The sequence below is a fragment of the Lepus europaeus genome, chromosome 18, assembly GCF_033115175.1.
Source record: "Lepus europaeus isolate LE1 chromosome 18, mLepTim1.pri, whole genome shotgun sequence".
Classification (NCBI taxonomy): Eukaryota; Metazoa; Chordata; class Mammalia; order Lagomorpha; family Leporidae; genus Lepus; species Lepus europaeus.
This window is the reverse complement of record NC_084844.1, coordinates 414,141-1,487,721: the sequence shown is the minus strand read 5'-3', so window position 1 is coordinate 1,487,721 and position 1,073,581 is coordinate 414,141. Positions and strand designations below refer to the sequence as shown.

Here is a 1,073,581-nt window from a genome sequence, read left to right as displayed (position 1 = left end):
CGCCGCCGCCAGCCCGGCCCGCGGCCTCGAACCCGGGGCGCGCCGGGGCCGGGCGGGCGCTCGACTTCGCGTTCCGCGGCGCACGACCCTGCGCGGCCGCCGTCGTCCGAGCTCCGCCCCCGACGGCGGCCGCGAGGCGGTGGCGATCAGGCTCAGCCGGGCCGGGGCGCGCCGGGCGGGGGCGCGGGGCCGGGCGGCCGCCATGGGCAACCTGTTCGGCCGCAAGAAGCAGAGCCGGGTGACGGAGCAGGACAAGGCCGTCCTGGTGCGGGCCGGGGGCGCGGGCGGGAGGTGGCGGGGGGCCGGGCCGGGGCGGCCGTGCGGTCCCCGGTCCTGGTGCGGGCCGGGCCGGGGGCGCGGGCGGAGGGGGCGGGGGGCCGGGCCGGGGCGGCCGTGCGGTCCCCGGTCCTGGTGCGGGCCGGGCCGGGGGCGCGGGCGGGAGGTGGCGGGGGGCCGGGCCGGGGCGGCCGTGCGGTCCCCGGTCCTGGTGCGGGCCGGGCCGGGGGCGCGGGCGGAGGGGGCGGGGGGCCGGGCCGGGGGCGCGGGCGGGAGGTGGCGGGGGGCGCGGGCGGGAGGTGGCGGGGGGCCGGGCCGGGGCGGCCGTGCGGTCCCCGGTCCTGGTGCGGGCCGGGCCGGGGGCGCGGGCGGGAGGTGGCGGGGGGCCGGGCCGGGGGCGCGGGCGGAGGGGGCGGGGGGCCGGGCCGGGGCGGCCGTGCGGTCCCCGGTCCTGGTGCGGGCCGGGCCGGGGGCGCGGGCGGGAGGTGGCGGGGGGCCGGGCCGGGGCGGCCGTGCGGTCCCCGGTCCTGGTGCGGGCCGGGCCGGGGGCGCGGGCGGGAGGTGGCGGGGGGCCGGGCCCGGGGCATGGGCGGAGGGGCGGAGGTCGCCGCAGGCCCGGAGGCGCCCGCCCCAAGGGCCAGTGTGGCCGCCCCTGCGCCCTCGGCTCCCTTAGCCCGGGGGATGCGCGGAGGGGGCGGCTTCCGTCTGCGGGTCCGCCCCCCCCCCCGGCCCCACGTCTCCCACGTGGGCGCAGGGCCCCGGGGGTGGGTTCGGGCCGCAGCCAAGCCCCCGCCTTGGGCTTCTCTCGGGCCCGAGGCAGCACCCGGTGTCCAGCCCGAGGGCCTCTGAAGGCTGCGGTGCCGCGCAGGGCGCACAGGGCCCTGCCCGAGCCCTCGCGTGGGCCCGGCTGGACAGGGCCTGGGCTGCCCCCCAGCGTCCGGGCGGCGACCCTGGGAAGGGCCGAGCCGCCGTGGGTCCTCGTGGGCAGCACACAGGGCCAGCGGCCGCGGGGACCCGGCGGCTCCTGCGGGGGCAGCGCCCTGCGGCGCCCCCTGCTGGGTGGCCGGAAGGGCCCCGGTGGCCGGGCTGACCTGGGCGTTCCCCGCAGCAACTGAAGCAGCAGCGGGACAAGCTGAAGCAGTACCAGAGGAGGGTGGCCCAGCAGCTGGAGCGGGAGCGGGCGCTGGCGAGGCAGCTGCTGCGGGACGGCCGGAAGGAGTGAGGGCGGGGCGGGGCGGGAGGGGTGAGGGCGGGGCCGGGAAGGAGTAGGGGGCGGGGCCGGGGGCGGGGCCTGGCTGGGAAGGAGTGAGGGCGGGGCGGGGCGGGAGGGGTGGGGGCGGGGCCTGGCTGGGAAGGTGTGGAGTGGGCGGGGCCGGGGGCGGGACCTGGGCGGGGCGGCAGGAAGGAGTGATGGGGGCACGGGGACAGGGCCGGGGTGGGCAGCGGTCACTGCCGGAGCCTCCCTCCGCAGGCGGGCCAAGCTGCTGCTGAAGAAGAAGCGGTACCGCGAGCAGCTGCTGGACAAGACCGAGACCCAGATCAGCAGCCTGGAGACCATGGTAGGCGGCTGCACGCGGGCACGCGCCCCCCGAGCGTCCCCGCGGCCGGCCCGGGGGGCTCGGGAAGCCGTCCGGAGGCCCGGGTCTGCCCCAGCACGGGGGCTGCGGCCAGGGCTCCATGAGGTCCCTGGCGGCGGGCCTGAGCTGCCCGGGGCCGCTGGCCAGAACGCCCCCAGGCCTGTGCCCGCTGGGCAGTGGGGCAGGGGTGGCCCTGGCGCCCTGAGCCCGCCCCGACGTGCTCCTGACCCGTCCAGGTCCAGAGCATCGAATTCGCCCAAATCGAGATGAAGGTGCTGGAAGGGCTGCAGGTCGGGAACCAGTGTCTGAACAAGATGCACCAGGTGGGCGGGGCCGCCGGGGCGGGGCGGGGCTACGAGGCAGGGCTGGCGGGGCGGGGCCAGTGGGCGGGGCTGCCCGGAGCCCGCCCATGAGGCAGGGCCGCTGGGGTGGGGCGGGGCGGGCTGAGCCCACGGGGTGGGGCCGCCGGGGCGGGGTGGGGCGGGGCCGCTGGGCGGGGCTGCCCGGGGAGGGGCTGCCCCGGCCTGGGAGCCGAGCCCCACGAGGCAGGGCTGCTCCCCTGAGCCCGGCAGGCCGCCGCCCGGAGCTTGCTCTTGCCTGGGCCTGGACCGAGAGGAAGCGAGGCGCCTCTGCCAGCTGCCCGGCCCCTCCCGGCCCCAGCTGGCACGGGAGGCCGTGGCGTGAGGCCCACTGGAAGGCCGAGGCTGCTGTGGCCGGGGCAGGTCCAGCCGCACCGAACGCGCACCCTCGGGAGCCCTGGGGGCCCGGCCTGGCTTCAGCGAAGCAGGCCTGAGGCCGAGGCCTGAGCCGCGAACTGGGCGGCCGTCGTAGTGGCCAGCGTCCCCTCGCCGACCGGCACTGGCCCTGTTCCTGGCCGTCTCCAGGTGATGTCCATCGAAGAGGTGGAGAGGATCCTGGATGAGACGCAGGACGCCGTGGAGTACCAGCGGGTGAGTGGCCGCCGAGCCCAGGATGGCCTCCGCTGCCCGCGGTGCCCCATCTCACGTGGGGGACACGCTGACCCACGAGGGCCCCTCCTCGGCCCCGCCCACCACGCCTCACCGCCACTCCCCCCCACAGCAAATCGACGAGCTGCTGGCGGGCAGCTTCACGCAGGAGGACGAGGACGCCGTCCGGGCAGAGCTGGACGCCATCACTCAGGTAGCGGCCCCTTCCCGACACCACCCGCGTCTGCGCCGAGCAGAGCCCCACAGCCTGTCCCTCGGCGCCGAGGCTCACGGGGCTCCGTGCACCTGTGCTGGGGGCTGCACCCCTGCCCCGGCCAGGCTCTGGGGGCTGTCTGGACCCCGCTGCCCTGTGGTCTGCCAGCTCCTTGTGGCCCCAGAGCTGCCTGGGGCGCGGAAGGAGGGGCGGCCCTGGCTGCCGCTCGGAGCCCTCGGCGTCTGTGTGCCCCCCCTCGGGAGGACAGGCCGCGAGGTGACCCTGGTGCCACCGCTGCCATCCGACCTGTGGACCCCAGAGTAGCCCGCGGCCCAGGCCTGGTCCGCTCCTCGCGAGCCCGGGTCTTGGGAAGTCCTAGGGGTCAGGGGTCGTCACAGCCCCTCAGCGTCCCAGGACCTGTTGGAGAAGCCACCGTGGCTGTGGCTGTGGCCGTGGCCTCCCAGGCGCCTGAAGCGGCTCTCCCGTCCTCGCCCTCCCCTGCAGGAGCAGCTCGAGCTGCCGGAGGTCCCCGCGGAGCCCCTCCCGGAGAAGACGCCAGGTACCGCCCTGTGCTCCTCGGGCGGGGTCACCAGATCCCAGAGGGAGCTGAAAGCGCCCCGGCCACCCGGTCCCCTACCCCACCCCCGCGGAGGCCGGCCCCACCTTCCCTGCCTGCTGGGAGGCGCTGTGTAAAACAGCCATGCACCCTGTCCCCCGGCCTGGCTGTCCCCTGGGTGGCTGTCCCCTGGGTGGCCGTCCCTAGGGTGGCTGTCCCTGCCTGGCTGTTCCCTGCCTGGCTGTTCCCTGCCTGGCTGTCCCCGGGGTGGCTGTCCCCTGGCCTGGCTGTCCCCGGGGTGGCTGTCCCCGGGGTGGCTGTCCCCTGGCCTGGCTGTCCCCGGGGTGGCTGTCCCCTGGCCTGGCTGTCCCCGGGGTGGCTGTCCCCGGGGTGGCTGTCCCCTGGCCTGGCTGTCCCCGGGGTGGCTGTCCCCGGGGTGGCTGTCCCCTGGCCTGGCTGTCCCCAGGGCCATGCTGACCGCTGTGCAGTCACACGTGATTCTGCTGGGGGAAGGGCTGGGCCTCTGGGCCTCGTGGACCCCGGTGCACCTGCTGTGCTCCCGGGGTGGGCAGTGTGGACCCGGCCTCTGTCAGGAAGCCCTGCCCCAGGCCCCCACGCGTCACGAGCCTCTCTGTTTGCTCCACAGAAAAAGCCCCCGCCAAGGCCAGGCCCCGGCAGACAGAGCTGGTGGCGGCCTCCTAACCCCCGGGACTCTCCGGGGCCCAGCCCACAGTCTGGGCGCGCGGCAGCCTCGGACGGCTCCCAGGAGGCCGGCAGCGGGCCGGGCTGCCTCCCGCGGCCAGGGCACCCGGGCCTCGCGTCGGGACGACTGCCGGACGCCCTGTGACTCCGAGTCGGGCCACACGCGCACTGCCGTCCTGCTAGTTTCTGGATTAAACAGAAACGTCGAACCCTGGGCCGAGCCCAGCCTCCGCGGTGCAGGCCGCCCCGGTGCTGTCCACGCTGCCACCCGCCCGTGCAGCTCCTCTGCTTCCTGTACGCTCGCCGCCCCCTCCCCGGCCTGGCCCTGGCACCTGCCCACCGCGCCTCGGGCTCCGTGTGGGTGAGGAGCGGAAACCCCGGGACACAGGCGTCTGAACCTCGCACCTGCCGACAGGACCTCCAGAGGCAGAGGGGACCCTGCGCCCGCAGTGGGGCCCACCCAGCGCCCTCGGGGGCAGCCCGCCCGTCCAGCTCCTGAGCCACAGGACCCGGCTCGGGCACCTTGTGCCCGGGGCGGTTCTGTTGCTGGATCCGCACCTGGGAGCAGCGCGGGCAGAGGCCACCAGGGACAGAGGGGGGTCCTCTTCCCCGGGCCCAGCCCCGTGGCCCCGTATTAAACTGGCCTCTGTGGACGTGGCTCCGTGGCGTCGCTCCAGCGGGGGGTTGGCGTGTGGCTCCTGCCCTCAGAGTGACCCTGACCCTGGAGGCACTGTGGACACAGGAAGGCAGCGAGGGGCCCAGCCCTGGGCCCCAGGACACTTTCTGGGCGGCTGCCCTCCCTCAGAGGCCTGGGCTGCCTGTCACGCGCACGGGTGTGCAGGGCCGGTGGCTGGTGGCCAGTGCCGAGGGCCCTGCCCCCACCGTGAGGGGGGCTGCTGGGCGGGAGGCAGGTGCCCAGGGGCGAGTGGGCAGCTCCCTCCGGGGTCAGGATGCTGAGACCTGGGCCTATTCTGACTGCCCTTGGCCCTGCTGTGCTGCGGCCACCAGGAGGGCCTCTGCCCCCCTCACAGGGACTTGGTGGGACCTCAGGCTCCTGGGCCGGCTGCTTGCTTGGCCCTGGCCGCCCCAGGGGCGGTCTCAGTGCAAAGCCTGCTTGGGCTGTGAGCTGTCTCTCCAGAGCGGGGGTCTCTGGCTGGGCAGGGTGGGGGCAGCGCCACACAGGCCCTGGCTAGTGTGGTCCAGGCCACATCGGCCTCCCCGAGCCTGTGGTGGCCCCGCCCACCGCCCCTCGGTGGTGTGGGCGTGACCCTGGGGCCTCACGCTGTCCAGGAAGTGGGCTCCAAGAGTTCACCACCCTGTTCTGTCTCCTGACCCCAGGCCCAGCTCGCCCTGGCCTGCGGCTGCCTGTCCTGTTGTGGGGCAGGACCATCCCGTGCTGGGCTTGGGGCCCCAGACCATGGGGGCGCAGCTCGGCAAAGCCCCATAGCAGAGCTTGGGTTCTGCCGGAAGGGAGTGTGGGTCCGGGAGACACCAGGGAGGGACAGGCCTGGAGCCGCTGCGCGCTGGGCAGAGTGGGGAAGGGCTCGGGGCTGGGGGACAGTGGCTTCCGCAGAGGATCTCCCGGGGAGGTGCCCTGGCCTCTGGGCAAGGGACACGGGAGGGGGAGGAGGGTGGGAGGGGGAGGGTGCCCAGTGCCCGGTGCTCACTGGCTCAGCCTCCGCGCCCAGCTCACACACTGGGAGCCTCGACTCCGCGGAGCTCCGTCCGTGCGCTCTGAGGGAAGACGGCGCCGTGCTGTGGGGTCTGCCTGTCGCTCCATCACCCAGCCGCGGGCAGGGCAGCCAAGCCCACCCATGACGTGGGCGCCAACGGCCGCCTCAGCCGTAGTCAGAGCAGCCCAGGCCCAGCCTGTGTTCTGGGGGGGCATCGCCCAACCACCAGCTCGCTCCCCAAGCAGCCAGGGCAGGGTCCCAGGAGTCCACCCAGGGCTCCCACGTGGGCAGCAGAGACCCAGCCAGCAGAGCCATCCCCTCTGCCTCGCGGGGTCCACGCCAGCAGGAAGCCAGGGTCGGCGTGGCCGGAGTCTGGACCTGTGCCTGGCTCGGGTGCAGCTTTGCTGTATCTCTGACTTCCACCTGGGGCCGAGGCTGGGCCGTAACCCACGCTGTCCGCCTGTTGTGTGCGCACCTGTGTGTCGACTGCACAGCTGGCAGCTGGCTGGGGGCCGACGGGCAGAGGAGTGGGCTTGGGAATGGGCCACGGGACCGGGGCACCGGCTCCCCGAATCCTCCCCGGGGAGCCCCACCCGCCGCCACTGGAGCAGCCGAGCCGGTGCTGGTGTTGTCACGACGACCTGGGCTTCTCAGTGGCCGGGAAGACCCCCCAGCTCCTCCCCTGGCCCGGCGGGTGGGGGGGTCAGTGCGGAACGAGACCCTCAGCCAGGCCTCTGCAGGGGTCAAGGGGCCCGTCGGCGGGGATGGTGTGACCAGCGTGTTCTCCCCAGCCTGTGTCATCTCCAGGGACCCGCTGGGGGCAGGGAGGAGGGGCCGCCACATCAGGCCTGCTCTGCACCCCTGTAGCCCCCAGCTTTCTCCAGTGATGCCGGGGCCAACCCCTGGAGGCTGCAACCTCAGCCGGCCACCGCGGCTGGCAGTGCTGGCCCCCGGCAGGGCGTGGGGGCCGGGTGCGCCCGGGGAGAAGAGTGGGCGGGTCTCTGCTCAGCTGGGGGGGGGGGTGTGTGTGTGCTGGGGCTCCCTGCGGACTCCGGGCGTCGGCCGGCCGCCCGGCCCTCTCTGTGGCCGTCCCTGCACTTTCCGGGTGCCCGTCGGGCACAGCCGTGGTTCACTGTGAGAAGGCCGCTGGGTCTTCCCGCTGGTGCCGGCCGTCAGCCCGAGGCGCGAAGGTGCAGGCCTGTGGTTTCCTGTTCAGCCACGCGGGTTTGGTTCTCCCGTTCGGCCGCGGTCCCCGCCCTTGCTTCCCGCATGCAGGCCGTGGCCGCGTCCACGTCGACTCTCAGCTCCGCCCCCCGATCCACCACGTTAGCAAACTGGGAAGTGTGAGTCCAGCTCTGTTCTCTTCAATCTTTAATGAATTTATTCTCGTTCTATTTGAGGGAGAGCTCCCCGCCTGCTGGTTCACGCCACAGCTGCCCACAAGAGCCAGGGCCAAAGCCAGGCTCACAGCCGGCCGGGGCCCCCGCGTGGGTGGGCGTGGCAGGGACCGCGTACTTGAGCCATCCCCACTGCCCCCCAGGGAGCGGTCAGGGCCACGGAGCCGGCGTGGGCATCCCCAGTGGCGGCTCAGCTGCTCTGCCGCGTGCCCACCCTCTTTTTCAAACTTGTCTTGGATCCCCGAGTTTGTGTGAATCTTGGGGTGGCTTCTCCCCTGCGGAGAAGCCAGGGGAGACCGAGGGGCTGCTCTGGGGCCGCGGCAGTGCTGTGGGAGGGGCACCACCCGCCGCGTTTCCAGGGAGGTCTGCAGCCTTCAGGGTGGACGTCGGTTCTTCCAGTCCACCCCTGCGACACCCACATCCCAGGTGGGTGCTGGTTCCAGTCCTGGCTGCTCCACTTCCGATCCAGATCCCTGCTACTGCACCTGGGAAAGCCACAGACGACAGCCCAAGTGCTTGGGCCCCTGCACCCGCGTGGGAGACCTGGAGGAAGCTCCCGGCTCCTGGCCCAGCCCCGGCTGTTGCAGCCATTTGGGTAATGAACCAGCAAGAGGAAGACCTCTGTCTCTGTGATTCTGCTTTCAAATGAATAAATAATATTTTTTATAAAAAAAAACACCTCTCCCATCCACCAGCCGTGGTGCACGCTCATGAGGCCGTGTGGCTCAGTGGTTAGAGCACCGTGGGGCCACTGGCCCTGGAGGGCGTTCGGGAAGTGAACCAGCAGATGGCAGGTCTTGTCTCTCTACCCTTCCAATTAAATAAAAACAACTTCCTTTTGAAAAGGGTTTTTGTTGAAACACACACATGGGAAGGAAGTGGGGGGGGGTGGGGGGGCGCCCGCTCTGCCTGGGGCTGGGCGTGTGCGGGGCCCAGCAGACCTGGAGCCCGGCCACCCGACAGCAAGGGCGGTCCTACGTGCGCATGGCAGCCCCCTCACGGAGCAGCGCCTGCCCCCAGTGGGAGTCACTCAGCCATGAACGGAACCGGCAGGACTCCCGGCCAACACGGGCGGAGCTCGGCTCAGAGCCCACAGGTCCGGAAAGTGAGGCAGACCACAGACCGGGAGTGGGGGCAGGGCGGGCGCTGGGGATGACCGCTGGTGGCCGTGTGCACGCGTGGGCAAGGGTGCTGGCTGCACGCACACCACTGCACCGCGCCAAGACACTAGGGAACGGCCATGAATTTTACCTCCGTGGACCCCAATGGACGCCAGCCACACCCTGCGGCAGCTCCAGGCGCAGGGCAGCCGCGGCTCGCGTGGGGGCGTCGCTCCAGGTGGTGACTGCCGGCATGCAGCCCTAGAAGCACCCAGTACCCCTGAGCTGCACCTGCCGCCTGGGAGTCCCCTGTCCGGGTCCTCGCGCCCGCGGCACCGCCCCCGGGTGTCCACCAGGTGGCAGTGAGCATTACCGGATGTCAGGGGCACCGCCCACCCCAGCAGAGCCGAACCTAGCCCAGCCCAGCCCAGGCCTCGGGGGGGGGGGGGGGGGGGCAGAGCCGGCCGCACCCTCTCAGTCCCGGCCGCAGAGTCCCCGCCCTCACGTCCCCGGGCCGAATCCAGGGCACTGGGATTTCCCCACGGGAACTCTGGGAGCCAAAGAATGAAGAGAAAGTTCTGACCGGACCCAGCACCTTGGCTCCGGGGCCCGAGGCTGCAGGGAGGGTGTCGGTGGCTCCCGCCGCGCAGAGGAAGACCTGGAAACCCGGGCGAGAAGCACCGGCACCGTCCAGGCACAGAGCGGCGGACCCCCTGGGGGGCCCATCCTGGCCGCCCGCCACAGGTGGCCAGTGTCCAGGGGCCGGGGCAGGTGTCACCAGGTCCCTTCAGAGCAACCGTCTCCCCGTGTGGGTGGACCGGCCTTTCTCCTGGACGGCTGGGGACAGCCAGACGTCCCATGAGCCTCTGCAGAGCTTCCTGGGAGTCGCCCTTGGAAAATGAGACTCCCTCGCAGTCACCCCCCACCCCAAGGTTTATTTATGTAATTGAAAGCCAAGAGTTACAGAGAGGAGACTCTCCACGCACGATCTATCAGGGCTGGCCAGGCCGAAGCCGGGAGCCAGGGGCTCCGTCCACGTGGGCGGCTCTCGGGCGTCTTCCACAGCTTTCCCAGGCGCACGAGCGGGGAGCAGGATCAGAAGTGGAGCAGCCGGGACTCAAAGTGGCACCCACGTGGGATGCTCAGCCCGCCGTGCCGCACGCTCGGCACACGGCTCTCTGACCTGCCGCACCAGCGAAGCCGCAGCGCGGGGAACGCCAAGGCCTGGCGGGTGCTGGCAGCGCTCAGCTCTCGCTCCAAACAGCACCGCCCCCTCCCTCGGCTGGAGACAGGGACTTGGCCCCTCGGCCGCCCCGGCCAACTCTCGGGAAGCTGCTCTCTGCCGCCCAGCCTGGCAGCCCCTGCCAGAGGCCGGCGGACCCCACCCCAGCCCCTCTGCTTCCTCAGGCCCCTCCCGCCTGCTCCTCAGCACCTGGGCACGTGGGCAGCCCATTGCCACGTGCCGGGGCCAGTGGTGAAACCACGTCTGCTCCCGGTCCCGAGCCCCCGGCCGCCGTTTTTTTTAACACTTTATTTACTTGAAAGACTGAGTTACAGAAAGACCGAGAAACACACAGAAGAGAGAGATCGATTTTCCATCCGCAGGATCACTCCCCAAATGGCCATGACAGCCAGAGCTGAGCTGATCCAAAGCCAGGAGCCAGGAGCTTCTTCAGGGTCTCCTGTGTGGGTGCAGGGGCCCAAGGACTGAGCCGCTTCCCAGGTGCAACAGCAGAGAGCTGGATAGGAAGTGGAGCAGCTGGGACTCGAACCAGCGCTCCTGTGGGATGCTGGCACTGCAGGCTGGGGCTCTTCCCACTGCGCCACGGCACTGATTTCCTAGCGAGCAGGAGGCAGCACGCGTGGCTCTCGGCCGGCTGCTGCCACGCACCCCAGGGCTCCCGGCGGTTCCCACGGGCTGGTCCCCGACCTGTCTCCGGGGGGATGTGCCTCGGCCACAAGAGTCCCCGAGGCCTCAGCACCCTCGAGGGGAGCCCGCAGTGGGCCCCAGGCGGGGTGGGGGGCGCGGCTCCGCCCACCCCCGCTCAGCTGGGACCAGGGCGGTGCCCCGCGCCCACCCCCGCCGCGGGCCCCGGGGTTCTGGCTGCGCTCTCGGATCCTCTGTGAGAAGCCGTCAGATTTTAGGGCTGCAGACAGCATTTCAAAATCTGGCTTTAAATAAACATGGGATTAAAAAGGAGTGAGAGTGAGAGCGAGCAAGAAGCCTCCAGCAGCTGAAATTAGAAGCAGGCAGCCCCCCCGGAGGGGAGGCGTCTCGACAAGAACAGTGTACACAGCCGGGCCTGGCCGTGTGTGGACGGGCGGCGCGGGGCGTGGGGCTCACCTCCCGGCTGCAAGCGGACGGGCAGCGCGGGGCTCACCTCCCTGGCCACGTGCGGACGGGCGGTGCGGGGCGTGGGGCTCACCTCCCGGCTGCGTGTGGATGGGCGGCGCGGGGCGTGGGGCTCACCTCCCGGCCGTGTGCGGACGGGCGGCGCGGGGCGTGGGGCTCGCCTCCCTGGCCATGTGTGGACGACGGGCAGTCCAGGGGCGCAGGCCCGGCGCCCACCCAGAGGCTGCCCAGGACCCTCGGGGTCTCGGCTGAGCACGTACTGGCCTCAGTGTGAAGTGAGGGTCGTTCCCGCCCAGGAGAGCCACAGCACCCCCAGGTCCACCAGGAGCAGGTGCACACAGCCTGCCCACCCCACCCCTAGCAGCAGCTCCTGGGGTCCTCGCCCCGACGGGGGACCTGTGCAAGCCTCCTGCTGACCCCACCCCAGCCTCCCAGTGGCCCAGGGCGGTTTCGTCCCACGCCCCCATCCCAAACTCAGCCTCGGGCCCTACACGTGGGCCGCCCACCTCACACCATGGTTCAGGGACCCGGCCCTCCCGGCAGTGGCGGGGCGTGCTGGCAGGAAGGGGGGTTCCCCCGCGGCATGTCACCTGCCGCAGGTATTTCAGTCTGCAGTGGCGGTGAGCACGTGGGTGACCGAGTCGGCAGCCGCAGGGTGACGCCGGCTCCACACTCACACGGGGGAGAAACAGCCGAGTAAGACGCTCGCCCCGCGCTGCCTCCCACGAGCGCCTGTGTTACATAAGGGGCCGGTTGCCGGGGAACATCTCCTCACCCACCCCAGCGACAGGGCAGGCTGGGGGGAGGCCCGCCTCCCCGTCCCCGCACCCAGGGCGCTCAGGGCGCCGCGGCCACCAACGGGGTGAACGCTGTGGTCGCCAGGAAGCCAGGCCCTGAGCCCTGTCAGCCCACAGGAGCCACGGAGGGACAGGGGCATCCCCACCCACGGGGCCGTGGCCGTGGCTCTGCTGGGGGCGGCGGAGTGGGCTGCAGGCTGGGGCCACGTGGCCAGTGCCTGACGCAGGGTGCTCCCTGCCCTATAGCACCGGGCCTCAGGGCCAGCTGTTGATCCACTGACCCCACAGTGGACAGAGGGTTCCACAGTGGGGGCCACAAGGCCCGGGATCCTGCAGGCTGCGCTGGGGGCTTGTGCCAGGTGCCACCCCACCCCAGACCCTCCCCAGACCCCCCCCCAGATCGTCCCCAGACCTCCCCCCATCCCAGACCCCCCCCAGACCTCCCCCCACCCCATCTTGCTGTCAGCTGCGCTACTGGTGGCGACTCACGAGCCAACCCCGACGAGGCCCGGGGTTGTTCGGAGCTCCTCGGACCCCCGGATGTCCCGTCTGCGCAGGACCCCGCAGGACAGCCAGGGCCCTCTGGGCCGCCACGGTGTCTCACCCCGTCCTTGTTTTGGGTGACCCTGGCAGGCGCGAGCGGTGCCGGGCGGGGGTCTGGGCGGTTCCTCCACTGAGGTCTGACGCTTTTCTCAAGGTGATGGGGGGGGGGGCGGTGCCTGGGCACAGCCGGTGAAGCCGCCACCTGGGATGCCGACATCCCGTGTGGCACCTGTTTGAGTCCCCGCTGCTCCACTTCCAGCTCCTTGCTAACGCCCTGGGATGGCAGTAGACGATGGCTCAGGTGCTTGGGCCCCTGCACCCGCGTGGGAGACCCGGAAGAGGCTCCTGGCTTCAGCCTGGCCCAGCCCTGGCCGTTGTGGCCATCAGGGGAGTGAACCAGCGGATGGAAACGCTCTCTCTCTCTTTCAAATAAAGAAATCTTAAAAAAGGAAGAAAAGGCAAGATGGCAGTCACGTTGGGGCAGGAGCAGCGCGCCCTCCCCGACAGGCACAACCACGTTGGCGTCTCCCTGGCAATGCCGCAGCCGCTGGCTGAGGCCGGCTTTGCACAGCTTCCCCCTCCTGAGGGCCCCGTGCCCAGCAGGAAGTCACCCCCACCCGTGCCCCAGCCGCAGGCCCCCACGTCCACGTCTGGAGCCCATCCAGGGCCGGGGTGCAGCGGGATAGACCCGAGTCTCCCTCCCGGCTCTGCCCACAGGCCCCGCAGCCAGGCCCCTGGCCAGCCCGGTGGCTCTGGAACTTCCCGGTTGCCCGTCTGAGGCTTCTACCCAGGAGCAGGACAGGGAAGAGGGGTTCTGATTGGGCGGCGGCGAAGCCGTAGGGGAGGCGCAAATGCCCCACATCCCAGCGCCCCCCACTCACACCAAACGCGGCCTGAGGTGGCCGAGGGGCGGGGGGAGGCGCCTTCTGGCAGCACGGGCTCGCCGCCCCGCGCCCGCCTCGCCAGCACAGCGGCTTGCCTGGGAAGCGAAGGCTGCCATCCTGTAATTAAGTCTGAGACCCCCCTGCCGACGACGTGAGCTGAAGCCACTTACATAACACAACTAAAAATAAGCCACTTCAAGACACGCACGTCGGTGCACCCGCACCAGCCCCTCTCCCTGGCCGCCCGCCCCAGCGCGGGGGGCTCTGTGGGGTCGTCTGGCCTCAGCCCCCGCCGCCAGGCCGGCTGCAGGCACCCGGGGCGGTGCCACCTCGCGGGGATGCCCACGTCTCCATGGCTACGTCTCCCGGCCACGCGCTCTGCCCATGAGGACTGACGGCCAGGAGGAGCGGGGAAGCCGGAGGGTGTGGACTCCCGCCTGCTCCCCTCCGCACTCTGAGCTTGGAGAGCCAAGGGGGCTGCCCCGGTCGGGGGCGAGGGCGGTGGGAGTGGGGAGCCGCCATCCTGCCCTGGCCGGGGGCAGCAAGGGTCGAGCGTGGCTGCAGCACGGTGCCTGCCCTTTGCTGGCCCTGGAGCAGAGTGGACGGGGGTCACGGCCAGGGCCCGGCCTTCCCAGCCACGCTGGTGCTGACGTCGGGGGGGGGGGGGCACAGCCATCCTGACTCCCCCAGCTGTGCCGCCCACCCTCGGGCCAGGTTCGGGGACGAGACCTCCAGGAGCCAAAGCGACAGGTGCGTCCCGGCACAGACCTCCAGGTGCGGCAGATTTCCTGGCCCCCTCGCCAAGACCTGCCCGGGGTCCCTGCCGCCCACAGGTGGCCCCCTTTGCACGGCCTAGGGGGCCAGCTGCTGGCCACTCAGAGTGCCCTTGGCTAGGGAAAGGGGCGGGGGCTCAGGTGGGACCCCTGGGAGCCTCCGGAAGACACAGCAGGGCCGGGACCGTGGGAGTTTCCCAGAGGGGCGCCCAGCCCCCCCCACTTCGGAGCTGGAAGTCCAGAATTTCTCCCCAACTCCTGTTCCCGAGCCCATCAGCCTCCACCTCCCCCGGTCTCAGACTCTCGGCTTTCCTGGGGGGGACAGGGAGCTGCCCCCCCCACCCAGCGAGCCCCAAGTTGGCCCCTGGCCCAGGTCAGTCTGGGACTGGAAGAGGCTGCTGTCCCCCAGCCAGCGGGCGCCCCGGTTACCGGGCCAGCTCGTGCCGGTCTCCATCACTTGCAAGCGGAGATTCCATTACAGAAACGAACAGGCTCCACCCCAACACGGGGACGACCAGAGGCCGGGAGCCGGAGCCCCGTCTGCCCCAGCAGCAGAGGGCGCCCTGAAGCCCGAGTGTCAGGACCGGGAGGCGGGGCCAGGGCGACCCTCAGCCCCGGGTTCCCGAGTCCGGCTAACTTCGGTGACTCTCTCCGGGGCAGTTGTGCCGGGAGCCCTGGGAGCCGCTCGGCCAGTTCCCTGCCGGGACCCTGAAAAGGCAGGGCTCTGCCCCCTCCTTCCCCTCCCCAGCCCCCCTTCTGACCACCCCCTGCCACCCCGGCCCTCGACCCCGGCCACTCCTCTCCCTTCCCTGGGCCCCGTGGTCCCCCCCCCCCCGACCCTCCCGCCCTGATCCCCCCCCCGGGGGTCTCCCTCCTCCAGGGTCCCAGCGTCCCAGCGCCTACCCCTTCCCCGACCCCAGGGTGCCCCTTCGCCCAAGGGGCTCAGGGCCTCCCCTCCCCCAGAGCCCTCCCTCCTCCAAGGCCTCCCGCTCCTCCCCCAGTCGCTCCCCCTCCCCACCTGACGGACTCACCCGCCGCCGCCACACCAGCCGCGCGGTCCGGCGTCCGAGCGACTCCCGGCTCCCGAAGCCCGCCGCTCCACGCGCCACCGCTCAGAGCCGCCTCCACGCGCTCTCCCCCCACCTTCTGCTCCTCTTCCTGCGCCGCCCCGCCCCCGCCCCCGCCCCCAGCCCGGCTGTCACACCGGCCCCTCCGGCGGCTCCCAGGGCCCCGGCCCGCGCCGCGCCTCCGCCTCCTCCCCCGGGAGCGACACGGCCGCCGGCCAATCGTTGCCGGGACTCAGCCCCAAGTCTCCGCCTCTTATCCCGCCCCCCTCCTCCGTCTCCGGAACCCGCCAATGGGAAGGGCGGCGCTGGCGCGGGGCCTGGTGGTTGCCTAGCAGCGGCGGGGCTGGGCGGGGGCGGGCGGCCGGGGGCGGTGATCCGGGCGCAGCGGGGGCGGGGCCCGGGGGCGGGACCTGGGGCGGGGGGGCGGGGCATGAGGAGCTATAAAAGCGGCCGCCGCCGGGCGCCGCGCTCCGTGGTCCGGGTCTGCGCGCTCCCCCGTCCCGTTGCCGCCGTTGCCGCCGCCGCCGCCGCCGCCGCCGCCCGCGCCCCCGCTCCGGTCTGTGGTGCAGCGGGGACCCAGCACCATGTCGCTGTCGCGCTCGGAGGAGATGCACCGGCTGACGGAAAACGTGTACAAGGTGAGCCCCCGAGCCGGATCCTGGGCGCCCGGGGGTCTTCCCGGCGCGGCCGCCGGAGCCGCAGGGCGGCGGGCGCGGCGAGCCGGCGCGGGCGGTCACAGGTAGTCGCGCTGCCCGGACCCCCTCGGCCGCCGCGGCGCGCGCCGCCCGAGTTCCGGCCCGGGCGGGCGTCCCCGACGGCGCCGCCCGAGCGCCCGGGAGCCCGGAGCCGAGCGGGGGTCCCGGCCACGCGCGCCCCGGGGCACTTTCTCCCGCCGGGCGGCCGCGGACGGCGCCGGCGTCTTATGTAAGCGCGGGGGAGCGCACCTGTGTGGGAGGCCGGCGCCTGCCTGCGCCGCCCGCCCCCGGGCGCGGGGCCTCCCCGTCCGAGCGGGGCCGCCCTCCGGAGCGCGGGCTGTGCCGAGGTGCGGGGCCCGGCGGGGGCGGCCGTGGCGCCCGCTCGCGCGCGGCGGCGGGGGGCGGCCGCGCTCCCTCCCGAAGCCATGTTGGAGCCGCGGAAGGGGCGCAGCCCTCGGGGCTGGCGCTCGCGTCACGCAGCCGCCGTGGCACGCGTTGCCGTGTGCGGGCGAGCGCTGTCGAGGGAGGGCGGGTTCCGAGCCGTTAGTCACGAGCGGAGGTGCCCGGCGCGGGCTCTCCCGTGGCCCCCGGCTCTGCTCTGTGGAACCAGGAGCCGCGAACTTCCGTGGGCAGGGCCGAGGGGAGCATGCGTGGCTGTGCTGCGGGCCTCCCACGGGCGCGCTCGGGGGAGCTGCGGGCTGCGGAGGAGCCGCCGAGTGCGCGGGGTCTCCCTGGGGCCCCAGCCCGCACGCAGGCTCCGGCCACCTTCTTGGAGCAGCGGGCCAGTCGCGGGTCACCTGTCGTGCGGACGGGTGGCCCCCAGGAGATCCGGTTTTGCAGGGCGGACCCGGGCGGCCCTGGGTGTGTGTGTGGGCCGGCGGTTGGCACCGTGGCGGCCGCTGGACGGGGCTGGTTCTGCCAGTGGGTGGCTCTGCCTGTGGCTCCGGGGACGAGCTGCCTTCTGGTGCCGTGTCCGCCGCCTCTTGTCACCGGGCAGTGCCGGTACCGGTCGGGCGGCTTCGGCTGGTGGACCAGGCAGACATCCGGCCCAAGGAGACCTGCAAACCCCCCCCCAGTGCCGCCTGGGCCGGCCCGGCCAGTCCAGGCACGGCTGCGGGCCGCGCACTCCAGGGTCGCGGCCGGCTCTGGGGCCCTCGCGGGGGCTGCTGCCCGCCCAGGTGGTCTCCGGAGGGGCTGGGCTGGGGCCTGCTCAGCCCGGCTGCGGGCTCTGGCTGCCGTGGCTCCTGCGGCGCCCGGACTGCAGCTCCGGGTGGTGTTTGCTTGTCCTTGGCCTGCTGATTAAAAATGCGAGAATGAAATGTGCGGCTCACAATTCCTCCCTGGAGGGAGCCGGAGCGCAGACTTTGACCCCGTTCCTGGTGGCTCAGCTCTCTCGGGAGCCGAGCCCTCGGGGAATTTCGCGGGCGGTGAAGGGGAGAGGAGCAGAGCGGCTCCCAGCGTGCCCTGAGCGCGGCGCCGAGGCTGGGGGAGACGGGGAGGAGGGGAGGCCCCCTCCTCGGTGCGGGGGCAGGGCCGGGCGCCGGGGCGGGCACTCATGGGAGGCGCCCCTGTGCGGTGGAGAACCAGGCCCTAGCCTAGGCCCCCCAGAACCCCCCCCCCCCCGTGTCTGCAGCCCACAGCCCGGCCCTTGCTCGTGGAAGTGCCTGCAGCCACGGCCGGGGGCATCTTCTCCTGGTCTTGCCCTTCGGGCAAAGCTCTGGCTCCCATGGGACGTGGTGACCCTCGAGCCTGTGCCAGGGCCCCAACTCTGTCACAAGCATGCAGGGGCCGGAGCCCGTGGTGCACACAGCCGGCCGTCACCAGAGCCCGTGCTGGTGTCACAGGGATCCTGGAGCTGGCTGGGCTCTGGTGAGACCGCGGGCCCTGGGTGCCAGGGAGCCGGCTGCCGGGCCCTGCCCTCCTGCCGCCGCTCCCTCACGTGGGTGTTTTGGGGAGCTCTCCGCTGACCTGGGACGAGACAGAGGTCAGCAGGGGCTCCCCAGCTTCCTCCTGCGGCAGCGCAGGCCCCTCTGGGGGCGAAGTGGGGTCCCTGGTACCAACCTGGAACGGCTGTGGAGCAGCTGCTGCCCTGTGCCTGGCTGTGTGTGCAGTGTGCACGTGTGCTCACGTGCGGGTGTGGCCACACTGCGTGTGCATGGATGGTACTTAGTTTTGGGGGGGGGGGTATCCTGTGGAGCCGGGGCAGCTGTCGCCGGCCCAGCGGCCTGCACTGTCCCCCATCCTATGCGTTGTCCCCGCCCTGCCCCAGGGCCATGAGGTTAGCTGTTAGTCGTGGTGACCCCGAGCTGAGCGGCTGAGGCCCTGTCCAGTGGATCCGGGCACGGCTTTGTGAGCTTGCGTGCGGGCAGCGTCTGCGGGCGGAGGTGACCGGCAGGCCTGTAGGCACCCACAAAGCAGGTGTGGCCGTCTGGGGAGTTCCAGGCTGCGCTGTGCCCTGTCCCGTCCCCGTGGGTCTTGTGTTGAGCGTGTCTCCTGGGGAGCAGGGTCAGCTCGGCTCCCGGGGCTGTACTGAGGCCACTGGGGGGGGGGGGGGGTCTGGGCAGATGCCCTGGGAGCCGAGTTCTCACCGGTCGCAGCCCAAGGTGTCGGAACGTCCAGGCCTGCCCGCTCGCCCCGGCAGCACTGGGCGGGCGGTAGGGAGGGCTGGCGTGCAGCCTGGCGGTGGCGGGGGTGGGGACAGCTCGTTCCGGTGAGGCTGGCTAGGGAAGCTGAGGCATGGCCCACCCTTCTCCCCAGGCCGTGAGCAGTAGGCGATGGACGGTACTAGCCATCACCTCTCGTCCCCACTCTGTTGTCTGCCTGCCGGCTGATCTGGACTGGCACCGCCTGTGGCTGTCTTCCCTGGGGGGGGACACCCCGGCAGGGAGCGGTGTGGGGGCGCCTGGGCTGGGCCGGCTCCTGCCCTCTTTCCTTGGCCTGCGGGTGCACCGGGCCAGGGCTCGGCCCTGCACCGCGTGGAGCCTGCGCTCAGGCTGCTGGGCTGTCGGCCTCCCTCACCGCCCACCCCGGGCTCCGCTGGCAGCTACAGCAGGCGAGGCCCGAGCCGGCACCTTCCTCCGCCACACTCCCACCTCCCCCGGTTCACGCCGTGTGTGCAGCTGGGAGGTGGCCGCAGTGGCATGGCTGTCTCTGCGCTGTGCCCGCAGGGCCCCGGGGAGGCCGAGCCGGGTGACCGGGCTTCTCCTCGCCACACGTGCCCCCGAGACCCGGGTTTGCTAACTGCAGCCCTACAGGGCTGGTGCCCGCAGGCACTTGCCCGTGCCACGCGCTGCCGCGTCCTGGGGCCCGCAGCACAGGCGTGCTGGCCTGCTCCTGGGCTCCAGAGCCCTCTGGCTGGGACGGCCTCCCTGCCCTGGCCGGCCCATTCTGCTGGCCTCCCCGGGTGCCCCCGTGAGCCCCCGGTCCCCAGCCTGCAGCCGTGCTGCGCTCTGGGGGCTCCTGGCGGGGCCCACGCCGAGGGCACAGGAGCGGCTGCGGCTCGGAGTCCTGCCACCAAGGGGGGGTCATTTTGGACGCCAGAGCGGGGCCAGGGGCTGTGGCTGTCGGAGCGTTTGTGCCTGACCCCCCTCCCCCCCCACACACCTGGAGGTGACCCCGACTGCCGTGGCTCCTCCCCCAACTCACGCTGCGGGAGCCTCAGCTGCCTGCTCCAGTTCTGGTCGCCAGCCACGCCTGTGTGGTCCGTGGGCTTCCTGCCAGCGCTGCCGGGAGAAGCCTGGCCCGGCTGAGTCCGGTTCCTGGGGCCGGGGGCAGATGGGCAGCGTGGCCCGAGCTCCCCGGGAGCTCTCCTCTGGCCCCGGCGCCTGGCCAGGGCCTGGTGCCGTCGGTTCCGACGTCTGCAGCTGAGGGCCCGGGACCCTGAGGACCCCAGCCCTGCCCCACACCGTGGGGTCCTGCGTGGGGGGATGACCCTGAGGTACCCTCGGTGCAAGCGGCCACAGCGTGGGCCTTGGAGGAGAAAGGCCACCAGCCGGACAAAATGTTGCTTCTTGCTTGAATTTTTGTTTTTTGTTTGCTGAAATAGGTGTTTTTGGCTTTGAAAGTTGTGTTAGACACACACGTGGTGACCGCTAGCACTTCTCTGAGCCGTCAGCACACCTGGAAGCCGAGCTGTGGCTGAGGGCAGGGGTCCCCGCGCCTCCGGGGTCGTGGGGGGGGGCAGTGCCCCCGTGCCTGGCCAGGGCGTCCTTCCAGGCCGCAGCCATGCTGGGTGCCGGCCCCGCGTTGATCGGACTACGGGCCGCCGCCTGTTCTCACTCAGACGGCCCTTACGGGGTTTCCAGCCCGAATGTCCAGACTCACCCTGGCCGGTTGTGCTGGGGCGGTCACCAGGCAGGCCCGTGCTGGGCGACGACAAGTCCACCCCCGCTCCATCGAGAGACGTGGGTGTCTGCCGCGAGGCGCGGGAGGGTGTCGTGGCAGAACAGCCTCGCTGCCCCTACGTGGGGTGGGCAGGCAGGGCTGCTGCCTGAGTGACAGGGACCGGGGGCTCCGCCGGGAGCCACCTCCGGCCGGGGCAGCCGTCTCTGGCAGAGGCGCCCTGGTGTCGTTCCCTGCCACGGAGGGCGCCACCCCGCCCCGTGCAGTGCTGGATGGAGCTTGGGTGCTGCCCCTCCTGCCCTTGGGACGGCAGCCCCATGCCAGCAGTGGTCAGGCAGGTGGCCGGGCAGCCCGGTGCCTGAGCCAGGACGGAGTCGCCGGCCTCACCCTGGCTCCGTGCTGCGGAGCCGGAGCGTCGGCCGCAGGAGCCGCAGGCTGCGCCCTCACCCCTGCAGGCGTCGGTCCCTCTGTGGCTGAGCCAGGATCCCCGCTGGCCGGCGTGCGGTGCCCGTCCTGCGCTTTGGGAGTCTGAGGTTTTCAGCTTCCGTGCCACCGTCTTCTCATTAACGATGCAGCGAGACAATGGAACGCTTCCCGGCACGGAGCCGCACTGACCAGCGGCGGCCTGAGGGTGGGAGGTCCTCGGGAGGGCAGGGGCCGGCGCTGCCCAGCCCCGGCCCCGGCCCCGGCCCCGGCTGCGCGTCCTACCTGCCTGATGCGGGGGAGGGGCCCTCCCTGCCTGCTGCTCCCGCTTCCTCTTCCTGCAGCAGAGCTGGGGGGGGGGTCAGCAGAGGAGCTGGCCCCCGGGCAGGCGGTCAGCAGACCCTGCCTCCATGGCCAGTGCTCTCAGAGCGGGCGAGCCGGCCTCCATGCCAGAAGTGGGGTTCCCTGGGGTCCCCCCCCACTCAGGTGGCCATAATTCAGTGCCACAGCCTGGCAGCTCAGCAGGAGGGCCGGTGGCCCGCTCCCCCACCCCCGCCCTCAGGCTCCCTCTGTGGCCCCGGGGCCTCTTCACCCGCTCCACCTCGGCCACCTCCGGAGACCCCGTCTGCAGACATGGCCACACTCTGAGGGGCCGGGGGTTCCCGTGCTTGGGGAGGGTGGTGGGCGGTTCAGCCGGGGGCAGCGGGACCCACATGCGGCAGAGGCGCCGCCCTGGTTACTGAGGTCCGACCTCAGGGTAGCGACCCGTTTCCCGGCCTCTGACCTCCATCGGGTCCCTGTCCCTGGTGTCGTCGCAGGAGCGGCGGCGGGAGCAGGCCTCAGCTCCGTGCTGACCACACGCGGCCCGGATGCCCCAGAAGGCCGAGTGGCAGCGAGAAGCCCCGTGGCGCAGGCCAGCGTTGCTGGACACGGGTGCGTGGCCTGTCAGCGGGGCAGGACGAGCCTCTCAGGAGGTGGCCAGGCCTGGGGCCCCGCGTGTGGCCCTGGAGAGAACTCTCCATGGACGGACAGCGCAGGCCTGGCTTCCAGCACCTGCCTGCGGTCTCGGGCCGCCCTTGGGCTCGGCCTTACCCAGCTGCTGCCGCGCGAGGCCCCAGGTGTGACGGTGGCCCTCGGAGACCTCACTGCAGAGGGGTCAGACTTGGCCTGAGTGCGGCCTCCCGGAGAAGCCTGCGGGGAGGGTGCGGAGCGGGAGGGCCTGGGGGCCTCGGGGCCCCTGCCAGCCAGGTCTGAGCACAGGTGGCTGCCGCGCCGCCCCCGCCGAGGGTGAGCAGGCTGAGCGCGGGCGTGGCGAGAACGGGGCTTTCCTCGCGGCCACTTATGTTTTTAAGGTTTATTTATTTATTTGAAAGGTGGAGAATTAGAGAGAGGCGGAGGCAGGACCGCTGGGTCACTCCCCAGATGGCCACAGCAGCTGGGCTCAGCCTATCTGAAGCCAGGAGCCGGGAAGTGTCTCCGGGCCTCCCACACAGGTGCAGGGCCCAAGCACTTGGCCGTCTGCTGCTGCTTTCCCAGGCCACAGCAGAGAGCAGAGTGGAGCAGCCGGGACTCACACCGGCGCCCACATGGGATGCCGGTGCCGCAGGTGGCGGCTTCAACTGCTAGGGCACAGCGCCGGCCCCTTGCGGCCACTGTCAGCCGCAGCTACACTGTGGCCTCGGGGTCACCTGGCTGGGGGCAGGGCGGGCGGGGTGATGGAGGAACCCCAGTCACACTGCCCCCATTGCTCCTGACCGCACGCCTGGGTACTGTGCCGAACGCTGCACGGTGGCACTTCCCCAGGGCGGCCACAGGAGCCACAAGCCAGAGCCACCGCCACAGGGCGGGCTGCTCCTCGGCCTCTCACAGCTGCCCTGGCCAGCTCTAGGCCCCCCACCAGCCCCCAGGAGGGCTGGGCCGTGCCCTCTGCCCCACCCACCCCACACACCCTGCTCGGGGTGGGCCCGCACCTTCCCTGAGACAGGTGCCCTGTGTCCTGACGCCCAGCCCCTGTTTGTGGCCGACTACTGCTGGACTGGGGGCTGAGCACCCATGGGGTCCCGTGGCCTGGGGGGCCGTGCCCTGTGGTCCCGTGGCCTGTGGGGGCCGTGGCCTGTGGTCCCGTGGCCTGGGGGGGCCGTGGCCTGTGGGCCCATAGCAGGCAGCCTGGCCCTGCACACAGTGACTCGGCCACAGCTTCCTTCCCTGGGCTGCTGGGGACTTGGGCTGTGGTTCCCCGGCAGGCGGAGGGGCAGGAGTGGGTACCGAGCTCTGCTTGGTCTGTCCTGGCCTCCCCCACCCCCCAGGCCTTTTTCTCCATTTGCCGTTAGCGTGTGGGGAGTCTTACCTCCCTCCTGCTGTGACCAAGTAGGATGCAGCGTGGGGCCGCCTCCTCCAGGAAGCCCCCAGGCACTCGCTGCACTTGTGGGCTTGGTTCTCTTCGCTCAAGAAGGATCCGCAGGACGGATGTCCCAGTCTTCAGAGGGGTCAGAACCGTTCCCCTCACCGCCCTACTCCACACCCCGGGAGCAGGCTGCAGGTGCAGGAGGCCGGCTGCCCTCCTGCAAGCCCCCTCCTCGCCGCTTGGGGACGGGGTGTGTGGCCTCAGGACACTGCCCCCGCCCGCCTGCAGCTCGGGCCTGCAGTCCCATCCCACCTCCCGACCCTGGGAAGCCACACGTTCTGGATGGGGTCTGGCTGGGCGGGCACAGACAGGAGTCATGGGGTCCGTGTCTGTGTGCGGCCCTTACACCTGGGCTGTGGCCCTCGGGGGACTTGCGGCTGCTCCAGAGCTGGCACGGGTTGCTGCCGCCGTCAGGACAGGTGGGAGGTGAGCGGGTGGCACCCTGGCCCCTGCGGAGCTGGAGCGAGTGTTCTCTGGGGAATCGAGGGAGAGCGGTGAGGGGTCTTCCTTAGACGGCAGGTTGCCCTGGGCAGGGCCTGCAGGGGCGGCAGGAGCGAGGTGCCAAACTCGCCCTCCTCCCTGCCGCTGCGGGAACGTGGCCTCCCGAGCGTCCCGGGCGGGGAGCGGGCCAGTGTGGCTGTGTGGTCAGCCCGGGGCTGGGGCCAGGACTCAGCCCTGCCAGGCGCGGCCCCGCTGACCCCGAGACTCACTCAGCCTGGAAAATGGGACCGAGACCCCGGGGACAGGCTGTGAGGGTCCAGGGCGACATGGGGGTCCCCAGGGCTGCCCGGGCTGTGCTGGTGCCGCTGTGGCACCCGTGACAGCGCGTGGTAGCGTGCACTCACCGTGATCCGCCTGCCGCAGTCGTGTAGGACAGGCCGGAGCGGGAGGGCGCCCAGCCCCAGCCAGGGCTCCGATCTGCAGACCTCGGCGGCTCTGCCGTTGCTCCCCGAGCCGGGGACGGGGGAGTCGGGGGCCTGGCCACGGACGTGCAGTTGCAGCCAACGCCAAGTCAGTTTTCTCGAGGGCCGGCCTCTGCATCTGTGCTTCTGTGCCCTCACCCACCCACCCAAGAGCACCTGCCTGGGCGGGCCCTTGGGTGTCAGTGGCTCCTCCCAGCAGAGCCGGCTGTGGGGCTGATGGGGCTGATGGCGCTGCCGGAGGGGCCGGGACCACGGTGTGGGGCTGATGGCGCTGCCGGAGGGGCCGGGACCACGGTGTGGGGCTGATGGCGCTGCCGGAGGGGCCGGGACCACGGTGTGGGGCTGATGGCACTGCTGGAGGGGCCGGGGACCGAGGTGTGAAGCCCCCTGGGGAGGGTGGGCCTGGGGCGAGCTCAGCCATCGTGGGCTGAAGGTAGGGGCTCGCTGGCTGGTTTGGGCGTCCTTGGTTTCCTTCTGGGCATGGCCTGGTCAGAAAGACCCCCGAAAGGGATGACTGTGGGAGGCCCCGGCCAGCAGGGACCCAGGGGAGGGGGGGACGTCGCGGGCGCCGAGCCAGGGCTCCACAGAGACGGGTGCTGCCAGCCAGGGTGCTGGCCTGGGGAGGCGGAGCTGGAGGGAGGGATTCTGCCCGCAGGCTGGAGAGGCCTCCCCAGGGCGTCAGCTCGGCGGCACTTGCGCCTCTGCCATGACCTCTGGGCCAGCACACTGGCCGCTGTGTGTCCTGGCTGGCACCCAGTGCCACGTGCGCCTGCATTCCTGTGTGAACTCAGCGGTGTCACGTGGAGGGCGTGGCTCGCTGCCACCAGCTCCCGGAGGGGGGGCTCCTGTTCTGTTCTCTCCTGCACCCGGGTGTCACTGGAGCTCAGGGGCGGGTCCAGGTGCAGCCTCCTCTCCCGTCAGGGGCCTGTGGTGGGCACGGCCCCCTGTGGGGCACACACACAAACGTGCACACAGGCCTGGCCGGGGGACACGCCCGCTCTGCTGTGGCAGGAGCTCCGGCCGCTGTGCCACAGAGCTCTTGCGGCCAGCATCTGCCCCTGTGCCCCAGTTCCCAGGTGCCCCTTGTCCAGAGGCCTGGCCTGGCCTCCCCGGCGCGTGTCCCCGTCACGTCCCAGCGCCTCTGTGCCGAGCACCAGGATCCCGGCCTGGCCGGAGCGTTTCCTTCCCAGGAGGCCACACAGCCAGCTTGCGGGTTTCTCAGTGTCTGCCTGGCCCTTGGCCCAAATCCGGCCTCCCGGAGCAGCCAGAGGGGTCTGGTGGAGCGGCCACACTTGCGGCTCTGCCTTTTCCTCCCTGCCTTCCTGTGCTGCTGGGGGGGGGGGGCGGCCCTGTCACCGCCCCTCCCCTCGGAAGTTCTCAGCACCCCAGCCTGCCCCGGGCACATCTTGCCTGCTCGGGGCCCCGCGGTCGGGCAGGTGGGGGCCCGTGGCGGCCTCGGTATCAGTGGCAGGGCCGGGCGGCTTCCACCCCCCCCCCCCCCCAGGAAGGATCGGGCCCCCGGCACAGAAGCCGCCGGAAGGCGTCGGCTGTGGCCGGGACGGGTGCTGGGGCCCAGACGGGGCCCCTTTCCAAGCCCCCCGGGGTCCTTGCTGGCTGGGGCTGGCTGTTGACAGTGTGTGCTCTGCCCGTGGCTGTCTCGTCTGGCTGCGGCCTGTGTGCGCCTGTTTACGCCTTGTAATTAAAACATTTATTTGGCCTTCGCGGTGGAATCAGTGTTGAGTCTGAGGACTGCTGATGCTGGCACGAGCCTGCCGGCCGTCGGGCAGACAGATGGGAGCCTGCGGGATTATTCATAGCACGGGGCCGTGGGGCGCCCCAGCCGGAGCCCACGGCTGGTGACTGAGTGATTGACGTGCTGCGGGAGAGTTTGTGTGTGGCCGGCGGGGCCCTGCTGGGCGGCCAGCCCCTCACCACCAGCTCCCCTGTGCCCTGGGCTTGACTTATCCCCATAGCGCAGGCATGAACACTGAGGCCCGGGGCGGCGTTTGACGGGCAGCCTGCCTGGTCCTGGTCCCCCGAGATCCTGGACTTGCTGCCCTGTGGCCCCCGACAGCCCCAGGGAGGCCTGTGTCCATGACGCCTTTTTACGTGTGTATTATAAACGTAGACGTCATGTATTTAGTTTTCTGAACGGCAGAGTTACAGAGCAGGGGGAGAGACAGATCCGACATCTGCTGATCTATTTACTCTTCAAATGCCCGCTACAGCTGGGGCTGGGCGAGGCTGAAGCCAGGAGCTGGAGCTCCATCCGGGTCTCCCTTGTGGGTGCGTTATCCGCTGCCTTCCCAGGCGCGTTAGCGGGGAGCCGGACGGGAAGCGGAGCAGCCGGGACTCCAGCCGGCCCTGCTGTGGGCAGTGGCTCAACCCGCTGTGCACGGCGCCGGCCCCCACAACGCGTTTCTTTCTCCTCTCTCCTTCCAGACCATCATGGAGCAGTTCAACCCCAACCTGCGGAACTTCATCGCCACGGGGAAGAACTACGAGAAAGCCCTGGCAGGTACGGCGGCCCCCGGGCCGAGCAGGGTCCCCGGCCCCACAGGTGGACGCGGTCTGGCCGGGTTCCAGCAGGAGGAGGCCTTTGGCTCCGGAAATAAGCCCCGACCTGGTGTGGGTGCCGGTGAGCCGTCACGGTGTTGGCACAGGCCGGTCCTGTCCCAGCCGCAGCGGTGAGGCCAGCGCTGGCGGCAGCCGGGGCAGGGGCCTGGCCTTCAGTGTCACCTGCCGGCTGTGGGGTTGGCGCTCGCGGGAGGCCCCTGGGGCCGCAGCGGCGCTGAGTTGGTCTCTCAGAGGGTGCAAGCGGCTGCTGTGGCAGTGCCAGGCCCACCCCCGCTGGGCGCATCCGGCTCTCTCCCACGCCACAGGACCAACTGGCTCCTGCCCGGCCGGGTCCTGCTGCTGGGCCTGGCCCCCGACCGCGTCCTGCCCGACCACGGCCCCCGCACTGGGCGGGCTTTGTCCCCAGCTTCCAGGGCCTGGCCGCTCAGCTCCTGTGAATCCTCCGCCACGCGGGGAGCTGACAGAGCGGGCCTGGCCTGGGCAGGAGGGATTGTGCGGCCACTGTGGGTCTGCCCTGTCCGGGGGGCAAGCGTCTCCTGCTCACGCCTGCAGGCTCCCTGGGGCTGCCCACAGGCGGCTGGCTCTCAAAGTCGCAGCCCCGGGGCCTGGGGCACCTGGGACACAGAGGCTCACCTGCTGTGGACACGGCTCTGCCCCTCGGGGTTGTGCGGAGCAGCCAATCGGCCTGTGGGGTCTTCCTCCAGCCAGTGGCCCCTCCGGCCAGCGGCAGCGCGCCCGCCGGGCCTGGCCTCTGGGTGCCCTGTGCGTGTGTGAGGAGGCCTGATGAGGAGGGTCACCGGAGGAGGCTTCTGCAGGGGAGCTGGGAGGCGAGGCCTGGCCTGGAGGTGGGCAGGTGGGGGTGGAGGGCCCGAGCAGGCGCCCCCGGCCACGGCCCTGGACGGGCAAGCAGCCATCACGCTGCCCAGTTGGGAGCAGGTGTCATGGGCAGCCCCGAGGCCGGGATGGAAAGTTCCACAGAGGCTCCACCCATAGAGCCGGCATGCTGGTGCCGACCGGCGACGGCTCCTTTTCTGGAAGCCGCTGCCTGTGGGGTGCTGAGTGGCCTGAAGCCTGGGGCTTTTTCTGACGGCTGGGGCGGCTTCCGGCCCAGCGGCGCTGCAGCCGGGGGAGTGGACATGACGCTGCCTTCCTGGGCCCTGGGTGCTGGGCCCGCGGTCCCCTCCTCGTGGATTTGTGCTCTCGGCTCTTGGATGCCCAGGCACCGGCTCCCCCGGGAGCCCTGGCGAGGCTGCTGGGCCTTCGCTCCTTCTTCCTGTTTCCCGGGCTCGTCCTGCAGTTGGTGTCAGGAGCCCTGCAGGCGGCAGCGGCTACGCATCAGGCCCCCAAGGACCCGGCCCCGTGCCGCAGAGCGAGTCACGTGTGATCGGAACCATAGAATTAAAACACGCCGAAGCCCCAGTGACGCCCCGGCGGGCCCTGCGGAGAGCAGGTGGGAGGTGTCCTCTCACACGGGCGGTGCCTGCCCTGTGGCCTGTGGGGGCCGGGGCTCCTTCCCGGGCAGGAGCTGAGAGGGCTGCAGTGCACCCAGGGGAGGCAGCGGGGGCCCCCGAGTCCTTCTGGGGTCCCGGCAGGCACTGGTCTCACCCGCACCCTGCTGGGGCCTCTGCCCCGCTGCCGTCAGCCCCCTCCAAGCTCCAGCAACCCCCACCGAGGCCTGGAACCCTGAGAAGCGGCACTCCCCTCAGGGTTGGCTGGGAGACCCCCGGGGGGCAGCTTCCTCCCGCCACCTGGGGGTGCTCTTGCCCACGGCCGCCCGTCTCCCGGGGGGCGCTTACAGCCGTGCTTCCCCGCCCGCTGCTGCAGCCTGAGCACCTCTGGACCTGCCTGGGCCCGGGAGGACACAGAGACACGGTCCCTCGCTTCCGGCCGTCGGGGCTGGGACAGCTTCGAGGGTCTCGGCCCCTGTGACAGAAGTGACCGCCCCTTCTCTCCCTCACAGGGGTGACGTTTGCTGCCAAAGGCTACTTCGACGCCCTTGTGAAGATGGGGGAGCTGGCCAGCGAGAGCCAGGGCTCCAAGGAACTCGGTAAGACCCCGGGTCCGGCACAGAGTGCCATCCCGGCAGCTGTCTGTCCCCTGTGTGGTCCTCTGGCGGGGGTAACGGTTGATTTAAATGACCGAAGTCTTCTGTGGGTGCTCCTGACGGCCTGGGCTGCTGCTGGAGCTCGCAGGACCCTGCCCTGGTGCGCACACACGGGCAGTGGGCAGAGCCCGGAGGTGTCCAGGTATCCAGGGCAGGACGTGGGCGGCTGGCACCAGGACTCCTCTGCAGGCTCTGAGTCCAGGGTGGCGTGGGGTCGCTCCTGGTGAGGCGCCGGGGCGGCGTGGGGTCGCTCCTGGTGAGGCGCCGGGGTGGCGTGGGGTCGCTCCTGGTGAGGCGCCGGGGTGGCGAGGTGCACAGGGCTGTGCTCCATCTGCCTGGGGCTCTGTGGCCGCGCAGGACAGGATTCCCAGTGCGGCAGGCGTTGCCGGGGATGGGGCGGTGGGGGGCCTGTGTGTCAGGCCCAGGACGCCTGACGGAGAAGGGGTAAGTCCCGCGGCCGCGCCCCGCCTCTCCTGCTCGGGTTCTCCCCAGGGGCTGGGGTTCTCCCCTTGTGCTGTCCGCTTGGGGCCAGAGTCTCTGAGCGCCGGCTCCCAGGAGCAGCCGCGGCGTCCCGTGTGTAACACACACTGGCTTGTGGTGGGAGAGGGCAGAGGTCAGGCCCGGTGGTTCTGGGGCTCTGTGGTCACCTCCGCCTCTCCCTCTGAGGACGCTGGGGGCCGTGGCCGCAGTGTCAGGATTCCCGTGTGTCCGAGCGGCCAGGCCCCTGACCAGGGAGGAGGGGAGGGGCGCTCTGCGCGTCGACGCCGTCGCTCGGCAGCCCGGAATCGAGGCTGCAGAGCTCCGGGTCCCGCCCGCGGTCACCTTGGTGGGCCGGACCTCCTGCGGCCCTGGGCTGCTGACTTCTGGGTGTCTGGAAGGAGGCCCGTTCTCGGCAGCCCTGCTGGCTCCCGGGGGCCACCCCCTGGTTCGGCAAGAACTGAGCAGGAGCCCCGGGCAGCCCCTGAGAACAGAGGCCCCCGGCTCAGCCTGGGTGGTGAGCGGGATGGGACGTGGTGGGGGGCTTGCAGGAGCCCCCCGGCTCAGCCTGGGTGGTGAGCGGGACGGGACGTGGTGGGGGGCTTGCAGGAGCCCCCCCCGCTCAGCCTGGGTGGTGAGCGGGACGGGACGTGGTGGGGGGCTGAGCAGAGCCCCCCCGCTCAGCCTGGGTGGTGAGCGGGACGGGACGTGGGGGGGGTGCTGAGCAGAGCCCCCCGGCTCAGCCTGGGTGGTGAGCGGGATGGGACGTGGTGGGGGGCTGAGCAGAGCCCCCCCGGCTCAGCCTGGGTGGTGAGCGGGACGGGACGTGGTGGGGGGCTGAGCAGAGCCCCCCGGCTCAGCCTGGATGGTGAGCGGGACGGGACGTGGTGGGGGGCTGAGCAGAGCCCCCCGGCTCAGCCTGGGTGGTGAGCGGGACGGGACGTGGTGGGGGCTGAGCAGAGCCCCCCGGCTCAGCCTGGGTGGTGAGCGGGACGGGACGTGGTGGGGGCTGAGCAGAGCTCCCCGGCTCAGCCTGGGTGGTGAGCGGGACGGGACGTGGTGGGGGGCTTGCAGGAGCCCCCCGGCTCAGCCTGGGTGGTGAGCAGGACGGGACGTGGTGGGGGCTTGCAGGAGCCCCCCGGCTCAGCCTGGGTGGTGAGCGGGACGGGACGTGGTGGGGGGCTGAGCAGAGCCCCCTGGCTCAGCCTGGGTGGTGAGCGGGACGGGACGTGGTGGACGGCGAGGGCTGTGACTCCGGTGACAGTGGCTGCGGATGGCTCGGCGCCACACTGGGCCTCCCTGGGAGCTGCAGAGTTTGGAGAAGGGCCAGCTTCCCGACCCCATCGCGGTGTCACTGGGTGCTCTGTGTGTGCGTGTGTGTGCGTGTGTGTGTGAGCATGAGAGAGAGAGGAGAGAGCATTTTTTTTTCTTTTTTTTTTAAAGATTTACTTATTTATTTGAAAATCAGAGTTACACAGAGTGAGGAGAGGCAGAGAGAGAGAGAGAGAGAATCTTCCATCTGCTGGTTCACTCCCCAATTGGCCGCAACGGCCAGAGCTGCGCCAATCCGAAGCCAGGAGCGAGGAGCTTCCTCCAGGTCTCTCACGTGGGTACAGGGGCCCAAGCACTTGGGCCATCCTCCACTACTTTCCCAGGCCACAGCAGAGAGTTGGATTGGAAGAGGAGCAGCCGGGACTCGAACTGGTGCTCATATGGGATGCCGGCACTGCAGGCCAGGGCGTTAACCCACTGCGCCACAGCGCCGGCCCCGAGGGGGCATTTTCTTCCCTGTGGAACCAGGAAATGCAGGCCTCGGGGACCCGCAGTGCGGGGGGAGTCCTGGGGGTATGGGAGGGGTCGGGGAGTGGTCCCACAGAGGGCAGCCAGGTGCCGGTGGGGGGTGACTTGGTGGCAGGCCACACAGGTCACCCTGAGAGGGCAGGGCGCCACGATTCCACAGTCTTCACACGTGTGCAGCCGTGAACCCTGCACCCGCGCCGGCCCTGGCAGCCCCGGCGTCTGCTCTCCGGCCGTGCATCCCACCGTGGCGGTGTGGCCTTCGGGAATGGGGGGACGGCTGCTCTTGCCCAGCGGCCGGGGTGCGTCCTGCCATGGCACATGTCGGGGCTCCGCTCCCCTCGTGGCTGACGGGCTCGTGCCGTCGGGACCACGTTCATCCCTGTCAGCTCACACGCGTGTACAAGCGTGTTTGCGTACATGTTGAAGGCGTGCGTACTCCTGGAAGTGGACCGGCTGGGTGGAGAGGTCAGGTGAGTCTTTTTAATGTGCAGATTGTGTGTTGTTTGAGAGGCAGAAAGGGAAACCGAGGCAGGCAGAGCTGCCGCCAGCTGGTCCCCCCCTGCAAAGGCCTGCAAAGCTGGGGCTGGCCTGGGCCGGGCGCGGGACCCTGCAGCCCCTGGGGCGGGCATTGGCAGGAAGCTGGCGTTTGGAGCGGGTGCCCCACGCCCCGGCTCGGACACGCAGCTTCCCCGTGCGTCTCGACAGGCAGCGCCCGCCCTCGCTGCTTCCGCTGAGGGTTTCCGTTTGGATGCGTCTTCCCGGGGGAGGTCTGGGCTGAGCCTCGTACTTCCGGCTGCCACGCCGGGCGTAACCATCCGCCTCGTGTTCGCTCCGCGGGTCCTCACGGCTGAGGCGCACGGTGGGTGATGGTGGCTGACTGCAGCTCTGCTGGGGTAGGTTGGGGTGCAAGGGGAAGCCCCTGCCCCCAGCAGGGCCGCGAGCTTGTCCGAGGCCCCGGGCCCCCTCCCCGGCCCCAGGCAGCCCTGCCCGCGCCCTTCAGCGTGTGCTGGCTGCGGCTTTGTATGAACAGGATCCTGCGGTGTAGCCACCCTCTCCGCCCGCTGCCATCGGTCCGTGTGGTCGTCCACGTAGCCGTCGGTCTGTGTGATTGTCCATGTAGCCGGCGTGGGGCAGCAGCCCGGGGTCTCAAGCCGAGCGGCGTCCTCGGGGCGGGGGCGCCAGGGTTGCTCTGGGTGGCCTGTGGCAGAGCGTTCAGGTGGCTGGCGTCTGGCGCGCCCGTGCCGGCTGCCGGCCCCCTGCAAGCTGCAGGTGCACGTCCTCTGCCAGTGTGCACCCCCAGGTTTCCCTCCTAACCTACGTGGCCTTTCGTGTTGTGTTTTTAGAACAAAAATGGTTGGGTTTTTTGTTTGTTTTGTTTTAAAGATTTATTTGAAAGGCAGAGCTGCAGAGAGAGAGGGAGAGACAGAGGTCTTTGATCTGCTGGTTCACTCCCCAAATGTCTGCTGTGGCCAAGGCTGGGCCAGACCGAAGCCAGGAGCCAAGAGCTCCTTCTGGGTCTCCCACGTGGGTGCAGGGGCGCGAGCACCTGGGCCGTCTTCCACTGTCTTCCCAGGGAGCTGGACTGGAAGTGGAGCAGCCGGGGTTGGACCTGGCGCCCACACGGGGTGTGGACACACGGCAGCTGAACCCGCCACGCCACAGCTCCAGTCCCAAACGTCTGATTTTGACGGAGTCCGTCGACTGCCTGTTTCTCGTGCTGCTTCCTGGGACTTTGGGCCGAGGACCCGAGCCGGGGTCTGGCGGCGGCTTTGTTCTCCGGGTCGGTGGCTGCCTCCCTGCTGCGTCCGCTCTGAGTTCCGCGTCCTGCGCTGGCGCCCGGCCTCCGCTGCCAGCTGGGTCGGTGTCTCGGTCCGTTTGTGTCTTCTCCCTCGGGCCCCACCCAGGGCCCCGTCTCCCTGCTCGGCCCCAGTGGCCGGGCTGTGCTTCTGCGGCCTGGGCTGAGCGCGTGGGCATCTGCAGGTCTGTCGTCCGCCGGCCCCGGTCCCTGGGCTGAGCGCCTGGGCATCTGCGGGTCTGTCGTCCGCCGGCCCCGGTCCCTGGGCTGAGCGCGTGGGCATCTGCGGGTCTGTCGTCCGCCGGCCCCGGTCCCTGGGCTGAGCGCGTGGGCATCTGCGGGTCTGTCGTCCGCCGGCCCCAGTCCCTGGGCTGAGCGCCTGGGCATCTGCGGGTCTGTCGTCCACCGGCCCCGGTCCCTGGGCTGAGCGCGTGGGCATCTGCAGGTCTGTTGTCCATTGGCCCTGGCCCTGGTTCACTCTCCAATGGCTGCAACGGTTGTGGCTGGGCCAGGCCAGAGCCAGGAGCCAGGAGCTCACTCGGGTCTCCCACGTGGGTACAGGGGCCCAAGGACTTGGGCCATCGTCCGCTGCTTTCCCAGGCCTTAGCAGGGAGCTGAACTGGAAGAGGAGCAGCCGGGGCTCAAACCGGCGCCCAGGTGGGATGCCAGCAACCGCAGGCAGCGGCCTCACCCGCTAGGGCACGGCGCGGGCCGAGCCTTGTGCCGTGAGGCGAGCGCGTCTGGCCCCAAGTGCTCTGCCTGGGGTTGCCTGTGCGCTCCTCCTCTTCCTGTCCACGGCCGGGGCCTTGCGTGTCTGGGTCAGTCCCTGCGGCACGGCCGGTGTCCCTGCAGCCCGGGCCAGGCTGGGGAGGAGGAGGGTCCTGCCCAGACCTGTGTCCGGCCACATGCACCCGCTCGACCCAGCCCTCCACTGTTCCCAGGCACTCAGTCTTGGCCAAACCCATCTCCCTGGCCGCCTTCCGGCCCCTGGCTGCTCCTGGCCACTCCCCTTCCTCCTGCCCGCCCCACCCCCCACCCCACTCTGGTTCTTCGAGCTGTGGTTCCTGCTCTACTCGGGGGCGAGGGGTCTCGGCAGCCCCACACTGCGCCGACACAGTCGGCCGCGGGAGGCTGAGACAGGGTTGACTGTGCCGTGTGCTTCCCCGTTCTGAGCCCCGTGGCGGCCACTGCCCGGGGAGCCATTCATGGTCTAATGGAGCCGCCGCGCCGCCTCTTTCTTCTCCCTGTCTCTGCTGGAGTAAGGAGAGGCCGGGCCGGGTCTGCCTTTGGTCCTGCTGGCCTCTCTCTCGCTCCCGCAGGGGAGGCGGGCGGAGGGCGCCGTTCCCGCAGTCCGTGTCGGGGCCTTTCCCCGGGTGTCCGCCCAGCCCGGGCGTGGAGGCGGCTCCCGCTCCGGAGGCTTCCCAGAGCCCTCGGTGCCCTCAGCCCCACCCGCACTTCCTGCCTTCCCAGTGCCCGCGCCGTCCCTGCCATCTGCTCCGCGGACAAGTGTTAATTACGAGAGTGCGTCCCGTTGCCGTAACAGCGCCTGTGATCCGAGCTCCCCGCGCGGCCACTCCGCAGCTCCCCACGCAGCTGGGCTGGTGACCATGTGCGGCTGGGTTCGAGGCTGCAGGCGCCCTGGGCCTGTGCAGAGAGGCCCCCGTCTGTGGCCGCAGTGCCGGGACACCGGGAGGGAGGACGAGCTGACCCCCAGGGGCTCAGGCCCGGCCCTGGTGGACGCGGGGACTGGGATTTGCCAAGTTCCTGCCCCGTCTCCCGTGTCCGGCCCCTCTGCAGCTCACTCTGCCGGCCAGCCTCAGTGTGCCCACTGTGGACGCAGCCATGGTCCTCACGGAGGTGGACAGCAGTTGTCCAGTGTGCCTTGCCCGCGATCAGCCGGGCTGACCCCCTGGATGACCGCAGCTCGGCCCACCTGCAGCCTAGGCCCTGAGGCTCTGCTGCATGCACACGGCGACAGGGAGCAGAGAGCTGGGCTGAGCTGACCCGGGGGGGGGGGGGGGACGTGCACCTGGGCACACCTGAGCAGGTGGCTCTAGAGCTGGGCTGAGCTGACCCGGGGTGGGGGGCGTGCACCTGGGCACGCCTGAGCAGGTGGCTCTAGAGCTGGGCTGAGCTGACCCGGGGGGGGGGGGGACGTGCACCTGGGCACACCTGAGCAGGTGGCTCTAGAGCTGGGCTGAGCTGACCCGGGGTGGGGGGCGTGCACCTGGGCACGCCTGAGCAGGTGGCTCTAGAGCTGGGCTGAGCTGACCCGGGGTGGGGGGCGTGCACCTGGGCACGCCTGAGCAGGTGGCTCTAGAGCTGGGCTGAGCTGACCCGGGGTGGGGGGCGTGCACCTGGGCACACCTGAGCAGGTGGCTCCAGCAGGGAGCAGGGAGGGGCTTGTGGGGCATGGCTGCCGCTCCGGACTGAGGGGCGCCTTCCCCCAGAGACCCTGGTCCTGCGTGCGGCCAAGCTGCATGTTGAGCCCGTGTGGCTCCGGGGGCCTGGGCCCGGTCAGCTCTGCCGTTTCTCGGCCCGCGCCTCCCTCGGGAGGCCTCTGTTCAGCTCGGCTCCTTTGAAGAGGTGCTTTGTACCTGCCAGGCCCAGGGCGCCCTTGTTTGTGACTGCGGGCATGTGTGCGCTTGCCAGGCGCTTGGATTCCCCAGAGCTCCGAGCTGGGCTCGCCGCAGGTGGCAGCGTCCCCACCCACAGCTGAGGGCCAGGCCCCTGAGTCACTGCGTCCAGGCGTGGCCTGGACGTTCTGTAGCCCTTGGCTGCGTCCACACCTCGCTAGCTGGAATGAGGAACAGGAGAGCATTCCAGGTGCTCACCTTGAGGGGTGCGGGGGGTCCAGGTGACCCCCGGTTCCGGCAGTGGTGGCTGCCTGCCCACCTTGGAGGCCCAGGGTGGCCCTGTCCCGTCCCCTGTGGCTCCCGTTGGCTGAGACAGTTTGGAGGCCTAGCTCTTGTGCTCCGGGTGAGGCTAGGCAGGTGATCGGGCTGTGTCCAAGCCCCTCCTGGGCTGGGCAGAGCCCGCCACCCCGGCCGAGGCTTGCGTCCAGGCTCAGGCTCGGCGCGGGCAGTGGCCGTGGCCTCCCTCCTGGGCAGGTGACAGCCCCTCTGCAGATGGCAATCCAAGGCCCTAATTAGAGCCACACAGTGGGAGCTGTGCTGGTTTCCCGCCGCCCAGGGGCCTGACGCTGCACACCCCGGCTGTCCCGGCCTCCCCCGTGTCCGCTGCCGGTGGACGGGAGCAGGCGGCCTCCCCTGGCCTGCCCTGGGCTGAGGGCTCCCCTTTTGGGAGCTGAAGGACCCAGGGCGGGGGTACTCCTGAGACAGAACCCACACGGCTGCCCCGCCCCCGGTGCCCGGGGACAGAGGCGCTGGCCCGGGACCCCGCTCGCCCTGTGCGGCCCCAGCGGGGCTCCTGCACGGCGGCTTTTCTGAGCCTGTGTTTACGTCTGCGTGGCCTTTGGGGCCGACAGCAGGGTGGGGCTGGAAGCCGGGAGGCCGTGGGTCCCTGCAGGTCTCCTAGGCTCAGGTGACAGCTCTCCTGGGGGGGGGGGGGGCCCAGGGGCCTCCATGCACCCGCCCTGCCGCACGCCCGGGGCCAGCCTCAGCCTCTGTCGGGAGAGATTAATAAGCGTCCTAATTGGATTTGCTGTGTTCTGGGCAGCGGCTCTGAGGTAGCGGGAGCGGCTCAGCTTCCTGTCCCCGTGCTGCAGGGTGTCAGTGAGGACAGCCGGGCCAGGCGGGCCCGCCTCGGCTGGTCCTGCTGCTTTCTGTTTGCAGGAAGGGAGGAACCTTCTGCCCGTGCCTGTGCCGGCCTCTTTCCTGTGGGTCCGTGGGAGCAGCGTGCCGCTGTGCTGCAGGGGCGTGGGGCGGGGCTGGGGCTCGGCGCGGCCCCGGCAGGGCCGCCTGCTCCAGCTCTGCCCCTGCCCCGAGCAGAAGCGGGGCCTGGGCCAGGCCCTGACTTGCCACAGACGGGCGGTGACACCACTTAATCCGCTTCCTGCACCAGGCTGGGGAGACGCCCTGAGCAGTCCCTCCAGAGCCCGAGGCCTCAGCCCCCTGGCGGGGTGACGGCCAGCCCCAGCCCTGCGATGCCAGGAACGCTGCAGGGTGCTGGGGTCCCCAGGAGTCCCCGGGCCTGCGGCCCAGCTGAATCACCGGGGACGCCCCGATGTTTCCTCGGTGCTGTCACAGCTCTCCTGAGGAAGGACAGAGGCGCTGGCCACACCCAGGTGTGGCTCCCACACGGCGGCCGTGGGGTGAAAGGCAGGAGGCTCTGGCCGGTGCCCCAGGAAGTGCTGGCCCTGAGCACTCAGGGGCATTGGCTGGTGGGAGCTGGGCCCATCAGAGGCACCGAGCGCACAGGCCCCGGCAGCCTGGCGGACCCGCGGTCGGGGGCTCTGTTCTCATTCGTGTCTCTCGAGGTTGGAGCAGGCTGGTGCCTGAGGTGGTGCCGGGGGAGGGCTGTGGCCGCCGCAGGTGGGCTGGGAGCCGAGGCTTGGCCGAGCTGCCTGCCTGGTCCTCGGTGGCACGTGTGAGAGTCCAGGCTGGGTCAGCGGCTCTGTGTGGACTCTGTACCTGCAGAGTTGCCGGGCAGGGGTCTCCCGCAGCTGGCCGTGGGTCAGGGGACATGAGGCGGCAGCTCTGCCCGCAGTGGAGGCGCCGTTCGGGCGGTCAGTGCCACTAAGAGCCAGGCCAGGGCCCCGACTCAGCGGTCAGCTCTCGGCCACTGCCTCTGTCCCCAGGAGCACGTCCACCAGGCAGTCCTGCTTGGCTGGGGCACCGAGTCCTCCTGGGGTGGGGCACTGTGATTCTGGGGAGGGGTCCTTGTCAGGTCAGGGCCCAGGCCCCTCATGGCTGGGTGACCCTGGGCAGGGCCGTGAGTGACCGTCATCCCAGACGGCCGCCGAGTTCTGGCCATTCCAGCCTCTGTCCCCTCCCCCCAGCCACGTTTCCCTGTGTGGTCTGCACGCGTGTGGGAAGCGGCGCAGGGTTGGCACGGGGGCTCTCTGTGCGGCGGCCATCTGCACCGCCTGCCTCTCCTCCAGCCTCTGCGCACGAAGGTGGGGGACCGGGGACTCGGGAGGGATTCCGGGGACGCTCATCCAAGTTCCTGTGCCTACTGCCTCTGCCACGGGCTTGCTTGTCCCTTTGGGTGACCGCTCCGACGCTGCCCACTCTCGGGAGCCCAGCTGCCAGCCTGCGAGGCTCCTGTGTGCTGCCTGTGTCCCCTGAGACATGGAAACCCTGCTTGGGGCTCGGGGGGATGACGCACTGGGCAGTTCCGGACACGCGATGATGGTGGCCGGGGCGGGAACTGGTCATGGGCAGATCCGCCCACCAGGACAGGTGCGGACTCCACTCTCAGCTTTGCCGGGGCCGCACCACCCGTGCTGAGGGTGTCCAGGTGGCGTCCTGGGCCTGGGCGTCAGGAGACCCCGGTCACTGCTGAGGAGCCAGGAGGCTGAGGGGCAGCACGTGCCCCTCCCTGAGCTGTGATCCTGTGGCCCGGGAGCTGTGCCCAGTGAGCGGAGGGAGCAGGTTAACGGATCCCCGTTCCCTGCTTCTGGGGCAGCCTGTGCCGGCCAAGTCTGAGCAAGTGCAGGCTGGGCCCCCGGAGACTTGAGGTGGCAGAGTCTGGCCCAGCTGCGCCGGGAGGAGGTGGCCTGAGGAGCCGTGGCCGCCGCACAGGAGGCGGCGTGGCCCCTGCTCCCCTCGCCCCATGCAGCCCCGGCATCCGAGGTCGGGTTGTTGACACAACATGGACGCCAGGCGGCTCTTTGGGGCTGTTTTGTTTCTGAACAACACATCCGTGAGCATCGCAGGCTGCCGCCGTTGCCATGGCAACGTGGCCATTGATTTCTCTGTTGGTTCCTCACCGGCCGCGTCCCACGTGGGCCCTTGTGTCAGAGGGTGAAGAAGAGCCGTCTGGGCAGCAGACGCAGGCGGGCCCGGGAGGGGGTCTCAGCTCTGCCGGCGCTGGGGCCCCCTCTGGTCAGCCGGCCCCGGGAGGGGGTCTCAGCTCTGCCGGCACTGGGGGCCCCTCTGGTCAGCCGTTTGATTATCAGCTCTCCGAGGCAACTCTGCTCTGGGAGCCCCCAGAATACTTGCGCACGATGGGTGTTGGCTTCAAAGACGGCGCCGGAGCCTGGTGTTCACAGCCAAGCTTGAGCAGCTGACCCCTTGGCTCGGAGCCCCTCTGCCACCAGCAGAGACGGCCAGCGCTCCAGCGTCTCCTGAAATGACAGAAAAACCCAGTTAATGATGTTTTCAGTGCCTGCAGTGTCCTGGTGACCGAAAAGGACACCGCGTACTCAGGGGTGCCAGGCACACCCCACCCACCCCGCCACCCGCAGCTCTTCCTGGGGTCGGTGTTCGGCTCCAGCAAGGCGTGGTCGGAGGCCTGGCTGCACGGGTCCTGGATGCCAGTCGTTCCCCAGGCGAGGCTGCCACGGTCACCTCCCTGCCCACAGCCCCCAGGGCCTCAGCAGGGGCAGCTGGGTCGCTCCAGCCAGCAGGCCCCTCCTCCGTCCTTGCCCCAGGCTCCTTTGGGTCCCACAGTGAGGTGCAGCGAGGCCCGGCCCATCACAAGTCAGTGCCAGGGGTTCTCCCAGCGTGCCCTGGTTGAGCCTTGTGGCCTCAGGCTTTGAAGGATGTGAGGGCGTGATGCCCACCTGTGGCTCGTGCAGGCCGGCCTCCGCTCCCCCGCCCAGCCCAGTGTTTCCACGGGGCTCAAGTCTCCTCCAGGGAGGGCCTCGTCCAGCCAGACCCGGGACCCGAGGGCTTCTCCAGGACCAGAGCCCCTCTGCCTCCTGGGACGGCACCACGCAGGTGCCGTGGGATCGCCGTGGGGGAAGCGTGGCTGCCCGCCGACCACTCACGCTCCCTCCCTCAAGAGCCGTTGGGCTGGGCTGGGCCTCAGCCACACGTCCTGGGCCGTGTGCTTGGGGGCTTTCCTTAGTGCACCGTTCCGGCTGCTCCTGGGGGCCTGTCTGGGCTGGGGAGTCCTGCAGCGGCTGCTGTGTCCTGGGGTGTGGGTGCCGGGCTCAGGGCATGTGGGTGCTGGGCTTAGGCTCAGGGTGTGTGGTTGCTGGGCTCAAGTGTGTGGGTGCTGGGGTCTGTTGTGGGTGCTGGGTTCTGGCTCAGGGTGTGTGGGTGCTGGGCTCTGGGTTAGTGGGTGCTGGGCTCCAGCTCAGGGTGTATGGGTGCTAGGCTCAGGCATGTGGGTGCTGGGCTTAGGCTCAGGGTGTGTGGTTGCTGGGCTCAGGCATATGGGTGCTGGGCTCCGGCTCAGGGTGCGTGTGGGTGCTGGGCTCAGGGCGTGTGTGGGTGCTGGGCTCAGGGTGCGTGTGGGTGCTGGGCTCAGGGTGCGTGTGGGTGCTGGGCTCAGGGTGCGTGTGGGTGCTGGGCTCAGGGTGCGTGTGGGTGCTGGGCTCCGGCTCAGGGTGCGTGTGGGTGCTGGGCTCAGGGTGTGTGGGCGCTGGGCTCAGGGTGCGTGTGGGTGCTGGGCTCAGGGTGCGTGTGGGTGCTGGGCTCAGGGCGTGTGTGGGTGCTGGGCTCAGGGTGCGTGTGGGTGCTGGGCTCAGGGTGCGTGTGGGTGCTGGGCTCAGGGTGTGTGTGGGTGCTGGGCTCAGGGCGCGTGTGGGTGCTGGGCTCAGGGCGTGTGTGGGTGCTGGGCTCAGGGTGCGTGTGGGTGCTGGGCTCAGGGTGCGTGTGGGTGCTGGGCTCAGGGTGTGTGTGGGTGCTGGGCTCAGGCATGCAGGTGCTGGGCTCAGGGTGCGTGTGGGTGCTGGGCTCAGGGTGTGTGTGGGTGCTGGGCTCAGGCATGCAGGTGCTGGGCTCAGGGTGTGTGTGGGTGCTGGGCTCAGGGTATGTGTGGGTGCTAGGCTCAGGGTGTGTGTGGGTGCTGGGCTCAGGGTATGTGTGGGTGCTGGGCTCAGGCGTGCAGGTGCTGGGCTCCGACTTGGTGCGTGCGGGTGCTGGGCTCAGGGCGCGTGTGGGTGCTGGGCTCCGGCTCAGGGCGTGTGCGGGTGCTGGGCTCAGGGTGCGTGTGGGTGCTGGGCTCCGACTTGGTGCGTGCGGGTGCTGGGCTCAGGCGTGCAGGTGCTGGGCTCAGGGTGCGTGTGGGTGCTGGGCTCCGGCTCAGGGCGTGTGCGGGTGCTGGGCTCAGGGTGCGTGTGGGTGCTGGGCTCCGGCTCAGGGTGCGTGTGGGTGCTGGGCTCCGGCTCAGGGCGTGTGTGGGCGCTGGGCTCAGGGTGCGTGTGGGCGCTGGGCTCAGGGTGCGTGTGGGTGCTGGGCTCAGGGTATGTGTGGGTGCTGGGCTCAGGGTGTGTGTGTGTGGGTGCTGGGCTCTGGCTCAGGGCGTGTGTGGGTGCTGGGCTCAGGCGTGCAGGTGCTGGGCTCCGACTTGGTGCGTGCGGGTGCTGGGCTCAGGCGTGTGGGTGCTGGGCTCTGGCTCAGGGCGTGTGTGGGTGCTGGGCTCAGGGTGCGTGTGGGTGCTGGGCTCCGGCTCAGGGCGTGTGTGGGTGCTGGGCTCAGGGTGCGTGTGGGTGCTGGGCTCCGGCTCAGGGCGTGTGTGGGTGCTGGGCTCCGGCTCAGGGCGTGTGGGTGCTGGGCTCCGGCTCAGGGCGTGTGTGGGTGCTGGGCTCCGGCTCAGGGCGTGTGTGCTAGGGGATTTGGATTGAGGGCTTTAGGAGGCTCTCGGAGGTCACAGTGAGCGAACACAGGAGCCAGGGTTCAGGCGGGAGCAGCCCTCCGAGGGTGGCCTCCCTCACACACTCTGCTTCCGCACGTCCTCCACCCTGTGCTGGAGCTGAGGGCCAGTGGGCTGTCTTCTGCTGGCTTGGGCGCACAGCCTGGACCTTAAGTTCTAGATCCTTCCCAGGGCTAGGCAGAGCCCAGGAGCCAGGCCCTTCCTCAGACACACAGGCTCCACGCCGTCACGGGTGGGCCCCCTGCCCTTGTCTGGAGGGGCCCCGTTGTAGCCCTCTTACACCCCATCCTTGCGAGGCTAATTCCCAGAGTAGGAGGGACAGGGGTGCAGGGGGCAGAGACCCAAGTACTCAGGCCAGGAAGAGGCATTGGGAGGGAGGGAGGAGGTGTGGCCATCTCCAGCCACACCCCCTGACAGGTGGCTGCAGAGCTGCACCTGGGGCCAGCCGAGGCCGATGTCCTAAGGCCCCTCGTCCCCCTGGTCCCAGGCCCCCAGGTCTCAGACACAGTCCCGGGTCCAGGCGCGGCGCCTGCTCTTCACTGGGGAGGGAGTGGCATCTTCCTACGGCTCTGCTGTCCGTCAGGAGGCCCAGGCCTGGGCCCTCCCCTTCGGGTCCCCCTCCCGGTGGTGGCAGACGAGGGCTGGCCCTGCTGTGGCGCGGGGGGCTCCAGGAGCGTGGAGAGCACCTTGTGTGTGGCATTGGACCCTCGCCGCCCCCACGCCGGGCCCTGCTGGCCTGGCCCCGCAGAGCGGGCGTGTGTCCCCCACCATTGGAGGACATTCAGGACACGCTCTGGTCTGGGGGAGGGGTCATCCCGGGAGTCCGCGGTTGAGTCCGAGCGCCTGGAGCTGCTGGTCAGCCTCCCGCGGGGTCTGAGCTGCGCCGGAGTCGTCCCCCTCTGCCTCTGACAGCTGGGGGGCTTCCTCCCGGCCCCGTGCGGTGCCGCCGTCAGCCCCCATGGGTTGTGAGCGCTCATCTCTCCCGGGAGAGCCTGGCCCACCCGCGCCTTGGCCACGCCCTCCCTGCCTTGCTCGTCCCGACTCCCACTCCCTCGCAGCTTCCTGTCACTTACAGATGGTGAGAACTTTAGATCTCTGGGGAAAATGAAGAGGGAGAAGGCCAGACTCTGCACAGTGTCGCTGTTTGGAAAAATACAATGAGACGGAATGTTCTAGATCAGAGGCACTGGCCACAGCGTGAGGCCGTCCAGTGTGCACACAGCGTGAGGCCGTCCAGTGACCACACGGCGTGAGCCCGTCCAGTGTGCACACTGACCACACGGCGTGAGGCCGTCCAGTGACCACACGACGTGGGCCCGTCCAGTGACCACACTGACCACACGGCGTGGGCCTGTCCAGTGACCACACTGACCACACGGCGTGGGCCTGTCCAGTGACCACACTGACCACATGGCGTGGGCCCGTCCAGTGACCACACGGCGTGGGCCTGTCCAGTGACCACTCTGGCCTCAGTGGTCACCAGGCAGCGCCCATGTGTGTAGTGATGATTAGTAAAGAGGAAGAGGGGAAAGGCCAGCGAGACCGTGCTCCCGAGGGCCTGGCCGGGAGAGCCACGCCGGCCTCGTGGGACGTCCCCGAGCCTCAGCACCCGGCGTCCGGGCGGCCCTGCTCACCAGGTGTCTCAGTGCCCACAACAAAACCTCAGGGGCTGGGGGCTGGCGCTGTGGCACAGTGGGTAAAGCCACCACCTGCAGCGCCGGCATCCCATATGGGTGCTGGTTCGAGTCCCGGCTGCTCCACTTCTGATCCAGCTCTCTGCTATGGCCTGGGAAAGCAGTGGAGGATGGCCCAAGTCCTTGGGCCCCTGCCACCCGCATGGGAAACCGGGAAGAAGCTCCAGGCTCCTGGCTTCGGATCAGTGCAGCTCTGGCTGTTGGGGCCATTTGGGGAGTGAACCAGTGGATGGAGGACCTCTCTCCTCTCTCCCCTCTCTCTCTCTCTCTCCCCTTCTCTGTGTAACACTGCCTTTCAAAAAAATAAATAAATCTTAAAAAAAAAACCTCAGGGGCTCAGAAAAGCGTGTGTGGTGTGTGGTGTGTGTGCACAGCATGTGTGTGGTGTGTGTGGCGTCATACATGTGGTGTGGCACGTGAGGGCCTGTGTGCACATGTGCACCTGTGGTGTCAGAAGGATCCACTGTGGCCCTGAGGAAGCGGAGCTGCCTGTGGGCGTGGGCGTGGGCGGGCGGGGAGCGTGTCCAGTGAGAAGCGGACGTGGAGAGCTGAGTGCCCCCACTTCCAGCACTGTCCCTGGGAACCGTGGGTGTGGCTGTGCGACGGGCCGGGCTCGGCTGCAGAGCCGTCCCCAGGCATGCCGTGGCAGGTCCCCTCCCTGCCAGCGAGCGTCCCCAGTAGTGGCAGGTCCCCGCCCTGCCAGTCTTCCTTCCCTGGATACCGGACACTTCCTGGTGCTCGCTGGGTCCAGGAGAAGGCGGGGCCCGAGAGGGACAGGGACCGGCTCCCTGAGGGTCTGTCTCCTGTGCCCTGCAGTCGCTGTGTCGCACAGACCCCTGGTGCCCGGGCCCCACCTCCACTGTGACACCGCTGCTTCTGGCTCACTGGCCCTCTCGGTCATCTCTGACCCCACGGCTGGGCCCCTGAACTTGTGCACGGCCATCAGGAGCTGTGCCGGCGAATCTGTCCTCCTAGGAGGCCTGGGGGCAGCCGGGGATGAGCCGCTGCCCCCTGCCCACAGAGGGCTGGCGTGGCACGGCCTCTCAGGGACTCTCCCTTTGCGCTTCGGTCTTGCCCCTGCCCTGTGTCCAGCGCTCGCCCTGCCTGGCCGTCCTCGCTGGACATGGGACCCCAGCCTCTGTCCTTGTCCTCAGCTCCCGTGGGTCTCGTGGCGTCGGCCGTGTCGGGGCCGTGGGCTGTCCTCCTTCCCTGTCCGGTGGCTCTGTCCGCCTCTGGCCGGGCACCGAGGGACGCAGCCTCCTGCTGGGGCTGTGCCTGCTTCTGAGGGTCTGTCGGGGCTTCTTTGCCTGCGGCAGTGACACAGGACGTGTAAGGAGTGGCACTGCGAGATGAGCCGAGGACGACCCAGTGCCTGGCCCCTGCTGCCCTCGTGGGGGCTCTGGGCTGGAGCTTCTGGCTCCTGGCTTTGCCCGGGCCAGCGCTGGCCGTTGCGGTGGTGTGGGAAGTGAACCAGCGGATGGAGGGCTTCTCTATTTCTCTCTCTGTTGTCTGCCTTCCAAATAAATCTCGAAACCATGAGGACGGAAGTCGCCCCCGCCCGAGGCCTGCAGAAGCCGCCGCGGCTCCTGGGCTGTGCAGGGCTCGGGCCGCGCTGAGTCACCAGGCCTGCGGGCGGCGCGGCCCCGTGAGCACGTCCGCCCGAGTCATCACATTCTTGCGTCGGGGCCAGCCCGGGGCAGGGAGAGGAGCGGGGTTCTCCTGGGCAGACCGCGGCCACTGCCGGGAGGGGCTCCCTCTGCGTTCTAGAGGGACCTCGAGATCCTGCAGCTCTGACCTCCCCAGCCGGCCACTTTGGGGGCCACACCTCACGGTGCCCTCTGGCCTCTGAGTGGGTGTGGGGGCTGCGAGCGAGATCAGGAGGGCCGATCCGTGATGGGCAGAGCTCACGGATGCGAGTAAAACTCTTGTTTTATTTGGAAGGCAGAGTTAGAGTGAACTTCCCTCTGCTGGTTTGCTCCTCAAATGGCCGCAGCGGTCAGGGCTGGACCAGGCTAAAGTCAGGAGCTTCTCCCAGGTCCCCCACGTGGGTGCAGGGGCTCAAGCACTTGGGCCATCTTCCCCCGCTTTCCCAGGCCACAGCAGGGAGCTGGACCAGCGCTCTGATCCAGGGTCTGACGTCGCAGGAGGTGGTTTAACCTGAGCCACAGCGCTCAGACAAGCAGCTCTTCCCAAGAGCCGGCCCCCAGGCCCAGTGGGCCCCGCCTAGTGTCTCTGGGTAGGTGGCTGTGACAGTGGAGGGCGCCACCCCGGCCAGGGAGGGGATTCTGCTGGGTGGGCCTCCAGGATGCTCGGCCCAGGGACAGCTCGGCCCAGCAGGCCACATGCTTTCGTGTCTGTGACATTGGGAACAGGCAGGTCCACGAGCCCAGCTGGGAGCCGGGGAGTCCCGGGTGGAAGGGGAAGTGGCCGCTCAAAGGACAGCTGCTTCTGTTGACGATGGGAAGGCTCCCGACGAGAGGAAGTGAGAACGAGGAGGGCTCCCGACGAGAGGAAGTGAGAACGAGGAGGGCGGGCTGATGGCCGCTTAACACTGAACGCATCCAGTGCCACTGAACGGCACTCTGAAGACCCGAGTGTGACGCCACTGCAGCTCGGGAACCACAGGCCAGCTGCGGGGAGGAGAGCGTGGGCCTCCCGCGTGCCCCGAGGCTGGGCGGTGCCCGCCCAGGAGAGGCAGGGACCGCAGGCCACGTGGGTGCTGTCTGGGATCCCCGCGCTGCTGGCAGTGTGGCCTGGTGGGCGGCCTAGGTGCAGGACAGGCACTCTGCAGACAGCTGATGCCGTGCTGGGAGCCCTTGGGGTTTGTGTCCCGGTGCCGTGGTTCCAGCCTGCACCACAGGTGACAGGCGCCAGCCGGGGCCACAGGGGGGCCTGGGCGACACCCCCTGCGCTGCCCCACAGAGCCCTGGCACCGCGTTTCGTTGCTGGGGCAGGGGCCAGCCCAGGCCCTGAGGTGGCCGCTTTGTTATCGGCAGCACGGAAGCACATGCAGGGCTCTGGGCCCCCAGGTGACGGCCAGTCTGGGCAGCGGGGGTGGGCGGGCCCCTCTGTGGTCAGCACACGAGGCGTGGCTGGCCTGTGTTGGCCAAATGCTTCCCACATCACTGTAGGCCACGCCGCCTGTCCTGTGGGCAGGAAGTGCAGCCTGTGTGTGCATGCGTGTGCGTGTGCTTACCCGTGTGCAAGCTGAGTGTGCAGGCACGTGCCTGCCATGTCCGTGCTCGTGGGTGTGAGGACTGTGTTATATGTACGTGTTGTGTGTGTGGGCATGCTGTGTTGTGAGCACGTTTTCTGTGCGTGGCGACTGTGCATGTTGTGAGTGCATGCTGTGTGCGATGACTGTCGTGTGTTGTGTGTCATGTGTGTGATGACTGCGTGTTTGTGAGTGCATGTGATTTTGCACGTTGTGTGTTCTGAGTGCATGTTTTGTGTATGGGCATGTGCGTAGGGATGACTTGTGGTTTTGTGTGTGTTGTGTCATGTGAGTGTGTAGGCGTGTGTGTGATGACTGCATGTGTGTGACTACATGTGACGGTGTGTGATTGCTGCGTGTGTACAGGCGTGTGTTGGAGTGTGTGTGATGACCGCCCTGTTGACTGGCACCCGGCCGCGCCGGCCGCTGCCTTTTCCCGGGAGGAGGCAACGTTGCCACGTGTGGGCTGCGTTTGAAGCCCCAGCAGCCTGGAACTCCAGAGTGAGAGCCGACGCGCGGGGTCACCTCCAGTGCCTGACCTCTGCCCCTGGCTCATCCCGGCGACACCTGTGCGTGTCTGTCCCCTCCCCCTCCCGGGTTCCTGCCCAGCCTGTCCGGTGGGCGGGTGCAGAGGGCTGAGGGCTGGCTCAGTGCCCTGGGCGCGCCCTGGGGTGCGGCCGTGCCGAGGGCTCTCACAGATCTGCCCTGGTGCTCGGCTGATCTCGGCTTCCATGTGGAAGCTAGTTTTTCAAGTTTGGAACTCACCTGTGACCCTGGGCGCTGGGTCTCCCCAGAAACCCTCGGGACCCTCCCCGCACTCAGGGGACACAGGGATGACACACAGGTTCTCACATTTCTGTTTATTTTCCTTTGAAAAGCAGAGGGGGGGTCTTCCACCCACGGGCTCACTCCCTGAACACCCACAGCAGCTGGAGCCGGGAGCCTGACCCGGTCTCTGCCGTGGGGGACAGGGGCCCTGTGTCCCTCGGGGCCTGGTGCTGGGCGCAGGAGCGGGCGCTGGCAGGTGACTGTCCCGGGGCCCCGCGGTGCTCCAGGGGTTAAGTGCCGGTGGCTGTGGCGCTCACGCCCACGTGCACGTGGCGCCCTGCAGCTGCTCGTACAACCCAGTTTAAAAATTCACCGTGTGGGCCGGCTCTGTGCAGGGCTGAGCGCACGCCTGGTCTGTGCAGCGGTGACCCCATCCCCCAGCCGGAGCCCCACGAGGAAGAGGCCCTGTGGTGTCAGCAGCCTGCCCCGTGCCCTGTGGTTGCTCACGTGGAGCCCTTGAAGGGAGCGTGTGCTCCCTGGGTGGTCTTGAGCTGGCTCTGAGGGTGTGGTGCGAGCCGTGGGGGGCTTCCAGCAGCCCCTGAGGGTCGGCCTGAGCCTCGCCAGCGGCCATCTGGGCGGTGAGCTGAGTGGGCACTGGGAGGGAGGGGCCGGCGAGCCCAGGATGTGAGCAGGTTCCCCACACGGGCCAAACCCCCTGCTGCCCGTCTGTGGACGTGCTGGGAGCCGGGAGTCACCAGGACACCACCGGGCCAGCTTCCTGGTGTCTAAGCAGCAGCTCTGGCCCGAGGCCCTGCCCCCAGGCCCGCCCTCGGGGCCTCTGAGACCCATCTGTGAGCGTCAGGGTGCAGGGTGGCCTGGGCCCTGCAGGGGTGTGGGCCCACAGGGTGGAGGAGGGGCATGGCCTTGAGGGCTGCACTGCCCGTAGTGTGCCTCACCGTGGGCCAGCGCTTGGTGACCCTGTGGCTAAAACTCAGGAGCTCATGGAAGCCACCACAGCCCTCCCGGGACCCAGGCCGGTATCTGGGGGAGGAGACCCTGGGGCCACTGGGGTCTAGAGGCAGCCTTACCCGCTGAGAGCCTGGAGGGGGAGGTCTTTGGAGGCTTCTGCTGGGCCCCAAGGACCCCTCAGTGCGCCGCCTGCTGCCCCCAGACCCTGTGGGTCATGTGCCCCCCCCCCCCCCCCGCTCAGACATGGGCAGGCAAGGACATTCCTGCACAAATTCCTCAGGGCCAGGGCCTGCTAGACAGTGACCACCCCCCCCCGCCCCGCCCCGGCCCTGGCAGTGCCGTGCCGGTATCAGCACACAGGGCCCAGCCCTGGAATCGGCCGCTCAGCAAATATTTGCTGGTCAGTGAGCACGGCCGCCTGGTCCCAGCCCCCTCCGTGGGAGGAAGTGGAGCCGCTGCCGGCCCGGGGCTGTTGTGCGGGACTGCAGGGTGCCGCTAGGCTCTGCTGGCTGCAGGGACACTGGTGACACGGCCACACCCGCTGCTCACGGCGACCACACTTCAGACAGGATCTCGGCTCCAGGAAACTTCTGGAGCTTTGGGGGAAGCTCCTCCCCCTGGCTTGTCTCTGTCCCTGTCTGAGAGAAGCGGCGGCGCAGGCGGGCACAGGGGCTCCAGGCCGGGCCCAGTCTCGTGCTAGCCGTGGCCTGGCCCATGGAGCCCGCCCCCAGTGCCGGTGCTCAGAGCCCCGTCCCGTTGCTGTCCACACCCCTGTGCTTTCAGCCTGCTGGGGAGGCTTGTGCTGGGCAGGGGCTGTGCCCAGAGCTCTGTGTCCCCAGGGCCCTTGGGGACGGCTGGGGAGGCCCAGGTCTCCTCCCACTGGCGCTGGGGCAGCCTCAGACCGCCCTGTTCTCTGAAGCTGGGGACCAGGAAGAGCCTGGCCTGCAGCCCACGTCCTGTTTCCTCTAGGGGTCAGTCAGGGCCACAGCCTGTCCCCCGTGGGCGTGCCCCCGAGGGTGGCCCCAGAGCAGGTCTGTGTGGAGACGGGGCTCGCTCACAGCTGGGCCGGCCCCGCCCTCGCCTGGGTCCAGAGCGCCTGCTCCAGGGGTGCCAAGCGTTCCACGCACCGGGGGTCTGGAGCCCTTTGTGTTCTGGAATTTTCTCTCCTCTTGGTGTCCGCGCCCTGCCCCCTCTGGCCCCTCTGCCTGTGATCACGGTCTTCCCTGGACGCGCTGGCCATGACCTCCCGCACTGGCCATGACTCCTGGGTCCGGCCATGCTGTCCAGGGTGAGGCGCGGTCCGCAGAAGCCGACCTCCTATCCCTCCCTCCCCAGGAGACGTCCTATTCCAGATGGCCGAGGTGCACAGGCAGATCCAGAACCAGCTGGAAGAGATGGTGAGCCCCGCCTGCCCGTGGGGCCCCCGGGGATGGTGCGGGAGGGCGAGGCGGCCACGTGTCCCCTGGGGCTGTCCACAGTCGGGCAGCCTCCCCAGGGCAGAGACTGATGCCGGGGGCCCGGGAGGAGGGGCCAGGCCGGGGCCCGGTGGCACCATGACAATGACCAGCCGAGCTCGCATTGCTGGGCACGTCTCCCGGCTGCCGGATGTGGGGAGCCGATCCAAAGGGTGACCCAAAACCCATCCTGGACCGCTCGGCTGAAGGGTCACGGAGGTCCAGGGCTCCTGTCTGGGTGACCCCGCCGTGGGCCAGCCGAGGAGGCACAGCACAGGTGGCCGCTTCTGTCCCTTGTGAGAGGCGGAGCATCGCTGATGGCAGAGCTTGTCCAGCATCCAGGACCCGGGTCCCCTGTGCTCCCCGCAGCTCCCGGCTCTGGCAGCTCCTCTTCCACATCCGGGTGCTGTGCCCAGGGCACGCGGCGGCCGCTGCCCGTCCAGGCATCGGCACTGACTGGGTGTGTTCTCCCCTGTGTGCAGCTCAAGTCCTTCCACAGCGAGCTGCTCACGCAGCTGGAGCAGAAAGTGGAGCTGGACTCCAGGTACCTGAGTGTAAGTACCGGCCCGCGCCGGTCTGGCCGCCCGTGCTCGGCGGCAGTCGGCAGGAGTTCCGTCCGCGGGGGCCATGACGCTCGGACTTGAGATCCAATCCCTGGGGGCCCCCGTGCAGCTGTGTGGCCGAGTCCCTCGCCTCTGATGCCCCCCGTGCCAGTTCTGCGGCCCCTGCCCTGGGCCACCTGTCGCCATGCCGACGACGCGGCTCTGCTGGACCCCACGCCTGGCCTCATCCCATCCTCCCCCAGCCGGCCGGCCAGAAAGCCAGGGACCCTCTGGCTTTGGGCGCTGGGAGGGAGGGAGGGAGGCTGGGCTGCGTTCTCCGGGCCTGGCGCTTGTCCCTGGGGAGCAGTGAGCTGGGTGGGTAGGGCCGGGCCCCGCGCTGGCCGCCGAGCGTGTCCTGCTGCCCTGGCAGTGAGGCGGGCGGCGGCAGCTCACGGGCCTCTGCTCCATGTTCTGCTTGAACCTCAGGCCGCGCTGAAGAAGTACCAGACGGAGCAGAGGAGCAAAGGGGACGCCCTGGACAAGTGCCAGGCGGAGCTGAAGAAGCTGCGCAAGAAGAGCCAGGGCAGCAAGAACCCCCAGAAGTACTCGGACAAGGAGCTGCAGGTGGGCGCGGGCGGGGTGGACGCCGGCTCCCCGTAGGCTGGCTCTGCGCCCAGGTGGGTCCTGCGGCGGCTGCGGCCAAGGGGCAGAAACCAGGATGCCATCCTCGCCCTGTCCCCCGGTCCGGGCTGGAGTCAGGCCCAGACGGCTCCTCCAACCCTGACCGTGAGCACCGCTCCAGCGCGGGGCCGCGGCCGGCCAAGGACGTGTGGCAGATGGCATCGCAGGCTGCCGTCTGGCTTCTCTGGGGCCCGTGTGCCGAGAGGCTGGGATTTAGGGCAGCTTGGCCGGTGCACGCTGAGCTCCGCGTCCTCACGGCCACCCGAAGCCAAGCAGCCGGAATCCCGCCAAGGAGGGGGCACGGCACGGGACGCCAGCCGGGAGGAGGCACAGGCCCGGCGGGTCCTAGAAGTCCAGGGAAGCTCCTGGGCAGACGTGGGCGTGGCTGAGGTCCATCCCTGGCCCGGGGCGCCCCTCCTGCTGCCGACAGCCATGCTGGCGAGGCTTGGTGGCCGCCTCATAGCCTTTGGTGCAAGGCTGTGTCGTGTGCGTGTGGTGTCCTTGCCCGTGCTGTGTCCACAGTGGAGCCCCAAGCTCTGCCTGTGGCCTGCTCGGGGCCTGGGCGCAGGCGGAGCAGGACGCTCCCCAGGCTGGACCCCCGAGGCGAGGGCCCGGCCTATGGCCCACCATCGCCCTGCGGCCACAGTCACACAGGCCACCACGTCCATCAGTGCAGGACAGTTGTAGACAGCATCCCCCTGCAGTGTGGCCCCCCAGCCAGCCCTGCGGCTGCAGCCCCGGGCCCACTCTCCCTGCTGAGCTGCCCAGGGCCGAGGACACGATGGGTGACCGGACGTGTGCAGCGTGTGGCCTCCTGCATACGCGTGTTTTCATAGCTCGCCGTGTGCTGGCATGTTCAGTGTCGTTCCCATGTATCATGGGGTGGCCCCTTAATAGAGTTGTCGTTTACTTATTTGGAAGTCAGCGTTACAGGGGCCGGCATTGGGGCATAGCGGACAGAGCCACCGCCCGTGACGCAGGCATCTTTAACGGGCACCGGTTCGAGACCCGGCTGCTCCACTTCTGATCCGGCTCCCTGCTAATGGCCTGGAAAGCAGTGGAAGATGGCCCAAGTGCTTGGGCGTCTGACTTTGGCCTGGCCCAGCCCTGACCGTTGCGGCTTCCCGGGGAGGCCACTTGAGGTCGGTCCACCTGCCCTTCCCGTGGGCTGCCCTGGCACCTGCAGCTCCTCGGTGGGCCGGGGTGAACTGGCCCGCAGGTCGGCCAGGGGCTGGGTGGAGGTGCCGCGAGGCAAGTCGCTGGCCAGGCGGGGAGCCAGGCCGCTCGCCTGTAGAGACGGCAGGGGCCTGGGCTGCCGGGTATTTCCCGACTGAAGCTGCCCGTGGCGGGGGTCCCCCTGGTGCCCGAAGATGCCCCTGCGAAATCAGCACAGGAGACCCTGTCCCTGCAGCAGGCAGGACCGGGAGTGACAGTGGTGTTCTGAACAGCGGCCAGAGACTGAGCTGACGGGGCGGGGCCGGGCGGGGGCAGAGCACAGGTGTGTGCAGGTTGGGGTCTGGGCGCAGGAGGGGGTGTGCGCTGAGTGTGGGCTACAGGGGCACCGCGGGGCCCCTGGCCCAGCTGATCCCTGGGGACGCCCACCCAGCCATCCTGGGGATGTCTACCCCAACCTCCCTGGGGACGTCTACCCCGGTCTCCCTGGGGATGTCTACCCCGGTCTCCCTGGGGATGTCTACCCCGGCCTCCCTGGGGACATCTACCCAGCCACCCTGGAGATGGCCACCCCGGCCACCCAGCCTCTCTGGGGACGTCCACTCTGGCCTCCCTGGGGACACCCACCCCAGCCTTCTTGGAGATGTCCACCCCAGCCTCTCTGGGGACATCCACCCCGGCCTCCCTGGGGACGTCCACCCCAACCTCCCTGGGGACGTCCACCCCGGCCTCCCTGGAGATGTCCACCCCGGACTCTCTGAGGACATCCACCCCGGCCTCTCTGGGAACATCCACCCTGGCCTCCCTGGGGACACCCACCCCGGCCTCCCTGGAGACAGCCACCCCAGCCACCCAGCCTCCCTAGGGATACCCACTCTGGCCTCCCTGGGGACGTCCACCCCGGCCTCCCTGGAGATGTCCACCCCGGACTACCTGAGGACATCCACCCCGGCCTCCCTGGGGACATCCACCCCGGCCTCCCTGGAGACACCCACCCCAGCCACCCAGCCTCCCTGGGGACGTCCACCCTGGCCTCCCTGGGGACGTCCACCCCGGCCTCCCTGGGGACGTCCACCCCGGCCTCCCTGGGGACGTCCACCCCGGCCTCCCTGGGTCCCCCTGGGAGCTGCCCCACACTGACTTTTCTCACCTGGCCTAAGGGTCAGCCTGCGGCCGAGGCTGCTCCGTGCAGCTGGGCGCCCCGGCGAGGCTGGGCTCTGCTCCCTGCCCACCGCTGGTCTGCGGGCAGCCCCGAACCCACCTGACCTCCCCTGGGTGCAGTTAGTCTCCAGAGCTGCCAGCCTCGGTGTCCCCCTCGTGAGGTGGGGCGCTCCTGCCCCCCCCGGCCCCTCCCCCAGTTGTTTCTCCAAGGCCTCCTTCTTGTCTCTCTGGGAAGTGGTGCTTTGACCCCTGGCCGTCCCCGAGGTCCAGGCTGGTTTCAGAAGTGGGCAACAGAGTGGGCACACTGGCCGCTGTCCGGGTCTCCCCCACCAGGCCGCTCAGGGCCCCTGGCCGGTGGGGGTGGGGGGTGGGGGGCGCTGCTGCTGGTTGGGGGTGCTGCCTTCCAGCACCCTGGTCAGGTGAACCCAGCAGGCCGCCGTGCCCTTCCGTGCAGCGCCCCCCCCCCCCCCCCCGCTGGCCAGGCAAGGGTTACTGTGGCTGCCGTCTCGGCCACAGAACAGCTTGCTGGAGACGCTTCCTCCGTGAGGAAGTGAGACCGGGTCTGTCTTTCCGGTGTCCATTTCTTAAAGCTGTGAAGGCCTCCCGGCTGCCCTGCGGGCCGGCCCAGTGTCCCTGTGCACCATGGCGTGCGCCCGGCGCTGCCCCGGGGCCCCGTGTCTGCCTGGCCACTCGCGCTGAGCTCTTGGGCTGCCACCTTGTGGCGTGTCCCCTGGGGTGTCCCCGGTGACTGTGGCCACTGTCCCTACCCTGAGGAAGGGCTCGGAGAGGCAGAGGTTACCGGGGCTGCTGGAGCTGCTTCCCTGGGCTGCCCGGGAGGCGGGCAGCTGGTGTGGGCGGAGGAGCTGCCCTGGCTGGCCCCCGAGCTGTCCTGCCGGGGAGGCCTCGCCCAGCTCCCGAGGCTCCCTTCTGTGCACCAGGGTCTCTGACTGCGCACCCCTCCCCCGCTGGGCCAGAGTCGCCTCCCGGGTGACTGGACAGCAGGTCGAAGCTGACCTCACGCTGTGCCGGAGCCCAGGCTGCTGCCAGAGCAGGTGGTGGCGTGTGCCAGACGGCCGGGTCCTCGGACCCCCGCCCATCCCCTCCGCTGTGCACTGCAGGCTCCCGGGGGGAGCCTCCGAGGTGCAGGTGTCTCACGTATGTCCCCCACCGGCCGCTGAGAGCTTCGTGTCCTGAACTGATGGCCCCCCAGACTGTAGCCCAGCCTGGAGCCGCGTGAGCTCAGTGTGTGCTCTGGGGTGTTCCAGGGACTGCTGGGGCTGGGAGCTCACAGGACAGGCCCCGACTGCGGGCACCGGGAGCTCATCCCTGCCCGACCCAGGCCATGTCCAGCACAGGTGTGGACGAGTGCAGGGTGGGGGCAGGAAGCCACTGAGAGCCACCCGAGAGGGGGACAGAGTGTCCCCCGCCCCCCACGGGACGGCCCTGCCGGGGCCAGGCCTCCATTACCCAGAGCTGCTAGCAATTGAGGCTGGGTTTTGGGATCTCCAGGAAGAATTAATTTTAGTTACAGGTCACCAAACAGGCGCTCGTGTGGGTGCTGGCGAGGACAGAGAGGTTCTTTAAGGGACAGGGACGGCTCCCACCGCTGGTGGGACTGGGCCAGGCTGGAGCCGGAGCCGGCACTCAGTCCAGGTCTCCCCGCTCCTTGAGCCTCACCGCCGCCTCCCGGGCCTGCGTGGGCGGAAGCCGGGGTCAGAGCCGAGCTAAGAACCAAAGCCAGGCTCGCTGATGTGGGACGCAGGCTGCAGGCATGCGACCCGCGTCCTAACTGCTCCATGAAATGCTGGGCCCCGGACAGTGTGGACGGGACAGGAGGAGACACACCAGGAGCCCTGCAGCGGTCACAGTGGGGGTGCGGGGACGTGCCGCTGGGGAGCGGAGGCACAGCAGGTGCAGGACATGCCGTGTCCGCCTGGGGCAGCCACGGGCCTTATCCAGCCCTTTCTTGGGCCTCAGCAGGGCTCCAGGACGGGCCCCAGCACAGACAGCCATGCCCACCCCTCAGGGCCCCAAGGGGAGCCCCTCCCCCCACAGGCTGCTGCTGTAGGTGCCCAGGGTCTTCTGGGTGGGGCGTGTTGGTCTAGGGGCAGCCAGGGCACCTCCATTACCCGCCAGGGGCTGTGGCTCCAACCCTGCAGCAGGTGACCAGTGTCCAGAGAGGCCGGCTGGCCCGAGAGCCCTCCCGGGCTGTGTGGGCTTGGCGCCTGCTCTGGCTTCTCAAAGCTCGGTTCTGGCGGCAGCCAGTCCCTGCCGGCCGTGTCCGGAACATGTGGAGGCCATGCTGGGAGGAGCCTGGCAGGCTCTGGGCGTGTTTGTGCCTGTGCTCCGCCTGTCCCCGCCTGTCCCCACCTGTCCCCGTCCCCGCCTGTCCTGGCAGAGCAGGGGCCGGAGGGCACAGGTGCGTACAGGTGGGACGGCTCCTCCTCTACCTCGAGCTCTCCCCCAGCAGAGCTGCTGGGAAGTCGAGCCCGTGGGCCTCTGTCAGCCGCGTGTGTGGGCCTGTGCTGGGCTGAGTCCCTCCTGACTGGGCGCCGAGGGAGGGCAGCCAAGGCCCACGAGAGCCCAGGTGGAGGCAGGTGGCGTGGGGTGGGCCCTGCGCAGACAGCCTGGGCCAGGGCTGACACTGCTGTCCTGGAGCCCTGGGGGCTGGTGCCCTGGGCCGCCCCTGCCTGAGCCCAGGCTTTGCACAGCTGGGCCAGTGCAGCCGCTGACCTGTGCGGGAGTCTGGCCCCGGGCTCCGCGCCTCCCCATCCCCTCCCACCCTGAGGCCTTTCTGGCTGAGGTGGATCAGCAGGGAGCCAGGCCCCGTGGCTGGGCCGAGGGAAGAGGGCTCCGTGGTGACAGATGCCGGTGTCCCTCGTCCTGAGAACACCTGTGTCCCTCTGTTCCCCGTGACGGGGGAGGGGTCCTCCGCCAGGCCCCTCAGTGGCTGTGCCAACCCTGGGGCCGCCAGGTCGTTGTTAGCAAAGCAGTGACCGCCGGCCCACTCGGGGGCGTGGAGCTTCGGGAGTAGCTGGGCTGCCCCTCCGAGCTCTGCCCTAATCCACGCCTGTCTCGGGAGTGAAACCGCGGAGTCCTGGACACAACAGGAGAGTGACAGACGGCCCGAGCCCTGAGCCCCGCGTGCCGAGGTGGACTCCGGACTCTGACAGAGGACAGGGTGGTCGGGGTGGGCCCTCTGCTCCCCTGAGACAGCCTGGGCCACTGTGTCCCCACCCCCTCACCTGGCCGCAGGTGTCAGCTTGGTCTGGAGGCCGCGCCCACACTCAGCCTGCTGGCTGGGACAGGAGCGCGCGGTGTGTCCTGCACCTCGTGCCCAGGGTGTGCCCAGCAGTCGTTGGATGCCCCACCCCCACCCGCTCACCTGATGGATGCTCCAGGCCGCGTTCCTGGAGCGGGGGCCTCGGGGGGGGGGGGGGCTCTGGACCGAGCCCACTGCTGCCCTGGGTGTCCTGAGCACAGTCATCGGTCCCTGTGCTGTGATTGGTCAGAAGAGGCTGGCCTCGCTCGGTGCTGTAGACCCGGAGGCCAGGGACATGTGCCGGCGCCTGCCGTGTGCCTGGTTGCTGTGTCATCACGGGGAGAGACAGCTCGGGGTCCCTCTGCCCCCTCCTACAGAGCCACAGAGGCCATCCTGGGCCCCCCCGGACCTTGTCCAATCCTGAAGACCCCACCTCCAAATTTCATTGGCAAGACTTTGGGGGCGCCCAGAGCAGCGCTGCCCCTGGAGCAGGGCACCAGCCCTTCCCTCTGCTGGCTGCTGCACGCCAGGCCCAGGCTCACCGGGAGCCCCTGCATTTAGGGTGAGACGGAGGGGTCCCGTGTGGCTGAGCCCGAGGGCCCCGTCTGGCTGGCTGTCTTGCCATGGCCCAGTGGAGTCCCCGAGGGGGTGACGGCTGGCACCGACCATCACCGTGACATTCCGGGGACCTCCCTGGCAGTAGGAGGTTGGCTCTGGGGAAACGTGGGAAAGCCGTCTTGGCGCGCGGTCTGCTGGGGACGCCCCTCCCCCTCTCTGAGTCACCCGCTGCTGGGCGGAAGGAGGTGGATGCTCCGTGCACTTCTGTCCTCTCGGATTACAGGGCTGCGAGCCCAGGGTGACTAAGTGGGAGCGCTTTTGTGAGTCTTGGATGCTTTCAGCCGGGCGTTTCCACAGCGTCGCCATGGCACCCAGCAGAGCAGAGAGCACGCGGGGGCGCGGTGGGGGGCGGGCGCGGCCGGCGCTGCTGCGGTGCCTGCCTGGGGCACCCGGCGAGGTTCCCAGCGAGCTCAGCACCCCCACATCGGGGCACCCCGGTCCCGCACAGCAGGTCCACGCGGCCTGGGGCCCTGCAGGAGTGGCCATGGAAAGGTGGACAGGGAAGCAGCTGTCGTGCCTGGACGGGACGGGTCGCCGTGGCCGCGGGGGCTGCGCCAGGGCCGAGTGTCCAGGCTGCTGCTGGCCCCAGGCCTCTGGGCTGCCCCAGGAGCATGTGCCCCCTCGCCCCCATTCCCGGTTGTGACCGTGAGGTTCCACTCTCTCCAGGGAGTGAAGATTTAAAAGTATGGCAGCGCCCTTCCCCCACACCCAGCCGCCAGGCTGCTAACGAGGCCAGGGCCCCACAGCCTACAAACCCAGAAAGAGGCTCCCGGCTCGGCTTCGGAAGGCGCTGTTCTCGGGGCGCGGAGACCCCAGGGGCCTGCGTCCTGGTTTAGGCCGATGTCCTGGGGCCGCCGTTCTGAGCAGCGTCTCCTGCAGACCCATTTAGGGGACAGCTCGCGTGGGGACGTGGCTGGGCACAGGTTCCTCCTGCCTAGAAGTCGTCATTGCCCAGCCCCCGCTGGAGCTGGGCTCTGGGTGCCCTCAGGGCCTGGCCCCTGCTGGGGGTGGGAGGGTGGACAGGGCAGTGGCCCAAGGATTAGAGTGGACCGGGCATGTCCCAGGCCAGGCTCTCCAGGGCGCAGTGTGGCGCGGACCTCCCTGCTCCGGCACTTGCTGGCCACCAAGCTGAGCCTGTCCTGTGCCCCTCGTGGGCTGGGTGAAGCTTATGGGGAGGAGGGACCTCCCAGGCAGGCATTGACAAGAGCTGGTCGTGGCCATGGGGGACAGCGCCTGCCCCAGCCAGGTGCTTCCCCCTAGAGGCAGCCCGCCAGGGCTGCCTTGGCCCCTCCCCCACTTGCTAGGTTCGGCTTGGTTGTATAACCGGAGGGGGAGGGGAGCAGGGCTGCTAGAATCCTCCTACCTCCCACCTCCGTTCAGACTCCCTGCTCCACAGGTGCCACCCTGGGTCCCTCCCAGGAAGGCCCTGGGGCTGGGCCCTGCGGAGCCGTGGCCCTGATGGGGGTGGGAGCGGTGAGCCGGCTCCTCCAGGCCCCTTCAAGTCACCCTCCCAGGGTGCGGGAAGTTGGGGGTGTGCAATGCCATGGGTGCGCAGGCTGGGCAGGCTCTGGCCTCAGGGACGCTGTGGCCAGCTCGCACAGGATGGCGGGCAGAGCCAGTGCACTGGTGGCAGTGCTGGGGACCCGCCCCCGTGGCAAGGCACCCAGGGGCCAGCTCCCCCTCCCCTCCCTGTGGGCCTGTCGGCACCGCCCACCCTCGCTGAGTCAGAGCTGGGGGCTGGAGGCGCCTCCTCAGGCCAGGCCTGCCCCCTGCTGGAGACCCTGTCTGCCCAAGGATTTTGCAAAAGGTAAAAGGGTGCCCTGTGCCAGCCTGGGCCATCTGCTCAGGGCCAGTGGGCGTGCAGCCCGGTCTGGGGGCGAGATGGCGAGGCGCGATGGGAGCGAGCTGGAGAGGGCAGCTCCCAGCTGGAGTGGCCAGGGAGGGCCCCAGGCGTCGGCCTGCCACGGCCTGGTCAGCGTTTTGGGACCATGGAGTCCTCCCCCGGCAGCCAGGGTTTCGCTCACGTCCACACGCACAGCTGCCCCTGGAGGGTCTGCGCATGATCGGAAGGGGGTGCCCATCCAGGTGGTCTCGGGCGGTTGGGATCCGAATCAGGTGGCCAGGCTGACAGGCAGCACCTGGCAGCTGGCCGTGGGGAGTGGGGGGGGGAGAGGCCGAGCACTGCCTCCCCACAGGGGTCTCACGTCCACGCCCAGCCCCCGGAGGGCACCTAGGGGCCCTGGGACCTGCAGTGCACGTCAGGGCTGGGGAGGCGACGTCCTCACCCCGCCTGCGCTGACCTGACCCCTGGCCGCCCCCACGATCCCATTGGGGCTGGGGAGGCGACGTCCTCACCCCGCCTGCGCTGACCTGACCCCTGGCCGCCCCCACGATCCCATTGGGGCTGGGGAGGCGACGTCCTCACCCCGCCTGCGCTGACCTGACCCCCTGGCCGCCCCCACGATCCCATTGGGGCTGGGGAGGCGACGTCCTCACCCCGCCTGCGCTGACCTGACCCCCTGGCCGCCCCCACAATCTGGCTGCATCTTCCTGCGTGTCCGGCCAGCGGCCCCTCTGCGCCAGGGTTCTGAGACGCTGCTGCCAGATGCTTCCGCAGGGAGGCGGAGCTCCTCCATCCTCCAGATCGCTCCCCCGCTGCCCGCGGTGGCCGGGCCGGCCCCACGGCCTGGATCGGAGCTCCAGTTGGGTCTTCTCGAGTGAGTGGCAGGGACCCAGCCACCTGATCTTCCAGGAAGCTGGATTGGAAGCCGAGCTGGGACTGGAACCCTGAGACTCCAGGATGGGATGGGGGGTCCCAAGCGGTGACTTAGCCACCCCTGGCTCCCTGCCTTGAACAGGGGCAAAATACACAGAACTGGGGCCGTTGGCCATTGCAGCCACGTGTGAGTGTTCAGCTCAGAGATGGTCACTCCACTCACGGCCAGTGCCACGCTCCGCCTCCAGAACTTCCTGTTCCTCCCACAGGGAGATGTCCCCGGGAGACCCCGCCCTCTGCCCCAGCCCTGGGACCTCTGAGCTGTCTGCCGTCCCATGGCTGTTCCTAACACTTAATGCTGGGTCTGAGGGCCCGGCCAGCTGGGGTTCAGCTTTTGCTCTGGCTGTCGGGGCACAGACCCCTTGCTAGGTGGGTCTTGGGCACTGGAGGGGCAGGGGCGTGGCTACACAGGCAGCAGGGCCTGCAGAGGGGCCCGCATCTCTGCCGGGGGTTGGGGTACTCTCCTGGCCCCCTGGCCTCCGAGTTCTGCCTGTGCTGGGCCCGGGATCTGTGTGACCTGGACACCCCACACACAGGGAGGCCTCAGGAGCTCTGAGGTGCAAGGTCAGCGTGTGGTCCCCTCCTGGCCCCACTCTGCGGCTTCTCACCAGGCCATCCTGCTCTGCCAGGGGCTGACCCTGCGGGCCACACTCGGTGTCCACGCTGGTCTCCTGCCTCACACCCCACCAGCCGCTTCCTGCTCTCGCCTCGGTGTGGGGGCCCTTTACCTGCCCATCCCCACTGGTTCAGAGGTGGGAGCCGGATGGCAGAAGGCTCCACGGGGTCCCCTCGGTCAGCATCCCCGGGTGCGGGAGGCCTGCCAAGCTGCCGCACGGCTCGTGGACCTGGGACACCAGACAGGCTGGCCTGCAGCCCGCCCAGTGCACACGACGCCTTCTCCTGCCCGGGAGGAGGCAAGCCCGGCCCCCTGCCCGGGAGCCTCGGCTGCGCTGGAGCTGGCGTGGGCCGCAGCTCAGTGGCCCCAGACTCCGCTCTCTGGAGCTGGACCGGGCCGCCCTCTCTCACCGCCTCGCCCTCTCCTCCCGCCGCAGTACATCGATGCCATCAGCAACAAGCAGGGTGAGCTGGAGAGCTACGTGTCAGACGGCTACAAGACGGCGCTCACCGAGGAGCGCAGGCGGTTCTGCTTCCTGGTGGAGAAGCAGTGCGCCGTGGCCAAGAACTCGGCCGCCTACCACTCCAAGGTGAGCGCGCCCCTCGCCCGCCTCCCGGGCCACGAAGCCCCGCCCCCGGGGATGCAGACCAGGCCGTCCTCCAGGGCTGTCCCCACACCTGCCCCCTGCACCGCGAGCCCCTGGGGCTGCTGTGGGCCGGGCTGCTCTGCCACGTCCTGACCCCTCTGTGACCTGGGGGGCCGCTTCCTGGCCTCCGGGCCCTCCCACCTGCCCCGTCAGAGGTCCCACCCCTCTTGCTTCCCGTCAGGTACCCCCAGCCAGGGGCAGGAGACGGAATGGGTAGAAGTCTGCCCCAGGAAGCCCCATGTCCCAGGGCCCGGCCTTGTGAGTGGAGACCCTGAGGGCTTGTCTGAGGCAGCTCCTGTGTGGGTGGCCAGGGCTCTGAGGGCAGAGACAGGTGGAGAAGGCCCCTTAAGGCCCAGCCACAGCACCCCCTGGCGGGCCCTGTCCACCACAGTCCAGGGGCAGGACGGGGCGGGACTGCAGTGGGACCCCTCGAACATTCCTGAACACCTCCCCAGCACAGAAGATGTGTTGGGCAGCTGGGCTGAGCCGGGGAGGTCAAGCCGACACCTGCCCGTGGGTACCCACCGGCGCCCGCCTGGGGGCCCTGAGACAGGTGTCACCTCCTCCTCCCCTTCCCTGGTCTGACTCCTCGCACCGGGGGGGCCTGCTCCCTGGCTGGGGCAGGTGCACCTGTGTTTCTGGGGGGACAAGCGCTGGCCCTGCTTCCCCGGCTATGGCTGCTCCTGGCTCCAGCTCTGGGGTCACAGCCAGCGCAGCCTCGCCACGTCCTTGCTGGGGGCAGGAGGGAGCGCTGGGCCCCTCTGGACAGGGAAGCCGTGTGCTGGCCTCCAGGGGAGCTGGGGGCTGAGCAGGTGGCATAGGTGGCCTCTGAGCTCGCTGGAGAACTAGGCCAGCCCCAGGGGCCCCCAGCTCCCCCTGAACCTGGGTGTCTAGGGAAGGCACCTCTCCCCCAAACCTGCGTGGATCAGCCCTCGGCTGGGCTCCGGGTGGCACCTGCTCTTTCTGTTCTCAGCACCCTGGGGCTTGACTTGGGCCACCCAGGGTAGAGCGACTGTGGGCTCTTGTCTGGGCTGCGTCTGCCCCCACGTGGTTGCCGACGGGCAGTGCTGCCTCTAAGGCGTGGGGCGTGGCCTGGCGTTGGAGGGGCTGCCCTGGGCAGGTGCTGGCCTCAGGCCGTGCCTGGTGTCCTCCCTGGCGCCGGGCCCCTGCCGGTAGCCTGATGTCTCTCGCCTCCTTTCTGTGCCTCTCCCAGATTTCCCAAGCCAGGCCTCAAGCAGGTGTCTCCCCAAGAGGCGAGGGCGGCCCTCGCACTCCGGGCTGCTGACCCAGAGGGTGGAGATCCCTCGCCCAGAGGGCGTTGGCTGGTATTGCCCACTCTTCCCCGGTGGGTGCCCTGCCTGCTGGTCACATGTTGATGGAAACCAGGGAGAGGCCGTGAGGACCGGGCAGCCCAAGCCTGAACCCGGGGGCCCTGGGGTCTGCAGGGGGCTCCAGCCCTGCACGCCCTGCAGTCTGCCTTGGCCAAGTGGCCAGGAGGAGCGTGGGCTTGATAGGTGCCCAGGTCCCGGGCACCAGGCCCTGGCAGTCTGATCCAGACCAGTCTTCCCCAGTCCCTGAGCCGCCACCAGGCCTGCGGTGCCCTGCCCTGTGCTCACCCAGTGGTCTCTGAACCCCAAGGCAGGGCCGGGCTCTCGGGGCCCTGGGTGGTGGACAGCAGCAATGGGTGCTGCCTGGCCGCACGTGGACAGCTCTGTCCCTTGCCCTGGCTGCCTTCCTCCTACCTGCTGGGTGCTGGGTGCTTTGCCCGTGGCCCCTGGTGTGTGTGTGGGGGGCAGCTCCCCACACTTCTCTCTCTAGGCCCTCAGGAGGCCCCCGGGGTGGGGCCCAGGCTGTCCCTCACTGCTGGCGAGCGCCAGGGCCCTCCTGGAGCGGGTCAGGGCTCGAAGCGGCCCCTCCGCCCCAGCCAGGTGCCCCACCCTGAGTCGGGAGGGAGGGAGGGAGGGCAGTCGCGTCCACGGCGAGGCACCCCCACCCCGGGCCGTGGCCCTGCGGAGAGCCTGTGGCTGCCCCTGACCGCCTCCCCGGCCCGCGGCTTTTGCAGGGCAAGGAGCTGCTGGCGCAGAAGCTCCCGCTGTGGCAGCAGGCCTGCGCCGACCCCAACAAGATCCCCGAACGCGCCGCGCAGCTCATGCAGCAGATGGCCAGCAGCAACGGCGCCGTGCTCCCCAGCGCCCTGTCGGCCTCCAAGTCCAACCTGGTCATCTCGGACCCCATCCCGGGCGCCAAGCCCCTGCCGGTGCCCCCCGAGCTGGCCCCGTTTGTGGGGGTGAGTCCTCGGCCTCCGACGGTTCTGGGTGTGGCGGGTGGGGCTGCATGGCCGTGCCCCGGCAGGCCCCCAGCAACGCTGTGCCCCCCGCAGAGGATGTCGGCCCAGGAGAACGCGCCCATCATGAACGGAGTCTCGGGCCCGGACGGCGAGGACTACAACCCCTGGGCTGACCGCAAGGCTGCCCAGCCCAAATCTCTGTCCCCCCCGCAGTCACAGAGCAAGCTGAGCGACTCCTACTCCAACACCCTCCCAGTGCGCAAGAGCGTCACCCCCAGAAACAGCTACGCCACCAGTAAGGCCCCCGGCTGGCGCTGGGCGTGCCAGCCCGCCCTCCAGCAGCGCTGTGCCTCTAACGTGTGCCTGCACCTGTCTGGGGCTGCGTGCCTGTGTGCACACGTGTGCACCGTGGGGGGCGCCACACGTGTGGGTGTGTGAGTGCAGGGGTGTTCTGCACGGGCATATGTGTGTGTGTGTGTAGTGTGTGCTTGTATCCGTGTGCGCAGCTCAGGGGCGGGGTTTCTGTTTGTCCCCGCAGGCTCTGCCCTGCTCCCTTCCGGCAGCCTCTGGTGACCCGTGGGGTGTGACCCGGGCCCTAGGCAGTGACAGGCACAGAGGGGTGGGCCTGGCCTGTGGTGTCCTGAGCCCCACATCCGGGCGCTCTGCCCTGCCCGGGGCCCCCATACCTGCCCTGTAGCCCCCACACCTGCCCGTGCTGTCCCCACACCTGCCCGGGGCCCTCAACTGCCCTGTAGCTCCCACACCTGCCCGTGCTGTCCCCACACCTGCCCGGGGCCCTCAACTGCCCTGTAGCCCCCACACCTGCCCTGTAGCCCCCACACCTGCCCTGTAGCTCCCACACCTGCCCGTGCTGTCCCCACACCTGCCCTGTAGCCCCCACACCTGCCCTGTAGCTCCCACACCTGCCCGTGCTGTCCCCACACCTGCCCTGTAGCCCCACACCTGCCCTGTAGCCCCCACACCTGCCCTGTAGCCCCACACCTGCCCTGTAGCCCCCACACCTGCCCGTGCTGTCCCCACACCTGCCCGTGCTGTCCCCACACCTGCCCTGTAGCCCCACACCTGCCCTGTAGCCCCCACACCTGCCCTGTAGCCCCACACCTGCCCGTGCTGTCCCCACACCTGCCCTGTAGCCCCACACCTGCCCTGTAGCCCCCACACCTGCCCGTGCTGTCCCCACACCTGCCCGTGCTGTCCCCACACCTGCCCTGTAGCCCCACACCTGCCCTGTAGCCCCCACACCTGCCCTGTAGCCCCACACCTGCCCTGTAGCCCCACACCTGCCCGTGCTGTCCCCACACCTGCCCGTGCTGTCCCCACACCTGCCCTGTAGCCCCCACACCTGCCCTGTAGCCCCCACACCTGCCCTGTAGCCCCACACCTGCCCTGTAGCCCCACACCTGCCCGTGCTGTCCCCACACCTGCCCATGCTGTCCCCACACCTGCCCTGTAGCCCCCACACCTGCCCTGTAGCCCCCACACCTGCCCGTGCTGTCCCCACACCTGCCCTGTAGCCCCACACCTGCCCTGTAGCCCCCACACCTGCCCTGTAGCCCCCACACCTGCCCTGTAGCCCCACACCTGCCCGTGCTGTCCCCACACCTGCCCGTGCTGTCCCCACACCTGCCCTGTAGCCCCCACACCTGCCCTGTAGCCCCCACACCTGCCCTGTAGCCCCACACCTGCCCTGTAGCCCCACACCTGCCCGTGCTGTCCCCACACCTGCCCGTGCTGCCCCCACACCTGCCCTGTAGCCCCCACACCTGCCCGTGCTGTCCCCACACCTGCCCGTGCTGTCCCCACACCTGCCCGTGCTGTCCCCACACCTGCCCTGTAGCCCCACACCTGCCCTGTAGCCCCACACCTGCCCTGTAGCCCCCACACCTGCCCTGTAGCCCCACACCTGCCCTGTAGCCCCACACCTGCCCGTGCTGCCCCCACAGCTGAGAACAAGACTTTGCCTCGCTCCAGCTCCATGGCCGCCGGCCTGGAGCGCAACGGCCGCACGCGGGTGAAGGCCATCTTCTCCCACGCGGCCGGTGACAACAGCACCCTGCTGAGCTTCAAGGAGGGCGACCTCATCACCCTGCTGGTGCCCGAGGCGCGCGACGGCTGGCACTACGGCGAGAGCGAGAAGACCAAGATGTGAGTGCAGGCGGCTCCGTGGCTCCCTGGCTCCCACGGCTCCCCGGGGCAGAGCAGGACTGTCCCAGCCGGCTGAGGCCCTGCAGGCCTCTGCTGCCCCTTGCTGTCCCGTGGACATACGTGATCACGTCACGGGCCGCCACTCCACTCTGGGGAGTGACCGCCGAGGCTCTGTTCCTGCTTCCCAGCCACCTCTGTCCCGTGTCCCCGGACGAGGAGGGCAGCAGCTCTGGGCTCCACGCAGCCGCCCCGGGGGGGGGGGGGGGGGACGGGGAGCTGGGGAGGCTCCCGGTGCTGGAGCCGGGGACCTGTGCACCTGCAGCGGCTCTGCCGGGGACGCTGGGGCAGGGTGGTGGCCCAGCAGCCTCGTGGGGCCTGCCGTCTCACCGCCCGTCTCGTTGCAGGCGGGGCTGGTTTCCCTTCTCCTACACGCGGGTTCTGGACAGCGACGGCAGTGACAGGCTGCACATGAGGTGGGTGTGCTGTGCGCCAGGCGGGCGTGGCGGCGGAGCCCTGCAGGAATGGGCTTCTGTCTGACCCCCTGGGCGCCCTGAGCCGGATGGGCATCCTTGCACGGCGGGAGGTGCTCGGGGGGGCAGGTCTCAGGGCGCAGGGGCTGTGTGGGGCAGCCCGCAGGGGAGGGGACACAGCCCAGCAGGCCTCTCTCGGGTCCTCGGGGTCTCCTGTCCCTCCGAAGCCCGGGGCGGCGGCAGGGCCCGCAGGCTCGGCTGGGGCAGCCCACGGGGCAGCGCGGCGGCGACCTTGGCCTCTGACACAGCAGCTCCCACTGCCGGGAGGGCCCAGCGGTGCGGGGGCGGGGCGGCCCCTGCGGGCTGCCCGGCCGCTGAGTGCCGCCCCCTGCAGCCTGCAGCAAGGCAAGAGCAGCAGCACCGGCAACCTCCTGGACAAGGAGGACCTGGCCCTCCCGCCCCCTGACTACGGCACCTCCTCCAGGGCCTTCCCCGGCCAGGCAGCCAGCACCTTCAAGCAGAGGCCCTACAGCGTGGCCGTGCCTGCCTTCTCCCAGGTGAGAGCCTGCCCGCGGCCCCGTCTCCTCCCACGGCGTGGGGCCCGGCGTGCACCCCTGCTTCAGCCTCCCTGTGGCTCACCTGCCCACCTGCCCCTCTGTCTGCTCACCCTGGCCCAGAGTTTGTCCTGGACGCCCCTGCTTCCTGGCGCAGCCTGGGGTCCAGGGAGGACTTGGTGTCTAGGGGCCCCTTCCCTGACAGCTGGGAGGCGCCCTCAGGCCCCTCCCAGTGGTGCGGTGGCCACCTGCGGTTCAGGGCCCGGCTGTGGCAGTCTAACCTGGAGCCCAGGGCGGAGGACTGCGGCTGGGTCCCCAGGCCCAGGGGTGGTCTCAGGGTCCAGGCTGGGCCAGGAGCCGGCAGTGCAGCCTGTGGGGTCCTGGCCTTGGGCTCAGGATCCGGCCCCCGCCGTGCTCCCAGGCTAGGCTGCAGGCAGGCAGGGGAGAGGGGGAGCAAGAGGACGCACGGTCCTGCAAGATTCGGCAGCCTGGCTGATTTCCAAGGTGAAGACCCAGCGCCTGAGGCCCTGCCCGGCAGCATTCCTGAGCCCGTGGGGAGGGCTCGGCCGGCACCAGGCTCCTGTCGGCTGCAGTGGAGGCAGCGTGGGCGGGCGTGAGACGCCACACTGCAGTGTGGCCGGGTCTGGGCTAGAACCTTCTGTGGAAGGCAGGGCTGGAGGGAGGCAGGGACCCAGGCGCGGGCCAGCATCTGGGCCGTGAGCGGCCACCTCCTGTGCCCACGTCCCCGCGGGGCCTGCTGTGGAAGGGCTGCCTGGCTCCTGCCACTTGGCCGGCTGTGGCCATCAGGGAGGGGTCCCTGTTGGTGGGGAGGACACTGGGCCTCCACTGCTGTGGCCGGAGGTGGTGAGTCCCTCACCTTCCTGGGCGCCCAGGCTGCAGCCCAGGAGGGCGGGACGTCCCCATGCAGGGGTCAGCCAGGTGTGTGGGGGTCAGCCAGGTCTGCGGGTGTGAGCCGGGTTTGGGGCTTGGTGAGCCGGGTGTGCGGGTGTGAGCTGGGTGTGGGGCGTGGTGAGCCGGGTGTGCGGGTGTGAGCCGGGTGTGGGGCGTGGTGAGCCGGGTGTGCGGGTGTGAGCCGGGTGTGCGGGTGTGAGCCGGGTGTGGGGCGTGGTGAGCCGGGTGTGCCGGCGGCCTGACCTGCACTGACCGCCCTGACTTTGCTCCCCAGGGCCTGGACGACTACGGGGCTCGGTCTGTGAGCAGGTAAGGGGTCTTTGACTCGTCTTGGCGACCGTGGGTTTGGATTGGGGCTGGGACCTCCAGGCTCACTTTCTCGGGGAAGCCTGTGCCTGTGCCGCCGCCAGAGCTAGGACCTGCGTCCGGCCCGGCTCCTCCGCGCTGGGGAGGAAGGAAGCCCCCTCTGCCCAGCTGCTCTCTGCTGGGGACCAGGGCGTGGCTGTGGGGGGTGCGTGGGCCGTGGCTGTGGCGGCCCAGTGGGGAGGGCGGGGTCGGGGCGTGCATGGGCCGTGGCTGTGGCGGCCCAGTGGGGAGGGCGGGGTCGGGGCGTGCATGGGCCGTGGCTGTGGCGGCCCAGTGGGGAGCACCGGCCGGGGCGGGGCGTGCATGGGCCGTGGCTGTGGCGGCCCAGTGGGGAGCACCGGCCGGGGCGGGGCGTGCATGGGCCGTGGCTGTGGCGGCCCAGTGGGGAGCACCGGCCGGGGCGGGGCGTGCATGGGCCGTGGCTGTGGCGGCCCAGTGGGGAGCACCGGCCGGGGCGGGGCCGGGTGCGGCTGGGCAGCCGTCCTGCGCTTTGTTCACAGCGGCAGTGGCACGCTGGTGTCCACGGTGTGAGGAGGTGGCCGGCGGGCAGCTGCTGCTCCGAAGGCCGTCCGCCCTCCCGGTCTCCGTCCGGCTCCCTCCTCCGCTCTCGTTGGTTTGTTCTTGGGGTGTCTCCCGCTCCCCCGCTCCCGCCTTTGGTCGTGACCCCAGACCCTGATCCCCCAGGGTCCATGGTGCTGCCCCCTGCACCCCGCCAGACTGCCGGGCGGGAGCGCTGCCCTGAGCGCCCCCTCCTGAGGCTCGCCCCAGCTGGGCCTAGAGTTTGAAGAAAAAAAACTCAAAAAAGACAAAAAACAAAAAAAAGAACAACAGGAAAAAGGATTTTTTTCCTGGAAAACAAAAACCGACCTGCATGGCCCGGTGTGCGTGCTGCTAGCTGCTTCTGACACCCCAGCACCGCGGGCGCCGGGGCCTCCTGGGGACGCCGCTCCGGCGAGGGAGGCCGCCGGGGCCTCCTGGGGACGCCGCTCCGGTGAGGGAGGCCACCGAGGGCTGCGGCCTGGCCAGTGCGCCGTCGGGGCGCCGGGCGCGGCCGGCTGTGCAAAGCGTGGGGGCCAGGCACGGCCCACGCCGACCCCACGCTCCGGAGCCAGTTCTTGGCCCGGCCCTGCCAGGCGGTCGCTGTGTGCAGGGGCGGCCACGGGCCCCGGTGGGGGGCGGGGGGAGCGGCGGCCGCTGCCACAGTCACTCCTAAATGCTCTCGGCTTCTCGTGCGTCTCGGACTCAGTGGCTGCTGGCATGGTCTCGTCCCACGCTGCGTGAGGCGCCCCGGGGGCGTGGCCTGGCCCTGTCCCTGGGGGGCACCTTGGGGGCGTGGCCTGGCCCTGTCCCTCCCTGTCCCTCGGGGGCACCTCAGGGGCGTGGCCTGGCCCTGTCCCTGGGGGCGCCCCGGAGGCGTGGCCTGGCCCTGTCCCTCGGGGGCACCTCAGGGGCGTGGCCTGGCCCTGCCCCGGGGCAGCCCTGGGCGCGCGGACGCTGACCTCGGACAGAGCTCGTATGAAGATGTAAAGCGCTGAGGATATTTTTCTCCTGTCCTTTTTTTTTTCTAATCTGAATTGTGCCCTGTGCTGCAGTCAATGGTTTGAATAAAAGTTTTATTTATTGCATCCAGTCGGGTCTGGAGCCTCCTTCCATCGGTCCAGCGGGCGTGGAGCCCCTGGAGCATTTGCTGGAGCCCCTGGGGGGGGCCTGGCAGGTGTGGCAGCCGCTGCTGTCGCTCAGGCTCCAGTGTCTCCCTGCCTCCCTCCAGGCGGCCCAGCAGGCGCCCAGGGCGGAGCCGGCCTTGCTCGCCTGCCCTCCCCCGACAGAACCCCTGTGTTTCCTTGCAGCGCCGAGGAGGAGGTGGCCAGGTTCTGAGCTCCTGCCCAGAGGTAGGAAGTGGCTCCTCCACACGTGCGGCAGCTCTGGATGGACCCCTGGCCTCGGCCCAGGCAGCCTGGCCCTGGGGGCAGGTGCGGGCTGGCTCCTTGGCTGGGGCCAGGGGTCTGCCAAGCCCGCAGAGCTCTGGGCGCTGGGCCTTGCTCCCTGGGGGCCGGCCGTGGGCTCGCGGGCCCTCTTCCTTCCATCTGGACGCGTGGGTCTGACTCTGTCTGCTCCTCACCGCTGGGCGTGGTGCTGGCCTGGCCGCTGTCTTCCCCGCGGGCTGCTTCTGCCGTGGTATGGGTTGGCCCTGGAGCTGGGTGTCTCCCACCTGACCCTGCAGCCTGGCTTGTGACGGGTGGGGCCGGGCAGGGTTCCAAAGGCAGCCCAGGCCCAGGCAAGCATCGTGCAGGGAAGGGGTGGGTACACAGGCCCCCCTGCCTCCAACCCTGGAGCAGGCGCCGTGCCGCCTCACCTAGGTGCCCTCCCTGGCCTCCGCTTCATCCAGCCTGGGGACTTGGTCCCAGGCTCGCCCACTTTTTAAAAAATTTTTAGGCCGGCGCCGTTGTTCAATAGGCTAATCCCCCGCCTAGCGGCGCCGGCACCCCGGGTTCTAGTCCCAGTCGGGGCACGGATTCTGTTCTGGTTGCCCCTCTTCCAGGCCAGCTCTCTGCTGTGGCCAGGGAGTGCAGTGGAGGATGGCCCAAGTCTTTGGGCCCTGCACCCCATGGGAGACCAGGAGAAGCACCTGGCTCCTGCCATCGGATCAGCGTGGTGTGCCGGCCACAGCGCGCCGGCCGCAGCAGCCATTGGAGGGTGAACCAACGGCAAAGGAAGACCTTTCTCTCTGTCTCTCTCTCTCACTATCCACTCTGCCTGTCAAAAATTTTTTAAATAGATTATTTGAAGGGTGGAGTTACGGGTGGCAGGGGGGAAGAGGTCTTCCATCCGCTGGTTCACTCCCCAGATGGCCACAATGGCCAGGCCTGCGCCGATCCGAAGCCAGGAGCCAGGAGCTTCCTCTGGGTCTCCCACGTGGGTGCAGGAGCCCAAGGACTTGGGCCATCTTCCTCTGCTTTCCCAGGCCACTGCAGAGAGCTGGATCAGAAGTAGAGCAGCCGGGACTCAAATCGGTGCCCTATAGGATGCTGGCACTGCAGACGGCGGCTGCACCATCTGTGCCGTGGCACCAGCCCTGCTCTCCCACTTCTGTAACTGCCTTTCTGTGGGGAGCTGCAGCATGATTCCAGAAAGTTCCATAGGAGAGGGTGGTCCTGGGATTTGGGGCAGGATGGAAACCTGGGTGCCGGGCGCGCCGTCTCCCTCGTCGCCCTGGGGCTCAGGATGCGCGTGGGTAGGTGTTGCCGGGCGCCGTGCAGGCCCCCAGTCAGGCCAGGCCCACCGCTGGCTGAGTTCCGGAAGGGCCCGTGCTAACGACACAGACGCTGGAGGGCGGCAGCAGATTCTAGAAAGTTCTGTGGTGCAGGAGCCGGGCTCAGCAGTAATTCCTGTCCCTCTCGCTCAGCCTTGGAAGGGGATGCGTGTGTGGGCACTGGGGCACCCTGCATCGCCTCGGCCTGTCCAGGACACGGACGGACGCAGCTCGAGGGGTCCGTGGCGCCCGTGGGTTTCGTGACCTGGAACACAGGCTGCAGGGCAGACCTGGTGCTGGGTGGGCAACGCCCCAGACTGCTCGCAGCCCAGGGAGAGGCTCCGTGGCAGCCGCTGCCGCCAACCCTCCCCGGGGAGCCCCCTCTGAGGGCTGCAAGTGGGGGGGGTCACTGCCCAGGCGGGACAACCAGGATGCCCAGCCTCCCGGCTCCTGCCCTGTGCCCGGCCTGTGTCTCTGGACGCTGTGTGTGCTGTGCAGGTGGGCGGCTGAGTCCTGTGCGTGCCCTCGCCGCCCCCCTCCCCAGGGCACGCCCTGGACTGGTGGTGTCACCTCAGCACCGGCCCTGACCCTTGCGTGCGGTTCCCGCCGGCGGCCCCGAGCACCGCCCTCAGTCCGTCCAGGAAGGGTTTTGGCCTGGTGGGGCCTCTGGCTGTGTCTGCCGTGGGCCAGTGTGGATCCCTGCTCACCTCCTGCCCAGGTTCCCCACCCGGGAGCCCTGACAGTGCTCCAGCCCCAGCTGCATCCTGGGAACGCCCCCCCCCCCCAGCCTAGACGGCTCCGTGGGCTCCAGATGGTCCCACTGTTTGGCGGGGGAGGGGCCCTCAGAGGGGAGACCCTCCCACAGCCCCTGGCCAGCCCCGGCTGAGGAGACGCTCTCCCATGAGGGCTCAGGTGGGAGTGGGACCCCTGGAGCCCACCTGGCTGGGCCCCCGCCTCCCTTGTCCAGCCCCAGGCGGGGGTGCAGTGGCTCCCCTGCCAGCTGACGGCACACCGAGGCTCCCCTAGTCCTGGGCTGTGATGCCGGGACCAAAGGCCTCCCTCGGCACGGAAGAGCCCGGCCTGGTCTGCGGGCCTCGCCAGTGTCACCCTAACAGCCGTCCGGAGAGTTCTCAGGACGCGGGGAGGCACCCATGTGCGTCTGCCCCGGGCTCGCCGCGCCCACCGCCGCGCTGCGCCAGGTAACGGCTTCGCCTGCGTGTCTGTGTTCCACCAGCCGTCCGTGCTGTCGCCCTCGGAGCCGACTGTCGTGCCCTGCCTGCTGCCTGCGCTGTGCCCGCGGGGCGGGGGCTCCGAGGAGAGGAAGCCCCCCGGCCCCCCTGTGCTCACCGCGCTCCATCTCAACTTCTTGTCTCTCGTCCTTTGTACATAAGCTGTGTCCCCCGAGATGGGGGGCCTAGCTCCCCTGAGCCCGCGGCCAGCGGTCAGCCCTTCTGCAGGGGCCAAGGGGCCCGGGCCCTGTGTGTGCCGGTGTGTGTGCTGTGGCGTCACCCAGTGGAACCAGGAGGCTGTGTGCGGGCCCTGCATGCCTGGGCCCCCAGCTTGTGTCCACTGAGCTGGGCCGTGTCCACGTGTCCCCCCGCATGGCCTGGTGGGGGCTGGCCACACGGACACGGGGCCGTCCCTGTCCCCGGTGGCAGGGGCGTGGCTGCACCTGTGTGCAGGCAGGGCTGCCGGCTTGAGCTGGGGGCATCTGCCCTCCCGGAGCACGTGGGGCTGGGCAGAGGCCACAGTGGGGGCAGCGCCGGCCCCGCCCCTCCCGGGACTGAAACCACGCTCTTCTTTCCCAGGAACCCCTTCGCCAGTGTCCAGCTGAAGCCGACCGTGACCAACGACAGGTCTGCCCCGGTCCTCAGCTGACGGCTGCGTCGGCGTCACTACGGCCACTCCCACCGCAGCCCCCAGGCCCCGCCCCCGCGTGAAGGCTGACCTGGGACGGCCTGCGGTGGATGGCACGGGGGGTGACGGGAGAATGAACAGTGCCCACCTGTGCACAGGTGCGAGCCGTCTGCCTGGGCCGCGGGGCCTGCACCTGCTGGAGGAGTTCATCCCCGCCTGCTGCGTCCTGGGTGCCCGGCCGCGGCCCCTCCTGCCTTCGTGTGCGGCACTTCCCTGTCCCTCTGGCCCCTGGCCCTGTCTCTGGGATGGCCACTCGCTGATACAGGGCCTTCCGCTGTCAGACAGGCAGCACCCCAGTGCCCTCGACACGGGAGCCAGGAGCTGGGCGTGGACCCGGGGCCCCACGCAGGGGGCGGGGCTCAACTTCCCGAGCTGTCACCACCGTCTCCCAGGGCGCATTAGCAGGGAGCTGGAATTGGAGCCGAGCTGGGGACCGAGCCCAGGGACACAGGTGTCCCCGGTCGTCTAACCACTAGGCCAAATGCCCACCTGTAAAGTACGGAACACAGAGGAGGCGGCTGCAGGGAGAGAGCTGTCCACTTGGTTTCCTCCCCAAATGACCACAACAGCTGGACTGGTCCAGGCCGAAGCCAGGAGCCTGGAGCTCCATCCAGGTCTCCCATGTGGGTGACAGGGGCGCAAGTCCTTGGGCCATGGCTGCTGCCTCCCAGCTGGACTCGAACCCGCGCTCCGACACGGGGCGCTGGCGTTGCGGGTGGCAGCGTAGCGCACTGCCCCACTGCACGGGCCCCGCAACCCCGGATTCGGTCACGAGACGCACACTGCTGTGCCAGTGTGGCCTTTGCTGGCGCGGGGTCTGCACCTGCTCGGGGGGGCTCTGGGGCATCCGGGGGCCGGGGGTCAGGTGGGCACAGAACGCGAGCTGGGCGCTGGCTTCAGCCGTGGTGGGGTGCACAGGACTCTGAGAGGGACAGGCGCAGCCCCTGGAAGGCAAGGGCGGGGCTGGCGGGAGTGGGGGCCACCCTCTCGGCCCCTCCAGCAGGGCCGCTGGGGACAGGGACCCAGGCACTGCCTGCTCCACAGGGCACTGGGGACAGTGAAGACGGGGTTACTGCCCCCAAGCTCCCCACCCCAGCTTCATCGGAAGACCCCAAAGGAAACCACGTTGAGCACAAGGGCTTTCTTAGCTTGACTTCTCTTAAAAAAAAAAAAAATGGAACAAGAGAACCAATGCATCAGCATCCTAAACCTCAAACCAATTAAAAAAAAAAAAAAAGAACCCCGCCCCAAAGCAACAATAAAGGACGTTTCTTTGGCAACAGTAACTTAAACGCCTCCACTTCATTCGCTCGCTCCAGCAACCGTGTTACAAAAAGATTCCCCAGGCTGCCCAGGGCTCCCCCGCCACGGTCCACCCTGCAGCTGGAGCCCTGGTCCTGCCAGCCGGGGCACGGCCCCCACTTCCTTGGCAGCTGACACACTGCTGGGGGCACCCCTGGGGTGCTGCCTGGGCAGCCCTGCGGCCCCACCCCGGTCCTGGCCGCCCCCAGGCTCCCACAGGCGGCCCTGGTGGGAGGGGCCCCGCTCAGCCCGAGAAGGGAAGCAGCCCAGCAGCTTGGCCGCGCTGGGCACGTCCCGAAGCAGGTGGGAGGGGCGGGCCTCTCGCCACCCCTCCCAAGCACGCGTGGCACCTGGGAACACTCCCAGGGAGCTGGCTCACGGCCGGGAGGGGCCCCACTGGCCACGGCCATGAAGTCCGGCAGCTGCCCGAGGGCGAGGGCTCCCAGGGCACAGGCGTCCCCAGGGGCCGGCGGCAATCGGGGGTGTCTGGGGGTGGCTTGGCGGCCAGGCAGAAGCCTGGCGTCCCCCTCGCTGACTCTCCACGGAGCACCGAGGAGCTGGGCTCGGGGGCCCACTCTGGCCTGGTGCCCGTCTGTGTGGGGGCTCCGGTGGCGTCCACGGCCAGCTGTGGGCTCAAGCATCTGCTCGCTGGTCCCCGGAGCTCACAGCAGGGCCTGGCCGGGAAGAGCCCATGAGTGGCGGGGAGAGCCCAGAGGCCGGGCCCTACAGCTCCGACCAGCCGGCCTCCCTGGCCCGGCTACCAGCAGGCACCCGGCAGGCAGGAGACCGACCACTTCTCTTCCTGTCCAGGCCCCACAGTTCAGCAGATGTCCCCAAGACCCTCCACAGATGGGAAACAGGCCAGGGCAGGGGGGCGGGCAGGGGGTGGGCAGGCAGGGGCTTCCCGGTCACTGTCAGCAGGATGAGGCGGACGGGGCCAGCATCAGGGGCAGCTGGGGAAGAGGCTGGGCTTCAGGGAAGCCCCGCCCCGCTGAAAGGGAGGAGTCACCTGGGAGAGGGGGGCCCGTGGGCGTGGCCAGGAGGGAGGGGCTACGGCCCCCTTTGGGCCCCGGCCTAGCTACCAAGGGCCTAAGCCTCTGGCGCCCCCTGGTGGTGCCCCCGGTAGCGCTCGGGCTGTGGCGAGAGCCTGGGGTCTGCGGGGACAGGTGTCAACAGGTGGGGGCGGGGTGAGAGAGGAGAGGCTGCTCAGGCTTTGGGGGTCGGGTGTCCAGCAGGTGTGGAGGGAGGGAGGGAGGAAGCAGAGACCTGAGGGCCGCCAGCGCCCAGGCCAGCGTCTGGAGCCCAGCGGGGCTCGGACCCAGGTCAGCCCAGGAAGCGAGGGGAGGCCAGGTCAGGTGACAAGGACAGGGCCAGGCACCACCCGCCCTCACTTACTCCCCTCCCCCGCCGCCGCCCCGCCTCACCTCCCGCAGGCTGGGCGTCCGCGTCGGACACGTGCGTGATGGAGAAGCGGGACGCGGGCGCGGGCGACACCGTGAATCGCGAGGGCGGCGCGGGGGGCGCGGCCGGGCCGGGCGCGGCAGGGTCCGGGGCTGCGGCCAGGGCCGCCTTGGCCGGCGTCAGCGGGAAGTCCTCGTCCCATTCGAACCGAACGCCTGCAACCCACGCGTGTCGAGGGAGGCCGCCCGCGCCGCCGGACGCCACAGCCCCGCCCTGCCGCCCCCCCGCCGCCAGGCTCACCCTCGGCCGGGACGGAGGCTTCCGGGGAGCGCTCGGCACGCCGCGGCCGGCCCGGGGCGCTGGGGCTGCCCGGCAGGAGCGGGGGGCGCGGCTCCGCGGCGCTGGGGAGGGGCTCTCCCGTCTCCCGGGCGGGGCTCTCCTGGAGGGGTCGGAGCACACGTGGCTCGGGCACGGGCGGCCGCGGCCACCCCCGCGCTCGGCCCGCGCAGCCCCGAGGCTGGCCCACCTGGTCGAAGAGGTAGACGGTGACGTCGTCGAAGAAGGACACGGCCTTCTTCTTGCGCTCCAGGGCCAGCAGGCTGGGCGCCTTGAGCAGGCCGCGCAGGCTGCGCGCACTCTGGCTCTCGGCCACCACCACGGGCACGGGCGCCTCCTCCTCGCTGTCCTCCGCCGGCTCCCGCACGCTGTAGCAGCGCAGCTCCTCGTCCGACTCACTGTCCTCGCTGTCGTCGCCCTCCTCCTCCGGCCGGCCGGGCAGGGCCAGGCAGAGGGGGCCCCCTGTGCGCTCCCGGGGAGCCCCCTGGGGTCCGGGGCCACCGCCTTCCGCGTCGGGCGGGACCGGGGTGAGCAGGAAGAGCTTGGAGCTGGCTGCAGGTGGTGTCTGGACCGGGCCTGGGGCCTGCGGGCACTCCAGCCTGGGGCCCGCGGGGCAGGCACCTGGCTCTGAGGAAGACCCGTCCAGGGGCAGCAGGGGTGGCCACCCCTCCCCAGAGCCAGTGCCCTGTGCCTCATCCGGGCCCTGGGGCCCAGGAGCACCCTGCCCGGCATGCTGCCCGGGGCCCTGCAGGCCCCCCAGGCCCGGCTCTGGCCCAGGCAGCTGGACCCGGTCCTTCTCAGGGGCCGCGGGGGGATCGGACTCGGCGTCCAGGTCTGAGAAGTAGGCGGAGTCTCGGTAGGGGTTCTTCTGGCTGAGGCCACCCCGGGCGGCGGCCAGCTGCGTCTCGGACCCCGGGCTCTCGCCCTCCGAGGCCAGCTCATCGAGGGCCTCGGGCTGGCTGGGCGCCCACGCCTCCCTGAGCGTGAGTACCGGACACTCGTGGTTCTCTGTGGCACAGCCGCTGTCCAGCGCGTGGGGCTGCCCCCCGGGGGTGCCGGCCTCACAGCCGCCAGCCTTGGCTGAGGACAGAACGTCCAGCGAGTCCAGGGACTCGGGCGTCCACACCCCCCGGCCGGCGCTCGACAGGCGGGTGAAGATCCCGGCCGCGGCCGCGGTGGGGTCCTCGCCTTCACCGCCGGGCACCTCCAGAGCCGGAGAGCTGCTGCTGCTGTCCCAGGTCCCGGCCAGCTCAGAGGCAGCTGCCCGGCTGCGGGCAGCAGGGGTGGGGGAGGCTGGAAGGGTGTCAGGGGCACTGGCCTCCTCTGAAGGGAGTGGCGCCCCCTCCTGGGAAGGGGAGGGGACAGAGGGCACGGGCAGTTGGGGTCCAGCAGAGCCCTCAGCGTCCTCGGCCAGCTGGGGCTCCACCCGGTGGTGGTCAGCCCCAGCCGGCGCTGCTGCCTCGGTCCAAGTGGGCGTGGCCAGGCAGGCGGCAGGTGTCACGCCCTGGGGAGAGCAGGGCTGGGGGAGACCAAGGCAGCGACCTGGCTCCTGGCTAGGGGAGAGTGGCTGCGGCCCGAGCAGGGGCTCTCCGGGGTCCCCCCGGGCCGGGAGGCGGCCTGGCTCAGGGGAGGCCCCAGGGGCCGGCTTCGGACTGGGGCAGTCATCCGCGCAGCCGCCCGCGCGGCCGGGGCCCCAGGCGTCTGGGTCGCGGCTGCCACTGTTGTTGTTAGCAGACACGTTGGAGCGCCAGTGTCTGTGCTGCGCCGCCCTCCGCGCCTCCGCCTCCCCGAGCTGCTCCTCGCCCGGGGACAGCGGGGGCCCGGAGCCCCCCGAGGGCGCTGCCCCGAGCGGATCCGTGAGGAAGCGGGGGCAGAAGGCGCCCACGGCCCGCCCCGCATCCTCCGCGGGCGAGGGCGAGGGCGAGCGCGGGCGGCCCGGCGCGTCCCGGCTGCGGCTCCCGCGCGCGGAGGAGCGGTCGCGGCAGCCCCAGGAGCCGGCGGCGGGCGGCGCGGGGCCCAGCAGCGGCTCGGCGGCCAGCGAGGCGTCAGCGCTGCCCTCCGAGTCCGAGCCCTGGCCGGGCGCGCAGCCGGCGCAGTCGGGGTCGTGGCCGGCGGCGGGCTCGGCCTCCTCCAGGCGGATGAAGTAGTCGCTGCCCAGCGAGGGGCTGTGCGCGCTGAGCACCGGCACCACGCCCGGCGCGCCGTCGGGGGCGCACAGCGGCTGCGAGAAGGCGTCGGCGCCGCGGCCGGCCTCCCACTTGTACTCGAAGTTGAGGCCGCGGCTCGTCTCCGTCACGGTCAGCACGTCGTCGCCGTCCGCGTGGAAGCCGTCGCCGGCGAACTGCTCCAGCAGCGGGAAGGAGGAGGCGGAGGCCAGCTCGGCGGCACCGCCCAGCGCCGGGCCCGCTGCCCCCAGCCCCGCACCTCCCCCGCACGGCCGCAGGGAGCGCCAGCGCCGTTCAAACTCCTCCTCCGCCTCGGTGGCGCCCTTGGCGCACAGGTAGGACAGAAGCAGGTGCACCTCCTCGGCCGTGGGCCGCTGCTCCGGCTGCAGCCAGCAGAACTGCATCACCTCGTACCTGCGAGGAGGCCCCGTGGGCGCGGGCCGTGTGCACCGGCGCCCCCCACGCCCCGCCCCGCCCTGTCGGGAGCCCCCGCGGGGGCAGCTGGGGCGGGGCCCAGCCACCTGGGGGCAGGCAGGTGCTGGCTGCTCTCCCCGCATCACCCCCACCCTTCCCTGCTACCGGGCCTGTGCGGGGGCAGCCAGGGGTGGGCTCAGAGGCTGCTGCGGAGGGCGCAGGCGCAGCCAGAGCCCCAGGCAGTGGTGCTGAGCTGCTGCTGCCCTGGCGACCAAGCACCCCCCGCCGCCCCGCCCCGCCCCAGCCGCCCATCAGGGCCGGGCAGGGGCAGGGGTCCTCACCAGCGGTCGGCCAGCGTCAGCTGCAGCTGTGGCTTGGGCAGCTTGAGCTGCTGCTCCCTCACGGCGTAGGCCAGCACCTGCCGGTCCGAGTGGTGGGGGTAGGGCTGTGCGCCCAGCTCAAACAGCTCCCAGATGGTCACCCCCAGGGACCTGCGGGGACAGCAGCCGTGAGACAGGGCTGGGCGTGGGTCATGACCCGCACCTCCTGGACCACGGCTCAGTCCTACACCGGCTGGCCCTGTGCAAGGACAGTGTCCCTTCTGTAGACGGTCAGCACGTGCCCCCGGCCAGACCCGAGGCCAGGGCCCAGGCTCGCCTTGCACGAAGTCAGGCCGCTTGTGTGTCCACTAACGTCCACACTGCACGCACCTGGGAACCATCCTCCCCAGCCAAGCTCAGGCCCCCGAGGACCTAATGCTGTGGGGGCGGGAGGGGGGACACAGGGCCGGGCGGCGGCTGTAGGTCTCTCCTGGGGGAGCGGCTTCCCCCAGCTCCTGCACCTCAGGCTGTCCCAGGGGGCTGGAGGGGCCGTGGCCTGATACTGGGCTCCCAGCCTGGTGCAGTGGGCTGAACACGCTGGGGGGGGGGGGGGGAGACAGGCACGGACAGGCATGGAGTATCCGTGACGGGGCGTGGACAAAGGGCCCGGGGAGAAGGCTGGCCACGGCGCAGCCTGCGCTCACGGGAGCAGAGTGGCCCAGACACAGGCCCGGGACCGTCAGGGTCAGCAATGAGACCCCTACCCTGGCCTGCAGCAGCCTAGCAGGGCAGCTGGGCCCAGTCCTCCTGGAGCACACAGGAATGAATGAATGACGCCGCTCTGCACAGAACAAATGAATGACGCCGCTCGGGGCCCAGCTGAGTGCTCAGGGCTCAGGCTGCGGTGCTGGGACTCCCCTGGGCCCCGGTGCCCACAGCACTGACCGGGCCCATGGCCCACGAGGACGGGGACGGGTCCTCGCCCCGACTGCTCACCACAGGCTCTGGCGTTCGGTGGGCAGCAGCCCCCGGTCCATCTTGCTGCCCTGGCCCTGGGCACCCCATGACCACGTGACCAGCACAGCCTCGTCCCGCCCGTGGCCAGGCTGAGGGGCACGTGCTGCGTCCCAGCCACCTCAGGCTTCAGGGAGGAGGGGTGGGCCGGAGCCTGGGGCCTCCTTCCGCCCATCTGCACGCTCACCACACGTTGCTGGCCTTGGTCTGGTCCACCACGAGCAGGTTGTTGTGTACCTCATCCACCAGCTCGGGCGCGATCCAGCGCAGCGGCACCCACAGCTGGTCCGCGGTCACCAAGTAGTCCTCCTGTGGGCACACGGGGCGGGGCCGGCCGGAGGTGGGGCCAGGTCAGGGTGTGGTCAGGCAGGGCGGAGTCATGCCAGGGGTGGGGTCATGCTGGGTGGAGCCAGGTGAGGGGTGTGGTCAGACAAGGGGCAGGGGCAGGCTGGGGGTGGGGCCAGGTCAGGGGTGTGGTCAGGATGGAGGCGGAGCCAGGTCAGGGGTGTGGTCAGACAAGGGGAGGGTCAGGCTGGGGTGGGGCCAGGTCAGGGTGTGGTCAGGCAGGGTGGAGTCATGCCAGGGGTGGGGTCATGCTGGGTGGAGCCAGGTGAGGGCTGTGTCAGGATGGAGGCGGAGCCAGGTCAGGGGTGTGGTCAGGCAGGGGTGTGGTCAGGCTTGTGGGGCGGGGCCAGCCGGAGGTGGGGCCAGGTCAGGGTGTGGTCAGGCAGGGTGGAGTCATGTCAGGGGTGGGGTCATGCTGGGTGGAGCCAGGTGAGGGCTGTGTCAGGATGGAGGCGGAGCCAGGTCAGGGGTGTGGTCAGGCAGGGGTGTGGTCAGGCTTGTGGGGCAGGGTAAGGCTGGAGGCGGGGCCAGGTCAGGGTGTGGTCAGGCAGGGTGGAGTCATGTCAGGGGTGGGGTCATGCTGGGTGGAGCCAGGTGAGGGGTGTGGTCAGACAAGGGGCAGGGGCAGGCTGGGGGTGGGGCCAGGTCAGGGGTGTGGTCAGGATGGAGGCGGAGCCAGGTCAGGGTGTGGTCAGGCAGGGGTGTGGTCAGGCTGGGGCGGGGTAAGCCAGACTCACCCTGTACTTGCAGTGAGAGAGGCCATAGTCCCCGATCTTCACTGTCAGGTCGCCCGTCAGCAGGCAGTTGCGCAGGGCCAGGTCGCTGTGGGGCAGTGGGCAGGGTCAGGGGGTTCCCTGCCCACCTCCAGCTCGCTGCCCGTGATGGCGGGGTGGGCAGGCGGGAAGGGGCGGGCGTCTGAGGGGCTTGCCCACCTCACACCCCTGCGAAGCACTGGGCATCGTGTGGGTCCCAGTGGACAAGACTCCAACAGGACAGTTGGGTCCAGAGACAGGTGCCCAGCCCCCACCCTCTGCCCTGTTCACAGCCACTTCCTACCGACTGTGCCCCAGGGGCCTGGGCCACACAGCCCTGGACCTGCGAGGCCCTGCTGTTCTTGACCATGACTGCCCTCCCCAGCTCCCTGGGAGGTGAGTGACAGGGACCCTGGGACCAGCCAGGGACCGTGTGGCCCCGCCCCACAGGGCTGGAGGTGAGGCTGGCCCCAGGCGGGGTGGGGCATGGGGTCCACCTGCGGAGCGTGTGGCCGGCTGGGGGCCGGGCAGGTCAGGAGGCTGGCGGCCGCCCTCACCAACAAAATCACTGATGCTGGAGTCGCTCAGCCATCACTCAGCATCAGGATGTTGCTGGGGTGGGCGGCCCTCACGGCGTCCGGGGCTGCGGCCACTTCACCGGGGCTGGGCTCCGCCACCGAGCCCGCCCTCTTCTGGGGCCGTGGTGCGGGGCTCCCGCTTCAGCCCTGGGGGCTGGTGCCGCCCCTCCCTCCCCAGTCATCAGGAACTCACTGGACCCAGTGCTGCACAGAGATTCCCCCGGGGGCTCCGCACGGCACCCCCGGAGCAGGAATCCCCAGCTCCGGGGCGCACCTGTCCGAGGCCGCAGAGGGCGGGGCCCACGCCTCACCTGTGCACGTAGTTGTTCCCGTGCAGATGCACCAGCCCGCAGGCCACCTCGCACGCCATGCGCTGCAGCGTCAGGGGGTCGGGCGCCATGGACTCGCTCACCCGGCAGCTCCGCAGGTAACCCTTGAGGTCGCCCTGCCGAGAGGGAGCGACGCTGGGGGACGCTGCTGCCCGCGCCCCTCCCCAGTGGTGCCCACAGAGCTGCCCGGGATCTGCGGAGGGAACCCGGGGCCCGTGGAGAACACAGCTCCAGGCGGCCCCACCGGGCGTCCTGGGCTGGACCACAGGGGCTCAGCCCGCAGGAAGCTGGAAGGGACCTGGCCCCGCCACAACACTCAAAGCCACAGCCCTCTGCAAGCCCCGGTGCCGGGTGCCGAGCCCACTGAGGGAGCCGCCGGCTCCCAGTCCCACAATTGGAACTCCAGTCCGAGCAAGGCGTGGCACCGAGCTGGCCTCGGTCACCCTGAGTGGACCCGCCACAGCCGCCGCCCTGTGGTGCAGAGGGGGCAGGTGGGGCCCAGGGGGAGGCCGCGGGCCGGGGTGGGGCGGCCACTCACCAGCGGGCAGAACTCCATCACCAGCAGGTAGGGCGTCACCTCTGTGCACTGCGCCAGGCACTGGAGCAGGTTGCTGTGCTGTAGGGCCCTGCGAGAGCCACAGGCTGCCCCGCCGCTCCCCAGGGCTCCCCGCGGCCCCGCCCCCCGGGGCTCCGCCCGCCCACCTCCCCGCGGCCCCGCCCTGGCTCCGCCCACCTGTGCGGCTGCGCCTCCTCCAGGAACTGCGCCTGCTCCTGCACGCTGGCGCTCACCTGCAGCTCCTTCACCACCACCCGGGTGCTGCTGGCGCCCGCGTGCACCTCCCCCAGGAACACCTGCGGGGCCGGAGCGTCACCCCGCCCCTCTGCCCACGCCTCATGCTCTCTGCACCCCTCCCAGCGTCCTGAGCCCTTGGTGCTCCCCTCGGCCCCCAGCGGCCCCCAATGTCTCCCTGGGCGTCAGGAGAGAAGGCGTTTCCAGAACCTGCCAGGAGGGCCGCACCCCTGCTCCCCACACTCCTGCTCCCCACACCCGCCGGGAGGGCCGCACTCCTGCTCCCCACACTCCTGCTCCCCACACCTGCTCTCCACACCCCTGCTCCCCCACACCCCTGCTCCCCACACCCGCCGGGAGGACTGCACCCCCGCTCCCCACACCCACACCCACCGGGAGGGGCCGCACCGCTGCTCCCCCACACCCCTGCTCCCCACACCCCTGCTCCCCACACCCGCCGGGAGGGTCGCACCCCTGCTCCCCACACTTGCTCTCCACACCCCTGCCCCCCCACACCCCTGCTCCCCACACCTGCCGGGAGGGCCGCACCCCTGCTCCCTCGCGCCTGCGGGGCGGGACCCACTCACCTTCCCAAACCAGCCGTGCCCGATCTCCTGCAGGTACAGCAGGCTGTGCCGGCCCAGCTCCGTGGACTTGAGCAGCTGCACTGTAACCAGGCAGGGGGCTCAGGGACCCAGCTCAGCCGCTCCCACCTCCCCAGCTGCCTCACCTGGCCCCTAGGGAGGTTGCCCCCTAGGGCCAGACCCCAAGGCAGAGGCCACCCTTGGGGGCTGCCATCAGGGGCCGGGGACTCTCAGGAGGAGGGTGGGCCACTGCCCAGGAGTGCGGTGGCCGTAGGAGCCAGAGCCGGACATCCTTCTAGGCGGGGTTGCCGGAAGCCGCGGGGACAGCCGGGCTGGAGACGGCGGCGGGGCCTGGAGCTGGACTGGCTGCACAGGCCACGCGGGCAGGCGGTGTGGCTGGGGCCGGGGCCAAGACTGGGAAGGGCCATGGCACAGCCCGCCCCCCGCCCCCCGCCCCTCGCCCCTCATCCCGCGGCACCAAGGGCCCCTTTGTTGGAGACTGCTTGGCACGGCCCCGCACGGAGCACAGTGGGCCCATTCTCCCAAAGGCCAGGCCCAGTGAGGTCAGCGGGGAGGAAGGGCCGGGGCTGGCTGTGCCCCAAGGATTCCCCAAATTCTGCTCCCACGCCAGCTGCCCTGAGGCTGCCTGCTAGGACAGCTGGGGCGGGGGGCCGGGACCCCAGGAATGTGGACTTGGTGCTGCCCGGGGCACCCCTGTCTGTCGGGACACCCCTCTGGGGCCCTGGCATCTCCAGACCCTCACTGCCCCCAGAGAAGGCTCAGGGGCCCTGGCGGTGGGCTGGGGCCACGATGGAGCAGCAGCCCGTGGCGTCCAGCGCCGGGAGGGCGGGGGCCTGAGGAGGGCGGGTGGTCCCTGTGGCCTGGGTTCTAATCCACTCCCCAGGCTCACCCCTCTGCCTCCTGCCACCTGCAGAGTCAGGGCACGGGGCTGGGGATGGGGTCTCGGGATGGGCACGGGCTGGGCCCAGGGTCTCTGGGTCTGCTCTGCAGGTGCAGACCAGTGGCCTCGGGGCTGCCCAGCCCGTGCAGGGGAGTGGGTGACCCACTGGTCACCCAGGCCGCAGATCCTGGAGGAGCTGGGGTGGCAGCGAGGAAGGGCGGCCCTTAGCTGGACGCGTCCAGGGAGTAAGGACACAAAGGAGGGACCAGCGGCCCACGCTGTCCAGGACCGGAGGGGAGGGTCTCGAAGCTCAGGCGTTTATGGGTCACCTCTGGAGCGGGGGCCCCTCGTCTGCACCTGGGGGGTGGACACTCCGAGAGGGACCCAGGGCAGAGGGCAGCCCCCAGCCCAGGGAAGCCACGGGGCGGGGGGGGACTGCCTGCACCTGCTCCCTCCAGGAGGACCCGGCCCCCTGCCCTCCTGCCCACCCCACCCTGGCCTGAGTGAAAGGACAATTCAAGGCCGCCCCCAGGGACGTCTCCCCAGTGGGCGGGCCCTGCTGGGGCACAATAGCACCCGTGTCCGGCAGGGCTGGCGCCTGAGGGGGTGGGAATCTGGGGTCAGCACCCTGCTCCCGCACAGCAGCACGTGGGCGGCCCGCTCTGGAGCCCAGGGCCCCGCCCGGTCCAGTGGCCGGCCTCTGCCCAGCAGCCCTTGGGCCCGTGTGCCCCCAGGAACCACTGCCCCATGTGCCCCCAGCCCCTGCTGCCCCTCCCGGGCCTCACCTGAGCGGCCGGGCTGCTTGGCCATGGGCAGGCAGACCTCGGTGAGCGGCAGGACGTACACGTCGGGCCCGCCCTGCGCGGCCGTGGCCGGGGAGCCCTGCGCCGAGCGATCGGCCGTGTACCCGTCCCCGTCAGCATTCTCAAACTCCTGGGGCAGTGAGCGTGGCCGTGAGCTGCCCCGGGGCCCCTCCCCGGTCCTGAGCGGGCTCCGGAGCGGCCCAGCCCGATCTGAGAGCTGCCCGGTGCGAGCAGCAGTCACAGCCCACCCCAGCACCCAGCCAGCCCCTGGGGCCCCGCCCATTGCCGGGGGGGGGCACTGAGGGTGGAAGGGCCTGACCCCCACTCAGGCTGGACTGGGGGGCGGGAGGCCTGGGGTCCCTGAGGGCCAGTCCCACCAGGGGTCCGAGCAGCAGTGCCCCTCCCCAGGGCCCCTCACTCCCAGCTGCTGCCCGACCCTGCCACGCACCTGGGCTCTGTGGGGCTCTTGGAGGGAGGGGGCCAGGCCCAGGTACCCACCTCCCCTCTCCAGGGTCGGGCCCTGGCTCCAGCCGTTACCTGACCGAGCAGCCCGGGGCCGGGCCGGGCCGCGCCAGCCCAGCGGGCAACGAGGTAGCACAGCGTGAGCATGGAGCTAGCCCAGCCCCTCGCCCGGCTCAGCTCGAGGTGGGGAGCCCATCGCCAGGCAGCCCTCCCGTGGCGCGCCACTGGCGCTAGACTGTTCTGGCACCATGTTCCGGAGGAGGCCAGGAGGGCAGGGGTAGGAGGGGGCTGTGGCAGGCCCTTGAGTAGGGCCTTGTTCTCGTGGGCCCTGGGGAGGGGCTGCTCACACACAGTGTCCCCACCCGGGTCCCCGCCCCACCCCCGCCCCATGACCGGGCGGCTCTGGCCTGGCCTCTGTGCACCTGCAGGTCAGGGGGCAGGGGTGGGGCGGGGACGCCTGGGCAGGACCCTGCAGCCCCCAGCCCTCAGGACCCTGAAGAGCCAGTGAGCCAGCAGAGGGGGCGCTGGGGGAGGCAGGGGCCACACCCAAGCGCACCTGCAGGCAGACTGGGGTCGGGTGCTGGTGTGCACACCCACGGCCCCAAACATCCTGGGACAGGAGGGGGGTGGGTCAGGAAGTGCAGTGGTGGGGAGGGGGCACCGAGCAGGAGGCTCCTCCAGCCCAGGGTGGGGGAGGCTGGCAGGAGGGCCAGTGACGTGCTAACCAGCAGGAATGCGGCCTGGGTGGGACCTCTGCCTGGGGCTCTTGGTCCTGCTCAGAGCCACAGCTGGACACGGGGTGAGGTCAGGCACGGGCTTCCCTTTGCAAATGCACAGGGCACGGAGGCCCCCACGGGGACACAGCTGGGCCCCTCCCCCAGCACAGCCATCCTGGCTCCCGAGAGCCGGGGGCGGCCCCAGCCTCACCTTGAAGCCGATGCCGCCCTTCTTACAGCACAAGCAGGCCAGCATGAGGACGACCACGGTGAAGAGCCCCGAGAAAGACACAGCCACCACGGCGAGCGAGGGCGACCAGGAGAGTCCGCCCAGGGCGGCGCCGTCTGCGGGAGAGGAGGCGTGAGGCAGCCCCCGGCCCCGAGCGCTCGCCCCGTCCGCACCCCTGCCCCCAGAGGAGCAGTCAGACCCCAGCCGCCCAGCTCCGGAACGGGGCCCGGGGAGGCCTCTCCCGGACTCAGCCGCCCCCGTCCCCAGAGCTGGAGGGGGCCGTACTCAGCTTCGCGGTGGCCAGCCGAGGGTCAGGCTGGGACACGTCGGGCCTCTGCTCCCGCGTGCAGAGGGCAACGGGGCCCCACCGTGTTGGCTGGAGTCTCCAGGTCACCCCAGCTGCACTCACCACAAGGACCCCCATGCTGGTCCCGGCCCTGGGGTCAGCAGGGAGCCCTCCTGCAGCATTGGGTGCACACGGGGAAACTGAGGTACCCGGCCAGCAATGCAGGCACCCGCCTCACCCCAGAGTCAGAGTCTCGCTCCCTCGCCCGGCTAGGGCAAGCCTGGCCTGCCCGGCGCAGGAGGACAGCACCATGGGGCCGCCCAGGGTGCCCCAGAAGAGAGGGGGCGTGCTGAGCCCGCAGCCCTGGCCTCTAGGCCTACCCTGTCCCAGGGGCCTGGCTCCAACGCCCACCCGGTCCCAGCCCTTTCCCTATCCGTCTGGCCTCATCTAGCCTCTGGGCACAGCTCCTGAGAGTGACCCTCAAGACCACCTGCCCCTGCACCTGCCGGGCAGCAGGGGCCCCCAGACAGGGCCACCCGGCTTCTGCTAAGGCGAAGAGCTAGTGGAGCACCTGGGAGGGCTCCCTGGAGGCGGCGTCAGTCAGTGACACTCTGGAAAGACGGGGTCGGGCAGGGGCCAGGCAGGGAGGGGCAGCCGGCTCAGCCTACTTGGAAAGCCCAGCGGGCAGTGTCGGGGTCTCCACCCTGAGGCCCTCACTGGGGGCTGCTCAGGTGAGGTTTCTGGGCGGGGTCCCGTGTGCACACGTGTGTGTGCGTGTACACGCATGACACCCCCACGCCACGCCGTTCACCAGCGCAGCACACACAGCTGCTGGGATCGCTCACACACCCCAGGCACCGGGCTCCTGAGGGCCGTGCTGTTGCCATGGTGACCCAGCTGTCCCAGTGCGGGTGACACGCCCCCGTCCAGGCCAGCCCGGGAGTCCCAGGGCCTTCCTGCCTGGGCCAGACTGGCTGAGTGGCCCCTGGGCTGGGCCTCTGGGCCCCCAAAGACCACGGTGGGGGCCACCCCATCCCCCGCCGGGGCTGGGCAGGCCCACGCAGGCTCCCTGCTCGGAGCAGGCAGGGGACAAGGGGCAGGGCATCAGCACTTGTGCTGGGCTCAGGGGCCAATGGCAGGCCTGGCCCCGTCACCCCGTGGCCCTGGCTGTGCAGGCGCACAGGCAAACAGGCCTCCCAGGTAAAGCGCTGAGAGGCTGGGACTTTCCAATCTACAACAAGTGGAGCCTCCGCCAGGCCCCCCGCCGCAGCCGCCGCCCCAGTCCACCGCACTCGGCTGCCTGACCCCGCAGCTGGGGCACTGTGCCGACCACAGTCTGACCCCAGGTGCCAGGGCCAGCCGCAGTGCCCAGGGACACCGTCACACCTGCTGTGACAACACCACACACACATGTGCCTCCACACCACACACGCGTGGGCACACGCGCGAGCACGTGGAGACAGCACCTTTGCATGAAGGAACGCACACACGGGCACCCCCTGAGCTGTCAGCCCCCTGCTCTGTAGGTGAGAACGCAGGCTCAGGGGAGCCACAGACACAGCCAGAGGGCGGCCCAGCTGGGGCGTCCGGGATCGGGGCCCCCTGCCGGCTCCTGACCCCAGCTCTGTGCCCGACACCCGAGGGAGGCTCCCAGCATGTGGGGCAGACATGGGCGGGGCGGCATGCAGAGGGAGGGGTGTGGGGGCCCCCACGGGGTGGGCAGGTCTGTGCGGGTGACCCAAGGGACCAGCTGGCCCCTGTGGCGAGGGGCGCCCCACACGGACGGGGGCGGCCCCCTCAGACCAGACCCCCGAGGCGTGGGAACGCCCCATCCTCCACGGCTCCATCCCAGCCCTGGGGTGGCTGGGAGCCTGTCCCCCAATGTTCATTTATTTCCAATTACCCAGAAGGCAGAGCGATGGAGAGAGAGGTCTTCCCTTCGCCGGTTCTCTCCCCAAATGCCCACACAGCCAGGACTGGGCCAGGCCAAAGCCAGGAGCCCAGAGCCCCACCCCGGTCCCCCAGGTGGGGGGGCCCAGGGACAGGAGCCCTCACTGCTGCCCCCCAGGGTCTGCACCAGCAGGCAGCTGGGGGCAGGACTCGAACCCGGGCGCTCTGATTTGGGACACGGGTGTTAACCACCAGGCCAGAGCGGCCCAGGGCTTCCTGAGCCGTCCCTGTCACCGCTCAGTTTGTCTCGAGTCGCCCCAGCTGTGCCGAGCGGGAACCTGGCGTAGGCAGAGCGGCCCCTCAGGGCTGTCCCTCCAGTCCCCCAGCCTGTGACCACGTCAGCAGCAAAAGGCACCTGGCCCGGGGCCGAAGGGGGGCCCTGGAGGGGGGCGGCGTCCCAGCGGGGAGACTGACCACACAGCAGAGGCGGCACGCACACGGCCCGAGGAGCCCAGGGCAGGGGCCGGAGCCGACGCCGCGTCTGAGCCAGCAAAGCGCGATCGGGCTCCCAACTCCAGAGCTGAAGAGTGGTGGAGCCGGGCGGCTTCCGGCCACTCGGCCTTGGGGCCGGCGTCGGCGCAGCGGGCAAAGCAGCGGCTGCATCACTGGCCCCGGCTCGGGTCCTGGCCGCTCCACTTCCCATCCAGCTCCCTGCTAACAGACCTGGGAAGGCAGCGGAGGATGGCCCAGTGCTTGGGCCCCTGCACCCACGTGGGAGACCTGGAGGAAGCTCCTGGCTCCTGGCTTCAGCCTGGCCCAGCCCGACCACTGCAGCCATCTGGGGAGCGAACCAGCAGATGGAGGACCCCTCTGTCTCTCCTTCTCTCTCAGTAGCTCTGCCTTTCTAACAAATAAACCAATCTTTGGGGGAAAAAACAGCCCCTAAGTCTAGAAATGTGTGACAGCAGCCACAGGCCACTCACACAGGTGGCTCCCCCTCTGGCCCAGCCGGGTCTCCTGGGGTGCAGGACGCTGTGGGCACAGCGTGGGGAGTCCGGAGAGGCTGCCCCACGAGCCCGGCCCTGGGCAGGTCCTCAGAGGGCCCAGGGTCAGTCCCCAGACGCCTGGGACACCAGTCCCACGTGAGGGGCCCCAGGCCCAGCCGGCCACGCTGCTGGTCTGGAAGGCGCGCGGGAGGGAGGGCTGGCGGAGGCCACGCAGCTGGGGCCAGGCTGCGCCCGGAGTCTTCTGGCTCCAGAGTCAAGAACACGTCCACCGGGAGAGCGGCTCTGCGGGGAGGGGTGGAGAGGGCAGCAGCAAGGCCAGGGGGAGGTGGGCAGGGAGCCAGCAGGGGAGAGGGCAAGGGGGACAGGCAGGAGCCGGCGGGGGAGACCCCCAGGGTGAGCTCAGTTCTGAATGCAGCCAGGCCCCCCAGTCCCCTACACTGAGGCTCCGCCCACCCCAGCAGGGCCCCGCCCTCGCCCAGGCAGACCTGCCCGTCTGAGTGGCCCAGGAGGCCCCTGGTTGCTGGGGGCCCGCAGGCCACCTGGGCCCCTGACCTGCACAAAGCTGGGCCACGGTGCCCACAGCGCCAGGCGCCATGACCCTCGCCGCCACCAGGTGGCGCACGCGGCTGTCTTACACCTGCAGCTCAGCCTGCCAGGGGCCTCCCAGGAGCACCGCAGGTGAACGGGCCCGGGAGGCCAGCACGGCACACACAGCGACTTGCTCCGGAAACACACAGCCTGGGAGCCAGGTGTGGGGCACCAGCGTCCTGCACACGGCCCTTCCCAGCCTGTGCCCGCCCCTCGCCTTCTCAGCGGACTCCTAGGGTGGCGGGAGGGGCCCCACGGCTCTGCCACACTCGGAGGCTGGGTGTGCCCTGGCCCCTTCCGGGGACCCCAGCCCCGACGCCATTTCTACTGCAGCCCCCACAAAGCCGGCCTTTCCCAGACCCTCCCCCAGGCTCCTCCCCCAAAGCTAGGGGTGGGACCACTGGGGTCTCACCCCGTGTCTTCCAGGTCTTCTGCCCCAGCCCCCACGGGCACTGTGGCCTTCACCGGCCAGGCCCCGCCTCCGAAGGCCCTGGACAGGGGCAGGGGCTCCCAGCACCGCAGGTGGTCAGGCCCCAGCGCCCTGGGCATCCCCCACCAGCCCTGGGAGGCCCTCAGGGACAGGGCGGAGGGGAGACTTCTAGAGACTTCCACCAGGGGAAGCCCAGGGCCACCGTGGGTCCCCCTGCAGATGGAGCCGGGACACCTGCACACCCTCAGCCAGGGCTTGCATGGGTATGGGGCGGGGGTAGGGCCGAGTCTGCCCCAGGCATCACCCCCAACACACGCTCGCAGCCACTGCCGGCTGTGACCCAAGCCTCTGCCTCCCCGTCTCCCCCGGTGCCCCGCACTGAGCTGCTCCCCTCCCCCGCCGTCCCCCGCCGGGTCCCCGCCCCTTCTCCCAGACTTCCCTGACATAAGACCCTGTCCCCTCATCCCAGGCTCAAGGCTCTCACCTCTGCCCTCCCCCACCTGAACCCCGAGCCCCAAGACAGACAGGGGCTATGTGGGCGGTCCCGTGCACCCCCACCTGGCACAGCACCTGTGATGACCGGGTCCCCTGCTGACAGCTGTGGCCGGGCGCCCCCCGTGCCCTCAACACCGACCCCCGTGAGGGTGGGAGGCTGCAGGCACCCGGCCAGACCCTGCTGCCCACACACAAGCCGGCCCTGGCCGTGGCACAGCCTGCCGCCCCTGCTGCTGACAGCCCTGGCAGTGTAGACTGGGGACACCGCCGGGGCCCAGGACAGGAAGCCGCCACCATCACGGGGCCAGCAGGGGGCAGGAGGCGGCTCCCACAGCTGCTCTGCTCCAGCTCTCTGCTGTGGCCCGGGAAGGCAGTGGAGGATGGCCCAAGTGCTTGGGCCCTGCACCCCATGAGAGACCAGGAGAAGCACCTGGCTCCTGGCTTCGGATCGGCGCGGTGCCCCGGCCATGGTGGCCATTTGGGGGGTGAACCAACGGAAGGAAGACCTTTCTCTCTGTCTCTCTCTCTCACTGTCTAACTCTGCCTGTCAAAAAAAAAAAAATCAAAAAAGCTACAATAATTAAAACCGCATGATGCCACAAAGAACGGCCCAAACTGTGACACTGAGTGAATGGCCGGGGGCCAGGCCTGGCGCTGGAGCGGGGGCTGCTGGGAGGGTGGCCGGGTGCTGGGCGGCAGCGTCTCCAAACCACAGGACAGAAGATTAGAAGAAAACATGCAGGGCTGGCGCTGTGCCACAGCGCGTGAAGCTGCCACCTGCGACGCCACAGTCCCCTGTCAGGGGCCGGTTCGAGTCCCGGCTGTTCCACTTCCCATCCTGCTCGTGGCCTGGGAAGGTGGCAGAGGACAGCCCAGGCGCTTGGGCCCCCGCACCTGCGTGGGAGACCCGGAAGAAGCTCCTGGAGCATCATGTATTTATCTGAGAGGCAGAGGGAGAGGGAGACAGGCAGAGAGAGGCCTGCCATCTGCTGGCTCACTCCCCACACGGCTCCCACCGTCCTGGCCAGGCCAAAGCCAGGAGCCTCTTCCGGGTCTCCCACGCGGGTGCGGGGGCCCGAGCGCCTGGGCCGTCCTCCGCCACCTTCCTAGGCCACAGCAGGGAGCTGGACTGGAAGAGGAGCAGCCGGGACCCTGACATGGGGTGGGGGTGTCGGCGGTGGTGCGGTAACCCCAGGCCCTCTGTTGGGGGCGGGGCGGGGTTCCCCCAGGGGAAGGGATTCCGACTCCGCCTTCCAGGAGATCTGAAGCCGCTCGCCAAGAGCCCAGCGTGCGGCCAGCGGGCGCCGGCCTCCTGCTCGGAGCAGAAGCACAGATCACCCAACCCAAAAGGAAACCCAGACAGGCAAGCTGAGACCCGAGGCCCAGCGTCCACGCTGCAGAAGCTTCTAGAAGCCCAGGAGCCAGAACAGCCCCGGACAGACACCTGCCCTCTCCTCACCCACCTCACTCCACGCCGGAGACCAGCTGTGGATGGGCACTGGCCCGGCGGGGACAGCCGTGTCCCACACTGGTCACCCGCGTTCGATGTCCCGCTCTGGCCCAGACAGAATCCTGGGATTCCCCCTTCGCGGGACGCCCCCTGGCGGCCACACATCCCAGGAGTCCTGTCCTCACCCAGGTCTGCCAGGCGCCGTGCACCGTGAGGGGCGGAGTGTGGCTGCCCTGAGGACCTCCCGGCACCGGCCCCGCCCCGTGCGTCCAGCTGGTGATGCAAACAGGACCTCGCACAGGAAGGAACTGGTGCAACCCAGGCTGGGAGCCACGAGGAGGCCCAGGCGGCCACACGCACGACCGGTGGTCAGGGTCAGGGCCAACACCCAGACAGCCAGGGGCCCATGGAGCAAGGAGCAGGATCCTGGGGCTCTCGGGACGGACGGAGCGGGGGCCTGGGTTCCCCGGCTGAGGTCCCTGGGCCCAGACACGGACAGAGGCCCCTCCCAGGGGGCACAGGTGCGGGCGCGGGGGTGCAGCCCCATTCCCAGGGCCCTGTGCACTGGACTGCTCCACAGGACACCCCACCCCCACAGCTGACCTGCACAGGTGCCTTGGGACACCCCCAGCCCACCAGAGCCCCTGGGATGACCACTGGCCGGTGAGACTCCAGACCAGGCTCTGGGCGGGGGTAGCCAGACCCCTCCCCCAGCAGCAGAGAGGGGCTTGGGGGGCCTGGGAGAGAGGAAGTGAGGCCCTCTGGGGCCAGGGCTGGTGGACAGGGGCAGCAGTGTCCACCACAGGGAAGCCGGCTGAGGTGCAAGACAGAGGGGGGAGGTCGTAGGTCAGGGCCCCCGCCCCCGAGTGACTGCAGGCACCCAGCAGCCTAGACGCGACTGCAGCCGCTGTGCCAAGTGAGGCGTGGCCTGAGTGACGAGGACCAGGTGCAGTGGTCTGGGGGGTGGGCAGCCAGGTGCCCGAAGCCACAGGCACCCAGGCGACGCAGAGGAGCACAGGGGCGTCACTTGGTGGAGAGCCCGCGAGGCCAGGCCTGGCCAGGGGCGGCCCGGCTCAGCCTGTCGGCAGCTGGGCCACCAGACAAGAGGCCACGTGGCTGTCACTCCCATTCATGTGGGGGCCCGGGGCCTGGGCCACAGCGGGAAGCTCACCCACGCATACCTCGCCCACACAGGTGTGCTCCCCACTGTCCAGGAGCTCCCGTCCCGCCCTGGCCCCTGCACCCAGCCCCATCCTGCCTGGAGCTGCAAGCAGGGTCCACTCCCAGGGACCCCGACGCTCCTGCCCCCTGCCCTGCTGCTCAGGGGTCGCCTGGTGTCGCCCAGGCCCACGGGGTGCTGCCACGACACCCGTGAGTGTCCCCTCTGCTGGCGGTAGCCTGGTCCCCAGCAGCACCCGATGCCCTCCCCACTTTCCCAGGTGCCCCAGGGCCCAAGCGAGGGAGAGGAGTGCCCAGGCCACTGGGACCCCAGCCCTGGCCCCAGCAGGCACAGGGTCTGCCCCCAGGGGCCCTGCTGGAAGATGCTCTGCCCACCAGTGTCCTGCCGGCCACTGCGGGCGCCACGGTTATTTTTAGACAGCCTGGCAAGGCATGGGTTCTGGCTCCAGCAGCGGCCGAATGTCTTGCCGCCCTTGCACGAAGCCCCAGGGGCCAAGAGCAGATACAGGAAGGGCTGGGAAAAGCAGAGGCAGTGCCCAGGCCAGGACAGCCACGTGCCCACGGCCTGCCAGGGGCTGGGACAGGCCTGAGCCCAGGGGCCGCCTCCCGGATGCCGGCCCCCGCCTGCCATGCCAGTGACACCTGGCAACCTGCTCCCTGGAAAACGGCGGCGGGGGAGGGAGAGCCGACCCCCATGGTGGGGACACCCGGCATGCTCTTCCTAGGCCAGTGAGGGGCGGGCACAGCTGGCCCTGGGGACCCTCGAGCCGTCCCAGGCCTAATGTGGCTGCCAAGCAGGGTGGGGGTGCGGACCAGGGGAGTCCCCTGCACAGAACACAGACACAGGGCCCCCAGAGAGCCAGCACACAGGGCCCCCAGAGAGCCACGGACACAGGGCCCCCGGAGAGCCACGGACACAGGGCCCCCAGAGAGCCACGGACACAGGGCCCCCAGAGAACCACGGACACAGGGCCCCCAGAGAGCCACGGACACAGGGCCCCCAGAGAGCCACGGACACAGGGCCCCCAGGGAGCCACGGACACAGGGCTCCCAGAGAGCCACGGACACAGGGCCCCCAGGGAGCCACGGACACAGGGCTCCCAGAGAGCCACGGACACAGGGCCCCCAGGGAGCCACGGACACAGGGCCCCCAGGGAGCCACGGACACAGGGCCCCCAGAGAGCCATGGACACAGGGCACTGAGACGGGGGAAGCCACCGTGGCAGGAGGTGAGGCTGCTGATGGTCACCCACGGGGAGGGTGGAACACAGCCACAGCCTTAGGAAGACCCTTGGCAGCGCCCGCCCAGCTGAGCATCTGGGAGACGTGGCTCCGAGGACGGGGACCACGTGGCTCCGCCTCCACGCACACAGCGAGGAGCAGGGGGGCCTGCTGAGGGGCTCAGGACTGGCAAAAAGACACTCCACGCTGGGCGGGCGCTGGTCACCTGCGTGGGGGACGTCGCCGGAAACGGCTGAGTTCTGCACTCTCCGTGGCCGAGACTCGCAGCGGGGGGTTGGCAGTACCCACAGGGCCGTCCACACCTGGACCAACGGGCGTGGGGCGGACAAATGCGCTGAGCCCTGTCCACGCTCACGCACCCCCAGCACAGGAGCGGCCCCCGGGGGCCCCCAGGGGCGGGGGGAGCGGCCCCACAGTGGGCTCGACAGGGCCCATGCACTCAACACAGCTCGCGAGAGGCCCCACGCAGACCTCCGGGGCCCCCACGCAGACCTCCGGGCCCCCCACGCAGCTCCACGGCCCCCACGCAGCTCCACGACCCCCATGCAGCTCCACACCCCCACGAGGACCTCCACGGCCCCCACGCAACTCCACGGCCCCCACGCAGCTCCATGCCCCACACGGCTCCACGCCCCCACGCGGCTCCACGCCCCCACGCGGCTCCACGCCCCCCACGCGGCTCCACGGCCCCCACGCGGCAGCTGCAGAAAGGGAAGACGGCTGGCTACAAGCGCCATGACGGCCTTCAAAAAAGTGACCGCCTGCCCAGCCAGGCCAGACGGGCGGCCACACCTGCGGGCCCAGGCGACGGGAGAACACAGAGCCAGGGCCAGGTAGGGAACTGGGGCGGCGCAGCCACACCCACCGTGAGGAGGGACCGGGGGCTCCAGCCTTTGCCCCCCAGTGACAGGTGAGCACATGTGCCTGGAAAAGCCGGGCCCCCTCCCGGCCCGAGGCCACAGAGCTGGAGTCTGGGGGCTGCAGCCGGGCCCCCTCCCGTCCGAGGCCACAGAGCTGGAGTCTGGGGGCTGCAGCCGGGCCCCCTCCCGGCCCGAGGCCACAGAGCTGGAGTCTGGGGGCTGCAGCCGGCCCCTCCCGGCCCGAGGCCACAGAGCTGGAGTCTGGGGGCTGCAGCCGGGCCCCCTCCCGGCCCGAGGCCACAGAGCTGGAGTCTGGGGGCTGCAGCCGGGCCCCCTCCCGGCCCGAGGCCACAGAGCTGGAGTCTGGGGGCTGCAGCCGGCCCCTCCCGGCCCGAGGCCACAGAGCTGGAGTCTGGGGGCTGCAGCCGGGCCCCCTCCCGGCCCGAGGCCACAGAGCTGGAGTCTGGGGGCTGCCTCCCCAGAGCCGCCCTCGCGCCACAGCCAGGGCAAGTGCCGTCCTGAGCCTCGGCCGCGTTGCCCCCGGCCCCAGTCGTCCTGGGAAAACCTCCAGGGAGGGGCCCGGCCCAGCGCCACTGAGGCCTCAGCGGAAGGAGCCGCCACAGCCCCAGGTTCTAGAACTTTCTGTGTGTGTCAGGGGCTGCCCTGGGTGTCCCGGGGTGGGGCCGCGCTGCCTGCTGGGGGACCACGCCTCCCACACTGCTCCGCCTCGGCCCCTCCTCACGGGGCTTCTCCCCGCCCACCCCTTCCAAGGACAGCAGTGCAGGACTCAGGGTGCCCGGCCCAGAAGAGCCCCTGCTCCCAAGCGGGGTCCTATTCAGGGGCTGGGTGGACACGGATTTGGGGACGGCGCTGCTCGACCCAGACACAGCTCCAGGAGTGCCCTGGTCAGGGGCGGCTGCCCAGCGGGGAGCAGCTCGTCTCCCGGTGCCCCCTGCCCAGCCTCCCGGGGCCTCCTGGAGAGCAGGGGCTGCAGAGGCCCTCGTCGGACAGGGGACAGACGGAGCCGAGATGCTCGCCCGCCGCCCAGCAGGGCCGGGCCCGGACAGCAGCCCAGTGCCGTCAGGAACGGGGACCATGGTGGCAGCGGGCGGGACCCAGAGTCTGTCACCCTGAAGCCACGGCAGGACGAGCTGGAGCCTTCCAGCACGTTCTAAAAGGCACGACAGCTGCACGTGCAGCCTGCCGGCTCCAGGGCTCCCACGAGCGTGGCTCAAGGTCACTGAGGCTGAGAACACGGCCCAGCCCCGCGCTCAGGCTCCTCAGAGGCGTGGGTCAGCGGGCGGGAGGACGCAGGGGGTCCCCACGACCCCGCTCAGAGGGCGCTGTGCCCTGCGAGAGCGCCCGTGGAGGCGGCGCCCACGGCCAAACAGCGGCTCTGCACCCGAGTGTGCACCCAATGCCAGGTTCGTGTGCGGGGCCCAGGTGTGTCTGTTCACCTGTGAGTGAGTGTGCAAACTCAGGCACCGTATTAACACACATGTGACACGTGAGGCATGTGAGTGCACACGTGTGCAGGCAGGCGTCACATTAACACGTGTGAGGCGTGGAGCATGTGAGTGCACACGTGTGCAGGTGCATGTGGGGCCCTGTGGCTGCATCACACGCACCTGAGCCGGCCAGAGAAAGGCCACCGCCCCCTGCAGCCAGACTCTCCTGGGACCCTCACCTGCCTCACCTGTGGAGCCAGCGGGGGTCGCACACACCCCGACAGCTGTAGCCCCTCCCCTCGCCCTCTGTCCGGCCCTGCAGGGTCACGCTTTGGGGCAAGGGCAGTGCCATGGCCGCCCCTGGCTTCCGCCGGGCTGGGAGGTCGGCAGCACCTTCCCTGGGCCACGCCACGGTCCTCAGCCGTACCAGAGGTGTCACGTGGGTGAGCCGGCAGCTGCGCAAGGCTCCTGGCACCACCCAGGCCGACCCTGGTCCCCTCAGGCCTCTTAGCCTGTGCTGCTCGGCTCAGGCCCAGGGGCCTGCTCCACCCTCTCCCCTCCATGGGCCCCGGTGCACCCAGCCCTGCCCTGGGCATCAGCACAGCAGGACCTCGGATCCCGGTGGGTTAGGGGCTCTGCTCCAGTGTGGACGTGGGCAGGGGAAGGGAGCTGCGGGGCTGGGGCTGCCAGGGCCTCCTGAGTCCAGCTCCACGCTGTACACCACTGGCTCCTGAGACGTGGCCCCCACAGCCCCACCTCAGCCGCCAGGAAACAGGCACAGCCAGCCAGGAGGGGACCCTGGGGGCGGCTCGGACAGCACCGGGCTGCCCTGCGGCCCGTGCCCCCTTCGCTCGCAGACCCGTCAGGCACCTGCAACAGTGCATGCCGGCTGCACACGGCAGGGTGTGGCCTGGTGGCCGAGGCAGGGCCCTGCACCCAGCTCCCCGGCACCGCAGCCCTGGGAATGTGAACCCCTCCCTGGGTCTGGGTGCCTGAGCAGACCTGAGACGAGCCCCCCCGGCCCGGGCTGGAGCAAAGCCAGCAGCAACGGGGCCCCACCACCTGCCTCCCAACCCAGAGTCGGTGCCCCGGGGCACCAAGTCCCCCGGGCCTGGCTGCAGGCACTGTTGGCCCACTTCACAGCTGTAACCCGAGGTCAGCCAAGGGGGTTTAGGTCCATAGTGTGTTTAGGGGGAGGGCAGCGGATCCCCCCCTCTCCTCCCCAATACGGAGCCCAGCAGGAGGGTCTCCCCGTCCCCATCAGCACCGCATGGCAGGGGCCCGGGCCCCAGGGGTGCCCACAGCTTCCGCAGAGAGGAGCCCGCCCCTCCTTCTTGACAACATCTTTCCCCTTTAAGTCATTAAGCTGACACATTGTAATCACCCGGCCCCAGCTGTGCCCGCAGACACAGCGGGAGCTGCTTGTCCTGGGGGGGTTCTCCTGTCCCAGACACCCCAGGGTGGTAAGTCTGGGCCCCCCCAGGGAGGGGCAGAGGGCTCCCTCCATCCCGGGCTGGTCCTGGCACTCACCCCAGCCGGCCAGCAGCTTCCAGACTGCCTGGCCATTGGGACACAGGACCCCAGCAAGCAGGACCGAGACCCTGGGCACAGGGACTCGGCAGGGCCCCCGCCTGGAGTGCCAGCCCCAGGACAGCTGGATGCCTGGCCCGAAAGCTGCTACAGGCCCAGGGCCTCACCCAGCGTCCTCGGGCCTGGCTGGCTGGGCCATGCCCCAGGACACCAGGATCTCGGCACCCTGGGGGTCACCCCACGAAGTCCCTTCTGAGCAGGTGACCCTCAGCCCAGCAGACAGAACCCCCGTCAGCCCCTCCCCCAGAGCAAATGCCTTCAGAGCGGGCTCTGCCCGGGGCGGGGGGGGGGGGGCTCTGCATGCATCCTGGGTCCCGCTGGACCCACTCCAGGGAGGGAGGCCCAGGAGAGCTTCACGCGGGGCTGCTTTGTTTGGGCCCCATGGACCTGTGCCCGAGCCCCGGGGACATGCGGGTGGGATCGGGGGCTCTGCAGCCGGGGAAGGCAGAAGGAAGAAGCCCCCACCTCCAGCCGCCCCAGCCCCCGTGCCCACCACAGACAAGCAGCCCCCTCGTAAACACGCCACCGTCAGGTCCCCTGCAGCCAGCCCAACAGCACCACCCCTACCTCAGCCACAGTCCAGAGGTCTGGACCCCCACCCGGGCTCAGCCAGCAGGTCCACAGGCTGCTGGGGGGCTGTGCAGGGCCTCCCTCCCAGGCTAAGGCCATGGAGCAGCAAGAGGCCCTGGCAGACCTGGGCCCCAGCCCGGCAGACACCCCAAAGGGCCCCACGGGTCCTCAGCCTGGTGATCTCTCCGAGACCCTGCAGGCCCTCTGCCCCGGGGGTACCTGTGCCCAGGGACCGGAGGCCCAGCGGTGCCAGGTGTGGCCCGAAGGCCTGGCCAGCCCGGGAGACGCGGGGCCTCCTGGCGCTCCTGCTGGTGAGCCGCGGCTGCGCCTCTGCGGCTGGCCTGGGGTGGGGAAAGGGTTAATTTCCATGCAGGCTGCGAAGCGGCGCGGGTCTGCAGGTAGGGGCCGCGGCCCAGCGCTTCGCGGACTCACCGGGGTCGAAGTGGGAGCTGAAGGCGAAGCTAGGGCTGAAGAAGGGCGACGGCATGGCCGGGCCAGCAGCGCAGAGGGCACCGGCGGGCGCTGCGCTCAGGACGCCCGCGGCCCGGGCCGGTCCATGGCCAGGCGCCGCCGCAGGTGCGGAGCGCACCGGCCCCGCGCCCAGCGCCCCCAGCCTCCGCCGCAGCGCGGGCGCACCCGAGGGGGCGGCGACAGACGAGGCGCCTCCGCCCGGCCGCCGCGGCGCCGCGGGCTCCGGCTGCTGCAGTCCGAGCTCGGGCGGGCGGGCGCGCGCGCGGGCGGGCGCGGGGCGGGGGTGGCGCCGGGGAGGGGGGGCACGGGGCCGGGGGCGGCGGGCGCACGGGGGGTGCTGGGAAGGGGCGCCGGGGGAGGCGGGGAACGGGACCGGGGGTTGCACGGAGGCGAGAGAAAACTCGGGGTGTGCGGGGGGGGGGGCGCCGTGGGGGTGAGCACGGGCGGGAGGGGGCGGCGAGGAGCTGGGAGCCTGGGGCGGGAGGGGGCGCGGGGGGACACGGGGCCTGGGGGTGGGGGGCGCGAGAGTCGGGGAGGCCGGGAGCCGCGAGCGAGCGCGGAGCGCGGAGGACAGGTTGGGGGGGCACGGGGCCTGCTCGGGCCTGGGCGCCGAAGGCTCAGAGGCCGGAAGATGCAGTGGGGCGCGCAGAGACCCGGGCCGGGGCGGCGCGGAGGCAGTGGGGGGCACGGACACGAGTTGGGGAGTGCAGCGGCCCTGGGGGGGCACGGCCTAGGCCTCGGAGGCGCCTCGGGGTCCTGGCCCCGGCGCGCTGCGTTCGGGGTCCGGCCTCCTCTCGCAGACACTGCCTGCGCCCGCGCTAGCCCGGAGCTGGGGACCCGGCCGAACCCCCACCCCCACCCCTCGGCGCCGGCCCCTCCCGCGCGCTTTGGGCAGCGCCATCTTGCACGGGAGCCGGCGGAGCCGCCAGGAGCCTGGGCGAGGGCAGGGGAGGGTCTGCCGGGCTTGCGGGGGGCAGGAGGAGGGGGCCTCGGGACCCCTCCTTCTATTTCTAGGGCACCCGTGTATGGAGAGTGCCCCCAATCTTAGAGGACCCCTGCTGTGGGCAGCCGGCGCCCCACCCACACCACCCAGCCCTGTGGAGGAGGGGGCGCCCTGTGGGGGGTGGCGGTGCCCCACAGGCCGCACTGAGGAGGTGGGCTGGGGTCCAGGAGTGCAGGGAGGGACGGGGTCTGGGAGCTCGTCCCTGCAGGGCTGTCCTGTGGGAGTGCCAGGCTGCCCAGCCTGGCAGGTGCCCCCAACACACAAGAAGAGGGGGAGCCCTGTGCACACCTCCCGGGTGGCCCCCCTAGAGAGCGCCACTCCGGGGCACGGGCTGGCGGGTGCGCTGGGAGCACACTCGGCTGGGCCGGAATGCCACGGCTTTTGAGTTCCGGGTCTGCCTGAGGTCCACCCCGTCTCCCCTGAGCGGCTGCCTGGGCTCCTCTGAGAGTCCACGGAGCCTGCAGGGCCCCGGTGGCACCCACTGCCCCGGGAAGGTTGGGGTGCTGGGACCTGGGGAGCGGCCTGCATTCAGGGTGGGAACTGGTGTCCTTCCAGGGGTCACAGGAGCCCAAGGCCTGTGGGTCAGCTGCAGCCCAGCCCTGGGCTTTGCCAGCAGAGGGCCACAGAGGCTCGGGCTGGTGACTGAGGGGCAGTCGGCCCGCCTATGGGAAGGGGCAGGGAACGCTGCCCGGCTGTGTGGCCCTGGCTCGCTGCCCAGTGTCCAAGGAGGCACAGCTGTGGACAGCACGGACGCCATCGGCCCAGGTCCTGGCTTCTGCTCGCCCCAGCACAGGGCCGGCAGGAGGTCTCTGGGGACAAGGAGCTCCCCACCTGCCCTGGGGAAAGGCTGGGCTCCGCCCCCCAGCAGGGGTCCCTGAGTGACACCAGCTGCTCACCGTGCTCTTCCATGCACAGAAGCCAGGCGGCCACGGAGCCCAGGCCACTGGCCAGAGTCTAGGGAGCTGTGGGGTCCCCAGGGATATGAGTCACTGGTGTCACAGGACCCCCTGTGTTTACCTGCCTGTCCCTGCCAGGAGCCGCCCTCGGCGCTGTAGCCAGGCCAAGAGGTGGGGTTGGGGGACACACGTGCTGGGCTGCACTGGGAAGAGGAGGTTCAGTCCCTCCGCCGACAAGCAGGTCAGCAGAGCCACGTCACTGGCCCACACGTGGGCCGCACGCCGCCGGCCTCCACCAAACGTGCCAGTCAGAGTGGGGCGCCCCTGACAGGTCCAGGGCTGCTTCTGGGGGCTTCGGAGAGGCGCTGGGGCCGGAGGGGATGCAGTGTGCCGGGAACACCACGCCCTAAACGTGGACTTTGGGTGGGCCTGTGGCCGCCATCTCAACAAGGCTGTGGGAAACGGTAGCCAGCGTCTCTAACGCTCTCGTGCAATGTTTAATTTTTATTTACTTGAGAGACCGCTCTCCCATTTGCCGTTCACTCCCCAGATGCCTGCGGCTGTCGGGGCTGGGCCAGGCCTAAGCCAGGAGCCAGGACCTCCATCCGGATCTCCCATGTGAGTGGCAGGGGCCCGAGCCCCCAGGGTGCATTAGCAGGACCCTGGCCCAGGCCAGGCTCTGCCGTATGAGAGGTGGGCGTCCGAGCAGCGCCTGACAAGCCACCACCACAAGGTGCACAGAGGCAGCAGCAGAGGGCCAAGCCCCTGGGGCCGAGGCGGCTCGGAGGGGGCCCTGTCCTGGCGCCCTGGTTCCGGCCTCCCGTGGCCCGAGGGACCGGGGGAGCTTCTGCCCGGTCTAGGCACAGCCTCAGTCCTGGTGCCAGCCCACGGGCCTGGGCCTTCCCTGCATCCCACACCGTCCCTACCGGCCTGGGGGTGGCTCCCACAGGGACCTTCCAGAAAGGGAGGGTCTCCCAGTGGGGGCAGGGAGGGAGCAGGAGAAGGTCCTGGGGGGGGGGCACTGTCAGCACAAATGACCCAGACTGTGGCCACAGGCCCGGCTCCCAGGGCGCAGCGTCGGGGTCACAGGCCCCTGCCATCTGCGGTGGCCTCAGTGTCCCCTGTGGCCCTCTACCTCCGCTGTCACCCGGCTGCTTCCCCTGCCCCAGGCTGACACATCAGGCGTCCACATTAGGTCCCGCGGGCAGCCCGAGTCCCCCTCCTCTGGGAGGGGAGGGTGGGCGAGAGTGTGGGGAACATGGGGCTCCCTCAGGGCTGCCTGCACACGGCCGCCTGTGCCGGCGTTGCAGGCCCCCACCCCAGCCCCGGCCCTGGCCCCAGGGCCCTGAGCCGCAGCCTCCGCAGGGACCGAGGCTCGGGAGAGGGGTGACCAGCTGAAGATGGTGGCTTGCAGGGCGGGGGGTAGGGGCCTCGGGCCAAACGCAGGGGCAGCGCCCCCCAGCCGCTGAGATCCCAGCCTGTCATAGCTGCGGGGTGGTCCCTGTGACCCTCCACGCCAGCGCCATGCTGAGCCGGGGCTGGAGGCTGGGAGGGGCAGCTCGGAGCAGAAGGGAGGCGGGAGGGCCGCCCAGGGCCTGGGCCATCTGTCAGCTCGATGCAGGTGCTGCTCCAGCGCTTGGGAGAAGCCACGCGTGCTGCCTGCTTCCCCCGAGGGCTGGGTCTCGGAGCAAGGACTGGGACCGTGGCCCGGGGCTGGCTTCCTCCCCTTTTCTGTTGGCACGAGAGCCACGGAACAGACTTATGTCAGAGTGAGAGACAGCCTCACGGCGGCAGGCGTGGCCTGCATCGTGGGGGACGTCCCTGCTGCCTGCTGGGGACCGGGCTGCGGCACAGGTGCACAGGGCCCCCAGGCACACTTGGGAAGCTTTGGGGTAAACCCTTTGGCAAAGAACTTGGCAGGACCGTGGACGTGGCCCTGGCCACATCCTGCCGGGCGGGTGCCGGGCAAGGACAGCAGCTCCTTGGAGAGACAGACGCTGCCGCGCCGGCTGAGAGCTGACCAGGCCCACAGCAGATGGTCCTCAGGGAAGCCGCTGGCACGTCCACCTTGCCAGTCTCGGGTCTGGAAAACACACGGAAGCCGAGGCGCACACCGCAGGCCGGGCGCAGGGGGCCTTGCTCTGGGCCGATGGCGCCACTGTGAGGTCCACCTCGGAGAGAGGCGCCTGCGGGGCCGGGGCGGCCGCCCCTTAATGATTTATTGTTAAGATTTGCTTATTTATTTGGAAGTTACAGAGCTAATTTAGGCCATGACGTTTGTTTAAAGCGCTAAGATGGGCAGGCGTCTCACTGGCTGCCGGCTGCTGGTGGGCCAGCAATGGCTCAGGCCTCCACGCGTGATCTGCTGGGCAGGCTGCTGTCCCCTCACTAACCTGGGCTGGACGCGTCTCCCCACTGCCCCCACTGCTCCCCCCCCCCCGGGACAGGCAGGATGCTGAGCCCACCTGGGCTGCCACCAGGGCACCCGAGACCCCCTCGGCCCTGCCTGGGGCAGCCCACCCATCGCAGGTGTCTGTGTCACGTGAGTTGTCACCGGCCAGGCATCCTGACTGCCACCGAGCCCTGGCCGAGGAGGCAAAGCCTGAGGTCCCTGCCCCCATCAGAGCACAGGCTTTGAGCTGTGTGCCTCCCGCTGGGCCCAGACCCCCCCAAGGCCGCATGGCATCCACCCCCCAGACCCCTCCAGGCTGCACGCAGGCAGCTGACCCCACCGCCTCTCCCTGCCCCCAGGGCACAGCTCCACCCGTGACCTTGGCCCTCTGACTGCAGGCTCCCAGAGGACAGTGCGAGACGTGGTGGGCTTCTGCCCCCCCAACCAGCAGCCGCCGGCCGCTCCTCCTCCTGGGGGGTGGGGGGTCAGCCGGCCAGCCCAGTGTGGATGTGCAAAGTGCCAGCGAGCCCTGGGGTGGCCAGTGCCAGGCTGCAGCCCCAGAGCTAAACAGGCTGTGTCCACAGAGCCCCATGTCCCCAGTGTCCCCAATCCAGGGCTTAGGCATCCAGGACCTCAGTTCTTGGTCATCCCCCTCACTGCCTCCAGCTTGTGGGCCTGGTTCTCCTCCTCCCTGGGTGCCCACTCCCCTTGAGGGCCCAGGGGCAGCAGAGGTGGCCCTGGGTGCTGTTCACGGGAAGGGGGTGGCCACACAGGACAGCAGCCCCTCAGGGGAGCCCGGGTGCCCCTCTGGCCAGAAGGCCTGAGTGAGGAAACCTGGGGGCTTCCTCCCAGGGCAGCGGCAGCGAGCGCCTGTCCTAATCCACTCCCCCTGCGGAACCTGCGGCCTGCAGCCCCTCCCCCCACGCCGCCAGCAGCCAGTCAGTCCCCGCAGGCCTTGTCTGACCCAGACCCCTACATGGCCGCTCCCCTGCCCCGGCCCACTCTTCCCTGGATTCCTGGCTGGGGTCAGACCCCCCCCCCGCCTTCCAGAGCTGTCAGATGTCTCACACACACACGCCTGGCGGGGCGGCGCCCTCCTTGGCCTGCACTGCACCCCACCCCCTACTCTATCACCTTCAATAGGGGAAGTGAAGCAAGGACGTGGGGTCCCCAGGTCCCCGAGAGCTGGGCCTGACATGGGCACTGCCGAGCGGCTGAGCTGAGGGCACCAGGGCTGTACTCCGCCTTGGTGCAGTTCCGGGGGCTCCCTGGCAGGTGTAAGGGCAGAGAAGGCAACCAACAGTCCTGACAGGAGCCCGTCCTCGGGGGCCACACCAGGGACAAGCTCTTGTGCTCACGTGGCCCCCACGTGGCCGTGCCCCTGGTGCTCACGTGGCCCCCACAAGGCTGCGCCCTGGTGCTCATGTGGCCTCCACGTGGCCATGCCCTGCTTGAGCAGCAGAGCCCATCCCCCTGGCAACAACTCACACTAAAGTGGCCCTCCTTGGGGCAGCAGAGCCGGCCTGCTCCCCCATTTAGGCGCTGCTGCTGGGAGTGGACAGGTGGAGCCAGGCCCATGCCGCCCTGCAGGGACTTGGCTGCCGGCAAGGGGCCGGGGCGGGGGTCACCAGGGGAGTCCAGAACCCCGGCAACCTCAGGCTGAGGCTCCCTGACCATTCCACACCTCGGGCCCTGTCCTCACCCACAGCTGTCCTGAGTGAGGCCCTCCCAGCCTCACCCCAGCTCCTGGGCTACACTGGGTCTGCACCCCTGAGCCTGATGGACAGTGGGTGGGGGCGGGGGCCTGTACCCTGTAAGGGGACACCACGCCGGGCGCGGCTTCTGAGGCCCCAGAATGCCCGGAGACCCTCCCCCACCAACACCGGGCAGTGTCAGAGCAGGCCCGGAGACCCTCCCCCACCAACACCGGGCAGTGTCAGAGCAGGCCTGGCCGGAGACCCTCCCCCACCAACACCGGGCAGTGTCAGAGCAGGCCTAGCCGGAGACCCTCCCTCACCAACACTGGGCGTGCCAGCCTGGTGGCTCCCTGCCCACCAGGTGGTCTGCAGCCTTTGCCTCCTGGCCAGTGCAGACGGCCTGCCAGGGCCTTTCCTCCCCCGGGGTTTGGCTGGCGCCGAGTGCGGGGGCTGAGCGCCTGGCGGGCTGGGCGGTGGGCACCTCGGGGCAGGGCAGCCACAGAGAGAGGCAGGGGAGACCCTGAGGGGCGTGCGTCCTCCTGCCCTCAGCCTCCCTGGCTGGGGACCCCAGTCCTCTCCGGAGACCCCAGGCCATCACTCCTCTCTGGGGAGTGGGGGAGATGCCTGCACCCCGTGTCCAGCCATGGGGGCCCCTGCCAGGCCACACCTGGGGGCTGAAGTCGGAGGGAACGTGGGTGTGCGGTGGGGCCGTGCCTGGCCATTTCCTGGTGGGGCCTGAGAGAGCCAGGGCCTGGCCGCGCCTCCAGTGCTGCCCCCAGGCGGGACAGACCAGGACGCGGGCGCTGGAAGCAAGGGTCTTTTACTGCGAGGCCCGGGGGGGAGGGGGAGGGGTGCGGCCGGCGCGGGTGCCAGGCGTGACGTCAGGAACTGCTCGGCCGCGGCTGCCGCTGCTGCTCCAGCAGCTCCTCCAGGTGGTCCGCCCGCCTCAGGGCCGCCTGCAAGGTGTCCAGGGTCAGCCTGGGCCGCGCCCACCCCCGCGGGCCTTGGACACCCCCTGTGGGCCTCGGCTCACGGGCTCACCTCGTGCTGCCTCCGCAGGCTGCTCACCGCCTCCTCCTTCTTCGCCAAGGCCGTCTTCACCCTGAGGGCAACACAGGGCGGGCAGCCCACTCCTCAGCCCCAGGCCAGCCTGGGCCCTCAGGGGTCGCCAGGGGCAGCCATCCTGGGGTCCCGTGTGCAAGTGAGTCGGACCCAGGGACCCCAACACTCAGCTCAGGCTGAGGCGGGCTGAGAAGCCCCCCCACCCATCTCCACCCACACCTGCCTCTCAGAGCCCAGGGCGGTGACACAGAGGGACCGTCCCTGGGGGACTCGCTGTGAGCACTCAGCCTCTCAGCCCTCAGAAGCCCTGGTCCCGCCTGGGTGCTCCCAGGGACAGGGTCCAGGCCCACTGGACGCCTGGTGGAAGCGGAACCAGCCAGGCCGCAGGCGGGAGGAGGGCCTCCACCCACGCACCCTTGGCCACTGGGCCCTGGCTTGGAACGCAGGTCCTGCTGGGCCCCTGCCCACCTCTGGTGCACCTCGTCCAGCTCCAGCCGCTGCCGGGCCTGCAGTGCCGCCAGCTCGGCCTTGACCTGCCGGCTGTCCTCCTCGGAGGCCGCCAGCTGGTCCGCGAACTCTTGGCGGACCACCTGCGCCAGGCTGCCGCGCTCGGCCGTGAGCCGCTTGTTCACCTGGGGCAGGGGCGGGGGCAGGGCAGGTGAGCGCCGGGGCGGGGAGGGGCGTGGGGGGATCCAGGGGCCAGGGCAGGGCAGGTGAGCTCCTGGGTGGCGGGTGTGGGGGCCCCAGGGGCCCGGGTAGGGGCAGAGCAGGTGAGCACTGGCGGGGCGGGCGTGGGGGCCCCAGGGGCCAGGCCTCACCATGCGCTCCTGCTCCAGCTCCTCCTCCCGCTGCCGCACCAGGGCCTCCAGGCGCTGGCGCTGCCCCTCGGCCTCCCCCAGGCGCCCCTTCAGCTCCGAGCAGCGCTCCTGCAGCTGCCGCTCCGACCGCTCCAGCTCCAGCAGCTCCGTCTCGTACTTGTCTCTGATGCGCTTGACGCTGGCGGGGGCAGGGAGCAGGGTCCCGAGGGGCCTGGACGCACCCCCCCCCTTTCTCAGCCCGCCCCCCTCACCCCGGGCTGGCGGTGGGAGGGGCCGCACCGGCTCTCGGTCGCCCTCTCGGCCTCCTCCCTGGCCAGCGTCATGTCTGCCTCCAGCCGCCGGATCACCGCCTCGATTTCCTGGTCCCGGTGCTGCCGCATCTCCTCCTGCAGCTCCCGCTCCCGCTTGAGCAGCCAGGCCTCCTGCGTGGCGGGCAGCGCGGTCACGCCAGCGTGAGGGCTCCCAGGGAGGGAGGGCCTGGCCCTGCCCTGGGGAGAGCCAGCACGGCCCCGAGATCCCCCACTCACACTCGAGACCCAGGATGGCCAGACACCCCAGGGCCGAGGGCACAGGGCCAGGCGGGCAGCGGGGGCGAGCGCGGCTGCTCTAGGAGGCGACCTGGCCCCACACCCACCGGCCCCCGCCTGCGCACCTTGCACACGGGGGCTCCTCCTCGCCTGCAAGGCCACAGGACAGGAGGCCACCTGGCCACTGCTGACGGACGTCCGGGCCTCCCAGGCTTGGGTTCCAGGCCCCGGGCACAGCCCCGGGCTTCTCCATGGGAGACTTGGGGCACAGCCCACCAAGGAAGGCGGCCCCTTGAGGCCCCAGGTGCCAGCAACCTGACGGGCACGGTGGGGTGGCTGCCGTCCTCGAATCGGGGGCACCCTCGGAGGACGGCTCAGTCTGGGACAAAACCCCTGCGCCCAGAGCAAAGCCCCGGACGGCCACCGATGGGAGCCTACCTGCTTCTTGGTGCAGCTGGCCGCCCAGGCCTGGCGCTCGGCCTCCAGCTGCTCCTTCAGGGCCGCCAGCTCCGCCTGGGTGGGTCGAGGCCGTGAGCCCGGCTGCCGCCCCGCGCACCCTGGGCCCAGCACGGCACAGCGTGGGCGAGGGGGCTGGGGCCGGCCGGGCAGACCTGGTGCCGCCGCTCCTGCTCCTCCCGGCCCTTCTCGAACTCGGCCCTCAGGGCTCGGGTCAGCGCCGCACTGCTCTCCTCCAGCTCTGCCCGCTGCCTGCAGGCCCACAGGGGTCAGTGGGGGGCACGGGCGGGCCAGGGGTCCCTGCTGGGCTCAGTGCCCTGGCGGTACCTGGCTGCCTGCAGGCCCACAGGGGTCAGTGGGGGGGGGGGGGGCGCGGGCGGGCCAGGGGTCCCTGCTGGGCTCAGTGCCCTGGCGGTACCTGGCTGCCTGCTGGCCCACAGGGGTCAGTGGGGGGGGGGGGCCGCGGGCGGGCCAGGGGTCCCTGCTGGGCTCAGTGCCCTGGCGGTACCTGGCTGCCTGCAGGCCCACAGGGGTCAGTGGGGGGCGTGGGCGGGCCAGGGGTCCCTGCTGGGCTCAGTGCCCTGGCGGTACCTGGCTGCCTGCTGGCCCAGCCGCTCCTTCTCCTCGGCCACCTCGTTGTGCAGCCTCCGCCGCTGCTGCTCCAGGGCCAGCTGCTCCTGCTGCAGGTGCTGCTCGAAGCTGCGCACAGGGGCACGGGCTCGCAGGGTGGGCAGCGGCCCCGACCCCTGCCCGGCAGCCGGCCGTCTACACGCCTCTGGGCCTCACGTGGTGCCCGCTCCCCACCCAGCTCAGCGTGAGGGCCAGGAAGGCTGCACCCTCCCCTGCGTCCCACTCATCGGGGCTCGGCCCGGCCACTCGACGGGAGGCCTGGCTGTCTGGGGAGGCCCGGCCACTCGACGGGAGGCCTGGCTGTCTGGGGAGGCCTGGCTGTCTGGGGAGGCCCGGCTATGTCTGGGGAGGCCCGGCTGTCTGGGGAGGCCCGGCCACTCGACGGGAGGCCTGGCTGTCTGGGGACGCCTGGCCATTCGACGGGAGGCCTGGCTGTCTGGGGAGGCCCGGCTGTCTGGGGAGGCCCAGCTATGTCTGGGGAGGCCCGGATGTCTGGGGAGGCCCGGCCACTCGACAGGAGGCCCGGCTATGTCTGGGGAGGCCCGGCTGTCTGGGGAGGCCCGGCTATGTCTGGGGAGGCCCGCGGGACCGAGAGGAGGGGCCTGCCTGAAGGTGTAGCCCACCCAGGAGAAGCCGCCCACTGGACACGGCTGCCCGGGGAGTGACCATGACCATCAGCAGGTGCACCCCCGGGGCCTGAGGGTGGCCTCGAAGCCACCTGCTCGAGGGCCAGCTGCTTGGCCACAGCCGGAAGCTCAGCCCACACGTCAGGACGCGGCGCCCAGGTGCCCACCGCTGCTGGGCGCGCTCGCGCTCCCGCTGGCCCAACTCCGCCTTCTCCTGCTCCAGGCGCTCGCGCAGCTCCCCGGCCTGGCGCAGGCAGCGCTGTGCCGCCCGCTCCTCCGCCCGCTGCAGCTCCGCCTCGTGCAGGCTCCGGAGCCGCCGCAGCTCCTGCTTGTGCCTGGCGATCAGCTTCTGGACCTCGGGCTCCAGGCCTGTGGAGCAGCACGCTGCAGGGGACCCCTGGCCCCACCAGGGCGGCCGGCCAGGCCGGGATCCAGCTGGCCTGACACCAGCACGCACTGCCCGCGAGCATCGCCAGGGAGCTCCCCGAGGGCTTGGAGGCCCTGTGCCTTTCAGCTCGGGCCCGAGGTCTAGGAGCCCAGTGCCAGCCAGGCTGGGGGGGACTGGGCCTCGCACCTGGGGCAGCTGCCTCCTACCAGGCTATTCTTAACGGAGCCTCAGGAGGCCATGACAGGCTGTGGCCTCGGCCTGGACAGGGCTCACCTTCCCAGGAAGGCCCTGCGCTACTGCTATTAAAGCCACGGCTCTCAGGAGCCCCACCTCTGCCCCCGCCTCGACTGTGACCTCCACACTTGCCCTCACTTCTGACCTTGACCCCTACCTCTACCCTGACCTCTGTCCCCACTTCTGTGACCTCCACCTCTGACCATGACCTCCACCCCTGCCCTGACCTCTGACCTTGACCTCCACCTCTGACCTCACCTGCCCTTCACGTTCACCTCTGCCCTGACCTCTGCTCCCACCTCCATCTGCCCCCACCTGACAATAACCTCTACCTCTGCCCTGACCTCTGACCCTGCCCTTGACATCCACCTCTGACCTCATCTGCCCTCGACTGTCACCTCTGCTCTCGCCTCCATCTGCCCCTAGGCCTGATAACAATGACCTGTGCCCCCACTGTGATCTGCGCCCCACTGTGACCTGCGCCCCACTGTGACCTCCGCCCCACTGTGACCTGCGCCCCACTGTGACCTGCGCCCTGTGACCTCTGCCCCCACTGTGACCTCTGCCCCCACTGTGACCTGTACCTCACTGTGACCTGCGTCCCACTGTGACCTCCGCCCCACTGTGACCTCCATCCCACTGTGACCTGCACCCCACTGTGACCTCCGCCCCACTGTGACCTGCGCCCCACTGTGACCTCTGCCCCCTGTGACCTCCGCCCCCACTGTGACCTGCACCCCACTGTGACCTGCGCCCCCTGTGACCTGCGCCCCACTGTGACCTCCGCCCCACTGTGACCTCCGCCCCTTGTGACCTCCGCCTCACTGTGACCTGCGCCCCCTGTGACCTCCGCCCCACTGTGACCTGCGCCCCACTGTGACCTGTGCCCCCACTGTGACCTGTGCCCCACTGTGACCTGTGCCCCACTGTGACCTCTGCCCCACTGTGACCTGCGGCCCCACTGTGACCTCCGCCCCACTGTGACCTCTGCCCCCTGTGACCTGCGGCCCCACTGTGACCTGCGCCCCCACTGTGACCTCCGCCCCACTGTGACCTCTGCCCCCTGTGACCTCTGCCCCACTGTGACCTGCGGCCCCACTGTGACCTGCGCCCCCACTGTGACCTGCGCCCCACTGTGACCTCCGCCCCCTGTGACCTGCGCCCCACTGTGACCTCCGCCTCACTGTGACCTGCACCCCACTGTGACCTCCGCCCCCTGTGACCTCCACCCCACTGTGACCTGCGCCCCAATGTGACCTCCATCCCCTGTGACCTCCGCCCCCTGTGACCTGCGCCCCACCTCTGACGGTGATCTCCTTGATCTTCTTGGTCTTCTCGCTGATCCACTTCTCCCTGCGCACCTTCTCAGTGGCGCTCATCAGTTCCTTGAGTTTCTTAATCTCCTGGGAGTGAGACAGGACGGCAGGAGCTCCCCGGGGTCTGCCATGGGGAGGCTCCAGCCCCAGCGACACGGCCGCCACCAGCCAGTGCGGGCAGGAGGGAGCCCCGAGGGCTCCGGGCCCACGGCCACCGGTGTGTGCAGGGCCAGGCCACGCCAGAGGGCACCGTGCATCCTCGCTGGGTCCCGGGAGGGGCTCCCACAACTCCCACGGCCACTGCCCCAGGGTGGCCCCGTGGGCACTTGAGAGTAGCCCAGGGGGAAGGAGGGACAGGGCCTGCCCCTCCCCTGCCCCCCACACCCCCGGCTGAGGATCCCCGGCCCCGGTGCTCTGAGTGGGACGAGGGTTCCTGCCCCACTCCGGGGGTGAGCGGCCGGCGGGGACCTGGCCGCAGGGCGGGAGGGGCCGGGCCGGGCTCACCAGAGCGTGCTGCTCCTGCATCTGGGCCACCTGCTCCCGGCTCCTCTGGTCCCCGAGCCTCAGCTCGGCCACCACCGCTGCGCACTTCTCACTCAGGACCTTCTTGTCTTCAATCAGCTGTGGCCAGAGGAGCCGGGAGGTGAGGCTCCGCCCCGCGCGCCCACCAGCCCGATCCTGGGCGGGGCCACCCCGTCCTGGGTGTGTGGCTGGGCACCGCCTGCGGCCACCACGCACATTAGAAACGCCACGGTGCAGGCGCAGCCCCGAGGGCTCCCAGGGACCAGGGCCGCTCGGTCAACCTTGGCACCCAGCTCAGGACGGGCCTGGGGACAACCACCGAGCAGCGGCCACCGAGGCCAGCGCCGCACGGCACAGACCCCGGGCCTGGAACTCTGGTTGCCTGAGCAGCCCCGGCAGACCAGGAGCGGCCTCCCCAGAGCAGGGACGGCCTCGGACAACACAGGAGGTTCGGGTGGGCATCCGCCAGGCCAGCCGGCCCTGGCTCCTCCAAGCGACGCCCCCGGAGCGCGCGGTCCCCACTCCTGCCCTGGTGCCCCCACGACAGGACGCGCCTGAGCGACAGGAGGCCGTGGGGCCCCCAGGCTCCAGAAGCCTCCAGGAGACAGGGGCTAGCCCTGGGGCGCCGGCCGCCTGGCGGGGTCACCTGGTCAATGAAGGACAGGTGCCGCTGCGCCGCGGCCTCGTAGTGCTCCTTCTGCTGCCGCAGCTGCCGGCCCAGCTCCTTCTCCGTCTCCCTGACCCTCCGGAGGGTGAGGTCGCGCTGCTGCGCCTGCAGGGGCCGAGAGGGGAGGGGCGCTGGTGCCGGCAGCGGTGGCGCGGAGGTGGGGGCAGAGGTGGGCGCGGCCCCGCGGTTACCAGCGCTCTCCGCAGCAGCCCCATCGCCTGCTTCTTCTCCTCCACCTCCAGCCTCAGCCGCATCAGCGATGTGCTCACCGCCGGCGACAGCTCCGGCGGCCCCTGTGGACACGGCCGGGCCTCAGGCGGGCAGCCCACTGCCCGCTGGTGAGGACCAGGAGTTGGCCAGGACCAGCTGTGGGGAGCCCCCGCGGCCCCTGCCCGCCCTGGGTGGGGGAGGAGCAGCTTGCGCAGGGAATCTGGTCCAAAGCGGTCACAGACCACCGAGAAGCCACAGTCACCCGGGGTGGGGGGGCAAGTCCACGTTACCACCAGCGGCCTGGCGCCGTGGCCCGCCCAGGGAGCTCCCAGAGCAGCAGGGACGCCGCGGGGCGGGCGGGGGGGACAAGCTGGCCCTGCAGCCTCCTCCCCATGGGGCGCCGGGAGGGGCCCAGTGGGCGCGCACCTGCCCCTGGGGTGCCGGCCGCTCCCGCTTCCTGCTCCGACTTCTCCATCTCGTCCAGGAAGCTCACGATGTCCTGCAGCTTGGCCTCCGAGAGCAGCGCCCCATCCGCGGGGGGTTCGGGCGCCGCGCCGAGCTGCCCAAATTTCTCCAGGTTGTCGGCTGTCAGAGAGCTGGCATCGTCCTCCTGCAGGCGGGGCCGGCACAGGGGCTGCTGGGGTGGGGAGGGGCCTGTCGGGTGCCCCTGACCCTCAGGGCCATTGCTCAAGGCACACCCCTCCATGGGGCGCCCACACCCTGGGCGCCTCTGGGTGTCCTGTCCCGCGGGAGGCCTCCAACAGGAGGGAAAAGTAAAACAAGGACCCCGTGGCCGTGCCTGAGCAGTGGGGCTCCTGGGATCGACCCTCAACCCCTGCCATCTGTACAGAGGCCCCAGAGCCTGGGCAGGGGTCCGGGAGGCACGCGGCCCGGTCACCTCGTCGGTCCACGTGTATCTGTCCTTGTGGTAGGCCCTGGGGCGGGGCAGCGGCTCGGGCTCCTCCTCCAGCAGCCTCAGTGTGTCCAGCAGCTCGGCCAGGGTCGCCCTGGGCTTGGCCTCGCCCCCGGTCAGGCCCAGCACCTCCGGGGCCTCACTGGCTACTCCGCAGCCACGGCCGTCCTGGAGGGGATGTGGGCACAGAGGGTGTGGGCAGGGCTGTTGGTGGCCAACGGCAGCCCCAGGAGGAGCCGGAGCCTGGGCCAGGGCCTGCCCTGCCCACGCCCTCCATGGCCACTGTCACCAGCCTCACTGAGCTGCTGTGGCCAGGGCACAGCCCCAACCCAGGGCGTCTGTGGAACCAACTGGCATACAGAATCGTCTGTGAGACCCCGCCCCAGGGAGGGCTCCCCGTGGGCCGCCTCACCCCTGTGAGACCCCACCCCAGGGAGGGCTCCCCATGGCCACCACCTCACCCCTGTGAGACCCCCCCAGGGAGGGCTCCCCGTGGGCCGCCTCACCCCTGTGAGACCCCGCCCCAGGGAGGGTTCCCCATGGCTATCACCTCACCCCTGTGAGACCCCACCCCAGGGAGGGCTCCCCATGGGCCGCCTTACCCCTGTGAGACCCCCCCAGGGAGGGCTCCCCGTGGGCCGCCTCACCCCTGTGAGACCCCGCCCCAGGGAGGGCTCCCCATGGCTATCACCTCACCCCTGTGAGACCCCACCCCAGGGAGGGCTCCCCGTGGGCCGCCTCACCCCTGTGAGACCCCCCCAGGGAGGGCTCCCCGTGGCCACCGCCTCACCCCTGTGAGACCCCCCCCAGGGAGGGCTCCCCATGGCCACCGCCTCACCCCTGTGAGACCCCCCCAGGGAGGGCTCCCCGTGGCCACCGCCTCACCCCTGTGAAACCCCCCCAGCGAGGGCTCCCCATGGCCACCACCTCACCCCTGTGAGACCCCCCCAGGGAGGGCTCCCCGTGGCCACCGCCTCACCCCTGTGAAACCCCCCCAGCGAGGGCTCCCCGTGGCCACCACCTCACTCCTGTGAGACCCCCCCCCAGGGAGGGCTCCCCGTGGCCACCGCCTCACCCCTGTGAGACCCCCCCCCAGGGAGGGCTCCCTGTGGTCACCGCCTCACCCCTGTGAGACGCCCCCAGGGAGGGCTCCCCGTGGCTACCGCCTCACCCCTGTGAAACCCCCCCAGCGAGGGCTCCCCGTGGCCACCACCTCACTCCTGTGAGACCCCCCCCAGGGAGGGCTCCCCGTGGGCCGCCTCACCCGGGCACCTTTCCAGGCAGGAGAGGCCCCAGGGGCAGGGGCTAGCCTGGCGTGGGGGAGGGCTGTGCCAGACCTGCGGCTGGACCTCCGGGGACCGCGGGGGCTCTGAGGAGCGGCTGGAGGCGGGCGGGCAGGGAGCCGCGGGGGCTGCAGAGCGGATGTTGGCACCTGTGTGACCGGACAAAGGCCCGTCTCGGGGGCCGCACCACTGCACAGCTTGGGAGGAGGCCGGCGCGGGGGAGGGGCGGGGGAGCAGACTTTGGGGCGTGAGGCCACGGGAGCTGCTGCAGCCCCAGGACCCCAGGCCTCTGCTCCACAGGGTCTCCTGTGTCTGGGACCACCTGTCCAGGTCCCAGCCCCTCACCCAGTCCAGCCCAAGAAGCCAGGCAGGGCGTGGCCCAGGGACCAGGCGTGGGCGCTGCACCTGCTCCCTGAGGACGGGGGAGGTGGGGAGACAAGGGGGAGGCAGCCAGCGCGTGGAGCTGGCGAGGTGCAGGTGGGAGGGGGGATGGGGCTGGGACAGGCCCAGAGTGGTGCTCACCGGCGTTGTTGGCCTTGAGGGCCTGGGGGGCGGCGTCTCCCGGGGTAGGGGGCGCCTCCCGGGCAGGCTGGGCATCCCCCGATGCTCCAACCTTCCGGGCCTCCGACTTCTGGGCTCGCTTCTGCTGCAGCTCCTGTGGGCAGCGCGTCTGAGAGGGCAGCCCCCCGCCCCGCCCCTGCCCCCCCATCCCCCCCCACTCCCACCGCCCCGCCCTGAGCTTCCGCACCTGAATGGCCGCACGCCTGGCCTGGCGCGCCTTCTCCTCACGGGCCTTCCTCCGCGCCGCCTCCTCCTGCCGGTGCAGGTCCAGGAGGCTCCCGTGGCCCGGCCGCTGCCGCTGCTCCTGCCAGAGACCAGGGGCCATGCTGTCGGCACAGCCAGAGCTCAGAGCCCCTGGCCCGAGTCCTTCCCGTGATGCCTGGGGCCCTGGAGTCTGAGGAGCTACTGGGCGGGCAGGCGAGACCCCGCCCGGTCCTCCTGTGACCCTGCATCTGGGCCAGCAGTGTCTCCTGACACCCAGACCCTAACGACAGGTGCCGTGAGCACCGGCTGCCCACACGAGGCCGTTCCAGGCCCAGCGCCACCCGTCTCAGCACCTGCTGTGCACACGCCCCGCACACGCCCACTGGGGCCCCGGGAGGAGCCTGGTGTGACCCCAGCACCCACACTGACCTCTCGCTTGGATGCCAGCAGGTGCTCCAGGCTTGCAGCTCCTGCTCGGCGCCGCTGCACCTGCCGACGGTACCAGCGCTGGATGGTGACGGCGGCCTGGTTCACCTGGTGGATAAACCTGCCCACGGAGCAGGGCTCAGGACGGCGACGCCAGCGCCCAGTGCCCCTGCATTCGGGGGGAGGCTGGCGGCTGCATCAACACCCCGTTGCACACTGGGATGCAGCAGGATGGCCTGGCCCCATTAAAGCCCAAACCTGGGGCGGGCACTGTGGCGGAGCAGGTAACGCCGCAGCCGGCAGTGCTGGCATCCCACGTGGGCACTGGTTCAAGTCCCAGCTGCTCCACTTCCCATCCAGCTCCCTGCTAATGGCCTGGGAAAGCAGTGGAAGACGGCTCAAGCGCTCAGGTCCCTGCACCTGCGTGGGAGACCTGGAGGAAGCTCCTGGCTTTGGCCTGGCTCAGCCCTGGCTGTTGTGGCCAACTAGGGAGTGAACCAGTGGACAGATCTCCCTCTCTCTCACTGATTTTAAATAAATAAATCTTAAAAATAAAAACCCACCTTTGTCTCTCCCTCTCTACCTCTCAAATACCCAAGCCCCGCCTCCTGCACACCCCAGGGAAGAAGTGTCCGCGCCTCCACTCGGAGGCTGTGAGGGTGACCAGAGGACTGGGAGAGAGCCGACGGCCACCAGCCGGCCACGGAGTGGACATGGTACCCCCAGCAACGCGTGCCGGGCCAAAGGCCGTCGCGTGAGGCCGCATTCGGAGAGCGTTCTAGAAAGACACCGGGAAGCACGCCGGTGTTGCTGGGGGGGGATTCGGGGAATCCCGGGGTGCTGGGGCATTCTGCACCTTCGTCCCTGACAGCACCGCGTCCGCTGGTCAAGACGCAGAGCCCGTGGGCCGCGGCCGTGGCCCAGGGTGGGTGAGCTGCCACTTGTGCTGCCGGCCCCTGGCGTCCCAGCGCCACCTCCCGTCCCGGCTGCTCCACTTCTGATCCCACTCCCTGATAAGCTGGAAAAGCAGCGGGCGGTGGCCCAGGTGTGGGGCCCCTGCCCCCCTCGTGGGAGAGCCTTAGCTTGCACCGGTGGACAGAAACCTGCCTCCCCCTCTCCTCTATCTTCTTCCTTTCAAATAAGCGAATAAACCCGTCTTCAACGATCAAGCTCGCACCGCTCCGTCAGGCACGACGGTGCGCCCGGCGCCCTGGACGTCGCTCTCGGGGCCCCTTGGGCCCAGCTCTGGGCAGCAGGCGGGGTTCACGAGGCGGAGCCCGGCTCCGCGGCCTGGACTTCCCCAGGGGCCTCGACACCGAGGGCGGCACACGGGCGTCTCAGAGGGGCTGCCACTCCTGCTCCCAGCTCCCTCCCTCCCACCTGCCCGCTTCCAGGGCCAGTCCCCCCACCCCCCACCCCAACGGGACAGCAGGGCGTGGGGCGGCAGAGCCAGGGGCCTGTGCGGTGATAGAGACGGTGCAGTGGCTGCAGGACGCCTGCTGCACCCACCCCCTGCCCCAGCGAGTTCCGGTTTGGGTTTTCGGGAGCTGCAGCCCACAGGGCTTGGCCCACCCTGCTCAGCGCCTGGTCTACGCCCCGGGGCAAGTTCGCCGGGCCAGGTCTGCCGCCGCCCGGGCGCCCTCTCTGGCCAGCTCCCCGCTCCCCCAGCGCCTCTGCCTTCATCGACTGGCCCTTCCCGGACGTTTTCTATAAAAGGAGCCACGGGGCCACGGCCTTTCAGCCCAGTGTTTAAAACAACCACGAGGGGCCGGCGCCGTGGCGCAGTCGGTCAATCCTCTGCTTGCACTGCCGCCATCCCATATGGGCGCTGGTTTGAGTCCCGGCTGCTCCACTTCCCATCCAACTCTCTGCTGTGGCCTGGGAAAGCAGTAGAAGATGGCCCCAAGTCCCTGGGCCCCTGCACCCGTGTGGGAGACCTGGAAGAAGCTCCTGGCTCCTGGCTTAGGATCGGCGCAGCTCCAGCCATTGCAGCCATTTGGGAAGTGAACCAACAGAGGGAAGACCTCTCTCTCTGTCTCTCCCTCTCACCATCTGTGACTCTACCTCTCAAATAAATAAGTAAAATCTTAAAAAAAAAAACCACCAGGACACAGAAAGCCCCACCTCGGGGGCCCCTCCCCAGGGCACTCACCTCTCGGCCTCCTCCTCGGTCACCTCCGCCCTCCGCAGGCCCCCGGCCGCCCCAGCCGTGTCCCCAGCCACATGGCTGCCACTGGAGAGATTCTTCGGAGGCTTCCGGAAGCTGCTGCCCGCGCTGCCCTCTCTGGTGGCTGCCTTGATGACGTTGCTAACAGCGAGGGAGAGAGGAGCCCCAGCTCACTGCCCCCGGCGGCAGCTCCGCCCGGCACCACCGGCTTGGCCTGGGCTGCGGTGTCCACGTCCCTGCCCCATGTCACAGGAGCCCGGAGCTGGACAGAAACCCCGAGGCCACCCTCCCGCTGAGTGCAGTGGGCAGGTCAGGGGCGGGGCCTGACAAAGGCAGCGGCTTCCAGGGGAGACCCCCCCCCAACTCTACCTGGCCTGGCCCAGGCTCTGCCTCTCTCTCCCAGCACAAAGGCCGTGAAAGGTAGGGGGACAGAGAGAGACATAGTCCATCCCCAAATGCCCACAAACGGCCGGGGCTGGGCCGGGCCACAGCCAAGAGACAGGAACTCCATGCGAGCGCCCCCGGTGGGCGCGGGGGCCCACGCCCTGCCTGCCAGGGGCTGCGTCAGCAGGGAGCGGGATCAGAGGCGGACGGGCGGGGGGACTTGGGCCGGCCTCCAGTATGGGACGCGGGCACCCCAACGGTAGCTTCACTCGCTGCACCACGAGGCCCGTCTCCCCCGGCCGCGGGCTCGGACCCCGTCACCAGGCCCCCGCCCGCGCCTCCCCTGCGCCTTACTTGAGCGAGGGAGCCGTGTGGTTGGAGCTCTTGGGGGCGGGCGCCCTCCCCGAGGGCGTGTGCTGGTTGTGCAGCATGGCGGTGACGCAGTTGCCCACGGCTGCCTTGCTGCTCCTGCGGAGACAAGAAGTCAGCCAGGCTGCGCCGTCCACAGCTCCCGAGCCACGTTCTCGGCCACCTGGGCACGGGAGGGGCCGCCAGCGGCCGCACGGGCCCCTCCCAACGGCAGGACCCTTCCTGGGTGGGAGCATGGGGCAGGACCCAGGGCGCGTGCACTCCGGCCAGGCCTGTGCGGGAGCAGACGGCAGGCCCACAGAGGAGGCCGGCGGCAGCAGGACGCCCCGTGGCGCTGCAAACACCCACCCGAGAGCACTGCTCGTGTTTCCGGGCAACGCCGCGCTGGGGAGCAGTGCTGGGGGGAGGGGCGGTGGGCGGTGGGCGCTGGGCCTGCGCCAAGCTGCCCCCCGACGCGGCCCGCGCTGCCCCCCCAACGCGGCCCACGCTGCCTCCCCGATGCTAAGGCCAATATCGGCCTTGGTTTCTCACGCTTGGAGCAAGAACCCCTCCTGCGCTGGGCCTGGCGAACGCCCACAGCTCAGCCACGGCTCTAGGAATGACAGGGCCTCCTGCGGCTGAGGGGGCAAAACACAGCCCCGGCCACACCTTGCCGGGGCAGCCACCTCCAGCCCGCCTGACCGCCTCCTCTGACCACCTCCAGCCCGCCTGACTGCCTCCAGCCCGCCCGCCCCCTCTGACCACCAGTCCCATGGGTCAAGGCCACCTCAGCGTCACTGTGGTGAGGGGTCTCGTCCAGGCCACCCTGGGGAGGAGAGGGTGGGAGGCGCCTCGTCCCCCAGGTCTGCAGACCCCTGCCAGCCCCTCCCTCACAGAGGCCGCACCTCCATTGCCTGGCTGTAAATGAGTGCTGCTCCCCCTGGCCCGTGCCGCCACCCCTCACTCGCCCCGCAGCGCCTGCCGGTCACTCTCGTGTCACCAAAGCCCACGGCCCCCGGGCTGCAGCCCTGGCCCGGACCCCGCAGCCTCCGCACCTGTTGTTGGCGGTGAAGCCGGACGCCAGGGCCCCGGCACAGTCCCTGCTCCGCAGGTCCAGCGGCGAGTCACGGGTGCTGGCGCCCTGGGCACCGGGCGGCAAGCTGAGGCCCCGGGGCTGGTCATCCTGCGGGTCAGAGACTGCCTCCACCTGGGCCCTGGCACACACCAGGACACCGCCCTTCCCGGCCGCGCGCATCCGACCCCCTCCCTGCACGTGCACCGGGCCACCCTGCGGGCTGCGGGCTGCGGTCCCCCTCACCAGGACGTTCCACGTGGCTCCCTTTTCCACACTTGGTCTCCTTTCCCCACCGGGGCCGGCCTCGAGGAGCGTCAGGAAGTCGGCGGGCGCCACCAGCCTGTGTCCCGGGGCAGGGGTGCACAGGGAGACCACCGGTCAGGGCACCGCACCAGGTCTCACAGCGCAACCCGAGAGCAAGGCCCTGCCAGGGACCGTGTCCCCCACAATGCCACCAGCACGCTGGACCCGGCGCTCTGCAGCCAGGCCTGGGGTGGGGCGGGCTTCATTTGCCTGGACCCCGGAATCCTGGGACCGAGGGCCTCCTGTGGCTGTCTGCCGCCACCACTGGCTACCGGTAGCCAGAGCCACACGGCTGGCGCCCCGGGACACTCGCTCCCACCTGAGCTCATCGGGGCGACGGCCCCAGCTGCCCTGCCCCATGGAGGCACAGCTGTGAGGAGGAACAATGCCGTGGCGCACCAACACCACGGACAGAGACGCCAAGGCCCCGGGCCGTGCGACCCAGCTCGGCCAAACCCACGGGGCCTGAGGAGCCGGGAGGGGTGGGAGGGACCGCGCGTGGGCTGGGGGTGGGTTCTGGGGCTGTGGCCAACTGCCTGGCAGGTGACCGGCACCTCGGTAAAGCTGTGAGAGAGACGGCAGCTGAGCTGGGCGCACACGGGGCTGGCAGGCAGCAGCTTGACAACTCCCGGGGCTCCCGCGCCTCTGACCCCCATCCCCCAGCCGGCACGCCACTGCCGAGACCACACAGACATGTCCACCCCAGCCCGGCACGCCACTGCCGAGACCACACAGACATGTCCACCCCAGCCCGGCACGCCACTGCCGAGACCACACAGACATGTCCACCCCAGCCCGCCACGCCACTGCCGAGACCACACGGACACATCCACCCCAGCCCAGCACGCCACTGCCGAGACCACACGGACACGTCCACCCCAGCCCAGCACGCCACTGCCGAGACCACACAGACATGCCCACACCAGCCCAGCACGCCACTGCCGAGACCACCGGACACGTCCACCCCAGCCCAGCACGCCACCACCGAGACCACCGGACACGTCCACCCCAGCCGGCACGCCACTGCCGAGACCACCGGACACGTCCACCCCAGCCCAGCACGCCACCGCCAAGACCACACAGACATGTCTACCCCAGCCCAGCACGCCACCACCAAGACCACCGGACACGTCCACCCCAGCCAGCACGCCACCACCGAGACCACACAGACATGTCCACCCCAGCCCAGCACGCCACCACCGAGACCACACAGACATGTCCACCCCAGCCCAGCACGCCACCACCGAGACCACCGGACACGTCCACCCCAGCCCAGCACGCCACCACCGAGACCACCGGACACGTCCACACCACTGCCAAGACCACACGTGGGCAGCTCACAGACCAGGGACCTGCAGGACAGCAGGCCAAGGGGAGGAGCTACTGGAGGAAGTGGGTCCAGCACAGACACAGCCCCCAGCCCCCTCCGAGGGGTCGCCTCCTGGTCAGCGGGAGATGAACAAAGCCAGAGAAGCGTGGCCACACCCACAGCACAAAGCCAGAGGCTGGCCCGCCACGCCCACAGGCAGCCCGAGCATCAGGGAAGGATTCCGTCACCAGCACATGCCACACGCGTGACACACGTGTGCAGCAGGGACGCCTGGGTGCCCCGTGTGCTCCCAGCCAGGACCCCGGGCCCCACTTCTCTCCCTCCCTCCACCCTCTCTGCACCGTGGCTCTGACACGACCCCGTCAGTGCAGCCCCAGGTGCAGGCAGCAGCCCCCACAGGAGCTGCCCCCGCTCCCCCCGCCCCTGCAGGAGGTGGAGCTCGGACGGGGAGGGCAGCCCAGGGCCTGGGGGCAGATCCAGTGCTGCCACAGGCTGCAGCAGGGACCCTGGGGTCACAGCCCTGAGCACGCCCCCCAGCTCCGCCCCCACCTGCACCCCCGGGACATCAGGGACCCTGGGGTCACAGCCCTGAGCTTGTCCCCAGCTCTGCTCCCACCTTCCCCTGGGGACATCTGCTGCAGTGCCCCACGACAGTGGGGACCCCCTTGGCCAGGCCCCTGCGGCTCAAGAGGAGGAGGGACCCAAGGACCCGGCCAGCAGCTGGCTCACTCCAAGCCCCGAGCCCAGCAGCTGCCCCCACAGACGCAGCCGGGAGAGGGACGCGAGGGCACTGGGTTACCTGGGGGAGCCGGGCCGCGCCGGGCCGACCTGTGTGGCGCTGTTGGACCTCCGCAGGTTGTTGATGGCTCGGGAGCCCCTGGGGCCTGCCGCCTCCTGCAGACAGGGAGGGGACGGCAGTTAGGGGACGGAGACAGAGGACCAGGGCCATCAGGGGCTCGGGAGGACCAGGCAGCCCCAAAGGCATCGCCTGGACAGGTGAGCAGGGGCTCAGGATGGGAGGGGCAGCATGGGGCTGCTGGCCTTGGAGACCGGTGCCTTCCAGCCGAGTGTGTGGGTGGGTGGGGGTCCCCAGCAAGAGGGAGGCCTGGTCAGGCGCTGCCACCATCGTCACCACGGTCACTGCCAGCAAGCTCTGGGCAGCCCAGGGCTGACCAGGCACCCGGGCCCCTCGGCTCACGGCCTCACTTCTGTTGTGAGCGCACGCAGGCGCCGCTCTGTGGGGTCTCACGAGGACGCCCAAGATGTGCACAGAGGACTCCTGAGCCATCACCTGACCGAGCACCTGCGCAGGCGAGGTGGGAGGAGCCAGGGCCAAAGGCCAAGCTGAGGCAGGCGGTGCAGAGCCCCTGCTGCCCCGGGCCCCCCGGGCCCTGAGCAGTGTGCACTGTGGTCTATTCCAGCACACGGCTGCAGGGCCGGCGCTGTGGGGCAGGTTAAGCTGGGACGCCTGCACCCCATGTGGGAGCCCTGGTTCCAGTCTTGGTTATGGGGCCGGCGCTGTGTTGTAGCGGGTTAAGCCTCTGCCTGCCATGTTGGCAGCCCACATGGGCGCCGGTTCAAGTCTCAGCTGCTCCACTTCCAATCCAGCTCCCTGTAATGACCTGGGAAAGCAGTGGAAGACGATCCCACACCCACAGAGAGGCCCAGAAGCTCCTGGCTCCTGGCTTCAGGTCAGTCCAGCTCCGGTCTCTGCGACCATTTGGGGAGTGAACCAGTGGGTGGGAGATCGATCTCCCTCCCTCTCCCTCTTCCTCCCTCTCTGTAACTCTGCCTTCCAAATAAATAAAATAATCTTTCCAAATATACATGAAAAATTTTCAAAATACCCAGACAAAATGGCACAGTCTTCCGATCCGGGTGATGGGACCACAGCTACCGGTCGGTCACCAGGCTGAGGGCACACGACATCGCCGAGGGAAGCTCCCCCCACCCCCCCTGACAGGCACAGAGGTGGAAAGGGAGGGCTCAGGAGGTGAGGTCACAGCTCAGACCCCAAACGCCACTGTGGGAGGGGCGGGGCGGAGCTGGCCGGCACCACCATGGCACACGCGTGTGACACACACATGGTAACACGCGTGGCCACGGTGCCCTGAGGACCTAAGACCTTCCTTGTGGGGAGCAGAAGTGGAGGGACCCCGCTCGACTGGCACCCACGTCCCCACAGCTGGAAAACCAGCAGTGACCGCAGCCCGCGTGGGGGGGGGGTACTACCAGGACAGAAGGCTCTGGATGAAGCGGTCTCAGGGGACAAAGGGTGGGACACAACACCGGGCCAACCGTGACCGAGGAGGCCCCCAGCAGGGGCCTGCACCCCACCCGGACCCAGAGAGACGGAGAAACGGGCCCCCACCACCTTGAGTCAGGTGGGAGCCAGGCCACGCGGGAACATGAGCTCCCGAGCCCCTAGGGATGAGTGTGGAGAGGGCTGGTGGCCGGGCCCGGGGCCACTCCTTCCTCCTCTCCCCAAGTGCTGGCCAAGAGCCTGGGGAGCTGGGAGGGGCGGGGGGGTGCTGTCTTAGGCTCAGCAGGGCCTCACGGATCCGCAGGGAGCAGCTGGGGCCGCAGCCCACAGGGTGTCTTGTGAGTGGCCCCCAGCACTGGAGGGCAGTGACTGGCGCTCCCGTGGCTCTGAGCCTGGCCTGGCCCCAGCCCCTCCCGCAGGAGGCCTTGTGGGTGCTGGCGCCCTCCAGAGATCCCCCCCTGCAGCCACGCACCTGCCCCGTCCGGCCCACTGCGGGAGCAGGAGAGTGAGGGCCCCCAGCCCTGCCAGCCCAGGCCGGCGCTTCAGGAACTTGTGTGGACTAAAGGACCTCCGAGATTTCCCGCCTCGGAACACCGGGACCACCGGGCGGGCGCACCTCCGGCCAGCCCCACGGCCCCGCCTCCAGCCTCTGCGGCAGACGCAGGAATGACTGTGGCCGGGGGAGGACCGGCTCTGAGTCTCTGTCACACTGGGCCCTCTCTGTGGACCACGCAGGAGCCCCCAACCCAAGCCAAGGTCTCCAGACCCCTCAGGCTGACCCCCACAGAGCAGATCCCCGCCCCCTCCCCTCCCCTGGGGCAGGATCCCAGGGGCCGGCCTCTCACAGAGCAAGCAGGAGGTGCAGGTGTGGCTCTCACCCCGAGCCCCCGCCCGCCCAGTCTCCCCAGGTGCACTCCCCCCTCCCCACAGGTCTGCCCGTCTCTCAGAACTCAGACTAATCCCAGGGACTGGGGCACGGGGCCGCAGGGGCCGGTGCTGGATGGGTCCAGGCTGGGCCTGGGCCAAGCCTGGCCTGGCCTTCGCTCCCCGGGCCCGCACTCACCAGCGCTCTGCCCCTCGGCCCGCCACCCGGGACCACAGACACGGAGCGGACGAGCGGCCTGCAGGTGGAGGCGCTGCAGGGGCGCCGGGACACGGGCGGGGGCAGGCCCGTCAGACACAGGTCCACGCTGTCCGGGCTGCCCTCGGGGGTGCTGGGCACGGCCCGGCAGCCTCTCATGGCGGACGAGGTAGATCCTGGGAGAGAAGTGAGACGCAAGCAGGAGACTTGGTCTCGGGAGCCGCAGCCCTGCAGTGCGCAGGACGCCGAGGCTCGGGTCCCCCACTCCCAGAGGCCCAGCCTCGCCCACGGGGACAGCAGGGGGCAGGAGGGCTGGGTGGCGGAGGCTGGTGCAGGGCCGCAGGCAGGGCTGGAGGTGGCCCCCAGCCCCTTGAACTGAGGAGGGCCCTCACCTGTCAGAGCCGGCTCTCGGGGCCGTCACAGCCTGAGACCGGGTCGTGGCGTGAGCCGGGCGCCAGCACCCACGAGGCGGCCCTGCAGGATCTGGAATGAGAAGTTCCGTGCTGAAGAGACCTGCCACGGGTCCCGCCACGGGAGCTGCCACGGGACCCCTCCGCGCCTCAGAACCCTGGATGCCCCGAGTTCCCGCTGCCCCTCACCAGGGGGGCGTGGCACCCGTGGGCTCCTGGCTCCTGCACACCCCTGGTCCCAGCCACAGTGCCCACCTTCAGCTCAGCTAAGCTAAGGCCCCTGCTGAAAACCTGGACAGCCCGCAGACACGGAGCACTGACCCTGCTCCCGCGGGACGCCCCTGGCCCTGCAGCCCCTCTGCCGGCCCCCGGGGCCCCTTCCCCGGCAGCTCCACTTCTGTGTGTGACTCCCCCCGCTCTGAGTAGGGAGAGCTGGCACCAGGGACACGAGAGGAGCTCCAAGAGCGACCACTGCCACGCTGAGCACCCGTGGCCTCGGCCCACGCACGGGCTGAGGCTGCCACCGGCAGGGCAGGCTCAGCCTCCCAGCTCCGGGGCAACCGCGACTCTCCATGGAGACCTCCCCGGCCAGCCCAGGGCAGGCCCGACACCTTGGATAGAAAGGTGTCCGTGCCAGGAGCCGAGAGGGTGCCTGTCCTGGCTGCCCGGCTGGACCAACCCCTGGACGGCAGAGCAGAGGCAGAGGCCGGCACCCAGCACCCAGCACCCAGCTCGGCCTCCCCACCCGCAGCTCCCGCCTCCGCAGCTCCGGAAACCGGACCGCAGATGCTCGCGTGGGGCTCCAGGTCACCCTCTGGGGCGTGCGGGGCCCACCCGACCCCTGCCTGCGCGCAGCCCCGCACCTGTGTGGGGGCCCCTCGCCTGCGCGGGCCGCAGAACCTCTCCTCCGCCCAGGCCTCACCTCCGTGGACCCCTCCCGCCCGCGCGGGCCAGGGGCGCAGCCACGAGCCGGGCCTGGGGCGAGAGGCCCGCGGGCTCGACCGGCGGGGCGGAGTGCGGTGTCCGCCGAGCTGGACGCGCCGGCTACAAGCCTCGGGCCAGCGGCCTGGCGCCCCACAGCCTCGGGGGCCGCCTCCGAGGCCTGGGCGACAATGAAGCCGCGGGATGCTTGGCGAGCGGCGGCCGCGGCTAGCAACCCGCCTGGCTCCACCTCCGCGGCCCGTCACGCCCGCCCGCCTCGTCGGGATTGGCCGTGGAGCCGCCAGTTCCGGCTGTCCCGGGAGCTCTTTGGGCCGCTCGGCTGTCCTTCGGGAAGTTCCAGCGTGGGCGGAGCGGCGGGGAGCGGGGCCGCCGATTGGACACGGCCGGAGGGGGCGGAGCCTCCGGGGCGGGGCTGCCGAGTGTGGGCGGGGCCGGCGCGCGAGCGGGAGGGGACGAGGAGCCGGAGCGAGGCCCGGCTTGGGGTCCGGGGATCGGGACCCCTCGAAGCAGCCCCGGCTCTGGGCCCCGCCTGGGCCCTCCTTCCCCGCCTCTGGCACGACGGCCATTCCTTCCTCTGCTTTTTAAATTATTTTTAAAATTTAACTGAAAGGCAGAGAGCGACAGGGAGAGGAGATCCGCCCTGGGTCCGCTAACCCCCAGCTGCCCCTCCCCGCGCTAAACAAACCCGTTTCTAATGATTCAGAACGGATGCCGGGCCCCCAGCCCAGGGCTCCAGCTCCTGCGGCTTGGGTTACCTGTGGTCCGAGTTTGAAAACAGAAACCAGAGACCCAAGAAATCCAAGTCCTGAGTTTTAACTTGCTTTCGATGTTTGTTTCCTTGACAGACAGCTGTCCCACCCACTGGCTCCCCGGAGCCCACCCCACACCCCACAGGCTAGGTTCTCAGCACCGGGCGGGATGGGGCCCAGGAGGCCCCACCTGCCCCCACCACGGGCCTCCTGGCTCTGCCGTCGGGGAGGGGGCACAAGGGGGCTACTGTGCCACCACTCTAGAGCGACAGCCCCAGGTGCCCCACCCCTGGTGGCCCGGGATATGTCCCCTGTGGGGGGCAGGGGGCGGCCCCTGAGCGGGCCCCTCCCCGGGAGCCCTGGTAAGAACCCTCCCACCAGCACCAACTCCAGCTCCCGGCACCTCCTGCCGTTGTCAGGGCCTTGCTCTGTTCTTACGATTTTATTTACCTATTTACTTGGAAGGCAGAGTGACAGAGAGAGGTCTCCACCTGCTGGTTCCCTCCCCAGATAGCCACAACGGCTGGGGCTGGGTCAGGCTGACGTGGGGAGCCAGGAGCTCCATCTGGGTGTCCCAGGTGGGCGCAGGGGCCCAAGCACCTGAGCCTCCTGTTGCTCTCCCAGGAGCACCGCGGGGAGCTGGATCGGAAGCGGGGCAGCCAGGGCTGGAGCCGGCGCCCATGGGATGTGGGCAGCGAGGCAGTCACGTGACCCCCTCCCTGCTGTGTCTGCGTAGCGCAGTGCTAACAGACAACCCGCTTCTGTGAGACCCGCTGGCACAGGCCAGGACATCTTTGTAATGACAACTGAAGTCGCAGCCCAGGTGGCGCCCAGAGGCGACCGCGTCAGAAACGAGAGGCGCCAGCAACCGTGGCGTCGAGAAACGGAAGGATGAGCCCGAGTGAAGGGAAACAGAAATGGGGCAGAACTGCTGCACTGCACACACACACACACACAGACCAAGGCAAATCGGTTCATTGAAAAGAGCAAGGGCCCGGTGCTGCGGCATCTGACATGGGCGCCGGCTCGAGCCCGGCTGCTCCTCTTCCAATCCCGCTCCCTGCGGAGCCTGGGGAAGCAGTGCAGGACGGCCCAAGTCCTTGGGGACCCGACACCACGTGAGGCCCAGAAGCAGCTCCTGGCTTCCGGTCGGTCCAGCTCCGGCCGCTGCAGCCACTGGGGAGTGAACCAGCCGGGGAAGGCTGACCTCCGTCTCTCCTCACCCTGTATCCCTGTCAAATACCAGACGCTGCCGGGCCACGGCTGGGGCAGTGAGCGGACGGCCGCTGGAGCGTGTCTGCAGGAACCACACACGGAGCAGGAAGTGGAGACCAGGGCCGGGCGCCCAGGGCTTATTCGGCAGCGCAACCGTCAGGCAGCCCCCCAGGCCTCGCCCGCTCCCTGACGGACGGGCAGTGGGGGCTGAAACCAGACGAGGAAACCCAGGGAGCTGCTCCAAACCCACACCGGGAACCTCGCCTGAGGACAAGGTAGCGAGGCTGCCGCCGGGACCCCGGCAGTGTTTCTGAGGCCCGGACCCGTCTGTCCACTGCCGTGGCGGCCTCTGGCCCGGCCTGGGGAGGAACGTGGCCCTGGGTCCTCCTCTCGGGCCCAGGGCTGCCAGGAAGCACCGGCCTGCAGATGCCTCGGGTGGTGGGTGGCTGCGCCCGGCCCGGTGCGGCCCTGTCCCGGGGGCAGGCGCAGGGCTGGGGGAGCCGCCTCCTGGGGCAGCCAGGTGACCGCTGATGCCCTCCCTGCCTGGGGCTGCCCACACCAGGGCCTCGGAGGGCGGGGGAAGGGCCAGAGCGCGCACGAGGAACCCGGCCAGCAGACCCAGAGGGGAGCCGCTCCTGGGCTGGGCCAGGGGCAGAGGGGACCCCCACGGGGGGGGGGCGGTCCGAGCAGTCACACGTTTAAGAAAGCAAAAGCCGAGGGCCCCAAGCCGGGAGGCCCCGTGGCTGCCGCCTTCTGTGCCAAGGTCCGGGGGGATCGAGCGGCCAGGTGGGCTGTGTGGGGCGCCTCTGTGGCAGGCCTGGGCGAGGGCTGGGCCACCAGCTCCATGCCAGCAAACAGGGAATCGTGGCTCTGCGGGCCGTCTGCACCCCACAGGCCCTGCTCCGGCCCCGCCCCCTGCCTGCCGCAACCTCGCGGTCCGGTCTCCGCCTCGCTGGGGTCCCCGGGGGCTGGGGTGGGCACCGGACTCCTGGGCACCACCAGAGCGGAACTCAGGGGCTGAAGAAATCCCCGGCCCCCGGTGGGCGGCACAGCCTCGGTCAGCAGGTCGGCTGGGCTCTGCAGGGCAGCGGCGGGGCCGCGGTCGGCGGGGAGCCCCTGGGCAGGGGGCCGCTGTCCACAGGAAGCTTCGAAGTGCCTCAGGATCTGGAAGATCAAGAGGAAGCAATGGGCGGGGCCGCCTGGGGCGGGCGGAGGCTGGGGGGCCACAGCGGGGGTGGGCAGGACTTGCCCTTGGCCCACTTCCCTGCTGCCAGGCAACCATCGGGCACCACCCCAGGGACCCGGGGAGCCCAAGGCCAGAGAGCGAGTCGGGGCGACTGGCAGCTCCCCGGGGGCAGCCGAGGTGAGCACAGGGCAGATAGTGACAGGCGGGGGGGATCCGAGGCCTCCCGGGGAGAGACCGGGGTGTAGACCCAGTGAATGCCGGAGGGCGTCCCGGAGAGGGAGAGGGCACCAGGCGCTCCCGGGGTCCCAGAGCAGGCAGAGACCAGGCGGGAAGCGAGGACAAGCAGGCAGGACCCCGACAACTCTCCCCGCTGGGGGGCGCACGAGGGCAGGGGTGGGAGGGGGTGCCCAGGGAAGGGCGGCGAGCGACCCTGGGCCCTGCTGCAGCCCACCTTGGTGGCCTTGTTGGTCACAGGCCCGGGGCTGCCTGCGCTGAGCTCCTGCAGCTGAGACCGCGTGAGGGTGAGGATGAGCTCTGGGGGAAGCAGGTCGGCGTGGCCCAGGGCGGCGATGGCGCTCAGCGCCCTCTGCGGGGGGACACGGGGTCAGTGCTGCGGCCGCCCTGGGCCCAGGCCGCCTGGCCTGTCCCGCTCCGTCCTGCTGCTCCTCGTGCGACCTGAGGATGGGAGACCCCACTCTGCCCCCGCCCCCGCCCCGGGCAGCCCTGGTGACAGGCGGTGAGGCAGAGAAGCCTGCCTGCTGGACACACCCGTGTGCACACACGCGCACACACTCACACACGCATGTGTACACACAGCCACACACACCCACATGTCACACACACCCACACACATACACACGCACACACATACCCACACATGCACATACACACACATACCCACACGCGCGCACACATCCCTACACGTACACACACCCACCCACACACGCACACCCCTACTCATACACACACACACCCCCACATGTCACACATACCCACACATGCGCAAACACACACATGCACATACACACACATACACACGCGCGCGCACACCCTACACGTACACACACATACCCACACACGCGCACACACCCCTACATGTACACACACATACCCACACGCGCACATCCCTACACATACACACGCGCGCGCACACACCCCTACATGTACACACACATACCCACACGCGCGCACACACCCCTACACGTACACACACATACCCACACACGCACGCACACACCCCTACACATATACACACACACCCACACACGCGCGCACACCCATACACATACACACACACCCCTATACGTACACACACCCACACACGCGCGCACACACCCCTACATGTACACACACATACCCACACGCGCGCACACACCCCTACACGTACACACACATACCCACACACGCACGCACACACCCCTACACGTACACACACACACCCACACACGCACGCACACACCCCTACACATATACACACACACCCACACACGCGCGCACACCCATACACATACACACACCCCTATACGTACACACACCCACACACGCGCGCACACACCCCTACATGTACACACACATACCCACACGCGCGCACACACCCCTACACGTACACACACATACCCACACACGCACGCACACACCCCTACACGTACACACACACACGTACCCACACATGCGCGCACACACCCCTACATGTACATACACACACATACCTACATGTCGCACACACCCACACACACGCGCACACCCATACACAATACAAACGAGAACACGTACACACGTGCACCAGCACACACAAGCCCACACCCACCCCCAGTAGAACGCACACATGCGTGCACGTGGTCGCACACGCCCCGGCCCTCACCGTCTGCTCGCTCTCGCTGGCCCCCGGCAGGAGGCTCAGCAGCAGCTCCAGCACAGCTTCACAGTTGAGCAGCCCGCACCTGCGGGGGACGCCTGTGGGCAGCGGCCCCTCCCGGGTGGGGGTGGGAGCACCCTGGGGCAGCGGCCCCTCCCTCTCCCGGGTGGGGGTGGGAGCACCCTGGGGGGCAGCGGGTGGCCCCCTCCTCTCTCCTGGGTGGGGGTGGGAGCTCCCCTGGGGGGCAGCGGGTGGCCCCCTCCTCTCCCGGGTGGGGGTGGGAGCACCCTGGGGGGCAGCGGGTGGCCCCCTCCTCTCTCCTGGGTGGGGGTGGGAGCTCCCCTGGGTGGGCAGCGGGTGGCCCCCTCCTCTCTCCTGGGTGGGGGTGGGAGCACCCTGGGGGGCAGCGGGTGGCCCCCTCCTCTCCCGGGTGGGGGTGGGAGCACCCTGGGGGGCAGCAGTGGCCCCCTCCTCTCTCCTGGGTGGGGGTGGGAGCTCCCCTGGGTGGGCAGCGGGTGGCCCCCTCCTCTCTCCTGGGTGGGGGTGGGAGCACCCTGGGGGGCAGCGGGTGGCCCCCTCCTCTCCCGGGTGGGGGTGGGAGCACCCTGGGGGGCAGCGGGTGGCCCCCTCCTCTCCTGGGTGGGGGTGGGAGCACCCTGGGGGGCAGCGGGTGGCCCCCTCCTCTCCTGGGTGGGGGTGGGAACACCCTGGGGGGCAGCGGGTGGTCCCCTCCTCTCTCCTGGGTGGGGGTGGGAGCTCCCCCGGCGGGCAGCGGGGGGCCCCCTCCCGGGTGGGGGTGAGGAGCACCCTGGGCGGCAGCGGCCCCTCCCCCGTGGGGGCGAGCGCACTCACTCTCTCAGGAAGTGCTGCACCTCCTCGGGGCCCAGGAAGGGCCGGGGCCCCCGAGTCACCCTCCTCACCAGGCTCAGCTCCTGCTGGCAGTCGCTGGGGGCCACGGCCTCAGCCCTGGCAGAGGAGACGGCAGGTCAGGGCCCCCGCGCTGACGGGGTGCGGTCTGGAGAGCACCCAGCCGCAGGGAGCCCCTCTGGGAGGCCGGGTGCACCCCTGACGCCCGTCCGCTCCCGCTCACCTCTCCGCCAGGTCCCTCAGTTCCCGGCCAGCCCCCGAGTGGCCATCGCTGCCCGACCGACTGCCCGAGTCGGAGGCCCGGCTCAGGCCGCTGCTCCGGGAAGAAGCCTGGGAGCCGGGGCTGCTGTCCGGCTCGTCCCAGCCCCCTCCGGCCTGCCCGGGCTGGTGTCTCGTGGCTGGAAGAGATCGCCCAGGCAGGCGGGACCCAGGGGCTATGTCCTGACCCCCCAGGCTCCAGGACACAGCAGCCCCGCCCCATGGGCCCTGAGGATGTGGCCCCACGGCCCCGGGCCCAGGAGGCAGAGCCCTCGCCCCCGTACCTCGGGCACCCAGGACGGCCCCACAGTTCCCGGGGGCTGGGTGACTGTGGCTGGCGGACGGCATCACGGCAGGCTGGTAGGCGTCACCCCGGGGCAGGGGCCTCTGGGTCTCGGGGTTCTCGGGCCCGGAGCACACGGCACTGGCCACCGCCTCGGCGGCCTTCTGCACGGTGCACAGGAAGGCTTCGCCCGCTGAACCTGTGCCAGACGGAGATGGCGCCAGCTGCCCAGCCCTGCCCCACACCCTAGGGCTGCCCAGGGCAGGGGAGTCCCCGGCTGTGCACTGTGGTCACTGGGAGGGACCTCCGGGGGGGGCACCTGGTCCCTTCTGGAAGCTTACCAGTGCATTCCACGGCACATTCCTGGCCCAGAGCTCTGGGCCCCAGCGCCTTTGGGGCTTCCTGAGAGGCACCCGGACACGCTCGTCCTGGGAAGACACCCCCAACACCAAGGGAGCGGGGCCTCCTGGCCCTGCACAGGGCAGCCTGGGGCGCAGTTGCACAGCAAGGGCCGGGCAGGGCCGACGGCTTCGTGGTCCGACAGCTAACGGCGACCCGGCTCCCCCCTCCCTGCACCCCGGCACGGGCCCTCCCCAGTCACCTGCGCGGCCCTGCTCCTTGCTGTAGCCAAAGCCCTGCAGGGCACCGTGAGGCCTGGACTGGGAACCCATGCCTGCGGGGAGGACGCCGGCGTCAGCGGCCAGCTGGGCCCACCGTCGGCCCTGCCGCACGGCACAGGCACCCATCGCCCCCGGGGGAGGCCCACGCAGGGACGGGGGAGGCTGTGTACCTGCCGCGGGGAGGGCCCTGGGAGGCTGCGAGGAGGCCAGGGGCAAGGCGGCGTCTGAGAACAGGGCGCTCCCCAGGTCCTAGACGAGGAGGCGGGGCTCAGCATTACCCAGCCTGCTGTCCCCGCCCCCTGCTGTCCCCGCCCTCCGCTGCCTGCTGTCCCCGCCCCCACTGCCTGCCCCGCCCCTGCTGCCTGCTGTCCCCGCCCCCCTGCCTGCCCCACCCCTGCTGCCTGCTGTCCCCGCCCCTGCTGCCTGCTGTCCCCGCCCCCCTGCCTGCCCCACCCCTGCTGCCTGCTGTCCCCGCCCCTGCTGCCTGCTGTCCCCGCCCCCTGCTGTCCCCGCCCCCGCTGCCTGCCCCGCCCCCGCTGCCTGTCCCCGCCCCTGCTGCCTGTCCCCGCCCCTGCTGCCCCCACCCCCTGCTGTCCCCGCCCCCGCTGCCTGTCCCCGCCCCTGCTGCCCCCACCCCCTGCTGTCCCCGCCCCCGCTGCCTGTCCCCGCCCCCGCTGCCTGTCCCCGCCCCTGCTGTCCCCGCCCCTGCTGCCCCCACCCCCTGCTGTCCCCGCCCCTGCTGCCTGCTGTCCCCGCCCCCTGCTGTCCCCGCCCCCGCTGCCTGCCCCGCCCCTGCTGCCCCCGCCCCCCCCCCCCGCTGCCTGTCCCCGCCCCCCGCTGCCTGCCCCGCCCCTGCTGCCTGCTGTTCCCGCCCCTGCTGCCTGCTGTCCCCGCCCCCGCTGCCTGCTGTCCCCGCCCCCACTGCCTGCCCCGCCCCTGCTGTCCCCGCCCCCGCTGCCTGCCCCACCCCTGCTGCCTGCTGTCCCCACCCCCCAGCTGCCTGCCCCGCCCCTGCTGTCCCCGCCCCCGCTGCCTGCTGTCCCCACCCACCCCCACCCACCCCCACCCCCCCGCTGCCTGTCCCCGCCCCTGCTGCCTGCTGTCCCCGCCCCCTGCCGCTCCAACCCAGATGCTTCCCCTGCCTGCCAGCCGCTCCGGCCCAAACACTTCTGACCGCCGGCTGGATGCGGGCTCTGCTGTGGCCGCGGAGCACAGCTGGGGCCCTGGGCGGCAGAGAGCAGAGCGCCCTGTGGACGCCTCGGCGAGTGGCGCTGGTCCTGGGCTCACCTGGGCAGCCGCCCGCACCTTCTGGTACAAGCTGTTCCCGTGCAGAGGATCCGGGGGCCCCGCGAAGACTGCAGGATGGAGGCAGAGGGGGCGGGGCTGAGCGGGGGCTGCTGCCGCCCACGGGGGCCACTGCCCCACCCCGGGACCCTGCGGAGCACTCTCCACCCCGCCCCAGGGTGGGGGTTCGTGTCCATGGCAACCACCAAGCCAGCTCCCACCGGAGTCCCCGGCCGCACCAACAGAAAGGGGGTCCCACCCAAGTGAAGCTTCCCACGGACGCGGGGACGAAGCTCCGCCCACCCCAGCCCGGGCCGGGCTCCCCCAAGCTCTCCCTGCCTGGGGCCCCTGCACAGGCCACAGGGCCCGCGCCCACCCCTGCCCCAGCCTTGGGGGCCGCCCGACAGCGGCTCCCCGAGAGCCCCCCTCCAGCAGGTGCCCCCGACACACACGAATCTTGCCCGTCACCCCCCTGCTCTGCCCCAGCCCCTTCCCCTGGGCGGGATCTGTGCTCAGCCCAGGGCGGGCAGCTGAGACAGAGTGTAGGCCTCCCGGTGGCTCCACCCTCCCCACAGCGCCAGCCCCGCCCCCAGGGACGCACCTGCTGGCTGGTGAGGAGGGGACCTCCCTAGCGTCCCCCACACCCCCCGGGTCAGACACGCAGCAGGAGCCCCGACTGGTCCCCGCGGGCAGAGCCGGGAGCAGCCACTACGGCCGGTCCCTCCCGCGGGGTGTGCTGCGTCCCCGCCTCGGGCCGCCGAGGCCACTGTGGGGACAGCCCAGGCACCTGCCCGGCACGCGTCACGTCCCCGGGCCTGGGCCACACCTGTGGCTTCCTGGATGAAGGCCGAGTTGCGCCTGAGGATGAGCAGGAAGGAGGAGGAGCCGTGGCCGCACAGGTAGAGCAGGATCTTCAGCACCTGGGGGCAGCGGTCACGGGGGCTGGGGGCTGCACAGTACCCCCCATCCTCGCGGCCGGCCAGCGCCCCGCCAGGCCCCGTCCATCCCTGCCAGCCTCCCCAGGGCCCCGTCCGACCCCGCCGGCCTCCCCAGGCCCCGTCCGTACCCCCCGGCCTCCCAGAGCCCCCCCCCCGCCGGCCTCCCCAGGCCCCGTTCGACCCCCCGGCCTCCCAGAGCCCCCCCCCCCGCCGGCCTCCCAGGGCCCCCCACCCCCCGGCCTCCCAGGGCCCCGACCCACCCTGCCAGCCTCCCCAGGGCCCCGTCCGCCCCCGCCGGCCTCCCCAGGCCCCGTCCGACCCCGCCGGCCTCCCCAGGCCCCGTCCGCCCCCGCCGGCCTCCCCAGGCCCCCGTCCGTCCCCCCGGCCTCCCAGAGCCCCCCCCCGCCGGCCTCCCCAGGCCCCGTCCGACCCCCCGGCCTCCCAGGGCCCCCCCCCGCCGGCCTCCCAGGGCCCCCCACCCCCCCGGCCTCCCGGGGCCCCGTCCGTCCCCGCCGGCCTCCCCAGGGCCCGTCCGACCCCCCGGCCTCCCAGGGCCCCGTCCGTCCCCGCCGGCCTCCCCAGGCCCCCGTCCGTCCCCCCGGCCTCCCAGAGCCCCCCCCCGCCGGCCTCCCCAGGCCCCGTCCGACCCCCCGGCCTCCCGGGGCCCCCCACCCCGGCCCCCCGGCCCCCGGGCGCCCTCACCTTGAGCTTCACACGGCCGGAGGAGCTGTGCAGCCGGCTCAGCAGGTACTCCAGCAGGCACTGGCTGCTGCCCAGGGACTCGTGCGAGATTTCTGGGGTGCACTCGTTAGGGAAGCAGCAGGCTGAGCCGGCCGCCCCCGCGGGGTCCGTCCCCAGGGCCAGCGCTGGGACCCCTCCCCCGGGCCCGGCGGGACGCGGAAGGATACTGGCGATCTCCTCGAACAGGTAGCCCGGGCACGGCACGGCGTCGTCCGACGTCCCCCGGAGAAGCAGCGGCAGCTGCGGGGCACGAGAGCCGTCCGTCAGCGGGCGCCCAGGGCGGCCGGCGGCGGCGTCTCCCCCCGGAGCCTCAGCTGGGGCGACGGCCGCGTCCCCTCCGCCCCTCCGTCCGGACGCCGCCACCGGGCAGCGCCCGCCGCCCGCCCTCTCGGAGCGCGGCTCCGCTCGCCAAGAGGGCTGGGGCCGGCGGGGCTGCGCTCGCTCACCCGGTGCAGGAAGCTCAGGCGGTCCCGCAGCGGCGGGGCGGCCGCCATGGTCGCGGTCACCGCCCGGCCTGCCCCGCTTCCGCCAGGCCCTGGGCCCTCCAATCCCCGTGCGGGCCTGACTCCTACCACCAATCGCTGGTGGGGGGCGGGTCCTGAGAGTGCCCTCGTAAACAAATTGAGCCTGTGCCAATCCGAAGTCCAGGACCCAGACAGACGAGGACAACAGCCAATTACAGGCCCCGAGGCCCGGGAAGCCACGCCAATTAGGAGTCGCAGGGACCATAATGGGTGGAGGCGCCAACCTATCAAGCTGCTGGACGCCGGAAGAGGACGGACCCAAGATGGCGGCGCCCGTGCATGTCAGCAGGTGCCGCTCATGTCGGCGAACGGAGCAGTGTGGGGGCGCGTGCGGAGCCGCCTCCGCGCCTTCCCTGAACGCCTGGCAGCGTGCGGGGCCGAGGTGAGGAGCCTGGGCGGTCGGGGCGGTGGCCGGGGCGGCGAGCGGCGGTCAGCGCTCGAGCGGGATGACAGCGCCTGTCTCCGCAGGCCGCCGCGTACGGCCGCTGCGTGCAGGCCTCCACGGCCCCGGGCGGCCGCCTGAGCAAGGACCTGTGCGTGCGGGAGTTCGAAGCCCTGCGGAGCTGCGTCGCCGCCGCGGTAGGTGGACCCCCCCGCCCCTCCGTGGCCGCCTGCGGGCTCTGGCGTCGGCGGGGCGGACACGAAGACCCCGCCCTGGGTCGCAGCCTCTGACCGCGGGCGTGAGCGGCCCAGCTCGGGGTGCAGGTGGTGGTCGCCGTGGAGACCCCGGCCCGGGAAGCCGGGTGTGGAGAGGCGCTCTGGGCCCCGCCCTGCGGGTCCGGTGGGTGGGCTGTGGCCGGGCGGGTCTCGCGGCGCCCAGCCAGGGCAGGAGCCGCAGCAGCCCCCAGACACCCGGCGTCTCGAGGCCGTTTGCTCTGCCGCCGGCCGGGGCTGGCCAGGACTGCCCAGCCGGCCCCGGCCAGCCTCTGTCTTCGAGCGTCTCGCAGGGACACCGAGGACGCTGGCCTCCTGCCTGTGACCCTGCGGAGGGGCTCCGGGCGGCCTCCCGCGAGCCCCGGCCCAGGGTCAGGAGGAGGGGGCCGTGGTGGGCGTCCTGCGCGCGGGCAAGCAGGAGCGCTGACCCCTGCCCGCAGCCCTGACCTGCGAGGCCCCCGCACCTGGTGGACCCGGGGCCCAGCACCGGCCTCGAGGCCCGCTCCCTGCTGGGGCCCGGCTGTCGTGGGCACTGGGGAGTGAGCGGGCCCGGGGGACCTCTCCCCCTCTGCTTTCTTTCAGGCCCGGAAGGCGCCACAGGGAGGCCGCTAGGAGGACCCGGCCGCGGAGCGCACGCCGGGCACGCGCTGGGCCGAGGAGGCGGGCGTGGCCAGGCCCCTGCGTGTCGGACCCGGGTCCCAGCAGTGGGGGTGCCCGCGGCGAGGACTGCACGGCGCCAGGCTCCCCTTGACCCCCGGCGCCCACCCCGGCCATGGAGCCGGCGCCCTCTTGCTGTCGCCTCTCAGATAAACGGTGTCTAAGAGCTGGTGTGTGGCACCGGGTTTCTCGTGTGGGGCGGGGGCCGCGCTGGGAACAGCGGACAGGGGCCCCGGGGCCGCACACCCGGGCGCTCCCCGCCGTGGAAGGCGGCCTCTGCCCGGCTGCCTGGGCTTGCGGTGCAGCCGAGTGTGAGCGCCACCTGCTGGGCACCACGGGGACTGCGCCGACCTCGCCCCGGAGGTCCCAGGGCCCCCTCCCCGCTCCCTAACGCTCCCTGGGGCCGACTTGCTTTGCCCAAAGTGCCACAGGCTCAGCGCAGTGCTGGGTCTGGCGTCTTCCCCTCCCCAGCCCCAGCAGCTCCGCAGGACCCCGTCCGTCGGGGGGACGAGGCCGGGCAGGAAGCAGCAGCATCTGTGGCTTCTGGCACGTTCTGGTCTGTGGTTTGCGCAACACCGAGACCACGACACTGGTGGGGGCCGGAGAGCAAACCCCGGCCGCACAGCAGGGACCCTGCCCCCCGGGACACCCCCTCGGGCACCACCGGGACCCTGGAGGTGACGCGTCCAGGCCACGGCCCTGCCTTAGCCGCTCCAGCTGGGAGCTCCAGGACAGCGCCCGCCCCGCAGGGTCGCGGGGGGGGGGTCCCCTGGGACCAAGAGGCAGAGTGACGAAGGGACAGGGCCTCCCTCGCCTGGTCAGCTCCCCAGATGCCCCCGAAGGCCAGCGCCGGGCCAAGCCAAAGCCAAGAGCCTGGACTGGGACCCGGGTCTCCCACGTGGCGAGTCCCAGGGCAGGGAGCGCGGGCAGCACGGGCGACACCTGCCCTGGCTTGTTTCCATTTCCTGATTTGGCTCCGAGAAACCACAGGGAGGCAGGTGCGAGTGTTTATTGAGACTGTGCAAGGCCCACAGAAAACACTGGAAAACCGGCAGAAATCTGGGAACCAGAGGCGGCCACACCGCCCGGCCCTACAGGTGACAGGACCAGCCTGGCTGAGCCACACCTGAGTCTCCTCGGCTCAGCCGGGGCCCGGGAAGCAGGCACGGGGCTCAGGCCTCCTGCGGAGCCCCGGGCCACTGTCGGAGCTGCCGGCTGCGGACCAGCTGCACTGCGGCGCCCGCGGCCTGGTGGAGCCGTGAGTCCAGGGCGCCGCGGAGGTCGTTCACAGGAACCTCGGGCAGGGGGTGGAAGCTGATGAGGACCCCGGCCCTGTCCCCGGGGGCCGGCTCCCCCCCGGGCCCGGGGCCCACGTCCCTCCTTCTCCTCCGCAGGTCCGAGCCGGCCTGCAGCTTCAGGTCCCGGTTGGCTCTGGCGTCGCCTGGCCGCTCACCGTCGCGGGCGGCATGCTCGGGCCCCGGTCCCGGGTCTGGCCTGGGCTTCGGCTCCTGGGCAGCAATGGCCTCCTTGGCTCTAGGCTGCTCCTGGGGGGCGGAGGCGTGAGCCCCGCCGGGCGCCTCCCTCCTCACCTCTGGGTGACCCTGCTGGCCACCCCGGCTACCGTCGGAGGGGGGCCGCTGCTCCTGCTGCCCCAGGGGGGCCTGGGGCTGAGGGGCTGCCCCTGCTGACCTGCTGGACTGGCCCACAGCAGGCCCGAGGCCTGGGCTCGTCTGCCCCGGCTTCCTGAGGGGGTCCCTGTCAGCCTCCCCCTCCCCAGGGCTCTTCCTTTCCCGGGAGCCAGCGCCCAGGGCGTCCTGGCTCTGCCCCGGCAACTCCTTGGCAGGCCGCTCCTCCAGGCCCCCAGGCGCCCGCTCCCTGCCCAGGCCAAGCGGCTCCTGCAGTGCGCCATTGTCCTTCCCGCCCTCCCGTGGCCTGGCCTGGGCTGCCTGGGGCTCTGCGTCCGACCGGCCACCGGGAGGGCCCGCTGGGGCTCCGCCCACGTCCTCCTGGGGCTTCCCTGGGGGGCGAAGGCCCAGCTCTTGGGGCGGAGCAGGCGGCTGCCCGGGGGCTCTTGGGGGCTGTGGCGGGGGGCGCTCTGCCGTCTCCTCGGCCTGTCCCTCAGGGGCCTCCTCCTGGCCCCTGGGCACCGCCACCCCGGGCTCGGGCTGCACATCCCCTGCAAAGAGAGGCAGGTCCCGTGTGGCCGGCAGCGCCCGCGCTGGCTCCGGTGGGGGAGCCCGGGGCCGGCCCCGCCCTGGACGCCCCGGCCTACCCTGCCTCTGCTGGTGGATCTCCTTGTGCTGCTCTTCGATCACGGCCAGCAGCTTCTCCTGCTGGTCCAGCAGCCTCTTCTGCTGCACCTGCTGCTCCTGGATCACCTGCAGCAGCACCGCGTGGTCCAGCAGCTCCGCCCGGCCGGCCTCTGCGTGCACAGCACACATGGTCGGAGGGGCCGGCAGCCCCCAGGCGGCCCCCGGCAAACCACCACCTCCTCACACAACCACGGGTCCTCCATGGGGCCGTGGGCGCTGGCCACCTGCACGGCCCAGACCAGACCAGGCTCCCCTTCCCCCGAGGGCTCAGCCCCAAGCCCGCTGCACGCAGTGAGCGGCTCCTCAGAACGGCCGTGGGCGAAACAGGCCGGCCCCGCGCCCCAGCGCTGACGATGGCCCTGGCCCTTTGGACAAGGAAGCCCACGGGCCAAGGCCACCGCCCGTTCCAGTGTCTGAGTCGCGCCCACAGGGCAGCTGCTGCCCCCTCCCCGAACAGGGCCCCCTCCCATGCTCCCTGCAAGACGGGGGGAGGGGAGAGTGGGGACGGGGCCACGTCCAGCGGGAAGCCACCTGGGAGGCGTGGGGGCGTGGAGGCGCCCGGCTGTGGCCACACCAAGCCCCAGGACCACGGGGACCAGGCTGGCAGACGGGACGGGAGCAGCCAGCCCCAGCTGCCGCCTCCGGCCTGAGCAGGGGGGCCGGGCGTGCAGAGCCGGCGAGTCCTACCTGCTACCATCTTTTTAATTTCAGCTGAGCGTCCAGGGGCGGGCAGGTGGGAGAGAAGCAGAGGAGAGAAAGCTGGAGTGAGACAGGGTTAGGTCAAGGCTGGTGGGACCGGAACCAGGGACACAGCAGACAGAAGCCAGCGACAGAGCAGCACGGGGAACGCCGGAGCCGCTGCACGCGGCTCCTTCACAGGCAGCCCGCGCGAGCCCACGGCCAGAGCCACGTGGACTTCCAGGAGAGCTGGGGGGCAGGGCGGCGCTGGGAGGGGCCCCTGCAGAGGGGCGGCCCCAGGAGGAAGAGGGCAGAGCGCTGAGGCCACAGCCACCTCAGCCGCCCCGGGCCATGCCACCCAAGGCGCAGCCTTAGAACCGGCCAGCGACCAGGCCACTGCAGCCGGCGACAGAGGCCGACCCCTCGGGGCAGGACAGATCCAGGGAGCCCGGGCCTTACCCTCCAGCCTGCTGCCCGCCTGCCCCACGTCTCCGGCCGCCGGCCCCACGTCCACGGCCGCCTGCTCTCCGGCCGCCTGCTCTCCGGCTGCCTGCCCCACCAGCTGCTGGGCCGGGGCACCTGCACACACACAGACACAGACATCCCTGAGCCCCAATCAAGACAAGACAGCCTGCCAGGACTCCTGACCCCATCCCCCTGTGTGCCCAGACCCATGACAACAGCCTGGCACCGCCCCCCCCCCCACAGTGACAGGCACCAGACCCTGCCCCCCTGCCACTTGCCCCCAGACCTCTCCCACCCGGCCCCAGGCCAGCACCCACCAGGGTCCCCGTGCACAGGCTCCCCCGGGTTCCCAGCAGCACCCACGTCGGCCGGCAGCGGCTCCTCATCAGTGTTCCCCCCAGCACCGGCCTCCAAGGCCTGCTCCTCGGAGCCCAGCGCCTGGGGCCCCAGGTCCTTCTTCACGGGCTGGGCGGCGGGCTGGCCATGTGCTTCTGGAATCTTCTGGGGGCCTTCAAAAAGACGCCCGGCTTCCTCCACAGCCTGGCCCTGCTCAGGCCTCCCGGCGACCACCTCCTCCTCGGGGGGCGGCGCTGGCCTGTGCCCGCCCCCTGTGGCCTTCTCCCCCGTGAGCTGGGCCGCGGCCTTGCTCTCCTCTGGTCCATCCTGGTCTTGACCCGTGTCCACCACCACCTCGTCATGCGGGACGGGTGGCTCATGGCGGTGGGCCTCGCCCAGAGGAACGGCCACTCCTAAAGGAAGTGAGGGGCGGGGCTTGAGGAGCCAGCCCCTCCCCAGGGACCCCCACCCAGCTCCTCCCAGCGGCCTGTGCCTCACACAGTGGGGAGATGGGGCTGAGTGTCGGTCAGGGAGCCCCTCCGCCCACCCCCGCGGCTGCAGCCGCGGCCTCACCCTGCCCCGGGCGGTCCAGCTGGGCGGCCTCCTGTCTCTCTTTGGCATCTGCCCCGCCAGGCACATTCACAGGGCCCTTAATCTGGGCCTGCTCCGGCTCCTCTCTCTCCTCCGGCAGCTTTGGCTTCTCCCGGTCATCCTGGGCCACGGCCACGTCCACGACGGGATCCTGGACTGTAATACACACAGCTGACCGCACTTCCGTGGCCGACGGTCAGGGCTGGACCTCCTGCCCAGCCCAATGGCAGAGCCCAGGAAACAAGGTTCGCGCGTGGTCAGAGCAAATTCGTGCCTCCGCGGCTGCCCAGGCTCCATGTAATACCCGCTATCTCCACCAGGTGGCGGCGCAAGCCTGTCCCACGGGAGCCACCCCTTCCCGCCAGGGTGGGGCCCGGGGTGAAATCACCGGCAGCCAGGCGGGACTGGAGTTCAGGGCACAGCTGGGTGCAGCCACGAATGACGTCATCAACGCAGAGGAAGGGCCACGCCCCACCCCGCCCGGGTTCACAGGAGGGTGTGCGGGCAGGGGGCTGCCCAAGCCTCACCACAGACCCAGACCACAGAAGTGGGTACGGGCGGAGCTGGGAGACACCCAGGTGCCGAGAGGCGCACCGGGACAGGCACCCGCGACCCCGCAACAGGAGCTGCCCTGTGGCTGCTGTGGTCGCGGGGCCGGGGGCGGCGGTGGGGACAGCGGGCAGGACCCCTGCCTCCCAGGGGACAGTGGAGTGGCAGCCACCTCGGCTTCAGAGCGTGTGCGCATGGAGGCAAGTGTCGTGGGCTCTGGGTGCAGCCTAGTGGCCACTCAGGCAGTGTGTGGGTCTGGCCCGTGCGGCAGGGGGGACTGCCCGAGGCTTCGGGGTGAAACAGTGGGGTTGGGGGCGAGGCGCAGCACGGCAACACAGAGCCCCGTCCATCCCGGGTGGGGACAGACAGCTGGCCTGCGGTCTGCAGCCCTGGCTGGAGCGAGTGCGTGGACAGAGGGTGGCATGGACCAGCCCCACTGGGATCAGAGCCAGGACAAACCTGCGCTGTGGCCGCGTGGCACAGGTTCTAGCTCGCCCCACGCAGGAACGTGCCGACAGGATTCAGCCACGCTCAGCTGGGAACTTCCTTCCCAGCATGCAGTGGGGCGAGGGAGGCCTGAAGCTGCTGGGCTACAGCCAGGACCCGTCTGCGGAGCCGACACGCGTGGGGACTTGGGGTGGTGACAGGGGCAGGGTCTCTGCACCTGTGGGCCACTGCTCTGCCGCCCAGCGCGGTTTGGAGAAGGTGCGGCCCCTCAGACCAGCAGGACAGGGAGACGTCACCCCCACTGCTAACGGCGCTCGGCCAAGCCCTGCCCTGCCAGACTCTGACCCCATTATCTTGTCTTTGCAAATCTGTAGGTCTGACGGCTCAGGCCACTGGCCGCTCGTACCTGGAGAGTCCGGCTGGGGGCAGCAGGGCCTCACACCCTGCTCCTGGGCCTCACAGGGCCCCAGGCCCCATAGGCCCGGCAGGGGCTGTAGTTCTGCCTGCCCCTCCATGGCCGCCCAAGGCCCACGTGGCCCAGTGGCTGGTAGCAGGGCACTAGTGAAACCCGACAGCGGGCAGGGGCACTGGCAGGGAGCTGCCACCAGCCTGCGGGGGGCGCAGCTGTGTCGGGCAGGCTAAGCTACTGCTCGGGACGGGACGCTGGCATCACAGGCCCAGCGCTGCTGCCAGTCCTGGCTCCTCCGCTCCTTGCCCAGCTCCCTGCTAATGGGAGGTGGCAGGTGGCACCCACCCTGACGGGCTCCTGGCTCCTGGCGCAGCCCTGGCCCAGCCCTGGCTCTTGTGGGCATCTGGGGAGTGCACCAGCGGATGGAAGCCCTCTCTCCTCTCTCTCCTCTCTTCTCTCTCTCTCTCTCTCTCTCTCTGCCTCACTCATCACTCTTAAGTGGATGAAAATTCCCACTTTAAAAAAAAGGCTGCTCAGCCTGGCGCAGGGCCCCGGAGCCCTGTGCTGCCTGCCTGCGAGGTGGCCGGCGCACGCAGGCCTGGGCCAGGGCGGGGAGGACAGCGTCCCACCTGGGGGCAGCGCAGGACCCCAGGGCTCTCGCATCCGGGGCAGGCAGGAGCCACACCAAGAGCAGGGGCCACTGGCAGCGGCGCACAGGGGTGGAGAGCAGGGAGCGGGCCCGGCGCTCTCGGCAGACGAACGGCCCCACCAGCCTTGCTATTTTTTTAACTCGAGAGGCAGAGCTGCCGTGGGCTGGGGCGCTCCCAAGTGTTCCCAGCAGCCAGGCCTGGCCCCGGAGCTCAGACCAGGCCTTCCACGCGGGTGGGGGGGCCCAGCCACCTGCAGCATCGCCTGCTGCCTCCCAGGTCCACAGCCCAGGAGGCCGGGCATCAGATCCCGTCTTAACTGCTCAGCCTGTCACACGACACCTCGCTCGCCCAAGGTCTGCCTGCTGAGCCGCGGGCGCCAGGCTGTGCCTGCCCATCACACGTGTCCCTGCCTCGCAGGACTCGGCCGGCACTGGGCGCTCCCTGGAGCCGCAGGTACCCCGGGCAGGCCGACAGAGCTGACCCACGCAGGGCCCGCCCAGCAGCTTTATCGGAGCTAAAGCAGCCGCACGTGGGCTTTGTCAGTGCCTCGCAGGAGAACGGAAACCAGAGGTGGCCTTGGAGGGCAGCAGGTGTGCGCGCGGCCGTGGTCTGCGAGACGGCGTGACGGCAGGCGGCTGCCGGTGCCGGCTGTGGCTGGGAGGCCGGGTGCTGTCCGGCCAGAAACAAACGACCAGGCAGGCTGCAGCCACTGGGTCGGGAACCGTGCGGGCTCCTGGCTCACCAGGCGCCAACCCTCTGCCCCTCTCCTCTGCCTGCAGTGCCCGCGTCGCCCCTGCGCTGTACCCAGCGGCCTCCAGCAGGGCTGTGGCGGGCACACCACGTCCGCCTCCCTCGGGTGGGCTGCCCAGGCCAGGTCCCCCTGTAGCCGCAGAACACTGCGCTCTGGCTCTGGGGGACCCCGCGGTACCTGGCGGCCTCGCAGGGAACCTGGCCGCTCCTCCAGCAGGCGGCACCCCCCGCGTCTAGGAGCCCAGGCCTGGGGAGAGGCCCCTCAGCAGCCAGCACCCCAGGGGTCAGCGTGGACGACTGCGAGTCCACGTCCTCAGAGCACAACACAGGCGTGTGCGGCGCCATGCACGCCGACACCTCTGAGAGACCCAGAGCTTGGACGCAGGTGCACGCCTCCCCGCCCCACCTGCGGCCGTGGCCAGGCCGGCACTTACCTGAGAGCCGGGCCTCCTCCGCCTTCCTCACGCCCTCGGCCTCACCCAGCGGGCCGCCCGCGGCTCCCTCTGCCAAGTCCACGGGGGTCTCCTCGCTCATGGTCAGAGTGGTGAGTGTGCTGACCACCAGGACGCCCAGGCCGACCCACAGCACCACCTGGACGGGACAGACACAAGGCAGCATCGCGCAGGCCCCTCATGCTGACCACCGCTGGGCAGCTGGCCTGCAGGACGGAGAGGGGGCAGGGGGCAAGGTGAGGCCCAGGGGCCGCATCGCCGAGGGGCATGAGGGAGCCCAGCACCAGCAGCTATAGGAGTGAGAGGACCCCCGGGAGGGAGGGAGAGGTCGGGACCCCGAGCATGGCGACCGCCCAGCCACAAGGGGTCCCTCCTACTGCCCTGAGGCACGGGCTCCCACCACCCACGGAGCAGCACACAGCGCACACCGGCTCCGATGACCTGTGCCCAAAGCTGCCAGCGTCAGAGACCCTGCCGGGCGCCTACAGGGAGGCAGGGGCGGGCGCTGAGCCAGGAGGTGCTGCTCCTGCTGTCCGCCGCCCGGGGCCTCAACTGCGGGCACCTCCACTCGCAAGGGCCCTGAGCTCTGAGCCCCTCCTCCTGGAGGAGCCCACGGGGTCGCCACACTGCCCTGAGCCCAGGACAGTCACGGGAGCCCAGTGTGTCCACAGGGGGGCAGGAAGGGACTTCCAGAACGGCACGCAGCAGGCCGGGTGCCCCTCCCAAGGCTGTGGGAACCTCATCTCCAGCCCCCGAGGGGGACCCCGAAGCTTCTGACGTGCGGTCATCACACACCAGGGCCCCCATGGATATCAACACCTCAAAGACCTCCCACCCCGACTCCAGGGAAGAACCCCAGGCTCCGAGCCCCGCCCTGCCCCTCTGGCCACCCCCAGGGACAGCGGCCAAGACCACCCTCAGGAAAACGCCTCGCTCAGGACTGGGACCTGCGCAGAGCACCCCGAGAGGCAGCAGCAGTGACGCTGGCCTGCTGGGGGTCCGGGCAAGCACAGCATCATGGGACAAGCGCAGGGCTGGGGGTCCGGGCACGGGACAGCATCATGGGACAGGCGCAGGGCCGGGGGTCCGGGCAAGCACAGCATCACGGGACAGGCGCAGGGCCGGGGGTCCGGGCACGGGACAGCATCACGGGACAAGCGCAGGGCCGGGGGTCCGGGCAAGCACAGCATCACGGGACAGGCGCAGGGCCGGGGGTCGGCAGTGGACAGGCGCAGGGCCGGGGGTCAGCAGTGGACGGGCCGTCCTGTGCAGCCTCCTGGGGCGGGAGAGCTGCTGCAGAGGTGGGGGCCAGGCAGAGGCACCACGGCTGACCCGGCAGGGGTCACACCAGGGCAGCGGCAGAGCCAGCAGGAGGACTGACTGGGGCGCCCCCACCTGGCACGGGGCTGGCACCTGCCCCCAAGGCCCTGACTGCAAACCTGAGCACGGTGGGGGGGCGGGGGCGGGGCCAGGAGGAAAGGCTCACATTCACCCACATTTCAAGACGTCCCAGCAACACCAACTCCAAGTACAGAACACACCCTGCAGCCAGGTGCCACACAGGGGCCAGTGCACCCCAGCCTCCACGTCTCGGTACCACTCTGGTTATAGGCAGAGGCCAGCCTGCTGCCCAGCCAAATCTTATCCTGAGTACCAGGGCCTGTGCCTGCCCTGGGCACTGCTCTGGCGCCCCCTGCTGGCCTCAGGGTGCAGCGCGCCAAATCCACAAGCAGTCACAGAAGCCCCCATGTCCCCTGGTGCACCGAGGGCCGGCCTGGTGTCAGGCCTGGCTCCTCCGAGGACAGCCTGGGAGCACGGCCCCAGCACACGCGTGGCACTTCCCAGGGTTCCCGGGCAGGAACAGCTCACACAGCCCTGCTGTGGGGGTGGCTGGCGCTGGCCAGGCCCCAGGCGTCCATGTGCCCCAGACCCACCTCCAGCCACGTTTCCGGAGCATGGCCCACACAGCCTGCAGCTAAGATGCTGGTGGGAGCCGGCGCCGGTCCACGTCCCGGCTGCTCCGCTTCGCTGAAGCTCCCTGCTAAGGCCGCAGGAAAAGCAGCGAGAGCTTGGCCCAAGCCCCCGGGCCCCGCACCCGGGGGGACCTGGGTTTGGTTCCCGGCTCCTGGCTTCAGCCTGGCCCTGCCCGGGCCATTGTGACCATTTGGAAGACCTGGCTCTCCCTCTGTAACTCTGCCTTACAAATACATAATGAGCCCAGCCGGACGGAAGTGGCTCAGCTGAGACTCAAACCGGCACCCACAGGGGATGTGGCCTCGCAGGCAGAGGCCTCACACGCTCGCCACAGGCTGCCTCCCAGACACAAAGAAAAAGGCTCTGATAGACCCAGCAGGCGCTGCCTTCAGCCCTGATGCAGACCCGGGGGTGGCAGGGGCGGCTCAGGGCGTGGGGCCGCGGCGCTGGGAGCTCGCTCGCTCGCTCTCTGCGAGGCTCAAGCCCTGGGCCGTGGCACATGGGAGGAAGGGGTGCAGTGCGCCAGGCTGAGTCACTAACGCTCCCCAGGAAGCCTCTGGCGCCAGGCGGCCCTTCCTCACCAGCCGACCCCAGCACCTCAGACGGGAGGCCGGTGTGTCCCTCCCGAGGGTCTCGTCCTCCCAGTGGGTGCCCGGGGGGGGCAGCTCCGGCTCCGGGGAGAAGAGGAGCCCTCGGCAGGCTGCAGTTCTCCCAAGGCACCTGCCAGCTACCAGCCGGGTCAAGCCGGCACAGAGCAGCTGCCCGGGGCGCATGGGGTGACCCGGAGGCAGACTGACCTCAACCGGACGTGGCCTCTGCGTCCTGAGGGGCTGTGTGGGCAGTGTGCAGAGGCTGGAGCGCAGCCAGGGCAGGATGAGCCGCCGCGGGCTGACAGCTGCTGCCAACAAGCCCACGGGCACGCCGGCACAGCCGCTCGGCGTACGGCACGCACCGGCTGCGGCCCTGCTGGCCCTGGGGCTGCGACGGCACAGCTCACGCTCACGCTCACGCTCACGCTGGAAGACCGGCTGCTACTGAATGGGCCTTGCTTTGTGCTGTACATCCACACACCTGGAAGTTCACGTGCATTTGGCCAGCAGCTAAGCCCTCGGTACGGAGCCCGCGTCCCAGTCCAGAGTGCCTGGGTGTGAGTCCCGGCTCCCTGCTCACACACACTTGGGACGCTGTAGGTGACGGTCAAGTACTGGGGTCCCCGCCGCCCGGATGGGGGGCCGGGGTGGAGTTCCTTGCTTCTGGCTTCAGCCTGGCCCCAGCCCTGACTGTCGTAGGCATTTGACGGGTATATCAGCAGAGGGACTGTCTTTGTCTCTGTCTTGCAGATAAATACATAAAAATTTCAGGGGCTGGCGCTGTGTGTAATGGGTTAAGCACTGGCATCCCATATCGGCACTGGTTTGAGTCCTGGCTGCTCCACTTCCATCCCAGCTCCCTGCTAATGCACTTGGGAAGACAGTGGAGGATGGCCCAACTGCTTGGGCCCCTGCACCCACGTGGGAGACCTGGATGACACTTCTGGCTCCTGGCTTCGGCCTGGCCCAGCCCTGGCCATCGCGGCCCTTTGGGGAGTGAACCAGCAGATGGAAGATCTCTCTCCCTCTGCCTCTGCCTCTCCATAACTCTTTCAAATGAATAAATAAATCTTAAAAAAGAAAATTTATTTGGGGCTGGCATTGTGGCGTAGTGGGTAAAGCCACCACCTGTGACATTGGCATCCCATATGGGCGCCAGTCCCCCTTGCCGGGTGCTTGCTCTATGGCCTGGTCCCCGTCTCTGGAAAGCCCCTGTGGACACTGCTCTCATGGTAGAGATGCTCGCGCACGCACGCATGCTCACGCACGCTTGCACACGCACACGCTCACACACACACGCATGCTCACACCTGCAGCACAGCAGGGCGACGCGGCTCCCTCAGTGCAACGCCTCCAGGCAGAGGGAGCTCCGGAGGCCATGCACACCCGGGCACCGCGGGAATGCCGGCGTGGCGGCCGCAGGAGGGCGGGAGGGGACTGCAGCGCAGGCCCTGCGCGGTGCGGGGAGCCCAGCGCTTGGCAGCCCCGGCACTCACCTGCGGGGAGAGGGCGTTCTTGTGGACCTTCCTGTAGATGAGCGCCGGGCAGATGAAGCAGATGAGGCTCCCCATGGTGGCGCCCGTGAGGCCCAGGACGGTCTCCACTGGAACGGGGGTGGCGGACAGGTGGGCGGCCAGCCTTGCCCACGGCTGGCCCCGGGGCGCTGCCTGGGGGAGCCCCCGACTCCAGGACTGGTGTGACAGCCTGGGCAGGCGCGAGCTCCCTGTCTGGGGAGCAGCAGGCGCGCGTGGACACCTAAGTCCCGCCCAGGCCAACATCCCCGGGCACATCGCTGACCCCGCCTTGCCTGCGCGCGCACCAGGGAGGGGAGGGCTCGGACGCCCACTTACCGTTGGGGATCATGATGCCGCCGACCATGGTCCCGAACACAACCGACAGGGTCAGGGCCTTAAACCGCAGCGGCGGCATGTAGCCGCCGGCCGCAAAGGTGCCGTCCTTCTGCTGCGGGGAAGAGACACCGCGGCTCAGGGCCGGCGCCCCCACAGGGCAGCCCGGCGAGGGCCCCACCGAACACGCCAGGCAGCTGCACGGGAGCCGGCAGAGCAGCTCCCCTGGCAGGCAGGCAGGCAGCACCGACCAGCACGGGTGGACCTGGCTGAGCGCCGGGCATAGCCAGGATGGCGCCAGTGTTTCCCGCGCAGTCGGGCGTGTCCCACCGCCTCGTTTCCAAACGCACCTCAGCACCTGGGCACCGCCCAGTGCGGCCAAGCTTGTCCAGGTGCCTGAACACATGCACACACACATGCACACACGTGCACAGGCTACGTGACTGTCATCTCCAACAGGTGCACGACGCTGAGTCAGCAACTCCAGGTCAGAAAGGGAGGCGTGACTGGCGCCCCCGGGGGCAGTGAGGCGCCAGTGCCCCACGCACGGGGACACAGGAGGCCACCGGCGAGGGCAGGCAGCGCAGGCCCGCCTGCCCATGCGCCAACTCCGGTCCTGGCTCCGCCACACACCAGCCCCGGCGTTACCTGGGGCGAGTCGTGCTCCACCCCTCACCCCCTGTCCCAGAAGCAGCTCCTGTGGGGCTGGGGGGACCAGGGAGCCCGCAGACAGGAGGCGTCAACGGCACCGGTACCCAGGCAGGGAAGCCGTGGCAGAACCTTCCGGAGGCAGAGAGGCCTGGGCCGAGCACCTCTCACGACAGACCAGACACGGGAGGCGAGGGCCGGGGCTGGGGTCTCGGAGGGGCCTGGGCCGGGCACCTCTCACGACAGACCAGACACGGGAGGCGAGGGCCGGGGCTGGGGTCTCGGAGGGGCCTGGGCCGGGCACCTCTCACGACAGACCAGACACGGGAGGCGAGGGCCGGGGCTGGGGTCTCGGAGGGGCCTGGGCCGGGCACCTCTCACGACAGACCAGACACGGGAGGCGAGGGCCGGGGCTGGGGTCTCGGAGGGGCCTGGGCCGGGCACCTCTCACGACAGACCAGACACGGGAGGCGAGGGCCGGGGCTGGGGTCTCGGAGGGGCCTGGGCCGGGGAGGCAGGTGCTGCTCTACACCAGATGCCGGCCCAGGAACACTGGAGGGGAGCGGGAAAGGTTTCTGCGCACAGGCCAGGGCGGGGCCTCTCTCCCCGAGGTCACCTGTGGGCCAGTGACAGCTCACAACCAGCCTGCAGCCCGTTCACTGAAGTGAGTCCCGCCTGCCCACAGCCGCCTGGGCAGGGCCCTCATGGAGCCCGGGGGCTGGCCCTTCCCCACCCCAGCAGACAGCTGTGCGTCACCCACGGGTGAGAGTCACCACGTGAGGTCAAGGGCGAGAGGTGAGAGGTGACGGAGCGGGGCGGATCCTCCGCCACCCTCCGCCCGCCCGACGCACGACTGGTCACCAGCTTGACGGAGAAAACGTGCCACGCACAGCAGCAGAGGCTGCCCCCGCGAAGTGCACCTGTCACTAAACGGCGAGACGCGGGCTGAGCCGGGGAGTGCGGGGAGGACCCCAGAGCCCGGCCAGCCGACCCCACCCCTGCTGCTTGTGTGCCCCAGGCTGCAGGACCCGCAGGCGAGGGGCACACGGCCCCGAGGCCAGGCCCCAGCCGCTGCTGGTGGCAGGGTCCCTGGGAGGCAGACAAAGGCTACGGCCAGGAGCCCAGCCCCCCGCCCACTCTGGCTGCTACAGTCTCCCCTGGATTCTCGAACCACGAAAGCCGCCTGCCCCCAGGCCGAAGCAGTTCAAGAGGACACACGGCCCTGGCCGCCGGCCCAGGCCCAAGGGGCGAAGCCGCAGGTGAGCAGAGGCGGGCAGGGCAGCCGGCCGGAGCCACCCCGTATGCTCCCTGGGTGTCCACTCAGCGTCAGGGGGACCAGAACGGCCTCTCGCTCGGCTCCTCTGTGGGACCAGGAGGCCACTTTGCCTACCCACACCACAGAGGAAAAACAGCTTCATTCATGATGAAAAAACCTGTTAAATTGTTAAAACTGACAAAGTTACATAAAAGTAAAGTGCCACCCCCCCACTCTGGCCATGCCTCACTCCTGCCAATCATGCTGGTCCCTCTGGGGCGCCTCCTGCCCCTCGGACCGCTCCGCAGGGCCAGTGTGCGGCTGGGGTGTCGGGGACTCAGGCCTGACCCCTGACCCCGACCCCAAATCTCCTGTGACTCAGCCCCTCTATGCTGCTCTTTTCCAAAGTTGGTTTAAAAAAAAAAAAATCCATGAGGGGTGGAGCGGCGGCACAGTGGGTAACGCCTCCACCCGCGAAGCCGGCGTCCCACACAGGTACTGGCTCGAGTCCCGGCTGCTCCACTTCCCAGCCCGCTGCCTGCCAGTGGCCTGGGAAAAGCAGATGGCCCAGGGGCGTGGCCCCGCACAACGTGGAGGCCTGGGTGAAGCTCCTGGCTTCGCCCCGGCCCAGCCCCGACCGTCTGGGAGTGGACCAGCAGACGGAAGGCCTCGCTGTCTCTCCTCTCTGACTGCAGACACACCAGCGGCGGCGGCGGACACGCACCTGCTGCTCGAAGAGCAGTGTGTTGAGGGCCCAGCCCCGACCGTCTGGGAGTGGACCCGCAGACTCTCCTCTCTGCCTGCAGACACACCAACGGCGGCGGCGGACACGCACCTGCTGCTCGAAGAGCAGTGTGTTGAGGGCCCAGCCCCGACCGTCTGGGAGTGGACCCGCAGACTCTCCCCTCTGCCTGCAGACACACCAGCGGCGGCGGCGGACACGCACCTGCTGCTCGAAGAGCAGTGTGTTGAGGGCCCAGCCCCGACCGTCTGGGAGTGGACCCGCAGACTCTCCCCTCTGCCTGCAGACACACCAGCGGCGGCGGCGGACACGCACCTGCTGCTCGAAGAGCAGTGTGTTGAGGGCCCAGCCCCGACCGTCTGGGAGTGGACCCGCAGACTCTCCCCTCTGCCTGCAGACACACCAGCGGCGGCGGACACGCACCTGCTGCTCGAAGAGCAGTGTGTTGAGGGCCTGCCTGCAGGGCAGGATCATCATAGGGAAGCCCACGGCCACCGACATCACGAAGCCCGCGCGGATCATCTCCGTCACCAGGTTCGAGGGGAAGTGCAGCAGCACGTTGCCCGCCGTGGCCTCGGTGAAGCTGACGTAGCCGAAGAACCCGACCTGGCAGAGGGCGACACGGCAGCGTGGGGACACCGGGCCCGCAGGAGCCTGTCTCGGCACAGGGCTCACGGGCAATGGGCTGGGGGCCACCGCGCAAGAGCCGGCCTCGGCCCAGGACGCCACCGCGCAAGAGCCGGCCTCGGCCCAGGACGCCACCCGGCGCCTCACTCAACGCTCGCTCTCCTGGAAGGCCGTGCCACAGCCAAGGGCAGGGGGCGGGAGGCACCGGAACGCCAGCACACCCTCAGAGGGGCCCTGGGGGCGGGGCTGCGGCACAGCCAGCTAAGCTGCTGCTGGGGACCCCGGCATCCCACGCTGGAGTGCGGTTCGGGTCCCGGCTGCTCCCCTTCTCATCAGCTCCCTGCTAACGCGCCTGGGAAGGCGGCAGATGATGGCCACGTGGGAGACCCGGATGGAGCTCCTGGCCCCTGGCTTCAGCTGGACCCAGCCCTGGCTGCTATGGGCATCTGGGGAGCAGGCCAGGGCATGACAGGTCTTTCTCTCTTTCAGGTATATGAAAATAAATAAGCGAACAAAAAACCCACACGGGGGCAGTCAATTACTTACCAACAGAAACTCAGCCAGCACCCATGGGGTGCACGCGCACCCGGGGCCCTGGGTCTGACCCCAGGGCAGGGACCCCGAGGGCGGAACGCGCCGCCGTCCGGGCACACTCGCGGCTTCCCTGGACACGCGGACTGGGAGGAAACTAGGGGACAGCTGGCACCCCACGGAGGACGCCCACGTCCCGAGCGGGGACGCCCAGGTCGCGTCCTGGCTCCACCCACGGTGCCGGCTTCCCGCTGGTGCACAGCCCTGGAGGCTCCAGCGTGTGGGTCCCTGCCACCCACGTGTGAGCCTGGATGCAGCTCCTGGCCCCCAGCTTCAGCCTGGCCAGCCCCAGCTGTCGTGGGCATTTGGGGAAGTGAATCAGCGGATGCCAGCTCTCTCCCTGCCCCTCAAATAAATTCAATTAACTAAAAAACAGACGATGACAACAATGCGGCCAGCATTAAGGTGCGGCTGGCGTAGCCACCACCTGCAGCACCGGCACCCCCTACGAGCACTGGTTCGAGTCCCAGCTGCTCCACTTCCCATCCAGCTCCCTGCTCACATCCCTGGGAAAGAAGCGGGAGATGGCGTGAGTGCTTGGGCCCCTGCACCCACAGGGAGACGTGGGTGGAGCTCCTGGCTCCTGGCTTTGGCCTGCTGTGGAGCGACAGCACTGGGGAGAGAACCAGTGGATGGAAGCTCGATCTCTCTCGTTCACTCTTTGCAACTCTCCCTTTCAAATATGCAAATAAATCTTAAAATATGAAAAATATTTAATAATTAAAAATAGAAAAATCTACCAGGATATGACGAGGAGCTGCGTGTGTGGGTGGGCGTGTGGGGCTCCCCCTCCCTCCCATTTCAGCTTCCCGAGCTGCCTCCCCCCCCAAGGACCTCAGAGGCACGGCAGAGCCTCCCGCTGGAGCTCGGCCAGTGCGGGGCTCCAACACGGCCCAGCAGGAAGCCGGCAGGATGGGACAGGGACGTGGGGACGGCTCCTACCAGGACATAGAAGGTGGTGACCACGTTGAGCGAGGAGGCGAATATGGAGCTCATGGTTGTCACCGACGGCTCGTCCAGGCTGTCGTAGGTGGGCAGGACCTGGCTGTGGGAAGACAGTGGCCTCACCGCAAGAGAAGGACCCACCGCCCTCCCGAGCCCCGGGGCCCAGGATGCAGCGCCAAACCTCCATGGAAACACCCACACTGCCCTCGGGGGCTGCGGGCACCCAGGTGAGGCACCGAGGGGCCCTCTGTTGGCGGGGCGAGGCCAAGCCAAACCCGCACGGCCAGGTGCTGCGGGCAGGGGACGGCCACGGGCCAGGGACCCAGTTTGCTGCCTCCCACTTGGAGGGGGGCATGGACGTGTGGGCTGTGTCTGAGAGAGACACGGGCTGCCCGGGCTCCTGTGAGGGGTGGGCTGGGGCAGGGAGAGCAGCCGACATCAGGGTGCCTGGAACGGAGTCCCATCCGACTCTGACCCAGCTTCCTGGTAAGGCACACCCTGGACGGCAGATAATGGCCCAAGTCCTCGGGTCCCTGCCACCCACGTGGGAGACCAGACGGAGCTCCTGGCTCCCGGCTTCAGCCTGGCCCAGCCCTGGCTGCTGCAATTAATCGAGGAGTGAACCAGCAGATGAAAAGAGTCCCACTGGGGCCTGCACTGTGGCATGATGGGTAAAGCCTTGGTCTGCAGTGCTGGCATCCCATAGGGCGCCGGTTCAAGTCCTGGCTGTTCCACTTCTGATTCAGCTCTCTGCTAATGCCCCTGCACCCACGTAGGAGACCCGGAAGAAGCTCCAGGTTCCTGGATTCAGATCAGCCCAGCTCTGGCCGTTGCAGCCATTTGAGGAGTGACCAGTGGATGGAAGACCGCTGTCTGTCTGTCTCTAACTGCCTCTCAAATAAATAAATCTTTAAAGTAAATAAGTAAATGAATAGCTCCCCTTGCAGTGCCACCTCCCAACAGCCCCGGCTGACCAGGGTGACGATGGGACGTGGGCGGGGTCCAGCTGCTGCTCCAGGTGGGGCTCAGAGGCTCACAGGAGCCAGGCCAGGGTGCGTGTGAGGGGAAAGGCAGGGTCCGAACGCGAAGAACCAGTGGGCAGTAAGCACACGAGCACCGCTGGGAGCAGACCCCAAAGCCGCCCTCACCGAGGTGAAGGAAGAGAGCGGGTCCCTAACTTCACTGTGGAGGAGCAGGCAGCAGCGGCCCCCCGCTCCCCGGCCCAGCACCTGGCAGGACAGGCGCCCTCCCCGAGCCAGGCTAGGAGGGAACCAGCAGAGCCAGAGGACAGCTGGACAGGCCCCCACCGGCACCCTGCAGCCAGAGCCCAGCCTGGGGCCAGACACCTGCCTGGGCCCCACAAGTCCCTGCAGTGCCCACCAGAGCCCCTGCCTGCCAACGGAACTGAAGCCCGGGCACAGAGGGCGGTGCCTGGGCCTCAGCGGGGGGCAGGAAGGCCAAGCTGTGGACTCGACAGTCCAAGCCCTGGGTCCCCTGGAAAGACAGAAAGTGGAGCCATAGGCCTTGGGGCCGCCAGCGCACACCCCCACACCCCACGGAGCTGCCTCCGTGCCTCTGGGACCACTGCCCCACCGGGACCCAGGGCCCTGCCCCCGCCGGCTGCCTGGGACAATAGGTCCCATGCTTCCGGCATCCACTCCCCTGCAGGGGAGCCCCAAGGCCCCGCGCAGGGGTGGGGGGCGGGGGGGTCTGCCGCAGATGGGCAGGCGGCACAGGGGACGCAGGGCGCCCTGTGCAAGAGCAGCCGGCAGCACCCGCCCAGCAGCTGCGGCTCCACGCCTCCCACTACCCCACGCCCACGTGGCACCACCCAAAGTCCCACCGCGGATTTATTTTTGACAAAGCAGGCACGCGGGCAGAGGACGCTGGTAACCAGGGGCGCCCGGGAGAAGGCGCCTTCTGTCACCGCTCAGAACGGGGACATCCAGCAGCAAGGCTGGCGCGCGTCCTGCTGAACACGGAGCCAAGAGAGGCGACACACGGGGAGTGACGGCTCGGATGGTGCGTGTGGGCGCAGCGTGTGAGCGAGTCTCTGCCGCGGCGCGTGCCCGCTGGCGCTCGGGCCGCCGTGCCAGCCCCGACGCCGAGGGCCTTTTCCCGTCGTCACCAGATTCACGCCTCCTTTCTTGGTCGGCCCCCACCTCCGGGCCGGCCCGGCCCGCACGGCAGTGAGGGAGTGCGGCTGCGACGGCAGGAGGGCCTGAGCCACGGCCGAGGGCCCCGCGCCAGGGCGGCCACACGCTCACGCACACGCACACACACACGCCATTCACACTCCTCACACACGCACACGCACATACTGTTCACACACTCACACGCTCACACACGCTGTTCACACTCCTCACACGCTCACACGCTGTTCACACTCATACACACACATGCTCACACACTTGTTCACACACGCGCGCCTGTTCACATACTCACGCTCACACACTTGTTCACACTCCTCACTCACACACGCTCATGCTTACATTTGTTCACACGCTCATGCACACTTACAAGCTGGCACACGCACGCGCCGGCACGCACACTTGCTCACACACTCACGTGCTTGCACACTGACACACGCCGGCACGCACGCTCACACACACGCTCACGTGCTCGCTCACTGGCACGCGCCCACGCTCACACACACGCTCACGTGCTCACACACCGGCACGCACACGCCGGCACGCACGCTCACACACACACTTACGTGCTCGCTCACTGGCACGCACCCACGCTCACACACACACTCTCGTGCTCACACACTGGCACGCACACACCGGCACGCACGCTCATACAGACACTCACGTGCTCGCTCACTGGCACGCACACGCCGGCATGCACGCTCACACACACTCACGTGCTCGCTCACTGGCACGCACACGCCGGCATGCATGCTCACACACACTCACGTGCTCGCTCACTGGCACGCACCCACGCTCACACATACACTCTCGTGCTCACACACTGGCACGCACACACCGGCACGCACGCTCATACACACACTCACGTGCTCGCTCACTGGCACACACACGCTGGCATGCACACTCACACACACTCACGTGCTCGCTCACTGGCACGCACACACCGGCATGCATGCTCACACACACTCACGTGCTCGCTCACTGGCACGCGCCCACGCTCACACACACGCTCGCACAGCCTCTGCAGTCCCCGCGGCGGCTGCTCTCCGGGGAACGCGGCAGAGGCGCATGCCAGCCAGGCCCGGCTTCACGGCTCGGCGTCCGGCCGGACCACCTCCCCGCGGGCTCACAGCTGCTCCCTGCACAGGTGGGGCATGGCGGCGGGCGGGGCACGGCGGGCACGGGGCCTGGGGCGTGGCGGGGGCGGGGATGGGGGCGGGTCCTGGGCGGGGTGGAGCACGGGGGGGGGGGTCCTGGGGGCGGGGCGGGGCGGGGCCTTGCATGGAGGGGCGGGGCCTGGGCGGGGCGGGGCGCGGCACTTACGACTGGCAGGCGAAGGACATTCCGAAGATGGGGATGCAGCGGAAGACGCCCTCCCAGCGCACGTAGCTGACCCGCTGCAGCCACTGCCCGCCAAAGAGGCCGTGCTTGAGCGAGGACAGCGCCATCTGCACAGGGGCCGGGAGGGGCGGGTCAGGGGCACGGGGGCTCCTCGTGCCCTGGGAGCACAGCCTGGTCCACGCCACACCGCGGCCGGGCGCTGCCAAGCTGCCACGTGGGGCTGTGTCCGCCAGACTGAACGGAAGCTGGGTCCTTCCCTGGCAGACGTGGGCGTCGTTCCAAAGATCAACCCACCCAGGAGGACGTGGGTGGCAAGTGGGCAAGTGTCCCCATGCGGGGAGCTTGGAGCCGAGAGAACCGCGGCCCCACCAGCACCCGCAGATGCTCTAGCTGGGCCTGCCGCAAAGGCACCCAGCTCCCTTCCCGCAGGACCTCGCCAGGGAGCGGCAGGTCTCAGGGCCTCAAGTCTCAGGGGCTCAGGTCCGAGGGCTCAGGTCCGGGGAGCTCAGGTCTGGGGTCTCAGGTCCGGGGGCTCACGTCTGGGGGGGCTCTCAGGTTGCGGGGCTCAGGTCCAGGGGGGCTCTCAGGTTGCGGGGCTCAGGTCTGGGGGCTCAGGTCCGGGGGGGTGCTCTCAGGTCGGGGGGCTCAGGTCTGGGGGCTCAGGTCCGGGGGCTCAGGTCTGGGGGGGCTCTCAGGTCTGGGGTCTCAGGTCTGGGGGCTCAGGTCCGGGGGGGCTCTCAGGTCCCGGGGGCTCAGGTCTGGGGGGGCTCTCAGGTTGGGGGGCTCAGGTCTGGGGGGCTCTCAGGTTGGGGGGCTCACGTCTGGGGGCTCAGGTCTGGGGGGTGCTCTCAGGTCGGGGGGCTCAGGTCTGGGGTCTCAGGTCCGGGGGCTCAGGTCTGGGGGGGCTCTCAGGTCTGGGGTCTCAGGTCTGGGGTCTCAGGTCCGGGGGGGGCTCTCAGGTCCCAGGGGCTCAGGTCTGGGGGCTCAGGTCCAGGGGGGGCTCTCAGGTCCCAGGGGCTCAGGTCTGGGGGCTCAGGTCTGGGGTCTCAGGCCCGGGGGGCTCTCAGGTTGGGGGGCTCAGGTCCCGGGGGCTCAGCTCTGCCGGCAGAGACTCGCGAAGGCAGCACCTTCGAGTCCTCCGTGCTCTTGGCCCCGCTCCACACATGACCCTGGTCTAATCTCCCAATCAGAAAACAGACACCGGCCACGTGGTGACCAGTCCCACAGGAAGCGCATCTCCGAGCCCCGTGCGGGCCCGCGGTGCTCACCACGAACATGAAGACGGCGTAGAAGGCGAGCGCCATGGCGCTGAAGGACTGGATGGAGGCCATCATGTTCCTCTGCAGGCTGAGGGGCAGCACGACGCACAGCGACACCGCGAAGAGCAGGAACACGCGGAAGGTGCCCGTCACCTGCCGGGGCGGGGCGGCGCTCAGGCAGCCCGCGCGGCACAGGGGCTCCGTATCCAGGAACAGAGCGCCAGGCGCCCGAGGCCAGGGCACCTGCTCCACAGCCACTGCTGGGGCACGGCCACTCCTGGCCTGTGGGGTCCTGCCAACCCCTGGGCCCAGGCCGAGCCCCAGGTTCCCATCGATGCAGACCCTGGGCACCGCGGTCCTGGCTCAGGGAGCTGGGTCCCGGTCACCACACAGACAGGGCCGCGCACAGGGAGCTCACGGACTTCCTCTGCTGCCCACAGATGGGGCACAGCGTGCTCGGGGAGAGCCCCCCCCCAGCTGGGGTCTTCACTGAGACCCTTTCTACCCTGCCAGGGCCCAGAGGCTGAGGCCCCTCGCCGAGAAGCCCCTGGGCCACGGCCCTCACCCCACACAGCCAGGCACTCAGGAGCGAGCCAGGCCCAGCTCACGGGCACCCTCCGTGGCAGCGGCAGGTGAGTCTGGGAATGCCTCATGGATGCCCTGTGGCTGCAGGGGTGCCAGGCCCGACAGCCCACGGCACCGGTCCTCCTCGCAGGGGGTGGCGGGCAACTGCCCTCCTACCCTCACCCTGCCCGGTACCATACCTGCACGGCAGCCCGGCCGGCTGCCCGCCTGCTCTCACGTCCTCTCCTAGGACTGTCCACAGACCTACCCTGGCAAAGCCCTGCGCTCCGGGCAGCAGGGCCCCGATGGGCACCACGGGCGCTGGCCTGAGGCTGCCCTGCGGGAGCTGGAGAAGCAGCCACGCACCCCGATGACCGGAACCCCCAAGAGCGTCCTCACCTGAAACCCAAACAGCCGAGCGAAGAAGCTGGAGCCCAGGTCTCCGATCACAACGTAGAAGGCGACGCAGGTCCCCAGCATCAGCCCGATCATGCTGCGGGGAACGGAGAGCGGGAGAGGGTCTGCGCGGTGGTCCAGCCGCCCCCACCCCGGCTGGGCCCCGCACAGGGCGGCGGGGGCGGGAGGGGCTCTGGGAGCGAGTCCTGGGGAGCACAGTTCTCTCTCCGCGGGGCCCGGAAGTGCACACACCGGCAGCGCAGCTCTCGCCGAGCAGCTGGGCGTCATCTCCCGGCAATGTTTCCGTCTCATACGGTTTCACGCCAAAGGAGGAAAAACACGGCCTTTCCCACTGAACGCCGGCCTGCGGCAGCGGCGCAACCTGAGCCAGGGCCGGCGATGGCGCTGCCGGGAGCTGAGGCCCCGAGGCTCCCGGTCTGTATTTCCCTTCCTGAGACCCTGACACGAATCCCGCTACGGGCGCATCGAGCCGGACGTCCACCTCCAGTAACCGCGAGGCCACGGCCCCACCCGCACCACGGCCTCACCTGGTCTCCACCAGCATCTTCCCGGCCTTCCCGTGAGCGTGCAGCGCTGCCGCGAGAGAGAACAGGACCGGCACGGGGTCAGCCGCGGCCAGAGGCCCGGGCTCGCAACCCCGCCGCCACACTCCGCACACCCACAGTCACAATGGAAACCCAGGGCGGGACAGTGTCCTCACTCGGGAAAACTAAAAATGAAAGAGGAACACCCCAATCTCCACACGCGGCCCGCGGCCCGGGATGCCCACCCCCAGGGGCCCGCACGGGAGGGCCGCCATGGGCTCCTTCGTGTGCACTGCGGGTGGCGGGGGCTGGGGGGCAGGGCTTCCTGGCAGCCCAGGGCATGGCACACCCGGCCGAGGGGAGCCGGACGATGGCATTGCTTCCAACGGCTGAGAAACAAAAAGCTGACACGACGAGCTGGACTGCGCCCCTGGGCAGGCACCTGGCAGCCCAGGCCTCCCTCCACCCGCAGCAAGTGGCCTCCCACAGGGCCCCAGGAAACGCAGGAGGCACAAGGGAGCCCCAGACTGCCCGGCTGGGATGAGGCACCGCGGCGCCGCAGCCTCCCGCCTCCAGGGGTCACTCTGGCCTCTCCCGGTGCAGCCCAGGGCGCCCGGTATCCTCAGGTTCAACCCACAGCGGAAACCCGAGCTGATCAAGGGCCAAGCGCAGAATTCCGCAGGCCCCGAGAGCAGACACGCAGCCCGCAGCTGCCTCCACTCCACCTGTGTACAGGCACAGCAGGGCCGGGCTCAGTGGGTGCTGTCCACACAAGAACACAGCAGGCAGAGAAGGCAGGCCGGCCACCACCCGCAGCCACTCCCAGGGCCAGCGTGGGAAGCAGGGACCCCCGCTGCCGCACACGGGCAGGTGCAGGGGAAACCCACCAGGCAGAGGCGCCCCGTTTCACAGCCTTACTTCCCAGGCCAAGCAGCGCAGCTGTGGGTCCTGTGGGGTCCCCGTCCCCTGGAACAAGCAGGGAAGAAAACCACGCCGGACAGCACACCCCACAGACCGCAGCCCCACGGAAATGCAGGCAGCCCCGGCCACACGAGGCCGGGGCTGTCAACGCTCCCTGCCGCTGGGGTTACGGACAGGACTCCCAGCCAGGCGGCGCCCGGGACTCAGCCGGGTTCATGGGGGCCAGGAAGCCTACAGGAAGCCAGAAACCTGACACACCCACGTGTCGTCTGAAGATGGGGCCTGGGAGCAGGACAGCAGGGCAAGGGGGCGGCAGCTGCCAAGTTCATGAAACCAGGAGGCCCAGCCAGCACCGCCGCCCGCGACAGCAGCATCCCACACCGGACAGCAGCTCCGTACCTCCCCTCCGCTGCCAGCCAGCTCCCTGCTAATGACCGGGGAAGCATCAGCCCACGGCCCACGTGAGAGACCCGGGTGGAGTTCCTGGCAGCGGACTTTGGCCAGGCCCAGCCCTGGCTGCTGTAGCCACTTGGGGAGTGGACCAGGGGCTGGAGGACCTCCCCTCTCCCTCTGGACTCCTCTCTTCCTCCCCTGCGCTCCAGCGAGGAGCCAGACGGGGGCAGCCGTCTCGCCTGGCATCAAGCACAGAGCCGGAGCCCCCGGCGTGTGGGACTGTCCTCTCGCAGACGGAACTGCTAGTTAGAGGCCGGTGCTCCAGGGCACCCGGGGGCGGGGGGGGGTCTCCTGTCTGGCAACTTTCTTTCCATGCTCACATCCGGCCAAACCAGTCTGACTTCTCAGGAACTTTCGAAGAATCGTCCCAGCCAGGTGGGGCACTGCCCCTGGGCCTCTCTTCAGGAACCCCACAGGCCCTCGGGGAGAAAGGGTCACCCCGCGCGGGCACGGCTCCACAGCCGGCGGCCGAATGAGGCCAGCTCCCTCTGGGCCAAGTTTACCTGATAAACTCTGCTTCCTCCAGGCTGGAGGGAAGCCTAGCCCCGGCACCGCGGCCGCCTTGGTGCTCACGCCAGGCCGACCGCGGAAGCGGCCGCCTCACGGAGGGCTTGATTCTGCTCGCCCCCCACCCCGGAGCTGCGCACATGGCCAGGAATCTTCACGCACATCCCGGCCCACCCCTGCGCTCATCCCGGACCCATCAGCAACCACAGGGAATATTCCCAGAACGGGACGAGCGTGGGCACGGTGGGGGGAGAGGCCTGAGGGCACAGACCCGGGCAGGCAGGCTGCCGAAGCGCGTCACAGCAAGGAGAGAACGGGAGGAAGAGGAGGCCGCAAGGACAGCCACGGGAGAAAGACCAAGGCGCAGTGGCCGGGGGCAGAAGGCAGCTGGCACCCAGAGCCCTGCGGAGTGGCCGGCTCTGTTTGGAGAGGAATAGTGCAGCCCCCCAACCCTGCACGCACCAGGTCTCCTCGGACCTTGGAAGCTAAGCAGGGTCGGGCCTGGTCAGCGCTTGGATGGGAGAGGGAGACCACCCCTGCACCTGCTTGGGGGCGGAGCCAAGGGCTGCAGGGCAGGTGGGGGAGACCACCCCTGCACCTGCTTGGGGGCGGAGCCGAGGCCTGCAGGGAGACCCGTGCCCCCGGGCCCGGTGGTGTCACCTCAGTTCCGAGGCGTGAGTTACTGTCCACTCTGAAATGGCATTACATTTTAAAGTAAGAATAAAAGACTGCCGCCCGAGAACTCTTCCGAGTAAAGCAGGAGGGCTCACCCAGGCCGGCGTAGGTCCTCCGCTTGCTCAGGCTGGCCGCCTTCACCAGGAACATGCAGGACTGGTGCGTCATCCACGAGCAGAAGGCCAGCAGCAGGGCCCCCAGGACGATGCCACACTGCGGGGACACGGACGCACTCGCCACGCCGCCCTCCCCACCTCCTCGAGCCAGAGGCCCACCTCCCCGGGTGTGACGGCCACAGCGGCGTGGATGGGTGTCACCAACAGCCGGCCTCCCCAGTCGTGGGCACATGCCCTGGGCGCCCCCGTCCTGGAAGGGAGATGGAAGGGACACGGCCACCCCCCTCCCAGGTCAGATGACCACCCACCAGGCGCCAGCAATGGCCGCCGAGGGCTCCCCCAGGAGAGGGGGAGGCCTGTGCCCCTCCCCAGCGTGCACGGCAGCCCGGCTCACCACCCCAAGCCGCAAAACCGCGGGGTGGCGTTGACAGGTGACTGAGCAGACCGTGGCCATCCTACAGGGGCAACGTCACCGCACAGCGCGAGACACCACGAGGCCACCGCCACAGCTCAGACCCCCGAGTGACACCGCCCTCCCAGGCTCCCAGGGGCAGGACACTGGGAGAGGGCGCTCTGTGGGCTGGCAGCAAGTCAGAGTGGCCGGCGCCTGGGCCAGGAGGGCCAGGAGGGCCACGAGGCGAGCCTCTGGGGTGACGGAACTGACCTACGTCCTGACTGTGCTGGCCGCACAACCACGCCACACACCAAGGGCCACGCACCACACCCGGGGCATCAGCATAGCCACACTAGTGCAGGACGCCGATGGCAAGGGCGGGGGGGCCGCCCCCGCAGCTGTCCTGTGACCCCAGAACTGAGGCCGGGGCCACCGTGCTCCCCAGCACTCGCAGGAGAGCTCCAAACAGCAAACAGCAGAGCCGAACACACACTGGCAAAGCGGACCCCCCACACACACACACACACGGTGGAGGCGGGCCCTCGGGTGGCAGCAGTGATGGGCAGGCAGCTGGCACTGGGCCTTCGTGAATATTCATCGGGGTGGGCATTTAGCCTGGTGGTTAAGACACCCACACCCCAATCAGAGGACAAGGGTCCACGTCCCTGCCGCCCACGAGGGAGCCTGGACGGAGTTCTCAGCCCCTGGCTTTGGCCCTGGCCCAGCCCAGGCCACTGGGGACATCTGGGGAGTGAACCAGTGGACGGCAGCGTGCGCTCGCTCTCGCTCTCTCCCCATCTCAAGAGAAATAACTAAATGAGAAAACTCAGCAAGAATGTATCTAAGGTATGGACATATTTCTGTACCTTAACTTCAATGAAATGTTTGTATTTTTAAAAAGAACCAGAGTTACCAACACTGGAGAGAGAAAAAAACAACCTACACCAAGGTAGTTTCTAAAGCCACAGCTGTCAAGCCCCAAACACCCCCTCCATTTCCTGCCGGCCTCGCCCAGGCTCCGTCCAGCCCAGCGCGGGAACCTGCCCCCCCCCCCCGCGCCGGGCAGCAGGTGCAGTGGGTACACCAGGACCCCCCACCAAGCGGCCACCCACTGCCTCCGCGCGTGGCGGGTGTTCCAAGTCCGGGGACAGCCGAAGCCCCTGGGCCCCGCATCTAAACCACGGCGTCCACGCGGCACCTCCCCGACGGGCGCGGAGGGTGACCAGCCAGGGCCCCACACGGCCGGACGCAGCTCTGCTGCAGGCAAACGGGGGCACCCGGGGCGCCCACCTTCCACCGGAACCAGAGCCACCCGGCGAGGAGCAGGCCGCGGTGCTTCGTGGAGGACCGACGAGCCCCAGGGCTCCTCACCGAGCTAAGCCACCGCCGCCGTCCTCGGACCCAACACGGCCACCTCGAGGTCGCGCCCACCAACCCGGCGCCCCTCCCCGGGGCAGGCAGGTGGGCAGCAGCTGCTGGCCCCGCGTCCACCCTGCGGGGGCCCGGGCCGGCCGGGCTCGTGGCACACGCGCGTCCGTGTCCCTGAAAGGAAGGCCCGAGGCCGGCGGGCGCCGACTCACCTGCTTGAAGCAGAAGGGCATGGTGAGCACGCTGACCCCCACGATGCTGTTCACTATGTTCGTGATCAGCCCCCAGTTGGAGGCGGCGGCGGCGGCGGTCATGGTGCGGGGCTGGGGGCCCGGGGGTCGCTCAGCCAGGGAGGCCGCCGGGGCGACGGGGCCTCGGCCACAGGCGGCGGCGCGAGGTCAGCCTGCAGGCCGGCGGGCGGCCATCGCGCCTCGCCCGCCTTCGCGGGCCGCCTCGGCGTGTCCCAGCCCAGACCCGGAAGAGCCGAGAGGTGCCAGCCGGCGACAACTCAGCGCCGCTCCACCGCCTCGCGCACACACTTCCGCCTTCCGCGGGCGGCCCTGCCCGGAAGTGACGATCGCCAGGGGCGGGACTCGCGGGCAGCGAGCCAAGGAGACGGGAGACGGGGCGGGGCCTGCCGGGGACGGGCCGGGGCTCGGCCGTACGCGAACCAATGAGAGGCGGGGACGGAAGGGCTCGGCGGGGCGGGGCCTGGCTGGAGCAGGGGCGGGGCCGGGGCGGGGCCGGGGCGGGGCCGGGGCGGGGCCGGGGCGGGGCCGGGGCGGGGCCGGGCTGGAGCAGGGCCCGGCGCCGAGCACCTGCGTGGACCTCGGGCGCCGCTGGCCGCGCGGTCTGTCGGGTTTTGCCGGGGCCGGAGGACATGGGCGTTGGGGGGAGGAGAGCGCTGCGCGTTCCGCGGCCGAGCGGGGCTGCGAGGGTCCGCCTCCAGCACCTGGGTCGGCGTTCGCTGGCTCTGCGAGTGAACCGCCGGGGCACGGAGGGGTCCTTGGGCTCAGCGGGGAACGCGAGGGCGCGGGGAGGCAGAGGCCGAAGGCACCGGGGAATCCAGACGGGGCTCCTCTAGGCCACGCGTGAAGGTGCGGACGGGCGGGGTGGGCCGAGAACGGAGAAGGGCCGTGCACGCGGGGCCCGCGGCGTGACGCGCGCTCGGGTGGGCGGCCAGGGCCGGGGCAGGTGCTGCGCCGCGCCGGGAGAGGACGCCGGTGGGCCCGGGCCCTCGGGTGGCGCCAGGTGCAGAGCCGAGAGGGCCGGCCCCTCTCTAGTTTGTACGCAGACAGAACCGCGCACGCGCGTTATAACCCGCTGCTGGCTCAGCGTGTAATTTTAGTGAAATATTGTATTTCAACGAATAATTCAGAGCTGCCTTGCAGCCTTCGGGGCCGAACGTTCTAGAACTGCGGCTCCTCCCCAGGTGCACCTTCCTGCCCCGTGAACCCCGGAGGGGCGTGGCCCTAAACGGTCACGGGGTCCGACATGGTCACCTATTTCATCTCCAGTTCCCTCGTGGTCCGGCCTGCCTGTGGCTGCTCTGGACAGAGTGCCTGTCCTGGCCTCCCTGGCACGCCCACCTGAGCCACACCAGGCCTCCAGGCGCCTCCCACGTCCCCCACCCCATCTGCACCTTCCTGGCCCCACCTGGGCTCCTTCCCCACCCCGTGGCCCTGCCCTGCAAGTGTTTTAGGCCTGGAGCATCGTGGGGTGGAGGGAGTGCCGTGGCCATTTCCTACCCACAATACCCAGGAGCCGGCGCACCTGGGTGCACCTGAGCACTGTCCCTGAGGTCTCTGGAGGCGAGGAGGAGGGGGCTGCAGAGGGTCCCGGCACTGGGTGCCCGCCTGGTCTCCCAGAAGACAGGGCTTGCAGCCCCTCCATGTGTCCGGGTGGGTGCCGTGCCTCCACAGTGGGCACCAGGACGGCACCTGCTCTCGGCAGGGAGTCCCTCTCTCCTCCATCGCCTTCCCCTCCCTTTCTCCCCCCTCAGCTCCTCATCGGGGAATGCCCTGGGAGATGGCAGGGGTGCCAGGAGAGCCCCTGGCCGGCAGAGCTTGGCCCAGCCCAGCGTACCGGGGAGGCTGAGACCTGTCCAGGCCTCAGGGTCTCGGCCCCTGCCCCTGCAGCTCGCCTCCGGGTCCACTGAGCAGCCCTGCCTAGGGGTCACTCCCCTGAGGGCCATCCCCACCTCTACCCATGGCTCTGGGTCCTGTGGGCAGCAGGACCAGTGTCCAGGATGGCCCCAGGGTGGGTTGGGCGATGTGGGTGTCAGGGGCCTGGGGCCTGGTCCCCATCACCCCCAGGCCAGCCGGACATAGGGGTTCACACCAGCCAGACGTAAGGGCCACACCAGCTGGATATAGGGGTTCACACCAGCTGGTCCCAGCAGGCCCTGATGGCACTCCTTTTTTGTTGGGGTCTCAATTGGTCACAGCAGGCTCGAGGCCACCCCTGACCCAGGGGAAGGAGGGAGAGCCCAGGCCTGTCACCTGTCGCCTCCCAGTGCCCCCCCTCGCAGAAGGGGGGGCCTAAACTGACTCCAGGGCTGGCAGGCGGGCGAGGGCCTCGGCAGGTTCACAGCTGGGCTGAGCCTGCAGGGTGGCATTAGTCGCCAGGCCGGCCAGTGATGGCCCCGTGGGGGGGGCAGCTGGGTGCCCACAGGGAAGGCAGGTGTCCTGGGCAGGGGTGGGGGTGCTGGAGCCTTCGGGGGGTGCGAGTAGCAGGGAGAGGAGGCTCCCTCTCACAGTGTCCTCACAGGAGTCTCACTGGTCCCTGAGGGGGATGGGGGTCAGGCTGGCCCCAGAGCGGTGTGGAGGACAGAGCTGGCCTGGACATAGGGGCCAGATGGGCAAAGCTCTGGACCCTTGGCTGAGCTGGAGAAGCCGCTGTGGCTCACGTTCTGGGAAGAGGGTATGCAGGGCAGGCCTGGCACATGGCGGTGCCGTGGGGACAGGAGTGGCCGGCAGAGCTGCTGGAGAGCACTGAGCTGGCCATGCCTGGGAGAGCTGCCGTGCTGCCCTCTGGGCTGGTCACCCCTGGCTCAGAGGCCTCTCCCTGGAGCCCGGTGGCCACGAGACCCTGAGCTGGAGAAGCCCCCATCCCTGACCGCACCTGCACCCTGGCCAGCTGTCTATCCTCCGGTATCTGTCCCAGGGAGACAGAGGAGATGTGGGCCCCACCCAGCCCTCTCCAGAGCCTGGGCTGCCCTCCATCCACCCTGGGAAGGGCCAGCAGGGCACCCAGGAAGGCCTGCCAGGCCCCTTGCTGGAAGCAAGAACGGGGCACAGGGGAGGGGCCAGGCCCAAACACCCCTCAGCCACTCCCGGGATGTGAGGGATGGGCCAGGGCTGAGGGCTGTTTCCCACGGGCATTCAGAAGTGGCCGTGGGCAGCGTCCCCCCTCTGCTGGTCCCAGCCCTCACGCCCACCTCCAGCCATGCAGCCCCCAGGCCCCCCTCCAGGCCTGCAGTCAGGGGGCAGGCTGTGTCCCCCACGTTCCCATGGGGAGTGCAGGCCCTCAGAAGGGGATCCCACCACTCGCCAGGATGGCCACGCAGGAGCAAGGGGCCAGGGCCTGAAGGGCACAGACGCTCACACGGGGAGACGCGGGTGAGGCCCCTGAGACCGAAGGCAGAGCCGGCTGCTGCCCCTCCGCATGGCCGGGAAGGAGCCGGTCCTGCGTGCGGACGTCTGGGCCCCAGGGACTCACATGCCCTCCAGGCCACCAGATGTACAGCTGCCACGTGTGCCCACGCCAGGCCTTCGGCACGGGCGGCACCTGCCCCGCCCCCGCTGCCTCTGTGCCTGCACCAGCTGCCTGATGGCTGAGAGAGGACTTCCAGACGCCCAGGAGCCCCCAGCCCTCACGCTGCTCCGTCACCATTCGGGCGGGGAAGAGCCGGCCCAGTGTCCCCGGGCGCCCGCTGCTCATCAGCAGGGCCTGGGTCTCTTCCTGCCAGGGCAGGGGTCTGGGCCCTGTGCCTGGGGGAACCAAAGGCAGGAGCCCCACCTCCCCAGGGGCCCCCAGCCTCAAGGCAGCAGCGTGGGGAGTCTGCTTCCCTCCCCCCGCCCCTGCCTCATCTCCCGGGCAGGGGCGCAGTTACAGAGCCCACGCAGGAGGGGGGCGCCCTCTGCAGGGCCGGGCCTGGGACACAGCCCTGCACGCGCCTGCTCAGTGGAGCCGGAGGCCAAGACCCTCAGGCGGTCCCTGTTCCCTGCACGGGGACCCTCTGCCCCGCCCCCCAGAAGCACCACGGGTGGGAGCGTGGAGCCCGAGGTGCTCCAGACAGGGTCAGAGCTGCAGTGTCGGGCTCCTCTGGGAGAGGGGGCAGTGGGGTCCCAGACGCCTGGGAGGCCTCAGCGGGAAGCCCAGGGTGGGGAGGGGTCTGCAGGCCCAGCCCCTGAGTGACCCCCACACTGCCCTCGGCGGGAAGCCCGGGGTGGGGAGGGGTCTCCCGGGGTGGGGAGGGGCCTGCAGGGTGTCTCCCCCGCACTGCCCCTCCAGGGCAGCAGCCCGAGCAGTGGAGGCACCCAGACAGGGCTTGTGCAGACGGCAGCTGGTCCCCCCTTGTCTGGGGATTCCTGGCCGACAGCCGTGCGGCCTAGGGCCCTGAGTGATGGATTGCTGTGGAGGGGGGGCACGCGGTCCTGAGGGAGACGCAGCTGGGAGTCCTGGGGCAGGGCTGGGTTGCATCCAGGTTCCCCTCAGGCTGCTGCAGGCCCGGCTCACTCAGTAGCCCGGCAGGCAAGGGGTGTGTGTGTGCAGGAATGCGGGGGTGGGGGGGCAGGTGACAGACGGCTCTGGGGGCACAGGTGGGGGCCCTGGGGCGGAGTGGCCCTTACAGAGGCGGGGTCTGGGCTAGAAGAGAACGGGGCAGGGGCCAGGGTGGTGGGTGCGGGAGGAGCCAGCTGTGGGTCCCCAGGGCCGGGTCTCCAGTTCACACCCAGACTCGTCCTCAGGACCCCCGGTGCAGGGCTGCAACACAGCTTCCTCATCTCCCCTCAGCCCCAGCCAGGGGACCCCCGGGGACCCCCACCCCTCCCCACTGTCCCGAGCACCTTCTGGGCCTGAGATTCCCCGGCCGAGACACAGCCACAGCAGTAAACCAAGTGAGGCCACTCGGGGGCTGGCATGCGGCAGGCACCTAAACAGTGGGGCCCCCGCCCGCAGCACCAGCCACAGGCACCTGCCGGGCCGAGGGAGGGTCCCTCAGCCTCTCCCGACCGCCGAGAGCCTGGCAAGGCAGCCAAGATACGCAAGAGCACAGCCGGGCCACCCCTCCGCACGCCCTCCCTGTAAGTGCCCACGCCCGGGCTGCGGCCCTGCCACGGCTGCACAGCTCTGCACCCGCCCGCCTCCAGGCCCGTCTCTGCTCTCTGGCCCTGGGAGCCTCAAGCCTGGGGGAATCCAGGCCTTTCCTGGCCTCTCACGCCGGCCCCGACCCTCCACCCGACAGCCCCTTCCTCCCCACCTATCCCGAAACCCAGCTCCGGGACCTCGTCCTCCTGGAATACTGGCCGTCTCCCTCCCCCAGGTGGTCACGCACGTCCACCCCCGAGCCCACAGGGCCCTAGCTTGAGGCTGTCTCCACCAGGCCAGGACCGGCAGCAAACCTAAGGCCCTAGTCAGCTCAGTGCTCCAGCCACAGGGGTGCTCGGTGAGTGGGGGTGGGCGGGGGAGCAGATGGTAGAGGGTGGGTGCCTGGGTGAGCAGAACCGATGGGAAGGTGAGTGCGGCGCGGATGGATTGGTGGGTGCTTGGCTAGAAGGGCAGGAGTTGGTGGAAAGGTGTGTAGGTAAGTGCATTGGCAGGTAGATGGTCTTGTGGGTGAACTGTGGATCAGTGGACGGACGGATGGACGGATGGGTGGGTGGGTGGATCAGTGGATGGGTGGGTAAGTGGGTGGGTGGGTGGATGGATGGGGGATGGGGGTGGGGGTGGCTGAGAAGTTCAGGAAGGGTCCCCTGCAGTAAGGTTATCCAGGCGGAACCTCAAGTCCTAGCTAAGTTGTCTCATTTGCTGGTCTGACAGCCGAATGGTTTCGGCCAACAGGAAGTCAGACTGCTGGTTTGCCTGGAAGCTGAGGCTGGGAGGTCTCGGGGCAGAGCTGGGTGGAGCCCAGGCAGCAGGAACTTCAGGGAGGTGAGAAGTAGGGAGAGCACGCTCTGTGCCGCCCTGGCCACACTTCCAGGACTGCCTGTCCCTCCTGGCGACTTGGCCGGGAGCCAGGGCCCAGGACACTGGAGATCCTGCCAGCCAAGGTCTGAGTCACACCTGTCCTGGCTGCCAAGAAGGGAGACCTCAGCTCAGGGCTCCCCTGCCAGGGGGCGGAGCCACACTGCTGCCGCAGGCACCATGCAGTCACCACGGCCGGCCAGGCCCCGGGGCAGGCAGTGCCACGGCTCCAGGAGGGCCGGTGTGTGTCCCCTGGAGAGGCCCCGGTGCACAGGAAAGGACACCCCTCCCCCTTTTTAGACTTGCGGGGTCTCCACACATTCACTGGGCTGACCAAAACCTGAGTGATGGGCGGGTCCTGGACCCCTGAGCACAGAGGGGGGCCTGGGCCCTGGTGGGGCGGGGTGGGGCGTCCTGCCTGTGTGGTGGCTGCGGAATCACCTAGGCTGGCACCCCAGCACCTGGCAGCTCCTGCAGAGTCGGGGGCGCACAGGGGGCGGGGCCCTGGCACCGAGCTGCTTCCACTTTCCCTAAGACCAACAGAGGCGTCTGGGGTGGGGTCCTGAGCCCTGCGGCCCTGCCCTCCCGGGGTGGGGACGCTGAGAGGGTCCTGGGGCCTCCGCCTGCCGCTGAGCCCTGAGCTCCGGGAAGACCAATCCTGTCCGTCCTTGTCCCCAGGCCCCATGGGGTCCTGAGAAGCGGCTCCCCCGGCCTTAGGTCCTCCGATGTCTCATGCAGGTGACGGGGACAGGAGGCCAGGTGCAGTGTCCCCCACCCTGTGCAGCCCCTTCACAGAGAGCCCACGGCCGCGTCCCCGGGAGATGTCCTCTGGGCCTGCAGCCGGGCAGGCGGGGGCCAGCGCGAGGCTCCTGAACAAAGACCAGGTGGGGACATCAATCAGCTGCCCCATCACAGCTCCTGCCCTGGAAGCCCCTGTAAAACAGGGGAGAAAATTGACCTGTCACGGGGATGGATGGGCGGCGATAGTGGCCGCGGCCAGGCCCCACCTGCACCCAGCAGCCCCGTCCTGCGGGGGGCTGGGCCCTGCAGTCGGGGCAGCCCTGGGGGGGGAGGGGGGCACTGATCCAGCCTGGGGGGCCAGCTGCTGCACCCGGCAGGCTATAAAATGGACGGAGAGCGGGGAAGTTGCCAGCAGATGGCTGGGGAAGATTTTAAAAACCGTAATCTTTTTATTCCCCTTCTTCCCTGCAGACGGCAGCCTCGTGGCACCCCTTCCTGTGCAGCGCCCGGGCTGGCGGTGACCTTGGTGTCTGGCCAGCGGCGTGGGGCAGAGGAGCCTTCAGGGACGCCCTGGTCACCTTGCAGAGCTGTGTGCTCGGAGCAGTCGGGGCAGGTGGGGGGGGCGTGGAGACGGCACCAAGGTGACCCCGCTGCTCAGCCCTGGGGCTGGTCTGGACACTCAGGGCCCCTGCTGTTGTCCACCCGGGCAAAAGGGTGGGGGCCTTCTGTGGCCTGCTCCCCAGGACAGTGGCTTCTCGCTGGCTGTCCCCTACCTGCTGCCCGCCGTGGGGCACCTGTGTGCTCTCTGTCAGCCCATTTTGCAGTCCAGCATAGAGGCCCGGGGTCCCAAGAGTGGACGGCCAAGCTGGGCCCGGAAGCTCACTCGGCTGTGCTCAGTCACTCCGGCCGTCCAGGCTCTGACCGGCCCTGCACCTGCAGGGAGGAGGCCTCAGCCCAGGAGCTGGGGGCTGGGCCGGCCAGGCTGCTGGTGAGGGAAGCCAAGGAGCACGAGGCCCCTGCCCTGGCCACCTGCACAGGATGGGGGCGGGGGGGCAGGAGAAGGTGTGGGGGCTGGGTCTGAGTGCCCCGCCCCTGGGACCAGTGAGCTGGAGGAGCAGAGCTGGGCGCTCAGGAGCTGGGGGCTGGGCCGGCCAGGCAGGGCCTGGGGAAGGGACGGGGGGGGGGGGGGGGGGCAAGCGCTCTGCAGGGGGCACCTGTGCAAGGCAGAGGGCGGGACTGGGATGCAGCGGGGGCGGAGAAAAGCTAGAGGTGGAGACACCACAGACAGACAGGAGGGAGAGACCAGGGAGCAGCCCGGCTGTGAGCTGGGCCAGGAGGCCACCTCCAGGCTCCTCCCCACCCCCTCCACTGAACGCAGGGGGGTCTGCAGATGGACGTTCTGGGCCCAGCCCCAGCCCCAGAGCTGGGGCACGTGAGGTCTGTCCTGATCATCGTCCTGGGGGGCATTGCCAGAGCCCGCCCAGACCCCGCACCTGGACTGGCCCCGTCCTGCCGCTCTAGCCGCACGGGGAGCCAAGGTGTGTCCTTCCTCAGGTCCCAGCTGGACCCAAGGCCTCCTGGGGGGCTCAGTCGCCTCTGTGCCCTGCTGCCACGGCTCAGGCCAAGCTGGGGAGGGTGGGCTCCCGTCCCGGGCCGAGGCCCCTCCCCTCCCTCCCTGGCACAGCCTTGGGTCTCAGGGGTCCTCTCAGACAAGGGCTCTGGCCCAGTGGGGTGCCTGTAGCAGGGTCAGCCTGTGACTGACAGCTGACGGAGGATGACGGACACGGCACACGCGTGAGCAGGGAGGCGGCCTGGACACCCGGGGTGGCAGACAGCCACCTCCTCTGGGGGCTTGGGGGCTCCGGGGCTCCCTGAGTGGGGGAGGGTTGGAGAGGCTGGGGGCCGGCGTGCGAGCACTGGTCCGGTGGGCTGGCTGGGGCTTTGCAGGATCCTGCCCACACCTTGGGCTAAGGCCTCTGGGCTTCCCGGCATATGTCCCCAGTGCCCCTCCCAGGCCTTGTCCATTCGCCTGGAGGCTGCCCCTCTCATACCCGGGGACCCCGTGTCCCAGGGCCACCCAGCCAGGGGACACATGCTCTCCTGCCCAGGCTTCTCCCTGGTACTCCTGAAGCCGCCAGCGAGGGGGTGAGGACCCACCCAAGAGCCCCACAGTCTGTGTGGGGGCTCACAGTGGGGCTCCTGGCGCTGGGGCACATCCTGGCCCTCGCGTGTGCCACCACCCTGGACAGAGGCACCAGTCACAGGAGCTGCTCTCCACCCGGCCGTTCTGCTTGCGGGGGGTTGGGGAGCCCAGGGATCCCAGAGGGGACATTGTGCACCCCCGATCCTGGAGTGGCCTTTGCTGCTCACCGTGCCGGCACTGGCTGCAGCTCTGAGCCCTCAGGCCACGGCCCCTGTCCACAGCTAGGAGCTGCACCCAGGGGCCCTCCGACGGTCCCACCCCCACCTCAGCCTCGCCCTTCCTCCTCCTCTTCCTCCGCGGCTCCCGAGATCCAGGATGTGAAGTGCTCGTCCCACGTGGCCAGGCAGGCGTATGTGGGTCAGCCGCGGCCCTCGGGGGCCAGCTGGCACAGAAAAGCCACAGCCAGTGACAGCCACCGAGCCTCGGGCCTGGCACCTCACTGAGCCCCAGCCAGGCAGCGCGAGTGGACGCTGGGGTCGCGGGCCCCCCGGCGTGCCTGAGCCAGTGGGGGTGGGGGGTGGGGGGAGTTGGCCAGTGTCGCCAGGGATCCCAGGCGGCTGCTGACGGACAGCGATGGACACATCCCCACTTAGTGAAAGCTGATTTTGTCTCTCCAATTCTCCAGAATATTAATTCTAACTACTGAGTCGGAGAAAGCCTCAGGAGGCCAGCGGGCTGGGGGTGGGCGGAGCCGCGGCCATCGGGGGGCAGCAATGGGCAGAAGGGTCGGAGGGCCCTGGCACCTGGTCCCTGGCCGGTCTCTGGCCCAGCCCAGGCTCGAGCGGGCCCTCCCCGGGGTCCCCGCGCCTGCACCGGCTGCCTGCCGTGCTGGCTCCCCAAACACAACTCTGTTCCCCACAAAATAATTTAATGCAACTTAATGGCTTGAAGTTGATGTGAAAATCGCAGGCGTGTGGGGGCGGGGCGGGGCCTCGTAAGAAACCCTCGGAAAATATAATTGAGTTAATGGAGCCCTAACTGCCGCGTTCTGGGGGTAATTGGCCTGCTTTCTGTCACTCGTCCATTTACATACTCCTGTTTCTTTTCGCCATTGATTTTTTCTTCATAAAGTGGCCCACTTTACCGCAATGCTTAAAGCCCCAGTGATGAATAAAACCTCATCTTCCCACTCGTTAAAGACACAGGAATCAGCCTGGCTTGGGCCCCACGCGGCGATCTGCTTGACAATCCCAGGCTGCCGTGTTTTGGCGGAGCCAGGAGCTGGGGCAGGCAGCGGCCTCCAGGCCAAGGAGCCAGGGTCGGGAGGCTGCGGGAACCGGCCTCCACCTGCTCCAGGTCCGGCCTCTGAGGCTTGGCCCTGGGACCTGTCCCCTCCCCCAGCCCACTGGAGCCTGGGACCCTCCAGCCCGTGGGCACGCACCCGCAGTGAGCCCCGGAGCACAATGGGGCGTGAAGGGAGGAGCGGCGTCTCCCCCAGGCCCCGCGCCAGCCATGGCACTGAGACCAGCGCCGTTTGTCTTCAAAAGGTTCGTGGAAAATGGAATCAAAAGCTCAGCTTTCTGTGATGCAAAAAATCTGAAACCCATGCACGGGGGTGACTGTAAGTGTATTGAAAACGAAACTTCAAACCTATACCTGCCAGCTGCCAGGAACTCCATCCAGGCTCCACGTGGGTGGCAGGGACCCCAGACCCTTGGGCCGTCCTCTGCTGCCTCCCCGGGCCATTTGAGGGGAGCTGGATCAGACGCGGAACAGCCGGGGGATCTGAGCCAGCGCTCTGATATGGGCTGCCGGCATGGCAAGCGGCAGCTTAACCCGCGGTGTCCCCGCCCCAGCCCCCTGGGACGCCTTCCATAGCAGGACTCCCGGCGTTCCTGGTGTTGCCGGCATCGAGGGCTTCCCGGAACACTGCACGGCCAGTGCCGACGCCGGGTCAGTCCCGGGCAGCTTCTGTGGGTGGACGCAGCCAGTGCCTTGTGGGTGGACGGTCAGCTCGCTCCTGGTTTTGAGCCATAAACATCACTGCAAGGGGCCTGTGCCTCGCGCAAGCACAAGAAACGCCCGTGAGAGCGCGCACCAGGGTGACAAGGACGCACACCCCAGCTGCTGACCGTGGCTGAATGTCCACCGGGTGTGCCAGGACCACACCTCCCATGCCCGGACCGGCCCCTGTCCGTCATCCTCGGCAAAGCTGCCCGTCAGCCACTTCGACCTTTGCCAAGTGATGGGTGACAGATGGAGTCTTTTTTTTTTTTTTTTTAAAGTTTATTTATTTGAAAGGCAGAGTGACAGATCTCCCATCTGCAGGTTCAGCCCCCAGCGGCCGCGTCACAGCCAGGGCCAGGCCAGGCCCTCCAGGGTCGCCCTCGTGGGCGCAGGGGCCAGGGGCCGGGCCGCCCTCTGCTGCTCTCCCAGGCGGTTAGCAGGGAGCTGGGTCGGAGGCGGAGCGGCCGGCGCGTGCCCACCACGGGACGCGGGCTCAGGGGCGGCGGCCGGACAAACAGAACCTGCTGGATTCTTGTTTTCATCGGCTTCACAGGTAACTCAGACCCGAGAAAATGCACTCTGAGGGTGCGGGTGGGTGCGGCCTGGCAAACGGGTGTTCGTGTGGCCACGGCGGTGAGGACGCAGAACCCCCAGGCTCCGGGAGGCTCCTTGTCCATCGCTGCCCCCGCCGGCCCCGCAGCCAGACCGCGGCCGTCGCTGAAGGCGAGCTTGGTTTTTCCTGGAATCCCACGGAGGGCGATGCTTCAGGACAGTGCAGGAGATGAAATTTTAAAATAGGATTATGTTGGTGCAAAAAAAAATTGAAATCCATGCATAGCTTTAAAAATGTTTATTTATCTACCTCACCTACTCGACAGGCACGGACAGGGAGATCTCCGGCCCGCGGGTTCGCTCCCCGAAGGCCCACGACAGCCCAAGCCAGGAGCCTGGAGCTCCGTCCGCCCCCGGGGGTGCAGCGGCCCCGCGCCTGGGCCTTCCCGGGGCCCACGTGGCCACAGCGAGAACCGGGCTCGGGCCCCTCCGAGGGTCTCCCCCGCACTGCGGCTCCCGCGGGAGGATCCCGCCAAGCGGGGCTGGGAAGCAGCCGCCGCCTCCCCAGCCGCCCGAGCCTGGCCGACTCCCGCCCACGTCAGAGGCCCTGGACCCGAGGACTGCGGAGTCCGGCGGGCGCGAAGACCGATTGGTCCGGCTCAGTCACATGCTCAGACACAGTCACGTGGCTGAGGCACGGGCTCCTCTGATTGGCCACTCTGAGCCATGGGCCCACCCCCCTGAGGGTGGGGCCATTACGATTGACAGCCCTAGCAGGGAGGTTGTGGCGATGGCGTGCTGTCCACGCGGTGTCCCGTGGGTATCAGGAGGCGCCTTTTAGCCTCTCAGCCCTTTGCTCCCGGTCCTGAAGCCTTCACCCTGGAGGGCGCAGGTGCAGTCCCAGAGCCCCCCCGCAGGCTGGACCCCCCGGGACTGACCAGAGCCTGTAGTGCGTGCTCTGGGCTCCGGGCCCCCAGCTGGCAGAGGGAGGCCGCCCAGGGAGGGAGGTGTGTGGCAGGTTGTGCCCAGGCTCACAGCTGCCAGCCTCCTGTTCCGGAACCTTCTGGAAGGGGGGTGGAGAGCCGGGGTGGGGGGATGCTGAGGCCCCTCTGGCCAGGATGGCGGCAGGCAGGAAGTGGGCAGCGGTGATTCCTTGGGCCTCCTGACCCCCCCATCTCTCCTGGGGTCAGGACAGGACGGAGACCTTGGCAGCCTGGCCTGCCCTGGTGCTTCCTCTGAGAGGTGGGAACCGGAGGGTCCAAGCGAAGAAGCAAGGAGGCCCAGGCGCTGGGCTGGGGGCCTACCGGCCACCCCCACGCCGGAGTCCCTAGACCTGGGTGCTCCTCCCTGGGCGCGGAACCAGCCCGTGCGGGGTCCACGGAGGCTGGGACTGAAGTGGGGGAAATCTTGTAGAGAAAGCTCCACACCTGCACACAGGTTCGACTGGAAACTCGAGACAATGGGGCATCTATTTGAAAGGCAGAAAGACGTGTTCCCTCTGCTGGCTACTCCGCAGGTGCCCGGGACGGCCACGGCTGGGTCTCCTGTCACCTGCTGTCTCCCAGCGTGCGCATCAGCAGAGCTAGGACTGGATCCCAGGCACTCCGATGTGGGATGACAGAGTCCCTGCACTTACACAGCGGGGGGACAGGCACCCCAAGGTGCCCGGGGCAGGACCCCAGCAGGTGAGGAGGGGGGAGCTTGGCCAGAGGGGCGGAGCCAAGTGTGGCCCAGAGCCCAGCCTTGGGTCCCCTGGCACCAAACCCAGCCTTGGGTCCCCTGGTACAGAGCCCAGCCTTGGATCCCCTGGCACCAAACCCAGCCCCACCCTACCCCTGGGGCTGTCCCAGAATGCACCTGGCCAGGCTGGCTGCCTGCAGTGGGCAGAGGGTCTCGAGGGAAGGGAAGGTCTGAGCCCCCCGCCCAGGGCCTGCAGGACCTCCTTCCCTGCCTCTCCTCGCCCCACCCGGGCCCATCGGTTCAGAGAGGGCCTGGGAAGCCGGGCTTGGAGACCCTGCCTGCATGTTGCCGGCATTCCCGGCAGCCTGGGGCCCAGCTGTGCCGTGTGCTCAGGCCTCCTCAGCTCAGACACGCGCCTCCTGGGCCTGAGCCCGGCCCCCTTCCCAAGGGGGCGGGCAGGGAGTGAGGCCCCCCAGTGAGAAGGGTGTCCTGGCATCGCCACTCTGCCCACGGCACGAGAGCGGCCACCACCCGGCAGCTGGCCAGGCCCAGACACCTCTGGGAGCGCTGCTGGAGGGTGGGGGCCGTCGGCTAGGGGAGGGGCTTGGCAGACTTCCTGGGGGGCTGAGACGGGGTGGGGTGGCCTCACCGAGCCCCCGGGCCGCCCCCTCCCCACCTGCCCTGGAAAGTCTGGCAGCTGTTTTCTGGAACAACTGGAGCCCGGGGTCAACAGGAGGCCAGAGAGAGTGGGGCCGGCGGACCCCACCCCCTCCTGCAGGCCAGGCCCCTCCCCGCCGCCCGGATCCCCGGAGGGTGGGGGTGGCTGGGCCAGCCTGGGAGCCGCAGAGGGCAGGGAGCGTGCATGGCTGAGGCCGGCCGCCAGCCGGGCCGCCAACAATGTGGTTTCAATCTAATTGTCCCAAAATATTGTTACAACACACACCGCGTGCCGTCCACTCACCTGCAACTAATCAGCGGCAAAGCTACCGAAGAAATGGGTTCCACACCCGGGCAGAGCGCCCGGCCCCACCCCGGCTGCCAGGGCCTGTTTGCCGGCGGGGGTGCGAGCTGTCAGGACAGGGGGCTCTCCCCCCGCTGTGACCCCCTACCCCACGTGTCACTGCCAGGCCCCCAGAGGGCCACATGGGGGCTGTCCAGGACCTGGTGGCCTGTGGAGCCGGTGTCCTCTCTCCAGGGCCCCTGGGATCCGTGGGAGTCGTCTGCTTCTCCGTGAAGCAGGACGGCCTCGGTCGCCACCAGGGGCCTCCGGTGACCGGGGTCTGGATGTCCTCACTTACCAGAGAGGGCACGAAGGTCACAGGACACCCGGCCATGCCCCGTGCTGGACACCGGGGTCCCTGACAGAGCCAGGTGGCCTGGACACAGGCCGCCAGAGCCGGGGCAGCAGAGCTCACCTGGGGGTGCCAGGGGCCAGCAGCCTGGCCTGGGGGGCAACAGCGTCTCTGGGGGCAGCAAAGGCGACGTGGTGATGGGGGCCACTGGCCGTGGGCTGTGAAGGACGCGGTGGCCTCCACCACAAAGGGGCAGCTGGCGTCCCAGGCCGTGGAGTGTGCCCGGTGCCCACCCGCCCGCCCATGAATGGCGCACCAGCCTCCTGTCTGGGCTGCATCCTCGCTGGGGGGAGGCCTGGGCTGCGTTCCCAGTGGCCACACACAGGACAGCCCTGAGCAGCAGATACCAGGCCCCGGCAGCCCCACAGGCGGCGGCCACCTCCTCGGGTCTGGTCCTGGGGCCGTGGCCGCCCTCGGCCCTCACTGGCTCGGGCAGTGTCACTGCAGCCCCTGCGTTCACTGTGCGCAGCCCCTCCCCCCTTCTAGGACACCTCATCCCAGGCCCTTAAGGCCCAAAGAATGGGGGACGTGAGTTCCGGTGAATGGGGTAACCACAGGTGGCTCCTGCTTCCGAAGCCAGAAACACAGGCACGGAGCCCTGCGGGGACCCAGCCCCGCTGGCCACTGCTAGCCCTGGGGTCTCAGGCTGGTTTCTGAAGACAGGGAACTCCCAAAGACCCTGCAGGCCGGCCCGGAAGGGTTGGGGGCTTCACTGTGTGGCTGGCAGTGATGAAGGGGTGGAACCCAGGCTCCCGTTCTGAGCCAGCCCCCCAGAGCCTGGGACCAGGGCAGCCCTCAGCCACAGCCACGTGCGGGCCACGCCCAGGCCAAGGTCAGCCTAGGCGAGTGGTCCACACCCAGATGATGGCGAGATCCGGACCCGGCAGGGGTGTGAGGCCACACGACACAGCAGGAGGCCCCGCCCCGCCCCCTGCGGGTCAGCACCGCGCCCAGCCAGGTCCTGCTTGCATAGGAGGCTCCAGCTTGTCCCTGTCCGGAGTAAGAAGCCACAGGACGGAATGGCCGTGTCGCCTGCTGAAGTGGGCAGAGCAGAGGCAGAGGCTCGGGACCCCGGGCCTCAGAGGGGGCAGCCCCTCGCGGCCCCCTCCCCTCCCCAGCTCACTTTTGTTGGGGGCACACAGAACACGCTAGGGCCACTGGAGCCCCTTTGCGCACTGCGCCGTCGTCCCAGGGAGTCGCACTCCTAACAAATCTCTCACTAAGCTGCAGCCCCCACCGCCCCTTCTCCCCGGCCCCGCGGGTCTGTCTGTCCTGGACACTGCTCGCCAGCACAAGACTCCTGCTCTCTGGGCCTGGGTCTTCTCCCCGTCCGTGGTGGGGCAGGCGGCCGGGTTCCCCTGGAGGGTGGGCCCAGCACGTCCATCCGCCCGTCCGTCCACGGGCACTGGGCTTGCATCTGCCTTTGGCCGCTGCCGGCGGTGCTGCCACAAACCCCGGCAAGCTTGTGGGCTCCTGGGACCCAGAGGCTGCCTGCTGGCCCCTGCTTGGCACACACGAGCCCAGGTGTCCCCACCTGCCCTGCCTCTTATCTGGAGGGCGCCAGCAAGTGGCAGGAGTGGGGTGATTGCCTCCCGGGGATCCCCCTGAGGGCTGTCTTGAGAACCCAGAAAGTGGCAGGGCCCGGGGGAAGGGTCCCGGCTGAGCAGTGCCAGGCAGCATCTGAGGGGCCCACCCAGCGTCTCCGGGGCAGCAGGAGGGTTCCCACACGGTAAAGAGCGAACAGCAGGTGCTGACGGAATCTGGATTTTTTTTTCAAAGGTTTTATTATTTATTTGAGAGGCAGAGTTACATAGAGAGAGAGAGAGAGAGAGAAAGGTATTCCATCCGCTGGTTCACTCCCCAAATGGCTGCAACGGCCGAACTGTGCCGATCCAAAGCCAGGACACAGGAGTGTCCTCCGGGTCTCCCACGTGGGCACAGGGGCCCAAGGACTTGGGCCATCTTCCACTGCTTTCCCAGGCCATAGCAGAGAGCTGGATTGGAAGTGGAGCAGCCGGGACTAGAACCGGTGCCCGTGTGGGATGCCGGCACCACAGGCAGAGGCTCAGCCCAATGTGCCCCAGCACCGGCCCCAGGAATCTGGATTTAGAACCATGGCCCTGTGCCTACCTCGAGAGCCGTGTCCAGAGGAGCACGGGCTCCTGTCCTCCACAGTGGACTCACAGGAGAAGGGGAGACTACTGGCTTGGGGGGACTGGCCAGGGCCTGCGCGGGGGAGGTGTGCCCGGGGGTGGGTGTAGGCGGGAGGCCAGCAGAGCCCAGGCAGAGTGGGGCCCAGGGCAGCAGCAGCCTGGAGCAGCCAGGGCTGAGATCGGACCCTGGGGGTGTGGGGCTCCCCAGCTTCCCAGACAAGGGCCCTGGGAGGGGTTTCTGAGCTCTTCCCCCGCCCCTACCCGGAGCTCCAGGGAGAGCTGTGGCCACAGAGAGTGACAGAGAGCCCCAGGCCTGGGGCAGGAGCCAGAGCTGGGCCTGGGTCCCTCCCCGCCCCCTACCCGGAGCTCCAGGGAGAGCTGTGGCCACAGAGAGTGGCGGAGAGCCCCAGGCCTGGGGCAGGAGCCAGAGCTGGGCCTGGGTCCCTCCCCGCCCCCTCCTTTCCACCAGTGCTCAGGTCTTCCAAGCACTGGGGAAGCAAATTAGGGAGACACCGGCCAACTCCCTGGAGCCCTGGGCTGGGCGGCCAGCGGCTGGGCCTCACGAGCTGACCAGCGGACGGCCGAGGGCCTGCTGTGCCCCTGCATCCTCCTGGGGATGGGCGCCTTGACCTCCCGCTGACCGCAGGGCTGTCGGCCCTGAGCGTGCGCCTCTGTGCTCACAGCTGAAACACAGCAGCCCAGAGCTCGCCCCGGGAGCGAGGGAAGCCTCCAGCAGTGACCGTGAGGGCCGGCCAGGCCCAGGAGTGCCCGTGCATCGGCTGGAAGTGTGTCTCTGGAGACCAGGCCAGGCAGCAGGCTCTGGGCTGACCTTGGGCACAGTTCCTGGTACCTCGGGGATGGCCCTGTGGTGTAGCGGTAAAGCCGCCGCCTGCAGTGCCGGCGGCACCCCACATGGGCGCCAGCTGGTGTCCCGGCTGCTCCTCCTCTGACCCAGCTCCCTGCTACGGCCTGGGAAAGCAGCAGAAGACGCCCAAGTGCTTGGGCCCCTACACCCACGTGGGAGGCCCGGAGGAGGCTCCTGGCTCCTGCCTGGCCCAGCCCGGCTGTTGTGGCCGTTTGGGGAGTGAACCAGCAGATGGAAGACCTCTCTGTCTCTCTATCTCTGTAACCTTGCCTTCCAAATAAATCTTTAAAAAAAAAAAAATCCCTGGCACCTCACCTTTTCCGCCTGAGAAATGGGCACAGATGGTCCCAACTCACAAGGGTCCTGATCTTCCCCTCCATGGGAAAGCAGTGCCCATCTGTGGAGACCAAACCTGGGGGGTCTGGGTGTCTCCCAGGCTCCTGCGGGCCGGCCCGCTCTCCCTGATGTCCACGTGGGCAACGGCCACCAGCACAGCTCCCTGAGCCCGCGGTCACCCCACTGTGCCGATCCAAAGCCAGGACACAGGAGCATCCTCCGGGTCTCCCAGCTTCCGGGGCGCCCAGCGTGCGGCGGGCTCATCCCTGCCCAGGGCCAGGAGCAGGCAAGGTCAGGTGTCCCATGGCCTTGGGGACATGCCACGGCCACGGGCCTGGACCAAGAGAAGCCACCAGGGCTCCCTCCCTGCACTGTGCTGACTGAAGGGGGCGCTGCCCTCAGCCCTGGCCCTGCCTGCCACGTGGTGGACGCTGGTGGCCTCTTCTCGGGCTCCTGGGGAACAGGCTGCTGTCGGCTCGCACCTCTGTCCCTTCTGTGGGCTCGGGCCTCTGGGGAGGACCTGCCTGTTTCACTCTGAGCTGGCCCCGGGGGCCGGCAGGGAGCAGCCAGGATGGGACCCTGTGTGGGTGGGGCTGGGGAGTGGCAGCAGTGGGGGAGGGGCCTCGGGCAGGACCCCCTCCCTGCTCCTGCCCTCTGCCCCCAGCCTGAGGTGTGCAGGCCCCAGTCCATCTATAAATCTGTCCGTCCAACACCCATCTGTCCATCCACCTGTCCTCCTACTCATTCAACAAACGCTTTATGCAAGAAGAAACCCTACCCCCCAGTGTAGGACTCCCGGGGGTCACTGGTCAGGGCCACACCAGGGCAGCCAGAGACACGACCTCGGGGCACAGACCCGAGCAGAGTGAGGCCCGGCTGCTCGGTCGGCTCCTTACCCCACCCCACAAGGCCCCTGGGGCTCCCAGCTGTACCTCCCTGGACTGGCACCCGGGGACAAGGTCCCCAGCACCGGGCGCCCTCTGCCTCGGAGGGCCAGAAAGGCCAAGGCCACTTGTCTACAGCAGGGCTCCGAGCTGGGAGGCAGGCGGCCCTGATCCCGCCCCGGCTGCCCCTTCCCAGGCCCAGCTCACACAGCCAGGACACTGGGGTGCTGTGCCCGGGGCTTGCCCAAGGCTGCGATTTTTCAGGGGTCCTCCCCTGCTCCCAGGCCCCCTCCTCCCAGCTGGCCTGATTAGCACGGAGTGCAACACCGGGAAAATTATTAATTTCCATCCCTTAAGTTTACTTCTGGGAAAGTTTGCCAATTAACTCAGCGTTCAGAGGTTCCTGGAGTAAGAGGGGAGGGAGGGGGAGGCCCCGGGCGTCCTGGGGGTGGGCGGCGGCAGGTGGAGCCCGCATGGTCAGGCAGGGCCCAAGCCGCGGCTGGAGTGGGAGTGGCCCCAGGAAGGACTGGCACGCGGCCCCCTGCCCCTCAGCTCACGGCAGCCACCCTCCTGCTTCCGCTGCCCTCGCCCAGGTCTGGGGGTGGAGACGACAGGGTGGGCTGGCAACTCTGGCCAAAGAGGAGCCTGGTGCTGGGCCCCGGCGGCTGCAGACCCGGGACCACCAGGGCCAGGGTCTGGAGGACGTCCCACCCGAGTCCCCAGCTCCGGCTCTGCACGCGGCGACTTCCTGTCTTGAAGGAAGCCAGCACCCTGCCTTACCCCAGCGCCGGGCCCCTCCTCTCTCACTGTGGCTAGGCCGCTGGGGTTGCTGTGCAGCCACAGGGGTGGACGCCGGTGCAGAAGGCAACCCAGCAGCCGCCTGGAGGGACGGTGGGACCCACACCCACGCGGGGCTGCTCCCACGGCAGCCGGGCCAGCTGCCCTGGGGGCTGGGGCGGAAGGCGAGCTGCTGTGTCCCACAGCCCAGGGACCCTGGGGCCAGGCCGTCCGCAGGCTCAGGAGAACCACGTAGCCAAGTCCAGGAGTCCGGCAAGGCCACCCAGTGCCGTCACCGCCACTGCCCAGGAGGGCTGAGCGTCAGCCTGAGGCCAGGGCTGCCCCACGCAGCTCACCCCCCACCCCCTTCCCACCAAACCCAGGGGCTGCAGCCGCCCCTGCCCCCAGCAGCCCCCCTCAAGCCCCAGAAATGCTCAGAGACGTCCCCTGCACACGGCCAGGCTGCACACGGCCATGTGTGCATCTCAGCACGAGCGTCCCTGGAGACAAAGGTCCAGTTCCTGTCGGCCTTGCGGGCCGGGCGGACACCGTGCGTCACGTCCATGTCCCTGGCCTGCCGTGTGTGCAAACAGGAGGCAGTGTGGGGACCGGGCTCCGCCAGCTGGCCAGGGGGTCCCGGGGATGCCTGGACAAGAGGCCTCTCCCGCTAGAGGGGGTCAGGAGGGGACTGGCCACGGGGGCCCACTAGAAGGACGGGCGGGCGGGAGGGCAGGCCCCGGCAGCCCCTGCACACGCACACCGGACCCCCAGAACCCTGAGGCCCAGGCCGGCCTGGGCCCTTCCTGGCCACGGCCACTCTGCAGGGTTCTTGGCCACGGCAGGAGCAGCCAAGAGGCCCGAGCCCCTCCTCTCGCCACGGTTCTCCCGGGGCCCAGGAGCGAAGCCAGCCGAGCAGGTGGTGCCTGTGGTCCCCGCCAGGGCTCTGTCTTCCCTGCCAGGCAGCAGGCCCAGCCACTGCCTCCCCCTCCCCCACTCCCAGGGCCAGAGTGGGGGTGGGGAGGGGGCAGCAGCCCAGCGCTCAGAGGCTGAGTCCCTCCCCAGGCCCCTTAACCTCTAAGGGCCTCTGGGCTAGCACAGAGGGGTCAGATTCCAGGAGGAGGCGGGAGGGGTGTCTCTGGGCTCACAGGAAGTGGCTTGGGGAGGGTGGGGAGCGCAGGCCCCTCCCCCACCCGCCTTCGGCCCTCCTGCCCTGATGCTGCGCAAGAGGCCAGCTTCTCCCCGTTCCCTCCACCTGTCCCAGGAGTGTCTAGGGACAGAAGTGGCCCCCAGGACCCTAAGGTGGACGTGACACGGCGAGGAAGGGCTGGGTGCCAGCAGGGGAGGGGGCTCCATCCAATAATCGGTGGGTGCCAAGGAAGGTTCCAGAAGACTGTGACAGCCAGAAATAATACTAGTGCCCCTCCCCCAGCACCAGGGGCTCTGGAAGACACTAAGGAGCTGCCACTGATAAGCTATCTGGGAGCCCACCGGCACCCACCCGGCTGTCCCACAAGGCTGTGGACAGGCCTCAGTGGGAGGCCCAGGGCTGCGTGGGGCGCCCCAGCCGCTGGGGCTGGCGACCCCCGGTCGGAAGTGAGGCCGGCAGGGACACCAAGCCCCCCGGTGCTCCGTGGGCCCAGGCCAGCTCCAAGGAATGCGGGGCCTGCAGAGGAAGTTTCCAGAACCGACGCCCACTCTGCGCGGCGGCGGCCGGTAGGGTGGACAGAGGCCCGGCCAGACCGGGAAAGGCCCCCGCGCCGTCCTCGCACCCCTGCAGCCGGGCCCATCTCCCCGCAGAGTCCACCGCGGCCCTCACCATTCCCGACACCGTGGAGCTGGGCAGGCGGAGAAAGGCGGGTTGGGGGAGGGGACGGTATCGAACCCTGTTTTTTTTTTTTTACTTTAAAAATTATATATTTTATGTCACAATCGCTTTTCGTTAAGACCGCAAACATCCAATTTGGCTGGGCGTAATAAAACGAGCCGGAGCGCCCTTAGACGGAGCCATTCTGGTGAATTAAGTTGTGAAATCCAATCTATTATGTCCTTAAAGGGGAGCGCGCATTGTAAATTCGGGTTATGGGGAAGCCTTACCTGGGCCGCCGGCCGCGCCCTCGGACCTGGCCCCACGGATCAGCCCAAGCGGCCAGGGGCAGCGGCCACAGCAGGGGATGTAACAAAAAAAAGCCTACACCCCCCCACGCCACCCCGGTCTCCCCAGCTCAGCCCAGTTTGAAAAAAATCCCAACGTTCGCTGCGGACGCCCGGGGCGCAGCTCCCGGGTGGATCGCACGCAGACCGCAGAGGACCGGCGGCCACCTGCGCACCTGCGCCCCGGGCGCGCCGCGGGCGCGGACAAAGGAGCGGCCTAGGAGGGGTCACGCCGCCCCGCACCCGTCTCCGAGCCGCCCAGACGCGGCCCTCCGGCGCGATTCGGCCTCACGCGCAGCCCCAGCTCGGATGAGGTCCGGCCGGGGGCCTCGCCCCTGCAGAGGGGAGTTCGCGGCGGCGCGGAGGGAGGCGGACGCGTCTCAGCCCCCCGGGGAACCGCGGGCGCCGGCGGAGTCGGGCCAGGCCGCCCAGAGCCCCGCGTCCGCTGCGGCTCCCGCCACCGCCGACTCCGTGCGTCCGGAGAAGCGAACAAAGGGAGGGGGAGGGGGCGGCCAGGGACCCCCTTCCCGAGGGGCGCCGCTCTGCGGCCGGGGCGGCGGGACCGACCCTCGCGCGGACAGCGCCCAGCGCCTTGGCACAGCCTGGAGGAAGCAGTCCCTGAGCGGCGGGGAGGACGAATGACCCGGGGCCCCTTAAATCCAGTTAAGGAGACCAGGAGAGGGGTCGACGGGGGGCGGCGAGACGGATCGCCCGAGCGGGGAGCAGAGGGGCGAGGCTGGCGTTTCTCGTGTTGAGGAAAAAAGAATCCTAAATGGAAAATGATTTATCGGTCACCACCCGCGAGCCAAGTGAAAACAGGGGCACCGGGGTCGGGGGCCTCCGCGGCCCGCGCGGCTTCACCGAGGCCGCGCGCTTTGGTGCACGCGGGTCTGAGCCCTGGCGCCGCCACCCGGACCGCGCGTCTGCCTCCCAGCCGCGAACTGCACACGTGGGAGGGTCCGCGCGGAGGGTCCTTCCTCCGGCACCCGAGCCCCAGCCGGACACTGGGAGGGCAGGCCCGGCAGGAGGGAGGCGACAGGGTCGCCCCTCGGGACCGGGAACCGCGGCCCGCCGTGCGCCCTGGGCCTCGGCCCTTTGTTCCAGCGGACGGGAGCGGAGGCGACGGCCGCACTCGCTGGTCAGGGCGCGCGCTCGCTGCCTCCGCCCTCCGCGGCCCGGCGGGACCCGCTTCGCTGCACCGGGGTTTCTCCCCACGCGGTGCAGGCCGCACCCCCCGCCTCCCACCCGGGGACGGCCTCCTTTCCCTCGGAGACGTCTCCAAACGGAACCCCCCAAACGCCAACACCTTCGAAAACCTCGCTGATCCGCCAAGAAAGCGGGGCCGGAGCTGCCTTTAGCCGGGGGAGGGCAGAGCCCCCCAACGCACCCCAAAATCAAGGCGCCCCTCCCCCACCGCCCCCCTGTGGTGAAAACCCAGTCCCCCCTAGGGGCGGGCGGGGAGTCCGTCCCCCCCACTACAACCCCAGATCTCCTTTTGTTCCCGGCGGCCATGGGGGAGGGGAGCGGCTCGGGCCAGCCCCGCAGGCCCTGGGTCCCCCGAACGCCGCACGGCCGGGGCTGCTGCGGCCCACAGGGGCTCAGCCCACTCCGGGGGACGCGGAGCTGCCCGCGCAGCACGGGGCCAAGCGGGCCTCCTCACACTCAGCGTCCCCCCAAAGCTGAACATCCCTGCTGGACAGGGAACGCGGGCCTGGCCGGGGCAGGGGGCGGCCGTCCCAGCACTGAGGCCGGGTCGGGGCGCGCGGTCTCCGGCGGAGTCCCCGGGACAGCCGGGGAGAACTGTGCGAGCGTTTCCACAGGGCCTCGGCTGCGCCCCGGCGGAAGCTTCAGGGACACCCGGGCCAGGGTCTGCCCGCGTCCGGCGGCCTTGCCCGCACCCCGCAAAACACGCGTGCAGCGAAAGGCGCCTACACTCCATGCGGGTTTGCGCCCGCTCCCCACCGAGAGCTCGCCCCGGGCGCGCGGCAAACAAGCAAAACGCACGTACCTGGCGGGTCTCCGAGGGCGGCCCCGTGGGCCCACCGCCGGCGAGGGGGCCCCGCAAGCCACTCCCCGGCCCGGCGGGTCGCCCCACGCCTGTCCTGCCCTCCCCGGCGACGCGCCCGCTCCAGGAAGCGCGGGAAGCCGGAGACCCGGCGCGCCTTTGGCTGCGCTGCGTCCATCTTGCGGCGCCCTCCCCGTCCGCGGTCGGTGCCGAGGAGCCTCGAGGCCCAGCAGCTCCGGAGGGGGCTCCGAGGCCCGAGACGCCGCCTCCGGTCGCGGGGGCCGCGGCCCCGGCCGCAGGTCCTGTCTCCGGCGCGTCCTTCCAGCTCCGGGCTCCTGCGCGCCCGGGTTCCCGGTCGTGCCGCGGGGACGCACGCGGAGCCCTCGGGGAAAGACCCGGCGGCGGCAGCGGCCCGTGCGGGCGGGAGGGGTGTCGGGCGGGGTGCCGGGCACAGGGGCGCGCGGGCGGGCTTCCCGCGCCCCGCGGCCGTAGCCCTCCGGGGGCGCCCGGCCCCGCCCACGTGGAGGCGCCGGCCCCCCGCCCGCCCGCCCGCCCTCCGCGCCCAATCGCCGCCCGCCGCAGCCGCTCCCTTTGTCTGGGCCGCGGGCGCAGGCCAATGGGGTGCCGCGGAGGCGCGGGCTGCTTACGGCCTGGCCAATGGGCGTCCGGGGGCGTGGCGGGCGGGCGCGGGTCCCGGGGACTCCCCGGCGCCCCGGTTGGCGCTCCGAGTCGGGCAGCCCCGGCTAGCGGAGCCCTCTCCGCGGTCACAAGGGCGCCGGGAGGCGGGAGGGACGGCCCAGGGCACTCGGTTCGGAGAAGCCCCTCGGGCCCCGGGCGTGCGTTTCTGCGGGGACCCTCGAGGGGAAGCAGGCGACGCAGCCATCGCCCCCAGGAGCCGAAGGCGTCGCGACCCAGCGCTGCGCGGGGTCCGGAGCTGCCCTGCCGCGCGCCTGCGGTGCGCCGTCCCCGAGGCTCGGTGACAGCGGCGTGGCCAGGAGCCAGGCGCTCTCCGCTGACCCCTGGTTGCCACAGGGCGGGGGCAGGTGATAAGCCAGTGTTTGCGCTGCGAAGAGCGGGTTGTGTCCGTTTTGCTCCGACAAGCCTGCAAGAGCAGGCCTGCCTGGCCCTGGGTGGAGGCCTTTGGTCACTCCAGGCCTTGTGCATCTTCCTGGTACGGTTGTCTGGAGTCGCTGAGAGCAGGAAGCTGGACGCCGGGGTCGCGGGCGTCCCAGGAATCAGGGCAGGTTTTTCCAGCTTCCCTTGCTTTCCAAACTTGGCCCAAGAGTGAAACCAGAAATAAACCAAAATAGAGGGGGGTGAGACCCATCGAGGAACGTGGGGGGCTGCAGGGGTGACCCCCAGAGGTGGGTGAGCCGGGACCTGCCACGTGGCCCCTGCTTGCTGCGGCCCTGGCACACCCAGGCCACCTCGGCGCCCGGGCATCGGCCTGGACACAATCACCCCTAACAACCTCCCCTCCCGCCCCGGATCCTGGAAACCGTGGAAGACTTTTACACCAGGGAGCAAGGGCCTGGCGAGATGGGGGCAGGGCGCAGGCTTCTGGGGCTGGGGCAGCCAGGGGGGCAGTGGAGGTTGGGGGGGTTAGCCGGGTCCTGGTGGCGGACGTGAGTTCTTGGCACCAACACCACCAGGAACGAGCAGGCGTCCCCGGGCCTTGGGCCTCACATGCGGAAGGGGACCGGGGAACTGGAATGGCCACAGCCCACGGAAGCACCCGCGGAAGCCCAGAGGACAGGAGGCGAGCTGGGCTGCGGTCTCCCTGGGGGGGTGGACTGCATTTCCCAGCTTTCCACGTGTCCAGCTCCTCTGGGGCGGAGGGGAGGGGGCCTGTGCCCCAACCACAGCAGATGTATGGTGGGCCTGGGCCCCTGAGTGACCACAGGCGCCCGGCGCTGGCAAGCGGCAACCCTGGCCGCGGTGCTTGTGGGCACATCCACTCCACCTGGGGCTGTCCAGCCAGGGCTCGCCCAGGACAGGTCACTGCAGCAGTAGTTTATCTTAGGCCAAGTAACTGGCTCCCAACCCTTCTACCAGAATCGGAGTCACCCCCTGGCCGTGGCCTCCGGGTGGGTGGCGGCGCTGGCCCAGGATGTCAGCAGATGACCGGGAATGTGGTGGCAAGGTGGACCTTGTCCTTGGGACCCCAGGCAGCCCCATCCCGGGAGAAGGAAGAAGGGAAGCGGCCCAAGCAGAGCTGGGCGCACTCTGCCTCCTGGAGCCGGCCCCCGCCCGCCCCGTGCAGTCCAGCCTGGCCCTGCTGGGGTGCAGTGACCCTCACACCTGTGAGCCTGAGGCTAAGGTGCTATGGTTCGAGCCGCTGGACTTCAAACAGCTTCTTGTGTGGAATTCTGGGGCAGCAGCGGGCGCCTGTGACCCTCGGGAGGGTGGCGCCGGGTTGGCGGCTGAGAAGCCGAGGTCGGGAGCTGGAATCACCAGCACCCTTCTCCTCCTGGGTGGACAGGGAAAGGGGGCCGGGCTGGCGAGTGTCGGCCACTCCTGGAGAGTTGGAGCCGTGGGTCTCAGACCTCCGGCAGGAGAAAAGCTGGCTCTGCTCCCAGGCCTCAAAGATCAGCTCAGGGTCAGATCACGGGGGTGGGGAGCAGGTGACTCCGTGCCGGGCCTGCCGGGGGGACCCAGAAGAGGCGCCCAGCTGTGGGCCAGATCTCCCCCAGACAGGGAAGAGGCGTGAGGACCCATGGGTCTCCAGAGGCCCGAGGGCACAGCGGTAGCCACCCAGCTGTCCCCCAGAAGCGGCTCCTGCCTCCCAAGGCCCTGGCTGCTGTGGGCAGGTGTGGCCAGCTGCTTGGCTGTGACGAACAGGAAGCAGAAGGAGCAACGTGTGTCCAGCCGGTGGCTGCAGGGGGCCATCAGAACGGACATGGAAGCTGGCTGAGCAGGCCGGCGCTGCGGCTCACTAGGCTAATCCTCAGCCTTGCGGTGCCGGCACCCGGTGTTCTAGTCCCGGTCGGGGCGCCAGATTCTGTCCCAGTTGCTCCTCTTCCAGGCCAGCCCTCTGCTGTGGCCCGGGAGTGCAGTGGAGGATGGCCCAAGTGCTTGGGTCCTGCACCCCATGGGAGACCAGGAGAAGCACCTGGCTCCTGGCTTCGGATCAGCGCGGTGCACTGGCCACAGCGGCCATTGGGGGGGGGGGGGTGAGCCAACGGAAAAAGGAAGATCTTTCTCTCTGTCCTGTCTCTCTCTCACTGTCCACTCTGCCTGTCAAAAGAAGAAGAAGCAGAAGAAGCAGAAGAAGCAGAAGAAGAAGCAGAAGCAGAAGCAGAAGAAGAAGAAGAGGCTGAGCAGCCAGCAGCCCAGGGAGCCCAGATGGGCTCAGCACCCCACCCTGCCGCCACCACACACACACACACACACACACACAGGGCACCTGCCTTAGGCAGGTCAGAGACAGAAGCCGCCAATCCTGGCCAGCGGTTCTGCCCGGGGTTCAGCCTGCGCTCACTCCTGAGGGAGCCAGGGTTTCAGGGCACATGGGGTCTTTCGGAGCAGCATCAGTGGGGCCGGGCTGTGGCGCAGCGGGTCAAGCCACCGCCTGCAGTGCCGCATCCCATAGGGGCGCCGGTGTGCATCCCGGCTGCTCCACTTCCCATCCAGCTCTCTGCTATGGCCTGGGAAAGCAGTAGAAGATGGCCCAAGTGCTTGGGCCCCTGCATCCACGTGGGAGACCTGGAAGAAGCGCCTGGTTCGCTCGCTCTCTCTCTCTCTGCCTCTGCCCCTCTGTAACTCTGCCTTTCAAATACATAAATAAATTCCTTCTGTGGTTGTTTCTGCTTCCTCTTGAATCCATTTTAGCATTTTTTTCTAGAAAATAATCTATATTTCTGTTTATGCTGTTGATGCAGAGTTGTACCTGGGGTTCTATGGTTTTGTTTTGTTTTGTTTTGTTTTTGACAGGCAGAGTGGACAGTGAGAGAGAGAGAGAGACAGAGAGAAAGGTCTTCCTTTTTCCGTTGGCTCACCCTCCAATGGCCTCTGCGGCCGGCACATCGTGCTGATCCGAAGCCAGGAGCCAGGTGCTTCCCCTGGTCTCCCATGGGGTGCAGGGCCCAAGCACTTGGGCCATCCTCCACTGCATTCCCGGGCCACAGCAGAGAGCTGGACTGGAAGAGGGGCAACCGGGACAGAATCTGGTGCCCCAACCGGGACTAGAACCTGGTGTGCCGGCGCCGCAAGGCGGAGGATTAGCCTAGTGAGCCATGGCGCCGGCCGGTTCTATGGTTTAGACAGAGGACTCTGCCCGTGTGTCCTTGGTCTCCTCATTCCCTGCGCACACGTGTGCACACACACGTGTACCCATGCACGCACACATGTACCCATGCATGTACGCACGCACAAGGGTCTCTCCAGATTTTTCTCTTCCCACCATCGGTTGCCTCCCCTCTCTGCTGGATCCTGTCATCGTTTTTGGGGGTTCACCCCCCAAATGGCCACAACAGCAGCAGCTGGGCTGATCCGAAGCCAGGAGCCAGGAGCTTCCAGGTCTCACAGGTGGGTGCAGGGGTCCAAGGACTTGGGCCATCTTCCACTGCTTTCCCAGGCCACAGCAGAGAGCTGGAACAGAAGTGGAGCAGCCGGGTCTCGAACTGGCACCCATATGGAATGCCGGCCCTGCAGGCAGTGGCTTTACCCACTGTGCCACGGCACCGGCCCTCTGTCACCTTTGTTGTTTCTCTCAGCTGGCTTTTCCTCCTCTGGTGGTGACCGCTCAAGTTCCTCTTGTGCTAAGAGGGACCTCGTTGTCCACAACCAGCTCAGCCCCTCCCCCGTGCCCTCCCACCCCCCTCCCTCAGTGCCCTCCCATCCCCATCCCCCCATGCCCTCCCTCCCCTCCCCCTCCCGGGTGCCCTCCCATCCCCCTCTGCAGCACAGCCTCTAGAAGGAGCCCTGCACCCGCGCTTGTTTCGCTTTTCCTGATCCACCATCGCCAGAGACTTTAGAACAGAACAAAATGGAGCAGAAGCCCCCGCATCGCCATCCAGGCCGCCGCCCTGGTGTGTCATGATTAGACCGCTGTGGACGCTGCTGACGGTCCCCCCCACCCCGCTCCTGAGATGCCCTCCTGTGGACCCTGGCCAGGGGTCTGTGGCCTCAGGTGGCCAGGGCTGCTCGGTAGATCCCTGGTGTCCTGGGCCTCCCACTGGAACCTGCAGCCTCTCACTCCGCGTCCACCCCAGAGACCCCCAAGAGACCCCCTCTTGGCCCTTACCTGGACCGGCAGCTCCTCCCCTCCACGGCTGCCACCTCTCCCAGCCTCCTGCTCTTCCTGGGGGTCCCCAAGGGCCCCTCCTCCTCTGTCCTGCACTGGGGCTCCTGGCCCAGCGCTGCCCCTCGATTTCCAGCCACACCTTGGAGGAGCCACCGCAAGCCCCCACCTGGCCACGCCTCCTCCTGTGTCCCTGAGCCTGGGCACCCGCATGTGGACACTAAGCACCTGCTGGCCAATGGCCTGCACGGGTGAGGCAGGCCCTGTGGAGTCAGCGTGGAAGGAAGCCGGTTGGCTGGCAGGGCAGAGGGCAGAGCCGCACACCCAGCGTCCGGCGGGAGCCAGCAGGGCGCGCCGGAGACAGGCGGTGTGGGCTGGGGCTGCACTGGCACAGGCGGCCGACTGTCCCGCAGGTCAGGAGGTCGCTCAGGGCCCCTCCTGGCTCCCGGATGTCTGAGGCCCGGCGGGGAGCAGCCGACAGCCGGGGGGACGGCTTGAGTGCCTGTCACAGCTGTCCGGTGGCTGACACTGGGCTTGCGCTGGGAGCTCCCTGGGCTGTTGCCTGGAGCCACCAGGCCCCTTCCTCTCCACGTGGCAGCCTGAGGCCTCCCTGGAGGAGGGGGGCTCGACCTGCCCCGTGCTGGGGAGTGTGTCTTGTTTCCAATCTGCTTCAGGAAGGCAAAGCTCCCCAGTTTCCGTGTGGAGTCCAAGGCCCCAGGGGTGGGGTGTGGCGTGGGCAGCCTGCCCCCGGAGAGCACACTTTGGGTGCTGATGTCTGGGGTTTGGGCGAGTGGTTAAGGCCTCCCTGTCCCGGCTTCCAGAGCTGAAGTCCCTGATACCACGCGGGAGACCCAGGCAGAGCCGTGACCCCCGGCTCGGCTGTCAGAGGCATGGGGAGTGAATGAGTGGCTGGGAGGCGTCCTCTCTCCCTCCCTCCCTCCCTCTCCTGCCTATCAAATAAAAACAAAGCTTTTTCAAAAAACCGTAAATAAATAAATAGATTCTGATTTCTGGCCCAGAAATTCAATTTCTTAACCTGAGTGGGTCCCAGAAAGTGCAAGTATGGGGCATATTGGGCTAAGTCTCTGCCTGCCGTGCCACATCCCCCATGGGCGCCGATTCAAGTCCCGGCTGCTCCACTTCTGATCCAGCTCTCTGCTGTGGCCTGGGAAAGCAGTGGAAGATGCCCAAGTCCTTGGGCCCCTGCACTCACGTGGGAGACCCAGAAGAAGCTCCTGGCTCCTGGCTTCAGATGGGCGCAGCTCCAGCCGGTGCAGCCATCTGGGGAGTGAACCAGCGGATGGAAGGCCTTCCCCCCTTCCCTGTGTAACTCTGCTCCCTCCAGGAACAGCCAGGGAGTGCTGCTCCCTGCAGCCAGCCTGATCCAGCAGTGGCCCGAGGGTCTGGACCCAGCAGGGGCCGGAGCAGCACTTCCGGGCTGGGGGAGCACGGGCAGCAGCCGGCAGAGGGGTCAGCGGGCCTCCCAGTCCTGGCACTGGTCCCGGGGCGCAGAGCCGGGGCCCCACCAGGTCGGGCTCCCACTGCCTGCACACGGCTTGGAGGCTGCTGTCAGCCCCGTGACCCCCAAACCTCGGGGCACCCTGGCCCTCAGGCACCCAGGCGGCTTCCAGAATTCGGCCTACGCCGGGGTCGGCCGGGGTCCCGTCAGGTTTCAGCGGACACCAAGGGAGAAATCAGGGCTGGCGTGAGGCCCAGTGGTGGAGGCGCTAGCGTGCCCTGTCTGCCTGGGTTCAAGTCCCAGCTCCACCCTGACCCCAGCTTCCTGCTGAAGCACCTGGGAGGCAGCAGTGGGGGCTCAGGTGTCAGGGCCCCCCCCCACGGGGGAGACCCGGGTGGAGCTCCTGGCTCCTGGCTTCGGCCTGGCCCAGCCCTGGCCGTCGCGGGCTCTGGGGGAAACGAATACTGGATGTGAGTGAGATCTCTGTCTTTTCCCTCTGAAATAAATACGGTCGATTATTTTAAAAATCATGACGACCGAGCTGCTCACGGAGGTGGTTCTCACGAGACAGCCGGGGAAACTGAGGCAGGGGCCGTGGACCCACCCAGGAGCTGCGGCCACCTGCCGGCTCCAGCCCACGCGGAGCTCGCCAGGCGCGGAGGCTGGGAGCAAGCCGCCCTCTGCGCGCCCGGTCCATTTGTTTGATGAATTTGTCATCACTTGAAAGGCCCGGGTTTACTCGCTCACTTCCTGTTCCAGTTCTGCTGCCAACATAACCGCAGGCAGGTTAATTGCATGTCCATCAAATGCCCGGGAGCAGCAGGGCCCGCCCCGCGGCAGGGCCACGCCCCGCACCCGGGCCGCTTCTCCAGGTCCTCCAGGCCGGGGTCCAGGCGGGGGTCCAGGGGCCGGGAAGGGTGTTCCCGCCAGTTCCTGCGGAAGCGACGCCCCACCGGGGAGCCCCACGGGGGCGGACGTGGTAGGGGGAGGCCTGCGCGGCCCCTGAGGCGGGAGTCGGGCTCTGCGCCCTGCCCGGCCGGGCGGCTCCATGGCTGGGACCTGCGTGCTGTGGCTGCGGCTGCGGCCCCTGTCCCCGGGGCGGCCGGGGCCTGGACGTCTTCCCCGCGGCAGCCTCTCCTGCTCCGGTGTCCCAGGGCCGCGGTGGCTCGCTTCCTCCGCCGGGTGACTTCAAACCACAAATGTTTACGCTCCGTGCAGAGGCCCGGGCCTCCCCGTCTGTGGCCGCCTGGCTCCAGCTCTGGCTCCTCCCGGGGACCGAGCCCCAGATCTCCCTGTCCTGTCTAGGACATCGCGCTGTGACGCAGCAGGCTAAGCCGCCTGGGACACCGGCATCCCATAGGGCGCTGGGTCCTGTCCCGGCAGCGCCACTTCCGATCCGGCTCCCCGCTCGTGCGCCTGGGGATCAGCAGAGGACCCACAGGTGCGTGGGCCCCTGCACCCACCTGGGGAGGAATTCCTCTCCCGGCTTCCAGCCCAGCTCTGGCCTTTGCAGTCACTTGGGGAGTGAAGCAGGGGATGGACGACCTCTCTCTCCCCCCACTCAAATAAATAAAATCCAGGGGGTCCTGGGGCCCCCAAAGGGGGCAGACTGGACGCTAGCGGTGCTGGTCCCCAGCCTCTCAGGCCCCCAGTCCTCCCTGCCGGGGCCCCAGAGACAGAGTTCCCGGCCTGCACCTAGGGCTCAGTTCCCCATGCGCAGGGGCTCACGGACCTGGGGGTCCCCAACTCCCCTGGCCCCCTGAACCCCACCTGTGTCTCAGTGCCCATCTCCTCCCCCAGCCACGCAGAAGTCGCCCCCGGCGCAGGGTGGACTGCGGGAGGGGGCGGGGCTCTGGGGGAGGGGGGGCCCTGGCTGATGCGCTGCCCTGAGCCCCCCAGCCCTGGGCCTGCAGGTGGGAGCTGTGTTCTGCTCTCACTCTGGACACCCAGGAAGCCACAGCACCTCCACTCTCGGCCTCTTGGCTCCTGGGTGCAAGCCCACCTGGTACAGGTGCGGTGGACACCCAGGCGCCTTCCTCCTGCTGTCCCCCTGGCTCTAATCTTCACAGCGAACCCCAGGAATGCCCCACGGGGTGGGGCCAGGGAGCCTTTCCTGCCCTGCACTTGGGGCGTCTGTGGCTCCCCAGCCAGACTCAGCCCCGGCCCTGACCCCCGTGAATGGCATCTGCCTTGGAAGCAGGGTCTGTGCACACAGCATCGAGTCGGGGGGACGTCAGCCTGGGGCGTGGTGGCCATGGGTCCCCGCGAGGGGGACACGGCGATGGCACTGAGACGCGCCAGCCGCACGGTGCAAAGGTGCTGGCACCCGACACCCGCGAGGGGCTTCAGAAAGTTCACGGAAAAGTGGAATTGAAAGGTGCGTTCCACCTCCGAGCAACGGGGTAGGTCCTGGCTGTGCTTCCAGGCCGGCTGGGAGGGCCGCGGGGTCACCGCCTGGGAGACCCTGACGGAGCTCCTGGCTCCTGGCTTTGGCCTGGCCCAGCTGCTGTGAGCGTTAGGGTATGAACCAGCAGGTGGAAGATGGATCTCTCGCTCTGCCTTTCAGATAAATTGAAAATGAACATTTTTACAAAAAGAATTCACACAGAGCCCACGCTAGCCCCTGTGGCCAAAGCTCCCACTGGCCTCACTGCCACAGTCCCAGAGCCCGCAGGGACCTCCGGAATCGAGCCGCCCACTCAGCTCTTCCTGTCCTCACTGAGAGCCCCCAGCCCCTCGGCCTCCAGTGCCACCCTGATTCCCCTTTAGAAGGGCGGTGTCCCACGGGGGAGCCCGGGAAGAAGCTCCAGGATCCTGGCTTCAGATCAGCCCAGCTCTGGCCGTTGTGGCCATCTGGGGAGTGAACCAGTGGAATGGAAGTCCTCTCTCTCTGGCTCTGCCTCTCTCAAATAAATAAAATAAATCTTTATAAAAAAAAAAAAAGGGTGGTGACCCCCAGCGCCTCGCATGTGCTGTGTGACCGACACATTCCTGTGAGGTTCCTGCCTTGTCTCTGTCCCCACTCAGCTCCTGGCTTCACTCCCTGCCCCCACACTGCGCCCCAGACACCCGTGCCATGACTGCGAGGGTGGGGTGCGCAGGGCTGGTGAGTGGGGGTGTGGCGCCAGCCTGTGGGTCCCCCCCTTTCCTGGGAGCTGCGGCCTCGTCCCAGGGCCCTGGGCCACCTGCTGCCCTCGGAGGTCAGCTGGGGCAGCTCTGCTGGGCAGACCGTGTGGAGGAGGGAAGGTCACCCCCGGCAGAGAAGCCGAAGGGACGCGGAGGGCCAGCTGCGCCACAGCCCCAGCCTGAGTCCCCTCTGAGCAGCGAGCAGCGGCCGCAATGATTGGCAGGTGAAGAGCCAAACAGACCAATGGAGAGGCGAGCAGGCCGGCGACCACCCCTCCCCCAGGCCTGATTTATAACAAAGGCCCCACGGCGCCGGCTGCGTCAGTCAGACGTCGACAGAGACAAACGGCCCTCAGCCCTCCATCACACCACATATAAAAAATAACCAAGAATGGATCGTGGACCAGAATCTGAAAAATAGACCCCCGAACTTCCAGAATAAAGCAGGGGGAGACCCAGGCGTGGGGGTCAGCAGGGGCGTCTGCTGCAGCTCCCCGGGCCCTGCCCTGCACCTGTGGCCTCCCTGGGGGATACCCCCAAACCCACACCACGCGAGAACAGGCAGCGCCCTGAGGGACGTGGAGGTGGCCAACTGGGCACCTCGGGCTGGTGGCGGCCGCTCCACTTCCGATCCAGCTCCCCGCTGACGCGCCCAGGCAGGCAGTGGCCTGGTGTCCCACCCAAGTACTCCAGGCAACACAGGCTAAACGCCCACCCCCAAGTCTGACCTTCCACTCCACCCCACCGTGAGCTTCCTGAAGCCCCGTGCAATGCGCGGGACAGGCGAGCGCTCGGGCTGCTGGACAGTGTGAGCGCGCCCGGCTGTGCCCTTTCCAGCCCAGGCCGCACAGCAACTGCTTCTCCCACAGCCGTGCAGGCCCCAGCCGGAACCAAGGTGTTGGCGGCTTCCTCGTGGGAACTTGGAGAGGAAGTGCTTCCCACGACCCCTCCCAGCTTCCGGGGGCGGCGGTGGCGGTCCGTGCTGTCCCCTGGCCGGGTCTGACTCCCGCTCCGTGCTGTCCCCCGGCCGGGTCAGACTCCCGCTCCGTGCTGTCCCCCGGCCGGTGGCCGGGTCAGACTCCTGCTCCGTGCTGTCCCCCGGCCGGTGGGTCTGACTCCCACTTGTCCCACATCGGCCCGGACAGCTGTCATTGGAGTCGGGGTGGCCTCCCCTGGAGACCCTTCACGTGTGCACAAAGCCCTCTCCCCGCCCAGCCCGCTCAGCCCCGCTCAGCCCGCTCAGCCCCAGCATGGACGGACGTCTTGCACTGCGAGTGCGGTGTGTTCCTCCGAGGGAATGGCTGGTGCAGGCTGCAGCCCGGAGCCAGCTCAGGAGAAGCCCCAGACCAGAGATGGAGGAACAAGGGGCCCTGGTCGGGCAGGAACACCGTGGGTGGGCGTTACCAGACTACCGGCTCCGCTCCGGCCTCCAGCTCTCTGCCAAGGCAGCCCTGGCCCGCAGCAGCGCTGGCGTAGGTGGCCGGGCCCCTGCCCCCGCGGTGAAAACTCGCACTGCGTCCCGGCTCCAGCTCTGCCCTGGCTGCGGTCTCAGGAGTGACCGAGAGCTCCGTCTCTCTCTCTTTATTTGTTATAAATAAACAAACAAAAATCAGGAAGAAGACAGGAAGGGCGCGGGGGGGGGGGGGGGGGGGCTGCGCGGCTGGATCACACGGGTCCCGGCGCGGTGCACGGTCAGGTGTTGGCACCTTAACTGAGAAGGCGATGCCCCCGAGACCCGAGCTGAGGGGAGCCCGCGGGCAGCAGCAGGTGCTTGGGAGAACACATGCTTGCACACGGACGTGCACATGCACCTGCAGTGCCCGAGTCCAGCCCTTAAATCCTTCGCAGTCTTCGAACCAGGGGCTTCCCGCTTCCCCCCTGCAGAACGTGCCGCCAGGTGTCAGGACAGGGGACCCCAGGGGCTGGCTGGGGCGCTCCAGGGGGCCCTGGATAGGGCCTCGGCACAGGCCCTGGTGCCCACCTGTATCTTCCTGTCTCACAGCGTCTGACGGCCACAGCCTCACCGGTCACCGGGGAGGTCTCGGCTTCTGCTCCCGTGGCTGCCCAGCATCCCCCGCCCTCCCCGCCAGGCCCCAGCTGGACTCCTGCAGCCCGAGCTATAGAAAGGAAGCTGGGGCCAGGGTGGGGGACAGTGGGCAAGGTCCTCAGCCCCAGCACCGCGCGTCCCCTGGGCAGAGGAACCCTCCCACCTGCCACCCGGCCCTGACCCCTGGGGTGGCCAGTCTCCCAGGGACAAGACACCGAGCCCCCGGGCTCCACACCCCAGGCCTGCGGGGCTGCCTCTGCTGGCTCCAAGGCTGTCGCCTCCCCTGCCCCTCGCTGTCCTGCTCGGCTGGGCCTGGTCGTCTTCGCAGCTGCTCTGTCCTCACGTGGCCCCAGCCTGGCCTCCTCGGGGGCTGGAAACCTCCAGGTCTCCTCTGAAGGCCAGAAGTGAGGCGGGCAGGTGCGTCCTCACCTCCTCCCCCACACACCTGGCAACAAAGATCACCACGCGGCCAGAGAAACAGGTCCAGCTCGGCCACGGTCCTGCAGCCCTGGCCCCCTCAGGGCCCACCCAGGTTCCAGCGTTGCCTGGCTGGAGGCTGGGGCAGAGCGGTGGGCGACAAGAAGACATCTGGGAAGGAGCCCCTCTGGGACCCTGGTCTGGCTGGGCCGGGACAGGAAACACCGTGGGGCGACGCCGGGATCTGAGAGGGGGCAGGGGAGGGGCCGGGATGGAGGGGAAGCTGCGGGGTGGTCATCTGGCGGTCAGCGTCCCGGGTGGCGCAGGTGTTCCCTGCCTGTGGCCCCATCGCAGGGTCCGCCCCTCAGGAGGACACTTGTCACGGACGGCCTCGGTGGTACCTGCGGTGCTCCCTTTGCAGGGAGGGTCACAGTCATGGGGTCCCTGTAGACGGAGCTGTGGAGGCGCCATTCAACCCACTGCAGGGCAGCCCCAAGGTCTCGGGCAGAGCCGGACACAGGCGGGACGGAGGGTACCACTCAGACGTGGACGGCTCCGCGGAGGAAGCCTGCGTGCCTGCTCCTCGGTCCCTGTGGCTCCTGGGTTGGAGAGTGTTTGCCTGTGGAGGTGGGGAGGTCCCTGGCCTGGGCCCACCTGTGCAGCTGTCCCTGGGGCCTGAGTGCTGTGAGGACCTGTTGGGGGGGGAGGGTGCAGAGCCGGCCTCCGGTCCCCACACGGCTGGCAGGTGGCACAGGGACCCAGCTCCCACCCTCGGCCTTCGGTCTGAGTTTCCACCCCAAATCTCTGACCTCTGGACCTTGGGTTTTATTCACAGCGGGTCGTCCGCCTGTCCCCCCACCCTGTTCTCTCCCAGGCTCCCCTCCTGAGAGGCCTTCCAGGGGCGGGAGCCTGCAGGGCCACGCTGGCAGGGCAGTGGGGTCTGTGAGGTGGGGGTGGGTGGGGCTGCGAGGGCCCAGCGCTCTGCAGGGTCCCCAGGGCCACTGATGGAGGCTCTGCCCATCAGGGCCCAAACCCCGCCTCTCTCCAGGTTCTGGGGCCGGGCAGCTGGGCCCTCGGCGGCTCGGCTTCCTGCTGCCCAGGTGGCCCTGCGGCGACTGCCCGGGCTTCCTGTTGCACCTGGGGGCTCTTAGCAGCCCTGGCGCCAGGCAGTGCCCAGCTCTTGCTACTGGGCCAGAGAGGAGGTGACCAGCCCCCAGGGCCCGTGTGACCCCTGCAGTGCAGCTGTCACCAGGCCCTCTGCTTGAAGCCCTCAGGGCTCAGCCCAGGGCAGGGGTGTGGCAGAGGTGCCACAGCGCTGAGGGTCAGGCGGTTGGCTCAAAGCCAGGCAGCCGGGATGGCAGGAGGCCCTGCACCCCACACTTCCCTTGGCCAGGTGCCCCGTGCAGCTGGGGTGGAGCCACTCACGGCCTGGGCACGTGGGGAGCCACAGGGCTCTGTACGGCGGGGGGTGGCAGCCCAGGGCCATCGGAGACCACTGCGGCCTGTGGGCAGGGAGGGGACAGGACCCCCGACACAGCCACTGCCCGCAGGCCAGGACACGGCGAGGGTGCTGTTTGCTGGGTGCTTTGTTTCATCTCTGATGACAAAGTGCGCGCTCTTCAGAAGGGGCTCTGAGCACAGAAACAAGGACCCCCGGCCCTCGTGCCCCGCCCAGCTGGTCTTCCTCCGGCCCCAGGAGGGCCTGGACCGGACGCTGCCACCCACCGCCCCCCCAGGAAGCGCCCGTGATGGCTGAGGGGTGCCTCCGTGCCCCCAGCCTCACCTCCTCCTCCACCCGGGGCCTGGGGGCTCCCCAGTAGTGGGGGACCTCCTCTGTTAGAGAACTGGAGATGGACGCCCAGTGCAAGCAGAAGCCAGACCAGGTGGGACTGTGTGGTCAGCTGGGCCCGGCGGGGGAGGGGCAGAACGATGCGGGGGTCACGGCGTCTGCCAGCAGCCCCCCCCAGCTATTCCGGTACAAATGTGGGGCTCGCACAGCCGCCTCAGACCCGGACTCCGAAGCAAGGCCACCCCTCCCCCGCCTGCCCCCAGGGCCAGGCACACACACAGCAGCCACTCAAGGGTTAACCCAGGCCCCAAAGCCGCTCTTGTTCCGAGGCCCCCGTCCCGTGGCCACCACGGGGTGTGGGTGCGGACAAAGCCGTGTTCACGGAAGCCCGGGCCCATGACAGTGGCACAAGGACCCCATTCTCTGCCGCCCCAGCTGTGTCCGCTCCTGCAGCTGACATCACAGGCGCCGGGTCAGACGTCCCCGGGAGCCCCAGCCCGGCCGGGGGCCTGGGGGCGGACCTGGGAGCGGGGCGGACCTGGGAGCGGCGCCTGAGCGCCGAGGGTCAGAGCCCTGCCGGCCTCGTCCACGGGCCGCAGCCTCCGGGAGCCGCGCCGGAGGCCCCACGGGCACCTCCGCCCCGGGCGTGACCCAAGCCCCCAGACCCTGGGTGAGAACGAGGGTCAGACACGCCGTGTGGGACCCCCAGCAGGGGCGCGGAGCCGCCCAGGGGCTCCTCCCGACCGTCCCCCCACAGGTCCCCCGGGCCCACCTGCAGAAAGCCCGCAGGAGCCGGGGTCGCGCGGAGGAGCGCCCACCACCCACCCCTGCGGCCTCCCCCGCCGAGCGGACAAAGGCCGCCAGGGCAGGCCGTGTTCGGGGTAGCAGGCGCCGGGCACACCCGGGGCAGCGGCCGCGGGCGGAGGGCCGCCCCCGTGGAGCGGGAGCCGCCGGGGGCACCGGCCCCGGGCGCGGGCTCCAGCGCCCGCTCGGTCCTCGGGCCTCGAGGAGCCGCGGCGCGGGGAAGGAGGCTCGGCTCCCGGCCTCCATCAGTTTCCTGTTTAATGTCACCGGCCCCGATGTGGCGGAGCCAAGCGCGTCCCCCGATTTTGCGGTGCCCGGCCTCGGGCGAGCAGGTGGGGCTGCGCACTCTGAGGACGCGGTCCGTCCGGCGCCCCCGCCCGGCCTTTGTTCCCAGCTCCCACCCGGGGGCTCCGGCGGCTTTTCCTACGTTCGCCCCACGAGGCTGCTTCCACGGAAAAGTCCTATCTAAATTTAAAAAAAAAAAAAAAAAAAAGGAGGCAAAGCAAACAGTTCCCGAGAAAGGAAACCCTAGGTCCACGCGGGCGGCTGGAGCGAGGGCTGGGGGCGACCAGGGGGCGCGGGGGTCCTGGCCGCCGCCCTCTGGAGCCCTTCCCCGCCTGGCTGGGCCGGCCGCACCGTGAGCCGGGGTGGATGCTCCTGTGTAGGCCGGGACGAGCCAGACCTGCTCACAAGACGCAGGGGCGAGCGGTAGGCCGAGGCGGCCGGCACTCAGGGGTCAGGTGGTCGGGCCCCCGCCGGCTGTGCTCCCTGGGATGGTTTATTTTTGGTCCCTAAGTGCTGGAGGTAACCAGGCCAAGGACTGCAGTCCCCGGAAATACCGAGGAAGAGGAGGAGGGGGAGGAGGGGGGGGAGGGGAAGGAAGTGGAGGAGGAGGGGAGGGGGAGGGGGTGGCCTCTGTGTCCCATCTTCCAGTTGCAGGGCCGCACGACCCCCTGGGTGCCTCTCCCCCGTCCTGCATGGGACCAGCCACACACACACACACACACACACCCCCGCCAGACGCTGCGCACGGTGTCCCCCGACGCCTCCTCCCCAGCCAGGCCTGGGCCGGCAGGGCAGAGGCAGGTGTCCCGAAGCCCAAGAAGCCGGCCCGCTCCAGCGCGCCCCGGCCCTGCACCCTGCGAGGGACCAGCACCTCGGTCAGGCAGACCCCAAGGCCAACCCCGGGCCCCACCCCCAGACTGGGCAGGACCCACTGCTGATGGTGGGGCAGGAGCCGCCCCGGGACCTTGGGGGTCTCCCCAGGGACAGGACACAGGGTGTGGTGGGGAGCTCCCTGCTCAGCCCTGGGGTTTTGGCCCCGGCCAGGGGCTGCCAGCGGTCCGCGGTCACACGTCACCAATCCGTCACCAATCCAGGGGCCGGGCTGGCGGGGGGTGGGGGTGGGGGTGGGCTCTGCCCTTTGTGTCAGCCACTTCAAGTGAACCCAGACGGGCCCAGCCGCTAACCTGTGAGGGGCGCCCTGGTCAGGCGCTCCTGTGAACACGCGGCCTTATATTTAGCCACAAATTACGCCTCCGTGTTTAACACGCGGCGGCAGCGAGCGGGAGGAGGCTGGGCTGACCTGGTTGGACGAAGCAGCAACAAACTCCACTCACTCCACGAGGGCACGGCTGGGAAGCTGTGTACCCAACTTCAGAGTCTGCCCGCTCAGCCTGCTGCCAGGCCCGCCCATGCCCCCCACTGCTGGGGAGTGCGGGGAGGCCCCCCGGGGACGGTGTGTGACCAAGGCAGACCAGCAGAGGACAAGGGCCTCCCCTCCCAGCACCACCTCTGAGGGTCCGGGGCTTCTCCATCCAGCCACAGCCCGGCTGGGGCAGGGGCGGTCTGCATTCCTGTCCAGGACAGCTGGTCAGCCCGGGGAGCGATGCTGGGCGCTGGGCGCTGCTCGGCCTGGGCCGGGGCTTTCTATGGCCCCAGCCCCCAGGCTGGGGTGGGGGCGGACCTGCTCTACCCCCCAAGCTCATCCAGCCGGTGGCTCCTGGGACTAGAACCCCTCCCTCGAGCTGGGGGTGGGGCACCGCTCCCTCCCGTGGACCTGGGTCCCAGGCGCCCCGGGCTCAGTTCCCAGGCAGGCCGAGCCCACCGGCCGCCCGTGCCCCCCCAGCCTCAGCACCCATTACCCCTCCGTACCCATGGTGGGAAGAATTAGGACGCAGGTTTTGTCTTCAAGAAATTGTTTCTAATTTGCCCTTTGACTAATGGCCCGGGGAACAATGGCGGGAGCCGCTCGGCCTGGATTTTAGGGAAGGCCCCACTGCCGCCTGCTCAAACGCGTTGACGATTTCCCGGTGGCCAGGGCCGCCGCTGCTGTGTCCAGGCGCGGCCGAGGGGGCTCCAGGGCTGGGAGAGGCTTCGGGGTGCAGGGGCGTCCGGGCTGCGGGCGGCAAGGCGGTCTGCAGTCTCCTCCGCGGCTTTGTGTGCGCAAGGCCACGCACCTGTGACTCCTGGCGAGCCCCGCGCACAGGAGCAGCGAGGTGCAGGGGGCCTGGGGGGGGGCGGCCGCTCCTCTGCCGCCCTGGGCATGGGCTGCTCCCCGGGTGTCCGCGGACCCAGCCCCACCACGGAGCCCCCTCGGCTGGGAGCGCCCCGCCCGGGGGTCCGCAGCTCCCCGCGCCGCGCTCCCCTGAAATCAGGAACACGCGCAGCGCGGGGCTGCGGGGACGACGAAGGAAGGAGCCGGGGAGGCGCGGGCGCCCGCTCGCCGCGGCCTGCAGGCCGGTCCGGGCGCCGCGCCGGAGCGCACGGCGGGGGCTCCGAGGCGCCGGGGGTCCCGGGCGCGCTCTCCACGCCGTCCCCCTCTCGTACAAAGGTTCCTAAAAGCGAAATTCAAAGCGGAGCGAAAGGCCCCGGGCCGGAGCGTCACCAGCCGGGGCGTCCGGACCGGCCAGGGGCGCCCCGCGCCGACCCCCGCGGGCCGGCCGCCCCCGCCCCCGCCCCGGCGGCGCCATTTCTCCGGATCCGGGACCCGGCTCGGCGTGCGCGGGAAGCGGGCGGGAACCCGGCTCCTCCGTCTCGCCCCGGGGCGGCCGCTCCCGGCGCCGCCGCGCCAGCCCGGTGGTCCGCGCCCCCCGCCCGGCCCGCGCCCCCGCCCGCGCCCGCGCCTAATTCAATCGCCCGGGGCTTAATGAATAGCCGCGCGCTAATCGGATCTCCGGGCGCCTGGTGGGATTGGCGCGCCCCGCTCGCCGGCCCGGCCGCAGGGGGGTGGGGGCCCGGCCGCGGCGGGACTCGGGGCGCGCGCCCTGCCCCGCGCCCCGCGCTTACCTGCGCACCCCGCGCTCCCCTGCCGGCGGCCGGGCAGCCCCGGAGTCCCCGCCGGCGGCCGGGCCCCCGCCCCCTCTCCCCGCCGACGCCTTTGATCCGCGGGCTCTCGGCCGCGCCGCGGCTCCCGGGCTGCCGGGGTCGGCCCGCGGGGAACCTGGAAACGGTCCCCGGCTTATCTCCTTTCATCGAGCGGCCCGGGGCGGCCTTGAAACCGCGGAGCCAGTAATTGCTTTTTTCGGGCGGCCCAGTGCGGACTGGACGACAGCCAATCAGCGCCTTGTTTACACTCGGTGACGGACAGCCCCCTGGCCGAGAGCCAGCCAATCCGAGCGTCCCGCGGGAGCGGGGGGCGGGGCGGGACCGGCGGCGGCGAGTTAACCCTTTGCGGCCCGCGCCGGAGCGCGCTGCGCTGCGCTTCTGGTTCACGTTTTTTTTTTATTTTTATTTTTTCTCTCCGCACCGCGGGCAGGAGGAGGAGCGCAGTCACGCCCCCGCGGCCTCGCCGCTCCTGGGACGGGAGCCGGCTGCTCCCCGCGGAGCGGCCCGCACCCGGCGGGTGGCCGGCCCGGCCCCGCCGCCGCAGCCCGCGTCCGAGCGGGGCGGCCACCGCGGCTGGGGGCAAGCTGCCGCCTGCCAGGCGCGCGCTCGCGGGGCCCCAGTCGTCGCGATCAGGAGGAGCGGGCGGCCGCCGCGCCGTGCGCAGAGCAGCTGCGCAGTCGCCCGGTTGAATTCGGCGCCATCGGGCTCGGGAGCTGCCCCGCGGCGCCCTGATTGGCAGCTCCCTGGCCCCGCGCCAGCCAATCGGGGGCGCTGTTTACGCCGAGCGCGCGGCACGAGCGCCGCGCCGCGCAGGGCCGGCCGGCCAATCAGCGCGCGGGCTGCGCGGGCCCGAGTGGCACGAGCTTATTAGTATGCAGGGCCGCGGCGCGCGGCGCGGGGCTGCGGGCGTGCGAGGCGCTCGGCGCGGGGCACCGCCGCAGTCGGCGGCGGGCGCGCCGACAGCCGCACAAAACAAAGTCAGACTCCCCGGGCCAATTGTGTTGCACTCGCTTGTGCCCGGGACAAGCCTCCAGTAAGTAACTGAAATTGCTTTCTTTTTTTTTCCCCCCATTTTTATTAAAATTTTTTTAATTTTGGCTTTGGGGATGTACAGTTTTTTTAACAAGAGATTCAGAATTGCAATGCTGAGAAATATTTTCCCTTTAAAAAATTCCGTTATTATGGCGAGAGCCTTTTTTTTTTTTTCATTGTGGGCTGCAGGCGAGCGGTTTTGCTCGCTCTGGAAATTCGCACGAGCGGCGCAGGCCCCGTCCGCACCGATCCGGCGAGAGGTGCGCGGTGGGGAGGCGCGGAGGCAGCGCGCCCGGCCGTGCGCCCCCGGCCCCGGGCGCTGCCCGCCGGTCGCCCCGGCCGGGGCTCTGGGTTTCGCTGGGCAGACCCTAATGCATTTCCCAACCTTTTTTTTTTTTTTTCTTTTTCCGGAGTGGGGGTCGGGAGAGGGGCCGCGCGGGACCGGCGCCTCCGGGCGTCTTCGGGGCGCGCTCCCCGGGGGCCGCACGCGCCGGTTTCGCAGGGAGCGGGTTCGGCGGCGGCGCCCCGGCGCGCGCGCGGCTCGGGCTCGGCCTGCGGACCCCGCGGAGCCGCGGCCGGGGGCAGCGGCCGGGGCCGGGGCCGGGGTCCCCGGTGGGCGGCAGAAGCGGGATCGGGGCGGCTCCGGGCAGCCGGCGGGAGGAGGGCGCGCGTCACGCCCTGGCGCCCGAGCGGAGCGCGCGGCTGGAGGCTCCGAGGCTTCGGAAGCGCGGGCGTCCGCGGGGCTGCGGCCGGCGCGGGGCTCTGCCTGCGGGCTCTGCCCCGGCGCTCTCGGCGCGGCCCCGGCGCGGCGTCCCCGGCCCCCGGCGCGGCGTCCCGGCCCCCGGCGGGTGGCGACGCCGCAGCTCCGGGGCTGCGTGGCCGGCGCCGGCGGGCGAGGAGCGCGCAGAGGCGGCCCCGGTGGACCGCAGCGGCCGGGCGGGCTGGGCTGCCGCGGGGGGCGGGAGGCGGACGCCGCGGCCGAGCCCGCGTCCCGAGAATCCCCGGCTGCTCCGCGGCCTCCGCGCTGCCTCCCGTGCGCCAAACAGAAACAGAAACGGCGGCCGCCGGCAGCCCCAGCCCCGCTCCGGCCTCGGGGCCTTTGGAGCCGGGGCTGCCCGGCCTCGCCCCCTGCCCCCGGCCCCTTTGTCTGGGTCGCCGCCCTCCGGGGCTCCGAGCCGCTCGCGAAGCCCCCGCCCCGCCCCGGGCGGCCCCTGCCCGGCGCCCCGCGGGCTCTGGCGGCCTGGCGCGCCGCGCAGGCCCGGGCGGTTTGTTGGACCCGGGGACTGTGGGATCCCCGGAGGAAAGGGAGCCCCGAGCCCCTTTGTGCTTGGCGGCGAGACAAAGAGGCCTCTGCGCGCAGCCCCGCGTACCCTCGACGCGAGAGCTGTGGATAAATATTTAAAAAAAAAAAAAAAAAGCTTATCGGCTGAGCAAATATGTGTTCACTCCGTACACGATGTTTTCGGTTACAGATTAAATCAGACAAAGCAATCTGCAGACAGGACGCGGGGGACCCGCTCGGCGACCGAGTCGGTGCTGGCCAAGCGGAGCGCGCCCGGCCGCTTTGTGGCGACGGCAGCGCGGGGCGCACGCGGGGTTCTCCGCGCGGGGCGCAGCCCGCCTGCCCGCGTCCCTCCCGCGCTGCCGGCCGCTGGACAATGCGCGCTTAGCCGGGTGGAAAGCGGCGCCCGGAAGCCGCGGGGGAACCGTCCCACTGGGTCTGCGAGTGTCCCCGAGTGGACGCGCCGCGCCGCGCGGGGGTGCAGGGCCAGGGAGGCGAGGGTCACTTTGCGGCGGCCCTGCCGGAGCTGGGCAGGGCGCGAGGGAGGCCCCGGGGGTCTGCCGGGGCCTGGGCGGGGGCGAAGGTCGCGCGGGGCCGGGCCGGGCCTCCGCGGCTGGAGCGGCGAGCCGGGTGCGGGCCACGCGGTGACCGGCCTTCCGGGGAGCCCGGGCAGGCGCTCGGAAGGCGGCCCTCGCGGCCAGTTTGCGAGGTGGAAAGAAAACAATTGCTGGGTCTTGGAGCCCCCCCCCGCCCCCCACAAAGCCCCCAATCCGCAGAGGAAGAGCCTGGGCGAGTGTGGTTGGGGGCGGGGTGATGGTCCCAGCCTCGCCGGGGAGCGCCGGCTGGGGGACCGCGAGCCGGGCACTGCGGCGTGGCGGCCCAGGTGATGGCCGGGGGCGGGCGCGGGGCGCCCGGGGTCCCCGCCCGGAGCGCGGGTGGGGGCGGGGGCGGTGGACTCGAAAGAATGGGCCGAGGGACGCATGGGGGGAGGGGAGGCAAGGGAAGAAGGTTATTAAAAAAAAAAACTCTTGAGTTACAATCAATAAAATTACTCGCTTAATTAGCATGGTTATTCGGTTAAGCAGAATGCAGTAAAAGCCGGACCGGGGACCGGCTCGGGCGGGGGAGGGGTCTTCCTCCAAGACACCTTTGGGCGGCGGGGGAGGGGAGCGGGGTGAGTGTGTGCGCGCGGGTGTGCGTGATGGCTTCGCGGATTGGGGTTTCCGTCGCCCGCTGGAGCCAGCGGGGCCACGGCGAGCGGCGTGGCGGGGACGCTGCGGGTGCGCGCGGGGCGGCAGGGAGACGAGGTCCGGCGGCGGCGGCGGGGGGCGGGCGGGGACCCCCGGGCGCGGAGCCCCCAGTCACCGAGCCCCTCTGCTTGCCTCCGCAGACCATGGACCCGCACGGCGGCCGCCCGCCCTGTGCGCGCCCGCCCGCCGAGGAGCCCAGCCCGCCGGCGTGCTGACCGGCCCGCCGCCGCCGCCGGCCACCCGGGACCCCGCCGCCTGCGCGCCGCCCCAGGCCCCGGCCGCGCTGCCCCGGGGAGGAGGCGGCGGCCGGTCGGGGCCGGGGCCCGGCATGGATGGCCGCGACTTCGCGCCGCCGCCGCCGCATCTGCTGCCGGAGCGCGGGAGCCTGGGCCACCGCAGCGCCGCCGCCGCCGCGCGCCTCGCCCCGGCCGGGCCGGCCGCGCAGCCCCCGGCGCCTTTCCAGCCGGGAAAGTACTTCGCGTCGCCGCTGCCCGTGGCTCCGCACACAGGTCAGTGCCGGCCGGCCGGGGCGGGCGCGTCCGGGGCGGCTTCGGTTTCACTTCCCGGCGCGGCCGGAGCGGCTGAGAGCACCGCGCGGGCTCCGGCCGCCCGCCGCCTCCTGCGGGAGGGTTTTCTCTTTCCTTTTTTTTTTTTTTTTTTTTTTTTCATCTGCGTTCTGCGTTCACCTCCAAGGTGTTCGGGGCCGGGCGACGCGGCCCTTCTCCTGCGGGGACCAACGGCTGCTGTGCCGGGGAGGGGGCCCGCCGGCGCGGAGGAGTAAATCCCGCTTCTATATAAAGCCCCGAAGCGCCAGGGTGAGAATGGGTTTGCAAGGGATGCGTTTGCTCTCGCCCCCGCCCCCGGCGTCCTGCGCCAGCCCGCGGGCGCGGCCGGAGCGGGCTTCGGTGCAGGCGAGTTCGCTCCACGAGGAGCGCGCGGGGCGCACGAGCGGCAGGGGCCGCGGAGCCCCCGAGCCCCCGGCCGGGCGTTGGGCTTCGCCCAGGGGGCACGGGCGAGGGCGGCCTGCGGGGAGCGCACGGGGTGGCCCGGCGTCCGTGCGCGCTCGCCCGGTCCGGAGCAGCAGAGGCTCTGCTCGCCGCCTCCCGGTCCCCGGGTTGGCAGTACCGGTTGTTATTGCTAGCTTGATGAACTGTGAATACTAATAAAATTATATCTGCTTTAATGGGATTACAATTAGCGTGTGGATTAAAACGGATGGCAGCGAGCGGCTGCGGGGAGCCGGTGGCCAGGGAAGGCAACCCGGGAGAAAAACGTAAATTTCCTAAAAATAAATAAGTGAGCCCGAAACACAAGCATCAAACCTCTGGACATTGCTAAATGACTCGCGTTCTGTCAGCGAGGACCCCGGCCGGTGCAGAGGTGCCGGGGCCTTCCCGGCCGGCGCGGCCCTGCCGCCTGTGCCTCTTCCTCTCCAGATTTACAACTGGGAGGAAGGTCCTGGCCTGAGAGACTGGGGACTTAAAAATACCCCCCCTCCCCGTGGTTATTAAGTGCGTCTTCCTGCCTGTGCCTGGGCGAGCGCCCCTCCCCCACCAGCCCCTCCGCACGGTGGGGGCACTGCCTGGCCTCTGCCAGGGCCCTTTGTGGGGTGGGGAGGCCGGCCTGCAGGGTGGGGGTGGGGAGGGAGCATCGCTGCCCCTCCCGTGGCTCGCTCTTGGGTCACAGCTTGGGGGGGGGGGCACTGACCCCTGAGGCTGCCTGGGCAGGGGACGTCTGCTGGGGAGGCCACGCTGGAGTCCCCTGTCCAGGTCACGGCTGCCCGCCCGCCCCCGCGCCCAGACCGAGGTGCCCCCAGTCAGGTGGGGACGCCTTGGTGGCCTGGACCTTTGTCTTGCTTTTTCTGAGTGTAGCCACGTGGTTTTCGGAGCGCAGGCCACAGAGGGCCGGGCCTGCGTCCTGCCTCGGCTGCTGCTGGCCTGGACCCTCGTGGGGGCCTGGGGAGCCCTGGGGAGGCTGGAGGGCCACGTGCCCCCTGCGCCTGGAGGACGCGGCCCTGTTGTGCGGCCGAGCGTCCAGCGGGAAGCCCCGGACCCCAGACCGCGGACCAGTGCAGAAAGGAAAAAAACTTGATTCAGTTACTTTATCTTGTTGACTTCGCGTCGTGTGTGTGGGCCTCCACACGGCCAGTGTGCCAGGTTTCCCCCCCTTTCCGAGGACGGCTTGGCCAGGGGCTTCCCCGTGTGCGGCTCCCACACGGGGCCGGACCCTGCTTCTCCGGCTGAGGGTTTCCCGCGGCGGCCGCTGGCCAGCACGTGCCTGCCGGCGGCCCCGGGAACCCCAGCGGGGACCGAGTTTGTGTTTGTCAAAATGAAAGTGCCGCCAGCCTCGTCCTGGCCGGCGCTGCTCCAGTAACCTTGTCACCAAAAGGTGCGAGAAAACGTTTGCAGCCATTATTTTTAGTGCAGCGTCAGATTCTGTGTCTAATGCAGATGGTCGGGAGCAAAGCTGTGAAATGGGGGGGGGCAACATCCAGGAGCACCCGCTGCTGGGGCCCCGCCCCTCCCCTCCCCCTCCCCCGCCCTTTGATCTGGAGGTGGCCCGGCCTCTCCCCCCTTCCGGCCGGCCCCTGTCTGGTGCATCTCTGGATGACCCCACGGTGCTGCCGCAGGTCTGGTCGCAGCCGTGGGGGGGCCCTCCCCGTCTCTGGTCGTCCCTGGGGTGTCAGCGCCCCCCACCCCGCTGTGGGGCTCCTGCTCAAAGAGCTTCCATCCAGAAACAAAACCAGGAAAGCCCTGGCTCGGGGAGGGAGGTCAGGTAGTTCCTAGCGCGTGGAGACCCCGGCGAAGGCGCCGCACCTCCTCCCTGGTGGTGGCGTTTTGTGTGTGTGGGGGGGATACATTTTCGTAAATACCTCATTAACTCGGTGACACGGTGACGCGCCGCCGTGCGGAGTCACCGACGTTAAGTAGGTGTGAAAAGAGTTGCTCTTCGAGGGCCGGGCCCACCCTGCTCCCCGGCTCCCGGCCACCGAGCCAGACATCAAAGCTCCGCCCGCGGCCGCCATCCCGGCTGCGTGTGGAATGCGGGTTCTCGCTCGCTCCGAGGGCCATGGTGCTGCCACCATGTCTGCCCGGGGTGGGGGGCGGTTCCCACCGGAGGATCCAGGTCACGTGGGTAATGAGGCAAATTAGTGTGGCGGAGCGGCCTGGTGTGCGGCGCACCCCCAAACGACGCCCGGCTATTCTTAGGCGTTCCGTCTCCCCGCCAGACAGGGTCCAGCAGCCCGCACAGACAGGACGCGACTCACGGGAGGCTGCGAGAATGACATGGGTGAGGCTAAAAATACCCCTCAGAAACACACATAAAAAAGCCAAATCCAACAACAGAACGAGCTAAAAATATTCCAGGCTTTGGCAAGGAGCACGGAGTTAAATAAATTATCCGAGAGCCATTCATGGGAGCGAGTTGACTTTCTCTCTTACGGGAACTTGGTTCAAGCTAATAAAAATAATAATTTACTAGCCACTGAGCTTTGCATGAGTTTAAATTTAATTGGTGGGGCTTCTGGCATTTGTCACTTCTTGGCGATTAGTGGGCTTGCCCCGGCCTGGGGCGGGGAGGGGAGGGGTCGCCGAGGCGGGGTCCCCCAGGAGGGAGGGGAGAGGCGGGAAGGGAACCTTCGAGGCTCGGCTGTTTTAATTTGATAAATGGTCGTACACCTTTAAGAGTGTGTTTTAACAATCAAGATACACTCCAGCAAGTTGATAGGATGTTCGCTGTCAACTTACATATGTCATCAGCGCGGCTGTGAGCATAAATAACGTGCCGTCGAGCCGCGCACCGGGCCTCCCGTGGCACCCGGCGGGCGGCACCGCTCTCCCTCCCGGAGTAGCACGGCAGCGGCGAGAACCTGGGGACTGGGTCTTGGGGGACCCCAGGGTCTCCCCACCAGGACAGGAGCCTCCTCGCGTGGGGGTCCTCCGAGGCGGAGCCCCGCCCAGGCGGCCTGTCCAGGCGGCAGGTGTCAGCGGGCTGCCGCTTCCCGCAGAGCTCGTCCTTGCCCCCGGCATGGGGTCCCGGTGACCCCCTTTTGTACTTTCCTGGGCTGCTCCCTGGCCAGAAGCCCACCTGCGTCCCTAGGACTACACTTCCCAGAATGCCCCTGGTCTGGCCTCAGGGTCTGAGCCACCGCCTGCATCCCTGTGCTGGGCCTGGCCCGGACAGATGGACAGATGGACTTCTCCCCCGGCCTGGACCCCAGCGTCCCCTTGCCCTTCCTCCTGGAAGAGGCCTGGATCCTCCCTCCCATAAGTGTGTGCAGGCCCCCACCAGGCCGTGCTCAGAGCAGCCTCGTGGTGGCCTGGTCGCCCCAGCCGGGGGGCACACAGCTGCTGCAGGCGTCCCTTCCAGGGCCACCCATGGCTCCATGGGCTGTGAGCGGCTTCCCCACACACGGCCGGCCCAATGGGTGTCTGTCCCTTGGTTGCTCCCCTTCTCCGCCAGGGAACAGCCCCCCTGGGGCTCCCCAGCCCCCGTTAACTCCTGGGGCCCGTTTCCCCCCACCAGAGTGACGGCGTACCCAGCCAAGCCCCAAGCTCCAGGCAGTGTGCGTGTCCACACAGCTGGGCGGGGAAGGCCTCGGGCATGGGGCCGTGCCGCGCCTCGGCTGGGCCCTGCTGCCGCCGACGTTTTTATGGGATAATATACCGTTTGGATCACGCAGACCTATTTGTCAGTGGGCTGCCCCTGGTGTGGTCGTATATAACACCACTGCCTCCCACGGCCCCGCCAGCAGCTGCCCCCGAGCACCTGGGGCAGGGTGGGTCCCGGGTGGTGGGGAGGTCAGCCCTGGGCCTGCCCCAGCCTCGGGCCTGGCGGGGAGGCGTCCGGGGCCCAGGCTGGGAGCCAGTGGCTGCAGCCGTCTGAGCCCTTAGGTGCCATAGTGGACCAGCCGGGGATCTGTTTCTGCAGGCTGACCTGAGACAGTGGACGGAGCGGACGGGGTGTCGGGCCCTGCCCCCCACGCTCTGGTGTCTGTGGGCTGGGGGCGTCGCTTCCCCGAGCGTTCTTGGAGGACCCCGGTGCACCTGGGACCAGAGGCAGCCCCCTCCCGTCTGTAGGCACAGGCATGGTTTTCTTTTCTTTCTTTCTTTCTTTCTTTTTCTTTTTTTTTTTTTTTTAAAGATTTTCTTTTATTCAAGAGTTAGAGTTACAGACAGTGAGAGGGAGAGACTGAGAGAGAGGTCTTCCTTCCACTGGTTCATCCCCAAATGGATGCAATGGCCGGAGCTGCGCCGATCCGAAGCCAGGAGCCAGGAGCTTCCTCCGGGTCTCCCATGGGGTGCAGGGCCCAAGCACTTGGGCCATCCTCCACTGCCTTCCCGGGCCATAGCAGAGAGCTGGCCTGGAAGAGGAGCAGCCGGGACTAGAACCAGCGCCCATATGGGATGCCGGCGGCGCAGGCCGAGGATTAACCTAGTGCGCCAGGGCGCCGGCCCCACAGACCTGGTTTTCAGGAAGTTTCCAGAGTGGGGGAGGCAGCGGAGTTGTTTGTGCTTTCGGTAGAGGCCTGTGAGCGCGGGCAGGGTCCCTGGCAGGGGCAGCGCTGGGGGTGGCTTGTTGGGGCGCCCCACCGCGGAGGAGAGGATCGACGGCCGCGTGAGCTGAGGAACGAGCCTGCTGCAGGGGAGAGCCGGGGCTTGGGGCCCCCCCTGCCCGTCCTGGGGTACTCGGAGGACTTCCTCTCTCTGCTGTAACGGCTCAGGGGACAGGCGCCGTGGACAGGCCAGAGCAGGCCACTGGAGGCCAGCGTGCTGGGAGCAGAGCTGGGTGGGGGCGGGCAGACCCCGGGAGGACGGGGCAGGGGGCTGAGCTGAGTGGACTGGGGACAGCCGCACCAGAGACCCCAGGGACCCGAGCTGCGCACGGGTGTGGGTGGGCGTGGCGGCCAGCAGGGAATCTGGCCAAGTTGTGCCCCCTGCGGGACAGCGGCCCAGGGGGCACTGGTCACGCCCACGCACACCCATGCACACCCTGGAACCCACGCTCACAGCTGGCGGCCGAGGACTCCGATTCCTGCAGCCCCGCACAGGAAGAAGTGTGTCCCTCTGCGCTTCCTGGCCACCTGTTCCGCCCTTCAGCCCCTGGCTGCCCGCCCGAGGGAGTGGGTGCAGGAGCCTGGTGACCCCGCAGGGCACCCCGCCCCGTCGCTCCTGTAGCTACAGAGCCATCCGGAGCCTCCGCTGAGCTTGGCTCTGCGCTGTGGGAGCTCCTGCTTTGTGTGCCTTCCCACATCAAGTTCAAGTTCACACAGAGGAGCCCCCTGAGCCCTCCTGCAGGCGTTGAGTCAGCCGCAGGCCTGGCCGTGGGACTCTGCTGTCCCTGGAGGTCCCCAAATACTGAGCCACCCCGGTCACTGGGGCCCCCACCTCTCAGCTGCCCCCAGTCCCTTTTCCCGGAGTTCTGGGCAGGCTCTGAAGTCCCAGTGCCCGAACCCGGTGGGCATGGCCACTCAGACCACATCCCCTGACCCCTGCTCTGTGCTTCCTGGGGCTGCCCCAGGGGATGGCCAGGGATGGCCATGGACTCCAGGTACTCGGGCGCCTCTTAGGCGATGAAGGGAAGAGGCCTCACGGCCCGACCGCACTGCGAGTCTGCCCTGAGCAGTGGGGTCTCCCGGCCCTGGCCCCCGCCACCAGTTTGCCACCGAAGGCGTCGAGTAGCTGCAGGCTGGCCGCCCTGACCGTGTGCCTGGGGCTGGTGCCTGTCCCCCACCTGGGCCCCCTCTCCTGTGAGATGGGGGTGTCCTCCTCTGTCTGCATGCCCCCCAGGGCTGGGCCAAGCTGCCAGCTGGCCTCCCTTCCCCTGGAGGCTGGCGAGAGTGTCTAGACTGGGGTGGTGTGTGCACACGTGTGCAGGCGTGGGAGGCTCCTGAGCCACCCTCACCCTGGAAGGACTCCAAGGGGGGCTTGGGGGAGCTGCCTTAGGAAGCAGGGTGGAGCGACCCTGACCAAGCAGGGATGGGGGAACCCATGGGGGACGTGGGGCCTGCCTGGCCAGGGCTGTATTGCCGTCGGGGGTTCGAAGGCCACCAGTGCTGCCGTCAGGAGGTGTCAGCTAACCAGGCCGCCAGGCAGGCGCACACATGGCCAGGGGGTGTCGGGGGTGCCGTGGCGGAGCCGCCTGACCCCAGAGAGAGCCCGACCCCTCTGGAGAGTCGCTGTGCACCCTGCCATGGCGGAGGGACCTGGCTGGGCCAGGACCCAGCCCTGGGATGTGGCTCGTTTCCTGTCTGCTCGGTGCCCAGGCCCCAGCAGACCCCCTGACCCCCGGGTGTGGCCCCAGCAGGCCCCCTGACCCCCGGGTGTGGCCCCCTGACCCCTGGTGTGGCCCCAGCAGGCCCCCGACCCCCCTGTGTGGCCCCAGCAGGCCCCTGACCCCCTGTGTGGCGTCTGGCAGGGGCCAGGGCATGTACACTGGGGCCTGGAGAGGGACGGTGCACCTGCTGGCGTCAGTCAGGGGAGCCTCCGGGCTCGGCGGGGAGCAGGACAGCAGCCGTGCGCCTCTCCCTGGAGGCGTCTCCGTGCACAGGTGCCTCCGCCAGCACCCCCGGGGATGCCGGCTGTGCCGGGGAGGGGCCATGGCCCTGGAGACTGGTGTCGCCGGCTGCAGCACCGCTGCCTCACGCCCTTCACGCTGTGCTGGTTTGCTTCCTAGACCTGAGCCCCAGGCTCCTGCAGGCGGTGCCAGGCCTGGTTCAGGGCGTGGTAGCCCTCCATGGGGCCAGCAGGCAGCAGTGGTGGTCCCCGCCTGCCCCTGCTGGGCCTTTGCCTCTCGCTTCTAAGACAGGCTGAGGGTCCCAGCCTGCCGGAGGTGGAGTGGGACTTGGCGGGAGGTGGCCGTCCTGTGGTCTGGTCCTGGGAGCCTGGCTGCACACAGCTCTGCCCAGCACAGGCCTGGAGATCTGGGAGGCCGTGGCTGCCCCGGGACTGGGGGAGGTGCTGCTGGCAGTGGGCGTGGTCCCAGGGAGACCATCCTCCCTTCGCTGTCTCTCATGGGGTCCTGTGGCCTTGAGGCCTCTGTAGTCTGGCCCCTGGCTGCTGGACCTGGCACCAGGGGAGAAGCCACTTGTCACCCACCACATGCGCTGGCATGAGGGGGACCAGGACCGCGGCCCTGCCCGGAGGCTGTGTCTCAGGGAGCCTCCGAGGGTCCCCCGGGAGCAGCCCAGGCCGACCCAGGGGAGATGCAGCAGGTGAGCCCTGCTCCCTTCATTGCCTGAGAGACACTGAGTACCCTGGAGTCCCTGGCCGTCCCCGGCTCGCTGCTGGGTGGCCGGGGCAGGCGGTGGCTTTGGCTGTGCAACCCCGTGCCGTCTGCTGCGCTCTGCCTGCCGACCCCAGGTGCTTCCTGTGTCTTCCTGCCCCTGCGGCTCCTGGTCCAGCGTGGTGTCCACTGTGTCTGCCCCGAGCCTGTGGGTAGCCGAGGTGTTGATGCAGTGAGGTGGCCTGGGGGCTGATGGTGGAGTTGGGGTGTGCGGCCTGTGCCGTGGTCACCCCGGGCCGGGAGGTCACCTGTGGGCAGTCTGCCTGGAAACCAGGCCCTTTTTTGAGACATTTTACATCCCTTTGGGTATCCTAAAAATAAGCTTTTAATTTACTTTAAATTAATGTTAAAATTAAACCTAAATTAAATTGCAATGCTCCCTTAGACTAACCCTGAAGAGCCGCTACGACGATGAGGACACGCGGCAGGGGTGCTGGGGGCCGCCCTCGGCCAGGCCCAGGGCCCGTCGGGCGGGAGACGGACGCGTGAATGCTGCCGAGGCCTCAGCACCAGGCCTGGGCGGCGGAGAGTAGGGCTGGGCCGAGGGGACCAGGAGGCCGCTGCTGGCCTCGGGCATCCGCATCGCCGACTTCTCTGGCGCTGGGTGTCCCTGGGTGGCCTCTCCAGGCTCCCTTCTCTCTGCCCCCTGCCTCCCGGGTGCCTGTCTCCACCGGGTGTCTGCTGTCCAGCCAGCCCCATGTCCAGCCCAAGGCAGCAAGCAAGCACTACGTCCCTCTGCAGTCTGAGATCTGGGGCAGGGTCTCAAGGCCCCGCTGTGGGGTCCCCTTCCAAGCCCCTCTGGCTGTCATCGGCCTGGGGCAGCTCCCGGCCCCCAGCCCGCTTTCCGTCCCCCGGGGCTGCGACAGGTCCTCACTTCTGCGCTCTGCCCTGTGGCTGGAGGCCGGTCCCCTCGCTGCTCGCCGGGAGGGGCCTGGGGTGCTCGGCGCTGCCTCAGGCTGCCCGGCACGGCCACAGCGGCCCCTTCCCCGAGGCCTGCCCACTCCTGGTGCTGGCCACCCCCGGGACCGCCGCCTCTTTCTGCGAGGCCTGGCCAGGTTCAAGCTCCGGGCTCACCACACCTCTGTCCATTGGCCCTGGACACCGGGACTGGACCCTCCCCCCCCCACATTCCCCCGCCCCGTCCTCCATGTCCTGCCACACCAGCGTCCACCCCGGCACAGGGCCCCTCCCTGGCCAGGGCCCTGCTGTCCACGGCAGATGCCCGTTTTGTCCTACCCCTGGGAAGGGAGCCTGTTCCTGGACATGCCACTAATGGGTGGGGCCAGCTGGCCCCCAGAGCCCCACAGGCCGTGGGGACCACCAGGAGAAGGAGCACCAGGGTTGGAGTCCGGGGTGGGTGACGTGGTGGACAGGAGGTGACCGACATGTGAGCTGGGGGCGTTTCGTCGTCTGGATGGAACTTGGGCATGGCTCTGGCTCTGGTGGCCAGCCAGCCGCCTGCCGGTCTGGGCCGCTCTTTCTCTGGCAGCCCCTGGTCCAGCTGCCTGCCTGGGTGGGGTACTGGGTACCTTGTGCTCCCCTGGGTGCTCCTCCCCCGCTTGCCTTGAGCTCTGCCAGGCCCCAGGGCAGGTACAGTGTACCTCCCTCCCCTGGCCCGCCCTGGGTCCCCATGGGCGTGGGGAGCTGGCCCTGGGCCCGCTGGATGGATACCAGCATGCATCCAGGGGTCAGCTGTGGGCCTCTGGACCCGGGGAAGCCCTTGCTGCCCCCTGTGCAGCCCCAGCAGAGTCCCCGGCCGCCCACCCAGATGCGCCCTGCCCCCGCTGTGCCCCTGCTGGGCACAGACATTGTGACTGGGGGTGTGAAGCCCTCAGTGCCCTCCTGCCTCTGGCCCTGGGGCAGGGGGCCAGCAAGGGTGCGGGGCGGGGGGGCGGTCCTAGAGGGCCGGAGCCTGGGTCTCCCGCCAGGCTTCCCGTGGGCCTCGTGGCTGCCCCACCCCACACTATGCCCTGGCCTGGGCCCTTCGGCCTCCGTGTCCCCTCGTGGGAGGGCCTGGCAGGAGTAGCCAGGGGGTAGGAGGGGGCGTGGCCCCACAGGTGCCCCATCCCAGCCCCTCTGCCCCCAGGTGGGGAAACACCGGAGCCGAGCGGGCTGGAGGGGAGGCAGTGACGGAATTGGGGTCCCTGCCTCCGTCCTCCCCCCGCCGCCCCACCCTGCCCAGTGTCACCGTGCCCTCCTGTTTCCTCACCGTGAGCCCATGGGTGGCTGGGGGCGTCTCCACGGTCGCTGTGCCCCGGCTGCCAGGGAGTTACCCCACGAGGGGGCTCTGAGAGGACGCCGGTGTGAGCCGCCCGCCGTGAGGCAGGGGGCTGGGAGGTGAGAGCAGTGCAGGGGGCTGGCTGGGCCCTGTCACCCCTGCAGCCCCCTGGGGCTGCCCGGGGCCCCTTCTAGCCCCGCTGTCCCAGCGAGCCCCATGGCCAGAGCTGCCCCGCTCTCCCCTCTGCCACAGACCAGTCTCCGCCGCTTGGGTGCTGGGTACTGGGTGGGTGGGAGCCTTGTCAGGTGGAGTCGACTGGTGGGTGCTGAGATCCCCCCGCCCCCGAGCCGGCCCAGCCTCCAGGCCTCGGTGACTGGAGAGCCCAGGGCAGACGCGGTGCTCAGGCGGAGGAGGGGCCCCTGTCCCGTGGGGCTGGGGCGGCAGGAGAGGAGCTCTGGGGCTGGGGGCTGTGACCTCACTCAGAACCGCCTGTCCAAGGTGCAGTGTGGGGTGGGGGTGGCTGGGTCCCCGAGGATGTGCAGCCCCGGCCTCTGCCGGCTTCAGAGCCTGGGAGCGGTCGTGGGGGAGTCGCCACCTGCAGCCCCTCCCCGACCTGGGTGCTGGGGTCCACGTGTAGGGGAGCAGAGGCTCCCACAGGCTGCACTGGGACTCCTGGCCTTGCCCCAGGGCCACCCCTTCTCAGAGCGGCCATGTGGCACTGGACATGTGTGCACGCGTGTAACCCTGTGTGCGTGTCCTCACAGCGCAGTGAGCGAGCACTGGTCATGTGTGCACGCGTGTAACCCTGTGTGCGTGTCCTCACAGCGCAGTGAGAGCACTGGTCATGTATGCACGCGTGTAACCCTGTGTGCGTGTCCTCACAGCGCAGTGAGAGCACCGTGGTCATGTGTGCACGCGTGTAACCCTGTGTGCGTGTCCTCACAGCGCAGTGAGAGCACTGTGGTCATGTGTGCACACATGTAACCCTGTGTGCATGTCCTCACAGCGCAGTGAGAGCACTGGTCATGTATGCACGCGTGTAACCCTGTGTGCGTGTCCTCACAGCGCAGTGAGAGCACCGTGGTCATGTGTGCACACACGTAACCCTGTGTGCGTGTCCTCACAGCGCAGTGAGAGCACCGTGGTCATGTGTGCACGCGTGTAACCCTGTGTGCGTGTCCTCACAGCGCAGTGAGAGAGCACTGGTCATGTGTGCACACGTGTAACCCTGTGTGCGTGTCCTCACAGCGCAGTGAGAGCACCGTGGTCATGTGTGCACGCGTGTAACCCTGTGTGCGTGTCCTCAGTGCGTGTGAGTGGCCGTGTGTGCAGGTGAGTGATTGTGTGCTGTATGTTACATGCATGTGAAGTTCTGCGTGTGCCTGTCCTCGCGTGTGCACCTCCCGCGTCTGGGCCCGGCGGAGTGACCGTGTGCTCACTGAGGACGCTGCTGCCGCCTCGGCGCTGGGCGGCGCTGACCGCCCGGGTCGCCCTCCCCCACCCCCACCGCTTGCCCTGGCCGCCCTTGGGCGTGTGGGGACAGCAGGGGATGTCCTAGCCAGGGCCAGGGCTGGGAAAGCTGGCGGTGGGGAGGGGAGGGGAGGGCCCCTGTGTGCGCCATCGGGAGCCTGGTGGCCCTGTCCCCTGCCCTGGATGGCTCCTCTGACGGGATCCAGGCTGTGTCCACCCCCTGCCTCTCTCCCTCCTGGGCTGCCGGTGGCTCGGCCACAGAGTTTTCCTATTATGGCCTGAGCGGCGCTTCCTGTGGGCTGCCAGGGGCTTCTGGAAGGTTCTCTTGGGCAGGCTGCGGGGCTCCCCAGGCTGCCCCTTGTCCCTGGGCCAGGCCTGGCCCACGCCCACAGTCCCACATTCTTGGCCTTCTGTCCCCCATGCTGTGTTCCGGTCCCTTCCGCCTCCTGCCCCTGCTTTATTGCCTGTCCTGTCCTCTCCTTGTCCAGCTGCCTTCGTGAAGCTGTGGACAGTGGCTGGGCCGGGCTGGTGGCATCTCCAGGGCTATGGTGGTGGTGGTCAGGCCTGGGCCCAGCAAGGTGCCAGTGAGCAGAGCTGGACACCGGAGCCCTGGGGTGGGGGTGGGGCTGCCCCAGCTCCGAGCCTGTGGCCCCGTGGGGAGGGGGCTCCCGGGATGGCACAGGGCCCTGTGGTGTCTAAGGAAGGCCAGCCTGCTCTTGGTGGCGGAGGGAGGTGGACGTGGCCTCATGGCCTTCGGGTCTGAGGTCTGTGGGCGGGGGGGGGGGGGGCTAGGGTCCTGGGGCTGCCGTTCGGTGCAGGCTGGAGTTCACCTTGGACCCGAGTGAGCCTGGCTCTGCCCCTGATGCCCCCAACCTCCTGCTGCCAGGGGCCAGGGGCAGGCCAGCGCCGACTCCTAGACAGAGGTTCCTTGAGGCCCTGCCCGGCCTGTGTGTGGCCCCCGGGCTCTGCCCAGGCGTGAGCATGGCCTGCCCGTCGAGGTCCAGTCTCCGGTTGGGCAGGGTCCCAGAACGGCTCCTCCTAGCAGGGCCCAGTCTCCCCGGCCCGCCCCCTCCTCCGGGCAGCCCCATGGTCAGCATCCTACAGGAAGCCCAGGGCGTGGACTGGCTGCTCCCCCGCTCTGGGTCCCTGGAACGAGTGGAATGTGGGCAGGGCCCTGGTGGGCTGCGACCCTTCCGGCCGCCTCCCTCTGGGGCCCCCAGGCCGGGTCGTCCAGCTGTCGGGGGCCACCCCGTGGCTGCTTGGGAGGCTGGAGCAGGCGTTGGTGCTGAGCGGGCGGGGAGGGAGGGAGCTGGCGCGGGGAGGGAGGCCGGTGCCAGCAGCCGTCAGCTGGGCTTCCGGAAGCAACAGGAGCGCCGGGAGCCTGGGAAGGGGCTGGCTTCCCGGGAGCTGCTGCCGCCATCTCAGTGAGCACTTTTTTTTTTTTTTTTTTTTTTTTTTTTTTTTTTTTACAACCCATTTCACAGCTTCCAGAAAGGGAGGCCGCTGTCTCCCTGGCTCACTTAACTCAAAACAAATGCCTGTCACCGCGCCCAGCTCCCGCCACCCTCCAGCTCCCGCTGGCGTCCCCACGTGGAGCCGGGGCCTGTTGGGCGAGCCGGCCTCCTGCACGTCCCGGCACCCAGACCTGGCCTCTGGTGGGTCTCCTGGGGACACCTGGCAGGGGCCTGCCGGACAGGGTGGGGGGCTCTGTTTGCGTCTCAGCCCCACTGGCGCTCAGCACCCGCAGGCCGCCCCACACCTGTTGCTGGGCCACGCGGCGACACCTGTGTGCCCCGTGGGGCGTCAGGACTGGGCCCAGCCCCGCCCAGCCGTGCTCCCCACTGTCCGCGTTGAGGCTGCAACCTGGCTCCCTGTGCAAGTCCTGGGCCTTGGGCGGTGGCCACAGACTGGCCTCCCCGGGATGGGGCCTGCACCTGCCAAGCAGGGCCACCTGGGGGGTGTCGGTCACCCTCCCAGCGTGCTGGCTTCCGGAACATTTTCTCAGCCAGCCTAGTGCCTGGGCCAGGGCTCTGTGGTGTCCTGGGCAGAGCTGAGGTGGCCCTGGAACTGGGACCGGAGCCTGCCCTGTCTCGGCAGCGGGGGCGGCTGGCTGGGGACTGGTGCCCAGCACGGAACGGCCTGTCGGGCAGCAGCCACCCCGCCCAGCGTCAGGTCCCTGTCCTGGGAAAATTCTGGACGTGCTACCAATCTGGGATGGCGAGTAGGGGAGTGGCAGCCGGGCTGGCTTCGTGGTGGGGCCACGGTGCTCGCTGTTGGGGCTCCCTCAAACCCCCACCCACCCTTGTGCCTCGTCCCCGGCTCATCACGTCAGCCTGGGGGTCCTGGTGGCGTCCAGTCCGGGGGGAGCCCGGCGGCCTCTGCCCTGCGCGGGGCTCCCCGCTGTCCTCCTGAGCCGCGGTAACCACGGCACCCAGCAGGCAAGGGCCTTGCCAAGAGGAAAGCGCCTTCGGCCTAGTTCCCGGCCGGACTTGGCCCGCGAGGCTCTGGCCCTGGCCGGGGCCCAGGCAGTGCTCCGCTCCCAGGCAGCTGCCGCACCAGCTCTGGGGTTGGGGACTGGGGAGGGGGGCTGGGGGGCAGGAGGCCGTGGCTCCAACCTCAGAGGTCGGGGAGACAGCAGGGCAGGGGTGCTCTGTCCTGAGGTTTCCCGAGCTGGTAGGCGGGGAGGGTCTCAGGGAGCCGGCGGTCCCCTCCCCCACTGCCCCCTTGGCAGGGACAAGCAACCGACCGTGTGCCCAAACCAAGCTGGCAGCGCCCGAGGCGCCAGCCTATTGACCAGAGAGCCTCCTGGGGGTCTCTTCGGGTGCTCTGGGCCCAGGGACCCCTGTTTGTGGGATTGGGGCTCCCCCGGACACTGTCGGGGGTATGGCCTCAGGGGACCTACTCAGGTACCACGTTGGTGCTCTGTTCCCAGCACCAGAGGAGAGCAGAGTGGGGCAGCCCCCAGGAGTCCCTCCCCCTCGCCTCCCAAGCTCAGGGCCAGGGGTACCCAGGTGTACCCCAAGAGGCGGGTGGGTGTGGGGCACAGGGCGACCTCCTGGGAGTGCTCCCGTCTTTGTGGAGGGGGCTGGGGTGTCTGGGAGCCCCGCCCACAGCCAGCGTCCATCTCCTGAGGGGGCTTGTTGTCTTGAGCCCCCCCGGGGGACTCTGGGCTGCAGGCCTGCTCCCCCTGCCCGGGCCCCACGTGGACACCCCAGGGGGCCGCCCCCGCCTGCCTGTGGTGTGGGAGAGCTGAAGGTGTGGGGTTCTCAGGCCTGGATCCCGGGGAAGTCCTTCCTGGGGAGGAAGGGGCAGGCAGGAGGGACTTCCCTGGGAGGGGCGGGGGCGGGGGCCCAAGGGACGAGGCGGGCCTGGGCGGGGCTCACAAAGCGTCCAGCTCATCCCGCAGGCATGCCCCCAAGGGTCCCAGAGCCCGTCCAGCCCGTCCAGCCCGGGAGGCCGGCGCGGGCGCTGCTCGCTGGCTGGACGCCTGTGGTCTGGCCGGGGCCATGGCAGTCCCAGCCCTACTGTCCGGAAAGTCCCTGGCTCCCGGGCACCTCCACCGGTGTCCTGGGCCAGAACTCTCCCTCCTCCGACGGCCACGCTTCCTCTCCCTGCCTGTGGCCCTGGCCAGCACCCCAGCCCCTTCCTCTGTGGCTGGCGGTGTCTGGGAGAGGCCGCTCGCCCGGGCCCACGCTCCCACAGGCGGGCCCTGGGCTGGGAACTGGCGCAGCGCGGCGGCTGCCAGGGTCCCGTGGGGCAGCCCCTCCTCCCCAGCTCCCCTGGCCTTGCCAGCCCCCTGCTGAGTCACCCTCTGGGAAGCTGCCACGGGCAAGCCAGGCTGAATGAGGCATCGTAAATCCATGGCCCCGGCGGGAGCAGCTGCCCTGACTCACCTTGGGCTGGGCCTCGCGCTCGGCCCCACCCCTCCCAGTCCCCGGAGGGTCCCAGGCCAGGCTGTCTGCCCATGGGACGGGGTGACAAGGTGCAGTGCCAGAGAGCCCTGCCTGGGTGGGGCCCGCAGTGCAGCCCAGACCACCCACGGGGCGGCCCCGTGTGTCCAGCGTGTGCGAGAGCCAGTCGCCATGGCAACCCAGGGAGGCTCGCTCGGCCTGGCCTTGGCCGCTGGACTTGGGCACACGGCGGGCTGGTGGGCAGGCCGGAGGCTGGTGCTGCCCGTCTCCTGCCATGCTCCGGCACCACCAGGGAGAGACGGCGGCACGAGCCCCTGCCAGGCCCACAGAACTTCCGGTGTGTGTGTGTGGGGGGGGGTGAATCGCTGACCCTGGGCAGCCCTGAGGGGTCGTGAGCAGCGGGTCCGTCCAGTTCCGGTGCCCGTCCTCCCTCCCTGCGTCTCAGACTCCCCTGACTCAGTTTCTCCCCTTGCTCATGTGGCACTGGGGCCCCCCAGTCTGACGAGGGAGGAGCCTGCAGACCCCAGCCCAGAGAAAGGCCAGTCTCGCCAGGGCTGCCGAGGAGGGGCCGGGTCCCGGGCCCTGGGGGCAGACACCCCGCACGTCCTGGCACCTGCGGGGCCTGGCAGCTGCCCACCCCCTGGCCTGGGAGCCCAGGACAGGGTGGTGGCACCGAGCGGAGGGTCAGGGTGGTGGTGGCGGTGACGTGGTGGCACTCGCGAGGGTGTGCAGCAGTGGGGGGCCAGGACCCCGGAGGTGACCGTCAGGCCCCTGAGGGCAGGTGTTGCCGCACTGGGCCGAGGCTCCACCGCTCACCCTGGCTCCTGTGTCCACAGCCAGCAGCCGCTTGATGGGCAGTTCCCCGGCCGCCTCGTTCATGGGCAGCTTCCTCACCAGCAGCCTGGGCACAGCGGCCCCCTCGCACCCCAGCGGCCCTGCCTCCTCCCCCTCGGAGCAGACCTACCGCGGCCCCCACCCCGCCGCCTCCCAGATCTGGTTTTCCCACTCCCATGAAGGTGAGTCGGCAGCGCCCCCAGCGCCTGGGCCGGGCCAGATGTGCACTCCAGATGGGCCGAGAGGGAGTGGGGGCTGGGGCAGGGAGGGCTCTGGGGAGCCGGGAATGTGGAGCACAGCTGGGCCACACCCTCACCCCCAGACTCCGGGAGGCGTGGGCTCCAGATGGGCCGGCGGGCGGTGGAGCCGCAGGCTGTCATCCCTGGGCCGCGCCCGGGACAGAGGCCCTCCCAGGCCTTGGCCTCCCCAGAAGCCGGCCCCCGGGCACATAGTGGGTGCCTTACAGATACTTGTCCTGAGGCCCTGCCCTCCCCAGAGCCCCACCACATCCTGGGGAGGCGGCTCCTCCCAGGCAGGGGTGACCCCAGCAAGAAGAGGGGCCGGGGCCCAGCTCCCCACTGTTGGCTCGGCACCCGGCCGTCCCCCGCGGCATGGGAGGGGTTAAGGCCCCCCCACCCTGGCTGGCACGTGGAGAGGTGATTGCAGCTGGCGGCGGGCACGCAGGGCTCTCCGCTCCTGGCACCCGGCGCTGCGTAACTCACCGAGTGCCGGGCGGCGGGCGGCGTGTTTACAGAGCCCGGACCCACAGCGTGCGCCGCCCAGGTTCCAGGCAGGGAGATTAGCGCCCGGCACTGCTGGAAGCCGGAGAGACCTCTCTTTGTGCATCGAGAGAGGGGCTGTTTTCCAAGCAGGACAGGTGACGAGTGACAGTTGTTAAAATAGCCTGGGCTCTGGGCGCCCCGCGGGGTGCACGTGTTGGGCATTTCCTGGGCGGAGGGGGCCCTCGGCCCAGACTGGCCCGGCCCCCACTTCTGCCTCTGCACCCTGGCTCCTCCTGGACCTGCGGGGGGCTCCGCCACTGACCCTGGCACCCCACCCCCATCCCACCGCTGGTGTCTGCCGTGAGCGGAGGTGGTCGTCGGGGCAGAAGTGATGCTGCGGCCCCAGCCACAGGTGCAGAGGGCCTGGGGAGCCTGGGACGTGGCTCCTGGCGGCGGCAGCCCCTGGGCAGAGCCTAGGGCTGGGGGCTGTGCCCTCGCTTCCCCTCTGTGCCTCTGTGGGGGCCCCGCCAGCAGAGAGGGTGGTTTGTGGGTAGCACCACCTGCCCGGGGAGCCCCATCCCACCCCCTGGAGGCCTGCTGGGTGGGCGGGCGGGCGGGCACCAGCTCCTGGCAGCGCCGCAACGGCCTCCCACCACTCGTTTCCCGTGTGCCAACGGCTGCCTTGGTGGGGTCGCTGACAGCCCACCTGGGGCTTCCATGTTCCCACCCCGCCCGCTGTCCAGGGGATGTCCTGAGGGCTGGACAGTCCTGGACTTCTGGTGCGTCCTGGGAGCGTGCCTGTCCCTGACACAGCCCGGCTGCTGGCACCACCTCTGTGTGACCCCGCCGAGTCTGCCAGGCGGAGCTGGGGCCGGACAAGGGGAAGTGGACGCCTGCCTGGACCCCCGACCTCAGGACAGGACGTGGGGCCCACCCGGGGCTGAACTTGGGCTTGGGGGGCGGGCAGCGGCTCCTCCCTGCCCGGTCCCACCTAGGGGTGTCAGGGTTCCGGGCGCCCGAGGGCCACAGCCTCCTTTGTGGCCCGTGCCTCAGTTTCCCTGCTCTGGCTCCTTTCCCTGCCTGCAGCTGGGCTGTGGGGCCTGGGATCCCCTCTGCGGGGTTCCCTGCCCCCGCCCTCCGCCGTCTGCAGCCACGTGGTGCGTCCGGCGGTGCGGCCAGGGGCGGGCGGGCGGTGCGAGTGGCAGGCTGGCTGGCTGCCCTGGCAGCGTGCCTGGCTGCTAGTTTGACTGGATGCCAGCTGGCTCCCGCGTGCCGGGGCCCGCTTCTGGGCCATGTGTGCTCAGGGGGAGGGGCAGGGCGGGTGGGGGCACGCGACACGGCCTGAGAGGGGGCCACAGGCGCAGTGGGCTGCCTGGGCGGTCCCCTCCCAGGCCTGGCCTCACCCGGTCCGCGCTTCCTTGGCCGCCGGCAGGATGGCAGGGATACAGGGAAGCCAGGATGGGGCAGGCGAGCCAGGGTCCTGTTGGGGGGATCAGCCAGGTGACCCCACTCCAGGCAGGGCCTCCCAGCCAGCCGGAAGACCCCCCCACCTCGCCATCTGCAGGGCAGCCGCTGGAGCGGGGGCGGGACTTCCTGCATTCCCCCACCAGGACCAGCTGGGGCTTTGGGGGGGGCGCCCTAGAGGGGTGGAGCCACCCAGAACATCTGTCTGGGCCCGAGCTGAGCTGCCTGTCCAGTCCAAGTCCGGGATGTGGGCTCCACCTCTGGGGGACTGCCCCAGGGTGGGATGTGGTGAGCAGAGGTGACCAGTCACTGTCCAGCCAGCCCGTGCGGGGTGCGGGCAGGGCCCAGCCGGCCCTGTTGTCAGGGAGCCCAGTCCCCCCCCGCCCCCAGCTGCTGGCTGAGACCACCCACAGGGCTGATGAAAGGGGACGCTGTTCCTGGGGGCTCAGCTAGGGGAGCAGGAGCCGTGAGGCCCCCACAGCCGGGGCTCCTCCTCGTGGTCTCTCGTGCCACCTGGAGGGGAGCCGTGGGCGGCCGTGGGTGCACGTGCCAGCGCTGGCTGTCGCCAGGCCTGCCTCTGTCACAGCCACACCCGCCCCGGGGCCTGGCCGCCGTCCAGCGGGGCCGGGGCTGCACGCGAGAGCGGCCGACGGCTCCCAGTCCCGAGCCGCGAGCTTCCTTCGAGGCCTCAGGGCACATGGGGCTTCTCAGGGCTGGCGGGAGCCGGGACAGGTTCCCCCCACGCCCACCCACCATGGGGCCCAGAGGCCCCGAGTCCCCCGAGGTGGGGCCCCTGCTGGTGCCCCCCAGCAGTGGCTGTCCTTGCACGGCCATGGCACAGGCGCGGGGCAGCCTGCTGGGGAGGCCCCTGCTGCCCGGTCGCCTGGCCCTCCAGAGGCTCCTATTGCACGCGGCCACGCTGACCGCCGCCTGGAGGTGGCTGGGATGAGACACACTGGGGAAGGCGGCGTGGGACAGGGACATGTCAGAACCCTAGTGAGGTGGGGAGGTGGGAGTGGGGGCCTTGGGTTCCCGCCTGCCTGGCCCTGGGCCCCACAGGTGCAGGGGGCCCTGACGAGGGTCCAGGCAGGATGCTGACTCTGTCTTGCTGTCTCTCCCAGCAGCGCTGGGCTGTGCCTGGCGCACGCACCTGTTCTGCAGGCGAGGGACCCTCTGTAGCCCAGCCTGGAGCCTGTGGGGCTCTCGTCCCTTCTGAGCCTGGGCAGACGCAGGGGTCAGGACTGTGGTGGACCAGGCACCTGCAGTCCACGCCTCCACTGAGCCACACTGGGAAAGCCCATCAGATCCCGCGTGCGACAGAGCAGGCGCTGGTGGCTCTGCCGAGGGTGCCCCTTCCTTCCACGTTGCCTGTGGGTGCTGGCCGTGGCCCCCGGAGGGGTGCACCTGTCCACTGCGGGTGGGGGTGTGGGGCTGGCAGACACAGCAACCCTGATGCCCGTGTGGGGAAGGTGTGGGCTCCAGGGACAGCGTTCCCTGCTGACCAGAGCTGCCCTCCAGGCTGTGCACAGAGGTTAGCTGGGGTGCCCAGGGGTCAGTGTGCGGGCCTGTTGGCTAAGCTTCTAAAGCCTTGGGGTCCCCCCTGGTCAGAGCATGGTGTCTTTAAAGATTTATTTGAGGGGCTGGCACTGTGGTGCAGTGGGTTAACACCCTGGCCTGAAGCGCCGGCATCCCATATGGGCACCGGTTCGAGACCCGGCTGCTCCACTTCCCATCCAGCTCTCTGCTGTGGCCTGGGAAAGCAGTAGAAGATGGCCCAAGTCCTTGGGCCCCTGCACCCACGTGGGAGACCTGGAAGAAGCTCCTGGCTCCCAGCTTTGGATCTGCACAGCTTTGGCCATTGCGGCCAATTGGGAAGTGAACCAGCGGATGGAAGACCCCCCCCCCCCCGTAACTCTGACTTTCAAATAAATAAATAAATCTTTAAAAAAAAAAAAGATTTATTTGAAAGAGTTACAGGGGGTAGGGTGGACAGAGAGACCTTCCATATGCTGGTTCACTCCCTGGATAGCCGCAATGACCAGGGCTGGACCAGACCGGAGCCAGGAGCCAGGAGCTTCCTCCAGTCTCCCACGCGGGTGCAGGGGCCCAAGCACTTGGGCCATCTTCCAGTGCTTCCCCAGGCGCATTAGCAGGGAGCTGGGTCGGAAGTGGAGCCGCCAGGACTGGATGTGGTGCCCGCATGAAGTGCTGGCATTGCAGGCAGTGGCTTTGCCTGCCCCATGAGGAGCTGGACCTCACACGGCAGCCCCTGCTGGGCCGGGCAGCCGTCACACGCCCAGGCCAGTGCTGCGTGGAGACCTGGCTCCGTTCTCGACCCTGCGTGCCAGGAGCCACTGTCAACAGAGGTGCCGCTGACCCCCAGGAAGGGCGTCTTGTGGGAGGGGCGGGGCCGCCTCGGGTCTCCTGGGAGGGCTCCGTGGGGAGCAGAGATGCTGTCACCACCCTGGGCTCCTCCCGGGCGCCTGCCCTCGCCTGTGGCTGCTGTGCCCCGTGCCCCTCAGACACTGCCCCAGATGTCCAAGCTGCAGCCAGCTGTCTCCTCTCCTGTCCACTCTGCTCCCACCCTGCCCCCGCCGTCCTGGACATGGCCAGCAAAGGTGCCCAGCCATGTCCACCATCTGTCAGGTGCCGAGCTGAAGGTGTGTGTTACGGGACTGGCCGCAGGGCCCTCCTGGAGTGGCAGGCGGCTCCGAGGGCAGCGGTGACCTGGGCCTGTAGTTCTGCCCTCGTCCCCCGGGGCAGCTGCCCAGCCCAGGTCTGTGGTCCACCCATGGCTGCAGGGGTACCAGGCTGGGAAGTCTGGCCCTGGGCTCCAGCCCCAGCCTCCTGGGGCCCTTCTCGTGTCTACCCCACTGTCTATGCCCTGGCCAGGCCGGGACCCTGGGCCCCCCGGTCCTCAGAAACACCCCCCACCCCCACCCCCACCCCCACCGGCCACACCAGCCCCGGCTTCCGGCTTCAGAACAGCTGCTGATGCATAAAAATCATTTATTTTCTTCATCGGCTCAGAAGTACAGTGCTGAGAGAAGAAAAGGGTCTTCCTCTCGCTGGAGGCCCCTTCTCCCCCACCCCTCTCTGCCCCCACCCGCCCTCCTCCCCTCCCCCCTCATCTCCCATCCAGGGCCTCAGAGGCCTGGGGAGCCAGCCGGGCCAGGACCCCAGCCCAGGTTTGGAGGTGGAGGGGCCAGGGGGCAGGGCGGCGGGCAGGGGTCCCACGGCTGCCCGGGGAGAGCGGGCAGGAGGCCCACACCTCCCAAGGGGCACGGGCTCTGCCCTGGGAAGGGGGAATCCACAGCACAGCCCCAGGATTAAAGGGGCGGCTGCAGGAGCTCCCCAGGGCTGCTCCCCTCCCCCGCCTGTGGTGTCCTCCGGAGCAGGGGCTGGACTGGCGCACAGCTGCTGTGGCTGGCTCCCAGGAGGGGCCGGGGCAGGGTGGGGACGTCCCGGTGGGGGCGGGGTGAGCTCTGGGCCATGGCAGGTTTCTCAGTGGAAGGACTTGCGTGTACCATCCATCCCTGCCCCTGGTGTGTGTGGGGAGCATCCGGGGCCGGGGCTGAGCTCGGAGCCAGAGGAGGGGGTGGCTCTGGCCCAGTGTCTGCACGGGGGCGGGACCACCGAGCCAGGCCAGTCCACCTGGGCTCTCAGGGTGTGGCTCAGGTGTCCATGGGTCACGGGGCCCATGAGTTGTCCCACTGACGGCACGAGGATCCCGTGATACAGGGACTTTGGGAATGGTGGAAGGGAGCTCTCTTCTGGGGTCCAGCTGCCTGGGGGAAACTTGGGGTCTCCACCCTCGTCACCACCTGGGGCAGGGGAGCTCTGGGACAGCGGGGGGGTCCCTGGGAGGAGCCAGAGGAGTCCTACCTGCCCCAGTTTGGTCCGGTGGTCCGGTGAAGTCGGGGGAGGGGCAGGCTAGCAGCTGCCATCTTTAGAGCCGACGCCTCAGGGGTATCTCAGGACCGCTCTGAACTGCCAGCCCCTGATGCCCGCTGAGAATGGCCCTGTCCCTTTCCTACCTCGGGGAGACCCCAGACCCAGTTGACAGACGGCAACCCTGGCGTCCAGCCAGGAAAAAGAGGCACCTGGCATGGGGGTGTTAGCCAAGCTGGGGAGGGGGCTCCTTCAGAGGCAGCCGGGCGGGCCCCAGCAGGTCTGAGTCCAGAAGCCCCTGTGGCTGCCACCCTGCTGACGGAGCAGTGGGCAGGGGGCCTCCGGGGACAGGGTCACAGGGCTCCGTCCCATGTGTCCTGCAAGCCAGGGACACGTCCTTTCCGGAAGGGGAGGCAGAGTGGGCATCCTAGGAGGCCAGGGCTGCCCAAGGCCCAGGGCCAGCTCTCAGAGCCTCGGTGCCAGGGAAGGGGTCGGATGGTCTCCCTCAGGCCAGAGCGGGGCCTGACTCAGCCAGAGGGGAGGGTGTGGCCCTGGGGGCTGCCATACCCACCACCTCAGGAGGGTTGCCATGGGTCCCACCGGGAGTGGACCACTGACCAGCACAGCAGGGTCCAGGTCCCACGCTTGCCTGGGGGCCTGTCAGACGGTGTGGGCCGAAGGCTGGGAGCTCTGCAGGGCGCTTGCCTGCTGTGCCCCCTCCCAGGACACACGGGGGCCCCTCCGTGGCCATCAGCGATTGAGTTTGTGCCCAGCGGGTCGGGGTACAGGCGAAGACCTGATGTGCCTGTTTCCCATGGCGCTGGGAGGTGGCCGGTGGCCTGCCAGGGCTGGGCAGGTGCGAGCAGTGGTCTCTACAGCCAGGTCCCTGCTTCTCCAGCTCCAGGATACCCCAGATTTTCGGGGAGTCTGGCGTCTACCTTCCTACCCGTGAGCCACTTGGATCACCATGGGAACGGCAGCGTTCTGTACGGGCAGCCTCGTTTCTATGGAGCCCAGAAAGGCAAGTGCTGTGTGGGCCCCTCAGGGGGCGGAGGAGAGGCTGGACCTGCCCCCCCATGCCTGCCCTGCGGGGACACGCTGGGCGCCAGGCCCAGCGCCTGCGTGGGGAGGCACTCGAAGCAGCTGTGCCAGGGGCACCTGAGGGGCTGCACTGTGGCCCCAGCTGCCCGGGGGTCCCAGGGGAGGCTCGGGAACAGGAAGCTTGCACCTCCTGACTGGATTGGCTGGGCAGAGTGAGGGCTAGCGCCAGGGAGGGCCAACTGTCCCCAGGGCAGGGACCCGGCGTTGGGGGGGATGTGGGGAGGGTACAGAGGCCCCATGGGTGAACAGGGCTCATGGGGAGCCTGCAGAAGGCAGCCACTGGGGGAGGCACAGGCGTGGGGGCGGGGCCTCCATTCCTGGGTTCCCCAGAATCAGTGGCCAGGGAGTGCAGACTGGGGGCAGGAGGGGACAGAAGCTCCCAGGTGACCCCGGCCCTTGGCCGGACCATGGGACAGGGAGCGCCTGGGGAGGATTAGGCTCGGCTCCCTCCAGAGGGGTAGGGAGAAGGGGTCCCCAGGGGTGCCCAGCAGGAGTCTGACCCCTCAGGGCTTCGAGCCTGTGGCCAGCGCTCCCGCCCACCCTCACACCTCAGGGCGGTGGTGTGTCCATCCGGTCTGCGTCCTGGACCGGGAACAGCTGGTGAGTCCCTGAGGCTTGGTGCTGGCGAGGACCGTGGGGTGGGGCTGGGCCCGAGGGATCTGGCTCTTAGCCCTGGGCGAGCAACTCCAGTGTGCCGGCCCGGCCCCTGGGCTCAGCAGCCAGAACCGCCCCGCCCGGAGGACAGTCCCCCACGAGCCCCCGGCAGCCCGGGCGGCTGGAGCAGCTGCCTGGGCGCCATGTGTCAGGGCGGGCAGGTGGCTGGCTGGGCCCAGCCCCAGAAACCCGACCCCTGAAGCAGGGCCCAGGACTCCCTCGGGCAGCGCCGGCAGCCTCAGCTTTCACAATATTGTGGTGCAGCCTCTTCCAAGAACATTATTTGGTTTTGGAAATTGAACTAATTAGGTTTCTCCTGGGCTACCCGGTCCCCTCGTCCCTAATTAGCAGGAAATTGACAAGGAATTTACATGACTGAGGACAGTTTTACAAGTTCCAAATGTTTCTCCTGGGCCCCACCCGCGGGGAGAGGCGGGGAGCCCCCTCCCTTGAGGGCAGCCGTGTCCCCCGCCCTTGCTGGCCGGGGCCCCGGGTGGAGAGCCAGACACAGAGCCCACCGGCAGGAAGGGCTGTCCTGGGCCACAGGCCCAGCCAGGGCAGCAGCGGGAGCCCAGCAGGGGCGGCCTGGACGCTGGCTTCCTTTCTGCCTGTTTGGTACCGCCCCCCGCCCTCCACTCCAGCTGTCCCGTCTGGGGGCCTCCCCAGCATGTTCCTAGCCACAGGTTCCCCGGGGTCTCAGCCCTGATGGGGGAAGGGCACCTGGGAGCTGCCACGCCTCCTGCCCATGCACAGGGCCCCTGGGCCTGGTGAGGGTGGTGGTCACGGCCGTGGCCGTGTCCCCCAGGGAACACTGCAGTGGGCGGAGAGGGGAGGGTGCTTCCTGTGTCCCCTGCACCCACCCTCTGGAAGCCTGGTGGGCACTGAGCACTGGGGGGGGGGGGGTCCAGAGCTGAGGCCGAGCCAGCTCCTGTCTCCTGGGGGCCGAGGGCAAGGGTGGTGCTGGGGGTCACCCGCCCGTCAGTGCCTCTGTCTCCCGTTCCAGGTGTTTTGCTGTGGGTTTGTGTTTAAGTGGGGGTGGGGGAAGTGCCCTGGGCGGCGGGGTTGAGGGAGGCACCTGGGGCCCGAGCCCTTTGGCTGCCCCCCTGCCACGCTCCCCGTTGACCCCGGCTCTTTGCACACAGACAACTTCTACCTGCGCAACCTGCCCCCCCAGCCTGCGCTGCTGCCCGCCAACCACAGCTTCCCGGGCGTGGCCCGCGCCGGCTCCTGCAGCCGGGACCGGGCTGAGGCCGGCTCCCTGCAGAAGGGCCCCAAGGAGTTTGACCGCTTCCTCGTGGGCAAGGACAAGGCCGGCCAGGTGGCCGAGGGCAAGGACGAGGACAGCGGCAAGGATCGGCACAGGCTGGTGCTGCCGGTGCCGGCCGACGGGCACTGCAAGGAGGGCCGCCCCAAGCACCTGGCCTCCTGCCTGCTCAACGCCAAGGTGCTCACCGGCGAGGCAGGCAAGGCCGCGCTGCCCACCTGCGCGGGGGCCGTGCTGGGGTGGCCAGGCGCGAGCCCGGCGCCTGCTGGTCGCTGCACCAAGGAGGCGGCGGGCCCCGCCGAGCCAGGGCCTGCCTTCGGCGAGTGCCTGGAGCGGCGGCAGATGCTGCACCATGCCGTGTCCTACACAGTGCCCTCTGGCCTGCCTGCTGGGCCGCCCCCGCCCCTCAGCTCAGCCAGCGGCTCCTTCCCCTGCCTGCAGCTGCACGCCGGCCCGGACGGGCTCTGCCCGCTGCAGGACAAAGCCCCCCGGGACCTGAAGGCCAGTGGGCCCACCTTCGTGCCTTCCGTGGGACACCTGGCCGACAAGAGCCGCCCCTGCCAGGCGGCCGAGGCCTGCGCCGTGGCTGTGGAGGGCAAGGAGCGGCACCTGGAGGGGGCCATGGCGCCCGACCACGCCGTGTCCTACGGTGTCTCCTACGCCCAGCTGAAGGCCGAGGGCAAGGGTGAGCGGCGGCCCGGGGGCTTCGAGACCGGCCTCAACCCACGCCTCAAGGGCCTGGAGTATCTTGGCAGCTCCGGCCCGGAGGACGCCTTCCCCGGGCTGCCCCAGGGTGCCCAGGACAAGGGCAGCTATTTCGAGTGGCCCCCCACCGCCCCCTCGCAGGACTGCGCCCGGTCCAGCCACCAGGACCCACTGCTGGGAAAGGCCACACAGGCCTGCTGCACCTTGGACAGGGCCGCCAAGGAGGCCCCTGCGGGCCCCACCGGGGTCCAGAAAGTGGCCCGCGTCCGGCATCAGCAGCACCCAGCGGGCCCGGAGGCGGAACCAGGGGCGGTCGGGGCCGAGGTGAAGCGCAAGTCCCTGGAGCTGGCGTCCCTGGGCTACGGCGGACCCCACCTGCCTCCGTGGGGCGTGCAGGCTGGCCAGGGCCCCACGGCGGCCGGCGGCGAGGAGCGCAAGGGCGGTGCCTACCTGGACCCCTTCGGCAGCGGCCTGCAGCCAGCGGCCCTCCTACCCCAGGAGCTGCCCGCGCCGCCCGACGAGGTCTCAGCCATGAAGAACCTGCTCCAGTACAGCAACCAGGCGCTGGCTGTGGGCCAGAAGCTGCCCTTCGTGGGCCTGGGTGGGCTCAAGGCCAGCTGCGTCCAGCAGGAAGCCAAGTTCCCGGCCTCCAAGGGTTTGGGCCCGGCAGACAGGCCCGACTGTGCCCGTAGCCGGGAGCACGATACCGGGCACGGAGACGGGGAGGTACGGCAGCCCCCTGTGGGCATTGCCGTGGCCTTGGCCCGGCAGAAGGACACGGTGGGTCGGCCCGAGGTGGCCTACGGCACCAACACTGGACGGCAGGGCCGGGCCGCCCCCACCTTCAAAGGTACGGCCCCACCCCTGCCCTCGCAGCCCCCTCCCCCAGCTGCCTGAGTGGGGTCCCTGCCTGCCCGCTCCGGCTGCTGGCTCCCGGCCCCCCAGCCCACATCCCTCTTGCCCCCATGCAGCTGGCAGTGGGCCCCGTGCCACACACGCGCTGGACTTGGAAGCCGAGGAGGAGAGGACACGGCTGTGCGATGACCGCCTGGGGCTGGCCGGCCGTGAGCTGCTGCAGTAAGAGCCAGCCTGAGCCCCGGCGGGGGGCCTGTGACCCCGGGGCCTCCCGGAGCCACCCCAAAGCTGACAGCGGCTTGCCCATGGTTTTGCAGGGACAGCAAAGACCTCGTGGAGTTTGCCCGGCTCCGCCCGTCCAGCAGCTGCCCGGGAGACCTGGGCCCCCACCTCCTGATGCAGAGCGGCCAGCTGGGCGGGGACCCCGCCCCGCCTCCGCCCTGGCTGCCCCGCACCCGTAGCCCCTCCTTGTGGATGGGAGGACACTCCTACGGTCGGTGCTCACCAGTGGGCCAGTGGGCCGGGGGCTGGCTCGGAGGAGTGCACCCCCACGGCCAACCTGCTGCTCTGCCCCTTCCTCCACAGGCCTCAGCCACCCTGCCCTGCACCAGAACCTGCCTCCCGGCTTCCCCGCCTCCGTGCCCGGCTCCATGCCCTCCGTGTTCCCCCTCCCCCAGGACGCCCCCACACAGCTGGTCATCCTGCCCTCGGAGCCCACGCCCCACGCCGCTCCTCACGCACTTGGTAAGGGCTGGCGGGGCCATGAAGCGGCGGGGCGGGGCGGGGTGGGGGCTGACAGCTCTCTGGCCCCGCCCGCAGCTGACGTCATGGACCAGGCCTCGCTGTGGCCCCCCATGTACGGGGGCCGTGGCCACACCTCGCACATGCAGCCCCCGGGCCAGCTCCCCGTCTACTCGAGGTCACAGCTGCTGCGGCAGCAGAGGGCGGCACAGGCGCTGGAGCTGCCTCGGGCCCCCCAGTTCCAGGTACTGACCTTTCCGCCCGGCCCGGCCCCCGCAGTGGGGTGCAGGGGCGGAGCCAGGCTGAACCTGTGTCCCACCCGACAGCGAAAGCCGGAGGATCACCGCCCGGAGCCAGAGATGCCGGCCGCAGACAGGGCCCCGACGTCCACCCACAAGCCAGTTGCCTTAACCCCCACGGCCAAGGGCGCTTCCTTGTTTGCTGCTGCCGCCGCCGCAGGCCCAGCCAGGCTGTCGCCCTGCTGCCACTCACCCAACCCGAAGCCCCCCGCCCGGTGCCCCACCCCACCGCCGCGCCCCAGTGCCCCCTGCACTTTACCCGTCTGCCCTGCCAGCAGCCCTGGGCCCAGCCCCAAGGTGCCCAGCGCCGAGGACAAGAGCGGGGAGGGCCGGCGGCCCGGAGCTGACCTCACCACCTTGGAGCCAGGTAACAGCAGGCAGAGCTGGGTAGGGAGGGGCTGCTTGGCCCAGCACCCCCCCCTCCCCTTGGTAGGGCCCGCGGGGGAGGCCGGTGGCCGGCTGTGCCTAGCATGGCCAGCAGAGGGAATGCGGTCCTCTGCCAGCGCCCTGGGCCAGAGCCAGAGGGTGGCCTGCAGTGGGGGTTTGCAGCAGTCCCCCGTCTGCCTCTGCCCGGGCCCCACACCCTGCTCCATCCCCTGGCATGGGACAAACCCCAAACCGCCCCAGCTCCAGTGAGGCCATGGAGCCGGCAGAGGGCTTGTGTTTTGGGTTTTTTTTAGTTTTTCTCTAGTTTTTTCCTATTACAGTTAATGGGGCGTGATGCCTCAGACCCACTGCCGCTGGTTCTGGGTCAGAAAAAGCTGACTTGGGCCTCGTGCTTGCCCATCCTGCCTGAGTTAGCCCCTGGGGACCCCAGAGGCCGCCCTGGCCCTGCCCCCCCCCACAGTGGGCTGAGCGGGGAGCCTCCCTCCTGCCCTCTCCTGACGCGCCCCCTCCTCCACAGACCTGCCTCCTGGATGCCCACACCCCTCGCCCGGCATGGGCTTCGCCTCCCTGCCCGTGGACACACTGTCTGACCTCGTGGGCCCCGAAACTATGCAAACCACCCCCCGGGTGGCCCCGCCCGAGCCCACGGGGGCCTTCCTGCCTGTGGGGCCGCCCCCCTGCCGCCCCAGGAGCCTGCAGGAGCCTGGGCCACTCTCGGGGGCCGGGGAGCCCACCCAGGACCTTGTCACCGCGCCCCACCCTGCCGAGCGGGGTCCCCCGGGGAAGGCGGCAGCCCCCAGCCCCCGAGAGGGGCTACAGGAACTGCAGCGTGGGGCCCTCGTCGAGGCCAGCAGCCCCGAGGCCCCTGGCCAGGCCCGTTCTACTCAGGGAGGGGGGCAGGAGGAGAGGACCACGGAGCAGCAGCGCGAGGAGGGGGAGCAGGGGCCTGCGTCCGAGGCCCACGCCCCAGCCCCGGAGCCGCCAGCGGGGAGCCCGGGCACCCTCGGGGGGCACGAGGAGGGCATGTGCCAGGTGCCCGAGGCGGCCAGGCCAGGGGAAGGAAGTGTGGAGGACTTGGAGGACTGGGCAGCGCCTTCTGAGAGCAGCTGTACGCCCAGGGCGCTGCCGGGCCTGGACGCCCTGGTGGCCGCCGCTGTCGACCTGGGAGACCTGCCCAGCGTGGACCCGCCGGGCGCCTGGCTCCCCAGTGCCACGCCCACGCCCTGCAGCTCAGGGATGCACGGGATCGCCCTGCTCAGCGAGCTGGCCGAGCTGGAGGCACAGAGGCAGCGGAGCGAGCGGGCAACGCACGGTGAGCCGGGGCGGAGCCCTCAGACCCCCGGGCCTGGGCGTTGGTCCCTGAAGTGGGCCGGGCCACTCGTCACCCCTTCCTGGGGGACATGAGCAGGGACTGACACCAGGTCTGCTCCTAGAGGAGGTGAGCAGAGCCCTCAGGCCCCAGGCCCCCTCCCTGCTGGCTCCCCAGGGACCGCGTCCAGGGCACAGCTCCGACAGCTGTGGCTGTCCCCGTGTCACACCTGAGGGGATCGCGGGGGCCTCGGGGCGGGAGGGGAAGGGGCTGTCGCTGCCTCTGTCAGGCCCAGGAGGCTACGGCCAGGCCGCCCCTAGGCCTTGGTCCCCACACCGTGTCCCCCGGGGTGGCCTGTGATGGGGAGGCCCCGGCTCCCCTGGAAGCTGCCCCTGGCCGAGTGGCAGCCACCCTCCCACTGGACCCCCGGGGAAGCCCCTGCTGCGTGGGGAGAAGCCCACCAGGCGCCGCGTGGCCAGGCCTCTGTGCCCGTGCAGATCTGTGCGTTCCCACGGCGCTGATGTCGAGGGAACCGCAGTGCAGGGACAGTGGCCAGGGCCCCTGGAGGGCTGTGCCCAGGCAAGCAAGCCAGGGGTTCCTCGCCAGGGCAGGTACCCAGCCGGACCCCCAGGGAGGCCGCGCCTGGGCCCAGGGCGCGTGGATGAGGTGGCGGCAGGGCCCGCGCTGCTGGGCCCCGACCCTGTGGGGACTGTGGTGACTCCCTTTGGGGCGCCCGTCTGGCCATTGGCTGGTGCGTGCATGTGAGTGACAGCTGGACCAAAGGCCATTTGCTGAATGAAAGCGTGAGGCTCACGTGTGCGGGGTGGGGGGCCGTGTCGGTGACCTGGCGTGCTGCAGCCACCGGCGTGTGTCCAGCAAGCTCTGAGCCATGCCCACCCTGCTCTGCAGGTGCTCAGGCCCCTGCCCCGGGAACTGTTGGCCTGAGCAGAGCTCCCGGCAAGCACAGCGGCCGCTGTGGTCAGTTTCCTTCTGCCCAGGCAGGATTTGCAGAAGGGGCAGGCAAGGGTCCCTGAGTGCAGCCTGGGTGGTCCTGGCCTCCAGGGTGCCTGGGTCAGCGCTGGAGAGGGGCTTGAAGCACCGTGGGCAGGGGGCTGCCCGCCCTGAGCCCCTGCCCCGCCCCCGGCCCCCTGCTCCTTCCCGTCCTCTGAGGCTGAGCCCTGTGGGGGAGGACTGGGGTCTTGGCCCTGAACTTGAGTCCAGAGACTTGGGCGCCTCCAGGCACTGGGAGTTAACCCTGGGTGTTCTGGGCCGCCTTGCCCTGGGCTTGGTTTGCTGGGGTCTCCTGGGTGCGCTCGGCCGGGCGGGGGCGGTGGTCAGTCTGCTCGGGCCGGTGGGCCTGGCGTTCTGCGGGGGTCCCGGAAGCTCCAAGCCCACCTGTTCCTTTGCTGTTGCGTGTTATCCTGGTGATCAGACACCTCCTGTGGGAGCCCCTGTGGCTGACTGCTGCCCGTCCTCCCTCACGCACTGGAGTGACCGGGTGCCCCGGTCGGCCCTCGTCAGCCCCTGGGCAGGAGCCGTGGTTGGGCCTTGGAAGCCCCTGGCTACGGGGGTGACGCCGCCTCGGCTCTCCCGCCCAGGCCCGCCTGGCCGGGACCCCGTGACTTCCCCCAGGTGCTTGTGGGACAGACCCCTCCCCAGGGGTGGCTCCTGGGTGGAGCCGCTGCTCCAGGCCCAGCCATTCTGCTGGCTCAAGCTGAGGCCACGGCGGCCCCGCCCAGGCACACACGTGCAGACACACACGCGTGCATCACACACACACCTGCCCCCACCGTGGGCCCTCTCCTCTTCTTGTAAAACATTTTTGTTTGAAAGGCAGAGAGCTTCCGTCCCCTGGTGCACTCCCCCACTGGCCGTAATGGCTGGGCCTGGGCTGGGCCAGATCTGGGAACCAGGAGCTCCATCTGGGTTTCCCACGTGGACAGCAGCTTCTGCTGTGTTTCCAGGCCAGAGCAGGGAGCTGGATAGGGCGTGGAGCAGCCAGGACTTGAACCAGAGCTCCCGTGGGATGCTGGCCGCACAGCACCAGCCTCGTGTGTGCTTCCCTGCCTAGCCCAGGGCCAGAGTTTGCTAGAATGTTCTTTGCTGGGCTGTGGCCCTGAGGGGAGGAGGGGGCCCTACAGGCGCCCCTGGGAAGGGTGCGTGGTGTGGGCTGGAACCAGCCTCGTCACCCGGGAGCTCCTGCCCAGGCCCCGTCCTCAGAATCGGGGAGCCCCCCGGCCTCTCCGTGACCTCAGAGCTGCCCGACGTCGATGTGCATGCTGGGTGGGAGGACACGGTGGACGGGCGGAGGACAGGCTGGGCAGCCACTGGCCTAAACCAGTGCCCAGAGCCCCACATCGGTGCAGCCAAGCACACGGGCTCCTGACGGGGGCGCCCTGGGCCGGGGGCCACGCCTGTTTCGTGTCCTCTGTCCAGGGCGTCCACTTGTAGCAGCTGTGAACCTCCAGCACCACCCAAGTCCACCACAGGTCCCCGGGGTGCTGCAGGGAGCTGGGAGGAGCCCCCGCTGCCATGGACACAGTGGGCTGTGCCCCATCCCGGGGAGGGGCAGCGGGCCCCACCCTGCGGCCAAGGGGGCTTCTCTCCAGCAGGCGCCAGGCCTGGTGGCTGCGTTGCTCCCACCCACCGCCTGGCCCTTCTGGGTCCTCAGGTCCTGGGGGAGCTGCGTGGCCTCGGGCCCAGGGCTGTGCTGGGGCAGAGGTCAGCGTCGGGAGCCCCTCGGGGGCAGTGCCGCCGCCTGCCTGTGCCTGTGCCTGTGCTGACCTCCCTGTGCCCCCCAGCAGCGGAGGACGTGCTGGCCTTCAACCTGCAGCACCTGGCCACGCTGGCCACGGCCTGGTCTCTGGTGGAAGCTGCCGGCCTGGACAGTGCAGCCGCCTCGGCCCAGCCCCAAGCTGCCGACCCCCGTGGCGGCCCCAGGCTGACGCCTCGCATGCGGATTCTGCGGCGCAAGGAGACCTGGGCCCCCAAGACCAAGCCTGTGAGTGGGAGCCCGGCCCGCGCCGCCCGGAACCGCGCCGGGGGGACCCCCAGCGCCCGGGCTGCCACCCCGTCCTCAGGCCCCTGTGCCCCTGCCTGCAGGTGTGCCCCCTGAAGACCGCCATCGACCAGCTGGACACCCAGGAGGTGGAGATGCGCGTGCAGCTGGCGGAGCTGCAGCGGCGCTACAAGGAGAAGCAGCGGGAGCTGGCGCGGCTGCAGCGCAAGCGTGACCACGAGTACGGGGGGGCCCTGGCGGGAGACGCCCCCAGCAGAGGCTGGTGCGGGGGGGGTCCTCCCTGGGCTGCGGAACAGCATGGGGGGGGGCCTGGCGGGAGACGCCCCCAGCAGAGGCTGGTGCGGGGGGGGGGTCCTCCCTGGGCCGGGGGTGCCCTGGGCTGCGGAACAGCATGGGGGGGGGTGCCCTGGCGGGAAACGCCCCCAGCAGAGGCTGGTGCGGGGGGGGGGCATCCTCCCTGGGTCCGGGGGCGCCCTGGGCTGTGGCGTCGGGAGCTGTGCTGCTATGTGTGCAGGATGTGGGCTGCGGGGAGCTGGGGGCAGGAGGGCCCTGGCCACCTGCCTGGCTCCTCAGGCCAAGTCTTGGGCGCATGCCCACCCTGGTCTTGGCCCCTCTGATGGCCTCTCCTGCGCCCCCAGGAGAGACGAGAGCTCCCGCAGCCCAGCTCGGCGGGGGCCCGGCCGGCCCAGGAAGCGCAAACACTCCAGCTCGCTGCCCGCCCTGCGCCCCGGGGGCCAGCTGGCCCGGCGTGACAGCAAGAAAGTCAGGTGAGTGCCCAAGGCGGTGGTGGCTGCAGCCACGGGCGGGCGTGGCCGGCCGGCGCCTGGGTCTGGGCTCCCGCAGGCCCCGTGTGCCCGCATGCAGATGGGGGTGTCCCTTGCTCAGCCCCTCCCTGCACCCCGCCATGTGGCTCCAGACTCCTGGTCGGGGCCCCCCGGGGGCAGGCCACGGTGGGGAGGCCTCGGCAGCGTGGGTGCCGCGTTATTGCCCATTACCCGCCCGGCGCACTCGTCGGCACGCTCCGGGCCGGCGTAATTGTCCTTCTCGGCTACAAATTGCCTCTCCCGGCAGGCCCATCTGCATAAATCCTCCGGCGCCTGCACGCGCCCGGCATCAATCCTGATGATTTGGTAATAATAGTTAAATCGGCACTAAATGGTTCCTTCAATTAAGACAGAGGCAAAAAATTAATCTCAAGGCTTTATGTCACAAAACGTTAGCAAACGCCGAGAAGGTTGCGGGCTGGGGGGGGTGGGATTCTCGCGTGAGCTGCCCGTGTTCACCATATGGCCGGGGGCCCTCCCTGGCTGCCACTCTGCCTGCCCAGGTGCTGCTCGGCGGAGGGGTCGGGCTGTGGCCAGGGAGGCAGGGTGGGTCCTGCAGCTTCTCCCCGGCCCCAGGTCTGTGTGTCAGCCTTTGTCCCGGGCCTGGAGGCAGCGGCCTTGGGACTGGGAACAGAGCCGGTCCAGGCTTCCGCGTCCTCAGGAGCAGGCCTCTGGCCGCTCCCTCCCCAGCTCCCTGCAGGCCAGCTCTCGCAGCAGGGGCGGGGGTGGGGGCTCCTGCCTGTAGGAAGTGGGGGTGGGCGTGCAGGGCCCAGAGGCTTCCTGCCCGGCCTCCCCTCTGGACAGGAAGGTGAGAGGGGACACAGCCCCGCGAGGCCAAGGGCGGGCCAGGGTCGTTCTCCGTCTGTGGTTGCCATGACACCATGGGCGCCTCTGTCCCCCACAGGAAACGGGGGTGGGAAGGGACAGGAAGTCATGCTCCTGGCATGGGGTTGCTGGGGAGGGGCTCCGGCAGAATCTGGGTGCCTGGGGGGGTCTGCCGCCTTCCCCGGGCCACCCCAGCCCCAGCCCGGAGGAGACAGGGTGCTCCCTGTGGGACGGTCTCGGCCTCCCTGCTCCCCAGGCCCTGCTGGAGTGTGAGCGCTGGGGTGCAGGGTTGGCAGGTGGGTGCAGGATGGAGCGCTTGGAAGGGTTTGAGCCCAGCCCCTGCAGACGGGCACGGGGTGCAGGGTGGTCCGGCTGCTGCCAGCACTGCCCTGGTGGGGGTGGAGCTTCAGGAGCTGCCCCAGTCCCCCTGGCTCCCCAGACTGGACTTCCGCGATCCCCACCCCAACCTCGCAGAGGCTGGCCTGTGTTCCCGGTGGAAGGAGTGGGGCTGAGACCCAGCGCACAGGGTGCAGGAGCCGGAGCTGGGGCTGCCTTCCAGGGAGCCCGGGCCTGGCCGCTGGGTCCTTGGGGGTCACCGTTGGACAGCAGCTGAAGTGTCCTTCCCAGCCTGGTGGGAAGAGGGGGCACAAACGCCCCCTCCCAGCGAGGCGGAGCAGGGCGGGGTGGGGGTGGCCACCAGGACCCCGGCTGGCGGCAGGTGCGGGGGGCTGGATGCCGGCTCCGCCACCACACTGCCGCTGTCTGCTCGGGGCAGGGCCCTCTCCGGGGACCACCAGGGACAGGAGGCTCCTCTGCCCCGTGTCCCCAGGGCCGTGCGGGCCAGCCTGAGTCTGCTGTGTGCGGAGCTGCGCGGCTCCAGCGAGCCCCCGAAGAAGCGGAACAGACTGGAGAAGAGCATGTATGCGGGGCTGCAGGCCGCGGTGAGCCCCGGGGGCAGGAAGCGGGGTGCACGCGGTGGGGACCCCGCGCCGGGGGCTGCTCGCCAGCAGGGCCTGGCTGTGGGCTCCGTGGTGCTCCCCCCAACCCAGCTCTACAGAGTCTGCTTGGAGAGACGTGGGGATGACCCCGCGCGTGACCACAGCACCAGGTGCACACGTGGTCGGGGGAGGCGCCCCTCTTTCCCACCGTCCTCCTCCCCAGGGTCCCAGCTGGTGTCACCTGGTTCCCTGCCAGAGCAGGACACGGCTCCTGGGCCTCCCCTTTACCAAAGCAAAGGTCCCGACCCCCAAGTCCCCCGGGGCCCTGGTCCCCAGCCCCCGCCTGGGCACACGGAGTCGGGGACCGCGGGGTGGGGTGGGCAGATGTCCCCGCTGCCCTTCCTGAGGGCAAGGGCCTGGAGGCACGGCTTCCTGAGCCGGCTGGCAGGGGCAGGGCCCGGAGTCTGGGGCGGCGCTGGGGGGGGCGGGGCTGTTGCGAAGCTGCCACCGCCCCCTTGCAGGAGAAGGTGCGGTGCAGGAAGCTTGGCGGCCAGCGCGAGCTGGCATCCGCCGTGGCCCAGCTGAAGCCCAAGGCCAGGGCCCAGGCGCTGCCTGCCGGCCTTGGCCCCTTTCAGCGGAAGGAGGCCGCCCCGGGGGGACGCGTCCCCAAGAAGCTGTCCCGGGCCAAGAGCGCCAGGGCGGCCACTGGGCACCCACGGGCTGGCGGCGACGGCAGGGAGACAGCCACATTCCCCGCCACACCAGCCACGGCCCGGACGTCCGACGCAGGCAAGTGCTTTGAGGGCTGGACCCCGGGAAGGGTCAGGCAGAGGCCGCGACCACCCCAACCCGGCAGGGAGGTTCCAGGGAGGGCGTCCTGGAAACCGGGGTTAAAAATAGGCACTCCTGCCCGGCCGGCTGACCCTGAGAGGTTTTCTGGCCCCCAGCAAGCACGCGTGTCCGCAGAGCCTGGAGAGACCCCACTTCCCCCCAGCCCTTCCCCAGGAAGCACACGGGGAGGCAGCAAGCAGGGCCGGTCTGAGCTCCAGGGCGGCTGGGAGAGGGGAGTGGGCAGGGACCCTCAGTCCACCCAGCCAGACACCCAGCGCCCCAGGCTGCTTCCTGGGCAGGTCCCGCCCAGACCTGGAATCAGTGGGTGCCCGTGACTCCCCAGGCAGCGGCTACGACAGCGAGGACTGCCAGGCCCTCCTGGGCACGGACGCCGCCCGCAAGGAGCCCGGGCTGCTCCTGCACGCGGGGGCCGGCACGGCCATGCTGGGGCCGTCCCCCTCGTCGGTGGTCAAGATGGAAGCCAACCAGAAGGCCAGGAAGAAGAAGGAGAGGCAGGGACTGCTGGGTAAGCGGAGGCCGGGCGCCGGGGGGGGCCACAGCGGGACCCCCGTGACGGCCTCTGCTCCCCTGCAGGGGCCTGCCGCCTGTCCAGCCCCGAGGGCGAGGTCAAGGTCAAGAGAAGGACCGGGAAAGTGAACGTGGGCACCCAGCTGGAGCGGGCACCAGGCCGGCGGCCCCCAGGAGCCGCAGGCAAGGAGAAAGCCAAGGGGAAGGCCAAGGCCGGCCTGCGGCCAGAGCCAGGGGCTGCCCCCAGCAGGGACGCACTCTTCGGGCCTGCCCGGGCCTTCTGCCGCGGGGAGGGCAGCAAGCTGGCCAGCGAGCGGCTCCAGAGGGCCACGCGCAGGAGCGCCGTGCTACAGCCGGCACTGCGGGTGAGATGGCGGCCGTGCCTGGTGGCCCCCCCCCCCCAAGGCCGCGGCCCCGCCCTCATCCCCCACCCTGTCCCCCTCCCCTCGCGCAGAGGAAGAACGGTGCGCTGTCCATCACCCTGTCGGCCCGCAACGCCAAGGCCGTCCTGGGGAAGGGCAGGAAGGCGGGCAAGGTGAAAACCAAACCCTCCGGCAAGCAGGTAGCAGCCCCCGCCCCGGGCAGCCCCCTCCCCGCCCAGCGCCCCTGCCCCCACCTGACAGCCGCTCCCGCGCAGGGCCAGGGCCGGGCCATGAGCCGGCTGCTGGAGAGCCTGGCCGGCGACAACGACTTCCAGGTCGAGGACAACAGCAGCTTCTCCGAGGAGGACGAGGATGAGGCGGCGTCGGCCCGCGGGCCCCTGAGCGCGGAGCAGAGCGCGGCCCTGGGTGAGCGGGGGCAGCGGCGGGGGCCCGGCCTGGGCGGTGGCGGGGCCAGCGCGCCCTGGGTGAGCGGGGGCAGCGGGCGGGGGCCCGGCCTGGGCGGCGGCGGAGCAGAGCGCGGCCCTGGGTGAGCGGGGGCAGCGGCGGGGGCCCGGCCTGGGCGGCGGCGGGGCCAGCGCGCCCTGGGTGAGCGGGGGCAGCGGCGGGGGCCCGGCCTGGGCGCGGCGGCCGTGGGCGCTGACCCTGTGCCGCCCGCAGCGCGCTCCTGCACCATCCACAAGGAGGACCTGCAGGACGGGCTGCCCGTGCTCATCCCCAAGGAGGACAGCCTGCTGTACGCGGGCAGCGTCCGGACCCTGCAGCCGCCGGACATGTGAGGCCCTGCGGGCTGGGCGTGGGCGTGGGCGGGCAGGTGGGCCCCGGCCCCTCGCCCCTCGCCCCTCGCCCCCTCGCCCCTCACCCCTCACCCCCTCACCCCCTCGCCCCTCACCCCCTCGCCCCCTCACCCCTCGCCCCCTCACCCCTCGCCCCCTCGCCCCTCACCCCTCACCCCCTCGCCCCTCACCCCTCACCCCCTCACCCCTCACCCCCTCACCCCCTCGCCCCCTCGCCCCTCACCCCCTCGCCCCTCACCCCCTCACCCCTCACCCCCTCACCCCCCACCCCCCTCGCCCCCTCACCCCTCGCCCCCTCACCCCCCTCGCTCCCTTGTCCCCTCGCCCCTCGCCCCCTCGCCCCCTCGCCCCCTCGCCCCCTCACCCCTCACCCCCCTCACCCCTCACCCCCTCACCCCTCGCCCCCTCACCCCCTCGCCCCCTCACCCCTCGCCCCCTCACCCCTCACCCCCTCGCCCCCTCGCCCCCTCACCCCCTCGCCCCCTCACCCCTCGCCCCCTCACCCCTCACCCCCTCGCCCCTCGCCCCCTCGCCCCCTCGCCCCCTCACACGCTCCACCCCCCACCCCCCCAGCTACAGCATCGTCATCGAGGGCGAGAGAGGCAACCGGCAGCGCATCTACTCGCTGGAGCAGCTGCTGCAGGAGGCGGTGAGGGCGGCTCTGCCTCCCGGACGGCCTGGGGGGGCGGCGGCCGAGGCCTGCCTGCTCCTGCTCACCGCGGCACCTTCCCGCAGGTCCTGGATGTCCGGCCGCAGTCCAGCCGGTACCTCCCGCCCGGCACACGGGTCTGCGCCTACTGGAGCCAGAAGTCTCGGTGCCTGTACCCAGGCAACGTGATCCGAGGTGAGCCCCGCCCAGCCCCCCGCCCTCCCTGCCTGGGAGGCCCGTGCCCGCACCGGCTGCCGAGACAGAAACGGCTCCCTGGTGCCCAGGGCGGGAGGTGGCAGCTCCCGTGGGCAGCCGGGCAGAGCGGGAGGGGCCCAGAGCCCTGCGCGTGCAGCTCCGCTGGCCCTGCCTTCCGACTGCGGGAGCTTTCGCAGCCAGGACAGCGGCGCCTCCAGGCGTGGACGGAGCGACAGCTGTCCCGGCACACACACGTGTGCATGTGTGTGCGCGTGCGTGGGGGGGCGGCGCTGACAGGGCGGTGACGTCCCGGGCTGTGGACAGCGAGGCGCCAGCCCCGTGCCCAGGCCGCGCTCAGGGCCCGGGCCGTGTGCAGGAGCCTCGAGCGATGAGGACGAGGGCCTGGACTCGGTGGTGGTGGAGTTTGACGACGGGGACACCGGCCACATCGCCGTCTCCAACATCCGGCTGTTGCCGCCCGACTTCAAGATCCAGTGTGAGCCCCCCAGCGCCCTCCCCGCGGGGCCCTGGCAGCCAACGGCTCCCGCGGTCACGGCACCAGCCCCTCGCCCGCTCTCACGCAGGCACAGAGCCCTCTCCAGCCCTGCTGGTGCCCAGCAGCTGCCGGAGGCCCAGGAAGGCGAGCAGCGAGGCGCCCCCGCCCGGCGGAGCCCCCGCCCCCAGCCTGTCGCCCAAGCTGCAGGACTGCCCGGACACCCCCAAGACCCCTGGGAAGAAATCCATCGGCAAAGACAAGGCCGGTACGGGCCGGACCTCCGGGCTCCTGGGAGGGAGGGGCACGTGGACAAGGCCAGAGCTGCTGACCACCGATCCCCCCCCCCACCCTCCCCCAGGCAAAGCCGAGCTCCTGACCTCAGGTGCCAAACCCCCCGCAGGGGCCTCGGAGCACTTCCTGGGCCGCCGGTGCGGCCCCCTGCTGAGCTGGTCGGCCGTGGCACAGAGCAAGCGCAGGGCGGCTGCGGCCGGCAGGGCCCCCGGGCTGCTGCAGAACCTCTTCCAGCTCCACGGTGGCGCCAGGAAACTGCGGGCCCGCGAGGCCCTGTTCCCCGTGCACAGCGTGGCCGCGCCTGTGTTCGGCAACGGCTTCCGCGCCGACTCCTTCAGCAGCCTGGCCAGCTCCTACGCACCCTTCCTGGGCGGCGGGGCCGGCCCGGGGCTGCCCGGCGGCGCCCACAAGCTGCTGCGGGCCAGGAAGGCGGAGCGGGCAGAGGCCGAGCGGGCCGGGCGGCGGCGGGCGGGCGGCGAGTTCCCCGTCAAGCTGGACCACGAGGGCGTGACCTCCCCCAAGACCAAGAACTGCAAGGCGCTGCTCGTGGGCGACAAAGACTGCGGCCCCCGGCTGCCACGGCCCCTGCCCGGCCCTGGCTACGCGCACCCGGCCCTCGTGGGCAAGGACAAGAAGGGGCGGGCGCCCGTGCACCCGCTGCCCGTGGGGCTGGCCCTGCGCAAGTACGCGGGCCAGGCCGACTTCCCCCTGCCCTGCGACAGCGACTGCCACAGCTCCTACTCCGACGAGGACGAGCTGGGGCTGGCGGCCGCCGTGCCGCCGCGCTTCCTCGCCCGCCTGCCCACCTCGTCCTCCTCCTCCGGCTCCTCCACCTCCTCCTCCTCGGGCTCCGTGTCCACGTCCAGCCTCTGCTCCTCGGACAACGAGGACTCCTCCTACAGCTCGGACGACGAGGACCCCGCCCTGCTGCTGCAGACCCGGCTGGCCCAGCCCGTGCCCGCCCTCCTGGCCCAGCCCGAGGCCCTGCGCTCCAAGGCAGCCAGCCCCCACGCCCACGCCCCGCGCTGCTTCCTGTCCAGGGCCTCGGCGGCCGGCGTGGGCGCGGGCGCTGGGCCCGGCGGCGGTGGCAGCGGTGGCAGGGCCAAGCTCAAGTGCAAGGAGGCCCTGAGCTTCTGCAGAGCCAGAGAGGCCTCCCGGAGGCCGCGGCTGCCGTCCGCGGAGAACCGGCCAAAGATCTCCGCCTTCCTGCCCGCCCGGCAGCTGTGGGAGTGGTCAGGGAACCCCACGCAGGTAGGAGCCCCCCCTTGCGTTCTCACTTTCCCCTCGGTGCAGGAAGGGGAGGGGGAAGCCTGCCCGCGAGGCCCCGCCCCCGGCTGCACCTGCAGCCCCCCGCTGTGTCCCGCAGAGGCGTGGCATGAAGGGCAAGGCCAGGAAGCTGTTCTACAAGGCCATCGTGCGGGGCAGTGAGACCCTGCGCGTCGGGGACTGCGCCGTCTTCCTGTCGGCTGGAAGGCCCAACCTGCCCTACATCGGCCGCATCGAGAGCATGTGGGAGTCGTGGGCCAGCAACATGGTGGTCAAGGTCAAGTGGTTCTACCACCCCGAGGAGACCAAGCTGGGAAAGAGGCAGAGCGACGGCAAGGTGAGGACCCCCCCATGAGAGGCCACGCCCAGCCAGGACCCACGGCAGCCCCGCCCTGCCCCCCCGGGCCCTGGGAGCAGTTCTCACAGAGGGCCCTGCACAGGCCCCATCCAGGCTCCCAGGCCCCGCCCAGGGTTCCCAGGCCCCACCCAGGGCTCCCCCAGACCCCGCCCAGGGTTCCCAGGGCTCCCCCAGGCCCCGCCCGGGCTCCCCGGCGGCCTCCAGAGCACCGTGTCCCCGCCCGCAGCACGCTCTGTACCAGTCGCAGCACGAGGACGAGAACGACGTGCAGAGCATCTCACACAAGTGCCAGGTGGTGAGCCGGGAGCAGTACCAGCAGCTGAGCCGCAGCCGGCGCGGCCGGGACCGCCAGGACCTCTACTACCTGGCGGGCACCTACGACCCCACCACCGGCCGCCTGGTGACGGCCGAGGGCGTGCCGGTCCTCTGCTGAGCCGCCCTGCCCCAGCCGTCCTCGGGAGAGTAGAATCCAAGCCATATTTCTAGTACCTCGGACCGGCTCCCGCCTGGAAAAGCAGGGATCAGGTGTGTTATTTATTTCTCTGTAAATATCGTGTTCTGGGGGGTTTTACGGACACAGCGGAAACGGACTTCCCCGCCCTGGGGACGAGGGTGCGTGCGTGTGCGTGTGCGTGTGTGTGTGCGCGTACGTGTGTTGGGGTTCTGTTCCGGGGTTTTCTTTGGAAATGCACTGTTCTCGGCCGCTGGGGCGGCAGGCGGGGGGAGGGGCGGGGCCCCAGGGGTCACCCCCGGGGACAGCTGTGTGGGCGGGAAGTCGCTCATCCGTGTAGACAAAGGCTTCCGGAAGCCAGAGCAGAGTCCGCCAGCCACAAGGATCTTACCTCTGTTTCCTACGACAAAGACGAACAAATCCCTCCGGCGCAGGCTCCCCTCTCCCCTGAATATTCCAAGTGTCGCTGGGGCCGCTCCGGCCGGCTCCTGCCCCTCCCCAGTCCTGACCCAGGGTCCGAGCCCCTTCCTCGGCTCCAGGATGCTGGGCCCCCTTTTTCCAGGGCCCTGGAAAGAGACCCCTCCCCTTGTGACCCGTCCCAGCCCCCAGGAGGGCTTGAGCGTCACTCCTGCGGGAGGCCCCTGCCCTCTCCTCTTTCCCCCACCTCCACCCCTGGGAGCCGTGGCACGGAGGGCAGCTTGGTGGGCTTGCGCCGGGGGCGGGGACCCCCATGCCCACATGCAGGGCCCCCCACCCCTCCCCCGGGCCCACCTGTAAGCCCCAGGACCAGCTCTGTGTGGACACAGCCTGGGAATGGCAGGTGTAGGTGGGCGCCCGGCCCCTGCCCGCAGGCCAGTTCAGGCTGACCCAGAGCCCCTCCCACCCCTCCCCGCTGCCCCCCATTCCTGCGGCTCCACAGGAGGGGCCGGTGGGCGAGTGGGGGTCCCGTCTCCGTCTTGGCACGAGTGCAATATTCATTCCTGGTGGCGTTGGGGGACGTGGGGTGAGGGAGCCGGCCGGGCCTCGTGGCTGCCGCTCCGTGCGGGCCGGCCTCTGCCCTCCGTCTGCCCGAGCCGGCAGCCGCGAGACGTGTAAATGTGTAACGAAGAGGAGGGTTGGATTTTTTTTCAATGTAAACACTAAAAACAAACAAAAACACAGGTTTTATGAACAGCAGACTATGTAAAGGCATTTTAGTATTAAATTTTTTATTGATAACTTGCTTAAGGATAAATATGTAAACTCTTGTCAGGTCCTCCCTCCACCGGGATCTGCGTCATCTGGGCTGCCCCGGCCGGAGACCCCCAGGGCCAGGGCCCCTCTCCTGGGCGGCGTCCCGAGGGGGAAGGGACGCACCTTCCCCAGGCCCAGCTGTGGGGTCAGGAGCGGCTCAGGGTAGGGGGCGCCCCAGACAGCCCCGCCCCCAGGAGGCTGCATCCCAGACTCCCGGGACGAGGCCCTGGCTGGGATGGGAGACCCCGGGTAGGGAGGGGAGCCTGCCCGCCTTCTCCCAGCACCCCAGCACTTCCTCCGTGGGGCCCAGCAGGAGCAGGAGGTGACCCCGGTGGCCGCTGTCAGCCCAGCCCCTGGGCAGGAGGCCCCTGAGCGCAGCCCATGATGGCTGAGGTTGGGCTGTGCCGGTGGCCCTGAGCCTGCCACCAGTTTGGAGGGCACCCTGGGCTAGGGAGATCCAGGCTGGGGCTCAGGGTGGGAGGCCGACTGGACCCGGCTTCTGGCTTCAGGGACCTGCTGTGGGCCTGGGGGACTTCAGAGCCTTTCTAGGGACCGTCCAGGCCAGAACAGGGCCAGGGCCACACTCTGAGGCCCGGAGGCCCCTGGGCCAGGGTTTGTGATGAGCCATCACCTCCTGCCTGCTCCAGGGGCAGCTTCTCAGAGCTGGAGCCACTGGGCCTGGGCTCAGGGTTCCCAGCTGCAGGCTGGGGCAGACTGGGCGGGCTTCCCGGAGGAGGCGATACACGGGCCTGCACTATTTGCTGGACAAGGGGGTGCCCTTGACGGCACCGAGGGGCCACAGACTTGCCCAGGGCCAGGCAGTCAGTCTGGGGAGGGGCCCTGACGTGGGAGGGCCCAGATCAAGGCGGGTGCTGCACACTGGCAGGAATGTGGGCAGGCGGGTGAGCCCGGGAGGCAGGTGCACACTGGGGCAGAGCTGCGGGGGCCCACAGTGGGCGTGGGTGAGCCCCAACCTCAGGGTTCCCACCCCCCCAAGCTAGGAGCTCAGCAGGGGCATCCGGGCCCAGGGGTGGGATTCACAGCCAGGCCACAAGCCCCTCCCCCACCTCATCTCAGACAAGGTGGTCTGGGCCTATAGAAGCCCCTGCCCTGTGAGGGGCTCCCACTGTCCCCAGAGCCCACAGGTTGCTGGGACCAGGCCAGGCAGAGGGAGAGGCCCAGCTCTGTCCCATGGGGGACCCCTGGGCAGTCTGCTGAGGCCGTGCTGAGCCCCTGGGGAGGCCGCAGCCACCTGCGGCCCCAAGGAAGAGATGTAGGCAAAGCCAGGACCGTGGTCCCGTGGGCCGCCTGCCCAGCCCCGGCAGGAACCAGTGTTCTCTGCCTGCACCCCCCCACCGCAGCCCTGCGCCTTCCCCAGGGTCCCAGAGACCCCCAAAGCCACCACCGGCTGGATGAAAGTCCCAGGAGCCGCCTAAGCCCCCGGGCCCACCCAGCCACCTGCACCTTCCGTTGGCCACGTCAGGCCACCTGCCCAGGCGGGCCAGCCGGCGGCTCCTAGGGGCCTGGTCCCCATCAGGGACCGGGGCACAGCAGCACCAGGACCAGGTGGCCTGAGTGACCGGGCCTCCAGCCTGTCCCCGATGCAGAGGGGAAGTGGGCAGAGCCGGGGCAGGGCCTGTCCCCGGGGGCCGCACCGCGCAGCCCGCATCAGAGCAGGTTTGCATCCCAGCGTGCTGCTTGCTATCGGGCTCCCTGCTCATGCACCTGCGAAGGTAGCGGAGGGGGTCCGAGTCCCTGGGCCCCTGCACCCACGCAGGAGACCCAGATGGAGTTCCTGGCCCCAGCCGGACCCAGCCCTGGCTGTTGTGGGCATTTGGCAAGTGAACAGGGGGTGGACATGGGCAGGTCCAGTTGGTGCCTTTCCCCGGACCCACAGCTGGCCTGGATGCCCTCACCGGCCTAGGTGGGAGGTGTGACCCCAGCTCCGCCTCCGTGCCCAGACCGCGGGCGCGGCCCAACCCGGGTGCACAGCACCTGAGGGCCCAGGTGGCCGCCGCTTCCCTGGGCTTGAGGGCTGCACGTGGAGCTCACTGACAAAGCGGTGCCTGGCAGGCTCCCCAGCACCGGGGCGCTGGCCTGGGACCCCACAGGTGAGGTTGGCAGGAGCAGGGAGGCAGTGCTCTGATGGGGGCCCGGGGGGCCGGGCCGGCCAACTCCAGAGGCTGTGAGCCAGCTCCCACACGGGCAGCTCAGAGTGCGACTCTCCGTGCTCGTCTGCCTCCCCCACACCCCAGAAGGCACCCAGGGAGGCGTCGGGCCGAAGGGGCCGCAGGGGTGCCGTGGAACCGCCGGGGCTGCCCCTTCCTCCCCCTTCACCGGCAGCTTTGGTGGCTGCAGGAAGCCCGGCCGGTGACTCAGGCTGTGGCTGGTCTCCATCTGAGCGCCCGGCATGGGCGGGGCCCACGCGGCGTTGCCACCCACACCTGGGGGGGCCCAGCTCGGGCAGCAGGAGGGGCAGGACCGGCCTCAAAGCCACCCCATGCGCTTGGCGTGAGGTTCGAGCCTGTGGTGGGCGCTGTGGGCACCGGGACCTGTTCTGAAGTGCACCCGTGTTTGCCCTGGAGCCACGGGACCCCGAGGCCTGGGCAGAGGTGTCTGGGAAGCTGGAGGAGCCGGGCCAGGGCTGTGGTGCACACGGCACAGAGCACGCTCAGGTGCCCCCCGGCTCACAGGGCCCTCGTCACGCACCCTCCCAGCCCCACCGGGTGCAGGGCCCACGCAGACACCTCTCTCCCGACCGGAAGGCGGACCACACCCATCTACAGAAAGTTGAGGGGAGGCCACCACAGCCCCCACCCGTCTCCCTCAGCAAGGACACAGCAGGTCCCGCCTGCGGGGCCCCGTCCACGCCTCCAGCCTCTGGCCGGAAGCCTTTGCTGTCCGAGCAGGGCTCAGGGCACGACCCTGCTGCTCCGCTCCCGCCGGTCTGCCAGCACGGACACCACCCGTCTCCCCTCGGCCTGGGTCCGTCCAGCAAGTCCACACTGAAGACCTGTGCGCTGGCGCCGGGGTTACCCAGCCCCCACCCCCAGAAGCTCAGAGCGGCAGGGAAGGCGGTGGGCACAGCAACCCCAGTGTCCAGCGAGCCCGGGCCCCCACAGAGCAGGCGCTGGCCGAGGGCCCAGGGCAGGGACCGCACTGCTCACCCGGGAAGCTCCGCCGCCGGCAGGCTGAACTCGGCGCACTCTCGGCTGGTCCTTGGCTGGTTGAGGCCACGGGTCGCAGGGCGCGCCTGGCGGTAGGCAGCTTCTTCCACCGGGGTCCCTGGTGACAGGGACGTCGGGCCCCAGGCCCGGCCGAGGCCGCAGCCCCTGCTCACTGAGCCGAGGCTGGGGGTGGGGCGGGTAGAGCCTCCTCTCAGTTCGCTTTGCCGAGAGGGGAAAGTTAAAACCAGTCTTTTCATTTGGGAGCCTTTGAACACGTTATGATCGCGCCTCCTGTCAGAGGGCAATCTGTTTTCACTTAGGGGAACGGCTCGGGCTGCGGTGGCCGGCAGCGGGGCCGCTACACTGACAGCTAATTACGTTTTCACCACTGCGCCTTCGGCTGCCCGCTCAGATCCTCGGCGAAGACTCGGGCCTGGGCTCCCAGACGCCCCAGCATCGGGGGGTCGCAGTAGGACGGGGTGGGGGCCACTGACGAGGGCTGGTCCGGCAGCAAGGAAACTAGGCCCCTGCCAGCCACAGCCCCAGGCCTCGAAGGCCGCCCCCGGCCCGGAGCCCCTGGAGCCCCGCGGGCGTCGGAAGAGCCGCCTCTGCAGCCCGGGGCACCCGGCCGGGAGTGACCAGCCCTGCTCGCACGTGCCTCGGTGGGCGGCCATGCCACTCTCTGGTCACATGATCCAGGCCGGGCCAATCGCAGCACCTCCGCCCCTCCCCACCACAGTGATTGGCTTTAAAGCCGGCACGTGGGTCGAGCGCCGCCAATCAGTGCCCAGCCCTGGGACTGGGGAACGCGGCCCTTCTCGCGAGATTCCTGCGGTGTTCTCGCGTGGCGCTGGGCTTCGGTGGTGACCAAAGCCGGACCCCGGGGTGGAGTTGCCGCGGGGCGCCTCGGCTGCTTCAGATCTCAGACGAGGAAGGGCTGCTGTGCCCGAGTGTGCGATCTCCGCCATGTTGGGGATGTGTGGATACTAAAGTTACCTATTTTTTAACTGCTGACAGCCTATTTTATTTGCTCGGTCTGGCAACCTGGAACCTAGCGGGAAGCAGGTGCACCCGCTGCCCAGGCCGAAGGCCCAGGAGCCCCCACGCCCACCTGCTGACCAGGGAGCCAGCGGCCCAGGTTGCGGGCAGCCCCGAGTGGACAGCTGCGGCCTCACAGCTCGCTTTGCAGGGCAGGGCCAGCCACTGGCCGGACGTGAGGGGCTGGGAAAGAGCGAGTGGCTACGGGAGGAGGGGGTGGGAGGCGTGGGCCGTGCCCCACAGGCCCCGCTGCGGGAGACCCCCGGGGGATGCCCACCATCTCCCCTACCCAGCCGGCATGGGACTTCCTCCATGGGCTCCCAGGGCAGAGAGGAAGGTGACCCCAGGACCTGCTCTGACGCTTCCCTCCCTGCATCGGGCCGGCTCCCCGCTGACCAAGGCTGGGTCATTAGTGGCCGTGGAAGAACCTAGCATCCCAGCGTTACTGACCCGGGCCCCGTCCTTGGCCTGCAAGGGTCCTGCGTGGCGCCCTGGAGTGTCTGGACCCTCTGGGCTCCCACCAGCCCCGCAGCCAGGGGACACTTCATTCCATGCCGGCGCACAGCCGGGGTCAGTGTCCGGGCCAAGGGGGCTCCCACAGACCAGCACAGCCCCCACCCAGGAGGCAGGAGCTGGGGGAAGACTTCAAGTTTCGCGTGGGCATCCCGGGGTCAGGGGTCTGCCCCTGCCTGGTGCTAGACCTGAGCTGGGCCACACCGTGGACCCACCAGGCTGCCCTCCCCAAAGTGAACAGGAGGGAGCAGGTGGGGGTGGAGTCAGGCCTGCAGTGGGAGTGCAGCCCCCTGACCTGCCGAGGCGCTCACGGGAGACCCCTGCAAGCCCAGGAGGGCAGAGCCAGGGGGCTTAGACCCCCCCCCCCCAGGGAACAAGGCTGTGGCTGGGGGTGGTGTCAGCAGCAGAGTGCCCCTCAGGAAAGCTGGGGCGGGACTTCCGGCTTCCTCGTTCGCTCCCCTGCAGGGCCACTCGGGCAGCATCCAGGCCTGCTGGTCAGACCCCGCAGGGACACAGGGAAAGGCGCCCCCCCCCCCCCGCTGCCACAGCCCCCTGGGGAGGGAGTCAGAGTTTCACCGACCCCGGATGGCTGCGCTGCGCCGGGCAGGACGCGCCGGAACCCCGGTTGTGACTTAAAGGTGACCGTGGCTGCCGCAGGTGCCACTGTGTGCTGGTGGGGCCCCGTGGCTGCCCCCCGCCCTCCTGTACTCTCCTGCAGCGACAGGTGCCCTGGCCACACCCACACAGCCCAGTACAGCGCGGCCCCTGGCCCTGGGTGTGGGGCAGGGACACAGGTTGGGACGTGGCCCCTCCCGCCCTGGGCCCCTGCCATGTCTGACGGCCACAGGCCCCGCTGCACTGCCGGCCGCCTCCTTGTCCTTTTTCTTCATTTAAACATGGACTTTTATCTCCTCTGCTCAAAGGCAGAGAGGCAGAGCTCTTCCATCCGCTGGGTCACTCCCCCGATGGCCACAACAGCCAGGGCTGGGCCAGGCCAGAGCCAGGAGCTTCTCCCAGGTCTCCCACGCGGGTGCAGGGGCCCGAGCACCTGGGCCATCACCTGCTGCCTCCCAGGCCACAGCAGAGCGGGATCGGAAGTGGAGCAGCCAGGACTCGAACCAGCGCGCATGTGGGATGCAGGTGTCCCAAGCCCCGCCCCGGGACCCCGTTTCTCTGAGAGCATTTGAGTTGGCCTCCTGTCCCTTTACCAGAGGAACCTCTGGGAGCCCAGGCCAGGCCCTGCTGTGTGCCCAGCAGCCGGCGCCACCGGGACTGGAGACTGCTGGCCACTTCACAGAGGCCCCAAGGATGGAGGCATGTGGCCGGGTCCCGCCCCACACCCACAGCAGCGGCCCCCATGCTGGCTGGGCCCCGAGGCGCCCAGTGCCTTCTGCAAGCTGCCTCCTCTTGTGAAGGTCAGAGGCCAGAAATGGGGGCGGCGCCCCAGGGCCCCCAGAGGCTGGGGCCTGGGGAAGGGCAGCGGGGTGGTCACTGTGCACCAGGCCCCCCACCCCATCCTGGCCGGGCTGCTGTGCTCCGGGGGAGGGGGCGGTGGGGGGGTCTGCGGCCACGGCTGTGTTCCACTTCGAGAGGTGGTGGTCCTGGCCCCGGGCTCTCAGAAGGAGCTGGTCAGGGAAGGGAGTGGCCCCCCCGACACGAGAGGACGTTCCGGCCAGTTCCTGGGCAGGCCTGCCCCCCCGGCTGTCCCCCGGCGGTGGGCCCGAGCCCGGCTCTCCTTTCTGGATGGTCGTGAGGGCCGGGGCCTCCGCCACTTACAGGTTACAGCTGGGCACCGGCCGTCCCCAGGGAACTCACCCTCCAGCTCCCTGCAAGGGCCGCCCGGCCTGGCAGCGATGTCCGGCCCCGCCTGCCTTCCCCCAGCCCAAGTGCTCACCACCCCCGGGATGGGACTGCCACCATGAAGCCCAGGCCCCTGCCCGGCGGCCCCGGCGGCCCCACGCCCAGAAGGGGCTCGGCACAGGTGCCCGTAAGCCCGCCCTCACGCCCCCCGCTCCGGCCACGGTTTCAGACGAGGACAAAGAGTGCAGCTGGGATTCAGAGGCAGCTCCCGTACCTGCCCACGCACAGAGTGACCACAGCTGACCCCAGGAGCCGCGCGGCCGTGGGTGCAGCTGATGGGCGGGACAGGCACCTGCAGAGCAGAACCCGCTGTTGACGGGAGCCTGGGGGCGTAAGCTGTGCCCACCCACACCGCGGCCGGCCACGCGGCGAGCTTGGTGGAGAGCAAACCACAGATACGGCGGCGGGAGGGACTGGCGGCCCCCAGGAGTGGCTCCATCCACAGGGATGCCGAGCCGGGCAGGGCAGGGCCCCAGGTGGCGCCCAACACGCCCGTGGTCTGTGCCAGGGCTGGGGGCTGGGCCAGCTGGTCGCTCTCCCACGGTGGTGGCGCTGCACGCGGCCAAGGCCACTGACCTCAGAGTCGGGGAGTTCGCAGGGTCTGAGGACCGGCACTGTCACTGCGGCCCAGCCCCCATCCTCCTCCTGGCACAGTGGGCTCCACGCCGCCTCGCCCTGACAGGTGCCACGCTGACCCCTGACCCCGGGCAGCTCTGCTCTCCACCCTCTGCCCTCCTAGGGAGGAACGAGAGCAGCCCTGATGCCCCCCCACCCCGGAGCCCTGTCCCCACACAGCCTGCATCCCACCAAGCCCACCACCCCCACCACTACGCAAATACTTACAGCACGGAGTATTTCAGAGTTACACAGAGACAGAGGCAGAGGCCCTCCACCCGCTGGGCCACGGCTGGGCCGGGCTGAAGCCAGGAGCCAGGAGCTTCCTCCGGGTCTCCCGGGGCTGCGGGGGCCCAAGGCCTCGGGTCGTCCTCCACTGCTTTCCCAGGCCATAGCAGGAGCAGGATGGGAAGCAGAGTAGCGGGGGCTTGAACTGGCGCCACAGTGGCCTTACCGGCTACACCACAGCAAATGCTCTTGCCAGCGGCTCCAGGTGTGCACCGAGCCTGGCGTTACCCAGTTCAAGACACCACACTGCACACGTCACACCCACGTCACACACGCCACACGCTACACGTGCCACATGTGTTGCACATACGTCCCGTTCTGTCCACGGCAGGCCAGGTGGGGATCAGACGGGCAGGCGCCTCCCAGGCCCTGACTCCCGGCTGCGCACGGAGTCTGTGGGTCCCCGGTGCCACCCCCGCCCCTCACCATCGTCCCTGAGCCGGGGTCTCTGCCGCAGGGCAGCCGCCAGGGCTGCGTGACGTCGCCTCCGCACTAGCACAGCCCTCTGCCCTCTGTCCCCGAACTCCTGCCGGCCCCAGCTTCTCAGGGGTCCTCGGCTCAAGCCACGGCCCCTCCCCCAGGGCCTCCTGCAGAGCTGAGGAGAGGCGCCCACTCCCCGAGGGAGGCCCTCGTCTCCCCTGGCTCAGACTCATCCTCCGCCCGCCCCCCCCCGCCACCCAGGCCACAGGCGGCCAACAGGGAGCCCGGTGCTGCCCAGTGCCCTGTGGGGGCCGAACAGCAGGTCCACCAGAGCTGGCGGGTCACGCCCACCCGCTGGGAGCCCGCCAGGAAGGGCCGTGGGCCCGCGGAGGTTCGAAGTGGCTCTGCAGGAGGGAGGGTCTCGGCCTAGCCCCTGCCCACCCACCCAGTGCTCACACCCCAAAACAGAAGCTGGACACGCCCGTGCCCCAGGGGGCTGCACCGTCATCCTGTGCCGGCCCAGCCCGCTCGGCCCTGGGCCGGTGGGGGCGGCCTGTCTCCAGGCTCTGGCCTGCCGCGTCGCCCCCGCTGCCCTGGGCACGGCAGCCCTCGCCTCAGATCCACGGCGCTCCCACCTGGTCGCTCTCACACCGGGCCGGGGTCGCCAGGCGCGCGCACCCACCACCCTGCAGGCTCCGCTCAGAGCCGTCGGGCAGGCCCCGGCCGGGGCCCCAGCGCGGGCGCCTCCATCCGCGCACGAACGTGGCCGCCCCCCGCCACGCCGCAGCCTGCCCCGCCTCCCGCCCCGTCCCGCGGCCCCGGGCGGCGGGCACGCACGAGCGGCGCTGTCGGGTCCCCGAAGCGAGCGGCGCGCGGCCGAGCCCCGCCGGCGGCCGCGCGCGCCGCCCCACGTGGGCCCACGCCGGCTCGCGGCCCCGGCGCCCGATTGGCCGCCGCGCAGCCAATCAGAGGGCGCCGGCGCCGGCGGCCGCGCCGATTGGCCGCCCGGGACCGGCCCGGGAGGCGGGGCTCCCTTTTGTTCTTTCCAGCCGGCCCGCCGCCCCCTCCCCCGCGGCCGCCCGGGGTCCGCGCTGGTCCGCCCGCGGCCGCACCTTTCCATTTCTGTGTCCTCGGCCTCCTCGCCCTCGCATCCTCCCCGTCACCAAATGGCTGGGGGTGCGGCGACCTGAGGGCTTCCCCGAGGGGCACGAGGTGTCGGCTGTGCCTGCAGATCTCCCTGCGCCCCCTCCTCCCTAACCTCCCTCCCCCTCCCCCCTGGCATCAGCGGCCTTGGCCTCCCTCTGGGCTGCAAAGTGGGGGCCCCAGGAGCCCCGGCGAGGAGAGGAGGCGCTCGGGGTCCAGGTCTGGGTCTCCTGGCCTCGGGGCCACCGGCTTCCCCTGGTTACCGCCCGAGCCAGGGCTGCTGGGGAAAGGAGACCCCGGAGCCCAAGGCCCGGCCGGCAGCTGGACCGCGCGGGGCCGTGGAGGAACCCAGCTCCGGGGAGCGACGGTAGAAGGGCGGCCGAAGCCTGGCTCCCCGGCTCGGCACCAGACGCCCCTGGGCCGACCCCAGCCCGGCCTGGGCAGGTGCCCGCAGCTCCCTGGGGATGGGGCGCGTGTTTCCACTGTGCAACAACTGAATCCATGGAGCGGGCCCCATGGGGTGGCCGGGAGCGGGGAGCAGAGGGCGGGGGTCTCCAGACACCCCTCTCCACGCACCCCTGCTGTCTGGGGAGAGCAGGCCCCGTGCTGATGGGGTGGGGGAAGTGCGGCCGGCAGGGCACCTGCTGTGCGTCCGCGGGCTGCGGGCAGGCACGGCGGGGACCGGAACTCCCACTCCCCACCCTGCTCACACGGAGCCTCCGGAAGCTGGGGGCCCACGGGGGGGGGGGTGAGGCTGCCCAGCGAGGTCGGAGGGGCGGCAGAAGGAAGAGGAAACAGATTGCGGGGCCGATAGCCAGGGCCGGGGTCACCCACCTGGACCGGAAGTCTCCCCCCGGGGGCGGGCCCAGCGTAAGATAGTGCGACCCAGCTGACCGCGCCGGCGAGGCCGCCGAGGACAGGCCGGGCGGGTCTGAGTCAGGCGGGACCGCACGGCCGGCCCACGCGCGGCCCTTAGCGTCCAGGACCGTTACTGGGCCAGCGCCCGCGGCAGGCGAGGGTCCCGCAGGGCTCGGAGGCGGACGGAGCCCTGAACGGGAGCCCCAGGCCAGGGGGCAGTGGAGCTTCGCCGGACGGTCCCGCTTCCTGGGCGGCACCAGGCTGGAGAGGTGGCCCCCGGGAGCCCCGCCCTGCCCAGGCCCAGCTGCAGAGGACGGGGGAAGGCGACCCTGGCTCTCCCGGCTGCCGCCCGGTGTCCCCTGCTGCGGACCCAGCTCTGCCTCCGTGCACAGCACACGGCCCCGCAAGGCATGAATGGGGTCACTTGGCCTGGCTCCAGCCCACCGGCAGGCCAGCGACGGGAAGTCGCCGCCACGTGGGGGTGGGGACGGCCGCCTGCTCCGGCCCTGTTGCGGCCCCGCCGGGAGCCCGCGCGGGCACGGTGCAGGGGCGCCCCCCAGCGGCCACGCCCGGGACGGCGGCAGTGTCCAGGCCCCCAGTGAGGGCCGAGCTCCCAGGCCAGCGCAGGCTACCCGGGAGCCCCGAAAGGCAACGTGGCCCTTGAGGGACGCCGCTCGGGGCGCCCCGGAGCCGGGGTGGTGGGCGCCGGCGATGCTGCGTCCGGGAGGAACCCGCGGCCCCGACCGCCCCGAGCAGCGGCCGGGCTCGTCCCGCGCCCCCGGGGACGCAGGCCCTGCCCCGCCCCAGCCAGACCCGCTGCTGCGGTCGCGCCCGGTGCCCTGCGCTCCCCTCACGACCGGCCACGGCCTCGAGCGTGCCGCCAGGCGCGGCCGCCGCCTTTGTCTGAGGGCGCGGGGCGGGCGCGGAGCCGACAGGCCGCGGGGTCCGCCCGCACACGGCCGCGGGAGCGCGAAGCCCGCGCGCCGCCTCAGCCCGCGCCCGCGCGCCGGGAGCCGCGCGCCCATTGGCCGAGAGCTCGGCCGCCCGCGCCAATCAGCGGTCGGAGCGCGGCGGGCGCCGAGGGGATGGCGCGTGCGCACTCGGCCTGCCGCCCCCGCCCCGCCGCTGTCCGCGGCGGCCTCGGAGGGGCGGCGGCGCCCCCGCTGCGCTCTGGTCGTCCCGGCCCTGCGTGACCCGGCGGCCGCTCTGGAGACCCGGGCGCCGTCCTGCCTCCGACGGCCCGGGCGGGGTCCTGCCCGCGCGAGGGGAGGGCCCCCGCCGCGGGCGGGGGTCGCCCTGGCCGCAGACAAAGGAGGGCGGGCGGCGCGGGCCCGGGCGCCCCCGCCAGGTGGCTCCGGGAGGCGGCCGTAGCGGATGGGAGAGGCCCCGGGGTTCCGCCGCCTCCCCTTGGGGCCGTGGTGCGCGGGCGGCGGCCGGGCGGGGCGCTCCACGCAGGGGCCTCGCAGGCGGTCAGGCCGCGGGGATCGTGGGAGCCCCCGAGGGCGGTCAGGGCCGGCAGCGCCTCTCCCCGTATGCCCGGTCCCTGCAGGGCCGCGGGGGCCGAGCTGCCCTTCGCTGGGCCCCCAAAGGCTCCCTGGTGCGGAACAGGAGCCCCAAGACCGGGAGAGGCGGGCAGAGCCTCGGCTGTCCCCCGCCCAGGCCTGTGCCCACCCCAGCCCCTGCGCTGGGCACCACAGCAGCGGCTCTGCTGCTTGCCCCGTGTGCGCGGCTGTCCTCGGGGCTCTGCGCCTCCTGCCCGGCTCCTGGGAGGCCCTGTGTGTGTGTGTGTGTGTGTGCTGACCACAGAGCAGCGGACGCAGACCCGCTGTGACCTTGACCTGCAGCCGGGGTGGACCCTCCTCCCAGCCAGCGTCCCAGGAAGCCCACTGAGCTCTGCGCGCTGGGGCCCCAGAGCGCATGAAAGGAAGCCGAAGCCGTCCACAAACAAAGAAATGCGGATTCAGACGACGTGGCAGTGGCCAGCAGGGCGCGGGCAGGGGCTGCTGGGAGGGGTCTGGGGGGCGGCACCGCGTGGCTGACCCCCGGGCCGGTGACAGTGACAGGGAGACTGAGACCTCAGAGGCCTTCCCCTTTGCTGGAGAAGCCGGGACCTTGAGGGCGGGTGGGGCCCCGGGCGCCGGTGGAAGAGCGGGTAAGGCCGGGCTCCCATGTTCCAGCCCCCCCCCCGCCACTGCCTGGCCTTATATTGATGGGCAGGGCCTCCTGTGCGACTTACACGGGGCTGTGTGGGGCAGAGAGTGGACAGGTTATCGCCTGCGCTCGGCAGACGCTGCCCCCAGGCGTCGGTCAGCCGGTGTGGGAGCCGGCCTGGTCCACTGGGCGTCCACTCCAGCACAGGCAGGCTCCTGGGGCGGCACTGAAGGGCGTGGGTGTTTTGTAGCACAAGAGGTGGAGAGGAGGGACCCAAGTGGGGGGGGTTCTCTGCCCGACAGGTTGAGCCACCTGAGCTCCGAGGGCCCCCGGGGAGCCAGGGTCTGCTTCCCAGCTGTGACCCCCGGTCTCCCACAGCACTGGAGGCGTCTGAGGGCCAGAGCCGGCCACTGCGGCCGCCATCGCCCCCACGTTGTCCCCTCCTACACGGCCACCGAGGGCCCCAGGGACTTGGCCCAGTGCATTGGGTTAGGGTCTCCCCAGTCGCGCCAACAGCAGCTTCAGCAGGTGCGGCCCCAGCCCACAGCTGGACCACAGCCTCTCGGGCCAGCTGCCTCTGGACCCTCAGGCCTCACCGGCTGCTGCAGCCGAGGCTCTCGGCCCTCCCACCTGCTCGCCTCTGGCAGAGCCGCCGGGCCGGCATTCCCTCGCCGCGGGACCCTCTCCCAGGTCCCAGGGCTCCGCTGGGCACCAGGGCACACACCTGCCATACACCGGGCGCCCAGTGCCTGTGTGCTGGCTCAGAGCCAGGATGCTGGGGCGGGACCGACGACGCATTCCCATGTGCACACAGGTGAACCCCCTGGTACCAGGCAGGGGACCCCCACCACACCAGAAAGGGAGACTGAGGCAGAGGGGTGGAGAAGCTCGGTGAGGCCACGCAGCCAGTAGGTGGCAGAGCCGGGGTCCCTGTCCCGCCGGCCTGCTCCGGGCTCTGAAGCGCTGCCCTCGCTTTTTCTTCCCGGGAACCAAGCCCCCTGCCTCCCACCTGCCACATTAGCTGGTGCATGTGCTGGGCAGTCTGTCCCAGCTGCCTCCCCTCCACTACGATTGGTTCCAGTGACCCAGGCCTCAGCCAATCAGAACACAGCTCTCCCTGACCCCGCCCCCAGCATGGAGCTGGTGACTCTTGCTCCTCCCCTGAGCTGTTGGGGTGGGATAGTGTGGGTCACTTCACCACCACGAGGCCAGCGTGAGCTCAGAGCTGACCCCTGGGTCGGGGGGAGCTGAAGAAACGAGAAACTGACGTGGACGATCCAGCTGTGCCTGAAGCCTGCCTTCCAGCAAGGCCCAGTCCTTACAAAAAAATAAGAGACTGGAAAAGAGAGAGAATCTTCATCCACTGGCTCACTCCCCCAAAAGGCAGGAACGGCCAGGGCTGGGCCAGACCAAGTCTCTCACGCAGGTGCAGGGCCCAAGCACCTGGCCCAGCCTCCACTGCCTTCCCAGGCCACAGCAGGGAGCTGGATTGGAAATGGCACAGCCGGGACTCTGGGTGCCAGCGCCACAGTTGGAGGCTTTGCCGGCTGTGCCCCCCCCCCGCCCCGCCAGCGCCGAGGCCCATGCTTGAAGCCCAAAAGCAGAACACAGCCACCCTCTGAGCGGCTCAGCCAGCGCCGGGTGATGGCTGATCCCGTTGAGAGCTCAAGTCTCAAGATAATGAGAGAAAAGACTCGGCTCCCTGGGGCCCACAGCAGGTGCAAAGCCAGCACCAGCCCGACTGGGCCACCCTGGCTGCACCTTCGCTTCCCCCCCATTTGGACTGATTCATTTGAAAGACAGTTACAGAGAAAGAGAAATTTTCCATCTGCTCATTCACTCCCAGATGGCAGCGATGGGGCTGGGCCAACTGAAGCCAGGAGCCTGGAGCGCCATCTCGGTCTCCCAGGCTGGTGCAGGGGTCCAGGCACTTGGGCCGTTTCTGCCGTCCCAGGCCATGAGCAGGGAGCTGGCTGGGAAGTGGAGCAGCCGGGGCTGACGTCAGATGCTGGCACTGAGCCGCGGCACCGCCATGCCGGCCCCCACGCTCACTTTCCGAGGCTTCGGCGTCTCCCTGTGGCCTCAGTGAGCTCCCTGACCTCACCCCAAATGCCTTCTCTCCGTCTGTTACCCCAGGGTCGGGCGTGCACAGTTGACTTCACAAGGTTCACGGAAAGTGGATTAGAGGGGAGTTCAGGGGCCGGCGCTGTGGTGCAGCATCTCTTCCCGTGTGGGTGCCGGTTGGGGTCCCGGCTGCTCCACTTCCCAGCCAGCTCCCTGCTAGCGTGCCTGGGAGACCACTTCCGATCTGTCTCCTCAGATGGCCACAACGGCCGGAGCTGGGCTGATCCAAAGCCAGGAACTCCATCAGGGCCTCCCACGTGGGGGCAGGGGCCGAAGCACTGGGCCATCCTCCGCTGCTTTCCCAGGTGCATTGGCAGGGCGCTGGGCCGGAAGTGGAGCAGCCAGGATGTGAACCGGCACCCATGCAGGATGCCTGCCCTGCAGGCTATGGCTTTACCCGCTGCGCCACGGTGCCGGCCCAGCTTTAACTCCTTTTTTTTTTTTTTTAATTTTTTCTTTTTTTATTTTTTGACAGGCAGAGTGGATAGTGAGAGAGAGAGACAGAGAGAAAGGTCTTCCTTTTTGCCGTTGGTTCACCCTCCAATGGCTGCCGCGGTAGGCGTGCTGCGGCCGGCGCACCGCGCTGATCCGATGGCAGGAGCCAGGTGCTTCTCCTGGTCTCCCATGGGGTGCAGGGCCCAAGCACTTGGGCCATCCTCCACTGCACTCCCTGGCCACAGCAGAGAGCTGGCCTGGAAGAGGGGCAACCGGGACAGGATCGGTGCCCCGACCGGGACTAGAACCCGGGGTGCCGGCGCCGCAAGGCGGAGGATTAGCCTGTTAAGCCACGGCGCCGGCCTTTAACTCCTTTTTTAAAGGAGTTTTTGAAGTAGTCTCATCCATGCTGTTACGCGGTGAGGCACAGCCAAGGTGCCAAGTAAGGCTGGGCGCTAGCTGGGTTCAGGTGCGGGTCATGGGTGCCCAGGAAGGGAGGCTGCACTCACAGGCCCTTATGTTCTCCGCAACCGGAAATGGGGAGGAGGAGGGGGGCCCCGGCAGGCCCCGGGCCCTGTCCATCTTTCTCCCCAATGTGCTCAGCAGGGGAGTTTACAAGGAGGCTGCTGCTGGACTCAGGACGGCCCACACACCGTGGCCGAGGCGCCGAGAGACAGGTCCACCTGTCCCTGCTTCCGGCAAAGAGAAGCCCCTCCCTGAAACCCCTGCAGCCCCCCCGGCCTCCTTGTCCAGAACAGGTGCCAGGGGTCTGATTGCAGCAGAGAGCTGCCCTGGAGGCATCAGTCACGCCCACGCTGCTCCCCAGCCCAAGCAGAGGCCACCAGGCCGCCCACTGTGTGAAGACACCAGCTGCTCCCAATCCGGGCACGCGGGGGCCGCACCGGGCCGGAGGAGGCTGGGCAAGGGCTCCTGGGACAGCAGGTCCTTGCGTTTGTAGCCTGTGCTGCCCGGCGAGTGCGGCCTGACCGCTGGGGGAGGAGCGGCACCAGGCTGGGGAAGGGGAGTCTGCAGTGTTTGTGAACAGACCGCGGCTGACTGCTTGCCCAGGCCGTCTCCCTCGGCATGGCCGTCGGCGTGGCGGGGCGACCACAGCCAGGGAAGCGGGCCCAGGCGCCCACACGGCGGCTAGGGACCTACCAGGGCACAGGTGCAGTCACCGTGGCAACATCTTTCAAGGCACTGTTCACTTGGAGCAGGAAGCCAGCTGCACAGGCCTGCCCGCCCGGAACTGGGTGGCTAGATACACTTGGGAAATTCTCCGTGTTTTCTTTTTACAAAATATTTTGTTTGTTTGTGAGGCACAGTGACAAAAAGAGGGATGGACAGGGGTCTTCCCTCTGCTGGCTCACTCCCCCAATGCCACGACAGCCGGGACTGGGCCAGGCCGAAGCCAGGAGCCCAGAACTCCGCCAGGTCTCCCACGTGGTGCAGGGGCCCAAGCACTTGGGCCTCTTCCACTGCCTCCCGGGCCACAGCAGGAAGCTGGATGGGAAGGGAAGTGGAGCAGCCAGGACTCGAACCAGTGCTCACGGGGGTGCTGCTGTCAGAGGCAGCGGCCTCACGACGGCTCCACAACACCAGCCCCAGCTGAGATGGTTTTAAGAAAGAGGAGCTGGGGTGCCGTGGGCTGCGCCTCGGCCTGCAGTGCCACGTCCCAGAGAGGGTCTGGTCAGAGTCCCGGCTGCTCCTCTCCGACCCGGCTCCCTGCTGCGGCCTGGGAGAGCAGCAGCAGATGCCCGGGCCCTGCACCCACAGGAGAGGCCTGGAAGAAGCTCCTGCTTTGGCCTGGCCCCGCCCTGGCTGTCATGGCCATGTGGGGAGTGAACAGCAGATGGGAGATCTCTCTCCCTCTCTCTCCCTCTGCTTTCAGATAAATCTTTTTTTTAAAAAAAGATTTTATTTATTTGAGAAATAGAGCTACAGTGAGAAGGAGAGACAGAGAGAGAGGTCTTCCTTCTGCTGGTTCACTCCCCAGATGGCTGCAATGGCCGGAGCTGCACTGATCCGAAGCCAGGAGCCAGGAGCTTCTTCCTGGTCTCCCACATGGGTGCAGGGGCCCAAGGACGTGGGCCATCCTCCACTGCTCTCCCAGGCCACAGCAGAGAGCTGGATCCGAAGTGGAGCAGCCGGGACTAGAACTGGTGCCCACATGGGATGCTGGCGCTGCAGGCGGAGGATTAACCTACTGTGCCATGGCTCCGGCCCCCAGATAAATCTTTAAAAACAGAGTTGTCTGGTCAACATTCCATTTCTGAATAGGAAACCACGGATGCTCACAGCAGCCATCAGGCCGTGGTCACTGCGGCTCAAAGTGGGGGCGCCCTGGTTCCATCAGTGGCTAACAAACACCCTCCCCGGGGGTCTGAGCCCATGGTGGGGCGCCCTCCGGCCTGAGAGGTAAAGCAGCAGCTAGGACCGCATGTCCTGCATCAGCGAGCCCGGGACACGGTCCTGCCTCTGCTTCTGACCCAGTGCACCTGCCTAGTCCCTGCCACACACATGGGCGACCTCGGGGAGCTCCTGTCCCTGCCTCAGCCTGGTTCAGTTCCAGCCACTGCAGCATCTGGGGAGTAAACCAGAGGACAAGATCTCTGTCTCTCTCTCTCTGGCTTTAAATAAAATGAAAATAAAACATTGTAAAATATTTTTAAAGATTTATTTACTTGAAAGGCAGAGTTACAGAGAGAAAGAGAGAGAGAGGAGGAGAGACAGAGAGAGCTCTTCCACCCACTGGTTCACTCCCCAAATGGCTGCAACCGCCAGCGCTGGGCCAGGCTGAAGCCAGGAGCCAGGAGCTCCATCCGGGTCTCCCACACGGGTGCAGGGGCCCAAGGACTTGGCCCATCCTCCGCTGCTTTCCAGGGCATTAGCAGGGAGCTGGATGGGAAGTGGAGCAGCCTTACCAGCTACGCCGCAGCGCCAGGCCCAATTTTAAAATGTTTAAAGGAAGGAGTTACCGAGCCAATACAAAAACCTGGGTGAGGGACAACGGGTTAAAGCCCTGGCCTTTAGCGCCGGCATCCCATATGGGTGCTGGTTCTAGTCCTGGCTGCTCCACTTCTGATCCAGCTCTCTGCTATGGCCTGGGAAAGCGGTAGAAGATGGCCCAAGTCCTTGGGCCCCTGCACCCGTGTGGGAGACCCGGAGGAGGCTCCTGGCTTCGGATCAGCGCGGCTCCGGCCGTTGCAGCCATCTGGGGAGTGAACCAGGTGATGGAAGACCTCTCTCTGTCTCTACCTCTCTCTGTAACTCTGCCCTTCAAATAAATAAAATAAATCTTTAAAAAGAAGGATGAAGCTTACGCGCATGGCCAAGGGAGATCAGCCGGTCTGGAATGGCTGGGTGCTGTGTGAGTGCAGGCACGCGGCACCGCGGTAAAGGCGGGACTCGGCTCTGTAAACATGGGCGATCTTCAGGGAGGAGGAGGAGGGAGAGGACGGAGCCCTGGCTCTGGGTCAGCACCTGGACTTCCCAGGACACGGGCGCCTTTGACTCCCAGCTGAACGATGCCTCAGCACAGGCCCTGCGGGTGCCGCTCCTGCCCCCGGCGCTGCACCCCCACCGGCTCCTGCTGACTCCCCCAAGGCTTCTCAAGACTGTGCTGAGCCCAGCTGGACGGGGCCTTGGCTACCGGTGAGGCCCACAGCCCCGTGTGGGCACGTGGCCACCCCACTCCCATCACGGAGCCTGCGGGCAGACGGTAAGTGGGTCCAGGGCAGCCCTCAGCGGCCACCCCACAGGCCCCGCCCAGGCTGTGCGGAGTGGGGGTCTCGCAGCCGGGACACGAGAGGTCAGGGAGGCCCCACAGAGGGACACGTGGCCCCGCTTTCTTCTGGGACCTGCCCGGCCAGGGGGTGTGGAAGCCAGCGGGGACCCTCTGAGCAGCTCTGCCCCGCCCAGCCCCTGGACACCTGGTGGACTCTGGACAGCTGTCCCCACTGACCCTGAGCCGCCCTGTGCCCAGAGCCAGGCCAAGCGCTGAGTTCTGAGGGAGCCCGAGGCCGGGACTTCGGCTTGTACTCCTTTCTCCTTTCCTTCCTTTTGCTTTTTATTTTTTTATTTATTACTTGGGAGGCAGCGTTACAGAGAGGCCTTCCATCCGCTGGTTCACTCCCCAGATGGCTGCAGCAGCCAGGGCTGGGCCAGGCCGGAGCCAGGATCCTGGGACTCCATCCGGGTCTCCCACGTGGGTGCAGGGGACAAGGACCCGGGCCATCTTCCACTGCCTTCCCAGGACATAGCAGATTGGAAGTAGAGCAGCTGGGACTCGAACTGGCGCCCATATGGGATGCCGGCGCTGTAGGCGGAGGCTTAGCCCACTGTGCCATGGTGCCAGCCCAGCAACTTTTATCTTAAAAGGCCTCTAGCGAGCAACACATGCCTACAGTGAGGGGAAGGGTTCCTTGGGCCGATCGGCAAGTGCACAGGTCAGGGAGCCAAACCTGCGGAGTGTGGTGACATCCAGCGCGTGGCCCCACTGCCCTGGACCTGGCCCCCACCAATTTCCTGCACAGTCTCTGGGAGCCAGGAGCTCCATCCTGGTCTCGTGTGGGTGCAGGGGCCGAAGCACTTGGGCCGTCTTCCGCTGCTTTCCCAGGCCATGACAGGGAGCTGGAAGGGAAGTGGAGCAGCCGGGACCTGAACCTGTGCCCCCATGGCGCTGCCCCTGCTTTGCCCGCCCCTCCCCAGACGTCTGAAGTCTTTTACGCAGAGGTCCTTTGGTTTCTAACCTTCCCACCCCAGGCTGGGCAGAGTTGGCAGCCAGACCCACCTCCCCACTCCAGCTGGGGCTGTGCACCCCCAGGCACCCACCCCACCCTCATGCCTCGGCCTGTGCACCCTCGTGCTGCGGGCGTGGGAGCTGTCACAGTGCGGGGGCGCCACAGCCACCAGCCTGGGGTATGTGACTGCCCCCCCCCCAGCACTGAGCTGCCCTCATCCTGGTCGCTGCACCTGTGAGCCCATGACCAAGTCTCTTTTTTCAAGATTTATGCATTTATTCAAAAGAGATTCAGAGAGAGGCCTTCATCCGCTGGTTCACTCCCAGGCAGCCGCAGCGGCCAGTGCTGGGCTAGCCCTTCACTGGGAGCTTCCTCCCGGTTTCCTCGAGGTGCAGGGTCCAAGCACCGGGGCCCTCCCCTGCGGCTGTCCTAGGCCATGAGCAGGGAGCTGGACCGGAAGCGGCGCAGCCCCGACGAGCACTGGTGCCCCTGTGGGACGCTGACGCTGCAGGATTTACCGACCGCACCACAGTGCCGGCGGCCATGGGGCCCCTCTGCGTGCCCTCATCACTGCTGTGAGGTTTCGGGAAGCCGCGCCCTGCTCCCTTGTGGACACTGGGGCAGGTTTCAGCAGTGGCTGGGCTGCCACCTGACACCTCGCCTGGGTGAGTCCCGGCTGTGCCAATGCCGCTGCTGGGAGACAGCACACGGCAGCTCCAGGACTGGGGTCTCTGCCGCCTGACCGGGAGTTCCTGGCTGCAGACTGGCTCCCGGCTGGCCCAGCTGCGGCTACTGCAGGCATTTGGGAAGTGAACCCGTGGGCAGACCCAGGGGCTCTGCCTTGCCAATCAACCAGATGGCAGTCCTGCTGCCCAGGGGGACAGGAGCTCCCAGCCCCAAATGGGGGCACCTGGAAAGTCAAACTCCAGGCTCTGCTCCCATACCCAGGCCACACCCTCAGCCCACACTGCGCCAAGCCCTCCCGGGGCTCCCTGTCCTCACCCTGAGCAGGGGGCGTAGGGGCCTGGCACCCACTGGGCCCCTGCCGAGCCCGGGGTAGCTGTGGCTGTGCAGCACAGCACAGGGCCACATTTCTGCCCAGAAAAGGGACATTGGGCAGCCTCCTTAGTTGCCCGGCTCCTCCCGGGCCCAGCCCTCCACAGGGCACTGCTGCCCAGGGGGCCTTGGGGCCCTACCTGCAAGGTGGGCACCTGCCACCCCAGCCACCCAAGGCCAGGACCCCGCCCACCCCAACTCGGAGCCAGCCAGTGACTCAGCACTTTTATTTCTCCATACACGAGTGTCGCCGGGGCCTGATGTTCAACAGTAGAAAACCAGGATCTGTCATCTCTCAGAGAAGCCAGAGTTGTGTACAAAAACCTTACATAAATTAGAGGAGGAGTAAATTCACAGGCGTAAATGCAGACCGTTTCCAACTCCAGGCGGGTGCAGCCCGCGGCGCTCCGGCAGAAACCAGCTAGGAAAAGAACCGGGGTCCCCACGGCGGACCCCACCCCGCTGACGGCTCCAGCCACTCCCGCCCCGCCCCGCCGACCCCGCCGGGCGCGCACAGCCGCAGGCCAAGGGCTGGAGACCAAAGACGCGCACGGGGCACTGCACATGGAGGGGGCGGGCGCAAGGCCGGGGTCAGCGGCAGCCCTGCGCCCGGTGCTGACGGCGGGGCGATTCCAGTTTCGCGAGGCTAGCATGAGGTGTGTACATGTGCCAGGGCAAACAACTTCCGGTCAGCTCAGGCGGCAGGCGCGGCGGCCCGCAGTCCGTCTAGAAGCACTTGCGGTGCACGATGGAGGGGCCCGACTCGTCGTACTCCTGCTTGCTGATCCACATCTGCTGGAACGTGGACAGCGAGGCCAGGATGGAGCCGCCGATCCACACCGAGTACTTGCGCTCCGGGGGGGCGATGATCTGCGAGGGGAGACGCTTGGTCAGCCCGGCCCGGGGCGAGGCGCCCGCCGCCCCGCCCCCAGCCAGGCCCCGCCCCCGCCCCGCCCACCTTGATCTTCATGGTGCTGGGCGCCAGCGCCGTGATCTCCTTCTGCATGCGGTCGGCGATGCCGGGGTACATGGTGGTGCCGCCCGACAGCACCGTGTTGGCGTACAGGTCCTTGCGGATGTCCACGTCGCACTTCATGATCGAGTTGAAGGTGGTCTCGTGGATGCCGCACGACTCCATGCCTGGACGGGGGGCGCGGGCTCAGCGCGGCCCAGGGCGCCCCTCCCGCCCCGCCCCCGGGCCCGCCCCCGCCCGCGCCCCCCACTCACCCAGGAAGGAGGGCTGGAACAGCGCCTCGGGGCAGCGGAAGCGCTCGTTGCCGATGGTGATGACCTGGCCGTCGGGCAGCTCGTAGCTCTTCTCCAGGGACGAGGAGGACGCGGCCGTGGCCATCTCCTGCTCGAAGTCCAGCGCCACGTAGCACAGCTTCTCCTTGATGTCGCGCACGATCTCGCGCTCGGCCGTGGTGGTGAAGCTGTAGCCGCGCTCCGTGAGGATCTTCATGAGGTAGTCGGTCAGGTCGCGGCCGGCCAGGTCCAGGCGCAGGATGGCGTGCGGCAGCGCGTAGCCCTCGTAGATGGGCACCGTGTGCGTGACGCCGTCGCCCGAGTCCATCACGATGCCCGTGGTGCGGCCCGACGCGTACAGCGACAGCACGGCCTGGATGGCCACGTACATGGCCGGCGTGTTGAAGGTCTCGAACATGATCTGCGGGCGACAGGCCGGCTCAGCGCGCGCCCCGCCGCGCCCGCCCCGCACGCCCCATGCCGCAGGCCACGCATGTGATGTGAGCGACAACAGCACACGGGCAGGCACGCAAACAGAAACCTGGAGCTCCCGGAGGGACCCGCGCGGAGAGGAACAGAGGCCTGGAAACATCAGAGAGACGCGCGCGGTCAGCGGCGCCGGCGGGCCGGGGCGGGGCGGGCGGCGGGCGGCGGCTCACCTGCGTCATCTTCTCGCGGTTGGCCTTGGGGTTCAGGGGGGCCTCGGTCAGCAGCACCGGGTGCTCCTCGGGCGCCACGCGCAGCTCGTTGTAGAAGGTGTGGTGCCAGATCTTCTCCATGTCGTCCCAGTTGGTCACGATGCCGTGCTCGATCGGGTACTTGAGCGTCAGGATGCCCCGCTTGCTCTGCGCCTCGTCGCCCACGTACGAGTCCTTCTGGCCCATGCCCACCATCACGCCCTGCGGGGACAGGCGTCAGCGGGGAGCCCCCCGGGACGGCCGCGGCCTCGCCCACGGTCTCGCCCGCGCGCCGCGCCCCCCGCCCGGGCGGGCCTCACCTGGTGCCGGGGGCGCCCGACGATGGAGGGGAACACGGCGCGGGGCGCGTCGTCCCCGGCGAAGCCGGCCTTGCACATGCCGGAGCCGTTGTCGATGACCAGCGCGGCGATCTCCTCTTCCATGGCGGTCTGCGCGCAAACGCCCGGCTCAGCGCGGCCCCCGCCCGGCCCGGCCCGAGCAACCGTCGGGACCCGGGGCCCCCCGCCCCGGCCCCGCGGGGGCCCCCGCCCGCGCCCCCTCCCCCGGCCGCCCTTTGTTCCCGGGCCGGGGCGCAGCCCTGCCGCAGCCCCGCGGCGTCCGGGCCCGGCCGCTTACCGGCGGCGGAGCAGGCGGCGGAGCGGCGAGGAAGCGCGGACGCGGGCCGGCGGCGGCGAGTGAGACCGAGCGCGGCCTCCCCCGCCGCTATTTAAGGGGGCGCGGGGCGCGCGCGCGGGCGGGGGCGCGCGCGGCCCCAGAACTTGTCCATATATGGCGATCTTTCCGAACGCCGGGCGCCCATTGGCCCGCGCCGCCGGGACACGTGGGGCCCCGGCCCGCCCCTCCCCCGCCCGCGCCGCCGCCAACCGCCCCGCCCGCGCCGCCCCCGCGCGCCCGGGCCTCCGCACGGGCCTGCGGCGGGCACGGCCAGGGCGCCCTCCGGGGGTCGCCGGCGGAGCCGCACAGTGCGCTGCCCGCCCCGGCCCCGCCCCGGGACTGCCGCGCGGCGGGGGAGGGCCCGGCTGCGCCCCGAAACTGCCAGGCCCCGGGCGGGTCGCGGCCCGCCCCGGTGAGTCCCGCCGCCCGCGCAGCTGCGGGGGCTTTGCTCCCCGGGTCGCCGGGGCCAGGCTGGGGGAGGGGCGGGCGGGGGTCGGGAGGAGCCGCCCCCCGCCCCCGGCCGTTAGCGGCGCCGGCCCCGGGCCCCCTGGTGCCCGGCCTTTGTTTCCTGCTAGGGACCTGTGGGTGCGCTGGGGAAACTGAGGCAGGAAGGTGTGCTCCCCACTCTGGCGGTCCTGGGGCGCGGGCGCAGAGCCCCTGCAGCCCCCTCCCCGCAGCGGTGGGCTCTGCGGGCCCCGGAAGCGCCCCTCCCCCAGGAGCCGTCTCCGGGCTGCACCTGCCGCCCCAGAGCCTGGCCACGCCCAGAGGGGACCCGGAACTCTGGTGTAGACGCTCGGGGTTGCTCGGGATGAAACCGAGGCGGCAGAGACTGGTCCCCGGGCACCTAGCGTGACCCCGGCGGGCGAGGGCGGGGGCGGGGGCGGGACTCGGCTGACGGTGCGGGGCGCCGGGACCCGCCCGTGGGGTGACCAGAGGGTGCGGGCTGCAGCGCCCCAGACGCCGAGGCCGTGGCGGAGGGGCCCAGCTGCCCCGCGTCTGTGGACCGAACCCCTGGGGTGCCGTCCACTTGGGGGTCCCCGAGGGAGGGGGCGAGGCGGGCGGCGCACGCCCCACGGCCGCCCCCTCGGACCCGCCTTTGTCTGAGCCGGGGCCGAGCCCCCGCCCCGGCCTCCACCTGCAGCCCGGGGGCGGGGCGGGGGTCAAGGTGCGGCCAGGTGCGCGGGCGCAGGGCGGCGCGCGGCCTTATTTGGCGATGTCTGCGGGCCGCGCGGCCTCGCCTTGAGTCACGGCCGAGGGGGCGGAAGTCGCGGCCGGGGGGCGCGCGGCGCGGCGCCTTATTTAGTCAAGGAGGCCGCCGATTGGTCCGCGGGGCGGGGAGGGGGAGCGGGCGGTGGGAGCGGGGGCCCCCCCGGGACGGCCCGGGGCCGCTGACGCACGGCGGCCCCCTCCCCCCCGGAGCTGCAGCGGGAAGAGGGCGTCGGCGGGGAGGGGGCCGCCCTGGGGGGCGTGGCCCGGCCTTGCGGGTTCCCCTAACTCCCCCCTGGTCGGCGCCGTCCGCGGCTCCCCAGCTCGCGCTGCACCGGTCTGCAGCCGCGGGCAGGGGCGAGCGAGGCGACCCAGGCCAGCCCGGCCCCTGCGGCCCCCCGCTCAGGGTCACCTCCGAACCCAGAACAGCCCCATCCCGCCCCCACCTGTCTCCCTGGCCTCCGCTGCTCACCCCGGGCGGGGGGGGGGGCGCACCTCTGCAGCCCGGGTGGGGCCTGGCCCCCCAGGTAGGACGTGGCGCACTGACCGCTGCCGTCCGCCATCTTTCTGTACATCCAAGGCCATCCCGTGATGAGGAAGCCAACTTGGCTGCTCCCGCGCTGTCCCCTTGGTAAAACTGTCCAGGGTCCGGACAGCGTCCACGGGGGCCAGCCCGCCCCGTGGGCAGGGGCTGACAGCTGGAGCTCCGCTCCGTCTGTCTCCGTCTGTACAGGTGGAGGGGTCTCCCGGGGCCCAGCCCCCCCATGAAGGGGGTGCCCCTGTCGGGCTGTGGGCCCCCATGAAGGGGGTGCCCCTGTCGGGCTGTGGGCTCCCATGAAGGGGGTGCCCCTGTCGGGCTGTGGGCCCCCATGAAGGGGGTGCCCCTGTCGGGCTGTGGGCCCCCATGAAGGGGGTGCCCCTGTCGGGCTGTGGGCCCCCATGAAGGGGGTGTCCTGTCGGGCTGTGGGCTCCCATGAAGGGGGTGCCCCTGTCGGGCTGTGGGCTCCCATGAAGGGGGTGCCCCTGTCGGGCTGTGGGCTCCCATGAAGGGGGTGTCCTGTCGGGCTGTGGGCTCCCATGAAGGGGGTGCCCCTGTCGGGCTGTGGGCTCCCATGAAGGGGGTGTCCTGTCGGGCTGTGGGCTCCCCACGGGTCACCCCGTTCCCTGCCCTGGGGAGGCCCAGGTTCAGCTGCCACAAGTGTGGAAACAGGCGAGCTCCGGGCGGGGTGCCGAGCCAGGGGCCAGGGCCCAGCCTCGGAAGTGGGGGGGGCAGCTCCTCACACAGGCTTTGGGGGTTGGGTGCATGGAGACGCCCAGGCCTACTCCTGATGCTCCATGGCTTGGGGGGACAGAATTCCCACTGGAGCGGGGCCCGGGCCCCTGCGTGTCCTGTCTCAGGGCTTGGGCAGGGGCCCTCCTGCAGGCGGCCAGCAGTGGCCCCCGAGCTCCCCCCCCCCCCCGCCGTTCACCTTCCCTGATGGGGAGCAGTCTGGGGGACTGGCGTCCTGCCACGGCTCTTCACCCTGGGCCGCGGAGCGTGGCTACTCTGCTGGTGGCCTGGGGAGATGGCGAAGATGGCTCGGGGGACCTGGGCTCCTGTGCCCCGTGGGGAGACCAGGATGAGCTCCTGGCTCCTGGCTCCCCGGCCCAGCCCTGGCGGTTGTGGCCATTTGGGAAGTGAACCAGCAGATGGAAGACCCCTGTCTCTCGCTCTTTCAAATAAACCTTACAAAAAAAAAGCCCACTCTGCCTCTGCGTGCCAGGCCTGGTGCTGGAGCGGCAGCTGGCTGCGGCGGCAGCTTCCACAGGCACCCCCAGGCCCAGCTGGGTCCCCAGCTCGGGCGGCCCCAGGGCCACCCCGGCCTGCACAGTCCAGGCCTGACCTCTGCTCCCTGCCCAACCCCATCCCCGTTTCACAAACCGATCCTGGCCACCACCTGGGGCCTCGGGCTGGACCCTGAGCCCGTGGCTGTCCGGGCCTCACTGCCAGCCCCTTCCTTGGAAGCCCTCTGCCCGCACAGCGCCCAGCCCGTCTGTCCTCTGCCCTTGACGTCCCCGCAGAGCCCAGACCAGCCCTCGGATGCCGGCGAGGCGTCCCCAACCTACACCCCAGCCACTCCGCGCGTGAAGCCTGTGACCGCGTGCCTGGCGCAGCGCCTCCTTGTGGTCAGCAGACCCCAACACAGGCGAGTGGACCGAGTGGCAGAAAGAGCCAGGGGAGAGACCCCCGCCCTGACTGCCACAGGCGAGGGGCGTGGCTCCAGGGCCCAGCGTGGCCCAGGGTCCCTCCGCCCCCTGAGCTGGTTGGGATTCTCCCGCTGTCTCCTCCCGCCGGGCGACGGGGGACAGAGGTCGGGGAGGAAGGGCAGGGCCCACGGCGAAGGCGCCTGGCACGGCCAGCCTGGGACGCAGCAAAGCTGGGCTAGGTCAGGTGTCCCCAGTCCAGGGACGGAGGGACCCGGGAGGAGGCGGCGCCCTGGGTGCCCTGTCCTCCGGGCCACAGGTGGCCTGCGCAGAGGGGAGGGGGCGCAACTGGACGCCCCCTGCGCCCTCACCCACCCTGCTTCGCCCCGGAGTCCCCGCAGCTCGGACCTGCTCCGGCTTTGCCCTGAGCCCTTTGGGCTCCGCGCTGGTGTCTCCCGGAGACGCGGGTTCCCCCGCTGGGAAACCACAGGGGCCGGGGGCTCCCCAACCCCCGGGGGAGGCCGCCGCGGTCCAGAACCAGCAGGAAGCCTGGCGCCGGGAGGTGGCGCCCCTGGCGAGGGCCGTGCGGAGAGCCCCGGAGCCACTGCCGCTGCCATTCCCAGGTGGGCCGCCAGGCGGGTCCTGCGCCACGGGGGACCCTCGGGGCCAGGGCGGAGCCGGGCACTCCCGGCCGCTGAGTCACCGCCACCCTCCGGAGCGCCGGCGGAGCGGGGCAGGGCTGCGGGAGGAGTAGCCGGTGACCTCAGCGCTGACGCACGGGGACGGTGGGATCCGGCTCAGCCCGCACCCACGGCAGGGGAGCCAGGGCGTGAGGACCCCGGTGGGAGGGCGGCGCTGCACCTGCGGCGCGTGGGGGGACGGTGCGGGAGCCGGCCGCTGGCCTCGGGTGCAGCCGGGCTGTTTCAGCGGCTCGCAGGGCACCGGGGTGCCACCCTTGGCCGGCAGGGTGGTTCTGGGGCGCCAGGCCCGGCTGGCGGGGACCCCTGCGCTCGCGGGCGTGGTTCTCACTGTTCTTGGGAGTTGGGTTCCTCTTATCCTTCTGTTTCTCCCGTGTGCCCTCCAGGTAGCTTCTTTAGTGCTCTTCCCTTATCTCTCAAACCTTTAACTCCTGGGGCCTGTGTAGTTTCACACCCTGGCTTGGACACTGTGCTGCACCTGTCGTGTCTTTGTGCGTTTCCCAGCCATCTGGAGCTGGGTCCCGGCGCTGTTCCTGGTTCAGCGTGTTGTCCTATGAGGAAGGACCTTGCTGGCAGAACCGGGGCCGACACTGGTACCGCAGAGCTGGGAGCCACGTGGTTCCAGTCCTGGCTCCTGAGCTGGCTCCCTGCTCTGGGCACCTGACAGCTCGGCTGCAGCCTGGCCTCGCTCTGATTCGGGGAGTGAGCGGGCAGATGGGAGAGCTTCCTGCCATTCAGGTCAAATCAGTCGATTTTTTTTTAAGACATGGTGCGGCGGGCTCATGCTGTGGCGGGGGAGCAGGTAAAGTCGCCCCTGCAGCGCCGGCATCCCATATGGGCGCCGGTTCAAGTCCCAGCTGCTCCACTGCTGATCCAGCTCCCTGCTATGGCCTGGAAGAGCAGCAGAAGATGGCCCAAGTCCTTGGGCTCCTGCACCCACGTGGGAGACCTGGAGGAAGCTCCTGGCTCCTGGCTTCGGATCAGCCATCTGGAGAGTGAACCAGCACATGGAAGACCTCTCTCTCTCTCTCTCTCTCTCTCTCTCTCTCTCTCTCTCTCTCTTTCTCTGTCTCCTCCTCTCTCTCTGTAACTCTTTCAGATAAATAAAATAAATCTTAAAAAAAAAAAAAAAAGGATGGGGGCCAGGCATGGTGGGAGAGCTGGTGAGGGTGCCCCGGGATGCCAGCACCCCACATCAGAGCGCCAGTTCCAGTCCCGGCTGCTCCTCTTCTGATCCAGCTCCCCGCTGATGCACTGGGAAGAGCAGGTGATGGCTAAGTGCTTGGGCTTCTGCCACCCCCCTGGGAGGCCCGGACGGACTGTGGCTCCTGGCTTCAGCCTGGGCAGCCTGGCCTGCAGCCGTCTGGGGTGAACCAGGGAGTCGCCGATCTCCCTCTGCCTTTGAACTAAACAAATCTCCACAGAACCACGGTGGTTGGGAAGGGCAGTGACTGACAGCACTGCCCCCCTGCAGCCGTGGTGACCCCGTCAGGGCCCCCCCCACTGCTCTGATGCAGGGACATGGACCTGCGCTCTGCTCCCCAAGGCCCCTCCCTTGTCCTCTGAGCAGGGCGGAGCGGCCCTGTCCCCGTGGGAACCGCCTGGTTCCCGACAGTGACAGGTGCAGCTGGGGGCAGAGTCAGCCTATGACTGACATGGGGGGGGCAGGTGCACAGGGCTGCACCGGGGGCCACCTACACGCCGAGGGCCCGTGGCAGCTCACAGCGGCTCCAGTGTCCCCTGCTTGTGGCCGTGGCCGTGGCCAGGGGCCTCCTGTGTCACCGTGAGCCCCGTGCAGCCGGGCCGTAGCTGTTCTGGTGTTGGACGGCCCCATGATCCCCGGGCGCCTGGCTTGGCCGAAACCTCCTGAGCTCTGGGGGGACTTTGGGCCTTGCTGGGCCAGGGTTTCAGGCAGGGTCTGGAGGGTCCCAGAGGGGCCACGGGCCACGCGTCCGGGAGCCACCGTGTTCCGAGGGGCGTGGGGCCGGCCTGCAGGCCCACAGGGCCCCTCCCCATTCTCCACCTAACCCTGCCCCTGGCCGCGAGGAGCCCGTCACTCTACACCAGGCCCCCTCGCCATGTAAGTGGAACTGCCCGGAGTGGAGCCGGGGCCTGAATTAGTCATGAGGAACAAAGTGCCGCGCGCCGGCCCTGCGGGAGGCTGGGCAGTGCGGGGCAGCCGGGGCCCTGGACGGTGGGGTGGCCTTGCCTAGCTGAGGGCCCAGCGCCGGGGCAGAGGCTAAAGGGGACGGCGAGGCCTGGCAGGGCTGGCTCTGGTGGCGGGAGGCCCCAGCGAGGCCCCGGGGAGGCCTGGGCTTTCCTGTGTGTGTGCGCCGCGGGGCTGGGCGAGGCGTGGCCCTGGCTCCACTTCCCAGTTTCCAGGGCTCAGGGCCAGCGTGGGCCGGAGCACCCTGCACCTCCCCACACACGAAGGCCTGTGCCAGCTCACGCTACCGGCATTAGTGTTGCCCGGGCACCAGGCCGGGCCCACGTGCCGGTCACCATGGCAGTAGGCATCCTGCCGGCAGGCGCCCGTGCTGGGCTCTTGGCATTCAGGACTGGCGGTCTACACGTGGGTGGGGGCTGGGGTCCTTCCCTGCTGGCCCCTGGGGGAGGGCACCGCCAGGAGGAGAGGGCGCAGGGGAAGGGGGCCCTCCAGTGGCCACGGTGGGTCAGCACAGCGTCCCCGGGGGGTCTGGGGTCTCCAAGGCCTCACAGGACCGAGGCCCAGGCCCTGGGTGGGGGCGTCCACCTGCTGTGTCCCCCCGAAGTAGGGGCTGGGGCTCCAGACCCCACACAGCCCCCCCCAGCTGCATGTGGCCATCGATTATCCGTGGAAGCTCCCTTTTTTGTATTCTTGAAAGGTAGAGAGGGGGCCACACGGAGAGCTCCTGTCTGCTGGTTCACTCCCCAGACGGCCACAACAGGAGCCAGGAGCCAGGAGCTCCATCCTGGCCTCACACGGGTGCAGGGCCCAAGCACTCGGGCCGTCTCCTGCCGCTTTCCCAGGCCATAGCAGGGAGCTGGATCGGAAGAGGAGCAGCCAGGACCAGAACCAGGGCTCCAATACAGGTGTGGGCAGCCCAGGCAGGGGCTTAGCCCACTGGGCCTCCACACCGGCCCCTCAGGTCCGATGGGCTACATTGGGTGCCAGGGGCCTGGTCCTGCGGTCACACGGGGCAGGTCAGCGGGAGTGACGGCCCCTCCGGATGCCTCAAGTGCGGCAGTGAAGTGGCAGGGCCACTCCCTGTCCCCTGAGGACGCGGCAGAGGGGCGAGGGCCCAGGCCCACCCGGGGCTCATCTGTAGAGAGGCTCCCCGGGGCAGGGCACGACCTCATCCACAGCGCTGGGCAGCCAGGAGGTTTGGGGCCGGGATCGAGGCTGGCTGGGCAGGTGACCATGGCAGCCTCCGCCCTTCACGCATGCACACACATGTGAACACACATGTGAACACACGTGCACTCAACACACATGTCCAGGCCTGCATCTGTGCACGAGGGTCAACTGTCTCGCAGGAACCAGACCTCCCCAGTCACAGGCACCTATTAAGCACCTACTGTGTGCCGGAAACCTTGCTATGGATCCAGGTGGGAAACCACCCAGCAGGCAGGCGGGCAAGGGCCTTGGTCCTGAGGGGGAGGCTGGGAGAGGGGCCTGGGGCTCCCCTTCCTCCCCTGCCCGGGCCGGGTGGACCCCTTGGTTCACACACCCGGGGCCAGCCCAGCAGCCCCGTGCCCTGCCACTTCTGGCTCTGCCACGGAGAGGCTGCCCAGAGCCAGGCCCACTTAGTACCTGGCGGCCAGGCCGGCTCCCGACACACCTGTGTGGCTGTGCCAGCGCCAGTCATGCTGATGAGGCCTCTGGGTAATCGGGCGGGGGGGGGGCAGCCTGGCCCTGGCCCGGAGCAAGGCTGGAGGAGCTGGGCCGGTGTCCTTACCTTAGGGGAGTGGTGGGCACAGCTGCCCCTCGGGCGCCGCCCACCTCACAGACCAAACCTGGGAAGCAATGGTGACGGGCGAAGCTATCACGGTGCCGAGCCGCCAGGAGCAGGCTCTGAGGTCTGACCGGGCACCGCCCTGGGGGCCGCGTGGTCCGGGCACCGCCCTGGGGGCCGCGTGGTCCGGGCACCTCCCTGGGAGCCATGTGCTGGGTCATCAGGCACAACCCAGGCCCCCAGGTGGCAGCTGGCACGAGGCTCAGCTGTGACAGTAGGAGCTCCATCAGCGTGTGTGCATCACAGAGGAGGAGGTGGGGCTGCTCGGCAGTGACGGGGGCTGTGCGCGGCCGCGGGAGGGATCGGCACCCGCTCTGGACCCCAGCGTGGCACCGGGTCCTTCCGACTCCTCTCCAGGGGTGGGTGAGCCCGTCATGCTCACTGCCTGGAGCCAGGGCTCCCAAGCCCGGGCTCGAGGCCCAGGGGCCCAAGAGCACAGGGGAGCTCTGGAGGCTGTGGCTGGACATGGCCTGTGGCCCGCTGCCCCCTGTCCCCGGGGAGGCCGGAGGGTCACATGCTGTCATCAGCAAGGGGACACCGAGTCTGGCCCCGGCCCAGGACGGGCGGCTCTGGTTTCACTACCTGGCTCCCGGCCCCCGAGGCAGGTGCAGGAGATAGACACGGAGGGTGCAGCCCAGCAGGGTCCCCGGGGGCCCCCGGGCTCGGGGGAGGGGTGCAGCCGGTGGCCCAGGAGGGGAGAGATGCGGGGTCAGATGTGACCAGTCCCCAGCCCCTCCCAGCTGCTGGCCTCATCCTCGGGCCACCCCAGGAGCTGGAGGTAGACTTTGTCCCCTGGCTGGAGATGAGTGGCAGCTCCGGGGTCCCCAGAGGCCCTGTGAGCTGGGCTGAGCTCGGCTCCAGGATGCTCAGAGCACACAGGCTGTGAGCTTGGAGCCCCTGGCCCTGGAGTCCACAGCAGGGACCAGCACGTGCCCTCCCTGCCCCGCCCCCGGCACCCACGTACCCGCTGAGCTCCCGAGACCAAGGTCTCTGTGCACAGGACCGTGCGGCCGGGACACCCGCTCCCCTCCTGCCCCTGCCCTGCCCAGGCCCGGGACCACGCGTGACGTGGGCTGCAGGCCCTGGAGCGGGGCCTCCGTGCTCCCGGCAGCAGGAATCAGAGAAGCAGTAACCGGATCCCGCCGAGGGTCTGGTGGCCGCCGGGGTGAGGGCTGCGATCGGGTTGCGCGCACTGCGAGTTTTCCACTGAACGGCATTTTCTCCCTCGGGAAGAGCCGGGCTGGACTGGGCGTCCCGAGGCGGTGGCAGCCGGGAGCGGAGCCTGGAGGAGTGCGGCTCACGCGGTAGGGTCCGGGGCCCGGGCCACGGGCAGCGAGGACCGGGAGAGGCCGGCCCCCGGGCTGGAATCCAAGCCTGGGGTGGGTGGGGGTGGGTAACGAAAGGCGGCCGCTCCTAAGCCGCCTGTCTCTGATCCGCCCTCCCCGCCCGGCCCCCCGCTGCCCGTGGCCATGTAAGAGCCGCCCGGGCCGTGGCCGCTGATCGGAGGCGGAGTCCAGGCAGGCAGTGGGTCCATGCCGCCAGCCGGGCCCAGGGCGCCGAACCAGACCCCACGGGGGCCGTGAGCACTCACAGGAGAAGCTGGGCCGGCCCAAAGATGCCAACCAACGGGCTGCACCAGGTGCTGAAGATCCAGTTCGGCCTGGTCAATGACAGCGACCGCTACCTGACCGCCGAGAGCTTTGGCTTCAAGGTGAACGCCTCGGCGCCCAGCCTCAAGCGGAAGCAGGTGTGGCTGCTGGAGCCGGACCCGGGCCAGGGAGCGGCTGTGCTGCTGCGCAGCGGCCACCTGGGCCGCTACCTGTCGGCAGGCGAGGACGGCCGCGTGGCCTGCGAGGCGGAGCGGCCGGGCCGGGACTGCCGCTTCCTGGTCCTGCCGCAGCCAGACGGGCGCTGGGCACTGCAGTCCGAGCCGCATGGCCGCTTCTTCGGGGGCACGGAGGACCAGCTGTCCTGCTTCGCCACGGCCATCTCCCCGGCCGAGCTGTGGACGGTGCACCTGGCCATCCACCCGCAGGCGCACCTGCTGAGCGTGAGCCGGCGGCGCTACGTGCACCTGTGCCCGCAGGACGACGAGATGGCGGCCGACGGCGACATGCCCTGGGGCGTGGACGCGCTGCTCACCCTGATCTTCCGCAGCGGCAGGTACTGCCTCCGGTCCTGTGACAGCCGCTACCTGCGCAGCGACGGCCGGCTGGTGTGGGAGCCCGAGGCCCACGCCTGCTACACGCTCGAGTTCAAGGCCGGCAAGCTGGCCTTCAAGGACTGCGACGGCCGCTACCTGGCGCCTGTGGGGCCCGCGGGCACGCTCAAGGCCGGCCGCAGCTCCCGGCCGGGCAAGGACGAGCTCTTCGACCTGGAGGAGAGCCCCCCACAGGTGGTGCTGCTGGCCGCCAACCGCCGCTACGTCTCCGTGCGCCAAGGTGGGCCTGCGTGGGCGCCAGGCCAGGGGCGCCAGCAGCCCGGCAGCCGCTGAGCCTGCGGTGCAAGAGGGGCGGGCCTCGGGGGTGCGTGGCGCTGGCTCCCACCTCTACTTCCTGGAGGAGGGGGCCGGGGCAGGGCAGGGACCTGGACGGGTGGGCTCAGGGCAGCCCTGCCAGGTGCCTGGGCAGGCGGCTCCCTCACGTGGCGGCAGGAAGTGGGGTGGTTTGTGGTCACTGTCAGTGTGTGTGGCCTGGCTCTAGCCGTCTCCTGGTAACTGACCACCTGCCTTGTGGGACCTCAGCCGCTGCGGGCCGGGGGTCACAGGGGGCTGTGGCTGAGTAAGGCGCTGCCTGGCCAGCAGCCACGAGCCACACACAGCGGAGTGGCCTGGCGACCCGGGCGTGGGGGGGCCTGGGTGTGGGAGGGCCCCTCCCGGCCAGCAGCAGCCAGGCGACGGGGAGCTCACCCAGCTCCCGGCCCAGTGAGCCCTTGGCCCCACGACGACATCCTACAGGGGCCCGGGCACAGCCGCTCAGGTCCAGGCAGTGGAGGGCCCACCGTGAGCACCGAGCCGGGAGCCCAGCCAGGCTCAGGTGGCTCCGTGCAGTGCAGCCCCGGGAATCCGAGGCACCTCGGCGGTGCTGGTCCTGGTGCGTGGCCGGGGGCTGGGCTGCCGTGGCGAACACCGCCAAGGTCCCTCCTCCCCACATGGTGCCAGGTGCAGCCACCTGACCCCACGTAGTGGCCTGGGCTGAGGCTCCCTGGGACAATGACAGAGCTGCCCGCGGGGCAGCGGCGTGGGGAGGCATCCTCTGTGGGAGTCAGAGCAGCGAGTGCCGGCCCACGAGAGGCGCCCCGCAGGCCTCGGTGGTGGAAGTGATGTTTCAGTGGGACAGGTGAGTGGTGGTGATGAGGAGCTGGGGGCAGGGCTGGTGGTGGAGGTACAGGTGGGGGCCGTGGTGACAGAGGTACGGGACTGGAGGTACAGGCGGCGGGGTGGTGCAGCCATGGCTGCTCTGGACCCTCGTCAGTCTCCTGGCCACCCTGCCCCGGGGCGCTGGCCTCACTTGCCACGGCGGAGAGCATGGTGGGGAAGAGCACGGGCAGGGGCCCAGCCACAGCTGCACACCTGCCCGTCTGGGGGGTGGCAGCCGGCAGAGCATGCGCCGCCCCCAGCCCTGACAGCGTCTGTCGCCAGGGTGTCCTCAGCACCTGCTAGCCACCTCTGTCGGCCACAGGTGGTCCAGCACAGGGGTGCCCACAGGGAGGCCAGCTGCCTTGGTGGGGGGTGGGGCTCCAGCAGGCCACGCGGCAACACCAGAGGCCTCCGCTCCTCCCCACTGAACCTCTCCAGGCTGACGGCCCGGCTGCCACTGTGCCAGCTCGCGGTTGCAGACTGGATGGAGCCGAGACAGGAGCTCCTCTCGGGACTTCTCCCCCTTGGGCCGCCTTCCCCACCCGACCCCCGCGGCTCGACCAGCGGCCTCTGGGGCCCGCACCAGCCCTGGCACCCTCTGCTGTGAGCTCAGTCCCTAGAATCGGCCACAGAGGCGGCCCCTGCACGCGTCCTGCCTGGAGGAGGCCACAGGAGCAGCCTCGTCCTGGGACGGCTGCAGTGGCAGGGTGGCCCCAGCACTCCTGCGGGCTGGACACACGGTGGACCCCTCATGTCACTGCCTGCCGGCCACGCACAGGGGCGAGGCCTGGGCGCTGGCCCCAGGACTTCAGGGCTGCTCACCCAGCTGTCTGCTGATGGGTGTGGGGATCCGAGTAGGGGTCAGTGCCTGGTGCCCTCCTTCCCTGGGATAAGGCTGGCTAGGATCTGCCCACCTTGCCGCCCCTTCTCCCAGGTGGACACACCTAGAGCCTGAGTGGGTGGTTGCCATGGGAACAGGGGGAGTGGCTTGTGGAGGGACCCAAGGCCTCAGTTAATGGAAGAGGCTGGGGAGGCGCCGCAACTGCCTGGTGCCCCCCACTCTGAACAGATACACCTCCCGGCCGGCCGCCTCGTCCTCCCCTGGGGCTCCTGGGAGGAGCAGGTGTGAGCGGGGAGACTGCCTGGGGCCTGGGCGGGCCCTCGGCTCTGGTGGTGACCTGGGCCACTGCAGGTGGAAGGAGAGACCCCGCTGGGCCCACCCAGCTGCTTAGGGGTGTTATAAATAGAGGCGGCGTAGGAGCAGGAGCAAGGAGCTTAGCCCCCGATTAGCAGAGTGGGGGATTTGCTGGCACGGAAGGGTCTGGCCCGGGGGTGTGGGAAGAGCTGGGTCAAGGGTGCCCCAGGGCTGTGTGCAGGCCGCCAGGTATCCACACAGCCCTGGGGCAGGTGCCCAGGCCCCTCAAGCCCAGGGGGTTCTAGATGAGACCCTCTTCCTGCTGCCCACCTCCTGCCCCAGGAGAGGCCTGAGGGGCCTCCGCACCTCCTCCCTCCAGGGGTCAACGTCTCAGCCAATCAGGACGAAGAACTGGACCATGAGACCTTCCTGATGCAAATTGACCAGGAGACCAAGAAGTGCACCTTCTACGCCAGCACCGGGGGCTACTGGACCCTGGTCACCCACGGGGGCATCCAGGCCACCGCCACCCAAGTGTGAGCGCGCGCGTCCCCTCTGCTGGCCTGGGGGTGGTGCTGGGCGCGTGTGCGGGGCGGCTCTGAGCCGGGGCTGCCCGCAGGTCGGCCAGCACCATGTTCGAGGTGGAGTGGCGCGGCCGGCGCGTGGCGCTCCGAGCCAGCAATGGCCGCTACGTCTGCATGAAGAAGAACGGGCAGCTGGCGGCCACCAGCGACTTCGTGGGTGAGCGGCCCCGGGCTGCCCGCCCCCCGCCCCGCCCCCGGCCCCCCGGCCCCCCGGCCCCGCGCAGGCGCCCACAGCGCCCTCTCCCGCAGGCGAGGACGAGGAGTTCACGCTCAAGCTCATCAACCGGCCCCTCCTGGTGCTGCGCGGCCTGGACGGCTTCGTCTGCCACCGCCGCGGCTCCAGCCAGCTGGACACGAACCGCTCCGTCTACGACGTCTTCCACCTGAGCTTCAGCGACGGCGCCTACCACATCCGAGGTGCGCGCGGGGCCCGGGGCGCGCGGGGGCGCAGCGGGCCGGGGCCAGGGAGCCGCCAGCCCACGCCCGTCCCGTCTGGCCCCCAGGCCGCGGCGGCGGCTTCTGGAACACCGGCAGCCACGGCAGCGTGTGCGGCGACGGCGAGCACGCCGAGGACTTCCTCTTCGAGTTCCGCGAGCGCGGCCGCCTGGCCATCCGCGCCCGGAGCGGCAAGTACCTGCACGGCGGCGCCTCGGGGCTGCTGCGCGCCGACGCCGAGGCGCCGGCGGGGGCCGCGCTCTGGGAGTACTGAGGCCGCGCCCCGCGGTCAACCTGTCACGCAGCTCTCGTGGGCCCCCCCGGGACAGGGAGGCGCGGCGCGGAGGGTCTGGCCCACGCCCGCAGGTGCGAGGCGCAAGGCCGGCTGTCGCCCAGCGGCGCCATCCCCAGACGCCTGCCCTCTGCCGTCCACTCCGCGGCCCCACCAGCACCAGAGAGGCCCACCGTCTGACCGGCCACAGCCTCTGCCCTCACGTGGGGGCCGAGGGCCCCTCCCGCGAGGCCCTTCGTCCACTGTTCAGGTCAGCCGAGGCCAGTGAGCGAGTCCCTCTCAGGTCCGCGGACGAGGCGGGGCTGGGTTAACCCTCGGAGCTGCAGGTGACCTGGGCCTGGCGTTTCTTGGTGTGGGTGCCAAGGCCAGGACCCCAGCTTCCCAAGGGCACCTGGGGGCCCCAGCAGAGGTCAAGATGGCACCCAGGGGTCTCCGGCCAGTGCCCACTCCCCTGCAGCACCGGCACTCTCCAGCCCCCGCCAGCTGAGGGGACAGTGCGGCTCTCCCGCCCCCCTCCCCGGGATGGACAGTGGCCACGGGCGGCTGGGGCAGCCTGGGTGTCAGGTCTGACTGAGGCCCTGCAGGTGCAGCCCCCTGCTCGCTGGGCGATGGTCAGAGCTGGGGCTACCATGTGAGGAGCCCCTCCCCACAAACAGGGCCTTGGGCTTCAGAACTAGGGAGGAGTGTTGGGGGAAACTCCAAGGGCCTCAGGAGGGTGGGGGCCTGCTCAGAGACCCCTCTCCCCTGGGCTGGGGAGCAGCCCCTTGCCTTCACGGCAGAGGCCGGGGTAGGGCAGGGGCAGCCCGCCGTGAGGGCTCCCCCCGCCAGCCCAAGCCGGGGCTGGACCGCAGTGGCGCAGCGGCTCTGGCCGGAGCTCAGAGGAGGATAAAGACAGACACAGGCAAAGCCCAGAGCTCAGCAAACAGGATCTCCCTTGTCGCAGGCACTGCCTGCACCAGGCTCAGGCCAGAGCACCCCGGGCCCCCGACTGAGGGAGGAGGCTGGGGGCACAGCCCACCGAGTGACCGGAGGTAGCAGTGCGGGGAGCCAGTGACAGCACTCAAACCCACCAGGCCCCGGCCGAGGCTCGCCCCCGGGGAATGGCTACTGCCGAGTGGCTGTGGCCGACCGAGCCCCACGACAAGGCTGGGGGAGGGGTGGTGTGAGGGGCTCCGTCCCATTCCCCTCTGCTCCAGCCGGCCATGTGGTCCCCCGTGGCTCACGCCTGGCCACGCGCCTCTTGTTCAGGGACTAAGAAAGAAGTCTTGTGCGTGCTGGCTTTCCTCCATGAATCACGAAGTCGCCGTGCAGTCAGAGCGGGGGGAGGCGGACGGACGCCCTGCCGGGGGAGGCGGACGGGACGCCCTGCCGGGGGAGGCGGACGGGGTGGACGGGACACCCTGCTGGGGGAGGCGGACGGGGTGGACGGGACGCCCTTCGGGGGAGAAGGATGGACGCCCTGCCGGGGGAGGTGGACGAGGTGGACGGGACGCCCTGCCGGGGGAGGTGGACGGACGCCCTGCTGGGGGAGGCGGACGGGGTGGACAGGACGCCCTGCCGGGGGAGGCGGACGGGGTGGACGGGACGCCCTGCCGGGGGAGGCGGACGGATGCCCCGCTCACAGCAGCACGAGGCTGGGGTTGCGCAGCTGCCCGTACACCTGCAGCAGCCTCTGGGCGGCGGTGCTGGACACGGCTTCGTCCTCCGTGCACAGCTGGTCGCGCAGGCTCTGCACCTCCCGCAGCAGCATCTGCAGGTGCACACGGCTCAGACCCCGCCTCCCCCAGGGGCTTCCCACCGCGCTTGGGGGACAGCCCCACGGGGCGCCCTCCGCACCCCGAGACCCCCGACTCTGGGTGGGCGTGGCCCTCAGGCCTCACCTCGTGGTTTGTGTGGATCTGCCGGAGGTACTGCAGGCGGAGGTCGGGTGGGCTGGAGCCCTGGGCGGCCTGCCCCGTGACCATCGTCTGGAGACAGAAGGGGATGTCCCCAGGTGCAGTGCCCTCAGGGTAGGGTGACACCCCCCCCCCCCGTCTCGGCCACGCCCCTCCCCCTGCCTGGACACTGCTGTGGGTTCTTCCCCTTCAACACCTGGCCCAGTCCTGGGCCCAGGGTCCCCCGGTCCCCCCAGCCCACTGCTGGCCTTTTCTGTGGGAGCAGAGCCCCTGTGGAGGCAGCCACTGAGTGCGGTGGGGTCATGGGCTCCCCCTGCCCAGGAGAGCCGCAGGCAGGCGGCAGGGGCGGACCCAGCCCCGAGCCCAGGAGCTTCTAAGATCCAGAAGCCGCTGGCGCCCCACAGCAGGGAGTCCTGGGGCCAGGTCATCCAGACGCCCAGTGGGCAGGGGGCTCAGGCGGCCCTTGGACTTGAGGGTGGCGTCCAGCGCCGGGGTGGGCTCAGCCGGCGTCTCCCAGTGACCACAAGCACAGCACCGCATGGTGCCTGGAGCAGACACGGCAGGGACTCCCCTGCGCACCCCTGGGCCCCCACACACCTGCATGCGGCCCACGATGGCATGGTGCACCCGGCACATGCTGGCCAGAGACGAGCACTCCACCTGGATCTCCACCGCCTGGATGGGCCCCGCTGGGCTCAGCTCGGTCAAGGCCACCTGTGGGGGTGGGGACAGTCTCGCTGCCTGCCCAGAGCCCCAGCAGAACCCACGGGGACCTCCCAGGGCCCCAGCTCCCTGCCCGTGCTGCTCAGGCGCCCCCTGTAGGCAGCAAGGCTCAACTACACAGGAAGTCTGCTCCTGTGCGAGGCGGGACCCTCACAGCAGGCCCACTGGGTGCCCACTGGGGGCTCAGGAAGGGACTGTCTCTGGCAGCTCACCCACGGGGCCACTCCCCCCGACCCATGTAGCCGCCCCCACACAGCCACTGCCAGTCCCCCCCGACCCACACAGCCACCCCCCCCACCCACACAGCCACTCCCCCTGACCTATACAGCTACTCCCCCCGACCCACACAGCCACTCCCCCACACACAGCCACCGCCAGTCCCCCCCGACCCACACAGCCACCCCCCCCACTCCCCCTGACCCACACAGCCACCGCCAGCCGCCAGCCCTGGGCGTGGTCAGGTCGCACTCTGAGCCAGGAGCTCCAGACTGCTCTCAGGACACACACGTCCCAGGGGAGGAAGCCATGCGGGAGGCAGAGGTGTCAGGACTCTACCCAGCTCCCTGGGAGCCCCACGGCCGGCCGTGCGTGGGGGACGAGCAGCTGACCCCTCACTGCACAGGACGGCTCCGAGGAACCCGGGGTCAGAGCTGCTGTCCAGGGACGGCGCGGGCCCCTGCTTGCCTCACGGACGAGGAGGTGGACGTCAGTGCCATCCGGGGCCACTCCCTGGACGGCAGACAGCGCCTGGGCTCGCACGGCGCCCGCGGCAGCATTCTCGGCCAGGAGCCACTGCAGGGTCGCACAGCACAGAGAGACACCTGCAGGGGACAGCACAGCTGTGGCCACGCAGGAGCCACAGCCCAGCAGGGAGCCTGGCGGCTGACCACGGGGAGGGGGTTGGGGTGTGAACAGGGACTCCGCCTGCCAGCTCGGTGAGGGGTGGTCCGAGGGCGATGCGCCTGCTACCTCTGTCCGGGCCCAACCCTGGAGCCTGCCCAGGACCCAGCGCCCCGGCCCGCGCTGCCCACTGTGTCCACTTGTGAAACGTGCGACGGGAGAAACTCTGACACTGCTCCAGCCCTCACCCAGGAGAGCTCGGGCACCGGGAACCCACGGCGGGGATGACCCATGTCCACGGGCATCGAGGCCCCAAGGCCACAGCAGAGCCGGGCAGCGCCACCAACCTGTGCGGCTGTTGTCCAGGGCAGCCCTGAGCAGCTCCGCCGACACCTGGATGGAGGCCACGGACGGGGGCAGGTACTGGGCTCGCAGCCAGGCCGATCCAGCCAGCTTGCCGGCCGGGCCCCTGTAGGATTCCAGGAAGGCGTCCACGGGGTCCGCGGAGGGGCCGACCAGGCTGGGGGCCTGCGCAGCGGCCGCGGGCAGGCCAGGGAAGCGCAGACACTGCAGCATGTCCACCGTGTGCCTGCTCAGTGGCAGGCAGATGCCGTCCTGCTCGGGCAGCATGGCGGGCGGGCCCTCGTCCAGGCGGGGGGCCTCCAGGGGGTCCTGGGAGGAGAGGACCCCGCCCACCACCTCCCGGAGGCTGTAGAAGAGCGCGCAGGACACGGTCACCGGCAGGTCCAGCTCGCCGTCCTCACCGGGGCCCAGGGGCAGCGTCACCTCCCGCCGGCTGCCGGGGCCGAGCCGGGGGATGGGCATGGTGTAGGTGACGGCCGAGCCGGCGGCGTCCAGGTCCAGGGCGGAGGAGCTGCTGCGCACCTGGATGCACAGGGCCCAGCCCCGGTCCAGGCTGAAGTGGCCGCTGTTCTGCAGCAGGCAGGTGGCGGTGAGCGCGTCGCGCAGCTGCAGGCGGCTCCAGGCCACGGTGGTCGTGCAGGAGATGGGCCGGGCGCTGCCGCGGCCCGAGAGCAGCGCGCAGCTCACGCTCATGGCCTCGTTGAGGCTCGTCAGGGCCTTGTTCCGCTGGTCCAGCGCCTTCTTCAGCAGACACACTCTGCAGAGGGCAATGCCGGCGGGGTGGGGGCGGGCCGCACCCCAAGACCCCCACCCAGCTCCTCCCGTCCGGCCCAAGGGCGTGCAGAGCCCTGGGCCCCTCCTCCCCTCAGCAGTGCTCCACAGGGACAGCCATGGGGACCCCCCTGCTGGGGCCCCCGCCAGGCGAGGGTCCCCGTGCAGCACCGAGAGGGCCAGTGGGGAAAGGCGTGGGGGCCGCGGGAGAACGGGGCCCCCTGTCAAGGCCGCCAGCAACAGGACGTGGGGGAGCGTGGCAGCCTCACAGGCTGTCCCCAGGACAGCCAGACCAGGCGCCCCGGCCGCACCAGGGCAGCCGCTCACCTCTCAGAGACGCTGCCGATCCCAGAGAGCAGCTCCCTGATCTTCCTGCCTGCGTCTGCCCTGGCCGTCCGGGCAGGGCCGGGCCCCTCCGCCTCCAGGCCCAGGCTGCAGGCCATCAGGCGGCCTTTGGCAGACAGTGCCAGGAGTTTGGTGCCACCTAGGATGGACGGGCGCGGGGCTGGTCAGCAGGCTGGGAGGGGGGAGCTGCCGCAGCACCTCCCCCCCGCCCTCCCCGGCCCCAGAAAAACACGGGTGGAGGCTGAGGCCAGTGTGCAGGGAGCCAGGAGCCCCAGGCAGCCGGGCAGACGCTGGCTGCCCTTTGCCACCCCCCAAGGGCCTCTCCAGGAGCGGGGCACTGGTCTGCCACGGGGGCCACTGTCCAAGGACCCCCGGACATCACCCCACCGCCCTCCCCCTCCTCGGGCTCCGCCTTTGCTGGTCCTTTGCCAGGGAGCCGCCGTGATGGCGGGGTGCCAGCTCCCGGCTGCTCCCACCTCACACTGGCTCCGGCCACGTCCCCTGACGGGCAGTCTGCCCTGCGCCTCGCCCCATCGCTGCACCGACAGCCTAGACCACTGTGGCCTCCCGGGGACAGCACCACGCTGGACCACGGCTGATCCACAGTGGCCCAGCGCCTGCTCTCCTGCCTCCCTGACCTGAACCCGCAGCCTGCAAGCCTGTGGGGGGAGGGGCCGGGGGCCAGGGCAGCGCCCAGTGTCGGGGGGACGCTCTCAGGCCAGGGGCCAGGGCAGCGCCCAGTGTCAGGGGGGGACACTCTCGGGCCAGGGCAGCGCCCAGTGTCGGGGGGGACGCTCTCGGGCCGGGGGCCAGGGCAGTGACCAGTGTCGGGGGGGGGACGCTCTCGGGCCGGGGGCCAGGGCAGTGACCACAGTGTCGGGGGGGGGACGCTCTCGGGCCGGGGGCCAGGGCAGTGACCAGTGTCGGGGGGACGCTCTCGGGCCGGGGGTCAGGGCAGTGACCACAGTGTCGGGGGGGGACGCTCTCGGGCAGGGGGCCAGGGCAGTGACCACAGTGTCGGGAGGGACGCTCTCGGGCCGGGGGCCAGGGCAGTGACCACAGTGTCGGGGGGGGGACGCTCTCGGGCCGGGGGCCAGGGCAGTGACCACAGTGTCGGGGGGGGGACGCTCTCGGGCCGGGGGCCAGGGCAGTGACCACAGTGTCGGGGGGGGACGCTCTCGGGCCGGGGGCCAGGGCAGTGACCACAGTGTCGGGGGGGGACGCTCTCGGGCCGGGGGCCAGGGCAGTGACCACAGTGTCGGGGGGGGACGCTCTCGGGCCGGGGGCCAGGGCAGTGACCACAGTGTCGGGGGGGGACGCTCTCGGGCCGGGGGCCAGGGCAGTGACCACAGTGTCGGGGGGGGACGCTCTCGGGCCGGGGGTCAGGGCAGTGACCACAGTGTCGGGGGGGGACGCTCTCGGGCCGGGGGCCAGGGCAGTGACCACAGTGTCGGGGGGGGACGCTCTCGGGCTAGGGGCCAGGGCAGTGACCAGTGTTGGGGGGGACGCTCTCGGGCCGGGGGCCAGGGCAGTGACCAGTGTTGGGGGGGACGCTCTCGGGCCGGGGGCCAGGGCAGTGACCACAGTGTCGGGGGGGACGCTCTCGGGCCGGGGGCCAGGGCAGTGACCACAGTGTCTGGGGGGGACGCTCTCGGGCCGGGGGTCAGGGCAGTGACCAGTGTTGGGGGGGACGCTCTCGGGCCGGGGGCCAGGGCAGTGACCAGTGTCTGGGGGGGGACGCTCTCGGGCTTAGGGTCAGGGCAGTGACCAGTGTCGGGGGGGGGCGCTCTCGGGCCGGGGGCCAGGGCAGTGACCACAGTGTCGGGGGGGGACGCTCTCGGGCCGGGGGCCAGGGCAGTGACCACAGTGTCGGGGGGGGGGACGCTCTCGGGCCGGGGGCCAGGGCAGTGACCAGTGTTGGGGGGGACGCTCTCGGGCTTAGGGTCAGGGCAGTGACCAGTGTTGGGGGGGACGCTCTTGGGCCGGGGGCCGGGCAGTGCACAGTCCACAGCCGTCAGCAGCAGGGGGCGGGGCCTGGGCAGGCAGAGCCGTGCTGCTGCAGCCACGCCTGCCCCAGAGAGCTGACGAGCCTGCACCTGCCAGGCCGGCCCGGCGCCGGAAGCTTCGCTCTTCACGCGAGACGGCAGCTCATACCTCCAGGGCCCGCAGACGCGCAGAGAGCGACACTGCCACAGATGTTCAAGCTGGCTGGGCACAGCAGGGGCGGCAGGCCGCCCGGGGCCCCCTCCGGCCACTCTGGGTCCACGCGGGAGCCGCCCCGAGCCAGGTCCACCACGCAGAGGTCGGAGGCGGTGCTGTAGAACAGGCAGCCGCCCCCGCCACAGGCGGCACACAGCGCCGGCCCCGGGAGGCAGTACTCTCGGAGCTCCGGCACCAGACTCCCGGCCTCACTGCAGCCGGCCTTGATGGCCAGCGCCCGGCCGTGGTGACCGAGGGCCACCAGGCAGTCGGCGTGCGTGTCCTCCGCGGCCAGCCCGTCCTCTGCGGTGTCCCTGGCCTGCGGCTCTGTCCTCAGGGCCCCAAGGAAGACGACAGGCTCCTCCAGGTGATGGAGGATCTTGACCAGGGCCTTCGGGTCCCCAGGGGCTGACCTGGAGGTGACCAGGGCCTTCAGGACCACACAGCAGAGCTGGCCGTCGGGGAGACCACAGAGGACCACTGGTGACTCCAGGAGGGCGGCATCGGCTCCAAAGAGCAGACCGAAGAGGGCCTCCCCGAGCACGAAGCCCCCGTGGGCCGGGGGGGCGCCGCGTGGGGCCCCCGAGCCGGGCGGGGACAGGCAGCACAGCACCGGCAGGAAGGGGGGGTCCTCCGGCTGCCCTGCCGAGGGGGTGCAGGCGGCCAGCTCCACCTCGCCGATCTGGGCGTCTGGCCGCGGCTCCTGGCCGGGGCAGGGGCGCTCCAGCAGCCGCACCTTCCACTGGGCCGGACCCTGCTCCAGGGCGACCAGCGCGTCGTCCAGCACCGCGAACGAGCGGAGCCCCGCGCCCGGGAGGACGCAGGCTTCGGGGCCCACGGGGATCACAGGCGAGGGCAGCTCGCCGTCCTCACCGTCCTCGGCCTCCTGCCTCTGAGACCTTGTGGGGGGAGCCGCGGTCAGGGTCCGCCCCGCGTGGCCCGCCCGCCCCCGCCGCCCCGGGGGCTCCCCTGGCCGTCGGCGGGTCCAGGTGGCTCTGCTCTCGCTCCCAGCCACAGCCCCACCTCCAGGGCAGGACGCCCGCTCCCTGGGCAGGCGAGGGCCCCGAGAGCGAGGCCGGCGAGGCCGGGGAGGCCGCTCACCTGTCCGGGCGGCCCAGCGGCAGGCAGTACACGCCCTCCCGGGCGCACAGGACGTAGAGCGCCCTGCGGAGCGGCAGGAGCGCCAGGTGCCACACGCGGCCCGGGAACTGGTACACCGCCTGCGGGGCGGGAGGAGGCGCGCCTCGGGTCTCCGGTCCCCCGCGCTTGCCGGCCCCGGCCGCCCGCCGCCCGGCCCGGGCCCCGCCGCGGCGCTCACGCTCAGCAGCCCGCCTTCCTGGTCGTACACGTAGACGAACTCGCTCCCGGTGCTCAGCACGACCTCCGCCCCGTGGCGCAGCACGCGCGCCGTGCCCGCCGCCAGGCCCCCGAGGGGGCAGCGGAAGCCCGCCAGGTAGCGGACGCGCGGCTCGGCGCCGGCCATCGCGCAGCGCGGGGCCGTAAAGCGGCGCCGCGGGGGCGGGGCCGGGCCTCCACGAGCGGCCCGGCGGGGGCGGGGCCGGGCGCGGGCGGGGGCGCGGCCTCCGCCGTAAAGCGGCCCGGCGGGGGCGGGGCCGGGCGCGGGCGGGGGCGGGGCCGGAGTCTCGGCGGGGGCGGGGCCGGGCCTCAGCTCTGTGCGAGGGGGCGACCCGAACGCCGGGGCCCCTGCCGTCCGGGAGCGGGCACGGAGCCGCTTGGGCAGTTGCCTCCCCCTGCGCGGGCTTCCCCGGCCTTAGGCGAGCGGAGGCCGCTCCGGAGGCGGGGACACCAGCCCACTCCTCCAGCTTCGGGGAGGGGTGGGTCTGCCCGAGAGCGGAGGGCAGTGGCCGCGCAGAGGGGACGCCCCAGGCGTCAGAGACCAAGTGGCGGGCCGCGCGCGGGAGGAGGAGCTCCCAGGAGGCTGCCCGCCGAGACCTCCGCTTCCCCGGGCCCCCAGCCCCCTCCCTCGGGCAGCGCCAGGCATTGGGGTGCCCGGCCACGCCCCCTGCGACGTGGAGGAGTGGACCCCCTCCCCGCTGCGAAGCCAGTGTGCAGAGCCCCAGGGCGACACGGGGGCGGGCGGGCACCTGCTTCGCCGGCTGAGCCGCCAGTGGGATGTCCGCGTCCAGTTCCGGGCAAGCGCCAGCGACCGCACGCGCACCCTGCTGATGGCTCCAGCGCATGGGCCCCTTGCCACCCACGTGGGGGACCCAGATTGGGCTCCAGGCTCCTAGCACAATCCTGGCTGTCGTGGCCATCTGGGGAATGAACTAACAGATGGGAGATCTTGGCTGCTTTACAAATAAAAGCAAGAAATTTGTTTCTTGTCCAACAGGGGTGGAGGTGCGTGGTCAGCCAGTCCCGATGGACGCTGAGGTGAGGGCCCACACCTGCCAAAACACCCAGGACCAACCGCGAAAGGCAGCTGCCCTGAGCCTGGCGACACGGCCCCCGAGTCCACCCGCTCACTGCTCTGGGGGTCGGGTCCGGCGGCCCGGAGCCTGGCCGTGGGAGCCTGGCCGTGGTAGCCTGGCCGTGGTAGCCTGGCCGTGGGAGCCTGGCCGTGGGAGCCTGGCCGTGGGAGCCTGGCGTGGTAGCTCCCCGCGCTCCCCAGGTGCTGGCTGGAAGTGCTTCCCGCTGCCGGGGCAGCCACGGCAGCCACACAGGGGACTTGCTGTGTAGGCAGCCGGCAGACTCCGCTGGCAACCTTCCCGGCCTGTCCTCAGTCCTTGGGAACCCCATGCTCACAAACACGTTCCCACCCACAGGGGACACACGACTGCGTATGTGGTGGGGGGGACATGGCCACCTGAGTAGTGGCCAGTAGAGCCCGTTTGTTGGTCAGACATGGCCCTCTCACCCTGGGGGCCGGCAGGCTTCTAGCCCCAAGCCAAGCTGGGGAAGAACCTGGCATCGTTAGGCAGCTCCAGACGGGACGAGGACCTGGAACGCCAGGGCTCAAGGTCACGGCCACGTCGGCAGTGCACGTGGCCCTGGAAGGAAGCCGGAGAGCCCACTGCTCCAGGTCTGAGCTCAACGCCGAGGCGGTGTTTCCAGACGAGAAAGCACCGGTTGGGAAGCTGGGGGCTGTACCAGGGCCGCCCTCCTCCATGGGCACAAAGCCCGGCAGGAAACCATGCCGGCCAGGGGCTCTCTGGTTTGCCGTCACACCAGCCCGGAGTGGGTGGAGCACCTCTCCAAAAGCTGCCAAGGTGCCACGGGCAGGCGGCCCAGCATGTCCAGCCCAGAGGCTCTGGGACAAGGCCCAGCACTGCCGAGGGCCCGCTCCCTCCTGAGCCCGTAGCCCCAGCTGCTTTGCCATTGGCCTCCGGCCTGGCCCACCCCAGCCCCTGAGTGTGTCCAGGAGGCGGCGCCAGGCCCACGGAGCGGAGCCGTCTCGGGGAACGGTGAGTCCGGACGCAGAAACACCACACCGGGGCAGGGCAGTGCTTCAGGCGCTTTTATTGGGCTCCACCGCAGGGCCGAGGCCGCGCGAGTCCAACCCCACACACCTGAGCCCCAAGAGGCGACAAGCGGGAGCGCCTGTGCCCCAGGGCAGCCTGGCCAACCCCCCAACACCAGAGGGGACCAGGGCGGCCGCTGTGCCAACTGGACAGGTGTCCACTCATCGCCTGTCCTGCGTGCTGTGCCCGGTGGCACAAAGCTGTCCACACAGGGGCGAGTGACGTGAGCTGGGGCTGTCCCCTCCTCGGCAGGCCCAGCCTGTGCACCAGCTCTGGTCTCTCCGCACAGTGTCCATCGTCACTGAGCAGAGACGTCAGAACCAGAAGCAGAAGTCCACTTTTCTTTAGCTAAAAAACAAAAGCAAACAGGAGCTATGTGGAAACACTGGGTGAGGAGAGCAAGGTGGTTTGGTGGAGGACGGCACACGGAGAGCGCGCGGGCTGCCCAGAGCCTGCCCGGGGCGGGGCACGGTGTCGGTGCACAGAGGGCAGAGGGCGCCCCAGCCACGCGGCCTCACGGCTGACTTCAGGGACAGGAGACGAGGCGACAGCAGAGGCAGCCTGGGTACTGTCCCCAGCACGGCTGGTGCCTGGGCAGAGCCTACGTAGCTGGGCTGCCCTCCTCCCCCCAGCCCCCAGGACCGTCTGCAGTGACCAGACCAACGTGCGCAGACGCGCTGTGGGGCTGCCCCTTGGTGTTCACACGGCCAGCGCCCCCGTCCACAGTGCCACGGACGAGGGAGGCTCCTGTGTAGCCTGTGGCTGGGCCGGCCTCTCCCATAGGTCGTTAAGGCAAAGAGGCGAGGAGACACCACAGCTCCCTGTGGGGAGGACCGGACAGGGCCCAGCTACAGAGGAGACCCGGACAGCACAGCGCGCGCACGTGAGATGGCCTGGCCCCGCACTCAGCACACCACACTGTGCCAGGGCCAGTGGAGGCTGTGGTGGGAGGGGCCAGAGCAGCCCCATCACCCTGTGCGGGCCATCGGGGGCTGCCCACCGCGGGACGGTGACGCCGTCTGCCCTGCGGCTCGGCACAAGTCTCAGGCACTGAGGTTACTTCAGAGGGGAACCAGCGGCCCCTGCTCCCCCCCAGGAACCCCCCCCCCCAGGGCCTCACTGGAGGGGAGAAGCACAGACCAGGCTTCCCCGCCTCGTCAGGTTCACCCTAGGAAAAATAAATAAAGTCTTCCGGGCAGGAATCGCAGAAATCTCTTATTACAACCAATGCAGGAGTCACCATCCCACCTGAGAGTCGAGTGACAGGAGGCAGCAGGTCGGCCCGCAGGCCTGGTCCTGCGTCCACAGTGGCCACTGCGGAGAGGCGTGGCCTCCCCGGCCAGCTTGTGCCCTAGAGCAACAGGAGACAGCCAGCCGAGAGCTCCCAACCAAAAACCGGGGTGGGGAACGGAGAAGAAAAAGCATCAGAAAGTTGGGGTAAAGAAAGCCGGGTGGCAGCAGCCCCCTCCGAGCCCCCAGGTCCGGGTGGCAGTCTGGAGGCACCGGCCTTCACGCCGCAGCGCTGTGAGCCGGGCCAGGCCCCACGGTGCTCCCAGCGGGCGGCGGCCGTTGCAGCTGGGAGGTCACGTTGGGCCCAAGAACCCGCTGGCGCCCTCTCCAGGAAGAGCAGTGCTGAGAAGCTTCGGGGGACCGGAAACCCCAGGCTGCAGGCCCTGCGTCTCCTGCTGGTCGGACTAGGCTCTGGGGAGGCTGCACATCTCACAGTGGCCGGTGCCCGGCGGGTTCATGAAGGTGCAGTGCTGACAGGCCCACATGGCGGCCGGAGCGGCGTGCACAGAGCCCCCGACGGCCCCGTACTCATGAAGTCCGGGGAGCTGCACGCCGACTGTGCCTGCAGGGAGAGAAGCAGCGGGCGTCACGTCTGCACGAGGAGGACACTCGCCCGCCACGAGCCGTGACGGCACAAGTCCTCGAGCACCCCCACCGCGGGGATCCGGCTCTGACTGGACAGCGAGCGCCCCTGCTGCCCACCGGCCCGGGTCTGTTGCTGCTGGATGCTGAGTCCGTCTCCATTTATCTCAATCCCCTGCTGGACTACTCGTTTGTTAAGTACTCGAGAAGCAGAGACGGCACGTGCCTATCTGCTGGCTCATTCCACAGATGTCCGGGACTGAACCAGGCAGAGGCCACGTGTGAGGACCTGGCAACACCCGTGCCTCCCCGGAGTGGCCGAGCCCAGCTCTGTGGACCAGCGGCCCCAGGGTGTGCGCTGGCAGGAGGCGCACTGGACCCAGTGCTCCCACGCGGGATACGGGGATCTCCACCAGCAGGCCGAATGCCGGCGCCGGCTCAGGTCTGCACTTCTGCCGATTCCCGCTAGCGAGGACTGTACGACGACCTGGGTCTCACACAGAACGGGGAAGCGCCCCACGAGTGCGCAGCGGCCCAGCCTGGAGCTGCTCCCACACCGTCTCCGTACACTGGCCTCCCTCACGGGTCACCCACCGAGAGGAGGCGTTCCTCGGCTCATCTTGGCTACACATGGCGAAGATGGCAACTACACCGTTTCTGTTTTCAGGGCCACAGGAACGGCCCCACAGCCGCCTTCTGCCACTGTGAGCTCTGGCCCAGCCCTGGCCGTGGAGGCTCCAGGAGGGCCACGCTCCCCTCCCTGACCTAACGGGCAGTGGGTGTGCGGCGGCAGAGGGAGAGAAGGGCCCTCAGGGCAAAGCCCAGTGTGGTCAGCACTCCCACCCGCGGCTGTGCCGGAGGCAGCGCTGTGGGGGTGCACGCCCACACCACAGAGCCGAGGCAGGCCGGGTCTGTTACCCACAGTGCCCACGGCACCCCCAGGGCCAGCCGTCCACGCCATGACTAGAGGGACACTCACTGCACAGCTGCTCGATGGTGGCCCACTGTTCCGACTTCTTCCACGTCTGTGCCAGCTCCTCGTTCCTGGTCCTCACGGCCTCCAGCAGCAGGCTGATGCTGTCCTGCAAGAAGCCAAGAGGGAGGTCGGCTGTGCGCCACCCACCTGGGTGCAGAGGGAGGTTGGCTGTGCCGCCCGGGCAGAGCCTTGCTAACAGGTTTCTCTCTGACATCAAGGCGTCCCACCGGCTGTCACTACAGAGGTGAAATGCCACAACCTAGGATGATAAATCCAAGTGCTAAATTGGGCAAAAATTTAAATTTCCCCCAACAGCCTCAAGTGGGCCTCTGCACCCCTCTCGGCCACGGCTGACAGTGCACCCGGCAGGCCGGAGGACACACGCCATGCTCCTGGTCCTGGGAGGAGGGGACGGACGGCGGGCCCAGGGTGTGAAGCCTGACTCCTCCCCTCTCACGCTGAGCTGTGTCTTCCTCTTCCCTTCAGGCCTGGAAAGCCCCTGACCTGGCCAAAGCCAGAGGCCTACAGCGGACTGAGGAGATCCTCGAGGACACACCCCCCAGAGGTGACCGCAGCAGTGCCCCCACGCAGACAGACACTCGCCTTCCACCCCGTCCGCCCAGCACAGCTCCCTGGGCAGCCGAGGCCAAACGGCAGCAGAGTGGGGGTCCGGGGATAAAAAGATGGACAGGCCTCCGGGAGACGGGACCTCTACGCTGCCGCCTTCAGGGAAGACATGTGGAGGCAGGGTCTCTGCGGCTGAGGAAGAACTTCTGCCCTTCTCTCCACGGCTCTCAGGAAAAGGCCAAAGCAGGGCACCTGACACCAGCCAGGGCCTGCAGCTGGGCCGCTGTGAGGCAGCAGGCTGAGCTGGCCTGCGACACCACACCCTGGATGGGAGTGCTGGTTCCAGTTAAAGCCCCTGGGAGACAGCAGGTGAGGGTCAAGGGCTTGGGCCCCTGCACCCACACAAGGCGTGGACGGGGCTCCTGGCTCCTGGCTTCAGCCTGGCCCAGCCCTGGCTGTTGCAGCCGTTAGAGGACTGAACCAGCAGACAAAAGAGAGTTCTCTCTCCCCCCACCCTCTCCCTCTGTGCCTTTCAAATAAACAAAAATGCACACCATAGAGCTGTGTGCTCGGGGCTGGGCAGTGGGCCAAGCCTCTGGAGCGAGGCAGCAGTCAGCGCGTGGAGCGGGTGGGGGCAGGGACGGGACACCAGGAGAGCAGACTGCTAGGTCAGCAGTCTAAGTGACCGGCCTCGGACACTGGTGCTGGAGGACAGCGCCGGATGACCTCTGCCTCCCAGGAAGCTGTGGCAAGTGGGACCGGCCCTCACTGCACAGGGCAGGGATCTGACCACGCCCATGTGAAGAACGCGCTTCTCTATTTACAAACTCGCTGGGTGAAGCCATTGTCTGAAGGCTCGGCTCAGGGGACGTCGGGGGAGACGCCCTCACACAGGCAGCTCCCAGCAGCTTCCCAGGCCGCTGCTTTGGGGCAGAGCAAACAGCGAGACAAAGCGTCTCTTTACAGCCCTGGCCAGCCAGGGACCACCAAGTGCAGGCCGTACCTGCAGGGGCATGACTTCATTGGTGACCAGAAACAGCAGCAGGTGGAAGTCGGAGATGGTATCCAGGAACACGGACGAGGTATTCTGGGACAAGTAGGTAGCCAAACTATGGAAGTCCTAGAGAGAAATGCCGATGTTTCACTACAGGTCTCCAGGGCCAGACCCAGCGAAGCCACATCCCACGGAGATGTAACTACGCTCCTGATGCTGACACAGCCCCAACAGCACCCAAGAAAAGCACAAGTCTTGCACAGCAAGCTCCTGACCCTCCCCAGAGGGTGCTCTGGGCAGCCTCACCCAGATGGGAGAAGGCATGCTAGTGACGCCAAGCCTACAGGAGGCAGCACCTTGAGGTGGACGGGGGGCTGTGGGAAAAAGGCTAGCCCCCACCCCACCCCAGGCCCTCTGTGGGGTTGCAGTCCTGGGCTGGGCACAGGGTGAGAGGGAGAAATGGGCAGGGCAGCCATCATGCAACAGCCAGGAGAGCCAGGCAAGGGATGCGAGGCCACCCCAGGCTGGCTCTGCAGCCCAGGCCCCTGGCAGAGGGTCGTGAGGCTTGTTAGTCAGCAAACTGCCCCTTTCCAGAAAACCTCATGGGGCCGGCATTGTGGGCAAAGCCCCCGCCTGTAGCACCGGCATCCCATATGGGTGCCGGTTCATATCCAGCTGCTCCTCTTCCCATCCAGCTCTCTGCTATGGCCTGGGAAAGCAGTGGAAGATGGCCCAAGTCCTTGGGCCCCTGCACCCGTGTGGGAGACCTGGAAGAAGCTCCTGGCTCCTGGCTTTGGATTGGCGCAGCTTCGGCCGTTGCGGACAGCAGATGGAAAACCTTTCTGTCTGTAACTCTGCCATTCTGCCTCTCCTATAAACAAACTTAAAAAAAAAAATCTTAAAAAAAAAAAAAGAAAACCTCACGACACCCTGAGATGCCTATCCACCATGACAGTGACAGAACGGGCGGTGGCCACAAGGACAGAAGGTCATGTGCTAACCCAGCGAGCCAACAGTGCCGAGAAGCCCTGGTGCCCAGGCTGCCAGGGTGCACGGAGGAGTGAGGGCTCACAGCAGCAGCGGAGCCAGGACCCCCGCTGGCTTGGCCGCCACACTTGCTAACAAACAAGATAAAAAGGACAGATTTTCAAAAAATTGAGAAGCCATCCGAGAGCAGCACTTCAGCAAACCTTTCTGCCTGAGGACACACGGGGACCTGCCCTGTGGTCCACGGGGACACCAGCAGGCCCAGGGGGCGTCCAGGAGAGCAGACACACGGCACCTGCCCTGTGGTCCACGGGGACACCAGCAGGCCCAGGGGGCGTCCAGGAGAGCAGACACACGGCACCTGCCCTGTGGTCCACGGGGACACCAGCAGGCCCAGGGGGCGTCCAGGAGAGCAGACACACGGCACCTGCCCTGTGGTCCACGGGGACACCAGCAGGCCCAGGGGGCGTCCAGGAGAGCAGACACACGGCACCTGCCCTGTGGTCCACGGGGACACCAGCAGGCCCAGGGGGCGTCCAGGAGAGCAGACACACGGGGACCTGCCCTGTGGTCCACGGAGACACCAGCAGGCCCAGGGGGCGTCCAGGAGAGCAGACACACGGGGACCTGCCCTGTGGTCCACGGGGACACCAGCAGGCCCAGAGGGGCGTCCAGGAGAGCAGCGCCGTCTGGGGAACAGCGTGGCTGTGCTCCGCCACGAGAGCAGCTCGGGAGCCTGAGAGCTTGGCCCTTCCTGGCAGCGCACAGCTGCGCTCAGTTATTTGTAAAGACAGACAGTTTACCTGTGTCTCACCCAGCACATCCCGGTTTTCAATAGGAAATGGATTTTGCGAGATAGAAAAAGTGTAGACTGGATCCTTGGGGAAAGTTGTCGTGATCTGAGAAGAAAACACAAACCCGTGAGCAGCACACAGAGGAAGCCGCGGCGCCTCGTCCCTGAGCCCAGCGCAGCCGAGTCCAGGCCGAGGGAGCACCTCCGACAGTCCTCCCCGAGGGACACGCTGACTGCGCCCTCAGTGAGGCAAACTCGAGAATGTTCTTAAAACTGCACCGCAGCTGGGCCACAGCTGGCTCTGTGCCCGCCTCCAGGATGCCTGGAGCAGGCCACACTGGACCACCGAGAGTCCCCACAGCTGTTCCCTGCCGGCCACGGACAGACAAAGGCTGGTGTGAGCCCTTGCCCGCACCAAAGGAACCACACAGGGAGAGGCCAGGAGGCCGCTCAGGTGCTGACCGCTAGACGACAATCCCTGTTCTCGGGTCAGCACCTGCGGTGCACACATGACCTGGGCAGCACGCCGTGTGCTAAGCCCCTTCCCGAGGCCGGGCACTGCCCCTCAGAGCTGTGCGCTTTTCTTGGCAGGGCCAGGAGTCACGGGCACAGCTCCCCCCTCTCTCCTGCAGACGAGAGCTGGCATCAGGAGCTGCAGGTATAAGAGGGCGCACGATCGGCAGGGCTAGGACACTGGGGAATGAGCAGGGAGCCGCACTCCCCACAAGAGCGCCCACGTGTGGGCTGCCACGGCTTCCCTGCGGCAGGTCACAGCCTTTCCACACTCAGGGCAGAGCTCTGGGCCCTGTGTGGCTACGTGCACAGAGCAGCACTGTCCTGGATGCTCTCTCATCAGCAAAGGCAGTGAGCTGTCTCGGGATGGCTGGCACCCTGATTCTGGCTATGCCAGCACCAACTGCCCTGGAAGGACTAACTGAGCGCCCAGGGCACCCTGGAGCCACAGCCATGAGCCGGCCTCTCGGGCCAGAGCCACATGCTGGCACTGAGGGGCCCCAAGCCTCACCATGCTCCTGTGCAAACGAGAGGCGAGGCACCCCTCCTGACCTGGGCAGTATGAGGACCCCCAGTGCTCATCAAGCTGCAGTCAGGCTGACAAAGGCAGTGGAGGCCCTGTCCACACAAAAGCCCAGGACGCCCTGGGTTCCTCCCCCTGGGAAGGCAGAGACAGTCCTCGCTGGAGGCAGGGGCACATGCTGGTCTTGCACACAGTCCCTGGTGAGGGCCAGAGGCAAAGTCCGTGTGGCCCATGTAACTGTACTGATGACGTCATGACGGGTGGTCAGGGCACGCAGCTCCTCGACTGCTGCAGACCCTCCCGTCCTGGGGACCTGACAGCCCCCAGACCTCAGGAGCACTGGCTCCTGCTTGCCTGCCCCAGGCCTGCACTGTGGGCCTCTGTCAGCCCCACACGCAGCTCAGCTTCTTTGTACACCTGCTCTAGAGGCCTCCCAGGGGACAGACAGCCGGGGCAGCACAGGCTGCAGTGCGCCCTGCGACCAAATGCGCTGAGCAAGCACACGAAGGGGAGAAGGGAACCCCCTCCATCAAAGGAAGGGGTGGGGGAGGCCTCAGGAAGCCCGGCCCTAGCTCCTGCCAAGCCCTCGAAGCCCACACTCCGTCCATCTGTCTTCACCTAGTCGCCCCAGGTAGGCCTACAGTGCAGATGCTTTGCAGCCTGGCTACGGCATGTCCTCCGACGCTGTCAGCCGGAACGGAGCGTCGAAGGGCTTGGCTCCTGGGGACCCGCGGCTCCAAGTGCAATGCTGATTTGCTGCCTGACTCCCACGCCTGTCCGAGTCCAAGTGCAGCCTGAGTGCACCCTGAAGTGGCAGCAGGGAGGAAACGTGGATGGAGCTCCGACAGGGGCTGCAGAGGCCCTGGCTGCTGCCGTGTTCCCCTGGGACACGTGTGCTGCTGTGCTCACGGCCTGTGGCCACGGCATGCCTAGCTCTCCGGGACCTTCAACTGCTGGTGTGAAGTCTCTGCAGGTGCAGAACAGGCCCCGGTGCAGCCACGCCAGCCCCCACATAGAACACCAAGCCACAAGGGTCCCAGGCCCCCATGAGCACTTGGGCTGTGGCAGCCACGAAGACTCCTGCAGCACTGCACACGCTGGGGCGCTCGCGTGGCTTGGAAGCCACTGGCTCGGCGAGGGCCTGGCCTGGGCTGTCTGCTCCTGTGCAGGCTAACGTAGGGAACACTCACGCCTAGACAGTTCCCAAGGATATTCAACCCCAGAATGGAATGGAAACCCCTTAGAACGGTGAGTTTTCAGGAAGCCCAGAGCCTCCTCACAGTGCTCTTGATGCCACCCCCCAGCGGGGGCACTTACGTCAATGATCAGGTACTCCACCGGCAGGGGCCGGGCCAGCTGGGTGATCTCATTGCCAAACTTGTCTATGTCCTGAAACAATCAAATGTGAGACCGCTGAGTGAGGGTGGCCAGGGGCAGGTGCTCCGCTCACTCACACACCTGTCTCCCGCCTGAAACTGTTACGATTCTTGTGCAAGTTTCAGAAGGACAGAAGGAACGTGGATTTGCAAACAACCCCTCTGTGTTTCCCCGAGCTGCTTCACCACAGCCTCCTCCAGAGAGGGCGACGGGAGGCCACGGGAGGCCAGCACGTGGAGCCGGGCACACCCTTGCATGGGGCGCTGCGGCTGGCGCGGCAGCGGGCAGAGGCACAGGCAGGAGGGCCAGCTCTCCCCTCAGGCTCCATCTGTGCCCATCCGAGCCTCCAGGATCAGCGTGATAATTCTTCAGCTTTGTAAAGCCTTCTTTATTTATTTGAAAGGCAGAGTGATAGGGAGTGAGGGAGAGACAGACAGGGGTCTTCCATCCTCTGGTTCACTCCCCAAATGGCTACAACAGCAGGAGCAGCGACAGAAGCCAGGAGCCAACAGTGCCATTCAGGTCTCCCACATGAGTGTCGGGGCCCAAGCACCCGGACCGTTACCTGCTGACTTCCCAGGAACACTCCCGAGAAGCCAGGCTGGAGGTGGTGCAGCCGGGACTCAAACTGGCGCTCCAGTGTGGGGTGCCAGCACCACACGCAGTGGCCTAACCCGCCGCTCCACGACGCTGGCCCGGAGCGGTGATTCTAAAAAATCTTGCTCACACCTCTGAAAACCTGACTTTATGGTAAACTTAGGGCCTGTGCATAAGACATGCATAAATGAACACGCACGCACACACACACACACGCACGCCCCACCACCAATCTGTCAAAGTCTAAAACTTGTTTTGCTTTGTCAGATGCATGGAACATGAAGTTTAATTATGGGGAAAAACGGCCAGCATGTGTTCATTAATCACAAGATGACAATCAGATCTGATCTGTGTCAGACACGCTGAGTCCACACAGGCTCTGCAAATGAATTCGTAAGAACTGACGCTTTTCATTAAAGATCCTGCAAGAAGCGGTCATATTTTCTACCTAAATCATCACTTAACATTATATAAATCATTTGCTGAGTCACATATAAATTATACATCCCTAATATCCAATTATAGGGCCTTACATAAAAGTTTGCACTCACTGCAGCCCTCAGACCCCCACTGGATGCCAGGCGCAGCTCCTGGGGGAGCCCGTGCGCGGGCGTCCTGACTCACCAGCCCGGGAGCCCTGTCCCGCGTGTCTCCGCCAGCCTCCCTCCGACCACACGCTGCTCCCTTTCTCTACGCACAGAGCGGCCAGGAACCTGGCCCTGGGCCTCCTGGCCAGCACTTTGATGATTTTCCCTCCGTGCAGCCCCACCCCCACCCCCCGCCACTGCTGCAGTCACACAGCTCTGTCCTGCTGGCCTCCTCGGCTGGCCCGACCTGGGCAATGGTCACTGCCCCTCTGCGTGAGGAGCAGCAGCCGCAGTTGGCACAGCCAGCTGGGTCAGGGTGCCAAAGAACTAGGGCAGCTGAGTGGGTCCTGAGCCCCAAAGAGGCAGGGTCTCTATGGGGAGGAGATTTGGTAAGACAGGAATCAAATCCAATCGAACTGAATCACCATTTCCAAAAACACACACGTGCCTTTACAAGAAACAACCTGCACCAGCTCCCACAGGCAGCCCGTCTGGAACTCATCTCCTGACCTCATTCAGCTCGGATGCGCAGGCACGTTTTCCCAGCACCTGTTCACGCTAATCCTCCCCGGGGGTCTTCTGCTTAAATGCCCCCCTCTGTGTGTGTCCTGCTCTTCTGTCAGATTTAACTGCCCAACAGTACCTTCTCTGGTCTCCAAAGAAAGAAAGCTGTTGTGGCCCCCTTCCTCCCGGGGGGAAGACAGCAGCTGCTTCGTCTTCCCCTGCCTCCACTGGAATGTTCTTCCAGCCAACCCCCGGCCCTGCACACCATGTTCGAAAGGCAGCTACTTTTTAATGGGCTTTAAGAAATGTCAGAGGAGCTCCCTGGGAGGAGGATGTCTTAATGCTAAGTCTGGCAGCCGCCCGAGCGTCAGCAGTCTTCTCTCCGCCCGGAGCAAGACACAGGAGAGTCAGACACGGCGGCCCGGATGCCTCGCTACCCACCACAGGCCACGTCTGGCAGCGGAGGCAACGTGGTCTCAACATCAGAGAGAAATCAGGATCTATGTGTCTGGTAGCTCAAAGCACGCGGGCTTTGTGCCAGGATGGCAGCAAGTCTGGCCGACTGCTGGCAGCACCCTGCTGCAGGAGAGGCGACAAAGCCCTGCCTGGGCTGCTTCTCGGTGCCAGGAATGGGCAGGAGGGGACAGTGACCCCAGCAGCTGACCTGACTTCACAGAAGAAAGCAGGAACACAGTGTCTTCAATACCCAGCATAGAAAACAGCCCAGGGGCAACGCCCTGGCCTGAAGCGTCGGCATCCCCATGGGCGCCGGTTCTAGTCCCGGCTGCTCCTCTTCCAATCCAGCTCCCTGCTATGGCCTGGGAAAGCAGGCCTGCACCCATGTGGGAGATCTGGAAGAAGCTCCTGGCTCCTGGCTTGGGATCAGTGCAGCTCCAGCCATTGCAGCCATCTGGGGAGTGAACCAGCAGATGGAAGACCTCTCTCTCTCTCTCTCTCTCTCTCTCTACCTCTCTCTGCAACTCTTTCAAATAAATAAAATAAATGTTAAAAAAAAAAACAAAAAACAAAAAACAAAAAACAGCCCAGCAGATGAGCGAGCACCTGTCAGCTGGTCTCGGACGCCTGCAGGACGCACAGGAGCCCTGGTCCTCGAAGTGCATGTGTCCTGAGCACCGCTGCTGTCCCCAGGCTGTGACGACAAACACGGGCTGCACGGGACCCAGCAGAGGCAGAGGGGACGTCAGACCCGGCACACCTACACGGCTCCGCCCCTCCACCCAGGGCCACGCTGTGGGGCCAGGGCAAATTCGGGCCTGACTGCTGCATGTGGGGAACCCCGAGGCCCCGGGCTCCGATCCTGCCAGCAGACTCACGGCCACCAAGCAACACCTGCCCCTCCCCGCCAGGGGAGATGCCGCGGGCCAGACACTCCTAGGTGGAGGCTCTGCCAGGACGGCTGAGAGCCTCCTTTCTTCACTACCTGATGAACTGCGAAGCAAACACAGCCTGACAGAAAAATCTGCTTAAAAAGTCTCAGAGGGGCCGGCACTGTGGTGTCGTGGGCAAAGCCGCCGCCTGCCAACACTGGGTGCCACTTTGAGTCCCGGCTGGTCCGCTTCTGATCCAGCTCCCTGCTGGTGGCCTGGAACAGCAGCAGAGGATGGCGCAAGAACGTGGGCCTCTGTCAGTCATGCAGGAGACCAGAATGAAGCTCCTGGCTCCTGGCTCCAGCCTGGCCCAGTTCCAGTCATGGCAGCCATCTGGGGAGTGGACCACTGGATGGAGCATCGACCTCTCTGTAATTTTTTCAGAATAAATAAATATTAAAAAAAAAAAAAAAAGTCTTAGGCAAGCACTGTGGTGCAATGGGTTCACCGGCGGATTGGGACCCCACATCCTTTCCCACAGCACCGTCCAGCCCGTGGATTGGGACCCCACATCCTTTCCCACAGCACCGTCCAGCCCGTGGATTGGGACCCCACATCCTTTCCCACAGCACCGTCCAGCTCCCTACTAATGCATTCTGGACGCAGCAGCGATGGCCCAAGTCGTTGGGCCCCCACCAGCCACGTGGGAGACCTGGACGGAGACGCCAGGTGCTGGCTTCTGCCTGGCCCAGTCCCAGACATGGCAGCCACTTGGGAGAGCGAACCAACAAATGGAATCTGTCTGTCCACGTCTCTCCTATTCTTTCTGTAACTCTGCCTTTCAAATAAATACATAAATCTTTAAAAAATAAGCAAATAATAAATAAGGAAAATGTGGGAAAGCGTGCACATCCCTCAACTCACACCAGGATGTGAGCAACAGCCAGTCTAGGCTCTTGGGAAAAACCGGACCCGGTAGGCTTTAGGCGAAAAAAAAAGGAATGTGCTTTTTAATTTTTTAAGTTTTTATCTGAAAGGCAGGGAGAGACAGAGGTCTTCTAACCACTGGTTCACCTGTCAAATGCCTACAACACCTGGGGCTGGGCCAGGTGGAAACCAGGAGCCGCGAGCTCCACCTGGACCTCACATGGGTGCGAGGACTCACTCCAGGAGTCATCAACCGCTGCCTCCCAGGGTGTGCACCAGCAAGAGGCTGGACTGGGGTCAGAGCCAGGGCTGGGAGGTGGAGGTGGGCCTCTCCAGCTACACCTGACCCACAGCACCAATCCCCTGGACACACGAGGGATTCACACAGATCAGCCTTCATGGTCCCTCCCCAGCGTCAGGGTCTTTATCCTTCTCTGGGGACGGAGCACGGGGACGGAGGACGGGGACGGGGACGGAGGACAGGGACGGAGGACGGGGACGGAGGACGGAGGACGGGGACGGAGGACGGGGACGGGGACGGAGGACGGAGGACGGGGACGGGGACGGAGGACGGGGACAGAGGATGGGGACAGAGCACAGAGGACGGAGACGAGGACAGAGGACGGAGACAGAGGACGGGGACGGAGGACGGGGACAGAGCACAGAGGACGGGGACGGGGACGGAGGACGGGGACGGAGGACAGAGGACGGGGACGGAGGACGGAGGACGGGGACGGGGACGGAGGACGGGGACGGAGGACGGGGACGGAGGACAGAGGACGGGGACGGAGGACGGGGACGGAGGACAGAGGACGGGGACAGAGCACAGAGGACGGGGACGGGGACGGAGGACGGGGACGGAGGACGGGGACGGAGGACAGAGGACGGGGACGGAGGACGGGGACGGGGACGGAGGACGGGGACGGAGGATGGGGACGGAGGACGGAGGACGGGGACAGAGGACGGAGGACAGAGGACGGAGGACGGAGGACGGAGGACGGAGGACGGAGGATGGAGGACGGGGACGGAGGACGGAGGACAGAGGACGGGGACGGAGGACGGGGACAGAGCACAGAGGACGGGGACGGGGACGGAGGACGGGGACGGAGGACGGGGACGGGGACGGAGGATGGGGACGGAGGACGGGGACGGAGGACGGAGGACAGAGGACGGAGGACGGAGGACGGAGGACGGAGGACGGGGACGGAGGACGGGGACGGAGGACGGAGGACGGAGGACGGAGGACGGGGATGGAGGACGGGGACAGAGCACAGAGGACGGGGACGGGGACGGAGGACGGGGACGGAGGACGGGGACGGAGACGGAGGATGGAGGACGGAGACGGAGGATGGGGACAGAGCACAGAGGACGGGGACGGGGACGGAGGACGGGGACGGAGGACGGGGACGGAGACGGAGGATGGAGGACGGAGACGGAGGATGGGGACAGAGCACAGAGGACGGGGACGGGGACGGAGGACGGGGACGGAGGACAGAGGACGGAGGACGGAGGACGGAGGACGGGGACGGAGGACGGGGACAGAGCACAGAAGACGGAGACGAGGACAGAGGACGGAGACAGAGGACGGAGGACGGGGACGGAGGACGGGGACGGAGGACGGAGGACGGGGACGGAGGACGGAGGACGAGGACGAGGACGGAGGACGGGGACGGAGGACGGAGGACGAGGACGAGGACGGAGGACAGGGACGGAGGACGGAGACGGAGGACGGGGACGGAGGACGGGGACGGGGACGGAGGACAGGGACGGAGGACGGGGACAGAGGACGGAGGACGGGGACGAGGACGGAGGACGGGGACGGAGGACGGGGACGGAGGACGGGGACGGAGGACGGGGACGGGGACAGAGGACGGAGGACGGGGACAGAGGACGGGGACGGGGACGGGGACGGAGGACGGGGACGGGGACGGGGACGGGGACGGAGGACGGAGGACGGGGACGGAGGAAGGGGACGGAGGACAGAGGACAGAGGACGGGGACGGAGGACGGAGGACGAGGACGGAGGACGGAGGACGGGGACGGAGGACGGGGACGGGGACGGAGGACGAGGATGGAGGACGGAGGACAGAGGACGGGGACGGAGGACGGGGACGGAGGACGGAGGACGAGGACGGAGGACGGAGGACAGAGGACGGGGACGGAGGACGGGGACGGAGGACGGAGACGGAGGACGGGGACGGAGACGGAGGACGGGGACGGGGACGGAGGATGGAGGACGGGGACGGAGGACGGGGACGGAGACGGAGGACGGGGACGGAGGACGGGGACGGAGACGGAGGACGGGGACGGAGCACAGAGGACGGGGACGGAGGACGGGGACGGAGGACGGAGGACGGGGACGGAGGACGGGGACGGGGACGGAGGACGGGGACGGAGACGGAGGACGGGGACGGAGGACAGAGGACGGGGACGGAGGACGGGGACGGAGGACGGAGGACGGGGACGGAGGACGGGGACGGGGACGGAGGACGGGGACGGAGACGGAGGACGGGGACGGGGGACGGGGACGGAGGACGGGGACGGAGGACGGAGGACGGGGACGGAGGACGGGGACGGAGGACAGAGGACAGAGGACGGGGACGGAGGACGGAGGACGGGGACGGAGGACAGAGGACGGGGACGGAGGACGGGGACGGAGGACGGAGGACGGGGACGGAGGACGGAGGACGGAGGACAGGGACGGAGGACGGAGGACGGAGGATGGGGACGGAGGACGGGGACGGGGACGGAGGACGGGGACGGGGACGGAGGACGGAGGACGGAGGACGGGGACGGAGGACGGGGACGGAGGACAGAGGACAGAGGACGGGGACGGAGGACGGAGGACAGGGACGGAGGACAGAGGACGGGGACGGAGGACGGAGGACAGGGACGGAGGACGGAGGATGGGGACGGAGGATGGGGACAGAGGACGGAGGACGGACGACGGGGACGGAGGACGGAGACGGAGGACGGGGACGGGGACGGAGGACGGGGACGGAGGATGGGGACAGAGGACGGAGGACGGGGACGGGGACGGAGGACGGAGGACGGGGACGGGGACGGAGGACGGGGACGGAGGACGGGGACGGAGGACGGAGGACGGGGACGGGGACGGGGACGGAGGACGAGGACGGAGGACGAGGACGGGGACGGAGGACGGGGACGGAGGATGGGGACAGGGACGGAGGACGGGGACGGAGGACGGGGACAGGGACGGAGGACGGGGACGGAGGACGGGGACGGAGGACGGAGGACGGGGACGGAGGATGGAGGACGGGGACAGAGGACGGAGACAGAGGACAGGGACGGGGACGGAGGACGGGGACGGGGGACGGGGACGGAGGACGGGGACGGAGGACGGAGGACGGGGACGGAGGATGGAGGACGGGGACGGAGGACGGGGACAGAGGACGGAGGACGAGGACGGGGACGGAGGACGGGGACTGGGACGGGGACAGAGGACGGGGACGGAGGATGGGGACGGAGGACGGGGACGGGGACGGAGGACGGGGACGGGGGACGGGGGACGGGGACGGGGGACGGAGGACGGAGGACGGAGGACGGGGACGGAGGACGGGGACGGAGGACGGGGACGGAGGACGGGGACGGGGACGGAGGAGGAGGACGGAGACAGAGGACAGGGACGGGGACGGAGACGGAGGACGGAAAACAGAGGACAGGACCGGGGACGGGGACGGAGGACGGGGACAGGATGGAGAGGACGGCCTCGGCCACGTGAAGCGCGCAGACACTTGTGCAGTGCACGTAAGCGTCCACACCTACCTCCTAAAGACACAACACCGGGTCTGTACTCCAGAATCAGGTCTACTTTCTGTTTTACACCCAGAGTCTGATCTCATGTCTTTTTTTTTTTGCAAGCATTCTTGCTTTTTTTTTTTTTTTTTTTTTTGGACAGATGGAATTATAGACAGAGCGAGAGAGACAGAGGAAGGTCTTCCTTCCATTGGTTCACTCCCCAAATGGCCGCTACGGCCAGCGCTGCGCGGATCTGAAGCCAAGAGCCAGGTGCTTCCTCCTGGTTTCCCAAGCGGGTGCAGGGCCCAAGCACTTGGGCCATCCTCCACTGTACTCCCAGGCCACAGCAGAGAGCTGGCCTGGAAGAGGAACAACCAGGACTAGAACCCGGTGCCCATACGGGGTGCCGGCGCCGCAGGCAGAGGATTAGCCAAGTGAGCCACGGTGCCGGCCACTCATATCTTTAAAGAATTGGCAAACACACCTGCTGAGTGCATGTAACACAGTGTAGTCTAATGTCCCTCTGATGGTGGGCAGTTTGTTTCCAGTTTACTACAGCGACACCAGGAAGAACATTTACTTCAGGCCTGTCTGAAACCCACCCAGGGTGTCCAGCAGGAAATGCAAACTTCTAGAGTTCTCTTTACTCAGACTGGGATTTTCATGAAACATACAATAAGCAGAATGTTTCAAATCCTACAGGGCTGTAAATAATTTTGGGAAGTCCCTGGAGCCTGTTCTATTAACAGAGGACAAACAAGCAATCTATGGACACAGCTGGATGACTTAGGAAATATCACATATGTCATGCAAAAGGGAATATTAATCTTAAGTGCAAGAAATAAAATGCAAATTTCTAACCTGGTGAGTACTTAAAAACCAGTCAAGCTCCTAGTTAATGATAAATCAGAAAGTATTTCCTTTATAATTGTAAATAAGACTGGAGGGGCTGGCACTGTGGCGTAATGGGTAAAGCAGCCGCCGGCAGTGTCAGCATCCCATATGGGCGCTGGTTTGAGTCCCGGCTGCTCCACTTCCGATCCAGCTCTCTGCTATGGCCTGGGAAAGCAGATGATGGCCCAAGTCTTGGGCCCCTGCACTCACGTGGGAGACCCGGAAGAAGCTCCTGGCTCCTGGCTTCAGATCAGCGCAGGTCTCGCTGCCCGGGAGAGCAGTGGAGGATGACCCAAGTGCTTGGGCCCTGCACCCGCATGGGAGACCAAGAGAAGCACCTGGCTCCTGGCTTCGGATCATCGTGATGCGCCGCCTGCAGCAGCCATTGGAGGGTGAACCAACGGCAAAAAGGAAGACCTTTCTCTCTGTCTCTCTCTCTCTCTATCCACTCTGTCAAAATAAATAAATAAATAAATAAATAAATAAATAAAAAAGAATAAAAAATAAAAAGAAGTCTGGGGCTGGCACTTGGTGCTGTGGTTAAGCCACCGGGTGGGAGACCCACATTGGTTCAGGGTCCCTGGGGCTCAGGTCCCCGCTCCACTTCTGGTCCAGCTCGATGCTGATATGCACCGTGGGAGACAGCAGAGGATGACGGCACAGCACATGGGGGATGGGGATTGAGTTTCCAGCTTCTGGTTTATCCTGGCCCAGCCCTAGCTGCTGACCGTATCCCCAGAGGGAACCAGCAAATGAAAGGTCTCTGTCTCCCTCTGCCTTGCAGATCACAACAAAACAAAGCAAAACTGAAACCAGGGGAGCCTCCACTGTCGTCCACACCAGTGAGAAAGCCCAGCCCGCAGTGACGAGGGCACTGTGCCAGTGCAGGGAAGCCGGGGACTCCACGTACGAATGACAGGGAGCAAAGCTGCTCATGTAAAACGTCACCTGCTCGGAGCAGCACAAGCTTGGAAGAGAGCTGTGAACCGATGCTGCGGGGGAGTGTCTGGCGCAGCAGCTAAGAGGCCGGTCACTCAGCGGTCCCGCAGCAGAGTACTTGGGTCCCTTCCTGAGCCCCGTTTCCTCCTGATGCAGCTCAAGTACCTGGGTCCCTGTCACCACAGGGAGACACGGCTGAGTTCCCAGCTCCAACCTTCAGCCTCAGCTTTGGCCCCAGATAAGGACATGATGAGCATTACGAAGTGAACGCCCCTTGCTCCCAAATGAATAAACAAACATTTTTCAAAGGATGCTACTTCCTAATATAGGGTCAGGCTTGGTGGCACAGCAAGTTGAGCCACCACTGAGGACACCCACACCCCATATGCAGGGACTGGTTTGACTCCAAGTTCCCCCACCCTTCCATCCAGCTCCCTGCTAACACACCTGGGGAGGCAGCAGCAGATGGCCCAAGGACTGAGACCCCTGCCATCTACCTGGGAGGCCTAGATGGAGCTCCTGGCTCCTGGCTTCAGTCTGACCCAGGCCTGGCTGTTGTGGGCATTTTGGGAGTGAACAGATCTCTCTCTCGCGCGCGCGCTGCCTTTCTTTTTTGTTCATTTTATCTGGAAGGCAGAATTAGAGAGAGGGAGGGGCTGAGACCTGAACAGCCGCTCCCATGGGATGCCGGTCTTGCAGACAGCTGCCTCCATGGCAGCCCCTCACTCCGCCTTTCAAGTCGATAAAAATCTTAAAAATAATAAGAAATTGACCATTACTGAACTGGAAGACGGAAGAGAACCTACCCAAAACAAAACAGAGAGGGCAGCATCCTGGTCAGGCCACTGCCTGAGATGCTGACGTCACACATGAGCTCTGGGTCAGTCCCAGCTGCTCCATCTCCCTGCCATCATGCCAGGAAGCAGCACAAGATGGCCCAAGCACCTGGGACCCTGCACACGTGGGAGACCTGGGTGGAGTCCTGGGCTCCTGTGTTGGCCTGGCCCAGGACCAGCTGAGAGAGAACCAACGTGGAAGATCTATCTCTGCCTTTTAAATAAATTTTTTTTTTTTTTTAAGTGAAACAGAGAAGACTTAGCTGAAATGGACACATGCTTTTAAGCAGCCAAATACATGGGCAACCAGAGTCCCCAAAGGAGAGGGACAACCAAAACTTAAAGCCTAAATGGCTGCAGTTGGCAGGGTGCAGACGGTTCCCAAACATGGCCTTAAGAAGCCAAGCACCAGGGCCAGTGCCATGGCTTCGTGGGTAAAGCCGGGCATCTCATATAAGTACCAGCAGCCACTTCCGATCCAGCTCTCTGCTATGGCCTGGGAAAGCAGTGGAAGATGGCCCAAGTGCTTGGGCCCCTGCACCTGCGTGGGAGGCCTGGAAGAAGCTCCTGGCTCTTGGCTTCAGATCGGCCCAGCTCTGGCCATTGCAGCCATTGGGGGAGTGAGCTGGTGGATGGACGATTTCTCTGTCTCTGCCTCTCTGTAACACTGCCTTTCAAATAAAAAATTAAATCTTTTTTTTAAAGGTTGTATTTATTTATTTGAAAGGCAGAGTGACAGAGAGGCACAGGTAGAAATGGAGAAAGAGAGAGAGAAAGGTCTTCCATCCACTGGTTCACTCCCCAGATGGCCACAATGGCCAGAGCTGTGTCGATCTAAAGCCAGGAGCCAGGAGCCTCTTCCAGGTCTTCCACGTGAGTGCAGGAGCCCAAGGACTTGGGCCATTCTCCACTGCCCTCCCAGGCTACAGCAGAGAGCTGGATTGGAAGTAGAACAGCCTGGACCTGAACCAGCACCCACATGGACACCAGCACTGCAGGTGGAGGCCCCACTCACTAAGCCACAGTGGTGGTCCCTAAGCTGAGTATCTGCATGGCAACAGTCTGATCTGGGTCCCATCTCACAGCCAGGCACCCCCACACTGGGGACAGCGCCAGTGCTGAGGACAGAAGCCTCCTCAGTCGAGCGCCGGCCTCCACGCCAGCCGCTGGCCAGAAAGCCCCACCTGAGGCCACTGCACCCCCGCGCTTTACCTTATAGAACACATCAGGCACGTACTGCTCGCTGCTGGACTCCTTGGCGTAGCCGAGCTCAGGGGCATCCTTGCAGGGCAGCAGGCACTCGTCCCGGACCAGCGCCATGCACTGATTGGACACCTGGTAGCCTTCAAAGTGGACCTGGTTATCGGGACCACCTGCAAGACAAAGAGCTTCAGAAGGAAACGGCCAGGATGCACCACCAGTCCCTGTCCACAACTGTCCCGGGCAGCCTGACAGGTGGCTGGGGAGTGAGGCCTGGACGTCCTACACCCCTGGGCATCCCAGACAGGTGCCAACGATGGGACCCCCAGTCAGGAATCACCTGAGCAACGCCCTCTGCATCGGCTCCCACAGCGATGCTCGGCACGCTCAAAGCACTAAGGCCTCCTGGTGCTCAAAGCAGCACGGTGTCGGCACTCACACGCTGTCGCTTCTGTTTAAGATTTCTTTATTTGAAAGAAAGCACAACAGAGAAAGAAGGAGAGACCTTCCAACTGCTGGTTCACTCCCCAAATGGCCGTAACAGCCAATGCTGGGCCAGGCTGAGCCAGGAGCTCCATCCTGGTCTCGCTCAGGGGTGCCAGCAGCCCAAACACTTGGGCCATCCTGACACCCTCCCAAGAGCACCAGCAGAAGCAGAGCAGCATTCTGGACGCCAGAGTCAGAGACAGTGGCTTGACTCACTGCACCACAGAGCAGCCCGCCACCACGCTCCAGCTCCCGCGTGAATGGCAGCGTGGGTGGAGAACAAGACAGAAACAACCCCAGCCCTCGCACTGTGCACACAGCAGCCTCTGCCCTGCACAAACCGACATGGCCACCTCAGGTCACGTCACCGGGCGGTGGTGCTCAGGCGTGAAGTGTGCACACCTCAGAGCAGGACCCCGGCACGGTGCTCCCAGCCCACCCTCCCTTGCACGGCTCTCTCACTGTCTTGCTTTCTCCCTGTATCTTACAAAGACGTAAAGTTGGACACACAGGCGGTCCCAACAGCTGCTGAGCAGGGATGAGCCGGTCAAGTCACACCAGGTCCCTGCGAACGAGGCCGGCCAAGGCCATGCAGAGCGGCCCGCGCTGGGCGAGAGGGCGGAGCTGAGGGGAGGGAGCCCTGCAGCTCCCAGGACTGCTGTCTTACGACTCGGGAAAACAGAAGCATGCAGGATGTAGGTATTTGGTGCAGTGGTTGGGACAGGCTTGGGATGCCACACCCTCACCGGTGTCCCCAGGTTCGGGACCCAGCTTCCCGGGGGGCACACCCCGGGGACAGGCTCCAGCACTTCGGTCACTACCACCCAGACGGAGCTCCTGCCGCGGCTGCAGCCAGGTGCAGCCACGCGTGTCAACACATTTATTTGGGGAGTGAACTAGCAGATGAAAAGTCTGTCTCCCTCTCATTTCTCTTTCAAGTAAATAAAGAATTAGAAAAACAAAACCCTCAATATCTCTACTTCAGTTTCTTTGGCAAAAACTAAATAATTTACTGATTGGGGACAGAAATTTAGTGCATGTGGCTTTCAAACAGTCATCAGACACCAGACCTGACGGCCAAGCATCAGAAAGGTGAATGACAACACCCAGGCCAGCCCTGGGAAGACAAACCAGGGGCTTCCTGCCCACGACAGGCCCACCCGCTGGCTGTAAGACACTGAGCCACAGGAGCTGCTGCCTTCTCTCCGCCCTAACACAAATGCCTGGACGAGAGGCCATGCCTGGGTGAGCGTCCTCACTGGCTTCCCAAAGAGCAGGGCGAGAGGCAGGGGAGGGGGCGAGGAGGGTGTGGGCACGCGTGTGCACTTCATTCTGCCCCTGAGGACTTGCGCCAGTTTCTAGACTGATTATTAAGCTCATCAGAGAAAGAGAAACCTGGCCTTTGAGACTGAGAGAATCGCACAACCCAGTGTTTGAGACACTGAAGACTTCAAAAAAAAAAAAAGAGGCAAATTAATCCACATAGTCTCCACAGCCCAACTCACTGAGGTGACTGGAAACTTTTCTTTCAGTATTTATATATTAGAAAGTCAGAGTTGCACAGAGAAAGAGAGAATCTCCCATCTCTCCCTACAGTAGCCAGGGCTGGGCCACGCCTAAGCGAGGAGCTTCTCTGTCTCCCATGTTGGTAGCAGGGGGACAGGCACGTGGGTCAGCTTCCCCATGTACATCAGCAGGGAGCTGGATCGGAAGTGGAGCAGCTGGGACATGAACTGGCACCCATGTGAGATGCCAGCGTCACAGGCAGTGGTTGCACCCGCGACGCCACAGTGTGGCTTGGGAAACTCTCCCTTCCAAACAGAGCAGCCCTAGGCTGCTCCCCACACCAGGCAGGACGCAAAGGAGGCTGGACACCTCAACTCCCGTCTCCTTCAGAAACCAGCCTGTCGGGAAGTGCACACTGGGCCGAGAGTACAGGGACAGAGGAGGTCGGCAGCCCTGCTGGAAGCCCCACACCAGGCAGGACGCAAAGGAGGCTGGACGCCTCAACTCCCGTCTCCTTCAGACACCAGCCTGTCGGGAAGTGCACACTGGGCCGAGAGTACAGGGACAGAGGAGGTCGGCAGCCCTGCTGGAAGCCCCACACCAGGCAGGACGCAAAGGAGGCTGGACGCCTCAACTCCCGTCTCCTTCAGACACCAGCCTGTCGGGAAGTGCACACTGGGCCGAGAGTACAGGGACAGAGGAGGTCGGCAGCCCTGCTGGAAGCCCCACACCAGGCAGGACGCAAAGGAGGCTGGACACCTCAACTCCCGTCTCCTTCAGAAACCAGCCTGTCGGGAAGTGCACACTGGGCCGAGAGTACAGGGACAGAGGAGGTCGGCAGCCCTGCTGGAAGCCCCACACCAGGCAGGACGCAAAGGAGGCTGGACGCCTCAACTCCCGTCTCCTTCAGACACCAGCCTGTCGGGAAGTGCACACTGGGCCGAGAGTACAGGGACAGAGGAGGTCGGCAGCCCTGCTGGAAGCCCCACACCAGGCAGGACGCAAAGGAGGCTGGACACCTCAACTCCCGTCTCCTTCAGAAACCAGCCTGTCGGGAAGTGCACACTGGGCCGAGAGTACAGGGACAGAGGAGGTCGGCAGCTCTTCAAGTGGAGCTGCACTTTTTGTTTTGAAACCAGACCCTCACAAAGTACTTTTCCCAGATCCAATCTGGGTGGGTCCCAAGTGATGCCCCAGACACCAACACTGCTGTGCACGGTCCAGGCGCAGCCCCAAGACTCCTACAGCTTGTGCCAGGCACCCAGCACACACGACCTTCACTCCTCCTTCCCTTTAAGAGTCTTGGTCTGCCAGGTTTTGTGGTGCACCCGGGGCCGGGCATCTCCGGAGCCACTGGCTGTGCGGTGGGAGCAGCTCGACCCCCAGGGCGCTGCTGTCTAGTGAGGACTCGGGGATGGGGCTGCAGCAAGTGCAGCTTCCCACAGCCCGCAGGCCCCACAGAGAAACCAGGGCAGGGCACAGAGCGGGGGGCTGGCCCCAGCTCCCGGGCCTGGACACACACCCCAGACAGCACGGCACTGACCGCAGAGCTCATTTCCAATTCGGCTGTCTACTGTCTCACAGCTCCACAACTTTCTGGTTTCAGTGACAATTTCAGAGGCAAAATTTCCTGGCACAAGCATATGACTGCCAAACGTTCAACATGAGGCAGTGCCCAAGTAAGAAACTGATTCTAACTGTCCCAGCTCCTCTGGCTGGGGAGCGCGTCCCCACAGAAGCAGCAACAGGGCTGGCTGATCCACTTCCTTCCCAGCTCCACACGAATGTGCCTGGGAAAGCAGACGATGGTCCGAGTACTGCGTCCCTGCCACCCTGTGGGAGACCCAGAGAGAGTTCCAGGCTTGTGGCTCAGGCCTGGCCCAGCCATGGCTGTTGGGGCTATCTGGACCATGAATCAGTGGGTAGAACCTCTCTTTCTGCCTTTTAAACAAATAAAATAAATTTGGGCTGGCGCTGAGGTGTAGCAGCTAAAGCTGCCACCTGCAGAGCTGGCATCCCAAATGGGCACCAGTTCAAGTCCCAGCTGCACCACTACCGATCCAGCTCTGCTTTAGCCTGGGAAAGCAGTAGAAGATGGCCCAAGTCCTTTGGCCCCTGCATCCATGTGGGAGACCCAGAAGAAGCTCCTGGCTCCTGGCTCCTGATCAGCTCAGCTCTGACCATTGTGGCCAACTGGGGAGTGAGCCATCGGATGGAAGACCGCTCGCTCTCTGCATCTCCTTCTCTCTGTGTGTAACTCTGACTTCCAAATAAAGAAATAAACAAAAAAGAAAAAGGATGGCCCAAGTCGTTAGGCCCCTGCACACGCATGGGAAGACCTGGAGGAAGCTCCTGGCTTCGGTGAGGCCCAGCTCCAGCCACTGCAGCCAACTGGGGAGTGAACCAGTGGACAGAGGACCTCCCCCTCTCTGCCTCTCCTTCTATCTCTGTTTAACTCTGACTTTAAAATAAGTAAATAAACCTTAATAAAATAAATATTTCAAATAAATAAAATTTTAAAAAGGCATAATTAAAAGGGTCCTCTGACCACTGTGGCCCACGAAAGTCTAAGTCCGTAGTTCTTAGTGCAGGTGGAGTTCCTCCACTTTCTGAAGGCACTTCCTGTGGTCTCAATGGCGTGTCGCACCGCCAGTCGCAGTGGGCTGGAGGCGAAGACACGGGTGTCTTGCCTGGTACAGGGGAAATCCAGGCACCAAGACACTGCTCTACATCCCACATGGCCTCAAATGTCCTACACACCGACACAGGAAACTTCCACACCTGAAGTTCTGAGTCTAGAATCCAGTCTATTCCACACCTACCCACAGCCACACGCACTCAGCAGCAGCACGCATGGGGCCTTCTAGGGCCGCAGTGCAGAGCTGAGCAGGAGTCCAGCTGGGCACGGCTAGGACACAGAACTGCGTGACACAACAGAACGCCACGAGGACAGGGAGGCCGCGCTCACAGCCAGCCACGCCCACACAAAGCCAGGCTCCTCCGCTGGGCTGCCCTCCACCGGGTCACTTCAGGCATGGCCAGGGCGCCCTGCTGCCTCCTCACGTGTGCCGTGTTATCTGTGCATTCCACATACGTGTGTTATCTGTGCGTTCCACACACGTGTGTCGTGTTATCTGTGCGTTCCACACACGTGTTATCTGTGCGTTCCACACACATGTGCCGTGTTATCTGCACGTTCCACACACGTGTGCTGTTATCTGCGCATTCCACACGCATGTGCCGTGTTATCTGTGCGTTCCACACACGTGTTATCTGTGCGTTCCACACACATGTGCCGTGTTATCTGCACGTTCCACACACGTGTGCTGTTATCTGCGCGTTCCACACGCATGTGCCGTGTTATCTGTGCGTTCCACACACGTGTTATCTGTGCATTCCACACACGTGTGCCGTGTTATCTGCGCGTTCCACACGCATGTGCTGTTATCTGTGCGTTCCACACACATGTGCCGTGTTATCTGCGCGTTCCACACGCGTGTGCCGTGTTATCTGTGCGTTCCACCATTCTAGTTCCGTACAGGAGAGCAGTGTCACAGTGTTCTCCAAAGGAAGGCTGAGCCCGACAGCCTCATCTACTGGACCCAGAACATCAGCCCAGATGCAGAAAGGGGGCTCGCAATGGACAGAGTAAGGAGGGAACACTCTCCTCGCTGCCCCCAAGCCCAGGGCTGGCACGGAAGCACCCTGAGCTGTGAAATGCCATGGCCTCTGCACCCTCTGCAGTGCAGTCTCCTCTCCCGTCCCTGCCCGGGAGCCTTCAGAACTCCGCCTCCAATCCCAACAAAACTCCGACATGCTGGAACCCAGCAACAGTTTACAGAATAAAACCCTACAAGTAATTTGCATGTGAATTGTTTCACATTAAAAAACTTGTCAAACAACTGACTTGGGGCCGGCTGTCATGGTGGGTTAAGCTGCCTCCTGCAGTACCAGCATCCTATATGGGCACTGGTTCAAATCCTGGCTGCTCCGCTTCCAATCCAGCTCCTAACACACCTTGGAAAGCTATGAAAGATGATGGGAGTGCTGAGGCCCCAGCCGCCCACATGGGACACTCAGAGAGAGTTCCTGAATCCTGGCTTCATCCAGGCCCAGGTCCAGGCCTGGCCGGCCTTTGCAGCCATTTGAGGAATGAACCAGCAGATAGAATTTCTACCACCCTCTCTTTAACTCTGCCTTTCAAATAAATAAAACCTTTTAAAAATTTTTTTTAATTAAAAAAAGAAACACTTTGTCTCTCAATCCACAAAAAGTACTTTCTTCTCAAAAAGACATTGCCTATCAATCCAAATGGATCTTATACTAGGAAGGACAAGATGAACAAAATATAGCAAAGAATAGAAATTCTTGGGGGCCCGGTGCTGAGGCACAGTGGATAAAGCCACCACCTGAGAGCGCTGGTATCCCAGGTGGGTGCCGGCTGCACCCTTCCGATCCAGCTCCTTGCTAATGCACCTAGGAAAGCAGTGGAAGACGCCCAAGGACAGGGGTCCCTGCACCCACGTGGGAGACCTGGAACAAGCTGCTGGTTCCTGGCTTCAGCCTGGCTCATTATGGCCATCTGGGAAGTGAACCAGAAAATAGAAGACCTCCCTCCCTCTCTCTTCCCTCTCTCTCTCCTCCTCCCTCTCTGCAACTCTGACTTTCAAATAAAATAAATCAATCTTTAAAAAAAAAAAGTCCACTCTGCATGTCAAAAAAATAAAAATAAATTAAAAATAAATAAATAAATAAATAAAAAGAAAGAAAATTCTGGCATTGTGGGCAGGCACCTGAGCCAGTGATTAAGACACCAGTGGGCACCTCCACCTCTCAGCAGAGCGGGGGGAGTGTGTCTGCTCCACTTCTGATCCAGCTTCCTGCTAATGCACAACTCAAGTGTCTGGGCCCCGCCACCCAGGTGGGAAACCCAGATGGAGCATCCGGCTGCTGCCTGCAATCTGGCCCAGCCCTGGACACTGCAGCCATTTAGGGAGTGAACCAGTGGATCCAAGATCTCTCTCCCTCTCCTCTATTTTTTTTTTTAACTAATTTTTTTTGACAGGCAGAGTTAGAACGTGAGAGACAGAAAGGTCTGCCTTTTTCCGCTGGTTCACCCCCCAAATGGCTATCATGGCCAGTGTGCTGCGCCGATCTGAAGCCAGGTGCCAGGTGCCTTCTCCCGGTCTCCCATATGGGTGCAGGGCCCAAGCACCTGGGCCACAGCAGAGAGCTGGACTGCAAGAGGAGCAACCGGGACAGAATCCAGCACCCCAACCGGGACTAGAACCTGGGGTGCCAAGGCCGCAGGTGGAAGATTAGCCAAGTGAGCCGCGGCGCCAGCCTTAAACTAATTTTTAAAGATTTATTAATTTATTTGAAAGGCAGAGTTACAGAGGGTGAGGGAGAGACAGAGAGAAAGAGATCTTCCATTCACTGGTTCACTTCTCAAATGGTCACAACTGGAGCTGGGCTGGTCTGAAGCCAGGAGCCAGGAGCTTCATCAGGACCGCCCATGTGGGTGTCCAGATGGGATGCTGGCATTGTAGGCAGTAGTCTTACCCACTACACCAACGCTGGCCCCTCCACTGTTCAAATACATAAAAAATAAGTCTTGGGACCAGCATTGTGGTGTAGTGGGTAAAGCCGCCACCTGCAATCCTGACATCCCATATGAGTGCTGGTTCAAGACCCAGCTGCTCCACTTCCGATCCAGCTCCTTGCTAATGCACCCGGGAAAGCAGCAGACGACGGCCCAAGTCCTTGGGCCCCTGCATGGGCATGGGAGACCTGGAAGAAGCTCCTGGCTCCTGACTTTGGATCGGCACAGCTCTGACCGTTGTGATCATTTGGTGCATGAACCAGTGGAAGGAAGACCTCCCTCTGTCTCTCCCTGTCTCTTAACTTTCAAATAAATTAATAAAACTTAAAAATTAAAAATAAATAAAGGAATTGGGGCCAGCATTGTAGTGGCATAAGTTAAGCCACCCTTTTTAATGGCCATACCAGAGTGCCAGTCCATGTCCTGCCTCCTCCGCTTCCATTCCAGCTTCCTGTTAATGTGCCCAGGAGACAGCAAATCATGGCCCAAGTATTTGAGGTCCCTGTGGCCCATGAGGGAGATCTGGATGGAGTTCCTGGCTCCTGGCTTCAGCCTGGCCACGCTCTGACATTTGTGGCTCTTTGGGGGAATGAATTGGTGGTCTCTTTCTGTCGCTCTGCTTTCAAATAAATGAAAGGTCTTTTAAAAAATAAATTATGCGGGGCCGGTGCTGTGACGTAGCAGGTAAAGCAACCACCTGCAGTGGCAGCATCCCATGTAGGCGCCGGTTTGTGACCCGGCTGCTCCACTTCTGATCCAGCTCTCTGCTGTGGCCTGGGAAAGCAGAAGATGACCAAAGTCCTTGGGCCCCTGCACCCGTGTGAAAGACCTAGAAGACGCTCCTGGCTCCTGGCTTCGGATTGGTGCAGCTCCACCTGTTGTAGCCAACTGGGGAGTGAACCAGCGGATGAACGACCTCTCTCTCTCTCTCTGCCTCTGCTTCTCTGTCTGTGTAACTCTTTCAAGTAAAATAAATAAATCTTTTTAAATATATATATACACACACAAACACATTACGCACCAGCAAAGCCCTCTTCTTCTACACAGGTATTAGGGCTCCCCTGGAGAAGGGCGCAGGCAGCCCTGAGTTTAGACCCAAATCTCCAGAGTGACGCTGGGCCTGTGGTGCAAGCCCTGGGCTAGGGAGGGGTTGCTGAGGAGTCCGCAGTTTTCACCACGAAAGGAAAGGAGGAATCCGTCTCAGGCCCGTGGAGAAAACCCCAGGGCAGGCACTGGGGCACAGCTGACCGAGCCAGATCTGCTTCTCAGAGACCTGCGATTCACGCCACCTCTGTGTCCAGCCCAGCCCCTAATGATGCGCACTCCGGGACGCAGCAGGTGTCGGCTCACCCACCTGGGCCCCGCCACCCACGCGGGAGACCCAGGAGACATGCCCACCCCGGCGCTGCCTGGCCCGGCCCGGCCCTGCCGTGGCAGGTATTTTAGCAGGGAACCAGCAGATGAGGCAGCTCTGTGCTCTGCTTTTCTAATGAATTAAAAATAAATAAGTTTAATAACCACAAAAATCTATAAATAAGTCAGAATGGAAAGTCCCTGGAAAGAGGAACATAATACACAGAGCAGGCGCAACGTTCACGGTGCGCTGTGCCCCGTGTGTACCCGTGGCCACGGTGCGCTGTGCCCCGTGTGTACCCGTGGCCACGGTGCGCTGTGCCCCGTGTGTACCCGTGGCCACGGTGCGCTGTGCCCCGTGTGTACCTGTAGCCACTGCAGTGACAAACTTGGACCCGAAGTGTCCGTCTGGAGAGAGGCGGCAGATGTTGGGATGCTTGTTCTGGAAATCGCCCGCGGTGATGCACTCCTCAGAGCTCAGGAAGTAGGTGTCCTAACAGAGACACAGCCTGTCAGGAGGTGCCGGGATGCCGGGCAGCCCCACATGGAATGCCTGGCGGCCCCCACAGGACGACATGGAAAAACCACTCATGTTGGGGAGGCCGGTTTGCTCACAGGGCAGAGCCGACAGGCGAAGCCTCCTCGTGCCAAGACCTGTCAGGACGGCCCTGAAGGCTCTGCGGAGCAGCTGCGCGGACCGGAGGGTGCGGGTGACGCCACGGCCCCACCTCACCTTATTTCTACTGTACCGGACTGTGCCTTTCCGGGTATCTTCTGAGACAAGGTCTGTAAATATCCAGCCGACCTTAAGGAAAAAGGGAAACAACTCTTTAACATCTCCGAAACAAATGATCACGCCTCTGGCTTCTGTCCCCGGCGTGGGAAGAGCAGTCTCAGTCACAGTCCCTGGGGACCACGGCGCAGTCGCTGCCCGCCCCGGCCGTGCCAGTGGACCGCAGGTGAGCGTAAGCGGCCCAGCCCTGCGCTGGGCCAGCCCTGTGCTGACGCAGCAGCCACGGTGGGAAGTTCCTCTCCAGAGGCAGACAAGTAAGCAATAAGGTAAGAGGCCAGGTCTCCCACCACCGGACAGAGAAAGATGCCCTGAGAGGCACCTGGCAGTCGAATGAGGCTTCAGCAGCTGCCCTGAGCTCCAGCGCAGGGCTGGGCGGGAGCGAGGAGCGAAGTCTCCATCACGGGGACAGCGGACGCCCAGGCCCAGCGCTCAGGGCGGGGTCTGGCCCGGCTCCCCTGCTCATCTGAACAAAGCCTGTGCGCTCTGTGATGCAGACTCAGGAGCCGGTCCCCCAGGCTCCGCTGCCCACGGCGTCCACCCGCTGCTGATTGCTCCCCCAGCGTGCACTGTCCACAGGGCGGTCACTGGCACGCTGGGACGCAGCGGCTCCTGAATTGCTACAATGGTATTTTTTGCCGGGGAATACTCTCACTTTACTCAAAGTCAGAGAAACACAGAAGCCTCTGGTGCCCAATAAACACCAATAAGGTTTGAGAACACGGAGCCTGCACCTGCACCTGTCGCTGTGAGCGGGCCCCGCCAGGCCTGCCCAGCTCAGAGCCCAGCCCAGGCCGCCTGGCCGGCCGTGCGTCTCAGTACCTTCCTCAGGCCAAGCTTGGCAGCAATTTCATCAACCACGTCTGCCTTTGGGTCTTCAAGAAGCTCCAAGCTGTTCTGCGTTCCAATCTGTCAGGAATTAAAGGGAGAAGATGGAGTCACAGGAGAAGGCTCAGAGACCCAGGTGGGTGAGGGGTCGCTGAGGGGATCAGGGCCGCCGACAACACAACCACGCGCCCTCCAGGCACACCCGTCCCTGGGCTGCAATGCGCTTGCAGTCACGGCACAGGACGGCGTCGACCTTGGTGGGAGGCTTCCTTCACTGGAGGATGAAGTTATCTTCAAAACTTGGAGCAAGCAGTTTTACTGCACACAGGTTTGGCTAGAAGAACCAAGGATGAAGCTAAAAGGTAACATCCATTTCCAGAAAAGAGCCTCGGGAAGACCACATGCCACTCCTGCAGGACAGTGCTTGGCTTCCCAGGCAAAACCCTAAGTCTGAATCCCAGCGAGAGAGGGCCAGCGCACACACCCCAAGAAAGGTGACGGCATCTAAAAAGATGGCAGCACCTGGCGAAGTGTGGGATGCCACCACCCTCTCTCCGAGTGCCAGGTTCAAATCCAGGCTACTCCATTCTTCCAATTCAGCTTCCTGCGAAGGCGCCTGGGAGGCGGTGGACAGCAGCCCGAGTACCTGAGTGCCCGCCCACACATGCAGAAGGCCTGCAGGGGGTTACTGGCTCCTGGTTTGGACCTGGCCCAGCCACAGCTGTAGCAGGAGAAAGATCTCTCTCTCCCTCTTTCTTGCTGTTGCTCTCCCTCTCTGCCACTATGCATTTCAAATATATATATACATATATATATATATTTTTTTTTGACAGGCAGAGTGGATAGTGAGAGAGAGAGAGAGAGAGACAGAGAGAAAGGTCTTCCTTTTTGCCGTTTGTTCACCCTCCAATGGCCGCTGCGGCCGGCGCATCACGCTGATCCGAAGCCAGGAGCCAGGTGCTTCTCCTGGTCACCCATGCAGGTGCAGGGCCCAAGGACTTGGGCCATCCTCCACTGCCTTCCTGGGCCATAGCAGAGAGCTGGCCTGGAAGAGGGGCAACCGGGATAGAATCCGGCACCCCAACCGGGACTAGAACCCGGTGTGCCAGTGCCGCAAGGCGGAGGATTAGCCTGTTAAGCGACGGTGCCGGCCATAAATATTTAAAACAAAAATATTAAAAAATAAATAAAATCAGCAACCTGTTTGCCAGGAGGTATAGCACCTAGCTCAGGGCAGCTTCAGGAGCAGGCCATGCTGGCGCTCAGGCAGCCTAAACCAACCCCAGGAAATCAACTTCTTGGAGTGGACAAAGCTGGCCAAAACCTTTAATCTTCACTTAAATGCAGCTCACAGGAAATTAGCAAGTATCATTTTGGGGCCGGCGCTGTGGCACAGTGGGTAAAGCTGCTGCCTGCAGTGCCGGCATCCCCCATGGGCGCCAATTCAAGTCCCCACTTCTAATCCAGCTCTCTGCTGTGGCCTGGGAAAGCAGTGGAGGATGGCCCAGGTCCTTGGACCTCTGCCCCTGTGTGGGAGACCGGGAAGAAGCTCCTGGCTCCTGGCTTCGATCAGCGCGATGCACTGACCGCAGCGCGACGTCCACGGCAGCCACTGGAGGGCGAACCAACGGCAAAGGAAGACCTTTCTCTCTGTCTCTCTCACTGTCCACTCTGCCTGACAAAAAAAAAAAAAAAAAAAAAAAAGGAACACAGTGGCAGCTGAGAGCATGTGCCAAGGAAGAAGGGGACCGGGGTGACCTCTACATGTAATGCGCACACATCGAAACTCAAACCTTAGCGGCCAGCGCTGTGGCACAAGGAGCTGGCGCGCTGAGCCGAGTGCCGGTTTCGGCTCTGCCTGCGCTGCTGGTGATCCAGCCCCTGCTCCTGTGCCTGGAGAGCAGCAGACGAGGACAAAGGACCTGGTCCCTGCACCCACGGGGGAGACCTGCATGGGGTTTCCAGCTCCGGGCTTTGGCCTGGACCGGCCCTGGCGTTGCAGTCATTTGGGGAGTGAACCAGCAGATAGGAGATTTATTTTTCTCTCTCTCTCCCTTCCTCTGCCTTTTAAATAAACACATTTTTTAAAAATCCAAACTTTAGAAGTTAAAACAAGTTTTGTTTTTTTTTTTTGTTTTTTTTTTTTTTGACAGGCAGAGTGGACAGTGAGAGAGAGACAGAGAGAAAGGTCTTCCTTTGCCGTTGGTTCACCCTCCAATTGCCGCCGCGGTAGGCGCGCTGCGGCCGGCGCACCGCGCTGATCCGAAGCCAGGAGCCAGGTGCTTCTCCTGGTCTCCCATGGGGTGCAGGACCCAAGCACTTGGGCCATCCTCCACTGCACTCCCTGGCCACAGCAGAGAGCTGGCCTGGAAGAGGGGCAACCGGGACAGGATCGGTGCCCCGACCGGGACTAGAACCCGGTGTGCCGGCGCCGCAAGTCGGAGGATTAGCCTAGTGAGCTGCGGCACCGGCCTAAAACAAACTTTTAAAAGTGAAGGTTGTCTGGGGCTGGCACTGTGGCGCAGCAGGTTAACGCCCTGCCCTGAAGCACTGGCATCCCATGTGGCCGCCGGTTCTAGTCCCAGCTGCTCCTCTTATGATCCAGCTCTCTGCTGTGGCCTGGGAAAGCAGAAGATGACCCAAATCCTTGGGCCCCTGCACCCGCGTAGGAGACCCGGAAGAGGTTCCTGACTCCTGGCTTCGGATTGGCACAATTCTGGCCGTTGCAGCCATCTGGGGAGTGAACCAGTGGATGGAAGACCTCTCTCTCTCTTTGTAACTCATTTCAAATGAATAAAATAAATCTTAAATAAATAAATAAATAAACAAACAAACAAACAGTGAAGGTTGTCTGCAGAGGAGGGAAGGGAACAGGGCGAGAAGGAAGATCTCCTTGCTTGCAGATGCCTCTCGACTTGTGCAAATTCCTCTCTAGCATTTACAAAAGGCTTCCAACATAGAGCAGACGCCATCCGTCCACCCACTGCCAAGGTCCAGCCACCCCTAACGTCACCAGACAGCAGCACACTTCCCTAAATGATTCATCATGTGCATCACTCACTCAAACTCAGTATTTGTTTACAGAGTTTGTGCTTTTGCAGTACAGTTTATATAATGAAGCATAACACACAAGTATTTTACATAAATACAAGACAAATGAAAATGCAAACGTATGCATATATGGGTACTTTCAAAAGTTCATGGAAAATCAAACTAAAAGATAAGTTTATTTTGGCATGAAAAAATTTAAGTCTACGCAATTTCTTCATAATACACATTTCCCATGAGCTTTTTTTTTTTTTTTTTTTTTTTTTTTATTTTTGACAGGCAGAGTGGACAGTGAGAGAGAGAGAGAGACAGAGAGAAAGGTCTTCCTTTGCCGTTGGTTCACCCTCCAATGGCCGCCGCGGTAGCGCGCTGCGGCCCGCGCACCGCGCTGTTCCGATGGCAGGAGCCAGGTGCTTCTCCTGGTCTCCCATGGGGTGCAGAGCCCAAACACTTGGGCCATCCTCCACTGCACTCCCTGGCCACAGCAGAGAGCTGGCCTGGAAGAGGGGCAACCGGGACAGGATCGGTGCCCCGACCGGGACTAGAACCCGGTGTGCCGGCGCCGCAAGGCGGAGGATTAGCCTGTTGAGCCACGGCGCCGGCCTCCCATGAGCTTTTTTAAGGCCCCATCCATAGCCACCAATCCTCTGAAAGTACAGTGAGTGCCTGGCTGCTGGTGCCCTGCAAAGAGGAGCCCCACCAGCTTCCAGGCGGGTAGCAGCCGTGCGCCGCACGCACCACGTGGGCTGCGCCCTCCACGCCCTCCCGGCCCCGCGACGCTCTCCTGACTGCTTTCGCTCCTGTTCCAGTTGCTCTGGCAGCGTGCTGGTTCTGGGATGGTTGTGTGCGTGGCCCAGGACCTGCAGCACGAGAGTCTGTGAGGCTCACGCCAGACATTCTCCCAGTCCTGGGAGAGCTGCTGTCACTCGGTGACAGGAGACAGAATTACAAGGTCTGCAGATGGCACGTCAGGCAGAAACAGCCTGTGGACGTCTGTCCAACGTGCCTGAGCTCAGAAAGCCCCAGCTGTTTGACAGGAACCACAGGGAAGCGTCCAGGGGCTGGGACCCTCCTCTCCAGTCACTCCCATGGCGCGTGCAGAGCCGACGACAGAGCCAGCGAGGCAAACGCCATCTGAGAAGCGCGTCCCAAACAGACAAACCCCAGCCCCGTGACCCCCGGTCTACCTGAGGAGGTTCATAGATGGCAGCCACTTCCGCCCTGATGCCAAGGGGAATGTCTTTGTGCTCCGTGTACCGTCCATACAAGTACCCAAAGTGCTGGTTCCCGGTCTTTCTCCAGAAGTCCAGAAAGCGGTCGGCAACAGTGTGATTCTCAAACATGATGTTGTCCACGTGCCTGTACTTCTGCGGAGGGAGGACAGCGGGCTGAGAGGACAGTGACCCACACGTCCCCCAGCTAGTCAAGACACCGCGACAGGACAGAACTCAGATGCAAGAAGCTGCTCCATCCTTCTGACGGCTGCAGGGGCCAGAGGGCAGTGTGGGGGAGGGACGGTTTGCTCCAGCAGTACTCATAACCTCAAATTACTCTCACAGGCCAGGCATCTGGCAAGCGGTTAGGGTGCCAGCTGGGACATCCCACCCCCCATCAGAACAGCTCTGCTTCTCATTCCAGCTCCCTGCTGATACACGCCCCGGGAAGGAGCAGGCACTAGGTCAACAATGTGGGTCTCTGCCACCCATGGGGAAGATCTAGACTGAGTCCCAGGCTGTGGGCTTCGCTTTGGCCCAGCTGTGGCTGTGGTGGGCTTCTGGGGTGTATACCAGCCGACAAGATCTCTCTCTGCTTACTGAATAAATAAAAATAAATTCAAATGTAAAAGTCAACAGTAACTCTCCATGATTTTACCTAAATGCAAGTTCTCACAATCTCTAAGACAATAAACAAGGTACTATTCTATCGTTTTTAAAAAGCATCTCTTGGGGCCAAGTGCTATGGCTCTGCAGGTTAAGCCGCAACCTACAGCACCAGTATCCCACATAGGCGCCTGCTCATCTCCTGGATGCTCGACTTCTGAGCTAAAGCAACGGAAGATGGCCAAACACTCGGGGCCCTGCACACACATGGTGAAGTTCCTAGTTCCTGGCTTCAGCCCGGCCCAGCCCGGCCCAGCCCGGCTGGTGCAGCCATTTCAGGGAGTGAACCAGGAAACCCAAGATCTCTTTTTCTGTCTCTCCTTCTCTCTCTGTAACTCTGCCTTTAAAATAGTTAATAATTTTAAGCACACTGTTTTTTTAAAAGAAGCAGAGACAGAGAAAGAGCTCCCACCAGCTGGTTTGCTCTCCAAATGCCTGTAACAGCCGCAGCCGGGCCAGGCCAAAGCCGGGAACTCAGTTCAGATGTCACACGAGTGGGAGGGGCCCAAGCACTTCAGTCACCGCCTGCTGCTTCCTAGGGTGACGTCAGCAGGAAGCAGGATGTGAGCACCGTAAGCAGAAGTCAGATGCCTGCCCCAGGTGGTTCTCAAGGACTAAGGAACACAGGAGGAGGGCTCAGTTTCCATAAACGCCAAGGCAGCCATGGGTTCTCTCTGAGGACAGACAGGCAGCAGCAAGCATGTGGCCGGCGACCCACGCTCGAACAGCACAGCTGCCAGGGCAGACAGGGCCAGAAGGGCCGCCCCGCCACGCCACGCCACGCCAGCCCAGCGTGGAGAGGGTGCACTAGCAGCCTCCAGAGACACCACTTCTGAGGGCCCAGTCCCCTTCACTGCACATCTGAACAGTCACCAAGAAACTGCTGCCTTCACGCATACCAGACGCGAGGGCCCCTCCACCCCGCGAACTGCAAATCCTGCAGACTTTGTCTTCAACATGCAACTTCCACACAAGGTGAAGCAAGTGACCAAACCATCCAAGACTCTGCCACCCACAACACACGCTCTAGCGGCAACTGCTCTCCCAGGAAGGAGTCTTCTGGAACTCTCCACGTCTCAGCCGTGAGAGCAAATCTAACAGAAGTAGACACAGGGCAGCTCTCACCTGTCTGTTCAGCGTGATGGCGCTTGGCTGGCACTTGGTACAGATGCCGTTGGGCCACGGCAGGTGCCCCTCACAGCCCGACTTAATCTTGCAGCTGATGTTCTCCAATGCAACAAATTTTCCCCTGCAAAAGAGAAGCCACTGTCATGAGAAAAAGTTCAGCAAAGGACTAGAAAGCATGTCAAACAGCTCACACCACCTCAACAACACTGTAAGGAGCTGGGCACAGGGCAGACAGCAGCACGAACAATGCAGCAAAGCCTGAGCTCATCCAGAATCCTAGCGTATGTACCCCCAGGGGGAGTGTTCACCCAGAACCCAGCCTGTGTCCCCCCAGGGGGAGTGCTCACCTAGAACCCAGCCTGTGTCCCCTCAGGGGGAGTGTTTACCTAGAACCCAGCCTGTGTCCCCTCAGGGGGAGTGCTCACCCAGAACCCAGCCTGTGTCCCCTCAGGGGAGTGCTCACCCAGAACCCAGCCTGTGTCCCCTCAGGGGGAGGGGGAGTGTTTACCTAGAACCCAGCCTGTGTCCCCTCAGGGGGAGTGTTTACCCAGAACCCAGCCTGTGTCCCCTCAGGGGGAGTGCTCACCCAGAACCCAGCCTGTGTCCCCTCAGGGGGAGTGTTCACCCAGAACCCAGCCTGTGTCCCCTCAGGGGGAGTGTTCACCCAGAACCCAGCCTGTGTCCCCTCAGGGGGAGTGTTTACCTAGAACCCAGCCTGTGTCCCCTCAGGGGGAGTGTTCACCCAGAACCCAGCCTGTGTCCCCTCAGGGGGAGTGTTCACCTAGAACCCAGCCTGTGTCCCCTCAGGGGGAGTGTTCACCTAGAACCCAGCCTGTGTCCCTCAGGGGGAGTGTTCACCTAGAACCCAGCCTGTGTCCCCTCAGGGGGAGGGGGAGTGTTCACCTAGAACCCAGCCTGTGTCCCCTCAGGGGGAGTGTTTACCTAGACCCAGCCTGTGTCCCCTCAGGGGGAGTGTTTACCTAGAACCCAGCCTGTGTCCCCTCAGGGGGAGTGTTTACCCAGAACCCAGCCTGTGTCCCCTCAGGGGGAGTGTTTACCTAGAACCCAGCCTGTGTCCCCTCAGGGGGAGTGTTTACCTAGAACCCAGCCTGTGTCCCCTCAGGGGGAGTGTTTACCCAGAACCCAGCCTGTGTCCCCATGGGGGAGTGTTCACCCAGAACCCAGCCTGTGTCCCCTCAGGGGGAGTGTTTACCTAGAACCCAGCCTGTGTCCCCTCAGGGGGAGTGTTTACCCAGAACCCAGCCTGTGTCCCCATGGGGGAGTGTTCACCCAGAACCCAGCCTGTGTCCCCTCAGGGGGAGGGGGAGTGTTCACCTAGAACCCAGCCTGTGTCCCCTCAGGGGGAGTGTTCACCTAGAACCCAGCCTGTGTCCCCTCAGGGGGAGTGTTTACCTAGAACCCAGCCTGTGTCCCCTCAGGGGGAGTGTTTACCTAGAACCCAGCCTGTGTCCCCTCAGGGGGAGTGTTTACCCAGAACCCAGCCTGTGTCCCCATGGGGGAGTGTTCACCCAGAACCCAGCCTGTGTCCCCTCAGGGGGAGGGGGAGTGTTCACCTAGAACCCAGCCTGTGTCCCCTCAGGGGGAGTGTTTACCTAGACCCAGCCTGTGTCCCCTCAGGGGGAGTGTTTACCTAGAACCCAGCCTGTGTCCCCTCAGGGGGAGTGTTTACCCAGAACCCAGCCTGTGTCCCCTCAGGGGGAGGGGGAGTGTTCACCTAGAACCCAGCCTGTGTCCCCTCAGGGGGAGTGTTCACCTAGAACCCAGCCTGTGTCCCCTCAGGGGGAGTGTTTACCTAGAACCCAGCCTGTGTCCCCTCAGGGGGAGTGTTTACCTAGAACCCAGCCTGTGTCCCCTCAGGGGGAGTGTTCACCCAGAACCCAGCCTGTGTCCCCATGGGGGAGTGTTCACCCAGAACCCAGCCTGTGTCCCCTCAGGGGGAGTGTTTACCTAGAACCCAGCCTGTGTCCCCTCAGGGGGAGTGTTCACCCAGAACCCAGCCTGTGTCCCCATGGGGGAGTGCTCACCCAGAACCCAGCCTGTGTCCCCTCAGGGGGAGTGTTTACCTAGAACCCAGCCTGTGTCCCCTCAGGGGGAGTGTTTACCCAGAACCCAGCCTGTGTCCCCTCAGGGGGAGTGTTTACCTAGAACCCAGCCTGTGTCCCCTCAGGGGGAGTGTTCACCCAGAACCCAGCCTGTGTCCCCTCAGGGGGAGTGCTCACCCAGAACCCAGCCTGTGTCCCCTCAGGGGGAGGGGGAGTGTTCACCTAGAACCCAGCCTGTGTCCCCTCAGGGGGAGTGTTCACCCAGAACCCAGCCTGTGTCCCCTCAGGGGGAGTGTTCACCCAGAACCCAGCCTGTGTCCCCTCAGGGGGAGGGGGAGTGTTTACCTAGAACCCAGCCTGTGTCCCCCCAGGGAGAGTGTTCACCCAGAACCCAGCCTGTGTCCCCTCAGGGGGAGTGTTTACCTAGAACCCAGCCTGTGTCCCCTCAGGGGGAGTGCTCACCCAGAACCCAGCCTGTGTCCCCTCAGGGGGAGTGTTTACCTAGAACCCAGCCTGTGTCCCCTCAGGGGGAGTGTTCACCCAGAACCCAGCCTGTGTCCCCTCAGGGGGAGTGTTCACCCAGAACCCAGCCTGTGTCCCCTCAGGGGGAGTGTTTACCCAGAACCCAGCCTGTGTCCCCTCAGGGGGAGTGTTTACCTAGAACCCAGCCTGTGTCCCCTCAGGGGGAGTGTTCACCCAGAACCCAGCCTGTGTCCCCTCAGGGGGAGGGGGAGTGTTCACCCAGAACCCAGCCTGTGTCCCCTCAGGGGGAGTGCTCACCCAGAACCCAGCCTGTGTCCCCTCAGGGGGAGGGGGAGTGTTTACCTAGAACCCAGCCTGTGTCCCCCCAGGGGGAGTGTTCACCCAGAACCCAGCCTGTGTCCCCCCAGGGGGAGTGTTCACCCAGAACCCAGCCTGTGTCCCCTCAGGGGAGTGTTCACCCAGAACCCAGCCTGTGTCCCCTCAGGGGGAGTGTTCACCTAGAACCCAGCCTGTGTCCCCTCAGGGGGAGTGTTCACCCAGAACCCAGCCTGTGTCCCCTCAGGGGGAGTGTTTACCCAGAACCCAGCCTGTGTCCCCTCAGGGGGAGTGCTCACCCAGAACCCAGCCTGTGTCCCCTCAGGGGGAGGGGGAGTGTTTACCTAGAACCCAGCCTGTGTCCCCTCAGGGGGAGTGCTCACCCAGAACCCAGCCTGTGTCCCCTCAGGGGGAGGGGGAGTGTTTACCTAGAACCCAGCCTGTGTCCCCTCAGGGGGAGTGTTCACCCAGAACCCAGCCTGTGTCCCCTCAGGGGGAGTGTTTACCCAGAACCCAGCCTGTGTCCCCTCAGGGGAGTGCTCACCCAGAACCCAGCCTGTGTCCCCTCAGGGGAGTGCTCACCCAGAACCCAGCCTGTGTCCCCTCAGGGGGAGTGTTTACCTAGAACCCAGCCTGTGTCCCCTCAGGGGGAGTGTTCACCTAGAACCCAACCTGTGTCCCCTCAGGGGGAGTGTTCACCCAGAACCCAGCCTGTGTCCCCTCAGGGGGAGTGTTTACCCAGAACCCAGCCTGTGTCCCCTCAGGGGGAGTGTTTACCTAGAACCCAGCCTGTGTCCCCTCAGGGGGAGGGGGAGTGTTCACCTAGAACCCAGCCTGTGTCCCCCCAGGGGGAGGGGGAGTGTTCACCTAGAACCCAGCCTGTGTCCCCTCAGGGGGAGTGTTTACCTAGAACCCAGCCTGTGTCCCCTCAGGGGGAGTGTTCACCCAGAACCCAGCCTGTGTCCCCTCAGGGGGAGTGCTCACCCAGAACCCAGCCTGTGTCCCCTCAGGGGGAGTGTTTACCTAGAACCCAGCCTGTGTCCCCTCAGGGGGAGTGCTCACCCAGAACCCAGCCTGTGTCCCCTCAGGGGGAGTGTTTACCTAGAACCCAGCCTGTGTCCCCTCAGGGGGAGTGTTCACCCAGAACCCAGCCTGTGTCCCCTCAGGGGGAGTGTTCACCCAGAACCCAGCCTGTGTCCCCTCAGGGGGAGTGTTCACCTAGAACCCAGCCTGTGTCCCCTCAGGGGAGTGTTTACCCAGAACACAGCCTGTGTCCCCTCAGGGGGAGTGTTCACCTAGAACCCAGCCTGTGTCCCCATGGGGGAGTGTTTACCTAGAACCCAGCCTGTGTCCCCATGGGGGAGTGTTTACCTAGAACCCAGCCTGTGTCCCCATGGGGGAGTGCTCACCCAGAACCCAGCCTGTGTCCCCTCAGGGGAGTGTTCACCCAGAACCCAGCCTGTGTCCCCCCAGGGGGAGGGGGAGTGTTTACCTAGAACCCAGCCTGTGTCCCCTAAGGGGGAGTGTTTACCTAGAACCCAGCCCTTGTCCCCTCAGGGGGAGTGTTCACCTAGAACCCAGCCTGTGTCCCCTCAGGGGGAGTGTTTACCTAGAACCCAGCCTGTGTCCTCTCAGGGGGGTGCTCACCCAGAACCCAGCCTGTGTCCCCTAAGGGGGAGTGTTTACCTAGAACCCAGCCCTTGTCCCCTCAGGGGGAGTGTTTACCTAGAACCCAGCCTGTGTCCCCTCAGGGTGGTGCTCACCCAGAACCCAGCCTGTGTCCCCTAAGGGGGAGTGTCTACCCGTAAAACACAGCACATTCTCGTCCCCATCCTAACCAACTTGCAGGGAGGTTTTCCTGAGTACAGCTGAGTATCTACTGATCTAACCCACGCTCCAGAGAGGAAACATGGCTCTTTAAGCTTCTTCATTTACCTGTAACTTTCCCATTCTTTGTCCATTACTTGCTCATCTCTAAAAACCACTTATCAGAAGAAAATCCATGCAGGATACATAGCAAAGATACCTGCACTCTGCTTTCAACTACAGTAAAAACTGCTGTAAGAGACCATGAAAATAAAAGACCAAAAAACAAAAAACAAGACTGTGAAAAACGTAGTCCTGGGGGCCGGTGCTGTGGTGCAGCGGGTTAACGCCCTGGCCTGAAGCGCTGGCATCCCATATGGGCGGCGGTTCGACATCCAGCTGCTCCACTTCTGACCCAGCTCTCTGCTGTGGCCTGGAAAAGCAGTAGAAGATGGCCCAAGTCCTTGGGCCCCTGCACCCGCGTGGGAGACCTGGAAGAAGCTCCTGGCTCCTGGCTTCAGGTCGGCACAGCTCTGGCCATTGCAGCCAAGTGGGAAGTGAACCAGCAGATGGAAGACCTCTCTCTCTCTTTCCCTCTCTCTGCCTCTCCTCTCTCTGTGTAACTCTTTGGAATAAATAAATAAATCTTAAAAAAAAAAAAAGAAAAGAAAAGAAAGAGGCAGTCCTGGACCCTCTGAGTTTGGGATGAATCTACAAGCTACAGGTGACTTCAGTTTCCTCCTTCACAAAATTGTCCAACAATTCCATTTTCTTTTCTTTCTAGCTTTCCTGAGGTATAACCGACAAAGTAAGAACTATATATAGTTAAGGTGCACAATGTGATTTTTGTTTTTCAAGTAAAAATTGTACATATTGGGGCCAGCGTTATGCAGCAGCATCCCAGATGAGTGGTGGCTGAATCCCAGCTCCCTGCTAATGCACCTGGGAAAGCAGCGGAAGATGACCTGAGTGCCTGGGCCCCTGCATCCACATGGGAGACCCAGAAGCTCCTGGGTCCAGGCTTTGGCCTAGCCCAGCCCCGGCCGTTGCAGTCAATTGGGGAGCAAACCCGCGATGGAAGATGACTCTGTCTCTCCCTCTAACTCTGACTTATAAATAAATAAAATACATCTTCTTAACAACTGTATCTGTTTATGGTATGCAAGCCACGGAGCAGTCACGTGGAGCACTCACTTGCCCAGCAGCTCCCGTGCGCATGCTCTTCACGTTCTGTGGGGAGCCTGTGTGGTTGCACGCTGGCGCCAAAAACCCTGGCCGCCCTGTCAGTGCCATCGGCAGATGTGCCGGAGCCTCTGCTCCGTGTCCTCAACTGAACCCAGGTTCTCCAGCACAGCCAGTCTCCACACACTCTCCAGCCCAGGGTCTCACCGCTCCCCCCGGAACGCTGAGTCTCTCACGGGCTCTCTCCTGGTTCATCACTGTTAAAAAGCTGTACCTGGGTGCCGAGGGTTGGAGGACCCCACCAGGCGAGCATGACTTTCTCACACAACACTGCTGCCGAGGCTCGGCCTGCGCCCCTCGCGGCCACCGACAGAAACTCTGGGAAGGCTGGATCCGCCACTTCCCGGAGCCTCAGAGGCGGCTGTGCAGAGCCTGGTGTGGTTTCAGACATCAGAACAGGGCCAGCGCGGCGCTCGGCGGCAACCACAGGTGCCAGCACTGCTGTGGCAATTAAGCCAGGGGAGGCCGACGGGGGCTGGGACAGCTGGGCTGAGCGCGTCCTGCACAGCGTTTCTCTCGCTGACTCCAGCAGCCGCCCGGGCCCACACGCGGCAGTCAGTGCAGCACCAACGCCAGCCAGGCGCCCGCCAGACACTCTGACCACGCTGAGGTGCAGCAGGGTGTCTGTCTCAGTCTCGACCCAGCCACGTTTTCTCCTGCAAAGTGGCAAACTTCACTCTGAGCTTTACCCTCCTCACGCACACGCCCAGGCTACCAGCACCACGGACGGCCGCGCAGGCTGCTTACTTGTCGGCCCCTCCAGTCAGCTTCCGGATGTAGGCGTGGAAGGACATGTGCTTCACGGGCGGCTCCAGGTGGTTCAGATAGTCCTCGTCGAAAGGCTGCGAAACACACGCAGTCAGACAGCGGTCCCCTGCCTGGGGGACACAGGATGGGGAGGGCCCGCAGGACAGGCCCTGGGAGCCACGCAACCCACGAGGCAGGGTGCAAAGGGACAGTGAGGGAAATGGGTGCTGGGTTCTCACTTATTCTAGGTCAGGCCAGATCTTTCTTTGTACACCAGTTACCTTTTCAAGATTAAAAGGAATCTCTACTAAACATAAACACTCTAAGTAAATAAGTTTCAGAAAAATGACACAAAACACGAAGTCAAAGATGAAGAGAAGCTTCGTGAGGAGAATCACGCCGGCCTTGGTGCCACACACTCGGCGTTAACCCGTCACCAGCCAGCACTACTACAGTAGCTCCGTCTCACCGGGACAAGCCAGAGAGGCGGTGAGAGGCAGAGCAAGGTGGCCAGTGCACACGCCCACGGGCCCGCTGTCCAGCGAGCCCTGCACGCTGCCCTTAGACTTCAGCCACTTACACTCCACCCTCCATAAGCAGGGGCTCAGCTTCCTCGGGCAGCCTGAACCCGTGGGGACACTAGGCCCAGGGCAGTAAACAGGTCAGTTCTTTTCTCCACCAGTACCCAGTGCGGGGACTCGGGGTGCGAGACGACTCTGCCCGCCCGCCCCGCGCTGCGCACACTCACCTCCAGAGGGACGCAGTGCACACACTTCCCCAGGGGGCCGTGGCGGCACCTGACAAGGGCAGGGGAGAGCGGTGATGAGGCAGTGGACATGAGCTTACACTCAGCACAGCGCCTCCCTGGCCCACAGGGCACGTGGCTGAGCAATTTTAACAACAGGTCAACACTTAATTTGATGTGCATCAGAAAAAACTGGCCAGTCCGTCAAACCTGTGTTTCAGATATCAAACGCTGAAAATGACACGAACTACAAGAAAATGTTACTGGATTTAAGTTCAATTTAAATGAAAATGTTAAGTGAACAGGAGAGCTGGTACGTTGACAGCATAAACAAAAGCCAAACTTGAGAAACACCTACTTCATCGTGTTTTACAAAAATGCACGAAGAACTTGCTCCGTGAGTTTCATTTTGGGTCACAGAAACTTGGGAACTCAAGTGCACAGAGTAAAGGTGTGGGGTGCAGGGGGAGCTGGGCGGTACCCCCAAGGCTGAGTCACAGTGCGGTCAAGACGCACAGACACGTGCAAGTCCTGAGCTCTGACAGACAGCAGGACAGAATTCACACACGGCTCTATAGGAACCTAACGGCCACAGATGCAGGTGGAGAGGGCACCCGCGTGGGTGCTGACGGCGAGCACGGCGGGAGGCCACGTGGGATCAGGGGCCGCACAGCAGCTCAGGCCACCTGCAGCAGAGCCGCATCTGGGACTCTGACTCTGACGTGCTGGTGCCACGTCTGGACCCCCCAGTCCCAGTGTCACACCTGTCACACCTGTAGTGAGGCGCTTAAAGTCAGAAACCGGCCGGCGTCGCGGCTCACCAGGATAATCCTCCGCCTGCAGCACCGGCACACCGGGTTCTAGTCCTGGTTGCCCCTCTTCCAGGCCAGCTCTCTGCTGTGGCCTGGGAAGGCAGTGGAAGATGGCCCAAGTGCTTGGGCCCTGCACCCCATGGGAGACCAGGAGGAAGCTCCTGGCTTCAGATCGGCTCAGCTTTGGCCATTGTGGCCATCTGGAGAGTGAACCAGTAGATGGAAGACCTCTCCCTCTCTATACCTCTGCCTCTCTATAACTCTGCTTTTCAAATACATAAATAAATCTTTAGAAAAAAAAAAAAATCAAAACTGAAAGGGCAACCATTGGCCAGAGAACATCACATCACTGAGCGTCAACTCAGACATTTCTAATTGGTTTCTTTAAAAAGAACTGCAAAATAGCTGGCGCCGTGACTTAACAGGCTAATCCTCCGCCTTGCGGCTCCGGCACACTGGGTTCTAGTCCCAGTCAGGGCGCCGGATTCTGTCCCGGTCGCCCCTCTTCCAGGCCAGCTCTCTGCTAGGGCCCAGGAAGGCAGTGGAGGATGGCCCAAGTCCTTGGGCCCTGCACCTGCAGGGGAGACCAGGAGAAGCACCTGGCTCCTGGCTTCGGATCAGCGTGATGCGCCGGCCGCAGCGGCCATTGGAGGGTGAACAAACGGCAAAAAGGAAGACCTTTCTCTCTGTCTCTCTCACTATCCACTCTGTCCAAAAAAAAAAAAAAAAAAAAAAGAACTTCAAAATAACCTAAAATAAACAAATGCACAAACACGTAAGAATGTTATGTGGGAGGGCTGGAGTGGTGATGCAGCAGGAAAAGCTACCACCTGCAATGCCGGCATCTCACAGGGGCACCAGCTCATATCCTGGCTGCTCTACTTTCCATCCAGCTCCCGCTAGTGCACCTGGGAAAAGCAGCTGCAGATGGCCCAAGTGTCTAGGCCCCAGGCACCCACGTGGGAGACCCAGACAAAGTCATGGCTCCCAGCATCGGCCTGGCCCAGCAGTGGCCACTGTGGCCATCTGGGGATTGAACCAGTGAATGGAGAACCAGTCTGTCTCTCCTCTCTGTAACTCATTCAAAATACATAAATAAATCCTAAAAAAAGGAGGTGCCAGCATTGCGGAGTAATGGGTAAGCCACCACCTGCCCTGCCGGCATCCCACACGGGCGCCAGTTCATTTCCCAGCTGCTCCACTTCCGATCCAGCTCCCTGCCAACGTGCCTGGGAAAGCAGCAGAAGATGGCCCAAGTGCTTGGGCCCCTGAATCCATGTGGGAGACCTACAAGAACTTTCTGGCTTCAGTCTGGCCAAGCCCTAGCCTTTGAGGCCGTTTGGGGAGTGATCCAGCGGATGGAAATCTCTTTCTTTTTCTCTCTCAGTAACTATGCCTTTCATTTATTTATTTATTTATTTAGGCAGGCAGAGTGGATAGTGAGAGACAGAGACAGAGAGAAAGGTCTTCCTTTTTGCCGTTGGTTTACCCTCCAATGGCCGCTGCGGCCGGCGCATCGCACTGATCCAAAGCCAGGAGCCAGGTGCTTCTCCTGGTCTCCCATGGGGTGCAGGGCCCAAGCACTTGGGCCATCCTCCACTACACTCCCTGGCCACAGCAGAGAGCTGGCCTGGAAGAGGGGCGACCAGGAAAGAATCCAGCACCCCAACCGGGACTAGAACCTGGTGTGCCGGCGCCGCAAGGTGGAGGATTAGCCTGTTAAGCCACGGCGCCGTATGCCTTTCATTTAAATAAATAAATCTTTAAAAAAAAAAAACAAAAAACGAAGACTTTTATGGGGACAGGCATCGTGGCACAGCGGTTAAGCCTGCATTTGGGACGTCTGCACCCTGTATCAGAGTGCCTGGGGCTGAGCCTGAGCGCCTTTTTTTTTTTCTTTTTTCCTAATATTTATTTATTTATTTGAAAGTCAGAGTTGCACAGAGGAGAAGCAGGGACAGGGACAGAGAGAGGGAGGGAGAGGGAGAGGGGGAGAGGGAGAGAGAGGGGGAGGGAGGGAGAGGGAGGGAGAGGGAGGGAAAGGGGGAAAGAGGGGGGGGGGGAGAGAGAGGGAGATAGGGGGAGAGAGGGGGAGAGAGGGAGAGGGGGAGAGGGAGGGAGAGGGAGGGAGAGGGGGAAAGAGAGGGAGGAGGGAGGGGGGGAGAGAGAGAGAGGTCTTCAATCTGATGGTTCACCCCCCAGCTGGCTGCAATGGCCAGAGCTGCGCCGATCCGAAGCCTGGAGCCAGGAGCTTCTCTCGGGTCTCCTATGCGGGTACAGTGTGGCCCAAGGACTTGGGCCATCTTCTGCTTTCGCAGGCCACAGAACAGATCAGCTCCACTTCTGATTCAGCGGCCTGCTAAAGCACCTGGGAGGCAGCAGGTAATGACTCAAGTTCAAGTACTTGGGGTCTCTGCTACCCATGTGGGAGACAGGTATGGAGCTCCTGGCTACGGCTGCTACAGCCATTTGGGGAGTGACCCAAAAGGTAGAAGATAACTCCCTCTTCTCTCTGACTTTCTCTGTCATTCTGCCATTCAAATAAAGAAATCGCGAGTGTGTGTGCACAAGCCTGGAAAGAATGAGCACATCAACAACAGCCACACTACTGCTCCACGTGAGGCCCCGGACACGCGCCCTGTCCTGGGCAGCGTCCACCATGGGCACTGCAGCCCTGTCCGCCGTCCTGGGCTCCAGCCTGCAGGAGGGGCAGGGACAGGAGGACAGCATCTCTGGGGGACATCAGGTAAATACCGACTGAAGAAGGCGTGGTTCCCCTAGACACCTGGACATCAGCGGCTCTCTTAGCATTCGAAATGTCCAAACTTACTATGTGCAGACTCAAGCTGCTAAAACCTAGCAAGACAACATGAGGTGAAACACAGTCTGAAAGCAGACAGCCACGCTGAAAACGCGCATCTCCTCGCCAGACCCAGCGAGGAGCGCGTGGCAGGGACCCGGGAGCGCCACCCGTGAGCCTCAGAGCCCGGAGCACTCACAGCTGGGGGTCTCGGCTCCTGTAGATCTTCCCGTCCTGCCTGCTGAGGTACTGGTCGATCTCATCCTCCACCACGTGTGTGCTGCCCAAGGCCTTCAGCCCCAGCGTGGTGGACGTCTCCATCTCAGACGAGGGCCCAGCCAGGCTCGAGGGAAACAGGAACAACAAATCGCCGTGCCTGTTGAGACGACAGCGGGTCAGTGCCTCCCTCGGCTCTGCAAGCCGAGCTGCAGACGGCAACTGGCACAACCAAGTCTCTGAGGTGAGGGGACCAGAATTCTCTCCCAGCACCTCACCTATTCTCTCGGCACTGCACAGACCAGCAGCAGGGCCTGGGACCTCAAATTCTCTCAACTTCACCTCAATTGTTGAAATGCGCGTACACAAATCCAGTGTGGGGCAGCCCCTCCCTTCCTCTGCTCAGCCCTCCCCTCCCACACTGGATCCTCCCGTTCCCAGCTACCCTCTCTCACACTCACACACACCCGTACACACACCACAGGGTGGTTACTGCCTTACAAAACAGGATTCCCAGGAGATACTGCATTTTCAACACACAATCCCTCTTGAAACCCACCCAATTTAACTGCTGGGCAACAGCAAATGCTACTTTCAGTGGCTGCATAACGCACCCCACCAAGGCTGCTCTATAAGCAACCGGCAGTTCCCACACTGAAGGGCGACATCTCATCTCCCACCATGACTGACAGCAGCAACTGCCTATGGCCAGACGCCCATGCGATTCTCCCTCTCCTGGACAGCTCCCTGGAGGGTCTTGTCACACTGAGATCAAAGACTTCTTCGGGGGGTGGGGGGGCGCGCTGTGGTGCAGCAGGTACAGCCCCAGCCTGCAGCACCCACATCCCTTACGGATGCCAGTTCGCGTCTCAACTGCTCCACTTCTGATCCAGCTCCCTGCTAATGCGTCTGGAAAGGCAGCGCAAGACGGCTCAAGTGCTTGGGCCCTGCACCCACGTGGGGGACCTGGAAGAAATTCCTGGCTCCTGCTTGGCTGTTGCAGCCAATTGGGGAGTGAACCAGTGGATGGAAGACCTCTCTCCCTCTCTCTCTCTCCGCCTCTCCTCTGTAACTTCTGCCTTTCCAATTAAAAAAAAAAAAAAAAAGAAAAAAAAAAAAGACTTCTGTTTCCAGCAGTGTAGCAAATTTTTCCAAATATCTGCCCACCAGAATCAATTTTAACAAAAATACCTGAAAATACACTGCTGATCGCTAAAGAAAGGAGAGGAAACCCCCCAAGACCCCAAACCCAGCAGTGAACCCAACAAAAACAGCAACGGACAGGGAGCTCCCCCCAGGCCAAGGCCACAGCTAGGAGCCTGCAGCTGTGAGCTCCCTGCCCAAGACGGGCAGCTGACCCGAGGCTCACAGAGACCCAGGCCGTCACGAGGGCGTGGGCCGCTGGGAAATCCACCAGCTGCCAACAGCAGCCAGGGAGAAAACCCCGCCTCCACCTCCAGGGAAAAAGGCAGCTCTGAGACCCGACCCTCCAGGGGCCTGCTCTGCCCGCACTCCGGGGTGAAACAGCTGCTTCCAGGAGCCCACAGACAGGCCGGACACGGTCATGGCCGCACAGCACCCCCTTGTGACAATAAATGAGATGCGCACTTTCTCCAGAGAAAAGCCACAAAACTTGGCAGTCCCACAACCAAATATAACCCTTGAAAAACATCTACAAAACTAAGTATTCAAGAGAAGCAAACCACCCCAAGCAAGCATGGAGAGAACAGTAAACAGCTATAGACTGCCACGGACCCAGGCACGGGAATAAGCCTAGATGCAGAGTATCAGCGAACAATGGAACAGAACAGGTGAGCCAGCGAGAGGCCGTCTGAAATGCCCGGGGAGATCCTGCAGGGAGGCATCCGGCCACAAAGCCAACACTCACACAAAGCACGCCACTGTCTTCCAGTGCTCACCACGTGTCGGCACTGCGCTGCCGAGTGCAGCTTCACCAAGACACACAAGCCAAACACGCGTAACCGTCATGAGAAACGGGGCTCGACGTTCACAGCCCTTTACAAACTCAACAGACGATGAACTGAGAGTAACTGAACACCACACCTGTCTGTCTGCCCCTAGGTACACCAGCTTGTGAAGCTTAAAGTGACCAAACTGCCCAACAGCCCATTCTTCTGACTGGCGGACACACAGGGCAGGCCGGCGCCAGCAGAGGGCTGCCTCACGCCTGGGGTTCTGCTGCAGCCACAGCCAGCACACCCGCGCCGGCTCCGCACGGCTCCGCAGACCACCCTGTCTGCCACAGCCTCTCCAACACGGCCCTCACAGCACAAAACAGACAAACTGACGGGAATGCACGCCACGCAACCTGACGCACAAACGGTGGGGTGCTGAGGGGCCTCTGCAGGCTTTGTGGGTGGACACTGGGCCCCTCCCCAACAAACAGCCAACATGACAGACTAGCACATGGTCACGCTCAAGGCCACTGCCCACAGAGAACCAGCTGAGTGCCAACTCTGACTTTCTCCTAAGTGACACACTCCCCAAAGCTCCACAAAGTCCAGATTCAGGGACAGCTGAGTAGCTGGCCAGCCACACAGCCTGGTATCTCCATCAGTTAGCAGGACCACAATCATGGAACGGACGTGAGCAGGCTGTCCCGGTTCTTCCAGGCACACTTACTTGATCCTCAGCAAGCTGAGGGACTTGTTCGATGAAGCCGTTATCTCTCCAGTCTTGTTTCTATTGATGTAAACTGAGAAGCCGTTATTCTGGAAGCCGAATTCCTTTGCAACCTAAAATAAGCCCAAAACAACAGAGGTTTACTGCGGAAGCCAAGCATCGGCACACCACACACGCATCTTAGACACGAGGGCGAAAACACCCAGTGGAGGCCAGGGCCTCGGAGCAGCAGGAGAAGCCCTCATTATCACCATGATTGTTCAAGTCCTAGCTGCTCTGCAACCTTTTATTTCTTTTTTAAAGATTTATTCATTTATTGACTTGAAAGAGTCACAGAGAGAAACCACTGGTTCACTCTCCAGATGGCTGCAACCACCAAAGATGGGCCAGTCTGAAGCCAGGGGCCAGGAGATTCTTCCAGGTCTCCCACATGGCTACAAGGGCCCAAACACTTGGGCCCTCCTCCACTGCCTTCAAAGGCACACTAACAGGGATTAGAGCTGGATTAGAAGTGGAGCAGCTGAGACTTGAACTGGTGCCCATATGGGATGCTGGCCTCACAGGTGGCAACTGTACCCACTGTGCCACAGTGCTGGCCCCAGGCGACTGAGTCTAATCCAGCTTCCTTCTGGGAAGGCAGGAGGACATGACCAAGATGCTTGAGCCCCGACCACCCATGTGGGAGAAGTGGACAGGGTTCCTGGCTGTGGCCTGGCCCAGGCACGACTGCTGAATCACTTGGGCATGAACCAGCAGACAGAAAATCTCTTTCTGGGGCCAGTGCATTAAGCCAGTGCCTGCAACACCAGCATCCACTAAGGCACCAGTTTGAGTCCCAGCTGCTTCACTTCCAATCCAGCTCCCTACTAATGCGCCTGGGAAGGCAGTGGAGGATGGGCCAACTTCTTGAGCCACTGCCACCCCTATGGCAGACCCAGATGGAGTTCCAGGTTCCTGGATTTGGCCCAGCCCCAGCCTTTGTAGCCATCTGGGGAGTGAACCAGCAGACAGAAGATCTCTTTCTCTGTAACTCTTTCAAATAAATCTTAAAATAAAAAGGAAAATCTCCTTCTCTCTTGTCATTCTGCCTTTCAAATAAATAAAGCTTTTTTAAAAGATTTATTTCTTTATTTGAGAAGCAGAGGTAGAGCGGGAGAGGGAGAGAGAAGGCTTCCATCCGCTGGTTCACTCCCCACGTAGCTAAAACAGCCAGATCTGTTTTAGATCTGGCCGATCCAAAGCCAGGAGCCAGGAACCTCCTCCGGATCTCCCACGTGGGTGCAGGGGCCCAAGGACTTGGGCCATCTTTTCCTGCTTTCCCAGGCCACAGCAGAGAGCTGGATTAGAAGTGGAGCATGGGCCGGCGCCGCGGCTCACTAGGCTAATCCTCCACCTTGCGGCGCCGGCACACCAGGTTCTAGTCCCGGTCAGGGCACCGATCCTGTCCCGGTTGCCCCTCTTCCAGGCCAGCTCTCTGCTGTGGCCAGGGAGTGCAGTGGAGGATGGCCCAAGTGCTTGGGCCCTGCACCCCATGGGAGACCAGGAGAAGCACCTGGCTCCTGCCATCGGATCAGCGCGGTGCGCCGGCCGCAGCACGCCAGCCGCGGCGGCCATTGGAGGGTGAACCAACAGCAAAAGGAAGACCTTTCTCTCTGTCTCTCTCTCACTGTCCACTCTGCCTGTCAAAAACAAAACAAAACAAAACAAAAAAAAGAAGTGGAGCATGGGGCGGAAAAGCCATTGTAATCTGTAAGCTGTACTTTGGAAATTTATATTCATTAAATAAAAGTTTAAAAAAAAAAAAGGAAGTGGAGCAGCAGGGACTTGAACTGGCACCCACGTGCAATGCTGCCACTGCAGGCGGCGGCAGCTTTACCCACTACACCACATTGCCAGCCCCAAATAAATCAATAAAGCTTTAAAAAAAAAAAAAAGCTCAGAGGACTATAAACTGCTCATCTTTGTTAGTCAAATTCCTTTCATGATTTCATGCTTTTCAGGAAAACGTAGTCTCATGCAGGTGTCAATTAAAATGGGAAAAGTCATTGTCGAAAAGCACAAGATCTTGGCCATGTTAGGTAAGTTTGCACAGCAGGTAAAGCTACCGCCTGCTGCATGGGCATCCTGTAAGTATGGGTTTCCAGTCCCAGCTGCTCCACTTCTGATCCAGCTCCCTGCTAATGTGCTTGGGAAAGCAGAAGAAGATGGCTCAAATCCTTGGGCCCCTGCCCCACACGGACGACCCGGAAGAAGCTCCTGGCTCCTGACTTTGGCCTGGTCCAGCCCTGGCCATTGCAGCCACTTGGAGAGTGAACCAGCGTATGAAGACCCTTGTCTCTCCTCTCTCTGCAACTCTGCCTTTCAAATAAATAAATAAACCTTAAAGTAAAAAGGATTTATATCATGTATGTGATACTACCTGACAGCATGTGATACCATGTGACTATGTATGTTTTACCAAGCTAATAGTGGTAATTTCAATAAAATAAAGCACTAGGAACTAAAGACCGTGGAACCTGGCTACCAAGTGCAAAAAAGGCACAACAACTAAAAATACATTTGACTTTTCTCTGAAACAGCTTAGATACAAATTGAAATTAACATATTGTGGCATTTCACCTATTCTGCAAAAACAGAAAATAACGATTTTCTGTAGACAAAACACTGCAAGCTGTTGCTAAGAATGGAAGTCTCTTGGCGGAAGCTTTAGCTGTACGAAAGTTACTACCACATAGGAAAAGCAGTTTCCTAAGTGCGGAGGGTGTGACACAGCCAGCACTTTTTCTTTTCTTTTAAATATTTATTTATTTATGTATTTGAAACCTAGAGTCAGAGACAGAAAGAGAGGAGCCTGGAGCCTCTTCTGAGTCTACCATGTGAGCAGAGACCCAACGACTTGGGCATCTTCTGCTCTCTTCCCAGGCCAACAGCAGGGAGCTGGATCAGAAGTGCAGCAGCCGGTCTCCAACTAACACCCATATGGATGCCAGTGTCTTTTTTTTTTTAATTTATTTATTTATTTGAAAGTCAGAGTTAGACAGAGAGCGAAGGAAAGGCAGAGAGAGATAAGAGAGGTCTTCCATCCACTGATTCACTCCCCAATTGGTCGCAATGGCTGGAACTGAGCCGATCCAAAGCCAGGAGCTTCTTCCGGGTCTTGCATGCACGTGCAGAGGCCCAAGCACTTGGGCATCTTCTACTGCTTTCCCAGGCCATGGCAGAGAGCTGGATTGGAAAGCAGAGCAGCCAGGAACTGAACCAGCACCCAAATGGGATTCTGGCACTGCAGGCAGCGGCTTTACCCGCCACGCCACGGCGCCGGCCCCTAGATTCCAGTACCTTCTGGCAGCTTGACCTGCTACGCCTCGCAGACCCCAAGGCAGTGCTTTTGAATCCAAGTGGCTCCCTGTGAACTCAGGGCCAGGCCACTGGACTCAAAGGCGGCTACGTTTCACACAGGACAGGCAGTGAAAGTGACTGCTGCTACGAACTCTGCGACATCAGCTAGACAGAACGCATTGGGCATCAAGAAAAACCATGGGGCTGGCACTGTGGCCTGGCGGGCGGCACCACCACCTGCGATGCTGGCATCACATATGGGCGCTGGTTCATGTCTTCGCTGCTCCAATTCTTTTCCAGCTCCCTGTTAATGGCCTGGGAAAAGCAACAAAAGAAGGCCCAACACTGGTTCGAGTCCCAGCTGCTCCTCTTCTGATCCAGCTCTCTGCTATGGCCTGGGAAAGCAGTGGAAGATGGCCCACGTCCTTAGGCCTCTGCACCCTCGTTGGAGACCTGGAAGAAGCTCTTGGCTCCTGGCTTCAGATCAGTGCATCTCCGACTGTTGCAGCCACCTGGGGAGTGAATCAGTGGATGGAAGACCTCTCTCTGTCTCTCCTTCTCTCTCTGTGATTCTAACTTTTAAAATAAATAAGTAAATCTAAAATAATAAAATAAAAATCTTACGGGGCCCAGTATTAAGCAGCGCATCCCATATCAGAGCACCGGTTCGAATCCTGGCTGCTCCACTTCCAATCCAGCTCCCTGCTAATGCACCTGGGTAGTGGAAGATGGAACAAGTGCCAGGGACTCTGCCACCTACGCAGGACTCCCAGCTGAAGTAAGGGGCTCCGGCTTCAGCCCAGCCAGCCACTGCGGCCTTCCAGGAGTGAACCAGTGGGCAAATGATCTCCCTCTGTCATTCTTTCAAATACGTAAATCTTTAAAAAACAAACTAACAAACACACAAATCTAACGTGAGGGTTTAGCAACTGCGCACCGAGGTGGAACCAGAAGGCAGGCGGCCCCAGCTCCACGCGCACATCTGCTTCAACATCTGGCTGTGCAGATTCCCCACGTACTTCCTGCTTTGTGTTCTACTTCAAGCAGCAGCCCAGTGTTCTAGAGAAGGGCAGGTCACAGGTGCAGGGGAGGTGTGGGCTAGCAGCTCCCACGGGACGACGCAGGTGGGCCCTGCGGGGAGCAAGGCCAGGACCGCGACAGGACCACACAGGGCTCTAGAGAGAGAAGCAGCAGATGGCCTCACAGGAACCCAAACTGCACCTGCATCAGTGCTAAGGCCATGGAGACGGGACCAGAGCTCCACAGCGCACCACGCACAGCTGCAGGGGTGAGGGCCAGGAGGCCTTTCAAAGCCCATGTATTTTATTTTATTTTATTTTATTTTATTTTATTTTATTTATTTATTTTTTTTTTTTTTGACAGGCAGAGTGGACAGTGAGAGACAGAGACAGAGAGAAAGGTCTTCCTTTTGCCGTTGGTTCACCCTCCAATGGCCGCCGCGGTAGCGCGCTGCGGCCGGCGCACCGCGCTGATCCGATGGCAGGAGCCAGGTGCTTATCCTGGTCTCCCACGGGGTGCAGGGCCCAAGCACCTGGGCCATCCTCCACTGCACTCCCTGGCCACAGCAAAGAGCTGGCGTGGAAGAGGGGCAACCGGGACAGGATCGGTGCCCTGACCGGGACTAGAACCCGGTGTGCCGGCGCCACAAGGCGGAGGATTAGCCTATTGAGCCACGGCGCCGGCTATTTTATTTTATTTTTTTACTTGACAGGTAGAGTTACAGACAGTGAGAGAGACAGAGAGAAAGGTCTTCCTTCCGTTGGTTCACCCCCCAAATGGCCGCCACGGCTGGAGCTGCGCCAATCCGAAGCCAGGAGCCAGGTGCTTCCTCCTGGTCTCCCATGCAGGTGCAACGCCCAAGCGCTTGGGCCATCTCCACTGCCCTCCCGGGCCACAGCAGAGAGCTGGACTGGAAGAAGAGCAACCGGGACTAGAACCCGGAGCCCATATGGGACGCCAGCACCACAGGCGGAGGATTAACCAAGTGAGCCACGGCGCCGGCCCTCAAAGCCCATTTATTAGAACAGATGTACAGCCAAATTATTAAAGACAAGTACAGGACCCAGCGCTGTGGCTCGGGAGGCGGAGCTACCACTTGATGCCTGCACCCCTGACAGTGCCAGCGTGCGCCCCGCACTTGCAGTGCGATACAGCTCTCGGCTAACGCACACCCCGCGAGGCAGAGCTGATGGCCCAAGCACTTGGGTTCCTGCCACCCGTGTAGGAGACCCAGACAGAGTTCCTGGTTCCTGGCTACTGAAGACATCTGACAAGCAAGTGAGCAAGGAGAAAAATTCTCTGTCTCTCCAAGTCATTCTGCCTTTTAAATAAATTAAAAAAAAAAAAAAAAAAACATGAATGGCAAACTCATGGATGTGAGACACCTGAAGTATTCAAACTCAGCAAGAGAAAGTAGAAAGTGGTTACCAGGGGCTGTGGCAGGCGAAGGGGGAGCTACTTAACGGGTACAGGACTTTAGGTTTGTATGGTAAACATTTTCTGGTGGTCACTTTCACAACAACATGAATATACCTGACACTCCTGGAGTGCACAGCTGGTGAAGGGGCCAGCACTGTGTGACAGTGAGTCAGGCCGCAGCCTGCAGCGCCAGCCTATCATGTGAGTGCGCTTCCAGCCCTGGCCGCTCCACTTCCGACCCAGCTCCCTGCTAACACGCCTGGGAAAAGCAGCAGAAGATGGCCAAGCACCTGGGCCCCTGAGACCCACAAGGGCCCCCAGATGGAGCTCTAGGCTCCTGCTTTCGACCTGACCTAGCCCTGGTCAGTGCAACTTTTTGGGAAGTGAATCAGCAGATGGAAATTTCTCTCTGTAACTCTACCTTTCAAATAATTAGTTAAGTAAGAAGGATTAAAATTGTCCAGTGTGTTATTATTACAATAAAAATTATATAAATCTGTATGTATTGAAATTGGAAGTCTGATGCTATAGCACAGGTCAAGCCTCTGCCTGCAATGCCAGCATCCCATATGGGCGCTGGTTTGAGGCCCAGCTGCAAGCTAATGCGCCTGGGAAAGCAGAAGATGCCCCAAGGACTTGGGACCCTACACCCATGGAAGAGACCCGAAAGAAGCTCCCGGCCCCGGCCCCGGCCCCGGCCCCGGCCATTGTGGTTGTGGCCATTTCGGGAGTGAAACAGCAGATGGCCTCATTTTCATCTCTCAAAAGAAATCAATTTGTGCTCAACAATGTCTCATAGCCCAACTACTAAACGATGAGCCTGATGTCCCACCACCCCCTGGGCTGTGCGCACACCTGTCACGTAAGTGACCCGTCCAGCAGGAAGGGCCTGCTGCTGGCCTGTGCTAAGGGGGAGCACACCAGTTCCGTGCCTGCAGAACGGGCGCTGGTGCTGGGCACCCTGGAAGACAGGTACATTGACCACTGCTTATTTAAAATGCTACAGGAGGGCTGGTCTCTGACTGTGAGGTCACTGGGAGATCGTATCCCTTAATTTGACTTAGGATTCCTTCTTAAGTATGCACAATAACACAGGATTTAAATAAATTCTAAATGTATATATAAACACTTTTTATAAGTACAAAATTATCATAACAAGGAAAAGGCAGCGTGACCACATCTTTGTTAGGCACACACAGTAATGTTTCTCCTGGAACTCAGCCGTGTCTTAGACATGACGAACTACAGCAACCCCAACCCAGGACGACCCCACGTGGTACACACGTGTAGCTGTCGGTGCATGTGCACACAGGCACGGGGGTTATTTACAGTCAGTAGAATCTCAAGGGCCTCTTACTTGCTTATTCGTATTTTTCTGTATTGTTTGACCTTGTGTAACAGGTTCAAATTATTTTTATGATCAGAGGAGAGGTTTTTCATTTGAGGAAATGTTCCCCAAATCTATTTTAGAGAAATGAATGTGTTTGAGTACCCCCAAGAAAATTTATTTTAATTAATTTTTACCAGATTCAATATGACTTGTACAGACAAGTCCAAGAACATAACGATATGCCCTTCCTCTCTCCCAAATTTCTCTTAAGCAGTGGCTCACGTGCTGATAACGGCCTTGGTGATGAAGTGGTCAATGACGGACACCTCACCTCCCCCACTGCGCCAAGATGAGCGTCTGCCGATCCGCACCCATGAACTCCCCGGGGAAACAACCCGGATTTCAGAATAACACGGGTGCATGTCCAAGTCACAAGCACGACATTGCATTTTCTTTATTTAATTTAATTTTTTTTTTTTTTGGACAGGCAGAGTGGACAGTGAGAGAGACAGAGAGAAAGGTCTTCCTTTTGCCGTTGGTTCACCCTCCAATGGCCGCCGCGGCCAGTGCACCATGCTAATCCGAAGGCAGGATCCAGGTGCTTATCCTGATCTCCCATGGGGTGCAGGGCCCAAGCACTTGGGCCATTCTCCACTGCACTCCCGGGCCACAGCAGAGAGCTGGCCTGGAAGAGGGGCAACCGGGACAGAATCTGGAGCCCGACCGGGACTAGAACCTGGGGTGCCGGTGCCGCAAGGCAGAGGATTAGCCTGTTGAGCCACGGCGCCAGCCAAGAACCTCTGAAACTTTCTGAGTCTCACTTGGTCTGACAATTCTGGGTTTTTTTATTTTCTTCTAGAGATGTATTTATTTATTTTCAAAGCCAGAGCTACAGAGAGGGAGAGACAGAGAAAAAGATATCTTCTATACGCTGGTTCACTCCCCAGATGGTTGCAACAGCCAGTGCTGGGCCAGGCCAAAGTCAGGAGCCAGGAGCTTCATCCAGGTCTCCCACGTGGTGGCAGGGACCCAAAAACTTGGGCCACATTTTGTTGCTTTTCCCAGGCCATTAGCAGACCTGCATCACAACGAAGCAGCCGGGGCAGGAATCCGTGCCCATGTGGATTGCTGGCATCGCAGGAGCAGCTGTATCCACCACGCCACAGTGCTGCCAGACAATTCCACTACTTTAACATCACTGACAAAAATCCAACCTGAAAACAAAATCACGGGCCAGCGCTGTGCTGGCAGGCAAAGCCTCTGCTTGCAGCATGGGCATCCCACGTGGGCGCCGGTTCAAGCCCCGGCTGCTCCACTTCCCATCTAGTTCCCTGCTGAGGCGCCTGGGAAAGCAGTGAAGACGCCCCAAGTCCTTGGGCCTCTGCACATGGGAGACCCAGAAGAACCTCCTGGTTCCTGGCTTCAGCCTGACCCAGCCCTGGCTATTGCAGCTATTTGGGGAGTGAACAGGGATGGAAGATCTCTCTATCCCTTCTTCTCTCTCTGTAACTCTGCCTTTCAAATAAAATAAATCTTTAAACAAAAAGAATAAATAAATCTTAAAAAAAAAAACAAAAAAAGAAATCATGGGGCTGGATTGGTGGCTCAGGTTAATTTGCCGCATGCAATGCCCACATCCCACATGGGCGCTGGTTCAAGTCCCAGCTGCTCCACTTCAGATCCAACTCCCTAACACACAGGAAAGCAGTGGAAGACGGCCCAAGTGCTTCTGTCTCCCAAGTGGAAGACACAGAGAAAGCTCCTGGTTTCAGCCTGGCCCCACCACGGCTGTTGCAGCCATCTGGGAAGTGACCCAGCAGATGGAGGATTTCTCTCTCTGCATAACTCTGCCTTTCAAGTAAGTAAATAAATCTTAAAAAAATAAAATCATCCTCTCTAAATGGTGCCTACAGGCTTAATAAAATTCCCTGGTGCTGGCATTGTGGTCAAGCTGGGTGAAACCACTGCTTATGATGCTGGTATTCCACGTCAGCACCAGTTCAAGTCCCGGCTGCTCTGTTTCCAATCCAGCTCCCTATTACTGCATCTGGGAAGGCAGTGAAGGATGGCCCAAGTACTGGGCACTGCTCCCCTCCAGAGACCCTGATGGAGCTCCTGCCTCCTGGCCTCCGCCCAAGTCTGTTAAATAAAGGGGGGGGTGGGGGGCAGCATTGTGGCACAGCATAGTCTCAGCCACTGCTTACAATGCCAGCAATCCACATAGAGTCCTGGCTGCTCCACTTCCGATCTAGCTCCCTGCGAATGTGCCTGGGAATGCAACTGCTAGGGCCCCTGCTGCCCATGTGGGAGACGCAAATGCAGCTCCAGGCTCCATGCTTCAGCTTGGCCTGGCGCTGGTCACTGCAGCCATTTGATGAGTGAACCAATGGATGAAGATCGATCTCTGACGCTCTCCCTCCTTTTTTTTTTTTTTTTGCCAGGCAGAGTTAGATAGTGAGAGAGAGACAGAAAGTTATACACAGTGAGAGAGAGAGAGAGACAGAGAGAAATCTCTTCCTTCCGTTGGTTCACTCCCCTAATAGCCACTACGGCCAGCGCTGCGCCGATCTGAAGCCAGGAGCCAGGTGCTTCCTCCCGGGTTTCCCATGCAGATGCAGGGACCCAAGCACTTGGGCCATCCTCCACTGCCCTCCTGGGCTACAGCAGAAAGCTGGACTGGAAGAGGAGCAACTGGAACTAGTACCCGGCATCCCGACCGGGACCAGAACCCGGGGTGCCGGCACTGGAGGTAGAGGATTAGCCAAGTGAGCCGCGGCGCCAGCCCTAACTGCCTTTCAAATAAATAAATAATAAATCCTTTTTTTTTTTTAAAGATTTATTTATTTATTCGAAAGTCAGAGTTAGAAAGAGAAAGAGAGAAAGAGAGAAAAAGAGAGAGAGAGAGAGAGGTCTTCCATCTGCTGATTCACTCCCCAGATGGCTGCAACGGCTGGAGCTATGCCAATCTGAAGCCAGGAGCTTCTTCCAGGTCTCCCACACGGGTGCAGGGGCTCAAGGACTTGGGCCATCCTCCACTGCTCTCCCAGGCCACAGCAGAGAGCTGGATCGGAAGTGGAGCAGGAGGGACTTGAACCGGTGTCCATATGGGATACCTGCACTTAGGCCAGGGCATTAACCCGTTGCACCATAGCGCTAGCCCCAATAAATCTTTTTTAGAAAATAAAATGGGGCCAGCGCTGTGGCATAGTGGGTAAAGCCACTGCCTGCAGTGCCAGCATCCCATATGGGAGCTGGTTCGAGTCCCAGCTACTCCACTTCCCATGGCCCAAGCCCTTGGGCCCCTGCACCCACTTGGAGACCTGGAAGAAGCTCCTAGCTTCAGATTGGTGCAGCTACACCCATTGGGGCCAATTTTGGAGTGGACCAACAGATGGAAGACCTTTCCTCTCCACCTCTCCTCTCTGTGTGTACGTATAACTCTTTCAAATAAATAAATCTTAAAAATAAAAAAAAAAAAAAGATGTGTTTATTTATTTGAAAGGCAGAGTTAGAGAGTGGCAAGGGAGAAACAGAGAGACCTTCCATGCACTGGTTCACTCCCCAAGCGGCTACAACGGTGGAGGGGCTGCGCCAGGCTGGAGCCAGGAAGTCCATCAGCCTCCCATGTGGGTGCAGAGGCCGAAGCTCTTGGGCCGTCCTCTCTGCCTTCCTAGGTGCATTGGCAGGGAGCTGGCTCACAAGTGGAGCAGCCAGGTCTCGAACTGGCACCCATGTGGGACGCTGGTGTCGCAGGTGGTGGGCCTCGGTGGTCACATCCAGAAACTACATCTCCCGGACAAGCGCTATCAGTGACGGCTCCAGGCGGCTGAGCGCGACCCTCGGCAGATCTCTGCTCCTCCAGCCTCATCCCCGCTTCTGTGAAAACGGACGGTTCTTGCTCCAACGTACGACAGAGACGTTACATACGTGTACAGAACTTGGTTTTGTTTATGGAAAAACAGAAACTATGTATGTGTATGTTTTCATCATTAAAGAGGTGTTACAACATCTGCTTGTAACATACTGGAAAGCCTGTTCTGGAAGAGCTGGGTAGTAAATATTCCAGCTCCACCAACCACGCACTTGGTCACACCCACTCAGCGTGGCCACTGTGGCTCCAAAGCAGCCAGAGGCAACGTGACGGCGAGTGTGGCTGTGCTCTGGCAGCACCTCCTTCCCCAAGGCGGGAGCCGGGAGCCGGCCAGTGTGCCGGTCTCTGGGCTGAAGTGAAAAGCAAAGCCGCCCACCTACTCCAAGTCTCACATCCCATTCCAGGTCTGGCTTGTGCTCTTGCACATACGTTGTTGTTTTTTGTTTTGTTTTGTTTTGTTTAAGATTTATGTATTTACTTGAAAGGCAGTTACAGAGAAAGAGAGAGGTTTTCCATCCACTGGTTCACTCCCCAAAAGGCCGCAACAGCCAGGGATGAGCCACGCTGAAATCAGGAGCTCCATCCAGGTCTCCCATGTGGCTGCAGGGGTCTAAGCACTTGGACCATCTGCCGCTGCTCTCCCAGGTGCGTCAGCAGGGAGCCCGATCTGAAGCGGAACAGCCAGGACTCGAACTGGCACAACCTGCTGCCCCAGGACACAGCCCCTCACGTCACTTATGCTCACAGAGAGGCGGGTGTGGCTTTCACGTCAGAGAAACAGTGGGATCATGGCTCAACGCGTGCTTTTCCCAATTCCCCTTGGAAAGACGCCGGGTGCTTTTCCCACATTTTCACTCACACGTGTGAGAACACTTTGTACACTCACCCACGGAAAACTCCCAGGCCCTGCAACTTGAAGCAGTGACCAGAGTGACCACCGCGTCTGCAGAATCCCCACCCAGACACGGCAGAGACGAGTGACGTGCAGTGAGGAGGAGGAGGAGGGCAGACAGGAGGGGAGGCCGCGCCGCGGTACCTTTTTTAGAAACGTCGCGGCTGTTTCTCTCTTGGTCGCGGTGATCCGCTTCACGCCATCCGGGGACTGGACGCGGATTATCTGTCGCAAACGAAAGGAGACATTTACCGCCCAGCCTGTGAGCATCTGGCTCCCTGCAGGGTGAAGCCCAGCCTCACCCTTCCCTTCCAACACCCAAGCACACTTCCTAGAGGAGGAAGGGGGGGGATCCTGAGGGTACCCCCTGGGGTCTCAACTTTTTTTTTTTTTGACAGGCAGAGTGGACAGTGAGAGAGTGAGAGAGTGAGAGAGAGAGAGAGAGAGACAGAATCTTCCTATTTGCCGTTGGTTCACCCTCCAATGGCCACCGCGGCTGGCGCGCTGCGGCCGGCGCACCGCGCTGATCCGATGGCAGGAGCCAGGTGCTTATCCTGGTCTCCCATGGGTTGCAGGGCCCAAGGACTTGGGCCATCCTCCACTGCACTCCCTGGCCACAGCAGAGAGCTGGCCTGGAAGAGGGGCAACCAGGACAGAATCCGGCACCCCAACCGGGACTAGAACCTGGTGTGCCGGTGCCGCAAGGCAGAGGATTAGCCTATTGAGCTGCGGCGCCAGCCATCAATTCTTACCATTCACTCTGAAGTCAACTGTAGTGTGGGCATTTGACCTAGCGGTTAAGATGCCCACAACCACATCAGAGAGCCGAGTTCAAAACCTGCCTCCACTCCTGACTCTAGCTTCCTGCTAGTGCACACCTGGGAGGCAGTGGTGATGGCTCAAAAGTAATCTGGTTCCTGCCCCCCTTGTGGGAGACCCCAGACAGAGCTTCTGACCCCCGCTTCAGCCTGGCCCATCCCCAGCCTTTGCAGGCATCTGGGGAATGAACTGGAAGATGGGAAGTCACTCTCTGCATCTCAAATAAATAAAAATTACTTTTTAAAAGACAATTTCAATTTTCATACATTTTCTAAAATATTTATTTATTTACTTGAAAGGTAGAGTTATAGGGGCCGGCACTGTGGTGCAGCAGGTTAATGCCATGGCCTGCAGTGCAGGCATCCCATATGGGCGCTGGTTTAAGACCTGGCTGCTCCATTTCCGATCCAGCTCTCTGCTGTGGCCCAGGAAGGCAGTGGAGGATGGCCCAAGTCCTTGGGCCCCTGCATCCGCATGGGAGACCAGGAGAAGCACCTGGCTCCTGGCTTCAGATCAGCACAGCTCCGGCCATTGTGGCCAACTGGGGAGTAAACCAGCGGATGGAAGACCTCTCTCTCTCTGCCTCTCCTCTCTTTGTGTAACTCTTTCAAATAAATAAATCTTAAAAAAAAAAAAAATCAAAGGTAGAATTATAGAGAGGAGATAGACAGCTTCCATCTGGTTCACTCCCCAAATGACCACAATGGCCAAGGCTGTGCCAGGCCAAAGTCAGGAGCTTCTTCCGGGTCTCCCACGCGGGTGCAGGGGCCCAAGCACCTGGGCCACCTTCTGCTGCTTTCCCAACCATTGCACCACAGCACCGGCCCCAATTGTCATTCTTAAAAAGTGTAACTGAAACAGTCTCTCTCCAACCCTCTTTAGAAAAAAATCAATAAATCTATACACAAGACCAGCGTTGTGGCGTCCCGTATGGGCACTGGTTCAAATCCCGGCTGCTCCACTTCCACCCAGCTCCCTGCTAATGCACCTGGGAAAACAGCAGACAATGGCCCAAGTGCCTGGGCCCAGATAAAGCTCCTGGCTTCAGCCTGGCCCAGGCCCCGCCACTGTGGCCATCTGAGTAGGGAACCAGAGAGTACGTAAGATCTTCCCTCTCTCTGTAACTCTGCCTTTCAAATAAATAAATCTTGAAAAAAATCTTTATACATCCATTAGACTAATTTAAAAGAAACACAGGAGATCTTCCAATCTGTTACTTACTTTTAATAAAAAAAAAGATTAAAAAAAAAAAGGTTTCTAATGCCGTGATAAAACTTAGTAGACTTTGGGATTCCTTTTGAATTTTTTTAACTTGGGAGTCAGAGGGACACAGTGAGCTGCCATCTGCCGGTTCAGTCCCGGATGCCTGCACGGGCCAGGGCAGAGCAGGGCTGAAGCCAAGAGCAGGAACTCTCCCGGGACAACGCCTGCTGCCTCCCAGGGACTGCATCAGCAGGGCACTTGGCAGGAGCTGAGCCGGCACCAAGTCCAGGCACAGCAACGTGGGGGATGGGCATCTCAACCCCCCGCCAAACGCTGGGCCCCTACTAGGGTTCTAAAAAACACTGACAGGACTGGTCTGGAAGGTCAGCAGGCCTGGGCAACATGGACAGAGCACCACCTTAGGGGGCAGGGCCACCTGCAGCGTCAGCATCCACATGGGCACTGGTTTGTGTCGCGTTCGCTCCACTTCCGATCCAGCTCTCTGCTGTGGCCTGGGAAGGCAGTAGAAGATGCCCCAGGTGCTTGGGCCCCTGCACCTGTGTGGGAGACCTGGAAGAGGCTCCTGGCTTTGGCCTGGCCTTGGCCTTGGCCTTGGCCTTCTGGTCATCTGGAGAGTGAACCAGCAGATGAAAGATCTCTCTGTGCAACTCTTTCAAAGAAAGAGAGAAAGAGAGAAAGAGAGAAAGAGAGAAAGAAAGAAAGAAGAAAGGCTTCCACTGATAGACTAGGAAACTCCACAATGGCATTACAGGCTATTGAATTTTGTCTACTTGTATCAAACTAAGACTAACTCTAGATCTTCCTTAAGGGTGTGACCCGTCTCTCATTTTCTAAAAATTTCCACTTGGGGCCGGCGCCGTGGCTCACTTGGTTAATCCTCTGCCTGTGGCGCCGGCATCCCATACGGGCGCTGGGTTCTAGTCCCGGCTGCCCCTCTTCCAGGCCAGCTCTCTGCTGTGGCCCGGGAAGGCAGTGGAGGACGGCCCAAGTGCTTGGGCCCTGCACCCCATGGGAGACCAGGAGGAGGCACCTGGCTCCTGGCTTTGGGCACTGGCCGTGGTGGCCATTTGGGGGTGAACCAACGGAAGGAAGACCTTTCTCTCTGTCTCTCTCTCTCACTAACTCTGTCAAATAAAAAAAAAAAGTTTAAAAAAAAAAAACTTCCACTCGTCTGAAAAGGGTTTGCCCCGTAAGTTCTCAACCTTGAAGACGTTGTCTTGAGTGATCCGAGTATCTCAACTGTGAAGAGCTTCGTAACCACGCCTGTTAAATCGTCTACCACTGGTTACCGGCTCTGGAGAGCAGGCGTTTTGGTGTTTCTGGGGCCTGTCTCAAAGCCTGGGCTGTGGTGAGGAGCTGCGCTTCCCGGTGGCCCCGGCGCACGGACGGACACAGCCGGGCGCCCCGGAACTCGGCCCCTCCGCTCCTCGGGAGATGAAGGACTCATGGAACACGAGCCAGCTACACCCACAGAAATCGGTTCTAAAGTCTAACTTCAAAGAGGCCTGCTTTAACTCCTCACCGTCTGGGAGGAAGCCTCACCTCCTACCCGCCGGGAGGCCAAGGCTGGGCACCAACCGCAGCCGGGACCCGCACAGCCACAACCGCAGCCGGGACCCGCACGGCCACGGGGGTCCGCAACCGCAGCCGGGACCCGCACAGCCACAACCGCAGCCGGGACCCGCACGGCCACGGGGGTCCACAACCGCAGCCGGGACCCGCACGGCCACAACCGCAGCCGGGGCCCGCACGGCCGCGGGGCCACAACCGCAGCCGGGACCCGCACGGCCACGGGGGTCCACAACCGCAGCCGGGGCCCGCACGGCCGCGGGGCCACAACCGCAGCCGGGGTCCGCACGGCCACAACCGCAGCCGGGGCCCGCACGGCCACGGGGGTCCACAACCGCAGCCGGGACCCGCACGGCCACAACCGCAGCCGGGACCCGCACGGCCGCGGGGCCACAACCGCAGCCGGGACCCGCACAGCCACAACCGCAGCCGGGACCCGCACGGCCACGGGGGTCCACAACCGCAGCCGGGGCCCGCACGGCCGCGGGGCCACAACCGCAGCCGGGACCCGCACAGCCACAACCGCAGCCGGGGCCCGCACGGCCGCGGGGCCACAACCGCAGCCGGGGTCCGCACGGCCACAACCGCAGCCGGGGCCCGCACGGCCGCGGGGCCACAACCGCAGCCGGGACCCGCACGGCCGCGGGGCCACAACCGCAGCCGGGACCCGCACGGCCACGGGGGTCCACAACCGCAGCCGGGACCCGCACGGCCGCGGGGCTGTCAGCGCCGCTGTCGCCCCCCGGAGACCCCCAACCCCCTGGGCCCCTTCCCGGCCCAACTCCTCATGAGTTCGCCAGTGACCGCCGTCTCTGATTTCCTGGCCATTTTCTTCGGCCAACTTCGGGCGGGAAGGGGCGCAGTCCCGGCCAAGCACGGCCCCAGCAGGCAGGCGTCCGGCCTTGCCGCTCCCCTCCCCTCCCGGCTGCGCCCCTCGCCCGCCGGCCGCCCCGACCCGGCGCAGCGAGGCCGGGAGCCCCGAAGGCGGCCAGGGGCGGCCGGGCCCGGGGGCCCCGCCAGCGGCTCGGCAGCTGCGGAAGGGCCCGGCCCGCCGGCTGCGGCGTCACGGCAGGCCCGGCCCGAGCAGGCGCGGAGCGGCCCGGGGGGGCCCGGCCCGAGCAGGCGCGGAGCGGCCCGGGGGGGCCCGGCCCGAGCAGGCGCGGAGCGGGCCGAGGGGCCCGGCCGCTCGCCGCAGGCCGCCGCGGCAAATCTGCTGCCTCATCCCGCGCCCCGCGCCCGCCCCGCCGCACTCACGATGCTCTCGGCCATGGCGGCCGCCGCTGTGTCCGGGCTCGAGCCCCGGGCCGCCGCCGCCGCCGCCTGCCGCCCCGTGGGCCTCGCAGCCCCGGCCCCGGCCTCAGCCCCGGCCTCGCGCCGCCGCCGCCACCGTCGCTCCAGCTTCGCCGCCCGCCGGGCCGCCGCCGACGTCCGGTGCTTCGCCTGACGCGCTCCGCCGGGCCCTCAGCCCGCAACGCAGGTTCCGGCCTCAGGGACGGCCCCGCGCATGCGCGGGCGCGGCGCGCGGCCCCGCCCCCTCAGCCTGCCCGTCCGGCCAGGCCCCGCCCCCTGGGCGAGCGCGCGTGCCCCGCGCTCCGCGGAGACCCCCGCGCGTCCGAAGCCTCGCCCGGGGCTCGCTGCGGAGTTGCAGACCTCAGGCTGCTCACAGACGAGCAACGAGTAATCTCGGCGGGGCGGTATCCATCTTCGTACCTAGGTTTCACATTTTTTGCGCTGAAACAGATTTTAATCCCATTTCTCCCAGAACTTTCACGCCCCTGGTAGATGAGCCAGCGCCAGCCGAGCGGGCTTCCTCCTGCGCCTGCTGTCTCTGAAAGGCGGGCGGAGTGGCAGAGGAGGACACAGCCGGGGACCCCCTCTCCCATGCGGAGGGCTAGGGGTTAGGGTCAGGGTCAGGGTCAGGGTTAGGGTCGGGTCGGGTTGGGTTAGGGTTAGGGCTAGGGCTAGGGTTGGGTCATGGTTAGGGTCAGGGTCAGGGTCGGGTTGGGTTAGGGCTAAGGTTGGGTTGGGTCATGGTTAGGGTTAGGGCTAGGGTTAGGGTCAGGGTCAGGGTCGGGTCGGTTGGGTTGGGTTAGGGCTAGGGTTAGGGTTAGGGTTGGGTCATGGTTAGGGTTAGGGTTAGGGCTAGGGATAGGGTTAGGGTTAGGGTTGGGTCATGGTTAGGGTTAGGGCTAGGGTTCGGGTTAGGGTTAGGGTTGGGTCATGGTTAGAGCTAGGGCTAGGGTTAGGGTTGGGTCATGGTTAGGGTTAGGGCTAGGGCTAGGGTTGGATTGGGTTAGGGTTAGGGTTAGGGTTGGGTCATGGTTAGGGCTAGGGCTAGGGTTAGGGTTGGGTCATGGTTAGGGTTAGGGTTAGGGTTGGGTCATGGTTAGGGCTAGGGCTAGGGTTAGGGTTGGGTCATGGTTAGGGCTAGGGCTAGGGTTAGGGTTGGGTCATGGTTAGGGCTAGGGCTAGGGTTAGGGTTGAGTCATGGTTAGGGTTAGGGCTAGGGCTAGGGTTGGATTGGGTTAGGGTTAGGGTTCACATCCAGATGCCAGCAGCAGTACCTGAGCTGTCCCCTGCACAGTAGCAGGGAGCCGGGTTGGGGCTGGAGGCTGGAGGGCCTGGAACGCAGGGAGCCCCCTATGGTGTACGGGGAGTCTGGAGCCTCTGTTCACTCTTGAAGTTGTTAAGTGTTCCACCTTTGCCTCTGGCGCAGGGCCAGACCCTGCAAACTCTGCCACTGACCCTGCCTGTGGTTGTGAGAAAGTTGTGAAAACCCCAGAGAGGATGAGACTCGCCTGGTCAGCCCCAGGGTCCACTCTGCTGTGCTGGGAAAGTTAGGAAATGGTCCGCACCCCAGCCCCTCCCTTCCCGCGAGGTCTGGGGCACCGGCTGTGCTGAGCACCGAGCCTTTCCACGCACAAACGTTCACCGAGGCTTCCACGAGGGGCAGGCGCCAGAACCCTGCCTTCGTGGTCGTGTCCACAGGAAACACGCAGCGTCACGTGTGATTGGACGTGATTGGAGGGAGGTGGGAGGGCAGGAGAGAGGCAGGGGCCTGAGCAAGAGCAGCCCAGGCTGGGGGTGCATGTGCAAAGGCCCAGGGGTGCTGTGTCGGGGGCTGCGTGGCCCCTGCACTCTGTGCTGAGAGTGGGGGAGCCCCCGGTGGGCTGAGAGATGCCAGACACAAGCTGCCCAGTGCGTACCAGGGTTCTGCAGGCCGACGGAGAGTGGAGGTGGGGAAGGGGCAGCGTGGCACGGAGACCCCTGAGGAGGCTCCCGCGGTTGTGCGGGACGATGGTGGGGGTGACATGGGGAGATTACGTTCAGGAGCCGAAGGCCACACCTGCCCCCCGCCCCCCCCCCCCCGTCAGACGCTCCTCCCCTCACCTGGGACCCTGGGCGGTGCTAAGTGGCCACGCCCCTCCCTAGACTCACTTCCTCAATACACGTCGCCATGGCTGCACGCCATGTCCGTGCCCGCGCTTTGAATTCTTCTCTAAGCAAAAGGCAAGAGCCTGGGATAATCACTGTGGCCCAGCCTAGCCCACCACAGTGGGAGTGCAGGACCAGAGGTGGCGGAGACAGTCCCTGGAGAACACCGACAGGACGCGTGGTGGATGCCGCCCGGGGCCCTGGAGAGGGATGGGGGGGTCAGGGCTCAGGGCTCCTGAAGCTCCCTGCTCTGTTGGGGACAACCTTTGTGGCCCTTAGGTAAAAATGAAGGAACTGCCGCAGCCCTGCCCCAAGTCCTGATACAAGGAAAATTTTTTTTAAGAGACACAGAGGGGCCAGCGCTGTGGCATAGTGGGCTAAGCCTCCACCTTCAGCACTGGCATCCCGTATGGACACCAGTTCAAATCCCAGCTGCTCCTCTTCTGATCCAGCTCTCTGCTGTGGCCGGGGAAAGCAGTGGAAGATGGCCCAAGTCCTTGGGCCCTTGCACCCGCGTGGGAGACCCGGAAGAAGCTCCTGGCTCCTGGCTTTAGATCTGCCCAGCTCTGGCCGTTGCAGTCATCTGGGGAGTGAACCAGCGGATGGAGGACCTTTCTTTCTGCCTTTCCCTTTCTCTATCTGTAACTCTTCCTCTCAAATAAATAAATAAATAAGATCTTTAAAAAAGAAAGAGAGACACAGAAACAGAGCTTCCATTTCCTGGCTCCCTCCCCAAATACCCACAAGGGCGTGGACTGGGCCAGGCTGAAACCAGAGGCCCAGAACTCCACCCAGGTCCCGCACTTGCCCCAGTGCCCCCCCCAGGAGCAGTGGCAGGGAGCTGGCACCCGAGAGAACCTCGTTCTGGGCCGTGGGAGAGCAGGAGAGGGCTGACCGTGGCTCTGACAGGCAGCCACGGGTGGTGAACCCACGCCGGCTAACCACAGAGATCCACGCGTGAGGGCAGAGCCCGCGGGGCCGATCACCTGTCAGGCTCCTCCTCCCGGCACTGCCAACTTGGGGATTACGTTTCCAGTGCCTGAATTTTGAGGGACACCCTCAGCCCGCGCCCCCATCCGCCCACTGCACCCCCATCTAGAGTGGAAGCTCTGTCAGTGCAAACAGCGCTGAGTGAGGCGAATCCTCCTACCAGGGAGAAGAAAACACCACGGACTGCTCCCCTAGTGCCCAGGTCTGCCATCCCGAACCTGGGCTGCGTCCAGCACGGGGTCGTCCTGGGAGCCCAGCGAGGTCAGGGAGCGGCCGCACGAATCGAGCATCTGTGGTACACGCGGGAAAAGGCCCCAAAACCCAGGCGAGGGGGGCTGCTGCTCCCCGCGCTGCGGAGGAAGCCTGCACAGAGCCAGTGGCCTGAAGCTGGACGCGGGCTTGGGGGTGTCCGGCTGAGCACGGCACAGCCGGGGACGACACAGGTGCAAGGGATCCCGGCCATTTGGGGCCGGGAAGCAGCAGACGACGATGCGTGAAGCTGAGAGGAGACTGGGCCTCGAATGTCACAGGGACCCAGGAGCAGGCAGGTGGCCCAGCTCTGATCCCCGGCTCCGGCTCCGGCTCCGGCTCCGGCTCCGGACTCCAGCTTGCTGCTAACACAGGCCCTGGGAGGTGGCAGGCAGCGACTCAGCAGCTGAGTGCCTGTCTCCTACGGGGGAAAGCTGGACTGGGTTCCCAGCGCCTGGCTCAGCCCAACCCTGGCACAAAACCAAAGCTGACACAGCAGAGCAGGCAGGGGTGGGGGAGACAGGATGGGGCAGAGGTGGATCCTGGGAGGCCCCTCCCTCTTCCCCAGGGACCTCCAGCGGTCCTCCAGCCCTGGGCAGCTCTGACTTGCCCTCCCACACTTCACACAGGTCCCAGCGGGAGCCAGGGAGGCCCAGGGAAGGCGGCCAAGGCAGAGGCAGGAGGGGCCCTGAGTTAGGGAGCCTCTGAACTCTGTCCTGTGGCGTCAGGACGCAGCGGGGACTGGGACACTGTCCCGTGGCGTCAGGACACAGGGGACCGGGACAAGGCTCTGCTCCTGAGAAGCAGGGAGGGTGGGGCTGCCCAGGAGGGTGGGGCCGCCCTCAGCTCACGCCTCGAAACCAGCAAGCACGGGCCAGCGTCGCGGCATGGACGGCTCAGCCGGCACCCTGTAGGGGCACAGTCCATGTGTGGCTGCTCCACTTCCAATCCAGCTCCCTACTAATGAGCCTGGGAAAGCAGCAAAGGAAGTGCTTGGGCCCCTGCCGCCTGTGTGGGAGACCTGGCTGACGCGGCCATCTGGGGCGTGAACCAGCGGATGGAAGACCTCTCTGTCTGACTCTCCTCCTCTCTGGGTAACTCCACCTTTCAGATTAAATAAATCACACACACACACACAGCAAGGCTACAATTGGGCAGTGGACAGCAGAGGAGGGAGCAGGAGAGTCGCCCAGGCCTCGGGCTGCTAGGGGGCCGCCGGGCAGTTGTGAGCCGGTTCTCAGGGTCTGCGGCCCCGGGAGGGCTTATGGAGCAGCCACAGGGCCCACATGGGGGCCCACAGCCCCCCACAGCCCGGCCCGGGCAGTGCCCGCAGCGGCAAGGCCAGGAACTCGAGGTCAAGCCAAAACACTGCAGGCGTCTCGTGGGCAGCGGCCGTGTTAAGCCCCAAGATGTGACTCCTCACGTGACCTGACCACGCCTTCTGCAGCAGCTCCCCAGCCCTGGCCGCGCTCGGCTCAGTGAGAGGTGGCCCGAGCAGCACCACTGCCGCTGACGATGGAGGAGTGGGAGAGGAGCCCCCTGCTGCCCCAGGTGAGCCAGGGCCCCTGAGCCCCCCATCCTGGCCTCCCCCGAGCCGCTCTGGGCGTCTCTGTCAGCCTAGGGCCTGGGCTGCAGTGAGCAGGACCCCCCCCCCCATGGACCCAGGTGGGCCTCAGGGGCATGCATATGGCTCCCCTGGGGCCAGGGGAGAAGTGGAAGCAAATGTCCCTCGCTGGACGCCCTTGGCCTCCAACAGCCCCCGTCTCGCCGCCTGGGGCCGCGGGCCTGGGCCTTCTGCTCTGATTTGGGGCCTGGGGGCTAACAAACACCCTCTTCGTCTCTGCTCCGTGGGCAGGGCCCAGACGGCTGGTCCTGGTAGATGGGGTGGAGTGGGACCCTCCCTCACTGCGTGGCCCTAGCTCTCTAATGCTCCCTCGCCTGGTGGGAAACCCCGTCCCCGCAGGAGAGCCAGGAGGAGCTGAGCGGCCTGGTCTCTGCCTGCAGCGCCCCCGGCCAGGCCCTCCCAGTGGCCTCAGCTGCAGGCCCGAGCACAAGGCCCAGCCCTTGGTGGGGCCCCTGGGAAGGTTCTGGAACCTCCCAGAGTGGGGGCAGCAGGGCGGGGAGGTCTCTCCCGCGGCTGCACAAGCTCACCCCAGACAGACCTGCCCCAAACCCACGGAGGCAGCCTGACCACCCAAGCTGCACCACAGGGCCACCCACCCCATCATGCAAGTGTGGGAGGCAGCCCCTCCCTCCGGGACCCTGCAGGGTGCGGCCACAGTCCAGGGGCAGGGCCCGAGCCAGGCCACACAAGCCAGACGCCCCTGAGCGCCCACCGTCCGGTCGCCGAGCCCCCTCCCCCTCCCACACTGGGGGGGGTGGCACCCCTGTGTCACGTGGTCTTCCTTCCTCCCGCAGGACGCTGCTGGCCGAGAGCCACCCCTCTCGGTGAACAGCCCGCCCACTTCGAGCCACGGGGGCCTGGCGTCCTGGGAGGACAGGGCCAGGGTCTGGGGCTACAGCGCCTGTGCCCCTGGGGCCCAGCAGCCGGCCTGCAGGAGAGGCCCACCCCGCCCCCTCCCCGGGCCGGGCAGCTGCCTCAAGTGCCTGGCCTTCTTCTCCAACTTCCTGTTTGCCCTGCTGGCCCTGCTGGCCCTGGCCGTCGGGCTCTGGGGCCTGGCCGTCAAGGGGTCTCTGGGGAGTGACCTGGGGCGGCCCCTGCCGGCGGACCCCATGCTGGGGCTGGTGATGGGGGCGCTGGCGCTCAGTGCCGTGAGCCTGGCCGGCTGCCTGGGCGCCCTGTGTGAGAGCGCCTCTCTGCTGCGCTGCTTCTCCTGGGGGGTCCTCGCCCTCCTACTGCTCGAGGCCCTGGGGGGGGCCCTGGTGGTGGCGCTCTGGGGCCCCCTGCAGAGCGGCCTGCAGCACACCCTGCGCCTGGCCGTCGCTCACTACCAGGACGACCCCGACCTGCGCTTCCTCCTCGACCAAGTGCAGCTGGGGCTTCGGTGCTGCGGGGCGGCGTCCTACCAGGACTGGCAGGGGAACCCGTGAGTGCCGAGTGCCGGGGAGGGGTGGCCCTGGTGGTGGCCAGGCCGCACGCGTGCACGCGCACACACACACACAGAGCACACTACACACACGTGAACACGCACACGCGAACACACACGAATACATGCACACGTGAACATACATGACCACACGCACACACGTGAACACGCACACGTGAAAACATGAACACATGCACACACATGGGCGCACGTCTCACGTGTTCAGGCGTGCGCGCACTCCCACCACTCCCATGTGCACTCACTTCCGTGTTCTCACGCGCTCACACAAAATCGGGCTAAAGCAGGGTGTCATCCTGGCGTGGGACTCCACCGAGTGCGTGTGCACTGCGTGTGAGTGTGTGCACCCACGTGTGAGTGTGTGTGAGTGTGCATGTGTGCGCGTGAGATTTAACGCTGGTTACTTAGGGATGCGGTGCAGTGATTTTTAATGTTCTGTTCAGGAGCAGGTGGGCCCCGGAGTAGCACCTGCTGTCCGCGCCAACCCAGCAGAGAGGACGTGGGCTCCCTCCTCCGACCCTCCCCGGTGTGCCCAGGGCCCGGGGTCAGAGGAGACGCAGGCCACGCGGGCTCCCTCCTCCGACCCTCCCTGGTGTGCCCAGGGCCCGGGGTCAGAGGAGACGCAGGCCACGCGGGCTCCTTCCTCTCACCCTCCCTGGTGTGCCCAGGGCCCGGGGTCAGAGGAGACACAGGGCCACGCGGGCTCCCTCCTCGGACCCTCCCTGGTGTGCCCAGGGCCCGGGGTCAGAGGAGACGCAGGACCACGCGGGCTCCCTCCTCCGACCCTCCCCGGGTGTGCCCAGGGCCCTGGGTCAGAGGAGACGCAGGGCCACGCGGGCTCCCTCCTTGGACCCTCCCTGGTGTGCCCAGGGCCCGGGGTCAGAGGAGACGCAGGCCACGCGGGCTCCCTCCTCTCACCCTCCCCGGGTGCGCCCAGGGCCCGGGGTCAGAGGAGACGCAGGCCACGCGGGCTCCCTCCTCCGACCCTCCCTGGTGTGCCCAGGGCCCGGGGTCAGAGGAGACGCAGGCCACGCGGGCTCCCTCCTCTCACCCTCCCCGGGTGCGCCCAGGGCCCGGGGTCAGAGGAGACGCAGGCCACGCGGGCTCCCTCCTCCGACCCTCCCTGGTGTGCCCAGGGCCCGGGGTCAGAGGAGACGCAGGCCACGCGGGCTCCCTCCTCTCACCCTCCCCGGGTGCGCCCAGGGCCCGGGGTCAGAGGAGACGCAGGCCACGCGGGCTCCCTCCTCCGACCCTCCCTGGTGTGCCCAGGGCCCGGGGTCAGAGGAGACGCAGGCCACGCGGGCTCCCTCCTCCGACCCTCCCTGGTGTGCCCAGGGCCCGGGGTCAGAGGAGACGCAGGCCACGCGGGCTCCTTCCTCTCACCCTCCCTGGTGTGCCCAGGGCCCGGGGTCAGAGGAGACACAGGGCCACGCGGGCTCCCTCCTCGGACCCTCCCTGGTGTGCCCAGGGCCCGGGGTCAGAGGAGACGCAGGACCACGCGGGCTCCCTCCTCCGACCCTCCCCGGGTGTGCCCAGGGCCCTGGGTCAGAGGAGACGCAGGGCCACGCGGGCTCCCTCCTTGGACCCTCCCTGGTGTGCCCAGGGCCCGGGGTCAGAGGAGACGCAGGCCACGCGGGCTCCCTCCTCTCACCCTCCCCGGGTGCGCCCAGGGCCCGGGGTCAGAGGAGACGCAGGCCACGCGGGCTCCCTCCTCCGACCCTCCCCGGGTGTGCCCAGGGTCCGGGGTCAGAGGAGACGCAGGGCTCGTCCCTTGTGCCCGGCAGGCCTCACAAGCCCTGCTGTGCGCCATGGCTCCAGGAAGCGAGACGAGGGCTGCGTCACTCACGCCTCCCTGAGGCCTTGCCCCCTTCCCTGCCCACAGTGAGGCCGAGGGAGGCCATGGGGACGGGCTGGGGGCTGTGGCCGGAGCAGCACTCCTCAGCCACCCTGGCGACCCTCCCTCTCTCTGCCTCCCTGCCCAGTGCAGCCCCTCAGGCCCTGGCTCTGCCTCCTAAGAGCCCACGGCCCGAGGACAGGTCCACGTGGACTCGCACAGCTCCGCCGTGGGTGCTGCGGCCACCCGCGGCCATTCAGAGCGGGAGGCGAGCGCAGGTCTTTCAAGGCAGAACCAGGGCCACAGAAGTTCTGAAGCAGCAGTCCTCGGCCACGGGGATTCCTCGCCGCATCAAACGCTTGTCTGCCGGCCACGCACCCGTGTCTATGCGCGGGTGTGCGCACCTGCGGGTGTGCGTGGGCGCGCGCGGCCGAGGGGCGCGGGAGGCCCCAGCGGACGGCGGGCACCGACCCCGAGAGTGACACCTAGCGGCTCTTGCAGGTACTTCAACTGCAGCGCTCGCGGGCCGTGGGCCTGCAGCCTCCCGGCCTCCTGCTGCGTGGACCCCTGGGAAGACGGCGCCTCCGTCAACGACCAGTGCGGCTCCGGGGCGCTGCGCCTGGAGGAGGCGGCGGCTCAGAGCGTGGTGCACCTGCGGGGCTGCGGGGCCCCGCTCCGGCAATGGCTGCGTGGCGGCGTGCGGGCCTTGGGCGGCTGCCTGATCGCGGTTGTGGTGGTCCAGGGCGCGGAGCTCCTGCTGGCCACGCAGCTGGTTAGGGCCCTCGCTGTCCGCAAAGGGGAGCCGGCGGGCCCCGGGCGGGCGGGGAGGGTGGAGCCGGCCCCTGGAGCACCAGGCCAGTTACCAGACGCTCTGCAGAACCAGGGCTGCCTTTCCCTCCAGCCCAGCAGCTGAGATGAGGCGGGCTGGGCCTCTGCTCTCCCTCCATCCCACCCCAGACCTCTGGGCTGCCCACCCTGCTGCCCAGGGTCCACCTCCCTCCTGATTCTGTGGCTTCCCGAGGCCCTGCTGCAACCCCCACTCTGGCAGCTGCCCGATTTCGGCTTCTGGAGACCTTTGCCACCAGACGCACCTGAGTGGCCAGCACTGCCTGCCCCTTGCAAGGCCTCCGTGGTCCGAGTGTGTGTCCCCGTCTGCCTCCAGCAGCGGTGCCAGGAAGAGGCAGCTGGCTCTGGGAACAGGGCCCTGGACGAGAGCCTGGCACCCAGCTGCACCTCCTCCCCAGGCTGGCCCCTCCCCTCCCCTGGCCACCTCCACTTCCTGCCCGCTGTGGGGGCCAAGGACAAGGCCACACTCCCTGCAGCGAAGGGCAGGGTCTTTAGAAGTAGCTGAGGAGCTGAGACGTCCGGGGGCTATGAGCCCACCAGGGCCCCCTCTCACCACGGGGTCCTGTGGGCCCGTCTGCACCTGTCACACGCATGGGACCAGGGCCCCCTCTCACCACGGGGTCCTGTGGGCCCGTCTGCACCTGTCACACGCATGGGACCAGGGCCCCCTCTCACCACGGGGTCCTGTGGGCCCGTCTGCACCTGTCACACGCATGGGACCACAGGAGCCCTTCCAAGAGTCACCCCGGTGGCAGCTGTGTGAACTCTCCACGCACCCGGACGCTTGGCATGACCCCATGTGCTGCGGGGGAGTGTGCACAGCTCCCCGGGGGCAGGTGGACAGCTCCCCGGGGGCAGGTGCACAGCTCCCCGGGGGCAGGTGCACAGCTCCGTGGGGGCAGGTGCACAGCTCCCAGAGAGCAGGTGGACCGCTCCCTGGGGGCAGGTGGACACACTGCCCCTCCCTCTGGGTCTCCATGTCCTCACTGGTGAGGTGGGGATGATAATCCCACCTCGTGATGAGAGGCGTCTGTGGGCCGTGTCTAGGCCCACCTACTTGGTGGCCAGCACGGTGCCCACTGGGAGTGCGTGTGGGCTGCTTGGACGTGTCCAGGGCCATCACCGCTGAGGTTCAGTGGGGCGCACACTCTGATGGGGTTTCCACCTGCCCCCCACCGTGCCTGGCCAGCCCTCTTGCCCACCACCCACCACCCTGCGTCTTCCCCCCCTGGCTCCTGCCCAAGCGGCCGTCCCCCACGCATGCCCGGATAAGCAGGACAGATTTTATTTCTGGGACAGGGTCAGCAACAGTGGGTGGTGTGGGAGGGCCTCGACCGGTCCCCAATGCCCCCAGGACCCCCCAGCCACCACGTCCCACCCTAGGGTGCCCAGCTGGGAGGGGTTGCAGAGGGGGAGACACCAGACACTAGACAGGGCCCTGCCCTGCTCTCCACCTGGCTGCTCCTCTACCGCCCCCTGCAGTCCCGAGGGGTGGGCCGGTGTCTCCCAAGGTAGGCGGGGCGGGGGAGGGTCTGGAGGCCTGAGGTCACCGCCCCCCACCCCACATCCACGTGCCATCTGGGCTGGGCGGGGGCTCCTCTACAGGAATCCGGGAGGGGTTGGAAGCAGGCAGAGGGGTCTACAGGAATGCGGGAGGGGTTGGAAGCAGGCAGAGGGGTCTACAGGAGTCCGGGAGGGGTTGGAAGCAGGCAGAGGGGCGGCCCAGGCCGGGGCGGGGGCTGGCGCTAGATGATGCCGTACTGGGCCAGCTCGTGCAGCTCCAGGTGGTTGAAGGCCTCCCAGGGGCAGATGACGGTGATGTCTGCAGAGGGCGCCGTGCGTCAGGAGGACCCCCAGCCCGGCCGGGGCCACCCCTGCCCCTGTGGCTCCCAAGGAGACCGTGGGTTCAAGGGCCAGAGTACAGATCCCAGGGCGGGGCCCCCCTCCCAGAAACACTGGGGACTGTCTCATTGGTGGAACTGAAGCTTGGTGTTAGGCAGTGATGGGGGCACTGGAGGTGCCCTAGGAAAAGGCGGGGAGGGCGGGAGGCTGTGGGGGCACAGTGGGCCCGGGGTGTGGCCGTCCTACCTGTCCCCAGGCCTTCCATGCCGGGGATGTCGTCCCCAAACCTGCAAGGACAGTGTGGTCAGGGATAAGGCCTGATAGCAGGACCCAGCAGGACCCTCCCCTGGGGGCGGGGGATGAGTCTGCTACCCGAGGACGACTGAGTCCCGAGAAGGGGGAGCAGGGGCAGGCGCACGCATGGGTGCAGGGGCGGGTGGGTGCCCGGGTGCAGGAGCAGGTGGGTGTCCGGTGCATGGGTGGGTGGGTGCCTGGGTGCAGGGCCAGGCAGGTGCCCGGGTGCAGGGGCGGGTGGGTGCCCAGGTGCAGGGGCAGGCAGGTGCCCAGGTGCAGGGCCAGGCAGGTGCCCAGGTGCAGGGGCGGGTGGGTGCCTGGGTGCAGGGGTAGGCAGGTGCCTGGTGCATGGGTGGGTGGGTGCCTGGGTGCAGGGCCAGGCAGGTGCCCGGGTGCAGGGGCGGGTGGGTGCCCAGGTGCAGGGGCAGTTGGGTGCCCGGGTGCAGGGGCAGGTGGGTGCCTGGTGCAGGAGTGGGTGGGTGTCTGGTGCAGGGCAGTTGGATGCCCGGGTGCAGGGGCGGGTGGGTGCCTGGGTGCAGGGATGGGATGTGGAAGTGGGTGTGTGCTTTCCTTGTCACCAGCATGTAGAAGTGTCAGGGCCCCCCAATCCTTCTCCCCCTGCTCTGCCCCGTCAGGCCCCAGGAACCTCCCTGTACTGTGAGGATGGGGCCACCTCAGCCCCCCTCAGTCCTCCCCACCCGCAGGTGTCGCCTGGAGGGGGAAGGGCTGCCTCCCCTCCCCCAGCTTTGCTTACCCCTGGACGCCCTTTTTGGGGGGCTTGCTCTTGAACTGCCTGGTTTGCCGCTGCTTAAATTTGGGGGGCCCCTTCCTGGGGGTGACAGGCCCTCCGATCACCCTGGTGGCCGAGCGGATCTCTGCCTTGGGTGGCTCCAGGCTCATGGTGAGGCCGGCAGAGACACTGCAGGACTCTTCGTGTCTGGATGCCCTTGTCCCAGGCTGGACTCCTCATGCGGCTGTGGGCAGAGCAGTGGGGCCCAGTCAGCCCCTGCTTCCGCCACAGCCCTGGACCTCAGCCCGCCGGAGCAGAGGGGCCAAGAGGAGAGTAGCTTGCCCTGCCGGGTCCCTCTTTCCTCTGCCCGGCCCGGCTCCCCCGTGGAGGACCCCGCTCCCACCTGGCCCTGTGCCCCCACTGCTGCCCACACCAAACCCTTCTCCTGGCCTCCCACTGAGGACCCCTTGGTGCCTACATCCCCCTCCCCTGTATCCCCCCCTGGACAGAGGGGTGATTGGCATCTGAACCCAACCACTTGCTGTGCAAAGTCCCACCCGGCCCAGCCTTGCTGTTCTTAGGGCTGCCCACCCTCCAGGTCCCCAGGGGAGGCCTTGCCCCGGCCCACCCAGCTGTGGCTGTGCCCCCAGGCCAGATCTATCCGCTCTTGCCAGGCACTGGCCTGCACGCTGGCTGTGGACGGGTGTTAGCTGTCTGTCCCTCGTGCCAGACCTGTGCCGTGCTGTGACTAGCGGCCCAGGAGCCGTAGGTCTCCCTGCCCGCAGAGGCTCCCGGAAGGGCCAAGTGCACGCCCTCTTGCTGAGGCTGTCCTGGCACCACGGGCACGGTGCCGGCTCTGTCCCCTGAGCCTCTCCCCAGATGCCCTAAGCCCCAGTGACCTGGGCCAAGGGCAGCCCTAAGCCTGTTACCACGGAGGGGGATGACACCTGTAATCTCCCAGGGACTGGGTAAGATTACACGTGCTGTGAGGCGCTGGGGCACAGACAGGGCCATCGTTCCCCTCACTCACAACGCCCTAGAAACCGCCTCTCGGGGTCCCCTTTCCTGCCCCTGCTCTTGTGGGGAGCCTTGGCCACTGCTGTTTTGCTAGGCAGCGTGGGCAAGTGGCCCTGTCCTGAGAGGTCGGCTCTGACGGGGCTGGCCAGCCATGCCACCTTCACGAAGGCCCAGCCCTGCCCTTGGGAGGGATCGGGGGTCCTGGGTGCTCCCGCCCCATGGCATCCTCCCCTTGTCTGAGCTCTAACCATCGAGTGCCATCCCTATCCCCATGGAAACTGCCGTCTCGGCGGCCCTGGGGCACTTCTGCCCACCGAGCCCCGGCTGCAGGGAAGGGGCAGGTGGCACTACTCACCACGGGCAGGACAGGGCGGGAGCGGCGGCGGCCCTGGCTCAGCGGTGTCTGCCCGAGCATTTATCCTGCCTGGCTAAGTGGATTAGGGCTCTCCTTGCTGACACCATGAGACCGTGCAGGCCCCCGGGGGGGGCACTCCTGTCAGGGACTCTGGGGTGGGCAGAGGGGCTCAGGTGCAGCCAAGGGCCTGGGGGACGGCGGACGCCCTGCCCTGAGGCCGCCGTCTGCCAGACAGAGACAGATGGCTCCAGAGGCTGTCCTGGGCTCCCCCTCCCTTTGAAAAGACTTCCACGTTTACTTATTGGAAAGGCGGTCACAGGCACAGACCGTCCATCTACTGCCTCAGGCCCCGAAAGCCTGCAGCGCGGAGGCCGGATCAGCCCGAGCCGGAGCCCAGCTCTCAATCTGGGTCTCCGACGTGGGCCATCAGCCGCCGTCGCTCGGCACGAGCAGGGAGCCGAATCCACAGCGGAGTGGCCCCCACCGGCACTCCAGGGGTGACGCGGGTGCCCTAAGTGGGGCCTGACCAGACGTCTAGTGGGCCTTGTCACCCGTGGGCAGGGCAGCGCACCCGCAGTTCTACCGTCACAGCTCTCTCTCCCCTCACTGGCTTCCCAGGAGACAAACGAGGGACAAGAACCTCCAACCCCGGCCCTGACCAGGCCACTGGTCACCAGAGCTCAGAACTGCTGGGAAGGGCTGGGCTCTGGAGTCCCAGGTGACGACTCAAGTACTGAGGGCCAGTGGGAGACCCAGATGGAGTTCAAGGTCCCTGGCTTCGGCCTGGCTCTTATGGGTATTTGGGGAGAACCCATGGATGAGCGTTCCTTGTCTCTCTGCCTTTCTTTAAAAAAAAAAAAAAAAAGATTTATTTTTTATTTAGTTGAAAGGCAGAGCTACAGAGACGAGGAGAGACACAGAGAGGTCTTCCACCTGCTGGTTCACTCCCCAGATGGCCACAACAACTCGGGCTGGGCCAGGCCGAAGCCAGAAGCCAGGAGCCAGGAGCCAGGAGCTCCATCCGGGTCTCCCACGTGGGTGCAGGGCCCAAGCACCTGGGCTGTCTTTGGCTGCCTTCCCAGATGCATTAGCAGGGAGCTGGACAGGAAGTGGAGTGGCCGGATCTGGAACCAGTGCCTGTATGGGATGCCAGCAACGTGGGTGGTGGCTTAACCCGCTACACCAAAATGCCTGTCTGTCTTTTAAATTAAATAAATAAATACACTGCCGGGAGAAAGGTTCTGGAACTAACTCCCCAGGACTCCTGGTCCAAGCTCCCTGAACCCCAACCTCCCAACCGCCTGGGGAGCCTAGGCGGAGGGGGCCGGCCATGGGCTGGCGCTCAGCCTGGCTGGTGGGAGGGGAGGTGCGTCTCCCCCAGGAGCCGGCAGGGGGACAGGGGCCCTGCCCAGGCTGCCCGCTGGGGGCTTTGCTGCTTGCTGAGGGCAGGGCTGAGCCTGGCAGGACCCCTGAGGCGCTGGCCCCCGCACGGAGGAGACCCCAGGCTGGCGTGACCGCAGGTGCGGCAGGCGGGCAGCACCCACGGCTCTGCCTTTGGCCCCAGACAACGACGCAGCAGCAGCACGCAGCCGGTTTATTCTCAGGCAGGCGCAGGTGCATCGCGGGTCCGGCCGGGCTCAGCCCGCACCGCTGGAGCGCAGCTGGATCTCCGTCCTGAGGAAGGCCTTGAGGTTCTCGTCGGCCACGTGCCGGTCCAGGGCGGCCAGGGCCCGCTGCCCGCCGTCCCGGTAGTGCCGCAGCAGCCTGTCCGCGTACTCCACCCACACGCAGTTGGGGCAGCCGCTCATGCAGCAGTTGGTGGGCGGCTGGAGATCAGGCGGCAGAGGGTAGGGGGATTCTGAGGGGTTTCCGCTGGGCAGGGAGGCCTCGGGCTGCCTGGCGGCGCCTGCTCCAGCCTCCACGGGCTCCGTCCCCAGCGTCCTGTGGCCATCAGGAGCTGGGACTTGTGCCCGGTGCCCGAGGACCCAGCTGCTCCTGAGAGGTCTCTGGGCGCAGGCCCAGCTGCAGAGCCAGAGTGCTCCCTGCGGGGAGAGGGGGCAGACAAACGGGTGAGTCTCCGCGAAGCCGGTCCAGGCCTCGCCTGCCCAGAGACGTCTCAGCCCTCCTGCCCTGGGCGGTGGCCTCGGACCGGCTGGACCGAGCGGGGTGCAGGTGGGGGCCCAGCACCGCGGGTGCAGCGCTTGTAGACACGAGTGGCGGCCGCTGAGCCCATCCCGACCCCCGTCTCCCTGTCACAGCAGCCCAGGCCTCTCCGGCCACCCCGCCCTCAGTCCAACGCGGGCCTTCGGGGCCCCCTCCCCCGCTCCACCTACTCCGCGGCACTGGCCGCCGAAAAGTCTACAAACGCGCGCCTCCCGGGTCACGGCCACGCTCGCGGAATGAGCACGGGTGGCAACAGGTGCAGCTGGGCCGAGGGGCGCCGGCCGCGTCCCCACACCGGGGGTCGCTGCCCCTCCCGGGAGCTGGGTCCAGCCCGGCCCGCGGCGCCCTGCTGCCCTGGCCCGCCACCCCGCCGCCGCCGCCGCGGGGATACTTGCCGAGCGGGCCACCGCAGCCGCCGCCCGGCCTCCGGCCGCCACCCTCCCCAGCGCCATCGCGCGCCGGGCCCGGGACCGCGGGAGCCTTAAGCGGCGGCCGCCTCGGCCAATCGAGGGCCGCCAGGGAGCCGCGTCGCTCCAATGAGCGCGGGGTGGAGCGCAGGAAGCGGAAGTGGGGCGGGACCGTGCAGCGGGGCGGAAGCGGCTTCGCTCCGGAAGCGCCGGGGCTGGAGATGGCCCGGGCTCGTGGCGCGGCCGCGGCGTCGGCGGGCAAGGCGGGATGCGGGAGTTCCGGGCGGCCGCGGGCGCGGCAGCGGCCCCCGCAGGGGAAGCGGCGCAGGTGGGTGCCCGGGGCCCCCTCCAGGCCGCTGCCCCCCGTGCCCGCGGCCCGCGAACATCAGTTGAGCGAATGGAGGGCGCCCTGGGGTGGCTGGTCCCGGGCCGAGGCCGGGGGATGGTCCTGCGAGGAGGCCGCTGAGGGCCGGGCTCGGGCCGGGACAGGTGGCGGCCCGCCCCGGCCCCGCGGCCTCACCTCGGGCTCTCCTTCCCAGCAAGCCGCGGCCGGAGGTGAACTCCCGGCCCGAGGGCGCCGACCAGCAGGACATCCCCTTCCGGCTCCGCGAGATCATGAGGAGCCGCCAGGAGATGAAGGCCCCGCTCAGCAACAAGAAGAGGAGGAAGCAGGGTGGGCCAAGTTCCCGGCTCCTGGGGGCACGGGAACGGCGGTCCGGCAGCCGCGGCGTGGGTCGGGCACGCGGAGGCCCGCGCAGGAAGTGGCTGTCCCGGGCCGGCTTCAGGCAGGGGCGTGGCTGGCCCGCGGGGTGAGGGGGTGCGCAGGACCCGGCGTGCTCCGCAGGGCCCCGGGCCTCTGCTACTCCGGCATGGGGGACTGGGTCCACCACGTGTGTGCGTGTCCACGCTCGGGTCTTCCCAGCAACCCTGTTAGTGATCTGCTGCCCGCTGGGGCTGGTGCCGTGGAGGGGCTGGCGCTCGGGCCGGCGTGTTCTGAGCCCTGCCTCCCGGAGTTCGCCCCGTTTTTGGGGTGAACAGTTAAAGAATGTGAACTCACACCCTGGGAATCCGCTCTGAAGGCGCGGTGTGAATCAGGAGCAGGAGCCCCTCCCTGCCCCGGCCTGCCCCCGCCTGCCCCCGCTCCTAACCCCACGGTGCGGCTGCGCACTCCCAGGGGGCACTGCGCGCCTTCCTCTGGAGCTGAGGTTCACCTGCACTTCATCCTGTGCGGCGTGGCCGAGTTTGCGCTCTCCAGGGTCCCCGTGTGGGCTCCACAGGCCCACACAGCCGCACCCCCGGGCCTGTGCGGACGTCCGGGAGGCTCTGGCTTCCTGTGCAGCCCAGCTGCGGTGGCGTCGTGGATGCGTGGTGGGGGTGGGATTCCCCGGGGATGCCCGAGGTGGGCATCTCAGATCCCCATCAGCTGCTGGGGTTGGGCTGAGTCCAGCCTCTGTGGCCCCCGCCTGGCCCACCGCACCTCTTCTGAGGCTCCCCTGTGTCCTCAGCCCAAGTGACCTTCAAGAAGACGTTAGAGCAGGAAGCGAAGGGAGAGGAGCCGGACATCCCCGTGCCCAAGTTCAAGCGGAGGAAGTGGGAGTCGGACAGGGCCTACGTCCAGCGCATGGAGCAGGAGGCCCAGCACGTGCTGTTCCTCACCAAGAACCAGGCCGCCCGGCGCCCAGAGGTGCAGGTGCCAGCCAGGAAGTCTGAGCGCCAGAAAGCGTGAGTGGGGGCTGGGCCCCGCGCCTCCCCGGGACAGGGCCAGCGGGGGCCCCGCGCCTCCCCGGGACAGGGCCAGCGGGGGCCCCGCGCCTCCCCGGGACAGGGCCAATGGCTCCGTCTGCCTCTGCTGGAAGAGCCATCGGGTTCACCGCCAGTCGCCCTCGCACGCGGCTGCTGCGCGCAGGCGAGGAGAGAGGTGCTCTCTGCCGTGGGACCAGCACGGGGCGAGGCTGACGTGTGGCTCCCGTCGGGCCCTGCACTGGGGGCTCTGACCGGTGCTATCCGGGTGCATTCTGGACCGCAGCCTTGGGTCAGTGACATCCAGGGGGTCCTTGCATGACCCCTCAGCGTGGTGCGGCCACCACAGGCGTCACCTCCCAGCTTGTGGGCAGGGCGGGGCCGTGTTCCTACAAGAACCCGGGCATTGGGGCTGTCCCAGGAGCACTGGCAGGGACCGGACGGGAAGTATCAGTTGTGGCTGATAGAAGACACAGGGTCGCGCACGGCACCACGGCGCCTGCCCCGGGCAGGGGTGTTCTGAGACAGCCCCGCCCTCAGGTGAACCGGCGGAGCTTTCGCCAGGAGTGAGCACAGAGGGGGCTGGCATGGGGGTGCAGCAGGCAAAGCCGCCGCCGGCGACCCGTGTGGGTGCCGACTCATGTCCCGGCTGCTCCATTTCCGTCCCAGCTCCCTAACGGCCTAGGAACAGCGGAAGACGGCCTAAGTGCGTCAGGCCCAGCCACTCACCTGCGCCCGGTGACGCTCCTGGTTCTGGCCTGGCCCAGTGCTGGCTGTTACAGCCACCTAGGGAGTGAACCAGCAGCGGAAACTCTCCCCCTCCAACTCTGACTTTCAAAGTAAATAACGGGGGGGGGGGGGGTGGATGCCTGCCTCTGAGTGCAGCAGGCGAGGCCCCGGCACCACGTGGGCGACCAGGATGGCGCTGATCCCGGCGCTGGTGCGGCCCAGTCCTAGCGGTGGCGGCATTTGGGAGATAACCACTTCTGTGGAAAAATCGCCACGGCTGTGCCCCCCCACCCCCCGCGCTCTTGGAAACACAGCTTCCTGATGCTCAGAAGCTGTGTGGCTCGGCTCTGTCGTTCACCCCAGACCATCACAGAAACCCCGGCCCAGACGGGAGTCACGCCGTCCCCACGGGGCGGGCGGGGCTGCGGCAGAGGACCCGCGGCGCGATGGACACGCAGCTGGGCCCTCCCCGGCTGCGGCCCTGGCTCTCCCCACGCCCCACGTCCCCTCATGGGCGGTCTCCTTGGCAGGGGCCTGTTGGGTGCAGAGCCTGCTTCCCCGGGGGCCCACGAGCAGTGAACGTCGGAACCACACGCCGCTTGCTTTCCCAGGTTCCAGAGGCGGCGTCTGGATAAGGTCCGGCAGCGGAAGGAGGACCAGGCTGCCGACCGGCTGGAGCGGGAGCTGCTCCGAGGTAGCTCTGCCCCAGCCCTGGGCAGGCCGCCACCAGGGGGCGCAGCGGGCCGGTGTGGGCAGTGGGGGTGGGTGATGGGCAGGCAGGGGCTCTGGGTGCCAGGCCCGTGTGGGCTGAGGGCGGCAGGCCTCCGTCTCTCTGCCCCCAGATACGGTGAAGTTCGGTGAGGTCGTCCTGCAGCCCCCGGAGCTGACTGCCAAGCCCCGGAAGAGCATCGGCCAGGAGGAGGTAGCGGGGGCGTGGGCCAGGAGAGGGAGGTTGAGACTGGTGAGTGCTGTGTGCGCACCGTGGGGCCCGGGGCCGGTGGCACTCTCTGCTCAGCTGGCCTCGGCCTCCCTGTCTTCTCAGCCTGGCAAGAAGTCACTGCTGCTGCGTTCGCTCTGGAGCCCCAGAGCGTCCCAGCCTCCGCGCAGCTCGCTGGCCCGGGAGCGCATCGTCAGGGAGGAGAGGGAGCGCGCCGTGCAGGCCTACAGAGCGCTGAAGCGGCAGAAGCAGCCGTGGCAGGGGCCACAGCCTGCACGGCCACGCGGCCCTGTTCCCCAGAAACGGGAGCCACTTCACTGACAGTGGGGCAGCAGGGGCCCCCCAACTGTGGGTACAGGGTCTCCGCCCATGGACACTGGGGATGCAGGGGCTCCGCCCACGGACACTGGGGATGCAGGGCCCCCCCCCCGGACACTGGGGATACAGGGGCTCCGCCCACGGACACTGGGGATGCAGGGCCCCCCCCCGGACACTGGGGATACAGGGGCTCCGCCCACGGACACTGAGGATACAGGGGCTCCGCCCATGGACACTGGGGATACAGGGGCTCCGCCCACGGACACTGAGGATACAGGGGCTCCGCCCACGGACACTGAGGATACAGGGGCTCCGCCCATGGACACTGGGGATACAGGGGCTGTGCCCACGGACACTGGGGATACAGGGGCTGCGCCCACGGACACTGGGGATGCAGGGCCCCCCCCCGGACACTGGGATACAGGGGCGCTGCCCCAGCTCTCCACACTAGGGCTGCTCTGCCTCAGTGACCATCCACGGGCCCGGGTCTCACGCCACACGTCCCATGGGGGCAGTGAGCCTGGTGTGGTTCCCAGCTTTGCTCTGAAGCACAGTCCAGGCCGACACAGCCCATGGTCACTTCAGGGCTTGCCCATCGCTGGACTGCCGACTGGAGCCACCATGTGTGGCAGAGGCTGGCGAGTCAGCCCTGCTCGGGGGAGGCGCCCGCAGAGCTGGCCAGCAGGCCTCACGGCACAGCCAGACCTCAGCCCCGTTCCGATGATGCTGCTGGGCGCCGCTCCAAACGCGGAGTGGACAGCTGGTCGTGGCCAGTGGCTGGGACTCCACACCCTCAGCTGGAGAGCACGTGGACTCGGCTTAAACCCTGACACCGAGGGCTGTCTCCGAGCCGGCCGCACGCCCCACGGTGCCGAGCACCTGCACGGCGGACAGGAGCAGGAGTGAGCTCTGCCTCTGCTCCCCGCAGCGTTGCAGGGTCCTGCTCGGGCCTTGCAGGGCCCCCTTCTCCTGTGGGTGCTCGTGTTCCTATAGGGCCATGAGTGGCTGCAGCTGGGTGTGAGGAGCAGGCTCCCCCGGGTCCCTGGGCCATTGCTGAAGGCTGCTGCTGCCTGTGGAACAGATTAAAGAGGCTGTGTGCTCTGTGCTAGCCTGTCTCGTGCCAGGAGAGTCGGCCACGCGCCTCACAGTGGGCTGGGGAGGGGGCTCCTGGCAGTGACACGGGCCCACGGTGGGCTGGGGAGGGGGCACCTGGTAGTGACACGGGCCCACGGTGGGCTGGGGAGGGGGCTCCTGGCAGTGACACGGGCCCACGGTGGGCTGGGGAGGGGGCACCTGGTAGTGACATGGGCCATGCAGCCAGGAGCCAGAGGGGAGGCAGGACCTGCAGCTTCCCCTGGAGACTGGAGCTCTGGGCCTGGGCCCTCCCCTCTGAACAAAGCCGCCCCCACCCCCCAGCAAAGCAGATGACTGGGACCCGAAGAGTTGAGGCCCTGGGCCCAGTGCGCCGGCATCCCACATGGGTGCTGGTTCCAGGCCCGAGTACCACACTTCTGGTCCAGCTCCGCTGTGGCCTGGGAAGGCAGTAGAAGACGCCACGTGCTTGGGCCCACCTGTGTGGGAGACTTGGCAGAGGCTCCTGGCTCCTGATCGGCACAGCTGCAACTATTGTAGCCATAATGGAGTGAACCAGCGGATGGAAGATCTGTCACTCTGCCTAACAGTATTTGAAAGGCAGAGTGACAGAGAGAGGATGTCCTCCATCCTCCGGTTTGTTCCCCAAATGGCTGCAATGACCAGGGCTGGGCCAATCCAAAGCCAGGAGCTTCATCTGGGTCTCCCACGTGGGTGCAGGGGTCCAAGCTCTTGGGCCATCCTCTACCTGCCTTCCCGGGCCATAGCAGAGAGCTGGATCAGAAGAGGAGCAGCTGGGACTGGAACCAGCGCCCACATGGGATGCTGGCACTGCAGATGGCAGCTTTACCACAGCCCCGGCCCTAGTGAATCTTAAAAAACAAACACAGGCAGACTGAGCTATCACATCCACTGGTTTATCTTCTAAATCCTTATAACAGCCAGGGCTGGGCCAGGCAAAAGCCAAGAGCCAGACACTGGGTCTCCCACGTGGGTGCAGGCACTCGGTGACTTGAGTGGTCACGGCCGCCTCCTGGGCCTGTTGGCGCTCAAGCCAGAGCTGGGTGCTGAAGCCGAGTGCTCTGGAGTGTGGTGGGGGGTGGGCACCCCAGTTACCGGGCCAAGGGCGCAGCTTCAGGAAACTGGCCCCGGGCCGGGGAGCTCCTCGCTCACTGCTGGGTGCCTGCAGGTGTGGCCATCCCTGGCTTCGCTAAGGGACGTCCTCCTGATGGACCTCGGGAAGGAGTGGACACTGAAGTGCTGGAAGCCAGGACGGCAGAGGGGGCCGCCTGCCCTGGGACGGCTTCGCCGAGGGCCTCGGGAGCAGCCAACCTTGCCAACGCCCGGACTTCGCACTCGGTCCTGAATGGGGACAGCCTGTTTCCGAGGCTCTGGGTCCTCAGTTAGGGTGGTGATGTGAGCAGCCAGAAGCTGCTGGGAGCACAGGCCACCTCTGCTCTCTGCCCACCGAGGGACCACTCACCAGCGGGTTGACAGAATGCCGCCTTCTCACACCGCCTGGTGGCACGTGTGGGGGCCCGGCCAGGGCATCAGACGGGACAGGTAGCACTGGGACAGGCCGAGCTCGCCCAGCCCCAGGCACGGTCTCAGTAACACTGAGGCCAGATGTCAGCAGTCTGGCCTGCTGCCTCAGTTACCCCTCCCCCGGGCTACCCTGTGCCCCTGCCGTCAGCTGCTGGCTCCGTGGGTGTCCTGGAGCCACTGCAGCACCTGTGCCAGGCCAGTGCCTTGCCGGGCGCTGATCTCTGCTGTGGAGATGTTCTGCTTGGCGTGGGCGATGATGTCAGGAAGCCTCATCAGTGACCTCATCTCCTCCGTGGTCATGTAACAGGGCAGGTCGCTGTGGGCACACACCGCCCTCCGTCAGGCTCCCAGGCCCCCCGCGCACCCCGCGCCGCCCCGCTCCCGGGCGCCTGCCCCCGCACATCTTATTGAACAGGATCAGGACGGACGCGTCCGCGAGCTGTTCTGCAGAGAGGAGGCCCAGGAGCTGCACGCAGGCCGCGGAGAGCTGGGTGGGGCTGGAGGCGTCCACCATGAACTGGGGAGGAGCAGAGCTGGGACCTCGCCGAGCACCACAGGCCCGGCCCGGGAGGCAGGGCGAGACGCCATCAGCCACAGCCGCCCATCACGAAGGGAACAGGCAGGGGAGTCGGTTCTCCGCGGAGGAGCCGGTCGGTGCCCGGCCCCTGGACCGGTACGGCCAGCGGGGGAGTGGGAGGGCGCGGGACCCACCAGCAGACAGCGGCAGTTTCCGCAGTAACTGGACCAGATGGGGCCCATGCACCCGCCCAGCTCCCGGATGGTGATTCTCCGCTGGACCATGATGTCCGTCAGGTTGGTGCCCACCTGCGGGAACCATGACGAGAGGCTGCGAACTCCCGAAGGGGCCCGGGGAGGGGATCTCGGGGGGCAGTGCGTGCACACCTGCGGGCCGGGGCCCGGGGCGACCAGGGAGGGGGTCTCTGGGGGCGGTGCGTGCACACCTGCGGGCCGGGGCCCGGGGCGACCAGGGAGGGGGTCTCGGTGCGTGTACACTCTCTGCGGGCCGGGGCCAGGGGCGACCAGGGAGGGGGTCTCGGTGCGTGTACACCTGCGGGCCGGGGCCCGGGGCACCAGGGAGGGGGTCTCGGGAGGGCGGTGCGTGCACACCTGCGGGCTGGGGTCCGGGGCGACCAGGGAGGGGGTCTCGGTGCGTGTACACCTGCAGGCCGGGACCCGGGGCACCAGGGAGGGGGTCTCGGGGGGCGGTGCGTGTACACCTGCGGGCCGGGGCCCGGGGCACCAGGGAGGGGGTCTCGGTGCGTGTACACCTGCGGGCCGGGGCCCGGGGCACTAGGGAGGGGGTCTCGGGAGGGCGGCAGGCGGCCGCGCGTCGGGCGAGTTCAGGGACACGCTGGCGGCCACACCCCGCCTCCGCACAGGTCACCCCCTCCGGTCGCGCCTGCGGGAGTCCGACACCCACCGTGGGCTGGGTCGGCGGAGGCGCCCCCACGTCGCCCTTCGCGTCCCGGGAGCTCAACTGTGCGGAGCGGTCAAGGACCAGAGCCACGGACGGCGTCCCCACCCCAGCCCCCGGCGCCCCCCGGGGCCCCTCGCGCCGCCGGGGAAGGATATTCTGCAGGCGTTTCACCAACAGCGTCTTCCCGACGCCCGACGCCCCCAGCAGCAGACACATCCCGGACCCCGGGCCCTCGGCGCCCGCCGCTCGGCGCCCACACGCAGGACCCGCCCCTTGCCCCTCTCATTGGCTATACCTCTCTTCCAGAGTGCTCATTGGTTCTTTGGACTCACCATCGGCGGCCGCGGTCCAATAGACGCACGGCGTCACGGGACGGGCGTTAAGTCCCGCCTCCTCGCGAGTCTCGGCCGGAGCGGCGACCTGCGCGTGCGCGCGCTGGAGGGGAAGGCGGAAGCGGAAGTCGGGGGGCGCGCCAGCTCGGAGCGGAGGAGCGTCCGCGGCGTCGGTCCGGGTCGGGGTCGCCATGGGGCGAGGCGGCGGCACCTTCGAGCGTCTCCTAGGTAACGCACCGCGCCCGCCCCCGGGCCGCCCGGCGCCGCCGGGAGCGATGTCAGCGCGTCCTGCGGCCCCGGGTGTGGCCGCCTCCAGGGCCGCGTCCGTGAGGGCCGCGCAGGACACCGGCGACGGGGACCCGCGGGCGGCGGTGCCCCGAGAGCGCCAGGTCCTGAGTCACGAACGCCGAGGCCGGGCCTGTCGGAGCCGCCGGGGCGCTGCTGTCACGGCGGAGGTCGGGCCCGCACGTCCTCGCCGGCGCCTGTGGAGCCGCCTGGGCGCTGCTCCCGCGGCCGGGCCCCGGGGCGGGAAGGCGCTGGCCAGGTGGACGTTCCCCGGACGCTCCGGGTCGTCCCTCAGCCGCCCAGGGCTGTCCCCGTGGTCCTGAGTCGGTGCGGAGGGCGCACTTGGTAGGCCGCTGCCGCCCCCGGGGCTGGGACAGCGGTGACCCCGTGGGAGTCGGATCCGCCTTCGTCCCCAGAGCGCTCGGGCAGGGGTGGCCGTCCACGGAGCCCGCGGCCGGGACGCCAGGGGGCCGTGTTTCAGAGTGAGCCCTGGCTCGCTCTGGGACCGGCCATGGGGCCGGGCCTGCGGCCTCCCCTTGGACCCCTGGCTCGTGAGGGCGTGGTGAATCCACGGGCGCTGGACGGCGCCGCGGGTCCCAGCGCCTCTGCGGCTGTCAGTGCACGTCCGGGCTGGCCCTGGCCTCCCGCTGCGTCCAAGGGCCTGGCTGGGGAGGCTGCCCAGGGCCCCGGGGGCCAGCGCTTACGTGGCCTGTGTCCCTCAGACAAGGCGACCAGCCAGCTGCTGCTGGAGACCGACTGGGAGTCCATCCTGCAGATCTGTGACCTGATCCGCCAGGGCGACACGCAGTGAGTGAGGGCTGGGCCCTCCCCCGAGGCTGCAGGGGGCGCGGTCCGTCTGTTAGGTCCGTCTGTCCGTCTGCCTTCACCGGGCCTCCTCTCCTGCAGAGCGAAGTATGCTGTGAGCTCCATCAAGAAGAAAGTCAACGACAAGAACCCCCACGTGGCCCTGTACGCCCTGGAGGTAACTCTGCCCCCAGCTTCTGGGTCCCTGGACCCACCCACAGCCCGAGGCAGGCTCCCTGAGTCGGGGCCGGGACCCCCTCGCAGGGCCCAGGAGGAGGAGGGGCCCCTGCCCTGACTGTGGCCTGGACCCTCCCCTCGTGGGTCTGCAGGTCATGGAGTCGGTGGTGAAGAACTGTGGCCAGACGGTGCACGACGAGGTGGCCAACAAGCAGACCATGGAGGAGCTGAAGGAGCTACTGAAGGTAGCCCCGGGCGGGGCTGAGGACGCCGGAGGGCGTGGGCCAGTCCCGGGCAGAGGGGCCACGGAGGAGACCCCGCCGTCTTCCTGGCCTCGGGGGGGGGGGGGGGGTTGGGAAGCAGGACTCAGAGCTGAGTCTGGGACAGTGGCTGGGGAGGTGCGGGCAGTTCCCGTGGGGGGCGGCTGGGGCAGGGGTGTGAGCAGGGGCCCGAGGGGAGGCTCCCGGGGCAGAGCAGTCAGGACGCTCAGGCCAGGTGACAGCTGTGAGCTCGGGTGTGTCGGGGTCAGGAGGGAGGAGAGCAGACCGAGGAGCCCGGGGGGGGGGGGTGTCACCCAGGTCCACAGCAGGTGGTGCCCAGGGCACCTGAGGGGTTCTGCCAAAGAGATGCTGCCCACCCTGCACCGGGACCTGAGGACTGGGCCCGCGCTCCTGGAAGTTCCCCTGGGGGCCCAGGCTCGCGCGGGCTCGTCGGAGGCCTGCGCTGGTGACCTGAGCATTTCCTGCTGTGTCCTGGTTGCACTAAGGGGAGGCTCGGGCCCGGCCCACCCTCGTGTTCTGGTCAAACACGCAAGGCTCGTGCCCAGGAGGGATCGTGCTGGAGAAGGGGTGCGAGTTGGGGGAGAGAGCTTGGACCCCAGGGCGGGAGCTGTCGTGGTGTCCCCTTGAAGCAGCTCTCGTCCCGTGCTGTCCTCTGCGCGGGCATGGACAGTCTCAGTCCCGGACACGTGGTGGGCTGCACCGGCCCTGGGGGAGCTGTGGGAGCAGCCGCCCTCCTGCCCCTGCCGGCTGTCACTGGGAAGGTGGACGTGGTCAGGCCTGGCTGGCTCTGCGTGATCGGAGCCAGTGGGAGCAGGGGACCCCCAGACTGGTCAGGCCCAGTCAGGCCTGGTTGGGAGCAGGCAAAGGCAGCAGGCACCTGTGGCTCCTCGGCTGCAGGGGTCAGCGGAGCCACGGCCCTGGACGGCGCCAAGCCCGCCTGAGCCTCCATCTGCAGGGGAGCCCCTGCTCAGGACGGGGCCTGGCCGGCCACTGCTTCACCCTGGTCAGCTGCGGCCTTGCCCAGCTCCTCGCACTGCTCTGCAGAGACAGGTGGAGGTGAACGTCCGGAACAAGATCCTGTACCTGATCCAGGCCTGGGCGCACGCCTTCCGGAACGAGCCCAAGTACAAGGTGGTGCAGGACACCTACCAGATCATGAAGGTGGAGGGTGAGTCGCAGGGCCTGGGTCCAGTCCAGGGCTCTGGGTGTGGCCCCTAGGAGCCCAGGGGCTGCCTGGCCAGGCAGAGTCAAACCTGAAAGGCAGTGTTGGAACGAGGGGGCTGTCTGGTACTGCCGGGTGACGGGGTGGGAGCCAGGACCTGGGAGAGCCCCACGGGAGGGAGGCCTCGCACCCTGTGCGGCAAACGAGCTGACTTTGGAGTCAGGGCTCGAGGGGGTGTGGCCTAGGGCGAGTGCCAGAAGGTGGCCTGGGCACCAGGAGCTCGAGAGGGAGGAGCCTGCATCCTGGCAGCCAGTGCCGAGCCCTGCCGCAGGCAGAGAGGGGTCCAGTGCCCTCTGGTGTCTCCTGAGCTGTAGGCCAGGGCTCCGTGAGGCACTGGTGGGCTCAGGTCAGGCCGTGGCAGCTGAGGTGCATCTCAGGGCCCCTCTGCCTCCCTGGCTGGTGGCCACGGCCATGGCAGGCTTGGTGGATTTGGAGGAGTGGGAATGCGGGACGCGCCTGGGGGTGTTTGCTTGGGACCAGGCAGTAGATGAGGGGCGGGGCGGGGGCTCTCATCTGCAGGCAAGGCCTTCACGCCCCAGCTCGGCCTTGAGAGTGGGGTCTGGCGGGTGTCGGGGCCTCTCGGGATGCCTGTGGGAGCTGGAGGTTCCATGAGGTGCACAGGCTGCCCCCGGCCCGGATGCCAGGCTGGGTGTGGGATGGACTCGTGTCCACACTCCTGGAGGGGCTCTTCAGAGGGGGCCGCGCCCCGAGAGCCCTCGGCACCCATTTCTGAGAGCAGGGGGCCGGTGGAGCCCCCAGCGGCAGGGGCGGAGCCTCAGGGCCTGGCGCACGCTCGCCGGGGCTGTGGGCGCCGCCGTGTCCCCCTCTGTGGGGGGAGATGCCCGGGGCTAGGAAGGGACACAAGGCGGACCCAGCGCGGACCCTGGCCTCCTTCCCCAGGGCACGTCTTCCCGGAGTTCAAGGAGAGCGACGCCATGTTTGCCGCCGAGAGAGTGAGTGCGGGGTGGCTGCGGTGGTGGGGAGGGCGGCCCGGGGGCTGGCTCACGGGGTGGGGTGAGCTGTTGTCCAGAGCTCGGTGTGCACGTGGGAACATGGGCAAGGGGCCTTTGGGCCATGGCGATGGGTGCAACGTGCGCAGATATTGACACGGCCCTCCGACGGCGGGAAGCCCTGACCCCGGAGCGGGGAGCTGGGGGGTGAAGGGGCCCGTGCGGTTCTGACGCTGCCCACTCCCCAGGCCCCTGACTGGGTGGACGCCGAGGAGTGCCACCGGTGCAGGGTGCAGTTTGGGGTGGTGACCCGCAAGGTGAGTGCTGGCCCCGTGGTCTCTGAGGCTACTGCCCGTCAGCCTGGCCCGTCCCCCGCAGTCACACTCGAGTCCTGAGGAGGGCAGTGCCCTCGGCCAACATGGGCCTGGTAGCCCTGCCCCGGGCAGGGTCTGCGTCACCTGCGTGGGGACCCTAGAGCCCTGGCCAGGGCTGCTGGTCTTTGCATGGCCCGGTTCTTCAGGCCGTGAAGGTGGGGGCCGCGGGGTCTTGGTGCCCTACGCCTCTCTGGGTGGCCCTGGCGCAGGTGTTTCGGGGACCTCCCCTTTTAATTCTCCTTTGCCCAACGTGGGAAGCGTCCTGTCCCCCCCCCCCCCCCCGCCTCAGTGATGTCCAGGGGCTTGTGAGTGGGCGGGTGCTGGGGTGACCCGCCTGCCCAACCCCGTCTCTCGCAGCACCACTGCCGGGCGTGCGGGCAGATCTTCTGCGGAAAGTGCTCCTCCAAGTACTCCAGCATCCCCAAGTTCGGCATCGAGAAGGAGGTGCGCGTGTGTGAGCCGTGCTACGAGCAGCTGAACAAGTGAGTGCCCTGGGCTCCTGTCGTCCCTGCGCGAGCCCCTGTGGGCAGGGCGTGCCCTGGGCTCCTGTCGTCCCTGCGCGAGCCCCTGTGGGCAGGGCGTGCCCTGGGCTCCTGTCCCTGCGCGAGCCCCTGTGGGCAGGGCGTGCCCTGGGCTCCTGTCGTCCCTGCGCGAGCCCCTGTGCACGGCGCCGCGTGCCACGTGCTCCGCCACCCGCGTGCACACGCGTGAGCCCCCAAGTCTGCTGTGCTGTGAGTGTGGGAGCGAGTCACGGCTTCACGTCCCTTGTGCCTGCGCTGCTTTGTGAGGACCAGCGTGCACCAGCGTCCGTGTCGGCTTCCGGCTGTCCCAAGGGAGTCCTTGGTGGCCCTGGTCGGATGAGGGGCGTGGCGTGGTCCTGTCTGGGGGCCTGGCTGTCCGTGTGGGCTGTTTCCTGGGGCCGGGGCTCGGGCTGTGCGCCTCTGGTGGACGGCCGTGTCCTCTCAGGGTGTCCCTCCCGGGGGTGGGGACCTTGGTCTCAGTTCAGGGGTGTGTGCAGAGTGCCTCTCCTCTCCCTGGTTCTGTGCGCGAGGCCCACGTGTGGCCGTGCGCTCCCCGAGTGTCGCAGCCCCAGGCTCCTCGGTGATGGGGCTGGCGCTTCAGCCTGCCGGCCCCTCCCTCTGCCGTCCAGCCTGTCGGCTGCAGCACGGTGTTTTCTTTTTTTCTTTTTTTTATTTTTGACAGGCAGAGTGGACAGTGAGAGAGAGAGAGACAGAGAAAAAGGTCTTCCTTTTGCCGTTGGTTCACCCTCTAATGGCCGCCGCGGTAGCACGCTGCGGCCGGCGCACCGCGCTGTTCCGATGGCAGGAGCCAGGTGCTTCTCCTGGTCTCCCATGGGGTGCAGAGCCCAAACACTTGGGCCATCCTCCACTGCACTCCCTGGCCACAGCAGAGAGCTGGCCTGGAAGAGGCACAACCGGGACAGGATCGGTGCCCCGACTGGGACTAGAACCCGGTGTGCCGGCGCCGCAAGGCGGAGGATTAGCCTGTTGAGCCACGGCGCCGGCCATCAGCACGGTGTTTTCTTAGCACAGCATAAAGCTCCTCGAAGTGGGAGGCGGTCGGGTTCTCTTTGTTTTCTGGGGGAGACAAGACAGCACTCTGGTCTGCTGGTTCGCTCCTGGAACGCCAACCGCAGCCAGGGTTGGGCCGAAGCCAGGTGCTGGGAACTTGGTCCAGGTCTCCCGCGTGGGTACTGGGGAGGCAAGTGTTGGAGCCCTCACGTGCTGCTCCCGAGGTGCGCGTCAGGCGCTGCACCAGACGCCTGTCCTGGGTGGAAACGTTTGAGCTGGAATTCTGGTGTGCCTGAGCCGGCCCCTCGGCTGGCACCCCCTGGAGGCCCTCTGTGTGGTCCTCCTGGGTCCTCGTCTGTGGCCAACAGGGTCACACAGAGAGGGCGCTGGGGTCAGGGTCCCAGTGACGGTGGAGGGCCAGCCTCCGCTCCTGCCACTCGGCCCTGCGGGGCTTGGGTCTGTGCTCCTGCGAGAGGGGCTGTAGCTCTGGCTCAGCGGCCCAGGCCTGTGCCGGCTGTGGTCCGAGTCCCTGGTGTCCCCTGGAGTGCGGCTTTCCCTTGGTGTGGCCGGGGAGGGGAGCGCGGGCGGGGCCGCTCACCTGCAGCCTCCTGTTCCCCAGGAAGGCGGAAGGGAAGGCGGCCGCCCCCACGGAGCTGCCCCCGGAGTACCTGACCAGCCCCCTGTCGCAGCAGTCCCAGGTACCCGCCCCCCGCGGCCCACGGGCACCTCTCCCTCAGGGCCCCGCTCACCAGCCCTCCCGCCCGCCACAGCTGCCCCCGAAGCGGGACGAGACGGCCCTGCAAGAGGAAGAAGAGCTGCAGCTGGCCCTGGCCCTGTCACAGTCGGAGGCTGAGGAGAAGGAGAGACTGGTGAGCGGGGCCAGGCCCCAGGGGCAGTCTGGGCCCTCACACGGCCGGGCGAGCTGGGGGCCAGGCCCGAGGGGCACCCTGGGTTCTCACACAGCCGGGCGAGCGGGGGGCACCCTGGGCTCTCACACGGCCAGGCGAGTCGGGGGCACCCTGGGCTCTCACACGGCCGGGCAAGCGGGGGGCACCCTGGGCTCTCACACAGCCGGGCGAGCGGGGGGCCATCACACAGCCGGGCGAGGGGGGGTCCATCACACGGCCGGGCGAGCGGGGGGCTGGGCCCCAGGGGCAGCCTGGGCTCTCACACGGCCGGGCGAGCGGGGGCCAGGCCCGAGGGGCACCCTGGGCTCTCAAACAGCCGGGTGAGCGGGGGGCACCCTGGGCTCTCACATGGCCGGGCGAGCCGGGGGGCCATCACACAGCCGGGCGAGCGGGGGGCAGCCTGGGGCTCCCATGCAGCCGGGGTCTGGGAGAGGCACACCTGGGCTCGGGTGGGCTGCAGTGTGAGGAGGGCTACCCCTCGTGCTGCGCCAGGCCTTTCCCCAGTGACTTCCTGGTTCTGCCGCAGAGACAGAAGTCCAGCTACACCGCGTACCCCAAGGCAGAGCCCACGCCTGTGGCCTCCTCGGCGCCACCCGCTGGCAGCCTGTACTCATCTCCTGTGGTGAGCCTGCCCGCTGCCTCAGGCCGTGGAACGGTGGGAGCGCTGCTGACCTGGGCCTCCCAAGCAAAGTGGCCTTGCTATGTGGGCAGAGGGCCAGGGTGGCCTGGTCTGTAGCCCCCGCGGCCCTCAGCGGGCACTAGGGCACCAGCCAGGCCAAGGGTCCAGGTGGTGAGCCACGTCCTCCACACCTTCCCATCCATATGGCTAAAGGCCTTTCTGGGAGGCCCTGCTGGTCTCCCTGGCCGGCCCTGACTGGGGTCAGGGCGCCTCTGCTTTGTGGACGGTGGGCTGGGGTGGAAGACTGATAGTGGCGAGCTCTGTGGGGCTGTGGAAGGCCCAGGCTGCAGCGGGGGCCTGCAGGCAGAGCTGGTGGGATGCCTGGGCTGAGCAGGGGTCCTGTGGGCTGCTGCTCGGGTGCCTGTGACAGCAGGAGTGTGGCACGTGAGGGGCAGTGGGTCCCCTGCGCAGGCTGGCAGGCACCCAGGCCGTGGGATCCGCCGCCCCTGGACACCAGCGGGGCCTCCCCAAGTGACTGCTGAGGCCGGCTCCCTGCTGCCTGCACCTGTGACCCCAGTCTGCCCTTGTCTTCCCAGAACTCCTCAGCGCCTCTGGCTGAGGACATGGACCCTGAGGTAAGGGCCCTGGCCGGGGGGCGGTCCTTGCCGCCTCCCGGCCACACGAGTGACCTTTGCTCTTTGCCGAGCAGCTTGCCCGGTACCTGAACCGCAACTACTGGGAGAAGAAGCAGGAGGAGGCTCGGCGGAGCCCCACGCCCTCCGCGCCTGTGCCTCTGGCGGAGCCGGCCGCCCAGCCCGGGGAGGGGCACGCAGCCCCCGCCAGCGTGGGGGAGGTGAGGGCGCCGCCCTGCACCTGTGGCTCAGGCTGCTGGCCTGAGGAGCCTGGGCAGAGGCAGGGCAGTGAGCCCCTCGCAACTCCGGTCTCTTGCAGGCGCCCCTCCCTGAGACAGACCCTCAGCCTGCGCCGGCCTCCGGGGGCCCCTTCAGCGAGGTAGGCGGGGTCCCTCCCAGCCGCCCGTCACATGGGGCGTCAGGCACAGCACAGTGCCCGCCCTGTCCTGAGCGAGGGCTCTGGCCCTGCCGTGCCCCGTACCTCGGAGGCTGGGCTGTGGGCCGGAGCTCTGTCCACACTGTGTGCTCCCAGACACTGCAGAGCAGCCCGGAGCCCTGCCCCACCCCCGCCCCAGGAGTTCACAGCCTTCCCGGCGTCTGGGCTTTGTCTGCTGGGCCCGGGAAGCCAGCCTGGGCGCAGGGCAGAGGGCCGTCCAGCCGGCTCTGTCAGCCCGACCTCTGGGCCTGGGTTGTAGCTCCGATGCACGCTGCCAGCTCGCGGAGCTGATGGGAGCGCCAAGTTCCCTGTCCTGCAGGCCGGGGGGCTGACCGCGCTCACGGGGCCCGTGTCCAGCAGCAGTACCAGAACGGGGAGTCGGAGGAGAGCCACGAGCAGTTCCTCAAGGCCCTGCAGAACGCAGTCAGCACCTTCGTGAACCGCATGAAGAGCAACCACATGCGGGGCCGCAGCATCACCAACGACTCGGCCGTGCTGTCGCTGTTCCAGTCCATCAGCAGCACCCACCCCCAGCTGCTGGAGCTGCTGAACCAGCTGGACGAGCGCAGGCGTGCGTGCCCGCCCCCGCCCCCGCCGCCCGGCCCCCCGTCCCCCGGGCCCCCGGCCCCCCGGCCCCCGGCCCCCGCCCGGGGCCGCCGCGCTCAGGCCGGCTCTGCCTGCTCCCGCAGTGTACTACGAGGGGCTGCAGGACAAGCTGGCGCAGATCCGGGACGCCCGGGGGGCCCTGAGCGCCCTGCGGGAGGAGCACCGGGAGAAGCTGCGCAGGGCGGCCGAGGAGGCCGAGCGCCAGCGCCAGATCCAGCTGGCGCAGAAGCTGGAGATCATGCGGCAGAAGAAGCAGGTGCGGCGGGCGGCGGGCGGCGGGCGGCGAGGGCAGCACGGGCGGTGCGGCCCCGCCCCGCCGGCCTGACCCCCCCCCCCCCGCCCCGCAGGAGTACCTGGAGGTGCAGCGGCAGCTGGCCATCCAGCGCCTGCAGGAGCAGGAGAAGCAGCGGCAGCTGCGCCTGGAGCAGCAGAAGCAGACGGTGCAGATGCGGGCCCAGATGCCCGCCTTCCCCCTGCCCTATGCCCAGGCACGCTGCCCACCCCACCCCTACAGCGGCCCAGATGCCCGCCTCCCCCCTGCCCTACGCCCAGGCACGCTGCCCACCCCACCCCTACAGCGGCCCAGATGCCCGCCTCCCCCCTGCCCTACGCCCAGGCACGCTGCCCACCCCACCCCTACAGCGGCCCAGATGCCCGCCTCCCCCCTGCCCTACGCCCAGGCACGCTGCCCACCCCACCCCTACAGCGGCCCAGATGCCCGCCTCCCCCCTGCCCTACGCCCAGGCACGCTGCCCACCCCACCCCTACAGCGGCCCAGATGCCCGCCTTCCCCCTGCCCTATGCCCAGGCACACTGACCACCCCACGCCCACGCCCACCCTGGGCAGGACACTGGCTCTCACAGCCCTCTCTGTCCCCAGCTCCAGGCGGTGCCTGCTGCAGCCGGGGGCGTGCTGTACCAGCCGTCCGGCCCGGCCAGCTTCCCCGGCACCTTCAGCCCAGCAGGCTCCGTGGAGGGCTCTCCCATGCACGGCGTGTACATGAGCCAGCCGGCCCCAGCTGCTGGCCCGTACCCCAGCATGCCCGGGGCTGCGGCAGGTAACACTGGGCGGGGGGCTCCAGCCAAGATGGCCCAGAGCGCTGTAGCTTGATCGTAGACAGGCCTGCCGGGAGTGTTCTAACCATCCCCAAATCCCCCAGGTGGGATTTTCTCCCATGCACACCGGGGCCAGCCCTGCCCCTGCCCCCTGCCGGCCCCCAGGCCTGAGGGCCCGCAGCAGTGCGCGTGTGCGCCACTGTCCCCTGCTCCCCCCTCCAGAATGTCCCTCGCGCTCCACAGCGGTGACTCCCCGGAGCCCTGGCCTGTCGGGACAGCGTGGCTCAGCCAGGCTGTGAGCGCGGGGCGGGGGCCGTGTTCCCCGGAGCCGCTCATGCCGGCCGGCCAGCCCTCTGGCTCCAGCGTTTCTTGCTGCTCTGAGCCCACGTGCCGGGCAGTGGTCACTCGTGCCGCACCTGCTGCTTTGTTCCAGATCCCAGCATGGTGAGCGCCTACATGTACCCAGCAGGCGCCACCGGGGCCCAGGCGGCCCCCCAGGCCCAGGCCGGGCCCACCGCCAGCCCCGCCTACTCATCCTACCAGCCCACGCCCACCCCAGGCTACCAGGTATGAGGGCCGGGCTGCTCTGCGGGCCGCGCGCCCAGCCCCTGTGCCCTGACACACACCCCTTCCCCACAGAACGTGGCCCCCCAGGCCCCGCAGAGCCTCCCGGCCATGCCCCAGCCGCCCGCACAGTCGAGCACCCTGGGCTACCTGGGGAGCCAGTCCGTGTCCGTGGGCTACCAGCCGTACGGCATGCAGGTGAGGCCGGGTCGGCGCTGGGGGGACCCCGTGTGTGTCCACAAGGCCACTCAGCTGCTGGCTTCTCCCCCACAGAACCTCATGAGCGCGCTCCCTGGCCAGGACGCGGCTCTGCCGCCCCAGCAGCCCTACGTGGCCGGGCAGCAGCCCGCGTACCCGCAGGTGAGCCCCCCACGGGCCCTCCCCAGCACGCACTGCAGCCCCGCGGGCCTCGTGGGCTCTGGGCGGGCCGGCCGGGCAGGCATCTGTCCAGGCTGCGGGCTCCACCGGCCAGGCAGCCGCCGGCCTGGGGGGTAACATGGCCGCATCTGCTCTCCCCGCAGCCGCCCCCCGCGGCCCCGCAGCCGCCCGCACAGGGGCCGCCCGTGCAGGGCAGCGAAGCCCAGCTCATCTCCTTCGACTGACCCTGGAGTAGCCACAGCGCACGCGGACGCCGAGCCCCCCCCCCGCCCCCGCTTCAGGTCCTGAGTCGTCTCTGGCTTCTCTCCCCGGGCCGGGCCTCGGGGAGGGCGGGCGGGAGGGAAGACCCCTCCCCAGGGAGACCCGCCGCCCCGTGGGTCAGGTGGCCACGCGGACTCTGCCGGGGCGTCTCCCGGCCCCGCCACAGCCAGGGGCGGCGGCTCAGGGTCTCCACTCCCGCTTCCCAGCGCCCCCTCCCCTGCAGCGCCACCGCGGTAATAAAAGAATTCCAGACGCGCAGAGTGCGGAGTGCGTGCGGGCCGGGGTCCTTGACGGGGCAGGCACGGGGAAAATGGATTTCGGAAGCCGCAGGGCCCAGGTTGCGGGTCTTCGGGCGGGACCCCCGCCGTGCACGGAGGCGGCGTGGGCCTCGGCGCACGGGAGCTGGGCAGGAGACCCCCGCGCCACGCGTGCAGGTGCAGGGGTCCGCGCCAGCTCTGCCACGCAGGACTGCGGTCCCCCGAGGGAAATGGGCAGCTTCATGTGGCCTGAGTGGGCGTGACTACGGGGGCAGAGGCGGGCCAGGGCTCCGGGCACCCCGCGCACCCACACCTCTTGGTGACCCCACTCCCGCTCTGACAGGCTGCGTGGCCGGTGGGGGGGGGCGGGGAGAGGCGCCCCCGCCGCAGGAGGGCGTGGGCACGGGCGCGGGCACAGCCCACAGCCGCGGCGCAGGCCGACGCTTCCGTCCGTGCCGCAAGGACCCGCCTGCGCCTGCGCCAGGAACTGCCTTGTGGGTAATCTCGGGGGCGAGAGGCGGCAAGCGCGAAGTGCGCCTAGAGCGTCCGGCTCCAGCTCGTATGCTCGCGGTCGTGGTTCCTAGAGCGTCCGCCTTCAGCTCGTATGCTCCCGGTCGTGGCGCCTAGAGCGTCCCGCTCCAGCTCGTATGCTCGCGTCCGTGGCGCCTAGAGTGTCTCTCTGCAACCCCTATGCTCGGTCGCTAGAGCGTCAGTCTCCAGCTCGTATGCCCTGCCGCCTCGCCGGCTAGAGCGTCCCTTCCCGCTCGTGTGCTCGCGGCCGTGGTGGCTAGAGCGTCCCTCCTGGGAGCCGCGTGTGACCTTCCCGCCGCGGAGCGATGCTGCCGGCAGCCGCTCGTCCCCTGTGGGGGCCGTGTCTGGGGCTTCGCGGCGCCGCGCTTCGCCTCGCCAGGTACTGCAGGGCCCTGTGGCGCCAGGCCCGGGCGCTCCGGGTTGGGGACGAACAGGGGGCGGCGGGCATGCGGCCACCTGCAGCGGCTCAGGCCGGCTCGCCCCTCGGGGCGCACCCCGTCCCCGCGGGAGCCGCGCGAAGCGAGATGCGTGGCCGCGGGGTGACCTTGGGCGCCCCCGGCCACGCGCCGGCGCTGGGAGCTTGCTGCGGGGGTCTCCCGCGGGGGTCTCTGGGGCTGAGGAGTGTGCAGCGGCTCCGGGGCCCGTCGGGTGGTCCTCGAGGCCCGAGAGCCCTGCACGTGCGCCCCCGGCCCCGGGCTGACGCTGTTCCCGGGGCAGGCGGCAGGTGCCTTGCGTGTGCGCTGCGCGGCAGTTGAGCAGCAGCGGCGCCCGGCGGGGCGAGGCCCTGGCCGGGGCCCCCCTGGACAACGCCCCCAAGGAGTACCCGCCCAAGATCCAGCAGCTGGTGCGGGACATAGCCGGCCTCACGCTGCTGGAGGTCGCGGACCTCAACGAGCTGCTGAAGGTACCGCGGCTGGCGCGCGTGGGGGGGTCGCGTGGGGGCCGCCTGCGCTGAGCACCGCGCTTTGTCCCCAGAAAACGCTGAAGATCCCGGACGCGGGACTCGTGCCCGCGGGCGCCGTGATGCCGGCCGCCGCCGCCGCCGCCCCGGAGGTGAGCCCGCCCCGCACCTGCCGTGGGGAGACTCGGGAGGGCGCGGCCGCTGCCCGCGGACGGAGGGGCAGAGCCAGGCCCGCCCGGGGTCGGACACGGCCCGGCTCAGGGGCCTTGGGCTCTGCAGGTTGTTTGGTTTGAAGGGCAGAGTCAGACACGTGACCTTCCGGCCGCTGGTTCACTCCCCGAGTGGCGGCGGGGCCAGGCCTAAGCCAGGAACCTGGAACCTGGGACTGCCCCCCGGGCCCCACTGCTGCACCCCAGGCCCTGAGCAGGGAGCTGGGTGGGAGACGGAGCAGCCCCTGTCCCAGCCGGCCCGCGGGGGGGACCCCGGCCCCTGTCCAGCCGGCCCCTGCCCAGGTGGCCCGCGGGGGGGACCCCGGCCCCTGTCCAGCCGGCCCCTGCCCAGGTGGCCCACGGGGGGGACCCCGGCCCCTGCCCAGGTGGCCCGCGGGGGGGACCCCGGCCCCTGTCCAGCCGGCTCCCGTCCCAGCCGGCCCCCGACGCTCTCGGGGTCATACCCGTGTCTGAGTGGCCCTTGTGAAGGAGGGCATGGGGTGTGGGCCGGTCAGCGTGCCCTGGGCAGCCGTGCCAGTCGGCTACGGGCCCGGTGGGGCCCCTCGGTGCCGGCCTCACGCCCCCTTCCTGCTCCCCGAGGCGGCAGAAGACGACGTCCCCAAGCAGAAGGAGCGGACGCATTTCACCGTGCGGCTGACGGAGGCCAAGCCGGTGGACAAGGTGAAGCTCATCAAGGAGCTCAAGAACTACATCCAGGGCATCAACCTCGTGCAGGTGAGCGGGGGCCGGCCCTGGCCCTGCTGACCCCGGGGCTCGTCCCTGGCCCTGCTGACCCCGGGGCTCGTCCCTGCCCCTGACCCCGCTGACCCCGGGCCCCGTCCCTGGCCCTGCTGACCCCGGGCCCCCGGCCCTGACCCCGCTGACCCCGGGCCCCCGGCCCTGCCCCCGCTGACCCCGGGGCTCGTCCCTGGCCCTGCTGACTCCGGGGCCCGGCCCTGCCTCCACCCCCGCAGGCCAAGAAGCTGGTGGAGTCCCTGCCCCAGGAAGTCAAGGCCAACGTGGTCAAGGCTGAGGCCGAGAAGATCAAGGCGGCCCTGGAGGCGGTGGGCGGCACCGTGGTGCTGGAGTAGCCCCCCCAGGACTCGCGGGCACCCCGCCCCCGGCACCAGACCCCCACGGGGACTTGGGGAGTGGGGCTCCTGGCCCACCGCCAACGGACGGACTCGCTGGTGGGGAGGGCGGGGCAGCGGCTGCCATGGCGCAGCCCCCAAGGGCCTCCAGGCCGCGTTGGCTCCTGTGGCCGCTGAGACAAATATACTGTTCAGGCTCCTGCAGGCTGGTGTGCTGGGGCAGCTGGGGGGCCTGCCTGCTGCCCCTGGGGGTGGGGGCTGAGAGGCTGTGAGGGGTGCAGTGGGTGTGAGTTTCCTGTGTCCAGACCTGGAGCCAGCAGCAGCCCTCGCCACGCAGGGAGGGGACCCGTGATCCCTGGTGGGCGAGGGCCTGGGTGCCTGGACACAGCTTGTCGCCCAGGTGCTGGCCTTGGCCAGGGGCTGACTCCCGGGAACCTGCAGGCTGTGCCTGGGAGGCCGGAGGACCCCGCGAGGGGCAGTGTGCCTGGGGCGCAGCCTCCGGCCCCTGTGGGCCCTGGCCTGGGCTGCATCGGCTCTCCTCTGGTGAATGGTTCTCCAGCAGCAGACCCTGGACGAGGGCCCGGCCACCACACTCGGTGCTGGGGACAAGGACTTCCTGTCCCCTTCCCGAGGGTGGGGCGGTGCTTACACCTCGGGTGCCTGTCCCCGCCTCACCCTGACCCTTGACCCCTGCTGACCACACTGGCGTTCCTGCTGGTGGCTGGGAGACCCTGGGCCTGGTCCTTCCTGGGGGCTGCGTCCCCTTGACCAGCTTTGGGCTGGAAGTGACCTCCAACTGTACACAGGCGTGTGCTGGCGGCCACCCCGGGGCCTCGGCCACTTGGCCTTGACCCTGTGGGCTCAGCTGCTGGAAGTCGGCCGCCCCACAGCTCAGGTTCCTGTAAGCTCCTGGGCGGCCGTGCCCTCCCGGTCAGGCCCGAGGTGTCAGGGCCCCGGGTTCAAGGTTGGTCCTGGACTCAGACCTGGCCCTGCCTGCCCCACCACCCCTTGACCAGGGATAAGTCTGCAGCTGGGAGTCTGGGGGGGATCAGTGTAGGAGACCCCGGGCAGGGGAGGCAGCAGGTGCCGCTGAGCCCCTGCCACCCAGGTGGGGGTCGGATGGAGCTCCAGGCTGCCGGCTTCGTCCTGACCCCACGTTGGCTGTTGTGTCTGGGGAACCAGCAGACGACTCTGCCCTTCAAATAAAACTAGAGAAAGTGACTTCCTGTTTCCCGAGCCCTGCTGTGGAATTTCCAACTCTTCGTCGGTTCTTAAGGGGCTCCCGCAGTACGCCACCCCCTCGGCTTCACGGCTCAGGGCTCTGACCCTGGTCCCCTGGGGTTTCTGTGACCTCCATTTTGATGGGCAGCCAAGCCCACGGGGCCTGGTGGACTGGGTGGGAGGCCTGTGCTGCCCACCGGCTTGGCCATTGCCCTGGTGCTCTGTCCTGCACCCGGGCCGCTGGGTCCTGGGAAACCGCGTGTTCCGTGAGTCTCCACTCCTCTCACAGAGCCCCCGGCCTGGCCTTGGCGTGGGCACCCTCCTGGCTCCCCAGGCCGGTCACGTGGGCCGCACAAAGTCCAGGGGCCTCCCCAGCGGCTTCACTCCCCCAGTCCAGAACTCCGGCCGACGACCTCGGGGGACAGAGGCCACTTGGAGTTAAGACCCGAGTGGCAAATACACGGTGCGGTGCGATGGTCCGTCCAGTGCCTCCCAGGGCCGCAGAGCCTGGCCGGGTGTGGGGCACGAGCTAGGGTGCTGAGTGGGCTCGGGCCGCTTCCCCACGCCTCTCACCGTCCTCAGGGCGGGTGGGACGGAGTGGCAGAGCCCGGGCCGCGGTGCCCACTCGCACTTCCTATCCGGAAACGAGCGGCTTCCAGGCCCGAAGGTCCCGAACCCCCCTCCCGGGTGGAGGAGGCGCCTGGGCGCTCCGGCCAGAGCCGGGCCTCCGCGCAGCTGGACCTGGCTGGGCCCCCTCGTGTCCGCGCGCTGGGCGAGGTCTCGCGGCCGCACGCACGTGTCCCCGGCGCTGGAGACCGGCGGGCAAGGGGCGGCCGCGGGAGCGAGGTCAAGGCCAGGGGGCCGGGCGCGCGCAGGGGGCGTGGCCGCCCGGCGCGTCGGGTCCCGCCCCTCACGTCGGGGGCGGGGTCTCCAGTCCCGCCCCACACGCCCGCGGGCGCATTGGTTGTGCGGGGCGCGGGCGCGCGGGCTGGGCTTTGAACCGTGCGCGGTGTAGCTGCGGGCCGGGGTCCAGTGTCCGGCAGGGCTCCGGCCAGGGTCGCGTGGGCCATGGCGGCCGAGGCGCGCGTGTCGCGCTGGTACTTCGGGGGGCTGGCCTCGTGCGGGGCCGCCTGCTGTACGCACCCGCTGGACCTGCTCAAGGTGAGGCCGGGGGCGGGGGGCCGGCGCCTGCGGAGACGCAGCCGCGACGCCCACGCGCTCGCGCGAGTCGGGCCCCGTCGTGCCGGGAGGCCCTTCCTTCCCGGTGGCCGTGCGTGGAGTTGTGGCCGCCCGCGATGGCGCCGCTCCCGACCGGCCCGGCATGGCCAGGCCCCACGGGAATACAGGTGTGACCTTGGGCAGGGCCTGGCGTCGCGGGGCGGCCCCTTCCCAGCGCCGGGGAGCAGCGGTCCGCGCGGTCCGCGAATGCGCGCGGGTGTCGGCACCCGGACACCTGGCTCGCCCAGCTCACCCCGGGCCCGGCCCCCGCGCGGCGGATGCTGCTCGCACGACCTGGCCCAGCGCGGCAGGTGGCCCAGGCCCGAGAGGTGGGCGGCACGGCCGGGAGGCTGGGCCCAGCGGAGGCGCCAGGAGCTCCTGCCGGCGCGCCCAGCGCTGCGTGCGCATCTCTGCCGAGAAGCACGCGTGCTCCGTGGACTGTTTTTTTCAACTGCTGATGGAGCCGAGCGAGACAGAGCTCCCTTGTGCCCGGAGCCAGGTCGGGCGGCCTTGGTCTCTGACGCAGCCCGGCCTGGGGATCCCGCCTGCCTGTGGTCAGGCCAGCCGCCCAGGCCTCAGCCCCCACCCAGAGCCAGCCTGGGCCCCGCCCGGGCACCTGTGGCCTGGGCGGTGGGGGGCGGGGACTGCGGGCTGGAGGCTCAGGCCAGCCCTCACTGGGGCTGGGGCCCTGGCCTTGGGTGCCATTGTTCATTGTCCAAGGCCCCGGAGAGGGAGGGCGGTGCTGCCTCTCGGCCCCGCCCCTTCCCTGTGTTCTGCTGCGTGGCGGGGTCAGGGAGCGGCCACTGCCCTCTGGCCCGGAGCCGGTGGCCCCGCTGGGTGCCGTGGACAGGGCCTTGCTCGGGCAGGGCCCAGGCCCAGCTGTCTGGGAACCGCTGCGAGCTCCCCACATGGCTCGCCCTGGCCGGGGGCTGCTGCCCTGTGCGCCTGGGCCCCCCCACCCGGCTGTTCCTGTCTGGCCCTGGCCCACCCCACTTGCACCCCGTACTCCTGCCCTGCTGGGGCCTGGGGCCTCGCGTGCTGCAGAACAGGAGTGTGAACGGGCCGGGCCCTGCCCCTGCCTCAGTTTCCCTGGCTGGCCCCAGTGGATTCTGGGAAAGGCCTCATCGAGGCGACCTCTTTGCCTCCCTGGGCCTGGGAGGGCTCTGCAGCTTGACCCGCCCCGCCCCCGCCCCCACAGGTGCACCTGCAGACCCAGCAGGAGGTGAAGCTGCGCATGACGGGCATGGCGCTGCAGGTGCTGCGCACCGACGGCTTCCTGGCTCTGTACAACGGCCTGAGCGCCTCCCTCTGCCGGCAGGTGCGGGCCACCCCAGGCTGCGTCCCCCGGGCCACGCCCCCTCCCTCTGGACCCCGCCTCCGGGGGTCCTACAGGTGTGGGAGCGCCCACCCAGGGCAGGTCCTCCCTGGCCACGCCCCCTCCCGCTGGACCCCGCCTCCCAGGATCTTACAGGGGTGGGGAGGCCCGCCCAGGGCTCTGTCCCCCGGGCCACGCCCCCTCCCTCTGGACCCCGCCTCCAGGGGTCCTACAGGTGTGGGAGCGCCCACCCAGGGCAGGTCCTCCCTGGCCACGCCCCCTCCCGCTGGACCCCGCCTCCCGGGGGACCTGGTCTCAGAGCCCAGCCTGGGACGTCCTCACCCGCCACGTGTGGCATCCGAGCCCCTTTCAAGTTCTCCAAGATTCCCTACACGATGGGACCCCGGGGTGGGGGGAAGACCACCCAGACGAGGGGCAGCCCCGCGCTTGTGGGCCGCTTGAGGTCTTGCGGGCCGGCGTCCCCGGGTCTGTGGGTGCCGGCCGAGCCCTCTGAGCCCCGCCCCGCCCCCAGATGACCTACTCCCTGACCCGCTTCGCCATCTACGAGACCGTGCGCGACCGCCTGACCAAGGCCGGCCAGGGGCCCCTCCCCTTCCACCAGAAGGTGCTGCTGGGCGGCGTCAGCGGTGAGCAGGGGGCGGGGCCTGGGCCGGCGGGGCGGGGCCTCGCGCGAAGCCGCATGGCTGGGCTCCCGGCCTTGTGTCTCCCCAGGCTTGACCGGAGGCTTCGTGGGGACCCCCGCAGACCTGGTCAACGTGAGGTGGGTGTGGGGCTGAGGCCTTCCCGCCCCGCACAGGGGGAGCGCCCAGGGGCCCTCGCGGCCGGGGGTCGGGGCGGTGCCGTGGACCCCCTGGCCGCCCGCCCAGAGCCCCCTCTTGTTACAGGATGCAGAATGACATGAAGCTGCCCCTCCACCAGCGGCGCAAGTGAGCGGCGGCGGCGGCCCTGCCCTGGGGGGCGCGGGGGCCTCCTGCAGCCCTGCCAGGACCCCTGGGGGCTCACAGAGGGTGGGGTGGGGTCGGTGCTGAGGCCCTGGGTGGGGGGTGTGGAGTAAGAGGCACGACCTGCGACCTCTGGGGTGACCCGGGGCGGGTCCGGTGGCCGTAGCTCACCCCCTCCTGTGGCCCCCAGGAGGCCCAGTTCCCTCCTGGACCCACCGGCTGTGCCCCGGGCCCTCTCCCTCCCGGGGGACAGGTGCTCGGCTGACACCTGGGCCCCCCCGGGGCTAGGCAGGCAGGACCCGCCTCCCGGGGCAGGGGCCCAGTGTGGACAGCCCCTGGGGTGCCCTGGCTCCCGGCCGGCGGTTCCTCGTGGAAGGACTTGGGCTGAGCCTCACGGCCCCGTGTCCCCTGCAGCTACACACACGCCCTGGACGGGCTGCTCCGTGTGGCTCGGGAAGGTGAGAGCCGGCAGGGCCGTGGGGGGCGGGGCCCGGGGGCGGGGGGCTTTGGCCGGCTCCCGACCTCACCCCTTCCTCGTGCAGAGGGCCTGAAGAGGCTGTTCTCAGGCGCAACCATGGCGTCCAGCCGCGGGGCCTTGGTCACCGTCGGCCAGGTAGGGCTCCTGCCCAGGGCGGGGCTCTCAGCCGCTGTGGCCTCTGACCTCTGACCTCAGGGGTCACAGAGGCAGTGCTGAGAGTCCCGTGGTGGGGGCTGGCAGGGGGAGTGGGCACGGGTGGGCCCGGCCCCTCCCCCGTCTGGCGCCAGGGGTGCTGGTGCTTGGTGCTCACTGCCTGACCCCTCCAGCTCTCCTGCTACGACCAGGCCAAGCAGCTGGTCCTTAGCACCGGGTACCTGTCTGACAGCGTCTTCACGCACTTTGTCGCCAGCTTCATTGCCGTAAGTGCCCGGCGTGGGGGGGCTGCCCGGCCCTGGGAGCCCAGGATGACGCCCCCTCCCTCCCAGGGTGGGTGCGCCACGGTCCTGTGCCAGCCTCTGGACGTGCTGAAGACCCGGCTGATGAACGCCAAGGGAGAGTACCGGGTGCGTGCGGGCCTGGGCGCGGCTCCCTGCAGTCTGAACGGTGGCCGTGGGCAGCCCCACACTGGACAGCCTCCGGCCCACTCAGCTGCCCTGTTTTGTTCTCGTCTGTAGTTACTTGACGGGTATTCCCAGAACTCCGTCCAGGTCCCGGGGCGGGAGGCCGTCACTGCTGTCCCCCCGGGCGTCTTGGCAGAGTCGGGATGGACGGCAGCCCCCCTGCAGCCCCGGCCCCTTGCCCGCTCCTCCCTGACCCCAGCTGGCCCGGCTCTCCAGGCCTGCCGAGGCTGCCCTGCACCTGCGGCACCTGGGAGGCCGGGCCGGGGAGTCGGTCTGGCCGTGCGTCCGGGCCGTCTGGGCTCTGGCCGTGCAGCCGGGCTCTGGGGCTTCCTGGCGGCGGCCAAGGATCACGGCTGCCTTTGAGTGACGGGCACACTGCTCACGGCTGCACTCTGGGTTTTCCTCAGGGCGTCTTCCACTGCGCAATGGAGACCGCGAAGCTGGGACCGCTGGCCTTCTACAAGGTGGGCCGGGGGCCCTGGGGGCTGGAGGCCGTGGGGGGCCGGGGGCGCCGGAGCATCTGGTAACCGGCTGACCCCCCCAGGGCCTGTTTCCCGCCGGCATCCGTCTCATCCCCCACACCGTGCTCACCTTCGTCTTCCTGGAGCAGCTCCGCAAACACTTTGGCCTGCAGGTGCCGTCCTGACCTGCCCGGGAGCCGCCGTGCCGAGCCCGGCCGCCAGCACCGGCTGTTCCAAAGAGCCCCAGGGGCAGCCCCCCGCCCAGCCCCGCCCACTGGGCAGTGTCCCTGCACTGTGACCGCACGAAGGGGCCACAGCCACCCAGCCCTGCTCCCAAGTGAGGGGAGCAAACGGCACTGGTGACCAGCGAGAGCCCAGCAGGCAGGGCACCCAAGCAGGCATGGTGGCATTGGCCCGGTCCAGCCGCCCCAAAGCCGCCCCCAGGCGTGTGGCCGCAGTGGGCAGAGACGGGGCAGTGCGTCTGTCCTGGGGGTCTCACATGTCCTGCAGCAGCCAGCGCCAACCCCACAGTGCTGCCGAGTGAGGCTGGGCCCTTCTTCAGCCCCTGCCTCCTGCACCCTTGGGGCGGGGCCTCCTGGGGGCTCCGTGGGGGCACTTGTAATAAACAGCGTGGACCACCCGCGGTGTGCCCTGCACGTCACTCGGCACCCGTGGCCAGCAGCTGCCTTGCTGTCCAGGGTCGGCAGGATCCTCTGCACCCTCAGGAGGGCTCCCCTGCCCCCCTGTTTATGGAGAGCAAGGCCAGGGCCTGGGAGCCTCCCCTAACAGCCCCAGGTGTGCACCTCCCAGGTCAGCTCAGCTGCAGGAGGTGGCCCTGGAGTGGGCCCTGGACTGGTGGGCACCAAGGGGGCAGGGAGGCCCAGGAAGCTGCTCCCGGCCACTCTGTGCCAGGCAGCCTGGGACATCCCAGGGGCCATCCTCCCTCTCCCTGGGTGCCCGGGAGTTCCCAGTGTGAGGGAGGCCCCCCCGCACCCCACGGGAGCTGTGGCTGCCAGGGCGGTGGGCGGTGTGTCCTCAGGGAAGAAGGCCCTGCACCCTCTGTGGGGGTCCCCTGAAGTGCGGCAGACCCCAGCATGTTAGTCCCCAGGCCAGAGCCGTCGATGTCCCACCGGGACCCCGGGAGGCCTCAGCGCCCACCTCCAAGGATGTGGCTGCACCACCGTCAGGTCCAGCCAGGTCCAGCCAGGTCCAGCGCTGGGGCTCTGCCTCCATCCCAGCTCCCTGCTAGCACCAAGCCCATGAGCTTGGGGCCCTGCACCCATGTGAGACCCGGATGGAGCTCCTGGCTCCTGGCTCCAACCTGGGCAAGCCCAGCCTGTTGCAGCCATCTAGGGAGTGAACCAGCAGGTGCAAGATCTCTGTCTCTCTTGCTCTGCCTTTCAAACAAACGAATAAATAAAGCTTCCAGAAGACAGGCAGGCCAGCAAGGGTGCCCAGATGGTGGATACCGGGCCCCGCAGGCACCTGCCCAGGTGAATCGGACGCGACCTCTGCCTGGGGCTGGAGACCCTGCAGAGCCGCAGGGGGTGCCACGGTGCTGGGCACTGGGCGCTGGGCGCTAGCCCTGGGCGGCCTGCCAAGCCCTCCTGGGTGGAGCAGTGGGAAGTCAGGTAGGAGCTACCAGTGTCGCCCTGCAGGGTTCTTAGGTTGCAGGATTCCAGGGCGTGGAGAGGCGGGGAGGCCCCTGGGAGACTTGAGGAGGGTGGGGCAGGGAGGGGTAAAGATTGGGGGTGGAGCCTGCCCGGAGGGGGCAGCCTAAAGACTTAAAAATGTATTTGAAAGGCAGACTACAGGGAGCAAAGAGAGGTTTTCCATCCACTGGTTCACTCCCCAGATGGCCACAACCCGAGCCAGGAGCCAGGAACTTCTGGGTCTCCCACGTGGGCGCCCAAACACTTGGGCCATCCTCCACTGCTTTCCCAGGCCATAGTACGGAACTGGATAGGAAGTGGAGCAGCCGGGACTCGAACCAGCGCCCCTGTGGGGATGCCGGTGCCGCAGGTGGCGGCTTTAACCACTGGGCCACAGTGCCAGCCCGAGCCCTCGAACCCTCTCCTAAAGGCGGTGCAGAGTGCCACGGGGCTCAGCGGCCTGACCGGTTCTGACACCCAAGTGCCCCATGACAGGGTGGGGCCGAGCGTGCAATGAGCTGCCACCAGGGGAGAGGCCCCGAGGGCGCCCAGCCCAGGCCCCGAGACCCCTGAGCAGCCTGGGGGGGGGGGTTGTTGGGAGGTCACCCACCCCGGCCACGCCCTCAGGCCACCTCGTCGTCCCCCGCCCTGCCAGGCCACGCCCACGCGGAGCTCGCTGGACACTGGATTCGCGCCCACGCTCCCTGCGGCCAGGCTGTGCCGCGTCTCTGGCCCGGGCGGTGCGTCGGGGTGGGGAGGGCGAGAATGAGGTCCTTCGGGGGGTGGCAGCCCCGCGAGTTGGGAGGCTTGGGTGGGCGCTGACCCTTCCGGAGCCCTAGGGAGGGGCGCCGCGCCCCCAGGGGCTCCCCCTGCACCCTGGGTCCGGGTGCGGCCCCGCAGAGCCAGGGTCCTTGTGCTCCCTCCAGAGCTTCCGGCTGAGACGTAAATATTTTATTTTATTTGTGTGAAAGGCAGAGCTTCCGTGGCTGAGCCAGGCCGAAGCCGGGGTCCGGGCCCAGCATTCTGTCTGCGCGGGCGGCAGGAGTCCAGGCACCGGGCAGTCACCCGGACGAGCACCTGGCTGAGCAGGGGCGGAGCCCCTGGGACGTGGACACCCCCGGTGCTCCCGTGGGTGCTGGTGTGGCAGGCGGGGGCCTCGGGTCCCTGTGCCAGGCTGGCCCCGGGCGTGAGGATGTGGCTGTCCAGGGCACAGGCTTGGACTCCAGGCTTGGGGGGGCCTGGCCCCACCTCCCACAGCCAGGGCACTGCGGAGCCGGGTGGGGAGATACACAAGCCAAACACTGGGCCCGGGTCCTGCCCGCGAGGAAGCCACAGGCCCGGCTGGGCGCCCGGAGCAGCTGGCCTCCGCACTGCGGCCAGCCCCAGGGGCCGTGGGGAGCCTCCTGGGACGGCCGTGGGGCTCCAGGGTGGGGGCGTCTGTGTGCTGAGTCACCCACGCCAGCCTGCACGCATGGTGCCCGGGGACCTCCAGGACACAACGCCCCGTCTCCCCTGCTGCCTGGCGGAACATTCCGGCACAGGCACTCGGGCTGAGGGAGGGGACCTCTCCCCCCTGGCGCTGGTGCCAAGGCCGAGGGGGCAGCTGGCTCAAGACAAAGCCTCTGGCGGAGCTGGGCGGATCGCAGAGCCCCAGAGCCGGAGCCGGAGCCATGATGAGGCTCTCCCGGGTGGACTCCGTCCTGCGGGGCTGTGACCTGCCCCCGGCCCACGCACCCTTGCAGCCACGTTGTACGGGGGTTCCCAGGGACACCGAGAGGGCACCGGAGTGACTGGTGACAGCAGAGCGCTCAAGGTTCCTGGGACGCGACCTCGGGCCGAGCCTGCACCGGGCACGCGAGCTGCTCCCTCTAGCAGGCGCCCCAGTGACCGTGCACAGCTCTCTGCCCCAGACTGCCCCCTGGTGGAACCGAGGGTCACCTGCAGCACCTGCCACCAGCTGCGTGGTTTGGTGGGAGGCAGGCCTGAGAGTGAGTGGGGGGTCCATGGGCAGCCCTGTCACCTTTTTTTTTTTTTTAATTTATTTTATTTATTTGAAAGAGTTAGAAAGAGAGGTAGAGACAGAGAGAGAGGTCTTCCATCCACTTGTTCACTCCCCAGATGGCCACAACGGCCGGAGCTGTGCCGACCCGAAGCCAGGAGCCAGGAGCTTCTTCCTGGTCTCCCACATGGGTGCAGGGACCCAAGGACTGGGCCAGAGAGCTGGATCTGAAGAGGGGCAGCCAGGACTAGAATGGTGCCCATGTAGGATGCCGGCGCTTCAGGCCGGGGCTTTAACCCATGTGTCACAGCGCCAGCCCTGCCCTGCCTCCGCCCGACAGGGTTCACAGCAGAATGGAGCCCGGCATTGCGGAGGGGCGCGGCAAGGGCCGGCACTGGCATGGCGGGAAGAGCCACGGCCCGTGATGATGGCATCCCACAGGGGCTCCATCGTGTCCTGGCTGCTCCACTTCCGGTCCAGCTCCCTGCCAATGGCCCGGGAAAGCAGCAGAAGATGGCCCAAGTGTCTGGACCCTGCACCCACGTGGGAGACCAGGAGGAAGCCCCCGGCTTTGGCCTGGCCCTGGCTGTTGCGGCCATCTGGGGGGAGAACCAGTGGATGGAAGATCTCTGTCTCTCCCTCTCTGTAACACTGACTTTTCAATAAATTGAAACATTAAACTATCTTTTAGAAAGGAGACTCCTCTTGGGACGCCTGGCCCCTTACCCCCGGGCGCCTGGCTGCAGCTCCGGCTGCTTACGTCTGATGCAGACCTGGGGGGCAGCAGGTGACGGCTCAAGGACCCGGGTCCCTGACACCCACACGGGAGACCTGGACGGAGCTCCTGGCCCTCGGCTTTGACCAGCTGCTGTGGCCATTTAAGGGGTGAGCCAGCAGATGGAAGACTTTCATTTATAAAGTTTTATAAATTTTACTTAGAATAACAAAAGTAAACATTTTTAAAAAAGATTTATTTATTTGAAAAGCAGAGCCACCAGAGAGAGGTCTTCCATCCGCCGAGTCACTCCCCAAATGGTCACAACGGCCAGAGCTGCTTCTGGGTCTCCCACGTGGGTGCAGGGGCCCAAGGACTTGGGCCATCCTCCACTGCTTTCCCGGGCCATAGCAGAGAGCTGGATCGGAAGAGGAGCAGCCGGGACTCGAACCAGTGGCCCTATGGGACGTTGGCACCACAGGCAGTGGCTTTACCCGCTACACCGCAGCGCCAGTTTGGGCAGCTGCACCTGCTGCTCCCCCGTGCCGGCCCCTTGTGCTGACGGACAGGTCCTCAGCTCACCCCTCCAACGCCTCCCAGCCGGGCAGCGTTTCCATTCCTGCGGCCAGCTCTGCCCGTTTGCGGGCGTCCAGGCCGGCCTCGGGCTGCAGCTGCGGCATCTTCCCGGTGCAGGCTGCCGCCCTCTGGGAGCCCAGGCTCCGGTGCCCCCCCCTTTCATCCACAGCCGGGATTGCTCCATCGCTGGGGCTTTGGGGAGGGCGTCGCTTGCCGCCCTCCGTCTTGTGAGCAGGGTGGGAGCGGCACCCCCACCGTGGGTCGCCAAGTGCCCATTGGCTCGGCCAGGAGAGAGGAGCTAGTCAGGGAGCCACTGGTGCCCCTGGGCGTCGGCTCAGCCGTCTTGGCTCCTAACGGAATGGCCTGGCGGTGCAGGGCTCAGCCGGGTCCCTGGCCCGGGCAGGGGGCCCCCGGGGGGCCGCCTGGGGCGCCTTCCTGCATTGCCACACCCCTGGCACGAGACCAGGGCCCGCCCCACACTCCAACACCACTTCCTTGCCGCCCCTCACCGCCCTCCGGCAGCTCCAGGCCCAAGTCCCCGCCTGTGTCCCTGGCTCGTCCCTGTGGCCGGCCGGGAGCCAGTGGATCTCCTGGGACCCTCAGCCAGGAGGACCCCGGGGCCCAGGGTGGAGGGCAGGCGCCATCTGTCCCCAGGCCCCAGGCGGCCATGTGGGAAGGCCCAGCCCCTGCGGTTCCCAGCTCCCGCTCTGTTTATGTCTCTCGAGTGACAGAGAAACCCAGAGCAGAGGGAGGGCCCTGGGGACCGGGGCCCCGCCCCTGTGGCCCCCATGCAGCCCCCAGCCCCGTCCCATGTCACATCTCGGGGCCCCATCCGGCCCCCACAGGTGGTCACCACTCTCACTCCCCTGGGAGGGAGGGGGAGTGCGCAGCCACATCAGGCAGACAAGGGACTTTGACGACCTTTGCCCCCTGACCTCTGCCTTCTGTCCACAGCCTGGACCCGGGGCTCAGAGGGGCTGGGAGGCAGGGTGGGGCAGGTATGGGGAGCCCACGCCCCCAGCACCCCCGCTCCTGAGCCCGGCGGGACTGTGGATGTCATGCAGGCCAGAGACCACCAGGCCTGGGAGGGCCTGGGTCCCCACGGCCCCTGAAAAGGACGCGGATCCTGGAGAAGGGCCCTGAGGACAACTGACCACAGGCCAGGGAGGGGACGAGGTGATGGTGCCAGGGCAGGGGCAACAGCGGTGACCACACAGATTCCAGAGAACCGCGGGCACGAGAGGGGACCTGGGAGGGGGAGGAGGCCTGTCCACCCGGGGGGGAAGGTGTGGAGGGGCAGGGCAGGGGCCGGGGCGGCCTGCGGGGCTGGGACACTGGGAAGCCTGGGGCAGCTCTCCAGGGAGAGGGAAGGGGCCGGGGGCTGCTCCTCCTGGACGCCAGGGCTTCAGAGAGAACCTTCTAGAAGCAGGGTGTGACCACCCATGAGGCCCCAGGCAGGAGCAGGGCGGGGCTGCTGGGGGTGGGGGTGGGGGGAGCGAGCAGATGCTGGGGGGGCGCTCGGGTGTGGGTCTCCCCTCAATACAGCAGGGTGGACAGCAAGAGGGCCCGGGCCGCACTCTGAAGGTGCAGGCGGTGGCAGCCCCTGGGGGCAGCGGCAGCCCCGCGGGTCTGCCCAGGATGGCGCCCAGAGGCCTGGGATGTGGCACAGCAAGGGTGCAGGGGGCACCCTGGGGGCCTGCCTGCCCACCGCCCGGTCCCCCCCACCCCCCGTTCGCCGGGAGCCGCGGGGGGCTCAGCATCAGGTCAGGCGAATCAGGAGAGCGACCCCGACAGCGGTCCCCGCGACGCCGAGCCAGCGAGGGGAAAGGGCGCCCGAGCACAGCCCCCACCCGCGGCCGCGACCCTGCGTGGCCCTCTCTGCCCGGCCAAGGCCTTTGGGGCTGGGGTCCGCGGGACGCGCGCTGCGTGGAGGGCTAGGGGCCAGCGTCCTCAGGGTCGCGCCCTCGCGGAGCCGCAGCCCCGAGGCGGGCGGGGACCCTCGGCGCCGCCCCCGCCCCCGCCGTCCCCGCCGCCCCCGCCCCCGCCGCCGCCCTGCGCCGCCGCCGGGAAGTTTGCGCGCGGCTGGCGCGGGGCGCAGGGCGCAGGGCGCGGAGCGGCGCCGACCCGAGCGAGCGCGCCGGGAGCACACGGGGCGCCGGGCCGAACGCGCGGTGAGCACGGAGCCCCAGAGGGGCGGCCCCGGGGCTGGCGGGGCGGGGGCGGCGGGGCGGGGGCGGCGCGGCCCCTGACCGGGGGTCTCAGCGCCCCACGTCGTCATCCCCACGGTCATTCTCCGTGTCCCCAGTCCTGGGCATTCGCCCTCCGGGCTCAGACGGCCAAGGGCCACGGGGTCGCCGCCCTCGGGCACATTTGGGGGTCCTCTGGTCCCGGGGTTGGTGGCCGCCCTCGGGCCCTGCGCTTGGGCAAGAGAGCAGAGCGGGTGGACCCCGGGACGCGGAGTCCCAGGGGTAGGGTGAGGGGCGGGATATCCGGCAGCCCCCGCATAGGGTGAGGGGTGGGATAGGGTGAGGGGCCTCGGCGCCCACGCCTGGCCCACGCTTGTGACTTTGCCCCGTGGCCAGCCAGGGTCACTGCCCTGCCCTGCCTGGCCTGTCAGCGGCCCCACCCCTCCGCGGCCCCAAACCGACTGACCCCCTGACCTCTTGGCGCCCACATCCTCGGAGGCTGAGGCCCGGCCAGAGCTGTTTTTGCGTCCTTCTGCGCTGGGCACAGGACGGCCGCCTGCCAGGCCGCCCCGCCCCCACGGGGGAGGACCCGGGACCAGCCAGCGTGACCCCTGACCTGGTGCTTCCTCTGATTTCAGGAAAACATTCCCCTCCCACCCTAGCACTCGGGGGCTCCCCAAAGCTGGGGGCAGCTCCCTTCCCACTCACTGGGCTCCCCCCGCCCCCACAAGTATGGGCCCCATCCTACCTGTGCCTGCCTGGGCCAAGGGGCTGTCCACGCACAGTGGGCACTGGGGGACGTGCAGAGCCCAGGAGCACCCGGGAGTCATGTGCTCTGCCAGGCCCCCAGGGCAGGGCACGTGCCAGCCCAGGACGCACAGGGGACACTGGGAGCGTGCAGGTGGCCGGCTGTGGAGGAGGGGCCTGCAGCCTCCTGGGAGATCCAGGCCGGAGAGGGCCCTCGCTGTGCTGGCCACCCGGCCGGCTCCTGCTGGGAGGTAACCAGGTGGACGTCAGATCTGCAGCTGGGCACCTCCACATGTGGCTGCCTCCGCCCGAGTCCAGCCCACTCACTCTTTCAACAAATATTTATCTGCACCTTCAGCGGCCTCGGGAGTCCGCTCCGCCACCCTGGGGGCCAGATGGGTCCAGGGAGTGGTCATCAGCCCCGGAGCGGGAGGCAGGGGTCCGCGGGGGGAATCGGTGTGCGCCCTCGGCCCCCAGAGCAGCCCCCCGCCAAGCCCGGAGCCTCAGCCTTGCCCGGCTGGACGTCACTTCTGGAAGTCTCGCCCACTCTGCAGATGGTCTCTGCCCTGGCACGGGCTCTGGGGGCGTGGCCTGTCCTTGTATTCCGGGGAGGGACCCGAGGCCCTGGCCACCAGGATTGGGACACTGAGCTGTGTGGGAGGAGGTCAGGGGCTGCACCCTGCAGTGGGATGCCATAAAGATTTGGGGCTTCAGAGGAGGGGCCCGGCAGCCCATCGCCCCTCCCTCCGGGTCCCCAGGCCCGTGGAAGCCCCGCCGGGAAGGCAGGTGGGCGTCAGGAGCCCCTGCTGGCCTCAGGGAGCCCCTCTTGTGCCAGCTCACCCCTCCCACCTTTCGAGGTCCCCGCCAGCCCTCGTCACTCCCCCCACCCCCGGGCCGTGGGCTTCCTGGCCAGCGCACCCCTTCCTCAGTGGCCTAAGCAGGATGGCAGCAGCCGCAGAGGGGCTGTGTGGTGAGGACCGGGGGAGACAAGGCCTGGGCCTCCGCCCAGGGGCGGCGCCGGGGACCCCTGAGCAGGCTGCGAGCCAGGAGCTGCCAGCTGGGCGAGCCGCGGACGCTGGATCAGGCTCGGCCCCCTCAGCCAGCCCCCAGAAGCCTCTGCCTTCAGCCAACCCTCCCCTCCCCCCGGCACCGCCTCCAGCCAGCCAGACGTCGGTCTGTCCGCCCGTCCGTCCACACAGGCTCCAGGGAGCTGCTGCCTGCTCCTCCCGTGGATCTGGGCTGCGGCTCCCTCCAGCCCTGGCCCAGGCCCAGGCGCTGGGCTCCCTCCAGCCCTGGCGGCACCAGGAGGGCAGAGGTGTCTGGTCTGGGCCCTGGCAGCTGTGGAACTGGTCTCCAGGGAACACACTGCCCGCCAGAAGCCCAGCCCTGAGCCTTCCTCGGATGAGGCTCCTGGGGGCACCTGGACCCCCCATCCTGGGAAAGGGGGGTGCATATGACCGAGCCCACCCTGAGCGTGTGCTGCGTGTGCCCGGCCCGGGCGTGGCGGGAGCTGGCACTGGGGGCCTGGGGTGGGGGAGGGGGACCAGCACCCGCCCTCGCCCTCGGCACTCATGACCCCCAGGGCTGAGAATGGGTGGGGGGAAAGGCGAGGGCCGGAGAGTGTGGGGTGACCAGCAGGTGGGCAGCTGCCGCCAGCACCTCTAGGAGGGGCTGTAGGGCCGTCAGCCACCGGAAGGCAGCCCCGCAGTGGCGGCAAAGCCAGCTCCACCCAGGGGACACCCCCCTGCCGCCAGGAGCCTGGACGGACCCCCAGCGCCTGAGGGTGGCCGGACTGACCTCACCCGCTCTTCTTGCAGCCAGGACGCCAGGCCTCAGGGGTGGCTTGGGGGCAGCAGGAGCGTCCGGCTAGCACCGTCTCCCATCCCTGCTCTGGCGCTCCAGCCTGTGGCCCCCGGGCCCCCTTGCCCCAGCGTGCAGCCCCTGCCAGATGTGGGGGGGCAGCTGCCCAGAGGCATGCCCCCCACCTGGCCGTGCCGCCCTCTCCCGCCGCCGCTGCTGCTGCTGCTGTTGCTGCTCGCTGGCCAGGTGGGTGCTGCCACTCCCCCACCCAGCCCCGGGCGGCGACCTGCCCCTGTGCTGACGGCCGCTGGCCTCTGCCCTGTGTGTGTGATGGCAGCCACAGGCCACCTCCGCCCAGGTGATGGACTTCCTGTTTGAGAAGTGGAAGCTGTACAGGGACCAGTGTCACCACAACCTGAGCCTGCTCCCTCCGCCCACTCGTGAGTGCCCCCCCCCGGCCTCTCTTACTGCAGCTGCGGGGGGGGTGTCACTGCCCCCCTTAGGGGCGAGGCCACCATGCCCACCAGAGGGGCCCGGGGCCACACAGCCGGGCACAGCTGCCACCTGCTGCTGAGAGCCCGAGGCCGCCCCGCGGAGCTCACAGGGCGCACTCTGGGGGCAGAGTCAGGCCACCGTGTCCAGGCCCAGGCAAGCAGTGTGGGGCAGCAGGGCCACCCAGGAGGTAGAGCCCCTGTCTGAATGAGGTGGGGGCCCGCGCTGGGCTGGGCTGACTAGAGGCCGGGCCCAGGGCTGGCGGGGGGTTCTGGCCACAGGCCCTGCTGGGCACAGCAGCTCTGGGCTGCAGCCTTGGAGAGGTGACGACAGTGCCTGGGGCTTCCGGGAGGAGGGGGGCGGTGGGCTGTGTGGGCCAGGCCCTGCCGAGGGGGCCTCTGTCTCCCCTCCCTGCCGTGCCCCTGCAGAGCTGGTCTGCAATAGGACATTCGACAAGTACTCCTGCTGGCCCGACACCCTGCCCAACACCACGGCCAGCATCAGCTGCCCCTGGTATCTGCCTTGGTACCACAAAGGTAACCCCCGAGGGGCGGGGGGGGGGGCAGGGCAGGGGGCAGGGCGGGGTTGACCAGAGCCCCTCCCCTACCCGCAGTGCAGCATCGCCTTGTGTTCAAGAGGTGCGGTCTGGATGGGCAGTGGGTGCGTGGGCCCCGGGGGCAGCCGTGGCGCGACGCCTCCCAGTGCCAGATGGACACAGACGAGATGGAGGCCCAGGTAGGCCCCTGCGGGCGGGCAGGCGGGCAGGCCCGCGCCGGGCGTGGGAGCTGCGCCCACCTGGACGCCCACCGTGGTTGCAGAAGGAGGTGGCCAAGATGTACAGCAGCTTCCAGGTGATGTACACCGTGGGCTACACGCTGTCGCTGGCGGCCCTGCTCCTGGCCCTGGCCGTCCTGCTGGGCTGCAGGTAGGCGCCGCCGTCCGCCAGGCCCGGGCCTCGGGGGCCGGGCAGGGCCGGCGCTGACTGCCCCGGTCCCGCAGCCAGCTGCACTGCACTCGCAACCACATCCACGCCAACCTGTTCGCCTCCTTCGTGCTCAAGGCCGGCGCGGTGCTGGCCACTGACCGGCTGCTGCAGACCCGCTACGGCCAGCAGCTGGGTGACGACCTCAGCGTGAGCGTCTGGCTCAGCGACGGGGTGAGCGCCCGGCCGGGGCCCGGGGCGGGGGGCGGGGCGGGGCCGTCCCCGCTGCTCGCTGCTCACCTGTGGTCCGTGCAGGCTGTGGCCGGCTGCCGGGTAGCCGCGGTGTCCATGCAGTACGGCGTCGTGGCCAACTACTGCTGGCTGCTGGTGGAGGGGGTCTACCTGCACAGCCTGCTGAGCCTGCCCGCCCTCCCCGAGAGGAGCCACTTCGGCCTCTACCTGGCCATCGGCTGGGGTAAGGGCTGGTGTGTGGGCTGGGGGTGGGCTGGCTGGGCCTGGAGACCACAGCTGCTGCCCCCACAGGCGCCCCCCTGCTGTTTGTCATCCCCTGGGCGGTGGTCAAGTGCCTGTTCGAGAACGTCCAGTGAGTAGGGCAGGGCTGTCGAGGCCGGGGGAGGGAGGGCCTGGGGCGGGGGCTGGGGGTGCTGAGCGGCCCCGCCCTGCAGGTGCTGGACCAGCAATGACAACATGGGCTTCTGGTGGATCCTCCGTGCCCCCGTCTTCCTGGCCATCCTGGTGAGCAGAGCAGGCCCGGTGGGCGGCCCCCGGGAGACGGCACCCGAGGGCCAGGTGCCCGTCCTGGCGGGGTGACCCTCCCCCGACGCGGCCCTCCCCGCCGCAGATCAACTTCTTCATCTTCATCCGCGTCGTCCACCTCCTCGTGGCCAAGCTGAGAGCCCACCAGATGCACCACACAGACTACAAGTTCCGGTGGGTGTGGCTGGGGGCCGGGAGGGGCTGGGGCTCGGCGGGGCCTGTGTCCCAGGGCCCCAGGGTGGCTCAGCCTCTGCCCCCGCAGGCTGGCCAAGTCCACGCTGACCCTCATCCCCCTGCTGGGCGTCCATGAGGTCGTCTTCGCCTTCGTGACGGACGAGCAGGCCCAGGGCGCCCTGCGCGCCACCAAGCTCTTCTTCGACCTCTTCCTCAGCTCCTTCCAGGTGCCCCCCGCCCCGCCCCCCGCCCACCTCCAGGCCCGGGCGCTGTCCCTGACCCCCGTGTCCCCGCAGGGCCTGCTGGTGGCTGTCCTCTACTGCTTCCTCAACAAGGAGGTAGGTGGGGGCCGGGGCGGGGGCCTGTGGGGGGGGGGCCGGGGCGGGGGCCTGTGGGGGGGGGCCGGGGCGGGGGTCTGTGGGGGGGGGCCGGGGCGGGGGCCTGTGGGGGGGGCCGGGGCGGGGGTCTGTGGGGGGGGCCGGGGCGGGGGCCTGTGGGGGGGGGCCGGGGCGGGGGCCTGTGGGGGGGGGCCGGGGCGGGGGCCTGTGGGGGGGGGCCGGGGCGGGGGTCTGTGGGGGGCCCCTCCCCGGGAACCTGCCCACTGCAGGCAGTGATTCCCGGGTGTCTGGGGTGTCTCGGGGCAGGCCCACAGCAGGCCCTGGACGGCCCACCCCCCTGTGCCCGCAGGTGCAGTCGGAGCTGCTCCGGCGCTGGCGCCGCTGGCGCATGGGCAAAGCTCTGCGGGAGGAGCGGCCGGTCAGCGTCCACGTGCCCTCTGCCCCACCCGAGAAGCTTCGGCCGGTGCAGGATGGGGGCAGCCCCGGACCCCCCCAGGACCTCTCCTCTGAAGCCCTCTTGGCCAGTGACCTCCCCGGGCTGGCTGAGAACCCCTTCTGAGTCCTCGCCAGGCCACCAGGAGAGGGTGTCGCTGGACGGCACTGATAGCCCAGCCCTGGCTGCCAGCCAGCAGCCCCCACTGTCCTCGTTGGCCCCGGGGTGGCCGCGGGGCAGGGTCCTGGTGGAAGGGGCTGTGCCGGCTGTGCCCGCGTCCTGGGTGCTGCCACAATAAAGGCCTGGGCTGCCGAGCTGGCCCCAGTCCAGCAATGGTGCGCGGTGACCGGGTGGCTTCGGGTGGGGCCTGTGCTGGGCCCGCCGTAGAGGGCACCCTGCTTCACCGACAGGTGTGGCATCCTGAGGCTGGCCCGCGGGGCCCAGCCTCCCTGAGCAGGTTGCAGCCACCTCCCACCCTGCCTGCCAGGTCCCCACTGTGGCTGGGGAGGCCACGTAGGACCCCCCCCACTTCCTGGAGGCCGCGGGAACGCCCCGGCCTCTGCTCCATCGCAGTGCTGGCCACCAGGCAGTTCTCAGGCCAGGTAGCAGGTGGAGTGGGGAGAAACGGGCCCCCAACCGCGCTGGGCGTCCCAGCTCTGCCCAGCTCCCGGCCCCAAGCAGGGGCCCCGACCACCGCGGGCACAGGGAGCCTGAGCTGCCGCCTGGGGCCCGGTGTGGCTGATGGAGACTGTGCATTCCTGGGCTCTGCGGTGCCTGGGGGGTGTTGGGGGGGGCTGGCCAGGTGGCGCAGCCTGGGCCTGGGGGAGGGGCACCCACGTGGGCCGGCGGGGCTCAGGCAGAGCTGGGCTAATTGGAGCAAATGAGAGGGCAGGAGGCCTCTTAGGAAAGGTAAACAGAACCATCAGCTCGGCCGGGCCCTCCTGGGGGCCTCACCCCGCTGCCCCGCAGGCCTGGGCGGGGCGGAGGGGGCTGCAGGCCCAGGAGAGTCCCGCTGGGTGTCCCAGCTGGAGGCCCCAGGCCCTCACCGTCCTCTGCATAGCTCCTCCTTCCTGCCAGCCGAGCCCGGGTCCATGACGGCCTCGGGCACACCACTCACTGCAGTCACCCGTGGGCCCTCCCCACCTCCCGGCCCTCGGCCCTTGTCCCCAAGGGAACCTGGAGGGTGGTGGGATCCGGCAGAGCCGGGAGCCTGGCGGGACGGACCCGCCCAGCCCACAGGAAGTGTGGCCAGGCTGCCCTGGAGGGGGAGGACAAAGCCACTTCTCAGCCTGGGGCCGCAGCCCCGCACCTGCCCTGTGTCCTGGACAAAGGCCGCCCCTGCCCTTCCCCGCTCCCCTCCCGCCTCTGCCTCAGCCCCTTCTCCCAAGGGAACCAGTAGGGGGTGTTCCTGTGGGCGTGTGTGCACATGCGTGGGAGCATGTGGCCAGGTGTGCCCGTGTGATGCCGGGGGACGTGTGACCAGGTGTGCCCGTGTATGTGATGCCAGGGGACGTGTGACCAGGTGTGTGCCCATGGAGGAAGGGGATGCACTCCCAGAGTGCCGTGGGGATCAGTGTGCAGGGCTGGCACGGGGCTGGTTTGTGTGTGTGGCACTTTGGATCTGGGTCACAGCAACCAAGGGTCACACCTCAGGTGGGGGTGAGGGCGGCTGGGGATGCCGAACTCAGGAGAGCCCTCAGGGACGAAAATGGGCCGGTGCTGTGGCTCAGCGGGTTAAGGTCGTGGCCTGTGGCGCCGGCATCCCATGTGGGCACTGGTTCCAGTCCCGGCTGCTCCACTTCCCATCCAGCCCGCTGCTAATGGCCTGGGAAAGCAGTGGAGGAGGGGCCCGGTCTTGGGCCCCTGACCCACGTGGGAGACGCCGAGGACGCTCTGGGCTCCTGGCTTCAGCCTGGCCCAGACGGAGCGAACCAGCAGATGAAGATCTCCGTCTCTCTGTAACTCTGCCTTCCAAATAAGTAAAATAAATCCTTCAACAACACACGGGGGCAGGCAGCCAGCCTAGCCGTCAAGATGCCCCCGTGACACCCTGGGCCCGGAGCCTCCTGCTCCAGCTCCCTGCCAGTGAAAACTCCAGAGGCAGTGGGGACGGCTCAGCAGGGTGCCTGCCACGCACCTACCAGGACGGTGCTCCCAGCCCTGGCTTCAGGGTGCAGCCGCCAGGGTGGTGGGGAATGGACCAGCGATGGCAGCGCTCGGCCTCACAGCCAGGGAGCCCTTGGAGGAGCCGCTGCGTCCTCCTGTGGGGGGGCACAAACCTTGCCCTCAGCTGTGAAGATGAAGACAGGCCCACGGGGAGGTGGGGGGGCCCACGGGGAGGTGGGGGCTCATGAGGAGGTGGGGGGCCCACGGGGAGGCGGGGGGGCCCACGGGAGGCGGGGCTCGTGGTCCTGGCCTGTAGACAGCCCAGCTACCCAGCGCACCACCTCTCCCAGCAGCCTTCACTGAAGCAGGGGTGCCCCAGCAGCACAGCCCAGCCCCCGACCTGGGGCCCCTCCTCTCACCCCACACTGCACGTCCCCCTCTGGGATGCAGATGCGGGGGGCGGGTGTCTGCACAGCAAGTGGGCAGCGCCCCACTGGCTCTGGCCAAGGCTGATAGCAAGGGGGGCCGGAGCCGTCACAGAGCCTCATCCAGGGACCCAGTGCTCCCTGGCCAGCCCATTCCCACGGGGGACCCCAGCCTTGTCCCTTGGGCTCAGCCACACCAGGGGGTGTGGCGGTGTTCAGGCCCCGCCCTGGTGTCTGACGCAAAGGGCCCAGGTTTCAGGGTAAGAATGGCCAGGAGGCTTGGAGCCAGTCACACCTGTCAACACAGCCAACTTCCCTCAGATACCCCCAAATCCAGGGGGTCCCAGCACCCCTGAAAGGGCGGGGCTTCAGGGCAAGCACCGCCCACCCTGTGCAGGGGAGCGCAGCGGGCTCCCGGCCAGCACCCCTCTTGCCAGCAGCCGCAGCACAAGGCGGGCGTGTTAATAACAGCCTCATCAAGTGCACCCACAAGTGCCGAGTGCAGCCGGCTCAGCACCGCGGCAGGCGGCGGCGTCTCTCGGAAAAGCCCCCCATCGGCGTGGTCTCTGGGGAGCACGCTGCCGAGCCTGGCCAGCAGCACAAGCAGAAAGCGCCTGGGTGGCGACCGCGCGTCCCTGCTTCCCCGTCGGCCAGGTCCTTCTGCTGCTCCTGCCCCCCCCCCCCCCCGAATGTTCCGGGAAAGGGAGCTCCGGGAAGAAACCCCGCCTGGGCTTCTGTTCAAGGAGCAGCACAGGCAGGTCTGGAGCCCAGCTGCTTCCAAGTTTGAAGGTCAAGTGCGTCAGGTCAGCCCAGCAGCCAGACCCCTGTGCACAGTGGGGGCGCCCGCTGCCTCCCAGGCCAGCTCCCAGAGGCCCACGCCCCCGGCTGGGAGTTGCGACCACGAGGCCGACCCTGTGCACCTGCGTTTATTGAAGGGTCCTCAACCTCCGGGGCCACAGACATCCGGCTTCCGGGGGCACAGGGAGAAGGGGCCGGGTGACCCTCCCAGCACGTGCCAGAGAGCCAGGACAGCCGGCAGCACCACCACCTTGGTCAGCCTCGGCACCCTGCCCAGGGGGGCGACTGTGGCCACAGACCCCGGGGGCCAGGCCTCGTTGCTGGGGACCCCTCTGGGGAATCCAGCAGTGTCCCAGGTGCCGGGAGCCAGGGTCATCCTGGAGCCGAGGCAAGGAGGGGGCTGGGCGGTGTCCAGGCCAGAGGAGGGCTGGGGTCCGTGGGAAGCCCGAGCAGGGGCCGGGGGGCGGGGGCAGCCTTGTTCTCCTTCCTGGCCACCTCCAGGACAAGTCCCGCCTGGGGAACAAAGGCCCTCTCCCCTCTCCGGATCCTGCGGTGGCCAGGGAGCTGGGGGCTACAGCAGGTGATGGGAAGAGGGGCTGGGGCGGGGGAGGCAGGGCTGGCGGGGCCCGGCCCCCTCAGCGACAGGGCAGCCTGCAACCCCCCCAGAGGAAGAGGGGGGCTCAGGGCTCGGGGGGGGGCTTGGCGGTCAACCCCAGTGGCCCACAGGACAGGCAGGGCGACGGCAGGCACACCCCATGCCCCGGCCTTAGGACTTCTTGGTGTCCGGCGTGCTGCGGCGCTTCAGGTCACTCAGGTCGATGGGCTTGAAGCCTGCAGGGGACGGAGCGGTCAGCGGCGGGCACAGCCGCGGGGCGCCCTCCTGGGATGCGGGCGGCAGGCTGCCCACGCGGCCGGCGCCACTCACTCTTCAGGCTGGGGTTGGGGACCTTCTCCACGTACTCCTCCACCAGGCCCCGCTCGCTGCCTGCCAGCCGGCTCCGCAGGTCTCTCTCCACGCCCTGCCAGGCTGCAGCAGAGCCGGGTCAGGGGTCCCGGGGTCCCGGGGTCCGCCGCCCTCCCCATCCCCCGCCCGCCCAGCACTCCCGGGGCTCCCACCCTCGTAGATGAAGCGCACATTCTCCTCGTGGGCCGGGGTGAAGATCTCGCTGCTGCTGGAGGGCGAGCGGGGGCTGCTGTTCCTCCTGCCGTTGTACACGACTCTGGAGACAGGGGAACTGGGGGGGCCGAGCGCGTGAGGGCCGGGCCGGGCGCCGGGCAGGGCGGGGGCCACCCTGCCCCGGCTGCCCATGACCCACCTGCTCATCGCTGGGGCGTCTGGTCCTGGCGTTCCGCTGCCAGATCCCCTGGGCCTCTGAAACAGGAGCCCCAGAGCCGGGAATGGGGCGGGCACGGCCCTGGGCAGCAGCGGGGAGGGCACGGGCACACCTGCCTCCTCCCGCGGGGCTGCGACCAGGCTGTGTGGCCCCAGGGCACCCCGCCAGCTGCCCCTGAGGTTCGGGCCCCCCTCCGAGGTCCCGGTGCACCTGGCTCTGCCCAGGCACACCGCATCTGCCGGCCTCCTGAGGGTGAGGGCCCCTGCGGCGGGGCCAGAGCCCCGAGCCCTGAAAATGGACTCAGACCTGGGTGCTGGGGGCTCCTGGAGGGCTCCTGGGGGGCTTGGGCCCCAGCATCTTGGCCGCCCCGCGAGGGCAGCAGCTTTGGGCTCACACTGGCCACCCGGCGCCCCCTTGCAGCTGAGGGAGGGGGTTCCCGCCACGGCCCACTCAGCTGTCACTCACACACACAGGCAGGAAGGGGCGGCACCCATGGCAGCACCCGGCTGGCTCACCAGGCGACCTCTGCTTCCCACCCGCTGCCCGGGGTGCACAGCGGATGGAGGTGTCCAAGAGGGTGGTGCTCGGGGGCGGGCCTGGCCAGCGCCCACCTCCTGGGCCTCCTACCCGCCCTGCCTGCCTCTCCCTCCACCCAGCCTTGGCCCCACCTGCTCTGGCTCCCAGCCATGTCCTGCCCTCAGTGTCCCCCAGACCAGGGTCCCTACAGAGGCTGGCACGGAGGGTGTGGGGCCTGAGGCGTGGCTGGGGAGAAGGGGACCCTGGGTGGGCAGGACGCTGGCCCGCTGCTCTGTAGCCTGGGTGGCGGTGAGTGGGGGCACACAGAGCGTGCCCGGCCAGTGACCGTCCCGGGGCACTGCCCACACGGGCCAGATGCCGGGAGCTCAGTGCCTGAGGTTCTGAACCGGGTGTGTTCTCTCCCTGTGACCGGGTACAGCGCGAGACGAGGCGCCTCAATGGCAGCCGCCCACGCTGGGGCCCCCAGAGCCCCTCCCCTGCTTCTGCACACCCTCCCGGGGACCCCGGCCCCCGCCCTTCCCACCCACTCACCTGGACCCTCCGGCCACCAAGCCCCGGCCCACCCGTAACTGGCTCGTTCGCAGATATTGGTTTCTGAGAGGCAGACGGCGAGAGCGCCCACCTGCTGGTCACTCCCTGCATACCCACGGCGGCCAGGCCGAGGCCAGCCAAAGCCAGAGTGGGGACCAACCCAGGCGTCCTCGGAGCCAGCAGTGTGGACTCCAAGGGTCCATGCGACTGGGAGCCGGAATCGGACCTGGGCCCAGGGACTCAGGGACGTCTGGACCTCTGGGCCTGCGGCCTCGCCCCCACCTCGGTCCCAGCACAGAGCCCTGGGGTCCACGGCTGCTGTTGTCCACCGCCGGCGCACAGGCCACAGCTCCCGGTGGCCGGCGGTCAGCGCCCCTGCCCCGGCTCCTCCTGTCAGTCCCTATGGTGCAGCACCCCCATCCGAGCAGAAGCAGCCCCTGGGGACACACGAGGCCCGACCTCGCCGGGGTCTGGGGGCTCCTCCTGCACAGCCAGTCGGGGGACTCGAGAGAGGCTGCCTGGGGCCACGCGGCTGTCGGCGGAGACGGAGGGGGCGCAAAGACCCCTCCCCCTCCTGGGCGAGGCAGCCTGCACCCGCGGGGCGGACCCCCGCGCCCCTGCCCCTCCCAGCGGTCGGGCCGGGACCGGCACCGGACCGGGCAGAAGGCGCCAGCGAAGGCCCAGCCCGCGGCCCGCCCCTCCGGCGCCTGCGCGGCTGCTGCTTGGACTCCACTTCCCCTGCGTGCTCTGGCCCTTCCGCGGCCAACAAGACCCCTGGACACGAGCTGCTGACCCCGGGTGCCGCAGGACGCTGCTGTCCTGGAGGCCAAACAGCAGGGGGCCGGCACGCGGGCGCTCACTCCAGGTCCGGCCCGGCCCCGCCCGCGCTGCCCGCGCCCCCCGAGCCAGCGCCGGGGGTCCGGGCGGAAGGCTGACGGGCAGCCACTGCGGCCTGCTGCCGGGGCCCGCGCCGCCGCCGTCCACGCCACGTCCGCGCCTGCACGCCGGGGCCCTCGCGGCCCGGACGGCCTCCCGGTCACTCCCCCTCGCGGCGGCCGCGCCCGGCCCGGCGACCCCAGGGCGGGGCCGGACGCGGGGCGGGGCCGGACGCGGGGCCCACTCGCCCGCCCCGCCCCGCCGCCCGCGCCGCGCCCGCCTCACCTCGCCCGGACTCGGCCGCCGCCGCCTCTCCCAGCTGGGGGCCCCGCCGGAAGTGACGCCGCGGCGGCGCATGCGCGGCGCGGGGCCACGTGACCGCGCGCGGCCCCCCCCCCCCCCGCGGCCGGCCCCCAGTCACGAGGCCGGGCTGCGGGCTCGGGAGTCGCGTTTATTGCAAAAGTACAAAGTGCCACCATAAAAAATGCAGCTGGGGGCGGCGGCCTAGTCCACCTTGGTGTCTCGGAAGAGCGCCACCAGGTCCTTGAAGTCCGGGTCCACGAGGTCGCGGGGCAGCGCGCCGTCGTCGTTGGTGGCGGCGCGGTCGGCCCCCAGGGAGATGAGGTACCTGGGGGCGGAGGGCGCCGTGTGCACGCGGGCACGCGCACGCGGCCGCTGCCCGCTCGCCCCGGCGTCGCCCGGCCGACAGCCGAGCCCTGGGGAGCCCGGGGCGGCCCTCACCTGGCGATCTCGGGGTAGCCGTCGCTGCAGGCCATGTGCAGCGGCGTCCAGCCCTCCTCGTCGCGCTGGTGGATGTCCGCGCCGTACTTGACCAGCAGCTTCACGCACTCCAGGTTCCCGCTGAGCACGGCCTCGTGCAGCGCGGCCAGGCCTGAGCAGGGCGAGGGCCAGCGGTCAGGGTCAGGGCCAGGGTCAGGGCCAGGGCTGCGGTCAGGGCCAGCGGTCAGGGCCGCGGTCAGGGTCAGGGCCAGTGGTCAGGGTCATGGTCAGGGCGAGGACCAGCGGTCAGGGTCAGGGCCGCGGTCAGCGTCAGGGCCAGGGCGAGGACCAGCGGTCAGGGTCAGGGCCAGCGGTCAGGGCCAGGGTCAGGGCCGAGGCCGCGGGCTCCCCAGCCTCCGCAGCCGGCAGGTGCGCGCTCACCGGACGGGTGGATGGTGTCCAGGGAGACCTTGCGGGCGCGGAGGAAGCGCCCCACCTGCTCCAGGTCCCCCTGGCGGATGTGGTCCAAGAAGAGGACATCGTTGGGGAAGCGCACGCTGCGGTCGGCCAGCAGCCGGCGGCGCCTCTGCCGGGGGCTGTAGCGGGCGTAGCGGGCCGTCCTGCTGGGCATGCGGGGGCGGCGGGGCAGCGGGGTGCGGGCCGGAGCAGCGGGCCGCCTCTTTCCTCGGGCACCCCGCTTCCGGCTTATATAGGGCGGCGGGCGCTATATAAAGCCGCGCGGTCACGCTGCCGGTCGCGAGGGCCTGAAACCGAGCTGCCCCCGTCCCTGGCTCGGGATCATGTTAGCGGCTCGTCTTTCGGCCCACCTGTCGTGTGTCCTGCCAAAGGGGTCAGATCCTTCCTGGCCACCGCTCCCTGCCCCACAGCTGGACGCAGAAGGTGCCGGACAGAGGGCAGGAGGAGGACGGCCGAGGTCGTGGCCGTGGTGTGCCGAGGGGCCCGGCGTGGGAGGTGGCTCACCTGCCCGAGGCCAGCTCCCCATGGAACCCAGACTTGCGCTCACAGGGAGGGGCACCCGCGTGGGGGGGTGCCCCTCTGTCCCTGGCCTCCCCGGGCACCGCAGTCTGCAGGATCCTGGGGGTTCTCCCCAGTGGGCTGCGGGAGCTCAGACCCAGGCCTGAGGGGGCAGGGCTGGCCCCTGAGCAGGTGGGGTTCCTGCTAAGCGTCCCCGGCCCCTGCCCGCATCCCCCCTTGTCCATGAGGACCCGGGTGTAGAGTTCAGGGTCGTGCCCACTGCAGCAGGACCTCAGCTGGCCCGTCCTGAGCCCGGCTAGGAAGGCAGGTGGCTGGGGGTCGGCGGCCTCGCCGCGGCGTGGGGGCGGGGCCGCCAGCAGGCTGGTTGGTCTCAAGCCAGCAGAATCCATGAGCGAGCGTGGCGACACCCGGCAAGAAACAGCCCTGACCCAGGGCCCTGCCTGCCCGCGTTCTCACCTGCATCACCGCCCAGGGCCTCCCCTCCCCTGCCCTGCCCTGCGGTGCCATCCCTGCCGCCAGGCGCCCGCTGTAGCCGCCCTGGGCCTGTGCCAGGCCCCGCTGGTGAGGGCCGGTCCGGTGTCCGGCATTTCCAGGGACTGGGAGGGAGGGGCCGGGCTCCCGGGGAGTCGGCTTGTTTACGCTCACGCTGCCCCTCCCCCCGAGGATCCAGAGCTTCCGGAAGAAGCGGTCCCGCAGGTGCGGCCCAGGCGGCCCGGCCGGCACAAGGGCCGCTGAGCGAGCTCAGGTTTCTGTGTGGATCAGGGAAGGCCCCTGAGCCCTCCGGGTCGGAGGTCGCTGTGACAGGGTCTGGGTTCCAAGCCGAGCTGTCGTGGGAAGCTGGCCAGAACACCAACCCGTGGCAGGTGGTGGGGCCGGTGCTGCCTGCACACAGCTTGGGGCAGACCCTGTGGGTCCAGGGCTGGGCCAGGCCACTGTCCAGAGCCAGGACCTCCCTCTGGGTCTCCCACGTGGGCAGCAGGAACCCAGTACTGGAGCCCAGCGGGAAGCTGAGCGGCTGGGGCCCCGCCAGGCACTCCCCATGGATGTGGGCATCCACTCGGCTCGGCCCGCCCTTGGACCCTGTGTGTAGCTCTGTCCCCGATTCTCCCAGGTGGGCCTGCTTGCTCGGCTCGGCTCCAAGTTTCTAGTTCTGGAGGGGGCACTGGTCACGGCCCCCGGTGCGGAACGCTCGCCACCCAGCTTCCCGAAGCCGGCGCAAACAGCGAGGGCGGGAGCTGGTACACATTGCAGGAGCCGGCGACCCAGCATGGCACACGGGCCGGCAGCTGCTTTGTAAGGTTCTAGGCCAGTGGCTCCACGCCCACTGCACAGAGAGAGGACAGGAGAGGGTGAGCCGGGGAAGCCGGGGCCGCCTAGCCCAGCCAGGAGGCCTGGCCGCCGCCCACAGCCCGGGCCCCAGGAATGGGGGAACGCTCGGCCGCTGTGTCTGCAAGGGGCAAGGTGCTGGTGACTCACCACCCTCCCCCGAGCGCGTGACGGCAGCTGTGCCTGGACCAGCCTGCTGTCCAGAGGGCCAGGTCCCCGCAGCTGGTCAGCAGGGTCATCCGCACTCCACCCCTTGTAGCTCCTTTTAGCTGTCTGGACGGGCCCTGTTCTCCAGCCGGCTGGTGTCCTCCTGGGCAGGCCCTGGTGCCCACCCCGGCCGGGCCGGTAGGGGAGGACCTTCCCTCTGCGAGGGCCATTTGGAGGTAACATTCCCGGGCCGCACACGCTTGTCCGTGTGGCAGGGACCTGCTATGGATGGACTGGGTTCTGCCTGCAGTCACCATGGCAGGGCCAGACCCAGGGATCTGTGGACAGGCGATCCCCACCCACGTCCAAGCTCATGTCACGGGGCCGCAGCAAACACCCTCCCACCTCTGCCCAGATGCGGGGAAGCTGGCCAGCGGTGTGGCCTGCAGGGCCCTCGTGGGCGGCAGGAGCAGCCCGGGGTGTGTGAGAGCAGTCGTGGAGAACCCCCCCACCCCGCCACGCATGCTGAGCGGAGACCCCGTGAGCCTGACCTCACTGCCCGGGACAAGGGCAGCAGCTCCGGCAGCCTGTGAGCACCACTGCCCACGGGGAGCCCACTCCAGCCTCAGACCCTGACCCTGGCCTCCACGCCCACCCTCTGGAGGACACGCGGTCCCCCGAGCTCCCAGGAGGCAGTGGTGTCCCGAGGAGACAGCCACCTTCTTGACGTCACCTCAGGCTGCTCTGGTCTGGCGACACAGGCGCAGCAGTCCAACCCCACCTGAGTGCCGTGGTGAGAGCGTGGCCCAGGAGTGGTGCACCACAGCGTGGGTGGCTCCTAGAGGTCCCCAAGGCCCCCACTGTGGCCAGGAAGAGTGCTGCACAGGTGCGCCTGGGAGGAGCGCACGTCCTCACCTCCCCCTGCTCTGCCTGCCCCTTCAGCCCCACCCCAACGTGGGCTGGGGGGGACACTGGTGCAGCAGGTTAAACCTCTGCCCGTGACACGGCATCCCACACGGACGTCGGTTCAAGTCCTGGCTGCCCCACTTCCCATCCAGCTCTCTGCCGTGGTCTGGGAAAGCTGTAGAAGATGGCCCAAGTCCTTGGGCTCCTGCACCCACGTGGGAGACCCGGAAGAAGCCCCTGGCTCCTGGCCTCCCCCGGGTGCAGCTCTGGCCGTTGGGGCCATCTGGGGAGTGAGCCAGTGGATGGAGGACTCTGTCTTCCCCTCTTTCTGTCTGTAACTCTGCAGCTGTAAATCAGACAGAGGCGGCGCCGAGTAGTAAAATTTCAACTTTATTTGGCCAATGTGTCAGATTCCAAGATTGTGGTGCAGGTGCCCGGAGAACCGTTGGCTTCCGGCTGGGCGCTGGCATCCCTGGCTGGGTCCCAGCCTGGGAATCGGGGGAATTGGGGTCCTGCTTCCGCCTTGCATAGGCCACACTGGGAGCGTCCAGCGGCCACAGAGCAATGCGCCGGCGACAGGAGGAGCCCTGGCTGGAGGAGGGAGGGGGCCGCCCAGGCCTGTCCTGGGCCCTGCAGCTGGCAGCCACGGTCCCCTCCTCCTCCGACAGCCTCCGTCTAACCAGGCCGTTCTGGTCCTGGCTCCCCGGCGCAGGTGGCAGGGACTGTGTCCAGCCTGGCTCCACCCCTGCCCGCACGGGGCCAGGCGCCTCCAGGGAGGCCCAGCTGCGGTGGGACAATGCCCCGACGTCCAAAAACGTCTCCAGATCCCACGGTGGAGTACTCGCCGTGACCCCGTGACCTCTCCAGTGTGAGATCCCGGACGTCGGAGCAGCCTCCGGAGGACACACGTGTACAAAAAAGTACATCACGGTTAAAAAGCTGCCTGCCGAGACGGGCCGGCCTGGAGACAAATTCCTTTCCAGAAACTGAAAAGCACAGCAGGCGGTGGCTCTGACGCGCAGGCGTCAGGTGCGCGGCTGCCCGGAGGGCGCCCCGGTGGCGGTGCTGCCCGTGCAGGCTCCGGGGCGTCGTGGTCAGGCCTGCCCGGCGGCTCGCGGCCTCACAGCTCGTCTCTCACGGCTTTCTGGTCGTCGTCTTCTTCCAGGTCCGGCTCCTCGGCTTCTTCTAGGTCCTCCAGACCCTGGGGTGAGGGAGACGGAGGTGGACTCCCCCGCCTCGGCCACAAGCCCAGGAACCCCAGCCTGGCCTGGAGCCGTCTGTCGGCCATGGCAGGGGCGAGGCGTCCTGGGCTCGGCACCAGAGACCAACAGGGCAGGTGGCGACACAAGCTCCTGCCACCATCCCCATCCACCCCCGGGGGGCGCCACAGCTCCCTCCCTGAATCCACGTCTACTTCCCCTCTGGGTGGCCCCCACGGACCACTTCCTCCCCAGCACAACCACCACGGCCCCCACCCCCACCCCCACCCGCGGCCATCTGAGTGCCTCCAGGCACCGTCGGGCAGGTCAGCAGGCAGGAGGGGCGTCGGGGAAGACCCTGGGCAACACCCCCTGCCGCAGTCCCCGGGACTCGGGGCCGCCCGAGGCCGCGCACGGCCTGGTCACTCACGTCGTCGTCTCCTGCTCCGTCTTGACCGCCACTTTCCAAGAACTTCTTAAAGCCGTCCAGCGTGCGCTCTCCGTTGTAGTCTATGACCTGCGGGAGAGGAGGGGCGACGCGTGGAGCCGGCTGTGGCCTTGGGGGAGGAGCCCCGCGCCGCCCACCCGCCCGCCTGCCCACGGGGCCGCACCGTCCTGCCGGGGCCGGCCGGGAAGAACTTGAGCGTGGGGAAGCTGTGCACTTTCACCGCCTCCACCTCGTTGGCCGTGGAGTCCATCTTGGCGATGACAATGTCCTGGTGGTCCTTGTACGTCTCGCCCAGCTTGTCCCAGACGGGAGCCAGCTGCTTGCAGTGGCCGCACCAGGGGGCGTCTGCGAGGGAAGCGCTCTGAGGGGCCGTCCGGCTGCAGGCGGCGGGGGCAGTGGGGGCGGGGCGGGGCCGGGGCGCCACTCACAGAACTCCACGAAGACGTTCTTCTTCTCGTCGAAGGCCACCTCCTCGAAGTTCTTCCCCACCAGCACCTTGACCGGCTGCCGGTCCCAGTCCTCGGGGAGCTCCTGGCTCATCAGGTGGGGCTGGGCAGAGAGAGCACGGTCAGCGCCGGCGGGCCAGCCTGGCCCAGGCCAGCCAGGGGCAGCCGCGCCCCGCCCACACCTTGATCTTGCCCTCCAGGAAGCGGCGGCAGAACTCGGCGATGCCCTCGGCCGTGAGCTCGTCCGACTCGGGCTTGTACTTGGTCATCTCCTCCTCCAGCGTGATGAGCCGCACGGCCGGGCACTCCTCCTTCTTCAGCCCGAAGAACTCGAGGATGCGCTGGTTGTCGGCGTGGTCGCTGTCGATGAAGATGAACAGGATCTGGGGAGAAGAGGCAGCGCCAGACCATGCGGCCGGGTTGGGAACGGGCCGCCCCCCCCCCCGGGGGCGCCGCCCACCTTGCCCTTGAAGCCCTCGGCCGCCTGCTTGAAGCCGCTCAGCAGGCCGTCGTGGTCGGCCGCGCTCTTGGGCAGGAACAGCAGGATGTGCGTCTTGATCTCACCTCCGAAGATTTTCGGGGCCGTCTGTCACACACGCGGGGGGGGGCTGAGCCGCGGAGCAGTGGCTGGGGCCTCCCGCACCCCCGCCCCGCCCCGCGCCCCGCACCTGCTCGGTGAACTCGATGACCAGGGGCAGCTGGTTGTGCTTGATGAAGTCCAGCAGCTTCTCCTTGGTGACCTCCCCCTCGAAGTTGTTCCGTCCCTCGTCAAACTGGACAAGACAGGGACAGCGCGGGGCCTGGGTCCAGTCCTGCCCCCGCCCCTCAGGGCCAGCAGGTGGCGCCACTGCCACCCCCGCCGGAGCCCCGCGCGTCTGGCCTGGCATTTGCAGAGGGAGCGGGTGGACAATCTCACCGTCCCCTCCTCTCTGTCTCTCAGGAGACTAACGCAAGGAGTCAGGGCTGAGCTTGGCTGCTCTGCTGTGGCCCCGGGCCCAGCCCTCCTGCTGCCTGAGGGACCCGGGGGGAGGCCCACTGGACGCAGCCACCCTTCGGGCTGTCAGTGCCCTTCCTCCCGCAGGGTCTGAGTGGCCGCACCGCTCCGCCAAAGCCTTTTCCCAACCACGCCCGCGCCCACGCACCTGCCGGATGCGGGATGGGGACAGGGGAGGCGGGGGAGGGGACCCAGCCGTCCTAGCACTGAGTTACAGCTGTCTGGAAGAACAGGTGTCTGCGAGAGCGTGTGCGGCGTGGCCCACCCACACGCGAGCTCCCAGGTCCCGCCAACCCTCTCCTGACTGCCCACTGCCCACCATGCCTGCTGTGGACAGCAGAGCCCCTGCGGGCCCGCCAGCCTCATGCCCCGGTCCAGAGAGGGAGCCGCCGGCCCGGGCGCCCGCTCCCAGGGACGTGCCCACGCCCTGCCCCAGGCCCGCCGCGGCTGCTCCTTCCGATGGCCCTGCCATGTGCCGAGGTGAGAAGCAGCTCCCGCCAGCAGGCCCGGCCGAGGGGCTGGGGCCTTGGACAGACACCACTGCACCTCTGGCCTCACAGGCCAGTCCTGGAGGCCATCGGGAAGACACCGCGGGCTGCTGGAGACGCCCGGGCCCCACACACCGCACCCCAGGGAGACCATGAAAGCCCCCGCAGAGAACAGCACGGTCAGCCCAGGCCCCTTGACCTGTGACCCCAGCCGGGACTCGGCTAGCTCCAGGGCTCCGGTCCCCGCTGGCCTTGCTGCCGCCCACAGCTCCCTGGGCAGACAGGAAGTGGCCCCAGGGCCCCAGGAGGAGGAACCAGCAGCGGCCGAGACCCAAGGCCCGGACGCCTGTCACATCCTGCGGCCGTCTGCCGAGCCCGCTGCGGCGGCCGCCCACAGCCCACGGCTCCGCCAGGCTTTGCCCAGGACGCCCGCGGCGACGTTTGACCTCCACAGATGCCTGAGCCTCCCTGCGTGGAAGAGGGGGGCTGCTCGCTAACGGGCACCGGACCCGGGGTCAGCTGTGCCAGCCCAGGTGGACGCCAGTGGAGCGGCCTCCCGACCAAAGCCACACAGCCACTGCGCAGCCGCGCTCCGGCCCTCCAACGACGGGGGCTGACCGTGCGGCCCAGCAGACCCGACGGGATCTGTCAATCTCAAGGGCGTCAGAGAAACCCCCTAGAGGGCCAGGCCATGGCACAGTGGGTAAAGCCGATGCCTACAGTGCCGGCATCCCATGTGGGTGCTGGTTCATGGAAGATGGCCCAAGTCCTTGGGCCCCTGCACCCAATGGGAGACCTGGAGGAAGCTCCTGGCTCCCGGCTTGGGGCTGGGTCAGCCCCGGCCACTACAGCCATTTGGGGAGTGAACCAGCAAATTGTTCTTTCTCTCCTCTTTCTGTAACTCTGCCTTTCGAATAAATCAAATAAATCTTTAAAAAGTAAAGAACTCCCCTGGGGCTGCCACTGTGGTGCAGTGGGTTAATGCCCTGGCCTGAGGCGCTGGCATCGCATATGGGCGCCGGTTTGAATCCCGACTGCTCCACTTCCGATCCAGCTCTCTGCTGTGGCCTGGGAAAGCAGTAGAAGATGGCCCAAGTCCTTGGGCCCCTGCACCCACATGGGAGACCCGGAAGAAGCTCCTGGGTCCTGGCTTTGGATTGGCACAGCTCTGGCCATTGTGGCCAATTGGGGAGCGAACCAGTGGGTGGAAGACCTCTCCCTCTCTCTCTCCTCTGTGTAACTCTAGCTTTCAAATATATAAATAATATTAAAAAAAAAAAAAAAAAGCTCTCCCCTGTAACCTGTGGGCCAGGACGTGATCCGGGCACCTGCACCTCGAGGCTCCGCCCACCTCCCCACCTCTGGGAGGACAGCTGAGACCAGGGCAGGGGAAGGAGGCCGGCCGGCTCCGCCCTCCGCCAGGAAGGCGTGCAGCTGCTCGCCCCCAGATCTCCCAGCACCGCCCGCGGGGCCCTGGGCCCGGACGGATGCACGCAGGCCAAGCTCAGGTGAGCCAGTCTGCCGGCACCCGCTGGCGACAAGGCAGGGCCTGGCGCACGGCTCCCCCTCCCTCCGCTCCATGGCTTCGATGCTCACAGCACAGACCCACTTCCAGGGACTGCCGCGTCCCCACAGTGCACATACTCGGCCCTGCCCCCTACCACCTGGCCACAGGACGGCCCTAGGTTCGGTCCTGCCCCTGCCTGGCCACGGGACGGCCCTAGGTCCCGGTCCTGCCCCCTCCTGGCCACGGGACGGCCCCAAGTCCCAGTGCTGCCCCCTCCTGGCCAAGGGACAGCCCTAGGTCCCGGTCCTGCCCCCTCCTGGCCACGGGACGGCCCCAGGTCCCAGTGCTGCCCCCTCCTGGCCAAGGGACAGCCCCAAGTCCCAGTGCTGCCCCTGCCTGGCCACGGGATGGCTCCAGGTCCCAGTCCTGCCCCCTCCTGGCCACGGGACAGCCCTAGGTCCCGGTCCTGCCCCTGCCTGGCCACGGGACGGCCCCAAGTCCCAGTGCTGCCCCCTCCTGGCCAAGGGACAGCCCTAGGTCCCGGTCCTGCCCCTGCCTGGCCACGGGACGGCCTTAGGTCCCAGTCCTGCCCCCGTCTGGCCGCAGGACGACCCCAGGTCCCGGGCTGGCTGCATCTCAGCCCGGGATCCTGGCGATGGGGAGGGGCTCAGACAGACTTGGCGCCTAACCCTCCCCCGGCGCGTGGCGGAGCCATGCCAGCGCTCCTGGAATGGGTCAGAGTGCAGGGGGCACGGCACGAGGGCGGAGCCGGCGACTCCCAGGACACGGCCCCGCGGTGCGCCCGGCCGCTCACCTTCTTGAAGAGCACGACGCCGTCCTGGCCCACCTGGTACCTGGAGAACACATCGCTGCTCGACGTGAGCCCGAACGGGATGTCGTCGATGGCCTCCGCGGCCAGCAGGAACTGCCTGGCCGCGTCCGACTCCACGTCCTGCAGGGGAGAGGGCGCGGGGCGGCCACGCATCAGGGACCCCGCCGGAGCCAGCCGCACACGGGCCACGGGGACCCTTCTCCAACCCCGACAAGAGCTCGGTGCCCACCTTGAAGAAGCCGATGACGGCCACCTCGCTGGACTCCACCAGCGACTCCGCGGCCGCGCCGTCGGCCAGGGTGGTGGCAGCCGGGCCCGTGCGCTTCTTCAGCCAGTTCACGATGTCGTCGGCCTCCCTGCCAGCTACACCCAGACACACACGGGCTGTGCTCAGGCGAGCGCCCAGCCCGGGCACAGCGGCATCGGGGCAGTTCGCTCTGGGCCACAGGCCCCCAGGCCCCCTCCTCCTCTACCCCAGGGCCCCTGCGCACAGGGGAAGCAGCCCAGCCCTCCGTCTGCCCGAGGGCCCCGCGCAGGACAGCAGGCCCTGGGTTCAGGAGCCGCCGCGGCGAAGGCGCTCCCCGTTCCAAAGGTGAACGCGATAGCAAGCAGGCTGGCGCCCATGGGCAGGGCTGCCCGCGGCTGACCACCACCCAGGGCCTCCGGCAGGGCTTCGCTGGCAGAGGACGCGGCCCTGGGCCCGCACACCTGTGTACTCCTTGGGGGACGTGGTGTCCCCGTTCTTGAAGAACTTGATCGTGGGGTAGCCGCGGACGCCGTACTGCTGGGCCAGCTCCGACTCCTCGGTGGCGTCCACCTTGGCCAGCCGGATGTCGGAGCCCTCTGCCTTCAGCTTCCCGGCCGCCTTGGCGTATTCAGGAGCCAGCGCCTTGCAGTGGCCGCACCACGGGGCGTCTGGAAGAGAAGCCGGCGCTGGGTGCCAGCCGCGCCTCCCTGCTCTCCCCCCACAGTGGCCGCGGTGACAGGCCAACCCCTGCCCCTTCTCTGCCCCTCCGAGCGCCGGGCCGGGGCGCAGCAGCCCAGGGCGCTCCGGGCCTCCCTTTAAGACCGCAGGAGAGACGCGAGCCCTCGGCGAGAAGCCGCCGAGCCGGACACCCGTGCACCTGTCAGCGAGGGCCGGGTGCCGCGCCCCCGACCAGGCTCGAGCCGCGGCAGGTGGAGGGCCGGCCAGGGCTCGGCGCAGGTGACTAAGCCGGGCCCGGCCTGCTTTTCCTGCCCTGGCCGGGGGCCCCGCCGTGCGCTCGTCCGGCACACGGGCACCGCCCCGGCCCCCGGCCGCGCGGCCACCCCGGGAGGCCGGGCTGCTCGCGGGGGCGCGCCGGAGGGGAGCGCTCGCCAGGCCGCGGCCCGGCCCGGCACTCACAGAACTCCACCAGCAGGTGCCGGTGGGCCGCCAGCGCCTCGGCGAAGTTGCTGCTCTTCAGCACCAGGACGTTGTCCTCCTCCTCGGGCGCCTCGGCGCCCACCCGGGCCGTCACGGCCAGGGCGAGGCACAGCACGGCGCGGCGCAGCATCTCGGCGGCGGGCGGGGCGCTTCGGTTGGCGCCGCCGGGACAGCCGAGGCGACGAGAGCGCGCGACGGCCCCGGCCTCGCCTTTATAAATCCGGGCCGCGGCCGCGCCCGCCCCCGCCCGCGCGCGCCCGCCCGCGCCCGCCCAGGCGCGCCCGCGCCGCCCAGGCCGGCCTCCGATTGGCGCGCAGGCCCCGGGGCCCGCCCTCGCCGTGCTTGGATTGGACGGCCGCACCAGGTCTGGCCCCGGACTCGGAAACGCTGCGGAGGCCGACCTCGCCCCCGCCCGCGATTGGCCGAGGAGCTCGCGCTCGCCCTGTTCCCCAGCCCCTCATTGGTTCCCGGAGGAGAACTTTCTCTCCCTCGACTTCTGACTGGTGGCCGTCTCGCACACCTTTCGCGGGCCTGGAATGGCTGCTGCTTTCGGCAGCCCGGGCTCGGCGGCTCCTGATTGGCCGAGAGGTGCGCGCACCCTGCGCGTCCCTTCGTCGAACGTGGCAGTGAGGCGGGGCCCCTGGCCGGGGGGCGGAGCCGCGCCTGCGCCCCCGAAACCCCTCGTGTTGCATTCTGACTGGACCGCGTACCTCTAACTGGCACCGCCCCCGGGGCCGCAGGCCGGAAGCTGGGTGACGCCACTTCCGGCGCGCGTGCCGCCCGTGCGGCGCCTGCCTGGGAGTCGCGGGTCGCGCGGCGGCGGGGCCGTGCGGGTGCGGGACGCGGTGCTGGCGTGGAGCACGCGGCCGAGCTTCTCGCACGCCGAGCCTCGGGGAGGCCCGCGCTCCTCTGTCCGCCCCTTGCGCGCGGTCACTTTTCTTTGGGCCGCAGCTCCCAGGAGCCGCGGGCGGGGGCTCTCCCCGGGACCCCAGTTCGCGGTGTAGACGCCTGAGTTTGTGGACACGTTGTGTGTGTGTGTTAAAGATCTACTGGGACGAGCGAGGGGGACAGACTGCAGCTGCTGGCCCGGCCCCCAGCGGCCGCCGTGGCCAGGCCTGCTGTCCCCCGTGGGGCCCGGGCGCCCTCTGCTGCCTCCCCCGGCGGCGGAGCAGGGTGCCGGCCGGGTACTTGGAGAGCGAGTTTCCCGTCTCCCCGACCAGGACCTCCGCCAGAGTGGAGCCGGGCCGGTTCCCGCTGGCTCGCACCTGCTGGCGACGCTCCCCCGCGGGCCCGGGCCGGGTGCGGGCTCCCCCGCCGCGCGGCCGGCTGCCGGTTGCTTCCGCTGTGCCGCCTGGCTCCAACGTCTTTCCGGCCACCGCGAACGGTTTTCGCAAACCGCAACCGGCAGCCTGGGGTGTCCTCGCCGGGGCCGAGCTCGCTTCCTTTGCGTGGCCTCGTGGTAGCCTGGCCCCAGCGCACAGGGCAAGGCGTGAGGGAGGGGTGCTCACGCTGGACACGGGACCAGGCGCCCAGAGCAGGCCGGGGTCCCGGCAGCCGCGGCCGAGCCTCAGGCTGGTTCTGGGCTGTGTGCCCTGCGGTCCGGTGGCCATGGCTGAGCGGAGCCACGGGAGCCGGGAGCCTGACCAGGACTAAGGCCTGTGTATCACACGCTGCACAGAGTCGGTTCTTGGGGAGCTGGAGGGGAGGCCCAGAAACCCCCCCAGGCCTGGGAGGTGGGGCAGGTGCTGCTGGGGGGAAGCGTGCGTGGGCCCAGGGATCTTGCAGGGCTGCACCTCGGGGGTGGGTGCCCACGCGGTGGACAGAAGCGTCTGGGCCACGGGATCTCCAGGACGTCAGCCCGGGAGTCTCACGCTGAGAAGGCACCCGTGGAATCCTGGCTGAGCGCCAGTCCCTCGCCCGCCCTCTGCGAGAGGCGACAGGGGCAGCTCCTGGCACCCGGGGGTGTGGGGCAGTGGTGAGCGAGGGCCGTAGTGCAGGACGATGCTGGGTGTGCGGATCCTCGGGGGTTTCAGCCCCTTACCTAACGCCCACGGTGGACACTTGGCAGCCGTGGGAGGGCGGTGGGCAGGGGCCTGGGCACGCCTGGCTGAGGGGAAGCAGGAGGCTCAGGTTCGACTTGGGACCTGAGAGACACGTCACCCACTCGGCAGGTGCCACCCTGGTGTCCTGTGGCAGGGAGGAGCGGAGCAAAGTCCTGGCCGTTGGCAGTGTGCCTGGACGACCGGGTGAATGCTAGAGCTGGGGGAGCGGTGGAGCCCCGGAGCCCCCACTGTCTTCCAGGAAGCCAGCTGGGCCGCGGGCAGCGCCTGGGGCCCTGTGGGTGGGGCGGGGTGCTCAGCAGCAGCCTGCTAGGGCCTTGGCCCCCACAGCACAGGGCCTGAGCCTGTGTTGCTGCCGTTGGATAGCTCCTCATGGCCCCAGGGGACAAGCTGGGATGGCCGGGGTCTTGTGGAAGCCACCCCAGCACAGGTGTGGTCAAAGTGGAGGCCCCGGCCACGCCAGCCCTGCAGGCACAGCAGCTGGGCCAGGGTAACCTCAGGCCCCCAGACAGCGGCGATCTCACAGCGGCGTCAGGGCAGGGTTTCTGGAACTGGGTCTCTTCAGGTACCTGGGCCACTGCCCGCCCTCCCACCTGGGCAGGAACCCTCTCCCCCGCCCACTTCCTCCTTGGGCCCCTGTAGGCCCCTGGCTGTGGCCTCCCCTGCCTGCACCCCAGCCCCGGGTCTATCTCCTGGGCTGACAGGGCCAGAGGCTGGACCCCGTGCAGACTTCTGCCCCAAGCATCCCCATGGTTTCCCGCACCGTGGTCAACGCTGCCCAGGGACACCCCCACCCCAAGGATGGACGAGCAGACGTGGGTCCTCGGGGCAGTTTATTTCCCAGTTGGGGGAGGAGAAGCGGGGGCTCCTGTGGCTGTGGAGGCCGAGCCCGGCAGACGCCACACAGAGACTGGGGGGAGGCACGGGGACGGCCCCCAGCGGTGTGCACTTGGTCCCAGGTTCGTCCTGCAGGGTCCGGGAGGGCCCAGGACGGCACGAACAGAGGCAATAAATACTGCGGTCCGGAGAGCAGGAAGGCTCGGCCGCGCTGTCTGCCGGGGGCTCTGCGGGGAAGGGGTCAGTGCTGGCTGCTGGGACAGGGCAGGCAGAGGTGTGGGACGCCTGCCCCCCACGGGACAGGAAGTGCCTGGCGTTTGGCAACGTGGCTCGCCCCAGCGGCCGGGGGACAGGGGTCGGCTGGCCAGGCCCGGGGGCTGGGGGGCAGGGAGGTGGCACTGGCGCCCCTCCCCTGTCGCAGGGGCGGTGGGCGGGGCAGACACGGGGAGTGAATGGCAGCTCCCGGGACGCATTCCACACGTTAAGGCATCATGGTTAGACGGTACTGAGCGACAGATGAACTGGCCGGGAAATGGACGGGGCTGCCTCACGCACCCCAGCTCCCGCGCGGGCCGCCCCGCTCCCTCCTAAGGGCCAGGGCCGCGGGCGTGGCAGGGGGAGGGGACCTGGGGGGACACAGCGGGCAGGGGAGACTCGGGCCGGGGCCTCCCGCCCGGCAGCACAGGCAGAAGCAGCAACGGCAGACCACCGCGGGCGGGGGCCTGTGGGCGCAGGAGGGCCGAGGGGGGAGGGCCGCGGGGGGGGCCCTGTCAGCACTTCGGTGGGGGGGGGGCTCAGTCCTTCCACTCCTTCTTGATGGTGAGGTTCCACTCCCAGGACAGGTGGTCCGTCTTGTCGTCGTCCGTGAAGCGGGACCTGATGTTGTAGCTGCCGCGCGCCAGCATGCCCTTGGGCGCCTCCTCCATGGGCGTCAGGAACTCGTACTCCTCGGCCCGCGGCCCGTAGCTGCCCACCATGTAGTCGGTCTTGTCGACTGCGGGGCGCGGGGCGCCGTCAGGGGCGCGGGGCGTGGCCTCGGCGCCCCGCCCTCCCCGGGGGCGTGGCCACACGCGTCCCTCCCCTTTCCCACGGGGCGTGGCCGCTCCTGCTCCCTCCCAGGCCCGCCCCCTCTCGCCCCGGAGGGCGTGGCCACGCGCGCTGCCCCACCCGCACTCACTCTTGACGCCTTTCCTGTAGGTGTGCTGGATGTACTTCATGCCGGACACGATCTCTCGGTTCACCTGCGGGCACCAGGGCGGGGTCAGCGCGGTCAGCGCGGTCAGCGCGGTCAGCGGCCCCGCGCCCCCGCGCCGCGGCCCGGCCTTACCCGGAAGGAGATCTTTATCCGGTACTCCACGCCCTCCTTCAGCACGAACGACTGCTTCTTGAAGCTCTCCAGGTCTCCTGTCCGGGGAGCACACGAGCGCACTTCCGCCAGGGCCCGCCAGGGGGCAGCCCCGCACCGCCGCCTCCAGCGGAAGCCACAGGGCGGCAGCCAGCCCCACCCAGGGCCGCGGGCCCGCACTCACCGGTCAGGTCCAGCTCCAGGGGGCCCGGGGCCGTGCTGCACACCAGGGTCAGGCGGGTCACGACGACGTTCGGCACGCTGGGGTCTGGGGAGAGCCGCCGGTGAGACCCCCGCCCGCCGCGGCCGGCGCGCAGGCGCCCCGCGGCCACTCGCACTCACCCGCGGCCACGGCCACGCGGCCCAGCAGCGCCTCCTTGTACTTGCGCAGGCTCTCGTCGTCCTTGTCCAGCTCCTGGATCTCCTGGATGCTCTTCTGCGCCGGCGGCTTGTAGTTGACCGAGTGCTCGTCGTCCTCGTTCTCCGCCGCGATCTGCGCCAGCTGCTCGGCCGTGGGCTCCTGCTCAGCCATGCTCGCCGCTCGCCGCCTGGACACCTGCGGGCGCGCAGGGCTGTGGCCGCCGGCAGCCGCTCCGGGCTGCGCGGGGCGCTGACCTCCCGCACCACGGCCCGCCCGAGTCCCGGAGGGGCTGCGGCGCCCCCGGCCGCCCACCGGGCCGCTCCGGGCGGGGCGCGGCGCACGGACCGGCAGCGCGGGCCGGGGCGGGGCCCGCAATCCGGGCGGCGGGCGGGGCGGCGCCGGGTGCCGGGCCGGCGGCGCCGGGAGGGGGCTTCGCGCCCGGCCCCCTGCACGCGGCCGCCGCCCCGCCCGGGCCCGCCCCGCGCCGGCCGCCGCCGCAGCCCCCGCCCCGCCGAGACCCGCCGCGGGCGCAGGGCGGGGCGGGCGGACAAAGGCGGCTCCTCCCCCGCCCCCGCGGCCGCCGCCGGCGCGCCCGGCCCGCTGCCCACCCGCGCGGCCCCGCGGCCCCGCAGGGGCCACTCACCGGAGGGCTCGACCGCGTAGCTCTCGCGCTCCCTCCCGCAGCAGATGACGAACGTCGTCCGCCGCCCCGCCCGTCCGCCCGTCCGCCCGCCTGTCACTTCCGGGGTCAACGCGACTTCCGCTCTCGCCGGGCGGGCCGGCGGCGCTGCGCATGCGCGGCGGGAGCGCTGCGGCCAGGGTGCGCGTGCGCCGCGGGCGCCATCTTGCGGGCCGGGCCTCGTGGGCGCGTCCCGCCGGGCGGCGTGGTCCTCGAGGCGGGCGCCTGCGGGGCCGGGGCTCCGCGCTCGGCAAGGCGCACCTCGGCGGGGACACAGCTGCCCATGCGGCGGCGGAGCGCGAGGGGGTCGTGAGGACCCCCGGGGTGGACTAGAGGGGCCTGCAGCTTTTTCTTTCTTTAATCTTTGTTTGAAAGGCCGAGTTACAGAGAGGTCAGGTCTCCCCCCGCCGGTTCACTCCCCAGATGCACGGTCCAGGCCCGGTACTTGCGCGTCCCCGGCTGCCTCCCAGCGTGGGAGACACGAGGGCCTTAGCCCGCCCCCGCCGACAGTTCCCGAGGAAAAGCCCCGCTGTGCCCCGGCTGGGGCTGGGGCTGCAGTGACCCCCGGGTGGACCCCGCTGTGCCCCGGCTGGGGCTGGGGCTGGGGCTGCAGTGACCCCCGGGTGGACCCCGCTGTGCCCCGGCTGGGGCTGCAGTGATCCCCGGGTGCGGCCCCGCTGCGCACCGGCTGGGGCTGGGGCTGCAGTGACCCCCGGGTGGACCCCGCTGTGCCCCGGCTGGGGCTGGGGCTGCAGTGACCCCCGGGTGGACCCCGCTGTGCCCCGGCTGGGGCTGCAGTGACCCCCCAGGTGGGCCCGGTGTGCACCGGCTGGGGCTGCAGTGTCCCCCGGGTGGGCCCGGCTGTGCACGGGCTGGGGCTGCAGTGACCCCCCGGGTGCGGCCCGGCTGTGCCCCGGCTGGGGCTGGGCTGCAGTGACCCCCGGGTGGGCCCGGCTGTGCACGGGCTGGGGCTGCAGTGACCCCCCGGGTGCGGCCCGGCTGTGCCCCGGCTGGGGCTGGGCTGCAGTGACCCCCGGGTGGGCCCGGCTGCGCACCGGCTGGGGCTGCAGTGACCCCCGGGTGGGCCCGGCTGTGCACGGGCTGGGGCTGGGCTGCAGTGACCCCCGGGTGGGCCCGGCTGTGCCCCGGCTGGGGCTGCAGTGACCCCCGGGTGGGCCCGGCTGTGCCCCGGCTGGGGCTGGGCTGCAGTGACCCCCCGGGTGCGGCCCGGCTGTGCCCCGGCTGGGGCTGGGCTGCAGTGACCCCCGGGTGGGCCCGGCTGCGCACCGGCTGGGGCTGCAGTGTCCCCCGGGTGCGGCCCGGCTGTGCCCCGGCTGGGGCTGGGCTGCAGTGACCCCCGGGTGGGCCCGGCTGTGCCCCGGCTGGGGCTGCAGTGACCCCCGGGTGGGCCCGGCTGTGCACAGGCTGGGCTGCAGTGACCCCCGGGTGCGGCCCCGCTGTGCACGGGCTGGGGCTGCAGTGACCCCCGGGTGGACCCCGCTGTGCCCCGGCTGGGGCTGGGGCTGCAGTGACCCCCCAGGTGGGCCCGGTGTGCACCGGCTGGGGCTGCAGTGACCCCCGGGTGGGCCCGGCTGTGCACAGGCTGGGCTGCAGTGACCCCCGGGTGCGGCCCCGCTGTGCACGGGCTGGGGCTGGGCTGCAGTGACCCCCAGGTGGGCCCGGCTGTGCCCCGGCTGGGGCTGGGCTGGCAGTGACCCCCGGGTGCGGCCCGGTGCCCGCGGCCCCCGTCTGCTGCTCCTCACCAGGATCCAGTTCAGGGCAGCGCTGACTGGCACCGTGGCTTCAGCACCACTCGGGACCGGGTCCAGTTCTGGCTCCTCCAGCCCAAGTCCTGGGTGGAGTTCCCGGCTCCCGGCTCCAGGCCCAGCGCCAGCTGCTGGGGAGATGGAGGCGCTCCTGCCCCCCGCGGACGGGCTGGGGTTCCCTCAGCTCTGCCATCCCTGCAAGGTTGGGCTCCATGGATGTGAGCGACGGCCGAGGAGCCGCTGACCGGTCCCTGGAGCAGCCCGGCAGGGCCGCAGGACGTGGGATGAAGGCCTCCCTGAGTGGGCTTGAGCATCTCCGGCCCCCGCCCCAGGCTGCACTGCCCCCCCCAGGCCGGGCACTGCCTCCTCTGCTCTCCCCCCCCCCGGGGGGGGGCGGTTCTGGCTCTGGCAGGGATGTGGGCTGGTTCGAGTCCCGGCTGCTCCTCTTCCGATCCAGCTCTGCTGTGGCCTGGGAAAGCAGTGGAAGATGGCCCAGGTCCTTGGGCCCCTGCACCCGCGTGGGAGACCTGGAAGCTCCTGGCTCCTGGCTTCGGATCAGCGCACTCTGGCCATTGTGGCCAAGTGGGTGAACCAGTGGGTGGAAGACCTCTCTCTCTGCCTGTCCTCTACCTCCGATTTTCAAATTAATAAATTTTTTAAAAAACACCTTGATAAATGGATCGATCATGGTTCAAATAAAAACATTTCGTGCAACAGGGCCTGCTGTAAATACGTTGTTGCGAGGCCGAGAGCGGCTCTGTGTGCGGACTCTCAAAGCTCAGGAAAGCCGGAGGTGAAGCCGGGTCAGACACTCAACCCAGGTCTCCGCGTGGGTGGGGTGCGGGGACCCAGCGGCTCTGTCATTACCACTGCCATCCGGGGTCAGAAGCCAGAGCCGGGCTGGAGCCCAGAGACTCTGGTACGGGGCAAGAGGCCTTGGGCCAGAGGCTCGCCCAGACGGATTTGTTCTGAAAGGCGCTCACGGAGGGTTCACAACAGTTTTCCGGAAACTTCCGTCTTGGGTGCCGAGTCGCGCGTGTCCCCGGATCTGTGGCCTGGCCACGGGGCTGGGACGCCCTTGTGGCCTGTGGTACTAACGCTGCATTTGCCTCCCCGGTCACAGGTGGTCCCTGGGCGCCCCAGGGTTTCCTAACCCACCGTCAGGACGGGCACACCCTTGTCAACAGCGCTCCTGTCTTGCTTCTGACGAGAGGTTCGCCCTGAGAGGCAGAGGGCGAGCGCCCACAATGCCCCGGTGGGAGCCAGGAGTGGAGTCCGCCTGCTCAAGCCGTCGCCACCGCACCCGCTGGGCCGGACCAGGAACTCTGCTGTGGCCGTGGCCTCAAGCGACCTGAGCCGCTAGGCCAACGCCTGCCCCGTTTTTGCCCGTGCGTTGGAAGTGGAGCCAGGACTCAGGGGACTCGTGGGGGCCTCAGCACAGGTGCAGCTCAGCTGCTGCACCACCGTGGCCCCTCCCATCTTTCGATTTGTCTGAAAGGTGGGCGGGGCGGGGAGAACCTTCCCCAAATGGCTGCGACAGACAGCGCTGGGACAGGCCGGAGCCGATCCTGTGACTCTGTAATCCAGGACTCATGGGCCGGGGTCCCAGTACCGCAGCCCCCACCGCTGCCTCCTGGGTGCCCGTCGGCAGGAGCCGCGGTCCGAGGCAGAGTGCAGGGCGCCGAACGCCGGTCCCCCAAGGGCAAACCTCACCGCCGCACCAAACGCCCACACCAGCCACGCCATCCCCAGAAGAGACAAGTGCACGGCTGACTGCCGTCTGCTGCCCTCAGGGGTCAGCGCCGCGCAGGGCTTGGCTCCGCTGAGTCCTGACGTCCGCCTGCCCAGTTCCCGGCTGCGAAGCTCCTCCAGGGAAAGGAACCAGGGCTCCCTGGAGAAGCCGACAGCGGGCTGGGGCAGGGGACACAAGGACGTTCCGGAGGACGCAAAGGCACGGGAGGGACAGCAGGTGCCGACCCAAACTCACGGCCAGAGTCAAAGGACGCTGAGCAGAGAGAGAACACACATCAGCCTGGAACTCGGAACGGCCCTGAAGCCACACTCACGGGGACACCCGCGGGAAGGGGTGCCCCTCCCAGGACACACCCGCGGGAAGGGGCGCTCCTCCCAGGAACAGCAGTTAACTTCAGAACAGCGGAGACCCCCACCGGCAGCATGCAGGAGCCACCCGTGGGTGCCAGACTTACAGGGTCAGCTGAAGAGAAACACAAGGACCTCAGGGAGACACAGTCCTGCCTCTGTGGAGAACCCCCGCCAGCAGTCACCAGAGCCAGGCGAGCAAGGCCGTGGCACCACCAGCAGACACGGGCGGCAGCACCTGTTTGCTTCACTGAGCAGGGAATATCCCAGCTGCGGGGTCCAAATCACAAACGGGACCCTCGGGGTGGGTGCTGTGGCCGCCTACGACACTGGCATCCGGGCTGCTCCACTTCTGATCCAGCTCCCTACTGATGCGTCTGGGTAGAGGTGGTAGATGGCCCAACCCGCACTGTGGCATGATGGGTAAAGCCGCCGCCTGCAGTGCCAGCATCCCATATGGGCACCGGTTCTAGTCCCAGCTGTTCTACTTCCGATCGAACTCTCTGTTGTGGCCTGGGAAGGCAGTGGAGGATGGCCCAAGTGCTTGGGCCCCTGCACTCGCATGGGAGACCTGGAAGAAGCTCCTGGCTCCTGGCTTCAGATCGGCACAGCTCTGGCCATTGCATCCATTTGGGGGTGAACCAGCAGAGGGAAGATTTCGCTCCCTTTCAATAAATAAATCTTTAAAAAAAATTAAAAGAATTGGCCCAAGTACTTGGTTCCTCACCACCCACATGAGACCCGGATGAAGCTCCTGACACCTGGCTTCAGCCTGGCCCAGTGTTGGCTGTTGGGGCCATCTGGGGAGTGACCCAGGGGATGGAAGACCCCTCTCTCTTTTTCTAACTCTTTCAAAATACATAAATAAATCTTTAAGCCTGGATCGGATTTCTGGTTGCAAGTGGAAGACGATAAAGCTGCTAAATGGGGGGCATGGACCAGGCAAAGACCACACAGGCCACGGGGACAGCGGGCAGGCACAGTCAGGGCTGCTGGGAGCTGGCCAGCGCTCACGGCACACCCACCGGGCAGCCAGAAGGGGCAGGGCCAGCGCCGGAGCCTGGGGTGAGCGCCAGCTGCACAGGGCTGCTCGTGCTCACGCCTGCAAACCTGAGACCTGCGAGCAGCTGTGTGCTTCAGGACGTCCAGGCGGGCGCCACAGCACTGCCGGGGAACTAATTTCCAGGACTTCAGACAATTATTGTAGTAAAATTCAGCAGGAAAACACCTGCTGTGCACAGCCCCACTCCAGCGGCAATCCACGCCTCCTGGAAAGCGCACCGAATCCCCCGGAGGAGTCTTACCTGGAAACTCTAGTCAATCTAGACACAAATACAAGACAGACACAGAAAGACCGAAGATTACAAACAAACAAACTGCCAGGGAAGAGCCCAGGGAGGCCCTCCCAGGACAGCTGAACTGAGCAGCTTGCCGGAGGGGCTGTGGGGACGGCTCGGGACCCTGGAAGATCTGTGGCTAACTCTGCAGCAAGTTTTGTTTTGTTTTGTTTTTTCAAGATTTTGAAAGATAGGCCAGCGCCATGGCTTAACAGGATAATCCTCTGCCTTGCGGTGCCGGCACCCCGGGTTCTAGTCCCGGTTGGGGCGCCGGATTCTATCCTGGTTGCCCCTCTTCCAGGCCAGCTCTCTGCTATGGCCTGGGAAGGCAGTGGAGGATGGCCCAAGTCTTTGGGCCCTGCACCGCATGGGAGACCAGGAGAAGCACCTGGCTCCTGGCTTCGGATCAGCGTGATGCGCCGGCCAAGGCAGCCATTGGAGGGTGAACCAATGGCAAAAAGGAAGACCTTTCTCTCTGTCTCTCTCTCTCTCTCTCACTATCCACTCTGCCTGTCAAAAAAATAAAAAAAATAATAATAAAAGGCCGGCGCCATGGCTCACTAGGCTAATCCTCCGCCTTGCGGCACCGGCACACCAGGTTCTAGTCCCGGTCGGGGCACCGATCCTGTCCCAGTTGCCCCTCTTCCAGGCCAGCTCTCTGCTGTGGCCAGGGAGTGCAGTGGAGGATGGCCCAAGTCCTTGGGCCCTGCACCCCATGGGAGACCAGGATAAGCACCTGGCTCCTGCCATCGGATCAGCGTGGTGCGCCAGCCTCAGTGCACCTACCGCGGCGGCCATTGGAAGACCTTTCTGTCTGTCTCTCTGTCACTGTCCACTCTATCAAAAAAATAAATAAAATAATAATAATAATAATAATAAAAAGATTTTGAAAGACAGAGTTACAGAGAGAGGTAGAGTCAGTCAGAGAGAGAGAGAGAGAGAGAGAGAGAGAGAGGTCTTCCATCCGCTGGTTCACTCCCCAGATGGCTGCAAAGGTCGGAGCTGCGACGATCCGAAGCCAGGAGCCTCTTCCCGGTCTCCCACGGGGGTGCAGGGGCCCAAGGACTTGGGCCATCTTCCACTGCGTTCCCAGGCCACAGCAGAGCTGGACAGGAAGAGCAGCTGGGACTCGAATCAGTGCCCCTATGGGATGCCTGCAGGCCAGGGCCTCAACCCACTGCACCACAGCACCACCCCCTGTGGCGGATAAACGCAGGGTGAGCACCTCACCTGCATCCCACATCTGAACACCTGGGTCTGCCCCAGCTCTGGCTCTGGCTCCAGCTCCAGGCCTGGGCAGCAGCAGGTGATGGTGGCAATTACTGGTCCTGCCTCGGACCAAGTTCTGGGCGCCCGGCTCAGCCTGAGCCATCACAGGCACCTGGGGAGTGAGCCAGTGACAGAAGTTCTGCCTCTCATGTAACAACATCAGGTTCGAGTCCCGGCTGCTCCAGTTCCGATCCAGCTTCCTGCTGTGGCCTGGGAAACCAGCAGAAGATGGCCCAAGTGCTTGGCCCCTGCACCCACATGGGGGACCCGGAAGCTCCTGGATCCTGGCTTTGGGGGCCATTTGGAGTGAACCAGCAGATGGAAGATCTGTCTCTCCCTCTGACTCCTAACCCTAACCCTAACTCTGCCCTTCAAATAATGAAATCTTGAAAAAAGAAGGAAGGTTGGCCAGCGCCACGGCTCACTAGGCTAATCCTCAGCCTGCGGCACTGGCACCCTGGATTCTGTCCCGGCTGCTCCTCTTCCAGGCCAGCTCTCTGCTGTGGCCCGCGAAGGCAGTGGAGGATGGCCCAAGTGCTTGGGCCCTGCACCCCATGGGAGACCAGGAGAAGCACCTGGCTCCTGGCTTTGGATCGGCGCAGTGTGCTGGCTGTGGTAGCCATTTCGGGGGTGAACCAATGGAAAGAAGACCTTTCTCTCTGTCTCTCTCTCTCTCTCATTGTCTCTGTTTAAAAAGAAAAAAAGAAGGAAGGCGCAGAGCTGGCACAGGTCCTGACTGTGGGGCTGGCCCCTCTCTAGACCTTGGGTTCCCTCTCCCTCCGGTGGGAGGCAGGAAACGTGGCAGGAAGACGGCCCACATGAGGCTGTTAGACGTCCACCTCCGGCAGGACCGAGATGTGTAACTGCAATGCCGAGGCCAAACCCGAGGCCGTTGCTGGGCGCCTGGGCCACAAGGACCGCGCCCGTGCATCCGGTTCACCTTGAGAGCTTCAGTGATCACTCACACAGCAAATGATCTGGGTTTAAAAAATGTAAAAAACACAACAAAGCCAAAACTGCTTTCTTTCTGATAAATGTAAATTTCTAACAGAACAACATTTCTTAAAAAATAAAAAAAAGTTAAACAGAGTCACTCTGGCCCGGAGAACCAGACATCACACAAGAATGCTCACGGCAGACGGCCCCGCGCCCCGGCACGCGGCACTGAACAGCAGGAAGGCAGGACACGCCGCCACACGCACGGGCCCTGGCACATGTGTCCCATGATCCCACTCAACGTGCTGTGTCCAGCACAGGCGACCCCCAGACACACCGTGCAGACGGGTGCTGGCTAGAGGCTGGGGGCGGGGAGTGACTGCCCAGGTTTCTTTTGGGGTGGTGATGGAATATTCTGGGGTGAGTTCACAGTGCACACACTAACAAAACAAAGTCAACCACGAGGTCTCCGTGTGCAAGGAGTCCCCCGGCCGCCTGCAGTCTGGCCTACGTCCACCAGCGGCTGCTTACTTCAGAGCCTAGCTCAGGGTCCAGACCCGAGTGTGTGCTCCCCTGCCCCCCAGCAGAGCCGAGACCTAGGCCCTGCCCCCCCCAGAGCCAGACCTAGGCCCTGCCCCCCCCAGCGGAGCCGAGACCTAGGCCCTGCCCCCCCCAGCGGAGCCGAGACCTAGGCCCTGCACCCCCCGGCAGAGCCGAGACCTAGGTTCTGTGGCCCCCCACCCCGCGGAGCCGAGACCTAGGCCCCCCCCCCCAAGCGGAGCCGAGACCTAGGCCCCGCCCCCCCTGCGGAGCCGAGACCTAGGCCCTGCCCCCCCCAGCGGAGCCGAGACCTAGGTTCTGTGGCCCCCCCACCCCGTGGAGCCGAGACCTAGGCCCTGCCCCCCCCCAGCGGAGCCGAGACCTAGGCCCTGCCCCCCCCCAGCGGAGCCGAGACCTAGGCCCTGCACCCCCAAGCGGAGCCGAGAGCTAGGTTCTGTGGCCCCCCACCCCGCGGAGCCGAGACCTAGGCCCTGCACCCCCCAGAGCCAGACCTAGGCCCTGCACCCCCAGAGCCAGACCTAGGCCCTGCACCCCCCGGCAGAGCCGAGACCTAGGTTCTGTGGCCCCCCCCACCCCGTGGAGCTGAGACCTAGGTTCTGTGGCCCCCCACTCTGCGGAGCCGAGACCTAGGCCCTCTGTGCTCCCTGCACCTGCGGCCTACCTCCCAGAGCGCCCTCTGCAGGCAGAGCTCACTTTGTGCCCAGGGCAGGCACTCACACTGGGCCTCACTCCAGCATCCGGGCGTTCCCCGCCCTCCTCACTGCTGACCTGACCACACCGCCGCGGCTCCCCAGCTGACGCTGCCTGCACAGTCACCAGCTCAGACCTCACTCAGACCCACGCCGTCACCAGCAATCAAACCCAGGGGAGCCTGCCCTCAACCGTGTCAGGTCAAACACACGGGAGGGGACGGCTGAGGTCCGGACCGTCCGGCCGACCTCGGATCACACCAGCCAAGGCCAGCAGCACCCGTGCCCGCCGGCTCCTCTCCACGTAAGCCGGGACCAGTGCAGGCTCAGGCAGAGCTGAGCGTACCAGGACGCCCCCCCCCCCCCGGCTCCACTGGAGTCCCACGGGGCCGTCACCGCGCCACAGGCTTCCAGCCCCACTGGTGGCTCCCGCGGTGCCCCTGGACGTGAAGGAGGCACCGCAGAGTAACCGTTACTGCGTCCTCTCCCGCCTTGGACGACGCTGCCTCTGGGAAGGGGCCCCAGCAGCCGGGCCCGGCCCATGAGCCCTTGACCGCTCGTCATTACTGGGGTCCCCCTCCTTCCCTCTCACATGTCCCAGTTCACACAGAAAATTCAACGGCCACCTGGTCCCTGGAGGAAGGTTACAAACAGGAGGTGTGGCCCAGCATCCCGACCCACGGCCACGTCCAGGCACTCTCAGCCCGCGCTCCAGCGAGCCCTCCGGGGCCATCTCAGAGCGCCGTAGCCTCCAGGGCCACAGCACCAGCAGGCACCAACAGGGCGACGCCACGCCTTACGCAGCCACCTGGCGGCCTCCAGCCTCTCCCCTAGTGCTGTGAACAGCACGGTGACCCCGAGGTCAGCTCCTGTCCTGGAGCTCCCGCCCGGGCTGGACTCCCACTGCACCCGGCGCCCTCAGCCCGTCCCTCCCCCGGACACGGGCCTGCGCCAGAGCCGGCCCCAGGCCACGTCCTCGGGACAGCTTGGCTCCCACCAAACCATCTTCTTCCCACTCCCTCCTGCCCCAGCTGAGCCAGAAAACCAGCAATGCTTCCCCCTGCTGGTGTGGCTGAGGCCACGGCCACGCCACCCCTCTGCACCCAGAGGTGGCCCTGCCGGCGCGAAGCCGGACGCTCACGAGGGAGCTCTGGTCCACAGCAGCACAGCTGACGGCCACCGTCCGTCACACACCGTGAGGGGAGCGCCTCCACAGCACGGCCAGAGGACCCCTGCCGGCTTCCTGGTGCCGGGTGGGGCAGAGCTCAGGCCTGGACACACAGCCCCTCCCGTATGCCCGGCCCCTGCAGCAACCGACCGACAAGAGGCACAAGGCTCTCCTCCCTGCCCCGCTCTGCCAGTTTCCTGGGTCACTGAACACACACACAGCCAGCCCTCTGCACCCGAGGCCTCGGGCCAGCACGGGCCCAACCTAAGAGCTGCTCACAGGCGGTTCCTCACGCCAGCAGGGGCGCGGGAGGTGAAGCTGCCGCCCCGGCGCTGCCATCCCGTGAGCGCAGGTCGGGGTCCCGGCTGCTCCACTTCCCACCCAGCTCCCTGCTCACACGCCTGGGAGCAGTGGGAGACAGCCCAAGTGCTTGGGGCCCTGCACCCACGTGGGAGACCTGGACGGAGCTCCGGGCTCCCGGCTTCAGCCTGGCCCGGCCCGGGCTGCTGTGGTCATGTGTGGGAGCGACCGCAGACGGAAAAGCTACGTTGTCTGTCTAGCTAACTCTGCCGTTCAAGTCAATGAGATTTCACAAAAATGAAGTCCACAAGAGAGCGGCGCGCACACGGGAGGCCGTTTCCTGTCAGGACCTGAGCATCCACGGCCTATGGTGTCTCCCAGGGGACGACAGTGCACAAGGACACGGCCCCCTCCTGCTGCGCACCCTGGGGACGGCAGCACAAAGCCAGAACCGCTGCACCCAGAACGTCGCGAGGGAAAGGACAGCCCAGACCCTTGCGTCTGTCACGCGTGCCTCCCCCAGGTCACGCGTGCTCCTCCCCACCCCTCCCCCAGGGCACACAGCACGGGTGCGGTCACACATGCTCCTCCCCACGCCCCCCAGCTCCACCCCACCCAAGGGGCAGGTGCCGGACAGGACGCCAGCAGCCACGGCAGCCCCAGGGCAGCCCCAGGGCACGGACCAGGCGACACAGCTCTACACACGTTTCTATTTTATTATGGCAAAGGTGGAAACGCCACCTTTTCCACAACAGCAACCAGTAAAATTTATCCCAAAAATAACTCAGTACAAAACAGGTCTGCTCCAGAATTAAAAAAAAAAGAAAAAAACACCTTTACATGAGTTCTTAAATCCTATTTTAAAACATAAGAGAAACAAATGCGTCCTTGGCCACACAGCCCCGGCCGCCCCTCCCGCCAGCACAGGGACGCGGCGTGGGTCCGCTCTGCTCGCTCGCGCGCCTCCTTTAGCTGGTGTCCATCTGCAAAGAGCAACAGAGGGGGCGCTCACCGGGGCTCCCGCCCCGCGGCCCGCCGCGCAGGAAGACGCCCCGCAGGACTCACCCTGGCGTTGTAGGCGTCCAGCTGGGCGTCCAGCTCCTCTGCCGAAAGCTGCTGCTTGGCGCTCCTGCCGGTGCCTCTGCCCCTGCCGCGGCTGCCGCCACGCGTGCCTCTCCGGGTGCCGCCGCCGAAGGCCCCGGGGCCGCGGTTTCTGGTCATGCCGCCTCTGCTTATGCTGGGGGAAGCGGCGCTCGCTCACACACCGGCGGGCCCCCGCGCCCGCCCGGCCCGCGCCCGGCCCGCGCCTCACCTCTGTGCCGGTCTCCGCTGGGTGTCGATCTGTGACGTGACGAGCTGGATGTTCATGGGGCGGCCTGTGCGGAGAGCGAGAGGGGCCCGTTCTAACCAGCGGCTCGGAGCGCCCGCGGCTCCACGCAGACGCTGGCAAGGGCCTTCGTGCGTCTCCAGCGCCCCCGTCGGGGAAGTGGCCTGGAGCCTGGCGGGGGGCTCGGGCGAGGGCACCGCCTCGTCCTCGGGCTGCTCGGCCAGGTGTGGTGTCCGGGGTGCTCGTGGGCGGCCTGACGAAGACGAGCCGGTACCTTCGTCTTTACCACAGCCCCACACTCAGAGCTGTGCTATGGCGGTTCTGAGAAGGCTTCACAGAAGTGAGTCTTCCGGAAGGAGCTGAGGGGAGGGTGTACTTGCTGGATGGGGGTTCACAAGAGGTTGGTCCCGATGTGCGGGGCGGAATGGAAGAGAGAGACAAAGGGGCAAATGCAAAGTGTCCTCAGCCAGAGGGCAAGCCGCTGCTGCGGGACGGGGCCAGCCCACTCCGCGAGCCCGTCCTGGACTCACCGTCCAAGGGCACGCCGTTGTACTGCTTCATGGCCTTCAGCGCGTCCGCCTTCCGCTCAAAGTGCACGTCTGCCGTGCCCAGGCTGCGGCCGGAGCGGTCGTAGTGCACGGCCGCCTTCTTCAGCGTCCCGAACTCCGCGAACAGCTCCTGGGGCGGACAGAGCAGCTGCTGGCACGGCACCCAGGCCACAGCGGCTTCCGAGAGCGCCCGGGGCCCGGTGTCCGCGCCACGCTGCAGGTGAAGGAACCGCAAAGCCCGCCGAGAAACGGGAAGGCCGAGTCTGGCGTCGCTCCCAGCAAAGGCAAACTGACTGCGCCGAGGGGCAGCTCCGAGGGCCCCGCCCGGAGCCCCAAGGCAGATTCGGGCTCCCCTCTCCCTCTCCTCCTCACGCCTGCGGCCAAGTGCTGCGTGGGAGCCGCCTGACCCCAGGCAGGCTGGGAGCCGGAGAGGGAACCCAGAGTGGACACCCCGGCCGCGGGCACACAGCGGAAGTGCCAGAGACCACCTTAGGAAAAGCGGCGAGTCGCCGTGAGAGCTCAGGCCTCGCGCCCCCGCCGGGACCGGAGCCCAGGGAGCCCAGAACCGACCCAGCCGCCCGAAGGCGGACTCTAAACCAAGCTGGTGCCAGCGCCTCCGGGCTCAGAGGAAAAGAAAAAGGAGAGAGAAGGCGGCACCCAAGCGGGGGCGAGGCCGCGGCCCCTGACCTGGCCGGGGCCGGCGCGGGAGCGCCCCTCGCTGTCAGCTCGCCGCTGCGGGACTGCCCGGCCCGGCCCGGCCGCTTACCTGGATGTCGGCGTCCGACACGCCGAAGTCCAGGTTGGACACCAGCAGCTTCCCGCCCGTCTCCACGCCGGCGCCGGCCCCGAAGCCGCTGTCGAACAGGTCGTGCTGCCACTTGTCGGGGAGCTGCTTCGGCTGCGGGCGGCGGCGGGGCGGACGTGAGTCTCCCCGCAGGGCCGCCCGCGCCCCCACGCACTTCCCGCCGCCCCGCGCGCCCCGGCCACACAAAGACCCCAGGAGGCCCCCGGCGCGCGCGCCCCGCCGGCCTCCGCAGCGCGCACCCCCGGCGCCTCTCGCCCCAGCCGCCCCCGGCGGCGGCCGGCCCGGCACTCACCCGGCTGTAGGGCGCCGGTCGGTTCCTGCCGCCGCCGCCGGCCGCGCCGCGGGCAATGGCCGGCCGGTTCCGGAGGGGCCCGCCGCCTCGGTTCACGCGCGCGGCCGCCTGCGCTCCGCCGCCGCGGCCGCCCTGGGAGCCGGCCCGGCCGCGGCCCCGGCCCCCACCGCGGCCGCCCCGCTGGCTCCGGTTCAGTTTGATGATGTCGTCCAGAGACATGTCCATTTTGTCGGCCATGGCGGGCGCCGAATCGGCCTCAGCTCGATCCCGCGCGTCAGCACGCCGCGGCGTCACTTCCGGCGGCGCGCGCGGACTTCCGGCGCCGCGGCCTCGGCGCGGTCGCTGATTGGCGGCGGGCGGCGGCTGCGCGCGCGGGGCGGGCGGGCGCGTGCGCAGTGCGCGCGGGGCGGGCGGGCGCGGACTGGAGCCGCCGGCCGGGGCCGCGGTCGTTTTTATACCTTCCCGCGCGGACGCGGGCGCCGCCAACGGAAGGGCGGGGCGGCGCGCGGTCAGGTCGCGCAAGGTGCGAGGGCGCCGGGGATTGGGGCGGCCGTTGGGGGCGGGGCCCGCCGGGCGGGCGAGGGGTGGGGTCGCGGGGTCTGCAGGCGCGCGCGCTCCCTCCCGGCCCGCAGGCCCCGGCGCCATGAAGGTGAAGATCAAGTGCTGGAACGGCGTGGCCACCTGGCTCTGGGTGGCCAACGACGAGAACTGCGGCATCTGCCGGATGGCGTTCAACGGCTGCTGCCCCGACTGTGAGTGCCCCGGAGGGCGGCGGCGGGAGCCGCTGGTCCCCTCCGCCGCTGCGCGCGAGGGCCAGGGCCTGGGACGCCGCCCGGGTCTCCCCGGGGGCGCAGGGCCGTCGCCGCTGCCTTCTCCGGACGGGAGGAGGAGGCGGCCGCACGCCGGCCCCTGCACCGGGAAATCCCGGGCAGGGGCGCCCGGGGGCTGCGCGGAGCAGCCCCCACCGTTAGGATTTACTTATTTACTTGGAAACCTGAGTTACGGAGAAGCAGAGGGGGAGAGAGGTCTGCCATCCGCTGGTTCGCCCCCCTAATGGCCGCAACGGCCGGAGCTGTGCCGATCCAGGTCTCCCACGCGGGTGCAGGGGCCCAAGCACTCGGGCCATCTTCTACTGCTTTCCCAGGCCACAGCAGAGAGCTGGGTGGGAAGTGGAGCAGCCAGGACTCGAACCGGCGCCCATACGGGATGCCGGCGCTGCAGGCGGTGGCTTGACCCGCTGTGCCACAGCGCGGGCCCCTTACCTGTGGGCTTAGTTTTTCCTTGCACCCTGGCTGGAGAGAGATCTCATCAGGAGAGATCACCCCTTGATGGGTGGGTGGGTGCCGGGCTCTCCACTCCCTCTTGTTGTGCCCCGGGCCCCCCCCCCCATGCCAGCCCTTTGATTGGCTTTTCCTGGTAGCAGAGATTAGCAATTGGCTAATTCAACCTTTTAAATTGCTCTGAAGGGCGGGACACAGCCCGAGGCGAGGACTTGCACCTTTTGGAGCAACCTTGTTAAGGGAGTCCTCGGGAGGCTGACCGGGAGGCTGACCGTGCCCAAGTCTAACCATGCAGCAGGGCCTGCTGGCTGTGGCCGCAGCCCAGAGGGACCATCGCTAGGGCAGGGCAGACCTTGGTCCGCAGGGACCCCTGCCTGGGTGTGACCCAGGCCCTTCTCCGTGGCCAGAAGTGTGGTTCCAGCAGATCGGAGGTGGGAAGGCCCCAGGGGTCCTAGTGGGGCAGGGGGCAGGTGGTGGGCTGTGAGCCTTGGCCCTCGGGGGCGTCCCCCCTGCACACAGCCAGCCCTCCCAGCCTCACCTGTGGTACTGCTGGCCAACAGACACGCAGTGTCCCCAGGGCCCCGCTGCGCGCCCTCCCCGTGTCTAGGGACTTGGGTCTGGAAGGGCTCATGCTAGACCCGGCACTGTGACCTGCTCGGCCAGGCCAGCGCGCAGGTGTCCGGCTTCTGGGAAGGAGGGGACCACGCTGCCCGCCAGGTTTGCCTGCAGGGAGAGGGGCAGGGCCTGCCGTGGGCGCCACCTCGCTTCCCTGGGTTCCCAGTGAGCCTGCGACGGGCGGCCCCTCACTGCGTCCCCCACCCCTCCCACAGGCAAGGTGCCAGGCGACGACTGCCCGCTGGTCTGGGGCCAGTGCTCCCACTGCTTCCACATGCACTGTATCCTCAAGTGGCTCAGCGCGCAGCAGGTGCAGCAGCACTGCCCCATGTGCCGGCAGGAGTGGAAGTTCAAGGAGTGAGCCGGCCTCGGCGCACCCAGCACCGCCGGCAGCGCGGACCCGACCTCAGCAGAACTCATTAAACAGCCTGGCGAGCCCTGTCTGCGTCTGGAAACGCGGGAGTAAACATCCCCCGGAGGCCCCGGCAAAGCCTGAGTCACAGCGCAGGCGGGAGCGGGAACACAGGACCAGACAGGGCCTGGGGCAGGGTCCCTCGGCCCCTCCCTTGTGGCTGCCGCGACTGTGGACTGAGCCGGCCGCTGGCTGGGGCGCTGACAGTCCCCCCCCCCCCCCCAGCGTAGGCAGCAGCGTCCTAGAGCTGGGACATCGCCAGGCGCCGCCTCCCTGCCCAGGGGCACAGCGCTGAGGGGCTCCACTGGGGGGGCTTGGCAGCTGCTGCAGGCTGTGTCCAGGGGCCCCTGCTGGCTCCGCCCGCCCTGGGGACTGCCCCTCACCAGGCACAGCGTGGGCACCTGCAGGGCCACCCGCCAGGTGTGGCCCACTCTGGGCTCTGCAGACGCACACATCTGGTGCTCACGGTGCAGCTACACAACCTTGGGGCCTGGGGCAAGTGCTGGGAAGTGAGGGGCACCCACCCCGAGGGGTCAGGGGGTTTGGGCCGCTCTGGGGCTGAGCACGCCCTCAGGTGTGGGCTTGGGTTTCAGCCTGGCCTGTGCTCCCCTGCCCCTTCAGGCTCTCTAACCCCGAGCCCCAGCCGGGTCCCCGCTCGCGCTGGACGTGGCTGCCGCCAGAGCCCACACTGGTCTGCTTTCCCAGGCCGTGCACGAGGGGCCCCTGCAGGGTCCTCCCCGTCACCCCCTTGTTGCCTGCCGGAGCCCAACCCCTCCTCGCCCACGGCCTCCACAAGCTTGGGGCCTGGCCTGCCAGCGCAGCCGCCGTGTTGGCAGAAGCTCCCCGCGTACCCCCAGCTGCGGGCGCAGCGCTGCCTGGCCGGCACTGCTCCCCTTGCCCGCTGGGCGCCTGCCAGGCTGAGCGGGACCTGAAGCCCGAGGTCGGCCTGGGGTGGGGGAACCACCCCCGCTCCAGCGCTCCCTGTGCCTGAGGCGCTCGCCCAGCCGCCCGCCGCCTCTCCAGTCTGGGGAGGCCCCGTGCGTCCTTCGTCCTCTGCGCCGCCCACGCGGGGCCCTGCGCACACAGCCAGCTCGGGCACCTCCCCCCACCTCACATAAAAGCTGGCGGCTCCGAGCCTCATCCCCACCGCCTGCTGCTGCCGCCTGCCTGCCTCCCCATGACCTGGCCCACTACGCTGGTGGCCGCCGCCCTGGCGCTGTGCCTCCTGCTGCCTCCGCCTGGCCATGCGTGGTACCGGCCAGCTGCAGGGCCTGGCCACTACACGGTGGGCCGTGCCGCGGGGCTTCTGTCCAGCTTCCGCAGGTCCCCGCACGCACGGCGCTCGGAGCTCCCCAGCCGGGCAGGGGCTTCTGTGGAGCTGCATCCCAGCCTGCAGAGCCTGGTGAGTGTGGGTGTGGGGAGTGTGGGGGTGAGGGGTGGGAGGCGGTGCGGGCGCCCTCCTGAGCCTCCCCCCTCCCCAGGCCCTGTGTGTCAAGGATGTCACCCCAGACCTGCAGAGCTGCGCACACCTGCCTGCGGGCCACGGGACCTTCCAGTGCAAGGCTGACGTCTTCCTGTCACTGAGCGCCGCGGGCTGCCCCCGCACCTGACCCCCACCTCCCCGCGGAGGCCCCCCCCCCGCCCTGTAGTACATGGCTAAACCAATAAACAGGAGTGAAGCTGCTTCCAGGGAGTTGCTGCCTGCAGGAGCCCCCACCCGGCCCTGCCTCCTGGGTGGGGGTCTGGCCCCCCCAGCCTTCCTAGAAAGGCCGTACAGGGGTGCAGGCGGCACCTTCGCTGCAGAGCCTCGAGGCCCCTGGCTTCTCTGGCCGGACAGCCCAGCCCCCTTTCCACACCCAGCTCCGGGACCCCCTTGCTGGGGGCGGCACATCCACTGGCTTAAACCTGGCCTGGATTTCAAAGATGCCCCCTGACTGCCCCAGAGGGTCCCCCCAGCGCCTCCACTCCCACAGTCCTAAGCACTGGGCATGGGGTTTGGGGGTGGGGGAACTACCCCTCAGCCTCCCCATCTCCCTCACCGGCTCTGGCCCTGGGGCCCCTGTCTTGTCCCCACTTCTGCCGGAGCTGAGCCCCGAGGGTGGGGAGCAGGAAGGGGAGTGGAAGGGCCTTAGAGTCCCATGCCCAGCTGCCTGGGGTGGGTACACTGGTGGCAGGCCCACCTTCCCGGAGGGGAGGGAGCAGGCTGCCCTGGGCCTCTCCACGCTGGGCATCCCGCAGAGCCCACAGCCCCACGCAGCACTGCGCACCAGGCTTTATTGGATGGCACCAGAGATGGATGGCAGCCAGTCAGGGACGGGTGGCAAGGCTGGCAGCAGGCCGAGCGCGTCTTCTTGGAGCCAGGCACGGGTGCCGCAGTCTGCACCCAGGGGCTCCCCGGGCAGAGCCCTCTGCCTCCACCCACAGCTGGCGGGTGGGCATCGCCGTCCCAGGGGAGAAGGGGGTGCAAGCGCCTCTGCTCCTCCCGCCTGGGCTGCTGTGCTGGACGGGACCCTCTCCGAGGGCCTCCCCACGGGCACTCCAGGCAGCCAGGCCACTGGAGGGTTCCAGGAGCCGCAGCCTGGGCCTCAGTCCCTCTCCCCGGGGGGCTGTGCCTCCTGCTGCCTCCTGGCCTCCAGGAAGGCCAGCTCCTTGGCTTCTTTCTTCTGGTTCCGAGCCTCGTACTCCAACCTGGTGGACGGGCCGGGGTGAGCTGGGCAGGGATCCCGCCACTGGTGCCTCCACAGCGCCCCCCCCCCCACACCTGGGCAGCCCTCACCTGTCCCACAGCGCCCCCCCACACACCTGGGCAGCCCTCACCTGTCCCACAGCGCCCCCCCCCACACCTGGGCAGCCTCACCTGTCCCACAGCGCCCCCCCCACACCTGGGCAGCCTCACCTGTCCCACAGCGCCCCCCCCACACCTGGGCAGCCTCACCTGTCCCACAGCGCCCCCCCCCACCTGGGCAGCCTCACCTGTCCCACAGCGCCCCCCCCCCCACCTGGGCAGCCTCACCTGTCCCACAGCGCCCCCCCACACACCTGGGCAGCCTCACCTGTCCCACAGTGCCCCCCCACACACCTGGGCAGCCCTCACCTGTCCCACAGCGCCCCCCCCACACCTGGGCAGCACTCACCTGTCCCACAGCGCCCCCCCACACCTGGGCAGCCTCACCTGTTCTTGATGATCCTTTGGACAATGAGGTCCGTGGTGAGGTCGTTGCCACTGTCGATCTGACAGAAGATGCCCCTCCTCTTGGGCTCCTGGGGGCCAGAGCGGAGACGAGGACCTTTCCTTAAAGCAGGGACCTGCTGGCTGCCCAGCCCCGGGGCGGCGGTCGCACCGTGTGTGCCCGTCTCCAGACACGGTGACGGCCAGCACCCACCTGGTAAGGGTCCGAGCCGTCCCTGTCGGCCACAATCTCTGTCTTCCCGTGACACACCAGGTCCACCTGGGGGAGGAGTGGGTCAGGGCGCAGCCGCCACTGACCACAGCCCAAGGCCAGCCTGGTCCTCCCCCCGCACCACGCGCAGGCTCACCTTGAAGTGAGCCAGGAGCTCAGCCGTGACCGCGTACGGGGCCCCGATCACCACCTCCGCCACGTACTGTGGAGGGAGGGCACAGGCCACTCAGTCCCACCCGGGCCAGGCCCGAGGTTGCAGAGTAGCTGGGTCCCTTGGGCCCCTCGGGGACTGCTAGGAGCCAAGGGCATCCAAGTGGCCGTGGGCGGGCACTGTAGGGGCCCAGCCCCGGCAGCCGCACTCACCCGGCAGGCCAGCACACTCAGGGTCCGCTCGTGCAGGTTCATGATGGGGTAGTTCTTCCCCTTGTAGCGATTGACCTCCTAGGCGCAAGCACGCGGGCTCAGCCTGTGGGCTCTGGCAAGCTCCCGCCCAGCTGGCTCTCACGGGAGGACACTGGGGAAGGTGCCCACCCTCATGGAGACACCCTGGGCAGGAGGGTGGACCCCTCCGGGGCTCTGTGGCCCAACCTCTTCCGGCCATCTCTGCCCAGTGACCCCAGGGCAGTGACCTGGTCAAAGTGCAGGCCAACGATGACGTAGGGCCTGTCCGCCAGCCGGTGCACCTTCTCCAGGAAGTCCACGTGCCCGATGTCTGCCCCAGGTTAAGAAGCGAGAACAGAGGAGGAGCGCAGGCAGGCGCCTGCTGCCCCCGGCCTCCCCCAGCCCTGGCCACTGTGTGCGCGTGTGGAGCAGCAGCCGGCAGAGGATACGGAACAGGTCGAAGGCGCCGTCCACGTAGATGACCGTCTCTCCTGGCTGCGGCTCCTTCCCGGAGGCAAACTGGATGATCTTCTGGGAGGTCTGCAGGAACTGGGACACCCCCGTCCAGGGGCTGCGCCCCCCAGGGCACTGCAGGCCGAGAGAGGCACCGTCAGCAGCAGCGGCCTGCAGGGTGCCTCCCTTCCCCAGCCCCACCGAGGGGCCCTGCCTGTCACAAGTGTGGGGTGCTGGGAGCAGGTGCACGGGGCGCGGCGGGCAGGCCCAGCTCAGAGCCGTTTCCAGGCTGGCACCTGGCATGGGGTGGGGGCAGGGACAGCTACCCCCAGGCCAGACGAAGCCCCTCCACGGTGGAACCATGGCTCCGTGTGTGGCCACGGCAGGCACTGCGGTCAGCACCACAGCCCAGCGACCAACCACCAGGAGGAGGTGGGGACGCAGCACCCTGAGGCCACTGGTCACCTGGGAGACTTCTGAGCAAAGTGTGTCCCCGGCGGGTGTCGGGTGGGGGGGCTATAAAGGGAGAGAGGACCAGGCCACTGGTTAGCGGCCACCTGTCTGTGGGCAGTCCTTGCTCCTCTAAGCAGTGGCCGTGGCAATGGGCCTGCTGGTGCACCTCCTACCTGCCCACCCTCCCTCCTGGCGGGCGTCCACCAGCTGGCCGTCAGCATGTGGGAGGGGGCCGGGTGCAGCTCTGGGTTGACCTCTCCCCCGGGAAGGTCAGGGTGTGTGGCAGGGAGCCCCGCGCCCGATCCCTGCCCGCCAGGCCCACACTCACCTTGCCGAAGCTGTCTGCGTACTCCCGGTACTCAGAGGACAGCTCCTGCACAGAAGGGCAGAGGGACTGGGGCCTTCAGAGCGGCTGACCCCAGGACTGGGGGAGCGGAGGGCAGGGGAGGGCGGAGGGGGCTCACCTGGCTGCTGTGATGGGCCTTGGTCACCAGCAGCATGCGGCCCACGAGGTCCGTGGTGGACACGCCCTGGGTGCGCCTGCACTCTCTAGGGGACAGAGTGGGGCTGGGCTCCCACTGGGAGGCCACCCTGAGCTGCCCGCGCCCTGCCCATGCCCCGCCTCCCAGCAGCCTTGGAGCCTGGGCCGTGGCTCCCTCTGGTCCCAGCCCTGGCCCGGGAGCGGCAGGTGCCTCACCTGTACCGCCCCGCCTGCTTCACCTCCTCGTAGGTGTCCCGGCCGTCCACGGTCAGCGTGATGTCGTCTGGGGGTGGTGCACACAGCACGAGGGTTCTCAGCCACACACCAGGACCCTCGGCCCCGGCCCGCCCTCCTGCTGGTTCCCCAGGAGGCCCCAGAGCTTTCTTGGATGCACAGAGGGCTTGGTGCCCCCACCCCGAGTTCTGGTCCCGAGCGACTCACTGCCGTGGACACAGAAGTCACAGCTGTACTTGTCCAGCGTCTCCAGCGTGGTCACGTAGGGCGCCGCGGGCACCACTTCGTCCACCCACTTGATGGCCTGCACCATCTTGTACCTCTCCTCCTCAGTGAAGACGGGGGGGCCCTTGTGCTTGGCGATCTCCTCTAGGTCCGGGGAGAAGCACGAGGTGACCCCTGCGCCCTGCTGGCCCCACTCCTCCCTCAGGAGGCCGTGGCCCAGGACCCGGCAGGCTCCGCCCACGGGGCGCTCTGCCCACACGGGGCTGGGGATGCCTCCTGCATATGTCACAGCTTCTGTACCTGGCCAGAGTCCCAGGAGTTGGGGGTACCCCGGGCACAGAGCACTCGGTCCCTGCCTATCTTGGGAGCCAGGTCAGGGGTTCAGGGCAGTGGGCAGCACAGCAGGGGCACTGTGTTCAGGAATCGCACTGCTCGCCGGCTGGCCGGCCCCCTCTCTAAGCCCTGGCACCCACAACTGCCCTCCAGGAAAGGACGTCCTGGCCCTGCTGCTTACCGTCTGTGTGCACGCCCACGACCAGGTAGTCGCCCATGGCCCGCGCCTGGCGCAGCTGGTTCGAGTGGCCATAATGCACCATGTCATAGCTGTGGCGACAGACGGGGTGGGCAGGCCCTCAGCTCTCCACGTCTGGACACCCCAGAGCTGGGCCTGGCAGGGGTGCTGGGACACCAAGGCCTGGCGGGGGCACGGGCTCTGGCCCACCCTGCGACCACACTCCGGGCCCCACATCTCCCCTGGCCACATACACGAATATTCTAACACCACTGGAGCTGAACTCCGTGGAGCCGAGACGGCCGGCCGGCCCTGGACAACACACGCAGCACGAACCCCAGGCCCAGGAATCCTCGCTCTGCAAACCCGGCTCCCTCCCAGGTGGTCCCAGGAGCGGCACCACCTGCCTGCTCTCCCCCACCTGCGCCTAGAGGTTTTAGCTTCAAGTCCACACCTGGTCACGGGGGAGCCTTTTTGCTGTGGCTTTCTTTCTTTTTTAAATTATTTACTTAGCTTTTCAAAGGGCACAGTGACAGAGAGAGCACTTCCATCTGCTGGCTCACAACGCCAGGAGCCCGGAGCTCCATCCGGGTCTCCCACGTGGGTGCAGGGCCCGAGCACTCGGACCACCTTCGGCTCCTTCCCAGGCGCGTCCGCAGGGAGCCGGCTCGTAAGCGGAGCGGACAGCGGTGCAGGTGGCGGCTTAACCCGCTACGCCGCCCCCTCCGCTCTGCCTCCCCCCAGCAGGTGCAAAGCTACCTCTGCTGTTCCAGGGAGGGGGCGCAGGCCCTACACGGAGCCCCCGCTCCGCACCCTCCGGCCCTCCACCGCTCCCCACACACCCCAGGTAAGGCAGCCGCGCACTGGCCCGGCCAGCTCCGGCTCACGTGCCCGCGGGGCGGGCTGGACCGGGGAGAGCACGGCGCGGGACGAGGGCGGAGCTGGGTCCAGCCGCGGTGGCCGAGCAGCACAGGCCAAGGTCAGAGTCCGCGACAGGAGGCCTGGCTCCTGCTCCCCAGGCGACTCCAGGCGCGAGAAGGAGCGCAGGTCGGCCCGAGACTCCGCGGGAGCCAGGCGCCGGCGCCCCACCTGCCGACAGCCCCGACGGCGCCCCCTGTCGGCCTCGCCCGAGAGCACCGCGGGACACGCGGGAGCCGGAGCCCGCCGGGTTCCAGGTCTCCCGCGGCCGGGGCCCCTGCCGGGCCTGCCCGCGCCGCCGTCGCCAGCCGGGCCCCGGGGATCTGCGGCCCCGCGCCTCCCGCCGGCCGCCGCAGCCGAGTCACGTCCTGGGAAGGGCCCGGGCCCCCGGCAACCGCCGGCGCGTGACTCCCGGAAAGAACCCGCCCGCCCTCCGCCGCTCGCGCTCACCAGCCATCGCACCACACCCGCACGGCGCGCCGGCCCCCTGGGCCCGACCGCTCGGCGACCCCCGCCGCCCCGTGCCCGTTGCGGATCATGGCCCGTAGCACCGGCGCAGCCCTGCCAGCTCCCGGCCGCCGCCAGCCCCCGCGGCCCCGCCCCGCGCACGCGCAGCTGCCGTCACGCGGGCCTCACCCGCCGCGCTGGACCAATGGCGCACGCCGCCAGGCCGGAGCCACACCCAGCCCCGCGGGCCGCGCCCCCACCCACCGCACGCGGCCAATGGCCGGCGTCGCGCGGCCCGGGCCCCGCCCCCTCGCGGCCCTTCCGTCTCCGCCCACTCCCAACCCCCGGGGCCGCCTCCGCCGCGGTCCGTCGGGGGTTCGCTCGGAGAAGCAGCCAGCGGGACGCGGGGAAGGCTGGAGGCGTTTAATGGGGGCCAGAGTCCGCAGAGCGCCCGGGCTCCGGCCCGCTGCGTGACCGCAGACCGGCCAGGCTGCAGCCAGCGGAGCGCGCGCCTCCGAGGCCGGGTCCGAGTGGCCGCGGCCCTCCCTGCGGCTCCGCCTGCACGTCCTCGTGGGACACGGCCGCGTGGACATCTGGACGCCGCCCCGGGGTTCCGCTCGGCGGCTGCGGCCGCTGCAGGGCGCTCTCCGTGTCCGCCGAGGCCGGCTACGTCACTTTCTTCCGTTTGGTGCGCTTGGCGCAGCCCCTGCCGAACCAGCCCCCGAGGACCGGGGCCGAGCTGGGCGGGGCGCCGCGGTCCGCCGGCGGGGCCTCCTCCCGGCTCCTGCACAGCGGCTTCCGGCTGTGGCTGTCCTCCTCGCCAGCTCGCAGCGGCGTCGCCAGGGAGAAGATGGGGTCCTGCCACCTACCGAGAAGGGGGCGCCGCGTCAGGCCGGCCGGGCGCCCGGGGCACGCCCCTCCCGGCCCCCCAGCCTCGCCCTCCTGCGCGTCGGCGCCCGCAGGTCCGGCCTCGTCGGGGCTCAGCGTGCTCGGTCAGCGCCTCCGTCCAGCGCTGGCCCACCTCCCGCCTGCAGGGCTGGGGGCGCGCCCACCGACCCGCTCCCTTCCCGGCCTGTCTAGGCGGCGTGGCCTACACACTACACCGTGGAATCATGTGTTGATTGAGATGCAGAACCACAGATCAGAAACTTAAGATACAGAGAAGCACTTTTAAAAGAAATGAGCTAAGTTAATGTGAAAACAAAACGACAGCACACGGCAGGCCCACAGGACAGACACCACGAACGTAACATACAGGATTGCCAGGCCCCGAAGGTGAAGGGATCCTTAATCTCTTGAACCCTTTGATTAAAAGAAGTTACTGATTTCCCCTATAAGACCCTGGAAATTCACAGAGAAAAAAAGTGTAAACTTTTCACTCAATACACACACCGCGAGCTCCGCGTTCCGTTTGCTTAAGCTTCCCCACACAGCCACTCCCGAACCACGCCACGGCCACGGCCACGGCCACACCCCCTCGGACCTCTGCAACCGGGCGGTCTGGGAGCAGGCGGGCAGCAGCTGGGGCGGCGCCCCACCTCGGGCTCCACGCTCGCCGCCAGGGTGGGGCACAGGGGCTCCTGGGCGACCGCCCCTGGCCCCACACTCGCTGCCAGGGTGGGGGCTGCACAGGCGCACAGGGGCTCCTGGACGACCGCCCCGCCCCGGCCCCACACTCGCCGCCAGGGCGGGGCCTGCAGAGGGGCTCCTTGGCGACCACCCCCGGCTCCAAGCTCGCCGCCAGGGCGGGGCCTGCAGAGGGGCTCCTCGGCGACCACCCCGGCTCCACGCTCACCGCCAGGGAGGGGGCTGCACAGGCGCACAGGGGCTCCTGGACGGCCACCCCCGGCTCCACACTCGCTGCCAAGGGCGGGGGCTACACAGGCGCACAGGGGCTCCTCCGCAACCACCCCGGCTCCACGTTCACCGCCAGGGCGGGGCCTGCAGAGGGGCTCCTCGGCGACCACCCCGGCTCCACGCTCACCGCCAGGGCGGGCCTGCACAGGCGCACAGGGGCTCCTGGGGGCCCCGGCTGGGTCCCTTCTGGAGGCACCGGGCGCAGAGACGGCAGCGGGGCTGCACGGCGGTGCCCACTCACCTGCTGTAGGGGGGGATCTCCAGGCCCAGCTCCTGCATGAGCAGCCCCATGACGTCATCACACCGCCCGTGCAGCTTCAGGGCCGCCCCGTCATCCTTTGGGGTCCACTGTGGGCAGGGAGGGCAGTGAGGAAGTCGCCGCACTCCTCCCCAGGGGCCTCCCTCCGGGACACGTGAGCCTGCTACGTCTCTGACTTTTTTTTTTTTTTAAGGCATTTATTTCCATTTTTATTTGAAAGGCAGGGAGGAACCGGAGAGATTCCATTTGCTGGTTCACTCTCTGAACGCCTACAGTCTGGCCAGGCTAACACCAGGATCCCAAAACGCGACCTGGAGGTGGCAGGGGCTGGAGTAAGAGCCACCAGCTGCTGCCCGCCAGGGTGCATGGGCAGGAAGCCCGGCCAGGCCCCCGGGTCAGGTGTGCAGGCCTTGGAGCAGGCCCCGCCCTGAGCACCTGCCTTACCTGCAAGTTCACGATATAGAGCTTGGGCCGCCGGCTAGGGGGCTTGGTCATGCACCAGAGCCGTGGGTACTTCTTCAGAACCTGCACAGACGGACGGACAGACACAGCACATGCACGGGATGCATGGCTGCAGCAGCAGGGGTGCGACCCCAGCCCGCAGCTCTCGGGCTCTCAGCGCCTACCTTCAGGCTGGACCCTAAACACAGGATGGCGTCTGCTTTGCTGGCGGCCTCAGTGGCTGCCTCCCAGTTCAGAGGCTGCCCCAGGGTCCCCCGCTCCCCGAAGTGCACGATGGTGTCGCGGAGCTGGGTCCCGCACTTGTGGCAGGCCCGGCCGGTCTGGTGTCGGTGGAGGGCGGTGCGCTCCGTCACGTCAAACACCCGCACGTACTCCCTGTTGGGGACGCAGGAGGTGCAGACCTGGGGGCGGACGACAGGCTCCAGTGAGCGGGGGCGCTGGTTCCGGCCCGGCCCACCCGCCCTCGCGACTGCTCACCTCGATGTACATGTTCCCGTGCAGCTCCGAGATGGCCGAGCGCGGCAGCCCGCTCCGCAAGTGGAGCCCGTCGCAGTTCTGGGACACCACGTGCTGCACCTGCAGGGGAGCCACTCTGAGCCCAGCGACAACCCTGACCCCACAGGAAACCTCGGGGAGCTAAGCTCACGGCAGGCCCAGCCCGCAGAGTGCCAGGCCTGGAGCAGCCTAGGGGCAAGCGAAGCGTGCGTCTGCGACGCAGCTCGGGGCTCCCACAGGGCAGGTGTGGCCACTGCCCAGATCCACGCTCACTCCAGGGCCTGGGCAGAGGGGGACCCTCCCCCTACTCGCTGGCTCCCCGTGCCCGGGAGGCTCTCAAGGGCCATGGGGTGCAGCGAGGGAGGAGTGGCCTTGAGCAACCCTGGGCCAGGATGCCCTGGAGGGGGTGGCTCCCAGGAGGGGCTGCAGTTCTGCCTTGGGGGTCACCATGCACTCCTCCCACAGAGAGGGTGCAGCCACTCCCCTGAGCCCGAGGCAGCGCCCGGGGTCCTGCGCCCACGCCTGGGCTGCCTGCCAGCCCCGTCTGGCTCTTACCAGCTTCTGCTTGTGCAGTCGGGCGATGCTCATGTGAGTAAGGGTGGGCTCGGCCTCACTCAGGTCGGCAGCGCTGCCGGGCAGAAGGGAAAGTGGGGTGAGGACCTGCAGGCCTGGGGGCTTGCCTGCTCCACCCACGCAGGCCGGCGAGCCGAGCCCCTTACCTGACGCTCTGTCCCTTCTGAAGCAGCGTCCACACGCCGTTGGGGCCCCGGTAGTCTGGGATGCAGGCTGCCTGTGTGCTCAGAAAAAGATAAGCCCAGTGGGCCAGCGGCACTGCCGGGAGGCAGAAACCCTGCAGGGGGGCGCCAGACTGCCCACCGGCCTGAGCCCCAGCAGCTGCACCCCGGTACGGCTTCCCTCCTCACGCTCCTCCCGGGCCCCCGTGCCCCGAGAGCCGCCACAGCACAGTGCCGTGTCTCGCACGGAGGGAGGACTGCACAGGGCTCTGAACGGCCCCTTCCCCGCCTGAACAATGACAGGACGGCCTGTGCACCCACCCCCTGACATCGCCCCGTCCAGCAAAGGACACAGAAGACTGCCAGGGCCCCTCCTGCACAAGCCCCATCTCCCCAGGCAGCCCGAGCTCTGAGAAGTGCCCACCGGCTCCAGGGGCCCCGACACTGAGGTCACACCGCCCAGCCACAGGCTGCTTTCAGAGGCCACCGGGCTTCGGCTCAAGAACGCCGGGCTGGATCGTCCCACTCGCGGTGGAGACGGGAGCCCCCGTACACGGGGCTCCCCGTGCCAGGCTCAGCAGGAAGCGCTCTCTAGTACCCTGGGCCCTGGCCTGTTGGTACCCACAGTGCCTCCCCCTCCACCTGCGGGCCGCCCCCGTCCAGCAAAGCTCCCACTGCCCCATCCCCCGTCGTCGGCGGCCCCACGCCCTTCTCCCCTGCTGCCTGTCCGCCTCCCACTGCGGACAGCTCTGCCCGCACACCCGGGCCCGCAAGCCGAGTAGCGCCGCGTCCAGCGCGGTCAGTGTCCCAGGAGGGGGCGCCCCACGCCCGCCCCCCGGCGCTCCGGTCCAGCGCGACCGGGCGAGTGTGGGTCTGGGCCGCGCGCGCCTCCCTACCGTGCTGATCCCCGCGCCCGTGTAGACGACCAAGTGCTTGGAGTTGCGCACGGCGGCGGCCAGCTCCCGCACCTTCCTCCGCAGCTCGTCCGGGTCGTCACACACCTGCGGAGACGCGAGCCGCTCAGCCCGCGCCCGCCGCCCCGGCCCCGCCCGCGCGGCCCCGCACTTGCCTCCTGCAGCCGCCGCTTCAGCCCCTCCCGCCGCCGGCGCCGGCCCTGCAGCTCGGTCACCAGGTCCTCGCTCTCGGCCAGCAGCCGGCTCTCCTCGGCGCTGCGCTCGGCCGCCGCCTTCCGCAGGATGCGGGACACCTGCGGGCGGGCGGGCGGGCGGTGAGAGGCGGCCCCGCGCGCAGCGGGCGCGGGTACGGCGTGGGCGGGCGGCCTACCTGGCGGAGGCGCTCCCGCTGCTGCTCCTCCCGCAGCCTCCGCACCCGCTCCGCCGCCTTGCGCTCCGAGCGGCCCAGACCCCCGGCTGCCATCGCTCCCCGCGGAGACCGGCGCTTCCGGCTTCCGCTTCCGCCTCGCCGGCGGCCGCCCGGGGCGCATGCGCGCGCGCCCCGCCCCGCCCTTCCTGCCCCGCCCGCCGCCCCGCCCCCAAGGAAGCACCTGCCAATCTCTTTTTAAAAGGTGTTTATTGATCATATACAAAATAAAGAAAACCTTATATATCACAAACATACACTATGTACAGCAATAAATACCGGCGGCCAGGCCCAGGGCCGCCCCTCCTGGACAATAACTTAGCAATAAATACTGCGCGGGGCCCCGGGGACAGGCCCACCCCCACGCAAGCCCCACACCCACTGCGGGTCGCCTGGGCACCTCCCTTCCCTAGCTCTGCATCAGCCCCCCACCCGCCCTGCGGACCCCAGGACACCCCCGGTCACCTCTCCCGGCTTCGGCCCTCAGCGGGGGGTCACCATCAACCGCACGGACCCCACATGGCCCGCACGCGCAAGCAGCCCTCGTCCTGCTGCCCAGGGTCACCGGGAGAAGGCTGTCCACAGCGACTGCGCTTGGTTAAAGGCTTCAGGGACTCGCGAACTGAACGGGTGGGAGGAGGGGCGGGCAGGGGCTGGGGCTGAGGGGAGGGGCCGCGCTCTGCCATTCCAGCTCAGGCGCGCAAAGCCACCCCGGCTCTCAAAGCTGCTGCCGCGGGCGTGCAGTGGGAAGCGTGCAGCCGGCCCAGCAGGTGCCACGCGCACAGCCCAGAGGCAGGAGGGGCCCTGAGCCCCAGACACACACGCCTGCCTGCGTGGCACCGACGACACAGTCTGCTCTCCCACCTGCCCCGAGACCAGACAGCCAGCAGGAAGCCGAACCTGTGCCAGGAGGAGTCACTCAGTGGCTTCTGGGGGGAAAAAATCGTTAATGTGTTGGTTCCTTTCACCAAACCACAGCCTAAAAAAATAACTCACAGGATCCCAGAGCGGAAATGTGCAGCGGGCTGCCCTGCCGTGGACGGGAGTTCTGGCCAAGCGGCCGCTCGAGAGAGGCGGCAGCAGGAACAGGGCCTGACCACCACCCCAGAGCGATGGGCCCCGACGCCGACCATGGGGGGGGGGGCGCACAGACCCACTGAAGCCAGCAGGGAGCCCGGGCCACGCTGCCCGGGGAGGACTGCCCTGCTCCTGGGACATCGACGTGTCTGTCCGGGATCAGGAGGGGCCGGGGCGGCGTCAGGCAGGAGGGAAGGCGCGGGTTAGGGTTCACTTGGCGGACAGGTTCGGGAGGCCCGGCCTCGGCCGCAGCCCTCCACTCGCCGTGTCGGGGGGAAAGGTGAGAAGAGAGAACACAACACCCTCACGGTGGGAGACAGACCCAGCATGACCCAGGACACACACAGCCACGCGCGGACACAGAATCTACTGCCGAGAAATCAGGGTGAGGGGAGAGGGGCTGCAGTGAGGGGACGGGAACCAGCGCGCGGCCTCGCCAAGCCCAGAAGCCCCCGTGGGCCGGATCAAGGCCCCGCGAGCGCACCCTGCCCTGCTCTTCTTCCTCACTCACACCCTCCCTCCCGGGCCGCGGCTGCAGGGACACCAGGGGCCAGGCCCTGCTCCTGCAAGGCTCCCCCTTTCCTGCGGATTCCAGCTCAGGGCTGCCATGCCTACCCCAGGCCCATGTCTGGGCTCCAGCCACACAGAGGCAGACCCGGGGCTCAGGACGCCCCAGCGACTCTGTGGCAGCCAGCGCTCCCCTGCTCCGCAGGTCACCCTGGGTCTATGCAGGGGGGCCTCCGAGCCCCTGGAGCCAACACACAGGGGCCTGTCGGGACCCAGGGGTGGACGGCACGGGTGGCCCTCCAGGCTAAGGCGCCTCTGCCTGCCAGGTGAAACCTGAATGGTCAGCTTCTCATCTCCTGTGCCTCCCAGGGGTCCAGGCTGTCCCAGGACGATATCGACAGCCCCGGCCAGAGGCCCACGTGGCCAGACGGGGCTGCGGCCTTTTCGGGTAGCACTCTGGGCACCCCCGCGCCCACGGGAGCTTGCTGAACCAGGCCTGGAGGCCGGCAGCTTCGGCCGAAAGCTGGGCCAGGCAGAAGCACCTGTGAGAGTCCAGCCGTGACCCCTGGAAGACACAGGCCCCGCAGGGAGGTGGGAGGAAGGTCCGTGGCCCTGAGCTGCCGGCACGGACAGGCAGAGAACAGGGACGGGACCCAGCCCCGAGCTCACAGCCCTTGTCTGGCCCTGGTGGCGATGCCCAGGCCCTAGGGGTGCTCCAGGCGGGGCCCACGCCATGCTGCCTGGAAGCAGCGCCCGCTGCGCACAGTTCAGGAGAGGTGGTGGGCGGCCCCCCAGGGAGGCCAGGGGCAGGGCCAGGGCTGGAGCCCAGGCGGAAGACAGCCAGGGGCACCCACGGTGACTCCCTGGTCCCGGCAATGCTGCCACCCAGGGCCAGAGGTGTGGAAGCAACACGGTGGGGGAGACCCCTTCCCCCACCTCACGAGCGAAGAGGCCAGGCTGGCGGCCCTGGCGCGGCCCTGGCACGGCCCAGGTCCAGCACGTCAGCAGAAGCAAGAACACAACCAAATCCAAAAAACGCACACGGAGAACGCACAGGACTCACAGGTCAAAGGTCACCAGGAGCACCAGCACTTGACGGCGGCACAAAACCTCACCAGGCACGGACGACACCACGGCACCGGCAAGAGACGGAAGCGGGGAGGGCGAAGGCGTAAGTCACTTTCGGTACAATTGCAAAAGATACCAAAGAGGGCGGCCCCGGCGGCGGCGCTGCGGCCTTTTTTTTTTTTTTTTTTTTTTTTGTCTTTTTTAAAACTAAGTTTTATAAATAATGTCTGATAACTCTGTGTATATAAAAACTAAACTCCAACAGCCACAAAGAGTTGTCCGTAAGTTTACAAGAAAGGGATTTTTTGTTTTGTTTTTTCTTTTTTTAAACTAGCAAAGTTTCTGTTATACTTTCTTCCTTTTCCATTTATATGGTCAAATGTTCTGACTTTTTTTTTAAAAGACAGTTTTATAAATACTCTGCAGCTCTTGTTTTTCTTTAACTTTTAAACATATAATTTAATAACTTCGTAAAAGGAACTTCTCTCTTTTAAATAAAGGGCTATCTAACCACACAAACAGCTCATGTAAACAGTGACACGGACCCAAGGCAGGACACAGGACACGCCCTCCACACACGCGCACACCACTGGTTTGGTCTTGCTCAGTGCAGGGGTCAGGTGCCCGGGCTGGCAGCCCACCACTCCCCGGGCAGAGCCCACCTCCGCCTGCCGGGCCACACCGAGCTGCCCACGTGGGCCTGCGGAGAGGAGGGCCCCCAGCACCCTTCTGGCTGGCAGCCTGCGGGCCCTGAGAAGGGAGGGCAGACAGCAGCCCTGCCCACCCAGGGAAGCCCACGCTGCCTCCCCCCACACCCCGTCCACTCCCGCAGGGCCAGCTCTGGACTCCAGGCCCGTGCGACCTCGGCACAGAGGGGGCTGGGGGCGCCAAGCTGACCAATCGCAACGCACAGAACACACGACGACAGGAGATCAAAGGGGCTCAGCCCGGCGCCCCGGGGGTGCGGGTTGTGCTTTGCAGGGAGGGGAGGGGCGAGGAGTGGGGGAGAAGGGGAGGGGAGAGGGGCAGGGCAGGGCTGCCGCCGCCACGCGTGCCTGGTGGCCCCTGGAAGACCCGCTGGGCAACGGCGCGCGTCCCTACGACCGGGCGTCCGTCTTCGACTTCACTATCGTGATGACGCTGGTGGCGGCCACTTTGCCGGGGACGAGGGGCCCCAGGCCGGCGGCCAGCGGGCCCCGCGCCGGCGCCACGGGGCTGCGGGCCACGGTCCTGGCGAAGCTCTGCAGGGCCTCGTACTTGGAGCGCAGGGCGTCGAGCTCCAGCCGCATGCTGGCGTTCTCGGAGGCCAGCTTCTCCACCTCCTGCTGCAGCTCCGCCTTCTGCCGCTCCAGCTCCTCCTTCTGCGTCACGCGCTTCACGCGGCAGCTGGCGGCGTAGCCGCGGTTCTTGAGCGTGCGCCGGCGCTGCTTCAGCTGGATGATCTCCTCCTTGGACAGGCCCCGCAGGTGCTGGTTCAGCTCCCGCACGGACATGGTCACCAGCTCCTCGTCGGTCAGGCTGGTGCCATTCTCGCCCGGCTCCCTCTTCACCTGGGGGCCACAAGGGACAGGGTCACAGCCACGCACAGGCGCCCGCCCCCCCGCCGCCCTGGCCCAAGACGCCCCCTCCCCAGCGGCTCACCTTCAAGGCCTTGTTTCCTTTACTGGGGGTCGTCATAACCCGGGGGGCACAGCGAGCAGGCACTCTGCAAGGCAGGGGGCAGTGGTCAGGAGCCTCTCCTCCCCAGGGGCCCAGGCCCTGCCCACTCCCGGCCGCTTCTCCTCTCCCAGGGAACCAGGGGCAAGACAAAGGGGCAGAGGGAGGTGAGGAGCACCGAGACACAGGAGGGGCAAGCCCAGGAGGAAGCCGGGAGCTTTAAAAATAACCCCAGCGCTGCCCCGAGCTCGGCTGTTCCTGGCCAGTCACGCTGACTCAGCACATCGCGGCCCGCCCTCGCTGCCGGCACTCCCGAGGCCGCCAGCCAACAGCCGCCCAGGAGCCCCGCTGCTGGGGCCGGGGGGCCGGGGAGGCTGCCGGGCCACAGCAGGTGGGGGCGCCTGCCTGTGCATCCTAAGATCCTACCTCCCACAGCAGCAAAGCCCCTGCTGTCCCCACCGGGAATGGGGCAGGGTGAGGGGCCTCCCAGTTTCCCGGGGACCGCTAGCTGGGAGCGGGTCATCCAGCCTGGCTCCCATGGCGGGATGAGCTGGGGAGCCCCACACCTTGGAAGCAGCGACCCGACTGAGAGCCTAGCCTGAGGCCCTCCAGCCCGCTCTGTCCACCTCCTGGCCCAGGGAGTAACCACCGTGTGGCTTTGGGTTGCAGCTTCCTGCGCCCCTGCCCCACCCTGGCCAGGGCGTTTCACAAGGGCCCTGGGGCCTGCTCACTGACGGGCAGGTCACCGGCTGCTCTGTGGTCCCCTGCCTGGGCCTGCACCCACAGCCCAGGGCCCAGACCGCTCCCCCGCCAGCTGCCTCTGAGTACCACACTGCACTGTCCGCTCTCTGAACCCCTGCCAAGGAACCTGGAGCTCCTCACCCCAGGAACCCCCTCCCGGAGCCCGCCCCTCCCACTGCTCTCCAGGTTAGATGCAGGCAGGTAAACAGGTGGGCGGGGAGGAGGGCCACAGTCTCCTGGCCGGCTCACCCCACCAGGCGAACCACAGTGTGGCTGGCCAGACGGCCCATGTTCCCCAGGGGTGGAGACCCCGCTGGAGCCAGGCCTGGCCAGGAGTCCGGCTGCAGGCAAAAGGCAGGGTGGGGCCGAGCCAGGACCCCAAGAAGGATGGGGATGGGGTGCCCACAGCTGGAGGTCAGGAGGCCTGCAGGCCGGCCCCGGCCCTCACTGCTGCCTGGGCATGGGGGTGTCCCTCCCCCACGACCACACAATGACAGCGGCGGCTTCCTGAGGGGACCACACAGAAAAGTGCCGAGCGCGGCGCTGGGCTGGGAAAAGTGCCTCCTCAACAGATTCCGCCCTCTACAGAAGGCCTGAGCTCAGCACAGTGCAGCCAGGCGCCTTCCGATCCAAGGTGTGCACGCGTGTGCGTGTGTGTGCGCACACACCGTGGGGGAGGGCCTCGGCAAAACTGGCGCCTCCAGCCTTCCAGGCACAGAGGGGCCCCTGGGGACGGCGCAGAAGGCTGGCTCAAGGACCTGTCTGAGCCAGAGGGGGGTCCCGGAGGCTGCACTGAGTGGAAGGCCCCCCAGCCCATCCTCTCCATCCTGAGGGCTGCTCAGAGCTAGAGCTGCTGTCCCCTGCTGCCAGACCCACGGGGGACCCTGGGCCACCCACTCAGCTGAGAGCTAGGAAAGGAAAGGGGGTGGGGCAGCTCCTGCCCTTCCTCCAGGACCAACTGCCCCTGGGCACCCTGCCCGGCACACTCCAGTGGCCACAAGACCCAGGCCGGCCGGCCCCGATGCCCTGCTACCCCCACCCGAGCCCTGCAGCTCCATTCACGCCAGAGCACGCGTGACCGAGGAGCCTCAAGGAAGCCCTTCCAGGACCCCGCGCAAAATCGCAGCCCAAGACCTGCCGGAGGGTGAGGCACCGACACCAGCGCGCCGTGCTGCGCGGTGTCTGGGTGCGACCACGCCACGGCCACGAACCCTGGGCAAGGGAAGCAGTGGGAAGGTGAGCTCTGTCCGCCTCCCTGGCCCCCCAGACCGCACCGCAGCCACACCACCCTCGGGCCTCTTAGCTGCCAGCCCACACACCACGCTGAGACCCCTCCTCGCCGGGGACAACCCCTGGGTGTCTGGGACCCGATGCTTCCGCCTGTGCGTCCACACTAACCCACCTGCTGCACCCCAAAGGACGCATCCTGAGCTCCCGCCGCGGCCCGCTCACTGGCTCCCCTGCCAGGTCCTGCTGCCTCCTCCCTGCCCTCCCCTGCGGCCCCGGACGCTCACTCCTCTCTTCTGAGCCCAGGGGCTGCCCATCCAGGGGCTTCCAGCGGCCAGCTCGGCCCACCAGGCCCCTCCCCTCCCGTCACCCCCAGCTGTTCCCCAGTTTGGGGAACTGCCCCGAACGTGGGCCCAGCACCGATCTCGCCAGGGGCTCGACCTTCCGCCCCGCAGGAAGCCCGCAACGCGGCCGCGGCCTCCGCCTGGCCACGCCGGCCTCGCGCTCATCCTCACGTGCGCCTCCCCCGCGACGGGCCGGCCTCTCCAGTCCCGAGGCCCCGCGCCAGCAGGAGCTCCGAGTGACCTCATGCTGATGACTCAGCAGGTCGCGGCGCTGGCACGCGAGCCGAGCCCGGGCCCGCGGGCAGGGTCTTCCCGCCGCCCCCGCCCGGCCGCCGGGGCCCTGCGCGCCGCGCGCGGCCGCCACGCACCTGAGGAGCCGGCGGCCGCGCCCCCCGCCGACCCCGGCCCCGCCCGGCCCCGCCCGGCCCCGCCGCCGCGCCGCGCCCCGGGACGTCCCGGCCTCGCCGCGCGGGCTCCGCGCACGCCCCGCCCGGCCTCCGCGTCGCCGGCGGGGCGCCCGGGCTCCCGCGGCCGGGGCCGGCTCCCGGCTCCCGCGGCAGGGGAAGTCGAGGCCCGGCCCGCCGGAGGGCGCGCGGCGCGCCCAGGCCACGGCCCCGCCCCGGCGCGGGCCCCGCCGCCGCCCCCGCCGCCCGGCCCGCCACACTCACCACACTGCGGGCCCGGCGGGCCGAGGCCGGGGCCGGGGCGGAGCCGCGCGCGCTCCGAGGCCGCGCCGAGCTGGGGCGGGCGCCGGGGGTCCGGGCCCGTGGCTGGGGGGGGTCTCGCCGCCTCGCGCGCCGGGCCGAGCGCTCTGCGAAGGCCGGGCCGGACCAGGCTCGGGATCCGCCGCCGCCGCCGCCGCCGCCGCTCCACAGACGTCACATGATGTTTGGTCACGTGGGCTCCATTCATGAAGCGGCGACGCGGCCGGCCGGAGCTTAAAGGGGAAGGCGCGGCGGCGGCGGCGGCGGGGGCGGGGCGCGTCGCCCTGCGCCTGCGCAGCCCGGGCGCCGTCGCCCCTGGCAACGCGCGCCGCGCCCGGGCGGCGGCGGGGGCTCGCGGGACTGTCCGGGCGCGCGCCCTGGCCGGCCACGCCCCCGCCAGTCCGAGGTCCGGGTGCTGACCGACCCCGGGGAGCGCGAGCCCGCGCCCAGGGGTGCAGGGCGCAGGTGCCGGCCCCGCTGCGCGCCCGCGAGGAGTGGACGGCGCGGGCCCTGCCCCGGGCCGCCGGCGCCTGTCTAGAGCCCGGCCCCGGGTCCGCGTCCGCCCTCGCTGTGGGGAGACGTCGCTGCCGGTCGTTCCCACGGGAAGTCGCCGCGCGGCGGGGTGGGGGGCGCGCTCGGCTCTGTTCCCTGCTCAGGTGCACAGCCAGGCAGGTGAGGAGGTGCGGGCGCCGCGGAGGGGCCGACAGGAGGACCTGCAGCTGCTGTGCGGGGCCGCGCGGGGTCCCTGGCGGGGTGGGGTGTCCACGCGGGACGGCGCGACTTGTAAAGCCTCGGGTTTTTCTGTAGAAAACGCAGCGACTCACCCCACAAGTGCGTCCCTGGTCTCAGAGCTTGCTCCTCACCCCTCCTGGACGCTGGGTCCAGGCTCCGGGGGGAGGGGGGGCAGCCGGGAGCCGGGTTCGCGGTGGGAATCGGAGCTCCGTGGCCGCTGGTCTGAGGCCCGAGGTCGTGGGCAGGGGGCTAGTCGTGACGGAGAGCCGGGTCAAGACCCGTGTGTGCCCTCGCTGCTCTCTGTGCTGGGAGACGCTGGACCAGGACGCCAGGGGCCACCGCTGCTGACAGCCCAGGCAGCTCGCCCTCCCCTGCCGCCGACCAGTGCGTGGGAGATGCCTGGGACGCTCATCTCATCTCCGACTCAGTTTTGCTGCTGGACATCCGTCCACTCCCCACCCCCCCACCCCCACTCAGCAGCCGCAACAGGCAGGCATGGGTGTGGCCACCGGGCCACGGGAGAGGCCAGTGGGGGCCGTAGGTGCTGGGACTGCTTCCTGTAGAGAGAGAAGCCCTGGGCCCTGGGGTCAGTTCTGAGAGCAGGCAAGAGAGGGACAGGTGCCCACGCTCTGTCCTGCGGGGTGCAGGGGTCCAGCTGCCCTGTGTGGTGCTGGGTGGGGGGCTCGTGTCCTGTCACTGGAATGGCCAGCCAGCCAGGACCTGACTCCGGTGCAGCTCCAGGGCCTAGGGGGCCCAGCCACGCACGTCCCCTCATCTGTCCCAGAACCCCCTGGCAGACTCCCCACACAGGTCCTGGACACTTGTCCCTGAAACACTGGGGCAGCAGAGTTTGGGCCACGGCGGATGAGGCTAAAGAGCTATTGTTGAAAGATGTGTCTGTTTGAAAGGCAGAGAGGAGAGAGGCCTTCCATCTGCTGGTTCACTCCCCAGACAGCCACACAGCCAGGGCTGGGCCAGGCCAAAGCCAGGATCCCGGGACTTCGTCTGGGTCTCCCGCGTGGCGGCAGGGGCACTTGGGCCATTACTCGCTGCTTTCCCAGGTGCATTAGGTGGGAGCTGGATCAGCAGCAGCACCGTGGGGACTCCCAGCCCTTGGCCACGGGTGCCAGCACCGCCCACTGCACAAGGCCGGCCCGGGGCTGTTCTGTCCAGAGCGGCCCTTCATGCACAGGGGCCTGGAGCCTCGCTGTCCACGCAGGCGTCCCTGTGAGCGGCTTCAGGGTGGGAGGCCTTCACCCCCTCCGCTGGGTCCTCCAGGGACACAGCAGCCACAGCCTGACTCTGCCGGGAGGTCCGGGGCTCAGGGTCAGAGCCAGGGTCACAACACAAGGTTCCCTCTGGGCTTTCCTTGCCCAGAGCCTAAGCCAGCCTGGCCTGAGGCAGAGCGCTCAGAGGTGGGCAGGGCCAGCACCCAGCCAGGCAGACCAGCAAACGGGCAGCAGCTGGACCGAGCAGAGGGGCAGCTCTTCCACCAGGCCTCCCCAGCATACTGGACAGGGCAATGAGACCCATTCCAAGCTGTGTCCTCTTACATTTCCAAGGCAGAGACGCAGGGACCTCCCACCTGCTGGTTCACTCCCCCAACGCCTGCAACAGCCAGGACTGGGCCAGGCCGAAGCCAGAGCTCAGAATTCAGTCCAGGTCTCCCACGTGGGTGACAGGGGCCCAGGTACTGGAGCCGTCACCTGGGAGCTGGAATCAGAGGTGGAGCCGGGACTCGACCCAGGCATTGCCAGCAGTGACCCAACCGCTATGCCGAGCGCCTGCCTCTGTCCTGCCTGATTGTGGCGGGTGGCTTCCAGGTCTAGGAACGGCCCCCTCAGCCACCGTCCAGCTCGCCAGTGGCCAGGACTCTGCCCACCGTGAGCACCCAGTGCCCTGCGGGCCCCTCAGCCCGCAACGCTCAGCGAGTCTGGCCTTGGCTGGAGGGGAGCAGTTAGGGCCCGGGGCAGGCATGTGGGCTGGAGGGGAGCAGTTAGAGCCTGGGGCAGGTGTGCGGGCTGGGGGGGGGAGCAGTTAGAGCCTGGGGCAGGCTTGCGGGCTGGGGGGGAGCAGTTAGGGCCTGGGGCAGGCATGTGGGCTGGAGGGGAGCAGTTAGAGCCTGGGGCAGGTATGCGGGCTGGGGGGGAGCAGTTAGAGCCTGGGGCAGGCTTGCGGGCTGGGGGGGAGCAGTTAGGGCCCGGGGCAGGCGTGCGGGCTGGGGCTGGGGGGGAGCAGTTAGGGCCCGGGGCAGGCGGCCGGAGGCCAGCAGTTAGGGCCTGGGGCAGGCGTGTGGGCTGGAGGGGAGCAGTTAGGGCCTGGGGCAGGCATGTGGGCTGGAGGGGAGCAGTTAGAGCCTGGGGCAGGCATGTGGGCTGGAGGGGAGCAGTTAGGGCCCGGGGCAGGCATGTGGGCTGGAGGGGAGCAGTTAGGGCCCGGGGCAGGCGTGTGGGCTGGAGGGGAGCAGTTAGGGCCCGGGGCAGGCGTGTGGGCTGGAGGGGAGCAGTTAGGGCCCGGGGCAGGCGTGTGGGCTGGGGGGGAGCAGTTAGGGCCCGGGGCAGGCGTGTGGGCTGGAGGGGAGCAGTTAGGGCCCGGGGCAGGCGTGTGGGCTGGGGGGGAGCAGTTAGGGCCTGGGGCAGGCGTGTGGGCTGGAGGGGAGCAGTTAGGGCCTGGGGCAGGCGTGTGGGCTGGAGGGGAGCAGTTAGGGCCTGGGGCAGGCGTGCGGGCTGGAGGGGAGCAGTTAGGGCCCGGGGCAGGCGTGCGGGCTGGGGGGGAGCAGTTAGGGCCCGGGACAGGCGGGCCGGAGGGGAGCAGTTAGGGCCTGGGGCAGGCATGTGGGCTGGAGGGGAGCAGTTAGAGCCTGGGGCAGGCGTGTGGGCTGGGGGGGAGCAGTTAGAGCCTGGGGCAGGCGTGTGGGCTGGGGGGGAGCAGTTAGAGCCTGAGGCAGGCGTGTGGGCTGGGGGGGAGCAGTTAGAGCCTGGGGCAGGCGTGTGGGCTGGGCCGGGGTCTCTGCTTGGACAGGTGTTCTGTCAGGGGAGGGGTGACTGGGTACTCCCCACCCTGAGGCCGGGAATTCACTGCCCGTCCAGGAGCTCACTTCTGCCCACACAGCACGGGAGCCCGTGCCCTAGGAGGGGCTCGCGTGGGCCTGGAGTCCCCTCCCCTCCTGGGCTGCAGGTCCCACCCTGACAGCTTCACTTTGCCCTCGTGCCCAGGCCTGGTGGCCGTTGGGTACGTGAGGAGGGGCCAGGCCTCTGGCAGCAGTCACAGAGGTGGACAGGAAGACCAGTCTTGTCCCCACAGGGCCTCCCGTGCCTGCCCTGGAGTCCCAGGTCTTGGTCCTCACTGGGTACCCCCTGCACACTCCCAGATGCCAGCCAGTCCCTCACGTCCACCTCACCGTCCCCGCACTCAGAAACCGTCCACGCCCCTTGTGAGGGCCCCACAGCTCCTCCCACCTCCAGGGCTTCCCCAGTTGCCTACTTCATGTGTGAATTTGACGTCAGTCATGGCGCAGGGCACCCCCATCCAGGCAGAGGGGGCCGTAACAGAGACCAGCCGTCCCCAGCGGACTGCCCTGGACTCCATCTGCGTCCTTTGAGCCACAGCCCTGGCTCGCCCTGCCTGCCCGCCCCGCAGGTGCGACTGCCAACCTCGACTCTGAGGCACTTTCTTCCAACAAGCCCTCACCTGTGTGCGCGTGTGTGCGCGTGTGGCCGCTGGTTCTGCCGGAGAACCCGGACTCCCCCAGCCCCTCAGGATCAGCCCAGCTGACACCTGCAGCTGACTCGCTGGGAGGGTGGGGGCTGCAGGGGCCGGCGGCCCTGCCACAGCGCGGCGAGCCAAGCAGCCAAGCCTCGCTTCAGGCCGGCTTGCGCCCCCTCCCCAGAAGCCCCTGCTCCCTGCTCCCCCTGGGACCTGAGGCTGCAGGGTGGCTGCCCGGCTGTGCTCCTGTGCAGACAAAGTCACAAGGCCAGGCTCTGGGGCTGGAAACCCATTTATTTAACCGCAAGGCTGGGAAGAAGGTGGTGCATCCGGGGTGCGCAGCACCCAGGTGTGCAGGGGCCGCAGCAAGGCCACCGAGGAGCCCCTTCTCCCTGTCTAATGGGACCACCAGAGCGTGGCATCTGGCCAGGGCCCCTCTGTGGGCCCAGGATGCCTGGGACCCCTGTTCCTTCTGCACGGGGCAGGTCCCCTTGGGAGTGGAGGGCAGGAAGAGCAGGAGGGGGACTGGACTTCATCCTCCAGTCTTCCCAGAGGGAACCTTGGGCCTGTGTACTTGAAGGGCCAAGCCCAGGCCCGATGCTGGGGTGCAGGGGGTGAAGGCCCTCTGGGCCGAGCTGCAGAGGAAGCTGCTGGGTTTGGGGTGGAAACGGAAGGTGGGGAGGTGGAGGCTGGAGGATCCATCCCTGTTGGGGGCTCTCATGGGCCACAGGGAGCCCCAGGGGAAGTGACACGCCCCCTTCCTGGCGCTGAACTGGGCTGACCCTGGCCTTGGGCCACGGAAGCTTGGGGCTAGAGACCCCCTCCAGGGCAGGAGCCTGAAGCCAGAAGAGGGAGTGGATGGCAGGACAGGGGCAGCCCAGAGAGTCAGTCCTTGTCTGCCAGTGCCAGACTGTGGGGCAGAGGCTTGGTGTGGCCAGATGGGGACAGCGAGGCCACCGCAGGGGAGTCCAGCGTCACCTTGTCCAGAACAGTTTTCTTGATGGCCGCTGGCGAGACCGTCTCCTGGTCAGCCATGAACTGCAGCTCGCTGGGGAGGTGCAAGGAGTTAGGCCCGGGCCCGCCTCCCTCTGAGGCCGCCACCCTCACCTCAGAGCCCCAGGCCCTCACTGCCCGGCCGTGCAAGCTGTGCTTGGGGGCCAGGCCCGCACGGAGCCATCACAAGTCTGCCCGTTTGGACCACACAGCCGGCACTGCGGTGAGAAACTCTCCCGTCCATCCTGCCCACCTGAACTCGGGACAGCGCTCCCAGTCCTGGCCGCACCTGGGGCCAGGTGCGGGGGGGGGGGGGGGCCAGGTCATGTCAGCAACGGCACTGAGACGCTGCCGTGCCTCCTGCTTGTCTAACTTGCTTGGGCCAGCAAGGCCAGGGAGAGTGGTGTGACCAGGCCCACAGGGGCTCCCGCCCCTGCCCGACTGCCCCTCTGGCCCAGCTCCCAGCACGCTAGAGGAGGCCTCGGGTGCACACATGGACACGGCCTCCTCACAGGACATGGGCGGAGGTGGGGACCTGCCACGGTGACCCTGGGGACCCTGCAGCTCCTCCTCGCTCAGCACACTGTGGGGCGGGGCTGGGGGCAGCGGGGCCCACCGAGTGTGGGTGCAGGAGGCCTCCACAGCATTGATGAGCAGGGAGCAGAAGCCCCCGCTCTCCAGCACGTGCAGGGCGTGGATGGTGGCCCCGCCGGGGGAGCACACATTGTCCTTGAGCTGGCCTGGGTGCTGTCCTGAGTCCAGCAGCATCTTGGCCGCCCCCTGCAGCCAGAGATGGGGGCTGTGACAGCTACAGGGCCCCGCTCCCAGCCACAGAACCTGCCAACTCCCCACCCTCCTGGGGCCAGCAGGACCGACCCCCACCGCACTGACCAGGAGGGCCTGGGCCCCAAGGCGGACGGCCAGGCGCCTCGGGAGCCCCATCTTCACGCCGCCATCAGCCAGAGCATCCAGGGCTGTGAAGGCCTGTGGAGGAGGTGCCCTGAGCCACCGTCCCAGCCCCCCCTCTTCCCCTGGGCTGGGAGCAGGCAGGAGGTGGAGGGGGCAGTGGCTGTCCCACAGCCTTGGAGCCCGGCCCTCCCAGGGCCCTGAAGTCCGAGGGACTTGCCCCGCCCCCAGCCTCACGTAGGCGGGGCCGCTGCCGCTGAGCCCGGTGACAGCGTCAATCAAGTCCTCCTCCACCTCCGTGCAGAAGCCCACGCTGCCCAGGAGCTGCTCCAGGAGCCGGCCGTCCTCCACCTGGGCGTGGGTGCCCATGGCGTACACGGTCACCCCCTCCCGCACCAGCACGGGCGTGTTGGTCATGCAGCGGACGACCCGGGGGGGCCGGCCGGAACTCCCGCAGCTTCTGCAGGAGGAATCAGCCCGTTCCGGAGGGGGCAGGGGCTCCCGACGCCTGGGGCGCGCCCCGCTCCCTGCGCGCCCACCTTCTCCTCGGAGCTGATGGTGACGCCCGCGGCGCAGGACACCACGATGTGCCTGCCCTCGATGTGGGGGCCAACCTCGTCCAGGATGAAGGGGACGATGTGCGGTTTCACGGCCAGGAAGAGCACGTCGCTGTGCCGCACCGTCTCCCTGTTGTGGGGTGTCAGGCTCACCCCCAACGTCTGCAGGAGCACCCGGGGCTGTCTGGCCTCGCCTTGGCTCCCCCCACCCACCCCGTCCCAAGCCTAGGGCCCCTGGGGCAGATGCTGGGGTGTGGGGTGGAGCGTGGCTGGGCGGCCGGGGCATGGTGCCGGACGCCCCTCAATGGTCCCTCCCACCCAGGACCGGTGCAGGTGTCCTGCTCTGAAATGTGTCCCTTTCACAGGCCACAGCTGGGGCCCTGCCCCCCTGGGCTGCAGCCCCCAGGCACAGCTAGGGGAGGGACGCCCAGACTCTGGGATCTGAAACCCAGCATAGCAACCTGCAGCTGGAGTCAGCCCCCGGGTGCGGCCTCCGTGCTGTGGCCCCACAGGCACCACTCAAACTTCAGCCCCAGCAAAGGAACACCCTCCCGTCAGCAGGACACCTGACCACCCCTGGGTGCTGAGCAGGAGGGAGGCCCAGGGTCCCCTCAGCACAGCCCCTACCTGGCGCCGGGCCATCAGGGCAGGCCTGAAGGACCCACTGTCTGTCCCCCACCTACCCTGAGGGCAGAAACCATGGCCAGGTCCATGTCTGGGGAGCTGGCCATTATCTTGTGAGCAGCCAGGACACCTGCGGGGGACAGAGTTTCTCAAGGCCAATTCCGCCTCCCCCCACCCCATTTCCAGGAAGGAGAGGGAAGAGCCGGCAACACCTGCGCAGCCCGGGGCCTGGGCCTACCTGCTGTCGCGAAGCCCTTGGCCAGAGCCAAGGCCAGCTGGCCAACCCCAATGAAGCCCACGCTCATGGTGTCTGCGGCCGCGCGACCACCCTCCCAGCGGGCCCAGGCTGTTTAGAGGCAGCTGCGAGAGGAGACGGGGACCGACAAGGACGGAGAGCAAGAAGTTGGACAGACAGCGCCGGGCCTGGCCGCTCCTCCGGTGGGGGCGACCCCTGCCCCCGCCCCGCTGCTCAGACGTCTCCGGATGCTGGACCACCGCCCCGGCCCCGAGGTGGGTCCCCGCTCTGTGCCCAGGGCCCCGAACCTCCTGGAAAGCAAGAGGCCGGGAACAGGGAGGCGGCCCCGCCGGAACCCCCACCCCGCCGGGAGCCGAGCAAGACCCGAGCTCCGCCACCTGCGCGCTCTGTCCGCGGGCAGCGCCGCGCCCGCCACGCGGCACCCACAGGCCCCGCCTCCCAGGGCCCGCCCTCCCCAGGATCAGCCAATCGTCGGTGCCGCCGCGGCGCGCCGGCCAATCGGGAGGCGCGGCCGGCCCACGCGGCGGTTGCATCATTCTCCGGCAGGCGGGGTCCTCCGTTCCCCGCGCGCGTCGGGCCCGCAGCCCCGCGCCTGTCCCGGGCGCAGCGCCCCGTGCTCCCGGGCGTTTCCGAGCCGGGCGCTCGGCAGGGAGAGCGGGGCGGTCTGGAGGCGGTTCCGCGGCAAGGTGGGGGCGAGAAGCCAGGGCCCTGGGCAAGCCTCGCGCCCGGTGGCTTTTCCGGTCGGCGTCCGGAGCTGACCAGCGGCTGCTCCAGACGCAGACTGGACGGGGCGGGCCTGCGGCGGCCCCTCACCTGGCTCCCTTCTCCTTTCTTGGCCCCTGACGACCGCCTCCGACACGGGGAGGTGGCCCCGTGGGCAACGCGGCCGTCGGTTCATCGCCCTCCACGGTCAGTGCGCGAACCCACAGCTGGAGCCTGGAAGTCCCACTACACTTTTTTTTTTTTTTTAACATTCATTTATTTGTATTTGAAAGGCAGAGTTAGAGAGGGGGAGAGATTGGTCTACACTTGCTCTTAGCCAAAAGGCAGAGAGATCTTTCATTTGCTGGTTCACTCCCCACATGGCCAGAACAGCTGGGACTGGGCCAGGCAGCCACCAGGAGCCTACAACTCCACCTAGGTCTCCCACGTGGGCACCACTGCTCTCCCAGGTGCACCTGCAGGGAGCTGGACTGGGGACAGAGCAGCCACAGCCAGGATTCTGACCCATGGCCACACGGGATGCCGGCGTCCCAGGCCCCAGCTCGGCCCCCTGTGCCACAGCACCAGCTCCTCTGCTGCACTTCGAGGACAGAACTCCCTACCTGGGTTACTTTTGTCCCGGTGATAACAGGCAACACCTCCACTAACCAGCTGAGCCGGCGAGGTGGCCTGGCCCCAGGTGAGCATCCTGCCTGAGCCCGGGGTCCCTTCCCCTGTCCTCTGCCAGGGCCCTGAGGTCAGGCGGGTGGTGACAGGTGGCTTGGTTCAGAGTTTTGTTTTTTAAGATTGATTTTTTATTTGAAAGGCAGAGTTACAGAGAGGCAGGGAGAGAGGAGAGAGAGAGAGAGGTCTTCCATCTGCTGGTTCACTCCCCAAATGGCCGCAACAGCTGAAGCTGAGCCTATCAGGAGCCAGGAGCTTCTTCCAGGTCTCCCACATGGGTGCAGGGACCCAAGGACTTGGGACATCCTCCACTGCTTTCCCAGGACATAGCAGAGAGCTGGATCGGAAGTGGAACAGCTGGGACTCGAACAAGCAACCATATGGGATGCCGGCACTGCAGGCGGCGGCTTTACCCGCTGCACCACAGCACCAGCCTCTATTTCAGAGTTTTGGCCGGTGAAGGACAGAAGGAAGCAGGGTCCCCTTTGAGAGCCACATCCAGGCCTCCCGTGAGCCAGCAAGGGCGGGGTGTGGCTTCTTTGCCGCCCGCTGTCGTGCCCTTCCTGCCATCATCGGGACTCAGCACCTGCCTACCCCCCCAACGCCTGCGGGTCTACCATGGACCCTAGAGCACCTGCTACTTCCAGTGGCTGACGGGGGTCACTCGTTTGCCCCACCCTGTGTGCCTGCCCCAGTGGCTGACGGGGGTCACTCGTTTGCCCCACCCTGTGTGCCTGCCCCAGTGGCTGACGGGGGTCACTCGTTTGCCCCACCCTGTGTGCCTGCCCCAGTGGCTGGCAGAGGTCACTCCCCTTGCCCTGCATAGCCTGGCTTGGAGCGCTCAGGCCCTTTGCCCAGCCCCAGGCTTGGGGTCCCTGGAGACCCGAGTGGGGGTGGTGAGGGTTGAGGGCATCTCGGGCAGAAGGCCCACCTGGCTGAGCCACTCTCTCACCCACCGAGAGGACACTGCCCACCCCTTCCTCAGGACACAAGGCTCAGCCCCCCACCCCCCCACCCCGCCCCGGAGCCTGGCACGCCCCGGCCACTTCCTCCCTCGCCCAGGCCGTGTTCTAGGCCAGGAGGTGCAGGTGGCGCAGCCCCTCAGCGGAGACTGCTTAGAGCCAGGTACAAGTGAGCGTTGGCCTTTATTGTTCAGGGCCGGCTGATGGGCTCAGGAGCTACAGAGCTGCTGCCCACCCACCTGGGGCTCTGGGCGGACACAGGCCGGCTCTGGGCTGGACCGGGCTGGGTTCTTGCACAGGAGCAGGCGGCTGGAGCGTGGAGGATGATGGCTCTGGTGGACACTTGAAGGGAGGCGGCTGGAGCCCAGGGTGTGTGTCTCGGTGGCTCACTGCTCCCCGAGCCAGCCACCCTGAGCCCACAGCAGGTGCGTGGTAGAAACCTCTGTGTCGGTGGGCGCTCCGAGTCGGGGTGGGAGCCCAGCTCCTTAGACGCCGTGTCTTGTGGGACCCTGCTGGTTGTGGGTGCCATCTCTAGCCACTGCACACACCGCGTGCTTCTAATGTGTGCGGCCACAGGGACGCTCCCTGGAGGTGGTAAAGCCCTCTGTGAGCTGGCACAGCCCCCGGGGCAGGGCCCTGTGCAGGGACGGCCCTGGAGCTGGGATTCCCACGCTCCCCCTCCCCCCACTGGCTGGCCCCTTGACACCCCTGGAGACCCCGGCCCGAGTGGCATCTCCAGACAGGCACGGACATCCCAGGCCATCTGCTAAGTCCTCAGCCTCGATGTCTCCATCGGCAAGGTGGACACAGTGGCACCTGCTTCACAGGTGTCCCCTTATCACAGTGACCAGCATTGAGCCCAGAGAGGGCCGGAGAAGGAGAGAGATGAAGGAGCTGCACGTGGGGGTGGGGCAGAGATAGAGGTGGGCGTGGAGGCCCTGGAGCCGCCGAGGGGAGGCCCCTCCCTGCAGCCCTGCGAAAGGCCCCCTCAGTCCCTGGCCAGCCCAGCTGCAGAGCAGCGGCCTCTCCCCTGAGCCCCGCCCCCTCCCCTGCTTGCTCCTGCATGTTGGTTCACCCGGTCACCCCTCCAGGGCCTGCAGCCCCCAGCCGGGCAGCGGAGCTGGGCAGGCGGCACTTGCCAGGCTACAGAGTGGGCACGAAGCGGATCCTCTGGGAGTAGGCGAGGTCGGCGACGTAGAGCAGCAGGTTGACGTAGGTGAAGATGGCCACCACCAGCTGGCTGTCCCACGGGCAGCTGCCCCGAGGGCAGTCCCGGGGCCGCCCGGGCTCACCGTACTTGGGGTCGAAGCAGAAGACCGGCCAGATCACGGCGGCACTGAGGTACAGCAGCACGGCCAGGAAGGTGTAGACCACGACCAGGCGGTCGAAGGGGCAGCCCAGGCCGCCCGTGAGACCCGTCACACTCAGCACCACCACAGCCACCGTGGCCAGGAAGCACAGGCTGTAGACGGCCACGCACCACTGGGTGGCCACGTAGCGCCCGTAGTGGGTGTCGTGGACCAGCGCCCCAAAAATGATGCAGGCCACAAAGGCCTGGACGATCTTGAGGAGCCCCGACACCGTGGCCATGTAGCTGGCCACCTGGCCGGGCCGGGCCCGCGTCAGGGCCACCTCCGCAGCGTAGGCCAGGAAGAGGAGCCCGGCGAAGACACTGGCCGCCAGCCGGAAGTCCCTGGCCATGCAGCCAGCGGGCTCGGGCGGGCACTCCAGCCGGGTGAAGTACAGCGGGTACAGGACGGCAGCCGTGGCGCTCAGCAGCGTGGCCAGCATGGCGAAGGCCGCCGTGAAGTTGCCCCAGGAGAGGCGCAGGCAGCCGTGGAGCCGGGTGAACTCACAGGCTACCACCAGCAGGGACAGTGCGAAGCAGAAGCCCCAGGCGGCCATGCAGAAGGTGCCCTGGGCGCCCGCGAAGCCGCCCCGGTGGGCCACCAGGCTGAGGGTGGTGCAGCCGAAGGCCAGCTGCAGGACGCGGGCCGTGCCCACGGGGGACGTCACGGCACCCAGGTGCAGGTACCCACCCCCGGGGGGCTCCATGCTGCTGCCCATTCTCACGCGGTGCCTGCCGGCCGAGGCCCCTCTGTCCCCTGCGGCAGCGGCGGGCGCCGGCAGCCTGCGGCAACGATGACAGTGGTGACATTGCAGCGGGCAGCCTCTGCCGCCTGTGCGGGGGGCTGCCCCCCCCAGCACTATAAATAGACAGCAGCCATCAGAGCCCCGGAATAGCAGCCCGCATGCCAGTCCCACCTCTGGGACACCCGACCCCGGCCCCCTGCTGCGTCCCAGCAGGCGCCCCTGCCAGCGCCATTAACCCTTTGGCTGCCGGCACCGCCCTGCTCCACAGCCAGGCCGCTGCATCGGTCAGTGTCCTCGCCTGGCTCCGGGGAGGGGGAGGGGAGGGAGCAGAGGCCCGGAGACCCCCACAGGGTAACCCAGCCTCTGGGGGAGGGTGGCCAGGGCCTCTGGGAGGGGCGGGTGCCCTCTGTCACTTACCCCACCTCTCCCTGCGGCTCTCGGGCTTTAGGAGGACCCGGCTGTCTTCCTCCTGGGGCTCAGAGGCCGTGGGGAAGGGGGCAGGGGAGCAGCCACCCTGGCAGCTCCCTCACTGCTCCCAGGGACTCCACCGGGGCGTGGGGGCGGGGCCCAGGGAAGCTCTTACTTGTCTCTCCTGGGCATGTGAACACCTGGGGAAAGTCTCTTGTTTTTATTTTTTCTTCAAAAGCTTATTTTATTTTTTTATTTATTTGAAATGCAAAGATAAAGACGGAGAGATCTTTTAATTGTAAAACTTTTAAGATTTATTTTTTCTTTATTTGAAAGGCAGAGTGACACAGAAAGACCAAGAAAGACCTTCCGACTGCTGGTTCACGCCCCAGATGCCTGCAATGGCCCAGGCTAGGCTGGCTGGAGCCAGGAGTCCAGCACTCGGTCCAGGTCCCACGTGGGTGGCAGGGGCCCACTGCCTCTCAGGGTCTGCACCAGCTGGAATTGGGCGTGCAGCGGACTGGAACCTGGACACCGCGGTGTGGACTCACCCATGGCCAGCCTGTCACCCCTTCTGATTTTCAACAGAAATATTATTTATTTATTTATTTACTTATTTAGTTATTTATTTATTTTGACAGGCAGAGTGGATAGTGAGAGAGAGAGCGAGAGAAAGGTCTTCCTCTTTTCCGTTGGTTCACCCTCCAATGGCTGCTGCGGCCGGCGCATCTCGCTGATCCGAAGCCAGGAGCCAGGTGCTTCTCCTGGTCTCCCATGCGGGTGCAGGGCCCAAGGCCTTGGGCCATCCTCCACTGCACTCCTGGGCCATAGCAGAGAGCTGGCCTGGAAGAGGGGCAACCGGGATAGAATCCGGCGCCCCAACTGGGACTAGAACCTGGTGTGCCGGCTCCGCAGGCGGAGGATTAGCCTGTTGAGCCACAGCGCTGGCCTACTTATTTATTTATTATTTTTGTTTATTTGAAAGAGTTATAGGTAGAGCCAGAGAGAGAGAGAGAAAGAGAAAGAGGAGAGAGGTCTTCCATCTGCTGGTTCACTCCCCAAATAACCACAATGGCTGGAGCTGTGCTGATCCGAAGCCAGGAGCCAGGAGCTTCCTCCGGGTCTCCCACGTGGGTGCAGGGGCCCAAGGACTTGGGCCATCTTCCACTATCCTCCCAGGCCATAGCAGAGAGCTGGGTTAGAAGAGGAGCCGCCGGGACTAGAACCGGCATCCTTATGGGATGCCCACACTGCAGGCTGGGGCTTAAACCTGCTACGCCACAGCGCTGGCCCCTGAACTAAAATATTTAATTCTATGCTCTGGACCCAGTGCCGACCCCGTGCCCGGGCCCACCACCGTTCCCGTGTTGCCCGCTGCCTGCTCTTGCTCCTGCAGCCCCACTGGCTGGTTAGCTGATGGTGAGTGGGACTGACAGTTCCACCCTGGCCACTCCCACAGCCTCTGCTCAAACAGGGCCACGCCCCTCTGGAACCTGCACACCCAGTCACTCCTGGGAGCTTAGGGCCAGTAGTCTGCTTTCCCACCCGTTCCCCAAGATACATTTTATAGCTTCTTTCTTTTTATAATATTTATTTTATTTTAAAGTCAGAGAGAGAGAGAGAGAGAGAGAGAGATCTCCCATCTGCTGGTTCACTCCCCAGATGGCCGCCAACAGCCAGAGCTGGGCCAGGCTGAGACAGGAGCTTCTTCCAGATCTCCCACGTGGGTGCAGGGGCCCAAGGACTCGGGCCATCTTCTACTGCTTTCCCAGGACACAGCAGAGAGCTGGATCGGAAGAGGAGCAGCCGGGTCTCAAACTGGTGCCCACATGGGATGTCAGCACTGGGGCAGTGGTCTCACCTGCTGTGCTACAATGTCAGCACCTATAGCTTTCTTCTTATCATTAAAACTATAGTAGTATGTAATTATTTTTTTTTATTTATTTGACAGGTAGAGTTACAGACAGTGAGAGAGAGAGACAGAGAGAAAGGTCTTCCTTCCATTGGTTCACTTCCCAAACGGCCGCTACAGCTGGCACTGCACCGATCAGGAGCCAGGTGCCCCCTCCCAGTCTCCCACATGGGTTCAGGGGCCCAAGCACCTGGGCCATCCTCCACTGCCCTCCTGGGCCACAGGAGAGAGCTGGACTGGGAGAGGAGCAGCCGGGACAATCGGGCGCCCATATGGGATGCCAGCGCCACAGGTGGAGGACCTCTTCAATTTGTCTGACAAAGATTTAAGACACTTTATAGGTTTTATTTATTTTATATTTTATTTTATTTTATTTTTGACAGGCAGAGTGGACAGTGAGAGAGAGAGACAGAGAGAAAGGTCTTCCTTTGCTGTTGGTTCACCCTCCAATGGCCATCGCGGCCGGCGCGCTGATCCGAAGCCAGGAGCCAGGTGCTTATCCTGGTCTCCCACGCGGGTGCAGGGCCCAAGCACTTGGGCCATCCTCCACTGCACTCCCGGGCCACAACAGAGAGCTGGACAGGAAGAGGAGCAACCGGGATAGAATCCGGTGCCCCGACTGGGACTAGAACCCGGTGTGCCGGCACCGCAAGGCGGAGGATTAGCCTAGTGAGGCGCAGCGGCGGCCATATAGGTTTTAAAACATTTTGTTGGGGGGCCGGCACTGTGGCATCGCAGGTAAAGCCACCGCCTGCAGTGCCGGCATCCCATGTGGGTGCTGGTTCGAGTCCCACCTGCTCCACTTCCGATCCAGCTCTCTGCTGTGGCCTGGGAAAGCAGTGGGAGATGGCCCTGCACCCGCTGGGAGACCCAGAAGTTCCTGGCTTCGGATCGGCGCAGCTCCAGCCGTTGCGGCCATCTGGGGAGTGAACCAGCACATGAAGTTCCTCTCTCTCTCTTTCTGCTTCTCTGTAACTGCCTTTCAAATTAAATAAATAAGTAAATAAATGAATCTTCTTTTTTTGTAGAAGAGAGAACGGCCTTGTTCTGGAAGAGGCTCCACCCCGTGTTTCTGGGCGTGGCCTTTGTGAAGAGGCCAGGTGGGGCTTTTGTAGACAGATTTTTTTGGGAAAGATTTTGTTTATTTATTTGAAAGGAGGAATGAGAGAGAGGGAGAGAGGTCTTTCATTCACTGGTTTACTCCCTGCGTGGCCACAGTGGCCAGGGCTATGCTTGGCTTCAGACTCCCACGTGGATGCCAATGGCTCGATGCCCTCCTAGGCCATTGGCAGGGAGCTGGATTGGCGGCAGAGAGGCCAGGACCCACTGGCGTCCTGACATGGGTGAGGTGGCAGCTTGAGCCCCTGCGCCCCAGGTAACCTGGCTTAGAGTGCAGGGGACATCTGTGTGACGGTGCCTGCTGGGAGCTTCGGCCGGCTGGCCAGGGTGTCGTCCCCAGAATGTGTGCCTGAGCCCCCTGGCAGAGCTCCAGGGTCCTGGCACGGCCTGGTGCCCCCTGTGGGCAGCGCTCGCTTTGAGCGTGCCCCTCACTGGGGTGGGCAGCTTGGATGTTAGCCCTTCGGTCCTGTGAAACAGCAGCTGGACCCCGCCCAGGCCCCTCCTCTGCATCGGGAGCTTCTGACCCACGCCGGGGTCCCTGTGGAGGAAGCTGGCTCCCTCTCCCTCGGCCTCCCAGCCCCCTCAGTGAGACTTCAGCTCAAGTTCATGGCTACGCAGCCAGCTTGCTGTTTCTAAAGCTGTTTATTTATGCAAAAGGCAGAGTAACAAGACAGAGAGCTCTTCCACCTGCTGGTTCACTCCAAGGCTCACAGCAGCCAGGGCTGGGCCAGGCAGAAGTGGTGCCCGGAGCTGCGTGCTGGTCTCCCATTGGATGGCAGGGACCCGGACTCGGGCCTCATCCTCTGCTCCAGGTGCATTGCCAGGGAGCTGGGTGGGAAGGAGGCGGGACTCCATCCCAGGCTCTCTGATGGGGGATATGGTGTCCCAAGCTGTGGCTGCCCATACTGCACCCCAACACCTGCCCCCAGCCCCTACTGCACCCCGACACCTGCCCCAGCCACCGTCAGTTAACCACACAAACTGTCCTGGAGGACCCCCCCCCCCAGCCTTGGCGTCTCCTTCCTGCCCTCCTCACTCCCACCAAGGCCAGGGGCTCATGGTGCCCGAAGCTGAGGGTGTTTCTGGGACGCCGGCTGCAGGTGGCGGGCGGCCACAGCGAGATGGCGGGGAGGCTGGGTAGCTCACCAAGCGCAGGGACGGGGGTGGGGGGCGGTTCAGAGTGAGGACAATCCTGGGGCCTTCCTCCAGCCGCATCCTAGGAACAGCCCCCAGGGATGGGGACCAGCCTCTGCCCAGCCCCTTGGGAGTGAGGGAGCCATGGGTGGGACGGCGCCGTGGCCAGGGCGGGTATCCTTGGCGCAGGAGTACGCTCACCGTAAGGACTGTCCAGGGCTGCAGCCGGTGCCCAGGAAGGGAGATGCACACCTGGGCCGCGGACATGGACGCCCACCCAGCAGCGCCCCGCCCACTCGGCATGGCCACCCCACATTGCCCCAGCTCCACCCTGCGCATGCAGGGGAGAAAGCATGGGGAGACAAGGCCCCGTGGCCCCTGCCTGGGCTTGCTGTGTCCCCCTTCCCCGAGTCGCTGCCCGGGATCTGAGAACAGAGCTCAACAGGATCAACTTCCCCCGCAGTGCCCACGGCCGGGGGCTTCCCTGCCCAGGGTGCTCCTGGTCCTCCCCTCCCCGAGGCCCCACCACCTCTGCCTGGTCGCCCTGGGAACAGCAGCCTGGCTGGGTGGCTGCTTGCGAGGCCGGCATCCCATATGGGCACCGGTTTTGGTCCCGGCTGCTCCACTTCCGATCCAGTTCTCTGCTGTGGCCTGGGAAAGCAGTGGAGGATGGCCCAAGTCCTTGGGCCCCTGCACCCACGAGAGCTTCAGGCTAGTCCAGCCCCAGCTGTAGCCATTTGTGGAGTGAACCTGCACATGGAAGACCTCTCTATATAACTCTCCCTTTCAGATAAATAAAACTTTGTTTTTTTTTTTTATTTTAAGCATAGATTTTTTTTTTAAATTTATTTTTTGACAGGCAGAGTGGATAGTGAGAGAGAGAGACAGAGAGAAAGGTCTTCCTTTTTGCCGTTGGTTCACCCTCCAATGGCCGCTGCGGCCGGCGCATCCTGCTGATCCGAAGCCAGGAGCCAGGTGCTTCTCCTGGTCTCCCATGCAGGTGCAGGGCCCAAGGCCTTGGGCCATCCTCCACTGCCTTCCCGGGCCATAGCAGAGAGCTGGCCTGGAAGAGGAGCAACCGGGATAGAATCCGGCGCCCCGACCGGGACTAGAACCCGGTGTGCCGGCGCCGCAAGGTGGAGGATTAGCCTGTTAAGCCACGGCGCCGGCCTAAAACTTTGTTTTTAAAGATTTATTTATTTATTTGAAAGTTAGAGTCGCACAGAGAAGGAGAGGCAGAGAGAGAGAGATCTTCCATCTGCTGGTTCACTCCCATGTTGGCTGCAATGGCCAGAGCTGCGCTGAAGCCAGGAGCCAGGAGCTTCTTCCGGGTCTCCCACATGGGTGCAGGGGCCCAAAGACTTGGGCCATCTTCTACTGCTTTCCCAGGCCACAGCAGAGAGCTGGATGGGAAGTGGAGCAGCCGGGACCAGAACCGGCACCCATATGGGATGACGGCACTGCAGGTGGCAGCTTTACTCACTACGCCACAGTGTCAGCCCCAAATAAATCTTTTTTTAAAAAAAGGTTTAATTGTTGAGCCAGCGCCGCGGCTCACTAGGCTAATCCTCCGCCTGTGGTGCTGGCACCCCGGGTTCTAGTCCCGGTCGGGTACCAGTTCTGTTCTGGCTGTTCCTCTTCCAGGCCAGCTCTCTGCTGTGGCCCGGGAGGGCAGTGGAGGATGGCCCAGGTGCTTGGGCCCTGCACCCACGTGGGAGACCAGGAGGAAGCACCTGGCTCCTGGCTTCGGATCGGCACAGCGCCGGCCGTGGTGGCCATTTGGGGAGTGAACCAATGGAAGGAAGACCTTTCTCTCTGTCTTTCACTGTCTACGGGGTCAGAGGTCAGGAGCCCCTGTCCCTGCCCACGCTCCCAATCCCCCCCCCAAAAGAAACACAGCTGCAGCGTGAGGCTCTTTTGTCATATTTTTTTCATTATTTAAAAAAAATATGTTTCAAAACAATATCATTCATCATAGAGTTCTTATTTTCCTTTTTAAAAAAATTAAAGTAATAAAAAAGTCACTTTATAAAATAATACAAAAGGGCATGATTGGCGGGGCTGGGCTGGGAGGGGCTGTCCCTGACGCCAGGCTGGGGGATCCAGTGCTTGGTCTCTGGGTGTGGCCGGGCAGGGTCCCCGGGCCCCGGCCAGGCTGCGGTGAGATGGCCCCCACGCGGGAGCCTGCAGGCAGCGAGGCCGGCTCCAGGCGCTGCCCCTAGCTGGCACCACCCAGCATGCCCGGGCTGCGGTGGGGAGGGCTCCCACGCGGGGGCCGGCGGGGGCGAGGCCGGCTCCAGGGCGCCCAGGTGGGCCCCCAGGCGGACACCGGCGGGGGCGTGGCCGGCCCCAGGGCGCCCAGGTGGGCCCCCAGGCAGGGGCAGGCGGGGGCCGGCGGGGGCGTGGCCGGCTCCAGGGCGCCCAGGTGGGCCCCCAGGCGGGGGGGGGGGCCGGCGGGGGCGTGGCCGGCTCCAGGGGCCCCAGGCGGGGGCAGGCGGGGGCCGGCGGGGGCGTGGCCGGCTCCAGGGCGCCCAGGTGGGCCCCCAGGCGGGGGGGGGGGCCGGCGGGGGCGTGGCCGGCTCCAGGGGCCCCAGGCGGGGGCAGGCGGGGGCCGGCGGGGGCGTGGCCGGCCCCAGGGCGCCCAGGTGGGCCCCCAGGCGGGGGGGGGGGGCCGGCCCCAGGGCGCCCCTAGCTGGCACCACCCAGCATGCCCGGGCTGCGGTGGGGAGGGCTCCCACGCGGGGGCCGGCGGGGGCGAGGCCGGCTCCAGGGCGCCCCAGGTGGGCCCCCAGGCGGACGCCGGCGGGGCGTGGCCGGCCCCAGGGCGCCCCTAGCGGGCACTGCTCAGCATGCCCAGCAGCTTGCTGGGCTCCAGTCCCTGCTGCTGGGCCACGGCCTGCACGTCGAAGCCCATGTGCATCAGGAACTGGGCCACGCTCATCTCCTGCCCCGTGAACTGGTCCCGGATGGTGGGGCACGAGGGGTTGCAGTGCGGCCAGGGGCAGCTGTCCACCAGGTGGGTGGGGCAGCCCTTCAGAGGGGCTCTGCCGGCCTTGTGGCTCTCCTGGAGGCTCCGGTCCCAACAGTGCAGCGCCCGGGGCAGCGAGGTCCCCTTCACCTGGACCTCGGTCCAGTGGCTGCAGAGACACAAGCAGGCTCAGCACCCCTGGAGGGGCCGGGCCGCAGCAAGCCCTGCCTCGCGGGGGCGGGGCTGGACACTGACCTCCGAATGATGATCTCATGGGACAGGCAGGCGGGCGCAAAGCTGGCCCTGGTGGGGAGACAGCCGCTGTGAGCCTTACGCCCCCTGCCGCGCCCCGCCCCCTCCCTGAGGCTCCCGCCGACCCTCGACCCTGCCCTCTGCGCCCCAAGTGCCCTCGGAGGGCCGCCCACACTCACGGCACGTCTCTGAGCGTCTCGCGCAGCTCGCGGCCCAGGTTCTGGATGTAGAGCCACTGCCCCTCCTGCACCGGCTGCCCCGTCAGGTGCACGTTGTCCACGGTCAGCTGGGCCTCGTCAAACAGCCACTGCACCACGAACACCGGGGCTGGGGGCGGACACAGGGCTGGGGGCGGGCACCGGGCCGGGAGGCGGGCACAGGGCTGGGGGCGGGCACCGGGCCTGGGGGCGGGCCCAGGGCTGGGGGCGGACACAGGGCTGGGGGCGGGCACCGGGCCGGGAGGCGGGGCAGCGAGCCAGGGGGCGGGCCCAGGGCTGGGGGCGGGGACCGGGCCGGAAGGCGGGCACAGGGCTGGGGGCGGACACAGTGCTGGGGGCGGGCACCGGGCCGGAAGGCGGGCACAGTGCTGGGGGCGGGCACCGGGCCGGGAGGCGGGCACAGGGCTGGGGGCGGGCACCGGGCCGGGAGGCGGGGCAGCGAGCCAGGGGGCGGACCCAGGGCTGGGGGCGGGGACCGGGCCTGGGGGCGGACACAGGGCTGGGGGCGGGCACCGGGCCGGAAGGCGGGCACAGGGCTGGGGGCGGGTACCGGGCCTGGGGGCGGGCACCGGGCCGGGAGGCAGGGCAGCGAGCCAGGGGGCGGGCCCAGGGCTGGGGGCGGGGACCGGGCCTGGGGGCGGACACAGGGCTGGGGGCGGGCACCGGGCCGGGAGGCGGGCACAGGGCTGGGCTCCGGCCGCCACCCGTGTGCCCTCCCTCTGAGCAGGACCCTTCAGTGTGACCACGGCCCCCTCGCCCTCAGTGAGGGGCAGCGAAGGGCCAGCCCGCGGCCCACGGCACACAGAGGCAACTGTACGTACAAAGTACATACGCCCCTCCCAGGTACAGGGCAGCCCACCACCCTGGGGTGACGGGGACCAGGGGCTTCAGAGCTGGGAGCAGTAGCAGCAGCCCGCGTCAGCTGGACCTCGGACGTCCAGGGGTGGCCGTGGCAGGCCCACTCACAGCGCAGCGTGGGGTAGATCTTGTAGCCGAAGAAGCAGTTCCACTCCTCGCCCTCCTTGAACTGGCGCCGGCAGCGCTCCGGGACCACCCCGTTCCAGTACCTGGGGCCACGGCTCAGGTCAGGCCCGGGAGGGCCCTGCGCCCCAGCCCCCACGCCCTCACCCCAGGCCCCGTGCAGCCACCTGATGCCGCGGCGGATGGCTTCCGTGGGCGCGCAGGTGACGGTGTCCACACAGCTCGTGCGGCGGTACTGCTTGTTGTCCAGGAACCAGCCGGAGTCGACCAGGCCCCGCACCTGGATGGACGGGTAGCCCAGCGCCTCCAGCTGCTCGGCCACGCGGTCCACGTTCAGCAGCACCCCGGTGCCCCCAGCACTGCAGGGATGCCGACCGTGAGGCCAGGTGGCCCCCGGGGCTGCTCAGCCCCCAGCCTGCGCCCGCTGGAGGGGCAGGGGGTCCTGGCGCGTCCTGAGTGGACACGTGCTCTGTCCATGGTTCAGGGGCAAGGCCTTCCAGGACCTGGCTCAGAGCCAAGGCCGGCAGCCGCCCTGCTTCCACCGTCCGGAGCTGGTCCCCTCCCCCCACCTCAGTTTCCTGATCGTCCATTCCTTGCCTGCCAGCCGCAGCCACCAACGGGAGTGACCCCTGCCTACCAGGACCCCCGAGCAGGCAGCCCAGCCCTGGTCTGGCCGGCTCCCGGGACACAGGTGCTGGCCCCAGCTCCTCCCCCTCGCCGGGCCTGGCGAGATGGGAGCTGCCCCCTGGCGGCCGGCGCGGGCTCCGCCCCTCCTCGCCCTCCCACCCCCGCGCCCTGCGCACCTGCTCCCGGCCAGCAGCAGCACTTTGGCCCCGCCGAGCCCTCTGCCCAGCAGCTCCCGCACCACCTCCTGGATGATGAGCGCGCCCAGGAAGGCGTAGCCGTCTGCGCGGATGGGCGTGGCTTCAGCTGGAGGGAGGGGCTTGGGGATCTGGGCGGGTCGGGAGGGGCTGGGGTAGACGGGGGCGGGGGGAGGAGCAAGTGCAGGAGGCAGCGGGGACCCTCCCCCTCCTCAGGGGAGCCCCGGAGTGAGGACCCTGTCCGGGCCAGGCCGCGCGCCCGAGCAGGGGGCGCGTGGGCGCGCAGCGGCGGGGGACTCACTCTTCTCGGATTTGGGGGAAGCCCCACTCCACACGTCGCTGGAGCAGTAAGGAACGAAGCTGCAACAGAGAGACCCTGAGAGCCGCGCAGGAGGGCCCCTCCCAGACAGGACCCCCGCCCAGGAGGGACCCCCTCTTACACCATGTTGGCGTTCCACCAGTGGGGGTTCTCCTCTGGCTGTGAGGACAGGATCCCCGTGCCTGGGGGGGTAAAGGGGAGATTGTGCAGGGCTGGGGGCAGGGGAAGACGGCTGCGACCCCAGGCTGTGACGCTGGGGGGACCCCATCAACCCCTGGGGGCCGGAATCCAATGTGTGAGAGGGGAATCCGGGCTGGGGGCTGCCTGGGGGCTTCCTCCCGCACTGACCTGTGCGAGTGCGCGGCCAGTCTTTGGAGCTCATGAGGCGCCGCATGGTGTCGTACCTGGAGTCACAGCTCTCGCGGCCGAAGCAGTACCAGCCACCTGCGGGCAGTCTGCGGGCTCAGGACTGCACACCCGGCGGCCCGGCCCGGCCCGCCCCGCCGCCTCCGGCCCCGGGACGCACCTTCCAGGAAGAGGAGCCAGCGCCGACTGCCCTTGGACTCCTTCAGGTAATAGCTGCGCGGGAGCACGCCCGAGCGCGGTCAGAGGGACCGGCGGCAGGGCGCCCCGAGTCCCGCGCCGCGCTCCGGGCCGCAAAGGGTGGCGCCACCTGTCGTGGCCTAGCGCACGGCGGCCGCACGGGGGCGCCCGCGTCCAGGCCCGCGCACAGCGCCCCTGCGGGGCCGCCCGTCCCGGGAGGGGGCGCTCGCGGGGCGGGGACGGGCCGCGCGGGGCGGTGTGGTCCGTGGAAAATCCCCACGGCCCGCCTGGCATGGGACCCGCGGTAACCTCGGCTCGCAGGACGTCGCGTTCCCCGGGGCTGTCGTCGAGGCCCCGCGCGCAGGGGCGCCCCCGCCTCCCACCTCGCGGCTCCCCCTCCTCCACGTGCGTCCCGTGTCCCCGCCCCGTGGCCCTGCAGCCGGGGCCGGCTCCCCGGGGGTCCCCTAGGCTAGGCGCGACAGGGCTCTCCCCGCCATCCGCCCCCCGCCCCGGGGGTGGCCTCCTGCCGGCCGTCTCCCCGCCCCGCACCCAAGGACGCCAGCAGCCAGGCTGGGCACCGGCGGTGGCCGAGGGGTCAGTGCCCGTGCTGGCCGGCGGCCAGGCCGGCAGGCGCTGCTCCCCCGCCCCGGGCGGCGAGTTTCGGAGCTGGGCCCTGCCCGATGACCTGGCGAGGGGCGAGGGGCGAGGGGCGAGGGGGCAGGGGGGCGGGGGCGGGGGCGGGCGTCCGGCGCCCGCGGGCTCGGGCCCTACCCGGCCGGGCTTCCGTCGTTGCAGGTTACGGACGTGTTGAGCAGGAGGTGCAGGCGCAGGTCCTCGTTTAGCTGCTGCGCGGAGCAGGGGTACAGGGACTGCGCCAGGCTCTTGACCTGCGCCATGAAGCTGTCCATGTTGCCCTCTACGGCCGTGAAGTCCAGCGGGAAGCTCTCCACCGGCTGCCCGGTCCCCGGCGCCGCCTCGGTCTGCGGTGCGGGCGGCGGCGGGGGCGGCGGCTGCTGTCCGCGGCGGCGCCAGGTCTTCCTGGCCGCGCCGCCCCCGGCCCAGGGCAGCAGGCAGAGGAGCAGCAGCAGCACGCGCACCCCTCGGCCCATGGACGCGACAGTCGGGCCCGCGGCCACCTGCGGAGAGCGGGCGGCCTTGAGGCGGCGGCGGCGGCGGCGGGGGGCGCGGGCCGGGGGCGCCGCCGCGCCTGCCTGCTTGCCCCCCGCGCCGCACACCGAGCCTGGCCGGGGAGGCGCGCGCGGCTCGGCGTCGAGGCTCCGCGGCTCGGGCTGGGCGCGCAGCGGCCGAGGGCAGCGGGAGGTCTGGGTGCGCTGGCTCCGGCCCGCGCCAATGAGCGGCGGGGGCCGCGGCGGCCCGGGTGCCCGCGCGTTAGATGTGCCGCCGCCGCCCGGGCTGGGCCGGGGGGAGGGGGCCGCGCTCACTGCTTTCTTGGCGGAGGCTTTGCCTTTTCTTCCCAAACCGCAAGCCTGACCGAGGGGCCTGGACTACCCCGCCGTGGCCGCCGGAGGCGCTCCCGGCCCGGCTTCGTGGGGGGCAGCGCGGCCCGCGGCCCCGGCGGCCCCATCCACCGCGGCCAGCCCGGCGCCGCCGCCGCCGCCGCCGCCCCCGGGGCTGCTGGAAGGGGCGGCGGCGCCGAGCGAGGCTTTTCCGCGCCGGGGGGCGCTGCGCGCGGGGCGCGGCGGGGCCGGTCCCGACGGGCCAGGGGGCGCGGGGCGAGCGCGCTCACCTGCGGCCGCCAGCGTTCCTCCGCCGCCCACCGTCCAGGGCCAGAGCAGCCCGCGGGCGCCTCGGACCCCGGCCCGCATCCCTCCCCCTACCCGGAACAGCCCAGGGCCCGGCGCTCACCGCGGCGCGCGCGGGCGGCCCCGTGGCCGGGCTCCTCGGCGTCGCTCGCCCTGCGCCGCCCGCTGGTGCGCCGGGCTCGGCTGCGCTCCCCGTCTGGCGCTGGCGCGGAGCCGCCCGGGACTTTTATCCCGCGGGGCCCCCGGGATCAAAGCGGCGGCGGACACAGGGCTGCGCGCGGAGGGGCCGGCAGTGGCGGCGCCGGGGCCTCCGGGAGGAGCGGACAGGTGTGGCGCGAGGCCCCGGCGCTCTGTGCCACCCGCGGGAGGGCCCCGGCGCCGCGGGGGAGTCGCCCTGGCCCGCGCCTGAGCGGGCACGTTCGGGGCGGCTCCCGGAGGCTCCGGGGCCGGAGGGACGCGGGGTGAAGCCCAGGCTCGCCCCTTGCGCCCTGACCGCCGCGCCCCTCTCTCCCTGCCCCGCCGCCATCGACGGATGGGGCCGAGGGTCCCGGAGCTGCCTGCTTGGCCCGGGCTCGGTGACCTCGGTGCACTCTGGCGCCTTGGCGCCGTCTCCCCGCCCTCCCCGCCTGCCTCCCCTCCGGGTGCCAGGGCTGCGGTCGCTGGACCCCGCGAATCCGCTTAGCGTTTGCTGGGGAGGGTGCTTGGCGTGCGTCCCCCCACCTCCCTTCCCGTGCGCACAAATTGCGGCTCGCCGCCCTTTCTCCCCAGCTGCAGCCTGGGCGAGTCAGTACACCCAAAGGAAAGACAGAGAACAGGTTATGCCTCTTGGGACTCGAGTCCGGGACGTGGGCGGGGCTTCTGGAGCCCACCTGGTCGTTGGGGGCAGTGGGGAGGGCGCCTCAGCTCCTGGCCGGAGATGAGAGGTGGCCCCGGAAGCTGCCTCCTCTGAGAGCCCCTTGCCTTGCCTGCACCCTGGCCAGTCCTGGGCCTGGAGGAGGAAGCCACCCCCCCACCCCCCCAGAAGCACACACGCAGGGCAGGTGTGCTGGCTCTGCCGACCCGGTGACCTACCATCCGACGCCCTGGAGGCTGGCTGCACCGCCTGGGAGCTGGGCACCACGGAGTAGGCCGGCCGGGTCAGGAGCTCTGTCCACTCCGCAGTCCACTCCACAGAGGCCACCCTGCAGGGAAGCTGACAGGAGCCGGGGTCTGGCTAAGCTGCGCGCTGGTGGTCCCGCTGCTGTTGGATCACTTAAAGGGCCCTGCTCGGGGCTGGCCAGAGGAGGCCCTGCTCACACCCGGGCCACCAGGGAGGGCTGACCTCAACAGAGTTTCCTCACTGGGCAGGAAGCTGCCTCCGGGGCACACTGAGGCCCTGGGCAGCGGCAGGGTACCCTCCAGCTGGATGACCTCACTGCCCAGGGCCGTGCTGCACAGACCTGGCCCTGAGTCACTGCCCGGCGGGGGATCCTGGGCAGGCCCCCATGCCCCCACCTCCAGTCCCTCTTCCTCCTCTTCTTCCACCTCCTTCTCCTCCTCCTCCTCCTCTTCTTCTTTTAAAGATTTATTTATTTATTTGAAAGGCAGAGTTACAGAGAGAGAGAGAGAGAGAGAGGTCTTCCATCCACTGGTTCACTCCCCCGATGGCCACAACGGCCAGAGCTGCACCAATCTGAAGCCAGGAGCCAGGAGCTTCTTCCTGGTCTCCCACGCGGGTGCAGGGGCCCAAGCACTTGGGCCATCTTTGCACTGCTTTCCCAGGCCACAGCAGAGAGCTGGATCGGAAGTGGAGCAGCCGGGACTCGAACCGGTGCCCATATGGGATGCCGGCACTGCAGGTGGTGGCTTTACTTGCTACGCCACAGCGCTGGCCCCAGGTCCTCTTCTATAAAGCGGGGCAGTGCCCTGACCTCCCAGAGGGATTGGGGTGTCCATGCATGGGGGCAGGGATGACGGCCAGCCCCCAGGACGAGAGGAGCACGCACGTCTCCCCTCTGGGGTCTGTGGATATGGGATCGGATTTTGCCTGCACATTGAAATGAGTTCCTGTCCTGGCTTATTCAGCAGCAGTGGCTGAAGCCGAGGGGCTCAGACCCACAGCTCCCCAGAGCTCCGCCCCCACCCCACCCTGCCACCATCCTGGTCTCAGTCCCTGCCCGCCCCCAGCCCCTGCTGCAGCCCATGGCGGGCAGGGCCGGGGCCAGGGCTTCCAAGGCTGCTCACCCCGATGTCCTCCTGTGTCCAGCCTGGCCCTGTCCTTGCGTCCCTCCTTCTCGCAGGGGCCAGTTCTGTCCTCACACCTGAGACTCCTTCACGTTTTCTGGTGGAATCTTCTGGGAGGTCAGGCCCTTTGAGCCACCGGGTGCTGTACCTTCACATCCAGGCCGCCTGCACTGAGACCAGTGCCAGTGTGGCCCGGACAGGTACAAGGGGGACTCCAGAGCCTCCAGCCTCACACACAGGGGTGGCCGGGGGCAAAGAAGGAGGTGTGGGTGCCGTGCGTGGCTGGCAGGAATGTGAAAGGTGAGCCGGCCGTCCCACGCCCGGGGGCCAGGTGTTCCCAAGGAACTGACCACAGGGGTTCACATGAAAGCTTGGACGTGCAGGGCTGGCGTGTGGCTGTGGTGCCGTGGGCTAAGCGGCCAGAACCCCGTATGAGCAGTTGGCTCCTGCTGCTCCAGCGCCTCTTGTTCTTGTTCACATTCAAAAGGCAGAGTTACAGAGAGAGTAGGAGAGACAGAGAGAGAGAAGGGTCTTCCACACGCTCGCTCACTCCCCAAATGGCTGCAACGCCAGGGCTGGGCCAGGCCGGAGCCCGGAGCCCGGAGCGTCATCCGGGTCTCCCATGTGGGTGCAGGGGCCCGAGCACTTGGTCCGTCCTCTGCTGCTTTCTCTGATGCATTAACAAGGAGCTGGATGGGAAGTGGAGCGGTCGGGACTCGAACCGGCGCTCACATAGGATGCCAGGGCTGCAGGTGATGGCTTAACCCACTGTGCCATGGTGCTGACCCCTCTGGCTGCTCCACTTCTGATCCGGCTCCCTGCTGATGCACGTGCTTGGCCCCTGCCACCAACATGGGAGACAAGACGGAGTTCCAGGCTCTTGGCTTCTATGTGGCCCAGCCCTGGTCATTGAGGTGCTCGCTCGCTCGCTCTCTCTCTCTCTCTCTGCCTTTGAAGTAAAATAAATCTTAAAAAAAGCGTTTGCAGGTGAGTGTTCGGAGCAGCGTGACTCAGCCACAGCCCGAGGTTCGGAGGGATCGGCTCCGGGACGGCCATTTCCTGGTGTGTGTTCCAGCCCTAAAGGCGTGAAGTTGTGACACAGACGCAGGCTCCCGCATGGCTGGCCAGACACAGACGGCGCCTGCCGTGTGACAGCACGTGTCCAGGAGACAGACCCGGGAGCACAGAGTGTCCACGGGGCAGGGGACGAGCAGGGGCTGCTACTGGGTGCCGGTTTCTCCCCGGGGTGAGGGAGCCCCTGCAGCCGACAGTGGTGCTGGTCGCCCGTGCTGTGGACACACTGAGCACCAGGGAGTGTCCACTCGAGTGGTCGCTCCACGCTCTGTGATTTTTACCTAAAAGAACGCAGCAGTGGGTCAGACTGCTGAGGGTCAGCCAGGGGTGCAGGGCTGTGGTGGACTGGTCACACCCTGGAAACCTCCCTGGCCCCGACTGCTCATCACACAGATGTCCCCTACAGAGTCAGGGTGGCGCAGGGTGACCGAGGACCTGTGGCCTCGTCCCTGCTGCCCTGTGGCTGGTCTCAGCTTCAGGCCCCTGAGCAGTGAAAGGGCAGGAGGCCACAGAGCATCAGATAGGCCAGCTGTGCCGGGGTCAGCCCCATTCTCAGCAAAGGTGTCCTGGATGCTGGCCAGCCCTCAGAGGACTGTCCAGCAGGGCGGACACTCAGGCTTGGGGTGCGGAGCAGGACGATGTCCGAGTCACCATGCTGCACGGGTCCCTGGAAGCCACCCCGCAGATGCTGGCCATGGGCCTGCGGGGCTCCTGCTGGGGTGGGCAGCAGCTGCTCCCGGCTCAGCCTGGAGCTCCCAGGCGTGCCCAGGGTGGGGCTGCACTCTCTGGGGAGCACCCAGGGTACAGGAGGGGGTGAAGGGCTGGTTAACCGGCCCTGCTGTGGGGAGGAAGGTGGGGGCAGCAGAGGTCAGCGCCAGGAGTCACGGGCCTTCCTGCAGGGGCCGGGAGCCCAGTCCCTGGGGGGAGGGGAGAGCGGCCGGTGCTGGGGCAGGTTCTGGTGGAAGGCGGATGGCAGCGTGGGGAGCCCACCAGAGACCCTCTGAGGGCTCTGACACATGGAAGACCAGGCCACTGGCCTAGGCCTCTGGACTCGGAATGTCCACCCCTGGACCTGGCTCCCTGGGCTGGACAGGGCGATTGCTCAGTGCTGCACAGCCAGCTCCCCCCCAGGCAGCGCTCAGTGCACGGCGCGGCTCTGCCAGCTGCTGCCTGGCGTCTGGGGCCCAGCTGCTACGCGCTGGCCTCAGCTACCCTGACTTGCACGGCCACCTGGGCAGCTCTGCGCCCCAGCTGCTGGCCGCTGGGGGGGCGGGGAAACCAGGCAGGCCAGCCCCTCCCCTGGTGGTTTGCTCTCAGGGGAGGCCCCCGCCCCAGCAAGGGCCTCAGGGCTGGGGTTCCCGTGCAGCTTGGCCCCCTCTTCAGTGTCCCCAAAGCCCCCCCATCAGCAGCCTTCCCCCTTAGTTGAACCCCAGAGCCCTGCCGAGCAAAGCCCCCCCGCCCCCGCCCCGAGCTATCTGGGGTGAAAGGCGGTGGGGATCCCAGCGGGTCTTTGGGGGTGGGGGGGGGCACAGCCACGGCTCAGATCCAGGGAGCTGCTCCTAGACCTGACCTCCAGCGCCTGGGAGCGAGGTGTGAGCGCTGCTCCTAGACCTGACCTCCAGCGTCTGGGACGAGGTGTGAGCGCTGCTCCTAGGCCTGACCTCCAGCGCCTGGGAGTGAGGTGTGAGCGCGCTGCTCCTAGACCTGACCTCCAGCGTCTGGGACGAGGTGTGAGCGCTGCTCCTAGACCTGACCTCCAGCGTCTGGGACGAGGTGTGAGCGCGCTGCTCCTAGGCCTGACCTCCAGCGTCTGGGACGAGGTGTGAGCGCTGCTCCTAGGCCTGACCTCCAGCGTCTGGGACGAGGTGTGAGCGCTGCTCCTAGGCCTGACCTCCAGCGTCTGGGACGAGGTGTGAGCGCTGCTCCTAGGCCTGACCTCCAGCGCCTGGGAGTGAGGTGTGAGCGCGCTGCTCCTAGGCCTGACCTCCAGCGTCTGGGACGAGGTGTGAGCGCTGCTCCTAGGCCTGACCTCCAGCGTCTGGGACGAGGTGTGAGCGCGCTGCTCCTAGGCCTGACCTCCAGCGTCTGGGACGAGGTGTGAGCGCTGCTCCTAGGCCTGACCTCCAGCGTCTGGGACGAGGTGTGAGCGCTGCTCCTAGACCTGACCTCCAGCGTCTGGGAGCGAGGTGTGAGCGCTGCTCCTAGGCCTGACCTCCAGCGCCTGGGAGTGAGGTGTGAGCGCTGCTCCTAGGCCTGACCTCCAGCGTCTGGGAGTGAGGTGTGAGCGCTGCTCCTAGGCCTGACCTCCAGCGTCTGGGAGCGAGGTGTGAGCGCACTGCTCCTAGGCCTGACCTCCAGCGTCTGGGACGAGGTGTGAGCGCTGCTCCTAGACCTGACCTCCAGCGTCTGGGACGAGGTGTGAGCGCTGCTCCTAGACCTGACCTCCAGCGTCTGGGACGAGGTGTGAGCGCTGCTCCTAGACCTGACCTCCAGCGTCTGGGACGAGGTGTGAGCGCTGCTCCTAGGCCTGACCTCCAGCGCCTGGGAGTGAGGTGTGAGCGCGCTGCTCCTAGGCCTGACCTCCAGCGTCTGGGACGAGGTGTGAGCGCTGCTCCTAGGCCTGACCTCCAGCGCCTGGGAGTGAGGTGTGAGCGCGCTGCTCCTAGGCCTGACCTCCAGCGTCTGGGACGAGGTGTGAGCGCTGCTCCTAGACCTGACCTCCAGCGTCTGGGACGAGGTGTGAGCGCTGCTCCTAGGCCTGACCTCCAGCGTCTGGGACGAGGTGTGAGCGCGCTGCTCCTAGGCCTGACCTCCAGCGTCTGGGACGAGGTGTGAGCGCGCTGCTCCTAGGCCTGACCTCCAGCGTCTGGGACGAGGTGTGAGCGCGCTGCTCCTAGGCCTGACCTCCAGCGTCTGGGAGCGAGGTGTGAGCGCTGCTCCTAGGCCTGACCTCCAGCGTCTGGGAGCGAGGTGTGAGCGCTGCTCCTAGGCCTGACCTCCAGCGCCTGGGAGCGAGGTGTGAGCGCTGCTCCTAGGCCTGACCTCCAGCGTCTGGGACGAGGTGTGAGCGCTGCTCCTAGGCCTGACCTCCAGCGTCTGGGAGCGAGGTGTGAGCGCTGCTCCTAGGCCTGACCTCCAGCGTCTGGGACGAGGTGTGAGCGCTGCTCCTAGACCTGACCTCCAGCGCCTGGGACGAGGTGTGAGCGCTGCTCCTAGGCCTGACCTCCAGCGTCTGGGAGCGAGGTGTGAGCGCTGCTCCTAGGCCTGACCTCCAGCGTCTGGGAGCGAGGTGTGAGCGCGCTGCTCCTAGGCCTGACCTCCAGCGTCTGCGACGAGGTGTGAGCGCGCTGCTCCTAGGCCTGACCTCCAGCGTCTGGGACGAGGTGTGAGCGCTGCTCCTAGGCCTGACCTCCAGCGCCTGGGAGCGAGGTGTGAGCGCCCTGGGGTCACCTGGCAGAAAGCCTGCCCAGCTGCCCAGCCCAGCGAGCTCAGCGCGGCCCCACCCACCCTGCAGCCCTGGCTCCCCCGCCGGGCCAGGCGGGGGCCATGTGACCCCACCGGCCCTCCCTCCGCCCTGGGGAGGCAGAACAAACCCTCAGATCTCGGCACTGGGAACCTTTCAGCCAGCGACATCAAAGGGGCAGTGGAGGCGGCGGATGCTTCCCTTAAAGGGCCATGCCACTTTAATTCAAAGCAGATCCTGGGAACAGCTGTCTAGTGGCCCGCCCAGGAGGGGGTGAGGAGGAGGCTGGCGGCCCGGCAGGACCTGAGCCCAAGACAGCGCCAGGCAGGAGCCCCATGCTCACGGCGGCAACTTAGACCCTTGGTGAGAGACAGTGTGATGGCTTCTGCCCACCCAGGTAGGAGCTGAGACCTGGACCTGTCTGGAGGCCGCTGGCTCCAGGCACCAGGGGAAGGTTCCCTGATGGCCACTTGCCCACCCAGACATGAGGACACCTTTGGAAGACACAGAGGGAGGAAAGAGCTCAGCAGAAGGCGGGGCAGAGACAAGGAGGGGCCGGGGAAGACGCAGCGGCAAGTGGGCAAGTGCGGTGGGGGCCCAGGCAGCCTGGCAGGGACCCCAGCTGTGTCTCCGGGGTGGACCCAGGGCCTCCCACAGCCCACCGGCCGCTCCCTTCACTCTGGGGGCTCCCTGTGCTGAGCCGGGGCCACGCTCCCAGGAGGGGAGCCCTGCTGCTGCTCCTGGGGTCGCTGGGTGTGAAACGTGGCCCCAGGCAGGGAGGGGCTGCACCTGGGGCCCTTCGCAGGGACCCCCGGGGCACCACCGGGGAGGGGGCTCCTGCCCCCGAGTGGCTGCAGTGGAGGGAACAGGAGGGTGTGTTGTAAGAGGAGCAAGGGCAGAGCCCCAAAGGTTCTCCCCGGGGCGGGTGGGGGCCAGGACGCGCCTTGTTTTATACCTCGGTGTTAGGGAGGATGGACTTCTTTACCTGGAAGGGAGAATGACAGAGAGAGGGAGACACACACGTACCCCCCCCAATCTTCCATCTGCTGGTTCACTCCCCAAATGGCCACACAGCCTGGTCTGGGCCAAGCCAACACTGGGAGCCTGGAACTCCACCGGTCTCCCACGTGGGTGGGTGGCAGGGGCCATGGAACTCCACCGGTCTCCCACGTGGGTGGGTGGCAGGGGCCATGGAACTCCACCGGTCTCCCACGTGGGTGGGTGGCAGGGGCCATGGAACTCCACCGGTCTCCCACGTGGGTGGGTGGCAGGGGCCATGGAACTCCACCCGGTCTCCCACGTGGGTGGGTGGCAGGGGCCATGGAACTCCACCGGTCTCCCACGTGGGTGGGTGGCAGGGGCCCAACCACTGTGGCCATCGTTTGCTGCCTCCCCAGCTGCACCGGCTCTCAGCTGGGGTGCCAACGTTGCAAGCGGTGCTCCGCCGTGACCCGGTGCTGCCCCTTCTCCCTCTGCTTCCGGCCTGCAGACCCCGCCTCCCCTGTGGGGCTCGGGCCTTGGGTGCGGCCCCCTCAGCCCAGCTCCGGGCCGCGGTCTGAGACCTCTCTGCCGTCAGGAGCCTCCGTGTGTCTCTCAGCAAGCTCTGGGTCCAGTTTCTCTAGAAAACCCTGGCAGAAAAGAGTTCACTCAGCACCCTTTGGCCACATAGTCTGTGTTCTCTAGTGACGTATGCACTAAGGAGAGGAGCTGCTTAAGGCACCTCCTGCGGTGCCACATCCCACGTGGGCACGGGTTCGAGCCCCGGCTGCTCCACTTCTGGTCCAGCTCTCTGCTGTGGCCTGGGGAAGCAGTGGAAGCCAGCCAAGTGCCAAGAGTCAGGGTTCACAGGCTCAGCCAGGGGGACCCAGCAGACTCCAGCCGGGCCAAGGGTTAGGCCATGTGTCCTGGGGGCCAGGCGTGGGCCATTTGGCCGCCTGGACCCTCCAAGCCTGGATCCGGACTGTGGAGAGGCCCAGGCCGCTCAGCGCTGAGGACAGCCGCGGCCCTGACAGGTGGTGTGGGCAGCCCGGCTGCTGTCAGTCCAGGAGCGCCAGGTGTGTCCGCCCCGGGAACAGGAGGAGCTCCGATGGTTCCTGGCCTCCAGCCCCGCCACGCAGGCCAAAGGCAGACCCGCCCCCAGCACAGAATTCGGGATTCAGCCGGGTCAGGACAGGCAGCTGGCCATTAGCGGCCCGGGGGCGGGGTGTGAGGACGGCCGGCCGCGCCAGGGGTCAGAACATGGACCCGGCGGCCGCGGGGTCGGGGGCTGTCGCGGCGCTGGGTTTGCTGGCTCCCTCAGAAGCGCCTCGTTGGCCCGGGCTTGGCCAGGGGAAGCCCCCCGGGGCCGAGGAGGTGTCCCCGCCTCCGGGCTGAACCCCAGGGCCGGCGCTGGCGGCCACTCCACGAGCGTGGCCGTCCGGCAGGGACAGCGCCTGCTGCGCGGGCCGGGGCGGGGCCCGAGCGCAGGGGCGGGGCCTGGGGCCCGGAAGGGCGCGGCGGCCCCGCCCCCGCCGGCCGCGTGGCTGTGCGTCCCGGCTGTTGCCGATAAAGTTGTTTGAAGCCCGGCCGGCCGCGGGTCACGTGAGCGGAAGATGGCGGCCCCGGCAGGCGGCGGCGGCTCCGCGGTGTCGGTGCTGGCCCCGAACGGGCGGCGCCACACGGTGAAGGTGACGCCTAGCACCGTGCTACTGCAGGTGCGGCTGCCGGCCGGCGGGGCGGGCGGGCGGGCGGGCGAGCGGGGTCCGCCGCGCCGGCCCGGCCCCCGCGGTTGGCTTCGGGCCTCGGGGCCGGGCCTCGGGCCAGCCCGTGGTGGGCGCGGCCTGAGGGGGCCAATGAGCGGGCTCTTGCGCGGAGGCCCCGCCCACCTGGCTCGGCGGGCGCCGGGGTTTGCGGGGGGGGGTCGCAGGGGCGTGGCGCGCGGCCCCACGTGCGCGGTCCCCGGCGTCGTGGACGCAGCCCCGGGCCGTGGGGTGGCCGCCGCCCGTGCGCCCGGCGGGGGTTCTGCTGAGTCACTCGCCGCCCTGTGGCGGAGGTCGGGGTGGCGTGGACGGAGCGGCACCCCCGCCCCGGTCTGGCCCCGCGGGCGGCGCTCGCGGGCACGCCCCGCGGGGATCGCAGGGCGTGCGGCAGGAAGCGGCGGCCCCGGGGCGCGGAGCGGGCTTCGTGGGAGGTCGGGGCGTGACGGGGCTTCGCCCTGGGCGGCCCCTGCCCTGAGGTTCGCTTTGTCCTCTTGTTCTAGGTCCTGGAGGACACGTGCCGGTGTCAGGACTTCAACCCCAATGAGTATGATCTGAAGTGAGTTTGGGCGCCAGGCGTCCACGCCCCCTCCCTGGAGGAGCCGTGGGCGACTGGACGCCCACCCTGAGGTCCGTCTTTCCTCTGGCTTTGCCCCTGGCCCCAGGTCCTCCTGCGCTGTCCTCTCCTGCGTCTCGTGACACCTGTCAGGGGGTTAGAGACCCACCCCACCCACAGCGTGCAGCGTGGTCTCCGGTGGGGCCCTGGGGAGTGAGGAAGCTCTGCCAGCCGTGGGCGGAGCCCTGTGGGCCCTCCGGAGAGGCTGTCCGGGATTCCCCGGTCTGAGCCCTCGTGGGGAGACGTGGGTTGCTCCCGCTCCCGCTTAGCCTTACACCTTAAAGACTCATCCCAGCGGCATCGCGTCCTGGCCTGGTCAGACTTGTCCCCGCCATCCTGCTCCCCCAGCCTGGCGGGGGTGCCCAGGGAGAGGCTCTGCAGAGAGCCTGCGACGTGTGCTGTGCCACCTCTGGTCTCTGGATCGCGCCGGTGCCTGGGCCGCGCTGGGCTGGAGCCAGCGGGCACTCACCGAGCTCGGCCTCGGGGCTCAGTGCAGCTGCTTGGCATTTCCAGTCGCTTTCTGACCGCGGTGAGCGTTGGTGCTGGGTGTGCACCTGGGCCCTCAACGGCACAGCTGGGGAACCGGCAGGCGTCTGGTGGCTGCCACGGCGTTTGCCGTCTTCAGCTGTCACACGTTCTCCCCCAGCTTATTTTCCAATTTAGCACTTTTTTCCTTCTGTGGGTTCCCACACCCCAGAATTTCATTGAGGTTGAAGCTAGTGGGGCTGGCATACAGCCCGGGACTGAGACACCAAGGTTCCGTGCCCGGCTCTGTGCCCGCGTCCTGCCCGTGCACACCCTGGGAGGCGGCATGGTGGCTGCAGTGGCTGGGTCCCTGCCGCCCACGAGGGAGCCTGCACTGAGTTCTCGGCCCAGCCCAGGCCTGGCCCAGGGTGTTGCAGGTGTAGGGAATGCTCTCTGTCCTACCTCTCAAATAGAGAAAAAACAGCTCAGAGTTCAATCTGTGAGGCCATAAACAGGAAACAAGTCTCTCACCCTGCTGCGGGCTGTCTTTTTTTTTTTTTTCCCAAGATTTATTCATTTGTTTATTTGAAAGACAGAGACAACAAAGAGACAGAGCTTCCATCCGCTGGTTCCCTCCCCAGATGTCTTCAACAGCTGTGGCTGAGCCAGGCTGGAGCCAAGAGCCAGGAGCTCCATCTGGGCCTCCCCAGCCAGCAGCGGGACATCCGGGACCTGAGTGGCCCAAGGCGTCGCCAAGGCCTCAGTGCTGCCCTGTCTGTCCACTTTCTTTGAACGGCAGGGACACAGAGGCAGAGTTTCTGTCCACTGGTTCGCTCCCCAGTGCCCGCAGCAGCCAGGGCTGGGCCAGGCCAAAGCTGGAGACCCCATCCTGGTCTCAGGCTCTGGGCGTGTGGGCCCGACTGATCCGGCCCCTGCTGCTCCCCAGGGGTGCCCACGAGTGCGGTCGGGGCGAGGAGCAGGCACCCTGGAACAGGACGCGGTGTTCCCGGCCGTGCCACCATCCTCCCCTCCTGCCCTTGGGTGCTTCCTCTCGTGTCCCTGGGAGGGTGCTGGGCTCACCCGTGTGGGCTCTGGGCCGCCCCCCCCCTTTTTTTTTATAAAGATTTATTTACTTATGTGAAAGAGTTACACAGAGAGGAGAGAGAGAGAGAGAGACAGAGGGTCTTCCATCTGCTGGTTCACTCTCCAGATAGCCACAACAGCCGGAGCTGTGCCTACCTGGAGCCAGGAGCCAAGAGCTTCTTCCAGGTCTCCCACGCAGGTGCAGGGGCCCAAGGACTTGGGCCATCTGCTGCTGCTTTCCCAGGCCATAGCAGAGAGCTGGATCAGAAGTAGAGCAACTGAGACTCGAACTGGTGCCCATATGGGATGGCAGCACTGCAGGCGGTGCCCTTACCCGCTATGCCACAGCGCCAGCCCCAGGCCAGGCCCTTTGAGCTGTGCCTCCCCTGCATTCTCCATGTGTAGTGACCAGACCAGAGTGGGGGGGGGGTCTTGTCTGTTGGCTGCCCCCAGGGGGAGCCCCACGACAGCTGCTCCGCCCACTTTGCTGAGCTTGGCGCAGTCCGGGCCCCTCTAAGGTTTGTTCCCTGGGAGGTCTGTTCTGGGGCCCCACCCTGCTTCAGGGTCTGAAGGAGCAGCCCCCCCCTCCGGCCCTGCAGAGAGGGACCCCCTTGTCTGCCAGGCCGTGACCTCCTGGGGGCGGCCGTGGGGACGGCGCGCAGCAGTGAGGGCTGCTCTGTCTGCAGGTTTCAGAGGAGTGTGCTGGACCTCTCTCTCCAATGGCGCTTTGCCAACCTGCCCAACAACGCCAAGCTGGAGATGGTGCCCGTCTCCCGGAGCCGCGAGGGGCCCCAGAACACGGTAGGGTGGCTCGCCAGAGGGTCCCAGCCCAGGCCGGGGCGCAGGATGGGTCTGTAGCTGGGCCTGGGGAGACTGGGCGGGGGCTCGGCAGGCAGGGTGCCAGGACCCAGGCTGCCGTTCGGCCACGTCCTCTGCGTTCGCGATTTCGTTTGTATTTGTGGCCTCCGCCGCCCTCGGCCTGATGCTTCCGATCGTAGAATCCCAGCCCCACAGAGGGTGTGTGAACGCCGGGCAGAGTGCCTGTGCCTTCTCGGCGGCACTGCTGGGCTGCACCCCTCACCAGGCCTGGCCCTGGCGGCCACGCTGGCTCCGCGGCTTCCTGGTAGCTTTCATCCTTTTTTTTTTTTTTTAAGAGTATTTTTATTATTTTGGAAGACAGGACAGCAGAGAGAGAGAGTGAGAGAGATCTCCCAACCAGTGGTTCACTCCCCAAAGGCCAGCAACAGCCAGGAGCCAGGAGCTCCATCCTGGTCTCCCACGTGGGTGCGGGGGCCCAGCTGTCACCCGCTGCCTCCTGGGGGAGCATCAGCAGGAGCTGGCGGGGACTCGAAGCCGACTCCCGGGTGTGGGCTGTGGGCGTCCTGGTGTGCCACCTGCTCCCCACAGCTGTTAGGTCTTGGAGATTTTAGGGAATGGGAGGGTTACCGCAGATGGAAACAGGAACCTGGGCTGGTCCCGTTGTCACGGCTGCTCCCACCCCTGGGGAGGCGGGTCCAGCCCGCAGAGGAGGGCCTGGGCCGATTGCCCACTCCTTCAGCGCCCGGCAGCGCAGGCCCTGGGAAGCAGTGGTGCTGGCTGGAGGCCTCCGCCCACAGGGGACCTGGATGGAGGTCCCAGCCCCGGCTGCTGCAGGCACTTGGGCAGTGAGTCAGTGGAGGGCAGCTGTCTGTCCGTCCGTCTTTCCCCCAGTCTGCCTGCCTGCCTGCCTCTTGAATGAATTAGAAACCAAAGAAAGACCGAGAGGCTCGGCCCGGCAGTGCAGGCAGCGGAGCCCGCAGGCGTCCACACGAGGGTCTTTGTCCATCGTGACCGTGGTGCTCAGCGGCTGCCTGGAAGGGACCCTGGCTCCCCTGGGGTTCCTCAGGGCGCAGGGCAGGCGCCTCGTGGCCTGCTGGTGTGGAACCCCTGAGGCTGGGGTCCTGCGAGGGAGCGAGGTTTGTTTGGCTCAGTGTGGAGGTGCACTGGCACCGGTTTGCTGTTGGCGCAGCTCTGGGCAAGGCGTCACAGCAGGGGTGGGGGGCAGGGGGAGGGGCCGGTTTGTGCCCTCCCACTGACTCCCCATTGTGTGGGGAGAATCGAGCCCCAGGCCACTCAGGTGTGTCCTCAGCAGGCGAGGTGGCCCTGTGTGGCTCTGCCTGCTGGCACTCGGCAGGGGACCAGAAGGCCACTGTACCTTTAGGCCAGAACCTCATACTTCTGTTTGGGGGTGTATTTATTACGTCTAGGCTTAAAAGGTCTTAAAGATCTGATTTAGGTAGTTAGCAACAGAGTATTTAAAAATTGTTTTTATAAGAAAAGTGACAGAGACAGACGGAGCCCCCGTTCACGGCTGCACTCCCCACATGCCTGCAGTGGCGGGGGCTGGGCTGAGCCTGAGCTGGGGGCAGGGGCGCCATCCAGGGCGCCCACAAAGGTGGCGCCGCATAGGAGCCATCACCGCTGCTTCCCAGGACGGGCGGGGACCTGGAGCACAGCGGGGCGCAGGCTGCCTCACCAGCGCCAGGCCGGATGCCTGCCCGGTTCTAGAGCACGCATTCCTGGGGTGCTGTGTGCTCTCGGGGCGAGCACCTCTCTCCGGAGATTTGTTTGTTTTCCACTCTGAGAGAGGCAGATGGAGAGCGTCAGTACCCGTGCACTCTGCGGCAGCAGGGACTGGGCGGGCTGACCCGACCCTGCAGGGTCACAGGGACCCCGGCACCTGTGCCGTCGCCTGCCGCCGGCCTTGCTGGAGCGCGGAGCAGCCGTGCGGATGTGGGCGCAGGGGCCTCAGCCTCCCACCGGCGTCTGCAGACGTTCTGACGGCTTAACGGGCTCACGCAGTCACGTGCTCACGCAGTCACGTGCTCACGCAGTCACGTGCTCGTCTTTGACGCAGCCCAGCTGGTGAGGTGTCAGCCACCCAGACCATGTAGCACGCACAGCTGCATGCTTCCCGGGTGCCTGTGCTGCCTACACGTGTGGACACGCGTGTGCTGGCAGCCTCCCATGGGGCCCCAGCTGAGGGTGTGGCCTCGCCCCAGGTCCGCATCGCTGTGCAGCTGGAAGATGGCTCCAGGCTCCAGGGCGCCTTCTGCTCCGGCCAGACTCTCTGGGAGCTCCTCAGCCATTTCCCACAGACCAGGTGAGCGCTGTGGGCGGTCCTGGGCTCTGCTCTGCTCTGGTCGCTGGGGCCGCCGTGGTGCTGCGTGGGCTGGGGTTGTCTCCTGAGCATCCCGGGTCCACCAGCCTGGCCTGGCCTCGCCTCCCAGGAGAGCAGGTGTCGCTCCTGCCTTCGTGGGGCCCCCGGGCCCTGTGACCTTGGGGGTGGAGAAGGGGAGAGGTGAGGCATTTCCCTGGTGTCCGGGGGCGGGGGGGTGGAAGCCCCCGCCTATGTGTGGCGTCTGGGGTGCTCAGGTGCATCTCTGGGTTTAAGAAGAAAAGGCAAATTCTTAGGGGAGGGGTGGATCTTTTCCCCTTCAGTGCAGCTGAAGCTGCAGGCTAGGGCTGTCGGGAAGGCAGGGCCTGGAGGGCGGGGCGGGGTGGGGGCGTGTCCCCCACTGTTGTGCTGGGTCCAGGGAGATGGGAGGTTAGGGAGTGTGGGTCCCACCTGGCCCCCGACACCACCACTGGCACACACCTGTGACAGCTCTGTAAATGTCCCCAGGGAAGCTGCCACTCCGAGGGACATCCTGGTACTCGGTGGGGGAGGGGGCACCAGGGACTCCCCCAGATCTGCACCTGGGCCCTGGCAGGCCCCCACCTGTGGCTCAGCACCCGGTGTAGTCGTGCGCCACCAGCACACGTGATGGACGTCTGAGCTGGAGGGCACCGGGCGTTTGTGAACGGTGCTCGGGGGAGAGCAGGGTGCAGCGAGGCCCCGGCGCTCAGGGGCTGTGAGAGCTCGGGCCGGGGACCGCCGGCGGCCCTGCCAGTGAGCTCAGTGCCTGTGGGCCAGTGGCTGCCGTGGCTCCTCGGGCTGGGGCTGACCCTTGGACTGAGCTTCCCTCAGCCTCCACCTCCCGGCAGAGGCGCTGTGGCCGCGAGCAGCGATGTCAGAGGTCGTCCGAGCCTCTCGGGAAGCTGGGCAGAGAACTTTCCAGAACACTAGGTGCAGGGGTTCAGAAAGCCCTCTTAGGGGACGTCACTGTGAAATGCAGGAGCTGGGGCGCTGAGTTCAGAGGGGGCTGGGTCCCGGCACGAGGCCGGAGCTCAGAGCCTGACTCCCTGGAAGGGGCCGAGCTGGAAAACCGACTTTTCTGGAATTCTCCATCTTGCCAGAGCATGGTCGAGCATAGGTGGAGCACAGACGTCCTGGGATGTGACGTGAGGCAGCTGCCGCTGCTCCACTCCAGGACGGGTGGGCACCGGGCGGCTCCACGCCAGGACGGGTGGGCGCCGGGCGGCTCCACGCCAGGACCGGTGGGCGCCGGGCGGCTCCACGCCAGGACCGGTGGGCGCCGGGCGGCTCCACGCCAGGACGGGTGGGCGCAGGGCGGCAGAGGCTGCAGGGGCTGTCCTGAAGACCCCCGGCTCCTGGGTGCTGGCATGCGCCTCGCTCGAGGCCGCCGACCATCCTTGCTGACCGGGGTGTCACAGCCCCCTTCTGAAGGTTCCCGGGCTCTTCCCAGCTGTGGGCTCTGTTGGGGGATGTGGTGTCCTGCAGGCCCCGGGCAGCTGCTGTGTGTCCGTGAGGCCCTCACAGGCCCCAGCCACCACCCACTCCAGTCCCTCCCTGAGGGTGAATACAGGGGTGGTGCGTGGGCGGCTTTGCCCTGGGTGTGGGCAGGACACCAGCCAAGCCCCAGGTGGGCACGTCTCCACAGCCGGGGATCCCAGCAGGTCCACAGGAGATGAGGGGGCCTTGGGGGCCGGTGGGGACAGCTTTGGGAACCCCCCCATCAACATCTCCTGGAAAAGATAAGAGCCCGGGAAGAAGCTGAGTGCTGGGCTATGGGGGGAAGAGCGGGGGGGCTGGGGGGAGTGCGGGGGCCTGGGGAGGGCTGGGGGGGCTGGGGGGGTGCGGGGGGGCCGTGGGGTGTGCCGGGGGGTGGGGGGGCCATGGGGTGTGCCAGGGGGGGTGGGGGGCTGGGGGGAGTGCCAGGGGGGGTGCGGGGGGCCGTGGGGTGTGCCAGGGGGGTGGGGGGGGCTGGGGGGGTGCGGGGGGCTTGGAGTGCAGGGGGCTGGAGGGGAGTGCCAGGTGAGGGGGTACGGGGGGGCTGGGGGGAGTGCAGGGGGGGTGGGGGGGCCGTGGGGTGTGCCAGGGGGAGTGGGGGGGCTGGGGGGGTGCGGGGGGCTGGGGGGAGTGCAGGGGGAGTGGGGGGGTGCGGGGGGTGCGGGGGGCCGGTGGGGACAGCTTTGGGAATCCCCCCATCAACGTCTCCTGGAAAGGATAAGAGCCCGGGAACAAGCTGAGTGCTGGGCTATGGGGGGGAGTGCAGGGGGCTGGGGAGGGCTGGGGGGGAGTGCAGGGGCCTGGGGAGGGCTGGGGGGGTGCGGGGGGCTGGGGGGAGTGGGGGGGGCCGAGGGGTGCGCCAGGGGGAGTGGGGGGGGCTGGGGGGTGCGGGGGGCCGTGGGGTGTGCCAGGGGGAGTGGGGGGGGCTGGGGGGGTGCCAGGGGGAGTGTGGAGGGGCTGGGGGGTGCCAGGGGGTGGGGGGGCTGGGGGGTGCCAGGGGGAGTGCGGGGGGGCTGGGGGGTGTGCCAGGGGGAGTGGGGGGGCCGTGGGGTGTGCCAGGGGGAGTGGGGGGGGCTGGGGGGGTGCGGGGGGCTGGAGGGGAGTGCCAGGTGGGGGGGTACGGGGGGGCTGGGGGCTGCAGCCCCACTGCCGAGCGCCCTGGTAAAGCCTGTTGTGGTGGAGGCTGCTGCCCATGGGGAGGAGGTGACCCCTTCGCACAGGCAGCGCGGCAGAAGCAGCCAGGTCCTGACCAGCATCTGGGGCACTGCTGGCCACAGGAGCCCCCGCAGAGGCCACGGGGAGACCGGAGAGCTCTCGGGACCACATTAAGGGCTCGGTTACTTGCAGAAACGTGCTTGATTACCTCTATCCACCCAGATCCGGGCATCTCTGCGGCGCTGTCCATACCGGGAGGGCCCCTGGCTCCCGGCTCCCAGCAGCCCCCTCCCCAGAGGCTTGAGGGCCCGCCTAGTGGGTGGTTGGCGTTTCCACGGAGACGGACGGACTCAGTCTAGGGTGGCGTCAGCCAGGGTGTGTTCCAAGCAGGCTGTCCTGGGGCCTCACTCAGAGGAGGGCGCTGTGGGTACTCGGGGCTGCTCATGCTTGCTGCACTTTGATTTGTTTGAAGATTTTTCTTACTTGTTTGAATGGCAGAGTTAGAGGGAGACAGAGAGAGAGAGGTCTTCATGCACAGGTTCACGCCCCCAAATGGCCACAGTGACCAGGGCTGGGCCGAGCTGAAGCCAGGAGCAGGAGCTTCTTCCAGGTCCCCACGTGGGGGCAGGGACCCAGGGGCTTGGCCGTCCTCCACTGCCTTCCCAGGAGCATTAGCAGGGAGCTGGACCAGAAGTGGGGCAGCCAGGACTCAGACTGGTGCCCATAGGGGATGTGGTGCCACAGTGCCGGCCCCGGGCCAGCCGCTCCCTGCTCCCATGTGGGTACGTGGGGGAGGCAGACATCTGTGTGTCTGCCCTGGGGAGCTGGACCCCCAGACGGTGGCTGTGGCCTGTTCCTGGGATGAGAAACTCCTGGAAGATTGCGGGGTTTTCGTCAATGTTGAGTTAGAGAATCTGCCACAAACTTGCCCTCGGAGGCACCGGCGGCCCCAGGTGCAGCCCCCGCCAGCTGCGCCTGGTTGCCAGGCTGGGTTCTTCCCAAGCCCCTGCCCCTCTGCTGGTGAGGAGGGGGTCCCTGCCCACCGGTGGGCAAGGGCTGGAAGTGACCCCCCCACCTCTCCGATGCCCCAGGAGTCTCCATCAGAGCACCGCTGTGTGCTGTCACCTGCCGTGGCGGGGTCCCCAGCTCGGGCGCTCCGGCCGTGTGCAGCTGGCTGGCACGGTGGCCATGGGCGAGCCAGCTGTCCGTGCGGACTCTGCTGCATTGGAGGCTTCGGGACCCTCGGCCTCCTGCTTCCTTCCTGGCCCAGCTCTTCACTTGCCTGGATCCTGCCTCCTGGCCCCAGGCTTGCTGGCTGCACCCTGCCCGGCCTCACTGAGAAGAGCCACACAGGCCTGGCCCCGAGCCTGGGGCCGTGGGGTCCACGGTGGCCCAGGTCTCCAGCCCTTTGGGGCGAGGGAAGATCCAGCAGCCTGTGGTCAGTGGCCTTCCCTGGGGAACGCCCTCACCATGGGCACTGGGCACAGACTGTCCTGGCGAGGCCTCGGGAGCCGGATGTGGCTGGCACTGCCAGGGCCCGGGGGGAGGGGCTGCACCCCCAGGAGAGGGGATCATGAAAGCAGGCCAAAGCCAGCGTGACAGGCGTCCTGGCGAGGGGCCGCCCCTGCAGGCCCGCGGCTGCCATCCCTGTGCCCCGCCCCCCCCCCCCAGCGCTCCCCTGTGCAAGTGGTCGGCAGCTGAGAATCGGGCATCTGTGAGCACCCCGGTGTGTGCACGGTGGGGACTGCCAGGCTCAGTGTGTACACGTGTGTGTGCATGTGGGCACGTGTGCAGGCCAGCCCCGTGTATGCACATGTCAGTGAAGGCCATCCCCGAGTGTGTGTGTACACGTGTGTGTGAGTGCAGGCCATCCCGAGTGTGTGTGTACACGTGTGTGTGAGTGCAGGGCATCTCTGTGTGTGTGCACATGTGTGTGAGCGCAGGCCACCCCATGTGTGTGTATGTGTGTGTGCGTGCGCACACGCAGGCCACCCCCATGTGTGTCAGTGCAGGCTGTCCTCACGTGTGTGCACCTGTGTGAGCGCAGGCCATCCCCGAGTGTGTGTGTGTACACGTGTGTGAGTGCAGGCCATCCCCGAGTGTGTGTGTGTGCACGTGTGTGTGAGTGCAGGCTGTCCTCACATGTGTGTACCTGTGTGTATACACATGTGAGTGCAGGCCATCGCTGTGTGTGCACATGTGTGTGCACGCAGGCCACACCGTGTGTGTGTATGTGTGTGTGCGCGCGCACAGGCCACCCCCATGTGTGTGAGTGCAGGCTGTCCCCGTGTGTGTGTGTGTGTGCAGGCCATCCCTGTGTGTCTGTGTACATGTGTGTGAGAGCGCAGGCCACCCCATGGGGTGCATGTGGTCTGTGCACATGTGACGTGTGCATGTGTGTAGCCTGTTCCCTGTGCGTGTTTGAGTACACACGTGCCTCAAGCTTTGTGCAGTCCTTAGCTCTGGTCGCCAGCTCACTGCTCCTGTGCCTTCCGTCCCCACCATGGTCTGAGGTCAGCCTGTCCACCTCCTCTGGACAGGCCCTGGCCTTGGGGCACCCTGCAAGGTGTGAGGGGCTTCTGCTTCAGGGCGAACGTTGCCACGGTGTGGGAGACGCAGATGAAACCGGCTGCCATGGGCAGTGGAAGCTCTGCGGGGGGTGGGCCCTGGCCCCGGCCCTGCAGCCCAGCCCAGCGGCTCAGACACCAGGCCCAGCGGGGGTGGGGCAGCACAATGGAGACCGCCACTCAGAGCCTTGGGGCGGGGCCTGTGGCCCTGGGGTCCCTGACCCCGACCCTGTCGGAGCTGAGCTTCAGATGAAGCCCTGTGCAGGGTGGCTGGCGGGGCGGTCGCGGTCGCCAGCTGCCCCCAGGGCTGGCAGTGTGGGGAGGACCAGGCTCCTGGCTGCAGCCCAAGGCCCTGTCCTTCCAGGGGTTGGCCAGCGGTTGACCACCTCCTCCTGGTGTTTGTGCAGGGGATGGGGGGCTGGGGCTGCCCCTGACGCTCCTCTGCCCCCGTCCAGGGAGTGCCTGCAGCAGCCGGGCGAGGCGACCCCCGTGTGCGTGTCCATGAGGGATGAGGTAGGTGCCGCCGGCCCCCGCCCGTCTTCAGAGCCTCGCGGAGCCCTGGTGACGTTTGCTTTTTCAGAGCCCGAGAGTCACAGAAGTGGTTTCGTTTTAATAAATATTTGCTCTGCTCTGGGTTTTGATCTTTCTCGGAGCAGAGCAGGCAGAGTGCCTGGCGAGGAGGCCCTGCCGCCTGCCGGCCCCGCCCTCCGCCAGGACCCTCCTCACACCCGGCCTCCCGGCCTCACAGGGGCCTTTTGTTCCAGCCCTGGCTGTGCGCCCCTTCCTGGCCGGGGGCGGGGCTCCCCGTGTGCCCTTGGGTGGAGGTTCCCAGCCCGGGGCCGTGAAGGGGGGACCTGGCTCAGAGCAGCGTCCACTCCCGGAGGAGATGGGCCTGACTGTTGCTGCTTGGCCAGGCCCCAGAGGGACCGTCCCCTCTGCAGACAGCTCCTTGGGTGGTCAGAGTTAGCTCAAGATGTGTCCAGCCAGGCCCCAGCTCCGGTGCCCTGAGAGGTGACCTGGGAGAGAGGAGCCTGGGAGGATGGGCGGTGTCCCTGAGGCTCGGGGACCAGGCCGGACAGCAGAGCCTGGAACCCAGGCATCCTGACTTCAGGGGCCGCTGGCCAGCCCCGAGTCCAGGAGGGTGGGCTCAGGTGGCCACCAGGCTGGGATGAGCCTGACACAGGGAGCTGACCTGGCCCTGCCACCTGGAACCCAAGGCTCCCCCAGTGTGGCCCTGACAGGGGCCTGGGATGAGGCGTGGGGGCCCCCTCTCAGCGCAGCCTGTCCTGGGGCGTGGCGTTGGAGGGGATCCCGGGGCAGGCGGTTCGCAGCAGGGCTCAGCACCGCAGGACATCTGCCTGGGCTCCCTGAGGAGGCCGGGTGGGTCTGTGTAGGTGGCGGCCAGCAGAGGATGTGGGGTGCTGCCGGGGTGCTGCCGAGGCCTGGGCCCGGCTGCAGACATGAGGGCCGTCTGTCTTGCAGGTGACCGGCGCGGCCGCCCTGCGGAGCACCACGCTGTTGTCGCTGGGCCTCACGGGGGGCAGCGCCACCATCAGGTAGGGCCATGCAGCTGCCACGGTGTTTGGTTAAGGACTGGCCTCCTCGAAGGGGGCACAGGTGGAAATCTGCCCTGACCACAGAGCAGACCCACCCTCCGCGGGGAGGAGCTGGGTTGGGTGTCCTGGGATGAGACCTGGGGAGCAGAGCTGGGGCGGCGTCTCCCTCATTGTCTGAACCCCGCAGGTTTGTCATGAAGAGGGTGGACGCTGAGGGCAGGCCAGAGACCGGGGTCGCCAGGAGCAAAACCCCAGGAAGTCCAGCTGACCAGGTGGCCGGTGGTCCCCTGCCCCCCTTGAACTCTGGGGAGCTGAGCTGTGGGGACCTGAGCCGTCAGGGGGAGGTAGGCACCTCGGGGGCCTGCCACGCAGATGGCCCAAAGCCAGCGGACGCGCCAGCAAAACAGAGCGTGCAGGAGCCTGGCCCCGCCCCCTTTGTGCCTTTCTCTGGTGGGGGACAGCGGCTGGGGGGCCCATCCGGGTCCGGGCGGTCTGTGATGTCGCCTTCAGCCAAGCTGCCCACGTCCACCTCCAGCCCCGGAGGCCCCTCCAAGCCGAAGAAGTCCAAACCCGGCGAGGAGCCCCCGCAGGAGCCAGAACCGGTAAGGGTGTGCCGGGCCTTGGCCGGGGCGGGTGGTCTGGCCGGCAGGTGTGCATGTGCTGCGAGGCCACTGTGGGGAGGCTGGAAGGTGCGCGCGGCCGAGCAGACCTGTGCTGTGTGCGGGATGGCCTGGGCGCAGACGTGGGCGTCTTCGTCGTGAGAGAGCAGCCCCTGAGCCGTGGCAGAGCCAGGCTGCAGCCGGCCTCCCCCAGAGCGGCGCTCTGCACACGGTAGAGCAACACCGTGGCTGACTGGGCGGCTGGGCTGTCACCCTGAGCCCCTTCACCCCCTGGTGGTACCCACCCTCCCACGCCTCTGGTCCCAGGGTGTGGATCACCCCCAGGAGGCAGGGGCCAGATGGGGGGTGCAGCCCCCAAGAGTAGGGACCTCACCCTGAGGAGTGGTCCACCTGGGCAGGGGTCCCAGCGCATCCGCATCCACCCCGTGTCCCCTCTGCTGGCCACAGCCACGTCGGCGCCCGTGTGTGGGGGACGTGGTTCTCGCCGGCGTGGCTGCTGTGCACTGTTCTGCCGGCTTCTCAGGACATCGCCAACTGGTTCCATTCCCACCAGAGCTGTGGCCCAGGTCAGCCGTGGTGCGTGGTGTCCCTGTGCCCGGGCTCCTGCGGGGGAGACAAGCCTCACTGTGGATTTTCCCAGAGAGCCTCGTGGGCGCTTGTGCTGTGCCGGGCAGGACCTGAGCCTGTTGCTCCCTGTGCTGCATGTCGGGTGCCCAGCACCCACTCTGCACCTTGCTGCTGGGGGCACCGTGGAGGGGCCTGTGTGGCTGTGAGCCAATGAGGAGCCCATGGCTGGGCGGGGCCAGAGATGCCCTGGGGACTCTGAAGAAAAGGGGCTGGAAGAGTGACCACCTCCCCAGGGCAGCCGCGTGCCCACGTGGTCTGTGTTGCACCCCCCCACCCTGGTCTGGTAGGAGCAGCTCAGCAGGCGGCTCGGGGCCCTGAGGACTTTTCCTTGAGTGACATCGGTCATGACGTCACTCGGTGCCCCCACCCTCCTTTTTTTTAAGTAAGGTGTCACTTTTTTTTTTTTTTTACGATTGATTGATTTATTTGAAAGGCAGAGTTACACAGAGGAGAGGCAGAGAGAGGTCTTCCATCTGCTGGCTCACTCCCCAAATGGCTGCAACGGCCAGAGCCAGGAGCTTCTCCCAGGTCTCCCACGCGGGTGCAGGGGCCCAAGTACTTGGGCCATCCTTCCACTGCTTTCCCAGGCCACAGCAGAGAGCTGGATCAGAAGTGGAGCAGCCAGGACTAGAACCACTGCCTATATGGGATGCCGGCACTGCAGGTGGTGGCTTTGCCCACTAGGCCGTAGCACTGGCCCCTCCCACCCTCTTTTAAGATTTTATTTATTTACTTAAAAGACAGAGTGACTGGGGACAGAGAGAGAAAGGGATCTTGGTCCTCCTGTCGTCTCCCCAAGTGGCTGCAGCAGCCAGGGCTGGGCCAGGCGGGAGCCGGGAGCTGGGAGGTCTGTCCCAGCACCCCCAGTGCGTGGGCCGTCACCCGCTGCCTTCTCAGGCACGCTGACAGGAAGCCAGATAGGGAGCCGAGCAGCCGGGAGCTGAGCTGGGCCATCGTGTGGGTGCTGGTGCTGCCGACAGCAGCTTAGCCGCGGCCTCCCGTTCTCTCTCCTACTTAAAGGAAGCACAGAGACTTCTCTGAGGGAGGTTTTAGTGTCACAGCCGAACGGGAAGAAGGGCCAGGGACTTCCTGCGGCCTGCGTCTGCGACTCCCACAGCCCTGCCCAGCGTCCGTGGCTGCGCTGCCCCTTGGGGCTCCCGGCAGGGCCTGCCCAGGGCTGGGGGCAGCGTGGATCCCCAGCACAGGGCCCCACGAGGTGTCACTGCCCTCCCGTTTGTCCCCCCAGCCCCTGGGGACGTCCGGTCCAGGATGCCCACCTGGTGCTCCACTCCCAGCGGCTGCCTGTTTGCCGCGTGCCCACGCGCGGGTGTAGGACTTCCTGGCACTTGGCAGTGCCGGGCCCTGCGGTGCCTGGCGGGACTGAGCACCCGCACCTTCTGGCCGTGCTGGCCGGGTCCTCGATGCCCTCCGCCGTTACCTCCTGGTCGGGTCTCTGGCTGCACCCACCCAGCTTCTGTTCTCTCGGCGTCTTAGAACGTCTCCCAGCAGCCTCTGCTGGTTCTCCTCCAGGCTTCGTGTGGTCGGCAGCCCCCCCGGGGGCCCCTGTGCAGGGTGTGAGGCAGGGGCCGGCCGGGTGAGCTTCCGCCCACTGCACACAGGTTCTGGCTGTGACTTTGCAGGTTGGGGGCCGGTACCGCCTCCTGTCTTCACCGTAGTGCTCCGTGGCCTCGCACTCTGCCACGGACCCCTTGTTATTTTGAACTTTGCCCTGTCAGCGGGGACCGCGGGTCAGGTGGCCTCCCTAGCCCCACTTCAGAGCAGCGCAGGGCGGCCGTGCTGTGAGGGGTGTGGGGGAGCAGGGTGAAGGGAAGAGGCGGATCAGGGCCCCCGTGCCGGCTGGCGGCTCCCAGGGACCTGGATGGTGGGGAGAGGGGCGTGTCCACGGGCCAGCTGCTCCGGGAGCTGTGTGGATGCGGGGGCCGCACGCTCCGCCTCCAGGGTCTGCTGGTGAGGGGAGGGTGGGCTGGGCTGTCCTGTGGAGCCTGGGTCACGCGGACTCTGCCTCCCTGGGCGGCAGTTTGGACATCTGCCTCTGCGCCTGGGTGTCACTCGGGCGGCTGAGGGAGCTGAGCAAAGAGCCTGGCCCTGTTCCCGCACACCCCTCCCCTGCTCCCGCACACCCCTCACCCCACGCCCTGCGCCCACATACCCCTCCCCTGCTCCTGCACACCCCTCACCCCTCCCCTGCTCCTGCACACCCCTCACCCTGCTCCCGCACACCCCTCCCCTGCTCCCGCACACCCCTCCCCTGCTCCCGCACACCCCTCACCCCACGCCCTGCGCCCACATACCCCTCCACCCCACACCCTGCTCCCACACACCCCTCACCCCACGCCCTGCGCCCACATACCCCTCCCCTGCTCCTGCACACCCCTCACCCCTCCCCTGCTCCTGCACACCCCTCACCCTGCTCCCGCACACCCCTCACCCTGCTCCCACACACCCCTCACCCCACGCCCTGCACCCACATACCCCTCCCCTGCTCCTGCACACCCCTCACCCCTCCCCTGCTCCTGCACACCCCTCACCCTGCTCCCGCACACCCCTCGCCCCACACCCTGCTCCCACACACCCCTCACCCCACGCCCTGCGCCCACATACCCCTCCCCTGCTCCTGCACACCCCTCACCCCTCCCCTGCTCCTGCACACCCCTCACCCTGCTCCCGCACACCCCTCGCCCCACACCCTGCTCCCACACACCCCTCGCCCCACGCCCTGCTCCCACACACCCCTCACCCTGCTCCCGCACACCCCTCGCCCCACACCCTGCTCCCACACACCCCTCACCCCACGCCCTGCGCCCACATACCCCTCCCCTGCTCCTGCACACCCCTCACCCTGCTCCCGCACACCCCTCGCCCCACACCCTGCTCCCACACACCCCTCGCCCCACGCCCTGCTCCCACACACCCCTCACCCCACACCCTGCTCCCGCACACCCCTCACCCCCGCCCTGCTCCCACACACCCCTCCCCTGCTCCCACACACCCCTCACCCTGCTCCCGCACACCCCTCCCCTGCTCCCACATGCCCCTCCCCTGCTCCTGCACACCCCTCACCCCACGCCATGCTCCCGCACACCCCTCCCCTGCTTCCGCACACCCCTCACCCCACGCCTTGCGCCCGCACACCCCTCACCCTGCTCCCACACACCCCTCACCCTGCTCCCGCACACCCCTCACCCTGCTCCCGCACACCCCTCACCCTGCTCCCGCACACCCCAGGGGCTGGAGGATGAGGGTTAAGGCCCGGTGAGTGTCAGGACAAGCAGCCTGGTGCCCGGGCACGCTGGTGGCGATCACCCATGTGGCCGCCGTGCTGGTTTCCGGGGCCTGTCTGGCCCACCCTGGCCACGTGTAGGTGAAGCCCACCTATTGGGCTTCGCTGCCTGCAGTGGGAGTGCTCACTTCCGTCCGGCCCACCTGCTGGTGGTTTCTGAGCCCTGAGTGCCTCCCTGCATCCTTGCCCAGCAGGGGGGTGAGGGGCGGGTGAGGGGGCCCTGGAGAGCCCCTCTGCCTGTGGTGACCCAGGGTCAAAGGTTGACTCCTGCAGGCCTGTGCTTCCTGGGGACCCTGAGGTTAGAGGGACAGGAACAGCCAAAGGCACCGGGCCCACCGCTCCTGTCTGCTGGGCGGGGCCTGGCTCCCCCAGGGCTCCTGGGTGGGGGGCTGCAGGGCGGGCAGTCACTGGACAGGATCCCAGCGCCGCCCGCGCCCGCCGCGGACCTTTGATCTGGCACCGGGGCGCGGCTGCCGGCCGCCCATGCCTCCCGCCTCCGTCACGAGGGCCCAGCCACATACGTCTGCTTTGTGTCCCTTTCAGTCCGGGGGAGGGGGGGGGGAGGGGACGGAGCAGAACTTCGCTGGGGACTTCAAAGGACCCTTCAGTAATCAGAAAGTTTCCAAGTTTCCCATTAATGCTCTGCCGTGTGGTTTTTGGATTTAAATAAAGAGCCAGGATGAAATACAGGAGGTCGCGCGGCCGGCGGCGCACAGCCCGCGTGGTGCCTGCCTTTGAAGTCCGGCATTAATTATTAGAAGGTAGCTTTACTGCCATCAGCACCGGGCGCGGGAGAGGCCGGGGCTGCCCGGCGCCCCCTGCCCTGGCCTTTGAAGTGCCTGCGCCGCCCCCCACGCCCACGGCCTCCCAGTGGCTGGCACGAGGGCCGTCCCTGATCAAAGGCCCTTGGCCTGCCCACCCCGCCCCTGCCCACGGGCAGCCGGCCGGCACGCTCTGCTCCGCGGGTTGGCTCATGGGAGACTGGAGGGGGCCGGCTGGGCCTGGGGCCTGGGTGTGAGGTGGGTGCAGCCCGAGCTCGGTGAGGCCCCCTGCCCGCCCGGCTGCTGGGCGAGGCGTGTGCTTCCTCGGGTGGCCGTGTCCTTCGGGCCTGGAGCCTCGCCTCGCTTGCCTGGCTCCTGCCTCTGCTGGCCCAGCACTGTGGACGCCCCCGGCTGTAAGGGCCAGGCCTCAGGAGGGAGCAGTGCTGGGTTTGAAGCCTGGGGACCCCGGCAGGTGCTCGTGCCTCAGCGGGTGTCCTGGGGGCACGGGCGCCTGTGGTAGGTGCTGCGGCTCTGGCCCTCGCTCCCTTTGTCCACCAGCTGTGGTGTGCGGGCCGTGAGTAACGCATGTCCACGGGAACCCTGGCGCTGGGCTGCACGCTCCTCCCGGCAGGGCTGCCCTTCCTCACCGCACCCCTGCCCGCCAGGCCCGGGCTGGGCTCTGCTCCTGGATGTAGCGATCCCAGAAGCTACACAGGGGCCTGAGGGTAGCCGCAGGTCCTGGACGGCCGTGTCGTCTTCCTCCCCCGCCCCGCAGTGAGCTGTGGTTTGTGGGGAGGTTGTGGGCCCAGGGGCCAGCGCCTGTCACCTCAGGGCCTGTGGCTGTCAGGCGGGGGCTCTGCCTGGGTGAGGTGGGGGCTGCGGTGGGGGTCTGCAGGGCCTTGGCCTGCCCAGGCGCGGTGGGGGCATCCCCGGCCCAGGCCTCCCTGAGTAACTGGGTCAGAGGACAGCGGGCTGGGGGCGGGGGCGGGGGCGGGAGAGCTGGCAGAGCGAGCCTGAGGTCACCCCCGCGGGGTTCTGGTTGTCTGCCTGCGTCACTGCCTCCTGGAAAATCCCCGTGGAGCAGAGCAAGCCTGGGGCCGCGACTCGCGGCGTGAGCAGGCTGCCAGGTGGCGGGCTGGACGCTGGCCCCTCCCAGGGTCCCCAGAGCCCTTCCTGCACCTGGGCTCCCACTCTGGGCCGGCTGGGGTTGGGGGTCGCTGGGTTTCCTGGCCCCTGGGAGGCAACCCTCCCCTCTGCCCAACCTGGGCTGAGGCTGTGGCCCCGGAGTCAGCCCGGGCCTGGCGTGCAGGAGACAGGGCCTCCCGGCAGGGCCCAAGAGCAAGTCCCTCCTCCCCCTGGACCCCGCGTGCCTCGGCTTCCTGGTCTGTTCAGCAGTCCTGACACCCCTGCCCACGCCTCGGCTCGAGCCTCACTTTCTTGGCTGTCCCTTGCGGACTCCTTGGAGGCCTGACCAATGAAGACCCGCAGTCCGGGAGGCATCATGGGCCCCGTCTGGGCCAGGCTGTCCACACCGGAGAGCCTGGGGCTGCTCCTGGCGGAACCCTGGCCCTCGCCGTCCTGCCGTGTACCCTGGGGTGGGGGATCTCACGAGGAGACCTGGGGGTCCCCCGGCTTCTGGAAGGCGCCGTCCTGGCTCTCGGTCACACTGGGTTGGACCAGCGCTGGCCCAGAGCTCCAGGGAACATCTGCCAGCCATGTTCGTCTCAGCTGGAGCCTTGTCCAGCGAGGGTGCTGGAGGGGTCAGCAGGGCAGCCCCAGTCGCTTTCCCCGCAGATCTGGAGCTGAGTCCAGCGCACGCTGGTGTGAGGCAGCCAGGCGGGACTGTCAGGGAAGCGGCAAGGTGGCACAGGCAACGCGTGGCCCCAGCGAGACAAAACAGGACTTGGGGGACAGAGAGGGTGGTGCCCCGGCCCCCCGCGGCAGGCCCCACGTGAGATGCTGGCAAGCTGTCGGCGGGGACATGATGAGGCCGTCCCGGTACGGGCCCCAGGCACCTCCCAGGCAGTGCCGAGCGCATGTTGGTGCGCGTGACCGGGACGGTGAGTGCCGCGGGCATGCTGGGAGGTTGCCTGCTGTAGGCGCCCCCTTTTCTGTGGAGTCGAAATCTCCCAAACTCGGGGGGGGAGAGAAGCCAGGGGCTGGGGGGTGCCAGTTCCTCTGCTCCCACACCCTGGCTCCTGGCCGCCTCTCCCTCCCGCGTAGCCGGGGCTGGCCCTCCCTGGGTTGCTGCCGTGTGCCTGTGACTTCCCAGTGATGTCTCATCCCCAGGCCTCTGTTCTCCATCCAAAAACATCCCCATAAATCCACCTAGGAAGGGAGCCACACGGAGTGCCTGTCGGTGCCGACAGAACAGCAGATGAGGGCCAGACAGCCGGGCAGGGCGTCCCAAGTAAACAGAGCTCGGCACGGCTTGGGGACGCCCTGCTCGGCCTCCTGGGCCAGCCCCGTGCCCTGGGAGTGCCCGCAGCTGCCACAGGCCAGGTCCCCACTGTCCCCTGGGCCTCAGTGCCCGCCCGCCAGCCCAGCCCTGACTCCTCTCTCATTCGGTGCAAAGTGGCCACACAGCACCTCTTCCCAGGGGAGGCCCCTTTGGCTGGCATTCACCCGGCGCAGGCTCTGGGCACTGAGTTCTTGGCTCCTGCAGGGGCTCGCTGCCCAGGTAGGGGAGCCAAGAGAAGGCCATGCAGGCTGTCCTGGCTCTCACCGGGCGCGGGGACTTCCCCAATAGACCAGACGCTGGCCGGGGGAGGGGGCAGGGCTCTAGGGTGGGTCCAAGACAGAGCGCCACCTGAAACCCAGCATTCCCTGGGCTGCCGTCCCCAGCACCCTGTCCAGGCTGACATGCCAGCGGCCAACCTCACTGGTGGCTCCTGGAAGTACCTGGGAGAGACCAGAGTGGCCACAGGACCCTCGGGACAGCCTGTGTGGTGGTCAGGCTTGGCCCCCGACTGCACAACAGTGGTGACAAAAGGTCAGCCTTGGGCCTGTTGTCCAGGGAGGCTCTGGGGCAGGAGAGCCTGCCCTGTGGCCAGGACCTTGCACCTGAGCGCCTGGCCTGGACACTCGCACTCACGTGCATGGCCTGCCCCGGCCTCCCCTGGACGGAGACACTGGCTGTGGGGGGAGGCCTGGTGCCTGCCATCTCATCAAAAGCTTTGGTGGTTGTGAGAGGGGGATGGGCTTTGAAGGGGCAGCCTGAGGGCCCAGTCAGCCACCTGTAGCCCTGCTGCCCTGGGATATGGTGTGGCGCAGCCATGTGCTGGGTACGCTGTAGGGACCTGCCCTCCAGAGGCGAGCCAGGTGTCAGGTGTGGCCGGGGGCAGGCCTGCGGACACGGGGCAGGGGCTGGGCCTGGGCTGAGCCCTGGCCCTGCTGTGTGGAAGGCTCAGGAGGGCAGGGGAGGCTGCTCCTGCAGACCATCCCAGGGGCCCCTCCCCCAGCCCCACTCCGCTCGCCTGTGTGAGCCCCCGCGGCCCAGCGGACACCTCGGTCAGGCCTGGTTCCAAGGGTGGCCTCAGCCCCGAGGCGTCCAGCCCCCGGGCACGCAGGCGGGGTGGGCGCTGCCTTGTAATTTCCCTCGTTGTTGATGCCAATTAGGAGTGACACGTCCCCAGGGTGGGCAGGGGGAGGGGCCGGCTGCCTCCCTGGGGAGAGGGTGGAGTCAGCTGGGGCATCGGGGGCAGCGGGACTGGGGCTCTGGCCAACACTCTAAATTGGGGCTCTGCTGCCCTCTGGGGAGCCCCTGACATGGCTTGGACTGGGCCCCCGGCTCCTGGGTCGGTGCCTCGCTCCTAGGGACCTGCTGAGGCACCGTGTGCCTGGGACGGGATCACTGCCCCCTGCCCGTCCCCAGTCCCTGGCAGAAGGGGTCCGCTCGTCACGGCTGCTGAGGTGGCAGGGGTGGGGGAGGGGCCCCACTGGCCCCAGACCAGGCCTTTGTACCCCCAGCCCGTGGACCGGGATGCTGTGGTGTGCCACCCGGACCTGGAGGACCTGCTACAGGCCTGGCCGGCCGAGCTGCCTGACGAGTTCTTCGAGGTGACTGTGGATGACGTCCGGAGACGCCTGGCCCAGCTCAAGAGTGAGCGGTGGGTGCCCAGCCCCATCGCCTCCCTCCATGGTGGGCTGGCTCTGGGTGCTGCTGGTCTGCTGGTCCAGCGTTGGCCCCGTGCTCAGGTCCTTGGTGCCCTCAGCAGCCCCTGGGGCTGGGGGGTGCCCTGATGGAGGCCTGCACCTGTCACCCCTCCCCACCACAGGCAGCGCCTGGAGGAAGCCCCGCTGGTGACCAGGGCCTTCAGGGAGGCCCAGATGAAGGAGAAGCTGGAGCGTTACCCCAAGGTAGCGGGGGGGGGGGGCTGCACGTCCGTTCACAGCCGGCCCCCTCCTATAGCCTTTATTATTATTATTATTTTTAATATTTAAAAGAACTGCACATAAAGGGAAGAGAGGCAGAGAGAGAGAGGGCTTCCATCCGCTGGTTCACTCCCCAGCTGATCGCAAGGGCCAGAGCTGCACCAATCTGAAGCCAGGAGCTTCTTCTGGGTCTCCCACATGGGTGCAGGGGCCCAAGGACTTGGGCCATCTTCTGCTTTCCCAGGCCACAGCTGAGAGCTGGATTGGAAGTGGAGCAGCCGGGACTTGAACCGGTGCCCACATGGGATGCCGGCAGTGCAGGTGGCGGCTTTACCTGCTACCCCACAGCACCGGCCCCCCTTGTATCACCTTTAAAAGTATCATCTTTACTCCTGAGAAGCAGAGATGGGGCCGGAGCGAGGGAGATGGACTCATCCGCACCCTGGTACATGCCCTGGAAGCCACCATGTTGGGCTGGGCCCGAGAGGGGGCGGGACCCCGCTGCTTGAGCTGCCCTGGGTGTACAGTAGCAGGAAGCTGGGTCCAAGTGGTGCCTTAACCCACTAGGGCCCACGCCCACCCCACAACAAGAATTTCCTGGTTTTAAAAGGTTTATCAGGGCTGGTGTTGTGGCGCAGTGTGTTAGGCCAGGGCCTAAAGGGCCGGCATCCCTTATGGGCACCAGTTCAAGTCCCAGCTGCTCCACTTCCAACCCAGCTCCCTGCTAATGGCCTGGGAAAGCAGTGGGAGACGGCCCACGTGTTCGGGGCCCTGCACCCACGAGGGAGACCTGGAGGAAGCTCCTGGCTTCAGCCTGGCCTAGTGTTGGCCCTTGCAGCCATGTGGGCAGTGAACCCAGCGGATGGAAGACCTCTCTCTCTCTCTCTCTCAAACCAGTGAATAAATCTTTTAAGATGACTGATTTATTTTTGTAAAGGCAGAGTGACAGATCTTTTATTTATTTATTTATTTATTTTTTGACAGAGTGGATAGAGAGAGAGAAAGGTCTTCCTTTTTGCCGTTGGTTCACCCTCCAATGGCCGCTGTGGCCGGCGCACTGCGCTGATCCGAAGCCAGGAGCCAGGTGCTTCTCCTGGTCTCCCATGGGGTGCAGGGCCCAAGGCCTTGGGCCATCCTCCACTGCCTTCCCGGGCCATAGTAGAGAGCTGGTCTGGAAGAGAGGCGACCGGGACAGAATCCGGCACCCCAACTGGGACTAGAACCCAGTGTGCCGGCACCGCAAGGCGGAGGATTAGCCTGTTGAGCCACGGCGCCGGCCGACAGATCTTCTATCTGCTGGTTTACTCCCAAATCCCGCAACAGCCAGGCTGAAGCCAGGAGCCAGGGACTCCATTCGGCTCTCCCATGTGGGTGCAGGGTCCAAGCACTCGGACCCTCCTCCACCCCTTCCAGGCCATTGGCAGAGCTGGGTGGAAGTGGCCTCTGACGTGTGGTGGTGTGGTGCCCTGGGCCTCTGCTGTGCTTGTGACAGGTGGACAAGGGCGAGGGCCTCAGCCGTCCTCAGCCTCCGCCCAGGGCTCTAGGAGTGGTGGGGACAGCCAGGGGCCGGGCAGCCGGCACCTGTGCCTGTCCTGCCTCCCTGTGCTGTGCTCCCCTGCTGACCACTCCTCTGTCTGGCCCAGGTGGCTGTGAGGGTCCTGTTCCCTGACCGCTACATCCTGCAGGGCTTCTTCCGCCCCAGCGAGACAGGTAAGTGCCCCGAGAGGCAGCGGCCGGGGCTGAGGCCCAGGGGAGCCCGGGGCTCCCTCCTTGGCAGCCACAGCTGGGCGGGGAGGCAGCGCTGTCGCCTGGCCCGCAGCAGAGCGGAGGGTGGCGGTGCCTGGCGGGGGTCCGGGTGGGACCGAGGGGGCTGAGCGCACCCCCAGGCTCAGCCTCGGCCCCTCCTGTGCAGTGGGGGACCTGCGGGACTTCGTGAGGCACCACCTGGGGAACCCCGAGCTGCCGTTCTACCTGTGTGAGTTGCTTCCCTGCCTGCCACAGGGAATCCTGGGAGGGCGGGAGAGACACCTCTGGAGCCCCCCCCTGCCCAGTCCAGGCTTGGTGGGGAGGGGCCCGCCCCGTCTTGGGGTCCAGAGCAGGGCTGGGACCTGAGGAGCTCTTGCCTTAGACCCCTGGACCCCAGGCAGGGGGTCCACACGCCTCCTGATGGGAGACGTCACCTTCTCCCCGCAGTCATCACACCTCCCAAAACCGTGCTGGACGACCACACGCTGACGCTCTTCCAGGTACCAGCCCCCGGGTGCCGGGTGGGGCCCTGGGGGGCAGGGGCAGCTGCCTGGCTGGCGGTAAAGCCTGTTAGAGCCAGGGCGATGCTTCCAGCCCCTTCCGTGTCCTGCCTGGCCCTGGAGGGGCTGAGCTGGGGCCGGGGGGGGGGGGGGTCGGGCAGGGCTGGTGGGGAAGCTGGGTGCCTTCAGCTCAGGGTGCCTGACAAGCCCCAGGGACACAAGGGGCCAGGCTAGGGGCTGTGCCATGGGTAGGCCCCCTTGCCAGCTTCTGCCTGCCCCACCCTTGGGCCCCTGCTCCGGGGACCTCCCCGCCCCCAGCTGGCCTGGGGCCACCTCCACAGACGGGGCAGTTGGGACCCCAGCAGGAAGGGCTGGGAGCTCAGCAGGGATTATGGGAAAGAAGGGGCCCAGGCGGTGGGAGCGCAGGCCTGGGACCCCCCCCCCCGCCCTCCCCCCCATCAGGAGGCCTCACAGAGCCCGGGGTGCCACCGCCGGTAGCAGCCGTCTCCGTCCATCAGCCAGGGCTCAGCCCCAAGCCCCAGGGCCCCACGCCGTCTCACGGAGCTGGCAGGGCCAAGGGAAGGAAGCTGCCTCCCTCCGCAGGCGGGCTTCCACGTCTGGCGGGGCTGTGTGTGGCTGCCGGCGGCCAACCCGGGCCCAGAGAGTGACAGCAGGGGACGTGGTACAAAGGCCCCAGCCCCTCTTGTGGATCCATCAGTGCGGGGTGGGGGCCGGGGCCCGGGTGGGGAGGCCTCAGCTCACCGGGACAGCTCCCAGCACCTCTGTCCTGCTGACCCTGCCCTCAGGGTGCTCGGTTGTTCCCAGGGCCAGGGGTGCCTTGGAGGACTTGGCCACATCTCCCCGTCCTGCTCTGTGCCCGTTGCTGGGGGGGCGGGCAGAGGGGCCGGCTGGAGCAGCCCCTGCGTCCTGGTGTCCCCGTGGTCTTCTGCTCTGGCCACTCCTTCACTGGGGCACTGCTGGGTGCCAGCCCCCACAAGGGAGCAGGTGTGGCCCAGCTCCAGGGGCCTTCTTGAGTCCTGCAGCCTCTCGCCTCCTGTGGGCCTTGGGGTGGAGGCCCTCGCTGCTGGCTGCCCGGTCCTGGGCGAGTCTGACCCCGGCCGCCCCGGAGTGTGCCTGCCCTCCACGGCTGTGCGGCTGTGAGGAGGTGGAGACTCCGCCATAGCCTGTGTCCTCTCCTGGGCTTCACCTGACCCGTCACCTCTGCCCAGCGCCCAGCCCTCACGCGCCCTCTGCCTGCTGCCCAGCTGGCCCGGGGCACCCCTGTGGGTGGACACCCCGTCCAAGGGGCAGGGAGGGTGACCTCACACCGGGCAGCCTTGGAAGCCCTTCCTGGCGGCAGAGTGGGGCTGCACAGTGGCCGGGGAGGAGCACTTGGGTGTCTAGACAGCACGGCGGCTGTGTCCACGGGGAGTGGGAAGGTGATGTGGGGCGTGGGCGGGGCCTGGTCCTGATGCTGCCCCCCTTGCAGCCGGGCCCCTCGGGCCCAGCAGCGTCACCGCCCACACCGCCTCCCCTCCCCGTGCCTCCCTGGGTGGTGCCAGGTGAGGGGCCCGCCTGCAGGAGCTGCTGCCCGGCCCCTCCTCTTGAACAGCCTCCCTGGGTGGGTGGGGTGCAGAGGGGGCTGGGCTTCCTCGGGTGCGGTCTGCGTGTCCTGCCAGGTGCCCACGCGTGGCAGCTGCCCCTGGTATCTGACGTGAAGGCAGGAGCTGGGGGCCAGCTGCTGCCGCTGCCACTGCCCCCAGGCCCTGTTCTCCCCACTCCAGGGGCACCCGGCGGCCCCGCCCAGCCCCCAGGCCTTCTGGTGAGGCTTTGATCCCAGGCGGCACAATTGGGTTTTCAAAGCAGCGCCGCCCTCGCCAGTCCCTCTGGCTGGGGCCGAGGTTTGGCTTCCTCTTTATTAATCATCTTTTCACCCCTCCCCCTGCCAGGCTCCTGGCGCTCCCGCCCCTCCAGCTCCATGTCCTCTGTGCAGGGGCAGGAGGGCGCCTCCCAGCTCACCCCATGCCTGTGCCCGTGGGAGGCCTGGGTCCTAGTGCCACAGCTGGGAGCTCAAGGCATTGCCACTCTAGTTTGGGGGCTCCCTAGTGGGAGGAGCTCCAGCTACTGTGTCCGGCTTGAAGCAGATGCCCGTTAGGAACTGGGTGTGGGCTCTCCTTTCTTGCTGGTGGGCTTCGAGGTAGCATCCCCGCTGGGTCCTGCCCCTGCCTGCTCTGCTGGCCTGGAGCTGAGGGCCACCTCCCCTGGCACACGGGCCAGTGTGCCCCACTGGGGCAGGCTGCCCCTCCGAGTCCCGCGTGCTGGTCCTCTGCTCTGGGTTGTGGGGAGTGCGCCCCTCCAGAGGAGCACCCAGAACTCTGCCCCCAACCCGAGGATGCCCGCCTCCTTGTCGTGGGGCTGGGGCTTGTGGGGAGCTGCCCCCTGTGGAAGCAGGGTGCACTGCCCAGCCCTCTGAGCCCCTCTCCCCACAGGCAAACCTCTTCCCTGCTGCCCTTGTGCACTTGGGAGCCCAGGAGCCAGCAGGTGAGCCAGGCCTCCCCCTGCAGGCCACACAGCCCTCCCTGGGCACACCTGCTTAGCTGGGGGCCGGAGTGGGAGGTGTGGGGGTGCCTGGGGGTGGGCCTCCCTCCTCTGAGCTGGGCCGGTCTCTGGGCAGGCCTCTGCCTGGCACCCAGGCTGCTGGAACACACGGTGCCTCCGTCTGCGGCTGACATGCTGGTGGCCAGGTGCGTGCAGGTGGGTGGGGTGGGGACTCCAGGCCAGCACCCACCAGCCTGACCTCCGCCTCTCACCCCCAGGTGCATGTCCAGGGCCGCCGGGTCCCCACCCCCGCTGCCAGCCCCTGAGCTCCCACCTGCTCCCGAGGAGGGGGCACCAGGCCCCCCGGAGCCCGTCCCCGGGACAGCCCAGCCTGTGAGGAGGAGCCTGGGCAAGGTGCCCAAGTGGCTGAAGCTGCCAGGTGCCTGTGGCGGGCAGGCGGGCGGCTGGGCAGCGGGAGCCTGAGGCCCGCGTCATCCTGGTGTTTGCCTTGCAGCGGGTAAGAGGTGAGAGCAGCCAGCCCGGAGGTGACCTCCCCATCGACCACAGGACCCCACCCCACCCCACGGGAATAAAGACGCTTCTCTCAAGACCCCCTTTGTCTTCTGTCCCCCAGAGGGGCGGCTGTGGGGCCTTGTGCGTCCTGGACCGGTCCTCATTGGCTTCTGGGGCACAGGTGTGCTCCGCGCACCCCAGGGCCTGCCGGTCCCCAGCTGACCTCAGGAATCACCCTGTCTCCTCCATGGAAAACAAGACAGGCGGGCCAGGCGGGGCTGCGGCTGGGGGATGTGGCAGGCATGGCCTGGCCCGTCCAGTCCCATGTGGACTCTGTGGCTCCTGCATTTGTGCCCCTGCCAGCTGGGCATCCCTGCAGGTCCAATGGCCACTTTCCCCAGCACTTTAACCCACTGTCCACTGTGCCAGCTCGCCCAGGCCTGGGGGTGGGTACAGTGGGCCCCCCAAGCCAATGGTGCCCTAAGTGTGGCACACCCAGAACTGCCCCGGGGCCTCAGGGCGGCCAGTGGCTGTCTGTACACGCCCTGGGAGCCAGTCCTGGGGGGTCTGCACGCGCCTGCTGTGGGAGCTTCCGTCCCAGCAGGGTGGGGGCCGTGGAGCACTGGGCTCTGGGGACTGGAGCACGAAGGCCACACCAGGAACAGACCTGATTTATTGATGTTGCTTTGTGAGAACAGAGGGGCAGCTCAGGGAGGGGGGCTGGCCTCTCCCCCAGCTCCTGGCTCCTGTGCCGGGGCGGCCGTGATCCCGCCCCTCCTGAGGCTGGGGTGCGTGTGCTGGCTGGACTGCTCTGGGTCCCCGGACACCAGGCTGTGCAGGGGCCTCCTGGGCTGGCCGTGGCGAGCGCAGGGGCCGCTAGAAGTCCAGGAGCTGCGGGAGCAGGGCGCTCAGAGCCGCGGGTGGGCGGCGTGGCGGGTCGCCCCCTCCTCCACGCCCCGCCCCCACGCACCAGCTGAGGCAGCACCTTCTCCAGCTGCTCCACGTCCACCTGGGCCACGTCCTCCGCCTGGGCCTGCCGGACCCCGCGGACGGCCGCCTCTGCCGCGACAGGGGGCTGTGAACTAGCACGGCGGGCCCCCCCCCTCCCCGGGCCGTGCCGGCAGGGGTCCTGGTGCTGTCACTCACCCACCACGAAAATCCGTAGCAGCTCCGCCGTGAGCTGCAGCGCATCGGCACTGACTGCGGGGGAGGAGGCGGTTACGGGCGCAGAGCCGCCCCCCTCTTCCCCGCGCCCCGGCCCGGCCCCAGGCCGCACCTCTGGTCCTGTGGTCCCGCGCAGAGCCGCCCCCCTCTTCCCCGCGCCCCGGCCCGGTCCCAGGCCGCACCTCTGGTCCTGTGGTCCCGCGCAGAGCCGCCCCCCTCTTCCCCGCGCCCCGGCCCGGCCCCAGGCCGCACCTCTGGTCCTGTGGTCCCGCGCAGAGCCGCCCCCCTCTTCCCCGCGCCCCGGCCCGGCCCCAGGCCGCACCTCTGGTCCTGTGGTCCCGGAAGTGCAGGGGCAGCAGCTTGCTCAGCAGCTCCTGAGGGGAGGGCGGGGTCGGCGCTCAACGCCCGGGTGTGGGGGGGCGCTGCTGGGGAGCCCCAAGGGCACGGCAGCGACCCCAGGGGCGCAGGGGCCGCCGCACGGAGGGGGCGCGGGGCCTGGGCCATCTGCGGGTGGTCGGGATGAGGGCAGAGGCCAGGGAAGACCCCTGCAGCCCAAGGATGGGGCTACCCTGGAGAGGGGTCTGGGGACCCCCGGCGAGAGTCGCGTGACGTCCGTGCGGGGCCCGGGTGCGCAGCAGGTGGACGGCTGGGGAAGGCCCCGGAGGGAGGGCGCCCACAGCTCGGGGGGGCGGCGGGGCCGAGCGCCCCATCCCGGCGGCGCGGGTCCGGAGAGCAGCGCGCGAAACCAGCGCCACCTGCTGGGCCCGCATCCCGCGCACCGGGCCAGCAAGGCGGCGGGCGGCGACACCCGGGGTCCCTGCGCGCCCCGCCCCTGCCCGCGAGGACCCCGAGCGCGGATCCGGCCGGAGCATTCCCGCAGCCGCGCGGCGCTTCCCCAGGGCGAGTCCGCGCGGGGCGCCCGCCGCAGCCCGGCCCGGCCTGCACGCCGCTCCGTGTGGCCGAAGGCCCCGCGGCCCTACTCGCCCTCCCGCCTGGCTGCAGGGCCCCGCCCGCGTGGGCCGGGCTGGCCGCACCAGGGCGGCCTTAGGGCCCGCGCCCGCATCCCCAGCCCTCACCTTCCGGAAGCCCGCGCCGGATCCCTCCATGGCCGTCGCTCCGCGAGTCCTCCGAAACCCCGCCCCCGCGCTCCGGGCCAATGAGTCGCAGCGCGCCGAAAAGAGCCCCGCCCCTGCGATCCGGGCCAATCAGCTCGGAGCGCGCCCTCCGGAACCCCGCCTCCCGCGTCCCCGGCCAATCAGCCCGGAGCGCGCCCTCCGGAACCCCGCCCCCCGCGTCCCCGGCCAATCAGCCCGGAGCGCGCCCTCCTCATTCGCGGGCCGCGGCGCGCCCAGCCGGGTGGCTCTCGCTGCCCCGCGGCGAGCGCCTGCGCAAGGCCTCCTGGGACCTGTAGTTTTCGCTCGCTCTTTCCCGGCGCGCCCCGCTCTTCCTGGTTACCGAGGCGCGCGGAGCGAGCGCTGATCCGCGGCGCGAGGGCGGGGGTCTGGGTGCTGCGGGGCGCGGGAGTGGCCGGGCCGGTCGGGGCGGGGTTGCGGGCCACGTGCCCGCCCGCTCCTCCAGCCCGCGGTCCCCACGCCCCCGCGCGCGGCCCGGTCCCGCCGTCCTGCCTCGGGACCGCCGCCCATGGGACCGGCCCGGCCTGCGCCCCGCTCCGCCTGCCGAGACCGCGTCCCCGCGCGCGGCGGGAGGCTCGCGCACACCGACGCCTGCCGTTGGGCAGCCGCCCGCGGGGGTCCCGGGGACAGCGGGGCGCGCGGAGGGGCCCCGCGAGCCCGGCGCGCATGGAGGCGTTGCGGCGCGCCTACAGCCGCCTGTGCCAGCAGAGCGGGGCCGAGCCCCAGGAGGCCGTCCTGCAGCGGCTGCTGCGGCCCCCGCGCGGCCGGCTGGACCTGGCCACGCAGAGCCTGACGGTGGACAGCTGCAGGGCGCTGGGCAAGCTGCTGCGCGCCGAGGCGCAGTTGACGGAGCTGGTGCTGAGCGACTGTATGCTGAGCGAGGAGGGTAGGGCCGCCCCGGCCGGCCCGGAGCCCCCCGCCGCCCCCTGCCGCCCCGCCCCGGGGCCGGCCCGGAGCCCCCCGCCGCCGTCGGCTCCTTTCTGACCCGGGCTGCGGGCGGGGCCGCGGCCCCCTGAGCTGGTGCCCGTTGGTGGCTCCGCGGGCTGTGCGGGGTCGGAGGGCAGCGGCACCGCAGGTGGCCGCGGGGCGGGGTGTGCGGGCCGAGAGTGACCACCCCTGCCCTGGCACAGGGGCCGCGCTGCTGCTGCGAGGGCTGTGCGCCAACACCGCGGTCCGGCTGCTGGACCTGAAGGTGAGCAGGCGGCGCCGGCCCCGCGGCTGCGCGCGCTCCCCACGTCCCGGGCCGGCCCTGGGCACCCACTGAAGAGTCGGGGACGCCCTGGTCTGGTTGCAGCCTCGCCGCCGCCTCGCCAGGGCCCCGTGGGGCGGCAGGAAGGACTCCCTGGCCCTCTCTCGTCCTAGGGCAATAACCTCCGGGCCAGCGGGGCCGAGGCTCTGGGACGGCTCCTGCGGCAGAACAAGTCCATTCAGAGGTAGGGCGGCCCGTGTGGCCCGCGGTGGCCCCGGCGCAGCAGGGTCTGGAGGTGCTCACGGGGCTCCAGCCAATGGCAGGGCCCCCAAGCCCCCATCAGTAAGCCCGGGACCCCGTGGGTCCGCCCTCGGCACAGCCTCACCCTGGAGTGGAACAGCCTGGGCGCCTGGGAGGACGCCTTCGCCGCCTTCTGCGGGGGCCTGGCCGCCAACGAGGCCCTCCGGCAGCTGGACCTCCGCAACAACCAGATCAGCCACCAGGGGGCAGAGCAGCTGGCCCTGGCCCTGAAGGGCAACACCACCCTCCAGCAGCTGGGTGAGTCCCGGCGGGCCTGGGGGCCTTCACCTGCACCCGGGGGCGGCTGGACTCGGCCCGGTGCTGACCGCCCGACTCCTTCCAGACCTGCGCTGGAACAACATCGGCCTCCTGGGTGGCCGGGCCCTGGTCAGCTGCTTCCCCAGCAACCGAAGCCTGCGGAGGCTGGACCTGGCCGGGAACAACGTGCCCGGCGACGTCCTCAGAGCCGTGGGTAGGGCGTGCGTGGGGTGCTGGCACCAAGCCGTCACCCACCCACCCCGGGCAGGGGCGGCTCGGAGCCGCGACCCCTAAGCTCACGACACCTGCCACACACTGCCACCCCCAGCTTGTCTTTGCTGGGTTCCAGGGACCCAAGCAATGTGTAGGGGTGACTTGTGTCACGGGAGGGGGGTGGCTGCGGCCACAGGGCCCAGAGTCTACCCCGCCGATGGCAATGCCGGGCCTCAGGTGGCCCAGGCGGCAGCCAAAGGAGGGCTTGGCATTGTCGCCCCCGAGGGTGGCTTGTGTGTGAGCCGGGGGGGGGGGGGCAGAGCCTGTGCTGCAGCCCCCACGCTGCCCTCCTGCTGCCAAGTGCCCGGGCCAGATGGCTGCTTCTGTGGGAGCTAGGGCCCGAGTCCTGGACCCTGGGCGCCCGGGCGCCCTGTGCTGCGAGCCCTGCCTCCTCGCCCTCGCTGTGGTGACTGCCTAGGGCCACCCGCCTCCCTGGGCTGCCTGGCCCTCCCAGGACACAGCGTTCACCTCTACATGCCGTGCAGTGGCCCTCAGCCTCCAGGCCAGCACCCAGCTCCTGGGCAGTGGAGCAGCCCGCCCACCCCCTGCCGTGCACTGGGGTGCCCGGGCTGACCCCGGTTGACTGCCCAGAGGCTCACAGGGTCCCTCCGACAGAACAAGGCGCGGGCCACAACCAGGACAGGCAGGCGACCCTGCGGGAGAGCCAGGCCCGCACCCAGGTGCTCAGCCAGGAGGTCCGGCACCTGCGGGAGGAGAAGTCCAGGCAGGTGAGGCTGGCGCTCACTGACCCCGGGGCCACCGCTGGGTGGCGGCCTACAGAGCCTGACGGGGCTCCGGCCGCTCTGCCCCCAGTTTCTGGACCTGATGGAGACGATTGACAAGCAGCGCGATGAGATGGCCCAGAGCAGCCGGTGCGTGGCCCCGGGGCCTGGCTCTGGACAGTGTGGTCACAGCGTGGGCCCCCAGGACACGGTGCAGGCCCAGCGCCCTGTGCACGGCAGCGCTAGGTTGCGCCCGTGTTGAGTGGCCGCTGCTAGCCGGGTCGGGAAGGGGCCTGCCTGGCCAGGTCTCCTGAGTCCACTGCCCGCAGGGCGTCGGCGGTGCGTGTGGGGCAGCTCCAGGAGGCCCTGAGCGAGAGGCACTCGATCATCAATGCCCTCAAAGCCAAGTGAGCAGAGGGGGCGGGGAGGGTCCTGAGCCCTGGGGACCGAGGCGGCCTGGGCGTTACCCGGGAGGCCGTCCGGCCGCTGAGTGCCCTCGAGGGTTTGCTCAGGGCCTGGGGCCCCTCCCCTCGCAGGCTCCAGATGACCGAGGCCGCCCTGGCTCTGTCGGAGCACAAGGCCCAGGAGCTGGGGGAGCGCCTGGCCGCCTCGGAGCAGGGGCAGCTGAGCCAGGCGCAGAGGCTGGAGACGGAGCGCAGGCTGGAGCGGCAGGTGGGCAGGGGGCGGGCGGGAGGGGAGCGACCGCCCACCGTGGTGACCGCCCACCGTGGTGACCACCGGGGCCGCACACCCCTAGGAAGCTGCAGAGCGGGAGTCCAAGCTCCTCAGAGACCTGTCGGCCGCCAACGAGAAGAACCTGCTTCTGCGAGACCAGGTGCGGGGGTGGGGCGGTCTCGAGGCGGGCTGGGCAGGCTGGGGCTGGGCTGGGCTGCAGCTCCCTCCCCCTGCCGCCCTCCCCGCAGGTGGACGAGGCGGAGCGCAAGGTGGGGTCCCTGCAGGAGCAGCTGTTCCAGGCCAGGCAGCAGCTGACCACCACGGCGGCCGAGCTGAAGCTGCGGGCCATCCAGGCTGAGGGTGGGCACCAGCAACCTGGGGGGGGCTGGAGCCCCGGGCTGGGGGGCAGCGGAGGCTCAGCACACACTTCCTCCGGCTTCCAGAGCGCCTGGACGCGGAGAGGGAGAGATCCAAGCAGAACCTGCAGGATGTAGAAAGCCTGCGTCTCAAGGAGGTGCCTGTTCCTGGCCGGAGCTGCCCCGGGGCACGGCCACCGCACACGGTCCCCCCGGAGCTGCCCTGGGGCACGGCCACCGCACACGGTCCCCCCGGAGCTGCCCTGGGGCACGGCCACCGCACACGGTCCCCCCGGAGCACAGCCACCGCACACGGTCCCCCCGGAGCTGCCCTGGGGCACGGCCACCGCACACGGTCCCCCCGGAGCACAGCCACCGCACACGGTCCCCCCGGAGCACGGCCACCACACGCGGTCCCCCCGGGGCACGGCCACCGCACACGGTCCCCCCGGAGCACGGCCACCGCACACGGTCCCCCCGGAGCTGCCCTGGGGCACGGCCACCGCACACGGTCCCCCCGGAGCACAGCCACCGCACACGGTCCCCCCGGGGCACGGCCACCGCACACGGTCCCCCCGGGGCGGGGCCACCGCACGCGGTCCCCCCGGAGCACAGCCACCGCACGCGGTCCCCCCGGACTCCAACCACCAGGCTTGCTGGGCTCTTCACCTGGACTCTCCTACCACATAGGCTGGGGGTCCCCGCTGGGCTGCACCCCCCAGGCAGGGCACACCCTGAGGGTCCCAAGGGACACCTGCCCTCCAGGACGGAGGTTCCACAGGGGGATGCCGAGGGGCCCCGGGCCTGCCAGCCCTGACCCTGCCCTCACCCCGGGCAGGTGGAGCACATGACCCGCCACCTGGAGGAGAGCGAGAGGGCCATGCAGGAGAGGGTGCAGAGGCTGGAGGCCACCCGGCTGGCACTGGAGGAGGTGAGGGGCCGCCCGCCTTGCGCGGTGCCCGGGGAGAGCCTCCGGCCCCTGTGTGGCATTCAGCCCCCTTGGCCCCGAAAACCCTGCCCAGGGAGGGTGCCAGGGCCTCCACGGGCCCCTGGGAGGTGCGGGGAGGGCCAGAGACCACCAGGCTGTGCTGCAGGAGCTGAGCCGCGTGAAGGCCGCGGCGCTCACCGAGCGAGGCCAGGCCGAGGAGGAGCTCATCAAGGCCAGGCAGCAGGCCCGCCTGGACGAGGTGAGCCCCCGCCCCGGGGACTGGCCCAGCGCCTGCAGCTCAGCGGAGGGGGCCGGGTGGGGAGGGCAGTGAGGTCGACGTTTGTGCCCCCGGAACAGTGCCGCTGTCGGGGCTCTCAGCTCAGATCCAGCACCGAGGCAGGGGGGTGCAGGCCGAGCAGGACCCCAGTCCGCCCGTCTGCGGAGGGGGCAGCTGTCCGGGCGGACTCCTGCCAGGCCCCTCGCGCTCAGGTCCCGCCCGTCTGTGCCCGCAGCAGCAGCGCCTGGCCCACCTGGAGGAGAAGCTGCGGCTGCTCGGGCAGGCGCGGGACGAGGCTCAGGGCGCCTGCCTGCAGCAGCGGCAGACGGTGGCCGAGGCCCAGGCCAGGGCCGGCCAGCTGGGCCTGCAGGTGGAGGGGCTGCGGAGGCGCCTGGAGGAGCTGCAGCAGGTAGTGGGGGGGGGCTGCGCGGCGGGGCGCCCTGCCCTCCCCTGGGCGCCGCCTCATCCGCCGCTCCCGCAGGAGCTGAGCGACAAGGAGCAGGAGAAGGTGGCGGAGGTGGCCCGGGCGCGGGCGGAGCTGCGGGCGGAGCGCACGGCGCAGCAGGCCCTGAGGGAGCAGGTGGAGGCCCTGGAGCGCCAGCTGCGAGGTGAGCGCCGCGCGGCGGGGCCCGGCCCGCACAGGTGCGCGCCGCTCACCGGGCTCCCCGCCCGCAGGGCTCGCGAGCGACCACCGGGAGGCGCTGCTGGACCGGGAGAGCGAGAACGCGTCGCTGCGGGAGAAGCTGCGGCTGCGGGAGGCGGAGATCGCGCGCATCCGGGTGGACGAGGCCCAGCGGGCCAGCTTCCTGCAGAAGGCCGTGCTGGCCTACGTGCAGGGGGCGCCGAGCCCCCCGCAATGAGCGCGCTGCCCCCGCAATGCAAACAACGGCCGCACTTGGCCCACACCTTGGCCCCGCGTCTTCTTCGCCGCCCCGCGCGCGGGCCCCGGGGGGCGTGGCCGGGGGCCCGGGAGGGCCGGAGGGGCTCGCGCCCGCGGGGCGCTGGGGTCGGCCCGGCCGCGCCGCGCGGCTCCGGGCCCCGCACGCTCCGCCCCGCCGCCCCCCGCCCGCCGGCCGCGCTCGGCTGTCTCCGCGCCCGCGCTCGGCGGCGCTCGGCTGTCTCCGGCGCTGCTCGGCGCTCGGGTCCGCGGCCGCTGCGGCGCTGGCATTTCTCCGCAGCTCGGCTCGCGGCCGCGCCCGCCGCCGCCCGGCCCGCGCCCATGCAGGCCATCAAGTGCGTGGTGGTCGGCGACGGGTGAGTGCGCGGCCCGGAGCCGGCCCGCAGCGCGGTGGGGGCGGCCCCGGGGGCGCGGCCCGGGCAGGGGCGGGGTGGCCAGCGGCTGGGGTCCTGCGAGGCGGCCCCGCTGCCCCCCGCGCAGGCCGCGTGCGCCCCGGGACCGGGCAGGGTGGGGCGGGGTGGCGTGGGGCGGGGCGGGCTCCCAGCCCCGCGGCCTCCGGCCTCCAGCCCGGCCCACCTGATGCTGCGGGCCGACGCCCCGTACCCCCGGTGGGTGGGGCCAGGCCTCACCTGGGCTGAGCCTCAGCCGGCCTCGCCCGCTCCCGCTCCGCTCCCCGCCCTCCCCGGGCGCCGGGAACTCCAGGGTCGGGGGCCCGCTCCACCCGAGGCCCGTCGGGCTGCCCTGGCCGCCATCCACCCCTGGGACCCCGGGGAGGGGGCTGCGTTCCGGGCTGTAGAGGAGGAGCTGGGAGCCACGTGGGCGCCTCTGTCCGCAGCGCCGTGGGGAAGACGTGCTTGCTGATCAGCTACACGACCAACGCGTTCCCCGGGGAGTACATCCCCACCGTGTGAGTGCGCGGGGCCGGGGCGGGGGTCCCCCCGAGCTCCAGCCCCGCAGGGCAGCTGACCCCTCCCCTCTGCCCGGGCAGCTTTGACAACTACTCTGCCAACGTGATGGTGGACGGGAAGCCGGTGAACCTGGGGCTGTGGGACACGGCCGGGCAGGAGGACTACGACCGGCTGCGGCCGCTCTCCTACCCCCAGACCGTAGGTGGCCACGGGCCAGCCCTGGGAGCCCGGGGGTGGGGGGCCCTGGACACGCCCTGACCGGCCTGCCGGCCCCTTCCTCCCAAGGACGTGTTTCTGATCTGCTTCTCCCTGGTGAGCCCGGCCTCCTTCGAGAACGTTCGTGCCAAGGTAGGGCAGCGCTGGGGGAGGGGCTTGCCAGGGGTCTCTTGCTCATCCTTGCAGGGCTGAGGGGGTGCCTGCCCTGCCCAGGGTGGGCGGGCCTGGGTGGGTCTTGGCTTCCTGGCTTGGGCATCTTCCCCGCCAAACCTGTCAGCCCCTGGTCCCCCCATGAAGCTGGAGGAGCCAAGTGTGGGCCTGGGGGCAGTGAAGAGGCCTCAGGAGCCACTGCCCACTCCTGGGCAGGGTGGGAGGGCAGCCCCCTCGGCTCGGGGCCCCTCGCCTGCGGGGTCAGAGCCTGTGTCCCCCCAGTGGTACCCGGAGGTGCGGCACCACTGCCCCCACACGCCCATCCTGCTGGTGGGCACCAAGCTGGACCTCCGTGACGACAAGGACACCATCGAGCGGCTGCGGGACAAGAAGCTGGCGCCCATCACCTACCCCCAGGGCCTGGCCATGGCCAGGGAGATCGGTGAGGCCCGCGGCCGGTGGGGGCGAGGGCCGGGCGGCGGGCGCCCAGTGGGCCCCCAGCCCTCGTCAGCGCTGCGCCATCCCCAGGCTCCGTCAAGTACCTGGAATGCTCGGCCCTGACCCAGAGGGGCCTGAAGACGGTGTTTGACGAGGCCATCCGCGCCGTGCTCTGCCCGCCCCCCGTGAAGAAGCCGGGGAAGAAGTGCACCGTGTTCTAGAGTGGCGGAAGAGACGCGTGGGGGGGGCGGGTGGGGGGCGGGGAAGCATGGGGACAAGGCTGGGGCCTGGGGTCCTGTCCTCTTCGCCTCCTCTGGCCCCCGCGGAGGCCGGGAGGGAGCAGGGTCTCCCTCAGGGCGGGCAGCCCCAGGCTGGGCTTCCCTGCTGGGGGAGGGGTGGGTTCTGTCCATGGTGCCCGGGACGGGCGGCCCCTTGTTATTTTATACAATAAACTCTCCACCATCAGCCGCTGCTGCCTCTCACTACCTGCCTGGCCCCTGGCCCAGCCCCCAGCGGTGGAGCCCTGGGGTCGTCGCACCCACAGACGGCACCTCCAAGTGCGGGTTCCCAAAGGAGGCTCGGAGCCCCACCGCACACTGGCTGGGCGGCCCCAGAGCCAGTGTCCCGTCCCCAGCCTGGGAGGGGCGTGGGCAGTTCCCGTGGTGCCAGGGGGCCGGTGCGCGGGGGGCTGCGGCCTGGTCAGGCCTCACGGAGCCTTCTGGCTCAGCACAGGGGCCAGGGTGGACAAGGGTGTGGTCAGGTGTGGGAACAGGCGTTACTGAAGTCAGGGCCAGGGTTGTTGTGGGCGTCACCCAGGTGGTTGTGAGTGGCGGTGCCGCAGAGGGCCACTCCAAACACACACTTCCTGTCTGCACCCAAGACCGCCGCCCGCGCCTCCGGGGCTGCCTGTGCCGCCGTGTGCACAGGGCACAGGTGCCCCGCCACGGGTGCCCCCACAGTTCCCCGACGTCAAACCGACGGCCTGCGCGCGACCGTGGTAGGATTATATACACCACGGGAGTCGGCAAATACAACCAGAGCCCGACTCGGTGCCGGCTGGGTAGAACCAGGCCGGGGGAGGGTGCGGCTCACTCGGTGTAGACGGCACGAGAAGCCAAGGGGCGCTGTCCGTCACAGAGATGCGCGCCCCAAGCTCTTCACTCTCCGAGCTGTCAAACATTGACAACTGCGTCTCGGCTCCGCCCCAGGCCAAAGGCCACCCTGGCTCCTACCCCAGCTCCTTTAGGAGCCTGCCCGAAAACCTGACAGACTGCCCACCTGGGAGTCGGCACACGGGTTTATTGGGGCTGGGGGCAGGGAGGGGCTCCACGGGGCCCCGAGGCGCGTGCGGCTCAGGTAGCCAGGAAGCCCCCGTCCACCGGCAGGGTGGAGCCTGTGGTCATGCCACTCCGGTCGCTCAGCAGGAAGAGGATGGCGTCCACCACGTGCTCCACCTCTGTGGGCAAGGCAGGGTCAGGGGTGTGGACGGCAGAGGCGGCCCGCCTCCTGCCCTCCCAGCCACCACCCCCCCACAGGGACAGGGGCGAGGCCCCCACCCGGCTCACCGGCAAACTTGCCGAGCGGGATTCGGTCCAGCAGAGGCTTGGCCTTGTGGGGGTTGCTCCAGTTGGCCTGGCCCATGGGTGTCATCACCACGGTGGGGTTCACCGCGTTCACTCGGATCTGCGCCCAGACAGGCGTCAGCACGGCAGCCCGGGCCCTGGGCGTGCGGGCCAAGTGGGGGAAGACACCTGAGCTGGCTCACCTTGTGGGGCCCCAGCTCCAGGGCCATCACCTTGGTCAGCATGTCCAGGGCACCTTTGGTGGAGCCTGCGAGGAGGACGTCATGGGGCCCGGGTGGCCGGGGAACGGGGCAGGCGGGGGGGGGGGGGGGGGACAGGTGCAGCAGGGCTCACTCACAGTAGACACTGTGGTTGGTCAGGGCGCGTTGGGAGGCCTGGCTGGACACATTCACGATGGCCCCGGGGGCTCCCCGGGCAATCATGCCCCTGGCCACAATCTGGAAGGCAGGAGCGGGTGAGGCAGGACGGCCGCCCCCCCCCCCCCCCCCGCTCTGCGCTCTGTGCCCTCCCACACAGCTCACCTGGGACACCTGGATGACGGCGCGCAGGTTCACGTCGAAGGACCTGGAGGCAGAGGGACAGACCCTGGTCAGGGACTAGGGCTGCTGCCCAGCCACGCTCCCCCTCCAGGCGCCGCCACTGGCTCACGTGTCACAGGCCTCCTTGGTGACCTCCAGGAAGGGCTGCAACAGCGCCACCGCTGCGTTGTTCACCAGCAGGTCCACGGGGCCCACGCCGCCCAGCGCCCGCTCCGTGGCCTCCCAGTCGCTCAGGTCCACGCACACGGGCTCTACCCCGGGGCACTGTGTGTAGTGGGGGAGGGGCTACGCTACCAGAGGGTCGGTACCCCAGGGGCTGGAGGGCTGGGCTTGCACTCCTGCCCCGAGGGAGGGCGGCGGGAGGGGCGGGAGGGAGGGGGGGAGGGGTCGGGTCGGTCCCAACCACCCCAGGCCAGACCGGGCCGGCTGGCTTCCGCCCTGCCCAGGCGCTCCCCGCCCCAGGCCTGCTAGGCTGCCGTTTCAGTCTCCTTCCAAGGCTGGGAGGGCCCCACGCAGGCCGCGCCCCCCAACCCGCAGAGCTAGGACAGGGCCCGGGCCTACCTCACGGACAAGGCTGTCCAGGTCTGCGCGGGTTCGGCTCACGGCCACCACCCGTGCACCCGCCGCGTGCAGGGCCTGGACGGTGCCGCGCCCGATGCCTGCGTGGAGCGCGGCTCAGTGCGGGCGCTCCCAGCCCCGCCGACCTCCGACCCCCGGCCGCCCTCGCCTCCTCCCGCCCGCCGCCTTTGGCCCCGGCCACCTTTGCCCGCCCCGGTGACCAGCACGCGCCGGCCTGCCAGCCCCAGCTCCATGTTGGCGCCGTCTGGGCCCGGAGCGCCGGGGCCACGGGACTCGGAGCTCTGGGCGAGGGGGCGGGACGCGGCGGGGCCAATCGCAGGCTGGCCTTCCGGGAGGGGACGGGGACATTCAAATAAGGCCTGCCCTGCGGCGGTGATTGGCCGACAGCTGGGGGCGCGGCCGGGCCGGGGCGGACCCCTGCTGGCCCGGGCACCAGGCTTCCCAAACTGCCCGCACCCACGGACATTAGCGGCCCCTGGCACTTTTTCCTCCCAATATTATTAGAAAAAGCAGTCGTGGCAGTCAAACCCCGAGGGAACACGCGAAGTGGCCCCCCGCAGGCCTGGGAGCGGCTCGCACCGGCTGGCCCAGGGGAGAGAAGACCCCAGCACCAGCTGGCCTCAGAGCCCACCAGCGCCTTTGGTCAGCAAAAGCCAGCCCCGCCCTTCAGGTCAGCTGCAGACGGGCACGTGCCTGCGTGCCCACTGGGAGTCCACGTAGAAGCTGCTCTGTTGTGTGGATCACGCGGGAAAGTCTAGAACCGCTGCCCTGAGGGCCTTCTGTGGCCGGAGTGGACACAGAGGTGGACAGGCTGCAGGCGAGGGTGGCCGGCTGCAGCGGGAGGTGCGTCTCAGAAGTCCTCCAGGGACCACCCTGCCCTCTGCTCCCAGCCTTGGACCCTGCCCCTGCCAGCCAGAGGCCCAGGGAGGGACAGCCCCTGACTCGTCCATCCACACGTTAAACCCACCATCCCCGCCACGTGGCCTTGCCCACGACAGGAGGTCCACGTCTTCTCAATCATCCCGTGATCCTGTCCAGCCGGCCCGGCCAGCGTCCCCCAGGACCTGCTCCTTGGCAGTCCTGCTGGCCACTCAGAGGCACCCCCACCCCCCACCTCCACGTGCGGCTGCCACAGGACCCCAGCTCCTTATCCTCTGCCCCCTCGGCCAGGGCTGGAGCTGTGCTGGTCAGCCTACTGTCCAGCTCTGGCCCCACAGCCTCTAGACACCACGGGCCACGCCAGGGCCTGGCTTAGGCAAGCACAGCCGGCCAGGACTCAGGCCGGGCGGGGTGGGGGCAGCAGCTGGGGGCCCCGCACTCCCTGGTTCCTCCCCTGCTGTCTCTGGACTCCCTGCCCACACACAGGCCTCCTGGCCCACCTCGGGGCGCCCCTACCCTCCAGAGGGTGGCCCAAGGCCCGGGCATCCCCCCTCGCTTCCCCCACAGGTGCAAGGAAGGGACGGAGCTGCCCTGTGCCCTCAGTCCAGCCCAGGACTGGCCCGGCGCTGCAGCGGGGGCACAACAGCATCAGACTGCAAGAGCCTCGGCCCTGGGGTCGCGAGCAGGGTCGCTGTGGAATCGGCCGCCGCCCGGACCCCTCTCCCCGTCCTCCCGAGCGTCGCACAGGACCCTGGAAAGCTGGGTCCCGCAGAGCGGCCTCCATTTATTTAGGGATCCGGCCCGGCAGCGCTGCGGACGTCGCAGGAGACAGGGCGGGATCTCAGGATGAGCGCGACGCTGACGTCATGGCCATGGAAGGGGCGGTGGAGAGCGGGCGTGGAGGCGGGGCCAGCGCTGGCGGACGAGGCGTGGTCGGGGCGGGGCCGTGGAGTAAGGCGGGGCTGGGAGGCGTGGTCGGGGCGGGGCCGTGGAGTGAGGCGGGGCTGGGAGGCGTGGTCGGGGCGGGGCCGCGCAGGAGGCTGGGCCGGGATAGGAGGTGTGGCCGGCGGGGGGCGGGAATTGGCGTGGAGGCGGGGCCGGCGCTGGGCGCTGGGCCAGCTGTGGCGTGGGGTGGGGGGGCGGCCAGACGGGGCCTGGGCAAACGCGAAGCCAAGCCCCTCCGGTCGCTGGACGCCAGGCGCTCTAGGAGGCCAGGTAGCCGGCGTCCACGAGGATGCCCGAGCCGCTGGTGGAGGCGCTGCGGTCGCTGAGCAGGAAGAGGATGCTGTTGACCACGTCCTCCACCTCTGCGGGGCAGCGAGCCGGTCAGGGCGGCGGCTCGGCCGCGCGGGGCCGTCCGCCAGTGCCCCCTCCCTCCTGCCCCCGGACCTGCGAACTTTCTCAGAGGGTGGCGCTCCTTCAGCTTCTGGGCGAATTCAGCGTTGGCGGTGACATTCTGGCCCATGGCGGTCAGCACCACCGTGGGGTTCACGGAGTTCACGCGGATCTGAGGCGGGAACCGGGGTGGCGGCCTGCGTGGCTCGACGGGCCCTGGCCCCACATCCCCTGGTGCCCCTCCCCCCAGGACTGAGTGTTTACCGAGTTCAGCCAACCTTTGACCCCACTGCCCAGAGCCAGGCTCCAGCCTCGTTTCACTCCCAGCCCCCACCTTGTGTGGCCCCAGCTCCATGGCCATGGCTTTGGTCAGCATGGTCATCGCGCCCTTGGTGGAGCCTGTTGGGGGAAGGCAGCACTGAGTCCCCTTTGGGACGGAGCCCTCCTACCCCAGGGTGCGGGACGGATGGGCGCTGGCTGAGCAGGACTTACTGTAGGCAGACAGGTTGGGAAAGGTGACGTGGGCCACCATGCTGGAGACGTTGACAATGGAGCCGGGCACTCCGCGGTCGATCATGCCCCTGGCTACTATCTAGAAGCCGAGTGGGCGTCAGCTGACCCCAGCCCACCCCTGCCCATCATCGCTGGGCCGCCCCTCTGCTGGCTCACCTGGGACACCTGGAACACAGAGCGCAGGTTCACGTGGAAGGATCTAGCAAGAGAGGGAGGCGGCGTCTCTGCCTGCCCTTCGGGGCCTACGTCCCGCCCAGCCTCCCCTGACCGCTGTCCCACCCCCACCTGTCAAAGGCCTCCTTGGTGACCTCCAGGAAGGGCTGCACCAGCGCCACCGCTGCGTTGTTCACCAGCAGGTCCACGGGGCCCACGCCGCCCAGCGCCCGCTCCGTGGCCTCCCAGTCACCCAGATCCACGCACACGGGCTCCACCCCGGGGCACTGTGGGAGACATGGGGCAGTGGGCAGGGTGGGGGTGGGCGTCCCGGCAACTCAGGAGGTGTCCTGGAGGCTGTGAGGGGCAGGCCGGGGCCGGGCCAGGGCCACATGCCTCACCTCCTGGGAGAGATGGACCAGGTCAGCGTGGGTGCGACTCACGGCCACCACGTTGGCTCCCCGAGCGTGCAGCGCCTTCACGGTGTCCCGGCCGATCCCTGCAGGGGTGGACTCCGTGGGTGGGTGCCCTGGTCAGTGCTGGGGTCCAGGGAGCAGGAGCTCCTCCCGCCCCGGAGCCGAGCGGGGTCCCAGGCCAGAGGCCTGGCTGACCAAGATCCTGCCAGAGAGGCCCCCGAGAGCAGCCCCCTTCCACCGAGCCCGACAGAAGAGGCCCGGCTGGACACTGCCTCTGCCCACTGTGGGCCTGGGGGCCGCGCCGAGGTCGGGGCGAGCTCACCGCTCCCAGGAGGAGGGTCTCCTGTGTTGACCAGTGAGGGCTGCTGGCCCGGGCCGAGGCCCTGCAGCCATCTGGTGAGGAGCAGCTCCTGCCCAGGTCCCAGGGCCACGGTGGGCGGGGGGCAGGGGGCTTAGCTGCTGCTGTGGCTGGGATGGCAGGCAGGGCCTGCGCCCACCTGCTCACACCCACCTTTCCCTGCTCCGGTCACCAGGGCCCGCAGGCCCTGGAAGTTCAGCTGCATGGTGCTGGCTCCTGGCTCGTCTGGCACTGAGAGGCGAACTGCGGTTTTAAAGGTCTGGGCAGGCGGGCAGGGCTGGGCAGGGCCACCAGGAAGACGCTGGGCGTCCTCATTTCCCCCCCAGAAATTCCATCCCCAGGGGAAGGGCAGGGAGGGAGGGAAGGAGGGAGGCCCTCGCCCCAGCAGGGGCAGGGAGTGGAATTCCAGGGCTTTGTTCTTTCTGTTGACGGAACAGACATTACAGGAAGCAGGCTTCCTGGCATCGGCTCTCATGCCCGCCCGTGGAGGGGCCAGAGCACCCGTGCCCCGTGGGAATGCATGTGGGTCCACGTTGCCAGCTCTCTGGCAATGCTCTGGTGCCCTGAGTGGGGGCTCCTGCTCAAAGTGGGGGGTGGGACCCCCTCCTGAGCTGACTGGGACAGACGGCCTGAAGACCCCAGGGTGGTGGCCGGGGGGACCCCCTGCTTGCAGCTGCCCCGTGCACCTGGCTGGGCCCCGGCAAAGTCTCTGGAGACCTCCGGCACTGTTGCTGTGGATTCGTTCTGAGAGGATGAGCGGTGGGGGCAAGAGGTGTGGAGTCACCACACAGACCCTGGGAGCCGGGTGGAAGCAGGCCAGCGGAACAGCCCGCAGACTCGTTTATTTCAGTTGGTGCAGCGGCTTATATAGCCAAGGCAGCCAATCCAGTCAAGGGGCAGTCTATGCCCCAACCAATCACAGCCTGTTGCCAGGCAGGCTCCTTTGCCAGGTTGTTTCTGAAGCCGTTCCCAAGTAACTGGCGCTCGCTTGCCAGCGGCCATCTTGGCGCAGCCTTCTCCTTCCACCGCACTCAGCTGCCCCCGCCAGCCCAGGACTCTGCCCTCCCTGGACACCTTGAGGCGCCCTCAGGGGCAGGGGTCTTCTCCTGCACCCCGCCTGCGTCCCCTGGGACTCCCCTCCTGGGTGGACTTTGGGGGGAGGATTGGACGCCCGCCGGCCCAGTTCCCCTTCCAGGGCTGCGTCTCACGGTGAATCCCGACGGCCTCCCAGCCCTGGGAGACACAGTTCCTGGGAGGGACGCTTTGCCCAGGGACATCAGGGCCGGCCAGGGGAGCGCCCACCCCCGAAGCCGAGGAACCCCAGGTGCACCCCCAGCAGAGGGGAAGCTGGAGGCGGGCTGGCTCTCTCCCCAGGACTTGCCAGCTCCTGTCTGAGGTGGGGGACGGAGGGAGGGGCTGCAGAGGCAGGAAGCTGCAGGCCCCGCCCCGGGCACCTGGAGAAGAGGCCAGCGGCTCCCAGCTCCCACCTCTGTCCTTGTCCTGCCTGAGCCCTGGCGGCCAGGGCTGGGGAGAAGGCGGGGCCCACTGCCCTCCCTGTGGACCTGACTTAGGGTCCGTCCTGCACACCTCACCTGTCTGAGGGGCAGGGGAAGGAAGCAGAGCTCAGGAACACCCCACCTCCCACCGTGCACCCCCAGATCTGGAACCAGTGCCTGCCCCGCCTCCCACCGTGCACCCCCAGATCCGGAACCAGTGCCCTGCCCCGCCTCCCACCGTGCACCCCCAGATCCAGGACCAGTGCCTGCCCCGCCTCCCACCGTGCCCCCCCAGATCCAGGACCAGTGCCCTGCCCCCGCCCCCCACCGTGCACCCCAGATCCAGAACCAGTGCCATGCCCCCGCCTCCCACCGTGCACCCCCAGATCCGGGACGAGTGCCCTGCCCCCGCCTCCCACCGTGCCCCCCAGATCCAGGACCAGTGCCCTACCCCCGCCTCCCACCGTGCACCCCCAGATCCGGGACCAGTGCCCTGCCCCCGCCTTCCACCGTGCACCCCCAGATCCAGGACCAGTGCCCTGCCCCCGCCCCCCACCGTGCACACCCAGATCCGGGACCAGTGCCCTGCCCCCGCCTCCCACCGTGCACCCCAGATCCGGGACCAGTGCCCTGCCCCCGCCTCCCACTGTGCACCCCCAGATCCGGAACCAGTGCCCTGCCCCCACCTCCCACCGTGCACCCCCAGATCCAGGACCAGTGCCCTGCCCCCGCCCCCCACCGTGCACCCCCAGATCTGGAACCAGTGCCTGCCCCCGCCCCCCACCGTGCACCCCCAGATCCAGAACCAGTGCCCTGCCCCCGCCTCCCACCGTGCACCCCCAGATCCAGGACCAGTGCCCTGCCCCCGCCCCCCACCGTGCACCCCAGATCCAGAACCAGTGCCCTGCCCCCGGCTTCCACCGTGCACCCCCAGATCCAGGACCAGTGCCTGCCCCGTGCACCCCCAGATCCGGAACCAGTGCCTGCCCCGCCTCCCACCGTGCACCCCAGATCCGGGACCAGTGCCCTGCCCCCGCCTCCCACCGTGCACCCCCAGATCCAGGACCAGTGCCCTGCCCCGCCTCCCACCGTGCACCCCAGATCCAGGACCAGTGCCCTGCCCCGCCTCCCACCGTGCACCCCAGATCCAGGACCAGTGCCCTACCCCCGCCTCCCACCGTGCACCCCCAGATCCGGGACCAGTGCCCTGCCCCCGCCCCCCACCGTGCACACCCAGATCCGGGACCAGTGCCCTGCCCCCGCCTCCCACCGTGCACCCCAGATCCGGGACCAGTGCCCTGCCCCCGCCTCCCACTGTGCACCCCCAGATCCGGAACCAGTGCCCTGCCCCCACCTCCCACCGTGCACCCCCAGATCCAGGACCAGTGCCCTGCCTCCACCTCCCACCATGCACCCCCAGATCTGGAACCAGTGCCCTGCCCCCACCTCCCACCGTGCACCCCCAGATCCAGGACCAGTGCCCTGCCCCCGCCCCCCACCGTGCACCCCCAGATCTGGAACCAGTGCCTGCCCCCGCCCCCCACCGTGCACCCCCAGATCCAGAACCAGTGCCCTGCCCCCGCCTCCCACCGTGCACCCCCAGATCCAGGACCAGTGCCCTGCCCCCGCCCCCCACCGTGCACCCCAGATCCAGAACCAGTGCCCTGCCCCCGCCTCCCACCGTGCACCCCCAGATCCAGGACCAGTGCCTGCCCCGTGCACCCCCAGATCCGGAACCAGTGCCTGCCCCGCCTCCCACCGTGCACCCCCAGATCCAGGACCAGTGCCCTGCCCCCGCCTCCCACTGTGCACCCCCAGATCTGGAACCAGTGCCCTGCCCCCACCTCCCACCCTGCACCCCCAGATCCAGGACCAGTGCCCTGCCTCCACCTCCCACCGTGCACCCCCAGATCTGGAACCAGTGCCCTGCCCCCACCTCCCACCGTGCACCCCCAGATCCGGAACTAGTGCCCTACCCCCACCTATCACCGTGCACCCCCAGATCTGGAACCAGTGCCTGCCCCCGCCCCCCACCGTGCACCCCCAGATCCAGAACCAGTGCCCTGCCCCCGCCTCCCACCGTGCACCCCCAGATCCAGGACCAGTGCCCTGCCCCCGCCCCCCATCGTGGCCCCCCAGATCCAAGACCAGTGCCCTGCCCCCGCCCCCCACCGTGCCCCCCCAGATCCAGGACCAGTGCCCTGCCCCCGCCCCCCACCGTGCACCCCCAGATCCAGGACCAGTGCCCCCTGCCCCCGCCTCCCACCGTGCCCCCCCAGATCCAGGACCAGTGCCCCCTGCCCCCGCCTCCCACCGGGCCCCCCAGATCCAGGACCAGTGCCCCCTGCCCCCGCCCCCCACCGTGCCCCCCAGATCCAGGACCAGTGCCCCCTGCCCCCGCCTCCCACCGTGCCCCCCAGATCCAGGACCAGTGCCCCCTGCCCCCGCCCCCCACCGTGCCCCCCAGATCCAGGACCAGTGCCCTGCCCCGCCCCCCACCGTGCCCCCCCAGATCCAGGACCAGTGCCCTGCCCCCGCCCCCCACCGTGCACCCCCAGATCCAGGACCAGTGCCCCCTGCCCCCGCCTCCCACCGTGCCCCCCCAGATCCAGGACCAGTGCCCCCTGCCCCCGCCTCCCACCGTGCCCCCCAGATCCAGGACCAGTGCCCCCTGCCCCCGCCCCCCACCGTGCCCCCCAGATCCAGGACCAGTGCCCCCTGCCCCCGCCCCCCACCGTGCCCCCCAGATCCAGGACCAGTGCCCCCTGCCCCCGCCTCCCACCGTGCCCCCCCAGATCCAGGACCAGTGCCCTGCCCCCGCCTCCCACCGTGCACCCCAGATCCAGGACCAGTGCCTGCCCCCGCCCCCCACCGTGCCCCCCCAGATCCAGGACCAGTGCCCCCTGCCCCCGCCCCCCACCGTGCCCCCCAGATCCAGGACCAGTGCCCTGCCCCCGCCCCCCACCGTGCCCCCCAGATCCAGGACCAGTGCCCCCTGCCCCCGCCCCCCACCGTGCCCCCCAGATCCAGGACCAGTGCCCTGCCCCCGCCCCCCACCGTGCCCCCCAGATCCAGGACCAGTGTCCTGCCCCGCCCTCCACCGTGCCCCCCAGATCCAGGACCAGTGCCCTGCCCCGCCCCCCACCGTGCCCCCCAGATCCAGGACCAGTGCCCCCTGCCCCCGCCCCCCACCGTGCCCCCCAGATCCAGGACCAGTGCCCCCTGCCCCCGCCTCCCACCGTGCCCCCCCAGATCCAGGACCAGTGCCCTGCCCCCGCCTCCCACCGTGCACCCCAGATCCAGGACCAGTGCCTGCCCCCGCCCCCCACCGTGCCCCCCCAGATCCAGGACCAGTGCCCCCTGCCCCCACCTCCCACCGTGCCCCCCCAGATCCAGGACCAGTGCCCTGCCCCCGCCCCCCACCGTGCCCCCCAGATCCAGGACCAGTGCCCCCTGCCCCCGCCCCCCACCGGGCCCCCCAGATCCAGGACCAGTGCCCCCTGCCCCCGCCCCCCACCGTGCCCCCCAGATCCAGGACCAGTGCCCTGCCCCGCCCTCCACCGTGCCCCCCAGATCCAGGACCAGTGCCCTGCCCCGCCCCCCACCGTGCCCCCCAGATCCAGGACCAGTGCCCCCTGCCCCCACCCCCCACCGTGCCCCCCCAGATCCAGGACCAGTGCCTGCCCCGCCTCCCACCGTGCCCCCCCAGATCCAGGACCAGTGCCCTGCCCCCGCCCCCCACCATGCCCCCCCAGATCCAGGACCAGTGCCCTGCCCCCGCCCCCCACCGTGCCCCCCAGATCCAGGACCAGTGCCCTGCCCCGCCTCCCACCGTGCCCCCCCCAGATCCAGGACCAGTGCCCTGCCCCCGCCCCCCACCGTGCCCCCCCAGATCCAGGACCAGTGCCCTGCCCCCGCCCCCCACCGTGCCCCCCCAGATCCAGGACCAGTGCCCTGCCCCCGCCCCCCACCGTGCCCCCCCAGATCCAGGACCAGTGCCCTGCCCCGCCTCCCACCGTGCCCCCCCCAGATCCAGGACCAGTGCCCTGCCCCCGCCCCCCACCGTGCCCCCCCAGATCCAGGACCAGTGCCCTGCCCCCGCCCCCCACCGTGCCCCCCCAGATCCAGGACCAGTGCCCTGCCCCCGCCCCCCACCGTGCCCCCCCAGATCCAGGACCAGTGCCCTGCCCCCGCCCCCCACCGTGCCCCCCCAGATCCAGGACCAGTGCCCTGCCCCCGCCCCCCACCGTGCCCCCTGCCCCCTGCCTTTTCAGATGCTGCAGCTCAGGTCTGTTTTTTTTGTTTTGTTTTGTTTTGTTTTTTTTGACAGGCAGAGTGGACAGTGAGAGACAGAGAGAAAGGTCTTCCTTTTGCTGTTGGTTCACCCTCCAATGGCCGCTGCAGTAGGCGCGCTGCGGCCGGCGCACCGCGCTGATCCGATGGCAGGAGCCAGGTGCTTCTCCTGGTCTCCCATGGGGTGCAGGGCCCAAGGACTTGGGCCATCCTCCACTGCCTTCCCGGGCCATAGCAGAGAGCTGGCCTGGAAGAGGGGCAACCGGGACAGAATCGGTGCCCCAACCGGGACTAGAACCCGGTGTGCCGGCACCGCAGGCGGAGGATTAGCCTAGTGAGCCGTGGCGCCAGCCTCAGGTCTGTTTTTTAAGACTTGTTTGTTTGTTTTAAAGGTGGGGTACACGGAGGCAGAGGCAGAACAGACACAGAGGTCTTCCATCCGCTGGCTCCCTCCCCAGATGCCACTGCGGCCGAAGCTGGGCCAGGCTGGAGCCAGGAGCCAGGAGCTTCCTCTGGGTCTCTCGTGGGCTCAGGGGCTCATGCACTTGGGCATCTTCTGCTGCTTTCCCAGGCCATGGCAGAGAGCTGGATTGGGAAGCAGAGCAGCCGGGAACTGAACCAGCGCCCATATGGGATTCCGGCACTGCAGGCGGCGGCTTTACCCGCTACGCCACGGCGCCGGCCCCGCACTCAGTTTTGCTTGGACACAAATCACTCAATAGCCACCTGGTCCACGGGACGCCGTAGCTGAACCCTCCCAGCGGGAGACCCCAGCCCCGCCGTAGCTGAACCCTCCCAGCGGGAGACCCCAGCCCCGCCGTAGCTGAACCCTCCCAGCGGGAGACCCCAGCCCCGTCCAGTGACGTCCAGGGTTGGAAAAGGAGGGGCCAGGCCCAGGCTCAGGTGCTGGCTCCAGACGTCCACCCCTCTGGACGCACCTTGGCCCGGCTTGGTTCTGTGACCTTGACAGCACTGTTCGGAATGCCGCTGGGAGGGAGACAGTCCGCAGACGGCCGTGTCTGGGAATGGCGGGGCCTGGCCACGGCCCAGTGAACCATGCAGAGCACTTGCTGTGGTTTGAAGAGGAGTTGGCTCCCCACTCATGCGTGCTTGAACCCCAAGGTCGGGGCGCCATGGGTTAAGCCGCCACTTGTGGCCCTGGCATCCCCTGTGGGAGCGCCCTGAGTCCCGGCTGCTCCGCCGCCAGTGCAGCTCCCTGCTCCCGGCCCGGGAAAGCAGAGGAAGATGGCGCAGGTGCCTGACCCCTGCACCCACGTGGGAGACCTGGGTGGAGTTCCAGGCTCCTGGCTTCAGCCTGCCCTGGTTTGCCCGCTGTTGCCGGGGGAGCAGGCGGAGCCGTGACCCGGCCAGTGGAAGCCCCAGCTGGCCCCTTTGCACGGGAGCGTTGTGGGCAGGACAGCAAACAAGCACCCAGAACACACGCATTCAGGGGGATCAAATTGCCACCCTGCTAGCTCTGAAGGTGGACGTGGCTCCCGCTACCAGGCAGCTGGCCGTGCCCCAGGCAGTGGCTCCCGCTACCAGGCAGCTGGCCGTGCCCCAGGCAGTGGGGGCTCCTGTGGCTGGGAGCTGAGAGCGGCCCCTGGTGGGCTCCGGAGGAGCCTCCCAGCACCCCACGCTGGGCTCCTTCAGCTCAGAGAACTGAGCGGTCAGTCCTGCCTTTCTTCACGCGATGAACGACACAGGCAGGCCGGAGGGGGCACGGGGGGCTTCCTGGAGGAGGCAGGAGGCAGGCACGGCTGGGAGGAAGCACAGGGGACCCTGCGTGGAGTGGGGAGCTGCTCAGGTCACCATCCCCTCACCACACACAGATGCACAGGCACAGGACCCAGCCACGCGGGCGGCCGGGGCCAGGCCCCTCCCCACGACGGTATCCCACCTGCTGGAGTCTTTGTGTTCCTGCACTGGCACCTATCCCCCCCCCCCCAGTGCTGGTGAGAGAAGGCCCTGGGATTCCCCCCCCATGAGAGCTGGGCTGTAACCTGCTCCCCCCCCCCAGTGCTGGTGAGAGAAGGCCCTCCCCCCCCCATGAGAGCTGGGCTGTAACCTGCTCCCCCCCCCCAGTGCTGGTGAGAGAAGGCCCTGCCGCCCCCGTGAGAGCTGGGCTGTAACCTGCTCCCCCCCAGTGCTGGTGAGAGAAGGCCCTGCCCCCCCCCATGAGAACTGGGCTCTAACCTGCCCCCCCAGTGCTGGTGAGAGAAGGCCCTACCCCCCCCCATGAGAGCTGGGCTGTAACCTGCTCCCCCCCCCCAGTGCTGATGAGAAAAGGCCCTGGGATTCCCCCCCACCATGAGAGCTGGGCTCTAACCCGCCCCCCCCCCCCCAGTGCTGATGAGAAAAGGCCCTGGGATTCCCCCCCGCCATGAGAGCTGGGCTGTAACCTGCTCCCCCCCAGTGCTGGTGAGAGAAGGCCCTGCCCCCCCCCATGAGAACTGGGCTCTAACCTGCCCCCCCAGTGCTGGTGAGAGAAGGCCCTACCCCCCCCCCGTGAGAGCTGGGCTGTAACCTGCTCCCCCCCAGTGCTGATGAGAGAAAGCCCTGCCCCCCCCCCCGTGAGAGCTGGGCTGTAACCTGCTCCCCCCCCCCCAGTGCTGGTGAGAGAAGGCCCTCCCCCCCGCCCCCGTGAGAGCTGGGCTGTAACCTGCTCCCCCCCCCCAGTGCTGGTGAGAGAAGGCCCTCCCCCCCCCACCGTGAGAGCTGGGCTGTAACCTGCTCCCCCCCCCCCAGTGCTGGTGAGAGAAGGCCCTGCCCCCCCCCCCCGTGAGAGCTGGGCTGTAACCTGCTCCCCCCCAGTGCTGGTGAGAAAAGGCCCTGGGACCCCCCCCCCCCCCCCCGTGAGCTGGGCTCTCACCTGACCCAGAGATGGCCAAGCTCTTGTGCGTGGGGAGGGCCGGGGCTGGCGCCGGGGAGCTGCCGTGGGTGTAAGCCAACACCGTGAGAAAAGCAAGCCCAGCTGTTCCCAGGACTGGAGTGTGCACCTGTGTCCGTGTGGGCACTCGTGCGTGTGTCCCCGGGCACGGCCCTGCCACGCAGGCCAGAGCCGCCCTGGCCGGGCCATTGCTGGGATGAAGGGGGCTTCCCTGCAGCCAGGCTGCGGGGCCCCCAGACCTCGAGAACAAGGGCGACCAGTGAGGCCCAGTGAGCCGAGCTCCCAGGGCCCCTGCACAGTGCAGATGGCTTAGCAGGCAGGTGACGCGCCGGGCGAGAACAGGGCGGGCGCCACTTGGATAGAGCATGGCCACATTCCCAAGATCTTATGAGAATTATCAGCTTACCGACTCAGGAGCTCAGAGAGCCCCGGCAAAGCAAGCGCAAAAACCCACAGCGGGGCCGGTGCCGTGGCGTCGCGGGTTAATCCTCCGCCTGCCGGCATCCCATGTGGGCACTGGTTCTACCCCCGGCTGCTCCTCTTCCGATCCAGCTCCCTGGTAATGTGCCTGGGTCAAGTCCTTGGGCCCCTGCACCACGTGGGAGACCCGGAAGAAGCTCCTGGCTCCTGGCTTTGGATCAGTCCAGCTCCGGCCATTGAGGCCAACTGGGGAGTGAACCAGCAGACGGAAGACCTCTCTCTCTCTCTCTCTCTCTCTCTCTCTCTCTCTCATTCTTTCTGCTTCTGTCTCTATAACTCTGCCTTTCAAATAAAGAATTGATCTTTAAAAAAGAAAAAAGAAAAACAAAGCTTTATAGGCCAGCACCACACTGTTGTGAACACAGGAGGAGAGCCCGGGCTTGGGCCCACTTCCCTCTTACTCAGCCCCTGCTAATGGCCGGGGAGGCAGCAGATGGTCACCCAGGTGCCTGGGCTCCTGCACCCCTGTGGGAGACCCGGATGGAGCTCCTGCCCCCTGGCTTTTGGCTTCAGCCTGGCCCAGCCCTGGCTGTTTCTGGCATTTGAGAAGCTTACCAGCAGATGGAAGATCTCTCTCTGTCTCTCTCTGTAATTATGCCTTTTAAATAAATAAAATAAATCTTTTAAAAAAATACTCACTGCTCTCCAGGCTGCCCACCCCCAAAAGAAAAATAAAACCGGTGGCTGTGGTGGTACAGTTGATTAAGCCAACATCCGGGACGCCAGCTCCCTGCCGACGCACCCGGGAGGCACAGGTGATGCCCCTGCACCCATGGGGGAGACCCAGATGGAGTCCTGGCTCCTGGCTCCTGGCTTCAGCCTGGCCCCGCCCCAGCCATTGCAAGTATTTGAGTAGTAAACCAGCAGATGGAAGACCTCTCTCTCTCTCTCTCTCTCCTTGTTGTTCTGCCTTTCTAGTAGATGAAAACAACAAAACATAATAAGAGAATAAAAGTTGAAATATAAACTTTATTTCTCAGCATAAACTCGTCAGGTTTTGTAAGCCGTGACCCCAGCCATCCAGGCCACCCCAACAAACCCTCCCTCGTGCCGCGGGCGCCTTCAGTCTGTGCTTTCTTCTCTCTAAGATGTATTTATTCGTGTGAAACAGTAACACAGAGAGAGGGAGAGACGGAGAGAGACCCGTCATCTGCTGGCTCACTCCAGGCAGGGGCCAGGAGCTTCCTCCAGGTCTCCCATGTAGGTGCAGGGCCCAAGCACTTGGGCCATCCTCCACTGCCTTCCCGGGTCACAGCAGAGAGCTGGACTGGAAGAGGGGCAACCGGGACTAGAACCCGGGGTGCTGGCGCCACAGGCAGAGGATTAGCCTAGTGAGCCGCGGCGCTGGCCCCAGTGTTGTTGGTTTTTTTTTTTTTTTTTTTTTTTTTTTTTTTTTTGACAGGCAGAGTGGACAATGAGAGAGAGAGACAGAGAGAAAGGTCTTCCTTTGCCGTTGGTTCACCCTCCAAGGGCCGCTGCGGCCGGCGCATCTCGCTGATCCGAAGGCAGGAGCCAGGTGCTTCTCCTGGTCTTCCATGCAGGTGCAGGGCCCAAGGACCTGGGTCATCCTCCACTGCCTTCCCGGGCCACAGCAGAGAGCTGGCCTGGAAGAGGGGCAACTGGGACAGAATCTGGCGCCCCAACCGGGACTAGAACCCGGGGTGCCGGTGCCGCAGGTGGAGGATTAGCCTGTTGAGCCACGGCGCCGGCTCTTAAGGTTAGGAAGAAAAAGGTTCAGAAGGGGCCAAGGACTGCGGGCTGACTCCTGCGGGCCTCCTGCTGTGGCCGCCGGCTCCGAGCACTGTCCCGGGATGCGGCCGCTCTCCCTCTGGTCCTCCCGGTGTGAGCAGGCAGATCGCCCTGAGCGCGGCCACCTCTCAGGCCCTGAGCGTGACCGGCCACTCCTGCTGTTGGCTTTTTTTTCCTAGTGAGAGAGAGTCCTCGGCCTTGACCCGGCTGCGTTTCTGTGTGTGTGGATGGTTGTGTTAGGGAGGAAGTCAGCCATGAGCTTATGTGCCCTGCCCCTCCTACCCGATAACCTGCCCCGTGGAGATGTGTGAAGACAGAGACCCAGCTCCTTAAAAGCCCCCGGCCTCAGCCGAATGGCGAGCTCAGTCCTTGGCCTCTCTGCTGACCGCCCGCCTGCCTGGCCAGGTGTACTCGCTCCACTCAGCCATGTAACCTCGCTCCGCCAGTCCGAGCGACCGCACTCTCCCAGGTCCTGTCTGAGCGCCCATCGTTCTTGTGGAGGTCCCTACCCTGTCTGAGCGCCCATCATTCTTGTGGAGGCCCCTACCCTGTCTGAGCGCCCAACATCGTTCTTGTGGAGGCCCCTACCCTGTCTGAGCGCCCATCGTTCTTGTGGAGGCCCCTACCCTGTCTGAGCGCCCATCATCACTCTTGTGGAGGCCCCTACCCTGATGAAGTTTGCTACTCTACTTCCCACACTGTCCCATGCCTGAATTCTTTCTTGCGCGAAGACAAGAACCCTGCCATTCTCCGCTAACAGTTGGCTTGGCTTTGCCTCTTCGCCTGGGCCACCCCGGCTCCCGTCCCGTGTCGGGATGGTTCCAGAAGGCCGCCTCCGCCCGCGACAATTGCTGAAGAAGCTTCAGGCTCCTGACCCTGCCCGGCACGGCTTCCAGTGACGCCGGCAGCGGGAAATCGGCTGCACCGTGAGTTTTCAGTCAAAACTGTGGGAGTCAGAGCTGGCTGTGCACAGCGGGCGACGACACGGCCTGTGGCGCCCGCCTCCCACAGCAGCGCTGGGTCCAGTCCGGCGGCTCCGCTTCCCATCCAGCTCCCTGCTCACGTGCCTGGGAGGCAGCAGAAGAGGCCCCAGTGCTTGGCCCTGCACCCACGTGGGAGACCTGGGAGAAGCTCCTGGCTCCTGGCTTCAGATCGGCACGGCTCTGGCCATTGAGGCCATTTGGGGAGTGAACCAGTGGATGGAAGACCCCTCTCTCGCTCTCTCTCTCTGTCTCTGCCTCTGCACTGTGACTTTCTAATAAATAAATCTTAAAAAAAAACAAACAAAAACCTGGTATGGATGGTCTGCCGCTGTGGGCTGTCCACCGGTTCACTTACTAAATGGCCACAGCGGTCAGGACTGGGTCAGGCCAAAGCCAGGAGCCAGGAGCTCCTTCCAGGTCTGCCATGTGGGTGCAGGGCCCAGCACCTGGGGCGTCTTCCACTGCCTTCCCAGGCCTTCAGCAGGGATGGGAAGTGGAGCAGCCGGGACTCGACCCGGCGCCCACGTGGACGCCGGCACCGCAGGCAGCAGCGTTACCGGCTGTGCCGCACCATCGGCCCCTTGATCCGTCTGAAACGCTCGCTGCCCACGGCAGGAGGACCAGCTCCCGCGCTTGCTGCCCACGGCAGGAGGACCAGCTCCCGCGCTCGCTGCCCACGGCAGGAGTACCCAGCTCCCGCGCTCGGGCTGGGCGTCCTTTTCCCACCGAATGACCTGAACCCCCGCAGAGCTGGGAGCGCTGGGAGCCAGGGTCTGCCCCAGGGTCTGCCCGGGCCCCCGGCGCTGCTGCCGGGCTCGCGGGAGCGTGCGTCTCTGGCTCGGGTCTTGCTCTGAGCGTGTTGGCCTCTCGGGCCCCCGGGATTCCACGTGAGGTCTTTGTGTGCGAACTCCAGGCGGTGGGCTTCATCTTCACAAAGTCGCGGGGTCTTGCAGGGCTGCTCCGACTCCGCCCTCACTGACGGTTTAGCGCCGAGGGGGCGGTCAGGGCCGCTCTCCGTGCTCGCCCGGACGCCACGTGATGGGGAGCGGGCCTGGCCCCTGCGGCCCTCAGCCTGCACCCCCAGCAGGTCTCGGGGTCGACAGGCGGGCCGGGGCGGTGCAGGACGGGGTTGCTTTTCTCCGCGCGCATTTTAGGTTTTCCCGGTCAATTTTCTCACACGTCTGCTTTCGGTACGACTGGCACGCTGGCCTCGGGCGTGAGGTGGGGGAGCCCCCTCGTCTGTTCACCAGGAGGGTCTGAGCAACCGCGGCATTATTCCCTCCTGCACTGTCTGATGGGAACTCACCAGGGAAGCCACCAGACCCTAGAGACCTAAACAATGGGTCAGTTATTTAAAGACAGACAGGGACACGGGGTGGGGAGGGGGACGGGGCGGGGAGAGAGAGGAGAGAGAGAGGGGGAGAGAAAGAGAGAGAGGAGAGAGAGGAGAGAGAGAGACACACAGAGAGATGGAGAGAGAGAGGAGAAAGAGAGAGGGAGGGACCCCCACCTGCTGGTTCCCTCCCCAGGTGCGTGCAAGACGCAGCACTGGGCCACGGGGGTGGCAGGGACCCAAGTGCTGGAGCCGTCACCTGCTGCCTTGACCCTGGAGGTGTCTCCGTTTGTCAGTAAATTTAAATTATGCAATTATGTGGAGCTTTTAAGCATCATAATCCCATATTTGTAATAAGCATGATATAAAAACTCATGTTATGTATTTCATTTTGACTGTTTTTAGATTTATTTATTTGAAAGGCAGAGTTACAAGAGGGGGGGAGAGAGAGAGAGGAGGGAGGGACACAGAGAGAGAGAGAGAGCTGGAGGGAGGGGAGAGGAGGGGGGAAGGGGGAAGGGGGGAGAGAGAGAGGGAGACACAGAGAGTGGGGGGGGGGGAGAGAGAGAGAGAGATTTTCCATCCACCGGTTGGATTCCCGGATGGCTGCAATGGCTGGGGCTGGGCCAGGCCACGGGGGTGCAGGGGCCAAGCACTTGGGCCGCCTTCTGCTGCCTTCCCAGGCCTCAGTGGGGAGGACTCCAACCGGACCCAGGGTGCCACAGGCCGGGCCCGTGACCCCCCCTTTAAGCACCGCTGTGGGGTCCCCGCTTCTCCCCGCTTTCTCTGGACTGCACCCCCAGCAGCTGCAGGGCCTGGAACCCCCAGCCCTGTGGCAGCGTCGGGTTGTAGCCAAAACAGAGGCTGGCCCTGATCCAACCCTCCTGAACCGGCACGTCAACCTCGGGCCATGGCCGCCTGCCTGGGGGCGTCCTTCCCTGGGATCCCGGCCAGGCCCGTCCGGGACAGTTTGGGGTGCTCCCCGGTGTGCCATTCAGTGTTTGCTGTGTTCACGGATCTGTGGCTCCTGCTGCGGCCCGGGCCCGGCTTCCGGGGGCCACGCACAAGCGCGCAGCCCCCATTCCGAGGCTCCAGTCTTGGGCATCTCAGTGGGCGCCGCCCAGCCTCCCGCCCTGCACTGCCCCCTGCCGTCCCCATGTGGTCACCTCTGGGCAGACACAGCAGCCTCCTCCCTCCCCACCCAACTTCCAAGTCCGCCCACTGTACGGTCTGTGGGCCACCAGGACAGCGGGCTCTGCTCCGGGCAGCAGGGGAACCTGCCCAGAAGCTGCCGATAACCGGCCCTGACAGCACCCCCCCGCCCCAGGCAAGCCTGTCCTGGCCAGCGCCAATGTGGAGCCGCCCCACACCTGCAGAGAGCCGTGGGCTGGGGGTGGACAGAGGGGACAGTGAGGGGGTAGTGGGGGGGCGGTGTTAGGCGGGGGGGGCGGTGGGCAGAGGGGGATGTTGGAGCAGCGGGAGGGGCATAGGGCAGAGCTGGCGGTAGCAGCACTGGGTGATGACGGGGATGGGCCGTGCAGGGCAGCGCCGGGAGGGGCCCCGCACACCCAGGCAGGCGCTCACCTTGACTTCCGGCCATCCGCTCTCAGTCCACTGCGGGTGTCCACACCGTCTCCCCCAGTTCAACCCCTGTGCACAGCCACCATTTCCCCACACTTCCTTCCAGGCCTCTCCCTCCAAATGGACCAGCTGCCCTGGGAGACCCCGCTGCCCAGGACGCCCGGCCACACCCCTCTGGGAGCTCCAGGGGGCTCTGCAGCCCTGGGCCAGGGAGGAGGGCCCCAGCTCTAGGCTGGTGTGGGCAGAGCCTGTCCTGAGAGGAGGGGCATCTGGGGCTCAGCTGAACCTTCCAAGTCTGGCCGCCAGCACCCTCGTGGCCTGCCACACACCTGCCCACGTGTGTCCCCCGCCTGCTCTGCAGGGTGGCCCAGGGGTCCCCAGCCAGGGTCCCCGCCCACACTGCTCACAGCAGCCCCCTCGTCCAGTCCTGCTCTGCAGGGTGGCCCAGGGGGCCCCGGCCTGCGCGCACCCGATGAGCAGCCACAGCTGTACCCAGACGCCGCTGCAGGACTGGCTTGGGCTGGTGACCGAGGTGCCAGTCAAGGCTGGAAACTGTCACCGGTGCTCGGGGAACGCCTCCTGAGTGGCCCTGCACTGGCATCCGGGGGAACGGTCAGCTCCAGCCCCGCAGGAGTGGGCTGAGGAAGGGGAGACCCCTGAGAGCCCTCCCGGTGCACACGACACCCCGAGCGGAGAGCACCTGCCAGTGCACACCCAGGAGTGTGTGCTCACGCGGGCCGGAGCCCAAGCGCGGTGGGGGGGTCCTCACAGGGCGTTGAGAGGACACGGAACCCCACGTCAGCATGGACCAAGCACCCGCAAGCCACACGCCCACCGGGCTGGGAGGCAGACGTAGGGCAACTTCTGGGAGCCGGAGACCCCGTGCCCCCCCCCAGAGCCACGCCCCTTCCCTTCCCCTGCTTGCTGAGCCCAGACTCCTCCAACTCAGGGTGGGGGGTGCCCCGAGGGTGTATCTGATCCCTGGCCAGCCTGGTCATGCCAGTGGGGTCACATCCTGATAAAGCCCCGTGCCCTGGACATGCTGCCAGCAGGGGCAGTGAGCCACCTGCCACGGGCACGGCTCAGCCACACGCGGGTCCACTGTAGCCCCCGCGGGTCCGCTGTGGCCCCCCCACCCCCCCACCGGCCAGCACCACTTCCTGCCTGTCTGCCATCAGGAAGTCAAAAATCCTGACGGGGGGGGGCGGGGAGCGGTGCTGTGGCGTGCTGGGCAAAGCCGCCACCTAGTGCCGGCATCCGGCATCCCGTAGGGGAACAGGTTTGAGTTCCCGCTGCTCCTCTTCCGATCCACCTCCCTGCTGTGGCCTGGGAAAGCAGCGGAGACTGCCCAAGCGCCTGGGCCCTGCGCCCGCGTCGGGACTCAGAAGCTCCAGGCTCCTGGCTTCAGATCGGCCCAGCTCCGCCACTGTGGCCATTCGGGGAGTAAACCGGAGCGTGGAAGACTCTCGCTCGCTCGCTCTGCTTCTGCCTCTCTAACTCTGCCTTTCAAGTAAATAAAAAGTTCTAACTCGGGGACAATGTACACAGTGACACGGGTGTGCAGTCACGCACACCCCCTGCCAGCACACGTGTGCACAGGTAGGTGTGCATGGGGTACACCCCCATACACACAGGCCCAGCTCTCAGGAGCACGGCCGGCGGACAAGGCTGTCACCCCACGTTCCGTGCAGCAGCACCCCGGCCTCACACCCTCATGTTTCGGCTCACGGCGAGGTGGGCGGAGCTGGGAGGGCAGGTGTGCCTGGCGGGGCGTGGTGGGGGCGTGGCAGGGCTCAGACCCAGACGGGAGCCAGTGGCTACAGGGAAGCGTTTACTTGCTCACTGTGGGCAGGGAGGGGGAGCCGGCTCCCTCCCACCGAGGGCTCCAGGCCAGGGCTGGGCAGGTCCCCTCCGGGCTCAGCCTGGGGGCCCCAAGCAGGAGGCGGGGAGGGGAGTGCAGAGCAGAGTCCGGGGGACCAGGCTCCTCAGGGTCGGCAGGTGGAGGAGGTGCTGGGCCCCATGGGGCGGGGGCCAGGCTGCCCAGCAGCCAGAGTCTGGCAGGGTGAGGGGCGGCAAGGGGCCAGGACAGCCACAGGCCAGCCTCCGGGTGCCCGGAAGCCCTGTCGTCTCGGGGGTCACGGCGCCCAGTGCCCGGCTGTCTTGCTCTCCCGAGAGCGGCCCTGGGGGTCTGCAGGGCACACCCGCCTGGTGCTGTGGTCGTGGGGGCTCCCCGGGCCAGGGGTCGCGGGTCATCGAGGGACGAGGCCGCCCTGGCTCTGCGCAGGACACCAGTCCGTGTCCGGGTAGAGGAGGCAGTGGACTGACTGGAATCTGGTGAGAGAGGGAAAGGGGTCAGGGGTGGGGCTGGGGGGGGAGCTGGCCGGGGACCCCCACTGCCCACTCACCTCGTGGGGTCCTGCTGCAGGCTGAAGCCCCCGGCCACGTTCACCACGTTCTGTGGGTTCTCAGGACCCCCGTAGCTCAAGGTGACCTGGAGGGCACACAGGCGGACAGCACTGCCTGTCTCCTGCTGGGGGTCCCGCACCACCGCCTGCCCCCTGCCGTGCAGCACGAGGGTGAAGAGGGGCCCGAGGTGGGAGGAACCGGCAGACACAGGTGGGTGCTGAAGCGGGGGCGTGGGGGGCTGGGAACCTTCTGCCCCTCCCTGGTGCCTGCTCTGTGACTCGTCACACCAGGCCTGGGCCCCCCCACCCCCGCCCCCGGGCGTCCACGCCTGCGCTCCCACCCTGTGTCCAGCCAGCAAGGGGCCCTGCGCACCTGCCGCAGTAGGGCGTTGGCCGGCAGCCTACGCAGGTTCTCCAGGTGGGAGTGGAAGAGGGGGCTGTGGGTGAGGCGGGCGCCCAGCAGCCCCTCCACAATGTAGCCCACCGTGCAGTCGTCCGGCAGCCGCACCTGCTCTGCGGTGCTCATGAAGCCGCCCAGGCTGAGGGAGGGGCTGGTCAGCGCCCTGCCGGCCTTGGCGCCCCCCCAGGGCCGTCCAGCTGGGGGAGGGGCCGGTCAGCGCCCTGCCGGCCCTGGTGCCCCCCAGGGCTGTCCAGCTGGGGGAGGGGCCGGTCAGCGCCCTGCCGGCCTTGGCGCCCCCCCCAGGGCCGTCCAGCTGGGGGAGGGGCCGGTCAGCGCCCTGCGGGCCTTGGCGCCCCCCCCGGGCCGTCCAGCTGGGGGAGGGGCTGGTCAGCGCCCTGCCGGCCTTGGCGCCCCCCCCAGGGCCGTCCAGCTGGGAGGGGCCGGTCAGCGCCCTGCGGGCCTTGGCGCCCCCAGGGCCGTCCAGCTGGGAGGGGCCGGTCAGCGCCCTGCCGGCCTTGGCGCCCCCCCTGGACCGTCCAGCTGAGGGAGGGGCTGGTCAGCGCCCTGCCGGCCTTGGCGCCCCCCCAGGACCGTCCAGCTGAGGGAGGGGCCGGTCAGCGCCCTGCCGGCCTTGGCGCCCCCCCCAGGGCCGTCCAGCTGAGGGAGGGGCCGGTCAGCGCCCTGCCGGCCTTGGCGCCCCCCCCAGGACCGTGCAGCTGAGGGAGGGGCCGGTCAGCGCCCTGCCGGCCTTGGTGCCCCCAGGGGTCCTCCAGCTGGGGAGGGAGCTGGTCAGCGCCCTGCTGGCCTTGTCACCCCCAGGGCCGTCCAGCTGAGGGAGGGGCACTCACCTGGCCCAGGGGCTCATCTTGAGGGCCAGGCCCCGGCTGAGACAGAACCCAGCTCCTCCGGTAGCAAACCAGAACTTGACCGTGGTTACCTGGAGACCAGGGAGCCAGTCAGGGGTGGCCGGGGGGGGGGGGGGGGGGGCGCCTTCCGCTCTTCCCGCCCCCGCCCCCGGGCACCCCGCCCTTGCCGGGTTCTAGAGCTGGGCTGGGTCCCCCTGCAAACTCCCCCCGCCGCCGGCAGCCAGCCCAGCCGGAGCGGTGGGCAAACCCTGGCTGTCCGGTGCCCAGGGTCCGGTCTGCGCCGGCACTCACCGTTCCGCCGCCTTGGGCCCTCTCGGTGGCCTCGATGGGGTGGTCCAGGCTGGGTCGCCCCAGGTAGACGTCCTGGCTGGGGGAGAAGGTAGCCAGCAGGCGCAGCAGGCTCTCCAGGTTCACGTAGTTGTCATCGTCCACGTGGCAGAACCACCTGGGGACACGGGCCTGTGAGGGCCCAGCTCTGCCCCCCGCCCCGCCGCCCCGCTCGGCCGGGCCTACTTGCGCCCCGACTCGATGAACTTGTCGTACTCCACCGACATCTTGCAGCACAGGGCCTGGCGGGTGCGCGCGGCCGAGCAGTTGGTGTTGATGACCTGGTCGCCTGTCAACAGAGGAGTGGGGACCGAGGGGCGCTGCAGCCCAGGGCCACGGGAGGGCTCCCCGGGGCAGCGGCCCCGGCCGGGGCGGGGGCGGCCCGCTCACCTCCCTGCAGCCGGAGCGCGGGGTCGTCCCCGTCCGTGAAGATGAAGGTCTGCGGGCAGACAGACGGCGTGAGGCGCGGGCAGCGCCGGGCCCCTGCCCTCGGCCCGCGCGGGGGCCCACCTGCCGGCGGGCCCGGGAGATCCAGGTGCGCAGCAGCAGCCGCAGGCGCGGAGCGTGGTTCCTGCGGGTGGTCTTGACGGCGATGAACACGTCCTCGGGCCGCAGGCGGGGCGCGCCGGGGGCCGGGGTCGGCGCCCGGCCCGGGGCGGGCGCGCGGGGCAGCGGCAGCGGCAGCAGCAGCAGGGCGGCCAGGGCGGCGGCCAGCGCGACGCAGCCCCGGCACAGCGCGGCCCGCGCGCGGCTCATGCGGCCGCCGCGACGACCCCGCACCCCGGACGCGGGCGGCGGCGGGCGGCGGCGGCTCCTTTAAGGGGCGCGGCGGCCCCGCCCCCGCGCGCGCCCCGGAAGCGGACGCGCGCCGTGCCCCGGAAGTGGACGGCGCGCCGCGGCGGGGCGGGTGGAAGATGCCGCTGCCGGTCCAGGTGTTTAACCTGCAGGTAACGAGCCGCGGCCGCGCCGGGCCGCCGCCGCCGGGGCCTCCGCGGGCGGCGAGCGCGCGCGCCGCCGGGGCCGGGGTCGCGCGGGGCCCGGGCCGCCCGCCGCTAACGCTCTTTCTCCCCCCAGCAGCCAGCCAGCTCTGTGTCAGGGTCGGGGGGTGCGGAGGGTCAGGCCAGGATGAGGGATAGCTCGGCCCCCAGCTCGGCCTCCTCGTCAGTGACCGATCTGTGCTGCGCCCCTCGCAGCAGCAGGTCTGACCTCGTCCTGCCGGGCACGGCCGGGGACTTCAGCCTGAGCGCCAGCCTGTCGGCCTGTACGCTGCTCTACGAGGTACCTGCAGGAGAGGGGCCCCGGCCGGAGACCCCGGCCCGCGGCCCGGCGCGCTCAGGGCCCCCCGGGCCTCCCCCGCCCCCGGTGCCTGCCGCGGCGGCCCGTGCGGGGCAGGGGGCTCTGCTCCGAGCCTCTGCTGTGAGCGGGCAGCGGCTGGGAGGGCGCGCTCGGGGCCCCGCGCCCCGTGCTGCCTCGGAAGACGCGGGGCGGGCGGCGCGGGGCCCCCGGGGCCGCAGGTGCCAAGGTGCCCGGCCCCGCGTTGCAGGGGGCGGTGGAGCCCATGCAGATCGACGTGGACCCGCAGGAGGACCCGCAGAACGCACCCGACGTCAACTACGTGGTGGAGAACCCCACCCTGGTACGCGGCCCCCCCCCCCCCCCCCCGGGCCTGCCCGCGCCGGCGCCCCAGGGCTCTGGCGGTGGCCGCCTCACGCCCCTCGCCCCCCGCCCGCCCCACGCAGGACCTGGAGCAGTATGCGGCCAGCTACAGCGGCCTGATGCGCATCGAGCGGCTGCAGTTCATTGCGGACCACTGCCCCCCGCTGCGGGTGGAGGCCCTCAAGATGGCCCTGTCCTTTGTGCAGAGGACCTTCAACGTGGACATGTACGAGGAGATCCACCGGAAGCTCTCGGAGGCCACCAGGTGCGCCGGGGGGCCCCCACGCCCCTCCCCCACCCGCCCCGTCCTGCCGCGGGGGAACGGGGTCTGAGCCGGCGACCTCCTCCCCCTCCCCCCGCCCTCAGGGAGCTGCAGAACGCGCCCGACGCCGTCGCCGAGTGCGGCGTGGAGCCCCCGGCGCTGGACACGGCCTGGGTGGAGGCCACGCGGAAGAAGGCCCTGCTGAAGCTGGAGAAGCTGGACACGGACCTGAAGAACTACAAGGGCAACTCCATCAAGGAGAGCATCCGGCGCGGCCACGACGACCTGGGCGACCACTACCTGGACTGCGGCGACCTCAGCAACGCGCTCAAGTGCTACTCGCGGGCGCGCGACTACTGCACCAGCGCCAAGCACGTCATCAACATGTGTCTCAACGTCATCAAGGTAGCCCCGGGCTGGGCAGCGCTGGCCGGGCCGCGGGCCGGGCCGCGGGCCGGGCCCCGGCTCGCTGTGACCCGCCCCTCGCCCACAGGTCAGCGTCTACCTGCAGAACTGGTCTCACGTGCTGAGCTATGTCAGCAAGGCTGAGTCCACCCCGGAGATCGCCGAGGTACGGCCCCGGAGCCTCGGGCTGGGGCTGGGGGGGACGAGGGCAACAGGGAGGGTGGGGGCCGCTGGCCTCACGCCTGTGGCCTCCCCCCTGCAGCAGCGTGGGGAGCGTGACAGCCAGACGCAGGCCATCCTCACCAAGCTCAAGTGCGCCGCAGGTGAGGCCCCGCCACCAGCCCCACGCCCGTCCTGGGGAGGAGGGTGCAGCCGCCGACGGGCAGGGCCACCGGGCGCACCCGGCTCCCCGGTGCAGAGCCCAGTGTGCGGCCTGGGCGTCAGGCGGGTGGGCAGCGGCTGTCCGCACTAGCTGGACCTCCTCCCCCAAATGGTGGTGCAGCTCCCGCAGTCCGCCACGTCCCCTCCCGTAGGCCTGGCCGAGCTGGCCGCGCGCAAGTACAAGCAGGCGGCCAAGTGCTTCCTGCTGGCCTCCTTCGACCACTGCGACTTCCCCGAGGTGAGGGCTGTGTGGACTGGGCTGGCGGGAGGGTCGCCCGCGAACGGGGCTTGGACCTCAGCTTGGGTTCCACCGCTGGCCGGTCCTCCAGTGCCCCTCCCACCCCTCAGCTGCTGTCCCCCAGCAACGTGGCCATCTACGGCGGGCTGTGCGCTTTGGCCACCTTTGACCGGCAGGAGCTGCAGCGCAACGTCATCTCCAGCAGGTGGGCGGGGGCGGCGGGGTGGGGGCCGGGCAAGGGCCGGGCGGCGCTGGCCGGGCAGGGCAGGCCCTGAGCAACCTGCCTCTGTAGCTCCTTCAAGCTGTTCTTGGAGCTGGAGCCGCAGGTGCGAGACATCATCTTCAAGTTCTACGAGTCCAAGTACGCCTCGTGCCTCAAGATGCTGGATGAGATGAAGGTGGGGGCCGCGCCGGGCAGGGTGTGGCCGCGGAGGCCGGGAGCCCGCTCCCGGGAGGGCCCCTCACCAGCTCTCCCCTCCAGGACAACCTGCTCTTGGACATGTACCTGGCCCCCCACGTCAGGACCCTGTACACCCAGATCCGCAACCGCGCCCTCATCCAGGTGAGTGGGGGAGAGGCCGGGCTGGGTGAGCGGCCTGGGCTGCCGGGCTGACGCCCCGTGGCGCACAGTATTTCAGCCCCTACGTGTCGGCCGACATGCACAAGATGGCCACGGCCTTCAACACCACGGTGGCCGCCCTGGAGGACGAGCTGACGCAGCTCATCCTGGAGGGCCTCATCAGCGCGCGCATCGACTCGCACAGCAAGGTAGGCGGGGCGGCCGGGGCCGGGGTGGCCGGGGCCGCCCAGGGCCCGGGCCCCACTGAACCCGGCCCGTGCAGATCCTGTACGCCCGGGACGTGGACCAGCGCAGCACCACCTTCGAGAAGTCCCTGCTGATGGGCAAGGAGTTCCAGCGTCGCGCCAAAGCCATGATCCTGCGGGCGGCCGTGCTGCGCAACCAGATCCACGTGAAGGTAGAGGCGCGGGGCCTGGGGCTGGGCAGCCCCGCCCGGCCCCTGCTGAGCCCCTCCCTCTGTCCACTGCAGTCCCCTCCCAGGGAAGGGAGCCAGGGGGAGCTGACTCCGGCCAACAGCCAGACGCGGATGAGCACCAACATGTGAGGGCAGCCTGCACACTCCCTCGCCCTCCCCTGGACCGCGCCCTTCTGGGGGGCGGGGGGCGGCTCCGGCCACTGGATCCTGCCTCTCAGCCCCAGCCTGGGCTTCCGTAGGCCCCCCACAGCTCCCCTCCCCAGGAGCAGACCCCTCCCGCCCGCACCTCCCTTGGGCTGTTGAAGTCGTACGCCATTAAAGAAGCAGACGTTGACCTGGCCCTGGGCTCTCCTTCCTTGGGGGAGGCTCTGGCCACCCCTGTCCCCTGGCGCTCAGGGGGCTTCTGGGCGTTCCTGGTCTGAGGGGACACAGGGACGGGACTGAGCCCCTCGCCGAGAGCGGCTTCCTGCTCCGGGGCCTCCCCGGGTCTGGGTGTGGGCTGTCCACTCTGCACGCGTGGCTCTGAAATCGTTTATTGTTCACTGTGAAAACGCACGTCGTGAGGACAGGGCAGGTCCAGCCTGGGCTCCGTCCCTGGTGCGGCACTGCCAGGCCCCACGGGGCCAGGGGAGGCCGTCGGCCCGGCCCGCCCTCCCGTGCGCGGAGCGGGAGGTTCCCTGAGAGGCGTTTCCTTAGGAAAGCTGTGTCCAGGCTTCAGCGACAGTCCAGGGGCAGGGCTCCTGCTGGCCCTCAGGCCAGGGCGCTGCCCACCACTTCGGAGAGGCCACCTGGCGCTCCAGGCCCTGCCTGCTGGGGCTCCTGCAGCCCGGGCTGGGCCCCTTTCCAGGCCAGAGACTTCTCCAGTTTGGTCTTAAAAAGCAGTCCGTGACCTGGCACAGGGCGAGGGGGGAGAGGTCAGAAGCCGGGGGCCGCCGCCCGCCGGGGCCGCGGGGCCGCGGGGCCGCGGGCCGCGGCGGCGTCCTCACCTGGGCAGTCCGCCGTCTCTCTGAAGGCTCGCTTCTTGCAGCAGCTGCGGCACAGGTTGAACACGCACCTGTCGCCCTGGGCACAGGAAAGCAGGCGAGCCCGTGACCGACAGCCTCCCAGCCGGGGCAGCCAGGCGCCTCCCCCACCCTGCCGAGACTCCGGCCCCCCAGGGCTGGGCAGGGGCTGCCGTGAGGCCGTGTGGGACAAGCACAGGAACCTGTGCAGGGCCTGGGTGGCGTGCGCCAGGATGGACTCACCTTTGGGTTCCCACACTGGTCACACTTGGCGTATTTTGCTAGGAAAAGAACAAAGGCTGGTTGGCCGGGGGGCCCAAGGCAGCCCGTGCCTGGAGGCTCACGGAGAGCAGAAACTCCTCCCCTTGTGCCAGGGATGGGCAGGGGGGTGGGCATGGCCTGGGGACTCCACATCCTCCCCTCCCCTCCGGTGGCGCAGCCCTGAACCTCAAGGCGGCAGCTGGGGGCACAGGGGAGGGTGTCCGGCTCTGCCTGCTGTCTTGTGCCACCTTGCCATCAGAGGCGCCACTCTGGGAGCGCCCACCTGGTGGTCTGTGAGGCGTACCAGCGGCTTTGGGGTCTCCCTGGGGCTCTGTGCTCCAGGAGGTGGGGACAGCCCCAGGGCGACTTGAGCCCTGCAGTGACGCCCCCCACGCAGGGCCCAGGGTAAACCGAGGTCGCTTCTGCAGTGAGGGTGCCCCCCACCCCGCTCACGTTTCAGGGAGGGGTCAAAGGTCTTGCGGGGGTTCTTCAGCTGCTTCTTCTGCTTGTTCCTGGACAGGGCGGCCGCGCCGTCCGCACCGCCCTCCTCCTCCTCCAGGGCGCGCTTGCTGCGGGCACCGTGGCCCTCCTTGCTCCCATCCCGGGGCCTGAGGAGAGTGGCGTGGTGAGGTGGCCCCGCCCTAGGAGAGCTGGGTCTCACCTCCCGGAACCCAGAAGCTGGGGGCTGGGGTGGGGCGAGGATCCTATGGAGCCAGGTCCACTGAGGGCCAGACAGAGCCACGTGCACCCTTCGCAAGGCCGGCTGTGCACAGGCGATGCCCTGGCCTGGATAACCCAGGGGTGCGGCAGCTGCGGGCACAGGGCAGGCAGCCCCCCGACTGCCCGCTGCACCCTCGCCTGCCTGGCTCCGACACTTACCCTGGCCGGACGTAGGGCTGACAGATCCAGTGGAAGAAAGGCAGGTCCCCGGCCGGCTTCGCACCCTCCCCTTGCCTGGACATGTCCTCCTGCAGAGGCCAAGGCCCGGTCACTCCCGAGCCCCTCCGAGGCCGGGCCCCGCCCGCCCCGGCACCTGCCTGGCAGCGCAGCTTCAGCTCCTGGCTCACGGCAGCGATGCCCTCCAGAGTCTTCACTTTGGCGAGCTCCTCTCGGAGCGGCTGGTGCACCTGCAGCCTGAGGCAGCGCCCATCACGTGGCGCTGGGCCACGGCGCCCCCAGGGTGGTCTGCCCCGCCAGGCCTCCCAGCGTGGCTCCCCCGGGGCACTCACGTGTGGTGCCACAGCTTGAAGAGGTGGGCTCGGACGTAGGAGAGCGGGCAGGGGTGCTGCCGCACGATGTCCAGGTACTCCTCGGCCAGCTCCCACACTGCAGGGCTCCGGCCCTCGAACAGGGCGGGGTTGTGCAGGTTGCCCTCTGCCGGGAAGAGTCGGGGTGGGGGAGGAAGGGACGGCTCACGGGGCTGCGGGCGCACGGCCTGGGGCCCGGGCCGAGCGCGGCGGGGGAGCCGGCCCACCTGCACTCATGACGCCCTGGGCGCCGGTGTCCTGGATGCAGCGCTCCACGTCCTGCAAGCACCGGATGTTCCCGTTGGCAAACACAGGGATGCTCACGGCCTTGCTGCGGGCGGAGCAGGACCCTTCAGCCCCAGCACTGCCGGCCCCCGCCCGGCCCGCCCTGGTCATGGCGCCCCACGGGACTTAGGACTGCCCCCGCCTCCCCCACTCACCGCACAGCCCTGATGTGCTCCCAGGACGCCGCACCCGACAGGGGCCCCTTCTGCTCCTTGGTGCGTCCGTGCACTGCCAGCAGCTAGGGCAGACCCATACCCGGCTCAGCCCTGCTGTCCCCAGAGCCCCCAGACCAACTCCAGGGGCCTCTCCCTGGGGTCCGCAGCTCCCCACGCCTGGCTCTGTGCTCCTACCAGGGCCCTGGCGCCCAGTTAGGCGCCTGCAGGCTGCCGGCCCAGCCAGAGCGGGCCCAGCCTCCTTCCAGGGCCGGTCTCTCGGGGCGATGCTGCGGTGCAGCGGGTGAAGCTGGCGCTCCCAGTGCTGCATCCCCTGATCCCACGTGGGAGCGCCAGTCTGAGCCCCGCCGCTCCGCTTCCCCCCCCCCGGCTCTCTGCTAGTGCACCCGGGGAGGCAGGGAGGCCCAAGTGCGGGGTCCCCGGATAGAGCTCCTGGCTCTTGGCCTTGGCCTGGCCTGGCCCTGTCTGTTTTGGGGGAGTGAGCCACTGGATGGAAGATGTCGCTGTCACTCTGACTCTCGAATAAAAAAATAAATCAAAAACAAAAGAAAAAGAAAAAGAAAAAGGAGCCAGTCTTCCGGGCCAGGAAGTGGTGGGCGTGGAGTCCCCATGGCTCCAGGCCAACCCGACCGTGGTGTGGAGGGCGGTGCCTGACGGCCCCTCCAGACGAGAGTCAGGCCAGGCACGATGTGCGTGGGACACCGCCAGGGAACAGCCCTCGGAGGCCCTGGGGACAGGCGGTGACCCCGGGGACACCACTCCAAGGGCACAGTTTGTTTCAGAAGAGCCTGCTCGGTGGCAGGGCCAGGTCACGCAGGACCAGGCGGGGCCGCTGCCCCGGGAGCTGGCGGTGAGTGTGGGGTCTGAGTGGGCACAGGAAAGCTGAGCTGCTCCCCCACACAACGCCACCATCGGGGCTGTGGGGAGGGAACCCGAGCCTCGCCAGCCAGCCTGAGCGGGGCAGGACCTGACCCCGGCACCGGGCCCTCACCTGGCAGCCAGCCTTCTCCAGCATCTGGGCGTACCTCACGGTCTTGTCAACCTCCGGGAAGACGCGGATTTTGCACGTGACGGGGACAGAGAGCTTCTCGTGGGCCAGCAGAACTGGGGAGGAGACACGGCTCCTGCAGGGACTGCAGCCGCCCACCGCGGGCGCGGAGCGCCCTGGGGCCGGGCCCCTCCCAAGGATGGCAGCTGAGACCCCTGGCTCCGCCCCCAGGCACTGCCGCAGCCCTGCTCTCTGGTCCTGGGGGGCAGCTGGCTCTTCACAGCCACCCCCCATCAGAAGGGGACCCCAGGACATCCCCCCCTGAACCCCAGCCAGGCAGCCACTGCCTCCGATGCCCCCCCCCCCCCGCTGTCTCTGAGGCTTCTCCACCGGCCCACGCTGCAGCTCGCGGCTGACACCGGCCCACGCGGCAGCTCGGGCCCACACCGGCCCACGCGGGCCCACAAGGCAGCTCGCCCACTCACTCATCCTCTGGAGCAGGTCCCACTCCTCCTGCAGGAAGGCTCCGTAATGACCTGCAAAGCACGAACCCTACTAGCACTGGGGAGGGCCTGCGGCTGGGCCCCTGCGCGGAGCCGCTGCTGAGGGCAGGGGGACCCCCAGAGGCCCGAGCAGGGGCTTTTCACGCGCCCCACAGGCTCCGAGGGGCACGCACGCGGCCGCACGCCGGGGAACAAGGACCGCCCAGCGGCAGCCACGCCGCAGAGGGAGCAGGCACGGGGTCGGCGGCAGGGCCCAGGCCTGCCCAGCACCTGCCTCTCTTGGCTATCATCTGGGGGCAGCCCAGGTTCAGGTCGATGGCGTCACAGTAATCCTGAGCCAGGAGAGCCGCCTGGACAAACACTTCCGGGTCGTTGGCACAGAACTGCAGGAGACCCAGGAATGACCCATGAGCGAGGCCGCCCCGGAGGGGACCCACTGTGACCCTCTGGGCTGTGGTCGCACGCTGGCAACACGGACGTATGACAAAGCCAGAGGCACAGGGAGCCGCAGCCCCACGGCGCATGAGCTCACCCCCCAATCCGGTGTCCCAGCAGCCCCTGCCCACCTGCACGATGAGGGGCCGGTCCTCTGGGCACACCTCGCAGTACAGGTTCTCCCTCCGGTAGTTGGCATCCCGCACGAAGACCTGGGCGTGCAGCATGGGCGTGTAGCACAGGTGCGCCCCGTGGCGGCGGCTCAGCAGCCTCCAGGCCAGCTCACTCTGGTCCACCATCGGGGCCACCACGTGCCGCGCCCCGCCCAGGGTGCGGCTCCAGAACTCGAAGCCCTGCAGCTTGGGCATCGTCTCCACGCTGAGGGAGCAGAGGGCCTGGGCTCAGCCAAGGCCACTGCAGCGCCACCGTCTCCTGCCGGGATCACTTCGGTCACACGCCTGCCCAGGGCGGGCGCAGGCTGTAGGCCGGACCCCAGGCTGCCACCGTCCAGGGTGGACCCAGGGAGAGCCCAGACGCCTGCTGGGACAGCTCTGAAAAGCCAACGCCGTCGCCACGATGGCAACCAGTTGGCACCTGGGCCAGCAGGTGCCCCTAAAGCGAAGTCGCAGCTCGGGCGGGAGCAGTGTGGGCCACCCCGAGGTGGCGCCAGGCCCGGCCCCTCCGCTGGGTGCTCTAGGGCTCACCTTCAGGCCCAGCGCCCCTGCCCTCCCTCGGGCAGCGGCCAGCAGCGAACGACGCCGCACGCCCCCGGCCTCGCCGGCCACGGGGTGACGGGCGGAGAGGCTCGTCCCGTCCGCGCCTGCTAAGCAGGTTCACGGGGTCAACAACGGGCCAAGCGCCTCTCAGAGGCTTAAGATGCAGGCGCAGATGGCCCCGCGGCCACTGCCGGCGTTAGGGCCGGGGTCCGGGGTCCGGGGTCCGGGCCGGGGTCCGCGCCGGGGTCTGGGGCCGGGGTCTGAGCCGGGGTCTGGGCCGGAGTCTGGGCCGGGGATCCGGGCCGGGGGTCCGGGGCCGGGGGTCCAGGCCGGGGTCTGGGCCCGGGGTCTGGGCGCGGGCCCCGCGCGGTGTCCCCGCCCCCGCCCCTCCAGGCTCGCCGCGACCCCCGCCCAGGCGCCAGCCCCGCCCCGCCCCGCCGGCCGCCCGGGCCCCGAGCCTCACCTGGGCCGGCGCAGCCGGGGTCTGGGGCTCCCGCCCGGACGCCGCCGCCTCCCGCCGCCCGGCCGCCGCCGGGCCCAGGGCTCCGCGCGCCCGCCGGAAAGTGCGCCTCCGGGGCGGTCCGGGCGGCCGGCGGTGCGGCGGGAAAGGCGTCCCCCGGAAACTGCGCCCGGCGCCGAGGGGCCCGCGCCGAGGAGGGCCGGGGTCTTCGGCGCGCAGAGCTCGCTCGGTCTGCGTGACTGGGCGGAGGAGACCCTCCCGCGGGGCCCGAGGCCGGGCGGTGCGGCGGCCCCCACGCGGCGCCGTGGCTGCGAACACGGCTGGCGGGGAGGGGCCGCCGTGGGGGCGGGGCCGCCGTGGGGCCGGGGCGGGGCCGCCGCGGGGGCGGGGCCGGAGACGCCTTGGGGGCGGGGCCGGAGACGCCTTGGGGGCGGGGCCACCTTGGGGCAGGGCGGGGCCGCCGCGGGGGCGGGGCTGGAGACGCCGTGGGGGCAGGGCCGGAGACGCCTTGGGGGCGGGGCCGCCTTGGGGCGGGGCTGGAGACGCCGTGGGGGCGGGGCCGGAGACGCCTTGGGGGCGGGGCCGCCTTGGGGCGTGGCGGGGCCGCCGCGGGGGCGGGGCTGGAGACGCCTTGGGGGCGGGGCTGGAGACGCCTTGGGGGCGGGGCCGCCGTGGGGGCAGGGCCGGAGACGCCGTGGGGGCGGGGCTGGAGACGCCGTGGGGGCGGGGCCGCCTTGGGGCGGGGCCGCCGTGGGGCCGCCGCGGGTTTGCGTCCACCTGCGGCCCCGCAGCCCGGATGCGCAGACTCAGGCCCGGGGCGCCCCACTTCCCACGCGGCTCCCTGTCCCCGCGTGGGGGACCCGGAAGCCGCCCCTGGCTTCGGCCACGGGGAGTGAACCGGCGCGTGGGAGATGCCTCCCCTGCCCTCCCTCCGAATTCAGCGAAATGAATCTTTAAAAATAACAACCACGCAGAGGTCCCAGACCCCCAGATCCGAAGGCAGCGTTGACACCTCGGTGGATAGCAGGTGCAGCTGTGGAGGCCACCCCCCCCGCGGGTCCTCAGGGCGGGGCCACGGCGGGCGGGGGGGGGCGGGGGCGAACCACGGGGGGGGGCACGGTGGGCGGGGGGGGGGACCACGGCGGGGGGACGGGGGGGCCACTGCGGGGGGGCACGGTGTGCGGGAGGGGGGACCACGGCGGGCGGGGGGAACCACGGGGGGGGGACCACGGCGGGCGGGGGGAACCACGGGGGGGGGACCACGGCGGGCGGGGGGAACCACGGGGGGGGGGACCACGGCGGGCGGGGGGAACCACGGGGGCGGGACCACGGCGGGGGCGGGCATGGCGGGGGGGCACGGTGGGGGGCCCACGGCGGGCGGGGGGAACCACGGGGGGGAGCCACGGGGGGGCACGGGGGGGGGACCACGGCGGGGGGGGCACTGCTGGTCCCTTCCGGCTCCAGTTTTTGTTCTTTCAAGATTTGTTTTTTTTCTCTGAAAGGCAGAGTTGGGAGGGAGAGGTCGTCCAGCCGCTGGTTCACTCCCCAGGGCTGGGCCAGGAGCTTCTCCCGGGTCTCCCCGTGGGTGCAGGGGCCCAACCTCCGGCCCAGGGGCAGCAGCCGGGACTTGAACCGGCGCCCAGAGGGGAGGCCAGCGCTGGGGCTTCCATGGGTATGGGTGAGGCCTCTCGCTCCTCCCCCGTGTGGGATTCCCCCGGACCTTCCTGAGAGCGCCCCTGGGGGGGGGGGAAGGGGCGAGGCCCCCCTGGGTTCCTCAGCCCTGAGCCTGGGTGCCTCCCCCGCCCACCTGGGCAGGAGCGGCCAGCAGGCCTGCGCCCAAGGCTGGCTTCCTCATTCCACGGAGCCCCGGCCCTCGTTCTCCGTGGCCTCCGTACTCAAAGGCTTACAAAACCACACTAAAGAACCAAGAAACTAAGGTATTCCCAGGCAGACAGATTTGGGGAGTGTGGCTAGCAGGTCACGCTTAACACGGAAGGAAGTCTCGGAAACAGGAGGGGGGAGTGGGGACGTCGGGCGGCGTGTGCGGGAGCCCCTCTGGCTGGGGCTGTGCACAGAGGGGCCGCGACCTGCTGGACTCCGGTGTCTACGGCGTGTCCCTCGTACCTGGGGCCGACTGACCTGTGGCCGCCATCCCTCTCCTGGGAGACTTGTTCATGCTGCCAGATGCCCCTGCTGGCCGCGGCACAGCGGGGAAAGCCACTGCCGGCCACTCTGACGTCCCATGTGGGTGCCCCACTTCCCACCCAGCTCTCTGCTGTGGCCCGGGAAAGCAGTGGAGGACGGTGCAAGTCCTTGGGCCCCTGCACCCACGTGGGAGACCCGGAAGAAGCCAGGGAAAAGGAGAGGGAGAGAGAGGGAGAGGGGGGAGGGGGAGGAAGGGGGAAGGGGGGAGGGAGGGGAGAGGGGGGAGGGGAGGGAGAGGAAGGGGAGGGAGGGGGAGGGAGGGAGATGGAGAGGAAGGGGGAGGGAGGGGGAAGGAGGGAGGGAGAGGAAGGGGGAGGGAGGGAGAGGGAGAGGGAGGGAGAGGGAAGGAGGGAGAGGAAGGGGGACGGGGAGGGGGGAGGGGGAGGGGAAGGGAGGGAGGGGGAGGGAGACACATGTCGGGAACAGGTCCTGTTAAGCCTTTGCCGGGCGGGGGCGGAGCTGACACCTGTGGTTGGGCCATGTGGGCACCTGGCCTCCTGCAATGGCGGCCGGGCCGGGAGCGCAGGGTGGGCTGGGCGCAGATGGCGCCCCAGATAAGACCGCGCCCTTTCACTAACACGGGGCTCTGTGATGCGGGGTGCAGGAGTCCCAGCTGGCACCGTCACTGCCTGTCACACTGCCCCGCTGTTCCCGGACAAGGAGTCGGGCCCTTGCTGCTCAGCGCTCGGGTGGCCAGCTGCCCTGGACGGGTGCTGGTAAGAGGAGAGGGTGCTCCAAGGAGCCGGCCTCTCACCTCTCGGGAAAGAGCTCTCTTCACCCAAAGTGCTCTTCCACCTGACAAGCCAGCAAGGGGGGCTTTTAAAGAAGGGCAGGGGCCGGCGCGGTGGCCGAGCGGGTAAAGCCTCCCCCTGCACTGCCGCCATCCCGTATGGGCGCCGGTTCAAGTCCCGGCTGCTGCTCTTCTGATCCAGCTCCCTGCTATGGCCTGGGAAAGCAGTGGAGGATGGCCCAGGTCTTGGAGTCCCTGCACCCACGTGGGAGACCTGGAAGAAGCTCCTGGCTCCTGGCTTCAGATCAGCACAGCTCTGGCCATGGTGGCCATTTGGGGAGTGAACCAGTGGATGAAGACCTCTCTCTCCCTCCCTCTCTCTCTCTCTCTCGCTCGCTCGCTCTCCCCCCCCCCCCCCCGCCTGTCTATAACTGCCTTTCAAATAAATAAGTAAATCCTTTAAAAAAATTTAAGGAAAACCTGGCCGGCGCCGTGGCTTAACAGGCTAATCCTCCGCCTTGCGGCGCCGGCACACCGGGTTCTAGTCCCGGTTGGGGCACCGATCCTGTCCCAGTTGCCCCTCTTCCAGGCCAGCTCTCTGCTATGGCCCGGGAAGGCAGTGGAGGATGGCCCAGGTGCTTGGGCCCTGCACCTACATGGGAGACCAGGAGAAGCACCTGGCTCCTGGCTTCAGATCAGTGCGATGTGCCGGCCGCAGCGGCCATTGGAGGGTGAACCAACGGCAAAAAGGAAGACCTTTCTCTCTGTCTCTGTCTCTCACTCTCACTGTCCACTCTGCCTGTCAAAAAAAAAAAAAAAAAAAAAAGAGAAAAAGAAAAAAAATTTAAGGAAAACTAATTTTGCATATTCCATCCAAACAGACTGACGCTTCCTGCCCCCCCCCCCCCCCCGCCCTGGCCCAGGCGTGTTCTCGGCTCTAATTTTCTGGAAGTATCTTTATTGCGCTCTAGTTTTTGAAGACTATTTTTCCAGATAAAGAATTCAAGTTTGGCAGCTTTATGCCCCTTTATAAATCATTTCCCACTAAAGGATCGACGCTGTGTGGTTCCACAGGTACGGGTGTCGGGCGCAGACGGGGGGGCCACACCGCCCAGCCGGCCCGGTGCTCGCAGCCTGATGCGCCTGGTGTGGCCGGACCGCTGTGTCCTGGCCCAGACGCGCTGAGCCTGCCGCCTCTGGGCTGGTGCTTCCAGGGCACGGGGACGTGTCCAGACAGCAGTTCACCCAGCATCTCCTGCCCCCACCTCGCAGCCTCCCCCCAACTGCTCATGGCCGAGGCTGCTGGGGGGAGAGCTGGGGAGGCCTGGCTGTCCCCCCAGAGAGCCTCCAGGGCACTGCTTCAGGGCGAGGCCGCCGCCCCCTCTCTCCCCGGGCACTGGGGGGCTGTGGTCTCAGCTTGGCCGTCGTCCTCAGCCACCTCGGAGAGCTCTCAGCCGCTCAGGACATCACGTCTGCACCCCAGAGCGGGGAGGGACACACGTGGTGACCTGTGGCTCCCGGAGTGGAGCTTCCGCCAGGCTGAGCAGAAGGGGCGGGGCCCCGGCTCGCGCACCCCCCCAGCCTTCTCCCCTCCCAGGCGCCCTCACCAGAGGCCGTTTCCAGAGACTGCAAACAGAGAGAGAGGCTTCACCCGGCTCCTCACGGTCACGGTCATGGTCACGGTCACGGTCGGGGTGCGGCTCCTTGCTGGGTGCGTCTGTGCCTGCGTTGCTGTGGCGCAGGGTCCCCCAGGAGGCAGGCAAGCCCTTCAGTCTGCCACGGGCTCCTTTGTCATTGGCAGTGCCTTTTTTTTTTTTTTTTAAGATTTAATTATTTATTTGAAAGTTAGAGTTAACAGAGAGAGAGAGAGAGAGAGAGAGAGAGAGAGAGAGAATATCTTCCATCCGCTGGCTCACTCCCCAGTTGGCTGTAATGGCCGAAGCTGTGCCGATCCGAAGCCAGGAGCCTGGAGCTTCTTCCAGGTCTCCCACGTGGGTGCAGGGGCCCAAGCACTTGGGTCATCTTCCACTGCTTTCCCAGGCCACAGTAGAGAGCTGGATCAGAAGTGGAGCAGCTGGGACTTGAACTGGCACCCATATGGGATGCCGGTGCTGCAGGCCAGGGCATTAACCCACTGCGCCACAGTGCCAGCCCCCATTCTTATTTTTCTGAAAAAGATTTATTGATTTATTTATTTGAAAGACAGAACGAGAGAGAGAGGGAGAGAGAGAGGTCTCCCATCTGCGGTGTACTCCTCCGTGGGCTGGGCCAGGCCAAAGCCAGGAGCCAGGCGCTCTGTCCGGAGGCAGGGGCCAAGTACTGTTCCATCACCTGCTGCCTTCCCCGGAGAATTTTTAGCAGGGCGCTGGGTCTGAAGCAGAGTGGCCAGGATGGCTCTCACTGCCCGCGGCCCGCCAGCTCCCGGTGGGCGTTGGCTGGGGTGGTACTGCAGCAGGTGCCCAGGAAGGATGACTTCCAGGAAGGGGAGGCCCAGCGGCAGCGGAGGGCGAGTGTCCTTCCGTGGCCTGCCCAGCCGCGTGGGTGGGCGGGCGGGCGCTGAGCCCTGTTGGCCCTCAGCCCCGGGCCTGGCTCAGGACTCCTGTTGCCCCGGAGCCTCCTGGGCCCGCAGCCCCCGCCTGCTCCAGGTCACCCTGGCGCATTTGCCCCCTGCGGATTTTGTGCAGGTGCACACACAGTAGGCACCCCCTTCCGACCTGGCTCCTCTCACTCGGGGATTACTCTGAGGTCCAGCCGGGCCGCTGCGTGGGCCAGGCGCTCACTGGTGCTGCGGCTGCCTGGTGTCACGGGGGAGCACTCAGCCCGAGACTCTCCGTGGAACCCGCCTCCGATGCCCGCGAGTTCCTAGGAGCGGCGTGGCCGACTTACGTGCTTGGTGCTGGCCACGTGGGGGTGTGCCACGACCTCCCGACACTGCGTATTCCACCGACACCTGGCTCCACTCTGGTCCTCGTCGCTGCCGCGCCGTCTATCCGGTTCCTGACACAGCACTGCCGACGCTGCTGGGGACGCCCGCGGCGCCAGCTCTGCCGCTGACCGCGGCTTCCGCCAGTGCCACCTGGGAGGCGGCAGCTGGTGGCCCAAGTGCCTGGGTCCTGTGTCTCATGTGGGAGACCCACACGGAGTCCCCGCCCTGGCTGTCGAGGGCCCCGCGGAGTGAACCAGCGGGGGCGGGGGGCGTCCATCTGCCTCTCAGATAGAGATGACACAAGGAGTAAACACTGAGCGCCGCGACTTTTACTTCTGTTGAATTCTGAGGGTTCTCCGTGTATTCTGGATACAAATCCTTCCCTCCCTCTCTCCCTCTCTTTTTTTTTTTTTTTTTTTGACAGGCAGAGTGGACAGTGAGATAGAGAGACAGAGAGCAGAGAGAAAGGTCTTCCTTTTTGCCGCTGGTTCACCCTCCAATGGCCGCCGTGGCCGGTGTGCTGTGGCCAGTGCACTGCCCTGATCCGAAGCCGGGAGCCAGGTGCTTCCTCCTGGTCTCCCATGCGGGTGCAGGACCCAAGGACCTGGGCCATCCTCCACTGCACTCCTGGGCCACAGCAGAGAGCTGGCCTGGAAGAGGGGCAACCGGGACAGAATCCGGCGTCCTGACCAGGACTAGAACCTGGTGTGCTGGCACCGCAGGTGGAGGATTAGCCTATTGAGCCATGGCGCCGGCCCCTCTTTCTTTCTTAAAGATTTATTTATTTATTTGAAAGTCAGGGAGAAAGTTACACTCAGAGAGAAGGAGAGGCAGAGAGAGAGAGAGAGAGAGAGAGGTCTTCCATCCGCTGGTTCACTCCCCAGATGGCCACAAATGGCCGGAGCTGCGCTGATCCAAAGCCAGGAACCAGGAGCTTCTTCCAGGTCTCCCATATGGTGCAGGGCCCCAAGCACTTGGGCCATCCTCCACTGCTTTCCCAGACCACAGCAGAGAGTTGGATGGGAAGTGGAGCAGCCGGGACTTGAACCAGCACCCATATGGGATGCCGGCACTGCAGGTGGCGGCTTTACCTGCTACACCACAGCGCCGGCCCCTAACCATGTCTTTCTAATAGTAATGACCAAACTTTGATAAAAATCTAGTCTAGCAACTCGTGTGTTTGTGGCTTGGGCTGCTGGTGCCACAGTGAAGGGACCCGTGGCCCAGCGGTTCCCCTTCGTCGACCTCTGGGTGATGTGCCAGTCCTGGGGCCGCGTTCCTGAGCCGCTGGAAGAGTGGGTGGAGCCTTGTCTCTCGCCGCGCGGTGTGTGCGGCACTGTGCTCTGCCCTGACCTGGCGGGTCGTGAGGGTGCCCTAATCGGCAGCACCGGGGTCCCTTTGAGAAAGCAGTCCGGGTCGGCCAGCACGCTGTTCGTGTCCGACCGAGGCAGCCCCGTGGATGGGGCCACTCCGCCCGCGGCGGCCCAGGGGCGAGGGCGGGCGCGGAGGGTGGGATGGGCAGTGTCCCCAGGACTGGGTCCGGCTTGCATTCGGCTCCGCGGAGGGTGGGATGGGCAGTGTCCCCAGGACTGGGTCCGGCTTGCATTCGGCTCCGCGGAGGGTTTCTGACCACAAGGCCGTCCTCTCGCACAGGAGGCACACGTGCTGGCGAGAGCGTGAGCCAGCGTCAGGAACCCCTGCCGGGCCCGCGCAGTGCCTGGGCTGAGTGCGCACTGGCAGGCAGCGTGACGGCTCGGGCACCGGGCCCTGCCTCCCACGTGGGCGGCCCGCAGGGACGTCCAGGCTCCTGGCTTCAGCCCGGCCCAGCCTGGCCATTATGGCCACGTGGGAGTGCCCAGCACACGGAACATCTCCCTCTCTCTGCCTTTCAAAGAAAAACACAAATAAACGCCACAGCGAACCCCGATGCAGCTCCTGGGATTTTCAGTTCTGTGAGGAGACAGGGAGGTGACCCAGCAAAGCCCAAGTTCACGTCCCGGCTGGGGGTGCAGGACAGGGTGGGCGCCAGCAAACCAGGCCTCTGTGCACCGCGGCTCCGGGGTGGCGAGCCGGGGGGCCCAGGCAGATGGCTGCGGCAGGCTCCGTCTGGTTTACCAGGAACCCTAAGGTTCAGCAGCTTTTTAGCAGAGAACTATTATGGGATGGCAAGCTGCTGTGACCGGCGTGGGCCACTGGAGGAGGCTGCTGTGGCGTGGGGTGGGGGCCTTGCCTACTAAGGGATCTCCCAGCTCTCTATTAGTTGGTAAAGTTGCTCATAACAGTCCCTTACTTATTTCACATATTTGAGAGGGGCCAGGCTGTGGTCAGGACCAGGCGCCATCCAGGTCTCCCCGTGGGTGCAGGGCCCTCGCGCTTGGGCCGCCGCGGCGGGGAGCGGGCGGGAGCAGAGCGGTGCTCGCGTGGGGCCGCCGTCCCGGTCGGTCGTTTGTCTCTCCTGGTTGATCTCAGGAAAGTTGCGGCTTCGCCGGTGTCCTGGGGTCTGCGTCACTGGTGCTCACGCACTGAACCTCCCTTCCTCTGCCCTTTGGATTTCATTTGCTCTTTTTTCTTAAACTCTTTTGTTTGTTTGTTTTGAGGTTTATTTATTTGAAAGGGAAAGAGAGAGAGAGGGAGAGGGAGAGGGAGCGGGAGAGAGAGAAGTGGGCCAGGCCAAAGCCAGGAGCCAGGAGCTCCATCTGGGTCTCCCACGGGGTGCAGGGACCCACCGGGGCCACCCTCTGCTGCATTCGCAGGGAGCTGGGTCAGCAGGGGGCAGCCGGGACTTCGGCCGGTGCTGTGGCTATGTGACGCACAGGTGCTCGGGCCCCTGCCGCCCGTGCCGGGAACCTCAGTGGGTGCTGGGTCGGGTGCAGAGCAGGCACGGCTGCTGGTGCCACGAGCGGAGCTTGGCCTGCGGGCCTCTGCCACTGCTGACTTTGTGGTCAGAGGAAACCTACGTTGACTTTTTGCAAGCCTTTTCCCCCAGAAACCTTCTACTTAAGGTTTACGCACCGCACGCTTTTCGTAAATACGGCTTCAGGAACCCAGGGATTCGCAAGTTCACTGAGATGGCGACCCAGCAGGCGGCCGGCGCCCTCCGCGCCAGCGCCATGCTCCGCTGAGCCCTCACCCGCCGCCTGTGCCCGTCTTGGTGGTTATGGAGAGGGCCGGGAAGCTGCCGCTTCCGTGGCGACGTGTGCTGCTCCACTCGGAGCTCCCAGAGGAGTGGTGTCCTTTAGATGAGCTGGCCTGTGTGCACCCCGGAGCGGCCCTCTTCCTCCTGGCCACGTCGTGCACTGGACCTTGCGGTGACCCCGCCCTCACTGGGGCTGACCTGCTGTCAAGGGGTGGGGGCCTGGACCAGAGCAGCAGCTACCTGGCGTCGCTCCACGCTCCCACCAACCCCTCTGCCATGTCCACACTGGGGGACCACCTGGGCACCTGTGCATCTATCCACACTGGGGGCCCGCCTGGGCACCTGTGTGCATCTGTCCACCCTGGGGGGCCCGCCTGGGCACCTGTGTGCGTCTGTCCACACTGGGGGGCCCGCCTGGGCACCTGTGTGCGTCTGTCCACGCTCGGGGGCCCGCCTGGGCACGTGTGTGCATCTGTCCACCCTGGGGGGCCCGCCTGGGCACCTGTGTGCGTCTGTCCACACTGGGGGCCCGCCTGGGCACCTGTGTGCATCTGTCCACCCTGGGGAGCCCACCCGGGCACCTGTGTGCGTCTGTCCACACTGGGGGGCCCACCCGGGCACCTGTGTGCGTCTGTCCACACTGGGGGGCCCGCCTGGGCACCTGTGTGCGTCTGTCTACCCTGGGGAGCCCACCCGGGCACCTGTGTGCGTCTGTCCACACTGGGGGGCCCGCCTGGGCACCTGTGTGCGTCTGTCCACGCTCGGGAGCCCACCCGGGCACCTGTGTGCGTCTGTCCACACTGGGGGGCCCACCCGGGCACCTGTGTGCGTCTGTCCACACTGGGGGGCCCGCCTGGGCACCTGTGTGCGTCTGTCCACGCTCGGGAGCCCACCCGGGCACCTGTGTGCGTCTGTCCACCCTGGGGGGCCCGCCTGGGCATCTGTGTGCGTCTGTCCATGCTGGGGGGCCCGCCTGGGCACCTGTGTGCGTCTGTCCACGCTCGGGAGCCCACCCGGGCACCTGTGTGCGTCTGTCCACGCTCGGGAGCCCACCCGGGCACCTGTGTGCGTCTGTCCATGCTGGGGGGCCTGCCTGGGCATGTGTGTGTCAGGCCTGTGGCTCCCAGGGTCACCCTGTGCTGAGCTCTGGGAGCAGCCGAGCCTCTCACTCCCTGCCGGCCCCGCCTGGCGCGTACTTTCCATTTAGGGAAAGAGGGCTTAGTCACCAGCAGGCAGTGACAGCGAGAGGACCTCAGGTCACTCCTCTGATGGCTGCTCGGGCAGGGCTGGGCCAGGCCGAAGCCAGGAGCCAGGAGCCCCGGCGGCCCCACGTGGCGGGCAGGCGGCCTCCCGGGATGTGGCTCAGCGAGAAGCTGGGTTGGAAGCAGAGGGCGCACTTGACCCTGGCACTGCGGGGGGGGGGGGGGGGTTTGTGTGGCCATCCCGGGGGCAGCCGGACCAGCGTGCCACCGCGGTGTCTGGCAAGTTGGTGGGACTGTGCCACCGCAGGCCGCCTCACCTGGCGCACGCTTGCAGGGCGGCTCTGCCCGCAGACTGGGAACGGGCAGCCGCCCCCTGCCCCCCGCCCCTCCCAGCTCTGCGTGCCTCACTCACTTTCCAATCTTCACGTTTCTACTAAGCCTGGGAACTTCTGGGATATTTACTGTCTTGGGTCACTTCTGGGTCACTTCTGATTTTTGCCCCCTCTATGCTTGTCTTTTTTTTTTTCCATTTGGAAGGCAGACAGGGAGGGACAGAGGCCTCCCACCCAGGTCACTCCTCAGAGCGCGCTGGCTGGAAGCCACGATCAGCGGGGCCGGGCCGGGAGCCCAGGCGCTTCCACACGGGGGCCTCAGGTGGGGCGCTGGCCGCCGGGCCGGACACCTTGGCTGGTTCTGGGCTCGGACAGCGTGCTGCCCGGCCTGTCGGGGTCTGGCTTCTCCCAGGCGGGAGGACCGAGCCGGTGATTTCTCGAGCTAATGGCTCCCAGGACCGGACGCGGTGAGCCCCTGTAGCCGCGAGCGGCGCAGGCCGCCGCCTCCAGCTCCCCTGCCGGCTCCCCCGGCCTCGGCTGCTCCCAGGCTTCCCATCTCCCTCCGCTCTGTGTCGGCACAGCCATCACCTTGTGGTTTTCTCTGGGTTTCTGGCGCGTGGTGGGAGGGCCAGTCGGCCCGTCACTCCCCAGAGAGTGACCCGCGTGGGCGCAGGGTGGGCTCTGGTTGGCAGCCTTGGCGCTGGTGCTCCTGGGGGGGCTGTCCCTATGCTGAGTGGGAGAAGCTGGAGGCCGGAGCCCATGTGCGGACCCTGCCCGGCTGCCCTCAGAGCCCAGGCAGGCAGGCTGTGAGCCCCAGGGCACCTCTGCCGCTCCCTTGGGGGTGCCCACTTGTGTCGGGCAGTTTGGAACCTCCCCTAGCTAAGCTTCCCCCCAGGCGCACAGCCACACCTCTTGCTGTGGCCTCCCTGGGGGTCCTCAGGCTGTCCCACCTCACCCCGAGTCTTGGGTCGGGCCCCTGGGGACCTCCCTGCGCCCAAGCCCACCTGCAGCACCCACCGGGCAGTCACCCCCGCCAGGCTCGGGCCCGTTCCTCGCACCCGTCGTGCGGCCCCTCCGCTGGGGCCCAGGCCACCGGCAGCGCATGGGATTGTGCTGGGGCGAGGGAGGGCAGGGGTGTCCCTGGGGGGCAGGAAGGAGTCGGAAGCGAGGAGCTCACGTGTGGTTTAATCAGGGTGGCTGGGGGTGGGCGCCAAGAGCAGCATCGAACAAGGGGAGTAAAAACGGGGCGAGCACACGTGGCTCTACACCGACGGCTACGTCGAGATCCGAGCAGCGACCTGAAGGGGTTTCGGAAACGGACACAGACACACAGAGTGGCACCCGGTGCCGTCCGCAGGGCCCAGAGCCGGCCCTGCATCATGGGTGCAGCCGGGCACCTGGGACGAGGCCTGGGGGCTCCAGTGCTCCGGGGATGGGCCCGCCCCCTCCATCCCTCCAGCGGGCGGAGGCCGGGCCTGGGCAGCCGCTGGCATCCATGGGGGCTGCAGGTGGGTGCAGCCCAGGCAGGACCACACAGGTGACCTCGAAGAAGCCCTGGAGTGGCTTCTGCCATCTTCACTGAGGGGGTGGGCCCGGGGCGGGGGTCTTTCCCAGCGAGGCAATAAATACAAGGATTCAGAGCCCCGGCCCCACGCGGCACAGGGCTCAGCCCGACTCCCGCGGCCCTGGCTCTTCACAGACCAGCCGGTCTCCAAGCCAGCGGCGCCGGGGCTCCCGGCACATGCCTGGGACACGGCGCTGTCCTGCTTCTGCCGGCCGCAGGCGGGCCCCACCGGCAGGGCCCCGCCCAGCCCGCGGCCTAGCCCTCGCGCACGCTCACGCGCGGCTCGGCCAGGGAGCTGTGCACGATGCTGACGATGGACTCCAGGCCGCTGCCCTCCAGCAACGTGCGGTGGTCGCCCTCGATGACGTGCACGGACACCTTCCCGTCACACACCTGTGGGGACACGGGTGAGCGGGCCCTGTGCCGCACCCCGCCCCGCCCCCGCCTGCGCCCCGCCACGCACCTGCGAGAGGTTGTAGTCGGCGCCCAGGTCCTGGCCGTAGGCGCCGCCTGTCTTGGCGCGCAGCAGGGTCACGTTGCCGTGGTACTTGGCCTTGGGGGTGTACTGCTCGGCCGCGCGCAGCTTGTGGTAGAAGGACAGGGCCGCGAAGCTCAGCTCCTGGCGGTCCAGGCCGTGGTGGCTCTTGGTGACGAGGTCCACGGTGGCCGCCACGCGCTCCTCCAGGCTGTTCAGCGGCAGCAGCGCCTCGAGCACCTGTGGGGCTGGGCCTCAGTGCGTGCCGGCGCCCGGCGCCCTCCAGAGCACCTGTGGGGCTGGGCCTCAGTGCGTGCCGGCGCCCGGCCGCCCTCCAGAGCACCTGTGGGGCTGGGCCTCAGTGCGTGCCGGCGCCCGGCGCCCTCCAGAGCACCTGTGGGGCTGGGCCTCAGTGCGTGCCGGCGCCCGGCGCCCTCCAGAGCACCTGTGGGGCTGGGCCTCAGTGCGTGCCGGCGCCCGGCCGCCCTCCAGAGCACCTGTGGGGCTGGGCCTCAGTGCGTGCCGGCGCCCGGCGCCCTCCAGAGCACCTGTGGGGCTGGGCCTCAGTGCGTGCCGGCGCCCGGCCGCCCTCCAGAGGGGCCCCCGCGCCCGCCCGCCCGCCCTGCCCGGGGCCCCGGACCCACCCTGCTGTGCTCAGCGTCGGTGAACTGCTGCACGAAGAAGCACATGGCCTCCGCCTCGGCCTCGGCCTCGCAGCCCGGGGTCATCTTGGCGCGGTAGCTCTGCAGGAGGAGGGGCTGTAGCCAGCAGAGCACTCTGAACGGGTGCGGGGAGCCCGGGGGCCCAGGGCCGGGCCTTACCTGGGTGTAGGCCAGCACGTAAGTGTGCGAGCCGTCAAAGAGGAAGAGGCTGTTGTTGGTGGGGGCCTGGCCCTGCTGGGCCTGCAGCTGTGAGCACATCTCGAAGGCCACACAGGCCCCGTAGGAGTAGCCGGCCACGCGGTAGGGCCCCTCGGGCTGCACCTGCCTGATGCAGTCGATGTAGTAGGCAGCCAGGCTCTGGATGCTGTCCAGTGGGGCAGCTGCAAGGCAGCAGTGAACACTCAGGCGGGCGCAGGGGCAGCCGTGGGGCTCGGCGGGGCGGGGCGGGGTGGGGCGGACCTCGGGTGCACTGCAGGCCGTAGGCAGGGATGCTGAGCTTGGCGGCCAGGCTGTGGAACACGGTGGTGGAGCCCTCGATGGGGTGCACCAGGAAGAGCGGCCGCTCCGAGTTCTGCACCGAGTTGAGCCGCGTCAGGGTGGGGCCCTCGGGGTTCACCAGCAGGGTGCTCAGGTTCAGCCGCGCCTGCTCCTGGGCTGGGCCGCTCTCCTTGGACGTGGTGGCTGCCAGCTCTGTGAGGATGGGGCAGGTGTCAGGCTCTGACCTGGGCCCCGAGGGAGGGGAGGGGATGGGCGGTGCTGCCACCCGTCCGCACGCACCGGGGGCCGAGCCGGCCTGGGCGGACAGCTCCTGCAGCCTGCGCAGCGTGAGCTGCCGCACCTCGCGCATGGACAGCACCAGGTCGTGTTCGCGCTCCAGGGTCTGGCGCACTTCCACACCCATGAGCGAGTCCAGGCCCAGGTCCGCCAGCGAGCTGTCCAGGTTGACGCCGGCCAGGTCACGGATGCCTGTGGAGGGAGGCTCGGTTGGCAGTTTGCTGGGGCAGCCGGGCCCTGGGCCCCAGCACCACACGGGACGGGGCAGCTGTGTTGGAGGGCAGGGCTCACCCAGGATGTGTGCCACGGCCTTCAGCAGGTCCCGCTGGCCCTCGCCCTCGGCGCGGGGCTTGGCCTTCTTCTCGGCCAGCACGAAGCTGCTGAGCACGGCGTGGGGCTGGTGCAGGAAGAGCTCCAGCACGTCCAGGCAGGAGGCGATGCGCTGCGGCAGCGTGCCCCCGATGACCGTGTCGTTGGTGCCCATGGACTCCAGGACGATGCCCACGTCGCCGATGGCGCCCCACTGCACAGCCAGGCCTGCGGGCAAGGGGGCCGGTGGGCACAGGCCTCGGGGCAGGGGTGAGTGCAGGGAAGGCGAGGCAGGGGTGGGGCTCACCTGGGAGGCCGTCGTGCCGGCGCTGCTCGCAGATGCGCTCCATGGTGGAGTTGGCAAAGCCGTAGTTGGTCTGGCCAGCGTTGCCGCGCCCGCAGCTCACCGAGGAGAACGCCACGAAGTAGTCCAGCTCCGGACAGGCCTCCCGGGTCACCCTGTGGGCGCCTGCGTCACTCCCTGCAGCCAGCTCCCGCCCCTGCCTGCCCCAGCGCGCCCGGACAGGCCACAGAAGGCCGTGGCCAGACGGCCTCGGCTCCCCAGGGCCCGGCCCCGAGCCCAGCGGGCGGCGGCCGTACCTGTCCAGGTTCACGGTGCCGTTGTACTTGGGCTTGCTGACGTCGAGGAAGAGCTCGGGGGTCTGGTTCTCCAGCATGGCGTCTCTCAGGACCTGGGGGCACGTGTCCTCAGCAGCGGATCGGGCTCGGGGGCACCCAGCACCGAGGGATCCGCCCAGGGCCTGCGCTCACCATGGCCAAGTTGAAAACGCCGCCGATAGGCCCCAGCTGCGCCGCCTCGGCCACCAGGGCCCGGGCGCCCTCCAGCGAGCTGGCGTCACTGGTGGACACCAGCACCTGCACGCCCTGGCGCCTCCATTCACGAACCTGCTTGGCCTGGTAGCCTGCGAGACACGGGCGGTCAGGGCAGGGGAGAGGGGGCGCCCCCCACCACAGCCGCCAGTCCATGGGGACCAGCAGGGGCGAGGTCCTGCAGGGCAGGGGAGAGGGGGCTCCCCCACCACAGCCGCCAGTCCATGGGGACCAGCAGGGGCGAGGTCCTGCAGGGCAGGGGAGAGGGGGCGCCCCCCACCACAGCCGCCAGTCCATGGGGACCAGCAGGGGCGAGGTCCTGCCGGCTCACCTGTGCGGATCCCCGAGCGCGAGGTCAGCACCAGCCTCTGGGCGCCCCGCACCACCAGCCACTGGGCCAGCTCGAGGCCAAAGCCGCCCAGGCCGCCCGTGATGACGTAGCTCTTGTGGGCCGGGCAGAAGGTCTTGGAGACGGCCGTGGTCAGGGTGGGCCGCACGCCCTTCAGCACCGCCTCCTGCTCCTCCTCGCGCACCTGCGCCAAGCACCGCATGGCTCAGACACCGCCCGGCCGGCGCGCGCCCACAGAGCCCGGCTGCCCCCTTACCTGGACGATGACTTTGCCGATGTGCTTGCCCTGCGCCATGTGGCGGAAGGCGGCCTCCACCTGGTCCTTGGGGAAGACAGTGCGCCGCAAGGGCTGCACCACCCCGTCGCGGATGCCGGCCCGCAGCAGCTCCGCCACCTCCCGCCAGTCCGCGCTGGCGTCCTCGAAGAGCGCGTCCAGCAGGATGCCGTGGAAGGTCACGTTCTTGAGGAAGACGGCCATGCCTGCGAGCAGCGGGCACCGGGGCTTGCTCACGGCCCAGCCCGGGGAGGCTCGCTCCGGGCTCCCCCCTCCCCAGGGGGGCTCACTCAGGGGTGGCAGACTCACCCAGCGGGTGGTTGTTGGAGAGGTCAAATTTGCCGATCTCCAGGAAGCGGCCGTGCTGGGCCAGGCAGCGCACGCTGGCCTGCAGCTTCTCCTCAGCCAGGGAGTTGAGTACCAGGTCCACGCCTGGGCGGGGAGGGCCCCATGGTGGTCACGCCGGCCGCCCCCATCCCCCCGCCTGGGCGGGGAGGGCCCCACGGCCACGCCCCCTCCGCCCCACCCCGGGTGCAGGAGGGCGGCTGGCTCACCCTTCCCGCCCGTGTGCCGCAGCACGTGCTGCTCGAACGACGTGTCCCGGGAGTTGGCGAAGCTGGTGCTGTCGAGCTGCGGGAACCTGGCCTGGAGGTACGCCCGCTTCTCGGCCGAGCCTGGCAGGAGACGTGCACTGAGCTGGGCGGCAGGTGGGCCCGGCGGGCGGCAGCCAGGGGTGGGGCTGCGAGGCCTTACCCACGGTGGTGAAGACGCGGCAGCCCAGGCTGAGGGCGATGGCGATGGCGGCCTGGCCCACGCCGCCAGAGCCGGAGTGGATGAGCACCGTCTCCCCGCGCCGCATGCGGCCGCGGACGATCAGCGAGTAGTAGGCTGTGGTGTAGACCACTGGGACCGAGGCGGCCTCCTCTAGGGTCCTGGGGACACACCGCGGGGGTCAAGCCAGGGCCTGGCTGCCAGCTGCCGCCCATGCGGGGTCCCAGCCAGGCCCGTCGCGCTCACCAGCCGGAGGGCACGTCCCAGAGGAAGTCTGGTGCCAGCAGCACTGAGGTGGCCAGGCCTTCGGCGGGCACCAGCCCCATCACACGCTGGCCACGGGAGTCGCGGCCGGAGAACTCCATGCCCAGCATGCAGTCACGGGCAGCCCACTTTCCTGGGGACAAACGGCAGTGAGCCCCTCCCCGCTAGGTGCCCGGGCCCGGGCCCTGGGGTGCGGCTCTCCCTTGCACACCTGGGATGGCGTCAGGGGACAGCTTGCCGGTGGCCAGCATGATGTCCCGGAAGTTGAGGGAGGCGTAGTAGACGGTGCAGAGCTGAGCGTCGGAGCCGGCGGGCTGGGCGTGGCGCAGCGGGGAGCAGACCCAGCGGATGGAGGAGAGGTCGCCCCGGGTGAGGACGTTCACGAAGGCGTGGGCCGTCTGCTCCTGCGGCTTGTCTGGGGGCGGCAGGAGCGAGGCTGCCACGGGGCCTCCTGGCCGGGGTCCCCGTGCTCCTGCTCAGCCCGCCCCTCAGGCAGGGCGCCCGTGAGGGCCGGGGCTCACCCTGCTCCAGTGGGAGGTGGCGGAAGGCGCCCCAGGCCCCGTCCCGATGCACGTTCATCACCAGGTCCCCCCGCAGCAGCTCCCGCAGCTCCGCGGACTCGGGGCCCAGGGCAGGCGCGGGCGACCTGCTGCTCAGGTTGGACAGCAGGACGCACCTGTGGGCGGCAGGGGGTGAGGGCCGTGGGGGCGGGGCGGGGCCGTGGGGGCGGGCGGGTGGGCGTCTCCTACCGGATCCGGTGCCCGCCAGGCTCTTTGCGGAGGCAGTTGACCAGGCCCACGACGCCCGAGGTGGGGCAGTCCACAGCCGTCAGCCACACGGGCCGGGAGGAGTCCTCGGCCAGCACGTCCTGCGGGACAAGGCGGGGTTGGCCTCGGGGAGGGCCGCGGGCTGTGCGGGGCGGGGGCCCAGGCCCGGGCCCAGACCTTCAGAGAGTCCACCCATCGGAAGCTGGCGTCCTCCACGGGCAGCAGGATGGGGCTGTGCTGGGGGACGGGCCGGCGGCACAGGAACAGGGCGGAGCCGTAGAAGGACGTCTTCAGACCCACGACGTGCAGCGCCGTCTCCGTGAACAGGCGCTCCCACTCGTCCTGCGGGGGGCGGCGTCGGCGGCGTCAGCGCCGGCCGGCCTGGCCCGGCCCCCCTCCCAGCCTGGCCCGGGGGTTGCACCTTGGTCAGGAGGCTCGGCCCGCGCTGAGGCTCGGAAGAGGCCAGGAAGGCCAGGGTCTCCCCGAGGGCGTGTCCCCGCAGCAGGGCGTGCAACAGCAAGAAGCCGCCTTCCTTGAGGGCGGCCGCCATGTTGCGCAGGGCGGAGGCCGGGTCCCCGAGGCTGGCCACGGCACAGTTGCACACCAGGAGGTCGGCTGTGCCCAGGCTGCCGGGGGCAGGGCCCGCGGGGTCCCACTGGGCCTGGCCGACGTCACGCTGCTGCAGCTGCGCCTCGGCCGCCTGGAGGGCCTGGGCGTCGCGGTCGGTGGCCGTGTACTCCAGCTGCAGCATGGGCTGCGTGTTGAGCAGCTCCGGGATGCGGGCATACAGGTGGCCTTCCCCGGCCAGCACCTGGCATGGGGGCAGCTTCCTGAGCCAGGCGCCAGCACGGGGCAGGGGCCTGGCCACCACAGAGGCCTCCCCAGCGACCCTGCTGACAAGGCTGCCTGCTCTCCTCGGGGTCCCCTGCTCGGAGCCCCAGGCCCCTTCCCACGCCCGCACCCCAGCTCCGGCCCTGCCTGCCTGCCGTGCCGGAGGCGTCTTCCCGCTGAAGCGCAGCAGGTGCAGCCCGTGTGTCCTCACAGTAAGCTGCCCTGGCCCTGGGCTCCCGCGCATGGCACCCACCTCTACCACCTTCATCCTGAGGCTGGGCAGGTTCTCCAGGGCTGTGTCCACGCAGGCCTTGAGTGCCGGGGAGTCCAGGAGGCCGCTGAGCAGCGGGTCCTCGGGCAGCCCCGGCCGCTCGCGGGCCAGCGCCTGGCCCAGCTCCCGCTGCAGGCTCCCATTGAGCTGCAGCTGGCAGGCGGCCGCCAGCAGGCGGGGCAGGGCCTGCTGAGGGGGCTCCTGGGGCGCCGGGGACCCGTCCAGCCCCGGCACGGCCATTTTCAGCCCCTGCTGGGCCACCCTGGTCTGCAGCACCTGCGCCAGCCCTGGGAGAAGAGACAGACCGATGCCCCCAGTGCCTGCCGTGGGCCTCCCGGCAGGACAGGCACACAGCACGCGGCCCAGGAACGGCCACTGCCTCCGCACGCTGCCTGCCTTCCCCCAGGGGAGCTGAGTGTGTCCTCTGCCCCCGGCTCGGCTCGGCGGGCCTCACCCTTGCACAGCTGCAGCTCCTCCTGCAGGGCGGCGCTCTGCGATAGGCAGTCGCCCTCCACGTGGGGCACGAAGCAGAACTTCTCCAGGGTGGGCACCAGCTGCTCCTGCTGCCGCCGGGGGGCCGCGGAGGTGTGGAGGCCGGCGATGTGGGCTCCGCCGGCCATGATGGTGCCCAGACAGCTGTCCACCACCACGTCTGCCACTGCGGGGACAAGCGGGTGAGCCGAGGCCCCCGGGGGCGCGGGGCGGGGCGGGCGCGGGGCGGGGCGGGGGTACCTTGGGCCTCGCCCTGCAGCGTGTACACCTTGCGCAGGTGGGTGGCGGGGTCGACGTGCAGGCGTGTGATGCGCGTGGGCAGGCGCAGGCTGCGCTGGCTGTGGCCCAGGATGGACACTTGCAGCATGGCGTCCAGGAAGGTCACCCAGTTGTCCTTCCACAGCAGCTGGCCGGAGGTGCCTGCAGCAGAGGGCCAGGCGCCGCATGGTCTCTGCGCCCCTCCACAGCCCGACCCCGGGGCGCCCGGAGCCCAGCCCACCTTCAAGGCTGGCCTCGACGACGCCCTGGAAGTGGGGGCCGTAGTCGTAGCCACGCAGCCGCAGCTCCTTGTACATGTCGCCCTGGGTCAGCCGGAAGGCGGCCGTGGTGTCTGTGGGACTCAGGCCTTCTGGGTGCTCGAAGAGCTCGGGGTTCGGGTCCTCCCACTGGTATATCTTCCCTGTGGGTGGGCGGCAGACGGGCCTGAGGGTGGGCTGGGGCAGGGCTGTCCAGCTGTGCCCCCCCCGAGCTGGGACCCCACTCACCGCTCACGATCAGGTTGCCGTTCTCAGACACCTCGAAGGCACGGGAGGCCTCCAGGAGCCGCACCTCCAGGGGCACGGTCCCTGTGGGGCAGTGGCGTCAGGGTCAAAGCTCAGAGGTCAGCGGACCCCGCCCCTCAGCGCCCCAACCTCTGCCAGGTGCCTCACCAGTCTTGGGCAGGATGGTGGCCTGGTGCAGGGTTACGTCCTCAAACACCACGGCCATCTGCTCCATGGCCAGGCCCAGGCTGCGAGCCAGGGTCTTCCAGGCCAGGCACAGGTAGCCGGTGCCGGGGAAGATGCCACGGCCGTCAATGCGGTGGTCAGCCAGGTAGTGGTCGGGGGACTCGGGGCTGGCGTCTGCGGGCAGACACAGGTCTCAGAACCAGCGCACCAGGGCCCAGCCGCAGCTCCCCCGCCGCGGGGCCCGGCTCACCGATGTTGTAGATGGTGGCGGAGGAGGAACTGGAGCCGCTCGGGAAGTCCTCGGCGGCGGGCACGTCCCAGCTCTGGCTGTGGTCCCACTTGATGTGGGGGGAGATGAGAGGGGTCCCTCGGGGGGCCGGGAACTCCACCGGCGGGAACAGGGCGTTGGGGTCGACGTCGATGCTGCGAGGGGACAGGGGCGTGAGCGCCTGGGCCGGCCCGCTCTGAGGCTTTCGGGGGCGGGCGGGCGGGGACCTACCCGGTGAGGTGCAGCTTGCCCAGGCTGGTGAGCAGGAACTCCAGGTTGTCCTTGTGGTCTTTCTTCATCAGGGGCAGGATGGTGCAGCTGGACTTGAGGCCCCGCTTCAGGACGGCCTGGGGGCAGAGACAAGCTGGGCCCCCACCCCCGGCCCCAGCCCCGCCCGCGCACCTGCAGCAAGGTGGGGGGTGGGGAGGGCAGAGCCGAGCTGGGTTCCCCCCGCCCTGGCCCTGCCCAAGCACCTGCAGCGAGGTGGGGGGTGGGGAGGGCAGAGCCGAGCTGGGTTCCCCCCCCCCCACCTGCAGCAAGGTGGGGGGTGAGGAGGGCAGAGCCGAGCTGGGTTCCCCCCGCCCTGGCCCTGCCCAAGCACCTGCAGCGAGGTGGGGGGTGGGAGGGCAGAGATGAGCTGGGTTCCCCCTGCCCTGGCCCTGCCCGCACACCTGCAGCGAGGTGGGGGGTGGGGAGGGCAGAGATGAGCTGGGTTCCCCCGCCCCTGCCCCGGCCCTGCCCGCGCACCTGCAGCGAGGTGGGGGGTGGGGAGGGCAGAGATGAGCTGGGTTCCCCCCGCCCTGGCCCTGCCCGCGCACTTGCAGCAAGGTGGGGGGTGGGGAGGGCAGAGATGAGCTGGGTTCCCCCCGCCCTGGCCCTGCCCAAGCACCTGCAGCGAGGTGGGGGGTGGGGAGGGCAGAGATGAGCTGGGTTCCCCCCACCCCGGCCCTGCCCGCGCACCTGCAGCAAGGCGTGGGGGGCGATCTCCAGCACCACCGCGTGCTCGGGCACGTGCCACAGCGCCTCCTGGAACAGCACAGGGCTCACCAGGTTGTTGACGTTGTACTCGGCCGAGGACGTGCGGGCCAGGCTGCCCTGCCACTGGGCCTCGGGGATGGAGGTGCTGAGCCAGCGGGCAGAGCGCGGCCGTGGCTGCCGGATCACCTGCGCACACGGGCCGGGTCAGCAGGGGCCGGGGCCGGCAGCGCCCAGGGCCCCGCGGGCGGGCAGCCCACCTTCTTGAGTGCCTGCAGCAGCGTGGGGGCGATGGCCTCCATGAAGTAGGAGTGGAAGGCCATGCCGCCCGTCCGCACCTCCTTGGCAAACACTCCCTCCTGCTTCAGCTGCTCCACGAACTCGCTCATGGCGGCCTGGGGCGGCAGGGGTCAACAGGCCTTGACTGGCGAGCCTGGGCCCGCTGCGCCCCTCACCCCCACCCCGGATCAGCTCCAGCCTTGCGAGGCCGGGAGGGGCAGGCGGCGGCCCGGGCCCACCTTAGGCCCCGAGATGGTCACTGTGTCCTCCGAGTTGTGGCAGGCGGGCACGATGCCAGGCGGGCAACGCTGCTTGCACTCCTCCCAGGACAGGCCTGCGAAGCAGCAGCGTGGGAGCCTGGGCGCTGCCCGGGGCTGGGCGCGTCGCCCGTAATCAGAGGTGGCTCGCTAACGACAGCCTCGCAGGGCCCAGCTGCGTTTGATCCCGCGCGGAGGTGTCATTAGGGGGTGTCGTGGGCAGGGGCCGGGCATAGCTCCGTAATGACATCCTGAGGCCCGGGCACTGGACAGAGCTCCCACGGGGACCGAGGTGGCCTCGGCCTCTCCTCTGCCCACCCGTGCACTCTCGGGCGCCCCTGCAGCCCCTGGGGCTCCGTGTGGTCACACAGGGCCGCTGTCACCCATGGGTGCCAGAACTGTGGCTCAGAGCGAGGACCCCCGCCCCTCCCTGAAGACCCTGGGCCAGCAGATGGAAAGGGGTGGGGGAGCCCGGGGGGAAGTCCTACCCACGGCGGCCATGGCGCCAGGCGGGAGGTGGGCCTCCTTGATGCACTGGCCCCTCCAGTAGGCGGCGAGCACGGCCTCCTCCTGGGACAGGCAGCCGTCGGCGTAGCCGCAGGCCACCTCCCCCAGGGAGTGCCCCACGATGCCGTCGGGCTGCAGGCCCATGGAGGTCAGCAGGTCTATGAGGGCAATCTGGGGGCGGGGAGAGGCCTGGTCACGCCAGCCCGAGGGCCGCCCGAGCCCCGGCGCCCGGACCCCCGGAGCGCCAGTGCCTACCTGGATGGCGGTGAGGCTGACGAAGGCGTGGACGATGTCATCGAAGATGTCCTCGACCGTGCTCAGCAGCAGCTCCGACACCTTCAGCGCAAACGGCTCCAGCGCCGCGTCGGAGCGCAGGATGGAGTCCCGGAAGCGGTCCAGGCGCATGAGGCTCAGCCCCATCCCGCGCCACTGCGTGCCCATGCCTGCCCAGAGCGCGCGTCAGGCACGGCTGCAGCGCGCCCGCTCCCCGGGGACGCCCGAGGCGGGGGCGGGGGGGGGGCTCACCTGAGCAGATGAACCAGAGTGGCCGCTTGCCGGCAGGCACCTGCTGCACTTCCAGGCCGCTGGCCTCTCCGCCCAGCACGGCGTAGCCCCGGAAGGGCATGGCGGCCGTGGGCGTGGCCGCAATGTCATTGAGCATGCTCACAAAGGGCAGGTCCCGGCTGTGCCGGCTGCCCTGCTCCAGCAGGTCCTGGACGGCCTCGAGGGTGCGCCCACTGGCCCTCAGCAGGCGGGGCAGAGAGGCGTGGGGGCCAGGGGCCGCGGGGGCCCGTGTGTTGGGCTGCAGGATGACATGCACGTTGGAGCCGCCGAAACCAAAGGAGTTGATGCCGACGTTGCCGCCGCGCACGGGCAGGGGCCGGTCCACCACCTGCAGCCGCCCGTCGCTCAGCGCGGGGACCTCGGGGTTGGGGCTGTGGAAGTGCAGGTTGGGGGCCCAGAGCCCGTGCTCCAGGGAGAGCAGCACCTGCGGGCAAGAGCGCGGCAGGTGGGCGCCGAGCCCCGGCAGGAGCCAGACTGTTCCTGAGCCCCAGTCCTCTCTGCCTGGGACCCTGGCCTCGGCCAGGCCTCCACGTGCTGGGGCGTCACTGTCTCCCACGCACGTGAGCAAACCTGACGGGGGGTGTGGGCGCAAGTGTCTGGCGTCCTGGCTCCTCCGGGTGCCGGCGGGCAGCCCTGCTGGCTGTCAGGACACCGTGGAGCCGGCCACGTCCTCTAGCGCCCCCCGCTGCCCCCCCCCCAGCCCACTCCCTGCCCTCCCAGCCCCAGCCCCTCAGTCCCGCTGCCACCTGCCAGACAGGAAGCTGCAGCCACAGGTCAGGGGTGGCCCCCAGGGCCCAGTCCACGTACCTTGGCCAGGGACGTGAGCCCCGAGGCGGGCTCAGGGTGCCCCATGTTGGACTTGGTGGACCCGATCAGCAGGGGCTCCTTGCGGGAGGCACACAAGGCTCGGACGATGCCATTCAGCTCCTGGGGGTCGCCCGCCTTGGTGGGCACAGAGAGGGTCAGGGGCTCTGGCCACTCGGCCTCCCAGCGTGGGCGCAGATGTAGGCGGCCCTAGGTGGCAGGGGCTCACCTTGGTGCCTGTGCCGTGGGCCTCGATGAACTCCAGGGACTCGGGGGCCACCCCTGCCGGCTCATACAGGGACCGGATGAGCTGCTCCTGGGCCTCTCCAGAGGGGAAGGTCACGCCTGCATGGCAGCCACAGGAGCCGGGGTCAGGCCTCCGCGCCCTGCACCTGCCGCGGCCCCCTCCTCGCCCCACGCACCTTGCTCCTTGCAGCCGTCGGTGTTGGTGCCGCTGTTGAGGATGGTGGCGTACATGCGCCGGGCCAGGGACTTCTTGGTCAGCAGGACGGCCACCACGGCCTCGGAGCGGCAGTACCCGTTTCCTGCAGCAGAGCCGTGCCTCAGCCAGGCCCCCCGGCCCCGCCCCCAGCCTGGGCGCCCCGGCCTCACCTGCGTCGTCGAAGGCCTTGCAGGTGCCCTCGGGGCTCAGCATGCCCAACTTCATGAACTGCACGGAGGTGTTGGGCTTCAGCAGCACGTTGATGCCGCCGGCCACGGCCGCTGGGCACTGCCCACTGCGGATGGCCTGGCAGGCGCTGTGCAGGGCCAGCAGGCTGGAGGAGCAGGCTGTGTCCAGGGCGACGCTGGGCCCTGTGTGCAGGGGCAGACGCGGGAGTGGGCACCCGAAGCGGGTTGGGGAGCTCAGGGCGGGGAGTGCCAGGCCAGGGCAGGGACTCACCTTTGAAGTCGAAGAAGAAGGAGAGCCGGTTGGCCATCATGGCGCGCTGGCAGCCCACCATACTGTAGCCCAGGAGCGTCTCGGGGTCTCGGCTCAGGGCCTCCGAGGCCTCGGAGCCACTCACGCCCACCCAGACGCCGGTGTGCGTGCCCCGGAGGGAGGCTGGGTTGATGCCTGTGGGGGCGGTGGGGTGTGTGTGGGCAGCGCGGTCAGAACACAGCTGCCGTGCTCAGCCGTGGGCGGACGCCTCTGCTGAGCGGCACGAGGCAGAGCCCAGGTAGGGCCGAGACCCGAGAACCAGGTCAGGAAATGGGGGCGCCGAGGTCTGGGTCAGGGGCCACGGGAGAGACAGGGCAGCATTGTCCCCGGTGACTCCCTCGGCCCCTGGTGTCACGGGCAGGGTCTGATGAGCCTGCTGGCCGAGAGCACCCGGCACCAAGGGCGGCCTGCCCAAGATAAGGAGACAAAAGCCGAGTGTCCGGGCTGCAAAAGGAGAGAGGGGCCGGGCCGGCCCCCCGGGAGTGCTGCCCAAGGCTGCCCAGAAGCCCCAGGGTCGGGGGAAGAGTCCAGGCCCCAAGTAGCCGGACCCAGGGGCAATGCCGTGGACGATGCCTGGGATGCCGGGGGCCGGGCCGTCCGTCCCCCAGAGCCACCTGCTCTGCCATCACCCCCGCCCTTGCCCAAGACCAGCCAGACGGCGACAGTGAAGAAACTGGGGCGCCAGGGCACGCCTGGGACACAGCGGGTTGTGAAACTGGCCTTCCCAGGCCGCCCCCCCCCAGGCCTAGACCGGGGCCAGCGGCACCGCAGGGAGCCCACCTGCATCCACGATGGCCTCGTAGGTGACCTCCAGCAGCAGCCGGAGCTGGGGGTCCATTGTGTGAGCTTGCTTGGGGTGGACACCGAAGAAGGCCGCATCAAACTTGGACAGGTCCTTCAGCTTGCCGGAGCGCCTGGGCAGGCCGTAGAGCCCTGCGGGGGGCAGCGATGAGTCCCTGCCCAGAAGGGCCACCCCAGGCCTGGCCCCCCACAGGCCGAGACAGGCGGCCGACGCACTGGTCAGTCAGGTAGAGCGGCTCGGCTGCGGGAGGAAATACTGCCGGCACTGGCCGCTGCCCCAACCCCCACGCGTCCGCTCCTGGCGACCAGGCGCTGGGTGTGCGGGAAGCCCCCCGCGGGGGTCCCGGCCCCACTCACCCGCCTTCCAGCGCCGATCGTCATCCGTGACCATGTCCACACCGCCCACGAGGTTGGCCCAGAACTCCTGCATGTTCTCCGACTCGGGCAGCCTCCCGGACATGCCGGCTATCACTACCTCCTCCATGGTTCCTCTGCGGGCAGGGCGGGGGCCCAGCCCAGGTCAGCTCCAGCCGACACCCCCTAACAACGGCGGGCCGGCTGGCAGGGCGGAAGGGGCCGGTGTGGACGGGCCTGAGCACGCTGTGTGCCAGGGCCTGGCAGGGCTGGGGGAAAGGTGGCCCCTGCCCCGCAGTGGACCAACCCGGCCAGTCTGGCCCCTCCAGCAGAACCACTGAACACCTGCGCAGGCCGGGCCTCCTGCCCTCGCTCGCCCCGGATCCCAGCCGCAGGCGGCGCCCGCTGGGCTGTGCGGCTTTGCCAGGCACCAGGTCCCCAGGGCACCTGCAGGGGAGCTTGGAGCAGCCAGAGCAGCCGGCCGCGGGTCCAGGACGCTCCCTGCAGCAGTGGGGGCAGGGGCGAGGCCAGGGCTGGGCCGGCAACTTCCGCCGGCCCTGCCGCGTGCGCGCCCAGCCCGGTGCTCGGAGCCTGGCGCCCCTGCGCGCGCAGCCCCCTCCCCCTGCGCTGAAGAAAGGGCTCTTTCGGCGCCGGCCCGGGGGCCGCTCCCGCAGAAAGCCCCGCTCTGTTCTCCCCTGCTGGCTATTCACGCAGAGACGGCGGGGCGGCGCCCCTGCCAGCTCCCCCGGCCTCGGCTCTGCCGGCGGCGCCCCCATCGGGCCGAGCGGGCTGCCGGGCCCGGCGGTGCCTTTGTGGGCGAGCGGCGGCCGGGGGCTCCTACCGGCCCGGCCCGCGAAAGCGCCGGCCGGGGCCCGGGGCGCCCACGCGATCGCTCCGCGAGCCCCCGTCCGTGCGACCCACGAGGGGCTTCCGAGGAGCGAGGGGCTCGGACCCCGGGGCCCGGCAGGCCGCGCCGAGCGTGGCTTCGGGAGAGCCGGGCCACGCGCGCCCGAGGCCGGAGAAGGCGGGCGGGCGGGCGGCGCCCCCGGAGGCCCCAGCCCCGGGCCGCGGGGTCCCCCAGCCCCGGCCCCGGCCCCGGCCCCAGCCCCGGCCCAGCCCCGGCCCAGCCCCGGCCCCCGGCCCGGTACCTGGTCTGGGCGCGGGCGGCGGCGAGCGAGGATTCGGCGCGCAGGCGGAGCGGGGCGGGCGCCGCGGCGTCTCTCTGGCTCCCTCTAGGCCGGCGCCGACTCTATTTAAACTGCGGCCATCCCCGGGCGGCCACGCCACATGGGCTGACAGCTTGGCTGCGCCGCCCAGGCCAATGAGCGTCGGGGCTGCGCCCCGGGACCCGGCGCGCCGCCGCCAGTGGGGTGATGCCCGCGCGCGCCGCCCCCCAGCCGCCGGACCCTACGCGGGAGCGCGCTCGAGGGGGCGGGGGGACGCCGGGGGTGTGTGTGTGTGCGCGCGCCCCCGCCCCCCACTTCCGCTCCCCGCCCCCGCGGCCTGGGGCGCAGAACCGCCCGGGGCGCACGCGCGAGGGGCCGAGCCCCCGGCGTCCCCACCCCAGCTCCCGCGGCCGCCCCCACCCCCGTGTCCGCGGAAACCACGTGTGCGCTGCGCGCGGCGGCGCGGGCCGGGGCGTGCTTGGGCCACGCTGGGGGCCCCACTTGGACCACACCGGGGCCGCGCGAGGCAGAGCCCGGCGGGTGGGAGGCGGGCCGGGGCCGCGAGCCCGCGTGGCCGCCGTCGCCGCTCGCGCCCAGCCGGCCGGGGGCGTGGCCCGCGGTGTCGCGGCGGCCAATCGCGCGCTGGGGGTGTTCGCAGCGGCCCAATGGCGGTGCGCGAGTGGGCGTTGCTAGGCGATAGGGTGATGGCCGCCGGCGGGCGGCCTCCGGGGCTGCGCGGGCTGCGGCGCTGCGCGGTCGTTGACCCCGGCCGAGGGCGCCCCGGGCAGGGTTACTGCCGGTCACCGCGGCGCGGCTGGTCCTCCTGGTCTGCCCAGCTGCGCGGGGTCGGCGCGGGAACCTGGTGGTCGTCCGCCCCGAGGACAGGGACCCGGCGGGGCAGGGGCGGGGCGCGGCGTCCGACGCGCGGGGTCTGCCCCAGCGCCCGGCAGGGTGGTTGGAACAAAGAGCCTCGGCCGTTCTCCACCAGGGTGGGCCAAGCCCTGGCTTCTCTGGCGCGCCCTCCCAGGCCGCCGACCCCGGCCTCCCTGACGGCCTCAGGGGGCAGCATGCGGTGCGGGGCTTGTGTCGGACCCTCTGCTGCGGGCGTCCGTGTCCGGCCTCGGACCCTGGCAGGGACGGGCGCAGGGCGCAGCCTGGCCAGGGAGCACTTGGGGTCGCATCCCTCACACCGGCCCCCGCGCGAGGAGGAGGGAAGGGCGGCCAGTGGGGAGGGAGGGTCCCCAGAGGCTGACCCCGCCCTCCTTTCCTAGGGGAGGCCGCAGGGGGCTTCCAACGTGGAGACCCGAGCCAGCCGGGAATGGCGGCTCTCCGGCCAGCAGTGGGCCCGGGGCTGTTGACAGGCGGCTGTAGTCTGTGTGTGTTACAGGGCCAGGGCGCACTTCCGGGGTGCACTGGGGTGGGCAGCAGCTGCTCCCCCTGCCCCAGGCAGACAGGACGTGGGGTGGGGGTCACGCAGCAGGTTAGGCTGGGAGCGGCCTCCTCCCCACACCCTCCAGGGAAAGGAGAGGCCGCCCCAGGCCATGCGGCGAGGCCACCTCCTTCCCTGTGGGCAGGCACGGCAGGTGCCGGGGAGAGGCCCAGAGTCAAGAGCGGGGGGACCGGCCCCGAGCCTCCCCGGAACTCAGGGGCCGACGTCTGCGGGTCCCACCCGGACAGTGCTGTGGTGGCTGCTCTCGGGTCAACCTGCACCCTGTTGCCAACCCAGAGCCTGCACGAGGGGCAGGTGCCCTGCTGGGGGCTGCCCTGGGGGCACCCCCACCCCCCACCAGGCTCTGGGGACAGACGCACGGCCTGGGCACCGGCTGGGTGCAGGTGGCTCTGGGTGGAGACCGGCCAGTGGTGGAGGCCAGGCCAGGCCTGGCACAGGCGCCCGGGCTGCGTTTCCCAAGTAGGACACAAACAGCTGGGCCAGCCAAGCAGAGGCACGAGGGAGGCACCTGCTTTAATGGGCTCTGAGGCCTTTGGTCCCCACGGGCCATGGTGGGGTCAGGCCTTGATGTTGTAGTTCCGGATCTTGGGGGGCAGCAGTCGGCTCTTGGGTTTTGCAAGATGGGCCCTGCAGGGTCTGGCGGGTGCAGACTTCGGCTGGGCTGTCACGGTCACCCCTTCGATGGCAAGGCCTGTCTGTGCTGTGCCGGGGCTCTTGGTGGCTGGACACTCTGCCAGACAAGGAGAGACGGGAGCACAGTGAGGAGGGAGGGGGCTGCGGCCCACGCAGGTCCCCGCCGTGGCCCTGGAGAGGCTGGGCCCGCGGGCTCCTCGGACCACTCGGGGGCCCGGCACCGGCCAAGGACCGGCCACCCAACCTTTGTCCTCCAGCTGTTCTGTTTCCCAAGTTTTTTGAATTCTGAATATTTCTATCGTAAAACAACCAAAACCATGGTACTTCACAGCGGCTGGGGGTAAGCCCAGGGCCAACTGGAAGGCCTGGCAGGTGGGGTCTTTGGACTCCAAGGTGGGGGAGGGGCAGCAGGTGCTGAGGGCTGGCGCCTGGGTGAGTCTGGCTGTGCGGAATAGGCGAGCTGTCGCTTACTCCTTGCCAGCCCTCTCACTCTCCCGGCGCCTCCTGCAGCCTCGGGTGGGGGTGGGGTGGGGGCTCCAGTCCACAGCGGCTGCTGGCCCTCACAGCGCGCTCTGTGCCCTGTGCTTCTCCAACCTCTGCCCACAAGGCTGCTGCCCGCCGCTCTCAGCCCTCCCGCCCCTTGCCCACCCGAGCAGAGCAGTGGGGAGGTCTGGGGTCCTGGGGAAGGGCTCAGGCCCAGGGGTCACCACCGTGACCCTGGGGTGACCCCGAGCTGCCCCTCCCATCACACAGGGACCTGCTAGGAAGAGTAGGGTCTCAGGAGAAGGACCCAGCCAGGCCGCAGGGCCTCTGCCTGGGGGGCCCATGCTGCCCACTTGGGAAGGGCAGGGCCTCCCGCCAGAGGTGCCTGGCTGAGTTGCGCTGGGCGCTGCCCTGCAGAACCCCTGGCCCCGGCCCGCCTCACCTCACCTGCTTCTTTCTGTGCGGGCCTCCGGGCGGTGACTGCCTCTACAACCTCCTGCTGCTCAGAGCTGGCCCAGCACAAGACTTCTGGAAAGTTCCAGGGGATCCCTAAGGCCTCCAAGGCAGCGGGACTGGAGCCTCAGGGCCCCTGGGGCGCCCTCTCCTGGCCCGGCGCGGGGGCAGCAGGATCCCCTGGCAGAGGAGTGGCTGCCACAAGACAGGAGGGGCACTTGCCGCCAGGCCATGCCCCAGATGCCCAGGCCGGGAGGTCTGGCCTCCCTGGCCCCTGCCCCCAGCTGCAGGAGGGAGCACCCAGGGTGTGGACGCCCATCCCCTATGCAGGGGCTCTGGGCAGTCCCCGACCTTGGCCCAGGGTGGGTGAGGGCAGCGGAGGCCCCAGGTCTTTCAGGGTCCCTCACTGGCCTCTCAGCAGGGAGGGGCAGGGTGTGGGGACACAGCACCGCCCGGCAGCTCTTGCCTGCCTGGGTAAGCACATCCCAGCCCCACCCCTGCGCCCAGCTCTGAGCTCCCCAGGGGCCCAGTGTGGTCCCCCCCAGCTCTCGGGAGGAGCCGCTGAGCCGCAGGGTGCAGCAGGAGGTTGGGGGCCGACGGGAAGGCAGCAGATCAGAGCAGGCAGGAGGGCAGAGGGCGCGGGGGCTGTGGCTGCCCTGGAGCGTGGCCGGTCTCGGGACCTCGGGGGCGGTGAGGCCACCTCCCCACCCCCTTGGGCCGCTGCCTTGTCTGTCCTGAGGGGCCGGGCAGAGCAAGGCTGGCAGCTGGTGGGGACCCCCGGGCCTGGGCAGGGCTGCTGTCCGCTCCCTGGGCAGGGTGAGTGAATGGAGCAACACCGTCCTCTCCACACCGCAGGGCCCCGAGGGAGCCGCCTGCCGGCCACGCTCACACCATGTGCTGGTCCCCGTCCGGGCAGAGGCCTCTCCTGCCTTCTCCCCTGGAAATCACTCTGGACCCCACGGGCTGCCCCAGCTCTGCGCAAGGATGGCACAGGGACTTGGCCCGCGCCGTGCAGCCAGGGCAAGCGGCCACCGCGCTGGCAGGAGACGGGGCCTCGCCCAGGCCCCTGACTTCCTGCTGTCGGCACACAGGGCGTGGGCGGTGGCCGTGCCCTGCCCCGGCTGCTGTCACCGGTGTCTGACAGTCCAGAAAGGGGGCTGAAGGAGACCCGAGGAACAGCCCCAGGGAAGGCAGCAGAGGGTGTGGGAGACCAGAGGAGGCTCCAGGCTCCCGCTCCACCTGGCCTAGCCCTGGCCTCGCCAGCCACCTGGGGAGTGAACCTGCAGATGGAGGACCTCTTCCTCCCTTCGCTGCCTTTCAAGCCAATAAAGAAAGAAATGAATCTTTTAAAAATCGGAAAGTAACGAGACAAACTGAGGGCAACAAGAAATCAAGAAATCATCAAGTGAAAAGCGAATTTCAGAAATGCCAGGAAAAGGGACGGGAGAGAAACAGCCCAGGCTGCTGTGGGCAGAACTGGCGAGAACCGGACAGGAGGCGGGAAAGCAGGGGAGCGCCTGGGCAGAGCGCCCGGAGAGGGGGAATCCCCGGCCCAGGGGTCCGCGGAATGGCCAAGCAGCCAATTCCTCTCTTATCCAAATCACGCTTACGAGAGTGACTGATTCGAAAAGCAAAGACAGAGGGGCAGTCCACCTGCCGGGGCACTCCCAGGCGCCACCACGGCGGCAACGTCAACCTTTTAAAGAAGGAAACAGCGGGGCTGGCGCTGTGGCATAGCGGGTAAAGCCACTTCCTGCCGTGCTGGCATCCCATATGGGTGCCAATTTGAGTCCCGGCTCTCTGCTGTGGCCTGGGGACGCAGTGGAAGGTGACCCAAGTCCTCGGGGTCCCTGCACCTGTGTGGGAGACCTGGCTTAAGATGGGCACAGCTCTGGCGGTTGGGGCCAGTTGGGGAGTGAACCAGCGGATGGAAGACCTCTCTCTCTGTCACTCTTTCAAGTAAATAAATAAATCTTTAAAAAAAGGAAAAAGCACACGGTATCCATTCATTTAGTGGGAAATGACACACGCTGTGCACGGCCACTGCCCTGGCAAAGCTGCCTCACACTCCTGTGTCTGGGGGGGGGGGGCGACTCCAGGGAGTGAGGAGTGAGGGTCAGGTGACCTCAGGCTCCTGTGTCTGGGGGGGGGCGACTCCAGGGAGTGAGGAGTGAGGGTCAGGTGACCTCAGGCTCCTGTGGGGGGGGGGCGACTCCAGGGAGTGAGGAGTGAGGGTCAGGTGACCTCAGGCTACTGTGTGTATGTGGGGGGGGGCGACTCCAGGGAGTGAGGAGTGAGGGTCAGGTGACCTCAGGCTCCTGTGTCTGGGGGGGGCGACTCCAGGGAGTGAGGAGGGTCAGGTGACCTTAGGCTCCTGTGTCTGGGAGGGGGGGGCGACTCCAGGGAGTGAGGAGTGAGGGTCAGGTGACCTCAGGCTCCTGTGTCTGGGGGGGGGCGACTCCAGGGAGTGAGGAGGGTCAGGTGACCTCAGGCTCCTGTGTCTGGGAGGGGGGGCGACTCCAGGGAGTGAGGAGTGAGGGTCAGGTGACCTCAGGCTCCTGTGTGTATGTGGGGGGGGGGTGGACTCCAGGGAGTGAGGAGTGAGGGTCAGGTGACCTCAGGCTCCTGTGTCTGGGGGGGGGCGACTCCAGGGAGTGAGGAGTGAGGGTCAGGTGACCTCAGGCTCCTGTGTCTGGGGGGGGGCGACTCCAGGGAGTGAGGAGTGAGGGTCAGGTGACCTCAGGCTCCTGTGTCTGGGGGGTGGGCTCGGCCTCCCTGCCCCATCCAGCAAACGCTGCAGCAGGAACCCCCGTACTTGCCGCTTTACGCAGAGAAGTGTCCCTGGACAAGGCCACAGCTCTGGGCCACCAGTGTCTGGGGCTGCGCGAGGGCAGGGGGTCCCCAGGGCCAGGACCCCCCGAGGAACCGCGGGCCCTGGCTGGCAAAGGGCTGGGGCCGCGCGGCTCCAGTAATGACCTCCCTGAGGCGCTCCCAGAGCCGCGGCGCAGAGCAATTAAGAGGCCGCAGAGAGCTCTGAGGACCAGCGTGTCACACGGGGATGCGCGTCACCCGCGACACACCAGGAGCTCCATGTTGGCGGTGGCAGGGTGCTGGGAGGGAGGGGACAGCGCGCCTGGTGCAGGCGAGACCAAAGACACTTGGGTGAGGCCGCACGGGGCTGAGCACAGACGTGCAGCAAGGGAACTGCTGGCCACAGGCTGCTATGTACACGTGTGTGCGCACACACATAGGTACTTATGCACACAGATGCATGCACGCACAAACACGTGTGTGTGTCAGCATATATGTGCGTAGGTAAGTATGTACGTATTTGAAAGGCAGAGTGACAGAGAGAGCAAGACGGGAAGAGAGAGAGCTCTCCGTCTGCTGTTCACTGCCCAGATGGTTTCACAGGCGGGCAGGGCCAGGCTGACGCCAGGAGCCAGGCGCTTCCTCCAGGTCTCCCATGTGGGTGCAGGGGCCCAGCACTTGGGCCACGTTCCGCTGCTCTCCCAGGCCACAGCACACTAGCAGGGAGCTGGATCAGAAGTGGAGCAGCCGGAACTCAAACCGGCGCCCACATGGGATGCCGGCACTGCAGGACGTGGCTTTACCCACTGCACCACAGCGCCAGCCCCAGATTTATTTGTTTTGAAGATTTACTTATTTGAAATGTAGAGTGACAGAGAGAGCAAGTTTCCATCTACTGGTTCACTTGCCAAATGGCTGCAATGGTTGGAGCCAGGCCAAGCCAAAGCCAGGAGCCTGGAACTCCATCTGGGTCTCCCCGATCCAGCTCTGCTGTGGCCTGGAAAAGCAGCAGAAGATGGCCCAGGTCCTTGGGTCCCTGCACCCACATGGGAGACCCAGAAGAAGCTCCTGGCTCCTGGCTTCAGATCGGCACAGCTCTCTCTGGCTGTTGCAGCCAACTGGGAAGTGAACCAGCAGATGGAAGACCTCTCTCTCTCTCCCTCTCTCTCTCTGTCTCTCCTTCTCTCTCTGTGTAACTCTGACTTTCAAATAAATTAAAAAATAAATCTTTAAAAAAAAAAGATATCTTACATCTGCTGGTTCACTCCCCAAAGGGCTGGGACAGCCGGGAACTCCCTCCGGGTCTCCCCCGTGGGTGCAGGGCCCGAGCACTGGGCCGTCTGCTGCCTGCCAGGGGCATCAGCAGGGGGCTGGATGGGAAGCGGAGCGGCGGGGACTGGAGCCGGCGCCCGCGCGGGGTCCGGTGCTGCAGGCCCCTCCGGCTCTCACTGCGTCTGTGTCTGAAGTGGGCTCCTCACAGACACTGCAGCAAGTCTTGCCTTTTTCTCTCAGTCTGCTTTTAATTTTTTTTAAAGATTATTTATTTGAAAGGCAGAGTCTCTCTCCCTCTCTCCCCCCCCTCCCTCTCTCTCTCCCTCTCTCTCCCTCTCTCTCTCCCTCTCCCCTCCCTCTCTCTCTCCCTCTCTTTCCCTCTCTCTCTCCGTCTCTCCCCTCCCTCTCTCCCTCTCTCTCTTTCCCTCTCTCTCCCCCCTCCCCCTCTGCCCCCTCTCCCTCCATCCCTGTCTCTCTCTCTCCCCCCCTCCCTTTTTCTCTCCGCCCCCCCCCCCCTACACAGAATTTCTACTTGTGGGCTCAGTCCCCAGGAGCCTGTGACGACTGAGTCTGGGCGAAGCCGAAGCCCGGAGCCCAGAGTCGCCCAGGGCTCCACGCAGGCAGCAGTGGCACGAGCACGGCACAGCCTATGCTGCCCGCCGGGGCGCACATCAGCAGGGGCTGCACGGGGAGTGGGGGGCTCAGGCCCGGGCGTCCCTGCACCACCGCTCCGTCCACAGGAGCGTCACGGCGCGGACTCCCCTTTCTGTCCTACGTCCCAGTCCCCTTGTGTCTTCTATTGTACCTCCTCTACTGTGTCAGCAGCCACATTTCATATTTTAGAACATTTTTTTTTTTGACAGGCAGAGTTAGACAGCGAGAGAGAGAGAGACAGAGAGGAAGGTCTTCCTTCCGTTGGTTCACCCTCCAAATGGCCGCCACAGCTAGCACTGCACCGATCCGAAGCCAGGAGCCAGGTGCTTCCTCCTGGTCTCCCATGCAGGTGCAGGGCCCAAGCACTTGGGCCATCCTCCACTGCCTTCCCGGGCCACAGCAGAGAGCTGGCCTGGAAGAGGGGCAACCGGGACAGGATCGGCGCCCCGACCGGGACTAGAACCCGGGGTGCCGGCGCCGTAGGTGGAGGATTAGCCTGTGAGCCGTGGCGCCGGCCTAGAACACACTTCTAAGCGTGCCTGGGGATGTGCACTCTGCCTCCTTCCTACGTCTCACCTCTGCAGAGACCGTAACCCCAGCTCACGCGTACTGTTCGTCCCCTACACGGTCAGGTGCCGAGGGCAGCGTCTGACACGGTGTTCAGGGCTTGGGCGACACCTGCGTCCCGTGCAGCAGCACCCAAGCCCCGGCTCCACCTCCGACCCCAGCTCCCTGCGACCGTGCAGGAAGGCAGCAGCGATGGCTCAGGTACCGGTGCCTGCCGACCGACTGTGTGGGAGACCTGGATTGAGTGTGCGCTCCTGGCCTCAGCCTGGCCCAGCCCCGGCTGCTGCAGCCAACGGGGGTCTTTCTTTGGCTGGCGTCTTCTCTCTGCCTTTCAAGTATGTCCACAGATACCCCTCTAAGAGTAAAGCCACCTGCCCCGGGGCCACGGGGCCACGTCTGCCCCAGCACGGCCAGCTGCTGCCTCCCCTCCTGCAGCCCCGGGCGACGAGCTGTCAGGCTGCGTCTACAGAACTTTAATTTGTGTATTATTTATTTTCTTGTTTTAGTTATTTGAGAGGCAGAGAAAGAGGGAGGGAAGGCGGGGAGAGGAGAGAGGGAGAGAGAAGTTGCTCTGATCTACTGGTTCACTCCCCAAATGACCACAGGGCTGGGGCTGGGCCAGGTCACAGCCAGGAGCCAGGAGCTTCTTCCCTGTCTCCCACGTTGGGGGCAGGGCCCAGGCACTCGGGCCGTCTTCCGCTGCTTTCGCAGGCGCATTGCCGGGGGCTGGAGGCTGGAGGAGCAGCCGGGACTCAGAGTGGGTGTGGTGTCCCTAGCAGTGGCTTTACCGACTGCGCCACGGCACCCGGCAACATCTGATTGGCAGCCAGACCGCCTGAACGGCTGCTCGAAGTCTCTTGAGGTCTCTTAGGAAGCACTGGTCACTTCAAGACCGTTTCAAGCTTCTCTGGGGCCGGGCCAGTGGGTCTTCCCTGCGCAGCTCCCGCCCCGTGAGCGCCCTGGACGCAGCCAAGGCTCCCCAGACCCCGGGGACGTCTCTGGAGCTCACGTCTGCACCCAACAGGCTCCACGTCCCAAGCCAGACCTGCTGCTGACCTCGCCTCGCCTGCCGCGCAGGTCAGTGTCCCATGTCACCTGCATCTCACACGTTTTGTCAGCCCGGCCAGGAGCGGGGCGGGGCCGGCTGCCGGTTAACAGGGAAGCCGAGGGGCTATTTCCTAACGTATTTACTTGAAGTTATTTTAACACAAGTCCCTCTGCTTCCCCACAGGGCCTCCTGGAAGAGCTCTCCAAGGCCCACTTGTGCGCTTCCTGAGCCGCCTCGGCCGGCCCGATGGGGAGGGAGCCAAGGATGGAGGGTCCGTCCCGCCTCTGCCTTCCCACACAATCTGAGGAAGGGAAGACGCTTCACGCGACTCGGCAGAGGCCGAAGCTCGGAGACGCCGACCTCTCGCGCACCTCACGGCTCTGGCCAGCGCTCCACGCAGTCACGGGGACGGGGCGGTGGCCGATGGCCGGGGCGTGGCGGAGACTGACCCCATCGCGCGCCCCAGCTCCTGCTGCTGGAGCACAGCCCCCCCCCCCGCCCCCCAGCACCGGGGAGGCTTCGTCACAGAACCCGGAACAGGGTGCGCCCCCCGCCCCCCCCGCCCCTCCATGCCAGCCACGGTGAGGGCCACACGTGGAGCAATCTCACCCGCGTGCTCCTCGTCGGAAAGCCCTGGCCAGCTCCCTGGCTCACCTGGGTCCCCGCAGGCAGGCCGGCGGCCACCCCAGGGCTCCCGGGACTCAGTTCTACGCCAACAGACCAGGAGGAAAACCAAAATGGGGTCACTGCGGCCAAAGCCCCACGTCTGCAGGCCGGAATGGAGCCGTTAAATGACCTTCTGCAGAAACCCAGGTTAGACAGCAAACCCCACACCTCCCGCCCCTAATCCCGGCCCCCGAGAAAGGGCGCTCAGAGTGGCCGAGGCCGCCCGTCTGCCTGTGCCCGCCTCTCCTGCGCCGTCCGTTCCTCTTCTCCCCGCCTTCGCCTGTGCTCTGCCCGCCACAGCACTATCTCAGAGGGGGAAGATTGTCAACGGCAGTGCGAGGGTCCCCAAGCCTGCCTGCTGTGACCTGCTTCTCCATGCCGGCCGGCAGGTGTAGACGCCGCACGGCTGATGCCTGTGCTCAGCGTAAAGCAGAGCTGGGCACGAACCCAAGGCCGAGAGTCCTTCCAGGAAAGACCCAGCAGCTCCAACGCCAGAGAGCTGCTGACCACAGGCTGCCCCACCCCCACAGGACATCCCAGTCTCACCTAACACACGCCTGAGCTACAGCCCGGTCTGTACAGGCACACACACACACACGTGAGCTACAGCCCGGTCTGTACAGGCACACACACACACACGTGAGCTACAGCCGGGTCTGTACAGGCACACACACACACACACATGTGAGTGACAGCCCGGTCTGTACAGGCACACACACACACACGTGAGCTACAGCCGGGTCTGTACAGGCACACACACACACGTGAGCTACAGCCGGGTCTGTACAGGCACACACACACACGTGAGCTACAGCCGGGTCTGTACAGGCACACACACACACGTGAGCTACAGCCCGGTCTGTACAGGCACACACACACACACACGTGAGCTACAGCCCGGTCTGTACAGGCACACACACACACGTGAGCTACAGCCGGGTCTGTACAGGCACACACACACATGTGAGTGACAGCCAGGTCTGTATAGGCACACACATACATGCCTGAGCTACAGCCGGGTCTGTACAGGCACACACACACACGTGAGCTACAGCCCGGTCTGTACAGGCACACACACACACACACGTGAGCTACAGCTGGGTCTGTACAGGCACACACACACACACGTGAGCTACAGCCGGGTCTGTACAGGCACACACACACACGTGAGCTACAGCCCGGTCTGTATAGGCACACACATACATGCCTGAGCTACAGCCGGGTCTGTACAGGCACACACACACACACATGAGCTACAGCCGGGTCTGTACAGGCACACACACACATGTGAGTGACAGCCAGGTCTGTACAGGCACACACATACGTGCCTGAGCTACAGCCCGGTCTGTACAGGCACACACACACACATGTGAGTGACAGCCAGGTCTGTACAGGCACACACACACACACACGTGAGCTACAGCCGGGTCTATACAGGCACACACACACGTGAGCTACAGCCCGGTCTATACAGGCACACACACACATGTGACCTATAGCTGGGGCTGTACAGGCACATGCATGAGCTACAGCCAGGTCTGTACGGGCACACACACACGTGAGCTACAGCCCGGTCTGTACAGGCACACACACACGTGAGCTACAGCCCGGTCTATACAGGCACACACACACACATGTGACCTATAGCTGGGGCTGTACAGGCACATGCATGAGCTACAGCCAGGTCTGTACGGGCACACATGAGAGCTACAGCCGGGTCTGTACGGGCACACACATGTGAGCTACAGCCGGGTCTGTACGGGCACACACACACATGAGAGCTACAGCCGGGTCTGTACAGGCACACACACATGTGAGCTACAGCCGGGTCTGTACGGGCACACACACATGTGAGCTACAGCCCGGTCTGTACGGGCACACACACATGTGAGCTACAGCCAGGTCTGTACAGGCACACACACACATGTGACCTATAGCTGGGGCTGTACAGGCACATGCATGAGCTACAGCCAGGTCTGTACGGGCACACACGTGAGCTACAGCCGGGTCTGTACGGGCACACACGTGAGCTACAGCCGGGTCTATACAGGCACACACACACATGTGACCTATAGCTGGGGCTGTACAGGCACACATGAGAGCTACAGCCAGGTCTGTACGGGCACACATGAGAGCTACAGCCAGGACTGTGTGCACCTGCTTCTGCTCCTCCCCTCCTGGGCTCCCCAGGGAGGAAGTCACTGGCACTCACTGTGTCCCCATTCTGAGCTGTGCCCAGCCCTCAGCTGGAGGCCCCACAGCCCGGCGCCAGAACCATCAGCCCCAGGAGCCGGCAGTTCCCACGCAGAGCTGCGATCTGGCCTACTCCTTGTTTTGGTTTAATTAGTTGCCAATATTTAAAAAGTGAAACATTTTATTTGTCTCTAAAAGACTTCCAGCTTCTCCTGAAAAACAGGACGATCTGGCTTGGCCGGGCCACGGGGCGGAGTCAGCCAGGCCTCCCTGGACCCAGCAGGCAGGTCCTCTGCCCTGTCTTTGTCCCGGCACCCATGGGCATTGGCACTGCCCCCTGCCCTCTGTGGCCTTGGAAGATCCTGACCCCGCCAGCTGGGGCCCTGGGGCCTCAGGCCAGGCCCTCTCCTGGACGTGGAACCCTGACCTCAGGGAACCGCGGGAGAGGAACCTGGTGTGCAGCAGGCGAGGTCGGGGTGGGGGCCCCGCAGGCTCCACGTGAGCGCTGGGCAGGGAGACGGTGGCTGTTTTGTCCTTGTTCCTGGATCTTGATGAGGAAGGCCTGGCTGAGTCGTTACACGAGGCCCGCTGCACCCCCGCACTTTGGAGGAAAAGACTGGGTTACATCTACACGGAGCCAAACTCCCGGGGAGGGGGAGCCAACACAGATGCTGTGCCCCTGAACTCAGGGTGCCCCACTCAGGGCACACACACAACCCCTCCTTGCACAGGGCGGCCCAGGCCACGACCCCAGCGCGAGGCCCCCCACGGTGCTCCCTTAGCCCCTGGCGCCGCATTCCAGGAGACCCCCACCCATCACCTCCTGGGATGACCAGCCCCTTTCTACCCGCCCAGTTCTGGTCAGGCACGAGGAGTGGGCCTGGGACCCCCGCAAGTGCCCTGGGCCTCACTTTGCACCTCTGGGAATGCGATCACAGCGGGGCCGGCCCTTCGCAGCCAGGCCTGCTCCCCGTGTGGAGGGGCCCCTCGCGCCTGGCAGGGGGCCGCCCTGGTGGCTCTACCGGAAGTCACAGGGAGCACCCACGAGAGCCACACAAACGGCCACCTGGTGAGGACAGCTGCCCCGCCTCGGCCACGCACTGGAGCAACAATGAGGGGTCAGTTCTCCCTTATCAGATGGGCAGGGAGGCCCTGGCCCGGCTGTTGGGCAACCTCGCAGCGCAAGCCTGGCCTCTGACCCAGCAGACTCACAGCCAGGCAGGCCTCGGAGCCAGCACTACGAGCCTGGGCCAGGGGCCGCCTCGGCGTCCTAGACGCCCCTCCTCCGCCTTGCAGCTGACACCTGTGGGGACAGGCACCTAAGCCGCCCTCCACAAAGGCGGGAGCCAGTGCTGCCTTGCGTCCCCTCCCCAGAACGCCCTGGGAGTCACTCAGGCTGGGCCCTGGCCGTCCGTCCAGGTGGACGTTGTGTCTCCGTTTCCTCTCCACAGTGCCTGCTCCCCCGCTCCGCCGCCCAGCCTCCCCCAGGAGCCGCCTGGCGCCCCAGCCGCCTGTGTGCCCCGAAGCCCAGGCCCTGCCGTGCTGGCGTCCGGAGCAGCAGTCCCACCAGGGTCACTTCAGCCCGAGAGGCCGGCGCTTCATTTCATGAACTCACACCTGGCTTATCTCCCGAGCGGAGCGGGCGCCCGCCGTGTGGCCGTGGCAGACTGCAGGTGGCTCCCCCCCCCCCCCCGCCTCCCGTTATCTCCCTGCCCACACTGAGCACCTGCTGCTGGCTGCCAAGGGAGCGGGGACCAAGGCCTGAGCCTCTGACCTGAAGTCCCCACCCTCAGGGGCATTCTTGAGGCACACAGAATCAAGGTAAGAACCAGCACCGGCCTGGCGGCCTGGCGCAGGTGCGGGAGCTGCAGGCGCTGCGGGCGTCCCGAGGGTGCCGGGGTCTGTGGTGGGGGCGGGCGGGTGCAGGTGGTGGGAATGGACTGCACAGTGGCTGCGGGCAGGTGGGGGGACGCTGGCCCAGGTGGGCTCCGGGAGCCTTGCTGGACGGGGCCACAGTGAGAATGCCGGCGGGAGAGGAGGCCCACGGATGAGAACGGGGCTGTGCGACCCCGAGGAGTCGCAGCTCAGGTGCGTGGGGAGACATGGACCTGTTGGCTGGGCCTTGAGAGCTGGCAGCAGGGCAGCTACGGCTGGAGCAGGGGCGGCAGGAGTGGCCAACCTCGCACGATTGTCCCACAGCCTGCCATGCTGTTCCCAGGGCTGTGTGCAGTGTCCATCAGCACCCAGGATTCCCTCAGGGCCGTGTGCAGCGTCCACCCTCCCTCAGGGCCGTGTGCAGCGTCCACCCTCCCTCAGGGCCGTGTGAAGTGTCCATCAGCACCCAGGTCTCCCTCTGGGCCGTGTGCAGCGTCCACCCTCCCTCAGGGCCGTGTGCAGCGTCCATCTAGGACAGCTGTGGCCACGGGGACCACCAGATAGCCGCTCTCCCTTCCGGGTGACTCTGGCGAGCCCCCTCCCTAGCAGGCTGCCCGCACCTCCTCCTCCGCCCAGCTGGGCCTCATGTGCCCCAGGAGAGAACACGGGTGCAGTCTGCCGGGAGCTGTTCCCCCACACGAAGGCCGGGCCACGCACGCCGGGCGTCCTGCAGGCAGAGGGGCAGCTGCCATGCCAGACTCTCCAAGGGTGTCTGTCCAGCGACAGCCTCGGGGACAGAGTGGGTCTCGGCCGAGCCCCTCCCAGTGGCCCCGCTGCACCTGCTGGGCCCGCAGGTCCGTGGTGGGTGCCCAGGAGTCCCGTGTCCTGGTGGTGGCGCATCGCCAGGTGCGGGTCAGCAAGGCCCCTGCTCAGTGCTCCGGCCGGCCTGGCCCCAGGTCAGGTCCCCTTCCTGCACAAGGCAGCCCGGCCCAGGCCTCCCCTCCCCGACCTGCACGTGTGTGACCCTCGTCCTCGCCTCCAGTCTCCCTGGAAGCTGGGCTCTTGCAGCTGCCAGGGAGGCTGGGTGACAGCCCTGCCTCTCACTGAAGCGGCAGGAAGACCACCGGGGACCGCACCCTGCGAAACAGGGTCCGCTCTGCCTGACCTCACCTGGCCTCTCCGCAGATTTCCACACAGGAAGCCACGCCCTCCCTCTTTAAAAGCTTTTATTACAAAACAGGTCCAAAGAACAAAAACACACATGCACGGGGCCAGCACTGTGGCGCAGCAGGCTGGGCGCCGACATCCCATAGGAGCACCACGCGAATCCCGGCGGCTCCACTTCCCACCCGGCTCCCTGCTCGTGCGCCTGGGAAGGCAGCGGAGGACGGGCCAGGGCTTGGGCCCCTGCACCCAGGAGGGAGACCTGAAGACGCTCCTCTCCAGGCTTCAGCCCGGCCCAGCCCTGGCTGTGCTGGCCATCTGGGAAGGTCATCCTCTTTCTCCCTTTCCCTTTCTCTGTAACTCCGCCTTTCTTTTCTTTAAGATTCATTCCATCTGAAAGGCAGAGCTCCAGTGGGGGGAGGGGGCAGAAGGTCCTCCACCCGCTGGGTCACTCTCCAAAGGGCCACAATGGCTGGAGCTGGGCTGGTCCAAAGCCGGAAGCCAGGAGCTCCTTCCAGGTCTGCCCCGTGGGTGCAGCAGCATGGGGCCACCTCCTGCTGCTCCCCAGGTGCGTGGGCAGGCGCTGGATCCGAAGCCGGGGAGCGGGACTCACGTTGGCATCTGATAAGACACAGGCACCTCTGGCACGCTTAGCGCTCTGCCCCAGCACACCCTGGAAACCTGAGAGGCAGAGAGAGATCTTCCCCCCGCCGGCTCACTCCCCAAGGGCCTGTAACTGCTGGGCCGGGAGCTCCATCTGGGCCTCCCACGATGCCCAGCAGCAGGAAGCTGCGCAGTGCACTGTGGGACGCAGGTGTCCCAGCCAGCACCGCGCCGCCGGTCACAGCTCGCCGCCCCGTGCCCCGTGCTCTTGCCTGAGAAGTCTGTTGCACGCGCAGGCGGCAGCTCCTGTCCCGGCACAGCAGGGAGGCCGTGTGCCGACTGGAAGGCGGCCTGCCTCTCGCCGGACTCCTCTGGGCGCAGGTCTCCTGCCAGCCTGTCTGGGACCCCGCGTCTCTCTAGGTGACTTCTTCCTTCCTCTAGGTAACGTCTACGCCATTAACTCTGAGGTATAAGCCACTGAGCGTGTTGCTGGTTCTCATTTCTGGGCAACATCTGCATGAACTGGGAACTCCACCCAGGGCCTCCCGGCTGCCCCCAGGCTCTGGGTCGGAGCTGGGCCTCACCCCAGGCATTAGCCGCTCCTTCCTGTTCTGTCTGCGCTCCGAGTGTGTTTTACCTCCTTGGGCCGTACCCTGTCTGCGTGGGGCCTTATTTTCAGGTAGAATCTGATTCTCTTCTGGCCTGGGAAAAAGTGGACCCCCCCCGTGACCCACGTTGGCCCCTGCCTGGTGCCGGGGCCGTGCCAGCCACAACACCGGCCCCTGTGGGGATGGCGCAGCTCCTCAGCCCCGAGGCTCACGTGGTGGTGAAGCGCCGGGGGCAGTCCTGCCACCAGCGGCTCAGGACCAAGCACTGTCACTGCAGGGCGACACCAGAGCTCGCACGGCTCCCCGTGGCCCTGGGGTGCAGACCCCTGGGGCCCAGCGTCATCCACCGGCCTCGGTGAGCTTTGTGCCCGCTCAGCTCCCCCGCTGTGCTGTCAGGGGTCAGTCTGAGCGCCCAGCCCGACGCCTCCCTGGGGAACAGAGACCAGCGACTTCTATTTGGCCAAAGTGCATTTCACTGCTATTTTAAAATTATTTTACCGCTTTTCATTTTACTTGAAAAGCAGAGGAGACAGAGACAGAAATCTGCCCTCTGCTGCTCACACCCCAAGTTTCACGACAGGCAGGGCTTCGGCCAAACCAAGGCCCAGGACTGACTCTGGGATTCCCACGGCAGAAGCAGGGACATCCCGCCGCCTCGCATCTCCTGCACATCAGCAGGGGGCTGGGCTGGGAGGGAGCAGGCACGTGGACCACACGCTCACGGCCTGCGTGCAGCCCACGCGGCAGGAACTGCTCCACCAGCGCCGGCCCCGTGTGGATCTGAGCTGCCAGGCAACAGTGGAGACAGTGCTCAGAGAGCCTCAGACCTTCTGTAAATCATCATTGACGTCGCCTGGAGCGGGGCCGGCGCTGTGGCAGACGGAAGAGCCGCCACCTGCAGTGCCAGCGGCACCAGTACAAGTCCCGGCTGCTCCACGTTGACCCAGCTCTCCGCTGTGGCCTGGGAAAGCAGTGGAAGATGGCCCAGGTCCTCGGGCGCCTGCACCCGGGCTCCTAGCTTTGGATCGGCACAGCTCTGCCCGTCACGGCCATTTGGGGAGTGAACCAGCGGAGGAAGACCTCTCTCTCTCTCTCTGCCTCAAACTCTTTCAAATAAATAAATAAATCTTTAAAAAGAATCTTGAGCCCTCCAGACGAGACGGCGACCCCCTGAGGTTGAGTGTCCCTTGCTGTGTTCCTCCCAGGCCTGCGGGGAGGCCCACCCACGCCTCGGCGTTTCCCAGGCTGAGCGCAGCGCCGCGTGGTCGCCACCTGGTTCCAGGCCGCCTGCCCCACCGGCCTGGTGAGCGAGGCGTCGCCTGCGCCTGCCGCCGGCTGCCGGTTTGAGCACGAGCCCGCGGAGGCTCCCGGCTGCAGCTCTGCACACACAAGCCGTTCCTCTCGGCGGCCGCGGCGTGGGCCTCTGCCGAGCTCTGACCTCCCTGAGACGCCTCTGCTCCGTCACGTGTTCGGCTCACCAAAAACGGGAAGCCACAGGCGAAGGCCATGGCGTCAACTCGACCCAGCCACGCGTGTTCTCAGACCTGACCGCTGAGCAGGCGGCTGAGGAGCTGGGAGACGGAGCTCTCTGGGAGCTGCGCCCGCCCCCACGGGGCTCGCAGCGCGGTCACCGGCCTTACAGGGAGCCGAGCTCCGCCGCTGCCCGCACAGGGCTGGACCCTCCCACGTCTGCTGCCTCGGGGTGGCCCGTGGCTACCTCGTGCTTAGTATCTACAGCCCCCCCGTTCCCACGGCGGCTCCTGGCGGTGCCACGTCCCAGGGAAACCTCGACATCAGGGGATGCTGACAACGCGCAGTACAGGTCCTAAGCCCTCGGAAGAACAGCTCAGAGAACTAGAGAATTCCATGCGGAAAGAGGTCCTCCCGGCAGACGCACTGAAGCACTTCACGTCCCAAACCGAGGCTCGGACGCGTCTCAGCGACCTGCTCACAAAGACGGAACTGTGAGTTCTGCTGCTTCCCGCCTCAGTCCTGAGGAGACGCGTTCTTTGAGGAGAAATGTTTAAAAAATAAAACGTGTAACCAAAAAATTCTCTTGAAAGAAAAAACTATGTTCAAGAAGCTGTCGTGATAGATTTGGAAATACACGAGGGTAAACAAGAGTTCAGTTGAATCCTCTTATGTTTGGTGCAGCAGTTACCACGCCACCCGGGACCCCGCCACTGCAGGCCAGAGGGCCCGGGGTTCGAGTCCCGGCTCCGCTCCCAATCCAGCTCCCTGGGAGGCGACAGGTGACGGCTCAGGTGCGTGGGCCCCTGCCACACCCGTGGGAGACCCGCAGAGTCCAGGGCTCCCGGCTTCGCCCTGTGCAGGCATCGGGGACGAGTCAGTGGACTCAGGCTTTCTCTGTGTCTCAAATATGAATGAATGAATGAATGAGAAAAGTCTTCTGAAGGCAACTCCCCCAGCAACTCAGACTCTGATACCGAGTGACAGAAAAATACAGACGTTGGCCAGGAAGCGAGGGGGAGACGGCCGGCGGGGGCCTTCACGGTGTGAGCGCAGGAGGAGACCGGGGCTCACAACAGGCAGACGACAGTGCAAAACGTGGCCTCTGTGGTGGCACGCAGGAGCAAACCAGAGCGAGCGAGCGAGCGAGAACACACTACACAAAGCTCATCTGGAAACGCTCGGCGACAGGGGTGCACCTTGGCCGGCGCTGTGCGCAGCGGGTTAAGCCGCTGCTTGCAACGCCGGCATCCATATCAGGGCACCAGTTTGAGTCCTGGCTGCTCCGCTTCCCACCCAGCTCCCTGCTCATACCCTGGGGAAGCGGTGGAGGATGTCCCCGGTGCTAGGGCCCCTGCACCCACGTGGGGGACCCAGCAGAAGCTCCTGGCTCCTGGCTTTGGGGTGGCCTAGGCTGGGCTGTTGCGTTCATTTGGGGAGTGAGCCAGCAATGGAAGATTTCTGTCTCCTTCTCTCTCTCTCTCTCTCTCTCTCTGTCTCTCTCTCTCTCTCCTTCTCTCTCTTTCTCCCCACCCCCTTTTCCCTTGTGTGACTCAGCCTTGCGGCCTTGGGCGAGCACCCGGAAGACAGAGGGGCGGCCCCAGGAGCCTGCGAGCAGGCACTGGGAGCAGTAGGTGATGGCCTGGGCCCCTGCCACCCCCGTGGGACACCAGGACTGTGTGCCCAGCTCCTGGCTCTGGCCTGACCTGGCCCTGGCTGTTGAGGGCATTTGGGCAAGTAAACCAGCAAATGGAAGATCTGTCTCTCTCTGCCTTGCAAATAAAAAAAAAAATGTTTAAATTCCATTTAAGTTGAAAAACAGAACAAAATGTGAGTTGAGTGACACAGGAAGCTGCAGGCCCAGGTACCCGGAGGGCGGGTGGCGAGCAGGGAGAAGACGGCTCAGTCACCCAAAGAGAAAAGAGAGGGAAAAGAAAAAACTCAAACTGCATTTTTGGCAGCTAGGAGCTAAAGCTGCAGACATGAGAGATGAAGAGCGCGAGACGGCCAAGATCAGGGGTGGAAGGCGGGGGGGCGGCCCTGGCTGTGGACCCTGGAGGGGCCGAGGGCAGCCCCTGAGGGGCAGGGCACACAGCAGGCAGCAGCTGGGGCGGGCTCCTGGGAGAGCAGGGGAGGGGCCGGGAGGGACACAGGCAGCAGGTGTGCACAAGGAGGCACGGGGGCGGGGCGGGGGGTGGGCCGGCTCTCCCTGGCCAGGGCCAGCAAGGCTGAACCTGCTGCAAACAATGGGCGCTGGGCACCGAGGCGCAGCGGTCACGCTGCTGCTGCTGTCCGCGTGCCTGTCGCTCCTGGGAGATGGCCCAGCTGCCTGGGCCCCTGCACCCATGGGGGAGACCTGGATGGCGTTCTGGGCCCTGCCTGCAGCCTGGCCCAGGCCTACGTGTGGGCATCGTCTGGGGAAGAACTCTGTGGCTGGGCGATCTCTGCTCCCCCCCACCTCCTGTCACTCTGTCTTTTAAGGAGATAAAAATTCTGCTAGATAGGAAGATGTCTCTGGCTTCTTCCTCATATGGGTCTTCTCCCTCCCTCCCTCCCTCCCTTCCTTTTTAAATATTTATTTATTTATTTGAGGCCGGCACCGCGGCTCACTAGGCTAATCCTCCGCCTTGCGGTGCCGGCACACCGGGTTCTAGTCCCGGTCGGGGCACCGATCCTGTCCCGGTTGCCCCTCTTCCAGGCCAGCTCTCTGCTGTGGCCCGGGAGTGCAGTGGAGGATGGCCCAAGTGCTTGGGCCCTGCACCCCATGGGAGACCAGGAGAAGCACCTGGTTCCTGCCATCGGATCAGCGCGGTGCGCCGGCCGCAGCGCGCCAACCACGGCGGCCATTGGAGGGTGAACCAACGGCAAAAAGGAAGACCTTTCTCTCTGTCTCTCTCTCACTGTCCACTCTGCCTGTCAAAAATAAATAAATAAATAAATAAAAATTAAAATTAAAAAAATTATTTATTTATTTATTTGAAAGTCAGAGTTACACAGAGAGAGGAGAGGAAGAGAGAGAAAGAGAGGTCTTCCAGCCGCTGGTTCACTCCCCAGTTGGCTGCAACAGCCAGAGCTGTGCCGATCTGAAGCCAGGAGCCAGGAGCTTCTTCTGGGTCTCCCATGCAGGTGCAGGGGCCCAGGCACTTGGCCATCTTCTACTGCTTTCCCAGGCCACAGCAGAGAGCTGGGTCAGAAGTGGAGCAGCTGGATGTCGAATCTCCGCCCATATGGGATGCCAGCACTTCAGGCCAGGGCATTAACCCGCTGCGCCACAGTGCCAGCCCCTCTCATATGGATTTTCTACCAAGAGCCGGTCAAGTAGAGAGGAGGCACGGGGCCAGAGCCTGCCACGCCGGCGTCCACTGCTCTGCTTCTGATCCAGAAAGCACCTGGGAAAGCAGCAGTGATGGCCCGGGTCCTTGGCCCCTGCACCCGCGTGGGAGCCCCGGACGGAGCTCCTGGCCCCGCACGGCCACTGTGGCCATTTGGGGAGTGAACCAGCGGTTGGAAGATCTCTCTCTCTCTGACTCTATCCCTCTCTGTTGCTCTGATTTTCAAATAAATCTTAAGAAAAATATGTGTGCATGAGAAAACCACCAAGACAAAAGTAAGAAGATTAAACAATTAGCAAAAACATTGTAATTTGTCTTAAAAGGCCTGATGTCCATGGTCTACACTGAGTTCCACACACTGATAAGGCACACAAGTGGACAGCGCATCGAGGGGAAGCCAGAGTGAGGCTTGCAGACGAAGGACAAACGGAGGGTGGACAGGCCCCCAGAGGCCATCCCCGCCACGCTGCTCACGACACAGCGGTTTGCTGCACAAGGCGAGGTCCGTGCCCCCCCTGCAGTCCCCTGTGGTGACCCGAGGGCAGCGGCGCCCCAGGCACCACACAGACCCGAGGCCACTGCTGCTCCTACACTCACATGTGTCCCCAGCTGCCCTCCATCGACCCTCCCGCCAGCACGGCGGGCCCTTGCAGCATGTGTTCATGAAAACCCCAGGGTGCCCGCTGGATGCGTGGGAGCGCCAGACACGTAACCCAGGTGACACACGGGTCTGTGGACAGCACAGCAGGACACGGTCACGACTCCTCAGGCTTGGAGGAACAGGCTACCCAAACCCCAGCTGCTCCGCAATCTCGCACGGATCCCAATCTGAACCAAGACAGCCTGCGAGACCCAGCAGGCCGTGACGGGGGCTCTCCCCGGGCGGCACAGGACCCAGACACCACACAGAGGCCGCTCCCGGGTCAGCCTGGAGCCGCGTGGCGCCGGCCTGGGCAGACCTGCTCTCCTACCTGCCGTGGAGCCATCCAGGGAGGTGAGGCCGGAAGGACTGGAACCCAGGTCCAGCAACTTCCAGGTGTCCTGCAGGGAGCTGCTGGCGAGCGAGGACGACCTCTGAGTGGCGCAGACTCTGTCCTCAGGGGCTGCCTGAGCCTGGGGGGGCTGTGGGGCCCTGTTTTCCTTCTGCTGGGCTGCTGCGCACGTTGCCATGGGGACGGTGTGCTGCCGCTGCACGGAAGACACAGGTCACCTGCAGAGCCCCCCACCAGCCCTCCCTCGGGAGTGGTGAGACGGGGGGCGTGGCCAGCAGCCCACCTCCGGGCTGGGGGCCGGACAGAGTCACCCACAGCCCTGGAAGATTCAATGACAGAAACAAGAGCATGGGATCCCTTGAGAGGAGGGGGAAGGTGCAGAGAGGGAGGGGCCCTGAGGGTGTCCAGGGAGGGGGGGCCCTGAGGGTGTCTGGGGGGGAGGGGCCCTGAGGGTGTCCAGGGAGGGGGGGCCCTGAGGGTGTCTGGGGGGGAGGGGCCCTGAGGGTGTGGGGGGGGAGGGGCCCTGAGGGTGTCAGGGGGAGGGGCCCTGAGGGTGTCAGGGGGAGGGGCCCTGAGGGTGTGTGTGGGGGGAGAGGTCCTGAGAGTGTCAGGGGGGAGGGGTCCTGAGGGTGTCAGGGGGAGGGGCCCTGAGGGTGTCAGGGGGAGGGGCCCTGAGGGTGTCCGGGAGGGGGGCCCTGAGGGTGTCGGGGGGAGGGGTCCTGAGGGTGTGTGTGTGGGGGAAGGGTCCTGAGGGTGTGGGGGGGGGAGGGGCCCTGAGGGTGTCTGGGGGGGAGGGGTCCTGAGGGTGTCGGGGGGGGGGGGGAGGGGCCCTGAGGGTGTGTGTGGGGGGAGAGGTCCTGAGGGTGTCAGGGAGGAGGGGTCCTGAGGGTGTCAGGGGGGAGGGGTCCTGAGGGTGTCAGGGGGGAGGGGTCCTGAGGGTGTGGGGGGGGAGGGGCCCTGAGGGTGTGGGGGGGGAGGGGCCCTGAGGGTGTGGGGGGAGGGGTCCTGAGGGTGTTGGGGGGGAGGGGTCCTGAGGGTGTCGGGGGGTGGGGGGGGAGAGGTCCTGTGGGCCGTGAGCAAGTCCGGTAACGACAACGCTCTGTTGGCCCCTGTGACAGAATGTGGGCAGCCCAGGCTGCCTCGGGAGCAGTGCCTGAGCCGGCCAAGGTGCCCGTCCAGCCCCTGGCCGGAGCCTGCAGCCCAGGTGCAGCTTCCCCAGTGCACAGAGGATGCAGCGAGCGCCGCACGCCCGCACGCCCGCACACCGGCAGAGTGCACTCCGCAGCAGAACGGTCAGGAGGGGGCTGAGTGGGGGGGCCCCGCCCGCACTGCCGCGTGTGAGCAAAGCCGCAGAGGCAGCGTCGTCGGCGTGCAGCTCGCCGCCTAGAGGCCAGCATCCCCACTGGAGCCCTGGTGCCAGACCCAGCTGCTCCACTTCCAACCCAGCTCCCTGCTGTGGCCTGGGAAAGCAGCGCGAGACGGCCTGAGTGCTTGGGGCCCTGCACCCGCGTGGGAGACCCCGATGCAGCTCCAGGCTCCCGGCTTTGGCCTGGGCCAACTCTGGCTGTTGCAGCCACTGGGGGGTGAGCCAGCGGACGGAAGACCTCTCTCCCTCTGCCACTCTGCCGTCCAGAAGTCAGTACGTTAGTAAATCTCAAAGCAAAGCAGCAACAGACGCTGGGGACTGCGACCTGAGGGCGGGGAAGCAGAGACTGGAGGAAGCAGCCGGGGGAGCCGAGGGAGCTGGGGGAGCCGAGGGAGCCGGGGGAGCCGGGGGAGTTGGGGGAGCCGGGGGAGCTGATGGAGCCGGGGGGGGGGGGCGAGAGAGCTGGGGGAGCCGGGGGAGCTGATGGAGCAGGGGGAGCCGGGGGAGCCAGGGGAGCCGGGGGAGCTTGGCTGTGTCTCAGGGGCTGAGCTGCCTCTGTGCCGCCAGCATCCCACGTCAGAGCGCTGGTCAAGTCCCAGCTGCTCCACTTCCCATCCAGCTCCCTCTGGGGCACCTGGAAAAGTAGCACAAGATGCCCCAAGTCCCTGGTCCCTGCCGCCCATGTGGGAGACTGGACGGAGGTCCTGGCTCCCGGCTCTGCCCTGGCCCTGCCCTGACTGCACGCCCTTGAGGGGCGTGAACCAGCGGATGGAGGATCTTCTCGCCCTCGCCCTCGCCACTCTGCCTTTCAAGTTAACGAATCTTGAAGTAAGATAAAATAAAGCAACTGCAAAAAGTGTTGATTTTTTCTGGAAGCCGTGGGTAGCTGAGGGAGCTGGCGCTGTGGCACAGCGGGTTAAGCCGCCGCTCACAACACCCGCACCCTGCCCCAGAGCCCAGGTTCAAGCCCCGGCTCCTCCATTGCTGGTCCAGCTCCTGCTGTGGCCTGGAAAGGCGGCAGAAGATGGCCCAAGTGCTTGGGCCCCGCCGCCCACGTGGGTGCCGGAGGACGCGCCTGGCTTCCGTCTTGCCCAGACCCAGTGCTGAGGTCATCTGCGGGGTGAACCAGCGGACTGAAGCTCGCTCTCTGCCTTTCAAATAAATAAATAGAGAAATAAATAAATCAACCTTCCGCACACTGACTAGAAAACGAAAGGAGACTATGCCGGGGACGCAGTTTTCCCCGGGCACACCTGCTGCTGCCGCGGCTCGCACACTGCACGCAGCTCAGATCTCACGGCAGCACCGGGTGGCCCTTTTTAATTTCATTTCTCTCTTTCTGCCATCGTTCCACGCCGCTACGATGGTGTGCGTGAACGTCCTGGCCGATGCTCTCAAGAGAAAAGAGGCAAACGCCAGGTTCTCCAAAGTCCTTGTCAGGTTTCTAACCGTGACGGCGAAGCGTGGCTACCCTGGCGAATCTGATCACTGATCACGGAGCTGGGAAGATCGCCGGGCACCTCACTGGCAGGTGAACGAGTGCAGGGTGACAGCCCCGATTTGGCGCACAGTTGAAAGACCTAGAAAAATGGCAGAATAGTCTGCTCCCGCCCACCAGTTTGGTTTCACTGTACTGACCTCAGCTGGCACCAGCGTGGCGAGAACACCCGGCAGGGCTGTGACACACAAATAGAAGCTCCATGGACAAAAAAATTGTTTGTTTATGTATCTGTCTATTTATTTATATAAAATATTTATTATTTTAAAGGCAGAGCTACAGAGAGAGAGGGAGAGACACAAAGAGAGGTCTTCCATCTGCTGGTTCACTCCCCAGATGGCCACAATGGCCAGAGCTGGGCCGACCTGAAGCCGGGAGCCAGGAGCTTCTTCCGGGTCTCCCACAGGGGTGCAGGGGCCCAAGCATTGGGGCCGTCCTCCACTGCTTTCCCAGGCCATTAGCAGGGAGCTGGATCGGAAGTGGAGCAGCCAGGACTCCAGCTGGCGCCCCGTGGGATGCTGGTGTTGCAGGTGGTGGCCTTACCCATGATGCCACAGTGCCGGCCCCCGTGTGGCTCTTACAGCCTCAAACGTTTGCCCTCCAGCCTTTCACGAAACAGTCAGTCCTAACCTGGAGCTATGTCCAGAACTTGGGGGAGACAACACACGTCCAGCTCACACGCACCTCCACTGAGACACAGGCAGTCTGAAGAGGGGAGGGAGGGGAGCACCCGGGCCGGACACGGCCCCACACCGCTGTGTGAGCCTTTGCTTCTTGGAAGTCTGCACGTTTGCAATAGAAACAACAAGCAAACGAACCCCACCCCACAGGACTTGCATTCAGCCCGGTGACCACAACACGGGTTCTTTCCCAGCCTGCTCCTGCCGCCAGCCCCCTAACGTACACTCCAGGAGGCAGCTGTGACGGCCCACGCGGGACCCCGATGAATTTCCCGCTCCTGGCTTTGGGCCTAGCTCAGCCCTGGTCCCTGTAGGCAGCTGGCGAGAGGACCAGCCGATGGGAGGTCTCTCTCAAAGTCAAACTCCATCCCGTCAAGAATAAATAAAGAGCACAGCCATGACCATCCTGCAAGGCACAGAATCGGGGCAGGCGCACTGCGAGACAGAGCAATGCTTCCCAAGGGCCTGGCAGGTAAAGCAGCGTGGCCGCGGCCCAGGGACAGGGAACTTCCTGGAACAGCGTGGGGCCCCAGGCACAGACCCTGTGTCCAGCACCCAGTACCTGAGTCGGCAGAGCACGGGCCTGGGTGGACGCCCGTGTGGGCGCCGCTGAGGGTGCCAGCCTGGCCTGGGGTGAGGGACAGGAACCCCCAGCCATGTGCCACAGGCCATCCGTGGCAGGGAGGAAATGGCTAGAGTGACCGACCAGCCCTCCAGATCTGGTTAGGCAGACCTCCCAGCAGAGGCCACGTCCGTGACACTGGAAACGTCCCCTGGGGACTTGAGAAGGAGAAGGTAAGTCTGGGCAGGTCCGAGACAGACAGGCAGCAGCCGCCTTCCTGGGTGAACCAAGCCAGCAGCGGCACAGCCAGCAAGGAGCACGCGTGCACCGTGACCCACAAAGGGAGGAAAATAACTGGCCATCGGACATCTTCCACGACTACAGAGGCAAGACGCTTCCTGGAAGACAGAATGTCAGAGAGTGGGAGGCGCAGATGAAGACTCCCCTCTGCTGGTTCGCTCCCCAAATGCCATAACGACCAGGGCCAGGCTGAAGCCACGAGTCTGGAGCTCCCTGAGTCTCCCACGTGAGTGGCGGGGGCCCAAGCACCTGGGCCGTCTTCCACTGCTTTTCCAGGGGCATGAGCAGGGAGCTGGGTCAGAAGCGGAGCAGCCGGGACTTGAACTGGTGCCCACATGGGACACCGGTGTCACAAGTGGTAGCTTAGCTGACAGCGCCGTGCCACCCACCCCAGGGTATAAGGACACCTAAACTTAAAGATGCAGCTTTTTAAAACCCATCTTATTGGTAAAGATTTTGAAAGCTGGTGCTGTGGCACAGTGGGTTACGCCACTGCCTGTGACGGTGCCGGCGTCCTGTCCTGGAGCACCAGTTTGAGTGCCACCTGCTCCACTCCTGAGCCAGCTCCCAGCTAATGCACCCAGGAGGCGGCAGCGATGGCCCAAGCACCCAGGCCCCGTCACTCCCGTGGGAGACCAGATGGCGTTCTCGGCTTCGGCCTGGTCCAGCCCTGGCGGTTGTGGCCACGTGGGCAGTGAACCAGTGGATGGAAAATCTCTTTCTCCCTCTGTCATTCTGCCTTTCAAATACATAAAATCAATTCTTTAAAAAAAGAATAACAGGTGGAGAAAGCTACGATAAAACACTGCACACTATAATTTGTGATTTTAAGATCAGCAGAAAACATCTTAACGTGCTCCTGCACTGGTCCGGACGCGGAGCGCCGGAGGCCTTGCCTGTGCTGCTTATTGTCTTCTGAAGATTTGTAAAGAAAACGCAACACAGCAGCCATCGGTCGAACGTCTGGACGAGGGTTACCTGCGCCGTGAGATGGGGCTGCACCTGTCCCAGCGGCCAGCCACGGTCCACAGGCAGCTCGGGCGCCTCTCGGGGGGGCCGGGTCCCAGGGGCCGGGAGAGGGGGATGAGGCAGCGGTTGCCCTGGAACGAGATCAGGGAGGAGGTTTGCTCTCGGCGTGTGCACCTGTCACTCAGAACGAGTTGTCAGGACCGAGTCTTCCCTCACGGAGAGGAGGGCCTGGGGAGAGAGCGGCTGTGAGAGGCACCTCCCCCAGCCACACCCCACAGGCTTCTCCGTCCATTCCGGGGTCCGAGGGGCAAACCCAGACACCACGGCAGGTCAGCGCTTCCACACGCACCTGGGAAGCGGCCTGGGCTCCCGCAGTGACGGATGACGTCCCCGAAACCCTGCCCATCCACGCCAAGCCGACTGCAAGACACTGGCCAACAGGCCCCAGTGAGGTGCTGTTTTTGGTTTTACAGAATTAGAGAGGAGAGGCAGACAGATCCTCCATCCACCGGCCACCCCAAAATAGCGATGGCCAGGGCCGAGCCAGGCTGAAGCCAGAGTCAGGCCTCCCACTCAGCTACAGGGGCCCAAGGACCTGGGCCGTCCTCTGCCACACTCCCAGGCACGCCCACAGGGATCTGGACTGCAAGTCAGCAGCCGGGACCCGAACTGGTGCCCACATCAGGTGCCGGCACCACAGCACGGCCCCCAGAGAGCTTTTGGGAGGTGGAACTGACACCGGCCACACTAGCGGAGTGCCATGGACGGCGCTGAGGACTGCGCCCCTTGCACGGAGTCGCCCCCTGGGGTTGGCTCTCCTGGGAGGCCCGAGAAGCAAAGGACAGTGTTTCCCAGGTGACTCAGGAGACAGGAGGGGCAAGACTTGGGAATGAGCTTGTGTTCCTTAGCTGCATTTATTTTATTTTAAATTTATTTGACAGTTATAGACAGTGAGAGAGAGAGGCAGAGAGAAAGGTCTTCCATCCACTGGTTCACTCCCCAAATGGCTGCTATGGCTGGTGCTGAGCCGATCCGAAGCCAGGAGCCAGGTGCTTCTCCTGGTCTCCCATGGGGTGCAGGGCCCAAGCACTTGGGCCATCCTCCACTGCACTCCTGGGCCACAGCAGAGAGCTGGACTGGAAGAGGAGCAACCGGGACAGAATCTGGCGCCCATATGAGATGCCTGTGCCACAGGCAGAGGATTAACCAAGTGAGCCACGGCGCCGGCCCCTGTCAACACCTGAATTTAGATGCTATCGGACCTGCAGATGGCTAGCATCCGGCAGCAGGAGTGACAACGAAGTGGGTGGTGCCTGCTTCAACACCAAGTCCCCACAGAGGGCCTGGGTGTCAGTCCCTGCTGTACCTTTTTGCGATTTATTTGAAAGGGAGTCAGAGAGAGAGAGAGACACCTCCCATCCACTGGTTCCCTCCCCAAAAGGCTGCAATGGCTGAGGCTGGGCCGGGCCGAAGCCAGGAGCTTCATCAGGGTCTCCCACGCAGGTGCAGGGGCCCAAGGACTTGGGTCATCCTCCACTGCTTTCCCAGGCACATTAGCAGGGAGCTGATTTGGAAGTGGAGCCGCTGGGACTTGAACCAGTGCCCATATGGGATGCCGGCACCGCAGGTGGCCATCCCCCAGTGCCATCCTGGTTTGGTGTGGCTCAGCCCTGGCTGTCCTGGGCAGTTTGCAGAGGGCCGGGGGTGAACCGGTGGACGAAGGTCTCTGCCTTTCAAATGAATCAAAAACAATTAACAATGAAAATCTGAATGTCGGGGGATGGTGACAGCGGTTTCCCAAGACCAGACGCAGGCAGAGGAGCCCTTGTGCCCCCTCACAGGTTACACACAGAACTCCCACGTGAGCTGGCAATCCCCCAGAGGACCGAAACCAGGCAGACGGCTCTCCGTTCAACACGTGGCAACGCACAGTGACACAGCCACACGAGGGCGGCCCCATGTCAACGGGCATTCCAAACAGGTAGAAAGCACACTGGGAGGAGTGGGGACACCAGCCAGCAAGCACGGGCTCTGAGGGGTGGGGGCCTCAACAGCGCCTCACCGTGGAGGCTTGTGTTATGTGTGTCACACCAAAGGTAAAAACAAAAACAAATCGCTAAGTTTTAGAAAAGCCACGAGATGGGCCAAAATCCCAGCGGGCTGCTCCGGCTCGGTGGGCTCATCCACTCGGCCAACCCCAGTCTGCACAGTGGGGGCAGGCACTGTGGCAGAGTGGCGGGGCCACGGCTCGGGACGCCTGCGTGCCAACTGGGAGTGCCTGGTCCCCCGTCTGATCCTGCTAGTGCATCCTGGGAGGAAGGCGACGGCTCAGGTGCTTGGGCCCCTGCCACCATGTTGGAGACGAGACAGAGCTCTGGGTTCCTGGCTTCAGCCTGGCCCAGCTCTGGCTGTTGGGAGATGTGGGCCGTGGACCAGGGGAGGGAAGGGCTCCCTCCAGCAGCCTGCAGGGTGCTGCCCATCAGGGCCGTGCCTGAGCTCTGCTGACGGCCCCTCTGTGTGCTGTGTCACCGTCCCCTCCCGTGCACAGCTCCAGGGTTCAGCTCGCAGGGTCACGTATCCCAACAGCGTTCGGCTTGTCCTCTCAGGACTGAGCTCTGAACACAAAGTGAAGAAAGCTCAGAGACCCTTTGTCCTGGAACTCCTAGACGTCCCAGCAGCCCGTGACAATCAGACGTGTTCTCACGAAGACAGCAACAGGAGTGGCTGGGCTGCTGAAGCGCCCCTGCCGACCGCCTCCCAGGAAGAACCGGCTGGCCAGGAGGACGCTCGCCCCCACTCGGCTCGGCCCGGAGGGCAGAACACGAAGTGCGCAGGGAACGGTGTGTCCGGTCAGGGCCCTGGCTGCCCACGCCAGGTGCTCCACTGACGCTACCAGAGAGCAGGTGCACAGCTGTCAGCCCACCCACGACAGATCTGAGCGCGGCCTCGCTGGCCCTGCCTCCTGGCCAGCACCTGCCCCACGCTCATGGGCTGTGAGGGTTCACCAGCTCTCCAGGGGAGCTTCTGGGGGGGGGGCTCTCGAGGTGCTGCGGTACCGCCCGGCGCACAGGCCCTGTGAGCACCCGCAGGGCCGCGTGGACACACCAGATGGCCCGAGTGGAGACTGACGCACGTGCCAGGGGCCTCTGCCAGAGCCTGGGAGGACCCAGAGGGGCCACATGGGCTGATGCACACAGGCCTCCCAGGGAAGCAGGCATGGCCCCTGCCCTCCCAGTGGGCAGGAACCGCAAAGTCTGTAAACTTGAGGAGTCAGCGGCAAGCTTCCTCGGGACGACGAGAGGGCTTACAGCCCAACTCAGGGCGGGCCCTGGCGCTGCGGGCGGACCCGCCGCCTGGGCCCACAGCCCACACGGCAGTGCTGGTCGCGTCCCGGCACCTGTTTCCAATCCAGCTCTGCTCCTGTGCACCCTGGCAGGCAGAGGTGGTGGCCCAAATACCTGGGCCCCTGGCACCCACGTGGGACACCCAAATGGAGTTTGCAGTTCCTGGCTCCTGGTTCTGGCCTGGCTCAGCTCTGGCTGTTGCAGCCACTTGGGGAGTGAACCATTGGATGGAAGACCTCTCTGTCTCCCCTCTGTCATTCTGCCTTTCAAATAAATAAACCTTAAGGGGGAAAAAAAAAAAACAGAAAGAAAGGAAAGCATGGAACAAGAAAAGGTAAGTAAATGTTAAACACACACTTCAGGAAATGAGGAAAAGAACACCACATTCAACAAAAGGCATGAGGTCATCAACTGGACACTTGTGGTCAAGACACAGGCAAGCAGTGGCTCTGAGGAGCCCTGAGCGGAAAGGGAGACTTCCTCACGGCACGCAGACACGCGCACAGGAAGCAGCCCGGTGGGCACCTGGCACAGCTCTCAGGCGAGGCTGGGGCCCCGCTCTGCTGATGTGCGCCCGGGAGGCAGCAGGCGGTGGCTCCACAAGCTGGGTCTCCATGCAGGCTCCAGCTTCCGGCACCAGCTGTGGGCACCTGAGAAGTGAATCAGAGGATGGGCGCTTTCTCCCAAATAAATAATGAAGTTTAACAAAAATAATTATGTCTTACATCGCAAGTTCCAAAAGAAACCAAAATAAATGGATAGAAGCCGTATCTGAAGAAAGTCTAGGGGCCGACTCTGTGGCACAGGGGGTAAAGCTGCCGCCTGCAGTGCTGGCATCTCATGTGGGCGCCAGTTCGAGTCCCGGCTGCTCCACTTCCCACCCAGCTCTCTGCCATAGCCTGGGTAAGCACTGGAAGATGGCCCAAGTCCTTGAGCCCCTGCACCCGTGTGGGAGACCTGGAAGAAGCTCCTGGCTCCTGGCTTTGGATCGGTGCAGCTCTGGCCATTGTAGCCATTTGGGGACAGACCAGCAGATGGAAGACCTCTCTCTCTCTCTCTCTCTGCCTCTGTAACTTTGCCTTTCAAATAAGTAAGTACATTTTTTTTTTTTTTTTTTGACAGGCAGAGTGGACAGTGAGAGAGAGAGACAGAGAGAAAGGTCTTCCTTTTGCCGTTGGTTCACCCTCCAATGGCCGCCGCGGTAGCGCGCTGCGGCCGGCGCACCGCGCTGTTCCGATGGCAGGAGCCAGGTGCTTCTCCTGGTCTCCCATGGGGTGCAGGACCCAAGGACTTGGGCCATCCTCCACTGCACTCCCTAGCCACAGCAGAGAGCTGGCCTGGAAGAGGGGCAACCGGGACAGGATCGGTGCCCCGACCGGGACTAGAACCCGGTGTGCCGGCGCCGCAAGGCGGAGGATTAGCCTAGTGAGCCGCGGCGCCGGCCAGTAAGTACATTTTTTTTAAAAAAAAGAAGAAACAACTCTGGCTGAGACTTTAAGAATGGACAAACAAGCAGTCACCCAACCGTGAGTCCTAACAGCCGAATGCAGTGACGCCTGAGCCAGGGCCAAGCAACACAGTCACACACAGCAACGGCAAAACGGGGGGACACGGCCTGGGTCAGAGCAAAGCAGCCAGAGGCAGGGGCCTGGGGGGGAGAGCGAGAGCGAGAGGCCCCGTCCGCAGAGGCCGGGCTCAGGCTGAGGGCGCTGCTCTGCCGACAGGGCACCTGAGAAGAGCTGTGGACACCGAGGCCGCCCAGGAAGTGGCCAGAGGTCATCTCCAAACGGACGGAGCAGAGTGAACTGCCCGCAGGCTTTCAGGAGGCACTGCCCCAGGGAAGACCGCCAGTGCCGGAGTCCGAGTTTACTTCCCTGCAGAAGCCACGGGGCAGCCGGCATCTGGGTCGGCACCAGGCCCTGGGGTCGAGCAGCAGGTCCGTGCCTACGTCCCCTCATCGCTGCACACACAGGCCAACAGCCCAGGCCCTGGGGTCGAGCAGCAGGTCCGCGCCTACGTCCCCTCATCGCTGCGCACACAGGCCAACAGCCCAGGCCCTGGGGTCGAGCAGCAGGTCCGCGCCTGCGTCCCCTCATCGCTGCACACACAGGCCAACAGCCCAGGCCCTGGGGTCGAGCAGCAGGTCCGCGCCTACGTCCCCTCATCGCTGCGCACACAGGCCAACAGCCCAGGCCCTGGAGAAGCGAAGCCAGCTCCCCAGTCTGTCTTTTAAAGAAGTCAGACGCTAAGCGAGGGGCAGGTCTTCCGCAGCGGTGAGCCGCGCTGGGATGCTGCCGTGTGAGTCCCGGTGCTCGGCTTCCGATCCAGCTCCCTGCTCACGTGCCAGGAGGCAGCAGGGGACGGCGACGTGCCTGGGAGAGCAGATGGAGCTCCTGGCTCCAGCCTGGCCCAGCCCTGGCCGTGGGGACATGTGGGGCATGAGTCAGGGGGTGGAGGATCTCCCTTTCTCTGTCTCTCTCTGCTTCTGTGGCTCTGCCTTTCAAATAGATGAAAATAAATATTTTTTAAAAAAGCTTTCTTCTTAAAAAAGATAGAAAATGATAACAAAATGGCATAATGAAAAATTAAATACAATATGAAATAGCGAAACAGTCTTAACTGTCTAGGTCGGTCCCAAAGAGTCCATTCTCTGTGAAGCACTTGGCTTTGTGACTGTGATCACGGCACTGGCGTGTGGGATCATGAAAGTGCCCGGAGGGCCGTGTCGCAATCTCACCCAACACTCGTCCCAGGAGAGGCCTCCCCGTGCCAGCTGCAGGGCCCCTGGCAGAAACAGAGACCGGGGCGGGGACGGATCCAGCCACCCTCCTGGCCCAGGGGCAGGCAAGACCAGTGGCGCCCTCAGCCGCCAGGCACCCTAACTGCACAGCACATGCCGCTCAGGGAGAGAGCGCCGTCCCCACAGGCTGTTCACGTGGCTCCACGGGTGTCAGAGTCTGGGTGGGCCTGGGCCTCCACCAGGGGCATGCGTGTGCCAGGGTGTGTGTGAGTGGGCACACACACACAGAGACACGGGGTGTCTGGCATTTTCACCATAACACTGATTAGCCCTCGTTTGTAAATTTTGTTTTCCTGTATAAACTAACACTTCTCATCAGGCTTACATTTTTACAATGAAAAAATATCCTTTCAATAATGAGAAGAAACAGAAACCTTTCTTTTTTTTTTTTTTTTTTTCTTTTTGACAGGCAGAGTGGACAGTGAGAGAGAGAGAGAGACAGAGAGAAAGGTCTTCCTTTTGCCGTTGGTTCACCCTCCAATGGCCGCCGCGGTAGCGCGCTGCGGCCGGCGCACCGCGCTGTTCCGATGGCAGGAGCCAGGTGCTTCTCCTGGTCTCCCATGGGGTGCAGAGCCCAAACACTTGGGCCATCCTCCACTGCACTCCCTGGCCACAGCAGAGAGCTGGCCTGGAAGAGGGGCAACCGGGACAGGATCGGTGCCCCGACCAGGACTAGAACCCGGTGTGCCGGCGCCGCAAGGCGGAGGATTAGCCTGTTGAGCCACGGCGCCGGCCAGAAACCTTTCTTAAAACAGTAGGTTCCATGCAGAAGATTCGAAACAAGACATCAGGAAGCCCAGCTATCCACGAGGTGAGAGACACGGCTCGTGCGGCTCTGACGTCCAGGGGAGGCAGAAGTGGAGGACGCGGGGCGCGCGGGGCAGGGGCGCCTGGGGCTGCATGCCCCTCTCCTCTGGCCCTCCCCAGCCTGGGGCTCACCCGGCCTGGGTCTGGGTGGGGACAGGTGTGGTCTGAGTGGCGCCCGGCCCCTCCCACACCCCTCCACGTGTTCACTGCGGCTTTGAGAAAGACGGTGCTTGTGCTCCAGGCTCGGCTCCACGCCAAGGCGCAGGACGTGGAGGTCAGCCTGCGTCCCACTGCAGGGGCCCTGCTCAGAGGCAGACGGGGGGACCAGCCCCAGGCAGGTGCAAGTGAGGCGCAGCAGTGGCCAGAGAGGCCCAGGAACGCCCACAGATGAAGCCGGAGAGGCCCAGCCCCTGCGTGACGGCCCTCACATTTCAAGTGGCGACTGTGGGTCAGAGGTTTTACCACAGCTGGTCACCCTGTACACAAGGACTGCGGCCGCAGGGACCCTCTCACCCCCTCTGCCCCAGAGGGACAAAGGGCACAGCCGAAGTCCTCTCTTTCCTTCCCATTGCCACACAGCTGGCAGGCGCCCCTCAGGCTCGCACACACACCAAACACAGTCTCACCCCCATGTGCACACACACTGGCACGCACACGTCACACTCGCGCACACTGGCACGCACACGCATACCACATGCACAGTTGGTGTGTATGCACACTCTCACACGTGCACGCGCACACTTGTGCACGCGCACACTTGCACACACCTGCAGGCATCCAGGCAGCACCACGCAGGGGCCCACAACCTGAGCAGCTGTGACGAAGGCGCCTGAGGACAGCAGGCGTCAGTCACCTGCAGCTGCCACATCGACCCCATGGCCTTCGACAAACAGCTCAGCCCACAGAGGTCCACGGCTCCAAGGGGACACGGCCCCGTGGCCTGGCAGTGCCAGTGTGGGTGGCAGCCAGGGCCCCCAGCCTGTGCTCTGAGGGCTGAGCGACAGCACAGGACCCGGCTTCCGATGGCCTGAGGGTGGACCGCTTCACTTAGACCATCCTGGTGACTTTCTCACCACCGCAACGCCCTGCCCCAGCGCCCTTGCACGCACAGCACTGCAGAGTGGAAGGTGAGCTCAGTGGGGCAGCCAGCAGAGCAGCCATGCTGCCGTCCTGCGCTCTTCACACACACTGCACGCCATCTCCACGTCACCCCTGAGCTTCCCAGCATGGCACAGAGCCCCCTTGGGGGTGGGTGGGTAGGTGGATGGAGGGTGGGTGGGTGGGTGGATGGGGGGGTGGGTAGGAGGATGGGGCGGTGGGTAGGTGGATGTATGGGGGTGGGAAGGTGGATGTATGGGGGTGGGTAGGTGGGTGGATGGGGGGTGGGTAGGTGGATGTATGGGGGTGGGAAGGTGGATGTATGGGGGTGGGAAGGTGGATGTATGGGGGTGGGTAGGTGGGTGTATGGGGGTGGGTAGGTGGAGGGTGGGAAGGTGGACGGGGGGTGGGTAGTGGATGGATTGGGGGTGGGAAGGTGGACGGGGGGTGGGTAGGTGGATGGATCGGGGATGGGTAGGTGGATGGGGGGTGGGTAGGTGGATGTATGGGGGGTGGGAAGGTGGATGGATTGGGGGTGGGTAGGTGGATGGATGGGGGGTGGGAAGGTGGATGGGGGATGGGTAGGTGGATGGGGGGTGGGAAGGTGGATGGATGGGGGGTGGGAAGGTGGATGTATGGGGGTGGGAAGGTGGATGGGGGGTGGGTAGGTGGGTGGATGGGGGGTGGGAAGGTGGGTGTATGGGGGTGGGTGGGTAGGTGGGGGGTGGGAAGGTGGATGGGGGGTGGGAAGGTGGATGTATGGGGGGTGGGAAGGTGGATGGGGGGGTGGGTAGGTGGATGTATGGGGGGTGGGAAGGTGGATGGGGGGTGGGTAGGTGGATGGATTGGGGGTGGGAAGGTGGATGTATGGGGGTGGGTAGGTGGAGGGTGGGTGGGTAGGTGGAGGGTGGGAAGGTGGACGGGGGGTGGGTAGGTGGATGGATGGGGGGTGGGAAGGTGGAAGGGGGTGGGTAGGTGGGTGGATGGGGGGTGGGAAGGTGGATGTATGGGGGTGGGTAGGTGGATGTATGGGGGTGGGAAGGTGGATGGGGGGTGGGTGAATGCTTGGCCGTAGGCTAGGCCAGCTACAGGAAGCATGGTGAGGACACTGACTTCCAGGCACGGGAGGCCTGGTGCCAGCCAGGGAAGCTCCTGCGGCAGCGCTGGCGGCCTCCCGTAGAGGACCAGGTCAAGGAGCAGAAGGTCCGGTGGGGGAGGGGCCGCTGGCGCGGAAGGTGACAGAATAACAGGGAATGAGGAGGACACACTGCCGCCCACTGTGGTGGCTGAGGCCCTGCCGTGCCGCGCCGCGCCGTGCGGGGCCAGGGAGGGAGGAGCTCACGCGTAGGCAGCATGGCTCGGAAAAGCAGCAAACGTTTGGTCTGCAGGTGCCTCTGAGGCGCAGGGGAAGGCAGCCTCTCCCCTCGGCTGCAGGACCGGAGGGGACGGCGAGGGCGACGCCTCCCGGCGCTGGTGCCGCAAGGCTGGGCCGAGGCCGGGAGCCGACTGCTGCAGCCCGCCCCCACACCCACAGCCCCGACTCGAGCCACAACGCCGCCCCTGGAGAAGGAAACCTCGCCAGTGAAGGGGGAGGCGGGGGAGCCGGCCGTGGCTTTGGTGCCAGGAGACGCAGGGCACTCCGTACAGACCCAGTCTGAGAGGGACGCCCAGATTCTGATGTCCTGGACACAGGCAGCGCAGCGAGAGCTGCCCGGAGCCAATCACGCTCTGCAGGTCTCCCCAGGGCCTGCAGGCCAGGGCTCTGGGTGCTTCTGAGCGGCCTGGCGTGCGTGCTCGGAGCACCTGTGCATCTCCCTCTAAGGGGCCTGGGGCTCCAGTGCCAGCCGCCTTTCTTAGGCAGCCTGCCCGACAGCCCTCTCCTGGGCCTCACTCAGGACACACCACGGGCTGTGCCCGGAGGAGGCCCACAGCCTAAGCCGGCTGAACCGCAGCACCCTTTGCATAAGAGCTGCAGGGAAGGGGGTCGGGAGCTGGCCCTCGGGGCGGTGCAGCTCTGCTTGCCAGCAGCTTCCCCTGGACTTCACCCCACAGAGGGCGGCCTCCGTGTCCTCCCGCCTCCCTGCGGGCCCCTCCACAGGCTCTGGCCAGGTGGAGCCGGCCGGCAGCCTCTGCCTTCCCTGGCAGTCCTCCCTCTACCTCTGGCCTCGGCACAGGGGCTCCCGGTCCCCAGGGGCAGGCTGGAGGGAGTCACTTCCATGCAGGTCCCCTCACACCCCTCTCGGCACAGGGGGCACACCCCAAAGCCCAGCTTCTCCCCAAGCCGACATCTGTGGACTCACCTTTGGGGCGGCCCAGCTCAGCGCGGAGCCTGTTCCCCATCTCGATGAGCTGCTCCTTCTCCAGGCGCAGGCTCAGGATTGTTCTGGCTGCTTCCTTTAGTTTCTTCTGGAGTCGGTGCACAGACAAGGCCTGTGGGGTCTGTGGCCCTGGCTGGGGACAGGTGGGGAACTCTCCTTGGACAGCCGTCCCCACGGAGCCACCTGCGGGGCCCTGTAAGTGAGCAGCCCCGGGAGACCCGGGCACCACCAGGCCCTCCTGTGGGAAAGACGGTGGAGGGCCTGGCCCACCACGCCTGCCCAGCTGCCCCTCCAGATGGGGCACTGCCGTGAGCAGGCTGGGGCGATGGCCCTCCATGCACAGAACCACAGTGCCTCCGTGGGCTGCCCCTTCAGCACAATGGGATGAATAAGGGGTTCCAGCCCTCAGACCCTCACAGCTCCACAGCTGCCCCCTGCACAGCCAGAGGGCCCCAGGCCTTGCCCTCCTCCTCCTCCTGCACCCCTGCATCTACCTCTGTCTGCAGTGAGGACAGAGAGCTGACAGGCGCCAGCCAGCACTGTGGGCCGCCTGGCACTGACCTCACGGGGCCTCCAGCCCCAGAGGGCTACACCCTGCCTGGACGCCTGTGCCGGAACTCGGCCCCCTCCTTCTTGCCTTCTGCTGTGGTCACTGGCTCTGCCCTCACCCTCGGGCCCGTGCAGCCTGGTGCTTCTTCCCATCTTCCATGCTGGCAGGTGCTTGGGGCCCTGCCTTCCGTCTCCCCACCTGCTGGCTGGACACACAGCTGAGGGTGCTCCTCACTGTCCAGCAGAAGGCACAGAGACAAAGCGGAGGCGGCTGGGAAGGGCACCAGAGTCTGCTAGGCTCCCCTTGGCAGCCCAGGCCTGCACCAAACCTGGAGCTGTGTCCTACGGAGCCCCAGGCTGTACCCGCCCAGCCTAGCCTGGTCTCGTGGTCCACACTACACACTGCAAATGCGGTAACACGCAGAGCTTTGAAACAAGAACAGGGTGCAGGGCAGCAGCAGTCCCAGGCCCTGGCACCACGTGCACAGCCCATCTGCTTCTGCCGAGCTGCTCCTCAGGCCTAATGGCCACGTGCAGGCTCACGAGCTCGGAGTGACTGGAACGGCCCAGCACACCCTGTCCTGGCCCGACTTCCTGGAGTCCCTTCCAGGCTGGCAGGTGCCTGTGTCCCCCGGGCACTGCTGTTCTCGGCAGTAGGAGCCACGTGGGTGACTGTGCTGTGCCCCAGGCAATCACGGCACCACGGGACAGTCATGGCTTGACCACAGCCAAGACAGACCGCTGACCTCTCCTGCACACGGAACGTCCTGTGGCCCTGGGGGCCTCAGCCACGGCTCGGCGCAGGGTCTCCCCAGGAGGCTCCTCATGTCCCCCAGCGTGTGGGCCTTGTGCCTGCTTGGGGAGCAGCTCTTGTCCCCGAGCGCAAGGACGGGTGATGAGCAGGGCCCTGTGCCTGAGGCCGGGGCCCTGGCTGAGAAGGGAAGCCAGGGCTCCGCACAGCAGGGGCTGAGGCCAGGTGCAGCCAGGGCCTCTGTGGAGCCCCGAACTTGCTTGTGAGCGAGCAGAGTCTCCAGGCCCCACCACTGCGAGCGTTCAGGAGGATTCACTCCACGAAGCAGACCCGCACCCGGAGACGGCCCTGCCAGGCTCCGGCCCCAGAACTCCAAGTCACGATCCTTGCTTCTCCCTAGTGTTTATCAGTTTGATAGGCAGAAACACAGAGCAACAGACACCTGGGCCAGGGCTGACGCTGGGAACCCAGCCCAGGCCTCCACGCGGCGGCAGGAACCCAGCCACTGAGCCGTCACCACTGCCTCCGGGGTCTGCGCCGGCGTCAGGAGCCAAGACCGATGTGGGACACCTGCGTCGTCACCGGCATCCTAACCGCGGAGCCAAACAACCACTCCCAAAGTCACTGATGACCGCTCAGGAGCGGGGGGCCCAGCCAGCGGCCCAGGCCCAGGCCTCTGGACATCCTGACCCAAGAGTGTGGACAAACTTCTTCTGGGTTCAGTTCCCAGTAAGCTGTTATCTGGTAAAGTTCACTCTGGGGCCAGCGTGTGGCACAGGTAAAGCCCCTGCTTGCTACGCTGGCGTCCCCTGTGACCACCAGTTAGAGTCCTGGCTGCTCTGCGTCCGGTCCAGCAACCTGCTGACACGCCCAGGAAAGCAGTGCAGGACTCCCTGCGGTCACGTGGGAGACCCATGGCGCTCCAGGCCCCTGGCGTTGGCCTGGCCCAGCACCGGTCGTTGTGGCCACTTGGAAGAACTCCCTCTCTCCTTTTCTCTCTGTGTCACTCTGTCCTTGAAATTAATCTTTTATTTAAAAAACCCTTACGGTGACGACTCTAGGGCTTCCTCACAATAAGGAGCCCCCACCTGGGCGCCTGCACGAGTCTTGACCTGCTGTGCACTCCCGGGTGCCCTGGGGCCCTGGCTGCCCACCCCGGCATCCTGGTGAGGAGGAGCAGCGTCTGAGTGAGTCTGGACAGCCCTCAGGGGACCGGGAGGAAAGCCTGGGTTGCTGGAGTGTCCTAGGGTCTGGACGGCACTCGCTAGGGACTGACCACAGCGAGGCTCCTCAGGAAGCCCAGGGCCCCTCCGCACCAGCTCCAAGTGGCTTACAATGCCTCACACAGCTTGGTGGGGGTGTGGCCCTGCACCCACAGATCTCCCCGGGCTTGGGTGCTTGGGGGCAGCACGCAGTCACCGGCCGTAAGCATATGCCTTCCTTGCCCAGGTCGGGGTGGGGCAGGAGAGCTGGCCAGGTGCGGCCTGGGGACCCAGCCCTCTCCGCGTTCATTCCCCACACTGAGAGTAAGCAACCCCTCCAGTCTGCACTTCCTGATGGTAAGGCCGCGGATCCCAGCCTGGTTTTCCTCTCAGCACCCAGAATCCAGGATGCCATGCGGTGTTCACCTGAGGGGCACCTGTGCCTTGCCACCCACGCGTCACAGCTCACAGAGGAGCGGGAGACAGCCAGGACAGAGCAGGTCGGCTCCCAGGCCTGACCTTCCCGGCAGCCTGTGTCCTAAGCACAGGCACCCAGGGCACCGCAGACGGGCGACGCGGCCACAGGACTAGCACGGACGGCTCCCACAGCAGGAGCCCAGACAGGTGTGGCAGCAGGCATGACGGCCCTCCCCACACAGGACACCCACCTCTCTGTGGAAGGCCCCGGGGCTGCAGGTGCACGGCTGCTTCCCGCCGGAAGGTCCCACTCCTTCCTGCTGGGCTGTCCCCAGGTGCTGCCCCAGCTCGGCCACCTGCTTCCGCAGCTCCAGGACCTCCAGGTGCACCTGGTCCACTTCTCGGGGAAGCTCACCCTGGACGATGTGCAGCTCCAGGGGTTTCGACAGCACCTGAAGGCAGTCAGGAGAGGGCACGCTGGGGGCCCCGCAGGTCTCGGGGTGCAGGAAGCCTCTCTGGCAGACACGGTCACCACAAAGCTGTGCCCGGTCAGCACCGCCACTGCCGCTCCGGCCTCACCCAGCTGGTGCTGAGCTGCTGCTGCCCGGAGCTGGGTGCTGGGACACAGATGGCCTTCGGCCTCCGCCTGGGGGAGACCCCTCCTGGGAGCGATCTCTCATCCAGGGTCCACTCCCCAGGGGAGAAGAACTGGGAAGGGGGAGTGGGAGGGAAGAGAAGGGGCGAGAGGGAAATGGGGTTGAAGGGTTCGAGAGGCAGGTGGCCGACGTGGGAGCAGACAAGAGGCAGAGGTGCAGAAAGCTCCAGAAAGGGAGGTCAAAGGCCACAGAGCCCGCGGTGCCAGGTGCCACTCTCCACGCCTGCATCCCACGGTAGAGTGCTTGTGTGAGGCCCAGCTGCTCTGCTTCCGATCCAGCTCCCTGCTAGTGCTCCTGGGAAGGCAGAAGTTCCCAGCTCCTGGCCCCCAGCTTTGGCCCAGGCCCAGCTGTTGCAGTCATTTGGGGAGTAAACAGAGGATGGGACCTCTGCCTCTCCCTCTCTGCCATTCAAATAAACAAACAGAAAACGTTTAAAAAGGTAACAAGGAGGGCTACCCTCCTCGACACAACACACCATGTCGCGCACCATAAATCAGGGCTTGTTTGAAAGGCAGAGCCACAGAGGGAGGGGTCCTCCCCCTGCTGGCCCACTCCCCAGGCGGCTGGGGGGGGTGCGGACTCGCGGCAGCAGGTGGCTCACCTTCCGTCTCAGCCGCGTCACCAGCACGTTCAAGAGACGCGCTCGGTCTCCGAGCTTCCTGAGGGCCAGCCCAGCGCACACGGGGCCGGTGTGGACACAGCCTCCTGCGAGAGGAGGGACTCCGTCAGCTCAGAGCCTGACCGTGAGGGAGGGATCCGCCATCTTCCCCGGCCTCCCCACAGGGTCCCACAGCCAGCATCCGCCCAGCGACCCCAGGGAGAGACCTCCACTGGAGGCAGCGGCTGGGGTCTGAGGTGCACAGGTGGGACTCACGCACACGACACAGGACCTCCTCGCGTGGCGCCTGACGAGACCCTCACCCGTACGTCAGCGCTCCTGGGACTCACCGGGAGCCTCCGCCGCGGTGTGGACGAGGGGCTGAGTGTCGCTGTCAGACACGGGCGCCTTCGAGGGCTCCAGCACACCCTCCAGCTGTCCTTCCAGGGTCTTAAATCTGTGCTTTAGGTCTCGTACTTCCGCTTCAAGGGCCAGAACATAACCTGCCGAAAGCCAGCGGGAGAGACACACCTGCCCAACACTGGCCTGTGCGCACCAGGCAGAGCCTGTTCCAACCCTCGTGTCTCTCCCTTCACGGGCCCCATCCTCTCCCCCAACTGTCCCACGTCCAGTGCCAGCCCCAGGGCTCCCCTCACCCTCGCTCGTGGCGTAGCTGTGAGGGTCCCTGTACCTGGTGCCCACTGTGGCAGCTGCTTGGGGCGCCCCTGGTCCCCTTGAGGCAGGGCCCAGGGTCCTCGCCCGAGACCAGACGCTCGGGTCAGCCCAGCGGGAGACCGGCGTCAGGGAGCCAGAGCTCCTCCTCACTTTCCCTTTCCCTCCCAGCAAGCAGGCTTCTTGAGTACAGAACTTGAGACTCCTCCTCATGGGAGGACAGCAGCTGCCGCTCTCTGAAGCGTTTATTAAAGGGGGTGTGCGGCCGGCGCCATGGCTCAACAGGCTAATCCTCTGCCTTGCGGCACCGGCACACCGGGTTCTAGTCCCGGTCGGGGTGCCGGATTCTATCCCGGTTGCCCCTCTTCCAGGCCAGCTCTCTGCTATGGTCCGGGAGGGCAGTGGAGGATGGCCCAAGTCCTTGGGCCCTGCACCCCACAGGAGACCAGGATAAGCACCTGGCTCCTGGCTTCGGATCAGCGCGTTGCGCCAGCTGCAGTGGCCATTGGAGGGTGAACCAACGGCAAAAAGGAAGACCTTTCTCTCTGTCTCTCTCTCTCACTATCCACTCTGCCTGTCAAAAAATAGATAAAATAAAATAAAAAATAAAGGGGGTGTGAGCCTGCCCGGGCCCAGCGCACAGATGCTGCCTCCCCTCTCACCAGGAGTGCCTGCCTCTCCTGCCTTGGGATCGGGCTGCTCAGTCTCTGAGGTGGCTCCTAGCTGCACTGAGGGAAGAACCTGGCGGCCCAGGGCTTCCATCTCCGCCCGCATCTGGGCAACGATGTTGCGTAAGCTCGCGTTCTGCTCCTGCAGCCGCTGGATCTCACTGGACGCGAGGCCTCCGCTCACCCCTTCTTCAAGCTGCCTGAAGAGCACCTGCCAGATACCAAAAGAAAAAACGGACTGGGCCACGGCTACAGAGAGGACACGAGGCCCCCGTGCCGGTCCAGGCCGGCTCCGGCTCTGTGCTCTCAGGGCCTCCCACCCTCCCTGCCCGTCTGCCCGTGGAGACAACCACCTTCTTGGGTGACCTGAGAAGACCTCATCCCTGGGGGAGCCACGTTCAGACAGAGCAGACGACAGGTGTCAGCGGAGGGAGGGGACTGTGTTTAACGCGACAGAGCTACAGGGCTGGAGGAGGCGCGCGGCGGCTGGCGCCAGGGAGCTGCATGGTGAATAGGCAGACGGCGCCCTGATGCCAGGCGTGCCTCAGCACCGTCACAGATCCCCTGGCCGGGACGGGCTTCCGAGCCGACGGGAGCTCACACAGCGTTCAGGAGAAGCGGGGAGGAGAGGCCAGAAATGAGGCCTGCGCAGGCCCAGGGGAGTCTGGGGCACCGGGAAGCAGAGCCCAGGACAAGCAGGGGCTGCAGGTGTCCCCGTGTGATGAGCACCAGAACCCCCAGGCCCAAGGGGCTTGGCGATCTGCACAGGAGAAACACAGAGACCTGGGCACAGGGCACCCAGAGCGAGGTGCTGGAAGGCCGTGACCCAGGGGAGAGCATTCCTTTCTTTTTAGGATTTACTTATTTACCTGAAAGTCAGATATATGTAAATATATACATGTATGTGTGTACATGTTATGTGTACATATACATATACATACACAGAGAGAGAGACAGAGAAGATAGGGAGAGATCGTCCATCCACTGGTTCACTCCCCAAATGGCCACAACGACCAGGGCTGAGCCGAGCAAGGCCAGGAGCCTGAACTCCATCCAGGTCTCCCACGTGGGTGCAGGGGCCCAAGCACTTGGGTCACCGTCCACTGTGTTCCCAGGCCACAGCAGGGAGCTGGGTCGGAGCGGAGCAGCTGGGAACCGGCCCCCACATGGGACGCCGGCGCTGCAGGTGCTGCTGTAGCTGCTACGCCACATGTGGACCCCAAAGGGAAGCAGGAAAGGAGGAGGCCCCAGTGTGAGGCAGACCCGAGGCCACGGCAGCCTGGCGGCCCTGCCAGCCCAGACGCTGGCCACCGGCGACAGCGTCCTCCACCGCCACTGCCCCTGGCAGGAAGGATTCCCACCGGAATGTTTCCCTCTGGCCGTGAACAGGAAGAAACCGGACAATGATGGCAGAACTGGGACAGCTGAGGTGGGACAGGGGACGGTGCCAGCTCCGCCTCAGCTCCCCGGCCCAGCCAGGTGTGTGCACACAGCGCCTGCCAGTGCAGGGCGGGGTCCCCCCGAGACACCCGGCCCTGGCTGACCGCGGGCTCCCCAGCTGGACGCTCTGTCCTGGGCAGCCCCGGGGAACCTGGCCTGACGCTCTCAAGAGCAGGCCCAGAGCTCCTGGGTTCTGTACGCGTCTCAGCAGAGTGCACACACAGGGAACGCCCACAAGCCACGCGTACTCCCGGCCCTGGCAGGCGTCTGTCCCAGGCACCCTCGCACTGCTGGGGGTTCTGCTTCTGGTCCTCCACGGCGAGATGAGCCACAGGCAGAGGAGTGAGGCCACGGCAGCCGGGGAGGTGGGGTGTGGCCATGCTACGGCCAAGCTCCCTGCCCTGCACAAGGCAGCTGTGTCCATCTTCATGTGTAACACCCCTTAAAGACCAGCAGGGGGCGCCAGGGCTGTGGCGTAGTGGGTAAGCCGCCGCCAGCAGTGCCAGCATTCCATATAGGTGCCGGTTCTAGTCCTGGCTGGTCCTCTTCCAATCCAGCTCCCTGGGGAAGATGGCCCAAGTGCTTGGGCCTCTGCACCCACATGGAGACCTGGATGAAGCTCCTGGCTCCTGGCTTTGGCCTGGCCCGGCCCTCACTGTTCATTCCTCTGGGGAGTGAACCAGTGGATGGAAGTCTCTCTGTCGCCCCCGCCCCTTTGTAACTTTTTCAAGTAAATAAATAAATCTTAAAAAAAAAAAAAAAAAAAGGCGGGAAAAATGTCAGCCATGCGCAGCCCCAGAACAACGCTGTCCGTCCTCCCACTCCGGCCTCTCCGAGCCCCGTGCTTCCGTCCCCTCAGCCCGTGGGGCGCTCGAGCCGGCCGCGTGCCACCTGAAATGAGCCCACAGATGTCAAGGTCTAAGGGACCCTGGCCCCACGCAGGAGGCCATGACTGCACAACTGGCCCCAGCGACACTCAGAACGAGGCCCCCACCGGCGTCACCGGCACGGGACAGCTGGCAGGGACCACTGCGCCTTCCCTGGCTCCCAGTGAGCGGCAGAGGAGCCGGATGTGGGTGCGCTCGGTGAGAGCTCAAGGCTGACTCACTCCTGTTGGTGCTGCCAGATGCTCCGAGGGACCGCCGGCAGCACCGCGGGGCAGCGGCTAACCCGCCACTGCAGTGCCGGCATCCCAGGTCAGAGCTCAGTCCAACCTGGCTCCCTGCGAATGGCCTGGGAAAGAGCAGCAATGACCCCAGCACTTGGCCCCTGCCACCCACATGGGAGACCAGGATGGAGCTCCAAGCTCCTGGCTTTGGCCTGGACCAGCCCTGGCCATTGAGGCCATCTGGGGAGTGAACCCGTGTGGAAGATCAATCTCTCTCTCTGTCACTCTCCCCTGTAAGTAGGTAAATAGATCTTTAAACACAGAACCAGGACCAGGACTGCAAAGGCCCACCTCCAGCTCTGGCCTGCTCCGGGGCACTAGTCTTCCAGAAATGCTGCAGGAGCTGGGGAGTGGGCGCTGTCCCCAGGGTCAGCCGGGAGGGGAGAGGGCAGGAGGGCAGTGGGGGAGGGAGGGTGTCTGGAGGCACCACGCTCACCTGTGCCTCCTGTCCCGGCGGGAGCCCGTGTGTCCTCAGCGCCTCCAGCGCCTGGTCCCGCTCCTGGACCACAGCTCGCAGCACCGCCTCCTGCTCTCGCAGCACCCGCTCTGTCTCCTGGAGCTTGGCAGCCGCCTGGGAAACACTGGGGCTCAGGCCCTCGTGGACCACGTGGCCATCCTGGCCTCGAGCAGAGAGGCCAGTCCCCTCCCTCACTTCGCAGGCGGGGTGGGAGCCTCAGTGCGACGCGGGGGCTCTCCTGCACGCCCAGCCCGGCTGCCTCCCAGGACCACCACGTGGTGCTGCTGGCCAGTTGCAGGAGCCGACGCTACAGGCCAAGCGTTCCTGCTGCAAACCCAACTTCTCAGGAGTTCAGTGCTTCCACGTTTAGAGAACATTCTGGGGAGGTCCCAACTGTCCTGCCTCGGGATGGCTGCCCCTCCTGGGGGAGAGCCGAGCAGACCCCGCCACGGGCGGTGCCCACACACACCTGAGCTTTTGCCGTGGTCAGGCCCTCGATCAAAGCCTCTGACCTCTGGATCTGGTCCCGCTCGATGGCCTCACAGCGGCGCTGCCAGTCCAGGCCCAGCTGTACCTGGTCACGCTCCAGGCTCTGCTCCCTCGCCACTGCCAGGGACAGCTGCTGCTTGTACCTGCAAACACGTTCAAACCACTCACCAGGAGCGCTTCCGGTCCCCCCACGCGAAGGGCAGAGGTCGGGGGCAGTGCAGCCACGCTTGTGTGTGACACGCTCCCGGGCCGGCACTCGGGGCCCCTGTGCCACGGCACGGAGGAGCCCCGGCACGGAGGAGCGCCTTGTGTGGAGGAGGGGACGGCGCTCAAGAAACAGAAGAGCCGACGAGTGGAAGAGAGGGAGGACGTCATCGTGTGAATCCCGAGGAGCCGCAGGGCTGCCCCGCTGGCGAGGGCAGCGAGCAGCGAGCACAGGCCCCAGACACAGCCGCGCCTGCCTCGGGGAGGCCCCGCCATGCCCCACAGGCATCAGTCTGGCAAGGGGCCCTGCGTGCCGCCAGCGGGGGTCAGGTCAGGAGCCCTCCCGGCCCTGCGAGCGTCTGCACGTGGTCAAGGCGCAGCCGCACGCCAGTCAGATCTGAGGACCGAGAGGGAGGGAAGCCCATGGCGGCAGCTGGAGCTCAACCCTGGTTTCTCAGTAACCGAGAGACCAGCCAGGACACAGAAGACAAGGCCGTCACCATCCACCCGCAGCCTGAGTGACCTTTTAAAAAAAAAAAGATTTATTTTATTTACTTGAAAGAGTTACAGAGAAAGTAGAGACAGACAGAGAGGTCTTCCATCCGCTGGTTCACTCCCCAGATGGCTGCAACAGCTGGAGCTGAGCTGATCCGAAGCCAGGAGCCAGGAGCTTCTTCCAGGTCTCCCATGTGGGTGCAGGGGCCCAAGCACTTGGACCATCTTCCACTGCTTTCCCATGCACATTAGCAGGGAGCTGGATCGGAAGTGGAGCAGCCGGGACTTGAACTGGCGCCCATGTGGGATGCTGGCACTGCAGGCGGTGGCTTTAACCCCCTGCACCTCAGCACCGGCCCTGAGCCCAGGGTCAGCGGAGGTCGCGCTCTCAAGCCCACTGGAGCTTTGAGGCCAAACACAATGGAAGGCACGGGAACGGATAAGAAACACACTCTGCCTACAGAGTTAAATCAGAAATCTCAAAACAATGGGAAATTAAGTAACACAGGTCTAAACAACCCATCAATCAGAGATGGAATCACGAAGCAAGTCAGAAAACCCTGAACTGAATGAGATCAGAGTCTGTGCCGCTCGGAACCCACGGTACCGACTGCTGACAGCGGGAGACCGCAGTGGCCCACGGTCGCCACCTGGGCTCCCACCAAACAACTAACTGAAGCCACAGGAAGTGGATAAAAGGAAGTATTAGGTATCCACAAGCTGAAAACATGAAAGTAATTGAGAAAATTAGTAAAAACAGGGCCAGCACTGTGCCGCAGCGGGTAAAGCCACTGCCTGGGATGCCAGCATCCCGTATGGGTGTCGGTTCAAGTCCTGGCTGCTCCTCTTCCAATCCAGTTCCCTGCTAATGGCCTGGGAAGGCAGCGGAAGATGGTCCAAGTGCTTGGGCTCCTGCACCTGTGTGGGAGACCCGGAAGAAGCGCCTGGCTCCTGGCTTCGGCCTGGCCCAGATCTGCCTGTTGATAGCCATTTGGGAAGTGAACCAGCAGATGGGAGGTCTGTCTTTCCCTCTCTCTCCTGTCTCTCTCTTCCAAATAAATAAATAAATGCTTATTAAACAAAACAAACCCCAGATTGCAGCTTGAGCACGTCTGCTAACTCCCTCCACCGCCTCCTCACAGCCAGACGCCCCCTTGTGCTGCCCCTTGGTTCCTGCTGTCCTCTGGGGCCAGGGACGTGAGCTGCTCAGCGCCCAGGGGGCACTGGTGCAGGGCAGAGAAGCCCGCCCTGGGGACACTCACCTCTCAGTGTCCTGCTGGGCCCTCGCCAGCTGAGCCTTCAGTTTCAGGTCCTCCTCCCGCAGCGCCTGGACCTGCAGGTCTTTGGAGACCATCTCCTTGGACAGCTGGGCAACCTGGGCGTCCCAGGCAGACTTGAGAGCCGAGGAGTCCTCGCGAAGCCTGAACACAGAAGGGAGGCGCTGTGAACGGGGGTGTGGCGCCCACCTTCTCCCTAGCCACGGCAGCACTGACCCCCCGCTCGGACGAAGGAAGTGGGTCTGCCCGAGAAGAGGGCCCCTCCAGTGCTGCGCCAGGCCCAGCTCAGCGCCTCCCACCACACCTGGCACAGCTTTGCACACGGCACAACAGTCACACGTGTTCTTCACGTGTTTTTTGAGGATAAAATGAGGTCTTGCAGAACCCATGAGATAACCTGAACAGTAACATGCTTCCTGCACAATCACCAAAAATCCGACAGATTCTCCAGGAACGATGTCAGTGAAGACACTGGGATGCTACCCACTGGCCGGCAGTGACCGCGCAGGGCCGCGCTGGCCGCCACTCCGCAGCAGGACGGCTCTGACACACTGAGAGCCTGGGCAAGCTGTCCTGGCTGACGAGCGCCCACCAGAGGCCGGGAGGAGCTGTGGGCTTTCCAAGGCAGGCGTGTTCAGGATGAAGAAAAGCCACGGTGTGTGTCCGCATCTTCGGACAAGCTGCTTAGGAGACGGCCAGAGGCATTCCCACCACTCGGCTGGACACGGACCTGCATGCTGGCTCCCCCTGGCTGTGCCCGGCTCACCGACGGCCTGGCACTCCGAGCACGGCGCCCTCGGCAGCGCCTCCTCCTCCCAGCCCCCATTCCCAGCCTGGGCACGGAGCGCGAGCCGCAGTGCGGCAGCTCCACCTGTCGCCCAGCTGCAGCCTGGGGCTCAGAGCAGTGGTGTGAGGACACCGACAGCCTCCGGAAGGGGAGCCGTCACCACAACGCTCCTCTGTTGTCTCTGCGGCTCCACGCTCCGAGCCGCAGCGTCTGCAGGCTGCCGCAATCCGGGGCTGCCGCAGCTCACTGCCGCTCGGGAGCTCCCAGAGTGAGGGAGCCGAGACACAAGCCCGGGACCCAGCTCTTCCTGTCACCCACCCGCTCCTCGCTGAGCGGCAGAGACCAGAAGGCACTCGCAGCATCAGCTGGTGCCTTGCAGGGGAGGCTGGGCCTGGCGGCCGAGCGGCGGGCAGAGCCCCCGGCCCCGGGGCTGATCGCGGGGCTGAGGCCTGCCAGCCACCGCGGCTTGGGCCTACCTGATCCCGCCGAGGAAAGCACCCCTCTCAGCGCAACACAACTCCCCAGAGATTTCTCGCGGCACGGCTCAGGCCGGGCCCCCGGGAGTGGGCGCGTGGGCTTCACATGGCGGCCGTCCGTGCACCACGCCCAGCTTAAACACAGGATGCTTGTCCCGGAGAAGCTGGGAGCCCTGGGTGCTGCTGGGGGGCCGACCCGGAGCGGCGCTGTGTGGCCCAGACGCCCGGAGCTGGAGCAGGGTCCCCCTCCCAGCTGCACTGCTCACAGCAGCCACAAGGCGGCAGCAGCCCACGCCCACACAGGGTCTGTCCACACAATGGACCCTCCCTCAGCGCTGGGAGAGGCACGCCTCACAGAGGTGAAGACGGCAAAGGGTACGTTATGTGCAGGCTACACGCGTGCTTACGGAAGGAAACCCTGACACCCACTGCAGCGCCCACGAAGCCTGCAGATCCACGGAGTGAGCCACGCCAGCGGGACAGGAGGCCGCCCCTGGCTCCCACGCACTAGAGGAGTGGACAGCGGCGACTTCACCGAGACAGAGCGGCCGGGGCGGCCTGGGAGTTCTGGGGTGGGGCCAGGCTTCCTCTTGGGAGGCAGATGGCAGGGACGGCTGCACAGCAAGGGGCCGGTCCCCGACGCCACCGAGCTGTGCGATACGGCAGCTAAGCCGGGCGGTGTGATGCTGCGTGTCCTACCACAGACACACGCACACGCACACGCACACACACACACACGGCTAAGCCGGGCGGTGTCACGCTGTGTGTCCTACCACAGACACACGCACATGCACATACACACAGCTAAGCCGGGCAGTCTCATGCTGTGTGTGCTCCACAGACACACACGCACACGCATACACACACACACACGGCTAAGCCGGGCAGTCTCATGCTGTGTGTCCTACCACAGACACGCACGCACACGCATACACACACACACACGGTTAAGCCGGGCAGTCTCATGCTGTGTGTGCTACCACAGACACACGCACACGCACACACACACACACAGCTAAGCCGGGCAGTCTCATGCTGTGTGTCCTACCACAGACACACGCACACGCACACACACACACACACACGGCTAAGCCGGGCGGTGTCACGCTGTGTGTCCTACCACAGACACACGCACATGCACATACACACAGCTAAGCCGGGCAGTCTCATGCTGTGTGTGCTCCACAGACACACATGCACACGCATACACACACAAACACACGGCTAAGCCGGGCAGTCTCATGCTGTGTGTCCTACCACACACGCACACACAACTTCAGAAAGGAAATGGTTAAGAACAATGGCCAGAGGCACAAAGTGACCCCCTCCGGGAGACGGGGCGCCGTGGCCCTGCTCACTTGTCGATCGTGGCGTCCCGCTCCCGCGCAGCGTCGGCCTGCGCCCACTCCGCCCGGCGTAGCTGCACCTCCAGGTTCTCGCAGTGGGCCTGCAGCTCCCGGATCCTGGCCTCCAGGCCACGCAGCTGCTCCCCGTGGGCGCCCTTCACTGCTCCCAGCACCGCGTCCCTCTCCCTGGCCAGCCGGTCGAGCTCCTCGTGCCTGAAACGGAGCAGGGCCCCTCAGCAGTGCTCCCGGGCTTCTCCCACGGCCAGGCAGGAGGTGCGAGGGGCCCAGGAACAGCAGCTGTGGAAGCTCCCTGGGGAGCCGGAGTCACACATCAGAGTCCTGCCCAGACTGCGCTCAGCCCTCCCCCAAGAAAGCTCCCAGGAGAATCCTCCCCAGCCCCACAGGGCTACCTGGCCTGGAAACACGGAGCAACAAAACCATGACACCCCTCGTCCAAGGCAGGCGCCCTAGGGGAGGCCCCTCTGCCCGGCCAGGTGGGCGCCCCAGTCTGTTTGCACTGAGTGCTGGGACCTTGGGAGGCATTTTTCCTAATTCACACTCAGCAAAGCCTTTGTCCTGGAGGAGGAGGGGAGGGAGAAAGGGCAGGAAGAACCGGACCCCTTTCCCTTCTAAGCCCTCGTGGGAATACGGACCGCACGCCCAGCACTCAGCTCGCTGCTGAGCCCCCGCCTGGCCTGCCAGGTGCATTCTCTCCATCTGACGGAGCAACCTCGCTCTCCCCAGTCTGAGTGACTGGTGTCTGCCTCTCGGACTCCATCCCACCCATTCTGACGGAGGCCCTACCCCAACACACCTCGCTGACTTGCTTACCACTAGTCTCTGTCTCACATCTGAACTCTTGCACAAAGAACCCACCCACCCATCGCAGCTAACACCACATCGCTGCTGTGTTTGTCCCCAACCAGATGGCTGCTTCTCAGGGCAGGTCCTGCTGCTCCTCCCTGGGGAGCGCACACACGCGCATGCACGCGCACGCACACACGCGCATACACGCACACGCACGCGCACACACGTGTGCACACACGCACACACGCACACGCACACACACGCACGCATATGCACGCTCACACACGCACACACGTGCGCGCGCACACACACGTGCGCACACACGCACACACACACGCACTGGCGGCACACAGCCACTTCCAGGCGCTTGGCACATCTGCCAGTGCTCTCAGCCCCCGAGAAGACAGTGAACGCAGGGCACCGCGTAGAATCCTAGCACCACCACCACCACCACCCCCGCCGCCGCCAAGACCCCCAAGACCCCCGAGCAGCCGCAGAGCAGAGCAGCGGACACTGCTGCCCTGGATCTCGGCGCCCATCCAGGCCCCTGCAGCCGGCACTGTTAGCCGCCTCTCTCTGGGTTGCCCTCAGCGACCCACGTGGAAGGCAGGCTCTGCCCACACAGGAGTGAGCCGAGAGGCGTGCGTGGCTCTCGCCGCGGGGCTGGCGGTGACTGCCCAGCCCTCGTGAAGCAGGCGCTGGGAGCGTGTGCTGAGACAGGCGAGCCCGCTGGGCTTCACCAGGTGCCGGCTCCCGGTGAGACCCCGGCCCAGCCCTCCCGGAGCCGAGAGAGGCAGAGTCTGCCGCCAGCGCAGAGCCCTGACAGAGCAGGTCACGGCAGCTCCCAGCTCCCCACGAATCAGGCCTGCCCAGGTGCGGAAGCCCCTCCCCGACAGGAGCTGCCAAGGCGTCTCGTCCCTTACTTAATCATGACTGAGTTTTGTCGTGTAGCCTTGTAAGGTGTACACTAACAACCATTACGATATATGTCTTAGAAAAGACGTACTTCCCTGAAAGGCAGAGTTAGAGAGGGGAGACAGAGAGACAGGGGTCCTCCACCCACTGGCTCACGCCCCAGATGGCCCCAACAGCTGGGTCAGGGCCAGGCTGAAGCCGGGAGCCTGGAACTTCGTCCGGGTTTTCCACCTGAGTGCAGGGCCCAAGCACCTGGGCCATCTCCCACTGCTCTCCCAGGCACATCAGGAAGGAGATGGGCCACCCGGGACGCTGGCGCCACGGGTGGTGCCAGCCCGTCACGTCCTCACTGTGACTACTTGGAGCCTTACGACTGCACCAAACGCCATTCTTCCCAGTTTCCATGAGTGACTTCAAAACCTTTCCAGCGGTCACCGAGGAGTGGCTCTGTGCTACACAGGGACTGAACACGGACCCCAACGCAGCAGCCAACGACACACATGTGTGGAGACTGTCACACCAAAAATGAAATGAAACCAGGGATCCAAGCGGATGCACAGAACGTCGCTACAGCTTCTGAGGCTGGCCGCCGAGTGGGTCCAGCGGGATGGCTCCACCTGTGTGTGCGTCTGCTGCCCCGGCCTCTCACTGTCGCACAGCCTTTGGCTTAGCACCTTTCTGAACTACATAGGATCTCACTTCTAAAACCATATTGCATTTAGGCATCTTTTAATACGAAGATGCTGTTCCATTACATGACTTGTAACTTAATTTTATTGTTTATGTAATCTGACACACAAATGAAGGGTAAAATTCTTTCTCATACCTGCAATCAAAACCTAGAATCACCTGGGGTCCTTGTGAAAAATGCAGATTTTTGGAGCCCTCTGAAAGTCTAATTAAATGAATTCCTTGGAAATCAAAAAGAAAAAAAAACTTTTCCAGCATAAAAAACATTCATTCAGAAAAATTTCTGTGAGGAGTGGAGTGGAACGGGGAGCTCAAAGCGAGAGGAGCTGACGGGGGAAGCCGGCGGCGCCTGCTGGCTCACACCGGGACGTGTGGGAGTCACTCCCGTGCTCAACAACTTGAGTTTAGCATCTGAAGAAATCCTCAGGGTGGACGTGGAGGCCTGCAGGGCCCCTGGCCTCACCGCCCTCTGCCTGCCAGATGACTGACACCAACGTCCCCCCGCCCCCCCCCAGCAGGGGAAAGCAGCCGCAAACCCGTCCCTGTGGTCGGGGCCAGGTCCTTCCTCGGAGGGCCCGGCGGACAGGCAGCTCCTCTCTGAGCGTGTGCCGCGTGTGCCGCGTGTGCCGCGTGGCCGTCCCCGCAGGGCCACCAGCCGCCCTCTGCTTCCAGGCCGGGGTCCTCGTGAGCATCACTCAGTGACGTCTCCTCAGAGCAGAAGCAGAAGGCACTCCCGCGGGGGCGCTGAGACGCCCAGGCCTGTCCCTTCCTGTGTCTCGGGTGTGGCATGGACTCGGCCCGAGGGTCACTCCCTGAGTGTGCCGCTGCCCTGCTGCCGCTGCCCTCAGGGCTCTGTCACAGCTCAGCCGCTCACAACTTGAGCACAAAACTGCCCGGCTGCAGTAGAGTACACAAAACAGCTGGCAGAACCGTGTCACCACGGTGAAACGTGCTGCCGTCATCTAAGACCGAGACCCCGGGCAGGCAGGGGCACAGGAGCTGAGGAGGCACTTGGACGCCGCGTCCCCTCCTGGAGGGCCTGGGTCCCAGGGCTGGCTCCTGCTGACGGCACCCTGGAGCAGCAGGTGACAGCCCGAGTGCTCGGGTCCCCACCACCCACACGAGAAGCCTGGACTGAGCTCCTGCTCCTGGCTTCGGCTTGGCTCAGCCCCAGCTGTTGCCGGCATCTGGGGGTAAACCAGATGTCTCCCCCACTCTGCCTTTCAAATAAAATGAATAATAATTTTAAAACCTGACAAACTGGTTCGCAAACGCCCTAAAAGTTCAAGTTTAATGTGCATCACTGAACCTCGCTGAGAAGAGCCAGGCCAAGCATCCAGGCAGCTGGGCCTGGGCTGGGCCGCCCTCCGGGACCAGGGCCCCTCCGGGACCAGGGCCAGGTCTGCTCCCCGCCCGGGGCAGGGACTCACTTCCTCTCAAACACTTCCTCTTCTTTCCTCCTGGTGAGCTGCACAGCGTGGAGCTCGTCCTCCAAGTCCTTTATCCTAACAGGAAACAAGACGGATCAGGAGCCGGGCGCCCGGCCGAGGCAGGCGGGGCGGGGCCCCCCGACTCACGCACCGGGCGTCCTTCACGGCCTCCAGGTCTCGGAGCTCCCAGGTGCGGGCCTGCAGCTCCCTCTCCAAGGCCGCGCTGGCCGACTCTGCCCTCTGCAAGCGCTCTGCGGCCCGCGCTCCGGCCTCTGTCCTGGCCTCAAGCTCTTTGCTCAGCAGCTTGACCTTTGAGGGTCAAAGGAATTCAAAATGGGAATTAACGAAATGAACTGAGGCTCCGGGCACAGTGGATAGACACTGCCTGCAGCGCTGGCCCACAGGGCACCGGTTCAAGTCCCGGCCGGGCCCATGAGGGCACTGGTTCAAGTCCCGGCCGGGCCCATGAGGGCACTGGTTCAAGTCCCGGCCGGGCCCATGAGGGCACTGGTTCAAGTCCCGGCCGGGCCCATGAGGGCACTGGTTCAAGTCCCGGCCGGCCCCGTGGGGGCACTGGTTCAAGTCCCGGCCGGGCCCCATGAGGGCACTGGTTCAAGTCCCACTTCTGATCCAGCTCCCTGGTAATGGCCTGGGAAAGCAGAAGATGGCCTGGGCCTGGGCCTCTGCACCCACGTGGGAGACCTGGAAGAAGCTCCTGGCTTCCGCCTGGCCCGCCTCTGGCCGTTGCAGCCATCTAGGGAGTGAATCTGCAGATGGAAGATCTCTCTCTGTCTCTCCCTCTTTTTCTGTAACTATGATTTAAATAAATCTTTAAGATTTTAAATAAATCTTTAAAAATAATTAGGGTTTCGAGGTTTATCCCATTGTATCAGGATTGCGAGACAGGAGAAGAACTAAATTTGAGCCAGCAGCAGTGAGAATCCCCTCACGCACTCCCGTGGGGGCACAAGCCCCCAGAGACGGGGGAGGGATCCCAGAGACACTCGGCTTCCCGTAGCCCACAGCACGCGCACATTTCAGTTCTGAGATCAAACACGGAGCAGAGCACGGCAAGCGTGGGCACTGCTGAGCCGCCCACTGAGCGCTCAGAGTGAGGGTGTAGGTGGTGATAGTGGCCTGCACCCAAACCGGTCGAGGTGCGTCTGGGAGAAGGCCCAGCACTGGGCGGCCAACTGGGCTGCAGCAGACAGAGGTGACTGGGGCAGGGACCGGGTGTCCCCTCCTTCGCCAGCAGTGCCTGAGCCATGATGGCACACAGGGAGGGCGTCCACATCCTCATCTCCCCGCCCTCGGTGCCCACAAGCTGCCAAGGTGGCCTGTGAGGGTGCCTGTGGGGGCAGCCCCAGCCCCAAGGCCCAGAAGAGACCGGGGCTCCGGCTGACAGGGTCAGCACAGCCTGCAGAAGCAGGAAGGGGACCGGGCCACGGCCGCACTCATGCAGGGCCTGGGCTCAGCGCTGCTGGGGGACAGGTGTCTGTGCCTGGAAATGAGACTGGGGTCACCCGGCTGGGACCCAGGCCCTCAGACTGGGGGCCACGGCCCACAGGGCTTTGGAGGCCTCCTGCTGGGCCAAGGGCTATCCTCGGACTGTGCACAGGACCAGGAGGCCCTGGGGAGGGACCTGTGCAGTGACCAGGCAGGGCCAGTAGGGCCAGACCAGGCAGCAGCACCCACTTCTCTCCCCGGGCTGCAGGGGTCGTCCTGCCCAACCTGAGCTCCCAGTTGACTCCCCGTGGCCCTGCAGTCTGGGGTGGTGCTCAGAGGCGCGTGGAGGTGGCCAGCACAGAGCAGGAAGAAGGACTACAGTGCCAGCTCTGCCACATGCCACCCTGCTGGCCCCGGCAGCCCGAGCCCCCAGGCCTTGGCTCCTCTGCCATGAAGTGGAAAACCAGCAGCAGCCCCAAAGGCCAGCTGCCAGGTTCCCAGGGAGGACACAGGCTGAGCACGGGCCAGCACCGGGTCAGGAGGGCGCTCACCCAGCCCCAGCCCCAGCCCCGTGCAGCCAGTGCCTGGGCCGTGGGCCTCACCTAAGCCGATCGACACTTCCAAAGCCGCCAGCCTGAAGATGGGGCTCCCACTGCTCCCACAGAAAAGCCGTCAAAACCCAGGGCCCCCAGGTACCTTGAGCTCATGGGACAAGACCACGTGGCCCATGTCATCGGCCTGCTGACGGAATGCGTGCTCCCGCTTCTGCATCTCGGCTTCAAACTCCAGCCGCAGTTCCTGGAGCGAGAGGGGCTGACGGTGAGAGGACAGGCCCAGCGAACGCCCCTGCGACTCAGCCGGCGGTGAGCGAGCGCCGTCCAGACGTGGCAGCGGCGGGGAGGGGAGGGGAGGCGGGCGTCTGTGCTGCTGGGTGGCGGCGGGCCACAGGACCCCCGTGGCTGAACCGAGAGGGCTCACGACTTCTCCAGACACTGGACGCCACCGGGCAGGCTGTCTAGGTGTGCACCGACCTGAACCTCACGGGGAGACCTACGACCCCAGCCCCTCCCTAGGACCTGAAGGAAGGGCTGAGTGCCCCAGACGCTGCCCCGTGGACTGGCGGGGCGGCAGGTGTCCCCTGGCGGTGACGGTCGCCGAGCCAACAGCCTGCACGGAGCCTCAGAGAAGCTGCGGGAAGCAGCAGGGAGGCGCCACACCTGCCCCGGGCTCTCTGCTGAAAGGCGGGGTCACACCAGCGGCCCTGGTGGGCTCAGGACTGAACAGCACTGACTGCTAGCCCCTGCCTGGTCACCCATCTCAGGGTTTCCCGCACGGACCTGCACCTTCTGCAGGCGGCCACTAGGGGGCGAGAAGCTCATGCCAGGAAGGAAAGTCCCGTTTACAGGAACAGAACCCACGCTGGCTCCCAGCCAGCTCCCTCCCAGTCCCTGCCTCCCTGGCTGCTCTCACTGATCCTCCCAGGCTGACCTGCAACCCCACCACCAACACTGTGTCTGCACCCAAGGCTCCTTGGGCACTGTCCTGGGTGACCAGCCCAGGCTTCTGGCTGAGCCCCTTCTAGAGCTGCTGGCCCTCCGCACGCCCCCTGGGACATCATGGCAGCCCAGGCACCACCCTCCCAGCCTGTCTCCCCACCGACCTCCTCGCATGCCGGCCCCATCTCAACAAATGCAGCCCCTCCCGGCCCCCAATGAACCAGTGTCGGCCTTGACGCCTGCTGCCCCGCCCTCCCTTCTGGGTGCCCCGGATCCCACCCGCTGTCACAGGGCCCTTGCAGCAGCCCGGCCACAGCCCGTCCCAGCCAACACAGCGCAGCTGGCCCAGGCTCAGCGCAGGCTCCGGAACCTTCTCCTCTCACTTGGAGCACAGCCCCTGTCCCAGCTCCCCTGAACTCGGAACGTGGGCCTCCCAGCCTCCCCCCACAGAGCTCTCTCGTGTCCAAGAACTACTTGCTAACTGAGCGGGCACCAGGCACCGCTCCCATTCTCCTCTGGGGGCCCCAGACCGACGAGCTAACGAGGAAAGACTTCCGGGGCCCAGGTGGGCCCTGCATCGCCAGTCACACCATCACCCACACCTCACTTTGCAAAAGGAAAGTCATTCGCCCCATCCACTCAAGTCGACCTCTGACCCAAAAGAAGACACAGGAAGCTGGCCCACAGGACGCAGCAAAGCTGCAGGCACCAAGACCCAGGCCAGAGACCAACAGTGGGCAGAGGGCAGCGCGGGCTCAGCCTCTCCCAGCACCACCGGGACACATGCCAAACAGGACCACGCAAATGTCCAGCGTCCGTCCCAGAGGCAGGGCTGCTGTCCAAACGCCATGAGACTCCGTGTTGGCGACGGTCCCCCCGCACGAGCCCTGCTGGGTCCGGGGAGAAGCTGTGTGTGTGGACAGCCCGAGGAGCCACCCAGAGTCTCGGCCCAGCCCACCCTCACCGTCCTGAAGCCTCACAAGCTCCCACGCACCTGCCCGCTGGCTGGGACAGCCCCGCGCAGCCCAAAGCCCCCCTGCAGGGGCGCAGCACGGCCTGAGGAAGCGGCCCAGGTGGCCTCTGCTGTCCACACGTCTCAGCGCCTAGCTGCTTCCACTACTCAAATCCACCCTAAGGGACACAGCCCTTGGCTCCACTTCTCGGCCGAGCAGCACGACCAGGTTTGGTCTTCTGGAGAACTGCCCGGCCCCTACGACAGAGCTGGCACACGGCACCCCGACGCCCTCTGCCCAGCGATGCACCTGCTGAGGGACTCGGAGCCAAGCGAAGGACGGGCTCAGGCAGCACAGCCAGGGAGGGCAGGCGTGGGAGCACAGCCCAGCCGACCCAGGCTCATCCTGCGGCCAGGCCACACCCACGTCCCTGCTGCTGCCCCAGCACCGGCTTCCACAGGGACCTGTCAAGCGGCCCTGCCCAGACGCAGCCCTGCGTCCTCCCCACGCCTGCAGGCCAGCCCCCCGGGCCTGTGCCCCGCAGACTACAGGGCGGAAGCACCAGTGGCAGCCAGGATGCTCTCCCAGAGGAAGGCCTGTGTCCTCCACAGATAACCGCTCTCTGAGGTGGCTCGGGTCAGCTCCTGGGCCTCAGTACAGACCGAACGCTTGACCACCGGCCACCAAGCTACGGTGGGACCTGAGCTGCCTGTCATGAACCATGTGGAGTCTGAGCCACCGAGCCGCGAAGCCGGGAGGGCAGGGCAGCACCCACCAGTGCAAGTGGGGTCTATGGGGTCACGCTGGGCACGTGCTGAAGGCACAGTCACGTGGAGCAGGGGCCAGCGCTGTGGCGTGGTGGGTGAAGCCGCTGCCTGTGGTGCCGGCATCCCACCGGGTGCTGGTTCGGGTCCTGGCTGCTCCACTTCCCATCCAGCTCTCTGCTGTGGTCTGGGGAAGCAGTAGAAGATGACCCAAGTCCTTGGGCCCCTCACCCAAGTGGGAGACCCAGAAGAAGCGCCTGGCTCCTGGCTTCGGATCGGTGCAACTCCAGCCATTGCGGCCATCTGGGGAGTGAACCAGCAGATGGAAGCTCTTTCTCTCTCTCTCTCTCTCTCTCGCTCTCGCTCTCGCTCTCTCTGCCTCTGCCTCTCTGTAACTCTGCCTTTCAAATAAATAAATAAATCTTTTTAAAAAAAGTCACATGGAGCAGGGGCCCAGACGCTGTGGAGTCCCCGCTGCCCCACTTCCTTCCCTCACACCTGCCCCTGCTCACAGAGGGAAGCGATTCGGGCCTGGTTTACAGAAAGTTCTGTGGGACTGGGACACATGGGCACCACCTCCAAGGGGACCGCTCTAGCACTACAGCCCTCTGGGGACACACCTGAGGGAGGGTGGTGAAGGAAATCCTCCTAGTGGGCAGGCCGTGGGGGATGTGACGGGAAAGCTGTGACAGCACCGGGAAGCCAGCTCTGGACGGCAGAAGCAGTGACGATGTTGTGTTCCATGTGAGTAAGGGTGGTGTTGGCAGAGGAGGCACGTGTCTTTACGATCTTGTTGGGGCCGGCACCATGGCACAGTAAGTTAAGCATTTGCCTATGACACCAGCATCCCATATGGGCACTGGTTCGAGTCCCAGCTGCTCCACTTCTGATCCAGCTCCCTGCTGATGGCCTGGGAAAGCAGAAGACACCCACGTGCTTGGGCCACTGTATGGGAGGCCTGAAAGAAGCTCCTGGCTCCTGGCTTTGGGTTGGCTCAGCTCTGGCTGTTGTAGCCATTTGGGGAGTGGACCAGAGGATGGAAGACCTTTCTCTCTCTCTGCAACTCTATCTCTCAAATAAAATCTTAGAAAAAATTGTTTTTGGTTTGTTTTGTTGGACGTGGTTAGCTCAGGCAATGTATCTCCTAGTTTTTCCTTTTTTTTTTTTAAACACATTTATGTGAAAGGCATAGTGGGGTCTGTGTGTGTGTATATACACATACGTACATACGGGGGAGATAACCTTTTACCTGCTGTTTTACTTCCCAGATGGCCGCAGCAGCTGGGGCTGGGCCGGGCTGGGCCAGGCTGGGCCAGGAGCTCCTCCTGGGTCTCCCACGTGGGTGTCAGAGCAGGACTCGGGCCACCTGCCGCTGCTGCCCCAGGTGCACTCCAGGGAGCGGGACAGGAAGCGTGACAGCTAGGACCTGCACCAGTGCTGTTACCAGAGGGTGGTATCAAAAGTGGTGGCTTCACCAGCTGTACCAAAGCACCAGCCATGCTTTTCGTTATTGTTTATTTTATTTATATGAGAGGCAGAGAGACACAAAGACAGGAGGAGGATTTTCACCCACTGGTTCCCTCCCCAATGCCTACAACAGCCAGGGTTGACCCAGGACAAAGCCAGGAGCACAGAGCTTAGTCCAGGTCTCCCTTAAGCACAGCAGAACCCAAGAACCTGCGCCATCGCCTGCTGCCTTGCAGGTCTGCAGCAGCAGGGAGCTGGCACACGGAGTGTCTGGGTTTGAGCTGGCTCCAGTTCTGACCGAGCTCCTGCCAGTGCACACGCTGGGGGCAGCAGGTGACGGCTCAAGTCCTTGCGTCCCTGCCCTTCCTGTGGGAGCCCTGGATTGGTGTGGGGTCTCCTAGCGTCTGCCTAGCCCAGACTCGCATCTACACACTCCGGCGCGGGATGTGGGTGACCAGTGGCTGCCCCAGCAGGGGAGGACCTGCTCTATGACAGCAGCTGGCCTCCTTCTCCTGCTGGCCCGTCACTGTCCAGGGAACTTGAGAACAAACTGACCACGCAGCAGGAACGGAGCTTACACCTGGGCTCCGCAACATGGACTTCCAGTGACCAAGCTGACCTGGCTAGGGCAGCGCCGAGTGCCCGTCTGCCAACAGCAGAGACCACAACTGAGCCCCGGCCTGGCCCCAGCCCCACTGCGCCGGGGCCAGCCCATCCTACAATGGGCGTGGCTTGCTCCTTCCCTGCACACAGTGATTCTGCCACGGCCGCCACCTGTGGGACCACAGGACGCCGACCCACTGCCAGGTGGTCCACACAGCACTGCTCCTGACCCAGGACCTCCACCTGTGCGACCACAGGACGCCGACCCACTGCCAGGTGGTCCACACAGCACTGCTCCTGACCCAGGACCTCACCTGTGCGACCACAGGACACGGACCCACTGCCAGGTGGTCCACACAGCACTGCTCCTGACCCACGACCTCCACCTGTGGGACCACAGGACGCCGACCCACTGCCAGGTGGTCCACACAGCACTGCTCCTGACCCACGACCTCCACCTGTGCGACCACAGGACGCCCGACCCACTGCCAGGTGGTCCACACAGCACTGCTCCTGACCCACGACCTCCACCTGTGCGACCACAGGACACGGACCCACTGCCAGGTGGTCCACACAGCACTGCTCCTGACCCAGGACCTCCACCTGTGCGACCACAGGACGCCCGACCCACTGCCAGGTGGTCCACACAGCACTGCTCCTGACCCACGACCTCCACCTGTGGGACCACAGGACGCGGACCCACTGCCAGGTGGTCCACACTGCACTGCTCCTGACCCACGACCTCCACCTGTGCGACCACAGGACGCCCCACCCACTGCCAGGTGGTCCACACAGCACCGCTCCTGACCCACGACCTCCACCTGTGCGACCACAGGACGCCGACCCACTGCCAGGTGGTCCACACAGCACTGCTCCTGACCCACGACCTCCACCTGTGCGACCACAGGACGCCGACCCACTGCCAGGTGGTCCACACAGCACTGCTCCTGACCCACGACCTCCACCTGTGCGACCACAGGACGCCAGCCCATTGCCAGGTGGTCCACACAGCACTGCTCCTGACCCAGGACCTCCACCTGTGGGACCACAGGACGCCGACCACTGCCAGGTGGTCCACACAGCACTGCTCCTGACCCACGACCTCCACCTGTGCGACCACAGGACGCCGACCCACTGCCAGGTGGTCCACACAGCACTGCTCCTGACCCAGGACCTCCACCTGTGCGACCACAGGACGCCGACCCACTGCCAGGTGGTCCACACTGCACCGCTCCTGACCCAGGACCTCCACCTGTGCGACCACAGGACGCCGACCCACTGCCAGGTGGTCCACACTGCACCGCTCCTGACCCAGGACCTCCACCTGTGGGACCACAGGACGCCGACCCACTGCCAGGTGGTCCACACGGCACTGCTCCTGACCCAGGACCTCCACCTGTGCGACCACAGGACGCCGACCCACTGCCAAGTGGTCCACACGGCACTGCTCCTGACCCAGGACCTCCACCTGTGGGACCACAGGACGCCAGCCCACTGCCAGGTGGTCCACACGGCACTGCTCCTGACCCAGGACCTCCACCTGTGCGACCACAGGACGCCGACCCACTGCCAGGTGGTCCACACTGCACCGCTCCTGACCCAGGACCTCCACCTGTGCGACCACAGGACGCCGACCCACTGCCAGGTGGTCCACACGGCACTGCTCCTGACCCAGGACCTCCACCTGTGGGACCACAGGACGCCGACCACTGCCAGGTGGTCCACACGGCACTGCTCCTGACCCAGGACCTCCACCTGTGGGACCACAGGACGCCGACCACTGCCAGGTGGTCCACACAGCACTGCTCCTGACCCAGGACCTCCACCTGTGCGACCACAGGACGCCGACCCACTGCCAGGTGGTCCACACGGCACTGCTCCTGACCCAGGACCTCCACCTGTGGGACCACAGGACGCCGACCCACTGCCAGGTGGTCCACACAGCACTGCTCCTGACCCACGACCTCCACCTGTGCGACCACAGGACGCCGACCCACTGCCAGGTGGTCCACACAGCACTGCTCCTGACCCACGACCTCCACCTGTGCGACCACAGGACGCCAGCCCACTGCCAGGTGGTCCACACAGCACTGCTCCTGACCCAGGACCTCCACCTGTGGGACCACAGGACGCCGACCACTGCCAGGTGGTCCACACAGCACTGCTCCTGACCCACGACCTCCACCTGTGCGACCACAGGACGCCGACCCACTGCCAGGTGGTCCACACAGCACTGCTCCTGACCCAGGACCTCCACCTGTGCGACCACAGGACGCCGACCCACTGCCAGGTGGTCCACACTGCACCGCTCCTGACCCAGGACCTCCACCTGTGCGACCACAGGACGCCGACCCACTGCCAGGTGGTCCACACTGCACCGCTCCTGACCCAGGACCTCCACCTGTGCGACCACAGGACGCCGACCCACTGCCAGGTGGTCCACACAGCACTGCTCCTGACCCAGGACCTCCACCTGTGGGACCACAGGACGCCGACCCACTGCCAGGTGGTCCACACGGCACTGCTCCTGACCCACGACCTCCACCTGTGGGACCACAGGACGCCGACCCACTGCCAGGTGGTCCACACTGCACTGCTCCTGACCCAGGACCTCCACCTGTGCGACCACAGGACGCCGACCCACTGCCAGGTGGTCCACACAGCACTGCTCCTGACCCAGGACCTCCACCTGTGGGACCACAGGACGCCGACCCACTGCCAGGTGGTCCACACGGCACTGCTCCTGACCCACGACCTCCACCTGTGCGACCACAGGACGCCGACCCACTGCCAAGTGGTCCACACGGCACTGCTCCTGACCCAGGACCTCCACCTGTGGGACCACAGGACGCCAGCCCACTGCCAGGTGGTCCACACAGCACTGCTCCTGACCCAGGACCTCCACCTGTGGGACCACAGGACGCCGACCACTGCCAGGTGGTCCACACGGCACTGCTCCTGACCCAGGACCTCCACCTGTGGGACCACAGGACGCCGACCACTGCCAGGTGGTCCACACAGCACTGCTCCTGACCCAGGACCTCCACCTGTGCGACCACAGGACGCCGACCCACTGCCAGGTGGTCCACACGGCACTGCTCCTGACCCAGGACCTCCACCTGTGGGACCACAGGACGCCAGCCCACTGCCAGGTGGTCCACACAGCACTGCTCCTGACCCAGGACCTCCACCTGTGCGACCACAGGACGCCGACCCACTGCCAGGTGGTCCACACAGCACTGCTCCTGACCCAGGACCTCCACCTGTGGGACCACAGGACGCCGACCCACTGCCAGGTGGTCCACACAGCACTGCTCCTGACCCACGACCTCCACCTGTGGGACCACAGGACGCCGACCCACTGCCAGGTGGTCCACACAGCACTGCTCCTGACCCAGGACCTCCTCCTGTGGGACCACAGGACGCCGACCCACTGCCAGGTGGTCCACACAGCACTGCTCCTGACCCACGACCTCCACCTGTGGGACCACAGGACGCCGACCCACTGCCAGGTGGTCCACACAGCACTGCTCCTGACCCAGGACCTCCTCCTGTGGGACCACAGGACGCCGACCCACTGCCAGGTGGTCCACACAGCACTGCTCCTGACCCACGACCTCCACCTGTGCGACCACAGGACGCCGACCCACTGCCAGGTGGTCCACACAGCACTGCTCCTGACCCAGGACCTCCACCTGTGCGACCACAGGACGCCGACCCACTGCCAGGTGGTCCACACAGCACTGCTCCTGACCCACGACCTCCACCTGTGCGACCACAGGACGCCAGTCCACTGCCAGGTGGTCCACACAGCACTGCTCCTGACCCAGGACCTCCACCTGTGCGACCACAGGACGCCGACCCACTGCCAGGTGGTCCACACAGCACTGCTCCTGACCCACGACCTCCACCTGTGGGACCACAGGACGCCGACCACTGCCAGGTGGTCCACACAGCACTGCTCCTGACCCAGGACCTCCACCTGTGCGACCACAGGACGCCGACCCACTGCCAGGTGGTCCACACAGCACTGCTCCTGACCCAGGACCTCCACCTGTGGGACCACAGGACGCCGACCCACTGCCAGGTGGTCCACACAGCACTGCTCCTGACCCAGGACCTCCACCTGTGCGACCACAGGACGCCGATCCACTGCCAGGTGGTCCACACAGCACTGCTCCTGACCCAGGACCTCCACCTGTGGGACCACAGGACGCCGACCCACTGCCAGGTGGTCCACACAGCACCGCTCCTGACCCAGGACCTCCACCTGTGCGACCACAGGACGCCGACCCACTGCCAGGTGGTCCACACAGCACTGCTCCTGACCCAGGACCTCCACCTGTGCGACCACAGGACGCCCGACCCACTGCCAGGTGGTCCACACTGCACTGCTCCTGACCCACGACCTCCACCTATGCGACCACAGGACGCCGACCCACTGCCAGTTGGTCCACACAGCACTGCTCCTGACCCAGGACCTCCACCTGTGCGACCACAGGACGCCGACCCACTGCCAGGTGGTCCACACAGCACTGCTCCTGACCCAGGACCTCCACCTGTGCGACCACAGGACGCCGACCCACTGCCAGGTGGTCCACACGGCACCGCTCCTGACCCAGGACCTCCACCTGTGCGACCACAGGACGCCGACCCACTGCCAGGTGGTCCACACGGCACTGCTCCTGACCCACGACCTCCACCTGTGCGACCACAGGACGCCGACCCACTGCCAGGTGGTCCACACGGCACTGCTCCTGACCCAGGACCTCCACCTGTGGGACCACAGGACGCCGACCCACTGCCAGGTGGTCCACACAGCACTGCTCCTGACCCAGGACCTCCACCTGTGCGACCACAGGACGCCGACCCACTGCCAGGTGGTCCACACAGCACTGCTCCTGACCCAGGACCTCCTCCTGTGGGACCACAGGACGCCGACCCACTGCCAGGTGGTCCACACAGCACTGCTCCTGACCCAGGACCTCCACCTGTGCGACCACAGGACGCCGACCCACTGCCAGGTGGTCCACACTGCACTGCTCCTGACCCACGACCTCCACCTGTGGGACCACAGGACGCCCGACCCACTGCCAGGTGGTCCACACAGCACTGCTCCTGACCCACGACCTCCACCTGTGCGACCACAGGACGCCGACCCACTGCCAGGTGGTCCACACTGCACTGCTCCTGACCCAGGACCTCCACCTGTGGGACCACAGGACGCCGACCCACTGCCAGGTGGTCCACACAGCACTGCTCCTGACCCAGGACCTCCACCTGTGCGACCACAGGACGCCCGACCCACTGCCAGGTGGTCCACACTGCACTGCTCCTGACCCACGACCTCCACCTGTGGGACCACAGGACGCCGACCCACTGCCAGGTGGTCCACACAGCACTGCTCCTGACCCAGGACCTCCTCCTGTGGGACCACAGGACGCCGACCCACTGCCAGGTGGTCCACACAGCACTGCTCCTGACCCACGACCTCCACCTGTGCGACCACAGGACGCCGACCCACTGCCAGGTGGTCCACACAGCACTGCTCCTGACCCAGGACCTCCACCTGTGCGACCACAGGACGCCGACCCACTGCCAGGTGGTCCACACAGCACTGCTCCTGACCCACGACCTCCACCTGTGCGACCACAGGACGCCAGTCCACTGCCAGGTGGTCCACACAGCACTGCTCCTGACCCAGGACCTCCACCTGTGCGACCACAGGACGCCGACCCACTGCCAGGTGGTCCACACAGCACTGCTCCTGACCCACGACCTCCACCTGTGGGACCACAGGACGCCGACCACTGCCAGGTGGTCCACACAGCACTGCTCCTGACCCAGGACCTCCACCTGTGCGACCACAGGACGCCGACCCACTGCCAGGTGGTCCACACAGCACTGCTCCTGACCCAGGACCTCCACCTGTGGGACCACAGGACGCCGACCCACTGCCAGGTGGTCCACACAGCACTGCTCCTGACCCAGGACCTCCACCTGTGCGACCACAGGACGCCGATCCACTGCCAGGTGGTCCACACAGCACTGCTCCTGACCCAGGACCTCCACCTGTGGGACCACAGGACGCCGACCCACTGCCAGGTGGTCCACACTGCACCGCTCCTGACCCAGGACCTCCACCTGTGCGACCACAGGACGCCGACCCACTGCCAGGTGGTCCACACAGCACTGCTCCTGACCCAGGACCTCCACCTGTGCGACCACAGGACGCCCGACCCACTGCTTGGTGGTCCACACTGCACTGCTCCTGACCCACGACCTCCACCTATGCGACCACAGGACGCCGACCCACTGCCAGTTGGTCCACACAGCACTGCTCCTGACCCAGGACCTCCACCTGTGCGACCACAGGACGCCGACCCACTGCCAGGTGGTCCACACAGCACTGCTCCTGACCCAGGACCTCCACCTGTGCGACCACAGGACGCCGACCCACTGCCAGGTGGTCCACACGGCACCGCTCCTGACCCAGGACCTCCACCTGTGCGACCACAGGACGCCGACCCACTGCCAGGTGGTCCACACGGCACTGCTCCTGACCCACGACCTCCACCTGTGCGACCACAGGACGCCGACCCACTGCCAGGTGGTCCACACGGCACTGCTCCTGACCCAGGACCTCCACCTGTGGGACCACAGGACGCCGACCCACTGCCAGGTGGTCCACACAGCACTGCTCCTGACCCAGGACCTCCACCTGTGCGACCACAGGACGCCGACCCACTGCCAGGTGGTCCACACAGCACTGCTCCTGACCCAGGACCTCCTCCTGTGGGACCACAGGACGCCGACCCACTGCCAGGTGGTCCACACAGCACTGCTCCTGACCCAGGACCTCCACCTGTGCGACCACAGGACGCCGACCCACTGCCAGGTGGTCCACACTGCACTGCTCCTGACCCACGACCTCCACCTGTGGGACCACAGGACGCCCGACCCACTGCCAGGTGGTCCACACAGCACTGCTCCTGACCCACGACCTCCACCTGTGCGACCACAGGACGCCGACCCACTGCCAGGTGGTCCACACTGCACTGCTCCTGACCCAGGACCTCCACCTGTGGGACCACAGGACGCCGACCCACTGCCAGGTGGTCCACACAGCACTGCTCCTGACCCAGGACCTCCACCTGTGCGACCACAGGACGCCCGACCCACTGCCAGGTGGTCCACACTGCACTGCTCCTGACCCACGACCTCCACCTGTGCGACCACAGGACGCCGACCCACTGCCAGGTGGTCCACACTGCACTGCTCCTGACCCAGGACCTCCACCTGTGCGACCACAGGACGCCGACCCACTGCCAGGTGGTCCACACAGCACTGCTCCTGACCCACGACCTCCACCTGTGGGACCACAGGACGCCGACCCACTGCCAGGTGGTCCACACGGCACCGCTCCTGACCCAGGACCTCCACCTGTGGGACCACAGGACGCTGACCCACTGCCAGGTGGTCCACACAGCACTGCTCCTGACCCACGACCTCCACCTGTGGGACCACAGGACGCCGACCCACTGCCAGGTGGTCCACACAGCACTGCTCCTGACCCACGACCTCCACCTGTGGGACCACAGGACGCCGACCCACTGCCAGGTGGTCCACACTGCACTGCTCCTGACCCACGACCTCCACCTGTGCGACCACAGGACGCCGACCCACTGCCAGGTGGTCCACACAGCACTGCTCCTGACCCAGGACCTCCACCTGTGCGACCACAGGACGCCCGACCCACTGCCAGGTGGTCCACACAGCACCGCTCCTGACCCACGACCTCCACCTGTGCGACCACAGGACGCCGACCCACTGCCAGGTGGTCCACACTGCACTGCTCCTGACCCAGGACCTCCACCTGTGCGACCACAGGACGCCGACCCACTGCCAGGTGGTCCACACTGCACTGCTCCTGACCCACGACCTCCACCAGTGCTACCACAGGACGCCGACCCACTGCCAGGTTGTCCACACAGCACTGCTCCTGACCCACGACCTCCACCTGTGGGACCACAGGACGCCCGACCCACTGCCAGGTGGTCCACACAGCACTGCTCCTGACCCAGGACCTCCACCTGTGGGACCACAGGACGCCCGACCCACTGCCAGGTGGTCCACACAGCACTGCTCCTGACCCACGACCTCCACCTGTGCGACCACAGGACGCCGACCCACTCCAGGTGGTCCACACAGCACCGCTCCTGACCCAGGACCTCCACCTGTGGGACCACAGGACGCCGACCCACTGCCAGGTGGTCCACACAGCACTGCTCCTGACCCAGGACCTCCACCTGTGCGACCACAGGACGCCGACCCACTGCCAGGTGGTCCACACAGCACTGCTCCTGACCCAGGACCTCCACCTGTGCGACCACAGGACGCCGACCCACTCCAGGTGGTCCACACAGCACTGCTCCTGACCCAGGACCTCACGGCACCACAATCAAGGGTGGCTGTGGGCTCGGGCTTGTGCAACTCACTGGTCTCACCTCTTCCTCACCGTCCTGAAGTGCTGGCTCCAGAGTGCTGGAGGCACAATGACAGGACCAGCTGGGCAGCCACAGCTGCAGGGTCTCCAGAAGGCTGTACATGCTCTGATTTGGGGTCCAGTATGGCACTGCGCCCCCATCAGTCAGGACTCACATGTCCAGGAATCGAGGGGTGGAAAAAGGAACAGTACCACTGGCTTTGACCCCACTGACTCACTATCAAAATTCTGCTTCATGTTCCTGCAACTTTCTACTCTGCCAGCCTAGAGGTCTTGGTTCCAGAAAGAGGACGCTTCCTCCAGGGGGCACGGCAACAACTCCTCTGAACTGGAAGTAAAGATGCCACTGGCCACTTCGGACCTCCATACCCCTGGGTCAGCAGGCTCAGAGAGGTTACAGGGCCGGCTAGGGCCACTGGCCCCAACTACCAAGGGGAACTGCCCTACTGTCCACATGGAGGTGAGGGAGCAAGTGTGTCCGGCATACAGGGGACCCCTTAGGGTGTGTTTTAGGGTTGCCATGCCCCGAGTTTAGGTCTGTGTCTAATTACAACAGCCCAATCCAGGCAGGAGCGTGAATGCCGCAGGCCTGACAGGACGAAGGCTGGGCCACCCCATCAGCTTAAGGACCATGGCCCACTGAGACGCTGAAGACGAACAGAAACACAGGGTGGGTAGACAAAGAGCTGCAGCTCCCTCAGTGACCGCACCTTCACAAGCACGCCCCCTCATTTGTTATCACGTCTCCTCTCACACAGAACACGTGCTGACTTCGCATCCTAACGTTTCAGCTATGGGAAACCAGGGGCGAGTAAACGCCACTCAGGGAAGTCACCCCCTTGCTAGGGAGGGGACTGAGGCAGCAGGTGTGTGCGAGTGACTGCAGGTTAGGCCGACGCCCACAGCCCGTACCTGTCTCTGCAGAGCAAGCTCCCCGTCGAGCTCCTCGAGTTTTCTCTGCAGCTTCCACTTCAGACTTTCATACTGTTCCCGATGGTGTTCAACCTCGCCATTCCTGTCACTGTGGTGACAAAACACGGCATTAAGAAAAGCCATGCTGGGCGGCGTGCGGCACGGTGGGTTAAGCCACCACTGCAACGCCAGATCCCACATCCGAGCTGCAGTTCGGGTCTCGGCTGCTCCGACTCCCGCCCCCCCTACAAATGTGCCTGGGGAAAGCAGCAGTAGACGGCCACAGCTCCTGGACCCCTGCACCCACGTGGCAGACCGCAGCAGTTCCTGGCTTCAGCCTGGACTGAAACCAACCATGGTGGTCATCTGGGGAATGAACCAATGGATGGAAGCTGTTTCTGTCTGCTGAGAGGGGGTGCTGTGGCACAGCACATTTACAGCCACAAGGAAGGCCCAGGTCTCCGGGCGTGCCAGTCTACGCCCCAGTACCTGACTTCTGACCGAGCTTCCCGCTGCTGCGAACCCCGCACCGCAGCCCACACCCACACCGTCTGCTGCTGCGAACCCTGCACCGCAGCCCACACCCACACCCAGTCTGCTGCTGCGAACCCTGCACCGCAGCCCACACCCACACCCAGTCTGCTGCTGCGAACCCTGCACCGCAGCCCACACCCACACCGTCTGCTGCTGCGAACCCTGCACCGGAGCCCACACCCACACCGTCTGCTGCTGCGAACCCTGCACCGCAGCCCACACCCACACCCAGTCTGCTGCTGCGAACCCTGCACCGCAGCCCACACCCACACCCAGTCTGCTGCTGCGAACCCTGCACCGCAGTCCACACCCAGTCTGCTGCTGCGAACCATGCACCACAGCCCACACCCACACCGTCTGCTGCTGCGAACCCTGCACCGGAGCCCACACCCAGTCTGCTGCTGCGAACCCTGCACCGCAGCCCACACCCACACCGTCTGCTGCTGCGAACCCTGCACCGCAGCCCACACCCACACCGTCTGCTGCTGCGAACCCTGCACCGCAGCCCACACCCACACCGTCTGCTGCTGCGAACCCTGCACCGGAGCCCACACCCACACCCAGTCTGCTGCTGCGAACCCTGCACCGCAGCCCACACCCAGTCTGCTGCTGCGAACCCTGCACCGCAGCCCACACCCACACCGTCTGCTGCTGTGAACCCTGCACCGCAGCCCACACCCACACCCAGTCTGCTGCTGCGAACCCTGCACCACAGCCCACACCCACACCCAGTCTGCTGCTGCGAACCCTGCACCGCAGCCCACACCCAGTCTGCTGCTGCGAACCCTGCACCGCAGCCCACACCCACACCGTCTGCTGCTGCAAACCCTGCACCGCAGCCCACACCCACACCGTCTGCTGCTGCGAACCCTGCACCGCAGCCCACACCCACACCGTCTGCTGCTGCGAACCCTGCACCGGAGCCCACACCCAGTCTGCTGCTGCGAACCCTGCACCGCAGCCCACACCCACACCGTCTGCTGCTGCGAACCCTGCACCGGAGCCCACACCCACACCGTCTGCTGCTGCGAACCCTGCACCGGAGCCCACACCCACACCGTCTGCTGCTGCGAACCCTGCACCGCAGCCCACACCCACACCGTCTGCTGCTGCGAACCCTGCACCGGAGCCCACACCCACACCGTCTGCTGCTGCGAACCCTGCACCACAGCCCACACCCACACCCAGTGTGCTGCTGCAAACCCTGCACCGGAGCCCACACCCACACCCAGTCTGCTGCTGCGAACCCTGCACCGCAGCCCACACCCACACCCAGTCTGCTGCTGCGAACCCTGCACCGCAGCCCACACCCACACCGTCTGCTGATGGACTGAATCTAATGGAGGGCGGAGACTTGATCTAGGAGGTGGGGCTGCTAGGTCTTTGGGACAGGGAGGGCCCACCCTTGGAAGGTGGCTCTCAGGAAAGGGTTGGTTATTTCTTTTTAAAATTCTTGTTTATTTGAAAGGCAAAGAGAAAGAGAGACAGACATGGAGGTCTTCTATCTGCTTCTGGTTCACTCCCCAAATGCCTGTAACAGCTGGGACTGGGCTAGGCAGACGCTAGGAGACCCCACACCAATCCAGGGCTCCCACAGGAAGGGCAGGGACGCAAGTCTTGAGCCGTCACCTCCTGCCCCCAGCGTGTGCACTGGCAGGAGCTGGATCAGAACTGGAGCCAGGGGGGCTGGCTGTGGTGCAGCTGGTTAATGCCCTGGCCTGAAGCGCTGGCATCCCATATGGGCGCCAGTTTGAGTCCCAGCTGCTCCAATCCAGCTCTCTGCTGTGGCCTGGGAAAGCAGTAGAAGATGGCCAAGTCCTTGGGCTCCTGCACCCACGTGAGAGACACAGAAGAAGCTCCTGGCTCCTGGCTTTGGATTGGCGCAGCTCCAGCCATTGTGGCCAACTGGGGAGTGATCCAGCGGATGGAAGACTTCTCTCTCTGTCTCCACCTCTCTCTGTAACGCTTTGAAATGAATAAAATAAATCTTAAAAAAAAACAAAACCGGAGCCTGGACTCAGGCACGCCAGTGTCCCGAGCAGTGTCCCAAACATACACCTGCGGTTGGTGATTCTTACTTTTTTAAAAAAATTTCTGTAATTTACTCGAACTGCAGAGTGACAGATTTTCCATCTGCTGGTTCTCTCCAAGTATCTACAACAGCTGGGGTTGGGCCAGGCTGAAGCCAGAAGCTAGGACCTCCATCCAAACCTCCCATGTGGGCGGCAGAGGCCCAAGCACCTACGCCATCTGCGGCTGCCTTCTCAGGAGCACTAGCAGAGAGCTGGTCTGGACGCGGATCAGCCGGACCGGAACCGGTGCTAGGCTGCGGGACGCTGGTGTCACAGGCGGCAGCGTAACCCACTGCACCACAGCCCCAGCCCCGGGGTTGGTTATCAAGGCCGAGCTGAGTCTGGCACAGTGCGTGTATGCGTGTGTGTGTACATGTGTACATGTGTGTGTGCATGTGTACATGTGTGTGCGCATGTGTACATGTGTGTATGCATGTGTACGTGTGTGTGTACATGTGTGTGTACGTGTGTGTGTGTGTCTCTCCCTCTCTACTTCCTGGCCAGCCCCACGATCATCCCTCCACACCCACTCCACCACTGTTGGCCTCCATCAGCTGTCACACCAAGGGGGCCACCTAGTCTTGGGCTGTGAACCACCACACTCTAAGGTGAAACAAACCTCCCCTCTCAGTGGCTCCCCCTCCACAGTTCCCCCCCAGCTGTCCCCCCCTCAGCATTTCCCCCTCAGCTCTTGTCCCCCAACTCCTCCCCCATCAGCTCTTCCCCCCAGCTCTTCCCCCACAGCTGCCCCCCTGAGCTGCCCCCCCTGAGCATTTCCCCCCCAGCATCCCCCCCTCAGCTGTCCCCCCTCAGCATTTCCCCCCCAGCATCCCCCCCTCAGCATTTCCCCCTCAGCTCTTCCCCTCAGCTCCTCCCCCATCAGCATTTCCCCCCTCAGCTCTTCCCCCCTCAGTATTCCCCCCCAGCTTTCCCCCTCCACAGTTCCCCCCAGCTGCCCCCCCAGCATCCCCCCCAGCTGTCCCCCCTCAGCTCTTCCCCCCTCAGTATTTCCCCCCCAGCTTTCCCCCTCCACAGTTCCCCCCAGCTGCCCCCCCAGCATCCCCCCCAGCTGTCCCCCTCAGCTCCTCCCCCCTCAGCTGTCCCCCTCAGCTCCTCCCCCCTCAGCATTTCCCCCCCAGCTTTCCCCCTCCACAGTTCCCCCCCAGCTGCCCCCCCAGCATCCCCCTCCAGCTGTCCCCCTCAGCTCCTCCCCCCTCAGCTGTCCCCCCCAGCATCCCCCCCAGCTGTCCCCCCAGCTCTTCCCCCCCAGCATTCCCCCCAGCTGTCCCCCTCAGCTCCTCCCCCCTCAGCTGTCCCCCCCCAGCATCCCCCCCAGCTGTCCCCCCCAGCATCCCCCCCAGCTCCTCCCCCCTCAGCTGTCCCACCCCAGCATCTCCCCCCCAGCTGTCCCCCTCAGCTGTCCCCCCAGCATCCCCCCCAGCATCCCCCCCAGCTGTCCCCCCCAGCTGTCCCCCTCAGCTGTCCCCCTCAGCTGTCCCCCTCAGCTCCTCCCCCCTCAGCTGTCCCCCCCAGCTGTCCCCCCCCAGCATCTCCCCCCCAGCTGTCCCCCTCAGCTCTTCCCCCCCAGCTGTCCCCCCCAGCTGCCCCCCCAGCATCTCCCCCCTCAGCTGTCCCCCCAGCTCTTCCCCCCCAGCATCCCCCCCAGCTGTCCCCCTCAGCTCCTCCCCCTCAGCTGTCCCCCCCAGCTGTCCCCCTCAGCTCCTCCCCCCTCAGCTGTCCCACCCCAGCATCTCCCCCCCCAGCATTCCCCCCCAGCTGTCCCCCTCAGCTCCTCCCCCCTCAGCTGTCCCCCCCAGCTGTCCCCCCCAGCTGTCCCCCCTCAGCTGTCCCCCCCAGCATCCCCCCCCAGCTGTCCCCCCTCAGCTCCTCCCCCCTCAGCTGTCCCCCCCAGAATCTCCCCCCCAGCATCCCCCCCAGCTGTCCCCCCCAGCATCTCCCCCCCAGCACCCCCCCCAGCTGTCCCCCCCCAGCTCCTCTCAGGTGCTCTAGTCAAGGGGAAGGCAAGCTGACCACATCCTGAGCCTGGAGAGCAGGGACGGGCGGGCTGGGACGTCACAGAGCGACGCGGCGCTCTGCTGTCTCTGCCGCTCTGCCTTCAAGCAGATGAACATAAATAAGTAAACATTTTATGAGGAAGAAGGTCACCCACTGCGTGGAGGACAGCTGGCCACACAGGGAGACAGCCAACGCCCGGCCTACAGCAGCAGGGGGAACCGAACACCAACGCGCACGCGGGCTGGGTGCTGCAGACGCCGACCCCCACCGGCTCCCCTGGGCAGGCGTCGTGGGTGTGAGCGCTGCATAGGCAGCGCTGCCGGGGTCCAGTGGCCGCGCTGGCAGGTGACACACAGATGGACTGTGCCTACCCCGGGCCCCCGACCGCGCTTCCTGTGACAGGCAGGTTCCTTGCGGGAGCCCTGGCCGCCACGCCTGTGGGTTCCTGCAGGAGGCCAGGCCCCGAGAGGTCTGGCTCAGACAAGCGGCTTTGCACCCACGGACGTGGTCTCCTCTCCTTGCAGCTGACCTGGTGAACACCGTCCTGCAGCCAGTCACGCCCACGGGAGGCCTTCTGATCACTGCGCCAACCCTCAGGAGAGAGCCAGGAAAAGGACGTGCCGCACCCAGCGTCCCGACGTGAAGCAAAGACAAAGGAGGCCGGGAGCCCCAGAGCAGGCTGCAGGCTGGGGAGCACACAGGGCTCTCCCGCGGCTCTCAATGACTCCCCTCGCTGTCTTCCCTAAGAACTGCCTCTCTCAAACAGGGGTATCCCACTTCTGTGGTTTTAAAAAAGTGATTTAAAGCAGTCTTGACGCTCGAAGAGTGTGTGACCACAGGACTGCTCTCCCACAGACACTCAGAGCCACCACACGATCAGCCTGCGCCCTGCTCCGGGCCACACCCTCACCTGTGCACTCGCTCCAGCTCCAGGCGATGCTCCTGCTGCATCAGCTGGTGCTGCCGCTGCAGCTCCTCGCGCTGCCGGGCCTCCACAGCGAGCGCCTGCCGCAGCTTGGCCACCTCTATCTTGAGCTCGCTCAGCTCGGCCTGCCGGGCCTCCTCCCGGCCGCGGGCCTGGGCCAAGGCGGCGTCACAGCGCTCCAGCTCACTGTCCCGCTCCTGCAGCACCTGCAGGTTGTAGATGAAGTCCTCCTGCAGGCGCCGCAGCCGGCCCTGCGCCTCCTGCACGGCCGCCTCCTGCAGCCGGGCACGCTGCGCCTGCAGCGCCCTCCACTCCTCCTCCTTGCGCGACAGCAGCTCGTTCATGGCCGACTGCGAGCACAGCTGCACCATGGCGGCAGCTGTAAGAGAAGGCAGCACAGGCGGGTCAGGGTCGAGCTCCTTCCACCAAGCCCACCTCAGACCCTCCACGGTTCCCAGGGTCACGGAAACTGGTCACACCTGGGTCTGGGGACGGGGGCGGCCCAGACCTCGGACACAGGCTGTGCGCACCTATGGAGCAGGCTCCACAGCACAGCTGCAGAAGGAGCTGCTGGCTGAGCTGGGACTCAGCCACGGCCCCGCCCAGCCACACTCCTCCCCTGGGGCTGGGGACCCCATCCAGGATCAGCCTCCCCGGACCGCTTATTTCCAATCAGTCACCACTGATACTTTGGCGAAACAACAAAAATAAGGTGCTAGGAAAAATGAAATCAGGAAACAATGATGCAGGATTGGCGCTGTGGCGTAGTGGATGGCGTAGTGGGTAAAGCCACTGCCGGCAGTGCCAGCATCCCACATGGGCGTTGGTTCTAGTCCCGCTGCTCCACTTCGGATCCAGCTCTGCTGTGGCCTGGGAAAGCAGTAGAAGATGGCCAAGTCCTTGGGCCCCTGCACCCACGTGGGAGAACCAGGTGAGCTCCTGGCTTCAGATCGACCGAGCTTTGGCCGTTGTGGCCATTTGGGCCATGAACCATGGATGAAGATCTCTCTCTGCTTCTGCCTCTCTGTAACTCTACCTTTCAAATAAATAAATCTTAAAAAAAATAAAGTTTGCATGCTTTTCTCGAGCATGGACTCCCCTGTGTGCACAGTGAAATAACGATACACACAAAGGAAAAAGGACGCACAACACCAATCCAGCTTTCTCATTCTTGGAGTCAACAGCACAAAACTACTTCGCCAAACTGCCAGCAAGTGCCTACAGGTTCTGCACCTGCCAGGGACCGGCCGCGGAATGGTGCCATCCAGCCAGGCCCACGGCCGGGGGACACCAGGGGCACGGAGGCACCAGAACATGGTCCTGCCCCAAAAGTGCTTTTTCAGCAGGGCTCAGCAGAGACTATTGTTAAGATTTTTTTTTATTTATTTGAAAGGCAGAGAGACACAAAGATTTATTTATTTATTTTAAAGTCAGAGTTACACAGAGAAAGGAGAGGCAGAGAGAGGGCGGGAGGTCTTCTATCCGCTGGTTCACTCCCCAAATGGCAGCAATGACCGGAGCTGCGCTGAACCTGAGCCAGGAGCCTGGAGATTCTTCCAGGTCTCCCATGCGGGTGCAGGGGCCCAAGGACTTGAGCCATCTTCCACTGCTTTCCCAGGCCACAGCAGAGAGCTGGATCGGAACTGGAGCAGCCAGGACTCTAACTGGTGCCCATATGGGATGCTGGTGCTGCAGGTGGCGGCTTTACCTTTTATGCCACAGAACTGTCCCTGAAAGAGACTTTTTAAAAAATTATTTTGGGGGGCTGGCGCTGTGGCATAGTGGGTAAAGCCACTGCCTGCAGCACCGGCATCCCATATGGGCACTGGTTCGAGTACTGGCTGCTCCACTTTCAATCCAGCTCTCTGCTACAGCCTGGGAAAGCAGCGGAAAATGGCCTGAGTCCTTGGGCTCCTGCACCCACATGGGAGACCCAGAAGAAGCTCCTGCCTCCTGGCTTGGGATCGGCACAGCTCCAACTGTTGCAGCCAATTGGGGAGTGAACCAGCGGATGGAAGACCTCTCTCCCTCTCTCTGCCTCTCCTTTTTTCTCTGTGTAACTCTGACTTCAAATAAATAAATCTTTAAAAAATGATTTTTTATTTGAAAGAGTTACAGAGAGAGAGGTCTTGCACTTGGTTCACTCCCAGATGCCCCAACAGCCAGGAGCCAGGAACTGCATCCAGGTGTCCCGCCAAGTTGCAGGGTCCCGAGCAGCTGGCCATCGCCTGCTGCCTGCCCGGCTGCGTCAGCCGGGAGCTGGATGGGAAGTGCAGCAGGCAGCCCTCTACATGGGATGCAGGCGACACAGCAGCAGCTTCAGCCCGCTGTGCCACAGAGGCGGGGGGGGGGGGGGGGCGGTGTGCGTGTCTCCCCGTCAGTCTCATCCCAGAGAATGCAACCAGTCTGATTCCTGGAAAGCGGGTTGTCTTTTTTTTTTTTTTTTTTAAAGATTTATTTTATTTATCTGAAAAGCAGAGTTACAGAGAAAGGAGAGGAGAGAGAAAGATCCTCATCCGCTGGTTCACTCCCCCGATGGCTGCAATGCCCAGGAGCCAGGAACTCCATCCAGGTCTCCCACGTGGGTGCAGGGGCCCAAGCACTCAGGCCGTCTTCCACTGCTTTCCCAGGCCACAGTAGAGAGCTGGATTGGAAGTGGAACAGCTGGGACTCAAACTGGTGCACATATGAGATGCCAATATCACAGGTGGCAGCTTAACCCACTGTGCCACAACGCACCCCCTAGTGGTTTTTTGTTTTTTTTTTTTTTTTTTTTTTTGGACAGGCAGAGTGGATAGTGAGAGAGAAAGACAGAGAGAAAGGTCTTCCTTTTTGCCGTTGGTTCACCCTCCAATGGCCGCTGCAGCCGGCACACTGCGCTGATCCGAAGCCAGGAGCCAGGTGCTTCTGGTCTCTCACGCGGGTGCAGGGCCCAAGGCATCCTCCACTGCCTTCCTGGGCCATAGCAGAGAGCTGGCCTGGAAGAGGGGCAACCAGGACAGAATCCGGCGCCCCCACCGGGACTAGAACCCGGTGTGCCGGCGCCGCGAGGCGGAGGATTAGCCTGTTAAGCCACGGCGCCAGCCCCTAGTGGGTCTTAAGAAGAAGGGGTGGGCATTTGGTCCAGCAGCTGACACTGGTTGAGACACCTGCGGCCCACACTGGAGCTGCCTGGGCTCAGGCCTGGCTCTGGCTCCTGATTACAGCCTCCTGCTAAAGCAGGCCCCAGGAGGCCGTGCTGATGGCTCAAGTACCTGGACATCTGCCAGCCCCGTGAGAGCCTTGGGCTGAGTCCCCGGCTCCCAGCTTCAGCCCCACGGGCATCTGGGGAGTAAACCAGCAGATGGGAGCCCTGTGTACATTGTTTGTCTCTTAAATAAATTTTTAATAGATTTTTTTAAAGATTTACTTATTAATTCGAAAGAGGGGGAGGGGGAGAGAAAGACAATGAGGTCTTCCATCTGCTGGTTCACTCCCCAGATGGCCACAATGGCCGGGACTAGGCCAGGCCGAAGCCAGGAACCAGGATTTTCTTCCGGGTCTCCCACGTGGGTGGAGGGACCCAAGCGATTAGGCCATCCTCCATTGTCTTCCCAGGCCTTCCCAGGCCTTTAGCAGGGAGCTGGATGGGAAGTGGAGCAGCTGGGACTTGAGCCTGCGCCCATGTGGGATGCCGGCGTCCAGGTGACAACTTCACCTGCTGTGCCCCAACGCCGACCCCAGGTTTTTAGATACATATATAAAATCAACCACTGTCTCAGGCCCTGTCCACTCACTCCCAGACCCTGCGAGGGAAGAGGCCGCACGCAGCTCTCAGGGCTGTAAAGTGCGCCAGACCTCAGGCGCAAAGCCAGCGAGGGCTGCTCTACCACCGGCACCGCCCCCGCTCCCGGCCAAGGTGCGGCAGGGGCTCGGACGTAAAACTCGGACACAGGAACAAGATAACCGCACGTCACAGGGTTTCCGTCATGTGTGTATGTTCCACATTAACTTGAGAATTCCGGAGCCAGCCAGCAGCCTCCCAGGGGTCAGCGAGACCACCACCTCTCACAGCTGTGTGTCCACAGCACCCCCACGTGACACCAGCAGCAGCACCCAGAGCGACACTGTGGGAACAGCAAGGAAATTAAAGCAGAAATTGTCTCCAGGATGTGGAGGATCCCAACACAGCCCAGGACTGAAGAAGCTGTGGTGCCTGCTGGGGGCACAGCTGTGTGCCTGCTGGGTGCCCTCCGCTGCCCTGAGCAGCACAGGAGGGACCAGCACCCAGAAAGACCAGGACGGCAAAGCTGAGGACGGGCGCCGAAGGCCCCTGCGAACACGACCCGATGGCTGCCAGAGGACTGCACACACAGCCCGCGCCGCCCGCCGGGAAGAGCACAGGCCTCCTTGGCAAGGCATTCGGGCTGAAGGAAGCTCTGGGGCGATGAGCACATAGGACAGGGCTTGGCAGACCTAGGCTATAGGTCTGCTACGCAGCTCCAACAAAGTGGCCGCTGCGATGGGACTGGACAGGTGAGGCGCTGCACAGGCCTGCTCTGTGGTCATTGCCCCAGGCACCTGCCGGCCCCACCCGTTAAGAACGGTCACGTTGCTAGCAAGCCAGATCCGCTCAGCGTCCTCAGGTGATGCCTCTCCCACCAGGCTCTGCAGCAGGGATGCTCTGCGGTCCCTGTCTGTTTGTCTGTCTGTCTGTCTCTCTCTCTCTCACACACACACACACAGGGCAGGGCCCAGAGGCACAGCCCCTCAGAAGCACCGCCAGGCTCCCCTCCCCGCCAGAATGAACAGACCAACCCCAGGCTGCGGCCTCCTTCAACAGCACCACCATCCGGAAGCAGCCTTGACCTGCTGTCTCTCGGCCTGCACCCACACCTCCAGCAGGACCCCTGAACCGGCTCTCTGCTCCGCACTACCTACTTGTGGCCGCCAAAGGAGGCTTCAAAATGCCTACCCAGGGCTGCCCATTCCACTCAGAAGACCTGGACCCTGGGGCCAGCGCTGTGGTGAAGCGGGTAAAACCACTGCCTACAGCGCCATCCCATATGGGCGCTGGTTCAAGCCCCAGCTGCTCCACTTCCGATCCAGCTCTCTGCTATGGCCTGGGAAAGCAGTAGAAGATGCCCAAGTCCTTGGGCCCCTGCACCCACATGGGAGACCTAGAAGAAGCTCCTGGCTCCCGGCTTCGGATCAGCTCAGCTCTGGCCGTTGTAGACAACTGGAGAGTGAACCAACAGATGGAAGATCTCTCTCTCTGCCTCTCCTTCTCTGTGTAACTCTTTCAAATAAATAAAAATAAATCTTAAAAAAAAAAAGACCTGGACCCTGAGGCACCTGCCAACCCTTGCCACGCTCCTCAGAGCCGGGGCCACGCTGTGGGAGCCCCAGCAGCACCTGGGCTGCACCTGCCGTCTCCCTGGGAGGCCTCTCCCAGCCTCACGCAGGCCCCTCTGCCACCGGACCCCAACTCAGATACCACTCCCAGAAACCCTCCCTCACCTTCCGTGCCCCGGCCCTGACTCCGGTGTAGCAGCTCCACCGCCCAGCCAGGCCGAGCCACAGAAGCACATGCAGTTCAGCCAGGCACTTGCCCCGCTCGGCCCCAGGGAAACAACCAGAACATCAGCAGACACACAACACGGCGCTGCCAACGTCACCGGGCTTTCCGATGACTCAGCGCCCGTGGGCCACTACAACAGCCCTCTGCAGAGATGCACGGGGCGGTCTACGAGGTCTCTGGGGACCACAGGCGCACCCTGTCCTGTGCCGGGTCCCTGCCACCAGGCTCACCTCTTCCCGCCGCCTACGGGTGCTGCCCTGCCTAGAGTACGCGCGGTGCCTGGCCATTCCCAGAGTGGGGTTCAACTCGCTAGCACAGCGCACAGACCCCCAGGCCCGGAGCGGCCTGCACTGCCCACAGCTCCCCTGGACGTCAGCTGTTCCTAGCAGGCCCTGGGCACACGCTGCTCTCTGCTCACAGGCCCCGGGGCCTGGGGCGGTTCTGTCCAGCCAGGCCCCCCTACGGAAGCCTGTGAGAGTGGCAGCCACTGACCTTCTGGAGCTTTGGGGGGAGGTCTCTCCTGCGGTTCTCCCCTCCCCCAGGGCGGCAGTGACTCCACGCGTTCCCCAGCGTCCCCCGGGTCGCCCGGGAGGGGTCCCCTCCCCCAGGACTGGCCCTTTCCCTCCACCAGGGCGCCGCACCTCCCTGCTGCACACAAGCTCCCAGGAGATAAATCCCCAGAGCCCCAGGCTCAGATTAATCAGCTTTGCCATCACAGACTCAGAGTCAGGACCCAGCACGTCTGCAGCGGCAGATGGCTGCGGGCCCAGCTCTCCGGAGGGCAGGGGCCTGTGCCGACGGCACTCACGGCGGGGCCGCGGTCCCCCGGAGAGGCAGTGGCATCGCAGGGGAGGGATGGCACAGGGCAGGGCGCGCTCATGTCTGTTCTAGAACGCTAAGCTCCGGGCGGCGCTCAGCGGTTACGACGTCCTCGTCCCACGTCAGAGTGCCTGCGTGTGACGCCAGCTTCCTTCCAACGAGACCTGGGGAGGCAGAGGTGATGGCTCCAGTGGCCGAGTCCCTGCACTCACGTAGGCCACCTGGGTCGCGTCTAGCCCCAGGCTTCAGCCTGCCCAGCCCCGGCCGCTGGCATTTGAGGAGTGAACCAGGAAGGGCTCTCTGCCTCTCAGAACAGATGTACGTGGACGCACACAAGGGGCCTCTGATCTGCTGGAGGTCTCGGCAAGTTTACCTGTCAGGTCTGCAAGGCAGCTGGAGCCCCTCAGGAAAGCCATCGTCTCCCGCGTGAGGGCAGCCAGCGGGCCCCTCTGAGCCACCCACACCCAGGCCGCACACAGCACCTCAGCCAGCCCGCGCGGGTTAGGCCGGTGGGGAACGCAGCAGCGCCGGCGCTCCCTCACCTGGGGTGGGACTGGGCGGGCAGGCCCTGCGGGGCTTCCTGCGTGCGGAGCGTGAGGCCCGGAAGGCCGCGCTTCCGGTCAGGAGAGGACTCGGACGTCTGCACAGGTCCTGCCAGGGCCAAGGCCGCCAGCCCTGCCAATGCCAAGCCCCTCTTCGAGTGGATGCACACCTCAGAGAGGGCTCAGCCCACGGGATGTCCCAGGCCGTCTGAAAAGGCCGTACCTGGGAGAGGAGCAGCGTCCTGAGCAGCCCGGCGTGGCTGCAGGACCCCCGGCCACAAACCCACGAGCTGGGCAGAGAGGGGAGCAGCGAGCCACGTGGGGCCCTGCCGAGCCCCGGGACAACCTCCCGGGCACACAGGAGTCAGCCACACTCACGTTCAGCTGACTAGCACGGAGCACTGTTTGAGGGTAAACATCTGGCCAGCAGCTAACTGGGAAAACAAGCAGCCGCAGATTTTAAATTCAGACGAGCGGCAGAAGGCTCACCTAGAAAGGTCAAAGTCAGCCCCAGGGCCGGCGCCACAGCGCAGTGCCAACATCCCATACAGACACCAGCTCAAATCCCGGCTGCTCCTCTTCCCAGCCAGCTCCCTGCTATGGCCTGGGGAAGCAGAGGGAGACGGCCCAAGTGCTTGGGCCCCGCACCCGTGAGGGCAGACGCGGAAGCAGCTCCTGGCTCCAGAGCCATCTGGGGAGGGAACCAGCAGATGGAAGACCTTTCTCTCTCTCGGGAACTCTACCTCTCAAATAAATAAATAAAATCTTAAAAAAGGAAAATAAGCCAGTCCCCAGGCACTTATGAACACCCCACCTGGGCACGACGGCGGGCAGACACCCAGGACAACCACCTCTCTTTTTCTTTCATTTTTATGAAACTTTTACTTAGCAGAGTGACAGGGACAGAGAAAGAGCTCTGTCCACTGGGTCACTCTCCGACGGCTGCACCAGGCAGGGCTGAGACAGCAGAAGCCGGGAGCCAACAACTCTACCCAGGTTTCCCACAAGGGAGGCAGGAACCCGGAACCCGAGGACTTGAACCATCACTGATGCCTCCAGGAAGACAGCACAGGAGGAGGACAGGAATAAAATGGAGGGGAAACTCCAGGGTCACGGAGCTTCGCGCTCAGACTCAGGCCACTTTTGGACCCACACAGATGCTCCGTGTACCAAAACCAGGCCGGACGGAGACCAGCGAGGCCACCAGTAACAGCCACCGCAGCGCCTCTGGGAAACCCTGGCTGCACAGCGGAGGATACGCGGAAACCAGGCCGAGGTGGGAGGCTCCAGGCCGCAGGGACCACGCCGGGGCAGCGGGCAGCAGCGCGCACAGCACAGCGCGGGCTGGCCGGGCTCAGGGTGAGCGCCCAGGCAGACTCGCGGCCTGGAAGGAGCAATGAGCCCGCCCGGCGCCAACCCCGGATTCTGAACCAGGGCCTCGCGCAGTGGCACAGGGCTGGGAGCCCCACGGCCCGCAGCGAGGACTCGGGAAACCTCAGAAAGCGAACACCTGCACGGGCCACGGCGTCTCCCACGACGTCCCACAGGGACACACGTGACCCAGGCTAAACCAGCAGTGACCGGCCCAACCCGCGGGTGTCCACCGGGTTCCCTGGGGTCCGATCCAGCTCCCCGCCCGTGGCCGGGAGGGCAGCGAGGGCGCCCGGGTCGGCGGCCCCGCACCGTGTGGGACCCGCGTGGGGTCCAGGTCCCCGGCTGGGGACACCTGGGGGGTGACCCCGCCGATGGCAGCGCTCTCGCTCCCCCCCCCGCACCTCTGCCTTTCAAATAGCTACCAACCCTAAAAGTCACGGTTTCCCTCACCGATTTTCTAGCCCCAACCGCCCGACTTGAGCGGGACCAGGACGGGGCGGGGACCCCAGAGGGGCCGAGGCCGGGGCGCTCCGGCGCGGACAGGTGGGCGGGCAGGGGGGCCCGCAGCGCCCCCGCCGCGCCCCTGCCCCCCCCCACACACTGGGCCACTCGCCTGGGTCCGACCCGACCCCGCCCGCGGCGCCGCCCCGCGACCACCGCCCGCGCCTCACCGGGAACGCCGGCCCCGGGCGACGCCCAGCCCCGCCGCGTTGCCATAGCGACCGAGTCCGCCGCCCGCGGTCCGGGCGCCCTCGGTGCGGCTCTGGGGTCCCGCCGGCCGGAAACGGGAGCCCGGGCGCCGCGTTCCGGCCTCTTCCCGCCTCCGCCCCTCCTGTGCGCAGGCGCCGAGGGGGCCCCTGGGGGTGGGCGTTCCCCGCGCGCCCGATTCCCCGCGGGGGTCCAGGGCGGGCCTGAGGCCCACTCCGCCCCCAGACACGCGTCGTCACGCACCGGAGGCGACGGGGCTGTCCCCTAGCAGGGCCATGGTCCCCAAGGCGCCCAGTAGGTCTGCACCCGCACGTCCGGGGCTGGCGCCGGGCGGGGTCCCTGGGAAGACCACAGGGACCAGGCCCGCCCGCCCCGTCGGGCACCCGGCTTCTGCCGCCGTCAGATGGGCAGCGGCCAGCGCTGCCGCACTGGGGACGGGTCTCGGGCCGGTGGACAATACCGGGACCCCGCCTGGACCACGCCCTGTGGCTTCAGGTGGGGTCCGCAGCCCTGCTGCTCTGCACACCCCCACCCCCACCCCGGCGCCGCACCCGGGGCTTCTGCCCCCGCCCGGCTCCGGCCCGTCCTCAGGGCTCTCGGTCTCCGAGGACACAGGCTGGCCCTGGCCTGGAGGCGCCCTGTCCTCGCAGCACAGGGCAGGGCTGGGTCTGAGTGGCCCCGGGGATCAGCTCCAGGCCGGGCCAGGGAGGCTGAGGGAGCGGCGGAGGGGCTCGGCTGCTGGTTTTGCATCCTGGCACCCACAGCGGGATGCCCAGGCCCCATGTCGGCTCTGAACCCTGTCCCCCAAGCCCCGAACGCGGCCGCGTGTGCGGACAAGGTCCCTGCTCCAAAGGGCAGGCGTCCCCTTGGAAGGAGGAAGACACGCAGGCGGCACGTGCAGAGGCGAGGCCGGCGAGGAGGGGGGCAGGAGAGGAGGAGGAGCCGGGCCCGCTGGCACCCTGGCCTCTGGCCTCGGGCGCCCGGGAGAGAAAGGAGCTGTTGTTCAGGCGCCAGGCGTGTGGCGCCCCGGGCTGACTGCGGCACCGCCCTGGGCTGCAGGGCAGCCACAGTCACTCCGGGAACCTCAGGGGACAACGCCAGGGGCAGGTCTGGGGCTGTGGACTCGCACAAGCCCCGCGGGGGGTGCAGGGCCACGGCCCCTGCGCCCCTCCTGGCCGCACCCCTTGCGCAGGCGCCCCCTGCACCCTCCCTCCCCGCTGGAGGCTCCCGGCATCGCGTCCGGCATCAGCAGGACTCCGGTGCGGGGTCTCAGCAGGCCTGTCCCTCCGGGCGTGGACGGGCGGCGGTGCCCGCAGGGCCGTGCTCCCCACAACCTCCTCCCTGCTGCTCCAGTGCCACCTCACCCAGTGAGGTCCGGTTCTGATGTCTCTCCGGGACCACGGCTCGACCCGCGTCAGCCTGGGCGGTGGCCCCCAGTGCTGGCTGTGCAGCCAGAGCAGAGCAGCAGATGTCCAGGGACCCTCCTGGACGGAGCTCCCCGCACAGCCAGGGCAGAGCAGGTGTCAGCGCACCTGTGGGTGGCGGGTGCCTCCATCCCAGGGTGGTCTAAGCAAGGAAAGGCCAGAGGAGACCGCAGGGCTGGGCTCTCGCACCCCAGGATGCAGGCTGACCTGGTGGACGCTAACTCGCCACCGGGGGTAGCTGGACAGCCCCCGCCCCGGGACAGCACCTGCAGGGAGCGCCAGGGGCTGCCGAGGAGGCCCCAGGCTCGGACTCCTTCCTGTGACTTGTGGCCACAGGGGTGACCTCCCCAAGGGAGCTCCCCGAGCTGTGTGCCTGAGGCTCTGGGTCTCACCTGGGGCCCCAAAGCCACGGGCATCTGGGCCTGGGAGGGGGCCTGGGTGCCCCCTGCGTGGACTTGAGCCCGCCACTTCCCCTTGGACTCAGGAAGCGCCCTGCGTCAGGCCTGCTCAGAAACTTCCCCCTCTGCTGGGGCCCTGGGGCCTCTGCGTCTGAGCCCTGGGGAGGAGGGTGTTCCCGTGCCCAGGAGCACAGAACCAGCCTCACCCACAGCCACACGGGCAGTCCCAGCAGCGGCCTCAGGACCACCCGCAGGAGCCATGGCCATTGGCCCCTTGCCAGGGAGGTCAGGCCCGGGGCTGCCCACAGTCCTGGCACAGGCACAGTGGGCCCCGGGGGGCTGGTGTGAAGCGGGCAGTGCCCCTCACTGCTCCCCCGGGGCCACCTTGGGCCCGAAACAGGACCAGAGTGCTGGCGTCCACCTCCCTCTGCTGTCCTGCCCACTGCTGAGAAAGCAGCCTGTGAGTGGGAGTGGCTCGGGGGACCGGGGTGCCTGGGGGACACCTGGCGTCCCCACGATGCCGCAGAGTCGCCCGCAGACGGCCAGGTGAGGGTGGGGAAGCTGGAGGGCAGGCCATGCCCACCCCAGCGCTCAGTGCTGGTGATGGGCGGGGCCGGCGTTTCCAGGGGCACAGGAAGATTGGGCAAGGCCTGGCCTCCCGCGGCTGCCGTGTGGCGCTGGGCACGGAGCCAGGCACACGCCCCTGGGCCCCTGGGCCTCCACAGCGTCCTCACTGTGGCCTGGTGATGCCGAGGCACCTCAGGAGCATGCCCCAGGGCTCAGCGCGGCCTGGCCTGCCCCTGGGCTGGGGGTCGAGGGGGCTGCAGCTCGGCAGTGACAAGGCTCGGGCACCCGGGTAGCAGGAGGCTGAGGTGGGCCATGAGGGACACCCACCTCACTGGGGAAGGCCTGGGCAGGGGGACAGAGGCCCGGCCAGCCTGCGCACCAGCGAGGGCAGCACTGGCCATGCGATGGCCTTGGGCTCCCCGGCTGCCGCGGCGTGGAAGATGCCTTCCAGGACCGGGCGGTGGGGCCTCAGTCGCCTCCACAGCACGAGACCAGGTGCTGGCCCAGGCCCTGTCCCTGAGCCCACAGGACACAGAGAAAGGACAGGCCTGCGGGCGGCAGAAGGAAGGGAGGGAGGGCAGCAGGGACCCTGGGCAGCCTGCCCAAGGCTGGATGGGCTGCCAGTGCAGCCAGGAGGGTGCCGGCCCCAACCACGACGCAGGGGGAGGAAGGGGCGTGGATGCAGGGGGGGAAGGCACATGAGAGGCCGCCCCTTCTCACTGCGGGGCTGTGACAGCTCCACACTGACCCTCCGTGCCCATCCTTTCCCACAAAGGGGCCAGGGCCCAGGTGATCCCCAAGGAGGACCAGGGAGCCTGCCCACAACCTGCCCCCAGGTCAGATGGGCGGGGCAGTGCCGCCACCCACTGACCCTCTGCCCAGCCAGCTCGGGGACAGAGGTGTGCCACGTGTTCCTGTGGCCTGGCCTGGCCACCCCCACCCCATGACCCTCCTGCCAAGGTGGGCTGCCCATCACCAAGGTCTCCAGCTCGAAACTGGTGGCCCCTGGCCACCGAGGCTTGGGCTAGAGCCTTGCACTCCTTGGAGAGCCCCAGGGTGGCGCCTGGCCCAGCTTCTGCAGCAGCAGGCTTGTCACACACGCACCCTTCCTTTGGCGGTAAAGATCACCCACCGTGGCGAGCGGCGCCAGGACAGCTGGGCAGCCATGCACTGGGGAGTGGCGTCACGGCTCTCTCACCCGTTGTGGAGATGAACTCGCGATGGGCCAGCCAGGCCAGCGGCAGAGCTAAACCAGGAAACCCTTCAGGGAGCTCACACTGTCGCCGACACGTGGGGACAGGGGCGGGGACCTGGCCGAGGTGGGGGCAGCACAGGCCTCACCCAGCGGGAGCAGGTGGTCGGACGCGTTCCCCAGCGCACTGGGGACAGTGATGGCCAGCAGGTAACTCAGCGCGTGAAAGTCGAGCAGAGAGCTCGAGCGTTCCCAGGGGAACGAAAGGATGCCGGTCAGGTGGCGGACGTGCCAGTCACCGACAGGATTGTCACACATCCCACATGGCCCAGACATATATGCAATTACTGTGTGTCAACTAAAAATTTTTAAAAAGCCAGGGGCTGGCGCTGTGGCATAGCGAGTGAGGCCGCCACCTGCAGTGCCAGCATCCCACATGGGTGCCAATTCGAGTCCCTGTTGTTCCACTTCCGATCCAGCTCTCTGCTGTGGCCTGGGAAAGCTGTAGAAGATGGCCCAAGTCCTTGGGCCCCTGCACCCACGTGGGAGACCTGGAAGAGGCTCCTGGCTCCTGGCTTTGGATCGGCTCAGCTCCTGCTGTTGCAGCCATCTGGGGAGTGAATCTGGGAAGTAAACCAGCAGATGGAAGATTTCTTGATCTCTCTGCCTCTGCCTCTGCCTCTCTATAACTCTGCCTTTCAAATAAATAAATAAATAAATATTTTAAAAGTATAAGAAAACCATAAGGGGAAACCTTTAAGACATTAGATTTTTAAAAATATGATACCAGGTGCCACGGCTCAATAGGCTAATCCTCCACCTGCAGCACCGGCACCCTGGGTTCTAGTCCCGGTTGGGGCGCCGGATTCTGTCCTGGTTGCTCCTCTTCCAGTCCAGCTCTCTGCTGTGGCCCGGGGGGTGCAGTGGAGGATGGCCCAAGTCCTTGGGCCCTGCACCCGCATGGGAGACCAGGCTGGCTCCTGGCTTCGGATCAGCGCGATGCGCCGGCTGCAGCGGCTATTGTGGGGGGTGGGTGAACCAATGGCAAAGGAAGACCTCTCTCTCTCTCTCTCTCTCTCTCTCTCTCTCACTGTGCACTCTGCCTGTCAAATAAATAAATAAATAAAATTTTTAAAAAAGATTTATAAAGGCCGGCGCCGCGGCTCACTAGGCTAATCCTCCGCCTTGCAGCGCCGGCACACCAGGTTCTAGTCCTGGTCGGGGCACCGACCCTGTCCCGGTTGCCCCTCTTCCAGGCCAGCTCTCTGCTGTGGCCAGGGAGTGCAGTGGAGGATGGCCCAAGTGCTTGGGTCCTGCACCCCATGGGAGACCAGGAGAAGCACCTGGCTCCTGCAATTGGATCAGCGCGGTGCGCCGGCTGCAGCGCGCCTACCGCGGTGGCCATTGGAGGGTGAACCAACGGCAAAAGGAAGACCTTTCTCTCTGTCTCTCTCTCACTGTCCACTCTGCCTGTCAAAAAAAAAAAAAAGATTTATAAAAAAAGTATGGTACCAAAAGCATGGGCAACCAGAGAAGCAAGGATAAAATTGTGTGCATCAAAGGAAGTGAAGACAGCACACAGGATGGGAGAAAGTATTTGCCCCTCAGATATCTGATAAGAGTTCGATATTCAGCACAGATCAACAGTCTCGGGCCTGGCGTTGTGGTGCAGCATGTTAAGCAGCCACCTGTGACATCGGCATCCCACGTGAGCGCCGGTTCAACTCCCGGCTGCTCCACTTCCAAGCCAGCTCCTTGCTAAGGCACCTGGGAAAGCAGTGCAAGTTGGCACAAGTGCTTGGGCCCTGCAGGCACATGGGAGACACAGATGGAGTTCCAGGCTCCTGGCTTCCACCTGACCCAGCCCCAGCCATTGCAGCCTTTTGGAGAGTAAACCAGTAGATGGAAGATCTTTCTCTCTCTCCCTTTCTTTGTAACCTTGTCTTTCAAATAAATAAAACAAACCTTTAGAAATTAAAAACAAAACTCTTAAAACTCAACAGAACCTGGCGAACAATCCAAGTTAACCAGTGGGTGACGGACCTGAATGGACACTTCCCCCAAAGAGGACACTCAAGTGGCCGATGGCTGCAGGAGCACAGAAGCTGGGCGTTGAGGTCCCATCTCATATGAGCGCCAGTTCGCGAGTCCCGGCTGTTCCACTTCCGATCCAGCCCTTGGGACGCCCGCAGGGAGATACTGCCGCACACCCAGGAGCGCAGCATTAGCGGAGAGCAGCCCAAAGCCCACAGGAAGCAGCCAGTGCGGGCAGAGACGTGGACACCTGGAGCCCCCACACGGTGCTGGCCGGAATGTAGACTGGCGGCTCCTCAGGACCATAGCCAGGCGTGGGTGCTGTGGCAGGGGGTTAAGCCCGCACTCAGGAGAGCCTCCGTGTTGGGTGCCTGCTTAAACTCTGGCTCCCTCATGCCTCTAGTCCAGCCAGTCCAGCCCCTGCTACCACGCCTGGGAGGCGGCAGGACAGTGGCCCAGGCGCTTACATCTCTGCCACCCGGATCGAGCTCCTGGCTCCAGGCTCTGGCCTTGTCCAGCCCTGGCTGTTGTGGGCATTGGAAAGTGAACCAGTGGATGGTCTCTCTCTCTCCCCGGCACTTTGCCTTTGAAATAAATAAGAACAGCTTTAAATAACAACAAGAAAGGAAAGCTGAACACAGAATCATTGCCGGCCCAGCAATCCCACTCTCGGGCCTGTACCCACGCCGGACGCAGACAAACTCTCATTCCCAAAACCCAAACCTGTCGCCCAGCAAACGCACCGGTGAGCAGAAGCCAGTGCGGCTGCGGCGGGGTATCATCCGCCGTACCCGTGCCGGGAATCCTGGTGAGCCCACAGCACGGCTGAACTCCAGGGCTGTGTCCCAGTGAGACCCCACGGCAAGGCGGAGTCGCCTGCCGGGCCGGGTGGGGGCGAGGAGGGTGACTTAACGGGGCAGGGAGCTCTTCTGGGGCAATGAAAATGTTTTGAAATGAGTGAGCGCCGGGGGTTGCACAACATGGAGACCGCGCTGAAGCCAGGAGCTGTTTGCTTTACGATGACTGTGTCACAGGATTCACCTGGGGGCGGGGTGGGGGGAGGAACCGCAGCAGCAGGACTGCCTGCCCGCCCTCCTGGGCCCTGCTGGGAAGGCGGGGAACTCAGCCAGTGTCAAGGAGCCCCCTCCCCACCTGCATTTCCCAGAGGGAAACAGCCACAGCCAGGCTCCTGACTCAGCCCCACCCGTGTACGCGGCTACTCCAGGGCGGCCTGTGCCGGGGGCAGGCCAGGGCCACTGTGGGGGACCCAGTGCTGGGGACAGGCAGGCCAGGGCCACTGTGGGGGACCCAGTGCTGGGGACGGGCAGGCCAGGGCCACTGTGGGGGACCCAGTGCTGGGGACGGGCAGGCCAGGGCCACTGTGGGGGACCCAGTGCTGAAGCCAAGCCAGGGCTCGGTGCTGCCAACGCCGCCAGGGACCGGCTGCAGAGGTGGCCTCTCCAGCCTGCTCCAGCCTGGCCTGTGCCTGCACCAGTGCACCCTGGGACCCTGGGGCGGGAGGGCGCCTCTCCCAGCCATGCTCAGGGCCCTGGGCCCCGGAAGGAAGCTAAGGGCTCTGGACCCAGCTGCCCTGGATGCACCTGGGGAGCTCAGCAAGGGCTCAGAGGCCCCCAGAAGGTGCCCGTGGGCCCGCGTGGTGGACTGAGCCTGGTGGACCTGCAGCCCAGGTCCGGGAGAGTGGCTGAGCAGCCCCGCAGAACTGTGCCCCAAGAGGCAGGGTGGGCAGCCAGCAGCCAGGGCCTCAGAAGGGCAGTGTCCAGGGGCCAGGCCCATCTCCAGGCGCTCTTAGCTTGCAGGAGTGGGCTGCCCTCCGAGCCCGCTTAGGTGGGACAAGCGGCCCTCTGTCCGGCTGGGTGGCCTGGACCCACGTCTCCCACGGATGCGCCCCAAACGCCGGGCGACCGGCGGCAAGGGCTCAGCTGACTGGCTGGAAAGCGACCCTCGCTGCGGCTCCCAGACCGGCGAGTCCGGCGCTGCAGCCGCCTGGGCCCCGCCCCCACATCCGGCTTCTGGGCAGGGGAGGGGCGGCAGGAGCTGGGGTCTGGGACTTCTCCGGGCCGGACCGGACGCGAGCAGCAGTTGGGAGAGCAGACCGCCCCGGCCGCCCGCTGCGGCGCCAGCACCGGGAGCAGGCGGAGGTTCGGGTGGGGCGGGTCCCGGGGGCAGTTCCCACGCGGCCCGGTGCTGGGGCGGCGTGGAGCCCATGGTCTAAGGACGCCCGGCCGCGGGTGGACGAGAGCGTGCGAGGCCGAGGGTTCACAGCCTCCGCGGACGTGGGGTCGGGGTCCGGGGCAGACAGGACCTGGAAGGGAAGGGAGGGGCCGCGGGGCGCAACCCAGGTCGCAGGCCCGGGGGGCGTGCGGTCCGCGCCGTCGGCGCAGGGTCCGGGCGGGGCGGCCTGGGCGGCCGGGGCGGTGCCAGGCGGCGGTGACGTGCGCGAACCTTTAAGTCGCCCCCGGCGCGGCGCCCGGCAGCCGAGGCGGGCAGAGCCGGCAGAGGCGGGCGCGGCGGGCTAGCGGCTGCAGGTAGGCGCGTCCGGCGGTGGCGCGGCCCGGGGTGCGCGCTCCCTCCCGCTCGCCCCTTTCCCTCTCGGTGCTCCAGATTCCGGGGGCGCAGAGGCTCAGGGGATCCACCCCCTACCCGCTGCGGGCCCCTCCGTCGGGCGGCCCTCCGGGGCTGGGCTCCGGCCAGGGGGTGGCCGTGCCGGGTCCCGGGTATAAATAGCCGGACCCGCGGGGCTGGAGGCTATATTTGGGGGGGGGGAGTGGGAGCACGTGCGCTCGGGGAGGGCGCCCCCGGGCACCGTCGGCCGCCCCTCGGGTCCTCGCCAGCCGCGCGCTCCCGGGACGACGGTCCCCTCGGACCCTGCGCGCGGAGGCTGGACTCCACCTGGACTCCCTGGGCTGGGCTCAGTTTCTTTGTCTCAAGAATGGGTTCACGGAGTGAAGCAGATGAGAGGCCAGCGGGAGGCGGGCTCCGAGGTGGGATGGGAGTGGGGGTGGGGTGTGTGGCTGCCAGCCCTGGGCCACTGGGGGTGCCTGAACTCTGGGTGAGGGGCCAGTGTCCCCTCTCCCTGTCCCATGAGTCTGAGCTGCGTGTCCAGTGCTCATGGGTAGATAGGGTTTCCCTGATGACCAGTGCTCATGGGTAGATAGGGTTTCCCTGATGACCAGAGTCAGGCCCACGGTGGCCTGGGGGTCAGCAAAGGGAAGGAGCCGCCCTCTGCCAGCCAGGCTCAGCACGGGTGGGGGCTGCGTGCCTGGAGGGTAGCTCTGTTCCGGGGTCCCCTTCCTCCCTCTGCCCAAGAGTGGCTGCCATGGGTGTGGGCACAGGGTGGCCAGAGTTGGGGGCGCTGGGGACACGGCTCAGGTGTGGAGCTGTTAGGTCTGGGGCTCTGGGACCTGGACGGAACCCGGGTGGGGCCAAGTGGTCTGGTCCCAAGGCCGGCTTGTGTGGCCATAACCTGGCGTGACCTTGGGCAGAGGCTGCCACCCAGAAGGCCCTCTGGCCCTCACTGCCCCGAGCGTGGACGCCTGTCTGGGGGGCAGTGGTCAGGGAGGGGTGCTTGTGGGTGGGCCAGCAGTGACTGTGCCAAGCTGAGCCGGCTCCAGGGCGGGTCCTTTGGGGTGAGCGGCCAAGTGCCGGCAGCAGCCGGGGACCCGGGCGGGTAGCGGTCCAAGTGCCCAAGTGTGTACGGGCGCCTCGAGGCGCAGGGGCGGGGCGGGAGCATACCGGGCCCAGGGCGTCCCCGAGCGAGCGCTGACACCCGGCCCAGCGCCCACAGACACAGTTCCTGGTCTCAGTCCCCGGGCCCGAGCCACGCCCACGCGTTCCGCCTGCGGGGGGCCGGGCGCGGGGTCCCTGCGCTGGGTCCGGGGCTCCGCCGAACTGGTGGCCCCGCGCGCGCCTGCAAATACGGTAGCGGGCAGGCGGCGCTCTTGCTGACAATACGGCGGCGGCTCCTCCCTTGGCGCGGTCACGTCCCCCACGTCCCGCGGCCGCGTGGGCGGGCCCGGGCGAAGCATCCTCCCCTCCAGACCGCCCAGCCGCTCGGGGTCGGCCAGCCAGTGCCAGCAGAGCCGGAGCACAGGGTCCCCTCCCCCGACCTGTGCCCATCACCGGCCTGAGTGACCCCAGAATCCCGCCGGCCTTGGCGCAGGGCGCCGGTTGTAGCAGGTGCTCAGGCATCGAAGGGCGGATGAGTGGCCTCATAGAGGGGTCGGCTGGCGCCCCAGGCCGCGGCGGAGTGGGGCGTCCACTGCCCCCAGCCTTGCACCAAGGGTGGACGCTTTCTCCAGGGGGTAGACTTGAGTCCAGCCACCCTTGGGGTCCAGGCGATGGTAGAGGCTGTGAGTGGTCCAGGGCAGCACTGCCCAGTGTTTCAGCCCCACAGGCCCTGTCAAGGACCGTGTGAGCAGGCAGGAGAGCCCGCTGGGCTGCCTGGGTCAGTCAGTGGGGAGTGGGCCTAGGGTACACCCTTGTCCGGCGCTCACCTGCTGCCAGCCTAGGCCTCTGTGGTGCGGGCATCATGGGCCCCCTTGCTGGTCAGCTGTCATGCAGACAGGTGAGTGGGCCTCCTGAGGGCACAGAGGCAGGGCCACGGCCAGGCCCCCAGTCAGCCTTTGAGACGCCCCGGACAGGGGCCAGCCCCAGGCCATCGCACAGAACCCAGTGGGTGCCTGCACACGGGCCTGGGGACCCAGGCAGGCGAGGAGGCCACTAGTCCAGGGACAGAAGGGGGAGCACACTGGGCTGCCCAGAGATCCCTGAGAGCGGGGGAGGAGCGGGCTGGGCACAGGGGCCTGTCAGAGGGGAGGCGATGAGTCTGGGGGCCCACCCTGGCAGGAGCTCAGGTCCTGGCGGCCTCATGGGGCTGGGATCCCAACAGATGCCTGCTCCTGGGACTCCTGACAGAGCTGCTGGCAGGAGCCCTCCCCTGCCACGGGGCAGCTCCCGGGAGGGCCACTGCAGTGACTCCCGCCAGGGGCCTGGGGAGCTGCTCGGAGCCCCCGCCCGCCCTGCCGGGGATCAGCTTTCCACGGCCAAGGCGCGGGTTATTTCTGGGCTGGTTCACATGCTGTCCCGGCAGGGTAAATGTCAGCGAAAGGCCAGCCTGCTCAGGTCCCACACATAGGCTGGCACGGGGGGACCTCCCCCTGGGGCCCAGACAGGGCAGCCCCAGGGTTTCCTTGGGACTCCTGCCAGCTGCCCCATGGCCATCCTGGGCGGCGGTGGCCGGGTCCGAGGCCACTTTGCTCCCATATGTCCTGCTGCTGACTAGCAGTTGGTCCCGGTGGGCACCTGAGGAACCCCTGCACAGCGCCCCCCCTGCAGGTGCCCCGGCCTGGCCGCTCTGCTGCACCTGTTCAGGGGGTGCCTCCTCTTCCACGAGCAGCTGCCCCCACTTAAGCCCTCTGTCGCCTGTGGACTCTGGTGGACCAGCAAAGGACTGGGGGCTTCGGGGGGGGGGGGGTCCACAGAGGCCAGTCCCGCCGCCTGGCCTGGTGTCCTGGGGTGGGGCGGCCTGGGTGTTACAGCCTGGGCTGCCCCCCTGCTGGTCCTGGGCATGTCCCCACTGTGGCCCCGCCTGGCCCACTGGACGTATTTTAGAGCGTGCTGTCAACACCTGTAAGGCTGGGGCCCTGAGGACCACCACTCTGAGCCCGGGTGGAGGTCCCAACTTCCTGTCTCCTGGCTTGCGTTGCATGGCCTTCCTCAAACAGCTGTATTTTTAGTTTCTTTGAAAGCTCCCCTGCTCTGGGTCGCCCTGCGGGCCTCCTGAAGATGAACCGACACGGGCGAGAGCCACTTTGCCTCTCAGCGTCCACAGTGTCCCGTCCTCCCCCGGGGGAGGAGCTGGAATGGGGTCACAGGAGCCTGGGCCCGTGCCCCCGCCCACTGAAGGGCCTCTGGGTTACCTGCACGCTGCCCCTGGGGCCTGGCCAGGTCACGGGTCTGTGGACGTGCTGGCAGGGGGAGTCTGAGGAAGAGGGGCAGGGGTGGAGCCAAGACGTAAGAGCCCGAAGTCCGTGACCCCCGGGGCGGGAAGGGTGCAGGCAGCCTCGGCCGCTCACACGGGGCGCTTCCTTCCTCCTAGGGCGGGCTGGCAGCACTGCACGGGCAGGGGGGCCAAGCAGGCTGCCCTGACGGCCCCAGGACGCGGCCCCAGGACGCGACACCGCACCCACGCTGCTGAGCCGTCTCCGGTGAGGTGGGGAGAGGGGTTTCTGGTGGAGGGTGGGGGTGGACATGGAAGTCCGGCCTGTGTTCCAGCGAGCTCTGCCTCACACGCAGTGTGCTGCTCCTGTTCACGGACGGTGGTCACCTGGGCTGCCGTGGGGTGGCCACCGCCCCCCACCCCACACATGGGGCTGGAATGGGCTGCTCTGGGGGGCTGGGTGCAGGTCCTCCTGCCACCCTCTGGTCCAGGCCTGAGGGCGCCCGGCCCGGTGCGGGTGGGACAAATGGCCAGGTTCCTGCCCCCTGCTCTGTCCCTGGGACCCAGGCCCCGCACAGCCAGCGTGCACGGGAGCGGGAGTCCTGTTGCCCTTGGGGGCAGGCGAGCAAGGGCACCACTGCCCCATCCACAGTCAGGCGGAAGCGGGAAGCAGCCTGGCAGACGCCGCCCCCAGATGCTCGGCCAGGGGAGGGCTCTGTGCGGCCCCGCCTGCCGGGCGGGCGGTGACAAGGGCTGGCTGCTGCCTAACGGGGCCAGCTGGGGAGCCAGGCAGGGCAGGAAGTATGGGCAGGCCTCTCCCTGGCTGGGCCCTCACTCCTGCCTTCCAGTAAGCAGCAGGTAACGGAGGTGGCCTCTGCCCGGCTCCTCCGGGGTGTGCGGCACGCCGGCTTGGGTCTGCTGGAGCCCGGTGTGGCGTCCCCACGACAGCCTGCTTCCTCTCTCAGGTCCAGCGGAGCCACACCTCCTGGCCATGGGAGGAGCCGTGGTTGACGAGGGTCCTACGGGCGTCAAGGCCCCCGACGGGGGCTGGGGCTGGGCCGTCCTCTTCGGCTGTTTCGTCATCACGGGCTTCTCCTACGCCTTCCCCAAGGCGGTCAGCGTTTTCTTCAAGGAGCTCATGCGGGAATTTGGGATCGGCTACAGCGACACGGCCTGGATCTCCTCCATCCTGCTGGCCATGCTCTATGGCACAGGTGAGGGCCCTGCACACACCAGGCCACCTGTGTGGGGGCCAGCTGGCCGAACCCTGTGCCAGGGCTGAGCACTGGGTCCACGGTGCGGGGGGTGGGGGCCACACTGGGTGCAGGTGAGGTCTGCCTTGGCCCCAGCTCAAATGGGCTGGCTGTACTCATGCCCGGTCCCTGAGCGTCTTGCAAAGGACCTCTCTTGTGGGGAAGACCTGGGAGCACCAGCCCCAGGGTGGGCCAGGAGCAGGCGGCCTCAGGGCTCCGTGGGCATGGAGGGGGCAGGGCCCGGCTGGGGGCACCAGTCGGCCCCACTGAGCCATGGCCCTGCCTCCAGGCCCGCTCTGCAGTGTGTGTGTGAACCGCTTCGGCTGCCGGCCAGTCATGCTGGTGGGTGGCCTCTTCGCGTCGCTGGGCATGGTGACCGCGTCCTTCTGCCAGAGCATCGTCCAGGTCTACCTTACCACGGGGGTCCTCACTGGTGAGCAGGCCCGGCCCCCGGCCTTCCTCTGGTCCCCAGCAGCTCAGGGGCACCTGCCCGGGGTGCAGGCCTGTCCCTCTCCCCGACTCCCCGATGCTGCCCCGGCACCATCAGACCCCTCAGACCCCCTTGGGACACAGCGGTGCCCAGGGTGCCCGGTGACGGGGGGGCTCTCACGGCTGCCCCTCTCTTCCAGGCCTGGGTCTGGCCCTCAACTTCCAGCCCTCCCTCATCATGCTCAACCGCTACTTCAGCAAGCGGCGCCCCATCGCCAACGGGCTGGCGGCGGCGGGCAGCCCCGTGTTCCTGTGCGCCCTGTCCCCGCTGGGGCAGCTGCTGCAGGACCACTACGGCTGGCGGGGCGGCTTCCTCATCCTGGGGGGCCTGCTGCTCAACTGCTGTGTGTGCGCGGCGCTCATGCGGCCCCTGGGGGCACCCCAGGCGGGCGGGGGGCCCGCACCCCAGAGGCCGGCCCGGCGCCTGCTGGACCTGAGCGTCTTCCGGGACCGCGGCTTCGTCATCTACGCACTGGCCGCCTCCATCATGGTGCTGGGGCTCTTCGTGCCGCCAGTGTTCGTGGTGAGCTACGCCAAGGACCTGGGCGTGCCGGACACGAAGGCGGCCTTCCTGCTCACCATCCTGGGCTTCATCGACATCTTCGCGCGGCCCACGGCCGGCTTCATCACCGGGCTCAAGAGGGTGAGGCCCTACTCCGTCTACCTCTTCAGCTTCGCCATGTTCTTCAACGGCTTCACCGACCTCACGGGCTCCACCGCCAGCGACTACGGCGGCCTGGTGGTCTTCTGCATCTTCTTCGGCATCTCCTACGGCATGGTGGGGGCGCTGCAGTTTGAGGTGCTCATGGCCATCGTGGGCACCCACAAGTTCTCCAGCGCCATCGGCCTCGTGCTGCTGCTGGAGGCCGTGGCCGTGCTCATCGGACCCCCGTCGGGAGGTGAGTGCCCCCGCCCCGGGAGGAAACCAACACCCGCTGTTCCTGCCAGGTGGCTGCTTTCCATGGCGGGGGGTGGGGTGCCCCGAGCCCACACAGCCTGTGTCCCACGGTGCGGGACCGAGTCATCACGGCTTTGGGGTTCCAGCTTTCTCCTGGACCATGAGGAGGGCCCTGGGCAAGCGTGATGGCTGCAACTGCAGGGAGTGGCCTGGCCCCCATCCCTGCCGCCTGGGGCTTTTTCACTCCAAGCCGCTCCCTCCTGGTCCTCCCTGGCCGGCCAGCACTTCTGGGGGCCCCTGGGCACCCTTGCGTCCCCAGTGCCACGGGGGCAGCCGGTGACCCGGGTCCTGTTGCAGGCAAGCTCCTGGACGCGACGCACGTCTACAAGTACGTGTTCATCCTGGCGGGGGCTGAGGTGCTCACCTCCTCCCTGGTGCTGCTCTTGGGCAACTTCTTCTGCATCGGGAAGCAGCCCGAGGCCCCAGGGCCTGAGGCGGCCCTGGAGGAGAAGCTCCACAAGCCCCCTGAGGACCTGGGGGTGGACTCGCGGGAGGTGGAACACTTCCTGAAGGCAGAGCCCGAGAAAAACGGGGAGGTGGTCCACACCCCGGAAACCAGCGTGTGAGCGGCCGGCCGGGGCGGCGGGCGCAGGGAGAAGCTGGAGACTGGCAATGCTCGTATTTATTTCACAAACAGACTAGGCGGCCGTCGGCTCAGCTCTGCTGCCTGGTCAGCGGTCACCCCGTCGGGGCTTTGCAGGGGAGGCGGTGGGGTGGGAACCGAGTCATTCCAAAGCGCATCTGCGGTGGAGCCAAGCCTCGGGGTTACAAGCTGTCTGCACCAGGGCCCGCCTGCCGACCCTACGCAGCCCACGCCCACCACCGCTGCAGGACCTGGAGACCCACGCTTCCGAGACAACACGACTAACCAGAGGCCGGGGCCGGCTGTCAGACCCCCAGCCTGCGCCCTCCCTCAGCGCCTGGGCCCCAGCTCCTCCCACCTGTGGGACGTGTGCAATAAACCTGTGTGGGTGGAGGCCCCGAGGCTGTGTCCCAGGAGCTGTGTGGTCTGTTCACCTGGCAGGAAGCAGCCTGGCTATTCTGAGTGGTCCTGGCCCTCACCGGCTTTCTCGGTGCCGTCTGAGAACGTTCCCCGCCACCCCCAGGGCACCGGGGGAGGGAGCCGTGTGCTGGAGGGGCGCCCAGGCAGGCCGCGAGGCCCCACGGGTGGGTGGCTGGCAGAGCCCGAGGGGCACGTGTCCTGTGCTCACTGCTCCTGTCTGGGACACGGGGCTCCCTGGCTTCCACTTATCTGTGCTCTGGTCAGCTGGCAGAGTCTGCTCCATGTGGGCAGTGCCCAGGGCTGACCTCTGCTCCCTGTCCCCCTCTGTCCAGCCTGTGCTTAGCACTTGGCTTGCCCTGGGCACCTCACACCCACCTGCCCTCGTGGCCGGCAGTGGCCTGCGTGGCTGGGAGCCCGGTCAGAGGCCGCTGGGGCCGCCTCAGTAGGTGGTGCGTCGTGGGCGCTGGGGACGGCAGCGGGCACCCTGGCGGGCCGCGTGCAGCCGGAGAGATGCCACGTCCCTGCTCCTCTGCAAGGAAAAGCGAGAGCTCACGTCGCAGGCCCGGCCTCCCCGCCCGCCCCCGGAGGCCCAGCCCAGTCCAGCTCCGCCAGGAAGCCGGACTCGCGCTCCTGCAGCTCGTACAGCTGCTCGCAGCACCCTGGCTCGGGGTCCCCACTGCCAGGGCTTCCAGCCCTGGCCGAGAAGCCCGGGGCCTCAGACATCCCAGGCATCTGCCGATCTGCTGACCTCACCGTGGGTACACAGGCACCTGCCAGAGACCCCAGAGTCTCAGGACAGCAGCCATCCGGCCCCGCTGTCCCCATGGACAGGGAAGGAGGGAAGGGGATGAGAAAGCGGGAGTGGGCAGGGTTTGGGGGTCAGTTTTCCCACCATGGGGAGGGAGGCACCAGGCCCACGTGGCCAGTCTGCCCGTGCACATCTCCAAGGCCCCCACCCCCCAGTGCCTGCTGCCTCCTGTCCCGGCTCCTGGGGCCTCACGTGAGCTGGACCCGACTGCCCAGGCCCAGGTCTGCAGAGCGGCCGCTGGTGAACATGGCACTGGTGCTAACACTGCCTGCTCCTGCAGCTGCCCTGCCTCTGGCAGGTTTGGGAATCCTTCCTCCCCCCAGCTCCTGTCCACACCTGCACCAGAGCAGCAACAGCAAGGGCCAGGGCAGCCACAACGTGTGGCAGCCAAGAAAGGACCCTCGGAAGTCTGGCCGGATGTCAGGACCGCCCTGCCTGCAGGCTCTCACGTGGGGAGACCGCGGGAGGGAGGGCAAGCAGACTCTCGTCTGCCGTGTTCTGGCTCTGGGCGTTTCCCAGCTGTGCCCAAGACATGGCGACAAGGACATGCCAGCGCTCAGGGAGCTGGGCCGGGGGTGGGTGTGGTCTGATGCCGAGGCGGGGGGGGGGGGCAGTGGTGAACAAGCCTGTCCTTCCTAGCAGGCTCATACCCAAACCCCTAGTGACACCAGTGCCCAGAGACACAGCTGGGGGAGGGGCCGGGGAGCAGAGGGGAACTGACATCCAGCAGCCCCAGCCGGACGGGGGTCGGTCCCGTATGCTCAGGTGCACCCGTAGCAGGGGCAAGGCGGGCCCTCTCCTGGCAGACAACGAGGGGCTCTGGCCTTGCGAAGGTGCCAGTGCTGAGAGCTGGGGTGACCACAGCCCCAGGAGCCGCCTTGGTACGCCCAGGACACGGGCTGGGGAGAGGCACACGTCAGGGCAGGGGGTGGGGTTGAGTCCCTGGCTGTGGGCGCCTGGCAGAGGCCAGAGGAGCAAGGACGTCCCTGTGTGCACACACGCAAGCCCAGGCTGTTTTAGGCTCTGGCACCTCAGGGTGAGCCTGGACCAAAGTGGGTGCGCAGCAGGTACTTCGCTCCCACGAGCAAGCAAGTGCCCTGGCGGCGCAGGCCCCAGAGGAACCCCCGGCCCTGGGAAGACCCAGTCAGCGCCTCCCTTCGAGGCCCTGAGGGACCATCAGGTGATCTCCCAGCCAGCCCCGGCGAGCCGAGCACTTCCTGCCAGAGCCGCCCAGAGGGTCCTGGCGTAGGGATCTTGAACAGCAGCCTCCATGCCCTCCCCGGGTGGACCCCGCCTGTGTGCACAGCAGAGCCCCAGTGGGAAGGGCCTGGGGCAGCAGCCGGGGCCCTCAGGGCTCCAACCAGCTCTACCACCAACAGGAACGCACGTCCTCAAAGCGCGGCTCCGTGTGGCTCATCTTAGCACGCTGGCTTCTCAGGCCGACGAAATAAAGACCACGTGAGAGGGGCAGGGGGAAAGGTAGAAGTCGTTATGAATTTATTATTTACACAGTTGTTAAAGTACACAAATACAGTGGTAGTAAAACGCACAGCTCAGAGACTGTCACCAACACACAGCAGACAGACATCCTAACTAAGCTTCCTGCGAGTCACAAGGAGAACCAGCGCACGCGCACACACACCCCCGCCCGAGGGCTGGGATCAGAGTCCACTCCCTACACAGGCCAGCAGGGGGCGTCCCCAGAGAGGGCCAGCCCTGGGGCAGGTGCCAACAGCACCCACCCCACCCACCCTGCGCTCACCTGGACACGCATCCCCACCGGGTCAAGGCCCCACACCCCACGCTGCTCACAAAGTAACCAGCTCTGGATTCGAACACATAAGCATCCAGGCTGGTGTTCTAGGCTAGGGGGCTCTGGGGGAGGGAGGGAAAAGCAGGTCCCAGCTCCCAAGGAGCGCCCAGACAGAAGCTTCCACGCAGCGACACAGGACACCGTGCACCCCTGACCCTCAGCAGCTGGCACCAGGAGCCCCGCAGGGAAGGGCCGCGGGCAGAGGTGGCTTCCTTCGGGTGAGGCTTCGTGCCACCACTCTTCCGTGCTGGTCACGAAGCACAGGGCACCAGGCCTTCCCGGAGACTCAGGTGGGCAGTCACCTGCTTCTTGGCACTTCGGGGCGGAGGCCCTCCAGCCCGCCGGCCTCTGGGCAAGCCCCAGTGTCCAGCAGAGGCGCCCAGAGCATGAACACACCAAGTGCCCACCTGCATAGTAATATTTACAGTCTGTTTAAAAAACTTCCGGAGTTCCACAAACACCATCAAAACCACCATCCACGACCCCACGCCTCTGGGCTCGCCATCCGCGCCCGGGGAGCAGGATGCTCTGGGGCCACACCCCTGCCTCGCAGCTCTGCCCACACCGCGCTGCCAGCCGCTGACGGAGGAAGACACCAGGGCACACGCACACGCACACAGCGGGACTCTGAGGGAACGCTCCTCCTCCAAGTGGACAACACGACACGACAGAACAGAGACAAACCAGACAGACGCCCTCAGAAGCCACGTGCGCCCCTTCCTGCCTGGCTCCACTCTGCACAGAAAATCCAAGCCAGCGTCTTTGTCAGGATTCTTTAAAGTCAACACCTTTTGAAGACCGCAAAAACAGACAAGAAACAAACAATAAAAAGACAGGTTTCTTTACACAGATTTAAGCCAATAATTTTTAGCAAAATGATACAAAACTGTCTTAACCAAGTAGAAGACGTGGTTACAGTGGGAGCGCCGGGGCACAGGCTCACCGCCACCGGAGGCTGAGCAGCTCTGGAGACGGTCTGATCTTGCCATCGCCTCGCACACGCGGCCTTCTGCCCAGCCCGTTTTAACTGGGTCCACGTGGGGTCTCGGTGCGGCCCTGGCGAGGGCAGCCCTTGGAGTCTGTCCGCTTAGTCTGTTTGGGTCCCCCACAAGCGTCGCTGGGTGAGTGGCCTGCAGAGCTCCCGGTGTGAACATCGGTCTAGACCGGGGGGCGTGTCACTAGGAAAGCCATTGGTAACAGAGTAGATCAGCCATGCATTGTCTGCCCTTCACAGCAAAAAGGAGCGTTCTCATCGGTGCACGACAGACTGAAGACCACTGGACGCCACCCGACCGGGAATCTGTCGGAGCCAAAGCACAGGACAAGGTCAGCGTGAGGCCAGACGCGGCAGCCAGCCAGGTGCGTGGGCACGCAAACCACAGGATGGAGCCTGGCAGGGAGGGGACGCGCTGCCTAGCCCCCGCTCGGACACCTGCGTCCCGCCACGCGCAGGGACGTGTGCGGCCAGGACACACGCTCAGCAGAGCAGTGACGGGAAGGCAGGAGGAAGAGGCGTGCAAGCAAGGAGACCTGGCGCGCACTCGGTGAGGACCCTGCTCCGGGACCCTTCCTGGAAAGGAGCTCCGTGTGCTGGAAGCAGCGCCCCTGTGGGGGACGTGAAGCAGTTCCTGTCCACACCCCAAGAGCGCGCGGTGTCGCCCAGAGAAGCTCAAGCCCTGCTGCAGGAGCTGCCCGATGCGCGTGGCTGAAGAGGAGGGCGTGTGGCGCGGACGCCCAGCCATGCACCGGCGGCAGGGAGCAGGTGGCCGCGGCTGGACGGGTTAATACAGACGGTAGCTGCGTGGACGCAATGGCTGGGCAGGGACCAAGTTTGAAAAGAAACACAAAATGAGGACAGAGGTAAATGAGAAACAGGAAGAGAGAGGTGACCGAACAGCCGGGATGGGCAGAGACCACCGGAGGCTGAAGGCAGCGAGAGCTTCAGAGCCCCTGACACCAAGCGAGGCGCCGCCCGGCACAGGAGCACGACACAGACGGCCCCAGGACGGTGGGGCAACCAGGAGCTGGCACATCCGGGCATTCCTGTCCCTGTCCACGCAGGGCCAGCAGCACTGGCTCATCCAGTGCAGTCGCAGGGAGGCCTCCTGGGGTCACTCCACTGGGAGACTCTCTGGACACTCTCCCCCAAGACTGGGCAGCTGACCGCAGACGCTCCAGAGCCCACACCACGAGAACAAAGCGGAAGAAGCTGCACTCAACCGCCGGCACCTGGCATGCAAGCGCAGCCCCGCCTGCGGCGGCCCCAGGCGGGTGGGGGTGCTCCCAGCCCTCCCGCTGCGCCGTGAGCACTCACCCAGTGCCGCCTTCCGATGGGGCCGAGCAGCTACTTGCCGTGGGGTTCGAAAGGAATGCTATTCTGAGATGAGGAAAAGACAGCTGTTGGTAACGGTGCACAGGGCCTGGCCCCGACTGCCCATGGCGCCCAGCATCCTGACCTGCTCCTCACCTCGCCTCAGCCAGGCCACAGACCACTGACAGATGCCACCTTGGGGGACCTAGGACAGCTGGGTCTCTGCCCACTAAGGCAGCTGCTGGCGTGGCACCACCAGAGCACGGTGGGGGGGGGGGGCCGCACTCCCTCACCAGAGGGAGGACCAGGGCCGCAGACTCTCTCTGGGCAGAGTGTGGGTCAGCGCGATTCACCCGAAGGAGTGACAGATGGTGTGGACAAAGAGAAGAGCGGACAGACTCACGGCCCAGACGCCAGGAGGCAGGCACTGCACTTGCCCCAGGACGGGCCCAACACCAGCGGCCTTGAGAAGGGAAGAGGGCAGGAGAGAGCCAAGAGTGGGCGGGGAGCGGCCCGTGCGCACCATGAGGTGGACAGCCGTCCAGCCCGACCCAAGGCATGAGGCCCAGAGGACACCAAGAAACCCGCCTGCTGACCGGCATCGCCACAGAAGGGACCACCTCTCCCGAGAGGGCAAAATGGATGAGAAGAGCGGCCGTCGGGGAGGCTTGGCCTGCAGACACGCGACGCGGCCTCCAGCACCCTAGCACAGACACGCCACGCCTGCACCAGAGCCCATCCTTCTCTCAGGGGTGCTCGTGAGCGGCAGCCCCACGCACACTTCAAGCTTTCGGGCCAGCGGGGTGCGCGCCTGGCCGAGGGTCTCTGGAGGAAGGGCCTCGTTTGTCCTCCTTGGATTCACAGCTGGGGCTGACCCAGAGCACTCAGTGCCCTCCATGGGGACAGGGCAGGCGCCCTGGAACCCACAGCACCCAGCCACATGCCTCCTGGGAGAGCCACACGCTCCTTCCCCACGTGGAAACAAGCAAGAGCACACAGAGCATGATCCCAAGCCACAGGCTCGCCGGGGAAAGACGACATCCTGGGTGACACCGAGGACGTGGGCCGAGACCAGCTGGGCCGCCCCACGCCTGCAGGGCCTCCCCAAGCTCTCACTCCTCTCCCAATCCCAAACACCAGACGCTTTATTAAATAAAAGTCAGGGCAGCAGAGCTGCTGCCACGAAGAGGCCCAGTCCAGGCTGCAGGCTCACTCCTGCTTCACGGGCCGGGCAGAACCAGCCCCACCAGGGTAGCTGGATGACGCCTCCCGGGGCCTGCTCACAGCCGCAGACGCCCGCTGGGAAGGAAGCCCCCAGGCCGGGGGGTGCCCTGCAGGAGGTGCCCAGCGTCCTGGCCCTAGCAGGACACAGCAGAAAGCAGACACAGCCCACGAGTTGGCAAGATCACGATGTCCTACGAAACCACTCCTTTCCCTCGGATCCGGGGCACAGGGCGAGGCGGGCTCCAGCCCCCTGCGCGCCCCACTCCTCCACGCAGCCCTGAGCCCAGGGTGGGCTCCACAGCTGAACAGACGCCTCACGATGCCCAAGCCCAGCCCTCCGGGAGACCACGCCGGGGTGCAGCTGTTCTGCCGGCTGCACCACAGAACCGCGCAAAGCAAGAGTGAGGAGGGAGATGTCGAGAGGAAACGGTTAGGAGAGCAGAGACCCTCCCGCCGGCCCCGGCTGCCCAGGACTCGCGTGCTGTCCTGCCCTCACCACGCGGCAGGCCGCTTTCTCTGGCAGAAAAACAGACAAGGCCGTGAAGAGCACTGGGGCCGTGCCTGAGGGGTCACTGGAGGCTCAGGGACAGGGTGGGGCCCGGGCTCCTCGGCAGCACCTGCCCCCAGTGCCGTCCCTCTCGGACAAGGAGCGGGCAGGGGTGCACGGGGAAGCTGCTCACACGCAGGCGCAGCAGCAGCCGCCACAGGCGCAGCCATGGCTGGAAACCAAGCCCTTGTTGGAGACGGCACACGTTATCTGAGCGCTCACCAGGAACACAGGTCCCCTGCTGAGGACCCCCACTCACGGGGAAAGGGCAGAACAGAGGGAGGGAGGGGACGCGATGGCCCCTCCCCCTTCCCCCTGGAGCGCACGAGACCAGCCCCAGCGGGGCTCAGGCAGAGCGTGGACCGGCACACTCACCTGTGAGGTGGACATGCGCGAGGTATCTTGCCGGCCCGTGAGGTCGGACGAGGAGATGTTGACTGGCGCCCCGCGGTGCAGCCGCATACTCACTTTCCGCTCTCGTTCCATGCCAGAGACAGGCCGTGGAGAGGTGTTGGCTGGGGGGCAGAGAACCAGGGTGAGCTGGCCTACCCACGGCCTGTGCTGGGGCCTGGCTCCTGCACGGGGGTTCACTGGAGGAAGCTACATGGACAGAGGGGCCGCTGGCAAGGGAGAGCCCCCAGTGGCTAGAGCTCAGTGTGGAGGGCATGCCGGGGCCTCATGACGCCACAGCACCTGGAGCCCGGGGCACTCGGCACTACAAGGTGCATGGGAGAGAACTCCGGGCATTGGGAGAGACATCCCACTTTTTCTTTGGAGTAAGAACCGACCAAAGCAAGAGGTCCGACAGCACCAGCCCTGCGTGGGGGGCCAGAGCGCCGGCCCAGGCCCAGAGACACTGGGGTGCTCACTGACGGGCACACTCACCCGTGTGTGAGGTAGGGGTGAGGGGCGTTGGGGGAGCCACTTCTTGGGTTCCCCGCAGGCGGCCAGAGGCTGTGGAAGGCAGGCCACGGGTGGCTGGGTTCCGGGAGTGTCGCAGCCGCTCTTCTCGGTCCCGGCGTTCCCGCTCAGCATCGTCGGCAGCCCGGCTGGCACCCTCAAGAACACAAGAGGAAGAGGTGAGCGCAGTGCTGACCCAGGCTGGTAGAAACAAGGCCGCCTGCTGGACAAGAGCTGCGCCCATGGTGGTCAGCCACTTTAGCCCCCCGACCCACAACCACCGGAAAAAACCGATTCCCACTGCTGTGTGCTTTCCTGGGCGGCGGCTCAGGGCTGCCTCCGGCGTCACCACCTCCCAGGCTCCCCTGCACACCCGAACCCTTGTGCGTGGAGGAAGTCAGGGGCAGGAAACCACCTAAGGCGTGGCATGGGCCCAGTGTGGCAGCGCCTGGGAAGGGGGTCACTGAGGGACCCAACCAGCGCCCAGACTCCTGACCGGGGGAGGCCGTGCCGTAGTGGGGCCAGCACAGCAGCCAGGCTTGTGCCCCAACAACCCCAACTCGTGCTTTTGGTTTTTTAAATTTTTTTTAAAGATTCATTTCCTTTGAAAGAGTTACAGAGAGGGAGAGGCACAGAGAGAGGTCTCTCCTATCTGCTGGTTCACATCCCAAATGGCTGCCAACGCCCAGGGCCGGGCCAATCCGAAGCCAGAAGTCTGGGTCTCCCATGTAGCTACAGAGACCCAAACACTTGCACCTTCTTCCGATGCTTTCCCAGGTGCATTAGCAGGGAGCTTGATTGGAAGTAGAGCAGCCGGGTTTCGAACTGCTGCTCATATGGGATGCCGGCGCTGTAGGCAAAGGCTTAACCTACTACGCCACAGTGCCAGCCCCTATAAACTTTTGTTTAAGGACTGGGTGTTGGGACGCGATAGGTTAAGCTGTCGCTTGCAACACCAGCATCCCGTAAGAGCACTGACTGGTTCGAGTTTTTACTGCTCCACATCGGATCCGGCTCTTTGGTAATACGCCGAGATCAGCGGAAAACGGCAGTACCTGGGCGCCGGGAGACCCAGACACGAGTTCTAGGCCCTGGTTTCAGCCCGACCAACCCTGGCCACTGCAGCCATTTGTTGAGTGAACCAGCAGGTGGAAGATCTTTCTGTTTCTTTCTGTCTCTGTACACTCTGCCTCCCAAATAAATAGTCTTTTTTTTCCCCCTAATTTTATTTATTTATTTATTTATTTGAAAGGAAGAATGACAGAAAAGAAACCTTTCCAGGGCTGGGCCAGGAACCCAGAACTCAATCCAGCTGGGTCTCCCAAGTGCTGGAGCTGCTGCTGCTCAGGGTCTGCACCAGCAGGCAGCTGTCTGGAAGTGGGCGCTGACACGGGATGCACCCCCAATCAGCATCTTAGCTGCTACTCCAAACACCCACCGTGCACCCCAGGCTAAGACGCCTGTCACGAGCCAAGCCTTGCCCCCATGCTAACACCACCAGTGAGGCTCCATACCCACGGCTACCGGACACAGCCAGGTGCTACCGAATGCTGAGAAGAAAGCCTCACTGGGCTGGACATGCCCGCCTGCCCGTACGCTGAGGGCAGACGACACCAGCAAAGCCACGGTGATGGCCGTTTGTGCCTGGCTGCAATGAGGGACAGACAATGCCGGAACGAGGGAAGTGGCCACCTGACACCTGGACCCTGGACTATGGGACAGCAGCACGGGGCTGGCCTCTGAGCCACAGCACACAGCACACAGTCCTTCCCACCCTGGGACTCCAGCCCCAGTGCAGGATGCCTGCCTGCCCACGCCCAGTGGTCTCCAGCCACACCACTGGCCCTGCTGCCTTATTTTATTTTATTTTTTTTGACAGGCGGAGTGGATAGTGAGAGAGACAGAGAGAAAGGTCTTCCTTTTTTTTTGCCGTTGGTTCACCCTCCAATGGCTGCTGCGGCCGGCGCATCTCGCTGATCCGAAGCTAGGAGCTAGGTGCTTCTCCTGGTCTCCCATGCTGGTGCAGGGCCCAAGCACTTGGGCCATCCTCCACTGCCCTCCCGGGCCACAGCAGAGAGCTGGCCTGGAAGAGGGGCAACCGGGACAGAATCCGGTGCCCCGACCGGGACTAGAACCCGGTGTCCCAACCGGGACTAGAACCCGGTGTGCCGGCGCCGCGAGGCGGAGGATTAGCCTGTTAAGCCACGGCGCCGGCCCTTGCTGCCTTCTGAAGAGGCAGTTGTACTCCTCCACTACATTCTGTCAACCGCTAAGGTGCTGAGTTGAGTGACAACTGGGCGGGACAATCTTCAATGGAAGAAGGTCCCAGAGCTGGACAAAATGAATGTGGCGCAGCGGTCAGCATCAGCAGCAACCGCAGCCAACTGGGAACGGCCGCCTGCTCCTCGGTCTGCAGGGCAGAGTGGGGAGAGACCCAGAGAGAGACGGCGACATCTCCTGGTTCACTCCCCAAATGGCCGCGAAGGCTGGGGCTGGTCCAGGCAGCAGGGGCCCAGGTTTTTGGGTTTGGGCCATCATCTGCTGACTTCCCAGGCACATCAGCAGGGAGCCGGGTGTCAGAACTGGGGCTTCGACGGGACGCTGGCGCTGCAGGTGGCAGCTGAGCTCACTGCAGCCCAGCACTGGCCAGGCACAGCCACGGCGTCTCATGCACACATCACAAGCTGTGGTGAGGAGGATACCTACTGTGAGATGGGCTCACCACAGGGCCAAATCCAGACGTCAGGTGCGCTCCTCACAGCACGGGGCCCCCACAGCCCCCACGGCACTGGGCCCTCTGGCTCCCTGCAGCCCCGGGTGACACTGGGTGAGGGCACCGCAGGCAGCCCCACGAAGCTCTGAGAACTGGTGCCGGCCACTCCAACCCCAGAAACCTGCACGTGCCAAGTCCCAGGAGCTGTAGCTGCAGGCGGAGCTCTCGGCCACTCCAGGACCCTGCTGCCCGCGTCACATGGTCTCAGGGGAGTCTGGCTCTCCAACGGCACACACACCCACAGCAGCCCAGGGCCCACAAGGGACACCAGGCTCCCACAATTCGGCAAACATGCCCTAAAAACCCAAGCCCTCGACAGCGCCGTCGCCTGTACAGACGTGGCCCTGGACGAGGGCCACCAGCTTCCTATGACGGGCAGTTCCCACCATGCCCTGAGAGGGCGGAGCTGGCGGCGGCGGCACTTACAAATTTGAGCATGTTCCAGTCAAACACGTAGTCGTAGGAGAAGCCCTGGCGGTGGAACAGGTTTCTGAAGAGCTGCCTCAGGTACGAGTAGTCGGGCTTGTCGTCAAAGCGCAGAGATCGGCAGAAATTCAGGTACGTGGCGAACTCAGCTGAAAGCCAAGCGGATGCCCACCGTCAACACCTCTGCTCGCCCGTGGCCTCACACCCAGCGAGTGTGCCTCTTGTTTTATTCGGGGTTGGCGCTGTGGCACAGTGACTAACGCCTCTGCGTGCGGTATCCCACCCAGCCGGGTGCTGGTTCGAGTCCCGGCTGCTCCACTTCTGATCCAGCTCTCTGGTATGGCCTGGGAAAGCAGCGGACTCTCTCTGCACCCACATGGGAGACCTGGAAGAAGCTCCTGGCTCCGGCTGTTGTGGCCATCTGGGGAGTGAACCAGCGGATGGAAGGACCTCTGTCTATAACTCTACCTCTTAAATAAATATTAAAAAAATTATTTACTTAAAAAACAGAGACAGAAACACACACACACACACAGGAGGGAGGGAGAAAGAGAAAGAGAGATTTTCCATCTGCTTGTTCACTCCCCAAATGGTCACAATGGCTAGGGCTGGCCCAAGCTGAAGCTGGGAGCCAGGAGCTTCTTCCGGGTCTCTCATGTGGGTGCAGGGGCCCAAGCACTTGAGACGTCCTCCACTCCTTTCCCAGCCACATCAGCAGGGAGCTGGATCAGAAGCAGAGCAGTCGGGTCTTGAACCAGTGCCCACGTGATCTGCTGGCGTAGCGGGCGGCAGCTTTACCCACTATGCCACAGCGCCGGCCCTGGAAGTGTGCATTTTAAAACCAGGCACATTTTGAAGAATCTAGGCCTCGGGAAAGCGTTTTTAAAATATTCAACATCACATAGCAAATTTAATTTTATCCAGGGAAGTCTCAGGACACAGGAAAACTCAGTGATTATGGCCCCAGACACTGAGGTTGGCTATAGGCTGTGGTCAGCCTACAAGGCAGGTACAGCTACCACTCACTCTCCACCTCCCAACATCTGAGACATTTCTCAAGGTCAGCCGGGCCTTGCCTCCATCTCCTCTGGGCTGACAGAGCTCCCACCACAGAGATACTCGGGAATACATCAGAACAAGAGGCCACCCGTGACCTCCACGCGCCCAGTGGCCCCTCTGCTGCCACTCCTCCTGTGGAGTGAGGACACTCACAGGGGTAGCCTTTGCACAGCACTTCGATGGGGGTGGACATCTTCTTCTCGCTGATCCGTTCGTACTTCTGTCTCTTGGTGGCAGCCTTCAGCCCCTGCCAGGGCAGAGAGCCCAAGTTGAAGTACATGAGCACGTAGCCCAGGGACTCCAAGTCATCCCTTCGAGATTGCTCTGCAAAGAAAAGGAACGGCGTGAGGGTCGGCAGCCATGTGCTCGCACAGGCAACACTCGGCCACATCAGTGATGGAAGGTGCTCCCAGGCACCACCAGGGACCCCCCAGCCCCAGCCCTGAGGGGGCAACATCCTGGCACCGCCCTGCCTCCTGCCGGACAACCAGGCTTCAACTGCTGCTGCAGCCAGACTGTCTGCTACAAAGGCCTGATCAACAGAGACGCTGGCAACAGACACGCTCACAAGCCTGGGCGCCCGAGATGCGGGATGCACACACCCTCAGCCAGCTAAGCCAGCAACCCTGGGCGGGGCTCACCAATTCCGAGGTGCGTGTTGATGGAGGCGTACCGCGCGGTCCCTGTGAGGTTTTTGTTCTCACGGTAGGGGATGTGCTGGTGCGTCCTTGCGTCCCGGTACTTCTTGGCCAGCCCGAAGTCAATGATGTAGACCAGGTTGCCTTTCTTCCCCAGCCCCATGAGGAAGTTGTCTGGCTTCACATCTCGGTGGATGAAGTTCTTCGAATGGATGTACTCAATGCGGCTGATCTGCAGCGACACGAGCACCAGCAAGTGGTGAATCCCAGAGCAGCAGCCTGACGGACGCAGCCAGTCGGCACTGAAGCCTGAGCCCGCGGCGGCACGCTCCCAACAACCGTCAGGACGGGGGCGCCGGAGTGGACGTGCCCCTGAGCTCCCCTCTCTCTACCCTCACTGGCCTGCAAGGGGGCCACACACAGCAGGCCGAGCCCTCCTGCCAGACACTGGTCTGCACAGGGGAATTCGCCCGGAAACTGCACACTGGTTGCAATCAGCTGTGTGCTCCTATATGGAAGAAAGCCAGCGCCGAGAGCTTCGAGAGCTTTGAGAGGGAGGCCCTCCCAACTCCCCAGCTGCCTCCAGGCAAGAGCTAAACAAACCTCAGGTTGCACCTGCGCCCTACTGGGCTGTCACGGAGACGACAGAGTAAGCGTGGCCCCCAGGGAGCCAAGGTCGTACCATCTGGTCAGCAAGCAGCAGGACAGTCTTGAGGCTGAACTTCCTGGAGCAGAAGTTGAAGAGGTCCTCCAGGCTGGGCCCCAGCAGCTCCATCACCATGACGTTGTAGTCGCCCTCCGCCCCGCACCATCTGATGGTGGGGATGCCCACTAGAGGAGGAACCAAGAGCCCGTCAGCCCAGGCCGCCGCACCAGCGCCTGGCCCAACACCCAGCCCTCCTCCCCTCACAGGGCCGCCAGTGCGGAGATGGGCAACTCGGGAGACAGGGCAAGGCAGGGTAAGAAAAGGCCGCGCGGACAGGAGCAGCAGGCCAGTCAAAGCCAGTTACCCTAAGGAGGTTCAGAAGGTCTACAAAGCCAGGAGGAGGAGGAGAGAAACAGCAAATCACTCTGCTGCTGACCAGCTGAGACAGAAACAGAAGCAGGGGCTGGTGCCATGGTGCAGCCAGTCAAACTGCCACCTTCGACGCCAACATCCCATGTCAGAACGCACGTTCCAGTCCTGGCGGCTCCACTTCCAATCCAGCTCCCTGCAAACGTGTCTGGGAGCGCAGTGAAGGATGCCCCAGCACGTGAGCCGTTGCACCCGTGTGGGAGACCCAGAGGGGGAGGAGCTCCCGGCTTTGGCCTGACCCAGTCCCAGCGGTTGCAGCCCTTTGGGGAGTGAACCAGCAGATGGAAGACCTCTCTCTGTTTCTCCCTCTCTCTCTCTATACCTCTGCTTTTCAAATAAATCAACAATCTTAAACAAATTTTAAAAAGGCAAAATCAATGAAGTCTTTTTGGGGATCTGTAGCCACACAGGTTTGAAACAGACAAATCGGGGATGTGAGAACAGACGACAGGAAGTGTCCACCAGACACTGACCCACAGCTCTGAACACGGGGAGGAAGCCAGAGGCGTCAGGATCTCCAGTCAAGCTGCTACATGCGACATCCTCATCCCCTCTCAGGGCACCTGGTTGGAGTCCTGGCTCTGATTCCAATTCCAGTATCCTGCTATTGTGCACCCCGTATTGGATGGAGTTCCCAGCCCCAGCCCCAGCCCCAGCGGCCGTCAGGGGAGCTCGCTCTCATGAATCAGTAACAACACAGCCGTCTTTCAGAATCCCTCCCCAGACACTTCCTACAGTCCGATCCCTCCTCCGGGTCCTCAGGGAAGCGAGGCTTCACAGTGCTTCCACAGCACAGGACCTAACTGTGCGTCAGGTCCACGCACAGCACTGGAAGTCGGCAGGATACAGTCTGCTCCTGCCTAGCGTGGCAAGGGCAGTTTCTCTTAGTAGACAAATTCGGCATCAGCAGGGAACTCCCTGGCTTCCTGCTTATGTGCCTGGGAACGGCAGATGCCCATGCCGCCGGTGGGCTGTGGAGAGCTGGATGGAGCTCCAGGCGCCTGGTTTGGGCCTGGCCCAGCTATCCCAGCAGAGATGGAGTGACGGGAACCCAGTTTACTGTCACATCTGAAATAAAAACATGAAAACACACACAAATAGGAAAAGATGTTTTCTAAGACTCCGGATATCAGGCAAGTGACGCTGGCTGAGCCTTCAAACAAGCCCTCGCTGGCGCATCGCCAGGCAAGTGAGATGCGCACAGATCAACACCATTTAGTTCTATTCCAGGACAAAGCTGAGGAAGAACCTGAGGAATCTCAAAGTACCCAGCATGCAAGAGGCAAAGCTCTCATCTGGTGTCTAGAGACTGGCCGGAGATGAGGCATCAGAAGTCGTGCAGGCCAACGCCCCGTGGAGAGGCTGAGGTCATCACCAAGTGAGGCGCTTAAAGTGGCTACGAAACCACTTCAGCCATGCAGACAGCTACGTGCGTTGCTGTGGGCGATGGTGCTGTCGGCAAAACCTGTCTCCTGATTCCCCACACAACAAATAAGTTCCATCTGAGTACGAGCCGGCTGTTTCTGACAACTGTGCAGTCACAGTCATGGCTGCTGGAGAGCCACATACTCTTGGACTTTTGATACTGCGGGGCAAGAGGACTGATAGATTAGGCCGCTGAGTTATCTACAAACACATGGGTTTTTTGTGTTTTTCGGTGGTTTCTCCATCCTCATTTGAAAATGCGAAAGAAAAGTGGGTGCCTGAGGTAACACCATCGTCCAAGACTCCCTTCTTGCTTCTTGGGACCCAAACTGATCACAGAGATGAGCCCTCTACTACTGGGAAACGTGCCAAGAACACAGAAGCCTGTCACCCAGAGACGACGGAAACGCTGTGGAGCGTGTGCCCGTGCTGTGCTCACACGGGAAGGCCTACAGGGCGTATGTATCTGACGAAGCAGTGCCGGCTGCCCCGGAGCCCCCAGAACCCAGGAGCGGCAGGTGTGCTGCGAGGAGCGCTCTCCAGAGCCCATTCTGCACAGCTGGTGTTGGCATCGTCGAGAAGCAGTGTTCAAATCAAACTGAAGATTAAAAATTAAAACTCATCTCTGCAATAATGACAAATGCCCTGCACCTACCCATATGAACTCGTGAGACAACACCTGTAAGTATGGCCCTCCTTCCCCCTCCAATACTAGCTAAGTGTGAGTGATTGTGTGTATTGTCAGAAAAGTAATCAGTACTAGTTTTATTGTTCTCCCCAAAACTGTTGTCATGATTGCTTTAAAAGCAACACATGGCCGGCGCCGTGGCTTAACAGGCTAATCCTCCGCCTTGCAGCGCCGGCACACCAGGTTCTAGTCCCAGTTGGGGCGCCAGATTCTATCCCGGTTGCCCCTCTTCCTGTCCAGCTCTCTGCTGTGGCCCAGGAAGGCAGTGGAGGATGGCCCAAGTGCTTGGGCCCTGCACCTACATGGGAGACCAGGAGAAGCACCTGGCTCCTGCCTTCGGATCAGCGCGATGCGCCAGCTGCAGCGGCCATTGGAGGGTGAACCAACGGCAAAAAGACCTTTCTCTCTGTCTCTCTCTGTCCACTCTGCCTGTCAAAAAAAAAAAAAAAAAAAAAGCAACACATGCTTTTTGTGAAGACTAATTTGAGTTGCTGGAGCTGTTCCCTGGTTCCACTCTGGAGAGTGATCTGGGACATCTCAATGTTTTTGTTTAGGTTTTCTCCTTTTTGGGGGGGAGGGGAATGTGTGTGGGGTTTTTAGTCTTTTTTTTTTTTTTTTAAGATTTTATTTATTTGAGAGGTAGAGTTACAGTAAGAAGAGACAGAGAGAGAGGTCTTCCTTCCATTGGTTCACTCCCCAAATGGCTGCAATAGCCAGAGCTGCACCAACCCAAAGCCAGGAGACAGGGGCTTCCTCCCAGTCTCCCATGTGGGTGCAGGGGCCCAAACACCCGGGCCATCCTCTACTGCTCTCCCAGGCTGAAGCAGAGAGCTGGATTGGAAGAGCAGCAGCCAGGACTAGAACTGGTGGCCACATGGGATGCCGGCACTGCAGGCGGAGGATTAACCTACTGTGCCGTGGCACCAGCCCCACGTCTTATGTTTTTAATTCATTAACCAGTGGACAGCCCTACAGGGGAGGACGACGGATTGATTCCACATTCCACTTTCTAGATCTAGCATTAGAAGACCTGTCCCTGTGGGGTGGTGCTGTGGCGTAGTGGGTAAAAGCCACTACCTGCAGTGCCGGCATCCCATATGGGCGCAGGTTCGAGTCCTGGCTGCTCCACTTCCTACCCAGCTCTCTGCTGTGGCCTGGGAAAGCAGGGGAAGATGGCCCAAGTCCTTGGGCCCCTGCACCTGCATAGGAGACCTGAAGGAAGCTCCTGGCTTCGGATTGGCTCAGCTCCAGCCGTTGTGGCCAACTGGAGAGTGAGCCAGTGAATGGAAGATCTCTCTGCCTCTCCTCTGTGTAACTCTTTCAAATAAATAAATCTTTTTTTTTTTTTGACAGGCAGAGTGGACAGTGAGAGAGAGACAGAGAGAAAGGTCTTCCTTTTTTGCCATTTTGGTTTACCCTCCAATGGCTGCCGCGGCAGGCGCATCGCGCTGATCCGAAGGCAGGAGCCAGGTGCTTCTCCTCGTCTCCCATGGGGTGCAGGGCCCAAGGACTTGGGCCATCCTCCCCTGCACTCCGGGGCCACAGCAGGGAGCTGGCCTGGAAGAGGGGCAACCGGGACAGAATCTGGAGCCCGACTGGGACTAGAACCCGGTGTGCCGGCGCTGCAAGGCGGAGGATTAGCCTAGTGAGCCGTGGCACCGGCCACAAATAAATAAATCTTAAAAATAAAAAGACACGTGCCCCAGCCGGTGCTTAGGAAGGAGCAGGGCAGACGCCTCATTTCCTAACAAACCCCTTTCCCTCCGCCTTGCAGATCCAGGGCTGAAGAAACTCCGGGAAGTGGGCGGAGCCCGTCGCGCCCCTCCTCCTTCCAGGATGCACTCCATGTGACTGCAACCTTCAAGGAACTGTTTGCCACGTGCTGATTTGGGGAGAATTTCTCTCACTGACAAATGAAAGAGTACTGCACCTGCTGAAACACACCCATGGACCGAGTCCGTGCTTGAGCCGTGTTCCCGCCAGTCACGGTCTCATGAGCTCAGCAGGTCTGCAATGTGTAAGGTGTTCCATGGTGGTCCCAGAACCCAGCGGGAGACCCGCGGGGCGGTGCTGGACAGATCCCTGGGGACTGTGTGGGCCGGGGCCTGCTTCCTACAGCCGAGTGGGGTGGGGTGGGAGACACCCAGAGCGGGGGGCAGTCGGGGATCCCCTTACTCTTGTTTTGCGTAAGAGGACCGCCAGAACAGCCGGCTGAGGCTCTCGTCTACTGAAAACACGGAGGAGTCTCCAGTCTTCACCAGGTGTTAACAGGGCTTATCCAGCTCAGGCCGGTTGCAGTTTCCAATCTGTAAAACGTTTAATCTTTTCCGCCTTCCCAGAATCCTAACTCTTAGACTCATTAGTGTTGAACCAATACCTTCTTATGTCTCAATCCTTTGTATACACAATCTTTTCAGATGTACTAAAAAAACAAAACCCTTTAAAAAAAAAAAACAAAAAGAAGTCATCACAGAGGCCAACATTGTGGCACACTGGGTTAAGCCATCGCCTGCACCAGCGTCCCAGATCAGAGCGCAGGTTCAAGTCCCAGCTGCCCCACACGGATGAACCAGCTCCCTGCTACATGTTCCTGGAAAGAGCAGCAGCAGTGACCCAAGGACCTGGGCCACTGTCATTCAAAATGGGAGACTCCAAGGAGCTCCTGGCTCCTGGCTCCAGCCTGGCCCAGTCCCAGCCACTGTGGCCACCTGGGGAGGGAACCAGCAGACGGAAGGCCTCTCTGTCTCTCCCTTCTCTCTAACACTTCGTCTTTCAAATAAATAAAATTTTAAGGAAAAAAAAAAAAGTACAGAGCCATTGTTTGGGCACAGTGGGTCAGGCCAGCATCACTTCTGTATGAGAACCAGTGCAAGTCTACACTGCTCCAATTCTTTTTTTATTTATTTAAAGACATTTATTTGAAAGTCAGAGTTACACACAGAGAGGAGAGGCCTTCCATCCAATGGTTCACTCCCAAATTGGCCGCAATGGCTGGAGCCGCGCCAATCCAAAGTCAGGGAGCCAGGAGTTTCTTCCGGGTCTCCCACATGGGTGCAGGGGCCCAAGGACTTGGGCCATGTTCCACTGCCTTCCCAGGCCATAGCAGAGAGCGAGATCGGAAGAGGAGCAGCCGGGACTAGAACCGGCGCCCAGATGGGATGGCGGTGCTGCAGGCCAGGGCGTTGACCAGCTGCGCCACAGCGCCGGCCCCTGCACTGTTCCAATTCTGACTCAGCTCCCTGCTAATGCACCTGGAAAAGCCAAGGGGAACAGCGTTGTGGTGTAATGCGTAAACCGTCACCTGCAATGCCAGCATCCCATATGGGTGCAGATTTGAGTCCCAGCTGCTCCACATCCAACCCGGCTCTCTGCTAATGCATCCGGGGAAGCAGAGAAAGATGGCCCAAGTGCTGGGCCCCCGCACCCACGTGGGAGACCAGGTTGAAACTCCTGGCTTCCACCTGGCCCAGCCCTAACCTTCGCAGCCATGTGGAGGGTGAACCAGTGGATGGCAGATCTCCACCCTCCCCACTAAAGTAAATAAATCTTTTTACCAAAAAAAAAAAAAAAAAAAAAGGGGGGGGGGGGCCTGGTGCTGTGGCATAGTGGCTTAAGCCTCTGCTGGTGGTGCCGGCATCCCATATCAGTGCCACTTCAAGTCCCAGCTGCTCCTCTTCTGACCCAGCTCTCTGCTGTGGCCTAGGGAAACAGCAGCAGATGGCCCAAGGGCTGGGCCCCTGCACCCACGTGGGAGACCTGCAGGAAGCTCCTGGCTCCTGGCTTCAGCCTGGCTAAGTCCTGGCTGTTGCAGCCATTTGGGGAGTGAACCAACATTTGGAAGACCTCTCTCTGTCTCTCCTTCTATAACTCCACCTCTCAAGTAAATAAATAAATCTTAATTTAAAAAAAAAAAAACAGAAGAAAAGAAAACCAGGGGGAGATGGCTCCAGTGTTTGGGCCCCCAACACACATGTGGGAGGCCCAGGAGGAGTTCCAGGCTCCTAGCTTTGGCCTGGCCCAGCTCTTGCCTTCGTAGCCATTTGGGGAGTGAACCATCAGACAGAAGATCTATCTCTGTCTTTCCCTCTCTGTAACTCTGCCTTTCAAATAATAAACAAGTATATTTTTTAAAAATAAATTTTAGGCCGGCGCCACGGCTCAATAGGCTAATCCTCCACCTTGCGGCGCTGGCACACCGGGTTCTAGTCCTGGTTGGGGCGCTGGATTCTGTCCCTGTTGCCCCTCTTCCAGGCCAGCTCTCTGCTATGGCCCAGGAAGGCAGTGGAGGATGGCCCAAGGCCTTGGGCCCTGCACCCGCATGGGAGACCAGGAGAAGCACCTGGCTCCTGGCTTCAGATCAGCGAGATGCGCCGGCCGCAGCAGCCATTGGAGGGTGAACCAACGGCAAAAAGGAAGACCTTTCTCTCTGTCTCTCTCTCTCTCACTATCCACTCTGCCTGTCAAAATAAATAAATAAATAAATAAATTTTAAAAAGTCATTTTAAATCGTAACTGTATTCCATGTCAAGGAAGTTAAACAAAGGCAAGGGAGATAAAAACGGACCCAAACCTGACATCTAGAGATGAAGACTACGCTCACTTGGAAAGACCGCGGGGGCGGGGCAGGGACAGAGGAGTCTGGGTGCTGGGAACATGGCGCTGTTGACACTGCTACCTGCTAACTGGTGTTCAATAAATTCAAAACTTTCTGAAATACAAAGTAAAAACAGAAACAAAAAAACCCAGGGTGGGACTGGTGACAGATCAGACATGGTAGGAGCAGCCAAAGCTTTCAGAACATGACTGAGAAAAAGCCAACAAGTGTGTGAGTAAGCTACAGGACAGCTTCTAGCCTGCGTGTCACCTGGAGGCCGCGAAGGAGAGGACAAAGGTGGCAGGGGGGGTGGAGTCGGACTGGCAACCACAGACCCAAGCTCAGAGAAGTCAAGCACAGCACCCTAGGGAAGACCTCACCTAACGACCACAGTGGGCGGCCCCTGCAGTGCTGGGCATGCTACAGGCCTTCAGGCATAGGGGAGCAGGGCCGGCCCGTGTGGACCACACCATCAACAGCAAAGCACCGACACGGCAGAACGCTCTGTGGCTGCCCACAGGGCTCCCCCACGGGATGAGCCGTCCCTGTCAGACACGGCCAGGAGAGCCTCGAGCCGCCGGCACAGAAGCCAGCCACATCTGCAGGCAGCCTGCGCTCCTGCGTGGGGCCTGGTGCTGGGAACCACGCAGGGCCAGCTACGCCCAGGGCCCTTTCTGCGAGCTGCAGTCCCCCAGGAAGGTCTGAAGAACCCTTGGCCACTTGCGTGCCTCTGTGAATTCTGGGGTCATCTTGTCAGAGGACGAACTTCGCTGTCACTGTCTGTCCAGAGCCGCTCTGCAGAGGCCCCAGGGCTGCATCTTCCTTCTCCAACACAGGGGTCTGTGTGCAGGTGAGCGTCCCCAGCGCCCTCCAACCAGTGCTCACCTGGGACTTAACCTACGTTCCTCACGGGCTTATCCTGGCAGCTCTCTGTAGCATTTTATTTATTTATTTGAAAGGCAGAGTTACAGAGAGAATCTTCCATCCGCTGGTTTATTCCTCAAATGGCCCCGAAAGCTGGACTGAGCCAGGCCAAAGCCAGGAGCCTGGAGCTCCATCCAGGTCTCCCAGATGGACGCAGGCGCCCAAGTACTTGAACCATCTCCTGCTGACTTCTCACGCAGGGACTTGCAGAAGAGCAGCAGCTGGGCCTCAAACCAGTGTCCACAGGGGATGCTGGCATCACAGGTAGGGGTTTGACCAGCTGCTCCACAATGCTGACCCCTTTAGGTATCATTTAAAAATCTATTTTGGGGACAGGAATTAGCCTAGCCATTAAGATGCTCGGCAGCTGGGGCTAGTGCTGTGCTGCCTGCGATGCCAGCTTCCCATATGCGAGCACCAGGCTGGGTCCCAGCTCTCCACTTCCAATACGGATCCTTGCTATGTGCCTGGGAAAGCTGCAGAATCTGTTCCAGACTTGGGACCCTGCCACCCATTTGAGATACAGGTGGAGTTCCTGTCTCTTGACTTAAGCCTGGCCCAGCCCCAGCCGTTAACGGCCATTTGGAGAGTTAACCAGCGGATGGAAGATCCCCCCGCCCCGTAACTCCGTCTTTTCAAATAAAATGAATCATATAAGAAACAGACGCTCAGCATGCTGTGTCCCAGCACCCGAGCTCAACACTCGGCTCTGGCTCCAGCCTCCACCCGACGCAGACCCTGGAAGGCCCTGAAGACGGCTCAAGAGTCCAGGTTCCCGCCTTCCGCGAGGAAACCTAGACCGAGTTCCAGCTCCTGGCTTCAGCCCGGTTCAGACCCGACTGTCACAGGAAGTTGGGGCTGAACCAGTGGGCTGGTTTAAATCGTTCTTTCGGGGACTGGCACTGTGGTAGTTGGTAAAGCTGCTGCTTGCGGCACTAGCGGGCACCGGTTCGAGTCCCGGCTGTTCCACTTCCGATCCAGCTCCCTGCTAATGTGCCTGGGAAAGCAGCGGAAGATGCCCCAAGTCCTTGGGCCCCTGCACCTGCATGGGAGACCAGGAGAAGCTCCTGGCTCCTGGCTCCTGGCTTCAGCTCAGCTCTGGCCATTTAGGAAAGGAATCACTGGATGGAAGAACTCTCTCCCTGTGAATTCTGCCTTTCAAATAAGTGTCTTTAAAAAAGACAGAGAAATCACAATTTTTAACTGAGTGGACTGTCAGTGTAATGAAATGAACTGATTTTCTATTCTGACCTTATTTTAGTATCTAGCTGACCTTTCCGATCTGGGGACAGGTGTTTGGCAAAGCGAGCTGCTGGCTGGGACACTCACGTCTGCACATCAGAGTGCCTGCCTCTGAGCCCAGCTTCCTGCTCCTGCACACCCGGGGAGCCAGAGATGACGGCCCAAGTCCGTGGGCCCCTGCTGTCCACGCGCAGACCCAGCGGAGTCCAGGCTGCTGGCTCAGCCTGCACCAGCCAGGAGCCGAATTTCGGACTTTCGTGGAGAGGACCAGCAGACACATCCACCTATCTCTGCCTTCAAATAAAATAAAAGCAAAAGAAAACAAAAAACACTTTTCTAATTTGCCTTGTGTTCCCCACGTGGCAAACTCTACTTTCCATAAACAACAGGTTTATTTCTTCTTTTCCTGTCTTCATTCCTGTGCGCTGCCTGGGGCAGCACCAGCAGGGACACGCAGGGCACCGAGGAAGCGGCACACACCGAGCTCTGGTGCAGGCAGGCGGCAGCTCCGGTCTGCACCACCCCTCAGAAGACACCGGGCACTTTCGGGAAGGGCCCGTCACTGCAGCCACGAAGGAGCCACCCCACTCGGCTGGAGACGCCGGCTGGGGACTGTGGCAAGTGCACGGGAGTGCCCAGAGGCACTGTCTGGAGGAACCAGCCACAGCTCCTCACCATGGAGGAAGTGCAGCGCCGTACACAGGCATGACAGGGCATGAAACAGCAACCGCAACCCATGCGCTGCGGCTACACCCAGAGTGACTGCTGCACACCGCTCACAAAATGCGGTACTCAGGGGTCACGCACCCACTAACAGCTGAGGGCGTGCCCCCCGGCAGCTCTGTCTCTTCAGTGGCAAATGACATGCTGGTCCTGTCCACGGCAACCGAGACCGGACACAACACCGTCACAGCAAAGTGCTTTTGCTCAAAGGAGGCAAAGCTTTCCGCTTGCGGTGCCACGTCCCGAGCAGACTAACCGCGGGAAAGCCCCAGGGCGCCCTCGGCTGTGAGGCCCCTGTGGACCAGGAACCTCCTGGCACAGGCCTGACCATAGGGTCACCATGAAACCACACAGCTCGTGTCAGCAACATGTGGCCTCGAGTTCCCGAAGGAGCCTGTGGGGCCAGCAGTTAGAAAACGGAGACCCAAGTGTGGCCACTGCCGCACCGCGACAGCGGCACCCAGCCTGCCCGTCCTGCCACACACACACACACCCCCGCAGCCCGGACACCTACACGCACACTTCATCCAAGCCCGGAGGCCAGGGCCAGGCGAATGCCTTCCATTCCAGCGTGTGACAAGTGTCATCGTAAAGTTGAGGACTGCATTACTGCAAATAAAACTTCCAGCCTTGAAGCATCATAAATAAAACTAGTGTTTCTCTGGTGATGACACAACAAATATTGAAAAACAATGAGCAAGCAGGGGCTGGTTTGCTGCCGAGGGGGTGCCCGGCTCCTTGGGGGTCATAACCCCACTCCTGGGGGTCCACTTTAATGTTCTTGACACCTTGACTGTTGGGCATGTTATCTGGTACTGTGAGACGTTCAGGATGAGGAGACGGTGGTGGGCAGGCAGTGGCCGCCCTGCGAGCCTGAGCCCCAGCCCCACGCCCTGCCCACTGCACACAGCTACAACCACGGAAACGCTCTCTGCTGAGGAAGTGGCCAACAGTGACTTCTGGGGACACCAGACTGGAGAGCAGCTGACAGTCTTCAGGTCTTCCCTGGCACTATTCCACTCTGATAAAAGCCTGTGTCTATCTAACAGCTCACTTTCGCTTATTTCTGATTTTTAATCTATTGTCCCAACCAGATTTTGGACAGGTGGGAGCACCTGGGGCACCCTCCCGACAGCTGACCGCTGTGGAGAGCAGGCAGTGGAATACCCAAGTTCAAGTCCGTGTCCTCGGGGAGGCAACATGGTCACCCGTGCCTCAGTCTCCACTGGGAACGCAAGGCTAATGACACCAATTCTCCTGCGCAGGACCAGAGGTCGGCTGTGACCGACGGGCGCCTGGGAGGTCCTGGCTGAACCCAGCGCCGAGAGCAGCAGCGAGCAGGGCAACCTGGCTCTCAGCTCCCTCTTGCACACCACTCGTGCCGGTCGGACTGGGACTCTCTTGAATGCCAGCATTTCGTTCCCAAATTTGAGGGGGGAACCAACCACCCACCCACAGTCAGAGACATTCGTGCTGTCTCTGTCCACCTAAAGGACATGTCCAGCCAAGGCTGGACCACAGAAACCCCAGCCCAGCACAGCTGGGCACAGCAACTCCTACCACCCTGTCTGTGACTCCAGTTTGGTCTCAGAATTCCAATGACTGGTTTCCTGGACACACTCTGACTTCATGGTACCGGCCAGGTATGCACTGAGAACAGGTGTAAAACCTGGCCCGTGCCTGGGCAGTGCCCAACGTGGCTTTACATTCAAAGCCCACACAACAAAGAGTTCACTTCTGGAATCCTACTGGTTTCCAAGATCCTGGAGAAGAGACATGGGCAGCAAAGAGGGAGCAAGTGACTCCCATGGTTCCAACAAGGGGTCCTAAACAAAAAGGCACTTTTCCCCCGGGGCAGGTAGCACCGCCTTCCGACAGAGTGGAGGGCCGTGACCAGGGGGAGGGGCGCTCCCACACCCAGGCTGCTGCCAGCCTCCCGCAGTACATGGCAGTCCCACAGCCAGCAGCAGTGAGACCTTGTCCTACACCCAGTGCCCGAGCTGGGCTTTAAGGGGCTCTTTTTCCCCTCTGCCCCAGGCACCCTCAGCCGCCAAAGCCCCCCCGATGTGCTGTTCCTTGATGTCAAGACTTATCTGGAAGGCAGAGAGACAAAAAGGAAACAGACAGAGATCGTCCATCCTCTGGTTCACTCCCCAAATGGTTCCAACAGCCAGCGCTGGGTCCGGCTGGGCCAGACTGAAGCCAGAAACTCCACCTGGGTAGCAGGTACCAAGCACGTGGGCCACCATCGCCTGCCTTCCCAGGCTCATCAGCAGGGAGCTGGATCAGCAGCAGAGCAGCTGAGACTTGGATTAGCATTCCGCTACTGGGATGCCAGCATTGCAGCCACAGCTTAACCGGCTGTGCCACTGGCAGGTACAAGCCCCCGGCACAGCTCCCAGCCAGCAAAGGCCGAAGCCTGCATCACCTGCTCCATGCAACTTGTTACAACCTTCAACCCCTATGACCTCTGCTGAGGGTACCCCGAGTGCAGACACTCGGGGCTGGGACTCTGTCCACCTCTCCCTGGGGCCATGGCCAGGGCACGACAGGGTGTGCACCAGGGAGTTTCCATCTCCTCGGCCTCCTCTGGACACTTGACACAGGCCGTGTGCTGCTGGGGGCGTCTCTGCCGCCAAGGGCACGAGGGGTCACCTTCACTTCGCCCAGCAAAGCTCAGCAACTCTGGTTTCCATCGGCACTCAGCTGAAACCACTCTTGTTGAGGGGCGGCATCCAAGGCGGCACCACTGTGGCCCGAAAGGGATGCCAAGGGCGCCCGAGGCAGGCTCCCAGGGCAGAGCAAAGCTCCTGCCGCAAGGTCCTCCAGGAGAGGCACTGCCGTCCCCTCCACAGAGCCCGCTGCAGGACCTGCAGGATGCCCACGGCTGCCGAGTCTTCACGGCTCTGGAACCCCAAAGGAAACTCCTCCGTGCTCCACCAGGCAGGCTACTTCAGAGCCCACAGAACTGCGGTGACCCTGGATCGGGACGGCATGTCCAGGTTCCACAGCTGGCCCTCAAACCAGGCTCCGAGGCCCTGGGGTGAGGTTTCAGGACGGGGAGAGCACACAGGCTGAGTCAGAGGCAGCCATCTTCAAAGTCCTCATTTTGCCAGGAAAAAATGGAGCCCAGAGTCTGAAGGGGCCCAGGGTGGAGAGCAGGCAGAGGCCACACCCAGGGACAAGGTCACATGAAGCCTTGGTTTCTAAGACTCTGCTACCTGACAGGACACGCAGGAAGGCAGCCCTCAGTTTCTTTCTGTCGAGTCTCGGAACGCAACCCCTGCGCCTTGCTCCAGAGTGCGGACAGACCCTCTGCCCCGACACCAGCCAGGACCGCCCCTCCGGCCGAGTGCTGGCCCCCTCCCACGAGGGAGGGACCTACCTCCTCCTTGCATCATTTTGTAGATCTTGCTCTCAATGTGCAGCTGAGGGTGCTTGGTTTTGACACATTCCAGCTTGATGGCGACTTCTTCTCCTGCGGCAATGTCCGTACCTTGGCAAAGAAGGAAAACCACAGCGTCAGCTGTCTGCTGCCCACAGCCCACCCGGCGCCGCCGGGAGCAGAGGACGCAGGTACGCTCCCCTTTGGATGACAGGTGACGCTGCCGGCTGACAGGTCCTTGGAGACAACCATCACCATGTTCACCTTGTCGGCAGGAAGTCTGCACAGCCCACCCTGGTCAGTGTCAGGGCAGACACAGCACAGGAAGTGCCCCCTGAACCCACCTGCTCAGTGATTCTGTCCCTGCTTCTCAGCATTGCCGCCACACCCCACGGGGTATGCCTGCATCTCCCTGTCGCAGGAGGGCTGGGTTCTCCCCAAAACCCACACCACCCCAGCCCATCGGGCCTGACCTCGATGCTCGATGGTCAGGCAGCTGTGCAGGGGCTCAGGCCCCACGCGGTCACAGGGGTCCTTTCCGATCAGCACATCCCAAGGCTGGCTAGGGCCTTCAACCAGGCCCAGGGATGCCCCTCTGGCCTCCTGGGGATAGGAGCCCAGAAAGATGCACTCTGAGGATGTCTGCCCTGTGGCTAGACTCCACCTGGGACACCTGGCATGGCACGAGGAGTGCCTGTGTTTGAGTCAACTGCTTCAGCTTCTTCGTGCAGCCTGGGGAGCGGCAGTGACACCCACGCCTGGGTACCTGCCCCTCAGCGTGGGGGACCGGACTGAGCTCCTGGCTCCACCCGATCCAGCCTCCTGGTGCAGGTACTTGGGGAATGAACCAGGGATGAACGCTGTCTGATCCAAACAAACTGCTTATTTAACAACCAAACACGGACGGACAGACTGTCAGCGCCCTAACCACAGCTTTGGTGAGCTTGTGGCAGACCTGGTGATGCACCGGCTACCACTGTGATGTCCAGCCCACGAGTCCAGAGGCAGCACCGTGTGGTCCAACCCCCACCTCAGCTTCACACAGACGTCCCACACCTGACTCTGACCCCGGGCTGTGCTGGCCTCCCCTCTGCACCCAGAGCATCCTGGAGGGACCACACAGCTGACGCCCCTGAGGAATTAACCCTGGCCCTAGGCGCCCAGACGGGACCAGGAACTGGCTGGTCCTTAGCAACCAGGCCCCCACTGATTCCCAGGGCAGCCATGGGGATGAACGGGGTAACAATTACTTGGCCTTCTGAGCTTCCCAGATGAGCCGTCAGCCAGCACTAGAACAATCGGCTGCTGCGGCTCACACACTCTGGGGACAAACCCCAGCACCCGAGAATGGCCTGGAATGGCCGCCCGAGACACAGCACTTCAGCAAGTCCAGACCCAGAGCCTCCCCAGGGCTGCAGCGCCACAGGCACCCTCAGCGCATCCCTGCCGGGACGGTCCCGGGCCTAAGAGCTCCATCTCCATCCAGTGCTCTCTGGGGCACTCAGGAGGCGGGCCATACACTTGGTTCTCCTTGTCGACAGGCAGGCAATCTACCCAATCACCAGAGAAATGACTTCATCACACACCCCCTGTGCCCCTCACAGGCCTGGACGCAGCAGATGGGAGGGACAGTGAGTCATCTGCTAGTGACGTCAGCAGCTCCCTCACCCCAAAGCAGCAGTGGCACAGCCTTTGGTCAGTGTGGCCGGTGGCAGCCAAGGTTCACAGCAACAGGACTGCAGGGAGCCACATAACTGCCGGAGGGCGGGGACACTGCTCACTCCACTTCCCTGAGGCCGAAGGGGCGGACGCCCTGCAATGCTGACAGCTCTGAGCAGGAGCCCTACCCCATCAGAGCCAGCCCCACGGGCCGGGCCAGCCATCAAGGCTGGACGGGAGGGCGCCCGACGTCCAGGCTCACAGCGGACGCGAGCTCAGCACCTGCCAGGGAGGAGTGCCAGCCGCACAGCTCAGGCCCTGTGTCCAGTGGGCAACAACCCCCACCAGGCCGGGCAAACGTCACAGTCGCTGGCGTGCACATCCCACTGCACACCAGTCCACGAGAGGGGTGAGCACAAGCAGCCGTGGCGCCGTGGCCACACGCTCGTCTTACTCTACAAAAGGCTTGGAAATAAGACAGGTGGCCCTCCACCACAGGTGAGGTCTGAGCAGTGCTCCCGGAAGGACCAGCGTGGCAGGTGTCCTGGGCTTGGGTTCCAGGTTCAGACCAAGCCCAGAGCAGGCGGGCAGAGGCAGCTCCACAATCCTGCTCTAAGAGGGTTCAGTCACTATGTGGACAAGGCTGGTGTGGGTCCTGGAAGAGAAACTCGCACCCCTCAGGGCGAGCAGACAGCAGAGGGAGAATCCGGGGAGCCTAGCCCAGAAGCAGGAGCCCGTCCCTGGGCGGGGAAGGACTCTGCACTGCCAGCCAGGAAGCCGCTGTCCCAGCAACAAGCCAACAGGGACCCGCCTCGGAGCAGCTGGGCAACGGTCACCTCAGGGGCACCTGTCAGCCAGGTGGCCCCGGGCAGAACTGTGGCTTCTCCTGCCAGCACTCAGGGGAAGCCGGGGGGTGGGGGGGTTCCGGAAGCTGCATGAGAACCGGGAACACTTCTCCTCTCCAGGCCGCCAGCACCGTGGGGTCCCCTGCGTGCTACACACCCGCACGGTGCCGATCCAGAGACAGCCGGGGGAAATGTGAAAACCAGAAGAGGCTGCTCAGGGCCGCTGGCGAGGCCCCCCCCCCGCCCCGGGCCCTCAGCTCCCACCGCCTGCCTCTAGAGACCAACGCAACGGAGAACAGAGGCCCAGCCCACGCCCGGCCCCCGCCAGCCTGCGCGGCCTCTTCCCTGGGACCCCCAGGCCCCCACCAGCCTGCGTGGCCTCTTCCCTGGGACCCCCAGGCTGGGAACACACGGTCCGCATTAGGAACCCGTCCTCGGTTTTCAGAGGCTAGCAAGTGTAGGAGTGAAAGGGGTTTCCACTGCCTCGGACACCCACACGGTGACACACATGGCCACCACACCAGCGCCACTCCACAGGTGTGCGGGCTGCCACACCTTGCCAGCTTGCCCTTCTGAAGAGACTTCTGGATCTGGCAGGCCGAGACTGACAACTGACATTGAACTTCTTAGTGGCCCAAGTCCAGCACACACACTTCCTGGAGCCCAGGCACTCGACAAGAGCCCTAGGGTGCTGGCCCCACCCCGCCCCTGCCTGCCTTCCTTCCAGCTCCAAACACCTGGAAGCACACGAAATGCCAGGTAGGAGCTCAAAGCAGGAGGGCAGGGTCAAGGGCACTCACGCCAGACACACGAGACGGGGTCGCGACACCTCCAGTCCCGACACAGGCAGGACGACCGCGGCGCGGCACGACCAGCCGGCACGTCCTGTCCTCAGAGGGTCAGCCGTGGGGCCCAGCGCCAATGTTGATGGAGGAAGACGGGTTGTGCCCTGAGGGGCGCGCACCACAGCCCATCCAGAGGCAGCGGCCAGAGGGGGCACTGTACGCGGTGCCCACGGCGTGCCCTGGCAGCACAGCGGGGTAGCCGAGGACGGCGCCTCACCGGGCTTCCACTCCACAGGAAGCTCCCGTGTCCGTGAGTCACTTGGTGACAACTGGACTGGCTGAACCCATCTCTGACAGCACAAAGCTGTCTCGGGCCACGGAACACACAGTGTCAAGGCCTCCCCTTTGGCTGCCCACGGAAGGGTGCCTGATGGGCTGGCTTTTCAGTATAGAGCCCAGATCCTGAGGTTAAAGCTTCTGCCAAAAATCCATTGTTCTATAAATAAGCCACAACTTCCATTTACCCAGCACTCCGACTCTCAGCACTGCTGAGCGCGCAGCTGGCAGACTACTTAGAATAAATATTTAAAATGCTTCTAAAGCATATTTTACTCAGCAGGCTATTAAGGGAGAAACTCAGGTTCAAAGACATCCACACGGCCTGGAGGCACCCAGGCCCCAGAGGTCCTTATGACCACCCCCGCCCTCCGAGGGACGGAGCGCAGGACAGAAGGCAGCGCCTGTTCCCCCCGCACTCCACAGCAAGTGCACCTGCCGGCCGCGGTCCCAAGCCCGGGGCTTCGGAGCCGCTCAGGAACAGGATTCCACCGCGGAACAAGCTCGCGGGGAATCCCGCACGTCCCCAGCGCCTCCCGGGGCCCGCACCTGGGCACGGACTCCGACGCAGGGCCCACAGGTCCCGGAAATGGCTGCGGGGCGCGTCCCAGCCCAGACAACCCTTCCCGCCCTCCTACTGGGGACTAAGGAGCCGGGTACGCGCGTGTGTGTGTGTGCGCGGGGGGGAGGGGCGGCCCACCGGGCCCGCTGACGGCCAGTTACCTGCAAGGGGGCCAGCAGATGCCACCAGGAGCCGCTGCTGACAGGGACCCCCCCACCGCCCCCAGCACGCAGGTCATGCTGACATTTCGCCCACACGTGTGCAGTGCGGGGATGCGGGTGCCCCAGCAGGCGCCAGACCCACCGCGGACGGGGGACAGTGGCCTTTGTTGACGGCGGCGACCTCAGGCCAGCGGAGGACGCTGCCGCCCGGCCCTGCCCCTGCCTGCTCCAGGCCCGGTGACCCCTAGACCCGGCGGCGCCCCCTCCCGGAGGCCTGCGCCCCCTCCTCACCGGACCTCGACCCACTGCTCGGTGCCGCGGCCCGGCCCACCCCCAGGAGCCGCTGTCCCCTCCCCAGGGCCGGCTGCCCTCCCCCTAGGCCTCGCTGACCCCCACCCAGTCCTGCCCACCCCCGGGCCCCGCTGTCATCCCGGGCCGCGTCCGCCGCGCGGCCCATGGTTTCTGGCCCCGACCCGGCGGCTCCGCAGCTCTCGCCCCCGCCTTCCGCGGCCGCCCGGCCTCGGACAGCTGCGGGGTGCGGGTCCCCCGCGGGAAGGGGCGCCGGGGGGAGGGGCGGCGGCTCGCGGGGCCTCACCGAGATAGATGTCTCCGAAGGAGCCGCTGCCGATCTTCCGGCCCAGCCGGTACCTGTTCCCGACTCTCAGCTCCATGGCGGCGGCCCGCTCGCCCCTGCCCTCCCGGCCGCTTCCTGGGTCTGAGCTCCGGAGGCGGCGCCGCTGCTGCCGCTACTGCGGGTCCGGCTCCGGCTCCGCCCCCCTCACGGCCCCGCTTTCACCATAGCTTTCCGGCCGCTCCACCGCTCCCAGCGCCTCAATACGGGGCGGATGGGACAGTTCGAGCGCCGCCGCCCCTGCTCCGGCCTGTGCCGGCCCAGCTCGCCCTCTCCCCGCCGCGGATGGACTCGGATCTTCCGGGCCTAAATCCCCCTTCAGCTGCCTAAAGGAACCGCCGCCATCGTGCTGTGACGTCACTTCCCCTAGCAACCCGGCGGGGCGGGGCCTCGCCGCTCGGTGGGCGGGGCCTCGCCGCTGGGGCGGGGCGAGCGAGCTCCTGCGCACTCCCCACCCCGCGCCCGCAACGCGGGACCTCGGCCCCTCGACCCTCGGTCCCCGCCACCCGAGGCCACCCGTCGTCTTGTCGCCAGCGGGCACCACGTGCTGGCGCCCCCTGCCCCGCAGATGCCTCGCGACCGACCTAGGAAGGGACCCTAGCGGGTCCTGTGCAGGAAGGAGACGGGGGCCGGGGGCTCCCGGGGCTGGAGCTGACACCTCCCCCCGCCCCCGCCACGATCCAGAGGGAGCCCTGTAGGCGTGCGGCCCCCGCAGGAAGGACGCGGGGTGAGGCTGGGGCGCTGGCCGGAGTCAGCGTTGGTCCCAGCTTCGTGGGGTCTGGCGCCCTTGGGAAGGGGGTCACGGACTCCAAAGTTAAGGCCGAAGGCAGCTCCGGATCCCTGCGCCTGAGCTGTGCCTGCGGAGACGGTGGGGGGCTCTTCCAGGCATCCGGACGGGGCTGGTCCCCTCCAGACACCCCGGGGTGCAGGGCCAAGAAGGGCGATCTTCGGGGTCCTCCTGCTGAAGGCGAGCACCAGGGCACGCATCCCCAGCCACACTCTGCCCGATCCAGCCTCCTGACCCCCAACGTCTGGAGGTCAGGTTTTGGGGCCCCGGGCACCAGCCAGGCCTGGAGCCAGGTTCTCAGGCTCACAGGTCAGGGGTGGATTTTGCACCTCGTGGGCACAATGTGCTCCTAGCTCTTCTGCCGGGGAAAGCGGGGTGTGTGTGTGTGACAGGAGGAGCCCGGTGCCCACTCCCCGCGGTCCCTGCCAGCGCCTCGAGGAGCTGTGGGGCTTGGGGCGACCCCTCGGCCTGCTGTTCATTCTCAGAATGGCTCAGGACAAGGAGGTGTCCCAGGGACCAGAGTTCTTGCCTGTGGCGTCCAGGAGGGGCCCGGGCGGGAGCGGTGCTGCCTGGCTGCCCCAGCCCCTGTGTGAGGCACCCCCCCCCCCCCCGCACCAGGGGCCGCCCTGCCCCCACCTTTCTGTGCTCTTGTGCTCCAATTCCACCCCTCCGCCCACTGGGGTGACCTGAGGCCAGGCTGGACGTCAGGTTCCCCAGAGCCCCCTGCAGCAGCGAGGCCACCCCAGGCGGCTGCTCCTGCCGGACTGCTGAGACTGGCCCCAGTGGCCTCCAGCCGGCACCTCCGGTAGTTGGCCCACACAGAGCACTGGCCGGGGAGTGACTTGCATGCCAGCTCAGGGAGGGCCGGAAGGCCAGGGCAGGGCCGGCCTGGGGTCAGGGTTCAGCCGCCTCCTGCGGTGCTGGCGTCCCAGATGGGCGCCAGTTGGAGTCCCCGCTGCACCAGTTCCCGTCCAGAAAGCAGCAGTGGACGGCCCGAGTGCCTGGGCCCCGGCACCCACGTGGGACACCTGGACGGAGCTCCTGGTTTCTGGCGTCGGACTGGCCCAGCCCCGGCTGTTGCAGCCACTGAGGGAGTGATCAGTGGATGGACGATCTCTCTCTCTCTCTCTCTCTCGCTCTCGCTCTCGCTCTCGCTCTCTCTCTCTCACAGAAAAGGAAAGGCGATCATCATTGTGAGTTGCAGACGCTGGACGCAGAGGGACTCAAATTTCTAGGTTTTTCATGGCAGCTCCAGTTTTTTAAAAAATATTTATTTGAAAGGCAGAGTTAGGGAGATTTCCCATCTGCAGATTCACTCCCCAAATGGCCAAAGCCAGGATCCAGGAGCTTCTTCTGGGTCTCCCCCATTGGGGGAGGGACCCAAGCATTTGGGCCGCTGTCCACTGCCTTCCCAGGTGCATCGGCCAGGAGCTGGACGGGCAGTGGGGCGGCCGGGACTGGTGGCTGCTGACTCACTCCTGCGGCGCCACGGGGCCGGCCCCGGCAGCTGCAGCGTCCAGTGTTCTGTGTGACTGATGGAAGCACGGCCGTGGCCGTGCCAGCCAGGGGGCAGTGTCGGGACTTGGAGGTGAGAACTCCTGGTCCACACCGCGACACGGAGCCTTGAGGATGCTGCCGAGTGACCGGACAACACCAAGGGACAAACCCCACAGGACGCCATGGCTCACAGACTGAGCAAGAAGGGGGACGCCAGGGGCTTCCTGGAGGGGCCTCGGGTGTCGGTCACAGGGCCAGAGGTTCAGTTTGGGGAGAACTTCAGGAGCTGCGGTGGTGGTGGCGAGGGGCAGGCACCGCGGTGTAGCCGGAGAAGCCACCACCTGCCACGCCGGCATCCCGTGTGGGCGCCAGTTCCAGTCTGGCTGCTCCACTTCCGAGCCGGCTCCTGCCGCTGCACCTGGGAAAGATGGCCCGAGTGCTTGGGTCCCTCCCCAACGTGGGAGACCCGGAGGAAGCTCCTGGCTTCGGCCTGGGCAGGGCTGCTGTTTGGGGAGTGAACCAGTGGCTGGAAGACTTCTCTAACTCTGCCTTTCAGATAGCTAAATCTGAAAAAACAGAACTTATGGAGGGAGAGAGGGGGCTGGGGAGAGCGTGGAGACGCCCGCGCTGAATGAGGCAGCCGGAGGCAGCTGTGAACCTCCGTCGGGCACCTCAGGCCTGGCCCAGCGCTGACTTGCTCCTCCCCTTGTAGCCCCATGGGCTGGCCCCTGTAGCTCTCACAACCCCCCAGCCAGGCTGTCTCCATGCCCCGCATCCCCCCAACCAGGCCGCCCCCTCCCGTAGCTCTCACGCCCCCCTACCAGGCTGCTCCACCCCATGGCCCCCCCACCAGGTTGCCCCCCATGCCACCCCCCAGCCAGGCCGCCCCCTCCCGTAGCTCTCACGCCCCCCTACCAGGCTGCTCCACCCCATGGCCCCCCCGCCAGGCTGCTCCACCCCATGGCCCCCCCAGCCAGGCTGCCCCCTCCTATAGCTCTCGCACTCCCCACAGCCAGGCTGCCCCCCATGCCACCCCCCAGCCAGGCTGCCCCCCATGCCACCCCCCAGCCAGGCTGCCCCCTTCCCATAGCTCTCACACACCCCCCACCAGGCTGCTCCACCCCATGGCCCCCCCAAGCCAGGCCGCCCCTCCATGCTCCCCCCCAGCCAGGCCGCCCCCTTCCCATAGCTCTCGCGCTCCCCACACTTCGTCCACCGTGGTGCCCAGACTTGCCTGCGGCACCCCTGCTGTTTGGGCTTTGCCAAGGCTTGGGGCAGTGGGGACGGCAGGAGTGCAGGCAGGTGTTAGGCTGGTCCTCCCGCTCCACAGACGCCTGTCTGTGCCCGGGGGCGCACGGGGCTGTGCCAGGCCCAGCGCGTCGAGCTGTCTGGTGCTGACCTGTTGCCTCCACTGGCCTTCGTGCACTTGTGCAGCACAAACTGGAGGAGTTCTGGGGGCTGGCACCCCAACGCCGGGTGGCCCCGGGGGCCGGTGAGGGGCACGGTCTCTCCTTCAGGGGAGGAGGGCAGGGCCTCCCAGAGGCCCCACCCCAAGAGTGCCCGCATTGTGGGCTTCGGGGACAGCAGGGCCCGACGCCAGCTGCTTCCTCCTCCTCTGCCAGCAGCTGCTTTGGGGCTGAAAAGCTGGGCCCGGGCCCTGGGGCAACTCAGTGCCGGCGCTGCTCCGGCCTCCCCTGCGGCTGCACCTGTGCGCGACTCCTGGGTCACGCAGCTTCCCGACGGCGAGAGCCAAGCAAGGGGAGGCCCCAGCTCCAGCTCCTCAGCTTGGAAGCCAGGGCCCTGGGGTCCTCCCTCAGTCCCATCCTCCACCTGGGGCCGCTGGCTGTGGAGCCTGGGCGCGAGGCGGGAATGAACAGCCCCTTGACCCCAGCGCCAGGTCCACCAGGCGGAGGAGACTGTGCTGCTCTGGCCACTCATGGCCCCACGAGGGAAGAGCACCCTTGTACTGGGCAGGTGGTGACCACCTGGGTCATGCTGGGGTCCCCTGGGCAAGCGCAAGGATCACATGGGTCGGGGGGAGCCCCCAGCAGGCTGTGCCTGGGAGGGGGCGGGGGCACCCGGCAGGTGCTGCTTGTAGGCCCTGGAGTCCCCTGAGCTGCTGGCGCTGGCCTGGGCTGGACACAGCCACACGGGTGAGTGGGTGGGGGTCAGTGGGGCCCCTGGTCTTGGCCAGGCTCCCTCTCTCCCTCTTCTCCAGTCCCGTCTGTGCCTGCTGGAGGCCACCCTCAGCTGCAGGTGGCCAGAGACCACCTGGCAACTCCCAGTGGGCACCCTGGAGGCTGGAGGCCGGCTGCAGGCAGCCAGGCTGGGTGAGAGGGCCAGGGACACGCCCTCGCCTGGTGGGGGGAGGCACCAGTGCAGGAGCCTCCCCGGAGCCCGTGGGAGTGCGCTCTGGCCTGCACCGTCCTCTCTTCTCCCTTTCTGAGCCTGGGGCTGTGGTCTGCGGCTCTGGCAGCTTCCGGACCAGGTCTGGAGGAAGAGGAATGGCCGTGGTCTGGAGAGCGCAGCCAGTGTGGAGGGAGACCCAGGAGTGAGGTGTGCCCGTGTGATGTGTGTGTGCATGTGGGCGAATGCCTGTCCGTGTGTGCTGCTGCATGGGCGTGTCCACGGGCGTGAATGTCCACATGTGAATGTGTGCTTCTGTGTGCACGTGGGTTTGCATGCATGGGTGAGTGTGTGAGTACATGATTGTGTACACGTGTGTGCATGTGTGAGTGTGTGAGTACATGATTGTGTACACGTGTGTGCATGTGTGAGTGTGTGTGAGTACATGATTGTGTACACGTGTGTGCATGTGTGAGTGTGTGAGTACATGATTGTGTACATGTGTGTGCATGGGTGAGTGTGTGAGTACATGATTGTGTACACATGTGTGCATGTGTGTGAGTACATGATTGTGTACATGTGAATGTGTGTGCATTGTCTGCATGCGTTTGCTACACAGAAATGCTTGTGTGGGCGTGCCTTGCGTGCACACACATGTGTGTGCTTGTGTGATGTGTGCATGCACGTGTACCTGTGTGTGTGTCTGCATGCATGTGTATACATACGAACGCTTATATGGGGTGCCATGTGCATGCGTGTGTACATGCATGTGTACATGTGAACGTGTGTGCTTGTGTGTACATGCATGTGTACATGTGAACGTGTGTGCTTGTGTGTGCATGTATGTGTACATGCGAACGTGTGTGCTTCTGTACATGTATGTGAACGCGTGTGTTTTGTGTACATGTATGTGTACATGTGAATGTGTGTGCTTGTGTGTACGTGTATGTGTACATGCGAACGTGTGTTTGTGTGTGTATGTATTGTACATGTGGACGTGTGTTTGTGTGTACATGTATGTGTACATGTGAACTGTGTGCTTCTGTACATGTATGTGAACATGTGTGTTTTGTGTACATATGAATGTGTGTGCTTGTGTGTATGTGTGTATATGTGAACATGTGTTTGTGTGTACATGTGAATGTATGTGCTTGTGTGTGCATGTATGTGTACATGTGAACGTGTGTGTTTGTGTGTGTATGTATTGTACATGTGGACGTGTGTTTGTGTGTACATGTATGTGTACATGTGAACGTGTGTGCTTCTGTGCATGTATGTGAACGTGTGTGTTTTGTGCACATGTATGTGTACATGTGGATGCGTGTGCTTGTGTGTACGTGTATGTGTATATGTGAACATGTGTTTGTGTGTACATGTATGTGTACATGTGAATGCGTGTGCTTGTGTGTGTGTACATGTGCTGCAGTCACCCGGGGCTCAGGTTGGACAGGGGCGCCATGGGGCTGAGAAAGCAGCCCGTCAGCCTCCCAGGGACCTGCACCAACCCCCCCGACCATGGGGCAGAGGGTGGGTCCCTGAGCCGCCTGGAGGGGACCCCTGAGTGTGAGCGCCTGCCCCCACGCTCACCGCCCTCACGGCAACCACACGGAGCTCCTTGACTTAGTCACAGCCAATTCAGCAGGAAAGCAGACCCTCTCCCCGGGGGCCGGGCAGCCCCGAGTCCCTGGTCCCCGCGGGCCTGTGGCCGCCTCAGAGTGGTCCAGCCTGGAGCTGCCCTCACGGGCCAGCTGAGTGCTGGGTGCCTCGGGAGTCTCTCTGGGCTTCAGTGGAGGGGGTGCAGGCAGCCAACTATGCCCTCGTGCTGTTGACCCCCTGGGGCTGAAGTCAGCAGCCCCGGCCTCCACGGAGCTCTGGCAACACAAGGCCAGGGCCGAACCTGCGGCAGCGGCCTGGCACTTCCTGTCTGTGCCCTTTCCCTTCGCGCTCCCCTCTAATCTGCTGCTTGGGACACAGAGGTGATGGCTGGAGCTCCAGCTACTGCTTTAGACAAAAGAGGACAGGACCACATCCCAGGTTCGGGAGTGCCCGAGCCAGCAGCAAGGCAGACACGGAGTGCCAGTTCCGCCCTCCTCCCGGTCAGTTCTATGGGGACTGAATTAGGGCCACAGGAGGGACCGTCCCCCGGACTCCCTGTCAGGAAGGCAGCAGTGCCCCCATGCTGACCAGCGCAGGGGAGTGCCTGGTGTACAGACCGAGTGGACAGAGCAGCCAGCAGGGGCCCAGGACGGGCAGGGACAGCACTGCCACAGAAGGGTGTCAGCCTCAACCTCCCAAGCCCAGCTCCCTGCCCCTCCACCCGTGGGCTGGGGGCCGGCTCAGGCGGGCTCACAAACAGGCACTCGGAGCTCGCAGGTACAAGGACCTAAGCCGTCGCCACCGCAGTCACCCAGGGCCCATCGACCTGAGCCAGCCCCCAGGGGCCCTCGCCTGGCACCCGGTCCCCAGGCGGGGAGCCAGTCCCTGTGGCCTCCTGTGGAGTCTGGGGGCAGCTCCTCTCTGCCCCAGCGCCCTGCCTCAGGCCGCCTGGCCTGCTCCATGTGCGACTCCCTCCAGCCCCGCTACCTCTGCCTGTTGGGGACGAGATCCCCGCCCCGCCCTGTGTCCTCGGTGTCCCCCAGTGAGGGTCAGGCGCTCACACCCCCCAACGGCAGCTGTGGGAGGTCGGCGTGCACCCCGATCCCCGCCCCGGGGCTGTGGCTGGCGCCCCCAGCCTCCCACCTGTGGCTGGTCGCAAGTCAGGGCCAGGCTGCAGGGCCCATGCCTGCGCCAGCCGGGCCTGCAGGGTGTGTCTGGCGCCCGGCGTCAGCCCCTGCTGTGCTGTGGTGACCGGACTCTGAGTCACCACGCCCTGGGCACCTGGACGGCCAGGTGAGCGCACGGTGAGCTGGCGGCCGTGGGGACTGCCCCACACTTCCTCCCAGAGGTGCCACAGGTGTGCGAACCCTGAGGGGCGGAGGGAAGCCCAGGCCTCCTCCCACAGGTGCTGCTCCCAGCAGAGCCTCCCACCTGCCAGGCTCGGGCGTCATAATCGGAGAGGGCGGGGAGGGCGGGGAGGGTGAGCCCTGGGCAGGGAGGGTGGGGAGGGTGGGGAGGGCGGGCCCTGGGTGCAGAGCAGACGGCAGAGTCGGGCGGGGGCGGGGATGGGCACAGACCAACAGGGCAGCCCCTGCACTGGATGTGGCTACAGACACCACGGACCCCTAAAAGAAAAGAACGTGGAGCTCTGAAAAAAACAATAAAATTGAAAACCTACGCGAAGTGGATAAATTCCTGGGAAATTATAAAGCGGCAAGAACAAGAGTGAAAAGGAGCAGAGACCGGAACAGGCTCGGCGAGGGAGCCCCGCCCGGCTCCCAGGGGCCAGCTGGGTCCAGTCCTGGACTCCCAGCCAAAGGAGAGCAAGCAAGGAGCCCCAGAGGCCGGCTGTGCCTGGAGCCGTGGTGCACAAAATCGGGAATGGAACGCTGGGTAACGGCCGAATTCTGTAGCAGCGGCCTTCACGTCCGGTTTCTCTGGCTTGACAGTTCGTCCCGCTCACAGGCTGAAGGGAAAGAACCCTAGGGTTAGCTCAGCGGGCACGGACAGCCTGTGATGGACTATCAGGGCTTCCATCCCCGGTGTGCACGATGAGAAGGCGCCCGTGGTTGGGCACTTGGCAAACGCTCCTGGGGGCCGTGATCCTGCTGGGGAGCCTGCGACTGGGTCCCAGCTCTGGCTCTGCACGCCAGCTCCCTCCCTGCGAGGCGCACCTTGGGAGGCTCAGGCACTTGGGTCCCTGCCATCCCCGTGGGAGACCTGGCTTCCGATGTCAGCCCGGCCCAGCCCCAGCCGTTGTGGGCATCTGGTAGTGAGCTGCGAGATCTCTGTCTCTCTGTGTGTCTCCGCCTTTCAAATAAATTTATTAAAGACTTACAAAGCTCCTGGGGAGACAGGCTACAAGAGCACCGTGTGGAGTGGACCGTGGGCAGGATGAGAGGCCGTGACGTCCCCACAGCCCGTGCAACACCACTCGGTGCCCGCCCGCTGGGCAGAGCCCACACCGGCTCGGTGAAGCGCCAGCAGTGACGGCGAGGGGGGCGGAGCGAGAGCAGCCCCCCCAGGCCCCCCCCCCAAGGCCCTTCTGTGAAGTTCCGGAAGAACACAACTCTGCAGGCAGCAGAGATGGGAGGGGGAGCGTGGGCGCAGCACGGGGAGCAGGGGCCCTCGGGGAACCCCGGTCTCAGCGGGGCGGTGGGGAGAACTCGCCAAGTCCCGGCCGGCCGGGGCCGCACAGTTGTGCAGCCGGAGAGCAAAGCTCCAGACCAGAGCAGCAGCGACCACGCCCTGCGAAGAGGGCGGGGAAGGGGTGTTTGACTGAGGGAAGAACGCAGTGGCCTGGGGGGCAGGATGGTGTGCACACCCCAAGTCCTTGCCGTGGAGCCCTGCTGGGTGGGGGCCCAGGCCCAGGAAGCCCTCCACCCAGCAGCACCCCAGGACACGGGGCATGCGGAGTGTCAGTCGGGCGCCCGGGTGCCTGCCTTGGAGGAGGCTGGGGAGGTACTGTAGCGCAGTGTCTTCAGGCCAGGCAGCCCGAGTGGTGCTGGGCAGGGAGGGGTCTCCTGGGGGAGCTTTCCTTGGGGCCCGGGACCACCTGTCCGATTATGGGATGTGGACAGGACTCCAGTGTAAAACCCCGGGCTGCATCCGAGCTTCGCTTTCCTTAGCTCCGCTCCCCAGCTCCCCCACATGGGGGATTTCTAACTTCCTGCCCCACAGCTCCCGAGCCAGGGGCTTGGCCGTGGAGGGGAAGGGGCGGCCGCCTGTCCCGACGGAGCCTGCAGAAGGTGACAGATGTTTCCGGAGGGTGGCGGAGGTTTCGGTGCGGCACAGGCCGTCGGCCTTGCTGGTTCACTCTCCTGCTTCTGCTCATTTGCCCTCTGGCAATCGCCAGCCTCCTCTCCCGGGAGCCCCCGGACAGAAGGTTCTAGAAAGGTGTGGGAGTTCCCGGAGCAGGGGTTTCCACCTTAGATAGACCTGCTCTGCCCTTCCTGCCACGGTTTTACAAAATGCTTCCCCTAACTTGGACAATTCTGCTGGGACGCACCAGGGCTCCGGGGCCTCCCCAGCCGTGCTCAGCGGTCAGTGCCCAGGCCTGGGCCTCCTGCTGCCCTCACTGCATTTCCCTAGGGGAGCAGCACCCGAGACCTGGTGCCCTTCACCTTGTGCCTCCGAGGCCGTTCCCGTTCTGGCCTCTCCCCTCAGCCTGCTCACTGCTGGGTGGTGGTGAGGTGGGGTCCTCCGGGCTCCTGCTGGAGCTGCCGAGGGCTGGTGTCTGTCCCACAGGCCCAGGCATGGCTGAATGGTCTCCCCAGGTGCCCTGTGGGTCTCTCTGGCCCCATCCCCGCTCTGGGCTCCCCAGAGCCTCTCCCTGGCCTGATCCCCAGGCTTCTACAGGGTCATGGCGACCTCTGGTGACCTCTGGTGACCTCTGGTGGGCGCCCGTTTTAGGGACACCACCTTTGCCCATCGGGCCCCAAGAGGCAGGGTCTGATTGAGCGCAGCCTTGTCTGCCACCTGCCAGGCAGAGTCAGCTGTGGGTGGACCCCCAGTCCCTAGGGGATGGCAGTGGGGACAGCCCTGGGCCTCTTCTGGCTGGGATGGGGGAGGACCCATGCTGTGGGGGCTGCTGCCCTCCTACCCCCAGGGACTTGTACCTCTAGCTCTTCTGGATAGATGCCCACCTGGGGAAGATTCGCCCCAGGAAACCAGACAAGAAGGCGCCTGGGCAGCTGCCACCTGCTGATCCTGGGCTTGGTGACTCCTGTGTCCAGAGTGGCCAGAGCCCCCTTGCTGCTGGTAGCCTGCTGGGGTGCATCCCTGCATGCCGAAGACCAGGAGCCCTGGGCCCTCTGTCCAGCGGAGCCTTGCCTTCCATCGGGGCCGGCCGGGGAGGGTGACAGCCCAGACGACCTGCCAGTCTGGCTGGGAGCACCGCCCCTCACCTCTGGGCGCCTGGGGGGGGGGGTGTGTGTGCCGCCCCTGGGCCTCACTGCTGCTGTCCTCACTGCCCTGTGGGTATCCCACCCTGTAGCTGGACACACCTCTCACAGCCGCAGGATGCACGGTGGCTCCCACTGCGGAGTGATGGAGGGGGCGTCAGCTCCAGAGGCTGCTGTGCCCTGGGCCAGGGCGCAGGGAGAGTGGGGAGGGGGGCAGCTTATGCCCTGGGGGCTGCAGGGGGGGGGCGGCTCCTTCCCATTTCTGAGTGTTGGTGAAGGCTCGGCTGCAAGTGTAGCCGAGTATGGGCACTCACGGCGTGTGTCTGAGTGCCAAAGCGCACAGCAACCAAACGCTAGAGCCAGGAGGTGCGTGAGTGCACACACATGTGACGGCGTGTCTGTGAGGGTGCACACACGTGTGCGTTGTGTGAGTCTGGGCCTGTTCCCGGGGAGGGGCCTGTGAGGGGAACGCCTCCCCTGGAACCAGGAGTGGAGATGCCGCTGGGGTCCTGGCCGTGGCCCCACCAAGCGTCTGTAGTGCACGGCTTGGAGACCTCACCCAGAACCAGCGTGGAGCTGGGGCAACACGACCACTGAGGGTGGGGGTCTCCACGCAGCAGGAAGTCCAGTCCACAGCCAAGCACCTGCGCCATCTTCCACTGCTTTCCCAGGCCATAGCAGAGAGCTGGATCGGAAGAGGAGCTGCCAAGACACGAACCGGCACCACAGAGGGAGCTCAGCCCCCTACGCCACAGCACCGGCCCCGTAAGCAGCAGCTTAGCCCACCGTGTCACAGCGCCTGCCCCTAGAGCTTCCTGCACACATGTGCACGTGTCTGTGTCACCTGCTGCCTCCCGGGCGCGTTAGCAGGGAGCTGGACTCCTGAAAGCCAGGCCCTCTGATGTGGGACGCAGGTGTTTCAGGCGGAGACTTAACCCCTCGGCTGCCCCGCCGGCCCTGGGCCCTGTTAGTCGTGTGGCGCACTGCTGGGCCGCTCTCCTCCACCCTGTGGACCCCCAGGAGGCACCTGCTGCCCCTCCTCAGGTGCAGGTGTGGGTGTTGTGGGCAGCGTGGTCTGGGGCCAAGCCCATTCCAGATTGCTGTCTCCACACACGAAGGGCACACAGGGAGCGAGATTCACTGCAGTGGCCACACCCCCCACCCACGGCGGAGAGCGGCCCTTTACAGGGCAGGGGGTGGCACCCTAATCGAATATTCAAATGAGGCCAGTCTGGGCGGGGCTTGAGGACCACTTGTGCTCCTCTTTCTGGAGATCACAGTAGAGGGCACCTGCGCTCACACAGGCATCATGGCGTCGGCGCTGACGGGACTTGAGGCTCAGGGGGCCCTGTGGTGGGGCTGTGGCCCTGAGGCTGCTGCCTGGGGTCCCTCCTGCCCCCTCCCCGGGCTGTGGTCTCCCCTCTGCCCTCTGGCTCCGTGGGGCCTGGGAAATCTCCCAGCCCTTCCTGCTGAAGCCCTCACTCCCCCTGCTGCGGCTCCCCCTCCATAAGCCCCTCCCCCTTCACAAGCCCCTCCCCCTCCATAAGCCCCTCCCCTCCCCAGAGCTGCCCCACACAGCCCCCTTCCAAGGACACTTTTCCCGGGAAGGAGAGAGGGATTCACACGGCTGCCTGTGTGGGAGGGCGTGTGGGGATGGCTGGGCTGGTCCCACAGGTCCGGGAGCTGTGGGCCAGGCGCAGGGTCCACGGGGTGCAGGGTGGCTGCTCGCCCCCGCGGAGTTTTCCCTGCAGCACCCACATGCATCATGTCCTCCATCTTTCTTTAACTTCTGTTCTTTTTTTTTTTTTTAAACTTTTATTTAATGAATATAAATTTCCAGTGTACAGCTTATGGATTACAATGGTTTCCCCCCCCCTTAACTTCTGTTCTAACACCCTGGACTCCTCCCAGCTCCAGCCCTGTGTGCCTGGGGAACATTTGCTGAGGGCTGAGCGGGAGCCGGCCTAGCCCTAGGAGGCCGGTGAGGGGAGACCGGGCTGCTGGACCCTGGCTTCATTCTGGAAACCAGCGTCTGGGGAAGCAGAGCTCCTCCACCTCAGAGTGCCTCTCCGGGGCTGCGCTGTGGCACAGTGGGCTAAGCCTCTGCCTGCGGCGCCAGACTCCCACATGGGCAGTGGTTCGTGTCCTTGGCTGCTCCACTTCCAATCCAGCTCTCTGCTTATGTCCTGTGAAAGCAGCAGAAGATGGCCCAAGTACCTGAGCTGCTATACCCGCGTGGGAGACCTGGAAGAAGCTCCTGGCTCCTGGCTTTGGATCATCCCAGCTCCGGCCATTGCGGCCATTTGGGGGGTGAACCAGCGGGTGGAAGACCCCTTCACCTCTCAAATAAATAAAATAAAATGTGTTTTTCCCACTGTGCACATTAGCTGGAGGGTTTCCAGAGGAGAAGGGGGAGGCAGAGCAGGAGACTGGGGAGGGGTCTCTCCCTGCTGGGGTCCGCGGTGCCAGCTGCATAGTGGAGACTGGGGAGGGGTCTCTCCCTGCTGGGGTCCGCGGTGCCAGCTGCTGGCCTGCAGGCAGGGGAGGATGAGGGGAGGGAGGGCTCACAGCAGGGCAGGAGCGCGCTGCTTCATGGAGGGAGCTTGCTGAGGTGGCTCAGACCCGGCCCGGCCCCACCCTGCAGGAGAGGTGTCGGGCTCCTAGGCCAGAGAACAGAGGCTGAGGGGGTGGGGGTGGGGGGCTCGGGAATCTGTAAGGTGCAGCTCCTGGCTCTTCCCAGGAGCCAGGCCTGGTCAGCCGAGAGCTCTGGGGACTGGAACCCGAGCGTCTGCGCAGCCCGAGATGACCACCAGGGGGTGTCCTGCGCAAACAGTAAGTCCAGGGCCAGGCTGGGTCAGCTGCAGCTGGACACCCAGCTGCTTCCTTCCTTCGGCCAGCAGAAGGTTCGTGGGTATGGTTTGGTCCTGAGTTTCCCAGCCGTGGTTCTTTATGGAAGCCCCAGCAGGGCAGCCCACGCCCCAGCCTCTGAGTGGGGGCCCTGCCTGGTGAGGCCGTCCAGGGGCTGCTCAGACGAAGGAGAATGTCCTTCACAAGCTGGCTGCCCGATGTGGCTGGAAAGCCGGTCTCCAGACTGGCCGGCCTCTCCCGCACTGTAGCTCCTTGTGCTGCCTGGACCTTGCGGCTTTACATGACACCTTCGGGGTGGGTGTGATCTCCCACCCAGAGCCAGCAGAGGAGGGGGCTGAGCCCCTGGGGAGAGTCGGGCGGTCTCCAAGAGACCCCTGCTGTCTCCGTGAGCCCCAAGCCGATCACCCTACCGTGTGGGAAATCCCCGTCCAAAGGGCACCCCCACAGGATGCCTTAAAAACCCTGGACACTTCCTTAAAGCCAGCGTCTCGCTGGGCATCCGCCTGGCCCCTCTCGGACCAGATGCTTTTTCCGTCACTTGCCAGTCAAACAGGAGTAGCTGCTTGTTTGCAAGTCGCTTCCCGGCTTTTTGTTTCTACACTTAGCGGAGGAAAAAGACAGATGAAACTTGTTCTGGCAACCGCCCCTCCCCGCGACTGGTAACGCCTGAGTCTGAACCCGGGGGCGAAGGCGCCAGGCCAGATGGGGTCCCGTGTGCCTGGCAGGGGCCCCCAACGATGCTTCATGTTGCCCCCAAGCGGGGCCCACTGTGGGGATGGGGCAGTGGGGCAGGGGTGTGTCTGGTACCTGGGGTGTTTGGATTCATTTGCAGGTTTTTTTGGGTGTGGGCCATCCTCACAGGAAGTCCCAGGATGCGTGGAGGCCCCCCCCCAGGAGCAGAACGGGGAGGGGGTGTGGCCTCCGTGTGCCCCAGCTTCCCAGCCTCCCTGCTCGCACCCTCTGATGGCCACAGGTCTGCTCTTGCTTCACAATGAACAGGTTAAGCTGAAATAAATACTTACAGCTGTTTTAGCCAAAAACTGTTAGTCATCACCCGCGGCCCTCTCTCAGATGACAGGTGGCCACGAGCCCAGCTGCTCGGGGGCAGGCGGCCAGTGGCCGAGGGCGAGGCTGGCCCAGCACAGCTCCGATTTGCCGGAATCTTTAATCCTTTATTTCTTTTTTTATTAGTTTTTTTTAAAGATTTATTCACTTATCCAAAAGGCAGTTACAGAGGGAGGGAGAGACAGAGAGATGGTCCATCTGCTGGTTCACTCCCCAAATGGCTGCAATGGACAGAGCTGGGCTGATCCGAAGCCAGGAGCTTCCTCTGGGTCTCCCACATGGGTGCAGGTGCCCACACACTTGGGCCATCTGCTGCTTTCCCAGGGGCATTAGCAGGGAGCTGGATCATAAGTGGAACAGCTGGGACTCGAACTGGCGCCCTGATGGGATGTCAGTGCTGCAGGCAGTGGCTTAACCTACTACACCACAGCGCAGGCCCCTGTATCCTTTCTTTCTTAGCATTGCTTAATGTCCTGCCGCTCTGTAGGGAGTGGGAGTAAAAGCAAAAGCCAGGAGGCCGGGTTTGTGGCGCCTGCCTTCTGTTCTTCTGAGGAAGGCACCAGTGTCCCTGCCCACCCCTGTGCTTTCTGGGTGGGGCCCAGCCTGGGGCCTCACCCCCGTCACAGGCAGCACCTGCTACTGCAGGCTATGGACAGGGACATGCAGGGGCCTGGGAGAACTGGCTTTCACCCCCCAACACACACCTGGACCCCTGGGGGATGGGAGGAAGGGGAGGGGGAGGGTCCCAGGGTATGTGAGTGTGAGGGCCTCACTGCCTCTACCTGTGCAAAGGCCAGGAGCCCTAGGACGCTGGGAGATGTTCCAGTCACGCCCAGACTTCCAGGAGTCCCCAGGGAAAGCCAGCAGTGGGAGCAGTGGAGGGGTCTCACCTCTGCAGGCAGACCCCCCTCCGAGCCGGACGCCAGGAGGCTGAGCCTGGCCGGTTCCTCCTGGCCACCTCCCTCTTCTGCCTCCCCCGGCTCCTCGCCCACCCCACAAGGCTGTCCGGAGCCTAATCCAAGGCCTTTCCCAGCACCACAGGGCAGCCCCAGGCCTTGCTGCAGGCAGTGAGAGAACCACCCCGTGGGGGAGCGCCATTCCTTAGGACTACAGCCTGCCCACCCCCAACCCCCTGACTTGGTCCCCAGCTGCTGCAAAGCCCACCTTTGGGTGGCCTCACGGCAAGGACCGGCGTCTGGACTCCAGACCCAAGCTAAGCATGGTTGTCCCCCCGCCCTGCCTGGGAAGGGCTCCGCAATTCCTGGCATTGCTTGCTCCTTTCCCACTCAGGGCCTCTGCAGGGTCCACGCACCCTGGAGGGGACCCCGGCTACCAGGGTCCACGCACCCTGGAGAGCTGAGGTGAGCTGGCCCCTGCTGGTTCCTTCCCTATGTGAGAGTGACACAGAGAATGCACTGTAAGAAATTCTTTTTAGAACAAGAGGCCTTTAAAAGTTCTTTTCTAGAACAAAACGTTGCAAATATCCACAATATATATATTGTATATCCAAATATACAGTGCACGTTGAACGCTGGCCACACTCCCCTCGGGGGAGGTATGAGCGGCGAGGTTCCTTCTCCTTAGCTCGTCTGTTTTCTAAACGTTTGACGATGTGCATTGGTTTGAAACAAGGTTCAAGGGACAGCCCCCAGCTCAGCGAGAGCCGCGGCGGAGGCGTCCTGACCATCACACCGCCCTGGCACACACGTGTGCTGTCACATGGCAGCTCCCCTGGAGGACGGGAGCTGCCCACAGGTCACGGGACTTGGCAGGTGGGCTGGGTAGGGAGAGGCGCTGGGGTGGGCTGGGAGTGAGGGGACGCTGGCCGCGGGCCCCGGCAGGTCTGCTTCCCTCATTCCCTACCTTCTTTGTCTCCTGCTGCTTGGCTGTGCTCCTGCGTTTCGGGAGCAGACCCAGCCGATGCCAGGACAGCACAGGGGTGCCAAGCAGGTGCTGGGGAGGCGTTGGTGCCAGTCCCCCGCGTCTCAGCGTGAGGATGTGAAACATGGCCTGCAGAACTGACGATATCAGCGCCGGAGGCCCCGGGCCCTGGAGCCGTGACATCAGAACGCCCGCACACGTGTTGCCTTGCAAGTTCCAGAAACGAAGTCTGGGACTTCGATTGCATTTTCACTGCTTCCCGATGGGGTGGGGGAGGAGGACAGACGCTGTCCGCCATCGCTCTCTTCTAGGAACTCGTTTCTCTGGCTCCATCCTCCATCATTTCCAGGAACAAAGAAAGGAGAGGCCGAGGCTCGGCACTAACCCAGAAGCTGTGGATCTCTTGGTCCCCCGGGTGGCCTGTGCGCAGTGAGCCTAGGGTTGTCTGCATTGACCTGGCCAGAGAGGAAGGGTCAAGGTTGGCCAACGAGCCCTGAGAAAAAGCTCTGGACAAGAGCTGGATGAAAAACTCTTACGCCTTGAATTAAAAACATGGACAGAACAACTGGACTCACACACGCGGCACGCATGGCCACCACTGGAACCAGTCTCTTCCCACTGCAGACCAGAGCCCCCAGTGCTGAAGACAGGATGCGTCGTGCCCCAGGGACTGACGGGGTGGCCTGGAGGGTCTGTGTGCCCTGGGCAGTGCCGCACAAGGGACCTCCTTCTGCCCCGACTCGCTGTGCTGCACCCGGCCGCCTGCAGGGACCCAGCGCGGCATTGCATGGCTGCCGACAGGACAGGCAGCTGACACAAGCTCGTGTGCAGGTGGTGAGCCCGACCGATGCTTCCCTTGGAGGCCACGGTGCTGATCCCTGTCTTCCTCCTCAGGCCGGGACGCACCCCCTTTGTGCCCTGCGTCCTGGCTGTCGTGGGAAGGGACTCGCAGGCCTTCCCTGTCTGTTGCTGGGACAGCCGACACGACGAGGGCTGGGGGGCAGTGATACCTCAGTTCTGGGGCCCAGGGCGGAGGCCGCATCGCAGCTGGGCTCTCCCCAGCCCCGGAACAGGGTGGCAGAGCCACACAGGAACGAGAAGCCGAGCCTCGGAGCAAGGTCGGGGACAGGGTTGGCTCAGGACGAGGTGGCCGCCCCGTCAGCCTGCCAGCTTCCTTGCTTCCTTCTGCACCCAGCAAGCGTCTGCGGCCTCCCCAGGGCGTCAGCAGGGAGCTGGGCCGTGAGCCAGGCACTCCCACGGCAGACAGCAGCTTAACTGCTGTCCACGGTTTTTACAACAGTCGCACAGACCTCACCAAAGAGGCTGCACACCCAAGAACACACATCATTTGTCACAGAGAAATTCTAACCTGGACCACAAGCTGCTACAATGTATCTCCCAGAGACTGAACGTTGTGACTGACATGCCAAGTGGCAACAAGGAGAGTGCCTTCCTGAGGTGGAGGGAACAAATCTCCACGACCCAGCAGCCTAGAGCAACACGCCGATGTTCTCTCCGGCAGGGGAGAGAGATTCTCTCCGCAGGGGCTCTCGGGCACCAGGGCCCAGCTTCACTTGGCCGGTCCCCCCTTAGGAGGCCTTGGTCCAAGCAGAGTCCAGGAAGCGGGGCGCAGCCAGGCTGTCACGGCCCGGAAGCACGCTCATCAGAGGGCGCTTTGGCTCCTGGTGGGCGGGGCCCTGAACAGCCGTGCCCCCCACCACGGGCTTCCGCCCCGCCATGGAGACATGAGCTGTCCCAAACAGGCCCGTGGAAGTCTCTCTTCGCCAAACCTCCTCTGCCACTGAATGTGGGGACACATCTGGAAATGAGCTCCCTGAGAACGGTGGCCTACTGTCCCTGGGGAGCAGGGGTGGGGGGGAGGGGAGGCTGGGTATGCGGGCACCTGGGTGGGGGGGTAGGGTGGGTGACTTGGTGACTGGGTGGGCGGTGGGTGCTGGGTGACCTGGTGACTGGGTGGGCGGTGGGTGCTGGGTAGGTGACTGGGTGGGTGGTGGGTGGGTGACTTGGTGACTGGGTGGATGGTGGGTGCTGGGTGACCTGGTGACTGGGTGGGCGGTGGGTGCTGGGTAGGTGACTGGGTGGGTGGTGGGTGGGTGACTTGGTGACTGGGTGGATGGTGGGTGCTGGGTGACCTGGTGACTGGGTGGGCGGTGGGTGCTGGGTAGGTGACTGGGTGGGTGGTGGGTGGGTGACTTGGTGACTGGGTGGATGGTGGGTGCTGGGTGACCTGGTGACTGGGTGGGCGGTGGGTGCTGGGTAGGTGACTGGGTGGGTGGTGGGTGGGTGACTTGGTGACTGGGTGGGCGGTGGGTGGTGGGTGACTTGGTGACTGGGTAGATGGTGGGTGCTGGGTGACCTGGTGACTGGGTGGGCGGTGGGTGCTGGGTAGGTGACTGGCTGGGTGGTGGTGGTGGGTGACTTGGTGACTGGGTGGGTGGTGGGTGGTGGGTAGGTGACTGGGTGGGTGGTGGGTGACTTGGTGACTGGGTGGATGGTGGGTGGTGGGTGGTGGATGGGTGACTTGGTGACTGGGTGGGTGGTGGGCGGTGGGTGCTGGGTGACTTGGTGACTGGGTGGATGGTGGGTGGTGGGTGGGTGACTTGGTGACTGGGTGGGTGGTGGGTGGTGGGTGACTTGGTGACTGAGTGGGTGACTTGATGACTGGGTGGGTGGTGGGTGCTGGGTGACTTGGTGACTGGGTGGGTGGTGGGTGGTGGGTAGGTGACTGGGTGGGTGGTGGGTGGGTGACTTGGTGACTGGGTGGGCGGTGGGTGCTGGGTGACTTGGTGACTGGGTGGGTGCTGGGTGCTGGGTGACTTGGTGGGTAGATGATGATGGGAAGGTGATGGGTGAATGATCGGTGACCAGATGACCAGATGACGGGGCACCTGGTGACTGACTCGTGGGTCAGGTGCCATGGGAAGGGTCCAGCGTCACTGTAGCAGGACTTGGACATGGGTGGGGAACACGTGGCTCCTCCGTGCTGGGTCCACATCCACCTGTCAGCGTCAGATCTGGGGCTGGCAGTTTCGTGGCCTCACTGGAGTGAGGTGAATCGCAGGATCAAAGAGTAATAATAGGCCACGTCCCATGATGTCCACAGCGGACACACAAGCAACGGAACCAGGGGACGCTGGGGTCCGAGTAGAAGAAGGACTTGCATGAAGGTGCGGGGGCAGAGGAGAGGAGAGGAACGGACGGATTGGATCTGGAGCCCCTGCGGGCCACGGCGGCACTGGCCGTCCCCCACCCGCAGCGGCACGTCTGTCGCGGGCTCACGCGGGGTCTACAGGCACCAGCCAGTCGGGGTCGTCCATCCTGTCTCCACGCCTTTGTCTTCCTGTCCGGGAGACAACTCTGACTGCAGCGAGTTGGCAAAAAATCAGAATCCATAGCAGGAAATCCAGGAGCGGGAACACCCCTGCTCCCGCCGGCCACAGCCGTGTCACCTCCTGGCCACCGACGGCGGCTGCTCTCCGTGGGGCAGAGCCTCCCCTCCCCCTCGGGGAAGCGTCTCTGCAGGCTTGTGCTGGAAACATGCAGGAAAGCTGGTGTCCTCCCCTGAGCCTGTGAGGAGGCGGGAAAAGGGAGTCCACGGGACGGGAGGGGTTCACCTGCCCGCGCTGGGGCAGCTCCGACGAGAGGGGGCTGGCGCGGAGCGCAATGCGAGAGCGCTCATGCCGGCGCCCGCCGAACACGAGCCCTGTGTCCGCTGCTCCAGACTCCTCTCCTGGTCTCGGTTTTCACGACAGCTTTCCAGACGGCTCTGCTTGCTGAGTCACCTGATGGTCTAAACACACTTTCTCTTTTTATGAGCGTCTGACTCCAGCTGGGTCCCCGCCAGAACAAAACCCGCGTGGGTGCGTTACCGGGGGTTCCTCCGGGCGCGACCACTCAGGCTGGGCAGCTTCCTGGATTGGCCGGGAATCCTGCACCGGGGACAGGCTCCTGTGGGGGCGCCCCGGGCCCACCCGGGACACACGGAGGGTCAGCGATGTCACAGCGGCCACCCTGCGGACAGAGGTCAGCAGCCAACAGAGACGCAGGAATGTGTCCTCTTGAAGCCGCTCCACTCCACAAATATCTCCGGAATGTTCTCAGAGCTGTGCAAAGCATCGTGGGTGCCACGTGGAGACTTCTCCCCTTTCCTCGCTTGGTCCCAGCCCAAGTTTGTGCCTGGTACTCCAGTGGCTGGAGGCTCCGGGCTTGGCCAGGCCACCATCTTGGCCCTCCTCACGGCTTCTCAGTTTGTCCCAGCCCATCCCCTCGCTGCAGCCTCGCTCAGGCTGTCTGGGCTCCCTCCTGACCCCGTGGGGATGGGGTCTGGGGTTGCGCACAGTCTGGTGCTGGCTCTGGGACCACCGAACTCCAGGTCATGACCTTGACCTGTGTGCTACCCTACTGTGGCCCTGGCAGCGGGGAACACTGGGGTCCTGAGTCTCTGACAACCACGGCTCCTACCCCGGACCAAGTCTCCACCGAGCCGCAGCACACGCCGTCCACCCTCAGCCTCCACAGGCTCCGTCCAGGGACGTTTGTCCTGGGTCCCCTTGCAGGGGCAGGGGTGCCATGGGCCCGGGGAACAAAGAGCAAGTGCCTCAGCCGTCAGCTTCAACTCAGTCACCAGGAGCCTGCACCGGCGGCCAGGGCGCTGCCCCACCGGCGGCTTCTCGGCTTTGGCTTCGGCACTTGGCTGTCCTGTCCCACCAAGACAGCGTGGGGACTGGGAGCTGCAGTGAACCCCAAATCGACCAGGGAATGACAGCGAGTATCCCCGGAGTAGTGGGGTGCACCCTCCAACCCCTCTGCCAGAGAAGCGGGGTGCACCTCCCAACCCCTCCCCCAGGGAAGCGGGGTGCACCCACAACCCCTCCCCTGGAGAAGTGGGGTGCACCCTCCAACCCCTCTGCCAGAGAAGCGGGGTGCACCTCCCAACCCTTCCCCCAGGGAAGCGGGGTGCACCCCAACCCCTCCCCTGGAGAAGTGGGGTGCACCTCCCAACCCCTCCCCTGGAGAAGTGGGGTGCACCCCAACCCCTCCCCCAGGGAAGCGGGGTGCACCCCAACCCCTCCCCCAGGGAGCGGGGTGCACCCCCAACCCCTCCCCCGGAGAAGTGGGGTGTACCCTCCAACCCCTCCCCCAGGGAAGCGGGGTGCACCCCCCAACCCCTCCCCTGGAGAAGCGGGGTGCACCTCCCAACCCCTCCCCCAGAGAAGTGGGGTGCACCCCAACCCCTCCCCCAGGGAAGCAGGGTGCACCCCCCAACCCCTCCCCTGGAGAAGTGGGGTGCACCCTAACCCCTCCCCGGAGAAGTGGGGTGCACCTCCCAACCCCTCCCCCAGGGAAGCGGGGTGCACCCCCAACCCCTCCCCCAGGGAAGCGGGGTGCATCTCCCAATCCTTGCCCCCCAGAAGCATGGTGCTCCTCTCAATTTGTCCAGGAACCGCTGGTGTCTTTTAGCCAAGCGTCCCCGGCTGTGGTCACTGCCCATCCAGGCCAGCCGCCGACCAGGAGGCCAGGTGCAGACTGGTAAGGGCAGACCTCAGCCACAGGTGGGGGACGCAGGGACGCAGGGACTGGTGTGGAAGGAAGGGCGGGATGACCCAAGCAATTTGGACGACGACTTCACGGACCACGCATGTTCTTTTCTTGCCAACAAAATCAACATGAGAGGAAATTTAAAATTGCAAAGCAAAAGAAACAAATAACGAAGAACCAGAGCGTGGTCAGACCAAGCCTGCGGCTCGGGTGCTGAAGATGTTATACAAAGGTGGACTGTCCACAAGGAAGAGATCGATACAGGGAGAGAGCGATACAGGAAGAGAGATCGATACAGGGAGAGAGATCGATACAGGAAGAGATCGATACAGGAAGAGAGATCGATACAGGGAGAGAGATCGATACAGGGAGAGAGATCGATACAGGGAGAGAGATCGATACAGGGAGGATCGATACAGGAAGAGAGATCGCTACAGGAAGAGAGATCAATACAGGAAGAGAGATCGATACAGGGAGAGAGATCGATACAGGGAGAGAGATCGATACAGGAAGAGAGATCGATACAGGGAGAGAGATCGATACAGGGAGAGATCGATACAGGAAGAGAGATCGCTACAGGAAGAGAGATCAATACAGGAAGAGAGATCGATACAGGGAGAGATCGATACAGGAAGAGAGAGCGATACAGGAAGAGAGATCGATACAGGGAGGATCCATACAGGAAGAGATCGATACAGGAAGAGATCGATACAGGAAGAGAGATCGATACAGGGAGAGAGCTATACAAGGAGGATCGATACAGGAAGAGAGAGCGATACAGGAAGAGAGCGATACAGGAAGAGATCGATACAGGGAGGATCCATACAGGAAGAGAGATCGATACAGGAAGAGATCGATACAGGAAGAGAGAGCGATACAGGAAGAGAGAGCGATACAGGAAGAGAGCTATACAGGGAGGATCGATACAGGAAGAGAGATCGATACAGGAAGAGAGCGATACAGGAAGAGAACGATACAGGAAGAGAGATCGATACAGGAAGAGAGCGATACAGGAAGAGAGCGATACAGGAAGAGATCAATACAGGGAGGATCCATACAGGAAGAGAGATCGATACAGGAAGAGATCGATACAGGGAGGATCAATACAGGAAGAGAGATCGATACAGGAAGAGATCGATACAGGAAGAGATCGATACAGGAAGAGAGCGATACAGGAAGAGATCGATACAGGAAGAGAGCGATACAGGAAGAGATCGATACAGGAAGAGATCGATACAGGGAGGATCAATACAGGAAGAGAGATCGATACAGGAAGAGATCGATACAGGAAGAGATCGATACAGGAAGAGAGCGATACAGGAAGAGAGATCGATACAGGAAGAGAGATCGATACAGGAAGAGATCGATACAGGGAGGATCAATACAGGAAGAGAGATCGATACAGGAAGAGATCGATACAGGAAGAGATCGATACAGGAAGAGAGCGATACAGGAAGAGATCGATACAGGAAGAGATCGATACAGGAAGAGAGATCGATACAGGAAGAGATCGATACAGGGAGGATCAATACAGGAAGAGAGAGCGATACAGGAAGAGAGCGATACAGGGAGGATCCATACAGGAAGAGAGCGATACAGGAAGAGATCGATACAGGGAGGATCGATCCATCGGCCGCCCCTACGGGCTTTTAAACAAAGTGAAACCAGGGAGCCCGGGAGCCCAATCCGCGTGGCTGCCGTCTCCCTGCGGAGCCAGGGACGGGGTCGGGGTCGGGGTCGGGGTCGGGGTCAGGTCGGGTCGAGGTCGGGGTCGGGGTCCGGGTCGGGGTCGGGGTCTGGGTCGGGGTCTGGGTCGGGGTCGGGGTCAGGTCGGGTCGAGGTCGGGGTCGGGGTCCGGGTCGGGATCGGGGTCCGGGTCGGGGTTGGGGTGGGGTTGGGTCGGGGTCCGGGTCGGGGTCCGGGTCCGGGTCGGGGTTGGGGTGGGGTTGGGTCGGGGTCGGGGTCGGGGTCCAGGTCGGGGTCGGGGTCGGGGCCGGGTCCGGGTCGGGATCGGGGTCCGGGTCGGGGTCAGGTCGGGGTCCGGGTCCGGTCGAGGTCGGGTCGGGGTCAGGTCGGGGTCGGGGTCGGGGTCGGGGTCAGGTCGGGGTCCGGGTCGGGGTCCGGGTCGGGATCGGGGTCCGGGTCGGGGTTGGGGTCAGGTCGGGTCGGGGTCCAGGTCGGGGTCGGGGTCCGGGTCGGGGTCGGGGTTGAGGTCGGGTCGGGGTCAGGTCGGGTCGGGGTCGGGGTCGGGGTCAGAGTCCGGGTCGGGGTCGGGGTCCGGGTCCGGTCGGGGTCGGGGTCGGGGTCCGGTGGAGGTCGGGTCGGAGTCGGGGTCCGGTCGGGGTCGGGGTCGGGGTCGGGGTCGGGGTCCGGGTCCGGTCGAGGTCGGGTCGGGGTCCGGGTCCGGTCGGGGTCGGGGTCGGGGTCGGGGTCCGGGTCTGGGTCCGGGTCGGGGTCCGGGTCGGGATCGGGGTCCGGGTCGGGGTCGGGGTCGGGGTCGGGGTCCAGGTCGGGGTCGGGGTCGGGGTCCGGGTCAGGTCGGGGTCGGGGTCGGGGCCGGGTCCGGGTCGGGGTTGGGGTGGGGTCGGGTCGGGGTCCGGGTCCGGGTCGGGGTTGGGGTGGGGTCGAGGTCGGGGTTGGGGTCAGGTCGGGTCCGGGTCCGGTTGGGGTCGGGGTCGGGTAGGGATCGGGGTCCGGGTCGGGGTCGAGGTCGGGGTCGGGGCCGGGTCCGGGTCGGGATCGGGGTCCGGGTCGGGGTCAGGTCGGGGTCGGGGTCGGGGTCGGGGTCAGGTCGGGGTCCGGGTCCGGTCGGGGTCGGAGTCGGGGTCGGGTCGGGGTCCGGGTCCGGTCGGGGTCGGGGTCGAGGTCGGGTCGGGGTCCGGGTCCGGGTCCGGTCGAGGTCGGGGTCGGGGCCGGGTCCGGGTCGGGATCGGGGTCCGGGTCGGGGTCAGGTCGGGGTCCGGGTCGGGGTCCGGGTCGGGATCGGGGTCCGGGTCGGGGTCGGGGTCGGGGTCGGGGTCGGGGTCGGGGTCCAGGTCGGGGTCGGGGTCGGGGTCCGGGTCCGGTCGGGGTCGGGGTCGGCGCTCCCCACCCCCTGGTGTGGCGTGGCCTGGGCCCACCTCCTGCCCCGGAGGAGCCGCGCGGTGACGCGGCGCTTTCATTTCCTGGAGGCGGAGGCTCATGGGAGATATGCAGATGAGCCCAGAGCATCATGGGAGGTGGTCCTTTATATACCCGGGGCTCCGTCTGCTCCCCCCAGGGCGCCCACAGGAGCGGAAGCGGCGGCACGGGTGAGGGTCTCTCCTGAGGGGGGTTTCTGGGCCTGGTCCGGCGTTGGGCCGACAGATGGACTCGAGTGACCACCTGGGTCATGGTGGGGTCATGGGTCAGCTTGGGTGAGGGAGGTCCTGGGACGAGGTTTCCTTAGAGGGCTCCGCCAGCTTCCGTCGGCTTCCGCCAGCTTCCGCCAGGTTCTGTCAGGTTCTGTCAGGTTCCGTCAGGTTCCGCCAGGTTCTGTCAGGTTCCGTCAGGTTCTGTCAGGTTCTGTCAGGTTCCGTCAGCTTCCGCCAGGTTCTCTCAGGTTCCGCCAGATTCCGTCAGCTTCCGCCAGGTTCTGTCAGGTTCCGTCAGGTTCTGTCAGGTTCCGCCAGGTTCTGTCAGGTTCCGTCAGGTTCTGTCAGGTTCCGTCAGGTTCCGTCAGCTTCCGCCAGGTTCCGCCAGGTTCCGTCAGATTCTGTCAGGTTCCGTCAGATTCCGTCAGGTTCCGTCAGGTTCTCTCAGGTTCTCTCAGGTTCCATCAGCTTCCGCCAGGTTCTCTCAGGTTCCGCCAGATTCCGTCAGCTTCCGCCAGGTTGTGGCCGGTTCTGTCCGGAGAGACTGCCAGGCTGCTGGGTCCCAGGACTGGGGGTTGGGGCGTGATGGGGGAGCTGCTGCAGCTCAGCTGAGGCCCGGGCCACCCGGTGTGGCGGCTCCCACCCCGCCCGGGGGCGCCAACCGCACTGCCTTGGCCTCCAGCTCCTCAGACTGGAGAAGCTCCCGGAAACTCAAACTCCCAGCCTGCACAGGTCCCCGCGGAACCTGCCCGGTCCTGCACCCCCGCCAACCCAGCCCCAAACAGGAAGCTCCCTCCCCCTCCCCTCCCCCTCCTCCTGCTTCTCCTCCCCCTCTTCCTCCTCGTCCCCTCCTCCTCTTCCTCCTCGTCCCCCTCCTCCTCTTCCTCCTCGTCCCCTCCTCCTCTTCCTCCTCTTCCCCTCCTCCTCTTCCTCCTCGTCCCCTCCTCCTCTTCCTCCTCTTCCCTCCTCCTCTTCCTCCTCTTCCTCCTCTTCCTCCCCCTCCTCCTGCTTCTCCTCCCCCTCTTCCTCCTCGTCCCCTCCTCCTCTTCCTCCTCTTCCCCTCCTCCTCTTCCTCCTCTTCCCCTCCTCCTCTTCCTCCTCGTCCCCTCCTCCTCTTCCTCCTCTTCCCCTCCTCCTCTTCCTCCTCGTCCCCCTCCTCCTCTTCCTCCTCGTTCTCCTCTTCCTCCTCGTTCTCCTCTTCCTCCTCGTTCTCCTCTTCCTCCTCCTCCTCTTCCTTCTCCTCCTCCCCCTCCCCCTCCCTCCTCGTCCCCCTCCTCCTCTTCCTCCTCGTTCTCCTCTTCCTCCTCGTTCTCCTCTTCCTCCTCGTTCTCCTCTTCCTCCTCCTCCTCTTCCTTCTCCTCCTCCCCCTCCCCCTCCCTCCTCGTCCCCCTCCTCCTCTTCCTCCTCGTTCTCCTCTTCCTCCTCGTTCTCCTCTTCCTCCTCCTCCTCTTCCTTCTCCCTCCTCCTCCCCTCCTCTTCCTCCTCCTCCCCTCCTCCTCCTCCTCCCCTCCTCCTCCTCCTCCCCTCCTCCCCCTCCCCCCTCCTCCCCCTCCTCCTCCCCCTCCTCCTCTTCCTTCCCCCTCCTCCTCTCCTCCTCCTCCTCCCCCTCCCCCTCCCCCTCCCCCTCCTTCCCCTCCTCCTCCTCCCCCTCCTCCCCCTCCTCGTCCTTATCTCCCTGCATCTCCCTGCGCCCAGTACCTCGGGCCAGACCACCTGAGATCCCCCCGCACATCCTGCCCTGCCGTCCACCCCACAGGAGGCAGCGTGGCCATGTGCCCCCCGGTCAGCACGCGCTACGCTGGAGAAGGCCTGTCCCACCTCTACGCGTCCTGGCTGTATCAGCTTCAGCATGGGGACCAGCTGAGGACCTGCTTTGCCTGCTTCAAGGCTGCCTTCCTGGACCTGAAAGACGCGCTGGAGCTGGAGGACTGGGACGAGGACGCCTGGGACGCGGAGCCCATGGACCTCACTGAGGCAGAGCCTGAGCAGGAGGGGGCGCCAGGGGCGGGGCCGAGCTGGGGGCAGGGCCAAGGGCAGCCTGGGCAGGGGAGCTCCGCGGGCTGGGTGGCCGAGGCCCTGGCATCCGCCCCGGCAGCCTCAGAAGCGGTGAGCCTGAACCACCACTTTGTCCCCACCGAGCTGGATCCCCAGGACGCAGTGTCCCTGTGCCTGGGTCCTGAGGACTCTGACTGGACCCAGGTCCTTCCCTGGAGGTTCGAGGACATTCCCTCCTGCTCACACTGGCCCAGCCTCCCTCCTCCATGGCAGGGTGTTCTCAACGTGGACTTGCCCCCAGGGGAGCCCATGTTGTTGGAGCTGGGCACCATCTGGCCCATGGACTCTGCCAGGCTTGAGGCCTGGTTACTGGACCTGCAGGTCGTCTCCCTGGTGGGCCGCTATGATGCGGTCTATCTCCGAAAGATGACGGCGGGCTGGGTCCTGAGGGCCCCGGGCCTGCGCTGGAAGCTCCTGCTGGAGCCTGACGAGGTGTGGGTGGTGAGACTCCAGGATGCCCCCGAGGAGCAGGAGCTGCACCAGTGGAAGCTGAGCATTCTAGAAACCTCAGCAGGGAGTAATGCCGAGCTGGTCCCTGCACACAAGGCTCTGCTGATGAGGGGCCTCACCATTGTCTCTTACGCTCCCTGGGCCAGAAGGGAGGCAGAGAGGCAGAACTCCCTCCCAAGTTTCGAATTCGCCACCCCATTTCAGGCTCCCTGTGCCATTGGAACCTGGAGCAGCGTTCCCCGGAGTTCTGGGGAGAGTATGCCTGACATGGGCGCCGCAGCCCTGGGGGAGGTGCCCTGTTTCCTACCTTTCAGCCCCAAGCCCTAGAAGTGAGGCACGCTTGCCCCTGGCTGCCTCAGCACATACGAATGGAAAGGGCCAGCAGTCGTCCTTCCCTGAGAGCCAGGGGAGCAGTGGGCCAGGGATAGGTGCCTTTGCCTGCAGAATAAGTGTTGAGCAGCCTTAGGTGCTAGGGAATGGGCCCTGCTGTGGCCAACAGGAACGCGTCACAAGTAGTTTTGCTTGTAGCTAGATTCCTATCAGGTGATCATCACGTAGTTTGAGATGTGACACTGATCCAGATGTGACTGCAGACCCTTCCTCTGCTGCTCCTGACATGAGGGGTTGGTCGCTTGCCGTGTCCTGGCCGTGGGACACGATACCGCATTTCTGACACGCTCCCTGGAACCCGAATGTCTCCTTCACTTTTCTGAGGCAGTCTCTGGGGTCCCAGAAGACCCCGTTCATCCACTGGAGTCTGGCTCATTGCGGAAGAGACTTGGTTTCAAATAATGGCCACAGCTTGGCCATTTAGTTCCTGTTGCTTTGTTTGCATGTTTTTTTTTTAAAGATTTATTTATTTATTTGAAAACTAGAGTTACAGAGAGGCAAGGAGAGAGAGAGAGAGGTGTCTTCCATCTGCTGGTTCACTCCCCAGATGGCCACAATGGCTGGAGCTGCACCGATCTGAAACCAGGAGCCAGGAGCTTCTTCCGGGTCTCCCACGTGGGTGCAGGGACCCAAGGACTTGGGCATCTTCCACTGCTTCCCCAGGCCATGGCAGAGAGCTGGATTGGAAGTTGGGCAGCCGGGACTCAAACCGGTGCCCGTATGGGATGCCGGCATTGCAAGGAACGGCTTTACCAGCTACACCACAGTGCCAGCCCCTGTTTGTTGTTTTTAATTAAATAAAGATATAAGAACTTTGCAGCCCATTCCTATGAGGAATGACTATTCCTCGGGAAGTCCTTTTTCTTAATGTTTATTATTATGTTTTTCTCTATTTGTAAGTCAGAATGAGAGTGAGTGAGTGCGAGAGATACCTTCCATGCACGGGTCCACTCCCCCAAATGTTTGGAAGAGCCTGGGCTGAGCCAGGCTGAAGCCGGGAGCCTGGAACTCCATCCGGGTCTCCTGCCTGGTCGGCAGGAACCCGAGCTCTTGGACCATCATGTGCTGCCTCCTAGGAGGCACTGGCAGGAAGTAGGATTGGAAGCAGAGGAGCTGGGACTCGAACCAGGCACTCCAGTATGGGATGAAGGCATCTCAAGGAGCGGCTTAATCTACTCAGCCACAATGCCTGCCCCAGCGAGTCCTTATTGACCGGCCTGAATCTGTCTTTGTCTGAGCTGAGCCACCATTGCGCGCTTGCAATCCCAGTAGGTGGTGGGAGGGGACAGGAGGGGAGAGGGACACAGGACAGGTGGAGAGTCTGTCCTCTGGCTCATGATGGAAGTTTGAGTCACAGGTGTTTCTCAGCCAGACACACGATAAGAAAAGGCTGCATTTTGAATATTAATGTGTCATCAAACAGACTTTCCTGTGAACAAATACTTGCACACACCTCAGAATTACAGTAAAATCTGGGCTGGTGCTGTGGTGTAGCGGGTTAAGCCTCCACCTGCGGCACCGGCATCCCATCCACCACTTCCCATCCACCTCTGCTGTGGCCTGGGAAAGCAACAGAAAGTGGCCCAGTGCTTGGGCCCCTGCACCCACGTGGGAGACCCGGATGACGCTCCCGGCTCCTGGCTTCAGCTCCTGGCCCTGGCTGTTGTGGCCATCTGGGGAGTGAACCAGTGATAGAAGATCTCTCTCTCTCTCTCTCTCCCTCACTTGCTAGAACTCTTAAAAAAAAAAAAAAAGATTTGTTTATTTATTTGAAAGGCAGAGATAGAGGGAGAGAGAGATCTTGCATCTGCTGCAGTATGCTGCCAAATCAAAGAATCAAAGAGCTGCCATGGCTGGGGCTGCTCAAGGAGCTTCCTCAGCGTCTCCCACGCGGGTGCAGGGGCCCAGGCACTTGGGCCATCTTCTGCTGCTTTCCCAGGAGCATTAGCAGGGAGCTGGGTTGGAAGTGGAGCAGCTGGGACTTGAACAGGCGCCCGTATGGGATGCCGGCACTGCAAACAGTAGCCCAACCCATTATGCCACAATGCTGACCCCACGTGAGTCTTGTTTCTGTCCTGCTTCAAAACTACGTGTGAGGGAAGCTCCCGCCCACCTGGGAGCACACACATCAGCCCGTGTGCTCAGCTTCCGCAAGGACGCGCCGGGGTCAGGTCACCGAGGCACATGGGCAGTGCAGCTGTCTCCGGCCTGGAGATGGCTGCTCTGGAGGTCCCTACACGTTTGTGTCTGGCCTCCAGCTGGCATAGCTGCTGGGTGGTCCCAAGTTCGGCCCTGTCCCCTTCAGCGAAGGGTCCACACCCTGGGCGTTCTTGCTGAGTCGGCCGGGAGCGCAGTTTGTCTTTCGTGTCTCCTCCAGAAGTGAGTTCCCAGATCTTGAACGGCTCCTGAAAGTCCAGGCCTTGTCAGTGGTGCCAAACTGAAATCACAAGGACGAGGTTGGGGGTAAAGGGAGGAGACAACTCAGTCTGTCGATGGACGAGGAGGTAGCAGACACATCCGGAGAACCGCCGTCCGAGGGCAGCTCACGGCTCTGGAGGTCAGGAGGGGGCGTCGCTCGGGAGCGCATGGCGGGGAGTCGGAGGTCGGGGCTCAGGAGTCAACAGATGCCTAAGCTGGTTACGGGTGCAGCATCAGCATGATGTTTTATAATTTTTTTATTTGAAAGGCAGAGAAAGAGAGGGGAGAGAGAGAGAGAGAGAGAGAATCTTCCATCCACTGGTTTTCTCCCCTAATGCCTGCAATGGCCGGGGCTGGGCCAGACTGAAGCCGGGAGCCTGGAACTCCATCCGGGTCTCCCACGTGGGTGGCAGGGGCCGTCTTCTGCTGCTTTTCCAGGCACATTAATAGGGAGCTGCCTAGGAAACGGAGCAGCCTGGACTCCAGCTGGCTGTCATGTGGGACGCTGGCGCCCCAGGTGGTGGCTTGACCTGCTGGCCACAATGCCGGCCCCCAGGCTGTGTTTCCATACATCTCAGACCTCAGTGCGGTTTCTTGATAAACATGCAGGAGAACTGACGGCTAAACACGGTGGAGCTCACCGCTCGTTCTGCCTGCCCCCAGTAATGGCACGACACTGTTTTGCTGGAGATGCTGAGACCCCCGAGGTTCATTAAGGGTAATGAAGACCACGCCCCCTAACGGCTGTGACTGGTGGGGCTCACGGCTCAGTCTCCCGCACCCCATTACGCCCTGTTACAAAACCACGGAGTCCCTGGCTCTGTGAAGCGGAGGAAGGCGTGGACACAGCGGAGGCTCACAGCACCCCAAGGCAGCCTGATTCTCGCGCATCAGTGGAGGCCTGAGCGCTTGGTGGAAATGCAGAGTCCAGGCCCCGGCCCCCAGGAGGGGGGCTGGGGGTCTTCACGCCGACCACCTCCCCATGGACCTGAGGGGATGAGTCACGGGGGCGAGGGGAGGACTGTTCCGAGAACACACAGGTGCGGGGGAAGCACCGTCCTGCCGTGTCTCTGAACCCATCGAAACCAACTCCACAGCGTGGCGTTGGGCCTGGCACGTAGGACAGCTGCACCACATGCCTGGGCTCCACTGCCTGCTCCAGCTTCCCGCCAACTCAGACCCTCGGGGATGCAGGGAGAGCTCAGGTGGCTGGTTCTAGCCACTCATGGGAGACCAGGATGGCATCCCCAGTTCCTGGTTCTGGCTCCCAGCTTCTGCCGGCCCAGGCCTGGCAGATGGGGGCATTCTCTCTCTTCCTGCTCCAAAATAAAAATAAAATAAGGGGCCGGCACTGTGGCATAGCGGGTAAAGCCACTGCCTGCAGTGCTGGCATCCCATATGGGCGCCTGTTAGAGTCCTGGCTGCTCCACTTCCTACCCAGCTCTCTGCTATGGCCTGGGAAAGCAGTAGAAGGTGGCCCAAGTCCTTGGGGCCCTGCACCCACATGGGAGACCGGGAAGAAGCTCCTGACCTTGGATTGGTGCAGCTCTGACCACTGGCCAACTGGGGAGTGAGCCAGTGGATGGAAGACTTTCTCTCTCTCCCTGCTTCAAAATAAAAATAAAATAAAACAGAACAGAACAGAACAAAACAGCTCCAGGGTTTAGGCCCAGGGACTTGGAGAAAATTCACCTGCCTTGTTCTCTGGGGTGCCAAGTGTCTGTGGGAGGCCACCAGGGAGCCTGGAGGGCCGGCCAGGGCAGCTGCAGGGGCCAGTGTACCATGCGCACAGCCTCAGGATCGCACACCCAGGAGGGGAGAGCGAATGTGTGTGCACTCCAGCCCTCACCCCACCTGTGCACCTGCACCTTCTCACGTCAGGCTAAGGGCTTTACGGAACAGCGTGGACGTGGTCCCGTGGGCTGTGCTCAAGTCCACGCAACTCAAGGTCGATGGGACCCAGGCAGACAGCACCTTGGGGAAGGAGGAGGTCCTGGGAGTGGGTGCCCCCCCGGGCCGGGGTCAGGAGGCAGAGTGGCTGCTGCAGGCTGGGCAGGAGGTCTTCAAACACACCTGGAGGGGGCTGCCATGCGTGTGCTGCTCCCTGCCGGGACTCGAACCGGCACCCGTTCGGGATGCTGGCACTGCATGTCTGGGTTCATAACTGACCCCATCAGCCCGGCAGCCACCAGCAGGCACCAGCTCTGCCGTATTGCCGATCTCAGCACAGAATAGGCCCGAGATTCTTGCTTGTTGCCGGGACGAGGGGGCTAGAACCCGGTGCCCAACACTTTATTTCCTTTTCTTTTCTTTTATTTACTTGAGAGGTACGAGAGAGAGAGAAAGAGAGAGAGAGAGAGAGAGAGAGTCTTCCATCCACTGGTTCATTCCCCAAATGGCCACAACAGCTGGAGCTGCACCCATCCAAAGCCAGGATCCAGGCACTTCTCCCAGGTCTCCCATGTGGGTGCAGAGGCCCAAGGACTTGAGCCGTCTTCCATTGCTTTCCCAGGCCATAGCAGAGAGCTGGATCGGAAGTGGAGCAACCGGGACTTGAACTGGCGCCCATGTGGGGTGCTGGCACTGCAGGTGGTGGCTTTACCTGCTACGCCACAATGTTTTCAATGTTCCGTGTGCTGTGCAGGGCCCTGGCACAGTGTCCCCAACTCCCCCACCCCAGGCCCTCCCTGGCTGCCCCTGCTGGCCCTTTCTGGAGGGGTCTTCCTCTGCAGCCCCTCCCCCCACCATTGAGCCTCCCCTTTGCCCTCTGTGTAATAATTTCTCAAGACCAGGTTCCAGGACGCCAGGATGTGGCCACAGCCCAGTGGCTTCTGCCCAGCAACTGAACTGCCTGCCTGGAGGAGGCGGCACTGAAGGGAGGGCAGCGTTTCTACTAACAACACTGCCTTGGAGGCAATGCTCTTTTGGGGAGGCTTTGGTCTGGCCCTGGCCCCGCTGGTGTGGGCATTTGGGAGTGGACTGAACCAGCAAGTGGGAGGCCTCTGTCTCTCCTTCTCTGTGTCTCTGTCTCTCAACTACGTTTTAAACAGTTTTCAATGATGAAGGTCAGGAGGGTTTTGATGGCGGTGCTGATGGTGGTGATACAGTGATGAAGGTCGTGATGATGATGGTGGTGATGATGATGATGGTGGTGGTGGTGGTGAGGAAGGCCCCCAGGAGATCTGCAGAGGCCACTTTGGTGTCATAGGAGAGCCCCCAGTCTGTTACACAGGCACAGGGTCAGGGTTTGACCCCCTCCTGGTGTGGTGAGGAGAGGGGGTCTGGAGCCCCCATCTCTGTGCCCACTCTGGCATCGACTCCCATCTTTGCAGCCCCCCAGAAGGGCCCTCCCAGGCTCCCTGTCCGGCCTCCTCGCTCAAGATACGAGGTTTTGTGGATCCGGAACCAGGGCCACAGCTGGAAGGCTGCAGAACCCCTAGAACGTTTCTCGTGGGTTCTGGGGGACACCTCTGTGGTCCTGGACATGGCTCACCCTCCCTCACCGTGGTGGTCCCGGGCCTGGGCGTTCCCAGGCACACGCACTCGCACTCCTGTCTGGCTTCGAGCTCGTGGGGTCGCTCAGGCGTGGAGGGCTCCGACGATCACTGCGCCAGTGCACACCTGAGCGGTTTCACCTGGCTCGACTGACAGCGTCTGGGAGCAGGACCGGGAAAATCCGCGTGCCTGAGGCCAACAGCCAGGGAGAACGTGAGCAGGCGTGTCCGGGGTGCCGCTCCGGGGAGGACGAGGCCCCGACACTGCGGGCTCTCCAGGAGAGGGGGCAGCCGGCAGGGGCTCCCCAGGACCTCCTTCAGCCGTGGACGGGGGCCCCAGCCCGGGTGGGCCTCCAGGCCCGGCCGTTTGTGCACTGCACGGCCTCTGCTGCCCACGGGGCTTCCTGGACTGGTCAGCGCATCGCATCCCCGCCTGGGGCCCTGCCTCAGTCTTGCCCTAAGAAACCTGTCAGTCAGCAGGCAGAGCCCACCCTGGACCAGCCGGGGCCGGGGGAGCAGCTCTGCTCCGGGCACCTGCAGGGTGGGGAGCCGAACACAGCGTCCTGGCGGACTTGGTGGGCACTGAATGGAGACCCTTGACGTCCGTTTCTGCCGCAGGACCGCATTTTCTGTGGAATTCAGAATAAAACGGAAGTGTGTGCTCTCAGAGCATCACTCCAAACACGAGGTCCCCAGCTCCTCTGTGGAAAGCGGGGCTCGTGCTCCCGGGCTGGGCTGGCCTGGGTCCGCAGGCAGACACAGCGCCCGCAGGCTCAGGGCAGGCGGGGGCAGAGCCTCCCTGGGGACTTAGGGGTACTTGGGAGGCTGGGCGGCAGACAACAGAGAGCAGGTGACAGGGACTCGAACCCTCGGCCGCTGGCTGCGTGTGCTCAGAATGCCAGATGAGGCCACCAGGGAGGGGACCGGGGGCTGCCCTCCCCACCCAGCCAGGGCGAGGGGACCGGGGGCTGCCCTCCCCACCCAGCCAGGGCAAACCAGATCCCAGCAAGCACCTGCTCCTGGGGCCAGTCTCAGCAGCAGCCAGGGGTGGCCCTGGGGCCCCCAAATCCACAGGATGGGGGAAGCCTCTCCTGCCACAGGTGTGGGCACTGGGGGCAAGAGACTTGGGGCTGAGCGGTGGGGCAGAGTGGGTGAGGCTGGGGTCTCCACCCCAAAGCTGCATGGAGGAAGTGGGAGCTCCCACCGGTCTGGGGGCCTGGCCTCTCTCCCGAGGGGCCTCCTGGATGCTGGGAGGACTCTGGGGGGCATCACCCCACCCTCTCCCCTGACATGACCAGGCTTGAGACAGGCCCCGCCCCCCACACACGCCCGTCGGAGCTCACCCTGCGGCGGCTTTACCTGCTATGCCACAACACCAGCCCCCACATCTCATAATCTTTAACATTTTAAAGTTATTTATTATTTGAGAGGCAGAGAGAGAGAGAGGGATCTCACATCTCCTGGTTCACTCCCCCAGGCATGGGGGGTTCAGTCCAGGTCTGTGGGTGGCAGGAGCCCAGGCACCTGACCAGCAGGGAGCTGGCGCCGGGAGCCGAAGGTGGGAATCGGCCCAGTGCTCCGAGGTGGCGCAGGCTCACCGCACACCCACAGCTGCTCACCGCCGTCCTCCTCAGACTCTGAGATGGGCTGGTCCCTCTCCAGCCAGAGCTGGCGCTGCAGGGGGCTTCGGCCCACCTGCCCTCAGGTGTCTGAGATGAGATGAGCCGTGGTGATGCCCCCACCCCCGCGCCCAGGCAGAGCCCCCGGGGAGAACCTGGTGGGGACCCAGACCTCAGCTGGGGAACTGAGTGCCTGCCCGGCCCAGCCCCAACCCCTCAGACCACAGGGGCTGAAGGTCGGAGGTCAGGAGCCAGGCAAAGGGTCAGCCACAGGCTTCCTCCCCCTGCCCGAGGCCTCTGTGTGCCTCCTTGGGGATGGGGTGGGGGTGTCACTCGCAGGCCTCCTGGCCCCCGCCCTCTCCGGGTGGCCCCCACGGCACCGGCGCTGGACAGCGCCTCCCGCCGGAAGGGCACCTGTTGGCTGCGGGGCGCCTCCTCCCGGGGCCAGGGCCGTCCCTGGGGCGCCGGCCCCCCGGCCCCCCACCCCGCCCCTGGCGCCGCCCCCGGAGCGCTCCCGTGTAAATACCCGGCCTGGCCCGGGGCCGCAGCGCATTCTCAGCTGGCGGCCGGGCAGGTGGCGGCGCGGGACTGGCGGCCGTCCCTCGGCCCTGCGCCCTGGCAGCCCCCGCCGTCTGAGGGGCAGCGCGGACCGGGGCGGTGGCTCCGTGACAGAGGGGCGCGCGCGGGCGCGGCGGGGCCGCTGCAGGTGGGTCTGGGTCCGGGGCGCGCCGGGCGGAGTGCGGGGCCGAGCCCTCCTGGCGCCCCCGCGGGGACTGGGGGGCTCTCGGAACGAGGGAGGACCCGAGGAGCCCGCACGCCGCCGGGGCACACTGCAGGGATCTGCGGGGTAGCACCGGGCCCCGCGGCTGACACTCGGGTGCCTCCCAACCGAGGAGCCGAGGGACCGCGGGTCAGCTGCGCCCCTGCCAGAACCTTGGCACCCCACGGGGGAGGGCCGTGTGGTCAGGGGTTCCGGGGTACCCAAGGACCTGGGAACCGTGGGGCAGGTGGGAGAAGGCACCCCAGGCCCCTCGCAGGACCAGAGGCCGCGCCCTATGAGGGGGTGAGGGCCTGGGGACTGTCCCCTGTGTGCTTGTCAGGGGAAGGCCCAGAGCCGGGGAGGCTGTGCCAGGCTGGGTGGGTCACATTTTAGCCTGGTGATGGTCACTGCCCACAGCAAGCGTGGGTCCCAGCATGGGCCTCGGGGATGCTCAGTGCCCTTGACCCAGGCCCCCGAGGGAGTGGGGCTCTGACCTCCCACGGCAGCTGCCCTGGGTGGCCTCCCCTGACCTTGGCCTGAGATAAATGGAATCGCAGCATGGTGTCCGCCACGGTGAGAGCCCCTTCATGCTGCTGACGGACACCGGCTGCTTCCAGCTCCCAGAGGAATGAAGCCACAGGGGCGCTCCCGTCTCCTGTGACACCTGCAGCCGTCTCGGGGGCTCAGTCCCGGGTGGGGCTCCCAGGTGGACGGGTGCTCAGATGCACTGCCAGTGCCTTCCCAGGTCCCCCAGCGGAAGAGGCTGTGGGCCTGGGGGCCAGGCGCCGCCAGGGTTTGGCTGACTCCCCCTCCCCTTGCATTTTGCTCAACCAGAGACCTCATTCTCAGGACTCCCTGTCCGGACATTTTTATCTTTGTTTTCCTGTGAGTCGTTAGTCTTTTCTTTCTTGATTTGTAGTTCTTTTGTATTATTAATGTATTATTTGAAAGGCAGAGAGAGAGATCCTCCATCCACCTGTTCAACTCCCCAAATGCCCCCAACAGCCAGGGCTGGGCCAAGCCAAAGCCGGGAGCTCCACCCAGGTCTCCCATGTGGGTGCAGGGGCCCAAGCACTCACGTCATCTTCCTCTGCCTTCCCAGGCTTCAGCAGGGAGCTGGATGGGAAGTGGAGCAGCTGGGACTCAAACCAGCGCCCATATGGGATGCCGGCGTCCCAAACAGCAGCTCAACCCGTTAACCCAGTGCTGGAGGCATCAGAGGGTACACGTTGGTGGGAAGCTGGGATAGGGAACTCAGCTGGGACTCAAACCCAGGCCCCGCTCTGATACGGGACACCCGTGTCCCAGCCGAGACCGGCCCCGCTCTGATATGGGAGCCTGTGTCCCAGCCGAGACCAGGCCCGGCCCCACTCTGAAATGGAGCCCGTGTCCCAGCCTGCATCTCGACCAGGCCAAGCATCGCTTCCCTTGGGTGGATGTGGTGGTGCAGGAGTTGAGCCATCCCTATCCGAGTGCCTGGTCCAGTTCCCGCTTCTGATGCAGCTCCCTGCTAGCGTGCCTGGGAGGCAGCAGATGATGGCTGAAGTACTTGGCTCCCTGACACCCCCGTGGGGGACCTGGGTGGAGTTCTCAGCACCTGACTTCAGCCTGGTGCAGCCCAGCTGCTGCAGGTATTCGGGGCGTGAACCAGCAGGTGGAGTCTCTCTCTCTAAATCAGCAGCTCTCACATTTGTGACCTGGAGAAACCGTAGAAAACAGCCAGGACAGAAAAAACTGCAGGACACGCAGCCCCTCCCTCCCACTCCCAGAGAGGCCTGGGCGGCGCCCTGGGCGTGCAGGGCTGGGCCAGCACTCCCAGCTGCACCCCCAGGGGCTGCCCTGCAGTGCCGTGATTCTCAGAGTCGCCCAGTCCACCCCTGAGGCCTCTCCCGGGGGGCGTCCACCCCTGAGGCGTGCTCCCGGGGGAGGGAGTCGTGGGCCGGGAGCCATGCCCGTCGCAGCGGCCTCCCGGCTGTGCAGGGCGGTGCCCGCCTTCATCCCCAGTGAACCTCTTCTCCCACAGGTCGAGCCGGGCACCCACAGATGCCCCGCCAGCCCTGAGCCCCGTGTGAGGGGCAGCCATGGCGCTGAGCCCGGGGCCCACGAGTGGCTTCCCCACGCTGGCTGCGATGGGCAGCGCCGTGCCCGAGCCGCCCGGTGGCCCCAACTTGTCCCTCAACAGCTCGTGGGCCAGCCCGGCGGAGCACAGTTCCCTGCAGGACCTGGTGGCCACGGGGGCCATCGGGGCGGTGCTCTCGGCCATGGGCGTGGTGGGCGTGGCGGGCAACGTGTACACGCTGGTGGTCATGTGCCGCTTCCTGCGCGCCTCGGCCTCCATGTACATCTACGTGGTGAACCTGGCGCTGGCCGACCTGCTGTACCTGCTCAGCATCCCCTTCGTCGTGGCCACCTATGTCACCAAGGACTGGCGCTTCGGCGACGTGGGCTGCCGCGTGCTCTTCAGCCTGGACTTTCTGACCATGCACGCCAGCATCTTCACGCTGACCGTCATGAGCAGCGAGCGCTACGCCGCGGTGCTGCGGCCGCTGGACACGGTGCAGCGCTCCAAGGGCTACCGCAAGCTGCTGGTGCTGGGCACCTGGCTGCTGGCGCTGCTGCTCACGCTGCCCATGGTGCTCGCCATCCGCCTGGCCCGCCGGGGCCCCAAGCGCCTCTGCCTGCCCTCCTGGAGCCCGCACGCCCACCGCGCCTACCTGACGCTGCTGTTCGGCACCAGCATCCTGGCTCCCGGCCTGGTCATCGGGCTGCTGTACGTCCGCCTGGCCCGGGCCTACTGGCGCTCCCAGCGGGCCTGCCTCCAGCAGACGCGCCGGCTGCCCCGGCCCCGGGTGCTCTGCCTCATCTTGGGCATCGTGCTGCTCTTCTGGGCCTGCTTCCTGCCCTTCTGGCTGTGGCAGCTGCTGGCGCAGTACCGCCAGGCCCTGCCCCTGGCGCCGCGCACGGCCCGCATCGTCAACTACCTGACCACCTGCCTCACCTACGCCAACAGCTGCGTCAACCCCTTCCTCTACACGCTGCTCACCAAGAACTACCGGGAGTACCTGCGCGGCCGCCAGCGCTCCCCGGCCCCCGGCAGCAGCGCCCGAGGGCCCGCGGCGGCCGCCAGCGTCCTGCAGGGCCCGGTCCGCTTCCAGCGCGACTCCGGCCGCTCCCTGATGTCCAGCAGCCCGCAGCCCACCGAGACCGTCGTACTGGCCCCCGCGGCCCCCGGAGGGGCCTGTGCCTGAGTCCCGTGTGCGCTGGGGCTGAGGGCGGGACCCAGGCCGCCTTCTCAGGACCCTGCTCCCAGCCCCCCTGCCCCGAACGCCCCGCTGGCTCCCGGCTCGCTCTCCTCGGCGTCGGCTGGCCCATCGGCACCTCCCCGGTGAGCCTGGCGCCTGGGCGCTGGCAGGACTTCGGGGAGAGTCGGGCAGGAGGCGCACGGGATGGGGAAGGTGCCCTGGAGCCGGAAGGCAGGGTCTGCCCAGGGCCACAGAAGTGGGTTGTGCAACGAGGCTGGGCGGGGCTGGGGTGGGCGTGGCCCCAGCCTGGGCTGGAGACCCCGCCCTGGCTCTGGGGCACAGCCTGTGCCGTGGGGAATCTTCCTCCTCCCCAGCCAGAGCCAGAGCCTGAAGCTGCCGTCCCTGGGGAGCAGCCAGGGTGACATCGGATGTGAGAGCCAGAGCTGGGCCCAGGCTCTGTGGGTGCAGCTGGGGGTGTCCCCGCCTGGCACTGAGGCCCACTGGTGGCAGCCCTGGGCTGCAAGTCAGGGGGTTTGGGGGACACTGAGCCAGTCTGCATCCACACGCACCTGCGGCCCCAGTGCGGTGCCTCCCAGAGCACCTGAGCCTGTGGGGCTGACAGGGACCGGCCAGACAGACACGGCCCCCTCTCTGCGGCTGTCACCTTCCCAGCCAGGTCGGTGGCCAGCAGCTCCAGCCAGAGTGACCCCTGTTCCCGGCCCCACTCCCCCATGGCCCCATGGCCTGAGTCAGAATGTGACCAAGAGTCAGGTCCAGGAGTCGGCCCTGCAGCCCCAGCCCCGCCCTCAACCCCACTCAGAGCCGGTCACTGGTGGTGTCCAGGGGCAGGGGTGGCCTCTCAGGCAAGGTTGCGGTGGACCCAGGGGCGAGCCCACAGGATGCGAGTGCGGCCACATTCCCAGAGCCGTGGTCAGCGGAGGGGTCTGTGCCCGGGCCCACCAGCCAGGTCCTCGGGGGACTGAGGGCAGGTGCCACGTCACACGGCCACGGGCAGAATGGCAGGAAGGAGGGAGCAGCTCAGGCAGAGAGGAGCCGAAGCGAGGTCTCCTGGGAGCTGTGGGGAGGTGGGGAGTGGAAGCCCTAAAAAGTCTTCCAAGGGGCCGGCGCCGCGGCTCAACAGGCTAATCCTCCGCCTGTGGTGCCGGCACCCCGGGTTCTAGTCCCGGTCGGGGCGCCGGATTCTGTCCCGGTTGCTCCTCTTCCAGGCCAGCTCTCTGCTGTGACCAGGGAGTGCAGTGGAGGATAGCCCAAGTGCTTGGGCCCTGCACCCCATGGGAGACCAGGAGAAGCACCTGGCTCCTGGCTTCGGATCAGCGTGGTGTGCCGGCCGCAGCGGCCACTGGAGGGTGAACCAATGGAAGGAAGACCTTTCTCGCTCTCTCTCTCTCTCTCACTTTCTCTCTCTCTCTCTCACTGTCCACTCTGCCTGTCAAAAAAAAAGTCTTCCAGGGACATGGGTGGCCTCAGGCTGGGGGTGGTGGGAGCTGCAGGGGTGGGGAGGAGGAGGTAGGAGGTGACAGGTGGGGGCTGCAGGCTGGTGGGGGGGCGGGTGGGAGGCAGCAGGTGGGGACCTCAGGTTGGGGGGGCAGGTGGGGGCTGCAGGTGGGGGGGGCTGGGGGAGGTGGCGGGTGGGGACCTCAGGTGGGGGGCTGGGGGAGGTGGCGGGTGGGGGCTGCAGGTGGGGGGCTGGGGGGAGGTGGCGGGTGGGGGCTGCAGGTGGGGGGACTGGGGGGAGGTGGCGGGTGGGGGCCGCAGGTGGGGCCTGTGCTGCAGCCTGGGGCAGATCCTCTTCTTTTCCAGGTTGTGGCTCACTCAGCCGCCCTCTGATTGGGTGAGCCCCACCCCTGTTCCCAGGTGGGCAGAGGTGACCCTGCCTACACGGCACCTGCTCTGTGAGGCCTGGATCAGCCCTGCCTGAAGAGCACATCCCAAGGCGAGCCCAGAGAGCGCCCCGCCCGGCTCGCCGTCACCCACAACTCTGCCCACAGCCGGGTGGCTGCAAGCCTGGCGGTGCCTGCTCTGGACGCGTCTGAGAAACTGGATACGGCGTGGGCCGAGCCTGGCTTCTCGCGTGCCGAGCGTGCTGAGCCTGTGCCCTGCCTCTGTGCTGGGCACCCTGTCTGTCCAGGGGAGTCCCCCACGCTGGGTAAAGCTGCTCCGAACCTGGGTGACGTCCGTCTTCCTTTCTCGGGCGGGTCCCAGGGGCCAGTTGCTGCGCATTTATGGGGACGCCTGCAGGAGCAGCCGGCTGTCACCTCCCTCCTGCCCCCTGCCCCCAACACTTGTCCCCGTTTTTAACAAAGAGCAGCTGTCCTGGGCGAGCCAGGGTGCACAGCGGGCAGCTCCGTGGCTGCAGTCGCCGCTCAGGGCCACTCCGGGCTGCGGGGCTTCGTGGCTCAGAACCTGACAGTGTGGCAGGACACGTGCACACGTGTGTCATATCACACCAAATATACACACGTGTCATGCTAAACACGCACAAGTACTCACATGCACAGTGCAAGCTTACCTCATATACACATACAATACCACACATGGCTTGGGACCAAATATGCACATGTATCACCAAGAACACAGGTGTTTCTACCAGATACGTTACATGTATCGTGAAACACGTGCACATGTACTTACACAGCATGCCACATATACTACACACTACCACATACACATGCATCACACCACACACATACATCATACCAAGTCACACATGTACCACACCAAACATGTACGTGTGCCAGCACAATGCTGTATTCCATCAAGCTCACATGTATTGTACCACACACATACATGTACACACACCATACACACACATCACACACCACGTACACATCACACGTGTACATCACATGTCATGCACACACCACATACATGTACACGTGCACATCGCACCACACACATGTGCGTGCACACATGCCCACACACCCCTTCCTCTGGAGACGGGCTGCTCCTCAAGGCTTCCCTGGCTCCTCGGTGGTCACGGGGGTGACGCTCGCTCCTGAGCGTGCAGCCGGCCCCTCCTCCGCCCGGGGCTGCAGGTGTCCCGTGTTGTGGGCAGGGAACCCTGGCCGAGGCAGACGCTGCCTCCACGGCCACAGGAGGAACTGCAGACAGACGGGGAGGGCTCGCTGCGCCCCGAGACACAGAAACTGACCCAGAGACGGGACTGTGTGGGCTCGCGGAGGGGAGGGCGAGGGAGCCATTGGCAGTCAGGGCCCAAAGCCCACCCCCGTGTCACCGGCCTGTGTCCAAACACCTAGGGTTACAGTGGACGCTCCTGCTCACCGGGGTTCTGGTCCCGCCTCCAGCCATGGTTTTGGAGTCTTGGACCCGAAAGGCTCAAGACCCCCTGAGCCCGAGCCCAGGCAGCATGAGCTGAGGGGCCCTGCGCCTGCAGGTGGCCTGCAGGTGCCCACAGAGCCATGGGTGCTGCTGCCCAGTGGGGCCCCAGGCCCGGGATCGCCCAGGGTAGCAACTGGGCGCCAGAGCCCACCCCACCCCTGGGCCTCACAGAGCCAGGGCAGTGGGCGGGGCTGCTGGTCCAGGGCTTGGCTACATCCGGGGCCTGGGGGGAACGAGGACCCTGATTTGCTGGGCCTGGGGGTTTCCCAGGACTCCAGGATTGGATGCTGACCCTGGGGCATCTGGGAGCAGCTCCCCAGACTGCTGGGACCGCCTGCTGAGCCAGGGCGAGAAAGGAAGGGTGGGCAGCAGTGGGCAGGGCCCGAGGGAGACCCCAGGTGCCACCAGGGCCTCGGGAGGGGCTGTGGGAAGCAGATGATCCTGGTGCTGACTGTGCCACCTGGGCGTCCTTGGCTGAGCCACAGAGCTTCAAGGATGGAGGCCCCTGGCCACTCCCGGGCAGCCCCGAGCCCGGCTGCTCCCCACCCACGGCACTGAGCACTGTCCTGCATGTCCTGAGAGGCAGATTTTTAATTAATTAATTAATTTGAAAGAGTTACAGTGAGAGGTAGAGCCAGAGAGAGAGAGAGAGGTCGGTCTTCCGTCTGCTGGTTCACTCTCCAGATGGCCGCAGTGGCCGGAGCTGAGCTGACCTGAAGCCAGGAGCCAGGAGCTTCTTCCGGTTCTCCCACATGGGTGCAGGGGCCCAAGGACTTGGGGCATCTTCCACTGCTTTCCCAGACCATAGCAGAGAGCTGAATTGGAAGAGGAGCAGCTGGGACTAGAACCGGCGCCCATATGGGATGCTGGCACTGCAGGTGGAGGATTAACCTACTGCACCACGGTGCTGGGCCCACAACACTCAGTTTCTGAGTGCCTTCTGACCTGTTCCACGTGGCTCCTGGGTGGCTCCAATGCTCCCACCTTGGGGACAGTGTCCACCCTCAGCCTCCTCTGGAGCTGCCAGTGGGCAGTCCTGGGGTGGCCTCCATGTGCAGTCCTGGGGTGGCAGCTGGGGGCAGTCCTGGGTTGGTGGCCATGGGCAGTCCTGGGGTGGCGGCCGTGGTCAGTCCTGGGGTGGCCTCCATGTGCAGTCCTGGGGTGGCAGCTGTGGGCAGTCCTGGGGTGGCGGCCGTGGGCAGTCCTGGGGTGGCGGCCGTGGGCAGTCCTGGGGTAGCCTCCATGGGCAGTCCTGGGGTGGCGGCCGTGGGCAGTCCTGGGGTGGCAGCCGTGTGCAGTCCTGGGGTGGCGGCCGTGGGCAGTCCTGGGGTGGCGGCCGTGGGCAGTCCTGGGGTGGCGGCCGTGGGCAGTCCTGGGGTAGCCTCCATGGGCAGTCCTGGGGTGGCGGCCGTGGGCAGTCCTGGGGTGGCAGCCATGTGCAGTCCTGGGGTGGCATCCATGGTCAGTCCTGGGGTGGCGGCTGTGGGCAGTCCTGGGGTGGCAGCCGTGGGCAGTCCTGGGGTGGCGGCCGTGGGCAGTCCTGGGGTGGCGGCCGTGGGCAGTCCTGGGGTGGCATCCATGGTCAGTCCTGGGGTGGCGGCTGTGGGCAGTCCTGGGGTGGTGGCCGTGGGCAGTCCTGGGGTGGTGGCCGTGGGCAGTCCTGGGGTGGCGGCCGTGGGCAGTCCTGCCAGGACTGGCTGGGCAGGGTGTTGGGAGGCAGCTGCTCAGCACTGGCCGCGGGGTGTGGAGAGAACTGGGAGGAAACCCCACGGTTGCTCTAAAGCCATCCCGCCAGCCGGAAAAGCGGAGGGACCAGGGCCTCCCAGGGTGCCCAGGGTGGCCACGGCCGGGGACCAGCACTGGGGACTGTGGCTGAGTCCGTAAGCCAAAGTGAAACGCGCACGAAATTTGTGTGTACACACGAGATATAAAATCAACAGAATGAAGAGAAATTGTGAGCGAACACACTCGTATTCCTGAATTAAGGGGCAGGTGGCGGGGGGGGGGGGCAGCATGTGGCAGAGCAGGTCAAGCCTGCAGCGCCGGCATCCCACATGGGCGCCAGTTCAAGTCCCGGCTGCTCCTCTTCCGACCCAGCTCCCTGCTAATGCACCTGGGAAAGCAGCAGGGGACGGCCCAGTGCTTGGGCGCCTGCACCCATGGGAGACCTGGGTGGAGCTCCTGGCTTCGTTGTGGGCATTTGGGGAGCGAACCAACAGATGGGCGATCTCTCTCTCTCTGACCTTTGAAAATTCATTAATCAGAGGGAAAAAAGAGCCGTGCCAGCCTGGGTGGGCCCTGCCCAGGCGACGCCGTTTCCGGGGTTTCCTCCTGCGTTGAAAAACCAGAGCTGGGCGAAGGCTGCAAAGGCGCTCGCTTCGGCACTGTCTGCCTTTGCTGACTTGAGATCAGGAGCGCCGGGCCGGCGGGAGCCGGGAGCAGGGAACTCGGCCCAGGTCTCCCAAGCAGCGGCAAGAGCCATGGCTGCTGCCTCCCCGCGTGCGCACCAGCCGGTGCTCCATGTGGGAGGCAGGCGTCGGCCTCAGACCCGTGCCAGCCCCCTGGGCTCCCCGCCCACGTGCGTGGCGTGGGTGGGTGCGTTTCCAGAGAGGCCAGTGGAAGGGTGACTAGTGGGTGCATCTCCTGGGGTTCGGAGTGTGAGGCTGCACGGCACACACGGCATAAAACACACAGCATGCGATGCACAGCAAACGTCAGGCCGCCACAGGTGTCAGCGGAGGTGGGGGCGGGGGGGAGGCTCTCGTCTTCCTGCAAGAAAGAATTCAGGCAGGAGACAGCAGGGAGCAGCAGGTGCAGGGGTTAGGGGGGAGGGCTCTCAGGCAGAACGTGAGTGCCTGCCTCATACTCAGCCTGGGCTTAAGGGAATGGGTCCCTCCTTCCGCCATTTCTCCTCCCCCTCCCCCCTCCTTCCCCTCCCCCCTCCTTCCCATCCTTCCCCTCCCCCCTCCTTCCCATCCTTCCGCCATTTCTCCTTCCCCTCCCCTCCTTCCCCTCCCCCCTCCTTCCCCTCCCCCTCCTTCCCCTCCCCCCTCCTCCCCCTCCCCCCTCCTTCTGCCATTTCTCCTTCCCCTCCCCTCCTTCCCCTCCCCCCTCCTTCCCCTCCTTCCCCTCTCCCCCTCCTTCCCCTCTTCCCCTCCCCCCTCCTTCCCCTCTCCCCCTCCTTCCCCTCCCCCCCTCCTCCTCCCCCAGGACAAAGGGTTTGCTGAGTATAAATCAGGAAAAATTCTTCCTCAGGTTTTCTACTCAGTGCCAGCAGACTGGGAGCTTCCCCTAGGGTGCCTGCCTTGGAGGAAGGATGTGATTTTGTTTTATTGCTCTGTGTTACCAGGCCAGGTAACCCATGTGGTGCTGAGGAGAGAGGGTTCTCCTAGGGAGCTTCCCCTGGGGGAGGGCTGAGCCCACCTGAACGTTGTCAGGGTCTGGGCAGGACTTTGCAGTGTGAAAGACTAGGCTGCTTCTGAAGCTGTTGTGTTCCTCTCTAGAGAAACTTCTCTGCTCCTTAGGCCCCTCTCTCACACACACAGGGTAACTTCTAACTTCCTACCTAACACGCGTGCATGCTACATACATGGTGTGTCACAAAATACACAGCACTAATGCATGACAGATAACGCTGATAGATACACACTACATACATGACGAATAACACATACCACACACATACATGCTACGTAATGCATACAAGTGAATGCGCACTACGTAATAAAACAAGGGTGTGTGCACGTGTGTGTGCACTCGGTGTGTGTGTGCGCTGTCCACATGGGGACCAGAGCTAGGTCTAAAGGTTTTCAGTGGTCAAGAGTGTTAGCTCTTGATGGAAAAAGTTTAGGGAATTTTCCTTAAAACTTTGTTCTTTTGGGTCTTTCTCAAATTTCTCCAACACCCACGCAGGCCTTCAGAATGTGAACTCATTTAGGTGTCTCAGGGCCTGAGCCCTCGTTTCCCAGGCGCCCACCTCCCCCCACCAAGCCTCCCACAGGGGCCTGGGCCCCTTTGCTGTGTGAGTCCCCCCGTGGGCAGCCTGGCTGTCTGTGACCAGGGCACAGGTGGGCAGACAGGGAGGGGACGGGGTGCCGACAGGGGTCAGGACCTCTGCTCACCGATTGGATCTGTCCGAGCCGCAGCGGAGGACCTTGGCCAAAGTCCTCTCTGCCCGGGGGGCTGCAAGCAAGGCAAGGTCCCGGCAGTTTCTGGCCGACCCCTGGGTTCCAGCTGGTTCTAGCTGGAATCAACCACAGGACGGGGACCTGGAGATGCCCCAGGGACCTGCGGCCCAGGCTCTGTCCTGACAGCCCCGCTGCCCTGGTGGCCGTGTCCTGTCCGTCGCTGTCTCATGGATGGGACCCAATAGCCCGCGGTCGTTTGTGTCTGGATTCCCGCGGTTTCACACGTGCCCACGCCGTGTCAGCCTCCGTGGATCACTCTGGCTGCTCTGGAGCGTGCGCTGGGGGCACACAGGTCTGCTGCCCTTCGGCTGTGGCCGCCCTGGGGGCGCGGTCCGGCTGCTGTGGGGTTCAGGTTGATTCTCCTGGTGAACCGTGGAGTGGAGTTGCTGGCAGGTGTTTCTAGCAGAAACGGTGCCAGCGTTGTCGGCATCCACCTGGCATGCACAGTGCTGCAGGTGCCTCTGGGAAGGAGCCTCTTGGCTGGGAGCCCCCCCAAGAGCCTAAGTGAGCTGGGGTCAAAGGTTCTGTGTGGGCTCAGGTGGAGCCGGGGGCGGGGCGCGCGGGGCAGGAGAGGAAGGGCTGGGCCCAGGGCAGCCCAGGATGGGGACTGCAGCAGGGGAGGGGCGGGCACCAGGCCCTGGGCACATCCCTTTGCCCCCCACGCCCACCCCACACCCCATGGGGGAGGCAGGGGGCGGCCAGGGTCCCGGGTCAGGCCTGCAGAGGGCACAGCCCTGGCTGTGGAGAGAGGGTACCTGGCCGTGCTGACCAGCGTGAGGACTGATGTCCAGGCACCCTCACGCTCCGGCCCGCCAGAGCTGTCTCCTGGGGCAGTGGGCGGGGACACCACCTCCCCCAGGCTGGCCTCGGGGGCCAGAGGACTTTTCCAGGCCCCTCCAAGCCCCCAGGAGAGTGAGCTGGCCCAGTCCAGGGCCCTGCAGAGTCCAGACTGTGGCTGCCCGGCTGCACCTGCCGGAGGTGCCAAGGACGCAGCCAGGGCTGCCAGCGCCTGTCCCCGGGCTGCTGTGTTCCCTGCGCATGGTCATGCTCATCTTTACAGGAATGCCCCCTGGGAGCAGTGGACACCCTGCTGACCTGGCTGGGGAGCTCACGGACACGGCCCCACCAAACAGGGCTGAAGTGGTGGAAGTGACGGCGCTCGCCGTTTGAGAACTGAGCTGGCGAGGTCGGCCACAGCTGCAGAGCTGTCCCCCGGAGGGCGGGGCCGTGTCCCCCGCCCCCTCCCCCCAGCCCAGGCAGCTTGGCCTGTCTGAATTCCAGACGGGTGACGGCAAGGCAGGAGGCCGGGCTGCCAGCAGCCAGTGGCCAGCGGTCACGCACTCCAGACTTGGGCCTCTCCCAGGCTGTAGGGAGGCCAGCTCCATGCTGGGGTCAGGGGAGGCCAGGTCTCCCAGGACACACACAGGCCCCAGAGGAGTGGTGGCCTCCAGGTCGCCCGGGACAGGTGCACGGGCCGGCGCTGGCCCCAGGCTGAGTCTCCCTCCTAGGGCTGTGGACGCCCAGGCCGGGTGCCAGGTGAGGTGGGAGGAGGCAGCCTCGCAGTCGGTCCCTAGAACCCCAGCCTGCCTCGGCTCTGCCCCCAACATGGGCTCCACCTGCAGAGCCACCCCCAGCTCTGCTGGCCTGGGACGCAACTCAGCACCCGGAGGCAGCTCAGAGGGTCACCTCCTGGGGAGACCCCACTCCCTTTCCACCGTGCCCTTTGGCCCCCAGGCCCTCGGGGATTGGCTGGGAAGCATCTCTCTGGGCCTCCACCACGGCCCCTCGGCTGAGCCCACCACAGCCTTTGCCCCTTGCTCCCTTCACAGCTAAGGGACTGGGCTCCAGGGGGCACTTTTGTAAGGTGAGGGGCAAGGCAGCCTTGACCACGCCAGTCCTCTGAGCCCTTGGTGGCCACAGGTGTGCCCGTGGCACTGGTGAGGCCCAGCGTCCGTCTTACCCCAGGACTAAGCGTCCACTCTGCACTCCTGGGCAGAGCCAGCTGCGCCAACCTCAGCTCCTCTGGGGGCTGACGGCCAGGAGGGGCTGTCTTGGCCTGGTGGGCAGGCTCCCTCCCTTTCTGCCCTCAGCCTCTGCCCATGGCCGCGGGCTGTGCCCCCTGCACGCCAGGCTGGGCACGGGCAGCCAGAGGCCAGCACCCTCCTCCTGCTGGACCCACGTGGGGCGGGCACGGTTTCAGGGAGGTGCTGGTGAGGGGTCTGGGCTCTGCCCTGACAGGTCAGGCGGGGGCAGCTTACAAGGTCGGCCCCCAGCCCAGCCTGGGATTGGCCTTGGGAGACAGGGGATGGGGCCCGCTGTGCGGCCCCCACCTCAGTGCTGGGGCCCCTCCCCCTGCAGCCCACAAGCAGGTAAAGGGGCGTCTCTGCCTTGGGAGAGCCAGGGTCAGGCAGGCCTTGGGGAGGGCGGCAGTGTGGGGACCGGGGTGGCACTCGTCCTCCCCCCCTCCCAGGACAGCAGGTGCAGGGCCGGGCCTGGGAGCCATGGGATGGTGATGACCGTGACCCCAATGCTGCCTCTCAGGAGTGGAGGTGGCCCCAGCCCCCACCTCTGTCAGGGTCTGGAGCCGAGCTGAGCCTCAGGGCAGTGTATGGCAGCGTAGCAGGCATGAGTGCCCTGAGCTGTAGCCCAGGCTGAGGGCCCAGCTACTCTGCCACACCACAGCAATCCCCCCATGGAAACTTCCAGAAACAAACTGCGTCTTCCAAACAGTTTTCCCCTGGAGCCCCCACAGCCCCGCGAGGGTGCACAGAGCAAGGGGAGCCCACAAACCAGCTCCAGGCCGCTCCTGCCTCAGGGGCCTCCAATGCCCAGGGGTTTAAAAGAATTTGCTCATCTGGAAGGCAGAGGGAGAGAGAGACGGAGAGTCAGGGGTCTTCCATCTGCTGGTTCACTCCCCAGATGGCCACAACAGCTGCAGCCCAGGGCCGGGCCAGGCTGAAGCCAGGGTCCAGGAGCTCCACCTGGGCTTCCCACATGGGTGCAGTGCCTGCGCCTCCCAGGGAGCACATGGGGAGCGGACCTGGAACTCTGATCAGGGCGTGGGCATCCCAAGCGGCGCTGTAACCACTGTGCCCCAGAAACGTGAGGGGCCACAGACGGCCAGGGGTGCTGGCCTGTGGGCTAGCAGGCACCAGCCAGCGGGGTGCCCCGACCTCGGATGACGCTGGAAGCGGACCGGTCCTTGGGACGGCGACCGCGTCAGCACCGTCCTCTGAAAGCGTGGCACACACGACCGCGACGCTGCAGCCCGCGCTCCGCCGGCTCTTCCCGGCCCAAAGGCTCCTTAGTAAGCGCTCGGGGTCCGGTGACTGGACTTGCCATCGGCCAGGTCCCCCGAGCCTCCGCTGCAATCCCGCAGCCTGCTCTGTGTCTTCATTCCCTCTGCCAGGGGAAGAAGCTCCCGACTGCCCCGGCATGGCCTCCCCGGGTCCTAGGCACCTGCGGCAGGTCTGTCTGCACGGCCACTGTCCCTGCTGGCTGGGCGGAGGTGGACGGGAGGGCCGGCACGAGAACACGGCTCTTGGAGCCACGTACGGAGCTCCAACTCCAAACCCCAGCGCCGCTGCCCAGGCCAGGAGCCAGGCTGGTGGACGAGCCCCCACCCTCAGGCCGCCCTGCCCGGCTCCCCAAGCTGGTCCCTTCTCAGTCCTCGGACCACTACTTCCGTGTGAAAGGCAGGGGAGCCAGCCGAGCCTCGGCAGGCAGGAAGCCCGCGGGAGCCGGGAACAGCAGTTCTTGGCGAGAACCCAGGCGGCTGGTGGAGGTGTGGGGCTGGGCAGCATGGCCGACCGTGGTGCCCAGGTCGTCTCGGGTGGGCAGCCTTGGGAGTGCACTCAGAGCTGCCGGACCCTGGAACTCCGGCCCCGCCCGGAAGCCCCAGGCCCGCCTCTCGCCCCAAGGTGGTGCAGCGTGCGGATCCTGCACACCCTGCGGGAGCTGCCGGCCCCGACACAGGCCGGGCCCAGCCACGGAGGCCTCCACCTGCCCACAGCGCAGGAGTGAGGAGGGCGTGTGGCACGAGAGGCCGAGGCAAGCACAGAGCCCTGGGAGGCAACAGGCTGGCTCCCTTAATTTATTCACAGATGAAGAGATCAAGCAAGTCGGACCCTGGCGTAAGGCACTGTGTGCGGTGGGCCGGCTGCGGCCGGAGGGAACGGCTTCCCCAGGCGCCCTCGGCGCCCAGCCTGGCCCGGCTACGTGAAGGCGGGGTCAGCGATGCCGTGGTCGGGGTTGCAGGTGAAGGCGATGGTGACGGCGTAGCGGGTGCCCCAGCGGACCTTCTCCACGCGGTGCAGGTTCTCAGACCCGGACGTGAAGAAGGAGACCCGGCCTGGGGGGGCGGAGAGCGAGGGAGGGAGAGGTGACACACGCTGGGGCAGGAACTGGAGCTACAGCAGGGGAGCAGTGCGAGCCCTCCCTGCACGGGGGCGGGGCCAGAGGAGCCGAGGGACCACACCTCACCGGAGGGGACCCCAGAGCCCCCCCCAGACAGGTCAGGACAGCACGCAGCCCCCTGACGCCCAGCTCCCTTCAAGGGGAGGCGCCGGGAAGAGGCCCCTTCCGAGGGGTCCCGGAGAACTCCACGTTGGCCTGCTCCACCCCAGCGTTTGCTGCTCGGCCCCCACGTCGCAGGTGAGGGGCGGGAGACCCGGCCCCAGTGACCCGCACAATGTCATCGCCTCCCTGTCTGAAAAGGAGGGAACGCAGCAGCCCAGGGTGCCCTCGCCCTGCCTGCTGCCAGCGAGCGGAGGCTCGGAGCTCAGAGCCCTGGGGTTCCTGCGTTCCAAACCCCGGACGCTGGAAGAAGCTCGCCCCGGCACCCAGGACTCAGCCCCCGACCCTGACCGCTGTCTGCTTCCGCACGGCACGCAGAAGAGGAAAACACAAAACGGGGACCCAGGGCAGCGCAGTGGCCCCGGGACGCAGCACCGGCTCAGGCCCACACCGTGGCCCTTCACTGTTCCAGACACAACCCTGAGCCCAGACACGCCCGGGCAGGCTTCCCGCAGACACTGCCAAGCTGACTGGGAGAGGCACGTGAAGGCAGGAGAGGAAGCTGCGCACCCAAAATAAGAAAGAACAAGCAGGGGCCGGCGCCATGGTGTAGTGGGCTAAGCCTCGGCCTGTGGTGCCAGCATCCCGGATGGGCCCCAGTTCGAGTCCTGGCTGCTCCTCTTCCGATCCAGCTCTCTGCTGTGGCCTGGGAAAGCAGTAGAAGATGCCCAAGTCCTTGGGGCCCTGCACCCACGTGGGAGACCGGGAAGAAGCTCCTGGCTCCTGGCTTTGGATCGGCACAGCTCTGGCTGTTGTGGCCATCTGGGGAGTGAACCAGCAGATGGAAGACCTCTCTCTCTATCTCTACTTCTCTCTGTAACTCTGTCTTTCAAGTAAATAAAATAAATCTTTAAAAAAAAAAAAGAAAATTAAAAGGCAAAATCCAGATACCAGGAGGTAGTATCTGCAAAACCCACGGCCACGAGGGCCTTTAACCCACAGGACTCGCAGGAGACGGGAGAGGCCCCGGACGCGGCTGCTGAGGTGACAAGTACCCCGGCCTCAGAAATCCAACTGCAAGGCCCCTGCCCCACACGCGGCAGCCCCGAGAGTCCCGCGGTCCTGGCCCCCCAGGTGTGGCCTGGGCCTAGCGGCTCCCCCGAGGCACGGTGGGCCACAGGTGCAGGGACCGCTTCTGGGGTCAGGGCACAGAGCCCGCGGCTTCCATCTCCCTTGCTGTCCTGCTCTGAGGAGCCGCTGCTGGCCGGGAGGTGCAGAGCGGCCCTTTGGACGGCCTAGGAGGCCCCCAGCAAACAGCCCACGGGTGCAGGGTCCCGCCGACCACGTGAGCGAGCCTGGGAGCCCGACAGGGGGCTCAGCTAGGCCACGCCGACTCCTGACGCACGGAACCCGAGGAAGGAAGCGCTGGTTGTGTCCTGTGGCAACAGGCAACTGACCCCCTCGGGCTGGAACTCGACAGACAACACCAGGTGCTGAGAACTGGACACCCACCAGGCTGCCCACAAGCCCCCTGGGGGGCTAACCGAGAGGAAAACCTGGCACACAGGACAAGGACAGTGGTTAACGTGGTGGGCCTGGGCTGACCACACCCTGCTCTCAGCTCTCCGGACGCCCTGCCTGGGAGGAGTCTCTCTACCCGAGGGCCTCTGCTCCAGAGGCAGCGGTGTCCCCAAGCTCTCCACACCTCGGCCTCCCGGCCCCGGCCCTTGGCCACCTGCCTCCACCCCTTCCAGTGCCAGCCTCGGGGTGGGGACGCGCTCGGCTGCTCCAAAGCCTTGCATGCCTTTGATTTAGAAGCCACGTCCCTGCCTACACGACGGCTGCAGGGGCTCGGAGGATGCCATGGCCAGCAGGTGTTCTGGACCAGCTCACGTGGACAGCGCCATTGGCCAGGCTGAACCTGGCGGGGGGACACAGGCCCTTGGCAGCAAAGGGCAATGCCAGGGCTGGAGGAGTAGGGTGGCAGGTGAGGCGTGGTCCCAACGGTGCTCGGGCCACGGCCGAGAGTCCAGCTTCTGTCTGTGAGGCTGAGCTGGACCGGGCTGGGCTGGGCTGGGCTGTACCTCAGGGAGCCCCTAGCCCGAGCCCTGGGCACCGCAGGGCTGCGTGGCAGGCAGGCCTCTCAGGACACCGACGTCGGGCAGGGAGCCTCATCTCACCCTAAGTTTCCAGGCCCCTCTGAGAAGGAGGGACGGAGGGGACCCTGTACACCAAGGTGACGTCCGGGCCCGGGGCAGGCTGGAGACCATCACGGCTCAGCCGCCACCAGTGATGAGCTCAGCAGAACGGGACCCGGCGGCCGGCAGTGGACCCAGGCAGACACTCGGCCTGGGCCGGACACACGTCTCCACCATGTCTGGCACACAGTGGGTCTCTGCCCCCCGCCCCACAGCGTGTGTGGGCGTCTCAGTCAGGGCTGGGCAGCCGCGCGTCCCACCTGCTCGTGGCTCCACCGTCTTGTTGGCCCCTTCCTCCACGAACACGAAGCGCCCTCCACCGAAGTCCTCCAGGTAGTCGGAGAGGTACAGCAGTGAGGTGTAGTCGAAGGAGCCGTAGGTCACCTGCGGCAGAGCCGGGAGCAGCGGTCAGACCCCACCCGACCGTGCGCTTGTGAGGGCGGCCCCTTGGCTCACAAACAGACGTGCAGGCCCCACCTGGGGCCAGAGGAGGCCCCGCGTTCCTTCACAGCTCGGGGAGACAGTGGGCCCTGGGCTCACGCCTCTCCCGCGGGGACTCCCTGCCCAGCTGCCAGACGCTGAGCCACTGCCCGCACACCCCGCCCAGGTGGGTGTGCCTGGCTCATGTCCCGGCTCCCTCACCTCTGGCCCAGCTCCTGTGCCCCTGCCACCCACATGGGAGACCCAGATGGAGTTCTGGTCACCCGGCTTCAGCCTGGGCCAGCCTCGCTGTTGGGGCATTTGGGGAGCTGTGGGGAACCGCAGGCTGGCCACCTGTGGGAACCTCCTCATCTACATGGTTTGCAGCAATCGGTCGACCACAAGGCCCACGAACACAGCCAGGTGAAGCAGATGAAACAGAATGGACTCTGCATAAACAACCAGGAGGAACCCGGTGAAACAGATGGACTTTCGACCTGAGACTGTACGCGCCCTTCCATCTGATTGGACGATACCAGCGTGAACTGCACGGGAAGAGAGCCGCTATTGGCCGTGGAGCAGATGCTCCACGGACTTGGGGTATAAAGGGACATCGGGACTTGGGCTTGGAGCTCCTCCTTCTCTTTTCTTCTCTTCCCCCCACTCTTTCCTTCGGCCCCCACAAGTAAAAGTTCCTTGAGAACCGAGAAGCAGTGACCGTGTCGTGATTGCGTTGGACCCTTGCTGGCGAGGGCCCCACAGGGAGTGAACCAGCAGACGCAAGATCTGTGTGTGCATGTGTGTGTGTGCCTCACAAATAAACTTTAAAAAAAAAAAAATTCATTTTCAGTAACAGGGCCAGGCCAAAGCCAGGAGCCAGGAGCTTTCTCTGGGTCTCCCATGTGGGTGCAGGGACCCAGAGTCGTGGGCCATCTTCTGCTTTTCCAGGCCACAGCAGGGAGCTGGATCAGAGTGGAGCAGCCGGGACTCAAGGCGATGTCCATTTGGGATGCTGGTGTCATAGGCCACTGCCCAAGGATTGTTTTTAATTGAGGTAAAATATGAACGACAGAAAGTGTACCACCCTAACCGCCTGTCAGTGCACAGGACCTCCTGACAAAATGGGATTAAGAAACAAAATTTTGGTGCAAAAATGTCTGCTGTCCATGCGTGGCTTTTTCACCACACTTTCCGCGGACTTTGTGAAGACCTCGGGGCGCCCGCACGGTGGGGCGGCCGTCACCACCACCTCTAGAACCTTCTCCCCACCCTCAGCACATCCTGCCGCCGAGCTCAGCGCAGGCCGCAGGCGGGGGGCAGGGGCTGCCTCGCTGCCTGGCTCAGCGGTCACCAGCTCTGGGGGAGGGGTCCCACCAAAGCCGCCGAGTGCCCAGTCTTGAGCAGGGTGAGAGCCACACGGTGATGGAGCCGATGGAGCCGACTGGAAGCTGGACCTGGGGCCCAGGCGCGGCCGAGCTGGGGGACTCAAGTGCACTGCCTAAGCCGGGGCCCGGCACTCACCCAGCACCGGTGCAGCTCTACTGCACCACACGGTGGGCGGCAGGAAGGCTGGGCGGGCGGCTGCACCCTGAGGCCCCAGCTCAGCCTGCCCCAGGGGGCCCTGCTCCTGATCACAGGGCCCTCCAGGAAGCCTCCCACACAGGAACCGCTGCCCAGGCTCTGCCGTGGGGCGCCCAGAGTAAGTCACATGGCAAGAGAGTCAAGGGCCAGGCATTTGGCACTGTGGTTCGTACCATGAGGGCCTGGGGCCAGCACTGTGGTGTAGTGGGTAAAGCTGCCGCCTGCAGTGCCGGCATCCCATATGGGCTCTGGTTTGAGTCCTGGCTGCTCCATTTCTGATCCAGCTCTCTGCTATGGCCTGGGAAAGCAGTGGAAGATGGTCCAAGTGCTTGGGCCCCTGCACCCACGTGGGAGACCTGGAAGAAGCTCCTGGCTCCTGGCTTCAGCTCAGCTCAGCTCCAGCAGTTGTGGTCATTTGGGAGCTGAACCGGTGGATGAAGACCTCTCTTCCTCCCTCTCTCTGTAACCCTGCCTCTCAAATAATATCTTAAAAAAGATACTGCAGGCCGGTGCCACAGCTCAATAGGCTAATCCTCTGCCTGCAGCACCAGCACACCGGGTTCTAGTCCTGGTTGGGGCGCCGGATTCTGTCCCGGTTGCCCCTCTTCCAGGCCAGCTCTCTGCTATGGCCCAAGTGCTTGGGCCCTGCACCCGCATGGGAGACCAGGAGAAGCTCCTGGCTCCTGGCTTCAGATCAGCACGGTGTGCTGGCCACAGCGCACCGGCCTCAGTGGCCGTTGGTGGGGGTGAACCAACGGCAAAGGAAGACCTTTCTCTCTGTCTCTCTCTCTCTCTCACTGTCCACTCTGCCTGTCAAAAAAATAAAAATTAAAATTAAAAAAATTTAAAAAAAGTTACTGCAAGGGACGCTCGGCTCCCCTATCAGAGTCCTGGCTCTGGTTCTGCACACTGGGAGACAGCGGTGCTGGCACAGGCAGCTGGGTCCCCGACGCCCACAAGGGAGACCAGGAGGGAGCTCCTGGCTCCCGGCTCCCGGCTCCACCTGGCCCACTCTGGCTGTTGTGGACACTGAGAAGTGAACCACAGATGGGAAACTCTGTCTGTCTCTCTGCCTCTCTATAAAAATGTCAGAAAGTGTTCACTGAAAACGAATACTTTTTTTAAAGGGTAATCTTTTTTATTTATTTTTATTATTATTAGAGAACTATTTTTTAAGATTTATCTATTTGAAAGGCAGAGTTACAGAGACAGAGAACGAGGTCTTCTATCCACTGGTTCACTTCCCAAATGGGCAGAGCTGTGCTGAGCTGATCCAAAGCCAGGAGCCAGGAGCTTCGAACCGGCGCCCATACGCGCTGCCTGTGGTGGCTTACCTCACTACGCCACAGTGCTAGCCCCAAGAGTACGTTTCAAAAAAGCAGAGAGGGAGGTGGAGAGGGCAGGGAGGAGACGGAGAGGGAACTTTCGGGTCACTGTTTTGCACTGGGCTGTCTGGCGGCTGATTGCTTACTTGGGTGTGAGGGCGACCTGGTGTGCATGAGGGGACCCCCCACCCCGTGCGCGATCCACCGGCAGCTCCCCCCAACAGTGCCCTGCTCTGGGCCAGAGGGCTCAGTGCCGAGCTGCCTTGTCCTCTTCCCAGCTCTTCCGTGAAGTGAGCTGGAGGCGGGGTTTGGGCGTTCTGCCCGGGAAGCTCCCACACTGACTGGTTAACCACAGACCGGCTATTCGCTGGTAACAGTCGAGTCCAAACGAACGCCCACTTAGCTGCAGGGACAGACGCCACGCCGGAGTCTGGCTGTTCAGGGAGCAGCGCCTGGGGGCCTTGGGGTAACATCAAAGCCACTAGCGTCTGTGTCACAGGCTCCCAGGAGAATGGAGATGGAGGCAGAAAAACATATTTGAAAACCTCATGGCCCGGGGCCAGTGGGGCGGCCCAGGGAGCTCAGCTGCACCTGACGCCAGCATCCCACGCGGCTGCTGATGCCAGAACCAGCTGCTCCGTTTCCCGTCAGCTCTGCTGTGGCCTGGGAAGGCATGGAGGACGGCCCAAGCGCCTCGGCCCGCACCCACGTGGCAGACCCTGGCAGAGCTCCTGGCTCTCGGCTTCAGCCTGGCGCGGCCATCGGGGAAGAAAGCAGCAGATGGAAGATCTCTCCTGCTCTGCTCTCCCTCTCCCCCTCTGCCACTCTGCCTTTCAAATAAACAAATAAATATCTGCACAAAAACAGAGTCCGCTGAGACCACTAAAGCAGTGCTAGTGCGAAGGTGTCCCCCAGTGGACTCCACGGGTGAGCATCCCGGACGGGCTCGGGCCGAGGAGACAGACAGACAGACAGCACCTCCGGCTGACGGGGCAATTTTGGACTCATCTGAAAAACGTTCTGCCACCACCCCCATCACGCAACCCTTGACCCGCAGGCCTGAGCTACCGGGTGGTTTGTTTTTTTTCTGACAGGCAGAGTGGACAGTGAGAGAGAGAGACAGTGAGAAAGGTCTTCTTTCCGTTGGCTCACTCCCCAAGTGGCTGCCATGGCCGGCGCACCGTGCTGATCCAAAGCCAGGAGCCAGGTGCTTCTCCTGGTCTCCCATGCGGGTGCAGGGCCCAAGCACTTGGGCCATCCTCCACTGCCTTCCCAGGCCATAGCAGAGAGCTGGCCTGGAAGAGGGGCAACTGGGATAGAATCCGGTGCCCCGACCAGGACTAGAACCCGGTGTGCCGGCACCACAGGCGGAGGATTAGCCTATTGAGCCGTGGCGCCAGCTTGAGCTACCAGGTTTAAAACTAAAGACCCCAGTGATGCCATCAACCCTGGTGCACTATGGGAATGTGGCACACGCATTCAGCCGATCTCACCTGAGCACAGCTGATCAAGGTTCAAGAAAGTCCCAACGCCCATCCGTCCCCCTCCTGTCACCATGACCACCACGGTCATCTCTGGTCAGGAGGCAGGTGTGCGGGGGAGAGGGAGCAAGCCCGGGCCAATGAGGCACCTCGGTACCTCGCCACCTGCTGTGCCAGCTGCGGGCACAGGACTCCGTATGGATCTGGGGTGCCCCCCCGCCATGGCCAGGCCGACTGGGGCCTCACTCAGCAGCGGTTCAGCAAACTCCAGAGCGGCACCGGTCCTGCACACCACGCTGGGTGCTGGGCCGCAAGCAGCCTCAGTGGGAAGCAACACCCCAGGGAGCACAGGATCCTGGGAAGCAGGGGGCACCGGGAGCCTCGCCCCGGCCGGAAACATCACAACCCCAGGTGCCGCAAGAGCAGCCGCGTGAGAACCTGGAGCTCCCTGAGCAGGGGAGAGCCGGGCAGGTGCCGGGTGCCGGGAGAGCCACAGGAGTAACCGCGCCAGGTCCGCAAGGCCCAGGGAGCTGCAGGCCCAGCTCCGCGCCTCCTGACTCCCGGCTCACTCTGCCTGAGCGTTTGTCCCCGTGCCTGGTGCTGTCACTGAACCAGGCTGCGTCCCAGCACTGCCCTCCCTAGACCAGGTGCCCAGGGCCTCAGAGGGCGGCCCTGCCTCCACTCTCCTGGAGTCCCCTGCTCCCTCCTGTGGACAGTGCCATCTGCCCCACTCGGGTCATGTGCACCCCGAAGGTCACAGCCCCCGGCTTGGCCTCCACACCGACTACAACCGTCCTCCGTCGGAAGTCTCAGCCGGCGCCAGCACTGCGGCCCCGCGAGTGGAGTTGGTCCTGTAACAGAGCGTGGGTTCCCTGGCTGCTCCACTTCCCCTCTGGCTCCCCACTACTGGGCTGGGAAGGCAGATGATGGCCCCAGTGCCTGGCTCCCTGCCACCCAGGGAGGACCAGGGTGGAGGCCCAGGCCCCAGACTTTGGCCTGGGCCAGACCTGGCTGTGGCAGCCACTTGGGGAGGGAACTCTGTCTGTCACTATGCCTTTCAAACAAGTAGATAAATAACTCAAAGAAAGACTGGAACCTTTTCTAGCCGATCAGGTGACACAGAGCCACCTGCCGCGGACGGCTCTTTCTTTTAAGCCGACGAGACCACGTCCAGCTCAGTGGCCACGCGAGGCTACAGTGCTGGCCAGCGCAGACAAGGGGCAGCCCTGTGTCACGAAGTGCTAGTGGACGGCACATTCTAGACGCAGGTGAGGGTCGGATCAGCAAAACACAGCGTGGGAGGCCTGCAGGGACGGCGGTGGGCGCCCTTGGACAGTGGCTGCCGGGGGCCGGGGGCCTTGGACTGAAAGGACCCGGCGGCACTTCTGCGTCCGAGCCGGCGCCTCCCGCGGCTGCTCCGACGGAGCATCTCGTGTCCGGGGGCGCCTGGGCGTCCACCTCACACATGGCCACGGCTGTCACTGGAGAGCGTCTGTGGACGTGGGAGGGGGCCGCAGCCCAGGGCTGTGGTCCAGGAACAGCCCAGTGAGACTCCTGCTCCGGGCCTGCCGGCTCCTCCACGGAGCCCGAGCCGCGACGAGATCACCGAAACACGTGCCAACGCCCGCGCGGACTCGCCGAGGCCTGATCCGCAAGCTCAGACCCAACGCTGCTCCCATCACAGCTCACCCAGGCCCCGCTATTTTCGCTTTGTTTCTTCTCTGGTGACAAGAGACACAAAGGACAAGGCCTCAGGTGACAGCAGCTGGGGACACGGGCCCAAAGCAGCCCTGGAGACGGGGCTTCCCGCTGAGCGTGGCTGTGACTGCAGCCTGGGCTGTGGTGGGGAACCTTCCCAGGCACAGCCTGAGCCGCCTTGGGCCGAAGGGGGACAAAGACAGAGACGCGGGGGAGGGGGGCGGCCTCCCAGGGGACCCGGGCGAGGAGGTCAGGGGGCGGCCTCCCAGGGGACCCAGGCGAGGAGGTCAGGGGGCGGCCTCCCAGGGGACCCGGGCGAGGAGGTCGGGGGGCAGCCTCCCAGGGGACCTGGGTGAGGAGGTCGGAGGGCGGCCTCCCAGGGGACCCAGGCGAGGAGGTCAGGGGGCGGCCTCCCAGGGGACCCAGGCGAGGAGGTCAGGGGGCGGCCTCCCAGGGGACCCAGGCGAGGAGGTCAGGGGGCGGCCTCCCAGGGGACCCGGGCGAGGAGGTCGGGGGGCAGCCTCCCAGGGGACCTGGGTGAGGAGGTCGGAGGGCGGCCTCCCAGGGGACCCGGGCGAGGAGGTCAGGGGGCGGCCTCCCAGGGGACCCAGGCGAGGAAGGGCGGGGGGCGGCCTCCCAGGGGACCCGGGCGAGGAGGTCGGGGGGCAGCCTCCCAGGGACCCGGGCGAGGAGGTCGGGGGGCGGCCTCCCAGGGGACCCGGGCGAGGAAGGGCGGGAGGGTGGCCTCCCAGGGGACCCAGGCGAGGAGGTCAGGGGGCGGCCTCCCAGGGGACCCAGGCGAGGAGGTCAGGGGGCGGCCTCCCAGGGGACCCGGGCGAGGAAGGGTGGGGGGCGGCCTCCCAGGGGACCCGGGCGAGGAGGTCGGGGCGTGGCCTCCCAGGGGACCAGGGCGAGGAGGTCGGGGGACGGCCTCCCAGGGACCCGGGCGAGGAGGTCGGGGGGCAGCCTCCCAGGGGACCTGGGTGAGGAGGGGCCATGGCAGAGGCTGCGGTGCCCCTGCCGGCCCCGTCCACCGTGGAGGCCGAGCACAGTCGGGACAGAGGTCAGGAGCAGCACAGCTGCCTGCTCCCCGCGCTCCCCGGCCACCGCAGCCACATCTAGGGAGCGCCTTGAGCCTCAGGGGAGACACCGAAACACGCACCGCGACAACAGGCCCGCGGGAGACCGGGACGCCCCGGCGGCTCACCTTGTCCACGTGCGTGTGCCAGTACTCGTCGTGAGCCGTCTGCGCTTCCGTGCTGTTGATGCGGGAGAAGAACGTGGGCTTCGTGAGGTACAGCGAGGACGCGCTGATGCCGAAGGCCTCCGCCATGGCGAGCTGCACCTTCTGCCGCACGTCTCTGCCAAGGACACGGCCGTCACAGAGCGGCTCGCCCCGGGGGACAGCAGGTAGCTCTCTGCAGGGCCCCAGGGCCGCCAGACAGACCCAGGGAGGGCAGTGGGGTGGGCACACGGCATCTCTGGACACGTGACAGCATGTCATACACACACGGCACCCCTGGACGTGGGACAGAATGTCACATCCACACGGTATCTCTGGACATGTGACAGCATGTCATACACACATGGCATCCCTGGACATGGGACAGAATGTCACATCCACACGGCATCTCTGGACATGTGACAGCATGTCATACACACATGGCATCCCTGGACATGGGACAGAATGTCACATCCACACGGTATCTCTGGACGTATGGGACAGAACATCACATGCACACGGCATGCCTGGACACATGACAGAATGTCCTACACACATGACAGTCCCAAACACATGACAGGACATTACAGCATCCCTGAACACGTGACAGAATGTCCTACACACATGGCAACCTTGATCACATGACAGAATGTTAAACACACATGGCATCCCTGGACACGTGGGACAGGACGTCATACACACACGGCATCTCTGGACACATGGGACAGGACGTCATACACACACGGCATCTCTGGACACGTGGGACAGGACGTCATATACACATGACATCCCTGGACACGTGGGACAGGATGGCACACGCACATGGCAACCTCTGGAGCCTGAGGACCAAGTCCTGCAGGATCGGCCGCAGTACCCACAGCCCGTGCTGCCCAGAGGCCCAGAGGAGGACCCTGTGAGGGGCCAGGGCCCGGGTCCACGGCAGCCAGGCAGCTAAGGACGAGGCGGTGTCCCAGGAGGCCGGCAGCCCCTCCCTCACGGGCCGGGGGCAGGCTCCTCCTCACACACGCAGCTTTGTGACCCCCGCCGTCGAAGCCTTGCTCATCAGATCAGCATCCACAGTGGACCGGGGCCTTCCTGATGGCAGCTGCTGGCCAGCAGAACACTCCGGTCTGAGCAGAGCCCTCACAGCGGACCCTAGAGGGCTGGCTCTTTGTTGGGGGGGGAACTAGGGGAGTGGTGCTGGAGGGGTTGGCCTGTGTCTTCCTGTAGCACATGACACCTATCTGCATATCTACCTAACTACTCACATGTACATACAGGCACCTACTCACACACGGGCACCTGCACATGTCCCGGCTGCACACACAGACCTACACGTGTCCCGGCTGCACACAGACCTACACATGTCCCAGTGCACACACGGGTACCTGCACATGTCCCGGCTGCACACACAGGCACCTGCACACGTCCCGGCTGCACACACAGACCTACACATGTCCCAGTGCACACACGGGCACCTGCACGTGTCCCGGCTGCACACACAGACCTACACATGTCCCAGTGCACATACGGGCACCTGCACGTGTCCCAGTGCACACACAGGCACTTGCACACACCTACCTGCATACACAGACCCACACACATCCCTGCCTGCACATACATGTACCTACACATGTCCCCACCTGCACATGTCTCAGTGGCATTTACCTACACATGTACACACATCCCCACTTGCAAACATCATACAAACTTACATGCCACAGGCCTGTATCCATCTGCACACTTGCACACGTGGCTACACAACACACTGCATGCACAAGCACACACCGGCATGTGTGTGCACACGTGTGTTCCCACATGCATACACCTAGTGCTACGTCCACGCACACAGGCCTGTGCTGCATTCATGGCAGTCACGGGGACATGCACAAGTGGAGATGTGACAGGACAGAGGTCTAGCAACGCCCTCCCCAGGAGTGGCATCCAATCCCCCACGTTGCTGCCAGTGGGGCCCCCTGGGCGGAGAGCACAAGTCCCCCTGTGTTGTTTCCTGTCACTCTGTATACACCCCGATTATCCCAAAGTAAAATGAAGGAGCAATGCCCTGGCGATGGAGCGGCCACGGGGCATGAGGGCTGGGTGACTGCACCGGCGCCCCCTGCAGGCGGGGGCTGTTCCAGCTCGGGCTCCTACAGGAGCTGTGGGCCCCTCCACCCCCAGTCCTGGGTGTCACTCCCTCACACCTCAGGCCTCTCCTCCAGCCCCACCACTGCAGACCCCAGCTCGCCCCTCTCACCGGTACAACTGGAAGTCCGCATCTGAGAAGATGGTTTGTGTTTTATCCCCAAAGTATCTGTGGAACGTGAACAGTGTTAACACACGTAGTATTTTACTAGGCTTTTCCCTATCTCCCCTCAGTGCAGTCTCTCCCCACGCTAACCAGCCAGGCCCTGGAAACCCACCTGCCCCCATTCCGAGAGTTCCGCGTGCCAGCGGGAGTGGGGTCAGAGGCTCGGGACAGGACAACGCTGAACCTGCAGGACCCCGTCAGACCCCCGCTCACACGGCCCCGGGCCACAGTTCTAACAAGCCAGCGTCTGCTCTCCCCGACCCCCAGCCTGGGCAGGTCCCGGGACCCGACAGCGGCTCCCCGTAGAGCTCTGTGGACAGCACCTGCCCGCAGTCAGGCCGGGGAGAGCGGCCTCCACCCCAGCCTGCTCCCAGCGCCCGACAAGGGCTCTCACCTGTACAGGTTCACAAAGTGCTTCCCGACCGACAGGGCCCCGGAATGCAGGTCCAGGATGGACGCCTGGAAAACCCGGCAGGAGAACCGTGAGGCTGGGCGGCGGGCGCGGGCGCAGCACAGGTGCTGTGTGCGCACCGCTCCCTGACCAGACCCCGCCCTCTGATTCCTGAAGCAGAAAGACCACTCTGCTCCGCGGCTCGGGACGGCCCACGGGCGGACACCTGCGGCTGGATGGCGGTGCTCTCGTCCGCTCCCTCCCTCCGTGCCCGGGGCTCCGCCCAGGTGACCTGACACACCTGCGCGGCCCACACACACAGGTGCACACCCTGAAGCCACCAGCACCTCGCTGGACCTGCCTGCCCTTGGGGAGCCCCTCCCGCCTCCCCCCTCCACGCCCCTTCTCCAGGCAAACACTGATCTGTTCCTGCCAGACCCGAGGCCGCGTTGTCTGGAATTCAGGTCACGGGATCAGGCCGGCGGGCGTCCGCCTGAGGACTTGGGGGTCCAGGCCGCCACTGCCCTGTGCCCTAGACCTCGGCCCCCACCCCTGACCCCACCCCACAGCCGCCTGCCCACAGCTTCTCAAACACCAGTGTGACCAGGGCCACGCCCAGGATACCATCTTCCCAACAACGGCACCTTGTGCCCGCTCAGCACCGGTGGGTTAGGGCTCCTGTGGCTGGTGCTGGGAGACGTGGTGGACACAGGGCTGGCCCACGCCCCTGGATGGGCACACCGGGGACGCTGCACGTCCCGTGCTGTCCCCTTCCTGGGTGACAGCACAGCTGAAGGGCAGAGGAAACGGGGGCAGGAGCCGCAGACAACTCACCCCTCCGTGGGATCCTCCCAGCGACAGCCCCTTCTCGGCTATGCTGTGGGGGAAGCAACAGAATTACCCGCAGTGATCCGGGCAGTGTCGCCCGCACAGCCTGCGGCACAGCCCTGCTGGTACAGCTCCACTGGCACAGCCCTGCTGGTCTGGCGCGGTGGTGTGGACAAGCGCTTGAGCACAGGGCTGGACTCGGCTAAGTGAGACAACCACGTCGTTGTCCCCTCTGTGACGCACGGCTCGGCTTGGGGACTGGGAGCTCAACTTTCTGTCAACGTCCCGCAGTCCTGCGGCCGTGTGTGTGGGGGGTACTTGTGGACACACTCCTGGGGTCCCTGGGCAAGGGGTCCCCTTTGATAGTCACAGCTCAGGATGGGAGGATGATGACCTGCGAGTTGCCCGGGGCCAGAAAGGACCCAGACTCCTGCAGGGGCCCAGGATCTCCAGGGCCTTCAGACCCTGGCCTAGACAGATTCCCTCAGGGAAATGCCGGAAATAAAGGGGGGACACAGGACTGAAACAGAGGGCAGACGTGGGCGGTAGGGCAGGCACTGACACAAGACATAGGGACACAGCAGGACAGAAAATACGGGACGGACACGGAGCTGTGACACAGAGGACACGGGCTGTGACACAGAGGACAGGGGCTGTGACACAGAGGACGGGGGCTGTGACACAGAGGACGGGGGCTGTGACACCGAGGACACGGGGCTGTGACACCGAGGACGGGGGCTGTGACAGAGGACAGGGGCTGTGACACAGAGGACAGGGGCTGTGACACAGAGGACACGGGGCTGTGACACAGAGGACACGGGCTGTGACACAGAGGACAGTGGCTGTGACACAGAGGACACGGGCTGTGACACAGAGGACGGGGGCTGTGACACAGAGGACGGGGGCTGTGACACCGAGGACACGGGGCTGTGACACCGAGACGGGGGCTGTGACACAGAGGACACGGGGCTGTGACACAGAGGACAGTGGCTGTGACACAGAGGACAGGGGCTGTGACACAGAGGACGGGGGCTGTGACACCGAGGACACGGGGCTGTGACACCGAGGACGGGGGCTGTGACAGAGGACAGGGGCTGTGACACAGAGGACAGGGGCTGTGACACAGAGGACACGGGGCTGTGACACTGAGGACACGGGCTGTGACACAGAGGACAGTGGCTGTGACACAGAGGACACGGGCTGTGACACAGAGGACGGGGGCTGTGACACAGAGGACGGGGGCTGTGACACCGAGGACACGGGGCTGTGACACCGAGGACGGGGGCTGTGACACAGAGGACACGGGGCTGTGACACAGAGGACAGTGGCTGTGACACAGAGGACAGGGGCTGTGACATTGAGGACGGGCTGTGACACCGAGGACACGGCGCTGTGACACAGAGGACGGGGGCTGTGACACAGAGGACGGGGGCTGTGACACTGAGGACACGGGGCTGTGACACAGAGGATGGGGGCTGTGACACAGAGGACGGGGGCTGTGACACAGAGGACACGGGCTGTGACATTGAGGACGGGCTGTGACACAGAGGACACGGGGCTGTGACACAGAGGACACGGGGCTGTGACACAGAGGACACGGGGCTGTGACACCGAGGACGGGGGCTGTGACACCGAGGACGGGGGCTGTGACACCGAGGACGGGAGCTGTGACACAGAGGACGGGGGCTGTGACACCGAGGACACGGGGCTGTGACACAGAGGACACGGAGCTGTGACACAGAGGACGGGGGCTGTGACACAGAGGACACGGGGCTGTGACACAGAGGACACGGGCTGTGACACCGAGGACACGGGGCTGTGACACAGAGGACGGGGGCTGTGACACAGAGGACGGGGGCTGTGACACCGAGGACACGGGGCCGTGACACCGAGGACGGGGGCCGTGACACAGAGGACACGGGGCCGTGACACAGAGGACAGGGGCCGTGACACCGAGGACGGGGGCCGTGACACCGAGGACACGGGGCCGTGACACAGAGGACGGGGGCTGTGACACCGAGGACGGGGGCTGTGACACAGAGGACACGGGGCTGTGACACAGAGGACGGGGGCTGTGACACAGAGGACACGGGGCTGTGACACAGAGGACACGGGGCTGTGACACTGAGGACAGGGGCTGTGACACAGAGGACAGGGGCTGTGACACAGAGGACACGGGGCTGTGACACCGAGGACACGGGGCTGTGACACAGAGGACAGGGGCTGTGACACAGAGGACACGGGGCTGTGACACAGAGGACGGGGGCTGTGACACCGAGGACGGGGGCTGTGACACCGAGGACACGGGGCTGTGACACAGAGGACACGGGGCTGTGACACCGAGGACGGGGGCTGTGACACAGAGGACACGGGGCTGTGACACCGAGGACGGGGGCTGTGACACCGAAGACACGGGCTGTGACACAGAGGACAGTGGCTGTGACACAGAGGACACGGGCTGTGACACAGAGGACGGGGGCTGTGACACAGAGGACGGGGGCTGTGACACCGAGGACACGGGGCTGTGACACCGAGGACGGGGGCTGTGACACAGAGGACGGGGGCTGTGACACAGAGGACACGGGGCTGTGACACAGAGGACAGGGGCTGTGACACAGAGGACAGGGGCTGTGACACAGAGGACACGGGGCTGTGACACAGAGGACAGGGGCTGTGACACCGAGGACACGGGGCTGTGACACCGAGGACACGGGGCTGTGACACCGAGGACGGGGGCTGTGACACCGAAGACACGGGCTGTGACACAGAGGACAAGGGGGCTGTGACACCGAAGACACGGGGCTGTCCCACAAGGAACACACGTTGCACTGTAATGCCTAAGTCATTTTTTTAAGATTTATTTATTTTTTTGAAAGTCAGAGTTACACAGAGAGAGGAGAGGCAGAGAGAGAGAGAGATAGAGAGAGAGAGAGGGCTTCCATCGATGGTTCACTCCCTAATGGCCGCAATGACCAGAGCTGCACTAATCCAAAGCCAGGAGCCAGGGGCCTCTTCCAGGTCTCCCATGTGGGTGCAGGGGCCCAAGGACTTGCGCCATCTTCTACTGCTTTCCCAGGCCATAGCAGAGAGCTGGATCGGAAGAGGAGCAGCCGGGTCTCAAACCGGCGCCCATACAGGATGCCGGTGCTTCAGCCAGGGCGTTAACCGGCTGTGCCACAGCGCCGGCCCCGAAGTCATCTTCTCAGCGTGGCTTCCTGCCTGCTCACTGTGCACTTCCACTTCCCACTCCACGGGTTCTACCGACCCTCAGGGCTGGCACTGTGGCCTAGCAGTGACACCAGCACCCCAGTGCACTGCTCCGCATCCGATCCCTTTCTCTGGGAACAGCCTGGGAAAAGCAGCAGGACAGGGCCCAGCGTTTGGGCCCCTGCGCCCACACAGGAAACCTGGATGGAATCCCTGGCTCCTGGCTTCGGCCTGGCAGCTATGTTGAGAGTGAAACAGCGATGGAAGATCTCTCTTTTTTTTTTTTTTTTTTTTTTTTTTTTGACAGGCAGAGTGGACAGTGAGAGAGAGAGACAGAGAGAAAGGTCTTCCTTTTGCCGTTGGTTCACCCTCCAATGGCCGCCGCGGTAGCGCGCTGCGGCCGGCGCACCGCGCTATTCCGATGGCAGGAGCCAGGTGCTTCTCCTGGTCTCCCATGGGGTGCAGGGCCCAAGGACTTGGGCCATCCTCCACTGCACTCCCTGGCCACAGCAGAGAGCTGGCCTGGAAGAGGGGCAACCGGGACAGGATCGGTGCCCTGACCGGGACTAGAACCCGGTGTGCCGGCGCCGCAAGGCGGAGGATTAGCCTAGTGAGCCGCGGCGCCGGCCGGAAGATCTCTCTATCTCTGTCTGTAACTCTGGCTTTCAAACATAAGTAAATATTAAAAAAAAAAAAAAAAAAAAAGTAAAAACCTGACCCACGACACGCGGGAACAAAGCCAAGACATAGGCACCTGCGGATCCGCTGCGCCTCCTCCCTGGTGATGACAACGTCGCTGACGCCTCTGCCACACTTCCTGGGGGTGCAGCCTGGAGGGACGACAATCAGAGTGAAACCCTAAGTCGCAACGACGCCGCTGGGATGCCCCCACCTGCTAAGGGCAAGGGGATTTGGTGGAATGGGCAGGCAAGGCCCTTCCATAGGCGAGGGGGCCAGCTTAGCAAACACCTGGCTCCTTGTGAATCTCAGAAAACGCAACAAGTGTACCCAGCGCTCACCCCTGGAGCTGGAGCCCACTGGGCGCCACACTGGACAGGGCACCCCTGGAGCCGGAGCCCACTGGGCGCCACACTGGACAGGGCACCCCTGGAGCCGGAGCCCACTGGGCGCCACACTGGACAGGGCACCCCTGGAGCCGGAGCCCACTGGGCGCCACACTGGACAGGGCACCCCTGGAGCCGGAGCCCACTGGGCGCCACACTGGACAGGGCACCCCTGGAGCCGGAGCCCACTGGGCGCCACACTGGACAGGGCACCCCTGGAGCTGGAGCCCACTGGGCGCCACACTGGACAGGGCACCCCTGGAGCTGGACCCACTGGGCGCCACACTGGACAGGGCACCCCTGGAGCTGGAGCCCACTGGGCGCCACACTGGACAGGGCACCCCTGGAGCTGCAGCCCACTGGGTGCCACACTGGACAGGGCACCCCTGGAGCTGCAGCCCACTGGGCGCCCCGAGCCTCGCAGCCCCACACTGGACAGGGCACCCCTGGAGCTGGAGCCCACTAGGCGCCACACTGGACAGGGCACCCCTGGAGCTGGAGCCCACTGGGCGCCACACTGGACAGGGCACCCCTGGAGCTGCAGCCCACTGGGCGCCACACTGGACAGGGCGCCCCTGGAGCTGGAGCCCACTAGGTGCCACACTGGACAGGGCACCCCTGGAGCTAGAGCCCACTGGGCGCCACACTGGACAGGGCACCCCTGGAGCTGCAGCCCACTGGGCACCACACTGGACAGGGCACCCCTGGAGCTGGAGCCCACTGGGCGCCCCGAGCCTCGCAGCCCCACACTGGACAAGGCAACGCTTGGTGCTGAGTGCTGGGGCTTGGGGCCCAGGGGTCACAGGGCACCACACTTGGCTGCGGTGCCCGTCTGTGGCACTGGTCACTCGGGACAGGGCAGGCCACGCAGCTCCGTGTGCACATGGTGTGGGCTGGAAGAAGCACACAGGACTCACAGGCACTTCCCGGCACACATGGAATGGGCACATAAACCCACCACCCGCTCAGCAGGAAGGAAGCCAGGGCCAATTTCAGAGGATCTGTACCGCAGTTTTCTCTCCTATCTGCAATGCATTGGGTTGGAAACAAATTTTTCCAAACATAAAAACAAGGCTCCATGAACGCTGGCTTTTTTTTTTTTTTTTTTTAGGGAGGCTATGACAAAGGTAATTGTCTTCCCAGCCCCCCCCCCCTTTTTTCTTGACAGGCAGAGTGGACAGTGAGAGAGACAGAGAGAGAGAAAGGTCTTCCTTTGCCGTTGGTTCACCACCCCCCAACAGCCGCTGAGGCTGGCGTGCTGCGAAGCCAAGAGCCAGGTGCTTCTCCTGGTCTCCCATGCGGGTGCAGGGCCCAAGCACTTGGGCCATCCTCCACTGCACTCCCGGGCCACAGCAGAGAGCTGGCCTGGAAGAGGAGCAACCAGGACAGAATCTGGTGCCCCAACCAGGACTAGAACCTGGTGTGCCAGCGCCGCAGGCAGAGGATTAGCCTATTGAGCCGTGGTGCCAGCCTAACACTGGCATTTTTAAAAAATATTTTATTTATTTATCTGAGAGGCAGAATTATGTAGAGAGAGAGGAAGAGACACAGAGAGAGGTCTTCCATCCACTGGCTCACTCCCCAAATGGCTGCAACAGCAGACGCTGGGCTGATCCAAAGCCAGGAGCCAGGAGCTTCTTCCGGGTCTCCCACATGGGTGCAGGGGCCCAAGCACTTGGGCCATCTTCTACTGCTTTCCCAGGCCATAGCAGAGAGCTGGAACAGAAGTGGAGCAGCCAAGACTCGAACCAGTGCCCATATGGTATGCCAGTACCACAGGCAGAGGCTTAACCTACGATGCCACAGCACTGGCCCCGAATGTTGGCATTTTAAAAACATGCTCCCAGGAGAAGGCAGGGCACAGTGGGTTAACCCACAGTTGGGAACACCCACATCCCACATCAGAATGCTGGCTCAAGTCCTGGCTACTCCACCCTTCCATCCAGCTCCCTGTACCATGCACCCTAGGAGGCAGTGGAAGATGGCCCAAGCGCTTGGCTCCTGCATCCACGTGGGGGACCCAGCTGGAGTTCCCGGCTCCTGGCTTCAGCCTGGCTCAGGTTAAGCTGAGTGAAGTGTGGGGAGGGCACCAGTGGATGGAAGATTTCTCTCTGTGTCTCCCCTCTTGGTCATGCTGCCTTTCTAAGTAAATTAAATAAGTAAGTAAGTAAATAAAATGCTTCCAAATATCTGGTGGGCTAATAGAGGACAGTGGGTCCCGGTGACCAGGGGTTGACAAAACCATGAGGCAGGGATCAGGGGACACTGACGACAGCAGGGTACAGGACAGAAGGATCTCGCCTGGGACAGGGGAGTTACAGCCAAACACTGCTCTGGTTCTTCCTAGCAACGCTTCAGACAAGATCCAAAAGGACCCATCTACTCCCAGGTGGCACCAGCCACCCAAGGCAGGGCTCAGAAGTGTGTACAAGACACAGGAATATCCGGGGGGGGGGCCGGCGCCGTGATGCAGTGGGTTAATCCTCCGCCTGTGGCGCCAGCATCCCATGTGGGCGCTGGTTCTAGTCCCAGCTGCTCCTCTTCTAATCCACTCTCTGCTGTGGCCCGGGAAGGCAGTGGAGGATGGCCCAAGTGCTTGGGCCCCTGCACCTGCATGGGAGACTGGGAAGAAACACCTGGCTCCTTGCCTCGGATCAGCACAGCTCCGGCCATTGCAGCCGTTTGGGGAATAAACCAATGGAAGGAAGACTTCCCTCTGTTTCTCCCTCTCACTGTCTGTAACTCTACCTCTCAAATAAATAAATAAAAATCTTTTAAAAATAATATCCAGGGCCTGGTGGGTGAGATTCACAACCTGCGGTGGCAAACTGAAGCAGAGTTGAAGAAAGCAAGAAAACAGGACCCACGGGCGGTTCTGGTGCAGCGGCTAAGGTGCTGCTTGGAACGTGTGCAACCCTTCTCAGAGGGCCTGGGTTCAAGTCCTGCCTCAGCGTCCAATCCAGCTCCTGGCTAAGGCACACCCTGGGAGGCAGAAGGCGATGCTCCAAGTACTTGCTTGGGTCCCTGCCCCCCGCGTGAGAGCCTTGTTTAGAGTTCCAGGCTCCTGGCTTTGGCCTGTCGCAGCCAAGGCTGTTGTGGGTATTTGGGGAGTGAACCAGCCGATGGAAGATCTCTGCCTCTCTCTGCCTTTCAAATAAAATGAAAACAAACATTTTTAAGATTTATTTGAAAGGCAGAGTTACGGAGAGAGGAGAGACAGAAAGAGAGAGATCTTCCATCCATTGGTTCACTCCACAAATGGCCACAACAGCCAGGAGCCAGGAGCTTCTCCGGGTCTCCCACCTGGGTGCAGGGTCCAGGCACTTGGCCATCCTCTGCTGCTTTCCCAGGTGCGTTAGCAGGGAGCTGGGTTGGAACTGGAGCGGCTGGGACCCAATCCGCTGCGCATACGGATGCCAGCGACGCAGGTGGTGGCTTAACCTGGTGAGCCACAGCACCGGCCCCAAAATAAATGTTTTAAAAGAGAAGCAGAGGGGCCGGCGCTGTGGCATAACAGATGAGGCCTCTGCCTGCGGCACTGGCATCCCCTGTGGGCGCTGGTTCGAGTCCTGGCTGCTCCACTTCGTGCTAATGCACCTGGGAAAGCAGTGGACGGCCCAGGTCCTTGGGCCCCGGCACTCATGTGGGAGACCTGGAAGCTCCTGGTTTCAGCTTGGCCCAGCCCTGGCCACTGTGGCCATCTGAGGAATGGAGGATCTCTCTCTCCTTCTCTCTGCCTTTCAAATAAATAAATAAATAAGTCTATCTTTTTTAAAGAAAAGAGCGTGAGTGACAGAACCATGGGGAGAGGCGGTAACCCACGGCAGGCAGCAGAGGACAGCACAGCGCTGCCCAGCAGTGACCACGTGTGTCTCACCGTGAGGAAGCGTCAGCGGCATGGGTGTGTGTCCACGCCACAAACACGCAGTAACACGCGTGCCTGGGGCCTGAATGGGCAGTCACAGGCGACATTTCATAACCAGCACCTGCCAAGTGCCAGACGCAGAGTCCCGAGGGGCCACAGGAGGAAATGGAATCAGGTTTAAAGGTGCCTGCCCGTCACCGCTCTGGCAAATCAGATCCCACACAGCTTGCACCGGACACGTGCACACGCTTGTGCCACCATCACCACCTGCAGAATTTTCCATCTTCCCATCAAACACTCACTCCCAGGCAGGCACCTGGGCCACATGTGACACCCGCAGCCGACACTGAGTGCCGGGTTCACGTCCTGGCTCTGCACCCAACTCCAGCTTCTGCAGCTGGCGACGGCACGAGCACTTGGGTCCCCGCCACCCACACCAGACTGGGATGGAGCCCCTCGTCCTCAGCCTCGGCCTGGCCCAGTCTTAGCCATCGAGGCCATCTGGAGAATGACCAGCAGCCGGGAGCTCACTCTGTCTGTCTGCCTCGCAAATGAATTTTTTTAATGATGAACATTAAAAACAAACAAACAAACAAACAAAAAAACTTAATTTCCATTCCCTCTTCCTCATTCCCTCTTTTAAAATTAAGAGACAGACAAAATGCTCCTATATGCTGCCCACAAGGGCCAGGACTGGGCCAGAACGAAGCCAGAGCTGGGAACGAATCCAGGTCTCCCACATGGGTGGCAGGTGCCATCATCTGCTGCGACCCCAGGTCTACACTGGCAGGAAGTTGGAATCAGAAGCCAGGGCCAGGGCTCAGAGCCAGGCACTCCCATGTGGGGCGCAGTCACTCTGACTGCTAGACTGACTGAATGCTGGGCCAAGCACCTGCGCCTTCAGCCATTCTTCATGGTGCTAAATCATTAAATGGGCAGGGAGACACTTCTCTTCAATGCTAACTACCAAAAACTGCTTTGAAAGCTGGAGGTCCGGGGTAAAGTCTGTGAGGACACAGGGGCCCCACGCAATAGACATGGGTTCCTCTTCCCTCGGGATTCTGTCCAGGGCAGCTCCTCCCGGTAGCTCCTCTCTGGAAGCACTTGGAAGTCTTCCCCAGGTTCAGGCCCAAAGCATTGCCTCGAATGAAAAACCGAATTCTGCCTCTGAAACCCAGTCGTCGGTGCTAGGTTGGGTTTGTAAATCTGAGAACACATCCAGGTAGCACAGAACATTCTGGAAAACACAGCAGCTCAGGCTGGGGTCAGCCCTACTGGGCGGTGTGCTCTCCAGGGTGCTGAACGCTGCCCCTGGCCTGGGCCCCCCCTCTGGTGGCTCCACCCCACTCCCAGCCTGCACCAGGTGCTGAGTGCCACCTCCTCCCGGGGAACCAGCTGCAGGAGCTGGGACCCTGAAGGCTCCATAGTCAACACCTCTCCTGGTTTCAACTTTCTCACCCCACCTTCCTCATTCTGAACCTGCTAGGGCCTAGCAGATGGTGGGCCCTCCCTGGGGGTTGGGGAACAGCCACCTCTGCCTCCCCACACCACGTTCTTCACAAGGGTGAGGTGCACTTCAGACGCAGGCTGCCCGTCTTCCTGGGATCCGTACCTTCAAACCTTCGGTGGCCATCATAGTCCTCGGAGCAGGGCACCTCGATGAACCTTCCGGCCACAACCTCTCCACGGCGGGCCAGGACCTCGGTGACCCCGTCGTCAGTCCCCAGGCTGCTCCAGAGCAGGAGTGCAGCCAGCGCCAGGCCGGCCCCCAGGCCTGCAGTCCTCAGCCACGCCCTCGGCACCTCCCGCAGGGCCCGGTCCTTCCTGGTGCTGAGAACAGAAAACACTGCTGTGTCACACGCACCCCAGGGGTGGGCGGCCCAGGCTGCGCCCGGTTAACCCGTCAGCCTGGGCCTCTGTCAATCCGAAGTGGCCGCCTGTGCCAGCGAAGCAGGCGGTGAGGAACCAGAAGTGCCGCGCCCCGCCCGGGCACGCCCTGTCAGGGGGCAGCCTGGGACCCAGCCCGACGGGCAAGCTGGCCAAAGCGCCCACACAGTATTTCAGCAAAGTTACAACGGAAGCGTTTCAGACTGTTGGCTGCATTAGTGTCGAGGAGGGGACAGATAAACGTTCTTCTGTGAGACGTCCTGTAGGAGCTCTGCTTTGAGGGGAGGGGCTGCTCAGACAGGGTCTGCGGATTATCCACACTCAGAGCGCGGCTGCAGGTCAGACGAGCTATCTGAGACCTTATCCAGTAGAATCCGAGAGCAGCTGGGACAAAGGGGGAAACTCGCAAGAACAAACCACTGTTTTAAGAGTCACTGTTGGCCGGCGCCGCGGCTCACTAGGCTAATCCTCCGCCTGCGGCGCCAGCACCCTGGGTTCTAGCCCCAGTCGGGGCACTGGATTCTGTCCTGGTTGCCCCTCTTCCAGGCCAGCTCTCTGCTGTGGCCTGGGAGTGCAGTGGAGGATGGCCCAGGTGCTTGGGCCCTGCACCCCATGGGAGACCAGGAGAAGCACCTGGCTCCTGGCTTCGGATCAGGGCGGTGCGCCGGCCGCAGCGGCCATTGGAGAGTGAACCAACGGCAAAGGAAGACCTTTCTCTCTGTCTCTCTCTCTCTCTCACTGTTCACTCTGCCTGTCAAAATAAATAAATAAATAAGCCGGCGCCGCGGCTCACTAGGCTAATCCTCCGCCTTGCGGCGCCGGCACACCGGGTTCTAGTCCCGGTCGGGGCACCGATCCTGTCCCGGTTGCCCCTCTTCCAGGCCAGCTCTCTGCTGTGGCCAGGGAGTGCAGTGGAGGATGGCCCAAGTCCTTGGGCCCTGCACCCTATGGGAGACCAGGAGAAGCACCTGGCTCCTGCCATCGGCTCAGCGCGGTGCGCCGGCCGCAGCGCGCCAGCCGCGGCGGCCATTGGAGGGTGAACCAACGGCAAAAAGGAAGACCTTTCTCTCTGTCTCTCTCTCTCACTGTCCACTCTGCCTGTCAAAAATAAAAATAAAAAATAAAAAATAAAAAATAAATAAATAAAAATTTAAAAAAAAGAATCACTGTAGCCTGAGCCTAGCTTCCTCCAGATGATGTTGTTTTAAAAAAAGATTTATTTATTTATTTGGCAGAATTTCACAGAGGAAGAGAAATCTTCCATATGCTAGTTCACTTCCCAAATGGTCACAAGAGCCAGGCCTGGGCCAGGCCAAAGCCAGGAGCCAGGGGCTTCTTCCAGGTCTCCAGGTGGGTGCAGGGGCCCAAGGACTTGGGCCGTCTTCGTCTGCCTTCCAAGGAGCATCCGCAGGGAGCTGGATCGGAAGTGGAGCAGCTGGACTCAAACTGGTGCCCACACGGGATGCCTGTGCGCCACAACGCCAGCCCTTCCAGATGTATCTTAACTGATGGATGCAAACCGGAACTTGGCGATAGCAAGGTCAGGAAGCCCCCAAAGAGCAGACAGCATGGGGTCCACACTGCTGCTTTGTGTGCTGGAAAACCACGCACCCGTGACGCACCAGCGACCACGTATGAGCTCTAAACCCTAGATGTGGGCTGTCCGTCCTGAGCCCCTTGGTGCGGGCTGTCCCCCACTGAGCCCCTCGGTGCGGGCTGTCCCCCACTGAGCCCCTTGGTGCGGGCTGTCCCCCCACTGAGCCCCTCAGTGCGGGCTGTCCCCCACTGAGCCCCTAGATGTGGGCTGTCCGTCCTGAGCCCCTTGGTGCGGGCTGTCCCCCACTGAGCCCCTCGGTGCGGGCTGTCCCCCACTGAGCCCCTTGGTGCGGGCTGTCCCCCACTGAGCCCCTAGATGTGGGCTGTCCGTCCTGAGCCCCTAGGTGCGGGCTGTCCCCCACTGAGCCCCTCGGTGCGGGCTGTCCCCCACTGAGCCCCTCGGTGCGGGCTGTCCGTCCTGAGCCCCTTGGTGCGGGCTGTCCCCCACTGAGCCCCTAGATGTGGGCTGTCCGTCCTGAGCCCCTAGGTGCGGGCTGTCCCCCACTGAGCCCCTAGATGTGGGCTGTCCGTCCTGAGCCCCTTGGTGCGGGCTGTCCCCCACTGAGCCCCTCGGTGCGGGCTGTCCCCCACTGAGCCCCTCGGTGCGGGCTGTCCGTCCTGAGCCCCTTGGTGCGGGCTGTCCCCCACTGAGCCCCTAGATGTGGGCTGTCCGTCCTGAGCCCCTAGGTGCGGGCTGTCCCCCACTGAGCCCCTAGATGTGGGCTGTCCGTCCTGAGCCCCTTGGTGCGGGCTGTCCCCCACTGAGCCCCTCGGTGCAGGCTGTCCCCCACTGAGCCCCTAGGTGCGGGCTGTCCCCCACTGAGCCCCTAGATGTGGGCTGTCCGTCCTGAGCCCCTAGGTGCGGGCTGTCCCTACCCCTAGGTGCGGGCTGCCCCCCACTGAGCCCTCCAGATCCTCGGGCAGGCGGCCTGTGGAGCGCTCCCGGCTCGGGTTGCTGGGTGTGTGGGCCCTGAGCTGCCAGCCGCAGCACAGCAGGCTCACTGAGACAGAAGCCCCCTCCCCAACCCTGCTCTGCCCACACTTCAGTTTCTTTCCGGCTGCTCCCTTGTACGACCCTTTGAGCGTCCACACTGGCAGCAGCCCTCGCGTCAGCACACTCACATCACCTCCAGGTGTGGCCCCCGGGCCAGGAAGCCTGGTGGCGGCCAGCCCGGCCAAACCGCCCCGGGGAGACCCGGGGAGGGAGGGCGGGGACTGAGGGCTGAGGCTCCAGGAGGGGCTGACATCAGGTGTGAAAGGAGTCCTGGGCAAGCGGCCCTGCACCCGGCAGGGCAGTGTGGCCTGGCGGCGGCGTCAAAGCCCTGCAAGCCCCACGCAGGAGGAACCCAGGCAGGGCCGGGGGCCAGGGCGGGAAGCCCAGGAGGAGGGCTCCAGGTGTGGGGCCGTGGCCGACGTCCAGCCTCAAAGTCTGCAGAGGCCGCTCAGCCGATGCCCTGGGCTCCCAGGGCCCAAAGCCCGGAGGGACAGCAGGGCACGGGGAGGTGGCAGCCGAGAGAGACGCGGTGCGGGTGGCCGACAGGCTGCGGCTTCAGGTCCCGCACCCCAGCCTCGCCGCAACTGGACCTGAGCCGGCGGAGGCCGCGGGGCGGGGGCGGGGGCTTCCTTGCGTCCCCCAGGGAGCGGTTCTGCGCCCTCCGACGCCCCGGTGCACTGGACCAGCGGACTTGCGCCCAGGCCAGAGCCACCCCGGCCCCGTCCATCCGCTCACGCAGGCGCAGCCCCTGCTCCGCGCCCCCCAGCGCCCTAAGGGAGGCCGAAGGGGCAAGACCGGGGGTCCTGGGGCCACACAAAGGGCCTCTCCGCGGCCAGGAGCAGCAAGGCGACGGGCAGGTGAGGGCCCCGCGCCGCCACGCAGTCCAGCCGCAGCGACCAGAGCCACCGCAGCGTCCGGCCCGGGCGCAGACGGACCCCGAGAGACCCTCGTCCAGACGGGGCAGGGGCAGCCGCGCGGCCCCAGCGCCCGCGGGGACGCAACCTGCAGGCCCCGCCCGCCGCAGGCCCCGCCCGCCGCAGGCCCCGCCCGCCGCAGGCCCCGCCCGCCGCAGGCCCCGCCCGCCGCAGGCCCCGCCCGCCGCAGGCCCCGCCCGCCGCAGGCCCCGCCCGCCGCAGGCCCCGCCCGCCGCAGGCCCCGCCCGCCGCAGGCCCCGCCCGCCGCAGGCCCCGCCCGCCGCAGGCCCCGCCCGCCGCAGGCCCCGCCCGCCGCAGGCCCCGCCCGCCGCAGGCCCCGCCCGCCGCAGGCCCCGCCCGCCGCAGGCCCCGCCCGCCGCAGGCCCCGCCCGCCGCAGGCCCCGCCCGCCGCAGGCCCCGCCCGCCGCAGGCCCCGCCCGCCGCAGGCCCCGCCCGCCGCAGGCCCCGCCCGCCGCAGGCCCCGCCCGCGGGCTCCGCGCTCCCACTACCTGCTCGGGCGCCGGCGCTCGGCTGCCGTGCTGCCGTCGGGCGCCCTGGGCGCGCCCCTCCGCTGCGGGGCCATCGGCTCGGGCCGCACGCGGGAGCCGCCGAGCCCGGGGACGCGCTCGGTGACAGGAAGCGCGAGGCGGCGCGGGGACGCTGGCGCGTCGCGTTCGGCCGTCGGCCCCGGGGCTGGCGGCAAGGCGCGAGCAGTCGGCGGCCGAGCGGTCGAGCGGGGCGGGGCCTCCTCCCTCGGCGGCCGAGGCGCGCCCCCGGGTGCGCGCGGCCGCGGGCCGGACTGGGCGGGGGCGGCCTCCTCGGCTCGCAGTCGCCCCGCTAGCAATGTCCCCTTGCTAGGATGTTTTCGAGCAGCCGGGCCTTGGCCGCCGGGCCCTGAGGCGGCGCCCCGAGGCCCGGGCCCTCCGGAGGCCGGGCGGTCGCGCTCACTGCGGGGTCTCCCCCAGCCCGGGGTCCTGGATGTCGGGGTCCGCGCCGTTCGCGAGGAGGCTGGTCCACCTGGACCTCAAGGGAGCCCCGCCCAAGGTCTCGTACCTCGCGGAGGTGAGGCCGCCCCGGGGCCGCGTCTGTGCGCACCCGCGCTCGGGCCCCCGGGGCCGCGTCTGTGCGCACCCGCGCTCGGGCCCCCGGGGCCGCGTCTGTCCGCACCCGCGCTCGCGCTCGGACCCCCGGGGCCGCGTCTGTGCGCACCCGCGCTCGGGCCCCCGGGGCCGCATCTGTCCGCACCCGCGCTCGGGCCCCCTGGGCCGCGTCTGTGCGCACCCGCGCTCGGGCCCCCGGGGCCGCGTCTGTCCGCACCCGCGCTCGGGCCCCCGGGGCCGCGTCTGTCCGCACCCGCGCTCGGGCCCCCGGGGCCGCGTCTGTCCGCACCCGCGCTCGCGCTCGGACCCCCGGGGCCGCGTCTGTCCGCACCCGCGCTCGGACCCCCGGGGCCCCGTCTGTCCGCACCCGCGCTCGCGCTCGGACCCCCGGGGCCGCGTCTGTGCGCACCCGCGCTCGGGCCCCCGGGGCCGCGTCTGTGCGCACCCGCGCTCGGACCCCCGGGGCCGCGTCTGTCCGCACCCGCGCTCGGACCCTCGGGGCCGCGTCTGTCCGCACCCGCGCTCGCGCTCGGACCCCCGGGGCCGCGTCTGTGCGCACCCGCGCTCGGACCCCCGGGGCCCCGTCTGTCCGCACCCGCGCTCGGACCCTCGGGGCCGCGTCTGTGCGCACCCGCGCTCGGGCCCCCGGGGCCGCGTCTGTGCGCACCCGCGCTCGGACCCCCGGGGCCGCGTCTGTGCGCACCCGCGCTCGGACCCTCGGGGCCGCGTCTGTCCGCACCCGCGCTCGCGCTCGGACCCCCGGGGCCGCGTCTGTGCGCACCCGCGCTCGGACCCCCGGGGCCCCGTCTGTCCGCACCCGCGCTCGGACCCTCGGGGCCGCGTCTGTGCGCACCCGCGCTCGGGCCCCCGGGGCCCCGTCTGTCCGCACCCGCGCTCGGGCCCTCGGGCCGCGTCTACCCGCGCTCGGACCCCCGGGGCCGCGTCTGTGCGCACCCGCGCTCGGGCCCTAGGGCCCGGGTCGGAGCGAGATGGGGGCCGCGGGCCGCCGCCGTGGCCGGGCCTGGCCTAGCCGCGTCCCCGTCCCTGCCCCAGGTCTTCCCTCTGTTCCGCGAGCTGGGCGCCAGCGGCCTCCTGGTGGAGTATGAAGACACGTTCCCCTACGAGGGCCCCCTGAGGCTGCTGAGGGCCGCGCACGCCTACAGGTAGGGCCCTGCGGCCCGGAGAAGGGTGGAGGACGGGGCCGGGCGGGCAGCAAGCTGGCAGTGCTGGGCACATGTCTTAAAGGGTGTCTTTCTTATAAAAAGAATTAAATATAAAATCAAAACGTGGGGCTAGAGCGTGTCCCCGAAGAGATCTGGGAACATCTCAACGAGACGCAGCACCAGCCGTGACGGCCACTCCGGCTCTGGTCTGCAGGCGGGCTGCCCCTTAGCCACAGTCCGGGGCGTGAGTCAGGGAGTGAGGCGAGCCGGCGAGATGGTCAGAAACGAACGACCCGAGGGAAGACGGCCAGAGCAAACAGGAGGGTCCAGTAAAGCTGGGAGAAACGTTAGACCTCGCGTAGCGACAGCTGGAGCGAAAATTGCCATGCAGTGCCACTCGGCTGCAAAGTCAGCGACGTTTTTAAAAAGTGACAATGCTCTGTGTGGAAGAGGACAGCAAGGCTCCTGCTGGTGGGAAGCTACGGGAGGGCACGCGGGCTCCGGACGTCAAAGCTCCACGTTTGTGCTGGTGGGAAGCTACGGGAGGGCACTCGGGCTCCGGACGTCAAAGCTCCACGTTTGTGCTGGTGGGAAGCTACGGGAGGGCACTCGGGCTCCGGACGTCAAAGCTCCACGTTTGTGCTGGTGGGAAGCTACGGGAGGGCACTCGGGCTCCGGACGTCAAAGCTCCACGTTTGTGCCCGGAAGGTGGAAAAGGCCTGAGCTGGAGTTGGCGCTGTGCTTTCTTTCGTTTTGTATAAAGGAGAAATATTTGTATTTTTGGCTGTTATCACACAAGACTCCAGCAGGCAGACCTCTAAGATTTCTGATTTCAACAAACTGGCCAGCATGGTGATCCTTGGACCCCAAACGCTCCATAGCCTCATCGTAATGATGGACCTGTTGTTCATCAGATCCCTGAATAGTTAGCACAGATGAACCACTGTCCCGGACATACGCTTGTTTGCTCAGTAGCTTTATTTCTGAGATGAACTTGTAGATGACCGCTCACGATGGAGCTTGTGAGAAAGGGAGAGGTAGGCACGGGACAGTGGGACATGACCTCCACACAGTGGAGTGCTGGCCTGAGGGGACCAAGGGCTGCACAGGTGGCTGGCGAATCTGCCAGTGCCCGCTCCGGGCTGGGTGACGTCCTCCTGCAGTGTCTGGGTAGCAGCAGCTGGGGAGAGCAGACTTCCTAGGGGAGGTACTGAGCAGCACCTCTGCCCTCCCGGGACCTGTGGGACTCCGGGGAGGTGGCAGCCTCGTGTTTCCCGGAGGACCCTCCAGGGCCGGCTGGGGGTGGGGGTGGGGTGGGGGTGGGGGGGTGAGAGCTGCTGTGCTGACCTCAGGCCTGAGCTTCTGGGTGCCTTTTGTCTCCCCAGCCCCTCTGAAGTCAAAGAGATCTTGCTTCTGGCCAGACTGAGTGAGCTGGAGGTCATCCCCTTGGTCCAGACATTTGGACACATGGAGGTGAGTGGCCCAAGTAGAAGTCACCTGGCGCTAGGCATAGGGTGCGGGGCCTCCCGCTCAGCCCTGCACCAAGAGGCCAGGACAGGTGATGCCAGCCAGGGCGGAACAGAGGGAGAGGGACAGAGCGGGTGAGTGACTTCCATGGGGCCAGGTGGCTTTTTTTTTTTAATTAAAAAGTTTATTTTAGTAAAAAAGTTTTGAAATCCATGCTTATTTTTTCGTAATATGCATTTTCCATGAACTTTTTGAAAAAGATGTGTTGATTTGAAAGAGAGGGGTCCTTCTTCCATTCCCTGGTTCACTGCCTGGGGTCGGGATTGGCCTCAGCCTCTGAGCCGGCGTCCTGTGATGGACCTGGTAGGCTGCAGACGATGGGTGAAACACTCGGGTCCCTGCACCCATGGGGTGCCAGGGTGCAGCTCCTGGCCTCAAACTGGCCCGATCCCAGCTGTTCTGGGCATTTGGGGAATTCTCTCTCTCTCTCTCTCTCTGCCGTTCAAATAAAAATTTTTTTAAAAGATGCTAGAGATTCAAAAGATGAGTCAGACGTGGTTGATACTGTCACGTTGTTCATGTCTACTTGGGGAAACAGATAAATCTGTAACCACTATGTACGTAAGAGCGTCATGGATTAGTACGCAGGGAGGAGGTGGAGCCCCCAGCCCCGCATTTGCTTTTTAAATTGTGTTTGTTGAAAAGGTAATTTAACTGTTAAGAAAACCTGCTTTTTATTCTCGGTTTATGTCTTTGTCTCAGTCAACATTGAGAATAATTTCCCAAACAGGTTTTCATGTCTGCGTCAAACACGTGGGAAACACATTAAGCACAGCACTGACTCTGGGTCCTGGGTACACAGGCTGCATTTGTTGCCAGCCCCTCCATTCCTGCTGTGGCTCACGCGCACAGGAACCTCTGGTTTCCGCTTCGACCAGGCCTCTCCCCCGGGGCTCTGGAACTCTCTCCCAGTCTGATCTGCCCACGCTGGGTGGATTCTCCCTGCACACTCTCCTGGGTTCTGAGTTTGGTGTGCATTCTTGGTTCTCCAATGGCAGAACATCTTTTGAGGCCACCAGGGTCCCCGACATCACCGAATCCGTCCTGGGTCCCAGTGCTCTCTTACTTGGGCCCTCAGTGGACGCCCCTCCTGGGATCCCTGCCTTCTGCTCCCCCTCCTCACTGTCCCACATCCTGGGCTCCTGGAGCTGCTCCAGGCTGGGCCCCTGCCCACCTCCCGTTCTTTCTCTGGATTCTGCCATCTCTGCCCCTGCTTCCCCTTCCCGTCCACACCTCAGTGACTCCCAGGCCCTGTCCCCAGCCAGCTTCTGTCTCCACTGAGGACCCCTCCCAGTCTCAGGTTGGGCAAACCAGGTCAGTTCCACGCCTGCTCTTCGAGTCATGGTCACTGTCCCCTCCAGCCTGCCCGCACCACCCTTGTCTACACCAGCTCCTGGCTGCTGTGAGACCCTCCTGACAGGTCCCCACCACAGCAAGTCAGATACAGCCCTGATTCTCCCCGTGCCCCTGCTCCCACGGCCGCCTCTGCATCTTCATCAGTAGCCACCTGGCCGCCTTTGTGAGCGTTCATTCCCAGAATACTCTGCTTCGTTGATCTGCATGTCTGCTGCTGATACCATTTACTGCCTTCTTGTGAGTCTTACAACCAGGTGATACGGCCGCGCCACGGCTCACTAGGCTAATCCTCCGCCTGCAGCGCCGGCACCCCAGGTTCTAGTCCCGGTCGGGGCACTGGATTCTGTCCCGGTTGCCCCTCTTCCAGTCCAGCTCTCTGCTGTGGCCCGGGAAGGCAGTGGAGGATGGCCCAAGTGCTTGGACCCTGCACCCCATGGGAGACCAGGAGAAGCACCTGGCTCCTGCAATTGGATCAGCGCGGTGCGCTGGCCGCAGTGGCCGTTGTGGGGTGAACCAATGGAAAGAAGACCTTTCTCTCTCTCTCTCTCTCTCTCTCTCTCTGTCCACTCTGCCTGTCAAAAAAAGAAAAAGAAAAGAAAAAACCAGGTGATGTGATTTCTCCAATTTCAGAGTCGTTTGGGCTATTTCCTCCATCTCCATGTGGATTTCTTCACACTGATCCTGGTTGGGGTCTGTTGAACTTAGATCTGCCTCTGTGGCGTTCCGGCCGCTTCTCCAGTGGTCCCTTTGTCCTCCTCCTCCTCTGGAGCTCCCGCCACACGCGTGTTGACTTGTGCAGGGTCCGCAGCTCTCCCCGGCCCTGCCCATTTGCTTCCTCTTTGACCGATTTCTGTGTCTCCGTAGCCACAGCCCGGACTCTGCCTTCTGACATTTCGGGTCTTTTGCAGAGCCTGTCCCGTGGGTTCTTTCCTTAATTCTTGGAGCACATTCAGAGATTTGGCTGGCGCACGTGGGCGCGCTCAGCCTCTGTGGACGGCCATCCCCGGGTCTGGCTTCTGCTCTCCAGTTTGTTTGCATGTCTCGTAGTTTTTGGTTGAAGACTGGGCATTTTAGGGAATGTGTAATAGCAGGTCTGAGGTTTATTTTCTCCCCCTGCGGAGGTGCTGGGGAGGGTCCCCTGGATTCACCTGGAGGACCCGCCTCCCCAGCCTCCCCAGCCACCTGGCCTCTGAGCCCTTCTACAGGTGCCCCCGCCTCCCCAGCTGTGTGGCCTCCCACTCTCACCCCTGTCCTCACAGCTGGAGGTCCGCAAGGGCTTGGGCAGAGGTCCTGTCTGGCACCCTGACCCCACAGGCCTGTACCCCTGCTTGGAGCTGTGGGGGTCACTCAGGTTTGGCAGTTCCCCCCCTGCCTGTACTCACCCCCGGCCTCCTCAGGTCTCTGAGAGAGCCTGGACCGTCCTCCAGGGCTCTGCCCTCGGGCCAGCAGAAGGCAGGGTTTTCCTCCAAGTTTGCACCTTTCCCGATGTAGCCCAAGGGGTGGGTGTGTGCCAGACTCCGTCCGCAGCTGCTGGGGGCCGCTCACCGAAAGGGCCACCTTCACAAAGTCACCCTGTGCTTCTGCTTGCTCTGGGGGAGGAACCCCGCCTCGCCTTTGCACCCCAGAGGCCAGAGGCATGCCCAGCTCTTGCCCCGTCAGCAGGCGGAGCCTCCCTTCCATGGGTTAGAGCTGGAGGCTGGAGCGGGGCCACTGAAGCCAGACAGAACAGGTTCCGGACAATTCTGTCCCATCAGGGGCCACCTGGACAGGCTGAACAGAGACAGCGCAGGGCTTGGTCCGGGCCATGCCCAGGACTGTAGGGTACAGGGTGGAGGGGGTGGGCGCGAGCCTCCCTGTGTCCCCCTTCCCCTCCCGTCAGCACCCTACCCACCCCTGTCTCCACAGTTTGTGCTGAAGCACGCAACCTTTGCTCACCTCCGAGAAGTACCGCCCTTCCCCAACACCCTGAACCCCCATGAGCCAGAGTCCCTGGCCCTGGTGGGAGCCATGATCGACCAGGTGCTGGCGCTGCACCCAGGCGCCCGGTGGCTGCACATCGGGTGCGATGAGGTGGGTACTTCCTCCCACACCCTTGCACCTCCTCCCAAGCCGTGTTCCCAACGAGTAGACAGGACTCACGGGGGCTGTTCTAGCAGATACCTTGGGGGGGGGTGGCTCAGTGCCTGGGGCCAGGTGGGACCTCACCCACTGGGCAGGCTGGGCCCCCAAGTGGCCACGCTCCCCCCCAGCAGGGGCAGGTTCATGCCATGGGCCCTGCATTGGAGGTGGAGGGCGTTGTTCTGTTCCAACTAAAGAAAAGCAGTTTGGGGTGAGAGAAGGGCCCGGAAGGATTTGCTGGGAAGCTGGGTCATGGGAGTGCTGGCGACGTGCCCCTCGCAGCCCCACCCGTCACCCCGGGAGAGCTGAGCCCAGGACGGTCAGTGAGCTCTGTGCTGGAGGCACAGAGGGTCCCCGCCTTCTTAAAGGGAATCAGCGCACGTGTGTTTGGGACGAAATGCAGCCACCACCGCCACAGTGCCTTCCTGAGGCGTTGGGGGTGTGCACCGCGCTGAGCCCACGACCCTTGCTCACCGTGTGGAAACCCCTCTGGCAGCACCAGTGCACTCTGCCCCATGGAGTCGCATGTTCTAGACGCTTCCCATACACAGTCATGGCCTTGAGAGCAAGCTTCTCGCACCCACATCACAATCTGAATGCTCACGGGCACCACAGTGTGTGTCCGTGAGCGCTGTCCACAGTGTAGACGGAACACCTCACTGACCACTGTGTAGACAGGGCACCTTGTGCTGCCTGTCTTGCTGGTGAACACGACCCGCTCCTGCTCGCGGCAGCTGTGACGTGAGAGCCGTAAGCAGCGCAGGCTCTCCTGCTGGAAGAAGGCAGGGTCCTGTCGACCAGCAGGCCCTGAGCCCCCCCCCGCAGCGGCCAGCCGCAAACCCGTGCCATCTCTCCCTCCAGGTGTATTACCTGGGCGAAGGCGAGGCCTCGAGGCGCTGGCTGCAGCAGGAGCACAACAGCAAGGCAGCGCTGTGCCTGTCCCACATGAGGGCTGTGGCCAGCCACGTGCTGGCCCAGCACCCCGGCACGACGCCCCTGGTGTGGGATGACATGCTGCGGGACATCCCGCGGGACCAGCTCACAGGTCAGACGTGCGGGGCGGGGCGGGGCTGAGGGTGGGGCCGCCCTCAGCAGCCCCCGAGAAGGGCACTGCACGCAGGATGAGCTCAGGGTTCTGCCCCGGAAAGACCAGGTGTAAGGGATTCGCCATCACTGGGGCATCTTGCAGGGGTGTGCCAGGGGCTAGGGCTAAACACGCCCCTGCTGTACCCAGAGCAGGGCCGGAGCCAGCCTAGCTGCTGCCACCTGGGCTCCTGCATCCCATCCTTGTGACAGCCACTGCCCAGTGAAGACAGATGTAAGCTGATGCCAGTTAGCGGTGTGTGCCGAGTGCCCCCGGGGCTGGTGGCCCTGCTGAGCAGAGAGGCCCCCGGCTCCCAGAGTCACCACTTCCAGAGTTTCGTCTGTGGTCACGGAACTTGCCGAAGTGAGGCAACCTGCTGAGGCCACGTATACACCTGTGGCCAAGAGAGACGATTCATGCTCCCATTTTAGAAAGAACGAGCCCCGGGGCGGGACGAGGCGTGGGGACAGGTCCCCTCCACAGGGCCTTGTCTGTCCTCAGCATCAGGGCTGCCGCAGCTGGTGGAGCCGGTGCTCTGGGACTACGGGGCCGACCTGGACGTGCACAGCAAGGGTCAGTACCAGGTCGCCGGGGCGCCTGTGACGGCCACGTGCCACTGCAACCACACTGCCTGGCCTTAGTGTGGCCGCTGGGCCTTGATGAGAAAGGTCAGGCACGGCCTCTGCCTGGCACTCTCCCTGCTCCACCACACTCCACCCGGGAAGTGCCCTGCCCAGCCTGGGACGGCCATGAGTCTCTTGGCCCTTCACAAAATGTTTTCCCCTTCCTGGTTCTCTGAGGTGTTTGCCTGGTGAGCTGGTGACTGGGGTCTGGCCCAGCGGTTTGGCTGCTCCCTTGTGGTCTGGACAAGTGGGTGACACAGGGATGGTGTCAGCCGTGCGGCCTCCGAGATCGCCCACCGCCTGCTCTCTCTCCAGTCCTCCTCATGGAGAAGTTCCGGGAGTGCCGCTTCCCACGCCTCTGGGCGGCAAGTGCCTTCAAGGGGGCCACCGGGGCCAGCCGGGCCCTGCCGCCCATCGAGCACCACCTCCGTAACCACACGCGATGGCTGCAGGTGGCGGGCAGCGTGCCCAAGGACTCTCTGCAGGGCATCGTCCTGACCGGCTGGCAGAGGTGAGCTCTCAGCCTCCTGTCCTGGGGGTCCAGGTAGCTCCCAGCACCCCCCACCCCGGGATCAGCTAAGGGGAAGCAGCTCAGGCCTCAGCCACGGGGGTCAAGCCTTCACCCCCACTCTGCTGAGGGGAAGCCGCGCGGTGTCCAGGGTCACAGGCTCAGTCCCCGGCCCCGCTTGCCACCCGTCTGCTCCTGACCTCACATTCTGTTCCATTCAGCTGGAGGTTCCCACGGTCCCATCATGCCAGGTGGCACTGGTCCACCTCAGTCTGCATTCAACTCTGCTCAGGACAGCGGTCAGGGCAGTGGCGGGGGCGTTGCTGGGGTTCACCCCAGGCAGTGCCTGCCACCCCTGTGGGCACATGTCACATCCCATGACCACTGAGGAAACCAGGGCTTGGGTGGGGGGAGGTGCCATGGCCAGCACTGAGCGCCCCTCAGCCCTCGCTCAGGACACACTGCCGTGACCTCACATCTTCCTCCTGGGGATTCAGGGAAAAGCCTGTGGCGGTGGGGAGGGGGGGTAGGGACCCCCAGGTCGGGGGAGATAGGGACCAGAGCACAGCCCAGGGCAGGGGGGGGCCAGATAGGGACCAGAGCACAGACTGGGGGGGGGGGCGGGAGGGGTAGGGACCGGAGCACAGCCCGGGGCAGGGGGGGGGCCAGGTAGGGACTGGAGCACAGACTGGGGGGGGGGGGCGGGAGGGGTAGGGACCGGAGCACAGCCCGGGGCGGGGGGGGGGGGGGCCAGGTAGGGACTGGAGCACAGCCTCCAGGGTGGGGGGAGATAGGGACCAGAGCACAGCCCGGGGCGGGGGTGGGGGGCGGTAGGGAGGCAGGAACTAGAGCAGAACACAAGCTGGGGTTGGGGGGAGGTAGGGACTAGAACACAGCCTGGGGGTGGGGGGTAGGGACCGGCGCACAGCCTGGCGGGGGGGGGGGGAGCCCTTTCCTCTGTCAGAGGTGGGAAGGGATTATGTCACGTTGCCCACCCAGAGTGAACGCAGGGGTGGAGGCCAGGCCAGGCCACCAGAGGGCCCTGGGTAGGGTCTCCCAGAGACATCCTCCACCCCGGCCCCTCATGGCTCTGCATCGCCGCCGTCAGCCATCTCACCGCAGATCCGAAACTGCTCGATATGGAGCCGCTGCTCTGGAAGCCCTGGGCCCAGCAGTGAAAGCCTGGGCGCCCTCGGGCCAGGGCACCGTGCGGGCACCGGGGTATCAGGCCCAGCTCGCCAAGGCTGTGGCGCTGAGCGCGCCTCTCGTGGCCTTAGGTACGACCACTTCTCGGTGCTGTGTGAGCTGCTTCCTGTGGGGGTCCCGTCCCTGGCCGCCTGCCTGCAGCTGCTCCTGCATGGTACGTCCCAGCCCCGCTGGTTCCTCCTGGGGAGACCAGACGCCAGAAAGCTGACTGCCCTGTGTCCCCTGACTTCTGCCTGCTGGTCTGTGGTCAGCCTGGCAATGTGCCAGACAGCCCGTCCACCCCGTCAGCCCAGGCCGCTCCCTTCACCCCGACAGCTACCCCCACTCTGCTGAGGGTCCTCAAGCTTAAGCCTAAAGCAGGTGGGAGCCAGGAACTGACTCCAGATCTCCCACGCGGGCGGCAGGGACCCACCTGAGTCATCACCGCTGGTCCCTGGGTCCCCTGCGGCAGGGAGCTGGAACTGAACCCAGACAAGCGGAGTGGAGTGCAAGCAGCTGACCAGCTGTCCTACTGCGACACCAGAGTCCATCCCTGTGGACGACTCTGAGCGGTCAATGCTGAGCCGTTGAGAACACAACAGGAGGAGGGTTAGTGTCAGCTGGTCAAGGGGAGGCGAGTCCCACACCCAGGCTCCTGCCAGCCCACACCAGCCTGTTGCCCCAAGTCTCCCCGCACACTGATCACATTGGTAGCTGTAGGCCTCACTGGTTTCAGGCGTTCTAGAACATTCCTCTGCCAGGTAAGCCACACGAGCGGTGGACAACGTGCAGGTCAATCCTGCCCCACAGGCGGGGCCAGCGGCTTGTCTGGCTGGCGGGTTGCCAGCAGTGCCGTTCTCGCTCGCTCTCTCTTTCCTCCTTCCTTCCTTTCTTCTTTCTTTTATTTATTTATTTGAAAAGCAGAGTTACAGAGAGGCAGAGGCAGAGAGAGAGGTCTTCCATCTAATGGTTCACTCCCCAGTTGGCCACAATGGCCAGAGCTGGGCCGATCTGAGGCCAGGAGTCAGGAGCTTCTTCCAGGTCTCCCACGTGGGTGCAGGGACCCAAGCACTTGGACCATCTTCTGCTGCTTTTCCAGGCCACAGCAGAGAGCTGGATTGGAAATGGAGCAGCCGGGACTTGAACCTGTGTCCATACGGGATGTTGGCACTGCCGGTGGCGGCTTTACCTCCATGCCACAGCGCTGCCCCCCCCACATTGTTCTCTCTTTTTAAAATTAATGGGCACAGATGCTCCGTGTAGCAGTCAAGATGCACTTGTCTTATATCAGAGTGCCTGGGTTCGAGCGCTGGCTCCTGCTCCTGACTCCAGCTTCCTGCTGATGGAGACTCTGGGAGGCATCAGGCAATGGCTCAAGTCACTGGTTCCTGCCACGCACAGAGATCTGCATCAAGTTCCCAACTCCCAGGTCAGGCCCCAGCCATTGTGGGCATTTGAGGAGTGAACTAGCAATGGAGCTCTGCCTCTTTTTTTAATTTATTTTTTATTTATTTTTATGACAGGCAGAGTGGACAGTGAGAGAGACAGAGAGAAAGGTCTATCCTTTGCCATTGGTTCACCCCACAATGGCCACCGTGGCCGGCATGCTGCGGCCGGCGCACCGCGCTGATCCGAAGGCAGGAGCCAGGTGCTTCTCCTGGTCTCCCATGGGGTGCAGGGCCCAAGCACTTGGGCCATCCTCCACTGCACTCCTGGGCCACAGCAGAGAGCTGGCCTGGAAGAGGAGCAACTGGGACAGAATCCAGCACCCTGACCGGGACTAGAACCCAGTGTTCCGGCGCTGCAGAGCGAAGGATTAGCCTGTTGAGCCACGGCGCTGGCCGGAGCTCTGCCTCTTAAAGTAAAATAACAAACATATTTCTCACATTTAATGAGAAGAACTTCTCCAGAGAGGTCTTGGGCTCACGCCTCTCCACTGTGTGCCAGCCACCATAGCTCTAAGGCCCCGGAGGTCTGGACACTGGCCAGCACAGGGATGAGGGCCCTCTGACCATCTCCACCTGTGTTGGTTTCAGGAGGGTTTACCGAAGATGTTAAAACCAAGGTGGAGAACCTTCTCGGGCTCTCAAGCTTGGAGACGACAGACTCTGTGAGGTAATGTGGTCATCCCACCCTACCCCCACCCCCACCCCCACCCCCGGGTCCCTTGTGGGGACCACTGTCCTCAGTGTGGCTCTCTGGCAGCAAGGGGGCTGGCTCCTTCCCTGGCAGCAACATCCTCGCCCTTGTCACCCAAGTCAGCCTCCACCTGCGCAGCTCCGTGGATGCACTGCTGGAGAGGAACAGGTGGGTGGGCGGTGGACAGGTGAGTGGACAGATGGACAGACAGGCACATGGGCCCCTTATGGCCTCATCCTACACAGGAAAAAATGAGACTTGAGAACTTCTAGCAGGTTCTTCAGCTTGTCCACAGGTGTTAGCATAACCCCACGGCTGCCGTCAGCTGACTGTGGCTCCCCCAGGTATGTGACCGGCTGGTTCAGCCCCTACCATCGCAGGCGCAGGCTCATCCACCCGGTCATGGTCCAGCGCATCCAGCCTGAGGCACGCAGGTAACCACCCCGCTCGCGGCGCCGTCCAGGGAGCCAGCAGGGGACGGGACGGCGCCAGGGGCCCGGGTGACTCCCACGTTAGCCAACAGCGGGACTCTTCCTGCTTCACGGGTGCCAGGGCAGGCTCGGGCTCACCTCTGCAGCCTTCCCTGGCCTCTCTGGGTTCAGGGCTGTGAGCTAGGATCTTGACAGGTCCATGGACCAACCGCAAGGAAAGCGAATTCCGGCTAATTACACAGTGCGTCCAGCTTCAGAGGTTAAAATATGACAAACTGCTCGTTCATCTGTCCCAAGACCCGGTGAGGTGGGAGCCAGCAGCCCCTCTTCAGAGGGTCACTGAGGCACAGCACGGCTGTTGAGCCTGTGGCGTGCGTAGCCACGCGCAGTCCTGGGGTCCTCAGGGGACTCAAGGCCTCCCGTCCTTAGCCTCCTGGGCAGGTGGAGTGCCCTTGTGCAGGAGCTGGAGGCAGCCCTGCAGCTCACCTTCCACCCGGACGCCGTGGAGGAGTGGCTGGAGGAGAACGTGCATCCCAGCATGCGACAGCTGCAGGCGCTGCTGCAGGACCTCAGTGAGGCGGCCACGCCCCAGTTCCTGGTTGGTGGCCCCTGCTGGAACCAAGGTCAGGACCCCTGAGGGAAGGGGCCTGAGTGGGGGCTGGAGGGCCCTGTGCCGTGGACCTAGGCGGTAGCAGGCTGAAGTGACCCCTGTCCCCTCATCTCGCTGCAGCCGGCCCCTCGCAGCCACGCCCTGCTGAGCCTGGGGGCTGTGCGGGGCTGGGTAACCCCCAGGATGCACAGGGGTCTCTGGGGAAGAAGCAGATGGCAGCAGAGGACACACTCAGCAGGGACCTGGGGCCATGATCTGCACACAGAACTTTATTCTGCAATAAAGAGTGAAAGCTACAGTCTGGCACAGGCTCTGTCAGTACCCTGGTTTACAACTTCCAGTCGGGTCCCTCCCTCTCCAGGGCTGGCCTGGCCCCTGTGGGGAAGGGGCCTGACGGCACCCGCGTGGCCCACAGCCACTCCAGACCCACCCACTTAGAAGCCAACTCCGCATTTAAATGGCCACGGCCCTCCCAGGGGCTGCAGGGCAGCACTGTCCGGAGGACCTCATTCACCACCTCTCCCCGGTGGCTTTCCACCCTGCCTCTGGGTGACTGCAGCCTGGCTAATCCAGTGTGCAGGCTCATGGGGATGGCCAGGGGCAGGCAGCCAGGTGGGCACTCTTGGCACACACTGTGCCTTGGAGAGCCCTGGGCTTCTTGGGAGAATGGCGGCTCTCAATCCCTGGGGGATGGCTGCAGCCCAGGGCTCACCCTCTTGCTGAGCCTTCCAGGGTTCCAGAGGGGCTGGAACTCCGGTGCAAGAACCCCCTTCTCAGCTCTGCGAGACACTGCACGAGTCACTTCGCGTTCTCAACACACGCTTCGGCCCAGGCTGAGGGGAGGAAGTGGATGCTCCCGCCCAGGCTGACAGCCCAGCTGCTGTGCTGGTGAGAACGGAGACAGCTGTCTGGGCCGGGGCGCAGGAAAAGCGGGCCATGGGGAGAGGCTGCCTCCTGCAGGGGTGCCCAGGGATCTGCCCCCTCCCTGGCAGCCGGGGCTGCCCTGGGGAAGCTCCTGGCCATGGGGGTGTCCGCAGAGCAGCCTGGCCCAGCACTGGGCGTTCCTGTAGCCTGTGGTCATCACGCTGGAGAAAGCCCAGGTGTCCTCTTTGTTTCAGAGGCCATGGATGGGTCCACCTAGACCGGCTGTGCCACCGCCAGGGCTGCTGCCCGACTCCGAGAAGTGACTTCAGGTCCTGCAGCCCTGTGGCCTCCCTGGACATAGCACCCCACCCTACATCCCCTAGCAGACCCCCACCAGCGCCCCCTGGCCCTGCCCTCGGAAAAGGTGCAGCCTGTGGTTCTGTGCAGGGTCCACGCAGCAGGGCCAGAAGGCACAAGCAGCTCTCTGAGCAGGCCCTGCGGCAGCCACTCAGCTGCAGGCGTGACTGGAACGTGAGGCCGGGAGGGGCCCCGTGGCCAGCCTGGGCTGTCAGCTCTGGCTCCCGGGACCATCAGCCTCGCTGTCGCTGCTCTCAGACAACTCCGAGGGGTTCTCCAGGTGGTGCAGCTCCAGGAAGCTGGTGATGAGCTTAGCGATGGCTTCCACGTCACTGGAGGAGGCCAGCACCAGGTCAGCCAGCGGCAGCCAGCAAGAGGCCACACCAGTCCCAACCCAACCCACCCATGTCCAGCAGCCCCAGGCTCTAACCAAACCCCATACCTCTTGTCTGGTCCTACTTGACCCTAGCCCAGTTCTCCAAGGTGGCCATGGCAGGGCTGTCACAAGCCTGTGCCTCCCCCCTCAGGCCCCTCTCCTGTGTACACACTAGCATCTCCTCCCCCTTCTGCCCCACAACACTGGGCCATCAGTCATGAGGGTCACCTGACAGGGCCGAGGCACAGGGTGGGGGGCTCTAGCCAGATCAAAGCCAAGCCTCGCGTGAGGCACTGCCGCCCGGAGCCGGGTCTTACCTGCGGTGGCCCATGACGGCACTCTGGGTGAGAGGGTGGGAAAAGCCTGTGGCAAACCGCAGCACCACCGTGTAGCCCTTCCCGAAGTATCGGACCTTCTCTTCCTCCACGTTCACGTCCCGGATGTCATTCAAGAGGACCACCACTGTGGAGGGACGGGTCAGTGGCCACAGCGTCCCCGACCCCACCTGTGCCACGAGGCACCTGGCAGTGGCAAAAGCATTTGCCTTTTCCTGTCCAAGCCTGGGCCTGAGAATCTCCTGGTGAGGGCACACCCAGGGCTCCCATCATGGAGCCAAAATACCCGTGTGAGCCCACAGCCCAGCTCAGCCCCACCTGTCTTCACGTGCATGCCCAAGGCTCAGAAACACCTCCCTGGCCCCCGTGACCAATCACTAAGTGGGGGCTTCCACTCCCTGTGACTGCTCTGGAAACCAGCTCCTCAGGGGCCAGGACAGCTGCTGTGGAACCTTCTGCCTACTCCCAGCTGAACCAGTTCCAGGCCCAGAAGTTGTTCCAGGCCGGGGCTTCCTCTGGCCACCCATCCCTCCGCACAGGCCGAGCAGGGCCTAGGGAAAGCCGTGTGACCCCTCGAGCAGAGAGGAGTGTGGCTGGCTCCAGTCACCTGCTCACTGCTGTAACTCTGCCTCCCGGGCCCCACAACCACCCCCACCACCCAAACCCAAGGAAGAACAGCCGGGGGGAGGGGGGAGACCCCAGAGCCAGGATGCAACCCCAGCCCCTTCCAGCCGCCCTGACAGGCTGCCAGTCTCAGGACCTGGGGCATCTGCCCAGACCCCGCCCTGCAGGCCGGGGACGTGGGGGGACCCTGGCTGGCTGCAGAGCGTCTCGGCCTCAGGCACTGAGTAGCCATCCTGGGCCCCCACCCTGCACACTAACCCTGGTCGTGGCCGGCTCTGAGAAGAGTCAGCAGCTTCCTGTAGAGGCTGAAGGTCTTCAAGATGACCTTGCCGGTGTTCTTGTTGAAGATGGCTTCCTGGAAACCACAGGGCGCTGAGCACATCCCCGCTCCCAGCCAGACTCCTGCCCTCCTGGGTGGGGCAGGTGCCCTCCCGAGGTCACACAAGCACAGGGCAAGGACTCCTGGAGGACACTGAGGCCTGGGGGGGGGGGGGACAGGACGGCACCCGCCCCTCTGCCACGGCTGCAGCCCCAGGCGCAGAACCCGTCACAAGGTGCTTCCAGAAGGAAGACCCCTTAGAGGAGTCCCTGGCCCGAGGGCCACAGGCAACGTTCAGGGGCAGGTCCAGCTACGCGGAAGCCACCGGCTGGGACAGGTTTCAGGACAGGAACGGAGCACTAAGCCACCGGGAACCTTCCTGCTGCAGGAGGGGCCCAGAAGCCGAGCGTACCCTCCCCCACACGGCCCGCCTGTCCGGCCTTACCTCCCAGTCCTCCAGGTTCTGCACGGCCACCAACAGGCAGCCCGTGACATAGAAGAGCCTCCAGCCCAGGCTGTCTGGAAACAGACGCAGGACGCCACCCTGAGTGCCGGCGGGCGGCCCGCCCAGCACAGCCTGACCCAGACCCCTAGGTTAGCTCGGGGAGGTGGGGGGACCGACAGTGCCCATGCCGTGAGGACCCTGGCCATCACCCGTCCTGCTGACCCACACTTTCCCAAACGGGGGACACTGGGGAGGCGTCCTGTACCTCCGCTGTAGTAGGCAGCAGCCAGGCCGATGGACAAGATCCCTGTGGAGAGAGGGAGAGGCTTCCGACTGGGTCCGCGCGGGCCCTTCCCACGGCGGGGGCAGCCTGGAGGTCAACGTTGGCCGGGCCGACCCCCGTGCGGGCCCCAGGGCTGTCTCAGGACTGTCCTGATGGGGGTGACCCTGGCAGCCGCCGGTGAGGAACGAAGGCACGAAAACCACAGCGGGCGCAGAGCCGGCCAGGCAGGGGTCAGAGCGCGCGCGGAAACGGCGCGGGAGAGGCCGCGGACGTGAGGGGCGGGGGCTGCGTGGACTCCCGGAGGGGCCGGAAACGCGGACGCGCGGGCAGCCCGTCCCACGACCCGCGCGTCAGAGCAGCGGCACCGGCACCCGGTGAGGCCGGCGGGCAGCGGCGCCTGCCGGCCCGGCGCGGGGCCCGAGAGCCAGACCAGCGCCGCGGGCAGCGGAACGAGGAAGTGCGCGTCCCCCGCGCGCTGCCCACGGCCTTACCGACCAGCAGGGACCAGGAGCGCACGCCGGGGGCCCTCCTGAGGTGGAGGCAGGAGCTGGAGCGCGTCTGCACCTGCATGTACATCCCTGCTGCGTGCACAGGAGCGGCTGCGGGACACGCGGCGCCCGCCTCGTCAGCCCGGGCGGCCGCCCGGCAAGCCCGGCCCCAGGCGCACCCCCACCCCGGAACTGCCGGGACCCTGCGTCCCCGCCCGGGCCCCGCCTGGCGCGCCAGGGCCGGGCCAGCTCCGAGACCACAGCCCGCGCCGGCCACGGGCGCGCCTCACTCGACTCGGGTGTCTGAGCCCGGCCCCGCACACGCCGCGCCCCCCGGAGGTGAGCACCAGGCCCTGCACGGCGCGCCCACCTGAGGGGAAGCTGCAGGGCGCCTTCGCCGGCCCGAGGAAGCGCGCCGCGCCCGTCCGCACCCGCCGCCACCCAGGGGCGCGAACCTGCGACGGGCGGCGGGGCGGGGCGGGGCGGGGCGCGCGGACTTCCGGGCTCGCAGGGCTTCCGGGGCCCGGGCGCGGGGACGCGCGGACTTCCGGGCGCGCGGGCGGGGCGCGCGGACTTCCGGGCGCGGGGCGGGGCGCGCGGACTTCCGGGCGCGCGGGCGGGGCTCCCGGGGCGGGGCGCGGCGCGCGGACTTCCGGGGCCGGGGCGGGGCGGGGCTCCCGGGGCGGGGCGCGGGGCGGGGCTCCCGGGGCGGGGCGCGGCGCGCGGACTTCCGGGCGCGGGGCGGGGCTTCCGGGGCCGGCGCGGGGCGGGGCTTCCGGGGCCGGGGCGGGGCGGCCGGCGGGTCTGAGGAGCCGCGGGGCGGGTGTGCCGCGGTTCGCCGCGCGGCCCGGAGGCTTGCCGGAACGTTCGCTCGGCAGCGCCGGGTCCCGGACCGCACTTCGGGGGCCTCTGCCGCGGCGGCCTCCTGGCTGCTGGGCCCGGGACGCCCCGCCTGCCTCTCGCCGCTGTCGCGGGGCGTGGGTGCGGCCGTGTGCGCGCCGGGGAGCTGCGCGCGCGAAGGCAGCGACTGCCGCCCACCGGTTTGGCTGGCACGCTGCCGACCACGGGAGTAGCGGGAGAAGATGACGCTGTCCGGACTGGGCAGCTCCAGTCGCAATTGCATTCGGAAGTGGCGCAGTCGGTGCTTGAACCGGTGTCCATTGGGCCGGCGCTGCAGGTGGCCGCTCTACCCACTAAGCCAAGCGCCGGCCCCTAAACTTTTTTTTTTTTTTAAAGATTGATTTATTTATTTGAAAGAGAGTGACAGAGAGAGAGAGGTCTTTCATCTGCTGGTTCACTCCCCGAACGGCCTCAACACCCGGAGCCGTGTCAATCCGAAGCCAGGAGCCAGGAGCTTCTTCCGGGTCTCCCACGTGGGTGCAGGGGCCCAAGCACTCGGGCCATCTTCTACTGCTTTCCCAGGCCACAGCAGAGAGCTGGATTGGAAATGGAACAGCCGGGACTCGAACCAGCGCCCATATGGGATGCCAGCACTGCAGGTGGTGGCTTTACCAGCTACACCACAGCGCCAGCCCCTGTCCTGGCTCCTCTGCTTCCAGTCCATCTTTTTGCTAATGTGTCCTGGGGAGCAGCCAGTGATGGCCCAAGCACTTAGGTCCCCACCACCCACGTGAGAGTCCTACATGGAGTTCCTGGCTCCTGGCGTCAACCTACCCCAGCCCTCACTGTTGGGGAGGAGGCCAGCAGATGGAAGGTATCTTTTTCTCTCTCATGCTCTACCTTTTAAGTAGATGAAAATAAGAACTAATTTTTTAAGTATGTTTCCCAGTACTGTCTGCTGAAAGTGACACAAAGACCAAGCCAGGAGCTGCACACAATTTCAATATCTGCTTTGTGGGTTTGAAATATCGATTCCCACTCAGGGAGAAGAGTCTTGACTTCCCATCTAGAGCAGGGACCATCAAGACCATTATCACCTCTGTGGGAGGACCTTGGATGGGCCAGGCAGCAGTGCCGGGTGGAAATCGAGCTGAAACCCACAGTTCACAGTGACATCTTAAACTTTGTTCACTTTTGGAAGTTTTTAACAATCAGGGCTTTTTGGCTGTTTGATTAGGAAAGGAATCCAGCATTTATCCTGCCTATTTTTATAGTTATAGCAGTGTAACCAGTCGGTGAGAAGAATTTTTCAGGTAGAAGTGTTTCCATTGGGCAGGTAAAGCCTCTGTCTGTAGCGCAGGCATGCCACATGGACGCAGGTTCAAGACCTGGGCGCTCCACTTCTGACCCAGCTCCCTGCTGATGCATCTGGGAAAGCAGCAGAGGACGGCCCCAAGTGCGTGGGCCCCTGCACCCACGTGTGAGACCTGAATGAAGTTCCTGGCTCCTGACGTCGGCCTGACCCAGGCCCGGCCATATGGGGCGTGAACCAGCAGATGGAAGATCTCTCTCTCTCTCTACCTCTGCCTTTAAAATAAATCAATCCTGGCTGGCGCCACGGCTCACTTGGCTAATCCTCCGCCTGCGGTGCCAGCACTCTGGGTTCTAGTCCCGGTCGGGGCGCCAGATTCTGTCCCGGTTGCCCCTCTTCCAGGCCAGCTCTCTGCTGTGGCCCAGGAGTGCAGTGGAGGATGGCCCAAGTGCTTGGGCCCTGCACCCCATGGGAGACCAGGAGAAGCACCTGGCTCCTGGCTTTGGATCAGCGTGGTGTGCTGGCCGCAGCGTGCCGGCCGCGGCAGCCATTGGAGGGTGAACCAACGGCAAAGGAAGACCTTTCTCTCTGTCTCTCTCTCTCACTGTCCACTCTGCCTGTCAAAAAAAAAAAATAAATCAATCAATCAATCTTTTTTTAATAAAAAATTGTTTCCACTAAGCAGGAAGAAATGGTGGAATTAACACATCTGCTTAAAGAAGCGATGGGTCTAGGCAGTTTCATAAATGGCTGCACATTCGCACCACAGAAGAACAGTCAGACACTGAAAGAACACAGCCCCTTCCATGAAGTTGTCTTCTAAAAACAACAACACAGCCTGAGTGTGGGATCCAGCCTGCATTTGCTGGAGAGTCAGAGGACAAGAACACACTAAAAGCTCCCACAAGGACACCCTTGGTGATTTCAGGAAACCCTGCAGACGAAGGGCCGATTCTCTAATGATGCAGAGGGAAAGAGGGATGTGGCTGGAACCCACAGACTTAAACCAAGTCAACCTTCAGACCAGAACTCGATACCCGGTTAGCAAGCCTTATTTCAAAATAAGGAATTTTTTAGAAAAATATTTATTTTGAAAGAGTTACAGAGAGAGGGAGACACAGAGGAGAGAGAGAGAGAGAGAGATCTTCCAATCTTCCATCTGCTGTTTCACTCCCCAGATGCCTGTACTGGCCAGAGCTGGGCCAGGCTGGAGCCAGGAGCTTCATCCTGGTCTGCCACAAGGGTGACAGGGGCCTAAACATGGGCCCTCTTCTGTTGCTTTTTCCAAGACAATTAGCAGGGAGCTGGACGGGAGGTAGAGCAGCTGGGACACCAACAGTGCCCATACGGGATGCCGGTGTCCTAGGTGGTAGCTCTACCTGTTAGGCCACAACATTGGCCTCAGGATTTTTTTTTTAAAGAAAGACTTAAGAAACAAATAAGTTAACTTCAACATATGACATATTGTACTTACTTAGATCCCAATTTATTTATTTATTTTTTATTTTTTTATTTTATTTTTTTTTGACAGGCAGAGTGGATAGTAAGAGAGAGAGACAGAGAGAAAGGTCTTCCTTTTTGCCGTTGGTTCACCCTCCAGTGGCCGCTGCAGCCGGCGCATCCTGCTGATCCGAAGCCAGGAGCCAGGTGCTTCTCCTGGTCTCCCATGCGGGTGCAGGGCCCAAGCACTTGGGCCATCCTCCACTGCCTTCCCGGGCCATAGCAGAGAGCTGGCCTGGAAGAGGGGCAACCGGGATAGAATCCAGCGCCCTAACCGGGACTAGAACCTGGTGTGCCGGCGCCGCAAGGCGGAGGATTAGCCTGTTAAGCCACGGCGCCAGCCATAGATCCCAATTTAAACTCGCTAGAAATTTATGAGAAATTGGAGAAATGTGGACATTGGGCATTGAGGAGACTGACTGCAATCTTTTTTTCCAAGCGTTTAATAGATAGTATTGCAATTCTGTTTTTACAACACTAGAGGCCAGCATTGTGGCATAGCAGATTAAGTCTCCACCTGTAATTGCTGGCATCCCCTATGGCAACAGTTCAAGTCCTGGCTGCTCCACTTCTGATCCAGCTCCCTGCTAATGGCCTGGGAAAGAAGATGGCCCCAGTAGTGTGGGAGATGCTGTGGAAGCTCCTGGTTCCTGGCTTCGGATCGGCACAGCTCCAGCCATTGCAGCCAATTGGGGAGTGAACCAGCGGATGGAAGACTCTATGTCTCTACTTTTCTCTGTAACTCTTTTAGTTGTTTTTTTTTTTTTTTTGACAGGCAGAGTGGACAGTGAGAAAGAGACATAGAGAAAGGTCTTACTTGTCCGTTGGTTCACCCTCCAATGGCCGCCGCGCTACGGCGGATGCACTGCGCTGATCCAAAGCCAGGAGCCAGGTGCTTCCTCCTGGTCCCCCATGGGGTGCAGGGCCCAAGCACTTGGGCCATTCTCTACTGCCTTCCCGGGCCACAGCAGAGAGCTGGCCTGGAAGAGGAGCAACCGGGACAGAATCCAGTGCCCTGACCGGCACTAGAACCCGGCGTGCTGGCACCGCAGGCAGAGGATTAGCCTAGTGAGCCACGGCGGCGCCGACTCTCTGTTAACTCTTTCAAATAAATAAAATAAATCTTTTTTAAGAAATGGAAAACTAGGCCAGCGCCCTGGCTTATCAGGCTAATCCTCCGCCTGCAGCGCCAGCACTCAGGATTCTAGTCCCGGTAGGGGCGCCAGATTCTGTCCCGGTTGCCCCTCTTCCTGTCCAGCTCTCTGCTGTGGCCCAGGAAGGCAGTGGAGGATGGCCCACGTGCTTGGGCCCTGCACCCGAATGGGAGACCAGGATAAGCACCTGGCTCCTGGCTTCGGATCAGCGAGATGTGCCGGCCGCAGCGGCCATTGGAGGGTGAACCAACAGCAAAAAGGAAGACCTTTCTCTCTGTCTCTCTCTCACTATCCACTCTGCCTGTCTAAAATAAATAAATAAATAAAAGAATATTTAATGATCTAACATGAAAAGATCCTACTGGGGTTTTAGGCTCCAGCTGTTTGATCTCCTGCCGCCCCGGCGGGACAGGGTTTGCCTTCAGGAGGGGCGCAGCACCAGGACCCCGAGCTGCACACCCAGGGCTTCCTTACGTTGGCACTGACTGCTCCACGCGTGCTCTCTGCGTCGGATTCCGGCTCAGAACCTGGGAAAGCTCTCTGGGGCGTGGAACCCGGACGACAGCCCCGACCCTGTGCTCCGCAGCTCCGAAGGGGAGACGTGGGCTCCGGGGCTGTAACCGCGGGCTCTCCCAGCGCGGTGCCCACGTGTGGCCCTGCAGGTGTCACCGGAGGGTGTTCAGGGCCGGGGGAGCCGGCCTCACCCCGGAGCTCACACCGGGCAGCGCGGGGTCCGAGTGTGCGGGGTCTCGACTGCGTTTTGCAAAGTGACCCCCGCGCCCCTGGAATGCGCTGGACGGCCCCCCCGGCTCCTGAGCGCCCTCCGTGCCGCCGGCTTTGCTCGGCCCGTCAGGTCCATGGGGACAACATCGTTCCCGGCTTTGTCAAGCGGAGCCCCGGGCAGCATCTGGGGGCTGCAGGCCACACCAGCCTCCCTGCCCGGCCGGGCCGGCGGAGGGGACCCGGCCAGGGTTCTCGGACCGCGGCTGCCGACGGGCGCGGGCCCTGGCGGGGGCCCCGGGACGGCCCGGCGGGGCGCAGCGCTCCCGCTCCCAACGACACGAACGGAAAACGCCGCCCTCGTGCTGCCCGGCCGCGTCCACGCGGGCCCAGCGGCGCTCGCCGCGCACGCGCACTTGCGCCCGGCCGGCCTACGTGCCGCGCGGCAGGGCGGCCATGGCGGCGGCCAGAGGCGGGTGTGGGGCCGCGCGGACGACGCGCGCCCCCGCCGCAGGCGGCTCGCCCTCGGCCCTCCCCCGCGCCCGTGGCTAAGCAGCCCCCGCCGGCCCGCCCGAGGCGGAAACCCTCGCAGAACCGGCCCGGGGCCCCGCGGCGTCGGCCGTCGCATTGGCTCCAGGGGCGGGCCCGCCGCTTTCCGACACCCTCATTGGCCGAGGCCAGCCGTGCGGGGCGGGGCCGGGGCGCCTTCCGCGCGCTCCTACTGGCTCAGGGTGCGGCTCGCCCTGTCCCGGCGCTCTCATTGGCCAGGCGCAGCCGCCGGGGCGGGGCCCGCCGCAGCGAGGACGACAAAGGGCTGCGGGCGGCGGGCGCCGCGTCTGCGTCCGCGCTGCTCCCCTCAGCCGAGGCGCCGGCCTCCGCCCGCCCGCCCGCTCCCGATGAAGTGTGAGCACTGCACGCGCAAGGTGGGCGCGGGCCGCGGGGCCGGGGCGGGCCGCGTCCGGGTGGCGTCAGGCTCTGGCGCGCCCGGCCGTCCTTCCCTGTCCCGCAAAATGGTTCCCTCAGCCCGGGACACCGCGCCCGAGCCTCGCGGCGGCGCAGGCCGAGGCGGCGGTGCTCGGTGCGCAGCGGGCGGCGGCCTCGCACCTGCGGCCAGGTGGCTGCCGCTGTCCGCGGGGCCGCGCCGTGAGGGGGGGCCGCGGCGGAAGTCGGCGGCTCGTGACGCCCCCTTGCCTTTTTAAGGAATGTAGCAAGAAAAGCAGGACCGAGGACGCGGAGGATGTGGCCGAGGCGAGCGCCAGCCCGGCGCGGGCGGGCGGAGAGGTGAGCGGGGCGGGCTGGGCCGGGGCTGGGAGCCGCCGCCCCTGGTCTGGTTCCTTGTGTCGGAAATTCTGCCTGCCCGGGAGTGGGGGCGCCCCGAGCGGCGCGCGGAAACCCAGCCGTCCCCCCTTGCGCGGAGGGACCGGCGTGGGCGTCGGGGGCCTCGGGATCGCCGGCGCTGAGCACGTCTGCCGGGACCTGGGAGCCCTTGGGGCCCTCCCGCGCCCTCTGGGCGCATCGCCGCGGACAGGGCTCCAGCCCTCACCAGTGATGCGCCCTCCCAGGTTGTGAGGCTGAGATAACGCACCCCCGGCCAGGTGGATGCCCGGCAGGTCGGTGGTGGGCACAGGACAGCGTGGGCGCGAGGGCGGGGTGTGCGCAGACCCTGACCCCCTCAGCAGGGGGCGGGGGCCGAGGGGAGGGCGCAGGTGTGTGTGAGCGCAGGGTGGAGGGAGCCGGCAATAGCTGAGGAGCAGCGTTGGCGGGCATGGGACCTGCGCGAGCCAGCCGGAGTGGCAGGGGTAAGAGGCCGTCCCGGGTGCAGCGGTAGCGCCACAGACCTGAGCTTTCCGAAGGACGCTGTCCGACACAGGCCGGTGTTGCTCTGGGGCAGAGCGGCTGCTAGGCCAGGTGGTGGAAGGGAACGGGCGTGGCGTTTAGGGGCAGGAGGGGGAAGGAGGAATGTGTGACAGGTGCGGGGGGAGCCGGCCCTGGAGCAGGAGCCGCCGGGAGGATGGCGAGTTGGTGCAGCGCGCTCGGCGCGAGGCTGGCCGGGGCCGCCAGGCACCAGCCCCACCCGGGAGCTCATTAGAAGTACGGGTTTGTGGGCCCCGCACAGACCTCCTGAATCCCCACGTGTAGTGGGACAAGACCCCGAGTGAGCAGGCGTCTCGGGGCCCTTGGGTCACTTCCAGGAGGAGGCAGTGGGCTGAGCTCCATTCAGAGTGGCAGCCGAGCTGGCTGCTGTCAGGCCGTGCTGAAAGGGGAAGACAACATTGCTCGAGTTCTCGTGATTTGTTGAAATGATTCCAGCAAACTTCAGATGGCTGCGTGTTCATCGCCAGATAGTGAACGCGGTCTGTGTGTGGCACGTTCTGGGGTGTGTACAGCCAGACCGAAGTTTGTACCGAGGAGGGATGAGCACGTAAACAGTTGGTGCTGCGAACGCGGGGAGGAAGAGGTGGATGAGGAGGGTGGTGCTGGCAGGTGTCAGGACATCCCTGCCAAGGGCCATGCCATGCAGAGTGAGCCCAGAGCTGGCTGGGGTGCGTCCCAGAGTGTGGCAGTAGCAGCCAGGGCCATTGTGGCTGGGCGTGGCGGGGAACACTCCTGCCAGGCTGAGAACCTCCCCGTGAGGGCAGCTGTGCAGGGCTCTGAGCAGAGTGCAGACGCGGCTTCTGTTTTAGCGGAGTCTAGGGATGCAGGGTGAGGGTGCCAGCATCCAGGTGAGCAGCGCTGCGCTTCACTGAGACCGGTGATGGGCGGGCGGGTGTCAGCATCCGTGAGGTCCCTGTTGTACATCCAGGTGGGGACCCTGAGCCAGCAGGGAGCCGCTCTTCACTGAGACCGGTGATGGACGGGCGGGTGTCAGCATCGGTGAGGTTCCTGTTGTACATCCAGGTGGGGACCCTGAGCCAGCAGGGAGCCGCTCTTCACTGAGACCGGTGATGGACGGGTGTGGACGGGCGGGTGTCAGCATCAGTGAGGTCCCTGTTGTACATCCAGGTGGGGACCCTGAGCCAGCAGCCAGCCAAGCAAGCTCTAAGCCTCTAGGGAGAGGCCAGGACTGTAGGCACCCCCAGGGAGCTCAGGTTACCAGAGCTGTGCCCCAGGCTCTGGTGAGGAGCACTGCAGGGAGAAGTGGGCGGGGCTGCTCCCAGACCTGCCTTCCCCTGAGGACATGGGGCCAGCCTCCACCCTGGCGGTTGTCTGCAGGGTCTCCGGTGTCACCACCGGCTAGGCCTGTGCCCTTGTGCAGCCTCAGGCTGCTCGGAGGTGGGCACTGCCTCCTGCCCGGCGTTTGCTGAGTCGCGTGTGTGGGCTTGTGCCGCCCTCCCTGACCGCGGTGTTCCCAAGTGAGGAGTCCTGCCAGACCTCGCTGTGCTTTTCTAGAAGGGAGCGTTCCACAAGTTGGCCGATGCCGGGATTTTCTTGAGCGACTGCCTGGCGTGTGACAGCTGTGTGACTGCAGAGGAGGGAATCCAGCTGTCCCAGCAGAATGCCAAGGGCTTCTTCCGGGTCCTGAACCTCAACAAGGTACGGTGTCCGGGGGCTCGCTGGTGCTGTGGCCGGGGGTGGGGGAGGTGGAGGTCGCTGCGCCGGGACATCGCCTGCTTGTGCCAGCCCTATCCCTGTGTTGCTGACGTTTCCTGCCGCAGCGGCGCTGAGCCTACGCCCTTCCCCATCAGGAACAGAGTCCCCGCACAGTCACACTCCCTCCCTGACTCGGCGGTGGGGGTGGGGGCTGCTGTCGCCCATCGGGCTCCCCTAGCTAAAGGGGAGACCTCAACAGGTGAGGTCAAGTGTCATGCCCACAGTCAGGGGGTGTCAGTGCCTCTGGAGCTGTTTTCAGAGGTGGAGGTCATGGTCTTCTCATTTATTTATTTGAAAGGCAGGGTGAGAGAGAGCTTTCATGTGCTGGTTCACTCCCCAGAGGGCTACAAGGAGCAGGGCTGGTCCGTGCTGAAGCCACGAGCCGGGACAGACCTGTGCTCGCGGGATGCCTCGGTCACAGCCCGTGGCCTAACCTGCTGTGCCACAACGCTGGCCCCGAAAGTGGTGCACACACGTAGCTGTGTGCAGTTCTCCTGACACTCGTCAGCAAACACACCTTTTTCTAATGTGTTGAGTAGAAAATTTTATCTCATTTGCATTTTTCTGATTATTATAGAGGCTGAAGATCTTTAATATGCTTATTGACAATTTTTAAAGATTTATTTATTTAGTTGAGGCAGAGTTACAGAGAGAGAGAGAAAGAGAAGTCAGCCGGCGCCGCGGCTCACTAGGCTAATCCTCTGCCTGCGGCACAGGCACCCCAGGTTCTAGTCCTGGTCGGGGCGCCGGATTCTGTCCCTGTCGCTCCTCTTCCAGTCCAGCTCTCTGCTGTGGCCCGGGAAGGCAGTGGAGGATGGCCCAAGTGCTTAGGTCCTGCACCCGCATGGGAGACCAGGAGGAAGCACCTGGCTTCGGATCGGCGCTGTGTGCCGGCCATAGCCGCCATTTGGGAGGTGAACCAACGGTCTGTCTCTCCCTCCCTCCCTCCCTCCCTCCCTCTCTCTCTCTCTCTCTCTCTCTCTCTCTCTCTCATACTCTCACTCTCACTCTCTCACTGTCTAACTCTGCCTGTCAAAAAAAAGAAAGAGAAGTCTTCCATCCTCTGGTTCACTCCTCAAATGGCTGCAATGGCTGGAGCTGGGCCAATCTAAAGCCAGGAGCCAGGAGCTTCTTCTGGGTCTCCCAGGCTAGTGCAGGGGCCCAAGGACTTGGGCCATCTAATACTGCTTTCCCAGGCCATCAGCAGGGAACTGGATCGGAAGTGGAGCAGCCAGGACTCAAACCAGTGCCCACACGGGATGCCGGCGCTGCCGGTGGATGCTTAACCTGTGCCACAGTACCGGCTCTCTTATTGGCCGTTTAGTTTGTTGTGCTGCTTGTCTGTATAACGTTTCAGTTACGTTCAGCTGCTAGTGACAAAACTTGCTGTGGCATTTAACAAGTCGGGAGCTCCTCTCCGTGGAGGAGTTGAGGTGAGCGGCCGCAGGCTCAGTGGTGACTCCGTGAAGTCCTCAGGATCTGGGTTCCCACTGCCCTCAGTGTGTGTGCAGCCTCAGGCCCTTGGCCGTACACGTTGCACATGGGTCTTGCCAGGCTGTTTGTGGTTTTTCACTCGAGAGGCGGAGAGAGCGTTCATCTCCTGATCCAGTGCTCTGTGCTCTCCACAGCTGAGGCTGGAAGCTGGGAACTCAATCCCAACCTCCCGGAGTGGGGAGCGGGGGTCCAGCTACTTGATCCGTGACTGCTGCCTCCAGGAAGCTGGAGTCGGAACCCTGAGCCAGGTCTCGAGCAGGCACACTGCTCCGGGGGGTGTGTCCTGCGGGCCACTTACCCACCAGGCCGACCACCTACCCTGTATGTGACAGTCATTAAACTTGCGTGATAGCCCGATGTTCGTTTATCTCAGGTCTTCTCAGTTTATTGACTATAGATAAGTTTCATCTTTTCTGACTTTCTTCCTCTTCATTTTCCTGATGAGATTGGTGAAGTCTCACGGTGGTGATAGATGGCATTGCTGTCGGCTCCACTGCTAAATAGAAGGCCTGTCGGGCTCCTCGTGCCCCCGTCCACCGGCACCTCGGCTGCCACGGCAGGAACCCAGATCAGGTTGGCGTAAGCCACAGCTGAAAGCCGGGAGGCAGGAGAGCCACTTCTCTCCCTCCTGAGCCTTGCGCTCACACTGAGCGCTCGTGGTCACAAGCTGCCCCCTCCCTCAGAGGAGCGCTGACATGAGGACTGAGCCCTGCCCAGGGAGGCGTCGGGCAGAGCGGAGTCTGCTTCCTGAGGCGCGCGGGCAGCGGAGGCGCCTCTGCCTTCCTCGTGCTCGCACAACCCTTGATTCCTGGCGGTGCACGTACGTTACGTTTGTGATTGTCAGCCACAGATCCAGCTGCTGTGGGCTTACTTGTTATTTGTTTCTAAGATGTATTTAAGAATTTGAAAGGCAGGGTTCTTGAGAGAGGTAGAGACAGAGAGATCTTCCATCTGCTGGTTCACTCCCCAAATAGCTGCAGCAGCCAGAGCTGCACCAGGCCGAAGCCAGGAGCCTGGAGCTCCATCCAGGTCTCCCACACGGGTAGCAGGGACCCAAACACCTGGGCTGACTCTGCTGCCTTCCCAGGTGCGTTAGCTGGGACTCGCACCAGCTCTCATGTTCTGCCGGCATCCCAGGCACTGGTTTTGCCCTCTGTGCCACCGTGGCAGCTCCGCCATTGGCGCTCTGGGAATCTGCGGTGAGCCCGAGGATGGTGTGCTCCAGGGCTGGGGCCCTGATGGTATCACTTGGGCTTCTCAAGGGGTCTGCAGGGGACAGGCAGCCTCCGACCACAGCGTTTCCTGCTGTTCCGTCTCACACATCAGCTTCGGCCTGCTTGTCTGTGGGTGGGGTTGCTGGCACGGTGCCCTCAGCTCCTTGGTAGACCTGTGGGGAGTTGCCCGTGAACCTCAGTTCCTGGGCTGCTTTGTTTTCCTTTCTCCTGAGCCGCTGCTGCAGTCACCTTTGGTTTCTCGCTAACGGCTGGGGTAGGGATGAAGTGTGGAATCGGGTTGGACCTTCTGGAATCAAGCCAGAGCAGGACTTGGAGCCAGGCCCTCTGACGGGGGGGTGTGTCCCGACGGGCAGCTTACCACCAGGCTAAATGCTTCCCTGTGTGTGGCATTTTGTTGGACTTTGGTAATGTTCCGACGTTTCCTGGGCTGTCTTAGGTCTTCTCAGCTTATTGGCTCCAAGTAAGTTTGGTCTTTCTGATGTCCTTGCTCTTGCTGCTCCCTGGGTCACACCTGGGCAGCCCTGAGAGGTGTCACTCCGCGCACTTCTGGGTCCACGCGCTCCTGGTTACCGGGATCTCTTCTGGCAAGCCTCCAGCTTCAAGTTTTGGCTTCAGGGTGTTGATAGCCTTGTGACTTTGTGCTCACCTGTTTATTTATTTATTACCTTAATTTAATGTATTTTATTCATATTCTGTATTTATTTGAAAGGTGGAGAGAGATCTTCAATCTGCTAGCTGAAATAGCTGGGGGGGGGTGGGGTGGAGGGTTGCGGGGTGGGGCAGGGCTGGCCCAGTGGTCTAGGTAAAGCTGCCTCCTTTAGTGCCGGCAGGCTCAAGTCCCGGCTGCTCCACTTCCCATCCAGCTCTCTGCTGTGGCCTGGGAAAGCAGTGGAAGATGGCCCAAGTGCTTGGGCCCCTGCACCACGTGGGAGACCCAGAAGAAGCTCCTGGCTTTGGATAGGCCCAGCTTCAGCTGTTATGGCCATTTGGGGAGTGAACCAGCAGGTGGAAGAGCGCTCTCTCTGCCTCTCTGTAACTCTGCTTTTCAAACAAATAAATAAATCTTAAAAGAAAAACAGCTGGGCTGCATTAGGCCAAAACCAGGAGCCAGAAACTCCATCCGGGTCTCCCACGTTTAGGGGGCGGGGCGGCGTCCGAGGCCAGCACTGCTCCTTCCCAGGCTCCTCCCCGGGGAGCTGAATCGGGCAGAGTAGCTGAGACCTGAACTGGCTTCGATGTGGGATGCCATGTTGCAGGTGGTAGCTGGCCCTGTGCTGTGTGTTTGAGAACAGTTTATGTAAGAGGAGAAATACGTATTCCTTAGAAATGTGCTGAAACGTGTCACTGGGTCGCTTAGGCTGAGTGATTGTTGGGAGACGACTCTGTAGACACTGTTTCATTGTGTCTGCTTTTATTGTTGTTGGGTCATTTCAGCGATTTATGGGAAATGTTGTAATTCATATTTTCCTTTCAAATTATCCACTTCTGAGGCAGAATTTGGCACAGCAGTTAAGATGCCCGTTGGGCTGTCGGCTTGGGTTTCGGTCCCGGCTCTGATTCCGATTCCAGCTTCCGTTAATGGCCGCCCTAGAAGGCAGTGGGTGATTGGCTCGAGTACGTGGCTCCCTGATACCTAGTGGGAGACGAGATTAGCTTCAGGCTGCTGGCTTTGTTCTGGCTCAGCCCTGGCTGTTGCAGGCATAGAGGGAAATGAACCAGTGGATGGAAGACCTCTGTCAAATAAACTAATTATAATTTTTAAAGAATTATCCATGTTATATGTATTTATTTGAAAGAGACAGGAGAGAAAGAGAGAGAGGGAAGGAGGGAGGGACAGACAGATCTCCCATCCACTGGTTCACTCTCCAAATGGCTGCCAACAGGCAGATCTGGGCCAGGCTGAAGCCAGGAGCAGGAGCTGCTTCTGGGTCTCCCACATGGGTGCAGGGCCCAAGCCCTTGGGCCATCTGCTGCTGCTTTTTCAGGCATGTTAGCAAGGAGCTGGAGCGGAAGTAGAACAGCCAGGACTCGAACCAGTGCCCACATGGAATGCCAGCACTGCAGGCCACAGTTTAACCAGCTACACTTCAGCACTAGCCCCTGACATTTTTTTATTTTTATTTTATTTGAAAGGCAAATCAAACCAAAACCAGGAGTCAGAAACTCTGTCCTGGTCTCCCATGTGGGTGGCAGGGACCCAAGAACTTGGGCCATTATCTGCTGCTTCCAGATGTTCCAGTGTTGGTGCCAGTGTCCTAGATGGTGGCTTCAGCTGTGGCACTGTGACACCTGGCCCATGTGTCATGTGAATCCTGATGTTTTTGTCTTTTTCTTAATTCTGCTTGCCAGTGTTTGTTTTAGTATTTGCATAGGGCTGTGATCATGTTGTCTGTGAACTTTGCATTAGGAGGTCTTGCTCCCCGCTGTATAATTAGCACATATGTGACCTTACTCTGTTTCTTCTAGAAATGTGATACCTCAAAGCATAAAGTGCTGGTCGTGTCTGTGTGCCCGCAGTCTTTGCCTTATTTTGCTGCTAAGTTCAACCTCAGTGTAACTGATGCCTCCAGAAGACTCTGTGGCTTCCTCAAGAGCCTTGGTGAGTTACCCTGATACACCTGGGTGGGTGACCCCTGATACACCTGGGTGGGTGGGTGGGTGACCTCTGATACACCTGGGTGGGTGGGTGAGTTACCTCTGATACACCGTGGGTGAGTTATCTCTGGTAATCTGTGGGTCGGTTATCTCTGAACACTGTGGGTCGGTTACTTGAGCTTCTAAGGCTCCTTTTTATCTCCAGTTCAATTTTCAAGGGCAGGGTAGATAAGAAGCCTCCAGGAGAGTCTCATGGTTGTAAATGGACCCAGTCCTGTAGGTCATGAAACCCGGCCTAAAATCCTTGGCAGGCGGGTGTCACTCACTCCTTGCCACGGGCACGTGGGTGCTCTGTGACGGGGGGGGCTGACCCCTTTGGCAGGAGGAAATGGCTGCCTGCCTGTTGTGTGGACAGGGACGGGGGAGCCCCCCCCCCCCAGCACATCTGCCAGTCATCGTCAGCTCACAATGTTTGTGTGACAGAGAATGGTGTCTGTGAGGGTTGGTGTCCAGTTTCCTAAGAGGCTCTGGAGAGCAGAGCAGGAAGGGAGCAGGCTGTGTTCCTTCTGTGGGGAGCACCGTGGAGGCCGCGTGGTGGCACAGTGGGTTATGTGCCTCCTGTGGCACCTGCATCTCAGACCGCCAGTTTTGAGTCCTGGTTCCTCTGCTTGTGGCCAGCTTCCTGCTGATGTACCTGGGAAAGCTGCAGGTGGTGGCCCAGCCCCACTGTTGCCACCATTTGGGAAGGGAATGGAGGCTCTGTCTCTGTTACTCTGCCTTTCAAATAAATGTTTTACAATATTTTTACACACACACACACACACACACACAGAAGAGCACACGCGGCTCCCAAGGGCAGCACTGGGATGATGCTGCCTGAAATATCAGAGCTGTGTCTTCAGGCTGGACTGGCCTCCACCCTGCGAAGCCGAGCAGCCCGGTTGTTGCTCGCGGTGGTGTTTTTAGAGCCCTAGCAGTCGACATGTGAATTCAGGAAACCTGGGTGATCCGCAAAGTAAGAGTTGTTACTGTGCCCCCTGGTTTTTTGGGATGGACTGTAGTAGAGGGTCTGTAGCCTCAGAAGCAGCCTGTGGGCCTCACTCGGGTGGGGTCTTGTTCTTCAGTGCCCTAAGTGTTGTAGCCAGAGCTGAGCCGCTGTTCATTAAATCATTTGTTCATGCTTTTGGCCTTCAAAAGCCAGGGTGGGAGCGGGCTGTGACCTGGAGGTCAAGGGCCTGTGGCAGACCTGCATCCCACATTGGAACAGCTGCGTTCCGTCCCCGGCTCTGACTGGCACTTGACTCCAGCTTCCGGTTAATGTAGACCCTGGGAGGCAGAGTGATGCTTAGGTAATTGGGCTCCCGCCACCCGAGTAGGAGACCCGGATTGAATTCCCAGCTCCCAGCTTTGTTCCTGCTGGGCTGTTACAGTCATATGGAGTGAACTATCAAATAGTCTCTCTCTCTCTGGAAAACAAATAAATTTTAAAGCCTAGGGTAGCTTAGTTTTACCAGGGATCAGAGTTGTTGCATCCATATTGTTTCATGGTCAAAGACCCTATTTGGGGGGAGATTTTTTAAAATTTATATTTAAAAGTTTACATAATCAGCCGGTGCCACGGCTTACTTGGCTAATCCTCCACCTGTGGCGCCAGCACCCTGGGTTCTAGTCCTGGTTGGGGCGCCAGATTCTGTCCTGGTTGCTCCTCTTCTAGTCCAGCTCTCTGCTGTGGCCAGGGAGTGCAGTGGAGGATGGCCCACGTGCTTGGGTCCTGCACCCGCATGGGATACTGGGAAGAAGCACCTGGCTCCTGGCTTCAGATTGGCGCAGTGCGCCAGCCATAGCGGCCATTAGGGGGGTGAACCAACGGAAGGAAGACCTTTCTGTCTCTCTCTCTCTCTCTCTCTCTCTCTCACTGTCTAACTCTGCCTGTCAAAAAAAAAAAAAAGTGAATATAATCAATAATCATACAATTGAGTATTATACTGTCTGCCCTCTGTGTGCTGGGTTCTGCAACCAGGGATCCAACCGATTGCAGATAAAGATACCCAGGTGTTCCCTGAAGAACACAGTATGGGGCCCGTGGCATGGCGTGATGGGTAAGGCTGCCACCTGTCTCTCCCTCTCTCTCAATCTGTAACCATACTTTTCAAAATAAATAAATAAATAAATCCTTTTTTTTTTAAAGGCAGAGAGAGAGAGATCAACCTCCCATCCACTGGTTCACTCCCGAGATGGCAGCAACGGCCGGAGCTGTGCCGATCTAAAGCAGGAGTTTCTTCTGGGTCTCCCATGCGGGTGCAGAGGCCCAAGTCCTTGGGCCATCCTCTACTGCTTTCTCAGGCCATAGCAGAGAGCTGAATCGGAAATGGAACAGCCAGGACCTGAACTAGCGCCCATATGGGATGCTGGGACTGCAGGCAGCAGCTTGACCTGCTATGCCACAGTGGTGGCCCCAGCAGAATTTTTCTTAATACGTGTTTTCCTTTTTGAAGGCCCCTTCTAAGCATGGGCTTAAAATACGTTGCACCAAAACTGACCTTTAAATCTGGTTTCCATGGATTTTTTCTTTCAAGATTTATGTATCATTTGAAAGAGCCACAGAGAGAGGGGTCTTCCATATGTTGGTTTACTCCTTAAGTGGCTGCAATGGCCAGGGCTGGGCCAGGCCAAAGCCAGGAGTCTGGAACTGCATGAAGTTCTTCCTTGTGGGTCCAGGGGCCCAGGGACTTGGGCCATCTGCTGCTGCTTCCCCCGATGCGTTAGAAGGATCAGAACTGGAGCAGCCAGGACTTGAACTGGCACTCTCATGGGATGCTGGCATTGCAAGTGGCAGCTTAACCCCTGCACCACAATGAAGTTGCTGTTTAAATTTGTCTTTTAAACATAAGAAAAAATGAGTAAGGGGGAGGAAGTGCTTCGCTTCTAGCAGCGGGACTCTGACTGTGAGCCCTGGGCGTGCTTGTCTTCCCGCAGGGGTGCACTACGTGTTTGATACGACGATAGCTGCGGACTTCAGCATCCTGGAGAGTCAGAGGGAGTTTGTGCGCCGGTACCACCAACACGGCCAGGACGAGTGTGCCCTGCCCATGCTGACCTCCGCCTGTCCCGGTGAGCCGCTCGCTGTGTGTCGGCTGACGCACTACTTCCCAAGAGTGCCAGTCTGGGGGCAGGTGGAAGTGGGGGCACCCGCCCCCCTCGACCCTGCAGGTTTGCTGTCAGCCGTTGTTACTTAGGAACTGAGGGTGGTTTGTGGGGAGGACCTGATGGCCAAGGTTATTTTTTTTCACTTACTTGTATTTCTCATGTATCTACGGTAAATACACTATTCATTCAGGAAAGTTTGCTTTCTCTTAAAAGTATGATATATTTCAGGTATCCACATGATGAGATGATAATTTGGCAAGCACTCATGTATCCTTTGTTGCTTAAAATTATAGAATAAAGCCGGTGCCACGGCTCAACGGGCTAATCCTCCGCCTAGTGGCGCTGGCACACCGGGCTCTAGTCCCGGTTGGGGCGCCGGATTCTGTCCCGGTTGCCCCTCTTCCAGGCCAGCTCTCTGCTGTGGCCCAGGAGTGCAGTGGAGGATGGCCCAAGTGCTTGGCCCTGCACCCCATGGGAGACCAGGATAAGCACCGGGCTCCTGGCTTCGGATCAGCGCAGTGCACCGGCTGCGGCAGCCATTGGAGGGTGAACCAGTGGCAAAAGGAAGACCTTTCTCTCTGTCTCTCTCTCTCACTAGCCACTCTGCCTGTCAAAAAAAAAGTTAAAAAAAAAAAAATTATAGCATAAAAACTTACTCACATTGCAGGCAGCTGTTCAGCCCAGGGGTCCGTGCATCCATGCCCCACGTCAGGTGCTTGTTTGACTCCTGTCTGGCTTCAGTTCCCTGCTAACGTAGACCGGGGGAGGCCGTGGTGAGTGCTCAGGTGACTGGGTTCTCGCCGCCCACTTGTGGGGGACCTGGATATCGTTGCTGGCTCACAACCTCAGCCTGGCCCATCTCAGCCACCGCAGGCATCTGGGGAGTGAACTAGTGCGTGTGCTCGTGCTTGCTTGCTCGCTCGCTCGCTCTCTCCTCAAATAAATAATTTTAAAAATACATTTTGGGGCTGGCATTGTAGCAAGTAACACCACTGCGTGTGATGCTGGAATTCCATGTGGGTGCCAGTTCAGGTCCTGGCTGCTCCAGTTCCCATCCAGCTCCCTGCTAATGGCCTGGAAAAGCAGTAGAAGGTGGCCCAAGTGCATGGGCCCCTGCACCCATGTGGGAGACATGGATGAAGCTCCTGGCTTCTGGCTTTGGCCTGACTCAGCCCCAGCCATGTGGGGAGAGAACCAGCAGATGGAAGATCTCTGTCTCTGTCCTTCCCTCTCTTTCTGTAACTCTGAATTTAAAATAAGTATTAAAAAATAAAAATACAGGCCGGCGCCGTGGCTTAACAGGCTAATCCTCTGCCTAGCGGCACCGGCACACCGGGTTCTAGTCCCGGTCGGGGCGCCGGATTCTATCCCGGTTGCCCCTCTTCCAGGCCAGCTCTCTGCTGTGGCCTGGGAAGGCAGTGGAGGATGGCCCAAGTGCTTGGGCCCTGCACCCCATGGGAGACCAGGAGAAGCACCTGGCTCCTGCCTTCGGATTAGTGTGGTGCGGTGGTCATTGGAGGGTGAACCAACGGCAAAGGAAGACCTTTCTCTCTGTCTCTCTCTCTCTCTCTCTGTCCACTCTGCTTGTCAAAAATAAAAAATAAGGCCGGCGCCGCAGCTCACTAGGCTAATCCTCCGCCTTGCGGTGCCGGCACACCGGGTTCTAGTCCCGGTCGGGGCACCGATCCTGTCCCGGTTGCCCCTCTTCCAGGCCAGCTCTCTGCTGTGGCCAGGGAGTGCAGTGGAGGATGGCCCAAGTGCTTGGGCACTGCACCCCATGGGAGACCAGGATAAGCACCTGGCTCCTGCCATCGGATCAGCGCGGTGCGCCGGCTGCAGCGCGCCTACCGCGGCGGCCATTGGAAGGTGAACCAACGGCAAAAGGAAGACCTTTCTCTCTGTCTCTCTCTCTCACTGTCCACTCTGCCTGTCAAAAAAAAATAATAATAATAATAAATAAATAAATAAATAAAATAAAAATACATTTTCACATTAATGCTCAGATTCTACCAGGGAGTGCTTTGTAAAGCACTGTTTAAAAAAAAAAAAAAAAGTTATTTGAATGGCAAAGTGACAGAGAGTGAGACCTTCCATCCACTGTCTCATCCCCCCAAGGGCTCTCCCAGCCAGGGGTTGGCCAGGAACCCTATCCAGGTCTCCCACATGGGTGACAGGGACTCAGGGACTTGAGCCATTGTCTGTTGCTTCCCAGGTGTCCTAGCAGGGAGCTAGGAAGTGGAGTAGCTGGGACTTGACCCGGCGCTCTAATATGGAATGTGGGCGTCCCAGCAGCTGCGTACTCCCTGGACCACAGTGCCCCACAGAGCACTTCAGCTCCTTTTACTGTGAAGAATCGGTGACTGAAGCCTTGACGATCTGTCGCGGAATTTTCCGTTCTGGAACGTTTTGAAGGTGACTCACAAGGGAAGAAGGAGGGGATCCGCACCAGCAGCCTCCTGCCATTCAGAAGCTAAGCTTGGGAGGTCTGAGAGCCCCACCTCCTGGGAGTCTCTGTCACCCTCCCCCATCACAGCTTGCCGTTTTTCTAGCATGGTATGCGTCAGCCTTCGCTCATTTGTAGTTAATAAAGTGGAATGTCGAAGCTGGGGTCACTAAGAACTTGGCGGTACTTTCCACCCATTTATGAAGCAGGAAACAGAATTTGCCCCTCGTTCAAGAGCCACGTGGGCTGACTCACTCACTAAGGACCCAGGCCTGGTGCGCTCTGCTCGGCTTTGAGCTGGGGTAGAACAGTGACTCACATCTCTGTACCCCAGGTCCAAGTGTACACCACCTGGACTTGGAACTTCTGTGAGGGGCCGCATGAGGCCCAGCGCCGCTGTCATCACATATCTAGGGGTTTGTCTGCTTGTCCTGGCGTGGGTGTGGCGACCCTGCCACCAGCCCCGCCTCCCTCTGGGGGCTGTCCTTGGGGTCTGACGTGGTGCCACGGACAGCGTGGTTCCCAGTTCCACCCCACAGCCAAGAGGAGAGTGGTCTCCAGACTTTGTGTCCACGGTGCCGCCACCCAGTGGACGGTGTCTCCCACCACCAGACCAGCAAGGCGCGTCGTCTGTGGGAGGCCCTGGGGGCGGAGGTGGCTGAGCGCAGTGGAAACAGTGCCGTTGTGTCCCGGAGCTCTCCTGCCAGCAGCCCAGCGCTGCAGCTCTCGGCTTGAGGATTGCCGTGTGTAACGGTTCACTGTGCAGGGTGGTTTCCCGCTAGGTTTGGAGCCTCTAGAACGTTCTTCCTAGTTATGCTGTGTTCCTCTGGGAGCTCTTTATGTCTCAGCTGCAGCTGTCGCTCAGGTGCTTTCCGCCTCCCGGATCAGGGGATCTGGCTGGAACCAGACCTTCCTTACACTTACACATTGACGACGTACGGAAAGGGGGCCAGCACCCTGCTGAGCCGAGTTCACTTGGTGAATGGATTGGGGGTGGGGTAGTCACGTACGGGGTCCCTGAGTGGCTTTCAGATTCAAGATGCCCGGCAGGGCCGGCACTGCTGCTGGCCCGCAGCGCCAGCTTCCCATACGGGTGGCAGTTTGAGTCTCAGGTGCTCCACTTCCAATCCAGCTCCCTGCAAATGCGCCTGAGGAAACGGTGAAAGATGGCCCAAGACTTGGGCCCTGCACCCCCATGGGAGACCTGGAAGAAGCTCCTGGCCCAGTCCAGGTCGTAGCGGCTGTTTGGGGAGCAAACCAGCGGATTAAAGATCTCTTTGTCTCTCCCTCTTTCTCTCTCTGCCTCTCAAACTAATTAAAAAAATTTTCCCTGGCAGCCGCAGTTGGTCAGAGTCCTCATGGCCTGAGGGTGCAGGGGCCCCACCACTGCCCACAGGGCTTCCTCAGGGCTAAGTGAAGGGCGGCATCTAGGCCACAATGACCAGGCCTGGACCAGGGCAGGGCCAGGCCAAAACCAGGAGCCAGTCCAGAGCTGTGGGCTCCACATTCTGCAGTCCTGGTGCCACCTGCCGGGCTTACCTGCCCAGTACCCAGCAGAGGAGGGGCTGGGTGACTGAGCTGCTGGACATCTAGACTCTGGTCTCAGGTCCGTGGGAACCCAGGGGTCATCTCCTGCCCCGCCCAGCGCGCCAGTGAGCAGAGCTGTGGTAAGCAGTCTTCTCTAGTGGCCCCCTGCGCACTTCGTCTTCTCACGACCTTGCTGGGGACACTGGCAGGCGCGGGGGCCACCACCCCCAGTTGCAGGTGAGTGCTCCCATCGCGCCCATGCTGCCGCGGAAGCTGGTGCTGCTGTTTCGTTCTTTTGGGTGGAGCTGGCTTTTGTGTCACGCTGGCGCTCGGTGTTGAAGCCTGGATCAGAATTCCCTGGGGGACTTTCTGGCTGTCAATGTCCTTCAGATGCGAGGACTGGTGGCCTCGTCTTCCTACCTGGAGCCTCCTTGCTGCGCTGGTGCTGGCCTGAGGCCTGCAGCACTATCCTCCAAGCCCGGGGCAAGCTCATGGCCCTTGTGTCCTGGGGTGGGGTGGCCAGCAGGTGGCACACAGGACACAGCTCTTGTGCCTGCCAGATGCTCTTGCTTTTTAAGGCAATTTTTTTTTTCTTTTTTTCAGATTGATTTATTTGAGAGGCAGAGTTACAGCTAGGCAGAGAGAGAGAGAGAGGACTTCTATCCACTGGTTCATTCCCTGCATGGCTGCAATGGCCAGAGCTGCGCCAATTTGAAGCCAGGAGCTTCTTCCGGGTCTTTAACACGGGTGCAGGGGCCCAAGCGCCTAGGCCATCTTCTACTGCTTTCCCAGGCCATAGCAGGGAGCTGAATCGGAAGTGGAACAGCCGGGGCTTGAACTGGTGCCCATATGAGATGCCAGCACTGCAGGCTGTGGCTTTACCCGCTATGCCACAGCGCTGGCCCCCAATTTTTTATTTTTCAATGGAATAATTGTGTGTGTGTGGCAAGAGCTATGAAGTGTCTAGGGGCTTGGGACACTTGTCCTCGTGGCCTGAGGTTTGGCTGTTTCAGTCGGGAGTGTTGCATCTGACTAGGGCCTGAGCCCCTCTGCACCCTCTCGGCAACCTTCCCCGCCCTTACTGATCCCCAGGCCTCTGTGCCTGGCCAGGATGCCAGGATGCTCTGTGTGCACACGTGTGTATGTGTGTCATGGGCCCAGGGTTGAAAGTTAGTGTTGCCCACCTGAAGGTTTTAGTGGAACATCCCTGATTTGTGTCCACCACACTGCACCCCAGTGGGAGGCAGGAGAGAGCTGTGGCTCCATGGACCGTGAGACATGCAGGTGTCACAGTCGGGTTAGGGAGCCTGAGCGCAGACGGCTTCGGGTGGGGTGGGGTGGGGAGCTATGGCCAGGTCTCCCCTGCCTTGCCCTTAGGGCAGCCTCCAGGGAGGATGAGCTGGGTTTGGCAGAGCAGCAGCTGCCACTCATCCTAGCCATGCGAGACGCTGCTGCATGTCTGGTGGCTGGCACAGTGACCCTGACTTGGAGAGGGGGGGCTCTGAGGAGCCCTGCAGCCCAGTGAGTGCTCCCTTCCTGCCGGGAGCTGTACCTGGGAGAAGCTGTCAGGTACAGAGGTCAGCTGACCGCGCCACCTGTGTCCACCTCTCTGGGAACGGCTGTGGCAGCCTCATGGGAGACGCTCAGCTAGGCTGGGGACAGTGAGCACGACATCCACTTTGCCTTGGTGGTTTATGATTTGGGGTCTGTAGGAAGGTACTTCAAGAAATTCATGGAAAAATTGGATTAAAAGGTAAGTTTGTTGCAAAAAGTTTTTTTGAAATTCTTGCATAGTTTTCTCATAAGGTGCATTTTCCAGGAACTTTGGAAGATCCCTTGTAGTTCTTACACGTGAGCAGCAGCAGGTTGGCGCCGTGTGCTGGGTCTGAGGCTCGGGCCTTTGTACCCTTCTGTGGGGGCTGGTGCCTTGTGCCTTCTTCCCGTTGGAGCTCCTGCTGGGGGTTCTGACGGGACTTCCCCCACCTTGTGGATTCCTGGGACCCACAGCCTGGAGTGTGGTGGAGGCAGTGTTGCAGATTCCTGACCAGACCTAAAGCAGAGGTGTCCCAGCCTCCCCTGGAGCGGCAGGACGGTGGGTGAGGCAGTGAGGAGCTGACCTGGTATACTCACTCTCTCCTGTGGGCCTCCTCTCTCCCCAGGCTGGGTCCGATACGCTGAGCGGGTGCTGGGCCGACCCGTCACGCCCCACCTCTGCACTGCCAAGTCCCCCCAGCAGGTCATGGGCTCCTTGGTGAAGGACTACTTTGCCAGACAGCAGGTAAGCTGGGGCTGCTCAGGGACAGAGTGGGCACCGCCGTGTTCCCTGGCTGTGGTCAGGGTGGTCTCGGCCCCCAGGTGAGCACGGGCCTGTGTTGCCCACCCCTGTGCCCTTCCTTTTGTTAACAGCTTCGTCTCTGTAAGCTCCCATGTGTCACTGGGTGCTCACTTGCACTGGTGCTGGGTTCAGGAGAAACTGCACACGTCTGAGATGAGGCCCAAGGCTTCTGGGACGGCCTCTCCAGGGGAGGGCCCCGTCACGTTACTCCCTTAGCTGCGTCTGTGAGATTCCGCAGTTCCATGTGATGGGACTGCGTGCCCCCCCGCCTGGCCCTTGGCAGCTCCGAGTCCTCTGTGACTCCCTCCATCTCTGCAGCACCCATGCAAGGCCCCCGGCCGCTGGAGCCCCCTCTGTCGCTCCTGGGGGCAGCCACGTTCGGGCACCATGGTGTCTAGAGAAGCAGTTTGGCAGCCTGAGAGCCTGAGACAGCCACACAGGCCCAGTTACCGTAGCAGTGGGGACGCTCTCTTGACCTGTTGCTCATCGAATCACCACAGCTGGTGAATTTTTAACTGAGGTCAGGGCTGTGTGCTGTTGGGGAAATGAGTCAGGGCCATCTTCACCTGCCCCTCGCCCTGTCCCCACCTGTGGGGTCCAGGTGTTTCTGAGGCGTCTCAGGACTGCAGCCCTGTCCTGCCCGGCCGCGCTGAAGCTCTGAGTGGTCCTGCACGCGCTGGTGAGGGACAGCTGAGCCTTGGAGGCCTGGCCTGCAGCCCCTCACCTGACCAAAGGGTCACTCAGTGTCTGCTGGCGCCCAGGCTGTGTGGCAGGGCCCAGGGCAGGGGGGCCCGGGAGCCCACACTCCCTCCTCCTGTGCACCGCCATGGGTAGGCGCAGCTCCCGGTGCTCCCAGGGAGGCTCTGCAGGCTGCTGGGCTTGCAGGTCCTTTGAATGCAACTCTGCGGAGCGAGGCGGTGGACGCTCGTGGACACGGTGCTGGTGTGGCTGAGGAGCCAGTGGCAGCCAGATGTGGCTGTAGGGACCTAGACCGCAGCAGCTGAGACAGCATGGGTGGCACTCTGGTGCCTTGTGCCGAAGCCGCTGCCGCTCCTCCACCAGCCCTAAACGTGAGTGCTTCTCCCCCCAGAACCTGTCTCCAGAGAAGATTTTCCACGTGATCGTGGCCCCTTGCTATGACAAGAAGCTGGAGGCTCTTCGAGAAGGTTTTCCTGCTGCCTTGCACGGGTCCCGTGGTGTTGACTGTGTGCTCACGTCAGGTGAGTGGTGGGCAGGGCCGTGCCTGGGCCCTGGGGGCGTCCCCAGCTGGCCAGGCACACGGGGTCCGGCAGCTCTGGCCACCCTCACGGTCGCTGACAGCTGAGGGCCCTTGGGCCCTGACTGCCTGGAAGTGACACACAGGATCGTGTTGGGTCCTGCGTCCTGTGCCCCTCTACCTCTTCCTCCAAGTGGAGCAGCTTGTGGGACTGCTGGGGTCCACGCTTGGGACTGTGCCCGCAGCCCCTCCTCACAACCAGGCCTGCGCTCGGGGAGGATGCACCTGCTCCACGGCGCTGCTGGCACTGTCGGTGTTCAGAGCCAGCAGCGGGCTCTGTGCCGGATCACTCGGGGGAAGCTAAGAGTTTGTAGAAACCCAGGCAGCTCTGCTTCACAGGGACTCTGAAAACAGGCCAGTGGGAGCTCGGCTTTCAAGAGACAAACGTGGAGGGCAGGCGTCCGCTCAGGCCCGCAGGCCCGGGAGCACGCCGACACCCACAGGAGGGGAAGAGGGTCCATCCCTGGCTGCTTACACGGCAGTAGGAGCGCCTCGCAGAGCTGCCCTGTGTTCTCAGTGTCTGGGGCCACAGACACTGGTTCCCTCCCCAGCGACTGCAACAACTGGGGCTGGGCCAGGCCGAAGCCGGGAGCAGGTGCTCCACCTGGGTCTCCCACCGTCCCGTTAGCATGAAGCTGGATCTGAGTGGACACGTGAGATGCTGGTGTTGCAAGTGGTGGCTTGCCCGGCTGTGCCGTGGTGGTTTTAGAAGACTCGCTTTCTCTGTCAGCTTTTCTTCCCTGGGGATGCTTGTGTCAGGCAAGTGTGTGGGCAGTGGTTAAGCTGCTGCTTGGGACGTCCGTATCACACGTCAGGGTGCCTGGGCCTGAACCCGGCTCCTCTTCCAGTCCAGCTTCCTACTGAGGGCACCCTGGGGGAGCAGCAGGTGGTGGCTCTGGTACGTGGGTTCCTGCCACGTGGGAGACTGGGGTTAAGTTCTGGGCTCCTGGGTTTGACCTGGCCCAGCCCTAGCTATTGTGGGCATTTGAGGGAGAGAACCAGAGGATGGAAGATCTCTCTCGCTCACTTCGCTCGCTTGCTCGCTCGCTCACTCTACTTTTCAAATAAATACATACAGATATTTTTAAGAGCCCCTGTGTGAAATGAGTTAGAGAAAGTGCTTCTGATTTCCAGTTGATCTCATTGCACCGTCAACATACGCCGTGTAAATGCAGCCAGTGTGTGTGGTCATCCTGTCCATGCGGGCTTAGGCACAGAAGCTACACTGGGAAGCAAAAACACGGAGCTGGAGACATTGTTCGCATAAATCCGTCAGTTCAAGGGCATAAAGAAAAATCAGACTCTTAAATTTTATCTATGTCTTTTTTAAAAAAAATATTTATTTAGGGGTCAGCACCATGGCTCACTTGGTTAATCCTCCGCCTGCAGGACCGGCATCCCATATGGGCGCCGGATTCTGTCCCGGTTGCTCCCTCTTCCAGTCCAGCTCTCTGCTGTGGCCCGGGAGGGCAGTGGAGGATGGCCCAGGTGCTTGGGCGCCTGCACGCACGTGGGAGACCAGGAGGAAGCACCTGGCTCCTGGCTTCAGATCGGCGCAGCACTGGCCATGGCAGCCATTGGGGGTGAACCAACGGAAGGAAAACCTTTCTCTGTCTCTCGCTGTCTAACTCTTATCTTTCAAATAAAAATTAAAAAAAAATTTAAAAGAGTTACAGAGAGGTCTTCCATCTGCTGGTTCACTCCCCAGATGGCTGCAACAGCTCGGGGCTGGGCCTGGCCAGACCAGGAGCCAGGAGCTTCATCTGGGTCTCCCGCATGGGTAGCAGGGGCGCAGACACTTCGGCCATCTTCCACTGCTTTCCCAGACCATTACAGGAAGCTAGATTGGAAGTGGAGCAGCCGGGACACAAACCGGTGCCCACGCGGGTGCTGGCTTCGCCCACTGCCACGACGCTGGCCCTGGCGTGTCTTCGTTACCATTACTCTCCTTGAGGTGGGCGCCTGCTGCCTGCGGGAGGTTTCATAGCCACGAGGTCCCTTCTCGTTTGCAGGTGAAATTGCTCAGATAATGGAGCAGAGTGACCTCTCCGTGAGAGATGCCGCTGTGGACACTCTGTAAGTGGCTTCTCGGGGGTGGGAGGGGCCTCCACCTGTCCAGGGCCACGCCTCTGTGTGACAAAGCCACGTGAAGTGTGAGTGTGGCCACACTGCAGCTCCAGCCACCTGTCAGCTTTGGAGTCCGATGCGGGCAGGGCCGTGAAGGGGCTCAGGGCTCCCATGGTGCAGCAGCCGCCCTCTGGGGGTCACGTCTGCACCCTGCTGTCCCAAATGCCGCACGTTGGCCCCAGAGAGCAGAGCAGGGACTCCCTCAAGCCCCTTGGTCCTGAGAGAGCAGCTCTGGGCTTCTGGGCGCCTGCAGCTGGTGGTGGCCCTGGTGGCCACGGCACCGAGCGAGTGGCAGTTGCCGTGAGGCCAGCGTTGTGCGTTCCCTTGCAGCCCTCGGACCCCAGTGCTGTGTTTATGGTGGGAGAAGGTGAGACTGGAGTTTGCAAAAGGTCAGCTTCTCCAGGGCCTGGGGCTCTGTCCTCGGCCTGGCCTGGCACAGGCAGGCAGCAGTGGCAGCTGGGGAGCCTTGCCCCGAGTGGTCTGGTGAACTCTGGCGCCTTTGAGCAGCAATAGCAAAGCACTTTGTTTCCTGTGCCTGCCGAGGTTTGGGGACTGCAGGGAGGAGAGAGTGGGGCGCCGTGACGGAGCTGGCGCGGATGGGTACCTGGCGCACGTCTTCAGGCACGCGGCCAAGGAGCTGTTCGACGAGCACGTGGAGGAGGTCACCTACCGAGCCCTGAGGTGTGAGGGGCGGCAGGGCGGGGCCAGGGGCCAGCGCGGGCGCAGCGCGCAGCCGCCGTCAGGCCTGTCTGTGTGTACAGGCTCGATCGCTCATCCGTTCTGTTGACGTTACAGAAACCGGGACTTCCAGGAGGTCACCCTTGAGAAGAACGGGGAGGTTCTGCTGCGTTTTGCTGCCGCCTACGGCTTCAGAAACATCCAGAACATGATCTTGAAGCTCAGGAGGGGCAGGCTCCCCTACCACTTCGTGGAGGTGCTGGCGTGTCCCCAAGGTGAGACGTGGGCCCCCGTGGGCTCTCAGCTCGAACTCATGATGGGCGTGGGCACCCTCAGAGCTGGATGTGATATCCTTGACACCACCAGTTCTCTCTGTCCCCTCCCGCCTGCATGGCGTGCCTAGGAAATGGCCTCGCCCACGTGTGGTACCAGGAGAGTCCACTGCTCTGTGGCCGCAGGTGTGGGAACATAACCTTGAACCTCAGCGTTGAGATGTGGGGACTGAGGCTGAGCCGGGTTCTGTCCTTGGGTGTCAGTGGGGGCCCCTGCGGGGTGGGTGCAGGAGGGGCGTGGACCGTGGCAGGTTGTGGGTGAGAAGGGGGCCCAGACGGGGAGGGGGCTTGTGGTGACTAGGGGTGGGGGTCAGACAAAGGAGCCCCTGGCTCAGGGAGGGAATTGGGGTGTTCGCATCTTTCTGAGGGATGCAAGAGGCTCGGTGGAAACGCCAGGTGCGTCCAGCCCGAGTGAGGCAGGGTGTGAGGGGGAGGGGCAGAGAGGCAGACATTGTCTCAGCGACGTGGGGCCGTGGAAACCTCAGTGGACAGATCCGGGGGCCAGGCTGCAGGGGACACGGGAGGTGGCCGCTAGACATGGGCTCAGCCAGGGCGGGAGTTTGCTAATTCTGTCAGTTACGGCAGCATCCGGCACGCCTGAGAGGAGGGAGGCGTGTGGTTGTTCAGGCCTTGGTGTTGGGTGCCACTCAGATGGCCCAGCACTGGCGGGACTCACGCCCGGCTCCCCGCCCACAGTTCCCAGCTCTCCTGGTGTGGTTTGTCCCAAGGGAAGCTGGAGACGCAGGTGTCGGAGGCAGGCTCAGGCCACGCATGCTCCAAACTGTCTTCCCTCTAAAGCGAAAGCTTCCTCAACGCTGGCTACCGGAGGGCTCCCCTGTGTGTTCCAGGGTGCTTAAACGGCAGGGGCCAGGCCCGCACGGAGGACGGCCAGGCGGACAAGGCCCTGCTGCGGCAGATGGAAGGCATCTACTCGGCCGTCCCGGTGCACCCCCCCGAGACCAGCGCACACGTGCAGGCGCTGTACCAGGAGTGGCTGGAAGGCAGCGACTCCCCTAAAGCGCAGGAGGCGCTGCACACCACCTTCCAGAGCCCGGAGCACTGCACGGACAGCCTGGACATCAAGTGGTGACGAGGCCGGCGGGCTGGGCTGTCTCAGCGCGGAGGAGGCCGCCTCACGGGCCCCCGGCTCTGCTGCCGCCGTGTCGGTGGCCCCGTGTCACGTGGTGCTATCTCACTGTGCGTGGGGTTGGGATGTTTTAACAGGAGCAGAGGCTTCCCCAACTGAGTGCCCTTTTATTCCAAGATGGTGGGAAGAGTCCCAGAGACTGACAGAACAGACTACACTGTTAGGTTTAAAAAAATCCAAAAAGTCTCCTGTGGAGAGCTGAGGCCCCCAGAATTCTGATTGCCAGGCCCCAGAGGTCCCTGAGGTAGAAGTGGACGCAGAAGGCTCTGGGGCCGTGGGGACCGGCAGGGCCTGGTCCCCACTGCCTTACCCAGGGTGGCTGTTTACACCTTGGGGGGGAATCCTAAATTCTGGCAACTGTGGGTCATGCTTCTCACAGTCAGGGTCACCAGAGAGCAGTGGCCGCCACCCTGCTGTGGCCACCCTCAGCTGACGTGGGCTCACAGCCCTACTGGAGACAGGGAACGCCCCCCATGTGGAGTGTCACCCTGGCGGACAGTCTGCCACACAGGCCGTGGGGCCCCTCTGCACCCCTCTATCCTTCCCCGGCGTCCTCGGCCTCAGACGGGACCTCACACAAGTGGACCTAGCTCATCCCCTCGGCTGCCCTGGGCCTGCTGCTGGGCGCCCGCGTGTCCACCAACAGCGGGCGGGCCGGTGCACCTGCAGCTCCGCACAAGGGCCGTCCTGGGAGGGCGCCTGAAGAGGCCCGCGTGGTGTCAGAAAGAACGGGAGGTGGCCCCAGCCCCGTGTGCTGTGAGGCTTCTCGTTGGCTTGCCTTCACCCTGTTCCATGTTGTGTGTGCCTGTTGGGATATCTTTTGCTCTCCATCCATGTATGTAGCCTGAAGTAGCTGACTGGAATAAACAGCTGAGGAGTGAGTGTGGGTGCGTCCCACCCCACACAAGACCGTGCAGTTGCTGCCTGTGGTGTGCAGTGGGGGGCGTCCTCTGGCTCCCTCAGCCTCACCAGCAGTCAGATGGGGAGGGCTGCCTCCCAGTGATCGCCATGCCACGAGCCCCTGCTGCAGGTCAGGGTCCTGGCGTGGCTGGTTCTCCGTGTTTTTTTGTTTAAGGGATTTATTTATGTGAAAGGCAGCATTAGAGAGAGAAGGCAAGCTCTTACATGCTCTGGTCACTGCCCCAAATAGCTGGACTGGTCCAGGTCCAAGCAGGGAGCTCAGAGCTCCATCCAGGTCTCCCATGCAGTTGCAGGGGCCCAAGCATTTGGGCCGTCTTCCCCTGCTTTCTCAGGCCATTCACAGTGAGCTGGATTGGAAGAGGGGCAGCCGGGACCTGAACCAGTGGCCGTATGGGATGCCAGCATAAGTGGAGGCTTAACGTCTGCCACAGCGCTGTTCCCCTGGCCCCTTGGCTTCCCCTTTGTGAGGGAGAGCAGGTGCCAGGGCTGAACACCTCTGTGTGGACGGAGGTGCGGGTGGTCTGTGCCCGACACGGGCAGGTGAGACTCGCACCCCTGCAGACTGCTGGAGAGCGCGGCTTGGCGGCGCGGCCCCAGCTGAAGCCAGAAACCATGCTGTTGCTGGCTCTGCACACGGCATAACCGAGCTGCGGCAGCCGGCAAAACAGCCAGTCGCCCGTGTGGGAGATGGAGGCGGTGGGTGGAGGGAGGGAGACGGCTGAGCTCCAGGCACTGTGGGCACAGCCCCGCTGGGAAGCTCACATCACACCCGGGTGCCACTGTGATTCCAGCGCCCTGCAAGTGCACCTGGGAGAGCAGCAGCGGACGGCCCGAGGGCAGGGCCCCGCACCCACTGGGAGAGCAGCAGCGGACGGCCCGAGGGCAGGGCCCCCGCACCCACTGGGAGAGCAGCAGCGGACGGCCCGAGGGCAGGGCCCCGCACCCACTGGGAGAGCAGCAGCGGATGGCCCGAGGGCAGGGCCCCCGCACCCACCTGGGAGAGCAGCAGCGGACGGCCCGAGGGCAGGGCCCCGCACCCACTGGGAGAGCAGCAGCGGACGGCCCGAGGGCGGGGCCCCCGCACCCACCTGGGAGAGCAGCAGCGGATGGCCCGAGGGCAGGGCCCCCGCACCCACTGGGAGAGCAGCAGCGGATGGCCCGAGGGCGGGGCCCCCGCACCCACTGGGAGAGCAGCAGCGGACGGCCCGAGGGCAGGGCCCCCGCACCCACTGGGAGAGCAGCAGCGGATGGCCCGAGGGCGGGGCCCCCGCACCCACTGGGAGAGCAGCAGCGGATGGCCCGAGGGCAGGGCCCCCGCACCCACTGGGAGAGCAGCAGCGGATGGCCCGAGGGCGGGGCCCCCGCACCCACTGGGAGAGCAGCAGCGGACGGCCCGAGGGCGGGGCCCCCGCACCCACGTGGGAGAGCATCAGCGGATGGCCCGAGGGCAGGGCCCCCGCACCCACTGGGAGAGCAGCAGCGGACGGCCCGAGGGCAGGGCCCCCGCACCCACTGGGAGAGCAGCAGCGGACGGCCCGAGGGCAGGGCCCCCGCACCCACTGGGAGAGCAGCAGCGGACGGCCCGAGGGCAGGGCCCCCGCACCCACTGGGAGAGCAGCAGCGGACGGCCCGAGGGCAGGGCCCCCGCACCCACCTGGGAGAGCAGCAGCGGACGGCCCGAGGGCGGGGCCCCCGCACCCACTGGGAGAGCAGCAGCGGATGGCCCGAGGGCGGGGCCCCCGCACCCACTGGGAGAGCAGCAGCGGACGGCCCGAGGGCAGGGCCCCCGCACCCACTGGGAGAGCAGCAGCGGATGGCCCGAGGGCAGGGCCCCTGCACCCACTGGGAGGCCCAGGGGGGATTCCTGGCTCCTGGCTTCAGCCAGCCCAGCCATTGCAAGCATTTGGGAAACAACCAACAGGTGGAACATCTCTGATGCGTGGGGGGTGGGGGCCTGGCTGGGAAGAAGGGGAAGGGGTGCCGCAGGCGCCCAGCCTGAGGGTGGCAGTTAAGGGCTCAGCCTCAATAATGCAGGTGGACCCTGGAGGCCCCCAGGTGGACAAAATAGCTACTGGGCGGGGTAGGTTCTAGGGAGATTCAAACTCAGATTGCTGGATTTAAAGTCCAGAGTGCTGACTGTTATACCATAGAACCCACAGCCCCAGGGCCCGCCTTGGGGAGAGGTGGTGGGAGGGGGAAAGGAGTGCACAGGGCTGACCGTTGCACCATGGTCCTGGCTGCAGTCCGTGCCCACCCTGCCTTGGCAGTCGCAGTGTGCAGCTTGGGGCCAGGAAGGAAAAGGAAGCCTCTAGCAGAGGATGGTTTCGATCCATCGACCTCTGGGTTATGGGCCCAGCACGCTTCCGCTGCGCCACTCTGCTGCCTGCCAGGTCCTTGGCTGATTCCGCCTCTGACTGCTGTCACATTGTCCCCAGGTGACCAGAGGACAAGCCAGGGCTGGGGAGACAAGGCAGGTGTCCCATCACAAAGCAGACGAAGTTTGCCCTCTCCCTCATCACGCAGAGAAAAGTCTGGATTTGTGTTCTTTTCTGCCATTAACAAAAATGAACCAGCCTGTGCAGCCCCGAGTGTCCGTGCCCCTGGACGGGGTTGGTGAGGAACAGAGCGTTTCTCCCGTCTCCCGGACGACCACAAGTCGTCTTTCCGGTTCTGCCCAACACTTCTCCCTGTGGCCCTGGAAGCAGCTTCTTCCTTCCAAACTCCCTAGAACTGAATCTCAAGAGATTCTTGTTTGTTCAGGTTCATGGTTTGAGGAACAATAAAAGCCTATATTTTCTTTACCTTTAAATTTTTTTTTAAATTTTATTTGAAAGGCAGAAAGATCTTCCCTTCACCACATCCCCACAACAAGCAGGGCTGGGCAGGCCAAGGGCAGGAGCGCGGTCTGGGTGTCCCACGTGGGCACTGGAGCCACACCGCCTGCTGCCTCCCAGGGTGCACACAAGCAGGAAGCTGGCATTGGAGGCAGAGCTGGGACTCGAACCCAGACACGACATGGATGCCTGGCCCTCGGCACCGCCGTGTTCACTTCAGTTTTTATTTTGTTTGAAAGAGGCAGTGAGCGCTGCCACCGGCGGTTCACTCCCCAAATGCCTGCAACAGCCGGGGCTGGGCCGGGCCGAAGCCGGGAGTGCAGATCTCCGTGTAGGTCTCCCAAGTGGGTGGCAGGGAACCAAGGACTTAAGCCATCCATCTGCTGCTTCCCAAAAGCCTGTGTCTTCAAGGAGGCATAAACATTCTGGACATAAATCCTCTGGCAAAAAAATCCTTGAATCCACAGTAAAACTTATCATGGTAAAAGTGGGACTTTAATAGTAGATACAGTTCTCTTGAGCGAGTGGAAAATTTGGAGGGATCAAGCTATTAGTATCAGCCAGGGTATTCAAAGGAAATGGCTGCAGTCTAACGAATTTTTTTTTTTTTTAAACTTTATTGAAAGAGAGAGGTCTGCCATCTGCTGGTTCACTCCCCAAATGGCCACAACAGCCAGGGCTGGACCACACTGAAGCCAGGAGCCAGGTGCTTCATCCTGGTCTCTCATGCAGGTGCAGGGGCCAAGCACTTGAGCCGTCTTCCACTGCTTTCCCAGGCACATTAGCAGGGAGCTGGATCAGAAGTGGAGCAGCCGAGAACTGAACTGGTGCCCATGTGAGATGCCAGCACTCCAGGCAAAGGTTAGCCTACTACACTAACCTGCGAGTCCCATGAATTACCTTTTTTAAAAGATTTATTTACTTAGGTAGAGAGAGAGGTCTCCCATCTGTCAGTTCACTCCCCAAATGACCACAATGGCAGGAGATGAGCCAATCTGGAGCCAGGAGCCTCTTCCAGGTCTCCCACACAGGTGGGACTTGGGCCATCTTCCACTGCTTTCCCAGGGCCTAGCAGAGAGCTGGACTGGAAGTGGAGCAGCTGGGATTCAAACTGGCGCCCACATGGGATGCACCGCAGGTGGTGGCTTTACCTGCTAAGCCACCATGAATTATTTTGCCGAACAAGGCCAACGGTGGTAGTGAGGGGTCAGTATCCCAAAGACTGAACAGGTAAAGGCCAGGAGTAGTTCCTGGGCTCTGTGAGAGCTTAAGGTGATGGCGTGACCACCAGACAGGGCTGTGGCTGTCCTCTGAGGGGCGTCCACCCTGAGACAGCTGAGGCAGGCCGGCCTCCCTCCCACCTTCGTGCCAGCATGTCCCATCCCTTCACTCTGGCCCCCTCACTTCCAGGTGGTCTTAGGTAAGAGGAAGCTGGAGAGCGCCGGGGGACAAACAGGACATTTCACGGCACTACAGGAAACAGCTACAACCCGGTACGGGACCACACCTGCCGGAGCCCGGGGTCCTGCCGGCCGGCTCCTCCTCTTGGGCCTCGCGGCAGGTGTGGCCCCTACTGGGTTATAGCTGTTTCCTGTAGTGCCGCGGAGCCCTGGGCACCCACAACAGGGCTCGGGGCGCACGCCCAGCGGACCACCCACAGGCCGTTTCCACTCCCAGGCCACAGGACTGCTCTGAGCCCGGGCCTTCGCCAGGATCTGAAGGGCATCTCCGAGTCCGGGCAGTCCAGGCGCGGCTGCAGGTGGACAGGTGGCCATCTCCCGGCTCAGTGAAGCCGGATGCGAGGCCCAGAACTGCAGAGCCGACCCCCAGCGCGGGGCAGGCGGGCCGGGCAGCCTCTGCAGCCACGCTGGTGACGCGGTGGAGTGGCCGCCGACCAGGATGGCCATGGGGCAGGGCTGGGGGCGGCGACCTCGCTGACCCCGTCCCTGACGGGCGCCGGGGAAGCTGCCCTTCCGGTACCTTACGCTCCGGGGCAGCTGGCCCTGGGAGGCGTGGGGTCACGCTCCCGACAGACACTGCCCAGTCGCCAGCACCGGGGCCGTCCCTGCCCCTGTCAGCTTCCAGGCGAGTCCGCCTGGCGGGCGGGAGCCGCTCGGGGGCCGGCGAGCCTCGGCCGTGCGTGCTCGTCCCTCGGGCTGGGGGTCGGCTACGCGCCCCGGAGGAGCGGGCCCCTGCGACGTCCCGCAGCGACACCGGTGCCGGTCACCTGGGGCGGCCCGTCACGTGGCCAGCCCGTCACGTGCTTCGCGTCACCGCCCCGCCCCCCGCGGTGCACGCACTTCTGCGCTTGCGCGTTCCGCGCTGTCCCGGGAACCCGCGCCGAGCGGTCCGGGCGGGGGGCCGCGAGCTGCTCCGGCCTCTCAGCCCGAGGGTGGCGGCTCCGGGCGCCCGCGGCAGCCTCGGGGCGCGAGTGCTCAGTCCCGGCCCGAGAGGTCGGGGGGCCGGGGGCGCGGCGCCCACACCGGTCCCGGGGGCCGGGGGCTCACGCGTGCACGTGGGATGCGGCGGCGCGGGGTCCCCGGCCCTTGGGGGGACAGGGTCAGGTCCGAGCAGGCCCCGGGCCACGCAGGCACGTCCACGCCTGTCGCTCCGCCTGTGCCCGCCGGCCCCGCCCAGCCGTCGTCCCCTTGCGTGGCCGGGACTCGTGGCCCCCGGGGCGGCCGGGGGTGGGTTTGGCTCCAGGCCCGGGGTGGGGGGCCTCCCGCCGGGTGCGATTCGCAGCCCTTGCTTTGGGGGCAAGGATAGGACGTGGGCGCCGACACCTGCCCCTGCGCGGCGGCACCCTCACGTGTCTGGCTGCGGACTTCGCCTGTCCGTGTGCCCTGAGGGGTGTGGCTGTAGGAGAAAGAATGGCAGATCGAAAGGGGGAGACAAGTCTTGCATGTGCTGGTTCACGCGCCAAATGGACGCAGCGGGGCCCAAGTCCTCGGACCGTCACCCGCGGCTTTCCCGGGTGCATAACCGGGGAGCTGACCTCAGACCGGCGCTCGTGGATGCTGGTGTCTAGAGCGGTGACAACCCGCGTTGCCACAGAGCTGGCCCCAGGAATGCTGTTTTTATAGCGACAATGGGAAGAGAGGGGCAGGCGACTGGCCTGGGGCTTGGGGCTCCTGTCGGGGTGCTGGGTTCCCTTCCGGCCCCTCCAGACCCAGCCTCCTGCTGATGGGCACCCGGGAGGCGCAGCTCAGGGAGCCGCGTCCCTGCGCCCAGACTGAGTCCCAGGCTCCTGGCTTCAGCCGCGCAGGGTGCCAGCCCATTTGCAGAATGAGCTAGTGGTTAAGAGATCCCTGTTTGCACTCTGCACTTCAAATAAATGATTTTTAAAAGACTTATTTATTTGGAAAGCAGAGAGAGGAGAGATCTTCCGTCCATCGGTTCACTTCCCAAATGGCTGCAACAGCCAGTCCTGGGCCTCGTGGAAGCCAGGAGCTACTTCCAAGCACTTGGGCCGTCTTCCGCTGCTTTTCCCAGGCCGTTAGCAGGGAGCTGGATCTGAAGTGGAGCAGCTGGGACACGAACTGGTGCCCATACGGGATGCCAGCACTGCAGGCAGCAGCGGAACCCTCTAAACCACAACGCTGGCCCCCAAATAAATAATTTTAAGAAGAAAGATAATTCTGCAGGATTGATGCACGTTTGCCTTTTACCGTTGATTATTTAGAAAGGCTTCCGTCATTTTTATGTTCTTACTGGCAATAGTTTCCATCCGCGTTGGCCACGCTCTGTGAGCTGCGGGGTTCAGGGGCTGCCCCCCAGCGCGGTGCCACACTCCCCTTGCGGTGGGTTTCAGCGTTTCCTGTCTCATGGGCAGAAACGGAAACCGTCGCGTTTGTAACTCCTTCCTCTCCGCACTTGGACCTCACACCTTGTGCTGTTTGTTCCCGCGAGAAGTGGTGTCCTTTCCTCTCGTGACTCACGCGTGACCCATGAGACACCTCTCCACGTGTTCTGTGGATCCTTTTCACTTTTTTTAAACAAGGATTTATGTATTTGCTTGAAAGGCAGAGTGACAGCGAGAGGTCTTCCATCTGCTGGTTCCCTCCCCTAGGGGTCACAACGGCTGGGGCTGCGCCAGGCTGAAGACAGAAGCCGGGAGCCAGGAGCTTCTTCCGGGTCTCCCACATGGTGCAGGGGCCCAAGGTCTTGGGCCGTCTTCCACTATTTCCCAGGCGCCCGAGCAGAGAGCTGGATTGGAAGCGGAGCAGCACCAGCACTCAGATACAGGATGCCAGCATCCCCAGTGGCAGCTTCCCACGGTGCCACGGCGCCAGCTCCTTCGGAACTGTTGAGGGTCCCGATTCGCTCACTGGCGTGGAAGTCTGTGTGGTATAAGCAGCATCCATCTTGAAACACCTACACGAGCAAAGCCACCGGGCGAACCTGAGTGCCCACGCTATAGCAGGTTTGCCGTTACTCCAGGCTGTTTTGAGAGCATCTCGTGTGTGTTGTGTGTTTTGGTTGATTTTCTGTAAGCTGGGGGTCTCAATCTTGACCAAATTCATCTTCCCTGGGCAGGGGTCGGTGCACTGCACCACATCCCACATCGGGCTGCCTGCGGTCAGTCCAGTCCGACCGCTGCCCCTCTGACCCGGCTTCTGCCGACGCGCCTGGGAGGCAGCAGCGGTGGCTCGGGTTCCTGGGTTCTGGTCACCCACGTGGGAGACCTGGATGGAATTCCAAGCTCCAGCCTTTGGCCTGTCCGAGGCCTGGCCATTATGGCCATTTGGGGAACCAGCACATGGAAGACCCCTCCACCCCTCTGTCTGTATCTTTGTTGCTCCTCTTTCTTTTTTTTTTTTTTTTAAGATTTTTTATTTATTTATTTGAGAGGTAGAGTTATAGACAGTGAGAGGGAGAGACAGAGCGAAAGGTCTTCCTTCTGTTGGTTCACTTCCCAAATGGCCGCAAAGGCTGGAGCTGCGCTGGTCCGAAGCCAGGAGCCAGGTGCTTCTTCCCAGTCTCCCACGTGGGTGCAGGGTCCATGGACTTGGGCCATCCTCCACTGCCCTCCCAGGCCACAGCAGAGAGCTGGCCTGGAGGAGGAGCAGCTGGGATTAGAACCGGTGCCCATATGGGATGCTGGCACTGCAGGTGGAGGATTAACCTACTGCACCACGGTGCCAGCCCTGCTCTTTCAAATGAATGAAAATTAATCTTTCAGGGGCTGCTACTGTGGTGTAGCAGGTAAAGCCACCACCTGCAGTAGCGGCAACCCATATGGGCGCCGGTTTGAGACCAGGCTGCTCCACTTCTGATCCAGCTCTCTGCTATGGCCTGGGAAAGCAGAAGATGGCTCAAGTCCTTGGGCCCCAGCACTCACGTGGGAGACCCAGAAGAAACTCCTGGCTTCTGGCTTCTGCCTGGCCCAGCTCTGGCCATTGCAGAGTAAACCTCCCCCCCTACACACTGCCTCTCTGTAACTCTGAAATAAACCTTTTTAAAAATTCATCTTTCAGGGGCTGGCGCCGTGGCGTACTAGGTTGGTCCTCTGCCTGCAGTGCCGGAATTCCATACGGGCGCCAGTTCTAGACCCGGCTGCTCCTCCTCCAGTCCACCTCTCTGCTATGGCCTGGGATAGCAGTAGAAGCTGGCCCAGGTCCTTGGGCCACTGCACCCGTCAGAGACGGGGAAGAAGCTCCTAGCTCCTGGCTTCGGATCGGGGCAGCTCTGGCTGTTGCGGCCATTTGGGGGGTGAACCAATGGAAGGAAGACTTTCCCTCTGTCTCTCCCTCTCACTGTCTGTAGCTCTACCTGTCAAATAAATAAATCTTTTTAAAAATTAATCTCTCAGCAGCGTTGGGTGGAGTTCCTGTGGGCTGGCCATGTTTACATCGGTCATCGGTGGGTCGGCTGCCCGCTGGGCACATCTCGGGTTTGCCCTCTGCTACCGTCGTCATCTCTCTTCTGCTTTTTTTTTTTTTTTTTTTTTTTTCCCTCTTTGGGAGTGTTCTGAGTCTCAGGATGTCTCCACCTATGTTGTCACTTCCTGTAGACGTACCTTCCTAGTTTTTCCTCGTGATGTTGTCCAGTGGTGTTTCCGGCTTCCGTGGTGACACAATACCCTGCACCAAGTTCTGCATACCCCAAGCATGTGAAGGGAGCTCCGTGGGCACCGATTCAAGTCCCAGCTGCTCCACTTCTGATCCAGCTCTTTACTGTGGCCTGGGAAAGCAGCGGAAGACGGCCCAAGTGCTTGGGCCTCTGCACCCACATGGGAGACCGGGAAGAAGCTCTTGGCTCCTGGCTTCAGTCTGGCCCAGCCCTGGCCATTGTAGCCATCTGTGTAATGAACCCACAGGTGGAAGATCTCTGTCTGTCTGTCTGTCTCTCTCTCTCTCTCTGTAGCTCTGCTGTTCAAATAAGTAGACAAATCTTTAGAAAGAGAGGAAGGCAGGCAGGCAGGCAGGCAGGAAGGAAGGAGAAAGCAGCTCCGAGGCTGTGTGGTGACGTCACCTTGCACCAGCCGTGGACTCACCCTCGGTGAGCGAAGGCTCTGTGCACGGCACGTGCTTTGCCAGCCCCTCTGCTGTGTTGTTGGCCGTCTGAGTTATTTCTTCTTTTTTTTTTTAAAGATTTATTTATTTTATTTTAAAGGCAGAGTTACAGAGAGGGAGGGAGGGAGAGGGAGAGAGAGACAGGTCTTCCATCTGCTGTTTCGCTCCCCAAATGGCCACAACAGCCAGGGCTGGACCAGACCGAAGCCAGGAGCCAGGAGCTTCATCCAGGTCTCCCACGCAGGTGCAGGGGCCCAAGGACCTGGGCCATCTTCCACTGCTTTCCCAGGTGCATTAGCAGGGAGCTGGATCAGAAGTGGAGCAGCCGGGACTTGAACCGGCAGCCATATGGGATGCTGGTGGCACAGGTGGCAGCTTAACCCACTACACGGGCCCCAAGAGTTATTTCTTTTACACTCTGAGGACAGGGGTCTGAAATGTCAGGATGACCCCGCCCACCCAGATGTGGGCCCACAGGCACAGGTGCTCTGGGGAGTTCTGCTGAACAAGGGAGTGTTTGCTGCAACATAGTGGGTGCTCCGAGGGGTCTGTTCCCACGGGGTTCAAGGGCACGGGTCATCTGCTCACCGTGGGATAGCCCACATGGGTGGGTGTCCCAGACTTCCCGGCTTGTTCCCTCCCTCCCATCCCACGCACTGTGTCCAGACGGCAGGACGCCCGTAGCTCGACTCCTGCCAGGTGGGTGCTGGCAGCCCAGGCACTGCAGAGCCCAGCAGGCCCCAGGAGGGAGGGTAGCCCAAGCCGGGGGGGGGGGGCTCTGGCTCCAGAGGTTCCTGGCCTTCACCAAGCGAGGGTCAGGGTCCCTGACCACAGAGAGGTGGGGATTAATGCGCTGGTTTTTGAGGGGCACTTGAGTACGCGCCCCTCCTGCAAGAGGTTCAAAGCCCTGGTGCTGGTGACACAGCCAGACTTGGCCACCGAGACCTGGGTCTGCTTCGTCCCCACTCTCCAGTGGCCTCCCCTCTCCGCTAAGCCCCCCTCCGGCCCAGACACCCACTCGTGCCTCCTCAGCCCTAAAAGCACCCAGACAAGAAGCCCTGGCATTGAGCATGGCCGATCGGCCCCCGAAGCGTGTCCAGCATCCTCCGTCTTTAGGGAAATGCAAATTAGCACCACAGGGCCGTGCGTGGAGTGGCCGTGCCACCAGAGACCGGCCACATGGAGGTGGGCAAGATGTGGCACGGCCAGAGCCTCCCGCCACAGCCGGTGGGGATGAAGATGAGGGAAGCTGGGTGGCTTCTGGGCACCTGTGTGCAGCTGGGGTCACCCTCCAGGCGGAGCCCGGAAACATGCGTGGACCTGGGCACAGCTGTGAAGGCTCCTCCTGGTGGTCCTGGGAGAACCGGAGGAAGAGAGGGTTCATCCTGGTGTAACTGTAAACATTTTTGAAATCCATGCAGGTTTTTTTCACAATATGCATTTTCATGGACTTTTGAAGACCCTTTTATACACTGATTTCAAAAAGATGTCTTTAGATTTTCAGTGTATTTTATTTGAGAGGCACAGAGGAAGGAGACAGAGGACTTCCATCCGCAATGGCTGAGGGTGGGCCAGGCCAAGCCAGGAGTCCAGGAGTCCAGGAGTCCAGGTCTCTCGCTGGGGTGGCAGGGACCCAGGGGTTGGCGCCCTCACCTGCTGCCTCCCAGGAAGTGCGTTAACAGGAAGCTGGAGCCCGGAGCCAAGCTGGGACTCGAACCCAGACCCCCAACCTGACCCGCCGGGCTGAAGGCCCGCGGGCCCACTCCTTACTCTCCGGCTTCTGCCTGCGGCAGAGCCTCCACCGTGGGCGGAGCTCTGGGGCGCATCCAGTTGAGGGGGACTCCGCAGCGGGCAGGAAGTTTCCGGGCTCGGTGGCCAGGCCAGGCCGCTCCAGTTTGCTAACAGGTGCTTCCCTCGGGTGTGCAGATTGCCCCCTGGACCCTGCAGTGGCTGCCTCCTCCCGGGAGGCGCCTCGGGCAAGTGCTCCCCTGGGGCCAAGGAACAATGGTGAGGTGAACGCCCCTCCCAGACTCTGAGCTGCGGGGGCGCGGCAGGAGCCTGGGAGCGGACTGGCCGCGCCTGCGGTCCAGGTGAGAGCGCTGGACCCTCCGGCCTCCCAGCAGGGCCCGGGCCACTTGGCTCTGGTGCTGGGCCTTGGCATCCAGCATGGGCCAGTGGGAGCCCAGAGGACGACGCCGGCCGAGCCCGTCCAGAGGTTTAGCGCTTGGGACACCAGCGTCTAGGATGACAGAGTGCTCGGGGTTTAGTGCCTGGGTTTGAGTCCCTACTCCACTTCTTTTATTTATTTTTTTAATTTTTTATTTGAGAGGCAGAGTTACAGAGACAGGGAGGGAGGGACAGAGAGAGAGAGAGGTCTTCCATCCGCTGGTTCACTCCCCAAATGGCTGCAATGGCTGGAGCTGGGCCCATGTGAAGCCAGGAGGCAGGAGCTTTCTCCCGGTCTCCCACGTGGATGCAGGGGCCCAAGCACTCGGGCCATCTTCTACTGCTTTCCCAGGCCACAGCAGAGAGCTGGATCGGAAGAGCAGCCGGGACTAGAACTGCTGCCTATATGGGATGCCGGCACCACAGGTGAAGGCTTAACCTGCAGAGCCAGAGTGCGGCCACCAGCACTGCCCCTCCCCCCTTCTAATTCCGCTTCCTACTAATGTGCACCCTAGGAGGCAGAAGTTGATGGCCCAAGCAGTTGGGTCCCTAACCCAGAGGGAGCTCCTGCTCCCGGGCTAAGCCCGGGCCCAGCGCTGGCTGAGGTAGGCGTTTGAAGAGTGATGGAAGATACGTCTCTCTGTTTCCCTATCTCTCACTCTTTCTCCTTCTTCCCTCCCTCCCTCCCTTCCTCTCTCTCTCCCTTCCTCCCTCTCTCCCTTCCTCTCTCTCTCTCTCTCTCTCTCTCTCCCCCCCTTCCTCTCTCTCTCTCCCCCTTCCTCTCTCTCTCTCCCCCTTCCTCTCTCTCTCTCTCAGAGAAGGAGAGGTAGAGGGAGAGAGAGGTCTTCCATTCGCTGGTTCCGATCTGAAGCCAGGAGCCAGGAGCTTCTTCCGGGTCTCCCACTCTCCCTCTGCTTCGCTGTAACTCTGCCTTTCGAATAAATAAATACATCTTAAAAAAAAAAAAAAAGAAAGAAAGAAACGAAAGAAATGGCCTTTAGCTGTGCCTGCACGGCTGTGCACACGTGCGTGTCTTCCCAGCTTCAGCACAGATCCAGAAAGGCGGCCTGAGCAGGGACCAGCGCTGGGGGGGTTACAAGGACAAGGCAACTCCAAATGAGGGCCCCGTGCCCACAGGAGGCTGCGCCTAGGGCTGTTCCCTCTCTCTTTTTAATTTATTTGACAGGTGGAGTTACAGACAGTGAGAGCAGGGCTGTTCTCAAACACACCCGGGTGCACATGGCCTGCGCCCAGGGCACCTTCTGAGCAGCTTGGAGCGCCCCCAAGCAACACGGGGCCCAGAGGCACCCGTGGCCCCTCCAGCGCCTCGCTCAACTCCAGAAGCACCTGGGGGGTCGTGAAGAGGCTGCGAGGAGGCACTTTCACTTCCAGGTCGGTGAATTCAAGCAGTTTGCTTGGTATACTCCCCCCCCCCCCCCGATATGTAATAGGAGATTTATCACTTAGTTTAGAACGAAATTCAGTTAGGAACTTATTGCTTATCTAAACAAACTTAAATAAATCTTTTTTTTTTAAATAAGAATAAATATTTTATTTGAAAGAGTTACAGAGAAAGAGAAGGAGGGGCAGTCTTCCATCTGCTGGGTCACTTCCCAACTGGCCGAAATAGCAGGAGCTGCACCGATCCAAAGCCAGGAGCCAGGAGCTTCCTCCAAGGACTTGGGCCATCTTCCACTGCTTTCCCAGGCCAGAGCAGAGAGCTGGATGGGAAGTGGAGCAGCCGGGACCTGAACCAGTGCCCTTAGGGGATGCCGACACTGCGGGCCACAGCTTTACCTGCTACACCACACTGCCAGCCCCTCTTACTTGTGTTTCTTTTTTTTTTTTTTCTGACAGGTAGAGTGGACAGTGAGAGAGAGAACCGTTGGTTCACCCTCCGATGGCCACTGTGCGCTGATCCGAAGCCAGGAGCTTCTCCTGGTCTCCCATGCGGGTGCAGGGCCCAAGCACTTGGGCCATCCTCCACTGCACTCCTGGGCCACAGCAGAGAGCTGGACTGGAAGAGGAGCGACCGGGACAGAATCCGGCGCCCCGACCGGGACTAGAACCCCGGGGTGCCGGCGCCACAGGTGGAGCATTAGCCTGTTAGGCCTCTTACTTTTTCTTAAAGTCAGATGGGGAGTGCGGCAGCAGGTTGCGCCAGTGCTTGGGACCCCACACCCCACGTCTGGGCGCTGTTCTGTACCTGGCTACTCCACTTCTAAACCAGTTCCTTGCCAGTGCGCCTGGGAAGCAGTGGATGGCTCACTGCTGGCTCAGCACTTGAGCTCCTGCCACTCATGGGGGAGACGCTGATGGAATTCCTGGCTCTTGGCTTGAGTGGAGTGAACCAGAGGACAGAAGACCACCTCCCTCTCTCTCTGCTTCTCAAATAAATATTTTGAGGTTGGCACTGGGGTGCAGAGGGTAAAGCTGCCCCCTGTGATGCCAGCATCCCACATGGTCCCTGGTTTGAGACCCGGCTGCTCTACTTCTAATCCAGCTCCCTGCTAATGCACCTGGGAGAGGCGTGGAAGATGCCCCAGTGCTCGGGCCCCTCCCTGCACCCATGTGACTGAGAGGAAGCTCCTGGCTTCAGCCTGGCCCATCCGGCTGTTGTGGTGTTTTTGGGAGTGAACCAGTGGATGGAAGCTCTGTCTCTCTCTTTTTCTCTCTCTCTGGAATTCTGCCTTTCAATTCAGTAAGTCAATCTATATAAATTTTTTCAAAAAATCAGAAGGAATTTATAACATTTTACCAACTGTTTTTCAACCTTATGTAACTTAAAATCACAAAAATATAACATGATGTTTTTTGAGATTTCATTTATTTGAAAGGTGGAGTTTCAGAGAGAGGGGGGAAGAGACAGAGACAGAGACAAAGACACAGATCGTCCATCCACTGGCTCAGTCCTCAAATGGGCCAGGAGGGGCCAGGAGCACGGAGCTCCGTTCAGGTCTCCACGTAGGTGGCAGGAGCCCGAGCACTTTTGCCATCATCTTCTGCTGCAACCCAGGTACATTAGCAGAGAGCTGGATCGGAAGTGGAGTAGGGGTCAGTGCTGTGGCACAGTGGGTAAGTCTCTGCCTGCAGTGTCGGCATCCCATATGGGCGCCGGTTCAAGTCTCAGCTGCTCCACTTCCAATCCAGCTCTCTGCTATGACCTGGGAAAGCAGAAGATGGCCCAGGTGCTTGGGCCCCTGCACCCATTTGTGGGAGACCTGTAGCTCCTGGCCCAGCTCCAGCCACTGCGGCCATCTGGGGAGTGAACCAGCGGATGGAAGACCTCTTTCTTTCTCTGCCTCTGCCTCTCTGTAACTCCACCTTTCAATAAAATAAATGAATCTAAAAAACAAACAAACAAAAAAAACCAAAAAAAGTGGAGCAGCCCGGTATTGAACTGGTGCCCACATGGGACGCTGGTGGTGTAGGTGGCAGCTTTACTCACTCCACTACCGCGCTGGCCCTGCTTAGAACTTTTGGAATGGAAAGGGAATCCTGAGAAACAGGACTGGCAGCCTGCTGGGTGCCCCCCGTAACCTGGTCTGGGAGCCACCCCAGCCCCCACGGTCCTGTGCACACCCCTGGGCGGCAGAGCCAGTGTGTGCATGTCCCATTAAGCACTCAGCTGGCCACCACTGATGTACATCAAAGTCATGAGTAGAAGTTAAAATGTTTAAATTTACTTCTTTTATCTATTTGGAGAGATAGAGATCTTCCACTCACTAGCTCACTCCCCAAACAGCAGCTACAGCCAAAGCTGAAGCCAGGAGCCCAAAACTTAGTTCCGTCTTCCACGTGGGTGCAGGGACCCATCGCTGCTGCCTCCCAGTCTGCGTGCGCAGGGAGCCGGCTCAGAGGCAGAGTTGGGACTCGGATCCAGGCACCACAGTGTGGGGTGCACACTTCACAAATGACGTCTTTACTGCCGCCCCAATGTTCTGTTTTTAAAGCATGTATTTGTTTGAAAGGCAGAGTTAACGGGGTGGAGGTGGGAAAATAAGTCTCCTATGTACTGGTTCACTCCCCCTATGGCTGCAACCGCCAAGCCCGGGACAGGCTAAAGCCAGGAGCCGCTTCAGGGTCTCCCGGGTGGTGGCAGAGGTCCAAGCACGTGGGCCATCTTCCACTGCTCTCCCAGGAGCATTAGCAGGGAGCTGGATGGGAAGTGGAGCAGCGGGACTTGAACTAGCGCCACATGGGGTGCCTGCATTGCAGGTGTAGGTTAACCTGGTATGCCACAATGCTGGAAATGCACAGTGAGTGTGAGAGAGACAGAATGATATGAGAGTGAGCGAACGAATGTCTTGCATCGCTGGTTCTCTCCCCAGATGGCCCTAGCCGCCAGGGCTAGGAGCCCGGAGTTCCGTGCAGGTGTCCCGGGTGGGTGCAGGGACCTGCGCTGTGGCAGGAGGCGCGATCCGAAGAGGAGCCTCAAAGCCGCACGCTGATGCGGGATCCCAAACCCCGCTTTTAGACGAGAGGGGTCCGCGTTAGCGCGCAGCTGAACCCGCAGGCGCGTGCACAGGTCCGGCTGCGCCCTCGGGACGGGCACCCTGGGGTCCGTCTTGTGCACCGGACACACGGACGGTGCGTGCGCCGGCCCCGCGGCCCCCACGGGCGCCCCTGGCCAGTAACCACGAGGCCCGGCGGTCATCTTGACTTCGGCGGGGAGGGCTCTTTTTTTTTAAACTGTGGGAAATTCTCTCTTTTTTTAACCTGTTGGCATCAAATTGGCGAGACGTTGGCCACTCGGTCGCGGGAGGCATTTCTGGGCCCGTGGTGAGGCCGTGCGCGGACGTCTCGGCAGCCCGAGACCCCCGGGCCTTCCGCGGGGCCCTGGGCGGCCAGCCCGGGACACGAGGCCGGGCCGGGCCGCCGCCGCCGCGCCGAGGCCGGGTCCCGCTGACCGCGCGGGCGGAGGCCGCTTGGCGGCCCGGGCCTGCGCGCGATGCCAGGCGCCGGCGGAGGGCCCGGGCCCGCGGCCGCCGTGACCTTGGGCCCGTTCCGCCGCGGCCCCCGGCGCCAGCCCCGGCTCTGCGCCCCCGGCCGCCGAGCCCCCGGCCGGGCCGCGCTCCCCGCCAGCCCGGTCCCGCGCGGCTCCGGGACGTCCGCGCCGGGTTTTCCGGGCCGCCCGGGCCGGGCCTGCGTCGGGGCGTCGCCGCCGGACGTGCCGGCCGCTCGGCGCGGCGTGGCTCGCCATTGGCCGGCCGCGGTAGCCCCACTGCCGTGCGGCGCGCCCATTGGCCGGCGCGGCCGTCCGTCCGGGCGGGGCGGGCCCGGCGCGCCGGCTCGCTGCGCGGCCGCGCGTGCTCCCGCCCCTCGCGCCGCTCTCTCGCCGGCCGGCGGCCTCGGCGCGGCCCCTCCTCAGCTCGGAGCGCGGCGGCCGACGACCGCGGCTGGGCTCGGCCCGCGCCACCCGCGCCCGCGCCGAGCGGCCCGGCGGGCCCACGCAGCCCATGGCGGCGGCCGCGGCGGCGCTCTCGGGCGCGGGCCCCCCACCCGCGGGCGGCGGCGGGGCCGGGGGCGGCGGGTCCCCGCCGGGCGGCTGGGCCGTGGCGCGGCTCGAGGGCCGCGAGTTCGAGTACCTGATGAAGAAGCGCTCGGTGACCATCGGGCGCAACTCGTCGCAGGGCTCGGTGGACGTGAGCATGGGCCACTCGAGCTTCATCTCCCGGCGCCACCTCGAGATCTTCACGCCCCCGGGCGGCGGCGGCCATGGCGGGGCCGCCCCGGAGCCGCCCGCGCAGCCCAGGCCCGACGCGGGCGCGGGCGGCGACTTCTACCTGCGCTGCCTCGGCAAGAACGGCGTGTTCGTGGACGGCGTGTTCCAGAGGCGCGGGGCGCCGCCGCTGCAGCTGCCGCGCGTGTGAGTGGGCGGGGGCGGGGCCCGACCGCGCACCCGGGACCCCGGCCCCGCGCGGCCCGAGCCCGCTCCCGCAGGTGCAGCCGCGGGGCCGGCGGGGCCGGGCCGGGCCGGGCGCGTCCCCCGCGGCCGCGGGACCTGGACGCGGAGCGCCCGCTGCACCCTCCCGCATGGGGGGCGCGCGTCCCTGCGACCCAGCGCCGCCGGGGACGGTGGCGAGGCGTGCGGGGCCGAGCCCGGAGCTGCCCTGTCCCGGGGCTCCCTGCACCCCCGCGAGCGCAGCCTTTGTCCGCGCGCCGGGGTTCCACGCTCTCCGTAGTCGGGGATGCTGCGGGCGGCCGGGGAGGGGAGGCGGCGCGCATGCGCCGGGGCCGCCGCGCGCCGCTGTGTGCGTGTTTGTGCGGTGGGAGCCTGCGGGCCCGTGGTGCCCGGGAAACTTAGACAAGGCAGATTTGCCCTGGGCGTCTTGAGGTGGTGTGTGTGTGTTTGTTTGTTTAAACTTTGTTAGCGCGCGCGACAGCGAGAGCGCCCGCACGCCTGCGAGGCCCCGCGGCTCAGGTGACAGGTGCCCCGCCGCGCGGGAGCAGACCCAGGGGCTCAGGGGACGCGGTGGGCGCAGCCCGGGCCTTGACAGCTGCGGCAAATGCCTGCCCCGAAATGTCCTTATGTCTCACAGCTGCGTGTGGGATGGAGACATCGGAGTCGGGGTGACGACGCACGGTTGGTCCTTTGTCAGTGATGATTTCACTCGGTTGCACCTTTAAAGTGAATTCGTGTCTTCTAGTTTGTCTTCGAAATGCACAGAGTTTGGGTTACGTGGAAAGGGTGGTTCATCACTTCCCTTAAAATGCTAAGTAACGCATTACATTTGGAGGGAAGGGGCAAAGATGAGAACTGACCTTGTTCTTGGTTGTCTCTTTATTTTTGATGAGTGGATTTTTAAGGTATTTTACAAACTGTGTTGTTTGGGAAGTGGAGAGGGTGAGAGACCTCTCTGGTTTAATCCACAAGTACCTGCTGAGGCCGGGAGCCTGGCGCTCCAGCTGGGTTTGATCGGGATTCAAGTACTTGAGTTGTTAGCAGGAAGCTGAGCCAGGACTGGAACCGGGGGACTGTGATGTGGAATGGGGGTGTCCCGCGTGGCGACTTCATTGCTGTGTCAGAACACCCACCCGCTAAGGGATTTGGTATGGTGCAGCTCTGGGCGCGCCAGTGTCAGGAGGTGTGGCTGTCCAGGAAGCAGGTGATTTCTGGCCACCTCCTGCTTCTGGAGGTCCAGGTGTTGCCGCCGTGGGGCCTGTGCCGGGCAGGGCTCCTGATCCTGGAGGAGGTGGGATTCCGCCTGGAAGGGGCTGTGTGTGTGCGGCTCTGGGCCTGGTTTCCGGGGGGAGTGGAGAGCGGTGTCTTTGAGGACAGGCTTCTTGCGGGACGGGTGCAGCGTTTGGGGAGGATCTCCTGCGGGGAGATGTGCTGTTGCCATGGAGGCAGCCTAAGTATAACTGGTAAAAACAAGCAACTCTGTAGCCATTGTCTGTACTTTGAAAATGTCCAATAAATTTGACACATTTTTGGGCAGTAAGACCCTAGAATATAGCCAAGTGTAAATAGGACAGGCTGGACTCACTACTGCCCCAGGTGATTTGAGTTTGTTTTGTAGAAAGACGACCCCTGTTCCTGTGCCGGGTCGGCTGCCTCTGCCTCAGCAGCACTTCCCTGACAGGTGTGTGTACCTGGGGGCTGTTGGGTGGTGCCACCCTGGAAGGCTTGTGGGGGCTGTTGGGTGGTGCCACACTGGAAGGCTTGTGGGGGCTGTTGGGTGGTGCCACACTGGAAGGCTTGCTCTCCAGGAAGTGCGTTGAGGGGTGCATGACCTGGTCCTGCTCAGCGTGGGAATGGGCTGACCCCCGACTCCCGGGAACACGAGAACCAGAGGAGGAAAGAAGGGGGAGGCAGCCTGGAGGACAGTGACCTGTGGGCGTCCTGAGAGGGTGTCCCCAGGTGAGGAGGGTGCCTGGGTGCAAGGCGGAGATGAGAAGGGAGTGAGGTGTATGGCGTGGGGGGGGCAGGAGGGTGGCGGTGAGATTGGGGTTAGGAGCAGCAGAAACCCTGCTCACTGGGGGCGAGAAGGCGAGGAAACCTCTGGAAGGTGTGGCTGGGCCTGGTGGCCTGAGGAGTGGACGCGTGCCTGGGTTGGAGGGGGGACAAGGCAGGAGAAGAAGAAACTCGGTCGTCTGCTGGGAAGACGTGGGTAGAGCTGGCCAGAGCAGGTCTGGCATGTTCTCTTTAAACATTTTTTAAGGATTTACTTTATTATTATTTATTTCAATGAGAGAGCTCTTCCACCCATTGCTTTACTTCCCAGATGGCCTCAGACTCAGAGCTGAGTCGGGCTGAAGCCAGGAGCTTCCTCCGGGTCTCCCACGTGCGTGCAGGGGCCCAAGCACTTGGGCCATCTGCTGCTGCTTCCCCAGGCCATTAGGGAGCTGTGTCAGAAGCTGGGGCTTGAACCAGCACACACGTGGCTGCGGGCGTCGCAGGTGGCGGCTTCATGCGCCGTGCCACCACTGCCCCCAGACCTGGAACTCTTGACGAGCCTGCTCGGCAGAGCTGAGGTTCTAGGACTGGGAACGCCGGATCCGGCAGAGGGCAAGTGTGTTCTGGTGGCAAATTGAGATATGTTTTTACCACTGGTTTGTAGACACTGGGGACATGGGGCAGCTGTTCTAACATAATCATTGGTTTTTTAAGTTAAAAGTCAGGGTGGGCCTGGGACACCTGCATCCCGTATCTGAGTGCCTGTGTTCAAGTCGGCTCTGCTACTGCTTCAGGTTCCCGCAAGACAGCAGGTGTACTGGGACCCGGCCCCCCAGGGAGCCCTGCGCCGAGTTCCCAGCTCCCGTTGTGGTGGGCATTTGAGGGGTGAACCAGCAGATGGGAAGTTGCTCGCTTGCTCTCTTTTTTTCTCTGTGATTTAATCACTTCAGTCTCTGGTATTTTGAGAAATACGCCTCGGAAGCCCAGCACCCTAGCGGTCGTTTGTACAAGAACTGTCGGCAGACGCTGAGAACAGGTTCCTGGACAGACTGGGGACGAGTTCCAGCCGCCACTTAGCCCCTCTCCCGTTAGTCCCCCGCTGCACCGCAGGGGCCACGTCCCCAGTGTGATGCTGTGGGTGTGTGCAGAGGCCCTGGAGGCTCTGACGTGTTAGAGGCGCCCTCCCTGCCGAGGCCCCCTTTCTGGTTCTGCTGGGCGCTCAGCCCTGTTTATGGAGAGGGTCCTGCTGGTGGGCTGCTGTCTACCTTCTAGTTTTCTGTTTAGGTTGCTTTGTTATGTTTAGGTTTTCTGTTTAGGTTGCTTTGTTATGGAAGTGTAGCGGAATGCAAACCCTGGTGAGAGATCTGTCCACCTCTCCTTTCTGGAGGCAGTGAGGCCTGCATGTGGCCCCTAGGAGGGGTTGGTAGAGAGCCATCCTCAGAGCCAGCCTGGCCACAGCCCCTTCCGCTCTCAGGCTCAGGCAGGCAGACGGGGGCTTCTCGGCGTCCACAGCGCTGTCTGTCTGCTGCCCCCTCCTCTTCTGGCGCTGTCCCGCATCTGCTCGCACGACTTTGTCCTCTCGCGTCTGCTGAAGAGGCGACCAGGTCCTCCACGTTGGCACCCCCAGGAACGGTGCTGTGCCATCGCCCGGTGCGTCCTGAAGCGGGTGTGCTGTGAGTCCCTGACCTGCACGTTGCTGCTGGGCGCGTGTTTCCAGGTCAGACGTGGCTTCCGTGTGGCCGAGCGGAGCTCTCCATGGTGAGTCCTTACTTGCTGAAGGCAAAGTTGTTTGTCTTTCCAAAGAGTTTCCAAAACAGGGAAGCTTTGGTGAAAGCAGTTAGCGTGTTGAATGGTTATTTTATTTGAGAGGTAGAGTTACACACAGAGAGGGAGACAGAGAGAGAGGTCTTCCATCCGCTGGTTCACTCCCCTAATGGCTGCAACAGCTGGACCTGGGCTGATTTGAAGCCAGGAGCTTCTTCCAGGTCTCCCATGCAGGTGCAGGGGCCCAAGGACTTGGGCCATCCTCTACTGCTTTTTTTTTTTTTTGACAGAGTGGACAGTGACAGAGAGAGAGAGAAAGGTCTTCCTTTTGCCATTGGTTCACCCTCCAATGGCCGCCGCGGTTGGCGCACTGTGGCCGGCGCACCGCGCTGATCCAATGGCAGGAGCCAGGTACTTATCCTGGTCTCCCATGGGGTGCAGGACCCATGGGCCATCCTCCACTGCACTCCCTGGCCACAGCAGAGAGCTGGATTGGAAGTGGAGCAGCTGGGACTTGAACCAGCGCCCATAAGGTATGCCGGCCCTGCAGGTGGTAGCTTTATGTGATGCGCCACAGTGTCGGCCCTTGTTTTCTTTCACATTTGTTTTTTGGAGCCACTTTCAGTACCTTCAGCAGTAATATAGTGAGCTTCCATTCCAATTTTGGTTCTAATTTTTTTTTTAATTTATTTTTTTTTATTTTTTGACAGGCAGAGTGGACAGTGAGAGAGAGACAGAGAGAAAGGTCTTCCTTTTTGCCGTTGGTTCACCCTCCAATGGCCGCCGCGGTAGCGCGCTGCGGCCGGCGCACCGCGCTGATCCGATGGCAGGAGCCAGGTGCTTCTCCTGGTCTCCCATGGGGTGCAGGGCCCAAGGACTTGGGCCATCCTCCACTGCACTCCCTAGCCACAGCAGAGAGCTGGCCTGGAAGAGGGGCAACCGGGACAGGATCGGTGCCCCGACCGGGACTAGAACCCGGTGTGCCGGCGCCGCAAGGCGGAGGATTAGCCTAGTGAGCCGCGGTGCCGGCCGGTTCTAATTTTTAATGAGGAATTTTGAATTTGCTAATGAAATAGAAAATATAAGGGCACGTTTAAGGCACACGTTGGCATTTTTCTGATTTGAAGCAGGCTTTGAGCACTACAGTGGGTGTTTCTGCTGTCATCCTGGGCAGTGGTGCTCAGGGACCCAGCAGGCACTGCCCTTCCTAGTCAGGCGGGAGTTGCCCTAGGCTGGTTCTGGATTTCGCTTATTAGCCTAGGCTGTGTGCTGTTTCCCATGTGTGAGGTTAGTCTGGGTGCTGAGTTTCCTGCTTAGTCTGCACGCTGGGTTTTGTGTGTGATTTATTCTTTAAGATTTATTTAATTACTTGAAAGTCAGAGAGGCAGAGGTAGCAAGAAAGAAATCTTCCATCCCCTGGTTTGTTCCCCAAATGGCCTCAATGGCTGGAGAAGAGTCGATCTGAAGGCAGGAGCCAGGAGCTTCTTCCGGGTCTCCCATGTGGGTGCAGGGACCCAAGGACTTGGGCCATCTTCTATGGCTTTCCGAGGCCATAGCAGAGAACTGGCTAGGAAGTGGAGCAGTCAGGACTCGAACCAGTGCCCATATGGGACGCAGGCACTGCAGGTGGCGGCTTTACCCACTGTGCCACAGCAACAGCCCCTCGTGTGTTATCTTAGATTGTATTGTTTCGTTATTTTTTTAAAGATTTATTTATTTACCTGAAAGAATTACAGAGAGAGAGAAGGAAAGGCAGAGAGATAGAGAGGTCTTTCATCCGTTCGCTCACTCCCAACTGGCCGCAATGGCTGGAGCTCTGCCGATCCAAAGCCAGGAGCCAGGAGCTTCCTCCAGGTCTTTCCACGTGGATGAGGGACGCAAGGACTCAGGCTATCCTCCAGTGCCTTCCCAGGCCACAGCAGATGGCTGCATCGGAAGTAGAGCAGCCGGGACTTGGACCGGCGCCCATATGGGATGCCAGCACTACAGGCAGCGGCCTCACCCGCTATGCCACAGCACTGGCCCCTGTATTGGGTTTTATATGTCTCTGTTGCTTTTTTTTATTTTTTTATTTTTTTATTTTTGACAGGCAGAGTGGACAGTGAGAGAGAGAGAGACAGAGAGAAAGGTCTTCCTTTTGCCGTTGGTTCACCCTCTAATGGCCGCCGCGGTAGCGCGCTGCGGCCGGCGCACCGCGCTGTTCCGATGGCAGGAGCCAGGTGCTTCTCCTGGTCTCCCATGGGGTGCAGAGCCCAAACACTTGGGCCATCCTCCACTGCACTCCCTGGCCACAGCAGAGAGCTAGCCTGGAAGAGGGGCAACCGGGACAGGATCGGTGCCCCGACCGGGACTAGAACCCGGTGTGCCGGCGCCGCAAGGCGGAGGATTAGCCTGTTGAGCCACGGCGCCGGCCAGACTGTTGCTTTTTTTTAAATTGGAGAGATAGAGTGTCCATCTGCTGGTTCACTCTCCAAGTGCCCAAATGGTCTTGAGCCACATCAAGGCCCCAAACTGGGAGCTGGGGATGCAATCCAAGTCTCCCACAGGAGTGTCTGGAACCCATCCACTTTACTCATCACCGCTGCCTCCCAGGGTCTGCATTAGGAATTTGGAGGCTGTGGCCAGAGTTACATATTGAACCCAGGCCGAGCACCCGCCCTGGCTGTGTGGCTTAGTCGGAACAGGAAGGTACCATGTTGCAAATTCCAAGGAGTCTTAGGCAGTCTGATTTTTGCTGCACTTTGTCTTTTGAGATAGGATGGTTGTGTTAGTCTTACTGAGCACAAGCAGTCAGTACAACCGTGATTCTCACGGTGCCTCTGCCTGCTGCTCCTCCCCTGGACATGTAGAAATACAGCAGTGGTGCTGCTGGCCTCCAGTGAGCAGAAGAATGGGGTGCTGCTCATGTCCAGGGGCACACCCCCACTGCAGAGAGTGATCGAGCGAAGAGATGGGGTGGCCTGTGGTTAGTAACGCTGGGCCGTCACTCGCGGCCCACTGGCCTGTGGCTGGTCGGTGACGCTGGGCCGTCACTTGCGGCCCACTGGCCCGTGGCTGGTCGGTGACGCTGGGCCGTCACTTGCGGCCCACTGGCCCGTGGTTGGTCGGTGACGCTGGGCCGTCACTCGCGGCCCACTGGCCCGTGGCTGGTCGGTGACGCTGGGCCGTCACTTGCGGCCCACTGGCCCGTGGCTGGTCGGTGACGCTGGGCCGTCACTTGCGGCCCACTGGCCCGTGGCTGGTTAGTGACGCTGGGCTGCCACTCGCGGCCCACTGGCCTGTGGCTGGTCGGTGACGCTGGGCCGTCACTCGCGGCCCCCTGGCCCGTGGCTGGTCGGTGATGCTGGGCCGTCACTCGTGGCCCCCTGGCCCGTGGCTGGTCGGTGATGCTGGGCCACCACTCGTGGCCCACTGGCCCGTGGCTGGTCGGTGATGCTGGGCCACCACTCGTGGCCCACTGGCCCGTGGCTGGTTAGTGACGCTGGGCTGCCACTCGCGGCCCACTGGCCTGTGGCTGGTCGGTGACGCTGGGCCGTCACTTGCGGCCCACTGGCCCGTGGTTGGTTAGTGACGCTGGGCCGTCACTCGCGGCCCACTGGCCCGTGGCTGGTCAGTGACGCTGGGCCGTCACTCGTGGCCCCCTGGCCCATGGCTGGTCGGTGATGCTGGGCCGCCACTCGTGGCCCACTGGCCCGTGGCTGGTCAGTGATGCTGGGCCGTCACTCGTGGCCCCCTGGCCCATGGCTGGTCGGTGACGCTGGGCCGTCACTCGCGGCCCACTGGCCCGTGGCTGGTCGGTGATGCTGGGCCTCCATTCGTGGCCCACTGTCCCGTGGTTGGTTAGTGACGCTGGGCTGTCACTTGCGGCCCACTGGCCCGTGGCTGGTCGGTGATGCTGGGCCGTCACTCGTGGCCCCCTGGCCCGTGGCTGGTCGGTGATGCTGGGCCATCTCTCGTGGCCCACTGGCCCGTGGTTGGTTAGTGATGCTGGGCCGTCACTCGCGGCCCACTGGCCCGTGGCTGGTCGGTGATGCTGGGCCGTCACTCGTGGCCCACTGGCCCGTGGTTGGTTAGTGATGCTGGGCCATCTCTTGTGGCCCACTGGCCCGTGGTTGGTTAGTGACGCTGGGCCGCCACTCGTGGCCTACCGATTGTGAGCTTTGATGACTTCCGCAAGTGGTGCTTGCTCTTTCTTTACCAGAGCATTTGTTCATGGTGAATGTGGGCCTGAGAGCGGAGGGGCTGCGCGTGGTGTCATCGCTGGCTGTGGAGGGAGACGGCTGTGTGCTGGCCCTGCTGGGGGGTTGCCCGGATTTAGGCTCAGCTGAGTGGTTGCAGTGCAGAGTGAGCGACGGCCCAGGAGGCCGCCTGGGTGATGAAAACACTCATCTTTGACTTGTTTGAGCAGATGGGACACACAAAACCTTAACAAGTAAATTGGAGACTAGCTTTCCTTGTATTTTTCAGAGTAATAGCATGTTGAACCTAGGGGATGTTTCAGAAATACCATGGGCACTTGACGCAGCTGTTAGGAGGCCACTCAGGATGACCGCCTCCCGTACCAGAGATCCTGGTTTGAGTTCTGACCCTTCCACTTTTTTTTTTTTTTTTTAAGATTTATTTATTTACTTGAAAGGAGTTACACAGAGAGAAAAGGAGAGGCAGAGAGAGAGGTCCTCCATCTGCTGATTCACTCCCCAGTTGGCTACAACGGCTGAAGCTGAGCCGATCCAAAGCCAGGAGCCAGGAGCTTCTTCCAGGTCTCCCATGCTGGTGCGGGGGCCAAGGACTTGGGCCATCTTCTCAGGCCACAGCAGAGAGCTGGTTTGGAAGAGGAGCAGCCGGAAGCAGAACCGGCGCTCATATGGGATGCTGGCGCCACAGGTGGAGGATTAACCTACTGCGCCATGGCGCCAGCTCTGAAAACCTGGATTGAGTTCCTGGCTCCTTGCTTCAGTGTGGCCCAGCCCTGGCTGTTTTGGGCCATTTGGGGAGTGAGGCAGCAGATGTAAGTTCTCTCTTGTCTCTGTCTCAGTCTCTCTCTCTGCCTTTCAAATAGTGAAAACAAATACATTTTAAAAACATCTTAGGGGCTGGCGCTGTGGTACAGTGGGTTAACGCCCTGGCCTGAAGCACCGGCATCCCATATGGGCACTGGTTCGAGACCCGGCTGCTCCACTTCCGATCCAGCTTGCTGCTATGGCCTGGAAAAGCAGTAGGAGATGGCCCAAGTCCTTGGGCCCCTGCACCCACGTGGGAGAACTGGAGGAAGCTCCTGGCTTCTGATTGGCGCAGTTCCGGCCGTTGTGGCCAATTGGGGAGTGAACCATCGGATGGAAGACCTCTCTCTCTCTCTCTCGCTCTCTCGCTCTCTCTCTGGCTCTCTGGATCTCCTCTCTTAAGAAAAAGGCAAAGTCAGCTAAGATTTTTTTTTAACATTTATTTATTTGAAAGGCAGAGTTACAGAGAGGCAGAGAGGTCTTCCACTCGCTGGTTCACCCCCCACAGGTCCCCAACGGCTGGAGCTGTGCCAATCTGGAGCCAGGAGCTTCTTCCGGGTCTCCCATGTGGGTGCAGGGGCCCAAGCACTTGGGCCATCCTCTGCTGCTTTCCCGGGCCACAGCAGAGAGCTAGACTGGCAGAGGAGCAGCCGCAACGTGAACTGGCCCCGTATGGGATGCTGGCACTGCAGGCAGTGGCTTTACCTGCTGTGCCACAGTGCCGGCCCCTGTCTTTGCCTCTTGTAAATTGTTGGAGGCTAGGATTCTGAGCACTGTTTTGCCATCACTGGGGCCAGTGCAGGAAGATGTGGTTTATTCTTCCTGACTCCTGCTGGCATTTCCTGTTCCCACTTTGCCTGGTCTCGCTCTGTAGACATGGCCTGTGTGGCACGTGCGTTCTGTGGGCTGGGCTGGTGCACACATCTCCAGGTTGTATTTCCTGGGACTGATGGCCCCTCTTGGCCTTGAGTGGCTCCAGGTGCTCGTTAGGACTCAGATGTTTGTTGCTGACCGTGTTCGATGTAGGCTTTAAATTTGGCCTTGGTGAATATGGCGCTACAGGACACGGCTCTAACGTTTACTAAAGCTGTGTGCCAAATGAAATTCCCTCTTTGATTCCACGTTTTTGTCGGTGGTAGACTGTCCAAAATGGCTTTTCTGTTCCTGCACTTTGTGTTTTTAAACTTAAAGATGACTGACACTTGGAGGGATGGTCCATGGAAGCCTGGGTGCTCATGGACAGGATTTACTGAGCTGGATAAAAATGCCCCGCACGTGTGGCGCTGGTGGGGCGTGGCTGCGGGCTGGGCAGTGGCTTCCCTGGAGCGTGCCTGAGCCTCTCTCGTGTCCTTGTCTTTCCTGCCCCCACTGGACGGTGCATGGCCCTGGCTCCCCGGGGCAGTGGAGAGGAAGAACTGGCGCAGAGCTCTGGGAGACCACACTGGAGCACGCCCTTTTCCAAACCAAGTGGTGTCCAGTTTTTGCCTCTCCCTTTCCCCCGGGCTTTGGCTCTGTGGCAGTCAGCTCCCCTCCTGTCCGCGGGTTGACAGTGGCCCCTGAGTGTCGCGTGTCATTCTTCATGGGCCTTTCAGCTGTTCTCTCTCACAGGGTGTTTTTCAGAATGGGTATTTTCTTGTTGACACAAACTCACCCGTTAACCACCGGTCTTAAATTTAATCCTCGATGCCATTGTTGTGTAGCGTGTAAAGCTGCTGCCTGCAACACTGGCCTCCCATGTGGGCGCTGGTAAGTGTCCCGGCTTCTCCACCTCAATCCAGCTCCCTGCTAATGCACCTGGGGAAGCAGTGGAAGATGGCCCAAGTGTTTGGGTTGCTGCACCCATGTGGGAGACCTGGAAGAAGTTCCTGGCTCCTGGCTTCAGACTGGCCTGACTCCGGCCATCGCAGCCATCTGGGGAGTGAATCAGCAGATGGAAGACTTTCTTGCTCTCTATAACTCTGCCTTTCAAATAAATAAATAAATATAAAAAGTTAATAGTTTATGCATCTGTATTTTTATCAGTAACAATGTATTCTGTGGTTAGACTTTCTTGGAGCAGATTGGTCATTTTATTTTTAAAAAATTAATTATTTGGCCAGCTCCGTGGCTCACTAGGCTTATCCTCCGCCTTGCGGCGCCGGCACACCGGGTTCTAGTCCCGGTCGGGGCGCCGATCCTGTCCCGGTTGCCCCTCTTCCAGGCCAGCTCTCTGCTGTGGCCAGGGAGTGCAGTGGAGGATGGCCCAAGTGCTTGGGCCCTGCACCCCATGGGAGACCAGGATAAGCACCTGGCTCCTGCCATCGGATCAGCGCGGTGCGCCGGCCGCAGCGCGCCAACCACGGTGGCCATTGGAGGGTGAACCAACGGCAAAGGAAGACCTTTCTCTCTGTCTCTCTCACTGTCCACTCTGCCTGTCAAAAAAAAAAAAAAAAATTATCTGAGGCTGGTGCCGTGGCTTAACAGGCTAATCCTCCGCCTTGCGGCGCCGGCACACCAGGTTCTAGTCCCGGTTAGGGCGCCAGATTCTGTCCTGGTTGCCCCTCTTCCAGGCCAGCTCTCTCCTATGGCCCAGGAAGGCAGTGGAGGATGGCCCAAGTCCTTGGGCCCTGCACCTGCATGGGAGACCAGGAGAAGCACCTGGCTCCTGGCTTCGGATCAGCGAGATGCGCTGGCCGCAGTGGCCATTGGAGGGTGGACCAACAGCAGAAAGGAAGACCTTTCTCTCTGTCTCTCTCTCTCACTATCCACTCTGCCTGTAAAAAAAAAAAAAAAAAGAAGAAGAAGAAGAAGAAGAAGAAGAAAAATTAATTATTTGAAATGCAGAGAGCAAGAGAGAGACATGACCGAGGTCTTCTGTCTGCTGGTTCACTCTCCCCAGATGCCCCCTGTCGCCTGGGCCTGGGCCAAGCCGAAGCTGGGAGCTGAGAATTCAGTCTGGGGCTCCCAGCCCTCTCAGGGCCTGCACTAGCAGGGATCTGGAGCCGAGTGTTGAACCCAGGCCTTTCCTGTATGGAACTTGGGTGTCTTTGGCATTTTAACCAGTATGCCAAATGCTTGCCCCCTCCCCTTTTTAAGATTTAATTTATTTGAAAAGCAGAAAATTACAGAGCGGAGGAGAGAAAGATATCTTCGTCTGCTGGTTCACACCCCAAATGGCCACAATGGCTGGGGCCGGGCTAGGAGTCTGGAGCTCTGTCTGGGTCTGCCACGTGGTTGCAGGGACCCAGGGATGTGGGCCATTTTCTGCTGCTTTCCCAGGTGCGTTAGCAGGGAGCTGGCTGAGAAGCAGAGCAGCTGGGTGTCTTGAACTGTGCTTCTGTGGGGTGCCAGCAGCCTCATACATCTGGAGAGGCTTTCTTTATGGTTATGTGGGGATTGCATTTAAGTATGTTTCTTAAATTTAAACCAGCCTGTGTTCAACTAACAGTAACTTTAAAAGGATACAAAACTTTCTTGTATGTCTCCTCCTTTTTCTCTTTTGGTTCTCACAAGTGGTGTCTGTGCCATGATTTGCATATGTTCTGAATGTGTCCCTCAAAAGTACAAGTCCTGGAAGTGTGGTCCCCAGGGTGTCAGTGGGGGTGGAGGTGTGGTCCCCAGCATATGTGTGTGTGTGGGGGGGATGGAGGCGTGGTCCCCATTATGTGTGTGTGTGTGTATGCATATGTATTATGGAGGTGTGGTCCCCAGGGTGTCAGTGGGGGTGGAGGTGTGGTCCCCAGCATATGTGTGTGTGTGGGGGGGATGGAGGCGTGGTCCCCATTATGTGTGTGTGTGTGTATGCATATGTATTATGGAGGTGTGGTCCCCAGGGTGTCAGTGGGGGTGGAGGTGTGGTCCCCAGCATATGTGTGTGTGTGGGGGGGATGGAGGCGTGGTCCCCATTATGTGTGTGTGTGTGTATGCATATGTATTATGGAGGTGTGGTCCCCAGGGTGTCAGTGGGGGTGGAGGTGTGGTCCCCAGCATATGTGTGTGTGTGTGGGGGATGGAGGCGTGGTTCCCATCGTGTGTGTGTATGTGTGTGTGTGTATGCGTATGTATTATGGAGGTGTGGTCCCCAGGGTGTCATCAGGGATGGAGATGTGGTCCTCAGGGTGTCAGTGGGGGGGTGGAGGTGTGGTTCCCATCGTGTGTGTGTGTGTGTGTGTGTGTGTGGAGGGGAGAGATGGAGGTGTGGTAGGGTGGAAGCGTGTCCCTAGTGTGTTGGGGGAATGGAGGCATGGTCCTCAGCATGTGGGGGGGATGGAAGTGTGTTCCTAGCATGTTGGGTTGTGGGGATGGAGGTGTGGTCCCTAGAGTGTCAGTGGGGCTGTAGAGGCATGGTCCCCAGTGTGTTGTGGGGTTGGTGGACCTAGGAAGAGATCCTTAGGTCGCCGGGGCTTTCCAAGAGAGCTGGGCCTTGGAAGTGATTAAGGGAGCTCTTATGGGGCCCCTGAGCTGCTGTGGGAGTTGAATTGCTCTGTGGATTCCCATTTCTTTGTTTTACATTTTCATTTATTTTCGTTTTATTTGAAAGAGGGGGGATTGTGGCCCTGCTGTAGTGACCATCTGCCTTGGGGTTCTCACCAAGCCTGCGCCTTGCCCTGGTGTTTCCAGAACTGAGCGTTCTTTCCAGAGCTTTGGTGCCTGCCCCAGGTGTTTTGTTACAGCAGTGAAAACTGGACTGATGCCGTCTTTATGCACTGTGTGCCAAGGAACATTTTCAGACATTTGTCTTTTGGGTAGGAAATCAAAAGTGAAGCTCTAAAGAAAAATTACAAGAACACAGTACTTTTATATTCGCCTTCACTTTATTACTTTATTTCTTTATATGGTGTTGAGTTACTCTCCATTGTCCTGCATTTCTTTTTTTTTGACAGGCAGAGTGGACAGTGAGAGAGAGAGAGACAGAGAGAAAGGTCTTCCTTCCGTTGGCTCACCCCCCCCAAATGGCCGCTACAGCCGGCGCTGCGCCGATCCGAAGCCAGGAGCCAGGTGCTTCTCCTAGTCTCATGGGGTGCAGGGGCCCAAGCACTTGGGCCATCCTCCACTGCCTTCCTGGGCCATAGCAGAGAGCTGGCCTGGAAGAGGGGCAACCGGGACAGAATCCAGCGCCCCAACTGGGACTAGAACCCGGGGTGCCGGCGCCGCAAGGCGGAGGATTAGCCTAGTGAGCTGCGGCACCGGCCCGTTGTCCTGCATTTCAACCTGAGGCTAAACCTGTTTGGGAGTTTCTTTAATTTCTCCTTCATTAAGAATTTTTTCTGTAAAGAAGTGTGAGGTTTGAGCCCAGCTATTTTTTATTTATTTATGAGAGGTGAGGGAGAGAGGGAGAGTTATCCACTGGTTTATTCCCCAAATGCCCACAACAGCTGAGACTGGACCAGGCTGTGCCCAGGAGCCAGGAGCCCCACTCAGGCCTCCCACGTGGGCAGCAGGGACCCAAGCACTTGAGCCGTCACCGCTGCCTCCCAGGTGCGCGTTAGCAGGAAGCTGGAGTCAGGAGTCAGACGGGGGCTCAGACCCAGATGCTGCGGTTGGAGGTGTGAGCGTCTCGCCTGCGTCGGGACAGCTGGACTGCCCCTGCTCTGGGTTTTGAGCGGCAGTTTTGCCATATGTAAATCTCAGTTGGTGTATTTTGTTTTTGTTCTTCCTTTCCACACTTTAACTATGTCATCCCACTGTCTCCTGAGGAGAAGCCTGCCATCAGCCTTGCCGGGAGCAGCCCTCGCTCCCGCTGTCTGGATTCTGTCTTCGTCTTTGGAGGTTTGATAACATCTGGGTCTGTTACTTCACCCTACTGAACGTTTATTGCGCTTTTTGGATTTGCAGGTTCTTCCACCAAATGTGGGACGTTCGCCATTTTTTTCAACTATTCTTGCCACCCTTTTGTTTCCTCCCCTGAACGTCTCTTACTGTGTGCGTTGACTGCTCTGTGGCGTCCCGCAGGTCTTTAGTCTGTTCACCCTACCTCGTTCTCTGCTTTCTCCTCCACAGACTTCATGGTTCCACTCTTTTTTAATGTCATTTAAACAAATATTTTTTTATTTGAAAGAGTAACAGGGAGGCAGAAGGAAAGGTGGGGATGAGGTGTTGGCACAGGAGATCGTCCATCTGCTGGTTCACCCCTCAGATGCCCACAATACCCAGGTCTGGTCTAGGCCGAAGCCAGGAGCCCAGAGGTCCAGCCTGGTCTCCTGTGTGGGTGGCAGGGACTCAAGTAGTTGGACCATCATCCAGGGCCTTCCCAGGCGCGTTAGACGGGCTCTGTGTAGGGTGAGGGTGTCCCACGGGATAGCGCAACCCACATGAGCACAACGCCCGCCCCCAACTTTGTAATTTCAGTCATCCTGTCTTCAGATTTGACATTGTTTCCCTGGATTTTCAAAAAAGATTTATTTATTTATTTATTTTAAAAGTCAGAGTTATAGAGAGAGTTATAGCCAGTGCTGGGCCAGGCCAAAGCCAGGAGGTTTAACCAGATCTCTCACGTGGGGGTCAGGGGTCCAGACACTTGGGCCATCTGCTGATGCTTAGAAAGCAGCTGGACTGGAAGTGGAGCAGCCGGGACGTGAACTCGTCCCACAGGTGATGGTTTTACCCACAGCGCCGGCCCTGATTCTCTGTGTGCTCAAAGATGCTGTTGAACTCTTGTGAGTTTTTCATTTTGTTTATTGTGCTTGCTTTCTTTCTTTTCTTTTCTTTTCTTTTTTTGACAGGCAGAGTTAGACAGTGAGAGAGACAGAGAAAAAGGTCTTCCGTTGCCATTGGTTCACCCTTCAATGGCCGCTGCGGCCGGCACACCGCGCTGATCCGAAGCCAGGAGCCAGGTGCTTCTCCTGGTCTCCCATGGGGTGCAGGGCCCAAGCACTTGGGCCATCCTCCACTGCACTCCCTGGCCACAGCAGAGAGCTGGCCTGGAAGAGGGGCAACCGGGATAGAATCCGGCGCCCCAACCGGGACTAGAACCCGGGATGCTGGCGCCGCAAGGTGGAGGATTAGCCTATTGAGCCACGGCGCCGGCTGTGATTTCTTTTTTTAAGATTTGTTTTTTATTTGAAAGATTTACACAGAGAAGAGAGGTAGAGAAAGAGAGGTCTTCTATCCGCTGGTTCACTCCCCAGTTGGTCACAACTGCCAGAACTGAGCTGATCAGGAGCCAGGAGCTTCTTCCATGGGTTCAGGACTTGGGCCATCCTCTACTGCTTTCCCAGGCTGTAGCAGAGAGCTGGATCAGAAGTGGAACAGCCAGGACCTGAACCAGCGCCCATATGGGATGCCGGCACTGCAGGTGGTAGCTTAACCCTCTAAGCCACAGCACTGGCCCCTGCTCTATGATTGCAGTTTGGTTCCTTTTTACAATTTTAGTCTCTTCAGTGATAGTCCTGTTTTGTTCACACACTGTTTTCCTGTTCTCTGAGTGTTCTGTTTTCTTTGCTTTTTTGAGCATACTGAAGTAGATTGTCTTGTCTCTGCTGTCTAATGTCTGGCCTTTGTCAGGGTGATTTCTGCAGTGTGTGTGTGTGTTCCTGTGAGTCTACTCTCGTTTCCTGTGTGCCTTGTGTCTACTTTCCTGTTTCCTGTGTGTCTACTCTCCTGTTTCTTGTGTGTCTACTCTCCTGTTTCCTGTGTGTATACTCTCCTGTTTCCTGTGTGCCTTGTGTCTACGTTCCTGTTTCCTGTGTGCCTTGTGTCTACTCTCCTGTTTCCTGTGTGCGTTGTGTCTACTCTCCTGTTTCCTGTGTGCATTTTGTCTACTCTCCTGTTTCCTGTGTGCCTTGTGTCTACTCTCCTGTTTCCTGTGTGCGTTGTGTCTACTCTCCTGTTTCCTGTGTGCCTTGTGTCTACTCTCCTGTTTCCTGTGTGCCTTGTGTCTACTCTCCTGTTTCCTGTGTGCCTTGTCTACTCTCCTGTTTCCTGTGTGCCTTATCTACTCTCCTGTTTCCTGTGTGCCTTGTGTCTACTCTCCTGTTTCCTGTGTGCGTTGTGTCTACTCTCCTGTTTCCTGCGTGCGTTGTGTCTACGTTCCTGTTTCCTGTGTGCCTTGTGTCTACTCTCCTGTTTCCTGTGTGCGTTGTGTCTACTCTCCTGTTTCCTGTGTGCCTTATCTACTCTCCTGTTTCCTGTGTGCATTGTGTCTACTCTCCTGTTTCCTGTGTGCCTTGTCTACTCTCCTGTTTCCTGTGTGCATTGTGTCTACTCTCCTGTTTCCTGTGTGCCTTATCTACTCTCCTGTTTCCTGTGTGCGTTGTGTCTACTCTCCTGTTTCCTGTGTGCGTTGTGTCTACTCTCCTGTTTCCTGTGTGCCTTGTGTCTACTCTCCTGTTTCCTGTGTGCCTTGTCTACTCTCCTGTTTCCTGTGTGCCTTATCTACTCTCCTGTTTCCTGTGTGCCTTGTGTCTACTCTCCTGTTTCCTGTGTGCGTTGTGTCTACTCTCCTGTTTCCTGTGTGCGTTGTGTCTACGTTCCTGTTTCCTGTGTGCGTTGTGTCTACTCTCCTGTTTCCTGTGTGCCTTGTGTCTACTCTCCTGTTTCCTGTGTGCGTTGTGTCTACGTTCCTGTTTCCTGTGTGCCTTGTGTCTACTCTCCTGTTTCCTGTGTGCCTTGTGTCTACTCTCCTGTTTCCTGTGTGCCTTATCTACTCTCCTGTTTCCTGTGTGCCTTGTGTCTACTCTCCTGTTTCCTGTGTGCGTTGTGTCTACTCTCCTGTTTCCTGTGTGCGTTGTGTCTACGTTCCTGTGTCCTGTGTGCCTTGTGTCTACTCTCCTGTGTCCTGTGTGCCTTGTGTCTACTCTCCTGTGTCCTGTGTGCCTTGTGTCTACTCTCCTGTGTCCTGTGTGCCTTGTGTCTACTCTCCTGTGTCCTGTGTGCCTTGTGTCTACTCTCCTGTGTCCTGTGTGCCTTGTGTCTACTCTCCTGTTTCCTGTGTGCATTGTGTCTACTCTCCTGTTTCCTGTGTGCGTTGTGTCTACTCTCCTGTTTCCTGTGTGCCTTGTGTCTACTCTCCTGTTTCCTGTGTGCCTTGTGTCTACTCTCCTGTTTCCTGTGTGCCTTGTCTACTCTCCTGTTTCCTGTGTGCCTTATCTACTCTCCTGTTTCCTGTGTGCATTTTGTCTACTCTCCTGTTTCCTGTGTGCCTTGTGTCTACTCTCCTGTTTCCTGTGTGCGTTGTGTCTACGTTCCTGTTTCCTGTGTGCGTTGTGTCTACTCTCCTGTTTCCTGTGTGCCTTGTGTCTACTCTCCTGTTTCCTGTGTGCCTTGTCTACTCTCCTGTTTCCTGTGTGCCTTATCTACTCTCCTGTTTCCTGTGTGCCTTGTGTCTACTCTCCTGTTTCCTGTGTGCGTTGTGTCTACTCTCCTGTTTCCTGTGTGCGTTGTGTCTACGTTCCTGTGTCCTGTGTGCCTTGTGTCTACTCTCCTGTGTCCTGTGTGCCTTGTGTCTACTCTCCTGTGTCCTGTGTGCCTTGTGTCTACTCTCCTGTGTCCTGTGTGCCTTGTGTCTACTCTCCTGTGTCCTGTGTGCCTTGTGTCTACTCTCCTGTGTCCTGTGTGCCTTGTGTCTACTCTCCTGTGTCCTGTGTGCCTTGTGTCTACTCTCCTGTTTCCTGTGTGCGTTGTGTCTACTCTCCTGTGTCCTGTGTGCCTTGTGTCTACTCTCCTGTGTCCTGTGTGCCTTGTGTCTACTCTCCTGTGTCCTGTGTGCCTTGTGTCTACTCTCCTGTGTCCTGTGTGCGTTGTGTCTACTCTCCTGTGTCCTGTGTGCCTTGTGTCTACTCTCCTGTGTCCTGTGTGCCTTGTGTCTACTCTCCTGTGTCCTGTGTGCGTTGTGTCTACTCTCCTGTGTCCTGTGTGCGTTGTGTCTACTCTCCTGTGTCCTGTGTGCCTTGTGTCTACTCTCCTGTGTCCTGTGTGCCTTGTGTCTACTCTCCTGTGTCCTGTGTGCCTTGTGTCTGCGTTCCTGTGTCCTGTGTGCCTTGTGTCTACTCTCCTGTTTCCTGTGTGCGTTGTCATTCTGCTTGCTGTTGCTGAGAACTGGGCATCTGACTGTTACCTGGGGATTCTCCTCCCTGGGTGTGCTGTGTGTGTAGGCTGTAGGCAGCCTGTGTCTTACGGCTTTCCCAGAATACTGTTGCAGAGAATGTACCTTGACTCTGTGGACCCCCCACTCTTGGACCCGTGTTTGTGGCCAGTGGTTTGGCAGAGGTCTCTCGAGCCACAGGCTCTACCGTCTGCAGAGGGACCCTGTGTCTGGGCCCTCCTTCCTCGCGGTCAGGCCTGCTCTTTGCTTAGGGGTCAGCTGCAGGGGAGAGCTCAGACCCCCAGGCCTTGCCTGAACATTTCTTCTTGAAATGCTTGCAACCCTTTTTGGCGGGGTTCTAAGTGAGCAGAGCGGAAGAGGTGGCGTTGTGACGGGCATGCTCCAGACAGAACAGACTCGGGCAGTAAGTTGGGAAGGTCTCCTCCAGCCTCTGGAGGCCACTGCTCAGGAGGAAGGGTGCGAATCTGCAGTCAGCCTTGGGCTGCCGGGCGAGGGCCGTCTGTGCACAGCTCGCTGGTGGCCCTGGGTCTCGTGTGAGGAGAGTCCTGTCCAGGGAAGTCGGTGCCTGTGAGGTTGGAGCTGATAGCTACGTAGGGTCTCTTTATTTCTTTTTCTTTTTCGTTTGTTTGTTTGTTTTTAAGATTTTATTTATTTGAAAGGCAGAGTGACAGAGAAGGAGAGACAGACACAGCGAGATCTTGCATCCACTGCTTCCCTCACCAAATGTCTACAACAGCTAGGGCTGGCCCAGGTCAAACCTTGGTGCCTGGGATTCCATCTGGGTCTCCCACGTGGGTGGCAGGGGCCCAAGGACTTGGGCCGTGTTCTGATGCTTTCCCAGGATGTTAGCAGGAAGCTGGATCAGAAGCAAGAGCAGCCAGGACTGGAACTGGTGTTCTGATACTGGGTGCTGGCGTTGCAGGTGGCAGCTTAAGCTACTGTGCCACAATGCCAGCCTCAGGATTTGTTTTTCTTTTTAGAGTAATTACCCCTACTTAAAGACAGATTGTCCTATATGTAATAACTGTATACAAAAACATAGTAAATTTGTCCCTGATTTTAAAATGATAATAAGAAACATTAGAATTCTTTAATTCAACAAGGTATACAAGGATTTTGTCTTTAAAACAGTGAGACCAGAACAATTTCCTGGGACATAAGGTAAGGGCTGAATGAGCCACTAACGGGAAGAGGGGACATTTCCCCAGAACCAGTGTTTTCAGCCTTGCGTCTCCATTTGACGTCCGTCACAGTGCGACGCTGGCCTTGGGACTGCACTGTGGGTAAGCACATGTGCCAGTTGCCGGCTGCGTGCTGGGGGATGGGTAGACGGGGAGCTCCCCTGTAGTTGAGGTGTGCGCCGCCGAGCTGAGGTTTCCTGACTGGCAGGGTGACGGTGTGGGCTTGGTCTGTGAGAACGCAGTTCCGGAGTGAAGTCAGGTTCCCTTTGTGCTCGCGCCCCTGCCTGCCTGCCTGCCTGCCTGCTGCTGGGACACGTCAGTTGCATCTTCGCTCCCCATTTCCAGCTCCACATCAAATCAGAATCTGTTGTGCCTCGCTGACAGAGCAAACCCTGCCACTCACAACAGGCCTGCCCTGTGTTACTGCCGACATAGGCCTCAGAGTCTCAAACTGAAACACGAACCATGCTCCCTGCCTACCCCCTTCAGGTGGGTGTGGTCAGCCCTGGCCCTTTGGTTTGGGAGGTTCAGGTCCCAGATGGGCAGCCTCTGAGTCTGGGGTCTGCTGAGGCCAGAGGTTGGCAGGCAGGGTACATGCAGAGGAGGGATCACGCGGCAAACCAGGAAGCAGAACTCTGGGAATCTTTGTTTTTTTTTTTTTTAAAGAGAGTTATTTACTTGAAAGTCAGAGTTACACAGGGAGAGAAGGAGAGGCAGAGAGAGGGAGAGGTCTTCCATCTGCTGGTTCACTCCTTGGATGGCTGCGCCGATCAGGAGCCAGGAGCTTCCTTCGGGTCTCCTATGTGGGTGCAGGGGCCCGAGGACTTGGGCCATCTTCTACTGGTTTCCCAGGCCAGAGCAGACAGCTGGATCAAAGTGGAGCAGCTGGGTCTTGAACCAGTGCCCATATGGGATGCTGGCACTGCAGGTGGCAACTTTACCTGCTACGCCACAGTGCCAGCCCCAGGAATCTTTTTTTTTTTTTTTTTTTTGACAGGCAGAGTGGACAGTGAGAGAGAGAGACAGAGAGAAAGGTCTTCCTTCCATTGGTTCACCCTCCAATGGCCACCGTGGCCAGTGCGCTGCAGCCGGCACACCATGCTGATCCACAGGCAGGAGCCAGGTGCTTCTCCTGGTCTCCCATGATGGTGTAGGGCCCAAGCACTTGGGCCATCCTCCACGGCACTCCCGGGCCATAGCAGAGAGCTGGCCTGGAAGAGGGGCAACCGGGACAGAATCCGGTGCCCCGACCGGGACTAGAACCTGGTGTGCCGGTGCCGCTAGGTGGAGGATTAGCCTGTTGAGCCACGGCGCCGGCTTAGCCCAGGAATCTTTTTTAAATAGTCAGTGTTTATTTTGAAATGTAAAATTTGAAAATATTCTAAAATAGTACTTGTTATAGAACATTTCACCCTTCAAAATAGATGGGAAACATTATTCACAGTCCTACCATCCAGAGATAGCAGTTAATGCAAAACACACATCCCATGAGGGATTTGAGTTTGCTTTTATTTATTTAAAAGATTTATTTTATTTATTTGAAAGAGTTATAGAGAGGGGGAGAGAAAGAGAGGTCTTCTATCCACTGGTTTACTTCCCAAATGGCCACAAGAGCCAGAGCTGGGCCGATCCAGAGCCAAGAGCTTCTTCCGAGTCTCCCACGCGGGTGCAGGGGCCCAAGCACTTGAGCCATCTGCTTTCCCAGGAGCACTAGCAGGGAGCTGGATTGGAAGTGGAGCAGCCAGGACTTGAGCCAGTGCCTTGAGTCATGTGGGATGCCGGCCCTACAGGCCAGGACTTTAACCCGCTGCACCACAGCACCGGTCCCCTTGAGTTTGCTTTTAAACAGTAGAGACCCCACGAGATAGACTTCTGTATCCTAGGTTTCTTGGGCGAACAGTTCCATGTGTTGGATGTAGTCACTCCCTCGGCATCCCCTCGGTGTCTGACTGCCGTAAACAGTGCTGAGACTGGACAGCTGCATCGCTAGCCTGACTGCCGTAAACAGTGCTGAGACTGGACAGCTGCATCGCTAGCCTGACTGCCGTAAACAGTGCTGAGAGTGGACAGCTGCATCGCTAGCCTGACTGCCGTAAACAGTGCTGAGACTGGACAGCTGCATCGCTAGCCTGACTGCCATAAACAGTGCTGAGAGTGGACAGCTGCATCGCTAGCCTGACTGCCGTAAACAGTGCTGAGAGTGGACAGCTGCATCGCTAGCCTGACTGCCGTAAACAGTGCTGAGACTGGACAGCTGCATCGCTAGCCTGACTGCCGTAAACAGTGCTGAGACTGGACAGCTGCATCGCTAGCCTGACTGCCGTAAACAGTGCTGAGAGTGGACAGCTGCATCGCTAGCCTGACTGCCGTAAACAGTGCTGAGAGTGGACAGCTGCATCGCTAGCCTGACTGCCGTAAACAGTGCTGAGACTGGACAGCTGCATCGCTAGCCTGACTGCCGTAAACAGTGCTGAGAGTGGACAGCTGCATCGCTAGCCTGACTGCCGTAAACAGTGCTGAGAGTGGACAGCTGCATCGCTAGCCTGACTGCCGTAAACAGTGCTGAGACTGGACAGCTGCATCGCTAGCCTGACTGCCGTAAACAGTGCTGAGAGTGGACAGCTGCATCGCTAGCCTGACTGCCGTAAACAGTGCTGAGACTGGACAGCTGCATCGCTAGCCTGACTGCCGTAAACAGTGCTGAGACTGGACAGCTGCATCGCTAGCCTGACTGCCGTAAACAGTGCTGAGAGTGGACAGCTGCATCGCTAGCCTGACTGCCGTAAACAGTGCTGAGACTGGACAGCTGCATCGCTAGCCTGACTGCCGTAAACAGTGCTGAGAGTGGACAGCTGCATCGCTAGCCTGACTGCCGTAAACAGTGCTGAGAGTGGACAGCTGCATCGCTAGCCTGACTGCCGTAAACAGTGCTGAGACTGGACAGCTGCATCGCTAGCCTGACTGCCGTAAACAGTGCTGAGAGTGGACAGCTGCATCGCTAGCCTGACTGCCGTAAACAGTGCTGAGAGTGGACAGCTGCATCGCTAGCCTGACTGCCGTAAACAGTGCTGAGAGTGGACAGCTGCATCGCTAGCCTGACTGCCGTAAACAGTGCTGAGAGTGGACAGCTGCATCGCTAGCCTGACTGCCGTAAACAGTGCTGAGACTGGACAGCTGCATCGCTAGCCTGACTGCCGTAAACAGTGCTGAGAGTGGACAGCTGCATCGCTAGCCTGACTGCCGTAAACAGTGCTGAGAGTGGACAGCTGCATCGCTAGCCTGACTGCCGTAAACAGTGCTGAGACTGGACAGCTGCATCGCTAGCCTGACTGCCGTAAACAGTGCTGAGAGTGGACAGCTGCATCGCTAGCCTGACTGCCGTAAACAGTGCTGAGAGTGGACAGCTGCATCGCTAGCCTGACTGCCGTAAACAGTGCTGAGAGTGGACAGCTGCATCGCTAGCAATGATGTCCCTTCGCCCAGCAGACACTTCTGCTTCTGATGAAAGCTGCTGGAAGGCGCCTGGCACCGTCTGTTCGTTCTGCAGAAGGAAGAGCGGCGTCCGTCTCGCGGCTGGCTGTCTGTCTGTCTGCCCACAGAACTGCCGCGGCCTGCTGACCGACACGAGTGCCTCTGTTTCTGTGTCATCGTGCAGTGCACAGAGAGCAAACCCCACCAGTCTCGGAGTTCTCTCTAGCCAGGCCCCGCTGACGTCTTGGCTGCCACCTGTGGCCTGGAGTGGGCCTGGGGCTGTCCTCCTGGACAGCACTAGACCTAGCCCAGGAAGAGCAGGTGGACAGAACCGAGCGCGCAGCTGGCAGCCCGGAGCCGCTGGAAGAGCCCTGCACAGGCGCTTTGCCTCTGCTGCCCTGCGTGTCTGCTGGTGGTGAGGGGGAGGCACTGCGGCTCCGGCACCACAGGCAATGGCGCTACTTTCTGAGGTGGAGAGGACTCGGCCTGTGGCCGGGAGGAACAGGTGGAAGATTATGGAGCCTTTCACAGCTAAAAAGTGATTGACTTTTGGATCAACTATCTTTACATTTGGTTTATTTAAAATTACTAGTACATTAAATTGACGACTAGAATTTGAACAGCTTGGTAATTGAATAACAGTTGAGGTGTTGGGGCAGGCACTGGGCCTTGTGGGAAGATCCCAGGTGGGGCGCCCACGTGTGAGTGCTGGCTCAGCACCCAGCAGCTCCCTGCTAATGTGGACTGGGTGCCGGCAGGTGAAGCTCCAGGGACTGAGCCTCCGCCTCCCACAGGGGCACTTGGTCTGAGTCTGGGACCCTGGCTTTGCCTGGCCTCGCCCAGGCTGCTGTAGGTGTTGAGGGAGTAAACCATAGGATGGCAGCTTTGTGTTCTCTCTCTCTCTCTCTCTCTCTCTCCATCTCTTAAAACATTGAAGTGGGTTTTTTTTTTTTTTTAAGATTTATTTATTTGAAAGTCAGAGTTACACAGAAAGAGAAGGAGAGGCAGAGAGAGAGAGGTAGAGAGAGGCAGAGAGGTAGAGAGAGGTCTTCCATCTGCTGGTTCACTCCCCAGGTGACCACAACAACCAGAACTGCGCTGATCTGAAGCCAGGAGCTTCTTCTGGGTCTCCCACGTGGGTGCAGGGGTCTAAGGACTTGGGACATCTTCCACTGCTTTCCCAGGCCACAGCAGAGAGCTGGATCAGAAGTGGATCAGCCGGGACTCGAACCAGTGCTCATATGGGATGCTGCCACTGCAGGAGGGTGGCGGCTTTACCCACTACACCACAGCACTGACCCCTGAAATGTTAAGTTTTTAAGAGTCTTGTATTAAATGTTTTTTGAGTGGCCAGCGCTGTGGCGCAGCGGGTTAGAGCCCCAGCCTGCAGCTCTGGCATCCCACATGGGTGCCAGTTCTAGTCCCAGCTGCTCCTCTTCCCATCCAGCTCTCTGCTGTGGCCTGGGAAAGCAGTAAAAGATGGCCCAAGTCCTTGGGCCCCTGCACCCACATGGGAGACCTGGAAGAGGCTCCTGGCCCCTGGCTTTGGATCGGCGCAGCTCTGGCCGTTGTGGCCATCTGGGGAGTGAACTGGCAGATGGAAGACCTCTCTCTCAGTCTCCACCTCTCTCCGTAACTCTGTCTTTCAAATAAATAAAAATAAATCTTGTTTTTTGAGAAGATGACCGCACTTCAGTAAATATTTACTTTTAGACTTTTATTTGAAAGGCAGAGACAAATGCCAGGTAAGACTCACCTTTGCTGTCCTGCATGCCGGCAGACAAGAGGGACTTGGTAGAGGGGCAGAGGTGCGGGGTGTGGGAGAGAGTCCCCAGCTGCATTTCTGGCCCAGACTCCATGAAAGGGTTTATACAACACAGTTGTAAAAATGAGTAAAGTTTATCCATTTCCAATTATAGATGTGACCAACCAATGTTTATTGTAGAAAGTTGAGACAGGATAGAAGAAAAAACTGTTGACTTGGCTGAAGTGTTCAAGTGTTGGGCCATCACTACAGTGCAGTGGCTAAGCTGCTGCCAGCATCCCATGTTGGAACCCTGGTTTGAGCCCTGGCTGCTTCGCTTCTGATCCAGCTCCCTGCTAAAGTCCTGGGAAAGCAGCAGACGGCTCAAGTGCTTGGGCCACTGTCATCCACGTGGGAGACACAGAGATGGAGTTCCTGGCTCCTGACTTCAGCGTGGCCAGTCCTGGCTGTTGTTGCCATCGGGGGAATGAACTAGTACATAGAGGATCTCTTTTTCTCTTTGTAACTACCTTTCAAATAAGTAAATATAAAATTTTTAAAAAGGTTTATTTTATTAATTTGAAAGGCAGAGATACAGAGAAAGAAAGAGATCTTCCATACTCTGGTTCACTCCCCAGATTGCCACACTGGACAGGACTAGGCTACACCAAAGCCAGAGTAGGAATTCTGCCAGGTCTCCCACGTGGATACAGGGGCTCAAGCATCTGGGGCATCTTCTGCTGCTTTCCCAGGTACATTAGCAGGGAGCTGGGTTGGAAGTGGAGCAGCTAATACTGAACTGGTACCCATGTGGGAATGCTGGCATCACCGGTGGCGGCTTTACCCACTGCACCACAACACCTACCCCTTAATTTTTTTTTTTTTAAGTATAAAAATTGAAACTGTTTGGGGCCTGTGCTGTGGTGTAGTAGGTAAAGCCACCCCCTACAGTGCCGGTAATCCCATATGGGCGCTGGTCTGGGTCCCAGCTGCTCCACTTTTGCTCCAGCTCTATGCTAAGGCCTGGGAAAGCAGAAGATGCTATGGCTTGGACTTTTGCACTTGGCCCCTGCACCCATGTGGGAGACTCTGAGGAGGCCCTTGGCTCCTGGCTTGGGATCAGCCCAGCTCCAGCCATTGAGGCTATTTGGGGAAGACCTCCCTCTCTCCCTCCCTTCCTCCCTCTCTCTCTGCAACTCTGTCTTTCAAATAAATAAATAAATCTTTTTTTTTTTTAAAAAGCATACATGGCTTCTTTTCCTTCTTCTTCTTCTTCTTTTTTTTTTACATTTATGTATTTGTTTATTTGAGAGGCAGAGTTGCAGAGTGAAGGAGAGAGATCTCCCATCTGCTCCTCAGAGTCTCCCATGGGTGCAGGGGCCCAAGCACTTGGCCATCCTCTGCTGCTTTCCCAAGTGCATCAGCAGGGAGCTGGGTTGGAAGTGGAGCAGCCGGGACTGAAACCAGCTTCTTCATGGGATGTGGGCATTGCAGGCGCCGGCTGAAGCTGCTGTGCTACAGTGCTGGACCCTGATGGTTTCTAAATATCCTTTTCAGCATTTAGCTTATTAAGATTTTTGTTTTAGATGTCAGCATTGTGGCGTAGCAGGTTAAGCCTCTGCCTGTGACACTGGCATCCCATATGGACACCAGTTGAGACCCTGCTGCTCCACTTCTTTTTTTTTTTTTTTTTTTAAGATTTATTTATTTACTTGAAAGAGTTACACAGGGAGAGGAGAGGCGGGGCGGGGGGGGTCTTCCATGCGCTGGTTCACTCCCCAGTTGACTGCAACGGCTGGAGCTGAGCTGATCCAAAGGCAGAAGCCAGGAGCTTCTTCCGGGTCTCCCACGCAGGTGCAGGGGCCCAAGGACTTGGGCTATCTTCTACTGCTTTCCCAGGCCATAGCGGAGGGCTGGATCAGAAGTGGAACAGCTGGGACTTGAACCAGTGCCCATATGGGATGCTGGCACTGCAGGTGGCAGCTTTACCTGCTACGCCACAGTGCCAGTCCCTGCTCCACTTCTGATCTAGCTCCCTGCTAATGTACCTGGGAAAACAGCAGAGGATGGTCCAAGTGCTTGGTCCCCTGCACCCATGTGGGAGACTCTGAGGAGGCTCCTGGTTCTTGGCTTTGGCCTAGCCTAGCCTGGCCCTGGCCCTGGCCATTGAGGCCATTTGGGAAGTGAACCAGTAGATTAAACAAATAAATAAATCTTAAAAGTTATTTATTTGAAAAGCATGGAGGGTCCAGCGCTGTGGCGTAGCGGGTAAAGCGGCTGCCTGTAGTGCCGGCATGCCATATGGGCACCGGTTTGAATCTCGGCTGCTGTACTTCCGATCCAGCTCTCTGCTCTGGCCTGGGAAAGCAGTAGAAGATGGCCCAAGTCCTGGGGCCCCTGCACCCACGTGGAAGACCCGGAAGAAGCTCCTGGCTCCTGGCTTCGGGTCGGCTCAGCTCCAGCCATTGCAGCCATCTGTGGAGTGAACCAGCGGATGGAAGACCTCTCTCCCTGTCCCCCCTCCCCCGCCCCCCCCCCCCCCGTTTCTCCTTCTGTGTGTAACTCTGACTTTCAAATAAATAAATAAATCTTAAAAAAAATCACAGAAACAGATTAAAAAAACTTGTCCATTTGCTGACTCACTTCCCAGCTGGCTTCAATGGCTGGGCTGGTCCAGGCTGAAGCCAGGAGCCCAGAGTCTCAAATGTGGATGGAACCTAAGCACTCGGGCCATCGTCTGCTGCGTTCCCAGGAGCATTAGCAGGGAGCTGGATTGGAACAGCCAGAACTGGAGCTGAGGCTTTGCTGTGGGATGCTAGCGTCATAGGCAGTGGCCCCTAACATTCATTTATGAATAATTTAAAACTTAGAAAAAGTATCAGAATTAATACAGAGATCTTATATATCCTGTATTCAGTTTTCAGTGTTCTGCCATCTTTGCTCTCTCGTCCTTTGAAAAGGACTAGAAAAAAAACCCGTCATTAGGGTTGGTTGTTTTTTGTTTTGTTTTGTTTTTTTGACAGGTAGAGTTAGGACAGAGAGAAAGGTCTTCCTTCCCAACAGAAGGCTCACTCCCCAAATGGCTGCTACGGCCGTCGCTGCGCTGATCCAAAGCTGGGAGCCAGGTGCTTCTTCCTGGTCTCCCATGCGGGTGCAGGGCCCAAGCACTTGGGCCATCCTCCACTGCCTTCCCGGGCCACAGCAGAGAGCTGGACTGGAAGAGGAGCAACCGAGACTAGAACCCAGCGCCCATATGGTATGCCGGTGCCGCAGGCGGAGGATTAACCCAGTGAGCCACTGCGCCGACCCCTGTCATTAGGCTTCCTGCACCAGTGGAGGGTGGGTAGCACAGGTTAGGCACGTTGCTCCCTTACTAGTACTGAGTGTAGTTCCTACATTGAGAATATTCTACAGGGCGGCAGGAAGACTGAGGGAGAGCAGTGTCGACGTGTGGGCAGTGCTCTCCGTCGTCCAGTGTCTCCTCCCAGTCTCCCTGTCTGTGTTAAGTTTTGAAAGGCCCACGCCCCTGAGTTTGTGTGAGGTTTCTTTGTGCTCTGTGGGTAGCAGTGTCCCCCAACTGGGCTGCAGGTGCGTGTGGCCCTCCTCTTGGTGGGGAGCTGCCCCCCCACACTGTGTGATTCCTCTTTGCTGTGGCAGCTGCTCGGCTCTGGAGGTCAAGTGTGGCTTCTGTGGCTGCTGCCTGACGGTCTTGTCAGAGTACCCTGACTTGATGGCCCCTGGCTGAGGCCAAGTGCAAGAGCTGGCTCTGGTGGGCTTTTCTCTGAATCACTCAGGGTTACTGCGCTGGCAGGGATTGGCCTTCAAGATTTGATAGTTGATTTTTTTTCCCTTCCCTTTTTGTAGTTATTTGTGGCAAATAAAAGATAAGGAGGCATGTGTACATCTCGATATGCTTCTTTTATAAAAAAATTGTTGTTTTTTGAAAGGCAGAGAGAGGCAGAAGGAGATTTTCTTTTTAAAAATTAATTTATTTGAAAGGCAGAGATATACAGAGAAGGAGAGGCAGAGAGAGAGAAATCTTCCATCCACTGGTTCACTCCCCAAATGGCCTCAATGGCTGGAGAAGAGCTGATCTGAAGCGGGGAGCTTCTTCCAGGTCTCCCACGTGGGTGCAGGGGCCCAAGGACTTGGGCCATCTTCTACTGCTTTCCCAGGCCGTAGCAGAGAGCTGGATAGGAAGTGGAGCAGCTGGGACTCAATCCAGTGCCCATATGGGGTGTTGGCATTGCAGGAGGTGGCTTAACCCGCTAAGCCACAGCGCCGGCCCCATTTTTTAAAATATTTTTTTGGCAAATTAAAAAAAAATATTTACTTATTTGAGAGGTAGAGTTATAGACAGTGAGAGAGAGAGAGAAAGAGTGAACCTCCACTAGTTCACTCCCCAGATGGCCCCAACGGCCAGAACTGGGCTGATCCAGAGCCAGGAGCCTCTTCTAGTCTGTGACACAGGTGCAGGGGCCCAAGAACCTGGGCCATCGTCTGTTTTCCCAGGCCACAGCAGAGCTGGATTGGAAGAGAGGCAGCCAGGACTAGAACCAGTGCCCATATGGGTTGCCAGAGCCACAGATGGAGGAATAACCTACTGTGCCGTGGCACCGGCCCCAAGATCTTCTATCTATGGTTCATTTCACAATGCCCACAACAGCCAGAGCTGGGCCAGGCTGGAGCTAGGAGCCCAGAACTGCATCTGGATCTCTCAGGGGACTGGCATGGACCCCAGCATCTGAGCTGTAACTGCTGCTAGGATCTGTGTTAGCAGGAAGCTGCAGTCTCTCTGGAGCTGGACCCTGAGCCAGTGTGGTGTGCGGGTATCCTCAGCAGGCTCGGAACTGCCGTGCCACGGGCCGACCTCTACGGGTGCTGCTTGTGTTAGAGGAGACCAAAAGGGCAGGCAGCCGGGCCCCAGCGTCCCAGTTCGTACTGAGCGTTGCGCTGTGTGGTGAGCTGCAGACCGCTGTCAGCTCACACAGGGCACCGAAGCCTCGGCGCGCTGACCCTCTGCGCAGCTGCGTGCTTTCTGTTGGACACGTGACTATGGGAAAAGGAGGTGCATTATTAGACAGTAAACTCTCTTTTTTAAGATTATTTTATTTAAAATAGTGATGAAGAGCAGAGATCTTCATCTGCTCGTTCACTTTCCAAATGGCTGCAATGGCTGAAATTGATCCAGGTGGAAACCAGGAACCTGAAACTTCCTTAGGGTCTCCCACATGGGTGGCAGGGGTCTGAGGCACTTGGGACATATTTTGCTTTTGCTAGCCGCATTAGCAGGGAGCTGGATCAGAAGTGGAGCAGCTGGGATTCAAACCTGTGCTCCTGTGGGATGCTGGCCTAACAGTCAGCAACTTAATCCACTGTACCTCAGTGCCGGCTCTCACAAACTGGTTTTGAAAGTGAATTTACTGGGGTTGGCTCTGTGGCATAGTAGGGTAAGTCTCTGTCTTCGACACAGGCATCCTGTGTAGGCGCTGGCTTGTGTCTTCGCTGCTCCTCTTCTGATCCAGCTCCCTGCTAATGTGCCCAGGACAGCAGTAGAGATGGCCCAAGTGTTTGGGTCTCTGCCATGCACGTGGGAGGCCTGGATGGAGCTCCTGGCTCCTGGCTTTGTCCTGTCCCAGCCCTGGCTGTTGTGGCCATTTGGGGAGTGAACTAGTGAATGGAAGATCTCTGTGTCTTGCTGTTAACCTTTCTTTCTTTTTGTCTTTCTCTTTTTCTTTCTTTCTTTTTTTCTTTTTTTAACAGGCAGAGTTAGAGAGAGACAAAGAGAAAGGTCTTCCTTCTGTTGGTTCACCCCCCAAATGACTGCTACGGTTGGTGTGCTGCGCCGATCCGAAGCCAGGAGCCAGGTGCTTCTCCGGGTCTCCCATGGGGTGCAGGGCCCAAGCACTTGGGCCATCCTCCACTGCACTCCCTGGGTCACAGCAGAGAGCTGGACAGGAAGAGGAGCAACCGGGATGGAATCCGGTACCCCAACCAGGACTAGAACCCGGGGTGTGGGCACCGCAGGCAGAGGATTAGCCTGTTGAGCCATGGCGCCGGCCTTTCTTTCTGTCTGTCTTTCTTGGATGCCGGCGCCACAGGAGGAGGATTAACCTACTGTGCCTAACTTTCAAATAAAAAAATCTTAAGGCTGGCGCTGTGGCTCAGTGGGTTAAAGCCCCAGTCTGCTGTGCTGGTACCCCATATGGGCTGCTCCACTTCGATCCAGCTCTCTGCTATGGCCTGGGAAAGCAGTAGAAGATAGCCCAAGTACTTGGGTGACCCTTGCACCCACATGGGAGACCTGGAAGAAATTCCTGGCTCCTGGCTTCGAATTGATGCAGCTCTGGCCATTGCAGCCATTTGGGGAGTGAATCAGCGGATGGAAGACCCCCCACCGCCTTTCAAATAAGTAAATCTTAAAAAAAATTTTATAAAGGAAGTGGAAGAGGCAGGCTTAAGCCAGTTAGTCTGATATGGGATGTGCCAAACACCAACCCCCCAGGTTTATTTTTTTAAGATGTATATCTAGTGTCTGTTTCTTTCTTTTTTTTTGACAGGCAGAGTGGACAGTGAGAGAGAGAGACAGAGAGAAAGGTCTTCCTTTTGCCGTTGGTTCACCCTCCAATGGCCGCCGCGGTAGCACGCTGCGGCCGGCGCACCGCGCTGTTCCGATGGCAGGAGCCAGGTGCTTCTCCTGGTCTCCCATGGGATGCAGGACCCAAGGACTTGGGCCATCCTCCACTGCACTCCCTAGCCACAGCAGAGAGCTGGCCTGGAAGAGGGGCAACCGGGACAGGATCGGTGCCCCAACCGGGACTAGAACCCGGTGTGCCGGCGCCGCAAGGCGGAGGATTAGCCTGTTGAGCCACGGCGCCGGCCTAGTGTCTGTTTCTTTGAGCTAAATGGGATTCCTTTAAGAAATGCAATGTAGGGGGAGGGTGCGGTGCTGTGGTGTAGTGGGTAAAGCTGCTGCCTGCAGTGCTGGCATCACATATGGGCGCCAGTTCCCGTCCTGGCTGCTCTTCTTCCGATCCAGCTCTCTGCTGTGGCCTGGGAAATAAGTAGAAGATGGCTCAGGTCCTTGGGCCCCTGCCCCCACGTGGGAGACCTGGGAGAGGCTCCTGGCTCTGGGTCGGCGCAGTTCTGGCTCTTGTGGCCATCTGGGGAGTGAACCAGTGGATGGAAGGCCTGCCCCCCCCCCCCCCCAATTTATTTATTTATTTGAAAGTCAGAGTTACACACAGAGAGAAGGAGAGGCAGAGAGAGAGGTCTTCCATCCGCTGGTTCACTCCCCAGTTGGTCACAACGGCTGGAGCTGCACTGATCCGAAGGCAGGAGCCAGGAGCTTCTTCCAGGTCTCCCATGTGGGTGCAGGGGCCCAAGGACTTGGGCCATCTTCTGCTACTTTCCTAGGCCACAGCAGAGAGCTGCATTGAAAGTGGAGCAGGGCCGGCGCCGTGGCTTAACAGGCTAATCCTCCACCTTGCGGCGCCGGCACACCGGGTTCTAGTCCCGGTTGGGGCGCTGGATTCTATCCCGGTTGCCCCTCTTCCAGGCCAGCTCTCTGCTATGGCCCGGGAAGGCAGTGGAGGATGGCCCAAGTGCTTGGGCCCTGCACCATCAAGGGAGACCAGGAGAAGCACCTGGCTCCTGGCTTCGGATCAGTGCGGTGCACTGGCCGCAGCGGCCATTGGAGGGTGAACCAACGGCAAAAAGGAACTTTCTCTCTGTCTGTCTCTCTCACTATCCACTCTGCCTGTTAAAAAAAAAAAAAAAAAAAGAAAGTGGAGCAGCCGGGACTTGAACCAGTGCCTATATGGGATGTTGGCACTGCAGGCGGCAGCCTTACTCACTACACCACAGCACCGGCCCCATGATCTCTCTCTGCCTCTGCCTCTTTGTATATCTGCCTTTCGAACAAATAAGTAAATATTTAAAATAAAAAAATAAAAATAGGCAACAGGGGCCAGCCCTGTGCTGTAGCTGCTCCTCTTCTGATCCAGCTCCTGCTGTGGCCTGGGAAAGCAGCAGAAGATGGCCCAGGTCCTTGGGCCCCTGCACCCACGTGTGAGACCTGGAATAAGCTCCTGTCTCGGCCTGGCCCAGCCCTGGCCATTGCAGCCATGTGGGGAGTGAACCAGCAGATGGGAAACCGACTTCCTTCCCTCCCGCTCTCTCTGGCTCTGCCTCTGCCCCTCCTTCTCTGTAGCTCTTTGAAATAAATAAATAAATCTTTAAAAAACAAAAAGAAATGCAACAAATTAACCAGGACGTTTGCTGAAAGAGCCCTTTTGTGGAGATTTCACTGAGTGGCATCTTAGGAGACAGTATCTTCTGTCAGGATCGGTGGGCTTTTTTTTTTTTAATACTAAGTTTACAGGATGTGAACCAGTAAATATTCAGACTGAAAAGAGACAGAAGCTGTGCTTTGCCTGGTTTGCCTCTTAGCTCTCAGTGGGTACTGGTCAGGCTGGTCTCAGGCTAGAGGTGGTCCTTTGATTCAGGGTGGGTTTGCCTGGAATCTTGGGGTGACTTTGCTGTGGAGGGGAAGGGATTTCAGTGTGGTCCTCACACACTCTGGGGGCCTCTGTGTGAAGAGGCCCCCACTCCTCCTGCAGCGCCCAGGGGGTTGCTGTGAATTTGGGTGGTGCAGTCGGAGAAGCCCGCCTGTGAGATGTGAGATGAGTGGAGCCGTGCGGGGTGGAGGGGCTCCCGGCGGTGGGCTGTGAGAAGCCCGCCTGTGAGATGTGAGATGAGTGGAGCCGTGCGGGGTGGAGGGCTCCCGGCGGTGGGCTGTGAGAAGCCCGCCTGTGAGATGTGAGATGAGTGGAGCCGTGCGGGGTGGAGGGCTCCCGGCGGTGGGCTGTGAGAAGCCCGCCTGTGAGATGTGAGTGGAGCCGTGCGGGGTGGAGGGCTCCCGGCGGTGGGCTGTGAGAAGCCCGCCTGTGAGATGTGAGTGGAGCCGTGCGGGGTGGAGGGCTCCCGGTGGTGGGCTGTGAGAAGACCGCAGAGGCCCTGCTGTGGAGCTGGCCCGTCAGGCTGGCTCCTGGCTTCAGCATGGCCCAGTGCTGGCCGATGAAACCATCTGGGGAATGACCCAGCGGATGGAACTCTTTCAAATGAATAACTAAATAAATGTTTTTAAAAAAATGAAAGAGAAAAAAGCAAACCAATCACAAACACGTGTGCCCTGGGGGGCCAGCCCCTCAACCTCGAAGCACTGCCTGCGCCCACCTCTGCTGAACTGCCTCGGGCTCCCCTCCCCTCCCCTCCGCTGGCTCTCGCTCAGTCAGCTGCAATGTCGGGCTGGGCCAGGCTGGAGCCAGGAGCTTCTTCCTGGTCTCCCCTGTGGGTGCAGGGGCCCAAGCACCTGAGCTGTATTCCACTGTTCTCTCACATGTGTTAACAGGGAGCTGCATCAGAAGTGGAGCACCCATATGGGACGCTGGCATCAGCCGGTGGCTTAACCTGCTGCACCACAGGGTAGCCCCTGGTGATGTCTTTTGAATCCAATTCTCAGCTGTTTAACTGTTTGAAAATGCTCAGTAAGCAAATCTGACATGATATCACAATAATATTTTGAAGTGTCCTTTTTTAAAAAAAATCTTTAATTTTTCGAGCTGTTTTGGGTTCTTGGAAAAGTTGAGTGGCCGATGCAGGAACTTCCTTGGAGGTCAGAGAGCCCTGTCCTGGGGAGGCGGCAGGTGAGGGGCTGTGGGCCCAGGACTGCCCAGGCACTGCCGCTTTAGGCGACCGCTCTGTGTCTGAGTAGTCCTGGCTGAGGTCACTCTGAGAGCCTCCAGGAGGAAGGCCATGTGAGGGAAGGAGGGGTCTTGGTTTTTAGTTCCTTTTGAATTCTTGGACTCTTAAATTTTATTCCATGTGCATTAATTACCTATTACAGGCAACAGTAAAAATACTGGCAGGCTATTCTGGATGGTAGTTTAATTGGTTTATCCTTTTGAAAATGTGAGCCGTCTGATTTGTTCCTTCGAATGTTTCTGTAAAGGGGCTGGTGTCGAGGTGCAGTGGGTGAGCTGCTGCCGGTGATGGGCAAGATTCCAAATAAATTTTGGTTAAATAAGCTTGCAATTAGCAGTTACATAGGCAGGGACACGTCATGGGTTGAGCTGTGCAGACAGTGTCAGTACTGAAGGGCTCTGGAAGGGGAGCAGAGTGAACCTGAGGGTCCCTTCTGGGGCAGAGAGAGCACAGCGAGGGTCTCGTCCTGAGCAGAGAGAACAGAGTGAGGGTCTCCCCCCCCCCCCAGCAGAGAGCGCACAGCGAGGGTCTCCTCCCGGAGCAGAGAGAGCGCACAGCGAGGGTCCCTCCTGGAGCAGAGAGAACAGAGCGAGGGTCTCCCCCCCCCCCCCCCCCCGAGCAGAGCACACAGTGAGGGTCTCCTCCCGGAGCAGAGCTCACAGCGAGGGTCTCCCCCCGAGCAGAGCACACAGCGAGGGTCTCCTTGCCCATGAGGACTCTGGCCACCGATGACTTCATCCACACTGCTTGATGGGTGGGCAACGTTCCTGACACCCTGGCCCGGCCCTCAGGAGGGCTCGCTCACTGCCACACCAGCGAAGACCCTAGGACACACAGTTCATATTCCTTGCCAGGAGTCCACCCTGGGGACCAGGCACAGCTGGGCCAGCACAACCCTAGTCCCTCCAGCGGCGCCCACGCAGGGGGCTGCAGCACTTGCAGAAGGTGGTCATGGGCTCGTCTGCAGAGCGCAAATGAAGCTGCACGAAGTGAACACTTGGGACACGGCCGTGCGGGGAGTCGGCACTCTCCAGGCAGCTGCTCCCCCGAGCACGTCGTCTACGTTCAGCTTCGGATACTTCCGGTTTGTGACCTCGCAGGGGATCCTGTGCTCCTAGGGGCAGGTGCTGCAGGCACAGCGTTGGCAGCACTGCCCCTCCTCCACCATCAGCCTGTTCCCGCAGCCAGGGCAAAACAGCATCGCGCCCTTGGCCTGCGCACCCCTGCCACCGGGTTCCCCTGTAGCTCTTGACTTAGTGGTTTTTCACCTGGACTTCTAGGATATCGGTTTTTTTTGTGTTTTGTTTTTTAATTAGTATTTATTTATTTATTTGAGACAGAGTAAGAGCTCCCATCTGCTGGTTCATTCCCCCAAGGGCCTGCAACAACTGGGAATGTGTTGGAGCCAAAGTCAGGATCCAGGAACTTAGTCTGTATTTCCTGTGTATAAGGCAGAGACCCAAGTACTTGAGCCGTTACCTGCTTCCTCCTTGGTCTACATTAGTAGGAAGCTGGAGTTAGGAGCCAGAACTAGGCATCAAATATAGATAGGTGGCTGGCACCATGGCTCACTAGGCTAATCCTCCGCCTGCGGCGCCAGCACCCCAGGTTCTAGTCCCAGTTGGGCCACCAGATTCTGTCCCTGTTGCTCCTCTTCCAGTCCAGCTCTCTGCTGTGGCCCAGGAGTGCAGTGGAGGATGGCCCAAGTTCTTGGGCCCTGCACCCGCATGGGAGACCAGGAGGAAGCACCTGGCTCCTGGCTTCGGATCGGTGCAGTGTGCCAGCCGTAGTGGCCATTTGGGGGGTGAACCAATGGAAAAGGAAGACCTTTCTCTCTGTCTCTCTCACTGTTTAACTCTGCCTGTCAAAAAAAAATTATATCTATATCTATATAAATATATAAATATAGATATAGATAGATAGGTACTCTGATGTGGGACGTAGGGTATGTGTGTGTTTTTCATGTTTGTTTGTTTATTTTTAAAGATTTATTTATTTATTTGAAAGGCAGCATTACAGAGAGAGAGAGATCTTTCATCCACTAGTTTACTCCCCAGATGGCCGCTACTGCTAGAGCTACTCTGAATCCAGAGCCAGGAGATTCTTCCTGGTCTCCCATGCTGGTGCAGGGGCCCAAAGGCTGGGCTGTCTTCTGCTTTCCTGGACCACAGCAGAGAGCTGGATGGAAGAGGAGCAGGGGCTGGCGCTGTGGCACAGTAGGCAAAGCCTCTGCCTGCGGTGCTTTTATCCCATATGGGCGCCAGTTCTGGTCCTGGCTGCTCCTCTTCTGATCCAGCTCTCTGCTATGGCCTGGGAAACCAGCAGAAGATGTCCAAGTGCTTGGCTCCTGCAACCACGTGGCAGACCTGGAGGAAGCTCCTGGCCCCGGGCTTCGGATCAGTGCAGCTCAGGCCGTTGCAGCCATTTGGGGAGTGAACCAGCAGATGGAAGACCATTCTCTCTGTCTCTCCCTCTAACTCTCTGTAACTCTTAACTCTCAAATAAATGAATAAATAAAGAGGAGCACCTGGGACATCCCATACGGGATGCCAGCTTGGCAGGTAGTGGTTTTACCCGCTGTGCCACAGCTCCAGCCCTTTAACATTTATTTATTTTCATCTACTTGAAAGGCTAAGCAACAGAGAGAGAGAGAGAGAGAGAGAGAGAGAGAGAGAGCTTCCATCCACTGGTTTGCTCACCTGAAACAGCCAGGGATGGGCCAGGCGAAAGCCAGGAGTCTGGAATTCCATCCAGGTCTCCCACGTGAATGACAGGAACTGGACTGGAAGCAGAGCAGCCGGGGCTCAAACAGGTGCTCTGGACGCGGCAGCCTAACCTGCGGCACCCTAGCTCCTGCCCAGGAACACTGTGCTGTGAGATCACCGCTCTGAGTGCTCTCAGCCCCTCTCTGGTGACGGCTATTTTGTGTGTAATTTCGCACAGAGAAGTGTGTAGACCCTAAGGGAAGCCCCATGAGACTCCATTCCCCTGAGCTGCGCCACAGAGGGGTGTCACATCATCACGTTCCCCCTCCCCTGCTCTTCAACTACTGTCTGGGGACTGGGCTTTGTAGGGTCCTGAGTTCACGCTCACTCCGCCGTGTGGACAGAGGAAGAGGCTATACCTGGGTCTGTTGGGGGTGCTGCTGCTGCGAGCACTTGTCTGGGGTGCGTCCCGGCCTCTCCCCACATACCAGCTGTGCTGCAGGCACTGGGCACGGGCAGAGCTCCCGGCGTGCCACAGCTCGTCAGCATCTGCCTTCTTTTTTTTTTTAGCAAGTGCTGGGGTTTTGACTTATTTGAGAGGGCGAGGAGAGAGAGTAAACTCCCGTCTGCTATTTCACTCCCCAAAGCCCTCAGCGACTGGGGCTGGGCCGAGGCCAAAGCTGGGCACTGGAGCCACGTGTGTGAACCCAACTGCGTGAAGCATCCCCGCTGGCTCCCAGGGCCTGCAGCAGTGGGAAGCGGCAGTCAGGAGCTGGCGCCGGGAACTTCCCTCCACCCAGGGACTCTGTTTTTGTTCAGAACCAAATGGCAGGAGCAGCTCTGTAGCCCAATGGCTGTGACACGCACGTCCCACATCTGAGTCCCTGCTCTGGCTCCAGCTTCCTGTGGATACACATCCTGAGAGGCCCTGACGATGGCTCACATGGTTGGGTTGCAGCCACGCGTGTGGGAGACCTCGGTTGAGGTCCCGGCTCCCTGCTCTCCTGGCTCTTGGGGATTTGGGGCAGGGAAAGAGCAGATGGAACTCCGTCTTGCTGTCTCCCTGCCTCTCAAATAAACAAAGACTTTTTTTTTTCTTTTTCTTTTCCTTTTTCTTTTTCTTCTCCTCTTCTCTTCTCCTCTCCTCTCCTCTGCCCTTCCGTGTGTTGTGTGCGTCATGCTGGAGAGAACGTCTGGGTCTGTGGGAAGCCATGGCTGTCATCCTGGGGGCTGCAGTCCAGGTGGGCAGCAAGGCAGAGGAAGCTCCGCTGGTCCGCCTTTCAGAGCGGCGTTCCCTGGCCCTGTCTCTGCAGTGGCTTGGCTGACAGTGGGAGTCTCTGGTCAGAGTCACTCCACAGAAGCACAGGGTGCAGTGTGCAGGGAGGCGTCTGACTCCAGGCTCACAGACCCAGAGGCGAGATCTTGGCCTCCTTCCCCGGGACGTGTGACAAGAAGCACGACAGTTTCTACATTGGAGTGGAAGTTATCTGGAAAGGGTCATTCATCCTGGCACTGGGAGGCACTGGGAGGCATGGGGAGGTGTTGGGTGGTTATACGCAGCACATTGGTTAGTTGGTTGGACTTGCTTTGTTGTAAAGAGATGCCACTAAACTTAGTTTTCCTTTATTGAACTTGGAAGTGACTGTGTTTCCCTCTCCAAGTGCCCACAGCAACCAGGGCAGAGCTGGGCTGGAGCTGCCAGCCGGGACTCCAGCCTCGCCTCCCAGGGTCTGCATAGTGGAAAGCTGGAAGTGGGAGCAGAGCCAGGACTCAACCCAGACCTCTGGTGTGGAGCGCAGGTGTTTCCAGGGGGGCTTTTTTTTTTTTTTTTTAAAGACTTATTTATTTGTTTGAAAGGCAGAGTTACAGAGGGCAGAGGCAAAGAGAGGGCCTTCATCTGCTGGTTCACTCCTCACATGGCTGCAGTGGCCAGAGCTGGGTGGATCTGAAGCCAGGAGCTTCTTCTGGGTCTCCCATGTGGGTACAGGGCCCAAGGACTTGGGCCATCTTCTACTGCTTTCCCAGGCCATAGCAGAGAGCTGGATCAGAAGTGGAACAGCTGGTACTTGAACCGGCACCCAAGTGGGATGCTGACACTGCAGGCAGCAGCTTCACCCGCTACGCCACAGTGCCAGCCGGTCAGGGGTGTCTTAACCGCTTCCCCAACACCCACCCCTGTACACCTGCATTTCTGTGACATTGTCCCATGCCCGGTGCATGGAACCCGATCATGACAGCAGGGCTGTCTCACACAGGCCTACCTGGTGCTGCCCCCTTGGGGCCGTGGACCCCAGCGTCTCCCAGACCCTGGACACCACTGTGTGCGCTCCGTTTGCCATTCTGAGAAGGCTGTGTAAGTGGAGCCCCACACTGGCAATCCTGGGGTCTGCCCTTTCCACTCAGATGAACCTCAGAGCCACACAAGGTGGGCGGGCATGTTACCCTGTAGGCCAAGGCTTGCTGAGGGGAGCCCCGGAGAGAACCTGGCCCAGGGTCTTGCTGGTTGGAGGCCTCTGGAAGGAGAGAGAGAGGCTGGAAGGGGAGTGTTGGAGCCACTTGGCTGTGTGTGGAGTTGAGGGCTCAGGGTCCCAGCCTGCATACTCTCACCTGGCAGAGGCATGGATGGGAGAACGGAAGCTGGAGTCTGGGCCTGGGTGTGAGAGTCCTTCAAGGGGTTGGGAAGAAGCCCCCGTGAGACAGGGACCAGAGGGAGTGTGGTGTCTCGGACACTGAGGAGGAGGTGGGCACGCTGTCCACTGGCTGCGGAGCCCAGTCTTCCCAGTGCTCCTGCTGGGACGCTCAAGGAGGGAACTGAGTGCGGCGTGAGCCCTGCTTCCTGTGATGGGGGGGGCACGTGCGGTGTGAGCCCTGCTTCCTGTGATGGGGGGGGGCACGTGCGGCGTGAGCCCCTGCTTCCTGGTGACGTGGGGGGGGGGGGGGACACGTGCGGCGTGAGCCCTGCTTCCTGTGATGGGGGGGGACACGTGCGGCGTGAGCTCCTGCTTTCTAGTGATGGGGGGGGGCACGTGCAGTGTGAGCCCCTGCTTCCTGGTGACGTGGGGGGAAACACATGCGGCGTGAGCTCCTGCTTCCTAGTGATGGGGGGGGGCACGTGCGGCGTGAGCCCTGCTTCCTGTGATGGGGGGGGACACGTGCGGTGTGAGCCCCTGCTTCCTGGTGACGTGGGGGGGGCACGTGTGGTGTGAGCCCCTGCTTACTCGTGACGTGGGGGGGGGGGACACGTGCAGTGTGAGCCCTCTTTCTGGTGACGTGGGGGGGGGACATGTGCACACACGAGACAGGTAAAGCCACAGGAACCAGCTTCCATGGTGATGGTGTTGATCGCTTATGGTGTAGTGCCCTGCTGTTAACGCTGGTCCCCAGCAGGTGAATTTCAGCCGAGCTGGCCAGTTGTGCCGTGGGGCAGCCGTCTCTACTGCTCAGGAAGTCAGCACCCATATCAGAGCACTTCTCCCTCTTGTTTTTTCTTTTAATGATTATTTTTATGTATTTGAAAAGTAGAGGTTTTTTGTTTTTTGTGGTTTTTTTTTGGGACAGGCAGAGTGGATAGTGAGAGAGAGAGACAGAGAGAAAGGTCTTCCTTTTTGCTGTTGGTTCACCCTCCAATGGTCACTGCGGCCGGCTCATCGCGCTGATCCGATGGCAGGAGCCAGGTGCTTCTCCTGGTCTCCCTTGATGGTGCAGGGCCCAAGGACTTGGGCCATCCTCCACTGCCTTCCCGGGCCATAGCAGAGAGCTGGCCTGGAAGAGGGGCAACCGGGATAGAATCCAGCGCCCTAACCGGGACTAGAACCTGGTGTGCCGGCGCCGCAAGGTGGAGGATTAGCCTAGTGAGCCGCGGCACCGGCCGAAAAGTAGAGCAAGCAGGCAAGTGAGCAAGAGATCCCACTGGTTCACTCTCCAAATGGCCACAGTAGCCAGGGCTGGGCCAGGACAAAGCCAGGAACCTAGAACTCTGTCAGGTCTGCTGGATGGTGGCAGGGACCCAGGTAGTTGGGCGTCCCCTGCTTCCCCAGGCCGTTAGCAGGGAGCTGGATCGGAAGTGGAGGAGCCGAGACTTAACCATCACTCACACCGGACGCCAGCCTCACTGCCTGGCCTCTGCTCCGGTTCCCTGCTAGTGCACGGGCGGCAGCAGCGATGTTAAGTGCCGGGGCCCTGGCACCCTGGACCTGCATGGAGCTTTTGGCCCAGCTCTGGTGGTGCCATTTGGGGGTGAACCAGCGGATGGAAAATCTCCGCCTCCGCCTCTGCCTCCGCCTCGCTGTAAATCTGTTCAAATAAATAAACAAATCTCAATTTTTTTTACTCTTTGAAGGTGTGTGGCTTGCATTTTCTTTTTGGAAACATTCTCGTGTCAGGTCACGGGTCAGCCCGAGCGTTGGTGACGAAGCTTCCCTGTAATTTAGTGTTTCTGCCCTGTTGGTTCAGTGAGAAAGGTGATGGACTTTTTAAAAGAAAAGGGCCTTCTGTTTCAGAATAGGAGACCGCCACACACTTGTCTGGCTTGGTGTCCCAGGACTGCGCATATGCTCACTTTGGGAGGCCTGACGCGTTCTGAGTGAGACGGTTTTTGTTGTAAATCCACTGCGAACGCACCTGTGCACTGCTGTGAGGAGAGTGATGCCGGATAGGCGATAGCAGGATCGTTTTTGAGTTTGTTTTCCATTTGCCTACTTGGCTGATCTGAATAGTGGTTTTGACTTAAAGTGGCAAGAAATCTCATTTGTGGCTTTGTCCCTTAAGTAAGTCGGTGTGGTGAGGTGAGCCTTGGCGTGGGGAGCGGGTGCGGGGAGAGGGTCCCCATGCTGTGGGGACACCCAGGGACTGTCCTCCGGTGCTGCTGACCGTCGGCTTTCTTTTCCAGGTGTACATTCAGGTTCCCGAGCACAAACATCAAGATCACGTTCACTGCCCTGTCCAGCGAGAAGAGAGAGAAGCAGGAGGCGCCCGAGTCCCCGGTGAAGCCCGTGCAGCCGCACATCTCGCCCCTGACCATCAACATTCCAGACACCATGGCCCACCTCATCAGCCCCCTGCCGTCCCCGACGGGGACCATCAGGTACAGCAGGGGCTGCGGTTGGGTGCGCACGTATCCTGCATGGCAGGACAGGTCCCTGTGCCCCACACCTTCCCTGGCGCTGGTGAGCAGAGCCGCGAGGTTCTGGGGCCCTGCTCTCCGTTTCCTGCTCAGGAAGTGCGTCCCACGTAGTCCTGTCTTCCTAGTCGCTGCTTTGGAGTGGAGCAGACCGGAAGGACAGAAGGCTTTGTAATGTTGGTCTGAGGGCTAAGACAGGTGTTCATGTGCATTTTGAGTGGTTTGAGTTTGCTGCTGTTTCCTGTAAAATCGGAACACAAGCACTTTGGTTTGACCGTGCTGAAGGGGCCCCCTTGTGTCCGTGATGATGTCCTGAGAGGGGCTGCAGGAGGCAGAGGGGGCAGCGTCCAGGCACACCCGTGCTGGCCGTTGCGGGCAGACTGGAACCTCACACTGTGCGCTTAGGTGCATGGAGGACTCGGGAGTGGCTTGTGGCGAGAACAGCCTGGGTGCACGCGTGCTCTGTGCTGCTCCTGGGCGGGAGGGCTGAGCGTGGTCTGAGGGAGCTGCGCCCTGCCTCGTTCCGTCAGTGCCGAGTGGAGATGAGGGTGCATCTGGGCATCCTGGCGTACACGATGCTGGGCTGGGGGCTAAGCAGGCATGTTTGTTTCTCTCCAGGGTCAGGCCCCTGCTCCCTGGGTCTTTCCACAGGGCAGGGCGGCGCTCCTCTTGGACTGCCCAGAGCTGTCCCTTACCTGTGCTGATGGGGGAGAGAGGACACTCAGACAGCTCTGGGTCACACCTGTAGTCTCTCATCGGTAGTAGACCTCCTAGGAGCTGAGGAGGCGTGAATAAATAAACCCATTGTGTGCAGGGATTGGAACCTAACATTGGGACGATGTTGGTGCTATCCAGAGAGGAACCAGCCAGCGCAATCGCTGTGAAATCCCAGGGACTTTATTTTATTTTATTTTTTGGTGGAAATAGAAAAGCGCTTCCTAAAACACATACGAGATTTCCAGGCACCAAATAGGAAAGCAGTCTGAAAGAAGCGCCGGGGAAGACTGACCTCAAGCTTCCGACCCCACACTCAGTGCCCGGCCGCAGTAATGCAAGCAGAGCGGGACAGTGACAGCACAGAAGGGAGCCCTCGCTCGGACGGCCGGGCACGAAGGGCAGGCTTCCCCACAGGTGCTGCTGGGATCCGGAGGCTGGACATTCACAGGCAAGAGCGAAGCCGGGAGGTTGGTGCTGTGGAGACCCGGAAGCTCCTGGCTCCTGGCGTTGCATCGGCGCAGCTCAGGCTGTTGCGGGCGTTGGGGAGCGAACCCTCGGATGGAAAATCAATCAAACAGTCTCTCTCCCTCCCTCCCTCCTTCTCTCTGCCTCTCTATAACTCTGCCTTTCAAATAAATACAATAAAATACAATTAAAAAAAAAAAAAGAGTGAAGCTGGACCCGCCCCTGAGCCCCATAGAAAAGTGAGCTCACGTAAAGACGACCGCTGAACTCTGGGAAGAATGCGGAGGGTGGAAGCTGTGCAGGAATTTGTATTTGACGCCCAAGCCTTGGCAGCAAAAGAATAAAAACTAAACTTTATGAAAACTAAAACGTTGGCCGGTGCTGTGGCTCACTAGGCTAATCCTCTGCCTATGGCGCTGGTACCCCGGGTTCTAGTCCTGGTCGGGGTGCCAGATTCTGTCCTGGTTGCTCCTCTGCGAGGCCAGCTCTCTGCTGTGGCCTGGGAAGGCAGTGGAGGATAGCCCAGGTCGTTGGGCCCTGCACTCGCATGGGAGACCAGGAGGAAGCACCTGGCTCCTGGCTTCAGATCGGCGCAGCGCCGGCCGTAGCGGCCATTAGGGGGGTGAACCAACGGAAGGAAGACCTTTCTCTCTCTCTCTCACTAACTCTGCCTGTCCAAAAAAAAAAAAAAAACTAAACTAAAACGTTTGTGCATCATAAGAATATAAACAGTAAAAACACAGTGCACAGAACAGGAGGAAGTATTTGCAAATCGTACTTCTGACAAAGAGGTTAATATCCAGATTATATGAAGAACTCTAACAACAACAGAAAATAACTTGATTAAAAAATGGGCGAAAGGACTGGGGCACTTGGCTCAGAGATGGGCTGTTGCTGGGGGCACCCACATCCCAGCCCCAGGCCAGCTTTCTGCTCATGCACTCTGGGGGCAGCGGTCAGTGGCTGCCAAGTCCTTGGGCCCCTGTCACCCACTTGGGAGACCAGGATGGAGTCCCCACGCCACCCCCTTCTTAGGCAGTTACAGAGAGGCAGAGAGAGAGAGGGAGGGAGGGAAAGGTGTCTTCCATCCGCTGGTTCATTCCCCACATGGCCACAGTGGCCAGAGCTTGGCCGATCCAAAGCCAGGATCCAGGACCTTCTTCCAGGTCTCCCACGTGGGTGCAGGGACCCCAGTGCTTGGGCTATCTTCTGCTTTCCCAGGCAGAGAGCTAGATGGGAAGTGGAGCAGCCAGGACTCGAACCAGCGCCCCTATGGGATGCTGGCACCGCAGGGGGCGGACTAACTTGCTACACCACAGTGCCAGCCCCTGGAGTTCCTGTTTTTTGGCTTCGTCCTGGCTCTTGTGGGCATTTGAGGAATGAAGCAATGGGTGGAAGATCTCTCTCTCTCTCTCTCTCTCTCTCTCTCTGATAAATGGAGAGAAAAAAGGGGGAGGAGATGACATTTTTTGAGAGAAAATATAGAAGCAGCACATGGGAAGATGTTCGGTACCACTCGTCAGTAGGAAGTGCAGTTCAACCCTTAAGACACCACCGCACCTGCCGCCAGGATTGCTCCTTTGGAAGAGCAGAGACTGACAGTTGTTGGTGAGGGTGTGGGGAGTGAGGGCTGTGTGCTGCTGGTGGGGCGGGGCACGTGCAGCTGCCAGGAACACAGGAAATACAGCATCACCCGTGTGGATGGTGGCACTGCTCAGAATAGCCCAGAGGCACCTGGGGGTGCGGGAATGGATAAGCAGGAGTCAGGTCTCCATGCGCTGGCATTATTCATTGTAGAGCACAAAGAACGCTCCCGTCCCGAACTGTGGGATCCCTGGGGCAGGACGCTGTGAACCAAGCAGGAGCTTACTGCCGGTGGATCCCCCAGACGGGCCAGATCCACAGAATCAGGAAGTAGTGCGGTTGGCAGGCCGGGGACAGAGTTGTGGAGAGGGACGAGAGGGTCGCTGCTGACAGCTGTGCAGCTGAGTGCTGGTTTGAGTCCCGGCTTCACTTCTGACCCAGCTCCCTGCTGATGAGCCTGGCAAGGCGATAGGTGACGGCCCAAGTGCTTGGTTCCCTGCCACCACCTAGGAGACCTGGATGGAGTTCTGGGGTCTCCATCTGGCTTCAACCTGGCCCAGCCCTGGCTGTTATGGGCCTTTGGGGAGTGAACCAGCGGAGGGAAAGTCTCTCCTTCCAGTGCCTGCCTCTCTGTCACTCCAAGACAGCGTGAACCTGCTCAGTGCTGGCTGTACCACGGATGTGCTGAGGCAGTGAGCTCTGTGTGTTGTGTCTGCCACCCTAAAGCACCTGGGGGGAAGTGAGCCTCTGTAGAGAGTGTGTGGTGCGTGAATGTGTGAACGGGGGACGCCAGGCCCAGCTGCTGGTCCCTTTAGTTCTGCTCTGCTTTCTCTCTCCTGTTTGTGTGAATTTGTCTGTGTTCTACTAAATGGGCTAAATAGCTCCAAGTCCTGCTGCACTGGGTAAAACGTGTGGGAGTCACGGGCTGGGCTGGCCAGCAGGGGCAGGGAGGGCAGTGGCTGGAGCCCGAGGTTTGGGTCACTGCTGACCTAGACCCTCCAGACCCCCTCAGACCCCCACTGCCCTCTCCGTGCTCGCTTCCTCTCATTTGCAGCACACTTGGCCCTCTTGGGTCAGTGGCGGGGGGTGGAGCCTGCCTGCTGGTGGCTTCCAGGGGAGCAGCCTGCCTTCCCCAGCCGCCCTCCGCCCTCCTCAGGTCTGCACTGTGTCCTGTGCTGCCTAAACACTGCCCAGGCTTCAGACTTAGCCAGAGCAATCTTTTTGCTTCCTGCTGTCTGTCCTGTCCTTCAAGAGTTGTGCCCAGTGGCCTGCGTTGTGGCACAGCAGGTAAAGCTGCCTTGAGTCCCGGCTGCTCCACTTCCAAAGCTCCTAGCTCCTGGCCCAGCCATCTGGGGAGTGGACCCAGTGGATGGGAGTACTGTCCATCTCCCCCTCCCCCTTTCTCCCTCTCTCTCTCCCTCTCTCCCTCCCTCTCTCCCTCCCCCTTTCTCCCTTCTCTTTCTCTAATTCTTCCCTTCCAGTAAATAAATAAAATCTTACCACCACCCCCCCCCCCAAAAAAAAAAGCAAGAGAGGGAGAAGCACGAAGATCCTCCATCCACTGGTTCACTCCCCAAATGGCTACAATGGGCAGGATGGGCCAGGCCAAAGCTAGGAGCCTGGAACTCCATCCAGGTCTCCTATATGGGTTGCAGGGTCCCAAGCATTTGGACCATCTTCTGCTGCTTGCCCCGGCACATTTACAGGGAGCTGGATTGGAAGTGAAGTAGCTAGAATGTGAACTGGTGCCCAGACGGGAAGCCGGTACTGCAGGCAGTGGCTTAACCCACTGCGCCACAGCACTGGCCCCATCTCTGCCTTTCACGTAAATAAAGCAAATCGTTTTATAAAAAAAAGTTAGGGCTCAAATATTTAAAAAAAATATTTCCTAGTGCTCGGTGTGCTCAGTGGGTGGGTGCGAGGCAGGCGGTCCCCTCCCCTCTCCCTGCAGCCCCTCCCTAGCCCCGTTTCCAGTGTGGGTGCTCGGGTAACTGCTCTTAGGTTTCTTGGTTATAAATTTTCCATACCTTTGCGATATCCCCCCGCCCCCAACACCTCTGTAACTGACTGGGTTTAAATCTTGCTGTTTCCCCTTTCCAGTGGCCTGTTCCTCACGGAAGTGTAGTGCTACTGCGTGCGGGGAGCGTGGTGCCTGAGTCATGGCAGCCCCACACCACTGCACGTGGCCTGCAGTTCTCTCTGTGCAGGCCTGGGGACGCAGTGGAAGAGGGCCTAAGTACTCGGCCCCTGCCACCTTGTGGGACACCACAGTGGAGTGCCTAGCTGCTGGCTTCAGCTTGGTCCAGACCTGGCTACTGTAGCTGTTTGGAAAGTGAACTGATGATGGAGGCTCTCTTTTCTGTCTTCCCCTCTTCCCTCCCTTTCTTTCTCTGCCTCATCTTCTCTCTCCCTCTTTTTCTGTGTCACTCTGCCTTTCAAATAGATAAATTTTGTTGTTGTTGTTGTTTAATTGACAGGCAGACTGGACAGTGAGAGAGAGAGAAAGGTCTTCCTTTACCGTTGGTTCACCCTCCAATGGCCACCGTGGTTGGCGCGCTGCGGCCGGCGTACCGCGCTGATCTGATGGCAGGAGCCAGATGCTTCTCCTGGTCTCCCATGGGGTGCAGGGCCCAAGCACTTGGGCCATCCTCCACTGCACTCCCGGGCCACAGCAGAGAGCTGGACTGGAAGAGGAGCAACCGGGACAGAATCCGGTGCCCCGACCGGGACTAGAACCCGGTGTGCCGGTGCCGCAGGTGGAGGATTAGCCTAGTGAGCCGCCGTGCCGGCCTCAGATAAATCTTTAAAAAACAGTAAATACAGGTTAGGCTGGGTTGTGGTACAGAGGGAGAAGCCACTGCTTGCATCGCTGTCACACTGGTTTGCTTCCTGGCTGCTCCACTTCCAGTTCAGCTTCTTGCTAACGCATCCTGGGAGGCAGCCGATGGCTCAGGTGCTTCGGACCCTGCCCCCCATGGGAGACCCAGATGGAGTTGCTGGCTCTCGGCTTTGCCTGGCACAGCTCTGGCTGTTGCAGGCATTTGGAGAGTGAACCAGGGGGCAGAAGCTCTCTTTCTCTTTCGTACTATTGCTCTCTGCCTTCCAAGTAGATGAAAATAAAAATTTTAAAAATAAATATAAGAACCTGTTTCTGTTTTTGGGTTGCCCACCCTATGTTGGCCTGGGCGCTGGGGAACTGTGTCCACAGCTCCGTCCCCACGGGGCTGCCTGCCCTCCTCTCTGCACTCTGCCCTGTCTCAGCTGCCCTTGGGAGGGGCCAGTGCTCTGTGTGCCTCTGCCAGGCTTGAGCCTTGGACCCCCCGTGAGTCGCCTGCTGGCTTGGCAAGTCCTGGGCCATCGGACTTGTGTTCCTCAGTGGTGACGTGCGTGGGCGATGCCTTCCTTGTGTTTGCTGAGGTGCCCACATGGATGTGAGTGCCGGGTTTCTTGGCTTCTTGGTGACCTTGAATCTCACAGAGGGATTGGTAAGAGCCGACACTCTCACTTCCTAAAACGTCCATCCTTGTTTTTCCTGAGGAGCCGGCTGGTGAGGAAGCGCCGTGCGGGTGTGCTGAGAGACTAACAGGACCCCTTGCTCTCCACAGTGCCGCCAACTCCTGCCCGTCCAGCCCCCGGGGAGCGGGGTCTTCCGGGTACAAAATGGGCCGTGTGATGCCCTCTGACCTCAATTTGATGACTGACAACTCGCAGCCAGAAAATGAGAAGGAAGCTTCAGGTGGAGACAGCCCAAAGGTAAAGGTGTAGCCTTGGATGGGACCTGGGCGGCGCTGTGCTCACACAGCGCAGGGTGGGTGGTGTCACAGTGCGGTTCTCAGTGCTGAGTTGTGAGGGCCCTCGGGTCACCGTGCACATGAGGCTCTGCGGGGGGAGCTGCACAGGCAGTGGGCGGCAGCCGAGGGCCCCTGCTGCAGGCTCGCCCGCCCCTGGGCTGGACAGTGTCACAGACGCTTGCCCGCACTTGCTCCTGTGTGAATACAGCTGTTGATGGTTGGCACCGGGACCCCTGCCTGTTTTTATTCTTTGACCTAGGAATTTGCCTTCTAGGACATTGTCCACCAGAAATGAACTAACGTTTATGTAGAAACAGAACACTGAAAGCCACCTACCCAGCGCTGCACTGGGAGCAGTGGTTGAGGCATGGAGGTCCCAGCAAGGGGCTTTGATGAGAAGGGGGTGCCCCTGCTACAGCGCCAAGTGGGGAAGATAACGTTTTGGTTTAATGTTGAGTTTATGAGAGACGTGAGGTGTTCACGAAGAGGCACACGGCTGGGGTCCGCACACAGGCTGCCGGTGGGAGGGACAGAGCGGCCTGTGAGTGCCCCGCTCTCGGTGCAGCGTGGGCAGCCCTGACGACGTGGTCTCAGGAGCCCTCCTAGACGGTGGAACTTGCCCGCCAAGTCGGGCGTGACGATGGCCTCCGGAGACCCCGAGGCCAAGGGCCACAGGGAAGCTGCTTCTCCAGCATTGGCTGTGCGTGTTTGCTCCGCAGACAACGGGTTTGTCAGGAGCTTTTCTGTGTCGGATAATTTTAAATAAAGTGTTATCAGAATTACCCGGGAAAAGGCCGCAAGGAATTAGACCAGTCACGGAAGCACAGTGACCAAGGCTTCTCCCGTGTCAGGCACCCGGGCGCAAGGAGTGCGGCTCTGCTGGTCCCTCCTGTGGCTTGGCCTTCGGGTGCAGGTTGGAGGTGAGGCAGTTCTGTGGGAGGAGCGGCACCCGTGTGCCCTCCACAGCCCTCAGCCTGAGCGTGGCATGGGCAGCTGGCACACTGACCCCAGGCCCCTGGACGGTAGGCTCTGTCCCGCCTCTTACTCTGGGTTTATCCCTGAACACGGTCTGTAGTTGCTCACTTGTGAACTGTGTGAGTAGCATCATGGGAGAGTTTGCTTCTGCAAGTTCCTGTTTTCATTCGGCTCTGGGTGTTGCTGTCACTGCCACGGATGGGTTTGTTTCCCAGAATCAACACCAAGATGGCGACCTGTCCCAGGGCTCCTGGGATTTCGAGCTGTTTCAGTGATGAGCAACTTGCTAGTGAGCTTGGGTGAGCTGGGACCAGGGGCGCCAGTGACCCGACAGCACCTGCTGTTGGCATGCATGGCTGTGCCGCCACCTTGGCGGGTGGCATGCGGGCAGTGGTGCTGTTCCCGGCACTCTCTCACCTCTTGTGCCTGCAAGGATTCCCACCAAGGTCATTGCCGGGGCCTGGGCCCAGGAGGGGTGCCGGGTGCCTGGCTGCACCCAGAGGTCTGCGTCAGCGCGCACCCCCAGACTGCACTGGGGCCAGCAGCTTTCTCAGTTCTTATTTTGTGCCATTTGGATTTTCTCCTTCCATGACTTTTAATATTCTTTTTATGCTGCTCTAACTTGTCCATTTGTGTCCTCCAAGTTTTCCAAATTCTGTTACTTTTCTTCTGATAATGCTTGGTTTTACTTACTTTAACACCAAGAATCCTGGATTTTAGTAAAGAATTGTGACAGCATCAATACTTTTTGTCTAATGCAGGATGACTCAAAGCCGCCTTATTCCTATGCACAGCTGATAGTGCAAGCGATCACCATGGCTCCCGATAAGCAGCTCACCCTTAATGGGATCTACACCCACATCACCAGAAATTACCCGTACTACAGGACCGCGGACAAGGGCTGGCAGGTAAACCTGTCCCCGTTTGCTGTTTCTGGTGCACATCGGACACACGCCGGGGCTGCTCCGGGGAACACAGGCGTGGGCCGAGGCGGTCCACAGGAGGAAGGCGCGGGGCCTGCAGGGCGGGAGGCTGCCGCGCACTGCCCAGCTCATGTGGACGCAGAGTGAAGAGGAACAGCCAGCCCGCGGCTCCCGGGGGCACCTGGGGCCCTGGTGTGGACGCCCTTGCCCTGAGCAGTCGCGGCGAGCATCCGCAGGAAGGGCTGTCCCTCTGGCCCCCACTTTGCGTCGCGCTCCCGTCTTTGCGTCTGCTGCAAGAGTTGTACCCAGGATGCTGCAGGTTCTCTTTGTGTCTGGGCGTTCACTGGATGAGCAGTGTAACTCCCTGGTACGATGGTGAGGAAGGGTGAATTTGAAAACCAGATTATTAAAAACATGGTACCAGGGAGCAGAGATGTGGGCCAGGGTTTTTATTCATTCGGTAACCAGGGCCTGCAGTGCCGGCTCTGGGGCGGGCGTGGTGGCACCGTGGGTTAAGCCGCCTTTGGAGATGCCCACTTCCTATGCTGCAGGGTCTGTTTGAGTCCCTCCGACTCCCTGCTGACGCACCCTGGGAGGCAGTGGGCAGTGACCCAAGTGCTTGGGCCTCTTGACATCCATGTGGGAGACCTGGCTGGGCACCGGGCTCCTGGCGTATCCTCGGCTGTAGGCGTTTCAGAGTGAGCCAGCAAATGGAAGGTCTGTCTGCCTTTCCCCCAGCAGTCTGGCTTTCAGATAAATCTTTTCAAAAAACAAAACAAGATGATCCACATAGCTTTGCTGGAAGGTGCATATTTCTTTTCTTTGGGTGTATTTTTCTTTTCTTTCCTTTTCCTCTCTTCCTCTCCCTCTTTCTTATTTATCTTTTTTTAATTAATTAATTAATTTTTATTTTTTGACAGGCAGGAGACAGAGAGAAAGGTCTTCCTTTTTGCTGTTGGTTCACCCTCCAATGGCCGCTGCGGCCAGCGCACCGCACTGATCCGAAGCCAGGAGCCAGGTGCTTCTCCTGGTCTCCCATGGGGTGCAGGGCCCAAGCACTTGGGCCATCCTCCACTGCACTCCCGGGCCACAGCAGAGAGCTGGCCTGGAAGAGGGGCAACCGGGACAGGATCTGGCGCCCCGACCGGGACTAGAACCAGGAGTGCCGGCGCTGCAGGCGGAGGATTAGCCTAGTGAGCCGCGGCGCCGGCCTTCTTATTTATCTGTTTGAAAGGCAGGATAATAGAGGAGAGAGAAAGACATCTCCACCTGCCGGGTCACTTCCCAGGTGGCTGCAGTAGGCGTGCTCGCTTGCAGGCGCAGGCTCTGCCCCCACTGCCCCGTTACCCTGCTTTTCAAACACAAAAGGAAGAGCTGAACGAGGCTGAAGCCTGGGCCTAGACCCCGTCCGGCCTCCCGTGCTGGTGACAGCCTGAGCGCGCAGCCGCCTCTGCTGCTTTCGCGGGCTCGGTAGCAGGGCGCTGGATCGAAGTGGAGCAGGCAGGACTTGAAGCAGCGCTCCGGCCAGGAGTGGTGGTGTCCCAGGCAGCAGCTTAACCTTGGCTGTGTTCTGTGCCAGAACGACCTGCAGGTTCGCGTTGTGACCCCTCCCAGGATTATTTTTGTGACAGCTCTGGTGGACCCCGGGGGAGGGGTGGTGCACACCTCCTGCCTGCCTTCCGGAGCTCTCACACCAGGCCTGCTTCCCGGCGCCTGGCAGGTTTCCTTCTCATAGCAGCTTTCCAGCGCTTCCTGTGGGTGGCTTCGTGGTGAAGAGCCCGCGTCCCGTGGCTCACGAGCCTGGGGTGACGCCAGGCTGTGGGTCCTGACAGGCGCCCTGCGGGTGCACAGCAGAGCTGGCTCCCGGACTTCGGCCTCGAAGAGCTCTCAGCCACTGGTGTCCAGTTTCACGTGGCAGCAGAGGAGAGGGGCAGGCATCCTCACTTGGTCAAAGCACAGGACGTGTAGTTAGATTATTCTGTTTGTGTCTGTTAAATGTCGTTCTCGCTCGCTCTCTTTTGGTGAAGATATTTATCTATCTGCTTGAAAGGCAGAGTTATGGTGGGGGGGGGGGGGAAGGAGAGGAATCTTTAATCCGCTGATTCATTCCGCGAATGGCTGCAGCAGCCGGGGCTGAGCCTGGTTGAAGCCAGGAGCCAGGAGCTCCATCCAGGTCTCCCACACGGGTGCAGAGGCCCAAGCACTTGGGTCATCTTCCACTGCTGTCCCAGGCCATCAGCAGTGAGCGGGAGCGGAAGAGGAGCAGTGGCCTTGAACCAACGCTCCTGGGATGCTGGTGTCGCGGGCGGCTTAACCTGCTGTGCCACACACTGGCCAGATCGTTGTGTTTTGTAGTCTTGCTGGCTCTCCACCCTCTCCACCATAGCGTGGTGCCAGCGAGACCAGGTGTGGCACTCTCCGCCGTCTCTCCCCCCGTGGCACTGTGCCAGTGCTCAGAGTTTTGGATTCCGGAGCGTTTTGGTTAGGGGCACTCAGCCTGTCTTATCATTTTCTGGATTTGCTTTTCCTTTTCATTATTTTAAAATTTTTTATTTATCTGTAAGGCAGACCGATCTTTTATCTACTTGTTCACTCTCCAAATGCCCACAACAGCCAGTGCTGGGCTAGGCCAAAGCCAGGAGCTCAGAACTCCATCCAGGTCTCTGATGTGAGTGGCAGGGGCCCGAGCACTTGGGCCGTCCCTGCTGCGTCCCAACGTGTGCGCGGGCAGGGAGCCAGCACTGAGAGCCAGGCAGCCACTGTGCCGGACGCCAGCCCCTGGGGCTGCTGCCTCCTCCAGGCTGCACCAGCTGGCGCAGGGACATCTCTGCTTTCCCAGCTCAGTGACACGAGACTCTCAGCGGTAAAGTACCTTAGCGAGTGTCTGGTCCCTCAAAGACGCCAGGCCTCGTCCAGACACGGCCCAGCCTGCCCCCAGCTGTCGCCCCTGAAGCCGTCGTGTGCACAGGGGTCAGGGGCACTGTGTGCTGTGTCCTGGGCGGTGCCCAGCTGCCTCCAGCCGTTGCAGATCTCAGGCTGTGGCTGTGAGCTCTGCTAAGAGGGGATTAGCTGGAGAATTGGGAAGTGAGTGTTGGGTAGGCCTCATTTCATCTTGGCTTACTATCATTTCAAAACTTTAGGAGTTAATTTTAACATTCATTCATTAACAAAAAGGCGTGACATATTGATGCGCTTTATGTGTTATGGTGGAGAGCAAATAAAAACATGCGGGGACCTTGCCGGGTGCTCTGTGAGTGGAACAGGGAGTTGTTAGGAGGAATTCCAGCTCTTCTGCTTGGCCTTTGCCAAATGCTTTCTCCTGAGCTGCCCACCTTAGGTGGCCTGACCGACCCTGTAAGCTAATTCTGTATCCAAAAGTGTCTCCACGGAGTGTCTTACCAGCTCTGGCTCCCCAGAGGGAGAGCTATCGCGCCCGAGGGAGACAGAAGTGGGGCTGTCCCGTCCCCAGCGTGCTGCCCTCCCTGCCTGTGCCACGTCCTTTCTCAAGCCCCCGGGCGCACCTGCCTGCTCGGGCCGCAGCGCTCTGCAGGCGCCGACAGCTGGGGCTCTGCTGTGCAGGGCGCTGGCGCTGGGCCGCGTTCTTCCTTCCCAGCCTAGAATCATGTGCGTGCTGCTTTGTTGTTTCACAGAATTCCATTCGCCACAATCTCTCTCTGAATCGTTACTTCATCAAAGTGCCGCGTTCCCAGGAAGAACCAGGCAAAGGCTCCTTCTGGAGGATAGACCCTGCGTCCGAGAGCAAGCTGGTGGAGCAGGCCTTCAGGAAGAGGCGGCCGCGCGGCGTGCCTTGCTTCCGGACGCCGCTGGGACCGCTGTCCTCTCGGTGAGGAGTGAGGCCCCGCGCGGGCTCCGACAGCGCCCCTGACTCTCACCTGTGTGCCTCTGTGTCCGACCCTGAGCCCTCCTGGTGGGGCGGGGTGGGAGCAGGATGAGCATGTGTTCTCTCTCCCCGTGCAGGTGAAAAGTGACATTGACTTGTTCACAGTCAGTTGCTGATGACGCGTTTTTAGCTTCATAAATAAGTAGTTGTTTTTAACACAAAAGAAACGTGTGTCAGCCAAGGCACCGGCCCCGCTGCTCCCGCTGCCCGACTGCCCACGGGCCGGGGGTGTGGAGGGACGCCTGTGTGCGGAGCGCACTTACTGAACGGCGTGCAGCCTGAGCACCGCCCTAACCACCGTGTCTCCTTGGTGACCAGGAGTGCGCCGGCCTCCCCCAACCACGCTGGAGTGCTGTCTGCTCACTCCAGCGGCGCCCAGACCCCCGAGAGCCTGTCAAGGGAAGGCTCGCCGGCCCCCCTGGAGCCTGAGCCCGGCCCCGCCCAGCCCAAACTCGCCGTCATCCAGGAAGCCCGGTTTGCCCAGAGTGCACCAGGTGAGAACACAGGAGAGGAAGTGACACGCCAGGTGAGAACACAGGGGAGGAGGTGAGACACTGGTGAGACACGCGGGACAGGACGTGACTCAGCACAGAAGCGCCTGGGCTTCAGGTGGCTCTGCAGCTGGGGCCTCGCACGGCAGCTGCCTGGGGGAGCTCGTGGCACTGAGCCTGCGGGTGCCCGCAGTGGCGACTTAGCCTTCGTCTCAGCCGCGCCATTCAGAGCCCACGCGAGCGCGCGTTAGACTGGACACTCTGGGAGCAAGGCAGGTGAATGCTGCAGCGTCCTTGTAGCCTCACATTGTGGGATACAGTGCGCCCTCAGGATGGCGTTAAAAATGCACGCACTGCACAAACGTGTCCAGTCCAGTATCTGTTTTGGTCGGCAAAATGCGCATTTTGGTCCCTTGGTGGAATGGGCAGCTGCGCTGGCCCAGGCAGCACCCTTGCCTGCCCGCCCTCGCCGGGGCACAGACAGCTGTGTGTCCTTCTCGGCCTGCGACCTGCCCCGGGGGATAGAGTTTGGGTGGGAGCTGGTGTGAGCACCCAGCTCTGGGGAGACTCTGGCCCGGCCGTGTGGGCCTCCAGCAGCGTTTTCTTGCTAAGGAAAGAACTTCGGGAAGAGTGTCCTCAGAAAGCCAAGACAGGGAAGGAAGTGTCCCCACGGGAACACTGCGTTCCTCTCGTCCTCAGTCACCACGACCAGCTGCCACGGGGCTGTCTCCGTGCTCCCGTGGAAACGCTCCGTGGAAACGTGTGTGCTGTCCTGTGCTCGGTGTGGGGCGCCGGCAGAAGCGAAGCCGGATGTGCCTCAGGCCTGCTCTCGCCTCCTCCACAGGCTCACCTCTGTCCAGCCAGCCGGTCCTGATCACCGTGCAGCGGCAGCTGCCGCAGGCGGTCAAGCCTGTCACCTACACCGTGGCCGCCCCGGTGACCACCTCCCCCTCCCAGCCGCCCGTCGTGCAGACGGTTCACGTCGTGCACCAGATCCCCGCGGTGTCCGTCACCAGTGTGGCCGCGCTGGCCCCAGCGAGCACACACTCTGGCGCTGGGCAGGCGGTCGTCACTCAGGCAGCTGTGCTGGCTCCTCCTCACGCAGAGCCGCAGGAGAACGGAGACCACAGAGAGGTGAAAGGTAAGGGCGCGGGGCCGTCTCCGGCCTTCCCTTGGCTGAAGGCTCTTAGTAAGCAAGTCCAGCAGCCGTCTGAGTTTCAGACTGCAAGCCGGCGGGAGGTTGAGCGACTCCCAGTGATGTCCGCCGGTGCCATTTCTTCCTTTTCCTCCTCTCTGAATTGCAGTGAAAGTAGAGCCCCTTCCCGCCATCAGCCACGCCGCGCTGGGCTCTGCCGGCCGGATCGCGCAGACGCCGCAGGCCGCACCTGTGCAGACCGTGACCATCCTACAGCAGGCTCCTCTCGGGCAACACCAGCTGCCGATCAAAACGGTCACGCAGAATGGGACTCACGTGGTCCCGCTCCCCACGGCGGTCCATGGCCAGGTGAACAACGGTGAGTTGGCATCTAGAAGTTTCCATTATAAATGTAGGGAAGGGGTTGTGTCCTCTACTATGGACTGTGGCCGGTACGTTTTTCACCTGGACGGCCCTGTGTGGGGACCCACACTGCTGCACAGCTGGGCCGGAGAGCTGAGCTTGGGCGAGCCCACATCCTCGTGTGGATGTGATGGCATGTGAGTGAACGGATTGACCTATCTGTTGCTACAGCTGCAGAGCTGGTCAAAGCCAGAATAACTTCCTAGAAAACCCAGAGTTGAAACATTACTGAAGATGTTTCTGAATACAAGGCTTAGAGAAAAGCACCTGTTAGCTGGGTCCACTCGCCATCACCAGGGGACCGACCTGGTGTCGGCGCTCGGACCCTGCCTGCCGCGTGCTGAGAGTCGGCGGTTTCCTCTCTCTTCTGCGCTTGCTCATTTGTTTTGTCTTTGCTGGAAAACTCTGCACAGAAACTGGTTTGGTCTGGCTCTCAGCACCCACTCCTGGGCTCTGTGGAAGCTGCCTTTCTCCTTAGCTGCTGGGTCTTCTGGGCAGTTCCACGTCGTCTTTGTCACTTGTCTCGGGCTCCTCGCAGCCTGGAGTGCTGGGTAGAGCTGTGTGACCTTCTTTTCTTTAAAGATTTGTTCACCTGAGAGTGGAGTTGCGGACGGAGAGAGGAAGTGGCAGGGGGGTCTTCCATCCGCTGCCTCACTCCTCAGTTGGCCGCAACGGCCGGAGCTGAGCCAGGAGCTTCTTCTGGGTCTCCCATGTGGGTCAGGGGCCCAAGGACTTGGCCATCTTCCACTGCTTTTCCAGGCCACAGCAGAGAGCTGGATCAGAAGTGCAGCAGCCAGGACTCGAACCGGCGCCTGTATGGGATGCTGGCCCTGCAGGCGGCGGCTTTACCCGCTAGGCCACAGTGCCGGCCCCTCATTATACATCTCTAATCGACAAGGACCCTTGTTATAACAATGTTAAAATTTAATAATTCCTTTATACCAAGTGTCCTAACTTCAGATAACTGATGCTGCTTTTAAAAAATTGTGTTAAAATACACACAGTGGAGAGCTTGGCACCTGAACCAGGAGCATTAAGTAAACTCCCGGTGTTGACGCCGTCACCTCTCACCTAGTTCGCAGCGTCTTCCTCATCCTCCATTCAGCCAGGGCTGGCTTGTGTCCCTGCCGTGTCTGGGACCCCGCATGGCTGTGCGCCTCAGCCAGGCTGTCTCAGGGCTGATCCTCCGTGGTCAGTGTTACTCCCTGCACAGGCGCAGCGACGCCCCTGTGCTCCTCGGCCGTCTGGTCTGTGTGTCTGAGTCCCAGTTCTGCCTCCGGGCGCGTCCCCAGGCCTGGAACCTGGTGGCTGTGTAGTCTGTGCTCCAGGTTTTCAGTAGTCACCACAGCCCTCTCCAGCCAGGGAGCCGCCTCCCACCTGGCCAACAGCGCCTCTTGATGACCAGGGCCGTGGTGAGGGGTGCCTGTAGTGCTTCCCCGGGCCGTGGTGAGGGGTGCCTGTAGTCCTTCCCCGGGCCGTGGTGAGGCAGTGCCTGTAGTCCTTCCCCGGGCCGTGGTGAGGCTGTAGTCCTTCCCCGGGCCGTGGTGAGGCTGTAGTCCTTCCCTGGGCCGTGGTGAGGCTGGTGCCTGTAGTGCTTCCCCGGGCCGGGCCGTGGTGAGGCTGTAGTCCTTCTCCGGGCCGTGGTGAGGCGGTGCCTGTAGTGCTTCCCCGGGGCCGTGGTGAGGCTGTAGTCCTTCCCCGGGGCCGTGGTGAGGCTGTAGTCCTTTCCCGGGCCGTGGTGAGGCGGGTGCCTGTAGTGCTTCCCCGGGCCGTGGTGAGGCGGGTGCCTGTAGTCCTTCCCCGGGCCAGGCCGTGGTGAGGCTGTAGTCCTTCCCCGGGGCCGTGGTGAGGTGTGCCTGTAGTCCTTCCCCGGGCATGGTGAGGCTGTAGTCCTTCCCTGGGGCTGTGGTGAGGCGGGTGCCTGTAGTGCTTCCCCGGGGCCGTGGTGAGGCTGTAGTCCTTCCCCGGGCCGGGCCGTGGTGAGGCGGTGCCTGTAGTCCTTCCCCGGGGCCATGGTGAGGGGTGGCTGTAGTCCTTCCCCGGGCCGGGCCGTGGTGAGGGGTGGCTGTAGTCCTTCCCCGGGCATGGTGAGGCTGTTGTCCTTCCCCGGGCCGTGGTGAGGTGTGCCTGTAGTCCTTCCCCGGGCATGGTGAGGCTGTAGTCCTTCCCTGGGGCTGTGGTGAGGGGTGGCTGTAGTCCTTCCCCGGGGCCATGGTGAGGGGTGGCTGTAGTCCTTCCCCGGGCCGGGCCGTGGTGAGGGGTGCCTGTAGTGCTCCCCGGGGCCGTGGTGAGGCTGTAGTCCCCCAGGGCCGTGGTGAGGCGGTGCCTGTAGTCCTTCCCCGGGCCGGGCCGGGCCGTGGTGAGGGGTGCCTGTAGTCCTTCCCCGGGCCGGGCCGTGGTGAGGGGTGCCTGTAGTGCTCCCCGGGGCCGTGGTGAGGCTGTAGTCCCCCAGGGCCGTGGTGAGGCGGTGCCTGTAGTGCTCCCCGGGGCCAGTGCTGGGCGGTGTTTCGTGTGGTGGTGTCTGCGCCTGCTTTGGGGGACGTCTGTCCAGGTTCTTTGCCCGTATTCCGGGTTACTGAGTCGCTGGAGCTCGTTCTGTTTCGGGACGTCAGACCCGCTCCGCCACCTGCTCTGAAGATGTTTCCCCATTCTGTGGCTTAGCTTTTCAATTTCTCGATTGTGTTTGCACAGAAGTGTTTAATTCCACGTTTATCGACTTTGTTTCTTTTGATTTCCGGTGTTTTTGTCTCCTGTGTAAGAATCCCCTGACACACGCGAGAACGTGAAGACTGTCGCTAAGAACGCGGCTAAATCCTTAGCACTTAACCCTCCGCACGCCGTGTGGGGCCGGGGTCCTCCTGCCTGTGGCATGTAGGTGTGCGGGCCTCGAACCTTCTGTGGAGGGACTGCTTGGTGACGGCCAGTCGGCCACGTGCACGCACAGCTGGCCTCGCGGCCTTCGCGCTGCCTGGTGTGTCTGTCCCTGAGCTCGCTGGAGCTCCTGAACCTGGAAAACGCGGGGCCCACCAAGTCTGCCCCCCTTCTCCACGAAGCGTCCGGTGTGCAGGCCCTGTGTCTGCACACAGGGCGCCGGGTGTGCCGGCAGCTGCGCTGAAGGCCATGCCGAGGGCTGTCTGGCAGCAGCAGGCCCTGCGTCTGCGCACATCGTGGCTGCCAGCACCTCCTTGGTCCCGGGTCTTCACAGCCGGCATTTGGTCTGGCGGTTAAGGTGCTTCCTGGGATGCCCACACGGCCTGTCCGAGCGCCTGGTTCGAGTCCTGGCCCCGCTCCTAATTCCAGCTTCTAGCTAATGCACACCCGCTGGGAGGCAGCAGTGACGGCGCCGGTAGTTGGGTCCCCGCCACCCACGTGGGAGCCCTGGATGGAGCCCCAGCTGCTGGCTGCATCCCGGCCGCTGGGGACACTCGGAGCGTGAGCCAGGGGGCAGGTGCTGCATCTCTGCTTCTCTTTGCCTGTCACACGAAAAATAAAAATTCTAAGTAGTGTTTTTTTAATAGAATCGTTTCCCGATTCCCTTTTTTAGTTTTCCGTTGCCAGTGTAGACACACAGCTGATGTTTGCACATCGTCTTGTCCCCTGCTGAGTTCGTTTGTCAGCCGTGACAGGCTCTCCGTGTGCACGAGCGTCGAGTCAGCACGATTTCTGATGTGGGAGGACGTTTCCTTTCCCTTTGGGCGTCCTGTCTCGTTGCTGGTGCCTCGCTCTGCTGGGGCTGTGCCGCGCCGAGGGTTCGCCTTGTCCGGGCTTGGGTTTGCTGCCCGTGAGAAGGTGGCCGCCTCCCCCTCGTTAGTGCACTCTGTCCCGCTGGTCGCTTTCCTGTGGTGACCCAACCTTGCATCCTCGGGATGAACCCCGCGTGGCCGTGGTGTGTGACGTTCAACACTGCACAGCGTGTCGTGCCGGTGTTCTGGCCAGGTCTGCGCCGGTACTCATGGGGACATGAGCCTGTGGTCCTCGTTGTCTTACAGATTATTTATTTGAAAGGCAGCGTTAGGGAGAGCTCTTCCATCTCCTGGCTTATTCCCCTAAGTGACTACCGCGGCCATGGCTGGAGCACGACAAAGCCGGGAACCTGGCACTCCAGCCGGGTCTCCCACGCGGGTGCAGGGGCCCAAGCACTGGGCCGGCCGCTGCTGCTTTCCCGGGTGTGCCAGCAGGGAGCTGGATTGGAAGTGGAGCAGCCGGGACTTGACCACAGCTCACGTGGGATGCCGGCTGTGCACAGCGCGGGCCCCTGGCTCATGGCCTTCCCTTCTGTGGTTTGCTGGTGTTTGGACACGGGGTCTGTGGTTTTCTTCCGTGGCACCCTCGGCTCTGGGGTCTGGGTGAGGCTGTTTTCGGAGCGTTTCTGGTCTGCGGGAGCTCGTGAGGATGTTTGGTGGAAGTCGCCGGCCGGGCGGTGTGGCCTGGGCTCTCTGAGGAGAACCTCCTCCCACCCCGTTTGTAGTTATTTTCAGTTTGCTCAATGAATCTAAAGGACCGAGATGTAGACTTGGCTTCCACAGCGGCGCGCTTGGGCACTTCCGAGCGTCAGCGCAGCGGCCTTGGCCTGTGTCTCGCTCCGCGTGTCACTGCTGTCGCGATCCGTGAGAGCGGGCCAGGCCCCCGGAGCCACCGCCTGCCGCCCCCAGGTCAGTCCGCATAGGTTAGCTGCTCGCCTCGGGACATCTGCAGGGAGCCGCCGTGGTGACTGGGCCCTCGCTAACCCGGCCTTCCCCTCCGCGGAGGAGGCTTTTTTTTAGATTTATTTTATTTGAGACAGAGTGACAGTTTTTCCATCTGCTTGGTTCGCCCCTCATGGCCACAGTGAGCGGGGCTGGGCCGATCCGAAGCCAGGAGCTGCTTCTGGGTCTGCACGTGGGTGCAGGGCCCAAGCACTTGGGCCGCCTCCCGCCGCTTCCCCAGGCGCAGTAGCCGGGAGCTGGATGGGAAGAGGAGCAGCCGGACTGTGTGGGATGCTAGCAGAGGCTTTTTATTTTCTTTCTTAAAGATTTTCTTTATTCATGTGAGAGGGAGAGGCAGAGAGGGCTTCCACCCGCTGGCTCACTCCCCAGATGGCCGCACGAGCCTCCTCCTGGTCTCCCCTGGGGTGCGGGGCCCAAGCACCTGGGCCATCCTCCACTGCCCTCCCGGGCCACGGCAGAGAGCTGGACTGGAAGAGGAGCAGCTGGGACTTGAACCGGTGCTCGCAGGGGATGCTGGCGCCACAGCGCAGCCCCTGCCTCTCCTGCTTGGTGTGAGGACTTGAACCCCCGGCAGGTGCTGGCTCCTCAGTTGGAGCCGGCTGGCGGCGCACGGGGCTGCCGGAGGGTGACTGGAGCTGGTTACAGTCGGCCGAGGAAGCCCGTGTGGGGCAGCTTTGTCCTTTCCCACGCGCAGGTCTGGGGGAGCTGAGCCTGGGGGAGCCCCCGCCCTCAGCGCAGCACGTGCCCTGGAGCTGGTCCTCTTGGTCCACACACCCGGAGCCGCGGTGCCCACAGCGCGCCCGGGAGCACCCGGCTCCTGACTGCAGCTTCCCCAAGGCCGGGGCCACCTCCTGTGTGTCCACCTGCCGCTGGGCTCGAGCCGGGGCGTCCCAGGGGCTGTGGTGGGACGCCGACGGCGAGGCCGGCTCTTCCCGCCGGGCTCCGGGGTCCCTGGGGCGGTGCGGCGGGGCCCTGTCCGGGTCGGGCTCTGACGCGCTCTCTCTCCAGCAGCCGCGAGCCCCTTACACATGCTGGCGACCCACGCCTCCGCCTCCGCCTCCCTGCCCACCAAGCGCCAGAACGGCGACCAGGCGGAGCAGCCGGAGCTGAAGCGGGTCAAGACGGACGACGGAGGCGACGGCATCGTCCTCGCGCTGAGCGTGGACACGCCCCCCGCGGCCGCGGCCACGAGGGAGAAGGGCGTGCAGAACTAGCGGGGGCGCCGCTTGCCGTAGAGTCGACTTCCTGGTGCCAAAAGGCCGCGCGCCCTCCCCCAGCGGTGGAGCCCTGTGCTTGGACCCCACACAGAACCCAGGTGGCCTTAGAGACGCGGCACCGCAGCCTGGCTCCAAGACCGTGCCTCCTGCCAGCGTCCGCCAGGCTGCCGCCTCTGGGCCCAGCTTTTAACTTCGAGCGAGAACTCGGCTCCTGCCCGAGGACCCAGCGGCTCCGTGAGGATGGCGCGGTCGGCGCCCGGTGCACACGGAGCTCCCGGGACTGGGCCCTCCTGCAGGGGGCGGGCGGAGCCACCCCTGCCCTCCGGACTGCCAGCTGGCGCTGGGAGACAGAACAGTGTTTCGTTGTCCACACGTGGAAGGGCTCTGCTGACAGAGTAGCGGGCTGACCTTTCCCACCACTCCATTTCTACTCTGACGTTCTGGGACCGCACGCACCTTCCTCGTGGAGTTCACTGGGGAGGAGGAAGGACGCATTTTGTTTCTTTGTTTTCTGCCTATGGGATGGTTTCCTTTGTCCCTTGGCGTGCAGACGGAGCTACTCTGCGACTTTGCAGAGCTCTCCGGGGAGCCCGTGTCGGACGGACAGACGGACAGACGCCACGGCTGCATGTGACCAGAGAGCCCAGGGAGGAGCCGGCGACGGCCAGGACGGCCAGGACGTGTCTGAGCTGCGCTTCCTGTCCTCTTCCCGGCCGGTTTCTGTCACTTGTTTCTTTATGTTGACTTTGTCCCTGGCATAATTTCCCACCTGAGTAAAACCAGTCTCTGAAGCATTGTGTACGGTGAACAGCAGGGCCCTCGCTGCTGCTCCCCGGCCGAGGCCGCACTCCCTCGGGGGGGCTCTGTGGTCCAGGTGTCCTCACGGTCCCGTCGCTGGGGAGCAGGAGCTCTGGTTAGCACGAGGGTCTTAGGAGCACGCAGCCTCGGAGGGGTGCTGCACACGCAGAGGTCGCCTTCAGGTCAGCTGGAGGTCGGCACGGTCCCTGCAGAAGGGGCGAGGGGTGAGGGGGTGAGGGGGTGAGGGGTCCCCGGGCCCCGTCAGGGAGGAAGCTCGCCTCTCCAGCGGCTCCAGGGTCAGGGCCGAGCAGCCAACAGGAGGGCTTTAGCCTTAGTGTGAGCTTTTAAATGTCATCATCATAACGTTATTTATTGAAATGTAGTTATTTTGGTATTTAAATTTTTTTTTTAAAAGAGGAAAAAAAATACCTGTATTTTCCTGGTGGAATGAAACAGCTCAGAATGGTATATTTAGGCAATTTTTAAACATTTATTATTTACATAAAGACCAAATATGATAAATCTGTTCGAAGTATTGTGTGTCGATCCACAGTATGGAGCTGTCACGATGTTACTGCACATAATGCATATTAAACATTCTGAAATGACTGCACACTAGCTGGATTTATAACTCAGCCATTTAAAAATAAAAACGAAACCATCCTGTGAATGAGCGATGTGTGTGACAGGGGCCAGGTCTGCCTCCCAAACCCAGCGAACCTGGGGGCCGGGAGCCCTGGGCTGCGTCGTGCACACCCGGGTGCTCGCGGTTTGGCTTGTGCCAGGCCCTGGGATGGGGTCAGGTCACCGCACACAGAGGGTGCGGAGCAGCGGCCAGCCCTCCTCCCTCGGCTGCGGCACGTCCCTCCCTGCACGGGCTCAGCCTATGAGCTGCTCACTTCCGAGCCTAAAACACAGCGTTCAGGGTCTGGAAGAGTTCCTTTGGGATCAAAGGTAAGGAAGACACCAGCTCCAGTTCTAAAGGAGGAGAAGGCCCTGGCTCCAGTGTGAGGCCCGCAGGCTCCCTGCTCCCGCTGCCACGTTCAGCAGCCGGCGTCAGGACGGCAGGAGAGGGCGGAAACACGGCCGCGGTTAGGAGCCGCCTGGCCCGCTTTCCGTCTCCCTCCTAGGCGCCGTGTTTAACCTGTGCACTTAGCTCTGAGCGCCCAGGGGTCGCCCGTGTGGCTGCAGCCCCGACGCCGCAGTCGACTCCCTGGCCCCTGGCTGGGGTCCTTGGCGTCTGTCTCAGTCTTGCCAAACTTCTGAGCTCCCTCAGGGACTAGAAACAATCAGAGCAGCTCTGCCTGAACCACAGCACGGCCGCCAGGAGTGCGCCGCGTGCTCTGACGGCTGCCCCGGGGGTGGGAGATGGTGTCGGTCTCCACGCTGTGCACAGGAAATACATGACAGACCCTGGAGTTCTGACTTCCACTGTTCGAGAAAGCAGAGTGGTGGTTTGTGTGCAAAGATTGGAAATTTTAAAAATTACTGAGTCCTGAAATTCAATAAACTATTTTTACTAATTTTAATTGAATACAGAGTATCATTGTCGTTCCGGCAAATGTACCTTTCTTTCTCACTTTCTACCTGAATGCCCTCCTCCGAGCACCGCACGCGCCCAGAGCAGTGGGCAGAACGTGCCAGGCACGGCGCTGCCTCCCAGCGCTGCCGGCTCGAGGGTGCACCCTTCACCCTGGGGAGCGAGGTTCTCCTGGGAGACGCCCACGTCCTGAAGCCCACCCTGCGTGCTGTCAGCGCACACCGAGGAGCTGGCGGTGCCAAAGCAGGACACGGAGGCCCCGCTGGGAGCTGAGTGAAGCGAAGCCGCCGCCGTCCGTGGTCTGCCAGCACGCCAGACTTCCCGGGGAAACCCTGTGGTCCCGGCTCCAGAGGTTAACGGCCAGGCTGCTGGGCAACCTCGCTCCCCTGGAGACAAGACAGGAGCAGCCTTGCGGCTCCAGTCATCACGGTGGGGCGGCCGCTCTTGGTTTACAGGCAACGATGAGAGAACCCACAGCCCACCAGCCGCTGGGCGGTCAGAACTGGGGCTGGGCCTGTGGCACGCCTGGGGACACGTGCACTCCGTGCCTGTCGGAGGGCCTGGTTCAAGTCCTGGCCCTGATTCCAGCTCTGCTGTGTTGATGAAGGTGATGAGGTGGGTGACGGCTCTAGTGAGTCACCGACATGGACAACCCGACAGTGTGGTCCGCGTCGGCCTGGCCCAGCCCGGCTGTTGGGATTCGCACGGTGAACCGCAGCTGTGAGTTCTCTCGGCCTTCCAAGGACAAACTTTCTTCCAAGTTCTGAGTTCGAGGTGGGACGCTGGCCTCCGAAGAGCAAGCCTGTGGCTGCAGCGGTCCCGCTTTTAGGAACGTCCTCCACGGATCCCAGTGGACCCCCGACTCCTGGTCACGTCCGGACTGCTGGGAGCAGCAGCCAGAGCCGTTCAGGCCTCTGGAAAGTGGTCCTGTGTGGTGACGAGCGTCAGTCCCGTCTTGCCCTCCCCCGGCAGGGCAGACAGCAGCGAGGGCCGGAGACGCTCCCCTCCGGAGGAGCTGTGTCCACTCGGGCGGGTCCACCCTCTTTCTCCTTACTTTCTCTGTGTCCCTCGGCTCCGACATCTCAGGGAAGCTAAAACCTGAGCTTTGTCGTTCAAGGATGAGGCCCGCGTGGGAGGCAGGACGTGGGAGACAAGGTGAAGCGGTTAGAGCGAGCTCCCCCCTCCTCCCCAACTGCTGCCCACGACGCTGGGTCCTCAGAGCTGCACGGCCAGGGCTCAGCAGCCCCAGGCCCGTGCGTCTTGAGCCAACGGAGAAGTGTCCGCAAAGCCGCACCTCGGCCCCAGGCATCCAGGATTTTGATAGGGGACTCTCAAGCACACAATACAGAAACTGTTCAGCCTGGCCTGAGGAGACGGGAGCAGGAAGCACGGCCCCCAGACGCCACAGAGCCTGGAAGCGCCGTGCGGTGCTCGGCGGGGACTTGGATGAACCACGCCCCGGGCTTGCGCAGCAAGAATGCCTGTGTAAGTGGGCTCCAGGTAGGCACAGGGAGCTTGGTGGTTTCTTCAGAATCTTTTCGGGCCGGCGCCGCGGCTCACTTGGCTGATCCTCCGCCTGTGGCGCCGGCACCCCGGGGTCTGTCCCAGTTGCCCCTCTTCCAGGCCAGCTCTCTGCTGTGGCCTGGGAGGGCAGTGGAGGATGGCCCGAGTGCTTGGGCCCTGCACCCCATGGGAGACCAGGAGAAGTATTTGGCTCCTGGCTTCGGATCGGTGCAGCGCCGGCTGAAGCGGCCATTTGGGGGGTGAACCAGCGGAGGGAAGACCTTTCTGTCTCTTTCACTGTCCATGCTGTCAAAAAATAAAGACAAACGTGTAGCAGGAGGGTACTTCACAAAGTATCAGGGACATGGGAGCAGCTTATCCTCGTGCAAAACAAAGGCAGCCAATAGCTTCTTCAAAGTCTATTTCTCATGAACCGTTTGTAGACTCCTCATCTATGTAGATTTCAAAAACACTTTTGCACCAAATAAACAACAGGCCATTCCGTGGGGGCCAGGCCAGGCCAGGCCGAGCAGGAAGACCTGCAGCATGTGGAGCGGAGAGCTGAGCCACCGGGCTCTGTCCCCTGGACTGGCGGGTTTGGGCCGGGCAGCTGGCCGTTACGCCTTGCAGGAAACCTTGCTGGCTTCTCTTTTGCATCTGAAGACCCCGGGATGCAGCTGATGGTGACGCAGCGCGACGTGTGTGGCTGTGTGAGAGTGGAACCGTCTCCTGTGCCCGCGGGAGGCTGGGAAGAAGCTCCTGGCTCCGGACTGGTGCAGCTCAGCCGTTGCAGCCGTTTGGAAAGTGAACCAGCGGATGGAAGAGCTTCCTCCCTCCCTCTCTCCCTCTGCCTGTCAAATAAAATACATCTTTTAAAAAAAGTGGAGCTGTCGAATGGTTGCAAAGGTCAACATCGTGGCCCACCTCCCTCGGGTCCTCCCCTCCAGCCGCCGCCGCAGCGCTCCAAGGGGAAGCAGGTGAGCACAGTCCCGGGATCACCGTAGCCGGTCCTTCTTCAGGATGCGTGGCCAGTCCAGGTCAAGTGAAAGAAAACAAGGCCAGTTTGCAAGGAAATAGACAGGAAATCACCCCGGCTGACAGGAGTGTGCGCAGAAAATTCAAGTTCCGAGACGTCATACGCTTGGTGCCCTTCAGAGGTCTTAGTCGTTCAAATCTGTCTCTCGGAACAGTGACACGCACCGAGGTAGCTCACGGTCTGCAGCAGATCTTCCCTAAGCACGATGGGTTACCCGAGCGCGGTGTCAGGGTTGCAGGAACCACGCGTTCCCCCAAGCAGGCTTCAGAAGCCGCTGTGACAGACCAGCAGGCGAACAGGAAACCTGCACCTCTGAGGCAGAGCAGAGGTTTGTGGGAAACGGCTGCCTCACCTGGGCAGAGCTGGCTGGCTGGTGCAGATCTGCTGAGTCTGAAGAGTTTGCCTTTGCTTAGTCCCGAGGTCCACGGAGGACGTGGCTGTTGTGAAAGTCTTCATTCGGAAATCTGAGATACCAAAAAATACCAGCGTCCTGCCAGCTTCAGAATACACTGTAGAGGGGGCGCTGTGGCGCAGTGGGTAAAGCCACCGCCTGCAGCAGGGCCAGCATCCCATATGGGCGTCGGTTCGAGTCCCAGCTGCTCCACTTCTGATCCAGCTCTCTGCTATGGCCTGGGAAAGCAGTAGAAGATGGCCCAAGTCCTTGGGCCCCTGCACCCACGTGGGAGACCTGGAAGAAGCTCCTGGCTCCTGGCTCTGGATTGGCTCAGCTCTGGCCATTGTGGCCAATTGGGGAGTGAACCAGTGGATTGAAGACCTCTCTCTCTATCTCTCTGTCTCTGTCTCTGTCTCTCCCTCTTTGTGTAACTCTTTCAAATAAATAAGTAAATAACAAAAATTATACAACTTTGTGAAAAGCAGAAAACAGTGTTTTTATGGAATTTTACAACACTAAATTCTCAAATTAGAAATGGTCTAACATCGTCTAAACTTCCACCGTAAACAACAAACTCAATCCAAAGCAAGCAAAGTTGAAAAAAGAACTAAAAGGGGGAAAAGTGAAGCTCCAGCAGACTGAGGACACAGCCTGTGCTGTCGGGAACGGGAGGAGGGGCTTGGGTTCCCACCATGCACTGGGGCAGGGGGCTGGCCCCTGGGAGCACGCCGCACAGGGAACGGGAGGAGGGGCTTGGGTTCCCACCATGCACCGGGGCAGGGGGCTGGCCCCTGGGAGCACGCCGCACTAGGGGCTGTCGGAGTTGGCTTCGTGGCAGCCCAGTTCTGTGCGAGGATTAGGGCAGCTCGCTGCAGGCAGGGAACTGAAACGCGCGCCTCAGGCTGCACGGGCAGAGCACCTGGGCCCTCTCACAAGGAGAGCTGACGGGGCCGAGCCCACAGGAGCAGAGCGGGCAAGGGAGGGGCCCTGTGGTCAGGCCATTCCGTGTCTTCCCAAGGACAGCAAGGGTCACAGCAGCTGGACACAAATCTCATTCAGGCCTGACCCCCAGACCCCCAGGGGGTAATGAAGATGTTATCGTCAGGGCGTGTGTCGTGCAGCAGCTGAGCTCCGGCTTGGGACGCCCTCACCCTAGCAGGGAGCCTGGTTCAAGTCCAACCCAGCTTCTTGTGGACGTGCACCCGGGAGGCAGCAGGTGATGGCTCAAGTACTTGGGTCCCTGCCACCCACAACAGAGACCCAGGTGGCGTTCCAGCCTCTTGGCTTTGGCCTGGCCCAGCCCTGGGACCAGGGTTACAGCATTTGAGAACTTACTCTGCGCATGGAAGGTCTCTGTTTCTCTGTCACTCTGCCTTTCAAAATAAAATAGCCTTTCCTTGAAACACACACGCCGCCGCCGTCACTGTGAAGTACAGCAAGCTAGCACAAAAGTCCCTATGTCATCAGTTTCACATGTGCAGAGTAGGCAAACTCATGGGAAGAAAACCAAGCAGCACTTCCCAGGGGAGGAGTGGGGAGGGGGACCCCACAGTGACTGGTGACTTGCTTTCACCTACCTGGAAGGCCAGGCCGAAGGCCGGAAGGAAGAACTCCCTTGGTGTCTCCATGTGGGTGGCAGGGACCCAAGTACCCGAGGCATCGTCTGCCTCTCAGGATGCGTTAGCAGGAAGCTGGATTGGAAGCAGGACAGCTGGGACTGGACCGGGCACTCGGGTACCAGCCTAAACCCACAGTGCCACGCTCCCACCCTGGGCGTGACCTCTTAGTGGGTCTGAGGCACCTCTCTGAGTGATGAAATTTCAAAACTCAGCTGGTGGCTAACGCTGATGAACCGTGGGCGTGAACTTCCCTCAGTGCAGAGAAAGCTGAATTGGATGCTATCGCTGACAAGCTCTCCCAAACAGAAGAAAAAGCGACTGGGCCATTTAAAACTCACTGGGACTCGCTCGTGGAGACACTAACTGGCACAGACACTCGGGACAGCCTGACCTACACCTAGCACCCCACTCTCATCCAAAAGAAATGGGAACCTGCATGTGACCACGGTGGAGGCATCTGTCCCCCAGGGGCCGCACAGTGGACGCTGCTCAGAGCACTGAGCCACACGATGCAGGAGGGTGGAGGCCACAGACCACGTCGTGGGGTGAACCGTGTCCCCTGCTGTCTGTGGACGTGACAGTGTTTGGAAGCAGCCCAGTCAGACTGGGATGAGAGAGATCGGGGAGGCTCCTGTCCACAAGAGGAGCCACGTGCAAGCGAGGGTAGAGCCCAGAGTGGCATGTCCACCAGACAAGCATGCCCAGGACCGTGGCAGCCCCTGGGCGCTGGACAGCGGCCTGACTTCCGCCGCTGTGACTGTGAGAATCAGCGTGCTGGGTCGGGCTACCCAGCTTGTGTAACCGGTGAACGGACGGTGAGATTCCGTTTTTAAGACAATCTGGCAGAACTCCAGGAAAACTTAACCCTCAGCCACGATTATCGCCGCGGAGGCGGGGCCTGGGATGTGTGCCATCTCCAGCCTAGGCGCCCAGCACTGCCTCCCTCCGCCGTGCCTCTCAGAGCAGGTGTACCTCCAGGGACAGCAGCCTGGAGGGTACCGGGGCAGGGAGGGAGCGGAGTGCCTGCTGGCGAGTCTGGCTCTCCCGGAGTCAGCGGCGATGGCTGCACAACACCCAGCCTGCTCGCGGCCATGGCGTTGTTCTAAATGCTCCATCTCGCGGGAGGTGCACTTCCCGTCTGCCTGCCTGGTCCTTCCTAACCGCTCCAGACAGCGTGGCGCGGCGTCCTCGGGACACAGGCACTGATCATGCTCACACGAAGCCCTGGTTCTAACCCAACCTAACTTCTCCTTCCGAGGACAGGCCCTTGGCGCACTCTGCACGCAGACAACAGCTCACCTGCTTCTTTCTCAGGCTCTGATGGGTAACGAACTCTGACCTGCTGAAAAATGGGGCCGCTTCCTGGCCAAGCCCGGGAGACAGCCGCAGAACAAGCCGTGGCCAGTGCAAGGCTGACGGCTGGAAATTACCTTCCACGGCACCTGGCGGAGACCCCGGGCTGTCATTTTCCCCACTGCCCAGAGAGGCTCTGGTCACGTGACCCAGAAGCCGCCCTCGCCAGCAGAAGGATCTGACTGGACACATTATTCTGTCTGGCTGAGCAGAAGAGCCTGGGGCGAAGGCCGTGGCCCTGCACACAGCAGCGCCTCTCAGGACACACTGGACCTCATGTCTACCTTTGCAAAACTCCACTGCATAGCTACAACCTGGCGGTACTGGAAGCCATGTAGATTTCAAATTAATGCCAAAGCCCACAAAGTCACTGACTTGAGACACATGGTGCCATTGCACAGGAAGTAAAATTACAAATCCACATCCCTTTTAAATGTCTACACCAAAAAATAAAAATTCTCGCGTATTTACAAGTTGAATGCACGAATACGCAAGGGTTACACTCCATGACCAAGTGGGGTTTCTCCCAGGGCAGCGGTGCGTACAGGCTGAGCACTCACGGGTCAGTGTGGGCCACCCCCTGGGAGTGGGAGATAAACACCATCACCTCAGCAGGTGCAGAAAAGGCACCTGGGACGTGCACCCCGAGTGCCGGCCTGCACGCCGGGGCCGCGCCTCTGCAGCTCCTGGCCCGCCACCCTCGTCACCGGGAGACCGAGAAGGCAGTGAGTTCAGCTGTGTTAACTACCAAAAACAAGTCTGCTCCTCAGATCGACACAGAAGAACCCACGTTTTCTACAGCGTACATTCTGCAGCGTCCATGATACAACCCCAAATTTCTAGACACACAACGAGGCGAGTCACTGTGACTGACGCTCAGAACAAGAAAGAAACCAACGGCGACTTCCTGAGACCGGACGACGGCCTCTGGATGCGCAAAGGTGTGGAGGGGGAGAGCGTGTGAAGGAGCACGGAAGCCCTCAGCCCAGAACCAGAAGCTGTAGAACGACAGGCACATCTGAAGTAACCCAGTGTGGGCAGGGAGCAGACGGGACGGCAGCTCTGAGCAGGGGCGAGGGAATGAACACGTAAGAGCTGCTGCCGGGGCCGGCGCCGCGGCTCAACAGGCTAATCCTCCGCCTGCGGCGCCGGCACCCCGGGTTCTAGTCCCGGTCGGGGCACTGGATTCTGTCCCGGTTGCCCCTCTTCCAGGCCAGCTCTCTGCTGTGGCCAGGGAGTACAGTGGAGGATGGCCCAGGTGCTTGGGCCCTGCACCCCATGGGAGACCAGGAGAAGCACCTGGCTCCTGGCTTCGGATTAGGGTTAGGGTTAGGGTTAGGGTTTCTGAGAAGGGAGGCCAAGGCCGGGCTGGCGGGGAGGGAAAGCTGGGGAAAGCGAGCCCGAACGTACCCACCTGCCCTGGGGAGCAGACACCAAGGGCGGCCATACCTGGAAAACCGGAATGCCCCGAAGGACCTTCACGTCCACGTCCCTTTGAGCCCAGCACGGGAGGCAGCTCGAGGCGGTGGCGGCAGCAGCAGCGGTGCTTCACGGCAGCTTGAAAAGCAGGGCCTGCCGCTCTTCCCAAGTGAACCGTGCGTTTCCAGCCAGCAGCTGCGGCCCACTGGCCAACAGGTGCCAGACGCTGTCAGGGTAGAGAAGCAAGGCAAGCGCAGGCCACGGCCAGGACAGTGGTGCCCAGGACTTGACCTCCTCTGGGGCCTCTGACAAGAGGTGGTGCACATTCACCATCCCTGCAAGGCAAGCGGCCTGGGAGTGGCCAGAGACAAACCAGAGGCCCTTGCAAGGTGGGCCAGGGCTCAGGGCAACATCACGAACACCCACACTGAACGGTGCATGCCACGAGCTGACCACAAGGAGGCACCAATGCAGAGCCCAGCCTGAGCCTGTGGCCTCCGGCACCTCAGTGAGCAGCAGGCACTCAGGGTGCTCCAGCCGCGTCCCTGCATCTCTGTCCAGAAACGGACTGTCGTCACGTGCTGCGCCCCTCACCACCTCAATCTGCCCTGAGCCGACCGCTGGACAGATTAGACTGGGGGAAACTGCTGTCAATTATATAAATGTGGAGGGTCTTCCGACGTCCCTCTTGGCAAGTCAAAGCTCCACTGGCTAAGCGAGGCACAGGACAGCCAATGCCCCAAATACAGCAGCGGCTTCTGGACACGGGAGGGAGGCTGGCGTGACAGACAAGGTGCGTGAGAACTGTGAGCGACGACCCCACCTGCACCTCTGCTCTCCAGGCCCTCCGCGAGCCACACCTGGCCTCTGTCCCTGGTTCTCCTCTTGCCCCACTCCCCGTGGGAGAGCACACCCCCCCTCCACAGCATGGACCCCCAGTTCAGTGCAGGGCGTTCCTGAAGCCTGTAGTCCAACCAGATTCTCAGAATACCAACATTCTGGTCTCGTAATGCACAAGTCTGTTCTTTCCAGGTACAGAGTACAACAAAATTAGTCACTTTTATTTAAAAGAAATAGTACAAATAAGTGTGCAAAATTAAATGTCATGATTAAATACACGTAAAAGTAGCATGCATACTTTACATCAAAATCCACAAAGTTAGCTGATTACAGGACAGTCAAGGGACCGGCAGAACTGAGCTTGCTGCAATGCAGACTTTAAATGTTTGCAACTTGAAATCAAAACCACAAAATTAAGCTGCTTTAAAGGGAATTTTAAGAAAATTAAATATATTTCAAATACTATCGACAACGTGGAGCCCAGAACCCATTTTAGTTTCCGATGTCTACAAAGTCATGTGCCTTTCATCCCAGACGTTAGTGTATAGCTATTCTTGCAGCTGAACATGGAGAAAGGAAGCAGGCGGCAGCTGGCGAGCGTCTCCCTCCAGCCCTCCAGGACTAACTTCGGGTCTATGTGGTACTTGGTTTCCCACCCACGAGGAACACACTATTTTGACCCAGAAGTTCGCCAGGAGACCTGGCCACTGCACCCCCACAGCCAAGGACCGGCTGCTCTGTTGTGACACAAAGGCCTCAGCTCGGGGTGAGACTCGAGGCTGCGTTCTAACAGCTCGGACACAGACACGGACACCCACGTGTGGGCACGGACAAGACGACAACGGGCGACATCCACACTGGGTCATCTGGACAGGGCTAGGCCATTACTCCTCAGGCTCAGGCAGGAGAAGGGATTCCCGTCTCCTTTCCAAGGTGAGCTGCTGGTGTTCTTACTCTGCTGAAACCCGTGTGATGGAAGAGCTGACGTCACACTCGCGTTCCTTTCCCCACGGCCGACTTGGCAGAGACGACGGACCCTGGCAGACACAGCCTCCAGCTGTCGGCCGCTCAGCCCAGTCCCTGGGCTTGCAGGGAGCCCGTGGGTGGGAGTGGTGGTAGAGCCTCTGCAGCTAACATCACAGCTGAACTAAAGGTAGCAGCCGTGGTCAGCCGGGCTGCTCAGTGCCACTGAGTGTCTACCGAATACTGGAAATGGGAAGCAGACAACCATAAATGGCTTCGAGACCAAGGCCCCTGGGCAGTGCCTGCAGCCCCTTACCCACGAGGCCCCCAGGGCACTGCACCAGCCCCAGGAGCCTGAGGGGCGGCAGGTGCTGGCTCACTGGTGAGTCACAGTTTGTCGTCAGTCATCTCGAGAAACTGTGCATAGACATCGCGGATGCACTCCCCCTTGGGGTTGAACAGGAACTTGTAGTAGCTGCCGTCTGCGCAGATCGCTGGGACAGAAGGACACCATTTCAGACACCTGCCCTCCCCTCAAAGTCACAAGCAAACAGGCTTCACTGAGCTGAACTGCAAGTGGCTCCTGCCAGTCTCGTCAGGGACCCCCACTTCCGTACTGAGCGCATACACAGCCTAACGTCCAACTGTGCCCGGGCTTACGTTGGGCCAACTAGTGCTGGCTACAGGGAAACAACGTTCTTTGGTCATCCCCATGAAAGTCCAATGACCCGCCCCAGCGATTGCCTGCGGACACCCAGGAGGGGTGAGGCCAGAGCTGATCACCCCTGAGATGGCCACAGAGCCTTCAAGAGAAAGGAGAGGGGATTGGGGACAGCATGCCTGACTGTACCAGGACCCCCAGCAAGGGCCACTCACCAATGACAGCGTTGGGCTCTGTTCCAAAGGCACAAATGCATGGAGAGCCTGAGGGGACCTGAAACTTGGAAAAACTCCATTTGGAGCTGAAGTACTTTGGAAGGAAGCTGGCTGATGCCAAACTGTGAGGACAGGGAAGAAAACAAAGAGTGGCTGCATTTGCAAAACAAAGTTAAAAAGCCACAGCAAAGTCACCTGCCTGAGCCTAGAATGCTGTTAAAAATTTTAAAAGCTCTCTGGGGCCAGTGGTCTGGCATAGCAGGTTAAAGCCCCGTTTTGCAGTGCCAGCATCCCATATGGATGCCAGGTTGAGTCCTGGCTGCTCCATTTCCGATCCAGCTCCTTGCTAATGTGCCTGGGAAAGCAGTGGAAGATGGCCCAAGTGCTTGGGTCCTGCACCCATGTGTTAGACCTGGAAGAAGCTCCTGGCTTCGGATCGGCTCAGCTCCAGCCACTGCAGCCATTTGGGGAGTGAACCAACAGATGGAAGATGTCTCTGTCTCTACCTCTCTCTAACTCTTTCAAATAAAATAAATCTGATATAGTTCTAGTCTCAATGATTTCTTTAAAATTCTATTTTTGCATTTAATCTTTTCTCACATGAACAAACCAAGTCCTTAGAAATGGTTTCATAATAAAAACAGCATAGGTTTCTCCTGCCACTATATCACCTTCCTGGGTGCAGCAAACATATGGGAAACCACCCGAGTTCAGGACTTTGTTCTCAATCATCAGAAACACGCCTGGCTGCTCCTCAGACAAGTCCTGCTGAACTGACGAGGGCACAGTAGGTAGCACGATGCCGCTGTTTTCCTATCAATGTGCACTGATTTTCAAATCTTACAAAATGCTACACCTTCCAACATCTGAGCTCTGGGCTTCCCTGCCGCCCAGCCCTCAGACCCACCTAGACTGTTTATTCCTTTTGGGATCTTCGGCTGCAAAGATGTGCACTGTGCCGTGGTCACTGGACACACAGATGAGGGAAGCGTCCTGATTGAAGTTAATGCTGCAAAGAAAACCAGACGAAGCTCGGGTGTAGTGCACATGCACACAAGACCCACGACTCGGCCAGCCTGTTCGAGCCCCAGAAGCCTCATTCCTCCCTGTTCAAGGTAGCTATTTTGGGGCCAGTGCTGTGGGGTAGCAGGTTCAGCTGCTGTCTGCAGCACCCACATCCCATACGGGTGCTGGTGCAAGTCCCAGCTGCTCTACTTCTGATCCAGCTCCCTGCTCAAGGCCTGGGAAAGCAGTGAAAGATGGCCCAAGTGCTTGGGCCCCTGCACCCACGTGGGAGACGCGGAAGAAGCTGCTGGCTCCTGGCTTTAGATCAGCCCAATTCTGGCCGTTGCAGCCACTGGGGGAGTGAACCAGCAGATGGAAGCTGTCTGTTTCTCTAACTCTGCCTTTCAAATAAAAAAAAAATCTTAAAAAGCATGCAGCAATTTCAAGACCAACAACAGCTTCCACCATGGAACCAGGCGGTCGAGGCCACAGGCACAACCCAGCGTGCTTGTGCCCACAGATGGAGCTACCACTGGGATATGCCCAGGGAGAAGGAACGCCTTTCCACAGCTCACCCTCCGGAGCCGCTCAGAGCTGGCTCTCCCAGAGGTGAGAATCTCAGCCCTGTAACCGGTCCTGGACGTGAATTCTCCGTCGAGAGCAGAGAAATCCGCTACACAAATTACTCAACAGCCGCAGAAGCCGGGGCAAGAGGGAGCATAAGGCCTCCTGGCCACGGCCGCGGCAGGAAACTGTGCCCAGGCAGGCCTGCACAGCTCTGCAGACACCCACTGGACACGACCACTCTCGCAGCAGGGCTGACCAGGCAGCAGGGCTCTTGCCTGAAAACACTGCCAGAGAAAGCCAGGAAGGAGGCAAAGCATGAACTAAAACTGGCAAGCGTTAATAAACACTGAGTGGATGATGGGTCAATGCCAGTTAATTGTAATATTTCTTCTATTTTTCCATGTTTCCCATAATAAAAAGTTAGGATTAGCAATAAAAAGAGCAGAAATCTAACACGCTTTGCAGTCTCCCCTCCCTACCCAAACCATGCAGGCCTATTTCCCCGCCCCCAACCCAGAGCAGCTCCTCCCTGGGGAAGCTGCACATGCCCTTACCAGTAAATGTTTGCTGCTTGAGACCCTCTCCGTAGCTCCTGGATTAAATGCCCTGATGAAGTATCAAATATTCTTATAAGGGTCCCCTTTGAAAAACAGTGAAGCGTTTCATTATCAATATAATACCTTTGCTTTTGAAATGTTTTAAATTCACACATCTGTAAGCCCACACCACCCTTTCCCAAACTCCCCTCATTGTCTAAAATTCAACATTTCCCTCCTATGTTCACCCACAGCTGTACTGAGAATGAGCTGGTAGCTCCAGCTCTCAGAGCACAGGGCCAGGGTCAAGGAGACAACCTCCTGTTGAGATGACCCCAAATGACCCCAGGGCCAGCCAGTCCCTTGTCTGAGGCAGGCCTGTTCCTTGTCCAGACGTCACCTGAGTTAGAAGTGCCATAGCAGTGACATGACCCCCAGCCAGCCACGCCAGCTGTGTCCACTTCCTAGATACACACAGCGCCGTGTGCTCAGGGGGGAACCTGGGGTCTCTTTAACATTTTCCCCATAAAGGAGATTCCTAGGCTGATCCTGAAAGCTTGGAGGAAGGTGAATTGCGACAGCTTTTGTGGAAAGCTTTGACAGATCCACTAGAACAAACACTCTGCTCCGCTCCTAGGGTGCACTGGGGAGGCTGGCATGTGAGCGGCGAGGAGGACACACTGCACAGTGACTGCACAGCTGGGGACACCTTCCAGGTGCTCTCGCCAACAAACCTTCCTAGGCTCAAAGTGTGTGAATACACCTGGCATTCCAGACACCACAGCTCCGGCTGCCTCCACTTACGCCGCCTGTAGCTGGGTAACATCAGTTCACAGAAGCCTGTTGTATAAGGAGCTGAACCCCTCATGTAACTGCTCAGGCACTGCGGGGCCCTGGCTGTGCCCCTTGCACCAGAGGGGCTGACCAGGGCTGTGGCTGCTACGGCTACACAACATAACCAGAAAGCACACGTGACAGTCCGGGAACACACCGAACTCCAGAACCTGCAGTCTCGCTTCTAACGACTGTCCGGAGCTTTCCCAGCAACAGAGCTGAGCCACTCAATGGACCTGGTGGGGTGGGCGGTCTGCACCAACACGGTAAGGTCTGGCGCAATCAGACCTTGACTGGCTGAGCTGGGGGACAGAGGAGTCTGGAAGTAGAAGAGGACACACACCCTGTGTTTTACACTGAGGGTTCTGTTTTTGTCATTGTTGTCAAAATCAGAATAGGAGGGGGCCAGAGATAGAGAACCTAAAGGTAAAAATAAGAAAACAAAATTCACTAAAAGTGTGGAAGAGCCCTATTTACGAATTCATATATAAGTTTATTCCGGGACCAGCGTTGTGACACAGTGCGATAAGCCTGAGACGCTGGCATCCCACATCAGAGCGCCAGTTTGAGTCCTGGCTGCTCCACTTCTGATCCAGCTCTCTGCTGTGGTCTGGGAAACCAGAAGATGGCCCAAGTGCTTGGGGCCCTGCACCCACAAAGGAGACCCAGAAGAAGTTCCTGGCTTTGGATCAGACCAGCTCCGGCCTTTGCAGCCATTTGGGGAGTAAACCAGCAGATGAAAGACCTCTCTCTGTCTCTACCTCTCTAACGCTTTCAAATAAATAAATAAATAATTTTTTTAAACAATAAATGAATAGCTGAATTAATTCAGGCTCAAGGAAGGGGGAGAATCCCAGATTTAAAATTATTTTTAAAAACTGTAACAGCCTTTCTCACATCAGGCAAACTAAAGGATACTCTATGGCCAATATCTTAAATTATAACCTGGTGGGGATTCAATGAAGAAGCATAGGCAGGAAAGAAAAGTTCTAGGTTGTTAGACACCAAGTTGTGAAGAAAACAGCACAGGCCAGCGCCGTGGCTTAACAGGCTAATCCTCCGCCTTGCGGCACCGGCACACCGGGTTCTAGTCCCGGTTGGGGCACCGGATTCTATCCCGGTTGCCCCTCTTCCAGGCCAGCTCTCTGCCTTGGCCCGGGAAGGCAGTGGAGGATGGCCCAGGTCCTTGGGACCTGTACCTCATGGGACACCAGGAGAAGCACCTGGCTCCTGGCTCCTGATCAGTGCGGTGCACCGGCCACAGCGGCCATTGGAGGGTGAACCAACGGCAAAAGGAAGACCTTTCTCTCTGTCTCTCTCTCTTACTGTCCACTCTGCCTGTCCAAAAAAAAAAAAAAAAAAAAAGAGAGAGAGAAAACAGCACAGAAACCAAGTGGTTCTGGAATGTTAATGACAATATAACAGAGCAATTTTACATCTGCTGATTCCAACATCTCTTTGACTTTTAGTAATTTAATTTTATGATATTTTACAACATATCCATTGGCGGCTTACCACGGAGTTTGTGATGCCCTGGCCTAGCCACCCCTCAGATGAAGTAACTGCTGGGGTATGGGCCAGCTGGGGCCAGCTGGCCACCTGTGCGGGTCAAGACGGTGAGAGCCCGAGCACTCAGGAGCACAGCTTCAACAGGTGAGGGGCACAAGCTTACTTTTTCAGATGCAGTTGCAATTCTTGTTCCCTGCAGGTTGAGAGCAATGCAGCTTAGGACACCCTCGTGTGCGGGAATGTCCACGGGCGGCTTCTCGGTGCTGGCCAGGTCCACAAGTTGAACATGACCCGTGTGTGTACCCGGGAAGGCCAGGAGGGAGTTGTTACTATTGGGACACAGGACACAGAGGCCTAGACAGAGACAGAAAGTGACAACTGATCACTTCCTTCAACGGTTCTGATTTCTCACAACCAAGATCTATTCTGCCCTCGAGTCCTCAGCAAAAAATAATTACTCACGGGTTTTCACCATTTACATCAAAACCACAAATCAGTGTAAAGACTTCACTGTAAAGATGGCAGAGGGCCACAGAGCTACCTCCCATGAGACCACAGAATACTCTGCTAACAGACACATTGTATCAACTGCCTGTTTCTATTTGTGCCAAACTGAGAACACAGTGCAAAAATTGTAAAACTTTAAAACTACACCATTAACCACAGCACAGAAACCCAAACAATAGCAAAAGAACTCCAGACTACACAGGAATAAACATACCAGACGTCAAGACCAATGCAAGAGACACACGCGGTGCGAAGGCAAAGCAAAGCCCTGACAGCCAGCTGCCGTGAGGCTGAAAGGCTCGGTACTGCCAGTGTCTAACCCCCCCACAGCCTCTCACAGACAAAACCAGCAACTCCTGTGAACACACAGACAAGCTGATACAAGGATCCCAAGTAAAAACAAAGGTCTTAGAATAGCAAAGAAAAGAAAAAAAAAGTAAGGTAAGGATAAGACTGGAGGACTCAGTTAGCTAATTTTAATTTCAAAGTTTACCCTGAAGCTCCAGAAATCAAGGCAGCGTGGCCTGAGGACAAAAACACAAGGGATTGAGCAGAATCTACAGTCTAGGAGAAACATTCTCACCTGATCCAACAAAGGCACCAGGCAATCTCACAAAGAAGCAGTCTTATTTTCAACAAATGGAACCCAAAATTTCAGATTCATACAAAAAAACAAAAACAAAAAACACAAACCTAGGTCTTTGCCACATGCCATCTACAAAAATTAACCTGAAACGAACCACAGACTTAAGATCTCCAGCAACTGAACTTCAGAGGGAAGCATAAAAGCATCTTTGATATGAAAAACATCACAGGCTGAAAAGATACAAGCGTGTATCTGACAAGGGCTCTAACTAAACTATGTAAAGAACCCTTAAATTTCAGCATTGAGATAAACAATCAATTAAAAGTGGGCAGAAAATCTGAAGAGACACTTCCAAAAGCAGTTTTGTGATCACAAACAGGTATTTGAGGAAGATGCTCACCATCACCACTCTCAGAGAAGTGTCTGACACCCGAGACACGCTGGCCACAGTGGCCACGGGGCAGGAAGCCAGGCTCAGCCTCTGTGTTCCAGGGCTGAACACACTCGCAGAGAGCAGGCACCGGAAGATTCACGGCAGCCTTCACTCGTGAAAGCCAAGAAATGGGCAAACAGATAAACAGCGGTGGTGGTAGACCCACATGACAGAATATGGTGCTCAGCTTTCAAAACAAGCAGAACAGTAATCTACACAACAAACCTGGAGAAATCTCAGAACTGTCTGAGGAAAAGAACTATCCAAATACATCGGCAGAGGCAAAACTAGGGAGTCAGGTGCCTGGTAAAACTTCCAGGTGATGGGACGTTCTATGTCTTATAATTATTAAAATGTATCAGGATATTCTTAAAATAAGCACTTTATATAAACTTCTTGGAACTGGGGGGGGGGGGGACCCAACATTTTAAAAAGATAGAAAGATGATACAAGTAACAAAGTAGCCAAAAGCAATCCCTCCAAATCAGAAGAAAAGAGAGCACCACCAAGACCAGAACTCAGTGGCTCCCAAGTGGAAACAGGCCGAGAGCTACACAAAATTATGGGTTCCTGGGTTTACCTCAAATTCCTACATGACTGAAGTCACTGGGGGAGGGAGAAGGAAAAGAGCCAGCACAGACTCAAGTGAGATGAATCTCAGAAGTGAGTTGCAGCAAAGAGGGAAGACCCAATGTCCCCAGTGTGTTCACCGCTCAAACCAGGGAGACACTGCTCAGACCAGAACCCACTCAGGGGACAGGGGCACCCAGGAGGGCTCTGCATCCCCCCATGGACCACTTTCTCCACATTTCTCACCTTTCGGATTATAGCAGGTTTCAAAGACATGCAACTGATGCGGATTGTGTGTGAACGTGAACACCTTAATCATGGAATCCAAAACCACCACAATTCTGCAAAGAAAAACAAGAATCAGAGCTACTGTCCTCAAACGTGACAGTCAAACATTGTGATTTCTGTTATTGTTTTGAAACTTCAATCACTGAAAACATCGCATGTGAAAAGCTCATTCCCACATCGCAGGCCTATGCAAGAGGGGCCTTCGGAAACAGCTCCACAGGGTGCCCTGGAGGCAAGCCCAAGTGGGTGCTTCACCCCCAGGGAGCTCCTCTGCCTCAGAACTTGCTGAGGTTCAGAGACGTCATCATCAAACATCTCATCTGGAGGAGACAAACAGATGGCAGAAATGTGATTTCTACATATTCTCTTCTAGATGTCTTAATACTAGTTTCAAAGTAAAAGGTCCTTGATGTGACTCAAGCAGGTACATTACTAAGGTCGTGTGAAAACTGAGGTTACTAGAAATAAGCCACACGAGAACAGGGACGACAGGGCTCCCATCTGTTTACCCTGCTTGGCCTCTTGGCCCTCCTCCGGCTGACAAATGGGACTTGTGAGAACACAGAAATCACATCAAGTTAAAACCTAAATGCACGGAGCTCTGCTAAATGCTGCCCAGCGTCTGGACAAATCTACAGTTTCCCCAATGCCACCACGGCATTTAGGAGAGAAACAGACTTCTTTCAGCAGGTGAGCCACAACCTCTCCTCCAAGTAGCTTCCAGATTCTCCTATACTTTCCCATTGAAAACATGCACGGAAGACAGTGCATGGGACAGGGAAGCACCTCAGGGCTCAGCACTGCACCTGCCAGATGGGACAGCGCTCCTGGAGTCACCCACGCCCACCAAGAACTGCCCCTCAAGGGAGCCTGGGAACCATGACCCTGCCGGCCTCAGTCCTCACTACACCTTCGGATCACAGACAATAGTCATCACCTTTGTTTTTAAAATATTATTTATTTTTTTATTTTATTTGAAAGGCACAGAGACAGAGAGAGATCTCCTATCTGCTAGTTCATTCCCCAAATGATCAAAAAAGCCAGGGCTGGGCCAGGCCAAGCCAGGAGCCAGGAACTCAATCCGGGTCTCCTACTTTCACGACAGGAATCCAATCACTTGAGCCATCACTGCCCCTGCTGGGGCTCCGTTCGTAGGAAAGGGAACTCTCGGGCGAGAGGCAGAGGTCAAGATCAGGCTCTGCAGTGCTGTCCACAGGCGTCCTCACCACCAGAGGCCAGACGCCTGCTCTCATCAGCATCTCATCACCTCGTTTCCTCAACAGTTCCCTTCAGAAAACCATTTCATCTTTAGAGGAAGCCAAATCCCACCTTTAAACAGCATTGGCACCAGACCTACCGATCTCGCCGCAACTTGACCGCTTTGACTTCTGTGGAAAACTCTATTTCAATAACAGTCTTCTTCTTCAGGTCGTCCCATATCATCACTGAAACGGCAAACAACTGGTCGTGATCACAGGTCACAGCGCCGGGGCACGGGGACGCCACCAGGACGTGAGCTGGCGGCTCGCCCTACCGCAGGCACTGTCCCACCGCTTAACACCCAAACCCCTGCACCTGGGAGGCCTGGGACGTGGTCAGGCTCACGGGGCTGTGCCAGGGATGACCCCTTAGACGCCTGCCTCCCCTGCTCAGAACTCTTCTTGATGGCCGGGTGCTCACCTGCTGCCTCCACCCCTTCCCCTCGCGGGACGCCCATGTCCACCCTGTCTCAGTGTGTGCACACAGGCACACACAGCCCGGCTCCCAGTCTTCTCACTCCTAATCCGTGATGGGTTACTTCAGGAAAGCATCTGCTTCTCCCCGCTCTTCCCGGTTCAACATGATTGTGCCAAAGAGATCTCCAGGTGCTAGAGACACACCTGTACCAAGAACTTCCACAGCAAAATCAGACAGACAAAACCCAGGCTCCCAACTGCGCCAACTCCACCCACTCTCGCTGGTCATTCCTGCTCTTCAGGGACAGAAGTCCCTTTGGTTTTGCTCTCCTGCTCCACTGCAATGCCCCACGTTAGGATGCAGCAGTAGTTCGTGTCCCAAGGGCCAAGGTCACTCACAGGTGATCTTCAAGGGTGAGAGTGCCCACCAGCCCAGTGCTTCCTATCTTCTCTAAGTGGGGCATGAGGTGTGGAAGTCAGTCTTCCTCAACAGTCAGGTCACAGGCAAAGGCGGCAGAGAAATTTTGACAATTCTGCCTACAGGTCCTGAAGACACGACGTGTGTCTCTGAGGTTAAATCTAGATGTGAATTTTTTCCAGAATGGACTAAGGGACCTAAACTTCAAGTCAAAAGATTATGTGACACAAGCACACAGAACTACTCAACTTATCACTGAGGAACGTCGTATCTACGTAGTGTTCAAGAAGTAACTAGAATTCATGACCATTCAAAAGCGAAACAATTTTGTGTTTATTCCGTCAACCTTGTCTCTTCATTGAACAAACACTGCACTATTATTCTCAAAGAATGCTGAACGTCACCTGTCAGCCAGAGGGACAATCACTCAGTGCAGCTACCTCACTTCCTGGCAACAGGCACTTTGTACTCTAGAATTTCTGAAACCACTCAAGTTGCACTTCCTTTGGTTCCTCAACCTAGCACCAAAAAGCAGGCCACGATGGACTCCTGCAGATGACAAGGTCCAGATCAACTCCACGTTCAGAAATTCCTGAAAAAGCCACAACCCAGCACCACAGTCGCAGCACGACTCATGCTCCGGAGCACAGGACGTGGCCAGGTGCCACGCCTGGGCTGTCTCCCTGCTGCACTCACGCAGGCCGGAGAGCCACAGCCACGGCACAGAGCCCTGGCTATCTTCAACGTTCTGTGCACAGGGCTCTGTTTTGTTCGCAATGTTAAAATACATGTCAGAAAAAGTAGGTGGGTTTTCAAATAAAATGCAGCTTCATACAAACAAAATGAATAAAAATGTTTCACGCCGGGATTTTATGTTTATCTTTTAATAAAGTCCCTGATGTATAAACTATGACTTCTTTGCTTGTCCCCTCAATTCCTTACTACACAGAAGAGGTGCCCATCAAACAGCTCCAGTTACAACGTCCTCAATCTACTGCAATGCCAAGTTCCCCCAATCTCGTTCTATCATTTCTCTAATGTTTTATTTATGTATTTTTATCTGCTTGAAAGGCAGACACGCACGCGCGCACACACACACACACACGCGCTGTATCCACTGTTCACTCCCAAATGCCCACGACAACCAGGACTGGTCCTGGCTGAAGCCACCATCCAGGAATTCCATCAGCCTCCCACGTGAGTGTCAGAGACCCAAGTATCTGAGCTATCACCACTGCCCCCCAGGACGTACATTAGAAGGAAACTAGATTGGAAATGGAAGTGGGATTTGACCCCAGGCACTCCGATATAAGATGTGGACATCCCTAGTGGCAGCTGAACCTACACACAGCACCACAAAGCAAGCCTCAATCCTCTTTTTCATAAACCAAAGATGCTAGATTTTTTTTATATTTCAACACTATATAGCTTCCTTTGTAATTATTATTTTTTTTATTTTTTTGACAGGCAGAGTAGACAGTGAGAGAGAGAGAGACAGAAAGGTCTTCCTTTTGCCGTTGGTTCACCTTCCAATGGCCGCCACGGCCAGCGCACTACAGCTGGTGCATACGTGCTGATCCAAAGCCAGGAGCCAGGTGCTTCTCCTGGTCTCCCATGGGATGCAGGGCCCAAGCACTTGGGCCATCCTCCACTGCCTTCCCGGGCCATAGCAGTGAGCTGGCCTGGAAGAGGGGCAACCGGGATAGAATCCGGCGCCCCGACCGGGACTAGAACCCGGTGTGCCAGCACCGCAGGCGGAGGATTAGCCTACTGAGCCGCGGCACCGGCCTTCCTTTGTAACTAAAATACTAACAGTAAATTTAAGAAGTAACTTTGACATTATTAAAAATGTTTTTAATCTAAAAATGCTAATCAGACTGATTTTTTAAAAGAGATTTTTTATTTGCAAGGCAGAGTTACAGATAGGCAGAGGCAGAGAGAAAATGAGAGGTCTTCCATCTGCTGGTTCACTCCCCAGATGGCCGCAACACCAGAGCTGAGCCGATCTGAAGCCAGGAGCTTCTTATGGGTCTCCCACTTGGGTGCAGGGGCCTAAGGACTTGGGCCATTTTTCACTGCTTTCCCAGGCTATGGCAGAGAGCTGGATTGGAAGTGGAGCAGCTGGAATTCAAACCAGCACCCATATGAGATGCTGGCACCATAGGTGGTGGCTTTACCTGCTATGCCACAGTGCTGGCTCCCAGAATGAATTCTTTTTTTAAACATTACTTTTAGGGGTTGGTACTGTGGCATACTAGGCTAAACCTCTGCCTGTGGCACCGACATCCCATATCGGCACTGGTTTGTGTCCCAGCTGCTCCTCTTCTGATCCAGCTCTCTGCCATGGCCTGGGAAAGCAGCAGATGGCCCAAGTCCTTGGGCCCCTGTACCCACATGGGAGACCCAGAAGAAGTTCCTAGATTCTGGCTTTGGATCAGCTCAGTTCTGGCCGTTGAAGTCATTTGAGTAGTGAACTGGCAGATGGAAGACCTTTCTGTTTCTTGCTCTCTTTGTAACATTACCTCTCAAATAAATAAATAAAATCTTTAAAAATAATTAATTATAGGGGCTGGCGTTGTGACATAGTAGGCAAGACTATCGCCTGCAACACTAGCAAACCACATGGGTACCAGTTAACTCCTGGCTGCTCCACTTCCTGCCATGGCCTGGAAAAGGAGCGGAAGATGGCCCAAGTCCTTAGGTCCCTATCCACATGAGACCCAGAAGCTCCTGGCTCTGGTCCAGCCCAGCCAGCTGTTGGGGCCATATGAGGAGTGAACAAGCGGATGGAAGATCTGTCTTTCCCCACATTTCTGACTCTGCCTTTCAAATAAATTTTAAAATTACCTTTAGTAATAAACAAGGTAAACAGGCCTATGGCTATTAAAGAAACTGAGTCAGTAATTAGTACTTCCACAGACTTAAAGCACTAGACCCAGATGTGACACTGGTAACTCCTAACTAAACATTTAAGAAATTATGCAGTAGGTCAAGCTGCTGTTTGAGATACCCACACCCCTCTCACAATACCTGGTTCAACTTCTGGCTACTCTGCTTCTGATCCAGCTCCCAGCAGAAGACAGCCCAAGTGCTTGGGCCCCTGCACTCAAGTAGGAGACCCAGATAAAGTTGCTGGCTCCTGCCTAGCCCAGCCATAACAGCCATTTGGGGAGTGAACCTGTGGATGGATGATCTTCCTGTCTCCACCCTCTAACTCTTCCCTTCAAAACATAAAATAAACCTTAAAAAAAAAAAGAGATGCATTTATATACTTGAAAAGCAGATTAAGAGAGAGAAGGGAGGAGAGAAAGAGAGCGCGCGCTTCCATCCACTGGTTCAGTTCTCAAATGCCCATAGAGCCAGAGCTGGGTCAAGCTGAAGCCAGGAGCCAAGAGCTCCATCAAGGCTTCCCACGTGGGTGGCAGAAAGCCAAGTACTCGGCCCATGATCCACTGCTTTCCTGGGTGCATTAGCAGGAAACTGGAGCAGCAGCAGGGCAGCAGGCACTCTGCCCACGGGATGCCAGCAGCGCAAACAGAGGCTTGGCCACCCGCACCACAACACCGGCTCAGGAACACTTCTGTTCCCGAGTCACTCTGAGGTCAATGTTACTCTGATACCAAAACCTACAGACACTGCAGGCTAGAAGAAGAAAAATCCCATGATCCTGTCAGTAGGTTCAGAAAAAGCACCAGAAAACACCCAACAGCATTTATTATAAAAACTTGGGAAATCTCTCAGCTTGACAGACTACAAAAACCACACAGCTAACATCCAACTGAACGGGGAGAAACGAGCAAGCTCCCACTAAGACCAGGCGCAGTGTGATGCCCTCTCACCACTGCCCTGACCGCGCACTGCACGCCCTCCCTGGCTCAACCAAGGCAGGAGTGCAGGGCTTCTCAGCCCTCGACGACTCAAAGCCAGGTCCACAGAAAACCTGCACACGGATGTTTATTCCTAAATGCCAACCCAGACGTCCTTCGGAGCTTAAGCAGATAAACAATCTGTGGTGCGTCTGAATGAAATGGTGCTCAGCACTAAAAGGAAAGAAGCCATGGAGCCATGAAGAGACCCAGAGGAGCTCTAACAGGCACACTGCTGGCTGGATGAGGCAAGTCTGTAAAGACCACACACTGCATGGGTCCAACCACAGCTCTGAAGATGGTCAGAAGGTCAGCTATTGAAGGATGGACAGGCAGAGCCTGGCGGCATCTCAGGGCAGTGAAGCTGCTCTGCAGGACACTGTACGAGGACACACGTCACTATCCACTTGTCAAAACCACACAGCACCGGCCGGCGCCGCGGCTCACTTGACTAATCCTCTGCCTGCGGCGCCCGCACCCCAGGTTCTAGTCCCGGTTGGGGTGCCGGATTCTGTCCCGGTTGCTCCCCTTCCAGGCCAGCTCTCTGCTGTGGTCCGGGAGTGCAGTGGAGGATGGCCCAAGTGCTTGGGCTCTGCACCCGCATGAGACCAGGAGAAGCACCTGGCTCCTGGCTTCGGATCAGCACAGCGCGCCAGCTCTAACAACCATTTGGGGGGGTGAACCAACAGAAGGAAGACCTTTCTCTTTCTGTCTCTCTAACTCTGCCTGTCAAAAACCAAACCAAACCAAACCAAACCAAACACCAAAACACACAACACCAGGAGGGACCCTCCCGTGAGTGTGGACTCCGTGCAGGCTCACCAACTGCAATATGCCTCACATCCTGGAGACAACTCTCCACTCTCCACTCTCAGTTTTGCTGTGAATCTAAAACCGCTCACAGAACAAGTTTTATTAATAATTTAAAAATTACCTTGTCTTGCCGTGCTCGTAACCACTCTCCATTCTATAAAGGCCACACACAGAACTGGGCCTGGGAGGCCAAGACCTCAGAATCAGGCATGTGCTATTTTTCCTGCCAGCAATCTGATTCAATTTCATTTCTCCATACTTAGTTCAAAGTAAAACAAAACCCAAATGCATCAGGGCTACCCCTCAACCCTCACCTGAGTGCAGACTCTACACGGGCACGTCAAAAATTTTGTGGAAAAAAAAAATTAAATGTTGTTTATTTTGGTTCCAACAAAAAAAATCTAGACATAGATAACGGCTTCTAAACTACTTGAAAATGGAGTATGGGTGGTTTATGAAAAAACTATGCATGGATTTCAATTTTTTTGGACCAAAATACACCTGTCTTTCAATTCCATCCCCATGAACTTTCTGAAGTGCTCCTGCACTTCTCATACTCACGTAACTCGTGGTGCTCCCACCCAGCGCCCGTGCATCCGGAGCCTCTGCCTTTGCACGTGGTCCCCCTCTTTGCTGCTGCATCAACCATCTTCGCCAGACCCCCGGCTCACCCTCCAACCAGAGCTGCTGGAGCACATCCCACTCTGCACGTGGCTCCCTCAGCCGCCACCTTCTCCTCCCTGCCTCCTTTCCCACCGCCCACCACTCTTGGCACCAGTCACAGTCAGGTTCTGTCTTAGTTTACTTTCTGTTGCTGTAACAAAATATCCAAGGGTAAGTTATAGAAAAGTTTATTGGTTCACAGTTTTGAGGGCAGGGGAATTCAGAATGAGCTGGTTGTGTCTGGCAAGGGCCTCCCTCAGGCAGCCTAACATGGCAGATGGCATCACACCACAGGAGCACTGTGTGCGCCAGAGGCCCAAGATGGAGAGGAGCCTTGCTTTATAACAAACGACTTGTTAAACCATCCAGTTCAGTGAAAACAAGAATCCACTCCCTTCCCAGTGTGGTACTCCATGACTAATCAGTTCCCGCCAGGTCCCAACCCTCAACACTGCTAACAAGGGGGACCGAGTTTCCAGCACCTGAACCTCTAAGGGACAAATGCCATCAACCACGGGACCCACCCCACAGTTCTCCAGGCTACCAGCGGTCACCACGTCCACAGACCCCACAGTCTTTCCTCGGGCCTCCCCCTCCTCCACCTTCCCAGCATTCGCCTGACAAGCAGCCTTGCTCCTCTCCCCTGCTTCTCCGTAAAAAAGAGCCTCCAGGGCTGCCTCCAACCTCTGCCGTCCCCTTACTTGACCCTGTGCACTGCTTCAAGACTAGAACTTTCCAAGGCACAGATCTTACAGCACTCACATCTGTCCCATCCACCTCCCATTCCTTCCTTGTGTTTTACCCTCAGGCAACAGCTGCTGTAAACTACTGTGTAAGTGCTAAGTCTCTGGCCATGGTGGGTAAAGGTCTCCATTCCTCCCTCTACCCTAGAAAAGCCAGGCCCCCTGCACTGCCATCCCCTTCATCACCCATGCAGATGTACACACACACCCTCAGTGTTCCTAGACTCAGAACCAAACAACTGTTTCCATCAGCCAGTGGCTCTCACTTATGTGCATTGCTTTAAAACTAATTCACAACATGTGTAATATCAAGTACAGGTATAGGAACAAAGGGTCCTCTTCAGACCCCACATCCTCCCAAGACCACCAGGGAAGACCACACATGGCCACAGACATACACATTCCAACAAGTTCAAAACACTACTGCACACAGCCCTGGCTCTTCAATGCACAATCACTTTACCTTTGTTGGGAGGGTATTTCGGCTTTTTTCCACCACCAACAAGAGCTAAATAGTTGCAGCGAAATAACATTTCAACATGGCCAACTCCTCCTTCTAGGAATTCTGAAATGATAAGTTTAAAAAGGCAATTTTTAGAAGTATGAATTTTAAAATAAAGCAAGTCAAGACATGTAACAGTTAGCATTTCATTTTTAGTCAGCAATCCAATTACTCTCAGAAATGAGAACGGTGACTGGCTAAGAAGGCGGTAACGAAGGGCTTGGAACTCTTGCACACCTGTCACAACACCCCAGAAGAGTTAAGCACAACCTCACCCAAGATGCCAGCTTAGTGAGATCATGAAAGAGCTACATTTGTATTTAGGATGTAGAAAAACCTATAAAATCTCAGAAGGCATACCAGAAGCTTTCTCATCATTTAAACGTCTCTTCCAGTTAAGTCTGGAATGCCAGGAAAGCCATATGTCACTAACAAGAGAATGAAGCTGGACTTTTATCTTACACCACACATAAAAAGAAACTCAAAAGGAATTAAAGAGCTAAAAAAGGGAAAAGTTCATGACACTGGATCGACAGTGATTTCTTAGGTAAGACATTAAAAACACAGCCAAAAAGCAAAACTAGTTGGGGCTGGCGCTGTGGCGCAGCAGGTTAAAGCCTTGGCTTGAAGCGCTGGCATTCCATACAGACGCTGGTTCTAGTCCCGGCTCCTCCTCTTCTGATCCAGCTCTCTGCTATGGCCTGGGATAGCAGTGGAGGATGGCCCAAGTCCTTGGGCCCCTGCACCCGCATGGAAGACCCCAAAGAAGCTCCTGGCTTCAGATTGGCGCAGCTCCGGCGGTAGCGGCCATTTGGGGAGTGAACCAACGGAAGGAAGACCTTTCTTTTTTCTTTTTTTGACAGGCAGAGTGGATAGTGAAAGAGAGAGACAGAGAGAAAGGTCTTCCTTTGCCGTTGGTTCACCCTCCAATGGCCGCCGTGGTAGGCGCGCTGCGACCTGCACATCGCGCTGATCCGATGGCAGGAGCCAAGTGCTTCTCCTGGTCTCCCATGGGGTGCAGGGCCCAAGGACTTGAGCCATCCTCCACTGCACTCCCTGGCCACGCAGAGAGCTGGCCTGGAAGAGGGGCAACCGGGACAGGATCGGTGCCCCGACCGGGACTAGAACCCGGTGTGCCGGCGCCGCAAGGTGGAGGATTAGCCTAGTGAGCCGCCGGCCGAAGGAAGACCTTTCTCTCTCTCTCTCACTGTCTAACTCTATCTGTCAAAAAAAAAAAAAAAAAAAAAAAAAAAAAAAAAAAAAAAAAAAAAAAAAAACAAATAACCCAAAGACTTGCAGGGTGCCAAACAAGCACATGAAAAGATGCTCAACATCACTGCTCTTCAGGAAATGCAAATCAAAATCACAATGAGATACCACCTCACACCCATTAGCGTGGCTACAATTAAAAAAAACAAAAAAACAAAAAAAAAAACAACCTTTTAAACTTTATACTTTAAAATAGAATTTTGGACCAAAGCATTTATTTTTCAAAACATTTTTCCATGAAATCTTTTTTTCTGGATTTATTTATTTAATTGAAAGGCAGAGTTACAGTTAGAGAGAGGCAGAGGCAGAGGCAGAGAGGTCTTCCATCAGCTGGTTTACTCCCCAGATGGCCGCAACAGCCGGAGCTGAGCTGATTCGAAGCCAGGAGCTTCTTCCAGGTCTCCTACGCGGGTGCAGGGGTCCAAGAATCTGGGCCATTTTCTACTGCTTTCCCAGGCCATAGCAGAGAGCTGGATCAGAAGTGGAGCAGCCGGGATTTGAACCAGTGTTCATATGGGATGCTGGCACTGCAGGTGGCAGCTTAACGGGCTAAGCCATAGTGCCACCTTGCCCCTCTTCCAGGCCAGCTCTCTGCTGTGGCCAGGGAGTGCAGTGGAGGATGGCCCAAGTATTTGGGCTCTGCACCCCATGGGAGACCAGGAGAAGCACCTGGCTCCTGCCATCGGAACAGCGCGGTGCGCCGGCCGCAGCGCGCTACCGCGGCGGCCATTAGAGGGTGAACCAACGGCAAAGGAAGACCTTTCTCTCTGTCTCTCTCTCTCTCTCACTGTCCACTCTGCCTGTCAAAAATTAAAAAAAAAAAAAAAAAAAATTATTCGATTTATTTGAGAGACAGAGAGCGCCCATGTATGTACTTCTAAACTCTACGCAAAAACACTCTGTCCCTCTTAGCTGAATGAGCACGATCTGTGTCTTCCTCTCGGTCATCCAAATGTGTCCCTCCTGAAACCGTTCTATCTGTTCAGACCCCAGCTGCTGGCTCCTCTGCAGTACACGAGCAGATGTGTGTGAAGCCACGGCATCACTACAAGGCTGAGATGGCCCATTTTTAACTCCCAGGCAGCTTCCCCACGGGGGTCCCAGCCGAGCTGTCTTTGGAGTGAGTCTACTGCCCGTGTGTGTGTGCAGGAGACACAGAACCTACATCTAGGAGTGAGGAGGGAGAACACTGCTTCCCTGGCTCTTCAAGACCAGGAATCCTGAGGGTAGCTGCCCTGAGCTGTCAGCATCCTGTTCCAGCCAAGTTGCAGCAGGCACCCGGCCAAGCTGCAGTCAACAAGGCCCCGGCCCAGATCCAAGACAGACGCTGCGAGGCAGGCACACTTCCTTCCTCACATCTAGGCAAGTAAACCACTACACCAAAACAGGAACCCAGCCATCTTTTCTGCTCTTCCACTGTTACACCCAAGTTGCCAGGACCCTAGTCTGCTCACATAATTAATGATGTGATTCATCTGCTCACATAAGCACACGTGTACACATGCAGTAACTCCCTACACGCTAAGCCCAAGAGCAGCCGGCCCCAGACAACAGAGCTGAGCAGCAGAAGGTGAAGACACCTGCAAGATGCACCACGCCCTGAGAATGTCCACTTCTCTGGAACTTAACCGTTTTAGATGCTTCTTGTCTAACTTATTTTTTATAAGAAATTCTGTATTCACTGTAAACACTTCATCAATTAGGAAGCAGCTGTTGATATGCTACTCATGTTTGACTTTGATACCAATGCCTACAACTCCTCGTTAAGCCTCTGATGATCAATTTTTAAGGACTACTGAGGTTTGCAAGTTAAGCTATTTTAAAATATTCTGCACCACTTATCTGCATAAAGCAGAACTATCTTAATTTACCAAACATGTACAGAAGTCCAACACAGACAACCGACAGGAGATGACCACCACACCCAGGCACTTCTCTGACCCTAGCAACTACACAGCAGTGTCTCACATCCAAGGTTTCACTTTCCAAGGTTCATTAGCCAAGCTCAATCTCTGTGTGAAGATATTAAATGAAAGGGCCAGCACTGTGGCGCAGCATGTTAAGCCTCAGCTTGGGATGCCAGCATCCCATATGGGTGCCGGTTCAAGCCCCGGCTTCTCCACTTCCCATCCAGTTCCCTGCTAATACACCCAGAAAAGCAGCAGAAGATGGCCCAATCACTTGGGCCCCTGCACTCAGGTGGGAGACCCAGAAGAAACTCCAGGTCCTTGGCTTCAGCCTGGCTGTTGCAGCCATTTAGGGTGTGAACAAGCAGATGGAAGATATTCATATTCTCTCTCTCTCTCTCCTCCCTCTCTCCCCTCTGTAATTGTATCTTTCAAATCAATAAAAAAACTTTAAAAAAATCAAACACATTATGGGGCTGGCACTGTAGCACAGTAGGCTAAGCCTCCACCTGTGGTGCCAGCATCCTATATGGGCACTGGTTCTAGTCCTAGCTGCTCCTCTTCCGATCCAGCCCTCTGCTATGGTGAGAATGCAGAAGAAGATGGCCCATGAGCTTGGGCCCCTGCACCCCCATGGGAGGCCTGGAAGAACGTCCTGGCTTCAGATCTGCCCAGCTCCGGCTGTCACAGCCATCTGGGGGAGTGAACCAGCAGATAGAAGACTTTTCTCTCTACCTCTCAAGTAAATATATAAATGCATTGGACATTGTTCTGGGCAGCATGATAAGTCTCCCACGGCTGTACTCTGGCCTGTGCCTGGATGTGAGTCATCCCTTTGTCCATTTTACTTGGCCACACACGCTACCTGCCCATCCGTCACGCAGCAGCCTTCTCACCACATCACCTGTCAGGGTAGGCACTGCTTGTACTCAAGTGGCCCTTCTTTTCCTTCATCAAGGCCCCCAAGTGCAAGGGCAGTGGTGCTGGCCATTCAAATACACCAAAGTGAAGTGCTTTCCTTATGAAAGGTGAGAAGCTCTCAACTTTGTAAGAAAACAAACAAACAAACAAAAACCCCATGCCGAGGCAGCTGCCACCACTGTCACTCTCTCACTGTGCCTGCTTCACCATACAGGTGTGTCTGGCACCACGCAGGGATTTGGGCATCCACGGGGTCTTAGAACACATGGATAAGGAGGACTACTGAAAGAGTAACACACTCAGCGTGTTTTGTGCATCCTAATTCATTCATTCTTTTACAACATCCCAATACAGGCACTGCTCTCACCACACGGGTGTGTTTGGTACAACATCCCAATACGGGCACTGCTCTCACCACACGGGTGTGTTTGGTACAACATCCCAGTACGGGCACTGCTCTCACCACACGGGTGTGTTTGGCACAACATCCCAATACGGGCACTGCTCTCACCACACGGGTGTGTTTGGCACAACATCCCAATACGGGCACTGCTCTCACCACACGGGTGTGTTTGGCACAACATCCCAATACGGGCACTGCTCTCACCACACGGGTGTGTTTGGCACAACATCCCAATACGGGCACTGCTCTCACCACATGGGTGTGTTTGGCACAACATCCCAATACGGGCACTGCTCTCACCCTCACTTTACAGCTGCAGAAACCAAGTCCCACACAAGCTGGGGAACTTGCCCCAGGTCACGCAGCAAGCCAGAACTCAGATCTCACAATGCGGACGAGTGAGCTCGTGGCCTCCAGACCACCTGCCTTTCTATGCTGAACCAAGGGTAAGGACCCCAGCCCACAAAGCACCACTCAAGCCTTACATTCCAGGGTTACACATACGGTTTCACTCCAGAAAGGGTTTCTGCTGTCCCCTCCCAAATAAAACCTGATGTGAGATATTCCTGCTAGAATGGAAAGGGCCTGCTTCAGGCAGCACCAGCACACTCCAGCTACACCTGACAGGTGACAAGCCGTTCTAGAATCAGGAGCTTAACAGATGCTGTGAATAACCAAAACCCCACCACAGGGAGAAGGACATTTTCACTCTGACTTACCTGAGACCTGCCCACCTGTTAGCACGTAATGGATTATGAGACGCCAGACATTTAGGAAAAATAGAAGAGAAAAATGAACTGAAAAATTTCTACCCATAAATTTTAAGTTTTTCCCTGGAATATAGGAAAAAAAAAAAAACTACAACTATTTGATTTACCAACAGAATTCCCATTTCCAACATTTGAAAATTTGTATTTCAGGAAAACTAGATTAAAACACTGAAATAAGTAAACAGAAGCAACTAAAATGTATAATATTTTCTCTAAGAGTTGATCATCTGTCAAGAGTTGAGAGTTCCATATGCTATAATTAAATCCAACATCTGAGTTTTCTCCAGTTCTACATTCAACAAGGAAAAAGTTAAAATGGACTGCAAGCAGAGCTAGGACTGGCAGAGACGGGGAAAGACAACGAGGTTCACACAGAGTGATAACCCACTAGAGATCAGAGTGGGGCCCACCCCCGAGCCTGCGGATCACAACCCTGCACCCAGCAGCGGGACAAGCACTTCTTTATAGAGGGCCATGAACTCGACTGACTTCTCAAAGACAGCCATACCCCATTCCACTCCGCCCCAATCTGCAAGATAAAATTAGATTCCTTGAGAGCTGGAAAGAGAAGAAGCCAAGAACTGTCACTCACTCTTACCTTGTTTCTCTTTTTCCTTTAGTGGATCGGTGTTATAAACTCGGAATCCATTCTCCATCCCACATGCAAAGCACCCTAAAGCAGGGAAGTGTGAAACAGACACATTAGTCCCTAGGTCCAGAGTGGCTAAAGCCAGGGGCTGAAGAAACTGGCATCTAAGAACCCATAAAGGCTCAAACCACAAACAGGACAAGCTCCAAGTCACAACTACTTTCCAGGGTGCAGGCATCACGGCTCAGCAGCTTAAGATACCACTGTGGCACTGCCGTCTCATCCGGGAGCGCCAGTTCTAGTCCCAGCTGCTCTGCTAACTCAGCTGCTTGCTAATCATGTGCCTGGGAAGGCAGAAGAAGACGGCCCAAGAGCTTGGGCCCTGCCACTCGTGTGGGAAACCCAGATGGGATTCTTGGCTCCTGGCTTCAGCCCAACCCAGCCCTATTACAGCCATCTGGGGAGTGAACCAGAGGTGTCTCTCCCTCTCTCATTCTGCCTTTTACACAGAGGAAGTATGGGGAGAAGGAGAAACCTTCATCTGTTGGTTCACGCTCCAAATGGCAGCAACAGCCAGGGGTGAGGAACTCCAAATACTTGGGCCACCTTGCGCTGTTTTCCCAGGCACATTAGCAGGGAGCTAGATCAGAAGTGGAGCAGCCGGGACTGACCGGCATTCACATGGGATGCCTGGCATCACAGGCAGTGGCTTAAGCCACTGCACCAAAATGCTGGGCCCCAAATTTAAACAAACAAACAAAAACTCCTCACAGAAATGTTACCAAGTGATAAACATTCTCAGTTTGCCAGGCGGCAGCAAGGGAACCTCCAGAGCTGCTCGGGTCACTCGGTGCTGCAGGCTCCAGGGGACACTGAATTCCGGTGGAGGGAACCAGCAGCTGCGCCGAGGAGCCTCACGCCTGCCTCTCACGACCGTGCTGTGCGCTGTGTGCCAGGGCCTGCAGAGGCAGCAGCTGACGTCCAGTGGAGCGCAGCCACGAGGCAGGCAGTCCCGGCAGTGCAGCCCAGGTAAGGGAAGAGCTGGGCGAAGGGCTGGGCGCTGGGGGAGCTGAGTAGTAGTTCTAGGCCCCAGGACAGGAAGGGGCTGCTCTTCCTAGGACAGGATGGGTTCCTCAAAAGCACTGATAAACTTGGACCCCATCTGTCCATTTTCCTAACTCCTGAAATCCCTGTCATAGTCTCACAGTGAATGACCCAGCTCATCCAGGTCACCCTCACAAGGCACACATCAAACTTCTAATAGTCCAAATAGAAGTGCTGTTAAGAACTGGACAAAACACTAAGTTTCACGATGACAGTGCATCAGTTCCTGGCACCTGGACTCCCTACGCCGTAAGTGGGACCCAGTAGTTATCGTCAATGCTGTGTCCAACAACTGTTGGTTCATATGCTCTGGCTGGCAGGAGAAAAACCAAACCCTCCAGTTCTTTTTCCCCATGAACTGCCACAAGTCTAACTCCTCACTGCGACCACGCAACGGTCTGACAGCCAATGCAAAGCCTCTTAAATTCCATCCCACTGCTTATGATCCAGAACCAGACTTACTTTCTTCTCAGCCACTCTTCTGGAAACGTGAAAAACTTGCCTACATTTTTACCCAAGTCACTTATAAAACCATAGATCATGTGGTTCAAGACCTGTGACAATAACCCCCAAGGAGCTAAAAACCACACTTTGCAATTCTGAAAGGTAATTATCTGAAACTTACTTGAAAATGCTATGTTGTTATCTCAAGTTATTTTGGATGCTAACTCCCTTTGTTGTTGGAATCAGATAATCCAGATGGAAGAATCAGAGCTTTCCTTGTTGGCAAATACAGAAATAAAATACAGGAGTTGAATATTTTCCATCTCGCAACCATTATATCTTTCCCAAGTTTTAGGCTTAGACCTGTATTATTTGCCTTCATCAGATCATATATATTCCTGAGGCCCCCCCAAAAAAAAATTTGTATAAAAAAATCCAGAAGAAACAGGCAGACAACCCAATGGAAAAATGAGCAAAAGATCTGGACATTTCACAAGAGATGGTCAAACATACAAGATCAGGAAAACGCACCTAAAACATGGTAAGATTTACTACACACTGCGCAACATGGCCAAAATGCTGGAAAACACCAAGCGTGAGCTGGGCAGAGAGTCATGGGAACTCTGAGTTGCTGGTGGAGGGCAAACTGTTGCCAGCACTCTGGGCAGGCAATCTGCTCCAGGCACACAGCAGTAGACACCTCACGGAGACCTGAACATCAGGCTCACAAAATATAGTTTCAGAACAATCAGTCACATTACTATACTCAAGGTGCCCCAAACCAGAACCTACCCAAATGTTCAACAATGGCAGAATGGAAAAGTGAATTGCAATGTATCTGCACAAAGGAACACTACATATCAGTAACAATGATTCACAATCATACCCAACAATGGGGGGGGGGGGGCTGATGGTCAATAAAAACAAAAAGCAGCACAAAAATACAGAAGAAAAACTAATCTACATTGTTAGATGTCAGGTAGGGAGCAGTAACTGGAAGGACCACAGGGCGGCCATGTATATTCAATTTCTTTCTTTTTTTTTTTTTTTAAATTTTTTTTGACAGGCAGAGTGGACAGTGAGAGAGAGAGACAGAGAGAAAGGTCTTCCTTTTGCCGTTGATTCACCCTCCAATGGCCGCCGCGGTAGGCGCGCTGCGGCCGGCGCACCGCGCTGTTCCGATGGCAGGAGCCAGGTGCTTCTCCTGGTCTCCCATGGGGTGCAGGGCCCAAGGACTTGGGCCATCCTCCACTGCACTCCCTGGCCACAGCAGAGAGCTGGCCTGGAAGAGGGGCAACCGGGACAGGATCGGTGCCCCGACCGGGACTAGAACCCGGTGTGCCGGCGCAAGGCGGAGGATTAGCCTGTTGAGCCACGGCGCCGGCCTATATTCAATTTCTTGACCTGGGTGCCAGTGAGAGGTGTGGAAAGTCATCAAGCTGAACACTTACACGATGCACGTTTCTGTACAGGTAGCAAACCTCACTAAAAAGTTAGAAGGCAAAACGATGGAAGGTTCTCTCCATGAGGCTGGGCAGCACCCTTGCTATCATTTTTTTTCTCAGAGAAAGAAACCTTCAGCCCCTGCGCACGCCCCTCAGGAAGCCAGCGGTGTCAAGGGCAACAGACTCACTGGGAGGGTATTCGTCCAACTGTGGGGTCCACCTTCAGACACCCCCACCCCTCAACAGGAGAACCACAGACGTAGGCCAAGAGCTCGGCTGCCACCCCAGTCTTGCTGCTCCGGCTAGTGCACAGCAAATGTCGTGTCCTCAAACACATCTGCCTCCTTTGGGAACCAAAAGGCCTTAGGTGGGCACATTGCAGAAATGTGCATGTGATACCCTTCGAGGCTTGAAGTGTGTAATACAGATTTTCTTTGGGAGAAGATAAGCCAACATTTTGAACAATTTAAAATTCTGGAAAAAAAAATCCTTTATCTTGCCTTTATTATCTATTTGAAAGAGTTACACAGAGAGAGGAAAAGACAGAGAGATCTTCCACCTGCTGGTTTACTCCTCAAATGGCTGCGATGGCCAGAGCCGGGCCAGACCAAAGGGAGGAGTCAGGAGCCTCCCCCAGATCTCCCACACGTGTGCAGGGCCCACACTCTTGGGCCGTTCTCCACTGTTTCCCAGGCTCACTGGCAGAAAGCTGGATCCAAAGTGGAGCAGCTGAGTCTGGGACTGGTTCCCATGTGAGGTGCAGGCGTGGCAGGTGGCAGCGTAACCACCAGCAATGCTGGCCTCCCTTTCCCCTCGTTTTTGGTTTTGTTTTTTTTTTTTAAATAAAGAAATAAACGATTATTTGGTTGAAAGGCAGAGAGAAGAGATATCTGTCATCTATTGGTTCATTCCCCAAACGCCTGCAACAGCAGAGCCTGGGCCAGGCCAAGGCAGAAGCCAGGAACTGGATCTGGGCCTCCACACAGGTGACCGGAACCCAAGCTCCATCACTGCTACTTCTCTGGCGTGTTCACAGAAGGCCGGGGGAAGCCAGGCACTCCGATAAGGGACACAGGCAGCCCAAGCAGCAGCCTAACGCAATACATCACAATGCTGCTCTTGGGCAAACGTGCTTTTAGAAATTATTTATAGGAGCTGGCGCTGTGGTGTAGCAGGTAAAGCCACCACCTGTAGCACCAGCATCCCATATGGATGCCGGTTTGAGTCCCAGCTGCTCATTTTCCAATCGGCTCTCTGCTGTGGCCTGGGAAAGCAGTGGAAGATGGCCCAAGTCCTTGGGCCCCTGCACCTGTGTGGGAGACCCTGGAGGAGGCTCGTGGCTCCTGGCTTCGGATCAGCACAGCTCTAGCCATTGCAGCCATTTGGGGAGTAAGCCAGTGGATGGAAGACCTCTCTGTCTCTCCCTCTCACTGTCTGTAACTCTACCTCTCAAATGAATAAATAAAATCTTAAAAAAAAATTATTTGTAAGCCTTTACATACAACAAGCGTTAAAAACAGAAAATTTAAAATCAGAAGGAAAAACAACTCTCCGACATAAATTTACACTAAAGAGTATTAACCTAACTAACCAGTAGCTTAAGCAAGCATACTGGGGCCTCGGCCTACAGGCCAGCATCCCAGATGGACACCAGTTTGAATCCCGGCTGCTCCACTCCGATCCTGCTGATGGCCTGAGGAAGCAGCAGATGCCCAAGCGCTTGGGCCCCTGCACCTGCGTGGAGACGCGGAAGAAGCTCCCGGCTTCGGATCAGCCCAGCTCCAACCATCCGGGAAGTGAGCCAGCGGATGAAGACCTCTCTCTCCCTCTGCCTGTAATTCTGCCCCTCAAGTAAATAATAAGCTTTAAAAAAAAAAAAAAAAAAACCTGTTATCTCACTGCTAATTCCTTAAAAGGCTCGCAATTACCAAGTCCCATGTAGAAGCCCAGGGGTCCTCCAGAGCCACAGGACCCCGCGGTGGGGACCCCGGCGGCACGGCGCAGCCCGAATGCTCCCCCCACCCTCTGACTTCGAAGCCGGGAGTCAGCCCGGCCTCTTCCGATTTAGCCACGTCCTGCCCTCCGCCTTCCACCGCCATCCAGGGGCCGGCTCCCCCAACCCCCAGGCGCGCCTGGCACACCAAGCAGAAGCCGAAACACCTGCCCAGCGGGGCGGGCCATCACCGCATCGCTCGTTTGAGAATTTCCACTGAAAACCACCTCCACAAATGGGGCTGTGCGGCGCTCGCTCCGCTAAAAAAACAAAGTTTTCAAAAGCAAAGCTCCCGCAGCCGACACGTAAGCGCGGCGAGGGGTCTCGTCCCTCCCAGGCCGCCCCGGCCTCCGGGCTACACCCGCCCTCAAGGTCCCGCCGCCCCCGACCACACGGACGACCCCGGCGCCTTCCCACCGAGCCCCGCGGCCCGGCCGCTCGGGAGAACGCGGGGTCCCGCCCGCCACCACCCGCCGCCCTCGGGACCCGCTCGGGAGAACGCGGGGTCCGGCCCGCCACCACCCGCCACCACCCGCGGCCCGGCCGCTCGGGAGAACGCGGGGTCCGGCCCGCCACCACCCGCGGCCCTCGGGACCCGCTCGGGAGAACGCGGGGTCCGGCCCGCCACCACCCGCCACCACCCGCGGCCCGGCCGCTCGGGAGAACGCGGGGTCCCGCCCGCCACCACCCGCCGCCCTCGGGACCCGCTCGGGAGAACGCGGGGTCCGGCCCGCCACCACCCGCCACCACCCGCGGCCCGGCCGCTCGGGAGAACGCGGGGTCCCGCCCGCCACCACCCGCGGCCCTCGGGACCCGCTCGGGAGAACGCGGGGTCCCGCCCGCCACCACCCGCGGCCCTCGGGACCCGCTCGGGAGAACGCGGGGTCCGGCCCGCCACCACCCGCCACCACCCGCGGCCCGGCCGCTCGGGAGAACGCGGGGTCCCGCCCGCCACCACCCGCCGCCCTCGGGACCCGCTCGGGCGGGAGGCCCGGCCGGGCGCGCCTCACCGTGGTCCTGGTTGAAGCCGGCGTAGAGCAGCCCGTTGCCGTGCGGGTTGCACGGCAGGAGGTTCATGGCGCCGGCGCGGTGGTCCCCGGCCCTCACCGCCGCATGCCGCTCGGGGACGCCGGCGGCCGTGTGACCGTCGGGCCGGCGCGGGGGCCGCCGCGGCCGGAAGTGCTGGCTACGTGCGTGCGTGCGTGCGTGCGTGCGTGCGTGCGTGCGCCCCAGGTAGCCCGCAGAGCGCCGAGTGCATCCAACCGTAGCGCGGCAGGGCGGCCAGGGAGCGCAGAAAGTGTCCACGCGCCCGGGGCGGGGCGGGGCGGAGCCGCGAGCGCCAGGCCCGGCTGAAGGGACGGGGAGGCTGTGGGCGGAGGCCCGCGGGGCCTGGGGCCGGCCTGAGGGTCTGAGAACGGGGCAGGGAGGGAGGGGAAGCGGCCGAGGGGACTCCCAGCACGTGGCCCCTCGCGACAGACGAGAGTCTCCAGCGAACGGGAGGTCCCTCAGGACAGGGCCCCCAGGACGAGTGTCCGCAGGACGAGTGTCCCCCCCCAGGACCAGTGTCCCCCCAGGACGAGTGTCCCCCCCCAGGACGAGTGTCCCCCCAGGACGAGTGTCCCCCAGGACGAGTGTCCCCCCCCAGGACGAGTGTCCCCCCAGGATGAGTGTCCCCCCAGGACGAGTGTCCCCCCAGGACGAGTGTCTCCCCAGGACGAGTGTCTCCCCAGGACGAGTGTCCCCCCAGGATGAGTGTCCCCCAGGACGAGTGTCCCCCCAGGACGAGTGTCTCCCCAGGACGAGTGTCCCCCCAGGACGAGTGTCCCCCCAGGATGAGTGTCCCCCAGGACGAGTGTCCCCCCAGGACCAGTGTCCCCCCAGGATGAGTGTCCCCCAGGACGAGTGTCCCCCCAGGACGAGTGTCTCCCCCGGACGAGTGTCCCCCAGGATGAGTGTCCCCCAGGACGAGTGTCCCCCCAGGACCAGTGTCCCCCCAGGATGAGTGTCCCCCAGGACGAGTGTCCCCCCAGGACGAGTGTCTCCCCAGGACGAGTGTCCCCCCAGGACGAGTGTCCCCCCAGGATGAGTGTCCCCCAGGACGAGTGTCCCCCCAGGACCAGTGTCCCCCCAGGATGAGTGTCCCCCCCAGGATGAGTGTCCCCCAGGACGAGTGTCTCCCCCGGACGAGTGTCCCCCAGGATGAGTGTCCCCCCCCAGTATGTCCCCCCAGGACGAGTGTCCCCCCAGGACGAGTGTCCCCCAGGACGAGTGACCCCAGGACGAGTGTCCCCCCCAGGATGAGTGTCCCCCCCAGTATGAGTGTCCCCCCAGGACGAGTGTCCCCCCAGGATGAGTGTCCGCAGGACGAGTGTCCCACCAGAACTAGTGTCCCCCCAGGACGAGTGTCCCCCTAGGATGAGTGTCCGCAGGACGAGTGTCCCCCCAGGACGAGTGTCTCCCCCGGACGAGTGTCCCCCCAGGATGAGTGTCCCCCAGGACGAGTGTCCCCCCAGGACGAGTGTCCCCCAGGACGAGTGACCCCAGGACGAGTGTCCCCCCCAGGATGAGTGTCCCCCCCAGTATGAGTGTCCCCCCAGGACGAGTGTCCCCCCAGGATGAGTGTCCGCAGGACGAGTGTCCCACCAGAACTAGTGTCCCCCCAGGACGAGTGTCCCCCCAGGATGAGTGTCCCCCAGGACGAGTGTCCCCCCAGGACGAGTGTCTCCCCCGGACGAGTGTCCCCCCAGGATGAGTGTCCCCCAGGACGAGTGTCCCCCCAGGACCAGTGTCCCCCCAGGACGAGTGTCCCCCAGGACGAGTGTCCCCCCAGGACGAGTGTCTCCCCAGGACGAGTGTCCCCCCAGGACGAGTGTCCCCCCAGGATGAGTGTCCCCCAGGACGAGTGTCCCCCCAGGACCAGTGTCCCCCCAGGATGAGTGTCCCCCCCAGGACCAGTGTCCCCCCAGGACGAGTGTCTCCCCCGGACGAGTGTCCCCCAGGATGAGTGCCCCCCCCCAGTATGTCCCCCCAGGACGAGTGTCCCCCCAGGACGAGTGTCCCCCAGGACGAGTGACCCCAGGACGAGTGTCCCCCCCAGGATGAGTGTCCCCCCCAGTATGAGTGTCCCCCCAGGACGAGTGTCCCCCCAGGATGAGTGTCCGCAGGACGAGTGTCCCACCAGAACTAGTGTCCCCCCAGGACGAGTGTCCCCCTAGGATGAGTGTCCGCAGGACGAGTGTCCCCCCAGGACGAGTGTCCCCCCAGGACGAGTGTCCCCAGGACGAGTGTCCCCCCAGGACGAGTGTCCCCAGGACGAGTGTCCCCCCAGAACTAGTGTCCCCCCAGGACGAGTGTCCCCCCAGAACTAGTGTCCCCTCAGGACGAGTGTCCCCCCAGTATGAGTGTCCCCCCAGGACGAGTGTCCCCCCAGGACGAGTGTCCCCCAGGACGAGTGACCCCAGGACGAGTGTCCCCCCCAGTATGAGTGTCCCCCCCCAGAACTAGTGTCCCCCCAGGACGAGTGTCCCCCCAGGACGAGTGACCCCAGGACGAGTGTCCCCCCCAGGATGAGTGTCCCCCCAGGACGAGTGTCCCCCCAGGATGAGTGTCCCCCCAGGACGAGTGTCCGCAGGACGAGTGTCCCCCCAGGACGAGTGTCCCCCAGGACGAGTGACCCCAGGACGAGTGTCCCCCCCCAGGATGAGTGTCCCCCCCCAGTATGAGTGTCCCCCCAGGACGAGTGTCCCCCAGGACGAGTGACCCCAGGACGAGTGTCCCCCCCCAGGATGAGTGTCCCCCCCCAGTATGAGTGTCCCCCCAGGACGAGTGTCCCCCCAGGATGAGTGTCCCCCCAGGACGAGTGTCCGCAGGACGAGTGTCCCCCCGGACGAGTGTCCCCCCAGGACGAGTGTCCCCCCAGAACTAGTGTCCCCCCAGGACGAGTGTCCCCCCCAGGACGAGTGTCCCCCCAGAACTAGTGTCCCCACAGGACGAGTGTCCCCCCCCAGGACGAGTGTCCCCCCAGAACTAGTGTCCCCACAGGACGAGTGTCCCCCCCCGGACGAGTGTCCCCCCAGGACGAGTGTCCCCCCAGGATGAGTGTCCCCCCCGGACGAGTGTCCCCCCAGGACGAGTGTCCCCCAGGACGAGTGACCCCAGGACGAGTGTCCCCCCAGGACGAGTGTCCCCCAGGATGAGTGTCCCCCCAGGACGAGTGTCCCCCAGGACGAGTGACCCCAGGACGAGTGTCCCCCCCCAGGATGAGTGCCCCCCAGGACGAGTGTCCCCCAGGACGAGTGACCCCAGGATGAGTGTCCCCCCCCAGGATGAGTGTCCCCCCCAGTATGAGTGTCCCCCCAGGACGAGTGTCCCCCCAGGACGAGTGTCCCCAGGACGAGTGTCCCCCCAGAACTAGTGTCCCCCCAGGACGAGTGTCCCCAGGATGAGTGTCCCCCCAGGACCAGTGTCCCCCCCCAGGATGAGTGTCCCCCCAGGACGAGTGTCCGCAGGACGAGTGTCCCCCCAGGACGAGTGTCCCCCCAGGACGAGTGTCCCCAGGATGAGTGTCCCCCCAGAACTAGTGTCCCCCCAGGACAAGTGTCCCCAGGATGAGTGTCCCCCCAGGACCAGTGTCCCCCCCCAGGACGAGTGTCCCCCCAGGACGAGTGTCCCCAGGACGAGTGTCCCCCCAGAACCTGTGTCCCCAGAACTAGTGTCCCCCCAGGACGAGTGTCCCCACAGGACGAGTGTCCCCCCCGGACGAGTGTCCCCCCAGGACGAGTGTCCCCAGGACGAGTGTCCCCCCAGGACGAGTGTCCCCCCAGCACGAGTGACCCCCCGGACGAGTGTCCCCCCAGCACGAGTGACCCCAGGATGAGTGTCCCCCCAGGATGAGTGTCCCCCAGGACGAGTGTCCCCCCCAGTTGCGTGTCCCCAGGACAAGTGTCCCCAGGTCGAGTGTCCCCCCGGAACATGGCCTCCACAGGAATTGCCTGCACTCCACAGGGATGTTTGCCCTGGGTGTCTCGGTCACCGAGGTCTGGTCTTGGTCCTTGCTCAGTGAGTGACCGTGGAGTTGAGGGGCTGTTCCTGTGTCTGCTGCCCATGGATTCCTCGCCATTCTTCCGCTGTTCACTGGCCTGCTTCTTTCTCCTGGGTACCCCCTCTCCTGCCCTCCCCTTTGTGCTGCAGTACCCTCGACCTCCTGGGGTCCTGGCAGAGCCCCTCCCAGCCCGCCTGCCTCCCATCGTGGTCTGTCACCCTCCTCGTCCCCTCCTCACTACTCTCTCTGCGTAACTCTTTCAAATAAATACATCTTAAAAAAAAAAAAAAAAAAAAAAAAAAAGAGGCTGGCACTGCGGCTCAATAGGCTAATCCTCCACCTACGGCGCCGGCACACCGGGTTCTAGTCCCAGCCGGGGCACCGGATTCTGTCCCGGTTGCCCCTCTTCCGGGCCAGCCCGGAGAGAGCAGTGGAGGATGGCCCAAGTGCTTGGGTCCTGCACCCGCATGGGAGACCAGGAGAAGCACCTGGCTCCTGGCTTCGGATCAGCGCGGTGTGCTGGCCACAGCATGCCGGCTGCGGCGGCCATTGGAGGGTGAACCAACGGCAAAAAGGAAGACCTTTCTCTCTGTCTCTCTCTCACTGTCCACTCTGCCTGTCAAAAAAAAAAAAAAAAAAAAAAAAGAAAGAAAGAAAGAGAAAAAAAAGAAAGAAAGGCAGAGTTACAGAGAGAGAGGAAGAGATAGATAGAGAACCAATAGAGATAGAGATAGTGAACAATCCTCTGGTTCACGTCCCAGATGGCTGGGCCAAGCTAAAGTCAGAAGCCTGGAACTCCATCCGGGTCTTCCATGTAGGGTGGCAGAGGCCCAAAGACTTGGGCCATCTTCTACTGCCTTCCCAGGCCACAGCAGAGAGCTGGATAGGAAGTGGAGCAGCCAGGTCTCAAACTGGCGCCCACAGGGGAGGCCGGCGCTTCAGGCCAGGGCATTAAGCCGCTGCGCCACAGCGCTGGCCCTTAACAGTTTCATTTCTAAAATTTATTTTATTTGTAAAGCAGAGAAAGAGAGGTCTCCCATCCTCACTTCGCTCCCCAGATGTCCACAACAGCTGGATACAGGTGAGGACCAGTGGAGCCAGGAGCCAGGTCTCCCACATGAGTGGCAGGGACTCAGTTACTTGACCCGTCACCTGCTGCCTCCAAGGACGGCACCTTGACTGTCCCTTGATTAGTTAGCTTTTCATTGCTACCAAGGCAGTCTGCAAGGGGCTCCCCAGGTGGGAAGGAGGTTCATTTTGGCTGATAGTTTGGGATGCTCAGAGTCCTCTAAAGGCCAGATGGCCCCATTGGCTCAGACATCTGGTGAGGCCGGAGGACAGCACAGCTGAACTCAGCGTAAACAACCAACCCTCCCTCTCCCGAAGCAGCCCCTGGACGATGTAAAGACCCCCCTGCAGGGCCCGCCTCCCAGACACCATCGTTGTCTTCCACATCCACCTTCGACCATGAACATCAGTCCACTAAAGAAGACTTTGGGGCTTAAACGGTCGGAATGAGACCCTCCTATTCAAACCATAACACCGCTGGAGGCTCATGTTGGACTTCTGACCTCTGGAACTATGAGAATAAGTGTGTGTTATTTAAAGCTACTAAATCTGTAATTTGTTATTTTGTATTAAGCCAAAGAATGACCCTGAAAGGTAACAGATTATAATCCCTGGAACCTATAAATGTTACTTTATTTTGGAAAAAAGGTCTCTGTAGATTTAAGTGAAGGATCCTGATCTGTGCAGATCACAGTTCATTCAGACCTGTGTCAGACGCCCTTGTGTGTATCCTCATGAAAGGGGGGCAGAGGGCTGGCGTTGTGGTGCAGTGGGTTAAGTCGCTGCCTGCAGCACCGGCATCCTATGTGGGCACCGGTCCATGTCCCAGCTGCTCCACTTCCAATGCAGCCTGGGAAAGCAGTGGAAGATGGCCCAAGTGCTTGGGCCCCTGCACCCACATGGGAGACCCAGAAGAAGCTCCTGGCTCCTGGCTTTGGCCTCGCCCAGCCCCAGCTGTTGAGGCCATTTGAGGTGTGAACCAAGGGATGGAAGAGCTCTCTCTAAGATACAATTAATTAATAATAATAATAAAATAAGGTGGCATAGAGAGGATGGATAGGCACAGGAAGAACGCCATGTAGGAATGGAACAGAAATGGAGTGGTGGGGCCACAGTCGAGGAACGCTTGGGTGCCCAGAAGTTTTGGGAGACAAACAAGCATCCTTGTGGAGCCTCCGAGGGGAGGGCAGCCGCGACCACACTCCGACTTTGGCCCAGTGATATGGACTTGGACTTCTAGCCTTCGGAACTGTGGGAGAATACATAGAATACACTTCCAAGGTTTTTCTCCTTTTTTTCTTTTTCGTTCTTTCTTTCTCTCTTTCTTTCTTTCTTTCTTTCTTTCTTTTTTTTTTTTTTTTTGACAGGCAGAGTTAGACAGTGAGAGGGAGAGACAGAGAGAAAGGTCTTCCTTCCGCTGGTTCACCCCCCAAATGGCTGCCACGGCCGGTGCGCTGCACTGATGCGAAGCCAGGAGCCAGGTGCTTCCTCATGGTCTCCCATGCGGGTGCAGAGCCCAAGCACTGGGGCCATCCTCCACTGCCCTCCCGGGCCACAGCAGAGAGCTGGCCTGGAAGAAGAGCAACCGGGACAGAATCTGGTGCCCCGACCGGGACTAGAACCTGGTGCCCCAACCCGGACTAGAACCTGGGGTGCTGGCACCATAGGCGGAGGATTAGCCTAGTGAGCTGCGGTGCCGGCCCCTTTTTTTCTTTAAGATGTATTTATGGGGCCTGCACTGTGGTGTAGTGGGTAAAGCCACCGCCTACAGTGCCAACATCCCACATGGGCACGTGGGGCTGCTCCTTTTCTGATCCAGCTCTCTGCTATGGTCTGAGAAAGCAGTAAAAGATTTCCAAGTCCTTGGGCCCCTGCACCAGCATGGAGAGACCCGGAAGAAGCTCCTGGCTTCTGGCTCCTGGCTTTAGATTGGTGCAGCTCCAGCCATTGCAACCAACTGGGGAGTGAACCTGCACATGGAAGACCTCTCTCTCTCTCTCTTTCTCTCTCTCTCTCTTTCTGCTTCTCCTTCTCTCTCACATATGTGAAAGCCAGAGTTACAGAGAGGGAAGGAGAGAAACAGAGAAAGATCTTCCATCTGCTGGTTCACTCCCCAAATGGCTGCAATGGCCAGGGCTGGGCCAGGCCAAAGCCAGGAGCTTCATCTGGGTCTCCCACATGGGCGCAGGGGCCCAAGCACTTGGGCCGTGTTCCACTGTTTTCCCAGGCATGTTAGCAGGGAGCTGGATCAGAAGAGGAGCAGCTGAGACTTGAACCGGTGTCCTTTTGGGATGCTGGTGGTGAAGGCAGTGGCTTTACCCCCACCCCCATGCCACAGCGCCGGCCCCATGTTTCTGTTGTCTTAAGCCCTCAAGTTGTGTTGATTTGTTCGCAGCACTTAGGAAACCAAGCCAACATGAGTGGGCAGTGTTCTACTTAGACCGCTAAATGGTGGCGCACACGGGTTTAAATGTGCTGCGTGAACTCTGTTACATAGGCTGTGCTACAGAAGCGAAATGATGAGGGCACCTTTCCAGGGGGCTGCGGCCTGGACAGTGCTGGGACTGTAGGGCAAGGAGGAAAAAACTAGGAGGAAGTGGTGACCACGGCAGGGTCGCCGAGGCTCTCCCGTGGCAGGAGGGAGCAGCTCGGCTCGGCCAGGTCAAAGGCAGGGTTGAATTTACCTTAAAAATATGCATTTATTTATCTCAGCCTGGAACTCAATCCAGGTCTCCCATATAGGTGGCAAGGACCCAACTACCTGGGCCATTACCTGCTGCCTCCCAGCAGGTGGAGCTGGGACTCAAATCCAGGCACCTGACATGGGATGCAAGTATCCCACAACAGGCCACATGCACATTTCTAGACCATAAGGTGCCTGCCTCTCACTCTTGGCCCAGGTGGCAAAGCAGCCCCACGCAGCCAGGTCCTAGCAGGCTCCTGTTGGCCATGACGGGCACACAGACAAGGTCATCTGAGGGGACAGCAAAAAACCAGACTGTCTGAATTCAACGGGGACAGCATTCATGTCACCAAAGCCACCAAGCATCCCCGGTGCTGGGGAAGGTGAGTGACGGCAGCTTCTCACCGTCGGCCGCTGTGACCTTGGCTGTTTCCTGCCTTTGGGAAGGAGTCACTGAGATCTCACAGCGGCTCAGCGGGAGCAGCAGACATGGCGTGAGGCACGGCTGCCCTCACCACGCTTCCACAGCGGCTTCATGAGAGCCCAGATCCTTTGCAGGAGCCTCCCACTTTTCCCTGGGACAACCAGGCAGGAGAGATCCTGGTGGCCTCCGGCTAATGCAATCGAAGCACCTCGGGGCTCCTCACCTGAAAGCGGCGAAGGCAGGTGGACAGCAGCTGCTCTGAAGCAAGATCAAGTTCAGAGTTCCTCCTCCTGTCTCTACCTTCCTCTCCACCAGAGCACAGAGGCCTGTGTGCACAGCAAGGTTGGAAGGGCACCTTGGGAAGGTAGGGTTAAAGAAAAGGACCAGCACTGTGGCTAAGCCTCCTCCTGTAGTGCCGGCGTCCCATAGAGGGCACCGGTTCGAGTCCCAGCTGCTCCTCTTCTGATCCAGCTCTCTGCCATGGCCTGGGATAGCAAAAGATGGCCCAAGTCCTTGGGCCTCTGCACCAGCGTGGGAGACCCGGAAGAAGCTCCTGGCTCCTGGCTTTGGATTGGAGCAGCTCCAGCCATTGTGGCCATCTGGGGAGTGAACCAACAGATAGAAGTCCTTCCTCTCTGTTTCTCCTTCCCTCTCTCTGCAAATCTATCTCTCAAATAAACAAATTAAATCTTTAAAAAAGAAAAATAAAAAGAGAAGAAAAGAAACAGATCCCAGGGGCCAGTGCTGTGGTGTAGTGGGTAACGCTGCTGCCTGCAGAGTCGGCATCCCTTATGGGTCCCAGTTGAAGTCCCAGCTGCTCCAGTTCCAATCCAGCTCCCTGCTAATGCACCTTGGAAGGCAGTGGAAATTGGCCCAAGTCTCTGGGCCCCAGCACACATGTGGGAGACCTGGATGGAGCTCCTGGTTCCTGGCTTCGGCTTGGCCCAGCCCTGACCATTGCAGCCATCTGGGGAGTGAACCAGTGGGTGGAAAACCTTGCTCTGCCTCTGCTTCTCCTCTGATTTGAAATAAATAAATAAATCTTAAATAAACAGATTCCATTCTTGAGTTCTGGACATGGGCAGGGAAGGGACAATATGGCTTTTTTAAAAAAGATTATTTTTTATTTATTTGAAAGATAGCGTTACAGAGAGAAGTAGAGACAGAGAGAAAGGTCTTCCATCCGCTGGTTCACTCCTCAGATGGCCGCAATGGCCAGAGATGCGCTGATCGGAAGCCAGAAGCCAGGAGCTTCTTCTGGATCTCCCACACAGGTGCAGGGGCCCAATGACTTGGGCCATTTTCCACTGCTTTCCCAGGCCACAGCAGAGAGCTGGATCGGAAGAGGAGCAGCTGGGTCTAGAACTGGCACCCATATGGGATGCCAGCACTTCAGGCCAGGGCTTTAACCTGCTGTGCCACAGTGCCGGCCCCAGGATATTATGTTTTAAGGCCTGCAAGAGGCCCCAGGGACAATAGCTTTAAAAGCCACAGCCTTTTTAAAAAAAGGTGTGTAAGAAACCAGAGATGTGAAGAAAGTGGGCATAGACTCAAACAGTCCCAAGCCCTTGGGCCCCTGTGCCTGTGTGGGAGACCTGGAAGAAGCTCCTGGCTCCTGGCTTCGGATCAGCACAGCAGCTCTGGCCCTTGCAGCCAACTGGGGAGTGAACCAGCAGATGGAAGACCTCCCTCTCTCTCTCTCTCTCTGCCTCTCCTTCTCTGTGTAACTCTGACTTTCAAATCAATAAATAAAACTTTAAAAAAATGAACTGGAGCCCAACCCTAAACTCAGGGGGGCTGGGGAGGGAGGGTCAGGGCCTCACAGGGGACAGCTCAGCCTTTGCCCTACTGAGCAGCTGACCCTTGGCGGGAGGAAAGGGCCTGGGGCGCCAGCAGCAGGCGAGTCACCCGCCTGTGGGAAGCTGCCACCCGAGCGGCCTCCTTGTTCCGCACCGTCCCAGCAGCGTCAGCTTCATCCAGGCTCCTCCTCCATAGCGCAGGACGTGGAAGAGCAGCCCTGCGGAGGCGGGCCCTCCCCAGAGCCCCTGAAACACACGGCAGGGGGTGCACAGGTGACGCACAGGCCTGCCATGACCTGAAGAGTGACACCGTGGAGACGTGGGGCCTCGGTCGACCACCTTGTAAGAGATGTGCGAGGAGACACAGGGCACCATCTTGGGAGCAGAGACTGGGCCCTCCCCAGACATGGAAACGTTCTGGGACCTCGGCTGAGGGCTTCCCAGCCTGCTGAATCGTGAAAAGCAGATTCCTACTATTTACACAGCAGATTTTGGCCTCGTGGTTAGGGCGCCGCTGGGAACGCCTGGGTCCTGTATTGGCGTCTTTGGTCAAGTCCTGTCTCCACTCGAGTCCAGCTTCTTGCTAATGGGAATCCTGGGAGGCAGTGGGTGACGTTCCAGTCCTTGGGTCCCTGCTGCCTGTGCGGGAGGCTCGCATGGAGTTCTGGCTCCTGGCCACGATCTCTCTCTCTCTCAAGGAAAGAAAATGAACAATTAAAAAGTAAAAAATAAATTTTCACCATTTATCAGTTACCCAGAAGTGTTGGCCTCCACCACCTCCTCCTGGGGCGCCACCTGCCACAGCCTCCCAGGTGGCTCCCCTAACAAAGCTTCCAGTTTGCTCCTAAAATGCAAGGGGACAAAGCTGTTCCCCAGCAAAGGGAAGCCCTGGCACCCCAGGCTCTGTCCCAACAGACAAGCTTTCCAGTGGCAGCTCCCCTGGGTTCTGCCTGGATAACTCCTCCCCCAGCCTAAGCTCCGCCCTGAACTCCCGCAGCCCAGCGGCTCTCAGGCCAGGAGAGGCAGACTGCGCAGTGCCCCTGGCACCTGGGACACAATTTGGTGGGATTTCTTTTTTTAAAGTTTACTTATTTGTTTCTGTTTATTTGAAAGGCAGAGCAACAGAGAGATGGGGAGAGAGAGAGAGAGAGAGAGAGAGAGAGAGAGAGAGAGAAGGAGGGGGAGAGAGGGGGAGGGGGAAGGAGGGGAGAGATTGAGATCTTCCATCCTCACTCCCAGAAGGCGGCAGTGGCCAGGGCTGCGTGTTACAGGCAGCAGCTGGACCCACGGCGCCACAGCAGGGGCCACGGTTCCGTGTTTCCCCATCACACTCTGGGTGGGCTTTGCCAGCAGCGCCCAAGGACGGGCTTTCGGAGGGCACCGCGTCTCCGGGGCTGCAGCTAAGTCTCTGTAGAATTTTCCGGAAGTGCGCTGTGACAATGTGCGTCTCCCGCTGCGTGTCCTCCACAGGACGTGTTCGCAGAGACGCCACTCTCGATTGCTGTAGCAGGTTCTACCGTGAGGCAGAGCCCACTTCCCCGGCCGCCCTCCGGCGGCCGCCAGGAGAAAGTGCCACACGGCCGGCGTCTGAAGTTACAGGTGTGTATTCTCTGATGGTTCTGGAAACCAGAAGCCCAGAATCCACACACGGAAGGGCCGTCCTTCCCAAGGGTCTGGGGAGGGTCCTTCCTGCCTCCCGTGGCTCGCAGTGGCTGGTGGGCTCTGCAGACCCCAGGCCCTGCGAGGGTGGCCATGCAGAGGCCTGGGAAGCGCAGCACCGTCCTCCTGGGACCTTGCTGGGGAGAGCCCTGAGGAGCCGTTCCACTGTAAACAGAACTGCAAAGGGGAGCAGCAAGCCTGCCTGTCCTGGCCCATCGGACGCTCGCTCTTCACAGTGGAAGAGGCTGGTGCAGGGCCCCGTCGCACCTGTCCCGGTCACAGATGTGGGCAGCAGATGCCCCACCTCCCCACCCGCTCTCCAAGGCCCCAGGGGATGTCCTCCTGGCCCAGGCCCCCTGCACAGGTGTCCTCCCAGGGTCTGGCTCTGCCCAGAGGCTGCCCACCTGCTTCCCCAAGGAAACCCCTGAGCCTGGCTCTGGGCCTTTGGTGAGCTCGTGCCCCAGCATCTCCAGAGAAAGCTCCTGCTCCTGACCCAAGGTCCCTGAAGTTCCTAGTCTGTCAATCGTCAGCAGACGCGGGGGACATCTGGCCATCTTCTCATTTCGAGGGTGAGGTTTGCCGTTGGAGCCCTCATGGTAAAGCCCCAGCTCCCGCACACACACCCCAACCAGCAGGGCCCAAGGCCGCAGCAGAGCCAGCCCTGCCCCTGGGTGTGGCCAGAGGGAGGGGTCCGTTGTCTGGGGGTCCCTGGAACATCTGTGAGTTCGACAGATACAGGAGCGCGTTGGAGGCCAATGTTGGATGCTCCCCTCTTTCTTCCACGCCATTGCTATGAAGGAAAAGGGATGGTTTCTAGCAGGGGCCGTGTGGGCCGCGTGGGTGCCCTGTGCTCCCCCCAAGCAGCAGCATCGTCACCTCACTCCTCACCCACCTCTCGAAACTTACGATGCTCTGTTCAGCCTAACTTGAGACACCTTTGGCATATTCTCCCCTTAGCTTCATAGCTTGTAGAACATCTTGTACCAAAAAAACACTAGAATCACAGAAAAATATGCATATAAATCACTTATTAATCCCAAAAGGTAGTAAATAACATAGCAAAAAACATTATCAAATCCATGTCATACCCAAATGGGACAGATCTGCTGTACATAATCTCTGTGTGCGTCGGCAGTATCTTACAAATGGGAGCTTTGACATTAAAAACGAGGTTTATAAAAAGGCCCCTCACGCTGATGACTGCGAGTTACCTCACCATCACTGCTTCCCAAATTCCTTCGAATTTATGCTCGGCACACACACACCACCACTCTCATCAAAGCAGCTATTTTAGGAGAAAAGTTGCACTGCGATCATGATAGAAGCAACATTCAGAACTCAGGTTATCAGAAGTTGAGCAGAGTAATGTTCCCTGTACAAACACACGTCTACAAGAAGAGCGTCACGCACATCCACATACAAAGACCACAGTCAGACTGTGTCACGTGTTCTCATGGCACGGAAGCTGTCTGCCACACGCTTCCCGAAGCAGCGTTGTAACCGTGAGTGGGTCCACGTGTTTCCTGACTCCAGAAACTTCCGTCTTGCAGGTGTCCCGGGGACGTGCCGCCCTTAGGAGACTTTGCAGCTGTTTCTGGTGCGGTTCCTGGGGGGGCTCTGGGGCGGCCGCAGCACCTTGGCCTTGCGCAGGCTCTTCCTCTTGTGGGCGGCGCTGGCGGCCAGGGAGTAGGAGCGGCCGTGCATCATCCTGGCGTTGAGCCCGTTGGCCATGGAGAATGACTTCAGGTGGCTTCGTAAGGCGATGGGGAGCGGGAGCTTGTCCACCAGGTGCACCGGTGTGCAGGACACCACCGCGCGGCAGCACAGGTCTTGCAAGCTCAGCACTTGGGAAAGAAAAGAACCACGCTGAGTCCATGGCGTCCTGCATGGAACTGACCACAAGGGGGCGGTGCCCACACTCGTCCCCTCCTGCCCAGGACTCTGGGGACCCTGAGGCTGTGACTCACATTGCAGTCCCCTCTGCCCAGGTCCAGAGCTCAGAAATCCCTGACAAAGCTGTGACCGTTACTCCTTTCACATTAACTCCTCTCTCACTAGGGAGGGACACAGCGGCCTGGAGGCGGGTCCTGGGAGGTGGACGACCGTCGGGGCTGCGGAGAGCCGCAGCGTGTGGGCCTTACCCTTGCTCGGCCGCCAGAGCCGGTCCATGCCGTGCCGCAGCAGCACGATCCTGGCCAGCTCCGTGAAGGACTCCGTGATGTTGAAGTTGCACAGGGGGCTGACCTCAAAGAAGGTGACGCCCAGGCGCTCGGCATAGGCCTGGGCCTGCTCCGTGGGCACCTGGCGCTTGAAGGCCAGGTGCAGACGGTTTCCCACCAGGATCTTGGGGACGCCGGGGGCGTGCTACAGGGTGGGAGAGGCCAGGAAACTGTGTGATTTCTCCTCGGCTTGGCAAGGGGAGGGACTGTTTCCAACGGGTGCCCAAGCCCCACAGCCTTGCCTCCCCCACAGCCTAGGAAGGAGGCCTGATTGGGAAACAGGGCCATCCCGAGCTAGGGTGGTCCTCACAGGGAGACGGGAGGACACAGACGGGGGAGGAGGCCAGGGAGGATGGATCCAGACACTGGCTGAGCACAGCCTCGTCAGAAGCTGGGAGACTGGGAGAGGGGGCAGAGGGGGAAGGGCCTCCCCCAGATCTGGAAAGGGGCTCCTGTCTGACACCTTGGTTTGACTCCTGGCTCCAGAACTTCGAGAGAGTAAATGTCGGTGGTGCAGCAGGGCACCCCGCTGTGGCTGCAGGCACTGTGACGGCAGGCTTGGTACTGACTGCTGTGGGCCCGTCAGCAGTGGGCTGGGCAGGGTGCTGACGAGCAGAAGCCACAGTCCCGGCCTGTGACCCGTCTGGCCGGATCCACACACTGCTGGGCTCGGGGCTCAGGCACGGCCGTGGGCTTTGGGGCCCGTCCTGCCCTCCAGAGCCCATGGTCCTGGCCCCACTCCCCCAGGCCCACATGGAAGTTGGGCGACAGCATCACTGGGTCATACCTCATCAATCTCCTTAATCCATCGATTGATGCCATCGAAAGACCAGCGGTTTGCGATGTCATAGACCAGGATCACTCCCTGGGGAGAGGGCACCAGGCTTAACATGCACGACACAGGTACAAGGGCCCCCCTGCCGTGCAGGCCCCGGCTGGCGTGCAGGCGCTCAGCGCAGCTCGTCAGCCCTCACTGGCTTTAACACAAGGTGTGTGATTCGCTGCATCTAGCAAAGGCTGCTGTTGCACGATTTTATTCAATGATGTTTCAGAGCCTCATGGATGAGCTCTCAATGTCAAGGGGATTCCGGAACTAGAACTCACATCCATGACTACTCCAGCGACATGGAAGGACAGGAGTCACCACCTCCCGTGGAGCCAGGCCTGCCCACATGGATGGAGTGCACACACAGGCAGCTCACATGCACACACGCACATGCACGTTGATGTTCATGCCCATAGCACACATGCCCACGTGTTGCACAACATGCCCCACACGTTCACACAGTGCACACGTGTGTTGCATGCGCACACAGACACTCATGCACACATATGCCCCTGATGCTGAGGAAGGCTCTCCAGTCGCCAAACATGAAATTGCATTTTCAGACTCCGGCATCGGTAGTAAGAGGGTGCTTAGTCGGCGTCGTACACCTCCCTGTTCAGAGGCCCGGGGGCTGCTGTTACCTGCGCGCCCCTTGAGTAGGAGCGGAAGATGGTGCAGAATCTCCCCTGCCCCGAAGCGTCCCTGGAAGAGACATCGGAGAGGTCACCGTGACATCCGAGCTGTGTCTAGACAAGGTCTCTGGTCACACCACCCCGCTGCCAGTCCAAGGCCCCAGCAAAGCCAGCTGTGTCCCCAGGAGCGACCTGGGTGTCAGGATGTCTTTCTGGGGCCATTCTCTTGTTTAACTGTCACTTGAAAAGTCAAACTTTTAAAACTGGGTTTTAAAATAACTTCCAGATATTTAAGTAGGTACAACCTAGGCTTTTTTTTTTTTTTTTTTTTTTGACAGGCAGAGTTAGACAGTGAGAGAGAGAGAGACAGAGAGAAAGGTCTTCCCTCCACTGGTTCACCCCCCAAATGGCCACCACAGCCGGCGCGCTATGCCGGTCGAAGCCAGGAGCCAGATGCCTCCTCCCAGTCTCCCATGCAGGTGCAGGGGCCCAAGGTTTGGGCCATCTTCCTCTGCCTTCCCGGGCTACAGCAGAGAGCTGGACTGGAAGAGGAGCAACCAGGACAGAATCTGGCGCCCCAACTGGGACTAGAACCCAGGGTGCCGGCGCCACAGGCGGAAGATTAGCCTAGTGAGCCGCAGTGCGGGCCACAACCTAGGCTTTTAAAACTTTGTTTCATTTGGAGATGAAGCTGTGTTGGAAGGACATGGGTCCACGTTGGGGCAGAAAAGGTGAAATTGGGGGCCGGAGCTGTGGCGCAGCAGGTTAAAGCCCTGGCCTGAAGCACCGGCATCCCATATGGACGCTGGTTCGAGTCCCAGCTGCTCCTCTTCCAATCCAGCTCTATGCTGTAGTCCGGGGAAGGCAGTGGAGGATGGCCCAAGTCCTTGGGCACCTGCACCCACATGGGAGACCCGGAAGAAGCTCCTGGCTCCTGGCTTCAGATCAGCACAGTTCCAGCTGTTGCAGCCAATTGGGGAGTGAACCAGAGGGTGGAAGACCTCTCTCTCTCTCTCTGCCTCTCCTTCTCTGTCTAACTCTTTCAAATAAATAAAAAAATCTTTAAAAAAAAAAAAAAAGTGAATTGGTTGGAAAGAACCGTTCCATGCCCAGAGAAACTCAATAGACCACCTGAAGCTAGCTCTGCAGATGTGTCCCTGGTTTATCAACACAAGCGGCTGACCAGGACCGTCAGAGGGAGGGCTTTGATTCTGCGGTTTGCAGCACACGCAGGGGAGCCCATCCCCAGAAAGACCAGGGCAGAGTTCCAGGAGTGACCAGAGGCCCCCGGGCCAAGTGTGCTCATGCAGTGACCCAGGACAGTGGTGCCGACTCCCAGGGTCTTGTCTGAGGCCACATCAGTGCGCTGCAGGGAGGAGCCAGAGCTACGCACAGAAGGGGCTGGAGGCACGGCCGTTGCCAAAGGCATGGGGATGAGAAGCGACTCAGCCCCGGAACCCGGGCACTGGCTTCACCCGCAGTGGAAGCCACAGAGTTTGTGAGTGAGGGAGAAAGAGCTGAGCCCAAGGGCCGGCTGGTGAAGCGAGGGTGCTCCCACTCCGCCCCACTCTGGTGCTGCATCGCCCACCGTCGGCAGACACAGCAAGTGGGGGGGACCACGCCGGGGGGTGTGCTCGGCAAAGCGCCGTGTGGGGCAGTCAGTGGCTGGGGTCCTGTGGGCACGTCGGGGGCGGCTCTGGTGGGAATGGAGCCCCTGAGCACTCTGAGGAGCCTGGATCCCCAAGAGAAGTCCACAGAAGGGGGCCAGTGTGGGGCTCAGGCCAAGGGGTGGCCAAGGTGGTGACCACAGAATTTGCCGAAGGCCTGCTCGCTCAGGCATGGCAGAAACAGAGGATGACCGTGTGTCCGGCCAGGGTGGGGAGGCATCCACACACAGGCACCCTGGCCAGAGACGTCCTGCAGGAGAGGTGAGCTCTGGCTTGGGTCACTGCTCCTTTAGAACGAGACAAGCAGCGCTGATGCACCGTGGGGGACACAGGGGGGTGGGAGGGGGCCTTGGGCCGGGGTTCCAGTCTCAGGAGGGAGAAATGAAGACTTGGGAACGGGCGCTGGTTCCCAGGGCAGGGCCAGGATGGGGGGGGGCAGGGAGCCCAGCAGGGAGGAGCACAGGACAGGGGCTGACAGCGGCCCAGGAGGACACAGCCCTGAGCAGCAGGGACTTGGAACATCGAAGCCACGAGGCCCTCCAGGGACAGGGACGCTGCGGGAGGGAAAGGTCCTGGCTGGGGTGGGGGGATGCTCGGGAGGAACACAGGGCCAGGAGATGGGTTTAACTGGTTGGTCAGTCACAGCAAGAAGCCTGGACGGCAGCCAAGGAGAAGGCAGCTTGGCCTCTGGCCACCCCCTCCCTTCCCCTCCTGCAGCAGGGCTAGCAAGCTCGCCGGCCAGGTGTGGAGGGGGGGGTCGAGGGCGGAGTCAGGACAGGAGGAGGAGGGGCCGAGGGCGGAGTCAGGATGGGAGGAGGAGGGGTCGAGGGCGGAGTCAGGACGGGAGGAGGAGGGGGCCGAGGGCGGAGTCAGGACGGGAGGAGGAGGGGCCGAGGGCGGAGTCAGGATGGGAGGAGGAGGGGCCGAGGGCGGAGTCAGGACGGGAGGGGGAGGGGGCCGAGGGCGGAGTCAGGACGGGAGGAGGAGGGGTCGAGGGCGGAGTCAGGACGGGAGGAGGAGGGGGCCGAGGGCGGAGTCAGGATGGGAGGAGGAGGGGCCGAGGGCGGAGTCAGGACGGGAGGGGGAGGGGGCCGAGGGCGGAGTCAGGACGGGAGGAGGAGGGGTCGAGGGCGGAGTCAGGACGGGAGGGGGAGGGGGCCGAGGGCGGAGTCAGGACGGGAGGAGGAGTCGAGGGCGAGACCCTGACTCACCAGAGCTGCAGCTTCACGCGCCGGCCGTCCAGCAGGATGGTGGTGGTCTTGCAGTCGATGCCTGTGGAGAGAGGGGCACCTGAATGTGTGTGTGGGGCCTGTGAGGGGCTCCTCTGGTTCTCCATGGAAGCGACCCCATGCGGAGGGTAAGACACCCTCACATCCACGGCAGAACCGGATTTCTCACCAGCGCAGGTTCCGGCTCACAGACAGGTGCACGGGACCCTATTTGTGGGTCTCCTCAGATCTGCTTGGCCCCCCACTCCCACCCGCCTGCCCACTGGAGAGCCCCTCCCTCCAACACCCGCTCCTCTCTTCACCAAGGCCTCTGTCTCCATGGGGCCCAGGGGTCCCCGGGGTGCCGGGCGCTCCCTCATGTGGGTTCCCCAGACACTGCCCCGGGGGTCAGGAACTCTGGCCAGGAGCTGCTCGGAGCCCCGGGTCCCACTGCTCATGTGGAGCCCACACGTAACCTGCGCCCTGCCCCGGCCAACGCCAGGGCACAGCAGCTTCCACTCAGCTCCGTCTCCAAGGGAACCGGGGCTAAAACAGCAGGAGTGGAAATGGCGAGCACTTCTCCCACAAAACACAGCAGGAATGCAGGGTGGAGCACACGGCTGTGAAGGCGCGTGTGCACCCACGCTGGGCGCAGTGGTCTCTGGGCTGCAGGTTGGGTGCTGCTAATGCTGCCTCCAGCTGTCCCCCGCCCCACCAGAAACCAGCCTCGCACCTCCCATGTTCACTTCTGCCTGCTCTGGGGGCCGACGGGAACACGCGGCGTAGACACCAGGGGCACACACAGCGCCAGAGAGCACCCCCACGCAGATTCATCACCACAGGGGCCCAGATGCACCCCAGTCTGTCACTCAAGGCATTTAGGGAGTGAACCAGCTGATGGAAGCGTGCTCTCTCTCCCTCTCTGCTTCTCAAATACTCTTTTACAAACTTAATGTTTAACCATTTCCGAATTAATACAAAAAGATTTTTTAAAGATTTCTTTATTTTATTTGAAAGGCAGAATTACAGAGAGGTGTCTTCCTTCTGCTGGCTCACTCCCCAAATGGCTGCAATGTCTGGAGCTGCGCCAGACTGAAGCCAGGAGATCGTTCCAGTCTTCCACATGGGTGCAGGGGCCCAAGGACGTGGGCCATCTTCTACTGCTTTCCCAGGCCATAGCAGAGAGCTGTGTCAGAAGTGGAGCAGCCGAGACTCGAACCAGCACCCGTATGGGATGCTGGCACTAACACTGGTGTCTTACTTAACCCGCTACACCACAGCATCAGTCCCAATACCAAAATTAAAATTTGAATTTTTTCCAAGTCCCAGGTCAGCAGACCATCAGAACTGAGCCCTTCCAAGCTGATTATGATGAGATTTTCCACACAACCATCACTACCAAACAAAAGTTTCCCCACCCAATGGGGCAAAAAGCACTCAACCCAGGGGAATTTGACTGAGGGGACACACCTGGTGCAGGATGGAAGCTCGAGACCACCACCCTTGTGATCAGCTTGGTCTTCTCTGCCCTTCTCTGACACATCCCCCTTGCCATGGACCCAAGGCCAGGGGAGGCTGTGGCTCCCTGAAGTGGCAGTGTCCCTTCTGCCAGTCCCAGGAGCAGCCTCACCGCAGGGACCCTGCCCTCAGCTCTCCACCGTCCAGACTGCCGCCAACATCCCTCTCTAGCCCAACTGCCCAAACACTTTGGGCGTCCCGGGGCGGATGGCCTGTGCTCAGGACACTGTATCCTGCCAGAGCCACAGACTGGGGGCCACTGAGTGAGGCTGGAGACAGGGGCATTACCGCGTTGTGGGCCTCACCACCTACACCCCTGCAACTGCCCACAAAGCCGGACGTCAGGTTGAGAGAGCAGCTGCGAGTCCCACCTCAGCCAGCTTTCTTGTGTGACCATGACTGCTCCGGGGCCCCGGGCTGGGCCCCCTGGAGGCTGGCTCAAGCCCACATCACGGGCAGAAGCCTCTCCCCAGGCTCACGTCTAGACCACCTCGTCCCATTCTCTGCGGGGTTTCCTTCGGCGCCATCTCCCCACCTGTCTGTCTCTCAGGCTTGGGGTCACGAGGGGACATCATTTTTAACAGTAGTCAAATCAGTCTTAGGCTCAAAAGGTTTAACACAAGTCCGCTGCACTTGACTGGTTAATTTATCAAGAACTCTGTCCATCAAAATATAATGCAAATACAAAGGGGCTTCTAGAACAAGACCTGTCACGACGTTCACCAAGTGAGTCAGGATAATAGGGACAAACCTTCCGGAAACAACAACAAAAGAGAAGCCAAATGCCGCTGTGTGTGCCGCACACGTGGCACAGCGCGTGAGCGACTTCCTGCCTCATCCCGCTGTGGCGAGCGAGCAGCCCCGAGCGCCTGCGCGCACCAGGATCTCCACGGTGCAGTCTGCAGGCTTGCTCATCTGCCTGACGCGAGGGATGCTCTCACGCTGAGCTGACGTGTAGCAAAGCGCATCCGGTATAGCGAGTACGCTGCCACACCCCAGGTGTGCACCCTGGCAGTGGATGGGCTCCTGCACCCACATGGGAGAGCCCACTGAGTTCCCACCACCTGGCTTTGGCTCTGCCCAGTCTCAGCTGTTGAGGGCATTTGGAGGGTGAACCAATGGATGTGAGCTATCTCTCAAAAAATTAATGTTTTGAAAATTGTACTTATTTCTTATTTATTTGAAAGACAGAATGATAAAGAGAGATCTCCCATCTACTAGTTCACTCCCCTAATGGCCACACCCCCTGGGGCTGGGCCAGGCCAAAGCCAGGAGCCAGGAACTCCACTGGGTCTCCTATGTGGGTGGCAGGGGCCAAATCACACGAGCCACCTCCACAGGGTGCATAAGCCGGAGGCTGGGGACAGGGGTGGAGTCGGGACTCAAACCCAGGCACTCGGATATGGGACGCAGCATCTTCGCTGCTGTGCCAACTGCTGGTCCCTCACGAATTCACTGTTCCAAATTGCCAGAAAGCGGCTGGCGGTTGCCGGGGGTGAAGGAAGTGGGGAGGTGGGGTGGCAGTGTGTGCTGGAGCCTGAGTGGGCTGGCGGCTGCAGGACACAGCAGGCCTGGCCGATGCTGCGCTCACAGGCTCCCCTCAAGACGCTCATCTCGGAGTTTAAAGGGTGTGGCTCCTGTGCCAGCAGCCAGCCCGTGCCAGAGTCTGAGCCCACGCCAGCCAGGGTCAACTGTGGCTCAGCCCACGCTGCCTCCCTGGCAGTCCTGGAAGCCGAGGCTTGCTCTCGGCGCTTCCCCCGGCCCGAGGCTGCCCGCGTCCTCAGAAGCCGCCCCAGTGGCAGCCTCTCACCTAATCACTTCCTGAGGGCAGGAGCTGAGGGAGACCACGCGGTGGTGGGCGTCTGAGGGGAGGGAAGGCCCTCTGGGAACCCAGCCCACAGGGCAGACAGGGCTCGCATGCTGGTCCTGATGGAGCCACGGCAGCAGGTCCAGCTCAGGCCCCTCCCACAGGCACAGGGAGCCACCTCCCCATTAGCCACAAGGACACCGGCACCTGTTCCACTCTAAATAACCCTGGTCTCAGGACATTCAGTTCCAGAGGAGGGGATCCCGGGCTTAGCAAGGGCAAGGCGCTGGGCGGCTGGTGGCAGGGCGGGGCTCCCGGAGGAGGGCGCCAGCTCAGGAGAGGCTCAAGAAGAGCTCCCAGGGGGACAGTGCGGCCCTGGCCCAGAACCGCTTGCTTGGCTGATGCTGAGTTGGTCCTCAGGTCCCACTGGAATCATCCCTGGCTGGACACCTTGTGGCCACAGCTGCCCGAGGGAGCTGTGCTCAGGTGGGAGGCCAGTGGGGGCTGAGCTCTCGGGGCTGGGGTGACCACTGAGGCCAGGGCTAGGTTCCCCAGGGCTCCCCCACACCCAGGGAAGTGTCTGGCTTGGGTCAAGTCCCCGCCCTGGCCTCAGCCCTGTTATCACTGCAGAACTAATGCCGCAGATGACCACCTGCTGGGGGGAGGGGCTCTGGGTGCCGCCGCCCACGGGAAGGGACTGCCAGGCCAGTCCAGGCTCCCCCAGCCCCTCACCCAAGGTCACAGGCGCTCTCCAGGAGAGGAGGGGCGCTTCTCAGCAGGCACCGCGTGCCCGGGCCCCCACGCTGCTCACTGCGAAGCTAAGACTGTGTTGGGGAAGTCGGTCTGCAGTGAGGCAACAGAGGTCCAGTACTGAACACGCGGAACACAGAGTAAAGCCAGCCAACCTCACCCCCACGGATAACCACAGCGAATATTCCAGTGTCTCCCATCTCACTCTGCCTCTATACCCGGTTTTCCTGCGTTGTTCATATGAAATCGATGCAGTCTTAGCTCTGAAGTACAGTTTCTTTCAATGTTTTTGTAAAATTATTCAACTTTCAGGGAAACAAAAACCATGGAACTGTAATACTATCTGTGTGTGTGCACACATGCGTGTTTTATATGTAATCTGAATTTCCCATAAATCAGTGAGAGGTACTGAGTATATAATAATGCCATGAGAAATAAAAGAACACCAGAAATAGCAGGTAAAATTAGTCGCTCATTATTTTTCATTTCTCCTTTGCAGCTTGGAAAGCGATGTTTGACGGCAAATGAACTACAAATGAGAGTGACAAGTCTGCTCCCAGGTGCCTGGGCACGGCTGCAGGATGATGGCACGGTGTGGCGCAGGCCAGCAGCAGCCAGTGTTGTTCTGCACGGAGATCGGCTGAAAACCAACTTAAACGACAGAAGAAGCTGGCTGTCCTCGGGTGAGGCACTCACACCGCACTTACAGAGGAGACGCGGAGCGACGTCTCTCCAGTGTCAGGGGCACCTCCGTGGGGAAAGCTCCCGGTGTGAGGGCCGCGCTCAGGGCAGTGCAGTGTGGAGCAGGCCACTGCGTGGGCGCAAGTGGCGCCCCCTGGAAAACAGCAGAGGGGGACGCCTCCAGCCCTGGGGCCCCAGTCACTGAAGACCTTGCCGTACAACAGATCAGAGGCAAAAACATAAAGTGAAAGAGATGAATCCATCAATTAAAAAATGCCAAATTCAGCAAGGCATACAGAGGAGACTACATCGTGACCACGTGGGTTTGTCCCAGGAATGCAAGGCTGGTTCAGCACTTGGAAATCTATTAATGCGATTCACCACACGGCAAACTGAAAAAGAAAGCCTTGTGGTACCCCCATGGGCGCAAAACCCAACACCTGCGCCTGACAAACTCAGGGAACTCGGGATAGAAAGGAACTTAACCTAAGAAAAGACATCTTTTTAAAGTCCCAAAGCTATGAAAAACAGAACACTTTCCCCGTTAAAAAAGAACATGGCAAGGCCCCCAGGCCCACCACTCCTGGAATCCAGGTGGCCATGAGACAGCAAAAGCAGTTGTCCCCCCTCTCTCTGTAACTCTACCTCACAAATAAATAAATAAAAAACCTTAAAAAAAAAAGATGGCATCTTCCCCAAATCGATTTAGGGATTCAATCCCAATCACATATCCCATCAGGAGACCCAGAGACCTTCCACCCACTGGTTCACTCCCCAGATGGCCACAACAGCCCAGGCTGGGCCAGGCTGAAGCCAGGAGCCAGGAGCTGCCACCAGGTCTCCCACGTGGGTGCAGGGGCCTGAACCCTCGGTTACCACTGCCGCCTTCCAGGTTGCACGTTAGCAGGGAGCCGGATTGGAAGTGGCAGGGGCCTGAACCCTCCAGTCTGGGACCTGGGCAGCCCAGTAGTGGTTTAACTGCTACATCACTGCTCCCAGGGCAGCTGATTTTGGCAAAGGCACAGAGGCAGTGTGGCAGAGAACGCTTTTCCAACGGTGCCGCTGGAGCCAGCGTCCCTCTGCAGGAGTAGGGATCTCAGCCCGTGCCTTGCACGAGGGAAAAAGCGAACTCCACAGGGATCACAGTCCTAGAAATCCCAGAACTAAAGCTTCCTGAAGAAAATCTCTATGACCTTGAGTTAGACGAATGTGTCTTAGATATGACACAAAAAATGTCTACAAGGGAAAACACTGTTGATCAGGCCTCTGGTTTTGGTGTTGTGGCGTAGCCAGTAAGGCTGCCAGCCTGTGATACCACCTTGCCATATGGGTGCCAGGTTCAGTCCCGGCTGCTCCACTTCTGGTCCAGCTCCCTGCTAATGGCCTGGAAAAGCAGTGGAAAATGGCCCAAATGTTGGGGCCCCTGCACCCACATGGGAGACCTAGAGGAAGCTCCTGGCTCCTGGCTTCAGTCTGGTCTAGGCCTGGCTGTTGTGGCCATCTGGGGAGTGAACCAATAGATGGAAGATTTCTCTCTCTCTCTAACTCTGACTTTCAAATAAATACATAAATAAATCTTAAAAAAAGAAAAAAGGTAAAACTTCTGAGGGTGGGTGTTTGGCCCAGCGTCCGAGGACTCAGTCTCAAGTTGCAGCTCCACTCTGGAGGCCAGGTTCCTGCCCATGCACTTGGGTCCCTGCACTGAACTCTGGCTCCTGGCTTCAGCCTGGCCCGGCCCTGGCTGTTGCAAACATCTGGGGGGTGAACCAGGGGATGGGAGCTCTCTGTCTCTCAAACAAATAAGCAAATAACTTTGTAAAACATACTTAAAATAGGAGGGAAATGCAGGCAGTAAAAAAATTGAAATTTGAAAAATATATATCTGACAAAGAGCTTGAATTCTGAACTCAAGCATGCTCAAAGTTCAATAAAAAAAAAAAAAAAAACTCAAAAAACTGTTAGTTGGCAAAATACTTGAGAAGTCGTCACCAAAGAGACGGCAGCCGGGCACCGAGAAGGACGCTCGACAGCAGCAGCAGCTGGGAACGCAAACAAGACGGCAAGGCCCCCCCCATACACAATGTTCCCAGGGGATGGGGCCGGCGCTATGGCACAGCGGGTAAAGCTGCTGCCTGCAGTGCCAGCATCCCATGTGGGCCCTGGTTCGAGTCCCAGCTGCTCCACTTCCGATCCAGCTCTCTGCTATGGCCTGGGAAAGCAGTGAAAGATGGCCTAAGTCCTTGGGCCCCTGCACCCATGTGGGAGACCTGGAGAAAGCTTCTGGCTCCTGGCTTCGGATTGGTGCAGCTCTGGCCGCTGCAGTCAATTGAGGCGTGAACCTACGGATGGAAGATCTCTCTCTCTCTGCCTTTCTTTCTCTGTGTAACTCTGACTTTCAAATAAATAAACAAATTTTTTTTTTTTTTTTTTGGACAGGCAGAGTGGACAGTGAGAGAGAGAGAGACAGAGAGAAAGGTCTTCCTTTGCTGTTGGTTCACCCTCCAATGGCCGGCGCATCGCGCTGATCAGAAGGCAGGAGCCAGGTGCTAGGTGCTTATCCTGGTCTCCCATGCGGGTGCAGGGCCCAAGCACTTAGGCCATCCTCCACTGCCCTCCCGGGCCATACCAGAGAGCTGGACTGGAAGAGGAGCAACTGGGACAGAATCCAGCACCCCGACCGGGACTAGAACCCGGGGTGCCGGCGCTGCAGGCGGAGGATTAGCCTAGTGAGCCGAGGCGCCAGCCAATAAACAAATCTTAAAAAAAAAAAATGTTCCCAGGGAGCTGGCATTTCCGGGGCTCAGGAGGATGCTGGGAATGTAAAGCGTTCTGGTCGGTGTGCAACACAACCTGGCAGCTTCTTACAAAACTGAACATGCACTTATCACTGGCCCCAGCAACCCCACCCTTTTATATTCACCCGAGTGAGACAAAAACAAGCACATTTAAACACAGGCACACATGGGTCACCAAAAACTGGAACTGCCCACACACCCCTCCAGGGTGAAGGGGTTGATAGGCTGCAGTCCATCCGTGCCTCCAGGCACTAAAAGGTTAGGAGCTCCCTTGGCACAGGCCTCCTGCTCAGGGGGCGGGGCCACGCTTGAAAGTCTGCAGACTGGGGTCGATGCTGTGGCGCAGCGGGTTAATGCCCTGGACTGAAGTGTTGGCATCCCATATGGGCGCCGGTTCGAGTCCCCGCTGCTCCTCTTCCAAACCAGCTTTCTGCTATGGCCTGGGAAAGCAGTGGAAGATGGCCCGAGTCCTTGGGCCCCTGCACCCACATGGGAGACCCAGAAGAAGCTCCTGGCTCCTGGCTTCGGATCAGCACAACTCTGGCCATTGCAGCCATCTGGGGAGTGAACCAGCAGATGGAAGACCTCTCTCTCTGTAACTCTTTCAAATAAATAAAATAAATCTTCAAAAAAAAAAAAAAAAAAGGGGGGGGGAAACAAAAAGAAAGCCTGCAGACTGGGAGAAGCCACAGAGCAGCGAGCAGCAAAAACAGGGAGGCAGTGGGGCCCAGGCGCAGGGTGCAGCCTGCAAGGGGAGCCTGGCTGGGATGGGGACTGCTCTACATCTGGACCCAAGGACCCTAGTGAAGACGGGGCAGGGCGGGGGGTGGGTGGGAGCAAGAGGCAAGGGGAAGAAAGGCACTATGGAGAAAAACCAGCAGGTGGCTCTGACTGGCTGTGCAAGGCCCACCCCGCCCCCACTGGGATGGAGCCTTGGGCTCCACTGTGGGCACCGGCTACTGGCAGGGCACCACGGCCCCGGCTCCCCAACACAACCCAGATGGGAACCTCTCAGGTGGGGGCCCCAGCCAACAGGAACCAATGGGGGCCACAAGAAGCAGGGCCCCACAAGGCCCTGGTCCCCAGTTCTTCCCCTCTGAAAGGAAGCCGTCCACCTTGGGGTGCCACCATCTGTGTTGGGCTGAATCACGTCCCCCAGAGTCCACGCCGCCTGGAGCCTCAGCAGGTCACCTCACTTGGAAACAAGATGAGGTCATCCTGGATATGGTGGGCTCCCAAGGACAGAGAGGCCTGGAGACAGACACGCAGGAAGGAGGTGCGTGACCCAGAGCCAGGGCGCTGTGACGCGGCCACGGCCAGGGGCATCCCAGACAGCCTGCTGCCTTCAGACCGAGTGTGGCGCTGACACCTCCGGCCTCTCGCTGTTTGTGGTCATTTGTCACGGCCACCAGGGGAAGTAGATGCACCATCTCCCAACCCACTCCCACCCCAGAAGGACACTCTCAGGTCCCAAGCCCACCTGGTTAGCTTTTGCGCGTCTTCCCCATCAACTCAGCCCAGCACCTGAAGCCACATCTGTGTGTGGAGGCCTCTAACAAAACGGGCACAGTGTTCTAGACTGGGTCTTATTAATCTAAGACAGGGTTTCATGTTCTTCCTACTTAATTTCTTTTTATTTTAAAGATTTATTTATTTGAGAGGCAGAGTTACAGAGAGAGGGGGAGAGACAGAGAGGGAAAGAGACAGAAAGAGAGAGGGCTTCCATCCCACGGGTTCACTCCCCAGGTGGTTGCAACGGCCAAGGATGGGCCAGATTGAAGCCAGGAGCCAGGAGCTTCTTCCGGAAGGGCCCAAGTGCTGCTTTCCCAGGCGCATCAGCAGGGAGCTGGATTGGAAGTGGAGCAGCTGGGACTCAAACTGGCACCCATATGGGATGACAGCATTGCAGACACTGGCTTTACCTGCAAGGCCACAACACTGGTCCCTAATTTATTTTTCTCATTAAGATAATTCCTTATGTATTAACAATTAATAGCCTTAGGATAAGGGTCAATCAGAGGTTAATATGACTATCTATAATTCTATCTCTGTAAACTTGTTTCTGCTTTTAGTCTTGTTGTAAGCCACACCCTAAATGACACATCACTGATTAAAATCCATGAGCAAACACATCGGAATCACACCTGGGACACGGCAATTGATTGCTCGCCACACACACTAGACACAGCCCGAGCCGCGTTCCCGCTAAGGAGCCCACACACACCAGACACAGCCCGAGCCGCGTTCCCGCTGAGGAGCCCACATACACCAGACACAGCCCCACACACACCAGACACAGCCTGAGCCTCGTTCCCGCTGAGGAGCCCCGGATCTTCCCCGCGGCCGCAGTCATTCCCAGCCACAGGTCTCTGACTCCGTCCAGCACGTGGCCACAGGGCACCGGGCCTTGCCCTCCCGCCTGGCTGCCTGTGCTCCGGCACCAAGCAGAGCTGAGCCAAGCCGGCTTCTGCTCTTTGTCTCTCACTGGAGTCACGGGCAGGGTGGTGGTCAAAGCTGAGCGTCCAGCAGAGCCCACCTGCTGGGTGCTAGCCCACGTCATGTCAAACAGTTTTGGATCATGTAACACCAAATCCACTTAACAAAAAAACATAAAGCTACATTCTCAGAAATGTAATAGATTACGGCCATGGGAGAAAATCCATCACAGAACAAGAACAAAGCTGTTAAAAGCATTGCAAGATCCACACCAGGGGCCGGCGCTGTGGTGGAGTGGGTGAGCCGGCCAGTGGGGCTGGGGGTCCGCGGGCCCCTTCAGACGTGGGCGGAATGTCCTTCACACGCAGGCTGCCGGCTGTGGCTGGAAAGTCCGTCTCCAGACCGACCGGCATCTCCCCCACTAGAGCTTCTTGTGCTGGTCTGTGACCTTGCAGCCTTTAATCAATCACCCTCCAGGGTGGGTGAACTCTCTCACCCACAGCTGGCAGGGGAAGGGGCTGGGCCCCTGGGGAGAGTCGGACCGGCTCCAGGAGACCCTGGCTATCTTGTGTGACCTAGCGGTTTTAAACCATGACTTCAAGTTAGTCGCAGTCTTCCACCCAGAGCTAGCAGAGGAGGGGGCTGAGCCCCTAAGCAGACAGCCTCCAGGAGACCGTGCTGTCTCCTCGAGTTCCAAGCCAATCAACATACATACGTGAAAACCCTGCCCAATGGGCACCCCCCCCCCATAGGACAAGACAATGAGCAAATAGTAATGCCTTCAAAACCTGGGACGCTTCCTCAAAGCGAGTGTCCACTCGGCTCCTCTTGGACCAGACACTTTCTCTGTCGCTTGACAATTGAATAAAATTTCTGCCTCTTTGCAAATTGTTTCCCGGCTTTTATTTCTTTTTTTTTTTTTTTTTTTTTTTTTTTTAAATTTTTGACAGGCAGAGTGGACAGTGAGAGAGAGACAGAGAGAAAGGTCTTCCTTTTGCCGTTGGTTCACCCTCCAATGGCCGCCGCGGTAGCGCGCTGCGGCCGGCGCACCGCGTTGTTCCGATGGCAGGAGCCAGGTGCTTATCCTGGTCTCCCATGGGGTGCAGAGCCCAAGCACTTGGGCCATCCTCCACTGCACTCCCTGGCCACAGCAGAGAGCTTGCCTGGAAGAGGGGCAACCGGGACAGGATCGGTGCCCCGACCGGGACTAGAACCCGGTGTGCCGGCGCCGCAAGGCGGAGGATTAGCCTGTTGAGCCACGGTGCCGGCCTCCCGGCTTTTATTTCTATACTGAGCTGTGGAAAAGAACCCATGAGACTCACTCTAGCAACCGCCCTTCCCTCCATGACCAGTAGCAGCGGGTAAAAGCAGTGCCTGCAGTGCCGGCTTCCCATGTGGGTGCCGGATCAAGACCCGGCTGCTCCACTTCTGATCCAGCTCTCTGCTGTGGCCTGGGAAAGCAGTAGAAGATGGCCCAAGTCCTTGGGCCCCTGCACCCACATGGGAGACCTGGAAGAAGCTCCTGGCTCTTGGCTCAGGTTCGGCACATTTCCATCTGTTGTGGCCACCTGGGGGGTAAACCAGAGGATGGAGGACCTCTCTCTCTCTCTCTCTCTCTCTCACCCTCTCTGTAATTCAGCCTTTCAAATAAATAAATAAATCTTCATTAAAAAAAATCCACACGAGTGGCTGTATATTCAAGAGGAAGACCCGTGGGCAGGCATTGTGCCACAGGGGTTCATGCCGCTGCTTGGGGTGTCTGCATCCCACGTGGGAGTGCCTGACCTGAGTCCGGCTGCTCCACCTCTAATCCAGCTTCCTGCTCATATGCCTGGCAAGGCAGTGGAGGAGGCTTGAAGTGCTTGGGGCCTGCACTCAGATGGAGGTTCCTGGCTCCTGGCTTAGGCCTGGCCCCACCCTAGCAGTTGCAGTCCTTTGCGGAGTAAACCAGTGGGTGGAAGATCTCTGTGTGTGTCTGTCATTCTGCCTTAGGAAGGAAGAAAGGACAGACCTTTGACACAAATGCAACTTTATTATTTTTAAACTGGGATGCATTTATGGGCAGGGCATTTAAAACCCAGTTCGCTTAAAAAACTGTGTACCCACACACAGTGCTGCAAGTGGTCACGAACAGGAAGACGTCTAGTACCACCTGACATTCAGTTCAAACTGGAAAGTGAGGACTACAAAGTGTGTTTTAAATCTGAAGTGGTTTCCAGGGAAACTGGCAGAACAGCTGTGCGAATCAGTGCGCCCACCCCCATCTGCAGACTTGGAGCAGGAGAGTGGGCAGAACCCCGGCAGAGCATTTGTCAACGGAGGATGAAGGAGAGGACCCCAACGACGGGTCACGCGTGGGGCAGCAAAGCTGCTCCCCAGAGCCCTCCCTGAGGGTCTCCCCTGGGAGCGGGGGAGCAGGGCCCACAGCCTCTCCACCAGCACTCTGGCTCCTCCATCCACACCATGGACCCTGTCCCATGAAATGATACTTTTTAAAAAAGATTTATTTAATTTATTTGAAAGGCAGTGACAAAGAAAGGAGGAGAGACAGAGAGAGAAGATCTTCCGTGTGCTGGTTTACTCCCTAGATGGCTGCAACAGCCAGGGCCCAGACTCCATCAGGGTCTCCCTGTGGGTAGCAGGGACCAAAGTGCCGGAGCTGGATCACAAGCAGAGCAGCCAGGACTCGAACTGCTGCTGGCACGGCAAGCAGTGGCTTAACCCTCTGCACTTCAACACAGGCCCCCCATGAAATGATTCTTCGGGAGCCGGCGCTGTGGCGCAGTGGGCTAAGCCTCCACCTGCAGTGCTATCATCCCATACGGGCACCAGTTTGAGTCCTGGCTGTGCCTCTTCCAATCCAGCTCTCTGCTGTGGCCTGAGAAAGCAGTGGAGGATGGTCCAAGTCCCTGGGCCCCTGCACCCATGTGGGAGACCCAGAAGAAGCTCCTGGCTCCTGGATGCCAGCCCCAGTGGTTGCCACCATTTAGGGAGCGAAAGAGTGGATGGAAGACACCCCCTCCCTCTGTAACTCTGCCTTGCAAATAAAAAATTTTTGAAAATTACTCTTAGCAAAAATGTAACAAAGAAGCAAGGATTGTCCTGCTGGGAAAAGGAAGCTGGAAAATCAGACGAAAGAAAGCAGCTGGAGAAAATGAGTCGGTTTTGCCAGGAAAAAACTGGGAGGCAAGAGAGTGCAGAATTCGTCACAGGCCCGGTGCTGTGGTGCAGTAGGTTAATCCTCCGCCTGCAGAGCCAGCATCCCATATGGACGCCAGTTCGAGTCCCAGCTGCTCCTCTTCTGATCCCACTCTCTACTATGGCCTGGGAAAGAGTAGAAGATGTCCCAAAGTCCACACACAGACTCACGGAATGACAACCACTTTGGATACCACTCTGACCTCAGAATCAGCCCTTGGAGCATTCTGGTCTGGCTGGAAAGACCATGAGAGATTTGGGCACGGAAGGCCAGGACACTATGACGATCCTACAAGAAGGATCCTGTGGGAGAGACCCCAGTGGAAAGGGGTGGCCATCAGGGAGGGATGTGCTTTTCTCTGAGGGGAGGAGAGAACTTCCACTTTGCTTGTGGCCTTGTCTGGATGCTGACGGAGACTGTGGATCTGGGGGGCTTCCATGGCCTTGGCAGCTCATGTCAGGGGCCTCAGGTGGTCGCTGACGTCATACGTGGGAGTGTCAGTTAAGCTGACAGCAGGAGTCACTGCACGTTTGCTTCCCGTGCAGGACTTCAGTCCCCTGAGAGTTGTATTGTGGGAGCTGGCTGTGGGATTGTTCGACAGTTTATTTTTTGGGAAGTCCCAGGAGAAGGGGCTGAACTGAAGACCTACCCATGGGGCAGGCCTTGAGGTTGCAGGGTCACCAGGAGCCCAAGGAGAGGGGACAGGGTGTATGAAGGGTCAGCCCAGGAATGGAGAGGCCTCCCCTGGGCAGGGGCAGCCACAACCCAGCTCTGCCTCCTGCTCCTCACTGTGTGCTCAGGTTTCAGGTCAGTTTCTGGAGTCCCAGACCCCTGCCTCCAACCGTGGCTAAAGGAAAACAAAATGTCCAGGGCACAGAATCAGTCCTCACTGTCAGGGCAGAGAGCATCCAGGAGGAGCTGTGTGAGCGCGAGCAGGACGCAGCCTCACAGCTGAGCCGACAGCCCGGGGAAGCCGGCCCCACAAGGGACTCGCCCTGGAGAGAGCCAGACCCAGGCAGCACAGTCCCCAGCAGTGCAATGAGGGAGGGCAGGAAGTCTCTAGAACTAGACGTCCAATCAGAGAAGGATGCACCGTGACCCCGCCCTCGTGCCTCTTTGCCGCGGGAAGACAGCATCAGTGCCAAGGCCAGACAGAAGCTCCTAGAGCACACCTGGCCATTGTGGAGCAGGAAGACAGGGTCTGTCCGCCAAGACCTGGCCACGAGGCAGGGATAATTCAGGGCTTATGCTTATCCAAACAGGCTGCAAGAGTTAAAAGATGACACAGATAAACACAGATATCCACAGCCTGCATCTGACAAAGGACTCACAGCCAAGATGTATTTTTTAGACACTGGTGCCATTCACTAAAACAGCTCAACCTGGGAGGCGTGGGGTGCAGCAGGTAAGGCGTGGCTTGGGATGCCCACGCCCCACAGTGGGGAGTCTGGCTGGGGTCTCAGCTCCACTCCCAATTCCAGCTTCCTCCTAGAGTTGACCTGGGGAGGCTGCAGTGATGGCTCAAGGACCTGGGTGCCTGGATTGTGTTCCTGGTTCTTGGCTTTGGCATGGGTCAGCCCTGGCTGTTACAGTCATTTGGGGAGTGAACCCATGGATGGGAGATCTCTCTGTCTCTGTCTCTGTGGCTTTCAGTAAAATAAATAAATAATGTTTAAAAAGAATGCAGAGGCCGGCGCTGTAGCATAGCAGGTAAAGCCTCCGCCTGCAGTGCCGGCATCCCATATGGGCACCAGTTCAAGTCCCGGCTGCTCCACTTCCAATCCAGCTCCCTGCTATACCCTGGGAAAGCAGTGGAAGATGGTCCAAGTGCTTGGGCCCTTGCACCCATGTGGGAGACTGGGAAGAAGCTCCAGGTCCTGGCTTCAGATTGGTGCAGCTCCAGCCATTGTGGCCATTTGGGGAGTGAACCAGTGGACAGAAGACCTTTCTCTCTGTCTCTCCCTCTCACTGTAACTTTACCTCTCAAATAAAAAAATAAAATCTTTTAAAAAAATTAAAAATGCAACCTAAATGATAAAATGGACATGTGACTTGGGTATTTACAAAAGAGGAAGTCCAAATAAACATATGAAAAGATGCCCAACCTCCTAAGTCATCACAGAGATGCAGATTCAAACTACACACTCCCCAAGCCGGCCAAAATGCCAGTAAGAGGAAGAGTGTATCCTGTAAACTGGAACCCGCTGCTCTGCTGGTTCTAGGGCCAGCCAGCAAGCATCTGGGAATATCTCCTAAAGGCAGCTCTATGCAGGCCCAGCAACTGCACGCTGAGGGCCACTCCAACAGAGACACAGAAGGGGCGTACTGCAAACGTTCAAGGCAGAACAAACCCTACCAGTCAGAAACTGGAAACCACCCACATGTGCATCACCAGCAGGGTGGAAAAATAAGTCACGCTGCATACCACAGAGCACGAGAACCAACCACATGCCATTGCACCCAGCAGCAGGGAGACCCCTGGACACCGCTGGGCACCAGGGAAGCAGTGCCGCAGAGCACACCCTGTACTGTTCCACAGGATAAATGCTGGCAGTGGGTGCATCCTGTCAGAGAGCAGGATGCTGCTCACCCCGAGGGGGTGGAGATTGGAGGACCAGATGGATGCAGGGGCGTCGGGGCCAGGACTGTCTGATTCTCGGAGGGCTGGATTCATGGGTGTGTGAGGCCCACAGAAGCCAGGACGCTGTGCAGCTACAATATGCATTCTTCTATATGTACACTATACACCAACAAAAAGCTTAAAAAGGGAAGAAAACACGTCCCAAGCAACAGAAGAAAGCCCACCCTATTACTTTATACAGCAGAACAAATCGACAAAGACATTAGGTTGTAAAATTGAGGTTCAAAGAAAAAACTGAGACTTATTTATTTATTTGAAAGGCAGAGCGACAGAGAGAGGGAGAGGGAGAGAGAGAGAGAGAATCTATCTATATGCTGGTTCACTCTGCAAATGCCCACAGTAGGCAAGGCTGGGCCAGGTCAAAGCCGGGAGCCAGGAAGTCCATCTGGGTCTCCCACGTGGGTGGTAGGGAATCCAAGTGCTGGGTTGGCAGCAGAGTAGCCAGAACTTGCACCAGGCTCTCTGGTATGGGATGGTGGCATCCTAAGTGATGGCTTAACCTGCTGTGCCAGAATAATTATTTCCAAAAGAAGAAAAAAATTTAATGAAACAAAGCTCCAAAATAAGAAAAAACAGTGCAACCAAAGCCGTTTCATCACTGAACTCACCAATCAGAAATACCCAGAAAGAACTCACTGAAATGAAAAACGGGCAGAAATTCTGCAGAGAAAGACAGAAAGACTGAGGCAACTGGAGAGAAGCGACTGGGCCAGGGACAGATGAAGATGGTCCAACCTGCGCGTCATGGGGTGGGGGGCAGAACAACGGATCCTTTGAAGATGCCCTTGTCCAGCCCGGAGCTTGTGAAGATGTTGGGCCACACAGCAAGCAAGAGCAAAGGTTGCAAACGGAATTATATTTGCTAATCAGCTGGCCTTAGGCACGGATAATCCTGGGTTGTCTTGGTCCTTACACACGAGGGCAGGAGGCAGCAGAGTCTGGTCAGAGTGATGCCGGAGAAGTACCTGACTGGCCACTGCTGGCTGTGAAGACGGAGGAAGAGACCGAGAGCACGCCGCGCCGGTGGATTCTGGAAGCTAGGAACGCAGGCAGACAACCCAGGCCAGAGCCCCCAGGACGGGAGGCAGCCCTGCGGCGCTGGGTAGCCCAGCAAGACTGCTGGAAGACTGATGCCTCAGAACAAGGCATTAAGCATGCGGTTTTAAGCCACTAACTACGTGGTAATTAGCTACAGAAGCAAGAAGAAATACAACTGTTGTCCCTGAAGTAGGGACAGCAGGAGATGCAACAGGAGATACTTTAAGGACATAATGTAAATCCTCATAAACTGAAAAAATATCTATTTGAAAGTTCCACGAGTACACAGTACACCAGAAGTTCAGCACAAGACATTCAGCTCCGAGACGGGGTCTGGTTACGCTCACAGACCATGAGGGAACAGCCACTGCTTCAATGCTGGAGCCAGGATCAGCGTCCTGCTGCTCTGCCTCCAATCCAGTTTCCTGCAAATGAGCCTGGGAAAGCAGTGGAAGCTGGTCCAGCAACTGGACCCCTGCCACCCACGTGGGAGACCTGGCCCAGCCCTGGCTGCTGTGGTCATTTGGAGAGCCAACCAGCAGATGGAAGTGTGTGTGTGTGTGTGTGTGACTCTACCTTCTGCTTAAATTAAAATAAATGCATCAGTAAAAAACAGTTTAAAAAAAAGAAAGAATTCTTCGGAAATTAATGAAGAGAAGGCAAATCACCCACCCAGGGGAATCGACCTCTGCCTTCACCCCAGCCACCTCCAAGGCCAGGCAGCGCCAGTGCTGAGGGTAGGAGGATGCTACAGCCAGCCAGGATGTCATCGTTTTCAGACATGGCGACACTCAAACGTCCTTGCTGAGAGCGTGGCCGGTATAGACATCTAGCTAGCAAGCTCTGGACAGTAAAATAAGGAACTCAGAACCGGCAGCTGGCTCCAGGTAAATACAGATTAACAGCAGGCAGGTGCGCCACAGCACAGACCTGAGTGCCAGAGCACGATGCCGTTCCACAGTGAAACAACCACCCCAGCCTCTGTTTCCCATAAACTCTTATTTATTTAAATGATTATCTTATAATAAGGCCGTGTGTGTGGGAGGGAGAGGGAGAGGGAGAAGGAGAGGGAGAGGGAGGGGGAGAGGGAGAGGGAGGGGGAGAGGGAGAGGCAGAGGGAGAGGGGGAGGGAGAGGGAGAGGGAGGGGGAGGGGGAGGGGGAGAGGGAGAGGCAGAGGGAGAGGGGGAGGGAGAGGCAGAGGCAGAGGGAGAGGGAGAGGGAGAGGCAGAGGGAGAGGGAGAGGGAGGGGGAGAGGGAGAGGGCGAGGGAGAGGCAGGGGGAGAGGGAGAGGCAGAGGCAGAGGCAGAGGCAGAGGGAGAGGCAGAGGCAGAGGGAGGGGGAGAGGGAGAGGGAGAGGCAGAGGGAGAGGCAGGGGGAGAGGGAGAGGCAGAGGGGGAGGGGGAGGGGGAGGGAGAGGCAGAGGGGGAGGGGGAGGGAGAGGGAGAGGCAGAGGGAGAGGCAGAGGGGGAGGGAGAGGGAGAGGCAGAGGGAGAGGCAGAGGGAGAGGGAGGGGGAGGGGGAGGGGGAGGGAGAGGCAGAGGCAGAGGGAGAGGGAGAGGGAGGGGGGAGAGGGAGAGGGGAAGGGGGAGGGGGAGGGAGAGGCAGAGGCAGAGGGAGAGGGAGAGGGAGAGGCAGAGGGAGAGGGAGAGAGAGAGGCAGAGGCAGAGGGAGAGGGAGAGGCGGAGGGGGAGTGGGAGAGGCAGAGGGAGAGGGAGAGGCGGAGGGGGAGTGGGAGAGGGAGAGGGAGAGGGAGAGGCAGAGGGAGAGGCAGAGGCAGAGGGAGAGGGAGAGGGAGAGGGGGAGTGGGAGAGGCAGAGGCAGAGGCAGAGGCAGAGGGAGAGGGAGAGGGAGAGGGGGAGTGGGAGAGGCAGAGGGAGAGGCAGAGGCAGAGGCAGAGGCAGAGGCAGAGGCAGAGGCAGAGGCAGAGGGAGAGAGAAACGCTCCCATGATCTGGTTCACTCCTCAAATGCACTCACAGCCAGGCTGAGCCAGGCCGGGCCAGGCTACGTTTGTGAGCTGGGAACTCCATCCACGTCTCCCAGGCAGGTAGCAGGGGCCCAGGCACTGGGGTCATCACTCCTGCCCCAGGATGCATCGGCAGGGAGCTGGGACTGGAACCCAGGCCCTCTGGCAGGGCATACTGGTGCCCAAGAGGTATCGTAACCACTGTGCCAGATACCTGCCCCACAAACCCTTTCCTTCACACCAGAAGAAACATTTGGTGACGGCTGTCTCCCAAGGGCCACATCTACATCAGCGCTTTTGTTGTCAAGTTTATTTATTTGAAAGGCAGAGCGACAGAGAGAGATCCTGCATCCGCTGCTTCAGTCCCCAGATGACCACGACAGCTCATCCTGAGCTGACGCCCATCACTCACTCCTCCCACGGTCAGACCCCAGGCCCGGCCTGAAGTGGCCAGCGGCCAGGGCAGAGCATCCTCCAAGTCAGCCCTGGGCACCAGCCCCAAGCCGGCCTCGGCCTTTGCCCCTCAGGTGGGCTATGCTTGTCCGGCCAGGGCGGGAATGCACCGGGCTGGACTACGAGCCTGGAGGGCAGGGGCCTGACCCCGGACCTGGGACCGAGCCTGGTCCACTTGGCTTCCTCCCCACATCATCTGAGGGCAGCAGCTGGGCCTCCCCTGGGTTCTCAGCTCCGACCTTGCCCCCTGCCCTGGTTCCCCCGACCCTCTGACCCCTGGAGCCGGCTCTCCAACCTGCTGTTAGGGCCACCCTGCACCCCTTCCCCCGCCCCAGCCAGTCCATATGGGTCCCCCACCCCACCCGGGGCTCCGGTTAGCTCCTTCGGCGCCAACTCCTTCCCAGCGCGCCCCCGCGCCACCTCGGACCCACAGCCACCCGGGGCCGGAGTCCCCAGCCCCTGCCTGGCCACTGCCCTCCGCAAGCCGCGGGAGGAGCAAGGGGGTCGTTCCGCCGGCTTCCCAGTGAAAGACCGAGGGGAGCCAGGGACCCACGGGCTGTGGGCCAGACTCAGGCGGACAGAAGCCGGCTCTGCGCCCCGGGCCCCTGGTGACCCCGAGCTGAATCCGCGACCTCCGCCACACCCTGCCGAGCCCTCCCGGTGCCCGGCACCCCCGGACCACCCAGCTCCCACCCCCGTCCCGGATCCTCCCAGACCCCTCCCCACCCCCACCCCGCGCCCGCGCCCCAGGCCCGCCCCGACGCCTCCCCAGGCCTCGGGCCCCGCGCCCAGCGCTCACCGGCCGGGTGGCCGTACGGGGACTCGGCCGCGCCGTCCTGCAGGCTGGCCAGGATCTCGCCCTTGCCCACGTCGCTGTCGCCCACCAGCAGGAACTTGAGCAGGAAGTCATAGGCCCGGACTGGGCTCCCCAGGGCGCTCATCGTGCCGGCCTGGCACCCCCGCCCATGCCCGGCTCGCGGGCTGCGCGCAGCGGCGGCGGCCGGGCCCAGAGGCGCCGCCGAGCCCCGTCCGCGATCGCCGCCCGCCTGCCGCCCGGCGCCTGACAGCGCGCGGCCGTCCCGCCCCACCGCGCCCCGCCCCGCCACGCCATTGGCTGGCCGCAGTTGCTAGGGCGACTGCGCGCATTCACCGGCTGGGCCGCTGGTCTGTCTCGCTCGGTCACCGCCTCCGGGAGTGACGCGCACCCTCCCCTCCTGGGCGGGCCCCGCCGCCGCAACCAATGGAGGCTGGGAGCCAGGCTGGGGCGGAGCCGGAGGGCTCAGGGGGCGGGGACTCGGATCCCGCAGCCAATAGCGGGGCGGGGGCGAGCAGGGGGCGGGGCCGGGTGTTTACACTCCCGCGTGTGCGGGTCGGAAGCGGGTGAGGCGCAGCCGCGGGCGTGGGGTCCGCCCCCTCCCTGCCAGAGGGACCTCCAGGGATTCGCTGGTTCCAAGGCGACGCCCTTGTCCCAGGAGCGACGCCGGTGCGTGGGTGCACATGTACGTGGGTGAGCGTGTGCGCGCGTCTGCTCGTGCGCGTCTGTGCTGCTCTGCAGGTGTCTGCGCGTGCGTGTGCCTGCGCGGCTGCTGTGCGCGTGATCATGAGTGCGCCGGTGCGTGGACCTGTGCGTGTGGCGGGGATAGGACAGGGTGGGGACCCGCGAGCCTCGGGCCGTGGCTTCTCTTCCCCTCCCGGGAGCAAGGAGCCCCTGCCACCGGGACCCTCTTTCCACTCTGGGGGTCTCCATTGGGATCCTGGCAGCGGGCAGGGGGCGCGCTGGCCCCGTGGCTGGGGGCCTCTTCTTCGTTCAGAACCGCTGCCTCCACCACTCCCTCACCTCCACCGCAGGTGGGCCAGGGCGCTCTGAGGCACGGTCATCCCACTGTTGCAGGGAGAGGGGGAGACTTACGAAAGCGTGAAAGCCAAGATTTCTATCTTCATCACTTGCGTTTATTTGTACCTAAGCACACCACGTTAGTTTACAGCGCTTCCTGCTGATGGTACACCGTACAGAAAGGAAGGTCACTGGAAGGTAGGTGTGGCAGGTGCGGTGGCTCCCACCCCCAAGCCCAAAAGCCCCAGGAGTTCCTCTTCTCTGGACCCTCAGCCCCAGTGCCGCGGTCGCTGTGAGTCACTACTCAGGTACCCAGCCAGGCGGGTATGCTTACCTCCTGCTGCCCCCACCCGCAATGCCTGCCCCACCTCGGGGGAGGGTCTGGAAGCTCAGCTCTCAGCCCCCCTCCTGGGTTTAGGCCCAACAGCCTGGAGGTCTGCAGGTGGTGTTCCCAGCTGCGGTGGGACCACTTCCCAGAGAAGACCCGGGAGACCTGCCTGCTTTTCTGTCCTCCCCGTGCCAGCAGTCAGAAGTGGCAAGTGAAGCCTGAAATCCCAGACAAAATGCAGTCACTCCCCAGTGTCTGTGGGGATTCCTTCCAGGAGCCTCTGGGGAAACCAGAATCCTCTGATGAGCTCAAGTCCCTCAAAGATGGCACAATATTTGCATATAATCTACATACATCCTCCTGTTTACTTAGATTACTTAAAATACCTAATACAACACAAGCACCATGTAAATAGTTGTTATACTGTATTGCTTAGGGAGTAACAACAAGAAGAAAGTCTGTACATGTTTAGAACAATCTTGTTTGTATATTTTTTGCTTACAGCTGGTTGCCTCTGGGGAAGCAGAACACAAGATTACAGAAGAGGACACACCCACAGGGCCGGAACCGCAGCAGTAAGTGTTGAGAAAGGCCCTTTCATCAGACACTTAGTTCACAAGCCAAAGGTTCCCACCAGCAGAACCCCCAGGCATGGGCTCCCACCAGCGTGGGGATGGTCCTGTGGTGGGACAACGCCTGCCCCCTCTCTGATTGCAGAAGATGTGTCAAGGGCAGGCTGGAACGCCACTAACATGACTTCTGCCCAACTCCAGGCCAGGCTTCCAGCCCCCCCAACTCTGGTCACTGGAGGAGCTCCCTGTGGCCAGGCTGAACTCTGCCCCTGAATTTCCTGCTTGCATCCTGGGGCTACTGCAGGAGACCAGGGCCCAGCTAGCAGAAGCCATGTGCATGCTTTGAAGGCCAGAGGGTCAGCCCGCCATGGGCCCTTAACTGCCATTCATGGTCACCTACCCATTGTTCAGACGCGAGCAGGCCTCCAACTGCTCTGACAAGTAGCAGCGAAGCCCGGGGCTTCGTTTCCAAAATCCAAGGGACGTTCTCCTCCTGGTTGTTCAGATGGAGAACGGCCAGCCCTTAACCAAGGCTGTCACCTGTCCACGATGGCCTCGGGCAGCCCGCATGGATACCACTGTGTGCTGCTCCAATTCTGTTCAAACTTCCTCCTACATTTAAAACAGGCATTGTTTATGCTAAAAGTAACCATGGTGCAATAGTGAAAAACTCAAGACAAACATTCACTCACCACACACTCGATTTCATCTCCCCCTCCCCCTCGCCTCATCTTCCCCCTCACCTCACACTCACCTCACCTCACCCTCACCTCACACTCATCTCACCCTCACCTTCACCTCACCCTCTCTCACCTCACCTCACTTCACCTCACACTCATCCTCACCCTTACCTCACACTCACCTCTCAACCTGAGCTCACTCACTTGTACTCACCTCACACTTACCTCTCAACTTCACCCTCACCTCACCCTCACCTCACCTCACCCTCACCTCACCTCACCTCACCTTCACCTCACCCTCTCTCACCTCACCTCACCTCACTTCACCTCACACTCATCCTCACCCTTACCTCACACTCACCTCTCAACTTCACCCTCATCTCAACCTCACCTCACACTCAACACCTCACACTCATCCTCACCTCACCCTTACCTCACACTCACCTCTCACCTTCACCTCACCTCACCTCAGTCTCATCTCACCCTCACCTCAACCTCACACTCTTCTCACACTCAACACCTCACACTCATCTTCACCCTCACCTCACATGCACGCTCACCCTTACCTCACTCACCTCTCTTCACCTCACCCTCACCTCACACTTACTCTTACCTCATCCTCACCTCATCTTGCTTACCTAACACTCACCCTCATCTTGAACTTAACTTGTACTCACCCCACCTCACACCCTCACTCACACTCACCCTCAGTCACAGCTGATCACTGTCACCCTCACCTCACCTTCACCTGACTCTCACCTAACCCTCGGCTGAGCCCTCTCACTTCTGCCTGTGCTACCATTTGCCTCTTCCCTGAAGAACTGACCTCTATCCTTGTGCTCTTGGCATCCACGCAAGCACGGGTTCAGCTCTTCTCAGACACTTTGCTGAGGACACCATAGAGTACGTTTCCAGACACCGCGGGACCCTTCAGCTCTGTGTTTGCACAACCAGTTCCTCTGCTTCACATACACTTGGCTATTCTCATGAAGTCAGTGGAGCCTCAGGATCCCAAATACCAACACCTCCTGAGCATGGCATCTCACTAAGACAACAGCCCAGGGCACCTGGTTTAAGATTTATTTATTTACTTGAAAGGGGGAGAGAGAGAGAGAGAGAGAGAGAGAGAGAGAAGAGAAGAGAAGGGAAGGGAAGGGAAGGGAAGGGAAGGGAAGGGAAGGGAAGGGGAGAAGAGAAGAGGAGGGAGGGGAGGGGAGGGAAGGGGGGAGGGAAGGGAAGGGAAGAGAGGGGAGGGAGGGGAGGGGAGGAAAGGGGAGGGAGGGGAGGGAAGGGGAGGGGAGGGAGGCGAGGGAAGGGAAGGGGAGGGAGGGGAAGGGAAGGGAAGGGGGGTGCAGGGAGGGGAGGGAAGGGAAGGGGGGTGCAGGGAGGGGAGGGAAGGGAAGGGATGGGGAGGGGAGAGGGGTGAGGGAAGGGGAGGGGGGTGAGGGGAGGGGAGAGAAGGGAAGGGAAGGGAAGGGGAGGGAGGCGAGGGAAGGGAAGGGGAGGGGAGGGAGGGGCGATCTTCCATCTGCTGATTCACTCTCCAAATGGCCACACGGCCAGGAGCTCTGTCTGGGTTTCGTATCATTAGCTGCGGTCTCCCAGGTGCGTGAGCAGGGAGCTGGATTGGAAGCAGAGCAGCTGGGACTCTGACACAGGGTGCTGATGTCGTGTATGAGTGGCCATTCAACCGGCTGCACGGCAGTGCTGGCCTCCTGGGAAGGAACTTTGGTCTAGCTGCCACACTGACTGTGTCACCTCAAAGGTTTGAGATGAACTCAGGGACAGTGGTGAACCTGCGATCCGTTTCTCTGCCAGGCCCAGCGTTCCTGTCCAGTCACAGCTTGGGTCTGACCAGCAGAACTGCTTGGTGGTTCTGGTCCCTTGGAGTGCATTTTTTGGTGGCTTTCTTCTCCTTTTTTTTCTTAAAAAAGATTTATTTGAAAGTCAGAGAAAGAGCAAGAGACATAGAAAGAGAGATAGGTCTTCTATCTGCTGGTTCACTCCGAAAAGGCCTCAATAGCTGGGTCTGGGCCAGGCCAAAGCCAGGAGCCAGGAGCTTCATCCAGGTCTCTCACATGGATGCAGGGGCCCAAGAATTTGGGCCATCCTCAGCTGCTTACCCAGGTCATTAGCAGGGAGCTGAATGGGAAGTGGAGCAGCTGGGACTTGAACTGGTGCCGGTATGGGATGCCGGCATTGCAGGCAGCAGCTTTATCCATTAGGCCACAGTGCCAGCCCCCTTACTTGGGGGTTTTCAAACGCTTTTCAAGATGGCTCTTTTGTCTTTCTGGTCCCTTCATTAATGAGTGGAATGAAACCAGACTTTCCTTTTATGGGAGAATGACATTTCAAACAATTTGACAATGGAATTATATCCAGGGAAGCTTAAATTCCCAGGCAACGGGTACATCTCCCAGCATAGTATTCAGAAAGGCAAGTTGGAAACAGCATCTTCCAAGGTTCTCTTGACCTACAGGAGCTGGCTGCCTACCCACCTCCATGCACAACCTCCTGCCTGGTTCCTTGACTGCTCCTTCTGCCTGTTACCCTGTTTGGAGACTTGTCTTTGCATTCCGGGCCTGACACGCCTCCCAGTGTGCACATTAGTGGAACACTGGAATCAGAAGTACAGCTGGGGCTCGAACCCTTGTACTCTGATACAGGAAGGTGGCCTCCCAAGCGGCACCTTCGCTGCTGTGCCAGGCCATCTCTGAATGAGAAGCTTCCTTAGAGCCAGGCAGAGCATGCTGTAGACAGGATGCGTGTGCTTTGGCCACAGTCAGATCTGAGCTGGTCTTTGTTACTTGGACACAATTCTGATTGTCCTTGGTCATCAGGGTATCACAAGTGTGGGTCTGGTCCGTATGAATGCAGGAATAGCCCTCAGTCTGCCTTTCGCAAAGTAACACGTCTCACATCCCTGGACTCAGAGGCAAAGGAACAGGTTCTGGGGATGAGTGGCCTCCAGCTCCTGTGAGGAGAGGGACTCCCTGTGACGTGACCACCTCATCCTTTAGGTAACCTTGGTGCTCATTGCAAACCTTACAGGATAAACAAGTTCATCTCTGGCCGGCTGGACCGTCCCTCATGTAGTGCCTGGAATCTTTTTTTTTTTTTTTTTGGCAGGCAGTGTGGATAGTGAGAGAGAGAGACAGACAGAAAGGTCTTCCTTTTTGCCATTGGTTCATCCTCCAATGGCCGCTGCGGCCGGCGCATCGCGCTGATCCGAAGCCAGGAGCCAGGTGCTTTTCCTGGTCTCCCATCTGCAGGGCCCAAGCACTTGGGCCATCCTCCACTGCTTCCTGGGCCACAGCAGAGAGCTGGCCTGGAAGAGGGGCAACTGGGATAGAATCTGGCGCCCCAACCAGGGCTAGAACCCGGTGTGCCAGCGCCGCAAGGCGGAGGATTAGCCTGTTAAGCCACGGCACCGCCCTAGTGCCTGGAATCTTACCATTCCTTGAGAAAGTCCATGGGCTGCCTTTGTGTCCCTTAACACAATAACCCCCCAGTGCTGGCTGGAGGTGTGAGGATCCATCGTCTCCCGGTCACCTGAGATCACACTCCTCTCCCAAGTCCTCACTGTGTAACCTTGGCTTTGCCCTTCTGCTGTGGTTTCCGGCACCTCTGCTGTGGTGGCCGGTTCAGGCGCAGGGATTTTCTCAAACAGTGAGAAACACGAGGGTGCTGCAGAAATGCCAGAAATGCCGGGAAAGCTCCCCTCTCGGGGCACAACTGCCGTGCAGTGGAAGACACCTTCACATGCTGTGCCAAGTCCAGCGCTTCTTCCTCCACTGAGTCGGAGTACACAGCCCCCTCAGCCTACGGCTCAGAGGAGGTTTCCTTCCCGAGAACATCCATTTGGGCCACAGGGGGAGAGGGATGATCCCCTCCGTGTGGAATTTCCTCCTCAGCCTGTGGCTTCTGAGCTTGCGCTGCCGCTCGTTCCGGTCCCCGAGGTTCTGAGACAGGGGAGGGGCAGGCTCACTGAACTAAGCCCCTCGGGCCGACAGGTGTTCACCTCCAACCCCAAAGGCCCCCTGCTGTGCTCTTGGGGATGTCCCCAACAGGCAGACATGCCCAGAACAGCCCAAAGTGACAAGCATGTGGCTGAGACTGCCACGGGTACCTGAGCCTCACCCCCAGAGAAGGGGGGGGATATCCGCTTTCCCACTAGAGGGATGAGGATGGGTCCATGGGGGCCACCCTACCCACCCCGCAAAACCTAACACTCTTCCCTGCCCCCGGGCAGAGGGAGGCTGGTGCTGGCTGTGCCCCTGCTGCCTGTATGCCGCAGCAACCATGTCCGCTAAATCCATTTTAAATTTTTCTGTCAGCAAAAGCTGTGAGAGCCTTGTAATATCTTTAAGATTTTATTTATTTGAGAGGTAGAGTTACAGTGAGAGGAAGAGAGAGAAAGGTCCTTTCTCTGTTGTTTTACTCCCTAAATGGCCACAATGGCCGGAGCTGTGCTGATCTGAAGCCAGGAGCCAGGTGCTTCTTCCAGGACTCCCACATGGGTGCAGGGGCCCAAGCACTTGAAAGGCCATTGCAGAGAGCTGGACCGGAAGTGGAGTAGCCGGGACTAGAACTGATGCCCATATGGGATGCTGGTGCTGCAAGCAGAGGATTAACCTACTGTGTCACGGTGCCGGCCCCGTAATATTTTCTTGAGAGGAGATTTCTGTTGTGCCATTTTTTCTGGGATGACCAAACTCCATCAGAACACAGACTGTCAGAGCCCTGGATGAGATGGAAGAAGTCAGATGTGGGGAAGGTGTGTGTGTGTGTGTGTATGAATGTGTGTGTGTGAATTTCCATCTTGCTGGTTCATTCCCCAGATGCCCACAACAGCCAGGGCTAGGCCACACTCAAGCCAGGAGCCAGGGACTCCATGTGGATCTCCCATGTGGGCGGTGGGGCCATCGCCTGCTGCTTCCCCAGGCGCATTAGCAGGAAGCTGGATAGGAGGCAGAGCCTCCCGGCTCACGGATTTGGGATGTGGGTGCCCCACATGATGACTTCACCCACTGTACCGCCAGGCGATCGCAGAGCTGCCTTCCCTGCTCAGGGTGAATCAGGTTCTACTGTGTGCAGCCCCACACGTGTTTGTCCATTCACCCATCAGGGACACTGACAGCCTGGCTTTGTGTAGGAGTGTCTGCATGGGCACCTGGGCGGGGACAACTGTAGAACCGCGGAGGACCTGGGTGTCTGAGCACAGAGCTCTCTGCTGTCGGCCCTGAAGCCGTGGGCTTGGTGGCACCACCCGGCGGCCTCTGGCCTGGAGTGTGATTTCGGGGGCGGGAGGGTCCCTGAGCCCCGGAGGTGGAAGGACTGACACTTAGCAGCAGGCAAGGGGTTTCTGCCCACGTCATTCCTGAAGCTGCTGACGCCCAAATAAAAACAGACTGAGGAACTGTAAACGGGACTGGCCAGGTCTCCCCAAGCCCGGCGGGCGCACACACCAATTAACTCTGCTGTGAAGAAGTAAATAGAAATTAACAGCTGAGTGCAGCCTGGGGCACGGCTGCAGGTGACTCACAAGAATTCACAAGGTGCCAGCTGCTCTTCTGCCGTGGAAAGAAAACCTATTTTAAGCAGAACTTTGACTTTGTGGACGCTCCAGCAGTGTCAGTCACCCAGGTTTCCAGCCAGCGCTCCCCCAAGGCATCACGCCCCGCCACGCCCCCGACCCCGCGGCAACCACGCCCCACCCACTTTCCCAGGCAGCCCCGCCCCGCCCCGCCCCCGGGCCTGCCGCCACGCCCAGCAGCTCCGCCCCGCCCTCCGCGCTTCACAGCGGCCGGAGCGCGGCCGAGGGGCGCAGGCGCCGCCGGTCCCTCCCGGGAGACCCGAACCGCGCGAGTGACAGCCCTCGGGTGCCGGGAGCCCTCGGGTGGCGGGAGTCCTCGGGTGCGTGGTCACCGGCTCGCCGTGGGAGCGCGCCCTGCCGCCGCACTGGGGCCTCGCGGGGACCCCAGACCCCGTGGCTCAAAGCTGCCTGGGCGAACTCGAAGCCCCTCCTCGGCTGCGGGAAAACAGGGTCGGGACCTACGGGAGCGACTCGCCCAGAGCGGGTGTCGCGCCGCCCGGCAGCACGAGGCGGTTCGTGGGAGCCCGCTGTCCTGGGAGCCAGGAGTGACTGCGGGACAGACACCGCTTCCTGCTGCGGGGAGGAGCGCGGCTGAGTCCGGGGTCCGTGCGGAGCCGACCGGGAAAGGGGGTGCAGGAGGACCCGCCGGTCCTGCCCCCGGACCCAGCCTGGGGCGCTCGGCGCCGGGGCCGAGGAAGTAGAGGTCTCTGGGGGCGTCGGACGGAGCCGTAGGCGGGAGACAGGCCGGGAGCACAGGGGGGTCTTGCAGAGGCTGTGGCCGACGCAGGGGACAGTGGTGCCCAGGGCGGTGATGCGGCCTGGCCGGCAGTGCTGGCTGACGGAAGGAGCCCCCGGCCCCGGCCTGCGCCCTGGGACACCGCGGCCTCCTTCAGGGCACCACCGGGCCAGTGCAACAGAACCGGCACCCGCCAGAAACACCCCGTGTGGTCACAGGAGGTTCCCCGCGATGGCCTTTAGGTCGTTGTGATAAAGTTAGCATGGTTGGAACTCAGTCCATAGTGCACCTGACGCCATGACGCGCCCCAGAGCACCACGTAAGGGCGTGCAGATGGTTGGCACTGGAGCCCTCCGCCAGGAGACACCGCCCCCACGCCTCCCAATGGTATAGTTGGCGGCCCTTTTAGGATCTTGAGGTCACAGGTGGTGGCTTTACCTGCTATGCCACACCTGCCCCTAATGTGTACTTTTGCTTTAAATAAATTGTTTTCCTGTATACCACTGTGTTTCCAGCTTAAATTCTTTTTGAAGATTTATTTGAAAGGCAGAGCGACAGAGAAAGAGATCTTCCATCTGCTGGTTCACTCCCAAATGGCCACAATGATGGGGGCTGGGCCAGGCCGAAGCCAGAAGCCTGGTACTCCATCCAGGTCTCCCACGTGGATGGCAGGGACTCAAGTACTTGGATCGCCTTCTGCTATTTTCCCAGGAAGCTGAATTGGAAGCAGAGCAGCCAGGAAGTCTGACGCTCTGATATGGACTAGGCGGCACCATGGCCCAGAGGCCCTCCCCTTGAACAGTGTGCGGGAGGGCCCATCTGCTCATGTCACCTGCTCGGCCTTCACTGAGGCTTGTAGCACAGCTGGGAAATAGGGGAAGTGACCTGGCAGAGACTCAGCTGACAGGAGGAGCCCTGTGGAGAGCAGACCCCACACAGACAACAGGAGCTGGGGCTGCACTGTGGTGCAGTGGGTTAAGCCAGCACTTGCAATGCCTGCATCCCATATCTGAGCTCTGGTTCGAGTCCCAGCTACCCCACTTCTGGCCCAGCTCCCTGCTGATGCACCTGAGAAGGCAGCAGGAGATAGCCCCAAGTACTTGGGCCCCTACCACCCATGTGGGAGACCAGGGTGGAGTTCCTGGCTCCTCCTAGCTTTGGCCTGAGCCAAACATGGCTGTTTCAGTCATTTGGGGAGTGAATCAGTAGGTGGAAGACATCTCTCTGTTGCTCTGCCTTGCAGATAAGTAATCGATCTTTAAAACAAAACTAAACTACGAGATGCACTGCCTTTACTCCCTGGGGAATCCAGGAATTGTGCAGTGGCTTGCTGTGTGAATTTTTTCTATCCTGTCTCCGGCCCCCAGTTTCAGGGCTTCTGTAGCAATTCCTCTGACCTGTTTGGGGTGTTCTCTAATATGGGAACACCTGCTTCTGTCTGGGTGTCTTCCTGCGCCCAGCTCCTGAGTGTATGGCTTTTGTTGTGCAGAACTGCATGTCAGGCCGGAGCCGCGGCTCAATAGGCTAATCCTCCGCCTGCAGCGCCGGCACACGGGGTTCTAGTCCCGGTCGGGGCGCCGGATTCTGTTCCGGTTGCTCCTCTTCCAGTCCAGCTCTCTGCTCTGGCCCAGGAGTGCAGTGGAGGATGGCCCAAGTGCTTGGGCCCTGCACCCGCATGGGAGACCAGGAGAAGCACCTGGCTCCTGGCTTTGGATCAGCGCAGTGCGCCGACCCCGGCGGCCATTGGAGGGTGAACCAACGGCAAAAGGAAGACCTTTCTCTCTGTCTCTCTCACTGTCCACTCTGCCTGTCAAAACAAAACAAAACAAAAAAACAACTGCATATCAGAGGAGTGAGAAATGTGGCTGGGACGAAATCCTGATTCCACTGTCTCCCAGCCATGTAGCCGGTGGCTGGGGCAGTGGTTGATCTCTGTGGGCCTCAGTTTCCCCATTTCTTGAGTGGAAACAGTTCCTTGTGGGATGTCCGTGAGCAGTGTGAGAAATAAAGTCAGGGGGCCGGCGCCGTGGCTCACTTGGTTAATCCTCCACCTGCGGCGCCGGCATCCCATATGGGCACCGGGTTCTAGTCCCGGTTGCTCCTCTTCCGGTCCAGCTCTCTGCTGTGGCCCAGGAGGGCAGTGGAGGATGGCCCAAGTGCTTGGGCCCCTGCACCCACATGGGAGATCAGGAGAAGCACCTGGCTCCTGGCTTTGGATCGGCGCAGCTCCGGCCATAGCGGCCATTTGGGGAGTGAACAACGGAGGGGAGACCTTTCTCTCTCTCTCCCTGTCTATAACTCTGTCAAATAAATTAAAAAAAATAAAGTCGGGTTCATCTTCAAAGCAAGATGTCTAGCTGAGTAGACAACTAGCTAGCATAACAGCTTGCAGGTGTGTGTAGTTACACGTACCTAGTTAGCCTAAGAGCTAGGTTACATGCACCTGGAAAGTTCTTAGGTAATCAGGCTTTAAGGCTTGGTCAAAACAGCTGAAGCAAATGCAGGGAAGATTCTAACCCTGTAGTGCTCAGCCAGGGAGGAGCTGGGTGGGGAACCTGCTAGGCCTGTTGAAAGCCACTGGGTGTTGCTGGCCCACCAGCACCTGATCTCGCACAGTCAATAGCAAAGTCTCCCTTTTGCGGCACTTCCTGAGTCTGTCTCAGACCTTTTTTTTTTTTTTTTTGGGGGGGGAGAGAGACAAAGAGAAAGGTCTTCCTTTGCCGTTGGTTCACCCTCCAATGGCCACTGCGGCCAGTGTGCTGCGGCCGGCGCACTGCGCTGATCCGAAGGCAGGAACCAGGTGCTTCTCCTGGTCTCCCATGGGGTGCAGGGCCCAAGCACTTGGGCCATCCTCCACGGCACTCCCGGGCCATAGCAGAGAGCTGGCCTGGAAGAGGGGCAACCGGGACAGAATCCGGTGCCCCGACCGGGACTAGAACTCGGAGTGCCGGTGCCGCAAGGCAGAGGATTAGCCTGTTGAGCCACGGCGCCAGCCCTCAGACCATCTTTTAAGTGGACCTGTGAGGTTGTTCTCACAACTCAGGTGCTCACCCAGGGTCTCTGTGCCTGTGTGGAGCAGGGGCTCCAGCAGAAGAGGAGATGCGTCCCACCCGGTTTTAGATTGCCTGCTCTGTCCGCCTGCCCATCTCCCCACAGAAGCTACAGAAAAGTCCAGGCCTGTCATCTGGAAGATATGAGCCGATACAGAGGAGAAAAAGCAGGCTCTGCGGCAACCAGGCAACCTCATGCATGAGTCGAGGCAGGAAAACTAGACTTTAAGTACTGCCTTGATGGTTGGCCTCTTTGGAGGTCGAGTGTGTGTGAACAGATGAAGTGAGTCTCAGAGTGTGCAAGAAGCCTCCACTGGGGGTTGAGCACACAGGAAACTCAGAGTCACAACCAGCTGGAAACGGGAAATAAAAAATTTTTTTAAAAGATTTATTTATTTGAAAGAGTTACACAGAGAGAGAAGGAGAGGCAGAGAGAGAGAGAGGTCTTCCATCTGCTGGTTCACTCCCCAGTTGGCCGCAATGGCCAGAGTTGCACCAATCCAAAGCCAGGAACCAGGAGCTTCTTCCAGGTCTCCCATGCGGGTACAGGGGCCCAAGGACTTGAGCCATCTTCCACTACTTTTCCAGGCCATAGCAGGAAGCTGGATCGGAAGTGGAGCAGCCGGGACTTGAACCGGTGCCCATATGGGATTTCAGCACTGCAGGCGGCGGCCCAAAGGGAAAGAAAAATTCTAGGTCTAGGGCAGAAGGGTGAGCTGAAGAGGTTGCCTCTGACATCCCTCTGGGTAGCCTGCTGGGGTGGGTGGAGGAAGGAGGAAGTTGAGGTTTTGGAGGGACAGCTCTTGGACTCGTGGACCAAGGACAAGGAAAAAAGCAATTGCTGTTTTATTTGGCCCAGGTTTGGTTCAGATAAGGACCAGGAGAATGAAGAGGCAATAAGGCAGTTAAGGGAAAAAAGATCTGGAACCATGAGGGAGCCAAGCCCACTGCCCCTTTAAATCCTTACATAAACTTCCCTCTCCCTTCCAAACAACAGATATCCGGCATGTTCACTCTCTGGGAAGCACCCGTGGGACAGGCAGAAGTGGCATTTGTCAATGTTCCTTTACAGTATTAAGGTCAGAAATTTTAAAAAGGAAATGAAGTCACTTTTAGAAGACCCTCTTGGGTTCGCAGAACAGTTGGACCAATTCTTGAAACCTAGCCTTTGCACCTGGACTGACACGATGTCCATAATGAATATCCTGTTCACAGTGGGAGACGGGCAATGATTGGGAGGGCAGCTATGGCCCTCTGGGACAAAGAGGATCCTCCTGGACAGGGAGTCATGCTGGCTGCAGAAGGAATTTTCCAAATATTGACCCTGAGTGGGATAACAATGCCAGGGATTGAGCACAAACGCAGGATCTCAAGGACTAATAATGAAAGATATCAAAAAGCCCACTCCCAAGTAGCAAATGGTATTTGGAATTCAACAGGAAAAAGAGGAAACCCCCTCTGCTTTCCTACAAAGACTTAGAGATCAAACGCGGAAATACTCTGGACTGGATCCGGAGAACCTTCTGAAACAAGGACTTTTTTTTTTTTTAAAGATTTTATTTATTTATTTGAGAGGCAGAGTTACAGAGAGAGAGAGAGAGAGAGAGAGAGAGAGAGAGTCTTCCATCCACTGGTTCATTCCCTAGATGGCCTCAACAGCCAGAGATGAGCCAATCTCAAGTCAGGAGCCAGGAGCTTCTTCCCAGCTTTACTCCCAAGTGAGTGAAGGGGCCCAAACATTTGGGCCATCTTCCACTGCTTTCCCAGGCCACAGCAGAGAACTAGATCAGAAGAGGAACAGGTGGGACTCGAACCGGTGCCCATATGGGATTCCAGCGCCACAGGCAGAGGCTTAGCCTACTATACCACAGTGCAAGCCCCAGAACAATGACTTTTAAAAATTAATTTGGGAGGGGGAACGGCGCTGTGGTGCAATGGATTAAAGCCCCTGCCTGCAGCACCAGCATCCCATATGGGCACCAGTTAGAGTCCTGGCTGCTCCTCTTTCGATCCAGCTCTCTGCTCTGGCCTGGGAAAGCAGTAGAAGATGGCCCAAGTCCTTGAGCCCCTGCACCCATGTGGGAGACCTGGAAGAAACTCTTGGCTCCTGGCTTAGGATCAACTCAGCTCTGGCCGTTGCGGCCATTTGGAAAGTGAACCAGAGGAACAGAAGACCTCTCTCTTTCTGGTTCTACCTCTCTCTGTATCTCTGTCTTTCAAATAAATAATTATTTTTTTAAAAAAGTTAATTTGGGGCCAGCGCAGCAGGTAAAGCTGCCACCTGCAGTGCTGGCATCCCATATGGGCACTGATTCCTGTCCCAGCTGCTCCACTTCCAATCCAGCTCTCTGCTATGGCATGGGAGAGCAGTAGAAATGGCCCAAGTCCTTGGGCCTCTGCACCTGCATGGGAGACTGGGAAGAAGCTCCTGGCTTTGGATTGGCACAGCTCCAGCTGTTGCGGCCATCTGGGGAGTGAACCAGTGGATGGAAGACCTCTCTCTCTGCCTCTCTTTAACTCTTTCAAATAAATAAATATTTAAACAATTATTTGCATAAAATAAACTTATTTGTTAATTTCACTTCTCACAAACTTTTTTTAGGTACCCTTGTAATTTTATAACCAAGAGCTGGATTGATATCACAAAGAAATTACAAAAGATGGGTAGAATGAAAAATCAATTGAGGAGTTATTAAGAGAAGCACAGAAAGTTTTCTTGAGGAAGGAATAGGAAAATAAAAAACAGAAGAAAAAATCATGGCTTCCATTGTAAATCAAAATCCCACTCACAAAAATGGAGAAGTCTGGAACTTCGGCAAACGTAGGAGGGGATATAGGGAGGAGCTCCTAAGACGGCCAGGAGTGTTACAGGTGTGGAAAGAACTTAAGGGTGAGACCCGCAGGGGAAGAGATAACATTTTTGGTTGACACTAGAGCTGCCAGTTCTTCCCTATCAACCAAATAATATAGAATTCTCTGGGGGAAAAATCGACAGAGTTAGGGGTAACAGGGAAGGGTCCAAGTTCCAGTATTTCTTTGTTTCATGATGCTGCTATCACAGGCCAATTAAAGTTTTTCTGACTTTGTAGCTAACCTAGATAAAGGTCTCCTGTGTGTCTGTTGCCATTACTGAGCACTGATTGTTCGGGAAAACTGAGTCTTAAATGGGCTGTTTTGTCAAGTGGCTTGAACCTCTGAAAATGCAGTGTAAGGGTATAAAATGATGCCAGACGTATGTTTATGAGACAATTAATGTCCCTGTGAAGTGTGATGCAACCCTTGGAGATTATGGGTATGTGGAAATCTATACGGCTGCTAAGCAGGGGTGTGGAGGTTGTGTAAACGCCTAAGATGGGAAGACTGATCATTCCACAGGTTAGTGAACCCAGCCACTAGGCATCCAGTGCTCCTGATCACTGAGACCACCGTACAAACTGCTGGAAAGGACTGGTAAACAAGACCTAAAAGGGGTAAATGACCAGTGGAAAGTGTGTAGATCACCCGAAGGACCCTTAAAAGTGACTGAGGAACCTTTAACTGTGGGTTGGCTCAGTCTCAAAACTAACACAGAATTGTGGGAGGGAGATCAGCCGGGACATAAATCGAGACAGAGTACGGAGACAGGAATGCCTGGGAGAATGGGTTAAATTCTCAGTACAAGCCCTCACCTCTGGCACAGGTGCTTCAGTTTCCTCTAGGACGGAATACCAGTCCTGATGCACGCTGGCTCTATACAAAGGCAAGGAGACATGGGAAACAAGACTTGCAAAATCCTGTTATTCTCCCCTCACATTGCAAAGGTCAAACTCCAAGGCAATGCCCTCTTTCTCCACTGTGAACATGAACCATTCCTTTTGCCTTTCCAGACAGGGGGCTGAGTTCAATGAACCTGTAAGAGAACTGTCGACCTGCACACGCACCTTGAATGTTACTGGTGAGCCCGACAGTGATAATTACCCAACTCTCCTTATATCCTGGGCTGATGTCTGGTGGTATTGTGGAAAGAGGAACCTCCATGTCCTGCAACTGTCCAACTGGACCAGGAGTTGTGCTTTAGTTCAGTTAGCCACTCCCTTCACCCTGGCACTCCACAAAGTGCCCAAAGGTAAAGAAAAAGTCATCAAAATGAAAATAAGACCAAAAATTGTAAGAAGAAAAAGAAGAGATTGTGGGAAGTAAACATTTGGTTCATTTTCAAAGTAAGGTGTCTAGCTGTGAGTAGACAACTAGCTGGCACCAGAGCTTGCAGACGTGTAGAAAGTTACCAGGAGCTGGCCAGCTAAGTTACATGCACCTGGAAAGATCTTAGGCAAGCAGGAAGCCAGGCATGGCCTAAACAGCTGAAGCAAATGCAGGGAAGATGGTAAACCTTAGTATTCGGCCAGTGAGGAACGGGGTGAGGGACCTGCTAGGAAATAGCCTGCTGTAAACCACCCCTTGGTGTGCTGGCCCTCCAGCACCTGATCTTGCAAGATTGTTAATAAAATCTCACTTCTGCTGCACTTTTGATTCTGAGTCCATCCTGCAGGTGTACATGTGAGGTTCTCACAGCAGCACATGAGAAGCACTTTGGAAAGCCACTGGTGTGCAGGAACCACTCAGCCCTGTGGTCAGTTCACAGCTCCACCTATTCCCTGGAGCCTCAATTCAGCTCCCTTCACCTTCCAACACACCATTTGCAGGGCATCCAAGTTGAGTGATTCTGCTGAATTTGGGGCTATGAGCACAGCTGTCTATGGAATTACGAGGTGCCTGCAGGGCCCTATGTCATCCCAGGAACCCCAACAAGGAACATGGGTGTCCCAAGCAGTGTCTCAACCATTGTGCCAGATGCACACCCCAGATGTCATTAGTCAGCATTTCTAGTTGTTTTCAGTACAAAGATTGGTCCCAAACAATCTGCAAACAGAGCGTTCATTATTCCTTAAACCTGCAAGGCCTCACTCATTCATTGTTTCAGCACATTCTTATCCCAGCATGACTGGCACTGGGAAACAACGGATGGCTGGTGATTAATTCTGTGTCAGCTTGGCTGGGCTGCAGCGCTCAGATTGTTAGTGAAAAAAAAAATTTTTTTGACAGGCAGAGTGGACAGTGAGAGAGAGACAGAGAGAAAGGTCTTCCTTTTCCGTTGGTTCACCCCTTAGTGGTCGCTGCGGCCGGCGCACCGTGCTGATCTGAAGCCAGGAGCCAGGTGCTTCTCCTGGTCTCCCATGTGGTGCAGGACCCAAGGACCTGGGCCATCCTCCACTGCCTTCCTGGGCCATAGCAGAGAGCTGGCCTGGAAGAGGAGCAACCGGGACAGAATCTAGCACCCTGACTGGGACTAGAACTTGGGGTGCCGGTGCCGCAGGCGGAGGATTAGCCTAGTGAGCCGCGGCACCGGCTGAAAAAAATTTTTTTTAAGGATATTTGTGTGAGGCGTTTTTTGGATGAGATTACCATTTAGATGAGTGTACTTGAGTAGGGCAGAGCATCCACTACCACGTGAATGGGCTAATGCAGTCATCCCAAGGCCTTAACAGAACAAACTGACCTTCCTTAAGAATTCTGGGGGCTGGCGCTGTAGCATAGCAGGTAAAGGCGCCGCCTGCAATGCTAGCATCCCGTGTGGGCGCCGGTTCGAGTACCGGCTGCTCCACTTCCGATCCAGCTCTCAGCTATGGCCTGGGAAAGCAGTGGAAGATGGCCCAAGTCCTTGGGCCCCTGCACCTGCATGGGAGACCTGGAGGAGGCTCCTGGCTTCTGATCGGCTCAGTTACCGCTGTCGTGGCCATTTGCGGAATGAACCAGCAGACCTCTCTCCGTCTTTTAAATAAATATTTTTTAAAAGCAAAAAGGAATTCTGTGCGGAGCGTTGCCTCCCTCGCCGAGTCTGCAGCCGCCGATTTTAGACTTGCACCTCCACGGGGCCGAGAGCCAATTCCTGAAGATACGTCTCGGCGCACGCGCACATCCAGCTGAAGGCCAGCAGCCGCTCGAGCAAAAGCAAAACCCACCCCAAACGCCAGCACCTCCGAGGCCGTGGCTGGGGCGCACAGCTCGCCGAAGACCCCAGGTCGGGAGCGGAGGGGCACGGGGTCGCCACCCGAGGACGCTGGCGGACAGCGTGGGCGCCTCAGGGCGAAGCCAGCCAGTGGGCGACGTCAACGGCGGCCGAGGCCAGGGTAGCGGCAGATCCAGCCACCCCGGAGCCCCGCCGGCGAGCCGAGGACAGCGGCCACCGCCCACCCGCCGCCTTCCCGGAGCCAGGCCCCGTTCCAGCCCCCGCGATGACCCGAGGCCGCCACAGAGCATTCCCGGGCTCCCGAAGCCTTCCCGCGCCCAGTCTGAAGCCAGTGGGCGCCTCACAGCCGGTACCGGAGGACCTCAGCCGCCCGGAGCTGCCCTGCCAGGGCTACAAGGCTCGCGCTCGGCGGACCCAGCCGGCCCCGCCCCTCGTCCAATCCCTGAGCGCGCCACCGCGGTCCGTCCCACCTCTCGTCCAATCGCTGCACTCGTCACCATGGCCGGCCCCGCCTCTCGCCGAATCCCTGCGCGCATCACCGAGACCCGCCCTCCTCTCCACCTCACCCAATCCTCGCGCGCGTCACCGCGGCCCGAGACCTCCCCTCGCCCAATCGCTGCACTTGTCACAGCGGCTCGGGCCCGCCCCTCAGCCAATGCTTGCAGGGCCCAGCGTTTGATCCTGCCCGGCCGCCATCGCTCGCCTTTGGTCCCGGCCGGAGGCTCTCTGGCGTCCAGGCGAGGACATGGAGGCGCTGCTGCGGCGGGAGTTGGGCTACGGCTCGGTCAAGGCCACGGGTCATTCGGGAGGCGGGTGCATTAGCCAGGGCCAGAGTTACGACACGGACAGAGGACGAGTGTTTGTGAAAGTGAACTCCAAGGCGGAGGTCAGGGCCGGGGCTGGGGTCCGGGCGGGGGTCCGGGGGCTGTGGGGCCCACGGGGGGGTCTTCTCCCGGGTCGCCGTGGCCACCGCGTTGAGGACGGCCGTGGTGAACACGGACGCGTGGGAGAAGCGGCCTAGGGGGTTTGAGGCGCCGAGCGGCCGCTGTGCTGCGGGCCCCGGTCCACCGCGCCCGGGAGGCCGAGGCCTGCGGTCCACGCCGTCGCCGCCGGGGTGTGGCCGCCCTGAAACGCGTGGTCGCGGCCCCGAGCGGCCCTACCCGCCGTGTGCCCGGGGCCCTGGCTGCGTTGCCGCCCTCGCTGGCCCCTGGTGGCCGAGAACTGGGCGTCGAGCACAGAGGAGCAAGCAGTTTGCCGGGTTGGAGCGGAGCCGCTCGCAGGTGCTTTTTGCGCTTGTTCTGTTGTTCCTCGGGCTCTCCACCTGCTTCATCAAAGTCCATCTTCCTCAGGTGGAGCGGGCACTCCAACCCACGCACTCCAGCGTCTAAACGGGCGTCTTAACCCACGCGCCACCGCGCCTGCCCCGGTGTTGTCTGCCCTTCGCATGCTGCTATCGCTGGTTTCCACTCGCGCTCCTCCCGAACCTTCTAGACCTGTGTGACCACACCCAGCGAGTTAATTTTATCTTGGCCCTACTCCCCCTTGGCGGTGTTCTTGGTCCTGCCACAGGCAGTCCGTGGTCCTGTGCGCTGGGCTCACAGACCCTCCTTCACCTTTCCCGGCCTTTTTTTTTTTTTTTTAATTAAATACCGCCCCTTTATTACTTTATTCTCCACACCAGCACTGTAGTAAAAGTGGAGGCAGGGCCCAGTTGTTTTTCCTTTATTTTCCAGAGAGAATACCTGAAAATTCTGCTTAGGACACAGTTCTCTCCCTCCTTAGCAACTTCAGTCATGTAGGGAAGTAGTCATATATATTTTTAAAATTTATTTGAGGGCCAGCACTGTGGCTCAACAGGCTAATCCTCCGCCTTACGGAGCCGGCACACCGAGTTCTAGTCCTGGTTGGGGCGCCAGATTCTATCCTGGTTGCCCCTCTTCCAGGCCAGCTGTCTACTATGGCCCGGGAGTGCAGTGGAGGATGGCCCAAGTCCTTGGGCCCTGCACCCGTATGGGAGACCTGGAGAAGCACCTGGCTCCGGGCTTTGGATCAGCACAGTGCGCTGGCCACAGCGGCCATTGGAGGGTGGACCAACGGTAAAGGAAGACCTTTCTTTCTGTCTCTCTCACTGTCCTGTCTCACTCTGCCTGTCAAAAAAAATAAATAAAATTAAAAAAAATTATTTATTTGAAAATCAGAGTTACACAGAGAGAAGGAGACAGAGAGAGAGAGGTCTTCCATCTGCTGGTTCACTCCGCAATTGGCCACAACCGCCAGAGCTGTGCCAATCCAAAGCTGAGCCAGGAGCTTCCTCCAGGTCTCCCATGCGGGTGCAGGAGCCCAAGGACTTGGGCCATCTTTCACTGCTTTCCCAGGCCATAGCAGGGAGCTGGATCAGAAGTGGAGCAGCTGGGTCTCAAACCGGCACCCACATGGGATGCTGGCACTGCAGGCGGTGGCCTCGCCTGCTATGCCACAGCACTGGCCCCAGGTATTAATAATATTTACAAAGTGTTTAGAATGGACCACGTGTTAGCTGCTAACTCGGGTAACTGACAGCAAGCCCATAGAATTAGTCCTGTTATTCTGTTTTACCTGCCCAGAATCAGAGTGAGTGACTACAAAAATAGCTAGAGGGCTCCGGCTCTGTGGTTTAGCAGGTTAAGCCTCCACCTGTGATGCCAGCATCTCGTACGGGCACCAGCTTGAGACCTGGCCGCTCCACTTCCGATCCAGCTCCCTGCTATTGCTAATGCAGGGCAGTGGAATACGGCCCAAGTCCTTGGCCCCTGCATCCACTTGGGAGACCCGGAAGAAGCTTCTGGCTTTGGTCTGGCTCATCCCTGGCCATTGTGGCCATTTGGGGAGTGAACCAGCATAAGAAGACATCTCACTCTGTCTCTCTCTGTCCTCTCTCTCTGACTGCCTTTCAAATAAGTTAAAAAAAAAAATTTAAAAAATAGGTAGAAAGGTAGAATAATGTCCATGGGAGCATTTTTTTTAAAAAGATTTATTTATTTATTTGAAAGTCAGAGTTACACAGAGAAGGAGAGACAGAGAGAGAGACAGAGGTCTTCCATCCGCTGGTTTACTCCCCAGTTGGCCACAACAGCCGGAGCTGAGCTGATCTGATGCCAGGAGCCAGGAGCTTTTTCTGGGTCTCCCATGCGGGTGCAGGGGCCCAGGGACTTGGACCATCTTCCACTGCTCTCCCAGGTTATAGTAGAGAGCTAGATTGGAAGTGGAGCATCTAGGACTCGAACCGGTGCCCATATGGGATGCTGGCGCTACAGGTGGTAGCTCTACCCACTATCCCACAGCGCCGGCCCCCATGGTAACATTTTTAAATAAATTCTTTTTTAAGTTAAAAATTTTAATTTGACAGAGGACTGAGAGTTTCCATCCACTGGTTCACTTCCCAAATGCCAGCAACAGTTGCAACTCGGCAGAGGAAAGCCAGGAGCTTGGTCTCCCATGTGGGTGCCAGGGACCCAAGTGCTTGAGCCAGGACCACTGCCTCCTAGGCTGTGCCCGAGCAGGGAGCTGGAGTCTGAAGTGGAGCTGGGACCCCACCCCAGCACTCCCTATGGGACTGGGGCTTCCTGAGTGACAGCTTAACTGCTAGGCCAGACACCCGCCCCACAACCCTCAGTAGCTCCACGCTGGAATTATTTGTCCATCAGCAGGGGAGTGGGTGAAAACGTTCTGGAATGTTCACACAGTGGGGCGCTGTACAGCAGTGAGAGTGAACAACAGCAAATGCAGTGTGGAATGATGCTGGACTTGGCGTGTGGCCCAGGCAGAATAAACCTTTGAGGGGGTGGGGTCTCCCGACTGTGGTGACATCCACGCTGATGTAGGCCATGGTTATGCTGTGAGGGTTCGTTTGAGTTGGATACTTGAATCCCAGTGACATTTTTCCATAAATAAGTAAAAGATGTTATAAAGGGCAAGGAATTATCTCCTAGGGGGAGTTAGAGAAGACTTCCTGGAGAAATTAAAATGGATGTTAAGTTGAACTCTGAAGAATGACTGAGAGGGAACTGACCTGGAAGAAGGTGAGGGACTGGAGTTCTGAGCAGAGTGAAATGGCTGGCTGACACGTGGGGCTTTGGGGGGCTAAGTTGGGCCCACACAGGAGCACCTGGAGCACCTGTGTGCATGGCCTAGGTGAGGGTGGCAGAAGTGGGAAGAGCTGGATTTCCTTGCGAAAGGGATTGCTGCTGTGCGGTGAGCAGGGAGACCTGGTAGGGGACGGTCCTCTGGTCCAGGGGACCAGGCTGGCAACAGTGGGAGAGAGGAGGTGCTTTCCAGTGCCAGGAAGGCTGTAGCGTAGAACAGGGTCCCTCTGTGTGAAAAGTAGTCCAGTCCTGGTGCCGCCTGTGCCTGAGGGACCAGGTGGAGCAGGACTGTGTTTGGGGTGTTGTCTAAGGACACCAAGAGAGAGCCCAGGAGGATCTTCGTAACCTGCGTTCTCTCTGGACAGCCTTTGGATTCAGTCGTAGCCTAAACATACGGTGCAGGCTAGAAAGTGCACGCCGTCTTATTCCTGTGCAGCCTCAGAATGTGTCAAGTGCCTGTGACAACTCTGTGCCTGTCTGTCGAGTCCTCAGGCAGGACAGCCTGGGCCAGGGCAGAACCTGTCTGCATAGAACATTCCTAGGGTGACCTTGTTCTCCCCCTCCTCCTCTTACCCCTCCACCACCATTGTTCTGACAGGCTAGACGGATGTTTGAAGGTGAGCTGGCAAGTTTAACTGCGATCCTGCAAACAGGCACCGTGAGAGTGCCCAAGCCCATCAAGGTCCTGGACGCCCCAGGAGGCGGGAGCGTGCTCGTGATGGAGCATCTGGATATGCGCTCTTTGAGCAGGTCTGTACTCTTTTTTAAAGCTTTATTTTATTTACTCAAAAGGCAGAGTGACAGAGAAAGTTGCAGAGAGAAAAAGATCTTTCGCCTACTGTTTTACTTCCAAAATGGCTGTAATGGCTGGGGCTGGGCCAGGCCAAAGCCAGGAGCCCAGAACTCCCTCCGGGTCTCTCACGTGGGTGGCAGGGCCCATGAACTTGAACGATCCTTTGCTGCTTTCCCAGGTTCATTAGCAGGGAGCTGGATCAGAAGCTCCTGGCTTTGAATTGATCCAGCTCTGGCCGATGTGGCCATTTGGGGAGTGAAACAGTGGGTGGAAGATCTCTGTCCTTCTTTCTCTCTGTAACTCTGCCTTTCAAATAAATAAATCTTTAAAAAAAAAAAAAAAAAAAAAAGTGGAGCAGTGAGGCTTGATATGGGATGCAGGCGTCCCAGGCAGCAGCTTAACCCACTGCACCACACGGCGGCCGGAGCAGGTCTGTCTTGATGCCCTCTCTGTTGGAGAAATCCGTGGGACATAATTCTGCAGGGTGTGAGACAGTGAAGCCGTGCCCCCCCATAACATGGGTTCTGTAGAGTGAGCGCTGTGGACTCTGCAGCGCGTGAGAGAAAATGCTGTCAAAATGAGACACTGACAGAGCACCCAGCTGTAAACTTGATGAGGCTGGGACAGCCACGGTCAAGGCTGTTAGGCTCATTCTGCTTCACTACAGTGGACTTTGTAGCCTCGGAATGCCTGACCTACTTGCTGTGCACCGAGAGCAGTCGGTGTGTGTCATGTGCTGTTTGTGTGTCACCTGTCCAATTGCTGCCTTTTGGTTTCACAGTCATGCTGCGACGCTTGGATCCCAGCTGGCAGATCTGCACCTTGATAATAAGAAGCTTGGAGAGACACTCCTGAAGGAGGCTGGCACAGTGGGTAGGGGTCTGTGTGGGCGTGGGCACTGCCTGGAGGAGGACACGAGGCTGGTGTGGCCTCAAGGGTGGGCCGAGGTGCAGCCTTGTCAGGGTCAGACTTGGGCTGAAGCCAGAGCGAGCACACGTGGCCCTAAGGCTGCAGGGCGGCAAGCACAGTGAATGTGATCGGCCGTCGGGGTGAATTTGAAGACAGGAAATAGTTGCTGAATTTGCGGACCCCTAGAATATGCTTTTCCTCTTACTCCCCAGGGCAGTCCAAACAAAGTCACTTTGGATTTCTATACAAAGTAAGTCTTTTTTCCAGAAATCATTTTTTAAAGATGTATTTATTTATTTGAGAGTTAGAGAGGGAGAGACAGAGAGAAAGGTCTTCCATCTGCTGGTTCACTCCCCAATTCACTGCAATGACCAGAGGTGAGCCAGTCTGAAGGCAGGAGCTTCTTCTGGGTCTCCCATGTGGGTGCAGGGGCCCAAGGACTTGGGCCGTCTTCCACTGCTTTCCCAGGCCATAGCAGAGAGCTGGATCAGAAGTGGAGCACCTCTGGCCTTGTGGCCACTTGGGGACTAAGTCAATGGGTGATGGAAGACCTCTCTCTCTCTCTCTGCCTCTCAAATAAAGAAATAAATCTTTTGGGGCCAGCGCTGTGGTGCACTAGGTTAATGCTCTGCCTGTGGCACTGGCATCCCATATGGGTGCCAGGTTCTGGTCCCGGTTGCTCCTCTTACAGGCCAGCTCTCTGCTATGGCCCGGGAGGGCAGTGGAGGATGGCCCAAGTGCTTAGGCGCCTGCACCCACCTGGGAGACCAGGAGGAAGCACCTGACTTCTGGCTTCAGATCAGCGTAGCTCCGTCCGTAGTGGCCATTTTTGGGGAGTGAACCAACGGAAGGAAGACCTTTCTCTCTGTCTCTCTCTCTCACTGTCTAACTCTATCTGTCAAATAAAAAAAAAAAAAAGAAAGAAAGAAATCTTTCAAAAAAAGAATAAGTAGAGCAGCTGGGACCCAAACCGGTGCCCATATGGGATGCCAGCTCTACAGGCAGAGGATTAGCCTACTACGCCTCAGCGCTGGCCCCCAGAAGTCATTCTCAGGCTCAGAATGGCAGCACTGAGAGCTGAGCTTGCTAGAGTTCAGTGTGGGGTTAGCACTGAAGGAATCTACCTGTACATTCATCCACAGACGTGGACAGTCCATGTGTAGCTCCTGCAGAAATCCTGCTTGATGTAGAAGCTGCCAAGCAGCAAACAGATAACCCAGTATCTACTGTGCCAGAGAGACAGGTCCTGTCAGGTGGTCTACCCCCTGAGAATCTACTGACAGGTCCCACAGACTGCCCACTCCATGAAAATCAACTGACAGGCCGCCTGTTCAGTGAGACTCTGCTGAGGGATCCCACAAAGCGCCTGATCTGTCTGTGAAGGTCTACTGGCAGGTCCCCATAGACAACCCATCCAGTGAGAACCTCTGACGGACCCCACAGACCACCTGTCCTGTTCTCTTTGAGCTACTTGGAGTTCAGTGTGTTGGGATTTTTTCTGGGTTTAGGGGGCAACAAAGGATGAGAAACTTTTGCAGCACAGCAGTTTCTCTGTCAAGAGAGATGTCTTAGTTGGCCATGGGGAGCACCCTTCCCTGCGTGGCGCTGTAGGGTGGTTCTCTTTTCCTCAGGAGAGAACTGCCCTGCGTATGGTTTCTGTTTTTTTTTTTTTTTTTTTAAAGATTTTATTTATTTATTTGAGAGGTAGAGTTACAGACAGTGAGAGGGAGAGACAGAGAGAGGGTCCTCCTTCCGTTGGTTCACTCCCCAGATGGCTGCAACGGCCAGAGCTGCGCCGATTCGAAGCCAGGAGCCAGGTGCCTCTTCCCCGTCTCCCATGTGGGTGCAGGGGCCCAAGCACTTGGGCCATCTTCTACTGCTTTCCCAGGTCATAGCAGAGAGCTGGATGGGAAGAGGAGCAGCCGAGACTAGAACCAGCGCCCACGTGGGATGTTGGTGCTGCAGGCGGAGGATTAACCTACTGTGCCACGGCACCAGCCCTGTTTTTGTTTTTTGACAGCGTTTCCCCCTGACTACGCTCTGGTGCCACACCTGGGGCTGTTGGTGACCTTGATTATTGAATCTGTTTTTTCTTTTCATTTTTTAAAAAAGACTTATTTATTTATTTGAAAGGCAGAGTTGCAGTGAGGGAGAGGCATGGAGAGGTCCTCTGTCTACCGGTTCTCTCCCCAAATGGCTGCAGTAGGCGGGCCGAAGCCAGGAGTTTCATCCAGGCCTCCCCGTGGGTGCAGGGACCCGGACCATCCACTGCTTTCTCAGGTGCATTAGCAGGGAGCTGGGGAAGTGGAGCAGCCGGCACTCAACCGGCGCGCCTATGGGATGCTGGCACTGCAGGTGGAGGCTCTACTGGCTACACCATCGTGCTGGCCCTCAGTCTGTTCTCTGTCCTGAGGGTTAGTGGGTGAGAAGAGGGTGTGGGAAGGCCACCCTGACCGAGAGCCATGAGAGTGACTTGTGGTTTTTCTTTCTCTTTGCTCACAAGGGAGGGGGAGTGGGCACGCAGAACGGCCCTTCGTGGACCAGTTTGGGTTTGATGTGGTGACGTGCTGTGGATACCTCCCCCAGGTGAGTGACAGCTTTGCCTCCTTTCACAGGCAGCTCCTGTTTTCTGACAGCTGGTGAAGGTCTGCGCTTCTTGTTCTTTGCTGGTTTGAAGAGGTTGCCGTGAGGTCCACCACCTCACAGGCTGGGGAAGTGGAGAAGCAGAGGGTTTGCTGAGTTCTCAAAGCAGAGTGATGGATCGCAGCTCCCAGTTTTGTGGCTTTATGGTCCTCTGCCCTGGGAATTTCAGCCTGAAGAGTTCTTGGTGCCCAGAGAGTGCACGGATGGGCCGGTGGCTCTGCTCTCACAGGAAAGACAGCGTGGGCCCTGCGCAGGGCTCACCGAGGAGTCTGGGAACTTGCAGGGTTTCCTCCGGGCAGGAGCGGATGACACTTTTGAGATGAGGAGTACGTTAGGGGGTTGTCAGGAAAAGGCCTCAGGGCTGTGGGGTGCTCCCTCCTGCCTGCTCCAGGAAGTGTGTCGTCAGCTCCCCCCTTTCTGTCCTGCCTGGAACCTGCAGTGTGCATGTGTTCATGTGTTCATGTGCATGTTCACGTGTGCATGTGTGTGCGTGTGACACTGTTGCACCTGCTGCCTCTGTCGTGCTGCTCTCGTGTGTCTCACTTCCTCCAGGTGAGCACCTGTGTCCTGATGTGCTCTGAGTGGGGCTCCTCAGACTTCTCACATTGTCACCCTGCCAGGGGCTTGGGGCAGGGAGGGTCAGCTGCTCTGCCTCCACGCTAAGGGGAAGTGGACATTCAAAGAAAACGTCCTGGGAGGCTGCAGTGGGTGCTGGAGGTCTCCACGTGTCTGAGACTCTGTGCTGGCCATCCCTTGCCCTCTTCAGCAGCCCGCGTCCACTGTGGGACCCTCCTGGGCTTCAGAACCTCCTTCAGTTGTGGCCTTTTCCTGTGTCGCCCGTGTAGGTGAACGACTGGCAGAAAGACTGGGTCACATTCTACGCCCGGCAGCGCATCCAGCCCCAGATAGACATGGTACAGCAGGAGTCTGGGGACAGGGAGGCCCTGGAGCTCTGGTCTGCTCTGCAGGTGAGCAGCATGCCCCGTCGGCATGCACGTGGGAGACACCAGGACAGGTGTGGCCACCTGTAGGTCTGGTTCTGTGCAGGAAGCAGAGTGCCTGTGGCGTCCATCCTGCCCCTGCCTGAGCTGTGCACCTCTGAGTCCAGTGCTGCTGCTCGGACACGAGGACACTCAGAGACACCGGCCTCTGCTAAGGCTCTGTTTTCTTCCCACAGTTGAAGATCCCCGACCTGTTCCGTGATCTGGAGTTTGTCCCGGCCTTACTCCACGGAGACCTCTGGGGAGGAAACGTGGCAGAGGATTCTTCTGGACCCATCATTTTTGACCCGGCTTCTTTCTATGGCCACTCGGAGTACGAGCTGGCAATAGCCGGCATGTTTGGGGGCTTCAGTAACTCCTTCTACTCTGCCTACCACAGCAAAATCCCCAAGGCCCCAGGGTTCGAGAAGCGCCTTAAGCTGTACCAGCTCTTTCACTACTTGAACCACTGGAATCATTTTGGGTCAGGGTACAGAGGATCCTCCCTGAACATCATGAGGAATCTTGTCAAGTGAGCTGGCGTCCCTGCAGGGAGCCTCTGTGTGAACCTGGTTCTCGCCAGGACCGGTGGGGCCTCTCGTTTCTCCAGGTTCTCCTCGTTGTGTATTCTTCCCAGTTTTCCCAATGACTGGAATAGCCTAAGACCCACTCGGTAGCTTATTTCCAAGCCTTAAAAGGTACAGGATATCTCAGAAGAAAGGTTTGGCCATCCTGAAGCTACACACTGTTAGGCTTCCAGCTAGACAGAGCCACACTGGGGAGATGGCAGAGGGGCCTCTGAGGCCTGGGTGCCTTGGGCCTTGCTGCTACTCCAGAGGCAAAGAACCAAGGGAGGCCACAGCATGGGGGGGCACCCGGTGAACAGGGACGTGGCCAGCGTGCGTGGCTCTGCCGCTACCTCCTGTGCCCTCGGGTCCAGGGCCATCTCGGAGCTGTTGAAGGTGATGCCTTGTGATGGGTACGATGGGTCCAGAAAGCAGCCTGCTCTGGTTTCAAGAAGGACAGCTGCAGACTGACCACATTCCCCTTTCTCTCCGCATTCCTCTGACCTGCTACAGGCCGAGCACTGAGAACGGCCCTGCTGCTGCCATCTTGGGCGCTGTCCCCTGAAGCTTGCCTGGCTGGCTTTGCTCTGCAGCGTACCCAGTGAGTGCTGACCCATGAACTGTTCGTGCGCGGCACTGCCGCTGAGAGCCCTGTGCATAGAGAACCTGGGTGGGCTCTGAGTGGTCTCAGTTCCCTCTTGTATTTCAACACGCGTCTCAGTTTGCTCACAAAACTTTTAATACGTGGGGACAACAAGTAGGTCTGACTTGTTTCATGAAAGAGCAACAGTGTCTTTTTGTGTCCTTTTGTGCAAATAAAAGCTCAAAGCATCAAAATGCGGGCAGGTGCAGCCCAGGAACTGTCTCATATGTGGGAACTGTCTCATACATGGGTGGGAACTGTCTCGTATGTGGGAACTGTCTCATACATGGGTGGGAACTGTCTCGTATGTGGGAACTGTCTCACACGTGGGTTGAGGGGTAGTTTAACTGTAGCCCGGGAACTGTCTCATATGTGGGAACTGTCTCGTACGTGGGAACTGTCTCATATGTGGGAACTGTCTCGTATGTGGGAACTGTCTCATACGTGGGAACTGTCTCGTATGTGGGAACTGTCTCATACGTGGGAACTGTCTCGTATGTGGGAACTGTCTCATAAGTGGGAACTGTCTCGTCTGTGGGAACTGTCTCGTCCGTGGGAACTGTCTCGTCCATGGGAACTGTCTCACACGTGGGTTGAGGGGTAGTTTAACTGTAGCCCAGGAACTGTCTCATATGTGGGAACTATCTCATATGTGGGAACTGTCTCGTCTGTGGGAACTGTCTCATATGTGGGAACTGTCTCGTCTGTGGGAACTGTCTCGTCCATGGGAACTGTCTCACACGTGGGTTGAGGGGTAGTTTAACTGTAGCCCGGGAACTGTTTCATACGTGGGAACTGTCTCATACGTGGGAACTGTCTCGTATGTGGGAACTGTCTCGTATGTGGGAACTGTCTCGTATGTGGGAACTGTCTCATACGTGGGAACTGTCTCGTCTGGGAACTGTCTCGTATGTGGGAACTGCCTCATATGTGGGAACTGTCTCACACGTGGGTTGAGGGGTAGTTTAACTGTAGCCCGGGAACTGTCTCATATGTGGGAACTGTCTCCATGGGAACTATCTCATGTGGGAACTGTCTCATATGTGGGAACTGTCTCGTATGTGGGAACTGTCTCGTCTGTGGGAACTGTCTCGTCTGTGGGAACTGTCTCGTCCATGGGAACTGTCTCACACGTGGGTTGAGGGGTAGTTTAACTGTAGCCCAGGAACTGTTTCATATGTGGGAACTATCTCATACGTGGGAACTGTCTCATACGTGGGAACTGTCTCATACGTGGGAACTGTCTCATACGTGGGAACTGTCTCGTCTGTGGGAACTGTCTCGTCTGTGGGAACTGTCTCGTCTGTGGGAACTGTCTCGTACGTGGGAACTGTCTCACACGTGGGTTGAGGGGTAGTTTAACTGTAGCCCAGGAACTGTTTCATATGTGGGAACTATCTCATACGTGGGAACTGTCTCATACGTGGGAACTGTCTCATACGTGGGAACTGTCTCGTATGTGGGAACTGTCTCGTACGTGGGAACTGTCTCGTACGTGGGAACTGTCTCGTCTGTGGGAACTGTCTCGTCTGTGGGAACTGTCTCATACGTGGGAACTGTCTCGTACGTGGGAACTGTCTCGTATGTGGGAACTGTCTCGTATGTGGGAACTGTCTCATATGTGGGAACTGTCTCGTATGTGGGAACTGTCTCGTCTGTGGGAACTGTCTCGTAGGTGGGAACTGTCTCACACGTGGGTTGAGGGGTAGTTTAACTGCTGCTCCTCCTTCGAGGTGTGGAGAGCTGTGAAAGGAGAGGGCAGGCAGCTGGGATTACAGCTGGGGGAAGCCTCTGTGCTGTGAGCATGTTGGGTCCAGGTTAGGGCTTGGAAGGCTGTCATTTGGGGTACGCCTGTGGTGTCCTGGTGCTGGGTGGTCTGGAAGGATCTGTCTCCTGTGCTGTGGGTCAGGGCCCTGGGGCAGATGGGATGAATGCAGGACAAGGGACCGTGGCTTGAAAACTTGGCGTTGCCAAAGCTTCAAACCTGATGACTCCTGGACTCTGATTTGCCGGCGAACGATCACAGGGTCTGCGCTGTCATCCCTGCCTGTCATTACACAGACGTGGGGTCCAGGATGGTTTTGGCTTTGGCAGCTGCCAGACCTGAAGTCTTGTGCGGACATACTTATTCCATCATGAAACTGTTCAGGAAGCATAGCTCAGGGTTCCTCCTCGTCTGTGGTTGATCTAGTAGGAACAGATTGGCTGGTGGGCAGAGCACCATGGATGGACTTCTGTTTAGTCCTGGGGGTCCTGAAAGAAGTTGGCCCAGTGTTGTGGCATAGCTGTTAAAGCTGCTGCCTGTGATGCCGGCATCCCGTGTGGGCACCAGTTCATATCCCCAGTGCTCCACTTCTGATCCGGTTCCTTGCTGATGGGCTGGGAGAAGCAGCAAAAGATGGCCCAAGTCCTTGGATTCCTGCTGCCCACGTGGGAGACCCGGATGAAGCACCTGGCTCCCGGCTTTGGCCTGGCTCAGTCCGGCTGTTGCGGCCACTTAAGGAATGAACCAGCAGATGGAGGATCTGTCTCTCTTTTTTTCTAAATCTTCCTTTAAGTAAATAAGTAAATCTTGGGGGGAAAAGTCTCCATTTTACACAAACCACCAATGCTTAAAACTTGTAGCCTTGGGGCTGGTGCTGTAGTATAGCAGGTAAAGATATCGCCTGCAACACCAGCATCCCATATAGGTGCCAGTTCAAGTCCCGGCTGCTCCACTTCCCATCCAGCTCCCTGCTAATGCACCTGGGAAAGCAGCAGATGATGGCCCAAGTGCTTGGACCCCTGCCATCGATGTTGAGACTCAGAGTTCCTGGCTTCAGCCAACCCAATCTTGGCCCTTGCAGCCATTTGGGAGTGAGCCAGTGGATAGTAGATATCCATCTCTCCCTCTCTAACTCTGTCTTTCAAATAGATGTCTTTTTTAAAAAAAGATTTATTAATTTATTTAAAATGCAGAGTTACAGAGAGGCAGAGATACAGGGAGAGAGAGAGAGAAAGAGACAGACAGACAGACATCTTCCTTCTACTGGTTCACTCTCCAGATGACCACAATAGCCGGAGCTGTGCCAGTCTGAAGCCAGGAGCCAGGAGCTTCTTCCGGGTCTCCCATGTGGGTACAGGGGCCCAAGGACTTGGGCCATCTTCTACTGCTTTCCCAGGCCATAGCAGAAAGCTGGATCAGAAGTGGAGCAGCCAGGACTTGAACTGGCGCCCATATGGGATGTTGGCACTGCAGGTGGCAGCTTTACCCACTACGCCATGGTACCAACCCCAATAGATCAGTCTTACATACACACCTTGCAGCTTCAAGTGGGCCAGTGCTGGAATTGGCATTTGGGAACCACAACACTGGTGCGTTTCATGGCCTTCCAGTGGGTTACTCACAATCCCTGCTGGGTTTGCAGAGTGTGAGGCAGCCCCTGGGTCATTGGTCCCTGGGGGCGTTGGTACTGGCCTGTCCTAGGATAGCCAGAACTCCCTCTCCCTGGGGACTGTGCCAGGTGCAGAGAAAGGCTGGTTCTGCCCCTGGTGGTTCAGTCACCTGGGGCTGGGCCCATCATGCTGCACCAGCACAACATTACTGGAGGAGAGGAAGGCCAGGCTTCCCCAGTGTCGGCGGGAAGGGCGGCTCAGGCCTCCAGAAAAACAGCTGCTTCTCAGGCCTGCAGTGACGTGGGGGAGAAGGTGTCAGAGGGCAAGCGGCGTCGCAGTGTTTTAGATTTTGTGATGCTGCAGTGTTTGTCAGTTTAAAAATTAAAAACTTTATAGAGAGGAACATAGATGGTGGAATAGGGAGGGAGCTTACTGCTGTAGTCCAAGGGAAGATAGCTAAAAAAAAAAAAAAAAAAAAAAAAAAAAAAAAAAAAAGCGTGGGGAGAGAACAATCTCAGGGAAGTTAGGGAGACACTGGACCTACGTGGAGGGACACTGTGGACCTACGTGGAGGGTGTGGACGTGCACAGCTCAGGACCCCAGCAGCGAGAGCCTCAGCACCAGCTTTGGAGTGAGATGAGACCAGACTGCAACAGCCCAAGCCACTGTGATACAGCTATGGGAAGAGCCTGACATGAGACTGGCTTGGAGCCCTGTGGAAGACAGTGTACCCACCAACCTAGAGGGAAAAAAAAGGGGGCCGGTTTCTCTTTCCCCAACCACCTGGCACCAGTGTCCTGTACTAGCTGAGAGGTGGCAGCATTTTGAACATACATTACAGCTGTGCCAGCTTGTGTCTGCGTGCCCAGAACCAGCTAAGAGGAGGTGACTAAGTCTGGCTGGGAGAATTAACCTGGGGCTGGGTGCTCGTGACTATGGGAGCCTTGTGTGCTGGGACCCTGAAAACGCTGTGGCTGTGTGTGAGGGCACAGGGAGTGGCTGGGACTTTGGGCAGTCACTGTGGGATGCTTCACACATGCAGGGCTCCCTGACTGCCTGGTGAGGGTCATTGCTGCAGGGTCCATGCTCACACGGCGGACTGCACAGATCCTTTGTGTGGTCACATGGCAGTGCCCAGGCATTGGTCTCCTTGGAGCAGAGGAGGTGAGTGTGAGACTATGCCAACAGAGTTGAACAAACCTCCCCTCTGATTAAAAAAAAAAAAATTTACCATGCCCAACTTGGAGTCACCTTGGACAGCCCCTTCACCCTGGAGTGCTGAACGGGGCTCCCTGGCCGCACAGCAGACCTCAGGGCATTCACTGAAAGAGCAGACACTCCACAGAGTCACAGAGGCATGGCTCAAAGATAAAAGCCATCCAGTGGGGGGGAAAAAACCAACAAGTATCACCACAAATGCCTAAAAATAAATGCAGCAATTCAAGAAACAAGAATAAGGAAGACAACAACACTTCAATACTAGACTGAAAATGAAGCGATTGAAGAAATGCCAGAAATGGAATTCAAAAAATTGATTGTAGGATTATGTAGAAGCAAATCCACAAACTAAAGAAATGTGTACATGACATGAAAGAAAATTTTCTCATGAAATTGAGATTTTAAAGAGAAAACAAAATATTGAAACAAATTCAATAGATCAAAAAAAAAAATATGGTGGAAAGCCTTAACAACAGACATGGTGAGGCAGAAGAAAGAATATTCGAGTGCTGGAGATCTATGGGGTACTATCAAATGACCAACATACAGGTCTTAGGAGTTCCTGAAGGTGTGGAAAGAGAAAATGGACTAGAAACCCATTTTGGGGGAAATAATTACAGAAAATTTCCCTAATTTGGAGAAAGAATGGGATGTCCAAGTACAGGAAGCACACAGACCTCCTACTAGACATGACCAGAAAAGATCCTCACCATGACACATTGTAGTCAAACTCTCCGCAGTAAAACATAAAGACTCTAAAATGTGCACAAAGAAATGCCAGATTACTTTCAGAGAATCTCCAATTACAACTGACTTATCAGAAACCCTATAGACTAGGAGAGAATGGCAAGATATATTCCAAGTCTTAAGAAAAAACTGTCAACCCAGAATACTGTACCCTGCAAAGCTCTCATTTATGAATGGAGGTGAACTAAAAGCATTCCATAACAAACAAGGATTTGTCACCACTCACCCAGCCTTACAGAAGATGCTTAAGGATAAACATGGTCATCACTGTGAAAGAGGGTGAAGGCAGAAAATCTCCCAGTAAACATACAAAGGAAATCCAAAGTAAACAATAGGAATACTAACGGGAAATGGCAGGGCCAGTTACTTATCAACAGTCACCTTGAGATGTAGAGCACATATCCCAATTCTAAAACAGAGCGTGCTCTGTATTCCAGTTTTAACAGTGCCTCAGCTTAGAAACAGCTACCAAGCTCAGTCCTTTCAGAATGTAACTCATAGTAAGACTATTTGTGTGTATATATATGTGTGTGTTTACTGTCTGGTCTCATAGGTCATTTGAGCATTTCAGATGAAAAGAATTTGTCCAAGAATGAAAATCTCTTTTAGTGCTAAACATCTAACTTTGATATTGTCCTGCTACGTGCCATCAGTAGTTTAGGAAATACCACCCAGAAATATAAAGCAAAGCAAAGCAATTGGCCTTTTCCTTGGGATGTTTTGCTCCTGCAGCTTTATTAGATGTAAGAAACAAACTTATGACCAATGTTAACTGCACTGTGTCAGTGTTAGCCACAACCGATGTATAATTCAGAATCCGAACTGTGTAGGCTCTTTGAGAGTCTAACTGTAGCCCCAGGTTTACAGAATTACACGTCACAGCATCTCAAGTGTGAATTTGCCAAGGTACAGCTGTGTGAATGATTGATTTTAAACTTCCTGTTGTGTATCTTGAGCCTGTTATACCACTGGGGTATGGATGTATGATCCAGTCGACATTCACTGCCAGTTGTTTTGTCCAGTACCACAGAGTACGTTGTCTCCCTTCTGCAATTGTGTTCCAGTTTAAAAATGTTTGGTTGGTTGATACAGTTTTCTTTTATTAAAATTAAAAACTTTCAATCTTAAAAAAAAGTCACCTTGAATGTAAATGGCCTCAACTCTCCAGTTAAAAGAGTTGGCTGAATGGAGAAAACACAAAACCTATCTACTTGCTACTTCCAAGAAACACATTTTTTTTTTTTTTACAGGCAGAGTGGATAGTGAGAGAGAGACAGAAAGGTCTTCCTTTTTGCCGTTGGTTCACCCTCCAATGGCTGCTGCGGCCGGCGCATCTCGCTGATCTGAAGCCAGGAGCCAGGTGCTTCTCCTGGTCTCCCATGCGGGTGCAGGGCCCAAGGACTTGGGCCATCCTCCACTGCACTCCTGGGCCATAGCAGAGAGCTGGCCTGGAAGAGGGGCAACCGGGATAGAACCCGGCACCCCAACCAGGACTAGAACCCGGTGTGCCGGCGCCGCAAGGTGGAGGATTAGCCTGTTAAGCCACGGCGCCGGCCCCAAGAAACATTTCACCAATAGAGACACATGCAGACAAAGTGAAAGGATGGAAAAGATATTCCACATTAACAGAAACCAAAAAGAAATGGTGTAGTCATCCTAATATCAGACAAAATAGACTTCAACACAAAAACTGTTAAAAGAGACAAGGGCATTATGTAAGGATTAAGGGATGAATTCAACAGGAAGATGTGACTATAATAAACGTATATACTCCTAATTACAGGGCACCTCGCTATTTAAGAGAAATGTTAAGGGATCTAAAGGGACACAAACTCCAGTACCATAGTAATGGGGGACTTCAATACCCCGCTTCATCAATGGACAGA

The 1,073,581-nt window shown here is 64.8% G+C and overlaps 58 protein-coding genes, 1 non-coding gene and 2 pseudogenes across 107 annotated transcripts; 25 read left to right on the top strand and 36 right to left on the bottom strand.

Annotated features, from left to right (window-relative positions):
* The first annotated feature begins 148 nt into the window (after positions 1 to 148).
* Positions 149 to 5,796, top strand: CHMP6 (charged multivesicular body protein 6). Its single transcript, XM_062216491.1, has 8 exons — positions 149 to 265; positions 1,385 to 1,494; positions 1,748 to 1,835; positions 2,090 to 2,176; positions 2,738 to 2,803; positions 2,934 to 3,014; positions 3,519 to 3,573; positions 4,217 to 5,796. The coding sequence occupies exons 1-8, from the start codon at positions 203 to 205 to the stop codon at positions 4,270 to 4,272; spliced, it is 606 nt and encodes a 201-aa protein (XP_062072475.1). The 5' UTR covers positions 149 to 202; the 3' UTR covers positions 4,273 to 5,796.
* A 9,562-nt stretch (positions 5,797 to 15,358) lies between these two features.
* On the top strand, positions 15,359 to 73,907 carry BAIAP2 (BAR/IMD domain containing adaptor protein 2). Of its 4 annotated transcripts, XM_062216489.1 has the most exons (15): positions 15,359 to 15,497; positions 26,088 to 26,163; positions 28,183 to 28,269; positions 49,106 to 49,167; positions 49,707 to 49,778; positions 50,253 to 50,390; positions 60,490 to 60,642; positions 62,762 to 62,986; positions 63,080 to 63,281; positions 64,951 to 65,152; positions 65,557 to 65,625; positions 66,017 to 66,179; positions 67,363 to 67,397; positions 69,302 to 69,343; positions 72,513 to 72,600. In XM_062216489.1, exons 1-14 carry the CDS (start codon positions 15,444 to 15,446, stop codon positions 69,327 to 69,329), a joined length of 1,566 nt encoding a protein of 521 aa, XP_062072473.1. In that variant the 5' UTR covers positions 15,359 to 15,443; the 3' UTR covers positions 69,330 to 69,343; positions 72,513 to 72,600. The 4 variants fall into 4 exon arrangements, with proteins under 4 accessions (XP_062072473.1, XP_062072474.1, XP_062072471.1 ...); XM_062216490.1 differs by lacking the exon at positions 69,302 to 69,343 and having other exon boundaries at positions 66,107 to 66,179; positions 72,513 to 73,907; XM_062216487.1 differs by lacking the exon at positions 69,302 to 69,343 and having other exon boundaries at positions 72,513 to 73,907.
* A 540-nt stretch (positions 73,908 to 74,447) lies between these two features.
* On the bottom strand, positions 74,448 to 99,579 carry AATK (apoptosis associated tyrosine kinase). Its single transcript, XM_062216107.1, has 14 exons — positions 99,530 to 99,579; positions 86,045 to 86,178; positions 84,638 to 84,785; positions 82,955 to 83,034; positions 82,311 to 82,429; positions 82,116 to 82,203; positions 81,560 to 81,693; positions 80,656 to 80,740; positions 79,761 to 79,882; positions 78,581 to 78,730; positions 75,851 to 78,239; positions 75,625 to 75,763; positions 75,348 to 75,539; positions 74,448 to 74,597 (listed from the first exon to the last, which is right to left on the bottom strand). The coding sequence occupies exons 2-14, from the start codon at positions 86,087 to 86,089 to the stop codon at positions 74,557 to 74,559; spliced, it is 3,732 nt and encodes a 1,243-aa protein (XP_062072091.1). The 5' UTR covers positions 86,090 to 86,178; positions 99,530 to 99,579; the 3' UTR covers positions 74,448 to 74,556.
* Positions 99,580 to 105,873: 6,294 nt separating this feature from the next.
* On the bottom strand, positions 105,874 to 126,664 carry CEP131 (centrosomal protein 131). Its single transcript, XM_062216689.1, has 27 exons — positions 126,624 to 126,664; positions 125,743 to 125,833; positions 125,333 to 125,526; positions 122,806 to 122,900; positions 120,617 to 120,713; positions 120,354 to 120,481; positions 119,305 to 119,418; positions 118,552 to 118,707; positions 116,403 to 116,520; positions 115,957 to 116,073; positions 115,731 to 115,863; positions 115,263 to 115,357; positions 113,911 to 114,093; positions 113,439 to 113,622; positions 112,994 to 113,130; positions 112,782 to 112,907; positions 112,118 to 112,234; positions 111,598 to 111,700; positions 109,843 to 110,044; positions 109,011 to 109,118; positions 108,575 to 108,671; positions 108,402 to 108,476; positions 107,716 to 107,858; positions 107,437 to 107,614; positions 107,087 to 107,250; positions 106,598 to 106,658; positions 105,874 to 106,512 (listed from the first exon to the last, which is right to left on the bottom strand). The coding sequence occupies exons 3-27, from the start codon at positions 125,507 to 125,509 to the stop codon at positions 106,438 to 106,440; spliced, it is 3,183 nt and encodes a 1,060-aa protein (XP_062072673.1). The 5' UTR covers positions 125,510 to 125,526; positions 125,743 to 125,833; positions 126,624 to 126,664; the 3' UTR covers positions 105,874 to 106,437.
* Positions 126,665 to 127,219: 555 nt separating this feature from the next.
* TEPSIN (TEPSIN adaptor related protein complex 4 accessory protein) lies at positions 127,220 to 137,207 on the bottom strand. 2 transcript variants are annotated; one of them, XM_062216900.1, is made up of 13 exons: positions 137,145 to 137,207; positions 136,866 to 136,938; positions 136,660 to 136,751; positions 135,807 to 135,939; positions 135,023 to 135,090; positions 133,906 to 133,984; positions 133,717 to 133,788; positions 133,117 to 133,314; positions 132,798 to 132,972; positions 132,560 to 132,673; positions 131,714 to 131,792; positions 130,304 to 130,438; positions 127,220 to 129,830 (listed from the first exon to the last, which is right to left on the bottom strand). In XM_062216900.1, the coding sequence occupies exons 1-13, from the start codon at positions 137,190 to 137,192 to the stop codon at positions 129,357 to 129,359; spliced, it is 1,740 nt and encodes a 579-aa protein (XP_062072884.1). In that variant the 5' UTR covers positions 137,193 to 137,207; the 3' UTR covers positions 127,220 to 129,356. The 2 variants fall into 2 exon arrangements, with proteins under 2 accessions (XP_062072884.1, XP_062072886.1); XM_062216902.1 differs by having other exon boundaries at positions 135,846 to 135,939.
* Positions 137,208 to 137,363: 156 nt separating this feature from the next.
* On the top strand, positions 137,364 to 138,704 carry NDUFAF8 (NADH:ubiquinone oxidoreductase complex assembly factor 8). The gene is made up of 3 exons (XM_062174939.1): positions 137,364 to 137,604; positions 137,691 to 137,801; positions 138,459 to 138,704. Exons 1-3 carry the CDS (start codon positions 137,521 to 137,523, stop codon positions 138,486 to 138,488), a joined length of 225 nt encoding a protein of 74 aa, XP_062030923.1. The 5' UTR covers positions 137,364 to 137,520; the 3' UTR covers positions 138,489 to 138,704.
* Positions 138,705 to 139,527: 823 nt separating this feature from the next.
* Positions 139,528 to 166,612, bottom strand: SLC38A10 (solute carrier family 38 member 10). 5 transcript variants are annotated; one of them, XM_062175528.1, is made up of 17 exons: positions 166,293 to 166,612; positions 164,298 to 164,415; positions 161,650 to 161,695; positions 161,105 to 161,198; positions 160,151 to 160,294; positions 158,865 to 158,989; positions 155,389 to 155,491; positions 153,652 to 153,834; positions 150,587 to 150,695; positions 150,233 to 150,339; positions 146,155 to 146,311; positions 142,898 to 143,071; positions 142,306 to 142,737; positions 141,983 to 142,102; positions 141,533 to 141,604; positions 140,806 to 140,955; positions 139,528 to 140,709 (listed from the first exon to the last, which is right to left on the bottom strand). In XM_062175528.1, exons 1-17 carry the CDS (start codon positions 166,392 to 166,394, stop codon positions 139,706 to 139,708), a joined length of 3,240 nt encoding a protein of 1,079 aa, XP_062031512.1. In that variant the 5' UTR covers positions 166,395 to 166,612; the 3' UTR covers positions 139,528 to 139,705. The 5 variants fall into 5 exon arrangements, with proteins under 5 accessions (XP_062031512.1, XP_062031511.1, XP_062031513.1 ...); XM_062175527.1 differs by having other exon boundaries at positions 150,587 to 150,698; positions 166,293 to 166,610; XM_062175529.1 differs by having other exon boundaries at positions 141,533 to 141,556; positions 150,587 to 150,698; positions 166,293 to 166,609.
* A 40,375-nt stretch (positions 166,613 to 206,987) lies between these two features.
* On the bottom strand, positions 206,988 to 208,289 carry LOC133746653 (collagen alpha-1(I) chain-like). The gene is made up of 2 exons (XM_062174842.1): positions 208,085 to 208,289; positions 206,988 to 207,633 (listed from the first exon to the last, which is right to left on the bottom strand). Exons 1-2 carry the CDS (start codon positions 208,268 to 208,270, stop codon positions 207,016 to 207,018), a joined length of 804 nt encoding a protein of 267 aa, XP_062030826.1. The 5' UTR covers positions 208,271 to 208,289; the 3' UTR covers positions 206,988 to 207,015.
* A 3,726-nt stretch (positions 208,290 to 212,015) lies between these two features.
* BAHCC1 (BAH domain and coiled-coil containing 1) lies at positions 212,016 to 254,981 on the top strand. The gene is made up of 27 exons (XM_062216126.1): positions 212,016 to 212,196; positions 228,409 to 228,588; positions 235,382 to 235,504; positions 237,381 to 239,057; positions 239,179 to 239,284; positions 239,380 to 239,555; positions 239,648 to 239,806; positions 239,882 to 240,048; positions 240,130 to 240,469; positions 241,007 to 241,801; positions 244,603 to 244,799; positions 244,901 to 245,037; positions 245,456 to 245,584; positions 247,296 to 247,407; positions 247,926 to 248,197; positions 248,583 to 248,761; positions 248,830 to 249,128; positions 249,218 to 249,325; positions 249,401 to 249,551; positions 249,804 to 249,918; positions 250,514 to 250,589; positions 250,676 to 250,784; positions 251,161 to 251,280; positions 251,369 to 251,545; positions 251,639 to 252,822; positions 252,938 to 253,174; positions 253,422 to 254,981. Exons 1-27 carry the CDS (start codon positions 212,016 to 212,018, stop codon positions 253,626 to 253,628), a joined length of 7,713 nt encoding a protein of 2,570 aa, XP_062072110.1. The 3' UTR covers positions 253,629 to 254,981.
* A 20,521-nt stretch (positions 254,982 to 275,502) lies between these two features.
* On the bottom strand, positions 275,503 to 277,928 carry ACTG1 (actin gamma 1). The gene is made up of 6 exons (XM_062216708.1): positions 277,848 to 277,928; positions 277,532 to 277,660; positions 277,194 to 277,433; positions 276,517 to 276,955; positions 276,248 to 276,429; positions 275,503 to 276,159 (listed from the first exon to the last, which is right to left on the bottom strand). Exons 2-6 carry the CDS (start codon positions 277,652 to 277,654, stop codon positions 276,016 to 276,018), a joined length of 1,128 nt encoding a protein of 375 aa, XP_062072692.1. The 5' UTR covers positions 277,655 to 277,660; positions 277,848 to 277,928; the 3' UTR covers positions 275,503 to 276,015.
* A 9,541-nt stretch (positions 277,929 to 287,469) lies between these two features.
* Positions 287,470 to 291,755, top strand: FSCN2 (fascin actin-bundling protein 2, retinal). The gene is made up of 5 exons (XM_062216249.1): positions 287,470 to 288,410; positions 290,842 to 290,998; positions 291,082 to 291,203; positions 291,296 to 291,463; positions 291,550 to 291,755. Exons 1-5 carry the CDS (start codon positions 287,585 to 287,587, stop codon positions 291,753 to 291,755), a joined length of 1,479 nt encoding a protein of 492 aa, XP_062072233.1. The 5' UTR covers positions 287,470 to 287,584.
* Positions 291,756 to 292,666: 911 nt separating this feature from the next.
* Positions 292,667 to 300,392, bottom strand: FAAP100 (FA core complex associated protein 100). Its single transcript, XM_062174825.1, has 9 exons — positions 300,228 to 300,392; positions 300,011 to 300,129; positions 298,865 to 299,808; positions 296,693 to 296,849; positions 295,579 to 296,351; positions 295,076 to 295,212; positions 294,266 to 294,382; positions 293,654 to 293,740; positions 292,667 to 293,523 (listed from the first exon to the last, which is right to left on the bottom strand). Exons 1-9 carry the CDS (start codon positions 300,390 to 300,392, stop codon positions 293,392 to 293,394), a joined length of 2,631 nt encoding a protein of 876 aa, XP_062030809.1. The 3' UTR covers positions 292,667 to 293,391.
* Positions 300,393 to 302,370: 1,978 nt separating this feature from the next.
* On the bottom strand, positions 302,371 to 369,889 carry NPLOC4 (NPL4 homolog, ubiquitin recognition factor). Its single transcript, XM_062175399.1, has 17 exons — positions 369,795 to 369,889; positions 365,073 to 365,153; positions 353,058 to 353,170; positions 350,398 to 350,574; positions 346,590 to 346,638; positions 345,842 to 345,936; positions 339,183 to 339,306; positions 337,365 to 337,544; positions 333,124 to 333,210; positions 332,245 to 332,316; positions 331,878 to 332,004; positions 322,577 to 322,737; positions 310,934 to 311,005; positions 308,591 to 308,686; positions 306,810 to 306,926; positions 305,243 to 305,345; positions 302,371 to 304,243 (listed from the first exon to the last, which is right to left on the bottom strand). The coding sequence occupies exons 1-17, from the start codon at positions 369,807 to 369,809 to the stop codon at positions 304,086 to 304,088; spliced, it is 1,827 nt and encodes a 608-aa protein (XP_062031383.1). The 5' UTR covers positions 369,810 to 369,889; the 3' UTR covers positions 302,371 to 304,085.
* Positions 369,890 to 374,723: 4,834 nt separating this feature from the next.
* On the top strand, positions 374,724 to 379,026 carry TSPAN10 (tetraspanin 10). The gene is made up of 3 exons (XM_062216091.1): positions 374,724 to 374,765; positions 375,633 to 376,261; positions 378,615 to 379,026. The coding sequence occupies exons 1-3, from the start codon at positions 374,730 to 374,732 to the stop codon at positions 379,024 to 379,026; spliced, it is 1,077 nt and encodes a 358-aa protein (XP_062072075.1). The 5' UTR covers positions 374,724 to 374,729.
* A 1,202-nt stretch (positions 379,027 to 380,228) lies between these two features.
* PDE6G (phosphodiesterase 6G) lies at positions 380,229 to 383,941 on the bottom strand. 2 transcript variants are annotated; one of them, XM_062216185.1, is made up of 4 exons: positions 383,198 to 383,941; positions 381,850 to 382,069; positions 381,048 to 381,088; positions 380,229 to 380,781 (listed from the first exon to the last, which is right to left on the bottom strand). In XM_062216185.1, the coding sequence occupies exons 2-4, from the start codon at positions 381,993 to 381,995 to the stop codon at positions 380,705 to 380,707; spliced, it is 264 nt and encodes an 87-aa protein (XP_062072169.1). In that variant the 5' UTR covers positions 381,996 to 382,069; positions 383,198 to 383,941; the 3' UTR covers positions 380,229 to 380,704. The 2 variants fall into 2 exon arrangements, with proteins under 2 accessions (XP_062072169.1, XP_062072170.1); XM_062216186.1 differs by lacking the exon at positions 383,198 to 383,941 and having other exon boundaries at positions 381,850 to 383,189.
* A 104-nt stretch (positions 383,942 to 384,045) lies between these two features.
* OXLD1 (oxidoreductase like domain containing 1) lies at positions 384,046 to 385,827 on the bottom strand. The gene is made up of 2 exons (XM_062216184.1): positions 385,752 to 385,827; positions 384,046 to 385,235 (listed from the first exon to the last, which is right to left on the bottom strand). The coding sequence occupies exons 1-2, from the start codon at positions 385,810 to 385,812 to the stop codon at positions 384,835 to 384,837; spliced, it is 462 nt and encodes a 153-aa protein (XP_062072168.1). The 5' UTR covers positions 385,813 to 385,827; the 3' UTR covers positions 384,046 to 384,834.
* Positions 385,828 to 385,982: 155 nt separating this feature from the next.
* On the top strand, positions 385,983 to 389,500 carry CCDC137 (coiled-coil domain containing 137). The gene is made up of 6 exons (XM_062216183.1): positions 385,983 to 386,095; positions 386,307 to 386,440; positions 387,273 to 387,489; positions 388,848 to 388,930; positions 389,079 to 389,158; positions 389,279 to 389,500. The coding sequence occupies exons 1-6, from the start codon at positions 385,989 to 385,991 to the stop codon at positions 389,492 to 389,494; spliced, it is 837 nt and encodes a 278-aa protein (XP_062072167.1). The 5' UTR covers positions 385,983 to 385,988; the 3' UTR covers positions 389,495 to 389,500.
* Positions 389,501 to 391,486: 1,986 nt separating this feature from the next.
* ARL16 (ADP ribosylation factor like GTPase 16) lies at positions 391,487 to 393,809 on the bottom strand. Its single transcript, XM_062216065.1, has 5 exons — positions 393,722 to 393,809; positions 393,570 to 393,628; positions 392,840 to 392,953; positions 392,530 to 392,645; positions 391,487 to 392,444 (listed from the first exon to the last, which is right to left on the bottom strand). The coding sequence occupies exons 1-5, from the start codon at positions 393,780 to 393,782 to the stop codon at positions 392,273 to 392,275; spliced, it is 522 nt and encodes a 173-aa protein (XP_062072049.1). The 5' UTR covers positions 393,783 to 393,809; the 3' UTR covers positions 391,487 to 392,272.
* A 217-nt stretch (positions 393,810 to 394,026) lies between these two features.
* HGS (hepatocyte growth factor-regulated tyrosine kinase substrate) lies at positions 394,027 to 405,234 on the top strand. Of its 2 annotated transcripts, none has more exons than XM_062216512.1 (22): positions 394,027 to 394,126; positions 394,906 to 394,990; positions 395,090 to 395,165; positions 395,317 to 395,409; positions 396,490 to 396,613; positions 397,568 to 397,620; positions 397,866 to 397,934; positions 398,349 to 398,473; positions 400,143 to 400,221; positions 400,294 to 400,392; positions 400,958 to 401,053; positions 401,647 to 401,685; positions 401,760 to 401,903; positions 402,002 to 402,061; positions 402,479 to 402,689; positions 402,808 to 402,980; positions 403,072 to 403,212; positions 403,605 to 403,782; positions 404,214 to 404,347; positions 404,420 to 404,542; positions 404,618 to 404,704; positions 404,866 to 405,234. In XM_062216512.1, the coding sequence occupies exons 1-22, from the start codon at positions 394,090 to 394,092 to the stop codon at positions 404,944 to 404,946; spliced, it is 2,307 nt and encodes a 768-aa protein (XP_062072496.1). In that variant the 5' UTR covers positions 394,027 to 394,089; the 3' UTR covers positions 404,947 to 405,234. The 2 variants fall into 2 exon arrangements, with proteins under 2 accessions (XP_062072496.1, XP_062072495.1); XM_062216511.1 differs by having other exon boundaries at positions 402,476 to 402,689.
* A 586-nt stretch (positions 405,235 to 405,820) lies between these two features.
* MRPL12 (mitochondrial ribosomal protein L12) lies at positions 405,821 to 409,193 on the top strand. The gene is made up of 5 exons (XM_062174938.1): positions 405,821 to 406,150; positions 406,489 to 406,675; positions 406,747 to 406,824; positions 407,482 to 407,616; positions 407,856 to 409,193. The coding sequence occupies exons 1-5, from the start codon at positions 406,077 to 406,079 to the stop codon at positions 407,970 to 407,972; spliced, it is 591 nt and encodes a 196-aa protein (XP_062030922.1). The 5' UTR covers positions 405,821 to 406,076; the 3' UTR covers positions 407,973 to 409,193.
* Positions 409,194 to 410,139: 946 nt separating this feature from the next.
* Positions 410,140 to 414,887, top strand: SLC25A10 (solute carrier family 25 member 10). The gene is made up of 11 exons (XM_062174769.1): positions 410,140 to 410,354; positions 411,610 to 411,729; positions 412,259 to 412,373; positions 412,459 to 412,507; positions 412,632 to 412,673; positions 413,103 to 413,146; positions 413,231 to 413,301; positions 413,493 to 413,585; positions 413,652 to 413,729; positions 414,194 to 414,250; positions 414,331 to 414,887. Exons 1-11 carry the CDS (start codon positions 410,262 to 410,264, stop codon positions 414,430 to 414,432), a joined length of 864 nt encoding a protein of 287 aa, XP_062030753.1. The 5' UTR covers positions 410,140 to 410,261; the 3' UTR covers positions 414,433 to 414,887.
* Positions 414,888 to 420,155: 5,268 nt separating this feature from the next.
* Positions 420,156 to 427,372, top strand: GCGR (glucagon receptor). 6 transcript variants are annotated; one of them, XM_062216793.1, is made up of 14 exons: positions 420,156 to 420,365; positions 423,940 to 424,168; positions 424,260 to 424,362; positions 424,843 to 424,950; positions 425,028 to 425,149; positions 425,233 to 425,339; positions 425,414 to 425,570; positions 425,652 to 425,811; positions 425,880 to 425,940; positions 426,023 to 426,092; positions 426,199 to 426,287; positions 426,376 to 426,514; positions 426,584 to 426,625; positions 426,975 to 427,372. In XM_062216793.1, exons 2-14 carry the CDS (start codon positions 424,097 to 424,099, stop codon positions 427,182 to 427,184), a joined length of 1,440 nt encoding a protein of 479 aa, XP_062072777.1. In that variant the 5' UTR covers positions 420,156 to 420,365; positions 423,940 to 424,096; the 3' UTR covers positions 427,185 to 427,372. The 6 variants fall into 6 exon arrangements, with proteins under 6 accessions (XP_062072777.1, XP_062072776.1, XP_062072774.1 ...); XM_062216792.1 differs by lacking the exon at positions 420,156 to 420,365 and adding an exon at positions 421,279 to 421,360; XM_062216790.1 differs by lacking the exon at positions 420,156 to 420,365 and adding an exon at positions 421,437 to 422,373 and having other exon boundaries at positions 426,932 to 427,372.
* A 3,004-nt stretch (positions 427,373 to 430,376) lies between these two features.
* MCRIP1 (MAPK regulated corepressor interacting protein 1) lies at positions 430,377 to 433,411 on the bottom strand. The gene is made up of 5 exons (XM_062174781.1): positions 432,790 to 433,411; positions 431,704 to 431,759; positions 431,504 to 431,622; positions 431,313 to 431,414; positions 430,377 to 431,218 (listed from the first exon to the last, which is right to left on the bottom strand). The coding sequence occupies exons 1-5, from the start codon at positions 432,898 to 432,900 to the stop codon at positions 431,154 to 431,156; spliced, it is 453 nt and encodes a 150-aa protein (XP_062030765.1). The 5' UTR covers positions 432,901 to 433,411; the 3' UTR covers positions 430,377 to 431,153.
* A 699-nt stretch (positions 433,412 to 434,110) lies between these two features.
* On the bottom strand, positions 434,111 to 435,016 carry PPP1R27 (protein phosphatase 1 regulatory subunit 27). Its single transcript, XM_062175480.1, has 3 exons — positions 434,827 to 435,016; positions 434,407 to 434,557; positions 434,111 to 434,293 (listed from the first exon to the last, which is right to left on the bottom strand). The coding sequence occupies exons 1-3, from the start codon at positions 435,014 to 435,016 to the stop codon at positions 434,170 to 434,172; spliced, it is 465 nt and encodes a 154-aa protein (XP_062031464.1). The 3' UTR covers positions 434,111 to 434,169.
* A 3,113-nt stretch (positions 435,017 to 438,129) lies between these two features.
* On the bottom strand, positions 438,130 to 445,257 carry P4HB (prolyl 4-hydroxylase subunit beta). The gene is made up of 11 exons (XM_062215552.1): positions 445,059 to 445,257; positions 444,383 to 444,589; positions 443,904 to 444,037; positions 443,657 to 443,794; positions 440,522 to 440,626; positions 440,314 to 440,439; positions 440,036 to 440,236; positions 439,836 to 439,956; positions 439,571 to 439,752; positions 439,390 to 439,476; positions 438,130 to 438,961 (listed from the first exon to the last, which is right to left on the bottom strand). The coding sequence occupies exons 1-11, from the start codon at positions 445,207 to 445,209 to the stop codon at positions 438,881 to 438,883; spliced, it is 1,533 nt and encodes a 510-aa protein (XP_062071536.1). The 5' UTR covers positions 445,210 to 445,257; the 3' UTR covers positions 438,130 to 438,880.
* A 2,698-nt stretch (positions 445,258 to 447,955) lies between these two features.
* ARHGDIA (Rho GDP dissociation inhibitor alpha) lies at positions 447,956 to 450,421 on the bottom strand. The gene is made up of 6 exons (XM_062216962.1): positions 450,326 to 450,421; positions 449,664 to 449,877; positions 449,506 to 449,589; positions 449,304 to 449,380; positions 449,154 to 449,217; positions 447,956 to 448,970 (listed from the first exon to the last, which is right to left on the bottom strand). The coding sequence occupies exons 2-6, from the start codon at positions 449,851 to 449,853 to the stop codon at positions 448,771 to 448,773; spliced, it is 615 nt and encodes a 204-aa protein (XP_062072946.1). The 5' UTR covers positions 449,854 to 449,877; positions 450,326 to 450,421; the 3' UTR covers positions 447,956 to 448,770.
* A 10,762-nt stretch (positions 450,422 to 461,183) lies between these two features.
* ALYREF (Aly/REF export factor) lies at positions 461,184 to 463,751 on the bottom strand. The gene is made up of 6 exons (XM_062216038.1): positions 463,460 to 463,751; positions 463,129 to 463,260; positions 462,345 to 462,492; positions 461,800 to 461,863; positions 461,553 to 461,724; positions 461,184 to 461,470 (listed from the first exon to the last, which is right to left on the bottom strand). The coding sequence occupies exons 1-6, from the start codon at positions 463,694 to 463,696 to the stop codon at positions 461,456 to 461,458; spliced, it is 768 nt and encodes a 255-aa protein (XP_062072022.1). The 5' UTR covers positions 463,697 to 463,751; the 3' UTR covers positions 461,184 to 461,455.
* A 147-nt stretch (positions 463,752 to 463,898) lies between these two features.
* On the top strand, positions 463,899 to 465,795 carry ANAPC11 (anaphase promoting complex subunit 11). Its single transcript, XM_062215792.1, has 3 exons — positions 463,899 to 463,982; positions 464,092 to 464,211; positions 465,570 to 465,795. Exons 2-3 carry the CDS (start codon positions 464,103 to 464,105, stop codon positions 465,713 to 465,715), a joined length of 255 nt encoding a protein of 84 aa, XP_062071776.1. The 5' UTR covers positions 463,899 to 463,982; positions 464,092 to 464,102; the 3' UTR covers positions 465,716 to 465,795.
* A 91-nt stretch (positions 465,796 to 465,886) lies between these two features.
* NPB (neuropeptide B) lies at positions 465,887 to 467,444 on the top strand. Its single transcript, XM_062215791.1, has 2 exons — positions 465,887 to 467,168; positions 467,248 to 467,444. The coding sequence occupies exons 1-2, from the start codon at positions 466,944 to 466,946 to the stop codon at positions 467,374 to 467,376; spliced, it is 354 nt and encodes a 117-aa protein (XP_062071775.1). The 5' UTR covers positions 465,887 to 466,943; the 3' UTR covers positions 467,377 to 467,444.
* A 579-nt stretch (positions 467,445 to 468,023) lies between these two features.
* Positions 468,024 to 473,405, bottom strand: PCYT2 (phosphate cytidylyltransferase 2, ethanolamine). Of its 2 annotated transcripts, XM_062215789.1 has the most exons (14): positions 473,274 to 473,405; positions 471,909 to 471,997; positions 471,377 to 471,538; positions 471,152 to 471,218; positions 470,919 to 471,003; positions 470,783 to 470,827; positions 470,467 to 470,517; positions 469,998 to 470,136; positions 469,797 to 469,879; positions 469,531 to 469,608; positions 469,304 to 469,369; positions 469,150 to 469,215; positions 468,939 to 469,027; positions 468,024 to 468,454 (listed from the first exon to the last, which is right to left on the bottom strand). In XM_062215789.1, the coding sequence occupies exons 1-14, from the start codon at positions 473,360 to 473,362 to the stop codon at positions 468,352 to 468,354; spliced, it is 1,212 nt and encodes a 403-aa protein (XP_062071773.1). In that variant the 5' UTR covers positions 473,363 to 473,405; the 3' UTR covers positions 468,024 to 468,351. The 2 variants fall into 2 exon arrangements, with proteins under 2 accessions (XP_062071773.1, XP_062071774.1); XM_062215790.1 differs by lacking the exon at positions 470,467 to 470,517.
* Positions 473,406 to 473,677: 272 nt separating this feature from the next.
* SIRT7 (sirtuin 7) lies at positions 473,678 to 478,479 on the bottom strand. 2 transcript variants are annotated; one of them, XM_062215874.1, is made up of 10 exons: positions 478,362 to 478,479; positions 478,147 to 478,284; positions 477,974 to 478,078; positions 477,063 to 477,133; positions 476,899 to 476,971; positions 476,326 to 476,424; positions 476,013 to 476,249; positions 475,831 to 475,911; positions 475,369 to 475,475; positions 473,678 to 474,135 (listed from the first exon to the last, which is right to left on the bottom strand). In XM_062215874.1, the coding sequence occupies exons 1-10, from the start codon at positions 478,452 to 478,454 to the stop codon at positions 473,937 to 473,939; spliced, it is 1,203 nt and encodes a 400-aa protein (XP_062071858.1). In that variant the 5' UTR covers positions 478,455 to 478,479; the 3' UTR covers positions 473,678 to 473,936. The 2 variants fall into 2 exon arrangements, with proteins under 2 accessions (XP_062071858.1, XP_062071859.1); XM_062215875.1 differs by lacking the exon at positions 473,678 to 474,135 and adding an exon at positions 474,296 to 474,611.
* Positions 478,480 to 478,594: 115 nt separating this feature from the next.
* On the bottom strand, positions 478,595 to 485,751 carry MAFG (MAF bZIP transcription factor G). Of its 5 annotated transcripts, none has more exons than XM_062216300.1 (3): positions 485,686 to 485,751; positions 482,691 to 482,754; positions 478,595 to 482,599 (listed from the first exon to the last, which is right to left on the bottom strand). In XM_062216300.1, exons 2-3 carry the CDS (start codon positions 482,724 to 482,726, stop codon positions 482,147 to 482,149), a joined length of 489 nt encoding a protein of 162 aa, XP_062072284.1. In that variant the 5' UTR covers positions 482,727 to 482,754; positions 485,686 to 485,751; the 3' UTR covers positions 478,595 to 482,146. The 5 variants fall into 5 exon arrangements, with proteins under 5 accessions (XP_062072284.1, XP_062072286.1, XP_062072287.1 ...); XM_062216302.1 differs by lacking the exon at positions 485,686 to 485,751 and adding an exon at positions 485,386 to 485,404; XM_062216303.1 differs by lacking the exon at positions 485,686 to 485,751 and adding an exon at positions 485,189 to 485,262.
* A 4,694-nt stretch (positions 485,752 to 490,445) lies between these two features.
* On the bottom strand, positions 490,446 to 493,861 carry PYCR1 (pyrroline-5-carboxylate reductase 1). Its single transcript, XM_062216089.1, is given in 8 exon segments — positions 490,446 to 491,206; positions 491,768 to 491,931; positions 492,043 to 492,135; positions 492,295 to 492,492; positions 492,494 to 492,517; positions 492,597 to 492,776; positions 493,298 to 493,368; positions 493,477 to 493,861. Coding segments are annotated over 8 exon segments (960 nt in total). The 5' UTR covers positions 493,544 to 493,861; the 3' UTR covers positions 490,446 to 491,043.
* Positions 493,862 to 496,985: 3,124 nt separating this feature from the next.
* On the bottom strand, positions 496,986 to 498,431 carry MYADML2 (myeloid associated differentiation marker like 2). Its single transcript, XM_062216559.1, has 2 exons — positions 498,354 to 498,431; positions 496,986 to 497,973 (listed from the first exon to the last, which is right to left on the bottom strand). Exon 2 carries the CDS (start codon positions 497,907 to 497,909, stop codon positions 496,986 to 496,988), a length of 924 nt encoding a protein of 307 aa, XP_062072543.1. The 5' UTR covers positions 497,910 to 497,973; positions 498,354 to 498,431.
* A 6,755-nt stretch (positions 498,432 to 505,186) lies between these two features.
* On the bottom strand, positions 505,187 to 509,758 carry NOTUM (notum, palmitoleoyl-protein carboxylesterase). The gene is made up of 11 exons (XM_062216108.1): positions 509,383 to 509,758; positions 508,595 to 508,647; positions 508,417 to 508,512; positions 508,190 to 508,250; positions 508,051 to 508,109; positions 507,732 to 507,834; positions 507,096 to 507,287; positions 506,914 to 507,014; positions 505,909 to 506,056; positions 505,733 to 505,780; positions 505,187 to 505,646 (listed from the first exon to the last, which is right to left on the bottom strand). The coding sequence occupies exons 1-11, from the start codon at positions 509,718 to 509,720 to the stop codon at positions 505,340 to 505,342; spliced, it is 1,506 nt and encodes a 501-aa protein (XP_062072092.1). The 5' UTR covers positions 509,721 to 509,758; the 3' UTR covers positions 505,187 to 505,339.
* A 9,921-nt stretch (positions 509,759 to 519,679) lies between these two features.
* On the top strand, positions 519,680 to 547,060 carry ASPSCR1 (ASPSCR1 tether for SLC2A4, UBX domain containing). Of its 2 annotated transcripts, XM_062215460.1 has the most exons (16): positions 519,680 to 519,827; positions 520,373 to 520,428; positions 522,720 to 522,834; positions 525,075 to 525,175; positions 530,883 to 530,940; positions 531,910 to 531,983; positions 532,171 to 532,585; positions 541,262 to 541,401; positions 541,570 to 541,651; positions 543,310 to 543,376; positions 543,579 to 543,641; positions 543,860 to 543,912; positions 546,402 to 546,453; positions 546,587 to 546,656; positions 546,729 to 546,889; positions 546,965 to 547,060. In XM_062215460.1, the coding sequence occupies exons 1-16, from the start codon at positions 519,726 to 519,728 to the stop codon at positions 546,976 to 546,978; spliced, it is 1,623 nt and encodes a 540-aa protein (XP_062071444.1). In that variant the 5' UTR covers positions 519,680 to 519,725; the 3' UTR covers positions 546,979 to 547,060. The 2 variants fall into 2 exon arrangements, with proteins under 2 accessions (XP_062071444.1, XP_062071445.1); XM_062215461.1 differs by lacking the exon at positions 519,680 to 519,827 and having other exon boundaries at positions 520,413 to 520,499.
* A 546-nt stretch (positions 547,061 to 547,606) lies between these two features.
* CENPX (centromere protein X) lies at positions 547,607 to 549,282 on the bottom strand. 2 transcript variants are annotated; one of them, XM_062216436.1, is made up of 5 exons: positions 549,204 to 549,282; positions 548,450 to 548,501; positions 548,110 to 548,163; positions 547,934 to 548,022; positions 547,607 to 547,854 (listed from the first exon to the last, which is right to left on the bottom strand). In XM_062216436.1, the coding sequence occupies exons 1-5, from the start codon at positions 549,231 to 549,233 to the stop codon at positions 547,840 to 547,842; spliced, it is 240 nt and encodes a 79-aa protein (XP_062072420.1). In that variant the 5' UTR covers positions 549,234 to 549,282; the 3' UTR covers positions 547,607 to 547,839. The 2 variants fall into 2 exon arrangements, with proteins under 2 accessions (XP_062072420.1, XP_062072421.1); XM_062216437.1 differs by having other exon boundaries at positions 547,949 to 548,022.
* Positions 549,283 to 549,893: 611 nt separating this feature from the next.
* Positions 549,894 to 555,186, top strand: LRRC45 (leucine rich repeat containing 45). 3 transcript variants are annotated; one of them, XM_062174755.1, is made up of 17 exons: positions 549,894 to 550,146; positions 550,391 to 550,452; positions 550,623 to 550,693; positions 550,829 to 551,007; positions 551,093 to 551,221; positions 551,896 to 552,008; positions 552,094 to 552,152; positions 552,332 to 552,409; positions 552,539 to 552,674; positions 552,760 to 552,837; positions 552,926 to 553,037; positions 553,121 to 553,191; positions 553,872 to 553,964; positions 554,128 to 554,220; positions 554,477 to 554,647; positions 554,720 to 554,846; positions 554,914 to 555,186. In XM_062174755.1, the coding sequence occupies exons 1-17, from the start codon at positions 549,927 to 549,929 to the stop codon at positions 555,096 to 555,098; spliced, it is 1,977 nt and encodes a 658-aa protein (XP_062030739.1). In that variant the 5' UTR covers positions 549,894 to 549,926; the 3' UTR covers positions 555,099 to 555,186. The 3 variants fall into 3 exon arrangements, with proteins under 3 accessions (XP_062030739.1, XP_062030738.1, XP_062030740.1); XM_062174754.1 differs by having other exon boundaries at positions 554,474 to 554,647; XM_062174756.1 differs by lacking the exon at positions 554,128 to 554,220 and having other exon boundaries at positions 554,474 to 554,647.
* Positions 555,187 to 555,422: 236 nt separating this feature from the next.
* Positions 555,423 to 557,091, top strand: RAC3 (Rac family small GTPase 3). 2 transcript variants are annotated; one of them, XM_062215937.1, is made up of 6 exons: positions 555,423 to 555,492; positions 555,972 to 556,043; positions 556,125 to 556,242; positions 556,330 to 556,392; positions 556,693 to 556,852; positions 556,939 to 557,091. In XM_062215937.1, the coding sequence occupies exons 1-6, from the start codon at positions 555,458 to 555,460 to the stop codon at positions 557,067 to 557,069; spliced, it is 579 nt and encodes a 192-aa protein (XP_062071921.1). In that variant the 5' UTR covers positions 555,423 to 555,457; the 3' UTR covers positions 557,070 to 557,091. The 2 variants fall into 2 exon arrangements, with proteins under 2 accessions (XP_062071921.1, XP_062071922.1); XM_062215938.1 differs by having other exon boundaries at positions 556,693 to 556,855; positions 556,938 to 556,999.
* Positions 557,092 to 558,127: 1,036 nt separating this feature from the next.
* LOC133776848 (L-xylulose reductase) lies at positions 558,128 to 559,838 on the bottom strand. The gene is made up of 8 exons (XM_062216116.1): positions 559,731 to 559,838; positions 559,532 to 559,629; positions 559,080 to 559,234; positions 558,953 to 558,995; positions 558,769 to 558,868; positions 558,614 to 558,678; positions 558,414 to 558,531; positions 558,128 to 558,304 (listed from the first exon to the last, which is right to left on the bottom strand). Exons 1-8 carry the CDS (start codon positions 559,780 to 559,782, stop codon positions 558,201 to 558,203), a joined length of 735 nt encoding a protein of 244 aa, XP_062072100.1. The 5' UTR covers positions 559,783 to 559,838; the 3' UTR covers positions 558,128 to 558,200.
* A 1,355-nt stretch (positions 559,839 to 561,193) lies between these two features.
* LOC133776968 (carbonyl reductase [NADPH] 2) lies at positions 561,194 to 570,212 on the bottom strand. Of its 2 annotated transcripts, none has more exons than XM_062216327.1 (8): positions 569,931 to 570,212; positions 562,831 to 562,928; positions 562,562 to 562,716; positions 562,433 to 562,475; positions 562,256 to 562,355; positions 562,098 to 562,162; positions 561,818 to 561,935; positions 561,194 to 561,735 (listed from the first exon to the last, which is right to left on the bottom strand). In XM_062216327.1, the coding sequence occupies exons 1-8, from the start codon at positions 570,094 to 570,096 to the stop codon at positions 561,632 to 561,634; spliced, it is 849 nt and encodes a 282-aa protein (XP_062072311.1). In that variant the 5' UTR covers positions 570,097 to 570,212; the 3' UTR covers positions 561,194 to 561,631. The 2 variants fall into 2 exon arrangements, with proteins under 2 accessions (XP_062072311.1, XP_062072312.1); XM_062216328.1 differs by lacking the exon at positions 569,931 to 570,212 and adding an exon at positions 563,357 to 563,438.
* A 9,101-nt stretch (positions 570,213 to 579,313) lies between these two features.
* On the bottom strand, positions 579,314 to 582,762 carry RFNG (RFNG O-fucosylpeptide 3-beta-N-acetylglucosaminyltransferase). Its single transcript, XM_062215835.1, has 8 exons — positions 582,517 to 582,762; positions 582,397 to 582,445; positions 582,193 to 582,295; positions 581,971 to 582,124; positions 581,662 to 581,750; positions 580,787 to 580,952; positions 580,414 to 580,499; positions 579,314 to 580,339 (listed from the first exon to the last, which is right to left on the bottom strand). Exons 1-8 carry the CDS (start codon positions 582,760 to 582,762, stop codon positions 580,258 to 580,260), a joined length of 975 nt encoding a protein of 324 aa, XP_062071819.1. The 3' UTR covers positions 579,314 to 580,257.
* A 122-nt stretch (positions 582,763 to 582,884) lies between these two features.
* Positions 582,885 to 586,282, top strand: GPS1 (G protein pathway suppressor 1). Of its 6 annotated transcripts, none has more exons than XM_062215980.1 (14): positions 582,888 to 582,953; positions 583,200 to 583,284; positions 583,550 to 583,642; positions 583,746 to 583,927; positions 584,029 to 584,329; positions 584,418 to 584,495; positions 584,592 to 584,652; positions 584,863 to 584,948; positions 585,059 to 585,153; positions 585,241 to 585,346; positions 585,430 to 585,510; positions 585,579 to 585,716; positions 585,791 to 585,925; positions 585,998 to 586,282. In XM_062215980.1, the coding sequence occupies exons 3-14, from the start codon at positions 583,565 to 583,567 to the stop codon at positions 586,070 to 586,072; spliced, it is 1,416 nt and encodes a 471-aa protein (XP_062071964.1). In that variant the 5' UTR covers positions 582,888 to 582,953; positions 583,200 to 583,284; positions 583,550 to 583,564; the 3' UTR covers positions 586,073 to 586,282. The 6 variants fall into 6 exon arrangements, with proteins under 6 accessions (XP_062071963.1, XP_062071962.1, XP_062071961.1 ...); XM_062215976.1 differs by having other exon boundaries at positions 582,896 to 582,953; positions 583,081 to 583,284; positions 584,595 to 584,652; XM_062215975.1 differs by having other exon boundaries at positions 582,896 to 582,953; positions 583,081 to 583,284.
* Positions 586,283 to 586,443: 161 nt separating this feature from the next.
* DUS1L (dihydrouridine synthase 1 like) lies at positions 586,444 to 592,102 on the bottom strand. 2 transcript variants are annotated; one of them, XM_062215981.1, is made up of 14 exons: positions 592,016 to 592,102; positions 590,968 to 591,268; positions 590,676 to 590,784; positions 590,384 to 590,434; positions 589,902 to 590,014; positions 588,893 to 588,975; positions 588,680 to 588,783; positions 588,435 to 588,579; positions 588,243 to 588,339; positions 588,085 to 588,173; positions 587,659 to 587,813; positions 587,188 to 587,225; positions 586,930 to 587,005; positions 586,444 to 586,833 (listed from the first exon to the last, which is right to left on the bottom strand). In XM_062215981.1, the coding sequence occupies exons 2-14, from the start codon at positions 591,202 to 591,204 to the stop codon at positions 586,694 to 586,696; spliced, it is 1,437 nt and encodes a 478-aa protein (XP_062071965.1). In that variant the 5' UTR covers positions 591,205 to 591,268; positions 592,016 to 592,102; the 3' UTR covers positions 586,444 to 586,693. The 2 variants fall into 2 exon arrangements, with proteins under 2 accessions (XP_062071965.1, XP_062071966.1); XM_062215982.1 differs by having other exon boundaries at positions 590,968 to 591,214; positions 592,016 to 592,072.
* Positions 592,103 to 603,709: 11,607 nt separating this feature from the next.
* On the bottom strand, positions 603,710 to 619,187 carry FASN (fatty acid synthase). The gene is made up of 43 exons (XM_062175296.1): positions 619,022 to 619,187; positions 617,877 to 618,010; positions 617,499 to 617,651; positions 616,680 to 616,853; positions 616,391 to 616,591; positions 616,201 to 616,323; positions 616,008 to 616,123; positions 615,782 to 615,916; positions 614,936 to 615,398; positions 614,666 to 614,853; positions 614,392 to 614,581; positions 613,886 to 613,980; positions 613,628 to 613,762; positions 613,353 to 613,556; positions 612,624 to 612,739; positions 612,375 to 612,547; positions 612,107 to 612,298; positions 611,942 to 612,022; positions 611,677 to 611,856; positions 611,418 to 611,597; positions 611,140 to 611,343; positions 610,668 to 610,972; positions 610,005 to 610,394; positions 609,761 to 609,925; positions 609,566 to 609,684; positions 609,338 to 609,492; positions 609,028 to 609,231; positions 608,799 to 608,949; positions 608,535 to 608,713; positions 608,336 to 608,455; positions 608,091 to 608,213; positions 607,764 to 607,987; positions 607,490 to 607,691; positions 607,099 to 607,250; positions 606,928 to 607,019; positions 606,635 to 606,786; positions 606,310 to 606,555; positions 606,022 to 606,210; positions 605,704 to 605,934; positions 605,404 to 605,624; positions 605,227 to 605,325; positions 604,571 to 604,822; positions 603,710 to 604,500 (listed from the first exon to the last, which is right to left on the bottom strand). The coding sequence occupies exons 2-43, from the start codon at positions 618,001 to 618,003 to the stop codon at positions 604,363 to 604,365; spliced, it is 7,539 nt and encodes a 2,512-aa protein (XP_062031280.1). The 5' UTR covers positions 618,004 to 618,010; positions 619,022 to 619,187; the 3' UTR covers positions 603,710 to 604,362.
* A 1,761-nt stretch (positions 619,188 to 620,948) lies between these two features.
* On the bottom strand, positions 620,949 to 705,286 carry CCDC57 (coiled-coil domain containing 57). 10 transcript variants are annotated; one of them, XM_062175671.1, is made up of 18 exons: positions 705,210 to 705,286; positions 696,229 to 696,622; positions 690,697 to 690,805; positions 676,692 to 676,793; positions 674,701 to 674,858; positions 674,550 to 674,624; positions 670,720 to 670,920; positions 668,084 to 668,242; positions 666,103 to 666,265; positions 665,613 to 665,747; positions 662,563 to 662,779; positions 661,579 to 661,731; positions 661,232 to 661,335; positions 660,226 to 660,426; positions 657,038 to 657,188; positions 646,698 to 646,819; positions 641,293 to 641,509; positions 620,949 to 621,219 (listed from the first exon to the last, which is right to left on the bottom strand). In XM_062175671.1, the coding sequence occupies exons 1-18, from the start codon at positions 705,253 to 705,255 to the stop codon at positions 621,047 to 621,049; spliced, it is 2,880 nt and encodes a 959-aa protein (XP_062031655.1). In that variant the 5' UTR covers positions 705,256 to 705,286; the 3' UTR covers positions 620,949 to 621,046. The 10 variants fall into 10 exon arrangements, 8 of the variants coding, with proteins under 8 accessions (XP_062031655.1, XP_062031656.1, XP_062031659.1 ...); XM_062175672.1 differs by lacking the exon at positions 705,210 to 705,286 and adding an exon at positions 702,612 to 702,681; XM_062175673.1 differs by lacking the exon at positions 620,949 to 621,219 and adding an exon at positions 634,430 to 635,613.
* An 8,076-nt stretch (positions 705,287 to 713,362) lies between these two features.
* SLC16A3 (solute carrier family 16 member 3) lies at positions 713,363 to 720,511 on the top strand. 2 transcript variants are annotated; one of them, XM_062216905.1, is made up of 6 exons: positions 713,363 to 713,407; positions 716,980 to 717,088; positions 717,786 to 718,034; positions 718,363 to 718,506; positions 718,703 to 719,461; positions 719,818 to 720,511. In XM_062216905.1, the coding sequence occupies exons 3-6, from the start codon at positions 717,812 to 717,814 to the stop codon at positions 720,084 to 720,086; spliced, it is 1,395 nt and encodes a 464-aa protein (XP_062072889.1). In that variant the 5' UTR covers positions 713,363 to 713,407; positions 716,980 to 717,088; positions 717,786 to 717,811; the 3' UTR covers positions 720,087 to 720,511. The 2 variants fall into 2 exon arrangements, with proteins under 2 accessions (XP_062072889.1, XP_062072890.1); XM_062216906.1 differs by lacking the exon at positions 713,363 to 713,407 and having other exon boundaries at positions 716,981 to 717,093.
* A 2,294-nt stretch (positions 720,512 to 722,805) lies between these two features.
* Positions 722,806 to 752,412, bottom strand: CSNK1D (casein kinase 1 delta). 2 transcript variants are annotated; one of them, XM_062175007.1, is made up of 10 exons: positions 752,022 to 752,412; positions 747,079 to 747,189; positions 733,705 to 733,853; positions 733,026 to 733,254; positions 732,538 to 732,708; positions 731,326 to 731,474; positions 728,112 to 728,283; positions 727,602 to 727,741; positions 725,459 to 725,521; positions 722,806 to 724,444 (listed from the first exon to the last, which is right to left on the bottom strand). In XM_062175007.1, the coding sequence occupies exons 1-9, from the start codon at positions 752,095 to 752,097 to the stop codon at positions 725,489 to 725,491; spliced, it is 1,230 nt and encodes a 409-aa protein (XP_062030991.1). In that variant the 5' UTR covers positions 752,098 to 752,412; the 3' UTR covers positions 722,806 to 724,444; positions 725,459 to 725,488. The 2 variants fall into 2 exon arrangements, with proteins under 2 accessions (XP_062030991.1, XP_062030990.1); XM_062175006.1 differs by lacking the exon at positions 725,459 to 725,521.
* LOC133747215 (cell division control protein 42 homolog) lies at positions 735,513 to 736,131 on the top strand (annotated as a pseudogene).
* Positions 752,413 to 779,161: 26,749 nt separating the features above from the next.
* On the top strand, positions 779,162 to 780,223 carry TEX19 (testis expressed 19). Its single transcript, XM_062216085.1, has one exon. It carries the CDS (start codon positions 779,162 to 779,164, stop codon positions 780,221 to 780,223), a length of 1,062 nt encoding a protein of 353 aa, XP_062072069.1.
* A 10,435-nt stretch (positions 780,224 to 790,658) lies between these two features.
* UTS2R (urotensin 2 receptor) lies at positions 790,659 to 791,825 on the top strand. Its single transcript, XM_062216067.1, has one exon. The coding sequence runs from the start codon at positions 790,659 to 790,661 to the stop codon at positions 791,823 to 791,825; it is 1,167 nt and encodes a 388-aa protein (XP_062072051.1).
* An 11,618-nt stretch (positions 791,826 to 803,443) lies between these two features.
* OGFOD3 (2-oxoglutarate and iron dependent oxygenase domain containing 3) lies at positions 803,444 to 831,497 on the bottom strand. The gene is made up of 9 exons (XM_062215873.1): positions 831,373 to 831,497; positions 827,085 to 827,302; positions 821,298 to 821,373; positions 817,343 to 817,385; positions 816,512 to 816,576; positions 816,064 to 816,120; positions 813,792 to 813,945; positions 806,340 to 806,463; positions 803,444 to 803,717 (listed from the first exon to the last, which is right to left on the bottom strand). Exons 1-9 carry the CDS (start codon positions 831,444 to 831,446, stop codon positions 803,581 to 803,583), a joined length of 948 nt encoding a protein of 315 aa, XP_062071857.1. The 5' UTR covers positions 831,447 to 831,497; the 3' UTR covers positions 803,444 to 803,580.
* Positions 831,498 to 831,650: 153 nt separating this feature from the next.
* On the top strand, positions 831,651 to 845,005 carry HEXD (hexosaminidase D). The gene is made up of 13 exons (XM_062215862.1): positions 831,651 to 831,925; positions 833,017 to 833,126; positions 834,512 to 834,599; positions 837,915 to 838,079; positions 838,989 to 839,172; positions 839,713 to 839,784; positions 840,150 to 840,345; positions 841,620 to 841,702; positions 843,564 to 843,642; positions 843,733 to 843,834; positions 844,011 to 844,100; positions 844,527 to 844,720; positions 844,828 to 845,005. Exons 1-13 carry the CDS (start codon positions 831,842 to 831,844, stop codon positions 844,959 to 844,961), a joined length of 1,581 nt encoding a protein of 526 aa, XP_062071846.1. The 5' UTR covers positions 831,651 to 831,841; the 3' UTR covers positions 844,962 to 845,005.
* A 104-nt stretch (positions 845,006 to 845,109) lies between these two features.
* Positions 845,110 to 849,276, bottom strand: LOC133776692 (cytochrome b-245 chaperone 1). The gene is made up of 7 exons (XM_062215866.1): positions 849,169 to 849,276; positions 848,802 to 848,909; positions 848,293 to 848,334; positions 848,028 to 848,101; positions 847,522 to 847,618; positions 846,622 to 846,766; positions 845,110 to 846,260 (listed from the first exon to the last, which is right to left on the bottom strand). The coding sequence occupies exons 2-7, from the start codon at positions 848,884 to 848,886 to the stop codon at positions 846,140 to 846,142; spliced, it is 564 nt and encodes a 187-aa protein (XP_062071850.1). The 5' UTR covers positions 848,887 to 848,909; positions 849,169 to 849,276; the 3' UTR covers positions 845,110 to 846,139.
* Positions 849,277 to 855,139: 5,863 nt separating this feature from the next.
* NARF (nuclear prelamin A recognition factor) lies at positions 855,140 to 879,167 on the top strand. Of its 2 annotated transcripts, XM_062215863.1 has the most exons (11): positions 855,140 to 855,247; positions 855,525 to 855,605; positions 857,715 to 857,858; positions 863,111 to 863,243; positions 866,216 to 866,350; positions 872,516 to 872,634; positions 873,782 to 873,911; positions 875,980 to 876,043; positions 876,638 to 876,775; positions 876,890 to 877,047; positions 877,953 to 879,167. In XM_062215863.1, exons 1-11 carry the CDS (start codon positions 855,221 to 855,223, stop codon positions 878,192 to 878,194), a joined length of 1,371 nt encoding a protein of 456 aa, XP_062071847.1. In that variant the 5' UTR covers positions 855,140 to 855,220; the 3' UTR covers positions 878,195 to 879,167. The 2 variants fall into 2 exon arrangements, with proteins under 2 accessions (XP_062071847.1, XP_062071848.1); XM_062215864.1 differs by lacking the exons at positions 855,140 to 855,247; positions 855,525 to 855,605 and adding an exon at positions 856,422 to 857,222.
* Positions 879,168 to 881,481: 2,314 nt separating this feature from the next.
* TRNAM-CAU (transfer RNA methionine (anticodon CAU)) lies at positions 881,482 to 881,553 on the bottom strand. Its single transcript has one exon. It is a non-coding gene; the product is annotated as a tRNA-Met (tRNA).
* A 14,593-nt stretch (positions 881,554 to 896,146) lies between these two features.
* Positions 896,147 to 960,756, top strand: FOXK2 (forkhead box K2). Of its 2 annotated transcripts, none has more exons than XM_062175446.1 (9): positions 896,147 to 896,556; positions 939,127 to 939,321; positions 945,729 to 945,876; positions 947,651 to 947,797; positions 951,463 to 951,656; positions 952,032 to 952,207; positions 953,049 to 953,345; positions 953,509 to 953,718; positions 959,477 to 960,756. In XM_062175446.1, the coding sequence occupies exons 1-9, from the start codon at positions 896,147 to 896,149 to the stop codon at positions 959,680 to 959,682; spliced, it is 1,983 nt and encodes a 660-aa protein (XP_062031430.1). In that variant the 3' UTR covers positions 959,683 to 960,756. The 2 variants fall into 2 exon arrangements, with proteins under 2 accessions (XP_062031430.1, XP_062031431.1); XM_062175447.1 differs by having other exon boundaries at positions 896,218 to 896,556; positions 959,480 to 960,756.
* LOC133747310 (DNA-directed RNA polymerase III subunit RPC10-like) lies at positions 932,430 to 932,734 on the bottom strand (annotated as a pseudogene).
* Positions 960,757 to 970,380: 9,624 nt separating the features above from the next.
* On the bottom strand, positions 970,381 to 999,549 carry WDR45B (WD repeat domain 45B). 3 transcript variants are annotated; one of them, XM_062175449.1, is made up of 11 exons: positions 999,398 to 999,487; positions 995,131 to 995,224; positions 993,411 to 993,485; positions 987,504 to 987,605; positions 980,219 to 980,306; positions 978,820 to 978,914; positions 976,641 to 976,831; positions 974,153 to 974,238; positions 972,934 to 973,035; positions 972,027 to 972,148; positions 970,381 to 971,644 (listed from the first exon to the last, which is right to left on the bottom strand). In XM_062175449.1, the coding sequence occupies exons 3-11, from the start codon at positions 993,466 to 993,468 to the stop codon at positions 971,538 to 971,540; spliced, it is 951 nt and encodes a 316-aa protein (XP_062031433.1). In that variant the 5' UTR covers positions 993,469 to 993,485; positions 995,131 to 995,224; positions 999,398 to 999,487; the 3' UTR covers positions 970,381 to 971,537. The 3 variants fall into 3 exon arrangements, with proteins under 3 accessions (XP_062031433.1, XP_062031432.1, XP_062031434.1); XM_062175448.1 differs by lacking the exon at positions 995,131 to 995,224 and having other exon boundaries at positions 999,398 to 999,546; XM_062175450.1 differs by lacking the exons at positions 972,027 to 972,148; positions 995,131 to 995,224 and having other exon boundaries at positions 999,398 to 999,549.
* A 12,984-nt stretch (positions 999,550 to 1,012,533) lies between these two features.
* On the bottom strand, positions 1,012,534 to 1,037,919 carry RAB40B (RAB40B, member RAS oncogene family). The gene is made up of 6 exons (XM_062174768.1): positions 1,037,697 to 1,037,919; positions 1,017,617 to 1,017,677; positions 1,014,748 to 1,014,808; positions 1,014,068 to 1,014,145; positions 1,013,203 to 1,013,425; positions 1,012,534 to 1,012,905 (listed from the first exon to the last, which is right to left on the bottom strand). Exons 1-6 carry the CDS (start codon positions 1,037,836 to 1,037,838, stop codon positions 1,012,634 to 1,012,636), a joined length of 837 nt encoding a protein of 278 aa, XP_062030752.1. The 5' UTR covers positions 1,037,839 to 1,037,919; the 3' UTR covers positions 1,012,534 to 1,012,633.
* Positions 1,037,920 to 1,056,386: 18,467 nt separating this feature from the next.
* Positions 1,056,387 to 1,066,564, top strand: FN3KRP (fructosamine 3 kinase related protein). The gene is made up of 6 exons (XM_062216678.1): positions 1,056,387 to 1,056,586; positions 1,060,420 to 1,060,571; positions 1,061,396 to 1,061,487; positions 1,064,027 to 1,064,109; positions 1,065,012 to 1,065,134; positions 1,065,344 to 1,066,564. The coding sequence occupies exons 1-6, from the start codon at positions 1,056,446 to 1,056,448 to the stop codon at positions 1,065,680 to 1,065,682; spliced, it is 930 nt and encodes a 309-aa protein (XP_062072662.1). The 5' UTR covers positions 1,056,387 to 1,056,445; the 3' UTR covers positions 1,065,683 to 1,066,564.
* The last annotated feature ends 7,017 nt before the right edge of the window (positions 1,066,565 to 1,073,581 follow it).

Coding starts and splice junctions, on each gene's coding strand:
- CHMP6 (XM_062216491.1), top strand. CDS start 203: ATGGGCAACCTGTTCGGCCGCAAGAAGCAGAGCCGGGTGACGGAGCAG. Junction 1,495..1,747: donor CTGCGGGACGGCCGGAAGGA/GTGAGGGCGGGG, acceptor CTCCCTCCGCAG/GCGGGCCAAGCTGCTGCTGA. Junction 1,836..2,089: donor TCAGCAGCCTGGAGACCATG/GTAGGCGGCTGC, acceptor TGACCCGTCCAG/GTCCAGAGCATCGAATTCGC.
- BAIAP2 (XM_062216487.1), top strand. CDS start 15,444: ATGTCGCTGTCGCGCTCGGAGGAGATGCACCGGCTGACGGAAAACGTG. Junction 66,180..67,362: donor CCGTGCCTGCCTTCTCCCAG/GTGAGAGCCTGC, acceptor TTTGCTCCCCAG/GGCCTGGACGACTACGGGGC. Junction 67,398..72,512: donor GGGGCTCGGTCTGTGAGCAG/GTAAGGGGTCTT, acceptor CTTCTTTCCCAG/GAACCCCTTCGCCAGTGTCC.
- AATK (XM_062216107.1), bottom strand. CDS start 86,089: ATGCTGGCCTGCTTGTGCTGTAAGAAGGGCGGCATCGGCTTCAAG. Junction 80,741..81,559: donor GGGAACAACTACGTGCACAG/GTGAGGCGTGGG, acceptor ACTGCCCCACAG/CGACCTGGCCCTGCGCAACT. Junction 74,598..75,347: donor GGACGCCCAGCCTGCGGGAG/GTGAGGCGGGGC, acceptor CTTCCCGGCCAG/GCCCTGCTGTGAGCTCCGGG.
- CEP131 (XM_062216689.1), bottom strand. CDS start 125,509: ATGAGAGGCTGCCGGGCCGTGCCCAGCACCCCCGAGGGCAGCCCGGAC. Junction 116,074..116,402: donor TGCTGGCATCCAAGCGAGAG/GTCAGTGTGGGT, acceptor GGTCTCTGGCAG/GAGCAGCGGCAGCGGCCGGG. Junction 115,358..115,730: donor CCTCAAGGCCAACAACGCCG/GTGAGCACCACT, acceptor CCGGTCACACAG/GTGCCAACATCCGCTCTGCA.
- TEPSIN (XM_062216900.1), bottom strand. CDS start 137,192: ATGGCGGCCGCCCCGCCGCTGCGGGACCGCCTGAGCTTCCTGCACCGG. Junction 133,789..133,905: donor CAGGGCCCTCCCCGCGGCAG/GTACACAGCCTC, acceptor TCCTCCCCGCAG/GCATGGGTTCCCAGTCCAGG. Junction 131,793..132,559: donor GTGCAGCACTTCCTGAGAGA/GTGAGTGCGCTC, acceptor CGTCCCCCGCAG/GTGCGGGCTGCTCAACTGTG.
- NDUFAF8 (XM_062174939.1), top strand. CDS start 137,521: ATGTCGGCGAACGGAGCAGTGTGGGGGCGCGTGCGGAGCCGCCTCCGC. Junction 137,605..137,690: donor TGGCAGCGTGCGGGGCCGAG/GTGAGGAGCCTG, acceptor CTGTCTCCGCAG/GCCGCCGCGTACGGCCGCTG. Junction 137,802..138,458: donor GGAGCTGCGTCGCCGCCGCG/GTAGGTGGACCC, acceptor GCTTTCTTTCAG/GCCCGGAAGGCGCCACAGGG.
- SLC38A10 (XM_062175527.1), bottom strand. CDS start 166,394: ATGACCGCCGCCGCCGCCGCCTCCAACTGGGGGCTGATCACGAACATA. Junction 153,835..155,388: donor TCACCACCTTCTATGTCCTG/GTAGGAGCCGTC, acceptor GCCCTCTGCCAG/GTCGGGTTCTTCGGCTACGT. Junction 143,072..146,154: donor GGAGGAGGCCCGGCTCTCAG/GTAAGTGCCGGC, acceptor TGTGTATTACAG/TCCAGGATCCCGTCGTGGAC.
- LOC133746653 (XM_062174842.1), bottom strand. CDS start 208,270: ATGAAAGGAGATAAGCCGGGGACCGTTTCCAGGTTCCCCGCGGGCCGA. Junction 207,634..208,084: donor GGGGAGCGCGGGGTGCGCAG/GTAAGCGCGGGG, acceptor TTTCGCTTTTAG/GAACCTTTGTACGAGAGGGG.
- BAHCC1 (XM_062216126.1), top strand. CDS start 212,016: ATGGATGGCCGCGACTTCGCGCCGCCGCCGCCGCATCTGCTGCCGGAG. Junction 240,470..241,006: donor CCTCACCACCTTGGAGCCAG/GTAACAGCAGGC, acceptor CCTCCTCCACAG/ACCTGCCTCCTGGATGCCCA. Junction 250,590..250,675: donor AGCAGCTGCTGCAGGAGGCG/GTGAGGGCGGCT, acceptor ACCTTCCCGCAG/GTCCTGGATGTCCGGCCGCA.
- ACTG1 (XM_062216708.1), bottom strand. CDS start 277,654: ATGGAAGAGGAGATCGCCGCGCTGGTCATCGACAACGGCTCCGGCATG. Junction 277,434..277,531: donor TCGGGCGCCCCCGGCACCAG/GTGAGGCCCGCC, acceptor CTGTCCCCGCAG/GGCGTGATGGTGGGCATGGG. Junction 276,956..277,193: donor ACCGCGAGAAGATGACGCAG/GTGAGCCGCCGC, acceptor TGTCGCCCGCAG/ATCATGTTCGAGACCTTCAA.
- FSCN2 (XM_062216249.1), top strand. CDS start 287,585: ATGCCAACCAACGGGCTGCACCAGGTGCTGAAGATCCAGTTCGGCCTG. Junction 291,204..291,295: donor GGCCACCAGCGACTTCGTGG/GTGAGCGGCCCC, acceptor CCTCTCCCGCAG/GCGAGGACGAGGAGTTCACG. Junction 291,464..291,549: donor CGGCGCCTACCACATCCGAG/GTGCGCGCGGGG, acceptor TCTGGCCCCCAG/GCCGCGGCGGCGGCTTCTGG.
- FAAP100 (XM_062174825.1), bottom strand. CDS start 300,392: ATGGCCGGCGCCGAGCCGCGCGTCCGCTACCTGGCGGGCTTCCGCTGC. Junction 296,352..296,692: donor ATCGGCAGCGTCTCTGAGAG/GTGAGCGGCTGC, acceptor TGCCCTCTGCAG/AGTGTGTCTGCTGAAGAAGG. Junction 295,213..295,578: donor CCTGGACAACAGCCGCACAG/GTTGGTGGCGCT, acceptor TGTCCCCTGCAG/GTGTCTCTCTGTGCTGTGCG.
- NPLOC4 (XM_062175399.1), bottom strand. Junction 333,211..337,364: donor CCATCTATGAACCTCCTCAG/GTAGACCGGGGG, acceptor AATTCCTGACAG/ATTGGAACGCAGAACAGCTT. Junction 332,317..333,123: donor CCAAGCTTGGCCTGAGGAAG/GTACTGAGACGC, acceptor TTTTTCCTTAAG/GTCGGCTGGATATTTACAGA.
- TSPAN10 (XM_062216091.1), top strand. CDS start 374,730: ATGGAGGAGTGGGAGAGGAGCCCCCTGCTGCCCCAG. Junction 374,766..375,632: donor GGAGCCCCCTGCTGCCCCAG/GTGAGCCAGGGC, acceptor TTCCTCCCGCAG/GACGCTGCTGGCCGAGAGCC. Junction 376,262..378,614: donor CAGGACTGGCAGGGGAACCC/GTGAGTGCCGAG, acceptor CGGCTCTTGCAG/GTACTTCAACTGCAGCGCTC.
- PDE6G (XM_062216185.1), bottom strand. CDS start 381,995: ATGAGCCTGGAGCCACCCAAGGCAGAGATCCGCTCGGCCACCAGGGTG. Junction 381,089..381,849: donor CCCAAAAAGGGCGTCCAGGG/GTAAGCAAAGCT, acceptor CTGTCCTTGCAG/GTTTGGGGACGACATCCCCG. Junction 380,782..381,047: donor CATGGAAGGCCTGGGGACAG/GTAGGACGGCCA, acceptor CGCCCTCTGCAG/ACATCACCGTCATCTGCCCC.
- OXLD1 (XM_062216184.1), bottom strand. CDS start 385,812: ATGGCGCTGGGGAGGGTGGCGGCCGGAGGCCGGGCGGCGGCTGCGGTG. Junction 385,236..385,751: donor TGCGGTGGCCCGCTCGGCAA/GTATCCCCGCGG, acceptor CCCCGCAGGGAG/CACTCTGGCTCTGCAGCTGG.
- CCDC137 (XM_062216183.1), top strand. CDS start 385,989: ATGGCCCGGGCTCGTGGCGCGGCCGCGGCGTCGGCGGGCAAGGCGGGA. Junction 388,931..389,078: donor GGAGCGGGAGCTGCTCCGAG/GTAGCTCTGCCC, acceptor CTCTGCCCCCAG/ATACGGTGAAGTTCGGTGAG. Junction 389,159..389,278: donor AGAGCATCGGCCAGGAGGAG/GTAGCGGGGGCG, acceptor CTGTCTTCTCAG/CCTGGCAAGAAGTCACTGCT.
- ARL16 (XM_062216065.1), bottom strand. CDS start 393,782: ATGTGTCTGCTGCTGGGGGCGTCGGGCGTCGGGAAGACGCTGTTGGTG. Junction 392,954..393,569: donor CTCCGCCGACCCAGCCCACG/GTGGGTGTCGGA, acceptor TGGTTCCCGCAG/GTGGGCACCAACCTGACGGA. Junction 392,646..392,839: donor GAAACTGCCGCTGTCTGCTG/GTGGGTCCCGCG, acceptor GCTCCTCCCCAG/TTCATGGTGGACGCCTCCAG.
- HGS (XM_062216511.1), top strand. CDS start 394,090: ATGGGGCGAGGCGGCGGCACCTTCGAGCGTCTCCTAG. Junction 401,686..401,759: donor CTGAGGACATGGACCCTGAG/GTAAGGGCCCTG, acceptor TTTGCCGAGCAG/CTTGCCCGGTACCTGAACCG. Junction 403,783..404,213: donor CATGCCCGGGGCTGCGGCAG/GTAACACTGGGC, acceptor GCTTTGTTCCAG/ATCCCAGCATGGTGAGCGCC.
- MRPL12 (XM_062174938.1), top strand. CDS start 406,077: ATGCTGCCGGCAGCCGCTCGTCCCCTGTGGGGGCCGTGTCTGGGGCTT. Junction 406,676..406,746: donor ACCTCAACGAGCTGCTGAAG/GTACCGCGGCTG, acceptor CTTTGTCCCCAG/AAAACGCTGAAGATCCCGGA. Junction 406,825..407,481: donor CCGCCGCCGCCGCCCCGGAG/GTGAGCCCGCCC, acceptor CTGCTCCCCGAG/GCGGCAGAAGACGACGTCCC.
- SLC25A10 (XM_062174769.1), top strand. CDS start 410,262: ATGGCGGCCGAGGCGCGCGTGTCGCGCTGGTACTTCGGGGGGCTGGCC. Junction 410,355..411,609: donor ACCCGCTGGACCTGCTCAAG/GTGAGGCCGGGG, acceptor CCGCCCCCACAG/GTGCACCTGCAGACCCAGCA. Junction 412,508..412,631: donor GCAGACCTGGTCAACGTGAG/GTGGGTGTGGGG, acceptor CTCTTGTTACAG/GATGCAGAATGACATGAAGC.
- GCGR (XM_062216789.1), top strand. CDS start 422,108: ATGGGCCCCATCCTACCTGTGCCTGCCTGGGCCAAGGGGCTGTCCACG. Junction 422,374..423,939: donor CGGCCGGCTCCTGCTGGGAG/GTAACCAGGTGG, acceptor CTCTTCTTGCAG/CCAGGACGCCAGGCCTCAGG. Junction 426,626..426,974: donor ACTGCTTCCTCAACAAGGAG/GTAGGTGGGGGC, acceptor CTGTGCCCGCAG/GTGCAGTCGGAGCTGCTCCG.
- MCRIP1 (XM_062174781.1), bottom strand. CDS start 432,900: ATGCAGGGAGTGACCAGCAGGTGGGCGCTCTCGCCGTCTGCCTCTCAG. Junction 431,623..431,703: donor GACGCCCCAGCGATGAGCAG/GTGGGTCATGGG, acceptor CGGCCCCCCCAG/TTCCCCTGTCTCCAGAGTCG. Junction 431,415..431,503: donor TGTGCGCTTCATCTACGAGG/GTGGGAGCCCCG, acceptor GCTCTGCTGCAG/CCTGGCAGGGCGTGGAGAGA.
- PPP1R27 (XM_062175480.1), bottom strand. CDS start 435,016: ATGCCCAGCAGGACGGCCCGCTACGCCCGCTACAGCCCCCGGCAGAGG. Junction 434,558..434,826: donor GGACACCATCCACCCGTCCG/GTGAGCGCGCAC, acceptor CGCCCTGCTCAG/GCCTGGCCGCGCTGCACGAG. Junction 434,294..434,406: donor GGCTACCCCGAGATCGCCAG/GTGAGGGCCGCC, acceptor CTCCGCCCCCAG/GTACCTCATCTCCCTGGGGG.
- P4HB (XM_062215552.1), bottom strand. CDS start 445,209: ATGCTGCGCCGCGCCGTGCTGTGCCTCGCCCTGGCCGTGACGGCCCGG. Junction 440,440..440,521: donor TCATCGAGTTCACCGAGCAG/GTGCGGGGCGCG, acceptor CGTGTGTGACAG/ACGGCCCCGAAAATCTTCGG. Junction 439,957..440,035: donor TCCTGGAGGGCAAGATCAAG/GTGTGGGCGGGG, acceptor CTCTCTGCCCAG/CCCCACCTGATGAGCCAGGA.
- ARHGDIA (XM_062216962.1), bottom strand. CDS start 449,853: ATGGCTGAGCAGGAGCCCACGGCCGAGCAGCTGGCGCAGATCGCGGCG. Junction 449,218..449,303: donor GGATAAAGATCTCCTTCCGG/GTAAGGCCGGGC, acceptor TGGTGCCCGCAG/GTGAACCGAGAGATCGTGTC. Junction 448,971..449,153: donor CTACAGGAAAGGCGTCAAGA/GTGAGTGCGGGT, acceptor CGCGCCCCGCAG/TCGACAAGACCGACTACATG.
- ALYREF (XM_062216038.1), bottom strand. CDS start 463,696: ATGGCCGACAAAATGGACATGTCTCTGGACGACATCATCAAACTGAAC. Junction 461,864..462,344: donor CAACGGCGTGCCCTTGGACG/GTGAGTCCAGGA, acceptor CTCTCCGCACAG/GCCGCCCCATGAACATCCAG. Junction 461,725..461,799: donor CAGCGGAGACCGGCACAGAG/GTGAGGCGCGGG, acceptor CGCTTCCCCCAG/CATAAGCAGAGGCGGCATGA.
- ANAPC11 (XM_062215792.1), top strand. CDS start 464,103: ATGAAGGTGAAGATCAAGTGCTGGAACGGCGTGGCCACCTGGCTCTGG. Junction 464,212..465,569: donor CAACGGCTGCTGCCCCGACT/GTGAGTGCCCCG, acceptor CCCCTCCCACAG/GCAAGGTGCCAGGCGACGAC.
- NPB (XM_062215791.1), top strand. CDS start 466,944: ATGACCTGGCCCACTACGCTGGTGGCCGCCGCCCTGGCGCTGTGCCTC. Junction 467,169..467,247: donor ATCCCAGCCTGCAGAGCCTG/GTGAGTGTGGGT, acceptor CCCCCTCCCCAG/GCCCTGTGTGTCAAGGATGT.
- PCYT2 (XM_062215789.1), bottom strand. CDS start 473,362: ATGATCCGCAACGGGCACGGGGCGGCGGGGGTCGCCGAGCGGTCGGGC. Junction 469,880..469,997: donor CGGCGCCTTCGACCTGTTCC/GTATCCTCTGCC, acceptor AACCTGGGGCAG/ACATCGGGCACGTGGACTTC. Junction 469,609..469,796: donor TTGGCCTGCACTTTGACCAG/GTCACTGCCCTG, acceptor GCTTGCGCCTAG/GAGGTCAATCGCTACAAGGG.
- SIRT7 (XM_062215874.1), bottom strand. CDS start 478,454: ATGGCAGCCGGGGGTCTGGGCCGCTCGGAGCGCAAGGCGGCGGAGCGG. Junction 477,134..477,973: donor CGGGCGCGGGGATCAGCACG/GTAGGGAGGCGC, acceptor CTGAGCACACAG/GCAGCCTGCATCCCAGACTA. Junction 475,476..475,830: donor TCTATATCGTGAACTTGCAG/GTAAGGCAGGTG, acceptor CCCTGCCCACAG/TGGACCCCAAAGGATGACGG.
- MAFG (XM_062216299.1), bottom strand. CDS start 484,871: ATGCGTCCTTTGGGGTGCAGCAG. Junction 482,755..484,848: donor CGTCCTTTGGGGTGCAGCAG/GTGGGTTAGTGT, acceptor CCTGCCTTGCAG/AGTGCCTGCTCGCTGTGCCC. Junction 482,600..482,690: donor AAGGAAACAAGGCCTTGAAG/GTGAGCCGCTGG, acceptor TGTGGCCCCCAG/GTGAAGAGGGAGCCGGGCGA.
- MYADML2 (XM_062216559.1), bottom strand. CDS start 497,909: ATGGGCAGCAGCATGGAGCCCCCCGGGGGTGGGTACCTGCACCTGGGT.
- NOTUM (XM_062216108.1), bottom strand. CDS start 509,720: ATGGGCCGAGGGGTGCGCGTGCTGCTGCTGCTCCTCTGCCTGCTGCCC. Junction 508,648..509,382: donor AACGACGGAAGCCCGGCCGG/GTAGGGCCCGAG, acceptor GCTCCCGCGCAG/CTATTACCTGAAGGAGTCCA. Junction 507,835..508,050: donor TTCCCCCAAATCCGAGAAGA/GTGAGTCCCCCG, acceptor CCATCCGCGCAG/ACGGCTACGCCTTCCTGGGC.
- ASPSCR1 (XM_062215460.1), top strand. CDS start 519,726: ATGGCGGCCCCGGCAGGCGGCGGCGGCTCCGCGGTGTCGGTGCTGGCC. Junction 543,377..543,578: donor CTTCCGCCCCAGCGAGACAG/GTAAGTGCCCCG, acceptor CCTCCTGTGCAG/TGGGGGACCTGCGGGACTTC. Junction 546,657..546,728: donor GCTGACATGCTGGTGGCCAG/GTGCGTGCAGGT, acceptor TCTCACCCCCAG/GTGCATGTCCAGGGCCGCCG.
- CENPX (XM_062216436.1), bottom strand. CDS start 549,233: ATGGAGGGATCCGGCGCGGGCTTCCGGAAG. Junction 548,164..548,449: donor CCGGGACCACAGGACCAGAG/GTGCGGCCTGGG, acceptor CCTCCCCCGCAG/TCAGTGCCGATGCGCTGCAG. Junction 548,023..548,109: donor GCTACGGATTTTCGTGGTGG/GTGAGTGACAGC, acceptor CTGTCGCGGCAG/AGGCGGCCGTCCGCGGGGTC.
- LRRC45 (XM_062174754.1), top strand. CDS start 549,927: ATGGAGGCGTTGCGGCGCGCCTACAGCCGCCTGTGCCAGCAGAGCGGG. Junction 550,453..550,622: donor TCCGGCTGCTGGACCTGAAG/GTGAGCAGGCGG, acceptor CTCTCGTCCTAG/GGCAATAACCTCCGGGCCAG. Junction 553,192..553,871: donor AAAGCCTGCGTCTCAAGGAG/GTGCCTGTTCCT, acceptor CACCCCGGGCAG/GTGGAGCACATGACCCGCCA.
- RAC3 (XM_062215937.1), top strand. CDS start 555,458: ATGCAGGCCATCAAGTGCGTGGTGGTCGGCGACGG. Junction 556,243..556,329: donor CGCTCTCCTACCCCCAGACC/GTAGGTGGCCAC, acceptor CTTCCTCCCAAG/GACGTGTTTCTGATCTGCTT. Junction 556,393..556,692: donor TCGAGAACGTTCGTGCCAAG/GTAGGGCAGCGC, acceptor GTGTCCCCCCAG/TGGTACCCGGAGGTGCGGCA.
- LOC133776848 (XM_062216116.1), bottom strand. CDS start 559,782: ATGGAGCTGGGGCTGGCAGGCCGGCGCGTGCTGGTCACCGGGGCGGGC. Junction 558,869..558,952: donor CCGTCATCCAGGTGTCCCAG/GTGAGCTGTGTG, acceptor CCTGCCTTCCAG/ATTGTGGCCAGGGGCATGAT. Junction 558,532..558,613: donor TGGAGCTGGGGCCCCACAAG/GTGAGCCAGCTC, acceptor GTCTGGGCGCAG/ATCCGAGTGAACGCGGTGAA.
- LOC133776968 (XM_062216327.1), bottom strand. CDS start 570,096: ATGAGTGGGGAGCCAACTCCTCTTCAAACCACAGCAAGTGCTCTGCAT. Junction 562,356..562,432: donor CTGTGTTCCAGGTGTCCCAG/GTGAGCCAGCAG, acceptor CTCGGCTTCTAG/ATAGTAGCCAGGGGCATGAT. Junction 561,936..562,097: donor TGGAGCTGGGGCCACACAAG/GTGGGGGCTGGG, acceptor TTCCCGCCTCAG/ATCCGCGTGAACTCCGTGAA.
- RFNG (XM_062215835.1), bottom strand. CDS start 582,762: ATGAGCCGCGCGCGGGCCGCGCTGTGCCGGGGCTGCGTCGCGCTGGCC. Junction 582,296..582,396: donor CGCGCTCCGGCTGCAGGGAG/GTGAGCGGGCCG, acceptor CTCTGTTGACAG/GCGACCAGGTCATCAACACC. Junction 580,500..580,786: donor CCAACGCCCTACTGCGGCAG/GTGCGCAGGGCC, acceptor TGTGCCCTCCAG/GTCACCTTGAGCTACGGGGG.
- GPS1 (XM_062215975.1), top strand. CDS start 582,921: ATGCCGCTGCCGGTCCAGGTGTTTAACCTGCAG. Junction 584,653..584,862: donor CAAGCTCAAGTGCGCCGCAG/GTGAGGCCCCGC, acceptor CCCCTCCCGTAG/GCCTGGCCGAGCTGGCCGCG. Junction 585,154..585,240: donor CGCAACGTCATCTCCAGCAG/GTGGGCGGGGGC, acceptor CTGCCTCTGTAG/CTCCTTCAAGCTGTTCTTGG.
- DUS1L (XM_062215981.1), bottom strand. CDS start 591,204: ATGCCCAAGCTGCAGGGCTTCGAGTTCTGGAGCCGCACCCTGGGCGGG. Junction 590,435..590,675: donor CCAGATGATAGCCAAGAGAG/GCAGGTGCTGGG, acceptor CGTGCTTTGCAG/GTCATTACGGAGCCTTCCTG. Junction 588,580..588,679: donor CCAGGGCGTCATGAGTGCAG/GTGGGCCGGCTC, acceptor TCTTCCCGGCAG/AGGGCAACCTGCACAACCCC.
- FASN (XM_062175296.1), bottom strand. CDS start 618,003: ATGGAGGAGGTAGTGATAGCCGGCATGTCCGGGAGGCTGCCCGAGTCG. Junction 616,324..616,390: donor CAAGGCCTTCGACGACGCAG/GTGAGGCCGGGG, acceptor GCTCTGCTGCAG/GAAACGGGTACTGCCGCTCC. Junction 608,456..608,534: donor CCGCGTCTTCACCACCGTGG/GTAAGGCCTCGC, acceptor GTCTCCTGCCAG/GCTCGGCCGAGAAGCGGGCG.
- CCDC57 (XM_062175671.1), bottom strand. CDS start 705,255: ATGGCAACGCGGCGGGGCTGGGCGTCGCCCGGGGCCGGCGTTCCCG. Junction 670,921..674,549: donor GAGGAAGTGTTTGAGAGGAA/GTGAGTCCCTGC, acceptor GCTCCGTTTCAG/GCACGAGGAGCTCGACCGGC. Junction 666,266..668,083: donor GCCCAGCAGGACACTGAGAG/GTGAGTGTCCCC, acceptor ACGTGTTTGCAG/GTACAAGCAGCAGCTGTCCC.
- SLC16A3 (XM_062216905.1), top strand. CDS start 717,812: ATGGGAGGAGCCGTGGTTGACGAGGGTCCTACGGGCGTCAAGGCCCCC. Junction 718,035..718,362: donor GGCCATGCTCTATGGCACAG/GTGAGGGCCCTG, acceptor CCCTGCCTCCAG/GCCCGCTCTGCAGTGTGTGT. Junction 719,462..719,817: donor CATCGGACCCCCGTCGGGAG/GTGAGTGCCCCC, acceptor GTCCTGTTGCAG/GCAAGCTCCTGGACGCGACG.
- CSNK1D (XM_062175006.1), bottom strand. CDS start 752,097: ATGGAGCTGAGAGTCGGGAACAGGTACCGGCTGGGCCGGAAGATCGGC. Junction 733,255..733,704: donor TGCTGCTTGCTGACCAGATG/GTACGACCTTGG, acceptor GTGTCGCTGCAG/ATCAGCCGCATTGAGTACAT. Junction 724,445..727,601: donor CGCGCATGTCCACCTCACAG/GTGAGTGTGCCG, acceptor TGGCTCCGACAG/ATTCCCGGTCGGGTGGCGTC.
- TEX19 (XM_062216085.1), top strand. CDS start 779,162: ATGTGCCCCCCGGTCAGCACGCGCTACGCTGGAGAAGGCCTGTCCCAC.
- UTS2R (XM_062216067.1), top strand. CDS start 790,659: ATGGCGCTGAGCCCGGGGCCCACGAGTGGCTTCCCCACGCTGGCTGCG.
- OGFOD3 (XM_062215873.1), bottom strand. CDS start 831,446: ATGGCCCCGCAGCGGAGGGGCGCGCCCAGGGCGCCCGACGGCAGCACG. Junction 816,577..817,342: donor TGGGAGGATCCCACGGAGGG/GTGAGTTGTCTG, acceptor CGGGTTTTCCAG/GCGTCCATCCTGGACCTGCA. Junction 806,464..813,791: donor GGCACACGCACGTGGACAAG/GTGAGCCGCCGG, acceptor GCTCTGCCGCAG/GTGACCTACGGCTCCTTCGA.
- HEXD (XM_062215862.1), top strand. CDS start 831,842: ATGTCGGGGTCCGCGCCGTTCGCGAGGAGGCTGGTCCACCTGGACCTC. Junction 839,785..840,149: donor CCTGGACGTGCACAGCAAGG/GTCAGTACCAGG, acceptor CTCTCTCTCCAG/TCCTCCTCATGGAGAAGTTC. Junction 844,721..844,827: donor TGGCCCCTGCTGGAACCAAG/GTCAGGACCCCT, acceptor ATCTCGCTGCAG/CCGGCCCCTCGCAGCCACGC.
- LOC133776692 (XM_062215866.1), bottom strand. CDS start 848,886: ATGTACATGCAGGTGCAGACGCGCTCCAGCTCCTGCCTCCACCTCAGG. Junction 846,767..847,521: donor CAGAGCCGGCCACGACCAGG/GTTAGTGTGCAG, acceptor GTCCCTCCACAG/TGGTGGTCCTCTTGAATGAC. Junction 846,261..846,621: donor GCCGTCATGGGCCACCGCAG/GTAAGACCCGGC, acceptor GGCCTCCTCCAG/TGACGTGGAAGCCATCGCTA.
- NARF (XM_062215863.1), top strand. CDS start 855,221: ATGAAGTGTGAGCACTGCACGCGCAAG. Junction 855,248..855,524: donor GTGAGCACTGCACGCGCAAG/GTGGGCGCGGGC, acceptor TGCCTTTTTAAG/GAATGTAGCAAGAAAAGCAG. Junction 872,635..873,781: donor ACTACTTTGCCAGACAGCAG/GTAAGCTGGGGC, acceptor TTCTCCCCCCAG/AACCTGTCTCCAGAGAAGAT.
- FOXK2 (XM_062175446.1), top strand. CDS start 896,147: ATGGCGGCGGCCGCGGCGGCGCTCTCGGGCGCGGGCCCCCCACCCGCG. Junction 896,557..939,126: donor CCGCTGCAGCTGCCGCGCGT/GTGAGTGGGCGG, acceptor TTTCTTTTCCAG/GTGTACATTCAGGTTCCCGA. Junction 945,877..947,650: donor CAGGTGGAGACAGCCCAAAG/GTAAAGGTGTAG, acceptor TGTCTAATGCAG/GATGACTCAAAGCCGCCTTA.
- WDR45B (XM_062175448.1), bottom strand. CDS start 999,464: ATGAACCTCCTGCCGTGCAACCCGCACGGCAACGGGCTGCTCTACGCC. Junction 993,486..999,397: donor CGGCTTCAACCAGGACCACG/GTGAGGCGCGCC, acceptor TCCCTGCTTTAG/GGTGCTTTGCATGTGGGATG. Junction 973,036..974,152: donor CAAGCAGCAAACATTTACTG/GTAAGGGCATGT, acceptor TTTTCTTTGCAG/CATTAACTTCAATCAGGACG.
- RAB40B (XM_062174768.1), bottom strand. CDS start 1,037,838: ATGAGCGCCCTGGGGAGCCCAGTCCGGGCCTATGACTTCCTGCTCAAG. Junction 1,014,809..1,017,616: donor CGCGTGAAGCTGCAGCTCTG/GTGAGTCAGGGT, acceptor TGTCTCTTCCAG/GGACGCTTCGGGGCAGGGGA. Junction 1,014,146..1,014,747: donor CCTACTCAAGGGGCGCGCAG/GTAACAGCAGCC, acceptor CCCTCTCCCCAG/GGAGTGATCCTGGTCTATGA.
- FN3KRP (XM_062216678.1), top strand. CDS start 1,056,446: ATGGAGGCGCTGCTGCGGCGGGAGTTGGGCTACGGCTCGGTCAAGGCC. Junction 1,056,587..1,060,419: donor AAGTGAACTCCAAGGCGGAG/GTCAGGGCCGGG, acceptor TTGTTCTGACAG/GCTAGACGGATGTTTGAAGG. Junction 1,065,135..1,065,343: donor AGCTCTGGTCTGCTCTGCAG/GTGAGCAGCATG, acceptor TTCTTCCCACAG/TTGAAGATCCCCGACCTGTT.